General features: G+C 44.2%; 2 protein-coding genes and 8 long non-coding RNA genes across 11 annotated transcripts; 7 read left to right on the top strand and 3 right to left on the bottom strand.

Annotated features, from left to right (window-relative positions):
• The first annotated feature begins 6,931 nt into the window (after window positions 1-6,931).
• LOC127342205 (uncharacterized) lies at window positions 6,932-9,550 on the top strand. Its single transcript, XR_007876344.1, has 2 exons — window positions 6,932-7,783; window positions 9,385-9,550. It is a non-coding gene; the product is annotated as an uncharacterized lncRNA (long non-coding RNA).
• Window positions 9,551-138,823: 129,273 nt separating this feature from the next.
• LOC127338360 (uncharacterized) lies at window positions 138,824-141,403 on the top strand. The gene is made up of 3 exons (XR_007874321.2): window positions 138,824-139,077; window positions 139,179-139,398; window positions 140,075-141,403. It is a non-coding gene; the product is annotated as an uncharacterized lncRNA (long non-coding RNA).
• A 114,525-nt stretch (window positions 141,404-255,928) lies between these two features.
• On the top strand, window positions 255,929-256,837 carry LOC127338359 (uncharacterized). Its single transcript, XR_007874320.2, has 2 exons — window positions 255,929-256,302; window positions 256,469-256,837. It is a non-coding gene; the product is annotated as an uncharacterized lncRNA (long non-coding RNA).
• A 41,153-nt stretch (window positions 256,838-297,990) lies between these two features.
• On the top strand, window positions 297,991-299,469 carry LOC127338358 (uncharacterized). The gene is made up of 3 exons (XR_011754086.1): window positions 297,991-298,574; window positions 298,670-298,904; window positions 299,249-299,469. It is a non-coding gene; the product is annotated as an uncharacterized lncRNA (long non-coding RNA).
• Window positions 299,470-423,010: 123,541 nt separating this feature from the next.
• LOC127338357 (uncharacterized) lies at window positions 423,011-424,705 on the top strand. Its single transcript, XR_007874319.1, has 3 exons — window positions 423,011-423,670; window positions 423,770-423,859; window positions 424,618-424,705. It is a non-coding gene; the product is annotated as an uncharacterized lncRNA (long non-coding RNA).
• Window positions 424,706-428,752: 4,047 nt separating this feature from the next.
• LOC139837568 (uncharacterized) lies at window positions 428,753-430,382 on the top strand. Of its 2 annotated transcripts, none has more exons than XR_011754088.1 (2): window positions 428,753-428,837; window positions 430,124-430,382. It is a non-coding gene; the product is annotated as an uncharacterized lncRNA (long non-coding RNA). The 2 variants fall into 2 exon arrangements; XR_011754087.1 differs by having other exon boundaries at window positions 430,139-430,382.
• Window positions 430,383-517,775: 87,393 nt separating this feature from the next.
• On the top strand, window positions 517,776-521,171 carry LOC139838470 (uncharacterized). The gene is made up of 3 exons (XR_011755295.1): window positions 517,776-518,362; window positions 519,714-519,773; window positions 520,953-521,171. It is a non-coding gene; the product is annotated as an uncharacterized lncRNA (long non-coding RNA).
• A 345,542-nt stretch (window positions 521,172-866,713) lies between these two features.
• On the bottom strand, window positions 866,714-869,584 carry LOC127342204 (WRKY transcription factor 6). The gene is made up of 6 exons (XM_051368154.2): window positions 869,173-869,584; window positions 868,961-869,071; window positions 868,656-868,835; window positions 868,277-868,576; window positions 868,020-868,133; window positions 866,714-867,844 (listed from the first exon to the last, which is right to left on the bottom strand). The coding sequence occupies exons 1-6, from the start codon at window positions 869,455-869,457 to the stop codon at window positions 867,122-867,124; spliced, it is 1,713 nt and encodes a 570-aa protein (XP_051224114.1). The 5' UTR covers window positions 869,458-869,584; the 3' UTR covers window positions 866,714-867,121.
• Window positions 869,585-904,175: 34,591 nt separating this feature from the next.
• LOC127338356 (uncharacterized) lies at window positions 904,176-905,143 on the bottom strand. Its single transcript, XR_007874318.2, has 2 exons — window positions 904,858-905,143; window positions 904,176-904,627 (listed from the first exon to the last, which is right to left on the bottom strand). It is a non-coding gene; the product is annotated as an uncharacterized lncRNA (long non-coding RNA).
• Window positions 905,144-905,571: 428 nt separating this feature from the next.
• Window positions 905,572-906,839, bottom strand: LOC127339562 (uncharacterized). The gene is made up of 2 exons (XM_051365398.2): window positions 906,279-906,839; window positions 905,572-906,207 (listed from the first exon to the last, which is right to left on the bottom strand). The coding sequence occupies exons 1-2, from the start codon at window positions 906,837-906,839 to the stop codon at window positions 905,572-905,574; spliced, it is 1,197 nt and encodes a 398-aa protein (XP_051221358.2).
• Window positions 906,840-1,153,433: the final 246,594 nt, after the last annotated feature.

The raw sequence follows: 1,153,433 nt of genomic DNA on the forward strand, positions 1-1,153,433 counted from the left end.
TTTCAATACTATATTCTTGTTTCCTTTCTCATTGAAGATTCAATGCATGAAACTTCTTCTGATGCTGCTAGTCTCAACTGAAGACTAATTTAACAACATACTCCTAATGGTAAATAGGTCTTTGTTTTCCCTTACTACCAAAACTGCAATAATGGTACTTAGTAAGGTACTTAACATGGAAATGGTCTTGAGATTTATTTCCCTGAGAATGGATTAGACTTATTTAGTCCATACAATCATGGTTTATAGTTGATACTTATAACTATTTTGGATTCTTTAGGTTCCATGAAAAGAATCATTCTATTAGTCTATGTTTTTGGTATGGTCAAACTTCTTCGGTCTTTGGCCTTTTTAAAGCTTTGTTTGGTCTTCGGTATTTCCTTCGTCCAACTTCATTAACCATGACTTACTTGAGCTTCCGTACTTCTGAGTAAATATTACTCACTTTCTCAAGTTATAGTCTAATTTTTTACTTCCTCGAGGTATGAATCTCGACTTTTGGTTTGACATCCTTCTGAAAGTAATGTTCAACAATCTTATGAAAATAAGATCGGACTTCCTCTCAGTTCAGACCTTCATCATCTTTCTTGCTAAAAATATGGATTTATTGTACATCCAATTCAATCTTTACTCTACTCCTTAGAGTTTTCTTATGGTCTTCAACTCCTTTTTATTCCAACCATTGGACTTATGGTTAGAATATTGGTCTGGGTCTAACTTATGGTTTATATTCTTCTAAGGTCTGGTGAAGAATCTTTGTGGTGTATCCACTCAATTGTGGACATCCAATGTGAATCCTTAGACTAAATGATTATAGGTCATTGTTGTTTGGTTACAAAATTTTATTTGTTCACAACTTCTTGGCACAATTAATCCAATGGTGGACTACTTGATACCATTTGTGGCTATTTGTTATCTAAAAATGGAGTCTATTATAGGTTCTGATCAACTGGACGAGACATCTTCTACTTTATCTCGCAGTATTGATCCTATACCACAACTGTGGTTTTCTGATATCAACTATGGTCTTCTTATAACTACTATGGTTTCATAAGTCATATTCCTTTTTCGAGGGTTTATTGTTGCAACAAAACCACTAGCTGACACTATGAATATAGTATCCTAAGTGATTTCCCATGTATTCCTCTACTATATTGACTATGGATTTGCTTGAGCTTCACCATAATCACAAAATTTCTTACCTTCATGCTTCTAATGTACTAAAGTACTCCTCTGTTGAGGCTAAGCATGAGTTTTGATTGGTACTTCATTCCAAAGATTGTGGTTGCTTCCCACAACTTTACTTCCTTTTTCTGATGGACCTTCCTCCTGTCTTCAAGATCTTCAGAATTCGTCACTTCCTCACACGAATACTATTACCCTCTAGATCTATAGCATCAAGTCAGAACTTGATATTGCAACATGCATTTGCATATCAAAGTCAAACTTCATGTATGGATCTAGTCAAACAATGAAAATCCAATAAAATCCAAGAAGATTCAGCTATGTGCTTATAATACACATCATCGTAAGCCTGAATATACTAGTTGAGTAAGACATCTCTAAACATCAGGCTCTGATGTGTAGTATATAACACCACATAAGATATGTTTATATCGTGATACTTAGCACGAATATATGGGATTCTACTATTTGTCTCAACCTTTACCTTAATTGCACATTTGCAATGAGATAAGCTTGAAACAAAGTGGTCTAGGATAGCTAAGGTTAACCTAATTTTCTTTGGAAATACTACTTAACTTCCATTTTTGTTGAGGACTATCTCACATGATATGTCTAGGTTCTAGCATGACTACTCTAAACACATAACTCTTGGAATATAGCTCCTATACTTCCAAGTGATTCTATCAGAAGACTATGGTCATGATGTGCTTGGCACACTTCCCATATTTTTGGAACACGGTTCTTGCACTATTGTTTGGCTTCTTATTGTTCTCCTCCTAAATGTTTATGATGTTCTATTCCATCACATAATGATTCTCAGGTGAATCATATATGATTAGCAACTCTACTATGTAAGTAGACATATATTATTTCTATCTCTCTTCCTTACTTTCCATGATTGACTCATCATGGTCTATAAACCTCATATCACTTGTTTTTATCACTTACTATCAATTGTTTCACATGTCTATATAGATTTTACTTACACATTTCTTGTCTTGGTATACACCTTCTAGTGGGATATCTTCCTTCTATACTTATCTTTATCACTTGATATCACTCCTATTATATGTCTGGATAATTCTTACTTAATCATACATGTGTTGGTACACTTCTTCCAATAGGATAACTTCCTTATGGTTGTATCCTCTCTTTGGACTACCATGTATTGTATACTAACTGTGATCTACTCATCTATTGTTTTCAAACTTCAATAGTGTGCTATATGTTTGGGATTAGCTAACTAACTTAGGAAAGATAGGAAAGAAATGTTGACTCAAGTGTGTCAGGATTATTCTCAAGTGAATATCCATCTCAAGTCATAAGAAGTATTTGGTTTACCTAGGACACTTCCTATAGACACTACCAATCCTATAGGTCTCCTTTAAAGGATTTTAATTCTAGGGTCAAAGCATTGGCTCTGATACTAGCTGTGGTGACCCGGCATACCACTGCATGGTGTAGTATGCAAGTCTGATATAACACCAATGAAACACCGTTCCACTAGTATTATATCGCTCTGAGTGGTACAACAGAAACATATGCGGGTCCAAGGCATGTCTATAGAATTACATACAGACTCTGTTACATAAGATCAGCACAGCCTCCTACTTTACAATAAGGGAAATCTGCAAATAAACTCCAGAAGAAAGACTCGTAGTCTAATCCTATCACGAACTCTATTTGTAGAGTATTTGACTAGCTATAGGGGCTATGAATAGATTCTAGCTAAATAGGAGCTAGGTTTAGGAAACTAGTTCCTTTCTATTGCTAAGCTAGGTTTAATCCTTGTTGGATGAGGTATCTGACTCCTCTGACAGGGTACTGTCTCTTGAAGTAGTTGTTGACTCCTCGGTCTTCGAGTTGCACTGTAGATCCTCCTTTGATGCCTCCATATCTAAGCAGGGGATTTAAGAGTGGGATGAGTACTAGCATACTCAACAATTCATTATAAGAAAGAAGTGTTTAATGCACTAGCTACAGCATTAGACCAGAAAGTCTAATACCAATGCAGGTTTTCATAACCATTTCTTCAAAAGGTTGCTTTTATTCAGAAGAATTATGTCTGTCAGCCTTCACCGGTTTACTAGAACTTCATGGAGCTCCTTTCCGGCCGCGTTCGCAGTTCCATATCCCAGAACAGGGAGTGACAGGTCACGGTTCATTTGTTATCACCAGAATTTGACCGAGTCAGAGGTGGGCCGCGATCAAGATGGACTTAAAGAAATATACATGGAAGAATTACGTGAATCGGCCTGTTATGCTGAGTTTGGGCTAGTTTGCCCTTGTATCTGTAATATATTAGGTTCCGTGTCGATTAGTTAGAGTTTTGCCCGTGCACGGTTAGGTGCACGCCTAAAGTTAGAAAGTCCCTTGGACTATAAATATGTATCTAGGGTTTATGGAATAAACAACAACACACGTTCAACCAAACAAATCAATCTCGGCGCATCGCCAACTCCTTCGTCTCGAGGGTTTCTACCGGTAAGCGACATGCTGCCTAGATCGCATCTTGCGATCTAGGCAGCACAAGCTCCACGTTGTTCATGCGTTGCTCGTACTGAAGCCTTGTTGATGGCGAGCAACGTAGTTATCATAGATGTGTTAGGGTTAGCATAGTTCTTCGCGTAACATGCTATCGTAGTGCAACCCTTGCATGTCTAGCCGCCCTCACACCTATCTTAGGTGTGGGGGCGGCACCCCGCTTGATCATTATTTAGTAGATCTGATCCGTTACGATTGCTCCTTGTTCTACAAGGATTAGTTTAATATCTGCAATAGTTAGGCCTTACAAAGGGGGGGAGGATCCAGCGGCACGTAGGGTGTCGTTCGCTAGTCCTAAACAGGATGTTCCGGGGATCAACTTCGTGTTGGTTTTTAGGCCTTGTTTAGGATCGGCTTACGATCACCGTGCGTGGCCGCAAGGCCCAACCTGGAGTAGGATGATCCGATTATGCGGTGAAAACCCTAAATTGTCGTAGATCTAATTAGCTTTATCTTGATCAAGCAGGACCACCATATATTCGTGCACCTCGTACGAATCATGGGTGGATCGGCTCCTTGAGCCGATTCATAGGATAACCTGAGAGCCGATCGAGGCTCGTATTTAATGTTTACGTGTATGCCATGCAGGAAACTAAGCGAGGCATCTCCATCACCTTCCTGACCAGGTATAGGTCAGGTGGCACGCCCTTGCAATCAGCATCGGACGTGTGACCAGAAGGCTTTGCGGGCCGTCGCTCGGAGGGACCTCAGCCAGCCGCAGCTCTAGGTTGTTCCCGGCTCTACCGTGTTGACCGTCGCTGCCCGCCGGTGGGTTTTGACAGTCAACATCATTACACTCTGCAGAGGTGTGTTGCTTTACCCATAAGAGATCTTAACCTTGGTGCCAACCGGGCAATTTCCCCGTCCACACTTCCTATGGTGTGAGGCCCGGTATAAGGTCATAGCCAATCATATTCCTCCGCTACCTCGCACACCCACCCTTTTGTAAGATTGACTTCCCCTATATCAATGGTGAGACCGTTCCAGGCATTTGTTCTCCCCTATACCGATTAAGGTAGACCATTCCGAACAATTATATATGCCCTCCCCTATCAATCATGGATATACCGTTCCGGACATCTTACAATCCATCATAGAACGCATTACCGTGGGGACTTTAGGCTTCCCCAGCCCACCGCTTGTCCCTCAGGATACAAGTGTCTATGGCAAGCGCATCCGTTGATGTACAAGAGGTGGAAATACGATTGACTATTCCGTCCCACTCCAGATCTTATGGTTAACACGGGTATTACGGCACAAGAATCACTGGACGACATTTGTTGTTTAATCCTAGATGGATATAACCCTTGCAATGGAACCTCCACCATATCAACAGAATCCATGGTTCCATTGCCCACCACATTGTCATATTCATAGTTATGAAAATAGTGGTATTGTTTTTTATGCAATAGTGATAAATATAGTACTTTGCAAGTAATTTGGTAAAAATACTCAAATGACATGAGCAAGCGATGAACTTGCCTTTCTTGACTGCAAGATTATGCAGGCAAGGTCTTTGATACGCAATAACTTCAAATTCTGAAATAGCATCATCGCCGTTAAGGACGATGTTTAAAAGTTTGGCAAGGATGCAATAATGCATAAGTATGAGATGCACTCGCTCTAAGCGTGCCCTAACCCCGATGATTTAGGATTAGTTAGTTGAAATGATTTGCTTAGGGTGTGTTGCACTTTTAGAGTGATTCACAAACAAGGTTCTTATTCAGTGTTGTGCTGTTTTAGTATCATAAGCAAGTGGTAAAATGCATAGTAACAATCATACATACCAAGGAATAGTAGTTGTATAATAAGTAAAGAGCAGTAGTCAATTTTAATACTATATGGCATGGTTAATGATTACTTGTTATATTCTTCAAAAGAATAACTTTTGAAGAACATGTTTGTTAATAAAGAACAAGTATGACAATTGGGTTTGTGGGTTTCTATAATTTATTATGGTTCCAAGTAGTTTCTGGAGTAAGTATTAGATGGATCACAACAATGTTGGATTCATCGACACCTAGGTTTTGTAAGGTTGAGTTAAGCCTAGGCATCCTAAGAAATTATTTATACATGGTTACTATCAAGGTTGGTTCATCTTAATGGTGCTAGGTAGCTAGGGTTGATAGGTCCTATTAGGTAGGGTTGATGAATACTCTCTATTTACTTCAAAAGAATAACTTTTGAAGAACATACTTCTTAAGTAATAAGAAGTATTGTAATTAGGGTTGAGGTTGTCTAGGGTTTGCTATTGGATCTACTAAGTAAGGAATGGTGGTTTCCTAAATATGATGATTAATAATTATCTCATACTAACAGGGTTTAGTGGAACAGGGTTATGTAGTGCAAAATAGTAGTTATGGTTGCTATTATGGTTCCTCACCATGGTGTGATGCTAAGTAAGGATGATTAAAGGTTGGTGTCTCAGAAGATAGGAACTAGAGTTGGTCCTATCTGATCATCTAGGCATGAACACATGTAATACCAATGTATTAGGGATGGGTCTCTATTATTTTGTGAAGACATGGCAATTGTTTAGTTGCTACTATGGAACTTGGAAAATATCATGATCACATGCTCTAACCTAGGGTTTAGGTTTAGAAACAGATTAAGGTTCACATGAAATAGTGGACCTAGGATTTCTAAATGAATTAGGGTTTTTAGGGTTCCTCATAAAATGATGAAACTACTACTTTATGTATAATGGAACTAGGGTTTCCTAATCTACCATAAAGTTCTTAAGGTAATAACTTCATTTTAAAGTTGAAGTTATTAATAACTTTGAAATAAAAATAATATTAGATTGGGGCTTTTTATTATTTTTTTAATGAATTAATAACTAAGGTAATTATTAATCAGGTTTTTAATCCTTCTAAAAAGGATTTATCAATTTAACAAATAAAGAAAATTAGTTTTAATGTTTTCTTGATTTATTTACTGGTTTTTATTTAACTTGGAAAGTTTTTCTAATTGTTGAATTTTAATTGCATTTAGAATTAAAAGAAAAGGTTTAATTTGATGTGTTAGAGCGATTTAGAAAAAATGTACATACTATTGGATTATTTGATTGGTTATTAAAATTTAACCCAATGGGCCTAGTATTATCACACACGGACACAGGGTTGGGTTTACGCACATGTACACGTATACGTACATGTACACAACCAGCACAACTCACTTCGTCAAGTCTCTCGCATCTCTCGTACCTGGACCGGATGCGAACCAATCTCAATTCCTCTCTCGCCCGCAACCATACCTGGCGATGCGCTGCTGCCGCCGCGCCACCGACCGTCGCCCCGACCGTCACCAGCCGCTTCCGGCGCCGCCACATGTCGTCGAGGCTCAGTCGTCCTCTCCTTTACCGAACCCCCACCGGCTCCCCTCTCTTCTCTCAAGTGCGCAGCTCCCGAGCCCTCCATGGCCTGGCCGCACCGCCGCTTTTCCCCGGCCGCTCCCGGCCCTCTCCGGCGCCAGCGATCTAGGGCTTTGCTCCGCCTCGCCTCTCTCTACTGCCTCCCCTGTTCGATTTGATCCTCGCGGTCAAAATCACCCACCCCCAACTCAGGAAGCCTAGCTCACCGTTGATGGTTTTGGCCGTCGCTGGCCTTGGCGGGCACCGCTGTTTATCGGCGTGGCCTTGCCACCTGTTTCCCCGCCAACACCCTCAGGCTTGACGCCGCCCCTACTCCGGCCGGTTCTGGTCACTACGGCCTTGCCGCGCACCTGCCCGAGCTCAGGCTGCTTCGCCTCCGCTGGTTTCCTATCGCCGCCACGCACACACACACGCTCGCCTCAACTACTGATATTCGACGCTGGCTGGACGACATTCTCTGCAACCCCGACGTCATCGACCTGCTGCTATTGTGTTTCTGTACTGGAATATGTGAGGATTTGTGGCAGTAGAAATGGCATGGTGGTGGTGTACTAGTGCGGTGATGGTTTCTGGTGGTGGTGGTGTGTTGTTGCCACTGCATCCCTGACTTCGACGCCGGCGGGACGGTGCTGCCGGCGCAACCTCGGCGTCGGCTCCTACATCTCTTCTCTGCAATGCAATGTGAGCTAATTCCCCTTCTTGACTCTGCCTATGATCATGCATGGGTGGCTTGTGCTTGTGTAAATTGCTCCATTTTGGATGATGTAGACATCATAAGCATGTGTGGCTTCTGTCTAATTTATTTCTGGTTAAATATGATTGGGCTTAATTGATAGCTTGTTGTGGCTAGATGCCTTGCTGGTGGCTTATTGATTACTTTGAATCATTCTGAGTCTGCCAAGCTTGATAGATGTGCATTTGTGCTACATATTCGGTGATGCTATTTTATATCTCTGAATTGGTATTGCTCCCTATCACTGGTGATATGATTTTGTAGCTGTCCAATTTGACAGTGAATATATGATAGTGATGATTCCAAGTTGAATTAACTAGGAAAATGATTTGATTTAATTTGATTTGAATTGCAAGTGTGGTTACTAGTTGGAGTTGTACTATCAGTGGTTAATTTGAATGATTTCTGGTTATGCAAGCGAGGAAAATAGGTCTATGTACTTGTGTTAAACTACTTGGTGGCTTCTGCTGCTTTTAGAGCTGCTGCTGTGATGCCTCCCTAGTGGAGTGTACATAGCAATAGATTTAAACAGTATGATCTGCTGCTATTTGTCCCTGCCAATTTTCGGTGATCTAATATTGATAAGAACAGATGCTTTTTCTTGATCTGTTGACCCTGCCTGTGTATATTTCTGATGGTCTTGCTATGGGATTCAAAGGCTTCAATGATCATGTGACCATCTTGTGTGTGGAATATCCTATATGTGTATGTGGTGGTGCAAAGCAATTGCTTGGCCAACTCCCATGACAAGGTTTACCTACTGGCTTCTCTCTTTTGGATAGTAACTCATAAGAACATATATTATCTTGATTTGGTTGCCTTGCCAATGATGCAAAGACTGAGGCACAATATTGGATAAGAACAAATACTATGACTTCGCTTTTAATTCTCTGTGATGACTCAGCATAGCACTACTATGCATATCTGAGAGAAAATCCATCTCTCCATCCTCCTAGATGAAAATCTAGTTGAATGGTGGTTTGATGGAGTGTGGTATATTCTTCTCTTTATTTCCCCTGATCCTAGTTGTGCAAGATAGTATGCTAAGATGCTTATATTAAATCAATGGATCAACCTGTTGTAGCAGAGTGGAATAGCTTGTGATGATGACCTTGATCTACTGCTTGTTTTACTGCACCTCCTCCTAGCTTCTGGATTTGCTTACTGTTGTTGATCTAGCAGCTCTAGCTTGATCTTGGTGATGACCTACTTCTTCCTTGTTTGTTTCTTGTTGTTTATCTAATATTCTAGATGGATGAAGAACAGAGAATGTTCTTGGTGGTTCCTGGGTTGGTTGATGTGTGCGGGGAGAAATGTGGTTCTTAGACAGTGTAGGCTTTTTATATGTCTGCCTGCTGGTTTGCCTAGCCGACAGCACATCCATGCAAGCCTATGTGTGTGCTGCTAGCTTGCTTGGCTGGTGTATGTGGCCGGGTGCATCTCCCCTTGAGGATCAGCTCGGCCACCAAAATATCTATACGTTTCATCTTATTCTAACCTTGCCACTTGGCTTTACCATTCTGTCTATTCTTCTTTGTTTGTTTTGCAGGTGATCACTTAAACAAGAGGTGATGATCTTCAAATTTAGTTTAGGATTTGATTCTCTTTTCTTATACTTGTAATTGTACTATATTATTATTCTTTATTATTTTTGTAAAGACTTTGTATTATTGTGTGAATATCAATAAAGGAATATTTTTCCTTGTTGTAGAATATCCTTAATCATGAATTACTTGTCCTTTTGAACCTTGTAATATTGAATGATGTAATTAGATGTTAAATACTTTATTTATTTTGAGTTTTATATTTTGTTTGATTAAACATGTTGTATGTTATATAATGGTCTAGAATTCAAATTCCAATTCCAATTTGAATTTGAAATCTTATCGCTCATGTTTGAATTGGATTCAAATTGTGTTCCCAAAAATCAATTAGTTCAATAAAGTTCATGTCGAAGTTTATTGCACTCACGTCGAGTAGTAACTCAATTCCACCGACGTAAGAGAAACCTCGATCCTTGATGGGTTTAAGCAAAGATCACAATAAAGTTTATAGCGCTCAACTTGATGATCTACTTCAATTCCAGCAAGGTTAAGTGAAACTTCAGTTGTGACTGCTTTACTTTTAAGCGTGAAAATTCCCCGGATTTTGTATGGATGAATGCAATGCACACATCTGTTTCCTCTATTTTTGTAACCCCAATACCTGGGATATTACACTAGTATTCCTCTAAAAAATCATTTTTGTTGGTACTTTTCATAGCAATAGTTCTTACTCCCTCTGTTAGCAAATAGTCTTATTATGTCATATAGTAAGCATTAAATTAATTTGATAAACAAGGTCTAGACATATTCAAATGAGAAAAATCATGTATCTACCCCATAACCCTAAACTCTGTCTTATGAAATCAAGCATGAAGAGAAGTGGTTTTTGGTTTCAAACATGGAAATTTCAAAAACCTCCTAAGAGCTTCATTTTGGAGCTACTAAGAAGGATACATGCTTACGTTTTCATATTAATGTTTTAAACTTGTTTAAATCTTGGTCAAACCTAGGATTTGACCAAGATTCAAATGGGCATATAAATTCAAAAAAATCAAAAAAATCAAAAACCAAGGCACATAGTCTTCTTATGTCATATAGTAAGCATTCAATTAAGTTGATAAACAAGGTCTAGACATATTCAAACCAGAAAAATCATGTTTCTACCCCCTAACCCTAAACTTTGTCTTATGAAGTCAAGCATGAAGATAAGTGGTTTTTGGTTTCAAACATGGAAATTTCAAAAACCCTCCCAAGAGCTTCATTTTGAAGTGACTAAGAAGGATATAGGCTTACTTTTCTTATTAATGTTTTAAACTTGTTTAAATATTGGTCAAACCTAGGATTTGAACAAGATTCAAATGGGCACAAAAATTCAAAAACAATCAAAAACAATCAAAAACCAAAGCACATAGTCTTCATATGTCATATAGTAAGAATTCATATTGATAAACAAGGTCTAAACAAATTCAAACCAGAAAAATCATGTATCTAATCCCCTAACCCTAAACTATGTCTTACGAAGTCAAGTATGAATAGAAGTTGTTTTTGGTTTCAAACATGGAAATTTCAAAAACCCTCCCAAGAGCTCCATTTTGGACTCACTAAGAAGGTTACATGCTTACTTTTTCATATTAATGTTTTAAACTTGTTTAAATCTTAGTCAAACCTAGGATTTGAGCAAGATTCAAATGGGTATAAAAATTCAAAAAAATTAAAAACCAAAGCACATAGTCTTCGTATGTCATATAGTAAGTATTCATGTTGATAAACAAGGTCTAGACATATTCAAACCAGAAAAATCATGTATCTACCCCTAACCCTAAACTCTGTCTTATGAAGTCAAGCATGAAGAGAAGTGGTTTTGGGTTTCAAACATGGAATTTCAAAAACCTCCCACAAGTTTCATTTTGGAGTGACTAAGAAGGATCGATACAAGTTTACTTTTTAATATTCATGTTTTAAACTTTTTTAAATCTTGTTCAAACCACGTATTTACCTTTTTTGAATTGTAATTCATGCACCCTTCCTCCTAATTAAATTTTAAATAAAACTGATTTACCGCAAAAAATAATTCAGCTTATGGTTGCGTACCAGAATATACCCCAATTAGATTTTGCCTGTTGTTTTCTTTTACGCATCATCATGACATCATGCATCATATCATCCATGCTTTCAACAAAATATAAATAATATTTTGAAAACCCTAGCTACTTTGTTTTACCTCTCATATGGTTTAATAAAAACCCCTCTACTCTTCAATTTAACAAAACCTAAAATCAAAACAAATACAAATATTATTTTAATTGCTTTGTTCTCTATCTCTCCATCTCTGTTTCAAATTCAAACCTTGTTTAAATTTATTTGAATTGAATTAAAAATCAGTTAGCAAAATAGTTTTGAAAAGAAAGGAGAAAGACATTTTTAAAAGAAAACAGCAAATCCTCCTCCTCCCTATGCCTTTCTCCCCTCTGGCCGTTTCTTCCTCTCCCCCCCGGCGGCCCAGTTTTCTTCCCTCTCTTCTTCTAGCCCAACACCGCACCGGCCTGTACCCCTTCATCCTTTTTTTCGTTCACTGTCGTCTTCCCCCTCGTGCGCACGAGAGACGTGTGAGTCTCTGGTCGACGTCACCCAGTGCACCCACTCCTCCTCAATCACTCCTCTTTCCCCCTTCTTTAATCCCCATCGAGCTCGCGTCTGTGCAAACCCTAGCCTCTCCCCTTTTCCCCTCCTCGCGCCGCCAGCAACCCCTCTCCCTTTTCTTCTTCGCAACCGAGTGCTACCGCGAGCAGAATCACATCATCCCGGCACCATGAACTACCCCGCGCCTCGCTGACGCCCCCGGGAGATGCTCCACTCTCGCCTTCGTCCTCCCCTGCAAGGAATTGAATCGGGGTGCTCGGTATTGACGACAAGGTCACCGTTCCTTCTCCGACCCCGGCGGCAAATTTCCTCAATTTCACCGACCACTGCCCTCCTCTGGTGCCATTGACACCTCCTCGACCTTCCTGGTAACCGCGTGGTTCTTCCATACATGTTATCCTTCTTGTTTGCTTCCGGGTTCGTCTTCTCGCCGTGTTCACCGCCGCCGCCGCCGCAGGTCCCGGCGTCGGTACCTCTCCATCGACCTTCAGTGGGCGGCACCACCGCCATCTTAACCGCGCTGACGGGGCGCACCGAGAGCCCCAAGTGCTGCTCCCTAGAATGCCGCCAGTCGCCCGCGTGCCACCATGCCGTGACGCAGATGGTCACCGCCACACACCCGTGGTCACCAGGTCGAGCACCTTCCGTGCGCGCACGGATGGTTCGCCACGCGACAGCCACGTCAACGCTGGGCCCCACACGTCAGCGAAACTCCCCTCCATGTTTATCTTTCTCAACCCGACATCCCTATGTCTGTTTCATTACACGATAATCCCTTGCAGCTTCTTCAAACCAACCTGGGGTCCCTCCCCTGATTTCTTTTTGTTTTCGGGTCCTTACCTATTTAAATAAAATATATTTTTTTAATTTAAAATTATAATAAAACTATTCTGCTAACAAAAATTAATTGGTAATTCAAAATAAAAAGTGTTATATATGAAAATTGATCAGAAAAATGCAAGGATCATGATTATGCCATCCATTTGTCTGTTTGCATCTCGCATCATGTCGCGCTTTGATAGTCGTGCATGTCCACCTAACATATACGCGGAGTATTTCGGATTTCCAACTAGGGTTTTCCCAGCTCCGTTTAACTTTGAAGTAGCTCAACCTTGCCATGCTAATCCACCCTTAACTTTGACGGTAGAAAATTAAACTCCAACCTTAATTGTTTGCCCGGGGTTCCGACTCAGATTAATTTGGATAAGTTGCATAGGACCATCGCTGCCATGTCATGCATATTGTCTTGCTCATGTCGATTATTGTTTATCCGTAGTAGTAAGACTTGCATACATTGTTTTTCCAGCATTTGCTTCTTCCGGATAGAATCACGAAGTGATGTGGTGAGATACAACAAGTTCTCCGGACGTTCCTCAGCAAGCTTTAATAGGAAAGCATTTCCTAAACTCCTGTCTCTGCAGGAGTCGATCACCTATTTTATTTTGCCTTCTCCCTCATGCTATCCTTGAGTTGCGTTCTTGTCACGTGTCCCTTCCACTTGTTACCTCAAGCATCCTATATTGCCTCCACCAACCACTTACAGCTATTGTTTGGTTTCGGGTATGCCTTGCAAGTCGTAGTGCATGCTAGTGCTGTTTATATCTCGTTACCGTTATCGTTATCTTATCGGGTTATTAGTTTGGGGATCATGAAACATGGTTTATGGATATATCTGTTGAGGGTATCATGGTTACTTGTTAATAATTGTTAAGCGGAGGCATCAGTGGGTCAGTTGTTTGTTTTGTGACGGCTCACTTTTGTTTCTTTAAAGCTTAGGACCCGAGTTCCTGTTATCTGTTCCGAGACTGAGCGTTCTAACCACACGTGGGTATGCCTATGGGTCTCCCCTCGAACACTGCCGGAATCTACAGCTTTGTCCAGTGGCCACAACTAGTTTATATGTTTTCCTTTGGTTATTGTGTGCATGCCAGCTTGTTACTTATTTATCTTTGGGAAGCCCCTGGGTGCCTTGTATCCCTTGTTTCTGGTATGCACGTATATGTTTGCAGCCTGAGCGTTAATCGCATGCTGAAGCGGGTCATTCGCCCATGTCTGTGTTTTGACCCTCGAAAGCCGTGCACGCAATAGCTAGGTCCGCTTCGGTGATTCGGCCGGACTTCGATTCAGGTTCAACTCTGTTAGGTGGCTTCCTAGACATTATTGTAGTGAAGGAGAGTGCGAGTCATGATATCCACTTGTCGCAAGTGGGTTGATCATGTGTGTAGGCACTGATACGTCTTCGACGTATCGATAATTTCTTATGTTCCATGCCACATTATTGATGATATCTACATGTTTTATGCACACTTTATGTCATATTCGTGCATTTTCTGGAACTAACCTATTAACAAGATGCCGAAGTGCCAGTTCCTGTTTTCTGCTGTTTTTGGTTTCAGAAATCCTAGTAACAAAATATTCTCGGAATCGGACGAAATCAACGCCCAGGTTCCTATTTTGCCCGGAAGCATCCAGAACACACGAGAACCGCCAGAGAGGGGGCACAGGGCCACCAAACCCTAGGCCGGCACAGCCAAGGGGGGGGCACGCCCCCCTATAGTGTGGGCCCCCCAGAAGTCCACTGACCTTGCCTCTTCGCCTATTTAAGGGTCCTCGACCTAAAACCTCGATACGGAAAAGCCACAGTACGAGAAACCATCCAGAGACGCCGCCATCGCGAAGCCAAGATCTGGGGGACAGGAGTCTCTGTTCCGGCACGCCGCCGGGACGGGGAAATGCCCCCGGAAGGCTTCTCCATCATCACCACCGCCATCTTCATCAACGCTGCTGTCTCCCATGAGGAGGGAGTAGTTCTCCATCGAGGCTCGGGGCTGTACCGGTAGCTATGTGGTTAATCTCTCTCCTATGTACTTCAATACAATGATCTCATGAGCTGCCATACATGATTGAGATTCATATGAGTTTTGTATCACAATTCATCTATGTGCTACTCTAGTGATGTTATTAAAGTAGTCTATTCCTCCTCCATGATGTAATGTTGGCAGTGTGTGCATCATGAAGTACTTGGTTTATGCTATGATTGTGATCTCTAGTAGATTATGAAGTTAACTATTACTATGATGGTATTGATGCGATCTATTCCTCCTTTCATAGTGTGAAGGTTACGGTGTGCATGCTATGTTAGTACTTGGTTTGGCTGTGTTGATCTATCTTGCACTCTAAGGTTATTTAAATATGAACATTGAATTGTGGAGCTTGTTAACTCCGGCATTGAGGGTTCGTGTAATCCTACGCAATGGTGTTCATCATCCAACAAGAGTGTAGAGTATGCATTTATCTATTATGTTATGTGATCAATGTTGAGAGTGTCCACTAGTGAAAGTATGATCCCTAGGCCTTGTTCCTAAATACTGCTATCGCTGCTTGTTTACTGTTTTACTGCGTTACTACTGCTGCGTTACTACTGCTTGTTTACTGTCCTGGGCAAAGCACTTTCTGGTGCCGTTGCTACTACTTATTTATACCACCTGCATTTCACTATCTCTTCGCCGAACTAGTGCACCTATTAGGTGTGTTGGGGACACAAGAGACTTCTTGCTTTGTGGTTTCAGGGTTGTATGAGAGGGATATCTTTGACCTCTTCCTCCCTGAGTTCGATAAACCTTGGGTGATCCACTTAAGGGAAAACTTGCTGCTGTTCTACAAACCTCTGCTCTTGGAGGCCCAACACTGTCTACAGGAAAAAAGGAGGGGGCGTAGACATCAAGCTAATTTCTTGCGCCGTTGCCGGGGAGGAAAGGTAAAAGGTACTCACACTCCGGATCTCGGCTACTAAGCTATTTTCCGGCGCCGTAAGTACTCAAAGCTATTTCCTTTAGATCCTGTAATTGCAACTTTTTGTTTCTTGTTTACACTAGTAAGGCATAATGGAAAACATCTGTGAGCTTTTTATTCTATTTCCTGAGTCAAGACATGAATGGTTTAATGCGAAAATTAAAAAACCTATGGAATCTTATTTGCATGCTAGTAGCAATGATATTAGTATGAACGCTTTGAACACCATTGTTGCTAATGATATGGAAAATTCTAAGCTTGGGGAAGCTGGCTTTGATGAGCATGATATTTTTAGTCCCCCAAGCATTGAGGAGAAAATTTACTTTGATGATACTTTGCCTCCTATTTATGATAATTATAATGATAGTAGTTTTTTTTTACCGCCTGTTATGGAGGATAAATTTGATTATGATTACAATATGCCTCCTATATATAATGATAGCTACTTTGTTGAATTTGCTCACACTACAACTAATAAAATTGATTATGCTTATGTGGAGAGTAATAATTTTATGCATGAGACTCATGATAAGAATGCTTTATGTGATAGTTATATTGTTGAGTTTGCTCATGATGCTACTGAAAGTTATTATGAGAGAGGAAAATATGGTTGTAGAAATATTCATGTTACTAAAACACCTCTCTATGTGCTGAAATTTTTGAAGCTACACTTGTTTTATCTTCCTATGCTTGTTACTTTGCTCTTCATGAACTTGTTTATTTACAAGATTCCTATGCATAGGAAGCATGTTAGACTTAAATGTGTTTTGAATTTGCCTCTGGATGTTCTCTTTCGCTTCAACTACTATTTCTTATGAGTGCATCATTAAAACTGCTGAGCCCATCTTAATGGCTATAAAGAAAGAACTTCTTGGGAGATAACCCATGTGTTATTTTGCTACAGTACTTTGTTTTTATTTTGTGTCTTGAAGTTGTTTACTACTGTAGCAACCTCTCCTTATCTTAGTTTAGTGTTTTATTGTGCCAAGTAAAGTCGTTGATAGTAAAGTTCATACTAGATTTGGATTACTGCGCAGAAACAGATTTCTTTGCTGTCACGAATCTGGGATGTTTTCTCTGTAGGTAACTCAGAAAATTATGCCAATTTACGTGAGTGATCCTCAGATATGTACGCAACTTTCATTCAATTTGAGCATTTTCATTTGAGCAAGTCTGGTGCCTTGATAAAATTCGTCAATACGAATTGTTCTGTTTTGACAGATTCTGCCTTTTATTTCGCATTGCCTCTTTTGCTATGTTGGATGAATTTCTTTGATCCATTAATGTCCAGTAGCTTTATGCAATGTCCAGAAGTGTTAAGAATGATTGTGTCACCTCTGAACATGTTAATTTTTATTGTCCACTAACCCTCTAATGAGTTGTTCTAAGTTTGGTGTGAAGGAAGTTTTCAAGGGTCAAGAGAGGAGGATGATATACTATGATCAAGAAGAGTGAAAGCTCTAAGCTTGGGGATGCCCCGGTGGTTCACCCCTGCATATATCAAGAAGACTCAAGCGTCTAAGCTTGGGGATGCCCAAGGCATCCCCTTCTTCATCGACAACATTATCAGGTTCCTCCCCTGAAACTATATTTTTATTCGGTCACATCTTATGTACTTTACTTGGAGCGTCGGTTTGTTTTTGTTTTTGTTTTTGTTTGAATAAATGTTTGTGTGGGAGAGAGACACGCTCCACTGTTGCATATGGACAAGTATGTCCTTAGTTTCTACTCATAGTATTCATGGCGAAGTTTTCTTCTTCGTTAAATTGTTATATGGTTGGAATTGGAAAATGATACATGTAGTAAATTGCTATAATGTCTTGGATAATGTGATACTTGAATTGGCAATTGTTGTGCTCATGTTTAAGCTCTTGCATCATATACTTTGCACCCATTAATGAAGAAATACATAGAGCATGCTAAAATTTGGTTTGCATATTTGGTCTCTCTAAGGTCTAGATAATTTCTAGTATTGAGTTTGAACAACAAGGAAGACGGTGTAGAGTCTTATAATGTTTACAATATGTCTTTTATGTGAGTTTTGCTGCACCGGTTCATCCTTGTGTTTGTTTCAAATAACCTTGCTAGCCTAAAACTTGTATCGAGAGGGAATACTTCTCATGCATCCAAATACTTGAGCCAACCACTATGCCATTTGTGTCCGCCATACCTACCTACTACATGGTATTTCTCCGCCATTCCAAAGTAAATTGCTTGAAGTGCTACCTTTAAATTTCTATCCTCTACCTTTACAATATATAGCTCATGGGACAAATAGCTTAAAAACTATTGTGGTATTGAATATGTACTTATGCATTTTATTTCTTATAAGTTGCTTGTTGTGCGATAACCATGTTCCTGGGGACGCCATCAACTACTCTTTGTTGAAAATCATGTGAGTTGCTATGCATGTTCGTCTTGTCTGAAGCAAGGGCGATCTACCACTTTATGGTTAGAGCGTGCATATTGTTAGAGAAGAGCATTGGGCCGCTAACTAAAGCCATGATCCATGGTGGAAGTTTCAGTTTTGGACATATATCCTCAATCTCAAATGAGAAAATTAATTGTTGCTACATGCTTATGCATAAAAGAGGAGTCCATTATCTGTTGTCTATGTTGTCCCGGTATGGATGTCTAAGTTGAGAATAATCAATAGCGAGAAATCCAATGCGAGCTTTCTCCTTAGACCATTGTACAGGCGGCATAGAGGTACCCCTTTGTGACACTTGGTTAAAACATGTGCATTTCGATAATCCCGGTAGTCCAAGCTAATTAGGACAAGGTGCGGGCACTATTAGTATACTATGCATGAGGCTTGCAACTTGTAAGATATAATTTACATGATACATATGCTTTATTACTACCGTTGACAAAATTGTTTCTTGTTTTCGAAATCCAAGCTCTAGCACAAATATAGCAATCGATGTTTTCCTCTATGGAGGACCATTCTTTTACTTTCATTGTTGAGTCAGTTCACCTATTTCTCTCCACCTCAAGAAGCAAACACTTGTGTGAACTGTGCATTGATTCCTACATACTTGCATATTGCACTTATTATATTACTCTATGTTGACAATTATCCATGAGATATACATGTTATAAGTTGAAAGCAACCGCAGAAACTTAATCTTCCTATGTGTTGCTTCAATGCTTTACTTTGAATTATTGCTTTATGAGTTAACTCTTATGCAAGACTTATTGATGCTTGTCTTGAAGTGCTATTCATGAAAAGTCTTTGCTATATGATTCACTTGTTTACTCATGTCATATACACTGTTTTGATCGCTGCATTCACTACATATGCTTTACAAATAGTATGATCAAGGTTATGATGGCATGTCACTCCAGAAATTATCTTTGTTATCGTTTTACCTGCTCGGGACGAGCAGAACTAAGCTTGGGGATGCTGATACATCTCCGACGTATCGATAATTTCTTATGTTCCATGCCACATTATTGATGATATCTACATGTTTTATGCACACTTTATGTCATATTCGTGCATTTTCTGGAACTAACCTATTAACAAGATGCCGAAGTGCTAGTTCCGGTTTTCTGCTGTTTTTGGTTTTAGAAATCCTAGTAACGAAATATTCTCGGAATCGGACGAAATCAACGCCCAGGTTCCTATTTTGCCCGGAAGCATCCAGAACACACGAGAACCGCCAGAGAGGGGGCACAGGGCCACCAAACCCTAGGCTGGCACGGCCAAGGGGGGGCCGTGCCCCCCTATAGTGTGGGCCCCCCAGAAGTCCACCGACCTTGCCTCTTCGCCTATTTAAGGGTCCTCGACCTGAAACCTCGATACGGAAAAGCCACAGTACAAGAAACCATCCAGAGCCGCCGCCATCGCGAAGCCAAGATCTGGGGGACAGGAGTCTCTGTTCCGGCACGCAGCCGGGACGGGGAAGTGCCCCCGGAAGGCTTCTCCATCATCACCACCGCCATCTTCATCAACGCTGCTGTCTCCCATGAGGAGGGAGTAGTTCTCCATCGAGGCTCGGGGCTGTACCGGTAGCTATGTGGTTAATCTCTCTCCTATGTACTTCAATACAATGATCTCATGAGCTGCCTTACATGATTGAGATTCATATGAGTTTTGTATCACAATTCATCTATGTGCTACTCTAGTGATGTTATTAAAGTAGTCTATTCCTCCTCCATGATGTAATGTTGGCAGTGTGTGCGTCATGAAGTACTTGGTTTATGCTATGATTGTGATCTCTAGTAGATTATGAAGTTAACTATTACTATGATGGTATTGATGCGATCTATTCCTCCTTTCATAGTGTGAAGGTTACGGCGTGCATGCTATGTTAGTACTTGGTTTGGTTGTGTTGATCTATCTTGCACTCTAAGGTTATTTAAATATGAACATTGAATTGTGGAGCTTGTTAACTCCGGCATTGAGGGTTCGTGTAATCCTACGCAATGGTGTTCATCATCCAACAAGAGTGTAGAGTATGCATTTATCTATTCTGTTATGTGATCAATGTTGAGAGTGTCCACTAGTGAAAGTATGATCCCTAGGCCTTGTTCCTAAATACTGCTATCGCTGCTTGTTTACTGTTTTACTGCGTTACTACTGCTGCGTTACTACTGCGTGTTTACTGTCCTGGGCAAAGCACTTTCTGGTGCCGTTGCTACTACTTATTTATACCACCTGCATTTCACTATCTCTTCGCCGAACTAGTGCACCTATTAGGTGTGTTGGGGACACAAGAGACTTCTTGCTTTGTGGTTGCAGGCTTGCATGAGAGGGATATCTTTGACCTCTTCCTCCCTGAGTTCAATAAACCTTGGGTGATCCACTTAAGGGAAAACTTGCTGCTGTTCTACAAACCTCTGCTCTTGGAGGCCCAACACTGTCTACAGGAAAAGGAGGGGGCGTAGACATCAGGCACATTTGGGCAGCCCTGCGGGGCTATATCTTATCGATAAGCCGCGTCTGCGGTTATGGATGACTTGGAGCTATATGACTCGACCATAGACAACTTACACCTATTGTTTTCAATACTAATAACTTGCATAGTAAGATAGAACAACTTAAATAATAACTGGTTAAAACTTGTCAGACGTGTGAGTTCCCTTGTAAGTACTTCCTTGCGAGGGGGGGGGGAACACATTAGCTGGGTTATGTTTGCAGAGTATAGAACTGTTAGTTTATGCGCTCTCTCACCTTCTCTGATAGACGACTATTGTAGAGTGTCTCTATAGGTTTTTAGTGCTTGCGCGCTGCCTCTTAACCCCACCATATTGCCTATGATGTTCCTCTTGCGTCCTCTAAGTCACCTGCGTGCCTCAAGTACAAAGGACGACTGGTTGACGAATGCTTATACGTCTTAAAGTCTTGCTAAGTACGAACCCGTACTTATTGCTGCTTCTTTGGGACATAAACGGGCAGGTATGAATATATGTTCGATGAAGATGACGTTAGCAAGGTTACCCTTCCGGCTTGGCCTGGGCAGGGTTATGGACACCATTGGTTATCTTCCGGACTCTTAGTCCAATTTGTATCTTGTCCGTACTCGGACGTATTCGATCTTCTGTATGATTTGGATCTTTGTATTATATATTTGTATCTTGACTTGTTGGAGTCGTTGTTGTAATATATGTTTCTTGTGGGCTCTATTGTAATCCTGTTGTAATGTTAGCATTCGTGTTGAAGGAGATATGCCCAAGAGGCAATAATAAAATTGGTTATTATATATCTTTATGTTTATGATAAATGTTTATATACCATGCTATAATTGTATTAACCGAAACATTGATACATGTGTGATATGTAAACAACAAAGAGTCCCTAGTATGCCTCTTAACTAGCTTGTTGATTAATGGATGATTAGTTTCATAATCATGAACATTGGATGTTATTAATAACAAGGTTATATCATTGTATGAATGATGTAATGGACACACCCAATTAAGCGTAGCATAAGATCACGTCATTAAGTTATTTGTATAAGCTTTCGATACATAGTTACCTAGTCCTTATGACCATGAGATCATATAAATCACTTATACCGGAAAGGTACTTTGATTACATCAAACGCCACTGCGTAAATGGGTGGTTATAAAGGTGGGATTAAGTATCCGGAAAGTATGAGTTGAGGCATATGGATCAACAGTGGGATTTGTCCATCCCGATGACGGATAGATATACTCTGGGCCCTCTCGGTGGAATGTCGTCTAATGTCTTGCAAGCATATGAATAAGTTCATAAGAGACCACATACCACGGTACGAGTAAAGAGTACTTGTCAGGAGACGAGGTTGAACAAGGTATAGAGTGATACCGATGATCAAACCTCGGACAAGTAAAATATCGCGTGACAAAGGGAATTGGTATCGTATGTGAATGGTGCATTCGATCACTAAAGTCATCGTTGAATATGTGGGAGCCATTATGGATCTCCAGATCCCGCTATTGGTTATTGGTCGGAGTGAGTACTCAACCATGTCCGCATAGTTCGCGAACCGTAGGGTGACACACTTAAGGTTGGATGTTGAAATGGTAGAACTTGAATATGGAATGGAGTTCGAATATTTGTTCGGAGTCCCGGATGAGATCCCGGACATCACGAGGAGTTCCGGAATGGTCCGGAGAATAAGATTCATATATAGGAAGTCATTTTACAAGATTTAAAATGATCCGGAAGGTTCTATGGAAGGTTCTAGAAGGTTCTAGAAAAGTCCGGAAGAAACCACTTTGGAAGGCGGAGTCCCAAAGGGACTCTACCACCATGGCCGTCCAACCCTAAAGGGGGAGGAGTCCCAAGTGTACTCCCCTAAGGGGGCCGGCCACCCCCTCCCAAGGAAGGGTGGGAATCCCACCTCTAGTGGGTGTCCTAGATTGGGTAGGTTTCATGTGATATGGAAGGTTTTGGTTTGGGGTCTTATTCGAAGACTTGTAGACCAACTCTTGGGTGTTCCACCTATATAATGAGGGCCAAGGGGAGGGGGCCGGCCACCCCAACAGCACAAGGTGGCCACACCCCGTAGTGGCCGGCGCCCCCTTCTCCCAAACCCTAGCGGCCCTCTCTCCTCCACCACATCCCGCACGCTTAGCGAAGCTCCGCCGGGTTTCTCCACCACCACCGACACCACGCCGTCGTGCTGCCGGATTCAAGAGGAGCTACTACTTCCGCTACCCGCTGGAACGGGGAGGTGGATGTCGTCTTCATCAACAACTGAACGTGTGACCGAGTACGGAGGTGCTGCCCGTTCGTGGCGCCGTGATCAAGATCTTCTACGCTCTTTTGCAAGCGGCAAGTGAACGTCTACCGCAGCAACAAGAGCCTCATCTTGTAGGCTTTGGAACCTCTTCAAGGGTGAGACTCGATAAACCCCTCGTTGCTACTGTCTTCTCGATTGCATCTTGGCTTGGATTGCGTGTTCGCGGTAGGAAAATTTTTGTTTTCTATGCAACGAATCCCTACACGTGTTAATTCCTCCGGCATCACGTGTGTAATCTTTCGCGCACGTCGTGTCGGAGGGCGACTCAGAATCGATATCGTGCGGATTTCGGCGGATTCACTGGGATCCTCATGGTACCGGTTTTGGAGCGTCACAAGTTGGTATCAGAGCCTCAGTTTTTCGATACCTCACTAGTCCAGCCTTTAGGATAACCTTGCCAACGATCGTTGAGTTTAGAGTGTTAAAACCTATTTTCTGAAAACTCGTTGGATAGTTCTGATTAGCTCTGATTTTCTCCTTATCCCTATTCTTCTCTTCTTACCTCTGCGAGATTTGAGTCTTCTCTCTTATCCGAGTTTCTCTGATTCTTATGTTTCTACGTGGGTTAGATGATCTATGCCTTCATCCTAATAGGTCCGATCTTCAAAGGATCCCAACAGAAGTGCATCATCACCGACGGGACAACGACTTCTTGCTAGTGGTGTCGACCGTTCAACATGGAGCAATAACTCTTGTTAGTGGTGTCGAGAAGATCAACACCTCTACAGAAGAAGGTTCCACGCCAAGGTCGGGTGCTTGTCCACATGGTATAAGAAGACTCGATAGTTTAACCAACTCCCCCTTAGGTTGATGTGGAATCTCGGGGTGAGATTCCTTGTTAGTGGTGTCGATTGTAGCGACCTAGAAAATACCCCTATTAGATTTTGCATGTTGTTTTCTTTTACGCATCATCATGACATCATGCATCATTTCATCCATGTTTTCAATAAAATATAAATATTATTTTGAAAACCCTACCTACTTTGTTTTACCTCTCATATGGTTTAATAAAAACCCCTCCACTCTTTAATTTAACAAAACCTAAAATCAAAACAAATAAAAATATTATTTTAATTGCTTTGTTCTCTATCTATCCATCTCTATTTCAAATTCAAACCTTGTTTGAATTGATTTGAATTGAATTCAAACTCAGTTTGCAAAATAGTTTTGAAAAGAAAGGAGAAAGACATTTTAAAAGAAAACAACAAATCCTCCTCCTCCCTATGCCTTTCTCCCCTCTGGCCCGTTGTCAACACCCGGATTTTTAAGTCCAGATGCCCATTATGCCATACATCGCAATCCCAGGAAGATTGTTTTTGCGAAACATAACTGTTGAATATCATAGAGTCATCATTCATTACAACACCATTATAGTATTACAATAAAAAGGATCACAGTCTCATTACAATACTTGATCTAATCATCAATACATAACACATAGCGGAAGCGAAGTCGTAGTAGTCCCTCTAGTCCATAGGCAACGCTTGACGTTAGGAGAAGCTCCTAGTTGTCATAGACGTCCTGCTGTCCTTCCTCCTGATACACTGCTCTTCTTCATAGTCTGGCCATTTGAATAGCCAGGGACATAGCCGTGAGTACTTTCAAGTACTCGCAAACTAATACTAGTGTAAGCACTAACAGTTTTATTGAGAGTATTCTAAGCTCTAGGTTATTTGCATAAAGCCAGTTTTATTTCAAAAGCATTTAATACTCAAAGACTCTTCCACTACCTAACTTAACTCAAGTGGGACCATTAGTGTCATTCCCACAACTCTGGTGTGATTCAAATCAAAGTCACCTTTTTTAAGTTCAAATCACCAATCACCATTTAGAAGAAATTCCGATGACGGAACAGTATGACCTTTCCAACTGTCCATGACCGCGGACGCGGCTATTCGAATAGGTTTACACTCTGCAGAGGTTGCACACTTGTGCCACAACATTTGATTACATCCGTCAGGGATAACCCTGAATAATCATAACTCAGTATGCGGATCATCAACCATTAACCTTTCACTTACACACCCTAGTATACTTTGATAAACCAAAGCCAAAAAAAAGCTTATAAGGTAAAAACTTGGATTGGGATCATTAAGCATAAAGTATTATGTAAGAGTGCCTTGCTCTAGGAGAGCTTTGCAGTAAGGTAGCTTGCAAGAATATTAGCTTGCCTTGATTGGTGTACTGATCAAAGTGGTCTTCTTCTTCCTGGAAGTAGACCGGCCTCCTCCTCCTGGTACTCCTCGGTACTAGCGTCTAAAACGGATACGAGGTAACAATCACCAAACAAGTCTTAAGGCTATACTAAGCACTCAGTTGGTTCACACCAACTAAATCATATTAAGATTTTATTTCCTCAAGTAATAATAAGGTATGAATACAGGTTGAATAAGGTCAACACTTCATATCTATTATTTGGGGAAAATGATTTAAATGAGGGACTAAACCTTATGCATCTTAAATACTACTATGGAAACAATTTAATGTCTCTAAGTAATCCATTTTGAGATGCTATATACCAAGTCAACACCTCATTTTGAATTGCTTAGGACCATGAGGTAAATGAGAGGGAACCTCTCATACTATTTAAGAAATAATTTTGGATGAGTTTAAATGGACTAGAAATAGCCACATAGCCATTATTTTGCTCTAGCCCATGATCATACAAACAACTATGTGATATTTTTACATAAACATGTAGAGTATATGAAATGTGATTTATGAGAGTTGGAAGCAACTCAAAATCACTTAGGGTTGATTTTCAATAATTGTTTGAAGTTGCAAAAGGCCATGCCTTGTTAGTTTTACCACATTAATTCTACAACAAAATTTGGGTTGAGACCAGTGGGGTTGGGTAGAGCTTTTCACAAGCTTTCCAACAACACCAAATTCATCAAATTTGGCACAGTAGATCTTCTGGAAGTTAAATTTGAAACAGGAGCCAGTATTGAATTTGTATTTAAATTCAAAAACCAAATTCAAAATCCTGGGCTTGCGCGAAATGGGCTGGAACCAATTCAAAATGCAAAGGCCAGCCCAACAGCGCGTCCAGCACGCGTGGGCTGCCTGACAGGGTGGGGCATGCGTGTCAGCGGGACTTAACGCCCGAATCGGTATGTTTCTATCTGAGCTACACGATTAGAACGCGATCCAACGGATCAGGTTCATCGTCGTCGACGGTGAGAGGCGAGGGTACTGGCGGCGTAGGTGGGGGGTCGGAGAGCTCACCGGCGCTCCGGCGGTCGTCGGCGAGGTGCGCGGTGATGTTGTCGAAGACGGCGATTCGTCTGGTACCAGCGGCGTCTCCGGGGATGGCGTCAATCTCCGGCGAGCTTCTGCGGCGGCTTACGGGCTCCGGTCATGCAATTGGGCGGCTCTGGTGGCTAATGTGGAGCGGCGAGGTGACGAGGAGAGTGAGTGAGATGAGAGGAAGCTGTTGGTGTGGTGGATTGAGAAGCGGGGGTCCTCCTTTTATAGTGGCGCGAGAGGTCCATGGCGCATGGCGGAGGTCATCCTTGCCGATGGTGATATAGTGGCGGAGCCGTTGTAGTGATGACGCAGGCGAGTAGGTGACATCGTTGCGAGTATGTGAGACGTGATGGCGCAGAAAATGAGGGTGTGTGGAGGTCGTCATCGTCCTCGCATCCTCATGCCCGTGGCGGATGGCGTCGACTATGGCGACGGCGACAAGTCGAGCGGGGTCCAACGAGCGTGTCTCTGCGGTTGCTGAGATCACAGAGTTGCTGCTGGTGCGAGGAGAGAGCAAGGCTTTAACGGGTTTGGCCAGGCGACGTCGTGTCTGTGTGTGTCCGTGGCACTCGCCGTGCGCGCTCTGGCGTGCGCGTGCGTCACTAGGCGCGCGTGTTCTGGCGCGTGTGATGCTCCACTTCGTCGACCAAAGTGTCTAGCGTGTGCAGGGGAGTGAGAGGAGGGTGTGTGACATGGTCTGGCACGATGGAAAGGAGTAGGGAGAGGGATGGCATGGTGAGAGGTTGGCATGCCACGGCATGGCCAGGTTTTGTCAAAATGGTGACGAGTTCGTGTACTGCAGCATGTCTCCGGTACTTGACATGATGGAGGGAGTACAGGAGAGGACTTAAGATGACCTATGCTTGATTGTTAGGGCTAAAACCCACTGGACAAATGCATGTCTAGAGTTGGCAGCAAGGTGCTCACCATGTGTTCGGCCAAATGGCCGCAAGAAGAAATTTTTTGAATTTTGAATTGAATTTTGGTGGAGTTGATTTGAATAAAGATTGGAGCAGAATGGTGGTGGTGGGGTGCAAAATGGAGTTGATTTGCAAAAATCCAAAATGGGCATAATCTTGAATCTGCTTTGAAGTTCCAACTTTGCTTGAGCATAACTTTGAATTTAGCAAGAATTTGCAGGGGTGGTTTTGACCAAAGTTGTTCTCCTTGATGAGGTCTTGGATGAGGTGCAAAGAGTTGGAATTGTTTGGTTTGAAATTTTTCTTAATACTGAGGCTCAAAGTAGGCATCAGGTTATAAATGGCAGATTTGACCATTAGTGCATGTGAGCTCAATTTGAATTCAAATTTGATTTGATTTGAGTTTCTTTGATTCCAAAAGTGTTAATAAGTGTTTAGTAACCTTCTACAACCAATGGCACAAGCCAAAGTGGTCTAGGTTAAAGATTTTCAAAAATGGCCATAGCCATATGTGAGGGTCTTGCCATTTTTTTCTATTTTGTCTCTTTTTTTCTTCTTTGCTTTTCTTTGTGATCTTCAAAGGATAAAGGTAGGGTTTTGGTATTAGGTATAAGCACACAACACTCTTCATGGTAAGCTCACACAATAATGCACAATTACTATTCATAGCACTTATATGTAAATAAAAGTTTTTTTTAGTTCCAAAATTTGAAATTGGGAAACCACCTTTCTCATTACTTTGAAATTTGGGATGTTACACCCGTTTCTTCCTCTCCCCCACGGCGGCCCAGTTTTCTTCCCTCTCTTCTTCTAGCCCAACACCGCACCAGCCCGTACCCCTTCATCCTTCTTTTTTTCCCTTCGCTGTCGTCTTCCCCCTCGTGCGCACGAGAAACGCGTGAGTCTCTGGTCGACGTCACCCAGCGCACCCACTCCTCCTCAACCACTACCCTTTCCCCTTCTTTAATCCCCACCGAGCTCGCGTCTCTGCAAACCCTAACCTCTCCCCTTTTCCCCTCCTCGCGCCGCCAGCAACCCCTCTCCCTTTTCTACTTCGTAACCGAGCGCTACCGCAAGCAGAATCGCGTCGTCCCGCCACCATGAACTACCCCGCGCCTCGCTGATGCACCCGGGAGATACTCCACTCTCACCTTCGTCCTCCTCTGCAAGGAATTGCATCGGGGTGCTCCGTATTGACGACAAGGTCGACGTTCCTTCTCCGACCCTGATGGAAAATTTCCTCGATTTCGGCGACCATCGCCCTCCTCTGGTGCCATCGACACCTCCTCAACCTTCCTGGTAACCACGCGGTTCTTCCAGACATGTTATCCTTCTTGTTTGCTTCCGGGTTCATCTTCTCGTCATGTTCACAGCTGCCGCCGCAGGTCCCGGCGTCGGCGCCTCTCCGTCGACCTCCACTGGGCGGCACCACTGCCATCTTATCCGCGCTGATGGGGCGCACCGAGAGCCCCAAGTGCTGCTCCCTGAACGCCGACATTCGCACGCGCGTCACCGTGTCATGACGCAGATGGTCACCGCCACACACCCGTGGTCACCACGTCGAGCACCTTCCGAGCGCGCACGGATGGTTCGCCACGCGGCAGCCACGTCAACGCTGGACCCCACACGTCAGTGACCCGGGCTAGTGTCCCTTCTGGCAAGAAACATCCTCCCAGATCTAGATCTGAAAATTTTGTGAAACCCCCCTGCATGTTTTTCTTTCTCAACCCGGCATCCCTATGTCTGTTTCATTACACGATAACCCCTGCAGCTTCTTCAAACCAACCCGGGGTCTCTCCCCTGGTTTATTTTTGTTTTCGGGTCCTCACCTATTTAAATAAAATATATTTTTTTAATTTAAAATGATAACAAAATTATTCTTCTAATAAATTTTATTTGGTAATTCAAAATGAAAAGTGTTATATATGAAAATTGATCAGAAAAATGCAAGGATCATGATTATGCCATCCATTCATCTGTTTGCATCTCGCATCATGTCACACATTGATAGTCGTGCATGTCCACCTAACATATATGCGGAGTATTTCGGATTTCCAACTAGGGTTTTCCCCGCTCCGTTTAACTTTGAAGTAGCTCAACATTGCCATGCTCTGCCATGGTAATCCACCCTTGACTTTGACGGTAGAAAATGCAACTGCAACCTTAATTGTTTGCCCGGGGTTCCGACTCCGATTAATTTGGATAAGTTGTATTGCACCATCGCTGCCATGTCATGCATATCATCTTGCTCATGCCGATTCTTCTTTATCCGTAGTAGTAAGACTTGCATACGTTGTTTGTCAAGCATTTGCTTCTTCCGGATAGAATCACGAAGTGATGCGGTGAGATACGACAAGTTCTCCGGATGTTCCTCGGCAAGCTTTAACAGGCAAGCATTTCCTAAACTCATGTCTCTGCAGGAGTCGCTCGCCTATTTTATTCTGCCTTCTCCCTCATTCTATCCTTGAGTTGCGTTCTGGTCACGTGTCCCTTCCACTTGTTACCTCAAGCAGCCTATATTGCATCCACCAACCACCTAAAGCTATTGTTTGGTTTCGGGTCTGCCTTGCGAGTCGTAGTGCATGCTAGTGATGTTTATCTGTCGTTACCGTTATCGTTATCTTATCGGGTTATCAGTTTGGGGATCATGACGCATCGTTTATGGATATATCTGTTGAGGGTATCATGGTTACTTGTTAATATTTTTTAAGCAGAGGCATCGGTGGGTCAGCTGTTTGTTTTGTGACGGCTCAATTGTGTTTCTTTAAAGCTTAGGACCCAAGTTCCTTTTATCTGTTCTGAGACTGAGCACTCTAACCACACGTGGGTATGCCTATGGGTCTCCCCTCGACCACTACCGGAATCTACAGCTTTGTCCAGTGGACACAACTAGTTTATATGTTTTCCTTTGGTTATTGAGTGCATGCCAGCTTGTTACTTATTTATCTTTGGGAAGCTCCTGGGTGCCATGTATCCCTTGTTTATGGTACGCACGTATAGGTTTGCGGCCTGAGCGTTTATCGTATGCTGAAGCGGGTCATTCGCCCCTGTGTGTTTTGACCCTTGGAATCCGGGCACGCAATAGCTAGGTCCGCTTCGGAGATTCGGCCGGACTTCGATTCGGGTTCAACTTGGTTAGCTGGCTTCCTAGACATTGTTGTAGTGAAGGAGAGTGCGAGTCGTGATATTCACTTGTCGCAAGTGGGTTGATCGTGCGTGTGGGCACATTTAGGCACCCCTGTTGGGTTAAATCTTATCGATAAGCCGCATCCGCGGTTATGGACGACTTGGAGCTGTATGACTCGCCCATAGACAACTTACACCTGTTGTTTTTAATAATAATAACTTGCATAGTAAGATATAACAACTTAAATAATAATTGGTTAAAACTTGTCAACTGTGTGAGTGCCCTTGTAAGTACTTCCTTTCGAGGGGGGAACACATCGGTTGGGTTATGTTTGCAGAGTATAGAACTGTTAGTTTATGCGCTCTCTCACCTTCTCTGATAGACGACTGTTGTAGAGTGTCTCTATAGGTTTTGTGCCTGCGCGCTGCCGCTTTATCCCACCATATTTCCTATGATGTTCCTCTTGCGTCCTCTAAGTCCCCTGCGTGCCTTAAGTACAAAGGACGACTGGTTGACGAATGCTTATACGTCTTGAAGTCTTGCTAAGTACGAACTCGTACTTATTGCTGCTTCTTTGGGACATAACCAAGCAGGTATGAAGATATGTTCGATGAACACGATGTTAGCAAGGTTACCCTTCCGGCTTGGCCTGGGAAGGGTTATGGACGCCATTGGTTATCTTCAGGACTCTTAGTCCAATTTGTATCTTGTCCATACTCGGACGTATTCGATCTTTTGTATGATTTGGATCTTTGTATTGTATATTTGTATCTTGACTCATTGGAGTCATTGTTGTAATATATGTTTCTTGTGGGCTCTGTTGTAATCCTGTTGTAATGTTACCATTCCTGTTAATTCCTCTGGCATCACGTGTCTGATTTATGCGCATGTCGTGTCGGAGGGTGTCTCAGAATCGATATCGTGCGGATTTCGGCAGATTCGCTGGGATCCTCATGGTACCGGTTCCGTTGCGTTCACATGCACACAAAAATAACTCATGGATGATTGGAAATTGCCATCGTAGCTACCATGTTTCATATGCAGACCTGGGAAAATTGGATTGGTGGTAGTGCGCACACTTCACGGTGGCCACTTGATTGAAAACACCCATTTAATTTAATTTTTCTCCTTTGATCAATAATCAAGAGAAAAAATCTTATTTAGCCCAAAAATAATTCAGTTTGTGGTTGCACACAAAGATAATTCTTGGATCATTGGAAATTGCATCGTAGCTACCATGTCTCATATGCAAACCTATGGAAATTGGATTGGTGGTAGTTTGCACACTTCACCGTGGCCACTTGATTGAAACACCAATTTAATTTAATTTTTCTCCTTTGAGAATAATAAAAAGAAAAAAAAAACATATTTATCGGCGGTAAACTCCAAAAAAAACTAGTTTGCAAACTTGATGGCAATCCAAATTTGTGTATATGTGCGAAAAACAGGGTCACGATTCAAAAGTTCGCCTTGGTGGTTCTTGCAGTAACCAGATGCATATATGCACGTGGGAAATTGAAGAAGCAAGGAAAATTTCCAACATATGATCGAATGGTGAGAGAAAACCCATTAAAGGTTCTTCTAACAAATGTGATGGTTGGTATTATTTTACCTATATATCTAGTATATTTATGGCAAATATCACAAATGTGAAATGAAAAGATGTGCATCTCTATAAACCCTAAACCCTATATAAACCCATAACCCTAACCCCTAAACCCCCTACACCATAAACCTATATATATCACTACAAAAATGAGTCATGATTCAAAGGTCATTCGTCATTGTTTTCTTGCAGCAATACATTGCTCCCAAACTTTTGAAAAGCGAGGCGAACATACTCAAACACATGGTGCCAATAACGGTGCAGGGTTCTTCTATAAGAATAGAAGTACGTGTATATATGCCATTATTTATTTGGTATTGTTCATAGAGGTAGTATGTAAATCACAAATGATATATGACTCTCCATGCTTTGAGTATGTGCCACCATAGTGTAAATCAAGATGCACATTTTTTGAACTAAAATAATAGGGCCATGCCAAACCAAATTTGTTACAGATATTGCATTAATCTTAATAATATAATTACTATGGGTACAAATGACATGGAAACTAACTCATACATAAATATACAGTATGAAAGTTTTTGAATTGTTCTTCTCTGAAAACTTAGTATGTCTAGTTTGCCATTTTCCATAGGAATACATGACATGAGTTAGCTACAATTGCAAAAGTTCTTCATTTCTTTGATATTTTTACCTCATTTGATTAGTTGCAAATTTGGCTCAAACTTAAAGTCTCTCAGATTTGTACTAGATGCATGCATAACACATGTTTAGTCATGGTGGTATGGGTATACCACACTTGAGGGTACCTCCAAACTATTGTATCCAAGATTTTTTGAATTGTAATTTTTGCACAAACAATTAAAATTTGAATTTTATCAAATAAAGCTCAAATATAAATCCACAATTTTTTGCAGATTCATGTAAATCCTTACAGCTTGTATATGGCCATCCTTCATGGTCTACAACAGGGAAACAAATTAGGTGGTCCTGGTGTGCAATTTATTATAGGTTGCCACTTTATAAATTTATTTTGCTTTCCTTGTGCACAAATAAAATGGGAAATCTATGTTTTTTTTTTGCAAAGAAGCAAAAAAACTCTATTTCGGACTAAACTACTCCCTCCGATCACCAATAGTTGTGCCTTGTACATCAGCAACAAGAACGCGGCCGACCTGATGCACACATAGGACACAATGGCGGTCGGGCCAAGCGCGCCAACGGTGATGGCGAACACGGTATCGTCTTCTTCCCCACTGCCAATGAACAGGTGTTCATGCGGTTGTACTAGAACACGAACTATGCACCTGGGGGTATGCCATACTGGAACGTAAATACTGGGACGGAGTGGGATGCTTGGAGGTGTACCAGCAGCTCCCGCGGCGGGCCGGTGAAGCTGGATCTGGTTTTGATGGCCTCTGTGCAGTCGCACGGACCATGCGGGGACGTGATATAGTGGTCGTACGACTCCCTGGAGGCGGCCAAGCTCTAGAATCCTCCCTGGACGCACTTGACCATTGCCCCATATCGATTCGACGACGGCAACCTCTCTCCGGCTGCTCACACTTCTTGTACGGGTTCGGCGCAATCTTGTCGACGCATCGTCGACAGCCCATATCACTACAAGAAAAGTTGCCATGGCCGACGAAGTTGAAGTCGCGCCGTGGTTGCTGGTGTACCATGGCCGACGATTTTGGGTCTATCCGTTGTGCATGTCAAAACGTTTTTTTTCTCGTTTTTGAGGCCACCTAGCCCGACGAAACCGGCCAAAACGTTGCGTATGGTGGCCCGGGACGTGGTGCATCTCGAATTCTCGGGTTCGCCGGCCGAGTCAACGCAAATCCGCACCGCCGAGGTATGTAGGGCCCAGATGGCAGCCTCTCTGGCATTGTTTTTTTCTCGATCGCGCCATCTCGTTCAACGCTCTCCGATCGAGCCGTTTACGATGCAGGATCATGGGTCCCGCATGTCATCCTCTATGAACCAAAATTCTTTCTATTCTTGGATTTTTTTTTGACCCCCTGATTTCTGGCTACTTCCTTTTTTCTTTAGATCCCTTGCCGCCTTGGAAACGTTGAGATCGCTGCTGCTAATTGGGACCCGCATGTCATCCTCTATGTGCAATCAACTTTCTTTTCTTGGAGTTTTTTTTGGCACCTCACATTTGGTCACTTGCCTTTTTCTTTCGATCCCCTGCCGCCTCTCAAACGGTGATACCGCTGCTGCTAAATGGGACCCGCATGTCATCCTCTATGTACTATAAAACTTTCTTTTCTTGGATTTTTTTTGGCACCTCATATTTGGTTACTTAACTTTTTCTTTCGATCCCCTGCCGCCTCTCAAACGGTGAGACCGCTGCTGCTATATGGGGCCCGCATGTCATCCTCTATGTACTATAAAACTTTCTTTTCTTGGATTCTTTTTGGCACCTCATATTTGGTCACTTGCCTTTTTCTTTCGATCTCATGCCGCCTTTGAAACGTTGACTAAGCTGCTGGCTCATGGGTCCCGCATGTCATCCTCTACGACAATAAAAGTTTTCTTTCTTGGAGTTATTTTTGACCCCTAATTTCTGGCTATTTGCCTTTTTCTTTTGATCTCCTGCCCCCTCTGCAACGATGAGGACGATGTTGGCAGGTCGGTCCCACATGTCATCCTCTATGAATAATAAAAGTTTCCTTTGATGGAATTATTTTGAACCCCTAATCAATTTCTGGATATTTCCTTTTTTTTGTTTTGATCCCCTGCCGCCTTGAAATCACTGAGGATGCTGCTGCCTCATGGGTCCCGCATGTCATCCTCTCAGAACGGTAAATGTTTTATTTTCTTGGATTTTGTTGACCAAACGATTTTTGGCTTATTTTTTTTTCGATCTCCTGCAGCCTTTAAAACGTTGAGGACGCTGCTGGCTCACAGGTCCCATATGTCAGCCTCTATGAACAATAAACGCTGAGGATGCTGCTGCCTCATGGGTCCCGCATGTCATCCTCTTAGAACGAAAATGTTTCTTTTCTTGGATTTTTTACCAACGGATTTTTGGTTTATTTTTTCTTTCCATCCCCTGCCGCCTTTAAAACGTTGACGACGCTGTTGGCTCATGGGTCCCCGATGTCAGCCTCCCCGTACAACAAACATGTGATATCTTGATTATTTTGCAGACAATAAACAGTGTATTGCGCTCTGAGCTATTTCAAACGGATAAAATAAATCTTTATTTTTACATAAACAAACTTATATGTTGAATCTCCTTGTTTTTTTTGTTTTTGCGAAGCATAGGACTTTCCTGTTTTTTTTAGAAAATTCCGAACTTTCCTGTTTTGGAGTGGGCTGAAATTGTACGAGTCAAAAGGCCAAGCAGGATAGTTCGAAGGCCAAGATGTCCAGATGCAGCCCAATTGAAATCTTTCTTCTTGGATTTTTTTTACCCCCTGATTTCTGGCTACTTCATTTTTCTTTTGGTCCTGTGCCGCCTTGGAAACATTGAGACCGCTGCTGCAAAATGGGACCCGCATGACATCCTCTATGTTCTATAAAACTTTCTTTTCTTGGATTATTTTTGGCTCCTGATATTTGGTCACTTGCCTTTTTCTTTCGATCCCGTGCAGCCTCTCAAACGGTGAGACCGCGGCTGTTAAATGGGACTCGCATGTCATCCTCTATGTACAATCAAGTTTCTTTTCTTGAATTATTTTTGGCTCCTGATATTTGGTCACTTGCCTTTTTCTTTCGATCTCATGCCACGTTTGAAACGTTGAGGAACCTGCTGGCTCATAGGACCCGCATGTCATCCTCTATGTGCTATAAAAGTTTATTTTCTTGGATTTTTTTCACCCTCTGATTTTTGGCTATTTCCTTTTTCTTTTGATCCCCTGCCGCCTTGGAAACGTTGAGTAAGCAGCTGACTCATGGGACCCGCATGTCATCCTCTATGTACAATCAAGTTTCTTTTCTTGAATTATTTTTGGATCCAGATATTTGGTCACTTGCCTTTTTGTTTCGATCTCATGCCACGTTTGAAACGTTGAGGAACCTGCTGGCTCATGGGACCCGCATGTCATCCTCTATGTGCTATAAAAGTTTATTTTCTTTATTTTTTTCACCCTCTGATTTTTGGCTATTTCCTTTTTCTTTTGATCCCCTGCTGCCTTGGAAACGTTGGGTAAGCTGCTGACTCATGGGACCCGCATGTCATCCTCTATGTACAATCAACTTTGTTTTTCTTTTGATCTCAAGACGCATTTGAAACGTTGAGACCGCTGCTGCTAAATGGGACCCGCATGTCATCCTCTATGTACAATAAAGTTTCTTTTCTTGGATTATCTTTGGCTCCTGATATTTTGTCACTTGCCTTTTTCTTTCGATCTCATGCCGCCTTTGAAACATTGAGTAAGCTGCTGGCTCATGGGTCCCGCATGTCATCCTCTACGAATAATAAAAGTTTTCTTTCTTGGAGTTATTTTTGACCCCTAATTTCTGGCTATTTGCCTTTTTTTCTTTTGATCTCCTGCCCCCTTTGAAACGATGAGGACGCTGTTGGCAGGTCGGTCCCACATGTCATCCTCTATGAACATTAAAAGTTTCTCACATGGCTCCTGATATTTGGTCACTTGCCTTTTTCTTGCGATCTCATGCCACGTTTGAAACATTGAGGAACCTGCAGCCTCATGGGACCCGCATGTCATCCTCTATGTACAATAAAACTTTCTTTTCTAGGATTTTTTTTTGGCACGTCATATTTGGTCACTTGCCTTTTTCTTTCGATCCCCTGCCGCCTCTCAAACGGTGATACCGCTGCTCCTTAAATGGGACCCGCATGTCATTCTCTATGTACAATCAAGTTTCTTTTCTTGAATTATTTTTGGATCCTGATATTTGGTCACTTGCCTATTTCTTTCGATCTCATGCCACGTTTGAAATGTTGAGGAACCTGCTGGCTCATGGGACCCGCATGTCATCCTCTATGTACTACAAAAGTTCATTTTCTTGGGCTTTTTTCACCCTCTGATTTTTGGCTATTTCCTATTTCTTTTGATCCCCTGCCGCCTTTGAAAGTTGAGGACTCTGCTGCCTCATATGTCCCACATGTCAGCCTGTATGAACGATAAAGCTTTCCTTTCTTGGAGTTTTTTTTGCCCCCTAATTTCTGGCTACTTTATTTTTCTTTTGATCTCAAGCCGCATTTGAAACGTTGGGACAGCTGCTGCAAAATGGGTCCCGCATGTCATCCTCTATGTACTATAAAATTTCTTTTCTTGGATTTTTTTCACCCTCTGATTTTTGGCTATTTCTTTTTTTTTTGATCCCCTGCCGCCTTGGAAACGTTGACTAAACTGCTGGCTCATGGGACCCGCATGTCATCCTCTATGTCCATCAACTTTCTTTTCTTGGAGTTTTTTTACCCCCTAATTTCTGGCTACTTTCTTTTTCTTTTGATCTCAAGCCGCATTTGAAACGTTGGGACCGCTGCTGCAAAATGGGACCCGCATGCAATTCTCCATGTACGATAAAAGTTGCTTTTCTTGGATTATTTTTCACCCTCATTTTTGGTCACTTGCCTTTTTCTTTTGATCCCCTACCGCCTTGGAAACGTTGAGTAAGCTACTGACTCATGGGACCCGCATGTCATCCTCTATCAACATTTTTTTTCTTTTGATCTCAAGCCGCATTTGAAACGTTGAGACCGCTGCTGCTAAATGGGACCCGCATGTCATCCTCTATGCACAATAAAGTTTCTTTTCTTGGATTATCTTTGGCTCCTGATATTTTGTCACTTGCCTTTTGCTTTCGATCTCATGCCGCCTTTGAAACGTTGAGTAAGCTGCTGGCTCATGGGTCCCGCATGTCATCATCTACGAACAATAAAAGTTTCCTTTCTTGGAATTATTTTTTACCCCTAATTTTTGGCTACTTCCTTTTTCTTTTGATCCCCTGCCGCCTTTGAAATGTTGAGGATTCTGCTGGCTCATGGGTCCCACATGTCAGCCTCTATGAACAATAAACCTTTCCTTTCTTGGAGTTATTTTGATCTCTAATTTCTGGCTATTTCGCCTTTTTTAAAATGCTGTGTCGCCTTGGAAACGTTGAGAATGTTGCTGCCTCATGGGTCCCGCATGTCATCCTCTCAGAACGATAACTGTTTCTTTTTTTGGATTTTTTTACCAACTGATTTTTTTTCCTCTCCTCTGCCGTCTTTAAAAACGTTGACGACGCTGCTGGCTCATGGGTACCCGATGTCAGCCTCCCCGTACAAGAAACATGTGATATCTTGATTATTTTGCAGACAATAAACAGTGTATTTTGCTCTGAGCTATTGCAAACGGAAAAAAATAAATATTTACTTTTAAATAAACAAACTTATATGTTGAATCTCCTTGTTTTTTTTTTCACGAAGCATAGGACTTTCCTGTTTTGGAGTGGGCTAAAATTGTACGAGTCCAAAAGCGTCCAGCAGGATAGTTCGAAAGCCCAGACGGCAAGATGCAGCCCAATTGAAATCTTTCTTTTCTTGCATTTTTTTGAGCCCATGATTTCTGGCTACTTCCTTTTTTTGGAAACGTTGAGAACGCTGCTGCAAAATAGGACCCGCATGTCATCCTCTATGTACAATAAAAAAATTTCTTGGATTATTTTTGGCTCCTGATATTTGGTCACTTGCATTTTTCTTTTGACCTCATGCCGTCTTTGAAACGTTCAGACCGCTGCTGCAAAATGGGACCCGCATGTCATCCTCTATGTACAATAAAAATTACTTTTCTTGGATTATTATTTTTGGCCCCTGATATTTGGTCACTTGTCTTTTTCTTTCGATCTCATGCCATGTTTGAAACGTTGAGGAACCTGCAGGCTCATGGGACCCGCATGTCATCCTCTATGTACTATAAAAGTTCATTTTCTTGTGTTTTTTTCACCCTCTGATTTTTTTCTATTTCCTTTTTCTTTTGATCCCCTGCCGCCTTGGAAACGTCGAGTAAGCTGCTGCAAAATGGGACCCGCATGTCATCCTCTATGTACAATCAACTTTCTTTTCGTGGCTACTTTCTTTTTCTTTTGATCTCAACTCTCAAGCCGTATTTGAAACGTTGAGACCGCTGCTGCAAATTAGGACCCACATGTCATCCTCAATGTAACATAAAAGTTTCTTTTCTTGGATTATTTTCACCCTCTGATTTTTGGCTATTTCCTTTTTTCTTTCGATCCCCTGCTGCCTTTTTCTTCGATTTTTTCACCCTCTGCTTCATGGGTCCCACATGTCATCCACTATGAACAATAAAAGTTTCTTTTCTTCGATTTTTTCACCCTCTGCTTTTTGGCTATTTCCTTTTTCTTTTGATCCCATGCCGCCTTGGAAACGTTGATGATGCTGATTCCTAATGGGACCCGCATGTCATACTCTATGTACAATAAAAGTTTCTTTTTTTGGATTATTTTTGGCTCCTGATATTTGGTGACTTGCCTTTTTCTTTCAATCTCATGCCGCCTCTCAAACGTTGAGTAAGTTGCTGGCTCATGGGACCCGCATGTCATTAACTATGTATAATAAATTTTCTTTTCTTGGATTATTTTTGGCTCCTGATATTTGGTCACTTGCATTTTTCTTTCGTTCTCATGCCGTCTTTGAAACGTTCAGACCGCTGCTACAACATGGGACCCATATGTCATCCTCTATGTACAATGAAAGTTTCTTTTCTTGGATTATTTTTGGCTCCGGATATTTGGTCACTTGCCGTTTTCTTTCGATCTCATGCCGTCTTTGAAACGTTCAGACCGCTGGTACAACATGGGACCCATATGTCATCCTCTATGTACATTAAAAGTTTCTTTTCTTGGATTATTTTTTGCTCCTGATATTTGGTCACTTTCCTTTTTCTTTCGATCTCATGCCGCCTCTGAAACGTGGAGTAAGGTGCTGGCTCATGGGACCCGCATGTCATCTTCTATGTACAATAAAGTTTCTTTTCTTGGATTTCCCCCCTGATTTTTGGTCACTTGCCTTTTTCTTTCGATCCTATGCCGCCTTTGAAATTGAGTAGGCTGCTGGCTCATGGGTCCCACAGGTCAGCCTCTATGAACAATAAACCTTGCCTTTGTTGGATTTATTTTTTACCCCTAATTTCTGGCTATTTGCCTTTTTCTTCTGATCCCCTGGGGCCTTTAAAATGATGAGGACGATGCTGGCAGGTCGGTCCCACATGTCTTCTTCTATGAATAACAAAAGTTTCCTTTGTTGGATTTACTTTCGACCCCTAATTTCTGGTTATTTGCCTTTTTTTTTTCTTTTGATCCTGTGCCGACTTTGAAATGATGAGGATGCTGCTGGCAGATCTGTCCCACATGTCAGCCACTCTGAACTATAAATGATTCCTTTCTATGATTTATTTTTGACCCCTATTTTCGAGATACTTGCCTTTTTTTGGATCTCCTACCGCCTTTGAAATGTTGAGGACATTTGGCTCATGGGTCCCACATGGCATCCTCTTTGGACGATAAACCTTCATTTCTTGTTAATGACAGGTTTTTCTGTATTATTTTTGCAGTCTAATACAAGCTCTGTCGCTCCAAGATCTTGCAAGTTAATAGAATAAATCATGGAATTATTAGGATATGTTTTAAATTTCAAATCCACTTTATGAATTTTTTAAAAATACCGTGATCCGTGTGGGTATGGAGAGATCAAGGATTTTCATATTGGCCATGAGCAGTTTCAAAAATTGCAACCGGATAATTCTAAATAAATAAAAAAAACTTTTATGCAGAATCTCCGTGTTTTTGTTTTTTGCCATCATAGGATCTATGGTTCATTAGAAAAGGGCCGAAATTGCATGAGCAGAAAAGCCCATTTCTAGTTATTGGGCTTCGACAGCCTGAGCAAGTAGGCCTATAGCAAATACCATGTAGATGGCCGTTGGAACCCAAAAGTATTTGTTGCCTAGACTTAGATGCCAAACTCAGGCACTCAGCCTTATTGACATGAACCTTGCTATGCACACGACAATTTCAGTCTGATCCGTGTACGCAACACAAGATCAAACCCAACGTGTGAGGAAGCGGGTGGCAGCACACCTCCAGATGCTCAATCGTACACATATCATATAGGAGTTGTCGTATGTACATTAGTTCCGTACTGACATGTTTGTTTCTTTGGTTAACATGTGTTGTCCGCACAGTCACCTAGGTCGCACATCAACTTCTTTGCTCATAGTTGATGCATGTTTAGTGGCCTGCAGCAAGAATCGCTGCCCCCAGGGATGTACTTTACCCTTTAGCGGCGAAAAAAATAGGAATGGTCCTCTCATGACTATGATCAACAAGACGTGGCTATATTATAAAGGACGTACACACATTGTAATTATAGTGCTGAAATAAAGTCAATACTAAAACAGCCATGCATGGGTTATAATATGAAGGCAACACGAAATACAAAAGCAGGGCAGTGTTCAAATAAACTGATTCAAACTAGTACATACTAAAAACAGTGTACTACTTCTCAACACTTCAAGCATAATAAAAAAGTGTGTCAGTGTTTTTTTAAAGGTAACACCGAACGGGCAATGTTTAAAGCAGGCTTAAACCACATAGCCGCTTGTCGGACACTACACCAACTATCTCTGGGAAGGCTGATAACTCCCACAGTCTCACCTTCATCTGGCTGGAGGTTGCAGCGCAAAATTTTAGGGTATTGATTATGAAAATACTTCCGGTATGCTGTGTAGACGCAGTTTTTCCTCATGAATGGAACCAATGTGCCATCAGGAGCTTTGGATTCACGCTTCTTCAGGTTGGCAATGATCGGGTAATTGAGTCCGAGGAACAGAGAGTGGTCGACGACGCTGTTAACCTGCCTCCAATGAAAGTCCCCTGCACGTGCTGTAACGAACAGAGATATGGGATCCTGCTCAAAGATGTAGGTGGCAACAGGAGGATACTGCCGTAGCTGAAGCCCATTAGCAGCATAGGGAATGTCAGGAGGTACTTCAGCATTGGCAATCCCAATGTTGTTTCTCGTAAGGATGATCATCAATCGCTTGCCATCAGCAGTTGGAGCGAGGAACCACGCGTACTGCTGATCATCCACCACCGGTGGCGGGATTACGAACATGGACATCGGGTTTTCTGCAATATTAGAAATGGAGATGAATAGGGTGTTACTGGCAACCATATTCAAACAGCAGCACTGTTCATCGTTCATGCTCACAGTATAAATACGACTATGTAAGCTAAGGACATTGGTCATTCATGTGTTCAAATCGAGTGTCCAATATATCAGTTATACTGCATGCATCCCACGAAACTAGTCTTAACTTCGCCAAAACTAGACACTAGTTTTGGCATACACAGTTATATACTACCTCTGTCCCACCGAAAGTGTCTGAGATTTGTCCAAATTCAGATGTATCTAGACAGTGAAAGCATATAGATACATTCAAATTTTGACAAATATATCATCTTAAGTTTAAGTCCTGTGTTGTAGTTAATTCCCTTTGTCTTAAGTGATCCAACGGTGTATATGATTAGATATTTGTATACAATATAGGAGTACAGACAATCTACCAGTTGGTCCAGTTTTAAACTGAGTATAGAGCTTCAATCATGACCCTTGGAGTGCTAAATCTAACGGTGCACAATAGTAGGATTCTCTGTGAAGAGTGCACATAGCTAACTCTACAATATTTTAGAACCATCACGTGAGCCTTGGGTCTACCCCAAAAAATGACCAAATATCTGAAACCCCTGAATCATAGGAATAACCCCGTTCAAAGAAATCGCTATTCAGCACTGCTACATGGATCAATGGAAGGTTCTTACGGTCTCAACTCTCAAGGAAACATCAAAGGAAAAGGTAGATAAGAAACGAGTGAGTGTTAGATGTACACATATTTTTAATTTTTTATTTGTTCCCTTCGTTTGCCGACTGATGGGAAGAAACATCTTTTTTGTAGGACCACTCTTGTTTTCGTATTTTATATATGCATTGTTGGCAATATTTTCTTTCGAAAACCATGAATATAGCTCGAGCTACATGTAGCATGGTTTTTGAAAATTTTGAGAGCTGCATTTTGAAGTTCCAAAGAAAACGGAGATTAAATACGGGTGTCAACAATGTTGTGTTCTACCAACATTCAAATGTCCAAATCAAAATATCTTATATTTAAGGTTTTGCAACAACAACAAAATCTGATATATATTTTCCAATATTTTGTAACTTCAAAATCTATCAGATTCTGTCATTTTTGTGCGGCCCGAATATAGGGTATCTCAATTTCAGATTTTACACTCTGGTAGAATAATACATTCTCTACATCTATTTTTTTTAGATTTTTTATATATTCTTTCAAACCTTGCGAAAGGCATGCTATAAATATTCTTTTGATTATCAAACATAATCTTTAATGGTTTGATGTGCATACATACTAGTAATATAAAAATATAAAAGTTCTCGCCTTGTACACATTTTGTTGATTTTTTGGAATGAATACAACATTCAATTTGGTAGATAGAGTACTAAACATTTCATGGGAAACTTAAAGCAGCTTGCCAAACAAAGGCTAATAGAAAAAAAATAGAGGTATGATAGGCATAACATCCACGATGGGGTTGAAATATGCATAAGCTTCGGGCAATTTGGCAAAGAAAAATCTAGCCGGATAAAGAACAGAATTATAAAAGGTACAGGTTAAACTAAGTAAATTAGGCATAACAAGTATTTCATTCTTGTTTAGTAAATAATTGGATTTTGATTGAGTTACTTTTCTAAGGGAAAAAAGGAGAAGGCAGATATTCAAGACACTTTTGGTGGGACGGAGGGAGTAAATCAAAAGTAAGAAATAGTTATAACATGTTTCATGAGATGGAGTACTAAATAACGGCCATATGTATCTCTTCGATGCAGAGGCCGGGGTACCCCGCCCTCTATTTCGAGCAAAAATCAACTAGTTATATGAAACAATGGGTGTAAAAGTTAATCAAGAAGGGTGCCTTCATTGTGCTACGTTAACATTTGAGATACTTATTAATTACATCCATATTCTGCAGTGGATAGAGTTACTAATTCAGGATTGCATTCACATACGGAGTATACTATGTTTGCTGATGACTGATTAGTACTAATTCGTTGCAAGCAACGGTTCATTCATATTCAGATAAAGGATGTGATCGTTAAGTCATATACTTATGAAAGTCCTTATGCATCTCTCTGATGCAGATGGCGGGGGTCTCTCGTCCTCCTTTTGGAGCAAAAATCAATTAGTTATATATGAAACAATGGGTGTAAAAGGTTATCAAAAAGGGTGCCTTCATAGTGCTACCTTATCTTTTGAGATACTGGTTAATTACATCCATATTCTGCAGTGGCGTAGAATTACTAATTCAAGAATGCAATCACATACTGAGCATACTATGTTTGTTGGTGACTAATTAGTACTAATTCATTGCAAGAAACGGTTCATTCATATTCAGCAAAAGGTGGTGTGATCATTAAGTCATTTATGAAAGGTAAAATATAAACATGGTAGTTCATGAATAACTTCATTGATTAAGGCAGTGTATCATGCAACGCAACATAAGGACTGAAAAAATACCATTTGGGGTGTCCCAGCAGTACGTCCAGCCCCTAATTTCGTCCATCGCAAAAACTTGGCCACCGAGTTCAATGGCATCAAAGAACGCCGGCACAATTTGTTCAGGTGTAGGGTTCTTCAGCATTCTCCAGTCGCCACCCCCTTCAAGGTAGAAAATCCTTTTGTCGAACAAGGCGATGAGCTTGTAATCTGCGTACCTCCCACCTTTTGTGGGCACTTGGCAGATTACAATCTTCAACAAATTAATTGCTCGACTCCAGCAAAGATAGTTTAACCAATCTTTAGTAGCTGGTTGATATGTAACACCATGACCAATCTTCGGATCAGGTGGGGATGGAAGGGGGATATGTCGCTCGGTGTAGACGTTCACAAGGCACCACTGGCACCCACGATGATCGGCGGCGGCGATCCAGTCGCCGTTCGCGCCAAGCCATTTTCTGTCGTGCATGAACGGCAGGGTGACAGAATGGCGAGGATGGTCGAGGGGCACCAGGTCGTACACGGTAACATGCAGACGAGATGCTGTCACCACGAACCAGTGTTCATCGAACCAATAAGCAGGCGGAGGCATCAGCAGGCAGGGTTCATCCCAATGGTGCATCTTACCTTCATCATTGCTGATCTGGTCGTAGAGCTCCCTGGAACATGCGGCAAGTCGGACGGTGTAGGTAACGTCCAGATGCACAGCGATGAGGTCGATGTTGTCGCCGGTGAGAGCCTCCAAGTGGCCGTCCCCGCCGCCCCGGCAAAGCCTTGAATATTCCATCACGTGAAGATGGATTTAGGTGGATGGCGGATGCAACTGCGCTTGGGGTTTTCGGAGGAGAGGGCGAGCGCTATGGAAGGAACGATGCGCGCCGCGGCCGGCTGGGGTGAGGAGAGAAAGGTATAGTACTAGTGATGCGGCGTGGTGGGGATCGAGATCCTGCGCGTGCGCGTGATTCTGGGAGGGTGAAGAAAAAGATGATAGACATGCACGGGGCAAAACCTAGGCAGTACTCTAGGCTGCTGCTGCTGCGACTGGGCGCCGATTTGACAGTTGGTAGATGGTAGACTAGCACGCCACCCATCTATAAATTTGCGACGACTTTTGGTGCAGTGATGTCTCATCACATCAGCTTGAGCAGAAAGGTTTTTTTTTACAGTTTCCAATACGATATATTTAGCGCGCCGATAATCATATTACTCTATGCCAGAGACACGTACCTTAACACGTGGGCAGCATGCAACCGCGCGAGCACCAAAATGAAATTAGAGATGTTTTAGAGGAGAACTTCATTTTCAATGCATTCCTAGCTTGGTTTGGAAACCGGACGGAGCTTCAGTGACTTGATGCTTCCAAGTCTCATTGTGACTAGGTGCCACTATCTACCATCCATTCATGATCCAACGTTCCAAACTATCTGTTATTTCGAAGCTAAAAAAGAAAAACTATTCAGAAAATTTTGAAAAAAAATCCAGTAATATGTAGATGCCTTGTTTTAAAATCTACAGTATGAATATTTCATCCCATTCGGACGACTAGCTTGTGATTAAATATCTTCTTACGTATTCGAGCACTAGTTTAAACTAAATATATATTTGCTCACAAACCTATGATTCAAATCGAATGAAACTCCACCAAAATATAAATCGAAATATGCATGATTTACTGCAATGTTGAGTGGATAATTCAATCCCACGAAAAGACAATATGCTCCAAGACCAGTAATCTCTTCCCTAGCTTATCTGAACATAACTGACAGTGTCCTTAGAGAACATCTTGCAGCCTCAATAAAGCCTCAGGTATGAACAAGAAGCATTTCCATTTACAGATCACGCTAAGAACCACAACCCAGGATCATCCTCATAGCCTATATCATCAAGGTTGCCCTCCAAAATGCTTATGTTTTTGGAAAGTTTTCTTGACGTTAGGGAAGATTCTGAAGGGCTTAGCTTCGCTACAATAGCAACAAATGGAAAATTTTCGCCACCAAAAAGAGTATCCCACCATTTTAATATACACTTATTAGTAGTTGATCAATTGTGCATTGCAAAACACAAAGTTCAAATCAAATGTGAAACATACCAACAGAAAGTTAACTCGCAGTTTTACGAGCACATGGCGATATTAAGGTGATGAAGCAATATAAACATCAAAAGAAGAGGCAGAACAAGATCTCCTACTCAGGGGAACTCTTGCTGGACGCCGATATATAGGTCGCTAGCTGTGCACGGAGATCCTCCTTCTCCTTGATAATCTCCTTAAGGACGGCGGTTTGTCCGCGCATTAGCACCCTCGAGATCTGCCTCTTGAGCTTTAATTTCAACCTCTGTTCCATGAGATACTTGATGAGGTTGCTTCCAGTATCCGTCCATGTGACGCTCTTGTTGTTCAGTTCCACCCAGTAGGCATTCTGCTGCTTAAGCATGTCGACGTATCGCGCAAGATAAAAGGAGATCTCCTTCTCCAATGCCAAAACTCTGTGAAGACGATCACACTCCAGGGTGAGGGAGTGTTCATTCTCCAGCTGGCTGCCTATGTGGGCCTTGTTCTCCTCCTTTTGCTACAACAATCATTGTATGAAAAAAAAAGAAATCAACCCATTCATATATGAGTATTAATTACCCGCAAACAATAGGATTACTAATTTCTAGCATGGATATTGATAAAGGAATGGACAACACTCGGACGCTCCAAAAATACCACAGGGTTCATCAACACATAATTAATCGGAAAGCAGTGATTACATAAACTATAAAAAAAACAAGTGGACAGAGGCATACAGCCTACCTGGCTTGGCCGAGAAACGGGGCCGAACTTAGCTTCGGACGGCCGGACTTGGGGCGCCACCGTCGTTGTGGTTACCGGGGAGACATTTGAACCGCCGGCCCTGTGAGATGTAAATAAATGTAAAAACGGTTAGAAAATAAGAATCAACTGAAGGACACCCCACTAGAAACTTACCCGGACGAACCCTCGCCCTTGATGGTGGTTTTTGCATCATCATCATTCATCAATGTGACGCTCTAGTTATGCAGTTCCACACAAACGCGGTTCTGCTCATTAAGCCTGTCAAGCTCGGCAGTAAAGGTATTGATGCCTTGCTGAAGATAAAGGCAGATCTTGTTCTCGGACGCCAAATCTACGTGAACAGGCTCAAACTCCGGGGTGAGGGAGAGTTCATTCCCTAGCTGGCTGCCTATGTGGGCCATGTTCACCTCCATTTGCTGGCACGATCATTGTATGGAAAAAAAGAATCCAACCAATTCATATATGAGTAATTGCACGCAAAAAAATAGGAGTACTACTAATTTCTAGCACAGATCTTGATACAGGAATGGACATCACTTGGACGCTCCACAAATAGCACAGTGTTCATCAACACATAATTAAAAGGAAAGCCGTGATTACATAAACTACTCCATCCGATCCCTTTTCATACTCCGTAGTAGTAGTTAACACAGATTTAGTAAAGTTGTATTCTCCCTCTGATCCCTTTTAGTTGACTCGGATTTAGTACAAAGTTGTACTAGTACTAAATTTGAGTCAAAAAAAATGGATCGGAGGGAGTACTAAATCTGAGTCTATTAAAATGGATTGGAGGGAGTATAAAAAAACAAGCATACAACCTACCTGGCTTGGCCGTGAAACGGGGCCGAACTCAGCTTCCGACGACCGGACTTGGGGCGCCACCGTCGTGGTGGTTACCGGGGAGACGTTTGAACCGCTGGCCCTGTGAGATGTAAATAAATGGAAAAAACAGTTAGAAAATAAGAATGAACTGGAGGACACGCCGCTAGAAACCTACCCGGACGAACCCTCGCCCACTGGCTCGCTCTCCATCGAATAGAGGATAGACTGCTCTGCGAGAATGCTCAGGCGATCATAAGTGGCCATACAACGAAGCGCTAGCTGGCTAGATGTCAAGTTTTTCTCGGCGGTCCTAGTCCTCATCGTCTTCCCTAGGATATCCTGCCGCCGGGCCGCCCGGCTCAATGGAGCCATGGCTTGCGAGGTACTTTACTAGTTAGGGTGGAGGGCTAGTGAAGGCTAGTTACTAGCTACCAGGACAACAAAAAGAGAAGAAGGGTGGAGCGTGGAGGGCTGGTCAAGGCTAAATCTTACATACACCTAGAAAAGCGTGCCCTCGCGGGGCTTCTGAGCAATTATAGAGACGTGTGTTCTCAAATGGGCAAGATAGGGTACCTTCCCGAGGAAGCATCTAGCACCCAAGCCGATGGACTGCGCGTTGAACAATGGTTACAGTATGTGTAAAAAGAAAAGATAACAAGGGAAATGCCTGACAGGGTCCAGAGGTGCATTTGTTGTATTGTGATCCAAATTCATATACTAAAGGGAGGCTAACTCCAAGACATCCATGACCTAAAAAAATGACGTTGACAGTTTCATAGTCTACATTTTCACAAGCATTATACCATATATATTGGCCAAAATGTGATGTGTAGATTTTCTCGAATTGTACCGTATTTGGATTCATGTTTGACGTGTGAGCGGTTTTACTCAAAATTCAACTACATGTTCAAATTGCCAGGTCGGAAAATTTGAATGAAGAAAATATAGTTTAAATATTGAAATAAGTGTGCATATATATATATATATATGTGTGTGTGTGTGTGTGTGTGTGTGTGTGTTGTGTGCACTACCATTTTACGAATGTGGTGGGTCCTAGAATATTGAAGCTAATTCAAAAAAAAATGTGCTAGCTTGAGTCATCGTATGAGATAAAATTGCTATACAAATAACAAACTTACAACCTTAAGGTAATTTAAAAAAGATTTATTTTCTTGCTTACACATGTGTGGTCATGTTGATTGCATTGTACATTAGTATGAACTTACTAATAATTATCGCCAATTTTGGCAGCAATGTCCATCTTACCATTCACATATATTTTATTCAACTTCATTTCACAGAAAAATACATTCTACTTTATTAGTGTAAAATAAGAGCTTTATGTGAGCTTTATTGTGAAGTGGCTACCTGATAGAAGGGCCAAATTTTCAAGGTAACAATTTCGAAACATAGCATACTTCATAAGATGACCATTTATGTGATATATATGTTGATTATTTCTCGAGTTTGTAATATATGTGGGCTTATGTTGAGTTTTAACCAATTTTGGTCAATTTAAAATTGCATGTTCTTTAAAGTTCGGCATGAGTTTTGGTAGAAAATATGCAGATTTTACCATGGGAGGGTGTTATGCTCCATGCATGACAAAACTACAAAGAAAAGATGAACAATTTGTACAAATGGCGAAGCCGGTGAATTTGAAGCAAATTGAATGCAACCAAAGGAAATTCATTAAAACTAAAAAAAGATGAAGAGTTGACGAGGAAATGGTATGGCGATTTGAAAAGAAAATGAATCACTACATATGTGCATCTGGTCATAATAAACAAAAATGCCAAGTAGAGTTTCCAATTTTGTTCATAAAAATAGATCAAATTTGAACTAGATTTGTGATGTAGATTGGTCATAGAAACCGCTATAAGCCATCGCAATGTACGGAAGTGAATGATTCTAGGCATCCATATTTTAATTACTTCATGTAATGTAATTGAACAAGCTAGATTGGGTATTGCCCCATGAAATTGTACCACACATGCCAACAATAGTAAACCTGATTGCTTCCAAGTACGCCAACATTATGTGGCTTGATTAAATGTGCATTAAACTTAAAATGCTTGTTTATTTATTTTGTTTTAGTAGTCGTATGACAGTGAAGGATCCAGAGTTGCATTAATCGGCAAATTGGGTTACTTATTACATAGACTAATTCATGGTAAACATAAAATACATCCAATCCCTCAACATTTTTAGATAAAGGTCTAAGTAGTAAATATTGGAACATCAATCAGGTCCTTCCCCACGGAAGTAGATGACCACCTCCAACACTACGACCGTCCTGACAAGAACCATCAGCAAAACGTCTCTTTTAGTCCTTGTACTGAGTACTTTGAAGTCGAAAGCCCCAGACACACCCTTCCTGTTACGGTGATGAAGCAATATAAACATCAAAAGAAGAGGCAGAACAAGATCTCCAACTCAGGGACACTTGGTGGACGCCAAGATATAGGTCGCTAGCTGTGCACAGAGATCCTCTTCTCCTTGCTAATCGCCCTGTCACAAGAAAAACAAATTAATTCAGCATTACTTAAATCCGCATTAGCATCGTCCCAATAAGATTGAGGGTAGTGTTATGTTCACTCACTCCTTATCGATGCGCAAATAGATAGTCAGCTGCTTCGATGATTCATTGCCGCACAGGTACCACGGCGGCACCGAGAGGAACGAAGTGACATCTCCCAAAGAAACGGTGCCCGGAGTCGGGCTGCTCGTCGGCTCTAATACCGCCTTCACCACGTCAAACAAGTGTTCCCCGGTAAGCTTACGCGGCCCCGGCATCGGCGGGCCGTTCGCCCACATCGTCACCCTATACCGGGGCAAGTTGCACGCCGCCGGCCTGACGCACACGAAGGATACCGCGGTGTCCATGCCGCAAGGGTGGATGTGCAAGACGAACACTGCGCCATCCGTCTCGTAGCCGATGAACTGTCGTTTTGGCGAGCCCGGTGCCGGCACCTCCAGATGAACCAATCCGAAGTCCTCGTCGTACGGGAACCTATCCACAACGGTCAAGTGGGCTTCTCTGAGGTGTAGGATGAACGGTACCTGCGAATCGGCGAATTCGCAGCCGGGGTGCATGCAGAAGCAAGAGCCGTGCGGGCACGCCATCATGTGCTTGTCTTCCTCGTTGTAAGGGAACTCCCTCCCGCACCAGTCGTTGATGCACTGGATCGTCGGCTTCAGAGGCTGCTTCTTCGGCACAGGCAACTCCATAGTCTAAGATCTGATGAGGGATCGGAAAGGGGCGCAGGGGGTTGTGGCGGCGGCGGCGCGAGCGAGGGGGGAGCAGTGAAAAGCTGAGAACTGAGATGGGAGATTGATATTTATGGAGATTGATGTTTCTTTATAGAGGGCTCTTCTTTTAACTGGAGCCTCTAGACTGGTGGACACATGACCTGTGCTCACTGAAGTGTGCGACCTCACGCATGGGAACCACACGTAAGTGACAGACCAGTTGGTGTACTCGGGTGATTATTATAATGTATTAGTACTCCATAGTTTCCTATGGATCCAAGGGTAGGAAAGCCAAGTTATCTCATTTACAAGACATTATTTTTTCCATGAAGCCAAGTTAACTCATCAATCAATTGGTATATTTTGGTTATATTCAAACTTTTACTTGAAACTAGTTGGTCATGCCATTCTACTACTCGCTTAAAACTTTTACTGCGGGAAGGGAGGGGGGGTGATGCTACCCTGAATTTGTGGGACCCAAAAAAAACTCAGAAATACGAGCGATGCATCAAAAAGAAACACATTCATCCCCCTCCCCCAGTGATTTGACCTAGATTTGAAATCAAGGCACACGTGATTCAAAAAAGGCAATCTAAAAACATGGATTATTCATCATTTTGTACATATATATAGGGAAAATACCAAACATGCCATACCAGTGTTTTAGAGAAGAACCATCAATTAGATTGGCACCATGTTGGACTTCGTCCAACTAAATTTCCTCCCACATGCATGTGAGCTTCGTACCACTACACAAGAACCATGCCAGACTTTTGAATCATGGCCCAATTTTATGTATATATTTGAACTTTTCATCATGCACGCATGAATACTTTGCAAAATATGTGCATTTTGGGTTGTCGCCCGTAAATGTGTTTTTGCTTGTCTACCACCAATCAAGTTTTCATTCGCGGGGAAACATGCATGACAGGATGACCATTTCCAAGGTTTCATGAATTATCTCAATGTGCATCCATATATATATACAATTTCTTGGGCTAAATCCGATAAAATGCAAATTTGATACAGTGTTAGATGAAGTACAGATCAAACTAATAATTTAAAAAATACATGGGTGTGTGACCTGAATGTGTGGATCGAGCCAAGTACATTTTATATAATAATGGCCAAACACATGCACTGCACCCTCCTACTAGAACAAATTAAAACAAGAAGGGCGAGAGCATCATGAGATTGCTCGACGTATCTAAATTTCAAAACAAGCCGAATTAATAAGTTATTGTGGGGCTTGATAGAAAAGATCGAAACAAAGCATGCATAGTCATATCATGTGTGGTTCATAATACCTCTATGGATAATACCAAATAAACATGGCATATACACAATTCTATTTTTAAGACAAGAACCCTGCATATTTTTGTGCACCATGTGTTTGAGGCCTCGCTTACCCATAAGTGTGTGTGGGAGCATTGCATGCTACGAGAAAACAATGCCAAACATTTGAATTGCATGACTCATTTTTGGTAGTGATATATAGGTTTATGGTTTATATACAAGGTTTTGTGTTAGGGTCTAGGGGTTTAATATAATTAGGGTTTAGGGTTTATAGATATTGACATCATCTATTTCATTTCACATTTGTGATGTACAATACTACATACCTAAGTAAAATCGATCATTCTTAGTCACTCCAAAATGAAGCTCGTGGTCGGGAGGTTTTTGGAATTTACATGTTTGAAACCCAATACCACTTCTCTTCATGCTTGACTTCATAATTAATTAAGACAGAGTTTACGGTTAGGGGGTAGATACATGATTTTTCTGGTTTGAATATGTCTAGGTCGACCTTTGTACGTTTATCAACTTGAATGCTTAATGTATAACATAAGAAGACTATGTGCTTTGGTTTTTCATTTTTCATTTTTTTTATTTTTATGCCCATTTGAATTTTGGTCAAATCCTAGGTTAATTTGACCAAGAGTTAAACACGTTTAAAACATGAATATGAAAAAGTAAGCATGTATCCTTCTTAATTAGTCACTCCCAAATGAAGCTCGTGGGAGGTTTTTGAATTTCCATGTTTGAAACCAAAAACAACTTCTCTTCCTGCATGCTTGTGTTATCACCGGAATTTGACCAAGTCAGAGGTGGGCCGCGATCAAGATGGGTTTTGAGATTATATACTGAAGAAGTACGTGAATCGGCCTTATATGCGAAGTTGGGCTAAATTGCCCATGTATCTGTAATATAGTAGATCGCATCTTAGATAGAGTTTCACTCATGCACGGTGGGGATTATTCCCACGTTAGAAAGTCCCCCGGACTATAAATATGTATCTAGGGTTTATGGAATAAACAACAACCAACATTCAACCAAACAAATCAATCTCGGCGCATCGCCAACTCCTTCATCTCGAGGGTTTCTACCGGTAAGCGACATGCTGCCTAGATCGCATCTTGCGATCTAGGCAGCACAAGCTCCACGTTGTTCATGCGTTGCTCGTACTGAAGCCTTGTTGATGGTGAGCAACGTAGTTATCATAGATGTGTTAGGGTTAGCATAGTTCTTCGTGTAACATGCTATCGTAGTGCAACCCTTGCATGTCTAGCCGCCCTCACACCTATCTTAGGTGTGGGGGCGGCACCCCGCTTGATCATTATTTAGTAGATCTGATCCGTTACGATTGCTCCTTGTTCTACAAGGATTAGTTTAATATCTGCAATAGTTAGGCCTTACAAAGGGGGGGAGGATCCAGCGGCACGTAGGGTGTCGTTCGCTAGTCCTAAACAGGATGTTCCGAGGACCAACTTCGTGTTGGTTTTTAGGCCTTGTTTAGGATCGGCTTACGATCACCGTGCGTGGCCGCGAGGCCCAACCTGGAGTAGGATGATCCGATTATGCGGTGAAAACCCTAAATCGTCGTAGATCTAATTAGCTTTATCTTGATCAAGCAGGACCACCATATATTCGTGCACCCCGTACGAATCATGGGTGGATCGGCTCCTTGAGCCGATTCACAGGATAACCTGAGAGCCGATCGAGGCTCGTATTTAATGTTTACGTGTATGCCATGCAGGAAACTAAGCGAGGCATCTCCATCACCTTCCTGACCAGGTATAGGTCAGGTGGCACGCCCTTGCAATCAGCATCGGACGTGTGACCAGAAGGCTTTGCGGGCCGTCGCTCGGAGGGACCTCAGCCAGCCGCAGCTCTAGGTTGTTCCCGGCTCTACCGTGTTGACCGTCGCTGCCCGGCGGTGGGTTTTTGACAGTCAACACATTCTGGCACGCCCGGTGGGACAAGCTTCTACATCAACCACATCGCCATCTACATCTGAGATGGCGGACGGCACGCCAGTCACGTACGAGGATCTGACGGACGAGCTCAAGAAGAAGTATGACGAGATCAAAGTCATCCTCGAAGCCGACCTCATCGGCTCATATCACAGAACCCGTTCACATGGCGTTAGGTGGAAGGGGTTCTCACCGGAAGGCGCACTCGATGGAGTGGACCTATCGGTCCCGTCGGAGGAACGCACCAGGGCCATGCGCCAAGAGATTAGTGGCATGGTGACTCACTCGTTGCATCGCCATTCTGAGAGCCTGGTGAATACTCTGGAGCATGTCGCCGTTCGGATGATCAAGGAGGTCATAAAGAATCAGCACTCTCTATTAGAACCAACTCTCGGGACCTACCGAGGAAAAGTTCCACTTCAGTCCCGTCCACCGTCGTCATTCACATCGGCGGCACCAGAAGTGCCTAATTCACCGTCGTGCGCCGTTGACAGGGTTAACGACACTTACCCTGGGAGGTGCCAACCAGGATACTCGGTCAACATCAACATGATAGAACTGGGGCACCCCCCTGATGAGGATAGAGGCGAGGGCAACTGCTCTCATAGCGAAGATAAGGAAGAAGCTGCTCCACGTGATCGGCTCCGACACTGCCGAAAGATCCTGGTGATGATCAAGATGGAAGCCGATTCTAGCGATCGGCCTGTATCATCCGTACCACCTGCTCTCCCGGTATATGGCGTCAACCTCACAGGGGACGGAAAGCTAGGGTATGGGTTTACATCGGCTGACGAGCTGGAGGAAGTCGACATTGGTCCTGGGGATAAGCCGCGACCGACTTTTATCAGCAAGAAGCTAGATCCACAGCTCAGGGGACAGATGATAGCTCTGTTAAAAGAATACCCAGATTGCTTTGCATGGGATTACACGGAGATGCCTGGGTTGGACAGGAGCATCATTGAGCATCGGCTCCCCCTTAAGAAAGGATTTCGGCCGTTCCAACAACGAGCACGTCAGATGAGGGCCGAAATTCTGGAAGAAGTCAAGAAAGAGATCGAGAAAATGTTGGCCGCCGGATTCATCAGGCCATGCAGGTATGCTGACTGGATCTCCAGTATCGTTCCTGTGGAAAAGAAGGACGGCCGATGGCGCGTGGCCATCGATTTCCGAGATCTTAACAGAGCCACTCCAAAGGACGAATATCCAATGCCCGTGGCAGAAACATTGATAAACGCCGCTGCTGGCCACAAGGTGTTGAGCTTCATGGATGGCAATGCCGGTTATAACCAGATTTTCATGGCTCCGGAAGATATACACAAGACCGCATTCAGCGTACCAGGGGCAGTAGGCTTGTTTGAGTATGTGGTCATGACCTTTGGGTTGAAGAATGCTGGTGCAACGTACCAACAGGCCATGAATTATATATTTCATGATCTGATCGGCAAGTTGGTGGAGATCTATATCGACGACGTGGTAGTCAAATCAGTCTCCATGGAGGGACACTTGGACGATCTACGGCTGGTCAATTCCTGGGTTTTCTGGTTCATGAATGGGGAATTGAGATCGGCCTGAAAAGTCAGGAGGCGGTGCGTACCATGCAGCCGCCGACCACGAAAAAGGAGCTCCAACGCCTCATCGGCAAGATCAATTTTGTCCGACGGTTCATCTCTAATCTGTCCGGACGAATCGAGCCGTTCATGGCGCTGGTGAAGACTAAATCTGATGACGAGTTTCACTGGGGGGCAGAACAGCAACAGGCGTTTGATGAGATTAAGCGGTATCTGACGACGCCGCCTGTGCTAGTTCCACCCCAGCAAGACAGGCTGTTCTACATCTACTTGTCAGTAGCTGACACGTCCATCGCTTCGGTGGTGGTGCAACTCTACGATGGCGTTGAGAAGGTCGTTTTCTACCTCAGCAGAAGGATGCTGGACACGGAGACAAGATATCCTGAGGTCGAGAAACTTTGCCTCTGCCTGTTTTTTACCTACACCAAGCTTCATCACATCCTTTTGACGGCAGAGATCATCGTCATATGCAAGTCGGATGTTGTCAAGCACATGTTGTCGGCCCCTGTTTTGAAAGGCCGACTTGGTAAGTGGATGTTTGCGTTGTCAGAATTCGATCTCCGGTATCAGCCTGCGAAAGCAGTCAAGGGACAAGCGTTGGCCGATCTTATCGCTGAACGGATCAGTACCAATATAGCAGCACTATCTATACGTGCATGGGCTATGTTCTTCGATGGATCGGTTTGTGACGATGGTTGTGGCATCGGCATTCTGCTCGTATCGCCTCGGGGGGCAGAATACTCCTTCTCCATCAGATTATCTACCCCTTGCACCAACAACGTAGCAGAATATGAGGCAATACGTAAGGGAATGGAGTTGCTACTGGAAGCCGGAGCTGAAGCAGTAGAGCTTTTTGGAGACTCAAAGTTGGTGATTAACCAGCTCACGGATGAATATAAGTGCGAAAGTGAATCGCTTTTCCCATATTGGATGGAATGCCGTGAGTTGATGACACAGTTTCGGTACATCAACTTTAATTGGGTCCCAAGATCCCAAAATACCGAGGCCAACAATCTCGCACAAATGGCGTCAGGCTATATAGATATATCTGACAGATTAGAGGTTCAGGTACAATTCCTGGAACAGGATGATTGGAGAGCCGAAATCTTCAATTATTTAAAAGATTCGGCTCGGGGGGCACCTAAACGGATAAGGTACAAAGCCATGATGTATGTCCTCATAGGAGACGATATGTTCTACAGGATGTTGGAAGGGTTACTACTTAAGTGCCTGGGGCCAACTGAGTCTAATCGGCTCTTACATGAGGTGCATGAAGGCGCCTGTGGAACTCATCAATCGGCTCATAAGATGAAGTGGTTAATCAGGCGATCAGGGTTTTATTGGCCCACCATGCTTGAAGATTGCTTCAATTATTACAAGGGGTGCCAAGCGTGTCAGATGTTCGGGAAGATTCAGATGGTACCAAAGATCGTGATGAACCCCATCATCAAGCCTTGGCCGTTTCGGGGGTGGGGCATGGATATGATCGGCAAAATCCATCCGGCGTCGAGCAAAAAACATGAATGGATTTTGGTTATCACAGATTACTTCACCAAGTGGGTGGAAGCCGTCCCTATGAAAAAGGTGAAATCAGAAGATGTGATCAAGTTTGTGAAAGAACACGTCATTCATAGGTTCGGGATTCCCCAAACTATCACGACCGATGGAGGTTCGGTCTTTATTTCTAAAGAATTCAGGAAGTTCTGCGATGACATGGGGATTAAACTGATCCGATCATCCCCGTACTACGCTCAAGCTAATGGGCAGGCTGAGGCGTCCAATCAGAGTCTGATCAAACTGATCAAGAGGAAAATTGATGAGAACCCTAGGGATTGGCATGAGAAGTTGTCAGAAGCATTATGGGCCTACTGCATGTCATGCCATGGAGCTATAAAGACTTCGCCATACCAGCTCGTCTATGGACAGGAAGCCGTATTGCCTTGGGAAATTATGGCTGGATCAAGACGTGTCACGTTTCAGAATGATCTGACAGCTGAAGAATATGCAGCTTTGATGAGCGACACTATTGAGGACACAACAGAACTTAGGCTTTGGTCGATGGAGAAGATTAAGGAGAACAAAGCCAGGGTGGCTCGTGCCTACAATAAAAAGGTTAGACCAAAGGAGTTCCAAGTTGGTGATCTAGTATGGGAAGCTGTGTTGCCATTGGGAACCAGGGACAAGGCATATGGCAAATGGTCTCCTAATTGGCACGGTCCGTACAAAGTTGTCCAGGCCTTGAAGGGTAATGCATACATGCTGGAAGAGTTGAGCGGCGAAAAGTTCCCAGTGGCTGTCAATGGTCAACACCTCAAGAAATATTTCCCAAGCATGTGGGACGATGGGCAGTAAGATGTGGGGGCCGATTTAAAAATCGGCCAGTAAAAAAAAAATCATCACAGCCGATGCGCAGACATCGACTTGAGAAAACGTATGGAGATAACAGTATGCAAATGCAGCCGGTGTACGGGCATCGACTTCAGAAAAACAAAGCCGATACACTGATATCGACTCTAGAGGAATAAGCTCAGATTAGCAAGTTAACGGAATCGGTTCAGGCCAGAAATCGTGATATGAGAGACGAATCTCCTAATGGTTGCTAAGGGATTCAATCTGATGGTTTGGACGAGAATTAGGCCTGTTGAGATGTTTAGGCAACAGCTTGGCCTCGGATAGCAATATGAGCCGATGTTCTGCTATCGGCTCCCTGTACGACAACACCATTCGACAATCGGCAAGGTTAACAAGGAAGCGAATTAATTAAGGGATTTTTCTGCATTAATAAGGGGATTCCTTACAAAGAAAGAGCCGATTGCTCAAGGTAGAAAAGGGCAAAAGCCAGCTACTACTGGTCCCTAATCTAGGGGCCGTTGCTGCCCTTGTCGTCGCTGCCTCCGGCGCAGCTGCTGAGAGGCTCCTCATCGGAGCTTCCGTAGCCTTCTACGGGAGCCTCATCTTCTTCGTCGTCGTCCTCGCTGTCGTCATCCCACCAGGTGCGGAGGCGCTTCGCTGGTGGGTAGCCTTCAAGGGAGTCGTCGTCGTCATCGTCTTCCTCCGCCTCTTCCTCGGAAGAGGTGAAATCATCCCAGGAGAAGCGGTCGTCTTCGCTCTCCGCCTCCTCTTCCCCTTCGACGAGGAATTGAAGGTCGCCCTCGCCGTCGGTCAGGGATTTGTCATCCTCAGACCAGATGGAGGAATCGTGTTCCTCCTTGTCCCACATCGTCGGGGCGAGAATGTCGTGCGCCGCCAACGAGCCCCACTCTGGCGTCGGCTCGCGGGAGGAGGAGGAGTCAGAGAAGACTGATGAGGAAGAAGAGGAAGACATGGCTATGGGAGATTGGGGGTTTTTTGGGAGCCGATGGCCAAAACAGAGCAAGGAGATGAAGTGGCAAACTGCTCAGAGCGGTTAAATAAAGGGGCTATAGTAGAAATTCAATGCCACAGCAGTTTCCGAGGAGGTGGTGCCCAAAGACAACGGTCGAATCACGTAGAAAAGTTGAGGAGACAAGGCATTATGATGAAGAATGCTGCGACGGTTCTGCTCTGCCATGACATGACCCGACGGAGAAAAAACAGAGTGATTTTGGAATTATCAATTCCAAAACCAGGGGGGCATGTGTTATCACCGGAATTTGACCAAGTCAGAGGTGGGCCGCGATCAAGATGGGTTTTGAGATTATATACTGAAGAAGTACGTGAATCGGCCTTATATGTGAAGTTGGGCTAAATTGCCCATGTATCTATAATATAGTAGATCGCATCTTAGATAGAGTTTCACTCGTGCACGGTGGGGATTATTCCCACGTTAGAAAGTCCCCTGGACTATAAATATGTATCTAGGGTTTATGGAATAAACAACAACCAACGTTCAACCAAACAAATCAATCTCGGTGCATCGCCAACTCCTTCGTCTCGAGGGTTTCTACCGGTAAGCGACATGCTGCCTAGATCGCATCTTGCGATCTAGGCAGCACAAGCTCCACGTTGTTCATGCGTTGCTCGTACTGAAGCCTTGTTGATGGTGAGCAACGTAGTTATCATAGATGTGTTAGGGTTAGCATAGTTCTTCGTGTAACATGCTATCGTAGTGCAACCCTTGCATGTCTAGCCGCCCTCACACCTATCTTAGGTGTGGGGGCGGCACCCCGCTTGATCATTATTTAGTAGATCTGATCCGTTACGATTGCTCCTTGTTCTACAAGGATTAGTTTAATATCTGCAATAGTTAGGCCTTACAAAGGGGGGGAGGATCCAGCGGCACGTAGGGTGTCGTTCGCTAGTCCTAAACAGGATGTTCCGAGGACCAACTTCGTGTTGGTTTTTAGGCCTTGTTTAGGATCGGCTTACGATCACCGTGCGTGGCCGCGAGGCCCAACCTGGAGTAGGATGATCCGATTATGCGGTGAAAACCCTAAATCGTCGTAGATCTAATTAGCTTTATCTTGATCAAGCAGGACCACCATATATTCGTGCACCCCGTACGAATCATGGGTGGATTGGCTCCTTGAGCCGATTCACAGGATAACCTGAGAGCCGATCGAGGCTCGTATTTAATGTTTACGTGTATGCCATGCAGGAAACTAAGCGAGGCATCTCCATCACCTTCCTGACCAGGTATAGGTCAGGTGGCACGCCCTTGCAATCAGCATCGGACGTGTGACCAGAAGGCTTTGCGGACCGTCGCTCGGAGGGACCTCAGCCAGCCGCAGCTCTAGGTTGTTCCCGGCTCTACCGTGTTGACCGTCGCTGCCCGCCGGTGGGTTTCTGACGACAACAGCTTGCCTTCATAAGACAGAGTTTAGGGTTAGGGGTAGATATATATATGATTTTATGGTTTGAATATGTCTAGACCTTGTTTATCAACTTGAATAATGCTTACTATATGTATGACATAAGAATGCTATGTCCTTTGTTTTTCCTTCTTTTGATTTTTTTCTGAATTTTTATGCCCATTTGAATCTTTTGGTCAAATCCTAGGTTTGACCCAGATTTAAACAAGTTTAAAACATGAAAATGAAAAGGGAAGCTTGTATCCTTCTTAGTCACTCTAAAATGAAGTTTTTGGGAGGTTTTTGAAATTTCCATGTTTGAAATAATATGACATAATAAGACCTTGGTTTTTCATATTTTTTTGATTTTTTGATTTTTTATGCCCATTTGAATCTTGGTCAAATTCTAGGTTTGGCCAAAATTTGAACAAGTTTAAATCATGAATATGAAAAATTAAGCATCTATCCTTCTTAGTCACTCCAAAACTCTTGGGAGGGTTTTTGAAATTTCCATGTTTGAGACCAAAACCACTTCTCTTCATGCATGCTTGACTTCATAAGACAGAGTTTAATTAGGGTTAAGTTAGGGGTAGATATATACATGATTTTCTGGTTTGAATATGTATAAGCCTTGTTTATCAACTTGAATGCTTACTATATATATGACATAAGAATGCTATGTCCTTTGTTTTTTCATTCTCTTGATTTTTTTGAATTGTTATGCCCATTTGAATCTTTTGGTCAAATCATAGGTTTGACCAATATTTAAACAAGTTTAAAACAAGAAAATGAAAAGGTAATCATGGATCCTTTTAGTCACTCTAAAATGAAGCTTTTGAGATGTTCTTGAAATTTACATGTTTGAAACCCAAAACGACTTCTCTTCATGCTTGACTTCATAAGACATAATTTAGCGGTTAGGGGTAGATACATGATTTGTCTAGTTTGAATATGTCTAGACCTTGTTTATCAATTTTAATGCTTACTATATGACATAAGAAGACTATGTGTGCTTTGCTTACTATATGACATAAGAAGACTATGTGATTTGACCAAGATAATTTAAACAAGTTTAAAACATGAAAATGAAAAGGGAAGCTTGTATCCTTCTTAGTCACTCGAAAATGAAGTTTTTTGGGAGGTTTTTGAAATTTCCATGTTTGAAACCCAAAACCACTTCTCTTCATGCTAGACTTCATAAGACAGAGTTTAGGGGTTAGGGGGTAGATACATGGTTTGTCTAGTTTGAATATGTCTAGACCTTGTTTATCAAATTGAATGCTTACTAGCTACTCCCTCCGTTCTTTTTTAATTGACTCGAATTTAGTATAAACTTGTACTAATTTCGAGTCAATTAAAAAGAACGGAGGGAGTACATGACATAAGAAGACTATGTACTTTGGTTTTTCATTTTGCTGTTTTTTCATTTTCTGTCCATTTGAATCTTGGTTAAATCCTAGGTTTGGACCATGATTTATACAAGTTTAAAACATGAATATGAAAAATTAATCATCTATTCTTCTTAAGTCACTCCAAAATGTAACTCTTGGGAGGGTTTTTGAAATTTCCATGTTTGAAACCAAAAACCACTTCTCGTCATGCATGCTTGACTTTCATAAAATCGACCGAGATTAGGGTTAGGGGTTAGATACATGATTTTTCTGGTTTGAATATGTCCAAACATTGTTTACGAACTTGAATGCTTACTATATAACATAAGAAGACTATATGCTTTTAAAATTCAAACATATGGTAAGCATTCTTATGTCATATAGTAAGCATTCAAGTTGATAAACAAGGTTTGGACATATTCAAACCAGACAAATCATGTATCTACCACCTAACCCTCAACTAGCTCGGTCGATTTTATGGAAGTCTAGCATGAAGAGAAGTGGTTTTTGGTTTCAAACATGGAAATTTCAAAAAAACTCCCAAGAGTTACATTTTGGAGTGACTTAAGAAGGATAGATGCTTAATTTTTCATATTCGTGTTTTAAACTTGATTAAATCATGGTCAAACACCTAGGATTTGACCTAGATTCAAATGGGTAGAAAATTTAAAAAAATCAGAAAAATGAAAAACCAAAGTATATAGTCTTCTTATGTCGTAAGCATTCAAGTTGATAAACAAGGTCTAGACATATTCAAACTAGACAAACCAGTATCTACCCCCTAACCCCTAAACTCTGTCTTATGAAGTCTAGCATGAAGAGAAGTGGTTTTGGGTTTCAAACATGGAAATTTCAAAAACCTCCCAAAATCTTCAATTTAGAGGTGACTAAGAAGGATACAAGCTTCCCTTTTCATTTTCATGTTTTAAACTTGTTTAAATCTTGGCCAAACCTAGGATTTGACCAAAAGATTCAAATGGGCATAGAAATTCAGAAAAAAATCAGAAGAATGAAAAACCAAAGGACATAGCATTCTTATGTCATATATATAGTAAGCATTATTCAAGTTGATAAACAAGGTCTAGACATATTCAAACCATAAAATCATATATATATATATCTACCCCTAACCCTAAACTCTGTCTTATGAAGGCAAGCATGCAGGAAGAGAAGTTGTTTTTGGTTTCAAACATGGAAATTTCAAAAACCCTCCCTAGAGCTACATTTTGGAGTGACTAAGAAGGATAGATGCTTAATTTTTCATATTCATGATTTAAGCTTGTTTAAACCATGGTCAAACCTAGGATTTGACCAAGATTCAAATGGGCATATTTTAAAAAAAATCAAAAAATGAAAAACCAAGGCACATAGTCTTCTTATGTCATGTAGTAAGCATTCAATTAAGTTGATAAACAAGGTCTAGACATATTCAAACTAGGAAAATCATGAATCTACCCCCTAGCCCTAGCTAAACTATGTCTTATGAAGTCAAGCATGCATGAAGAGAAGTGGTTTTTGGTTTCAAACGTTTAAGCCAAAAGCCCCTTTTCAAATATTTCAAACTTATTCAAATTTGGTTCAAATTTGAAAGACATACAAGTTATAGCACACATAGTGCATACATTTTCACACATACTGCACTTGATGCTAACCCTATAGTTTGAGGCCATTTGGATCAGGTTGAAAAAAATCTTGGATTAGAATCGTGTTGTTTGAACCCCGTAGTTGGATTTTTTTTGAACCTTGATCTATAGAACTGGGCAAAACCCTAGTTTAACCTATTTAATTATAGATTCGTATATCGATTTTTCTACAGTACCTTTTTATTAATATATGCAGCACATGTGTGTTTGCCCGTCGAGTGAAACTCGGAGGAAGAGGGATCGCTCGGAAGGAGAGAAGAAGGGAGAGCATTATGGTGTCTCCCCTTTTTCGGGTGATGATGTTGACTATTGTGCAGGGTTTGTCAGTGAGCAGGAGGTGCGAGCGAGCGCTCGAGCGAGGCCAAGAATGCGAGAGATTTTTTTTATGAGAGGGACAACCGAAGGATCCTGAAGGACCCAGAGACGTCCAGTACGCATCCTGAATTCCTGATGCGTCTTCTCTTGACAAAGAAGATGGCTGGGAGTTTGCGTACCTATTGAACGTGACTTGTGCTCACTGAAGTGTGGGACCTCACGCATGGGCACCACACGTAAGTGACATACCTGTTGGTGTAAAAACTCGATTGATTATTATAGTGCATTAGAACAAAGTTTCCTATGGATTCAAAGGGTAGGAAATCCAAGTTAACTCATTTACATCCATGAAGCAAAGTTAACATATCTATCAGTTGGTACATTTTGGAGTGACTAAGAAGCATCCATGCTTACTTATTCGTTTTCACGTGTTAAACTTGTCTAAATCTTGGTCAAACCAAGGATTTGACCAAGATTCAAATGGGCAGAAAAATAAAATAAAAACAGAAAAATGAAAAATGAAAAACCAAATCAAATAGTTTTCTTATGTCACATAGTAAGCATTAAAGTTGATAAACATGTTGCCAAACTATTTGAAGGGCTATTTTCTAAAACACTAGTATGGCAGTATGGTATTTTCCCTAGCTATGTAGAAAATGATGAACAATCCATGCCTTTTGATTGCCTTTTTTGAACCACCTTTGGCTTGACTTCAAATTTAGGTAGGGTGAAATCATGCGGGGAGGGGACGAGTGTTTCTTTTGGATGCATCGCTCGTATTTGCAAGTTTAAATCATGAATATGAAAAATTAAGCATCTATCCTTCTTAGTCACTCCAAAACTCTTGGGAGGGTTTTTGAAATTTCCATGTTTGAAACCAAAAACACTTCTCTTCATGCATGCTTGACTTCATAAGACAGAGTTTAGGGTTAGGGGTAGATATATACATGATTTTCTAGTTTGAATATGTCTAGACCTTGTTTATCAACTTGAATGCTTACTATATATATGACATAAGAATGCTATGTCCTCTGTTTTTTCATTCTCTTGATTTTTTTTCTGATTTTTTATGCCCATTTGAATCTTTTCGTCAAATCATAGGTTTGACCAATATTTAAACAAGTTTAAAACAAGAAAATGAAAAGGTAATCATGGATCCTTCTTAGTCACTCTAAAATGAAGCTTTTGGGATGTTCTTGAAATTTCGATGTTTGAAACCCAAAACGACTTCTTTTCATGCTTGACTTCATAAGACAGAATTTAGGGGTTAGGGGTAGATACATGATTTGTCTAGTTTGAATATGTCTAGACATTGTTTATCAATTTTAATGCTTACTATATGACATAAGAAGACTATGTGCTTTGCTTACTATATGACATAAGAAGACTATGTGATTTGACCAAGATAATTTAAATAAGTTTAAAACATGAAAATGAAAAGGGAAGCTTGTATCCTTCTTAGTCACTCGAAAATGGAACTTTTTTGGGAGGTTTTTGAAATTTCCATGTTTGAAACCCAAAACCACTTCTCTTCATGCTAGACTTCATAGGACAAAGTTTAGGGGTTAGGGGGTAGATACATGGTTTGTCTAGTTTGAATATGTCTAGACCATGTTTATCAAATTGAATGCTTACTAGCTACATGACATAATAAGAAGACTATGTACTTTGGTTTTTCATTTTCTATTTTTTTAAATTTTCTGCCCATTTGAATCTTGGTCAAATCCTAGGTTTGACCATGATTTAAACAAGTTTAAAACATGAATATGAAAAATTAAGCATCTATCATTCTTAAGTCACTCCAAAATGTAACTCTTGGGAGGGTTTTTGAAATTTCCATGTTTGAAACCAAAAACCACTTCTCTTCATGCTTGACCCTCATAAAATCAACCGAGATTAGGGTTAGGGCGTAGATACATGATTTGTCTGGTTTCAATACGTCCAAACATTGTTTATCAACTTGAATGCTTACTATATGACATAAGAGTCAAGCATGTTTGAGACCAAAACCACTTCTCTTCATGCATGCTTGGCTTCATAAGACAGAGTTTAATTAGGGTTAAGTTAGGGGTAGATATATACATGATTTTCTGGTTTGAATATGTATAAGCCTTGTTTATCAACTTGAATGCTTACTATATATATGACATAAGAATGCTATGTCCTTTTGTTTTTTCATTCTCTTGATTTTTTTTTCTGATTTTTTATGCCCATTTGAATCTTTTGGTCAAATCCTAGGTTTGACCAATATTTAAACAAGTTTAAAACAAGAAAATGAAAAGGTAATCATGGATCCTTCTTAGTCACTCTAAAATGAAGCTTTTGGGATGTTCTTGAAATTTCCATGTTTGAAACCCAAACCACTTCTTTTCATGCTTGACTTCATAAGACATAATTTAGGGGTTAGGGGTCGTAGATACATGATTTGTCTAGTTTGAATATGTCTAGACATTGTTTATCAATTTTAATGCTTACTATATGACATAAGAAGACTATGTGCTTTGCTTACTATATGACATAAGAAGACTATGTGATTTGACCAAGATAATTTAAATAAGTTTAAAACATGAAAATGAAAAGGGAAGCTTGTATCCTTCTTAGTCACTCGAAAATGGAACTTTTTTGGGAGGTTTTTGAAATTTCCATGTTTGAAACCCAAAACCACTTCTCTTCATGCTAGACTTCATAGGACAAAGTTTAGGGGTTAGGGGGTAGATACATGGTTTGTCTAGTTTGAATATGTCTAGACCATGTTTATCAAATTGAATGCTTACTAGCTACATGACATAATAAGAAGACTATGTACTTTGGTTTTTCATTTTCTATTTTTTTAAATTTTCTGCCCATTTGAATCTTGGTCAAATCCTAGGTTTGACCATGATTTAAACAAGTTTAAAACATGAATATGAAAAATTAAGCATCTATCATTCTTAAGTCACTCCAAAATGTAACTCTTGGGAGGGTTTTTGAAATTTCCATGTTTGAAACCAAAAACCACTTCTCTTCATGCTTGACCCTCATAAAATCAACCGAGATTAGGGTTAGGGCGTAGATACATGATTTGTCTGGTTTCAATACGTCCAAACATTGTTTATCAACTTGAATGCTTACTATATGACATAAGAGTCAAGCATGTTTGAGACCAAAACCACTTCTCTTCATGCATGCTTGACTTCATAAGACAGCGTTTAATTAGGGTTAAGTTAGGGGTAGATATATACATGATTTTCTGGTTTGAATATGTATAAGCCTTGTTTATCAACTTGAATGCTTACTATATATATGACATAAGAATGCTATGTCCTTTTGTTTTTTCATTCTCTTGATTTTTTTTTTCTGATTTTTTATGCCCATTTGAATCTTTTGGTCAAATCCTAGGTTTGACCAATATTTAAACAAGTTTAAAACAAGAAAATGAAAAGGTAATCATGGATCCTTCTTAGTCACTCTAAAATGAAGCTTTTGGGATGTTCTTGAAATTTCCATGTTTGAAACCCAAACCACTTCTTTTCATGCTTGACTTCATAAGACATAATTTAGGGGTTAGGGGTCGTAGATACATGATTTGTCTAGTTTGAATATGTCTAGACATTGTTTATCAATTTTAATGCTTACTATATGACATAAGAAGACTATGTGATTTGACCAAGATAATTTAAATAAGTTTAAAACATGAAAATGAGAAGGGAAGCTTGTATCCTTCTAAGTCACTTGAAAATGGAACTTTTTTGGGAGGTTTTTGAAATTTCCATGTTTGAAACCCAAAACCACTTCTCTTCATGCTAGACTTCATAAGACAAAGTTTAGGGGTTAGGGGGTAGATACATGGTTTGTCTAGTTTGAATATGTCTAGACCTTGTTTATCAAATTGAATGCTTACTAGCTACTCCCTCCGTTCTTTTTTAATTGACTCGAATTTAGTATAAACTTGTACTAATTTCGAGTCAATTAAAAAAGAACGGAGGGAGTACATGACATAAGAAGACTATGTACTTTGGTTTTTCATTTTGCTGTTTTTTCATTTTCTGTCCATTTGAATCATGGTTAAATCCTAGGTTTGGACCATGATTTATACAAGTTTAAAACATGAATATGAAAAATTAATCATCTATTCTTCTTAAGTCACTCCAAAATGTAACTCTTGGGAGGGTTTTTGAAATTTCCATGTTTCAAACCAAAAACCACTTCTCGTCATGCATGCTTGACTTTCATAAAATCGACCGAGATTAGGGTTAGGGGTTAGATACATGATTTGTCTGGTTTGAATATGTCCAAACATTGTTTACGAACTTGAATGCTTACTATATGACATAAGAAGACTATATGCTTTTAAAATTCAAACATATGGTAAGCATTCTTATGTCATATAGTAAGCATTCAAGTTGATAAACAAGGTTTGGACATATTCAAACCAGACAAATCATGTATCTACCACCTAACCCTCAACTAGCTCGGTCGATTTTATGGAAGTCTAGCATGAAGAGAAGTGGTTTTTGGTTTCAAACATGGAAATTTCAAAAAAACTCCCAAGAGTTACATTTTGGAGTGACTTAAGAAGGATAGATGCTTAATTTTTCATATTCGTGTTTTAAACTTGATTAAATCATGGTCAAACACCTAAGATTTGACCTAGATTCAAATGGGTAGAAAATTTAAAAAAATCAGAAAAATGAAAAACCAAAGTATATAGTCTTCTTATGTCGTAAGCATTCAAGTTGATAAACAAGGTCTAGACATATTCAAACTAGACAAACCAGTATCTACCCCCTAACCCCTAAACTCTGTCTTATGAAGTCTAGCATGAAGAGAAGTGGTTTTGGGTTTCAAACATGGAAATTTCAAAAACCTCCCAAAATCTTCATTTTAGAGGTGACTAAGAAGGATACAAGCTTCCCTTTTCATTTTCATGTTTTAAACTTGTTTAAATCTTGGCCAAACCTAGGATTTGACCAAAAGATTCAAATGGGCATAGAAATTCAGAAAAAAATCAGAAGAATGAAAAACCAAAGGACATAGCATTCTTATGTCATATATATAGTAAGCATTATTCAAGTTGATAAACAAGGTCTAGACATATTCAAACCATAAAATCATATATATATCTACCCCTAACCCTAAACTCTGTCTTATGAAGGCAAGCATGCAGGAAGAGAAGTTGTTTTTGGTTTCAAACATGGAAATTTCAAAAACCCTCCCTAGAGCTACATTTTGGAGTGACTAAGAAGGATAGATGCTTAATTTTTCATATTCATGATTTAAACTTGTTTAAACCATGGTAAAACCAAGGATTTGACCAAGATTCAAATGGGCATATTTTAAAAAAATCAAAAAATGAAAAACCAAGGCACATAGTCTTCTTATGTCATATAGTAAGCATTCAATTAAGTTGATAAACAAGGTCTAGACATATTCAAACCAGGAAAATCATGAATCTACCCCCTAACCCTAGCTAAACTATGTCTTATGAAGTCAAGCATGCATGAAGAGAAGTGGTTTTTGGTTTCAAACGTTTAAGCCAAAAGCCCCTTTTCAAATATTTCAAACTTATTCAAATTTGGTTCAAATTTGAAAGACATACAAGTTATAGCACACATAGTGCATACATTTTCACACATACTGCACTTGATGCTAACCCTATAGTTTGAGGCCATTTGGATGAGGTCGAAAAAAATCTTGGATTAGAATCGTGTTGTTCGAACCCCGTAGTTGGATTTTTTTTTGAACCTTGATCTATAGAACTGGGCAAAACCCTAGTTTAACCTATTTAATTATAGATTCGTATATCTATTTTTCTACAGTACCTTTTTATTATTACTATGCAGCACATGTGTGTTTGCCCGTTGAGTGAAACTCGGAGGAAGAGGGATCGCTCGGAAGGAGAGAAGAAGGGAGAGCATTATGGTGTCTCCCCTTTTTCGGGTGATGATGTTGACTGTTGTGCAGGGTTTGTCAGTGAGCAGGAGGTGCGAGCGAGCGAGCGCTCGAGCGAGGCCGAGAATGCGAGAGATTTTTTTATGAGAGGGACAACCGAAGGATCCTGAAGGACCCAGAGACGTCCAGTACGCATCCTGAATTCCTGATGCGTCTTCTCTTGACAAAGAAGATGGCTGGGAGTTTGCGTACCTATTGAACGTGACTTGTGCTCACTGAAGTGTGGGACCTCACGCATGGGCACCACACGTAAGTGACATACCTGTTGGTGTAAAAACTCGATTGATTATTATAGTGCATTAGAACAAAGTTTCCTATGGATTCAAAGGGTAGGAAATCCAAGTTAACTCATTTACATCCATGAAGCAAAGTTAACATATCTATCAGTTGGTACATTTTGGAGTGACTAAGAAGCATCCATGCTTACTTATTCATTTTCACGTGTTAAACTTGTCTAAATCTTGGTCAAACCAAGGATTTGACCAAGATTCAAATGGGCAGAAAAATAAAATAAAAACAGAAAAATGAAAAACCAAATCAAATAGTTTTCTTATGTCACATAGTAAGCATTAAAGTTGATAAACATGTTGCCAAACTATTTGAAGGGCTATTTTCTAAAACACTAGTATGGCAGTATGGTATTTTCCCTAGCTATGTAGAAAATGATGAACAATCCATGCCTTTTGATTGCCTTTTTTGAACCACCTTTGGCTTGACTTCAAATTTAGGTAGGGTGAAATCATGTGGGGAGGGGACGAGTGTTTCTTTTGGATGCATCGCTCGTATTTGCAAGTTTAAATCATGAATATGAAAAATTAAGCATCTATCCTTCTTAGTCACTCCAAAACTCTTGGGAGGGTTTTTGAAATTTCCATGTTTGAAACCAAAAACACTTCTCTTCATGCATGCTTGACTTCATAAGACAGAGTTTAGGGTTAGGGGTAGATATATACATGATTTTCTAGTTTGAATATGTCTAGACCTTGTTTATCAACTTGAATGCTTACTATATATATGACATAAGAATGCTATGTCCTCTGTTTTTTCATTCTCTTGATTTTTTTTCTGATTTTTTATGCCCATTTGAATCTTTTCGTCAAATCATAGGTTTGACCAATATTTAAACAAGTTTAAAACAAGAAAATGAAAAGGTAATCATGGATCCTTCTTAGTCACTCTAAAATGAAGCTTTTGGGATGTTCTTGAAATTTCCATGTTTGAAACCCAAAACGACTTCTTTTCATGCTTGACTTCATAAGACAGAATTTAGGGGTTAGGGGTAGATACATGATTTGTCTAGTTTGAATATGTCTAGACATTGTTTATCAATTTTAATGCTTACTATATGACATAAGAAGACTATGTGCTTTGCTTACTATATGACATAAGAAGACTATGTGATTTGACCAAGATAATTTAAATAAGTTTAAAACATGAAAATGAAAAGGGAAGCTTGTATCCTTCTTAGTCACTCGAAAATGGAACTTTTTTGGGAGGTTTTTGAAATTTCCATGTTTGAAACCCAAAACCACTTCTCTTCATGCTAGACTTCATAAGACAAAGTTTAGGGGTTAGGGGGTAGATACATGGTTTGTCTAGTTTGAATATGTCTAGACCATGTTTATCAAATTGAATGCTTACTAGCTACATGACATAATAAGAAGACTATGTACTTTGGTTTTTCATTTTCTATTTTTTTAAATTTTCTGCCCATTTGAATCTTGGTCAAATCCTAGGTTTGACCATGATTTAAACAAGTTTAAAACATGAATATGAAAAATTAAGCATCTATCATTCTTAAGTCACTCCAAAATGTAACTCTTGGGAGGGTTTTTGAAATTTCCATGTTTGAAACCAAAAACCACTTCTCTTCATGCTTGACTCTCATAAAATCGACCGAGATTAGGGTTAGGGCGTAGATACATGATTTGTCTGGTTTGAATACGTCCAAACATTGTTTATCAACTTGAATGCTTACTATATGACATAAGAGTCAAGCATGTTTGAGACCAAAACCACTTCTCTTCATGCATGCTTGACTTCATAAGACAGAGTTTAATTAGGGTTAAGTTAGGGGTAGATATATACATGATTTTCTGGTTTGAATATGTATAAGCCTTGTTTATCAACTTGAATGCTTACTATATATATGACATAAGAATGCTATGTCCTTTTGTTTTTTCATTCTCTTGATTTTTTTCTGATTTTTTATGCCCATTTGAATCTTTTGGTCAAATCCTAGGTTTGAACAATATTTAAACAAGTTTAAAACAAGAAAATGAAAAGGTAATCATGGATCCTTCTTAGTCACTCTAAAATGAAGCTTTTGGGATGTTCTTGAAATTTCCATGTTTGAAACCCAAAACGACTTCTTTTCATGCTTGACTTCATAAGACATAATTTAGGGGTTAGGGGTCGTAGATACATGATTTGTCTAGTTTGAATATGTCTAGACATTGTTTATCAATTTTAATGCTTACTATATGACATAAGAAGACTATGTGATTTGACCAAGATAATTTATATAAGTTTAAAACATGAAAATGAGAAGGGAAGCTTGTATCCTTCTAAGTCACTCGAAAATGGAACTTTTTTGGGAGGTTTTTGAAATTTCCATGTTTGAAACCCAAAACCACTTCTCTTCATGCTAGACTTCAAAAAACAAAGTTTAGGGGTTAGGGGGTAGATACATGGTTTGTCTAGTTTGAATATGTCTAGACCTTGTTTATCGAATTGAATGCTTACTAGCTACATGACATAATAAGAAGACTATGTACTTTGGTTTTTCATTTTCTATTTTTTTAAATTTTCTGCCCATTTGAATCTTGGTCAAATCCTAGGTTTGACCATGATTTAAACAAGTTTAAAACATGAATATGAAAAATTAAGCATCTATCATTCTTAAGTCAATCCAAAATGTAACTCTTGGGAGGGTTTTTGAAATTTCCATGTTTGAAACCAAAAACCACTTCTCTTCTTGCTTGACTCTCATAAAATCGACCGAGATTAGGGTTAGGGCGTAGATACATGATTTTTCTGGTTTGAATACGTCCAAACATTGTTTATCAACTTGAATGCTTACTATATGACATAAGAAGACTATATGCTTTTAAAATTCAAACATATAGTAAGCATTCTTATGTCATATAGTAAGCATTCAAGTTGATAAACAAGGTTTGGACATATTCAAACAAGACAAATCATGTATCTACCACCTAACCCTAAACTCGGTCAATTTTATGAAACTCTAGCATGAAGAGAAGTGGTTTTTTGTTTCAACATGGAAATTTCAAAAAACCTCCCAAGAGTTACATTTTGGAGTGACTTAAGAAGGATAGATGCTTAATTTTTCATATTCATGTTTTAAACTTGTTTAAATCATGGTCAGACACCTAGGATTTGACCAAGATTCAAATGGGTAGAAAAATAAAAAAAATCAGAAAAATAAAAAACAAATTATATAGTCTTCTTATGTCATGTAGTAAGCATTCAAGTTGATAAACAAGGTCTAGACATATTCAAACTAGACAAACCAGTATTTGAATTTTTATACCCATTTGAATCTTGGTCAAATCCTAGGTTTCACCAAGATTTGAATAAGTTTAAAACATGAATATGAAAAAGTGAGCATGTATGCTTCTCAGTCACTCTAAAATGTAGCTCTTGTTGGGAGGGTTTTTGAAATTTCCATGTTTGAAACCAAAAACAACTTCTCTTCCTGCATGCTTGCCTTCATAAGACAGAGTTTAGGGTTAGGGGTAGATATATACGTGATTTTATGGTTTGAATATGTCTAGACCTTGTTTATCAACTTGAATAATGCTTACTATATATATGACATAAGAATGCTATGTCCTTTGTTTTTCATTCTTTTGATTTTTTTCTGAATTTTTATGCCCATTTGAATCTTTTGGTCAAATCCTAGGTTTGGCCAAGATTTAAACAAGTTTAAAACATGAAAATGAAAAGGGAAGCTTGTATCCTTCTTAGTCACTCTAAAATGAAGTTTTTGGGAGGTTTTTGAAATTTTCATGTTTGAAACCCAAAACCACTTCTCTTCATGCTTGAGTTCATAAGACAGAGTTTAGGGTTAGGTGGTAGATACATGATTTGTATGTTTTGAATATGTCTAGAGACCTTGTTTATGATTACTATATATATGACATAATAAGACCTTGGTTTTTCATATATTTTTTGATTTTTTGAATTTTTATGCCCATTTGAATCTTGGTCAAATTCTAGGTTTGGCCAAGATTTGAACAAGTTAAAATCATGAATATGAAAAATTAAGCATCTATCCTTTTTAGTCACTCCAAAACTCTTGGGAGGGTTTTTGAAATTTCCATGTTTGAGACCAAAACCACTTCTCTTCATGCATGCTTGACTTCATAAGACAGAGTTTAATTAGGGTTAAGTTAGGGGTAGATATATACATGATTTTCTGGTTTGAATATGTATAGGCCTTGTTTATCAACTTGAATGCTTACTATATATATGACATAAGAATGCTATGTCCTTTGTGTTTTCATTCTCTTGATTTTTTCTGAAATGTTATGCCCATTTGAATCTTTTGGTCAAATCATAGGTTTGACCAATATTTACACAAGTTTAAAACAAGAAAATGAAAAGGTAATCATGGATCCTTCTTAGTCACTCTAAAATGAAGCTTTTGGGATGTTCTTGAAATTTACATGTTTGAAACCCAAAACCACTTCTCTTCATGCTTGACTTCATAAGACAGAATTTAGTGGTTAGGGGTAGATACATGATTTGTCTAGTTTGAATATGTCTAGACCTTGTTTATCAATTTTAATGCTTACTATATGACATAAGAAGACTATGTGCTTTGCTTACTATATGACATAAGAAGACTATGTGATTGACCAAGATAATTTAAACAAGTTTAAAACATGAAAATGAAAAGGGAAGCTTGTATCCTTCTTAGTCACTCGAAAATGGAACTTTTTTGGGAGGTTTTTGAAATTTCCATGTTTGAAACCCAAAACCACTTCTCTTCATGCTTGACTTCATAAACATGAAAAGGAAGACTATTTGCTAACGGAGGGAGTAAGCACTCTTGCTATCAAAAGTACCAAACGATGCATACCAAAATGATTTTTTAGAGGAATACTAGTTCAGATTATTTAATTTTATATTAGCAGGCCAAAATCGAACCCCGTAGTTGTATTTTCTGAAATTGATCCGTAGTACTGTGCAGAACCCTAGTTTAACTTATTAATAGATTCGTAGGTCGATTTTTTTTTACGTTTTTATTATTATTACTAGGCAGCACATGTGTTTGCCCGTCCAGTGAAACTCTTTCATTTCATTTTTATTTTCCGCAAGGTCGGGAATCGGAGGAAGAGGGATCAAACGGGAGGAGACGAAGGGAGAGCAGTCACGGGGCCCCACTTATTTATGGTGTCTACATCTTTTCGGGTGATTTGACTGTTGTGCAGGGTTGTCAGTGCGCAGAGGGTGCGAGCGAGCGAGGCCGAGAATGAGAGAGATGTTTTTTTTTGTTGGAGGGACAACCGAACGATCCTGAAGGACCCAGATTTCCAATACGCATCAGAGAGCAGTTTACAGCATGACACAAAATAAATAGGAAATTACGTCTAAATCCCTAAGATTTACATGGTAGACCCCAAGCTGAAAGCAAGAAATGCGATCGGGTCCTTAACAGCCACCGTCCAGATTGATCCTCGTCGCAGCCGGGCACGAACCACTTGGCGCGACCAAATCGCCATGGCTAAAGAGCCTGCACACCATGGCCTCCGAGCTGAGCTAGAAACGCCCTGCCAAAACCGGCAGCCAACGGAGGTGGATAATTGGAGAGAGATAGAGAGAGTCTTGATGCATCTCGCTTGACAAAGAATATGGCTGGGAGTTTGCTTACCTAGCGTACGTGACTTGTGCTCACTGAAGTGTGGGACCTCACGCATGGGAACCACACGTAAGTAAGCAGACATAAGCAGACTATATGCTTTTAAAATTCAAACATATGGTAAGCATTCTTATGTCATATAGTAAGCATTCAAGTTGATAAACAAGGTTTGGACATATTCAAACCAGACAAATCATGTATCTACCACCTAACCCTCAACTAGCTCGGTCGATTTTATGAAAGTCTAGCATGAAGAGAAGTGGTTTTTGGTTTCAAACATGGAAATTTCAAAAAAAAAACTCCCAAGAGTTACATTTTGGAGTGACTTAAGAAGGATAGATGCTTAATTTTTCATATTCATGTTTTAAACTTGTTTAAATCATGGTCAAACACCTAGGATTTGACCTAGATTCAAATGGGTAGAAAATTTTAAAAAAAAATCAGAAAAATGAAAAACCAAAGTATATAGTCTTCTTATGTCATGTAGTAAGCATTCAAGTTGATAAACAAGGTCTAGACATATTCAAACTAGACAAACCAGTATCTACCCCCTAACCCCTAAACTCTGTCTTATGAAGTCTAGCATGAAGAGAAGTGGTTTTGGGTTTCAAACATGGAAATTTCAAAAACCTCCCAAAATCTGCATTTTAGAGTGACTAAGAAGGATACAAGCTTCCCTTTTCATTTTCATGTTTTAAACTTGTTTAAATCTTGGCCAAACCTAGGATTTGACCAAAAGATTCAAATGGGCATAGAAATTCAGAAAAAAATCAAAAGAATGAAAAACCAAAGGACATAGCATTCTCATGTCATATATATAGTAAGCATTCAAGTTGATAAACAAGGTCTAGACATATTCAAACCAGAAAATCATGTATATATCTACCCCTAACCCTAAACTCTGTCTTATGAAGTCAAGCATGCATGAAGAGAAGTGGTTTTTGGTTTCAAACATGGATATTTCAAAAACCCTCCCTAGAGCTACATTTTGGAGTGACTAAGAAGGATAGATGCTTAATTTTTCATATTCATGATTTAAACTTGTTTAAACCATGGTCAAACCTAGGATTTGACCAAGATTCAAATGGACATAATTTAAAAAAAAATCAAAAAAATGAAAAACCAAGGCACATAGTCTTCTTATGTCATATAGTAAGCATTCAATTAAGTTGATAAACAAGGTCTAGACATATTCAAACCAGGAAAATCATGTATCTACCCCCTAACCCTAGCTAAACTATGTCTTATGAAGTCAAGCATGCATGAAGAGAAGTGGTTTTTGGTTTCAAACGTTTAAGCCAAAAGCCCCTTTTCAAATATTTCAAACTTATTCAAATTTGGTTCAATTTGAAAGACATACAAGTTATAGCACACATAGTGCATACATTTTCACACATACTGCACTTGATGCTAACCCTATAGTTTGAGGCCATTTGGATGAGGTCGAAAAAAATCTTGGATTAGAATCGTGTTGTTCGAACCCCGTAGTTGGATTTTTTTTGAACGTTGATCTATAGAACTGGGCAAAACCCTAGTTTAACCTATTTAATTATAGATTCGTATATCGATTTTTCTATAGTACCTTTTTATTATTACTATGCAGCACATGTGTGTTTGCCCGTCGAGTGAAACTCGGAGGAAGAGGGATCGCTCGGAAGGAGAGAAGAAGGGAGAGCATTATGGTGTCTCCCCTTTTTCGGGTGATGATGTTGACTGTTGTGCAGGGTTTTCAGTGAGCAGGAGGTGCGAGCGAGCGAGCGCTCGAGCGAGGCCAAGAATGAGAGAGATTTTTTTATGAGAGGGACAACCGAAGGATCCTGAAGGACCCAGAGACGTCCAGTACGCATCCTGAATTCCTGATGCTGTTGTCGTCAGAAACCCACCGGCGGGCAGCGACGGTCAACACCGTAGAGCCGGGAACAACCTAGAGCTGCGGCTGGCTGAGGTCCCTCCGAGCGACGGCCCGCAAAGCCTTCTGGTCACACGTCCGATGCTGATGCAAGGGCGTGCCACCTAACCTATACCTGGTCAGGAAGGTGATGGAGATGCCTCGCTTAGTTTCCTGCATGGCATACACGTAAACATTAAATACGAGCCTCGATCGGCTCTCAGGTTATCCTGTGAATCGGCTCAGGGAGCCGATCCACCCATGATTCGTACGAGGTGCACGAATATATGGTGGTCCTGCTGGATCAAGATAAAGCTAATGAGATCTACGAAGATTTAGGGTTTTCACCGCATAATCGGATCATCCTACTCACGGTTGGGCCTCGCGGCCACGCACGGTGATCGTAAGCCGATCCTAAACAAGGCCTAAAAACCAACACGAGGTTGATCCCCGGAACATCCTATTTAGGGCTAGCGAACGACACCCTACGTGCCGCTGGATCCTCCACCCCTTTGTAAGGCCTAACTATTGCAGATATTAAACTAATCCTTGTAGAACAAGGAGCAATCGTAACGGATCAGATCTACTAAATAATGATCAAGCGGGGTGCCGCCCCCACACCTGAGATAGGTGTGAGGGCGGCTAGACATGCAAGGGTTGCACTACGATAGCATGTTACGCGAAGAACTATGCTAACCCTAACACATCTATGATAACTACGTTGCTCGCCATCAACAAGGCTTCAGTAAGAGCAACGCATGAACAACGTGGAGCTTGTGCTGCCTAGATCGCAAGATGCAATCTAGGCAGCATGTTGCTTACCGGTAGAAACCCTCAAGACGAAGGAGTTGGCGATGCGCCGAGATTGATTTGTTGGTTGAACGTTGGTTGTTGTTTTTTCCATAAACCCTAGATACATATTTATAGTCCAGGGGACTTTCTAACTTAGACGTGCACCTAACCGTGCACGGGTAAAATTCCAACTAACCGACACGTATCCTAATATGTTACAGATACAAAGGCAGACTAGCCCAAACTCAGCATAACAGGCCGATTCACGTAATTCTTCCATGTATATTCTTCAATTTCATCTTGATCGCGGCCCACCTCTGGCTCGGTCAAATTCTGGTGATAACACATGCCCCCCTAGTTTTGGAATTGGTAATTCCAAAATCACTCTGCTTTTCCTTCGTCGGGTCATGTCGTGGCAGAACCGTTGCAGTATCCGTCATCATGACGCCTTGCCTTCTCAACTTCTCCGCGTGACCTGGCAGTTTTTTTTTCTTTTTAGGCACCACTTCCTCGGAAACTGCTGTGGCATTGAATTTCCACTATATCCCCTTTTATTTAACCGCTCCACACAGTTTATTTCCGAATCTTCTTCGCATTAGCACTCCAAAAGCCCTCCTGTGCCACCATGTCTTCTTCCTCCTCTGCCTCATCGGATCTTTCCACCCAGTCCTCTTCCTCCCGCGAGCCGACGCCGGAACCGAATCCGGCGGAGGTCCACGCAGCCAACATCCGCCGCGCCATTGAGGCCGGGGAGGAGTCTAGCCATGACTTCTCCATCTGGTCGGAGGACGACAAGTCCCTAACCGACGGGGAGAGCGACCTCCGCTTCCTCGCCAGCGGGGAAACGGAGGAGGAGAGCGACGACGACCGCTTCTCCTGCGACTTCACCTCTCCCGAGGAGGTGGAGGAGGAAGAAGAGGAGGAGGAGGAGGACGACACCTCCTCTGACGAGCCGCCGGCCAAGCGACGACGACGAAGAGGAAGAGGACAATGAGGGCCCGGTCGGCGGCCATTGGAGCGACGACGAGCCCGCCGGGAGCAGCGCCGACAGGGGCGACGACGGTGATGACGAGGGCAGCGACGGCCCGTAGATAGGACCTCTAGTATAGGACCAGTAGTAGTAGATGGGGCAATGTATCCCCTAGTACTTCCTTTTGAGAGCAATCAGCTCTTTATGTAAGAAATCTATCAATGAAGAACTTTCCCCAATTTGACCTTGCCGATTTCCTTTGAGTTTAATTTAGCCGATTTCTTCTTATACTGATCTTGCCGATTTGTCCCCTTTGCCAATGCGTAATGAGCCGATAGCAACGCATCGGTCCTTTAAAATTCACCCTTCCATCCTTCAACTGATGATTTTGAAATCTGGTGGATAATGTAGAATTTTCAGGGAAGCCTTTGAATCCTTCCAACCAAACCTAATGGTCTTCTTTAATACTCATCATCTTGTGAAGAAGGTTGCGACGAAAGATCAGCCGATGTTACCCCAATCGGCTCTTCAACAGAGTATCCACCAGGCCTGCTGCCCCCCGAGCCTTACTCGGGGCGAGAATGTCAGAGAGGACGCACCAAAGCCGATCACCTTTCCTCCTTAGAAAGCCGACAACCCCTTCTGTCAACACGGCTGAACTAGCACCAAAGATTGGAAATCCTCGACAAGAAGGTTCAGGAACCCGGATCGGCTCAGCAGCTGAAGAAATTCCCATTGTTCTACTCCCGCGAAGAAGCAGAAGGCACCACAGTTGACCTGGATTTGGTGGAGATTCGGTAAACCTCACATAATTCCACTAGAGTCGATGGCTGCGCATCGGCTGCTTCTCAATTCTAAAGTCGATGCCCTTGCATCGGCTGTCTAAAAATTTTTTTACTGGCCGATTTTCTCCTATCGGCCCAAATATTTCACTGCACACATGTTCTCCTGCCCCTGTTCCCATGTTCATCGTGTTTAGGTGCCCCCCGAGCCGAATCTGTCAGGGAATGGCAGATATCGGCTCTGTAATTCGCATGTCGGCTCCTGATAGGATCAAGGACGAACATAAGCAGAACATGTGGTGAGGATAATTTTGGCCGAACGCTGGAATCGGCCTCCATATCTATTGAAGTGTTGACTGAAGGTTCTGTAATGCTCCTTCATAATTTTTGGGGCCGATCACAAGGATCAGCCTCGCCCCGTTTGCTCATTGCTTTGCCTCAGCTACATGGTCAGGCCAGTGGATAAAACCAGCTTAACCCTTCCCTTCGTCACGTCGATGCACTCGCAGTCGTCCAAATTGATACCTGAGAGGGGTTCTTGGCCTGCTGCTTCCCATGCGTTCATGCCAGCCGTTGAAATTTCGGCTGAATCATCGGCCTGGACGACTTCTACCTCATCTCCATCCTTTGTATTATGCATTGGTGCATCGTGGAGGAATGCGGCGATTGGCGTGGATCCAATCTCTTCCTAGCGAGAACGACATAAGTGCTCGTGCTATCGACGATGAAGAACGTTGTAGGGATAGTTTTCCTTCCTACGGTCAGATCCACGTTCAGAACACCTTGTGCGTCAGACGCTTGGCCGTTGAAATCGCTCAATGTCACGTTGGTCTTGATTAGATCTGAGCTAGAGCGTCCCAGCCGACGTAGCATAGAGTACGGCATGATGTTGACTGCCGCTCCGGTGTCCACCAGCATCTTATTTACAGGCCTCCCATCGATATAACCTCGCAAATACAAGGCCTTCAGATGTCTGTAGCTTCTTTCTCGTGGCTTCTCAAAGATAACCGGCCTCGGGCAGCAGTCAAGTTGTGCAACAGGTGCCTTGTCTAATCCTGGAGCATTGAACTCCGAAGGGAGGATGAACACCATGTTTGTGCCAGCCGATGTTTCATCATCGGCTTTCCTTTGTTTGGGGTGCCACTCCATTTTCCGTGGACGACCCTCTTCGTCCAGGGTTCGCTGAACTTTCGCAGCCAGATCAGGTCGTGCCTTCCTTAACGTATGCAAGTATAACCTTTCGGCTTCCTCCAGGCCGCGCAATCGCTGAACCCTGCGCTTTTGTGAACGGCTGAGTCCATCAGGGCACCACCTTGAACGGTGGTACCTGTCTTCTTCCTCTTCTTGTCCCTCGTCTTCTGAATCCTCGAGATCTGCCCAGCGAGGGGACTCAGCGCGTTTGCTTTGTGGCGGGAGAGGCCCTAAGCGCTTGAACACAGACACGTTGGCTGCCTCCTTCTTCTTGGTTGCATTACGGGCAATTGCCGATTGTGGGCAATCGGCTCATTCCTGAATCCCAGCAGTGTACGAAGAAGGGGCAGTCCCGATGCTGTCGTTGTCGTCTTTCTCCCTTGATTTTTACGTGGCACGGCGCTCGTGCTCCTCCTCATCGCGATCGTGCCGACGATGTCTTACGGCTTCTCTAGCCGGGCAGTCTCTCTCATCATCATCACTGGATCGTCGGCGTTGGTCATACTGACTCACATACTTGTTGAGGAGGTGATCAGAGAGGGGTCTTTGATATCTCATGTTCTTCACTTCTCCCTCTGTGACGTAGCGCTTGCCATCATGACGGAGCCGATCGCGTGGAGCGGCCTCCTCTGTGTCCTTGCTACGGGAGCAGCTGCCCTCGTCTCCATCTTTGCCAGAGTGGTTCCCAGGTCCTACCATGTTGATGCTGAACGAGGATCCTGGCTGGCAACCTTCAGGGTAAGTGCACTCTACCATGTTAACGGCGGGGAAGGGCTAGGTGTCAACCTTCATGGCGTATTGGTTGAAAATTAGACGCCCTTTTTCTATCGCCGCTTGGATGTGCTGACGCCATACCCTGCAGTCATTGGTGGCATGGGAGAGCGAGTTATGCCATTTGTAGTATGGCTTTCCGTTCAGCTCTTGCACCGTGGGGAATTTGAAACCTTCAGGAATCGTCAACTGCTTCTCCTTGAGCAGGAGGTCGAAGATTTGCTCAGTCTTGGTCACGTCAAAATCAAATCCCCTGGGCGGGCCTGGTGGCTTTACCCATTTGCAGGATACGGGGGTTCCTCCCCGAGTCCATTCAGCCACTGCTACCTCTTGGTCTCCCGCAGGAACTTCGTCTTCCTCTGCATCGACCGGGACTATCGCACGCTTGAACTTGTCTTGGTACAGGTCCGGGTGGCGCTGTTCATATGCCGATAGTTTCTGAACCATGTGCGCCAGTGAGGGATAATCTGCTTGGGAGGCCATGTCCTTGAGCTGTGTTGCAAGGCCTGCTACTGCCAACTCGACTGCTTCTTTTTCAGTTATACGAACCGAATAACATCGGTTCCTAAGATTCCTAAAGCGCTGGATGTATTCTGTCACAGTTTCTCCGCGCTTCTGACGTAGTTGTGCTAGATCGGCAATGCCAGACTCGGAAGCCTCTGAATGGTACTGCATATGGAACTGCTCTTCCAACTGCTTCCACGTCCGGATGGAGTCTGGTGGCAAAGAGGTGTACCATCCGAAAGCCGATCCCGTGAGGGACTGTGAAAAGAGCCTCACGCGTAGTTGATCCGACACTGAAGCCGGTCCTAGTTGCGCCAAATATTGGCCCACGTGCTCGATGGAGCTGGAACCATCGATCCTTGAATTTGGAGAAATCAGGGAGCCGATATTTAGGTGGCAGCGGGATCATCTCGTAGTCGTCGGGGTACGGCTTGGAATAGCCGATGGCCCTTCTTTTTGGCACCATGCCGAACTGGTCTCTCAGTATGGTACTGATCTGATCCGCTGTGCTGGCTGTAGGAGTTGAATTCTGAAGATTCGCCGGGGTGGCGTACTTAGCCAGCCATGTTTGCTTTTCCAGCTCTGAGCCAACTGCAGGAGCTGAGCTCTGGAGGTTCGTCGGGGTGGCGTACTTAGTTAGCCACGTCTGCTTCTCAAGCTCTATCGCTGACGTCCCTCCTGTTTTCCCAGAAGTCCCTGATGTTGTGGCCTGGTTTGTGAGTGCCCAGTTGCCACAATCTGGCACATACGTGCACGTGTACCCATGAGGGATCTCCTTAGGCGCCTCAGGCAAGAACTGGTAGTCACTAGGGTCACCACCGATCTTGTAGACGACGAATGCCGGTGTAGCCGGCACTTCTGGTGCTGCCAACGCATATGGCAGCGGTGGACGGGACTGGAGTGGCAACTCTCCTTGATGCGTCCCGAGAGCTGGTCCTGACGGCGATGCGGTGCCTCATGATCTCCTGGATCACGCGAAGAGCGACACGCTCCAACGTGTTGACCAGGTTCTCGAGTGGCGGTGTAGCGAGTGAGCCACCAAGTAGTTGATCTCTGCCGCGGGGACCTGGTGCGTTCTTCCGACGGGCGAGAGGTCTATCCCATCTAGTGCACCATTAGGCGAGAACCCCTTCCACCTGATGCCATGTGAACGGGTTCTGTGGAAAGAGCCGATGAGGTCGGCTTCGAGGATGACTTTGATCTCGTCATACTTCTTCTTGAGCTCGTCCGTCAGATCCTCGTACGTGACTGGCGTGCCGTCCGCCATCTCAGATGTAGATGGCGATGTGGTTGATGTAGAAGCTGGTCCCACCGGGCGTGCCAGAATGTGTTGTCGTCAGAAACCCACCGGCGGGCAGCGATGGTCAACACCGTAGAGCCGGGAACAACCTAGAGCTGCGGCTGGCTGAGGTCCCTCCGAGCGACGGCCCGCAAAGCCTTCTGGTCACATGTCCGATGCTGATGCAAGGGCGTGCCACCTGACCTATACCTGGTCAGGAAGGTGATGGAGATGCCTCGCTTAGTTTCCTGCATGGCATACACGTAAACATTAAATACGAGCCTCGATCGGCACTCAGGTTATCCTGTGAATCGACTCAGGGAGCCGATCCACCCATGATTCGTACGAGGTGCACGAATATATGGTGGTCCTGCTGGATCAAGATAAAGCTAATGAGATCTACGACGATTTAGGGTTTTCACCGCATAATCGGATCATCCTACTCACGGTTGGGCCTCGCGGCCACGCACGGTGATCGTAAGCCGATCCTAAACAAGGCCTAAAAACCAACACGAGGTTGATCCCCGGAACATCCTGTTTAGGGCTAGCGAACGACACCCTACGTGCCGCTGGATCCTCCACCCCTTTGTAAGGCCTAACTATTGCAGATATTAAACTAATCCTTGTAGAACAAGGAGCAATCGTAACGGATCAGATCTACTAAATAATGATCAAGCGGGGTGCCGCCCCCACACCTGAGATAGGTGTGAGGGCAGCTAGACATGCAAGGGTTGCACTACGATAGCATGTTACGCGAAGAACTATGCTAACCCTAACACATCTATGATAACTACGTTGCTCGCCATCAACAAGGCTTCAGTACGAGCAACGCATGAACAACGTGGAGCTTGTGCTGCCTAGATCGCAAGATGCGATCTAGGCAGCATGTTGCTTACCGGTAGAAACCCTCAAGACGAAGGAGTTGGCGATGCGCCGAGATTGATTTGTTGGTTGAACGTTGGTTGTTGTTTTTTCCATAAACCCTAGATACATATTTATAGTCCAGGGGACTTTCTAACTTAGACGTGCACCTAACCGTGCACGGGTAAAATTCCAACTAACCGACACGTATCCTAATATGTTACGTAATTCTTCCATGTATATTCTTCAATTTCATCTTGATCGCGGCCCACCTCTGGCTCGGTCAAATTCTGGTGATAACAGATGCGTCTTCCATTGACAAAGAAGATGGCTGGGAGTTTGCGTACCTATTGCACGTGACTTGTGCTCACTGAAGTGTGGGACCTCACGCATGGGCACCACACGTAAGTGACAGACCTGTTGGTGTAAAAACTCGATTGATTATTATAGTGCATTAGAACAAAGTTTCCTATGGATTCAAAGGGTAGGAAATCCAAGTTAACTCATTTACATCCATGAAGCAAAGTTAACATATCTATCAGTTGGTACATTTTGGAGTGACTAAGAAGCATCCATGCTTACTTATTCGTTTTCACGTGTTAAACTTGTCTAAATCTTGGTCAAACCAAGGATTTGACCAAGATTCAAATGGGCAGAAAAATAAAAAAAACAGAAAAATGAAAACCAAATCAAGTAGTTTTCTTATGTCACATAGTAAGCATTAAAGTTGATAAACATGTTGCCAAACTATTTGAAGGGCTATTTTCTAAAACACTAGTATGGCAGTATGGTATTTTCCCTAGGTATGTAGAAAATGATGAACAATCCATGCCTTTTGATTGCCTTTTTTGAACCACCTTTGGCTTGACTTCAAATTTAGGTAGGGCAAAATCATGCGGGGAGGGGACGAGTGTTTCTTTTGGATGCATCGCTTGTATTTGCAAGTTTAAATCATGAATATGAAAAATTAAGCATCTATCCTTCTTAGTCACTCCAAAACTCTTGGGAGGGTTTTTGAAATTTCCATGTTTGAAACGAAAAACACTTCTCTTCATGCATGCTTGACTTCATAAGACAGAGTTTAGGGTTAGGGGTAGATATATACATGATTTTCTAGTTTGAATATGTCTAGACCTTGTTTATCAACTTGAATGCTTACTATATAATATATGACATAAGAATGCTATGTCCTTTGTTTTTTCATTCTCTAGATTTTTTTTGAATTGTTATGCCCATTTGAATCTTTTGGTCAAATCATAGGTTTGACCAATATTTAAACAAGTTTAAAACAAGAAAATGAAAAGGTAATCATGGATCCTTCTTAGTCACTCTAAAATGAAGCTTTTGGGATGTTCTTGAAATTTCCTTGTTTGAAACCCAAAACGACTTCTTTTCATGCCTGACTTCATCAGACAAAATTTAGGGGTTAGGGGTAGATACATGATTTGTCTAGTTTGAATATGTCTAGACATTGTTTATCAATTTTAATGCTTACTATATGACATAAGAAGACTATGTGCTTTGCTTACTATATAACATAAGAAGACTATGTGATTTGACCAAGATAATTTAAATAAGTTTAAAACATGAAAATTAAAAGGGAAGCTTGTATCCTTCTTAGTCACTCGAAAATGGAACTTTTTTGGGAGGTTTTTGAAATTTCCATGTTTGAAACCCAAAACCACTTCTCTTCATGCTAGACTTCATAAGACAAAGTTTAGGGGTTAGGGGGTAGATACATGGTTTGTCTAGTTTGAATATGTCTAGACCTTGTTTATCAAATTGAATGCTTACTAGCTACATAACATAATAAGAAGACTATGTACTTTGGTTTTTCATTTTCTATTTTTTTCAAATTTTCTGCCCATTTGAATCTTGGTCAAATCCTAGGTTTGACCATGATTTAAACAAGTTTAAAACATGAATATGAAAAATTAAGCATCTATCATTCTTAAGTCACTCCAAAATGTAACTCTTGGGAGGGTTTTTGAAATTTCCATGTTTGAAACCAAAAACCACTTCTCTTCATGCTTGACTCTCATAAAATCGACCGAGATTAGGGTTAGGGCGTAGATACATGATTTGTCTGGTTTGAATACGTCCAAACATTGTTTATCAACTTGAATGCTTACTATATGACATAAGAAGACTATATGCTTTTAAAATTCGAACATATGGTAAGCATTCTTATGTCATATAGTAAGCATTCAAGTTGATAAACAAGGTTTGGACATATTCAAACCAGACAAATCATGTATCTACCACCTAACCCTCAACTAGCTCGGTCGATTTTATGGAAGTCTAGCATGAAGAGAAGTGGTTTTTGGTTTCAAACATGGAAATTTCAAAAAAACTCCCAAGAGTTACATTTTGGAGTGACTTAAGAAGGATAGATGCTTAATTTTTCATATTCATGTTTTAAACTTGTTTAAATCATGGTCAGACACCTAGGATTTGACCAAGATTCAAATGGGTAGAAAAATTAAAAAAATCAGAAAAATAAAAAACAAATTATATACTCTTCTTATGTCATGTAGTAAGCATTCAAGTTGATAAACAAGGTCTAGACATATTCAAACTAGACAAACCAGTATTTGAATTTTTATACCCATTTGAATCTTGGTCAAATCCTAGGTTTCACCAAGATTTGAATAAGTTTAAAACATGAAAATGAAAAAGTGAGCATGTATGCTTCTCAGTCACTCTAAAATGTAGCTCTTGTTGGGAGGGTTTTTGAAATTTCCATGTTTGAAACCAAAAACAACTTCTCTTCCTGCATGCTTGCCTTCATAAGAGAGAGTTTAGGGTTAGGGGTAGATATATACATGATTTTATGGTTTGAATATGTCTAGACCTTGTTTATCAACTTGAATAATGCTTACTATATATATGACATAAGAATGCTATGTCCTTTTTTTTTCATTCTTTTGATTTTTTTCTGAATTTTTATGCCCATTTGAATCTTTTGGTCAAATCTTAGGTTTGGCCAAGATTTAAACAAGTTTAAAACATGAAAATGAAAAGGGAAGCTTGTATCCTTCTTAGTCACTCTAAAATGAAGTTTTTGGTTTTTTTTTTTGAAATTTCCATGTTTGAAACCCAAAACCACTTCTCTTCATGCTTGAGTTCATAAGACAGAGTTTAGGTTTAGAGGTGGTAGATACATGATTTGTATGTTTTGAATATGTCTAGAGACCTTTTTTATGATTACTATATATAAGACATAATAAGACCTTGGTTTTTCATATATTTTTTTGATTTTTTGATTTTTTATGCCCATTTGAATCTTGGTCAAATTCTAGGTTTAGCCAAGATTTGAACAATTTCAAATCATGAATATGAAAAAATTAAGCATCTATCCTTCTTAGTCACTCCAAAACTCTTGGGAGGGTTTTTGAAATTTCCATGTTTGAGACCAAAACCACTTCTCTTCATGCATGCTTGACTTCATAAGACAGAGTTTAATTAGGGTTAAGTTAGGGGTAGATATATACATGATTTTCTGGTTTGAATATGTATAGGCCTTGTTTATCAACTTGAATGCATACTATATATATGACATAAGAATGCTATGTCCTTTGTTTTTTCATTCTCTTGATTTTTTCTGAATTGTTATGCCCATTTGAATCTTTTGGTCAAATCATAGGTTTGACCAATATTTAAACAAGTTGAAAACAAGAAAATGAAAAGGTAATCACGGATCCTTCTTAGTCACTCTAAAATGAAGCTTTTGGGATGTTCTTGAAATTTACATGTTTGAAACCCAAAACCACTTCTCTTCATGCTTGACTTCATAAGACAGAATTTAGCGGTTAGGGGTAGATACATGATTTGTCTAGTCTGATTATGTCTAGACCTTGTTTATCAATTTTAATGCTTACTATATGACATAAGAAGACTATGTGCTTTGCTTACTATATGACATAAGAAGACTATGTGATTTGACCAAGACAATTTAAACAAGTTTAAAACATGAAAATGAAAAGGGAAGCTTGTATCCTTCTTAGTCACTCGAAAATGGAAGTTTTTTGGGAGGTTTTTGAAATTTCCATGTTTGAAACCCAAAACCACTTCTCTTCATGCTTGAATTCATAAACATGAAAAGGAAGACTATTTGCTAACGGAGGGAGTAAGCACTCTTGCTATCAAAAGTACCAAACGATGCATACCAAAATGATTTTTTAGAGGAATACTATTTCAGATTATTTAATTTTATATTAGCAGGCCAAAATCGAACCCCGTAGTTGCATTTTCTGAAAATGATCCGTAGTACTGTGCAGAACCCTAGTTTAACTTATTAATAGATTCGTAGGTCAATTTTTTTTATGTTTTTATTATTATTACTAGGCAGCACATGTGTTTGCCCGTCCAGTGAAACTCTTTCATTTCATTTTTATTTTCCGTAAAGTTGGGAATCGGAGGAAGAGGGATCACACGGGAGGAGACGAAGGGAGAGCAGTCCCGGGGCCCCACTTATTTATGGTGTCTACATTTTTTCGGGTGATTTGACTGTTGTGCAGGGTTGTCAGTGCGCAGAGGGTGCGAGCGAGCGAGGCCGAGAATGAGAGAGATGTTTTTTTTTGTTGGAGGGACAACCAAACGATCCTGAAGTATCCAGATTTCCAATACGCATCAGAGAGCAGTTTACAGCATGACACAAAATAAATAGGAAATTACGTCTAAATCCCTAAGATTTACATGGTAGACCCCAGGCTGAAAGCAAGAAATGCGATCGGGTCCTTAATAGCCACCGTCCGGATTGATCCTCGTCGCAGCCGGGCACGAACCACTTGGCGTGACCAAATCGCCATGGCTAAAGAGCCTGCACACCATGGCCTCCGAGCTGAGCTAGAAACGCCCTGCCAAAACCGGCAACCAACGGAGGTGGATAATTGGAGAGAGAGAGAGAGTCTTGATGCATCTCGCTTGACAAAGAATATGGCTGGGAGTTTGCTTACCTAGCGTACGTGACTTGTGCTCACTGAAGTGTGGGACCTCACGCATGGGAACCAGACGTAAGTGACAGACTTGTTGCTCTAATAACTCGGGTGATTATTATACTGTATTAGTACATAGTTTCCTATAGATCCTTCTTAGTCACTCCAAAATTAAGCTTTTGGGAGGTTTTTGAATTTTCCATGTTTGAAACCAAAAACCACTTCTCTTCATGCGTGCTTGACTTCATAAGACAGAGTTTAGCTAGGGTTAGGGGTAGATACATGATTTTCCTGGTTTGAATATGTCTAGACCTTGTTTATCAACTTTATTGAATGCTTACTATATGACATAAGAAGACTACGTGCCTTGGTTTTTCATTTTTTCATTTTTTTTAAATTTTATGCCCATTTGAATCTTGGTCAAATCCTAGGTTTTTCATTATTTTGATTTTTTTTTGAATTTTTATGCCCATTTGAACATTTTGGTCAAATCCTAGGTTGGGACCAAGATTTAAACAAATTTAAAACATGAAAATGAAAATGGAAGCTTGTATCCTTCTTAGTCACTCTAAAATGAAGTTTTTGGGAGTGTTTTTGAAATTTCCATGTTTGAAACCCAAAACCACTTCTCTTCATGCTAGACTTCATAAGACAGAGTTTAGGGGTTAGGGGGTAGATACATGGTTTGTCTAGTTTGAATATGTCTAGACCTTGTTTATCAAATTGAATGCTTACTAGCTACATGACATAAGAAGACTATTTGAAGGGCTATTTTCTAATAGTTTTCTTATGTCACATAGTAATCATTAAAGTTGATAAACATGTTGCCAAACTATTTGAAGGGCTATTTTCTAAAACACTAGTATGGCAGTATGGTATTTTACCTAGCTATGTAGAAAATGATGAACAATCAATGCCTTTTGATTGCCATTTTTGAACCACCTTTGGCTTGACTTCAAATTTAGGTAGGGCAAAATCATGTGGGGAGGGTACGAGTGTTTCTTCTGGATGCATCGCTCGTATTTGCAAGTTTAAATCATGAATATGAAAAATTAAGCATCTATCCTTCTTAGTCACTCCAAAACTCTTGGGAGGGTTTTTGAAATTTCCATGTTTGAAACCAAAAACACTTCTCTTCATGCATGCTTGACTTCATAAGACAGAGTTTAGGGTTAGGGGTAGATATATACATGATTTTCTGGTTTGAATATGTCTAGACCTTGTTTATCAACTTGAATCCTTACTATATATATGACATAAGAATGCTATGTCCTTTGTTTTTTCATTCTCTTGATTTTTTTTCTGATTTTTTATGCCCATTTGAATCTTTTGGTCAAATCCTAGGTTTGACCAATATTTAAACAAGTTCAAAACAAGAAAATGAAAAGGTAATCATGGATCCTTCTTAGACACTCTAAAATGAAGCTTTTGGGATGTTCTTGAAATTTCCATGTTTGAAACCCAAAACGACTTCTTTTCATGCTTGACTTCATAAGACATAATTTAGGGGTTAGGGGTAGATACATGGTTTGTCTAGTCCTTGTTTATCAAATTGAATGCTTACTAGCTACATGACATAAGAAGACTATGTACTTTGGTTTTTCATTTTGCTGTTTTTTTATTTTCTGTCCATTTGAATCTTGGTCAAATCCTAGGTTTGACCATGATTTATACAAGTTTAAAACATGAATATGAAAAATTAAGCATTTATCCTTCTTAAGTCACTCCAAAATGTAACTCTTGGGAGGGTTTTTGAAATTTCCATGTTTGAAACCAAAACCACTTCTCGTCATGCTTGACTTTCATAAAATCGACCGAGATTAGGGTTAGGGGGTAGATACATGATTTGTCTGGTTTGAATATGTCCAAACATTGTTTATGAACTTGAATGCTTACTATATGACATAATAAGACTATATGCTTTTAAAATTCAAACATATGGTAAGCATTCTTATGAAGTCAAGCATGCATGAAGAAAAGTGGTTTTCGGTTTCAAACATGGAAATTTCAAAAACCCTCCCAAGAGCTACATTTTGGAGTGACTAAGAAGGATAGATGCTTAATTTTTCATATTCATGATTTAAACTTGTTTAAACCATGGTCAAACCTAGGATTCGACAAAGATTCAAATGGGCATAATTTTTAAAAAAAAATCAAAAAATGAAAAACCAAGGCACATAGTCTTCTTATGTCATTTTATGAGGTTTTTGAAATTTCCATGTTTGACACCCAAAACCACTTCTCTTCATGTTTGAAACCCAAAAACACTTCTCTCCATGCTTGATTAAATCCTAGGTTTGACAGAAAAAGACTATGTGCTTTGGTTTTTCATTTTTATGTTTTTTTTTGAATTTTCCGCCCATTTGAATCTTGGTCAAATCGTAGGTTTGACCAAGAGGTAAACAAGTTTAAAACATGAATATGAAAAAGTAAGCATGTATCCTTTTTAGTCACTCCAAAATGAAGCACTTGGGAGGTTATTAAAATTTCTATGTTTGAAACCAAAGACCACTTCTCTTCATGCTTGACTTCACAAGACAAAGTTTAGGGTTAGGGGTAGATACATGATTTTTCTGGTTCAAATATGTCAAGATCTTGTTTATCAACTTGAATGCTTACTGTATGACATAATTAAGAAGGCTATGTGTTTTGGTTTTCATTTTTTTCATTTTTCTGAATTTTTATGCCCATTTGAATTTTGGTCAAATCTTAGGTTTGACCAAGATTGAAACAAGTTAAAAACATGAATATAAAAAAGTAAGCATGCATGGATCCTTCTTAGTCACTACAAAATGAAGCTCGTGGGAGTATTTTCCTCCCACACGTGAGCTTGGTACCACTACACAAGAACCATGCATATGTTAAAACTTTTGAATCATGTGTTTTTTCTTCTCTTGATTACTGCCCAAAGGAGAAAAAATATATTAAATGGGTGTTTTCTATGAAGTGCCTACCGAATGAAGTGTACACACTACCACCAATCCAATTTTCACAGGTCTGCATAAGAGACATGGTAGCTACGTACGATGGCAATTTCCAACGATCCACGGATTATCTTTGTGTGCAACCATATACTGAATTATTTACGGGCTAAAAGTTTTATTTCAAATGTAATTGGAAGGAAGGGTACATGAATTAGAATTAAAAAACTAGGTAAATACATGACATGCCCCCAAGATGTGGAAGCCTAAAACAATGGCCAAACATGTGCGGTGCATCCAAGTATAACACATAGCATGCACCGATAGTTTGACCTAAATTTGAAATCAAGCCGAAGGTTGTTCGAAAAATCGTAAAATGGCAAAACAAAGCATGAAGTTACAAATTTGTGATGTACTATATGTCCATTAGGATATTACAAGGCTGACAAGTATACCTATGTTGTAAAATTGAGCAACATAATACACAATATATATATATATTACCCAAAATATACGATTAAAAAGTTAAAATGGACATCTAGTTTGTAATGATATAATTTTTGTACCATAAAATTCATATTATGTTGTAATCAAATTAATGATATAGGGATGCACGCTGACATTATAATCCCTAACGGAGGGAGTAAGCACTTCAGTTATGAAAAGTACCGAACAATGCATGCGAAAATGATTTTTACTGGAATACTAGTTCAACTTATTTTGTTATAAAGGGGCGTCGTGAGATTGATCGACCTAAATTTGTAAACAAGCCAAAGTTATTGTGGGGCTCGATATAAAAAGGTCAAAAGAAATGATGGAGTCATATAATTCGTGGTTTACATACTTCCACTATGAACAAAATTTAATTGAAACTTGTTGGCCATGCCATTCTACTACCCCCCCCCCCCCAAAAAAAATTCAAATATGAATCCTTGTGGCACGACCATGTTGGGGTTCACTTCTGGGCTTCTGGCTATCTACCCAGCCGAGCATGCAGGCTCTATTACCTTGTACGAATCCTCGTTTTAAACCAAGAAGAAGTGAACTACCCCCCCCCCCCCCGCCACACACACACACACTCCTCTCTCTCTCTCTCTCTCTCTCTCTCTCTCTCTCTCTCTCTCTCTCTCTAACCGGCTTTAGATATCGCATCATTTGTCTCTCAGACTCCATTGATTTGCCCCAAGTTCAACAAGGTCGCTCCCTATTCCTCTGAGAGTCCATTGACTTTTATTTGCTGGTGTCACTTGTGCTAAACTATCATTCCTTGTACTCCCTCCGATTCATATTACTTGATGGTAATATAGATGTATCTAGACACATTTTAGTTGTAGATACATCCATTTTACCATCAATTAATATTGATCGGAGTTGCAGCATGGTATGAGGCCTGCCGCCTGCCACCGCCGGCGAGGTTCCAAGTAAACGGTGCCAGAAGAAGAGTAGCGCGGCTCCGGATTCAACCACGAGGCCGGCGGCGATGGACGACACCATGGAAATAAACGCTATGAATTTGGAGGCCATCGCGTACAACATCGCTGGAATGGCGCAGGTCATGTGCTCCCATGACGGCTGCGGGGTCAACGTCAGCTACCACGAGTCCCTAAGACACCAGATCGCGTGCCCGCACGACCGGTGCAACTGCACGGAGCAGGGCTGCGAATTCGCCGCCCCACCGTCAGCGCTCCTCGTTCACCTCGCAGAGGCCCACTCGATTCAGGTGCACAGGTTAGAGGATGGCAAGTCCATAGAGTTCCGGGTGACCATGACACACCCGTGCTCGCCCTGCAGGTGGCTCGTCGTCGAAGGGGATGACGGCTCCGTGTTCGTCCTGTACATCAACGCGCTCGGCCCGGCCATTGTCTTGTCTTTGGTATGCGTCAGGTCGGCCACATCCGTGTGGCCGCTCTACAGGGTGAAGATCTGGGCGCACGACCCGCCGCCGTCCTCGAAATCGGACTGCAGGCGGGATGTCATGAAGATGTCTGCCGATGCTTCTGGCAGCGCGTCGCCGGGCGCTGTCGTGTTTGAGGAGCTCACGTCGTTCCTCGTTGTGCCGGGGCCATACCTCGTTGGTGCTGGATCGTCCAAGGAGCTGCATTTCTACATTCGCTTATGCAAGCAGATGTAGCTACTGCTACTTTGCGTAGTTGAAAAAACTGTCAATTTTTAAAGTACTAGAGTGTTCGTACGGCTGCTATTTTTTTATGGGGTCTTTGTTTCATATTTGTGCTGAACTGTTTGTAGTAGTACTTATACTTAATAATGATGCAGCGTGGAAGTGAATACTCTTTTTTTTTGTGAATCGGAAGTGAATACTCCAACTACTATATGTAATTGTAACCCCTCCATCTGATTTACTCCCTCCGTCTCGATTTAGAGGGCTTGGTTTATTTTGCAGCAGGACCAAGGCATTGTTTCATTGGATGACGAAAACTCTCCGGAGCACTGCCTCCTCCAGATGACAATAAAACATGATGTAAAATGGGTTGTTTTTTAGTCTTATCTTTGGTAACGAGACATCCTAAATTTGTGGTGAGAGAGATTTATGCTAAGAGATGATCTCTTAGCTAAGAGAAGGCAAAGTCTTTTTTCATCTTTCTCTTTCTTCCACATCAGCGTTTATCCTACGTGGCACTGCTAAAATATCACCATTGTACATGCCCTAATACTCCACTAATGGTGTACAAAGCGTGCATGCAGCCGATCACATGCCCCCATGCAAACTTTTTTGGTTTCACACTCCACCAGCATGTACAAGGCTGTTCCCAGAGAATAGAAAAAGGAGAAAAGGGAAGGTGGAGACTAATTCGAGAAGGTTACTAGTACTTCTAATTTAAATGCATGCAGGCCTAGATGAGAGGTAATATGGGACAAATATATTTTCAGATTAGGCCCTGTGAACCGAGACAAAGGGGTATAAAACTATCTGCACTTCCAGATCATTTCTCCTGTTTTTTAGATGTCCTTTCACTTACTATAAAAAACAAAGAAGCACTATAAGGGCTGCTTTCAATCAAAGGAATGTGGAGAGTGTAGAAATAGGAAAGGTGTAGGATTGAAATTTTCCCATAGGAATCAAATCCAACATAATTCCTATGTCAATCCTATGAATCAAAGAAGCCCTAAGTGGTTACCGGTGCTTAATGCACAGTTCCAAAGAGTTCATCCCGCAGTCCAAATAACTAATAATCAGATGATGTCAATTTTTATGTATGTAGTTGTGCCTATTACCATCACAAATATAGTCTCAAATAGTATGATGGCGGAGATACACATTTTTTAACTACCATGATTTTCGGAAAATGCTTAGTCAATTTTGACATAATTTGACTTTCTAAAAATAATAGGGAGTATAAGCCTTAAGCTTTGAGATGAAGGTACTATATTGGGTTTTCCTCGTCTTAAGCAAAATCCCTTCCCATCCCCTTAAATAGAGTACTCCAGCCTCGAGGCTAGGAGATAAGAGAGGCCATCGATATGCCATACTCCTCGCGCGCTCGCAATGCTGGAAACTGTCACCGTTACCCTGAAGATGGACTCCACCATGCTTCACTGCATTTTCTGCTCCCAGCCCCTCAAGCCCCCCGTCTTCAAGGTCGATCCCTTTCCCTCCCACACTCCATTGATGTTTCTTTTGTGGGTTCACTACTGCAAAAATGGGAATCCACGAACTTTGATTTGTGCAGTGCAAGGGTAATCATTTGGCCTGCGGCCGCTGCCTCAGCGAGCTTCCCGGGAACCGGTGCCATAGGTGCATGGAACCCCGCGGCGGATTCGAGCAGGACCCGGCAATGGACGCCGTCGTATCAGCGGCGACGGTTGAGTGCCCCCACAGCAGCTGCGGGAGCTTGGTGGCCTACCACCAGGTCCACGACCACAAGATTGCATGCCCGCACGCCCCTTGCGCTTGCACGGAGAACGGCTCCGACTTCACCGCCCCGCCAACAGCGCTCGTCGCCCACTTCGCAGCGGCCCACTCGATCCAAGTGCACAAGCTCCCGCCGTACAACACGACGAAAGTGTTCCAGGTGCCGGTGCCAGTGCCGGGTTCGCCGTGCCTGCAGATCATCGCCGAAGGGGAGGACGGCGCCATGTTCGTCCTGATCATCGGCGTGCTCGGTTCGACTTTGACCACCATAGTGTCTACCATGTGCATTAGGGCGGCCGCGTGCGTGTGGCCTCTGTACAGGGCAAAGATGTGGGCGAATGGGCCGGCGTCGTGCTCGTTGGCGCACGCGAGGAGCAGGGCGGACACCGTGAGTGTGTCTTTGGAGGCGTCGAGCTGTGCCTTGCCGGGCGACGTCGCGTTTGATGAACTCACGTCGTTCCTCTCGGTGCCGCCGCTGTACCTGGTGCTTGGTGGACCTTCCAAGCTGCTGCGTTTCTACATTCGCATCGAGAAGGAGAATAATTAATCCTCAAAATAAGTACTCCTACTCCATATGATGATACGTACTAGTATAGTGCTAATGCGGATGTAACCTCTAGTAAAGTACCAGTACTAACACTGTCTGAGTTGTACGATTATTTCAGTTTCGCTTCTATTGTTGGGTAACATCATCAGGAACATAACTTGAACTTATTGGTTTCAAATCTGTGACAACAAAAGAAAAAGAACAAGAAAGGGAGTACTCCGTAACTGTTTTTCGTCCTGCTAATGCAACCTTGAGGTGACAGGGACAACTTTGTACGGAGTACAAAGCATCGTGCTCATATAAATATACGTACAAAATCATCAGCAGTACCTCGATAGGTGCCATGTCCATTGATAGACTGGGTAACTGGGAGATGGATATTACTACTGGATAGCTGTCCTGACGTGATAAGATACCTACATACACCCTACTCGGCAGGTGACGATACCTTCCCAACGAAGGTATCCAGTCCCATCCATTGATTATTTTATTATGGACGGAGAGCATTCTAGAAGAGATGTCATGTCTTGGGGCAGAGGTTCGGCTTAATCATGGTTTTGATATGGCCACGACTTTTGTCATTTAAGGCAACACCTATGGGAACTAAAAGATTACTGAAACAGCAACTACGTACATTTTACTTGACGCTAGTGTAGATGTATCTAGACATATTGTAGCTATAGACACTTCCATTTTAGCATCAAGTAATGTGAATCGGAGGGAGTAATACAATACAGTATACTCAGTATAAGGTTAACTTTGGCACACGCTGGGACGCACATATTTGTTAGAAGTACACACATGCAAGACAGAGCATAGAGTAAAATAATTACTCTACTATTTACTTATGAGCAACCAAAAGCTTGTACGTGTCCACTATATATATGGGCATGGACTACACTTATTGCTTGTGGATGAGGATAGCTGTTGTGGACAACACAGTGCATGCTGTTAGAGTGAAACGGCACACTTATTATGGATCGTAGGGAGTATGCAAGATAAAAAAAGATCTACCATACATATTATTATTATATACTTTTTTTGCGAATCTTATTTTATAAGTTATGTACTCACGACACTGGGAGCATACACACACACGATCGTACATACTACAGTAGTACTGTACTGCTTTTAACACTACTTGTAAGATAAAATATAGCTGGATGTACAGAACTACTTATCACTGGGTGCATTAGTGCATACACACACGATCGTATACATACTAGTACTGTACTGTACTACTTTTAACACTAGGCTATCCTTTTCAGTGATCTTCCTCTTCAGCTTCCACAGCCTGTACCATGCTGCTCTTCTTCTTCTTCTTCTTCTTCTTACTCCCGCTGTCCTGGAATTCCGCCAATTTTTGTTGACCCTTCTCAAAGTTCACTATTCGCCTGTATACCTCATATGTCGTGTATGCGTCGATGCTTGCATACATGATATGCTTCATGGACAAGGGCACCTGCTTCCACAGCTTGTGTTCCTCATGCGTAAGTTTTTTCATGATAGATTTGTACTGGCTGTCTATAATGGCCGCAGCATAGTCAGCCAACGAATCCTTATTGTTACTAGTGGAATCGGCAGGCTTCCACCTTTTATGGATGTCCACGAAGTTCGCCACTGAGAGGTTGCAACGCCCAAGCCTGGTAATGTCGTTGCCGATGTCAACACCTGCAAATGTTACGTCAGCCTTGCCAAGAAAGTCAGCGAGTTTGGGGCATGGCTGGTCGGCCGAGGAAATCTGGTACAGGAGGCAGTCCGTGCCCATGCACAACTGTATGAGGGCAGCCTTCTGTTCAGGCCCATAGGTGTACTCTACGTCCAGGCCAACAATTTTGTACGAGTCTTCTTTCTCCAAGATCAACTCGATTTTGTTGATGTGTTCCTCCACCTTAGACGCCATATTGGTATAGTTGGCCGTAATGGTGGTTGTTCCATGAGCGAGGAAAGTGTGCCCGTGGTAGAACGCTTCCATGGAGGGTAGCGAGAGGGGCCCATGCGAGAGTGTCAGGGAGAAGACGAAATGAGGAAGACGAATGTTAACCGCCACGCCAGGGCCTGGAAACCGCTAGATGCATGCATTTTGGACGGTTTTGAAGATGACGGGCCATAGGGCACGAATGCAGTTTCCTTGTTAAAATAATAATAACCACCCACGTACCTAATTAATTGGATGCTTATTTGTTTCTCGAGAGGAGCCTAGTTTTTTTCTACTACTCCGTACGAAACTCTGAGGATCTAAATCATCAGCATTAGTACAAAGAGATTCAAAAGTAATAGTATTACCTTCGTCTAAAAGGAGGTGTCTTAGTTTTGTCTAATACGGATGTATATAGACATATCTTAGTTGTAGAAATTACAAATATGTCTTCCTTGCACCACTTAGCTACCACTACAAACACTAACGCAAGGTAGATCAGCATCATGCAATGTAGACATTACAGTATTTTTGTACTACTGTACTTGTCTTCCCTGGTCTATGATTCAATATCTAGTATCTTGTCTTGCTTATACACCAGGGAGATTCAAAATACGAGTTGAGCGCCAAAACTCCCGCCTCCATACACATATTTCGAATTCCCATTCGACCCCTATTACCAATGATGCAATGGCAGACAAGTGAAGCCGGCGTGGGTTGGGGTCTCGTTCGTAATTTACACATCCCCTCTGATATATATAGTCTACCGCATTCCTTTCGTCTTCCCCATTTCCGCCAAAAATCTGTCGCAATACTCCAGGCCCATCATCTCTCACCTGCCGGAACACCGCACCGGAATATCCCGGCCGTACTTAGCCGGCCTACCACCTCACCTACCTGAGGTTACCGACTCCCTCGTCCGCAGCACCAGATCTGCTTCACCAACACCGCCATGTACTGCATCGGATCTGCTTCACCGACTGCTTCGTCCGCAGCACCAGATCCGCTTCACGAACGCCGCCGTGTACTGCATCGGATCTGCTTCACCGACTGCTTCGTCCGTAGCACCAGATCCGCTTCACCAACGCCGCCGTGCACTGCACTATCTGAGTTCACTGACTCCCTCGTCTGCCGTACCTGATCCGCTTCACCAACGACGCCGTGCACTGCACTGGATCTGCTTCACCGACTCCCTCGTTTCAGATCTGCTTCCCCGAAACCATCATCGACCGCCCCAGATCTGCTTCCTCGACGCCGACGCCCACCGCAACCGCAGCACCTCCGCCGTCGTCGACGTGACCCGCAAGGATGCCGAGTATGACTACACGAAGCCGCCGTCGAGGTAACCAGACCCCCTCCCCCCTACACGTTTTGGGCTGTTACCATAGAAGGTTCAAGCATGTCTTGGTCAACTAGAATGTGTCTATATACATCTGAATCTACTCATAACTGAGATTTATATTAGCATGTAAGTATCTAGAATTGGTTTACTGTCATGCAATCCAATCTAGTTAAACCTGTGTCAATCTATATCTATACCTAATAATATATAATAATAAAGAAACTAAGGCAAAATTTTCGTCCAACTTCAAACTACCCATAAATTTCCGAAAATTACACCTATGCCCCCCGCGAGTTAATACTGATTCGTCCGTCTAAAAAAGCATTGACAGAGAAGTCCCATAGATCCAGCTCCGCCCTGCTCTCAATGCGCGTGGCAGATGGCAGAAACCTGCGCATTTTCCCATGCCACTCCTCGAGCTCTCTGTCTTGATGTGCTTCACACACCTTGATGTGCTTCACACACATGGCTTATAATACTAGGAAGCTTGTACATGACCCTTTAGATTGTTGCCATGTGCCAGAATCCAAACCCTATACCATACTTCTAGAATACTCTACAAACTCTAGATATTTCATACTACTCGTAAATATTTTACTCTAGAACATTCCCCATTCTACAATTCTCTCTACATACCTTGGATACTTCATGACTAAGCTAGCTCCTTTACTAGCCAACCACATTGATAAGATTACTACTAACAATCTCCCCCATAATCTTGTCATATAAACTATCTTTACTACGTATTAAATTTAAAACAGGTCGCGGTGGTTGGTGATGGTACGTCAAATGTGTATACAACTCACCCGAACATAAAAAGTAAGGTCAGCGTGACCGGCTCCATGAGGAGTTCTTATCAGGATTAGTTAGGTCATGACCAAAATCCAATCCGTAGCACTAGGTAGCAAAATCAGCACCCCTTTCCTAATTCTAATCGCTAAAACAAGCATAGATCGGTTCAGCCACACATCTTTTTCGTTCGCTCCCCTTTTTATTCTCTAAGGAACCCTCTCCTTAATGAGCGTAGATTGATGGAGATGGCTTTTGTACTGGTCAATCTTTATATCAGCAGGTGATCCGTCCTTTCTCCTCTGCCGTGGTTCATCAACGCGTGTCCGACAATCCCGGTTAGATCGGCACGATCGGCAAAAAAGAAAAAAGCCAAAAGAGACCCATTGATTAGGCTCCTCTTGCCGTGCAACTTTAAATTTTCTAACTTTTCTTTCATTCGCAAACATACAGTGACAACTTATATGACTCTAGGTTTCTTTTCCTAATTTTTGCACGTGCATGCATTTTCCATTTAAAATTCGTAGGACATACAAATCTCAACACTTATGCAACTAAAAATCCTTTAAAAACAGAACTTTCAGACCCTGCAGCATTTAAGAGGTTAGTGACAAGAATCAACCACATGTTTAGGAGCGCAGTGACATTCTCGCTAAAAAAACCATGTTTCACGCGTGGGTGTTTCATTAATAAAGAAAAATATCTGATTAGTAAAGAGAAATATCTGTTCAGTTAGGGCCACGTTTCGACGTATGTTCTCGACGAATCAGTTTCTCAGACAAAGTATCTCGAAGGTGTTCATAGAGGTAGCATGTGCATTTGTGCGTTTATAGAAGCGAGTGTATGTACTTAGTGAGCATTTATATTGTACCGTGTTTTGTAAAAAAAGATGGTGTGAAAGGGCACCTTTTACGATATACTCCCTCCGTCCCAAAATGTAAGGGGTCTAAGGATTGGTCAAAAGTCAAACCTTACAAACTTTGACCAAATATTTAAAAAATATTTACATCTACAATATCAAATTGACATATTAAGAAAATATACTTTAGGGTGAATCTATTGATAATGATTTAGTATTGTAAATATTTATATTTTTTTGTATAAACTTGGTCAAATTTTAAAAACATACTTTTAACTAATCCTTAGACGCCTTATTTTTGGCACGGACGGAGTATCATTCAATAAATACTATGAATTATTCGATCGTTTGTTCAAACATGTCAATTAGATCGGTCGATTGATCAACTCGGATCGGTCGATCGAGCATCAGAGTTGTCTCCGTGGTGACAAAAAATAATGCACATTGTATAAGACTGACGTACCACGGATTGTAAAGAAAAATGAGGACCATGTGGCCACACATCCTGGACATAGACATTGTGATTATATTCCATTTATTCTATTTTTGGAGAGAGCGATCTTTCGTTATTAACCCGGTGCAACACACGGGTATTATGCTAGTATCCCCTAATCCAGATCACATGGACCATGCACTTCATCTTGTGATGGCATCACACCGACTCACGTCAAGCAACGCCGCCGCACCCTGCTTGTTAGCCTCACACCGACTTCATATTAGATATCATGTAGTGCATTTCAAGTAACAAATCACTGAGAACCAACATGTGGTTGGATGGTTAGGAAGCGATGGCACCCTTTTGATTTGACGCTTTGGTGTCTCAAAAATGGAGGAATATTCTTGTGTGGGATGCGGCGTTCCCGATGATATTGTGGTGATAGTGGTGACTTCATCAATCTCAATACCCGTCGGATCGGTTTCTTGGATGCATTTTCCTGGATGTGCTCGAAGGGGTAGAGTGTGTGTGCGTGAGTGATGAGTGTATGCATGTACATGTGAGCGTCTATGATTGTACTGTGTGTTGCAAAAAATAGTATTAATTTTTATCTTGTTCATACTAAGACTAGCAAAACGTTCCCTGCTCTATAAACTCTCAAGAAACACCCCTATAATATCTATCTAGTTCGTCCCAATGTTAGAACAGTAATTGCATGCTATGTAATTCATCTATTTTTGTTAGGAAACCTACATGTTTGTTTGCTTTTTTTATTCTCAGGTGTCAGGTTGTGTGCTGGGACCATAGCCGCCATCTGTTTTGTTCGTTGCAAAATGTTGTTTTATATTCCGCCATTCTGTGCTCTTCTGTGTTCGCAAGGTTTTAAATTATAATTTCCATCTGTTTTGTTGTAAACAATGATGGTAAATGTGGGGACCCCGGACTAGCTGCCCGAAATTCCCTGTTATGTATACGGTTCACGATCCCATGATCAGTGCACCGTGAACACATAACCGAACTGATATCAAATTACACCATCCATTACAAAGCGGAATAAGAAAATTACAATGCGGTCACATGACCAATAATTACATATAGCCTCGAAGGGCCTAACTTAATCATCAGAGTAGCGGAATCACATCAGCAGCGTAGAGCCCGAGTCATCTGCCTTAACCCTACAGGCAACTGACTGGGAGAACATTCCTAGCTCGCATAGACGTCATCCAATCCTTCTTCATTTGTCGAATTCCTCCAAGTCTGGCCAAGTAAATAGCCAGGGACCAAGCCGTGAGTACATTTGGAATTGTACTCACAAACCATCAAGAAGGTACTTTGCAAGAGTGCAAGATAACAAGTGCTAATCTAGATGACAAGAGGGAAGAGCTAATTTCTCTTGTGGAAATAGCATGTAGAAGAGAAGTAGTTTCTCTTGTGGATGTAGCATGAGAAAGAGAAATAGTTTCTCTTGTGGATGTAGCATCCCAACATCACAGTTGAAGGGGCCACTAAGAAGATCCTATGACATCTCAATATCTTTGTTGAAGAAGATACTTCAAAAGAGTTCTACAACATAAAACACTAGGATGGGAGTAACCCAGTTTATTTCCTTTCCGACCATCTCCAAATGGTCATCACAACTTTCCAGTACCTTCCCGGTACTCCGAAAACAAGTTCCTTCCTTTCCTTTGTCAAACACTTTCATAAAACAGAACTCTTTAGGATAAGCAACAGCCATTCCAACCGTCCATGACCGCGGACATGGCTATTCGAATAGATTTGACTCTGCAGAGTTTGCACATTTTCCCCACAAGATCCGCGAGTTCATCATGTGGGCATCATCCCCGCATATCAACTATGCCATGACAAAAACTCGGACATAGCCTTTCGCCTATTCGTCTTAGCACGGGATCCTACCCTATGGAGTATGTACCTCCCCGGCACCGTGGCAGCTCACCTCACTTTGAGCGTGGCTCCACCGCCAAGCCAGGAGACCCATAGTGTCTTCCGGACGGGTCAGCCCCGAAGGCCTCCCGTTATACTATTGTCTCCACCAACGACAATCCGGATTCAGGGGTAACCTTACCCTTATATAGTTGTGCGGTGTCCCATGTTAAGAAGAACAAACTACGAGCTAAGCCCCATCCCACTCCAGGGTAATGTGGTTGCGCAGGTTAATTGTCACGGGTGAATACTTAGACGCCAAAGTTTTCGAAAACGAGATTTTCTTTCCAACCATCTTTGCCAAGATCCTTTCCTTTCATAAACACACACTTGGGTAAGTCCAACTCACCCAAGGTTTTCAAAAATTATTTTCAACAAGGTATTTTTCCAAGGGGGTTCCCAACCTATAGTTTTATGAAGGAACTAAGAGTCACAATGACATGATGCTAGCCATCATACCACTAAGGGGATGATAATTGAGGTGTTAAGGGGATCATACATACTTAGGATAAGCATGTATAGGGACATCATAAATAGCATGATTCAACAAGGGTCATGATGTTAATCATCATACCACTAAGAAGATGATAATATAGGTGGTCAAGGGGGCATACATGCTTAGGGTAAGCATGCCTAACATCAACAAGGGGTTCAACATACTTGGGAATAAGTATGCATAGAGTAGAGGACCAAACATCACACATGATACAAGGAACCAAGTATATAATGGAACAATGAACACAACAAGAAGGATAAATAGCAAGAGATCAAAAGATGGCTTGCCTTAGCTTATTTGTCCCTGGACTTCTTCAACTCTATCAATATAAGAATCCCAACAATAAAAATAAAATCCTCGCCCGAACCACTTCTCCTTCTCCGAATTGTTCGCATCTAACGCCGGAAAATATAAAAGAACACAATCAACACATTGCACCAATCATAACAAGCATGCAACAATCAACAATCAAAAGCTAATCACTCTACTAAGTCTAACATATTAAGTACTTATATATACTACCAAGCAACTAAAAGAGAACCTATTTACCTAGTAAAGGTATGAGAGTATCACACATAGCAAATGCCTCTCTCGGCATCAGCATGGCCCAACTAAGTATCCCCTGGTAGATAACATTAGAAAGAGGAAAAGTGCATATGTTTGGAACCACAAACATGTATATTTTATAATCAAACATTTTTGGAAAAGCACAAATCATTCTTCTTATCTTATTTTGTTACAAAACACTACCAATAAAAAGGAAGTAAACAATTATTCCACACCATTTGAAAACTTAAGCCAGATAATAGAACTAAGGATAAGTTTCAGAGGTTTTGTTTTGCAAGAATGAAACATAGGTTGACCATTTTTAAAAAGAAGAGGTGGTCAAGGATTTAAAATAAGCAAAAGTTTTGGTACAACATTTCATGTGACACACACTTAGCTAAAATAGTAGCCAAAAAGTTATGACAAGGGTCTAACACTAATTATTCTAGATGGTCAATACTAAAATGAGGCTAACAAAATTGGATTCACTCAAAAAGGTAAATGTTTCAATTTTAGAAATTAGAAATACTAAACAATAACCAGTGATAATGTTTAATACATTAAAAATCGTACAAAAATCCTAAAAATATGGGGCCAGTGGCATTGGAAAGGTAATAAAATTTCGGAACTAATGCAATTTGTTTCACTCGATTTGGGTTTGTAAAACTGGAGTTATTCACATTTTAGTGCTACTGGTTTTTATGACAATAAACAGCAATATTCAATTTTTCAAACGAATATATATGGCGCGAAGGTTTCTGGGCCATGCGGGGGAGAAGATTGGGCCGGCCCAAGTGGTTATCCAGGTGAGGGAGGTGAAGAAAAAGAAAAAGAAAAAGAAGGGAGGGGCCCAAGCGGGCCAGGCCTGTGGCTGACGTGGCCAGAGGGCCATGCAACGCATGCATGGGACGCTCTGGTCGTCTCCCTCGCGACGCAGATGCTCGCGCGGCGAACGGAGATCGATGGCGGGCGCTCCAGGCTTACCGGCGATGAGCAGCAGGCGGCGGCGGCAGGGCGGGTCGGTGGCGGCTTGGGGCGGACCAGGGGCGCGCTCGGCAGCGTCCTCCATGCCCACAGCAGCTCGTCCCGGCGGCCTCGTCTCCGCAGACTTCTCCCGGGCGGACGACCATGGCGGCGGTTACCGGCGGACCTGGGCGGCACAGGGGTGTGGGTTAGCACGGGAAGAGGGTGGGGAACCGAAGAAATCAGAGAGGGAGAGGCGGGAATGACGGGGGCGAGCTCGAGCTTGCTCATCACCCTTGCGGTGGCCACGGTGGAGGAGCTTTCTCCGGCGAGCAGCGGCCAGAGAAGGTTCCGCGGAGCTCCTAGTGTGTGGTGGTAAGAGAGAGGGGTTAGTGGGAGGCTGCTGTGAGGGAGAGGAATGCGCTGTGGGTGCCTTTTTATAGGGCGGGAGGGAGGTGTGGGTGGCGTCCATGGCCAACGGGAGGGCGCGCGCGCGGTGGCGTTGGCCAATGGGCGGCCAGGGCTGTCGTTAGGGATGACGTAGGAGGGTGGGGACGGGGTGGCGTCATGCTGGAGACGTCAGCAGGAGGGAAGGGATGCGCGGGAAGGGAGGGGGTCGAGCGGGAGGGTCCCTGTACGTGAGTTTTCTGCCACGGTTTTAGGGTTTGGGTGCGATTGGGCCATGGCCTTCTTTGCTTGGGCTCGGTTTGGGAGAAGGGAGAGGGTCCAGGGTGGGTTTCTAGAGGGTTTGGGGTCGGGCCAGGGGTGGTGCTCCGGCTTGTGTCAAAGGGAAGTGTGGCCCGGCCACCACATGCATGGGAGAGAGCTCTCCATGGAGGGAAAGAAAAAAAAAGAGGAGGGAAATGATATATGGTGCATGGTGGTAGTGCTGACCAAGTCTCCTATGTGCAAGACAAGGATTGCCACAAGATTTGCAAAGTTGGGAATATTTAAATCAAAGGGAGAGAGATGGAGAGAGTTAGTGATGGTGTAGGTTTGATCCAAGATTCTTAATTGTATGAGCCAAATGGGATAAGAATGAATTCAAGTTGAATTTTGAATAAAGATAAACAAAGTTTTGGTGAGAAGTAAAAGTGGTGACACATAGAAGGATTTTGGGTTTTGATACTATGGCTAGCTAAGGTATTGGATCACTTCATGGAGATTCTTGAAAGAAGAAAGGGATGGAAGACCCTCCATTTCCAAGTAGAAGAAAGAAGGAAAGACTCTTAAATAGGGATGCCAAGTGGTGGGAATAAAAGGCCTATGTCCCACTCTCAAGTTTTTTTTGGTAATTTGGTTTTTAAAAAAAATCTACTTACTTTATTGAGCAAGGTAGAGTTTTCTCAAAATTTTAAAAGAGGAACAATATGCAAGAGTTTGCATAAGTGCCATAAATATGTATTTTAAAGGAAGAAAAAACTAAATAATTTTATAGAAATTATTTTTGGGTTGAAGGAAATGGGGTGATACCAAATACCATCCACAATCCCTATTATTTGAGAAAATAATTTGAAATGCTTAGATAAAACTAGAAGTGGTTTTGTAGTGAGATACTAGAGAAGAAATTAAATAGGCTTTTGGAAATGTTTTTTTTTCAAAGAAAGTAAGAATACATTTTTGGGGAAAGATCTCAAGGGTAGATGATTTTTACACAATGTAGCAATCATCTCCACACTTGGTTTTGTGAAGATTCAACTAGATAAAAGAGAAACAAAAGTTAAAGAGGGAGAAGTGATCTAGAGCTAATACTCTGGATAGGGTAGAAGATCAAGTAAAATAAGAATTTTAAAGGTAGAATAGGACATGCAAGATGTCGAAGTGGTAGAGGGTGTTGTAAAGATGGGATCCATGCATTGGGATCACCAATAACAGTTGGGGGTGCTCAAAGATCAACTGCCAAAGTTTGAACATTTTAAGCCTGCCAAAATGTCTTATTGACTTGGCTTTAAAACCACCAAGGATAATTGCGTATAAGAGATATTTGGTTCAAGGCAAGGACATGGTTGGGAAGTGCTCATGATAAGGTAGGTGTAGGACCAAGTGTATTGCCTTAAATGGCAAGAGGTACCCTAATCTAGGGGTTCCAAAATGGAACCTTCAACAGATTTTGAGACATAGCCAAAATTATGATGCCTTAAGGTTTTTGACTAGGGTAAGAGAGAAGGACGTATTAAGGGGTAGATGATCCCAAGTTTTGAAACAAGGACGGGTTGAGCAAGATTATACCAAAAAGAGGAATTTTAAATAGGCAAACTCATGTTGCCATCAGGAGAGAGGTTTGATGTAGTAAGAAGGAAAACAATACTTCCTAAGCCACACATGCGTTTTATTAGGGGAGTTGTTTGTTTTACCACTAGGAGTGTGGTTCTTTGAGGTAGCTCAAGACAAAACTTAACAAGAAAATCCAAGACAATTCATCTCCCAACAGATCAAGGCAATTCATCATAACAAACAGATCAAGGCAATTCATCATAACAAACAGATCAAGGCAATTCATCTTGATTAGTCTATAGAAAAAGTTTTTGTTCCCCCTAATTTTTGCACTAAGGACAACAAAACATGGTTGCAAAAGTTGGGGTGTTACAGTAAATGCCAATTACTATTTCCTTTCTGCTATCCTTTTGCCATCCTGTAGTACATGTGTGAACTCATTGCTCTGGTACATTTAAATTCTTCATTGTTTTTGTTCTTCAAGAGCTGCAACCCTAACTCTTTGCTGTAATTTCATGTTGCACTATCACATGGAACACAGCAAATCGTGGAGTGAATCACCCCTATAATCCAGTAAGTACCTTTCATTTTTGTATTGATATGCTTATCGTGCTGGGAACCAGTTTGTGTTTAACACATTTACTCTCCATATAGATAGGATAACTGGTTTGAAATAAATCATGCTATTTATATGACTGCACGTCTTTGTTGATATTCCTGCTAGCTTCTCAAACTTGTTCTATTGCCTGTCTAATCTTTTTTTTGTTTGATCATGATTAAACCAATTTAATTGTTCTGCTTAACTTAAATGATCTGGCATTTTATTCCAGCCACATAATGTTTGATTGCTCTTGCACTTCCTCATACCGTTATGTCTTCTGGATTTCATCCATACATGATAAGAATGTTTTGCTTGGTGAATATGAGTCAGATGATGATTCAATTGGTTATTAGTCCTTGATTCATTGAGTTGACTGATGATTAAAACATATAAACCTTGGCACTTCCTGGCATGCTTGTTGTGGGATATAATGAGCATATTTGTTTTTTGTAAGATTTTTTTCTGATTTCACTGTTGATTAATCCAATGCCACCTTCTGTAGTAGGAAATCCACCTTCAGTGGGTATCATAAATAAGATATGTTGTTTCTTTTTGGCTGACCCATCTTTTATTTTTAGGCACAAAATGGTTCATTTGTTTGTTTCTCCTTCCCTTATATTGGGCTCATGGGTTAAACATTGAAATAATATGTCAGTTTATATGAATCCCAAAATGGTTGCTGTCTAATCTGTCTTAATTGGTCCTGCTCGTTTATATTTGGCACCAAATGGATATATTTCTCGTTTATCTGAGGCATTCCCATGGCTGGCCGATGATGAAAATAATGAAATTTAGGGGGTTGGAGATTCTCCAACTGCACAATGTCACAGCTAGTTTTGTCCACATGACCACTTTTGTGGAACTTAAGGGATCTGAAGCACCCCTTCCAAGTGTCAATTTTAATTGACAGACTTCTATTATGTAGTTTCCTGGCTTATTTTATTAGGCACAGACTGTTTAGTTACTTGATTTATTTTGTTCATATTTGCCATCCGGTTGCTCTGCCTGTTGCAATGGGGTTGATAGCTTGCTTTGTTATATTATGCCTTATGCTTTGTGAAAATCTGCCATCTGTTTTGATGCTTTGCAAAAATCTGTGACAACTAATATGGTTGTTTTCTCAAATTGTATGGTTCTGTAACCTGCACTATCTTGTTTTCAGCCCCTGAATAGAGCAAGGAAGGCAGATGGCAGGGCATGTACATCAAGTGTCCAGGTCTTTCCACAGCACAGCCATGACAATGCCAATTCATCTGATATTCAGATGATATCTACTGTCCCAGCCATTCCAGCGCAAACAATCGCTGCCTTTGCACATGAATCAATTGATATAATGCAGCAGCAAAGAGATGAAAGAGATTCAAAAAATCGACATAACAGTCAATGAGATACATGAATTGAAAAATAGGCAAGCTTGGATTGAGCAGATACATAATAATCTACTCTGCAGATCTAATGGAAAGCCAGCTGTTACTTGCACTCCGATGAATTCTACCTAAAAGAAATGCAGTTTTGCCGATGATGCCATTTGTATGGCTTGTATCATTTGAGTTATTTCAACTTGTTGTGGTATTTGAGAATTTTTCCTGTTATTGTAACACTTGAGCTTTTTTCATGTTATTGCTATAGTTTGCAATAATTGTAACAAATTTTCAATGTAATGATTATTTGATCTTGAGCTTTTTTCCTGTTATTGCTATAGTTTGCAATCATTGTAACAAAATTTCAATGTAATGATTATTTGATCTTGCACTCGGCCTTAAACAGAACTACTAGTATGGTCTCACAATTTTTTATCATTATACTTTGCAAGATTTAGCGGATGCCCCAAATTCAGTGCATCTCCACCGGTGGCCCCGATAGCGATTTGGGGGCCTGCGTCGATTTAGGGCTCGCACCGGTGCGCTCCAAACGGCGCCGGTCATTTGTTGAGCCCAATAGAATCGCCGGCATCCCATGCCGGCCCCTTTGACAAGGGCGCGAATCGGGCACCCCGGTTGCCTTTGCGGAACGACGGTTTTCTCTGGTGGGGGCGCCTTGTCCGCGAGAGGACGCGACGGTTCGCATCGGCCGCGACGCGGAAAGGTTGGTCGTCGGCGTTTAAGGTCATGTAAGAGGTAGTTATAGTACTCGTATGTGATTTTGGTGATGTGGAGGAAAAAGAATGAGGAGAGAGAAGGACTATGTGGTGCCGATTCAAAGAAACCGGATCAAGCAGTAGAAGTGGGACCCAGCAGAAATATGACATGCATATTTTACTTATCCTAAAGCAAGTGGCCCACTTCACCAAGCCATGCACATTACCTCCGATTCATATTAATTGACTTCAATGTGGAGTATCAATTTCCATCACAGATGAGTCGAACAAAATTGTTGGTTCGCTTTTCCTGTCAGAACCTATGCATCGATGCTCTGTTATGTGCGGAACCGATTCAATGGACGTTTTGGTTCGCTTTTGATACACATAGTGCATGGTCTAAAGTTACAGACAGTCTGTAGGCTTCTTACAGACAGCTTACAGACACCATTTTTGTTGTTGTATGAAGGGTGTCTATAACTTATACTCATATATAGCTATGACTAGATAACTTACAGATAGACTATTGTATACACTGTCTATAGCATTGTCTATACTCCGTAGATGACATGGAGTAGTATTACAGACAACATCCATCTAAATCAATGTACATGTGGCGCGGAAACCGAGGCAGCGACTGGCCACGAGGGCAGTGACTGGCCATGCGGCGTCCAGTCGCCTTAACTGTGGGCAGTTGCTACCGCTAGATAGGACGTACGCCGTCCACCACCGCCGCTCCATTCTCTACTCTCCACATCAAGATGCCCGCCGTCTGAAGACCACCTACTAGATGGTTGGCCTCAACGGCCGCGCGCTGCCTCCAGCACCACCGCAGCCGCAGCCGCAGGCCGACGACGAGCACAGCTCCGACGAGGACGAGGGCCCACGGTTCGAGGCGTGTGATACGTCTCCGACGTATCGATAATTTCTTATGTTACATGCCACATTATTGATGATATCTACATGTTTTATGCACACTTTATGTCATATTCGTGCATTTTCTGGAACTAACCTATTAACAAGATGCCGAAGTGCCAGTTGCTGTTTTCTGCTGTTTTTGGTTTCAAAAATCATAATAAGGAAATATTCTCGGAATTGGACGAAATCAACGCCCAGGGTCCTATTTTGCCACGAAGCTTCTAAAAGACCGAAGAGTCAACGAAGTGGGGCCACGAGGTGGCCAGGAGGGTAGGCGGTGCGGCCCCACCCTTGGCCGCACCGACCTGTCTCCTGGGCCCCTCGCGACGCCCCCTGACCTACCCTTCCGCCTACAAATAGCCTTCGTCGCGAAACCCCCAGTACCGAGAGCCACGATACGGAAAACCTTCCAGAGACGCCGCCGCCGCCAATCCCATCTCGGGGGATTCAGGAGATCGCCTCCGGCATCCTGCCGGAGAGGGGATTCATCTCCCGGAGGACTCTACGCCGCCATGGTCGCCTCCGGAGTGATGTGTGAGTAGTCTACCCTTGGACTATGGGTCCATAGCAGTAGCTAGATGGTTGTCTTCTCCTCATTGTGCTTAATTGTCGGGTCTTGTGAGCTGCCGAACATGATCAAGGTCATCTATCTGTAATGCTATATGTTGTGTTTGTTGGGATCCGATGAATAGAGAATACCATGTTATGTTGATTATCAATTTATATCGATGTGTTGTTTATGATCTTGCATGCTCTCCGTTACTAGTAGATGCTCTGGCCAAGTTGATGCTTGTAACTCCAAGAGGGAGTATTTATGCTCGATAGTGGGTTCATGTCTCCGTGAATCTGGGGGAGTGACAAGAACCCCTAAGGTTATGGATGTGCTGTTGCCACTAGGGATAAAACATTGATGCTATGTCCGAGGATGTAGTTATTGATTACATTACGCGCAATACTTAATGCAATTGTCTGTTGTTAGCAACTTAATACTGGAAGGGGTTCGGATGATAACCTGAAGGTGGACTTTTTAGGCATAGATGCATGCTGGATAGCGGTCTATGTACTTTGTCGTAATGCCCAATTAAATCTCACTATACTCATCATAATATGTATGTGCATGGTCAAGCCCTCTCTATTTGTCAATTGGCCAACTGTAATTTGTTCACCCAACATGCTATTTATCTTATGGGAGAGACACCTCTAGTGAACTGTGGACCCCGGTCCAATTCTCTATACTGAAATACAATCTACTGCAATACTTGTTCTACTGTTCTCTGCAAACAATCATCATCCACACTATACATCTAATCCTTTGTTACAGCAAGCCGGTGAGATTGACAGCCTCACTGTTTCGTTGGGGAAAAGTACTTGGTTTGTGTTGTGCAGGTTCCACGTTGGCGCCGGAATCCCTGGTGTTGCGCCGCACTACATCTCGCCGCCATCAACCTTCAACGTGCTTCTTGGCTCCTACTGGTTCGATAAACCTTGGTTTCATACTGAGGGAAAACTTGCCGCTGTACGCATCACACCTTCCTCTTGGGGTTCCCAACGGACGCGTGATGTACGCGTATCAAGCTCTTTTTCTGGCGCCGTTGCCGGGGAGATCAAGACACGCTGCAAGGGGAGTCTCCACATCCCAATCTCTTTACTTTGTTTTTGTCTTGCTTAGTTTTATTTACTACTTTGTTTGCTGCACTAAATCAAAATACAAAAAAATTAGTTGCTAGTTTTACTTTATTTGCTATCTTGTTTGCTATATCAAAAACACAAAAAAAAAATTACTTGCATTTACTTTATCTAGTTTGCTTTATTTACTGTTGCTAAAATGGGTACTCCTGAAAATACTAAGTTATGTGACTTCACAACCACAAATAATAATGATTTCTTATGCACACCTATTGCTCCACCTGCTACTACAGCAGAATTCTTTGAAATTAAACCTGCTTTACTGAATCTTGTTATGCGAGAGCAATTTTCTGGTGTTAGTACTGATGATGCTGCTGCCCATCTTAATAATTTTGTTGAACTTTGTGAAATGCAAAAGTATAAAGATGTAGATGGTGACATTATAAAATTAAAATTGTTCCCTTTCTCATTAAGAGGAAGAGCTAAAGATTGGTTGCTATCTCTGCCTAAGAATAGTATTGATTCATGGACTAAATGCAAGGATGCTTTTATTGGTAGATATTATCCCCCTGCTAAAATTATATCTTTGAGGGGTAGCATAATGAATTTTAAACAATTGGATACTGAGCATGTTGCACAAGAATGGGAAAGAATGAAATTCTTGGTTAAAAATTGCCCAACCCATGGACTGACTACTTGGATGATCATCCAAACCTTTTATGCAGGACTGAATTTTTCTTTGCGGAACCTATTGGATTCAGCTGCTGGATGTACCTTTATGTCCATCACTCTTGGCGAGGCGACAAAGCTTTTTGATAATATGATGATCAACTACTCCGAATGGCACACGGAAAGAGCTCCACAAGGTAAGAAGGTAAATTCTGTCGAAGAAACCTCTTCCTTGAGTGATAAGATTGATGCTATTATGTCTATGCTTGTGAATGGTAGGCCTAATGTTAATCCTAATAATGTTCCGTTAGCGTCATTGGTTGCTCAAAAAGAATATGTTGATGTGAATTTCATTAAAAATAACAATTATAATAATTCTAGGCCATATCCTGCTAATGGTAACTCTTATGGTAGATACGCTTCACCTAATGAGGAAAAGATGTTAGAAATTGAAAGATCCACCAAGAACTTTATGCAATCACAATATGAGCAAAATAAATTGTTTACTAAAACTATGAATGAGCAATCTACCTTGTTGAAGAATATAGGAAATCAACTTGAAAATCTGAATATGGAGATCTCTGGGTTGCAAACTAAACTTGCAAATGCTGAAAACCGAATCTCATATATGTCTGCGTCACAATCTTCTTTAATTAATAAAATGGCTGCTAAACCTGAGGATATAGATAATAAAATTACTACTACATCAAATGCCATCCAAGTTAGAATTAATGAGAATATAAGATTGATGGCCGAATTGCGTGCTAGATGGGAAAGAGAAGAAAATGAAAAAGAAGATAATATAGCTAAAGTTTGGACTATTGATGGCGTGTATTTCACACGTTCGTTGGGCAACCCCAAGAGGAAGGTATGATGCGCACAGCAGCAAGTTTTCCCTCAGAAAGAAACCAAGGTTTATCGAACCAGCAGGAGCCAAGAAGCACGTTGAAGGTTGATGGCGGCGGGATGTAGTGCGGCGCAACACCAGGGATTCCGGCGCCAACGTGGAACCTGCACAACACAAGCAAAGTACTTTGCCCCATAGAAACAGTGAGGTTGTCAATCTCACCGGCTTGCTGTAACAAAGAGTTAACCATATTGTGTGGAAGATGATTGCTTGCAGAAAACAGTAGAACAAGTATTGCAGTAGATTGTATTTCAGTAAAGAGAATTGGACCGGGGTCCACAGTTCACTAGAGGTGTCTCTCCCATAAGACGAACAGCATGTTGGGTGAACAAATTACAGTTGGGCAATTGACAAATAAAGAGAGCATGACCATGCACATACATATCATGATGAGTATAGTGAGATTTAATTGGGCATTACGACAAAGTACATAGACCGTCATCCAACTGCATCTATGCCTAAAAAGTCCACCTTCAGGTTATCATCCGAACCCCTTCCAGTATTAAGTTGCTAACAACAGACAATTGCATTAAGTATGGTGCGTAATGTAACTAGTGACTACATCCTTGAACATAGCACTAATGTTTTATCCCTAGTGGCAACAGCACAACACAACCTTAGAACTTTCTGTCACTGTCCCAGGTGTCAATGCAGGCATGAACACATTATCGAGCATAAGTACTCCCTCTTGGAGTTACAAGCATCTACTTGGCCAGAGCATCTACTAGTAATGGAGAGCATGCAAGATCATAAACAACACATAGCATAACTTTGATAATCAACATAACAAGTATTCTCTATTCATCGGATCCCAACAAACGCAACATATAGAATTACAGATAGACGATCTTGATCATGTTAGGCAGCTCACAAGATCCGACAATGATAGCACAATGGGGAGAAGACAACCATCTAGCTACTGCTATGGACCCATAGTCCAGGGGTAGACTACTCACACATCACACCGGAGGCGACCATGGCGGCGTAGAGTCCTCCGGAAGATGATTCCCCTCTCCGGCAGGGTGCCGGAGGCGATCTCCTGGATCCCCCGAGATGGGATCGGCGGCGGCGGCGTCTCGGAAGGTTTTCCGTATCGTGGCTCTCGGTGCGGGGGTTTCGTCACGGAGACTTTTATAGGCGGAAGGGCAGGTCAAGAGGCGGCACGGGGCCCCACACCACGGGGCCGCGCGGCCAAGGGGGCCGCGCCGCCCTATAGTGTGGCCCCTCCGTGGCCCCTCTTCGTCTCTCCTTCGGACTTCTGGAAGCTTCGTGAGAAAATAGGCCCCTGGGCTTTGATTTCGTCCAATTCCGAGAATATTTCCTTACTAGCATTTCTGAAACCAAAAACAGCAGAAACTGAAGCGGCACTTCGGCATCTTGTTAATAGGTTAGTTCCAGAAAATGCACAAATATGACATAAAGTGTGCATAAAACATGTAGATAACATCAATAATGTGGCATGGAACATAAGAAATTATCGATACGTCGGAGATGTATCAGCATCCCCAAGCTTAGTTCTGCTCGTCCCGAGCAGGTAAAACGATAACACGAGATAATTTACGGAGTGACATGCCATCATAATCTTGATCATACTATTTGTAAAGCATATGTAGCGAATGCAGCGATCAAAACAATGTATATGACATGAGTAAACAAGTGAATCATAAAGCAAAGACTGTTCATGAATAGCACTTCAAGACAAGCATCAATAAGTCTTGCATAAGAGTTAACTCATAAAGCAATAATTCAAAGTAAAGGCATTGAAGCAACACAAAAGAAGATTAAGTTTCAGCGGTTGCTTTCAACTTGTAACATGTATATCTCATGGATATTGTCAACATAGAGTAATATAATAAGTGCAATAAGCAAGTATGTAGGAATCAATGCATAGTTCACACAAGTGTTTGCTTCTTGAGGTGGAGAGAGATAGGTGAACTGACTCAACATTGAAAGTAAAAGAATGGTCCTCCATAGAGGAAAAGCATCGATTGCTATATTTGTGCTAGAGCTTTGATTTTGAAAACATGAAACAATTTTGTCAACGGTAGTAATAAAGCATATGCATCATGTAAATTATATCTTATAAGTTGCAAGCCTCATGCATAGTGTACTAATAGTGCCCGCACCTTGTCCTAATTAGCTTGGACTACCGGATCATCACAATGCATTGTTTTTACCAAGTGTCACAAAGGGGTACCTCTATGCCGCTTTGTACAAAGGTCTAAGGAGAAAGCTCGCATTGGATTTCTCGCTATTGATTATTCTTCAACTTAGACATCCATACCGGGACAACATAGACAATAGATAATGGACTCCTCTTTTATGCATAAGCATATAACAACAATTAATAATTTTCTCATTTGAGATTTGAGGATTGTTGTCCAAAACTGAAACTTCCACCATGGAACATGGCTTTAGTTAGCGGCCCAATGTTCTTCTCTAACATATGCATGCTTAACCCTATGGTGGTAGATCTCTCTTACTTCAGACAAGACGAACATGCATAGCAACTCACATGAAATTCAACAATGAAAAGTTGATGGCGTCCCCAGTGAACATGGTTATCGCACAACAAGCAACTTAATAAGAGATAAAGTGCATAATTACATATTCAATACCACAATAGTTTTTTAAGCTATTTGTCCCATGAGCTATATATTGCAAAGGTGAATGATGGAATTTTAAAGGTATCACTCAAGCAATTTACTTTGGAATGGCGGAAAATACCATGTAGTATAGGTAGGTATGGTGGACACAAATGGCATAGTGGTTGGCTCAAGTATTTTGGATGCATGAGAAGTATTCCCTCTCGATACAAGGTTTAGGCTAGCAAGGCTTATTTGAAACAAACACAAGGATGAACCAGTGCAGCAAAACTCACATAAAAGACATATTGAAAACATTATAAGACTCTACACCATCTTCCTTGTTGTTCAAACTCAATACTAGAAATTATCTAGACCTTAGAGAAACCAAATATGCAAACCAAATTTTAGCATGCTCTATGTATTTCTTCATTAATGGGTGCAAAGCATATGATGCAAGAGCTTAATCATGAGCACAACAATTTCCAAGTATCACATTACCCAAGACATTTATAGCAATTACTACATGTATCATTTTCCAATTCCAACCATATAACAATTTAACGAAGGAGAAACTTCGCCATGAATACTATGAGTAGAAACCAAGGACATACTTGTCCATATGCTACAGCGGAGCGTGTCTCTCTCCCATAAAGCGAATGCTAGGATCCATTTTATTCAAACAAAACAAAAACAAAAACAAACTGACGCTCCAAGAAAAAGCACATAAGATGTGATGGAATAAAAATATAGTTTCAGGGGAGGAACCTGATAATGTTGTCGATGAAGAAGGGGATGCCTTGGGCATCCCCAAGCTTAGACGCTTGAGTCTTCTTGATATATGCAGGGGTGAACCACCGGGTGCATCCCCAAGCTTAGAGCTTTCACTCTCCTTGATCATGTTGCATCATACTCCTCTCTTGACCCTTGAAAACTTCCTCCACACCAAACTCGAAACAACTCATTAGAGGGTTAGTGCACATTATAAATTGACATATTCAGAGGTGACACAATCATTCTTAACACTTCTGGACATTGCATAATGCTACTGGACATTAATGGATCAAAGAAATTCATCCAACATAGCGAAAGAGGCAATGCGAAATAAAAGGCAGAATCTGTCAAAACAGAACAGTTCGTATTGACGAATTTTAAAATGGCACCAGACTTGCTCAAATGAAAATGCTCAAATTGAATGAAAGTTGCGTACATATCTGAGGATCATGCACGTAAATTGGCTTAATTTTCTGAGCTACCTACAGGGAGGTGGACCCAGATTCGTGACAGCAAAGAAATCTGGAACTGTGCAGTAATCCAAATCTAGTACTTACTTTTCTATCAACGGCTTAACTTGGCACAACAAAACACAAAACTAAGATAAGGAGAGGTTTCTACAGTAGTAAACAACTTCCAAGACACAAAATAAAAACAAAGTACTGTAGGTAAAACATGGGTTGTCTCCCATAAGCGCTTTTCTTTAACGCCTTTCAGCTAGGCGCAGAAATTGTGTATCAAGTATTATCAAGAGACGAAGTGTCAACATCATAATTTGTTCTCATAATAGAATCAAAAGGTACCTTCATTCTCTTTCTAGGGAAGTGTTCCATACCTTTCTTGAGAGGAAATTGATATTTTATATTACCTTCCTTCATATCAATGATAGCACCAACAGTTCGAAGAAAAGGTCTTCCCAATATAATGGGACAAGATGCATTGCATTCAATATCCAAGACAACAAAATCAACGGGAACAAGGTTATTGTTAACGGTAATGCAAACATTATCAACTTTACCCAAAGGTTTCTTTGTAGAATGATCAGCAAGATTAACATCCAAATAACAATTTTTTAGCGGTGGCAAGTCAAGCATATTATAAATCTTCTTAGGCATAACAGAAATACTTGCACCAAGATCACATAAAGCATTACAATCAAAATCTTTAACCTTCATCTTAATGATGGGCTCCCAACCATCCTCTAGCTTTTTAGGAATAGAGGCTTCACGCTCTAGTTTCTCTTCTCTAGCTTTTATGAGAGCATTTGTAATATGATGCGTGAAAGCCAAATTTATAGCACTAGCATTAGGACTTTTAGCAAGTTTTTGCAAGAACTTTATAACTTCAGAGATGTGGCAATCATCAAAATTCAAACCATTATAATCTAAAGCAATGGGATCATCATCCCCAATGTTGGAAAAAATTTCAGCAGCTTTATCACTGAGCAGTTTCAATGATTTTAGCGATTTGAGCAGTTTTTCGCGCTTTGCATTAGAAGTGGAAACATTGCTAACACCAATTCTTTTATTAGTATGAGTAGGAGGTGCAGCAACATGTGTAGCATTAGCATTACTTGTGGTGGTAATAGTCCAAACTTTAGCTACATTCTTCTCTTTAGCTAGTTTTTCATTTTCTTCTCTATCCCACCTAGCACGCAGTTCAGCCATTAATCTTATATTCTCATTAATTCTAACTTGAATGGCATTTGCTGTAGTAGTAATTTTATTATGATGATTCTCATTAGGCAAAACTTTTGATTTCAAAAGATCAACATCAATGACAAGACTATCGACTTTAGAAGCAAGTATATCAATTTTCCCAAGCTTTTCTTCAACAGATTTGTTAAAAGCAGTTTGTGTACTAATAAATTCTTTAAGCATGGCTTCAAGTCCAGGGGGTGAACTCCTATTATTGTTGTAAGAATTCCCATAAGAATTACCATAGCCGTTGCCATTATTATAAGGATATGGCCTATAGTTGTTACTAGAATTGTTAGGTAAGCATTGTTGTTGAAATTATTATTTTTAATGAAGTTTACATCAACATGTTCTTCTTGTGCAACCAATGAAGCTAACGGAACATTATTAGGATCAATATTAGTCCTATCAATCACAAGCATAGACATAATAGCATCAATCTTATCACTCAAGGAAGAGGTTTCTTCGACAGAATTTACCTTCTTACCTTGTGGAGCTCTTTCCGTGTGCCATTCAGAGTAATTGATCATCATATTATCAAGAAGCTTTGTTGCTTCACCAAGAGTGATGGACATAAAGGTACCTCCAGCAGCTGAATCCAATAAATTCCGTGAAGAAAAATTTAGTCCTGCATAGAAGGTTTGGATGATCATCCAAGTAGTCAGTCCATGGGTTGGGCAGTTTTTAACCAGAGATTTCATTCTTTCCCAAGCTTGAGCAACATGTTCAGTATCTAATTGTTTAAAATTCATTATGCTACTCCTCAAAGATATAATTTTAGCAGGGGGATAATATCTACCAATAAAAGCATCCTTGCATTTAGTCCATGAATCAATACTATTCTTAGGCAGAGATAGCAACCAATCTTTAGCTCTTCCTCTTAATGAGAAAGGGAACAATTTTAATTTAATAATATCACCATCTACATCTTTATATTTTTGTGTTTCACACAATTCAACAAAATTATTAAGATGGGCAGCAGCATCATCAGAACTAACACCAGAAAATTGCTCTCGCATAACAAGATTCAGTAAAGCAGGTTTAATTTCAAAGAATTCTGCTGTAGTAGCAGGTGGAGCAATAGGTGTGCATAAGAAATCATTATTATTTGTGGTTGTGAAGTCACACAACTTAGTATTTTCAGCGTTGGCCATTTTAGCAACAGTAAATAAAGCAAACTAGATAAAGTAAATGCAAGTAAACTAATTTTTTTGTGTTTTAGATATAGCAAACAAGATAGCAAATAAAGTAAAACTAGCAACTAATTTTTTTGTATTTTGATTTAGTGCAGCAAACAAAGTAGTAAATAAAACTAAGCAAGACAAAAACAAAGTAAAGAGATTGAGAAGTGGAGACTCCCCTTGCAGCGTGTCTTGATCTCCCCGGCAACGGCGCCAGAAAAAGAGCTTGATTGCGTGTATTTCACACGTTCGTTGGGCAACCCCAAGAGGAAGGTATGATGCGCACAGCAGCAAGTTTTCCCTCAGAAAGAAACCAAGGTTTATCGAACCAGGAGGAGCCAAGAAGCACGTTGAAGGTTGATGGCGGCGGGATGTAGTGCGGCGCAACACCAGGGATTCCGGCGCCAACGTGGAACCTGCACAACACAAGCAAAGTACTTTGCCCCAACGAAATAGTGAGGTTGTCAATCTCACCGGCTTGCTGTAACAAAGAGTTAACCGTATTGTGTGGAAGATGATTGCTTGCAGAAAACAGTAGAACAAGTATTGCAGTAGATTGTATTTCAGTAAAGAGAATTGGACCGGGGTCCACAGTTCACTAGAGGTGTCTCTCCCATAAGACGAACAGCATGTTGGGTGAACAAATTACAGTTGGGCAATTGACAAATAAAGAGAGCATGACCATGCACATACATATCATGATGAGTATAGTGAGATTTAATTGGGCATTACGACAAAGTACATAGACCGTCATCCAACTGCATCTATGCCTAAAAAGTCCACCTTCAGGTTATCATCCGAACCCCTTCCAGTATTAAGTTGCTAACAACAGACAATTGCATTAAGTATGGTGCGTAATGTAACTAGTGACTACATCCTTGAACATAGCACTAATGTTTTATCCCTAGTGGCAACAGCACAACACAACCTTAGAACTTTCACATCCTTTGTCCCGGTGTCAATGCAGGCATGAACCCACTATCGAGCATAAGTACTCCCTCTTGGAGTTACAAGCATCTACTTGGCCAGAGCATCTACTAGTAACGGAGAGCATGCAAGATCATAAACAACACATAGCATAACTTTGATAATCAACATAACAAGTATTCTCTATTCATCGGATCCCAACAAACGCAACATATAGAATTACAGATAGACGATCTTGATCATGTTAGGCAGCTCACAAGATCCGACAATGATAGCACAATGGGGAGAAGACAACCATCTAGCTACTGCTATGGACCCATAGTCCAGGGGTAGACTACTCACACATCACACCGGAGGTGACCATGGCGGCGTAGAGTCCTCCGGGAGATGATTCCCCTCTCCGGCAGGGTGCCGGAGGCGATCTCCTGGATCCCCCGAGATGGGATCGGCGGCGGCGGCGTCTCTGGAAGGTTTTCCGTATCGTGGCTCTCGGTACTGGGGGTTTCGTCACGGAGACTTTTTATAGGCGGAAGGGCAGGTCAAGAGGCGGCACGAGGGCCCCACACCACAGGGCCGCGCGGCCAAGGGGGGGCCGCGCCGCCCTATAGTGTGGCCCCTCCGTGGCCCCTCTTCGTCTCTCCTTCGGACTTCTGGAAGCTTCGTGAGAAAATAGGCCCCTGGGCTTTGATTTCGTCCAATTCCGAGAATATTTCCTTACTAGGATTTCTGAAACCAAAAACAGCAGACTTGACAAGCGGCACTTCGGCATCTTGTTAATAGGTTAGTTCCAGAAAATGCACAAATATGACATAAAGTGTGCATAAAACATGTAGATAACATCAATAATGTGGCATGGAACATAAGAAATTATCGATACGTCGGAGACGTATCAACTATTACCACCACTAGTAATGCTAATGCTACACAAGTTGCTACACCTCCTACTATTAATGGTAAAATAATTGGTGTTGGCAATGTTTCCACTTCAAATGCAAAGCGCAAAAAACTGCCTGAAACTGCTAAAACTGCTGAAACTGCCTGTGATAAAACTGCTGAATTTTTTTCCAACATTGGGGATGATGATCCCATTGCTTTAGATTATAATGGTTTGAATTTTGATGATTGCCACATCTCTGAAGTTATAAAATTCTTACAAAAACTTGCTAAGAGTCCTAATGCTAGTGCTATAAATTTGGCTTTCACGAAACATATTACAAATGCTCTCATAAAAGCTAGAGAAGAGAAACTAGAACGCGAAGCTTCTATTCCTAGGAAGCTCGAGGATGGTTGGGAGCCCATCATTAAGATGAAGGTCAATGATTTTGATTGTAATGCTTTATGTGATCTTGGTGCAAGTATTTCTGTTATGCCTAAGAAAATCTATAATATGCTTGACTTGCCACCATTGAAAAATTGTTATTTGGATGTTAATCTTGCTGATCATTTTACAAAGAAACCTTTGGGGAAAGTTGATAATGTTCGCATTATCGTTAACAATAACCTTGTCCCCGTTGATTTTGTTGTCTTGGATATTGAATGCAATGCATCTTGTCCCATTATATTGGGAAGACCTTTTCTTATTTGTTGGTGCTATCATTGATATGAAGGAAGGTAATATTAAATATCAATTTCCTCTCAAGAAAGGTATGGAACACTTCCCTAGAAAGAGAATGAAGTTACCTTTTGATTCTATTATTAGAACAAATTATGATGTTGACACTTTGTCTCTTGATAATACTTGATGCACACATTTTGCGCCTAGCTGAAAGGCGTTAAAGAAAAGCGCTTATGGGAGACAACCCATGTTTTTACTACAGTACTTTGTTTTTATTTTGTATCTTGGAAGTTTTTTACTACTGTAGCAACCTCTCCTTATCTTAGTTTTGTGTTTTGTTGTGCCAAGTAAAGTCGTTGATAGTAAGGTTCATACTAGATTTGGATTACTGCGCAGAAACATATTTCTTTGCTGTCACGAATCTGGGCAAAATTCTCTGTAGGTAACTCAGAAAATTATGCCAATTTACGTGAGTGATCCTCAGATATGTACGCAACTTTCATTCAATTTGAGAATTTTCATTTGAGCAAGTCTGGTGCCTCAATAAAATTCGTCATTACGAACTGTTCTGTTTTGATAGATTCTGCCTTTTATTTCGCATTGCCTGTTTTGTTGTGTTCGATGGATATTTCGATTCCATTGACTTTCAGTAGCTTTGTGAAATGTCCAGAAGTGTTAAGAATGATTATGTCACCTCTGAACATGTATATTTTGATTGTGCACTAACCCTCTAATGAGTTGTTTTGAGTTTGGTGTGGAGGAAGTTTTCAAGGATCAAGAGAGGAAGATGATACGACATGATCAAGGAGAGTGAAAGCTCTAAGTTTGGGGATGCCCCGGTGGTTCACCCCTGCATATATCAAGAAGACTCAAGCGTCTAATCTTGGGGATGCCCAAGGCATCCCCTTCTTCATCGACAACATTATCAGGTTCCTCCCCTGAAACTATATTTTTATTCCATCACATCTTATGTGCTTTGCTTGGAGCGTCGGTTTGTTTTTGTTTTTGTTTTGTTTGAATAAAATGGATCCTAGCATTCATTGTGTGGGAGAGAGACACGCTCCGCTGTTGCATATGGACAAATATGTCCTTAGGCTTTACTCATAATATTCATGGCGAAGTTTCTTCTTCGTTAAATTGTTATATGGTTGGAATTGGAAAATGATACATGATGTAATTTGCTATAATGTCTTGGATAATGTGATACTTGGCAATTGTTGTGCTCATGATTAAGTTCTTGCATCATATACTTTGCACCTATTAATGAAGAAATACATAGAGCATGCTAAAATTTGGTTTGCATAATTGGTCTCTTTAAAGTCTAGATAATTTCTAGTATTGAGTTTGAACAACAAGGAAGACGGTGTAGAGTCTTATAATGTTTACAATATGTCTTTTATGTGAGTTTTGCTGCACCGCTTCATCCTTGTGTTTGTTTCAAATAGCCTTGCTAGCCTAAACCTTGTATCGAGAGGGAATACTTCTCATGCATCCAAATACTTGAGCCAACCACTATGCCATTTGTGTCCACCATACCTACCTACTACATGGTATTTCTCCGCCATTCCAAAGTAAATTGCTTGAGTGCTATCTTTAAACAATTCAAAATTTATCACCTCTGATTTGTGTCAATGTTTTATAGCTCATGAGGAAGTATGTGGTGTTTATCTTTCAATCTTGTTGGGCAACTTTCACCAATGGACTAGTGGCTTCATCCGCTTATCCAATAATTTTGCAAAAAGAGCTGGCAATGGGATTCCCAGTCCCAAATTAATTAATAAAAATAGACACTCCTCCATGGTATGTGATTGTTGGACGGCACCCGAAGGATTCGGTTAGCCATGGCTTGAGAAAGCAAAGGTGGGGAGGAGTGTCATCATAATAAAACTAAAATAAAAAGGCACTCCTTCATGGTATGAGATTGTTGGCAGGCACCCGAAGGATTCGGTTAGCCATGGTTTGTGAAAGAAAGGTTGGAAGGAGTGCCACACAAAAATAAAATAAAATGGGAGCCACTCTTTGAAGGTTTGTCTGGCAAGGGGGTTAGAGTGCCCACTACCATTCGTTGACAACAACAAACACCTCTCAAAATTTTACTTTTATGATCTCTATATGTTTTCAAAATCAAAGCTCTAGCACAAATATAGCAATCGATGCTTTCCTCTTTGAAGGACCATTCTTTTACTTTTATTGTTGAGTCATTTCACCTATCTCTCTCCACCTCAAGAAGCAAACACTTGTGTGAACTGTGCATTGATTCCTACATACTTGCATATTGCACTTGTTATATTACTCTATGTTGACAATATCCATGAGATATACATGTTATAAGTTGAAAGCAACCGCTGAAACTTCATCTTCCTTTGTGTTGCTTCAATGCTTCTACTATGAATTATTGCTTTATGAGTTAACTCTTATGCAAGACTTATTGATGCTTGTCTTGAAGTGCTATTCATGAAAAGTCTTTGCTATATGATTCAGTTGTTTACTCATGTCATTTACATTGTTTTGATCGCTGCATTCACTACATATGCTTAAAATAGTATGATCAAGGTTATGATGGCATGTCACTCCAGAAATTATCTTTGTTTATCGTTTACCTGCTCGGGACGAGCAGAAACTAAGCTTGGGGATGCTGATACTTCTCCGACGTATCGATAATTTCTTATGTTCCATGCCACATTATTGATGATATCTACATGTTTTATGCACACTTTATGTCATATTCGTGCATTTTCTGGAACTAACCTATTAACAAGATGCCGAAGTGCCAGTTGTTGTTTTCTGCTGTTTTTGGTTTCAGAAATCCTAGTAAGGAAATATTCTCGGAATTGGACGAAATCGACGCACAGGGTCCTATTTTGCCACGAAGCTTACAGAAGACCGAAGAGTCAACGAAGTGGGGCCACGAGGTGGCCAGGAGGGTAGGCGGCGTGGCCCCACCCTTGGCCGCGCCGACCTGTCTCCTGGGCCCCTCGCGACGCCCCCTGACCTACCCTTCCGCCTACAAATAGCCTTCGTCGCGAAACCCCCAGTACCGAGAGCCACGATACGGAAAACCTTCCAGAGACGCCGCCGCCGCCAATCCCATCTTGGGGGATTCAGGAGATCGCTCCGGGCACCTGCCGGAGAGGGGATTCATCTCCCGGAGGACTCTACGCCGCCATGGTCGCCTCCGGAGTGATGTGTGAGTAGTCTACCCCTGGACTATGGGTCCATAACAGTAGCTAGATGGTTGTCTTCTCCTCATTGTGCTTAATTGTCGGGTCTTGTGAGCTGCCGAACATGATCAAGATCATCTATCTGTAATGCTATATGTTGTGTTTGTTGGGATCCGATGAATAGAGAATACCATGTTATGTTGATTATCAATTTATATCTATGTGTTGTTTATGATCTTGCATTCCGTTACTAGTAGATGCTCTGGCCAAGTTGATGCTTGTAACTCCAAGAGGGAGTATTTATGCTCGATAGTGGGTTCATGTCTCCGTGAATCTGGGGGAGTGACAAGAACCCCTAAGGTTATGGATGTGCTGTTGCCACTAGGGATAAAACATTGATGCTATGTCCGAGGATGTAGTTATTGATTACATTACGTGCAATACTTAATGCAATTGTCTGTTGTTAGCAACTTAATACTGGAAGGGGTTCGGATGATAACCTGAAGGTGGACTTTTTAGGCATAGATGCATGCTGGATAGCGGTCTATGTACTTTGTCGTAATGCCCAATTAAATCTCACTATACTCATCATAATATGTATGTGCATGGTCATGCCCTCTCTATTTGTCAATTGCCCAACTGTAATTTGTTCACCCAACATGCTGTTTAACTTATGGGAGAGACACCTCTAGTGAACTGTGGACCCCGGTCCAATTCTCTATACTGAAATACAATCTACTGCAATACTTGTTCTACTGTTCTCTGCAAACAATCATCATCCACACTATACATCTAATCCTTTGTTACAGCAAGCCGGTGAGATTGACAACCTCACTGTTTCGTTGGGGCAAAGTACTTGGTTTGTGTTGTGCAGGTTCCACGTTGGCGCCGGAATCCCTGGTGTTGCGCCGCACTACATCTCGCCGCCATCAACCTTCAACGTGCTTCTTGGCTCCTACTGGTTCGATAAACCTTGGTTTCATACTGAGGGAAAACTTGCCGCTGTACGCATCACACCTTCCTCTTGGGGTTCCCAACGGACGCGTGCTGTACGCGTATCAGCGTGGCACGATGTCTACGTAGCAGAAGCGGAAGCAGAGGTGGCGGAGGAGGCAGCGCAGTCGGGCGAGCCGCCGCAGGCCCCCGCCGACCCGGAGCAGGCGGCGATCCTCACGTCGCCGAACGCACAACGATACCAGCGGTTGAGGGAGGAGGAGCGCGAGTTCATCAACGACGCGAACCTCGAGCACGTCCTCGAGATATCGCGCCAGCGAGCGGCCACGGAGGAGGCGGGACGCCGCCTCATGGAGGCGGAGCGACAGAAGCTCGCAGAGCTCAACGCTCATCGCCACTACGACGCGTTCGCTCGCCAGCAGGCGAGGCGCGCAGAGATCGAAGCTTCTCGGGATAGGCTGGAAGCGCGGGGAAAGTGCCGCTGGCAAGCCCCTGCGACCCCGGCCGCCATGCTCCACCACCAGATGCGCGAAGCAACGGAGGAGAGGCGGGCACGGAAGCAGGCGGCAATGGCGAAGAACAACGACGAGGCAGGGCCGTCGAGCGCCCCTACCGACGGCCAGTAGACCAGGATTAAGTTTATGTTTAGTTATGTTTAAATTCGAGCAACTTTGGTATAAATTTCGTATGAATTTGGGTTTTTAGATGTCAATTTAAATTTTAAAATCTATCGGGGCCGCCGTTTTGGGGCCGCCGGTGTGGGAGCAGCGTCCCCAAATAGAGGATGCTGTGCCAGTGGAGATGCTCTTATAGATAGATAATGATCATGGTAACAGAAAAAATCGTCAACGTGATGATGATTTGATGTTGCACTCGACCTTGAACATAAGTACTAGTACGGTCTCACAATTTTTTTAATCATTATACTTTGCAACATTTAGCAGACGCGCCAAATTCAGACATAGATCATGATCATGGTAACAAATTTTCAACATGATGATGATTTGATGTTGCACTCGGGCTTGAACAGAAGTACTAGTACGGTCACTCAAAATTTTAGCATTATACTTCGCAACGGATGCACCAATTTCAGAGATAGATCATGATCATGGTAACAAATTTTCAACGTGATGATGTTTTGATGTTGCACTCAGCCTTAAACTGAAATACAAGTACGGTCTCACAATTTTTTATCATTATAATTTGCAAGATCTAGCGGATGAGCCAATTTCGGCCTTGAACAGAGGTACTAGTACGGTCTCACATTTTTTGATGATCATGGTAGTAACCGGTATTTAATGTGATGATGATTTGATTTTGCACTCGGCCTTGAACAGAGGTACTAGTACGGTCTCACATTTTTTTTATCATTATAGTTGGATCTTAGCCAAATTCAAAATCTCATAGCGGCAAAACTTCCCGCCCACAAAATACAAAAATTGCACACGCTTCCAAATTCCCATTCTACCCCTGTGGAGATGACAGCAAGGTCGGTTGGTGGGGGGGTATGCACGTCATTTTTTGGATCACCACCTCCCTAGCCCGGAAACCCTCCCAGAAAAAATTCATTTCCCTCAGACCACCCACCGGAACTTCCCAAGTCCCTCTCTCCCACCTCCACGACCACCGCACCGGAACATCCCCGCCGGACTTCCCTGGCCTACCCGAGCCCTCGCGATCCTCGTCATCCGGCTGCCTGCCGGAGCCGCTTCATCGACGCCGTCATCAACCGGACCGGATCATCCCCGCCGTACCTCGAAACCATATGCTCATCCAGCAGTCTACCGCAGTCGCTTCAGCTGAGCCGCTTCGCCGGATCCGTCTTCCACCGCATCGGATCTTGCTCACCGACACCGCTGTGCATGAACCGGATCTGCTTCACCGGCGCCTTGCATGATCTAAACTCTTCTACTGTCGCTTTTCTATTGCTTGCCTGCAAGTTCTTGTTTAATCTTGGGGGAACCTGTTTGTGCTAATGACGCGCCGTTACGTTTTTGCAGATGAGATGAGTAACCATGAAGTGTAAAGGCCGTCTCTCCAACCCCAAGTAGCACATGTAGCGTACTTCATCACCGGATCTATCAACCCCTGGAAGATCTGTTGTGACTCCCACAGAGTGCTTCTCCTAATGTAAGTCCCTTGTTTTAGCGCCATGTTCTGGGTTCAGATGCTTGTTTGTCTGAAGCTCTTTTAGTTCATTCCTAGCTATGACCGTAACACCTTGCTATTTTCTAGTTCATTGCTAACTTTAAGCGATTGAACATTTTGGTTTGCATTCCCTGCTCTGTAGATGTAGCCATCATAACTTCTATCTTGCTCAGTCGTTGTTACAAAAATTATAGGTATTATAGTAACATCCTGCTATTATTTAGTTCATGGCCAATTTTAAGTAATTGCACATGTTGGTTCGCATTCCCTGCTCTATAGCTTTTGGCATCGTAACTTCTATATTTGGTTTACATTCCCTGCTCTGTAGATCTAGCCATCATAACTTTATCTTGCTCAGTCGTTGTTACAAAACTTATGGCCTGCTACTATGTTGTTTGCGCCAATTTTTTACTCCATGAACATGTTGGCTTGCATTCCCTGTACTACAGGTGATGCCATTGTTTTGTATCTAGTTCATTGTAAGCTAACAAAGTAAGGACTTAGTTTGGCATGCTATCACTCTGCTATCTAGCCTGTAGTACAAATAAACTTGTCATACTACTAGATAATAATTTTGCGTGCCATCTTGTTCTTCAAAAGCTGCATTATTGACTTGTTTCTCTGACTTGGCATGACGCTCACATATGGAATGCTGAACATATTGGTTTGCATTCCCTCTTATACAATTTCACAAGTGATCCCACTATATTCTGTATCTGGTCCATCCTAAGCTCCAGCATTAACTATCCTCTATGTGTTACTCATTACAAGTTTATATCCCAAAACATCTTGATTTGCATCCCCTTCACTATAAGTTCAGGAGTATTATTTAGTTCACGGCCAAAATGAAGTAATTGCACTTGGCACATGTTGGTTCACATTCCCTCCTCTTTAGCTTTTGCCATCATAACTTCTATATTTGGTTTACATTCCCTGCTCTGTAGATGTAGCCATCATAACTTCATCTTGCTCAGTCGTTGTTACAAAATTTATAGCCTGCTACTATGTTGTTCATGCCAATTTTGTACTCCCTGAACATGTTGGTTTGCATGGGACTCAACAGTAGTAAGTCTGCTGTTTCATTCTATGCTCTGTTATATTGGCCGTTGGTATGCGGCATGCACTCTTTGTTTGCTTATTGTGCGCATTACAATGATCTTGTTATAACGATGAAATGATGAGTTCCAAATATCTTTGGCAAACAATATTGTAGTGTCTTTGCCTTTCCATTGTTGCTGTCTTAACTTGTAATGTCTTTGTTTCGGATATAGGTGCTGCATGGACAACTTAAAAGATTGCCGGATCGCTTCATTGTATTGCTAGGTTTAATTACCATTCAATTTCTCTGGGTTCTGTAATATTTTTTCAAAGCCGTGCAGCTGATGTAATATTTAGTTAGTTTTTATAGTTCTTTCGCGCATTTTTTCTTTGTTGCTTGTGGTAAGTGAGGCTATCCGACAGAAATCATTGCTGCGTAAATATTCTCAGTATCTAAAACACGAATTCCCATCCCTTAAACGGCCCAATTAACCGAAATCACATATGTGCCGGCCCGCAAAATCCTAAAGCGCCTATTATGCCGGCATATAAACAGCAACTAAACGGGCTGGCCCACTTACTTATTGGGCCAGCCCACTTGATTTACGGTGGACCCCACACCCTAATTGGGCCGGCACACTTGCTTTAAGGTGGACCCCACCCACTACTGGGCCGGCCCACTATCTTGTTGGGCCGGCCCACTTGCTACATGGTGGACCCCACATACTAAATGGGCCGGCCCTTTAAGAGGAAAGTGGGACCCACCTGTGTTTTTGGCCCGGCCCACTATCTTGTTGGGCCGGCCCACTTGCTATATGGTGGACCCTACATACTAAATGGGCCGGCCCTTTAACAGGAAAGTGGGACCCACCTGTGCTTTTGGCCCGGCCCACTATCTTGTTGGGCAGGCCCACTTGCTACATGGTGGACCCCACATACTAAATGGGCCGGCCCTTTAAGAGGAAAGTGGGACCCACCTTTGGTTTTGGCCCGGCCCACTAGCGTGTTGGGTCGGCCCACTTGCTATATGGTGGACCCCACATACTAAATGGGTCGGCCCTTCAACTGGAAAGTGGGACCCACCTGTGTTTTTGGCCCGGCGCACTATCTTGTTGGGCCGGACCACTTGCTATATGGTGGACCCCACATACTAAATGGGCTGGCCCATTAACAGGAAAGTGGGACCCACCTATGCTTTTGGCCCGGCCCACTGGATTGGTGGGCCGGCCCATTTGATCTAATGTGGACCCCACGTACTAAATGGGCCGGCCCGATATCAGGAAAGTGGGACCCACATGCTAATTGGGCCGGCCCAATAACTTCTTGGGCCGGCCCACTTGCTTTAAGGTGGACCCCACATGGTAAATGGGCCGGCCCGATAACATGAAAGTGGGTCCCACATGTTTTGTGGGCCGGCCCTTTTGCCTGTTGACCGGTCAAACGAGTGCATTCGGCCCAGCCCACATGCTTAGTGGGCCGGCCCATTAATCTTTTGACCAGTCAACCTTAGAGGTTAGGCCCGGCCCACGTAACTAATGGACCAGCCCAGCTATATAGTTGACCGGTCAAACTATGTCAGCTGGCCCGGCCCGCAAACTTAATGGGTCGGCCCGCTTAAGACGTGGCAGGCCTCGTGTGGGCCTACCATCTACCACGGGGTTTCAGCGGTTAACGCCGTTAACTGCCAGTTAACGGCATCTGCCACGTGTCAGTTTGCATGACGTCAGCAGTCAACGGGCTCCCGGAAACACTTCTGCAACGGTCCGATTTTTCGTGGCGGAAGGGCACCCAAGCGCGACGGACCGAAAAATACGTGGTAGGACTTTGCCTGACGCAGTTTCGACAACAGAACCCATATCGTCGGGTTAGGCCCATTGCGACGAAAAATACCCCTTAGCGGACGATTTTGAGACGTTGTCTATTTGAACTTTTCTTGTAGTGTATGACCGCCCTTGCACTTCACGGAACAACATACGTCGCATCAGTTGTCATTGACATTTCTCACAGGTGAACCTAAGAATGAAACTGAAAGAGAGTGACCTTGGATATGGGGGGTTTGAAGGGTAGCAGGCATAGGGGGCACAAGAAGAGGGCCTCCTCCATCTTCAGAGAAGAGTGATCGGGAACACGAGAACGGGATGGGTTCATTTTTTATATATGCCTTGGAGTATGGATACTACTTATAGGAAGAACTTACTTGCTAAGAATCGGCGTCGGCCATACGAAACCATAGATGCACAACCCAGTTTTGGGGGAAAACCGGCAACGTCAGCAGCTCTGCAGTTTGTCAAAATAAAGGACAGAGCTTCAGTGACTTGATGCTTCCAAGTCTCATTGTGACTTGGTGCCACCATCTACCATCCAATTGAGATCCAACGTTCCAAACTATCTCTTATTTCGAACATAAAAACAAGAATTATTCATAATTTTTTTAGAAAATTCCAGTAAAATGTGGATGCCTTGTTCTAAAATCTGTGAAATTCAACCCTTAACGGATCGTAGCGAACAAGAGGGGGTGAATGGATGCTACACAAATTTTACGTCTTTTTCAGATTTTAGGCAATGAGGAAGGTAAAGGTGATAACTTTAGTGGTGGAGATGTTCCTAGTATGATCCTAGGCTAGTGCAACTAGTAAAGGAACCAAGCATAATAACAAAGTTAGGGAGCGGGACAACCGGGGGGCGCGGAGACAAGGCGAGGTTTGTTCCCCATAGTTCCTCCAACAAAAGGGAGTACATCTGCGTTGTGGAGGTGCTAGCCTCACACAAGAGGCTAGGTGGCCACACCACGAACGAAGGCCTCACCTTCTTCCTCCAGAGAGCTCCATAAAGGGGCTCCCCCTTCTCCACTAAGGGACCGGTCGAGGCGGTGGTTCCTTCACAAGGTTGGGGCAAGCTCCACAACACCGAGGAACCCAACACCCTATGGGGCTAGCACAACTCCAAGCTAGCCTCCATAGGAGCACTTCATCCAAGATCCCACCATAGGAACCCTAACTGCAAGATCCACAAAGGACTAGAACGAATTGGTGAAATCTCTCTTGGTAGAACTATAGATCGGGGCCTCCTCCAACACTCCTCAAAGTTTGGGCAAGATTGGTTGGATGCGTGGGGAGATCCTCAAGGTTTAAGCTCAGCAACAATGGAGGAGAGAGAGAGAAGAGATAAAAACGAGCTGGGGAAGAAGTGGCCTTTTTATAGGGCCCCTCAAATCCAACCATTATGTGTTGTCTCCGCACAACCGGTACTACCTCTTTGGCAAGCGATAGTACCGCTCTGGATTCGAAATCCCACACAGATGCAGCCACATGGACTTACAGCGGTAGTACCGCTTGCGGTACCGCTTTGGTACCGCAATGGCCTTTGTAAGTTTCTGGCCTGAGTTACGGTACCTAAGCGGTACCAAAGAGGTACTACCGCTTGTAAGCGTTACTACCGCCCATGGTACCGTAGCCCTCTCTATAAGTTTTTCACTGTGATTTTTCCATAGCGGTACTGCAGGGAGGTTCCAGTAGGGGTAGCGGTACTACCGCTCCTGTTACTGGTAGTACCGGTCATGCAGTGACTCCTTTCTCCTCTTTTCCTCTCTAGCCATGTTACCTCGCGGTACACAAACAAAACCAGAAAACCTATAAGCTACGCTTCAGTCCTCCGATCATGTCGTGTTCAGCGAGGTCACCGTGCACTTGCAAATCTATCAAAGACAATCTTTGCACACGGTGAAAATCATTCAAGTGTTGTTATCAAACACACAAAACACGGAGTATAGACTTTGGTCTTTCAGTCTTCCCCTTTTTGGTGTTTGATGACAACACAAGAATTTGCAGTGGCATAAGATATTATGATAAGGTTCTAGATTTGCAAAAGCTAGACGGAGCTCCCCCTAGACGTGTGCATACTTGGAATATGCATTTGAATACATATACACACATCGTATGGAACACAAAAAAGGGAGTAGAAGCATGCTAACGTCCCAAGGAGATCACTCGTCATCATCATCATCATCGTCCTCATCATCATCCTTGTCGCCTTCCTCCTCCTCGTCCTCCTCATCAGCACCTTCCTCGTCCTCGTCTTCCTCCTCTTAGTCATCTTCTTCTTCAATATGGCCCTTGCCATGAGGTGGCGGAGAGGGGCGCTCGAGGATGGATTCTTCGGAGCTTGTTCAAGTGTGCTTGGACTTCCACTCACCGGGAGGGGTGATGTTGTCTTCGGAGCCCTCGGAGACGGGAAGACCCATGTGCCTCATCATTTCCTCTTGGCATTGACGAATCTTCTTGTTGTTCTGGTGGGCTTGGTACATCTTGTCTTGGAGGTCGTCCTTGAAGCAAAAGGAATTCTTGAGGCGAGCAGTGAGCTTGGCAAAGAGGCCTTTGGTATTGACGGAGGAGGGCACGTAGTCAGAGTCATCACTATCGTCCTCCTCCTCTTCCTTATCCTTGGGGGCGTTCCTTGGGAAATCATGATTCTTGACTTGGGGTCTTCTCTCCTTATGGATAGTGAGGGGGCGACATTGCTCTAGGAGATCTCCATGGCCATCTTGTTCCCATTTGATGCAAATGAGCCTCATGATGTAGGGAGCAATTGAGGAAGCTTGCGGAGGAAGGCACACTCACGCATCTCATGCCATATGTAGTCCATGATATCCAATTGCTTGCTCCTACCCTTCATCTCATCGGTGCACACAAGGAGGTTCACAAGAAAGCCATGTACTTCATCTTGGTTGGTGTGCTTGGGGTTGATGGTGATGCGATAGATGCGGTTTATGATGTCGTGGACCGGAAGAAGATTATAGGCACTTCCACACAAAGTTTTCCTCGGAATGTAGAGGTTGACGATTTTCTCCTAGGCCATTGGTTTGTGATCAAGGTGAATCCGGAAGAGGTGGATATTGTTGTCGGGGAGATCATAGCCAATGCCCCTAGAAAAATCCTGCCATGTGGCCTCCATCTCGAACTCCTTAGTCGTCTACTTCAGTGAGCGGAAACCAAACTCATCCTCAAGAAACACCATGGTGGCGTAGAATTTACAAATCACTTCCTTGAAGTAGTTGTGGGATAAGGTCATCAAAGGAATAAGACCTTGTTCTTCGCAAATCTCGAGTGCCTTCCCAAAGTACCCGGGATTAGAGCGGATCTTGTCCATGTTGATGGAGTATTGGGGGAAACAATTGAACTCCTTTGACCCATAGACTTCATTGTGGATGATTTCTTGATTGGCATGGTGGAAGAAGTTGTTGGGGCAAAGCCACGGGTTTCTTGGCACCAAATAGTAATTGGTCCTCCTCAATTCCATGAACTCGGCCTTGGTGAGAGCACTCATAAGCTTTTGGGGACCCGAGGTGGTCCTCTTGCTAGCTGCCGCTGCTACTGTACTTTGGCACTTATTAGTCCTTGGCGACACAATATCCTCTTGCTCTTCTTGCTCATGGTCACGGGAACGACGAGATGAGACTTTCCTGCCCCTCTTCACGCCGCTATGGGATGGACTTGTGAAACATCATAGGTTGAAGAGGGAATAGAGGATAAGTGCACACGCCTTGGAGTTGAGGATCAAAAAGGACACTAACAAGCAACATGAGTGAAACAAGTCATAGCGGTAGTACCACAACTCAGACCGGTAGTGATGGCGCGTGGTGCACACGTCCGTTGGGAACCCCAAGAGGAAGGTGTGATGCGCACAGCAGCAAGTTTTTCCCTCAGTAAGAAACCAAGGTTATCGAACCAGTAGGAGATGAAGGCCACGTGAAGGTTGTTGGTGAAGGAGTGTAGTGCGGCGCAACACCAGGGATTCCGGCGCCAACGTGGAACCTGCACAACACAATCAAAATACTTTGCCCCAACTTAACAGTGAGGTTGTCAATCTCACCGGCTTGCTGTAAATAAAGGATTAAACATATGGTGTGGAGAATGATGTTTGTTTGCAAAGAACAACAGAGAACAATGATTGCAGTAGGTTGTATTTTAGATGTAAAAGAATGGACCGGGGTCCACAGTTCACTAGTGGTGTCTCTCCAATAAGATAAATAGCATGTTGGGTGAACAAATTACAGTTGGGCAATTGACAAATAGAGAGGGCATAACAATGCACATACATATCATGATGACTACTATGAGTTTTACTTAGGGCATTACGACAAAGAACATAGACCGCTATCCATCATGCATCTATGCCTAAAAAGTCTATCTTCGGGTTAGCATCCGCACCCCTTCCAGTATTAAGTTGCAAACAACAAACAATTGTATTAAGTACTGTGCGTAATGAAAACAATACAAATATCATTAGACAAAGCATTGATGTTTTATCCCTAGTGGCAATAGCACATCCACAACCTTAGAACTTTCTGTCACTGTCCCAGATTCAATGGAGGCATTAACCCACTATCGAGCATAAATACTCCCTTTTGGAGTTACAAGTATCAACTTGGCCAGAGCCACTACTAGCAACGGAGAGCATGCATGTCACATCCCAAAATTTTCCAAATTTTGGATTGTGAAATAAAAATAAAATTTAAGCTTGGTTGGTTTTCTTGATTTAAAATTTACAATGAAAAAAAATTGGTGGTACTTAAAACTATTTTTTTAAAAAATAGAGTTTTCAAAAACATGCATTGCATTCATTAGCATCATGGCATCTTTGCATTCCTTAGGAAAAATTTGAACGAAATTCAAATTTATAAAGAAACCTTAAATCCGAAGAAAGGCAAATAAAGCCATATAAGCCTATGTGCCCAATTCGAATTTATCAAAATGTTTTCAAACTAAAAGTGATTTCAAAATATTCTTCATTGAATAAGAAATCCTCTGATATTTTATTTATATTTTTCTAACTTGGTTTGAGTCACTTTTGATCAATTTCGATTCTTAAATCATTTCCAAATTTTAAAACAGAAAAAAAAATGATAAGCTGGCATCCGGCCAGACCAACTCAATTGAGTCAGCCCAGCCGAAGTCGCACGGCCGAGCGGCCAAAGCCAACTCAAGGACACACATCAGCAAGCTTGCTCCAAGTCCATGGTCCAAGCCCCACGTTCTCCTTTCCCTATTTTCTTTTTTCTGCTGACACGCCGGACCCACTGCCATGTCATCATCTTCTTCAAAGCTGGACACGAACAGAGGAGTCGCAGGACTGCTACGTTTTCAGTTTCTCTGTATTTACTCACCAATTGATTCCGGGCGTTTTAAGCCACCATTTGATACACCGGTTGTTGCTACTTAAGCCCCACACCCTCCTCTTCATTTCCCCTCCAATCTCACAGGTCGAGAGCCTCCAGCCTGCTCTAATTTTACCTCGCAATTCCACGGTACTGCCGCAGTAAATCGTCGATTCCGGTGAGCACAGTCCATCTTTTGACCTCCAGTTTTCGCCAAACTCTTTCTTTCTTCATTCCGCAACTCTCAGATTTTGATTCGCAATTTTTGGTGCACCACAGCAACGTCGCTATCTTCGTCTGTGAGCACGTCCGCGGGATAGTTTTCCGGCGAGCGATTACCGGAGAACCAGTGTACCACGACGTCCGCGATTTCGCCATCAATTTCGTCTTGTCAATTCGAGCGCCGTCGTCTGCTTCACCATCACCAGCGATCACCAGAACCTTGACACCGTCAACCAGCGAGCCTGCACGACGACCACGTAGTCCAACCGCTGTTCTCGTACGTGAAGTGCTGACCATCTTTGTTTTATCTTTTCCTTTCTTCATTTTCCATGAACCACATGATCTAGATCCTAAGGCTCATACTAGATGACTTAGATGAAGGGGTATGAACCAATCAGAATCAGCCAATTGTCATATCCAGTCTAATTTTCGTATATATTGGACAGTGAAACATAGAACCTTGCAAAAATCATATCTTTAGTTCCGTTCATCCAAATTTAGCAAACTTCGTGTCCCTGGATTCATAAAAACGTGTAGAATACAGCAGACACATAATATTACACTTTTGCATCATATTTGTACACAATTTTTGCAGAAACTCAAATAGAGTATTTTGGCCATATAAATAGTTCTACAAAATATTTTTAAGTAATTTTTTTGCATTTAGCAGAGATTTGAACCCCCTGTACAGTAGCATTAGAAAATAAAAATGTTACCTATACATTTCTCTTGTAGTATTTGTTTAGTGTTGTAGATCTTTTCTAATGATAGGAAATGTTTTTAATTATTAATGCAACACTAAAATTTTGCCATGGCATCATGCATATAGTTGAAACCAGAGAACATATTAAGTGTGTTGTTCATGTTTAATCTACATATTGCATCCATATATTTTTATCTGTGATTGTATATGTGTTGCTATGTGTTCATGGAGTGAAAATATTTGTTTGTAGATTGTGGTTGTGCTGATTGCAACGTGTGCGATTGTGAAGATTGCACCAACTCCTCACCTTAACCAGGCAAGTGACACACACCAAAAGTCCCAGTTTTAATTCTTGCACCGTAGTATTTTTATAGTAGACATGTCTAGGATTTATGCTTTTTGCTTGCTATTAAATCCTAGTAGTTTAGCTACACCACTCCTAGACTCGCTTAGCCGCCATTAAATTTAGTTGTTACCTGCTATGCCATGGAAAAGGTTTTGATAGAGGTTAAGGAAAAACAACTAAGTTTAATGAATTACCTGGGTGAATGGTGGAGTTATGGAGAGGGTGGATGTATCAGGGGCAAGACCCTGGTGCTAGTGCACACTTGCGGAAAGTCACCCAGACTTAAAGAGATTGTAGACAAACCTTGCTCATTAGCTTTCCGTACAACCACATGCTACTATGGCTCTGGCTTGACAAAGTATGTTGTATGAACCCGGATCGTAGGGGCCAGGTGGTGGTAGAGGGATACCATAGGTGGAATGGGGCCCTTAGGGAATGGTTCGGGTGATTACACACAGAAGGTCTCGGCCACGGTCTGCACCTGTCCTCTGAGCAAAATGTGCATCGATGTAGAAGGATTGACCTGGCCATGTGGGTAAAGGTGTACAACCTCTCGAGAGTGTAAAATCTAAGTACTTAGCCGTGTCCCCGGTTATGGACAACTTGAGCGAACTGACAAGTCCTTGTTCGAAGATCTCCTCATCCCAATTTCTTAAATAAAAACTGGTGGGTGAACCAGGGTAGGAAGGTACATTGGGGCTTTACCAATGTTACTATTAATTGGTACATTGGGGATTTACCAATGTTACTGCTAATTAGATTGAAAGAAAATATTTTGATAAATGATAGGGAAAAATTGGCTTTATGCAAAATGAACCTGAGCTCTACCTGCCAGATGTGCACGTAGGTGTAGGATGCCTTTTGAGTCCACAAAAGTGTCCTTCCCAATACAATTCAAATGTATTGACCATTCGTGGCTGCAACATATCATGTTGCAGGTTTTTCAGTCGATGAGTAAGGGAATGTTAGGGGTTACGAGTCTATCCTCAACATGCTCGCCTGTGGCACATGAAGATGAAGGACTCCATGCTGTCTATGTTTATTCGTTGTGAAACTCTGATAATATGCTAGCCTTGTGCTATGCAATTTGTAATCCTTTATGTAAATTCTGGATCATACGATGTAATAAAGACCTTTGTTTCTTGGTATTACATCTTGTACTGTGTGTGCTAGCGATTGATCCAGGGACTAGCACAGATATGCACAGAGATCGGCACCTTAAAAGGTGAGGTCGCTACAATGCAAGATCATAAACAACACATATATGATAGATCGATAATCAACTTGACATAGTATTCCATATTCATCGGATCCCAACAAACACAACATGTAGCATTACAATAAGATGATCTTGATCATGATAGGCAACTCACAAGATCTAAACATGATAGCACAAGAGGAGAAGACAACCATCTAGCTACTGCTATGGACCCATAGTCCAAGGATGAACTACTCACGCATCACTCCGGAGGCGGGCATGGTGATATAGAGCCCTCCGGTGATGATTCCCCTCTCCGGCAGGGTGCCGGAGGCGATCTTCAGAACCCCCCGAGATGGGGTTGACGGCGGCGGCATCTCAGTAACTTTTCTCGTATCGTGGCTCTCGGTACTAGGGTTTTCGCGACGGAAGGATTATATAGGCGAAGGGGCAGAGTCGGGGGACGCTCGAGGGGCCCACCCCATAAGGTGGTGCGGCCAGGGGTGGGGCCGTGTCCCCCTATGGTGTGGCCGCCTCGCATCCCCTCTTCGTCTCCTCTTCGGTGTTCTGGAAGGCTCCGTGGAAAATAAGACCGTGGGCTTTTGTTTCGTCCAATTCCGAGAATATTTCCTGTGTAGGATTTCTGAAACCAAAAACAGCAAAGCTTGAAGGCTGGCGCTTCGGCATCTTGTTAATAGGTTAGTGCCGGAAAATACATCAAAATGATATAAAGTTTATATAAAACATGTGAGTATGGTCATAAAACTAGCATGGAACATAAGAAATTATAGATACGTTTGAGACGTATCAGGTAGTACCACTTGAACCGGTAGTACCGCTCGTACCGCTCGAGCTCAGCACGAACAGATCTAGGTCGAGATTCATGGCATTGAGGCACAAAGTTTCACATAGTGTTTCTAGCTAGTATCCCTCTACATGGAAAAGCCTTCTAAGATGTTTCTCCACCAAAAACTCCAACAAACCCTAACATATGCATCTAGGGAATTAACAAGTCTTGCATAAGAGTTAACTCATAAAGCAATAGATTCTTAATATAAGGTTTTGAAGCAACACAAAGGAAAATTTAAGTTTCAGCAGTTGCTTTCAACTTTCAACATGTATATCTCATGGATAATTGTCAACACAAATTAATATGATGAGTGCAAATAAGCAAGTATGTAAGAATCAATGCACACAGTTGACACAAGTGTTTGCTTCTACGATAGAAAGAAGTAGGTAAACTGACTGAACATAAGTAAAAGAAAGGCCCTTCGCAGAGGGAAGCAGGGATTACTCATGTGCTAGAGCTTTTTATTTTGAAAACATGGAAACAATTTTGTCAACGGTAGTAATAATTCATATGTGTTATGCATAAAACCTCCTATAAGTTGCAAGCCTCATGCATCGAATACTAATAGTGCTCGCACCTTGTCCTAATTAGCTCGGATTTCCATGGATTATCATTGCATTACATCTGTTTCAACCAAGTGTGACAAAGGGGTACCTCTGTGTCACCTGTACAAAGGTCCAAGGAGATAAAATTGCATTTGATTTCTCAATTTTGATAGATCTCAACTTGAGGACATCCATACCGGGACAACATAGAAAACAGATAATGGACTCCTCTTTAATGCTTTAAGCATTCAACAACAGATAATATTCTCATAAGAGATTTGAGGATTAATGTCCAAGCTGAAACTTCCACCATGATACATGGCTTTGGTTGGCGGCCCAATGTTCTTCTCTAACAATATGCATACTCAAACCATTTAATCATGGCAAATCTCTCTTACTTCAGACAAGACGAACATGCATAGCAACTCACATGATATTCAACAAAGGTGTAATAGGTTGATGGCGTCCCCAGATAACATGGTTACCGCTCAACAAGACTCTTATAAGAACTAAGATACATAAGCGACAAATTCTTTACTACAATAGTTTTTTAGGCTACTTTCCCATGAGAAATGTATTGCAAAGACAAGGAATGAAATTTTTAAAGGTAGCACGCAAGCAATTTACTTGGAATGTTAGAAAAATACCACATAGTAGGTAGTTATGGTGGACACAAATGGCATAGGTTTTGGCTCAAGGTTTTGGATGCACGAGAAGCATTCCCTCTCAGTACAAGGCTTTGGCTAGCAAGGTTGTTTTAAGCAAACACAAGTATGAACCGGTATAGCAAAACTTACATAGGAACATATTGCAAGCATTATAAGACTCTACACTGTCTTCATTGTTGCTCAAACACTTTTACCAGAAAATATCTAGACTTTAGAGAGACCAATCATGTAAACCAAATTTCAACAAGCTCTACGGTAGTTCTCCACTAATAGGTTTAAACTACATGATGCAAGAGCTTAAACATGATCTACTTGAGAACTCAAAAAAATTGCCAAGTATCAAATTATTCAAGACAATATACCAATTACCACATGAAGCATTTTTTGTTTCCAACCAAATAGCAATGAAGCGGCTTTCATCTTTTGCCATGAACATTAAAAGTAAAACTAAGAACACCAGTGTTCATATGAAACATCGGAGCGTGTCTTTCTCCCACACAAGGAATGCTAGGATCCGAATTTATTCAAACATAAACAAAAATAAAAACACACAGACGATCCAAGTAAAGCACATAAGATGTGACGGAATAAAAATATAGTTTCACTAGAGGTGACCTGATAAGTTGTTGATGAAGAAGGGGATGCCTTGGGCATCCCCAAGCTTAGATGCTTGAGTATTCTTGAAATATGCAGGGATGTACCACGGGGGCATCCCCAAGCTTAGACTTTTCACTCTTCTTGATCTTATTATATCATCCTCCTCTCTTGATCCTTGAAAACTTCCTCCACACCAAACTCAAAACAATCTCATTAGAGGGTTAGTGCGTAATCAAAAATTCACATGTTCAGAGAGGACACAATCATTCCCAACACTTCTGTACATTACCCAAGGCTACTGAAATTTAATGGAGCAAAGAAATCCACTCAAACACAGTAAAGGAGGCAATGTGAAATAAAAGGCAGAATCTGTCAAAACAGAACAGTCCGTAAAGACGATTTTTTTATAGGCACTTAACATGCTCAGATAAAGAAGCTCAAATTGAATAAAAGTTGCCTACATATCTGTGGATTACTCATGAATTTTTACAGAATTTTTAGATTCTCCTACAGAGAGAACAGCTCAAATTCGTGACAGCTAAAAATCTGTTTCTGCGCAGAAATCCAAATCTAGTATCAACTCTCTATCAAAGACTTTACTTGGCACAACAATGCAATAAAGTAAAGATACAAATGTATTCCTACAGTAGTAACAAGCACCTTGACTCAAATATAAAACAAAACTGCAGAAATAAAACAATGGGTTGTCTCCCATAAGCGCTTTTCTTTAACGCCTTTCAGCTAGGCGCAGAAAGTGTAAATCAAGTAACACCAAGAGAAGAAGCATCAACATCATAATTTGTTCTAATAATAGAATCAAAAGGCAACTTCATTCTCTTTCTAGGTAAGTGTTCCATACCTTTCTTAAGAGGGAATTGATATCTAATATTTCCTTCTTTCATATCAATAATAGCACCAACAGTTCGAAGAAAGGTCTTCCCAAAATAATAGGACAAGATGCATTGCATTCAATATCCAAGACAATAAAATCAACGGGGACAAGGTTATTGTTAACCATAATGTGAACATTATCAATCCTCCCCAAAGGTTTCCTTATAGAATTATCAGCAAGATTAACATCCAAATAACAATATTTCAATGGTGGCAAGTCAAGCATATCATAGAGTTTCTTAGGCATAACAGAAATACTTGCACCAAGATCACATAAAGCATTACAATAAAAATCATTGACCTTCATTTTAATGATGGGCTCCCAACCATCTTCCAACTTCCTAGGAATAGAAGCTTCAAGTTTTAATTCCTCTTCTTTAGCTTTTATGAGAGCATTTGTAATATGTTTTGTAAAGGCCAAGTTTATAGCACTAGCATTAGGACTTCTAGCAAGTTTTTGCAAGAAATTAATAACTTCAGAGATATGACAATTATCAAAATCAAAACCATTATGATCTAAAGCAATGGGATCATTGTCCCCAATATTCTAAAAAATTTCAGCAATTTTATCACAAACAGTTTTAGCAGTTTCAGGCAATTTTGCATGCTTTGTATTAGAAGTTGAAACATTGCCAACACCAATTATTTTACCATTGATAGTAGGAGGTTTAGCAACATGTGAAGCATCAACATTACTAGTGGTAGTAATAGTCCAAATTTTAGCTACATTATTCTCTTTAGCAAGTTTTTCTTCTCTTTCCCACCTAGGATGCAATTCAGCCATCATTCTAATATTGTCATTAATTCGAACTTGGATAGCATTTGCTGTAGTAAGAATTTTGTTATCATTATCCTCAGGTTTAGCAGCCATTTTATTAATTAAAGAAGCTTGTGACTCAGACATGTATGAGATTCGGTTTTCAGCATTTGAAAGCTTAGTTTGCAAACCAGAAATTTCCATATTCAAATTTTCAAGTTGATTCCCTATATTTTTCAACAAGGCAGATTGTTCATTCATAGTTTTAGTAAACAATTGATTTTGCTCATATTGTGATTGCATAAAGCTCTTAGTAGCTCTTTCAATTTCTAGCATCTTCTCCTCACTAGGCAAAACAGATGTACCATAAGAATTACCATAAGAATTACCACTATTAGAAGGATATGGCATATAGTTGTTGTTACCAAAATTATTCCTATGAGCGTTGTTGTTGAAATTACTATTTTTAATGAAGTTCACATCAACATGCTCTTCTTGAGCAACCAATGAAGCTAAAGGAACATTATTAGGATCAACATTAGATCTACCATTAATAAGCATAGACATAATAACATCAATCTTATCACTCAAGGAGGAGGTTTCTTCAACTAAATTTACCTTCTTACCTTGAGGGAGTCCTTTAAGTGTGCCATTCAGAGTAGTTGATCATCATATCATCAAGAAGTTTTGTTGCAGCACCCAAAGTGATGGACATAAAAGTACCTCCAGCAGCTGAATCCAATAGGTTCCTTGAAGAAAAATTTAGTCCTGCATAAAAGGTTTGGATGATCATCCAAGTAGTTAGTCCATGGGTAGGGCAATTCTTTACCAAAGATTTCATTCTTTCCCATGCTTTGGCAACATGCTCATTATCCAATTGCTTAAAAATAATTCTACTTCTCAAAGATATAATTTTAGCAGGAGGATAATATCTTCCAATGAAAGCATATTTACATTTAGTCCATGAATCAATACTATTCTTAGGCAAAGATAGCAACCAATCTTTAGCTCTTCCTCTTAAGGAGAAAGGAAACAATTTCAGTTTTATAATGTCCCCATCTACATCCTTATACTTTTGCATTTCACAAAGTTCAACAAAATTATTAAGATGGGCAGCATCATCATCAGTACTAACACCAGAAAATTGCTCTCTCATAACAAGATTTAGTAAAGCAGGTTTAATTTCATAAAATTCTGCTGTAGCAGCAGGTGGAGCAATAGAAGTGCATATGAAATCATTATTATTGGTGCTAGTGAAGTCACACAACTTAGTGTTCTCAGGAGTATTCATTTTAACAATAACTAGCATGATGACCCGCGCATTTGCGCGGCTAGATATCTTATGGTCTTTTGTATTTACGAAATATACATGTAAAATTATAGGACAACTAAATGCTGATGCAAAAAATCATACGTCAAAGTGATTTTTTCATTTGTTGACACAAATTTATTCTGTACTTTGTGTCCATGTATGATTTACAATAGAAAAATAGTCTAGCCAATATTATACATACTACTAAGGAATAATTAGTGGGTTTTTTGTTAATATGTTTTATTGGGAATTATATATATTTAGTACGGATTTGGTATTTGCCGACATCAAATTTCAGAATTGGAGTCTAACGTTTGTTATTCCTAAAATTTAAGTTTCCCTTTTCCATCCATTTCATTGTCATTTGTGTATCTGGAGATGCTTCCACAAATGCTGGCTTTGGAATTCCATAAAATGTTAGTTGCGTGTATTGAATAAAGATTTCTAAAATAGTGTCACCGTCTAAATATGAACATGGCTATGTACTTCACAAAGAAGTAAGAAATACATGTAGTCTGCAGTGCTCTATCTGTGTTTATTGTATCATGTCTTGTGTATAGTCCTCTTGCACGGATTTCCTTTACCTAAGCGGTACTGCTCAGTTTTATAATCGATCCTAGCTTATATACCTTTGCCTAGTCTTCAATATTTAGATTCTATCCTACTATTTTTAATCCTTTTGCTCATACATCCTTTTTCACTATGTCAGAATTTGGTTTTTCTAAGCCTTACTCGGCCAATCATGGTTCTATTTTATTCAGAAAAGAAGGCATAACTTATCTGCTTCACCATCTTGCTCCATGAAGGACGCAATTTGATCAAGGATCAAGGATCCTGTTGAATTGATTAGTTATTCTACTGTTTTCATGAAATACTGGGCAGATTTACACGGTGAGAAGGACGCTGAAGACCTGCGTTTGGGAGCTGACGGACTACTGAAGCTAGCTAATATTCAAAATGTTGCTGCTGGGGCTCGAAAGCAGGCCTCCTCCGGTGCGAGAGCCCGTTGATGATCGATGAAGCAAGGAGTGCTGATGTTGATGAGGACGATATGGAGGAGGATGATCATGTTGACATCGCTTTGATGTGTTACAACTTTGTGAAAAAATTACGTCGGTTTACGCTTTTGGCTGGTGTTAGTTGCGATAGCCTAGTTTGGTGCTGTTTCGCTGTGGTATCCCTCCGAGTTGGGAGGAAAACTGTTAGATGTGTTGTGTTGTTGGCTTGCCCTAGGCAGCGTTTTGCTTTTTTGTGGTGTGGTGGTCGTGTTGGAACGTGCCTGATGGGCATGTGATACTCGCTTGTTTTTCGTTATCTACTGATAATGAAAAATCCGATCCTAGGATCGTTTGGAAAAAAAAATCTTGCTCCATGACGTGTTAATGTGATTCTCCAACTGCAGGAACCTCTCTAGACAGCTTAGACATGCTAGATGATTCGGTTTTGCGACATGAAGAATGAGTTTCTTAGTTGCGGAAAAATCTCTACATACATATATGACTCACCAGAAGAAGATTCATGCCATGGTGCATGCTTACCGATCCTCCTTTGTAACATGATGGGAGGTTAGAATAATTATAACATAGACATACATTACCTTTTTCTGGGGTAGATACAGATTACCAGTCTAATTAAATTACCAGACGACTCACGTACCCTTGCTAAATAAGATACTTACACTTTAGTATGGTAAAATTTAATGCAACATAGTGAACAAATCAAACTTTTCCTTTAGCTAGCTTCATTTCTTGTCGACATGACGTCTCCTCTAGTATCTGCATGGGCTTCTAGCAGTGGAATCCATGCGTGCTCGCACTTCTGACCATGAATTCCATGCATGTTCTCAAGTATTTGCCTTCTGCATGCAACGATATCCATGATCTGAACTCATCTTCTCTAAAGCAGCAACCTGTACTTATGGGATACCATTATTACTCTGGTCTCACCATCAAGATTAAAAAAGGATAGATAGCTACCTTGAATGCATACCTTGTGGTGCCGATCGAGCAGAGCAAAACCTCCGGCACCAGGGCTTGGTATGAGCTACAACAACGAACACGACGCCGCGGCGTGGTCGCATGTACCCCAGTGGCATGAAACGATTGAAGCCCTCGCGATTTCTGTTGTCGACTTGCTTTGCCGAGTTGTGCGGGATCACATCCATAGATTGTTTCTCTTACTCAGATCTGGCGTTCCTATACCACTTTCCTTTTGATGAGCACGCCTTGGAGATCTAGGAATCGATTTACTTGCGGATATTACTTCCTCTTGAAAACATAGAGAAATTTAAAAAAGGATAGATAGCTACCTTGAATCGCCTTGGAGACATACTTTTACGAACAGAGGGAGTACCAAAAATCGAAGATATGTTTCTGTTTTGCCTTGATCTATTCGGCACCCTAGCGTCTTGCGCTTGTATTGGGTTCGCTGATGCCATGCCTTCGATGCTCCCGCTGCCGGTCGTCTGAGCGTCGACAATGTACGAATCAGTTGATTTTCCGACTTCGATCTACTGATTGTGTGGAGGCGTTTGTATATGGTATTGTGCTTACGGTTCGCCGGCCAGTGGAGGTGCGCGTTCCGATCGGCCGCCGGACAGTTAGCGTGAAGCAAGCAAGCCGGATATTGAGGTGCAGTTACGATGAACCCGGTTAGTTTAAAGAAGACATAAAGTAGGGTCAGAATTAATATACATACAAATGGGTAGTTAAATTACGTGCTGGTGCCGAGATCCATTTAGTTCTTTTTAAACAATCTTAGTTCTGTACGTCTTTTTGTCTTTTTCGTGCATAGCAATTTTCAATCTATATCACATGGTTTTGCATGCGTGCCGGTAGGGATATCAATTCAGTTTTTTCCTAAGAGATCCTGGTTTTGTACGCTTTATTTTTTTGGTGTGGTAGCGATATATCTAAATCCGTTGGTTTTATGTTGTCTAATCTTCACCATTGGTTGTCTTCTACTTTAATTATATAATAGATAAAAATAAGTAAAGCAAACCGAATTTAAGTAAAGTAAAACAAGTAACTAATTTTTTTGTGTTTTTGATATAAAGAAAGCAAACAAGATAGAAAATAAAATAAAGCAAGACAATAAACAAAGTAAAGAGATTGGGTGTGAGAGACTCCCCTTGCAGCGTGTCTTGATCTCCCCGGCAACGGCGCCAGAAAAAGGTCTTGATGGCGCGTGATGCACACGTCCATTGGGAACCCCAAGAGGAAGGTGTGATGCGCACAGCAGCAAGTTTTTCCCTCAGTAAGAAACCAAGGTTATCGAACTAGTAGGAGATGAAGGCCACGTGAAGGTTGTTGGTGAAGGAGTGTAGTGCGGTGCAACACCAGGGATTCCGGCGCCAACGTGGAACCTGCACAACACAATCAAAATACTTTTCCCCAACTTAACAGTGAGGTTGTCAATCTCACCGGCTTGCTGTAAACAAAGGATTAAACGTATGGTGTGGAGAATGATGTTTGTTTGCAAAGAACAATAGAGAACAATGATTGCAGTAGGTTGTATTTCAGATGTAAAAGAATGGACCGGGGTCCACAGTTCACTAGTGGTGTCTCTCCAATAAGATAAATAGCATGTTGGGTGAACAAATTACAGTTGGGCAATTGACAAATAGAGAGGGCATAACAATGCACATACATATCATGATGACTACTATGAGTTTTACTTAGGGCATTACAACAAAGAACATAGACCGCTATCCAGCATGCATCTATGCCTAAAAAGTCCACCTTCGGGTTAGCATCCGCACCCCTTCCAGTATTAAGTTGCAAACAACAGAAAATTGCATTAAGTACTGTGCGTAATGTAAACAATACAAATATCCTTAGACAAAGCATTGATGTTTTATCCCTAGTGGCAACAACACATCCACAACCTTAGAACATTCTGTCACAATCCCAGATTCAATGGAGGCATGAACCCACTATCGAGCATAAATACTCCCTCTTGGAGTTAGAAGTATCAACTTGGCCAGAGCCTCTACTAGCAACGGAGAGCATGCAAGATCATAAACAACACATATATGATAGATCGATAATCAACTTGACATAGTATTCCATATTCATCGGATCCCAACAAACACAATATGTAGCACTACAATATGATGATCTATATCATGATAGGCAGCTCACAAGATCTAAACATTATAGCACAAGAGGAGAAGACACCCATCTAGCTACTGCTATGGACCCATAGTCCAAGGATGAACTACTCACGCATCAGTCCGGAGGCGGGCATAGTGATGTAGATCCCTCCGGTGATGATTCCCCTCTCCGGCAGGGTGCCGGAGGCGATCTTCAGAACCCCCCGAGATGGGGTTGACGGCGGCGGCATCTCAGTAACTTTTCTCGTATCGTGGCTCTCGGTACTAGGGTTTTCGCGACGGAAGGATTATGTAGGCGAAGGGGCACAGTCGGGGGACGCTCGAGGGGCCCACCCCATAAGGCAGCACGGCCAAGGGTGGGGTCATGCCCCCCTATGGTGTGGCCGCCTCGCATCCCCTCTTTGTCTCCTCTTCGGTGTTCTGGAAGGCTCCGTGGAAAATAAGATCGTGGGCTTTTGTTTTGTCCAATTCCGAGAATATTTCCTTTGTAGGATTTCTGAAACCAAAAACAGCAGAAAACAGGAACTGGCGCTTCGGCATCTTGTTAATAGGTTAGTGCCGGAAAATGCATCAAAATGATATAAAGTGTATATAAAACATGCGAGTATTGTCATAAAACTATCATGGAACATAAGAAATTATAGATACATTTGAGACGTATCAGGTAGTACCACTTCAACCGGTAGTACCGCTCGTGAACGAGCGGTACTACCCCTCGAGCTCAGCATGAACAGATCTAGGTCGAGATTCATGGCATTGAGGCACAAAGTTTCACATAGTGTTTCTAGCTAGTATCCCTCTACATGGAAAAGCCTTCTAAGATGTTTCTCCACCAAGAACTCCAACAAACCCTAACATATGCATCTAGGGAATCCAACAATCCCTAGAGAGAGAGAGAGGTTCGAGTTCATACCGGATGACATGATGGAGAAGGAGGTGGGGAAGCTTCTCCACAGAGGAGATTTCACCGGGGATGGTCGGAGAAGGAGATCGGAGCTCATCTCCTCGGAGTCTTCGAGCTTGGAGTTGTCCTTGGCTAGAGGTGGGTGAGGGAAAAGTGGTGAATCTGTTTGGATTCGTCCCCACCCGGTACCTTTAGTCAAAGCCGAAAGTGGTAGTACCGCTCATGTGAGCGGTAGTACCGCTTACCGGTACCTTGGGCGGTAGTACCGCTCCAAGGAAAAATCCTGACAGTTGTCAGGACACTGCACCAGGGCGGTAGTACAGGCCTAAAGACCGGTAGTACCGGGATCCAAGACTCAAAAACCCCAGATTATGTTGTAGGCTTGTGCGTTTAGACTGAGATGGCTCAAGAGGTAGGTATTGGCTTAGGTGTAGATCAATAAACTGGTACGGTACTACTCAGCCAAGCTTGCAACAATCAAATTGAAAAACCAAGCTTGGGTGAATCTCCCACAAAGAACATGGAGAAAGAAAGAAACCAAATGAAAGTAAAAAAGAAACCGAAGAGAACCAAAAACTCCTCAAAGAGGAGGTTGGTGGCCGAAGCCACCGTGTAAGAGCATAATAGTGTGACGTCGCGTAGATATACCTAGGACTCGCTACTAAGGCTCAACATGAAGCTCATTAGTCACGTATTTGACAAATAGAGAATGTTTTGGATTTCTTTATGCATTATGGGGGCAGGGATAGCTCAATAATTTAAACCGCACTACCCCATGTTCATGCGTGCTTTACGTCTAGACATATAGCACAAAAGTGGTATGTGTATACCCACTCTTGACACAATGTCCAGATGAGAAGCACAACGGTAGAGAAGCGAACTTATCGTTGAACGGTAGAGCATAAGTTCATCGCCTTGTCGGTCTCATCAAGGGAGATTTGACACTTTAGGTACTTTGGGGTTCCTATACCGTTGGCCCCCTTCATAACTTGCTCTTGACCATGTCTTGAACGTACTTTGCTTGAGTTATGAAGGAGCCTTGACACCTTTGCTTCATGGAGAGGGATGGCCATATAAATAGATTCTTGTGATGCCTCTTGATATTCATCATGGTTTAGGTCCTCGCCTTGACCCTCATTGATGTTGATGCCGAACTTGAGGTTGTGGTAGTGGATGACTCGCACTTGGTTGTTCAAAGGAAGAAGCTTGGCCTTGTGGTGTAGATGGCTCCACATGGGTGGAATTTGGTCCTTCCCCGGCACTCGTAGAAGGTAGCTTTTGAGGTTGGCGAGTGCTAACACCCATCCTTCCTACGGTGTCCGGGGGAATTGAATCTCCTTTATCACAAGAAGCACTTCGCTCCTCCAAAAGAACTATCATCTTCATAAAACTTCACATCACAAAATCCCACAAACCATCCAATAGACTCGTACTCCATCATCATGTTTGAGTGGCTTAAAATAGGGTTCAAATTTCCCTTTCGGCGACCCCATGTTGTTGGGGAATGAATATGGCGTGGAGTATTGATATTTGATTCCTTCTTCGCCGAAGAAGTCATCCAAGGTGTAGTTCTAGAACTATGTTCCATTGTTTCTCCTTATTGCGAGGATCGTGGTGTTTTACTGTTATCACCAGAATTTGACCAAGTTGGAGGTGGGCCACGATCAAGATAAGCTTGAAGGTTATATATGGAGAGAATACGAAGATCGGCCTTATATGCAAAGTTGGGCTAGATTGCCCATTTATCTGTAATATATTAGATCGTATCTTAAGTTAGGAGTTAGAGTTTTACCCGTGCACGGTTAGGTGCACGCCTGAATTAGAAAGTCCGCTGGACTATAAATATGTATCTAGGGTTTATGGAATAAACAACAACTCACGTTCAACCCAAACAAACCAATCTCGGCGCATCGCCAACTCCTTCGTCTCGAGGGTTTCTATCAGGTAAGCGACATGCTGCCTAGATCGCATCTTGCGATCTAGGCAGCACAAGCTCCACGTTGTTCATGCGTTGCTCGTACTGAAGCGTCTTTGATGGCGAGCAACGTAGTTATCATAGATGTGTTAGGGTTAGCATAGTTCTTCGTATAACATGCTTACGTAGTGCAACCCTTGCATGTCTAGCCGCCCTCACACCTATCTCAGGTGTGGGGGCGGCACCCCGCTTGGTCATTATTTAGTAGATCTGATCCTTTACGATTGCTCCTTGTTCTACAAGGATTAGTTTAATATCTGCAATAGTTAGGCCTTACAAAGGGGGGGAGGATCCAGCGGCACGTAGGGTGGCGTTCGCAAGTCCTAAACAGGATGTTCCAATGATCAACTTCATGTTGGTTTTTAGGCCTTGTTTAGGATCGGCTTACGATCACCGTGCGTGGCCGCGAGGCCCAACCTGGAGTAGGATGATCCGATTATGCGGTGAAAACCCTAAATCGTCGTAGATCTCATTAGCTTTATTTTGATCAAGCAGGATCACCATATATTCGTGCACCCCATACGAATCATGGGTGGATCGGCTCTTTGAGCCGATTCACAGGATAACCTGAGAGCCGATCGAGGCTCGTATTTAATGTTTACGTGTATGCCATGCAGGAAACTAAGCGAGGCATCCCCATCACCTTCCTGACCAGGTATAGGTCAGGTGGCACGCCCTTGCACTTCGCATCGGACGTGTGACCAGAAGAGCATTGCGGGCCGTCGCTCGGAGGGGTCTCAGCCAGCCGCAGCTCTAGGCTCTTCCCGGCTCTACAGTGTTGACAAGTCGCTGCCCGCCGGTGGGTTTTGGCAGTCAACACATTCTGGCACGCCCGGTGGGACAATCGTCTACATCAACCACATCGCCATCTACATCTGAGATGGCGGACGGCACGCCAGTCACCTACGAGGAGCTGCCTGACGAGCTCAAGAAGAGATATGACGAGATCAAGGCCACCCTCGAAGCCGACCTCATCGGCTCATATCACAGAACCCGTTCGCATGGCGTCAGGCGGAAGGGGTTCTCACCGGAAGGCGCACTCGATGAAGTGGATCTATCTGTCCCTTCAGAGGAACGTACCAGGGCCGTGCGCCAGGAGATTGGTGGCATGGTGGCTCACTCGTTGCGTCTCCATTCCGAGAGCCTGGTGAATACTTTGGAGCATGTCGCTGTTCGGATGATCAAGGAGGTCATGAAGAATCGGCACTCTCTATTAGAGCCAGCTCTCGGGACCTACCGAGGAAAAGTGCCACTCCAGCCCCGTCTGCCGTTGTCGTGCACATCGGCGGCACCAGGAGTGCCTAATTCACCGGCGCGTACCGTTGACAGGATCAACGGTACTTACCCTGGGAGGTGCCAACCAGGACACTCGTTCAACATCAACATGATAGAACTGGGGCGCCCCCTTGATGAAGACAAAGGCGAGGGCAACTGCTCTCGTAGCAAAGATAAGGAAGAGGCTGCTCCATGCGATCGGCCCCGACACCGCCAAAACATCTTGGTGATGATCAAGGTAGAAGCCGACGCTAGTAATCGGCCCGTAGTATCCGTATCACCTGCTCTCCCAGTATGTGGCGTCGACCTCACAGGTGACGGAAAGCTAGGGTACGGGTTTACATCAGCTGATGAGCTAGAGGAAGTCGACATCGGTCCTGGGGATAAGCCTCGACCTACTTTTATCAGCAAGAAGTTAGATCCACAGCTCAGGGGACAGATGATAGCCCTGTTGAAGGAATACCCAGATTGCTTTGCATGGGATTACACGGAGATGCCTGGGTTGGACAGGAGCATCATTGAGCATCGGCTCCCCCTTAAGAAAGGATTTCGGCCGTTCCAACAACGAGCACGTCAGATGAGGGCCGAAATCCTGGAAGAAGTCAAGAAAGAGATCGAGAAAATGTTGGCCGCCGGATTCATCAGGCCATGCAGGTATGCTGAGTGGATCTCCAGTATCGTTCCGGTGGAGAAGAAGGATGGCCGATGGCGCGTGGCCATCGATTTCCGAGATCTTAACAGAGCCACCCCAAAGGACGAATACCCAATGCCCGTGGCAGAAACGTTGATAAACGCCGCTGCTGGCCACAAGGTGTTGAGCTTCATGGATGGCAACGCCAGTTATAACCAGATTTTCATGGCTCTGGAAGATATACACAAGACCGCGTTCAGGGTACCAGGGGCGGTAGGCTTGTTCGAGTACGTGGTCATGACCTTTGGGTTGAAGAATGCTGGTGCAACGTACCAACGAGCCATGAATTATATATTTCATGATCTGATCGGCAAGTTGGTGGAGATCTATATCGACGACGTGGTGGTCAAATCGGTCTCCATGGAGGGGCATTTGGACGATCTACGGCGCGTCCTAGACCGAACTCGGAAATTCGGGCTGAGAATGAATCCGAAGAAGTGTGCCTTTGGCGTGACGGCTGGTCAATTCCTAGGTTTTCTGGTTCATGAACGGGGAATTGAGATCGGCCTGAAGAGTCAGGAGGCGGTGCGTACCATGCAGCCGCCAACCACGAAAAAGGAGCTCCAACGCCTCATCGGCAAGATCAATTTCGTCCGGCGGTTCATCTCTAATCTGTCAGGACGAATCGAGCCGTTCATGGCGCTGGTGAAGACTAAATCTGACGACGAGTTTCAGGGGGCGTAACGACGACGGCGTTTGATGAAATTAAGCGATATCTGACGACGCTGCCTGTGCTAGTTCCGCCCCAGCAAGACAGGCCATTCTACATCTACCTGCCAGTAGCTGACACGTCCATTGCTTCGGTGGTGGTGCAACTTTACGATGGCGTTGAGAGAGTCGTTTTCTACCTCAGCAGAAGGATGCTGGACGCGGAGACAAGATATCCTGAGGTCGAGAAACTTTGCCTCTGCCTGTTCTTTACCTGCACCAAGCTTCATCACATCCTTCTGATGGCAGAGATCATCGTCATCTGTAAATCAGACGTCGCCAAGCACATGTTGTCGGCCCCTGTTTTGAAAGGCCGACTCGGTAAATGGATGCTTGCGCTGTCAGAATTTGATCTCCGGTACCAGCCTGCGAAGGCAGTCAAGGGCCAAGCGTTGGCCGATCTCATCGCTGAACGGATCAGTACCAATATAGCAGCACTATCCATACGTGCATGGGCTATGTTCTTCGATGGATCGGTTTGTGACGATGGTTGTGGCATCGGCATTCTGCTCGTGTCGCCTCGGGGGGCAGAATACTCCTTCTCCATCAGATTATCTACCCCTTGCACCAACAACGTAGCAGAATATGAGGCAATACGTAAGGGAATGGAATTGCTATTGGAAGCTGGAGCGGAAGCTGTAGAGCTCTTTGGAGACTCAAAGTTGGTGATTAACCAGCTCACGGATGAATATAATTGCGAAAGTGAATCGCTTTTCCCATATTGGGTGGAATGCCGTGAGTTGATGACACAGTTTCGGTACATCAACTTTAATTGGATCCCAAGATCCCAAAATACCGATGCCAACAATCTCGCACAAATGGCGTCAGGCTACATAGATATAGCCGATGGATCGGAAGTTCAGATACAATTCCTGGAACAGAATGATTGGAGAGCCGAGATCTTCGATTATTTAAAAGATTCGGCTCGGGGGGCACCTAAACGGGTAAGATACAGAGCCATGAAGTATGTCCTTATAGGAGACGACATGTTCTACAGGACATTGGAAGGGTTGCTACTCAAGTGCCTAGGACCGACTGAGTCTAATCGGCTCTTACATGAGGTGCATGAAGGCGCCTGTGGAACGCATCAGTCGGCTCATAAGATGAAGTGGTTGATCAGGCGATCAGGGTTTTATTGGCCCACTATGCTTGAAGATTGCTTCAATTATTACAAGGGGTGCCAAGCGTGTCAGATGTTTGGAAAGATTCAGATGGTGCCAGCATCAGCGATGAACCCCATCATCAAGCCTTGGCCGTTTCGGGGGTGGGGCATGGATATGATCGGCAAAATCCATCCGGCGTCAAGTAAAAAACATGAATGGATTCTGGTTATCACAGATTACTTCACCAAGTGGGTGGAAGCCGTCCCTATGAAAAAGGTGAAATCAGAGGATGTGATCAAGTTTGTGAAAGAACACGTCATTCATAGGTTTGGGATTCCCCAAACTATCACGACCGATGGAGGTTCGGTCTTTACTTCTAAAGAATTCAGGAAGTTCTGTGATAACTTAGGGATTAAACTTATCCGATCATCCCCGTACTATGCTCAAGCTAACGGGCAGGCCGAGGCATCCAATCAGAGTCTGATCAAGCTGATCAAGAGAAAAATTGACGAGAACCCTCGGGATTGGCATGAGAAGTTATCAGAAGCATTATGGGCCTACCGCATGTCGTGCCATGGAGCTATAAAGACTTCGCCGTACCAGCTTGTCTATGGACAGGAAGCCGTATTGCCTTGGGAAATTATGGCTGGATCAAGACGTGTCACGTTTCAGAATGATCTGACAGCTGAAGAATATGCAGCTTTGATGAGCGACACTATTGAGGACGCAACAGAGCTCAGGCTTTGGTCGTTGGAGAAGATTAAGGAGAACAAAGCCAGGGTGGCTCGTGCTTACAACAAAAAGGTTAGGCCAAAGGAGTTCCAAGTTGGTGATCTTGTGTGGGAAGCTGTGTTGCCATTGGGAACCAGGGATAAGGCATATGGCAAATGGTCTCCTAATTGGCACGGTCCGTACAAAGTTGTCCAGGCCTTGAAGGGTAATGCATACATGCTGGAGGAGTTGAGCGGCGAAAAGTTCCCAGTGGCTGTTAATGGTCAACACCTCAAGAAGTATTTCCCAAGCATGTGGGATGATGGACAGTAAGATGTGGGGGCCGATTTCAGAATCGGCCAGTAAAAAAAAAAAACCCACAGCCGATGCACAGACATCGACTTGAGAAAACGTATGGAGATTAACAGTATGAAAGTACAGCTGATGCATGGGCATTGACTTCAGAAAACAAAACCGATACGCTGATATCGACTTTAGCGAAATAAGTTTAAATTAGCAAGGCCAGAAATCGGGATACAAGAGACGAATCTCCTAATGATTGCTGAGGGATTCAGTCTAATGGTTTGGACGAGACTTAGGCCTATTTATACAACAGCTTGGCCTCAGACAGCAATATGAGCCAATGTTCTGCTATCGGCTCCCTGTACGACAACTCCATTCGACAATCGGCAAGGGAGCGAAATTAATTAAGGGATTTTCTTCATTGATAAGGGGATTTCTTACAAAGAAAGAGCCGATTTCTCAGGAAGGAAGAACAAAAGAAGGGTCTATTGACCAATCTACTACTGCTAGGCCTATACTAGTAGATCCTAATCTACGGGCCATCGCTTCCTTCGTCGTCATCCTCGGAATTCTCATCGGCACTGCTGCCGATGGGTTCTTCGTCGCTGCTCCCATAGCCCTCTACGGGAGCTTCATCTTCGTCTTCATCGTCGCTGCTGTCGTCGTCCCACCACATGCGGAGGCGTTTCGCTGGCGGGTACCCCTCGAGGGAGTCGTCGTCGTCGTCGTCCTCCTCCTCTTCCTCTTCTTCAGAGGTGGGGCAGCCGTCCCAGGGGAACTGGTCGTCCTCGCTTTCCGACTCCAGTTCCCCGACGGCAAGGAACTGAAGATCTTCGTCCCCGCTGGTCAGGGACTGGTCGTCTTCGGACCAGATGGAGGAGGCGTGGTCCTCCAGGTCCCATGCTTCTGGGGCGCGGATGTCCGGCGGCGTCTCGCGGGAGGAGGAGGACCCGTAGGAAAGCTCGGAGGAGGAGTCGTGGAAGACCGACGAGGAAGAGGAAGAAGAGGAAGACATGGCTGTGGGAAATTGGGGGTTTTTTGGTGCCGATGGCCAGAACAGAGCAGGATGATGAAGTGGCGAACTGCTCAGAGCGGTTAAATAAAAGGGGGCTATGGTGAAAAATTCAATGCCACAGCAGTTTTCGAGGAGGCAGCGCCCAAAGACAACGGTCAAATCACGCGGAACAGTTGAGAAGGCAGGGCATCATGACGAAAAATGCTGCAATGGTTCTGCTCTGCCACGACATGACCCGACGAAAGACAAGCGTAATGATTTTGGAAATATCATTTCCAAAACCAGGGGGGCATGTGTTATCACCAGAATTTGACCAAGTTGGAGGTGGGCCACGATCAAGATAAGCTTGAAGGTTATATATGGAGAGAATACGAAGATCGGCCTTATATGCAAAGTTGGGCTAGATTGCCCATTTATCTGTAATATATTAGATCGTATCTTAAGTTAGGAGTTAGAGTTTTACCCGTGCACGGTTAGGTGCACGCCTGAATTAGAAAGTCCGCTGGACTATAAATATGTATCTAGGGTTTATGGAATAAACAACAACTCACGTTCAACCCAAACAAACCAATCTCGGCGCATCGCCAACTCCTTCGTCTCGAGGGTTTCTATCAGGTAAGCGACATGCTGCCTAGATCGCATCTTGCGATCTAGGCAGCACAAGCTCCACGTTGTTCATGCGTTGCTCGTACTGAAGCATCTTTGATGGCGAGCAACGTAGTTATCATAGATGTGTTAGGGTTAGCATAGTTCTTCGTATAACATGCTTACGTAGTGCAACCCTTGCATGTCTAGCCGCCCTCACACCTATCTCAGGTGTGGGGGCGGCACCCCGCTTGGTCATTATTTAGTAGATCTGATCCGTTACGATTGCTCCTTGTTCTACAAGGATTAGTTTAATATCTGCAATAGTTAGGCCTTACAAAGGGGGGGAGGATCCAGCGGCACGTAGGGTGGCGTTCGCAAGTCCTAAACAGGATGTTCCGATGATCAACTTCATGTTGGTTTTTAGGCCTTGTTTAGGATCGGCTTACGATCACCGTGCGTGGCCGCGAGGCCCAACCTAGAGTAGGATGATCCGATTATGCGGTGAAAACCCTAAATCGTCGTAGATCTCATTAGCTTTATTTTGATCAAGCAGGATCACCATATATTCGTGCACCCCGTACGAATCATGGGTGGATCGGCTCTTTGAGCCGATTCACAGGATAACCTGAGAGCCGATCGAGGCTCGTATTTAATGTTTACGTGTATGCCATGCAGGAAACTAAGCGAGGCATCCCCATCACCTTCCTGACCAGGTATAGGTCAGGTGGCACGCCCTTGCACTTCGCATCGGACGTGTGACCAGAAGAGCATTGCGGGCCGTCGCTCGGAGGGGTCTCAGCCAGCCGCAGCTCTAGGCTCTTCCCGGCTCTACAGTGTTGACAAGTCGCTGCCCGCCGGTGGGTTTTGGCAGTCAACATTTACTTGCGTTGAACTTGATAGGCAAACTCCATCATGGTCCATTGAGTCTCATTCTTGTACTTGAGGAAAAAAACCCAACAATAGCGTGAATAGTCATCAACAATGATGAGGCAATACTTCTTCCCTCCAAGACTTTCATGAGATGGTGGACCGAAGAGATCAACATGTATGAGATCCAAGCACTTTTCTTTGTATGCAAGTCCTACAAACACGAACTTTGCAAGAGGTAACATTTTCTATTAGTCTGAGAATGTGGCCTCCCTTGTGGAGACTTTGCAAAGTCCTCATGTTGACATGGGCTAGTCGGCGAAGCCATAACCAACCCGTGTCACCATTAGTGAATAGGCAAAGAGCGAAAGATGTTGTCTTTCACAACAAAATACAACTTGCTTTCCACATATTCAACAAAGGCTACACGGAGTATCTTGATCCACAAGAGGACCACCATATGTTCATTGAAAAAGGTACAAAGACCCAAGCGTATGAAATGATGAACGGAAAGAACATTGTAACCAAGGGTCTTGACAAGGTCGAGTGTTACCACCACCTTGCCAAGGCTGTCGAGGGGACTCCTCGGCAATGCCCTCCGTATGGGGCTTAGGGTTAGCGGAATCCTGCAAGCTGACACGAGACATCGGTTCACAGACAAGTGGGGAGAGCAATTTACCCAGGTTCGGGGCCCTCGATGAGGTAAAACCCTTACGTCCTGCCTGTCTGTTCTTGATTATGATGATAATGGGTTACAATGGGGTGCCGAATATTTCGGCTGAGATCTCGTCGAGAGGCTAAGTGCTATGGTGACCTAGCTCTGGGCTTTCTGATGGCTAGTATTGCTACGATTGGTTCTGTCCCTCGGCAGCCCCTCTCCTGGACTTTATATAGGAGGCCAGGTCTCAAGAGGTCTAACCAAGTACGACTAGGTTTACAACAGTTTTAGATCTAATTTTTCCTTCTTCGGCTGCCTCCTTGTCTTGCCCGTCAAGGATTCCTCTGGCGCACCGTCTAGGTGGCCCATCTTGCCTCCAGGTGTCTTCATGGGCCTCCAATTAGTCAATACGGGATAGGGCAATGTCGGTTACCCGAAGGGTAATGCCCACGTCAAAGGCCCAATACCTTTAAGCTTCCTTGTGTTGTCGCCATAAGAAACGGTAGAACGAGATAGCCCGAGGACGACAACAACTTTTTGCTTCCGGTCAAAAGAATTGTGACTTCAACATAAACCACCAATATAGCACCACCGGAAGCAAAGCCCTTCATGGATCAAGTCTTGGATATAGGTACCCATTTTTCAATGGGTCCTATCATGATGTTCCTCTTTATCTTGATCCCCTTCCTCTCTTCTTCTTTGGCTTGATAGCCACTTTTCCTCCATTTCAAGAGCCCTTATTGGCTTCGTCTCTATCTTAAATGACTCCTTCCAAGTATAGGGCTTGAAGTGGAGTCTTTCAATTTTGATCTTCAAATGATTGACTTCATCTTCGTGATAGCAACAAATGTGGTCCTTGCTTGCGAGATGGTACTCTTTCAACGCTTCTTCTTTCATGGACTTGATCACCATAAGGTTGGCCTTGCTTCTCTTTAAAGAGGCAATTTCTTCCTCATGGTCACTGATATGTCCAAAACGTATCTACTTTCCCGATCACTTTTGCTATTGTTTTGCCTCTAATTTGTATATTTGATACAACTAACACGGACTAACGCTGTTTTCAGCAGAATTGCTCTGGTGCCTTATTTCTGTGCAAAAAATCAACTTTCAGGAAAATCCCCGGAAATAATTGCAATGGACCTATTTTTATAGAAGACCCACGGAGCCAGAAGACGAGATGGAGGGGGGCCACGAGGCGCGCACACCACGTGGCGGCGTGGTGGGCCCATGGCCGCGCCGCCACATAGGGACGCCACCTCGGCCAACCCCAGGCGCCCCCCTCTGGACTACTTAAAGCCCTTGACCTAAAAATGCACGGGAGGTTCGACCAATTTTCCAGAAGACACCCAAAACTCCACCGCCACCTAAAACCTTATTTCCGGATCAGAAACTCCGTTCTGGCATCCTGCCGGGACGGGGAATTGGAGGAGATCATCGCCATCATTGCCACTGACGCCTCTCTATCGACCATCCATGTTTCCCCCATCCATGTGTGAGTAATTCCCCGCTGTAGGCTGAAGGGGATGGTAGGGATTGGATGAGATTGTTCATGCAATAGCCATAAGATTGTTAGGGCATGGTGCCTAGTATCCGTTTGACATAGGCATCCCCAATGGGCCTGCCAAAGATGGTACCCGGGGTTTACTGAAGGCCCACGACTCGATGTATATGAAGATTCGGAAGCCCAAAATTAGTATTGAGGAAAGCTAGAATTGTATTAGGAAAGATATATTTGTAATCTTGCGGGATGGGTTGGAAACCCTCCCGGGCTCTGTAACTTGTGTATTATGAATCCCTCGACTCCACCTCCTATATAAGGGGGAGTCGAGGGACAAAGAGCGCATCGATTCATAGTTTCACGCAACCCTAGTTTTCACATCGTCGAGCACTTTTCGGCTGAAACCTTTGAGATCTACTTGCCCTCTACTTCCGACTAAAACCCTAGTCTACAATCTATAGGCATTGATAAGTTAATACCTTGTCAATTGGCGCGGTCTGTGGGGATTAGAGGTGTCAAGGATCTGATCTCGATGGCACGTTCAAGATCGTCGACTTTGTCAACTGCAAGCAACGCGATGGACAGAGGTAAACAGATCGAAACTGGTCAAGTTGATTTTGTTCCTCACCCGCCCTCCCATTTGGATGCATATGCGTATCTGGAGGAGCCCATGGAGATGACGTTCAGAAAGTTCCACTTCCGCGTCTAGAAAGAAGGAGCGTATTGTCTCGAAATTCCGATCTCCTCGGGATTATCAGCGGTCGGTCCCAATTTTTCGAGTTCAACATCGTCAATCGAGTCAGGCGACGAGGAGATTTCGTCGCCACGCTTCATCAGCACTATGGCAAGTGAAAAACTCGCCAAGATCTTCAGCGACGTGTCTTTCGAGTCATCTGCGGACTCCGATATAAGCGATGACTCGAGCAACATCGACAGCTTCAACTTCATCAACAGATCCACTATTGTTGGAGAGGTCTTCACCAATCTCTATGATGGTGTCACCAAACCCAACAAGGTTCAGTATCCAAAATATCATCAGATTTATGCCATCGGAGAACCAAGTCGCGATTAGGAGGAAACATCAGAGGCTTTCGACGATGTGGGAAATCCATACGTCGATCCCTTTGACCTTAGGCGAGGTTTAGGCACTAAATATGTCGGGCCTACACCACGTTTAAGGGTTCAACTTCTACAAGAAGCATGCGATAGAGCCGCAAGAGCTATGGATGGTACAGAACCAATGACTACAACTGCTATGTTGGAAGAATTGCAAGCATACCAATATAGACTCGCCCGCATTGGAAGTGAATTGGAAAAACAGACAGCTGCTCTGAATAGAAGAAGGGAGGCAGCTTCCGCGTCAAGCAGGCGAAGGGCGGAGTTAAGCCGACATTCAGGAACTTCGGGAGATAGTCACAGAGAAGCTCGAAATAGAGCAAGATCTCGGCTGCAAAACATACCTGAGGCTGATAGGGAGAATCTATTTCAAAACCTCGACATGTCTTTTATGTCGATAGATACGAGGGGGAATATTATCCCTAAGACACCGGAAGCTGGATACATGGCGACGCAAGCCTTCATCCTCGCATCCAAGCCACCTCCCGGAGATCCAAGAGAAGCATTGTACAATATGGCTATGGCAGGAGTTGGAGCCATGGGAACGGCGTTTATAAATTCGCCTCCCGAAGGATCAGCAAGGAAAAATAGTCCACGAAATACTGCAGCACCACCAGGTCCCGAGAGAACAAGTGGAGCAAGAGACACAGCAACACAGCCACGGGTGGACAGAGCACGACAAAACAGAAGGGAACATCGGCACTCACCAGAGATAGATGACGAGGATATGTGTGGACTGTCGTGCTTTACAAGGAGGGTGCGGAAAACTCGAGTTCCTTCAGGGTTTAAATTACCCGATAATTTCAAAAAATTCGACGGCCTGCAAGATCCAGAGGATTGGCTAGTTGATTATCTCGAGACGGTGAAGCTGATAGGAGGAACCAGAGCAATAGCCATGCAGAGGTTTCAAGTACATCTGAGCGGAGCCGCGCGATCTTGGATAAAGAAGCTTCCGCCAAGTTCCATCGACAGCTGGGACAGTTTCGAGGATGTGTTCGTTAAGAATTTCCGATCCACCCGCAAAAAACCCGCATCACTAGAGGAGTAGAGATCGTGTCAACAAAAGCATGATGAATCGATGAGAAAGTACATCCAAAGGTGGAACATCATTAAAAACTCGGCAGAGAACATATCTGATGAGAGAGCGATAGATGCGTTCATAGCAGGAATCCGACGAGGAGATTTTATCGAAGACTTGGGGAGAACCAACCCAAGGACGGTATCAGCATTGATGGAGATAGCAAACAGGTGGGCAGATGGAGAGGACGATGTTCATAATAAGAGGCACAGGTCGCCTGAAGAGGACCGCAGTCGAAATTTCCAAAATAGAAGACAATTTCCTCGACAGTTCTCGAGTTATGACGCTCCTGGCCAAATATCGGCTGGTTTCCGAGGAAATACCGGAGGAGGCAATAGAGATGAATATCAAAGGAGCAGCGAGCAGCGAGGCGACAATAGAGATGAATCCCGAAATAACAGGCAAAATAGTGGACCAAGGTTCCAGAGACCTTTCGTGTCAGATGCATTTTTATCTCGACAGCAATGGGAAGAGACAGTCAGGACATCTGCAGAAGGACTGTCGAAATTTTCAAGCAATGTTGAGGTTTGCGGGACAAGCCAATGCTCAAGCAACAAATAGAAATCCCCAAGGGCCCTGGAGTGAGATCCACTTGCCACCTCCTCCCGCAATTACGGACGAAAATCGGCACCAGCTCAGAATAGCGGCAGCACCACACCCACCTCCATAAGTCGATCCCAATTCCAACAGTGCGGTCTCGATGATTCAGAAGGCTAGGCCGTCCAATAGAGCTCAGAAAGTAATCTCGCGACAAGTGTTCATGGCAGAGAAGATGCCTCCACCAACGATTGAGTACCTAAATTGGTCAGGACAGGACATTGGCTTCACAATAGCGAATCACCCGCAGCAAGTTCCTCGACCAGGGCAATCAGCACTTATCTTACCAGCAGTAATTGAAGGGTTCGACGTATCTCGAGTATTCATAGATGGCGGCAGTAGTCTAAACCTTATGTACGCAGATACACTAAGGAAGATGAACATATCCCTAGCAAATCTGAAACCAACTAACACACGTTTCCATGGTATCACACCAGAGAAGCCAAGTTATCCGTTGGGGAAGATCAATCTCGACGTTCAGTTCGGGACCCGAGAAAATTAGAGAATAGAAAGGCTGGAGTTTGAAGTCGTGGATTTCCCGTCGCAGTATCACGCTTTGTTGGGACGACCAGTGTATGCCAGGTTTATGGCGGTACCACATTACACGTACCTGTTGTGGAGGTTACCTGGACCTAAAGGACCAATTACAGTCAAAGGAAGTTTTGCGTTAGCCGATAAATGCGACAAAGATTTCCATCGACTGTCAGAAACTTTCGCGATGCAAGCAGAATATATGGCGTCAAGGCTCACGACTGATTATAATGTGCTGCCAGACGTAGGGAGGCCTCTCAGGGAGCCAACCTTTAACACTACGAAAGATTCCAAGGAGGTGCAGATTCACCCGACAGATCCAAAGAAAATGACGTCCATCGCGATATACATGGACCTCGCATAGGAAAGCGCGCTCGTCGAGTTCCTCCGTGAGCACTGGAAAATCTTCGCATGGTGTCCAGCTGACATGCCAGGTGTACCCAGGGAACTTGCCGAGCACCACCTAAACTTGGATCCAATAGCGAGACCAATTAAACAACCTTTGCGGCGTTTTTCGGAACCAAACTGCAAAGCTGTGATGTTAGAGATTGATCGACTCAGAGAAGCTGGTTTTATTAAAGAGCTGCATACAGAGGCCACGTGGGTAGCAAACCCAGTGCTGGCCCCGAAGAAAAACACGAAAGTCCTTCGTATGTGTGTCGAATTTACGTGTCTCAACAAACACTGTCAAAAGGATCACTTTCCCCTCCCAAGGATCGATCAAATCATCGACTCCACGGCAGGATTTGAACGTCTTTCCTTCCTGGACACATATTCTGGTTATAACCAGATCAGGTTAAAAGAAGAGGATGAGGTCAAGACAGCGTTCATTACACCTTACAGCGTGTTTTGCTACAAAACAATGCCTTTTGTTCTGAAAAACACGGGAGCAACATATCAGCGGATGATGCAGAAGTGCTTGGCAACACAGATTGGAAAAACGTACAAGTGTACATTGATGATGTCACCATAACATCAAAAAAGGGGACAACATTGATCGAGGACTTAAAGGAAACTTTCGACAACCTTGACAAGTTCTGCCTCAAGCTGAACCCGACGAAGTGTTCCTTCGGTGTCCCTGCGGGAGAACTTCTCGGGTTCCAAGTCTCAGCAAGAGGGATCGAGGCTAATCCAGAAAAAATTCAAGCTATCGTAACAATGAGGAAGCCAACAAAGTTGAAAGAAATACAACAGTTAACTGGGCGAGTCGCAGCTTTAAGCAGATTCGTCGCCAGGCTGGGAGAAAAGGCGTTACCGTTCTACGCTTTGATCAAGCAAGGAGAGAAGTTCCAGTGGAACGAAGAGGTAGATAGAGCTTTCGAGGATCTCAAGCGCACAATTTCGACACCACCAATCTTGGTGGTGCCTAGGGAGAAGGAACCCCTCTTTTTATGCATTGCAGCCACACCTCAGGTGGTCAGCACAGCGCTTGTAGTTGAAAGAGAGGAAGAAGCAAAACTCCATGGAGTACAGAGGCCGGTATATTTCATCAGTGAAGTTTTATCGCCTTCAAAACAGCGGTATCCGCAGTAACAGAAGCTAGCATATGGAGTGTTTACGACCGCAAGAAAATTGCGGCACTATTTTTCGGCGCATCTGATAATAGTGGTCAACGAGGCGCCTTTATCCAATATACTAAACAATCCAGAGGCTACGGGTCGTGTCTCCCTTTGGGGAATAGAACTTTCTCCTCGGGACATCACGTATGAAAAAATAAAAGCAATAAAGTCGCAAATTCTACCAGATTTCATCACAGAGTGGATGGAGCTACAAAATACAGGACCCCCGGATTTATCGAGAACCTGGACTATGAACTTTGACGGGTCCAAGAGATTAGAGGGAGCTGGAGCTGGCGTGATACTAATATCACCTGAAGGCGACAAATTAAAGTATGTCTTACGGATGACGTTCCCAAACGCGTCTAACAGTGAGGCAGAATACAAAGCTCTTATACACGGGATGAAGATGGCGAAGGCTTGTGGTGCAACTCGACTAAAAATATTTGGCGACTCACAGTTGGTGGCTCAGCAAGTCATGAACCAATGTGACGCAGTCAATGATAGTATGATAGCATACAAAGAAGTGTACAACGAGCTAGAGGAGCTGTTTGATGGATGCGAGATAAATCACATCAGCAGGCTGAGCAATGATGAAGCCGATGTTCTTGCAAACATCAGGTCACAGTGTCTCACAATTCCACCAGGCGTGTTCTGGGAAGAGATAGCGGAGAGATCTACAAAGCCAAAGAAAGCACAGAAGAAGCAGAAGGATGAGAAACCCTCGGGGGCTCCAAAACAAGCACTAGAAGAAGAAGAGGAACAGGACCTAGTAATGATGGTGCAGATTCCATGGATGCAAGCGTACATATCATACATCCTAAGGAAAGAAATACCCGATGACCCAGTTGAAGCAAGGCGAGTTATTAGACGATCTAAAGCCTTTACTGTGGTCAAAGGGGAGTTGTACAAGCGAAGTATTTCGGAAGTGTTATAAAGGTGCGTCACACCCGAAGAAGGAAGGATAATTCTGAAGGACGTACACGAAGGAATATGTGGTCATCACGCAAGCAGTCGAGCTATAGCAGCCAAGGTTTTCAGAGCAGGATTTTATTGGTTGACAGCAATCGAGGATGCGAAGGAAATAATTCGAACTTGCGACGCGTGCCAGAGATTTGCCGCAAAACCTCATTCTCCGGCAGCAGAGTTGATGCCAATACCATTCTCTTGGCCCTTTGCTCAATGGGGTCTCGATATGGTGGGAAAGCTACACAAGGCCTCGCCAAGACGATACGAGTATATGCTCGTCGCTGTCAACAAATTTACTAAGTGGATAGAAGCAAAGCCGATAAATTCACCAGACGGAGCGTCGGCAATCAAGTTCGTGAAAAGCATTGTCTTTCGGTTTGGAGTACCTCATAGCATCATCACAGACAATGGCAGTAATTTCACATCCAAGGAATTCAAGGCATACTGTGCAGAGGTAGGCATCAAACTGCACTTCGCGTCAGTTGCGACCCGCAGACCAATGGTCAAGTCGAGAAATCCAATGGTATCATCTGCAATGGTATCAAGAAGCGCTTGTTAGGACCATTGGAAAACGCTCGACATACTTGGCCAGAAGAGTTGCCGAGTGTGTTATGGAGTATTCGAACAACACCAAATACAGCGACACATGAGACTCCATTTTTCCTGGTCCATGGAGCTGAAGCAGTATTGCCAATAGAAATAGAGCATGATTCTCCAAGAGTCACGGAATACGATGTAGAAACTTATAGAAAAGCATTGGAAGACGATGTCGATGCACTTGACGAAGCTCGAGACGAAGTATTATCACGGGTCACTAAGTACCAGCAAGACTTGAAAAACTACCACAGTCGACGTTTGCGACCAAGATCTTTTCAGGTCGGTGACTTAGTTCTACGGCTCAATCAAAAAAGCCATGAAAAACTCGAGTCACCGTGGCTTGGCCCTTACATCGTCACAGAAGTAATCGAAGGAGGAGCGTACAGGATAAAGGACAAGATGTCAGGGGTTCCCCAGCAAAATCCCTGGAACGTGGCGCAGCTAAGGCGTTTTTACGCTTGAAGTCGAAATATAGTCCTCCTTGTAAACATACAATGTACTGAAATGCTCGCGAGTTTTCAGACGCACTCTTTTCCTTTCAGGGCACCGAGTGGGGCTGAAAGGTTTTTAATGAGGCGCGCTCGCGGTGCTACAATATAGTAAAAGATATTGGTGATATACATCTTTTTTCGTCAACAGGCTCGGGGGCTCATACCCGTAAATATAGTATACTCAATAAAATTTATTTGCCTTGGTTTAACCTCGCAAACACAATAAAGAAATTAGCCACCGAAACAGTCGGGGGCTAGGGAAAAGAAAAAAAATATCTGTCTTACAACATGCATACAAGAAAGTTATACTTTTCTTTCGACAACATAAGCTATTTACTGAAAAAATAAACTCAGTCATGTCCTAAAAGGTCGTCAATGTTTACTCTATCTTCTTCGGCAGAGGCACCCATAAAATCAGCGTAATAGCCATCTGCAAAAAAGTCGGCATCCATCCGAAGAAGGTCGGATATTATCTCTTCAGCTACTGGGGTAACCACTGCATCGATTCTATCGACACCTCTTCACCGTTGCCTCAGCTTGTTATGGACAGTTTCCACCACTTTGGTCATATCAAGTTTGGAGTGGCAGATCTGAAGCATAATAAGGGCAAACCTGGTGCCAGCTACCAGTTGAGCTCTTACAAAACCATGGATTTTGTGTGAGTCCTTAACTCAGGAAGGGCCTTTGGTTGAACATTCCGAGGGAACATAGAATTGTAAATCATGGATAAAGTTTTGGTACAAAGCTCAAGGAATTCACGAACTTGGCATGAGCGGTCCTGGAATCTGACAATTTGTCGGGTACATTCCGGGGTAGCCCAGAAAAGAGAGCCATGGTCAAGTGCCAGATTAACAAGGAAATTTGACCTTGTGTCCACCCGTTGATCTTCGACAGCAGCGTCTAGAAAGGGACAACACAAGAATTACAAAGGAGATAACAAGAATTACAAAGGAGAAAACAAGGAAAAAGCAGAGGAAGTTTAGGTTTAAGAAGTATACCTGCCAATTCCAAACTTGCTTCAGTCATCAACTCGAGCATAAAATTCTCTCGGGAGGTAGCCTGCGCAGCTTCAGCTACGACGGTTTCTTTGGCAGCTATAGCCTCTTGAGCCTGCTGTAGCGCAACTTTCTCCTTCTCTGATGATTTTTGAGACTGATCCATTATTATAAGTGCCTGCTTCTTCATATATTGAAGCTATTGACGGAGTACTTCCAAGTCTTGGGCTGAACCCTTACTCGAGGAATCTTCAATAAATTCATCATCAATAGGCGTTTTCTTCGAGTAGGAGGAAGCAGGAAAAGCATCGGAAGGACCAGGAGTTGAAGTGTTGTTATCAAATATCAACTGGAAATAAAAGTTTCGACATCAATCATCTAGCAAAATAGATTTCCATTGATTTTCAAAGTATTTACATGGCTATTACAAAAGGAGGGTTCCCTACTGAACTAGTAGGATAGTTGTCGCCAAAGCTACTTTGGCGACAGCATCAAAAGAGAAGAGAAAACAAAAGAGAAGGCAAGGTGGTCTACTTGACCTCCGGATTCGACGAACTAGGAGCAGGAGTTGGCTTGCATCCAAGGTAGGCAAGAATTTTCTTCGAGTTTGGCTTGGCAGCCTTAATCAACGACTGCCACCTCTTCGTTTCCATCTCCTTCGTGTTGCCAACTCTCGCCCAGTCGACATCTTGTTGGCTGTCAGCAACCAAGGCGATATTGCCTTCAACACCAACTTTCAAACCTTCTTGGAGAAGTTTGAGCCCAAGATATTCTTGAGAATTGAAGCACTTGGCGAGAGCAGTAAAAGTCGTGGGTTCCTCTTTCTTCGTGAAGAATTAGGGAAAGAGCCGCGATAGACCTATTCTGGCTTCGGCAAGGCCTTCGCGTTCCTCATCTCCATGGATCTCAAGGAGGGAAAGCGCGTCGAGAAGGCGATCACCTTCAGGATTTTCCAGATCATAATCTTGCTGCGTCTTCCCTAAATGAGTAAAAAGAAGCTTGTCAAGAAAAAGCGAGCAAGGACAAATATGACGACCCAAAGAAATTGCAAGGATCTGAGTACTTACTAACAAAACGTCGACTCTTCGACTCCAAGCGAGTAAGGATTTCTTTTTCACAAGCAGACTGTTGAGCTATGTTTTCGCTCAAAGAAGTTTCCGTGTCATGAAGTCTCTTCCGAAGATCTTCGACAGCGGCATCATCCGCTTCAGCTTTCTTGCGAGCTCTTTCGCTTTGCTCTAACTTGATAGCAAGAGCATCAGCGCATTTGTTAGCTTCCGCAAGAGTCTCTGGCAAAATAAACGACAGTAAAATGTCATGACAAAATAATGAAGGAGTCTATTCAGCAGAAGAAGCAACAGTAAAAATAGTACCTTCAAGCTTTTTAGCATGGTCACGGTACCCGACGAATTGGGTACCGAGATGGATAAACTCCTTCATCAAAGGCTGCAAAGAAAAATAGAGAAAGAAACATCAATATAGGAAGTAAAAAGTTCGACAGCAAAAAGCAAAAGAGAAGCAAAAAACAAAGAAGAGTCGACAGCATTGAAATATTCGGGAACATAAAAGAAGAAGTGAACAACTTACATCATCCATTGAAGGAGTCGTGGAGCTACCAAGTAGCAAGGTACACTCCTTGGTCGGCTCGACCCTAGCCCTCTTCGGCGAAGGGGCACGGGGGCTTGCAACTGGAGTTGGATCCTCGATGTTTTGTTGAGGAGGTGAGGTTTCGTCTCCATCGGGCTGAGCTTCAGAGACAACTAAAGTACGCGATGTACTCGTTTGAGCAGTCACGTCAATAGGTGGATTTTCATCCTCGTCACCACTACAATAAAAAAGGCGACAAGATAAGAAACAACATAGACAAAAATATTGAGAGCAAAAAACAAAGAGGATCAAAGAACTTACGAGCTGACAAGAGCATCTTCGTAAGGGTTGAAACTTGTCCTTTTTTCAGAAGGATCAACTTCTTCGGCATGAGATGCGCCGGCTTTGGAGGCGCCAGAATCAGCAACTTCGACCCTTTTCCTCTTGTTCCTTGGAGAAACAGCAGAGGGGAGGGAGTGTGTCGATGCGGTAGCCTCAGATTCGACTTCTTTTTCAGAGGAAGCCGTGGATTTCTGAGAACCCACGACTTCACTCTCAGGGCGAGAAGTACCCTGGTTGTCGTCGGTGACAACAGTCCGTTCTTCGACTTCTCCACCTTCAGGAAGAGAAGGAAGAGAAGCTAGAACTGGGTGGTTCTGCAAATACATAGAGTGTCGACAAAAAGTTACACAAAGGACGCCAGCAAAATAGTAGTCGACAAATACTAAAAAATCGAGAGGACAAGATAGTAGTTGAGGGAAAAATTACCTCGGGGAGGGCGTTGGTGCCACTATATGGCTCAACGCGGCAAGAGGATGGAATAGTATCCTTCTTGCTGAGCGATGAAATTCTTCGGATCAGTTTCTCCAAGTCCTTCACAGTAAGGTCTTTGGAGAGCCTGTTGACATCTTCTTCACCAACATACATCCAAAGGGGATTTTTGCGAGCTTGTAAATGTTGCACTCTAGTCCTAAGAAAGTAGGCTATGATCTGGATACCCGACAATTCCTTGCCACGGGTGTTCTGAAGCTCATGGATGCGAGATATCAGCGCCTCTGTCGCCGTTTTCTCTTCTTCGGTGGCTTCAACGTCCCAGGATCGGCGGCGAAGAATCTTGGCACCTCCATCGACAGGAGCAATGTTGTACTCCATCGAGTCGGAGCTTTCTTCGTGCACATATAGCCACCTTTTGAGCCACCCCTGGACGGAGTCGGGGAATTTGACATCGAAATACTCGACATCAGGGCGAACGCAAATGACAACGCCGCCTATGTTGTAGGCGACATTGTGGGAGCCATTGCGGTGGAGGCAGAAGATGCGCTTCCACAGAGCCCAATTAGGATGGACTCCGATGAAGCTTTCACAAAGGGTAATAAAAATCGAGACGTGGAGGATGGAGTTGGGCGTCAGCTGGTGCAACTGCAGCCCGTAAACAAAGAGGAGACCGCAGAGGAACTCGTGGATAGGGGGAGAAAGGCCGCGAATAAGGTGGTCAACGAAACTGACCCGATATTCGATTGGAGGCGATGGATAGCTTTCCTACTTGGGGAAGCGCAGCGCGTTGTCCTTCTTCGTGAACCCGAGCTTCTTCAGCAGGTTCATGTCTTGGTTGGAGATTTTGGATCTCTCCCACTCCAGATCTTCAGCTTCCATCTTCGATTCGGGGGTGCTGTGCCTAGTGAGTCGTGCGCGCGGTGGCATCAACAATGACCTAGGCGAAAAGTGGGAAGTGTGGATAAGCTCAAGAAGTGATGGGTGCAATGGAGGATTCTTGCAGAGGAGAGCAGAGGTGCGGCGCGAGCGAAAGGGAAAACGGAGGAAGACGATGACCTTAAATAGGGGTGCGGTGAATTGACGCTCCGTTGGATGGAGAAATTGTGAGATGGATGATGTACACGTGAATAAGGGGTAACAATGTAATTTCACTATGAAGGGAAGCAACAGGCGCTACAGTGCGTGTGCCAGGAAGAGCGGAGGACGTGTGTCCCCCACTTGCACGACGTGTCAACCTGATAAGGATTTTGGGCCCGCAAGACAGAGAGAGAGCAGTACTCGCGTCTTCCCGATACAGTGATCGTGGCTATCATCAGCGATGATGTCACCTTGGCAAGAGAAAATCTCGGCTGTGAAGATTCATAAAAATGGCGGCAGCAGAAGATTATTGATTATTTCGAGAGCCTTTGGTCAAATACAAGTTTTTTATCAAATGCTCGGGGCTACTTTGGAAAAAATGAAAAACTCGAGTATGACAAAATAGAAATGGCAAGAGCCTATGATCAAATACAAGCATTTGCTCATAGCCTCGAGGGCTACTCCCATCGGGAGCGCTGGTCGCGCACCCGATAGATATGAAAACCTTGAGAAAGAAGGAAAATATAGCAACATAAGGCGTTGAGTCTACAACCAAGCACAAGTCCTTGGTTGTAGCCTCGGGGGCTACTCCTATCGGGAACGCTGTTCGCGTGCCCGATGAAATTATAAAAGGAAGTGAGAATATTTCGAGTTATACAAATAACTCTACATATACTCCCATCGGGAAGGCAAGATAAGTCATCCGTTGACTCAATAAAATGTGCTATTCCAGCAGCCGAAAAAGCAGTCGACAATATATTCTCAGAGCGCCAAAGTTGTGAATAATCTCTGAATGCCGCAAAACTTTTCGAAGGTAAGACCCCAGATCCGTTCTGAGCGGCGTGGCACCATCTCTGACGGCGGTTTGCTACTCTTTTCTGTATCAACAGATACGAAGAAAAATCCTAACGGACGTGTTAGGTACCCGATAAAATATGACTGGGACTCGACAGATGGTAAGACCTTAAGCGGCACCTGTCGAAGTTTACACCAGTATCCCGAGATCATGTCCAGGGACGTGATCTTGAAGTAGGTTTTTGCGGATTGCCACTAGAGCAGTTAACCAGTACCTAATCCGTCAGATGAACTAGCCCCAACTACCATTATCCCTGCACAATATATAATTGCATATCCAAAGATATGTGATAAATTCGATAGAGTTATTGAATGATTAAAGTTGGAGATTTTCTCTGATTCTTCGATTCAAGCAAAATCTCGGGGGCTACTGACATAGGCATCCCCAATGGGCCTGCCGAAGATGGTACCTGGGGTTTACTGAAGGCCCACGACTCGATGGATATGAAGATTCGGAAGCCCAAGTTAGTATTGAGGAAAGCTAGAACTATATTAGGAAAGATATATTTGTAATCTTGCGGGATGGGTTGGAAACCCTCCCGGGCTCTGTAACTTGTGTATTATGAATCCCTCGACTCCACCTCCTATATAAGGGGGAGTCGAGGGACAAAGAGAGCATCGATTCATTGTTTCACACAACCCTAGTTTTCACATTGTCGAGCACTTTTCGGCTGAAACATTCGAGATCTACTTGCCCTCTACTTCCGACTAAAACCCTAGTCTACAATCTGTAGGCATTGATAAGTTAATCCCTTGTCACCGTTGTTGGTACTTTTATGATATTGTTGCAACTTGTTATGCTTAATGCTTGTCACTAGGGCCCGAGTGCCATGATTTCAGATCTGAACATGTTATTGATTCATGATGATATTCATTGTTTTATGATCTTACCTGCAAGTTGTGCACACATATTGCTGTCCGGAACCCGAGGCCCCAAAGTGACAGAAATTGGGACAACCGGAGGGGAAGGATGTGATATGAGGATCACATGTGTTCACGGAGTGTTAATGCTTTGCTCCGGTACTCTATTAAAAGGAGTACCTTAATTACCAGTAGTTTCCCTAGAGGCCCGGCTGCCACTGGCTGGTAGGACAAAAGATGTTGTGCAAGTTTCTCATTGCGAGCATGTACGACTATATACGGAACACATGCCTATGGTTATTTAGTACTTGGATACTATTTTATTATTATCTGCAAATGCCTTGTCTTGATTATTACATGAGTTATCTTATCCATGTAGTGCCCGTTCATCCATCCCTATGCCTACAGTATTTTAATCCAGCTGTTTACTTTAATCACTACTGCTGTCTTTATTCCACTGCTGCTTATATTTCACTACTGCTACTGCTATAAAACTGTTGCTATTGATAAACTATTGCGACCAAGTCTGTTTCCAGGTGCAGCTGAATTGACAACTCCGCTGTTAAGGCTTACAAATATTCTTTGGCTCCCCTTGTGTCGAATCAATAAATTGGGTTTTACTTCCCTCGAAGACTGTTGCGATCCCCTATACTTGTAGGTCATCAAGACTATTTTCTGGCGCCGTTGCCGGGGAGCATAGATTTATTTGCAAGTTCACCTGAATTGATGTTGTTCGCTGCAAATCTTCCATCAGGGGTAAATATTCTTTGGCTCCCCTTGTGTCGAATCAATAAAAGGTACAACTCTGAGTACCTCTGCTGCTCTTGATTCACCATCGGTGATAAGTCAACTTGTTTCACCACCACAAGCTTCACATGTTGGTACTTCCGCCGAATCTGAAAATTGCTTTGATAATTTTGGTGATGCTTCTACTGTGTTTGATGATAATGGTTCATTAGGTCCTTTTCTACATGCTACAATTGCTAGGTCTAGACAAATTGAAAATACTGAAATTCCTAATGAAAATATTGTTACACCTGTTAATTCACCTGAGTCTGTTGAACACTCTAGTGATGATTCTGATGAAGATTATGTGGAACTTGATGATGATTTTATTGATAAATGTAATGCTACTACTGGTGCAAGTAACATTAAAAAGCTTCTTGCACAACATGCTGTTAGATACAAACTGTCTCCTGATCCTAAATTTATCACATCTCCTATAAACATTAAGGATAAGGATTATGATTTTGCTCTTGATTTATCTCATATATGTATTGTTGATAAAACACCTTTTTGTGGTACTGAAAAAGAAAGTGTTGTAGAGCACATTGATGTCTACGGGTGCTTCTATTCTTGTAGACAGTGTTGGGCCTCCAAGAGCAGAGGTTTGTAGAACAGCAGCAAGTTTCCCTTAAGTGGATCACCCAAGGTTTATCGAACTCAGGGAGGAAGAGGTCAAAGATATCCCTCTCATGCAACCCTGCAACCACAAAGCAAGAAGTCTCTTGTGTCCCCAACACACCTAATACACTTGTCAGATGTATAGGTGCACTAGTTCGGCGAAGAGATAGTGAAATACAGGTGGTATGAATATGTATGAGCAGTAGTAACGGCACCAGAAAATAGCTTGATGCTACAACTGGCGTGTGGTTGATGGTGGTAATATTGCAGGCAGTACAGATGCAGTAAAATAGTAAACAAGCAATGATTGCAGTATTTGGGAACAAGGCCTAGGGATTATACTTTCACTAGTGGACACTCTCAACATTGATCACATAACAGAATAAATAGATAAATGCTATACTCTACACTCTCTTGTTGGATGATGAACACCACTAATTGTGTAGGATTACATGAACCCTCAATGCCGGAGTTAACAAGCTCCACAATATTCGATATTCATGTTTAAATAACCTTAGAGTGCACGATAGATCAACACAACTAAACCAAGTACTAACATAGCATGCACACTGTCACCATCACACTATGAAGGAGGCATAGATCACATCAATACTATCATAGCAATAATTAACTTCATAATCTACAAGAGATTACAATCATAACCTACGCCAAGTACTACACGATGCACACACTGTCACCATTACACCGTGCAGGAGGAATAGAGTACTTTAATAACATCACTAGAGTAGAACATAGATAAATAGTGATACAAAGCACATTGCAATCATAAAGGGATATAAATAAGCACTTCACTATGCTATCCATAACAGTGAATAAGTATTCTGTGAAATATAGCCTAAGAGACCCACACGGTGCACACACTGTCACCTTTACACACGTGGGACAAGGAGTCTCCGGAGATCACATAAGTAAAATCCACTTGACTAGCATAATGACATCTAGATGACAAGCATCATCATATGAATCTCAATCATGTAAGGCAGCTCATGAGATTATTGTATTGAAGTACATAGGGAGAGAGATTAACCACATAGCTACCGGTACAGCCCCTTAGCCTCGATGGAGAACTACTCCCTCCTCATGGGAGACAAAAGCGTTGATGAAGATGGCGGTGGAGATGGCAGTGGTGTCGATGGAGAAGCCTTCCGGGGGCACTTCCCCGTCCCGGCAGCGTGCCGGAACAGAGACTCCTGTCCCCCAGATCTTGGCTTCGCGATGGCGGTGGCTCTGGAAGGTTTCTCGTACCGTGGCTTTTTTCGTATCGATGTTTTAGGTCAGGGACCTTTAAATAGGCGAAGAGGCGGAGTCAGAAGGTCGACGAGGCGATGACACACTAGGGGGGCGCGGTCCACCCCCTGGCCGCGCCAGTCTATCATCTGGGGCCCACAGGGCCCTCCTATGGTGGCTCTCGGGTGTTCTGGAAGCTTCGTGGGATTCTAGGATGCTGGGTGTTGATTTCGTTCAATTCCGAGAATATTTCCTTACTAGGATTTCTGAAACCAAAAACAGCAGAAAACAGGAACTGGCACTTCGGTATCTCATCAATAGGTTAGTTCCGGAAAACGCATAATATGACATAAAGTGTGAACAAAACATGTAGGTATTGTCATAAAACAAGCATGGAACATAAGAAATTATCGATACGTTGGAGACGTATCAGCATCCCCAAGCTTAGTTCCTGCTCGTCCCGAGTAGGTAAACGATAACAAAGATAATTTCTAAAGTGACATGCTGTCATAATCTTGATCATACTATTGTAAGCACATGTAATGAATGCAGCGATCCAAAGCAATGGTAAATGTAATGAGTAAACAACTGAATCATATAGCAAAGACTTTTCATGAATAGTACTTTCAAGACAAGCATCAATAAGTCTTGCATAAGAGTTAACTCATAAAGCAATAATTTCAAAGTAAAGGTATTGAAGCAACACAAAGGAAGATTAAGTTTCAGCGGTTGCTTTCAACTTGTAACATGTATATCTCATGGATATTGTCAACATAAAGTAATATAAGAAATGCAATATGCAAGTATGTAGGAATCAATGCACAGTTCACACAAGTGTTTGCTTCTTGAGATGGGAGAGAAATAGGTGAACTGACTCAACATAAAAGTAGAAGAAAGGCCCTTCGCAAAGGGAAGCATTGATTGCTATATTTGTGCTAGAGTTTTGGTTTTGAAAACATAAAGAGAGTATAAAAGTAAAGTTTTGAGAGGTGTTTGTTGTTGTCAACGAATGGTAGTGGGCACTCTAACCCCCTTGCCAGACAAACCTTCAAAGAGCGGCTCCCTTTTTTTTTTGGGTGGCACTCCTTCCAACCTTTGCTTTCACAAACCATGGCTAACCGAATCCTCGGGTGCCTGCCAACAATCTCATACCATGAAGGAGTGCCTTTTTATTTTAGTTTTATTTAGATGACACTCCTCCCCACCTTTGCTTTCTCAAGCCATGGCTAACTGAATCCTCGGATGCCGTCCAACAATCACATACCATGGAGGAGTGTCTATTTTTGTAACATTATGAAGGTTAATTAATTTGGGACTGGGAATCCCATTGCCAGCTCTTTTTGCAAAATTATTGGATAAGCGGATGAAGCCACTAGTCCATTGGTGAAAGTTGCCCAACAAGATTGAAAGATAAACACCACATACTTCCTCATGAGCTATAAAACATTGACACATATAAGGGATGATAAATTTTTGAAGTGTTTAAAGATAGCACTCAAGCAATTTACTTTGGAATGGCGGAGAAATACCATGTAGTAGGTAGGTATGTGGACACAAATGGCATAGTGTTTGGCTCAAGGATTTTGGATGCATGAGAAGTATTCCCTCTCGATACAAGGCTTAGGCTAGCAAGGCTATTTGAAACAAACACAAGTATGAACCGGTACAGCAAAACTCACATAAAAGACATATTGTAAGCATTATAAGACTTTACACCGTCTTCCTTGTTGTTCGAACCCTTACTAGAAAATATTTAGACCTTAGAGAGACCAATCATGCAAACCTAATTTTAGCAAGCTCTATGTATTTCTTCACTAATAGGTGCAAAGTATATGATGCAAGAGCTTAATCATGAGCACAACAATTTCCAAGGATCACATTGTTCAAGACATTATACCAATTACTACATGTAGCATTTCCCGTTTCCAACCATATAACAATGAACGAAGCAGTTTCAACCTTTGCCATGAACATTAAAAGTAAAGCTAAGAACACATGTGTTCATATGAACCAGCGGAGCGTGTCTCTCTCCCACACAAGCATGCATTTATTCAAACAAAAACAAAAATAAAAACAAACAGACGCTCCAAGTAAAGTACATAAGATGTGATGGAATAAAAATATAGTTTCAAGAGAAGGAACCTGATAATTTTGTCGATGAAGAAGGGGATGCCTTGGGCATCCCCAAGCTTAGATGCTCGAGTCTTCTTGAAATATGCAGGGATGAACCACTGGGGCATCCCCAAGCTTAGAGCTTTCACTCTTCTTGATCATATTGTATCATCCTCCTCTATTGACCCTTGAAAACTTCCTCCACACCAAACTCAAATCAAACTCATTAGAGGGTTAGTGCATAATCAAAAATTCACATGTTCAGAGGTGACAGAATCATTCTTAACACTTCTGGACATTGCTCAAAGCTACTGGAAGTCAATGGAACAAAGAAATCCATCCAACATAGCAAAAGAGGCAATGCGAAATAAAAGGCAGAATCTATCAAAACAGAACAGTCCGTAAAGACGAATTTCTAAGAGGCACCAGACTTGCTCAAATGAAAATGCTCAAATTTAATGAAAGTTGCGTACATATCTGAGGATCACTCACGTAAATTGGCAGAAATTTCTGAGTTACCTACAGAGAATTAGGCCCAGATTCGTGACAGCAAGAAATCTGTTTCTGCGCAGTAATCCAAATCTAGTATGAACCTTACTATCAAAGACTTTACTTGGCACAACAATGCAACAAAATTAAGATAAGGAGAGGTTGCTACAGTAGTAACAACTTCCAAGACTCAAATATAAAACAAAATTACTGTAGTAAAATAAAAACATGGGTTATCTCCCAAGAAGTGCTTTCTTTATAGCCATTAAGATGGGCTCAGTAATTTTAATGATGCACTCGCAAGAAATAAGAGTTGAAGCAAAAGAGAGCATCAGAAAGAAAATTCAAAACACATTTAAGTCTAACCCACTTCCTATGAAAAGGAATCTTGTAAATAAACAAATTCATGAAGCATAATGCAACAAGCATAGAAAAATAAAACAAATGTAACTTCAAAATTTTCAGCATATAGAGAGGTGTTTTAGTAACATGAAAACTTCTACAACCATATTTTCCTCTCTCATAATAATGTCCAGTGGCATCATGAACAAACTCAACAATATAAATATCAAATGAAACATTCTTATCATGAGTCTCATGCATAAAATTATTACTCTCCACATAAGCATAATCAATTTTATTAGTAATAGTGGGAGCAAATTCAACAAAGTAGCTATCATTATTATTCTCATCAAGTGTAGGAGGCATAGTATAATCATAATAAGATTTACTCTCCATAGTAGGCGGAACCAAAAGACTACTATCATTATAATCATCATAAATGGGAGGCAAAGTATCATCAAAGAAAATTTTCTCCTCAATGCTTGGGGGACTAAAAATATCAAGCTCATCAAAACCAGCTTCCCCAAGCTTAGAATTTTCCATATCATTAGCGACAATGGTGCTCAAAGCGTTCATACTAATATGTTCCATAGGTTTTTTAATTTTCGCATCAAACCATCCATGTCTTAACTCAGGAAATAGATTAAAAAGCTCCATGTTGCTTTCCATTATGCCTAACTAGTGTAAAACAAGAAACAAAAAGATGCAATTGCAGGATCTAAAGGAAATAGCTCCAAGCACTTGCAACGGTACCAGAAAATAACTTAGTTACCTGGGACCAGAGTGTGAGTGCCTTTTACCTTTCCTCCCCGGCAACGGCGCCAGAAAATACTTGGTGCTGTCCAGGACTGGCGCGTAGTTGACGAGGGAGGAAAGCTTGTTCCTTCAAGTCCCCGGCAACGGCGCCAGATAAGTACTTGATGTCTACGAGTGCTTCTATTCTTGTAGACAGTGTTGGGCCTCCAAGAGCAGAGGTTTGTAGAACAGCAGCAAGTTTCCCTTAAGTGGATCACCCAAGGTTTATCGAACTCATGGAGGAAGAGGTCAAAGATATCCCTCTCATGCAACCCTGCAACCACAAAGCAAGAAGTCTCTTGTGTCCCCAACACACCTAATACACTTGTCAGATGTATAGGTGCACTAGTTCGGCGAAGAGATAGTGAAATACAGGTGGTATGAATATGTATGAGCAGTAGTAACGGCACCAGAAAATAGCTTGATGCTACAACTGGCGTGTGGTTGATGGTGATAATATTGCAGGCAGTACAGATGCAGTAAAACAGTAAACAAGCAGTGATTGCAGTATTTGGGAACAAGGCCTAGGGATTATACTTTCACTAGTGGACACTCTCAACATTGATCACATAACAGAATAAATAGATAAATGCTATACTCTACACTCTCTTGTTGGATGATGAACACCACTAATTGTGTAGGATTACACGAACCCTCAATGCCGGAGTTAACAAGCTCCACAATATTCGATATTCATGTTTAAATAACCTTAGAGTGCACGATAGATCAACACAACTAAACCAAGTACTAACATAGCATGCACACTGTCACCATCACACTATGAAGGAGGCATAGATCACATCAATACTATCATAGCAATAATTAACTTCATAATATACAAGAGATTACAATCATAACCTACGCCAAGTACTACACGATGCACACACTATCACCATTACACCGTGCAGGAGGAATAGAGTACTTTAATAACATCACTAGAGTAGCACATAGATAAATAGTGATACAAAGCACATTGCAATCATAAAGGGATATAAATAAGCACTTCACTATGCTATCCATAACAGTGAATAAGTATTCTGTGAAATATAGCCTAAGAGATCCACACGGTGCACACACTGTCACCTTTACACATGTGGGACAAGGAGTCTCCGGAGATCACATAAGTAAAATCCACTTGACTAGCATAATGACATCTAGATTACAAGCATCATCATATGAATCTCAATCATGTAAGGCAGCTCATGAGATTATTGTATTGAAGTACATAGGGAGAGAGATTAACCACATAGCTACCGGTACAGCCCCTTAGCCTCGATGGAGAACTACTCCCTCCTCATGGGAGACAGCAGCGTTGATGAAGATGGTGGTGGAGATGGCAGCGGTGTCGATGGAGAAGCCTTCCGGGGGCACTTCCCCGTCCCGGCAGCGTGCCGGAACAGAGACTCCTGTCCCCCAGATCTTGGCTTCACGATGGCGGCGGCTCTGGAAGGTTTCTCGTACCGTGGCTTTTTTCGTATCGATGTTTTAGGTCAGGGACCTTTAAATAGGCGAAGAGGCGGAGTCGGAAGGTCGACAAGGCGATGACACACTAGGAGGGCGCGGCCCACCCCCTGGCCGCGCCAGCCTATCATCTGGAGCCCACAGGGCCCTCCTCTGGTGGCTCTCGGGTGTTCTGGAAGCTTCGTGGGATTCTAAGATGCTGGGCGTTGATTTCGTCCAATTCCGAGAATATTTGCTTACTAGGATTTCTGAAACCAAAAACAGCAGAAAACAGGAACTGGCACTTCGGCATCTCGTCAATAGGTTAGTTCCGGAAAATGCATAAATATGACATAAAGTGTGAACAAAACATGTAGGTATTGTCATAAAACAAGCATGGAACATAAGAAATTATCGATACGTTGGAGACGTATCACACATGAATGAGCTTTCTACTTTGAGTAGCTTGTTTTCTGATGATATCAAGAAGCGTACTTATTTTGTTGCTAAATGTTTTCCTTTCTCAATAAAGGATGATGCTAAAACTTGGTATAATAGTTTGCCTCCTCATTCTATTGATAGTCCAAGTGGTTTGCTTGATGTTTTCTTTCGAAAATATTTTCCTGCTAGTGCTCAACATATTGCTTTGCAGAAAATTTATAGTTTTGACCAAGAAGATGGAGAGAAATTGCCTAAATCTTGGGCAAGGTTTTTCTCTCTTCTTAGAGCTCGGCCTGGACATGATTTGGAAAAGCATGACTTACTTGATATATTTTCTAGTGGACTAACCATTGAGTCTAGGGCATACCTGGATAGTTGTGCTGGTTGTGTTTTCAGGAAAAGAACTCAGCATTTAAGTCAAGAATTAATGGCTAGAATAAGCCAAAATCATGATGATTGGACTACACCTGAACCAACCCCAACAACAATATTGAAGAAGAGGGGTATGATTGCATTAAGTGATGAAGATATGAGAGAAGCCAAGAAATCTCTTAAAGAGAAGGGTACTAAATCTGAAGAAGTGAAGAATTTACCTCCCATAGAAGATTTATGTAAGATAACTCCCCCTTCATCCACAATTGAGGTACATTCTCTTCAACGCTTTGATAAAGGAGACATTCCTTACTCAAAACCTCCTGATCAATGTTTAGATGAATTTGATAATTATGTTGTTAAGCAAGATAACTTTAATATAAGAGTAGAGAATCATTTAATGGAAAATTCTCAAGCTATTAGTAAATTGCATGATATTGTGGAGAGAACCTCCAATGATGTTAAGATGCTTGTTAAACATTTTCATATGGTTCAAACTCAAATTGATCAACTCACTAAAGTGCAAAATGACTTGTTAAAAAATACTTCTAAAGAGAAACATGCTTATGAAGTAACAACTAGAGGTGGTATTTCTACTTAGGATCCTCTATATCCTGAGGGGCATCCCAAAAGAGTTGAACAAGATTCTCAACAAACTGAAGAAACGAGTGCTCCTTCTAAGAAAAAGAAGAAGAAACATAAAACTGTTGTAGAATCTTCTGAACCTGTTAATGATCCTAATAGTATTTCTATTTCTGATGCTGAAACTGAAAGTGGTAATGAACATGATAAAAATAATGATAAGAATGATTTTTCTGATAAAGAAGAGGTTGAAGATGAACCTGAAAAGCATGCTAAAAATAAAAAGTATATCAAAGCATGGTAATGAAGATTTCATTGCTAAGAAACATGGTAATGAAAGAGAACCTTGGGTTCAAAAGAAAATGCCTTTTCCTGTTAAGAAACTAAAATCAAAGGAGGAAGAACACTATAATAAATTTTGCGATTGGATGAAATCTTTGTTCTTGCAAATCCCGTTGACTGATGCTATTAAATTACCTCCTTATTCAAAGTATATGAAAGATATTGTCTCTAACAAAAGGAAAATTCGTAATGAGGAGATTTCCACTATGCTGGCTAATTACTCTTTCAATGGCAAGGTTCCAAAGAAGCTGGGAGACCCAGGTATACCAACTATCCCTTGTTCCATCAAGAATAATTATGTTAGAACTGCTCTATGTGATTTGGGAGCAGGAGTTAGAGTTATGCCTTTTTCTCTTTACAAGAGACTTTATTTAGATAAGTTGATACCAACGGATATATCTTTGCAAATGGCCGATAAATCTACTGCTGTTCATGTTGGTATATGTGAGGATGTTCATGTTCAAGTTGCTAATAATTGCTTAATATTAACTGATTTTGTTGTGTTGGAAATGCCTGAAGATGATAATATGTCTATTATTCTTGGAAGACCTTTCCTTAGCACTGCAGGGGCTGTTATAGATTGCAATAAAGGAAAGGTTACTTTCAATGTTGATGACAAGGAGCATACTGTTTATTTTTCCAAGAAGATTGATAAAGTATATGGAGTTAATACTATTTCTAATTTGAGAACTATCAAAGTGGGAGTTATTGATTGTCCTATATATGAGCCTAAAGAAGGATATCAAAATATTATGATTGGGTCCATATCAATACAATATAAGGTAACATGACTGATTTGAGGTTTAATTTTTCTTATGTCATGTAAAATTTATTTGGTGGCAAGACTTGATCAACCTTGTTAACAAGTACATTTTAAATGCATGGAAGAGCTAAACAACATTTCTTTCTTTCTCCACACTTGTTTTACTTTCTGTAGTACTACTTGTTTTGCAAGATGCTTTAGTTTTTTTAAAAAAATTGAAAATCTTTTTCTGCCCTGTAACAGTTATTTTAACACCCAAAAATGTGCATTTTTTGAAGTTTTCAAAAATTTACAAAAATTATACCACTGGTCCTATTTTTTAAAATTGCAACCTGGGAGTGCCTGGGGACGACCAGTGGGGCACCACAGGGCTGCACCCCATGTGCTGGCGTGGCCAGCATGGGGGGCACGCCGCCCTGTGGTGTGGGCCCCACCTGGCCCTCCACTCACTCATTCACCTACCACTCCACTCTCTTCCACGGGAAAACAAACCACCATTGTTCAAACCCGAGTTTCTTGCTGTTCTTGCTCGAGATTTTTGATCTCCTTGCTCAGCCCATCTTTGCTGCTGAGATTTGGGGCATTTGTTCTCCGGTATGTGACTCCTCCGATTACCAAATAGAATTTTGTTTAGTTGAGTATATCTTGAGTATTTTGCTGCTGTAGGTGACATGTCAAGTGAGTTTGCATGCTTGTTCTAAGTTGTAAAAATTAGTTTTGATGCATGTTTAGTACTCTATCAAGTTCCTATAGTAGTCTCCCTCATTTATATGTCTGAAAACCAACTTTTATAATGATTGTTGAAAAACCTCATAAAATGGAGTGGAATAGACACCAACTCAACAAACATGAATTGGAGGTGCATGAAGTTATGAAAGTCCACCGTGAAGAGGGGGTATTCCCCTCCTACTACCCATGCACCGACTTCATGAATAGTGCAGGAATTTTTCAGGATGTTCAAAATATAATTTCTAATGCAGGGTTAGAAGATTTTGTTATTGGTGAACCTTACCAATATGCGAAACTAACCATGTCAGTGGTGCAGGATTTTGAATTCCATTGGTCCCAACCTAACCCCATGGTTCAATATAAAATCTACAATAAACCTATCAACTTGCCATTTGATGATTTTTGTGCAGCTATTAAAGTGCCACAGTGGGGATCACGTGAGAAGATTAGGGGGCTGCCACCGCAACTCTTGAATCTATACGAGATGATCTGTCAAGGGAGAAGCTTCTCGGATGAGAGTGGTAAAATTCGTAGTATTCAACTCCCATCTATTCGCTATTTTGCTTACTTTATCACCAAGTGCGTTCTTACTAGAAAGAATGCAAATAAGTTATCCATCCATGACTTGGTTTTCTTAGCTGCTGCAATGCAACATGATAGAACTTTTAATTTGGGTGCTTTGCTAGCTTTTAGGCTTGCTACTAACCGTGATAAAGGAGGAATTTGTGGAGGTCTCATTGCCTCTCGTTTGCTAGCTATGCATGGTGTAGAACCTCACTCTTTTGATGTTCAGCTCTATATAAAGAAACTTGATATTGTTTCCATGATAAAACATGACTTTGTTTCTAATTGGTCTAATTTGAATAACCTGCCCTATGAGATAACCTTTTTCAAGAAAAAGTGGAGAGTAATTAAATCTGAAAGGCTAGTTGGATTGCCTGCACCTCCTTTGTTTAACCTTGATTCCAGGAAAAGTTGGTCGGTCGCAGAAGATGAACTTGATGCATACATAGAGAGGTGCGGCCATCACGCAGGGGATGGCATGGAGGAGGCCGGGGACCCCCTCGACTTGTCATCCAACGCAGCAAGTTCTTCACATCAGCATTTTGGGCATGTGGAGCCTTCATCCTCTTCTTCTGCACAGGGATCTTATTACGACCACGCCATATATGACCTACCGGCGTGGAACCCTGACCCTCGCTGGGGTTGATCTCCACTTAGGCCAAAAGCCTAAGCTTGGGGGGAGGTACGCCGGCATCACTCATTCATTGCATATTACAATTGTCGGTCATTTGTATATACTTGTTTCGCTTCCTTTGGTTGTTTCTCTTTCGGTTATTTTTATTTCAGTAGGTTCTTATTTTAGTTTTTGAAGGTTGTTACTACTGTAGTAACCTTTACTTTTATTTTTTATTTAATTTGTGTGCCGATGGTTGCCTCTAATATGAGGAAGATGATATTTGGGGAAGTGTTGTCTAAAAAAAAAACAGATTCTAGACTGATAATGGAAAAATTCCTAAACATAGCCAGAACGTTATTTTGAGCTGCCAATTTTTGTGCATGCTCCCCAGGTCATTATCTAACTTTCATTAGATGAGCACTTTTCGAGTTGAACATTAGAAGATTTTCGAAAAAATTATTACCGTACTGCTGTCAAATTTTGGCAGATTTCTGCCACTTTGCTTTTGTGTGACTCTTTTAGTTTTCATTCTCTTGTTTTTTGCTTTGTTTCTTTTCTAAAACACAAAAGACCAAAAAAAATCTATTGTTTCTCTTTATCATTTGTTTATTTGGTTTCTTGTTCCTATTTTGCTTTATTTACTATCGTTGATTTGCTATGAGAAAATCCAAAACGATTTTACTTTCGTTCAGTGACTCTAATATCGAAAATCCAAAAATATTTGTTGATCTTCTTCGGTTTTCTAAAGTTTATTATGGAGTTCAGCGGTCTCCGGTGGTTGGAGATTGGTTTTCATTTCATATTATTCAAACCACACAAGTGAAAGGCAATAATGACGATCTACGGCAACTCAACTGTGGTGAGAGGCTGGTATGAACTCTATTTGTTTTCATTTTTGTACATATACTCATCCATGTGAGCATGCTTAGTTGGTTCATGTGAGGTATATGTCATTTAATGAAAGTCTAGTAGTTCATGATCTCTCATGTTTAGCTCCAATTTATTAATAATGAATAGCGTGTCATAAATATTTGCTTGCATTGTTTTATTCATAGATAGGTATGACATTGTGGTATCCTCCTCTGAATAATTCATTTGAATTGACTTGGCACATGCTCACGCATGCATATGACTGAAAACAAAAAGTCAATTAAGCCTCGATGATTTACTTTGCTTCAGAGTTCTTGTATCACTTTTATGCTTCCGTTAATTTCATTTTGTCGCAAGCATGATTATGACGGTTATTTCTCTCTTGATTGTCACTTCCTAGTCTATTGCTAGCCTTCATTTGTACTGAGCGGGAATGCTGCTCGTGCTTCCAAATCCCTGAAAACCAAGTTATTCCAAAGTGTCCGCCATAAATACCTATGCATGGCATTTCAAACCTTTCCAAGTAAATTTTCATGTGCTACCTTTAAAACCTTCAAAATACTTTACAATTTGTGTCGATGTTTTATAGCTCATGAGGAAGTATGTCGTGTTTTATCTTTCAATCTTGTCAGCCAGACTTTCACCAATGGACTAGTGGCAGATACATCCGCTTATCCAATAATTTTGCAAAAAGAGCTGGCAACAGGGTGCCCAGCCCCAATTAATTACAACTTTCATTAATAATTCTCTACACATGTTTTTCCCTAATTTATTAGTAAGCAGCTTAATTTGCAAATAGACACTCCTCCATGGTATGTGAATGTTGGAAGGCACCCGAGGATTCGGTTAGCCATGGCTTGTATAAGCAAAGGTTGGGAGGAGTGTCATCCATAATGAAACTAAAATACATGTGTAAACAAAAGAGAAGAGGGATGATCTACCTTGCGGGTAGAAACAACGTCCTTCATGGGAGCCGCTCTTGAAAGTCTGGTTGACAAGGTAGTTAGAGTGCCCACTACCATTCGTTGATAACAACAAACACCTCTCAAAACAATTTTACTTCTGTTTCAAAAATGAAAAGCTCTAGCACATGTTAATCCCTGCTTCCCTCCGCGAAGGGTCAATCTTTTACTTTTATGTTGAGTCACCATCCTTTCTTTGAGCACCTTCTTGAGAGCATAATTGTCATTCTTAGTGTAATATGTTTGTCCCAGAATATGGATAGCTGTGGTATAACTTTGATGCTTTTATCTTTGATAATCTTTACTTCTAGTCTTCCCATGAATTTCAGAGGTGCCTGGGCATTTATGTTTTGCTGTACAAATACGAGCAAGCGAGATACCACTTTATCATATCTTTATATGAGCATTGCAATCCTCCTGATAGATATGTTTCATGATGCTTATTATTAGTTTGTTGGTATCTTTTTCATGATTGACATAACTATTATATGACTTTATCTGCATTTATCTTATTATGAATTGCCTAAGTACTCATCCATGTAATGAGAATATTTACATCATATGAGCAAATGTGTTCGTGAAAGTTCTTTTATCGCACTCAGTTGTTAACTGAATTTCTTGAGGACAAGCAATAAGCTAAGCTTGGGGGAGTTGATACGTCCAAAACGTATCTACTTTCCCGAACACTTTTGCTATTGGTTTGCCTGTAATTTGTGTATTTTGGATACAACTAACACGGACTAATGCTGTTTTCAGCAGAATTGCTCTGGTGTCTTATTTCTGTGCAGAAAATCAACTTTCAGGAAAATCCCCCGAAATAATTGCAATGGGCCTATTTTTACAGAAGACCCACTGAGCCAGAAGACGAGACGGAGGGGTGCCACGAGGCGCGCACACCACGTGGCCGCGCGGTGGGCCCATGGCCGCGCCACCACATGGGGACGCCGCCTCGGCCAACCCCAGGCGCCCCCCTCTGGACTACTTAAAGCCCTTGACCTAAAAACGCACGGGGGGTTCAACCAATTTTCCAGAAGACACCCGGAACTCCGCCGCCACCAAAAACCTTATTTCGGGATCAGAAACTCCGTTCTGGCACCCTGCCGGGACGGGGAATTGGAGGAGATCATCGCCATCATCGCCACCGACGCCTCTCCATCGACCATCCATGTTTCCCCCATCCATGTGTGAGTAATTCCCCGTTGTAGGCTGAAGGGGATGGTAGGGATTGGATGAGATTGTTCATGTAATAGCCATAAGATTGTTAGGGCATGGTGCCTAGTATCCGTTGTTGGTACTTTTATGATATTGTTGCAACTTGTTATGCTTAATGCTTGTCACTAGGGCCCGAGTGCCATGATTTCAGATCTGAACATGTTATTGATTCATGATGATATTCATTGTTTTATGATCTTACCTGCAAGTTGTATACACATAATGTTGTCCGGAACCCGAGGCCCCAAAGTGACAGAAATTGGGACAATCGGAGGGGAAGGCTATGATATAAGGATCACATGTGTTCACGGAGTGTTAATGCTTTGCTCCGGTACTCTATTAAAAGAAGTACCTTAATTACCAGTAGTTTCCCTAGAGGCTCGGCTGCCACCGGCTGGTAGGACAAAAGATGTTGTGCAAGTTTCTCATTGCGAGCACGTACGACTATATACGGAACACATGCCTATGGTTATTTAGTACTTAGATACATTTTCATTATTATCTGCAAATGCCCTGTCTTGATTATTACATGAGTTATCTTATCCATGCAACGCCCATTCATCCATCCCTATGCCTATAGTATTTTAATCCTGCTATTTACTTTAATCACTACTGCTGTCTTTATTACACTGCTGCTTATATTTCATGACTGCTACTGCTATAAAACTGTTGCTACTGATAAACTATTGCGAGCAAGTCTGTTTCCAGGTGCAGCTGAATTGACAACTCCGTTGTTAAGGCTTACAAATATTCTTTGGCTCCCCTTGTGTTGAATCAATAAATTGGGTTTTACTTCCCTCTAAGACTGTTGCGATCCCCTATACTTGTGGGTCATCAGTCACAACAAGTAACCTTTTCCTTGCTCAAGCGAATCCATTCCATCAAGGACTCATTTTGCATATCATTCACTTCCTTGAGCTTGGCTTTGTGTCTCTTTAGAGCGGTGATCTCTTCTTCATGATTGTAACATGGCACCTTTTCCTTGCTCAAACGATAGTACTCATCCAAGGCTTCCTCTTGGAGAGAATTGACTTCTAAGAGTCTTGCATTATGTCTTCTCAAGGAGCAAACTTCATCAAGGAGCTTATCACAACATGGATTGGGGCCTTCATCTTCTTGCTTCTTGTGCGCTTCTTCTTGAGGATGCCTCCTCATCTCGGATAGAAGCACAAATTTACTCTCCAAAGATTTGAAGTTCTTGGTGAGGGTTGCAACTTCCTCAAGCAACCATTCATGACTCTCCTCAAGATAGCGCTTCTTCGTCTTGAGCTCATCCACCCAACAAAGAGCATGGTCTCGATCCTTAGTGAGATGGGAGATGGTAGAATTGTTGGAGTCTTCAAGGAAAATGGCACTAACTTCAAGAGCCATGCGCATGCTTAACTCCTTCTCGTGAGCTTGAGTGAGGGAGATAATCTCATTTTCTGCCTTTTCCCAATACGGTTTTGATCCGCACAAAGTTGAGTCAAGAGTATCTCAACATGAGTCTTGGTATCCCCTAGCATGTTAGTGAGAGAAGCATCCAAACCCATGATGCTGGCGTGCAGTTGACGTGCCCGTTGGGAACCCCAAGAGGAAGGTGTGATACGTACAGCGGCAAGTTTTCCCTCAGTAAGAAACCAAGGTTTATCGAACCAGTAGGAGCCAAGAAGCACGTTGAAGGTTGATGGCGGCGGAGTGTAGTGCGGCGCAACACCAGGGATTCCGGCGCCAACGTGGAACCTGCACAACACAACCAAGATACTTTGCCCCATCTTAACAGTGAGGTTGTCAATCTCACCGGCTTGCTGTAACAAAGGATTAGATGTATAGTGTGGATGATGATGTTTGCATAGAACAGTAGAACGAGTATTGCAGTAGATTGTATTCGATGTAAAAGAATGGACCGGGGTCCACAGTTCACTAGAGGTGTCTCTCCCATAAGAATAAGCATGTTGGGTGAACAAATTACAGTTGGGCAATTGAAAAATAAAGAGGGCATGACCATGCACATACATGTTATGATGAGTAGTGTGAGATTTAATTGGGCATTACGACAAAGTACATAGACCGCTATCCAGCATGCATCTATGCCTAAAAAGTCCACCTTCAGGTTATCATCCGAACCCCCTCCAGTATTAAGTTGCAAACAACAGACAATTGCATTAAGTATGGTGCGTAATGTAATCAACAAATATATCCTTAGACATAGCATTGATGTTTTATCCCTAGTGGCAACAACACATCCACAACCTTAGAACTTTCTGTCACTGTCCCAGATTTAATGGAGGCATGAGCCCACTATCGAGCATAAATACACCCTCTTGGTGTTACAAGCAAAAACTTGGCCAGAGCCTCTACTAGCAACGGAGAGCATGCAAGATCATAAACAACACATAAATGATAGATTGATAATCAACATAACATAGCATTCATTATTCATCAGATCCCAACAAACGCAACATATAGTATTACAGATAGATGATCTTGATCATGTTAGGCACCTCACAAGATCCAACAATGATAGCACAATTAGGAGAAGATGACCATCTAGCTACTGCTATGGACCCATAGTCCAGGGGTGAACTACTCACACATCACTCCGGAGGTGACCATGGCGGTAAAGAGTCCTCCGGGAGATGATTCCCCTCTCCGGCAGGGTGCCGGAGGCTATCTCCTGAATCTCCCGAGATGGGATTGGCGGCGGCGGCGTCTCTGGAAGGTTTTCCGTATCGTGGCTCTCGGTACTGGAACTATTATCGACGAAGGCTTAAGTAGGCGGAAGGGCGGAGTCGGAGGGCTGACGGGGGCCCCACACGCTAGGGCCACGCTGGCCCCCCTAGGCCGCGCCGCCCTAGTGTGGCGGCGCCTCGTCGCCCCACTTCGGTTCCCTTTCGGTGTTCTGGAAGCTTCGTGGAAAAATAGGCCCCTGGGCGTTGATTTCGTCCAATTCCGAGAATATTTCCTTACTAGGATTTCTGAAACCAAAAACAGCAAAAAACAACAACTAGCTCTTCGGCATCTTGTTAATAGGTTAGTACCGGAAAATGCATAAATCTTTACTATTAAATCAGAATAGGTGACCGCCTGGTGTCACAAACGGGCCAAAACGTGTTATTTCTAGGCCCAACATAATCTATACCTATCTATACCTAATAATAATGGGGGATTGTTTCCTTGGTCCAACATTTTTTTGGACCAATTTACCCTCCACAAAATCTTAACTATTAAATTGGAATCGGACCATACGTCGTATCATTCCGACAAACGCGACGACGGAAAAAAAAACCAAGCCAATGCACGGGGCCAGGCATGACTCGCTTCAATCCTGAATTCCTGATACGAGCGTTGCCACCGAGACCGGGTCAAGACCAATTGTGTCCACGCCACGCAGCATCGTGCCGCTCAAGGAGGCATCGGCCGGAGCGGGTCAAGACCAACGGTGACCACGCCACACAGCATCGTGCCACTCCCGGAGTCGTCGGCAGGAGATCTCCTGCAGCGGGATTGTGCGCCCGCGCAGCCGATTACGCCGCTGGCCAGGTTTGCGGCAGTGGATGCCGACGAGCTACGGCCGGCGACGCTGCCGTCGCGCTGGAGAGCTTCCATGGGCGCGGAGAGGATCAACCTCTGTGACAGGAACGATCGACCAAGCCAATGCTACCTATAGGTCTTACCTCCGCCGCGGACTGGGAGACTGCATCGCCGGCAGGAGTCGAACATGAGCGCCCATCGCTTGCCGCCTCTTGGTCCTGCGCACAGCGTACGTTGCCGCCAAGACCGGGTCAAGACCAACGATGCGCGTTGCCAACCAACGGCCGCTTGGCGGGATAAAAAAACCACGCCACACAGCACCGCACCACTCCAGCATGCGACGGCGGGAGATCTCCTGTCGGGGATTCTGCTGCCACGCAGCCGAGGAGGCCACTGGCCGGGTTTGCCGCACCTCCAAACCACCGTCTCGTCACAACAGTGAATGCCGACGAGTAACAGCCGGCAACGCCAACGTCCCGCCGGAGAGCTTCCATGCGCAGAGAGGTCTCTAATAGGACCGGCCTCCGCGACGGGAGGACTCGACCAAGCCTATGCTGCCTATGTGTCTTACCTATGCTACAGGCTGGGACACTGTGCCGGCCGAAGCCAAGCGCCCATCGCTTGCCGCCTCTTGGTCCTGCGAGCAACGTCTTCATCTTCCTCCTCTATCTTCTCCTCCTGATGCGTGTGTGCTGCTACAATGTTTGGATGTATGTCTGCTGTTGGCTCTGTGCTAGGTACAGATGGTATTGGTCGTGAGAGCTTACAAGTTACTGTTGGGTCATACTATCTCACCCAATATAGACTGCCTTTTTAGTTAATAGAGTACTTGATATTGTTCATGGCATGGTAAATGGTAACTCACATATATTTGTAAAATGAGAATGGTATATAAGTGTGATGAGTTTGATGCGTACATATGTCTTCTTTGCGAGTTATTTTTTTTACAATTATTTTGTACTAAATCAGCGACAAGTAAGCTAGATCACATGGAGTATATGTTGATATCTCGTGGCAACGCACGAGCATTTTGCTAGTATGACATAAAGTTTGTATAAAACATGTAGGTATTGTCATAAAACAAGCATGGAACACAAGAAATTATCGATACGTTGGAGACGTATCAGCATCCCCAAGCTTAGTTCCTACTCGTCCCGAGTAGGTAAACGATAACAAAGATAATTTCTGAAGTGACATGCCATCATAATCTTGATCAATACTATTGTAAGCACATGTAATGAATGCAACAATCCAAAGCAATGGTAAAGACAATGAGTAAACAACTGAATCATATAGCAAAGACTTTTCATGAATAGTACTTTCAAGACAAGCATCAATAAGTCTTGCATCAGAGTTAACTCATAAAGCAATAAATTCAAAGTAAAGGTATTGAAGCAACACAAAGGAAGATTAAGTTTCAGCGGTTGCTTTCAACTTGTAACATGTATATCTCATGGATAGTTGTCAACATAAAGTAATATGATAATGCAAATATGCAAGTATGTAAGAATCAATGCACAGTTAACACAAATGTCTGCTTCTTGAGGTGGAAGGAAATAGGTAAACTGACTCAACATAAAAGTAAAAGAATGGCCCTTCAAAGAGGGAAGCATCGATTTCTATATTTGTGCTAGAGCTTTTATTTTGAAAACAAAAAACAATTTTGTCAACGGTAGTAATAAAGCATATGTGTTATGTAAATTATATCCTACAAGTTGCAAGCCTCATGCATAGTATACCAATAGTGCCCGCACCTTGTCCTAATTAGTTCGGATTACCTGGATTATCACCGCAATACATATGTTTTAACCAAGTATCACAAAGGGGTACCTCTATGCCGCATGTACAAAGGTCTAAGGAGAAAGCTCGCATTGGATTTCTCGCTTTTGATTATTCTCAACTTAGACATCCATACCGGGACAACATAGACAGCAGATAATGGACTCCTCTTTAATGCTTAAGCATTCAACAATAAATAATATTCTCATAAGAGATTGAGGATTGTTGTCCAAAACTGAAACTTCCACCATGGATCATGGCTTTAGTTAGCAGCCCAATGTTCTTCTCTAACAATATGCATGCTCAAACCATTCAACTCATGGTAAATCGCCCTTACTTCAGACAAGACGAACATGCATAGCAACTCACATGATATTCAACAAAGGTATTTGATGGCGTCCCCAGGAACATGGTTATCGCACAACAAGCAACTTAATAAGAAATAAGATACATAAGTACATATTCAATACCACAATAGTTTTTAGGCTATTTGTCCCATGAGCTATATATTGCAAAGATAAAGGATAGAAATTTAAAGGTGGCACTCAAGCAATTTACTTTGGAATGGCGGAAAAATACCATGTAGTAGGTAGGTATGGTGGACACAAATGGCATAGTTATTGGCTCAAGGATTTGGATGCACGAGAAGTAATCCCTCTCAATACAAGGCTTAGGCTAGCAAGGTTATTTGAAGCAAACACAAGTATGAACCGGTACAGCAAAACTCACATAAAAACATATTGCAAGCATTATAAGACTCTACACTGTCATCCTTGTTGCTCAAACCCTTACTAGAAAATATCTAGACTTTAGAGAGACCAATCATGCAAACCAAATTTCAACAAGCTCTATGTATTTCTTCACTAATAGGTGCAAAGTATATGATGCAAGAGCTTAAACATGGACTATAACAATTGCCAAGTATCAAATTATTCAAGACATTCTACCAATTACCACATGTAGCATTTCCCGTTTCCAACCATATAACAATTAACGAAGCAATTTCAACCTTCGCCATGAACATTATGAGTAAAGCTAAGGACATATTTGTCCATATGCAACAGCGGAGCGTGTCTCTCTCCCACACAATGAATGCTAGGATCCATTTTATTCAAACAAAACAAAACAAAAACATACAGACGCTCCAAGCAAAGTACATAAGATGTGACGGAATAAAAATATAGTTTCACTAGAGGAACCTGATAATGTTGTCGATGAAGAAGGAGATGCCTTGGGCATCCCTAAGCTTAGATGCTTGAGTCTTCTTGAAATATGCAGGGATGAACCACCGGGGCATCCCCAAGCTTAGAGCTTTCACTCTCCTTGATCATATTGTATCATCCTCCTCTCTTGATCCTTGAAAACTTCCTCCACACCAAACTCAAAACAACTCATTAGAGGGTTAGTGTATAATCAAAATTCACATGTTCAGAGGTGACATAATCATTCTTAACACTTCTGGACATTGCACAAGGCTACTGAAAGTTAATGGAACAAAGAAATCCATCAAGCATAGCAAAACAGGCAATGTGAAATAAAAGGCAGAATTTGTCAAAACAGAACAGTCTGTAAAGACGAATTTCTAAGAGGCACCAGACTTGATCAAATGAAAAAGCTCAAATTTATTGCGTACATATCTGATGATCACTCACGTAAATTGGCAGAATTTTCTGAGTTACCTACAGAAAATTCAACCCAGATTCGTGACAGCAAGAAATCTGTTTCTGCGCAGTAATCCAAATCTAGTATGAACCTTACTATCAAAGATTTTACTTGACACAACAATGCAACAAAATTAAGATAAGGAGAGGTTGCTACAGTAGTAACAACTTCCAAGACTCAAATATAAAACAAAAGTGCTGTAGTAAAATCATGGGTTGTCTCCCATAAGCGCTTTTCTTTAACGCCTTTCAGCTAGGCGCAGAAAGTGTGTATCAAGTATTATCAAGAGGTGAAGCATCAACATCATTTTCACAATTTATCCCATTAGGTATCTTAGATGCTCCTTTTTCTATAGTGGTATTAAGAGCTTTATCAATTTTAGGCCTATAATAGTTTTTTGGTTTAGGCACCTTAGAGACATACATGAACTTTTGCTCCTTGCCCACATAAGCTTTCTCTCTAAACTTAATAGACGAAAAAGTTGAACCCAATGTTACCATAGCTTCTTCAAGTTCACTAATCCTTTGGGTTTGATTATCATGAGTAGCACAAGCTTCTAGGATGGTGATTCTCTCATTAATTCCACGTATAGATTTGTCAAGTTTATCAATGCTATTAAGTAATTCTCCCAGTTTAGTCTCAATACTTGGAAGGTTTTGCTCTATGGTTTCCAACTTTTTCATGACATCTTCAAGAGAGATTTCAATTTTAACTTCATTAACAGGTGGTATTCCAAATAGACTCTCAATAATGCAACTAGCTGCTAAGGCAGGAGTACCTAGGAAGTTACCTCCCGCGAGACAATCAAGAACATACCTATTCCAGCTAGAGATACCAACATAAAAATTCCTGAGTAGGATAGTGGTGGAGTGTTTCTTAGTGCACCTATTATGGGCATCACTAATTCCATACCAAGCATCTTTTAAACATTCTCCCCCTTGTTGCTTAAACGAACGAACTTCAACTTCAGGATTACTCATTTTAGCAATAGTAAATAAAGCAAACTAGATAAAGTAAATGCAAGTAACTAATTTTTTGTGTGTTTTTAATATGGAGATTGCAGACAAGACAGTAAATAAAGTAAAGCTAGCAACTAATTTTTTTGTGTTTTGATATAATGCAGCAAACAAAGTAGTAAATAAAATAAAGCAAGACAAAAACAAAGTAAAGAGATTGGAAGTGGAGACTCCCCTTGCAGCGTGTCTTGATCTCCCCGGCAACGGCGCCAGAAAATCTTGATGTTGGCGTGCAGTTAACGTGCCTGTTGGGAACCCCAAGAGGAAGGTGTGATGCGTACAGCGGCAAGTTTTCCCTCAGTAAGAAACCAAGGTTTATCGAACCAGTAGGAGCCAAGAAGCACGTTGAAGGTTGATGGCGGCGGAGTGTAGTGCGGCGCAACACCAGGGATTCCGGCGCCAACGTGGAACCTGCACAACACAACCAAGATACTTTGCCCCAACTTAACAGTGAGGTTGTCAATCTCACCGGCTTGCTGTAACAAAGGATTAGATGTATAGTGTGGATGATGATGTTTGCAAAGAATAGTAGAACGAGTATTGCAGTAGATTGTATTCGATGTAAAAGAATGGACCGGGGTCCACAGTTCACTAGAGGTGTCTCTCCCATAAGAATAAGCATGTTGGGTGAACAAATTACAGTTGGTCAATTGACAAATAAAGAGGGCATGACCATGTACATACATGTTATGATGAGTAGTGTGAGATTTAATTGGGCATTACGACAAAGTACATAGACTGCTATCCAGCATGCATCTATGCCTAAAAAGTCCACCTTCAGGTTATCATCCGAACCCCCTCCAGTATTAAGTTGCAAACAACAGACAATTGCATTAAGTATGGTGCGTAATGTAATCAACAAATATATCCTTAGACATAGCATTGATGTTTTATCCCTAGTGGCAACAGCACATCCACAACCTTAGAACTTTCTGTCACTGTCCTAGATTTAATGGAGGCATGAACCCACTATGGAGCATAAATACTCCCTCTTGGAGTTACAAGCAAAAACTTGGCCAGAGCCTCTACTAGCAATGGAGAGCATGCAAGATCATAAAAAACACATAAATGATAGATGGATAATCAACATAACATAGCATTCATTATTCATCGGATCCCAACAAACGCAACATATAGTATTACAGATAGATGATCTTGATCATGTTAGGCAGCTCACAAGATCCAACAATGATAGCACAATTAGGAGAAGATGACCATCTAGCTACTGCTATGGACCCATAGTCCAGGGGTGAACTACTCACACATCACTCCGGAGGCGACCATGGCGGTGAAGAGTCCTCCGGGAGATGATTCCCCTCTCCGGCAGGGTGCCGGAGGAGATCTCCTGAATCCCCCGAGATGGGATTGGCGGCGGCGTCTCTGGAAGGTTTTACGTATCGTGGCTAGGCCGCGCCGCCCTAGTGTGGCGGCGCCTCGTCACCCCACTTCGGTTCCCTTTCGGTGTTCTGGAAGCTTCGTGGAAAAATAGGCCCCTGGGCGTTGATTTCGTCCAATTCCGAGAATATTTCCTTACTAGGATTTCTGAAACGAAAAATAGCAGAAAACAGCAACTAGCTCTTCGGCATCTTGTTAATAGGTTAGTGCCGAAAAATGCATAAATATGACATAAAGTATGTATAAAACATGTAGTTATTGTCATAAAACAAGCATGGAACATAAGAAATTATCGATACGTTGGAGACGTATCAACCCACAATGGATATAGCATTAGAGGAAGGTGTAGGTTCGGAAGGGGATTCTACCTCCAACGATACCGTTGCCACAAGGCAACGAGAGTTGTTGCTGATGAGGTTCTCATTTGGAGAGTCGAAGAGGGAGACGGAGGGAGTGGAGATGGCGATGGAGTCCACTCCCTCTTCCTTCTTGTTCAAACCCTTGTCATCACGCTCTTCACCTTCGTCGGAGGAGTACTCCTCACGGATAATGAAGGCTCTAGGCTTCTTGGTGAAGGAGACCTTGGTGTCATCGTAGTTGGAGGTGAACTTGGAGAAACCTTTGGAGAGGTATTTGAACTTGTTCTTTCGGACGAGCCTTCCACCATTTTGTTCCCTTCTCTCAAAGTTACAATCCGCAACAAAATGACTTTTGTCACTGCAATTGTAGCATGATCTCCCCTTTTGATCCAACCTTGGACTCTTGGAGGGGTAACTTGAAGAGTCATGATGTAAGTATCTTCTTGGCCTTGAGCTTCGTGTCTCGTTCCCATTCCAAAAACTCTTGGTGGCAAGATCCATGTCTTCATGATAATTGGCCTTGAGATCATCCGGACCCCACTCAATGGGATCCTCATCACTCTCACTAGCCTCATGCTCCTTCATTTTCAATGAAAGGTTGGGCTTGCGAGTGTTGTGGGTGCGAGCAACAAGATCCTCTGCATTCTTCTCGGAGATGTCCAAAGCGATGACCTTGCTAAGGACTTCATCGGATGTCATCGCACGGAAGGAGGCATTTTGGCGGATGGCCGTCAACTTCAATTCCTCGTAAGGGAGGAGAGCGTTGTAGAACTTTTGCTTGATCCAATGGGCATCCACAAACTTTGCTCTGAGATCTTGCATTTGTACGGCGAGAGCGATAAGGCGCCGGTACATCTCTTCGGGCGATTCTCCCTCATTCATGAAGAAGTTGTCGACCATGTTGTTCACTTCATCGAAACGAGAGCTTTGAATGCTTTCATTTCCAAGGAAGAGCTTGTCGAGTTTATTCCATGCTTCCTTGGCGGTCTTAAGCGAGCGAATATGAGCGCAGTCCTTGGGTGTGACGGCCATGTGAATCATGTTGATGGCGGTGGCGTTGAGTTGGTCATCCACCACTTCTCTTCTTGTCAAGTTCTTCGGGTCTCGTGGTGAATAACCTTCCTTGATGATGCGCCAAAGCTCAGTAGAAGCGTTGCGCACATGAGAACGCATCAACAAGAGGAAGGGTGTTGACTTGTTGTTGGGGAATATATGCACTTGCCTTAGGATATATGATGGAGGTTGGTTTTGGAGCCATCAAGTCCATCATCATAGCCTTCATTTGACATACAATGGATGACTCCAATTTCTTGAGGTCGTCCAATGTAGCCAGAGTGCTATCGGCAAATGATGGTGGAGGTGATTGTTCACCAGGAAGGAGCCCATTCACAACCTTCTCTTCTTCGGCCATTTCTTAGGTGGTGAAGTCCGAGCAAGAAAACCTTGCTCTAATACCAATTGAACGGATCGTAGCGAACAAGAGGGGGGTGAACGGATGCTACACAAATTTTAAGTTTTTTTTCAGATTCTAGGCGATGTGGAAGGTAAAGGTGATAGCTTTAGTGGTGGAGATGTTCCTAGTATGATCCTAGGCTAGTGCAACAAGTAAAGGAACCAAGCATAATAACAAAGTTATAGAGCGGGACAACCGGGGGGCGCGAAGATGAGGCGAGGTTTGTTTCCCGCAGTTCCTCCCAGAAAAGGGGGTATGTCTGCATTGAGGAGGTGCTACCTCATACAAGAGGCTAGGCGGCCACACCACGAAGGAAGGCCTCACGTTCTTTTTCGAGAGAGCTCCACAAAGGGGCTCTCCCTTCTCCACTAAGGCACCGGTCGAGGTGGTGGTTCCTTCACAAGGTTGGGGCGAGCTCCACAACACCGGAGGCTCCCAACACCCTATGGGGCTAGCACAACTCCAGGCTAGCCTCCATAGGAGCACTTCCTCCAAGATCCCATCATAGGAATCCTAACTCCAAGATCCACAAAGGACTAGCACGAATTGGTGAAATCTCTCTTGGTAGAACTATAGATCGGGGCCTGCTCCACCACTCCTCAAAGTTTGGGCAAGATTGGTTGGATGGGTGGGGAGATACTCAAGGTTTAATCTCAACAACAATGGAGGAGAGAGAGAAGAGATAAAAACGAGCTGGGGAAGAAGGGGCCTTTTTATAGGGCCCCTCAAATCCAACCATTATGTGTTGTCTCCGCACAACCGGTACTACCACTTTGGCAAGCAGTAGTACCGCTCTCGATTTGAAATCCCACACAGATGCAGCCACGTGGACTTATAGCGGTAGTACCGCTTGCGGTACCGATTTGGTACCGCAATGGCCTCTGTAAGTTTCTGCCTTAGTTAAGGTACCTAAGCGGTACCAAAGCGGTACTACCGCTTGCAAGCGGTACTACCGCCCATGGTACAGTAGAGGTGCCGTAACCCTTTTTGTAAGTTTTTCAGTGCGATTTTTCCAGAGCGGTACTGCAGGGCGGTACCAGTAGGGGTAGCGGTACTACCGCTCCTGGTACCGGTAGTACCGGTCATGCACTGACTGCTTTCTCCTCTTTTCCTCTCCAGCCATGTTACCTCGTGATACACACACAAAACCAGAAAACCTATAAGCTACGCTTCAGTCCTCCGATCATGACGTGTTCAGCGAGGTCACCGTGCACTTGCAAATCTATCAAAGACAATCTTTGCACACGGTGAAAATTATTCAAGTGTTGTTATCAAACACAAAAAACACGGAGTATAGACTTTGCTCTTTCAAACCCATTCGGACGACTAGATTGTGATTAGATAGCTTTTTACGTATTCGAGCACTAGTTTAAACTAAAGATATATTTTCTCACAAATCTTTGATTCAAATCGAATGAAACTTCACCAAAATATAAATCAAAATATGCATAATTTAGTAGAATTTTTTCAAATATTTATGAGCAATTATAATTATTTAGTTTAAATTTTGGGTTGATCGCATATGTTGGATCTGAGATGGATGGTGGATGGTGGCACCAAGTCACAGTGAGATCTGGAAGCATCAAGTCAGTGGAGCTCTATCCCAAAATAAAAGCTTCGTGAAGGGTCAATTTGGTTCAAAAAAAAGACAGTGCCAAGCAACTGTCAAACAGTAACATAACGTCAAATGTACTCCCTCCGATTCAAATGAATTGACTCAACTTTGTCTAGATATATGGATGTATCAAGTCACTGAAGCTCTATCCCAAAGTAAGAGCTTTGTGAAGGGGAAGTTTGGTTCAAAAAAAAGACAGTGCCATGCAGTTGTCAAACAGTACCATAACGTCAAATGTACTCCCTCTGATTCAAATGAATTGACTCAACTTTGTATTTTGCATGTTAAAGGTTTTTGGTAAAACTTGGTGCTGAGCGCGGAGTTGATGAAGGAGAATTTATGCGCAACGTTGAGTGGAACCCCAAGAGCAAGGTATGATGAGCACAACTTGAAGTTTTCCCTCAGTAAGAAACCAAGGTTTATCTACCAGTAAGAGAAAAACGTTCTCTCCTGAGGTGTTGCGAACCAACTCGTGGCAGGGCGCACTGCCGGCGTCAGCAGCAACATGGAGACCTACACACAAACAACCAAGTACTTTGTCCCCAACTTTCAGCAAGGTTGTCAAGCTCACTGGTTTTGCTGAAAACAAAGGATTAAACGAACCGTGTGGAAGAAGAATTGTTTGTAGAGAACAAAACAGAAAAATGTTGTAGAAGATTGCAATTAAAAGAAGAAGGACCGGGGTCCACAGTTCACTAGAGGCGCCTCCCCAACAAAAATAAATACGCTGGGTAAATAAATTACAGATGTGCAATTGATAAATAGAGATTCTACGCTAATAGTTGGTGCAGAGTACATGCTATGAAAGTATGCGGGCATTACAACAATATACATAGACCGTAATCCAGCTGCATCTATGACTTAAAATCCACCTTCAGGATTGCATCCGCGACACCCTCCAGTATTAAGTTGCAAGCAATGGACTATCGCTTTATGCAATGTGTGTAAAGTAAACGATGAAACTACCCTTGAATAGAACACCAATGTTTTCTCCCTAGTAGCAACAACACATCTACAACCGTAGAGAACGAGGTCACTTCCCATGGTTAAATAGAGGCATGAACCCACTATCGAGCATAAATACTCCCTTTTGGAGTCGCTAGCATCTACTTGGCCAGAGCATCTACTAGAAACGGAGAGCATGCAAGATCATAATAACATAATACATAATCTCAACCAAAGCAATCTCTCCATAAATTGGATCCACATCAAACCAACATGTAGCAATTACAAATAGATGATCTTGATCATGTTAGGCAGCTCACAAGATATATACATGAAGCACAACAAGGAGAGGACAACCATCTAGCTACAGCTATGGACCCATGCCCCGTGGAGGACTACTCAGTATCACCTCAGATGAAGACATGGCGATGTAGAGGAAGGGTGCCGGGATGGACTGCAGAACCCTCCTGAACTAGGGTTTCGTTTGACGATGGCGTTGGAACTTTTCGTGGATGGAGGCTCCGGTCCCTGGGGTTTTCCTGATACGAGGAACAAATAGGCGGAAGGGCGGAGCAAACGAGGCGATGAGGCGCCAATACACGGGCCAGGCGCGGCCAAGGGTGGGGCCGTGCCTGCCCTATGTACTGCTGATACGCGTACAACACGCGTCCGTTGGGAACCCCAAGAGGAAGGTGTGATGCTTACAGCGGCAAGTTTTCCCTCAATATGAAACCAAGGTTTATCGAACCAGTAGGAGCCAAGAAGCACGTTGAAGGTTGATGGCGGCGGGATGTAGTGCGGCGCAACACCAGAGATTCCGGCGCCAACGTGGAACCTGCACAACACAACCAAAGTACTTTGCCCCAACGAAACAGTGAGGTTGTCAATCTCACCGGCTTGCTGTAACAAAGGATTAAACGTATTGTGTGGAAGATGATTGTTTGCAGAAAACAAGAGAACAAAGATTGCAAGAGATTGTATTTCAGTATAGAGAATTGGACCGGGGTCCACAGTTCACTAGAGGTGTCTCTCCCATAAGATAAACAGCATGTTGGGTGAACAAATTACAGTTGGGCAATTGACAAATAGAGAGGGCATGACCATGCACATACATATTATGATGAGTATAGTGAGATTTAATTGGGCATTATGACAAAGTACATAGACCGCTATCCAGCATGCATCTATGCCTAAAAAGTCCACCTTCAGGTTATCATCCGAACCCCTCCAAACATTAAGTTGCTAACAATGACAATTGCATTAAGTATTGCGCGTAATGTAATCGGTGACTACATCCTTGAACATAGCACCAATGTTTTATCCCTAGTGGCAACAAGACATCCATAACCTTAGAGGTTCTTGTCACCCTCCGCATTCACGGAGACATGAACCCACTATCGAGCATAAATACTCCCTCTTGGAGTTACTAGCATCAACTTGGCCAGAGCATCTACTAATAACGGAGAGCATGCAAGATCATAAACAACACATAGACATAACTTTGATAATCAACATAACTAGTATTCTCTATTCATCGGATCCCAACAAACGCAACATATAGAATTACAGATAGATGATCTTGATCATGTTAGGCAGCTCACAAGATCCGACAATTAAGCACAATGGGGAGAAGACAACCATCTAGCTACTGCTATGGACCCATAGTCCAGGGGTAGACTACTCACACATCACTCCGGAGGCGACCATGGCGGCGTAGAGTCCTCAGGGAGATGAATCCCCTCTCCGGCAGGGTGCCGGAGGCGATCTCCTGAATCCCCCGAGATGGGATTGGCGGCGGCGGCGTCTCAGTAAGGTTTTCCGTATCATGGCTCTCGGTACTGGGGGTTTCGCGACGGAGGCTTTAAGTAGGCGGAAGGGCAGGTCAGGAGGCTGCACGAGGGGCCCACACCACAGGGCCGCGCGGCCAAGGGGGGGCCGCGCCGCCCTAGGGTGCGGCCACCTCGTGGCCCCACTTCGTCTCCTCTTCGGTCTTCTGGAAGCTTCGTGGCCAAATAGGACCCTGGGCGTTGATTTCGTCCAATTCCAAGAATATTTCGTTACTAGGATTTCTGAAACCAAAAACAGCAGAAACAAAGAATCGGCACTTCGGCATCTTGTTAATAGGTTAGTTCCAGAAAATGCACGAATATGACATAAAGTGTGCATAAAACATGTAGATAACATCAATAATGTGGCATGGAACATAAGAAATTATCGATACGTTGGAGACGTATCAGCATCCCCAAGCTTAGTTCTCGCTTCGTCCCGAAAGGTAAAACGATAACAAAGATAATTTCTGGAGTGACATGCCATCATAACCTTGATCATACTATTTGTAAAGCATATGTAGTGAATGCAGCGATCAAAATAATGTATATGACATGAGTAAACAAGTGAATCATATAGCAAAGACTTTTCATGAATAGTACTTCAAGACAAGCATCAATAAGTCTTGCATAAGAGTTAACTCATAAAGCAATAATTCAAAGTAAAGGCATTGAAGCAACACAAAGGAAGATTAAGTTTCAGCGGTTGCTTTCAACTTATAACATGTATATCTCATGGATATTGTCAACATAGAGTAATATAACAAGTACAATATGCAAATATGTAGGAATCAATGCACAGTTCACACAAGTGTTTGCTTCTTGAGGTGGAGAGAAATAGGTGAACTGACTCAACAATGAAAGTAAAAGAATGGTCCTCCATAGAGGAAAAGCATCGATTGCTATATTTGTGCTAGAGCTTTGATTTTGAAAACATGAAACAATTTTGTCAACGGTAGTAATAAAGCATATGTATCATGTAAATTATATCTTACAAGTTGCAAGCCTCATGCATAGTATACTAATAGTGCCCGCACCTTGTCCTAATTAGCTTGGACTACCGGATCATCACAATGCACATGTTTTAACCAAGTGTCACAAAGGGGTACCTCTATGCCGCCTGTACAAAGGTCTAAGGAGAAAGCTCGCATTGGATTTCTCGCTATTGATTATTCTCAACTTAGACATCCATACCGGAACAACATAGACAAATGTGATAATGGACTCCTCTTTTATGCATAAGCATGTAACAACAATTAATAATTTTCTCATATGAGATTGAGGATATATGTCCAAAACTGAAACTTCCACCATGGATCATGGCTTTAGTTAGCGGCCCAATGTTCTTCTCTAACAATATGCATGCTTAACCATAAGGTGGTAGATCTCTCTTACTTCAGACAAGACGAACATGCATAGCAACTCACATGAAATTCAACAAAGAGTAGTTGATGGCGTCCCTAGTGAACATGGTTATCGCACAACAAGCAACTTAATAAGAGATAAAGTGCATAAGTACATATTCAATACCACAATAGTTTTTAAGCTATTTGTCCCATGAGCTATATATTGCAAAGGTGAATGATGGAATTTTAAAGGTAGCACTCAAGCAATTTACTTTGGAATGGCGGAAAATACCATGTAGTAGGTAGGTATGGTGGACACAAATGGCATAGTGGTTGGCTCAAGTATTTTGGATGCATGAGAGGTATTCCCTCTCGATACAAGGTTTAGGCTAGCAAGGCTTATTTGAAACAAACACAAGGATGAACTAGTGCAGCAAAACTCACATAAAAGACATATTGTAAACATTATAAGACTCTACACCGTCTTCCTTGTTGTTCAAACTCAATACTAGAAATTATCTAGACCTTAGAGAGACCAAATATGCAAACCAAATTTTAGCATGCTCTATGTATTTCTTCATTAATGGGTGCAAAGTATATGATGCAAGAGCTTAAACATGAGCACAACAATTGCCAAGTATCACATTACCCAAGACATTTATAGCAATTACTACATGTATCATTTTCCAATTCCAACCATATAACAATTTAACGAAGAAGAAACTTCGCCATGAATACTATGAGTAGAAACTAAGGACATACTTGTCCATATGCTACAGCGGAGCGTGTCTCTCTCCCATACAATGAATGCTAGGATCCATTTTATTCAAACAAAACAAAAACAAAAACAAACCGACGCTCCAAGCAAAGCACATAAGATGTGATGGAATAAAAATATAGTTTCAGGGGAGGAACCTGATAATGTTGTCGATGAAGAAGGGGATGCCTTGGGCATCCACAAGCTTAGATGCTTGAGTCTTCTTAGAATATGCAGGGGTGAACCACCGGGGCATCCCCAAGCTTAGAGCTTTCACTCTCCTTGATCATGTTGCATCATACTCCTCTCTTGATCCTTGAAAACTTCCTCCACACCAAACTTAGAACAACTCATTAGAGGGTTAGCGACAATAAAAATTAACATGTTAAGAGGTGACACAATCATTCTTAACACTTCTGGACATTGCATAAAGCTACTGGACATTAATGGATCAAAGAAATTCATCCAACATAGCAAAAGAGGCAATGCGAAATAAAAGGCAGAATCTGTCAAAACAGAACAGTTCGTATTGATGAATTTTATCAAGGCACCATACTTGCTCAAATGAAAATGCTCAAATCGAATGAAAGTTGCGTACATATCTGAGGATCACTCACGTAAATTGGCATAATTTTCTGAGTTACCTACAGAGAAAACAGCCCAGATTCGTGACAGCAAAGAAATCTGTTTCTGCGCAGTAATCCAAATCTAGTATGAACTTTTCTATCAACGACTTTACTTGGCACAACAAAACACTAAACTAAGATAAGGAGAGGTTGCTACAGTAGTAACCAACTTCCAAGACACAAAATAAAAACAAAGTACTGTAGTAAAAACATGGGTTGTCTCCCATAAGCGCTTTTCTTTAACGCCTTTCAGCTAGGCGCAGAAAGTGTGTATCAAGTATTATCAAGAGACGAAGTGTCAACATCATAATTTGTTCTAATAATAGAATCAAAAGGTAACTTCATTCTCTTTCTAGGGAAGTGTTCCATACCTTTCTTGAGAGGAAATTGATATTTTATATTACCTTCCTTCATATCAATAGTAGCACCAACAGTTCGAAGAAAAGGTCTTCCCAATATGATGGGACAAGATGCATTGCATTCAATATCCAAGACAACAAAATCAACGGGGACAAGGTTATTGTTAACGGTAATGCGAACATTATCAACTTTCCCCAAAGGTTTCTTTGTAGAATGATCAGCAAGATTAACATCCAAATAACAATTTTTCAGCGGTGGCAAGTCAAGCATATTATAGATTTTCTTAGGCATAACAGAAATACTTGCACCAAGATCACATAAAGCATTACAATCAAAATCTTTAACCTTAATCTTAATGATGGGCTCCCAACCATCCTCTAGCTTTCTAGGAATAGAGGCTTCGCGCTCTAGTTTCTCTTCTCTAGCTTTTATGAGAGCATTTGTAATATGTTGCGTGAAAGCCAAATTTATAGCACTAGCATTAGGACTTTTAGCAAGTTTATGCAAGAACTTTATAACTTCAGAGATGTGGCAATCATCAAATTCAAACCATTATAATCTAAAGCAATGGGATCATCATCCCCAATGTTGGAAAAAATTTCAGCAGCTTTATCACAGGCAGTTTCAGCAGTTTTAGCAGCTTTCGCGCTTTGCATTAGAAGTGGAAACATTGCTAGCACCAATTCTTTTATTATTAATAGTAGGAGGTGCAGCAACATGTGTAGCATTAGCATTACTAGTCGTGGTAATAGTCCAAACTTTAGCTACATTCTTCTCTTTAGCTAGTTTTTCATTTTCTTCTCTATCCCACCTAGCACGCAGTTCAGCCATCAATCTTATATTCTCATTAATTCTAACTTGGATGGCATTTTCTGTAGTAACAATTTTATTTTCAATATCCCTATTAGGCATAACTTTCGATTTCAAAAGATCTACATCAGCAGCAAGACTATCGACTTTAGAAGCAAGTATATCAATTTTCCCAAGCTTTTCTTCAACAGATTTGTTAAAAGCAGTTTGTGTACTAATAAATTCTTTAAGCATGGCTTCAAGTCCAGGGGGTATGTTCCTATTATTATTGTAAAAATTCCCATAAGAATTAGCATAACCGTTACCATTATTATAAGGATATGGCCTATAGTTATTACTAGAATTGTTCCGGTAAGCATTGTTGTTGAAATTATTATTTTTAATGAAGTTTACATCAACATGTTCTTCTTGTGCAACCAATGAAGCTAACGGAACATTATTAGGATCAATATTAGTCCTATCATTCGCAAGCATAGACATAATAGCATCAATCTTATCACTCAAGGAAGAGGTTTCTTCGACAGAATTTACCTTCTTACCTTGTGGAGCTCTTTCCGTGTGCCATTCAGAGTAGTTGATCATCATATTATCAAGAAGCTTTGTTGCTTCACCAAGAGTGATAGACATAAAGGTACCTCCAGCAGCTGAATCCAATAAATTCCGTGAAGAAAAATTTAGTCCTGCATAGAAGGTTTGGATGATCATCCAAGTAGTCAGTCCATGGGTTGGGCAATTTTTAACCAGAGATTTCATTCTTTCCCATGCTTGTGCAACATATTCAGTATCTAATTGTTTAAAATTCATTATGCTACTCCTCAAAGATATAATTTTAGCAGGGGGATAATATCTACCAATAAAAGCATCCTTGCATTTAGTCCATGAATCAATACTATTCTTAGGCAGAGATAGCAACCAATCTTTAGCTCTTCCTCTTAATGAGAAAGGGAACAATTTTAATTTTATAATGTCACCATCTACATCTTTATACTTTTGCATCTCACACAATTCAACAAAATTATTAAGATGGGCAGCAGCATCATCAGAACTAACACCAGAAAATTGCTCTCGCATAACAAGATTCAAAGAAAGCAGTGTTTAATTTCAAAGAATTCTGCTGTAGTAGCAGGTGGAGCAATAGGTGTGCATAAGAAATCATTATTATTTGTGGTTGTGAAGTCACACAACTTAGTATTTTCAGGGGTACCCATTTTAGCAACAGTAAATAAAGCAAACTAGATAAAGTAAATGCAAGTAACTAATTTTTTTGTGTTTTTGATATAGCAAACAAGATAGCAAATAAAGTAAAACTAGCAACTAATTTTTTTGTATTTTGATTTAGTGCAGCAAACAAAGTAGTAAATAAAACTAAGCAAGACAAAAACAAAGTAAAGAGATTGGGAAGTGGAGACTCCCCTTGCAGCGTGTCTTGATCTCCCCGGCAACGGCGCCAGAAAAAGTTGCTTGATACGCGTACAACACGCGTTCGTTGGGAACCCCAAGAGGAAGGTGTGATGCGTACAGCGGCAAGTTTTCCCTCAGTATGAAACCAAGGTTTATCGAACCAGTAGGAGCCAAGAAGCACGTTGAAGGTTGATGGCGGCGGGATGTAGTGCGGCGCAACACCAGAGATTCCGGCGCCAACGTGGAACCTGCACAACACAACCAAAGTACTTTGCCCCAACGAAACAGTGAGGTTGTCAATCTCACCGGCTTGCTGTAACAAAGGATTAACCGTATTGTGTGGAAGATGATTGTTTGCGTAAAAACAAGAGAACAGTATTGGCAAGAGATTGTATTTCAGTATAGAGAATTGGACCGGGGTCCACAGTTCACTAGAGGTGTCTCTCCCATAAGATAAACAGCATGTTGGGTGAACAAATTACAGTTGGGCAATTGACAAATAGAGAGGGCATGACCATGCACATACATATTATGATGAGTATAGTGAGATTTAATTGGGCATTACGACAAAGTACATAGACCGCTATCCAGCATGCATCTATGCCTAAAAAGTCCACCTTCAGGTTATCATCCGAACCCCCTCCAATATTAAGTTGCTAACAACAGACAATTGCATTAAGTATTGCGTGTAATGTAATCAGTGACTACATCCTTGAACATAGCACCAATGTTCTATCCCTAGTGGCAACAGCACACCCATAACCTTAGAGGTTCTTGTCACCCCTCCAGATTCACGGAGACATGAACCCACTATCGAGCATAAATACTCCCTCTTGGAGTTACTAGCATCAACTTGGCCAGAGCATCTACTAATAACGGAGAGCATGCAAGATCATAAACAACACATAGACATAACTTTGATAATCAACATAACAAGTATTCTCTATTCATCGGATCCCAACAAACGCAACATATAGAATTACAGATAGATGATCTTGATCATGTTAGGTAGCTCACAAGATCCGACAATTAAGCACAATGGGGAGAAGACAACCATCTAGCTACTGCTATGGACCCATAGTCCAGGGGTAGACTACTCACACATCACTCCGGAGGCGACCATGGCGGCGTAGAGTCCTCCGGGAGATGAATCCCCTCTCCGGCAGGGTGCCGGAGGCGATCTCCTGAATGCCCCGAGATGGGATTGGCGGCGGCGGCGTCTCAGTAAGGTTTTCCGTATCGTGGCTCTCGGTACTGGGGGTTTCGCGACGGAGGCTTTAAGTAGGCGGAAGGGCAGGTCAGGAGGCGGCACGAGGGGCCCACACCACAGGGCCGCGCGGCCAAGGGGGGGCCGCGCCGCCCTAGGGTGTGGCCACCTCGTGGCCCCACTTCGTCTCCTCTTCGGTCTTCTGGAAGCTTCGTGGCAAAATAGGACCCTGGGCGTTGATTTCGTCCAATTCCGAGAATATTTCGTTACTAGGATTTCTGAAACCAAAAACAGCAGAAAACAAAGAATCGGCACTTCGGCATCTTGTTAATAGGTTAGTTCCAGAAAATGCACGAATATGACATAAAGTGTGCATAAAACATGTAGATAACATCAATAATATGGCATGGAACATAAGAAATTATCGATACGTTGGAGACGTATCAGCTGCCACGTGGCAGCTCTCCTGCACGTGTCCTTCTGGCTCCGTCTTCGTCTCGGAAAAATAACACTCTGGGATTTTGTTTTGTCCAATTCCGAGAAAATTTCATGTACAACTTTTCTGAAACACAAAAATAGCAGAAAACAGGAACTGACACTGCGGCACTACGTTAATAGGTTAGTCCCAGAAAATGCTAAAAAGTGTGGAAAAGTGCACATACAACATATAATAATTGTAAAAAAACAAGCATGGAGCATCAAAAATTATAGATACGTTTGGGACGTATCACTTGGAAAAACTTAACATAGTTTGACTTTCTAAAAATAAATATAAACCCTAAGGCTCCTTTGATTCATAGGATGGGAAAACCATAGAAATATGAAAAACATAGAACTGAGATGTCATGTCTAGTTGAATCATATAGGAAGATGATTTTTGTTTGATTGTGCCAAAGGAAATTTTCCATGAGGTATGACCAAATGTTTTATTCTTATAGGATTTGTACTGCAAGATTCCTATAGGATATGTTCATATGATCTAAATCCTACATAATTTCTATACGAATCCTACATATGAATCAAATAAGCCCTTAAGCTTTGGGATGGAGGTTGTGCTACTACCTCTGTTTCGATGAATAATTGTGACGCCCCAAAACCAGTACCATGAGGATTCCAGCAATCCCGCCGAAATCCGCACGATATCGATTCTGAGATACCCTCCGACACAACTTGCGCGACGAATCACACACGTGATGCCAGAGGAATTAACACGAGCGGTAACATTACAACAGGATTACAATAGAGCCCACAAGATACATATATTGCAACAACGACTCCAACGAGCCAAGATACAAATAAGTACATACGAAGATGCAAATCATACAGAAGATCAAATACGTCCGAGTACGGACAAGATACAAATTGGACTAAGAGTCCTGAAGATAATCAGTGGCCCCCATAACCCTGCCCAGGACAAGCCGGAAGGATAACCTTGCTAACGTTGTCATCTTGTACCTGTCGAAGTCGGGCCATCGGTTGCCGATAAAAGGGAGGAAGCAAAAGAGAAAGAGAAAAGGCGAGAGTAAGTACCAAGGAACGAACTCCGGCACGTACTTAGCGAGACTAGAAATGGCTATGCTCGCCGGGCGAATATATCGCCTGGGGCTATATGGTAGGTTTAGCGGCAGCAAAACTATAACCAATAGAGACACGCTGCAATATTCGTCTAATCATAGAAGATAAGAGAGCGCATAAGGTAACAGATAAGTACTACTCAAACATAACCCAGCCGATTACACATATCCCCTTCAACAAAGCGTAGAGGCAATGTAAAAGGCACTCAACGGTGGACAAGTTTTATTAGGTATTGGTTGTAGTAATGCTATATTACTACACAAGTTATTAGCAGATTCTTAGCAACAAGATAAGGGTGTAAGTTGTTCTATGATCAAGCTATACAATTCCAAGTCGTCCATAACCGCGGACACAGCTTATCGATAAGATGTACACCCTGCAGGGGTTGCCCAAATATAACCATACGCATGCTCGAACCCGCGTAGCAAGTGCGGAGTCTCACAACAAGACCGTTCCCAGATCATCAAGAAAGTCTAGGGGGGCCACCCGACTAAGCTACCCGTAACGAAGTCCGGCCGTACTCCGAAGCTGACTCAGGGTTTGCGTTAACGGCTCGGCGTGCAAACCAAACGCTTCGCTAAACGTTCCGCGGGGTACAATACATAATATAAACACCCGAAGGCAACAGGAAGTAAACACCCGAAGGCAACAATATATAAACATGCATGCACCAAATAAAACCAAGGTTGTGGCCCCCTTTTCAACTGACTTGAGAAAAGGTAATGGGTGAGGGGGATCCCAATAATCGTCCCCACACATGGGTAGAGCGCTCAATCTCGGAACAGATAACAAGAACTCGGGTCCTAGGGGACATTAGCAAGTCAAAGTTCCGATGCTTTCTCAAAGGGGCTCACAGATGCCTCTGCTTACAATTTTAGTTGTTAACAATTAAGTAAAGTATGTGTATCTCCAACAACTGATATAACATGTGATAACCTCCCAACAGCCCAACATATCCCGATAACAGATCGAGATAGACAACAGAGCCTAAACACGCCTACGACTCGCAAGGCTCAAACATCAAGCAACGACTATGGTTAAGGAATGATACATATAGGATTATTAGGGTAAACAAGTGGAATAGGACACGTGACTTGATAAATAAGCGCAACATAAGGATAGCAGTGCGAGGGAGAGCAAATTATAAAATAGGTGAAGAGAGACGGCTCGCCTGTAAAAAGCTGCAGAAGCACTTGTCGAAGAACTTGTCGTATCTCACATCAACACTTCGTGATCCTATTCGAGAAGAAGCAAACGCTGGACAAACAACGGGTGAAAGTCTTACTACTACGGAGAAGAATCGGCATGATCAAGATGATATGCATGACATGGCAGATATGATGCGATGCAACTTATCCATATTAATCGGAGTCGGAACCCCGGACAAAAAAATTACAGTTGAAGTTGCATATCTACCGACAAAGTTAAGTGGTTGTTAGCATGGCATACCATGGCAAGGGTGCGCTAGTTCAATATTAAATGGAGCGGGGAAAACCCTAGTCGGTATCCGAAATACTCCGCATGCTATGTGAGGTGAATATGCACGACTATCAACGAGCGACATGATGCAAGATGCAAATAGATGAATGGGTGGCATATTCATCTTCCGCGCTCTTTTCTGATCAAAATGCTTATAAAGTTTACCAAATTTGGAGTTACAGACATCAAGTTATGAATTTAGCAAAATTCATCACTTTTAGTTCAGATTTGAAAAGTGACCCAAATTTAGTTGTTCAAAAGTTGAAATAAATTACATGGTTGAAAATATCATGTTTTTCTGATCAAAAAGGATATAAAGTCAGATTTGAAAAGTGACCCAAATTTAGTTGTTCAAAAGTTGAAAAAAATTACATGGTTGGAAATATCATGTTTTTCTGATCAAAAAGGATATAAAGTTTGTCCAATATGGATTCGGAAAAATGCATTTTTAAAGAACAAAAGGCACCGAGGCAGATCTAGCCACGGTCCATGACATGTGGGTCCGTGTGACACGTAGGCGCCAGCGTGGCAAAGGTTTAATTCTATACAGGACGTCAGCAAAGTGAAGTGTGGGCCCGTGGGATATCTGAAGAAAAGAGACACTACGAACTGAAACTGAACAGCTGCTGTTCCTGTAGATAGCAACCCTGCACGGTTTTTAAAGCTTCTGCCACGACGAATCGTGGCACCGTTTTGAACGAAACAAAACACGTTAAACAAGATGGATGTGCCAAGATTTGAATGTGATGGTTTTGGTCAGAAAAGGCGTACGGACACGACGGTGAACTCGCCGGAAAATGAGTCGGAGAAACAGCGAACTGAATTTTGAAAAACTTCTGTTTTTGGAGCCGAATTGGGAAGACGATGGCGACTTTGGTTCTGAACCGTTTTTGAGAATTCAAAGTCCACTGGAAAGAGGAAGATGTTGTGCATCCAACGGTGCAAGAATCGTGGGCTGAGGTGGTCTATGTCGCCGGAGATCGACACCGATAGACAGTACTGTGAGACAGATAAAACTGGAACCTTTTTCTCGTTTCCCAAAAACGTTCCTTGATCTCTTCTCGCAGCGATCATGCAGAGAGGAAGGTGGGGTGCTGATGTTGCTCACCCAGTGGTGCTCGGCGAGGAGGAGGGGCAGCCGACGTTGGAGGTGAAGATGGTGGCCGGGTAGACGAAGCAGAGACCGGAGGCGCTGAGACGACGACGATGGGGCTTGAGGCAAGCACGACGGGGTCGGGCGGCGATGGTTGGAGGCTGCTGCGGACGCGCTTGCAGCAGCGCGTGCTGGGGCGACGGATGTAAGGAGCGCCGGGAGCAGTCGGCGAGAGGCAGTTCATGCGCTCGGAAGAACGTGACCAAGAGGGCATGGCGTTTGGCCGGCGCTGCAGGACGCGAGCTTGGTAGGCCGGAGGTGGAGCAAGGACACGCGAACAGCGCAGTACCTGGCTTCGAAGACGTCCTCGACGGGGAGGCTGCTGCATGCGCGCAGATTTGCCTTGAAGCCTGGATGGATCGTACACGATCAAACATGGAAGGAAAACACGCAGCTTCGAACTTTCGAAGGAGCAGGAGCTCACCGCGGGGTTGTGGCCTTGTGGGAGAAGCAGATAATTAACGGTGATGTCGAGGCTGATGCAAGCGGCGTAGGCTGGGGCTTGCAGGGAGCCTTACACGGACGAGAGCGGAGGTGGACGACGACGGCCTCTCCCGAGGTAAAAGACGGAGCGATGCGTGGCTGAGGACAGAAACAAGCCGCTGTTGTTTATCTCGGAAAGCAGGAATAAGAGAGGAAGCGACAAGGAAAAGAGAGGGGTGGCGGCGCAACGCGGAAGAGGTGGAGCTACGTTTTGCAGGTTAGGGAGGCAAGTGATTTATACTGGGAGCGGAAGGAATAGTAGCCGTCCCATCGTTGCACTGTCGACGTGGAGTTGCTAGATATTCTGCCGTACAACGAAGAAGAAGAAGAAGAAGAAGCACTGGTAGAAAAACAGGCTTCCGTCCAGCACCATAAGTCGCGAAGCCATAGGAACCGCGACTAATTTAATCATTAGTCGCGGTTCGGGAGGCGAACCGCGACCAAAGGCCTGGGCCCAGGGCGCTCGGTGGCCAGCTGGTGCACGTGGGGGGCGAACCGCGACCAAAGGCCTGGGCCCAGGGCGCTCGGTGGCCAGCTGGTGCACGTGGGGGCTTTAGCCAACCGCGACTAAAGGGCACCTGGCCAACCGCGACTAAAGCCCCTCCCCTATATATACTCATCCAGCAGCCAACACTTAGCCATTTGGAGTCATTCTCTTCACAAACTTCACAAGTGGGTGTTAGGTTTGCTTTTGGTTCCTCTTATGCACATAAGGTGTTTGATAAAATGCCCCAAGAGCATGAAACAAACATGATATGAAGTGTTGGAGCCACGCTTGAGCTTTCTCATTTATTTTTTCCTCCTCGATCGCGGTTAGCAACTTGAACCTTTGATGTGTCATTGATAAAATATGCATGTGTGTAGTTCATTGTTTAATTTATATTGTTTGTAGCTAGTTAGTTTAACAAATGCATGATGGTTAATTATATATTTTATATTATAATAATGCAGATGAATCGGCAATGGATGTACGGTAACCGACTCTCCGGCGAGTTCACTGCGGGTTTGAAAGATTTCCTCGTAGTGGCTAATGCGAACAAGCATGGGGGTTTTGTTATCTGTCCATGTGTTAACTGTAAGAATCAGAAGGGTTACTCTTCCTCAAGAGATGTTCACATGCACCTGCTTCGGCACGGTTTCATGCCAAGCTATAATTGTTGGACCAAGCATGGAGAAAGAGGGGTTATAATGGAAAAAGATGAAGAAGGGGATGATTTCATCGATGAAAGCTATCTTGCTCATTTCGGTGATACTTTCATGGAGGATGCTGAAGGTGAAGGGGAAGGTGAAGGGGAAGGTGAAGAAGAGGCACGTGATGATCCCGTTGATGATCTTGGTCGGACCATTGCTGATGCACGGAGACGCTGCGAAACTGAAAAGGAGAGGGATAATTTGGATCGCATGTTAGAGGATCACAGAAAGGCGCTGTACCCCGGATGCGATGATGGTCTGAAAAAGCTGGGCTACACACTGGATTTGCTGAAATGGAAGGCACAGGCAGGTGTAGCTGACTCGGCATTTGAAAACTTGCTGAAAATGTTGAAGAATATGTTTCCAAAGAATAACGAGTTGCCCGCCAGTACGTACGAACCAAAGAAGGTTGTCTGCCCTCTAGGTTTAGAGGTTCTGAAGATACATGCATGCATCAACGACTGCATCCTCTACCGCGGTGAATACGAGAATTTGAATGAATGCCCGGTATGCACTGCATTGCGTTATAAGATCAGAGGCGATGACCCTGGTGACGATGTTGAGGGCCAAAAAACCAAGGAAGAGGGTTCCCGCTAAGGTGATGTGGTATGCTCCTATAATACCACGGTTGAAACGTCTGTTCAGGAACAAAGAGCATGCCAAGTTGTTGCGATGGCACAAAGAGGACCGTAAGTTGGACGGGGAGTTGAGACGCCCCGCAGATGGAACGCAATGGAGAAAGATCGACAGAGAGTTCAAAGATTTTGCAGCTGACGCAAGGAACATAAGATTTGGTCTAAGTACGGATGGCATGAATCCTTTTGGCGAGCAGAGCTCCAGCCATAGCACCTGGCCCGTGACTCTATGCATCTACAACCTTCCTCCTTGGTTGTGCATGAAGCGGAAGTTCATTATGATGCTAGTGCTCATCCAAGGTCCGAAGCAACCCGGCAACGACATCGATGTGTACCTAAGGCCATTAGTTGATGAACTTTTACAGCTGTGGGGCAGACCTGGTGTCCGTGTGTGGGATGAGCACAAAGAAGAGGAATTTGACCTACGAGCGTTGCTTTTCGTAACCATCAACGATTGGCCTGCTCTTAGTAACCTTTCGGGACTGTCAAATAAGGGATACAATGCATGCACGCACTGCTTACATGAGACTGAAAGTGTACATTTGCCAAATTGTAAGAAGAACGTGTACCTTGGGCATCGTCGATTTCTTCCGAAAGGTCATCCAGTAAGAAAGAAAGGCAAGCATTACAACGGCAAGGCAGATGACCGGCCGAAGCCTGCGCAACACTGGGGGGCGGAGGTATTTGATATGTTCAAGGATTTGAAAGTCATCTTTGGAAAGGGTCCTGGCGGACAATCAGTTCCGAAGGGAGCTGACGGGCACGCAGCCATGTGGAAGAAGAAATCTATATTCTGGGAGCTAGAATATTGGAAAGTCCTAGAAGTCCGCTCTGCAATCGACGTGATGCACGTTATGAAGAATATTTGCGTGAACCTCCTAAGCTTCTTGGGCGTGTATGGGAAGTCAAATGATACAAAGGAAGCACGGCAGGACCAGCAAAGTTTGAAAGACCCTGATGACCGGCATCCGGAATGGTTTCAAGGTCGTGCCGCCTACGCCCGACCAAAGAAGAGAAGGTCATCTTTTTTGAATGCCTGAGCAGTATGAAGGTCCCGTCTGGATTCTCGTCCAATATAAAGGGAATAATAAACATGGCGGAGAAAAAGTTCCAAAACCTGAAGTCTCACGACTGCCACGTGATTATGACGCAATTGCTTCCGATTGCTTTAAGGGGGCTCCTGCCGGAAAATGTTCGAGTAGCCATTGTGAAGCTATGTGCATTCCTCAATGCAATCTCTCAGAAGGTAATCAATCCAGAAGTTCTACCACGGTTACAGAACGATGTGATCCAATGTCTTGTCAGTTTCGAGTTGGTGTTCCCGCCATCCTTCTTCAATATTATGACGCACCTCCTGGTTCACCTAGTCGATGAGATTTCCATTCTCGGTCCTGTATTTCTACACAATATGTTCCCCTTCGAGAGGTTCATGGGAATATTAAAGAAATATGTTCGTAACCGTGCTAGGCCAGAAGGAAGCATCGCCAAGGGCTATGGAAATGAGGAGGTAATTGAGTTTTGTGTTGAATTTGTTCCTGACCTTAAGCCGATTGGTCTTCCTCGATCGCGGCACGAGGGGAGAGTAAGTGGAAAAGGCACGATCGGAAGGAAATCAACGATATGTATGGACGGCCATTCTCTGACTGAAGCACACCACACAGTTCTGACCAATTCCATCTTGGTGGCTCCGTACTTTGAGAAACACAAGAATATTTTACGCTCGGACAACCCTGGGAAGCCTGAATCCTGGATTAGGAAGGCCCACATGGAGACTTTCGGCAGTTGGTTGAGAAAACATTTAATGAATGACGATCATGTTGTAGATCAGCTGTACATGTTGGCCAAGACACCATCTTCGACTATAACGACTTTCCAAGGGTACGAGATAAATGGGAATACATTTTACACGATCGCCCAAGATAAAAAGAGCACCAACCAAAACAGTGATGTCCGCTTTGATGCAGCAACCGAGAATGGGCAAAAGGTCACATATTATGGTTACATAGAGGAGATATGGGAACTTGACTATGGACCCTCCTTTAGGGTGCCTTTGTTCTGGTGCAAATGGTTCAAGCTAACAGGAGGTGGGGTAAAGGTGGACCAGCAATACGGAATGACAATGGTGGATTTCAACAATCTTGGTTACCTTGACGAACCATTCGTCCTAGCGAAAGATGTTGCTCAGGTTTTCTATGTGAAGGACATGAGTAGCAAACCGAGGAAACGGAAAGATAAGAAAACAATCAGTACATCATGCGATGATCCAAAGCGCCACATTGTTCTTTCAGGGAAAAGAAACATCGTGGGAGTGGAGGACAAGACAGACATGTCAGAAGATTATAATATGTTTGCTGAAATTCCGCCCTTCAAAGTGAACACCGACCCAAGCATTAAGTTAAATGATGAGGATGCTCCATGGATACGGCACAATCGTAAGCAAGCAGGGACACAAGGAAAGAAATGATGTGTAATAATTTATTGTACCAAACTTTGTTGAATGGATCATGTGAATTATATTACCCGTGATGTGTTTGGTGTCCATTTTCGAATGATTCAATTGACTCGAGATAGCACTGATGATACATGAAATTTGGAGTGATTTAGTCATACTCCTGCCTAGGCGTATAATATGCATACTCGTAGTCTTCATAGCCGCCGTCGTTGTACTGGTAGTCGTCGCCTTCTAAGTTGCCGCCGCTGCCGCCGCTGTCGCTGCCGTCGTCATCGGGCGGCGCTCGTGGCTCGAATCGAGGGTAGCGCAGCGGGGATATCGCCGGCCGTGATGTAGTCCATGACCCTCTGCAGAGACTCGCCGTACCACCATACCCGACGGCCGGCCTCGTGGAAGTTCCTGTGAGGCGCACCGTCCCTCCTCATACCCGGCGAGCGCTCTCACGCCGATTGATGAAGAAGGCGTCCCAAGTATGCTGGTTATCGGGATGCCGCCGGGGATTCATCCGCTGCTCCAGCGTGAGGTCGAGGTAGTAGTGGTTCGTGATGGCCGCCCTGCCGCAGCACTCGAGGGACGGGAGGGACCGGCACGCCGCCGGCGCTTAGGCTCCAGCCGGCGGGGACACGGTAGCCCGGTGGGCAAGGGTAGTTCGAGGCGCAAAGCTCCTCCACCTGCTGGTAGGTTAGAGTGGGTGCGGTGGAAGCCATGAGAGAGTGATGAGAGATTGTAGAGATGTGATAATGCTGGCCAAGCCGGGCTACATATATGGAGTGACAAATGGCGGGAAAAATGGGAGCGGGAAGACAGGAGGCGGGAAGAGGGGGAAGAAATGGCGGGAAGATGAGGCGGGAAGAAAAAGAGGCGGGAAGACAGGGAAGAAATGGCGGGAAGACGAGGCGGGAAGAGGGGGTCGGCGGAAAGACAGAGGCGGGAAGAAATTGGCGGGAAGAAAACGAGGCGAGAAGACAGGGAAGAAATGGCGGGAAGAGGAGGTAGTTTAATTTTTATGAATTTTTTGATAATTTGTATTTTTAAAATTTTGAATTGAATTAGTTTTACTTTTCTTAATTTTTTGATATACTATTTGTATTTTTAACATTTTGAATTGAATTAGTTTTATTTTTCTGAATTTTTTGATATATTATTTGTATTTTTAACATTTTGAATTGAATTAGTGTTATTTTTCTCAATTTTTTGATATATTATTTGTATTTTTAACATTTTGAATTGAATTAGTGTTTTTTTCTGAATTTTTTGATATATTATTTGTATTTTTAACATTTTGAATTGAATTAGTTTTATTTTTCTGAATTTATTGATATATTATATGTATTTTTAACATTTTGAATTGAATTAGTTTTATTTTTCTGAATTTTTTGATATATTATTTGTATTTTATGATTCTGAAATGAATTAGTTTTATTTTTCTGAATTTATTGATATATTATATGTATTTTTAACATTTTGAATTGAAAAAGAAAAGTAATTTGAAAAAAGACCTTTAGTCGCGTTTGGCCTCGCAAACCGCGACTAAAGGGTCCTTCAAACGCGGAACGAAAAACCGGCGAAAAACCCTTTAGTCGCGGTTGGTCCGGCCAACCGCGATTAGTAGTACCCTTTAGTCGCGGGTCGCCTCCCCAACCGCGACTAAAGGGGTGTTATAAATACGCGTGCGCGCCAAGCGGCGCGCGCTTCCTCTTCTTCTCCGCGGCGCGCAGTTTCGATTCTCTGCAGTCCTCGACGCCGCCGCGCTCTCGACGCCCTCCTCGACGCCCGTGCTCGCCGCTGTCGCCGCCGAACTCCGCCGTCGCGCGCACGTCTGCCGCTCGCCGTCGTATGTTGCTGCGCGCCCTTCCGCTAATCTGTTGTCGCCGCGCGCTGTCGCCGCCGCTCCTAGCTCCCTCTCGCCCACGGCGCCGCCGCCGCGCACGTTTGCCCCTCGCGCGCCACCGCGCTGGCGCCGGCCGCCTCGCTCGCCGCCCAACGCTGCTGCCTAACGCCGCCTCGCTCGCCCGCCGGCGGGCGCGCCTCGGTGTTGCAGCAGACGCTGGCCGCGCGCCTCTCTCTGCTTGACAGAGAGATCGTGTGGGGCGCCGGCCGCCTTTTTTTTTTTAGTTTTTTAGTTTTTTTAATTTTAACTAGTTAATTAGTTTTAGAAAAAACGGTAAAATTTGATAATTAACAAAAAAACAGTAAAATTTGATAATTAACAAAAACGTATATAAAACTTGACAATTACCAAAAAAAGTAAAACTTGACAAAAAAGTTAAAAGTTAAAAAATGTACACGACACCCCGCGCGTATACGGAGAGGGGGCGGCGAGGGGGCGGCGATGCGCCGCCCCCCTCGCCGCCCTCTCTGTATATGTGCGGGGTTTTTTTTTGTTCGCAGCGAGGGGGCGGCGCCACCGCCACCGCCGCCCCCCTTTCGCCACCGCCACCGCGCCGGTCTCTCTCTCACCGTCCGTGCTCCTCGCCGCCCTCCTCCTCTCCCCTTCCCGCGCGCCGGCCAGCCCTCTCTTCTCATCACAGACGCGCACGCGCTGCCTCGCTCTCTCTCACCGCATGCGCACACGTGTTGCCGATCTTCGCGCCGCCTCGTTGATCTCTGCCGCGCCGCCTCACTAAAATTTGTAACTTAAAATTTGTATAACTTAAAATTTGTAACTTAAAATTTGTAACTTAAAATTTGTTCCCGCGGTATCTCTAAGTTTATTTGACTACAAAATTTATTTGAGTTTGTCAAAATGCCTAGATTCTTTTTATACTTTCGCCACCGCCACCCCTTTCGCCACCGCCACCCTTTCTCCACCGCCCCCCTTTCGCCACCGCCACCGCCCCCCTTCTTCACTTAATTAATTTGTTTTTACTACATGTTTTCAGGACTGACATATGGCGGACGATAGAGCTGACCCGATTATGGACAACTATGATCCGGACCTTGAAGACCATATGTTCGGCATCATAAACGGCGATATTCTATATGTGCCGACCGGACAAGAAGAAGATGATATCTCTTCTTATCTGAACCTTGAGGGTGAAGATGAAGGGCGCCGTCAGCAAGATGATGCCGAAGAAACGTCGATAAACGACGATCTTCAATTGGAAGTAGCAACCACCTCCGGCGCCGAGGTATATATATACATTGAGCCTCTGGTGATACAAACTAACTGATTTGAATAAATATGTGTGTACTAACGCGCGCGACTCTCTTTCTTATTTTAGCCCTCGGCCGGATCGTCGAAACAATCGAGTACGTCGTCAAAGCGTGGCGCAACCAAGACGATGAAACCAGGAGAAACATGCACCATCGAGGTTGTCGAGGAAGCAACCGGCAGGCCGCTGGAGCCCCGCAAGAACGCCACCAAGTTTATCAGCCAATGCGGAGCCGTTGTTAGAGACAACGTCTCGATCACCGTCCAGGAGTGGAATGAGCCAAAGAAGGCACGTCTTGGTTTCACTTTTGTCGATAAGAGAACAAAAAAAGATTTCTTCAACAAGCTTATGGAACATTTCGTTCTACCTCCGGAATACCGCAAATACGATGAGGAGGGTAACAAGATTGAGGAAAACAAGGAGAGGTGCAAGCTAGTCAAACAGTTCGCTCTTTCTAAGATGTCCGACGCATTCCGGAAATACAAGCAAAATCTAGCCCATGACTTTGTCAAGCAGGGCAAGACTCCGGATTTCAAAGGACAATATGAGAAACTGCAACATGATTGGCCAGAATTTGTGAAGCAAAAGAAATCGGAGCAGTTCCTTCAAATATCGAAAAAAATAAGGAAAATGCGGCCAAGAAGGAGTACAATCATATTATGGGGCCAGGAGGGTATCGCTTTTGGCTGCCTAGGTGGGAGAAGATGGAGAACGAGCTGAGGGCGCGAGGAATCCATCCAGGTAAGGAGGGATGGGACCCAAGGGCCAAAAGCTGGTGGTACGGGCATGGGGGATCGCTGAACCCGGAGACAGGGGAGTGTGTTTACCAGGGCAAAATAATTAAACCCACCCAAAAGCTTATTGAGGCAATGAGGGATGCTCAAGAGGGGAGGATCAAGTTCAACAGAGAGAACGACGCCCTGACAAAAGCCCTCGGGAATACTGAACACGGAGAACGTGTACGAGGCATGGGGCACATTCCGTGGAAAGTAGGGTTCCCCCAGAATGATGACCCGTACGGTTACAGAAGCCGTAAGAGAAAGATGGATCGGGAAGCAGATGTTGTGGCGCGGTTGGCATCAGAAATGGATGTCATGAAGAAAACCGTGAGTGTACTAGTAGCCGAAAGAGATGCAGCTCGGGCGCAGCATGAAGATCATCCATTGGATCTCGGAAGCCAGCAGCGGAGAAGCAGGGTGGCTTCCACGAAGGCCCCACCGGCTGGTGCACCGACGATCGAAATTACTGCACCGGAGCCTCTGGTGGTCAAAATTACTGCACCGGAGCCTCCTCGCTACCCCGTGGACGATATAAAGGAGATGAAAGCATGTCATCTGTATTATCCTATCGGGAAAATGTCCATGAAGGTATCCATCGGCAGTGCTTTACCACCTGGAGCACTCCACCACAACAACCCCATTCAAGATGGCTATGCTCGTGTCACGGTGGAGGACATAGTCCAAGGGTTTGAGGACCTGGACATTGACATTGCTACACCTGAAGGGGCAACAAGACTTGGAGATGTCAAGCGCCAGTTCATTCTATGGCAGAAGAAGTTTATCAAGTTTCCAGGCGAGGCGCCAACAAGTCCACCCCCCTACGGTGGTGGTGGTGGCGGCGGTGGCGGTGGTGGTGGTGCTTCACCTACACCTCCTTCACATCAGCCGACGCCGCCCCCCAATTCACCTCCGGCGGGTAAGCAGCCGCCGCCCCCTAGTCCGCCCCGGGCGGGTAAGCAAACGCCGCCCCCCAATCCACCTCTGGCGAAGAAGCAGAAGCAGCAGTCCTGGATTATTAACCCGGACCCTTACGTACCTAAGAAAACAAAGGTACCGGAGCCATCACTGAAGACTCTCCCCACGAGGCCTTGGGAACGTAGTGCCGAGGAAGTCGAGGCGGCCGCGACTACTGAATTAGAGAAATGGAAGGCGGGCTGCAAGAAGAAAAGAGAGCCCGAGCCCAAGCCAGTATTTTCTGATGAGCAAAAGAAGTTGTAATAACCCAAAACATAGGAACAACGAAGGTTAGATTTAGAAATGGGATGTGCATTTCATCGCAAAACTGGGGAAATTTTCGCGCCTTATTGCAACTAAACCTAAGAGGGATCGAGGTTCTCTCTCATTTTGCACTTAGGGTTAGGCAATGTGAGTTAGGGAAATTTCGACATGATCTCTTTTGTAACTTGTTACTTTGGGGAAAGATTGCATTTGATAAGTATTAAACAATTAAAGATAAACATCACACAATATAACAATGAATTTAAAATTCAAACACAAGATATAAATTCAAATCATTTTGAATTTCAAAGTGAATATCAAATACAATATTTAATCAAGAATTTAAACATTACATAATACAAAGCTCATAAACCAAAACTTGAGCTTTATTGATATGTAACACAAATACAAAGTCTTTACAATATTCTTGATACAAGAATTGAGACATAATGATCAGTAATAAAAGAAAAGGAAAATTACAAGTTTAATTCTAAACTAAACCTAAACTAAGTGGTTTGAGGATGATCTTCTGGCCATAGCATAATCCAAACCTGCAAAACAAAACAAAGAACAGATACTAACCAGAATACAAGTGTTAGCATGATTCAGTTTAGACAGTTAGCAGAAATAACACAAAGTTCAGTTTGGACAGTGAAACTGTCACAGCACACTTGTGCTTGTCCAAAATCCTGGACAGCACCAGATAAACATAGGCAGACCAGCACTGAGCAAGCCACAGGGGCCCAAGTTTCACCATATGAAGGCTGTTGCTAGGCAAGCAACAGCAAGGCAATGCAAAGGGTGAGTCATAAAGTAAATGAGCTTGTGTGTCATGGCCAGGGAAGAAGTAGAGGCCATATAAATAGCACACAAACCCTAGAACCATAACATTCGACCACATTTGCAAATCACCAGGTAAGGGTGAAGCAAGAACAAGCACAGTTCATCTAGTTCATACTCAAGAACAGAAACCAACACAACCAACTTAGCCACCAGTAATCATGGTGACCTGAGAAGATCAACCAGACACTGGAGGTGAAGGGCTGTGCACAAAAACCCCAAGTCTGCATCAACCAAATATTTCACACTAGGAGCTGGAACAAGGTATACCAAATACCTGGACAGATCCAATGGATCTGATCCATCATATGCATGAAATAAGCATGGGATGAGCAGATGCTCATATGGGTAGATCATCACTTGGTTTTCACCAAGGATTACTGCCAGCCAAAAGCTACTAAAATAGAAAGCATCTAGGTACAGATCTTGTATACAGAAACTAGCACACATGCACAGATACACACCATAGCCAGATCACATGCACAGATAGCACCAGTAGATGAATTGCAAGGATTAGCAGCTAAGACTACACAGTAAATCCTAAGCTATGAACCATCAGTAACCCTAGATTTTCATCAGGCAAACATATTGGCATTCATATCAAGTATGATTCCCAAATATGCAAGCAAAGGTTGAGTAGCCACAAGATCCAACTAACTAAGTGAGCAACCAATCAGTAGCAAGGCTACTGAGGTCACATCACACTTAGCATCAATTAAAAGAAACCCAAATATAGCACATCATTATCCAAGTCTAGATTCAGATTCAATTGCTTGCTAAACACTCATGAATAGCCAAATCATTTGCAAGCAAGTCATTTAAATCATTACTGCATAAGCAGTTCATCATAATTTAATTAATACAAGCATGAATTTATCACAGATCCATGCTTAGCACTGACAGTAGCAAACTATTAAGCAACACAGTTTAATCACTGCACCATAGCCACTGGAGCAAGTCCAGTAGCTTGAGTAAGCAACAACATAGTGATGGTTGAGCATCAGCATCACAAGGAAATTGAATCACTTAGCCACAATATGAATCAGTAAGCCATCACTAACAATTAATTGATCAAATGGATCAATTGAATCAAGTCAAGCTACACAGGGAAGTTAGCCAACAAGCAAGGAATGATCCAATGGATCATTGGCTTGCATAGGAAGCACTAAAGCATATCACAGGCACCACTGGCACACACACAAGTGTCACTGATGCATCACAAGCACACCTAGACAAGCAAGCATGATATGCCAGTAAGCACAAGCAAGCCATAATCAAGCATAGCATGGTATAGCAAGCTTTTGAGCAAAGCACAGTACAGCATGGCAAGTATAGAGCATGCTAGGAGCAGCAGAGAAGCAAGCACAGCATGAATAGCAAGCAAAGCAACATGGGTCAGTACCAGTAACTGGTAATTTGGCCATGAGCTTGCAGTAGACAGATGCACAGGAAGATTGCGTAGCAATAGCATGGCTCTGCATGATCACAGGACCACCAGAGAGCAACAGAGCATGAGGAGGAAGAAGAACAGTAACAAGGGGAGGCGCACAGATATGGAGAAGAGGAAGAGGAAGTGCAGCAACTTACTTGCGCCTGAAAGCAGAAGCTAGGGCATGGCGAGGCAGTGCTCGCGCGGCCCGAACAGCTGCAAGTCCAGGGTAGGCGCCGACGTTACGCCGGCGAACCCAAACACGAACCCAGCACCACCGTAGCAGATGCACCTGAGGCGACGGCACGAGTACTGCGAGCAGCACCCGCGCCAGGTCAACCCCAGGAGCGTACCCATCGTCGGCGAGGACGAGAGCTCGCCGGAGTTCGTCGAAGCGAATCTCCGCGAGATCCAGAACGGAGGCGATTCGCCAGGAGAGGAAGAGAAGGGAAAAACCACGCAGACAGATCGATAGATCTGCACGCGGCGGTTCCGAATCGGTAGGTGGCTACAGCGGGGGAGCACGGAGCTGGCCGGAGCAAGGCGGCGGCCATGGCGGCGACGCCATCGCCAGAGCGTCGCAGGAGGTTAGGGTTAGAGGTGAACGAGAGAGAGAGGGCCGATTGAGTGAGAGAGAGGTGGGCTGTTCGGCGCCACCGAACCCAAAAGGGATTAGCCTTATTGGGCCGTCCCTGGGTTCAGGTAAATGGGCTGGGCCGAATATGGGTCCAGAGGGGTATTTTGGTCTTTTAACATTTAATAAAAGACCAGCACTTTACCAATTTTTAGTAAATCAAATACAACTCTAAAAATCCATTAAAAATTGGATTAATGAATGAAAAATAAATCTTAACAAGAATAAAATATGAAATGGAATTTATGAAACAAATTCAAAATTATGAATTTTAAGAATTTAAATAATAACTGGGAATTTAAACTATTATTTCCTTGTATTTAAAATTCAAGGAAAAATCTCAAATAAGTTCAAATACTTATTTTCAAACAATTCAAAATGAAATTCTACTATTCCAAGTCATTTCCATTGAAAAGGGTATTTTTTCCAAGAAAAATACTATATTCCTTTTATTCCAAAAACTATAGAGAGGTAACTCTATGATTTTAAATTATTTTTGGAATGATTAAGGAAATCACCAAGTAGAAATAGTTTTACTTTGAATTGTTGTACTCTGTGTGAATTAAAATGGTTTATACTTTTAAATCAATTGCAAGTTACCGTCAAAGACATAAAATCTTAAACTTAACCCTAAATTGCTATAACTCAGCGGGGTAAAGGGATCCAACATAAAATAATACATCCATGATTGCATTATTTGGATTTTATAACATTGTCCTTACCGGACAATGATGCTTCTTACAGAACCCGAGGTCCAGGTTCCATCAACTGTATTGAACTGCACTATCTCGCTATCAACAGGCAAGTTCACCCTTGCTCATGTCAACTTGAGTATTTTCTACTACTTTAATGCAAAGCTATGTACTTATCATTCCTGCATCGCAAATGAAATGTTACTTTCCAACTATGAATATGACTATGTGGCTAGCAATGGAACCATGGTATGTGTTGATATGGTGGAGGTTCCATTGCAATGGGTTATATCACCCTAGGATTAAATTACCAATGCCGTCCAGTGATTCTAGCGCCGTACAAACCGCATTGACCATGAGATCTATAATGGCTCTGGGGAAGCCAGTCGTATCTTTTCCCTTCTGCACGCCAACGGATTGGTAGAGCCGGTGGGGTGTTGGAGGCACTTCCGCAATAGGTTGGGATATCCTTTTAAATCCCCATCCATTAGTGATGATAAGCTCTACCATCTATGAAGGATTGTCCGGAGTACACCATGAGTAAAGCCGTATTATCGGGGGAAGTCTACTGGGGGTGTACGGTTGGACAAAAGGGTGGGTTTGCAGTCGCGGAGAAGGCGGTGTGGGCTTGGATCTTTATACCTGGCCTCACACCAAAGGAAGTGTGAACGGGGGCAAGTCCCCGCGGATGGCAAAAAGGGTGAGATCTCTTGTGAGAAAAGTAACGCACCTCTGCAGAGTGTATCAAATTGTGGCTGTCACTCCTTATTCCGGGAAGGGAACTGCGAACGCGGCAGGAAAGGAACTCCACGAAGTTCTAGTCAACCTGTGAAGACTGACGGGCATAGTTTTCATAATAAAAGCAACCTTTTGAAGAAATGATTTCAAAACATGCATTGACCTGCGATTTCCTGATCAATGGTCGTAGCTAGTGCATCAAACACCTTTTTATTCTTTTAGAACTTGCTGAGTACCCCTGTACTCACTTTCTTTCGCCACCCTTGCTAGACTGTGATCCGGAAGTGGAGGCCATCAACGATGGAGCACCAGAAGGAAGTTACGAGCTGGTCTACGAAGAACCTGATCTTACCGGTGGAGTGGAAGGCGTAGACTATGGGATAGTCTACGGACCAGATGACACGGAGGTGGAGGAGTAGTGACATACCCTAGCATCATAGAGCCGAGCAACGTAGAACTTACCTAAATAAGTTGTTGAGCTCTCTTTATATTTGTTATGAGTTGTAATCGTACTTAAGTAGTATCTTAGGGTGTTCTCATAGGACCTGTGAGAATACCAACTTGTTAAGACAATGTTTGTAATAAAGTATGGAGTGTTATGACCTGCAATGTTTCTGTTGTACCACTCTGAGGGATATGGCAAATTGTGAAGAAGTCCCTTCGCAAAGATCATATCAACGAGTTGTATACTACAACATGCAGTGGTATGCTGGGTCACCGCAGCTGGTATCAGAGCAAATGTTGCGACCTTAGGTTGGAAAAAAACCTAGTATAGGGAAGAAACCTGTAGGAGTCTAGTAGAAATAGTAAAGGATTCTCTAGAAATATGGTGATTATTCACTTGAGAATAGCAAAACCATATATTTTAGTGCGATAATTCTTTATTATAGCTATTATTAATGCATTATCACTACTAATATTCTGCTTTTGTATACAGCCATAATGGCGAACACTTTTCCTAAGAGGACTTTGAGGAAGGTTGAGGGATGGCTCGGTGATTATGATGGACCAATAACAGCTCTCCTGTGTGGGATGCTGAAGGAACTTCATTGTGATCCACGGATACCTGTTATCAAGTATACCTACTATGATGGGGAAATCCTAGCCAAGTGCAGAGTATCGGTCCAATTACCGACAAAACTGCTGATGAGTCGTGTAATGCCATACGGAGAAGCCAAAACTATCACCACAGCCTACCACATGGGCCTATTCAAGGCAATCCTTGAGATAAGGCAGCACAAGTCAGTAGAACTGATATGTTCAGAGTTTTCTCATATACCTCATGCCGAGGAAGATGAGGATCCCACTCTGAATCATTTGGTGTTAGCACGCAGAAGTCCTGAAGCTGCAGCACAGCACATGGATAGATGTAAGTCTTTATTGACCACGATGTACCTTTTACACATGAAGATGAGAGGTGAGATTGACCACATGCTAGCTGAGTTCACGGACCCTGATAAAGTCCAAACTCGGATGAGTGATTTGAGGGCACAACCACAACACACTACAGCTTTCTTTAGCCTAGACAGCTATGTAGATTTGAGTGACCAGTTGTCCCATAAAGATCCACTCACACCCAACTTTGTTCCACATTATCCACATGTGTCAGCATCATATGAGTCTGGATATGGGGGAGATGATTCCAGGAACCTAAACTGCTCGGAGTCACCAATCGAGAACTTGACTGGTTGGCGTTTCGGGGAACCATTTGTGAGTCAGAGGATGAAGGAGGCGCGGTTAACCAGAATGTTAACCAGAGCTTTGGGCAGGAAGAGAAAGATACCAACTCCATTTCTTTAGATTTGGAGATGGGATTACCCAAAACATCCCAGTACGTCGTAGGTGAGAGTTCTGGAACCAAGAAAAAGAAGAAGAAGAAGATGAGGGGTCAAGTGAATAGGAATCCTACATGGATGACAGAAGAAGATGAGCTGTATCCCACTGGGGATATATATGAGTCTTTATCTAGCTACTTTGGCATGACAGATCTCTGTCTCGGCACTTCGTCCGATTCAGACTACATACCTACGGGAAGGACCTTCATTCCGGACGGTGTTCGGAGGACAAACCGCTGTACCGGATGGACCCCAGGGATGTACGCGGAGGCGAGTTATGATGATGAGGAGTAGAGCTCCAAGGAAGAATAAAGTAATCTAGGGGGTATTGTAATAGAACGTATTTTAAATTCCCGTTGGCTTGGGCTTTGAGCCAAATAAGTGGTTTATATATACCACATGTAATATAAGTTTGTGAGTGTGTTATGTATTATACAAAGTATATGCATAATAAATGTTTGTTTTGTATTTGCTTCTTGATTTCATTGTGTGACTAGTTCTGGGCATTGAGTTGAGCTCATAAAGCATTTGCATGGTGTAATTATGAGTAATCGCTCTTTGTTACAGGACTAGGGGGAAATGGCGTTAGTAGAGACCGAAGAGGCTCGCAGAGAGCGGGAAGCAAGAGAGAAAGAGGAGGCAGATGCAGCAGCTAGAGCAGAGAACGCACCACCACCACCACACCCAATGATGCACCCAGACTTCCAACAGTATATGACGGCAATGGAGGAAGATAGGAGGCGTTACCAGGAAAGCCAGAGCAAGAACATGCAAGATTTCTTTACCCACGTCATCAATGATAGTGGTAATGAAGGCAAAGGAGTGACTCTATCGGACTTCCAAAATGCAAGACCACTACCATTTACATCAGCTCCAGAACCAATGGACGCTGAAGATTGGCTTATGGATACGGAAAGGAAGCTGAAAACCGTTGGTTGCAACGATGAGGAGAAGATCAGATATACCACTTATCTGTTATCAGGACCAGCAGCGTCATGGTGGGAGAATCTTGTAGCAGTACACCCTCCTGATAAGGTGTTCACCTGGGAGGAGTTCAAGAAGAAGTTCCGGGATGCTCATGTTCCGGACAGCGTGGTGGAGTTGAAGAAGAGGGAGTTTGAAGAACTAAGACAGAATACTGCACCCATCATGCAGTATGTTCGGGATTTCAACAGGCTATCAAGGTATGCACCGGAGGATGTAGATACAGAGGAGAAGAGAAAGAAGCGGTTCATGAAAGGCATGAATCCATACATGAAGATGCAACTGAGGTCGGCACGGACTGCCGAATTCCAGGAACTGATTGACTCGGCAATCACTTTCGAGGATGATTACCGGCAAGTCCAAGAGGACAGGAGGAAGAGGGCTCGTATCGAGCCAAGGAAGTACCCAATCAGTAAACCAACACCTGATCGGAGTTTCAAACCCCGATATCGACCTACTACTGGTAATCAATACAACCGGGAAGGTCAGAGTCAGAATCCAATCAACCAGATCATCTGCAACAATTGTGGCCTGAGAGGTCATTTGCAGAAGGATTGTCAGAAACCCAGAATCATCTGTTATGGTTGTGGGAAGGAAGGACACATCAAGCCGAATTGTCCAAACAAGGCGTCTTGGAGCGGACAGAGCTCTGGAGGACGAGGTGGAAACAACAACAACAACAACAACAACAACAACAACAACAACCGCAACAACAACAACAACAACAACAACAACAACAACAACAACAGCAACCGCAACTACAACAACAACAACAAGAGGGGAAAGCCTTATGGAAAGCTGAATTGCACATCTTTGGAACAAGCGGAAGAGTCAGATCGAACAGTCTTAGGTACGCTAAGCATCCTTACTCATCCTGGCAAAGTATTATTTGATACTGGAGCAACCACATCATTTCTTGCATTGGAGTTTGTGGAAAAATTTGGGCTTAGATGTTCTAAGTTAGAAACTCCTATAACTGTTCTATCTGCGGGGGGAACGATCTTAGTAACCCACGTGAAAGAAGCACAAGTCCTAACCATATGTGACTGTGTGTATTTCGCGGACCTATTCATCATACCCATGAAGGACATATCAGTCATCCTAGGGATGGATTGGTTGACAGAAAATGGAGCGGTGATTAACTGTGGAGACAAAACAGTATCACTTCGCAACTCCATCGGAGGTCGAATAGTGTTCCAAGGAGATAAGTACAGTGAGTTGGAGATTGGATTGGAACTCAATAGTCTGAAGGAGGTGAGAATTGAAGATATTCCTGTAGTGAATGAGTTTCAGGATGTATTTCCTAAGGAACTACCGGGAATGCCACCCGATAGAGAGATAGAATTCACAATCGATCTGATTCCAGGCACAGCACCAATAGCACAACCACCATATAAGATGGGGCCGAAGGAATTAGTGGAACTGAAAGCTCAGATTGATGAGTTAGAACAGAAGGGATTCATTCAAGAAAGTGTGTCACCATGGGGTACACCAGTTATTTTTGTGGATAAAAGAGATGGCGGAAAGAGAATGTGTGGAGATTACAGAAATCTGAACAATGTAACTATCAAGAACAAATATCCTTTACCTAGAATCCAAGACCTGTTTGATCAAGTTCAAGGAGCTGGAGTCTTCTCGAAGATAGATTTAAGGTCAGGGTACCACCAAATCAAGATCAAGAAGGAGGATGTACCAAAAACAGCGTTCGTATCAAGGTATGGACACCACGAATACTTGGTTGTACCATTTGGACTAACCAATGCACCAGCAATTTTCATGAATTTGATGAACAAGATATTCATGAAGTACTTGGACAAGTTTGTGATAGTGTTCATAGATGATATTCTAATCTATTCCAAAGATAAAGAAGAACATGCCAAGCATTTGAAGATAGTTCTGCAAACTTTGAGGGAACATCAGCTATATGCGAAGTTTAGCAAGTGCAAATTTTGGTTAGATAGTGTTGAATTTCTTGGACATGTCATAACTAAAGAAGGCATAGCAGTGAATCCAAGCAAGGTTCAGTCCGTATTGGAATGGAAATCACCTAAAAATGCTAAGGAGATACGAGGATTTCTTGGTATGGCAGGCTATTATCGGAGATTCATAGAGGGATTTTCGAAGATTGCAGGACCAATGACCAAGTTACTCAAGAAAAATACTCCATTTGTGTGGACAGATGAGTGTGAAGCCAGCTTCCAAACACTCAAAGATAAGTTAACCACAGCACCGGTGTTAGCAGTTCCTGAACCTGGAAAGGATTATACGGTGTATTGTGATGCTTCCAAGAATGGACTTGGATGTGTTCTTATGCAAGATCGGAAGGTGATAGCTTATGGATCAAGACAGTTGAAACCACATGAACACAACTACCCAGTACATGATCTAGAGTTAGCGGCAGTTGTGTATGCTCTGAAGAGTTGGAGACAATTTCTATATGGATCCAAGTGTGAGTTATACACCGATCACAAAAGTTTGAAATATTTCTTCACCCAGAAAGAATTAAACATGAGGCAGAAGAGATGGTTAGAGTTGATTAAGGATTACGACCTTAAGATCAACTATACACCAGGCAAGGCTAATGTAGTAGCAGATGCCCTAAGTAGGAAGAGTACGGAGAATCAACCTACGGAATGGAAGATTCCAAAGGAACTTCGGAAAGAGCTAGAGGAGGCTCAGATTTTGTTTATTCAAGGTGATGATAAGGGAAGTATAGCAACCATGAGGATTATGGATGAGATGTACTCAGACTTGAAATATGAGATTATCCGAAAGCAAGCGGATGATTTGTTCATCCAAGAGGAAATCAAGAGGATTAGAGAAGGAAAACCATCAGAATTCCATCTAGGGGATTTTGATTCATTATACTTCCAGAAAAGGATCTGTGTACCGGATGATCCAGAAGTGAAGTCAATCATATTAAAGGAAGCACATGAAACCCCTTATTCAATACATCCGGGAAGTACTAAGATGTATATGGATTTGAAGGAGATGTTCTGGTGGAACAACATGAAAAGAGAAATAGCACAATATGTCTCGGAATGTCATACATGTCAACGAGTGAAGGCAGAACATCAGAGTCCTGCGGGATTACTCAAACCACTAGAGATACCAGAATGGAAATGGGATGAAATCGGAATGGATTTTGTTACTGGTCTACCAATGACTAGTAAGAAGAAGGATATGATATGGGTAATAGTGGACAGACTTACCAAGAGTGCTCATTTCATAGCCGTAAACACAAAAGATACTGCAGAAAAGCTTGTGGATATATATGTGAAGGAGATTGTGAGTAAGCATGGAGTACCAAAGAAGATAGTCTCAGATAGAGGTTCAATTTTTACATCAGCATTTTGGAAACAACTACAAGAAGCTTTGGGATCCAATTTGGATTTCAGTACAGCATATCATCCAAAAACCGGAGGACAAACCGAAAGAACCAATCAGATACTTGAGGACATGCTTAGAGCTTGTGCTCTGAACTTTGGAGGCTCATGGGAGGATCATTTACCTTTAGCGGAATTCTCATATAACAATAGTTATCAGAGTAGCATCCAGATGGCATCGTACGAAGCATTGTACGGAAGAAAGTGTCGATCACCAATTTGTTGGTTTGAAACAGGAGAAAACAAGGAGTTTACACCGGACTACATCAAGGAGAGACAAGAAGTGATCGAGGTGATCCGGGATAGACTCAAAATAGCTCAGAGTCGTCAAAAGAGTTACGCCGACTTAAAGAGAAGAGATTGGGAACCGAAAGTGGGAGACATGGTTTATTTAAAGGTTAGCCCAATGAAAGGACTTAAGAGGTTCGGAGTGAAAGGAAAGTTAAGTCCTCGATATATAGGACCATTTAAGATACTCAGTCAGAATCGAGGAACAGCTTTTGAGTTGGAATTACCAGCACAACTAAGTCAAGTTCATAATGTGTTTCATGTTTCACAACTCAGAAAGTGTTTGAAGGCACTGGATGATCCCATTACATATGAGGAAATAGAATTGCAATCTGACCTAACTTATGTGGAAAGACCGGAAAAGATCTTAGAAGTACAGTGGAAGAAGTTAAGAAACAGAGCAATCAAATACTGCAAAGTTCAATGGCAACATCATCCTGAGCGAGAAGCAACTTGGGAGACGGAAGAAGAATTAAGGAAGTCTTACCCCGAGATGTTCAGGTACCAATCTTAACTTTGGGACGAAGTTTCTGTTAAGGGGGAGAGGCTGTAATAACCCAGAACATAGGAACAACGAAGGGTAGATTTAGAAATGGGATGTGCATTTCATCGCAAAACGGGGGAAATTTTTGCGCCTTATTGCAACTAAACCTAAGAGGGATCGAGGTTCTCTCTCATTTTGCACTTAGGGTTAGGCAATGTGAGTTAGGGAAATTTCGACATGATCTCTTTTGTAACTTGTTACTTTGGGGAAAGATTGCATTTGATAAGTATTAAACAATTAAAGATAAACATCACACAATATAACAATGAATTGAAAATTCAAAAACAAGATATAAATTCAAATAATTTTGAATTTCAAAGTGAATATCAAATACAATATTTAATCAAGAATTTAAACATTACATAATACAAAGCTCATAAACCAAAACTTGAGCTTTATTGATATGTAACACAAATACAAAGTCTTTACAATATTCTTGATACAAGAATTGAGACATAATGATCAGTTATAAAAGAAAAGGCAAATTACAAGTTTAATTCTAAACTAAACCTAAACTAAGTGGCTTGAGGATGATCTTCTGGCCATAGCATAATCCAAACCTGCAAAACAAAACAAAGAACAGATACTAACCACAATACAAGTGTTAGCAAGATTCAGTTTAGACTGTTAGCAGAAATAACACAAAGCTCAGTTTGGACAGTGAAACTGTCACAGCACACTTGTGCTTGTCCAAAATCCTGGACAGCACTAGATAAACATAGGCAGACCAGCACTGAGCAAGCCACAGGGGCTCAAGTTTCACCATATGAAGGTTGTTGCTAGGCAAGCAACAGCAAGGCAATGCAAAGGGTGAGTCATAAAGTAAATGAGCTTGTGTGTCATGGCCAGGGAAGAAGTAGAGGCCATATAAATAGCACACAAACCCTAGAACCATGACAGTCGACCACATTTTCAAATCACCGGGTAAGGGTGAAGCAAGAACAAGCACAGTTCATCCAGTTCATACTCAAGAACAGAAACCAACACAACCAACTTAGCCACCAGTAATCATGGTGACCTGAGAAGATCAACCAGACACTGGAGGTGAAGGGCTGTGCACAAAAACCCCAAGTCTGCATCAACCAAATATTTCACACTAGGAGCTGGAACAAGGTATACCAAATACCTGGACAAATCCAATGGATCTGATCCATCATATGCATGAAATAAGCATGGGATGAGCAGATGCTCATATGGGTAGATCATCACTTGGTTTTCACCAAGGATTACTGCCAGTCAAAAGCTACTAAAATAGAAAGCATCTAGGTACAGATCTTGTACACAGAAACTAGCACACATGCACAGATACACACCATAGCCAGATCACATGCACAGTGTGGTGACCCGTCATACCACTGCATGGTGTAGTATGCAAGTCTGATATAACACCAATGAAACATCATTCCACTAGTCTTATATCGCTCAGAGTGGTACAACAGAAACATATGCGGGTCCAAGGCATGTCTATAGAATTACATACAGACTCAGTTACATAAGATCAGCACAGCCTCCTACTTTACAATGAGGTAAATCTGCAAATAAACTCCAGAAGAACGACTCGTAGTCTAATTATATCACGAACTCTATGTGTAGAATATTTGACTAGCTATAGGGGCTATGAATAGATTCTAGCTAAATAGGAGCTAGGTTTAGGAGGCTAGTTCCCTTCTATGGCTAAACTAGGTTTTCTCCTTGTTGGATGTGATATCTGATTCTTCTGACAGGGTCATGTCCCGTGAAGTAGTTGTTGACTCCTCGGTCTCCGAGTTGCACTGTAGATCCTCCTTCAATGCCTCCATATCTAAGCAGGGGATTTAAGAGTGGGATGAGTACGAGCGTACTCAACAAGTTCATTATAGGAAAGAGGTGTTTAATGCACTAGCTACAGCATTAGACCAGAAAGTCTAATACCAATGCAAGTTTTCATAACCATTTCTTCAAAAGGTTGCTTTTATTCAGAAGAACTATGTCCGTCAGCCTTCACCGGTTTACTAGAACTTCATGGAGCTCCTTTCCGGCCGCGTTCGCAGTTCCATATCCCGGAACAGGGAGTGACAGGTCACGGTTCTTTATACTCTGCAGAGGTGTGTGATGTCTACGCCCCCTCCTTTTCCTCTAGACAGTGTTGGGCCTCCAAGAGCAGAGGTTTGTAGAACAGCAGCAAGTTTCTCTTAAGTGGATCACCCAAGGTTTATCGAACTCAGGGAGGAAGAGGTCAAAGATATCCCTCTCATGCAACCCTGCAACCACAAAGCAAGAAGTCTCTTGTGTCCCCAACACACCTAATAGGTGCACTAGTTCGGCGAAGAGATAGTGAAATACAGGTGGTATGAATAAGCAGTAGCAATGGCACCAGAAAAGTGCTTTGCCCTGGACAGTAAACAAGCAGTAGTAACGCGGTAAAACAGTAAACAAGCAGCGATAGCAGTATTTAGGAACAAGGCCTAGGGATTACACTTTCACTAGTGGACACTCTCAACATTGATCGCGTAATAAATAACTCTTTCTCATATGTGCTACATACACTCTTTTGTTGGATGATGAACACATTGCGTAGGATTACACGAACCCTCAATGCCGGAATTAACAAGCTCCACAATTCAATGTTCATATTTAAATAACCTTAGAGCAAAATAGATCATTGCAAAATAAACCAAGAACTAACATAGTGCACACACTGTCCACATTACACTATGAAGGAGGAATAGATCACATCAATACTATCATAATGATAATTAACTCCACAATCTACAAGAGATCATGATCATAGCCTATGACAAGAACCACATGGTGCACACACTAGTCACCTTTACACCATGCAGGAGGAATAGACTACTTTAATAACATCACATGAGTAGCACACAACTAGTAGCGATACAAAGCTCATCATATGGATCTCAATCATGTAAAGCAGCTCATGAGATCATTGTATTGAAGTACATAGGAGAGAGATTAACCACATAGCTACCGGTACAGCCCCGAGCCTCGATGGAGAACTACTCCCTCCTCATGGGAGCTGCAGCGGTGATGAAGATGGCGGTGGAGATGGCAGCGGTGTCGATGGAGAAGCCTTCCGGGGGCACTTCCCCGTCCCGGCGGCGTGCTGGAACAGAGACTCCTGTCCCCCAGATCTTGGCTTCGCGATGGCGGCGGCTCTGGAAGGTTTCTGTGGGTTTCGTCGAACGTGATAGGGTTTTCGCGACGGAGGCTTTAAATAGGCGGAAGGGCAGCCTCGGAGGGGGCCTGGGGCCACCACACCATAGGGCGGCGCGGCCCCCCCTCTGGCCGCGCCAGGGTGTAGTGTGGGGCCCCCAGGGCTTCCCTCTGGCGGCTCTCGGGTGTTCTGGATGCTTCCGGGCAAAATAGGAACCTGGGCGTTGATTTCGTCCGATTCCGAGAATATTTCGTTACTAGGATTTCTGAAACCAAAAACAGCAGAAACAAAGAATCGGCACTTCGGCATCTTGTTAATAGGTTAGTTCCAGAAAATGCACGAATATGACATAAAGTGTGCATAAAACATGTAGATATCATCAATAATGTGGCATGGAACATAAGAAATTATCGATACGTCGGAGACGTATCAGCATCCCCAAGCTTAGTTTCTGCTCGTCCCGAGCAGGTAAACGATAAACAAAGATAATTTCTGGAGTGACATGCCATCATAACCTTGATCATACTATTTGTAAAGCATATGTAGTGAATGCAGCGATCAAAACAATGTATATGACATGAGTAAACAAGTGAATCATAAAGCAAAGACTTTTCATGAATAGTACTTCAAGACAAGCATCAATAAGTCTTGCATAAGAGTTAACTCATAAAGCAATAATTCAAAGTAAAGGTATTGAAGCAACACAAAGGAAGATTAAGTTTCAGCGGTTGCTTTCAACTTATAACATGTATATCTCATGGATAATTGTCAACATAGAGTAATATAACAAGTGCAATATGCAAGTATGTAGGAATCAATGCACAGTTCACACAAGTGTTTGCTTCTTGAGGTGGAGAGAAATAGGTGAACTGACTCAACATAAAAGTAAAAGAATGGTCCTTCAAAGAGGAAAGCATTGATTGCTATATTTGTGCTAGAGCTTTGATTTTGAAAACATGAAACAATTTTGTCAACGGTAGTAATAAAGCATATGTATCATGTAAATTATATCTTACAAGTTGCAAGCCTCATGCATAGTATACTAATAGTGCCCGCACCTTGTCCTAATTAGCTTGGACTACCGGATCATCGCAATGCACATGTTTTAACCAAGTGTCACAAAGGGGTACCTCTATGCCGCCTGTACAAAGGTCTAAGGAGAAAGCTCGCATTGGATTTCTCGCTATTGATTATTCTCAACTTAGACATCCATACCGGGACAACATAGACAACAGATAATGGACTCCTCTTTTATGCATAAGCATGTAACAACAATTAGTAATTTTCTCATATGAGATTGAGGATATATGTCCAAAACTGAAACTTCCACCATGAATCATGGCTTTAGTTAGCGGCCCAATGTTCTTCTCTAACAATATGCATGCTTAACAATAAGGTGGTAGATCTCTCTTACTTCAGACAAGACGAACATGCATAGCAACTCACATGAAATTCAACAAAGAGTAGTTGATGGCGTCCCCAGTGAACATGGTTATCGCACAACGAGCAACTTAATAAGAGATAAAGTGCATAAGTACATATTCAATACCACAATAGTTTTTAAGCTATTTGTCCCATGAGCTATATATTGTAAAGGTGAAGAATGGAAATTTAAAGGTAGCACTCAAGCAATTTACTTTGGAATGGCGGAGAAATACCATGTAGTAGGTAGGTATGGTGGACTCGAATGGCATAGTGTTTGGCTCAAGTATTTTGGATGCATGAGAAGTATTCCCTCTCGATACAAGGTATAGGCTAGCAAGGTTATTTGAAACAAACACAAGGATGAACGGTGCAGCAAAACTCACATAAAAGACATATTGAAAACATTATAAGACTCTACACCGTCTTCCTTGTTGTTCAAACTCAATACTAGAAATTATCTAGACCTTAGAGAGACCAAATATGCAAACCAAATTTTAGCATGCTCTATGTATTTCTTCATTAATGGGTGCAAAGTATATGATGCAAGAGCTTAAACATGAGCACAACAATTGCCAAGTATCACATTATCCAAGACATTATAGCAATTTACTACATGTATCATTTTCCAATTCCAACCATATAACAATTTAACGAAGAAGAAACTTTGCCATGAATACTATGAGCTAAGAACACATGTGTTCATACGAACCAGCGGAGCGTGTCTCTCTCCCATACAAGCATGATGTAATCCAATTTATTCAAACACAAACAAAAATAAAAGCATACAGACGCTCCAAGTAAAGCACATAAGATGTGACCGAATAAAAATATAGTTTCAAGAGAAGGAACCTGATAATTTTGTCGATGAAGAAGGGGATGCCTTGGGCATCCCCAAGCTTAGACGCTTGAGTCTTCTTGAAATATGCAGGGACGAACCACCGGGGCATCCCCAAGCTTAGAGCTTTCACTCTTCTTGATCATATTATATCATCCTCCTCTCTTGACCCTTGAAAACTTCCTTCACACCAAACTTCTCATAAACTTCATTAGAGGGGTTAGTACATAATCAAAAACTCACATGTTCAGAGGTGACACAATCATTCTTAACACTTGTGGACATTGCTCAAAGCTACTGGAAGGTAATGGAACAAAGAAATCCACCCAACACAGCGAAAGAAGCAATGCGAAATAAAAGGCAGAATCTGTCAAAACAGAACAGACCGTAAAGACGAATTTTTAGTAAATACTTCCGTTGCTCAGATCAGAAAACTCAAAACTAATGAAAGTTGCGTACATATCTGAGGAACACGCACGTAAATTGGCATATTTTCTGAGTTACCTACAGAGAAAACAGCCCAGATTCGTGACAGCTAGAAATCTGTTTCTGCGCAGAAATCCAAATCTAGTATCAACCTTCGATTAGAGGCTTCACTTGGCACAACAAAACACAAAACTAAGATAAGGAGAGGTTGCTACAGTAGTAAACAACTTCCAAGACACAAATATAAAACAAAGTACTGTAGCAAAATAACACATGGGTTATCTCCCAAGAAGTTCTTTCTTTATAGCATTTAAGATGGGCTCAGCAGTTTTAATGATGCACTCGCAAGAAATAGTATTTGAAGCAAAAGAGAGCATCAAGAGGCAAATTCAAAACACATTTAAGTCTAACATGCTTCCTATGCATAGGAATCTTGTAAATAAACAAGTTCATGAAGAGCAAAGTAACAAGCATAGGAAGATAAAACAAGTGTAGCTTCAAAAATTTCAGCACATAGAGAGGTGTTTTAGTAACATGAAAATTTCTACAACCATATTTTCCTCTCTCATAATAACTTTCAGTAGCATCATGAGCAAACTCAACAATATAACTATCACATAATTCATGAGTCTCATGCATAAAATTATTACTCTCCACATAAGCATAATCAATTTTATTAGTTGTAGTGGGTGTAAATTCAACAAAGTAGCTATCATTATTATTCTCATCATCAAATATAGGAGGCATATTGTATTCATAATCAAATTCATCCTCCATAACAGGTGGTAACAAAAGACCACTATCATTATAATCATCATAAATAGGAGGCAAAGTATCATCAAAGTAAATTTTCTCCTCAATGCTTGGGGGACTAAAAAGATCATGCTCATCAAAGCCAGCTTCCCCAAGCTTAGAATTTTCCATAGCATTAGCAACAATAGTGTTCAAAGCATTCATATTAATAACATTCCCATTAGCATGCATATAAAGTTCCATGGGTTTTTTAATTCTCTCTTCAAACATATCATGTCCTAATTCAAGATAAAGTTCATAAAGATCTCTCATATTTTTGTTGTTTTCCATTATGCCTAACTAGTGTAAACAAGAAACAAAAAGTTGCAATTGCAGGATCTAAAGGAAATAGCTTCGAGTACTTACAACGGCGGAAAATAGCTTAGTAGCCGAGATCCGGAGTGTGAGTACCTTTTACCTTTCCTCCCCAAAGAACGGCGCTTTAAAATAGCTTGATGTCTACGCCCTCCTTTTCCTCAGACAGTGTTGGGCCTCCAAGAGCGAGAGGTTTGTAGAACAGCGACAAGTTTCCTTAAGTGGATCACCCAAGGTTTATCGAACTCAGGGAGGAAGAGGTCAAAGATATCCCTCTCATGCAACCCTGCAACCACAAAGCAAGAAGTCTCTTGTGTCCCCAACACACCTAATAGGTGCACTAGTTCGGCGAAGAGATAGTGAAATACAGGTGGTATGAATAAGCAGTAGCAACGGCACCAGAAAAGTGCTTTGCCCAGGACAGTAAACAAGCGGTAGTAACGCAGTAAAACAGTAAACAAGCAGCGATAGCAGCATTTAGGAACAAGGCCTAGGGATTACACTTTCACTAGTGGACACTCTCAACATTGATCGCATAATAAATAACTCTTTCTCATATGTGCTACATACACTCTTTTGTTGGATGATGAACACATTGCGTAGGATTACACGAACCCTCAATGCCGGAGTTAACAAGCTCCACAATTCAATGTTCATATTTAAATAACCTTAGAGCATAATAGATCATTGCAAAATAAACCAAGAACTAACATAGTGCACACACTGTCCACATTACACTATGAAGGAGGAATAGATCACATCAATACTATCATAATGATAATTAACTCCACAATCTACAAGAGATCATGATCATAGCCTATGACAAGAACCACATGGTGCACACACTAGTCACCTTTACACCATGCAGGAGGAATAGACTACTTTAATAACATCACATGAGTAGCACACAACTAGTAGCGATACAAAGCTCATCATATGGATCTCAATCATGTAAAGCAGCTCATGAGATCATTGTATTGAAGTACATAGGAGAGAGATTAACCACATAGCTACCGGTACAGCCCCGAGCCTCGATGGAGAACTACTCCCTCCTCATGGGAGCTGCAGCAGTGATGAAGATGGCGGTGGAGATGGCAGCGGTGTTGATGGAGAAGCCTTCCGGGGGCACTTCCCCGTCCCGGCGGCGTGCTGGAACAGAGACTCCTGTCCCCCAGATCTTGGCTTCGCGATGGCGGCGGCTCTGGAAGGTTTCTGTGGGTTTCGTCGAACGTGATAGGGTTTTCGCGACGGAGGCTTTAAATAGGCGGAAGGGCAGCCTTGGAGGGGGCCTGGGGCCACCACACCATAGGGCGGCGCGGCCCCCCCTCTGGCCGCACCAAGGTGTAGTGTGAGGCCCCCAGGGCTTCCCTCTGGCGGCTCTCGGGTGTTCTGGATGCTTCCGGTCAAAATAGGAACCTGGGCGTTGATTTCGTCCGATTCCGAGAATATTTCGTTACTAGGATTTCTGAAACCAAAAACAGCAGAAAACAGCAACTGGCACTTCGGCATCTTGTTAATAGGTTAGTTCCAGAAAATGCACGAATATGACATAAAGTGTGCATAAAACATGTAGATATCATCAATAATGTGGCATGGAACATAAGAAATTATCGATACGTCGGAGACGTATCAGTGTGTTGCTTTAGCCATAAGAGATCTTAACCTTGGTGCCAACCGGGCATATTCCCCGTCCACACTTCCTATGGTGTGAGGCCCGGTATAAGGTCTAGCCAATCATGTTCCTCCGCTAGCTCGAACACCCACCCTTTGTTGCATGCCCCGACCCTGGGTCCTCGCCGGTCCCATTATTCCCATATATTTCAGGGTGGACCCCGACCACGACGACAGTCTGGGATCGAACCAAACTCCTTCGCTGGTAGCTGCAACCCATCATAGACCGCAATACCGTGGGGACTTAGGACTCCCCAGCCTCACCATCTTGCTCCTTTGGGCGACAAGTGTACTACGGACAATGCCGTGGGGACTTAGGACTCCCCAACCTCACCAGCTTGCCCCCTTGGATTACAAGTGTACTACGGTAAAGCGCATCTGTTGATGAACGAGAGGTGGAAACACTTTTGACTACTCCGTCCCACTCCGGATCTTATGGTTAACACGGGTATTACGGCACAAGAATCACTGGCGACATTTGTTGTTTAATCCTAGATGGATATAAACCCTTGCAATGGAACCTCCACCATATCAACACAATCCATGGTTCCATTGCCCACCACATAGTCATATTCATAGTTATGAAAGTAGTGGTTTTGGTTTTTATGCAATAGTGATAATCATAGTACTTTGCAAGTAATTTGATAGAAATACTCAAATGACATGAGCAAGTGATGAACTTGCCTTTCTTGACTGCAAGATTATGCAGGCAAGGTCTTCGTTGCGCAATAACTCCAAATTCTGAAATAGCATCATCGTCCGGTAAGGACGATGTTTAAAAGATTGGCAAGGATGCAATAATGCATAAGAATGAGATGCAATCGCTCTAAGCGTGACCTAACCCCGATGATTTAGGATCAGTGAGTTGTAATGATTGGTTTAGGGTGTGTTGCACTTTTAGAGTGATTCACATACAAGGTTCTTATTCAGGTGTGATTATTTGGTACTATAAACAGGTAGATCATAAACCATAATAATCAATTGAGTACACAAAGAATGATAATTAGCATAATGTTATCAAGTAAAGAACAGTGGTTAGTTTAAACACTATATGGCATGGTTAATGATTATTTATCATATACTTCAAAAGAATAACTTTTGAAGAACATATTCTTTAATAAAGAATAAGTATGATAATTAGGGTTGTGGAGATCTATGGTTTATTATGATTCTAATTGGTTTCTGAAGTAAGTGGTAATGGATCACAACCTAGTTGGATTCATCAGCTACTAGGCTTGTATTGTTGAATTAAGCCTAAACATCTTAATTACCAATAGTTGCTATCAAGGTGGTATACCTTGTTGGTGATAGCTGGCTAGGGTTTATAGGTCCTTATAAGCAGGGTTGATGATGATTCTTTATTTACTTCAAAAGAATAACTTTTGAAGAACATGCTTCTTAAATAATAAGAAGTATATCAATTAGGGTTGAGGTGGTCTAGGTTTTTACTGTTGGTTCTATTAAGTAAGGAATAATTGGCTCCTAAATAGGATGGTTGGTAAGTTTCCAACACTAGTAGGGTTTAGTGGGTATGGTGTGTGATGCACAATTAATGGGCATGGTTGCTATTATGGTTCATCACAGGGGTGTGATGCTAAATATGGATAATTAAGGTTGTTGCCTCTAAGGATAGGAACTATGGTTGGTTCTATTTGATCATCTAGGTTTGATTAAGATGAATATATGGGATACTAATTTAGTAATGATGGTTACTACATTTTATGTGATCAAGGTAAACATTTAGAAGCTACTATGGTTCTATGAATGAAATCAAAATATCATGATCACATGTTCTAACTTAGGTTTAGGTTTGGAAGTAATTTAGGGTTCACAAGTAATAATGGAACTAGGGTCTAAATGGCATTAGGGTTTTAGGTTTATACATGAAATGATGAATTCCTGTTTTTCTACCATGTGGAACTAGGGTTTTCTGGTTACCCTATAATTCTTTGATTAATAACTTTATTAAGGAAATTAAAGTTATTAATAGCTTCGAAATAAAAATAATGTTGGATTTGGCATTTTATTATTTTTAATGAATTAATAAATTAGGGTAATTATTAATTAGGGTTTAAATTTCCCTAATAATTATTTAATAGGATTGCAAATAAAGAAAATTAGTTTTCATGTTTTCTTTATTTGCTTACTGGTTTTATTTAATTTATAAATGGTTTCTTAATTTCTGAATTTTTAATGGTATTTAGAATTTAAAATTAAAGGCTTAAATAACAAGTATTAAATAAGTGAATTTTTATTAAAAATAAAAATTTCAATTTATATTTTTATTGGATAGAGTTTTCTTCTCTAAGAATTTTGATATCTTATTTTCATTTTTCTGAATTATTATTTGTTTTATATAAATTTGTAAAGTTGCAGCAATTAATGGATTTTGAAATAAAATGAAAAGATCTGCTAAACGCACCCAGGCTACTCCTACACAGGGTCACTGACAGGTGGGCCTATGGTCCACGTCAGCTGCCACGTAGGCTTGACTGGGTCAAAATTGAATTCATGTCCAGGGGTTGCCGGCCGGCGGCCAGACGGCGATGATCCCCGGCGATTTCGGGCGCGTGAGGTCAGGGGATTACTCGCATTCAATTCGGGGTGGTGTGGTGAACGTTTTGAGGGTGGCGCCGCCCACTATCTGTCGCTGGAGCCTGCTCGCCGGCGTGGTCGAGCGGCGGTGCTCACAGACGTGCGACGCAACAACGATAGAAGGCGCGCGCGAAGGAGCTACGGGGTGCTCACGAAGCAGGAGCTCACCGTGATTACGCAGGAGGCATCGGCGAGGTCGGAGACGGTCCCAATCACCGGAATTGATGGCTACCGGCGTCGGAGAAGGTGAGCATGACGCGGACTCTCTGATGGTCTGTGGCTCGATTCCTCGCGCGGTTTGGGCATGTCGAGGATGGAGATGACGATGGCGTCCACGGCAGGGCCTAGGGCTTCCCCATTCGGCGGCGAGAGGTGGCGGTCCGGGAGCTAGGGTTTCCAAAATTTGGACGATTGAGACGAAGAGAGGAGAATGGAAGGGCTTCTGCGCCTTTTATACGGGCTTCGGCGTGTGCTGGCGGTCAGCGTCGGCGGCGGCGACCGTGGGACGTGTCCCTTCCCGTCGCGGTGTCGACCTCCTGTGGCGCGGTGGAGAAGACGAAGACGATGTCCTTCGTCTCGTCTTTATCCACGACGAAACGGTAAGTGGATCGGTTCTGATGGTGGACTGGGCCGTGCTGATGGGCTCGTGCTGGGCTACGGTGGCCCGTCAGGTAAGCCAGGTAGGCTCCCTTCTCTTTTCTATTTTTCCATTTTCTGTTTTTAACTTCATTTATTGAATTCTGTTTTAAATCTAATTTGTTTTCAAAATTTTCTTGCAGGGTTATTATTATGTTAATTCAATTAAAAATTTAGTGTGATGTATTACACCACACTCCAATATGAAGCAAGTATTTTACATTTTATTACATTTCATCCTTGTTGGCTTATTCAAAAAATAAATAGGCATGAGTTTATATTCTCATTTTTAATTTTCTTTTTCCTTGTGAATCCAATTATTTGGATTAGTATAGTTGATACTTTCATCTCAAAGTATTTTAAAGGTTGTATTAAGAGGTGGTTTCATTTTAGGGAATTTGTCACTTGCACATAATTTTATATGAGTACTTGCTTGTTAAGGTTTTGTGGTTTTTATTATAACCACATTTCAAAGGTGGCACTAGGATTATATTTAATAACACCTTGAATTACCTAGAGTAGACATTGCTCTTGTAAGGGTTTGGTCTTGGTTATAAGGGCAAGTGGTTGATCACCAGACATGGGTTTAATTATAGGATTTAGCACTAAGTTATTCTTAAGTTCCATATTAAGCATGAGCTTTAATTAGTGAACAATTCTAGGGTTCTCATCATATTCACCTAATGGTAATTGTTTTGAATCTCAATTGTGGTTTAGTTTTTATTTGTGATCACCCAAGTGATACTCAAACTAGGGTTGAGATTTAATTCTAGGGTGTAGAGATGAGATGACACCATATTGCATGAGCTAGGGTTTAATCTCCCCTAACCATGATAAGGTGGTTACTTGCTTAATATTTCATGTGCTTCTCTATTTACTAAGGATTTGGGAATTGGTTTTATCTTTTACTAATTAACTTCTATTAGTATTCTCAATTATTCATTAAAGTAACTACAGTGGTTATAGTTCTTTTTATAGTTAACTTTGGTCATATGGATGGATGGTTTCTCACCATTTAGAGTATAGAGTTTGACTCTAAATGTTTTCTTGTGGTTCTTAAATGAAGAATAGGTGGAATGTAAAAGTGGTAGGATTCTACTTATGATCACCAGGTGATTCACAAGTTAAGGTTGTGATATAAGCCTAGGGTTTGCTGACTATTGACTTTTTTATAATTTCATGTGGTTAATGATATCTACTTATCCTATTAGGTTCTAACTTATCCTCACATAGCTCAAGGGCATGATCATGGATTAGGCATAATCAACTTGTTCTTAATCTCTCATTAATTAGGTTTCTCAGTTCCATGATCAAGCATTATCTTGATCAACTAGGGTATAGTACTTCGAATTTACCTTCTTGAATGGGACTACTATGGTTATCTCAATAGGTTATATCCCAGGAGAATGCCTGAGATATTTTGTTAGGGTTCTACTTAAACAATGTTGATATTATCATCTGGTTATATGGATAGTGTAACACCCCAACTTTTGCAACCTTGATTAATTGTCCTTAATGCAAAAAAATCAGGGGGAACAAAAAAAAACTTTTTCTTTAAGCCAATTAGATGAATTGCCTTGATCTGTCTGTTAAGATGAATTGCTTTGATCTGTTGGTAGATGTATTGTCTTGTTTTGCCTGTTGAGTTTTGTCTTGAGCTGCTTCAAAGAACAACACCTCTAGTGGTCAGACATACAACTCACCTAATAAAACACATGTGTGACTTAGGTAAAATTGTTTTCCTTTTTACTACATCAAACTCTTCTTCTGATGGTAACATGAGTGTGCCATCATGATCTTCCTCTTTGTGGTACAAGATAGCTCAATCATACTTAATTCAAAACTTGGGATCATCTACCCCTAGCTACATCCCTCTCTTATACCCACTCATCCTTGTTGGTTTTGAGGCCATGTCGACCATCTGTGTTGACAGGCTTAAAATGTCCAGACTTTGGCAATTGATCTCTAAGCACCCACAACTGTTATTGTTGTTCTCAGTGCATGGATCCCATCTATGCAATACCCTCTTCGACCTCCATGTCCTGCATGTCTCAGTCAATCCTTGCAACTCATATACTCAACTTGATCTGGTATCCTATCCCATGTTCCAGCACCAGATCACTTCTTCCTCTTTTACCTCTTGTTTTTATTTTTATTCAAGTTTAATCTTCACAAAACCAAGAGTGGGAATGATGGGTACATTTTGTAGCCACCATCTACCCTTGAGAACACTTCTCCCTAAATTAGCTTTCTTTCTCAAAAAACCCAATTGATTTTCCTTCTCTAGTTTCATCACAAAACTACCTCTAGTTTTATTAAATCTTTTCAAGATATTTCTTCAAAGAAAACAAAGAACTGAAATGGGTTTTGTTTTTCATCCCATTTCTACCAAGCACTGATTTCTAAAACATTACTCTCTATTTTGCTTTGTTTTTAACAAAAGGCTTGTCTATGGTACCTATACCATTTCTTGTTTACTTTAAAATTGAGAAAACTCTACTTTACTTGAGAAAGTAAGTAGAATATTTTGAACTCCTATGTTCCAACTAGTTTTCTCCCAACATCTTCAAGATTCCATTTCACTTGGGTTCATTCCCAATTGTCTCTAGACAATTGAGGTGTGTCCCATACCTTTCAATTAAACTCTTTTTCAAATGGCAACCCTTGCACATCTTATGCACATCTCTGATCCACCACATTGTATCCCCCCCTCCTCCAATTCTTGATCAAATGGATAATCATTTGATACTCTCAAACCACTTCCAATTGACCTCTCATTGTAGAGTACTTTATATTCTCTTCCATCATCACCTTGATCTCATAAATTGATGATTTATGTCAATATATTCATCCTTGTGAGTATATGGATACTTCACTCACCATCTCTCTTAATCTTGCTCTGTCATTGGCTAAGCCACCATCACCATCCCATCTACCTTGACATGCTCATGCATTGTTGCATGTGGTCAACTCCAATATTTCCAAGTTTGAATTCAAATGAAAACTTCTATTCATTAACTCTACCTTGGGAACTATCTTCATCATAAGTTGGTCTCCACCAAAGTGGTGAAGATTATTCTCATGGCACATGTCACCTTCATACCCCTTTTTTATCTATATGCATCTATTCCTATTTTTATCATTATCAAAGTCACTCATTGACATTATCTTCTCAACATCATGCCTTGGTCTATACACGTGAATGTTGTGCACCTCTCTCATTGTTCATTTGTGTTTGGCAAAAATGGAGCCGGCCATTGTGTTGGCATGACAATTTTGGCCAGCCATTGTGCTCCTCATTTTCTTCTCTTGCAAGCCTTGCCTCCCAACTACCCCAACAATTAAATGGGCAGCCACCCACCTTGGCCAATCAAAAAAGGAGGCAGCCACCCCTCTCCCTCTATATAAAGAGCTTGGCCGGCCACCCCCTTCACCTTTGGCTCTCATTTCTCTTCCTCCACTCCCTCACACTCTCCTCCACCACTTCCCCACGAAATGCTGCTGCCCCTTGCTTGCATGGCCGGCCATGGCCATGGAAAGCCACCAAGATGGAGCTCCCCTCCTTCCTCAAGCTCATCCTCACCATGAGAGCATCTCTCTCACTCTCTTCTCCCCTAACCTTTGATGAATCCAGCTCCCTTTCTCTTCTCCCCTCTCACAAGATTGGATCTTGATGCAGGTGCATGTTAGTCCAAGCATGGAGAAGGTTGAGCTATCCTCAGATCTGAAGTTCTTGAGCAAAGTTCGTCCAAAACCTTGCAGTAATTTCTGTATCTTGCTGTTTCAGATTCTGGTACGAACTTGTAAAATCCGCCAAATCTTGTGTGCAGATCCAAAACGAGTGATTCAAATTTCCCCATATAGGTATTGAAAAGATCTACAACTTGGCGTTGGTCTCATCCTCAAATTCGTTACGGATTTTGCATGGTAAATAAAGATCTGCAAACATGCAGAATCACTGTTTGTTCGATTTCTTCTGTTTTACAAAACCTTTTTGAGCAAACTCAACTGCGGTTGAAAGCCCTCTCCCGTACCTTCATTTTGGCGGGGGTTTCACTTCGATTGACCTCCTGAAACTGAAATGGTTCGCAGATCAAGATCTGGTCAGATCTGAATTTGTCGAATTAAACCAGGAGCTTGGAAACTAATTTTTGAACGAAACCAACTGGGTAAGAACCACCTTTTCAATACCTTTCAGGTGCAGCAGACTCATATTTTTGTGATTTGTGTATGATTTTTGGTGAATTAAACTTGTTCTGTGTGTTCTGCAGACATGGCTGTTAGATTTTAATTCATCAAAAATCCATTTTTCAACCTAATTGAGTGATTCCAATTCTGTAGGATTACTGAATGTTTTCTTAATCATCTCAAACAAGTTTCAAATCTTTATCTGTTCTGCAACTCCATAGTTAAAGCAAATGGTGAAAACATGCAGTAAACTTGTAAATCCATTTGTGAGAGTTTCAGAAACAATTTGAACCCAAATCCAATTGTGTGTGTATCTCTGTTTAAATATCTTTCAAATGCCAGTGGCCTCATATTTTTAGGATTTTTCTACGATTTATGGCTTGCAGATCTTGTTTTCTGTACAGTCAGATTCAAAGAAATTCCTAAAATTGTAGGTTTAATATTTTTGGGTGGTTCCAATTGGGTTAGTCTTGTATTAGTACTGGCTATCTAGGAAAAATATTATTAGTCTCTGTTCATACATATTTGTTGCTGTTAATAATGTTTATGTGTGACATGCATTGTTGAAACAAAACTTTTCGGTTTATCTAAAACCCTTGACCAACTCTTTTTAGTAGAGGTGGGCAACCTTTGTTTTATGCTTGCAAAACAAAACCTCTGCAACCTAACATTAGCTCTTTTGTTTTGCTTAAGTTTCCAAATGATGTGGAATATGGTTTGCTTCCTATTTTGGTTGTAGTGTTATGGGAACAAATTAAGTTAGGAAAACTGTTTTCTACTTTTCCAAAAATGTTTGAAAATGCTTTGTGAATGTATTTGATGTCAAACTAATGCACTTGTCCTCTTTAGGATGTTATCTACCAGGGGATATTTGGTTTATACCATGGTGATACCCGAGAGAGGCAATTGCTAAGTTGTGATGCACTCATACCTTTACTAGGTAAATAAATGGGGTTTTCTAAACTAAAACTCTTAAAGTTGTTTTGTGGTATGTATAGGTCCTTAGTATGTTATACCTTGGCTGCATGGTTAGTTGTTGATTGATGAATGTTGTCTTGTTGATGCAATGTGATTGATTGTGTTCCTTTTATATTTTCCGGCGATAGATGCGAACAATTCCGGAGAAGAAGAAGTGGAATCGGACGAGGATTTTATTTATATTGTTGGGATTCTTATATTTATGGAGTTGAAGAAGTCCAGGGACAAATAAGCCAAGGCAAGCCATCTTTTGATCTCTGATTTGGTGTCTAGTTGGATGTCATTTGTTGATGTCCAAAGCACCTTAATTCTATGTGTGTTACTCTCTCTATTTATGTCATCTATGTGTGATTTCAAGTGGGGAACTCCCTAGTGGTGATACTCCACTATTGTCTTTGTGATTATGGGATGCATGGTATCATGGCCGTGCTATTTCACTTGGTTATCTTGTATGCTCAACTTGAGCATGTTCCATCTCAAGATAGTAACTTACACCACATCCACCCTCTTGGTAGTATAGAGGTATCAATGTCATGATCTTGGCGTATTCTCAACTTGAGAGAAGTATGCCGTGTACCCATGGGAAAGTAGGTTGGATAGTGATACTCCACTATCTAACTTGTACACTTAGCACCATCAATCTGAAAATGTTTCCTCTTATGTTGTCATTATACATGCATACCTTAAGCAAGTATGATCCTCTTTACGCCACTCACACATCCCCTCATGGGCGTGATGACCTTCATCTTGGCCATGGTGATGTTTTAGTTCCATTCATGAAACTATAGGATGGGAACCCCTCAAGGTTTACCTTGTTGTAAATGTTTTTGAAAACCTTGGGTGAGTTGGACTTACCCAAGTGTGTGTTTATGAAAGGAAAGGATCTTGGCAAAGATGGTTGAAAAGAAAATCTTGTTTTCGAAAACTTTGGCGCCTAAGTATTCACCCGTGACAATTAACCCGCGCAACCACATTACCCTGGAGTGGGACGGGGCTTAGCTCGTAGTTTGTTCTTCTTAACATGGGACACCGCACAACTATATAAGGGTAAGGTTACCCCTGAATCCGGATTGTCGTTGGTGGAGACAATAGTATAACGGGAGGCCTTCGGGGCTAACCCGTCCGGAAGACACTATGGGTCTCCTGGCTTGGCGGTGGAGCCACGCTCAAAGGAGGTGAGCTGCCACGGTGCCGGGGAGGTACATACTCCATAGGGTAGGATCCCGTGCTAAGTCGAATAGGCGAAAGGCTATGTCCGAGTTTTTGTCATGGCATAGTTGATATGCAGGGATGATGCCCACATGATAAACTCGCGGATCTTGTGGGGAAAGTGTGCAAACTCTGCAGAGTCAAATCTATTCGAATAGCTGTGTCCGCGGTCATGGACGGTTGGAATGGCTGTTGCTTAGCCTAATGTGTTTTGTTTATGAAAGTGTTTGACAAAGGAAAGAAATGAACTTGTTTTCGGAGTACCGGAAGGGTACGGGAATGGTTTGGTTGACCATATGGAGATGGTCGGAAAGGAAATAAATTGGGTTACCCCCATCCTAGTGTTTTATGTTGTAGAACTCTTTTGAAGTATCTTCTTCAATAAAGATATAGATATGTCATAGGATCTCTCTAGCATTCCCATCAAATGAGGTGGCGATATGCTAACTCCTCTTCAATAAAGATATAGATATGTCATAGGACTTCCCTAGCGTCCCCATCAATTGAGAGGGCGGTATGCTACCTTCCCTCTTATTAGGTTAGCATGATGTCTTTGAAAACACCATAGTATCCGCATCACTTGAGATGCCGGCATGCTATATCCACAAGAGAAACTGATCTTCTCATGCATGCTATATCCATAAGAGAAACTATTCTCTCCCTCTTGTCTTCTCTAGTTAGACTTGTATTCACCTTCTTGATGGTTTGCGAGTACAATTCCCAATGTACTCACGGCTTTGTCCCTGGCTATTTACTTGGCCAGACTTGGAGGAACACGACGGATGAAGAAGGAGTTGGCGACGTCTATGCGAGCTAGGAATGTCTTCCCAGTCAGTTGCCTATAGGGTTATGGCAGATGACTTGGGTACTGCGCTGCTGAAGTGATGATGCTACTCTGATGTTTAGTTAGGCCCTCTGAGGCTATTATGTAAGTACTGGTCATGTGACCATATTGTAATTTTCTTATTCCGCTTTGTAATGGATGGTGTAATTTGATATCAGTTCGGTTATGTGTTCACGGCGCACTGATCATGGGATCGTGAACTGTATACATAACAGGGAATTTCGGCCAGCTAGTCCGGGGTCCCCACAGATAGTTCTCTCCCTCACCTTCAAGTGTTGGCTCTAACATTCTTGAGGGTAACACCTTGGCTTGATCTCTCTTATAGAGGAATGGTTTATTCTAGGTTTTATGATGTAATCCTAATATTTATTTAGATTGCTGAGCTAAAGATTCAATTGTCTAACTTAGTTGGATTATTCCACTCCTTATTTCACTAATTCATAGATATGGTCTTATACCACTTGGTATTTGGTTATCTCACCACTCCAAGATGAAATGGTTAACAACCCAATACTTTAGTTCAAAGATTGTCCTTTATTCATTAATAGGTAAAGCTAGAATTGATATGAATGGGCTCTCTCACTTGGGAAGGACTTCAATACTAACCTAAGGTTATTCTCCAAAGATAATTATGTGGTCACCAATATCTATGGTTAATATAAATGGGTTCTCTCTCTAGAAAATATCTTGAATAAGATCCTAGGGTTCCTCTTAAAGATGATGATTTGAATATTTGGATGTATATCCAAGGTTTGACTCAAGGTTTGTTATTGATTCTCTACTAAATACTATATAACTCTCACCTCTCTAGGTTTGAAGTGTAATAACTTGGAATGTAGAAGAATATATACTTCTTGAGTGGATCTCCTTGTTATAATTCCAATGTTGAAGTGGAATGAATACCATGAGGTTTCATGGTAGGATCATGGATTAGTTTTCAGACATGGAGAAGATAAGTCAAGAATGGTTTCTCCATTTTATTGTTACTTGGTTTGTAATTGCACATATGTTCTTATGTTATGGCAAGGGTTACCATATTATAATCTTTTATAAGATCAAGCAATTGATCATTGAGTAAAGTGTTGTTGTGTTAATTATTAGTTCCATTTGATCTAACCCCTTAGATCAAATCATCTCTACCCAAAACAAAGTTTTAGCAAAGTCACATTGAGGTTTATAGCGCTTGACGTGATGAGCTACTTCAATTCCACCAAGGTCAAGTGAAACTTCAGTTACTATGTCTATTTTACTTTAAAGCGCAAAAATTCCCCAGATTTTCTATGCATGAATGCAATGCACACATCTGTTTCCTCTATTTTTGTAACCCCATTACCTCGGATATTATAGTCTCTACCCCTTGAACTAAACTTCGTCCTCGAAGTTTGATCTCTCCCACGTTTCGGAGTGTGGATCTGCCTTGTGCAGACTATATCTTTTCTCGAACTCCGTAGTGATCTCACTGGATATAATTGAATTTATCCCTTGTCCAGATTCTTCCTGGAATCCAATAGTGTCTGTCTCTGAGTCATGGTTTCTTAGTTCAATACCATGATTTCTTTTAATATCATAATCTTGTCTCCTTTCTCATTGAATATTCAATGATTGGGACTTCTTCTGATGCTGCTAGTCTTAACTGAAGACTAGTTTGATAACATACTCCTAATTGGTAAATAGGTCTTTGTTTTCCCTTACTACCCAAAACTGCAATAATGGTACTAAGTAAGGTACTTAACATGGAAATGATCATGATGGCTTATTCCACTAAGAATGGATTAGACTCATTTAGTCCATCCAATCCTGGTTTATAGTTGATACCTATAACTATTTTGGGTTCTCTAGGTTCCATGAAAGGAATCATTCTATTAGTCTTTGGTATTGGTATATTCTATCTTCTTCGGTCTTTGGCCTTTTTGAGCTGTATTTGGTCTATAGTATTTCCTTCATACAACTTCATTATACTTAGCTTCCTTGAGCTTCCGTACTTTTGAGTAAAATTTTACTCACTTTCTCAAGTTTTTGTCCACTTCTTACTTCCTCGAGGTATGAACCTCGGCTTCTAGTCTGACATCTTTCTGAAAGTAATGTTCGTTAATCTTATGAAAATAAGATCGAACTTCCTCTCAGTTCAGATTTTCTTCTTATATCTTACTCAAAGTATTGAGTCGTGGTACATCCAACTCAATCTTTACTCTACCCCTTAGAGTTTTCTTATGGTCTTCAGCTCCTTTTCTTCCAACCATTGGATTGATGGTTAGAATATTGGTCTAGGTATAGCTGATGGTTTATATTCTTCTAAGGTCTCGTGAAGAATCCTGGTGGTGTATCCACTCAATTGTGGACATCCAATGTGAATCCTTCGACTAAATGATTATAGGAAATTTTATTTGTTTGCATCTTCTTGGTACAAATAATCCAATGGTGGACTACTTGATACCAATTATGGCTGTTTGTTATCTAAAAAAGTACTCTATTATAGGTTTTGATCCACTGGACGAGATATCTTCTACCTGATCTCGCAGTATTGATCCTATACCACAACTGTTGTTTTCTGATATCAACTATGGTCTTCTCATATCTGCTATGGTTTCATCGGTCATCTTCCTTTCTTCGAGGGTTTATTGTTGCTAGAAAACCACTAGCTGACACTATGATTATAGTATCCTAAGTGATTTCCCATGCATTCCCTCTTCTATGTTGACTATGGATCTGCTTGAGCTTCACCATAATCACCAGATTTCTCACCTTCATGCTTCTTATGTACTAAAGTACTCCTCTGTTGAGGTAAAGCATGAGTTTTGATTGGTACTTCCTTCAGAGTATTGTGGTTACTTCCCACAACTTTGCTTCCTTTCTCTGATGAACCTTCATCTTGTTTTCAGAATCTTCCAGAATTCGTCGCTTCCTCACACGAATACTATTACCCTCTAGATCTATAGCATCAAGTAAGGACTTGATATTGCAACATGCATTTGCATATCAAAGTCAAACTTCATGTATGGATCTAGTCAAACAATGAAAATCCAATAAAATCCAAGAAGATTCAGGTTTGTGCTTGTAGTACACATCAACATAAGCCTGAATTATAATAGTTGAGTAAGACGTCTCTAAACATCAGGCTCTGATGTGTAGTATATAACACCACATAATATAGGTTTATATCGTGATACTTAGCACGAATATATGGAATTCTACTATTTGTCTCAACATTTACCTTAATTGCACATTTGCAATGAGATAAACTTGAAACAAAGTGGTTTGGGATGGTTAAGGTTAACCTAATTTTCTTTGGATGTACTACTTAACTTAGTATTATACCATATATAAGTGCTATTGAGGACTATTTTGTATGATACCTCTAGTTCTAATATGGTTACTCTGAATACATATTTATTAGGATATAGTTCCTATACTTCTAAGTGTTTCTACCATAAGCATATGGTCATGATGTGCTTGGCACACTTCCCATATTTTTGGAACACAATTTCTTGCACTATTGTTTTGCACTTGGCTTCTTATTGTACTCCTCTTAATTAATTATGAGGTTCTAGTCCATCACATAATGATTCTCAGGTGAATCATATATGATTACTATCACTACTCTGTAAGTAGACATGTTTTATTTCTATCTCTCTTACTTACCTCTCATGATTGACTCATCATGGTCTATACTACCTCATATAACTCATAGTTATCACTTACTAGCAACTGTTTTCACACGTCTAGATAATTTTACTTACTCATTACTTAACTTGGTCTACAACTTCTATTAGGATATCTTAATTACCTTCATCACTTGATATTACTCCTATTACAGGTCTGGATAACTTTTACTTAATCATAACATATGTTGGTACACATCTTCCAATAGGATAGCTTCCTTATGGTTGTATCCTCTCTTTGGACTACCTTGTATTGTATACCAACTGTGATCTACCCATCTATTGTTTTAAGGACCTAATGGTATGCTACATGTTTGGGATTAACTAACTAATTTCCCTTAGGAAGGATAGGTAGGAAATGTTGACTCAAGTGTGTCAGGATTATTCTCAAGTGAATATCCATCTCAAGTCATAAGAAGATTTGGTTTATCTAAGACAACTTCCTATAGACACTACCAATCCTATAGGTCTCCTTTAAAGGGTTTTAATCCTAGGTCAAAGCATTTGCTCTGATACCAACTGTGGTGACCCATCATACCACTGCATGGTGTAGTATGCAAGTCTGATATAACACCAATGAAACATCGTTCCACTAGTCTTATATCGCTCAGAGTGGTACAACAGAAACATATGCGGGTCCAAGGCATGTCTATAGAATTACATACAGACTCAGTTACATAAGATCAGCACAGCCTCCTACTTTACAATGAGGTAAATCTGCAAATAAACTCCAGAAGAATGACTCGTAGTCTAATTCTATCACGAACTCTATGTGTAGAGTATTTGACTAGCTATAGGGGCTATGAATAGATTCTAGCTAAATAGGAGCTAGGTTTAGGAGGCTAGTTCCCTTCTATGGCTAAACTAGGTTTTCTCCTTGTTGGATGTGATATCTGATTCTTCTGACAGGGTCATGTCCCGTGAAGTAGTTGTTGACTCCTCGGTCTCCGAGTTGCACTGTAGATCCTCCTTCAATGCCTCCATATCTAAGCAGGGGATTTAAGAGTGGGATGAGTACGAGCGTACTCAACAAGTTCATTATAGGAAAGAGGTGTTTAATGCACTAGCTACAGCATTAGACCAGAAAGTCTAATACCAATGCAATTTTTCATAACCATTTCTTCAAAAGGTTGCTTTTATTCAGAAGAACTATGTCCATCAGCCTTCACCGGTTTACTAGAACTTCATGGAGCTCCTTTCCGGCCGCGTTCGCAGTTCCATATCCCGGAACAGGGAGTGACAGGTCACGGTTCTTTACACTCTGCAGAGGTGTGTTGCTTTACCCATAAGAGATCTTAACCTTGGTGCCAACCGGTCATATTCCCCGTCCACACTTCCTATGGTGTGAGGCCCGGTATAAGGTCTAGCCAATCATGTTCCTCCGCTAGCTCGAACACCCACCCTTTGTTCCATGCCCCGACCCTGGGTCCTCGCCGGTCCCATTATTCCCATATATTTCAGGGTGGACCCCGACCACGACGACAGTCTGGGATCGAACCAAACTCCTTCGCTGGTAGCTGCAACCCATCATAGACCGCAATACCGTGGGGACTTAGGACTCCCCAGCCTCACCATCTTGCTCCTTCGGGCGACAAGTGTACTACGGACAATGCCGTGGGGACTTAGGACTCCCCAACCTCACCAGCTTGCCCCCTTGGATTACAAGTGTACTACGGTAAAGCGCATCTGTTGATGAACGAGAGGTGGAAACACTTTTGACTACTCCGTCCCACTCCGGATCTTATGGTTAACACGGGTATTACGGCACAAGAATCACTGGCGACATTTGTTGTTTAATCCTAGATGGATATAAACCCTTGCAATGGAACCTCCACCATATCAACACAATCCATGGTTCCATTGCCCACCACATAGTCATATTCATAGTTATGAAAGTAGTGGTTTTGGTTTTTATGCAATAGTGATAATCATAGTACTTTGCAAGTAATTTGATAGAAATACTCAAATGACATGAGCAAGTGATGAACTTGCCTTTCTTGACTGCAAGATTATGCAGGCAAGGTGTTCGTTACGCAATAACTCCAAATTCTGAAATAGCATCATCGTCCGGTAAGGACGATGTTTAAAAGATTGGCAAGGATGCAATAATGCATAAGAATGAGATGCAATCGCTCTAAGCGTGACCTAACCCCGATGATTTAGGATCAGTGAGTTGTAATGATTGGTTTAGGGTGTGTTGCACTTTTAGAGTGATTCATATACAAGGTTCTTATTCAGGTGTGATTATTTGGTACTATAAACAGGTAGATCATAAAGCATAATAATCAATTGAGTACACAAAGAATGATAATTAGCATAATGTTATCAAGTAAAGAACAGTGGTTAGTTTAAACACTATATGGCATGGTTAATGATTAATTATCATATACTTCAAAAGAATAACTTTTGAAGAACATATTCTTTAATAAAGAATAAGTATGATAATTAGGGTTGTGGAGATCTATGGTTTATTATGATTCTAATTGGTTTCTGAAGTAAGTGGTAATGGATCACAACCTAGTTGGATTCATCAGCTACTAGGCTTGTATTGTTGAATTAAGCCTAAACATCTTAATTACCAATAGTTGCTATCAAGGTGGTATACCTTGTTGGTGATAGCTGGCTAGGGTTTATAGGTCCTTATAAGCAGGGTTGATGATGATTCTTTATTTACTTCAAAAGAATAACTTTTGAAGAACATGCTTCTTAAATAATAAGAAGTATATCAATTAGGGTTGAGGTGGTCTAGGTTTTACTGTTGGTTCTATTAAGTAAGGAATAATTGGCTCCTAAATAGGATGGTTGGTAAGTTTCCAACACTAGTAGGGTTTAGTGGGTATGGTGTGTGATGCACAATTAATGGGCATGGTTGCTATTATGGTTCATCACAGGGGTGTGATGCTAAATATGGATAATTAAGGTTGTTGCCTCTAAGGATAGGAACTATGGTTGGTTCTATTTGATCATCTAGGTTTGATTAAGATGAATATATGGGATACTAATTTAGTAATGATGGTTACTACATTTTATGTGATCAAGGTAAACATTTAGAAGCTACTATGGTTCTATGAATGAAATCAAAATATCATGATCACATGTTCTAACTTAGGTTTAGGTTTGGAAGTAATTTAGGGTTCACAAGTAATAATGGAACTAGGGTCTAAATGGCATTAGGGTTTTAGGTTTATACATGAAATGATGAATTCCTGTTTTTCTACCATGTGGAACTAGGGTTTTCTGGTTACCCTATAATTCTTTGATTAATAACTTTATTAAGGAAATTAAAGTTATTAATAGCTTCGAAATAAAAATAATGTTGGATTTGGCATTTTATTATTTTTAATGAATTAATAAATTAGGGTAATTATTAATTAGGGTTTAAATTTCCCTAATAATGATTTAATAGGATTGCAAATAAAGAAAATTAGTTTTCATGTTTTCTTTATTTGCTTACTGGTTTTATTTAATTTATAAATGGTTTCTTAATTTCTGAATTTTTAATGGTATTTAGAATTTAAAATTAAAGGCTTAAATAACAAGTATTAAATAAGTGAATTTTTATTAAAAATAAAAATTTCATTTTATATTTTTATTGGATAGAGTTTTCTTTTCTAAGAATTTTGATATCTTATTTTCATTTTTCTGAGTTATTATTTGTTTTATATAAATTTGTAAAGTTGCAGCAATTAATGGATTTTTAAATAAAATGAAAAGATCTGCTAAACGCACCCAGGCTACTGCTACACAGGGTCACTGACAGGTGGGCCTATGGTCCACGTCAGCTGCCACGTAGGCTTGACTGGGTCAAAATTGAATTCATGTCCAGGGGTTGCCGGCCGGCGGCCAAACGGCGATGATCCCCGGCGATTTCGGGCGCGTGAGGTCAGGGGATTACTCACATTCAATTCGGGGTGGTGTGGTGAACGTTTTGAGGGTGGCGCCGCCCACTATCTGTCGCCGGAGCCTGCTCACCGGCGTGGTCGAGCGGCGGTGCTCACAGACGTGCGACGCAACAACGATAGAAGGCGCGCGCGAAGGAGCTACGGGGTGCTCGCGAAGCAGGAGCTCACCGTGATTACGCAGGAGGCATCGGCGAGGTCGGAGACGGTCCCAATCACCGGAATTGATGGCTACCGGCGTCGGAGAAGGTGAGCATGACGCGGACTCTCTGATGGTCTGTGGCTCGATTCCTCGCGCGGTTTGGGCATGTCGAGGATGGCGATGACGATGGCGTCCACGGCAGGGCCTAGGGCTTCCCCAATCGGCGGCGAGAGGTGGCGGTCCGGGAGCTAGGGTTTCCAAAATTTGGACGATTGAGACGAAGAGAGGAGAATGGAAGGGCTTCTGCGCCTTTTATACGGGCTTCGGCGTGTGCTGGCGGTCAGCGTCGGCGGCGGCGACCGCGGGACGTGTCCCTTCCCGTCGCGGTGTCGACCTCCTGTGGCGCGGTGGAGAAGACGAAGACGATGTCCTTCGTCTCGTCTTTATCCACGACGAAACGGTAAGTGGATCGGTTCTGATGGTGGACTGGGCCGTGCTGATATGAAGCAAGTATTTTACATTTTATTACATTTCATCCTTGTTGGCTTATTCAAAAAATAAATAGGCATGAGTTTATATTCTCATTTTTAATTTTCTTTTTCCTTGTGAATCCAATTATTTGGATTAGTATAGTTGATACTTTCATCTCAAAGTATTTTAAAGGTTGTATTAAGAGGTGGTTTCATTTTAGGGAATTTGTCACTTGCACATAATTTTATGTGAGTACTTGCTTGTTAAGGTTTTGTGGTTTTTATTATAACCACATTTCAAAGGTGGCACTAGGATTATATTTAATAACACCTTGAATTACCTAGAGTAGACATTACTCTTATAAGGGTTTGGTCTTGGTTATAAGGGCAAGTGGTTGATCACCAGACATGGGTTTAATTATAGGATTTAGCACTAAGTTATTCTTAAGTTCCATATTAAGCATGAGCTTTAATTAGTAAACAATTCTAGGGTTCTCATCATATTCACCTAATGGTAATTGTTTTGAATCTCAATTGTGGTTTAGTTTTTATTTGTGATCACCCAAGTGATACTCAAACTAGGGTTGAGATTTAATTCTAGGGTATAGAGATGAGATGACACCATATTGCATGAGCTAGGGTTTAATCTCCCCTAACCATGATAAGGTGGTTACTTGCTTAATATTTCATGTGCTTCTCTATTTACTAAGGATTTGGGAATTGGTTTTATCTTTTACTAATTAACTTCTATTAGTATTCTCAATTATTCATTAAAGTAACTACAGTGGTTATAGTTCTTTTTATAGTTAACTTTGGTCATATGGATGGATGGTTTCTCACCATTTAGAGTATAGAGTTTGACTCTAAATGTTTTCTTGTGGTTCTTAAATGAAGAATAGGTGGAATGTAAAAGTGGTAGGATTCTACTTATGATCACCAGGTGATTCACAAGTTAAGGTTGTGATATAAGCCTAGGGTTTGCTGACTATTGACTTTTTTATAATTTCATGTGGTTAATGATATCTACTTATCCTATTAGGTTCTAACTTATCCTCACATAGCTCAAGGGCATGATCATGGATTAGGCATAATCAACTTGTTCTTAATCTCTCATTAATTAGGTTTCTCAGTTCCATGATCAAGCATTATCTTGATCAACTAGGGTATAGTACTTCGAATTTACCTTCTTGAATGGGACTACTATGGTTATCTCAATAGGTTATATCCCAGGAGAATGCCTGAGATATTTTGTTAGGGTTCTACTTAAACAATGTGATATTATCATCTGGTTATATGGATAGTTCTCTCCCTCACCTTCAAGTGTTGGCTCTAACATTCTTGAGGGTAACACCTTGGCTTGATCTCTCTTATAGAGGAATGGTTTATTCTAGGTTTTATGATGTACTCCTAATATTTATTTAGATTGCTGAGCTAAAGATTCAATTGTCTAACTTAGTTGGATTATTCCACTCCTTATTTCACTAATTCATAGATATGGTCTTATACCACTTGGTATTTGGTTATCTCACCACTCCAAGATGAAATGGTTAACAACCCAATACTTTAGTTCAAAGATTGTCCTTTATTCATTAATAGGTAAAGCTAGAATTGATATGAATGGGCTCTCTCACTTGGGAAGGACTTCAATACTAACCTAAGGTTATTCTCCAAAGATAATTATGTGGTCACCAATATCTATGGTTAATATAAACGGGTTCTCTCTCTAGAAAATATCTTGAATAAGATCCTAGGGTTCCTCTTAAAGATGATGATTTGAATATTTGGATGTATATCCAAGGTTTGACTCAAGGTTTGTTATTGATTCTCTACTAAATACTATATAACTCTCACCTCTCTAGGTTTGAAGTGTAATAACTTGGAATGTAGAAGAATATATACTTCTTGAGTGGATCTCCTTGTTATAATTCCAATGTTGAAGTGGAATGAATACCATGAGGTTTCATGGTAGGATCATGGATTAGTTTTCAGACATGGAGAAGATAAGTCAAGAATGGTTTCTCCATTTTATTGTTACTTGGTTTGTAATTCCACATATGTTCTTATGTTATGGCAAGGGTTACCATATTATAATCTTTTATAAGATCAAGCAATTGATCATTGAGTAAAGTGTTGTTGTGTTAATTATTAGTTCCATTTGATCTAACCCCTTAGATCAAATCATCTCTACCCAAAACAAAGTTTTAGCAAAGTCACATTGAGGTTTATAGCGCTTGACTTGATGAGCTACTTCAATTCCACCAAGGTCAAGTGAAACTTCAGTTACTATGTCTGTTTTACTTTAAAGCGCGAAAATTCCCCAGATTTTCTATGCATGAATGCAATGCACACATATGTTTCCTCTATTTTTGTAACCCCATTACCTCGGATATTACACACAGATAGCACCAGTAGATGAATTGCAAGGATTAGCAGCTAAGACTACACAGTAAATCCTAAGCTATGAACCATCAGTAACCCTAGATTTTCATCAGGCAAACATATTGGCATTCATATCAAGTATGATTCCCAAATATGCAAGCAAAGGTTGAGTAGCCACAAGATCCAACTAACTAAGTGAGCAACCAATCAGTAGCAAGGCTACTGAGGTCACATCACACTTAGCATCAATTAAAAGAAAGCCAAATATAGCACATCATTATCCAAGTCTGGATTCAGATTCAATTGCTTGCTAAACACTCATGAATAGCCAAATCATTTGCAAGCAAGTCATTTAAATCATTATTGCATAAGCAGTTCATCATAATTTAATTAATACAAGCATGAATTTATCACAGATCCATGCTTAGCACTGACAGTAGCAAACTATTAAGCAACACAGTTTAATCACTGCACCATAGCCACTGGAGCAAGTCCAAAGAGGCTTGAGTAAGCAAAGATAGTGATGCTTGAGCATCAGCATCACAACGAAATTGAATCACTTAGCCACAGTATGAATCAGTAAGCCATCACTAACAATTAATTGATCAAATGGATCAATTGAATCAAGTCAAGCTACACAGGGAAGTTAGCCAACAAGCAAGGAATGATCCAATGGATCATTGGCTTGCATAGGAAGCACTGAAGCATATCACAGGCACCACTGGCACACATACAAGTGTCACTGATGCATCACAAGCACACCTAGACAAGCAAGCATGATATGCCAGTAAGCACAAGCAAGCCATAATCAAGCATAGCATGGTATAGCAAGCTTTTGAGCAAAGCACAGTACAACATGGCAAGTATAGAGCATGCTAGGAGCAGCAGAGAAGCAAGCACAGCATGAATAGCAAGCAAAGCAACATGGGTCAGTACCAGTAACTGGTAATTTGGCCATGAGCTTGCAGTAGACAGATGCACAGGAAGATTGCGTAGCAATAGCATGGCTCTGCATGATCACAGGACCACCAGAGAGCAACAGAGCATGAGGAGGAAGAAGAACAGTAACAAGGGGAGGCGCACAGATATGGAGAAGAGGAAGAGGAAGTGCAGCAACTTACTTGCGCCTGAAAGCAGAAGCTAGGGCATGGCGAGGCAGTGCTCGCGTGGCCCTAACAGCTGCAAGTCCAGGGTAGGCGCCGATGTTACGCCGGCGAACCCAAACACGAACCCAGCACCACCGTAGCAGATGCACCTGAGGCGACGGCACGAGTACTGCGAGCAGCACTGATGCGTGTGGTTGGCACGTCCGTTGGGAACCCAAGAGGAAGGTGTGATGCGCACAGCGGCAAGTTTCCCTCAGTAAGAAACCAAGGTTTAATCGGACCAGTAGGAGTCAAGAAGCACGTTGAAGGTTGATGGCGGCGGGATGTAGTGCGGCGCAACACCAGGGATTCCGGCGCCAACGTGGAACCTGCACAACACAACCAAAGTACTTTGCCCCAACGAAACAGTGAGGTTGTCAATCTCACCGGCTTGCTGTAACAAAGGATTAACCGTATTGTGTGGAAGATGATTGTTTGCAGAAAACAGTAGAACAAGTATTGCAGTAGATTGTATTTCAGTAAAGAGAATTGGACCGGGGTCCACAGTTCACTAGAGGTGTCTCTCCCATAAGACAAGCAGCATGTTGGGTGAACAAATTACAGTTGGGCAATTGACAAATAAAGAGGGCATGACCATGCACATACATATCATGATGAGTATAGTGAGATTTAATTGGGCATTACGACAAAGTACATAGACCGCCATCCAACTGCATCTATGCCTAAAAAGTCCACCTTCAGGTTATCATCCGAACCCTCCAAGTATTAAGTTGCAAAGCAACAGACAATTGCATTAAGTATGGTGCGTAATGTAATCAACAACTACATCCTTAGACATAGCATCAATGTTTTATCCCTAGTGGCAACATCACAACACAACCTTAGAACTTTCTCATCCTTGTCCCAGTGTCAATGCGAGGCATGAACCCACTATCGAGCATAAGTACTCCCTCTTGGAGTTACAAGCATCTACTTGGCCAGAGCATCTACTAGTAACGGAAAGCATGCAAGATCATAAACAACACGTAGATATAACTTTGATAATCAACATAACAAGTATTCTCTATTCATCGGATCCCAACAAACGCAACATATAGAATTACAGATAGATGATCTTGATCATGTTAGGCAGCTCACAAGATCCGACAATGATAGCACAATGGGGAGAAGACAACCATCTAGCTACCGCTATGGACCCATAGTCCAGGGGTAGACTACTCACACATCACACCGGTGGCGACCATGGCGGCGTAGAGTCCTCCGGGAGATGATTCCCCTCTCCGGCAGGGTGCCAGAGGCGATCTCCTGGATCCCCCGAGATGGGATCGGCGTTGGCGGCGTCTCTGGAAGGTTTTCCGTATCGTGGCTCTCGGTACTGGGGGTTTCGTCACGGGGGCTGGGAGTAGGCGGAAGGGCACGGCAGGAGGCGGCACCGGGGCCCCGGATGACAGGCGGTGCGGCCAAGGGGGGCCGCGCCGCCCTAGGGTTTGGGCACCACTGTGGCCCCACTTCGTTTCGTCTTCGGACTTCACGGAAGCTTCGTGGAAAAATAGGCCCCCGGGCGTTGATTCGTCCAATTCCGAGAATATTTCCTTACTAGGATTTCTGAAACCAAAAACAGCAGAAAACAAAGAATCGGCACTTCGGCATCTTGTTAATAGGTTAGTTCCAGAAAATGCACGAATATGACATAAAGTGTGCATAAAACATGTAGATAACATCAATAATGTGGCTTGGAACATAAGAAATTATCGATACGTCGGAGACGTATCAGCATCCCCAAGCTTAGTTCTGCTCGTCCCGAGCAGGTAAAACGATAACACAGATAATTTCTGAAGTGACATGCCATCATAATCTTGATCATACTATTTGTAAAGCATATGTAGTGAATGCAGCGATCAAAACAATGTATATGACATGAGTAAACAAGTGAATCATAAAGCAAAGACTTTTCATGAATAGCACTTCAAGACAAGCATCAATAAGTCTTGCATAAGAGTTAACTCGTAAAGCAATAATTCAAAGTAAAGGTATTGAAGCAACACAAAAGAAGATTAAGTTTCAGCGGTTGCTTTCAACTTGTAACATGTATATCTCATGGATATTGTCAACATAGAGTAATATAATAAGTGCAATAAGCAAGTATGTAGGAATCAATGCACAGTTCACACAAGTGTTTGCTTCTTGAGGTGGAGAGAAATAGGTGAACTGACTCAACATTGAAAGTAAAAGAATGGTCCTCCATAGAGGAAAAGCATCGATTGCTATATTTGTGCTAGAGCTTTGATTTTGAAAACATGAAACAATTTTGTCAACGGTAGTAATAAAGCATATGCATCATGTAAATTATATCTTATAAGTTGCAAGCCTCATGCATAGTGTACTAATAGTGCCCGCACCTTGTCCTAATTAGCTTGGACTACCTGGATTATCACCGCAATACATATGCTTTAACCAAGTATCACAAAGGGGTACCTCTATGCCTTTGTACAAAGGTCTAAGGAGAAAGCTCGCATTTGGATTTCTCGCTTTTGATTATTCTCAACTTAGACATCCATACCAGGACAACATAGACAACAGATAATGGACTCCTCTTTTAATGCTTTAAGCATTCAACAATAATTAATTCTTTTCTCATTAGAGATTTGAGGATGTTTGTCCAAAACTGAAACTTCCACCATGGATCATGGCTTTAGTTAGCGGCCCAATGTTCTTCTCTAACAATATGCATGCTCAAACCATTCAACTCAGTGTAGATCGCCCTTACTTCAGACAAGACCAACATGCATAGCAACTCACATGAAATTCAACAATGAAAAGTTGATGGCGTCCCCAAAGAAACATGGTTATCGCACAACAAGCAACTTAATAAGAGATAAAGTGCATAATTACATATTCAATACCACAATAGTTTTTAAGCTATTTGTCCCATGAGCTATATATTGCAAAGGTGAATGATGGAATTTTAAAGGTAGCACTCAAGCAATTTACTTTGGAATGGCGGAAAATACCATGTAGTAGGTAGGTATGGTGGACACAAATGGCATAGTGGTTGGCTCAAGTATTTTGGATGCATGAGAAGTATTCCCTCTCGATACAAGGTTTAGGCTAGCAAGGCTTATTTGAAACAAACACAAGGATGAACCGGTGCAGCAAAACTCACATAAAAGACATATTGTAAACATTATAAGACTCTACACCGTCTTCCTTGTTGTTCAAACTCAATACTAGAAATTATCTAGACCTTAGAGAAACCAAATATGCAAACCAAATTTTAGCATGCTCTATGTATTTCTTCATTAATGGGTGCAAAGCATATGATGCAAGAGCTTAATCATGAGCACAACAATTGCCAAGTATCACATTACCCAAGACATTAATAGCAATTACTACATGTATCATTTTCCAATTCCAACCATATAACAATTTAACGAAGGAGAAACTTCGCCATGAATACTATGAGTAGAAACCAAGGACATACTTGTCCATATGCTACAGCGGAGCATGTCTCTCTCCCATAAAGTGAATGCTAGGATCCATTTTATTCAAACAAAACAAAAACAAAAACAAACCGACGCTCCAAGAAAAAGCACATAAGATGTGATGGAATAAAAATATAGTTTCAGGGGAGGAACCTGATAATGTTGTCGATGAAGAAGGGGATGCCTTGGGCATCCCCAAGCTTAGACGCTTGAGTCTTCTTAATATATGCAGGGGTGAACCACCGGGGCATCCCCAAGCTTAGAGCTTTCACTCTCCTTGATCATGTTGCATCATACTCCTCTCTTGATCCTTGAAAACTTCCTCCACACCAAACTCGAAACAACTCATTAGAGGGTTAGTGCACAATATAAATTGACATATTCAGAGGTGACACAATCATTCTTAACACTTCTGGACATTGCATAATGCTACTGGACATTAGTGGATCAAAGAAATTCATCCAACATAGCAAAAGAGGCAATGCGAAATAAAAGGCAGAATCTGTCAAAACAGAACAGTTCGTATTGAAGAATTTTAAAATGGCACCAGACTTGCTCAGATGAAAATTCTCAAATTGAATGAAAGTTGCGTACATATCTGAGGATCATGCACGTAAATTGGCTTAATTTTATGAGCTACCTACAGGGAGGTGGACCCAGATTCGTGACAGCAAAGAAATCTGGAACTGCGCAGTAATCCAAATCTAGTACTTACTTTTCTATCAACGGCTTAACTTGGCACAACAAAACACAAAACTAAGATAAGGAGAGGTTGCTACATTAGTAAACAACTTCCAAGACACAAAATAAAAACAAAGTACTGTAGTAAAATAACACATGGGTTATTTCCCAAGAAGTTCTTTCTTTATAGCCATTAAGATGGGCTCAGCAGTTTTGATGATGCACTCGCAAGAAATTGTATTTGAAGCAAAAGAGAGCTACAAGAGGCAAATTCAAAACACATTTAAGTCTAACATGCTTCCTATGAAGAGGAATCTTGTAAATAAACAAGTTCAAGAAGCATAATGCAACAAGCGTAGAAAGATAAAACAAGTGTAGCTTCAAAAATTTCAGCACATAGAGAGGTGTTTTAGTGACATGAAAATTTCTACAACCATATTTTCCTCTCTCATAATAACTTTCAGTAGCATCATGAGAAAACTCAACAATATAACTATCACATAAAGCATTCTTATCATGAGTCTCATGCATAAAATTATTACTCTCCACATAAGCATAATCAATTTTATTAGTTGTAGTGGGAGCAAATTCAACAAAGTGGCTATCATCATATATAGGAGGCATATTGTAATCATAAAAGAAAATTTTCTCCTCAATGCTTGGGGGACTAAAAAGATCATGCTCATCAAAGCTAGCTTCCCCAAGCTTAGAATTTTCCATAGCATTAGCAACAATGGTGTTCAAAGCATTCATAGTAATAACATTCCCATTAGCATGCATATAAAGTTCCATGGGTTTTTTAATTCTCTCTTCAAACACATCATGCCCTAATTCAAGATAAAGTTCATAAAGATCTCTCATATTTTTGTTGTTTTCCATTATGCTTAACTAGTGAAATAAAAAACATGCATGATATTAAGTAAAGTAAAACAAGTAACTAATTTTTTTGTGTTTTTGATATAGCAAACAAGATAGCAAATAAAGTAAAACTAGCAACTAATTTTTTTTGTGTTTTGATTTAGTGCAGCAAACAAAGTAGTAAATAAAACTAAGCAAGACAAAAACAAAGTAAAGAGATTGGGAAGTGGAGACTCCCCTTGCAGCGTGTCTTGATCTCCCCGGCAACGGCGCCAGAAATTTGCTTGATGCGTGTGGTTGGCACGTCCGTTGGGAACCCCAAGAGGAAGGTGTGATGCGCACAGCGGCAAGTTTCCCTCAGTAAGAAACCAAGGTTTAATCGGACCAGTAGGAGTCAAGAAGCACGTTGAAGGTTGATGGCGGCGGGATGTAGTGCGGCGCAACACCAGGGATTCCGGTGCCAACGTGGAACCTGCACAACACAACCAAAGTACTTTGCCCCAACGAAACAGTGAGGTTGTCAATCTCACCGGCTTGCTGTAACAAAGGATTAACCGTATTGTGTGGAAGATGATTGTTTGCAGAAAACAGTAGAACAAGTATTGCAGTAGATTGTATTTCAGTAAAGAGAATTGGACCGGGGTCCACAGTTCACTAGAGGTGTCTCTCCCATAAGACAAGCAGCATGTTGGGTGAACAAATTACAGTTGGGCAATTGACAAATAAAGAGGGCATGACCATGCACATACATATCATGATGAGTATAGTGAGATTTAATTGGGCATTACGACAAAGTACATAGACCGCCATCCAACTGCATCTATGCCTAAAAAGTCCACCTTCAGGTTATCATCCGAACCCCCTCCAGTATTATGTTGCAAAGCAATAGACAATTGCATTAAGTATGGTGCGTAATGTAATCAACAACTACATCCTTAGACATAGCATCAATGTTTTATCCCTAGTGGCAACAGCACAACACAACCTTAGAACTTTCTGTCACTGTCCCAGGTGTCAATGCAGGCATGAACCCACTATCGAGCATAAGTACTCCCTCTTGGAGTTACAAGCATCTACTTGGCCAGAGCATCTACTAGTAACGGAAAGCATGCAAGATCATAAACAACACGTAGATTTAACTTTGATAATCAACATAACAAGTATTCTCTATTCATCGGATCCCAACAAACGCAACATATAGAATTACAGATAGATAATCTTGATCATGTTAGGCAGCTCACAAGATCCGACAATGATAGCACAATGGGGAGAAGACAACCATCTAGCTACTGCTATGGACCCATAGTCCAGGGGTAGACTACTCACACATCACACCGGAGGCGACCATGGCGGCGTAGAGTCCTCCGGGAGATGATTCCCCTCTTCGGCAGGGTGCCGGAGGCGATCTCCTGGATCCCCCGAGATGGGATCGGCGTTGGCGGCGTCTCTGGAAGGTTTTCCGTATCGTGGCTCTCAGATCGGGGGTTTCGTCACGGAGGCTTTAAGTAGGCGGAAGGGCAAGTCAGGAGGCGGCACAGGGGCCCCAGATGATAGGGCGGCGCGGCCAAGGGGGGGGGCCGCGCCGCCCTAGGGTTTGGGCACCCTGTGGCCCCACTTTGTTTCGTCTTCGGACTTCTGGAAGCTTCGTGGAAAAATAGGCCCCTGGGCGTTGATTTCGTCCAATTCCGAGAATATTTCCTTACTAGGATTTCTGAAACCAAAAACAGCAGAAAACAACAACTGGCACTTCGGCATCTTGTTAATAGGTTAGTTCCAGAAAATGCACGAATATGACATAAAGTGTGCATAAAACATGTAGATAACATCAATAATGTGGCATGGAACATAAGAAATTATCGATACGTCGGAGACGTATCAAGCACCCGCGCCAGGTCAACCCCAGGAGCGTACCCATCGTCGGCGAGGACGAGAGCTCGCCGGAGTTCGTCGAGGCGAATCTCCGCGAGATCTAGAACGGAGGCGATTCGCCAGGAGAGGAAGAGAAGGGAAAACCCACGCGGACAGATCGAGATCTGCACGCAGCGGTTCCGAATCGGTAGGTGGCTACGGCGGGGGAGCACAGAGCTGGCCGGAGCAAGGCGGCGGCAGCGACGCCATCGCCAGAGCGTCGCAGGAGGTTTGGGTTAGAGGTGAACGAGAGAGAGAGAGCCGAGTGAGTGAGAGAGAGGTGGGCCGTTCGGCGCCACCGAACCCAAAAGGGATTAGCCTTATTGGGCCGTCCCTGGGTTTAGGTAAATGGGCTGGGCCCAATATGGGTCCAGAGGGGTATTTTGGTCTTTTAACATTTAATAAAAGGCCAGCACTTTACCAATTTTTAGTAAATCAAATACAACTCTAAAAATACATTAAAAAATTGGATTAATGAATGAAAAATAAATCTTAACAAGAATAAAATATGAAATGGAATTTATGAAACAAATTCAAAATTATGAATTTTAAGAATTTAAATAATAACTGGGAATTTAAACTATTATTTCCTTGTATTTAAAATTCAAGGAAAAATCTCAAATAAGTTCAAATACTTATTTTCAAACAATTCAAAATGAAATTCTACTATTCCAAGTCATTTCCATTGAAAAGGGTATTTTTTCCAAGAAAAATACTATATTCCTTTTTATTCCAAAAACTATAGAGGTAACTCTATGATTTCAAATTATTTTTGGAATGATTAAGGAAATCACCAAGTAAAAATAGTTTTACTTTGAATTGTTGTACTCTGTGTGAATTAAAATGGTTTATACTTTTAAATCAATTGCAAGTTACCGTCAAAGACATAAAATCTTAAACTTAACCCTAAATTGCTATAACTCAGCGGGGTAAAGGGATCCAACATAAAATAATACATCCATGATTGCATTATTTGGATTTTATAACATTGTCCTTACCGGACAATGATGCTTCTTACAGAACCCGAGGTCCAGGTTCCATCAACTGCATTGAACTGCACTATCTCACAGTCAACAGGCAAGTTCACCCTTGCTCATGTCAACTTGAGTATTTTCTACTACTTTAATGCAAAGCTATATACTTATCATTCCTGCATCGCAAATGAAATGTTACTTTCCAACTATGAATATTACTATGTGGCTGGCAATGGAACCATGGTATGTGTTGATATGGTGAAGGTTCCATTGCAATGGGTTATATCACCCTAGGATTAAATTACCAATGCCGTCCAGTGATTCTAGCGCCGTAGAAACCGCGTTGACCATGAGATCTATAATGGCTCTGGGGAAGCCAGCCGTATCTTTTCCCTTCTGCACGCCAATGGATTGGTAGATCCGGTGGGGTGTTGGAGGCACTTCCGCAGTAGGTTGGGATATCCTTTTAAATCCCCATCCATTAGTGATGATAAGCTCTACCATCTATGAAGGATTGTCCGGAGTACACCGTGAGTAAAGCCGTATTATCGGGGGAAGTCTACTGGGGGTGTACGGTTGGACAAAAGGGTGGGTTTGCAGTCGTGGAGAAGGCGGTGTGGGCTTGGATCTTTATACCTGGCCTCACACCAAAGGAAGTGTGAACGGGGGCAAGTCCCCGTGGATGGCAAAAAGGGTGAGATCTGTTGTGGGAAAAGTAACGCACCTCTGCAGAGTGTATCAAATTGTGGATGTCACTCCTTGTTCCGGGAAGGGAACTGCGAACGCGGCAGGAAAGGAACTCCACGAAGTTCTAGTCAACCTGTGAAGACTGACGGGCATAGTTTTCATAATAAAAGCAACCTTTTGAAGAAATGATTTCAAAACATGCATTGACCTGCGATTTCCTGATCAATGGTCGTAGCTAGTGCATCAAACACCTTTTTATTCTTTTAGAACTTGCTGAGTACCCCTGTACTCACTTTCTTTCGCCACCCTTACTAGACTGTGATCCGGAAGTGGAGGCCATCAACGATGGAGCACCAGAAGGAAGTTACGAGCTGGTCTACGAAGAACCTGATCTTACCGGCGGAGTGGAAGGCGTAGACTATGGGATAGTCTACGGACCAGATGACACGGAGGTGGAGGAGTAGTGACATACCCTAGCATCATAGAGCCGAGCAATGTAGAACTTACCTAAATAAGTTGTTGAGCTCTCTTTATATTTTTTATGAGTTGTAATCGTACTTAAGTAGTATCTTAGTGATGGGGATATGCCCATAGGGGGTGGGTCGCCAGTCCCACTCGCCGTGAGGGTGAAGGCCCAGGAAGGACCGCCAGTCGCCCAGTCGACTGGGCCTGAAGGCGACTGGGCCGAAGCTCTAAGGAGAAGATCTGCTCGGTTCAAGATAGAGATTACTTGAAGAAGGGTGCGGTATCCCGGATTTGTAGTAACTGATACGATTCGGAGTTATCCCTTTGTAACCCTAGGCCGGGGGTGGAAATATAAACCCCCGGGCTAAACCCTAGAAGGACACATCATCTGAGATCAAATCTCTTCATTGTAAGCTCTTGGCTTCTCGCCGACTAAGCCCCCCCATTGTAATTCTCCACTGAGCAATAAAGATCTAGCAGGACGTAGGCCTTTTACTCTCCGGAGGGGCTGAACCTGGGTAAAACCCTTGCGTCTCTTGCACCTCGACCCGTAGATGGCGATGTTCCCTTACCCTCGCATCAATGAAGTGCTACCCCCTGTAGCATCTGCAGTGGTCACATCCACGACAGTGGCGCCCACCGTGGGGCATGGGACATCAAGCCTCCGAGCTACGGCGAGGCCCTACTCGCCAGTGCGGCGGCCGGTCGCTTCCGGCAGGATGATCGCCACCGGCAATTTCTTCCACATCCAGCCAAGCACCTACCGGCCCGCCTCGTCACCTCTCGAGCACGCCTGGATGGTGCCGATCGGCTCCATCAACCTCTTCGTTGGGCTCGCCGGTGTCAGCGACCCCGCCGAGCCTCGCCCCGGTTGGTCGCACGACCCCTTCGCGCCGGGACAGCTCCTCACCGCTACTCGCCCGGTCACCGGCGAGGTATACGCAGAGGCCGAGTCGGCCCTGGAAGATGATGCCGATTCGGCGGTCGTGGCGCCGACCGCCAACTCCATCGTTACCTCGTCAGCCGCCGACTCCATCGACACCGTCCCAGCCATCGACTCCGTTATCGCCGCAATCGACGCCGACTTCACCGACATCATCGCTATAACATCGGTCGCTGGGTCCACCGCTGCGTCCCCGACTGCCCGCTCTGTCGCCACGGCGTCGGCCAAGGACTCTATCTCCTTGGTCTCTCACCCAAGCGACTTCGAAGATGGCTTCGAGGACGACTCCATCCTCTCCCTCTTCGGCAGCGACTCCGACCCGGACTCCGTCGAGGCCCCACGCTACCGCTACCCGACCGCAGTCTTCATGGCAGGGGGCGAGGAAGAGCTTCCGGTCGACGCCTTCGCCACCCCCCTCCCTGCAACCGCTACCGCGACCGAGATCGAGGCGCACCGGGCGGCCCTCGAAGAGCAGAGGAAAAAGGAGCTCGCCGAAAGGCAGAAATTTCGTCTCGAGCAAGATGAAGTGAGAGCCGTATCTCATTATCGTCAGCAGCGAAACCGCCGGCGCATGGAGCGCGCCCGCGCAAATGACTTCCCCAGCGCGCGCCTTAACTTCGACGACCCAGATGGAGAAATCCGGGTCGCCCGAATCCAGAACCCTGACATCCCGGAAGGAAGTCAGGCTGCTACCGATAGAGCGGCGCACGGAGCACCTCCGCCACCACCACCGCCACCACCCGAAGTTCCTCGGGCAGAAGTTGATGCCAACGGCCTACCGTTGCACTCGTCTCCAGCCGACAACGTTGCGGCTGCACAGGCCGTCCTCGCAAGAATCCCCGAAACGGGAGACGGCGCAATCCTTGTCCAGCACGCCAAGGCCTTGGTTGCCAAGGCATTGGAGCAACAGCACGCCGCAGCCGACTCGCAAGGGCGACTCTATTCGCGCACATCCGCCAGTCGCGCAGCGTCGTCGGACGAGGCAAACCGCGCAGTGGTCAACGCCAAAAACGGCCCGCCGCCAGCACCGCGCGCGGCCCACTCGTCTAACAACCGAATCGAGCCGCGCCCCACGCGGGTGATGGTCGCCGCCAATGGACAGCCAGTCGACGCACGAACCCACATCGTCAACGACCAAGAATGGCGGGCGCGAAATCGGCTGAACGACCGCCACGCCGATGAAGCCCCGTGCCAGAGCGCATTCACTCGAATCGGCCCAGCTTGCTTCGGGCCAATGATCAGAGGCGAGCCGTACCCCGTTGGGTTCAAAGGGCCCCGTGACATCGAGAAGTACGACACACATATCGACCCCACAGTCTGGATCGACTCGTACGCCATGGCAATGGGGATCCAAGGCCACTCCGAGTTACTCGCAGCACGTTACCTACCTCTCATGATGGACGGCGTCAATCGCCACTAGTTCAACACCCTCACCATCAACAGCATCGACTCCTGGGAAGAAGCCCGCGCCGCATTTATCCAGCACTTCGCTAGCGCATACACTCGTGCTACAACCATAGAAGACCTGGATCGCTGCGTCCAAGGCCCGCGCGAGTCGACCGGCCGGTGGGTGCAGCGCTGGCAGGACATGTGGACGACCTCCAGCGGCATCAGCACGGACACGGCAATCTATTGCTTCCGACGCTGCTGCCGGTACGAACCGCTAAGCGCCAAGTTCCGTCACGTCAGCACGGATAACATCTCAATCTCCGAGCTCTTCGACATCGCCACCCGCTACGCTGACGAAGACCCTACAGTCGACTCGGACGACGAGTACGGCCAGCGACGCAATCGCCGCCCCGCGCACACGGAGCCCCGGCGTGGCGACTACCGATTCGCCGGCCGGTCTAACAACAGCAAGCGCCGCGGAGAGGGAGGACACAACGAGCTGGTCGCCACCACCGACTATGAGCAGCGCGAGCCAAAATCGTTCCGGCGCGACACTCGCGCACCACGGGAGTATCGGCCTCAGCCCAAGCGCTTCGACGCCCGCAGCCTCCTAGATGCACCATGCATCTATCACAGCAAGGAGGGCAAACCCGCCAATCACACGACGGGAAATTGCTACTCCCTGAAGCAGATAGAAAAGGCCCGCCGCGCCAAGGAAAACGACGGCGGTAATCAGCACAAAGACCGCGCCAAAGACCAAGACCAGCACAAGGGAGAAGGCTTCGGTCGCAGCGCCGGCTCGCTTCATACCTTCACTGGGGTCGGCGATCGGCGGGACAGGAAGGTCCTCGCAAGGGCAGTGGCGGTACACGCGGTCATCCTTTCTGATGTGCCCCGGTGGCTTAACTGGTCCGAGCAAAGCATTACCTGGAGCCACGAAGATCACGCTCCCCACATCGAGTACCCCGGCCGAGTGGCGCTAGTCGTCAGGCCCAAGGTCGCCGACTACTGGCTACCAAAAACCCTGATGGACGGAGGAAGCTCCATCAACATTATGTACTACGAAACCTTCCAGCAACTCGGTTTACCGGACTCACGCCTCGAGAACACCAAGGTTACGTTCCACGGCATCGTCCCTGGGCGGAAGGCCTTCCCGATCGGCAAGGTCACATTGCCAGTCACCTTCGGTACGCCCGTGAACTACCGTACCGAGCGGATAACGTTCGAGGTGGTGAACTTCCGCAGCTCCTACCACTGTGTGCTCGGCCGACAGGCATTCGCCCGCTTCATGGCGACACCCCACTACGCATACAACATGATGAAGATGCCAGGGCCTCGAGGCGTCATCACCGTCCACGGCGATCCGGAGATGGCACTGGAATGCGAGGATATCAGCGCCAAGCTCGCCGACGCCGTCATCGCCGACGAACAAGACAACTCCGCCGAGCTCGCCAAATACCCAGTAGATCGCAATGACCCCGCCATCCTGGAGAAGCCAACTGAGCTCGACTCGTCCGCAGCAACCTTCAAGCCTGCAGCAGACACTCGCCAAGTAGATCTTGTAGAAAACGATCCAAGTAGGCAAGTTACCATTGGGACGGGCCTGTCCGCCCAATAGGAAAGCGCGCTCATCAAGTTCCTCCGTGAGAATCGAGATATCTTTGCATGGAAACCATCTGACATGCCAGGTGTCCCGAGAGAACTTGCTGAGCACAAATTACAGGTCGATCCCTCCGCGCGACCCGTTAGGCAGGCAATGCGCCCTGTAGGAGAAGAGCGGCGACGCGCAATCGCCGAAGAAGTAAACCGGCTACTCGCCGCCGGCTTCATCATCGAAATCAAACACCCCAAATGGCTGGCAAACCCAGTCCTGGTGCTAAAGAAGAACAAGACATGGCGAATGTGTATCGATTACACAAGCCTCAACAGCGCATGCCCCAAGGACCCATTCGTCCTGCCGCGAATCGACCAGATTATCGATGCGGTCGCCGGGTCCGAGTCGCTATGCTTCCTTGATGCGTACTCCGGGTACAATCAAATAAAGATGGCCAAGGAAGACCAAGAGAAGACAGCATTCATCACGCCCCTGGGTTCCTACTGCTACACGTCGATGACCTTCGGCCTCAAGAACGCCGGAGCAACATACCAACGGTGCATGAACAGCTGCCTGGAAAGCCAAATCGGCCGCAACGTGCACGTCTACATCGACGACGTGGTAGTCAAGTCGACTCACCAGGCTGACCTCATCAATGACCTCGCCGAAACATTCGCCAACTTACGGCGATACAAGATCAAGCTCAATCCTCTAAAGTGCACCTTCGGGGTACCTTCTGGACAGCTGCTAGGCTACGTCGTCTCCAAACGAGGCATTGAGCCCAACCCGGAGAAGACACTGGCGGTCATGCGCACCAAGCAGCCGACCTGCCTAGTCGACGCGCAGAAACTCGCCGGCCGAGTCGCCGCCCTCAGTCGCTTCATACCCCGGCTCGGCGACAAGGCCATGCCACTCTACCGCTTGCTCAAGAAGTCGGAGTCGTTCAGGTGGACGGATGAGGCGCAACGGGCCCTGGAAGAACTCCAACACGCCCTTTTGCATGCCCCTATCCTCGCGGCCCCACTGCCAAAAGAGACTATGCTCCTATACGTCGCCGCGTCGAACCGCGCTATAAGCGCGGTCATGGTCGTCGAACGGAAGGAAGAGGGAAGGGAGCAACTGGTACAGCGCCCGGTCTACAACATCAGCGAAGCTCAAATCGAATCCAAGCAGCGGTACCCGCATTACCAAAAGCTGGTGTATGCAGTCCTCAGGGCCCAGAGGCGACAGGCCCCTTACTTCCACGAGCACCCCATCAAGGTAGTCGCCTCAACACCACTCGCCGACATCATCCGTAACCGCGACGCAACTGGCCGGATCGCCAAGTGGGCAGTCGAACTCGGCGTCCACAACATCACCTACGAGTCGCGCCACGCCATTAAATCTCAGGCACTCGCCGACTTCCTCGCTGACTGGGAAGAGGCCCAGCAGCCAAGCTCCCCCGCGGACCTCAAACACTGGACAGTACACTTTGACGGTTCTAAAAACCTCGAGGGGGCAGGCGCGGGAGTCGTCCTCACATCACCAAAGGGCGACACCGTGAAGTACGTCCTGCAACTCAGATTCGAGCCCTGCACCAACAACATGGCCGAGTACGAGGTGCTTCTACACGGTATGCGAGTAGCAAAAGAGATGGGCGCAACGCGGCTGCGCTGCCTCGGCGATTCCGACCTGGTCGCCAGCTAGACTTCCGGCACCTGTGACACCACCGACGCCAACATGATTGCATACAAGCGCGCCGTCGACCAAACCGGCGCTAGCTTCGCCGGCCACATCGTCGAGTGGGTCGACAGGCGCAAGAATGAGGAAGCCGATGCACTAGCCAGAATCGGGTCCAAGCGACTCCAACCCCCTGCGGGCGTCGTCCTGGATATCCTCAGCCACCCCTCGGTGCGCGCACCCCGCGAGCTGGACATTGCCGAGCCTCCTGCTCCCGACTCCACACTAGTCGCACTCGCCGCCGACAGCGTCGATTGGACCGAGCCATACATAAGCTACCTCGAGCGCCAGATACTGCCAATGGACGAAGCTAAAGCACGGGCTATCATACGCAGGTGCAAGTCTTTCACCATCATCAACAATGAACTGTACAAGCGCAGTGTTTCGGGAGTGTTCCAACGATGCGTCGACACCACGGAAGGGCGCAACATCCTGCGCGACATCCACGCAGGGGACTGCGGCCACCATGCAGGCGCGCGTTCAATCGTCGCCAAAGCCTTCCGTCACGGCTTCTACTGGCCAACAGCCCACGAAGATGCAGTCGCGCTCGTCCGTTCGTGCGCCGGGTGCCAAAAGTACGCAAGCCAGTCGCACATGCCGGGGTCAGCATTGAAGACCATCCCCCTTACCTGGCCCTTCGCCGTCTGGGGCATGGACATGGTAGGGAAATTCAAAACGGCCCCCGGCGGATATACTCACCTCCTGGTTGCGGTGGACAAGTTCACCAAATGGGTAGAAGCAAAGCCCATAAAGAAGTGCGACGGGAAGACAGCCACAAAGTTCCTACGCGAGCTTATCTATCGATATGGCTACCCTCACAGCATCATAACCGACAATGGCACCAACTTCGCCAAAGGGGAGATGGCCGACTTCTGCGAAGAGAAGGGCATCCGACTCGACCTCGCGTCAGTCGCACACCCCGAGTCGAATGGCCAAGCAGAAAGAGCAAACCAGAGCATCCTGCACGGACTCAAGCCACGCCTGGTTGTGCCCCTGGAACGCGCAGCCGGTTGCTGGGCAGAAGAGCTCTCTTCAGTATTGTGGGGCATCCGCACAACACCAAACAGGTCAACTGGCTTCACGCCTTTCTTCTTGGTGTATGGCGCCAAGGCCGTTATGCCCACGGACATCTCCTACGACTCGCCTCGGGTCGCCAACTACGCCGAAGAAGACAACGAGCGAGCTCGCCAAAACGACATCGACCTCCTTGACGAGGCCAGAGACCTCGCACTCTCCAGGACTGCCATCTACCAGCAGGATCTCCGTCGCTACCACAGTCGTCGCGTTCGGAGTCGCTCCTTCCAAGTCGGAGACTTCGTGCTCCGGCTAATCCAAGACAAGAAAGGCATGCATAAGCTATCCCCGCCCTGGGAAGGACCATTCGCCGTCAGCCGCATACTCGGCAACGACTCCTACTACCTCACAGACGTCCGCAAGGACAACAAGGGCGAACCACTCACCAGAGAGGTGGAGCGCCCCTGGAACGTGAACCTCCTCCGACGGTTTTACACCTAGGGACAAAGTGTAGCCCGCAAATTCAGAGGTTAATAAAAATCGCCGACCGCATTGATCTCCAACTCCGATTGCCTCTCCTTCACCCGCTAGCTATCTCCATCTCTCATCCCGGTACATACCGGCCTAGTCGCCGCGACAAGCGACTCGGTACTGAGAGACTTTCGGTCGCCGCTGCTGGAAGAGTGAAGTCCACGATCGGCCAAGTAGCCGGGCTAACAAGGGCATGGCGGTGTGACTGGATGCAACACCAGGTCCGGTCGCCCACCACCCCTTACGCCGTCGGGCGAAAACAGCGACTGGAACCCACAGCAGGGCCGCATGCTCGGCCAGCCCCACGGGCCACGGCGACCGTCTCGTGCTACGCTATACAGCACACCAATGGCCTCCTCTACCTTAGGCTGGCTAATTGCGTGGCCAAGTACTTCGACCAGGGACCCCGCAAAACGGACCCGCGGCTCGCCAAGGAAAAACGCCCGCAAAGACCCCCTTTGGAGTCGCCTAGCGACTGGCTCACCGAGCCACGACGAGTGGCGCGCTACATACAAACAGCGCAACTACAAACTCACCGCTACTCCACCCATGAGGCTGCTATTCGCACTATAACGACTACGTACTGCGACTGGGGACGCCCAGCTCGACAAGGAAAACAGTCAAGTCGATAGCCTTCATTGGGGTCGCAAGGCGACTGGCCTGAAGGCCATGGAGAGTCGGACCCAACTCCAAAGCATCGCCGCCACAATAACATAAATTCAAAAGCAACCATCGAATTATAGTTAAGAAAAGCTGACACTTTATTTACAACTGACACCCGCTCGCGGGAATTCAAGTTACTTCTTACACAGGGACTCAGTAACCTACGAGGACGGCCCCGGAGCCCCTTCTACGACAGGCTCGGCGCCACCATCGCCGTGACGAAATTTTGGTGTGTACAGGACGACCGGATACGTGGACAAGGAGCCGGTGGCCGCGGCGTGGAAAAGGCGCTCCGCGGGGTAGTCCACCGGGCCTGGCTCCTTCTCCGTGTCCCCAGGCGCCGCCTGGCTGGAGATGTGAGTCTCCAAGTCAGCAGTCGCCAGCACCCGGTCGGCAAAGGGGCGCACCGCATCCATCAAGCGCAGCACTTCGGCAACGTCGAACTCACCAGTCTCCGAGGGGAAGCCAGCGGTGACCTCCTCCACGTCGAACCCCTCGGAGTAGTGCGCCAGTACCATGCTCAGAGCCATGGTAATGCCAACACGGCAGGAGGAGCGGCGAAGCCAGTCAACGACGGCCGGGATGTTGGACACGGCCCTGAAGACGGACGGCGTGTCCCGCGGAATCACCTCCCGCGGACTCAGGTACTGGAGCGCAGCCAGTATCTCCCCCGCGCAGGCAATGATGCGTGCGGTCGCAGTCGACAGGCATTCCCGCGGAGTCGCCGTCTCCGTGAAGTCGCTCGTACCTGCATCCAACAACACAAGGAAGAGACATAAGTACTCGCCCTCGACGTCGACTCGCCATGCTCGGGGACTCGCCCCCGAAGTCGACTCGCCAGGCTCGGGGACTGGCCTCTAACGTCGACTCGCCATGCTCGGGGACTGGCCCCCGAAACCGCCTCGCCACGCTCGGGGACTGGCCCCCGAAGTTGACTCGCCAGGCTTGGGGACTGGCCCCTAACGCCGACTCGCCACGCCCAGGGACTCGAAGCCTCGGCAATCAAAAAACAAGGGAGAGGCAAGAACTTACCGAGAAGCTGCCGCGACATCTCACGGATGAAAGCCTCGAAGTTCGTCTTCTCGGCCTGCACCGCCAGGACAATGCCTTCGGATGCCTCCTTTTCCGCAGCCAACTCCTTGGCGTGCTGCTGCTTCAAGGCCACGACCTCTTCCCGCAGAGCCGCGGCGGCCCCACGCGCGGAATCCCGCGCATCAGTTGCGGCCTCCAGCTTCACCTTGTACTCGGCGATGACATCTTCCAGTTCCCGGCCCTTCTGCTCCAAGACCTTCGTCAATTCCGCCACCTCTGCTTTCGCCCTTTTCCGGGCCTCTTCGGCCTGCTGCGCCCGGAACTCGGCTTCGCGGTAGAAGGATTCCTTGACAAACCCTTCCCGCGCCTCGGCAAGAGCCTTCGCCTGCGCCTCTGCTACAAAAAAAAGAGGACGGTGAGAACAGAAGTACAATCAAGGCCAGCGCGACTGAGAGAGGAAGGCGAACGGGCGTGACTTACTGCCCAGAGCAATAAGCTTCCGGTTCTTTTGCGCCGCCTCCTCCACGAGCGTGGTCAATCGCTTAACCTCCGCCTGCAGAAAATCAAAAACAGTGCCAAGATCAATAAAAGCAGTCCAGATAGGCAAAAGAAGACTCGACTCCCCCTTTCAGGCCAAGTCGACCCTCGGGGACTGGGGGTGACTGGACTGCGAGTACAGAAATACTCACCACGTGTGCTTCACCAAGCGCCGTGTGGAGCTCAGTGAAGGTCAAGGTAGAGGGCGGTCGATGGCGCGACTCGGCCGCCTCCCCCGCCTGCATCACCGCTTCGGTCGACGGCGCCCCGCCTGTCCGCGTATCGGCGTCGCTAGGTGGGGCTCGGTCCCTAGCAGCCTTGGACCGGCGCTCCTTCAGCGGCTCCGAGAGGCCGCCCTCCTCGACGATGTTTTCTTCGGCTTCAGGCGCCTTCTGGCCCTCGGTCGACCCGACGCCTGCCGACTCCTCCTCCACCACGGGTGGAACGGCGCCCGGTCCCATCGCTGCGCTCACCGTGCCCCCGCGAACCATGCTGGGCAGGGGGAAGACTTCGGCGGCGGGCTCGGCGTGGCTGGCGCCCGTCTTCTCGGCCTGGCTCGCGGTGACAGGCTCCTCCGGAGCCGACCCCGCGCCCCCGAGGTCGGAAGGCGCCGCTTTCTTCTCCGAGGCCTTCTTCTTCGCCTCGGCCGGCCTCGTGGCTGCCGCCCCAGTTGTGGCCGGCCTTGCCAAGATCTTCTTCTTGGACCTGCACGGGAGCAAGGTGACTCGACATCCAACCCCGTCGTAAAGAGAAAAGGCTTGACGGGGAGCACTTACTTCACCGTGGGGATTGCCTTTACGCCCGGACCGGCCCAAGCTCCCGCGTCGATTGCGTCCTTCAGAGGGCGCTGGAGCTTCATGGAACCTTCCAGGATAGTCGGGCGCAGTCGCTTCGGCGGCAACTCGACCCCTTCCTTGGAGGGCTCCGCCTCCCCCTCCGGGTGAGAGGTCGCCTCTTCATCAGCTGCACCTTGAGACGAAGACCCGGCACCCCTCTTCGACCCGCGCGGGAGTTGGATGAAGTCCCGCGCCTCAGAGTCCGACTCGGTGCGCTCCTCCTCGTCGTCGACCTCTTCTTCTTCGCCTTCGGTCATTTCCGGAGGCTCCTTCACGGCGAGGGGGGGAGGTGGTCAGCAATCTTCTGCCACCGCTGCAGTCGAATCAAGGAAATGAGTCAGAAAAGAGAGACATTGCCAAAGCGTTTGGAGTCACCGCACGAGGCGTTACCTGAGGCGCCGGGGTATCTTCGGAGTAGGGCCGCAGGCCGTCCTCGAAGGAGGTAAAGGTGGCCGTGGTGATCTTAGCGAGTGCCTTCCGATACTCGCCCTCGTCCCACTCGGTCGCCGTCGACCGGGTGCAGTCGTTTTGCCCCCGGTACTCCCACATGGGATGAGCTCGGCACCGCAGGGGGATCAGCCGGCGGCCAAGCCAGCAGTTGTACATGTTGGCCGCCGTCAGGCCATTGTCCTTTAGCGCCTGGATCGCCTGGCGCATCTCCTTCACCACTTCCTCCTGCTCGCGCGGCAGCGACCGGACATTGAGACGTCGCGGGACGCTGGGCTCGGGGCTGAACTGGGGAATGCAAACCTCGCCGGGGGGAGTGTATTCCTTGGCGTAGAACCAGAAGTGGCGCCACTGCGATTGCGCCTTCTTGGGGAGCGCCATGTCGATGAAGCTCTCCCCGGACTTCACCTGGAAGGTGATCCCGCCGTTCGGAATGAGCGCCTCGCTGCTCTTGTTGGCCCGAGTCGCCCGCCCGTGGAAGATTGATACCCACAGCGGAAAGTACGGCGGGCAACCCAGGTAGCACTCGCACAGTGCTACAAACAGGGAGATCTGCTGTACACTGTGCGGCCCCAGGTCGCATATCTTGATGCCGTAGAAGGCCAACAACTGGCGGATGAAGTCGGAGGAGGGGAGCGCGAATCCGCGATCCAGGAAGCTGAGGAAGAGCATGAATTCGCCCGGCCTCGGGAGCGGCTCCACCTCGTTCGCCGGAGGAACTCGCCAGCGCTCCTGTTTGAACTCGGGGATGATCCCGGCGGCGACGTACGGAAGGAGGGACTCGCGCGTGACCTTGGACTTGCCCCAAGCTCTCGCCGCCATGGTTGCGCTCGGGAGCTCTTGGTGTAAAGAGAAGGGAATGAAGGAAGAATGCGGTGGAGTGATAAGCCCTAACCCCCGGCTTCGGCCTTTTATATCGCTGCACTCGCCCCAGATAAGCACCAAATCCGCCCGTTGATCCGCCGCAAGATCGCCGCCCCGTGATTAACGGTCAGGATCGGCAGCGGGATCAGTGGAACGGGCGTTAAGACTAGCCGTTAACAGTCCCATCGGGCTCAACGGTCAACTCCATGCAAACGGTCTGCACCTCGGTCAACGTGAAATCTAGCCGTTGCCTCCTCCACGTGTCCGCGCATGGGACTTACGCCGACTGACCTGCGGCGACTGGCATGCGCCGACTGCCATATGACGACTGGCACAACGCCGACTGACCCACGTCGAAAGGCTCATCAAGTTCAGGCGAGTGAAGACTAGCGATCCGCTGGAGTTTACTTTGGGAGCCCGGCGGCGATTCATCTCAATCCGCCTTCGTGCCTCTCCGCGACCCGCGCCGGATCTACACTTCGTCACCACCGCGCTCGGGGACTACTGATGGGGATATGCCCATAGGGGGTGGGTCGCCAGTCCCACTCGCCGTGAGGGTGAAGGCCCAGGAAGGACCGCCAGTCGCCCAGTCGACTGGGCCTGAAGGCGACTGGGCCAAAGCTCTAAGGAGAAGATCTGCTCGGTTCAAGATAGAGATTACTTGAAGAAGGGTGCGGTATCTCGGATTTGTAGTAACTGATACGATTCGGAGTTATCCCTTTGTAACCCTAGGCCGGGGGTGGAAATATAAACCCCCGGGCTAAACCCTAGAAGGACACATCATCTGAGATCCAATCTCTTCATTGTAAGCTCTTGGCTTCTCGCCGACTGAGCCCCCCCCCCCATTGTAATTCTCCACTGAGCAATAAAGATCTAGCAGGACGTAGGCCTTTTACTCTCCGGAGGGGCTGAACCTGGGTAAAACCCTTGCGTCTCTTGCACCTCGACCCGTAGATGGCGATGTTCCCTTACCCTCGCATCAATGAAGTGCTACCCCCTGTAGCATCTGCCGTGGTCACATCCACGACACTTAGGGTGTTCTCATAGGACCTGTGAGAATACCAACTTGTTAAGACAATGTTTGTAATAAAGTATGGAGTGTTATGACATGCAATGTTTCTGTTGTACCACTCTGAGGGATATGGCAAATTGTGAAGAAGTCCCTTCACAAAGATCATATCAACGACTTGTATACTACAACATGCAGTGGTATGCTGGGTCACCGCAGAAGTGGGCTAAGTCATTTTTGAACACACCGTCCCAAGCCGCGAAGAATCTCCCTGACGACTATGCACGTGAACTAAAGAATCAGGCACGCATGTTCAAGAAGAAGAAAGAGGAGGCCGATAAAGCGGAATTAGAAAGTGCACAAAGCGGGAAACGAGTTGTTGCCCAGCTCGGGGAACAAAGTAAACAATCGATTGCCCCGCTTATAGTGACAGCCGCCGGTCCGGATGCCCCCGAAATCATAGAAGCTGCGGCAAAGACAGGGATTGACCGTAACGAGTGCCAGAGAACAAGCGCCCAACTTATCGATTACTCTTCGTCAACTGTTAGGCCTTTATGAGTCGACAGTGAAGGATGTTGTACTTTCATATTTGAAGAATGGGCCTCTCGTCGAGCCTGCGCAGGAAGAGGATCTACCTCCACAAATGAAAGGTCTGCTGAACTGGTACAAGGGTTACATACAACATAAAAACGCCAAAGATTATATTTATGCGGAAGTTGGATATGAGCATCACTTCAAACAATACTCTGTACAAATTCATCTGAGTGAATTGTTCCAGCTTTTCAATCTGTGTGAGCTCGACAAATCTATCATCATTTGCTACGTTCTGTAAGTGATTTATTTCTACCCCATCTCGTTCATATTGCCTGCACTATATATATATATGTCCTAACTATATTGTTGTGTCCGCTATTATACATGCAGATTGAAGATTAAGGAATGCAGAGTAAGGAGCATCCATGATGTTGGGTTCATTGACCCACACATCGTTAATGGATATACGTTAAAGCATCACCCCGCCGACGTGGAGAAAGACCTGTGGCAGTTTCTTGAAAAGCAGGAACTCAAAAGTGATATTCTATTTCCTTACCATTTTGGGTGAGTGTTTATGTCTTGAGCACATTCTCTTTTGTTTACTCCATGCATGGTATGTGGCCGGCTAATCGATGAGTTATGCATGACGTATTGTGCATGTATCGTGTCCGCAGGTTCCACTGGATTCTGCTAGTAATTAAAGTTGACAAATCAGAATGTATCGTCCACGACTCTTTGAATATGGATAAGGCGGAGTGGGCCGACATGAGACAAATGATTCAAAAGTAATTGTTTTCATTCATTTGCGCTCTATATCGATCGGCCTATTTCGTTCATTTCCTAATTAAGCTTCAAGTAATTAACTAATAACTCTCTTGTTCATTTAATTTTCTTTGCCTCGTAGGGTTTGGAGACGGTTCTCAGATACAAAGGTCGGTGAATTCAAAAAAGAGCTAAATTTCATGTGGTCAAAGGCTAAGAATGGTGGCGATATTCAGCCACCGGGAACCAATCTGTGTGGATACTATGTCTGTGAGACGATCCGGAGATACACCTCTGAGCGCGTTCCGAGTGATCTCAATGCTCAGAGGAATAACCTCCGGATGATGCTTAGTCCAGAAGCTCGCTTCCGACCACTTCAAGAGGAACTAGCTGGATGGTTCAGGAGGGAAGTCCTCGATCCTAAAGGAGAACACCATTGCGAGGACGTAGAACTATACATGCATTAAATTATGTATGGAAACTTGTTCAAACTTGTATATGGTCATCCGATAATATTGAATATATATTGTATATTCCTCTTGAATTCTTTTTGGTTCTAATTTCAAATTTGTTTGAAATTGTACATTCATATGCATGTATATATGTAGTACCGTAGAATATGTGAAACTCCTTCAAAATTACAATAAAGCACAAAAGAAATAAAACAATATACAAATTAAACAGAAAATATGTTAGGGGGGGGGGCCTAAAACCCTAAACCTGCGGCGGCCTTTAGTCGCGGTTGGCCAGAAGAACCGCGACTAAAGGTCCTCTGCCCCGACGGTCGCCTGGCGCCCACGTGGACGGGCCTTTAGTCGCGGTTCGTAAGCAACCGCGACTAAAGGAGGGGGCCTTTAGTCGCGCTCATTTGGTCGCGGTTGCGCAACCGCGACTAATGGCAGTTGCGAACCGCGACCAAAGGCCCTTTTTCCACCAGTGAAGAAGAAGTGTGGAGCGCTGGTATTTGGTGGGCTGCTTCGTTGGTGGAAGTTGGGCTTGGTGGTGTTTTTAAGCTAGGAAGGAAACATGGTGGAGAGGCCAGCGAGGAGTTTTGGGCCAAGGGAGTGCCCAGCCATTTGCCAAAGACTTTGCCAAACATCAAAAATTAAAAGGAAGAGTTAAGATATGGAGAAAAGGATAAAGAACGTGTTCAAGATAGAAGGCAAAGAGAAAAGAGATGGGAGGAAAAGCTGAAAATAGTTTCAAGAACTTTATTGTTAAATTAAAACAACTTTTCAAATACTCATAAATATGTAATTTGGGTTTTCTTAAATAAGAAAAGGTCGAGGGAGGGTTTTATATAGAATCATATGAGGGGGGAAGAAAATAATTTAGGGTTTATAAAATAATTTTACTTAGTTAAAACATGGATGATATGATGCATGAGGCATGATGATGCATCAAATAAAAAATAACAAGCAGTTCTATTAGGGGTACTACCCGGGGCCGTTACTATAATGCACACGTGTATTCCAAGACGAAGTTTGACCAAGAAAAAGAGCAACAAAATCTTCATTGTATTGTAGGTAATTAGTATCGTTGGATTCGTTTTGAAAAACACTTTCTAATGATGCTAATATGTACCACTATATATTGTACATATAACTTTGAATATCAACTGTTGGACATATAGATAGGCAAATCCCAATATTGATGATTGAAAAACACCATCTCTGCAATATGACCCACATGTGCATTAGTCGGGCATCTTTTTCTAGAAAAGGGAAAGCGATGGTTCTAGATGTTTAGAGGCACCTATACAATTGTGATGATGCAGAACACTGGCTAATTCCGCTAAAGTTAGTCGTTCGAGATTCTACAACCCATAAGCTAGGATTGATGCTCTAATGCACAGTTAAAAACTGCCATATTATATTATATTTTATATTAAAAATGGGTGTATAGAGAACATAACCTTAGCACCAAGATGGGACCCACAAATGATATTGGTGTAACCTCATGCTTGAGAGAGGAAGGAGAGAGAATTTATTTTCTATTGCTTGTGGACAACCCACGCAAGCTGCTTGTAAGTCACCCAATAAGAATTTTTTCATTTTGGACAACCTCCACTAATGTATAATATATAGACAACCTATCGATTACTTTTTTTCTTTATGGTGGGTAGGTCTAGTGGACAATATATATAGTGTGGATGACCTTAGGGAATCAACTATAGTGTGAACTTTTGCCATAAGGTATGTCCCACACTTATCTTAATTGTGATATCACCCCGCTACGAAGTCAATTTTAGCATTACGAACACACACACACACACACACACACACACACACACACACACACACACACACACACACACACACACACACACACACACACACACACACACACACACACACACACACACACACACACACACACACGCACACACACACGCACGCACGCACGCACGCACGCACGCGACGACGCGACGCGACGACGACGCGACGACGCACGACGCGACGCGACGCGACGCACGCGACGACGCGACGCGACGCGACGCGACGCGACGCGACGCGACGCGACGACGACGAAGACGCGACGCGACGCGATGCGATGATACGATGCGATGCGATGATGTGATGTGATGCGATGACATGATGTGATAAGATGTGATGCGACGCGCGACAGATGTGATGATGTGATGCGATGCGCGACGCGATGATGATCGCGATGACGCGACGCGATGATGATCGCGATGTGATGTGATGATGCGATGATGTGATCGCGATGCGATACAGACGCGATGTGACGTAAGACGCGATAAGATCGCGATGTGATAGATAGATGCGATAGCGACGCGATCGCGATCGCGATGACGATGATATGATATGATAAGAGATAGATGCGATGATGATGATGACAGATAAGATGATGTGATCGATAGATAGATGATGTAGATAGATAAGATGATGATAGATGCGATGCGATGCGATGATGATGATGATGATGCGATGCGATGATGTGATGATGTGATGATGATGATGCGATGTGATAAGATGATGATGATGATGCGATGCGATGCGATGATGATCGCGATGATGCGATGCGTGATGCGATGATAGATGTGATGTGATGTGATGTGATGCGATGATGTGATGCGATGCGATGTGATGATGCGATGTGATGCAGATAAGATAGATGATGCGATAGATGATCGCGATGTGATGCGATGATGTGATGTGATAGATGCGATAAGATGTGATGCATGTGATGCGATGTGATGATAAGATGCGATAAGATGTGATGCGATGATGCGATGATGCGATGTGATAACAGATGCGATGATAGATGATGATGATGCGATGCGATGCGATGATAAGATAAGATGATGCGATGCGATGCGATAAGATGCGATGATGATGTGATGCGATAAGATGATGTGATGCGATGATGTGATGATGATGTGATGTGATAAGATGCGATGATGATGATGCGATGCGATATGATGCGATGCGATGATGATGATGCGATAAGATGTGATGATGTGATGATGATGCGATGCGATAAGATGATAAGATGATGATGATAAGATGATGCGATGCGATGATGCGATGCGATGCGATAAGATGCGATGATGCGATGCGATAAGATGCGATGATGATGATCGCGATGTAAGACGATGCATGATGCGATGTGATAGATGATGATAAGATAAGATAAGATGCGATGCGATGTGATGTGATGTGATGCGATGTGATGTGATGTGATGATAAGATGATGTGATGCGATGCGATGATGAGATGTGATGCGATGATGAGATGTGATGCGATGCGATGATGATGTGATATGATGATGTGATGCGATAATGATGCGATGATGATGATGTGATGTGATGTGATAAGATGTGATGATGCGATGATGTGATGATAAGATGATGATGATGATGTGATGATGATGCGATAAAGATGCGATGATGATGATGATGATGCGATGTGATAAGATGTGATAAGATGCAGATGTGATGATGCGATGATGCGATGATGATGCGATGCGATGATGTGATAAGATGATGATGATGCGATGATGATGCGATGCGATGCGATGTGATGATGTGATGTGATGTGATGTGATGATGATAAGATAAGATGTGATGCGATGTGATGATGTGATGTGATCGATGATGATGCGATGATGATGCGATGCGATGTGATGTGATGTGATGCGATGTGATGATGATGATGCGATGATGATGATGATGCGATGCGATGATGCGATGATGCGATGCGATGATGCGATGCGATGATGTGACGATGATACGCAGATGTGATGATGCGATGCGATGCGATGCAGATGATGATGATGCGATGCGATGTGATGATGCGATGCGATGATCGATGAGATGATGATGCACGCACGCACGCAGATGCACGACGCACGACGACGATGTGCACGCGACGCACGCACGACGCACGCGACGACGCACGCGACGCGATGACGCACGCACGCACGCACGCGACGCACGCACGCACGCACGCGACGCACGCACGACGCACGCACGCACGCACGCACGCACGCACGCACGCACGCACGCACGCACGCACGCACGCACGCACGCACGCACGCACGCACGCACGCACGCACGCACGCACGCACGCACGCACGCACGCATATATATATATATATATATATATATATATATATATATATATATATATATATATATATATATATATATATATATATATATATCCAAAATAGTGGGCTACCATGGTGGCTAGCTGTGCACACCACACCGTCCGTTGGATATACATCATACTTTACCGGATGTACACTTGGGATCACATTTTGGAAATAGAAGCAGATGACGCCGTCTCCAACACAGCTGTCCGAGAGCACAAGTTTCAAATTCTGACTACACATCCATTACTTGCAGTACAGTTTGTAATACACATACTGCTCAGCTACCAATGTAAGAAATACCGCTATGCAAACTGTACGACACTTCGAAATACAAATCGTCATTTATGTCTACCGTTTCTCTTATCGCTAGCCAGTACATACATATACTGCTCAGTTATCAAAGTAAAAGATAGCACTAAATCAACTGTACAGCACTATGAAATACAAATCGGCAGATATGACTACCCCAACACCGTTTCTCTTTTGGTAGCCAGTACACACATTCATCTCTTTCCAGAATTCTGGAACACAAGATTCGTTTCTTCATCTGTTTATGTTTCTTCATCTGTTTATATGGTATGCACTTTGCATGGTCAGTTTTAAGGTTCATATGATATGCAGGTTCGATGGTCTTATCCATTTCTGCCTGCTGCAGCGATGGTGATATCGTCGAGCTCAAGGTTTCTCGGCAGCGCGGGGGGCTTCGAGGAATGCGCCAAGTTCTGCTACAACACCATCATCACGCACAACCTCGTCCTGCTCCAGTGGCCAGGGGAGGTGCCGGCGGCGGGGCTTGGCTCACACCACCACCCGACGACGCGAGCGACTGCCTCCCACCTCACGGCGCGAGCCACGCGGCCCCGTTCGTCCGGTCTTGGATGTGCTGCCGCCGGTGCGCGGTGGCAGTCCATGGGCGGGCCTCAGACCCTCAGATCGAATGGGTGGGATGGAGCAGGAGAGGGTCGCGTGCGGTGGAGGTGCTGGCCGCTGGGTCGCCCTGGCTCCTTCGTTCCCCACCGGCAATCTGTATCGCTTGTACTAATTTTTGGAGAATCTGGTCGGCGCGTTGTAGGAGGTACGGTGGAGGCGGTGATGTTCAGAATGGGCGGCTCAGTGGCTCACCGGCAGCTGCTGCAGACTGAGTGGCTCGTCGGCAGCTGCTGCAGGCCGAGTGGCTCGCCGTCGCGTTGTGGCTGGACTCATATTGTGCGTCCCTATTCCGGCGGATGCGATGTCCAATTACGGCGTGACTGGGTCACTGAATCCCAGTCCATTGCGAGCGCCCTCTGGTCCACCTTCCATCCAAGGTACGTCTCCTAACTTGTGTAAAATCATGTGAACAAAAAAGGAGCTAATTGAGCAGGGATTTGAGGCTGCTCTATGGTTTGTAGAGCGCGAGCAGCTCGATTGGAAAAGATGATTTTGCAATGGAAAAGTCCCCTCTTCGATTAAATTTCAATGATCGTTCTAGTCATTGATTGTGTGTATGTTTCCTGTATGCAGTAGCTCTACTCACATGTCCAGTTGATTTTTTTCAGTTCCTGTAATTTGTATGGACGAAGATGCTGTCATTTGATAATTGTGATTATTTGCTGACAGTTCTAGAACACATCCAAGAGAGCTTAGAATTTAATTTGATTCCAAATTTCAGGTTGCTGCCAAACATCAAAATTTGGGAAGGATTCCAAAAATTATGCTAAGACCACAACGGAACTTGAAATTTTAATGACGCTATGGTGTCAAGTCATGGCTTCGGCCTGCTGCTCCTGCACCCTGTTGTCCTCCACTGGCTCTATTTATTCTATTTTTTCAATGACAGAGAAGAGCAATTTCAAGGCTATACTTTGATTTCGTAGTATTAAAATGAATACTGTTTGGACCGCTCCGCTGCTGGGAGGGACCAGCGCCGCCGCTTCAAGCTCCTCGCGCGCCGCCGCCTCGAGGTCGTCGCGCGCCGCCGTCTCCAGGTGCTCTCTTCTTCCCCGTCACCGACGCCCTTCTTCCCCATGACCAGCGGCCTGCCTTCTTCCCCGCGGCGCTGGTCCGTCCATTGTTTCCCGCGGCCGGCAGGCCGCCTGCTTCCCTCTGCCGCTGATGGAGTCCCTCCGGCAACGCCTGCTCCATGCCCGTGGGGCACCGCGCCCAGGCCATGGTTTTCGGCCAGATCATATCGAGTACTACGTACGTCGCAAAGTAGGGATGCCCGCACGCCTGTTTTCCTTCCGTTCTAGTGTCTCCATGTACGCAGCAACTGCTGCTTTTCTCTCTGTGCCTGCTACTGATGCTCCCTCTGCCTCTAATACTGCGCAGCAGCAGTGCAACTGGCTACTCACGGAAGTACAAGGAAGGTCAATTAGAAAAAAAAATCCAATTTACTAAAACGTGGATGAATCGGAATGTGGGGAGTGCACCGCGCCCCTGGTACTAATTATTTTATATGCACTGTTTTATTTCGGAGTAAATTTGTTTATCTTTTCTGAATTTCGAGTCGACCTGTAAGTTTGCAAGAAATCTGTTTTAGTAGATAACATAGAGGTCAGTACAAAAAGTGTTAGCATACGCATACACATTAGATTACATGGCAGAGGCTAGCGGCGGCCGATGCATCTTTACATTGGGAAAATGTAGATACAAGCATACGGGGTGTCATCTGGCTAGCTAGACAGGGTGCCACAACTGAGATAATTATATATAGTCTCATCGCTACTGGACGAAAGTGCTAGCACTTGCATGATGTGGTGGAGAGGATGAAACTCTCATCGCTGCAGCACCCTCTTCGTTCGGCAGTACAAGCAGGTTCAAGAGAAAAGTGTAATCGTCTATAAAGCAAAAGTACAAATGGATAGTGCTTGGGTAATGCTAGGATTTTATTTTTTCGCTGTTCTTCGTGGTCGACGCATTTGCTTTTCTGTAACTTGCCAAGCAGGACATGTTCTACCATTTAGAAAAAGTTGGGAAGTACAGTTAGAACATGCGGAAAATTGCAGATAAGTGCTGATCTAGCAGAACCACATCCTCGCTCGTTCCTGTCATCAGCTTCCGCTTTGTATCCGCACAGAAACAACAGTACACATTTTGGTAACAGTGGTGGTTAACAGAATTACAAAATATATTTTAACTACGTTGACCATATATTGCTTCCTCGTATGATTGAATTTGTATGTGCGTGTGAGTATGTGCTGAACCTTTTAGTTCATGTGCTTGCATAGAGTTAATTACATTTTTCCCACCTAGCCTTTTAGTTTGGATTTATTCGCTCCCGCTGTCATAATCTCATTTCTGGTGATTCTTTGCTGTTGCTAAGCCCGACAGTAAACTTAACTTGTAACAGCAGTGCTTCTTTTAGTTCGGAGAGGACAACATTGTTCTTCATAGACAAAATCATCTAACGTTAAAAGCTGCGGAGAGCTCGTGCGCCGCAGCCTGGGAGGACAACCGGGCGGCCATCTCGAGGGCTCGACTCCGTCGCCTGGGAGGCCCGGGGCGCCGTCCTCAGGCAAGTCAGCGTCGCCCCAACCTGCCTCGCTCAACCCTTGCTGGCGATTTCTGCTGCGGTTGAACTTACTTCAAAGGGGACTTGTACTTTTTTTTCACGGCGCATGTACTTCCGTAATTTTCTTATATTGTTATGTTCTGATGGTAAACCATGTTGCATGTCGTGGCTGCAAACTGTTGCTATTTCTCTTGGAACTATGTTTTCTATCTTAGTTTGTTGAACACTAAAATTTCTCTTTCTATAAAAAAATTCGTAGTGCAAACTGTTGGAACGGGCAGTGCAAATTTTGTGTATGTAAAGATGGCCATCTTTAGTTTCAGTTTGGACTAGAGTCAGTTCGTGTGCGTAAAGATGGCCAGTTTAATCTTGTCTCGGTAAGATGCCAGTTTAGTCCTGTTTCTGTTAGACTTGTACGATGCTTCCACTTAGCATCCACTACTTTCTAGAATTTTTTTTTCTAGTTTTACCTCTGTACTGTGTATGTGTGTGGCGGATTCCAGTCCGAAAGCTATTGTCCATTTATCTCTGAATTTTGGAAGTTAAGTACTTGCATCGAGAACTCTGAATTTTCAGTCTGAGCTGCTATTGAATTATTCCGAACTCAATCAATTGATCTGTCATTAGCTCTAGCAAACATTTCCTGCAAGTTTAAGGACAAAGTCCACTCGTATTTATAGAACACTTGTCCTTTAACGGCTATACAAGAAATTCCGAGCGCGGATGATTTTCTAGATGTCGGCTTGTAGTGGGAAATCAAAATTGATTGGTTTTGGGAAGTACATGGTTCGCCTTGTAGTTGCAAACTAATAATAAAAATCATCCAATTTTTTTATCTTTCAAGAAGTATAATTAGAGATCCTAAGAAAAACAAGGGGTGACTAAACAAGCAACGTTTTCTCCTACGAAATGAAGCATATTATTTTTTTGTTTCAATTTACCTGGATCGCGGGATGGTTTAACTTTTAATTGATAATTTTAACATATGGACGCTGAAAAGTATAATAATTCGGTAGGAGCAGTACACCCACTTAATATAGGAAGTACAAGAAAACCAGAAAAATGGAATATAGAAAAAGAAAAATAATCCTTCATCGACGGTGAAATTTACTTGACGCTGAGAAGTACAACTATTCGACACGAGCTATATACCCGCTAAATATAGAAATTACAAAGAAAATCGACGAAAACAACAAAAAATAAATATCGTCATCCGCAAGGAAGTACAAATAGTTGAGGCCGAGAAGTACAACTATTTGGTGCGAGCAGTGCACCCACTTAATATTGGAAGTACTAGAAAACCAATGGAGAAAAAATGAAATAATCTAGTCATCAGGAGTGAAGGTCAAATACTTGTGGTTGAGAAGTACAACTATTTGGCGCGAGCAGTGCACCTACTTCATATTGGAAGTACTAGAAAACCAATGTAGAAAAAGCAAAATAATCTTGTTATCCACGAGGAAGTTCAACTACTTGACGCTGAGAAGTACAAGTATTCGACACGAGCAGTACACCTGCTTAATATATGAAGTACAAGAAAACCGAGAAAATCCAAATGTACAAAAATATATAATTCGGTCATCCGCGAGGAAGTTCAAATGCTATACACAGATAAGTACAACCATTTAACACGAGCAGTACAAGCAGTTATTATAGGAAGTAAAAGAAAACCAACAAAATCCAAATCTAGGAAAAACATAAAAAAATCCCGTCATCCGTGAGGAAGTTCAAATAGTTGACGCGGAGAAGTGCAACCATTCAACACGAGCAGTACACCCGCTTAATATAGGAAGTACAAGAAAACCGACAAAATCCAAATGTACAAAAAACAACAAAGTCCAGTCATCCGCGGGAAGTGCAAGTCGTGATTCCGAGAAGTACAACCGTTGACTATAGGAAGTACAAGCACTAACTACTGGAAGTACAAAGTGCTCAACTAAAATTATATCGGCTTTTATGAACAGTTTTGTGAAACCGTACCGAGAAGTACAACTGTATTGCTCGGGAAGTATAAGCTCATGTCGAGGGAAGTTCAACGCTCTGTTCTTGCGGGGCGGAAATCTATTACGAAAATTTAATGTAGAAAAAAATCCTATCATCCGCGGGGGATTTCAAATACTTGACGCTGAGAATTACTACCATTCAACACGAGTAGTACAACCACTTAACATAGTAAGTAAAAAAACCGACAAGATCTAAATGCACAAAAACAAAATAATCCCATCATCCGCGAGGAAGTTCGAATACTCGATGATGAGAAGTACAACCATTCAACACAGGCAGTACAACCACTTATTTAGGAACTACAAGAAAGCCGATAAAAATCCAAATATACAAAATAATCTCGTCATCCGCGAGGACGTACAAAGACTTAAAGCTAAGAAGTACAATCTTTCGACACAAGAAGTACACCCACTTAATATAGGAAGTACAAAAAACGACAAAATCCTAATGCACAACAAATAAAAAATAAAAATCCTCATCCGCGGGAAGTACAATCTGTGATTCCGAGAAGTACAAGCGGCGACTGCATGAAGTACAAGCGGTAACTACGGGAAGTACACAATGTTCAGATAAAATTTATTAGTTTTTCTGAACAGCTTCGTGAAACAGCATCAAGAAGTACAACCGCATTGCCCGAGCAGTACAAGCTCATGTCGGCGGAAGTTCAATGCTCTGTTTTTTGCGAGGCGGAAATCTATTGTGAAAATCTCATTGTTTTGTTCACTAACCAACTCAACCATTGCCACCCAAAGCTTTATATGATAGAGTATGCGTCTAATTTCATTACCTACAACATTTGACAACAAATAAATGGATCTAATCCATCGAATTCGAGTCATTATCTCGCAAAGTATACCGGAAACATGATTTCAAAACTTCTAAAATTACTTTCATACCGTTTGGATTTGGCAAAAATGGTAAATACAAAAAAGATGTGCCCTTTCGACACCTTTCCAACCGTATATCATTTGCATTGTTTCAATATACCGGATGGAAATCGCGGGCAAAATCATTCGGTGCCTGTCACATAAAACGGGCGGACAGTAATTCAAGTTGTTCTTTTAAACTGTAAGGAATTAGAGAAAACAATTGGAATAAGAAAGTTGCGCCTAGTTCACAGCTTTCCAACGCCATATTATTTGCATCATTCCGACAAACGGTTGAAACAAATCATCCAAATTACCGTCCGCTCGTTTTTAAGTACGTCCGAATTTTGGTATTTTCAAAATTATTCAAAAACTGTGAGGATTTTTAAAAAACGTAAAACATGAAAAAGTTGCGCAATTTCATTATCTATCCAACGGTATATCATTTGTACATTTCCGATAAGCGATTCGAAAATCAAGCTAAAAGTTCGTTTTCTGACCATATAGAAGCATTTTCGTATTTTCAAAATTAAATTTAAACCGTGCTGAATCTGTGAAAGTTGTGAACATGAAAAAGTTACGGTTTTTCATTATCTATCCAACGGTATATCATTTGCACATTTCCTCCAAATGGTTGAAAAAATCGTAGTGTAATCAGTAGCTCTTAAGAAAATGGGAAGTTCAAGTAAGTTCCGACAAAAAGGTCAACCCTCTTATCCAGGAAGTTTAACCTTGTGTCCAGGAAAGTACAAGTCGGTGCTCAGAATATTATTCTGCAACCGGTTGCAGAATAGTGCTGGTATATATATATATATATATATATATATATATATATATATATATATATATATATATATATATATATATATATATATATAGGTAAACTAACTGGTGCACCATGGTGCCTCTAGGCACCACAAATCATAAAAGGAAACCTGCACAACAAACTATGAAGTGATTTGTCTCTATTTATGATAAATGGAAAGTGCATTCTCACTCGTGATGATATTTGAAAGTTATTTTCTCTCCTTTATACACCTATGATGCAATTTCAAACCCATGATGTAATTGTACGATCATGATGTATTGTGCCTGGGCACCATGGTGCCCCAGTTGATGTGTGTGTGTGTGTGTGTGTGCGCGCTATTGGTGTACTCATGCATGAGAGGTTAAGGGGAGGTAAATTATTTTCTATTATTTGTGGACGGTCCACAAGCTGCTTTTAGGTCACCCATGCATAATAAATGTTCTTGTGGATAACCTGAACTAGTAAATAGACAACCTTATCAACTATTTTTTCTTCTGGTACGTATATAGGTCTTGTGGAGACAACATATTGGATGCTCTTAGCATTTTGCACCATTAACACTAGCTATGCATAGTCCTCAAAACACACTTCACCATCATTCTACAATCTTCTATATATGCTTAAAATATTCCCACTTTTTGGATTATAACTGCGGTTATCGGATGAACCTCGCTGCCCACGGGGGTAGCTGCACACCCCTTCACCATCCGACACGTACCCAATTGGTCAAACCTCGTTTACCAACCCTGCGTGTCCTTAAAGGAAAACTTAGCGCTAATCAGCGTTCTTTACAGACTAAAGTAAAAAAAGAAGTGTTTCTTCCCCAACTCTCTCAACGCGCGTCCACCGGGAGGAACTCCCCACTCGTTCCTCGCGACCGGCGGCGCCGCCGGTTCTCGTGCCTCCATCACCCTCTCCGAGCACCTCCATCGCCCCTCTCCCAAGCGCCCCGACCTCCATTGCCCCACTCTCGAGCGCCTAGATGGCCACAACACTGGCAGGGAAGAGGCCGCAGCGTCCCACGGTAGGGAGACCAGCGGTGGCGCCACCGCGTGACGCCCTCAACGCCGCCGGCTACGAGATGCAGCTCGCACCCCGACCACCCGACGACCTCGGCGCCGCCGGCTGCTCGCGTCCTGGCCGCGCGACGGCCTCGACGCCGGCAGTTGCTCGCGACCCGGCGGCTGCGAGATGCAGCTTGCGTCCTGGCCGCCCGACGACCTCCGCGCCGCCGGCTGCTCGCCTCCCGGCCGTCAAAGACCACGATCTGCTGCGCCGGTGCGTAGGATAGTGGGGATGATGGCGGCGCTGCAAGATCCCGTTCTTCCTCCCTGGCTGCGCACGCAACCATTGATGGAGATGCGGGAGCGGCGCTGATGCGGGAACGTTAATAAACGATCAATTAACGCTATCTCTCTCCTCGTATCTTTTGGTCCTCTTCGTTGTCTCTGCCAAATCCCAATCGTCAGTGTGCGGTAGGTGGCCTCTTCGCTGCTATCCAGTTTAAGAACCACGGCCACGACGTCCCTCTGCCTCCTATTTCTTCAGCGCCGGCGGCAAAAATCCCTCCGGAATCCGGCCGGGGATGAGGGTGGGAGACGATCTGTACTCCCATGTGACACGCTCCTCCCTCTTCCTATTCCAGCGCCGCCGTACATCGATGCTCTCTGTCTCCACCTCCAAGTTCGGGACAACGCGGGTCAATGGTGGCGATGTGGAGCGGCCCAATCGTTTGGAGGCGCGCGGGAGGTGGCTGGGCCGCCTCTGTAGCGCACGCACGCGCGGAAGCGATGCAGGAGATGGGCAAGGGCGGCTCGATGACTGGAGTTGCAGCGCAAGATAGATCGCGGGCGGACGAGGCGTGGCGGTGGACACTTGGGCGTCCGCCATTGTCGCCCCCTTGAGCTCCCACAGCCTCGATTTTGGCTCGGTGACTGGAGTTGCAGCACAAGCTAGCTCGCGGGCGGACGAGGCGCGACGGTGGACACTTGGGCGTCCGCGTCGGGATCTTGGGCGTCCGCCATTGCCGCCCCCTTGAGCTCCCGCAGCTCCCCTTGTAGTCTTCGTGGCTGGTTACTTGTTCTAAGCAAAGGTTTCTGGCTAGTCGTCTCGGAGCCCAGACCCGCTCCTGATTTGGGCGTGGTGGCGGGCGGCTCTACTGCTTCGTGCCGCAGTGGCGCTGAGCTATCCTAGCAACGAGCGATGGCAGGAGATATTCAGCGCTTGACGGCGGCGAGCTGTCAATTTTTGGTCGGCGGAGCGGCCGGACGGAAGAGCGATTTGGCGGCGTTTGATTCTAGGCCGGCGGCGGTAGCACTAGAGAGGTGGGGATTTTTATTCGAGCGGTGGGCTCTGGCCAGCGGTGGCGACTTTTATTCTGAGATTAGCTACTGTGGTTACTGTATCGCTCGTGTGACACGGTCAAAGGGGAATCAAAAAAGTACGAATCTTTGGGCTGATCTGACGGTAACACATGCATGCGCAGCTACCTCCGTGGGTAGCAAATCCACTCTCCTGCGGTTATTATTGTTTTTTAAATATAATCTTGTGTTTGGACTATATATATACTAGTAAGTTACACGTGCATTGCACATGAGAACTCACACAATTAATTAAAGCACTCCTACGACATATATTAGTTGAAAATATATCTTAATTAATGTGAGTTTTTTGTGAAACGCACACAAACTATGAAGTGAATAAGGTGCAAACATATGCCATTCTCATGAAATTTTCACATGTGAGCGGCGATTTGGCTCCCGGGAGCATATGCTCCCGGTTTTTTCGAAAAATCAGAACAAATCGAAAAATTATCAAAAAATTCTGAAAAAAAATCATGCACATACCTGACCATGGTACGCACCAACGTGTAAAATTTCGTTGCAAAATGTCATCGTATGCGCCCTGGACAAAAATGACAAATTTCTGACATGAAATGAGATCCAAAAATTTGAATCTCAGATCTGGAGATTTGTCATTTTTGCCTAGGATGCATACGATGACATTTCGCAGCGAAATTTTAGAAGGTGGTGCGTGCCATGGTTAGGTACATGCATGATTTTTTTCGGAATTTTTTGAAAAGTTTTGAAAAACAAAATTTGCTCCCCAAAAATCCGGGAGCAAATGCTCCCGGGAGCCAAGACGAATTTCCGCATGGAAAGAAACTATGTAGTGTGTCCATTTTTTAACTTGTAGTTGTATTTGAATTTACTTTTTATCGAGTTATGCATGGCCAATTTATTACTCAAATTGGAACAATTAGTATGGGCATATATTAAATGTTGGCCCACAAAACTGGGACACGAATGTGCGAACTTATTAACCTGCTCATATCTACCTAGAACGGCATGCACCATATGCATGAATGTACACATTAAATTAAAAACGCCCCAAGCTATATGAATATGTGCTTGGAAATATTAAGAGTTGGATTATGCATGGTTTCTATATATCAACATGTATGTATGACTTGGATTTGGTATAATTTCTAACAATGTAGATAGTGACCATATATATGTTTGACTACAAAATGCTAGTTTTTAAGAGGCTACTATAAATAATAATGTAATGTTTTTGCACTTCAATTTTCCAACTTAATTAGTAGAACTCATATATTGGATGGCGAATAATTCTACAATATGACAAATCATCTCGAACTGTGGCTAAATCTGGTTTTATTCTTGATGATTTATGTCTATCCTATTTTACTCGCATTTGAACTATATATATTGTATATGTTCCTCCTAAATTTGGGACAAATAAATACAGTTTTCGTGACCAAAACTTATTAGAAATTCCACACCCTAGCCATCTTTTGTATGAATATGAATGGATGGATTCATCTAAAAAATTGACACCGATTTTTATTCAACCTATAGGATCGCTATTAATGTGATATGGAGATTTATCATGATATGAATTTATATTTTTATGTATGTGTTTTTTCTTATTTATATTCTAATTTGAATAGATTTTGGTATATCTCCGACTTTGGGGAACATGCTCAAAACATATGCCGCATAATCTCATGGATGTCGAAATGCCTAGTAGATAGCTACTTGGGAGAATTTGGACTTTGTCGTGTCGTGTTTCGCAATAGCTATTTGGGTGTTATGTGGAAATCATAGAGACGATTGTGCATTTTAATTTCTTTGCGAGGTCTTTCTGTAAATGTAGACCCGCCGTTGTTCTAAGGGCATGTTTGTTTGGATTGTGGCTGGCTGGCTGTGCAGAGAAAGCTGCTGTGCAGGAAAAGATGTTGCGCAGGAAAAGCTGCTGTTTCAAATTTCAGTGTTTGGCAGTCTGGCTGAATTGTCTGAAATACCCACAACTTCAAGAACATTACTATTTTTTGTTACTATATAAAACATATACGAGTTTTACTTAATTTTCGGCATGGAATCAGTTTATGGAAAATTATATTTGAAAATCATATTTGGTTAGGACGGTCTAATACCAGATTTACACCGTTCAGCAAGCACAACGCCAGGCTCTTAATTCGTATTCAGAGGCTGCGTAGGTAGCTAGCTTTGCTAGTTCGTTTCATCCAAGCAAGCGAAAATACGAAAAGTGTATTTGACACATGAGCACTAGTGCTCCTGATTTTTAAAAATCAAACCTTTTGAATTTGAAAAAATATGAAATTAAATACCCACATACATATAAATATTCTGAAGGTACGTTAGAAATTTTGAAGAAAAATATGTTATTTTTTAAGCTATACAAAAAGACAAAATTCCCAAACATATATCTCTATACGTAGCCACAAATTTGTTATTTTCCTGTAGCTCAAAATACAATACAATTTCTACCGAAACTTTGCATAATTATTCAGAATATGTGTATGTATTCATGGAATAAATGTAATATTTTTTTGAAATGCAAAAAATTCAATTTTTAAATATTTTAAAAACTGAGAGCACTGGTGCTCATGTGCACCAAATTTGCTTCCGTGAAAATAACTATGTAAAAGAAATTAGAGATCGGCGCCAGCGACAAAACATGGATTTCTCCCAGGAAGAGCACGCATCCACCGCTTGCTGTTCGCTCCAGCGCATGCTCTGCCACATGCCTGTCGCTTGTGCCGGTCGCCTTTCTGCTGCTCCCGTGCCTGCCGCTTGCGCCAACCGCCGGCTGCCTGCCTGCTGCTTGGCTCGCTCTGGTTCTGTGCTTGACGCGCTCGATCTGGGAGGCCGGGAATGAGACAAGGACAGTGAGAACGAGCCGGAAATGGAGGGGAACATCGGACGCGGAGGGTCACGGGCGCTGTGGTGGCGGCGGGCGGCGGCCTAATTTGGGGTTGGCGGCGCGTACGGGTCAAACCCTTGGGCGGCTCTCCCTTCTGTGCTGAAAAAACGATTCGGTTTGCGGGTGGCAATCATTCGTAAATACTCCAAACGAAATGGATAAATGCAAATAAAGGTTTGCGTGTTAGTGGAAAATGTCAGCGACCAGGAGGGCGACGAGGCTGACAGCACGCAAGGAAGCTCACCAAGGCCAAGGCCCAGAAGAGAAAGGCGGCCCGCTACGCGCTACGCGGGGAACGAGTGGGACACTAGGACTTGACCACGTCGTCATCTCGCCTATAAGTAGTGTTGCGTGCGTAAGAGGAAGACATGCGTTGTAATGTTATGTTAACCGGCTGTGCCGGAGGATCTGCTCGGGGGTGGTTGGGTGGTTAAATCGAGCAAATATAACAATTTCCTTGCGTTGATCCTTGCTTCTCCTCTGATCCGTGGAGTGAGAGTAGTTGTAGTTTACAATTGGTAATCAGAGCCAGGTTCAAAAATTTTTCCCCAGTTCTAGATCTGGAGTTATCCACCCACACCCACGCCACTCGTTTCTCCATTCGCCGCCGATCCGAGGTGATGGATGAGATCTCGCCGGAGTCACGAGCTCTCTATGAGCTCTTGAAGGCCGACACGGCCGAGGAGTACGAGCGCCGCTTCGTCCACTACAAGAAGGAGGTTCTCGACGCGTTCCAGCCTTTCGTCGTCGACACCCGTGCCCAGCTCAAGACCGTCGACGCCGGTATGGCCACACTTTCCCAGGATCTGGCGGGCGTCAAGGCCCATCTTGGCGGGGAGCTTGACGCCGTCCGCACCACCCTCAGTTCCGAGATCGCGCAACTCGCAGCAGCGATCGACGGCATCTCCCGCGCCGATTCCTCCACACGGGCGCGTGATCCCTCCGCTCCGCATCACCTCGAGCCTGGAGGAGGCACCGCCGGCCCGGATGGGCACCGCAGGACGTTCGACAGCCGGGGGACGGTATGTGTTAACCACATATCTCCTCCGGGAGGAGGTATGCGATCTGATTCCTTCCTCCCTGGATCTTCATCGTCCCGTTACAATCCACCTCAGAATACTGACTTGCAACACTCTCCGCGCGTGGATCTGCCGCAATTTGACGGATCCAACCCCAAATTATGGCAATGACGCTGTGAGGATTATTTCCATCGATGGCAGACACCGACGACGCTCTGGGTTTCTTCCGCATCGGATAAGTTTGTTGGGGCAGCAGCAACGTGGTTGGACTCTTATCTGCATCAACACCGTCAGTCAGTTTGGACAGAGTTTGTGGCAGCAGTGTTGGCACGATTTTGCCGTAATCAACATGCTATTCTCGTCAGGCGCTTGATTCATATTGGGCAGATTACCACAGTGGAGGATTATGTGTCTCCATTCTCAGCTCTTATGGATCAGATCAGTGCTTATGAAGTGCATCCGGATCCCGTACACTACACCACCAAGTTCATTGACGGTCTGCAGCCCGGTGTTCGTATCCTTGTTGCTATTCAGCAACCGCGTGACCTCGACACGGCTTATTCTCTGGCGTTACTATATGAGGAACTTGGCGAGGAATGTGGTCCTACAGTGGCTGGTCCTCCATCATATTTACCACCTCGAAGGACAGCATATTCCCCTGCCAGTTCGCAAGCACCACCTCCACCACCAGCTCGTTGGGTTTCACCGAAGGTCGAGGCGAAGAAGAATGCTGAGCACCAACAGTCAGCTACGGAGAACAAATGGCAGAGTCTCCGAGCCTATCGGAGAGCGAAGAATTTGTGCTTCCCTTGTGGAGAGAAGTACCACCGAGACCACCAATGTAAGAACACTGTGCAGCTCCACGTCGTTCAGGAAATGGTGGAATACATGCAGTCCAGTAACCAGGAAGAACTAGAGGACGCTAGTACAGAGGAAAATGAACAAGACCCACACCTGATGATGTTGTCAGCAGCAGCCCTCGACACGTCGATGACAGTTCCTAGAACAATGCTACTCAAGGTTGAAATCCAAGGCCAATTCCTTTTATTCCTTGTGGATTCGGGCAGTTCCTCTTGCTTCATCGACAGACAGAAGGCAGAAGGAATGTGTGGCAGAATGGCACTTCCTCGCACGATGAAGGTCAAGGTAGCTGGTGGAGCAAGGTTGCCTTGCTGTGAATATTTTCCAGCACTCACTTGGACAGCTCAAGGAACTGAATTTCAAGATGATTTCAAGGTATTGGAATTGGGCAGTTACGATGGTATCATTGGCCTGGACTGGTTGGGAAAGTATAGTCCCATGTTTACTCACTGGAGCCAGGGATGGATCGCTGTTCCAAAGAATGGCAAGCTGGTTGTTCTGCAGGGTGAAGGAGACCATCTGTGTACGCATGCAATTATCGAGTTGAACTTGGTCCATGAGACTCCGAAAACTGAGCCTGCTCCTATTCCATCAGAGGTTCAGGCATTGTTAGATCGGTTCAGTCCCGTGTTTGCTACACCTGAAGGGTTACCACCCAGGCAACAGTATGACCACCACATTCCCTTGATACCAGGTGCTAGGCCAATTTCTATGCGGCCATACCGAGTGGTACCAGAATTAAAAACAGAAATAGAGAAGCAGGTTAAGGAGCTACTCGATCAGGGTGTAATTCAGCTAAGCACTAGCCCCTTTGGATCCCCAGTTCTCTTGGTAAAGAAAGGGGATAAGACATGGCGCTTGGTCGTCGATTACCGGCACCTCAATGCTTTAACAGTCAAGGGTAAATACCCATTGCCAGTCATCGACGAGTTACTTGATGAGCTCGCTGGTTCTCGCTGGTTCTCCAAGCTGGATTTAAAAGCTGGTTATCACCAAATTCGTCTCGCTCCCGGTGAAGAACACAAGACTGCGTTTCAGACTCACAATGGTCACTATGAGGTTCGAGTGATGGCATTCGGCTTGACTGGAGCACCGGCGACTTTTCAGCATGCAATGAATGCCACTCTGGCGCCAGTGCTCCGCAAATTCGCTCTAGTTTTCTTTGACGATATCTTAATATATACAGCAAGAACTACTCTGACCACCTGCAGCACTTGGAAGCTGTCCTGCAGATCTTATAGCGCGACCAGTGGCAAGTGAAATTGTCGAAGTGCGCCTTTGCACAGGAACAAGTGCATTACTTAGGACATGTAATTTCGGCAGCTGGAGTAGCAACCGACCCTGCGAAAATTCAGTCAGTTGACTCCTGGCCAGTACCCCAAAACTTGAAGGAATTGAGGGGATTCCTGGGGCTCACAGGTTATTACAGGAAATTCATCAAACACTATGCAGTTATCAGCCAGCCACTGACACAGTTGCTGCGTAAGGGTGCTCTATTCCTTTGGACAGGTGATGCAGAAGTAGCTTTCCAAGCTCTCAAGCAAGCGCTGATCACTGCACCAGTCTTGGCTCTACCCAGTTTCACGGAGCAGTTCGTCATCGAAATAGATGCCTGTGATGTGGGAATTGGGGCAGTTCTGTCACAGTCAGGGCACCCCCTTGCTTATGTCAGTCGTGCTCTTGGACCTAGGAACAGGGGTTTGTCTGTGTATGAGAAGGAGTACTTGGCTATCCTTCTGGCAGTTCAGCAGTGGCGACCATATCTCCAGATTGGTGAGTTCCTCATCAGAACTGATCACAAAAGTTTGTCCCACCTCACAGACCAGCGGCTCCACACTGACTGGCAACAAAAAGTTCTCACAAAGCTGATGGGCCTCCAGTACAAAATCCTCTACAAAAAGGGAATCCTTAATGCTGCAGCTGATGCTTTGTCAAGGAAGCCGCCAGATAGTTCACAGCTGATGACAGTTACAACGGTGCAGCCCACCTGGCTTGCAGAAGTACAAACCAGCTACGATGAGGACGCTCATGCTCAGAATCTCTTACAGAAGCTGGCAAAAGCGCCATTAGCAGATGAGCACTATACCCTCGACCATGGCATCCTCCGGTATCAAGGAAGGATCTGGGTTGGCAAGGATGAGCAGCTGCAGACTCGCATTATCTCAGCTTTCCATGACAGCCCACAAGGGGGGCACTCTGGCTTCCCAGTCACCTATCGTCGCTTGATCGCCCTGTTCAAATGGCCCACAATGAAGCACATGACTCGTGAATACGTGCGCTCTTGCCGTACCTGTCAACAAGATAAGCCAGAACGTATACCACCAGCCGGGCTCCTGCAACCTCTACCAATTCCATCAGATCCTTGGGAAACTGCTAAAATGGATTTCATTGATGGGTTGCCTACATCCAGACAATACAATTGTCTCTTGGTGGTCGTGGATAAGCTTACCAAGTACGCCCACTTTATTCCAGTTCGACACCCCTACAATGCTGGCAAGATCGCAGAAGTATTTGTCGACAACGTGTACCGCCTCCATGGTATGCCGCAGAACCTCATTTCGGACCGTGACCCCGTTTTCACCAGCCAGTTCTGGCAGTCTGTGTTCAAAGCCACTGGTACGAACTTAAAAATGAGCACCGTTAATCATCCCGAGACAGATGGGCAAACGGAACGGGTGAATCAGTCTGTTGAATGCTATCTCAGGTGTTTCATTAGTGCGCACCCGCAGCATTGGGCCAAATGGATTTATCTTTGTGAATTCTGGTACAACACCAACTGGCATGCTTCATTAGGTAAATCACCATTCGAGTTGCTGTACGGCCGCCAGCCCCGTTATTTTGCCATCACGGCTACCGATTCTATTGCCTCTGGGGATACGAATGAGTGGTTACAGGAACGTGTGGTCATTCTGAACTCAGTGAGACAGCACTTGTTGAGAATGCAGCAGCGTATGAATACGCAGGCTGATAAGCATTGGACAGAAAGAGAGTTCGCTGTGGGGGAAGAGGTGTTCCTTAAGCTCCAGCCCTACATCCAATCTTCTGTAGCTCGACGGGCGAATCAGAAACTCGCCTTCAAGTTCTTCGGCCCTTACCAGATTATGGAGCGCGTTGGCAAAGTCGCCTACAAACTGAAGTTGCCAGAATCAAGCCGTGTTCACCCAGTGTTCCATGTGTCTCAGCTGAAACCCTGCATTGGACCGCCACGACAGGTACTACCCCAGCTTCCCTCTCGTGATGATCTGTTCAGATTTCCTGTTCGTATCCTCTAGCAGCGTGCGAGGCAGGTTGGACACCGGACCATAGCTCAGGTCCTCGTGCAATGGAGTGACTTGCCAGCGGCACAGGCGACCTGGGAGGATCGTAACTCGCTCCAGCAGCAATTCCCGGCAGCCCCTGCTTGGGGACAAGCAGGTTCTCAACAGCGGGGGATTGTCAGCGACCAGGAGGGCGACGAGGCTGACAGCACGCAAGGAAGCTCACCAAGGCCAAGGCCCAGAAGAGAAAGGCGGCCCGCTACGCGCTACGCGGGGAACGAGTGGGACACTAGGACTTGACCACGTCGTCATCTCGCCTATAAGTAGTGTTGCGTGCGTAAGAGGAAGACATGCGTTGTAATGTTATGTTAACCGGCTGTGCCGGAGGATCTGCTCGGGGGTGGTTGGGTGGTTAAATCGAGCAAATATAACAATTTCCTTGCGTTGATCCTTGCTTCTCCTCTGATCCGTGGAGTGAGAGTAGTTGTAGTTTACAGAAAAGCTGCGGGAAGCACCTCAAAGCACCTCAAAACGTGCTTCTCCATCTTTGCCTATTAGGTGCTTTGGCTTTGGCAAAAAGCTACCTCTCAAAGCTACTCGTTTGTTTGGATTTGCTGGCTTTTGCTTTTAGAAAGCTGAAAAAGCTCAAACAAACACTCCCTAATGCCTACTCCAGGTTCTTCGAGGACCTTGTGTGTGTTTGTGTGTGTGAGAGAAATTCTAGGGCGAAGCGGGAGACATGCACTATTAGAAAAAGACCCTTTAGTCTCGGGTCGTAAGGGGCTTTAGTCCCAGTTGTGCAACCGGGACTAAAGGGTCGCGACGAAAGACCCCCCCCCTTTAGTCCCGATTGCTTACGAACCGGGACTAAAGGCCCATCCACGTGGTTCCACGCGCCGGGCGAAAATATCTCCAGATTATGTAATTTTTTTTATTTTTTCACTCCATTTTTTTCTATTTTTTCGGTTTCTATTATTACCGTTATTTGCATAGTTTAGTCTATATCTCTAACTACACTTATCTCTACTCAAATTACTTACTCGTGGTCACACTTCCCGCTCGGTCACCCATCCTCCCACACTAGCACGCTTAACTTCCGAGTTCCGTTCCGTCCCGCATCCAAGTGCTTCGCGCGCATGTATGTGATACTAGTATCATATCAATCCAATTAACATAAGTGTCGATGTCACATTTATTTATTGTTTGAATTTCAAATAATTCTTTTAATAAACAAAAGTAATGATGCAATAATGAACTTGAATAAATGAATAAACATTAACTTTTAAATTTGTATTTTTTAATTTTTTTTGCCAAACCTAAAATTTGAAAATCTAAAAATTGGGTAAAAGTAATAGTTATCTTTATGCAGGATGCAATTATTAATTTTATTTTTTATAAAAATAAAAATATAAAATCCGTAATTTATAGCAAACACTAAAATCTTCCTACTTTCATATTTTCATTTGGAATTTTGAGAATCTAAAAATTGGCTAACCGGGTAAACCCAGGTGAATTCGGATGTAACTTTTTCCCACGATGATTTTGATATATTATACGTTTTTTTCGACATCATATGCAAAAGTTAATGCAGTTTTACCATTTTTCAAACCATTTTTGTAAAATAAGTGAAAATTAGAATTTCTTAATTTTCCATAATAGTAGGTTGCGTAACATACAAGAATCTCAAAAGATTTTATTTTTTGAATTTTCTATCATTTTATTTTCTATTTTACAGAGTTAAAAAGACGATCCACAGGGGGGGGGGGGTGGTGAAGGGTACCCTTTAGTATCGGTTCGTAACATCAACCGGGACTAAAGAGGCCTGCGCCGGCCGCAACCCACCATAGCCCTTTAGTCCCGGTTGGTGTTACCAACCGAGACTAAAGGGTACCCTTTAGTCACGGGCTGGAGCATTAGTCTCTGTTCACCAGCAGAACCGGGACTAAAGACCCCATTAGTCTCGGGTCAAAATATTTGGGGACTAATGTGTTGGGATGGAAGGCCTTTTTTCTACTAGTGGTGTATCACCTACTATGTATGTCAATTGTGACCCCGTTGACTTTCGTCGGTAGCTCTGCAATTGCTATGCTTGCTCAGGGTAGTCTATAGGGAGGACCGACAACCTCTGAAGAAGTGGCCGGGGCTGGTTTGGTGGTCATGCCACTCTTGGACTTGTTCCAAACAGAAGCAGACAAACCCTAGTCACAGCACACCCTGCACACCCCTCATGTTCCCTCCCCTATCGACCTAGGCCACTCCCTTCAGTCACCTCTCGCATGTGGTCACCCACATGAGGACAACCGCATCCCCCTTCCCTCTGCTGTTCGTGCACGCGAAGCCAGCATGCTATCGACGCTCTCTGAACCTCTCTACCCCTCCTGGACAACTCCCTGGCTCCCCTTTCTCACTCCCCCTCACTGACAGCACTCGGGTGACCCCCAATGGTCACCATGCACGCCGGCATGGACACGGCCATGGTGGCGACCTCACCTCCTCGCGTCTGTGCTCCTGGACGACCTGGACTGTTTGGGAGAGGGTCACGCGCCTCAGAGACAACTTCAACCCCGCCCTCTCCCATCATCCTAGACACCACCGTCGGCGTCGTGTCGCGTCCTTCCGTCGAACGCCTGGCAGACGACATTGCAGCCACCGTGTCTACTCCTTCCTCTCCACTGCCGATGCTCACTCGCGTCCAAATGGTGGCACCGTCGCTCAGACACGTAGCTCGCCGCCCCTCTCGACCAATCCAACGCTGCATCCTCCATTCTCTCCCTCGCCGGACCTGGTGCACCGTTGAATGGATCGTAGCAGACAAGAGGGGGGTGAGTGGACGCTACACAAAGTTTAAGTATATTTCAATTTTAGTGGTGCGGAAGGTAAAGGTGATAGCTTTAGTAATGGAGATGATCCTAGTATGATCCCATGCAAGTGCAACAAGTAAAGGAAACAAGCATGATAGTAAGAGTAAGGAGCGGGACAACCGGATGGCGCCGAGACGAGGCGAGGTTTGTTTCCCGCAGTTCCTCCCACAAATGGGAGTACGTCTGCGTTGAGGAGGTGCTAGCCTCACACAAGAGGCTAGGCGGCCACACCACGAAGGAATGCCTCACCTTCTTCCTCGAGAGATTTCCACGAAGGGGCTCCCTTCTCCACTAAGACACCGGTGGAGGCGGTGGTTCCTTCACAAGGTTGGCGCGAGCTCCACAACACTAGGAGGCTCCCAACAACCTATGGGGCTAGCACAACACCAAGCTATCCTCCATAGGTGCACTTCCTCCAAGATCCCACCATAGGAACCCTAACTCCAAGATCCACTCAGGACTAGCACAAATTGGTGAAATCTCTCTTGGTAGAACTATAGATCGGGGCCTCCTCCACCACTCCTCAAAATTTGGGCAAGATTGGTTGGATGGTTGGGGAGATCCTCAAGGATTAAGCTCGGCAACAATGGAGAAGAGAGAGAGAGAAGAGATAAAAACGAGCTGGGCAAGAAGGGCTCTTTAAATAGGCCCCCCGAAATCCAACCGTTACCTGCAGTTTTTGCCTAAGCGGTACTACCTCTTTGGTAAGCGGTACTAGCGCTCTGGATTCGAAATCCCCATAGAACTTATCCACGTGGACACATAGCGGTACTACCGCTCGCGGTACCGCTCGAGGTACCGCAATGGCCTCCAGGGCTTACTGGATCCCAAGCGGTACCGAAGCGGTACCACATCGGTACTGCCGTAACTTATGTTACGGTACTTAAGCGGTATCGAGGCGGTACTACCGCTCTCAAGCAGTACTACCGCTCAAGGTACCGCAAAGGTACCGTAACTTGTTCTGTGGGACTTTCGCAGTGTAAGTCTCCAGAGCGGTACCGTTGGGCGGTACCAGCACGGGTAGCGGTACTACCGCTACTGGTACCAGTAGTACTGGTCTGGCAAAAACTGCTTTATCCTCTTTTCCTCTCCAACCATGTCACCTCGCGATACACACACAAAACTAGAAAACCTATAAGCTACGCTCCAGTCCTCCGATCTTGACGTGTCCAGCGAGTTCACCGTGCACTTGCAAATCTATCAAAGATACTATTTGCACACAGTGAGATTATTCAAGTGTTGTCATCAAACACACAAAACACGGGGTTTAGACTTTGCTCTTTCAATCTCCCCCTTTTTGGTGTTTGATGACAACACAAGAATTTTCAATGGCATAAGATATTATGATGAGATTTTATATTTGCAAAAGCTCGACGGAGCTCCCCCTAGACATGTGCATATTTCGAATATGTATTTGAATACAAATGCACACATCCTAGAGACATAACTCCCCCTAGATTTTACAAACTAAGCACATACGCAACAAGGATACTTGACATGTTCATATAGCATATGCACAATATGGAGGCAACACAAGATCATGAAAAGAGTTTTGGGTGAAGTTATCATACCTTTGGCTTGGGAATACCCAAACTCACAACAAGTGCCTCCATAGGGTTGGTGTAGCCACAAGAAGAGATAAGCAACGAGGACCAAAAGGCTACAACAACGAAAGTCCCCATGCAGAAACCCATCCTAATAGGCAACTTCTCCCCCTTTGGCATCGGAACACCAAAAAGGAGGATAAGCAAACCAAAAAGGACGGTAAGGAAATACACAACCAAGCTTGCAAAAACCAACAAGCAAAACAAAGCTTGGATGAGACTCCCCAAATACATGGAGAAAAAAAAGACAACAAAAGAAGAAGGACAAAACAAAGTCACAAAGAAATAAGAAGAACCAAAAACTCCTCAAGGAGGAGGTTGGTGGCCGAAGCCACCGTGTAAGAGTATAGTAGTGTGAAGTCGCATAGATGTATCTACGACTCACAGATACAACTCAACATGAAGCTCATTAGTCACTTATTTGAAAAATAGCATATGTTTTGGATTTCTTTATGCATTATGGGGGGAGGGATAGCTCAATAAGTTTAAACCGCACTCCCCCTATGTTCATGCGTGCTCTTCATCTAGACATATAGTTAAAGAGTGGTATGTGCGCACGATGGTCAACCGAAGTTTGATGGATCAATGATATTTAGCTCATGCCTCAACTCAATGAAACGCTTCTCATCTAAGGGCTTCGTGAAGATGTCCGCCAATTGCTCCTTGGTACCAATGAAGGATAGAACAATATCTATGCGATCTATCTGATCCCGGATGAAGTGGTTCCTTATCTCAATGTACTTCGTCTTGCCATGAAGAACTGGATTGTAGGCGATCTTGATTGTGCTCTCATTGTCACACAAAAGAGGCACCTTGCTATACTCGAGTCCATAATCCCGCAAGGTTTGCCTCATCCATAAGATTTGAGCACAACTACTCGCCGCGGCAACATACTCGGCTTCCGCGGTAGAGACGGAGACACAATTTTGCTTCTTTGAGGACCAACACACCAAGGATCTTCCAAGAAAGTGACAAGCTCCGGATGTAGACTTCCTATCCACCTTGTCGCCCGCCCAATCGAAGTCGGTGAAGCCAACCAATGAGAAGTCTGTGTCCCTTGGGTACCATATTCCGAAGTGTGGGGTATCAACTAAATATCGAAAGATCCTATTTACCACCACAATGTGGCTTTCCTTCGGACTTGCTTGAAACCGTGTACACATACCGACGCTTAACCATTATGTCCGGACGAGAAGCACAAAGGTAAAGAAGCGAACCTATCATCGAACGGTAGAGCTTGGGATCCACCGCCTTGTCGGACTCATCAAGGGAGAGTTGACATTTGAGATGCATCAGAGTTCCAATACCCTTGGCGTCCTTCATGCCAAAGTGCTTGAGCATGTCTTGGAGGTATTTTGCTTGATTGATGAAGGTGCCTTGTCGCATTTGCTTGATCTCAAACCCAAGGAAGTACTTGAGTTCACCCATCATCAACATCTCAAACCTATTAGTCATAAACTTCGCAAACTCATCATTGAACTTTGTGTTAGTTGAGCCAAATATGATGTCATCTACATAAAGTTGGCATATGAAGAGCTCCCCATTGAATTTCTTAGTAAAAAGAGTGGGATCAATTTTCCCCACTTCGAAACCACGGTCTACAAGCAACTCCTTTAGATGCTCATACCAAGCTGTAGGAGCTTGTTTGAGACCATATAGGCCCTTTTTGAGCTTGAAGACATGGTCCGGGAAATGGGGGTCCTCGAACCCCGGGGGTTGCTTCACATATACCTCCTCATGTAAAGGACCATTAAGAAAAGCACTCTTAACATCCATTTGTTGTAGCTTCAAGCCATGGTGAGCGGCAAAGGCCAAAAGGATACGGATGTACTCAAGCCTTGCAACGGGTGCAAAGGTTTCGCCAAAGTCCACGTCTTCAACTTGAGAATAGCCTTGTGCCCCCAATCTTGCTTTGTTGCGGATGACGATGCCGTGTTCATCTTGCTTGTTCTTCAAAACCCATTTGGTGCCGCTAACATTGCGGTAATGATCGGGTCGCTTCATGAGAGTCCACACATCATTCCTTTTGAAGTTGTTGAGTTCCTCTTGCATTGCTATCAACCAATCGGGATCTTCAAGCGCATCGTTAACCTTGAGTGGTTCTACCATAGAGACAAAGGCGTGGTGCTTACAAAAGTTTGCTAGTTGCCTCCGGGTGGTTACTTTGCTCTTTAAATCACCAATGACATTACATAAGGAATGAAACTTGAGGCTCAAATGTCTTGAAGTAGGATCTTCACGGCGAGTATCATCCATAGGAGTAGATTCTTGTGAGTATTCTTGGCCTTCATCATGGTTTAGATCCTCGCCTTGACCTTCATTGTTGTTGGGTGGGGCATCATCATCATCATCATCATCATGAGGGCCGAACGACTCGGGGGTATTGGGTATAGGAGTATCCATAGAGATTGTCCCCGAGCCATTTGGTGAAGAACTTGAAGCTTGACCTTGGTCACTTGATGTTGGTTGTTGAGGTAGATGAGCTTGCAGTAGTTGTTGATGTTGTTCTTGAGTTTGTTGAGGTAGGCTTGCACTTGATTGTTGTTGTTGTTGTTGTTGTTGTTGTTGTTTATGTTGAACTTGAGGTTGTTGTAGAGGTTGGATTGCACTTGTATGATCAACGGAAGAAGCTTGGCCTTGTGGTCTAGATGGCTCCACTTGGGTGGAACTTGGTCCTTCCCCGGTACTCATAGAAGGTAGCTCTTGAGGTCGTCGAATGCCAACACCCATCCTTCCTATGTCATCCGGGGGAATTGCATCTCCTTTCTCACAAGAAGCACTTCGCTCCTCCAAAGATCAATCATCTTCATCGAATGTCACATCACAAGATTCTACAACTCGCCCATCTGACTTGTTGAAGACTCTATAGGCGTGAGAATCTGTAGCATAGCCAACAAAGATTCCTTGTTGAGCTCTTGAATCAAACTTGGATAGACGTGTGTCCTTGACAAGCACATAGCATTTGCATCCGAGGACCTTGAAGTATGACACATTGGGCTTGTTGCCGGTGAGAATCTCATATGGTGTCTTCTCTAGACCCTTACGAAAGTAGAGGCGATTAGTAGCATGGCATGCGGTAGAGATAGCTTCCTCCCAAAAGTTATAGTTGGACTTGCACCCCATCATCATTGTTCGAGCGGCTTCGATCAAGGTTCGATTCTTCCTTTCGGCGACCCCATTTTGTTGGGGAGTATATGGCGAGGAGTATTGATGTTGGATTCCTTCTTCGCCGAGGAAGTCATCCAAGGTGTAGTTCTTGAACTGTGTTCCATTGTCGCTCCTTGTTGCGAGGATCGTGGCGTTGTACTTGCCTTGAAATTGATTGGAAAACTCCATCATGGCCCGTTGAGTCTCACTCTTGTACTTGAAGAAGAATACCCAACAATAACGTGAATAGTCATCAACAATGATGAGGCAATACTTCTGCCCTCAAGACTTTCATGAGACGGTGGACCGAAGAGATCAACATGTAGGAGCTCCAAGAATGTTGTGGTAGAGATGATCGTCTTGGCCTTGTGAGGAGCTACATGCATTTTTCCTTGTACGCAAGCCCTACAAACATGATCTTTGCAAAAGGAAACATCTTCTTTTAGTCCGAGAATGTGGCCACCCTTGTGGAGACTTTGCAAATTCCTCATGTTGACATGGGCTAGTCGGCGATGCCATAACCAACCCTTGTCACCTTTAGCGAATAGGCAAAGAGCGGAAGACGTTGTCTTTCTGGAGAAATCAACAACATACAACCCGCTCTCTACATATCCAACAAAGGCTACACGGAATGTATTGCTCTACAAGAGGACCACCATATGTTCATCGAAAAATGTACATAGACCCATACGAGCAATTGTATGAACAAAAAGTAGATTGTAACCAAGGGTCTCGACCAGGAGGACATTCACAAGTGAAATGTCAGGTGTTACCACCACTTTGCTAAGACCCAAAACCTTTGAGCATGTGTTGTCGCCATATAAAACGGTAGAGTGAGATGGCTCGAGGTCGACAACAATTTCCTTGCTTCCGGTCATATGACTTGTGGCTCCACTATCAACCACCCATTTAGCACCACCGGAAGCATAGTCCTACAAGGAATCAAGTCTTGGATTTAGGTACCCATTTTTCAATGGTTCCTATCATGTTAGTAACAAGGGGTTTGGGAACCCAAATAGTCCAATCAACATTGTCCTCTTGAGGACCAATAAAGCGAGCACAAATATGTCCATAGTAATCAACTAAAAGAACATGAGAAGGGTTGTTAGAGCTGGCGAAACCCTTGATGGTGGAGTCGGGTACTCCATCCCTTCTTGAGTTAGGGTTGCCTTCCTCATGGTTGATCTCCATGTTCTCCGTGTCATTCTTCTTCTTGGTCCTCCTACTTCTCTTCCTCTTTGGCTTGGTGTTGCGGTCTGAAACCCACCGGCGAGCAGCGACGGGCAACACAGTAGAGCCGGGAGGCTCCCAGGACTGCGGCTGGCCCTAGTCCCTCTGAGCGACGGCCCGCAAAGACTCGGCACGCACGTCCAATGCTGGTGCAAGGGCGTGCCACCTGACCTATACCTGGTCAGGAAGGTGATGGATGTGCCTCGCTTAGTTTCCTGCATGGCATACACGTAAACATTAAATACGAGCCTCGATCGGCTCTCAGGTTGTCCTGTGAATCGGCTCAAAGAGCCGATCCACCCATGATCCGTACGAGGTGTACGAATATATGGTGGTCCTGCTTGATCAAAATAAAGCTAAAACGACCTACTACGATCTAGGGTTTTCACCACATAATCGGAACATCCTACTCGTGATTGAGCCTGGCGGCCACGCACGGTGATCGTAAACCGACCCTAGACAAGGCCTAAAAACCAACACGAGGTTGATCCCCGGAACATCCTGTCTAGGGCTAGCAAACTACACCCTACGCGCCACTGGATCCTTCAACCCGTTTGTAAGGCCTAACTATGCGGATATTAAACTAATCCTTGAAGAACAAGGAGCAATCATAACGGATCGGATCTACTAAATAATGATCAAGCGGGGTGCCGCCCTTACACCTAAGATAGGTGTAAGGGCGGCTAGACGTATAAGGGTTGCACAACGACGGCATATGATACGATGAACAATGCTAACCCTAACACGTCTAAGATAACTACGTTGCTCGCCATCAAAAAGGCTTCAGTACGAGCAATGCATGAACAGCGGATAAACGTGTACTGCCTAGATCGCAAGATGCGATCTAGGCAGCATGATGCTTACCCGGAAGAAACCCTCGAGACAAGGGAGTTGGCGATGCGCCTAGATTGGTTTGTGGTGAATGTGATTGTTGTTTATTTTTTATAAACCCTAGATACATATTTATAGTCCGTAGACTTTCTAACGTGGGAATAATCCCAACCGGGCACGAGCCAAACTCTACCTAATCGACACGTATCCTACTATATTACAGATACACGGGAAACTAGCCCAAACTTTGCATATAAGGCCGATTCATGTATTCCTTCCATGTATGTTCTTCAAGCCCATCTTTAATCGCGGCCCACCTCTGATCCGGTCAGATTCTGGTGATAACACATGCCCCCCTGGTTTTGGAAATGACAATTCCAAAATCATTCTGTTTTTTCCTTAGTCGGGTCATGTCGTGGCAGAGCAGAACCGTCACAGTATTCTTCATCATGATGCCCTGCCTTCTCAACTTCTCCGCAAGATTTGATAGCTTTAGCATCACTTCCTCGGAAACTGTAATGGCATTAAATCTCCACTAGGCTCCCCCTTATTTAACTGTGCCGACCGATTCGCCTCTTCATCCCCCTCCTCTGTTTTAGCTATCGGCACCGAAAAACCCTCTCTCCCTGTAGAAATGTCTTCTTCTTCCTCCGTCTCCTGCGGCCTCTCTTTCCAATCTTCTTCCTCAAGCGAGCCGATGTCAGAGCCAGAGTGGGACTTCGACTTCGTGCCAGATGGCCCACCAGAAGCCCTCGTCGGATCAGATGGCGACCTGCCCCTGACTGATGGGGAGGGCGACCTCCAGTTCCTCATTGAAGGTGAACTGGAGAGCCAGAGCGAGGATGACCTCCACTCCTGGGGGAACCCCACTTCCTCCGATAAGGAGGAGGAAGAGGAAGACGAGGAAGAAGAGGAGGAACAGGAAGAAGAGGAGGAAGACGACTCCTCCTCCTCCACTGGGTACCCGCCGGCGAAGCGCTTCCGCGCTTGGGCGGACAGTGAAGATGATGATGATGACGAGGAGGAAGAAGCTCCGGCCGAGGGCTGGGGCAGCAGCGACGAGGAGTTCTCCGGAAGCAGCGCCGGCGGCAGCTACGATGCCGACGACGAGGGCAGCGAGGATTAGTAGAGTAGGATCAGTAGTACTTCGAGCAATCGGCTCTTCTTTTGTTCCCCCTTTCTTGAGCAATCGGCTCTTCATTGTAAAAAACCCTCCTTTTATTAATGAAGAAGTATTTCCAATCAACTTTTTGCCGATAGTCAAAGTCAAACGATCTCCCAAAAGAGCCGATGGCATCGCATCGGTCTCTACCATAAAAACACGAGTAAGGCCGACCCAGCTGCCCCTCCAAACGGTAACCTGCGACCTCCATCTGAGAAAGCAAACTCAGATCCCCAATCGCTGCCTGAGCAGTTCCAACTCACGGCCACCCGCATCCCAGATCTCGACCGCGCCGCCCCAACTCTACAGCGCCTCCAATGGCGGAATCATCCAATACCAACGCCATGGTCTCCGGTCTGAAGGTAATCTTTAACCTCCTCTCGCCATTCGAATCAACGTTAGTATTAATAGCAAACACCTGAATTAATGTTCTGTTCCGTTATTAATCTTAGGTTTCAGACATCCTACTGCCACATCCTTCTCTCGCAAATTCTATGTGCCTCGGTCCCCGTTCTTCCGAGAGTTCCGCTCTCTTAATTTCATGTGAGGCTAACAGAATCCCCTTCGTGAACCAGAACTTAGATCTGTCTTCCTGGGCCGACTGCCTGCGAGCCTGGCCTAATCCTCCTGAGGGTTGGGTGGCATGGTACAATAGAGTACCAAAACCCACTATGCCACCTAGGAAGCCATAGGGATAGCCGACGCCTTGTCATTATCATTGTCTCCCCTTGAAAAGAATGAAAATATTCTGAAAACCATCGGCTACTTCTGGTCTGATGCACTGAACTGCTTCATGTTTGGCCATGGCCCTATGACACCAACTCTGCTGGATGTGGCCATGATCATAGGCCTAGACATTGCATCCCCAAGCCCTTGTGCATTCAAGCTGCCGAAAGTCCCTTTCACCCTTTCCTCTAAAAAGAATGTACCAGCTGGGGTGCCTACCTCAACCATTATATGAAAACCAAGGGCCCTGTGACAGAGAGAGAACACACAGCCTTCCTGAACTTCTGGTTGGAGCACTTCATATTCTGTGGCCCATCACTCGCCCCTACCAAGAATTACCTTTCCCTGGCCTATGAACTTGCCAAAGGCACCCAACTTGGCCTCGGCAAACTGTTTCTTGGAGAGGTCTATCGATCTCTTCAACTGATGTCTGTCAAACTGTTCTCTCAAAAGACAGTTAAAACTGGAGGCCCCTGGTGGTTTATTCAGTTATGGGCTCAGCTGTACTTTCAGAACCAGATCCCAGACTTCCCACCTTTGGCCACCTGCACCTTCCCAGATGCTAATGGAAAGGAGATCCGATGCACCAGCTATGGCCAAGCTTTGTATGGTCTCCCAGGCAGCAGGCTGATCCCTAAGGAAGCAGCAGGGTGGTTCAAGATTTTCTTCCAAGGTTTGGACAACCCCCTGTTCTTTCCTTATACTGAATCGGAGAACTTTGAGAACCCAGTCTCCTTCCGATTGGATAACTTTGCCGATGACGCTAGCACCCGGCATTTGTACTCTATCATGATTCGTCCTTGATTTCTCCCAGTTGGCATGAGTACCTCAAATCGGATCATCAAGCCTGGTTATGAGTCTTACCAACCGGTAGTAGTAGCCCGACAGCTTGGTCTCGGGCAGGTGCCTCCACACTTCTTCCTACACCACCTGACAGCAAGCAGAGCTGAACTGCCTGACATCCTCACTGGCCAAAGGTGCTATACCTTCTTTGATGCTCTGGCCATTCCAATTCCCCACAACCTCCATTTCACCTTCACTACCGATGGTTTCGAGACTTGGTGGTCCATGTGGAAGACCCATGCCTTCAGAAGAGCTCTAGGACCGCTGCTGAGACAACTTGATGCCGAGTATGACGTTCCTGCAGACCAGGGACCATTACCTATAAATTTCTTGCAATGGCTTATGCTGATTGTCTGTAACCTGACTCCATCTCCTGGTAGCAACAAGATGGCCCAGATCCCACGCAAGCCGATGGATCCCCCTTCGAATTCCTTCCTCCAGCCCCAGTGGTTCTCTTCTGCCAGAGCTCGCCTCCCCTGAAGAAAGTCATAATGCAGAGTCAGCCGATTTCACCGAAATCGGCTCCCAAGAGTAAAGCATCTTCGGGGCCAGTTGCCCCCCGAGCCTCAACTCAGGCGAGGACGGCAGTGAGGAAGGTGGCTGCCAGAAAGACCCTAAAGCGCAAAGCTCCTGCCCAAGAAAGCTTGCATGTAAGTTGACTTGTGCCCTGTCCACATTTATCTGCTTTCCCAGTCTTTTGCAACATGCTTGTACTTCTTTCTACAGACTTCCACCGAAGAGAACTCCAGCGGGGATGTAGAGTCCAGCCAGAGGGATTCGAACTCCGGCAACTCCGAGAGGTCGACCACACAGAGCCAGACGGCCTCGCCAGCGCCGGCTTCTAAGAAAAGGTCGATTCCCGAGCCTCCTGCTCCCCAAGCCCCGATCAAATCAGGGTCACGCGTGAAGCGTCGATGCGTCAAAAGGGCTCGCAAAGACCCACGAGTTTCTCCATCAAGCCAGGAGCTCTCAAATGTAATTATCTCCCTGGTTTATATTTCATGCTAACCCGTTGCCACTTGGATCGGCTAATTACTTCCTTTTGCAGACCAATGATACCTCTAGCGGAGACGTCGAGGAGGTACTGATGTCGTCCGCCATGCTGGACCTAGCCACCTCGACGATCGTGGCTGACCAAGTGGCTAACCTAGCCAAGTTCATGGAAAAGCCGATTATCACAACATCGGCTGCTCTTCCTACCTTGGGAGAGGTACACCCCACTTCCTTGGCTCTATCACTTTCTTCGTTGTATACTAACACCACTTTTGTTCGTCTTGTCAGGGTTGTGATCTCTCAAGCTTGCTGACGTTCGATCCTGAATCCATCGAACCAACTACTTCCAAGGCAGGTGAAGAGCCCAGTCCTAGCACGGTCCATGGTCCACTCCATCGTCTCAAGGATTTGCTCTCTTCCTCAATTGAGACCCTGGTCGAAAATTCCGAGGAAGTCAAAGGCATCCTCGAAGATATCCAGCCCCATCTCCCTATGACACTGCAAGTGAAGCTTTGGCCAGCTGTGACTCTGTCGGTCTTCAAGTCAAGGGTGCAGTCGGCTCACCAAAGGATTAATCTTCGCCACACCCAGCTTCCATTGAGAGCCAATATTGCAGACAAGTGTCAATGGCTCAACGAGAAGAAGGCTGCTTTAGACGCCAAAACTGACACTTCTGCCAACAGTGCCGAACTCGGGACCCTGCGTAAGGAACTGGAGAACCTTGAAGAGAGGGTCAGGGTGACCAAGCAGCTTATCCAAGACAAGGAAGCCCTTATTGCCCGCTTTCAAGAGGAAGCAAAGGGCCTCACAGCCGATCTGAAGACCGATCTGGCTGAAATTCGTACCCTGAGCAGTCAGCTGGTGATGGGCAAAGACGAGGACGACGAGGCTGAGATCGCCGAGGTGGATCGCATCCGTGCTGACACCCTTCACGCCCTCAGCGCGTTTCTTCAGTAGAACCTTTCTGTATAAAACTGTCAAATGTTTTGCTGAACTTGTACCTCTAGAGTCGATGACTGTGCGTCAGCTCTTTACCGTCTGAAGTCGATGTCTCTGCATCGGCTGTACTTGTTACATTTTTTTTACTGGCCGATTTTCCTATCGGCCCCTAATATTTTATTGCCCATGTATCACACATGTTCATAGCATCTGTCTATCTGATTATGTGCCCCCCCCCCCCCGAGCCGAATCTGTCAGGTTACTGCAGATATCGGCTCTGCAGTTATCCACAGAACTATACTTGAACATCGGCTCTGCAGACATGACCAATGCCGATTTCCTCGAGCCCACAAGCCAATGTAAACCCATACCCTAGCTTTCCGTCACCTGTTAGATCGACACTAAATATAGGGAGAACGTGTGGTAAGGATAATACGGGCCGATTGCTGGAATCGGCCTTCATCTTGATTGTAACCGGAACTTTTTGGAATTGTCGGGGCCGATCACGTGGAACGGCTTCCTCCTTGTCCTTGCTATGAGAGCAGCTGCCCTCGTCTCTGTCCTTACCAGGGTGGCGCCCGAGTCCTACCATGTTGATGTTGAACGAGAATCTTGGCTGGCACCTCCCAGGGTACATGCATTCCACCATGTCAACGGCGTATGCCGGTGAATTCGGCACTTCTGATGCTGCCAACGCGAATGGCAGCGGTGGACGGGACTGGAGTGGCATCTCTCCTTGGTAAGTCCCGAGAGCTGGTCCTGATGGAGAGTACTGATGCCTCATGATTTCCTGGATCACCCGAAGAGCGACACGCTCCAAAGTGTTTACCAGGCTCTCAGAATGGCGGTGCAGCGAGTGAGCTACCATGAAGTTAATCTCCTGACGCAGGGACCTGGTGCGTTCTTCTGACGGGGCGGACAGGTCCACTCCATCGAGCGCGCCTTCAGGTGAGAACCCTTTCCACCTGATGCCATGTGAGCGGGTTCCGTGAAAAGAGCCGATGAGGTCGGCTTCGAGGATTGCTTTGACCTCGTCATACTTCTTCTTGAGCTCCTCGGTCAGATCCTCGTACGTGACTGGAGTGCCTTCCGCCATCTCAGATGTAGATGGCGATGCGGTTGATGTCGCAGATTGTCCCACTGGGCGTGCCAGAATGTGTTGCGGTCAGAAACCCACCAGCGAGCAGCGACGGGCAACACAGTAGAGCCGGGAGGCTCCCAGGACTGTGGCTGGCCCTGGTCCCTCCGAGCGACGGCCCGCAAAGACTCGGCAATGACGTCCGATGCTGGTGCAAGGGCGTGCCACCTGACCTATACCTGGTCAGGAAGGTGATGGATGTGCCTCGCTTAGTTTCCTGCATGGCATACACGTAAACATTAAATACGAGCCTCGATCGGCTCTCAGGTTGTCCTGTGAATCGGCTCTAAGAGCCGATCCACCCATGATCCGTACGAGGTGTACGAATATATGGTGGTCCTGCTTGATCAAAATAAAGCTAAAACGACCTACTACGATCTAGGGTTTTCACCACATAATCGGAACATCCTACTCGTGATTGAGCCTGGCGGCCACGCACGGTGATCGTAAACCGACCCTAGACAAGGCCTAAAAACCAACACGAGGTTGATCCCCGGAACATCCTGTCTAGGGCTAGCAAACTACACCCTACGAGCCACTGGATCCTTCAACCCGTTTGTAAGGCCTAACTATGCGGATATTAAACTAATCCTTGAAGAACAAGGAGCAATCATAACGGATCGGATCTACTAAATAATGATCAAGCGGGGTGCCGCCCTTACACCTAAGATAGGTGTAAGGGCGGCTAGACGTATAAGGGTTGCACGACGATGGAATATGATACGATGAACAATGCTAACCCTAACACGTCTAAGATAACTACGTTGCTCGCCATCAAAAAGGCTTCAGTACGAGCAACGCATGAACAGCGGATAAACGTGTACTGCCTAGATCGCAAGATGCGATCTAGGCAGCATGATGCTTACCCGGAAGAAACCCTCGAGACAAGGGAGTTGGCGATGCGCCTAGATTGGTTTGTGGTGAACGTGATTGTTGTTTATTTCATAAACCCTAGATACATATTTATAGTCCGTAGACTTTCTAACGTGGGAATAATCCCAACCGGGCACAAGCCAAACTCTACCTAATCGACACGTATCCTACTATATTACAGATACACGGGCAAACTAGCCCAAACTTTGCATATAAGGCCGATTCATGTATTCCTTCCATGTATGTTCTTCAAGCCCATCTTTAATCGCGGCCCACCTCTGATCCGGTCAGATTCTGGTGATAACACTTGGTAGACACTCCTCCTTCATTGCACGAGCCCTCGTTGGCTCCATCTTTGGCTTCAATGACTCCTTCCAAGTACTTGGCTTGTATTTGGAGTCTATCAATTTTGGCCTTCAAGAGATTGACTTCATCTTACATGCTCCGGGTGAGGGTGAGTGATATCAAACACTTGGACCTCCTTTTCCTTGTTCATCCGGAAACGTTCCATCAAAGCTTATTCTTGGATAGAGTTCATCTTCATGAGTAGATGCTTGTCACTCTCCATCTTGGCAATATCACCTTCATGGTTAAGGGAAATTACTCCTTCAAAGCTTCCTCTTGCATGGAATTGACCTCCATGAGCGTAGCTTCGCTCTCTTCAAAGAGGCTATTTCTTCCTCATGATCACAACAAGTGACCTTCTCTTTGCTCATACGGAGGCACTCCATCAAGGACTCTTCTTGCATACCAATCATACTCAATAGCTTGGCCTTGGTGCTCTCAAGAGCGGCAATTTCTTCTTCATGATTTCAACAAGAGGTCTTCTCCTTTCACAAGCGGTAATACTCATCCAAGGCTTCTTCTTGAAGAGCATTGACCTCCAAGAGTAGAGCATTGTGCCTCTTCAAAGAAGCAACTTGATCAACAAGATCATCATGACAAGAGTTGGGGCCTTCCTCATCTTTCTCCTTGTTGGCTTCCTCGAGAGAAAGCATCTTTTTCTTGAGCTCACCCACCAAACCAAGAGCATGATCTCGGTCCTTGGTGAGTTGAGAGATGATGGCATTGCTGGAGTCTTCGAGGGTGATGACACTAGCTTCAACGGACATGCGCAAGTTTTGTTCCTCCTCAAGCACTTGATTGAGAGAGGCAATCTCATTTGCCGCCTCCCTCTCAAGCCTCTCCTTCTCCTCTATGAGGTCTTGAGCCGCACCAAGTTGGGCCAAGAGAGCCCCAACATGAGTCTTGGTATCCCCTTGCATGTAGTGAGAAAAGAATCCAAACCCACAATCTCACGCTTAATGGTGAGACTAGTGGCATCATCAATAGATAAAGCATTAGATGGAGATGTGAGTTTGGAAGGGGATTCTACCTCCGAGGATACCTTTGCCATGAGGCAATAGACGTTGTTGGTGACGAGGTTATCATTTGGAGAGTCAAAGAGGGAGATGGAGGGAGTGGTAATGGCGATGGCGGCCACTCCCTCTTCTTCCTTGTTGGAGATCTTGTCCACATGCTCCTCATCCTCATCGGAGGGGTACTCTTCACGGATGATAAAGGCTCTTGGCTTCTTGGTGAAGGAAACCTTGGCGTCATCGAGCTTGGAGGAGAACTTGGAGAATCCTTTGGAGAGAGACTTGAACTTATACTTGCGTACAAGCCTTCCACCATTATCTTCCTTCTCTCATAGATACAATCCGCAACAACGTGACTTTTGTCACCGCAATTGTAGCATGTTCTCCCCCTTTGCCCCTCCCTTGGGCTCTTGGAGAAGTTTCTTGGAGAATCACGTGGTCTTCTTGGTCTTGTGCTTCAGAACTTTTTTCCCTCCAAAAATCTCTTGGCGGCGAGGGCCATGTGCTCATGATAGTTGGTCTTGAGATCATCCGGACCCCACTCAATTGGATCCTCATCGCTTTCACTAGCTTCATGCACCTTCATCTTCAATGCGAGGTTGGGCTTGTGGGTGTTGTTGGCGCAAGATCCTCCACATTCTTCTTGGAGATGTCCAAAGCGATGACTTCGCCAAGGACTTCATCGGATGTCATAGCACGGAAGGAGGCGTTTTGGCGGATGGCCATCAACTTCACTTCCTCATAAGGGAGGAGACCGTTGTAGAACTTTCGCTTGATCCAATGGTCATACACAAACGTTTCTCCAAGATCTTGCATTTGTAAGGCAAGAGCGATGAGGCGCCGATACATTTCTTCGGGGGACTCTCCTTCATTCATGACGAAGTTGTGAGCCATGTTGTTCACTTCATCAAAATGAGAGCTTTGGATGCTCTCATTTCTGAGGAAGAGCTTGTCGAGTTTATCCCATGCTTCCTTGGCGGTCTTGAGTGAGCGTATATGAGCGCGGTCCTTGGGCGTGATGGCCATGTGGATCATGTTGATGGCGGTGGCGTTGAGTTGGTCATCCACCACCTCTCTTCTTGTCAAGTTCTTTGGGTCTCGTGGTGAATAGCCCTCCTCAATGATGCGCCAAAGCTCGGTAGAAGCGCTGCGCACATGAGAACGCATTAAGAATTGCCATTTTTTGAAGCTATTTGATTCTAGTAACGGTGACGAACCATGAGACAAGATATGTGGCATAGGTATTGTGAATGGATCGTAGCGAACAAGAGGGGGGTGAATGGACGCTACATCAAGTTTTAACCTTTTTCAATTTTTAGTGCAACGGAAGTAAAGGTGATAGCTTTGATGCTCAAGGCGATCCTAGTATGATCCTAGACGAGTGCAACAAGTAAAGGAACCAAACAAATAGTAAGAGTAAGGAGCGGGACAACCGGAGGGCGCGGAGACGAGGCGAGGTTTGTTTCCCGCAGTCCCTCCCACAAGAGGGAGTACGTCTGCGTTGAGGAGGTGCTAGCCTCACACAAGAGGCTAGGTGGCCACACCACGAAGGAAGGCGTCACCTTCTTCCTCGAGAGAGCTCCACGAAGGAACTCCCCCTTCTCCACTATGGCACCGGTCGAGGCGGTGATTCCTTCACAAGGTTGGGGCGAGCTCCACAACACAAGGAGGCTCCCAACAACCTATGGGGCTAGCACAACACCAAGCAAGCCTCCATAGGTGCACTTCTTCCAAGATCCCACCAAAGGAACCCTACCACCAAGATCCACTAAGGACTACCACGAATTGGTGAAATTTCTCTTGGTAGAATGATAGATCGGGGTCTCCTCCACCAGTCCTCAAAGTATGAGAAAGATTGATTGGGTAGGGAGGGAGATCCACTCAGTTTGAGCTCAGCAACAATGGAGGAGAGAGAAGATCTAAAAATGAGTTGGGGAAGAAGGTGCCTTTATATAGGTCTCCTAAAATCCTACCGTTATGTGCAGTTTCTGCCTAAGAGGTACTACCGCTTTGGTAAGCAGTACTACCACTCTGGATTCGAAATCCCCACAGAACTTGTCCACGTGGACACAAAGCGGTACTACCGCTCGAGGTACCGCAATGGGCTCCAAACCTTACTGGATCCCAAGCGGTACCGCAGCGGTACCGAAGCGGTACTGCCGTAACTCTAGTTACGGTACTTAAGCGGTACCTTTGGCGGTAATACCGCTCAAGGCACCGTAGAGGTACCGTAACTTTTTCTGTGAGACATTCGCGTGAGAAACCTCCAGAGCGGTACCTCAGAGTGGTACTAGTAGGGTAGCAGTACTACCGCTCTTGGTACGAGTAGTACCGCTATGGCTGAAACTGCTTTTTCCTCTTTTCCTCTCCTACCATGTTACCTCGCGACACACACACAAAACCAGAAAAACTAAGAACTACGCTTCAGTCTTCCGATCATAATGTGTTCAGTGAGGGCACCATACACTTTGCAAATCTATCAAAGACAATCTTTGTGCACGGTTAAATTCATTCGAGTGTTGTTATCAAACACACAAAACACGGGATATGGATCTTTCTCTTACAATCTCCCCCTTTTTGGTGTTTGATGACAACACAAGAATTTGCAATAAAGCATAAGATATTATGATAAGGTTCTTTATTTGCAAAAGTAGATGGAGCTCCCCCTAGATGTGTGCATATCTAGAATATGCATTTGTATACAAATGCACACATCCCAGAGAGAAAAACTCCCCCTAGATTCTACAAACCATTCACATGTGCTAAGAAGAGTATATGACAAGAACATATAGCACAAGCACACTATGGAGGCAACATAAGATCATATAAGAGGCCTTTGGGTGAATTTTTCATACCTTTGCCTTGAGAAAAATTCAAACTCACAATAAGAGCCTCCATAGAACTGATGTAGCCAATCAACAGATAAATAGTGAAGACCAATAGGCTACCAATGATTAAGTCTTAATACAAACCGAGGGATCGAGAGATCCACAAATAGAGTAGCAAGCACACATATGAGTAGAGTTCCAAATAACTAGAGATATGATGCCAAGGAAGAAAAACCAAAAAGAAGCACCAAGCCCTTGTCATCCCCATGCAAATTCCTGTCCTAATAGATCAACTTCTCCCCCTTTGGCATCGAAACACCAAAAAGGGAGAAGAGGCATACTAACGTCCCAAGGGGATCACTCGTCATCATCATCCTCATCGTCATCATCATCATCATCATCATCGTCGTCCTCATCGTTTTCCTCCTCACCATCACCTTCCTCCATCTCCTCATCCTGTTCTTCTTCATCTTCGTCTTCAACATGGCCTTTTCCATGAGGCGGTGGAGAGGGGCGAACGATGCGCTCGGGAATGGAGTCTTCGGATCTAGACCAAGTGTACTTGGACTTCCACTCACCGGGAGGTGTGATGTTGTCCTCAGAACCCTCGGAGACGGTAAGCCCCATGTGCCTCATCATCGCCTTTTGGTGTTGACGGATCTTCTTTTGTCATGGTGAGCTTGGTACAACTTGTCTTGGAGGTCCTCCTTGAAGCAAAAGTACTTCTTGAGGCGAGCGGTGAGCTTGGCAAAGAGGCCTTTGGTCTTGACGGAGTTGGGAACGAAGTCGGAGTCATCACTATCGGCTTCCTCCTCCTCCTTGTCCTTGGGGGCATTCTTGCCAAATCTTGGAAGATCATGATTCTTGACAACAGGGCTCTTCTCCTTATGGATAGTGATATTGAGGCGGCAAAGAGCTAGAAGATCTTGATGACGCGTAAAGCACACGTCCGTTGGGAACCCCAAGTGGAAGGTGTGATGCGTACAGCAGCAAGTTTCCCTCAGTAAGAAACCAAGGTTATCGAACCAGTAGGAGATGAAGGCCACGTGAAGGTTGTTGGTGAAGGAGTGTAGTGCGGCGCAACACCAGGGATTCCGGCGCCAACGTGGAACCTGCACAACACAATCAAAATACTTTGGCCCAACTTAACAGTGAGGTTGTCAATCTCACCGGCTTGCTGTAAACAAATGATTAAACGTATGGTGTGGAGAATGATGTTTGTTTGCAAAGAACAGCAGAGAACAATGATTGCAGTAGATTGTATTCAGATGTAAAAGAATGGACCGGGGTCCACACTTCACTAGTGGTGTCTCTCCAATAAGATAAATATCATGTTGGGTGAACAAATTACAGTTGGGCAATTGACAAATAGAGAGGGCATAACAATGCACATACATATCATGATGACTAATATGAGATCTACTTAGGGCATTACGACAAATAACATAGACTGCTATCCAGCATGAATCTATGCCTAAAAAGTCCACCTTCGGGTTAGCATCCGCACCCCTTCCAGTATTAAGTTGCAAACAACAAACAATTGCATTAAGTACGGTGCGTAATGTAAACAATACAAATATCCTTAGACAAAGCATTGTTGTTTTATCCCTAGTAGCAACAGCACATCCATAACCTTAGAACTTTCTGTCATTGTCCTAGATTCAATGGAGTCATGAACCCACTATCGAGCATAAATACTCCCTCTTGGAGTTACAAGTATCAACTTGGCCAGAGCCTCTACTAGCAACGGAGAGCATGCAAGATCATAAACAACACATATATGATAGATCAATAATCAACTTGACATAGTATTCCATATTCATCGGATCCCAACAAACACAATATGTAGCATTACAAATAGATGATCTTGATCATGATAGTGTTGCGGTCAGAAACCCACCGGCGAGCAACGACGGGCAACACAGGAGAGCCGAGAGCAACTTAGGGTTGCGGCTGGCCCTGGTCCCTCCGAGCGACGGCCCGCAAAGACTCCGGCACGCACGTCCGATGCTGGTGCAAGGGCGTGCCACCTGACCTATACCTGGTCAAGAAGGTGATGGAGATGCCTCGCTTAGTTTCCTGCATGGCATACACGTAAACATTAAATACGAGCCTCGATCGGCTCTCAGGTTGTCCTGTGAATCGGCTCAAAGAGCCGATCCACCCATGATTCACACGAGGTGTACGAATATATGGTGGTCCTGCTTGATCAAGATGAAGCTAAAACGATCTACGACGATTTAGGGTTTTCACCGCATAATCGGAACGTCCTACTCGTGATTGGGCCTCGCGGCCGCGCACGGTGATCGTAAGCTGATCCTAGACAGGGCCTAAAAACCAACACGAGGTTGATCCCCGGAACATCATGTCTAGGGCTAGCAAACTACACCCTACGCGCCGCTGGATCCTCCAACCCTTTGTAAGGCCTAACTATGCAGATATTAAACTAATCCTTGAAGAACAAGGAGCAACCATAACGGATCGGATCTACTAAATAATGATCAAGCGGGGTGCCGCCCCTACGCCTAAGATAGGCGTAAGTGCGGCTAGATGTCTAAGGGTTGCACGACGATAGCATATGATACGAAGAACAATGCTAACCCTAACACATCTAAGATAACTACATTGCTCGCCATCAAAAAGGCTTCAGTACGAGCAACGCATGAACAGCGAATAAACTTGTACTGCCTAGATCGCAAGATGCGATCTAGGCAGCATGATGCTTACCCGGAAGAAACCCTCGAGACAAGGGAGTTGGCGATGCGCCTAGATTGATTTGTGGTGGACGTGATTGTTGTTTATTTCATAAACCCTAGATACATATTTATAGTCCGTAGACTTTCTAACGTGGGAACAATCCCAACCGTGCACGAGCCAAACTCTAACTAATCCGAGACGTATCCTACTATATTACAGATACACGGGCCAACTAGCCCAAACTTTGCATATAAAGGCCGATTCACGTATTTCTTCCATGTAATATTCTTCAAGCCCATCTCGATCGCGGCCCACCTTTGACTCAGTCAATTTCTGGTGATAACACATGCCCCCCTGGTTTTGGAATTGATAATTCCAAAATCACTCTGCTTTTTCTTCGTCGGGTCATGTCGTGGCAGAGCAGAACCGTCGCAGTATCCTTCATCATGATGCCTTGTCTTCTCAACTTCTCTGCAAAATTTGATAGCTTTAGCATCACTTCCTCGGAAACTGCAATGGTATTAAATCTCCACTAGGCTCCTCCTTATTTAACTGTGCCGATTGATTAGCCCTCTTCATCCCCTTCCTCTGTTCTAGCTATCGGCACCGAAAAAACCCTCTTTCCCTGTAGCAATGTCTTCCTCTTCCTCCGTCTCCTCCGGCCTCTCCCTCCAGTCTTCCTCCTCGAGCGAGCCGGAGTGGAACTTTGATCATGTGCCAGACGGCCCACCCGAAGCACTCGTCGGGTCAGATGGCGACCTGCCTCTGACCGATGGGGAAGACGACCTCAAGTTCCTCATCGAAGGGGAGCTGATAAGCGAAAGCGAAGACGACCTCCATCCCTGGGTGAAACCCACCTCCTCCGACGGGAAGGAGGAAGAAGAAGAAGTAGAGGAAGAAGAGGAAAAGGAGGAGGATGATTCCTCCTCCTCCGCTAAGCATCCGCCGGCAAAGCGATTCCGCGCTTGGGCAGACAGCGAGGACGATGATGATGACGAGGAGGAAGAGGAAAAGGAGGAGGATGAATCCTCCTCCTCCGCCGGATATCCGCCGGCAAAGCGCTTCCGCTCTTGGGCGGACAGCGAGGATGATGATGATGACGAGGAAGAAGAAGCTCCGGCCGAGGGCTGGGGCAGCAGTGACGAAGAACTCCCTGGAAGCAGCGCCGACGGCAGCTACAACGGCGACGATGAGGACATCGACGACTAGTAGAGTAGGACTAGTAGCCCCTGAGCAATCGGCTCTTCTTTTGTTTTCCCCTTCTTGAGCAATCGGCTCTTCTTTTGTAAAAATCCCTCTTATTATGATGAAGAACTTCTCAGCTGGTTCTATCCTTTCATCAAATTTACCGATTGCTAAAATAAGTCAACAAATTACGAGCCGATGGCAGCGCACCGGTCCTTGCCATGAAAACACGAGCAGAGCCAGCTCTATTGTTTATCCAAATGGTAATCTGTGGCCTGTCCGCAAGGGCAAAACCCAATTCCCCAAAACGCCATTTGAACAGATCCAACCCACGGCCATACGAACCTCAGATGTCGATTGCGCAGGTTCGCAACTGCAATGAATCCATGGGCAGCACCATCCAAAGCCCACGCTATGGTTCCCAGCCTGAAGGTGATCCTTAACCGCCCCTTACTGTCCGAACATAGCGCCTTGCTCTGTCTTTTCGCAGCAATAGAGACGGTTCTGACTCTGTAAATGATGGCAGCTTCCTTTTCAGCAGCTCTAGTAGTCTTCTACTGCAACAATTCACCGCTTTCGAAGAGGGTTATGATGCAGGGTCAGCCGACGACACTCCAATCGGCTTCTAAAAACAGAGCATCTACCAAGCCAGTTGCCCCCCGAGGCTCAGTCAAGGCGAGAATAACGGTGAGGATGCACAGATCAAACAAAGGGCTTTGAACTCAGGTAATCCGGTAATCTTCATGCCAAACTGATGTTACTGCTGAACTGGCGCAAAGGGTTGGAAGTCCTCGAAGAGAAGATCCCGGCACCAAAATCGGCTCATTGTTCATTCCCCCGAGGAAGCAGTAGGCCTCACAGCTGAACTGAAAACCGACCTGGTCGAAATCCGCGTCTTGAACACGCAGCTGGTAGATCTTATGTAATCGTACTAGAGTCGATGGCTGTGCATCGGCTTTGTTTCTTAGCTCTAAAGTCGATGTCCTTGCATCGGCTGTATATCGTAATGCTGATTTTTTTTACTGGCCGATTTTCCTATCGGCCCCCAATATTTCACTGCACACATGTTCATCTGCACATGTTCATCTGATTAGGTGCCCCCGAGCCGAATCTGTCAGGTAGCTGCAGATATCGGCTCTGTAGTTAGCCAAGGCACTGTATTTGCACGTCGGCTCCGGTAGGACCAATGTTGATTTTTCCTAACTCATCAGCCGACGTAAAACTGCTGCCCAGTAGATCGATGTTGAACACAAGCAGAACATGTGGTGAGGATAATTTTGGCCGATTGCTGGAATCGGCCTCCATATTGAATCGCTCAATGAAGGTTTTGTAATGTTCCTTCATAGATCTTTGGGGCCGATCCCAAGGATCGGCTTCGCCACGTTTGCTCATCGGTTTGTTCTTGCTACACGGTCAGGCCGGTGGATAAGACCAGCCTAACCCTGTCCTTCGTCACGTCGATGCGCTCGCAGTCGTCCAAAATGATACCTGAGAGTGGCTCTTGGCCTGCTGTTTCCCAAGCGTTCATGCCAGCCGTTGAAATTTCGGCTGAGTCATCGGCCTGGACGACCTCTACCTCATCTCCATCCCACTGTATTACGCATTGGTGCATCGTGGAGGGAATACAACAGTTGGCGTGGATCCAATCTCTTCCTAGCAGAACAGCATAGGTGCTCTTGCTATCGACGATGAAGAACGTCGTAGGGATGGTTTTCCTTCCTACGGTCAGATCCACGTTCAGAACACCTTGTGCGTCAGACGCTTGGCCGTTGAAATCGCTCAATGTCACGTTGCTCTTGATCAGATCTGAGCTAGAGCGTCCCAACCGACGTAGCATAGAGTATGGCATAATGTTGACTGCCACTCCAGTGTCCACCAGCATCTTGTTGACAGGCCTCCCATCGATATAACCTCGCAAGTACAGGGCCTTCAGATGTCTGTAGCTTCTTTCTCGTGGCTTCTCAAAGATAACCGGCCGTGGGCCGCAGTCAAGTTGTGCCACAGGTGCCTCGTCTAATCCTGGAGCACTAAACTCCATCGGAAGGATGAACACCATGTTTGTGCCAGCCGATGTTTCATCATCGGCTTTCCTTTGCTTGGGCCGCCACTCCATTTTTTGTGGTCGACCCTCTTCATCCAGGGTTCGCTGAATTTTCGCGGCCAGATCAGGCCGCGCCTTCCTTAGCATGTGCAGGTATAACCTTTCGGCTTCCTCCAAGCCGCGTAGTCGCTGAACCCTACGCTTTTGGGAACGGCTGAGTCCATCAGGGCACCACCTTGGCCGGTGGTACCTGTCTTCTTCTTCTTCATCATCGTCTCCCAAATCCTCGAGATCTTCCACCCGAGGGGACTCAGCGTGCTTGTTCCGAGGTGGGAGAGGCCCTAGACGTTTGAACACGGACACGTTAGCTGCATCCTTCCTCTTCTGTCTACATTCTGGGTAGTTGCCGATTGCAGGCAATCGGCTCATTCCTGAATCCCAGCAGTGTCTGAAGAAGGGGCAGTCCCAGTGTCCATCCTCGTCGTCTTGCTCCCTCGATTTTTCCTTGGCACGGCCCTCGTACTCCTCCTCATCGCGATCATGCCGACGATGTCTCCTGGCGTCCCTAGCCAGACGGTCTCTATCATCATCGTCGCTGGATCGTCGGCGTTGGCTATATTGACTCACATACTTGTTGAGGAGGTGATTGGAGAGAGGTCGCTGATATCTTACATTCTTTACTTCTCCCTCTGTGATGTAGCGCTTGCCATCGTGACGGAGCCGATCGCGTGGAGCGGCCTCCTCTGTGTCCTTGCTACGAGAGCAGCTGCCCTCGTCTCCGTCCTTGCCAGAGTGGTGTCCAGGTCCTACCATGTTGATGTTGAACGAGAATCCTGGCTGGCACCCTTCAGGGTAAGTGCACTCCACCATGTTAACGGCGGGGAAGGGGTGGGTGTCGACCTTCATGGCATACTGGTTGAAAATTAGACGCCCTTGTTCTATCGCCATTTGGATCTGCTGACGCCACACCCTGCAGTTGTTGGTGGTATGGGAGAACGAGTTATGCCATTTGCAGTATGGCTTTCCGTTCAGCTCCTGTACCGTGGGGATTTTGAGGCCTTCGGGTAACTTCAACTGCTTCTCCTTGAGTAAGAGGTCGAAGATTTGCTCTGTTTTAGTCACGTCAAAATCAAACCCTCTGGGCGGACCTGGTGGCTTAACCCATTTGCAGGACACGGGGGTTGCCCCCCCGAGTCCATTCAGCCACTGCTACCTCTTGATCTCCCGCAGAACCTTCGTCTTCATCTGCCTCAACCAGGACTACCGCACGCTTGAATTTGTCCTGGTACAAGTCCGGGTGGCGCTGTTCATATGCCGACAGTTTTTGAACCATGTGCGCCAGTGAAGGGTAGTCTGCTTGGGAGGCCATATCCTTGATTGGTGACGCAAGGCCCAGCACTGCCAACTCGACTGCTTCCTTTTCAGTCACACGAGCCGAATAACATCGGTTCCTAAGATTTCTGAAGCGCTGAACGTATTCTGCCACAGTTTCTCCACGCTTCTGACGTATTTATGCCAGATCGGCAAGGCCAGACTCGGAAGCCTCTGAGTGATACTGCATGTGGAACTGTTCTTCCAACTGCTTCGAAGTCCGGATCGAGTCCGGTGGCAACGAAGTGTACCACCCGAAAGCCGATCCCGTGAGGGACTGTGCGAAGAACCTCACGCGTAGTGGATCCGATGCTGAGGCCGTTCCTAGCTGTGCCAAATATCGGCTCACATGCTCGATTGAGCTGGAACCATCTGATCCATTAAATTTGGAGAAATCAGGGAGCCGATATTTGGGTGGTAGCGGGACCAACTCGTACTCGTTGGGGTACGGCTTGGAATAGCCGATTTTCCTCCTTTTTGGCACCATGCCGAACTGGTCTCTCAGGATCGTACTGATTTGATCCGCGGTGCTGGCTGCAGGAGTCGAACTCTGAAGATTCGCCGGAGTGGCATACTTAGCCAGCCATGCTTGCTTTTCCAGCTCTGAGCCAACTGCAGGAGCTGAGCTCTGGAGGTTTGTTGGAGTGGCGTACTTAGCTAGCCACGTCTGCTTCTCAAGATCTGTCACTAAAGTTCCTCCTGCTTTTCCAGAAGTCCCTGCTGTTGCGGCCTGGTTTGTGAGCGCCCAGTTACCGCAGTCTGGCACGTATGTGCACGTGTACCCGTGAGGGATCTCCTTAGGCGCCTCATGCAAGAACTGGTAGTCACTAGGGTCACCACCGATCTTGTAGACGACGAATGCCGGTAAATTCGGCACTTCTGGTGCTGCCAACGCAAATGGCAGCGGTGGACGGGACTGGAGTGGCATCTCTCCTTGGTATGTCCCGAGAGCTGGTCCTGCCGGAGAGTACTGGTGACTCATGATCTCCTGGATCACCCGAAGAGCGACACGCTCCAAAGTGTTCACCAGGTTCTCAGAGTGGCGGTGTAGCGAATGAGCTACCATGAAGTTAATCTCCTGACGCAGGGACCTGGTGCATTCTTCTGATGGGGCGGACAGGTCTATTCCATCGAGCGCACCTTCAGGCGAGAACCCTTTCCACCTGACGCCATGTGAACGGGTTCTGTGAAACGAGCCGATGAGGTCGGCTTCGACGATCGCTTTGACCTCGTCATACTTCTTCTTGAGCTCCTCGATCAGATCCTCGTACGTGACTGGGGTGCCGTCCGCCATCTCAGATGCAGATGGAGATGTGGTTGATGTAGAAGATTGTCCCACCGGGCGTGCCAGAATGTGTTGCGGTCAGAAACCCACCGGCGAGCAACGACGGGCAACACAGGAGAGCCGGGAGCAACTTAGGGCTGCGGCTGGCCCTGGTCCCTCCGAGCGACGGCCCGCAAAGACTCCGGCACGCACGTCCGATGCAGGTGCAAGGGCGTGCCACCTGACCTATACCTGGTCAGGAAGGTGATGGAGATGCCTCGCTTAGTTTCCTGCATGGCATACACGTAAACATTAAATACGAGCCTCGATCGGCTCTCAGGTTGTCCTGTGAATCGGCTCAAAGAGCCGATCCACCCATGATTCGCACGAGGTGTACGAATATATGGTGGTCCTGCTTGATCAAGATGAAGCTAAAATGATCTACGACGATTTAGGGTTTTCACCGCATAATCGGAACGTCCTACTCGTGATTGGGCCTCGCGGCCGCGCACGGTGATCGTAAGCCGATCCTAGACAGGGCCTAAAAACCAACACGAGGTTGATCCCCGGAACATCCTGTCTAGGGCTAGCAAACTACACCCTACGCGCCGCTGGATCCTCCAACCCTTTGTAAGGCCTAACTATGCAGATATTAAACTAATCCTTGAAGAACAAGGAGCAACCATAACGGATCGGATCTACTAAATAATGATCAAGCGGGGTGCCGCCCCTACACCTAAGATAGGCGTAAGGGCGGCTAGATGTCTAAGGGTTGCACGACGATAGCATATGATACGAAGAACAATGCTAACCCTAACACATCTAAGATAACTACGTTGCTCGCCATCAAAAAGGCTTCAGTACGAGCAACGCATGAACAGCGAACAAACTTGTACTGCCTAGATCGCAAGATGCGATCTAGGCAGCATGATGCTTACCCGGAAGAAACCCTAGAGACAAGGGAGTTGGCGATGTGCCTAGATTGATTTGTGGTGAACGTGATTGTTGTTTATTTCATAAACCCTAGATACATATTTATAGTCCGTAGACTTTCTAACGTGGGAACAATCCCAACCGTGCACGAGCCAAACTCTAACTAATCCGACACGTATCCTACTATATTACAGATACACGGGCCAACTAGCCCAAACTTTGCATATAAAGCCCGATTCACGTATTTCTTCCATGTAATATTCTTCAAGCCCATCTCGATCGCGGCCCACCTTTGACTCAGTCAATTTCTGGTGATAACAGATAGGCAGCTCACAAGATCTAAACATGATAGCACAAGAGGAGAAGACAACCATCTAGCTACTGCTATGGACCCATAGTCCAAGGATGAACTACTCACGCATCAATCCGGAGGCGATCATGGTGATGTAGAGTCCTCCGGGTGATGATTCCCCTCTCCGGCAGGGTGCCGGAGGCAATCTCCTGAATCCCCCGAGATGGGATTGGCGGCGGCATCTCTGGAACTTTTCTCGTATCGTGGCTCTCGGTAATAAGGTTTTCGCGACGGAGAGTTTAAGTAGGCGGAAGGGCAGAGTCGGGAGGCGCACGAGGGGCCCACACCCTAGGGCGGCGCGCCCCCCCTTCCTGGCCGCGCCGCCTGGTGGGGTCGCCACCTCGTGGCCCCACTCCGTATCTCCTTTGGTCTTCTGGAAAGCTCCATGGAAAATAAGACCCTGGGCTTTTGTTTCGTCCAATTCCGAGAATATTTCCTGTGTAGGATTTCTGAAACCAAAAACAGCAGAAAACAGGAACTGGCGCTTCGGCATCTTGTTAATAGGTTAGTGCCGGAAAATGCATATAAATGATATAAAGTGTATATAAAACATGTGAGTATTGTTATAAAACTAGCATGGAACATAGAAATTATAGATACGTTTGAGACGTATCAAGCATCCCCAAGCTTAGTTCCTACTCGCCCTCGAGTAGGTAAACGATAACAAGGATAATTTCTGAAGTGACATGCTACTATCATAATCTTGATCAATACTATTGTAAAGCATATGAGATGAATGAAGTGATTCGAAGCAATGGTAAAGACAATGACTAAACAACTGAATCATATAGCAAAGACTTTTCATGAATAATACTTTCAAGACAAGCATCAATAAGACTTGCATAGGAGTTAGCTCATCAAGCAATAAATTATTAATAGAAGGTTTTGAAGCAATACAAAGGAAGATATAAGTTTTAGCAGTTGCTTTCAACTTCAACATGTATATCTCATGGATAATTGTCAACACAAAGTAATATGATGAGTGCAAATAAGAAAGTATGTAAGAATCAATGCACACGGTTGACACAAGTGTTTGGTTCTAAGATAGAAAGAAGTAGGTAAACTGACTCAACATAAAGTAAAAGAAAGGCCCTTCGCAGAGGGAAGCAGGGATTACTCTTTGTGCTAGAGATTTTTATTTTGAAAACATAGAAACAATTTTGTCATTGGTAGTAATAATTCATATGTGTTATGAGTAAAACATCCTATAAGTTGCAAGCCTCATGCATCGAATACCAATAGTGCTCGCACCTTGTCCTAATTAGCTCGAATTTCCATGGATTATCATTGCATTACATATGTATCAACCAAGTGTCACAAAGGGGTACCTCTATGCCGCCTGTACAAAGGTCCAAGGAGATAGATCGCATTTGATTTCTCGTTTTTGATAGATCTCAACTCGAGGACATCCATACCGGGACAACATAGAAAACAGATAATGGACTCCTCTTTCATGCATAAGCATTCAACAACAGATAATATTCTCATAAGAGATTGAGGATTAATGTCCAAACTGAAACTTCCACCATGATACATGGCTTTCGTTGGCGGCCCAATGTTCTTCTCTAACAATATGCATACTCAAACCATTTAATCATGATAAATCACCCTTACTTCAGACAAGACGAACATGCATAGAACCTCACATGATATTCAACAAAAGTGTAATAGTTGATGGCGTCCCCATAAACATGGTTACCGCTCAACAAGCAACTTATAAGAAATAAGATACATAAGCTACATATTCTTTACCACAATAGTTTTTAAGGCTATTTTCCCATGAGCTATGTATTGCAAAGACAAGGAATGAAATTTTAAAGGTAGCACACAAGCAATTTACTTTGGAATGGCAAAGAAATACCACATAGTAGGTAGGTATGGTGGACACAAATGGCATAGGTTTTGGCTCAAGGTTTTGGATGCACGAGAAGCATTCCCTCTCAGTAAAAGGCTTTGGCTAGCAAGGTTGTTAGAAGCAAACACAAGTATGAACCGGTACAAAAAAACTTACATAAGAACATATTGCAAGCATTATAAGACTCTACACTGTCTTCCTTGTTGTTCAAACACTTTACCAGAAAATATCTAGACTTTTAGAGAGACCAATCATGCAAACCAAATTTCAACAAGCTCTACAGTAATTCTCCACTAATAGGTTCAAACTACATGATGCAAGAGCTTAAACATGATCTATTGAGCAAAACAATTGCCAAGTATCAAATTATTCAAGACCATATACCAATTACCACATGAAGCATTTTTGTTTCCAACCAAATAGCAATGAACGAAGCAGTTTTCAACCTTCGCCATGAACATTAAAAGTAAAGCTAAGAACACCAGTGTTCATACGAACGAGCAGAGCGTGTCTTTCTCCCACACAAGGAATGCTAGGATCCGATTTTATTCAAACACAAACAAAAATAAAAACATACAGACGCTCCAAGTAAAGCACATAAGATGTGACGGAATAAAAATATAGTTTCACTAGAGGTGACCTGATAAGTTGTCGATGAAGAAGGGGATGCCTTGGGCATCCCCAAGCTTAGATGCTTGAGTCTTCTTGAAATATGCAGGGATGAACCACGGGGGCATCCCCAAGCTTATACTTTTCACTCTTCTTGATCATATTATATCATCCTCCTCTCTTGACCCTTGAAAACTTCCTCCACACCAAACTCAAAACAATCTCATTAGAGGGTTAGTGCATAATAAAAAATTCACATGTTCAGAGGTAACACAATCATTCCTAACACTTCTGGACATTACCCAAAGCTACTGAAAGTTAATGGAGCAAAGAAATCCACTCAACACAATAAAAGATGCAATGTGAAATAAAAGGCAGAATCTGTCAAAACAGAACAGTCCGTAAAGACGATTTTTTTAGAGGCACTTAACATGCTCAGATGAAGAAGCTCAAATTGAATGAAAGTTGAGTACATATCTGAGTATTACTCATGATTTTTTGCAGATTTTTATGAGTTACCTACAGAGAGATCTACTCAAATTCGTGACAGCTAGAAATCTGTTTCTGCGCAGAAATCCAAATCTAGTATCAACCTCACTATCAAAGACTTTACTTGGCACAACAATGCAATAAAATAAAGATAAGGAGAGGTTGCTACAGTAGTAAGAACTTCCAAGACACAAATATAAAGCAAAAATTGCAGAAGTAAAATAATGGGTTATCTCCCATAAGCGCTTTTCTTTAATGCCTTTCAGCTAGGCGCAGAAAGTGTGAATCAAGTATTATCAAGAGATGAAGCATCAACATCATAATTTGTTCTAATAATAGAATCAAAAGGTAACTTCATTATCTTTCTAGGGAAGTGTTCCATACCTTTCTTAAGAGGGAATTGATACTTAATATTCCCTTCCTTCATATCAATAATAGCACCAACAGTTCGAAGAAAGGGTCTTCCCAAAATAATAGGACAAGATGCATTGCATTCGATATCCAAGACAACAAAATCAACGGGGACAAGGTTATTGTTAACCGTAATGTGAACATTATCAATCCTCCCCAAAGGTTTCTTTATAGAATTATCAGCAAGATTAACATCCAAATAAAAAAAATTTAATGGTGGCAAGTCAAGCATAGCATAGAGTTTCTTAGGCATAACAGAAATACTTGCACCAAGATCACATAAAGCATTACAATCAAAATCATTGACCTTCATCTTAACGATGGGCTCCCAACCATCTTCCAACTTCCTAGGAATAGAAGTTTCAAGTTTTAAATTCTCTTCTCTAGCTTTAATGAGAGAATTTATAAAATGTTTTGTAAAGGCCAGATTTATAGCACTAGCATTAGGACTTCTAGCAAGTTTTTGCAAGAACTTAATAACTTTAGATATATGACAATTATCAAAATATAAACCCTTATGATCTAAAGCAATGGGATCATTGTCCCCAATATTTTTTAAAATTTCAGCACTTTAATCACAAACAGTTTGAGCAGTTTTAGTAGTTTTGGGCAATTTTGCACGCTTTGCATTAGGAGTAGAAAAATTGCCAACACCAAATATTTTACCATTGATAGTAGGAGGTTTAGCAATATGTGAAGCATCAACATTACTAGTGGTGGTAATAGTCCAAACTTTAGCTACATTATTCTCTTTAGCAAATTTTTATTCTTTTTCCCACCTAGCATGCAATTCAGCCATCAATCTAATATTTTCATTAATTCGAACTTGGATAGTGTTCTCTGTAGCAAATGACTTAATATCTTTAGTTTCATTAGGCATAACTTTCAATTTTAAAAGATCAACATCAGCAGCAAGACTATCGACCTTAGAAGCAAGAACATCAATTTTACCAAGCTTTTCTTCAACAGATTTGTTAAAAGCAGTTTGTGTACTAATAAATTCTTTAAGCATGGCTTCAAGACCAGAGGGTACACTCCTACTATTGTTGTAAGAATTACCATAAGAATTACCACAACCATTACTATTATTAGAAGGATATGGCCTATAGTTGTTACCAGAATTATTCCTATAAGCATTGTTGTTGAAATTATTATTTTTAATGAAGTTCACATCAACATGCTCTTCTTGAGAAACCAATGAAGCTAAAGGAACATTATTAGGATCAACATTAGATCTACCATTAACAAGCATAGACATAATAACATAAATCTTATCACTCAAGGAGGAGGTTTCTTCAATAGAATTTACCTTCTTACCTTATGGAGTCCTTTCAGTGTGCCATTAAGAGTAATTGATCATCATATTATCAAGAAGCTTTGTTGCAGCGCCCAAAGTGATGGACATAAAAGTACCTCCAGCAGATGAATCCAATAGGTTCCTCGAAGAAAAATTCAATCCTGCATAAAAGGTTTGGATGATCATCCAAGTAGTCAGTCCATGGGTAGGGCAATTCTTTACCAAAGATTTCATTCTTTCCCATGCTTGGGAAACATGTTCATTATCCAATTGCTTAAAATTCATTATGCTACTTCTCAATGATATAATTTTAGCAGGAGGATAATATCTACCAATGAAAGCATCCTTACATTTAGTCCATGAATCAATACTATTCTTAGGCAAAGATAGCAACCAATCTTTAGCTCTTCCTCTTTAGGAGAAAGGAAACAATTTCAGTTTTATAATGTCACCATCTACATCCTTATACTTTTGCATTTCACAAAGTTCAACAAAATTATTAAGATGGGCAGTAGCATCATCAGAACTAACACCAGAAAATTGCTCTCTCATAACAAGATTCAGTAAAGCGGGTTCAATTTCATAAATTTCTGCTGTAGCAGCAGGTGGAGCAATAGGTGTGCATATGAAATCATTATTATTTGTGCTAGTGAAGTCACACAACTTAGTGTTCTCAGGAGTACCCATTTTAGAAGTAATAAATATATGTAAAGCAAACTAAATTAAGTAAAGTAAAACAAGTAACTAATTTTTTTTGTGTTTTTGATATAAAGAAAGCAAGCAAAACAAGAAATAAAATAAAGTAAAGCAAGACAATAAACAAAGTAAAGAGATTGGATGTGGGAGACTCCCCTTGCAGCGTGTCTTGATCTCCCCGGCAACGGCGCCAGAAATTTAGCTTGATGACGCGTAAAGCACACGTCCGTTGGGAACCCCAAGTGGAAGGTGTGATGCGTACAACAGCAAGTTTCCCTCAGTAAGAAACCAAGGTTATTGAACCAGTAGGAGATGAAGGCCACATGAAGGTTGTTGGTGAAGGAGTGTAGAGCGGCACAACACCAGGGATTCCGGCGCCAACGTGGACCCTGCACAACACAATCAAAATACTTTGCCCCAACTTAACAGTGAGGTTGTCAATTTCACCGGCTTGCTGTAAACAAAGGATTAAACGTATGGTTTGGAGAATGATGTTTCTTTGCAAAGAACAGCAGAGGACAATGATTGCAGTAGATTGTATTCAGATGTAAAAGAATGGACCGGGGTCCACACTTCACTAGTGGTGTCTCTCCAATAAGATAAATAGCATGTTGGGTGAACAAATTATAGTTGGGCAATTGACAAATAGAGAGGGCATAACAATGCACATACATATCATGATGACTAATATGAGATTTACTTAGGGAATTACGACAAATAACATAGACCGCTATCCAGCATGCATCTATGCCTAAGAAGTCCACCTTCGGGTTAGCATCCGCACCCCTTCCAGTATTAAGTTGCAAACAACAGACAATTGCATTGAGTACGGTGCGTAATGTAAACAATACAAATATCCTTAGACAAAGCATTGTTGTTTTATCCCTAGTAGCAACAGCACATCCATAACCTTAGAACTTTCTGTCACTGTCCCAGATTCAATGGAGGCATGAACCCACTATCGAGCATAAATACTCCCTCTTGGAGTTACAAGTATCAACTTGGCCAGAGCCTCTACTAGCAACGGAGAGCATGCAAGATCATAAACAACACATATATGATAGATCAATAATCAACTTGACATAGTATTCCATATTCATTGGATCCCAACAAACACAACATGTAGCATTACAAATAGATGATCTTGATCATGATAGGCAGCTCACAAGATCTAAACATGATAGCACAAGAGGAGAAGACAACCATCTAGCTACTGCTATGGACCCATAGTCCAAGGATGAACTACTCACGCATCAGTCCGGAGGCGATCATGGTGATGTAGAGTCCTCCGGGTGATGATTCCCCTCTCCGGCAGGGTGCCGGAGGCAATCTCCTGAATCCCCCGAGATGGGATTGGCGGCATCTCTGGAACTTTTCTCGTATCGTGGCTCTCAGTAATAGGGTTTTCGTGACGGAGAGTTTAAGTAGGCGGAAGGGCAGAGTCGGGAGGCGCATGAGGGGCCCACACCCTAGGGCAGCGCGTCCCCCTTCCTGGCCGTGCCGCCTGGTGGGGTCGCCACCTCGTGGCCCCACTCTGTATCTCCTTCGGTCTTCTGGAAAGCTCCATGGAAAATAAGACCCTGGGCTTTTGTTTCGTCCAATTACGAGAATATTTCCTGTGTAGGATTTCTGAAACCAAAAACAACAGAAAACAGGAACAGGCGCTTCGGCATCTTGTTAATAGGTTAGTGCCGGAAAATGCATATAAATGATATAAAGTGTATATAAAACATGTGAGTATTGTCATAAAACTAGCATGGAACATAAGAAATTATAGATACGTTTGAGACGTACCAGATCTCCACGACCCTCTTGATTCCATTTAAGGCAAATGAGCCTCATGATGTAGGGCCCATATTGAGGAAGCTTGCGGAGGAAAGCACAGTCACGCATTTCATGCCAAATGTAGTCCATGACATCCAATTTCTTGCCGCTGCCCTTCATGTCATCCGTGCGCACAAGGAGGTTCACAAGAAACCCATGCACTTCATCATGGTTGGTGTGCTTGGGGTTGATGGTGTTGCGGTAGATGCGGTTCATGATGTCGTAGACGGGAAGGAGGTGGTAAGCACTTCCACACAACATCCTTCCGGGGATGTAGAGATTGGCCATCTTCTCCTTGGCCATTGGCTTGGGCTGAAGGTGAATCCGGAAGAAGTTGGCGTCATAGTCGAGAAGCTCATTTCCAATGCCCCTAGCAAACTCCTCCCAAGTGGCCTCCATCACATGCTCCCGAGTCATCCACTTCAAGGTGTGGAAGCCACCTTCATCCTCAAGAAACACAATGGTGGCATAGAATTGGTAAATCACTTCCTTGGAGTAGTTGTGGGAGAAGGTCATCAAAGGAGTAAGCCCTTGTTCTTCACATATCTCAAGAGCCTCCCCAAAGTACTCGAGGTTGGAGTTGAGCTTGTCCATGCTGATGGAGTATTGGGGGCAACAATTGAATTCCTTAGCTCCATAGACCTCATTGTAGATCCTCTCTTGGTCGGCATGATAGAAGAAAGGATTGGGGCATTGACGAGCATTCCTTGGGAAGCAAATACGGATTGGCTCCTCGTACTTGCAAGAATTGGGCCTTCTTGAGATCGGTCATAGACTTTTGAGTACCCTGAGCTGTTCTTCTGCCAGCTGTTGTCACTGATGTATCCCTTTGACGCTTGGTAGTCCTTGTAGGCACAATCTCTTCTTGCACATCTTCCTCTCGATGACGACGAGAAGAAGGCTTAACCTTGCCTCCACCACGGGGCCTGGATGATCCTGTTGAACGGATCGTAGCGAACAAGAGGGGGGGGGGGTGAATGGCGCTACGGCAAGTTTTAACCTTTTTCAAGTTTTACCGCAACGGAAGGTAAAGGTGATAACTTTTGCTATAGCGGTGTTACTACAATGAAGCTAGAGCATGTGCAACAAGTAAAGGAATCAACAAGATAGTAAGAGTGAGGAGCGAGACAACCGGGGGGGCGCGAGGCGAGTCAAGGTTTGTTTCCCGCAGTTCCCTCCACTAAAGGAGGTACGTCTGCGTTGAGGAGGTGCTAGTCTCACACAAGAGACTAGGCGGCCACACCACGAAGGAAGGCCTCACCCTCTTCCTCGAGAGAGCTCCACGGAGGTGCTCTCCCTCTTCCACTAAGGCACCGGTCGAGGCGGTGATTCCTTCACAAGGTTGGGGCGAGCTCCACACACAAGGATGCTCCCAACACCCTATGGAGCTAGTACATCACCAAGCTAGACTCCATAGCTGCACATCTCCAATGCTCCACCATAGGAACCCATCTCCAATGCTCCACCAAAGGAACTCTTCCAATGCTCCACCAAGATACTCTGCAAGGCTCCACCAAAGGAACTCCCCAATGCTCCACCAAAGGAACCCTCCAATACTCCACCAAGAAGCTCTTCCAATACTCCACCAAGAAGCTCTTCCAATACTCCACCAAGAAGCTCTTCCAGTGCTCCACCAAGAAGCTCTTCCACCAAGGAACCCTAACAACAAGATCCCCTAAGGACTACCACGAATTGGTGAACTTTCTCTCGGTAGAATGATAGATCGGGGTCTCCTCCACCACCTCACAAAGTATGAGCAAAATTGGTTGGGTGGATGAGGAGATCCCCTAAATTTTAAGCTCAACAACAATGGAGGAGAGAGAGAGAAGAGCTGAGGCTGGCTGGAGAAGAAGGGCCCTTTATATAGGTCCCTCCAAATCCAACCGTTGCCCACTGTTTTTGCCTAAGTGGTACTACTGCTCCTTGAAGCGGTACTACCGCTCTGAGTTCGAATTCCCCACTGAACTTGTCCACGTGGACACATTGCGGTACTACCGCTCGCGGTACCGCAATAGGGTCCAGACCTTACTGGATCCCAAGCGGTACCCGAGCGGTACCAGAGCGGTACTACCGTAACGCGTTACGGTACTTAGCGCGGTACCGTGGGTGGTACTACCGCCCTCAAGCGGTACTACCGCTCCAGGTACCGTGAAGGTACCGCAACGTGTACTGTGGGTCAATTCCATGTGCAAGTCTTAGAGCGGTATCACGGGCGGTACTAGTAGAGGTAGCGGTACTACCGCTCCTAGTACCGGTAGTACCGCTATGGCTAAAACAGGTTTGTGGGGATTCGTTGCATAGAAAACAAAAAATTTCCTACCGCGAGAACGCAATCCAAGCCAAGATGCAATCTAGAAGATGGGAGCAACGAGGGGATGAACGAGACTAACCCTTGAAGATTTCCAAAGCCTATAAGAGTAGGCTCTTATTGCTGCGGTAGACGATCACTTGCCGCTTGCAAAAGTGTGGCACCCCGGACCAACTGTCCGAAATACCCGTTATGCATTCACTCATGATCCCATGATCAGTGTAACATGAGCACATAACCGAACTGATAAACAGAGTTACAACATCCATTACATAGTACCGAAATAATAAATAGTCTTACAAACGGTCTTATGACCAAGTCTTACACAAATGGCCACATCGGGCTGAATTCAAACATCCAAAAGCAGCGGATACAAATCAACTTCGTCGGGCCCAAGTCATGCCTTAAACCCTACAGGCAGCTGACCGGGAAACGTCCTAAGTCGCATAGTCGTCCTGATAACCACCATCATCTTCGAAATCCTCCTCATAGTCTGGCCAAGTAAATAGCCAGGGACAAAGCCGTGAGTACATTTTGAATTGTACTCGCAAACCATTTACAAAGTAACATATTAAAGGGAACAAGGTACCGAGAACTAAACTAGGAGATCAAGAGGGAATATCTAATTTCAATTAAGAATATGTCATGTAGGAGAGAAGAAGTGTTTTGGTGGAGTTAGCATCTCAACTTCATGGGCGAAGGAGACACTTAAAGATTCGTCTAAGACATCTCTACATGAATTAATTTAAGAAGACTCTTCACGACATAAACACCTAGGAAGGGTAGACCCAAATTTTATTTCCTTTCCGACCATCTCATCATGGCCCACATTATTTTTCCAGTACTCCACGTACCAACACAAATCCCATGTTCTTTCCTTAAGCATTTTCATAAACAAAACACATCAGGCTAAGCAACAGCCAATCCAACCGTCCATGACCGCGGACACGGCTATTCGAATAGATTTAACTCTGCAGAGTGTGCGCACTTTCCCCACAAGATCTGATAAATCCGCCGGGATCATCCCCGGGCCATCATACGAAAGTATGTGGGTATCGGATAACCAGTCGAAGCCTTTCGCCCATTCTAAGTAGCAAGAGGTCCTACCCTATGGAGTATGTACCTCCCCGGCACCGTGGCAGCTCACCTCCTTTTGAGCGTGGCTCCACCGCCAAGCCAGGAGACCCATAGTGTCTTCCGGACGGGTCAGCCCCGAAGGCCTCCCGTTATACTATTGCCCCAACTTTGACAACCCGGACTCGGGGGTAACCTTACCCTTGTATAGTTATGCGGTGCCTCATGCTAAAGAGAACGAACGTCTAGCTAAGCCCCGTGCCCATGTTGGAGTAATGTGGTTGCGCTAGTTTGTTGTCATGGGTGAGTACTTAGGCGCCAAAGTTTTCATAACATCCCCACCACTTTCTCATTCCCAACATTTTTACCAAAGCCTTTCCTTTCTCAAATTCTCACTTGGGCACAACATTATACCCAAGGTTTTAACAAAAACTTTTACAACAAGGTAAAAACCTTGAGGGTTTTCCCAACCTAAAGTTTATGTGTGAACTAAGATGTACAATAGTATCAAGGTTGCCCTCATACTATAAAGGTGTCAACAACATCCATACTTACATGGAGCATGGATGAAGATAATCAAAAAGTGGAGCAAAAATCATGATGTTAACCCAAAGTTTGAACTAGAATAAGGAGGTGTCAAATGAGTGAGTTTTAATCCACATACTTAGAGTAAGTACGCGAATCTACCGAGAGGGAATAAATACATACTTGGCGGCGAGTATGTCAAAGAAGAGAATTATCCAACCGAAAGACGCAAAGGATCAAGATGGGGAAGAATAAAAGATCTCAACCAAAAACATAGATAATCAAGGAGTCAAGGTAAATGGCTTGCCTTGGCCGGCTAGTCCCTGGTCTTCTTCAACACCTTCTCCAAAATCCTCTCCTTCGGCTTCTCCCACGTTCGTATCTAGCGTCGCGAAAACAAAAGGGCAACATACAATCAACACATAACTCAAGAATCAAGTTTTTGAGAGAATAAGACAAAGCATGCAGGGGTATATGTTGTATTAAAGTGAAAACATGATTTGGCCAAATTTATGATGGAAAAAGGGTTGAGGTGGAAATCAATTAAAAGAACAAGTGCTTAAATGGACAACATTTCATGTGACAAAACATTTTTATAAACGATCCAAAATTAATCTTAACGGGGACCAATGGTATTTTTCTGAGATGGGCAACATTAAAACAAGATCATTACAATTGGAATCGGTCAAAAATAATAATTCTACGATTTTAGGAAATTAGTGGAGTATGCAGAATACATAGAGCAAGTTTAATACACTAAAATTCGTATAAAAATCCTAAAAATACGGGGTCAGTGGCATGTGAAAGGTATTAAAAATATCTTTCTAACGCAGTTGGATTCACTAGTTTTCGATTTGTAGAACTCCGGTTATAAGAGATTTGGTTCACTGGTTTTTAGATGCAAAACTGAAAAATTTAAAACGATTTTCAAACGAAAATCTGGGCGGGAAAGGTCTTGGGCCGCGCTGTGTGTGAAACGGGCCGGCCCAGCTGAATTGCCACGCGGGCAGAGAAGAAAAAAGGAAGAAAAACAAAAAGAAAAGGGGAGGGCCCGGGGTGGGCCAGGCTGTGCATGGCCACCTGGCCTGCATGGCCCATGCAGGCGTCGGATGGGGATCCGATGGCCCATGGCCATCGTCTCCTCCACGCGAGCGCGGAACGCGACCAGGGCGGCCGGACTGGGCAGAGAAGGGGCGGGGACGGCCATGGGGCTCACCGGCGGTGTCTGCTTCCCGGCGGCGAGGTCGAGGGTGGTCGGCGGCGTCGCAGAACGGGCGGGCGGCGCCTTCTTCTTCTCCCTGGTCTCCGGCAACACCGTCCTCTTCACGGCGTCCGGCAGCAGGTTGTGGAGCGGCGGCGTCCGAGCGTCCTGGCACGGCAAGGGAAAGGTCAGGGCAAACGTAGGAGATGGCAGGGAGGGCTGGGCGAAAGAAGAGAGGACGGCGGCGGTTGGAGCTCTTGCAGCACCTCCCCGTCTTCTCCAACGGCGGTGATCACCGGGGCAGGGCTCCGCCGCTGCAACGAGCAGCAGCCCAGAGCAGCGCCCTGGGTGCTCTCCAGGGAGAGTGTGGAGGTGGAGGGGAAGGAGTGGGGTGGTGTGTGGGCGGAGTGGGTGCGGGGGTGGGTTTTTATAGGCCAGGGAGGGCAAGGGACGGGCGACGGGCGGCGGCTTCGGCCAATCCCGCGAGGGGGACAGTGGCAGCGAGCGGGAGGGAGTCGAGGGGGCGTGCGGGCTCTCGAGGCGTCAGGGAGGGATACGAGGAGGCGAGCGTTTTCCCGAGGCGAGGGCGGGCGTCGAGGCGTCGCTGCTCGCCTGGTGACTGCGCGCGTGCGGGAGGGTGTCCAGGTTGAGCACGTCCGTGGCCAGAGTTTCGGGTGGGCTTTGTGGCTGGCCTTGGGCCGAGTTGGAGGGGAAAGGGAAGTCCAGGGAGGGGTGTAGTGCGGGCCAGATTGAGGTGGGCTTGAGGGGTGGGGAGTGGGCACCAAGTGCCGGCCATAAGAGAGACATGGCCTCCCAAACTCGGCCATGCACAAGGGAAGAAAAGAGGGAGGGGTAAGAGAGGGGGTGGTTGCCCTCTAGGGTTTGTCAAAAAGAGAGATCAAAGTGGTGGTGAGAAAAAGAAAGAGAAAATAAGAGGGGTCCATGGCCACGGCCATATGCCAAGAAAAGAGAGGGAGATAAAAAAAGAATAAAAGAAAAGAGAGGGGGAAGTGTTCCCCCTTCCTAGGGTTTTCTCCAAAAGAGAGAAAGAGTGGGTGTCATGGTGAGTGAAGAGAGGGGAATGTCATGCTAATGCATGTGCACACATGCATCCACATTTTTGATGAAGAGGGAAATTGTTTTTAAAGAGAGAAGTTGGGTGTGGGGGTGTTTTACACTTGGTGTCAAAAGGAGTTTTTCCCCTATTTAATTTTTGGTACACAAACTTGTTGCTAGGGGTTTTAGTGTGGGAAGTTGTTTATACACACTCACTACCAACAATCTAAACAAAACTACAAGCTATGCACACCAAGTAGCAAGATAAATAAAAGTTTTTGTTGGCCCAAAATTTTAAAGCTAGAAAATATGCAGGGTTTGAAAAGTGGGTTGTTACAGACCTTCCCCCCTTAAAAGAATCTCGTCCCGAGATTCCGGATTGAAGAGATAAGGGAACTCGCTCCTAAGATAATCCTCCCGTTCCCAGGTGGCTTCCTCCTCAGAATGATTACTCCACTGGACCTTGAAAAACTTGATCTTTCTTCTGCGAGTGACCCTTACGGCCTCTTCCAGGATTCGAAGTGGCTTCTCACGGTAAGTTAAATCCTGGTTTAGGTTGATAGAGCGGTGGTCGATGTTCTTGAACACTTCGGGCTTATCGGGCACTTGGAGGCATTTCCGGAGTTGGGAGACATGGAAGACATCATGAAACTCTGACAGTTCTGCGGGTAGCTCCAATTGATATGAGACTTCTCCGCGGCGACCAAGGACCTTGAAAGGACCAATGTACCTTGGTGCCAACTTGCCCTTGACGTGGAAACGTTGCATTCCCTTGAGAGGGGTGACACGGAGGTACGCAAAGTCTCCGCTGTTGAATGTCACTTCACGGCGTTTGGGGTCGGCGTAGCTCTTCTGGCGAGATTGGGCAGCCTTCAAGCGATCTCGGATAAGTTGAACTTGTTCTTCCGCTTCACGAAGTATATCAGGTCCGAACACTTGACTTTCTCCGGTCTCGGACCAATTGAGAGGGGTGCGACATTTGCGCCCATAGAGTGCTTCAAATGGTGCCATCTGGAGACTGGCCTGGTAGCTATTATTATAAGAGAACTCCGCAAAGGGGAGACAGTCTTCCCATTTGGCACCATAGGCTAGAACACATGCGCGGAGCATGTCTTCCAGAATCTGATTCACTCGCTCAGTTTGTCCTCCGGTTTGTGGGTGGTAAGCGGTGCTGAAAGAGAGTTTGGTCCCTAAGGCCTCGTGTAACTTGCTCCAGAATCTAGAGGTGAACTGTGTGCCGCGATCAGATACAATCCTCTTGGGAACTCCATGGAGACTGACGATCCGTGAGATATAAAGATCTGCCAAGCGACGTCCATTGAATGTGGTCTTGACGGGAATAAAATGGGCGACCTTGGTAAGGCGATCCACAATTACCCAGATGGAATCGTGTCCGCGACTTGACCGAGGAAGTCCAGTGATAAAATCCATTCCCACTTCGTCCCATTTCCATACGGGAACTTGCAGAGGTTGGAGTAGTCCAGCTGGGCGTTGATGTTCGGCTTTAACTCGTTGACAAACGTCACATCTAGCAATGAAGAAGGCAATGTCACGTTTCATTCCGTGCCACCAGAAAGTCTCCTTGAGATCTTGATACATCTTTGATCCGCCAGGGTGGATGGAGTAAGGAGTATTATGAGCTTCCTCCATAATCAGGTTCTTCAATTCGGGGATAGTTGGTACACAAAGACGCCCATTGTACCACAAGATTCCTTCTCCGTCCACGGAAAATCCAGCTACTTCCTCTTTGTCCATACGGCGTTTGATACCTTCAATACTCTCATGATCTTTCTGAGCTTCCTTGATTTGATCCCGGAGAGTCGGTTTAACTTCCAAGGTGGCTAGAAAACCATGGCTAACAAGTTCCAGGCCGAACTCTTCAAACTCTTGATATAGCATCGGTTGTTCCATTTTGAGACGGGCATTCAGCGAACATGGTTCTCGACTAAGGGCGTCGGCGACTACATTCGCCTTTCCAGGGTGATAGTGAATACTCAGATCATAGTCCTTTATTAGCTCTATCCACCTTCTTTGTCGCATATTCAACTCCCTCTGAGTGAATATGTACTTGAGGCTCTTGTGGTCGGTGTAAATGTCACACCGATTTCCGATGAGATAATGACGCCAAGTCTTGAGTGCATGAACTACGGCAGCTAACTCCAGATCATGGGTTGGGTAGTTCATTTCATGTGGCCGCAGCTGTCGAGAGAGGTAGGCGATAACTTTCCCTTCTTGCATCAGAACACTACCAAGTCCGAGCTTGGAAGCGTCGCAATAGATTACAAAGTCTTTGGTGACATCCGGCATGGTGAGGATGGGGGCAGACACAAGACGCTTCTTGAGTTCTTGAAAACTGGCTTCACATTGTTCCGTCCATTCAAATTTCTTACCCTTCTTGAGCAACATGGTCATGGGCTTGGCGATACTTGAGAACCCTTCTACAAACTTACGGTAGTAGCCTGCTAATCCGAGAAAGGATCTCACTTCGGTCGGGTTAGTTGGCGGCTTCCGATCCATGATAGACTTGATGAGAGAGGGGTCGACGGAAACTCCTCCAGCGGACAAAACATGACCAAGAAATCCAACTTCCTTGAGCCAAAACTGACATTTGCTAAATTTAGCATAGAGTTGGTGCTTTCTCAAGGTTCCCAAAACTAGTCGTAGATGCTCTTCATGTTCTTCTTCACTCTTGGAGTAGACTAAGATGTCATCGATAAACACTACGACGAACTTGTCGAGATAATCCATGAAGACTTTGTTCATCAGATTCATGAAGTAGGCTGGAGCATTGGTTAAGCCAAAAGACATTACGGTGTACTCAAACAATCCGTAACGGGTGGTGAAGGCTGTTTTGGGGATATCTGACTCGCGTACTTTGAGCTGATGGTAACCAGTACGGAGATCAATCTTGGAGAAAACTCGGGCTCCATTCATTTGATCAAACAAATCTTCAATCTTGGGAAGGGGATACTTATTCTTGATGGTTACATCATTGAGCCTTCGGTAATCCACGCACAGGCGGATGGTACCGTCTCGCTTGTCCACAAATATCACGGGAGATCCCCATGGTGAGGCACTAGGTCGGATTAGACCTTTGCTCAACATATCGTCCAACTGTTTCTTGAGTTCTATCAGCTCTTGGGGGTTCATGCGATAAGGCCTCTGCGCTATGGGTGCTGTTCCGGGAATAAGTTCGATGATGAACTCGATATCCCTATCAGGGGGCATACCGGGCAACTCTTCTGGGAAAACATCTGGATACTCACAAACGATTGGGACAAGATCGATGGGGGTTCCGGCGACACTTTGCTTACAGAAGGCTTTAGATGAAGGCATAGTGGCGGTGTATTTTATTTGGATTCCTTCGCTATTGGTTAAGGTGATAGACTTACGGGCACAGTCAATGTGGCCTTGGTACTTGGTCATCCAATCCATTCCCAGAATTACTTCCAATCCTTGGGCTCCTAGGACGATGAGGTCGGCTTGGAAGGGAACACCTAGGATTTCTACCGGAACTTGTTTACAAGATAAGCGAGTTTTAGCGGTGGATCCTGGTATTTGAACTAACATGAGTCTATCCATTAGGGTGGGTGTCATTTCGCTTTTCTTGACAAAGGGTTCGGTAACAAAGGAATGAGATGCACCGGAATCAAAAAGAACTTTGGCGGGGGTGGAGTGGACTAGGAACGTACCCAGCACAATGTCAGGAGATTCTTCAGCTTCTTCGGCATTGGCATGATTCAGGTGTCCTCTAACAGTATTAGCCTGCTTCTTAGGTGGGGGCTTCCTTCCGGTTGCAGCACGAGCTTGGCCTTGATTTGGTCTTGGCGCATTGGGGCGTTGAGCCGGGTTCATCTTAGAGGGGCATTCACGAGAGAAATGTCCAGGCTGTCCACAAGCGAAACATCCTTCTCCTTGAGGGCGAGCATTCGGGTTGTTGCGGGGGTTGTTGTTGAAGTTTCCTCCTCCAGTACGAGGCTGCACATTCTGGCGGTTGGTGTTGTTGTTGGAGGGACGATAAGCAGGGGCTGGCGCTCGCTGAGGCTGGGGCGCCGGCCTTGGTGGAGGCTGGCCGCGGAACCTAGCATTGCTGGGTCCACTCTGCTGTTGCTGCTGCATCTTGCGCTTGCGGGTTTCATAAGCTGCCTTGCGCTTGGACTCCACCATGATGGCGGCATCCACCAGAGTTTCCAGATCAGGGTAAGGAACGGCCACGAGAATACTCTGAATCTCTTCATGAAGACCATTAAGGAAGCGGTCCCTCTTCTTCTCATCGGTATCAGTGTCCTGAGGTGCATATCGAGCCAAGGTGTTGAACTTGTCCAGGTAGTCAATCACACTACCATTGTTCTGCTTAAGGTTGAAGAACTCATCTCTCTTGATCTTGATTAGTCCAGAAGGGATGTGGGCTTTGCGGAACTTAGTGGTAAATTCCTCCCAAGTGATCACATGGTCAGCAGCTTGCATTGCCTTGATATTCTCCCACCAAGCTCTTGCGGGTCCGGCGAGAAAGTGAGTTGCAAGGACCACCTTCTCATTTTCGCCCACGGCCGCGACTTCCAGATTGTTCTCGATTGTACGGAGCCAATCATCCGCATCAAGAGGGGCGGTGCACTTGGTGAATACCGGTGGATTAGTATTCTGGAAGTCCCTAAGCTTGGACCTTGGGCCGTCTTCACCATCTCCTCCATTGTTGTTGTTTCCCGCGGCAAGCTGCGCAATGTTCTGCAGAGCCGCAATGTTCGCTTGGCTTTCAGCGCGGGCGGCTTGACGGTCTTCCATAAGGATGCGAAGGATTTGAGCCATATTGGGTTCAGGTGGAGGTGGTGGAGGGTCATTGTGCGCGCCTCGGCGAGTGTCAACCATCTGATAAGATGAAGGCGTAAGACAAAAAGGGAACAACTTTGATAGGCGAGTTCTTTCTAAGGGGAAGGGTGACATGATGCATAAAAACTTGTTGAAAACAAACTTGAAAGATAAAGAAAGCATGAAAACCAAAAGCATCCATCATCATAACATAAGCATCACCAAAAGCTCAAAGTTCACACATCAAGGTCACCATAGGACCAACATCGTCTATGCGATTACATCAAGGACATCATAACATAACATAGCTAGCGATAGTGCGGTGCTCAAACTAGTCGTCGTCAAGGATGATGGTGTCATCCTTGGTCGGCGGCTCCTCAAACGGCGGCTCCTCGGGGTCTTCTTCCTCGGACGACTCGCGAGGGGTAGGGGGTGCTGGCTCTTCGGGCTCGTCATTGATGAAATCCATATCATCCTCATCTTCCTCTTCGGATGGGTTGTTCCAATCATACCCTTCCTCATCCATGTAATCATCATCTTCACTAAGGAGGGCAGCGTTCTCCTTGCGGAGATCCTCGCCATCATCCTCCAGCTCCTCTATCTTGGTCTCGGCCTCGCGGAGTGCCGTCTTAAGGTGCTTCACCTTCACCTTAAGCATGTACTTGGCCTCTCTTGCCCGGAGCTTGAGCTTCCGCTGGCGGCTAGCCCTCTTCTTCATCTCCTCAAGGTCTTGCTTGACCTCGCCCAACTCATTCGTCAGCATCTCTTTCTCCATCCTGCAGATGTCGAGGCTGTTCTGAGTCTTGCCGAGGAGGAACTCCATCTGGCCGGCGTGACGACCGAGGGGGCAAACATAAGGCACAATGGTGGGAAGGCCCTCCTCGTCACGCCGCCCAAAGTGAGCGTAAGGGAGGTTCCTCTCCTCGAGCTCCGCACGGTGGTGGAACGCGAGGTGAGCAAGGGCTGCCTGGAGTGCGCGAACCAAACCATCCTCCCAAGTGCGCTCGAACAGCTGGATCTCGAACTCCGGGAGCTGCTTGACGTGGGAGCCCCGGACGGTGCAGACGATCATCCAGGACAAGTCCTCGTTCTCGATATCGTTCATCTGTCCGCCCTTCACCTCGGGGCGGAGGCGACCGACGGCGTTACAAACGTCGATCAGGGCGGTCTCGAAGAGGAACAAGGGCTGCGACTCTCCCACCTGACGGCTCCGGGTGTACATAACTTCCTCCATCTACACAAAATTTTAAAGTTAATATAAGTAGTAATATGACAAGTGTGCAAAATTTTAAGGTACATAATGTAAAACAGTTAAGATTAATGCAAGTAGTTTATCTCTAAGGGGAAAAATTTAGGGGAGAGACTAGGCATTCTTTCAGCTTAGAGTCATCTCGTTTTTGATATTGAAAAATAATTTTATTCTAACCTTAACGTCCATGCTAACTAAGGCTTTCCCTAGAGTCAGGATGGCTCTGATACCAGCTCTGTGGCACCCCGGACCAACTGTCCGAAATACCCGTTATGCATTCACTCATGATCCCATGATCAGTGTAACATGAGCACATAACCGAACTGATAAACAGAGTTACAACATCCATTACATAGTACCGAAATAATAAATAGTCTTACAAACGGTCTTATGACCAAGTCTTACACAAATGGCCACATCGGGCTGAATTCAAACATCCAAAAGCAGCGGATACAAATCAACTTCGTCGGGCCCAAGTCATGCCTTAAACCCTACAGGCAGCTGACCGGGAAACGTCCTAAGTCGCATAGTCGTCCTGATAACCACCATCATCTTCGAAATCCTCCTCATAGTCTGGCCAAGTAAATAGCCAGGGACAAAGCCGTGAGTACATTTTGAATTGTACTCGCAAACCATTTACAAAGTAACATATTAAAGGGAACAAGGTACCGAGAACTAAACTAGGAGATCAAGAGGGAATATCTAATTTCAATTAAGAATATGTCATGTAGGAGAGAAGAAGTGTTTTGGTGGAGTTAGCATCTCAACTTCATGGGCGAAGGAGACACTTAAAGATTCGTCTAAGACATCTCTACATGAATTAATTTAAGAAGACTCTTCACGACATAAACACCTAGGAAGGGTAGACCCAAATTTTATTTCCTTTCCGACCATCTCATCATGGCCCACATTATTTTTCCAGTACTCCACGTACCAACACAAATCCCATGTTCTTTCCTTAAGCATTTTCATAAACAAAACACATCAGGCTAAGCAACAGCCAATCCAACCGTCCATGACCGCGGACACGGCTATTCGAATAGATTTAACTCTGCAGAGTGTGCGCACTTTCCCCACAAGATCTGATAAATCCGCCGGGATCATCCCCGGGCCATCATACGAAAGTATGTGGGTATCGGATAACCAGTCGAAGCCTTTCGCCCATTCTAAGTAGCAAGAGGTCCTACCCTATGGAGTATGTACCTCCCCGGCACCGTGGCAGCTCACCTCCTTTTGAGCGTGGCTCCACCGCCAAGCCAGGAGACCCATAGTGTCTTCCGGACGGGCCAGCCCCGAAGGCCTCCCGTTATACTATTGCCCCAACTTTGACAACCCGGACTCGGGGGTAACCTTACCCTTGTATAGTTATGCGGTGCCTCATGCTAAAGAGAACGAACGTCTAGCTAAGCCCCGTGCCCATGTTGGAGTAATGTGGTTGCGCTAGTTTGTTGTCATGGGTGAGTACTTAGGCGCCAAAGTTTTCATAACATCCCCACCACTTTCTCATTCCCAACATTTTTACCAAAGCCTTTCCTTTCTCAAATTCTCACTTGGGCACAACATTATACCCAAGGTTTTAACAAAAACTTTTACAACAAGGTAAAAACCTTGAGGGTTTTCCCAACCTAAAGTTTATGTGTGAACTAAGATGTACAATAGTATCAAGGTTGCCCTCATACTATAAAGGTGTCAACAACATCCATACTTACATGGAGCATGGATGAAGATAATCAAAAAGTGGAGCAAAAATCATGATGTTAACCCAAAGTTTGAACTAGAATAAGGAGGTGTCAAATGAGTGAGTTTTAATCCACATACTTAGAGTAAGTACGCGAATCTACCGAGAGGGAATAAATACATACTTGGCGGCGAGTATGTCAAAGAAGAGAATTATCCAACCGAAAGACGCAAAGGATCAAGATGGGGAAGAATAAAAGATCTCAACCAAAAACATAGATAATCAAGGAGTCAAGGTAAATGGCTTGCCTTGGCCGGCTAGTCCCTGGTCTTCTTCAACACCTTCTCCAAAATCCTCTCCTTCGGCTTCTCCCACGTTCGTATCTAGCGTCGCGAAAACAAAAGGGCAACATACAATCAACACATAACTCAAGAATCAAGTTTTTGAGAGAATAAGACAAAGCATGCAGGGGTATATGTTGTATTAAAGTGAAAACATGATTTGGCCAAATTTATGATGGAAAAAGGGTTGAGGTGGAAATCAATTAAAAGAACAAGTGCTTAAATGGACAACATTTCATGTGACAAAACATTTTTATAAACGATCCAAAATTAATCTTAACGGGGACCAATGGTATTTTTCTGAGATGGGCAACATTAAAACAAGATCATTACAATTGGAATCGGTCAAAAATAATAATTCTACGATTTTAGGAAATTAGTGGAGTATGCAGAATACATAGAGCAAGTTTAATACACTAAAATTCGTATAAAAATCCTAAAAATACGGGGTCAGTGGCATGTGAAAGGTATTAAAAATATCTTTCTAACGCAGTTGGATTCACTAGTTTTCGATTTGTAGAACTCCGGTTATAAGAGATTTGGTTCACTGGTTTTTAGATGCAAAACTGAAAAATTTAAAACGATTTTCAAACGAAAATCTGGGCGGGAAAGGTCTTGGGCCGCGCTGTGTGTGAAACGGGCCGGCCCAGCTGAATTGCCACGCGGGCAGAGAAGAAAAAAGGAAGAAAAACAAAAAGAAAAGGGGAGGGCCCGGGGTGGGCCAGGCTGTGCATGGCCACCTGGCCTGCATGGCCCATGCAGGCGTCGGATGGGGATCCGATGGCCCATGGCCATCGTCTCCTCCACGCGAGCGCGGAACGCGACCAGGGCGGCCGGACTGGGCAGAGAAGGGGCGGGGACGGCCATGGGGCTCACCGGCGGTGTCTGCTTCCCGGCGGCGAGGTCGAGGGTGGTCGGCGGCGTCGCAGAACGGGCGGGCGGCGCCTTCTTCTTCTCCCTGGTCTCCGGCAACACCGTCCTCTTCACGGCGTCCGGCAGCAGGTTGTGGAGCGGCGGCGTCCGAGCGTCCTGGCACGGCAAGGGAAAGGTCAGGGCAAACGTAGGAGATGGCAGGGAGGGCTGGGCGAAAGAAGAGAGGACGGCGGCGGTTGGAGCTCTTGCAGCACCTCCCCGTCTTCTCCAACGGCGGTGATCACCGGGGCAGGGCTCCGCCGCTGCAACGAGCAGCAGCCCAGAGCAGCGCCCTGGGTGCTCTCCAGGGAGAGTGTGGAGGTGGAGGGGAAGGAGTGGGGTGGTGTGTGGGCGGAGTGGGTGCGGGGGTGGGTTTTTATAGGCCAGGGAGGGCAAGGGACGGGCGACGGGCGGCGGCTTCGGCCAATCCCGCGAGGGGGACAGTGGCAGCGAGCGGGAGGGAGTCGAGGGGGCGTGCGGGCTCTCGAGGCGTCAGGGAGGGATACGAGGAGGCGAGCGTTTTCCCGAGGCGAGGGCGGGCGTCGAGGCGTCGCTGCTCGCCTGGTGACTGCGCGCGTGCGGGAGGGTGTCCAGGTTGAGCACGTCCGTGGCCAGAGTTTCGGGTGGGCTTTGTGGCTGGCCTTGGGCCGAGTTGGAGGGGAAAGGGAAGTCCAGGGAGGGGTGTAGTGCGGGCCAGATTGAGGTGGGCTTGAGGGGTGGGGAGTGGGCACCAAGTGCCGGCCATAAGAGAGACATGGCCTCCCAAACTCGGCCATGCACAAGGGAAGAAAAGAGGGAGGGGTAAGAGAGGGGGTGGTTGCCCTCTAGGGTTTGTCAAAAAGAGAGATCAAAGTGGTGGTGAGAAAAAGAAAGAGAAAATAAGAGGGGTCCATGGCCACGGCCATATGCCAAGAAAAGAGAGGGAGATAAAAAAAGAATAAAAGAAAAGAGAGGGGGAAGTGTTCCCCCTTCCTAGGGTTTTCTCCAAAAGAGAGAAAGAGTGGGTGTCATGGTGAGTGAAGAGAGGGGAATGTCATGCTAATGCATGTGCACACATGCATCCACATTTTTGATGAAGAGGGAAATTGTTTTTAAAGAGAGAAGTTGGGTGTGGGGGTGTTTTACACTTGGTGTCAAAAGGAGTTTTTCCCCTATTTAATTTTTGGTACACAAACTTGTTGCTAGGGGTTTTAGTGTGGGAAGTTGTTTATACACACTCACTACCAACAATCTAAACAAAACTACAAGCTATGCACACCAAGTAGCAAGATAAATAAAAGTTTTTGTTGGCCCAAAATTTTAAAGCTAGAAAATATGCAGGGTTTGAAAAGTGGGTTGTTACAAAAAGCGCGTAGAAGATCTTGATCACGGTGCCACAATCGGGCAGCACCTCCGTACTCGGTCACACGTTCGGTGTTGATGAAGACGACGTCCTTCTCCCCGTTCCAGCGGGCAGCAGAAGAAGTAGCTCCTCCTTGAATCCGGCAGCACGACGGCGTGGTGGCGGTGGCGGTGGAGATCTCCGGCGGAGCTTCGCTAAGCGTGTGGGAGAAGAGGAGGAGAGAGGGGGCGGCTAGGGTTTGGGAGAGGGGGTGGCCGGCCTCCTCGGCCAAGGTGGGGTGGTTGTGGTGGTGGGCCCCCTCCCCTATGCCCCTCATTATATAGGTGGATCCCCAAGTGTTGGACTACAAGTCTTCGAATAAGACCCCAACACTAGAACCTTCCATGTAGTAGGGAAACCTACCCAAGGTGGGAATCCCACTTGAGGTGGGATTCCCCCCTTCCATGTGGAGGGGTGGCCGGCCCCCTTTGGTGGAGTCCACCTTGGACTCCACCCTCTAGGGTTGGCTGGCCATGGGGAGGTGGAGTCCCTCCGGGACTCCTCCTTCCTTAGTGATTCCTTCCGGACTTTTCTAGAACCTTCTAGAACCTTCCGCAAAATCACCGGATCATTTTAAATCTTATAAAATGACTTCCTATATATGAATCTTATTCTCCGGACCATTCCGGAACTCCTCGTGATGTCCGGGATCCCATCCGGGACTTCGAACAAAACTTCGAACTCCATTCCATATTTCAAGTTCTACCATTTCAACATCAAACCTTAAGTGTGTCACCCTACGGTTCGCGAACTATGTGGACATGGTTGAGTACTCTCTCCGACCAATAACCAATAGCGGGATCTGGAGATCCATAATGGCTCCCACATATTCAACGATGACTTAGTGATCGAATGAACCATTCACATACGATACCAATTCCCTTTGTCACGCGATATTTTACTTGTCCGAGGTTTGATCATCGGTATCACTCTATACCTTGTTCAACCTCGTCTCCTGACAAGTACTCTTTACTCGTACCGTGGTATGTGGTCTCTTATGAACTTATTCATATGCTTGCAAGACATTAGACGACATTCCACCGAGAGGGCCCAGAGTATATCTATCCGTCATCGGGATGGACAAATCCCACTGTTGATCCATATGCCTCAACTCATACTTTCCGGATACTTAATCCCACCTTTATAACCACCCATTTACGCAGTGGCGTTTGATGTAATCAAAGTACCTTTCCGGTATAAGTGATTTACATGATCTCATGGTCATAAGGACTAGGTAACTATGTATCGAAAGCTTATAGCAAATAACTTAATGACGTGATCTTATGCTACGCTTAATTGGGTGTGTCCATTACATCATTCATACAATGACATAACCTTGTTATTAATAACATCCAATGTTCATGATCATGAAACCATGATCATCTATTAATCAACAAGCTAGTTATACAAGAGGCTTACTAGGGACTCTTTGTTGTTCACATAACACACATGTATCAATGTTTCGGTTAATACAATTATAGTATGGTATGTAAACATTATCATAAACACAAAGACATATTATAATAACCATTTTATTATTGCCTCTTGGGCATATGTCCAACAGTCTCCCAATTGCACTAGAGTCAATAATCTAGTTTACATTTGTAAAGATATAACACCTTGACCTTCTGGTGCTTTATCATGTTTTGCTCACGGGAGAGGTTTTAGTCAACGGATCTGACACGCTCAGAAACGTATGTATTTTGTAATTCATTTGCGTCTCAACGCATCACTCATTTCCAAAAGAGTTGGCATTAAATATGTTTGATCTTCTGGTGGAACCTTAATTCCGCGGTCTGAAATAAGTCACTAATATTGTCACATACAATATAGCTTCAAAGTTCTGACACTATCGGAACTACACCAAGTTCTCAAAGAACTTCTTGACTCAACATCCTCAGTCATTTGTTAAAACAATGACATACTCTGCCTTCGTTTGTAGAATCCGTCACAATATTTAGAACTCTTCTAAATTTAACATAGACAACTTCTAGCTCATTGTGCTACCTTTAAAACAACACTTAGTCTAATTTGAGATTGAAATTCTATTTTTATATGTGACAAAACAAATATCAGTGTAATCACCTTACAGCGATTTGTTTGTCATTTCTCCATACAAAACTATATATATATATCCTTGGTTCTTCTAAAGTACTCAAGGATACTCTTACTGTCGTCCAATGATCATCTCATGAATCATTCTGGTATATGCTCATAACATTTTAGAGCACAGGACATCTGATTGTGTACATATTATTTGTGATCCATAATCACTCATGTGTTTTTACTCATTGAGTATCAGATACACTCAAGTTTTGTTAAAACTTCACATGACAAGAACATTTTCTTAATATTTCTATATTGAACTATTTCAATATCCATTCTATGTACTTTGACTTAAACTTATTTTGTGTTTCAATCTATCTTCATAAATCTTGACACTAGATATGTTTCAGTCCATATCCTTTCATTGAAATTAATTTCTCAATGAAACCTTTTAATCATCATTTATAACCAACTATATGTCACCTACATAAAGTATTATAAATATGTCTTAGCGCTCCCACTTAATTTCTTGCAAATGCAAGCCTCTTCATCGTCTCTGATGAAATAAAAAACTCTTTGACTATTTCATCTGGTGAAGATTCCAACTCCGCGAAACTTACTTCATCTAATTGAAGTTCGTATACCTATCTAGTATTCCAAGGACCAGCAAAACTCTTGGTTGTATCTTGTATACACCTTTAATACACACTTCTGATAAGTAATGTATTTTGCCATCCTACTAACATATCTCATAAAACAAATATGTAGTGATTACTAGAATAATCCATATAGACTATAAGCATTGCTACGGAAGATCTAATCTTGTCGTAGTCAACTCTTTGAACTTTGTCGTAAACAACTTTTCGACAAGTCGAGCTTATTCAAGGATTCCATCCAAGTCCATCAATTTTATAGACCCATTTACTTTCAAAAAGTATTCATCTATCTTGGATTTCATGGCGTATAGCCATTTTAACGGAGTCAGGGCCCATCATAACTTCTTTGTTCGTAGTTGGTTTATCATTGTTCAAAATCAATCCTTTGTCCACAATCATTTATTTGATCACAAAGTAAACCACACCTACAAGGTTCAATAAGTACTTCGATCTCCATGGCTAAAACACTTTGTAGTCATGGAAGCCATGATCGTTGTGGCCGCTTCCGGAACCATTTCCGATGCTGCGCTATTCTGATCATTATGCTCAGGTTCATAAACCATATCAAGTTCTATTGTCCTCCCACTCAAATACTTCGCTAGAAAACAATTTCTTGGAAATAAGAAACATTGACAAACACTTTTGTCTTTTATTTCATAGTGGAAAGAATTCCCAATCAATTCTTTGGGATAACCAACAAAGACATTTATCCGTTTTTGGTTGTAAACTCTTAGACCAAAATTTAAAGAAAGGACTATTAGGGTTTATACCCATGCCATAACTTGTATGGTGTCATTTCAACGGATCATGATGATGCTCTATTTAGTGTAAAAGCGGTAGTCTCTAAAGCATAATCCATAAAAATTATAATGGCATTAATATTTTATCTCATCATTGACCCAACAAGGTTTGGATACATCTCTTGGATACTTCATCATCACTATGATACTTCAAGAAATGTGAGTTGTAGAACAATTTCATAACTCTCTTAGATGTTCGCTAAAACTCGTAATTCAAATATTTCTACTACGATCCAATCATAGATATTTGAATTTTCTATTACGATGATTTCCACTTCATGCTGAAATTTATTTGAATCCATTCAAATGTTTCAAACTTCTTCCTTATCGAATATATCCACATATATATACTCAATTCATTGTTTGAAGTTTTCATGAAGTAGAAGAATCTCCCGCACACAACTATGCCCAGTGAACCATATACATCATCATGTATGTTTCCACTAAGTTAGCTACCCGTTCAAAACTTGGCCTATGAACGGTATTTCAGTCATTCCTTTTAGAAGAGATTTGCAAGCGCCAAATGATTCATAAATCAAATGACTCCAATAATCCATTTGCATGGAGTTTCTTCATGCGTTCCTTTCCAACATGACCTAAATGGCGGTTCCACAAATAAGTGGAATTCAAATCATTTGCCTTACGGTATTTTAGCGTCAGTGTTATGTATGTGTCACCATTAAAATTTATAATAACTTATCCATCGTACATGGAGTAATGTCATAATCTGAACAACTCATTGTTTTTATTTGACAAGAGCAAAATAACAATTATTAAGTTCTTTATTATAAATTCTAAGGGCTAGATAGAATGCCAACGATGAACATAATAACACTTTATTTTTGTTCCAGACGTGCATTCCTATCATATTCCTTGTCAGTCACTTAGGCCATTGTATTCTTGTATTGCGTTGTTTTGTATGACACTTCATACCAACCAATATGGTACAAATACCCAAGAATTTCATTGTGTGACCAAACGAGGAATACATCCATAACATGTATATCTTTTATATACACCTGAGCTAGATTTTCTAGTCTTTTTTTCTTTCTGCCAATAATCTTTTGTAGTTTCTCTTTCAGCTTTCCTCATTATTCAGAAAGACACTTCAACATCAATAACTTCTAGGTTTGTTGGTCAAATACCAATAACTTTGAGGTTCTTACTTTGAAGTTGATCATCATATGACAAGTGTTCCGGATTTCACTATTAGTAACCTTGTAATATGATGAACAATTTCACTCATAATTTTATCCATTGTATCATGATGACTTTCCGAGACCATGTCTGTACATGCTAGGCTCATAAATTTTAATCTTAGTATTCGCATGTGCAAATCTGGCTTGCACCCGTTGTATGCACACGTAGAATCTATAACACCCGATCATCACATGATGCTTCGATACAAAGAGTCTTAGCAACGGTGCATACTAAGGATGATAACTTCATGGATATGCGAATATTTATTAGTGCCCCAATAGTTGGAGGATTGTGACGCCTGGCGTCTTCAACCTTCATACATTCCCATAAAACTTATGAGTTTATGTAGTCTCACCAAATTATATTCTATCATCTTGCAATAAGGTCTTAGATATCACACATATCTCATACCTTGATTATTTCTGAAAACTAAATTTTCAGCTCCTTACTTTTCAAACAGATTTGAACGGAGACAAGATAACTTTAGTTACTAATTGAAAACATAGCTCTTGGAATCAACAATGTGAGGTTAACTAAAAGTTTGCAATAGGACTTAAACAATTCTTGATTCTTAACAATACGGTACCAATCCGTAAAGTTTCTTGTCAGATTTTAACAGTATTTCTATCTCAATTACAAGACTAGCGCATAGTAGTAAACGGATGCCAATACTACAAAATTAATTCAAAATACTACTCAGACTAAGTTTATGATAATTAGTTCATGTTTTAATCTAATTACTAATGAACTCCCACTTAATACAACATCCCTCATAGTTGTTAAGTGGTACACGATCCAAATCCAGTACACCAAAACCGATCATCACGTGAGATGATGTAGCTTCAATGGTGAACATCAACATGTTGATCATATCATCCATATGACTCATGTTCAACCTTTCGGTTTCCGTTGTCCCGAGGCCATGTCTGTACATGCTAGGCTCGTCAAGCAAACCCAAGTATTCTGCGTGTGCAACATGGCTTACACCCATTGTATGTGAACATTGAGTCTATCACATCCGATCATCACGAGATGCTTCGAAACGACGAACTGTACAACGGTGCATACGAGGGGAGAACACTTTATTATCTTGATATTAAAGTGAGGGATCATCTTATAATGCTACCGTCGTGATCTAAGCAAAATAAGATGCATAAAAGGATTAACATCACATGCAGTTCATATGTGATATGATATGGCCCTTTAGTCTTTGCGCCTTCGATCTTCATCACCAAAGCACGGACATGATCTTCATCATCAACGGGCATGATCTCCATCATCATCGGCGTAGCGTCAAGGTTCATGGCGCCGTCTTCATGGTTGTTCACCTCATGTAGCAACTATTACAACTAATTTGAAATACTACTCAACGTGAAAATTAAAGACAACCATAAGGCTCCTGCCGGTTGCCACAATACAATAATGATCATCTCATACATATTCATTATCACATTATGGCCATATCACATCACCAAACCCTGCAAAAACAAGTTAGACGTCTCTAATTTGGTTTGCATACTTTACATGGTTTAGGATTTTCGAGAGAGATCTAATCTACATACGAACATGAACCACAACGGTGATACTAATGTTGTCAATAGAAGAGTAAATTGAATCTTCACTATAGTAGGAGAGACAGACACCCGCAAAGCCTCTTATGCAATACAAGTTGCATGTCGAACGAGGAACAAGTCTCATGAACACGGTCATGTAAAGTTAATCCGAGCCGCTTCATCTCACTATGCCACAAAGATGCAAAGTACTCAAACTAAAGACAACAAGAGCATCAACGCCCACAAAACCATTGTGTTCTACTCGTGCAACCATCTATGCATAGACACGGCTCTGATACCACTGTAGGGATTCGTTGCATAGAAAACAAAAAATTTCCTACCGCGAGAACGCAATCCAAGCCAAGATGCAATCTAGAAGATGGGAGCAACGAGGGGATGAACGAGACTAACCCTTGAAGATTTCCAAAGCCTGTAATAGTAGGCTCTTATTGCTGCGGTAGACGATCACTTGCCGCTTGCAAAAGCGCGTAGAAGATCTTGATCACGGTGCCACAATCGGGCAGCACCTCCGTACTCGGTCACACATTCGGTGTTGATGAAGACGACGTCCTTCTCCCCGTTCCAGCGGGCAGCGGAAGTAGTAGCTCCTCCTTGAATCTGGCAGCACGACGGCATGGTGGCGGTGGCGGTGGAGATCTCCGGCGGAGCTTCGCTAAGCGTGCGGGAGAAGAGGAGGAGAGAGGGGGCGGCTAGGGTTTGGGGGGGGTGGCCGGCCTCCTTGGGTGCGGCCAAGGTGGGGTGGTTGTGGTGGTCGGCCCCCTCCCCTATGCCCCTCATTATATAGGTGGATCCCCAAGTGTTGGACTACAAGTCTTCGAATAAGACCCCAACACTAGAACCTTCCATGTAGTAGGGAAACCTACCCAAGGTGGGAATCCCACTTGAGGTGGGATTCCCCCCTTCCATGTGGAGGGGTGGCCGGCCCCCTTTGGTGGAGTCCACCTTGGACTCCACCCTCTAGGGTTGACCGGCCATGGGGAGGTGGAGTCCCTCCGAGACTCCTCCTTCCTTAGTGATTCCTTCCGGACTTTTCTAGAACCTTCTAGAACCTTCCGCAAAATCACCGGATCATTTTAAATCTTATAAAATGACTTCCTATATATGAATCTTATTCTCCGGACCATTCCGCAACTCCTCGTGATGTCCGGGATCCCATCCGGGACTTCGAACAAAACTTCGAACTCCATTCCATATTTCAAGTTCTACCATTTCAACATCAAACCTTAAGTGTGTCACCCTACGGTTCGCGAACTATGTGGACATGGTTGAGTACTCTCTCCGACCAATAACCAATAGCGGGATCTGGAGATCCATAATGGCTCCCACATATTCAACGATGACTTAGTGATCGAATGAACCATTCACATACGATACCAATTCCCTTTGTCACGCGATATTTTACTTGTCCGAGGTTTGATCATCGGTATCACTCTATACCTTGTTCAACCTCGTCTCCTGACAAGTACTCTTTACTCGTACCGTGGTATGTGGTCTCTTATGAACTTATTCATATGCTTGCAAGATATTAGACGACATTCCACCGAGAGGGCCCAGAGTATATCTATCCGTCATCGGGATGGACAAATCCCACTGTTGATCCATATGCCTCAACTCCTACTTTCCGAATACTTAATCCCACCTTTATAACCACCCATTTACACAGTGGCATTTGATGTAATCAAAGTACCTTTCCGGTATAAGTGATTTACATGATCTCATGGTCATAAGGACTAGGTAACTATGTATCGAAAGCTTATAGCAAATAACTTAATGACGTGATCTTATGCTACGCTTAATTGGGTGTGTCCATTACATCATTCATACAATGACATAACCTTGTTATTAATAACATTCAATGTTCATGATCAGGAAACCATGATCATCTATTAATCAACAAGCTAGTTATACAAGAGGCTTACTAGGGACTCTTTGTTGTTCACATAACACACATGTATCAATGTTTCGGTTAATACAATTATAGCATGGTATGTAAACATTATCGTAAACACAAAGATATATTATAATAACCATTTTATTATTGCCTCTTGGGCATATCTCCAACAAGGTTTTCCTCTCTTTCTCTCCTACCAAGTTACCTCACGACACACACACAAAACCAGAAAACCCTAAGAGCTACGCTTCGGTCTTCTGATCATAATGTGCTCAGCGAGGGTACCGTGCATCTTCCAAACCTATCAATGACAAACTTTGTGCACGGTTAGAATTGTTCGAGTGTTGTTATCAAACACACAAAACGCGGGATATGGATCTTGCTCTTACAATCTCCCCCTTTTTGGTGTTTGATGACAACACACGAATTTGCAATTAATCATAGGATATTATGATAAGGAATATTGGTTTGCAAGTATAGGCGAAGCTCCCCCTAGATGTGTGCATATTTAAAATATGCATTTGTATACAAATGCACACATCCTAGAGAGAACTCCCCCTAAATTTCACAAACCAAGCACAAGTGCTAAGATGATCATATGACAAGATTATGTAGCACAAGTACACTATAGAGGCAAGAATATAGGGGAGTTTGGGTGAAACTTTTCATACCTTTGCCTTGAGAAAACCCAAACTCACCATAATAATAAGTGTCACCACCATAATAATAAGTGCCTCCATAGGAATGATATGGCCAATCAAAGAATAAATAATGGAGACCATTGACCATTAAGCTATGGACGATTAAGTCTTAATACAAACGGGGGGTCAGGAGACCCACGAATAGAGTAGCAAACACACAAACGAATAGAGTTCCGAATAACTAGTGGAAAGTTTTGATGCCAAGGCCGAAAGAACCAAAATGAAGTCACCAAGCCCTTGGCATCCCCATGCAAATTCCCGTCCTAATAGATCAACTCCTCCCCCTTTGGCATCAAGACACCAAAAAGGGAGAAGGAGCATACTAGCGTCCCAAGGGAATCACTCGTCGTCGTCATCCTCCTCGTCATCATCCTCCTCGTCATCATCACCCTCATTGTCATCACCTTCATCCTCGACGTCCTCCTCCTCTTCATCCTCATACTCTTCATCTTGGGCAAGTCCTTTGCCATGAGGTGGCTTGGGGATGGACTCCTCGGAGCTAGACCAAACAAGCTTTGACTTCCACTCACCGGGAGGAGTGATGTTGTCCTCGGAGCCCTCGGAGACCGGGAGTTGCATATGCCTCATCATCGCCTTTTGGCGTTGGCGGATCTTCTTGTTGTCGTGATGAGCTTGGTACATCCTATCCTCAAGGTCCCTCTTGAAGCAAAAGGACTTCTTGAGGCGAGCGGTGAGCTTGGCGAAGAGGCCCTTTTGCTTGATGGAGTTGGGCACATAGTCGGAGTCATCGCTGTCGGCTTCGTCTTCGTCCTTGTCCTTGGGAGCTCCTTTTCCAAACCTTGGAAGGTCATGGTCCTTGACAAGAGGACTCTTCTCCTTGTGAATGGTGACGTTGGGGCGGCATTGCGCTAGAAGATCTCCGCGGCCTTCTTGATCCCATTTGAGACAAATGAGCCTCATGAGATAGGGAGCGTACTGAGGAAGCTTGCGGAGGAAGGCACAATCACGCATCTCATGCCAAATGTAGTCCATGATGTCCAGTTGCTTGCCGCGGCCCCTCCGCTGATGTGTGCGCACAAGGAGGTTCACAAGGAATCCGTGCACCTCATCGTGGTTGGTATGCTTGGGGTTGATGGTGCTGCGGTAGATGCGGTTCATGATATCATAGACCGGCAGGAGTCCCTTGGTGCTTCCACACAACATCCTCCCTCGAATGTAGAGGTCGGCCATCTTCTCTTTGGCCATGGGCTTGGCTTGGAGATGAATGCGGAAGTGGCTGGAGTTGTCTTCGGGGAGCTCATAACCAAGGCAACGAGCAAAGTCTTGCCATGTGGCCTCCGTCACATGCTCCTTGGTCATCCACTTCAAGGAGCGAAAGCCTCCTTCATCCTCAAGAAAGACCACGGTGACATAGAATTGGCAAATCACCTCCCGAGAGAAATCATGAGAGAACGTCATGATAGGAATGAGACCTTGTTCTTCACATATCTCCAGAGCTTCTCCAAAGTAGTCGAGGTCGGAGCGGAGCTTGTCCATGCTTATGGAGTATTGGGGGCAACACTTGAAATCTTTGGCCCCATAGACCTCGTAGTAGATCTTCTCTTGACTGATATGATGAAAGTAGGCATTGGGGCATTGGCGAGCATTTCTTGGGAGCAAATAAGGATTGGCTCCCCGCACCTCCAAGAATTGGCCTTTCTTTATGTCAATCATAGACTTCTGAGGTCCCCTTGCTCCTGCTGCTGCGTCTCTCTGTCTCTTGGTGGTCCTTGCTGGCATGATTTCCTCTTGTTCATCCTCGCGATGATGACGAGAGGATGGCTTGACCTTGCCACCACGGGTCTTTGGTGCACCTGTGAACAGCAGAGGTTTGGGAGGGAATAGGGGATAAGTGCACAAGCCGAGAGATTAGAGATTAAATTGGACACTAACAAGCAACATTGGTGACTCTATACATGGCGGTAGTACCGCAATCCCAACCGGTAGTGCCGCTTTGACCGGTAGTACTGCCCAAGAATGAGTGGTACTACCGCTCAAGCTCGCATGGCCAAAATCAAGATTGGGTCATGGCAAAATCGACCCTAGAGTCACACATTGTTGCTAGCTAGTATCCTTACACATGAATAGCTTCCAAGAGTGCTTCTCCACCACAAAACTCCAACAAACCCTAGCATATGCATCTAGGGAGATCAACTCACCCTAGAGAGAGTAGTTAGGGTTCATACCGGAGGACATGGCGGAGAAGAGGTTGGGGAAGCTTCTCCATGGAGGAGATTGGGCCGATGGCGGCTGGAAAAGGAGATCGAGGCCAATCTCCTCGGGGTCTTGAGCTTTGACTTGAGGTGGAAGAGAAGTTGTGACGATTTGGGGGAAATTCGACCCCAACCGGTACCTCAAGTCAAAAAGTGCAAGCGGTAGTACCGCTCCTAGAAGCGGTAGTACCGCTTACCGGTACTGGCCCGGTACTTGAAGCGGTAGTACCGTTCTGGGGATAAATGTTCAGTTTCATCAGAGAACTGCCCCAGAGCGGTAGTACCGCCTCAAGATGCGGTAGTACCATCCACCAAACTCAACAAACGTCAGATTTTGGTGTAGACTTGTGCTTTTAGACAGAGTTGGCTCAAGAGGTAGGTGATGGCTTGGGATTAGATTACGGAACTGTTAAGGTACTACCCAACCAAGCTTGCAAGAAACAAAGCTAGAAAGGCCAAGCTTGGGTGAATCTCCCAAGAAGAAACAAAGAGAAAAGAAGAAACGACAAACAAAAACAAAAAGAGAAAAGAAAAAGAAAACAAAAGAACAAAAACTCCTCGAAGAGGAGGTTTGGTGGCCGAGGCCACCGTGTAAGAGTTTGGTAGTGTGAGGTCGCGTAGAGACCTAGGACTCACGACTAATACTCAACATGAAGCTCATAGTCACTAGATTGACAAATAGCATATGCTTTGGGTTTCTTTGTGCATCATGGGGGAGGGATAGCTCAATAATTTAAACCGCACTCCCCCTATTTCCATGCGTGCTTTACATCTAAACATATGGCACAAGAGTGGTATAGGTAACCACTTATGACACAATGTCCAAATGAGAAGCACAAGGGTAGAGAGGCAAACCTTGACGATAAACGATAGAGAGTGAGTCCATTGTCTTGATGGGCATATTCGGGAAGAATAGATAATTGGGATTTCTATACCGTTGGATCCCATCACATCTTGCTCTTGAGAATATTTTGTGTTTTGCTTGGTTTATGAAGGAGTCTTGACGCATTAGCACCCCAGCGAGAGAAGATCAAAAGGATAGGTTCGTGTGAGGTTCCTCGATCATCATCAAGATTTGGGTCCTCGCCTTGACGTCATTGATGTTGATGCCGAACTTGAGGTTGTGGAAGAGGTGACTTATCACTTGGTTGTCCAATGGAAGAGACTTGGCCTTGTGGTGTAGATGGCTCCATATAGATGGAACTTCGTCCTTCCCCGGTACTCATAGAAGGTTGAGATTGGCGGGAGCCAACACTCATCCTTCCTATGGTAATCGGGGGAATTACATCTCCTTTCTCACAAGAAGCACTTCGCCTTCTTCAAAGAACTATCATATCTATCGAGAAGTCTCATCACTCAATACCACAAGCCTCTCAATAGACTCATACTCCATCATTTTACTTGAGTGTCTTCTTAGGTTTGTCTCTCACTTCCGGCAACCCTATGAGGTTAGGGTAAGAATATGGCTAGGAGTGAAAGGTGGATTCCTTCTTTGCCAATGAAGAAAACCAAGATCTTGAAAAAAAACTCCGTTCCATTGTTGCCTCTTCTTGCAAGGATTATGTCATAGAACTTGTATTGAAATTGTTTGAGAAGCTTCATCATGATGCATTTCCTTTCAACACAATTCCTACAAAACACAATCTCTACACAAAGAAGCAAATTCCATTAGTCCTAGACCGTGGCCCCTTGAGGAGACTAGCTCCACAAGAGGACCACAACATGTTCATAATAGTAGGTACAAAGACCCAAGAGTGTAGAGCAATGAACAAAGAGTACATATGTAGGAGTCTTGACAAGATAGGACTTTGATCACCACTTTGTCAAGGCTCCAATACCTTTAAGCTTGATTGTGTCGTCGTCATGAGAAAGTTGGATATAAGAACTTGATGACGGCAACAAATTCCTTGCTTTCGGACATAAGACTTGTGGCTTCAAGATATCCACCCAATAAGCACCTCCGAAAGCAAGGCCCTTCACGGATCAAGAGTTGGAAATAGGAGCCCACTTCTCAATGGGCTCTACCTTCATATTCTTTGCTTCATTGATCCTTCCTTCTCTCTCAATCTTCTTTGGCATAATTGCCACTCCTCCTTCATTGCATAAGTCCTCGTGGGCTTCAATGACTCCTTCCAAGAATTGGACTTGAATTTGGAGACTCTCAATCTCGGACCTCAAGTCATTGGCTTCATCTTCTCCGTCCACTAGAGCTTCCTCAAGAGGAGAATTCCTTCTCAAGAGTGAGTGCTTGTGTCTCTCCAAAGTGGCAATGTCGTCCTCATGATTGCGACAAATGTAGTCCTTGCTTGAGCGTTTGTATTCTTCTATGGCTTCATCTTGCAAAAGCTTGATCACCATAAGTTTGTCCTTGCTCCTCTTAAGATAAGCAATTTCATCCTCATGGTTACAACAAGTGACCTTTTCTTTGCTTGAACGAATCCACTCCAACAAGGACTCATTTTGCCTCTCATTGACTTCAACTAGCTTGGCCTTGTGTTTCTTTAGAGTGGCAATTTCTTCTTCATGATCACAACATTGCACCTTCTCTCTACTCAAGTGATAGTATTCTTCTAAGGCCTCCTCTTGAGTTGAGATGACATCCAAGAACTTTGCATTGTGTTTTCTCAAGAAGCATACTTCGTCAAGGAGCTTGTCACAACATGAATTAGGACCTTCATCTTCTTTCTTCTTGGCAAAGGTTGCAACATCCTCAATTGACCATTCATGATCTTCTTCAAGATAATCCTTCTTTGTCTTGAGCTTGTCCAACCATCCAAGAGCATAATCTCGATCCTTGAGATGGGAGACGAGAGAGTTGTTGTAGTCTTTAAGAATAAGAGCTCTAGTTTCAAGAGTCATACACATGCACACTTCTTCCTCATAAGCTTGGGTGAGAGAGATAAGCTCCAATTCCTTCTTCTTTTCGAGCCCTTCATTTTCTACCATGTGATCTTCATTTTCAAGCATATTAGTTCTAGGCTTCTCGGTGGAGGAAATCTTGAAGACCTTGTTGTTGGAGAATAACTTGGGGAGCCCTTTGAGAAGAGAACTACACCCGCTCTTGAGAACGAGCTTTCCATCATGTTCATCTCTTCTTTCAAAGATACATTCCGCAACAAGATGCCTTTTGTCACCACAATTGTAGCACGATAATCTTGAGCTTCGTCTCTTGATTTCCTTCATGTGTTCACGAAACAACGCAAACTCAAACTCAAGCTTGCGGTTAGAGTGTGGGTGAGCAAAATGGTCTTCCGCATTCTTCTTAGATAGGGCCATTGGCTTCGTCATGTCCATGTTGTTCACTTCATTTGAGCAAGAGCATTGGTTGTTCACATGTTCGAGGAAGAGCATGTCAAGTTTGTCCGAAGCTTCCTTGGCGGTCTTGAGCGAGCGGATATGAGCGCGATCCTTGGGAGTAATGGCCAAGAGGATCATGTTGATGGCGATGGCGTTGAGTTGGTTGTCCACCACTTCTCTTCTTGTCAAATTCATACGGTCTCGTGGTGAATAGCCTTCCTCAATGATACGCCACAACTCGATGGAAGCACTGCGCATATGGGAACGCATTAAGAATTTCCAATCACCAAATCGATTATAATCAAGTAGTAGAGGTGGAGGACCATGAGGTAAAATGCATGGCAAGGGTATTTGAGCATTTGAGTCATAATCACTTGATGGAGATGCATCCTTCCCCTTTGATGAGGTGTCAACATCCTCAAGATCCTTTTCCCGATGTGAATTTGTTGATTGCTCAACAATCTCAACACAAGGAAAAGAGTCGACTTGTGATGGGGAAACATTGACACCTCTATTAGTATCTATGATGGGGTTAGGCTTTGGAGTAATCAACTCCATCATCATGGCCTTCAATTGAGATACAATGGATGACTCCAATTTCTTGAGGTCATACAAAGTAGCCGGAGTATTATCGGCACTTGATGATGGAGATGATTGCTCACGGGAAAGGGCTCCATTCACAACCACCTCTTGTTCGGCCATTTCTTAGGCGGTAAAGCCCGAGCAAGAAAACCTTGCTCTGATACCACTTGAACGGATCATAGCGAACAAGAGGGGGGGGGGGGGGTGAATGGCGCTACGGCAAGTTTTAAACTTTTTCAAGTTTTAGCGCAACGGAAGGTAAAGGTGATAACTTTTGCTATAGCGGTGTTCCTACAATGAAGCTAGAGCATGTGCAACAAGTAAAGGAATCAACAAGATAGTAAGAGTGAGGAGCGAGACAACCGGGGGGCGCGAGGCGAGTCGAGGTTTGTTTCCCACAGTTCCCTCCACTAAAGGAGGTACGTCTGCGTTGAGGAGGTGCTAGTCTCACACAAGAGACTAGGCAGCCACACCACGAAGGAAGGCCTCACCCTCTTCCTCGAGAGAGCTCCACGGAGGTGCTCTCCCTCTTCCACTAAGGCACCGGTCGAGGCGGTGATTCCTTCACAAGGTTGGGGCGAGCTCCACACACAAGGATGCTCCCAACACCCTATGGAGCTAGTACATCACCAAGCTAGACTCCATAGCTGCACATCTCCAATGCTCCACCATAGGAACCCATCTCCAATGCTCCACCAAAGGAACTCTTCCAATGCTCCACCAAGAAACTCTCCAAGGCTCCACCAAAGGAACTCCCCAATGCTCCACCAAAGGAACCCTCCAATACTCCACCAAGAAGCTCTTCCAATACTCCACCAAGAAGCTCTTCCAATACTCCACCAAGAAGCTCTTCCAGTGCTCCACCAAGAAGCTCTTCCACCAAGGAACCCTAACAACAAGATCCCCTAAGGACTACCACGAATTGGTGAACTTTCTCTCGGTAGAATGATAGATCGGGGTCTCCTCCACCACCTCACAAAGTATGAGCAAAATTGGTTGGGTGGATGAGGAGATCCCCTCAATTTTGAGCTCAGCAACAATGGAGGAGAGAGAGAGAAGAGCTGAGGCTGGCTGGAGAAGAAGGGCCCTTTATATAGGTCCCTCCAAATCCAACCGTTGCCCACTGTTTTTGCCTAAGTGGTACTACCGCTCCTTGAAGCGGTACTACCGCTCTGAGTTCGAATTCCCCACTGAACTTGTCCACGTGGACACATTGCGGTACTACCGCTCGCGGTACCGCTTGCGGTACCGCAATAGGGTCCAGACCTTAATGGATCCCAAGCTGTACCCGAGCGGTACTACCGTAACGCGTTACGGTACTTAGCGCGGTACCGTGGGCGGTACTACCGCCCTCAAGCGGTACTACCGCTCCAGGTACCGTGAAGGTACCGCAACGTGTACTGTGGGGCAATTCCATGTGCAAGTCTCATAGCGGTATCACGGGCGGTACCAGTAGAGGTAGCGGTACTACCGCTCTTGGTACCGGTAGTACCGCTATGGCTAAAACAGGTTTTCCTCTCTTTCTCTCCTACCAAGTTACCTCACGACACACACACAAAACCAGAAAACCCTAAGAGCTACGCTTCGGTCTTCTGATCATAATGTGCTCAGCGAGGGTACCGTGCATCTTGCAAACCTATCAATGACAAACTTTGTGCACGGTTAGAATTGTTCGAGTGTTGTTATCAAACACACAAAACACGGGATATGGATCTTGCTCTTACACCTGTGAACAACAAAGGTTTGGGAGGTAATAGGGGTGATACGTCTCCAACGTATCTATAATTTCTTATGTTCCATGCTAGTTTTATGAAAATACCTACATATTTTATTCACACTTTATAATGTTTTTATGCATTTTGTTCCTATTTTCTGCTGTTTTTTATTTCAGAAAAGTTGTTTTACAAATATTCTCGGAATTGGACGAAACAAAAGCCCACGGCCCTATTTTCCACAGAGTGTTCCAGAAGACCGAAGAAGGGTCGAGGAAGGCCAGCATGGGGCCCACCCCATAGGGCGGCACGGGGGGGCCCCACTGCCGCGCCGTGACGTGGGGAGGGAGCCCCCTGGCTCCCCCGATGCTGCCCCTTCGCCTATTTATTCCTTCGTCTCCCAAAACCCTAGTACCGAGAGCCAAAATACCAGAACAGTTCCAGAGACACCCTAACTCGGGGGGTTCAGAAGATCTCCTCCGGCACCCTGCCGGAGAGGGGAATCATCACCGGAGGGCTCTACATCACCATGCCCACCTCCGGACTGATGCGTGAGTAGTTCATCCTTGGACTACGGGTCCATAGCAGTAGCGAGATGGTTGTCTTCTCCTATTGTGCCATCATGTTTAGATCTTGTGAGCTGCCTATCATGATCAAGATCATCTATTTGTAATGCTACATGTTGTGTTTGTTGGGATCCTATGAATATGGAATACTATGTCAAGTTGATTATTGATCTATCATATATGTGTTGTTTATGATCTTGCATGCTCTCCGTTGCTAGTAGAGGCTCTAGCCAAGTTGATACTTATAACTCCAAGAGGGGGTATTTATGCTAGATAGTGGGTTGTCTCCATTGAATCTGGGGGAGTGACAGCAACCCCTAAGGTTGTGGATGTGATGTTGCCACTAGGGATAAAACATCAATGCTTTGTCTCAGGATATTTGTATTATTTACATTACGCACAGTAGTTCATGCAATTGTCTGTTGCTTGCAACTTAATACTGGAAGGGGTGCGGATGCTAACCCGAAGGTGGACTTTTTAGGCATAGATGCATGCCGGATGGCGGTCTATGTTCTTTGTTGTAATGCCCTAAGTAAATCTCATAGTAGTCATTATGATATGTATGTGCATTGTTATGCCCTCTCTACACTACTAGGGAAAAGCCTATAGGTGGAGGCAAGTGGTGCCGGTGCACCACCTTGGACATGCGCCGGTGGAAAGGGTTGCCGGCGCACAACTTTTCAGCCGCGCCGGCGATGAAGGACTACTGCCGGCGCACCTCCGGGAAAGACTCACCGGCGCTATTTCCTGGCATGGCCCCGGCCGATTCGGGCCAGGCCCAAGAATCATTGCCGGCGCACCGGCCCAGTGGTGCGCCGGTGGAAAATTTGCTATTGCCGGCGCACCCCTGGGCCGGTGCGCCGGCAATGATTCTTGGGCCTGGCCCGGGGTGATATAGCCGAAAGGGTATGTGCTGCCGGCGCACTAGCCCAGGGTGCGCCGGCAGTAACCTGGCGATTATTTCTGCTCAACAACCACTCCCCCCACTACTACCACTCCACTCCTCCACACAAACCCGAGCCTTCTCCCAACCCAGCTCATTTTTGCCCATTTCTATCCCCAATTTCACCAATTTGACCAAACAAAATCATATTTTTTGAGCAAATCTTCCCTTCCTACATGCATCTCCCACATCCCCCTATGTAGATCTAGATCTACTATCCCGCATTGACCGCTCAATCTAGATCTAGATCTAGAAAGTCGGCTTCCATACGCCATTGTCGCGGCGCGTCGTCTCGATCTTATCAACGAATATATCAAACAAATAGGTGATTAATGAACAAATTAAGGAATGAAATCGATGTATGTTGGACATTTGAAGAAAAGCTCTCGTGTGTGGCATATATATATGTTGTGCTTGTGCTTGTGTGTGTGTTGGCGTTGAAAATGAGTTGCCAACGTTGCGCCGAAATGTTGATTCTTCAAGTTTCCGTTTCAGCACATTTCTGGCGCTCCTATGTCCTACCGTGTAGGAAGGTCATGCCGAAATTTTCCGTGAAAACTACCGACCGATGCATGGTTCTAATGAATTATGTAATCTTACCATGCAGGCGATAATGGTTATCGAGATGAGTGAAAGCATCGTGATGAGATATCTGAAACACGCGATCATCGACATGTATGAAAATAACCGCACGGAGGTATTGTGTCCGTGCCGGAGATGCAAACGAGGGAAATGGTTTGACCCGTATTCAGGAAAATTGCAGGGGCACCTGCTCACTAATGGTTTCATGCATGGACACACTCAATGGATGAGTGATGATGGCGCGGAGGTCAATGGGGCGACGGCGGCAGGTGGTAAAAATGGCCGGCAAGAAGGAGGGCATCATGATATTGATGACGATGAAGAGTTTGTCGCACAGGACGATAACCTTGACGACGACAATAACCTTGACGACGACGAAGAGGTGCCGCTAGCTTCAGTCGTGCGGGACCCTCATCTTCAAGATCTGCTTCTCGAAAAGACGAAAGGCGCCAAGCGGAAATCAAAGCTTGAGCAACTCGAGATAGACTCAAATACTCCGTTGTATGACTCAGGTCGCGGGTTGGGGGAGTCTCGCTTGAGAGTAGCTCTCGATGTGCTGCAGATGAAGGCGAAACACGGATGGACGGACACAAGCGTCGACGACATCCTGGAATACGTGAAAGATCTCCTTCCTGCCGGGAACACGTGTCCTGGTAGTCTAGCCGAGGCCAAGAGAATCACGTGCCCTCTCGACTTACCCCACGAAAAGTATCACGCCTGCATCAACGACTGTATCATGTATCGCAAGGAGCACATGGACAAGACCAAATGTCCTGTGTGTGAAGCTGAACGGTACAAGAAAGGGAAGAAGAAAGCTCCTCGGAAAGTTGTGTGGTACTTCCCGCTCGCCCCCCGGCTTCAACGGTTCTACGCGGACCGCAAGGAAGCAAAGCTCATGTGCTGGCACGCAGAAAGAAAGGAGGCAGTGTTGAATGATAAAGAGCGGATTGAGCACCCAGTGCTGACGCACCCTTCGGATGCAAGCCAGTGGAAAGCATTAGACAATGAATTCGGAAGTTTTGGGGCAGATCCCAGAAACATCAGGTTGGGTGCGAGCACGGACGGATTCAATCCGTTCGGAAACCAGAGCAGCACACATAGCACATGGCCCGTGTTTGTATGGATCTACAACCTCCCGCCCTGGCTGTGCATGAAGAGGAAGTACATACAGATGAGTATGCTAATTCAAGGGCCGACACAGCCAGGAAACGATATCAACATGTATCTCGAACTATTAAAGGAGGAGCTTGAAACGTTGTGGGTGGAGGAAGGGGTAGATACATGGGACGCCGTCGCGGAAGAATATTTCCCTTTGAGAGCCACGTTGATCATGACGGTGCAGGACTACCTCGGATACGGTTACATTTCGTGCCAGGTGTGCCATGGACACAAGGCATGTGTCAGGTGCATGGAAGAGACGATGTTTTTGCAGCTTGGTAAGGATCCCAGCTCTTCGAAAACAGTTTACATGGGGCATCGAAGGTGGCTACAGAAAACTGACCCGTGGAGAAAGCGTGGAGATCTGTTCGATGGTACAAATGAACCCCGAGGACCTCCACGTAAGAAGAGCGGCGAAGAGATCGATACATTACTGAAAGGTTGGAAGGAGTGCCCTGCGCCGGGAAAGATTCGTCAAAAGCCTGGAGAGAAGAAGAAGAAAAAGGAAACGATGCCGCTCATTGGTGTATGGAAAAGGAGGTCCGTGTTTTGGGACTTGCCGTACTGGAAAATTCTCGATACACCTCACTGCCTTGATGTCATGCATATTACAAAGAACGTGTGCGAGAGCTTGCTTGGCACTCTTCTCAACATGCCAGACCGGACCAAAGATGGGCCGAAAGCAAGACAGGACCTGAAAGTTTTGGGCATCAGGGAAGAGCTTCAGATCCCGCCGGCCCAAGAGGGACAGTCGGAGGAGGAGGCGGACGGCGGTCAGAAGCGCAAAAGGATTAAGCAGCCAGACTATTACTGTCCCCCCTCCTGCTTCACTTTTAGTCCGGCCGAGGTCGATCAATTTTTCAATTGCCTTGTAGGAGTCAGAGTGCCCTTCGGTTACTCCGGGCTAATAAGCAGATACATGGACCCCAAGAAACGAAACTTCAGCGGCATGAAGTCTCATGACTGTCACGTGATGATGACGCAGATTCTTCCGGTTGCAATCCGAGGTATAATGGATGACCATGTCCGTGCAACGCTGACTGGGCTCTGTAACTTCTTCGACGTCATAACTCAGAAGTCGATAAGCGTGAAGAAACTCGCAAGGCTCCAGGAAGAGATCGTGGTGATCCTATGTGAGATGGAGATGTACTTCCCGCCTGCATTCTTTGACGTGATGGTCCATCTGTTGGTCCATATCATGGATGATATCGTCAGTCTAGGGCCGGCATTCTTACACAACATGATGCCGTTTGAAAGAATGAATGGGGTCATTAAAGGATACGTTCGTAACAGGTCACATCCGGATGGAAGCATCGTACAGGGCTGGCTCACCGAAGAGTGCATCTCTTTCTGCACGAATTATCTAGACATCGAGGACCCTGTTGGTTTGCCTCAAAACAAGCACCTCTGCAGGTTCGAGGGAGTAGGCCACAAAAATGGAAGGAAGGAACTGCACGTGCACATGTCTGGTCGGAGTTCCGACTTTGACAGGGCCAACTTAGTAGCGCTACAACACATTGACTTGATCGATCCTTGGTTGAAAGAGCACAAAACCATGATAGAGAACAGTGGCAAGCCGATGATGACGGAAGCAGAAATATACAGAGAGCACAACTCCTCTTTCGCGCGCTGGTTCAAAGACCACATTGATGCTAATCCCCCACCAATGGATTCTGACAAGGATAAACTAGTATTGGCCTTGTCACATGGCCCCGCGCCCAACATCATGACTTACCAAGCGTACGATATCAACGGGTACACATTCTACACGGAAGAAAAAGACAAGAACAGTGCTTACCAGAACTCAGGGGTAACGATGGATTCCTGGACGGGTGACGTAAAGACTAGATACTACGGAAGAATCGAGGAAATCTGGGAGCTTAGCTACGCTGGGGAGAAAGTGCCGATGTTCCGTATCAGATGGGCTAAGAGCGTCAGAAAAGAAGACCGGTATTTCACCACCATGTTTCTACCCGAAGCCAACAAATCAAAGTCCACGAACGCCACCGCGCAGAATGAGCCATGGGTACTGGCAGAACACGTGCACCAATGCTTCTTCATAACCGACCCATCCAGGCCTAGCCGTGTTATCGTGAGGAGAGGCAAGAGGACCATCGTCGGAATGGATGGAGTCGCCAACGAGGAAGACTTCGAAGGACAAGTCGGAGACCCAATGATGGAAGAATCCGAGGACGAAGACACAACATACACCACAAGAAGAAGCAGGACCACGCTACCGAGGTCAGGTCGACCCTTCAAAAGAAGAAGTCACGACACGGGGCTAAATTATTCAACGACGAGCAAGAAAAGCAAGAAGAAAGCGAAACACTCTTCTCAATCGATGATGTAAAACTTTATTTGCAATGTATAACTCATATTTTGTGTAATTCATAACTACTCATATTGTCATGGCCAATATTTTATGTATGACTAATTAATATTGTGTTGGTCAATATTTTATGCATGCATGTATATAACTCATATTTTTTGTAATGCATAAACTCATATTGCTTGGTTATTATCTTGAAAAGAGAAGGAAATAAAATAGTATAGGATTTGTGGGAAAAGAAAAGAAACATAAAAGAAAGTGAAAAGAAATAAAGAAAAGAATAAAAATAAAAGAATAAAAAGAAAGTGAAAAGAAATAAAGAAAAGAATAAAAAGAAATGGCCAGCCAGGTTGGGGGACAAGTCCCAGGTATAGCTGGGCTCACCTTATTGCCGGCGCACCACATGTTTGGTTCGCCGGGGGTATAGTTGTCCCCGGCGAACCAAAAAATTGGTGCACCGGCAAAAAAGTGAGCCCAGCTATACCAGGGACTTAAACGCTGCGCGATCCTCTCTTCTCCCTCCCCATTCCTGGCCGATCGAGACGAACCGCGCCGCCACCGTCGATCTCGAGCGTCGCCGCCACCATCGATCTCGAGCGCCACCACGCGGAAGCCCTGGACCAAGATTCCTCGCTGCACGCCGGAGCCTCCGTGCAAGTAGGAGCAGGGCGTGGCCGCGGAGACGAGGGGGATCTAGGGCGTCACGCGCCGGCCGCCGTCGCCACCATCGCCGAGAGGAGGAGGAGGGCCTTGCGCGCCGGCCACCATCACGGAGAGGAGCAGCACGCCACCATCACCGTTGGTAAGAACCCCCTTCCCCTCTCCATCCCCCTCTTCCTTCCCTCTCTCTGCCTCCGAATTCTTGCAGTAGTTCTTGATGTGCATTCGAATCCTTAGTGCTTGCAGTAGTTCTTGCAAGAATGCTTGATGTGCTCTGGGGGCAGTAAGAAAAAATTGAAGTTCTTGCCTCCAAAAATCCTTAGTTCTTGTAGTAGTTTATAGTTCTTGATGTGCTCTGGTCGATTTAGGGTCATTTAGGTTTATGCTCTCTGGTTGCAGTAAGAAAAAATTGAGATGTAGGATGCTACTGAAAATGCCTAATGCAAATGCTACTGAAATGCTACTGATAATAAAAACTAGACACTAGACAGTATGTTAGTTCTTCATTAAATGAAAATGAAAATGGTTTTGCTAGCTAAATTGGTTTAGTTCATTTAGGTTTTGCTCTCTGGTTTGCTAAAATGGTTTGCTAAAATGGTTCATTTAGCTGGAGAATTGGAATGTTATGTGTTGGAGGGTGATGGTTATGGTGAAATGCTACTGTGAAAAAACCTCATGCTCATGCTCATGCTGCTGTCAAATTATGTTAGCAATAAAAATAAAATGCTTTAATAAAATGCTTTATATACTAAGTGCTGTTGAAAAAAGAAATTGAGTTGGGGTTTTTTATTATAGTGTAAATGAAATGGAAATGCTACTGGTTCATTTAAAATAGTTCTCTGGTTTAGTTCACTATTGCTACTTCACTATTTAAAATGGAAATGGCGGAAATGAAATGAATGCTCACTGCCAAAAAAGAATGCTCTCTGGTTTTGCTCTCTGGTTTGCTAAAATGACACATGTGAGCTTCTCTGGTTCATTTAAAAGAAAATGAAAATTGGTGCTATGTTCCTTATCTGGTTCATTTAAAACAAAATGAAAATGATAAGGTACCTAGTGTATTTTGTATAAGTGGGTACAAGCTCTGTTTGGCACTATTTTAATTATGTAGCCAGAGAGTAGCATGGTGTTGATGTACAAGCTCTGTTTGGCACTGTTTGTTGGAGAAGACACATGTATCATATATGTGAATTGCAAATGAGAAAAAGAATAGATGCTGTCAAGTGTTCACAAATGAGAAATGACACATGTTGTTGCTATGAAGTAAAATGATGCAGTAGGTTTAAATGATATAGCAATCAAGTTGAAAATGAACTTTATATATGTTGGTTTAGTTGGTTTAGATGAAATGCAAGTGAAGTAGCTAGCTACTTTTATGCTACTTTATGCTACTAGTTCATTTAATTGGGGTTTTAATTTAATTAAGGGATTTCTATTTTCGTGCCCTCGGTTCCTTAGTTGTGCTCAGTTTTCCCCAGCCCCTTAGTTTTTCCTCAGTTTTCCCCAAAACCTTGTCTGAAACCCGCAGAAGGAGGTCGGACGGAAGGAATCCCGTTAGTTGACGTTGGTTGGTGCTGGCAAGTGGGGCCGCTGTTGGTGCCCCGCAGTGGACACGTCTTCACTTATCCAGATCATCGTGGGACCCACAACTTGTCCACGTTAAGTGCGCCGGACCCACAGCTTACCCAGGTGACCGTTGCAAAATGGGAGCCCGAGCCAGCCCCGCGCCCGTGCCCGTGCCATTGCCTCGCCTTTCTTTCTCCGCGCCCCATTGTTCTTCTTCTCCGCCAGCGGCAGCCCTTCTCCGGTAGGCGGGTGATGTCTAGTTTCTCTTCGACCTCCCGTTCTTCATGGCCGCAGTATGGACCCGTGCCTTTGACAAGATGCTCGACCGCCCACGCCAGGAGCCTCTGAAGCGGTCGATCTGTAAGACGGACGAGAACGGCAACCGTGGACGTGAGTTCGTTGCATGCGAGAGCTTGCCATATAGAGAGGGGGATAAGGTTAGATCTCGCTCCAATTTCTCTGTTTTCTCTCGATTTTCTTGTTATTCCCTCGAATTTGGGATTTAGGGTTCACGTTGTTGTTTTCAGATCTTGAAGAAATGCAGGCATTTCGAGTGGATCGATGTGTACGTTCAGAGGCTTCAGTTGCAGGAATCAATTGGCGCTATTGGGGGGCGCAATTTGGGAGGGGGACTTGCTTTGTAGAGAATGCGGCGGAGAGAGGAGCCGTTCCGATTAGGGACCTTCCGATTATGCCTAATGCTCCCAATGCGAATCGGTGGAAGTGAAGGGAGAACTGAAGAAAATGAACAAGCAGTTAAGGCAGCTGATCGAGTTGAAGAAGCAAGCTAATCTGATGGCTGGTTGTTTTTTTTGTTGTATAATTACGATCGGATTCTTATCATTGCTCACCAGGCGCTAGAAGTTGTTACAAGGGATACCTTGTTACAAATCCATTATTCAGTTACATGTACTTGTAGTTGTTTTCAAAGTTAGTGTGTGCATTCACCGAAATTACCAACTATATTCCCTAAAAGAAAAGGAAAGCTAAAGATCGTTGATAATTGTTAGAGGGGTGACAAATAATGCAATCACCGAAATCCGCAAATATGTATGCCTCATGTTTATACCAAAATTATACCACTTTTAGGCCTTTCCAAAATACCAATACCATATCCCAAACTATATTCCCTAAAAGAAAAGGAAAGCTAAAGATCGTTGATAATTGTTAGAGGGGTGACAAATAATGCAATCACCGAAATCCGCAAATATGTATGCCTCATGTTTATACCAAAATTATACCACTTTTAGGCCTTTCCAAAATACCAATACCATATCCCAAACTATATTCCCTAAAAGAAAAGGACAGCTAAAGATAGTTGATAATTGTTAGAGGGGTGACAAATAATGCAATCGCCGAAATTCGCAAAAATGTATGCCTCATGTTTATAACAAAATTATACCACTTTTAGGCCGTTTCAAAATACCAATACTATAACCCAAACTATATTCCCTAAAAGAAAAGGACAGCTCAAGATAGTTGATAATTGTTAGAGGGCTGACAAATAATGCAATCACCGAAATCCGCAAATATGTATGCCTCATGTTTATACCAAAATTATACCACTTTTAGGCCTTTCCAAAATACCAATACCATATCCCAAACTATATTCCCTAAAAGAAAAGGACAGCTAAAGATAGTTGATAATTGTTAGAGGGGTGACAAATAATGCAATCGCCGAAATCCGCAAAAATGTATGCCTCATGTTTATAACAAAATTATACCACTTTTAGGCCGTTTCAAAATACCAATACTATATCCCAAACTATATTCCCTAAAAGAAAAGGACAGCTCAAGATAGTTGATAATTGTTAGAGGGCTGACAAATAATGCAATCACCGAAATCCGCAAATATGTATGCCTCATGTTTATACCAATACTATATCCCAAACTATATTAAGTGTCAAACTCGTCATTGCATTCTCCACCGACAGAGAGAGAGAGAGATGGGTGGCCACGAAGAGAGAGAGAGAGAGAGAGGTTGCCACGAAGAGACGGATAGGGGTATACTGCCCGTTAGATCAGTGGATCAATGGTTCGTGGAGTCGATCCGTGTGACAACGGCTCAACCAATCAGGATAAGTTTGGGCTTCTCAGAGCATTTGTGATAGTACTTGAGGGCAAAACTGAGTAGTACTAAGAATCCAAGGGCACATAAATAGTAAATAGACTAAGGGATTCAAACAAAAGAATTACAAAATGAAAAATGTGTGTTTTGTACAATATAATTCATATTGGGCTACATCAAATTATTTGCAATTCAAATATACATGAGTGTGACAATTATGGCATCATTTAGACAAACTATGTTTTGGGAAAGATGTTTTGCAAAGGGGTTTGGGTGGAAAACCATGCATCTTCATAGCTACACTAGTGATTCTGAGAAGTGGCAATTTGTGGTAAAACTTGATTTATATATGTTTGTTAAGGTTTTCTAGGTGGCAGGTTGCGTACGAAGACTCCATGAGTAGTTGCCACTATGTTTTTATTTTTTTGGATTTTTTTGCGCATGAAATGACTCAATTAGCTATGTTAATCTCATTTGTTGACTCTCTGTTGACCAGCTACTTGAGGGTAAAACTGAGTATATTGCACTTGCCGGTCTAAGTCCTCGAGGGGAAAACTGAGTACAGATAAAATTTCTGTATAAGGCCTGAGGTTATAACTGAGTACACCAAACGTCCCAGGGTTAGACTCGGGTAGCGGTGCACGCTGCAGCCGTGCATAGCGGACGCGTGTTGCCGTGCATAGCGGACGCGTGTTGCGGTACACGCCACCTTCGTCTTTATAGAGCCCCTCTTTCTTTCCCTCGACGCACGTTCTCACTGGCTCACTGCAACCGCCTCTCCTGTCCCATCATCTTCTCCACAACCGAAGAAAAAACCCCGAAGAAAACCGCCGGCGATGGAGAAGAATGAGATGCCCATTGTCGCTGCTTCCATCGTAGCAGCCGGCGCATCGGCCGCCGCCCCCGTCCAGGCCCCTGTCGCTGCTTCCAACGTAGCAGCCAGCGCATCGGCCGCCGCCCCCGTCCAGGCCCCTGTCGCTGCTTCCAACGTAGCAGCCGGCGCATCGGCCGCCGCCACCGTCCGCCCCGTCGATTGGGACCCGTACGAACCAAAGTGCGCACGACGCGCGGAGAACCCCTACGACACCACCATCGTCGACAACGAGCCGGAGGTAACCCTTTGTTCCCTTGTTCTTATCTCATTTCAATCATTTTGTGTTAGATCTACCGTTATTACGGTTCGTACATTCCTAGTTCAATCCTTTTTGTTAGATCTTGCGTTATTCTGTTCGTACGTCTGTTCCTAGTTCGATCCTTTTGTGTTAGATCTTGCGTTATTAGTGTTTGTGATTTGCTTTTGTTTAAGATTTGTGCCGATGATGATGAATATTTGGGCATAAATTGATTCAGGGTTTGGTCAGTAAACAATTGGTGTGTACAAATTTGTTGTGCATGATCTTTGGTTTGCTGACTCAAATCCTGGATATAAGTGTGTCCAATGTAACTGAGGCTACCTCTTTTTTTCGAGCCCATATTATCATGCATGATTTTTTGTTCACTCTCTGTTCCATCATCGTTGCAATTGACTCCGTGTTTTTTGCACGATCTTTGGTGCTACGTGACAGGTGCAGAGCAGCGACGTCGACAGCGACGACGAGTCCTTCCACACCAAGACTCGTCACGTCCTCAGGAGGCTGCAGTCCGGCCATTACGATGGCCCTTTTGCTCGAGGCATTTACAAGTGCCCCTTATGCAACAGGAAGCTCCGCGCCACCGACTTCAACTCCCTGGTGAACCATGCTGAATCCATTGGCAGATGTGGCGCTAGAGTTGGAAGGACCGTGAACGTGCATGCGTACATGGCCAAACACAAAGCACTTGGGATTCACCTCCAAGCGAGTCACACGCGCTACCTGGAGGTGTTGAACGTGCCTACTGCACTCTCTGTATGTGACTGCTCTATCTGTAGAGCAGCTTAATTTCATGTAAAATGTAGCTTATGTTGGATCTATCGGTACTACTTTTGGATCTGTCCTGAATATATCTATGCTATGTTGGTTGCTGTATGCAGCTTATCCTATATTTTTTCTCTGGATTTGTGCCCTAGATTTCCTACCTGATTGGGTAAAAACGAAGGCATAAAGAAATGAATGGCGTTAAAAAACAGAAGGAGAAGCTGCTCTAGATTTGCTACCAATTTGGGCTATCAAATATGAATGAGATTGAGCGATAGAGAGGAAAAAGGTACATTGAAAACTGCTAATCTGGGCGAAAGAGACAGAAACCACTCGTGCCCCCGTCCCGGACCCACATGCTACGGCCCCACACGCTACGGCCACACAAACACGGCCTCGTCCTGTCCCACGCGGTCCCTTCCTACCAGCCCCACACGACGCGGTCCCACACGACGCGACCCCACAAACGACACGACCCCACTCGTCAGCACGGAACGGTCAACTTAACGGATTCCTTCCGTCCGAGCTCCTTCTGCAGTTCAGACAAGGGCTTGGGGAAAACTGAGGAAAAACTAAAGAGCTGGGGAAAACTGAGTACAACTAAGGACCTGAGGGCACGAAAATAGAAATCCCTTTAATTAAATGCCTAATGAAATGGAAGTGCTACTGCTATTCTGGATAATCTTGTTGGCAGAGCTCAACTTTTCACCCATGAACCAGAGATAGTTGTTGACTAGATTTCAAATGCTAGAAGTAATGTATTTGGTTTCTCTGTGGGGGTATATAATTGTGGTGCCCCTGTTTGCAAACTGCATTTATTCTCTGGTTTAAAAAAAGAAAAGAAAATGATTTTGTTCTCTGGTTTGAAATTTAGTTCATTTAGGTCAGATGCTTTTACTGCTACTGCTACTGTTCTTGAGAAAAAATGGTCATGCTTTGGGAAGATTAGCACAGAGTGACTTCCAGGGAATAAGCTGGAGAGCCAAGGCTGTATTTCTGTTGTAATTAAGCAGTGATGCTGCCAGGGATGCCAGGGATGTAAAATGCTCACTATACTGGTTGTAGTACATGCAATGCTGCTGCTACTATTGTTTCTGCTACTATTGTTGCTGCCTGCTGCTACTATTGTTGCTGCTACATTTTGAGTTATGTAACTTGAGAGTTAAGATGTTTCTGCTACTATTGTTGCTGCTACATTTTGAGTTATGTAATTGGAGAAAATTCCTATATGTGAATTGCATTTCTGTTACAGGGATTGAGTTGCTATTGAGTGCCGGAATGTCGATTCATTTCCGTTCCGGCAATTCTAGCACTCGGCATGACCAATTTTTAGCAAAGGTCATGCCGAATTTTTCCGTGAATTCTAACTCTTTTTCATCTTCTATTAGTGCAAGCCACCATGTCGTCTCAAGAAGAGTTAGAGGAGCACTACAATAGGCACTTCTTTAGGACGGAGGAGGATGCCGAGGCCGCTGGTGTTGGCGGCGACGAGGACCATGAGATGGAGGATGCCGCTGGGGGTAGTGCCGACGAGCCGAGCGGCAACGAGGCAAGCGCCGCCGCCGGGGGTAGTACCTACGAGCCTAGCGGCGATGAGGCAACCGGCGACGATCCTAGCGGCGCCGCTGGGAGTAGTGGCACCGGGACAAGTGGAGCCAAGAGGCCGCGGAAGGCAAGGCGCCAAAACACGGTCGGCACCGGCAGAGACACGATCCACGAGAGGTGGACCCCGCCGGTGGTTTGCCGGTGGAGCCTAAGGATGTTGCCAAGGGGTACGGCAACCAATCGGCATGTATCCTCCGAGAGGTCGTCAATCTCAACGAGACGGACCTCCGAGCTGAGAGCAAAGCGCCTTTGCGAGCCCAGCTCATTGCGAGGTTGCACGCACGATACAAGTTCCTAGGCGACTACGCCTCCAGTCATCAAACCAACAACATTGTGAACTCACAAGCCCTCCTGAAGTTCACCAAACACCTCAGCAACTATAAGTACATGGTGCGGAAGCTGATTGCTGAGGGCAAAGGTTTCGAAGAGGTCCACTCCGCCTTTCCGCATGTCACCCAGGCGGACTTTGATGCTTTCGTGGCCAATGAAGAGCTACAAGCAACCAAGAATCGCAAGTTGTGGGGGAAGGAAATGCGGGAGCTTAACATCGGCAACCACAACCTTGGGAGCCGTGGGTACGAGGGAAAGGAGCCCTATTGGGCGAAGGAGGACGAGGCGTATGTAAATGCCGGCATTGAGAACCCCTGGCTCAAGTACAAGGACCCGCTTGAAAGAAGATTCATCAGGTCCCGGTACCATAAGAAGAAACTAACCGGGGAACTTGTCACGGACCCGAAGGTCGTAACCGACATAATTTGGCTCACGAACGACCAGAAGGTCCTGGCGTTGGAGAAAAAACTGGTAAGCAATTTACCGGTTTTATTAGATCAAGTATCGTTCATATAATAGTAGCAACATTTCTAAATGGTTCGCGTTTCTTCCGCAGGAAGAAGAAAGACAAAGACTTTCTCAAGGCTCCCAAGGTGACGAAGGCTCCTCGTCCCAAGCGTCGACGGGCAGGGTAGCCTGGGACAAGCCTCTCGTACGGGCGGTAAACATCGTTAATGAGCATTCACCGACGAGAAGGCCGCATAGAGGCCGTGTGGCTGGCGCCGGTACAGGCTACAAGCATGGTCACTATGGCTTGTCGTCTGCGGCCGATAAAAATGCGCGTAATGAGAGGAAGCAGCGGGAGGCGGAGGAAATGAGGGAGTCAATCCTAGCCCAAGTCCAAGCTGGTTTGGTACCGCAACCGGTACCGCAACTCAAAGCTACACTCGTACACTGAAGTCAAAGCTGAAGTCGCCGCTGGAGTCCAAGCAGATTTCAACGCTCTACAAGCGTGGTATGAGGGTGGCAAACAAGCCCCGAAAATGCAAGTGGTTAGCTTCAACGGCAGCAACTCGATGGTGCCGCCGTCCGCCGGCAATGACAATGTTATAATGGAGACTCCTCCGGCCGCCGGCAATGTCGCTGGTGCTAGGGATTCACCGTCCATGCCGGGTAGCAGCCCCTCCGTCACTTGCACGCCCGCCGCCGCATGTGCTGGCCCGTCGACATTAGCCGAGCTCAATGCCCTCACGGTAATTAACTAATGTGTACATCAAGTTAATATATTAGTTTCGTCATCCTTGCCCTCTCTCTAACGCCATACACATGTTCTCGCAGGCGCTCTCGACGCCATGCACCTTTTTGATGAGAGTAAACGACGAACTCAAAGACGTCGCGAGGGGGTCCATCATTCGGCCCCTGGATAAGAAGTGGCACACACGAGATATGGTGGATGACGTTTACCGGGTTGAAGTGGATCGGGCGTTACCGGGCTATGAGGATTTGTTTCCTCCTAATCAACCGCATGGTGCCGATGACGATAGCCCGTTGAATCTGGCCTCACTGAAGGGTTGGGTACTGCTATGGCCGAAGACCCTAATTCGGATCAACACCTACTCGGGGTCGACGGCAAGCAAAGACAAGCACCTTGCGGCGCCACATGTCAGCGTCCCTCCACGACAGCCCGGCGGCGCCCGTGGTCATCGCCCCACCAGAACGGCCAGCTGCGCCAGAGGTCAGCGCCCCACCACAACAGCCAGCTGCGCCAGAGGCCGAGGAATACGAACGTGACAACTTCCAATGGGATATTCCTACATCTTCACAAGTTGTCCATGAGGATGCACCGGGCTTGAAATATGTGTGCTCCAAGAAGCTGTTCGATTCTCAAGAAACGGCTGAGGAGGAAAATCCTGAGGAGGTCGCCACCGCCGCCGTCAAAAATATGTTGAGCCCAAACACACTCCGTGCTACGGCCACTACGGCGATGGAGGGTCCATCAGTACAACCCAAGAAGAGGAAGAGGCAAAATAAGAAGGACGCCCAAGACAAGGCGGCGGCGGCCAAATCCAAGGACAAGGTCCCACTCCTTGACAAGTTGCCAAACAATTGGCGACCTCTGCATCACTTGGGTCAACCGATGCTGCCGGAGCATGTCGTGAAGAAACTCACCCCGGATATGAGGAGCTTGCATGAGACTGTCTTGCATGTGGAGAACCTTCTTCTCAAATCAAAAGATCCTGGTTACCCTCTCTTCGTGGCGAAGGTGCCAACTGGCATGAACTTCGTCGAGAAGTACCCCGCGGACTTGTGCTTCATCCGGTTCAATGACATCTTCAGCATCTATCGCATGCAAGCGCTCCACTTTAGTGTGGTTCGCCTAGTTGCTCTTAGCTTGTCTTCCCAGATTGTTAAGGAGGGGACGCCAACCATCGCGATAATGGACCCCTTCTATATGCGGGAGAGCATCATCTGCAACACTGGGGATCGCGCGATTGCCACCCAGCAGGTCGAGGATTTCATGCTGGCGAACATTAAGAAGGGCACCATTCTCATCCCTTACTTCCCCGAGTAAGTAATCACTCACTAGTCCCCCATCACCATTCTATCCTATATCTCCATTTGCATTTCCAAAGGTTAATCCGTGTGTTTTCCGCAGAGACAAGTTCTGCACCCTCATCGTCGTGCACCCGCAACACTCGCATGCAGTCTATCTCGACTCGGGTAGGGACCGCAAGAAAGACTACTCCCACATCAGGGCCCTTCTCAATGATGCTCTCACCGGCTTCGCCAACAAGGCAGGCCCCCTCAAAGTAGAGAGGAAATCCCGAGGAGGCTTGGTCTTAACCCACACAACCAACTTCCCCTGCCTCAGGCAGTCGACGCCCGACAATGGGATGGACGCGTGGTACGCCATCCTTCAGATGCAGGAGTACATAAAGTACGCAGATGACATGTTGCTACCAGAGAATCTCAGAAACAGGTTTGCAAACATGGCGGATGTCCCTGATAGAGAGATTAGAAAGAACTGGGGTCGCATCCAGCAGTTCATTTGCACGATAATCCTGCAGGATGTCAACAATAGGTCTGGCGAGTTCTTCTACGGCTATGGTCTACCACCTAATGACGAGATAGACCTCCGCTTGGAGATGTCGCGTGATGAGAGGCCGTTCAACTCGCTTGAGGGCTGCCGTCCATTCCCCCCTAGGCGTACAACCTGATCCTACGACGGGAACACTTGCTAAAGCTTGAACGATATGTCCTTGAACTTCCGTACTGTAATAATTGCTATATATTCCCATAGAATCGACTAGTTGCTTTTATTTAGTTGTATGAATGTGCATGTGAACATGTGTCTGTAGTTTCATTTACTTTTCTATATATTTCAAGATTATGGCGTACATAGCTTAATAATTATTTGCATTTACTCGACCACTACTTGCCTCGTATTTGGAGTTCGCCGATGATTAGAATGTTCGGTCAATCGTACACTCGGGGGTGGAGCCAGTGAGCCTTGGTGCGACGGCCACAAGTATCAATCTATTGTGCATCCTACCTAACCTCACTGACTCCATCCCTGGATGTTAATATTTGTTTCGACCGACAAAGTATGAGGCACGCTATTTAATTCGTACTACTTGTCTTCTATTTGAGTTCGCACTTCTTAATTGCATTGGCCGATGATTAAAATGTTCGGTCACTTGTACACTCCGGGGTGGGGCCAGTGAGGCTTGGTGTGATGGCCACAAATATCAATCTATTGTGCATCCTACCTAGCCTCACTGACCCCATCCCTGTATGTTATTATTTATTTCGACCAACAAAGTATGAGGCACATGCTATTTAGTTCATACTACTTGTCTCTTATTTGAGTTGGCACTTGTTCATTGCATTGGTACTAATGTTTTACTTGTCTTGTGAATGGAGATGCCGACGACATATGTCGTGTACAAGGGGAGGGTTCCTGGAGTCTACGACGACTGGGAGGACTGTCGGAGACAGGTGCACCGTTTCAGCGGCAACAGCTACAAGGGATACCCCACTAGGGTGGAGGCGGAAGGAAGATACGCCCGTTATCTAGCGGGAGAGATGAGGGACATGAGGAGGAACCGGATGAAGACCATGGCCTTCGTGATGATGGTCATGACCATGTTGGTCATGTTCTATGTGATTCTAGTTTAGGTTAGGACCTACATTGTGAGGTGTATGACGATACTTGTGACGACTATGTACCAAGACTTCTAACTTTGTGAAACTTCGTCGTTCGGTGTTGCATATGCACATGTGTTGTATGAATCAACACATTCCGAAACGAGACTTGCGTATTTGTGTACTGATACCGAAATGAAACTTGGCTCTCTATGTGCTTCTCATATTGCATGTAATACTGTATAAATATGAACTGCGTTGTAAATATATACTGCTGTCAAATATGTATTGTAATATGCTGGAAAAAAGCTGGAAAAAAGAATTTTCGAATTAATTGCCGGCGCACCTAAATGACATACTGCCGGCGCACGTGGCATGCGCCAGTGCTGGAAGCACTACTGCCGGCGCACCTGATTGTGCGCCGGTGGAATATATCTTTGCCGGCGAAGCTTGGGTGGTGCGCCGGCAGTAGCTGACATATCGCCGGCGCACTACCTGGTGCGCCGGCAGTGTCCATTTATCACCGGCGCGTTCGCACCGGCGGGCTCGTGGTGCGCCAGCAATGGGCGTTTTAGGTGCGCCGGCAATGGGCCTTTTCCTAGTAGTGCTATTTGTCAATTGCCCAACTGTAATTTCTTTACCCAACATGTTATTTATCTTATTGGGGAGACACCACTAGTGAACTGTGGACCCCGGTCCATTCTTTTACATCTGAAATACATCCTACTGCAATCATTGTTCTCTTTTGTTTTCTGCAAGCAAACATCATTTTCCACACCATACGTTTAATCCTTTGTTTTCAGCAAGCCGGTGAGATTGACAACCTCACTGTTAAGTTAGGGCAAAGTAGTTTGATTGTGTTGTGCAGGTTCCACGTTGGCACCGGAATCCCTGGTGTTGCACCGCACTACACTCCTTCACCAACAACCTTCACGTGATCTTCATCTCCTACTGGTTCGATAACCTTGGTTTCTTACTGAGGGAAAACTCGCTGCTGTACTCATCATACCTTCCTCTTAGGGTTCCCAACGGACGTGTGCTTTACCATCACAAGCAGCTACTTTTCTGGCGCCGTTGCCGGGGAGATCAAGACACGCTGCAAGGGAAGTCTCTCACACCCAATCTCTTTACTTTGTTTATTGTCTTGCTTTATTTTATTTTTCTGTCTTGTTTGCTTTCTTTATATCAAAAACACAAAAAAATTAGTTACTTGTTTTACTTTATTTAATTCGGTTTTGCTTTACTTATTTTTAAAATGAGTACTCATGAGAACACTAAGTTGTGTGATTTCACTAGCACAAAGAATAATGATTTCATATGCACTCCTATTGCTCCACCTGCTTCTACAGTATAATTTTATGAAATTAAACCTGCTTTACTAAATCTTGTTATGAGAGAGCAATTTTCTGGTGTTAGTACTGATGATGCTGCACATCTTAACAATTTTGTTGAACTTTGTGAAATGCAAAAGTATAAGGATATAGATGGGGATATTATAAACTTGAAATTGTTTACTTTCTACTTGAGAGGAAGAGCTAAAGATTGGTTGCTATCTTTGCCTAAAAATAGTATTAGTTCATGGAGTAAATGTAAATATGCTTTCATTGGAAACTATTATCCTCCTGCTAAAATTATATCTTTGAGAAGTATAATTATGAATTTTAAGCAATTGGATAATAAACATGTTGCCCAAGCATGGGAGAGAATGAAATCTTTGGTAAAGAATTGCCCTACCCATGGACTAACTACTTGGATGATCATCCAAACCTTTTATGCAGGATTAAAATTTTCTTCAAGGAACCTATTGGATTCAGCTGCTGGAGTTACTTTTATGTCCATCACTTTGGGTGCTGCAACAAAGCTTCTTGATGATATGATGATCAACTACTCTGAATGGCACACTGAAAGAACTCCTCAAGGTAAGAAGGTAAATTCTGTTGAAGAAACCTCATCCTTGAGTGATAAGATTGATGTTATTATGTCTATTCTTGTTAATGGTAAATCTCATGTTGATCCTAATAATGTTCCTTTAGCTTCATTGGTTGCTCAAGAAGAGCATGTTGATGTGAACTTCATTAAAAATAATAATTTCAACAACAATGCTTACAGGAATAATTTTGGTAACAACAACTATATGCCATATCCTTCTAATAGTGGTAGTGGTTATGGTAATTCTTACAACAATTGTAGGAGTGTACCCTCTGATCTTGAAGTCATGCTTAAAGAATTTATTAGTACACAAACTGCTTTTAACTAATCTGTTGAGGAAAAGTTTGGTAAAATTGATGTTCTTGCTTCTAAGGTTGATAGTCTTGCTCTTGATGTTGATCTTTTAAAACTGAAAGTTATGCCTAATGGAGTTAAAGATACTAAGTCATTTGCTACAGCAAATGCTATCCAAGTTCGAATTAATGACAATATTAGATTGATGGCTGAATTGCATGCTAGGTGGGAAAGAGAAGAAAAACTTGCTAAAGAGAATAATATAGCTAGAGTTTGGACTATTAACACCACCAGTAATGTTGATGCTTCACATGTTGCTAAACCTCCTACTATCAATGGGAAAATAATTGTTGTTGGAAATGTTTCTACTTCTACTACAAAGCGTGCAAAATTTCCTAAAACTGCTGAAAATATTTGTGATAAAAGTGCTGAAATTTTTCAAAGTGTTGGGGACAATGGTCCCATTGCTTTAGATCATAATGGTTTTAATTTTGATAATTGTCATATTTCTGAAGTTATTAAGTTCTTGCAAAAACTTGCTAGAAGTCCTAATGCTAGTGCTATAAACTTGGCCTTTACAAAATATATTACAAATGCTCTCATTAAAGCTAGGGAAAAGGAATTAAAACTTGAAGCTTCTATACCTAGGAAGTTGGAGGATGGTTGGGAGCCCATCATTAAAATGGAGGTCAATGATTTTGATTGTAATGCTTTATGTGATCTTGGTGCAAGTATTTCTGTTATGCCTAAGAAACTTTATGATATGCTTGACTTGCCACCTTTGGAATGTTGTTATTTGGATGTTAATTTTGCTGATAATTCTATAAAGAAACCTTTGGGGAGAATTTACAATTTTCACATTACGGTTAACCATAACCTTGTCCCCGTTGATTTTGTTGTTTTGGATATTGAATGCAATGCATATTGTCCTATTGTTTTGGGAAGACCCTTTCTTCGAACCGTTGGTGCTATTATTGATATGAAAGAAGGAAATATTAAATATCAATTCCCTCTTAAGAAAGGTATGGAACACTTCCCTAGAAAGAGAATGAAGATGCCTTTTTATTCTATTATTAGAACAAATTATGATGTTGATGTTTCTTCTCTCGATGTTACTTAATTTTCACTTTCTGTGCCTAGCTGAAAGGCGTTAAAGAAAAGCGCTTATAGGAGACAACCCATTATTTTATTTCTACAATTTTAGTTTTATATTTGAGTCAAGGTGCTTGTTACTACTGTAGCAATACCTTTGTATCTTTAGTTTATTGCATTGTTGTGCTAAGTAAAGTCTTTGATAGAAAGTTGATACTAGATTTGGATTTCTGCGCAGAAACAGATTTATAGCTGTCACCGTTTTGAGTTTTTCTCTCTGTAGAAAAATCTAAAAATCTTGAAAAAATTTATGAGTAATCCTCACATATGTATGCAACTTTCATTCAACTGGAGATTTTCCATATGAGCATGCTAAATTCCTCGAAAAAATTCGTATTTACGGACTGTTCTGTTTTTGACAGATTCTGCCTTTTATTTCGCATTGCCTCTTTTACTGTGTTAGAGTGGATTTCTTTGCTCCATTAAATTTCAGTAACCTTGTTTAATGTCCAGAAGTGTTGGGAATGATTGTTTCCTTGCTGAACATGTGAATTTTTGATTATTCACTAACCCTCTAATGAGATTGCTCTGAGTTTGGTGTGAAGGAAGTTTTCAAGGATCAAGAGAGGAGGATGATATAATATGATCAACAAGAGTGAAAAGTCTAAGCTTGGGGATGCCCCCGTGGTTCATCCCTGCATATTTCAAGAATACTCAAGCGTCTAAGCTTGGGGATGCCCAAGGCATCCCCTTCTTCATCAAGAACTTATCAGGTCACCTCTAGTGAAACTATATTTTAATTTCGTCACATCTTATGTGCTTTATTTGGAGCGTATGTGTGCCTTTATTCTCGTTTGTTATTTTAGTTTTATGAATAAATCGGATCCTAACATGCTTGTGTGGGAGAAGGACACGCTCCGCTTTTTCATTTGAACACTGGTGTTCTTCGTTTTACTTTTAATGTTCATGGCGAAAGCTGAAAGCCGCAGCACTTATTGCTATTTGGTTGGAAACAGAAAATGCTTCATGTGGTAGTTGGTATACTGTCTTGAATAATTTGATACTTGGCAATTGTTTTGAGCTCTCAAGTAGATCATGTTTAAGCTCTTGCATCATGTAGTTTAAACCTATTAGTGGAGAACTACCGTAGAGCTTGTTGAAATTTGGTTTGCATGATTGGTCTCTCTAAGGTCTAGATATTTTCTGGTAAAAGTGTTTGAGCAACAAGGAAGACAGTGTAGAGTTTTATAATTCTTGCAATATGTTCTTATGTAAGTTTTGCTGTACCAGTTTATACTTGTGTTTGCTTCAAACAACCTTGCTAGCCAAAGCCTTGTACTGAGTGGGAATGCTTCTCATGCATCATGCCATTTGTGTCCACCATAACTACCCACTATGTGGTATTTTTCTGCCATTCCAAGTAAATACTTCATGTGCTACCTTTAAACAATTCAAAACTTTATTACTCCTTATTTGTGTCAATGTTTCATAGCTCATGAGGAAGTATGTGGTGTTTTATCTTTCAATTTTGTTGGGCAGACTTTCACCAATGGACTAGTGGCATATACATTCCCTTATCCAATAATTTTGCAAAAAGAGCTGGCAACGGGGTGCCCAGCCCCAATTAATTAACTTTCATTAATAATTCTCTTCACATGTTTTGCCCTGATTTATCAGTAAGAAACTTAATTTTGCAATAGACACTCCTCCATGGTATGTGAAATGTTGGAAGGCACCTGAGGATTCGGTTAGCCATGGATTGTGAAAGCAAAAGATTGGGAGGAGTGTCATCTATAAATAAAACTAAAATACATGTGTAAACAAAAGAGAAGAGGGATGATCTACCTTGCTGGTAGAGATAACGTCCTTCATGGGAGCCGCTCTTCGAAAGTCTGTTTGACAAGGGGGTTAGAGTGCCCACTACCATTCGTTGACAAAAACAAGCACCTCTCAAAACTTTATTTTTATGCTCTCTATATGATTTCAAAACCTAAAAAGCTCTAGCACATGATTTAATCCCTGCTTCCCTCTGCGAAGGGCCTTTCTTTTACTTTATGTTGAGTCAATTTACCTACTTCTTTCGATCTTAGAAGCAAACACTTGTGTCAATTGTGTGCATTGATTCTTACATGCTTGCTTATTGCACTTATTATATTACTTTGTGTTGACAATTATCCATAAGATATGCATGTTGAAAGTTGAAGGCAATTGCTGAAACTTAAATCTTCCTTTTTGTTGCTTCAAAACCTTTTATTAAGAATCTATTGCTTTATGAGTTAACTCTTATGCAAGACTTTTTGATGCTTGTCTTGAAAGTACTATTCATGAAAAGTTTTTGCTATATGATTCAGTTGTTTAGTCATTATCTTTTTGTTAGCAAACTATAGACCATTTCTTTGAGTCACTTCATTCATCTCATATGCTTTACAATAGTATTGATCAAGATTATGTTGGTAGCATGTCACTTCAGAAATTATTCTTTTTATCGTTTACCTACTCGAGGGCGAGTAGGAACTAAGCTTGGGGATGCTTGATACGTCTCCAACGTATCTATAATTTCTTATGTTCCATGCTAGTTTTATGACAATACCTACATGTTTTATTCACACTTTATAATGTTTTTATGCATTTTCTGGGACTAACCTATTAACAAGATGCCACAGTGCTAGTTCATGTTTTCTGCTGTTTTTTATTTCAGAAAAGTTGTTTTACAAATATTCTCGGAATTGGACGAAACAAAAGCCCACGGCCCTATTTTCCACGGAGGGTTCCAGTAGGGGGCCCACCCCATAGGGCGGCGCGGGGGGCCCATGCCACACCGTGACGTGGGGAGGGAGCCCCCTGGCTCCCCCGACGCTGCCCCTTCGCCTATTTATTCCTTCGTCTCCGAAAACCCTAGTACCGAGAGCCAAAATGCCAGAACAGTTCCAGAGACGCCACCGCCGTCAACCCTAACTCGGGGGGTTCAGAAGATCTCCTCCGGCACCTTGCCGGAGAGGGGAATCGTCACCAGAGGGCTCTACATCACCATGCCCGTCTCCGGACTGATGCTTGAGTAGTTCATCCTTGGACTACGGGTCCATAGCAGTAGCTAGATGGTTGTCTTCTCCTATTGTGCCATCATGTTTAGATCTTGTGAGCTGCCTATCATGATCAAGATCATCTATTTGTAATGCTACATGTTGTGTTTGTTGGGATCCGATGAATATGGAATACTATGTCAAGTTCATTAGTGATCAATCATATATGTGGTTTTCATGATCTTGCAAGCTCTCCGTTGCTAGTAGAGGCTCTGGCCAAGTTGATACTTGTAACTCCAAGAGGGGTATTTATCCTAGATAGTGGGTTCATGTCTCCATTGAATCCGGGGGAGTGACAGCAACCCCTAAGGTTGTGGATGTGTGATGACGCGTCAAGCACACGCCTATTGGGAACCCCAAGAGGAAGGTGTGATGCGTACAACACCTAGTTTTCCCTCAGTAAGAAACCAAGGTTATCGAACCAGTAGGAGTCAAGGAACACGTGAAGGTTGTTGGTGACGGAGTGTAGTGCGGCGCAACACCAGGGATTCCGGCGCCAACGTGGAACCTGCACAACACAATCCAAATACTTTGCCCCAACTTAACAGTGAGGTTGTCAATCTCACCGGCTTGTTGTAAACAAAGGAGTAAATGTATAGTGTGGAAGATGATGTTTGTTTGCGAAGAACAGTAAAGAACAATGTTTGCAGTAGATTGTATTCAGATGTAAAAGAATGGACCGGGGTCCACAGTTCACTAGTGGTGTCTCTCCAATAAGAAATAGCATGTTGGGTGAACAAATTACAGTTGGCAAATTGACAAATAGAGAGGGCATAACAATGCACATACATATCATGATGACTACTATGAGATTTAATCAGGGCATTACGACAAAGTACATAGACCGCTATCCAGCATGCATCTATGCCTAAAAAGTCCACCTTCGGGTTAGCATCCGCACCCCTTCCAGTATTAAGTTGCAAACAACAGACAATTGCATTAAGTATGGTGCGTAATGTAATCAACACAAATATCCTTAGACAAAGCATTGATGTTTTATCCCTAGTGGCAACAGCACATCCACAACCTTAGAACTTTCTGTCACTGTCCCAGATTCAATGGAGGCATGAACCCACTATCAAGCATAAATACTCCCTCTTGGAGTCACAAGTATCAACTTGGCCAGAGCCTCTACTAGCAACGGGCAAGAACATAAACAACACATCTATGATAGATTGATAATCAACTTGACATAGTATTCCATATTCATCGGATCCCAACAAACACAACATGTAGCATTACAAATAGATTATCTTGATCATGATAGGCAGCTCACAAGATCTAACATGATAGCACAATTAGGAGAAGACAACCATCTAGCTACTGCTATGGACCCATAGTCCAAGGATGAACTACTCACACATCAATCAGGAGGCGATCATGGTGATGAAGATTCCTCCGGGAGATGATTCCCCTCTCTGGCAGGGTGCCGGAGGCGATATCCTGAATCCCCCGAGATGGGATTGGCGGCGGCTGCGTCTCTGGAAGGTTTACCGTATCGTGGCTCTCGATAATAGGGTTTTCGCGACGGAGGGAATAAATAGGCGGAAGGGCAGAGTTGGAGGCGGCGTAGGGGCCCCACACCATAGGCCGGCGCGGGCCCCATGCTGGCTGCGTCGCCCAATGGTTACGGGCCCTCGTGGCCCCACTTCGTATGCTCTTCGGTCTTCTGGAAGCTCCGTGGAAAAATAAGACCCTGGGCGTTGATTTCGTCCAATTCCGAGAATATTTCCTTTGTAGGATTTCTGAAACCAAAAACAGCAGAAAACATCAACTGGCTCTTCGGCATCTTGTCAATAGGTTAGTGCCGGAAAATGCATAATAATGACATAAAGTGTGTATAAAACATGTGAGTATCATCGTAAATTAGCATGGACCATAAGAAATTATAGATACGTTTGAGACGTATCAAGCATCCCCAAGCTTAGTTCCTACTCGCCCTCGAGTAGGTAAACGATAACAACGATAATTTCTGAAGTGACATGCTATCATAATCTTGATCAATACTATTGTAAAGCATATGAGATGAATGTAGTGATTCGAAGCAATGGTAAAGATAATGATTAAACAACTGAATCATATAGCAAAGACTTTTCATGAATAGTACTTTCAAGACAAGCATCAATAAGACTTGGATAGGAGTTAACTCATAAAGCACTAAATTCTTAGTAGAAAGCTTTGAAGCAACACAAAGGAAGATATAAGTTTCAGCGGTTGCTTTCAACTTCAACATGTATATCTCATGGATAATTGTCAACACAAAGTAATATGATGAATGCAAATAAGCAAATGTGTAGGAATCAATGCACACAGTTGACACAAGTGTTTGCTTCTAAGATAGAAAGAAGTAGGTAAACTGACTCAACATAAAAGTAAAAGAATGGCCCTTCGCAGAAGGAAGCATGGATTACTATATTTGCGCTAGAGCTTTTATTTTGAAAACATAGAAACAATTTTGTCAACGGTAGTAATAATTCATATGTGTTATGCATAAGACATCTTATAAGTTGCAAGCCTCATGCAAAGAATACCAATAGTGCTCGCACCTTGTCCGAATTAGCTTGGATTTTCATGGATTATCATTGCATAACATATGTTTCAACCAAGTGTCACAAAGGGGTACCTCTATGCCGCCTGTACAAAGGTCTAAGGAGAAAGTTCGCATTGGATTTCTCGCTTTTGATTATTCTCAACTTAACATCCATACCGGGACAACATAGAAAACAGATAATGGACTCCTCTTTAATGCATAAGCATTCAACAACAAATAATATTCTCATAAGAGATTGAGGATTGATGTCCAAACTGAAACTTCCACCATGATTCATGGCTTTAGTTAGCGGCCCAATGTTCTTCTCTAACAATATGCATACTCAAACCATTTGATCATGATAAATCACCCTTACTTCAGACAAGACGAACATGCATAGCAACACACATGATATTCAACAAAGGTGTAATAGTTGATGGCGTCCCCAGAAACATGGTTACCGCTCAACAAGCAACTTATAAGAAATAAGATACATAAGCTACATATTCAATATCACAATAGTTTTTAAGCTATTTTCCCATGAGCTATATATTGCAAAGACAAGGAATGAAACTTTAAAGATAGCACTCAAGTAATTTACTTTGGAATGGCAGAGAAATACCATGTAGTAGGTAGGTATGGTGGACACAAATGGTTTTTGGCTCAAGGATTTTGGATGCACGAGAAGAATTCCTCTCAATACAAGGCTTTGGCTAGCAAGGTTGTTTGAAGCAAACACAAGTATGAACCGGTACAGAAAAACTTACATAAGAACATATTGCAAGCATTATAATACTCTACACTGTCTTCCTTGTTGTTCAAACACCTCACCAGAAAATATCTAGACTTTAGAGAGACCAATCATGCAAACCAAATTTTAACAAGCTCTATGGTAGTTATTCATTAATAGGTGCAAAGTACATGATGCAAGAGCTTAAACATGATCTATTTGAGCACAACAATTGCCAAGTATCAAATTATTAAAGACATTATACCAATTACCACATGAAGCATTTTCTGTTTCCAACCATAATAATGATGAACGAAGCAGTTTCAACCTTCGCCATGAACATTAAAAGTAAAGCTAAGAACACATGTGTTCATATGCAATAGCGGAGCGTGTCTCTCTCCCAAACAAAGGATGCTAGGATCCGATTTTATTCAAACAAAAACAAAAACAAAGACATACAGACGCTCCAAGTAAAGCACATAAGATGTGACGGAATAAAAATATAGTTTCACTAGAGGTGACCTGATAAGTTGTCGATGAAGAAGGGATGCCTTGGGCATCGCCAAGCTTAGATGCTTGAGTCTTATTGAAATATGCAGGGATGAACCACGGGGGCATCCCCAAGCTTAGACTTTTCACTCTTCTTGATCATATTGTATCATCCTCCTCTCTTGACCCTTGAAAAATTCCTCCACACCAAACTCAAAACAAACTCATTAGAGGATTAGTGCATAATCAAAAATTTACATATTCAGAGGTGACATAATCATTCTTATCACTTCTGGACATTGCACAAAAAGCCACTGAAAGTTAATGGAACAAAGAAATCCATCAAACATAGCAAAATAGGCAATGCGAAATAAAAGGCAGAATCTGTCAAAACAGAACAGTCCGTAAATACGAATTTTTCTGGAGCACTTAACTTGCTCAGATGAAAAAGCTCAAATTGAATGAAAGTTGCGTACATATCTGAGGATCATGCACGTAAATTGGCAGATTTTTCTGAATTACCTACAGACGGGGCTGCTCAATTTCGTGACAGTAAGAAATCTGTTTCTGCGCAGTAATCCAAATCTAGTATCAACCCTAATATCAAAGACTTTACTTGGCACAACAATGCAATAAAATAAAGATAAGGAGAGGTTGCTACAGTATTAACAACTTCCAACACTCAAATATAAAACAAAAGTGCAGAAGTAAAATAATGGGTTGTCTCCCATAAGCGCTTTTTTTAACGCCTTTCAGCTAGGCGCAGAAAGTGTGAATCAAGTATTATCGAAAGATGAAGCATCAACAGAGGGGTTCGGAGTTTTCTCAACTATGCCTTGTATCTTATCTATGTAAGTTTCAGAGGATCCTTTTTCTTTACTCTTAGGCTTGCTATTCTCATCAAACAAATTTCCAGGAACAATCCAATCAAAATTCTTTTCTAGTGCCTCGCACATTCCTAAGAGCTTGCAAGGTATTGATGTTTTAATCTCCCCCTCAAAATTAACTTTATTAGTGTACTTTAATCTATCTTTTTCCATCTTTTCAAGGGTATTTGCAAAATTGGTATAAAAGCCAAGCATCTTATATTGAATAAAGACTTTCCTAGCTTCTCTTGCTACATCACAAAATTCTTTAAGAAGGGTTTCTAAGACAAAATCTTTCTTTTCTCCTTCTTCCATATCACAGAGTGTAAGAAACATATGTTGCATTACAAGGTTGAGATTAACAAATCTAGCTTCTGACATGTGTACTAAAGAAGCAGCATCAATTTCACAAGTATGAGCAAGTTCTACCAAGTGTCTATCTTCAAAATCTTCAACCGTACTAACATGAGTGAAAAATTCTTCTATATTATCTCTCCCAATGATAGACCCTTGTCCTACCGGTATATCTTTCAGAGTGAACTTAGGAGGAAACATGATGAAATAAACAAAAGGTAAATAAAATAAATGCAAATAACTAATTTTTTTGTGTTTTTAATATTGAGAACGCAAACAAGATAGTAAATAAAGTAAAGTAAGTAACTAATTTTTTTGTATTTTTGATATAGAGAAAGCAAACAAAGTAGTAAATAAAATAAAGTAAAGCAAGACAAAAACAAAGTAAAGAGATTGGATGTAAGAGACTCCCCTTACAGCGTGTCTTGATCTCTCCGGCAACGGCGCCAGAAAACAGTCTTGATGACGCGTCAAGCACACGCCCGTTGGGAACCCCAAGAGGAAGGTGTGATGCGTACAGCAGCAAGTTTTCCCTCAGTAAGAAACCAAGGTTATCGAACCAGTAGGAGTGAAGAAACACGTGAAGGTTGTTGGTGACGGAGTGTAGTGCAGCGCAACACCAGGGATTCCAGCGCCAACGTGGAATCTGCACAACACAATCCAAATACTTTGCCCCAACTTAACAGTGAGGTTGTCAATCTCACCGGCTTGTTGTAAACAAAGGATTAAATGTATAGTGTGGAAGATGATGTTTGTTTGCGAAGAACAGTAAAGAACAATGTTTATAGTAGATTGTATTCAAATGTAAAAGAATGGATCGGGGTCCACAGTTCACTAGTGGTGTCCCTCCAATAAGAAATCGCATGTTGGGTGAACAAATTATAGTTGGGCAATTGACAAATAGAGAGGGCATAACAATGCACATACATATCATGATGACTACTATGAGATTTAATCAGGGCATTACGACAAAGTACATAGACCGCTATCCAGCATGTATCTATGCCTAAAAAGTCCACCTTCGGGTTAGCATCCGCACCCCTTCCAGTATTAAGTTCCAAACAACAGACAATTGCATTAAGTATGCTGCGTAATGTAATCAACACAAATATCCTTAGACAAAGCATTGATGTTTTATCCCTAGTGGCAACAGCACATCCACAACCTTAGAACGTTACATCACTTTGTCCTGCATTTAATGGAGGCATGAACCCACTATCGAGCATAAATACTCCCTCTTGGAGTCACAAGTATCAACTTGGCCAGAACCTCTACTAGCAACGGAGAGCATGCAAGAACATAAACAACACATATATGATAGATTGATAATCAATTTGACATAGTATTCCATATTCATCGGATCCCAACAAACACAACATGTAACATTACAAATAGATGATCTTGATCATGATAGGCAACTCACAAGATCTAACATGATAGCACAATTAGGAGAAGACAACCATCTAGCTACTGCTATGGACCCATAGTCCAAGGATGAACTACTCACACATCAATCCGGAGGCGATCATGGTGATGAAGAGTCCTCCAGGAGATGATTCCCCTCTCCGGCAGGGTGCCGGAGGTGATCTCCTGAATCCCCCGAGATGGGATTGGCGGCGGCTGCGTCTCTGGAAGTTTTTCCGTATCGTGGCTCTCGATAATAGGGTTTTCGCGACGGAGGGAATAAATAGGCGGAAGGGCAGAGTTGGAGGCGGCGTAGGGGCCCCACACCATAGGCCAGCGCGGGCCCCATGCTGGCCGCGCCGCCCGATGGTTATGGGCCCTCATGGCCCCACTTCGTATGCTCTTCGATCTTCTGGAAGCTCCGTGGAAAAATAAGACCCTGGGCGTTGATTTCGTCCAATTCCGAGAATACTTCCTTTGTAGGATTTCTGAAACCAAAAACAGCAGAAAACAACAACTGACTCTTCGGCATCTTGTCAATAGGTTAGTGCCGGAAAATGCATAATAATGACATAAAGTGTGTATAAAACATGTGAGTATTATCATAAAAGTAGCATGGAACATAAGAAATTATAGATACGTTTGAGACGTATCAATGTGCTGTTGCCACTAGGGATAAAACATCAATGCTTTGTCTAAGGATATTTGTATTGTTTACATTACGCACATTACTTCATGCAATTGTCTGTTGCTTGCAACTTAATACTGGAAGGGGTGCGGATGCTAACCCGAAGGTGGAATTTTTAGGCATAGATGCATGCTGGATGGCGGTCTATGTTCTTTGTCATAATGCCCTAAGTAAATCTCATAGTAGTCATCATGATATGTATGTGCATTGTTATTCCCTCTCTATTTGTCAATTGCCCAACTGTAATTTGTTTACCCAACTTGTTATTTATGTTATTGGAGAGACACCACTAGTGAACTATGGACCCCGGTCCATTCTTTTACATCTTAAATACAACCTACTGCAATCATTGTTCTCTTTTGTTTTCTGCAAGCAAACATCATTTTCCACACCATACGTTTAATCCTTTGTTTTCAGCAAGCTGGTGAGATTGATAACCTCACTGTTAAGTTGGGGCAAAGTAGTTTGATTGTGTTGTGCAGGTTCCACGTTGGCACCGGAATCCCTGGTGTTGCGCCGCACTACACTACTTCACCAACAACCTTCACGTGATCTTCATCTCCTACTGGTTCAATAACCTTGGTTTCTTACTGAGGGAAAACTCGCTGCTGTACTCATCATACCTTCCTCTTGGGGTTCCCAACGGACGTGTGCTTTACCGTCACAAGCAATGGGATAACTGCACAAGCCATGGAATTAAAGATCAAAGAAGACACTAACAAGAAACATTCGTGAAACTAGTCAAAGGGGTAGTAGCGCAATCTGACCCGGTAGTACCGCTTGGACTGGTAGTACCGCTGGTGAATGAGCGGTACTACCGCTCAAGCTCAGCACATCTAGATCGAGATTGGGAACATGGCAAAGTAGTTCCTAGTATCACACATTGTTGCAAGCTAGTATCCCCGTACATGTAGAGCTTCCAAGAGGGCTTCTCCACCGCAAACCCCCATCAAACCCTAGCCTATGCATCTAGGGAGTTCAACACACCCTAGATAGAGAGATTAGGGTTCATGGGGAAGCTTCTCCACGGAGGAGATTTGGTCGGGGGCGGCTGGAAGAGGAGATCGGGGCCGGTCTCGTCAAGGTCTTGAGCTTGGGGGCGCCGTTGGCTTGAGGTGGGTGGGAGAATGTGGTGTTTTGGGAAAAACCCGTCCCACCCGGTACCTCTAGTCAAAGGTGCAAGCGGTAGTACCGCTCGTTGGAGTGGTAGTACCGCTTAACGGTACTTGCCCAATACCTCGGGCGGTAGTACCGCCGTGGGGCCAAATTCTGAATTTCGTCAGATTACTGCCCCTAAGAGGTTGTACCGGCCTGAGATCCGGTAGTACCGGCCTCCAAAACTCAAAGACACTCAGATTTTGGTGTAGACTTGTGCTTCTAGACTGAATTGTCTCAAGAGGTAGATATTGGCTTAGGATTAGATGACGGAACTGTTAAGGTACTACCCAACCAAGCTTGCAAGAATCAAGGCATGAAAAGCCAATCTTGGGTGAATCTCCCACAAAGAAAACGGAGAAGAGAAAAACAAGAAAACATGGAAAAGGAGAAAAAGAGAAAAAGAAACAAAATAAAGGTCAAAGAAAACAAAAAGAAAGAGCTCCTCAAAGAGGAGGTTGATGTCCGAAACCATCGTGTGAGAGTAAAGTGGTGTGAGGTCGCGTAGATATATCTAGAACTCACAGCCACAACTCAACATGAAGCTCATTAGTCACTTAGATGACAAATTGAGAATGTTTTGGGTTTATTTATGCATTATGGGGAGAGGGATAACTCAATAAGTTTAAACTGCACGCCCCCTATGTTCATGCGTGCTTTCCATCTAGACATGTAGCACGAAAGTGGTATGAATGTCCACTCTTGATGCAATGTGCGGATGAAATGCACAAAGGGAGAGAAGCAACCTTATCGTTGACCGGTAGAGCATGAGATCATTTCCTTGTCGGTCTCATCAAGAGTGTTGACACTTGAGGTACTTTGGGGTTTCCATACCGTCGACCCCTTACATATGTAATTTGCTTGAGATATGAAAGGGTCTAAAACTTTTGCACACCGGCGAGAATAGATAATAGGAATAGATTCTTGAGAGGTCCTTCGATCTTCAAAAAGGTTTGGGTCCCCGCCATGACCCCCATTGTTGTTGATGCCGAACTTGAGATTGTGGAAGAGGTGCTCTTTCACTTGGTTGATCGTCGAAAGAGGCTTGGCCTTGTGGTGTAGATGGCTCCACATAGGTGGAACTTCGTCCTTCCGCGGCACTCGTAGAAGGTAGCTTTTGAGGTCGGTGAGTGCCAACACCCATCCTTCCTACGGTAACCAGCGGAACTGCATCTCCTTTCTCATAAGAAGCACTTTGCCCCTTCAAAGAACTATCATCTTTATCAAAAGAGTCTCATCACACAATACCACAAACCACGCAATAGACTCATACTCCATCATCATGTTTGAGTGTCTTCAATTAAGGTTTGTCTCTCACTACCGGCAACCCCATGAAGTTAAAGATCATGGTATAGAAGTTGCATTGAACTTGTTTGACAAACTTCATCATGGTTCATTTTCTTCAACGCAATTCCTACAAAACACGATCTCTACACAAGGAAGCATTTCCTATTAGTCCGAGACCGTGGCCTCTTGGAGAGACTAGCTCCACAAGAGAACCACCACATGTTCATTGTAGTAGGTACAAAGACCCAAGCGTGTAAAGCAATGAACGTAGAGAATCATAAACAAAGGTCTTGACAAGGTAGGACATCATCACCACCTTGTCAAGGCCCAATACCTTTAAGCTTGCTTGTGTTGTCGTCAAGAGAATGGTAGAGATAGATGACTTGATGACGACAACAAATTCCTTGCTTCCGGTCATAAGACTTGTGGCTTCAAAGTCAACAACCCAATAAGCACCACCGAAAGCAAGGTCCTTCATGGATCAAGACTTGGAAATAAGAACCCATTTTTCAATGGGCCCTATCAAGATGTTCCTCTTTATATTGATCCTTCTTCCTCTCTTCTTCTTCTTTGGCTTGTTGCCACTTCTCCTTCATTGCATGAGTCCTCATGGGCTTCAACTTTAGCTTCAATGACTCCTTCCAAGAATTGGGCTTGGATTTGGAGGCTTTCAATTTTGGACTTCAAGCGATTTGCTTCATCTTCATGATCCGGGTGAGGGTGAGTTATGTCAAACACTTGAACATCTTTCTCCTTATTCACCCGGAATTGTTCCGATAGAGCTTCTTCAAGAAGAGAGTTCCTTTTCAAGAGCAAACGCGTGTGCCTTTCCAAAGTGGCAATGTCGTCTTCATGGTTACAACAAATGTGGTCCTTGCTTGAGAGTTGGTATTCTTTTAAAGCTTCATCTTGCATAAGCTTGATCACCATAAGCTTGGCCTTGCTCCTCTTTAGAGATGCAATTTCATTCTCATGGTTACAACAAGTGACATTTTCCTTGCTCAAACGAACCCACTCCATCAATGACTCATTTTGCCTATCATTCACTTCAACTAGCTTGGCCTTGTGTCTCTTTAGAGTGGCAATCTCCTCTTCATGGTCACAACATTGCACCTTCTCTTTACTCAAGCGATAGTACTCATCCAAGGCTTCCTCTTGAGTAGAAATGACTTCCAAGAATTTTGCATTGTGTCTTCTCAAGAAGCAAACTTCATCAAGGAGCTTGTCACAACATGAATTGGGACCTTCATCTTCTTTCTTCTTGTACACTTCTTCTTGAGGATGCCTCCCCATCTCGGATAGGAGCTCAAACTTGCTTTCCAAAGATTTGAAGTTCTTGGTAAGGGTTGCAACATCCTCAAGCAACCATTCATGGCTTTCTTCAAGATAACGCTTCTTTGTCTTGAGCTCATCCACCCAACCAAGAGCATAATCTCGGTCCTTGATGAGTTGGGAGATGAGGGATTTGTTCAAGGCTTCAAGAACAATAGCACTAGCTTCAAGAGACATACACATACACACTTCTTCCTCGTGAGCTTGAGTGAGATAAATAAGCTCTAATTCCGCCTCCTTATCAAGCCTCTCCTTTTCCATCATATGGTCTTGATCTCCAAGCATGTTAGCCAGAGGAGCATCCAAACCCACAATAGATATAGTATTTTAAGAAGGTGTAGGTTCGGAAAGGGGTTCTACGTCCAAAAATACCTTTGCCACTAAGCAACGAGGGGTGTTGGTGATGAGGTTCTCATTTGGAGAGTCGGAGAGAGAGATGGAGGTAGTGGAAATGTTGATGGCGGCCACTACCTATTCTTTCCCTTTGTCTTCACGCTCATCACCTTCGTCGGAGGAGTACTCTTCATGAATAATGAAGGCTCTAGGCTTCTTGGTGGAGGAGATCTTGGTGTCGTCGGAGTTGGGGAACTTGGAGAAACCTTTGGAGAGGGATCTAAACTTGCTCTTACGAACGAGCCTTCCACCATTGTCTTCCCTTTTATCATAGATACAATCCGCAACAAAGTGACTTTTGTCGCCGCAATTGTAGCAAGATCTTCCCTTTTGTTCCTCCCTTGGGCTCTTGGAGGAGTGTCTAGTAGAATCATGAGGTGAGTATCTTCTTGGCCTTGAGCTTCATGTCTTGTTTCCACTCCAAAAACTCTTGGCGGCAAGAGCCATGTGTTCATGATAGTTACCTTGAGATCATCCGGACCCCACTCAATGGGATCCTCATCGCTCTCACTAGCTCCATGCTCCTTCATCTTCAATGCAAGGTTGGGCTTGCGGGTGTTGTGGGCGCGAGCAACAAGATATTCCGCATTCTTCTTAGAGATGTCTAAAGCGATGACTTCGCTAAGGACTTCATCGGATGTCATAGCACGGAAAGAGGCGTTTTGGCGGATGGCCGTCAACTTTACTTCCTCATAAGGAAGGAGAGCATTGTAGAACTTTCTCTTGATCCAAGGGTCATCCACAAACGTTGCTCCAAGATCTTGCATTTGCACGACGAGAAGGCGCCGATACATCTCTTCGGGCGATTCTCCCTCATTCATGACGAAGTTGTCAGCCATGTTGTTCACTTCATCGAACCGAGATCTTTGAATGCTCTCATTTCCGAGGAAAAGCTTGTCGAGTTTGTTCCATGCTTCCTTGGCGGTCTTGAGCGAGCGGATATGAGTGCGGTCATTGGGCGTGACGGCCATGTGGATCATGTTGATGGCGGTGGCGTTTAGTTGGTCATCCACCACTTCCCTTCTTGTCAAGTTCTTTGGGTCTCGTGGTGAATAGCCCTCCTCAATGATGCGCCAAAGCTCGGTAGAAGCACTGCACACATGAGAACTGTAATGGCCCAGGGTAGTACCCCTAATAGATCTGCTTGTTCTTTTTTCTTTTATGCATCATCATGGCATATGCATCATATCATCCATGTTTTTATCAAATAAAATTATTTTATAAACTCTATTATTTTGTTTTGTCCCTCACAAATGGTTTTATTAAACCTACTCCTTTCTTTTCATTTAACAAACTCTAAGATAAAACTATTATTTTAATTATTTTGTTTTCTCTTCCCCACATCTCTGTTTAAATTCAAAGTTGCTTTTGAATTTAAATCTTGCTTCAAACTAGTTTTCAAAATAAATAAAGAAACATGAATTTTAAAAGAAGACCCCAACCCCTATCCTTCCAGGCCGCAGCCCACTCTCCCCTGGCCTTTCTCCTTCCCTCTCCCGCAGCCCAAGTCCAGCCCAGCCGCAGCCCACCTTTTCTCCTCTCTTTCTTGGCCCGTACCGCTTCACCGAAGGAGAAACTCCTCCTTCCTCGTCGTCTTCTGGCACGCAGGGAGCGTGAGGCCGTGGTCCTCCCCTCCTCCCGTTGCTGTCCCAACCACTCCGCACCACCACCTGCTCCCTCGCCGTCTCTGCTTTATCTCTGGACGTGGAGGCCGCTCCTCCACGCAACCCCAATCTCACCTGCTCCCCCTTTCCTCCTCCCCACGCAAAGGGACGGAGGGGAAAACCCCATAGCCACCGTCACGAGCTCACCATGGCGCCGCCGCTCCAGTGCGTCCCCCGTTGTTCTGAGGGCACCGGCGGGTGCGCCTCGTCGTCCTCTACCACCTCCTGCAAGCAATCGACCAGGGACGCCTCGAATTGACGCCGGCAACCTCGTTTCCTCCTCAGCACCGGCGGCCAAATCCACCGAATTCGGCCATCTCCGCCTTCCTCCGGCGCAGCCGACCCCTCCGCGATGTTCCAGGTGACCTTGCCCGTCCACAGAACCATTGGCCTCTCCCTATTTCGTTCTCTACCGAGTTGCCTACGTTGACCGCTGATCTTCTCCGCAGAACCTCATCGCCGACCATTCTCCGGTGGTGCCCCGGCCTCTTCTCCGCCCGTAGCAGGTCCTCCCCGTCGCGGCGCACCTCCAGCACTAACACGCCCTTCTTGGTTCGCCCGAAATCTGCAGATCGTTGTTTGTTCTGTGAGTTCCGCCATAGCTTCCAGTTCTGAGCTCCGCCTCCCGTGGTTCAAGTCGACGCGGGCCCTTTCCTTGACACCATCCGACCAACAGCTCAGTGGTAGGCTGCTTCCTCCTTGACCCAAGAGATCCCTGGTTCAAATCTCCAATCTGGCTAATTGAGCCACCTTTGTTTTGGTTAATCGATTCCTTGTTTCAGATCTGAAGTCTGATGGGCCTTGGCCCAGATCTTCACGCCGCGGGCCGTTGCTCCGCGCGCCCAGCTTCTATCCGCCACCGCTTCCGCCAGGTAGCAGGCCACCCCTCAGATCCGGCCCAACACCTTTCTCTGTCTTTGCTGAAATTCCAGAAAATGCATAAAACTTTGATAATTAATATCTTTGAAAGTATAACTCGAAATAAAATGTGTTATATATGAAAATTGATCAGAAAAATGTGCTGAACATGAATATGCCATCCATACATCTGTTTGCATCCCGCATCTTCACGCCGCGGGCCGTTGCTCCTCGCGCCCAGCTTATATCCGCCACCGTTTCCGCCAGGTAGCAGGCCACCCCTCAGATCCGGCCCAACACCTTTCTCTGTCTTTGCTGAAATTCCAGAAAATGCATAAAACTTTGATAATTAATATCTTTGAAAGTATAACTCGAAATAAAATGTGTTATATATGAAAATTGATCAGAAAAATGTGCTGAACATGAATATGCCATCCATACATCTGTTTGCATCTCGCATCATGTCGTCCGATGATAGTTATGCATGTTCACCTAACATATACGCGAAGTATTTCGGAATTCCAATTAGGTTTTCCCCGCTCCGTTTAATATTGAAGTAGCGCGTCCCTGCCATGCTATGCCATGCTAATCAACACTTAAATTGTCCGTAGGAAATGCAACTCGAACCTAATAATTTGTTTGTCTAGGTTTCGATCCCGCTTAATTTGGATAATTGCATTGCATCATCTTTGCCATGTCATGCATATCATCTTGATCATGCTAGATCTTCTTTATTCATAGTAGTAAGACTTGCATATGTTGTGTGTTCCAGCAGTTGATTCTTCCCGGATAGGACCGCAAAGTGGTGCGGTGAGAAACGCCAAGTTCTCCGGATGTCTCTCAGCAAGCTTTAACAGGCAAGTATTTCCCCTATACTCCTGTCCCTGCAGGAGTCGCTCACCCATTTTATTTTGCCTTCTCCCTCATGTTATCCTTAAGTTGCGTTCTTGTCACGTGTCCAATCCACTTGTTATGTCAAGCAGCCCATATTGCCACCACCACCTCCTACAGCTATTGTTTGGTTGTCGGGTCTGCCTTGCGAGTCGTAGTGCATGCTAGTGCCGTTTTATCTCGTTACCGTTGTTATTATCTTATCGGGTTATATATTGGGAAGAATCATGGTTACTTTAGTTGTTGATAATTGTTTAGCGGAGGCATCGGTGGGTCAGCTGCTTGTTTTGTGACTGCTCACTTGTGTTTCCTAAATATCTTAGGACCCCGAGTTCTTGTTATCTGTTCCGAGACTGAGCGCTCTAACCACACGTGGGTATGCTTACCGGGTCTCCCCTCGACCACTGCCGGAATCTACAGTTTTGTCCGGTGGCCACAACTAGTTTGAATGTTTTGTTTCTCCCGGGCGTGCAAGCTTGTTTCTTTGTGGTCAGATGATATGATGATACTTTTGGGGAAGCCATGTGTGCCTTGTATCCCCATTGTATCTTGCACGTCCGTAGGTGCGGCACGTATTTTTAAGAGGTCATCCTCTAGTGGGCTCTGATCCTCTTAGCCGTTCTCGCAACAACTAGGTCCGCCTCGGAGTTTCGATCGGGCTCTGAAACGGGTTAAACTTAGTTAGGTGGCTTCCTGGACATTGTTGTAGTGAAGGAGAGTGCGTGTCATGATATCCACCTGTTGTAAGTGGGTTGATCATGCGTGTGGGCACATTTGGGCACCCCTGCAGGGTTACAATCTTATCGATAAGCCGTGTCCGCGGTTATGGACGACTTGGATCTGTATCACTCGACCATAGACAACTTACACCTGTTGTTTCAATACTAATAACTTGCATAGTAAGATAGAACAACTTAAATAATAACTGGTTAAAACTTGTCAACAGTGTGAGTGCCTTTGCCAGTACCTCTTTGCGAAGGGGGAACACATTGGCTGTGTTATGTTTGCAGAGTATAGAACTGTTAGTTTATGCGCTCTCTCACCTTCTCTGTTTAGATGAATGTTGTAGAGTGTCTCTATAGGTTTTTAGTGCTTGCGCTGCTGCTTAACCCCACCATATTGCCTATGATGTTCCTCTTGCGTCCTCTAAGTCCCCTGCGTGCCTCAAGTACAAAGGACGACTGGTTGACGAATGCTTATACGTCTTGAAGTATTGTTAAGTACGAACACGTCCGTATTGCTGCTTCTACGGGATATAACCGGGCAGGTATGAAGATATGTTCGATGAAGACGATGTTAGCAAGGTTAATCTTCAGGACTCTTAGTCCAATTTGTATCTTGTCTGTACTCGGACGTATTCGATCTTCTGTATGATTTGGATCTTTGTATTGTATATTTGTATCTTGACTCGTTGGAGTCGTTGTTGTAGTATATGTTTCTTGTGGGATCTATTGTAAATCTGTTGTAATGTTACTGCTCGTGATAATTCCTCTGGCATCACGTGTGTGATTCGTCGCGCATGTGTCGGAGGGTGTCTCTGGATCGATATCGTGCGGATTTCGGCGGGTTCGCTGGGATCCTCATGGTACCGGTTCCGGGGCGTCACAATTTGGTATCAGAGCCTCAGGTTGACGGTACCCCACTAGTCCAGCCTGTAGGATAACCTTGCCAACGGACGTTGTGTCTAGTGTCAAAACCTATTTTCTGAAACATCGTTGGATAGATCTGATTAGCTCTATTTTTCGCCTTACCTATATTCTTTCTCCTCTTACCTTTGCGAGTTTTGAGTCTTCTCTCTTATCTGAGCTTTCCGAGTCTTAGGTTCCGACGCGGGTTGGACGATCTTTGCCCCTCACCTATTAGGACCGATCTTCGGAGGATCCCGACTGAAGCGCATCATCAACATCGGAACAACGACTTCTTGTTAGTGGTGTCGACCGTTCGACATGGAGCAAGATTTCTTGTTAGTGGTGTCGAGGAGATCGACACGTCGCCTGAAGACCCGATAGTTCACCTCTCTCCCCCGTACCTTGAGGTGGGATCTCGGGGCGCGATCCCTTGTTCGTGGTGTCGATTGTAACGGCCCAGGGTAGTACCCCTAATAGATCTGCTTGTTCTTTTTCTTTTATGCATCATCATGGCATATGCATCATATCATCCATGTTTTTATCATATAAAATTATTTTATAAACTCTATTAGTTTGTTTTCTCCCTCACAAATGGTTTTATTAAACCTACTCCTTTCTTTTCATTTAACAAACTCTAAGATAAAACTACTATTTTAATTATTTTGTTTTCTCTTCCCCACATCTTTGTTTAAATTCAAAGTTTCTTTTGAATTTAAATCTTGCTTCAAACTAGTTTTCAAAATAAATAAAGAAACAGGAATTTTAAAAGAAGACCCCAACCCCTATCCTTCTAGGCCGCAGCCCATCTCCTCTCTCCCCCTGGCCTTTCTCCTTCTCTCTCTCGCAGCCCAAGTCCAGCCCAACCGCAGCCCACCTTTTCTCCTCTCTTTCTTGGCCCGTACCGCTTCACCGAAGGAGAAACTCCTCCTTCCTCGTCATCTTCTGGCACGCAGGGAGCGTGAGGCCGTGGTCCTCCCCTCCTCCCGTCGCTGTCCCAACCACTCTGCACCACCAACTGCTCCCTCCCCGTCTCTGCTTTATCTCTGGACATGGAGGCCGCTCCTCCACGCAACCCCAATCTCACCTGCTCCCCCTTTCCTCCTCCCCACGCAAAGGGACGGAGGGGAAAACCCCATAGCCACCGTCACGAGCTCACCATGGCTCCGCCGCTCCAGTGCGTCCCCCGTCGTTCTGAGGGCACCGGCGGGTGCGCCTCGTCGTCCTCTACCACCTCCTGCAAGCAATCGACCAGGGACGCCTCGAATTGACGCCGGCGACCTCGTTTCCTCCTCAGCACCAGCGGCAAAATCCACCGAATTCGGCCATCTCCGCCTTCCTCCGGCGCAGCCGACCCCTCCGCAATGTTCCAGGTGACCTTGCCCGTCCAAAGAACCACTCGCCTCTCCCTATTTCGTTCTCTACCGAGTTGCCTACATTGACCACCGATCTTCTCCGCAGAACCTCATCGCCGACCATTCTCCGGTGGTACCCCGACCTCTTCTCCGCCCGTAGCACGTCCTCTGCATCGCGGCGCACCTCCAGCACTGACACGCCCTTCTTGGTTCGCCCGGAATCTGCAGATCGTTGTTTGTTCTGTGAGTTCCGCCATGGCTTCCAGTTCTGAGCTCCGCCTCCCGTGGTTCAAGTCGACGCGGGCCCTTTCCTTGACACCATCCGACCAACAACTCACAGTGGTAGGCTGCTTCCTCCTTGACCCAAGAGATCCCTGGTTCAAATCTCCAATCTGGCTAATTGGGCCACCTTTTTTTTGGTTAATCGATTCCTTGTTTCAGATCTGAAGTCTGATGGGCCTTGGCCCAGATCTTCACGCCGCGGGTCGTTGCTCCGCGCGCCCAGCTTCTATCCGCCACCGCTTCCGCCAGGTAGCAGGCCACCCCTCAGATCCGGCCCAACACCTTTCTCTGTCTTTGCTGAAATTCCAGAAAATGCATAAAACTTTGATAATTAATATCTTCGAAAGTACAACTCGAAATAAAATGTGTTATATATGAAAATTGATCAGAAAAATGTGCTGAACATGAATATGTCATCCATACATCTGTTTGCATCTTGCATCATGTCGTCCGATGATAGTTATGCATGTTCACCTAACATATACGCCAAGTATTTCGGAATTCCAATTAGGTTTTCCCCGCTCCGTTTAATATTGAAGTAGCGCACCCCTGCCATGCTATGCCATGCTAATCAACACTTAACTTGTCCGTAGGAAATGCAACTCGAACCTAATAATTTGTTTGTCCGGGTTTTGATCCCGCTTAATTTGGATAATTGCATTGCATCATCTTTGCCATGTCATGCATATCATCTTGATCATGCTGGATCTTCTTTATTCGTAGTAGTAAGACTTGCATATGTTGTGTGTTCCAGCAGTTGATTCTTCCCGGATAGGACCACGAAGTGGTGCGGTGAGATACGCCAAGTTCTCCGGATGTCCCTCGGCAAGCTTTAACAGGCAAGCATTTCCCCTATACTCTTGTCCCTGCAGGAGTCGCTCACCTATTTTATTTTTCCTTCTCCCTCACGCTATCCTTAAGTTGCGTTCTTGTCACGTGTCCAATCCACTTGTTACCTCAAGCAGCCCATATTGCCACCACCACCTCCTACAGCTATTGTTTGGTTATCGGGTCTGCCTTGCGAGTCGTAGTGCATGCTAGTGCCGTTTTATCTCGTTACCGTTGTTATTATCTTATCGGGTTATATATTGGGAAGAATCATGGTTACTTTAGTTGTTGATAATTGTTTAGCGGAGGCATCGGTGGGTCAGCTGCTTGTTTTGTGACGGCTCACTTGTGTTTCCTAAATATCTTAGGACCCCGAGTTCTTGTTATCTGTTCCGAGACTGAGCGCTCTAACCACACGTGGGTATGCTTACCGGGTCTCCCCTCGACCACTGCCGGAATCTACAGTTTTGTCCAGTGGCTACAACTAGTTTGAATGTTTTGTTTCTCCCGGGCGTGCAAGCTTGTTTCTTTGTGGTCAGATGATATGATGATACTTTTGGGGAAGCCATGTGTGCCTTGTATCCCCGTTGTCTCTTGCACGTCCGTAGGTGCGGCACGTATTGTTAAGAGGTCATCCTCTAGTGGGCTCTGATCCTCTTAGCCGTTCTCGCGACAGCTAGGTCTGCCTCAGAGTTTCGATCGGGCTCTGAAACGGGTTAAACTTAGTTAGGTGGCTTCCTGGACATTGTTGTAGTGAAGGAGAGTGCGTGTCGTGATATCCACCTGTCGTAAGTGGGTTGATCGTGCGTGTGGGTACATTTGGGCACCCCTGCAGGGTTACAATCTTATCGATAAGCCGTGTCCGCGGTTATGGACGACTTGGATCTGTATGACTCGACCATAGACAACTTACACCTGTTGTTTCAATACTAATAACTTGCATAGTAAAATAGAACAACTTAAATAATAACTGGTTAAAACTTGTCAACAGTGTGAGTGCCTTTGCCAGTACCTCTTTGCGAAGGGGGAACACATTGGCTGTGTTATGTTTGCAGAGTATAGAACTGTTAGTTTATGCGCTCTCTCACCTTCTTTGTTTAGACGAATGTTGTAGAGTGTCTCTATAGCTTTTTAGTACTTGCGCTGCCGCTTAACCCCACCATATTGCCTATGACGTTCCTCTTGCGTCCTCTAAGTCCCCTGCGTGCCTCAAGTACAAAGGACGACTGGTTGACGAATGCTTATACGTCTTGAAGTCTTGTTAAGTACGAACCCGTACTTATTGCTGCTTCTACAGGATATAACCGGGCAGGTATGAAGATATGTTCAATGAAGACGACGTTAGCAAGGTTACCCTTCCGGCTTGGCCTGGGCAGGGTTATAGACGCCACTGGTTATCTTCAGGACTCTTAGTCCAATTTGTATCTTGTCCGTACTCGGACGTATTCGATCTTCTATATGATTTGGATCTTTGTATTGTATATTTGTATCTTGACTCGTTGGAGTCGTTGTTGTAATATATGTTTCTTGTGGGATCTATTGTAAATCTGTTGTAATGTTACTGCTCGTGATAATTCCTCTGGCATCACGTGTGTGATTCGTCGCGCACATCGTGTCGGAGGGCGTCTCTGGATCGATATCGTGCGGATTTCGGCGGGTTCGCTGGGATCCTCATGGTACCGGTTCCGGGGCGTCACAAGAACGCATTAAGAATTGCCAATTTTCAAAGCTATTAGATTCAAGTAGCGGTGGTGAGCCATGACTCAAAAAATGAGGCATAGGTATTGCGACATTTATGGTGTAATCACTTGGTGGGGGCACCGCATGATTACCTCCTAATTGTCCCGCTACCGGAGATTCATCCTTCCCTTTTGATGAAGTGTCAACATCCTCAAGTTCCCTTTCTCGAGGTGGTTTTGTCGATTGCTCAACAAAACCAACAAGAGGAAGAGTGTTGACTTGTTGGGGAGGAACATCGACACTTCCCTTAGGATCTATGATGCGGTTTGGTTTTCGAGCAATCAACTCCATCATCATAGCCTTCATTTGGGATACAATGGATGACTCCAATTTCTTGAGGTCATCCAAAGTAGTCAGAGTATTATCGGCAATTGATGATGGAGGTAATTGCTCACCGGGAAGGGATCCATTCGCAACCATCTCTTGTTCGGCCATTTCTTAGGCAGTAAAGCCCGAGCAAGAAAACCTTGCTCTGATACCAATTGAATGGATCGTAGCGAACAAGAGGGGGGTGAATGGACGCTACGTCAAGTTTTAGCCTTTTTCAATTTTTAGTGCAACAGAAGTAAAGGTGAAAGCTTTGATGCTCAAGGTGATCCTAGTATGATCCTAGACGAGTGCAACAAGTAAAGAAACCAAACAAGATAGTAAGAGTAAGGAGCGGGACAACCGGAGGGCGCGGAGACGAGGCGAAGTTTGTTTCCCGCTGTTCCTCCCACAAGAGGGAGTACGTCTGCGTTGAGGAGGTGCTAGCCTCACACAAGAGGCTAGGCGGCCACACCACGAAGGAAGGCCTCACCTTCTTCCTTGATATAGCTCCACGAAGGAACTCCCCCTTCTCCACTATGGCACCGGTCGAGGCGGTGATTCCTTCAAAAGGTTGGGGCGAGCTCCACAACACAAGAAGGGTCCCAACAACCTATGGGACTAGAACAACACCAAGCTAGCCTCCATAGGTGCACTTCTTCCAAGATCCCACCAAAGGAACCCTACCACCAAGATCCACTAAGGACTACCACGAATTGGTAAAATTTCTCTCGGTACAACGATAGATCGGGGTCTCCTCCACCACTCCTCAAAGTATGAGCAAGATTGATTGGGTAGGGAGGGAGATCCATTCAGTTTGAGCTCAGCAACAATGGAGGAGAGAGAGAAGAGCTAAAAACGAGTTGGGGAAGAAGGGGCCTTTATATAGGTATCCTCAAATCCAACCGTTATGTGCAGTTTCAGCCTAAGCGGTTATACCGCTTTGGTAAGTGGTACTACCACTCTGGATTCGAAATCCCCACAGAACTTGTCCACATGGACACAAAGCGGTACTGATGTCTACGGGAGCTTCTATTCTTGTAGACAGTGTTGGGCCTCCAAGAGCAGAGGTTTGTAGAACAGCAGCAGATTTCCCTTAAGTGGATCACCCAAGGTTTATCGATCTCAGGGAGGAAGAGGTCAAAGATATCCCTCTCAAGCAACCCTGCAACCACAAAGCAAGAAGTATCTTGTGTCCCCAACACACCTAATAGGTGCACTAGTTCGGCGAAGAGATAGTGAAATACCGGTGGTATGAATAAGTATAAGCAGTAGCAACAGCACCAGAAAAGTGCTTTTCCCAGGACAGTAAACAAGCAGTAGTAATGCAGCAGTAGTAACGCAGTAAAACAGTAAACAAGCAGCGATAGCAGTATTTAGGAACAAGGCCTAGGGATCATACTTTCACTAGTGGACACTCTCAACATTGATCACATAACAGAATAAATAAATAGATGCTAGACTCTACACTCTCTTGTTGGATGATGAACACCACTAACTGTGTAGGATTACACGAACCCTCAATGCCGGAGTTAACAAGCTCCACAATATTCGATGTTCATATTTAAATAACCTTAGAGTGCATGACAGATCAACACAACTAAACCAAGTACTAACGTAGCATGCACACTGTCACCTTCACGCTACGAAAGGAGGCATAGATCACATCAATACCATCATAGCAATAGTTAACTTCATAATCTACAAGAGATCACAATCATAGCCTACGCCAAGTACTAACACGGATGCACACACTGTCACCATTACACCGTGCAGGAGGAATAAACTACTTTAATAACATCACTAGAGTAGCACACAGATAAATTGTGATACAAAACACATTGCAATCATAAAGAGATATAAATAAGAACTTCACTATGCCATTCATAACAGTGAATAAGTATTCTGTGAAATATAGCCTAAGAGACCCACACGGTGCACACACTGTCACCTTTACACACGTGGGACAAGGAGTCTCCGGAGATCACATAAGTAAAATTCACTTGACTAGCATAACGACATCTAGATTACAAGCATCATCATATGAATCTCAATCATGTAAGGCAGCTCATGAGATTATTGTATTGAAGTACATAGGAGAGAGATGAACCACATAGCTACCGGTACAGCCCCGAGCCTCGATGGAGAACTACTCCCTCCTCATGGGAGACAGCAGCGTTGATGAAGATGGCGGTGGTGTCGATGGAGGAGCCTTCCGGGGGCACTTCCCCGTCCCGGCGGCGTGCCGGAACAGAGACTCCTGTCCCCCAGATCTTGGCTTCGCGATGGCGGCAGCTCTGGAAGGTTTCTCGTACCGTGGCTTTTTCGTCTCGAGGTTTTAGGTCGAGGACCTTTATATAGGCGAAGAGGCGGCGTCAGAGGGTCGAAGAGGCGGCGAGGAGATAGGGGGGCGCGGGCCACCCCTAGGCCGCGCCGGCCACCCTCCTGGTGGGCCTGTGACCCCCCTCTGGTCCTTCCCGGGTGTTTTGGAAGCTTCGTGGAAAAATAGGATGCTGGGCGTTGATTTCATCCGATTCCGAGAATATTTCTTTACTAGGATTTCTGAAACCAAAAACAGCAGAAAACAGGAACTGGCCATTCGGCATCTCGTCAATAGGTTAGTTCCGGAAAACGCATAATAATGACATGAAATGTACATAAAACATGTAGAAATCATCAATAATGAGGCATGGATCATAAGAAATTATCGATACGTCGGAGACGTATCAGCATCCCCAAGCTTAGTTTCTGCTCGTCCCGAGCAGGTAAACGATAACAAAGATAATTTCTGGAGTGACATGCCATCATAACCTTGATCATACTATTTTAAGCATATGTAATGAATGCAGCAATCAAAACAATGGTAATGCAATGAGTAAACAATTGAATCATAAAGCAAAGACTTTTCATGAATAGTACTTCAAGACAAGCATCAATAAGTCTTGCATAAGAGTTAACTCATAAAGCAATAATTCAAAGTAAAGGTATTGAAGCAACACAAAGGAAGATTAAGTTTCAGCGGTTGCTTTCAACTTGTAACATGTATATCTCATGGATATTGTCAACATAGAGTAATATAACAAATGCAATATGCAAGTATGTAGGAATCAATGCACAGTTCACACAAGTGTTTGCTTCTTGAGATGGAGAGAAATAGGTGAACTGACTCAACAATAAAAGTAAAAGAAGGGCCCTTCGCAGAGGGAAGCATCGATTGCTATATTTGTGCTAGAGCTTTGGTTTTGAAAACATATAGAGAGCATAAAAGTAAAATTTTGAGAGGTGTTTGTTGTTGTCAACGAATGGTAGTGGGCACTCTAACCCCCTGGCCAGACAAACCTTCGAAGAGCGGCTCCCATTTTATTTTATTTTTGTGTGGCACTCCTTCCAACCTTTTGATACGTCTCCGACGTATCGATAATTTCTTATGTTCCATGCCACATTATTGATGTTATCTACATGTTTTATGCACACTTTATGTCATATTCGTGCATTTTCTGGAACTAACCTATTAACAAGATGCCGAAGTGCCGCTTGTCGTTTTCTGCTGTTTTTGGTTTCAGAAATCCTAGTAAGGAAATATTCTCGGAATTGGACGAAATCAAAGCCCAGGGGCCTATTTTTCCACGAAGCTTCCAGAAGTCCGAAGACGAGACGAAGAGGGGCCACGGGGTGGCCAAACCCTAGGGCGGCGCGGCTCCACCCCTGGCCGCGCCGGCCTGTGGTGTGGGGCCCCCGTGCCGCCTCCTGACTTGCCCTTCCGCCTACTTAAAGCCTTCGTGACGAAACCCCCAGTACCGAGAGCCACGATACGGAAAACCTTCCAGAGACGCCGCCAATGCCGATCCCATCTCGGGGGATCCAGGAGATCGCCTCTGGCACCCTGCCGGAGAGGGGAATCATCTCCCGGAGGACTCTACGCCGCCATGGTCGCCTCCGGTGTGATGTGTGAGTAGTCTACCCCTGGACTATGGGTCCATAGCTGTAGCTAGATGGTTGTCTTCTCCCCATTGTGCTATCATTGTCGGATCTTGTGAGCTGCCTAACATGATCAAGATCATCTATCTGTAATTCTATATGTTGCGTTTGTTGGGATCCGATGAATAGAGAATACTTGTTATGTTGATTATCAAAGTTATATCTATGTGTTGTTTATGATCTTGCATGCTCTCCGTTACTAGTAGATGCTCTGGCCAAGTAGATGCTTGTAACTCCAAGAGGGAGTACTTATGCTCGATAGTGGGTTCATGCCTGCATTGACACCGGGACAGTGTGAGAAAGTTCTAAGGTTGTGTTGTGCTGTTGCCACTAGGGATAAAACATTGATGCTATGTCTAAGGATGTAGTTGTTGATTACATTACGCACCATACTTAATGCAATTGTCTGTTGCTTTGCAACTTAATACTGGAGGGGGTTCGGATGATAACCTGAAGGTGGACTTTTTAGGCATAGATGCAGTTGGATGGCGGTCTATGTACTTTGTCGTAATGCCCAATTAAATCTCACTATACTCATCATGATATGTATGTGCATGGTCATGCTCTCTTTATTTGTCAATTGCCCAACTGTAATTTGTTCACCCAACATGCTGTTTGTCTTATGGGAGAGACACCTCTAGTGAACTGTGGACCCCGGTCCAATTCTCTTTACTGAAATACAATCTACTGCAATACTTGTTCTACTGTTTTCTGCAAACAATCAACTTCCACACAATACGGTTAATCCTTTGTTACAGCAAGCCGGTGAGATTGACAACCTCACTGTTTCGTTGGGGCAAAGTACTTTGGTTGTGTTGTGCAGGTTCCACGTTGGCGCCGGAATCCCTGGTGTTGCGCCGCACTACATCCCGCCGCCATCAACCTTCAACGTGCTTCTTGGCTCCTCCTGGTTCGATAAACCTTGGTTTCTTTCTGAGGGAAAACTTGCTGCTATGCGCATCATACCTTCCTCTTGGGGTTCCCAACGAACGTGTGAGTTACACGCCATCAAGCTCTTTTTCTGGCGCCGTTGCCGGGGAGATCAAGACACGCTGCAAGGGGAGTCTCCACTTCTCAATCTCTTTACTTTGTTTTTGTCTTGCTTAGTTTTATTTACTACTTTGTTTGCTGCACTAAATCAAAATACAAAAAAATTAGTTGCTAGTTTTACTTTATTTGCTATCTTGTTTGCTATATCAAAAACACAAAAAAATTAGTTACTTGCTTTTACTTTATCTAGTTTGTTTTATTTACTGTTGCTAAAATGGCCAACGCTGAAAATACTAAGTTGTGTGACTTCACAACCACAAATAATAATGATTTCTTATGCACACCTATTGCTCCACCTGCTACTACAGCAGAATTCTTTGAAATTAAACCTGCTTTACTGAATCTTGTTATGCGAGAGCAATTTTCTGGTGTTAGTTCTGATGATGCTGCTGCCCATCTTAATAATTTTGTTGAACTATGTGAAATGCAAAAATATAAAGATGTAGATGGTGATATTATTAAACTAAAATTGTTCCCTTTCTCATTAAGAGGAAGAGCTAAAGATTGGTTGCTATCTCTGCCTAAGAATAGTATTGATTCATGGACTAAATGCAAGGATGCTTTTATTGGTAGATATTATCCCCCTACTAAAGAGAAGAATGTAGCTAAAGTTTGGACTATTACCACCACTAGTAATGCTAATGCTACACATGTTGCTGCACCTCCTACTAATACTAATAAAAGAATTGGTGTTAGCAATGTTTCCACTTCTAATGCAAAGCGCGAGAAACCGCTCAAATCGCTAAAACCGCTACAAAACTGCTCCTCGTGATAAAGCTGCTGAAATTTTTTCCAACATTGGGGATGATGATCCCATTGCTTTAGATTATAATGGTTTGAATTTTGATGATTACCACATCTCTGAAGTTATAAAGTTCTTGCAAAAACTTGCTAAAAGTCCTAATGCTAGTGCTATAAATTTGGCTTTTACACATCATATTACAAATGCTCTCATAAAAGCTAGAGAAGAGAAATTTGAGCGTGAAGCCTCTATTCCTAAAAAGCTAGAGGATGGTTGGGAGCCCATCATTAAGATGAAGGTTAAAGATTTTGATTGTAATGCTTTATGTGATCTTGGTGCAAGTATTTCTGTTATGCCTAAGAAAATTTATAATATGCTTGACTTGCCACCGCTGCAAAATTGTTATTTGGATGTTAATCTTGCTGATCATTCTACAAAGAAACCTTTGGGTAAAGTTGATAATGTTCGTATTACCGTTAACAATAACCTTGTTCCCGTTGATTTTGTTGTCTTGGATATTGAATGCAATGCATCTTGTCCCATTATATTGGGAAGACCTTTTCTTCGAACTGTGGGTGCTATCATTGATATGAAGGAAGGTAATATAAAATATCAATTTCCTCTCAAGAAAGGTATGGAACACTTCCCTAGAAAGAGAATGAAGTACCCTTTTGATTCTATTATGAGAACAAATTATGATGTTGACACTTCGTCTCTTGATAATACTTGATACACACTTTCTGCGCCTAGCTGAAAGGCGTTAAAGAAAAGCGCTTATGGGAGACAACCCATGTTTTTACCTACAGTACTTTGTTTTTATTTTGTGTCTTGGAAGTTGTTTACTACTGTAGCAACCTCTCCTTATCTTAGTTTTGTGTTTTGTTGTGCCAAGTTAAGCCGTTGATAAAAAAGTAAGTACTAGATTTGGATTACTGCACAGTTCCAGCTTTCTTTGCTGTCACGAATCTGGGTCCACCTCCCTGTAGGTAGCTCAGAAAATTAAGCCAATTTACGTGCATGATCCTCAGATATGTACGCAACTTTCATTCAATTTGAGCATTTTCATCTGAGCAAGTCTGGTGCCATTTTAAAATTCGTCAATACGAACTGTTCTGTTTTGACAGATTCTGCCTTTTATTTCGCATTGCCTCTTTTGCTATGTTGGATGAATTTCTTTGATCCACTAATGTCCAGTAGCATTATGCAATGTCCAGAAGTGTTAAGAATGATTGTGTCACCTCTGAATATGTTAATTTATATTGTGCACTAACCCTCTAATGAGTTGTTTCGAGTTTGGTGTGGAGGAAGTTTTCAAGGATCAAGAGAGGAGTATGATGCAACATGATCAAGGAGAGTGAAAGCTCTAAGCTTGGGGATGCCCCGGTGGTTCACCCCTGCATATATCAAGAAGACTCAAGCGTCTAAGATTGGGGATGCCAAAGGCATCCCCTTCTTCATCGACAACATTATCAGGTTCCTCCCCTGAAACTATATTTTTATTCCATCACATCTTATGTGCTTTTTCTTGGAGCGTCGGTTTGTTTTTGTTTTTTGTTTTATTTGAATAAAATGGATCCTAGCATTCACTTTATGGGAGAGAGACACTCTCCGCTGTAGCATATGGATAAGTATGTCCTTGGTTTCTACTCATAGTATTCATGGCGAAGTTTCTCCTTCGTTAAATTGTTATATGGTTGGAATTGGAAAATGATACATGTAGTAATTGCTATAAATGTTTTGGGTAATGTGATACTTGGCAATTGTTGTGCTCATGATTAAGCTCTTGCATCATATGCTTTGCACCTATTAATGAAGAAATACATAGAGCATGCTAAAATTTGGTTTGCATATTTGGTTTCTCTAAGGTCTAGATAATTTCTAGTATTGAGTTTGAACAACAAGGAAGACGGTGTAGAGTCTTATAATGTTTTCAATATGTCTTTTATGTGAGTTTTGCTGCATCGGTTCATCCTTGTGTTTGTTTCAAATAAGCCTTGCTAGCCTAAACCTTGTATCGAGAGGGAATACTTCTCATGCATCCAAAATAGTTGAGCCAACCACTATGCCATTTGTGTCCACCATACCTACCTACTACATGGTATTTTCCGCCATTCCAAAGTAAATTGCTTGAGTGCTACCTTTAAAATTCCATCATTCACCTTTGCAATATATAGCTCATGGGACAAATAGCTTAAAAACTATTGTGGTATCGAATATGTAATTATGCACTTTATCTCTTATTAAGTTGCTTGTTGTGCAATAACCATGTTTACTGGGGACGCCATCAACTTTCATTGTTGAATTTCATGTGAGTTGCTATGCATGTTCGTCTTGTCTGAAGTAAGGGCGATCTACACTGAGTTGAATGGTTTGAGCATGCATATTGTTAGAGAAGAACATTGGGCCGCTAACTAAAGCCATGATCCATGGTGGAAGTTTCAGTTTTGGACAAACATCCTCAAATCTCTAATGAGAAAATAATTAATTGTTGTTGAATGCTTAAGCATTAAAAGAGGAGTCCATTATCTGTTGTCTATGTTGTCCCGGTATGGATGTCTAAGTTGAGAATAATCAAAAGCAAGAAATCCAAATGCGAGCTTTCTCCTTAGACCTTTGTACAGGCGGCATAGAGGTACCCCTTTGTGAAACTTGGTTAAAGCATATGTATTGCGGTGATAATCCAGGTAGTCCAAGCTAATTAGGACAAGGTGCGGGCACTATTAGTATACTATGCATGAGGCTTGCAACTTATAAGATATAATTTACATGATGCATATGCTTTATTACTACCGTTGACAAAATTGTTTCATGTTTTCAAAATCAAAGCTCTAGCACAAATATAGCAATCGATGCTTTTCCTCTATGGAGGACCATTCTTTTACTTTCAATGTTGAGTCAGTTCACCTATTTCCCTCCACCTCAAGAAGCAAACACTTGTGTGAACTGTGCATTGATTCCTACATACTTGCATATTGCACTTACTATATTACTCTATGTTGACAATATCCATGAGATATACATGTTACAAGTTGAAAGCAACCGCTGAAACTTAATCTTCTTTTGTGTTGCTTCAATGCTTTTACTTTGAATTATTGCTTTATGAGTTAACTCTTATGCAAAACTTTATTGATGCTTGTCTTGAAGTGCTATTCATGAAAAGTCTTTGCTTTATGATTCACTTGTTTACTCATGTCATATACATTGTTTTGATCGCTGCATTCACTACATATGCTTTACAAATAGTATGATCAAGATTATGATGGCATGTCACTCCGTAAATTATCTGTGTTATCGTTTTACTCCGCTCGGGACGAGCGTAACTAAGCTTGGGGATGCTGATACGTCTCCGACGTATCGATAATTTCTTATGTTCCATGCCACATTATTGATGTTATCTACATGTTTTATGCACACTTTATGTCATATTCGTGCATTTTCTCGGAACTAACCTATTAACAAGATGCCGAAGTGCCGATTCAAGTTTTCTTGCTGTTTTTGGTTTCAGAAATCCTAGTAAGGAAATATTCTCGGAATTGGACGAAATCAAAGCCCAGGGGCCTATTTTTCCACGAAGCTTCCAGAAGTCCGAAGACGAGACGAAGAGGGGCCACGGGGTGGCCAAACCCTAGGGCGGCGCGGCCCCACCCCTGGCCGCGCCGGCCTGTGGTGTGGGTCCCCCGTGCCGCCTCCTGACTTGCCCTTCCGCCTACTTAAAGCCTCCGTGACGAAACCCCCAGTACCGAGAGCCACGATACGGAAAACCTTCCAGAGACGCCGCCAACGCCGATCCCATCTCGGGGGATCCAGGAGATCGCCTCCGGCACCTGCCGGAGAGGGGAATCATCTCCGGAGGACTCTACGCCGCCATGGTCGCCTCCGGTGTGATGTGTGAGTAGTCTACCCCTGGACTATGGGTCCATAGCAGTAGCTAGATGGTTGTCTTCTCCCCATTGTGCTATCATTGTCGGATCTTGTGAGCTGCCTAACATGATCAAGATCATCTATCTGTAATTCTATATGTTGCGTTTGTTGGGATCCGATGAATAGAGAATACTTGTTATGTTGATTATCAAAGTTATATCTATGTGTTGTTTATGATCTTGCATGCTCTCCGTTACTAGTAGATGCTCTGGCCAAGTAGATGCTTGTAACTCCAAGAGGGAGTACTTATGCTCGATAGTGGGTTCATGCCTCGCATTGACACCGGGACAAATGACAGAGAAAGTTCTAAGGTTGTGTTGTGCTGTTGCCACTAGGGATAAAACATTGATGCTATGTCTAAGGATGTAGTTGTTGATTACATTACGCACCATACTTAATGCAATTGTCTGTTGCTTTGCAACTTAATACTGGAGGGGGTTCGGATGATAACCTGAAGGTGGACTTTTTAGGCATAGATTAACTTTGATGGCGGTCTATGTACTTTGTCGTAATGCCCAATTAAATCTCACTATACTCATCATGATATGTATGTGCATGGTCATGCTCTCTTTATTTGTCAATTGCCCAACTGTAATTTGTTCACCCAACATGCTGTTTGTCTTATGGGAGAGACACCTCTAGTGAACTGTGGACCCCGGTCCAATTCTCTTTACTGAAATACAATCTACTGCAATACTTGTTCTACTGTTTTCTGCAAACAATCATCTTCCACACAATACGGTTAATCCTTTGTTACAGCAAGCCGGTGAGATTGACAACCTCACTGTTTCGTTGGGGCAAAGTACTTTGGTTGTGTTGTGCAGGTTCCACGTTGGCGCCGGAATCCCTGGTGTTGCGCCGCACTACATCCCGCCGCCATCAACCTTCAACGTGCTTCTTGGCTCCTCCTGGTTCGATAAACCTTGGTTTCTTTCTGAGGGAAAACTTGCTGCTATGCGCATCATACCTTCCTCTTGGGGTTCCCAACGAACGTGTGAGTTACACGCCATCAAGCTCTTTTCTGGCGCCGTTGCCGGGGAGATCAAGACACGCTGCAAGGGGAGTCTCCACTTCTCAATCTCTTTACTTTGTTTTTGTCTTGCTTAGTTTTATTTACTACTTTGTTTGCTGCACTAAATCAAAATACAAAAAAATTAGTTGCTAGTTTTACTTTATTTGCTATCTTGTTTGCTATATCAAAAACACAAAAAAATTAGTTACTTGCATTTACTTTATCTAGTTTGTTTTATTTACTGTTGCTAAAATGGCCAACGCTGAAAATACTAAGTTGTGTGACTTCACAACCACAAATAATAATGATTTCTTATGCACACCTATTGCTCCACCTGCTACTACAGCAGAATTCTTTGAAATTAAACCTGCTTTACTGAATCTTGTTATGTGAGAGCAATTTTCTGGTGTTAGTTCTGATGATGCTGCTGCCCATCTTAATAATTTTGTTGAACTATGTGAAATGCAAAAATATAAAGATGTAGATGGTGATATTATTAAACTAAAATTGTTCCCTTTCTCATTAAGAGGAAGAGCTAAAGATTGGTTGCTATCTCTGCCTAAGAATAGTATTGATTCATGGACTAAATGCAAGGATGCTTTTATTGGTAGATATTATCCCCCTACTAAACTTATATCTTCGAGGAGTAGCATAATGAATTTTAAACAATTAGATACTGAACATGTTGCTCAAGCTTGGGAAAGAATGAAATCTTTGGTTAAAAATTGCCCAACCCATGGACTGACTGCTTGGATGATCATCCAAACCTTCTATGCAGGACTAAATTTTTCTTCACGGAATTTATTGGATTCAGCTACTGGAGGTACCTTTATGTCCATCACTCTTGGTGAAGCAACAAAGCTTCTTGATAATATGATGATCAACTACTCTGAATGGCACACGGAAAGAGCTCCACAAGGTAAGAAGGTAAATTCTGTCGAAGAAACCTCTTCCTTGAGTGATAAGATTGATGCTATTATGTCTATGCTTGTGAATGATAGGACTAATATTGATCCTAATAATGTTCCATTAGCTTCATTGGTTGCACAAGAAGAACATGTTGATGTAAACTTCATTAAAAATAATAATTTCAACAACAATGCTTACCGGAACAATTCTAGTAACAACTATAGGCTTTATCCTTATAATAATGGCAACGGTATGGTAATTCTTATGGGAATTCTTACAACAATAATAGGAGTTCACCCCCTGGACTTGAAGCCATGCTCAAAGAATTTATTAGTACACAAACTGCTTTTAACAAATCTGTTGAAGAAAAGCTTGGGAAAATTGATATACTTGCTTCTAAAGTCGATAGTCTTGCTGCTGATGTTGACCTTTTGAAATCAAAAGTTTTGCCTAATGAAAATCATCATAATAAAATTGTTACTACAGCAAATGCCATTCAAGTTAGAATTAATGAGAATATAAGATTAATGGCTGAACTGCATGCTACGTGGGATAGAGAAGAAAATGAAAAACTAGCTAAAGAGAAGAATGTAGCTAAAGTTTGGACTATTACCACCACTAGTAATGCTAATGCTACACATGTTGCTGCACCTCCTACTAATACTAATAAAAGAATTGGTGTTAGCAATGTTTCCACTTCTAATGCAAAGCGAGAAACTGGCTCGAAACCGCTAAAACTGCCGAAATCGCTCGTGATAAAGCTGCTGAAATTTTTTCCAACATTGGGGATGATGATCCCATTGCTTTAGATTATAATGGTTTGAATTTTGATGATTGCCACATCTCTGAAGTTATAAAGTTCTTGCAAAAACTTGCTAAAAGTCCTAATGCTAGTGCTATAAATTTGGCTTTTACACATCATATTACAAATGCTCTCATAAAAGCTAGAGAAGAGAAATTAGAGCGTGAAGCCTCTATTCCTAAAAAGCTAGAGGATGGTTGGGAGCCCATCATTAAGATGAAGGTTAAAGATTTTGATTGTAATGCTTTATGTGATCTTGGTGCAAGTATTTCTGTTATGCCTAAGAAAATTTATAATATGCTTGACTTGCCACCGCTGCAAAATTGTTATTTGGATGTTAATCTTGCTGATTATTCTACAAAGAAACCTTTGGGTAAAGTTGATAATGTTTGTATTACCGTTAACAATAACCTTGTTCCCGTTGATTTTGTTGTCTTGGATATTGAATGCAATGCATCTTGTCCCATTATATTGGGAAGACCTTTTCTTTGAACTGTGGGTGCTATCATTGATATGAAGGAAGGTAATATAAAATATCAATTTCCTCTCAAGAAAGGTATGGAACACTTCCCTAGAAAGAGAATGAAGTACCCTTTTGATTCTATTATGAGAACAAATTATGATGTTGACACTTCGTCTCTTGATAATACTTGATACACACTTTCTGCGCCTAGCTGAAAGGCGTTAAAGAAAAGCGCTTATGGGAGACAACCCATGTTTTTACCTACAGTACTTTGTTTTTATTTTGTGTCTTGGAAGTTGTTTACTACTGTAGCAACCTCTCCTTATCTTAGTTTTGTGTTTTGTTGTGCCAAGTTAAGCCGTTGATAGAAAAGTAAGTACTAGATTTGGATTACTGCACAGTTCCAGATTTCTTTGCTGTCACGAATCTGAGTCCACCTCCCTGTAGGTAGCTCAGAAAATTAAGCTAATTTACGTGCATGATCCTCAGATATGTACGCAACTTTCATTCAATTTGAGCATTTTCATCTGAGCAAGTCTGGTGCCATTTTAAAATTCGTCAATACGAACTGTTCTGTTTTGACAGATTCTGCCTTTTATTTCGCATTGCCTCTTTTGCTATGTTGGATGAATTTATTTGATCCACTAATGTCCAGTAGCATTATGCAATGTCCAGAAGAGTTAAGAATGATTGTGTCACCTCTGAATATGTTAATTTATATTGTGCACTAACCCTCTAATGAGTTGTTTCGAGTTTGGTGTGGAGGAAGTTTTCAAGGATCAAGAGAGGAGTATGATGCAACATGATCAAGGAGAGTGAAAGCTCTAAGCTTGGGGATGCTCCGGTGGTTCACCCCTGCATATATCAAGAAGAATCAAGCGTCTAAGATTGGGGATGCCCAAGGCATCCCCTTCTTCATCGACAACATTATCAGGTTCCTCCCCTGAAACTATATTTTTATTCCATCACATCTTATGTGCTTTTTCTTGGAGCGTCGGTTTGTTTTTGTTTTTTGTTTTGTTTGAATAAAATGGATCCTAGCATTCACTTTATGGGAGAGAGACACGCTCCGCTGTAGTATATGGACAAGTATGTCCTTGGTTTCTACTCATAGTATTCATGGCGAAGTTTCTCCTTCGTTAAATTGTTATATGGTTGGAATTGGAAAATGATACATGTAGTAATTGCTATAAATGTTTTGGGTAATGTGATACTTGGCAATTGTTGTGCTCATGGTTAAGCTCTTGCATCATATGCTTTGCACCTATTAATGAAGAAATACATAGAGCATGCTAAAATTTGGTTTGCATATTTGGTTTCTCTAAGGTCTAGATAATTTCTAGTATTGAGTTTGAACAACAAGGAAGACGGTGTAGAGTCTTATAATGTTTTCAATATGTCTTTTATGTGAGTTTTGCTGCATCGGTTCATCCTTGTGTTTGTTTCAAATAAGCCTTGCTAGCCTAAACCTTGTATCGAGAGGGAATACTTCTCATGCATCCAAAATAGTTGAGCCAACCACTATGCCATTTGTGTCCACCATACCTACCTACTACATGGTATTTTCCGCCATTCCAAAGTAAATTGCTTGAGTGCTACCTTTAAAATTCCATCATTCACCTTTGCAATATATAGCTCATGGGACAAATAGCTTAAAAACTATTGTGGTATCGAATATGTAATTATGCACTTTATCTCTTATTAAGTTGCTTGTTGTGCGATAACCATGTTTACTGGGGACGCCATCAACTTTCATTGTTGAATTTCATGTGAGTTGCTATGCATGTTCGTCTTGTCTGAAGTAAGGGTGATCTACACTGAGTTGAATGGTTTGAGCATGCATATTGTTAGAGAAGAACATTGGGCCGCTAACTAAAGCCATGATCCATGGTGGAAGTTTCAGTTTTGGACAAACATCCTCAAATCTCTAATGAGAAAATAATTAATTGTTGTTGAATGCTTAAGCATTAAAAGAGGAGTCCATTATCTGTTGTCTATGTTGTCCCGGTATGGATGTCTAAGTTGAGAATAATCAAAAGCAAGAAATCCAAATGCGAGCTTTCTCCTTAGACCTTTGTACAGGCGGCATAGAGGTACCCCTTTGTGAAACTTGGTTAAAGCATATGTATTGCGGTGATAATCCAGGTAGTCCAAGCTAATTAGGACAAGGTGCGGGCACTATTAGTATACTATGCATGAGGCTTGCAACTTATAAGATATAATTTACATGATGCATATGCTTTATTACTACCGTTGACAAAATTGTTTCATGTTTTCAAAATCAAAGCTCTAGCACAAATATAGCAATCGATGCTTTTCCTCTATGGAGGACCATTCTTTTACTTTCAATGTTGAGTCAGTTCACCTATTTCCCTCCACCTCAAGAAGCAAACACTTGTGTGAACTGTGCATTGATTCCTACATACTTGCATATTGCACTTACTATATTACTCTATGTTGACAATATCCATGAGATATACATGTTACAAGTTGAAAGCAACCGCTGAAACTTAATCTTCTTTTGTGTTGCTTCAATGCTTTTACTTTGAATTATTGCTTTATGAGTTAACTCTTATGCAAAACTTTATATGCTTGTCTTGAAGTGCTATTCATGAAAAGTCTTTGCTTTATGATTCACTTGTTTACTCATGTCATATACATTGTTTTGATCGCTGCATTCACTACATATGCTTTACAAATAGTATGATCAAGATTATGATGGCATGTCACTCCAGAAATTATATGTGTTATCGTTTTACCTGCTCGGGACGAGCAGAACTAAGCTTGGGGATGCTGATACGTCTCCGACGTATCGATAATTTCTTATGTTCCATGCCACATTATTGATGTTATCTACATGTTTTATGCACACTTTATGTCATATTCGTGCATTTTCTGGAACTAACCTATTAACAAGATGCCGAAGTGCCGATTCTGTTTTCTGCTGTTTTTGGTTTCAGAAATCCTAGTAAGGAAATATTCTCGGAATTGGACGAAATCAAAGCCCAGGGGCCTATTTTTCCACGAAGCTTCCAGAAGTCCGAAGACGAGACGAAGAGGGGCCACGGGGTGGCCAAACCCTAGGGCGGCGCGGCCCCACCCCTGGCCGCGCCGGCCTGTGGTGTGGGGCCCCCGTGCCGCCTCCTGACTTGCCCTTCCGCCTACTTAAAGCCTCCGTGACGAAACCCCCAGTACCGAGAGCCACGATACGGAAAACCTTCCAGAGACGCCGCCAACGCCGATCCCATCTCGGGGGATCCAGGAGATCGCCTCCGGCACCCTGCCGGAGAGGGGAATCATCTCCCGGAGGACTCTACACCGCCATGGTCGCCTCCGGTGTGATGTGTGAGTAGTCTACCCCTGGACTATGGGTCCATAGCAGTAGCTAGATGGTTGTCTTCTCCCCATTGTGCTATCATTGTCGGATCTTGTGAGCTGCCTAACATGATCAAGATCATCTATCTATAATTCTATATGTTGCGTTTGTTGGGATCCGATGAATAGAGAATACTTGTTATGTTGATTATCAAAGTTATATTTATGTGTTGTTTATGATCTTGCATGCTCTCCATTACTAGTAGATGATCTGGCCAAGTAGATGCTTGTAACTCCAAGAGGGAGTACTTATGCTCAATAGTGGGTTCATGCCTGCATTGACACCTGGGACAATGACAGAAAGTTCTAAGGTTGTGTTGTGCTGTTGCCACTAGGGATAAAACATTGATGCTATGTCTAAGGATGTAGTTGTTGATTACATTACGCACCATACTTAATGCAATTGTCTGTTGCTTTGCAACTTAATACTGGAGGGGGTTCGGATGATAACCTGAAGGTGGACTTTTTAGGCATAGATGCAGTTCGGTGGCGGTCTATGTACTTTGTCGTAATGCCCAATTAAATCTCACTATACTCATCATGATATGTATGTGCATGGTCATGCTCTCTTTATTTGTCAATTGCCCAACTGTAATTTGTTCACCCAACATGCTGTTTGCCTTATGGGAGAGACACCTCTAGTGAACTGTGGACCCCGGTCCAATTCTCTTTACTGAAATACAATCTACTGCAATACTTGTTCTACTGTTTTCTGCAAACAATCATCTTCCACACAATACGGTTAATCCTTTGTTACAGCAAGCCGGTGAGATTGACAACCTCACTGTTTCGTTGGGGCAAAGTACTTTGGTTGTGTTGTGCAGGTTCCACGTTGGCGCCGGAATCCCTGGTGTTGCGCCGCACTACATCCCGCCGCCATCAACCTTCAACGTGCTTCTTGGCTCCTCCTGGTTCGATAAACCTTGGTTTCTTTCTGAGGGAAAACTTGCTGCTGTGCGCATCATACCTTCCTCTTGGGGTTCCCAACGAACGTGTGAGTTACACGCCATCACCTTTCTTTCATAAACCATGGCTAACCGAATCCTCGGGTGCCTGCCAATAATCTCATACCATGAAGGAGTGCCTTTTTATTTTAGTTTTATTATGATGACACTCCTCCCCACCTTTGCTTTCTCAAGCCATGGCTAACCGAATCCTTCGGGTGCCGTCCAACAATCACATACCATGGATGAGTGTCTATTTAAGTTAATTTATTTGGGACTGGGAATCCCATTGCCAGCTCTTTTTGCAAAATTATTGGATAAGCGGATGAAGCCACTAGTCCATTGGTGAAAGTTGCCCAACAAGATTGAAAGATAAACACCACATACTTCCTCATGAGCTATAAAACATTGACACAGATCAGAGGTAATAAATTTTGAATTGTTTAAAGGTAGCACTCAAGCAATTTACTTTGGAATGGCGGAAAAATACCATGTAGTAGGTAGGTATGGTGGACACAAATGGCATAGTGGTTGGCTCAAGTATTTTGGATGCATGAGAAGTATTCCCTCTCGATACAAGGTTTAGGCTAGCAAGGTTGTTTGAAACAAACACAAGTATGAAATAGTACAGCAAAACTCACATAAAAGACGTATTGTAAACATTATAAGACTCTACATTGTCTTCCTTGTTGTTCAAACACCTTACTAGAAATTATCTAGACCTTAGAGAGATCAATTATGCAAACCAAATTTTAGCAAGCTCTATGTATTCTTCACTAATAGGTGAAAAGTATATGATGCAAGAGCTTAAACATGAGCACAACAATTGCCAAGTATCAAATTATCCAAGACATTCTACCAATTACTACATGTAGCATTTTCCATTTCCAACCATATAACAATTTAACGAAGCAGTTTCAACCTTCACCATGAACATTAAAAGTAAAGCTAAGAACACATGTGTTTATATGAACCAGCAGAGCATGTCTCTCTCCCACACAAGCATGAATTTATTCAAACAAAAACAAAAACGAAAACAAACCGACGCTCCAAGCAAAGCACATAAGATGTGACGGAATAAAAATATAGTTTCAGGGGAGGAACCTGATAATGTTGTCGATGAAGAAGGGGATGCCTTGGGCATACCCAAGCTTAGACGCTTGAGTCTTCTTGATATATGCAGGGGTGAACCACCGGGGCATCCCCATGCTTAGAGCTTTCACTCTCCTTGATCATGTTGTATCATCTCCCTCTCTTGATCCTTGAAAACTTCCTCCACACCAAACTCAAAACAACTCATTAGAGAGTTAGTGCACAATCAAAATATACATGTTCAGAGGTGACATAATCATTCTTAACACTTCTGGACATTGCACAAAGCTACTGAAAGTCAATGGAATTGAAATATCCATCGAACATATCAAAACAGGCAATGCGAAATAAAAGGCAGAATCTGTCAAAAACAGAACAGTTCGTATTGACGAATTTTATTGAGGCACCAGACTTGCTCAAATGAAAATGCTCAAATTGAATGAAAGCTGCATACATATCTGAGGATCACTCACGTAAATTGGCATAATTTTCTGAGTTACGTACAGATAATTTTGCCCAGATTCGTGACAGCAAGAAATCTGTTTCTGCGCAGTAAACCAAATCTAGTATGAACCTTACTATCAACGACTTTACTTGGCACAAAAAAACACAAAACTAAGATAAGGAGAGGTTGCTAAAGTAGTAAAAAACTTCCAAGACACAAATATAAAACAAAGTACTGTAGCAAAATAACACATGGGTTATCTCCCAAGAAGTTCTTTCTTTATAGCCATTAAGATGGGCTCAACAGTTTTAATGTTCCACTCGCAAGAAATAGTATTTGAAGCAAAAGAGAGCATAAAGAGGCAAATTCAAAACACATTTAAGTCTAACATGCTTCCTATGAAGAGGAATCTTGTACACAAATGAATTCATGAAGAACAAAGTGACAAGCATAAGAGGATAAAACACGAGTAACTTCAAGATTCTCAACATAAAGAGGGGAAACTTAATATTATTAAGATGCATATAACCATATTTCCCTCTCTCATAATAACTTTCAGTAGCATCATTGATGAAATCCACAATATACCCATCACTTAAAACATTCTTATCATGGTTCATATGCATAGAAGTATCATTAATTTTGGCATAAGAAGAGCTATTCTCATTAATAGTAATTGGAGCAAGATTATTATCAAGAATTTGAACATGGTAAACAAGTGGCATATTAAAAGAATTGTTTTTGGTAATCCAATCATGACTATGAAAAGTTTCATAAGGATAGTTATAACCTATATCATAGCATTCTTTATAATAATCATCAAAGATCGGAGGCACAGTGTTATCATAAGAAATAGAATAGTTATCTTTCACAGTCGGTTTATCTGTGTCCATACCATTATTGTTATTAGAAGGAGATGTATCAAACACATAATGATCAGTAGCAAAAGGATTTTCAAACACCTCTTCCCCAAGCTTAGAGCTTTCTATATCATTATGGGAGGAAGCATGGATAGCACTGACACTATGGCAATTATTATCATCATCATTTTCAGAATTACTTTCCCAGAGATTTGCAATATCAAAAGTAGTGTGCTCATTCAAATCATGATCACTAGTGTATGTAGAGAGCATAGGAAGATCATCGTATTCAGATTCATTATCATAATAATCACTAGGATCAACATACTTACGGTTACCTAGCGTTATCTCATTCACGCGGGGATATGCCGTTACCTCTTTGTTTTTATTCTCCTCCTTCTTCTTCTTCTTCTTCTTCTTCTTCTTCTTCTTCTTCTCTTCCTTCTCCTCGTTCCCTTCTTTAGGAGGAAGAGGCTTGAAGGATGGCTTGTCCGCATAACCTGATTTACTTTCAGAAACAATAGAAGAAACTTGGGAGGACCCCTCCTTTTCATTAATTAGTTGAAAACACACAGCGGTCCTATCATATTTTGGCAAGGTGTCATCTTCTAAAATATTTTGTATGTAAGTATTTGTATGGCTATTATCAATGCAATAAGAAAAACACCCATGCAGGACATCATCAATATCAAGATCACTCATATGTAACAAAGAGATTTTTCTCGACAGTTCTTCACACCCCAAAAATAAAGTAAGTTCATCATGCTGATTAGGAGTAATTTCATCATCACAATACAAATTTGCAGCACTCATTGGGTTCAAATTATTATTGGAGGAGCATTGAAAATTAAAATGACCCACTTCATGGCAAACTTCACAAATAAAAGGATAGAGGGCACAAACTTTTTTACCAAGATCATCTAGAGCCCTAAGCCACTTTCTAGTTTTTTTGATTAATATGATGGATGCAATATTCATCTTTGACTTGATTAATTCCACAAGGTCTATGCATTCCACAAAAATTAACATGCTTATAGGAAATAGCATTCTTAGGAGTTTGAGCATGCTTATTGCAATAATTAACAACAATTTCATTCTTCATGCAAGCCTCTTTAAAAGGTTCATGATACTTATCAAAATTCTTCTTAGGCAATTCAAAATGAGAAGCAAAGGCTTTATAAAGATTTGCAGTAACTTGAGAGTCAAGACCATAAGTAGCACTCATATTTCGGAATTTATCAGTATCCATAAAAGCTTCAATGCATTCATAATCATAATTTATACCTGACTCTTTACCTTCATTGCTCTCCCATCCTTCAGCGTTTTCCTTAATCCGATCAAGAAGATCCCACCTAGCTTCAACCTCCTTGCTTGTGAAAGATCCCTTCGAACATGCATCCAGATAGTCCTTGTGTTGTCCTGAAAGTCTCGCATAAAAGTTGTTAACAATAACATTACGGGGAAGCTCATGAATGGGACATTTGAGCATTAGTGACTTTAATCTCCCCCACGCTTGAGGAATACTCTCTCCATCACGAGGATAAAAGTTATAAATATAATTCCTATCAATATGCACTTCATGAGGAGGATAAAATTTAGAATAAAAGAGAGGTACAATTTCCTCCCAACCAAGAGAATGACTATTCTCCAACAATTTATACCAATGCGCCGCTTTACCAGACAGCGAAACGGAGAATAGCTTCTTCTTCACTTCATCCATAGAGATACCTGCACACTTGAATAACCCGCATAATTCATGCAAAAACAGTAAATGATCTCCAGGATGGACAGTTCCATCCCCTTTATAGCGGTTATCAATAACACGTTCAATAATTTTCATGGGTATCTTGAAAGCAGTACTTGCAGTTGGTGGATTTAAAGTATCACAAGCATTATTAGAGTTATCGCATATGGGAGATAAAGCATTATCAGAACAAATTTTCTCCCTAAAGATGGGAAGCCAAAAAGATCACAGAAACTAGCTTCCCCAAGCTTAGACTTATTCATAGCATTAGCAGTGATTGCGTTCATACCAATAATATTGCTACTAGCATGCAAATGAGGTTCCATAGGTTCTTTAATTTTCGCATCACACAATTCATGTCTTAGCTTAGGAAATAAATTAAGAAGCTCATAGTTATATTCCATTATGCCTAACTAGTGTAAAACAAGAAACAAAAAGTTGCAATTGTAGGATTTAAAGGAAATAGCTTCGAGCACACACACAATGGCGCTAGAAAAGTACTGTTACCTGGAACCGGAGTATGAGTGCCTTTTACCTTTCCTCCCCGGCAACGGTGCCAGAAAAGTGCTTGATGTCTACGGGAGCTTCTATTTTGTAGACAGTGTTGGGCCTCCAAGAGCAGAGGGTTGTAGAACAGCAGCAGATTTCCCTTAAGTGGATCACCCAAGGTTTATCGATCTCAGGGAGGAAGAGGTCAAAGATATCCCTCTCAAGCAACCCTGCAACCACAAAGCAAGAAGTCTCTTGTGTCCCCAACACACCTAATAGGTGCACTAGTTCGGCGAAGAGATAGTGAAATACCGGTGGTATGAATAAGTATAAGCAGTAGCAACAGCACCAGAAAAGTGCTTTGCCCAGGACAGTAAACAAGCAGTAGTAACGCAGCAGTAGTAACGCAGTAAAACAGTAAATAAGCAGCGATAGCAGTATTTAGGAACAAGGCCTAGGGATCATACATTCACTAGTGGACACTCTCAACATTGATCACATAACAGAATAAATAAATAGATGCTAGACTCTACACTCTCTTGTTGGATGATGAACACCACTAACTGTGTAGGATCACACGAACCCTCAATGCCGGAGTTAACAAGCTCCACAATATTCGATGTTCATATTTAAATAACCTTAGAGTGCATGACAGATCAACACAACTAAACCAAGTACTAACGTAGCATGCACACTGTCACCTTCACACTACGAAAGGAGGCATAGATCACATCAATACCATCATAGCAATAGTTAACTTCATAATCTACAAGAGATCACAATCATAGCCTACGCCAAGTACTAACACGGATGCACACACTGTCACCATTACACCGTGCAGGAGGAATAAACTACTTTAATAACATCACTAGAGTAGCACACAGATAAATTGTGATACAAAACACATTGCAATCATAAAGAGATATAAATAAGAACTTCACTATGCCATTCATAACAGCGAATAAGTATTCTGTGAAATATAGCCTAAGAGACCCACACGGTGCACACACTGTCACCTTTACACACGTGGGACAAGGAGTCTCCGGAGATCACATAAGTAAAATTCACTTGACTAGCATAACGACATCTAGATTACAAGCATCATCATATGAATCTCAATCATGTAAGGCAGCTCATGAGATTATTGTATTGAAGTACATAGGAGAGAGATGAACCACATAGCTACCGGTACAGCCCCGAGCCTCGATGGAGAACTACTCCCTCCTCATGGGAGACAATAGCGTTGATGAAGATGGCGGTGGTGTCGATGGAGGAGCCTTCCGGGGGCACTTCCCCGTCCCGGCGGCGTGCCGGAACAGAGACTCCTGTCCCCCAGATCTGGGCTTCGCGATGGCGGCGGCTCTGGAAGGTTTCTCGTACCGTGGCTTTTTCGTCTCGAGGTTTTAGGTCGAGGACCTTTATATAGGCGAAGAGGCGGCGTCAGAGGGTCGAAGAGGCGGCGAGGAGATAGGGGGGCGCGGGCCACCCCTAGGCCGCGCCGGCCACCCTCCTGGTGGGCCTGTGGTCCCCCTCTGGTCCTTCCCGGGTGTTCTGGAAGCTTCGTGGAAAAATAGGATGCTGGGCGTTGATTTCGTCCGATTCCGAGAATATTTCTTTACTAGGATTTCTGAAACCAAAAACAGCAGAAACCAGGAACTAGCCCTTCGGCATCTCGTCAATAGGTTAGTTCCGGAAAACGCATAATAATGACATGAAATGTACATAAAACATGTAGAAATCATCAATAATGAGGCATGGAACATAAGAAATTATCGATACGTCGGAGACGTATCAGGTACTACCGCTCGCTTTACCGCTCGAGGTACCGCAATGTGCTCCAACCCTTACTGGATCCCAAGCGTTACTGCATCGGTACCGAAGCGGTACTGCCGTAACTCTAATTACGGTATTTAAGCGGTACCTTAGGTGGTACTACCGCTCACAAGCGCTACTACCGCTCAAGGTACCATAGAGGTACCGTAACTTGTTTTGTGAGACATTTGCGTGAGAAACCGCCAGAGCGGTACCTCAGAGCGGTACCAGTAGGGTAGCGGTACTACCGCTCCTGGTACCGGTAGTACCGCTATGGCTGAAACTGCTTTTTCCTCCTTTCCTCTTCTACCATGTTACCTCGCGACACACACACAAAACCAGAAAAACTAAGAACTACGCTTCAGTCTTCCAATCATAATGTGTTCAGCGAGGGCACCGTACACTTGTTATCACCAGAATTTGACCAAGTCAGAGGTGGGCCATGATCAAGATGGGCTTAAAGATTATATACGGAAGAAATACGTGGATCGGCCTTATATGCAAAGTTGGGCTAGATTGCCCATATATCTGTAATATAGTAGATCGTATCTTAGATAGAGTTTTACCCGTGCACGGTTAGGTGCACGCCTAAGTTAGAAAGTCCCCTGGACTATAAATGTGTATCTAGGGTTTATGGAATAAACAACAACCAACGTTCAACCACAAATCAATCTCGGCGCATCGCCAACTCCTTCGTCTCGAGGGTTTCTACCGGTAAGCATCATGCTGCCTAGATCGCATCTTGCGATCTAGGCAGCACAAGCTTTATGTTGTCCATGCGTTGCTCGTACTGAAGCCTTTTTGATGGCGAGCAACGTAGTTATTATAGATGTGTTAGGGTTAGCATTGTTCTTCGTATCATATGCTGTCGTAGTGCAACCCTTGCATATCTAGCCACCCTTACACCTATCTTAGGTGTAGGGGCGGCACCCCGCTTGATCATTATTTAGTAGATCCGATCCATTACGGTTGCTCCTTGTTCTTCAAGGATTAGTTTAATATCTGCAATAGTTAGGCCTTACAAAGGGTTGGAGGATCCAGCGGCACGTAGGATGTCGTTTGCTAGTCCTAGACAGGATGTTCCGGGGATCAACCTCGTGTTGGTTTTTAGGCCTTGTCTAGGATCGGCTTACGATCACCGTGCGTGGCCGCGAGGCCCAATCGTGAGTAGGATGATCCGATTATGCGGTGTAAACCCTAAATCGTCGTAGATCGCTTTAGCTTTATCTTGATCAAGCAGGGCCACCATTTATTCGTGCACCTCGTACGAATCATGGGTGGCTTGGCTCCTTGAGCCGATTCACAGGATAACCTGAGAGCCGATCGAGGCTCGTATTTAATGTTTACGTGTATGCCATGCAGGAAACTAAGCGAGGCATCTCCATCACCTTCCTGACCAGGTATAGGTCAGGTGGCACGCCCTTGCATCAGCATCGGACGTGTGTACCAGAGGCTTTGCAGGCCGTCGCTCGGAGGGACCAGGGCCAGCCGCAGCCCTAAGTTGTTCCCGGCTCTACTGTGTTGCCCATCGCTGCCCGCCGATGGGTTTTGACCGCAACACATTCTGGCACGCCCGGTGGGACTAGCTTCGTCATCAACCACATCGCCATCTACATCTGAGATGGCGGACGGCACTCCAGTCACGTACGAGGATCTGACCGACGAGCTCAAGAAGAAGTATGACGAGGTCAAAGCAATCCTCAAAGCCGACCTCATCGGCTCTTTTCACAGAACCTGTTTACATGGCATCAGGTGGAAGGGGTTCTCACCGGAAGGCGCGCTCGATGGAGTGGACCTATCCGTCCCATCAGAAGAACGTACCAGGTCCCTGCGCCAGGAGATCAGCTGCATGGTGACTCACTCGCTGCATCGCCATTCCGAGAGCCTGGTGAATACTTTGGAGCATGTCGCCTTTCGGATGATCCAGGAGGTCATGAAGCATCAGCACCCTCTATTAGGACCAGCTCTTGGGACCTACCAAGGAGAAGTGCCACTTCAGTCCCGTCTACCGTCGTCATTCGCATTGGCGGCACCATAAGTTCCTAATTCACCGTCATGCGCCGTTGATAGGGTTGAGGACACTTACCCTGGGAGGTGCCAGCCAAGATACTCGTTCAACATCAACATGGTAGAACTGGGGCACCGCCCTGATGAGGGTAGAGACGAGGGCAGCTGCTCTCATAGCGAAGATAAGGAAGAAGCTGCTCCACGCGATCGGCCCCGACACTGCCAAAAAGTCTTGGTGATGATCAAGATGGAAGCCGATTCTAGCGATCAGCCCGTATTATCCGTACCACCTGCTCTCCCAGTATGTGGCGTCGACCTCACAGGTGACGGAAAGCTAGGGTATGGGTTTACATCAGCTGATGAGCTAGAGGAAGTAGACATTGGTCCTGGGGATAAGCCGCGACCGACTTTTATCAGCAAGAAGTTAGATCCACAGCTCAGGGGACAGATGATAGCTCTGTTAAAAGAATACCCAGATTGCTTTGCATGGGATTACACGGAGATGCCTGGGTTGGACAGGAGCATCATTGAACATCGGCTCCCCCTTAAGAAAGGATTTCGGCTATTCCAACAACGAGCACGTCAGATGAGGGCCGAAATTCTGGAAGAAGTCAAGAAAGAGATCGAGAAAATGTTGGCCGCCGGGTTCATCAGGCCATGCAGGTATGCTGAGTGGATCTCCAGTATCGTTCCTATAGAGAAGAAGGACAGCCGATGGCGTGTGGCCATCGATTTCCGAGATCTTAATAGAGCCACTCCAAAGGACGAGTATCCGATGCCTGTGGCAGAAACGTTGATAAATGCCGTTGCTGGCCACAAGGTGTTGAGCTTCATGGATGGCAACGCCGGCTATAACCAGATCTTCATGGCTCCGGAAGATATACACAAGACCCCATTCAGAGTACCAGGGGCAGTAGGCTTGTTTGAATATGTGGTCATGACCTTCGGGTTGAAGAATGCTGGTGCAACGTACCAACGAGCCATGAATTATATATTTCATGATCTAATCGGTAAGTTGGTGGAGATCTATATCGACGACGTGGTAGTCAAATCTGTCTCCATGGAGGGACACTTGGATGATTTGCGGCGCGTCCTAGACCGAACTCGGAAATTCGGACTGAGAATGAATCCGAAGAAGTGTGCCTTTGGCGTGACGGCTGGTCAATTCCTAGGATTTCTGGTTCATGAACGGGGAATTGAGATCGGCCTGAAAAGTTAGGAGGCGGTGCGTACCATGCAGCCGCCAACCACGAAGAAGGAGCTCCAACGTCTCATCGGCAAGATCAATTTTGTCCGACGATTCATCTCTAATCTGTCAGGGCGAATCGAGCCGTTCATGGCGCTGGTGAAAACTAAATCTGATGACGAGTTTCACTGGGGGGCAGAACAGCAACAGGCGTTTGATGAGATTAAGCGGTATCTGACAACGCCGCCTGTGGTAGTTCCGCCCCAGTAAGACAGGCCGTTCTACATCTACTTGTCAGTAGCTGACATATCCATCGCTTCGGTAGTGGTGCAACTCTACGAGGGCGTTGAAAAGGTCGTTTTCTTCCTCAGCAGAAGGATGCTGGACGCAGAGACAAGATATCCTGAGGTCGAGAAACTTTGCCTCTGCCTATTCTTTACCTGCACCAAGCTTCATCACATCCTTTTGACGGCAGAGATCATCGTCATATGCAAGTCAGATGTTGTCAAGCACATGTTGTCGGCCCCTGTTTTGAAAGGCCGACTTGGTAAGTGGATGTTTGCGTTGTCAGAGTTCGATCTCCGGTATCAGCCTGCGAAAGCAGTCAAGGGACAAGCGTTGGCCGATCTTATCGCTGAACGGATCAGTACCAATATAGCAGCACTATCTATACGTGCATGGGCTATGTTCTTCGATGGATCGGTTTGTGACGATGGTTGTGGCATCGGCATTCTGCTCGTGTCGCCTCGGGGGGCAGAATACTCCTTCTCCATCAGATTATCTACCCCTTGCACCAACAACGTAGCAGAATATGAGGCAATACGTAAGGGAATGGAGTTGCTACTGGAAGCCGGGGCAGAAGCAGTAGAGCTTTTTGGAGACTCCAAGTTGGTGATTAACCAGCTCACGGATGAATATAAGTGCGAAAGTGAATCACTTTTCCCATATTGGATGGAATGCCGTAAGTTGATGACACAGTTTCGGTACATCAACTTTAATTGGGTCCCAAGATCCCAAAATACCGAGGCCAACAATCTCGCACAAATGGCGTCAGGCTATATAGATATATCTGACGGGTCGGAAGTTCAGGTACAATTCCTGGAACAGGATGATTGGAGAGCCGAAATCTTCAATTATTTAAAAGATTTGGCTCGGGGGGCACCTAAACGGATAAGATACAAAGCCATGAAGTATGTCCTCATAGGAGACGATATGTTCTACAGGACGTTAGAAGGGTTACTACTCAAGTGCCTGGGACCAACTGAGTCTAATCGGCTCTTACATGAGGTGCACGAAGGCGCCTGTGGGACTCATCAGTCGGCTCATAAGATGAAGTGGCTAATCAGGCGATCAGGGTTTTATTGGCCCACCATGCTTGAAGATTGCTTCAATTATTACAAGGGGTGCCAAGCGTGCCAGATGTTCGGGAAGATTCAGATGGTACCAGCATCAGCAATGAACCCTATCATCAAGCCTTGGCCGTTTCGGGGGTGGGGCATGGATATTGTAATATCCCAGGTAATGGGGTTACAAAAATAGAGGAAACAGATGTGTGCATTGCATTCATGCATAGAAAATCTGGGGAATTTTCGCGCTTTAAAGTAAAACAGTCACAGTAACTGAAGTTTCACTTGACCTTGGTGGAATTGAAGTAGCTCATCAAGTCAAGCGCTATAAACCTCAATGTGACTTTGCTAAAACCTTGTTTTGGGTAGAGATGATTTGATCTAAAGGGGTTAGATCAAATGGAATTAAAACCAACACAAGAACATATGAATCAAGGATCAACTACTTGATCTTATTAAAGATCACAACATGCGAAACCTCATGGAATTCATTCTACTTTAATCTTGGAAACAAGACAAAGAGATCTAACTAAGAAATATATATCCTTCTCTATTCCATATTAATATACATCAAACATAGAGAGGTGAGAGTTCTACCATAATTATTAGAGAAGCAATAACAAACCTTGAGCTAAACCTTGGATATACATCCAAGTATTAAAATCATCATCTCTAAGAGAAACCCTAGGATATTATCCAAGACAATTCCTAGAGAGATAAATCATTTATATTTAACATAGACATTGATGATCACATCAACCTCTAGGAAGCCTAACCTTAGGTTAGTATTAAAGTCCTTCCCAAATAAGAGAGAGACCAATCATGCCAATCTTAGCTTTATCTATTTAAGAATAAAGGACAACCATTGAACTAGAGTATTAGGAGTACACCATAACCTAGAATAATCCATTCTTATATAAGAGAGATCAATTATGGTGTTACACTCAAGTTAGTTGAGGCAACACTTGAGTTTGAGGGAGAGAACTACCCATATACCCAGATGATGATATCATCATTGATTAAGTAGAACCCTAACATAATATCTCAGGCATTCTCCTGGGATATAAACTAAAGAGACAATCATAATAGCTCATCCTAGAAAATAAAATAGAAGTGCTATACCTTAGTTCATCAAGACAATGCTTGATCATGGAAGTGAGAAACCCATTTAATGAGAGATACCCTAGGAAGTCCAACCTTGATCATTATAAAGTGTGTAATGATCATAAACCCTAAGAATTTGAAGTAAAGATAATAAGAACAAGATGATCATATATAATATATGCTCATGCTTTGGAGATATGTGAGGATAAGTTAAACCCTGATAGGATAAACAAATATCATTCACCACATGAAATCATAGGGAGGTAACTAGTAAGAAACCCTAAGCTTATACTCCAACCTTAACTTGTGAATCACTTAGTGATCATTAGTACGATCCTACCACATTTATACTCCATAGATTAAAGAACCACAATAAAACCTTTAGAGTCAAACTCTATACTTTATATGGTGAGAAACCATCCATCCACATGACCAAAGTTAACTATAAAAAGAACTATAACCACTTTAGTTACTCCAACAATAAATTAAGGATAATAATACTAGAGGTCTATTAGTAAAAGATAACACCAATTCTCATATCCTTAGTAACTAAAGGAGCACATGAAATAATAAGCAAGTAACAATCTTACCATGCATTGGGGAGATTAAACCTATCACATGCAATAGGATGTCATCCCAATTCTTTAAATTAGAATTGTATCTCAACCCTAGTTTACACACCACTATGGAGATTGCAAATAAAACCTAAACCACAATTAAGATTCAACCCATATGTCATTAGGTAAATATCATTTGAACCTTAGATTTGCACATCAAATAAATCTTCTGCTTCAATTATTAAACATAAGAAACACCTAATGCTCAAATTCCCTAATTCAAACACATGTGTGGTGATGAAACACTTACCCACCACTTATTCTTATAATTAATATCAAAGCATGATTGAATCAATACTTATATAAGATACTTTCTAGGATAAGGTCAATATTAATCTCAGAAGGGGGTTAAAATAGAACTATTAAACCCTAATAAGTTGGGCACACATAAATTATATGTAAGTCATCCCCTTTTAAATAGAAACCAAGCATTATGAACAACCCTAAACTACTTTGAGCTAAAAAGTACCAAGACCTAACAATACAAACAAATGGATACAAAAGATGAAAATAACATTTAAAATGGGGATATAACATCACATAACATCATGCCTAATGGCTATTTTGAATCACCCATTAGTATGTAACATAATCCAATGTGAAATACTTGTTTCAAACAGAATAATGATGTGATAGTCATCACACAACATCAAAATAGAATTAACATATAAAACACCTGCAAATAAAACAGAATTCAAATATGAATTCAAATGGGCAAAGAGAAAACAGAAAATAAAAATAGAAAGGAGAAAAGGAGAGGAAGCTTACCAGACCTTACCTGCCGCTGCAGCCCACCAGAAGCCCAGCAAATCCCAGCCCAACACGGCCCAGACCAGCCCAACATAACCCTTCGTCTAAAAAACAGAGTGAGGGGGTCGTCCTCATCCTCTCAGGCGCGTGGACGACAGCACGAAGACGTGCTCGTCTTCTCCCTCGCGCTGGCACGCTCTCCTCGCTCGGCGTCGTGACGAGGCGCAGATCATCGCCATATAAAAGCCCACGACGAGTTCTAAGCCCCGGTTTCTTCCTCATTTGCCCCAATTTAGCAAACCCTAGCTCGCCGGCCGATTCGTCTCGCCATCGATTGGAGCATCTTCAAGCCGCGCCGTGAAGCTCTGGAGCTTCGCCTTGTCGCCAGCAAACCCCTCGTCGACGCGTGCTTGCCGGGAAGCCCTACAACCGACGAATTGGGTCGTCGTTTCTCCGCCGGTCACTCGCAGACGCCGACATTCACCGTCGATATAGGCCACCACCAGTCTCACCGACACGCCCGTCGTGACCGCGGTGAGCTCCTCTATCGCCTAGCATGCTCGCCTTGCTCTCTAGCCCGCTGTAGTTTCGCCGCGCCGTTCACCCGTGCCCGCCGCCGCAGAACCACGCCGCCGGCCATGCTCCAGTGACCGTATCGGAGCGGCGCCGCTACTTTATGGCTCAGCGCATCGCCCTGCGTCGAGCCAACACACGCACGCGCCCGCGGGTGAAGCCCAACGCCGGCGATCATCGCCACAGTCCGCCGGCCACCGTGCCCATTGCCATGTTGGCAATTTTGACCACAGTCAATGCTACCGTGGCAGCTGACGTGGTCTAAGGCCCACTAGTCAGTGTCTATATAGGTAGTTTAACCGGGTAGGTTTAGTGAATTCTAGTTAATTCAAATTCCAGAAAATACTGAAAACTTTGCAAATACATAGAAAATCCATTTTAATTCAGAAAAATGCAAATGAGATATTAAAATGTTCCTAAAAATGAAATCTATCCAATAAAAATATAAAATGGAATTTTTATTTTTAATAAAAATTCCATTATTTAATACTTGTTATTTAAGCCTTTAATTTTAATTCTAAATTCAATTAAAATTCAATAATTAGGAAAACTTCATAAAATAAATAAAAACCAGTAAGTAATTAAGGAAATCATTAAAATTAATTTCCTTTTCTATTAACTTATTAAATCCTTATTCGGAGGATTTTAAACCCTAATTAATAAATTACCTTAATTATTAATTCTTTAAAAATAATAAAAAGACAAATCCAATATTATTTTAATTTCAAAGTTATTAATAACTTCAACTTTATTAATGAAGTTATTAATCCAAGAATTATAGGGTAATTAGGAAACCCTAGTTCCATTGAAACATAGTGATAACCTCATCATTTCATGTGTAATCCTAAAACCCTAATGCCATTTAGAACCTAGATCCATTACTTCTTATGAACCCTAAATTGTTCCTAAACTTAAAACCTAAGTAACATGTGATCATGTTACTTCACCAATAAACATAGATTCATATTTAGCAACTAAATACTAGTTCAAATCCATATAAAATATGGGAACCCTATCACTACTACTTAGCATCCCATGTGTTCATCTTCACCAGACCTAACTAATCAAGTAGGGTTAACCAAGTATAAACCCTAGATCCTATTACCAAAACAATCATCCTTAATTATCCAAGCTTAGCATCACACCATGGTGATGAAACCTAATAGCAACCATACCTATTATTTCACATTACATAACCCTGTTCCACTAAACCCTACTAGTATGAGATAATTATTAATCATCCTATTTAGGAAACCATCATGCCTTACCTAGTAGATCCAATAGCTAAACCCTAGACAACCTCAACCCTAATTGATATACTTCTTATTATTTAAGAAGTATGTTCTTCAAAAGTTATTCTTTTGAAGAAAATAAGGAATCATCATCAACCCTGCTTATAGAACCTATAAACCCTAGCTAGCTATCACCAGCAAGATGAAACCACCAGGATAGCAACCATGTATAACTAATGGCTTCAGTTGCTTATGCTTAAGTAAAACCATTCAAGCCTAGTTGCTAATTAATCCAACCTTGTTTGGATCCAACCTAATACTTACTCCAGAAACTAGATGAAACCATAGTCAACCATAGAACCCCACCAACCTAATTATCATACTTGTTCTTTATCAAAGAACATGTTCTTCAAAAGTTATTCTTTTGAAATATATGATAATTAATCATTAACCATGTCATATAGTACTAAAACTGACAACTGTTCTTTACATGCTAACATTATGCCAATTATCATTCTTGGTGTGCTCAATTGATTACTGTGCTTTATTATCTACCTGTTCATGATACCAAGTAATCACACCTGAATAAGAACCTTGCTTGTGGATCACTCTAAAAGTGCAACACACCCTAAACCAATCATTACAACTCACTGATTCTAAATCATCGGGGTTAACTTACGTTTAGAACGATTGCATCTCATACTTATGCATTATTGCATCCTTGGCAATCTTTTAAACATCGTCCTTACCGGACGATGATGCTATTTCAGAATTTGGAGTTATTGCGTATCGAAGACCTTGCCTGCATAATCTTGCAGTCAATAAAGGCAAGTTCATCACTTGCTCATGTCAATTGATTATCTTTATCAAATTACTTGCAAAGTACTATGATTATCACTATTGCATAAAAACCAAAACCACTATTTTCATAACTATGAATATGACTATGTGGTGGGCAATGGAACCATGGATTGTGTTGATATGGTGGAGGTTCCATTGCAAGGGTTTATATCCATCTAGGATTAAACAACAAATGTCGTCCAGTGATTCTTGTGCCGTAATACCCGTGTTAACCATAAGATCTGGAGTGGGACAGAGTAGTCAAAAGTGTTTCCACCTCTCGTTCATCAACGGATGCGCTTTACCGTAGACACTTGTATCTGTCGGCGGCAAGCGGTAGGCTGGGGAAGCCTTAAGTCCCCACGGCATAGTCCGTAGACACTTGTCGTGCGAAGTGCAAGCGGTAGGGTGGGGATCCCATTCTAATTCCCCACGGTATTGCGGTCTATGATGGGTTGCAGCCACCGGCGTAGGAGTGTATGGTAGAGCCCAGCACTGTTGTCGTGGTCGGGGTCCACCCTGAAATTACGGGAATAATGGGACCGACGTGGACCCAGGGTCGGCGCATGCAACAACGGGTGGGTGTTCGAGGTAGCGGAGGAACATGATTGGCTAGACCTTATACCGGGCCTCACACCAAAGGAAGTGTGGACGAGAACATGACTCGGTTGGCACCAAGGTTAAGATCTCTTATGGGTAAAGCAACACACCTCTGCAGAGTGTAAAGAACCGTGACCTGTCACTCCCTGTTCCGGGATATGGAACTGCGAACGCGGCCGGAAAGGAGCTCCATGAAGTTCTAGTAAACCGGTGAAGGCTGACGGACATAGTTCTTCTGAATAAAAGCAACCTCTTGAAGAAATGATTATGAAAACCTGCATTGGTATTAGATTTTCTGGTCTAATGCCGTAGCTAGTGCATTAAACACCTCTTTCCTATAATGAACTTGTTGAGTACGCTCGTACTCATCCCACTCTTAAATCCCCTGCTTAGATATGGAGGCATCGAAGAAGGATCTACAGTGCAATTCGAAGGCCGAGGAGTCAACAACTACTTCAAGAGACAGGACCGTGTCAGAGGAGTCAAATACCACATCCAACAAGGAGAAAACCTAGAATAGCCTTAGAAGTGAACTAGCTTCCTAAACCTAGCTCCTATCTAGCTAAAATCTATTCATAGCCTCTATAGCTAGTCAAATACTCTACAAATAGAGTTCGTGATAGGATTAGACTACGAGTCGTTCTTCTGGTGTTTATTTGCAGTTTTACCTCATTGTAAAGTAGGAGGCTGAGATAATCTTATGTAACAGAGTAAATGTTGTAATTCTATAGACATGCCTTGGACCCGCATATGTTTCTGTTGTACCACTCTGAGCGATATAATACTAGTGGAACGGTGTTTCATTGGTGTTATATCAGACTTGCATACTACACCATGCAGTGGTATGCCGGGTCACCACAGTTGGTATCAGAGCAAATGCTTTGACCCTAGGATTAAAACCCTTTAAAGGAGACCTATAGGATTGGTAGTGTCTATAGGAAGTTTTCTTAGTTAAACTAAATATTCTTATGACTTGAGATGGATATTCACTTGAGAATAATCCTGACACACTTGAGTCAACATTTCTTACCTATCTTTCCTAAGTTAAGTTAAATAGCCAATTCCAAGTATGTAGAACATCAATAAGTCCTTAAAACAAAAGATGAGTAGATCACAGTTGGTATACAATACATGGTAGTCCAAAGAGAGGATACAACCATAAGGAAGCTATCCTATTGGAAGATGTGTACCAACATATGTTATAATTAAGTAAGAGTTATCCAGAACTGTAATATGAGTTATATCAAGTGATTAAGATAATTAAGATATCCTAATAGAAGATGTAAACCAAGTTAAATAATGAGTAAGTAAAAATTAACTAAACATGTGAAACAATTGATAGTAAGTGATAACTAGGAGTCGTCTGAGGTAGTATAGACCATGATGTGTCAATCATGGGAGGTAAGGAAGAGAGATAGGAATAATATATGTCTACCTACATGGTAGAGTTGCTAATCATATATGATTCACCTGAGAATCATTATGTGATGGACTAGAACCTTATAATTAATTAAGAGGAGTACAATAAGAAGCTAAGTGCAAAACAATAGTGCAAGATTTATGTTCCAAAACCATGGGAACTGTGTCAAGTACATCAGAACCCTAGTTATATGGTAAGAACATATGGAAGTATATGAGCTATACTTCCATAGTTATGTGTCTAGAATAGTGATGTTAGAACCAGACATATCATTGAAGTAGTCCTCAACAAAATGGAAGCTAAGTTAGTACTTCCAAAGTAAATTAGGTTAACCACAACTATCCTAGACCACTTTGTTTCAAGTTTATCTCATTGCAAATGTGCAATTAAGGTAAATGTTGAGACAAATAGTAGAATCCCATATAATCGTGCTAAGTGTCACGATATAAACCTATCTATGTGGTGTTATATACTACACATCAGAGCCTGATGTTTAGGGATATATTACTCAACTAGTAGATTCAGGCTTATGATGATGTGTATTATAAACACAAAGCTGAATCTTCTTGGATTTTATTGGATTTTCATTGTTTGACTAGATCCATACATGAAGTTTGACTTCGATATGCAAATGCATGTTGCTATATCAAGTCCTTACTTGGTGCTATAGATCTAGAGGGTAATGGTAAACGTGTGAGGAAGTGACGAATTCTGGAAGATTCCGAAGACAAGATGAAGTTCATCAGAAAAAGGAAGTAAAGTGGTGGGATGTAACCACAATACTCTGAATGAAGTACAATCAGAAACTCATGCTTACCTCAACAGAGGAGTACTTTAGTACATGAGAAGCATGAAGGTGAGAAATCTGATGATTATGGTGAAGCTCAAGCAGATCCATAGTCATTATGGAAGAGGGAATGCATGGGAAATCACTTAGGATACTATAATCATAGTGTCAGCTAGTGGTTTTCTTGCAAAATAAACCCTGACAGAAGGAAGATGACCTATGAAACCATAGCAGATATAAGAAGACCATAGTTGATATCAGAAGATCACAATTGATATAGGATCAAAACTGCGAGATAAAGTAAAGGATGTCTCGGTCAGTTGATCAGAACCTATAATAGAATCCATTTTTTTTGATATCAAATAGCCACAATTGGTATAATAACCACAGTTGGTATCACATTGGATGTCCACAATTGAGTGGATATACCACAGATATTCTTCACAAGATCTTAGAAGAATACAAACCATAAGCTACACCAAGACCCATATTCTAACCATCAATTCAATGGTTGGAATAAAAGGAGTTGAAGACCATAAGAAAGCTCAAAGGGGTAGAGTAAAGATTGAGCTGGAAGTACAAAAAACTCAATATTTTGAGCAAGATAGATGAAGAAGGTCTGAACTAAGAGGAAGTTCGATCTTATTTTCATAAGATTATTGGAACACTACTTTCAGAAAGATGTCAGACCAGAAGCCGAGGTTTATACCTCGAGGAAGTAAGAAGTGGACTAAAACTTGAGAAAGTGAGTAGTATTTACTCGGAAGTACAAAAGCTCAAGAAAGTTAAGCATAAAGAAATTGGACGAAGAAAATACCATAGACCAAATACAGCTAAAAAAAGGCCAAAGACTGAAGTAGATCGACCATACCAAAACTAAAGTCAATTTGAAAGATTCCTTTCATGGAACCTAATAACCCAAAATAGTTATAGGTACCAAGTATAAACCATGATTGGATGGACTAAATGAGTCTAATCCACTCTTAGAGGAATAAACCACCCTGATCAATTCCATAGTAAGTATCTTACAAAGTACCATTATTGCAGTTTTGGTAGTAAGGGAAAAACAAAGACCTATTTTATCAAATAGGAGAATGTTATCCAATTAGTCCTCAATTAAGACTGTCAGTACAAGAAGAAGTCCCAATCATTGAATATTCAATGAGAAAGGAAACAAGCTTATAATATTTGAGGAAATCAGGGAAGTAAATGAAGTAATAGTTGTTTGATGTCAAACACTAATGGATTCCAGAAAGAATCTGGACAAGGGATATATACAATTATATCCAGTAAGGATCAATACGGAGTCCGAGAAAAGTCGTAATCTGCACAAGTCAGATCCATACTCCGAAACGTGAGAGATATCAAACTTCGAGGACGAAGTTTAGTTTAAGGGGTAGAGACTGTAATATCCCAGGTAATGGGGTTACAAAAATAGAGGAAACAGATGTGTGCATTGCATTCATGCATAGAAAATCTGGGGAATTTTCGCGCTTTAAAGTAAAACAAATACAAGAATCGAAGTTTCACTTGACCTTGGTGGAATTGAAGTAGCTCATCAAGTCAAGCGCTATAAACCTCAATGTGACTTTGCTAAAACCTTGTTTTGGGTAGAGATGATTTGATCTAAAGGGGTTAGATCAAATGGAATTAAAACCAACACAAGAACATATGAATCAAGGATCAACTACTTGATCTTATTAAAGATCACAACATGTGAAACCTCATGGAATTCATTCTACTTTAATCTTGGAAACAAGACAAAGAGATCTAACTAAGAAATATATATCCTTCTCTATTCCATATTAATATACATCAAACATAGAGAGGTGAGAGTTCTACCATAATTATTAGAGAAGCAATAACAAACCTTGAGCTAAACCTTGGATATACATCCAAGTATTAAAATCATCATCTCTAAGAGAAACCCTAGGATATTATCCAAGACAATTCCTAGAGAGATAAATCATTTATATTTAACATAGACATTGATGATCACATCAACCTCTAGGAAGCCTAACCTTAGGTTAGTATTAAAGTCCTTCCCAAATAAGAGAGAGACCAATCATGCCAATCTTAGCTTTATCTATTTAAGAATAAAGGACAACCATTGAACTAGAGTATTAGGAGTACACCATAACCTAGAATAATCCATTCTTATATAAGAGAGATCAATTATGGTGTTACACTCAAGTTAGTTGAGGCAACACTTGAGTTTGAGGGAGAGAACTACCCATATACCCAGATGATGATATCATCATTGATTAAGTAGAACCCTAACATAATATCTCAGGCATTCTCCTGGGATATAAACTAAAGAGACAATCATAATAGCTCATCCTAGAAAATAAAATAGAAGTGCTATACCTTAGTTCATCAAGACAATGCTTGATCATGGAAGTGAGAAACCCATTTAATGAGAGATACCCTAGGAAGTCCAACCTTGATCATTATAAAGTGTGTAATGATCATAAACCCTAAGAATTTGAAGTAAAGATAATAAGAACAAGATGATCATATATAATATATGCTCATGCTTTGGAGATATGTGAGGATAAGTTAAACCCTGATAGGATAAACAAATATCATTCACCACATGAAATCATAGGGAGGTAACTAGTAAGAAACCCTAAGCTTATACTCCAACCTTAACTTGTGAATCACTTAGTGATCATTAGTACGATCCTACCACATTTATACTCCATAGATTAAAGAACCACAATAAAACCTTTAGAGTCAAACTCTATACTTTATATGGTGAGAAACCATCCATCCACATGACCAAAGTTAACTATAAAAAGAACTATAACCACTTTAGTTACTCCAACAATAAATTAAGGATAATAATACTAGAGGTCTATTAGTAAAAGATAACACCAATTCTCATATCCTTAGTAACTAAAGGAGCACATGAAATAATAAGCAAGTAACAATCTTACCATGCATTGGGGAGATTAAACCTATCACATGCAATAGGATGTCATCCCAATTCTTTAAATTAGAATTGTATCTCAACCCTAGTTTACACACCACTATGGAGATTGCAAATAAAACCTAAACCACAATTAAGATTCAACCCATATGTCATTAGGTAAATATCATTTGAACCTTAGATTTGCACATCAAATAAATCTTCTGCTTCAATTATTAAACATAAGAAACACCTAATGCTCAAATTCCCTAATTCAAACACATGTGTGGTGATGAAACACTTACCCACCACTTATTCTTATAATTAATATCAAAGCATGATTGAATCAATACTTATATAAGATACTTTCTAGGATAAGGTCAATATTAATCTCAGAAGGGGGTTAAAATAGAACTATTAAACCCTAATAAGTTGGGCACACATAAATTATATGTAAGTCATCCCCTTTTAAATAGAAACCAAGCATTATGAACAACCCTAAACTACTTTGAGCTAAAAAGTACCAAGACCTAACAATACAAACAAATGGATACAAAAGATGAAAATAACATTTAAAATGGGGATATAACATCACATAACATCATGCCTAATGGCTATTTTGAATCACCCATTAGTATGTAACATAATCCAATGTGAAATACTTGTTTCAAACAGAATAATGATGTGATAGTCATCACACAACATCAAAATAGAATTAACATATAAAACACCTGCAAATAAAACAGAATTCAAATATGAATTCAAATGGGCAAAGAGAAAACAGAAAATAAAAATAGAAAGGAGAAAAGGAGAGGAAGCTTACCAGACCTTACCTGCCGCTGCAGCCCACCAGAAGCCCAGCAAATCCCAGCCCAACACGGCCCAGACCAGCCCAACATAACCCTTCGTCTAAAAAACAGAGTGAGGGGGTCGTCCTCATCCTCTCAGGCGCGTGGACGACAGCACGAAGACGTGCTCGTCTTCTCCCTCGCGCTGGCACGCTCTCCTCGCTCGGCGTCGTGACGAGGCGCAGATCATCGCCATATAAAAGCCCACGACGAGTTCTAAGCCCCGGTTTCTTCCTCATTTGCCCCAATTTAGCAAACCCTAGCTCGCCGGCCGATTCGTCTCGCCATCGATTGGAGCATCTTCAAGCCGCGCCGTGAAGCTCTGGAGCTTCGCCTTGTCGCCAGCAAACCCCTCGTCGACGCGTGCTTGCCGGGAAGCCCTACAACCGACGAATTGGGTCGTCGTTTCTCCGCCGGTCACTCGCAGACGCCGACATTCACCGTCGATATAGGCCACCACCAGTCTCACCGACACGCCCGTCGTGACCGCGGTGAGCTCCTCTATCGCCTAGCATGCTCGCCTTGCTCTCTAGCCCGCTGTAGTTTCGCCGCGCCGTTCACCCGTGCCCGCCGCCGCAGAACCACGCCGCCGGCCATGCTCCAGTGACCGTATCGGAGCGGCGCCGCTACTTTATGGCTCAGCGCATCGCCCTGCGTCGAGCCAACACACGCACGCGCCCGCGGGTGAAGCCCAACGCCGGCGATCATCGCCACAGTCCGCCGGCCACCGTGCCCATTGCCATGTTGGCAATTTTGACCACAGTCAATGCTACCGTGGCAGCTGACGTGGTCTAAGGCCCACTAGTCAGTGTCTATATAGGTAGTTTAACCGGGTAGGTTTAGTGAATTCTAGTTAATTCAAATTCCAGAAAATACTGAAAACTTTGCAAATACATAGAAAATCCATTTTAATTCAGAAAAATGCAAATGAGATATTAAAATGTTCCTAAAAATGAAATCTATCCAATAAAAATATAAAATGGAATTTTTATTTTTAATAAAAATTCCATTATTTAATACTTGTTATTTAAGCCTTTAATTTTAATTCTAAATTCAATTAAAATTCAATAATTAGGAAAACTTCATAAAATAAATAAAAACCAGTAAGTAATTAAGGAAATCATTAAAATTAATTTCCTTTTCTATTAACTTATTAAATCCTTATTCGGAGGATTTTAAACCCTAATTAATAAATTACCTTAATTATTAATTCTTTAAAAATAATAAAAAGACAAATCCAATATTATTTTAATTTCAAAGTTATTAATAACTTCAACTTTATTAATGAAGTTATTAATCCAAGAATTATAGGGTAATTAGGAAACCCTAGTTCCATTGAAACATAGTGATAACCTCATCATTTCATGTGTAATCCTAAAACCCTAATGCCATTTAGAACCTAGATCCATTACTTCTTATGAACCCTAAATTGTTCCTAAACTTAAAACCTAAGTAACATGTGATCATGTTACTTCACCAATAAACATAGATTCATATTTAGCAACTAAATACTAGTTCAAATCCATATAAAATATGGGAACCCTATCACTACTACTTAGCATCCCATGTGTTCATCTTCACCAGACCTAACTAATCAAGTAGGGTTAACCAAGTATAAACCCTAGATCCTATTACCAAAACAATCATCCTTAATTATCCAAGCTTAGCATCACACCATGGTGATGAAACCTAATAGCAACCATACCTATTATTTCACATTACATAACCCTGTTCCACTAAACCCTACTAGTATGAGATAATTATTAATCATCCTATTTAGGAAACCATCATGCCTTACCTAGTAGATCCAATAGCTAAACCCTAGACAACCTCAACCCTAATTGATATACTTCTTATTATTTAAGAAGTATGTTCTTCAAAAGTTATTCTTTTGAAGAAAATAAGGAATCATCATCAACCCTGCTTATAGAACCTATAAACCCTAGCTAGCTATCACCAAAGAAGATGAAACCACCAGGATAGCAACCATGTATAACTAATGGCTTCAGTTGCTTATGCTTAAGTAAAACCATTCAAGCCTAGTTGCTAATTAATCCAACCTTGTTTGGATCCAACCTAATACTTACTCCAGAAACTAGATGAAACCATAGTCAACCATAGAACCCCACCAACCTAATTATCATACTTGTTCTTTATCAAAGAACATGTTCTTCAAAAGTTATTCTTTTGAAATATATGATAATTAATCATTAACCATGTCATATAGTACTAAAACTGACAACTGTTCTTTACATGCTAACATTATGCCAATTATCATTCTTGGTGTGCTCAATTGATTACTGTGCTTTATTATCTACCTGTTCATGATACCAAGTAATCACACCTGAATAAGAACCTTGCTTGTGGATCACTCTAAAAGTGCAACACACCCTAAACCAATCATTACAACTCACTGATTCTAAATCATCGGGGTTAACTTACGTTTAGAACGATTGCATCTCATACTTATGCATTATTGCATCCTTGGCAATCTTTTAAACATCGTCCTTACCGGACGATGATGCTATTTCAGAATTTGGAGTTATTGCGTATCGAAGACCTTGCCTGCATAATCTTGCAGTCAATAAAGGCAAGTTCATCACTTGCTCATGTCAATTGATTATCTTTATCAAATTACTTGCAAAGTACTATGATTATCACTATTGCATAAAAACCAAAACCACTATTTTCATAACTATGAATATGACTATGTGGTGGGCAATGGAACCATGGATTGTGTTGATATGGTGGAGGTTCCATTGCAAGGGTTTATATCCATCTAGGATTAAACAACAAATGTCGTCCAGTGATTCTTGTGCCGTAATACCCGTGTTAACAATAAGATCTGGAGTGGGACAGAGTAGTCAAAAGTGTTTCCACCTCTCGTTCATCAACGGATGCGCTTTACCGTAGACACTTGTATCTGTCGGCGGCAAGCGGTAGGCTGGGGAAGCCTTAAGTCCCCACGGCATAGTCCGTAGACACTTGTCGTGCGAAGTGCAAGCGGTAGGGTGGGGATCCCATTCTAATTCCCCACGGTATTGCGGTCTATGATGGGTTGCAGCCACCGGCGTAGGAGTGTATGGTAGAGCCCAGCACTGTTGTCGTGGTCGGGGTCCACCCTGAAATTACGGGAATAATGGGACCGACGTGGACCCAGGGTCGGCGCATGCAACAACGGGTGGGTGTTCGAGGTAGCGGAGGAACATGATTGGCTAGACCTTATACCGGGCCTCACACCAAAGGAAGTGTGGACGAGAACATGACTCGGTTGGCACCAAGGTTAAGATCTCTTATGGGTAAAGCAACACACCTCTGCAGAGTGTAAAGAACCGTGACCTGTCACTCCCTGTTCCGGGATATGGAACTGCGAACGCGGCCGGAAAGGAGCTCCATGAAGTTCTAGTAAACCGGTGAAGGCTGACGGACATAGTTCTTCTGAATAAAAGCAACCTCTTGAAGAAATGATTATGAAAACCTGCATTGGTATTAGATTTTCTGGTCTAATGCCGTAGCTAGTGCATTAAACACCTCTTTCCTATAATGAACTTGTTGAGTACGCTCGTACTCATCCCACTCTTAAATCCCCTGCTTAGATATGGAGGCATCGAAGAAGGATCTACAGTGCAATTCGAAGGCCGAGGAGTCAACAACTACTTCAAGAGACAGGACCGTGTCAGAGGAGTCAAATACCACATCCAACAAGGAGAAAACCTAGAATAGCCTTAGAAGTGAACTAGCTTCCTAAACCTAGCTCCTATCTAGCTAAAATCTATTCATAGCCTCTATAGCTAGTCAAATACTCTACAAATAGAGTTCGTGATAGGATTAGACTACGAGTCGTTCTTCTGGTGTTTATTTGCAGTTTTACCTCATTGTAAAGTAGGAGGCTGAGATAATCTTATGTAACAGAGTAAATGTTGTAATTCTATAGACATGCCTTGGACCCGCATATGTTTCTGTTGTACCACTCTGAGCGATATAATACTAGTGGAACGGTGTTTCATTGGTGTTATATCAGACTTGCATACTACACCATGCAGTGGTATGCCGGGTCACCACAGATATGATCGGCAAAATCCATCCGGCGTCGAGCAAAAAACATGAATGGATTTTGGTTATCACAGATTACTTCACCAAGTGGGTGGAAGCCGTCCCTATGAAGAAGGTGAAATCAGAAGATGTGATCAAGTTTGTGAAAGAACACGTCATTCATAGGTTCGGGATTCCCCAAACTATCACGACCGATGGAGGTTCGGTCTTTGTTTCTAAAGAATTCAGGAAGTTCTGCGATGACATGGGGATTAAACTGATCCGATCATCTCCGTACTATGCTCAAGCTAATGGGCAAGCTGAAGCGTCCAATCAGAGCCTAATCAAGCTAATCAAGAGGAAAATTAACGAGAACCCTAGGGATTGGCATGAGAAGTTATCAGAAGTGTTATGGGCCTACCGCATGTCGTGCCATGGAGCTATAAAGACTTCACCGTACCAGCTTGTCTATGGACAGGAAGCCGTATTACCTTGGGAAATTACGGCTGGATCAAGACGTGTCACGTTTCAGAATGATCTGACAGCTGAAGAATATGCAGCCTTGATGAGTGACACTATTGAGGACGCAACAGAACTTAGGCTTTGGTCGTTGGAGAAGATTAAGGAGAACAAAGCCAGGGTGGCTCGTGCCTACAATAAGAAGGTTAGACCAAAGGAGTTTCAAGTTGGTGATATAGTATGGGAAGCTGTGTTGCCGTTAGGAACCAGGGACAAGGCATATGGCAAATGGTCTCCTAATTGGCACGGTCCGTACAAAGTTGTCCAGGCCTTGAAGGGTAATGCATACATGTTGGAAGAGTTGGACGGCGTGAAGTTCCCAGTAGCTGTCAATGGTCAACACCTCAAGAAGTATTTCCCAAGCATGTGGGATGATGGGCAGTAAGATATGGAGGCCGATTTTAATCGGCCAGTAAAAAAAATCACAGTCGATGCGCAGACATCGACTTGAGAAAACATACGGAGATAACAGTATGCAAATACAGCCGATGCACGGGCATCGACTTCAGAATAACAAAGCCGATATGCTGATATCGACTCTAGAGAAATAAGCTCAAATTAGCAAGTTAACGGAATCGGTTCAGATCAGAAATCATGATGTGTGAGACGAATCTCCTAGTGGGTTGCTGAGGAGTTCAATCTGATGGTTTGGACGAGAATTAGGCCTATTGAGGCCTGTTGGGCTGCGTGTTCAAGCAACAGCTTGGCCTCAGATCGCCATGCGAGCCGATGTTCTGCTATCGGCTCTCTGTACGGCAGCCCCATTCGACGATCCGCAAGGTTGACAAGGAAGCGAAATTAATTGAGGGATATTTTCTTCATTAACAGGGGGATTTCTTACAAAGAAAGAGCCGATTGCTCAGGGAAGAAGAGGGCAAAAGCCAACTACTACTACTGATCCCTAATCTAGGGGCCGTTGCTGCCCTCGTCGTCGCTACCTCCGGCGCAGCTGCTGAGAGGCTCGTCATCAGAGCTTCCGTAGCCTTCTACGGGAGCCTCATCTTCCTCATCGTCGTCATCGCTGTCGTCGTCCCACCAGGTGCAGAGGCGCTTCGCTGGTGGGTAACCTTCGAGGGAGTCATCGTCGTCCTCCTCCGCCTCTTCCTCGGAGGAGGTGAAATCGTCCCAGGAGAAGCGGTCGTCCTCGCTCTCGGCCTCCTTTTCCCCTTCGACGAGGAATTGAAGGTCGCCCTCTCCGTCGGTCGGGGATTTGTCATCCTCAGACCAGATGGAGGAATCGTGTTCCTCCTTGTCCCACGTCGTTGGGGCGAGAATGTCGTGCGCCGCCAACGAGCCCCACTCCGGCGTCGGCTCGCGGGATGAGGAGGAGTCAGAGAAGACCGACGAGGTGGAAGAGGAAGAAGAGGAAGACATGGCTATGGGAGATTGGGGGTTTTTTGGGTGCCGATGGCCAGAACAGAGCAAGGTGATGAAGTGGCAAACTGCTCAGAGCGGTTAAATAAAGGGGCTATAGTAGAAATTCAATGCCACAGCAGTTTCCGAGGAGGCGGTGCCCAAAGACAACGGTCAAATCACGCGGAATAGTTGAGAAGACAGGGCATCATGATGAAGAATGCTGTGACGGTTCTGCTCTGCCATGACATGACCCGACGAAGAAAAAACAGAGTGATTTTGGAATTATCAATTCCAAAACCAGGGGGGCATGTGTTATCACCAGAATTTGACCAAGTCAGAGGTGGGCCACGATCAAGATGGGCTTAAAGATTATATACGGAAGAAATACGTGGATCGGCCTTATATGCAAAGTTGGGCTAGATTGCCCATATATCTGTAATATAGTAGATCGTATCTTAGATAGAGTTTTACCCGTGCACGGTTAGGTGCACGCCTAAGTTAGAAAGTCCCCTGGACTATAAATGTGTATCTAGGGTTTATGGAATAAACAACAACCAACGTTCAACCACAAATCAATCTCGGCGCATCGCCAACTCCTTCGTCTCGAGGGTTTCTACCGGTAAGCATCATGCTGCCTAGATCGCATCTTGCGATCTAGGCAGCACAAGCTTTATGTTGTTCATGCGTTGCTCGTACTGAAGCCTTTTTGATGGCGAGCAACATAGTTATTATAGATGTGTTAGGGTTAGCATTGTTCTTCGTATCATATGCTGTCGTAGTGCAACCCTTGCATATCTAGCCACCCTTACACCTATCTTAGGTGTAGGGGCGGCACCCCGCTTGATCATTATTTAGTAGATCCGATCCGTTACGGTTGCTCCTTGTTCTTCAAGGATTAGTTTAATATCTGCAATAGTTAGGCCTTACAAAGGGTTGGAGGATCCAGCGGCACGTAGGGTGTCGTTTGCTAGTCCTAGACAGGATGTTCCGGGGATCAACCTCGTGTTGGTTTTTAGGCCTTGTCTAGGATCAGCTTACGATCACCGTGCGTGGCCGCGAGGCCCAATCGTGAGTAGGATGATCCGATTATGCGGTGAAAACCCTAAATCGTCGTAGATCGCTTTAGCTTTATCTTGATCAAGCAGGACCACCATTTATTCGTGCACCTCGTACGAATCATGGGTGGATCGGCTCCTTGAGCCGATTCACAGGATAACATGAGAGCCGATCGAGGCTCGTATTTAATGTTTACGTGTATGCCATGCAGGAAACTAAGCGAGGCATCTCCATCACCTTCCTGACCAGGTATAGGTCAGGTGGCACGCCCTTGCATCAGCATCGGACGTGTGTACCAGAGGCTTTGCGGGCCATCGCTCGGAGGGACCAGGGCCAACCGCAGCCCTAAGTTGTTCCCGGCTCTACTGTGTTGCCCGTCGCTGCCCGCCGGTGGGTTTTGACCGCAACAACACTTTGCAAATGTGGCACCCCGGACCAACTGTCCGAAATACCCGTTATGCATTCACTCATGATCCCATGATCAGTGTAACATGAGCACATAACCGAACTGATAAACAGAGTTACAACATCCATTACATAGTACCGAAATAATAAATAGTCTTACAAACGGTCTTATGACCAAGTCTTACACAAATGGCCACATCGGGCTGAAATCAAACATCCAAAAGCAGCGGATACAAATCAACTTCGTCGGGCCCAAGTCATGCCTTAAACCCTACAGGCAGCTGACCGGGAAACGTCCTAAGTCGCATAGTCGTCCTGATAACCACCATCATCTTCGAAATCCTCCTCATAGTCTGGCCAAGTAAATAGCCAGGGACAAAGCCGTGAGTACATTTTGAATTGTACTCGCAAACCATTTACAAAGTAACATAATAAAGGGAACAAGGTACCGAGAACTAAACTAGGAGATCAAGAGGGAATTTCTAGTTTCATGTAAGAATATATCATGTAGGAGAGAAGAAGTGTTTTGGTGGAGTTGGCATCTCAACTTCATGGGCGAAGGAGACACTTAAAGATTTATCTAAGACATCCCTACATGAATTAATTTAAGAAGACTCTTCACGACATAAACACCTAGGAAGGGTAGACCCAAATTTTATTTCCTTTCCGACCATCTCATCATGGCCACCACTATTTTTCCAGTACTCCAAGTACCAACACAAAACCCGTGTTCTTTCCTTAAACATTTTCATAAACAAAACACATCAGGCTAAGCAACAGCCAAACCAACCGTCCATGACCGCGGACACGGCTATTCGAATAGATTTAACTCTGCAGAGTGTGCGCACTTTCCCCACAAGATCTGATAAATCCACCGGGATCATCCCCGGGCCATCATACGAAAGTATGTGGGTATCGGATAACCAGTCGAAGCCTTTCGCCCATTCTAAGTAGCAAGAGGTCCTACCCTATGGAGTATGTACCTCCCCGGCACCGTGGCAGCTCACCTCCTTTTGAGCGTGGCTCCACCGCCAAGCCAGGAGACCCATAGTGTCTTCCGGACGGGTCAGCCCCGAAGGCCTCCCGTTATACTATTGCCCCAACTTTGACAACCCGGACTCGGGGGTAACCTTACCCTTGTATAGTTATGCGGTGCCTCATGCTAAAGAGAACGAACGTCTAGCTAAGCCCCGTGCCCATGTTGGAGTAATGTGGTTGCGCTAGTTTGTTGTCATGGGTGAGTACTTAGGCGCCAAAGTTTTCGTAATACCCCAACCACTTTCTCATTCCCATCATTTTTACCAAAGCCTTTCCTTTCTCAAATTCTCACTTGGGCACAACATTATACCCAAGGTTTTAACAAAAACTTTTACAACAAGGTAAAAACCTTGAGGGTTTTCCCAACCTAAAGTTTATGTGTGAACTACGATGTACAATAGCATCAAGGTTGCCATCATACCATGAAGGGTGTCAACAACATCCATACTTACAAGGAGCATGGATGAAGATAATCAAAAAGTGGAGCAATAATCATGATGTTAACTCAAAGTTTGAACTAGAATTAGGAGGTGTCAAATGAGTGAGTTTTAATCCACATACTAAGAGTAAGTACGCGAATCTACCGAGAGGGAATAAATACATACTTGGCGGCAAGTATGTCAAAGAAGAGAATTACCCAACCGAAAAAAACGCAAAGGATCAAGATGGGGAAGAATAAAAGATCAAGATGGGGAAGAATAAAAGATCTCAACCAAGAACATAGATAATCAAGGAGTCAAGGTAAATGGCTTGCCTTGGCCGGCTAGTCCCTGGTCTTCTTCAACACCTTCTCCAAAATCCTCTCCTTCGGCTTCTCCCACGTTCGTATCTAGCGTCGCGAAAATAGAAGAACAACATACAATCAACGCATAGCTCAAAAACTCAAGTTTTAAAAGAATATGATAAAGCATGCAGGGGTGTATGTTGTATCAAAGTAAAATCATGCATTGGCCAAATTTATAAAAAGGGGTTGGGGTGGGAGATTAAATAACAACAAAATTTCAATGAACAACATTTCATGTGACACACTAACTTTACAAACGGGACAGAATTATTTCCTACAAGGACCCATGGTATTTTTCTGAGATGGACAACATTAAAACAAGATCATCACAATTGGAATCGGTCAAAAATAATAATTCTACGATTTTAGGAATTTAGTGAAGTATGCAGAATACATAGAGCAAGATTAATACACTAAAAATCGTATAAAAATCCTAAAAATATGGGGTCAGTGGCATGTGAAAGGTATTGAAAATATCTTTCTAACGCAGTTGGTTTCATTTAATTTCGAGTTGTAGAACTCTGGTTATAAGGGATTTGGTTCACAGGTTTTATTAATACAGAAAATGTTTAAAACGAAAATTTCAAAAGGGGGGGTTTGGGGCGGGAATCTGCTGGGCCGTTTTTCGGAAGGAGATGGGCCGGCCCAGGGAATTGCCACGCGGGCTGGAAAGAAGAAAAGGGAAAAAAAAAAGAAAATGAAAAAGGGAGGAGGCCCCGGGGTGGGCCAGGCCTTGCATGGCCATGCTGGCATGCATGGCCCATGCAGCCAGACGATGGGGATCCGATGGCCCGCAGCCATCGTCTCCACCACGCCACGCAGGGCACGGACGGGCGGTTGGGCTCGGCAGGGAGGAAGCAGGCGGCGGCCTGGGACTCACCGGCGATCGGCGGGGCGTCGACGGCGGCAGCAGGGTGGCGCGGGAGCGTCGCGGGCTGGTCCAGGGGCGGCTCGGCGGCTTCTCCTCCTTGCTCCCGGGCTCCGGCGGTCCCTCCGTGTACGCGGCGTCCGGCAGCGAGTTTTGGCGCGGCAGCGTTCTCCGGTCGTCCTGGCACGGCGAGGAAAGGGTTAGGGCAACGGAGAGGAAGGCAGGGAGGACTGAGAGAAGGGAGGGAGGGCGGCAGTTGGCGGAGCTCCCGCAGCACCTCCACTTCTCCGGCGTCGATCGCGGCAGGGCTTCGCCGGGGAAGGGCAGCAGCCCAGAGCAGCGCCCTGGGCGCTCTGGAGCGTAAGTGGGGGTGGGGAAGGAGTGGGGTGGTGTGAGGGTGGAGTGGGCGCGGTGGTGGCCTTATATAGGCGGAGGAGGGCAAGGGACGGGCGACGGGCGGCGGCCTCGGCCAATCCTGCGAGGGGGACAGTGGCAGCGAGCGGGAGGGAGTCGAGGGGGCGTGCGGGCTCTCGAGGCGTCAGGGAAGGATACGAGGAGGCGAGCGTCTTCCCGAGGCGAGGGCGGGCGTCGAGGCGTCGGGCGACAGGCGCGCGTGCGTCGTCCCGCGCGGGAGGGTGTCCAGGGTGTGCACGTTTGTGGCCAGAGTTTCGGGTGGGCTTTGTGGCTGGCCATTGGGCCGAGTTGGAGGGGAAAGGGGAAGTCCAGGGAGTCCAAAAGGAGGTGGGGTGCGGGCCAGAATGAGGTGGGCTTGGGTGGTGGGTGTGGCACCAAGTGCCGGCCATGAGAGAGGATCATGGCCTCCCCAAACTATCGGCCAAGCATCAAAGAAGAAGAGAGGGAGGGGCAGGAGGGGTGGTTGCCCTCTCGGATTTGCCAAAGAGAGGGAAGAGAGGGGTTGAGAGGCCACGGCAATAAGAGAGAAAAGAGAGGGGGATAAAAAGAATAAAAGAAAAGAGAGGGGGAAGTGTTCCCCCTTCCTAGGGTTTTCCCCCATGGAGAGAGGCATGGTGCAAGGAGAGAAAAAAAAATGTCTTGTGGTTGCATGCACTCATGCACCCAAGTTTTTGATTAAGAGGAAAAATTGTTCTAAGAGGAGAAATTGGATGTGGGTGCCTCACTAGTGATGTCAAGAAGTGTTTTTCTTCTTTTAGAAATTGGTACAAAACTAGAGACTAAGAGTTTTTAGTGAGGGAAGTTGTTTATTAACAAACATTTCTAACATTCCTAATCAAAACTACAAGCTATGCACACCAAGTAGCAAGATAAATAAAAGTTTTTGTTGGCCCAAAATTTTAAAGCTAGAAAATATGCAGGGTTTGAAAAGTGGGTTGTTACAGACCTTCCCCCCTTAAAAGAATCTCGTCCCGAGATTCCGGATCTAAGAGCTGAAGAGATATGGGAACTCGCTCCTAAGATAATCCTCCCGTTCCCAGGTGGCTTCCTCCTCAGAATGATTACTCCACTGGACCTTGAAAAACTTGATCTTTCTTCTGCGAGTGACCCTTACGGCCTCTTCCAGGATTCGAAGTGGCTTCTCGCGGTAAGTTAAATCCTGGTTTAGGTTGATAGAGCGATGGTCGATGTTCTTGAACACCTCGGGCTTATCGGGCACTTGGAGGCATTTCCGGAGTTGGGAGACATGGAAGACATCATGAAACTCCGACAGTTCTGCGGGTAGCTCCAATTGATATGAGACTTCTCCGCGGCGACCAAGGACCTTGAAAGGACCAATGTACCTTGGTGCCAACTTGCCCTTGACGTGGAAACGTTGCATTCCTTTGAGAGGGGTGACACGGAGGTACGCAAAATCTCCGCTGTTGAAGGTCACCTCACGGCGTTTGGGGTCGGCGTAGCTCTTCTGACGAGATTGAGCAGCCTTCAAACGATCTCGGATAAGTTGAACTTGTTCTTCTGCTTCACGAAGTATATCAGGCCCGAATACTTGACTTTCTCCAGTCTCGGACCAATTGAGAGGGGTGCGACATTTGCGCCCATAGAGTGCTTCAAACGGTGCCATCTGGAGACTGGCCTGGTAGCTATTATTATAAGAGAACTCCGCAAAGGGGAGACAGTCTTCCCATTTGGCACCATAGGCTAGAACACATGCGCGGAGCATGTCTTCCAGAATCTGATTCACTCGCTCAGTTTGTCCTCCGGTTTGTGGGTGGTAAGCGGTGCTGAAAGAGAGTTTGGTCCCTAAGGCCTCGTGTAACTTGCTCCAGAATCTAGAGGTGAACTGTGTGCCGCGATCAGATACAATCCTCTTGGGAACTCCATGGAGACTGACGATCCGTGAGATATAAAGATCTGCCAAGCGACGTCCATTGAATGTGGTCTTGACGGGAATAAAATGGGCGACCTTGGTAAGGCGATCCACAATTACCCAGATGGAATCGTGTCCGCGACTTGACCGAGGAAGTCCAGTGATAAAATCCATTCCCACTTCGTCCCATTTCCATACGGGAACTTGCAGAGGTTGGAGTAGTCCAGCTGGGCGTTGATGTTCGGCTTTAACTCGTTGACAAACGTCACATCTAGCAATGAAGAAGGCAATGTCACGTTTCATTCCGTGCCACCAGAAAGTCTCCTTGAGATCTTGATACATCTTTGATCCGCCAGGGTGGATGGAGTAAGGAGTATTATGAGCTTCCTCCATAATCAGGTTCTTCAATTCGGGGATAGTTGGTACACAAAGACGCCCATTGTACCACAAGATTCCTTCTCCGTCCACGGAAAATCCAGCTACTTCCTCTTTGTCCATTCGGCGTTTGATACCTTCAATACTCTCATGATCTTTCTGAGCTTCCTTGATTTGATCCCGGAGAGTTGGTCTAACCTCCAAGGTGGCTAGAAAACCATGGCTAACGAGTTCCAGGCCGAACTCTTCAAACTCTTGGTATAGCATCGGTTGTTCCATTTTGAGACGGGCATTCAGCGAACATGGTTCTCGACTAAGGGCGTCGGCGACTACATTCGCCTTTCCAGGGTGATAGTGAATACTCAGATCATAGTCCTTTATTAGCTCTATCCACCTTCTTTGTCGCATATTCAGCTCCCTCTGAGTGAATATGTACTTGAGGCTCTTGTGGTCGGTGTAAATGTCACACCGATTTCCGATGAGATAATGACGCCAAGTCTTGAGTGCATGAACTACGGCAGCTAATTCCAGATCATGGGTTGGGTAGTTCATTTCATGTGGCCGCAGCTGTCGGGAGAGATAGGCGATAACCTTCCCTTCTTGCATCAGAACACTACCAAGTCCGAGCTTGGAAGCGTCGCAATAGATTACAAAGTCTTTGGTGACATCCGGCATGGTGAGGATGGGGGCAGACACAAGACGCTTCTTGAGTTCTTGAAAACTGGCTTCACATTGTTCCGTCCATTCAAATTTCTTACCCTTCTTGAGCAACATGGTCATGGGCTTGGCGATACTTGAGAACCCTTCTACAAACTTACGGTAGTAGCCTGCTAATCCGAGGAAGGATCTCACTTCGGTCGGGTTAGTTGGCGGCTTCCGATCCATGATAGACTTGATGAGAGAGGGGTCGACGGAAACTCCTCCAGCGGACAAAACATGACCAAGAAATCCAACTTCCTTGAGCCAAAACTGACATTTGCTAAATTTAGCATAGAGTTGGTGCTTTCTTAAGGTTCCCAGAACTAGTCGTAGATGCTCTTCATGTTCTTCTTCACTCTTGGAGTAGACTAGGATGTCATCGATAAACACTACGACGAACTTGTCGAGATAATCCATGAAGACTTTGTTCATCAGATTCATGAAGTAGGCTGGAGCATTGGTTAAGCCAAAAGACATTACGGTGTACTCAAACAATCCGTAACGGGTGGTGAAGGCTGTTTTGGGGATATCTGACTCGCGTACTTTGAGCTGATGGTAACCAGTACGGAGATCGATCTTGGAGAAAACTCGGGCTCCATTCATTTGATCAAACAGATCTTCAATCTTGGGAAGGGGATACTTATTCTTGATGGTTACATCATTGAGCCTTCGGTAATCCACGCACAGGCGGATGGTACCGTCTCGCTTGTCCACAAATATCACGGGAGATCCCCATGGTGAGGCACTAGGTCGGATTAGACCTTTGCTCAACATATCGTCCAATTGTTTCTTGAGTTCTATCAGCTCTTGGGGGTTCATGCGATAAGGCCTCTGTGCTATGGGTGCTGTTCCGGGAATAAGTTCGATGATAAACTCGATATCCCTATCAGGGGGCATACCGGGCAACTCTTCTGGGAAAACATCTGGATACTCACAGACGATTGGGACAAGATCGATGGGGGTTCCGGCGACACTTTGCTTACAGAAGGCTTTGGATGAAGGCATAGTGGCGGTGTATTTTATTTGGATTCCTTCGCTATTGGTTAAGGTGATAGACTTATGGGCACAGTCAATGTGGCCTTGGTACTTAGTCATCCAATCCATTCCCAGAATTACTTCCAATCCTTGGGCTCCTAGGACGATGAGGTCGGCTTGAAAGGGAACACCTAGGATTTCTACCGGAACTTGTTTACAAGATAAGCGAGTTTTAGCGGTGGATCCTGGTATTTGAACTAACATGAGTCTATCCATTAGGGTGGGTGTCATTTTGCTTTTCTTGACAAAGGGTTCGGTAACAAAGGAATGAGATGCACCGGAATCAAAAAGAACTTTGGCGGGGGTGGAGTGGACTAGGAACGTACCCAGCACAATGTCAGGAGATTCTTCAGCTTCTTCGGCATTGGCATGATTCAGGTGTCCTCTAACAGTATTAGCCTGCTTCTTAGGTGGGGGCTTCCTTCCGGTTGCAGCACGAGCTTGGCCTTGATTTGGTCTTGGCGCATTGGGGCGTTGAGCTGGGTTCATCTTAGAGGGGCACTCACGAGAGAAATGTCCAGGCTGTCCACAAGCGAAACATCCTTCTCCTTGAGGGCGAGCATTTGGGTTGTTGCGGGGGTTGTTGTTGAAGTTTCCTCCTCCAGTACGAGGCTGCACACTCTGGCGGTTGGTGTTGTTGTTGGAGGGACGATAAGCAGGGGCTGGCGCTCGCTGAGGCTGGGGCGCCGGCCTTGATGGAGGCTGGCCGCGGAACCTAGCATTGCTGGGTCCACTCTGCTGTTGCTGCTGCATCTTGCGCTTGCGGGTTTCATAGGCTGCCTTGCGCTTGGACTCCACCATGATGGCGGCATCCACCAGAGTTTCCAGATCAGGGTAAGGAACGGCCACGAGAATACTTTGAATCTCTTCATGAAGACCATTAAGGAAGCGGTCCCTCTTCTTCTCATCGGTATCAGTGTCCTGAGGTGCATATCGAGCCAAGGTGTTGAACTTGTCCAGGTAGTCAATCACACTACCATTGTTCTGCTTAAGGTTGAAGAACTCATCTCTCTTGATCTTGATTAACCCAGAAGGGATGTGGGCTTTGCGGAACTTAGTGGTAAATTCCTCCCAAGTGATCACATGGTCAGCAGCTTGCATTGCCTTAATATTCTCCCACCAAGCTCTGGCGGGTCCGGCGAGAAAGTGAGTTGCAAGGACCACCTTCTCATTTTCGCCCACGGCCGCGACTTCCAGATTGTTCTCGATTGTACGGAGCCAATCGTCCGCATCAAGAGGGGCGGTGCACTTGGTGAATACCGGTGGATTAGTATTCTGGAAGTCCCTAAGCTTGGATCTTGGGCCGTCTTCACCATCTCCTCCATTGTTGTTGTTTCCTGCGGCAAGCTGCGCAATGTTCTGCAGAGCCGCAATGTTCGCTTGGCTTTCAGCGCGGGCGGCTTGACGGTCTTCCATAAGGATGCGAAGGATTTGAGCCATATTGGGTTCAGGTGGAGGTGGTGGAGGGTCATTGTGCGCGCCTCGGCGAGTGTCAACCATCTGATAAGATGAAGGCATAAGACAAAAAGGGAACAACTTTGATAGGCGAGTTCTTTCTAAGGGGAAGGGTGACATGATGCATAAAAACTTGTCGAAAACAAACTTGAAAGATAAAGAAAGCATGAAAACCAAAAGCATCCATCATCATAACATAAGCATCACCAAAAGCTCAAAGTTCACACATCAAGGTCACCATAGGACCAACATCGTCTACGCGATTACATCAAGGACATCATAACATAACATAGCTAGCGATAGTGCGGTGCTCAAACTAGTCGTCGTCAAGGATGATGGTGTCATCCTTGGTCGGCGGCTCCTCAAACGGCGGCTCCTCGGGGTCTTCTTCCTCGGACGACTCGCGAGGGGTAGGGGGTGCTGGCTCTTCGGGCTCGTCATTGATGAAATCCATATCATCCTCATCTTCCTCTTCGGATGGGTTGTTCCAATCATACCCTTCCTCATCCATGTAATCATCATCGTCACTAAGGAGGGCAGCGTTCTCCTTGCGGAGATCCTCGCCATCATCCTCCAGCTCCTCTATCTTGGTCTCGGCCTCGCGGAGCGCCGTCTTAAGGTGCTTCACCTTCACCTTAAGCATGTACTTGGCCTCTCTTGCCCTGAGCTTGAGCTTCCGCTGGCGGCTAGCCCTCCGCTTCATCTCCTCAAGGTCTTGCTTGACCTCGCCCAACTCATTCGTCAGCATCTCTTTCTCCATCCTGCAGATGTCGAGGCTGTTCTGAGTCTTGCCGAGGAGGAACTCCATCTGGCCGGCGTGACGACCGAGGGGGCAGACGTAAGGCACAATGGTGGGAAGGCCCTCCTCGTCACGCCGCCCAAAGTGAGCGTAAGGGAGGTTCCTCTCCTCGAGCTCCGCACGGTGGTGGAACGCGAGGTGAGCAAGGGCTGCCTGGAGCGCGCGAACCAAACCATCCTCCCAAGTGCGCTCGAACAGCTGAATCTCGAACTCCGGGAGCTGCTTGACGTGGGAGCCCCGGATGGTGCAGACGATCATCCAGGACAAGTCCTCGTTTTCGATATCGTTCATCTGTCCGCCCTTCACCTCGGGGCGGAGGCGACCGACGGCGTTACAAACGTCGATCAGGGCGGTCTCGAAGAGGAACAAGGGCTGCGACTCTCCCACCTGACGGCTCCGGGTGTACATAACTTCCTCCATCTACACAAAATTTTAATGTTAATACAAGTAGTAATATGTCAAGTGTGCAAAATTTTAAGGTACATAATATAAAACAGTTAAGATTAATGCAAGTAGTTCATCTCTAAGAAGAAAAATTTAGGGGAGAGACTAGGCATTCTTTCAGCTTAGAGTCATCTCGTTTTTGATATTGAAAAATAATTTTATTTTAACCTTAACGTCCATGCTAACTAAGGCTTTCCCTAGAGTCAGGATGGCTCTGATACCAGCTCTGTGGCACCCCGGACCAACTGTCCGAAATACCCGTTATGCATTCACTCATGATCCCATGATCAGTGTAACATGAGCACATAACCGAACTGATAAACAGAGTTACAACATCCATTACATAGTACCGAAATAATAAATAGTCTTACAAACGGTCTTATGACCAAGTCTTACACAAATGGCCACATCGGGCTGAAATCAAACATCCAAAAGCAGCGGATACAAATCAACTTCGTCGGGCCCAAGTCATGCCTTAAACCCTACAGGCAGCTGACCGGGAAACGTCCTAAGTCGCATAGTCGTCCTGATAACCACCATCATCTTCGAAATCCTCCTCATAGTCTGGCCAAGTAAATAGCCAGGGACAAAGCCGTGAGTACATTTTGAATTGTACTCGCAAACCATTTACAAAGTAACATAATAAAGGGAACAAGGTACCGAGAACTAAACTAGGAGATCAAGAGGGAATTTCTAGTTTCATGTAAGAATATATCATGTAGGAGAGAAGAAGTGTTTTGGTGGAGTTGGCATCTCAACTTCATGGGCGAAGGAGACACTTAAAGATTTATCTAAGACATCCCTACATGAATTAATTTAAGAAGACTCTTCACGACATAAACACCTAGGAAGGGTAGACCCAAATTTTATTTCCTTTCCGACCATCTCATCATGGCCACCACTATTTTTCCAGTACTCCAAGTACCAACACAAAACCCGTGTTCTTTCCTTAAACATTTTCATAAACAAAACACATCAGGCTAAGCAACAGCCAAACCAACCGTCCATGACCGCGGACACGGCTATTCGAATAGATTTAACTCTGCAGAGTGTGCGCACTTTCCCCACAAGATCTGATAAATCCGCCGGGATCATCCCCGGGCCATCATACGAAAGTATGTGGGTATCGGATAACCAGTCGAAGCCTTTCGCCCATTCTAAGTAGCAAGAGGTCCTACCCTATGGAGTATGTACCTCCCCGGCACCGTGGCAGCTCACCTCCTTTTGAGCGTGGCTCCACCGCCAAGCCAGGAGACCCATAGTGTCTTCCGGACGGGTCAGCCCCGAAGGCCTCCCGTTATACTATTGCCCCAACTTTGACAACCCGGACTCGGGGGTAACCTTACCCTTGTATAGTTATGCGGTGCCTCATGCTAAAGAGAACGAACGTCTAGCTAAGCCCCGTGCCCATGTTGGAGTAATGTGGTTGCGCTAGTTTGTTGTCATGGGTGAGTACTTAGGCGCCAAAGTTTTCGTAATACCCCAACCACTTTCTCATTCCCATCATTTTTACCAAAGCCTTTCCTTTCTCAAATTCTCACTTGGGCACAACATTATACCCAAGGTTTTAACAAAAACTTTTACAACAAGGTAAAAACCTTGAGGGTTTTCCCAACCTAAAGTTTATGTGTGAACTACGATGTACAATAGCATCAAGGTTGCCATCATACCATGAAGGGTGTCAACAACATCCATACTTACAAGGAGCATGGATGAAGATAATCAAAAAGTGGAGCAATAATCATGATGTTAACTCAAAGTTTGAACTAGAATTAGGAGGTGTCAAATGAGTGAGTTTTAATCCACATACTAAGAGTAAGTACGCGAATCTACCGAGAGGGAATAAATACATACTTGGCGGCAAGTATGTCAAAGAAGAGAATTACCCAACCGAAAAAAAAACGCAAAGGATCAAGATGGGGAAGAATAAAAGATCAAGATGGGGAAGAATAAAAGATCTCAACCAAGAACATAGATAATCAAGGAGTCAAGGTAAATGGCTTGCCTTGGCCGGCTAGTCCCTGGTCTTCTTCAACACCTTCTCCAAAATCCTCTCCTTCGGCTTCTCCCACGTTCGTATCTAGCGTCGCGAAAATAGAAGAACAACATACAATCAACACATAGCTCAAAAACTCAAGTTTTAAAAGAATATGATAAAGCATGCAGGGGTGTATGTTGTATCAAAGTAAAATCATGCATTGGCCAAATTTATAAAAAGGGGTTGGGGTGGGAGATTAAATAACAACAAAATTTCAATGAACAACATTTCATGTGACACACTAACTTTACAAACGGGACAGAATTATTTCCTACAAGGACCCATGGTATTTTTCTGAGATGGACAACATTAAAACAAGATCATCACAATTGGAATCGGTCAAAAATAATAATTCTACGATTTTAGGAATTTAGTGAAGTATGCAGAATACATGGAGCAAGATTAATACACTAAAAATCGTATAAAAATCCTAAAAATATGGGGTCAGTGGCATGTGAAAGGTATTGAAAATATCTTTCTAACGCAGTTGGTTTCATTTAATTTCGAGTTGTAGAACTCTGGTTATAAGGGATTTGGTTCACAGGTTTTATTAATACAGAAAATGTTTAAAACGAAAATTTCAAAAGGGGGGGTTTGGGGCGGGAATCTGCTGGGCCGTTTTTCGAAAGGAGATGGGCCGGCCCAGGGAATTGCCACGCGGGCTGGAAAGAAGAAAAGGGAAAAAAAAAAATGAAAAAGGGAGGAGGCCCCGGGGTGGGCCAGGCCTTGCATGGCCATGCTGGCATGCATGGCCCATGCAGCCAGACGATGGGGATCCGATGGCCCGCAGCCATCATCTCCACCACGCCACGCAGGGCACGGACGGGCGGTTGGGCTCGGCAGGGAGGAAGCAGGCGGCGGCCTGGGACTCACCGGCGATCGGCGGGGCGTCGACGGCGGCAGCAGGGTGGCGCGGGAGCGTCGCGGGCTGGTCCAGGGGCGGCTCGGCGGCTTCTCCTCCTTGCTCCCGGGCTCCGGTGGTCCCTCCGTGTACGCGGCGTCCGGCAGCGAGTTTTGGCGCGGCAGCGTTCTCCGGTCGTCCTGGCACGGCGAGGAAAGGGTTAGGGCAACGGAGAGGAAGGCAGGGAGGACTGAGAGAAGGGAGGGAGGGCGGCAGTTGGCGGAGCTCCCGCAGCACCTCCACTTCTCCGGCGTCGATCGCGGCAGGGCTTCGCCGGGGAAGGGCAGCAGCCCAGAGCAGCGCCCTGGGCGCTCTCTGGAGCGTAAGTGGGGGTGGGGAAGGAGTGGGGTGGTGTGAGGGTGGAGTGGGCGCGGTGGTGGCCTTATATAGGCGGAGGAGGGCAAGGGACGGGCGACGGGCGGCGGCCTCGGCCAATCCTGCGAGGGGGACAGTGGCAGCGAGCGGGAGGGAGTCGAGGGGGCGTGCGGGCTCTCGAGGCGTCAGGGAAGGATACGAGGAGGCGAGCGTCTTCCCGAGGCGAGGGCGGGCGTCGAGGCGTCGGGCGACAGGCGCGCGTGCGTCGTCCCGCGCGGGAGGGTGTCCAGGGTGTGCACGTTTGTGGCCAGAGTTTCGGGTGGGCTTTGTGGCTGGCCATTGGGCCGAGTTGGAGGGGAAAGGGGAAGTCCAGGGAGTCCAAAAGGAGGTGGGGTGCGGGCCAGAATGAGGTGGGCTTGGGTGGTGGGTGTGGCACCAAGTGCCGGCCATGAGAGAGGATCATGGCCTCCCCAAACTATCGGCCAAGCATCAAAGAAGAAGAGAGGGAGGGGCAGGAGGGGTGGTTGCCCTCTCGGATTTGCCAAAGAGAGGGAAGAGAGGGGTTGAGAGGCCACGGCAATAAGAGAGAAAAGAGAGGGGGATAAAAAGAATAAAAGAAAAGAGAGGGGGAAGTGTTCCCCCTTCCTAGGGTTTTCCCCCATGGAGAGAGGCATGGTGCAAGGAGAGAAAAAAAAATGTCTTGTGGTTGCATGCACTCATGCACCCAAGTTTTTGATTAAGAGGAAAAATTGTTCTAAGAGGAGAAATTGGATGTGGGTGCCTCACTAGTGATGTCAAGAAGTGTTTTTCTTCTTTTAGAAATTGGTACAAAACTAGAGACTAAGAGTTTTTAGTGAGGGAAGTTGTTTATTAACAAACATTTCTAACATTCCTAATCAAAACTACAAGCTATGCACACCAAGTAGCAAGATAAATAAAAGTTTTTGTTGGCCCAAAATTTTAAAGCTAGAAAATATGCAGGGTTTGAAAAGTGGGTTGTTACAGCAAATCTATCAAAGACAATCTTTGTGCACGGTTAAATTCATTCGAGTGTTGTTATCAAACGCACAAAACACGGGATATGGATCTTGCTCTTACATATTGGAACGTTTATGGTGTAATCACTTGGTGGTGGCACCGCATGATTATCTCCTAAACGTTCCGCAACCGGTGTCTCATCCTTCCCCTTTGTTGAAGTGCCGGTCTCCCCAAGCCCTTCCTTTTGTGGATATTTTGTCGATTGCGCGACAAAATAAACAAGAGGAAATTGACTAGCTTTTGGTGGGGGATCCACGACACTTGCCTTAGGATCTTTTATAGGGGTTGGATTTTGAGCAACCAACTCCATCATCATTGCCTTCATTTGGCTAACAATGGATGACTCCAATTTGGGCACGAATTGGTGAAATCTTTCTTGTTAGAACTATAGATCGGAGCCTCCTCCACCACTCCTCAAAATTTGGGAAAGATTGGTTGGATGGTTGGGGAGAACCTCAAGGATTAAGCTCAGCAACAATGGAGGAGAGAGAGAGAGAAGAGATAAAAACGAGCTGGAGAAGAAGGGATCTTTAAATAGGCCCCCCGAAATCCAACTGTTACCTGCAGTTTTTGCTTAAGCGGTACTACCGCTTTGGTAAGCGGTACTACCGCTCTGGATTCGAAATCCCCATAGAACTTATCCACGTGGACACATAGCGGTACTACCGCTCGCGGTATCTCTCAAGGTACCGCAATGGCCTCCAGGGCTTACTGCATCCCAAGCGGTACCGAAGCGGTACAACAGCGGTACTGCCGTAACTTATGTTACGGTAATTAAGTGGTACCGAGGCGGTACTACCGCTCTCAAGCGGTACTACCGCTCAAGGTACTGCAAAGGTACCGTAACTTGTTCTGTGGGACTTTCTCAGTGCAAGTCTCCAGAGCGGTACCGTTGGGCGGTACCAGTAGGGGTAGCGGTACTACCGCTACTGGTACCGGTAGTACCGGTCTGGCAAAAACTGCTTTCTCCTTGTTTCCTTTCCAACCATGTCACCTCGCGATGCACACACAAAACCAGAAAACCAAGAAGCTACACTTCAGTCCTCCGATCTTGACGTGTCCAGGTCACCGTGCACTTGCAAATCTATCAAAGATACTCTTTGCACACTGTGAGATTATTCAAGTTTTGTCATCAAACACACAAAACACGGGGTTTAGACTTTTCTCTTTCAACCGTGCACCCGCACATCGTCGATAAAAGGGGAATCGACCCCTTCCTTCCATTTCCCTTCGCCACAACCCCCCCCCCCCCCCTTGCACACCACCAGACCATCTCCCGAGTAGAGGAGCGCTCAGCTCCTCCCTGCTGCACACATGCGAGCTCGACGTCCGCAAGGTTCCATTGAAGGTTGACGTCACAGGCCGCCACCATTTCTCCCCTACCCTAGCTCACTGGAAGCCCCATTCTCTCCTCGCTCTAACACACCTCTTGTTTCTCCCCAGGTCGCCCTGTAAACGCCGGTGTTTCAAACAACGATTTCACCAAAGCCGGTGACCGCCAAAAAAGTTGTTGTTGTCTCATCTCCGTCGACCACCATTAGGATGCCCCCGTTCCTCCGCAGCCAACGTGCCACGCCTCAACGAGATCTGCGCACCAGGGTGAGAACCCGAGGCCCCGCATCCTTCTAGGGTTCCCAGACACCGCCGCGTCGTGAGGAAGGAGAAAGGAGCGGTGTCGTTCGATTTAATCGAACGGCTACATGCATCCATGGCTCCTGGCCCGCGCCAGCGTGACCTGCCATGTTGGGACCGTTTAAAAACGGCCCCTCCCGCGCAGCGCCGGCGGACTTGGGCAGAATCTGGCTGGCCGAGAGACTCGGGCCTCTCCCCTTTTCTTTTATTTCTGTTTTCAAAACTTCCAGTAAATCCTGTGGTAGCTTTCGAAATACCATTTATTCCTCGACGAACCAAATTGGATGATTCAAATTGCTGGATGCTCGTGAGCAAAATCTTAACCACTAATAATTAAATGCATGTTCTGTTTGTATGTAGACCTGAGTAGATAAATCAAAGACTAGAATGTCGCAGTATTGCTAGTTTATTTAGTATGTCCTTTTTATAGATCCTTTTTGATTCAGGTAAATGTTGTTGTGGAGTAGATGTAAATACCCATCCTTTGGTACCAGTCCCACATACAGGAGCTTCCTGGATATAGATTGGTTTGCAAATTAAATCTTCTCCAGTGAGCTCTTCTGTGATTTTTAGTTGGAAAACTACAAATATTTTTCGAGAAAATCCAAGTGCTACTGGTAGAAATCTTGATAGGCTATTTTTTGCCAAAGTAAATAATTTAGTGAATGTTAGACCTTGTCTGAAAATTTTATTGCTGAATCAGGGCACCATTTCAGTATCTGATTTTTGTAAATTAATTTACAAATCAGGAAAATGCCAAACCAGTGGGGTTAGATCACAATTAATATTAGATATCCATGGGTATGCTTGGATCTGGTTGATTGTGCTCTGATACTGGTGTGCATAGCTTTTCATTTGCTCTGGTTCCTGTCTGGTTTAATTTTCCTAAATTATTTAAAAAATTATCTACATGTGATTCTTGTGCAAGTGTATTCTAAATGTTGATAGCTTAAAGTAGGTATGTTGCATGCATTTTTTTTGACTCACAGAAATATTTAGACCATTTAAATGGTTCCTAAGTCATTTCTGGAATTGTAAAAATCATAACTTTTGTTTTAAAAACCATAAATTATTGAAACCACTTTCAGTAGCTTGTGTTTGTGAACCTTTCGTACTGTGATTTTACCAAATATTTGTGTGAACTATTATGGAGTGGTTTGTTGATTTAGTGTGTATTGTTTCTTTTATTTTTGCGACGATAGATTCGAACGCCGCCGGAAACGAAGGAGGGGGTGACTTTGGGGGATTTGAAGAGGAAGACCAGGGACACATTGCTGATCAAGGCAAGCCACCTCTTGATGCATCTCTTGTCCTATATATCTTGCTCTTGCATTAGTATATGTCTTATCAAGTGCATGTCTTTTATTTATTAAGTCGGTGGTTAGTGCCACCCGAAGTTTTATTAATCCACCCTTAGGGTGCAGCCCTCATTGGTGCCTACTAATGAACCCTCTATTAGTTATATTGTGCTTATCACCTTGTCATCCTTGTCGACATTTTTAGAAGAAGATTTGACTATAGGTTGGGAGCCCTAGAAAAATGGTTCTGAAAATGTTTTCCTGAAAGAAAGTTTTTCAAAAAACTTGGAATGGGTACCACTGCCCAAGTGTAGTTTTATGAAAGGCAAAGAGGTTTAAGGAAAGAAGAACTTGCTGGAGGCAAGTGAGAGGATAAAGTTGTTTTCAAAAAACCTTGGTGGCCATAGTACGAAACCGGACCTAGATAGTGCAACCACAATACCCTTATGTGGGACGGGGCGTAGCGTAGTAGTTTGTCTCGCATTAGTCCGGGTTCTGCAAGTGTAAGGGGTAGTCCGAGCATGGACACCTATTGACCGTGGTCTTCCCGATGAACTGGGGATGTCTTTCCATCTCGTACAGATGGCAGGGGTACAACCTATGAGCTCCCATTGAATAATGCCACGCAGTTAGTCACGGCATTCCGGAGGGTCGAGCTGGTCGGGGAATTTTCTACTCCTGGGTAAATGACCCCTCGGACTCTAGTGTTGGGAGGTACAACTCTGGGCGGCATGTCTTAGGCTAAGGTGAGCAGGAAAAAACTACGATCGGGTATTTGTCGTGGCATGTGTTATTATGCAGGAATGATGCTCACACGATGAGTATCCGGATCTTGTGGGGAAAGTGTACATCCTCTGTAGAGTGTAAATCTATTCGAATAGCCATTTCCGTTGTTATGGACATGGAAATGGCGTTACTTGGCATTAGAGGAAATTTTTGGGTTTATAAAAGTGTTTCTCAAAAATTGTTTCGGGAAAGTGATGCCAGTGGGACTGGTGGAAAATGTACCTGGGAGGTACGGTGGAAAGCTAGAATACTTATGTTGGCCATATGAGATGGCCGGAAAGGAAATTGGGTCATCCTTACCTATTAGTCTGAACAAAAATTGTTTACAAAAAGGTTTTTCAACAAAGATATAGAGATGTCCTACTCTTGAGAGGAACCACCTCTCGCTCCTTGTCGCCCTAGTTTAGTACATGTTCCTTGCTACTGCCATACTGCATATCCTTTATTTCTCTCTAAGGTGGTTTGCGAGTACATTCAAACGTTCTCATTGGCATTGTTGTCATGGCTATTTACTTGGCCAGACTTTGAAGAGGAGTACTACAAAGAAGAAGAGTAGGACGCCAAAGACGCAAACTAGGACGCTCTCCCACTCAGTCTCCTGTAGGGTAAAGGCCTGACTTGGGTTCCACCGCTATTGGAGTCAAGTTCTTTTCGCTGTTGTTTGTTGAACTATGGCCTTGATGGCCTATGATGTAAGATGTATGTAATGCTTTTAATTCGGTACTGTAATGAATGATGTAATATGGTATCAGTTCGGTTATGTATTCACGATGGAATGATCTTGTGATCGTGAATTTGTATGCACAACAGGAGTTTCGGACTGGTAAGTCCGAGGCCCCACAAGAACTGGCGGGCCACCAAGCTATGTAGGAAGGCCGTATCTAACTAACACGCGGGGCCCACGATTCTTTGACACGCGGACCCACCAAACCTCTGACATGCGGGGCCGTGCAACATCTCCATGTGGGCCCAACGAGAATGCCACCTGGGACCCACGTAAGCCTGACATATTATGTAGGCCCACCAAGCTCTGACCTGTGGGGTCAGGCGTCCATAATTGAAGGCAGGCAGACACTTGTGATCGCACGTGCCAATTTTTTTGGCATGGAAACTAATATGTGGAACCTATGTTGGTGGTACTGACAGTTCTGGTCCACTTCGCCTGCTGGGAGGCTATCAGAATGGGCAGCCCCACACAGGAGGGTCGTGTTGGTACTTGACATGCGGGCCCTAGTGCTGCAGGTTAGGTACATGTGTGCAGACACTGGATGTCTCCCCTTACAAATATGGGTCCCAGTGTTATAGTTCTTGGATTGTTGTGCAGGCAGACATATAAGTACGTGAATAAAAGCGTGCAGAGTGTGTCCACCAGCCCGAAGCCTAGCTCTTGTGACGACCCACTTGCCGACTCCAAAGTTCGGGCCACTCACCACCCGCAACGCCCATTTATCCACAATCGTTGACGTTTAGAGCTTGGACGTGACTAATTTTTGGGCCCGAGCGGCCCAAAATGCCACCTGTGACGCAAAAACGCGGTACCGTCACAGAAAAATACATTCGCTGACAGATTTCCAAACCATTAGTAACATACCGTCATTGATGCCCTAGTTTTTTGTAGTGCTAGATCTAAACAGAACCGAGGTACCAGAGTGAGGGAATCCTTACAGTCATCGCCGGAGGTGAAGAAATGCTGCACCAGGAAGAAGATGAAGCCACCGAGTTGCAGCGCCGCTGGTGCCACCGTCACCGATCGAAGATGTGTGCGCCTCTTAGCTGCTTGCGGACGGGAGGAGAAGGTCGAAATTTTGGGGGAGAGTGGAGGAGGGGTAGAAATCGGCGATGTGACGCGGTGGGAGGTGACGGAATCCTTCCCGCCCCCCTTTTCGCTTTTCGCCGATGCGCGCCGTAGCCCCCACCACTTCCCTCCGCGTCTCCTTGCGTGCACCGAAGATTTCCTTTTGCATCAGCTTTGTCCGAGATTTGGGTGGCTCGCTGGAAACTGCCGATTCGGGCATTCCTCCGGGGCTAGGCCCGAGGGTGCTTTAATACCCGGTTCGTGCAACAACGTGGGCGAGGCCAAGCAACCAAACGAGTCGAAAATTTCTCGGTCGATGCGAGCCAAGGGGCGCCCAGCCTACCAAACGCGCCCTTGAAATTTCTTCCTCTTGTCTCTCTTCTTGCATACCGGCCTTTGGTTGTGTTCTTCAGGAAAGCATCCGGAAGTTCATCCCATCTAGTCGCAAACCCTCCCCCAAATCCTCTAGCGTCCATTCGGCCCCAATCTAAGCCATCCTATGGCATCTGCTCGTTCGCCACGACGACAGTTGGCGCCCACCGTGGGGCATGAAGTGGCGCTTGAAGGAGTTCACATTCGGGCGGGCATCCTCGAGATCTCCGGCGAGCGTACGGTGTCCGCGCTCGTGCAGCGCATCTACGCCATGGACTTCATCAACGACAACGCGGGCTGCTTCGCCAACGGCGGCATCTTCCCCAAGAACGGCCGCATCATCGAGTATGGCAGCCACCGCGTCTACTTCGGCACCGTCCCTGTGCGCCAGCGCCTCTCGCCGGTGCTGGTGGCACCGGACCCGCCAAGATGGCTCTGTACTGGCCGCGCCGCCGGCAGCGTCAAGGTAATGATGACCGGCGTGGTTGGTGCAGGAAAAGAAGCTGTGGGTGAAGGTGTTGGTCGTGTGGCTTCGACCCGTGCGGCCAAGCCACTGCTGGAGCGTGACGCAGGCGCAGCGGGAGCGTCATCCGCGCCACCGGAAACACCGCTCCAAGCGGCGATGAACATCCTCGCCACCCCCATCGCGCAGAACATCGACCCGGCAGCGGCTCAGGCGGAGCTGGAGGCGCAGCGCCAGAAGGTGCTCGAGAGCGGCAAGGACATCATCCGGGCGCAGCGGGAGCTAAACCTAACCCTACGTGAGTATAACGCTGCCCATGGCTTTGCTTCTGTTAGCGCGCATGCTGCTAGGATACCGGAGAACCGGCTAAAAGCTCGCAACCTAGATCAGGATTTGCGCAAAGAAATTCTTGCCGGCAAAAGTACCTCTGCATCTGTTAGCATCGTGGAAAAACCTAAGTACAGCAGCCCGGATAAAACTATAAAAGCTGCTAAAGCTGCAGTAGAGCTGTGTGAATCGCTTTCCGGAGATGCTTTGGCAAAACAGCAAGAGCGTGTTAGAGAGCTGCTAGAAACTATTGAGAAGCAGAATGCTGAGCAACTGGCTAAGCTGAACAAGGCCGCGGCCTCAAAATCCGCGCGTTCAACAAAGAATGCCGGAAGCAAGTCCCATGGGCAGGCATCGTCCCCCCATCCGGACAGAAGAAGAGAAAAAGAGATGAACGCACAGCAGATGACTGTGTACGATCCTGTTCTTGCCGGAAAACAGCAAGCCAGGCAACATGATGCCGGTAGAAAAAGCCAAGGGGCAGAATGAGGCTACGCCAGAGGAGGCTATGCCGGAAACAATCATGCCGGTAGACATGAGACCGGGCAAAATTATAGAGCTGCAAGGGCAGCGTATGAGGAGATACCACCACCAAGGTACCGGCAGGCAAGAGCCGCGGAACCGGAAAGATACGGAGAGGGAGATTCCGAGGTAGAGCGAACAAGAGTCTACCGGAACCCCTTGGGAGATCGCCTGGGGGAAAGATGTTTGCCAGACCAGGATGCGAGGCACAGGCTGGACAGAGTACATCTTTCCGAAATGATCGAATCTGAGGGTCCTCCTGGCCCGAAATGTTTTGGCCCACGGATCATGGGAGAGGAGCCACCGGTACGCAATTTCCAGCTGCCTCGAGACACAAAAACATATGATGGCACGACCAAGCCGGAAGATTGGCTGGCAGACTATGTCACAGCTGTTTATGTAGCTGGTGGTGGAGTAAACCGGCGTTGGGCAGTGAGAATCATACCGTCCTACCTGGTAGGCCCTGCAAGGATTTGGCTGAACAACTTGCCGGCAGGAAGCATCAACTGATGGCTGGACTTTGAGGAAGCCTTCGTGAACAACTTCAGTAGCACTTACAAGAGGCCAAACCGGCCCCAGCAGCTCGCTTTATGCCATCAACGTGCCAGTGAGACAGACAGAGATTATCTCACCCGGTGGAATTCAACAAGAAACACGTGTGAAGGAGTGATTGAAGCACAAGCGATTGCTTGGTTCAGTCAAGGATGCCGGAGAGGATCACCGTTGTGGCAAAAGCTGCAGAGAAGCATGCCAACAACCTTGGCAGAGATGATACGTGTGGCGGACAGCTATGCATTGGGAGACCCATTGCAACCAGCAGAACAAGCTGAACCGGAGCAGCGACAGGAACAATACCGGGACAACCGGAACCACAAGAGAAGGGAAGAATTCCCGGATCGGAGGTACGCTCCGCAGCACGTTGCTGCCGTGCAAGAAAATTACGATACCGGCGGCAGCCAAAGGCAAAAAACAGGATCGCAGCCATGGGCGGGTCCAAAAAAGCAGTGGGTCGAAAAGAAACCCTGGGATATTGATGAAGGAAACCCGGGGACTGCACCGGTAAACTCGGGGACTGCTCCGGCAAGCTCGGGGACTGCTGTACCCATACCGGGAGAAACGATGCTGGTAGATAGCATGGAGATAGACGCACCGGTGTTTCTAGTTCGAGAGACACCATCGTGGGTTAAACCTATTAAGGAATTCCTAATCAACGGCACCTTGCCGGATGACGAAAATGAATCAAGGAGAATACAAAGAAGGTCCAAAGCATATACATTCATCAATGGTGAGGTGTACAAGAGAAGCGTTACCGGTGTCCTTCAAAGATGTGTGGAACCGGAAGAAGGGAAAGAAATGCTTGAGGAGATTCACCAAGGAGAATGTGGGCATCATGCTTCATCAAGGGCGCTGGTAGCAAAAGTATTCCGGCATGGGTTTTATTGGCCCACTGCTTTGGAAAACGCTGAGGATTTGGTAAGAAAATGTAACGGGTGCCAGAGGTACGCCAAGCAAAATCATACCCCAGCGTCTGGTTTAAAAACAATACCATTAACATGGCCGTTTGCCGTTTGGTGCCTTGATATGGTTGGCCCATTCAAAACTGCAAGGAGCAGCATGACTCACATCTTGGTTATGGTGGATAAATTCACCAAATGGCTAGAAGTGAAACCTATCGCAAAATGTGATGGGCACACAGCGGTGAAGTTCTTGAAAGATGTCATTTTGCGGTACGGATACCCGCACAGCATCATCACTGACAATGGAACCAATTTTGCTCAAGGTGAGTTCAAAAGGTTCTGTGAGGACAACAACATCCGGTTGGATTTGTGCTCAGTGGCACACCCACAAGGCAACGGCCAAGTGGAAAGAATGAACGCTTTGGTACTTTCCGGTATCAAACCGAGACTCATTGATGCGGTGGAAAAATCACCAGGGTGTTGGCTCGATGAGCTACCATCAGTACTGTGGAGTATAAGAACAACTCCAAACCGGTCTACCAGATACACTCCGTTCTTCATGGTTTATGGAGCAGAAGCGGTCATACCAACTGACATCATTCATGATTCACCAAGGGTACAGCTCTATACTGAGCAAGAGGTCAAAGAGGCCAGAGAAAATGATGTGGACTTGCTAGAAGAAGCAAGAGAGCTGGCTTTGGCAAGAACAGCCATTTACCAGCAAAACCTCAGATGCTATCATAGCCGGAAGGTTAACCCGAGAGTTTTCCGGGAAGGAGATCTGGTGCTACGCCTAGTGCAGCGCACTGAAGGCCGGCATAAGCTCTTACCACCATGGGAAGGTCCCTTCATTGTAAGCAAGGTGCTTCACAATGATGCATACTACTTGATCGATGCACAAGAGTGGAAAAAAGGAAAGGCGGACAGGTCCGAAGAGGAGAGCAAGCGTCCATGGAACGTAGCTCTGTTGCGTCCTTTCTACTCTTGAAGTTGTGGTGTAAGAAGTTCCTTTTTGTACCTTACATGCTATGAATAAAAGATGTCGGAACCTTGAATAAATCTCGGGGACTACCCCAACTTAAGTTGCATGTAACATGTTTATTTTTTCAGTTTACCGGTTGCTTATTGAACGTTTTTTCTTTCCGGTTTAGTAGTGTGCTAAGTCCTACCGGAGTCTTCGACTCTACTGCTGTCCGCAACCCGGCTTCATGGCAAGCAAGATAAACCGGTAGGGGACAAGCACATGAACTGCGAAGAGGGAGAGCAGGAAAGAACAATCCGGAAAATTTAACTAACCCCGGTTTAACCGGTTTTTTGCAAAATTTCGAAGTTATTTCTAAGTTCAAGAAAATGCTTGTTTGGTGAAAGAACCTTGTGCTCATACGCCAAAGAACGCCGAGAGAAGGCAGGCAGAGCCAAGGCAAAAGAACCAAGTGTGCATCGAATTGGATGCGGAAACAATTTGGAAATATTTGTAGTGCAGGATAAAAGCAAAACCAAAAGCAAATATGCTAAGACAAGCTTAAGATAATTAACTATCGGTATAACTTACCGGCATAAAATGTTGTGCAGCAACCAAAAGCGAACTTAAAGTCTTACATCATAAGCCCCGGCATACCGGGGCAGAATTTAACAGGACATTGTTTTAAGACACGCAGGGCTAAACAGCATGACAAAGGTAAATCTTCAGGCAGCGGGGGCTTCAGGAGGGGCATCGCCAGCACCAGCGTCGCCCAGAGGCTCCTCCTCGGCTTCATCCTCCTCCTCGTCGAGATAATCTTTGACGTCAGGAGGGGGAGGGATGAAGGTGCGCATGCCGGCGTACTCCGCGATGTGGTACGCACGATCCTGCCGCTTAGCGGTGAGAATCGGGTCCAGATCGGTTTCCGCGCCTTCGCGCACTCCGGTAAGGGCGTCCAGGTTCAGCTCCGGGTACCAGGAGCAAGCGATGCGGAGGGCAGAATCTGCTCCAGCGCAGGCAGCATAGCACTGCCACTCACGGATCCTCTTGCCGGCGCCTTTGAGACAGTCGCTGATGAGGGAGAAAGTATCCGGTACCTCCTCGCCAGGCCACAGAGTCCTGAAGAGCTGGGTAGCTACGTCAGGAATGTCAGATAAATTGCGATCTATGGCGCGCATATGAGACACCCGCGCATTCAGTGCGACCAGATGGTCATAGGGCGTCCATGGCACGGCAAGATTCGCTTGGCCCTGGGCAGTGCGGCGCTCGTCAACCTTCTTGACAGCATACTTCTGAGAGTCCGTAAAGAGGCCTGTGCAAAGAAAGAGAAAGGCTAAGGAAGGGAATCCGGAAGAAAATGCAACCGGACGAAAATGCAACCGGAAGAAAATGCGATCGGAAGAAAAAAGGCTTGTGGGCAGTAGTCAGAAAGCGCAAAGGAAAAGGACTTACGATAGGCAAGTGTGTCGGTTTGCAACACCAGCCTGTTGCACTCCTTCTGCTCCTCCTCCAGCCGCGCAGCTTTCTCCTCGGCAACCTTCTGGGCTTTGGCCAGCTCCTCCAGCTCAGTTAGCAACACCGAGTTGGCGTTGCCGGCATCTTCAAGAGCTTCATCCATCTTGGCTGCTGCATCAGTTTCGGCAGCTTTGAGGGCCTTGGCATGATCAAGCCCCAGCTGGATGAGCTGGGACTTGAGCTCCTGGTAGCTGGTTTTCTGGGCGCTCAGCTCCTCCTGATGCCGCCGGATAAGCTGGTCCTTCTCCCCTGCAACCCGGAAAAGAAGGTCTTAACAAGATTGTGCTGGTAAAAATGAAAAGGAAACCAAGTTAACAGGAGAAAGGAAAAAATTGTACGTTGGGCGGCAGCGAGCTGCTCCTTGAGAGCCTCAATGGAAGCTTCCGGGATCACTGTTAAGCAAAAGTTATAAGTGTTAGACGGAAAAAAGGTTTCCGGTAAAAAGATGCCGGTGGTACAAAATTACCTTGGCACTTGTCGTGTGCCTCAGCGAGGTCCCGGTGTTCCCATAGGAGCTCCTCAAAGAGGGCCTTCCGAGCGTCAGCCGTGAGCTGTTCAAGAAAAAGAGGTAAGTTAAGTTTTGCGCTAAGAACAGAGTTCTTAACCCGAGACTCGGGGACTGGCAGTGCCGGTTTCGCGCGTTTCTAAGTTAAGTTTTGCGCTAAGAACAGAGTTCTTAACCCGAAACTCGGATCGGCAAAGTGCCGGTCTCGCGCGTTTCTAAGTTAAGTTTTGCGCTAAGAACAGAGTTCTTAACCCGAAACTCGGGATCGGCAAAGCCGGTTTCGCGCTAAGTTTTTAAGTTAAAGTTTTGTGCTAAAAGCTGCGCTCTCACCACAAAACTCGGGGACTGGGAAGATAGACAAGAGAGAAACCGGCATGAAACTAAAGAAAAAATCCGGAAGCAAGGAAACCGGTAAAAGTTGAAAAGAGTCAGTAAAGCGTACCATCAAGTTGTTCGTGGCATCGTACCACGCGCTGTCGAGCTCCTTCACGGCGCTGCGGAGCCGCATGAAGTGCTCCTCGGAAGACCGGTCCCCAACAGGGTCGGGTGCCGGCAGCCTGTCCTTGCCCAAACCGCGGGTCGCCGGAGTCATGTCTGCGGCGTTCCACTTCTGGGCGTAGGGCAGAAGATGCCCTGTGTCCCGGCCCTGCGCTGGAACTCAGTGATACGGCCAAGCAGGCCAGTGGCCTTCGTGGCGGTATCCCTGGCGGCCTTGGAGACGTGCAGCACCAGGGGCTGCTGGCCGCCGGAAGGGGCGCTGGAGGCCGTCGCCATCCCCTTGATGAGCTTGGAGATCTTGGGCGGCGGCGCAGTTGGAGCAGCCCTGGAGGGCTTGGTGCGAGGAGCATCTGGCGGTGGCATCAGGATGGTTCGTGGAGAAGGGGGAGCGCTGGGCGCGTCACCCGGGTTGGAACTTTCCGGTGCGGAAGTTTCCGGCACGGAAGTTGTCTTCTTTTCGAGGACGGGAGGAGCCGAAGGCTCCGCCCGCCCGGCAGCTTCTTCCTCGGCGCCGATGTTGCTGGCGCCGGTATCCTGGTTCTCTGGGAGGAAGGAAAGATCCTCCTCCGTGCGGTGATCTGATGATGAAGGGGCCGCACGCCCCGAACTTGTTGTGCCCCCCGAAAGGGAGGCAGAGGTGTTGCCGGCACCAGATGGTGCCGGGCTTGAGCGAGGAGGAGGGGTTGAGGTCCTTGCGGAACCTTCAGAGCCCGATGGCCTTGAGCCAAGCTTGAGCGCGGGGCTGAAAGAAAAAAAGAAGGATAGTTGGAAAAAAGCAACCGGAAAAAGAACTTGGCGAAAAGAGGCAAGAAAGTAAGAAACTCACCCGGAGGCAGTCGGCATCTGTTTGCGCCCGTAGCGGCGCACGCCCACTTCCTTCTCCCCCAAGGGCTCAGTCCGGAAGCGCTTGGAGGGAGGGCCCTGGCTGGGACCGGCATCAGATGCCGGCAGCTTGTTCTTTTGGCCTTGGGCCATGAGTTTGTCCACGAACTCATGGCCGGCCTCAGCGCGCAGGGGCGGCGCGTGCTCGTGGATCTATAAGTTAAACATAGCTAAGGAAAAATTCGCAAGAAGGCGATAAGAGGCAAGTATAAGAAACCGGAAAAGAAAATACCTCAAGCATGGTCAGGTCATCGGAGGACCCGGTTGGTTTCGGTGGAGACCGGCCAAGGCGCGCAGCCGCAGTCTTGCCCATCTTCAGATCTTTCCAAAAGATGTAGGGATCTGGGTCGAAGGAGTCAAGGGCGCGCTTCACGCAGATTCCACGCCGCTCTGCTTGGATGAGGGGGAAGCGGTCCTTGGCCTGAAACACGAAAAAAGAGGGTTAACAAGAGCGAAAAATTACCGGCAAAACCAACCCCAATTGCGTAATCTCTTACTTCTTGGGTCGGAGGGTTAGTAGTGCTGAGGGGAAGGAGGCCCCATTCCCATTCAAATGGCATAGCAGTTTGGCAGATCTGTTTAGCCTTGCGGCCGACGTCCTTCTTGCTAAGGGGACGGCCTGTGATCTTGGTGGGATCGCCAGGACCGTACATCTCACTCATCCTATGCACCCGGCGCTTAAGAGGAAGCACCCAGCGCGAAATAAAAGTACGGATGATATCATCCGAGCATATGTTGGTCCCTTTCTTCAAAGAGGCCATGAAGCGTACCACCCGGTTGGTTTCGGCATGATCCATCTTCGGGTAGTCGCTCCAATTGGCTCTACTGGGAGGCCCCACTTGGAACGGCGGAAGATCAATGAGATTTGCGCGACCGTTGTTCTTCACGTACAAGAAAGTTCCTTGCCAGGCGCGGCAAGACTCGAGGCCGGTAAACTTAAAGAAAGGACTCCCCTGGCGGGAGCCAACGATGCAGGAGCCGCACTCCACGGGCGGCTTGGGCTTAGGAATTTCTTTGCCCTGAACGGAATTAATCCGCAGAGAAAAGAAGCGGGCAAACGTCTCACGAGTGGGACGAATACCGATGTAGGCCTCCATGAAGGTGGCGTAGCAGGAAAGGTAGAAAATGGCGTTGCCAGGAAGGTGATGAGGCTGGAGTTCATAGAAATTTAAGAACTCCCGGAAAAAAGGAGAGGCAGGAGGGCCGAAGCCACGCTCAAAATGAGCAAGAAAAACAACGTGTTCACCGGGCTGGGGCTCCGGTACAATTTCATCACCAGGAAGCTGGCAGGTTACCCCTTCCGGAATCCTGCGGGACCGGTATAACCAATCGATCTCATATTCAGTGACATTGGAGCCCATCCAGGCTCCGCGGGTGATTGGGGAAGGCTCCACGCCGGATGATTGGCTAGAGCTACTAGATGCTTGGCCAGAGCTACTCGCTTCTAGGTGGCTACCGGATGCTTGGCTAAAGCTACCGGATTCTAGATGGCCACCGGACTCTTGGCGGCTACCGGATCCCTGCTGGTTGCCGGAATCGGTATCCATCGGATCTGAAGCCGTAGATTCGCCGGGAGATTGTCTACGACGGCTAATGGAAAGGGAAGAAGAAGAAGCAGAGGAAGATTCCTCGCCAGACATTGGTTTGGGAGGTGAAAAAACAGAAATCCCACACTTGAACCCCGCGCGAAGATCTACGAGTAAGAAGAAAATCAAAGAAAAAGAGGAAATAAGAACACCGTAGACCCAAGATCTAGAAAGCAAGCAGATGGCGAGCAAAGTAAGATTGGCACTAACCTTGAGCGGCGCAGTCGCTGAGGAAGACGTTCGCCGGTGAGGGAGCGGACCTACGGTCGCCGACGAGCACTATCGACGGCGACGCGAAGAAGGTCATGAAGAAGCAAGAATGCAGCGGGCGCGGTGAAGGTGCTGCAGAAGATTCCCGCACGACGAGGTCCGGCGGAAGCACGGCGTGAGTTCGCCGGGCGACGGAGCTCGAGCAAACGACGGCGGACGGAGAGCGGCAAAGGCGCAGAGGCGAGGAGCACTGTGCGCGAAGGTTGGGGAATGCGAGAAGAGGAAGAAGAAAGGGCAGTTGTCCTTATAAAGAAAAGAGGAGGTGGGCCGAAAACTGCCGGGCCACGGCGGTTCGCCTCGCGGCCCGCGACGGTTCGCGCCACGGGCCGCCACGTGGCGAGGAAGTACACGCGAGAAAATGGGAAGCCACACGGGGGCACACACAGGATCCCAAGTGGCTAGTGGGATCCGCAGTGGTGCATTTAATGACCGCGCGGGAGTCGAAGCGAAGTGACAACTGACACTGGCGCGACAGTTAACAGTGCGCATGTCAACAAGTCGATAAAGCGCGGGGCCCAAAATATTCTCGACTTCGCCGAGGAAAGAGTAAATACGAATGATGCCGGAGAAAAGAGATGCCGGAAGATGCCTTGCAAAGAGAGAAAAGATAAAAAAGGGCAAAGATGCCGGATCCAAGCTCAGGCCGGAGAGATTAAACCGGTATCCTAAAAAGATGAAAACCTGGCATGGTCTGTAGGATAGAATCCGCCAGACTATACCAGCTTCGGGGACTAATGTTGGGGGGATAACCCCCGGTATGCCAAAGGCATGCCAAACCGGATGGTTTGACCCATCAAGATACCGGTTTAATATTCTTACCGGAAACAAAGGTAGGAGTTTGGGCTAAGTGAAGCTAAGCCGGCATCCCCAAGGGGGTATGCCGGAACCCGGTAAAGAACATACCAGAGAGAAGGGCCTGTCGGCAGGACTGGTCAAAGATTCTCTTCAGAGCAAGAAGACAAGGATGAGCTAAGCAAAGTGGCTTTAATCAGAGCCCTGGCGCCAAAGAGAGAGATGACGCTGAAAGAAGCCGGAGGACGTCAGCGTTCCTGATTAAAGAGGACCCCGGCGTCATCTATGACTAAAGTAGCTTTGTAAAGTAGTTTGTCCAGTCAAAGATGCCATTAGAGTTCCTTGTTCTGTAAGCCACCCTCTCCCCTATATAAGGAGAGGGGGTACTGCCTCATACAGGCGCGAGTCCACAGAGGAGATTAGACGATAGAACTTGTATTCAAGCACTTGTAATCATGTTGAGATCAATGAAGCTAGCGATCTGGTAAAGAGTTCTTCCTCTTGTCTCTCTTCTTGCATACCGGCCTTTGGTTGTGTTCTTGAGGAAAGCATCCGGAAGTTCATCCCATCTAGTCGCAAACCCTCCCCCGAATCCTCTAGCGTCCATTCGGCCCCAATCTAAGCCATCCTATGGCATCTGCTCGTTCGCCACAACGACAATACGAATCATCCAAACGAAGCTCGCTCGAAGACTTTCTCTTCCACAGAGGACTCCCAATATTTCATTCACACTTAGAGCATCTCCAGCGGGCCGACCCATCTGGTCTTGGGCTATCTGTTTCGTTCTGTGCAGACTGGCGGATAGGCCGCTCGCGCTCCAGAGGGGTGACGCAAAAAGGACCGACACATCCGTGCTGACGCATCTGTTCCCCAAATTTGTGAAAACGATAGGTCGAGGCTAACAATGCACGAACATCACACGTGTCCTCCCGCGTGTGACGCGGGCCTGTATGTAAGCAACCTGATGCGGAAAGGCTGACCGGCGGTAGCATCCACGCCATCAAAGACACCGCTAACCACTGCCGCCGCGTAAACCCTGCGTGGCCTCGCCATATTTCTCCACCACCAAACCCTACGGAGTACATTGGCCCATAGGCTTCGGCGGCTGCTGCGTAGCCTCCTCCGTACTAAACACGACACAACCGGCGCTACCTGTCGGTGCACGAGGGGCAGTGAGGGTGGTCGGAGGCCATCCCCTGCCGCCACAGGGATGTCTCACTGCCACACAGGTGGCACCTCAACAGGGGGAGGCTCCTCGTGCAACACGGCCATGCTCTGCACGAGGAGATGCACTGTCGCAGCGGTACGAGCGCGTGTACTGATGACCCACAAGTATAGGGGATCGCAACAGTCTTTGAGGGAAGTAAAACCCAATTTATTGATTCGACACAAGGGGAGCCAAAGAATATTTGTAAGCCTTAACAGCGGAGTTGTCAATTCAGCTGCACCTGGAAACAGACTTGCTCGCAATAGTTTATCAGTAGCAACATTTTTATAGCAGTAGCAGTAGTGAAATATAAGCAGCAGTGTAATAAAGACATCAGTAGTGATTATAGTAAACAACAGGATTAAAATACTGTAGGCATAGGGATGGATGAACAGGCGCTGCATGGATAAGAGAACTCATGTAATAATCAAGGCAAGGCATTTGCAGATAATAATAAAATAGTATCCAAGTACTAAATAACCATAGGCATGTGTTCCGAATATAGTCGTACGTGCTCGCAATGAGAAACTTGCACAACATCTATTCTCCTACCAGCCGGTGGCAGCCGGGCCTCTAGGGAAACTACTGGTAATTAAGGTACTCCTTTTAATAGAGTACCAGAGCAAAGCATTAACACTCCGTGAACACATGTGATCCTCATATCACCGCCTTCCCCTCCGGTTGTCCCAATTTCTGTCACTTTGGGGCCTCGGGTTCTGGGCAGCAATATGTGTATACAACTTGCAGGTAAGATCATAAAACAATGAATATCATCATGAATCAATAACATGTTCATACCTGAAATCATGGCACTCAGGCCCTAGTGACAAGCATTAAGCATAACAAGTTGCAACAATATCATAAAAGTACCAACAACGGATACTAGGCACCATGCCCTAACAATCTTATGGCTATTACATGAACAATCTCATCCAATCCCTACCATCCCCTTCAGCCTACAGCGGGGGAATTACTCACACATGGATGAGGGAAGCATGGATGGTTGAGGGAGAGGCGTCGGTGGTGATGATGGCGATGATCTCCTCCAATTCCCCGTCCCGGCAGGGTGCCAGAACGGAGTTTCTGATCCCGAGACGGAGTTTTGCGATGGAGGCGGAGTTCTGGATGTCTTCTGGCAAATTGGTCGAACCCCCGTGCGTTTTTAGGTCAAGGGCTTTAAGTAGTCCAGAGGAGAGCGTCGGGGGCTGGCCGAGGCGACACCACCGTAGGGCGGCGCGGCCCAGGGGCCCACCGCGCCGCCAGGTGGTGTGGGCGCCTCGTGGCCCCCCTCCGTCTCGTATTCTGGCTCCATAAGTCTTCTGTGAAAATAGGCCCAATGCAATTATTTCCGGGGATTTTCCTGAAAGTTGATTTTCTGCACAAAAATAAGACACCAGGGCAATTCTGCTGAAAACAGCGTTAGTCTGTGTTAGTTGTATCCAAAATACACAAATTAGAGGCAAAACAATAGCAAAAGTGTTCGGGAAAGTAGATACGTTTTGGACGTATCAACTCCCCCAAGCTTAGCTTATTGCTTGTCCTCATGCAATTCAGTTAACAACTGAGTGCGATAAAAGAACTGTAACATCCCAAGATTTTGAAATATTTAATTATTAAATAAGTTGATTGAATTGCTTGTCTTGTTGAAATTTTAGAAGGAATTAAAACTTTTTGAGTTTTATTTAAAAGCCTTTCCAAAATGGAGTTTTCACAAGTTTATTTCCAAACCAAAACTATTTCTATTTTATGGTTTTGGAATCATATAGATTTTATTTAATACAAAAGCCCCAAAACTTATTTTTTTTAATATCAATGCCCAAGCAGTCATATGAAACGCTATATGCATAATAATATTTTTTGTAATTTGGTTCTGACCAATATTAGTTTTATAAAATTATTTTGAGTCGTTTTCGACTACAATATCTAAATCCATGTTTGAAATAAAACGTACGAAAGGGTTCAGTTTCAGAAAATGTTTTAACCGCTTGATTTCAATAAATCCAAATGATGTTTCTTGTTTCTCTAAATAGCCTATAAGGCAAGTGTGTACAGATCTACTCTTATATTTTAATCTTGAACTGAAAGGGCAATCATTTATGTCTGAAAATCATACTGGGTAGATTACAAATTTTTAAAAGTTTATTTCAATTAATTTAATAGCCTAAATCGATTTATACAAAAGATACCAGAGAAAAATAAAAGAATGAAAAAAAAGGGGAAATCGGCCAGGCAGCTCAAGCAACAAGCAGCAGCCACGTCCTGCACATACGTGCGCGCCCGCGCAAGCCAGGCTGGCGGCCAAGGCACTAGCAACGCACGCCCCGCGTTTTGCTTTTTTTACTTCTCCTTTTCTGTCTGACACGTTGGGCCCGTGATCATCATCTACCTCTGGACGTGAGTCCAGGACGCGTACGTTCTTCGATCTGCCTAGGAAAATACCTCGATTTCGCCAGAATTCGTTGCCCCCTTCCCCGAAAATCCTCCTATAAATGCCCCGACATCTCCTCCGTATTTCCCCCTTTGAAACCCTAAAAATCGCGCCGCCATTCGGCCCGATTTCTTCGTCAAAGTTCCGCCGCCGCCACTGCCATTGGAGCTCGGTTGAGCTTGAACTCGAGGATTCAGAGAACCCCCGCCTCTTATTTTCACGCCACCTTGTTCCCCTCTCTCAACCTTGTTTTCTCACCTCCTTTACCCATCTGCAGAGCACAACGCCAGAAAAAGGTAGCCGGAGTTCATCACCACCCGAACTGCTCCATCCGCACGCAGCAGCCGCTCGGGGAGGAGAAAGAGGACACGAAGACCGCTGCTGTGACCGCCATCTCCTACTGCACCTCGTCGCCCCAAGCCCTTCCTTGTTCGTCTGACCTTTTCCCCTAAACTCACATCGTCGTTTTGATTTATTTACCATCTCGCGCAGAGCACCGGCACGAGCCGCATCCGTCGCCGGAGTTTCGTCGAAGCTAAGCTCGGTCAGCCAACCACCGTCGTTGAGATGACGCCAACACGATCGAAAAAGAACGCCCGCACGCTGTCGTCCACTTCGCCGAGCCCAGGAACGATCGGAGCAGCGTCGGCGAGGACGGGTCGTCGACATCCTCCAACACTCTGGAAGCACCGGTAAAGCCAACCTGTGTACAGCTTATATTAGATAAAAGTTAAGTCCATCTTAAACCATTGATTCTGAATCCGACGGGCCACTTCAGCCAAATTAAGTGGATCACCACGTGAACACAGATCGATCGATCGGTTCGTGTGTTTGCTAGCTCATAGCTGATGTCCAACTTTAAAATTCCATAACAATAGATTTAGAGATCCGTTTTAGATGATTTCTCTGATGTTGAATTCGTAATTAAATTCTCTACAACTTCCATGTAGACAGTGTTTCCATCCAATAAACTTTTCCGGACAACTTTTCGTACAACATAAAAATTTAACCGCGACAGGTTTAATCTTGTAAACATTATAGGAAAATGTGCCCATGACCAAATATAGTGAATAATATATCCCTGAATTCATAAAAATAAGTACAGCACAATTATGACATAAAATTTGACTTTTGGACAAGTTGTAAATATTCAAATTTAAATATGTGAATTTGAGTATTTTGGATATAGTTCAAATTATATAAACCCAATTTAGGTATTCCTTTTTGCAAATGAATTATATTTGAACTCTCCATCCAGTATCACTCCTGTTCAAATTAGTTGATCATATTCAGTTCACATGGATTTACAATTGAAGTGGTATTCCTTCTATATGTCATATCACGCCATCCATAACCCTTTGATACATATTTTTCCCCTATAGTTTTATATTAATCATCGGTATCTATAGAAAACTCACCAATGTTTTAACGCACACATTTAATTTGAAGCTTAAACTCATAATCCCATTTTGCCAAAGTGAATCATATGATCATACCCATCTACCCAAATCATTTAGATATTTTCATCATGTCCAAGAACATATCTATCCTAATTATGTTTGCCTAGTTCACAATATTCCAACTACACATGATTTATTTGAGTAAATTGTGACAAATCTTATTTATATATTTTCCCTGTGCAAATGTTGTGGAGACACTCTATACATGTGTTGAAACCTTGACATCCCTTAGAATCTTTGAGCCACATCTTGAATACCATTCATGTCTATCTAATCTCATGCCATTCGATCATATTTATTAAGCTTGGACCATTCCAATTTTGTCTATTCCTTTGTAACCAATATGTCTTTTCCTATTGGTCATTGATGGTACTTCTCTTTCTAAGTAATTGAGCTCATCATTCAATATCTCAAATTCATATCTTGCAAGCCATACCTCTGCCATACCTTTAATTTCCCAATTAACCATCAATTTAATGAAAATTAAAAATACAATGAATAGTAAATCTTTCTAATTTGTTGCCTTGCTTGATTTTCTTGTTGTTTGAATGTGTGTTTATTTTCGGTTACTTCTATGTTATAGTTTGTACGGAGAGGCACGTATTTTGATTAAGAGAAGTGAACGCGCTTCAACTACCAAAAGGCAAGTGACACTCAAATCCTACTTATTTTCTTTATGCATTAGTGTTTTGAAACTAGTATGCATGGTAGGATTTTGATTTCAAAAGAAAAGTATTATGCTATGCTTAGCAAACCCTAGTAGTGTGTAGCTACTCCTGAACCTATTGATAGGATACTTTATTTCGCTTTCTCTGCAATATCAAATGCCAAATGTTGTTTCATTGTTTTGATTGTGATGGTTTGAAAAGTGAAAATGAACAACCTTAATGAAACACCTGGGTGGATTGGTTGAATGGTGGGCGGCTACTCAGGGCCACGGTGTGGTTGTCGTCGCCTGAGGGTACGTGACTACTCAGGGCCACTTTGTGGTTGTCGTCGCCTGAGGGTACGTGGCTACTCAGGGCCATATCGTGGTTGTCATCGCCTGAGGGTGCGCAATTGTTGAGTGGCTACTCAGGGCCACATTGTGGTTGTCATTGCCTGAGGGTGCTCAAATGTTGAGTGGCTACTCAGGGCCACATTGTGGTTGTCATCGCCCGAGGGTGCACTTGTGGATGGCCACTCAGGATTAAAGAGATTAATATGTCGTCCATGTTTTAGATAGCTTCCAGTGCAGCCTTATGGTATTATGGGCTCTGCCGGGATTAAGTAAGTTGTGAGGCCAAACTTGTTGCTAGACATGATGATGTGGCTTGCAACCAAACGGGAACGGGTCTAGCTGGTTATGGTTGAAGCCTCCTTCTGAAAGATCTTGTCTCATTCTTCTCTTGGGAAGGGTGGGTCGTAAGGTGAAAGTGCACAACCTCTCGAGAGTAAACCTAAGATCTTAGCCGTGTCCCCGGTTATGGACAATTTGAGCTTCTAGGCAGGGAATGTACGGAGGAATCTCATCACCTTTTATGAATGTATTTAAAATTTGTATCAACCTTCGAAAACTCATGGGAGATGTAACCATGTGATTATTCTAAAACCCATGGAGGATTTAACCATGGTGTGATTTCATAATGTCATTCAAAGGATTTTCAAAATGTTTTGTTTTGAAATAAAATATAGGACAAAATTGGCTTTATGCAAATTTGCCTAAACTCCACTTGCCAAATATCATGTAGATAGTATGCCCAAAACTGCCACCATATAAGTGTCATTTGCCAGTACATCATTGTACTGACCTCCATTCGTGGGGCTGCATATTCAAACGTGCAGGATTTTCTGAGGAGAGGTTCGTGGTAGGATCTCGAGTCTACATTCCAACATATTTGCTGTGGCACATGAAGATGATGAAGGCTCATTGTTGATTTACTTTCCGCTGTGTTTATTCTGAGCTAGTCCATGTGACTATGCAATTTGTAAGGTTTTATTGTACCCTCTGGATCAACGATGTAGTAATTTGATACTATTGCAATGATTACTATATTTTGTAATGTGTGTGCTATCAGTGATCCCGGGAATAGCACTATACACATGTATCTTACCTTTATTAAAAGGTAGGGTGCTACAGAATGGTATCAGAGCATAGTGTTGCCTGTAGGATCGAGACCCTAGGTTTGGATTAGAAATAGGAAGACCCTAAGATGAAAAACTTGTCTGGTCCTATTTCAATCAAAAATATGTTTGAATTTTGAACTTCTAGTATTCTCATCTCTTCCATCTTCAAAATTGTTTTCCTCTCACCTTAGATGACCCACTTCATGAAAACCAACAAGGACCGATGATGACCTTGTGCCTGGAGTGAAGGACTGCTGCTTCATGTGACATTCTTCAACTTTGCTAGAAGTGTTTCATGGAAGACCAATTAAGAACTTGAAGAAAGACTTCGATGCAGACTGCACAACACCCGAAGATACACCGAAGAAGTAGAATAGAAACTTGATGCATCCAATATAGAAATAGATCAGACCACCATTAGTTCTCTTATTATTGAATCAACGCTAGCATAAGAAAAGTACTGATCTTACCAAATTGTGGTATGACCATACTATTTTGTTTGAACCATGTTGCTTGATGCTTGTTAGATGTTGTTTGTAAGATGTGTTGCTTTGATATGATGTGTTTGGGTAGGAAATCTCCTTTAGAATCTTTCTATGTATTCTCATCTATTCCCAACCCGGAGAATGTTTTCCCGGCAACTTGCCCTGAAGACAACAGTAGTGAAATCAACCTAGATGTTTCCTATCAGATGAAGAAGCATAGGATGTAAGATACGCAAAACCCTAATCAAGGGTCGATAGAAGTGTTTTCAAAACAATTCAATAATGGGGATTGAAACATTGATTCAATTCTCCATGGTGGTTTTTGTCAAAACTTGTGAGGTTGACCAAGAATACGAGATATACCAAACTGAAAACAAGGAAATGATTGGGTGCGACATGGATTGGCTCCCATGACGACTACTCATATTGTTCGCCCTTGTTATGAGGAATGGTAAATCTAGAGAGACGTACCTACAAGAGAGACATCGTTGTTAAGCCTGAACCATAGGGTGAATAGATATTATGACCTTATAGTAGGCAAGTGCTGCCAACGGTAGGACTACGGTGAGAATGAACATCCAACTACTGGATAAAGGATAGTGGAAGACTGTCGATGACTAACAAATAAGAGGATGAACGATGTCGTGAAGTCCTCTCATTTTGGTCTTCTGATTGACCCGATGTGTGACCCTAGTGTCAAAAGTAGTTCAGCCACAAGTCCATAGGGATTAGAAGCCCAACCATGAGGAAAATCCTACTCAAGTCTCTTTGAAGATATATGTTGTTCCATATATGTGAATAAACATTCGCTTATTGGATTTTAACTCAGAAGCCCTAAGCCAAAGACGTTTTCCAAATATGACCTATTGTCAAGTCATATCCTCGGATGTGCCAAGTCATATCCAAGATGAGCTTAGCCTAAACCCGAGACCTAAGACTACCTAACAAAAGTCTCTTTTAAGGGTGGTAGAAGCCATACCCTTGGATTAGGGTTTTACACCAGATGCCGCATGAGATGGTATTTGGAGACGGTATCAGGAGTAGTTCCCATGAGTATACCCAAGTAAAATATAATACCCCTAGGATGAGTACTCTCATAAGAATGGATACTGTTGATGATATGACCGCATATGGTTTTAGTGTCAAGTTTTCAAAGCCAAAGGTTAACTTTTGAAATCTCCTCGGAGGTGTTCGAAAAAGAAGCAATAGTGAGTATGAACCTTCTAGAAGACCTGAGCCCAAAACCTTTTATTTCTAGCCTTTCTCAAATCTCGAGGACGAGATTTCTTTTAAGGGTGGTAGTCTGTAACATCCCAAGATTTTGAAATATTTAATTATTAAATAAGTTGATTGAATTGCTTGTCTTGTTGAAATTTTAGAAGGAATTAAAACTTTTTGAGTTTTATTTAAAAGCCTTTCCAAAATGGAGTTTTCACAAGTTTATTTCCAAACCAAAACTATTTCTATTTTATGGTTTTGGAATCATATAGATTTTATTTAATACAAAAGCCCCAAAACTTATTTTTTTTAATATCAATGCCCAAGCAGTCATATGAAACGCTATATGCATAATAATATTTTTTGTAATTTGGTTCTGACCAATATTAGTTTTATAAAATTATTTTGAGTCGTTTTCGACTACAATATCTAAATCCATGTTTGAAATAAAACGTACGAAAGGGTTCAGTTTCAGAAAATGTTTTAACCGCTTGATTTCAATAAATCCAAATGATGTTTCTTGTTTCTCTAAATAGCCTATAAGGCAAGTGTGTACAGATCTACTCTTATATTTTAATCTTGAACTGAAAGGGCAATCATTTATGTCTGAAAATCATACTGGGTAGATTACAAATTTTTAAAAGTTTATTTCAATTAATTTAATAGCCTAAATCGATTTATACAAAAGATACCAGAGAAAAATAAAAGAATGAAAAAAAAGGGGAAATCGGCCAGGCAGCTCAAGCAACAAGCAGCAGCCACGTCCTGCACATACGTGCGCGCCCGCGCAAGCCAGGCTGGCGGCCAAGGCACTAGCAACGCACGCCCCGCGTTTTGCTTTTTTTACTTCTCCTTTTCTGTCTGACACGTTGGGCCCGTGATCATCATCTACCTCTGGACGTGAGTCCAGGACGCGTACGTTCTTCGATCTGCCTAGGAAAATACCTCGATTTCGCCAGAATTCGTTGCCCCCTTCCCCGAAAATCCTCCTATAAATGCCCCGACATCTCCTCCGTATTTCCCCCTTTGAAACCCTAAAATCGCGCCGCCATTCGGCCCGATTTCTTCGTCAAAGTTCCGCCGCCGCCACTGCCATTGGAGCTCGGTTGAGCTTGAACTCGAGGATTCAGAGAACCCCCGCCTCTTATTTTCACGCCACCTTGTTCCCCTCTCTCAACCTTGTTTTCTCACCTCCTTTACCCATCTGCAGAGCACAACGCCAGAAAAAGGTAGCCGGAGTTCATCACCACCCGAACTGCTCCATCCGCACGCAGCAGCCGCTCGGGGAGGAGAAAGAGGACACGAAGACCGCTGCTGTGACCGCCATCTCCTACTGCACCTCGTCGCCCCAAGCCCTTCCTTGTTCGTCTGACCTTTTCCCCTAAACTCACATCGTCGTTTTGATTTATTTACCATCTCGCGCAGAGCACCGGCACGAGCCGCATCCGTCGCCGGAGTTTCGTCGAAGCTAAGCTCGGTCAGCCAACCACCGTCGTTGAGATGACGCCAACACGATCGAAAAAGAACGCCCGCACGCTGTCGTCCACTTCGCCGAGCCCAGGAACGATCGGAGCAGCGTCGGCGAGGACGGGTCGTCGACATCCTCCAACACTCTGGAAGCACCGGTAAAGCCAACCTGTGTACAGCTTATATTAGATAAAAGTTAAGTCCATCTTAAACCATTGATTCTGAATCCGACGGGCCACTTCAGCCAAATTAAGTGGATCACCACGTGAACACAGATCGATCGATCGGTTCGTGTGTTTGCTAGCTCATAGCTGATGTCCAACTTTAAAATTCCATAACAATAGATTTAGAGATCCGTTTTAGATGATTTCTCTGATGTTGAATTCGTAATTAAATTCTCTACAACTTCCATGTAGACAGTGTTTCCATCCAATAAACTTTTCCGGACAACTTTTCGTACAACATAAAAATTTAACCGCGACAGGTTTAATCTTGTAAACATTATAGGAAAATGTGCCCATGACCAAATATAGTGAATAATATATCCCTGAATTCATAAAAATAAGTACAGCACAATTATGACATAAAATTTGACTTTTGGACAAGTTGTAAATATTCAAATTTAAATATGTGAATTTGAGTATTTTGGATATAGTTCAAATTATATAAACCCAATTTAGGTATTCCTTTTTGCAAATGAATTATATTTGAACTCTCCATCCAGTATCACTCCTGTTCAAATTAGTTGATCATATTCAGTTCACATGGATTTACAATTGAAGTGGTATTCCTTCTATATGTCATATCACGCCATCCATAACCCTTTGATACATATTTTTCCCCTATAGTTTTATATTAATCATCGGTATCTATAGAAAACTCACCAATGTTTTAACGCACACATTTAATTTGAAGCTTAAACTCATAATCCCATTTTGCCAAAGTGAATCATATGATCATACCCATCTACCCAAATCATTTAGATATTTTCATCATGTCCAAGAACATATCTATCCTAATTATGTTTGCCTAGTTCACAATATTCCAACTACACATGATTTATTTGAGTAAATTGTGACAAATCTTATTTATATATTTTCCCTGTGCAAATGTTGTGGAGACACTCTATACATGTGTTGAAACCTTGACATCCCTTAGAATCTTTGAGCCACATCTTGAATACCATTCATGTCTATCTAATCTCATGCCATTCGATCATATTTATTAAGCTTGGACCATTCCAATTTTGTCTATTCCTTTGTAACCAATATGTCTTTTCCTATTGGTCATTGATGGTACTTCTCTTTCTAAGTAATTGAGCTCATCATTCAATATCTCAAATTCATATCTTGCAAGCCATACCTCTGCCATACCTTTAATTTCCCAATTAACCATCAATTTAATGAAAATTAAAAATACAATGAATAGTAAATCTTTCTAATTTGTTGCCTTGCTTGATTTTCTTGTTGTTTGAATGTGTGTTTATTTTCGGTTACTTCTATGTTATAGTTTGTACGGAGAGGCACGTATTTTGATTAAGAGAAGTGAACGCGCTTCAACTACCAAAAGGCAAGTGACACTCAAATCCTACTTATTTTCTTTATGCATTAGTGTTTTGAAACTAGTATGCATGGTAGGATTTTGATTTCAAAAGAAAAGTATTATGCTATGCTTAGCAAACCCTAGTAGTGTGTAGCTACTCCTGAACCTATTGATAGGATACTTTATTTCTGCTCTGCAATATCAAATGCCAAATGTTGTTTCATTGTTTTGATTGTGATGGTTTGAAAAGTGAAAATTAACAACCTTAATGAAACACCTGGGTGGATTGGTTGAATGGTGGGCGGCTACTCAGGGCCACGGTGTGGTTGTCGTCGCCTGAGGGTACGTGACTACTCAGGGCCACTTTGTGGTTGTCGTCGCCTGAGGGTACGTGGCTACTCAGGGCCATATCGTGGTTGTCATCGCCTGAGGGTGCGCAATTGTTGAGTGGCTACTCAGGGCCACATTGTGGTTGTCATTGCCTGAGGGTGCTCAAATGTTGAGTGGCTACTCAGGGCCACATTGTGGTTGTCATCGCCCGAGGGTGCACTTGTGGATGGCCACTCAGGATTAAAGAGATTAATATGTCGTCCATGTTTTAGATAGCTTCCAGTGCAGCCTTATGGTATTATGGGCTCTGCCGGGATTAAGTAAGTTGTGAGGCCAAACTTGTTGCTAGACATGATGATGTGGCTTGCAACCAAACGGGAAGCAGGTCTAGCTGGTTATGGTTGAAGCCTCCTTCTGAAAGATCTTGTCTCATTCTTCTCTTGGGAAGGGTGGGTCGTAAGGTGAAAGTGCACAACCTCTCGAGAGTAAACCTAAGATCTTAGCCGTGTCCCCGGTTATGGACAATTTGAGCTTCTAGGCAGGGAATGTACGGAGGAATCTCATCACCTTTTATGAATGTATTTAAAATTTGTATCAACCTTCGAAAACTCATGGGAGATGTAACCATGTGATTATTCTAAAACCCATGGAGGATTTAACCATGGTGTGATTTCATAATGTCATTCAAAGGATTTTCAAAATGTTTTGTTTTGAAATAAAATATAGGACAAAATTGGCTTTATGCAAATTTGCCTAAACTCCACTTGCCAAATATCATGTAGATAGTATGCCCAAAACTGCCACCATATAAGTGTCATTTGCCAGTACATCATTGTACTGACCTCCATTCGTGGGGCTGCATATTCAAACGTGCAGGATTTTCTGAGGAGAGGTTCGTGGTAGGATCTCGAGTCTACATTCCAACATGACTGCCTGTGGCACATGAAGATGATGAAGGCTCATTGTTGATTTACTTTCCGCTGTGTTTATTCTGAGCTAGTCCATGTGACTATGCAATTTGTAAGGTTTTATTGTACCCTCTGGATCAACGATGTAGTAATTTGATACTATTGCAATGATTACTATATTTTGTAATGTGTGTGCTATCAGTGATCCCGGGAATAGCACTATACACATGTATCTTACCTTTATTAAAAGGTAGGGTGCTACAAGAACTTTCACGAACACATTTGCTCATATGATGTAAATATTCTCATTATATGGATAAGTACTTATGCAATTCATAATAAGATAAATGCAAATAAAGTCATCTAATAGTTATGTAAATCATGAAAAAGATACCAACAAACTAATAATAAGCATCATGAAACATATCTATCAGCAGGATTGCAATGCTCATAAAAAGATATGATAAAGTGGTATCTCCCTTGCCCGTATTTGTACAGCAAAACATAAATGCCCAGGTACCTCTGAATTTCATGGAAAGACTAGAAGTAAAGATTATCAAAGATAAAAGCATCAAAGTTATACCACAGTTAACCATATTCTGGGACAAACATATTACACTAAGAATGACAATTATACTCTCAAGAAGGTGCTCAAAGAAAGGATGGTGACTCAACATAAACGTAAAAGATTGACCCTTCGTAGAGGGAAGCAGGGATTAACATGTGCTAGAGCTTTTAATTTTTTCAACAGAAGTAAAATTATTTTGAGAGGTGTTTGTTGTTGTCAACGAATGGTAGTGGGCACTCTAACTACCTCGTCAACCATACTTTCAAGAGCGGCTCCCATGAAGGACATTATCTCTACCAGCAAGGTAAATCATCACTCTTCTCTTTAGTTTACACATGTATTTTAGTTTCATTATGGATGACACTCCCCCCAACCATTGCTTACACAAGCCATGGCTAACCGAATCCTTGGGTGCCTTCCAACATTCAAATACCATGGAGGAGTGTCTATTTGGAAATTAAGTTGCTTACTAATAAATCAGGGCAAAACACGTGAAGAGAATTATCAATGAAAGTTAATTAATTGGGACTGGGCACCCCGTTGCCAGCTCTTTTTGCAAAATTATTGGATAAGCGGATGTGCCACTAGTCCATTGGTGAAAGTCTGTCAGGAGTAAATGACATAGTTGAAAGATAAAACATCACATACTTCCTCATGAGCTATAAAACATCGACACAAATTGAGAAGTACTTTGAAGGTTTTAAAGGTAGCACATGAAAATTTACTTGGAATGGTTTGAGATGCCATGCATAGGTATTTATGGTGGACACTTTGGAATAACTTGGTTTTCAGGGGTTTGGAAGCACGAGCACCATTCCCGCTCAGTACAAGTGAAGGCTAGCAATAGACTGGGAAGCGACAATCAAGAGAGCAATAACTATCATAATCATGCTTGCGACAAAATAAATTAACTGAGGCATAAAAGTGATACAAGAACTCTGAGGCAAAGTAAATCATCGAGGCTTAATTGACTTCTGTCAGTCATATGCATGCATGAGCATGTGCCAAGTCGATTCAAATGAATTATTCAGAGGAGGACACCACAATATCATACCTATCTATGAATAAAACAATGCAAGCAAATATTTATGACATGCTACTCATATTAATAAATTGGAGCTAAACATGAGAGATCATGAACTACTAGACTTTCATTAAATGACATATACCTCACATGAACCAACTAAGCATGCTCACATGGATGAGTATATGTACAAAGATGAAAACAAATAGAGTTCATACCAGCCTCTCACCACAGTCGAGTTGTCGTAGATCGTCATTATTGCCTTTCACTTGTGTGGCTTGAATAATATGGAATGAAAACCAAGCTCCAACCACCGAAGATCGCTGAACTCCATAGTGAACTTTACAAAACCGAAGAAGAACAACAAATATTTTTGGTGTTTTCGAATTGGAAACAAAAACGAAAGGAAACAGGCAACCAAAGCAAAATCTTTTTGGATTTTCTCATAGCAAACTAGCAATAGTAAATAAAGCAAAATAGGAACAAGAAACCAAATAAACAAATGGTAAAGAGAAACAAAAGAAATATTTTTGGTCTTTTTGTGTTTTAGGAAAGAAACAAAGCAAAAAACAAGAGAATGAAAGCTAAAAGAGTCACATAAACACAAAGTGGCAGAAATCCGTCAAACTTGACAGCAGTACAGTAATCATTGTTTACGAAAATCTTCCGCTGTTCAACTCGAAAAGTGCTCAACTAATGAAAGTTAGATAATAACCTGGGGAACATGAACAAAAAATTGGCTTCTCAAAATAACGTCCTGGCTATTTTTAGGAATTTTTTTAGTATCAGTCCAGAATCTGTTTTTTTAGACAGCACTTCCCCAAATATCATCTTCCTCATATTAGAGGCAACCATCTGAAGCGAAACAAGTATGTACAAATATCCGGCAATTGTAATATGCAATGAATGAGTGATGCCGGCATACCTCCCCCCAAGCTTAGGCTTTTGGCCTAAGTGGAGATCAATCCCACGGTGCCCATGAGGTGGCACCTCCGTAGTAAGATGAAGAAGGATTATGTCCTTGGTACGTGCTAGAAGATGCACCAGGATACGTGATGGTGTACCCGTCGGAGAGCTCGGCATCCTCGGAGTCGTGCTGCTGGTGGAAACCACGTATCCTCAGCTGCTCATCCACCTCCTCCTTGGAGCGCGACCACGGTCTCCTGCGGACACTGAACAAATCGGCCTGCGGCAAAGGGATTTCCCTCTCATCCCCGTCAATAAACAACATTCTATAGACATTATTTTCTAAATTAGAGTTAGTTGTGACAAATTGGTGACTCTTCATAGCAGCAATATCAAGCTTAATAGGAGTTAGTTTCTCATCACTAGGATCAATAGAAAAACCTAGATACGCAACAATACGTGAGGCAATAATTCCTCCATAAATAGGTCCCTTACTATCTAAGCGACGAGCAATAAGAGCACGAAGATGATAAGGTGTACTTCCAGTAAGTGCAGCAACCAGAAAAGCAAGATGATAACTAGAAATGTTGCTAGTGTTCTCCCTACCAAGAATGCTAGTAGCAAGATAGTAAGTGAAATATCTTATGGCAGGGAGTTGAATGTTCCTTATCTTGCCGCGCTGAATGGTGCGGCTATCATCGTTGGTAACTTCTCGATAGAGTTCCGTCAAAGCTTTGGGGCGGTTCTCGATCTTCTTCGCTGTACCTATAGGAGTAATATCCAATGCAGCACAAAACCCTTCAACTTCATAGTAATAGGCATGTCATAAATCCTAAATTTAACTGATGGTGAGAAGGCTGAGTTGCTGAATTTAAAGCTTTCAACAAAGATTTTAGTTAGCATGTAAAATTGATCACTCTCATCTTCCATATAAGTAGATAAGCCAACACTATTGATGAGAAACAAGAAGTCATCAAGTAGCCCTGCATTACGCAAAAAGTCAAAGCATGGAAAGGATGAAGCATTAGGAACTCCATTATCCTCTTCAGCTTCAAAGCTAGGTGCAATCACATCCTCATCATAGGATCGCCTAACTCGAGTCGCTGCCCTTGAAGGCCTTGCCGCTCTTGTCGTATCCCTCTCGAACACTTCTCCAAAGGTGTGGTTATGCATTTTCCTTTTCTGAAATTTTTCAACAATCATTATAAAAGTTGATTTCGAGACATATAAATGAGGGAAACTACTATAGGAACTTGGTAGAGTACTAAACATGCATCAAAACTAATTTTTACAACTTAGAACAAGCATGCAAACTCACTTAACATGTCACCTACAGCCGCAAAATACTCAAGATATACTCAGCCAAACAAAATTCTATTTGGATAATCGGAGGAGTCACATACCGGAGAACAATGCCCCAAATTTCAGCAGCAAAGATGGGCTGAGAAAGGAGATCGAAAATCTCGAGCAAGAACATCAAGAAACTCGGGTTTGAACAATGGTGGTGTGTTTTCCCGTGAAAGAGAGTGGAGTGGTAGGTGGATGAGTAAGTGGAGGGCCAGGTGGGACCCTCACCACAAGGTGGTGCGCCCCCTTGCTGGCTGCGCCGGCACATGGGGTGCAGCCCTGGGGTACCCCACTGGTCAGACCCAGGCACTCCCAGGTTGCATTTTGAAAAATAGGACCAGCGGTATAATTTTTGTAAATTTTTGAAAACTTCGTAAAATGCACATTTCTAGGTGTTGAAATAACTATTACAGGGCAGAAAAAGATTTTCAAACTTCTAAACAACTAAAGCATCTTGCAAAACAAGTAGTACTACAGAAAATAAACAAGTGTGGACAAAGAAAGAAATGTTGTTTAGCTCTTCCATGCATTTAAAATGTACTTGTTAACAAGGTTGATCAAGTCTTGCCGCAAAATAAATTTTACATGACATAAGAAGAAATAAACCTCAAATCAATCATGTTACCTTATATTGTATGGATATGGACCCAATCATAATATTTTGATATCCTTCTTTAGGCTCATATATAGGACAATCAATAACTCCCACTTTGATAGTTCTCAAATTAGAAATTGTATTAACTCCATATACTTTATTAATCTTCTTGGGAAAATAAACAGTATGCTCCTTGTCATCAACATTGAAAGTAACTTTTCCTTTATTGCAATCAATAACAGCCCCTGCAGTGTTAATAAAAGGTCTTCCAAGAATAATAGACATATTATCATCTTCAGGCATTTCCAACACAACAAAATCAGTTAATATTAAGCAATTATTAGCAACTTGAACAGGAACATCCTCACATATACCAACAGGAACAACAGTAGATTTATCAGCCATTTGCAAAGATATATCAGTTGGTATCAACTTATCTAAATAAAGTCTCTTGTAAAGAGAAAAAAGCATAACACTAACTCATGCTCCCAAATCACATAGAGCAGTTCTAACATAATTATTCTTGATGGAACAAGGGATAGTTGGTATACCTGGGTCTCCCAGCTTCTTTGGAACCTTGCCATTGAAAGAGTAATTAGCAAGCATAGTGGAAATATCCTCATTAGGAATCTTCCTTTTGTTAGAGACAATATTTTTCATATACTTTGAATAAGGAGGCAATTTAATAGCATCAGTCAAAGGGATTTGCAAGAACAAAGGTTTCATCCAATCACAAAATTTATTATAGTGTTCTTCCTCCTTTGATTTTAGTTTCTTAACAGGAAAAGGCATTTGCTTTTGAACCCAAGGTTCTCTTTCATTACCATGTTTCTTAGCAATGAAATCTTCTTTAGTATACTTTTTATTTTTATCATGCTTTTCAGGTTCATCTTCAACCTCTTCTTTATCAGAAACATCATTCTTATCATTATCTTTATCATGTTCATTACCACTTTCAGTTTCAGCATCAAAAATAGAAATACTATTAGGATCATTAACAGATTCAGAAGATTCTACAACATTTTTATGTTTCTTCTTCTTTTTCTTAGAAGAAGCACTAGTCTCTTTAGTTCGTTGAGAATCTTGTTCAACTTTTTTGGGATGCCCCTCAGGATATAGAGGATCCTGAGTAGAAACACCACCTCTAGTTGTTACTTCATAAGCATGTTTTTCTTTAGAAGTATTTCTTAACAAGTCATTTTGCACTTTAGTGAGTTGATCAATTTGAGTTTGAACCATATGAAAATGTTTAACAAGCATCTTAACATCATTGGAGGTTCTCTCCACAATATCATGCAATTTACTAATAGCTTGAGAATTTTCCATTAAATGATTCTCTACTCTCATATTAAAATTATCTTGCTTAACAACATAATTATCAAATTCATCTAAACATTGATCAGGAGGTTTTGAGTAAGGAATATCTTCTTTATCAAAGCGTTGAAGAGAATTTACCTCAATCGTGGATGAAGGGGGGGTTATCTTACATAAATCTTCTATGGGGGGTAAATTCTTCACATCTTCAGATTTAATACCTTTCTCCTTAAGAGATTTCTTGGCTTCCCTCATATCTTCATCATTTAATTAATCATACCCCTCTTCTTCAATATTGGTGTTGGGGTTGGTTCAGGTGTAGTCCAATCATCATGATTTTGGCTTATTCTAGCCATTACTTCTTCAGCATCGTCTGGAGTTCTTTTCCTAAAAACATAACCAACACAACTATCCAGGTATGCCCTAGACTCAATGGTTAGTCCACTATAAAATATATCAAGTAAGTCATGCTTCTCCAAATCAAGTCCAGGCCGAGCTCTAAGAAGAGAGCAAAACCTTGCCCAAGCTTCAGGCAATTTCTCTCCATCTTCCTGGTCAAAACTATAAATTTTCTGCAAAGCGATATGTTGAGCACTAGCAGGAAAATATTTTCGAAAGAAAAAATCAAGCAAACTACTTGGACTATCAATAGAATCAGGTGGCAAACTATTATACCAAGTTTTAGCATCATCCTTTAATGAGAAAGGAAAATTTTTAGCAACAAAATAAGTACGCTTCTTGGTATCATCAGAAAACTAGCTACTCAAAGTAGACAGCTCAATCATGTTTTCTACAAACACTTTCTTTTTCAGTACCACAAAAAGGTGTTTTATCAACAATAGATATATGAGATAAATCAAGAGAAAAATCATAATCCTTATCCATAATGTTTATAGGAGATGTGGCAAATTTAGGATCAGGAGACAATTTATATCTAATAGCACGTTGTGCAAGAAGCTTTTTAATGTTACTTGCATCAGTAGTAGCATTACATTTATCAATAAAATCATCATCAAGTTCCACATAATCTTCATCAAGATCATCACTAGAGTATTCAACAGACTCAGGTGAATTAACAGGTGTAACAGTATTTTCATTAGGAATTTCAGTATTTTCAATTTGTCTAGACATAACAATTGTAGCATCTCAAAAAGGACCTAATGAACCATTATCATCGAGCGCAGTAGAAGCATCATCAAAATTATAAGAGGAATTTTCAGATTCAGCAGAAGTACCAGCATGTGAAGCTTGTGGTGGTGAAACAAGTTGACTTATCACAGATGGTGAATCAAGAGCAGCAGAGGTACTCAGAGTTGTACCTTTTCTTGTAGTGGATGGTAATATGGCGACTTTAGCATCGCGAGGTTTACCCATGATGGAGGATTTGCAGCGAACAATATCAATTCAGGTGAACTTGCAAATAAAGCTATGCTCCCCGGCAACGGTGCCAAAAAATAGTCTTGATGACCCACAAGTATAGGGGATCGCAACAGTCTTTGAGGGAAGTAAAACCCAATTCATTGATTCGACACAGGGGGGCCAAAGAATATTTGAAAGCCTTAACAGCGGAGTTGTCAATTCAGCTGCACCTGGAAACAGACTTGCTCACAATAGTTTACCAGTAGCAACAGTTTTATAGCAGTAGCAGTAGTGAAATATAAGCAGCAGTGTAATAAAGACAACAGTAGTGATTATAGTAAACAACAGGATTAAAATACTGTAGGCATAGGGATGGATGAACGGGCGCTGCATGTGTTCCATATATAGTCGTACGTGCTCGCAATGAGAAACTTGCACAACATCTATTGTCCTACTAGCCGGTGGCAGCCGGGCCTTGTGGTGACCCGGCATACTACTGCATGGTGTAGTATGCAAGTCTGATATAACACCAATGGAACACCGTTCCACTAGTATTATATCGCTCAGAGTGGTACAACAGAAACATATGCGGGTCCAAGGCATGTCTATAGAATTACATACAGACTCTGTTACATAAGATCAGCATAGCCTCCTACTTTACAATGAGGTAAATCTGCAAATAAACTTCAGAAGAACGACTCGTAGTCTAATCCTATCACGAACTCTATTTGTAGAGTATTTGACTAGCTATAGGGGCTATGAATAGATTCTAGCTAAATAGGAGCTAGGTTTAGAAAGCTAGTTCCCTTCTATGGCTAAACTAGGTTTTCTCCTTGTTGGATGTGGTATCTGACTCCTCTGACAGGGTCTTGTCTCGTCAAGTAGTTGTTGACTCCTCATCCTTCGAGTTGCACTGTAGATCCTCCTTCGATGCCTCCATATCTAAGCAGGGGATTTAAGAGTGGGATGAGTACGAGCGTACTCAACAAGTTAATTATAGGAAAGAGGTGTTTAATGCACTAGCTACGGCGTTAGACCAGAAAGTCTAATACCAATGCAGGTTTTCATAACCATTTCTTCAAAAGGTTGCTTTTATTCAGAAGAACTATGTCCGTCAGCCTTCACCGGTTTACTAAAACTTCATGGAGTTCCTTTCCGGCAGCGTTCGTAGTTCCAAACCCGGAACAGGGAGTGACAGGTCACGATTCATTACACTCTGCAGAGGTGTGTTGCTTTACCCATAAGAGATCTTAACCTTGGTGCCAACCGAGTCATGTTCTCGTCCACACTTCCTTTGGTGTGAGGCCCGGTATAAGGTCGTAGCCAATCATATTCCTCCGCTACCTCATACACCCACCCTTTGCTGCAAACTCCGACCCTGGGTCCTCGCCGGTGCTCTTATACCAATTAAGGATGGCCCCCGACCACGACAACAGTTTAGGTCTCTACCATGAACTCCTTCGCCGGGAGATGCAACCCATCATAGACCGCAATAACCGTGGGGACTTCAACGGGACCCCCACCCTACCACTTGTCCTCTCTTGGATCAAGGGTCTACGGTAAAGCGCATCCGTTGATGTATAAGAGGTGGAAATACGATTGACTACTCCGTCCCACTCCAGATCTTATGGTTAACACGAGTTTTACGGCACAAGAATCACTGGACGACATTTGTTGTTTAATCCTAGATGGATATAAACCCTTGCAATGGAACCTCCACCATATCAACACTTACCATGGTTCCATTGCCCACCACATAGTCATATTCATAGTTATGAAAATAGTACTTTTGCTTTTCATGCAAGAGTGATAAGTATAGTACTTTGCAAGTAATTTGGTAAAAATACTCAAATGACATGAGCAAGCAATGAAGTTGCCTTTCTTGACTGCAAGATTATGCAGGCAAGGTCTTCGATACGTAATAACTCCAAATTCTGAAATAGCATCATCGTCCGGTAAGGATGATGTTTAAAAGATTGGCAAGGATGCAATAATGCATAAGTATGAGATGCAATCGCTCTAAACGTGACCTAACCCCGATGATTTAGGATCAGTGAGTTGTAATGATTGGTTCAGGGTGTGTTGCACTTTTAGAGTGATTCACAAACAAGGTTCTTATTCAGGGTTGTGTTGTTTGAGAATCATAAGCAAGTGGTAAAATGCATAGTAACGATCATACACACCAAGGAATAATAGTTATATAATAAGTAAAGAGCAGTTGTCAATTTTAATTCCTATAGTGCATGGTTGATGATTACTTATTATATATTTCAAAAGAATAACTTTTGAAGAACATGTTCTTTAATAAAGAACAAGTATGACAATTGGGTTTGTGGGTTGCTATAGTTGATTCTGGTTCCAAGTAGTTTCTGGAGTAAGTATGAGATGGATCACAACATAGTTGGATTCATCAAGAGCTAGAACTGGTAAAGTTGAGCTAAGCCTAAGCATCTTAAACAATTAGTTATAAATGGTAGCTATCAAGGTTGGGTTACCATGCTGGTGCTAGTTAGCTAGGGTTTATAGGTCCTATTAGGCAGGTTTGATGATGTTTCCTTATTTGCTTCAAAAGAATAACTTTTGAAGAACATACTTCTTAAGGAATAAGAAGTATTGCAATTAGGGTTGAGGTTGTCTAGGGTTTGCTATTGGATCTATTAAGTAAGGTATAGTTGGCTCCTAAATAGGATGGTTGATAAGTATCCGACACTAGTAGGGTTTAGTGGAATATGGTTAGGTAATGCTCGAGATTTGGCATAGTTGCTCCTGAGGTTCATCACAATGGTGTGATGCTAGTTAAGGTTACTTAAGGATTATATCTCTAAGGATAGGAACTAGGGTTGGTTTTATTTGATCATCTAGGTTTGATTAAGATGAACACATGTGATGCTAATCTAGTAATGATATGTTACTACATTTTCTGTGGTCATGGCAATATTTAGTTGCTACTATGGCTCTATGACTACTATTGGAGTAACATGATCACATGTTAAATTGGGGTTTAGGTTTGGAAATCATTTAGGGTTCATATGAAGTAATTGAGCTAGGGTTCCTAATGGCCTTAGGGTTTTAGTGTTCATATGAAATTATGAAACCATAATGTTACTATATTGGAACTAGGGTTTCATAATTACTACTTAGTTCTTGGTTAATAACTTCATTATGAAGTTAAAGTTATTAATAACTTTGAATTAAACATAAGATTGGATTTTGGCATTTTATTATTTTTCTAGAATTAATAATTATGACAATTATTAATTAGGATTTAAATTCTTCTAATAAGGATTTAATAAGTTAATAGTAAAGGAAAATTAATTTTAATGTTTTCCTTATTTAATTACTGGTTTTTATTTATTCTATAAATTTTTATTAATTATTGAATTTTAGTTGAATTTGTAATTAAAAGAAAAGACTTAAATAATTAAGTATTAAATAATTAAATTTTTATTAAAAATATAAATTTGATTTTATATTTTTATTGGATAGATTTTATTTTGATACGAATTTTGATATCTCATTTATATTTTTCCGAGTTAAGATGAATTTTCTAAATTCACTAAAAGTTTCAGCAATTATGAGATTTAAATTAAAACAAGAAATTACTAAGCCTGCCCAGCTAAAGCTACCCGCAGGGGCTGAATGGTGGGCCAGTAGCCACGTTGGTGGCCACGTCAGCGTGGACTAAGTCCAAGTGCTGACTGGGCATAGGAGTACATCGCCGGCGAGCCAGTCGTGGCCGGCGACAGCGACTCCGGCCAGCAGGGGACGGCAGATAGGCTCATTAGATGCGGCTCTGGATGCTGAACAATATGGAGGCGGCGACCCCAGCCAATGGTCACCGGAGACAACTCCGGCGAGTGTCTCCGCGGCAGCGAACTCCGGCCATCTAGCTACTGCTAGCCTATGCGCCGCTATAAATCGAAATGATGAGCTTCAGCGATGCGTCAGCTCACGGGGATGCTCCGCAGATGGTTGCCGGTGTTGATTGCGGGCGGAGGCGACCACAATCTCACCAATTCCGGCGATGACCGGCGTCAGAAAATGGTTGATTTCGTCGAGCTGAGGATTCCCCCGCTCGATTCCTCTCTTTGGGTAGTTGCAGATGACCTGGCGGAGCTCCGCGGCTGCTCGATGGAGCAAGGGGAGACCTTCTCCGATGATTTTCGAATAAAATTCCCCGACGGTGGCCGCTGTTCTGTGGAGAGAATAGAGGGGATGGGAGACTACTGGGGAGTGGAGATAGGGACGATGAAGGTCAAGGACTCTACGGCGCCCCTCTCTGTATTTTTATAGGGCGAGGGAAGGCTTGGGGACGACTCCAACTCGCCGGAGATGGCCGGGATGCATCGACGATGCCAGTGCTATTTTCGTGCACGAATCTTGGCGGGACGAGGATATGGATGAGCGCGAGATTCTCCGAAGTGGCTTACGTTCGGTCATCGCGTCCGTGGAGGGTCCAGAACATCGGCAAGCGAAATCGAGCACGGCATCACGGTGGCGTCCATGCGTGATGGAGGTTGAAGACGATGCCCACGTATATTAAATGGTTATCGGGCTGGACCGGTTTGTGGTCTTGCTTGGGCTGGTGTTGGGCTGCACCTGGGTTGGGTTGGCCTGCTCCGGCTGCTATGCATTGGACATGTAAACCTTTTTCTTCTCTTTTCTGTTTTGTAGTTTGATTTTAATTTCTTATTTTCTGTTTTGAATTTTCATTTGTTGAATTCAATTCTGCTTTCAGATGTTTCTACTTATCTTTAATTAGGACTTAACAGCCAATGTAATTACATGGTTTTGTTGTTCCAAATAAAGATTTAATATATTTAAGCTTTATGGCTATTTTCATTTAGCATGATTCTTTATGCACTCATCTTAATTTCTTTTTTCTTGTGGAATCAAACCTGTTTGAATTATTGGAGCTGAGAGTTTCTACTCCAAGTACCTTAGAGATGGTTATTAGGATTTGGTTTCTTATTTGAGAATTTGCTAACTTACATATGATTTTATGTGATAACCCTTTTATTAACGTCTTGCAATATTTATCATTACCCTATTTCAAGGTGAGCCCTAGTATATATTATATTTTAATAACACCTTGAAATATTTAGAGTAGATATTCCTCTCATCATGGTTTGGTCTAGGTTTTATTTGTGATCACCCAAGTGATACACAAACTAATTTGAAATATGATTATAGGTTTTGAATGTGACTTAACACCATATTACTCTGGCTAGGGTTGCTCTTCCTCACCACACATAGGATGGTTCAATCCAAGATCATTTGGCTTGATATAAGGCTGGACTAGACAAAGGTTTGGTACTATTCAGTTGTCTCTCTAATTATCATATGGGAAATGGTTTAGGGTTTCTAATAGTTCCCCTATGATTTTATGTGTTGGATAATATCTGTTTAACCCTCTAGGGTTTAACTGGTAATTATATATCTCCAAGGTTTAATCATGAATTAGATATGATCAACTTGTTATTAATATCTTCTACCTCAAATTCTAAGGGTTTATGATCATTACTCAATTTATAATGATCAAGTCTAGGCTTCCTAAGTTATCTCTCATGGAATTGGTTTTCACTTCCATGATCAAGCATTGCCTTGATCAACTAGGATATAGCACATATATTTTACTTTCTTGGATGGGACTACTATGGTTGCCTCAATAATTTATATCCTAGAAGAATACCTGAGATATTTTGTTAGGGTTTTACTTAATCAATGTTGATATACTCAACAGGACATATGGATAGTCCTCTCCCCTAAATTTAAGTGTTGCCTCAACTAACTTGAGTGTAGCACCTTAGCTTGAGCTCTCTCTCATAGGAATAGTTATTCTAGGGTCTATGGTGTATTCCTAATATCTCCTTAGGTATCTAGGCTAAGATTCCATATGTCTAACTTAACTGGATTGGTTTCCTCCTTACTTTATCAGTTCATGGATGTAATCTTATTCCATGTGATATTAGGTTATCTCACCACTCCAAGTGGAAATGGTTTACAACCTAATACTTTAGTTCAATGGTTGTCCTTTATTCATTAATAGGTAAAGCTAGGATTGATATGAATGCTCTCTCTCATTTGGGAAGGACTTCAATTCTAACCTAAGGTTATTCTCCAAAGATAATGCATGTAGTCACCAATATCTATGGTTAGCATAAATGGGTTCTCTCTCCAGGGAATGTCTTGAATAATATCCTAGGGTTCCTCTTAAAGATGATGATTTGAATACAGGGATGTATACCCAAGGTTTAGCTCAAGGTTTGTCATTGCTTCTCTAGTAAATGATATAGAAATCTCACCTCTCTAGATTTGATTTATAATAATATGGAATAGAGAAGAATATATATTTCTAGAGTTGATCTCCTTGTTATGTTTCCAAGAATGAGGTAAAATGAATACCATGAGGTTCAAGGTAGGATCATAGATTAGTTTAAGACATGGAAAAGATAAGTGAAGAATAGTTTCACCAATTATTGTTACTTGATTTCCAATTAAATGGATGTTCATAGGTTATGGCAAGAAATATCATGTTGTGATCTTTAATAAGATCAAGTAGTTGATCCTTAATTAATAAGTTCTTGTGTTGATTTTAATTCCATTTGATCTAATCCCTTAGATCAAATTATCTCTACCCAAAACAAGGTTTTAGCAAAGTCACATTGAGGTTTATAGCGCTTGACTTGATGAGCTACTTCAATTCCACCAAGGTCAAGTGAAACTTCAGTTACTGTGACTGTTTTACTTTAAAGCGCGAAAATTCCCCGGATTTTCTATGCATGAATGCAATGCACACATTGTTTCCTCTATTTTTGTAACCCCATTACCTGGGATATTACATGCCTCTAGGGAAACTACTGGTAATTAAGGTACTCCTTTTAATAGAGTACCGGAGCAAAGCATTAACACTCCATGAACACATGTGATGCTCATATCACCGCCTTCCCCTCCGGTTGTCCCAATTTCTGTCACTTTGGGGCCCCGGGTTCCAGACAGCAATATGTGTATACAACTTGCAGGTAAGATCATAAAACAATGAATATCATCATGAATCAATAACATGTTCAGACCTGAAATCATGGCACTCGGGCCCTAGTGACAAGCATTAAGCATAACAAGTTGCAACAATATCATAAAAGTACCAACAACGGATACTAGGCACCATGCCCTAACAATATTATGGCTATTACATGAACAATCTCATCCAATCCCTACCATCCCCTTCAGCCTACAGTGGGGGAATTACTCACACATGGATGAGGGAAGCATGGATGGTTGATGGAGAGCCGTCGGTGGTGATGATGGTGATGATCTCCTCCAATTCCTCGTCCCGCCAGGGTTCCAGAGCGGAGTTTCGCGATGGCGGCGGAGTACTGGATGTCTTCTGGCAAATTGTGTCAAACCCCCGTGCGTTTTTAGGTTAAGAGCTTTAAGTAGTCCAGAGGGGAGCGTCGGGGGCTGACCGAGGCGACGCCACCATAGGGCGGCGTGGCCCAGGGGCCCACCGCGCCGCCAGGTGGTGTGGGCGCCTCGTGGCCCCCCTCCGTCTCGTCTTCTGGCTCCGTAAGTCTTCTGTGAAAATAGGCCCATTGCAATTATTTCCGGGGATTTTCCTGAAAGTTGATTTTCTGCACAAAAATAAGACACCAGGGCAATTCTGCTGAAAACAGCGTTAGTCCGTGTTAGTTGTACCCAAAATACACAAATTAGAGGCAAAACAATAGCAAAAGTGTTCGGGAAAGTAGATACGTTTTGGACGTATCATGTACCATCAGCCAGATTTCTAGCGTGTCTTCCTCAATGGGAGCATGAGGTGCATCGCCCGATCCGCAGCAAGCGGAACTTCCAGCCTGGCGAGGGCCCTCCGGACAGCGAGGACGAGGAGGAAGAGAGCGCCAAGGAGGATGTGGACGAGGAGATCGAGGACGTGGCGCCTCCCGCGGCTGTCAAGCTGGACGACATTGTCCCCGAGGACTACGATGAGGAGGCGGCCATTGTTTCTGCCATGGAACTGTCCAAGGCAGAGGAGGTGGCCGGGCCTGGAGGACGTCGTCCAGCTCTCAGCAATGGTGGCGGAGCATGTCGCCAATTTGCCACCGCCACCACCAGTGCCGCCGCACGCGCCACCGCAGGCCGCGTGGGATGGAGAGATTGTGTCGCCACCACCGTAGTACGCACCACAGCAGCCGCCGCCGTTGTACGTGCCGCAGCAGCTACCACCATAGGTGCCTTCTTGGGCGCAGCAGCTGTAGGCGCTGCCGCCCTTTGTCAACCTCGTCTCCGACAGCGAGGAATACATCGCCAATTGAATTTGGTTTTAGATTTTACTTTTCAACTATGTATATTATATTTGAACTAATGAAATTTTTATCCAAATTTTGAGCACTTTTTAAAATCCGTTCGCTGTATTATTTTCCTCTATGCGAGCCAGCTAGCTAACGGGCCGTTTGGGTTATCGATTTGGGTTGGCCTACTAGAGATGGCCTTAGGGCCTCTCTCACACTGAGACTCCAACCAGAGGCGTTGGGCCGTCCGGATGTGGCTGTTTGGGTGGCCACGCGGACACGCGGACATGGCCAACAGTCCGTTTGGGTCACGCAGTGCGCCCAACGGGCGGTCGCGGCGCAAAACAAAAAGACCGCAAAAACGAAAACAATTAAACTTAAACTAAGTTCATTAAACTTATGCGCTATCTTAGGAAAATTTACACAAAAGAAAGCCTTGTATGGGCTTTAAACTAAGAAAGAGTAAAGCCTAAGCTTGTTTTGGGACGTGGTGGCCACCCGCGCGCCGCCTAGTCCTAGGAGTACTCGTTGTCATCCTCATCGTCGATGATGATGACGCCCCTGGGCGGCGAGGCGTTGTTGCGGCTGGACACATCGGAGCATGCCGGGGACTCTAGCTAGCTAGGGCGACCACTGCGCTCGTTCCCATGCGGAGTGCGGGTCTAGTGGGTTGGCCGGCCTGCGAAGCTGTGCTAGCTGCGCCGCCTCCTTCTCCCATTGCTCCGCTGCAGCAGCCTGAAGCTCTGCCTTATGCTTGAGGCGAAGGAGGCGCTCCTCCTCCCGGAGCGTAGCCTGATGCGTGGCCTCCTCCTGCCGGTGCACCATGGCGAGGAACGCCCACGCATCGGCATCCTCCTTAGCCTTCCTGGCCGCCTCCTCCAGCACGGAGGTGCGGAGCACCTCTTCGAAATGAGGCTATTTGGCCAGCTCCTTGAGGTCATTGACCTCGAGGGATGTCGCGAGCCCGGAATGCAGCTCGGGGTCGTCTTCCTCGTCGGGCTGCGCCTACGCGGCTCACGGCGGAGCAGTGGGCTCGTTGATGTAGAGCCCGCCGAGGCGGCGGAAGTTAGAGCGCGTGCGTCCGGAGTGGGAGTGGGGACTGGAGTGGATAGGGATAGTCCGCCTCCCAGTCCACACTGAATAAGACGCGCGGGCACCAACAGGTGGGCCCTGGGATGCGAACAGGCAGACACGGGAGGACACGCGGTCACGCAAACTTGGACCATTTTTGGGCCGGCTTTGCGTCGGCCCGTACGCCGTGGCCGTGCGCTTTTGAGATGCATCGCGGTGTTGGGCCGCATTTTTGTCCGGAGGCGCGGGCGCGGGACGGGTCACCCCAATTGAAGATGCCCTTAGAGCATCTCTAGCCGCATCCCCCAAAAGTCACCGGATCGAGCGTTTGGGGGACGTGTTTTGTTCGTCCCTCGTTTGGGGGACGTCGCTCCCCAGTCGCGTCCCCCAAAAGCCCCCTCCAAACTTTTTTATAGGCTTTTCAATAACACAACCATTTATTAAATATAGCATACAAATAAATATCTTTGCCGAGATTGTTTTCAAATTAAAATACAACAAACAATCCAAAGATGTGAAGAATCTACCTCCCATAGAAGATATATGTGAGATAATTCCCCCTTCATCCATGATTGAGGTAAACTCCCTTCAACGCTTTACTAGGGAAGATATTCCGTATTCGAAACCTCCTGCTCAATGCTTAGATGAGTTTGATAATTATATTGTTAAGCAAGAAAATTTTAATATGAGAGTAGAGAATCATCTAATGGAAAATTCTCAAGCTATTAGCAATTTGCATGATATTGTGGAGAGAACCTCCAATGATGTTAAGATGCTTGTTAAACATTTTCAAATGGTTCAAACTCAAATTGATCAACTCACTAAAGTGCAAAATGACTTGTTAAAAAATAATTCTAAAGAGAAACATGCTTATGAAGTAACAACTAGAGGCGGTGTCTCTACCCAGGATCCTCTATATCCTGAAGGGCATCCCAAAAGAGTTGAACAAGATTCTCAACGAATTCAAACTAGTGCCCCTTCTAAGAAAAAGAAGAAGAAACATAAAAATGTTGTAGAATCCACTGAACCTGTTAATGATCCTAATAGTATTTCTATTTCTGATGCTGAAACTGAAAGTGGTAATGAACATGATAATGATAATGATAAGGATGATGCTTCTGATAAAGAAGAAGTTGAGGATGAACCTAAAAAGCATGCTAAAAATAAAAAGTATACTAAAGAAGATTTTATTGCTAAGAAACATGGTAATGAAAGAGAACCTTGGGTTCAAAAGCAAATGCCTTTCCCTGCTAAGAAATTAAAATCAAAGGAAGAAGAACACTATAATAAATTTTGCGATTGGATGAAACCTTTATTCTTGCAAATCCCTTTGACTGATGCTATTAAATTGCCTCCTTATTCAAAGTATATGAAGGATATTGTCACTAACAAAAGGAAAATCCCCAATGAGGAGATTTCCACTATGCTTGCTAATTACTCTTTCAATGGCAAGGTTCCAAAGAAGTTGGGCGACCCAGGTATACCTACTATTCCTTGTTCTATTAAGAATAATTATGTTAGAACTGCTCTATGTGACTTGGGAGCCGGTGTTAGTGTTATGCCTTTTTATCTTTACAAGAGACTTTATTTAGATAAGTTGATACCTACTGATATATCTTTGCAAATGGCTGATAAATCTACTGCTATTCCTGTTGGTATATGTGAGGATATTCCTGTTCAAGTTACTAATAACTGCTTGATATTAACTGATTTTGGTGTGTTGGAAATGCCTGAAGATGATAATGTATCTATTATTCTTGGGAGACCTTTTCTTAACACCGCAGGGGCTGTTATTGATTGCAATAAAGGAAAAGTTAATTTCAATGTTGATGACAAGGAGCATACCGTCTATTTTCCCAAGAGGATTGATAAAGTATGTGGAGTTAATACTATTTCTAATGTGAGAACTATCAAAGTTGGAACTATTGATTGCCCTATATATGAGGCTAAAGAGGGATATCAAAATCTTATGATTGGATCCATATCAATACAATTCAAGGTAACATGATTGATTTGAGGTTTATTTCTTCTTATGCTATGTAAAATTTATTTGGTGGCAAGACTTGATCAACCTTGTTAACAAATACTTTTTATATGCATAGAGAGGTAAACAACATTTCTTTGTTCCTCCACTTGCTCTACTTGCTGTAGCACTTTTGTTTTGCAAAGTTCCTTAGTTGTATAGAGATTTCAAAATCTTTTTCTGTCCAGTAATAATGAACTTACTACCCAGAAATGTGCATTTTTCAAAGTTTTCAAAAATTCACAAAAATTATACCGTTGGTCCTATTTTTCGAAGACGCACCTGGGAGCACCTGGGGATGACCAGTGGGGCACCCCATGGTGGCACCCCACAGGCCGGCGCGGCCTGGAAGGGGGGCGCGCCACCCTGGTGTGTGGGCTCCCCCTTGCCCCACTTCTTTATCTCTTCCTCCCACACTCTTCTCTCTCCCGAAAAAACCAGCACCAGTTTCCTCTCACTCGTGTTTCTGCTCAAGAGCACAAGATTTCTCGATCTCTTTGCTCAGCCCAGATTTCTGTCTGAAATTTGGCACATTTGCTCTCCGGTATGTGACTCCTCCGATTATCCAAGTGGAATTTTGGTTTGGTTGAGTATATCTTGAATATTTTGCTGCTGTAGGTAACATGTTTAGTGAGCTTGCATGCTTGTTCTAAGTTGTTGTTGTCGTCAGAAACCCACCGGCGGGCAGTGACGGGCAACACCGTAGAGCCGGGAACAACCTAGAGCTGCGGCTGGCTGAGGTCCCTCCGAGCGACGGACCGCAAAGCCTTCTGGTCACACGTCCGATGCTGATTGCAAGGGCGTGCCACCTGACCTATACCTGGTCAGGAAGGTGATGGAGATGCCTCGCTTAGTTTCCTGCATGGCATACACGTAAACATTAAATACGAGCCTCGATCGGCTCTCAGGTTATCCTGTGAATCGGCTCAGGGAGCCGATCCACCCATGATTCGTACGGGGTGCACGAATATATGGTGGTCCTGCTTGATCAAGATAAAGCTAATTAGATCTACGACGATTTAGGGTTTTCACCGCATAATCGGATCATCCTACTCCAGGTTGGGCCTCGCGGCCACGCACGGTGATCGTAAGCCGATCCTAAACAAGGCCTAAAAACCAACACGAGGTTGATCCCCGGAACATCCTGTTTAGGACTAGCGAACGACACCCTACGTGCCGCTGGATCCTCCCCCCCTTTGTAAGGCCTAACTATTGCAGATATTAAACTAATCCTTGTAGAACAAGGAGCAATCGTAACGGATCAGATCTACTAAATAATGATCAAGCGGGGTGCCGCCCCCACACCTAAGATAGGTGTGAGGGCGGCTAGACATGCAAGGGTTGCACTACGATAGCATGTTACGCGAAGAACTATGCTAACCCTAACACATCTATGATAACTACGTTGCTCGCCATCAACAAGGCTTCAGTACGAGCAACGCATGAACAACGTGGAGCTTGTGCTGCCTAGATCGCAAGATGCGATCTAGGCAGCATGTCGCTTACCGGTAGAAACCCTCGAGACGAAGGAGTTGTCGATGCGCCGAGATTGATTTGTTTGGTTGAACGTTGGTTGTTGTTTATTCCATAAACCCTAGATACATATTTATAGTCCAGGGGACTTTCTAACTTAGACGTGCACCTAACCGTGCATGGGTAAAATTCTAACTAACCGTCATGTATCCTAATATGTTACAGATACAAAGGCAAACTAGCCCAAACTCAGCATAACAGGCCGATTCACATAATTCTTCCATGTATATTCTTCAATTTTATCTTGATCGCGGCCCACCTCTGGCTCGGTCAAATTCTGGTGATAACACATGCCCCCCTGGTTTTGGAATTGGTAATTCCAAAATCACTCTGCTTTTCCTTCGTCGGGTCATGTCGTGGCAGAACCGTTGCAGTATCCATCATCATGATGCCTTGCCTTCTCAACTTCTCCGCGTGACCTGGCAGTTTTTTTCTTTTTAGGCACCACTTCCTCGGAAACTGCTGTGGCATTGAATTTCCACTATATCCCCTTTTATTTAACCGCTCCGCACAGTTTATTTCCGCATCTTCTTCGCATTAGCACTCCAAAAGCCCTCCTGTGCCACCATGTCTTCTTCCTCCTCTGCCTCATCGGATCTTTCCACCCAGTCCTCTTCCTCCCGCGAGCCGACGCCGGAACCGAATCCGGCGGAGGTCCACGCAGCCAACATCCGCCGTGCCATTGAGGCCGGGGAGGAGTCTAGCCATGACTTCTCCATCTGGTCAGAGGACGACAAGTCCCTGACCGACGGGGAGAGCAACCTCCGCTTCCTCGCCAGCGGGGAAACGGAGGAGGAGAGCGACGACGACCGCTTCTCCTGCGACTTCACCTCTCCCGAGGAGGTGGAGGAGGAAGAAGAGGAGGAGGAGGACGACACCTCCTCCGACGAGCCGCTGGCCAAGCGGTTCTGCCCCTGGCCGGGGAACCTCAGCGACTTCGACAGCGACGACGACGACGCTGACGAAGAGGACGAGGACAATGAGGGCCCAGTCGGCGGCCATTGGAGCGACGACGAGCCCGCCGGGAGCAGCGCCGACAGCGGCGACGACGGCGACGACGAGGGCAGCGACGGCCCATAGATAGGACCTCTAGTATAGGACCAGTAGTAGTAGATGGGGCAATGTATCCCCTAGTACTTCCTTTTGAGAGCAATCAGCTCTTTATGTAAGAAATCTATCAATGAAGAACTTTCCCCAATTTGATCTTGCCGATTTCCTTTGAGTTTAATTTAGCCGATTTCTTCTTATACTGATCTTGCCGATTTGTCCCCTTTGCCAATGCGTAATGAGCCGATAGCCACGCATCGGTCCTTTAAAAATCACCCTTCCATCCTTCACCTGATGATTTTGAAATCTGGTGGATAATGTAGAATCTTCAGGTAAGCCTTTGAATTCTTCCAACCAAACCTAATGGTCTTCTTTAATACTCATCATTTGTGAAGAAGGTGGTGACGAAAGACCAGCCGATGGTACCCCAATCGGCTCTTAAACAGAGTATCCATCAGGCCTGCTGCCCCCCGAGCCTTACTCGAGGCGAGAATGTCAGAGAGGACGTACCAAAACCGATCACCTTTCCTCCTTAGAAAGCCGACAACCCCTTCTGTCAACACGGCTGAACTAGCACCAAAGATTGGAAATCCTCGACAAAAAGGTTCAGGAACCCAGATCGGCTCGAAGCAGCTGAAGAAATTTCCATTGTTTTACTCCTGCGAAGAAGCAGAAGGCACCACAGTTGGCCTGGATTTGGTGGAGATTCGGTAAACCTCGCATAATTCCACTAGAGTCGATGGCTGCGCATCGGCTGCTTCTTAATTCTAAAGTCGATGCCCATGCATCGGCTGTCCAAAATTTTTTTTTTACTGGCCGATTTTCTCCTATCGGCCCCAATATTTCGCTGCACACATGTCCTCCTGCACCTGTTCCCATGTTCATCGTATTTAGGTGCCCCCCGAGCCGAATCTGTCAGGGAATGGCAGATATCGGCTCTGTAATTCGCACGTCGGCTCCTGATAGGATCAAGGACGAATACAAGCAGAACATGTGGTGAGGATAATTTTGGCCGATCGCTGGAATCGGCCTCCATATCTATTGAAGTGTTGACTGAAGGTTCCGTAATGCTCCTTCATAATTTTTGGGCCGATCACAAGGATCAGCCTCGCCCCGTTTGCTCATTGCTTTGCCTCAGCTACACGGTCAGGCCAGTGGATAAAACCAGCTTAACCCTTCCCTTCGTCACGTCGATGCGCTCGCAGTCGTCCAAATTGATACCTGAGAGGGGTTCTTGGCCTGCTGCTTCCCATGCGTTCATGCCAGCCGTTGAAATTTCGGCTGAATCATCGGCCTGGACGACTTCTACCTCATCTCCATCCCACTGTATTATGCATTGGTGCATCGTGGAGGGAATGCAGCAGTTGGCGTGGATCCAATCTCTCCCTAGCAGAACAGCATAAGTGCTCGTGCTATCGACGATGAAGAATGTTGTAGGGATAGTTTTCCTTCCTACGGTCAGATCCACGTTCAGAACACCTTGTGCGTCAAACGCTTGGCCGTTGAAATCGCTCAATGTCACGTTGGTCTTGATTAGATCTGAGCTAGAGCATCCCAGCCGACGTAGCATAGAGTACGGCATGATGTTGACTGCCGCTCCGGTGTTCACCAGCATCTTATTTACAGGCCTCCCATCGATATAACCTCGCAAATACAAGGCCTTCAGATGTCTGTAGCTTCTTTCTCGTGGCTTCTCAAAGATAACCGGCCTCGGGCCGCAGTCAAGTTGTGCAACAGGTGCCTCGTCTAATCCTGGAGCACTGAACTCCGAAGGGAGGATGAACACCATGTTTGTGCCAGCCGATGTTTCATCATCGGCTTTCCTTTGTTTGGGGCGCCACTCCATTTTCCGTGGACGACCCTCTTCATCCAGGGTCCACTGAACTTTCGCAGCCAGATCAGGTCGTGCCTTCCTTAAAGTATGCAGGTATAACCTTTCAGCTTCCTCCAGGCCGCGCAATCGCTGAACCCTGCGCTTTTGGGAACGGCTGAGTCCGTCAGGGCACCACCTTGGACGGTGGTACCTGTCTTCTTCTTCTTCTTGTCCCTCGTCTTCGGAATCCTCGAGATCTGCCCACCGAGGGGACTCAGCACGTTTGCTTTGTGGCGGGAGAGGCCCTAGGCGCTTGAACACAGACACGTTGGCTGCCTCCTTCTTCTTCTGGTTGCATTCTGGGCAATTGCCGATTGTGGGCAATCGGCTCATTCCTGAATCCCAGCAGTGTCTGAAGAAGGGGCAGTCCCAGTGCCTGGCGTTGTCATCTTTCTCCCTTGATTTTTCCATGGCACGGCGCTCGTGCTCCTCCTCATCGCAATCGTGCCGACGATATCTTCTGGCTTCTCTAGCCAGACGATCTCCTTCATCATCATAGCTGGACCGTCGTTGTTGGTCATACTGACTCACATATTTGTTGAGGAGGTGATCAGAGAGGGGTCGCTGATATCTTATGTTCTTCACTTCTCCCTCTGTGACGTAGTGCTTGCCATCATGATGGAGCCGATCGCGTGGAGCGGCCTCTTCTGTATCCCTGCTACGAGAGCAGCCGCCCTCGTCTCCATCTTTGCCAGAGTGGTTCCCAGGTCCTACCATGTTGATGCTGAACAAGGATCCTGGCTGGCAACCTTCAGGGTAAGTGCATTCCACCATGTTAACGGCGGGGAAGGGCTGGGTGTCGACCTTCATGGCGTATTGGTTGAAAATTAGACGCCCTTTTTCTATCGCCGCTTGGATGTGCTGACGCCATACCCTGCAGTCGTTGGTGGCATGGGAGAGTGAGTTATGCCATTTGCAGTATGGCTTTCCGTTCAGCTCTTGCACCGTGGGGAATTTGAGACCTTCAGGAATCGTCAACTGTTTCTCCTTGAGCAGGAGGTCGAAGATTTGTTCAGTCTTGGTCACGTCAAAATCAAATCCCCTGGGCGGGCCTGGTGGCTTTACCCATTTGCAGGATACGGGGGTTCCTCCCCGAGTCCATTCAGCCACTGCTACCTCTTGGTCTCCCGCAGGAACTTCGTCTTCCTCTGCATCGACCAGGACTACTGCACGCATGAACTTGTCTTGGTACAGGTCCGGGTGGCGCTGTTCATATGCCGATAGTCTCTGAACCATGTGCGCCAGTGAGGGATAATCTGCTTGGGAGGCCATGTCCTTGAGCTGTGTTGCAAGGCCTGCTACCGCCAACTCGACTGCTTCCTTTTCAGTTATACAAACCGAATAACATCGGTTCCTAAGATTCCTGAAGCGCTGGATGTACTCTGTAACAGTTTCTCCACGCTTCTGACGTAGTTGTGCTAGATCGGCAATGCCAGACTCGGAAGCCTCTGAATGGTACTGCATATGGAACTGCTCTTCCAACTGCTTCCAAGTCCGGATGGAGTCTGGTGGCAAAGAGGTGTACCATCCGAAAGCCGATCCCGTGAGGGACTGTGAAAAGAGCCTCACGCGTAGTTGATCCGACACTGAAGCAGGTCCTAGTTGCGCCAAATATCGGCCCACGTGCTCGATGGAGCTGGAACCATCTGATCCACTGAATTTGGAGAAATCAGGGAGCCGATATTTAGGTGGTAGCGGGATCATCTCGTAGTCGTCGGGGTACGGCTTGGAATAGCCGATGGCCCTTCTTTTCGGCACCATGCCGAACTGGTCTCTCAGTATGGTACTGATCTGATCCGCTGTGCTGGCTGTAGGAGTTGAATTCTGAAGATTCGCCGGGGTGGCGTACTTAGCCAGCCATGTTTGCTTTTCCAGCTCTGAGCCAACTGCAGGAGCTGAGCTCTGGAGGTTCGTCGGGGTGGCGTACTTAGTTAGCCACGTCTGCTTCTCAAGCTCTGTCGCTGACGTCCCTCCTGCTTTCCCAGAAGTCCCTGATGTTGTGGCCTGGTTTGTGAGTGCCCAGTTACCACAATCTGGCACATACGTGCACGTGTACCCGTGAGGGATCTCCTTAGGCGCCTCGGGCAAGAACTGGTAGTCACTAGGGTCACCACCGATCTTGTAGACGACGAATGCCGGTGTAGTCGGCACTTCTGGTGCTGCCAACGCATATGGCAGCGGTGGACGGGACTGGAGTGGCAACTCTCCTTGATGCGTCCCGAGAGCTGGTCCTGACGGCGAGTACTGGTGCCTCATGATCTCCTGGATCATGCGAAGAGCGACACGCTCCAACGTGTGGACCAGGTTCTCAGAGTGGCGGTGTAGCGAGTGAGCCACCAGGTAGTTGATCTCCTGCCGCAGGGACCTGGTGCGTTCCTCCGACGGGGCAGAGAGGTCTATCCCATCGAGTGCACCTTGCGGTGAGAACCCCTTCCATCTGATGCCATGTGAACGGGTTCTCTGAAAAGAGCCGATGAGGTCGGCTTCGAGGGTGACTTTGATCTCATCATACCTCTTCTTGAGCTCGTCGGGCAGCTCCTCGTAGGTGACTGGCGTGCCGTCCGCCATCTCAGATGTAGATGGCGATGTGGTTGATGTAGAAGCTTGTCCCACTGGGCGTGCCAGAATGTGTTGTCGTCAGAAAACCACCGGCGGGCAGCGACGGGCAACACCGTAGAGCCGGGAACAACCTAGAGCTGCGGCTGGCTGAGGTCCCTCCGAGCGACGGCCCACAAAGCCTTCTGGTCACACGTCCGATGCTGATTGCAAGGGCGTGCCACCTGACCTATACCTGGTCAGGAAGGTGATGGAGATGCCCCGCTTAGTTTCCTGCATGGCATACACGTAAACATTAAATACGAGCCTCGATCGGCTCTCAGGTTATCCTGTGAATCGGCTCAGGGAGCCGATCCACCCATGATTCGTACCGGGTGCACGAATATATGGTGGTCCTGCTTGATCAAGATAAAGCTAATTAGATCTACGACGATTTAGGGTTTTCACCGCATAATCGGATCATCCTACTCCAGGTTGGGCCTCGCGGCCACGCACGGTGATCGTAAGCCGATCCTAAACAAGGCCTAAAAACCAACACGAGGTTGATCCCCGGAACATCCTGTTTAGGACTAGCGAACGACACCCTACGTGCCGCTGGATCCTCCCCCCCTTTGTAAGGCCTAACTATTGCAGATATTAAACTAATCCTTGTAGAACAAGGAGCAATCGTAACGGATCAGATCTACTAAATAATGATCAAGCGGGGTGCCGCCCCCACACCTAAGATAGGTGTGAGGGCGGCTAGACATGCAAGGGTTGCACTACGATAGCATGTTACGCGAAGAACTATGCTAACCCTAACACATCTATGATAACTATGTTGCTCGCCATCAACAAGGCTTCAGTACGAGCAACGCATGAACAACGTGGAGCTTGTGCTGCCTAGATCGCAACATGTCGCTTACCGGTAGAAACCCTCGAGACGAAGGAGTTGGCGATGCGCCGAGATTGATTTGTTTGGTTGAACGTTGGTTGTTGTTTATTCCATAAACCCTAGATACATATTTATAGTCCAGGGGACTTTCTAACTTAGACGTGCACCTAACCGTGCACGGGTAAAATTCTAACTAACCGTCATGTATCCTAATATGTTACAGATACAAAGGCAAACTAGCCCAAACTCAGCATAACAGGCCGATTCACGTAATTCTTCCATGTATATTCTTCAATTTTATCTTGATCGCGGCCCACCTCTGGCTCGATCAAATTCTGGTGATAACAGTTGTATAAACTAGTTTTGATGCATGATTAGTACTCTAGCAAGTTCCTATAGTAGTTCCCCTCAATTATATGTCACCAAATCAAATTTTATAATGTTTGTTGAAAAATTTCAGAAAAGGAAGATGGATAATTTCAACTTTGGAGAAGTGTTTGAGAGAGAGACGACCAGCACGGGAAGGCCCTCTAGGACCGCCACCCGATTAAGGTGATCCTACAATGAGGATATCATCGCGCCAAGCTTCGAGCCCGAAGAAGACAATGGAGTCTCTAACGCTTCATCTTTCCCATGTTATGACTTTTTGAGTAATGCAGGGTTGCTGGATGATTTCTTGACCCTCATTAATAAGGCGGGCTTAACCGCCTATATGGGAGATGAAAGGGAGCAATACTTCATGCTCACCAAAATCTTTGTTGAGAGCTTCAAGTTCGACAACAAGCACTATCGCCCGACAGTTGCATTCAAGATCTATGGTAATCCTATTACCATGAAATTGGAAGAATTTTGTGTTGCATTGGGTATTGCCCCTGTAGGTACATCAAGGAAGATTGAGGACAACCCTAGGGTCTTGTTGGAGCTCTATCGAGAGATCACCAATGATGATTGCTGCACCATTCAGCGTGGCAAGATAAGAAACATCCAACTCCCCGCCATTAAGTATTTTGCCTATTACATTGCTACTAGCATTCTTGGTAGGGAGAACACTAGCAATATTTCTAGCTATCATCTTGCTTTCTTAATTGCTGCACTTACTGGAGAGACACCTTATCATCTTGGTTCTCTTATTGCTCGCCGCTTGTCTAACAAGGGGCCGATTTTTGGAGGAACTATTGCATCACGCATTTTAGCGCATCTAGAACTTCCTCTTGACCCTACTGATGTGCCATTAACTCCTATAAGGCTTGATATTTCTGCTATGAAGAACCATCACTTTGTTACAGCTGACTCTAGTTCAGATAATATGGTCTATAGAATGTTGTTTGCTGACGGGGATGAGAGAGAAATCCCTTTGCCCCAACCAGATTTGTTTAGTATTGACAGGAAACCATGGTCGCGCTCTAAGGAGGAGGTGGAGGAGAAAATAAAGATACAAGGCTTCCACCAGCAGCATGACTCCAAGGACGCCGAGCCCTCCTACGACTACACCGTCACGTATCCGGGTGCTTCTTCCAGCACATACCCGGAATATGATCCGTCTTCATACTACGGAGGTGCTACTTCATGGGCACCATGGGATTGAACTCCACTTAGGCCAAAAGCCTAAGCTTGGGGGAGGTATACCGGCATCACTCATTCTTTGCATATTATGGTTGCTGTATACTTGTATATACTTGTTTAGTTTCTTTGAGTGGTTTTCTAATGAGAGGGAGATGATATTTGGGGAAGTGCTGCCTGAAAACAGATTCTGGACTGTTACCGAAAAAATTCTCAAAAATAGCCAGAACGTTATTTTGCGAAGCCAATTTTTTTGCATGTTCCCCAGGTTGTTATCTAACTTTCATTAGTTGAACACTTTTCGATTTGAGCAGTGGAAGAATTTCTTAAAAATCGATTACTGTACTGCTATCAAGTTTGACGAATTCCTGCTGCTTTGTGTTTATGTGACTCTTCTAGTTTCCATTTTCTTGTTTTTGCTTTGTTTCTTTCCTAAAACACAAAAAGACCAAAAATATTTCTGTTTTTCATCTTCACCATTTGTTTATTTTGGTTTCTTGCATTTATTTTGCTTTATTTGCTATCGTTGGTTTGCTATAAGAAAATCCAAATTTTTTTTTGCTTTGTTTGCTTGTTTCCCTTTGTTCTTGTTTCAAATTCGAAAATACCAAAAATATTTGCTGTTCTTCTTTGGTTTTGTAAAGTTCATTATGAGTTCAATGGTCTTCGGTGGCTGGAGCGTGGTTTTCATTTCATATTATCCAAGCTACACAAGTGAAAGGCAATAATGACGATCTACGACAATTCGACTGTGGTGAGAGGCTGGTATGAACTCTATTTGTTTTCATTTTTGTACATATACTCATCCATGTGAGCATGCTTAGTTGGTTCATGTGAGATATATGTCATTTCAGAAAGTCTAGTAGTTCATGATCTCTCATGTTTAGCTCCAATTTATTAATATGAGTAGCATGTCATGGATGTTTGCTTGCATTGTTTTATTCATAAATAGGCATGACATTGTGGTATCCTCCTCTGAATAATTTATTTGAATAGACTTGGCACATGCTCACGCATGCATATGACTGAAGAAAAGTCAATTAAGCCTCTATGATTTACATTGTTTCAGAGTTCTTGTATCACTTTTATGCCTCCGTTAATTTATTTTGCCGCAAGCATGATTATGACAGTGACTGCTCTCTTGATTTGTCGCTCCCCAGTCTATTGCTAGCCTTCACTTGTACTGAGCGGGAATGCTGCTCGTGCTTCCAAACCCCTGAAAACCAAGTTGTTCCAAAGTGTCCACCATAAATACCTATGCATGGAATTTCAAACCATTCCAAGTAAATTCTCATGCGCTACCTTTAAAACCTTCAGAATGCTTCTCAATTTGTGTTAATGTTTTATAGCTCATGAGGAAGTATGTGGTGTTTATCTTTCGACCTTGTCATTTGCTTTTGACGGACTTTCATAATAAGAGCTGGCAACGGGGTGCCCAGCCCCAACTAATAACTTCATTAATAATTCTCTTCACATGTTTTGCTCTGATTCATCAGTAAACAACTTAATTTTGCAAATAGACACTCCTCCATGGTATGAGATTGATGGAAGGCACCCGAGGATTTGGTTAGCCATGGCTTGTGTAAGCAAAGGTTGGGGGGAGTGTCGCCCATAATAAAACTAAAGTACATGTCTAAACAAAAGAGAAGAGGGATGATCTACCTTGCTGGTAGAAATAACGTCCTTCATGGGAGCCGCTCTTGAAAGTCTGGTTGGCGAGGTAGTTGGTGTACCCATTACCATTCGTTGACAACAACAAACACCTCTCAAAATAATTTTACTCCTGTTTTAAAAATGAAAAGCTCTAGCGCGTGTTAATCCCTGCTTCCCTCTGCGAAGGGTCAATCTTTTACTTTTATGTTGTGTCTCCATCCTTTCTTTGAGCACTTTCTTGAGAGCACAACTGTCATTCTTAGTATAATATGCTTGTCCCAAAATATGATTGACTGTGGTATAACTTTGATGCTTTTATCTTTGACAATCTCTATTTCTAGTCTTTCTATGAACTTCAGAGGTGCCTGGGCATTTATGTTTTGCTGTTCAAATTCGGGCAAGCGAGATACCACTTTATCATACCCTTTTATGAACATTGCAATCCTGCTTATAGACATGATTCATGATGCTTATTATTAATTGTTGGTACCTTTCCATGATTGACATAGCTATTAGATGATCTTGTTTGCATGTACCTTATGATGAACTGCCTAAGTGTTAGCCATATCATGAGAATATTTACATCATATGAGCAAATGTGTTCGTGAAAGTTCTTTTATCGCACTCAGTTGTTAACTGAATTGCTTGAGGACAAGCAATAAGCTAAGCTTGGGGGGAGTTGATACGTCCAAAACGTATCTACTTTCCCGAACACTTTTCCTATTGTTTTGCCTCTAATTTGTGCATTTTGGATACAACTAACACAGACTAACGCTGTTTTCAGCAGAATTGCTCTAGTGTCTTGTTTTTGTGCAGAAATTCAACTTTCGGGAAAATACTCGGAATTTATATCAATGGGCCTATTTTACCAGAAGACTCAAGGAGCCAGAAGGGCAAGCCAGGTGGAGGCCCGAGGGCCCCACACACCAGGACGGCGCGACCCAGGGGGGCGCGCCGCCCTAGTGTGTGGCCCCCTCGGCTGGCCTCCGACGCCCCCCTCTGGTCTACTTAAGGGGTTCGATCTAAAAATCGCGAGGAGGAAGTCGAAGTCGCCAGAAACCCTCCAGTACGCCGCCACATCGCGAAACTCCGTCTCGGGGACCAGAAACTCCGTTCTGGCACTCCGCCGGGACGGGGAATTGGAGGAGATCATCGCCATCATCACCACCGACGCCTCTCCATCGACAAGCAATGCTTCCCCCATCTATGTGTGAGTAATTCCCCCGATGTAGGCTGAAGGGGGTGGTAGGGATTGGATGAGATATGTCATGTAATAGCATAAGATTGTTAGGGCATAGTGCCTAGTGTCCGTAATTGGTACTTTGATGATATTGTTGCAACTTGTTATGCTTAATGCTTGTCACTAGGGCCCGAGTGCCATGATCTCAGATCTGAACATGTTATTGTTTCATCATGATATGCATTGTTTTATGATCTTACCTGCAAGTTGTATACACATGTCGCTGTCCGGAACCGAAGGCCCCGAAGTGACAGAAATCGGGACAACCGGAGGGGATGGTAGTGATGTGAGGATCACATGTGTTCACGGAGTGTTAATGCTTTGCTCCGGTACTCTATTAAAAGGAGTACCTTAATATCCAGTAGATTCCGTAGAGGCCCGGCTGCCACCGACTGGTAGGACAAAAGATGTTGTGCAAGTTTCTCATTGCGAGCACGTACGACTATATATGGAACACATGCCTATGGATTGCTTTGTACTTGGACACCGCTTTATTATTATCTGCAATTGCCCTGCTTTGATTGTTACATGAGTTTCTCTCATCCATGCAATGCCCGTCATCCATCCCTTACTACTGTTGTCTCTGTTACTCTGCTGTTGTTATTTCACTACTGCTACTACTATAAAACTGTTACTACTGATAAACTCTTGCGAGCAAGTCTGTATCCAGGTGCAGCTGAATTGACATCTCCACTGTTAAGGCTTTCAAGTATTCTTTGTCTCCCCTTGTGTCGAATCAATAAATTGGGTTTTACTTCCCGCGAAGACTATTGCGATCCCCTATACTTGTGGGTCATCATTCTTCCATGACCAGTGCATGCAATCGATGCTTCCAAGCATTCCAGGGAATCCTATGGCAGCATTTTGTGCCATGATCCTTGCAGTTTCTTCAGTTGGCCCTCTCAAGTAGTATTTGCCAAACTTTCCCACCACAGCTCTGAAAACATGTACATGCACTCAATGGCAGTAGACTCAGTCATGCGATGGTAGTCATCTTGTGTATCAGCAGGTGCTTTGTATGCAAGCATTCTCATGGCGGCGGTGCACTTCTGAATGGACGAGAACCCGGCAACGCCTAGTGTCATGCTTGAGCTTGAAGTAGGGGTCGAACTCTCGAACGCCGTGGAGGATATTCATGAAAAAAACCTTGCTCATCCTATACCGGCGCTGAAAATTGTCGGCATGTGTTGCTTCATCTGCGAAGTAGTCTTTGTGTAGCATGGTATGCCCCTCCATCCTCTGACGGGGCTTCGACTTCTTTCTCCCCGTCTTTGATCCTCCACGCCGCAACCTGTTCCGCTTCTCCGCCTCGGCGTCAATCATGTCCTGGAGGGACGCGATGATCAGCAAATGCTCCCGGATGTCATCGTCGAATGCTTGCTCGTCCTCCAGCAGTTGGACAAGCATCTCGTTGTTGCTATCCATGTCTGAAGCAAAATAAATGGTTAAAATTGCGCCGCGGCAGACGAGGCAACGAACAGTGGCCAATCACGCCTACCAGACAAGTCGTCGAACACCTTGTGTGCATGGAGGTGGGGCAGATTTGACGCCACGTTCTGGGACGCGCTAGCGAAGCAGCGGCAGCGAAAAGGCCGGCGAGAGTGCCAGCCGCAACGATGGTGCCGACTCTGAGAAGAGATCAGCCATCGAAATGGCTGGCAAATCCAGCGGCGGTGGAGGGGTGTGATACGTCTCCAACGTTTCTATAATTTCTTATGTTCCACGCTAGTTTTATGACAATACCTACATGTTTTATTCATACTTTATAATGTTTTTATGCATTTTCTGGGACTAACCTATTAACAAGATGCCACAGTGCCAGTTCCTGTGTTCCGCTGTTTTTGATTCCAGAAAAGTTAGTTTACAAATATTCTCGGAATTGGACGAAACAAAAGCCCACGGCCCTATTTTCCACAGAGTCTTCTAGAAGTCCGAAGAAGAGTCAAGGAAGGTCAGCAGGGGGCCCACACCATAAGCTACGCGGTAGTGGGCCCCCCGCACCGCCCCCAGTCACCTTTCAACATACCAGAACAGTTCCAGAGACGCCGCCGCCGTCAACCCCATCTCGGGGGGTTAAGAAGATCTCCTCCGGCACCCTACCGGAGAGGGGAATCATCAACGGAGGGCTCTACATCACCATGCCCGCCTCAGGACTGACGCATGAGTAGTTCATCCTTGGACTATGGGTCCATAGCAGTAGCTAGATGGTTGTCTTCTCATATTATGCCATCATGTTTAGATCTTGTGAGCTTCCTATCATGATCAAGATCATCTATTTGTAATGCTACATGTTGTGTTTGTTGGGATCCGATGAATATGGAATACTATGTCAAGTTGATTATTGATCTATCTTATATGTGTTATTTATGATCTTGCATGATCTCCGTTGCTAGTAGAGGCTCTGGCCAAGTTGATACTTGTAACTCCAAGAGGGGGTATTTATGCTAGATAGTGGGTTCATGCCTCCATTGAATCTGGGACAGTGACAGAAAGTTCTAAGGTTGTGGATGTGTTGTTGCCACTAGGGATAAAACATCAATGCTTTGTCTAAGGATATTTGTATTGTTTACATTACGCAGAGTACTTAATGCAATTGTCTGTTGTTTGCAAATTAATACTGGAAGGGGTGCGGATTCTAACCCGAAGGTGGACTTTTTAGGCATAGATGCATGCTGGATGGTGGTCTATGTTCTTTGTCGTAATGCCCTAAGTAAATCTCATAGTAGTCATCATGATATGTATGTGCATTGTTATGCCCTCTCTATTTGTCAATTGCCCAAATGTAATTTGTTCACCCAACATGTTATTTACCTTATTGGAGAGACACCACTAGTGAACTGTGGACCCCGGTCCATTCTTTTACATCTGAAATACAATCTACTGCAATCATTGTTCTCTTTTGTTTTCTGCAAGCAATCATAATTTTCTACACCATACGTTTAATCCTTTGTTTTCAGCAAGCCGGTGAGATTGACAACCTCATTGTTAAGTTGGGTCAAAGTAGTTTGATTGTGTTGTGCAGGTTCCACGTTGGCACCGGAATCCCTGGTGTTGCGCCGCACTACACTCCTTCACCAACAACCTTCACGTGGTCTTCATCTCCTACTGGTTCGATAAACTTTGTTTCTACTGAGGGAAAACTAGCTGCTGTACTCATCATACCTTCCTCTTGGGGTTCCCAACGGACGTGTGCTTTACCGTCACAAGCAGCTACTTTTCTGGCGTCGTTGCCCGGGAGATCAAGACACGCTGCAAGGGGAGTCTCTCTGTCGTCGTGGTGAACAGACAGATGCCATAGGATGGCTTAGATTGGGGCCGAATGGACGCAAGAGGATTCGGGGGAGGGTTTTCGATCAGGTGGGAAGAGATTCCGGATGGTTTCCTCAAGAACTTGGCCAAGGCCAGAGGTTGAAGAAGAAAGACACAAGGAAAAACTCCCTCTAGATCACCATGTTCATAGATTCACACAGGTTACAGGCTCTGCCTTCATACATACATGCGTCTCGTAACGTGCCCGCAAGGAGGGCTGCCCCCTCTCCTTATATAGGGGAGAGGGTGGCTTACAGAGCAAGAAACCCTAATGGCATCTTTGACTGGACAAACTACTTTACAGAGTTACTGTACAAAGCTACTTTAATCATAGATGACACCGGTGCCTTCTTTTATCATAGAAGCTGACGTCCTCCGGCTTCTTTCTCCGTCACCTCTCTCTTTGGCGCCAGGGCTCTGAATAAAGTTACTTTGCTTAGCTCATCCTTGTCTTCTTGCTCTGAAGAGAATCTTTGACCAGTCCTGCCGACAGGCTCTCCTTTCCGGTATCTTTTATACCGGGTTCCGGCATACCCCTTTGGGGATACCGGCTTAGCCTTGCTCTCCCGGATTCCTACTAGGCTTCCGGTAAGAACATTAAACCGGTATCTCGATGGCTCAAACCATCCGGTTTGGCATGCCTTTGGCATACCGGGGGTTATCCCCCCAACATTAGTCCCCGAAGCTGGTATAGCCTGGAGGATTCTATCCTACAGACCATGCCAGGTTTTCATCTTTTTAAGATACCGGTTTAATCACTCATGTCTTGAGCTTAGTTCCGGCACCTTTACCCTTGTTCCTTTTCTTCTCTTTGCAAGGCTTGTTCCGGCATCTCTTTTTTCCGGCACCACGTGTCTTTACTCCTTCCTCGGCGAAGTCGAGAATATCTCGGGCCCCGCGCCTATCAGAGACATGCGCACTGTAACTGACGCGCCAGTGTCCGTTGTCACATCGCTTCGACTCCCGCGCGCGCAGTTAATGCACCTCTGCGGATCCCACTACTTCTTCGGGATCCTGTGTGCGCCTCCGTGTGGCCTCCCTTTTCTCACGTGTATCCGTTCGCCACGTGGCGGCCCAAGGTGCGAACCGTCACGGGCCGCGAGGCGAACCGCCGCGGCCCAGCGGTTCCATGCCCACCTTCTCTCTCCTTTATAAACACAACTGCCTGTTCCTCTTCATCTTCTTCGCATTCTCCTCCTTCGCGCACAGAGCTCCACGCCTTTGCGCCACCGCCGTTCTCCGTCCGCCGTCGCTCGTTCAAGCTCCGGCGCCCGGCGAACTCACGCCGCGCTTCCGCCGGACTTCACCGTGCAGAGATCTTCGGCCGCGACTTCCTCGCGCCCGCCGCATTTACGCTTCTTCGCGAGCTTCTCCGCCTCGCCGTCGACGGAGCTCGCCGGCGACCGCAGACCCGCTTCACCGCCAGCGAACGCTTCCCTCAGCGACCGCGCCGCTCAAGGTTGGTACTAATTTTACTTTACTCGCCGTTCGCTTGCCTTCCAGATCTTGAGCCTTTGGTGTTCTTATTTGCTCTTTTTCTTTGGTTTTCCTCTTACTCGTAGATCTTCACGCGGGGTTCAAGTTTGGGATTTCTGTTTCTTCGCCTACCCTCGCAATGTCTGACGAGGAATCTTCCTCCGCATCTTCTTCTTCCCTTTCTCTCAAGCGCCGTAGACCCTCTCCCGGTGAATCTACGGCCTCAGATCCAATGGAGACCGATTCCGGCAACCAGCAGGAATCCGGTAGCCTCCAAGAGTCCGGCGGCCACTTAGAATCCGGTAGCTTTAGCCAAGCTTCCGGTAGCCAAGAAGCCAGTAGCTCTGGCCAAGCCTCTAGCAGCTCCAGCCAATCTTCCGGCGAGGAGCCTTCCCCAACCACCCGCGGAGCCTGGATGGGCTCCAACGTTACTGAGTTTGAGATCGATTGGTTGTACCGGTCTCGGAGGATTCCGGAAGGAGTTACCTGCCGGATTCCGGATGACGAGATCGAACCGGATCCCAAGACGATGAGTACGTTGTTTTTCTTGCTCACTTTGAGCGTGGCTTCGGCCTTCCCGCCTCCACTTTTTTCCGGGAGTTCCTAGATTTCTACGAACTCCAACCTCACCACCTTCCTGGCAACGCCATTTTCTATCTTTCTTGCTATGCCACCTTCATGGAGGCTTACATCGGCATTCGTCCCACTCGTGAGACGTTTGCCCGCTTCTTCAACTTGCGGATCAACTCCGTCCAGGGCAAGGAAATCCCTAAGCCCAAGCCGCCCGTGCAGTGCGGCTCTTGCATCGTCGGCTCCCGCCAGGGGAGCACCTTTCTTAAGTTTTCCGGCCTCGAGTCTTGCCGCGCCTGGCAAGGAACTTTCTTCTATGTGAAGAACACCGGCCGCGCCGATCTTATCAATCTTCCTCCATACCAAGAGGGCCCCCCTAGGAGAACCAATTGGAGCTACAACCCGAGGACGGAACACGCCGAAACCAACCGGGTAGTGCGCTTCTTGGCCTCTTTGAAGAAGGAGACCAACATCTGTTCTGATGATATCATCCGGACTTTCATATCGCGCCGGGTGCTTCCTCTTAAGCGCCGCGCACATAGGATGAGCGAGATGTATGGCCCATGCGATCCTACCAAGATCACAGGCCGTGCTCTCAGCAAGAAAGATGTTGTTCGCAAGGCTAAGCAGATTTGTCAAACTGCTATGCCTTTTGCGTGGGAATGGGGCCTCCTTCCCCTCAGTTCCTCTAACCGTCCAACTCAAGAAGTAAGAGATTGCGCAAATTGGGGTTGTCTTTGCCGGTAAGTTTCTGCTTTTGTTGACCTTCTTTTTTACCTTGTTTCAGGCCAGGGACCGCTTCCCTCTCATCCAGGCAGAGCCGCGAGGAACTCTCCGGAAGCGCGCCTTTGACTCCTTCGACCCGGATCCCTACATCTTTTGGAAGGATCTGAAGATGGGGAAGACTCCGGCTGCGCGCCTTGGCCGGGACCCGCCGGAACCAACCGGAAACCCCGACGACCTGGTTGTGCTCGAGGTACTTTCTTTTCCGGCTTCCTACCCTTTGCCACTATTGCTTTCTTGCGAATTGCTTCTTAGCCATATCCAACTCACAGATCCACGAGCGCGTGCCGCCCCTGCGCGCCGAGGCCGGCTCTGAGTTTGTGGACAAACTCATGGCCCAGGGCCAAAAGAACAAGCAGCCGGCATCTACTGCCGGCTCCAGCCATGCTCCTCCCTCCAAGCGCTTCCGGACGGAGCCCGTGGGGGAGAAAGAAGTGGGCGTGCGCCGCTACGGGCGCAAAGCGATGCCAACCGCTTCCGGGTAATTTTCTTTTCCGGCTTGCCTCTTTTTTGCTAAGTTCTTTTTCCGGTTGCTTCTTCTCAACCATTTGTCTTTTTTCTTTTTCTCAGCCCCGCTCTCAAGCTTGGCCCAAGGCCATCGGGCTCTGAGGGATCCGCAAGGACCTCAACCCCTCCTCCTCGTTCAAGCCCGGCACCATCTGGTGCCGGCAACACCTCCGCCTCCCTTTCGGGGGGCACAACAAATTCGGGGCGTGCAGCCCCTTCATTGTCAGATCACCGCACGGAGGAGGACCTTTCCTTCCTCCCGGAACACCAAGACACCGGCGCCAGCAACATCGGCGCCGGAGAAGAAGAAGCTGCCGGGCGGGCGGAGCCTTCTGCTCCTCCCGTCCTTGAAAAGACAACTTCCGCGCCGGAAGGCTCCAACACGGGTGACGCTCCTAGCGCTCCCCCTTCTCCACGCACCATCCTTATGCCTCCGCCAGAGGCTCCTCGCGCCCAGCCCTCCAAGGCCGCTCCTAGCGCGCCGCCGGCCAAGACCTCCGGGGCCTCCTCTACCACGCCGCCGCCCAAGCCTTCCAAGCTCATCAAGGGGAAGGCGACGACCTCCAGCACCCCTTCGGGCGGCCAGCAGCCCTTGGTGCTGCACGTGTCCAAGGCTGCCAAAGGCGCCAGCATGAAGGCCACCGGCCTCCTCGGCCGCATCACGGAGTTCCAGCGCCAAGGCCGGGACCTGGGGCACCTCCTGCCTTATGCTCAAAAGTGGAACGCCGCGGACATCACTCCGGCGACCCGCGGAATGGGCAAGGACCGGCTGCCGGCACCTGATCCTGTCGGGGATCGGTGTTCTGAGGAGCACTTCATGCGGCTCCAGAACGCCGTAAAAGAGCTTGACAGCGCGTGGTACGATTCCACGAACAATCTGACGGTATGTTCTACTAACTTTCAATCTTTGCCGGTTTCTTCGTTTCCGGCTCTGTTTTATCTTTTCCTTAGTTTCATGCCGGTTTCTCTCTTGTCTATCTTCCCAGTCCCCGAGTTTTGTGGTGAGAGCGCAGCTCTTAGCGCAAAACTTAACTTAAGATCTTAGCGTGAAACCGGCCTTTGCCAGTCCCCGAGTTTCGGGTTAAACACCTTCTTCTTAACACACAATTTTCCTTAGAAACGCGCAAAACCGGCACTGCCAGTCCCCGAGTTTCGGGTTAAGAACTTTGTTCTTAGCACAAAACTTATCTTAAAAAATGCGCAAAACCGGCACTGCCAGTCCCCGAGTTTCGGGTTAAGAGCTTTGTTCTTAGCGCAAAACTTAACTCATTTCTTCTTTTTCTTGAACAGGTCACGGCTGACGCTCGGAAGGCCCTCTTCGAGGAGCTTTTATGGGAGCACCGGGAGCTCGCTGAGGCACATGACAAGTGCCAGGGTAAGTTTTTTGTTCCACCGGCATCTCTGCTACCGGAAACCTTTTTTCCTTGCTATATTGACAATTTCTGTTCAACAGTGATCCCGGAAGCTTCCATCGATGCTCTCAAGGGGCAGCTCGCCGCGGCCCAACGTACTATTTTTTCCTTTCTCCTTTGAACTTGGTTTCTTTTCATTTTTACTAGTATAACCTTGCTAAGACTCTTTTTTCCGGTTACAGGGGAGAAGGACCAGCTCAGCCGGCAGCACCAGGAGGAGCTGAACGCCCTCAAGACCAGCTACCAGGAGCTCAAGTCTCAGCTGATTCAGCTGGGGCTTGACCACGCCAAGGCCCTCAAGGCCGCTGAAGTGACCGCAGCGGCCAAGTTGGACGAGGCTCTGGAGAATGCCTGCAATGCCACTGTGGTGTTGCGGGCAGAGCTGGAGGAGATGGCCAAGGCCCGGAAGGGTGCCGAGGAGAAGGCCGCGCGGCTGGAGGAGGAGCATAAGGAATGCGATCAGCTGATCCTGCAGACCGACACACTCGCCCTCCGTAAGTTCTTTTCTTTTATACTTTGACTACTGCATACGAGCCTTTTTTCCTTCGACCCCATTTTCTTTCCGTTATCTTTCCGTCCGGTCTCTTTTCTTCCGGATTCTTTTCTCTCCGGTCTCTTTTTCTTCCGGACCCTTTTCTCTCCGGTCTCTTCTTCTTCCGGACTCTTGTCCTTAACCTTTTTCTTTCTTTGCATAGGCCTCTTCCCGGACTCGCAGAGGTACGCTGTCAAGAAGGTCGACGCGCAACGCAAGGACAAAGGCCAAGCGGATCTTACCGTGCCATGGACGCCCAAGGACCATCTGGTCGCGCTTAACGCGCGGGTGTCCCATATGCGCTGCACAGACCGCAATCTTTCGGACATCCCTGATGTAGCTACCCAGCTATACAGGACTTTATGGCCTGGCGAGGAGGTGCCGGACACCTTCTCCCTCATCAGCGATCGCCTCAAGGGTGCCGGCAAGAGGATCCGCGAGTGGCAGTGCTCTGCTGCCCGCGCTGGAGCGGACTCCGCCCTCCGCGTCGCCTGCTCTTGGTACCCGGAGCTCGATCTGGACGCTCTTACCGGCGTGCGTGAAGACGCAGAAACGGATCTGGACCCGATCCTCTCCGCCAAGCGGCAGGATCGCGCGTACCGCATCGCGGAGTATGCCAACGTGCGCACCTTCATCCCTCCCCCTCCTAGCGTCAAGGACTATCTCGACGAGGAGGAGGGTGAAGCCGAAGAAGAGGTCCTGGACGATGCTGATGCCGGCGCTGCTCCTCCGGAAGCCCCTGCTGCGTGATTACTCTCTTTGAAGTGTTTGCCTGCTATATGTGTTGGTCCTGCTTATCTTTGAAACAATGTTCGTTAAATTCTGCCCCGGAATGCCGGGGTCTATGATGTAAGACTTTAAGTTTGCCTGTGGTTGTGCTACAACATTTCCTGCCGGTAAGTTATACTGGTAGCTAAGTATTTATGAGTTTGCCTTAGCATATTTTGCTTTTGGTTTTGATTTTATCCTGCACTGCAAAGATTTCCAAATTGTTCCCGCATCCAATTTGATGCATACTTGGTTCTTTTGCCTTGGCTCTGCCTGCCTTCTCTGGGCGTTCTTTGGCGTATGAGCACAAGGTTCTTTCACCAAACAAGCATCTTCTTGAACTTAGAAGTAACTTTGAAATTTTGCAAAAAACCGGTTTAACCGGGGTTAGTTAAATTTTCCGGATTGTTCTTTCCTGCTCTCCCTTTTCGCAGTTCATGTGCTTATCCCCTACCGGTTTATCTTGCTTGCCATGAAGCCGGTTTGCGGACAGCAGCAGAGTCGAAAACTCCGGTAGGATTTAGCACACTACTAAACCGGAAAGAAAAAACATTCAATAAGCAACCGGTAAACTGAAAAAAATAAACAAGTTACATGCAACTTAAGTTGGGGTAGTCCCCGAGATTTATTCAAGGTTCCGGCATCTTTTATTCATAGCATATAAGGTACAAAAAGGAACTTCTTACACCACCACTTCAAGAGTAGAAAGGACGCAACAGAGCTACGATCCATGGACGCTTGCTCTCCTCTCCGGACCTGTCCGCCTTTCCTTTCTTCCACTCCTGTGCATCGATCAAGTAGTACGCATCATTGTGAAGCACCTTGCTTACAATGAAGGGACCTTCCCATGGTGGCAAGAGCTTATGCCGGCCTTCAGTGCGCTGCTCCAGGCGAAGTACAAGATCTCCTTCCCGGAAAACTCTCGGGTTAACCTTCCGGTTGTGATAGCGTCTTAGGTTTTGCTGGTAAATGGCTGTTCTTGCCAAAGCCAGCTCTCTTGCTTCTTCTAGCAAGTCCACATCGTTTTCTCTGGCCTCTTTGACCTCTTGCTCAGTATAGAGCTGTACCCTTGGTGAATCATGAATGATGTCGGTTGGTATCACCGCTTCTGCTCCATAAACCATGAAGAAGGGAGTGTATCCGGTAGACCGGTTTGGAGTCGTTCTTATACTCCACAGTACTGATGGTAGCTCATCAAGCCAACATCCCAGTGACTTTTCCACCGCATCAATGAGTCTAGGCTTGATACCGGAAAGCACCAAGGCATTCATTCTTTCCACTTGGCCATTGCCTTGTGGGTGTGCCACTGAGCACAAATCCAACCGGATGTTTTTTTCTTCACAGAACCTTTTGAACTCACCTTGAGCAAAGTTGGTTCCATTATCAGTGATGATGCTGTGCGGGTATCCATACCGCAAAATGACATCTTTTAGGAATTTCACCGCTGTATGCCCATCACACTTTGCGATAGGTTTTACTTCTAGCCACTTGGTGAACTTATCCACCATCACCAAGATGTGAGTCATGCTGCTTCTTGCGGTTTTGAACGGTCCAACCATGTCAAGGCACCAAACGGCGAATGGCCATGTTAGCGGTATTGTCTTTAAACCGGATGCTGGGGTATGGTTTTGCTTGGCGTACCTCTGGCAGCCGTTGCATTTTCTTACCAAATCCTCAGCGTCCTCCAAAGCAGTGGGCCAATAGAACCCATGCCGGAATACTTTTGCTACTAGCGCCCTTGACGAAGCATGATGCCCACATTCTCCTTGGTGAATTTCCTCAAGCATTTCTTTCCCTTCCTCCGGTTCCACACATCTTTGAAGGACACCGGTAACACTTCTCTTGTACACCTCACCATTGATGAACGTGTAAGCTTTGGACCTTCTTTGTATCCTCCTTGATTCATTTTCGTCAGCCGGCAAGATGCCGCTGATCAGGAATTCCTTAATAGGTTTAACCCATGATGGTATCTCTCGAACCAAAAACACCGGTGCATCTATCTCCATGCTATCCACCAGCATCATTTCTTCCGGTATGGGTACAGCAGTCCCCGAGCCTACCGGAGCAGTCCCCGAGCTTGCCGGAGCAGTCCCCGGGTTCCCTTCATCGATATCCATGGGTACTACGTGTGACTCCGGTACAAAAATTGATTCTGATTCCGGGCTCGGTTTGATTGATGGCACTCTTAGGTGAGCCAAAGCTATTCCGGGAGGAATTTCTTGCCTAGATGAGCCCAGCTTGGACAAAGCATCCGCGGCTTCATTTTCTGCGCGTGGCACATGGTGGAACTCACACCCTTCGAAGAATCCGGCAATCTTTTGCACGTGAAACCGGTACAAGGCCATGTTGGCATCTTTTGCATCCCAATCTCCGGAACACTGCTGTACCACAAGGTCTGAATCTCCATAGCAAATGATCCGGTGTGCACCGATTTCTTTTGCGACCTTAAGCCCATGGATCAAAGCTTCATACTCAGCGACATTATTTGATGCCCTGAAATGTACTTGCAAAACATACCGGAGGTGGTCTCCTTTTGGTGAAGTAAGCACCACACCGGCACCTAGACCCTCCTTGAGCTTGGATCCATCAAAGTGCATCTTCCAGTACTCTATCCTCTGATCTGGCGGTTTATATTGCATCTCCGCCCAATCAACAAGGAAATCAGCCAAAGCCTGTGATTTTATGGCATCTCTCCTTTCATACACTGGTACGTATGGTGATATCTGGATCGCCCATTTTGCAATCCGGCCGCTGGCATCTTTGTTACACATGATGTCGGAAATTGGTGCTTCGCTCACCACCTTCATGGGGTGCTCCTCAAAGTAGTGCTTGAGTTTTGTGGCGGCCATGTACACGCCATAAGTCATTTTCTGGAAGTGAGGGTAGTTTTGTTTTGAGAGAGAGAGCACCTCGCTCAGGTAGTATACCGGCCTCTGGACGGTTTTTTCTTCCTCTTCTCTTTCAACTACCACCACTACACTCACAACCCGGTTTGTTGCTGCTATGTATAACAGCATAGGCTCCCTTTCTAGAGGTGAAGCCAGTATAGGTGCTGTGGCTAGCATTGTTTTTAGCTCCTTAAACGCTGCGTCTGCCTGAGGGGTCCAGACGAACGTGTCAGATTTTTTCATGAGAGCATAGAGTGGCAGAGCTTTTTCTCCCAATCTGCTTACAAACCGGCTTAGCGATGCCAAGCTTCCGGTAAACTTTTGCACATCTTTTAACTCTCGAGGAATAGCCATTCTTTCTATCGCCCGGATCTTTACCGGATTAACTTCTATGCCCCGGCTTGATACCAGGAAACCGAGCAGCTTGCCGGCAGGGACACCGAAGGTGCATTTTGCCGGATTGAGTTTCATCCGGAACCGTCTTAGGTTATCAAATGTTTGCCGGATGTCATCGATTAAGGTGTTCTTTACCTTAGTTTTTATCACGATGTCATCCACATAGACTTGCACGTTCTTTCCGATTTGATCAAACAAGCATTTTTGCATACAGCGCTGGTACGTTGCACCAGCGTTGCGCAAACCAAAAGGCATAGTGACATAGCAATAAGCCCCGTGCGGGGTAATGAACGCAGTTTTTATTTGATCTTCCTTTTTCAAGGGAATCTGGTGGAAACCGGAATAGGCATCCAGGAAGGACAACAACTCACACCCAGCAGTTGAATCAATCACTTGATCGATTCGTGGCAAAGGAAAAGGATCTCTTGGGCAAGCCTTGTTCAGGTTGGTGTAGTCGATGCACATGCGCCACACCTTCAGAGCTTTTGCCTCCAGGTTCTCATCTTTCTTCTTTTCAACCATTACCGGATTGGCCAGCCACTCTGTGTGCGTGACCTCCACAATGAATCTGGCAACAAGCAGTTTGGTTACCTCTTCTCCTATGATCTTTCTTCTGTCTTCAGCGAACCGGCGCAGTGGTTGCCGCACCGGCTTGGCATCTTTCCGGACGTTTAGAGAGTGCTCAGCCAGCTCCCTCGGAACACCTACCAAATCATCAGTTGACCAGGCAAAGATATTCCGATTCTCACGGAGGAAGCTGACGAGCGCGCTTTCCTATGCTTGGTCGAGGCCGGCACCGATACGAACGGTGCGCTCTGGGTAAGCCGGATCCAGCACGATGTCCTTTGTTTCATTCGTTGGCTTGAATGCCGGCGAACCCATGTTTTCACTCATTGCCGCTAAGCTCATCTGTGAGGACTGAGCCAGCGCAACAGCTGTCTGCATTCTTTTCTTTTCCTCCGCGATCACCAGCGATTCCGCTAGGTTCGATCCGGCAGATGCAGTTTCCAGTGAGACCTTATAGTTTCCCACCACAGTCAATGGTCCACGAGGTGCCGGCATCTTCATCTTGAGGTAAGCCGTATGAGTTGTGGCCATGAACGCTGCCAATGCCGGTCTCCCCAGCAATGCATGGTAGGGACTGTCTAGATCCACCACCTTAAACTCCAGATTTTCCACCCGGCAGTTGTCACGTCCTCCAAATGCCACGTCCACCCGAACTTTTCCTATCGGGGCACAGGACAAGCCAGGAACGATCCCGTGGAACGTTGTGCGCGTTGGCTGAAGCATGTTTTCTGTTATGCCCAGCGTATGCATGGTGTGCTTGTACATGATGTTTATGCTGCTGCCATTGTCTATCAGCACCTTGCTGAACTTCACTCGAGTTTGCGGCCCTTTCATGATTGGGTCCACAACAAGAGCATATCCACCCGGATTCGGCATGATCTTAGGGTGATCCTTAGACGACCAGGTAATTTCCTGATTGGACCACATCATGTACTTGGGAACTGCCGGCATCACAGCATTGACCTCCATGGAGCGCCTGTGTACACTTTGCCGGTCTGTTGGCTCAGTGACAAAGACAACACAGCACAGATGCGGATCTTCGTAAACATTCCGGCCTAAAGGTGCCGGTGGAGGTGGCTGGTTATCATTTTGCTCCACCCGGTTAACTTGCTGGTACTGCTGCCGGTTTGGCTGCACCGGTAGAGCATTTGCCCCGGTAAGTGGCGGTGGTGGCGGTAGCTGTTGCTGCTGCCACGGCATGTCTTGTGGTGGCTGCGCATCTTTTACCGTTCCCTTTTGCATCAAGTACTTGGTCCAGGTACAATCCTTCGTCAGATGGTTTGACGGGTGTGCCGGATTCGGCGTGTGCCATCGGCAAGGTTGATCCATGGCAGCTTCCATGGTGTATTTTGCGGGTTCTTGCCAGTTTCTTTTCTGGACCCAGGGTTTCTTTTCCACCCATTGTTTCTTTGGACCTGCCCATGGCTGCGATCCGGTTTTTTGCCTCTGGCTGTCGCTGGCCTCAAAGTTTTCCTGCACAGCAGCAACTTGCTGCGGACCGTACCTTCGATCCGGAAAATCTTCTCTTCTTTTGTTATTCCGGTTGTCCCGGTGTTGTTCGTGGCGCAGCTGTTCCGGCTCCGGTTGCACTGCCGGCTGCGTTGGGTCTCCCAACGCATAGCTATCAGCCACACGTATCATCTCTGCCAACGTTGTCGGCATGTTGCGCTGCAACTTTTGCCACAACGGTGAACCTCTTCTGCATCCACTGCTAAACCAAGCAATGGCTTGTGCCTCGATCACCCCTTCACAGGAGTTCCTTGTGGTGTTCCACCGGGCCAGATAATCCCGGTCTGTTTCGTTCGGACGCTGCACGCACAGAGCAAGTTGCTGCGGCCTGTTTGGCCTCTGATAGGTGCTGCTGAAATTGCTCACAAAGGCCTCCTCAAAATCCAGCCAGCCATTTATGCTTCCTGCCGGCAAGTTGTTTAGCCAGATTCTTGCCGGTCCAACCAAAAACGATGGTATGATCCTTACGGCCCAACGCCGGTTTCCTCCTCCTGCTACGGTTCCTCCACCGCCTGCAACGTATACCGCGGTCACGTAATCCGCGAGCCAATCTTCCGGCTTTGTGGTGCCGTCATACGTCTTTGTGTCACGGGGCAACATAAAGTTGCGAACTGGTGGTTTTTCTTTCATGATCCTTGGGCCAAAGCACTTTGGACCTGGAGGACCTTCCTCCTCGATCATTTCTGATAAGTACACTCTATCCAGACGGTGCCTCGCATCCCGTTCCGGTAAGTATCTCTCTCCCAGGCGTTCTCCCAACGGGTTCCGGTATGCTGCCGGTCTTGTAGAATCGGCTTCATCGTAACATTCCGGCACCGCGGCCCTTGCCTGCCGGTACCTTGGGGGATCCATTTCCTCCTCATCGTACGCTGCCCTTGCAGCTCGATAGTTTTGCCCGGTCTCATATCTACCGGCATGATTGTTTCCGGCATAGCCTCTGGCGTAGCCTCGCTCTGCCCCTTGGCTTTTTCTACCGGCATCTTGTTGCCCGGCTTGTTGCTTTCCGGCAAGAACCGGATCGTACACAGTCATCTGCTGCGCATTCACATCTTTTTCTCTTCTTCTATCCGGATGGGGGGACGAAGCCTGCCCATGGGACTTGCTACCGGCATTCTTTGTCGAACGCGCGGATTTTGAGGCCGCTGCCTTGTTCAGCTTAGCCAGCTGCTCAGCATTTTGCTGCTCTATGGTTTCCAGCAGCTCTCTAACACGCTCTTGCTGCTTTAGCAAAGCCTCTCCAGAAAGCGACTCGCACAGCTCTACTGCAGCCTTAGCAGCTTTTATAGTTTTATCTGGGCTGCTATACTTAGGCTTTTCCACGATGCTAACAGATGCAGAGGCGCTCTTGCCGGTAAGAATCTCTTTGCGCAAATCTTGATCTAGGTTGCGAGCCTTTAGCCGGTTTTCCGGCATCCTAGCAGCATGCGCGCTAACAGAAGCAAAGCCATGGGCAGCGTTATACTCACGTACGGTTAGGTTCAGCTCGCGCTGCGCCCTGACGATGTCCTTGCCGCTTTCCAGCATCTTCTGGCGCTGCGCCTCCAGCTCCGCCTGAGCCGCTGCCGGGTCGATGTTCTGCGCGATGGGGGTGGCGAGGACGTTCATCGCCTCCTGGAGCGGTGTCTCCGGTGGCGCGGATGATGCTCCCGCTGCGCCTGCGCCGCACTCCAGCGGTGGCTTAGCCGCACGGGTCGAAACCGCGCGTCCGGCACCTTCAGCCGCAACCTCCTTTCCTGCACCAGCCACACCGGTCATCATTACCTCGACGCTGCCGGCGGCGCGGCCAGCACAGAGCCATCTTGGCGGGTCCGGTGCCACCAGCACCGGCGAGAGGCGCTGGCGCACGGGGACGGTGCCGAAGTAGACGCGGTGGCTGCCGAACTCGATGATGCGGCCGTTCTTGGGGAAGACGCCGCCATTGGCGAAGCAGCCCGCGTTGTCGTTGATGAAGTCCATGGCGTAGATGCTCTGCACCAACGCGGACACCGTACGCTCGCCGGAGACCTCGAGGATGCCCGCCCGAATGTGAACTCCATCAAGCGCCACTTCATGCCCCACGGTGGGCGCCAACTGTCGTCGTGGTGAACAGACAGATGCCATAGGATGGCTTAGATTGGGGCCGAATGGACGCAAGAGGATTCGGGGGAGGGTTTGCGATCAGGTGGGAAGAGATTCCGGATGGTTTCCTCAAGAACTTGGCCAAGGCCAGAGGTTGAAGAAGAAAGACACAAGGAAAAACTCCCTCTAGATCACCATGTTCATAGATTCACACAGGTTACAGGCTCTGCCTTCATACATACATGCGTCTCGTAACGTGCCCGCAAGGAGGGCTGCCCCCTCTCCTTATATAGGGGAGAGGGTGGCTTACAGAGCAAGAAACCCTAATGGCATCTTTGACTGGACAAACTACTTTACAGAGTTACTGTACAAAGCTACTTTAATCATAGATGACACCGGGGCCTTCTTTTATCATAGAAGCTGACGTCCTCCGGCTTCTTTCTCCGTCACCTCTCTCTTTGGCGCCAGGGCTCTGAATAAAGTTACTTTGCTTAGCTCATCCTTGTCTTCTTGCTCTGAAGAGAATCTTTGACCAGTCCTGCCGACAGGCTCTCCTTTCCGGTATCTTTTATACCGGGTTTCGGCATACCCCTTTGGGGATACCGGCTTAGCCTTGCTCTCCCGGATTCCTACTAGGCTTCCGGTAAGAACATTAAACCGGTATCTCGATGGCTCAAACCATCCGGTTTGGCATGCCTTTGGCATACCGGGGTTTATCCCCCCAACACTCTCACACCCAATCTCTTTACTTTGTTTATTGTCTTTCTTTATTTTATTTTCTGTCTTGTTTGCTTTCTTTATATCAAAAACACAAAAAATTAGTTACTTGTTTTACTTTATTTAATTCGGTTTTGCTTTATTTATTTTTATTATTGCTAAAATGGGTACTCCCGAGAAAACTAAGTTGTGTGACTTCACTAGCACAAATAAAAATGATTTCATATGCACTCCTATAGCTCCACCTACTTCTACAGCAGAATTCTATGAAATTAAACCTGCTTTACTAAATCTTGTTATGAGAGAGCAAATTTATGATGTTAGTACTGATGATGTGCTGCCCATCTTAATAATTTTGTTTAACTTTGCGAAATGCAAAAGTATAAGGATGCAGATGGGGATATTATAAAAATAAAATTGTTTCCTTTTTCCTTGAGAGGTAGAGCTAAAGATTGGTTGCTATCTTTGCCTAAAAATAGTATTAGTTCATGGACTAAATGTAAAGATGCTTTCATTGGAAAATATTATCCTCCTGCTAAAATTATATCTTTGAGAAGTAGCATTATGAATTTTAAGCAATTGGATAATGAACATCTTGCCCAAGCATGGGAGAGAATGAAATCTTTGGTAAAGAATTGCCCTACCCATGGACTAACTACTTGGATGATCATCCAAACCTTTTATGCAGGATTAAATTTTTCTTCAAGGAACCTATTGGATTCAGCTGCTGGAGGTACTTTTATGTCCATCACTTTGGGTGTTGCAACAAAGCTTCTTGATGATATGATGATCAACTACTCTGAATGGCACACTGAAAGGACTCCTCAAGGTAAGAAGGTAAATTCTGTTGAAGGAACCTCTTCCTTGAGTGATAAGATTGATGTTATTATGTCTATGCCTGTTAATTGTAAAACTCATGTTGATCCTAATAATGTTCCTTTAGCTTCATTGGTTGCTCCAGAAGAGCATGTTGATGTGAACTTCATTAAAAATAATAATTTCAAAAACAATGCTTATAGGAATATTTTTGGTAACAACAACTATAGGCCATATCCTTCTAATAGTGGTAGTGGTTATGGTAATTCTTATGGTAGATCGGTTTTGCCTAGTGAATGGATCGTAGCAAACAAGAGGGGGGGTGAATGGCGCTACGGCAAGTTTTAGTCTTTTTCAATTTTTATGCAACGGAAGGTAAAGGTGAGAACTTTAGCAATAGGGGTGATCCTACAATGATTATCGGACAAGTGCAACAAGTAAAGGAATCAACAAGATAACGAGAGTAAGGAGCGAGACAACCGGGGGCGCGAGGCGAGTCGAGGTTTGTTTCCCGCAGTTTCTTCCACAATAGGAAGTACGTCTGCGTTGAGGAGGTGCTAGTCTCACACAAGAGACTAGGCGGCCACATGTCAACACCCGGATTTTTAGGTCCAGATGCCTATTATGCCATTCCTCGCAATCCCAGGAATATTGTTTTTGCGAGACATAATAGATTGATATCACAACACATCATTCATTACATACCATAATTGTCTTACAACAAAGGATCACCTGATCCAGTCTCATTACAATAGTAGATGATCTATTGATCAATTACAAAACACATAGCGGAAGCGAAGTAGCGTAGTAGTAGTCCATCTATTCCACCGTAAACTGTTGACGTCAGGAGTGGTCCTAGTTGTCGTAGACGTCCTACTATCCTTCTTCCGGGTTCTGGTTCTCCTCTTCATAGTATGGCCATTTGAATAGCCAGGGACAAAGCCGTGAGTACTTTAAAGTACTCGTAAACTAAATACTAGTGTAAGTGTTATCAACTATAGTAAGGGGGTTCTATACTCTAGTTTCTTTTGCATAAAGCTAGTTTTATTTTATAAGCATTTTAGTAAGCAAAACCTCTTCATTTGCCTAACTTACTCAAGTGGGAACATTAGTGTCATTCCCACAACTCTGTTGTGATTCAAATTCAAAGTCACCTTTCAATTCAAGTCACCATTCACCATTCAAATTTTTAGAGAAGTTCTGATGATGGAACAGTATGGCCTCCCCAACTGTCCATGACCGCGGACGTGGCTATTCGAATAGGTTTACACTCTGCAGAGGTTGTACACTTGTGCCACAACTTTTGATTACATCCGTCAGAGATAGCCCTGAATAATCATACTCAGTATGCGGATCATCAACCATAACCTTTCACTTACATACCCTAGTATAGGCACCTCTCCCCATGAGCTTGGCCTCCCAGTGATGCCATCCTGCCATCCTGGGAACTGCACAGGGCTTGGGCCGGACATTCACCTCTTCTTTCACGTCGTTTCTTTTGTGGTGGAGGCAGCTTTCGGCCTAACCCCGATGACGCTTGTGTAGAGGCAACCCATACTAAAGTACATAAACTTCCAGTTAAGCCCTACCCATAATCAGGTATTGTGGGGGTACTCAAAAATTGGAATGGTATCGCATCCGAACCCAACCATCAGTTTTTGTCAAATTCACCATGTTATTTAAGTCGTATTCACCTTCAAAATCTTTCAATAGAATGACTCATCATTCCAAGGTTTTCCAAAGTCATTTGCTTCACAAGTTCCCATCTAGAGTAAACAATTTTAGTTTAGCACTAGCAACTAGTCATGAGGGGTGCTAACTAAGTTTTAGCTCTCTAGGATAAGTTTGATGCTCTTGTACTATTCTATACTTAGACCAAAGTTAACTATAAAAGTAAGCTTTAAATAACCAAAGTAAAAGCTTGTAAGAATCAAATTTGGGATGGGATTATGAAGCATAAAGTAATAGATGAGGATGCCTTGCTCTGGTAGAGCTTTGCACTTTGCAGGAATATTAGCTTGCAAGAGTAGAGCTTTCATTGGTGTTAGCTTGCCTTGGTTGGTGTATTGCTCAAAGTGTTCCTCCTTCTTCTCCGTAGATGTTCCCGTCGTCCCCTTCGTAGCCTTCGGTACTAGCGTCTATAAACGGATACGAAGATAACAATCACCAAAATAGTACTTAAGAACCTAAATAGCTTTAATGGCTCACTCAAGATGATCTAACATCATCATCTACCTTACTCAACATTTGACTAGGGTTTCTTCTTTAGTGTTTAGAAAACAACTCCTCTTAGTGACTTAGGGTTTTCTCTTTAGTTCTTTGGGGAAATAATTTCCTCTCATTGAATCTTGTTAAGATTTAATCTCCTCAAATAACAAGGTATGATCACATGTTGACCAAGGTCAACACTTCACATTATTATTTGAGAAACATGATTTAAATGAGGTTCCATACTTCATGCAATTTAATACTAACATGGTAGTGATTTAATGTCACCAAATAACTCAATATGAGATTATATAGACCATGGTCACTACCTCACGTTGAACCACTTGAGACCAAGATTTAAATGAGAGGAATACCTCTCATATGATTTAACACATAGTTGTAACTAATTTAAATACTACTATTGAGGTGATTTAATATTCTCAAGAAGAATCCTATGGGGTCATGAAGACTAATGTCATCACCTCACATTGAATCACTTGGAATAATGATTTAAATGAGATGCTATACCTCATATAATTTAAATACTATTTTTGAAATGGTTTAAATGGGCTAGTTATTGACTACATAGCCAATATTTTGCTTCTAGCCCATGATCATACACAGTACCTATATCATATTTTTACATAAACAATTATATTTTGTGAAATGTGAGTTATGAGAGGTGGAATCACCTCAAAATTCAAAAGGGTTGATTTTTAATATTTATTTGAAAACTGAAAAGTATCTGATTTGTTATTTTTTCTATTCAAAATCTATACAAGCTATTAGGTTGAAACCAGTGGGATTAGTTAGAGAATTTCATAAGCTTTCTATAACATTTTGAATCACAAGATTTGGATTTGTAGATTTGAAACTATTCAAATTCTAGCATTGTACCAGTATGCAAATTTAAAGGAAAAAGATTAAAACAGAAATTAAATTCAAACGGGGGCGGGAACGGAGTTGGGCCGGCCCAGTTGCTGCCTGGGCCTGGCGTGCATGGCGCATGCACGTCGGGTGCAGGCGGAGCACGCGGCGCGTCGGATCGGGATCCGACGGCGCTGGGCCTCGTATTCCTCCCGACGCAGCTAGCTTGCGGGGGCCCTAACTCTCACCTCGGAGCTCGGATTGAGGCGGGGTTAGGTGCGTTGGAAAATCCTTTCCAAGGGCTACAACTTTGCTGTAGGGCTCGGGGGCTATGGTGATGAAAATCTGGGCGGTTTTGAGGGATGCCGCCGGTGGCCGTGGCGAGCTCTTGGCTCCGGTGTGCGGCAAGGAGGGAGAGAGGGAGGCTCTAGGAGGGAGGGAGTGAAGCTGCTGGGTGTTGTGGTGATCTCCAAGGCGAGGGGCTGCTTATATAGGCGTCAGAGAGAGGGGGCGCGACATGGCCGGCATGGCCACGACGTCACGAGCGCGTCAAGTACAGGGGGCTCTGGTCCTTGCCATGGCGTCAGCGGAGAGGTACTGGGGAGGGGTGAACGCGTGCACAGTGGCTGGCATGCATACGTAGTGTGCAGTGCACACGAGGACGAGGCCGATGTCGGTGTCCTTTGAGGGCATCGCGTCGTGTCGTGTCCTGGCGCGCGTGCGAGCATCGGGGCCATGTCTGGTGTGTGTGTGGCAGTGAGGAGGTGCTGGTGGCTCAGTGGGACGCGACGGGATGCAGTGTGCACGAAGAGGGACATGGGTGGCCACGGGTTGGTGATCATGAGCAATGGCATGATCATTGTGGTCATCCACTTGCTCTCCTTGACATAGGGTCATGTCTAGCAGGTGTCTAGGGTCAATATCAAGCGGAAAGACATGGTGAGAGAGAGGGAAAAGAGCCAGGGCAGGTGGTGACATAGTGGTGATCATGTGAGTGGCATGGTGTGGCATTGGGTGGTGCAAGTGGGTTTTTGGGGTCAACTATGGTAGGGTGGTGTTCAGAGGAGTGAGATGAGTCAAATTGACAAGGTGAGGGTGACCAGAGAGGAAGAGAGACAAGGGTTGGCATGGTGATGTCATTTGGAGTGGCATGGCATGGCATTGATGCTTTGTGCATACTTTTCTTGTGTACCAAGGTGCTGCAAGCTTAAGTGGGGTGAGGTGAGTCTAGGAGACATGGTGAGGAAGGTGAGAGGGGTCTAGAGTGTGCACAAATGATCAAAGTCAAAAAGGTGTGTGACATATGCAATGACATGGAGTGTCCTTGTGTCAAGGTGATCATGACAAGGCTAGATGAGGTTATTGAGAGTGGTCAGAGGTACAATGTACTGTGGATGATCAGAAGAGAGAGAGGGTGAGGTGGTGAATAGTGGTTAAATAGTGGTTGTATAGTGTTTGTACTCTATGTAGAAATTGGATTCTTATGTAAAAACCTCATGTGTGGGTAACTTCTGCTAGATTTCTTCATGGAGGAGTTCTAAATGATATTTTGAAGCCATGGGTGGCATTGGTTTGGGATTTGGAAAAGATTTGGGAAGAAATCCAAAATTGGTGGGAATCTAGATTCTGTTTCAATGTCTCCTCTTGTCAATTCATTTCTGGTCAACCTGGTCAAAGTCAGCACTGGTGGTCAACAGCAAAGTGGTTCATATTGACATGGTCTTGGATGAGGTGGAAAGTGTTGGCCAAGGTTGGTTTAAGAAAAGTCAAAGCCAGGGGTGGAAAGTGGTGAAGATATTATAAAGTGGTCATATGACCATTATCACATGTAAGTTGGATTTGATTTTTTCTTTGCTTTGAATTGGGTTTCTTTGATGCAAAAGGGTGTGTTATTGATATACGAGTGTTTCACAAGCAATGGCACAAGCCAATGTGGCATTGGTTGAAGATTTGCAAAATTGGCTAAAGTGTATGTAGTGAACATGGGAGTTTCTCACTATTTCATTTCTCTCTATTTGATTTGACTTTTCTTGAATCAAATGTGATTCTTATTAGTTTAGGAACATTTGCAAACCATTGAAGCCATTCCAATTGGTCTAGTTCAAAGATTTGTAAAAATGGCCATAAACACATAAGAGGTGAATTCCAATTTTTCTTATTTTCCTCTTTTGTTCATCTTGCTTTACTTGGGCAAGGTCTAGGGTCCATTTAGTGTGAGATTAGGTTTAGAGATGGTTTCACACCATTTGGGTAAGGTATAATGGCATAGGTCAAGGTTTGGGTAAAATGGCTATGTGCCACATATGCCTCTATGCATATGTTACATTTGATTTTTAATTTGACTTGGCTTGACCCAATTGATGTTGTTGAGTGTTGAAATGGTATAGAGGAGTGATCCAACCATTCACAACAAGTCTTAGGGTCAAGATCCTCAAATTCACAAATTTGCTATTTACTCGCATATGCCTCTATGGCATTTTTATTTTCTTTTTTACTTTCTTTGGGTTCACCTTGGATTTGGTTTGATAAGTACTAGGTCATGTTTATTAAGGTTTTCCAATCCTCTAAACAAGGTAGAAAGGTCTAGGGTAAAGTTTTACAAGAATAGCCATAGGCACATAGGCCCTTTTATTATTTAATTTCTTTTTATTTGATGGTAAAAAGAGGGGTGAGGTTTAGTGTTTAAGATCATTTCAAAATACTTCAACAAACAATCATGGAAATAGCACAAGAATTAAGCAAGGTCACCATGTATCCAACTTAATTTAATAAAAGTTTTTGTTGGTTCCAAAATTTGGAAATAGGGAAATTCATTTTATTTGTTTTGAAATTTTTGGGATGTTACAAACCCTTCCCCCTTAAACAAATCTCGTCCCGAGATATGAAGAAAAGTTAGGTTCCTAAGAGAGATTGAGCAATTGGATTAACAGGAGACATACTTGGCATGGTCGGGGGTGCTTCCTGGGCTTCAGTGGTATTCATGCGGTAGTAACGACCGTTGCAGTTGTGCGGGTAGTTTCGGCCAGACTTCCTTCCGGTTGTGACACGACGCTGCTGCCAGTTTCTTGGGGCACTCATTGGAGTAATGACCTTGGATTCCACATTCATAGCAGGTCACAGTTGACTTGTCTCCTGAGGTAAGGGGCACAGCATTGCTTCCAGTCCTTGGGGCATCGTTGGCGGCTTTCATCGGGCACTTATTAGAGTAATGACTAGTAACACCACATGCACAGAAAGTTACAGTGGACTTGTCTCTGGGGCATGGTTGGGTATTGAGATGAGCTGCTCCAGTGATGCTATCCTCACGCGGAGGCGAGCAATGATGTAGTCCTTCTTGGCGTGCTGATGGCGAAGTGCCTTGCACTCCATTGCAAGGATGTTGATGCTGTCAGTCATCTTGGCGTGCTCAATGTGCATCTGGTTGGCCTGGGCACGGGAGTTGTTGCGGGTAGGAGGGGCCATCTGAACAATAAGGTAGATCATAAGATAAGAGGGAAATTTCTAGGGATTTCTATTTTCGTGCCCCTCGTTCCTTAGTTGTGCTCAGTTTTCCCCAGCCTCTTAACTTTTCCTCAGTTTTCTCCTTCCTCTAGTTTGAAACCCCTCGGACGGGAGGGTTGCCGTCAGGTCAGAGGCCTTACCGTTACCGTTCTGACGGGTGGGGCTGCACAGATCGAGGTGGGGCTGCACAGAGGGCAGTTCCTCTCTGACCGTCTCGTGCTGACGGGTAGCCATCCATTTGTCGCTGACGCGTGGGCCGTTTTATTTCCTGATTGTATACGCGGTGCTGCCAATAACAAATGGGGCCGCTCTATAGGGCTGCCGCAGCCAATGACCAGTGGGGTCGTCTATTTTTCAAGAAAATACATATATAACCGCTCTGTGTGGCTGCCGCAGCCAATGACCAGTGGGGTCGTCTATTTTTCAGGAAAAGACATATATTACCGCTCTGTGGGGCTGCCGCAGCCAATGACCAGTGGGGTCTTCTATTTATTTAGAGAAAATTATATATTCCCGATCTGTGGGGCCTCCGCAGCCAATAACCGCTGGGGTCATCTATTTATTTAGAGAATATCATATATAGCCGCTCTGTGGGGCCGCCTCAGCCAATGGCAGGTGACTATTTTCACAGCTTAATCTAAAGTGAATCTTAGGCTAAACATGGTGCTTCCTGACGGTGACCTAGCAGTGGCGGCTAGCATAGCCGTTCTGACCATGCCGATATCGGCATCGTTTGGAGGCTGTGGTGCTCGAATCATGGTGGAAATTGCGATATAATTTTTTAAATGCATAATATATAGCTAGATCTCTAAATCGATGCATATGAAGCTACATATATATTCTTGGTCATAATTCCCTTATCTAAAGGGGATGGATGCATGGCTTCACATCGTCGTCGCTTTCATCGTCAGTATCTTCGTCGTCCGAGTATTAGTACATGTAATATTAATAGAGTCCATTTATTGCCTAATTCTTTCATGGAAAAATTTAGGTGGAATTTTCATGCAAGATGTCTAAGGCTATCATAGTGTCTGGTATTATGCCTTTGGCAGATCGAGATGCAAGTGCAACCTGCAGGGTGGTAATTTTTGTTTTATTTGCAAAATAGCAAATTTTCACCATATGTGTTGGCACCATGGTTATTAGTTATTAGCTCCGCCACTGATATTATGCAATAGTAACATAGTCTGGAAACGAAACAGAGGGCGAAATACATGTAGCCCCCATAATTAATCACATGCATCATATATGTCGGAACACGGACGTACCTTCTTGACCAAAGGATCTTCATAGACGATGATGAAGAACTCCTCTATGATCAATGGCAGTGTTGACGGTGGTGGTGGCAATGATGATAATCCACGTGGAAGCCATGGCAATGGATCAAGTGTATGTGAACGAAGAAGAGAGAGGCAGAACCTACTGACACAAGGGATGGCCGTTGTGGGTGTTTATAAGGGAGAGATGACCGTTGTAGGGGTTTACACAATAAATTAAGGAGGAGGTGACCGTTGTGGCTTGTGGGGGTTTACACAATAAATTAAGGCTAGTCATAGTGCATAGTATCATATTGTTGTATCATGCATATGGTATTTGCCTCCCATGATACTATCACTATAGTGGGTGGTATTATAGGGTAATATCATAATCTTTTAAATTTATTGTTTTGTAGAATCTCAATACAAAATGTGTGTACAAGATCTATTTAGATACTAGCACTATGGCCAGCCTAAGGAGGACATGATCGTTGTGGGGGTAGTCATCTAGGTTTTGTGTTTCGTCAAACTTCCCTTTAAACTTTGACCACATATATAGGAAAAAGTAGTAGCATTTATGACACTAATTTAGTATCCCGAGATCCCTTCAAATGGTAATTCGTGATAGTTTATAATTTTGCCGTAATGGCTACAAGAAATGGGTGATTGTTCATCATTTTACCGTGAAAAGTAATGCCTAAAAGAAATGGTAATTCATGATAGTTTATCATTTTACCGTAATGGCTACAAGAAATGGGTGATTGTTCATCATTTTACTGTGGAAAGTAATGGCTACAATAAATTGGTGATGGTGTATCATTTTTTGCGTGAAAAGTAATGGCTACAACAAATGGGTGATGGTGTATCATTTTTTGCGTGAAAAGTACAAATCGGTGATGGTTTTTCATTTTTTGCGTGAAAAATAATACCTAAAAGAGTTTATAATTTATCTTGTGAAAAATAATGCAGAAAACCAAACTTTAGCGTACTGGGTAACCACCCTTTAGCATACATAGAGGGTGGAAGCTAACCACCGACAGAGAGAGAGAGAGAGGATGGTGGCCCCGACTAGAGAGAGATAGGGGTTATCCTGCCCGTTAAATCATACGATCAACGGTCGGCGGGCACGATCCGCGTGACATGGGCTAGACCAATTAGGGCAATGTTGGGCGTCTGTGAGAATTTGTGAAGGGAGAGGGCAAAACTGAGTAGTATCAAGAAACCAAGGGCAAGTGAGTAGTAAACAGACTAAGGAATTCAAATATGAGATTTAAAAAATGAAAAATGCGTGTTTTGTACAATGAAACCCATCTTGGCCTACCTCAAACTATTTGCAGAGTGTGAAAATTATGGCCTCATTCAAACAAAGTATGTTTTGGGGAAAGCTGTTTTGGGTAGGGCTTATTGTGGAAAACCATGCACCTTCATAGCTACTAGGTGATTTGAGAAGTGGTAATTTGTGGTAAAACATGATTTATCTACGATTTATCTATGATTTGAGAAGTGGCAACTTGTGGTAAAGACTCCATGAGTAAGTGCCACTCTTTTTCGTAATTTTTTGCACATTAAATAACTCATTTAACTGGTTAATCCCATTTGTTGACTCTCTGTTGACCAGCCACTTGAGGGTAAAACTGAGTATATTGCACTAGCCAGTATTAGCACCCAAGGGGAAAACTGAGCACACAAAAAATGCTAGTATATGACTCGAGGGTATACCTGAGTATATCTAAATTTCCAAGGTTAGACTCGAGGACGTGTTGCGGTGCAGAAGTAGAAGACGTGCCATTGTTGACGCGTGTCGCGGTGCAAACGTGCACTAGTGGACGCGGGTCGCATTTAGGACGCGTAAGCCCCTCTCTCCCTCCCTCTGGACACAGTACGTCTCATTCTCGCTCACGCACGAAACCACGCCTCTCACGTCCCATCAACTTCTCCAAATCGAAGGAAAAACCCCAACCGCCGTACGAGCCCTGCCGGCGATGTAGAAGAAGAATGCGCCGGCGGCCATCGCCCCCGAGCCCGTCGCCTCCGAGCCCGTCGCATCCGAGCCCGTCGCCACCGAGCCCGTCGCATCTGAGCCCGTCGCATCCGAGCCCGTCGCCGCCGAGCCCGTCGCCGCCGAGCCCGTCGCCTCCAAGCCTGTCGCCGCCGAGCCCGGCGCCTCAGAGCCCGTCGCCGCCGAGGGCGGCGCATCCAAGCGCGGCGCCTCCATGAGCTGGGCCTCTCTCGTGGGTGACGGACCACTTCACAATATCGGCGAATGCTTACTGTCGAATGAGGAGTACGTGGACGCTGATACGTCTCCGACGTATCGATAATTTCTTATGTTCCATGCCACATTATTGATGTTATCTACATGTTTTATGCACACTTTATGTCATATTCGTGCATTTTCTGGAACTAACCTATTAACAAGATGCCGAAGTGCCAGTTGCTGTTTTCTGCTGTTTTTGGTTTCAGAAATCCTAGCAAGGAAATATTCTCGGAATTGGACGAAATCAAAGCCCAGGGGCCTATTTTTCCACGAAGCTTCCAGAAGTCCGAAGACGAAACGAAGTGGGGCCACAGGGTGCCCAAACCCTAGGGCGGCGCGGCCCCCCCCTTGGCCGCGCCGGCCTGTGGTGTGGGGCCCCTGTGCCCCCTCCTGACTTGCCCTTCCGCCTACTTAAAGCCTCCATGACGAAACCCCCAGTACCGAGAGCCACGATACGGAAAACCTTCTAGAGACGCTGCCAACGCCGATCCCATCTCGGGGGATCCAGGAGATCGCCTCCGGCACCCTGCCGGAGAGGGGAATCATCTCCCGGAGGACTCTACGCCGCCATGGTCGCCTCCGGTGTGATGTGTGAGTAGTCTACCCCTGGACTATGGGTCCATAGCAGTAGCTAGATGGTTGTCTTCTCCCCATTGTGCTATCATTGTCGGATCTTGTGAGCTGCCTAACATGATCAAGATCATCTATCTGTAATTCTATATGTTGCGTTTGTTGGGATCCGATGAATAGAGAATACTTGTTATGTTGATTGTCAAAGTTATATCTACGTGTTGTTTATGATCTTGCATGCTCTACGTTACTAGTAGATGCTCTGGCCAAGTAGATGCTTGTAACTCCAAGAGGGAGTACTTATGCTCGATAGTGGGTTCATGCCTGCATTGACACCTGGGACAGTGACAGAAAGTTCTAAGGTTGTGTTGTGCTATTGCCACTAGGGATAAAACATTGATGCTATGTCTAAGGATGTAGTTGTTGATTACATTACGCACCATACTTAATGCAATTGTCTGTTGCTTTGCAACTTAATACTGGAGGGGGTTCGGATGATAACCTGAAGGTGGACTTTTTAGGCATAGATGTAGTTGGATGGCGGTCTATGTACTTTGTCGTAATGCCCAATTAAATCTCACTATACTCATCATGATATGTATGTGCATGGTCATGCTCTCTTTATTTGTCAATTGCCCAACTGTAATTTGTTCACCCAACATGCTATTTGTCTTATGGGAGAGACACCTCTAGTGAACTGTGGACCCCGGTCCAATTCTCTTTACTGAAATACAATCATCGCAATACTTGTTCTACTGTTTTCTGCAAACAATCATCTTCCACACAATACGGTTAATCCTTTGTTACAGCAAGCCGGTGAGATTGACAACCTCACTGTTTCGTTGGGGCAAAGTACTTTGGTTGTGTTGTGCAGGTTCCACATTGGCGCCGGAATCCCTGGTGTTGCGCCGCACTACATCCCGCCGCCATCAACCTTCAACGTGCTTCTTGGCTCCTCCTGGTTCGATAAACCTTGGTTTCTTTCTGAGGGAAAACTTGCTGCTGTGCGCATCATACCTTCCTCTTGGGGTTCCCAACGAACGTGTGAGTTACACGCCATCAAGCTCTTTTTCTGGCGCCGTTGCCGGGGAGATCAAGACACGCTGCAAGGGGAGTCTCCACTTCTCAATCTCTTTACTTTGTTTTTGTCTTGCTTAGTTTTATTTACTACTTTGTTTGCTGCACTAAATCAAAATACAAAAAAATTAGTTGCTAGTTTTACTTTATTTGCTATCTTGTTTGCTATATCAAAAACACAAAAAAATTAGTTACTTGCATTTACTTTATCTAGTTTGTTTTTTTTACTGTTGCTAAAATGGCCAACGCTGAAAATACTAAGTTGTGTGACTTCACAACCACAAATAATAATGATTTCTTATGCACACCTATTGCTCCACCTGCTACTACAGCAGAATTCTTTGAAATTAAACCTGCTTTACTGAATCTTATTATGCGAGAGCAATTTTCTGGTGTTAGTTCTGATGATGCTGCTGCCCATCTTAATAATTTTGTTGAACTATGTGAAATGCAAAAGTATAAAGATGTAGATGGTGATATTATTAAACTAAAATTGTTCCCTTTCTCATTAAGAGGAAGAGCTAAAGATTGGTTGCTATCTCTGCCTAAGAATAGTATTGATTCATGGACTAAATGCAAGGATGCTTTTATTGGTAGATATTATCCCCCTGCTAAAATTATATCTTTGAGGAGTATCATAATGAATTTTAAACAATTAGATACTGAACATGTTGCTCAAGCTTGGGAAAGAATGAAATCTTTGGTTAAAAATTGCCCAACCCATGGACTGACTACTTGGATGATCATCCAAACCTTCTATGCAGGACTAAATTTTTCTTCACGGAATTTATTGGATTCAGCTGCTGGAGGTACCTTTATGTCCATCACTCTTGGTGAAGCAACAAAGCTTCTTGATAATATGATGATCAACTACTCTGAATGGCACACGGAAAGAGCTCCACAAGGTAAGAAGGTAAATTCTGTCGAAGAAACCTCTTCCTTGAGTGATAAGATTGATGCTATTATGTCTATGCTTGTGAATGATAGGACTAATATTGATCCTAATAATGTTCCATTAGCTTCATTGGTTGCACAAGAAGAACATGTTGATGTAAACTTCATTAAAAATAATAATTTCAACAACAATGCTTACCGGAACAATTCTAGTAACAACTATAGGCCATATCCTCATAATAGTGGCAACGGCTATGCTAATTCTTATGGGAATTCTTACAACAATAATAGGAGTTCACCCCCTGGACTTGAAGCCATGCTTAAAGAATTTATTAGTACACAAACTGCTTTTAACAAATCTGTTGAAGAAAAGCTTGGGAAAATTGATATACTTGCTTCTAAAGTCGATAGTCTTGCTGCTGATGTTGACCTTTTGAAATCAAAAGTTTTGCCTAATGAGAATTATCATAATAAAATTGTTACTACAGCAAATGCCATTCAAGTTAGAATTAATGAGAATATAAGATTAATGGCTGAACTGCGTGCTAGGTGGGATAGAGAACAAAATGAAAAACTAGCTAAAGAGAAGAATGTAGCTAAAGTTTGGACTATTACCACCACTAGTAATGCTAATGCTACACATGTTGCTGCACCTCCTACTAATACTAATAAAAGAATTGGTGTTAGCAATGTTTCCACTTCTAATGCAAAGCACGAGAAACTGCCTGAAACTGCTAAAACTGCTGAAACTGCCTGTGATAAAGCTACTGAAATTTTTTCCAACATTGGGGATGATGATCCCATTGCTTTAGATTATAATGGTTTGAATTTTGATGATTGCCACATCTCTGAAGTTATAAAGTTCTTGCAAAAACTTGCTAAAAGTCCTAATGCTAGTGCTATAAATTTGGCTTTTACACATCATATTACAAATGCTCTCATAAAAGCTAGAGAAGAGAAATTAGAGCGTGAAGCCTCTATTCCTAAAAAGCTAGAGGATGGTTGGGAGCCCATCATTAAGATGAAGGTTAAAGATTTTGATTGTAATGCTTTATGTGATCTTGGTGCAAGTATTTCTGTTATGCCTAAGAAAATTTATAATATGCTTGACTTGCCACCGCTGCAAAATTGTTATTTGGATGTTAATCTTGCTGATCATTCTACAAAGAAACCTTTGGGTAAAGTTGATAATGTTCGTATTACCGTTAACAATAACCTTGTTCCCGTTGATTTTGTTGTCTTGGATATTGAATGCAATGCATCTTGTCCCATTATATTGGGAAGACCTTTTCTTCGAACTGTGGGTGCTATCATTGATATGAAGAAAGGTAATATAAAATATCAATTTCCTCTCAAGAAAGGTATGGAACACTTCCCTAGAAAGAGAATGAAGTACCCTTTTAATTCTATTATGAGAACAAATTATGATGTTGACACTTCGTCTCTTGATAATACTTGATACACACTTTCTGCGCCTAGCTGAAAGGCGTTAAAGAAAAGCGCTTATGGGAGACAACCCATGTTTTTACCTACAGTACTTTGTTTTTATTTTGTGTCTTGGAAGTTGTTTACTACTGTAGCAACCTCTCCTTATCTTAGTTTTGTGTTTTGTTGTGCCAAGTTAAGCCGTTGATAGAAAAGTAAGTACTAGATTTGGATTACTGCACAGTTCCAGATTTCTTTGCTGTCACGAATCTGGGTCCACCTCCCTGTAGGTAGCTCAGAAAATTAAGCCAATTTACGTGCATGATCCTCAGATATGTACGCAACTTTCATTCAATTTGAGAATTTTCATCTGAGCAAGTCTGGTGCCATTTTAAAATTCGTCAATACGAACTGTTCTGTTTTGACAGATTCTGCCTTTTATTTCGCATTGCCTCTTTTGCTATGTTGGATGAATTTCTTTGATCCACTAATGTCCAGTAGCATTATGCAATGTCCAGAAGTGTTAAGAATGATTGTGTCACCTCTGAATATGTTAATTTATATTGTGCACTAACCCTCTAATGAGTTGTTTCGAGTTTGGTGTGGAGGAAGTTTTCAAGGATCAAGAGAGGAGTATGATGCAACATGATCAAGGAGAGTGAAAGCTCTAAGCTTGGGGATGCCCCGGTGGTTCACCCCTGCATATATCAAGAAGACTCAAGCGTCTAAGCTTGGGGATGCCCAAGGCATCCCCTTCTTCATCGACAACATTATCAGGTTCCTCCCCTGAAACTATATTTTTATTCCATCACATCTTATGTGCTTTTTCTTGGAGCGTCGGTTTGTTTTTGTTTTTTGTTTTGTTTGAATAAAATGGATCCTAGCATTCACTTTATGGGAGAGAGACACGCTCCGCTGTAGCATATGGACAAGTTTGTCCTTGGTTTCTACTCATAGTATTCATGGCGAAGTTTCTCCTTCGTTAAATTGTTATATGGTTGGAATTGGAAAATGATACATGTAGTAATTGCTATAAATGTTTTGGGTAATGTGATACTTGGCAATTGTTGTGCTCATGATTAAGCTCTTGCATCATATGCTTTGCACCCATTAATGAAGAAATACATAGAGCATGCTAAAATTTGGTTTGCATATTTGGTTTCTCTAAGGTCTAGATAATTTCTAGTATTGAGTTTGAACAACAAGGAAGACGGTGTAGAGTTTTATAATGTTTTCAATATGTCTTTTATGTGAGTTTTGCTGCACCGGTTCATCCTTGTGTTTGTTTCAAATAAGCCTTGCTAGCCTAAACCTTGTATCGAGAGGGAATACTTCTCATGCATCCAAAATACTTGAGCCAACCACTATGCCATTTGTGTCCACCATACCTACCTACTACATGGTATTTTCCGCCATTCCAAAGTAAATTGCTTGAGTGCTACCTTTAAAATTCCATCATTCACCTTTGCAATATATAGCTCATGGGACAAATAGCTTAAAAACTATTGTGGTATCGAATATGTAATTATGCACTTTATCTCTTATTAAGTTGCTTGTTGTGCGATAACCATGTTTACTGGGGACGCCATCAACTTTCATTGTTGAATTTCATGTGAGTTGCTATGCATGTTCGTCTTGTCTGAAGTAAGGGCGATCTACACTGAGTTGAATGGTTTGAGCATGCATATTGTTAGAGAAGAACATTGGGCCGCTAACTAAAGCCATGATCCATGGTGGAAGTTTCAGTTTTGGACAAACATCCTCAAATCTCTAATGAGAAAAGAATTAATTGTTGTTGAATGCTTAAGCATTAAAAGAGGAGTCCATTATCTGTTGTCTATGTTGTCCCGGTATGGATGTCTAAGTTGAGAATAATCAAAAGCGAGAAATCCAAATGCGAGCTTTCTCCTTAGACCTTTGTACAGGCGGCATAGAGGTACCCCTTTGTGAAACTTGGTTAAAGCATATGTATTGCGGTGATAATCCAGGTAGTCCAAGCTAATTAGGACAAGGTGCGGGCACTATTAGTATACTATGCATGAGGCTTGCAACTTATAAGATATAATTTACATGATGCATATGCTTTATTACTACCGTTGACAAAATTGTTTCATGTTTTCAAAATCAAAGCTCTAGCACAAATATAGCAATCGATGCTTTTCCTCTATGGAGGACCATTCTTTTACTTTCAATGTTGAGTCAGTTCACCTATTTCCCTCCACCTCAAGAAGCAAACACTTGTGTGAACTGTGCATTGATTCCTACATACTTGCATATTGCACTTATTATATTACTCTATGTTGACAATATCCATGAGATATACATGTTACAAGTTGAAAGCAACCGCTGAAACTTAATCTTCTTTTGTGTTGCTTCAATGCTTTTACTATGAATTATTGCTTTATGAGTTAACTCTTATGCAAGACTTAATTGATGCTTGTCTTGAAGTGCTATTCATGAAAAGTCTTTGCTTTATGATTCACTTGTTTACTCATGTCATATACATTGTTTTGATCGCTGCATTCACTACATATGCTTTACAAATAGTATGATCAAGATTATGATGGCATGTCACTCCAGAAATTATCTGTGTTATCGTTTTACCTGCTCGGGACGAGCAGAACTAAGCTTGGGGATGCTGATACGTCTCCGACGTATCGATAATTTCTTATGTTCCATGCCACATCATTGATGTTATCTACATGTTTTATGCACACTTTAGGTCATATTCGTGCATTTTCTGGAACTAACCTATTAACAAGATGCCGAAGTGCCAGTTCCTGTTTTCTGCTATTTTTGTTTTCAGAAATCCTAGTAAGGAAATATTCTCGGAATTGGATGAAATCAAAGCCCAGGGGCCTATTTTTCCACGAAGCTTCCAGAAGTCCGAAGACGAAACGAAGTGGGGCCACAGGGTGCCCAAACCCTAGGGCGGCGCGGCCCCCCCCTTGGCCGTGCCGGCCTGTGGTGTGGGGCCCCTGTGCCCCCTCCTGACTTGCCCTTCCGCCTACTTAAAGCCTCCGTGACGAAACCCCCAGTACCGAGAGCCACGATACGGAAAACCTTCCAGAGATGCCGCCAACGCCGATCCCATCTCGGGGGATCTAGGAGATCACCTCCGGCACCCTGCCGGAGAGGGGAATCATCTCCCGGAGGACTCTACACCGCCATGGTCGCCTCCGGTGTGATGTGTGAGTAGTCTACCCCTGGACTATGGGTCCATAGCAGTAGCTAGATGGTTGTCTTCTCCCCATTGTGCTATCATTGTCGGATCTTGTGAGCTGCCTAACATGATCAAGATCATCTATCTGTAATTCTATATGTTGCGTTTGTTGGGATCCGATGAATAGAGAATACTTGTTATGTTGATTATCAAAGTTATATCTACGTGTTGTTTATGATCTTGCATGCTCTCCGTTACTAGTAGATGCTCTGGCCAAGTAGATGCTTGTAACTCCAAGAGGGAGTACTTATGCTCGATAGTGGGTTCATGCCTCGCATTGACACCGGGACAGTGATGAAAAGTTCTAAGGTTGTGTTGTGCTGGTGCCACTAGGGATCAAACCTAGAGGCGATGTCTACGGATGTAGTTGTTGTTGACATGACGCACCATACTTAATGCAATTGTCTGTTGCTTTGCAACTTAATACTGGAGGGGGTTCGGATGATAACCTGAAGGTGGACTTTTTAGGCATAGATGCAGTTGGATGGCGGTCTATGTACTTTGTCGTAATGCCCAATTAAATCTCACTATACTCATCATGATATGTATGTGCATGGTCATGCTCTCTTTATTTGTCAATTGCCCAACTGTAATTTGTTCACCCAACATGCTGTTTGTCTTATGGGAGAGACACCTCTAGTGAACTGTGGACCCCGGTCCAATTCTCTTTACTGAAATACAATCTACTGCAATACTTGTTCTACTGTTTTCTGCAAACAATCATCTTCCACACAATACGGTTAATCCTTTGTTATAGCAAGCCGGTGAGATTGACAACCTCACTGTTTCGTTGGGGCAAAGTACTTTGGTTGTGTTGTGCAGGTTCCACGTTGGCGCCGGAATCCCTGGTGTTGCGCCGCACTACATCCCGCCGCCATCAACCTTCAACGTGCTTCTTGGCTCCTCCTGGTTCGATAAACCTTGGTTTCTTTCTGAGGGAAAACTTGCTACTGTGCGCATCATACCTTCCTCTTGGGGTTCCCAACGAACATGTGAGTTACACGCCATCAGACGCCTACTCTGCTATGAGGCAAGTCTGTAGAAATTGGCGCTCAGGTTTACCTGAGCCCCACGTGCACCTGCACGAATGGATCATGGTAGACCACGCCCTTCCACGCGCTGCTGAGTTCACCTTCCTCCAACTCGGCACATCCCGCTACGTCACCATAGATCTATCGGAAGTTCGTGCAAGGTTCAAATTCCTCCAAATTCCTCCATATCTATAGGGTTAATATATTCTTATTTTCAATCTTAGTGTTGAATGTTATCTTCATCAATATATTTTAGATACTACTTCGTCGGCTTTTGCCGTGGTGTCATCGTGCTTGCCCAGAAGAACCCGCCGCACAAGATACGGCTTCTGAACCCACTCACAAAGGCATCGAACACTATGTTTGAAGCGCAGATGCCATCTGTTTTTGTGAATTCAGTCGCTGTGATCAAATCCCCGACTATGGTCTTAGTTTGCTCACATTACCCGAACGAAATTAGTTGGGTCGATGAGAGCACTCCAACTAAGGATATATATGAAGATTGGGGAGATGGTAGTTTTTCGATGGAGAACCATAGTTTGCGTTGCATTACCCCGTTCAATGGTGAACTGTATGCAATAGCTGTGGATAATTTTGAGTCCGGAAGAATAGTGTGCACCAATGTACAGTTGCAGCAGCGCGCGAGCACTGTCAAGATGGAGACACTAATTTCATTTCCACAACTTGGAAATGACAAGTTCTATCTTGTGAAGTCGGATGGTGATCTGCTGCTTGTGTTGTTGGACAACATGCTTTTGGAGGACCAACCATTGGTGTACCGTGTGGACACTCAGAGCCGCTCTCTCCATCCGGTCAGTAACATTGGCAGTCATGCCTTCTTCGTGCATTATATCCGGTGTATCTCCATCGACACCACAGTGCACCCGACACTTCTACCTGGCTGCATCTACTACGCCGATTTGGGTTATATCAGAGAGTACATTCATGATACAAAGGCCTGGGATGAGTGGCCACGATATGTGAATAGAATGGGAAACTACGGTCTGAGAAATGAACACAGGCCATACCGTCTGGAGGATGTATTGGCCGCATACTGCAGACGGAAGGAGTTCAATGAATATTTCCTTGGGATAATGCACGGATGGGACGACGAAGAAATATATGAGCAATGAGGAATCTTCTAGCTGGCCATACATTGCGTGCGTCTTGTATTTTTTTCATCTTAGTTTGTCGTGAACATTAACAATGTTATTGGCTGCTTTTGGCTGCTGTATGCAGTTTATGTATTATACGTTTTCTGATTATGCTGCTGTGAATTTATCATATACTAGCTTCCAGATTTGCTGCCATATTGGGCAAAAAACGAGGGTCAAAAGGCAGAAATAGAGAAGCTTCTCTAGATTTGATACTAATTTGGTGAAAAAGATAGAGAGAGAAAGAGGGGAAAATGTGCTCTTAAAAGGGAAAATGCCAATTTGGGCCGAGAGAGACAAAACTGACCTCCTGCTCACGTGCAACCAAACGCTATCTCGTCCTGTCCCACGCGGTCCCTTTCTACCAGCTCCACGCGACGAGGGCCCACACGACGTGGCCCCACACGTCAGCACATCACGTAACGGTCAACTTAATGGGAATCCTGCCGTCTGAGCTGCTTCTGCGGGTTTCAAACAAGGACTTGGGGAAAACTGAGGAAAAACTAAGGGGCTGGGGAAAACTGAGCACAACTAAGGAACTGAGGGCACGAAAATAGAAATCCCAAATTTCTATGGTTTGTTTGAGATAAAATTTGAAAAGTTTCAAAGCTTGAGTAGTGTTGAGGGGGTAAAAACCAACAACACTTTTTCATTCATACCAAACATCACACATTACAATACTAACACACCGTTGGTTTTAAGAACAATTCATTCGTTCTACGATACAGGGGATAGATACAAAACTCACACTTAGTGCTCTCTTGCTACGAATTTACGCAAGTGCTCTAGTGATACTACTCTTCCGCTGGAATGGTGGTTTCTTCGTCTTCATAGGCGAGATGCTTGTCGGCAGTACAAGGCACGGATGCTGTCCAATTCCTTGCGGGTCTTGTGCAGTATGAAGTCAAGGTGTGCAAAATTTTATGGAACAGTTCAAAGAAAAGTAGAGCATGTCTTTTTGAAAAGATCTTAAGGATAAGGGTGCAAATAAGTTTTTCAGAAATACCCTTTTAAAAAGGATCTCAAGGATAAGGGTAAGAATAAATTTTCAGAAATAATCTTTTTCAAAAGATCTCAAGGATAAGAGGAAGAATAAATTTTTATAAATATACACTTTCTTGGTTTTGAAACTAAGTTTTTCAGACGTCCATTCTAACTAGGGTCTCCTAAGGTCAGACAATGGCTCTGATACCAACTTGTCAACACCCGGATTTTTAGGTCTAGATGCCTATTATGCCATTCCTCGCAATCCCAGGAATATTTTTTTTGCGAGACATAATAGATTGATATCACAACACATCATTCATTACATACCATAATTGTCTTACAACAAAGGATCACCTGATCCAGTCTCGTTACAATAGTAGGTGATCTATTGATCAATTACAAAACACATAGCGGAAGCGAAGTAGCGTAGTAGTAGTCCATCTATTCCACAGGCAACTGTTGACGTCAGGAGTGGTCCTTGTTGTCGTAGACGTCCTGCTGTCCTTCTTCCGGGTTCTGGTACTCCACTTCATAGTCTGGCCATTTGAATAGCCAGGGACAAAGCCATGAGTACTTTAAAGTACTCGAAAACTAAATACTAGTGTAAGTGTTATCAACTATAGTAAGGGGGTTCTATACTCTAGTTTCTTTTGCATAAAGCCAGTTTTATTTTATAAGCATTTTAGTAAGCAAAACCTCTTCATTTGCCTAACTTACTCAAGTGGGAACATTAGTGTCATTCCCACAACTCTGTTGTGATTCAAATTCAAAGTCACCTTTCAATTCAAGCCACCATTCACCATTCAAATTTTTAGAAAAGTTCTGATGACGGAACAGTATGGCCTCCCCAACTGTCCATGACCGCGGACGCGGCTATTCGAATAGGTTTACACTCTGCAGAGGTTGTACACTTGTGCCACAACTTTTGATTACATCCGTCAGGGATAGCCCTGAATAATCATACTCAGTATGCGGATCATCAACCATAACCTTTCACTTACATACCCTAGTATAGGCACCTCTCCCTATGAGCTTGGCCTCCCAGTGATGCCATCCTGCCATCCTGGGAACTGCACAGGTCTTGGGCCGGACATTCACCTCTTCTTTCACGTCGTTTCTTTTGTGGTGGAGGCAGCTTTCGGCCTAACCCCGATGACGCTTGTGTAGAGGCAACCCATACTAAAGTACATAAACTTCCAGTTAAGCCCTACCCATAATCAGGTATTGTGGGGGTACTCAAAAATTGGAATGGTATCGCATCCGAACCCAACCATCAGTTTTTGTCAAATTCACCATGTTATTTAAGTCATATTCACCTTCAAAATCGTTCAATAGAATGACTCATCATTCCAAGGTTTTCCAAAGTCATTTGCTTCACAAGTTCCCATCTAGAGTAAATAATTTTAGTTTAGCACTAGCAACTAGTCATGAGGGGTGCTAACTAAGTTTTAGCTCTCTAGGCTAAGTTTGATGCTCTTGTACTATTCTATACTTAGACCAAAGGTAACTATAAAAGTAAGCTTTAAATTACCAAAGTAAAAGCTTGTAAGAATCAAATTTGGGATGGGATTATGAAGCATAAAGTAATAGATGAGGATGCCTTGCTCTGGTAGAGCTTTGCACTTTGCAGGAATATTAGCTTGCAAGAGTAGAGCTTTCATTGGTGTTAGCTTGCCTTGGTTGGTGTATTGCTCAAAGTGTTCCTCCTTCTTCTCCGTAGATGTTCCCGTCGTCCCCTTCGTAGCCTTCGGTACTAGCGTCTATAAACGGATACGAAGATAACAATCACCAAAATAGTACTTAAGAACCTAAATAGCCTTAATGGCTCACTCAAGATGATCTAACATCATCATCTACCTTACTCAACATTTGACTATGGTTTCTTCTTTAGTGTTTAGAAAACAACTCCTCTTAGTGACTTAGGGTTTTCTCTTCAGTTCTTTGGGGAAATAATTTCCTCTCATTGAATCTTGTTAAGATTTAATCTCCTCAAATAACAAGGTATGATCACATGTTGACCAAGGTCAACACTTCACACTTATTATTTGAGAAACATGATTTAAATGAGGTTCCATACTTCATGCAATTTAATACAAACATGGTAGTGATTTAATGTCACCAAATAACTCAATATGAGATTATATAGACCATGGTCACTACCTCATGTTGAACTACTTGAGACCAAGATTTAAATGAGAGGAATACCTCTCATATGATTTAACACATAGTTGTAACTAATTTAAATACTACTAATGAGGTGATTTAATATTCTCAAGAAGAATCCTATGGGGTCATGAAGACTAATGTCATCACCTCACATTGAATCACTTGGAATAATGATTTAAATGAGATGCTATACCTCATATAATTTAAATACTATTTTTGAAATGGTTTAAATGGGCTAGTTATTGACTACATAGCCAATATTTTGCTTCTAGCCCATGATCATACACAGTACCTATATCATATTTTTACCTAAACAATTAGATATTGTGAAATGTGAATTATGAGAGGTGGAATCACCTCAAATTTCAAAAGGGTTGATTTTTAATATCTATTTGAAAACAGAAAAGTATCTGATTTTTTATTTTTTCTATTCAAAATCTATACAAGCTATTAGGTTGAAAATAGCGGGGTTAGTTAGAGAATTTCATAATCTTTCTAGAACATTTTGAATCACAAGATTTGGATTTGTAGATTTGAAACTATTCAAATTCTAACACTGTACCAGTATGCAAATTTAAAGGAAAAAGATTAAAACGGAAATTAAATTCAAACGGGGGCAGGAACGGAGTTGGGCCGGCCCAGTTGCTGCCTGGGCCTGGCGTGCATGGCGCATGCACGTCGGGTGCAGGCGGAGCACGCGGCGCATCGGATCGGGATCCGACGGCGCTGGGCCGTCGCCTTCCTCCCGACACAGCTAGCTTGCGGGGGCCCTAACTCTCACCTCGGAGCTCGGATTGAGGCGGGGTTAGGTGCGTTGGAAAGGTCTTTCCAAGGGCTACAACTTTGTTGTAGGTAGGGCTCGGGGGCAATGGTGATGAAAATATGGGCGGTTTTGAGGGATGCCGCCGGTGGCCGTGGCGAGCTCTTGGCTCCGGTGTGCGGCAAGGAGGGAGAGAGGGAGGCTCTAGGAGGGAGGGAGTGAAGCTGCTGGGTGTTGTGGTGATCTCCACGGCGAGGGGGCTGCTTATATAGCTGCCAGAGAGAGGGGGAGCGACATGGCCAGCATGGCCACGACGTCACGGGCGCGTCAAGTACAGGGGGCTCTGGTCCTTGCCATGGCGTCAGCGGAGAGGTACTGGGGAGGGGTGAACGCGTGCACAGTGGCTGGCATGCATACGTAGTGTGCAGTGCACACGAGGAAGAGGCCGACGTCGGTGTCCTTTGAGGGCGTCGCGTCGTGTCGTGTCCTGGCGTGCGTGTGAGCATCGGGGCCATGTCTGGTGTGTGTGTGGCAGTGAGGAGGTGCTGGTGGCTCAGTGGGACGCGACGGGATGCAGTGTGCATGAAGAGGGACATGGGTGGCCACGGGTTGGTGATCATGAGCAATGGCATGATCATTGTGGTCATCCACTTGCTCTCCTTGACATAGGGTCATGTCTAGCAGGTGTCTAGGGTTAATATCAAGCGGAAAGACATGGTGAGAGAGAGGGAGAAGAGCCAGGGCAGGTGGTGACATAGTGGTGATCATGTGAGTGGCATGGTGTGGCATTGGGTGGTGCAAGTGGGTTTTTGGGGTCAACTATGGTAGGGTGGTGTTCAGAGGAGTGAGATGAGTCAAATTGACAAGGTGAGGGTGACCAGAGAGGAAGAGAGACAAGGGTTGGCATGGTGATGTCATTTGGAGTGGCATGGCATGGCATTGATGCTTTGTGCATACTTTTCTTGTGTACCAAGGTGCTGCAAGCTTAAGTGGGGTGAGGTGAGTCTAGGAGACATGGTGGGCAAGGTGAGAGGGGTCTAGAGTGTGCACAAATGATCAAGGTCAAAAAGGTGTGTGACATATGCAATGACATGGAGTGTCCTTGTGTCAAGGTGATCATGACAAGGCTAGATGAGGTCATTGAGAGTGGTCAGAGGTACAATGTACTGTGGATGATCACAAGAGAGAGAGGGTGAGGTGGTGAATAGTGGTTAAATAGTGGTTGTATAGTGTTTGTACTCTATGTAGAAATTGGATTCTTATGTAAAAACCTCATGTGTGGGTAACTTTTGCTAGGTTTCTTAATGGAGGAGTTCTAAATGATATTTGGCAGCCATGGGTGGCATTGGTTTGGGATTTGGAAAAGATTTGGGAAGAAATCCAAAATTGGTGGGAATCTAGATTCTGTTTCAATGTCTCCTCTTGTCAATTCATTTCTGGTCAACCTGGTCAAAGTCAGCACTGGTGGTCAACAGCAAAGTGGTTCATCTTGACATGGTCTTGGATGAGGTGGAAAGTGTTGGCCAAGGTTGGTGTAAGAAAAGTCAAAGCCAGGGGTGCAAAGTGGTGAAGATATTATAAAGTGGTCATATGACCATTATCACATGTAAGTTGGATTTGATTTTTTCTTTGCTTTGAATTGGGTTTCTTTGATGCAAAAGGGTGTGTTATTGATATACGAGTGTTTCACAAGCAATGGCACAAGCCAATGTGGCCTTGGTTGAAGATTTGCAAAATTGGCTAAAGTGTATGTGAGTGAACATGGGAGTTTCTCACTATTTCATTTCTCTCTATTTGATTTGACTTTTCTTGACTCAAATGTGATTGTTATTAGTTTAGGAACATTTCCAAACCATTGAAGCCATTCCAATTGGTCTAGTTCAAAGATTTGTAAAAATGGCCATAAACACATAAGAGGTGAATTCCAATTTTTCTTATTTTCCTCTTTTGTTCATCTTGCTTTACTTGGGCAAGGTCTAGGGTCCATTTAGTGTGAGATTAGGTTTAGAGATGGTTTCACACCATTTGGGTAAGGTATAATGGCATAGGTCAAGGTTTGGGTAAAATGGCTATGTGCCACATATGCCTCTATGCATATGTTACATTTGATTTTTAATTTGACTTGGCTTGACCCAATTGATGTTGTTGAGTGTTGAAATGGTATAGAGGAGTGATCCAACCATTCACAACAATTCTTAGGGTAAAGATCCTCAAATTCACAAATTTGCTATTTACTCCCATATGCCTCTATGGAATTTTTATTTTCTTTTTTACTTTCTCTGGGTTCACCTTGGATTTGGTTTGATAAGTACTAGGTCATGTTTATTAAGGTTTTCCAATCCTCTAAACAAGGTAGAAAGGTCTAGGGTAAAGTTTTACAAGAATAGCCATAGGCACATAGGCCCTTTTCTTATTTAATTTCTTTTTATTTGATGTTAAAAAGAGGGGTGAGGTTTAGGGTTTAAGATCATTTCAAAATACTTCAACAAACAATCATGGCAATAGCACAAGAATTAAGCAAGGTCACCATGTATCCAACTTAATTTAATAAAAGTTTTTGTTGGTTCCAAAATTTGGAAATAGGGAAATTCATTTTATTTGTTTTGAAATTTTTGGGATGTTACACCACACCACAAAGGAAGGCCTCACCTTCTTCCTCGAGAGAGATCCACGAAGGTGCTCTCCCTCTTCCACTAAGGCACCGGTCGAGGCGGTGATTCCTTCACAAGGTTGGGGCGAGCTCCACACACAAGGATGCTCCCAACACCCTATGGAGCTAGTACATCACCAAGCTAGACTCCATAGCTTCCCATCTCCAATGCTCCACCATAGGAACCCTTCTCCAATGCTCCACCATAGGAACCCTTCCAATGCTCCACCAAGGAACCCTTCCAATGCTCCACCAAAGGAACCCTTCCAATGCTCCACCAAAGGAACCCTTCCAATGCTCCACCACGGAACTCTTCCAATGCCCCACCAAGGAACTTGACACGCGTACAGCACGCGACCGTTGGGAACCCCAAGTGGAAGGTGTGATGCGTACAACAGTAAGTTTCCCTCAGTTAGAAACCAAGGTTTATCGAACCAGTAGGAGTCAAGAAGCACGTTGAAGGTTGATGGCGGCGAGATGTAGTGCGGCGCAACACCAGGGATTCCGGCGCCAACGTGGAACCTGCACAACACAACCAAGATACTTTGCCCCAACGAAACAGTGAGGTTGTCAATCTCACCGGCTTGCTGTAACAAATTAGATGTATAGTGTGGATGATGATTGTTTGCAGAGAACAGTAGAACAAGTATTGCAGTAGATTGTATTTCAGATGTAAAGAATTGGACTGGGGTCCACAGTTCACTAGTGGTGTCTCTCCCATAAGATAAATAGCATGTTGGGTGAACAAATTACAGTTGGGCAATTCACAAATAGAGAGGGCATGATCATGCACATACATATTATGATGAGTATAGTGAGATTTAATTGGGCATTACGACAAAGTACATATACCGCTATCCAGCATGCATCTATGCCTAAAAAGTCCACCTTCAGGTTATCATCCGAACCCCTCCAGTATTAAGTTGCTAACAACAGACAATTGCATTAAGTATTGCGTGTAATGTAATAAATAACTACATCCTCGGACATAGCATCAATGTTTTATCCCTAGTGGCAACAGCACATCCGTAACCTTAGGGGTTCTTGTCACTCCCCCAGATTCACGGAGACATGAACCCACTATCGAGCATAAATACTCCCTCTTGGAGTTACAAGCATCAACTTGGCCAGAGCCTCTACTAATAACGGAGAGCATGCAAGATCATAAACAACACATAGATATAAATTGATAATCAAGATAACATGGTATTCTCTATCCATCGGATCCCAACAAACACAACATATAGCATTACAGATAGATGATCTTGATCATGTTCGGCAGCTCACAAGATCCAACAATGAAGCATAATGAGGAGAAGACAACCATCTAGCTACTGCTATGGACCCATAGTCCAGGGGTAGACTACTCACTCATCACTCCGGAGTCGACTATGGCGGTGTAGAGTCCTCCGGGAGATGAATCCCCTCTCCGGCAGGGTGCCGGAGGCGATCTCCTGAATCCCCCGAGATGGGATTTGCGGCTGCGGCGTCTCTGGAAGGTTTTCCGTATCGTGGCTCTCGGTACTGGGGGTTTCGCGATGAAGGCTATTTGTAGGCGGAAGGGCAGGTCAGGGGGGCACACGAGGGGCCCAGGAGACAGGTCGGCGCGACCAAGACCTGGGCCGCGCCACCCTACCACCTGGCCGCCTCGTGGCCCCACTTCGTTGACTCTTCGGTCTTCTGGAAGCTTCGTGTGAAAATAGGCCCCTGGGCGTTGATTTCGTCCAATTCCGAGAATATTTCCTTACTAGGATTTCTGAAACCAAAAACAGCAGAAAACAGCAACTGGCTCTTCGGCATCTTGTTAATAGGTTAGTTCCAGAAAATGCATAAATATGACATAAAGTATGCATAAAACATGTAGATATCATCAATAACGTGGCATGGACCATAAGAAATTATCGATACGTCGGAGACGTATCAGCATCGCCAAGCTTAGTTTCTGCTCGTCCCGAGCAGGTAAACGATAACAAAGATAATTTCTGGAGTGACATGCCATCATAACCTTGATCATACTATTGTAAAGCATATGTAATGAATGCAGCGATCAAAACAATGTAAATGACATGAGTAAACAACTGAATCATATAGCAAAGACTTTTCATGAATAGTACTTCAAGACAAGCATCAATAAGTCTTGCATAAGAGTTAACTCATAAAGCAATAATTCAAAGTAAAGGTATTGAAGCAACACAAAGGAAGATGAAGTTTCAGCGGTTGCTTTCAACTTATAACATGTATATCTCATGGATAGTTGTCAATGTAGAGTAATATAACAAGTGCAATATGCAAGTATGTAGGAATCAATGCACAGTTCACACAAGTGTTTGCTTCTTGAGGTGGAGAGAGATAGGTGAACTGACTCAACATAAAAGTAAAAGAAAGGTCCTTCAAAGAGGAAAGCATCGATTGCTATATTTGTGCTAGAGCTTTGATTTTGAAAACATATAGAGAGCATAAAAGTAAAATTTTGAGAGGTGTTTGTTGTTGTCAACGAATGGTAGTGGGTACTCTAACCCCCTTGCCAGACAAACCTTCAAAGAGCGGCTCCCATTTTATTTTATTTTTGTGTGGCACTCCTTCCAACCTTTCTTTCACAAACCATGGCTAACCGAATCCTTCGGGTGCCTGCCAACAATCTCATACCATGAAGGAGTGCCTTTTTATTTTAGTTTTATTATGATGACACTCCTCCCCACCTTTGCTTTCTCAAGCCATGGCTAACCGAATCCTTCAGGTGCCGTCCAACAATCACATACCATGGAGGAGTGTCTATTTTTGTTAATTAATTTGGGACTGGGAATCCCATTGCCAGCTCTTTTTGCAAAATTATTGGATAAGCGGATGAAGCCACTAGTCCATTGGTGAAAGTAGCCCAACAAGATTGAAAGATAAACACCACATACTTCCTCATGAGCTATAAAACATTAACACAAATCAGAGGTGATAAATTTTGAATTGTTTAAAGGTAGCACTCAAGCAATTTACTTTGGAATGGCGGAGAAATACCATGTAGTAGGTAGGTATGGTGGACACAAATGGCATAGTGGTTGGCTCAAGTATTTTGGATGCATGAGAAGTAATCCCTCTCGATACAAGGCTTAGGCTAGCAAGGCTATTTGAAACAAACACAAGGATGAAGCGGTGCAGTAAAACTCACATAAAAGACATATTGTAAACATTATAAGACTCTACACCGTCTTCCTTGTTGTTCAAACTCAATACTAGAAATTATCTAGACCTTAGAGAGACCAAATATGCAAACCAAATTTTAGCATGCTCTATGTATTTTTTCATTAATAGGTGCAAAGTATATGATGCAAGAGCTTAAACATGAGCACAACAATTGCCAAGTATCACATTATCCAAGACATTATAGCAAATTACTACATGTATCATTTTCCAATTCCAACCATATAACAATTTAACGAAGAAGAAACTTCGCCATGAATATTATGAGTAAATCCTAAGGACATATTTGTCCATATGTAACAGTGGAGCGTGTCTCTCTCCCACACAAAGAATGCTAGGATCCATTTTATTCAAACAAAACAAAAAAAAAAACAAACCGACGCTCCAAGCAAAGCACATAAGATGTGACGGAATAAAAATATAGTTTCAGGGGAGGAACCTGATAATGTTGTCGATGAAGAAGGGGATGCCTTGGGCATCCCCAAGCTTAGACGCTTGAGTCTTCTTGATATATGCAGGGGTGAACCACCGGGGCATCCCCAAGCTTAGAGCTTTCACTCTCCTTGATCATGTTGTATCATCTCCCTCTCTTGATCCTTGAAAACTTCCTCCACACCAAACTCAAAACAACTCATTAGAGAGTTAGTGCACAATCAAAATATACATGTTCAGAGGTGACATAATCATTCTTAACACTTCTGGACATTGCACAAAGCTACTGAAAGTCAATGGAATCGAAATATCCATCAAACATAGCAAAACAGGCAATGCGAAATAAAAGGCAGAATCTGTCAAAACAGAACAGTTCGTAAAGACGAATTTTATTGAGGCACCAGACTTGCTCAAATGAAAATGCTCAAATTGAATGAAAGTTGCGTACATATCTGAGGATCACTCACGTAAATTGGCATAATTTTCTGAGTTACCTACAGAGAATTTGGCCCAGATTCGTGACAGCAAAGAAATCTGTTTCTGTGCAGTAATCCAAATCTAGTATGAACCTTATTATCAACGACTTTACTTGGCAAAACAATGCACAAAACTAAGGTAAGGAGAGGTTGCTACAGTAGTAAACAACTTCCAAGACACAAAATAAAAACAAAGGTACTGTAGTAAAAGCATGGGTTGTCTCCCATAAGCGCTTTTCTTTAACGTCTTTCAGCTAGGCGCAGAAAGTGTGTATCAAGTATTATCAAGTGGCGGTGCACCTACAGCGGGGTGTGGAGTTTTCTCAACTATACATTTTATCTTTTCTATGTGAGTTTCAGAGTCTCCCTTTTCATTACCCTTAGGCTTGCTACTCTCATCAAACAAATCTTCAGGAACAATCCAATCAAAATTCTTTTCTAGTGCCTCGCACATTCCCAAGAGCTTGCAAGGTATTGATGTTTTAATATCCCCCTCATAATTAACTTCATTAGTGTACTTTTGTGTATCTTTTTCCATCTTCTCAAGGGTACTGGCAAAATTGGTATAAGAGCCTAGCATATTATATTTAGTGAAGACTTTTCTAGCTTCTCTTGATATTCCCCCAAATTCTTTAAGAAGGGTTTCTAAAACAAAATCTTTCTTTTCCCCTTCTTCCATATCACTGAGTGTAAGGAACATATGTTGAATTATAGGATTAAGATTAACAAATCTAGCTTCTAACGCGTGTACTAAAGAAGCAACAGCAATTTCATAAGTAGGAGCAAGTTCTACCAGGTTTCTATCTTCAAAATCCTCAACCGTACTAATATGAGTGAAAAAAAATTCTATATTATTTTTCCCAAGGATAGACCCTCGGCCTACCGGTACATCTTTAAGAACAAACTTAGGAGGAAACATGATGAAATAAGTAAAGCAAATATAAGTAACTAATTTTTTTGTGTTTTTGATATAGCGAACAAGATAGCAAATAAAGTAAAACTAGCAACTAATTTTTTTGTGTTTTGTTTTAGTGCAGCAAACAAAGTAGTAAATAAAAAAAAGCAAGACAAAAACAAAGTAAAGAGATTGGGATGTGGAGACTCCCCTTGCAGCGTGTCTTGATCTCCCCGGCAACGGCGCCAGAAATTTAGCTTGACACGCGTACAACACGCGACCGTTGGGAACCCCAAGTGGAAGGTGTGATGCGTACAGCAGTAAATTTCCCTCAGTTAGAAACCAAGGTTTATCGAACCAGTAGGAGTCAAGAAGCAAGTTGAAGGTTGATGGCGGCGAGATGTAGTGCGGCGCAACACCAGGGATTCCGGTGCCAACGTGGAACCTGCACAACACAACCAAGATACTTTGCCCCAACGAAACAGTGAGGTTGTCAATCTCACCGGCTTGCTGTAACAAAGGATTAGATGTATAGTGTGGATGACGATTGTTTGCAGAGAACGGTAGAACAAGTATTGCAGTAGATTGTATTTCATATGTAAAGAATTGGACCGGGGTCCACAGTTCACTAGTGGTGTCTCTCCCATAAGATAAATAGCATGTTGGGTGAACAAATTACAGTTCGGCAATTGACAAATAGAGAGGGCATGACCATGCACATACATATTATGATGAGTATAGTGAGATTTCATTGGGCATTACGACAAAGTACATAGACCGCTATCCAGCATGCATCTATGCCTAAAAAGTCCACCTTCAGGTTATCATCCGAACCCCCTCCAGTATTAAGTTGCTAACAACAGACAATTGCATTAAGTATTGCGCGTAATGTAATCAATAACTACATCCTCGAACATAGCATCAATGTTTTATCCCTAGTGGCAACAGCACATCCATAACCTTAGGGGTTCTTGTCACTCCCCCAGATTCACGGAGACATGAACCCACTATCGAGCATAAATACTCCCTCTTGTAGTTACAAGCATCAACTTGGCCAGAGCCTCTACTAATAACAGAGAGCACGCAAGATCATAAACAACACATAGATATAAATTGATAATCAACATAACATGGTATTCTCTATCCATCGGATCCCAACAAACACAACATATAGCATTACAGATAGATGATCTTGATCATGTTCGGCAGCTCACAAGATCCGACAATGAAGCATAATGAGGAGAAGACAACCATCTAGCTACTGCTATGGACCCATAGTCCAGGGGTAGACTACTCACTCATCACTCCGGAGGCGACCATGGCGGTGTAGAGTCCTCCGGGAGATGAATCCCCTCTCCGGCAGGGTGCCGGAGGCGATCTCCTGAATCCCCCGAGATGGGATTGGCGGCGGCGGCGTCTCTGGAAGGTTTTCCGTATCGTGGCTCTCGGTACTAGGGGTTTCGCGACGAAGGCTATTTGTAGGCGGAAGGGCAGGTCAGGGGGCCATACGAGGGGCCCAGGAGACAGGTCGGCGCGGCCAAGACCTGGGCCGCGCCGCCCTACCACCTGGCCGCCTCGTGGCCCCACTTCGTTGACTCTTCGGTCTTCTGGAAGCTTCGTGTGAAAATAGGCCCCTGGGCGTTGATTTCGTCCAATTCCGAGAATATTTCCTTACTAGGATTTCTGAAACCAAAAACAGCAGAAAACAACAACTGGCTCTTCGGCATCTTGTTAATAGGTTAGTTCCACAAAATGCATAAATATGACATAAAGTATGCATAAAACATGTAGATATCATCAATAATGTGGCATGGAACATAATAAATTATCGATACGTCGGAGACGTATCAGAACTCTTCTCCAATGCTCCACTAAAGGAACCCTACCACCAAGATCCACTAAGGAATAGCTAGTATTGGTGAAATCTCTCTTGGTAGAACTATAGAACGGGGTCTCCTCCACCAATCCTCAAAGTTTGGGCAAGATTGGTTGGATGGTGAAGGAGATCCTCAAGGAATAACCTCAGCAACAATGGAGGAGAGAGAGGGGGAAGAGATAAAATCGTGTTGGGGAAGAAGGAGCCCTTAAATAGGCTCCTTCAAATCCAACCATTATGCCCAGTTTTTGCCTAAGCGGTACTACCGCTTCTGGGAAGCGGTACTACCGCTCTGAGTTTGAAATCCCTCAGATCTGGTCAAAGGACGCAGAGCGGTACTACCGCTCGAGGTACTGCTCGAGGTACCGCAACAGGGTCCAAACCTTACTGGACTCAAAGCGGTACCGAAGCGGTACCAGGGCGGTACAGCCATAACTAGTTTACGGTACTTAGGCTGTACTGTGAGCGGTACTACCGCTCGTGAGCGGTATTACCGCTCCAGGTACTGCAGAGGTACCGCAACTCGTACTGTGGGTCAATTTCAGCTCAGAACTCAGAGCGGTACCGTGGGCAGTATCTATAGGGGTTGCGGTACTACCGCTACAGGTACCGGTAGTACCGAACTGGCTAAAACTGGTTTTCTTCCCTTTTTCTCTCCAGCCATATCACCTCGCTAAACACACACAAAACTAGAAACCTATCAACTACGCTTCAGTCTTCCGATCTTGACGTGTCCGGCGAGGTCACCGTGCTCTTGCAAATCTAACAATGATACTCAAGGCACACGGTGAGATTACTCAAGTGTTGTCATCAAACACACAAAACTTGGGGTTTAATGTTTGCTCTTACAATCTCCCCCTTTTTGGTGTTTGATGACAACACAAGAGTTGACAATAACATATGATATTATGATGTGATACTTAGATTTCCAAAAACTTGATGGAGCTCCCCCTACACATGTGCATATCATGAATATGTATTTGAATACAAATACACATGTTATAGAGACATCACTCCCCCTAGTTTTTACAAACCAAGCACATATGCAACATAGATAAATGACATGTTTAAGTAGCATATGCACAATATGGAGGCAACATAAGATCATGCATGGAGATTTGGGTGAAGTTATCATACCATAGCCTTGAGAATACCCAAACTCACAATAAGATACCTCCATAGGGTTGTTGATGTAGCCTAACACAAGATAAGCAACTAGAACCAAACGGCTACAAACAACAAAGGTCCCCATCCACCTAGGAACTTCTCCCCCTTTGGCATCGGAACACCAAAAAGGAGGGTAACGAAACTAGAAGGATGGAAAAAGAACATACAACCAAGCTTGCAAAAATCACGAGAAAAACAAGCTTGAAGGAGGTTCTCCAAAAACAAGAAAAAGAAAGCAAAGAAGAAAGACAAAATAAGGTCACAACGAAACACAAAGAACCGAAAAACCCCTCAAAGAGGGGGTGTTGGTGGCCGAAGCCACCGTGTAAGAGTATAGTAGTGTGAGGTCGCGTAGATGTATCTAGGACTCACGGACTACAATTCAACATGAAGGTCATAAGTCACTTAATTGACAAATAGCAAATGTTTTGGATTTCTTTATGCATTATGGGGGGAGGGATAGCTCAATGGATTTAAACCACACTCCCCCTATGTTCATGCGTGCCTTTCATCTAGATATAACGGTTAGGAGTGGTATGTGCGCACGACGGTCAAGCAAAGTTCGATGGATCAATGATATTTAGCTCATGCCTCAACTCAATGAAACGCTTCTCATCCAAGGGCTTCGTGAAGATGTCCACCAATTGCTCCTTGGTGCCAATATAGGATAGTACAATATCTCCGCGAGCATGTGATCCCGGATGAAGTGGTTCCGTATCTCAATGTGCTTCGTCTTGCCATGAAGAACCGGATTGTAGGCGATCTTGATTGCGCTCTCATTGTCACACAAAAGAGGCACCTTGCTATACTCAATTCCACAATCCCGCAAGGTTTGCCTCATCCACAAGGTTTGAGCACAACTACTCGCCGCGGCAATATACTCGGCTTCCGCGGTGGAGACGGAGACACAATTTTTCTTCTTCGAGGACCAACACACCAAAGATCTTCCAAGAGAGTGACACGCTTCGGATGTAGACTTCTTATCAACCTTGTCGCCCGCTCAATCGGAGTCGGTGAAACCAATCAAAGCAAAGTCCGTGTCCCTTGGGTACCATAGTCCGAAGTGTGGGGTATCAACTAAATATCGAAAGATCCTTTTGACCGCCACAAGGTGGCTTTCCTTCGGATTTGCTTGAAACCGTGCACACATACCAACGCTTAACATTATATCCGGGCGAGAGGCACAAAGTTAAAGAAGCAAACCTATCATCGAACGGTAGAGCTTGGTATCCACCGCCTTGCCGGCCTCGTTGAGAGAGAGTTGACACCTGAGTTGCATCGGAGTCCCAATGCCCTTTGCGTCCTTCATATCAAAGTGCTTGAGCATGTCTTGGAGGTACTTCGCTTGATTGATGAAGGTGCCTTGTCGCATTTGCTTGATCTCGAACCCAAGAAAGTATTTGAGTTCACCCATCATTGACATCTCAAACCAATTTGTCATCAACATAGCAAACTCATCATTGAATTTTGTGTTAGTAGAGCCACATATGATGTCATCTACATAGAGTTGGCATACGAAAAGCTCCCCATTGACCTTCTTAGTAAAAAGAGTGGGATCGATTTTCCCCACTTCGAAACCACGGTCTTCAAGCAACTCCTTAAGATGCTCATACCAAGCTCTAGGAGCTTGTTTGAGTCCATATAGGGCCTTTTTGAGCTTGAAGACATGGTCCGGGAAATGGGGGTCCTCGAACCCCGGGGGTTGCTTCACATATACCTCCTCATGTAAAGGACCATTAAGAAAAGCACTATTAACATCCATTTGTTGCAACTTAAAGCCATGATGTGAGGCAAAGGCCAAAAGGATACGGATGGACTCAAGCCTTGCAACGGGTGCAAAGGTCTCACCAAAGTCCACGCCTTCGACTTGAGAATAGCCTTGGGCCACCAATCTTGCTTTGTTGCGGATGACCATGCCATTTTCATCTTGCTTGTTCTTGAAGATCCATTTGGTGCCGATAACATTGCGACAATGATCGGGTCGTTTTATGAGAGTCCATACATCATTCCTCTTGAAGTTGTTGAGTTCCTCTTGCATTGCATTCAACCAATCGGGATCTTTGAGAGCATCATTAACTTTAAGTGGTTCCGCCATAGAGACAAAGGCGTGGTGCGCACAAAAGTTTGCAAGTTGCCTCCGAGTTGTGACTTTTCTCTCTAGATCACCAATGATATTACGCAAGGAATGAGACTTGAGACGCAAGTGTCTTGTAGTAGGGTCTTCACGGCGAGTGTCGGCTAAAGGAGATGATTCTTGTGAGTCCTCTTGGCCTTCATCACGGTTTAGGTCCTCGCCTTGACCTCCATTGTCGTTGAAAGGGGCATCATTGTCATGACATCCGGACGGCTCGGGGGTATTGGGAATAGTATTGTCCATAAAGATTGTCCCCGAACCACTCGGAGAAGAACTTGAAGCTTGACCTTGGTCACTTGATGTTGGTTGTTGTGGTAGATGAGCTTGCGGTGAATGTTGTTCTTGAGCTTGTTGATGTGAACTTGGACTTGATTGTTTTTGTAGATGTCGAGGTTGATCTTGAGGTTGAGGTTGAACTTGAGGTTGTTGTAGAGGTTGACTTGCATTTGTAAGATCAACGGAAGAAGCTTGGCCTTGTGGTGTGATACGTCCAATTTGCATCACTATTTTATATCATAATTTGCTGTTATTCATTGATATATTTCATATTGGGACACAATACTTATGTTATTTCATCTATTTTGCATGTTTCATCATTATTGGAGGATCAAGCACCGGAGCCAGGATTCTGCTGAAAAAAGCACCGTCAGAACGCAATATTTCGGAAGATCAACTGTGGAAGGAAATTATACCAAAAATCCTATTTTTCAAGATGACGAAGGAAGCCAGAAGGAGGAGCTAGCTGGACCCAAGGTGGGCCCAGACCATAGGGCGGCGCGGCCCATGGCCTGGCCGCGCCACCATGTGGTGTGGGGGCCCCACAGCCCCTTTCGCCTCCTTTTCTTCGCGAAACCCTTCGTCCCGAAGACCTAAGCCATAGAGGGTACCTCACGAAGAGTTACAGCCGCCTCTGCGGGGCGGAGAACACCAGAGAGAAAAGAGCTCTCCGGTGGGCTGAGATCCGCCGGGGAAATTCCCTTCGGGAGGGGGAAATCGATGCCATCGTCACCGTCATCGAGCTGGACATCATCTCCATCACCATCATCATCATCTCCACCATCATCACCGCCGTCTCCACCGCTGGACACCATCACCGCCGTAGCAATTTGGGTTTGATCTTGATTGTTTGATAGGGGAAACTCTCCCGGTATCGATCTCTACTTGTTGTTGATGCTATTGAGTGAAACCATTGAACCAAGTTTATGTTCAGATTGTTATTCATCATTATATCACCTCTGATCATGTTCCATATGATGTCTTGTGAGTAGTTCGTTTAGTTCTTGAGGACATGGGTGAAGTCTAAATGTTAGTAGTGAACTATGGTTGAGCAATATTCAATGGTATGATATTTAAGTTGTGGTGTTATTCTTCTAGTGGTGTCATGTGAACGTCGACTACATGACACTTCACCATTTATGGGCCTAGGGAAATGCATCTTGTACTCGTTTGCCAGTTGCGGGGTTGCCGGAGTGACAGAAACCTAAACCCCCGTTGGTATATCGATGCAGGAGGGATAGCAGGATCTCAGAGTTTAAGGCTGTGGTTAGATTTATTCTTAATTACTTTCTTGTAGTTGCGGATGCTTGCAAGGGGTATAATCACAAGTATGTATTAGTCCTAGGAAGGGCGGTACATTAGCATAGGTTCACCCACACAACACTTATCATAACAATGAAGATTATTTAGCCGTATGTAGCGAAAGCACTAGACTAAAATCCCGTGTGTCCTCGAGAACGTTTGGTCATTATAAGTAAACAAACCGGCTTGTCCTTTGTGCTAAAAAGGATTGGGCCACTCGCTGCAATTGTTACTCTCGCACTTTACTTACTCGTACTTTATTCAACTGTTACATTAAAAACCCCCGAATACTTGTCTGTGAGCATTTAGAGGGAATCCTTCATCGAAACTGCTTGTCAACACCTTCTGCTCCTCGTTGGGATCGACATTCTGTTGACTGCCAAAACCCACCGGCGGGCAGCGACTTGTCAACACTGTAGAGCCGGGAAGAGCCTAGAGCTGCGGCTGGCTGAGACCCCTCCGAGCGACGGCCCGCAATGCTCTTCTGGTCACACGTCTGATGCGAAGTGCAAGGGCGTGCCACCTGACCTATACCTGGTCAGGAAGGTGATGGGGATGCCTCGCTTAGTTTCCTGCATGGCATACACGTAAACATTAAATACGAGCCTCGATCGGCTCTCAGGTTATCCTGTGAATCGGCTCAAAGAGCCGATCCACCCATGATTCGTACGGGGTGCACGAATATATGGTGATCCTGCTTGATCAAGATAAAGCTAATGAGATCTACGACGATTTAGGGTTTTCACCGCATAATCGGATCATCCTACTCCAGGTTGGGCCTCGCGGCCACGCACGGTGATTGTAAGCCGATCCTAAACAAGGCCTAAAAACCAACATGAAGTTGATCCTCGGAACATCCTGTTTAGGACTTGCGAACGCCACCCTACGTGCCGCTGGATCCTCCCCCCCTTTGTAAGGCCTAACTATTGCAGATATTAAACTAATCCTTGTAGAACAAGGAGCAATCGTAACGGATCAGATCTACTAAACGATGATCAAGCGCGGTGCCGCCCCCACACCTGAGATAGGTGTGAGGGCGGCTAGACATGCAAAGGTTGCACTACGTAAGCATGTTATACGAAGAACTATGCTAACCCTAACACATCTATGATAACTACGTTGCTCGCCATCAAAGACGCTTCAGTACAAGCAACGCATGAACAACGTGGAGCTTGTGCTGCCTAGATCGCAAGATGCGATCTAGGCAGCATGTCGCTTACCTGGTAGAAACCCTCGAGACGAAGGAGTTGGCGATGCGCCGAGATTGGTTTGTTTGGGTTGAACGTGAGTTGTTGTTTATTCCATAAACCCTAGATACATATTTATAGTCCAGCGGACTTTCTAATTCAGGCGTGCACCTAACCGTGCACGGGTAAAACTCTAACTCCTAACTTAAGATACGATCTAATATATTACAGATAAATGGGCAATCTAGCCCAACTTTGCATATAAGGCCGATCTTCGTATTCTCTCCATATATAACCTTCAAGCTTATCTTGATCGTGGCCCACCTCCAACTTGGTCAAATTCTGGTGATAACACATGCCCCCCTGGTTTTGGAAATGATATTTCCAAAATCATTACGCTTGTCTTTCGTCGGGTCATGTCGTGGCAGAGCAGAACCATTGCAGCATTTTTCGTCATGATGCCCTGCCTTCTCAACTGTTCCGCGTGATTTGACCGTTGTCTTTGGGCGCTGCCTCCTCGAAAACTGCTGTGGCATTGAATTTTTCACCATAGCCCCCTTTTATTTAACCGCTCTGAGCAGTTCGCCACTTCATCATCCTGCTCTGTTCTGGCCATCGGCACCAAAAAACCCCCAATTTCCCACAGCCATGTCTTCCTCTTCTTCCTCTTCCTCGTCGGTCTTCCACGACTCCTCCTCCGAGCTTTCCTACGGGTCCTCCTCCTCCCGCGAGACGCCGCCGGACATCCGCGCCCTAGAAGCATGGGACCTGGAGGACCACGCCTCCTCCATCTGGTCTGAAGACGACCAGTCCCTGACTAGCGGGGACGAAGATCTTCAGTTCCTTGCCGTCGGGGAACTGGAGTCGGAAAGCGAGGACCACCAGTTCCCCTGGGATGGCTGCCCCACCTCTGAAGAAGAGGAAGAGGAGGACGACGACGACGACTCCCTCGAGGGGTACCCGCCAGCGAAACACCTCCGCATGTGGTGGGACGACGACAGCAGCGACGATGAAGACGAAGATGAAGCTCCCGTAGAGGGCTATGGGAGCAGCGACGAAGAACCCATCGGCAGTAGTGCCGATGAGAATTCCGAGGATGACGACGAAGGAAGCGATGGCCCGTAGATTAGGATCTACTAGTATAGGCCTAGCAGTAGTAGATTGGTCAATAGGCCCTTCTTTTGTTCTTCCTTCCTGAGAAATCGGCTCTTTCTTTGTAAGAAATCCCCTTATCAATGAAGAAAATCCCTTAATTAATTTCGCTCCCTTGCCGATTGTCGAATGGAGTTGTCGTACAGGGAGCCGATAGCAGAACATCGGCTCATATTGCTGTCTGAGGCCAAGCTGTTGTATAAACAGGCCTAAGTCTCGTCCAAACCATTAGACTGAATCCCTCAGCAATCATTAGGAGATTCGTCTCTTGTATCCCGATTTCTGGCCTTGCTAATTTAAACTTATTTCGCTAAAGTCGATATCAGCGTATCGGTTTTGTTTTCTGAAGTCAATGCCCGTGCATCGGCTGTACTTTCATACTGTTAATCTCCATACGTTTTCTCAAGTCGATGTCTGTGCATCGGCTGTGGGTTTTTTTTTTTTACTGGCCGATTCTGAAATCGGCCCCCACATCTTACTGTCCATCATCCCACATGCTTGGGAAATACTTCTTCAGGTGTTGACCATTAACAGCCACTGGGAACTTTTCGCCGCTCAACTCCTCCAGCATGTATGCATTACCCTTCAAGGCCTGGACAACTTTGTACGGACCGTGCCAATTAGGAGACCATTTGCCATATGCCTTATCCCTGGTTCCCAATGGCAACACAGCTTCCCACACAAGATCACCAACTTGGAACTCCTTTGGCCTAACCTTTTTGTTGTAAGCACGAGCCACCCTGGCTTTGTTCTCCTTAATCTTCTCCAACGACCAAAGCCTGAGCTCTGTTGCGTCCTCAATAGTGTCGCTCATCAAAGCTGCATATTCTTCAGCTGTCAGATCATTCTGAAATGTGACACGTCTTGATCCAGCCGTAATTTCCCAAGGAAATACAGCTTCCTGTCCATAGACAAGCTGGTATGGCGAAGTCTTTATAGCTCCATGGCACGACATGCGGTAGGCCCATAATGCTTCTGATAACTTCTCATGCCAATCCCGAGGGTTCTCGTCAATTTTTCTCTTGATCAGCTTGATCAGACTCTGATTGGACGCCTCGGCCTGCCCGTTAGCTTGAGCATAGTACGGGGATGATCGGATAAGTTTAATCCCTAAGTTATCACAGAACTTCCTGAATTCTTTAGAAGTAAAGACCCAACCTCCATCGGTCGTGATAGTTTGGGGAATCCCAAACCTATGAATGACGTGTTCTTTCACAAACTTGATCACATCCTCTGATTTCACCTTTTTCATAGGGACGGCTTCCACCCACTTGGTGAAGTAATCTGTGATAACCAGAATCCATTCATGTTTTTTACTTGACGCCGGATGGATTTTGCCGATCATATCCATGCCCCACCCCCGAAATGGCCAAGGCTTGATGATGGGGTTCATCGCTGATGCTGGCACCATCTGAATCTTTCCAAACATCTGACACGCTTGGCACCCCTTGTAATAATTGAAGCAATCTTCAAGCATAGTGGGCCAATAAAACCCTGATCGCCTGATCAACCACTTCATCTTATGAGCCGACTGATGCGTTCCACAGGCGCCTTCATGCACCTCATGTAAGAGCCGATTAGACTCAGTCGGTCCTAGGCACTTGAGTAGCAATCCTTCCAATGTCCTGTAGAACATGTCGTCTCCTATAAGGACATACTTCATGGCTCTGTATCTTACCCGTTTAGGTGCCCCCCGAGCCGAATCTTTTAAATAATCGAAGATCTCGGCTCTCCAATCATTCTGTTCCAGGAATTGTATCTGAACTTCCGATCCGTCGGCTATATCTATGTAGCCTGACGCCATTTGTGCGAGATTGTTGGCATCGGTATTTTGGGATCTTGGGATCCAATTAAAGTTGATGTACCGAAACTGTGTCATCAACTCATGGCATTCCACCCAATATGGGAAAAGCGATTCACTTTCGCAATTATATTCCTCCGTGAGCTGGTTAATCACCAACTTTGAGTCTCCAAAGAGCTCTACAGCTTCCGCTCCAGCTTCCAATAGCAATTCCATTCCCTTACGTATTGCCTCATATTCTGCTACGTTGTTGGTGCAAGGGGTAGATAATCTGATGGAGAAAGAGTATTCTGCCCCCCGAGGCGACACGAGCAGAATGCCGATGCCACAACCATCGTCACAAACCGATCCATCGAAGAACATAGCCCATGCACGTATGGATAGTGCTGCTATATTGGTACTGATCCGTTCAGCGATGAGATCGGCCAACGCTTGGCCCTTGACTGCCTTCGCAGGCTGGTACCGGAGATCAAATTCTGACAGCGCAAGCATCCATTTACCGAGTCGGCCTTTCAAAACAGGGGCCGACAACATGTGCTTGACGACGTCTGATTTACAGATGACGATGATCTCTGCCGTCAGAAGGATGTGATGAAGCTTGGTGCAGGTAAAGAACAGGCAGAGGCAAAGTTTCTCAACCTCAGGATATCTTGTCTCCGCGTCCAGCATCCTTCTGCTGAGGTAGAAAACGACTCTCTCAACGCCATCGTAAAGTTGCACCACCACCGAAGCAATGGACGTGTCAGCTACTGACAGGTAGATGTAGAATGGCCTGTCTTGCTGGGGTGGAACTAGCACAGGCGGCGTCGTCAGATATCGCTTAATTTCATCAAACGCCTGCTGCTGTTCTGCCCCCCAGTGAAACTCGTCGTCAGATTTAGTCTTCACCAGCGCCATGAACGGCTCGATTCATCCTGACAGATTAGAGATGAACCGCCGGACGAAATTGATCTTGCCGATGAGGTGTTGGAGCTCCTTTTTCGTGGTTGGCGGCTGCATGGTACGCACCGCCTCCTGACTCTTCAGGCCGATCTCAATTCCCCGTTCATGAACCAGAAAACCTAGGAATTGACCAGCCGTCACGCCAAAGGCACACTTCTTCGGATTCATTCTCAGCCCGAATTTCCGAATTCAGTCTAGGACGCGCCGTAGATCGTCCAAATGCCCCTCCATGGAGACCGATTTGACCACCACGTCGTCGATATAGATCTCCACCAACTTGCCGATCAGATCATGAAATATATAATTCATGGCTCGTTGGTACGTTGCACCAGCATTCTTCAACCCAAAGGTCATGACCACGTACTCGAACAAGCCTACCGCCCCTGGTACCCTGAACGCGGTCTTGTGTATATCTTCCGGAGCCATGAAAATCTGGTTATAACCGGCGTTGCCATCCATGAAGCTCAACACCTTGTGGCCAGCAGCGGCGTTTATCAACGTTTCTGCCACGGGCATTGGGTATTCGTCCTTTGGGGTGGCTTTGTTAAGATCTCGGAAATCGATGGCCACGCGCCATCGGCCGTCCTTCTTCTCCACCAGAACGATACTGGAGATCCACTCAGCATACCTGCATGGCCTAATGAATCCGGCGGCCAACATTTTCTCGATCTCTTTCTTGACTTCTTCCAGGATTTCGGCCCTCATCTGACGTGCTCGTTGTTGGAACGGCCGAAATCCTTTCTTAAGGGGGAGCCGATGCTCAATGATGCTCCTGTCCAACCCAGGCATCTCCGTGTAATCCCATGCAAAGCAATCTGGGTATTCCTTCAACAGGGCTATCATCTGTCCCCTGAGCTGTGGATCTAACTTCTTGCTGATAAAAGTAGGTCGAGGCTTATCCCCAGGACCGATGTCGACTTCCTCTAGCTCATCAGCTGATGTAAACCCGTACCCTAGCTTTCTGTCACCTGTGAGGTCGACGCCACATACTGGGAGAGCAGGTGATACGGATACTACGGGCCGATTACTAGCGTCGGCTTCTACCTTGATCATCACCAAGATGTTTTGGCGGTGTCGGGGCCGATCGCATGGAGCAGCCTCTTCCTTATCTTTGCTACGAGAGCAGTTGCCCTCGCCTTTGTCTTCATCAAGGGGGCGCCCCAGTTCTATCATGTTGATGTTGAACGAGTGTCCTGGTTGGCACCTCCCAGGGTAAGTACCGTTGATCCTGTCAACGGTACGCACCGGTGAATTAGGCGCTCCTGGTGCCGCCGATGTGCACGACAATGGCAGACGGGGCTGGAGTGGCACTTTTCCTCGGTAGGTCCCGAGAGCTGGCTCTAATAGAGAGTGCTGATTCTTCATGACCTCCTTGATCATCCGAACGGCGACATGCTCCAAAGTATTCACCAGGCTCTCGGAATGGAGATGCAACGAGTGAGCCACCATGCCACCAATCTCCTGGCGCACGGCCCTGGTACGTTCCTCTGAAGGGACAGATAGATCCACTTCATCGAGTGCGCCTTCCGGTGAGAACCCCTTCCGCCTGACGCCATGCGAACGAGTTCTGTGATATGAGCCGATGAGGTCGGCTTCGAGGGTGGCCTTGATCTCGTCATATCTCTTCTTGAGCTCGTCAGGCAGCTCCTCGTAGGTGACTGGCGTGCCGTCCGCCATCTCAGATGTAGATGGCGATGTGGTTGATGTAGACGATTGTCCCACCGGGCGTGCCAGAATGTGTTGACTGCCAAAACCCACCGACGGGCAGCGACTTGTCAACACTGTAGAGCCGGGAAGAGCCTAGAGCTGCGGCTGGCTGAGACCCCTCCGAGCGACGGCCCGCAATGCTCTTCTGGTCACACGTCCGATGCGAAGTGCAAGGGCGTGCCACCTGACCTATACCTGGTCAGGAAGGTGATGGGGATGCCTCGCTTAGTTTCCTGCATGGCATACACGTAAACATTAAATACGAGCCTCGATCGGCTCTCAGGTTATCATGTGAATCGGCTCAAAGAGCCGATCCACCCATGATTCGTACGGGGTGCACGAATATATGGTGATCCTGCTTGATCAAGATAAAGCTAATGAGATCTACGACGATTTAGGGTTTTCACCGCATAATCGGATCATCCTACTCCAGGTTGGGCCTCGCGGCCACGCACGGTGATCGTAAGCCGATCCTAAACAAGGCCTAAAAACCAACATGAAGTTGATCCTCGGAACATCCTGTTTAGGACTTGCGAACGCCACCCTACGTGCCGCTGGATCCTCCCCCCCTTTGTAAGGCCTAACTATTGCAGATATTAAACTAATCCTTGTAGAACAAGGAGCAATCGTAACGGATCAGATCTACTAAACGATGATCAAGCGGGGTGCCGCCCCCACACCTGAGATAGGTGTGAGGGCGGCTAGACATGCAAAAGTTGCACTACGTAAGCATGTTATACGAAGAACTATGCTAACCCTAACACATCTATGATAACTACGTTGCTCGCCATCAAAGACGCTTCAGTATGAGCAACGCATGAACAACGTGGAGCTTGTGCTGCCTAGATCGCAAGATGCGATCTAGGCAGCATGTCGCTTACCTGGTAGAAACCCTCGAGACGAAGGAGTTGGCGATGCGCCGAGATTGGTTTGTTTGGGTTGAACGTGAGTTGTTGTTTATTCCATAAACCCTAGATACATATTTATAGTCCAGCGGACTTTCTAATTCAGGCATGCACCTAACCGTGCACGGGTAAAACTCTAACTCCTAACTTAAGATACGATCTAATATATTACAGATAAATGGGCAATCTAGCCCAACTTTGCATATAAGGCCGATCTTCGTATTCTCTCCATATATAACCTTCAAGCTTATCTTGATCGTGGCCCACCTCCAACTTGGTCAAATTCTGGTGATAACACATTCTTACTTATTGAAAATACTACGATACACCCCCTATACTTGTGGGTCATCAAGACTATTTTCTGGCGCCGTTGCCGGGGAGTGAAGCGCTATTGGTAAGTGGAATTGGTAAGGAAAACCTTTACTGTTTGTGCTGATTTTATTTCTGCATGCTGCTATAAGTCATTATGGAGAGATCTTCTCTTCAATTTCTATTTGGGAAATCTACTACTACTGCAACGGTAGTGGATGAGGCGCCAGGTGAGGAAGTGATACCATATAAAATACCTATGAAAATTATTGAACGTGTTATGGATAACCGCTATGAAGGGGATGGAACTGTCCACCCTGGAGATCATTTATTGTTCTTACATGAATTATGCGGTTTATTCAAGTGTGCAGGTATTGCTATGGATGAAGTGAGGAAGAAACTATTCTCTATATCGCTGTCTGGTAAGGCGGCTCATTGGTATAAATTACTGGATAATGGGGATTCTCTTGAATGGAATGATATTGTGCCCCGGTTTTATTCTAAGTTCTATCCTCCAAGTGAAATTCACAAGGATCGGAATCGCATATATAATTTTTGGCCTCATGATGGAGAGAGTATTGCCCAAGCTTGGGGGAGATTGAAGTCTTTAATGCTCAAATGCCCCATTCATGAGCTTCCCGGTAATGTTATTATTGATAATTTCTATGCAAGACTTTCTTTTCAAGACAAGACCTTGCTGGATACTTCTTGTTCTGGATCATTTACACGCAACAACGAAGAGTTTAAAAGGGACCTTCTTGATCGGATCCAAGAAAATACTGAAGGTTGGGAGAACGACAAGGATAGAGAATCAGGTATAATTTATGATTATAAATGCATTGAAGCTTTTATGGATACTGATAAATTTCGTAATATGAGTGCTACATATGGTCTTGATTCTCAAGTTGCTGCAAATCTTTATAAAGCTTTTGCCTCTCATTATGAATTGCCTAAGAAGAATTTTGATAAGTACCATGAACCGTATAAAGATAAAATCGATTCATCTATTAATAAATGCGTTGTAGTTGAAACTGCTGATCATGTTATTCCTGAAGCTTATATTGAAAAAACTCCTTTCCCTGCTAAAATGAAGGAGTACTCTGTTATAAATAGTGCGGTTCATAAAAGTGAAAAGAAACCTGTAGAACCTGAAGAACAAATAAAAGTTGAACCTGCTGTTGCAATAGTTAAAGATCTTGTGACTGAAAATGTGGAGGATGGCCATATTATTTTCTGTGAAGATGCTTCTAATATTGTTTCACATCCTAATAAACCCAAACAAGTTAGTGTTCCTATGCTATCTGTTAGAATTGGTGATCATTGCTATTATGGATTATGAGATATTGGTGCAAGTGTTAGTGCTATTCCTTATGAGCTTTACACGGAGATTATGCACGAAATTGATTCTTGTGAACTTGAAGATATTGATGTGGTTATTCAGCTGGCTAATAGAGAAACTATTTCTCCAATTGGTATTGTTCGAGATGTGGAAGTTTTATGCGGTAAGATTAAATATCCTGCTGACTTTTTGGTACTTGGTTCTGCTGCTAGTGATTATTGTCCTATTATTTTTGGTAGACCTTTTCTAAATACTTGTGGAGCTATTATAGACTGCAAGAAAGAGAAAATTTTGACTAAATTTGCTGGTGAATCTTATGAGTTTAACTTCTCTAAATTTACCAAAACTCCTTATAAAGCTGATTTGCCTAATAATGATTTTAAAATGGAACAGTGTGCATCTATTGTTCTTGTTCCTAATAATCCTTTGCAGCAACATTTGGAGGATAGCGAGAATGAAGTTTTTAGGAAAGAAAGAGATGAGCTTGAGGAAATTTTTCTTCGCCAACCTATTCTTAAGCATGATTTACCGGTGGAAGATCTGGGTACAACACCGCCACCAAAGGAAGATCCTGTTTTTGAATTAAAGCCTTTGCCTGATAATCTTAAATATGCTCATATTGATGATAAGAAAATATATCATGTTATTATTAGTTCTAAGCTTTTAGAGATTGAGGAAGAAAGGTTATTAGAAATATTGAAGAAACACCGAGGAGCTATTGGCTACACTCTTGATGATTTGAAGGGGATTTCTCCTTCTATTTGCCAACATGCTATTAATATGGAAGATGATGCAAAGCCTGTTGTTGAACATCAGCGTCGTCTAATTCCGAAGATGAAGGAAGTGGTAAGGAATGAGGTATTAAGACTTCTTGAAGCTGGTATTATATATCATATTGCTGATAGTAGATGGGTTAGTCCTGTGCATTGCGTTCCCAAGAAAGGAGGAATGACTGTTGTGCCTAATGATAATGATGAGCTCATCCCTCAAAGAGTAGTTGTAGGGTATAGAATGTGCATTGATTTTCAAAAAGTTAATAAAGTTACTAAGAAAGATCATTACCCTTTACCATTTATTGATCAAATGCTAGAAAGATTGTCTAAAAATACTCATTTTTGCTTTCTTGATGGTTATTCTGGGTTTTCACAAATTGCTGTTAAAACTAAAGATCAAGAGAAAACCACTTTTACTTGTCCCTATGGAACTTATGCTTATAGACGCATGCCTTTTGGTTTATGTAATGCTCCTGCTACTTTTCAAAGATGCATGTCTGCTATTTTTCATGGTTTTTGCGAGAGTATTGTAGAGGTATTCATGGTTGATTTTTCCATCTATGGGAATTCTTTTCATAGTTGCTTGCGAAACCTTGATAAAGTTTTGCAGAGATGTGAAGAAACTAACCTTGTTCTTAATTGGGAGAAATGCCACTTTATGGTTAATGAAGGAATTGTATTGGGACATAAAATTTCCGAGAGAGGTATTGAAGTTGATAGAGCTAAAGTTGAAGCAATTGAGAAGATGCCCTATCCGAGGGATGTTAAAGGTATTCGTAGTGTTCTTGGTCATGCTGGGTTTTATAGGAGATTTATTAAAGATTTCTCCAAGATTTCAAAGCCTCTTACTAATCTTCTTCAAAAAGACGTACCTTTTGTTTTTTATGATGATTGTAAGGAAGCTTTTGAAACTCTAAAGAAAGCCTTAACAACTGCTCCTGTAGTTGAACCTCCTGATTGGAATTTACCATTTGAAATTATGTGTGATGCTAGTGATTTTGCTGTAGGCGCTGTTCTTGGACAGCGGGTAGATAAAAAACTGAATGTTATTCATTATGCTAGTAAAACTCTTGACGCTGCTCAAAGAAATTATGCTACAACTGAAAAAGAATTATTAGCTGTAGTCTTTGCTTGTGATAAATTTAGATCTTATATTGTTGATTCAAAAGTTACGATTCATACTGATCATGCTGCAATTAGATACCTTATGACAAAGAAAGATGCTAAGCCGAGGCTTATTAGATGGGTACTTCTTTTGCAAGAATTTGATTTACATATTGTAGATAGGAAAGGTGCTGATAATCCTGTTGCTGATAATTTGTCTAGATTGGAAAATATTGCTTATGATCCTGTTCCTGTTAATGATAGTTTTCCAAATGAACAATTGGCTGTAATAAAGGTGAGCTCGCGAGACAGTCCTTGGTATGCTGATTATGCTAACTTTATTGTTTCCAAGTACTTGCCTCCAACCTTTTCAGCTCAGCAAAGGAGGAAATTCTTTTATGACTTGAGGCATTATTTTTGGGATGACCCACACTTATATAAAGAAGGAGTGGATGGTATTATGCGAAGATGTGTTCTCGAATATGAACAACAAGAGATATTGAGTAAATGTCATGGTAGTGCTTATGGAGGACATCACGCCGGAGAAAGAACCGCGCAAAAGGTTCTACAATTAGGTTTTTATTGGCCAACTCTCTTCAAGGATGCGAGAAAGTTTATTTTATCTTGTGATGAATGCCAAAGGGTCGGTAATATCTCCAGACGTAATGAAATGCCTATGAATTATACTCTTTTTATTGAACCATTTGATTGTTGGGGATTTGACTTCATGGGACCTTTTCCCTCTTCAGAAGGTTACACTCATATACTTGTTGCTGTTGATTATGTTACTAAATGGGTGGAAGCCATACCTACAAAAAGTGTTGATGGTGAGACCTCTTTAAGAATGCTTTTAGATATTATTTTTCCTAGATTTGGAGTTCCTAGATATATTATAACTGATGGAGGTTCTCATTTTATTCATGGTGGTTTTAGAAAAACTCTTGCTAGGTATGGTATTAATCATAGAATTGCTTCCGCTTATCATCCTCAAACTAGTGGGCAAGTAGAATTATCAAATAGAGAAATTAAATCTATCTTGCAAAAGACTGTTAATAAAACTAGAAAGAATTGGGCTAGTAAATTGAAGGATGCACTATGGGCTTATAGAACTGCTTATAAAAATCCCATGGGAATGTCACCTTATAAAATGGTTTATGGGAAAGCTTGTCATTTACCTTTAGAACTAGAGCACAAAGCTTATTGGGCTGTTAGAGAATTAAATAAAGATCCTAAACTTGCCGGTGATAAGAGGTTGTTGCAGTTAAGTTCTCCAGATGAATGGAGAAGTGAAGCTTATGAAAATGCTAAACTCTTTAAAGAGAAAGTTAAAAAAATGGCATGATAGAAGGATTATCAAAAGAGAATTTAATATTGGGGATAAAGTCCTATTGTATCGGTCTCATCTCAGATTCTTTGCAGGGAAATTACTCTCGAAATGGGAAGGACCATATGTTGTCGAGGAGGTGTATCGTTCAGGAGCAATCAAAATTAGCTCTCTCCAAGGCAATGCTACGCAAGTGGTGAATGGACAAAGACTCAAGCATTATATCTCAGGTGATTCTTATAATGTTGATGTTGATATTATTCAAGTGGAAACACCGGAGGCTTTCATCCAAGGGCAAATTGACAGTCCGCCAGAACTCGACTTTGAATAGGTAACGATCGGTAATGAAAAGTACGCAATTTACTTTCCGAACAATATTTTTGCTGTTTTTGGAAAATATGAAAAATTACGAGTTCGAAACGGAGTGGAAAGGACGCACGAGGGCGTGCCACCATAGGCCGGCGCGGCCTGGCCTGGGCCTGCGCCGCCCTATGGTCTGGCCGCCTCGTCACCCCTTTCCGACTCTGGTTCGATCTGGTACTTTCCTTTTGTCATGAAATTTTTTGCTATATAATCCCCCAGACCCCTGGAGGTCCGTATATCGTTTTCTCGACATGTTTTGTTTCGAGCTGTTTCTGCCAGGATCTGTTTTCGGTCTAGAAGCACCATGGCCTCCAACAACAAGGGCAAGGGGCTTTCGAAGGAAGAAGTGAAGAGGGTGCCATCAAGACAAGAGCAGCAAGCCGTTGGGAGCAAGCAAATCTTGGTGGGATCTGTTGACACTCGACGTTCTTTTTCTCATAACTTGCACAGACCTCTACCACCCGCTCTTAGCCTCGACTCCTTCCCTGTGTTGGAAGAGGCTCTACGAACTACCGATGAGTTTTGTGATCAATATCGGGCTCTAAGAAGAGAAGTGGAGATACTCCAGGAGGAGAATTGCCGTCTCCGAAGAATGTTGGAATACCACTCGATTCACATCACAAGGTCATCATCGCCAACTTCAGATAACAATGAATCTCTTCGAGTCTTAGTGCAGAATTGCTAAGCTGAGAAACTGAAGCTGAAGGAGATCTGTAAGAAGCGCGGGAGGAGTTCATCACCACCATCGCCGAAGGAGTAATTCATCATCGGTATTGGCATCCCCTTGGTTTGTTCCAAGCTTGGGGGAGTGCCGCGGTATCACATCATCACTATCTTTTACTTTTTACTGTCAAGTAGTGTCATATCATGAGTAGGGAAGTTATCGTATAAGATGGGTTGCAGTTTGGAAGTATCTCTCCTTTAGTTGGATGTCTATGTATCCCTTGGTGTGAGTTATCGTTATGGAATATTAATGAGAAGTCTTATCATTTACATATTGCACATCTTATTTTAGTTTGCAATCTCTATTATATGATTTACCTTGTTGTTAGTATTGGTATCACTTTGGGAGCATTGAATAAATCTATTTGGTTTTGGCAAACTTAGCATTGGTCAATAGCAACAACACTTTGAGGTTTAAGTAGAAAAGAGAAATACATGTAGTTGTTTCATTGTCTTTCTTTCTTGTTAGCTCATAGCTTATTATTCTGAAGTTAAAATTGTTTGTGCTTACAAGGAAGATGCATGATTGTTTCTATCACATGTATATTTGTTTGTTTCCCTCGACTCTTATGCTTGCTAATTAACCTTGCTAGCCAAAGACCTGTACTGAGAGGGGATACTTCTCATGCATCCAAACCTGAACCCAAACCTATGCCATTTGTGTCCACCATATCTACCTACTGCATGGTATTTTCTGCCATTCCAAGTAAATACTTCATGTGCTACCTTTAAACAATTCAAAACTTGTTATCTCTTATTTGTGTCAATGTTTCATAGCTCATGAGGAAGTATGTGGTGTTTTATCTTTCAATCTTGTTGGGCAACTTTCACCAATGGACTAGTGGCTTCATCCGCTTATCCAATAAATTTGCAAAAAGAGCTGGCAATGGGATTCCCAGTCCCAAACTAATTAAACTAAATAGACACTCCTCCATGGTATGTGATTGATGGACGGCACCCGAAGGATTCGGTTAGCCATGGATTGTGTAAGCAAAGGTTGGGGGGAGTGTCATCATCATAATAAAACTAAAATAAAAAGGCACTCCTTCATGGTATGAGATTGTTGGCAGGCACCCGAGGATTCGGTTAGCCATGGTTTGTGAAAGAAAGGTTGGAAGGAGTGCCACATAAAATGAAAATAATATGGGAGCTGCTCTTTGAAGGTTGTCTGGCAAGGGGGTTAGAGTACCCGCTACTAGTCGTTGACAACAACAAACACCTCTCAAAATGTTACTTTTATTCTCTTTATATGATTTCAAAACTGAAAAAGCTCTAGCACATGATTTAATCCCTGCTTCCCTCTGCGAAGGGCCTGTCTTTTACTTTATGTTGAGTCAGTAAACCTATTTCCCTCCATCTCAAGCAAGCATTTGAGTAGTTGTGATCAAACCATTATATTGTGATTTGCTTCATCATGTCTTTTATTCTTCCTTGTTTAGTACAAGTTTTATCTGAATGAATATAGCTTTGCAAGTTATCAATGATCATGAGGAGACCATTATGATTGAGTATGCAAGTTGTGCCTTATAAACTTTAACATGGGAGCGCTGCTCAATGAGATAAGTATAATCTGTTAATTGTTCTCTGACCAAGAACGAAGTTTGCCATCACCAATTATGATTTCTTATGCACCTTTATTTGTGATTACCTTATACTTGTTTCAAGTTGAGTTATATGAGGAAGTTGTTTACTATAATGTCTTGTGTGAATGAATATGATGCTTCTTGTCCGTATTTTATTTATCGACTCTTCACTCCATAAACATGTGGTCCTGTTTACCGAGTTCAGTTTCGCTTGGGGACAAGCGAAGTCTAAGCTTGGGGGGAGTTGATACGTCCAATTTGCATCACTATTTTATATCATAATTTGCTGTTATTCATTGATATATTTCATATTGGGACACAATACTTATGTTATTTCATCTATTTTGCATGTTTCATCATTATTGGAGGATCAAGCACCAGAGCCAGGATTCTGCTGAAAAAAGCACCGTCAGAACGCAATATTTCGGAAGATCAACTGTGGAAGGAAATTATACCAAAAATCCTATTTTTCAAGATGACGAAGGAAGCCAGAAGGAGGAGCTAGCTGGACCCAAGGTGGGCCCAGACCATAGGGCGGCGCGGCCCATGGCCTGGCCGCGCCCCCATGTGGTGTGGGGGCCCCATAGCCCCTTTCGCCTCCTTTTCTTCGCGAAACCCTTCGTCCCGAAGACCTAAGCCACAGGGGGTACCTCACGAAGAGTTACAGCCGCCTCTGCGGGGCGGAGAACACCAGAGAGAAAAGAGCTCTCCAGCGGGCTGAGATCCGCCGGGGAAATTCCCTCCGGGAGGGGGAAATCGACGCCATCGTCACCGTCATCGAGCCGGACATCATCTCCATCACCATCATCATCATCTCCACCATTATCACCGCCGTCTCCACCGCTGGACACCATCACCGCCGTAGCAATTTGGGTTTGATCTTGATTGTTTGATAGGGGAAACTCTCCCGGTATCGATCTCTACTTGTTGTTGATGCTATTGAGTGAAACCATTGAACCAAGTTTATGTTCAGATTTTTATTCATCATTATATCACCTCTGATCATGTTCCATATGATGTCTTGTGAGTAGTTCGTTTAGTTCTTGAGGACATGGGTGAAGTCTAAATGTTAGTAGTGAACTATGGTTGAGCAATATTCAATGGTATGATATTTAAGTTGTGGCGTTATTCTTCTAGTGGTGTCATGTGAACGTCAACTACATGACACTTCACCATTTATGGGCCTAGGGGAATGCATCTTGTACTCGTTTGCCAGTTGCGGGGTTGCCGGAGTGACAGAAACCTAAACCCCCGTTGGTATATCGATGCAGGAGGGATAGAAGGATCTCAGAGTTTAAGGCTGTGGTTAGATTTATTCTTAATTACTTTCTTGTAGTTGCGGATGCTTGCAAGGGGTATAATCACAAGTATGTATTAGTCCTAGGAAGGGCGGTACATTAGCATAGGTTCACCCACACAACACTTATCATAACAATGAAGATTATTTAGCCGTATGTAGCAAAAGCACTAGACTAAAATCCCGTGTGTCCTCGAGAACGTTTGGTCATTATAAGTAAACAAACCGGCTTGTCCTTTGTGCTAAAAAGGATTGGGCCACTCTCTGCAATTGTTACTCTCGCACTTTACTTACTCGTACTTTATTCAATTGTTACATTAAAAACCCCCGAATACTTGTCTGTGAGCATTTACAGGGAATCCTTCATCGAAACTGCTTGTCAACACCTTCTGCTCCTCGTTGGGATCGACATTCTTACTTATCAAAAATACTACGATACACCCCCTATACTTGTGGGTCATCATGGTGTAGATGGCTCCACTTGGGTGGAACTTGGTCCTTCCCCGGTACTCATAGAAGGTAGCTCTTGAGGTCGGAGAATGCCAACACCCATTCTTCCTATGGTATCCGGGGGAATTGCATCACCTTTCTCACAAGAAGCACTTCGCTCCTCCAAAGATCTATCATCTTCATCGAATGTCACATCACAAGATTCTACAACACGTCCACTTGACTTGTTGAAGACTCTATAGGCGTGAGAATCTGTAGCATAGCCAACGAAAATTCCTTCTTGAGCTCTTGAATCAAACTTGGATAGGCGAGTGTCTTTGAAAAGTATGTAGCATTTGCATCCGAAGACCTTGAAGTATGACACATTTGGCTTGTTTCTGGTAAGGATCTCATATGGTGTCTTCTCAAGACCTTTGCGAAAGTAGAGGCGATTAGTAGCATGGCATGCGGTAGAGATAGCTTCCGCCCAAAAATTGTAGTTAGACTTGTATTCCATCATCATGGTTCGAGCGGCTTCGATCAAGGTTCGATTCTTCCTTTCGGCCACCCCATTTTGTTGGGGAGTATATGGCGTGGAGTATTGGTGTTGGATTCCTTCTTCGCCGAGGAAGTCATCCAAAGTGTAGTTCTTGAACTCCGTTCCATTGTCGCTCTTTATTGCGAGGATCTTGTTGTCGTACTTGCGTTGAACTTGGTTGGCAAACTCCATCATGGTCCGTTGAGTCTCACTCTTGTACTTGAAGAAGAATACCCAACAATAGCGTGAATAGTCATCAACGATGACGAGGCAATACTTCTTTCCTCCAAGACTTTCATTAGATGGTGGACCAAAGAGATCAACATGTAGGAGCTCCAAGCATCTTGTGGTAGAGATGATAGTCTTGGCCTTGTGAGGAGCTCCATGCATTTTTCCTTGTACGCAAGCCCTACAAACACGATCCTTGCAAAAAGAGACATCTTCTTTTAGTCCGAGAATGTGGCCACCCTTGTGGAGACTTTGCAAACTCCTCATGTTGACATGGGCTAGTCAGCGATGCCATAACCAACCCTTGTCACCTTTGGCGAATAGGCAAAGAGCGGAGGATGTTGTCTTTCCGGAGAAATCGACAACATACAAACCGTTCTCTACATATCCAACAAAAGCTACATTGAGTGTCTTGCTCCACAAGAGGACCACCTTATGTTCATCAAAGAATGTGCATAGACCCATACGAGCAATTTGATGAACGTAGAGTAAGTTGTAACCAAGGGTCTCGACAAGGAGGACATTCACAAGTGAGATGTCGGGTGTTACCACCACCTTTCCAAGACCCAATACCTTAGAGCATGTGTTGTCGCCATATGATACGGTAGAGAGAGAAGGCTCGAGGTCGACAACAAAATCCTTGCTTCCGGTCATATGACTTGTGGCTCCACTATCAACCACCCATTTAGCGCCACCGGAAGCATAGTCCTACAAGGAATCAAGTCTTGGATTTAGGTACCCATTTTTCAATGGGTCCTAGCATGTTAGTAGCAAGGGGTTTGGGAACCCAAATAGTCCAATCAACATTGTCCTTTTGAGGACCAATAAAGCGAGCACGAATATGTCCATAGTAATCAACAAAAAGAACATGAGAAGGGTTGTTAGAGCCGGCGAAACCCGTCGAGGCGGAGTTGGGTACTCTATCCCTTCTTGAGCTAGCATTGCTCTCTTCAAGGTTGGTCTCCATGTTCTCCTTGTTCTTCTTCTTCTTGGTCCTCTTCTTCCTCTTCCTCTTTGGCTTGGTAGCCACTCCTCCTTCATTGCACGAGCCCTCTTTGGCTCCATATTTAGCTTCAATGATTCCTTCCAAGTACTTGGCTTGAACTTGAAGTCTATCAACTTTGGCCTTCAAGCGATTGACTTCATCTTCATGCTCCGGGTGAGGATGGGCAAATATCAAACACTTGAACTTCCTTTGCCTTGTTCACCCGGAAGTGTTCCATCAAAGCTTCTTCTTGGAGAGCGTTCATCTTCATGAGCATGTGCTTGTCATTCTCCATCTTGGCAATGTCACTTTCATGAGTGCAACATGCACGGTCCTTGCTCAAAGGAAAGTACTCCTTCAAAGCTTCTTCTTGCATGGAGTTAACCTCCATGAGCTTGGCTTCCCTTCTCTTCAAGGCGGCTATTTCCTCCTCATGATCACAACACATGTTCTTCTCCTTGCTCATGCGGAGACATTCTACCAAATACTCTTCTTGCTTGCTACTCAAATTCACTAGCTTGTCCTTGGTGATCTCAAGAGCGGCAATTTCTTCTTCATGGTTGCAACATGAGGTATTCTCTTTGAACAAGCGGTAATATTCATCCAAGGCTTCTTCTTGAAGAGCATTGACTTCCAAGAGAAGAGCATTGTGCCTTCTCAAGGAAGTAACTTGATCCACAAGCTCATCATGACAAGGATTGGGGTCTTCATCATCTTTCCCTTTGTTGGCTTCCTCAAGAGAGAGCATCTTCTTTTTGATCTCGCCAATCAACTCAAGAGCATGGTCTCGATCCTTGGTGAGTTGAGAAACAATAGCTTCTTTGGTGTCTTCAAGGATGATGACGCTAGCTTCAAGATACATGCGAAGATTTCGTTCATCATCAAGCTCCTCTTTGAGAGAGGCAATCTCATTCGCCGCTTCCCTTTCCAACTTCTCCCTCTCCTCAATAAGATCTTGTGCCGCACCAAGTTGGGCTAAGAGAGCCCCAACATGAGTCTTGGTATCCCCTTTCATGTTAGTGAGAAAATAATCCAAAGAATCCAAACCCATAATCTCACGTTTGACGGTGAGACTAGTGGCATCATCAATATATATAGCATTAGTCGAAGATGATGGTTTGGAAGGGGATTTTACCTCCGTAGATACCTTTCCCATAAGGCAACGAGCATTGTTGGTGACGAGGTTCTCATTAGGAGAGTCGAAGAGGGAGATAGAGGGAGTGGAAATGGCGATGGCGGCCACTCCCTCTCCTTCCTTGTTGGAGCGCTTGTCCTCATGTTCTTCATCCTCGTCGGAGGAGTACTCTTCACGAATGATGAAGGCTCTAGGCTTCTTGTTGGAGGAGACCTTGTCGTCATCGGACCTTGGGGAGAACTTGGAGAATCCTTTGGAGAGTGACTTGAACTTATCCTTGCAGATAAGCCTTCCACCATGATCTTCTCTTCTCTCAAACATACAATCCACGACAAAATGATTCTTGTCGCCGCAATTGTAGCATGTTCTTCCCCTTGGACCCTCCTTTGGGCTCTTGGAGAAACTTCTTGGAGAGTCACGTGATCTTCTTGGTCTTGTACTTCGGGACATGTTTCCATCCAAAATTTCTTGGCGGCGAGAGCCATGTTCTCATTATAGTTGACCTTGAGATCATCCGGTCCCCACTCAACGGGATCTTCATGACTTTCACTAGCTTCATGTACCTTCATCTTCAATGAAAGGTTGGGCTTGCGGGAGTTGTAGGCGCGAGCAACGAGATCCTCCGCATTCTTCTTGGAAATGTCCAAAGCGATGAATTCGCTAAGGACTTCATCGGATGTCATAGCACGGAAGGAGGCGTTTTGGCGGATGGCCGTCAACTTCACTTCCTCATATGGGAGGAGAGCGTTGTAGAACTTGCGCTTGATCCAATGGTCATCCACAAACGTTGCTCCAAGATCTTGCCTTTGTACGGCAAGAGCGATGAGGCTCCGATATATTTCTTCGGGGGACTCTCCTTCAATCATGATGAAGTTGTTGGCCATGTTGTTCACTTCATCAAAACGAGAGCTTTGGATGCTTGCATTTCCAAGGAAGAGCTTCTCAAGTTTGTCCCATGCTTCCTTGGCGGTCTTGAGCGAGCGGATATGAGCACGGTCCTTGGGCGTGATGGCCATGTGAATCATGTTGATGGCGGTGGCGTTGAGTTGGTCATCCACCACATCTCTTCTTGTCAAGCTCTTTGGATCCCGTGGTGAATAGCCCTCCTCAATGATACGCCAAAGCTCGGTAGAAGCGCTGCGCACATGAGAACGCATTAAGAATTGCCAATTCTCAAAGTTGTTTGACTCAAGTAACGGTGGTGAACCATGCGACAAGATATGCGGCATAGGTATTGGAACGTTTATGGTGTAATCATTTGGTGGTGGCACCGCATGATAAGCCCCTAGACGTTCCGCAACCGGTGTCTCATCATCCTTCCCTTTTGTTGAAGTGCCGGTCTCCCCAAGCCCTTCCTTTTGTGGATCTTTTGTCGCTTGCGCGACAAAATCAACAAGAGGAAGGGGTTAGCTTTTGGTGGGGGATCCTCGGCACTTGCTTTTGGTGGAGGGTTTGGTTTTTGTACAACCAACTCCATCATCATCGCCTTCATTTGGGCAACGATGGATGACTCCAATTTCTTGAGTTCATCCAACGTAGCCGTCGTGGAATCGATGGGCGATGATGGAGCGGGTGGCACAAGGGAAGGTGACCCATTCTTATCCGCCTCTTGTTCGGCCATTTCTTAGGCGGTAAAGCCCGAGCAAGAAAACCTCGCTCTGATACCACTTGAATGGATCGTAGCGAACAAGGGGGGGGGGGTGAATGGCGCCACGACAAGTTTTAGTCTTTTTCAATTTTTATGCAACAGAAGGTAAAGGTGAGAACTTTAGCAATAGGGGTGATCCTACAATGATTATCGGACAAGTGCAACAAATAAAGGAATCAACAAGATAACGAGAGTAAGGAGCGAGACAACCGGGGGCGCGAGGCGAGTCGAGGTTTGTTTCCCGCAGTTCCTTCCACAATAGGAAGTACGTCTGCGTTGAGGAGGTGCTAGTCTCACACAAGAGACTAGGCGGCCACACCACAAAGGAAGGCCTCACCTTCTTCCTCGAGAGAGCTCCACGAAGGTGCTCTCCCTCTTCCACTAAGGCACCGGTCGAGGCGGTGATTCCTTCACAAGGTTGGGGCGAGCTCCACACACAAGGATGCTCCCAACACCCTATGGAGCTAGTACATCACCAAGCTAGACTCCATAGCTGCCCATCTCCAATGCTCCACCATAGGAACCCTTCTCCAATGCTCCACCATAGAAACCCTTCCAATGCTCCACCAAGGAACCCTTCCAATGCTCCACCAAAGGAACCCTTCCAATGCTCCACCAAAGGAACCCTTCCAATGCTCCACCAAGGAACTCTTCCAATGCCCCACCAAGGAACTCTTCTCCAATGCTCCACTAAAGGAACCCTACCACCAAGATCCACTAAGGAATAGCTAGTATTGGTGAAATCTCTCTTGGTAGAACTATAGATCGGGGTCTCCTCCACCAATCCTCAAAGTTTGGGCAAGATTGGTTGGATGGTGAAGGAGATCCTCAAGGATTAAGCTCAGCAACAATGGAGGAGAGAGAGGGGGAAGAGATAAAATCGTGTTGGGGAAGAAGAAGCCCTTAAATAGGCTCCTCCAAATCCAACCGTTATGCCCAGTTTTTGCCGAAGCGGTACTTAAATAGGCTCCTCCAAATCCAACTGTTATGCCCAGTTTTTGCCTAAGCGGTACTACCGCTTCTGGGAAGCTGTACCACCGCTCTGAGTTCGAAATCCCCCCAGATCTGGTCAAAGGACGCAGAGCGGTACTACCGCTCGAGGTACCGCAACAGGGTCCAAACCTTACTGGACTCGAAGCGGTACCGAAGCGGTACCAGGGCGGTACAGCCGTAACTAGTTTACGGTACTTAGGCGGTACCGTGAGCGGTACTACCGCTCGTGAGCGGTACTACCGCTCTAGGTATTACAGAGGTACCGCAACTCGTACTGTGGGTCAATTTCAGCTCAGAACTCAGAGCGGTACCATGGGCGGTACCTATAGGGGTAGCGGTACTACCGCTACAGGTACCGGTAGTACCGGCCTGGCTAAAACTGGTTTTCTTCCCTTTTTCTCTCCAGCCATGTCACCTCGCTAAACACACACAAAACCAGAAAACCTATCAACTACGCTTCAGTCTTCCGATCTTGACGTGTCCGGCGAGGTCACCGTGCTCTTGTAAATCTAACAATGATACTCAAGGCACACGGTGAGATTACTCAAGTGTTGTCATCAAACACACAAAACTTGGGGTTTAAAGTTTGCTCTTACACCTAGTGAGGAAAAGATGTTGGAAATTGAAAGAGCTACTAAGAGCTATATGAAATCACAATATGAGCAAAATCAATTGTTTACTAAAACTATGAATGAACAATCTGCCATGTTGAAAAATATAGGGAATCAACTTGAGAATTTGAATATGGAAATTTCTGGTTTGCAAACTAAGCTTTCAAATGCTGAAAACCGAATTTCACACATGTCTGAGTCACAAGCTTCTTTAATTAATAAAATGGCTGCTAAACCTGAGGATAATGATAACAAAATTCTTGCTACAGCAAATGCTATCCAAGTTCGAATTAATGACAATATTAGATTGATGGCTGAATTGCATGCTAGATGGGAAAGAGAAGAAAAACTTGCTAAAGAAAATAATATAGCTAGAGTTTGGACTATTACCACCACTACTAATGTTGATGCTTCACATGTTGCTAAACCTCCTACTATCAATGGTAAAATAATTGGTGTTGGCAATGTTTCTACTTCTACTACAAACCGTGCAAAATTGCCTGAAACTGCTGAAACTGTTTGTGATAAAAGTGCTGAAATTTTTAAAAGTGTTGGGGACAATGGTCCCATTGCTTTAGATCATAATGGTTTTTATTTTGATAATTGTCATATTTCTTAAGTTATTAAGTTCTTGCAAAAACTTGCTAGAAGTCCTAATGGTAGTGCTATAAACTTGGCCTTTACAAAACATATTACAAATGCTCTCATTATAGGTAGGGAAGAGGAATTAAAACTTGAAGCTTCTATCCCTAGGAAGTTGGAAGATGGTTGGGAGCCCATCATTAAAATGGAGGTCAATGATTTTTATTGTAATGCTTTATGTGATCTTGGTGCAAGTATTTCTGTTATGCCTAAGAAACTCTATGATATGCTTGACTTGCCACCTTTGGAATATTGTTATTTGGATGTTAATCTTGCTGATAATTCTATAAAGAAACCTTTGGGGAGAATTAACAATGTTAACATTACGGTTAACAATAACCTTGTCCCCGTTGATTTTGTTGTTTTGAATATTGAATGCAATGCATCTTGTCCTATTGTTTTGGGAAGACCCTTTCTTCGAACCGTTGGTGCTATTATTGATATGAAAGAAGGAAATATTAAATATCAATTCCCTCTTAAGAAAGGTGTGGAACACTTCCCTAGAAAGAGAATGAAGATGCCTTTTGATTCTATTATTAGAACAAATTATGATGTTGATGCTTCTTCTCTTGATGTTACCTGATTTTCACTTTCTGCGCCTAGCTGAAAGGTATTAAAGAAAAGCGCTTATGGGAGACAACCCATTATTTTATTTCTGCAATTTTTGTTTTATATTTGAGTCAAGGTGCTTGTTACTACTGTAGCAATACCTTTGTATCTTTATTTTACTACATTGTTGTGCCAAGTAAAGTCTATGATAGAAAGTTGATACTAGATTTGGATTTCTGCGCATAAACGGATTTCTAACTCTCACGGTTTTGAGTTTTTCTCTCTGTAAAAAATCTAAAAATCTTGAAAAAATTCATGAGTAATCCTCAGATATGTACGCAATTTTCATTCTACTGGAGCTTTTCCATCTGAGCATGTTAAGTGCCTCGAAAAAATTCGTCTTTACGTCATGTTCTATTTTGACAGATTCTGCCTTTTATTTCTCATTGCCTCTTTTACTGTTTTTGAGTGGGTTTCTTTGCTCCATTAAATTACAGTAACCTTGGGTAATGTGGAGAAGTGTTGGGAATGATTGTGTCCTTGCTGAACATGTGAATTTTTGAATATGCACTAACCCTCTAATGAGAATGCTTTGAGTTTGGTGTGAAGGAAGTTTTCAAGGATCAAGAGAGGAGGATGATATAATATGATCAAGAAGAGTGAAAAGTCTAAGCTTGGGGATGCCCCCGTGATTCATCCCTGCATATTTCAACAAGACTCAAGTGTCTAAGCTTGGGGATGCCCAAGGCATTCCCTTCTTCATCAACAACTTATCAGGTCACCTCTAGTGAAACTATATTTTTTATTCGGTCACATATTATGTGCTTTACTTTGAGCGTCCGTGTGATTTTTTTTTTTGTTATTTTCATTCTCTGAATAAATCGGATCCTAACATACTTGTGTGGGAGAGACACACGCTCCGCTTTTTCATTTGAACACTGGTGTTCTTCGTTTTAGTTTTAATGTTCATGGCAAAAGTTGAAAGCCGCTGCACTTATTGCTTTTTGGTTGGATACAGAAAATGCTTCATGTGGTAGTTGGTATATTGTCTTGAATAATTTGATACTTGGCAATTGTTTTGAGCTCTCAAGTAGATCATGTTTAAGCTCTTGCATCATGTAGTTTAAACCTATTAGTGGAGAACTACCATAGATCTTGTTGAAATTTGGTTTTGCATGATTGATCTCTCTAAGGTCTAGATATTTTCCGGTAAAAGTGTTTGAGCAACAAGGAAGACAGTGTAGAGTCTTATAATGCTTGCAATATGTTCTTATGCAAGTTTTTCTGTACCGGTTTATACTTGTGTTTGCTTCAAACAACATTGCTAGACAAAGCCTTGTACTGAGAGGGAATGCTTCTCGTGCATCCAAAACCTTGAGCCAAAACCTCTGCCATTTGTGTCCACCATAACTACCTACTATGTGGTATTTTTCTGCCATTCCAAGTAAATACTTCATGTGATACCTTTAAACAATTCAAAACTTTATTATTCCTTATTTGTGTCAATGTTTCATAGCTCATGAGGAAGTATGTGGTGTTTTATCTTTCAATCTTGTTGGGCAGACTTTCACCAATGGACTAGTAGCATATACATCCGCTTATCCAATAATTTTGCAAAAAGAGCTGGCAACGGGGTGCCTAGCCCCAATTAATTAACTTTCATTAATAATTCTCTTCACATGTTTTGCCCTGATTTATCAGTAAGCAACTTAATTTTGCAATAGACACTCCTCCATGGTATGTGAAATGTTGGAAGGCACCCGAGGATTTGGTTAGCCATGGCTTTTGAAAGCAAAAGTTGGGAGGAGTGTCATCTATAAATAAAACTAAAATACATGTGTAAACAAAAGAGAAGAGGGATGATCTACCTTGCTGGTAGAGATAACGTCCTTCATGGGAGCCGCTCTTTGAAAGTCTGTTTGACAAGGGGGTTAGAGTGCTCACTACCATTCGTTGACAACAACAAACACCTCTCAAAACTTTATTTTTATGCTCTCTATATGATTTCAAATCTTGAAAAGCTCTAGCACGTGATTTAATCCCTGCTTCCCTCTACGAAGGGCCTTTCTTTTACTTTATGTTGAGTCATTGTACCTACTTCTTTCTATCTTAGAAGCAAACACTTGTGTCAACTGTGTGCATTGATTCTTACGTGCTTGCTTATTGCACTCATCATATTACTTTGTGTTGACAATTATCCATGAGATATACATGTTGAAAGTTGAAGGAAATTGCTGAAACTTAAATCTTCCTTTGTGTTGCTTCAAGACCTTTTATTAAGAATATATTGCTTTATGAGTTAACTCTTATGCAAGACTTTTTGATGCTTGGCTTGAAAGTACTATTCATGAAAAGTTTTTGCTATATGATTCAGTTGTTTAGTCATTATCTTGTTGTTAGCAAACTATAGACCATTGCTTTGAGTCACTTCATTCATCTCATATGCTTTACAATAGTATTGATCAAGATTATGTTGGTAGCATGTCACTTCAGAAATTATTGTTTTTATCGTTTACCTACTCGAGGACGAGTAGGAACTAAGCTTCGGGATGTTTGATACGTCTCCAACGTATCTATAATTTCTTATGATTCATGCTAGTTTTATGAAAATACCTACATGTTTTATTCACAATTTATAATGTTTTTATGCATTTTCTAGGACTAACCTATTAACAAGATGCCACAGTGCCAGTTCCTATTTTCGGCTGTTTTTTATTCCAGAAAAGTTAGTTTACAAATATTCTCGGAATTGGATGAAACAAAAGCCCACGGCCCTATTTTCCACGGAGTCTTCCAGAAGTCCGAAGAAGAGTCGAGGAAGGTCAGCAGGGGGCCCACACCATAAGGCGGCGCGGCAGTGGGGACCCCCCGCGCCGACCAATGGGGAGGGAGCCCCCTGGCTCCCCCGACGCTGCCTCTCCGCCTATTTATTCCTTCGTCCGCGAAAACCCTAGTACCGAGAGCCAAAATACCAGAACAGTTCCAGAGACGCCGCCGCCATCAACCCCATCTCGGGGGGTTCAGAAGATCTCCTCCGGCACCCTGCCGGAGAGGGGAATCATCACCGGAGGGCTCTACATCATCATGCCCGCCTCCGGACTGATGTGTGAGTAGTTCATCCTTGGACTATGGGTCCATAGCAGTAGCTAGATGGTTGTCTTCTCCTATTATGCCATCATGTTTAGATCTTGTGAGCTGCCTATCATGATCAAGATCATCTATTTGTAATGCTACATGTTGTGTTTGTTGGGATCCGATGAATATGGAATACTATGTCAAGTTGATTATTGATCTATCTTATATGTGTTATTTATGATCTTGCATGCTCTCCGTTGCTAGTAGAGGCTCTGGCCAAGTTGATACTTGTAACTCCAAGAGGGGGTATTTATGCTAGATAGTGGGTTCATGCCTCCATTGAATTTGGGACAGTGACAGAAAGTTCTAAGGTTGTGGATGTGTTGTTGCCACTAGGGATAAAACATCAATGCTTTGTCTAAGGATATTTGTATTGTTTACATTATGCACAGTACTTAATGCAATTGTCTGTTGTTTGCAACTTAATACTGGAAGGGGTGCGGATGCTAACCCGAAGGTGGACTTTTTAGGCATAGATGCATGCTGGATGGCAGTCTATGTTCTTTGTCGTAATGCCCTAAGTAAATCTCATAGTAGTCATCATGATATGTATGTGCATTGTTATGCCCTCTCTATTTGTCAATTGCCCAACTGTAATTTGTTCACCCAACATGTTATTTATCTTATTCGAGAGACACCACTAGTGAACTGTGGACCCCGGTCCATTCTTTTACATCTGAAATACAATCTACTGCAATCATTGTTCTCTTTTGTTTTCTGCAAGCAAACATCATTTTCTACACCATACGTTTAATCCTTTGTTTTCAGCAAGCCGGTGAGATTGACAACCTCACTGTTAAGTTGGGGCAAAGTAGTTTGATTGTGTTGTGCAGGTTTCACGTTGGCACCGGAATCCCAGGTGTTGCGCCGCACTACACTCCTTCACCAACAACCTTCACGTGGTCTTCATCTTCTACTGGTTCGATAACCTTGGTTTCTTACTGAGGGAAAACTCGCTGCTGTACTCATCATACCTTCCTCTTGGGGTTCCCAACGGACGTGTGCTTTACCGTCACAAGCAGGGTGGGAGGCGCGGCGAGAAATAAAAGGCGTGAATCAATGGTTATGGAAATATTCGCCGACATGTGGGATCCTGCCTCGCTTTTCGTTGTGTCCGGCGTGCCCGGAGTGTCCCCTGTGTAGTGGGGATGGGCTCGAGGCGCCGGACACCGTATTGGGCCGCGCCGGACAAAAAGAGGCTGTGGGCACGTGGGGAACGTTTTTTTTGTCCGGTGTGAAAGAACATTTCCCGCCCTTTTGGGTTTTGTGTGTTTGATGTCAACACTAGGTATATATTTATGTGTGTTGATGTAGACAGGTACAAGCTATCAAGAAAGATGTTGGATCGTGAAATGGTATGGCTGTTCTGAAGTTCTGCTGGTTATTTTGTCTCTGGCGGAAGTTCCGGCCCCAGCAGGTGGAAGTTCCGCCCTGGTTTGTTCAGCAGAAGCTTCTCAGCGCAGTCCTGTGCTCAGTTTTTTCTTCCTGACCGGAAGTTCCGGTGGAGTTGGCCGGAAGTTCCGGTCAGCGGAACTTCCGCCCAACTTCCGGACAAGTTCCGGAATTCCGGTTTTGAGGCTCTGTGTTGTCCAGTATGGTTTTCGTAAGTTTCCGGAACTTGGCCGGAACTTGGCCGGAACTTCCGGTCAGCGGAAGTTCCGCCAAAGTTCCGCCCCATCATCTCTTGAGCTGGACAACTGTCGAAGGCGGAAGTTCCGGCCCTCCTAGCCGGTACTTCCGGTGGAAGCCGGAACTTCCGGCCCTCCTGGCCGGAACTTCCGGTGTAAGTGGATTTCGTCCCCAACGGTCAGATCTGAGAGCTCCAATCATATAAATAGCTTTCTTCTCCAAAGGGACAAGTTGCTCAATCGTTGCAAGAAAAATCTGCCAAGCTTCACCACCATTAGAGCCACCTCAAGAACACAAGATTTGCAAGATCTCCTTCCTCTCCCAACCAAAGCTCTTGATCTTTGGAGATTCGAAGGAGAAGACACCGATCTACATCCTCACCGAAGCGTTTCTCATTTCCCCCTTTCTTGTTTGAGGGATCTCATGCTAGTGTTCCTATTTGGTTCCCTAGTTGATTTGTGTTGATGTGTTGTTGTTGATTGTTGTATTGTTACAGATTTGGGAGCCTCCAATTCAGTTGTGGATGTGTGCCCTGCTGGCGTGTAGTTGACGTGGGAGTTAGAAATCTTTGTGGTGTAACTTTTCTTCAGATCCCCGGCAACGGCGCCAGAAAAAGAGCTTGATACGCGTACATCACGCGTCCGTTGGGAACCCCAAGAGGAAGGTGTGATGCGTACAGCGGCAAGTTTTCCCTCAGTATGAAACCAAGGTTTATCGAACCAGTAGGAGCCAAGAAGCACGTTGAAGGTTGATGGCGGCGGGATGTAGTGCGGCGCAACACCAGAGATTCCGGCGCCAACGTGGAACCTGCACAACACAACCAAAGTACTTTGCCCCAACGAAACAGCGAGGTTGTCAATCTCACCGGCTTGCTGTAACAAAGGATTAGATGTATAGTGTGGATGATGATTGTTTGCAGAAAAGCAGTAGAACAGTATTGCAGTAGATTGTATTTCAGTATAGAGAATTGGACCGGGGTCCACAGTTCACTAGAGGTGTCTCTCCCATAAGATAAACAGCATGTTGGGTGAACAAATTACAGTTGGGCAATTGACAAATAAAGAGGGCATGGCCATGCACATACATATTATGATGAGTATTGTGAGATTTAATTGGGCATTACGACAAAGTACATAGACCGCTATCCAGCATGCATCTATGCCTAAAAAGTCCACCTTCAGGTTATCATCCGAACCCCCTCCAGTATTAAGTTGCTAACAACAGACAATTGCATTAAGTATTGCGCGTAATGTAATCAGTAACTACGTCCTTGAACATAGCACTAATGTTTTATCCCTCGTGGCAATAGCACATCCATAATCTTAGAGATTTCTGTCACTTCCCCAGATTCACGGAGACATGAACCCACTATCGAGCATAAATACTCCCTCTTGGAGTTACAAGCATCTACTTGGCCAGAGCATCTACTAGTAACGGAGAGCATGCAAGATCATAAACAACACATAGACATAACTTTGATAATCAACATAACAAGTATTCTCTATTCATCGGATCCCAACAAACGCAACATATAGAATTACAGATAGATGATCTTGATCATGTTAGGCAGCTCACAAGATCCGACAATGAAGCACAATGGGGAGAAGGCAACCAGCTAGCTACTGCTATGGACCCATAGTCCAGGGGTAGACTACTCACACATCACTCCGGAGGCGACCATGTCGGCGTAGAGTCCTCCGGGAGATGAATCCCCTCTCCGGCAGGGTGCCGGAGGCGATCTCCTGAATCCCCCGAGATGGGATTGGCGGCGGCGGCGTCTCAGTAAGGTTTTCCGTATCGTGGCTCTCGGTACTGGGGGTTTCGCGACGGAGGCTTTAAGTAGGCGGAAGGGCAGGTCAAGAGGCGGCACGAGGGCCCGACACCACAGGCCGGCGCGGCCAGGGCCTGGGCCGCGCCGCCCTAGGGTGTGGCCACCTCGTGGCCCCACACCGTCTCCTCTTCGGTCTTCTGGAAGCTTCGTGGCAAAATAGGACCCTGGGCGTTGATTTCGTCCAATTCCGAGAATATTTCGTTACTAGGATTTCTGAAACCAAAAACAGCAGAAACAAAGAATCGGCACTTCGGCATCTTGTTAATAGGTTAGTTCCAGAAAATGCACGAATATGACATAAAGTGTGCATAAAACATGTAGATATCATCAATAATGTGGCATGGAACACAAGAATTATCGATACGTCGGAGACGTATCAGCATCCCCAAGCTTAGTTCTGCTCGTCCCGAGCAGGTAAAACGATAACAAAGATAATTTATGGAGTGACATGCCATCATAACCTTGATCATACTATTTGTAAAGCATATGTAGTGAATGCAGCGATCAAAACAATGTATATGACATGAGTAAACAAGTGAATCATATAGCAAAGACTGTTCATGAATAGTACTTCAAGACAAGCATCAATAAGTCTTGCATAAGAGTTAACTCATAAAGCAATAATTCAAAGTAAAGGTATTGAAGCAACACAAAGGAAGACTAAGTTTCAGCGGTTGCTTTCAACTTGTAACATGTATATCTCATGGATATTGTTAACATAGAGTAATATAATAAGTGCAATATGCAAGTATGTAGGAATCAATGCACAGTTCACACAAGTGTTTGCTTCTTGAGGTGGAGAGAAATAGGTGAACTGACTCAACAATGAAAGTAAAAGAATGGTCCTCCATAGAGGAAAAGCATCGATTGCTATATTTGTGCTAGAGCTTTGATTTTGAAAACATGAAACAATTTTGTCAACGGTAGTAATAAAGCATATGTATCATGTAAATTATATCTTACAAGTTGCAAGCCTCATGCATAGTATACTAATAGTGCCCGCACCTTGTCCTAATTAGCTTGGACTACCGGATCATCGCAATACACATGTTTTAACCAAGTGTCACAAAGGGGTACCTCTATGCCGCCTGTACAAAGGTCTAAGGAGAAAGCTCGCATTGGATTTCTCGCTATTGATTATTCTCAACTTAGACATCCATACCGGGACAACATAGACAACAGATAATGGACTCCTCTTTTATGCATAAGCATGTAACAACAATTAATAATTTTCTCATATGAGATTGAGGATATATGTCCAAATCTGAAACTTCCACCATGGATCATGGCTTTAGTTAGCGGCCCAATGTTCTTCTCTAACAATATGCATGCTTAACCATAAGGTGGTAGATCTCTCTTACTTCAGACAAGACGAACATGCATAGCAACTCACATGAAATTCAACAAAGAGTAGTTGATGGCGTCCCCAGTGAACATGGTTATCGCACAACAAGCAACTTAATAAGAGATAAAGTGCATAAGTACATATTCAATACCACAATAGTTTTTAAGCTATTTGTCCCATGAGCTATATATTGCAAAGGTGAATGATGGAATTTTAAAGGTAGCACTCAAGCAATTTACTTTGGAATGGCAGAAAATACCATGTAGTAGGTAGGTATGGTGGACACAAATGGCATAGTGGTTGGCTCAAGGATTTTGGATGCATGAGAAGTATTCCCTCTCGATACAAGGTTTAAGCTAGCAAGGCTTATTTGAAACAAACACAAGGATGAACCGGTGCAGCAAGACTCACATAAAAGACATATTGTAAACATTATAAGAATCTACACCGTCTTCCTTGTTGTTCAAAATCAATACTAGAAATTATCTAGACCTTAGAGAGACCAAATATGCAAACCAAATTTTAGCATGCTCTATGTATTTCTTAATTAATGGGTGCAAATCATATGATGCAAGAGCTTAAACATGAGCACAAAAATTGCCAAGTATCGCATTATCCAAGACATTATAGCAATTTACTACATGTATCATTTTCCAATTCCAACCATATAACAATTTAACGAAGAAGAAACTTCGCCATGAATACTATGAGTAAAGCCTAAGGACATACTTGTCCATATGCTACAGCGGAGCGTGTCTCTCTCCCACAAAGTGAATGCTAGGATCCATTTTATTCAAACAAAACAAAAACAAAAACAAACCGACGCTCCAAGCAAAGCACATAAGATGTGATGGAATAAAAATATAGTTTCAGGGGAGGAACCTGATAATGTTGTCGATGAAGAAGGGGATGCCTTGGGCATCCCCAAGCTTAGACGCTTGAGTCTTCTTAGAATATGCAGGGGTGAACCACCGGGGCATCCCCAAGCTTAGAGCTTTCACTCTCCTTGATCATGTTGCATCATACTCCTCTCTTGATCCTTGCAAACTTCCTCCACACCAAACTTAGAACAACTCATTAGAGGGTTAGTGCACAATCAAAATATACTTGTTCAGAGGTGACATAATCATTCTTAACACTTCTGGAAATTGCACAAAGCTACTGAAAGTCAATGGAATCAAAATATCCATCGAACATAACAAAACTGGCAATGCGAAATAAAAGGCAGAATCTGTCAAAACAGAACAGTTTGTATTGACGAATTTTATCGAGGCACCAGACTTGCTCAAATGAAAATGCTCAAATTGAATGAAAATTGCGTACATATCTGAGGATCACTCACGTAAATTGGCATAATTTTCTGAGTTTCCTACAGAGAATTTTGCCCAGATTCGTGACAGCAAAGAAATCTGTTTCTGCGCAGTAATCCAAATCTAGTATGAACTTTACTATCAACGACTTTAATTGGCACAACAAAACACTAAACTAAGATAAGGAGAGGTTGCTACAGTAGTAAACAACTTCCAAGACACAAAATAAAAACAAAGTACTATAGTAAAAACCATGGGTTGTCTCCCATAAACGCTTTTCTTTAACGCCTTTCAGCTAGGCGCAGAAAGTGTGTATCAAGTATTATCAAGAGACGAAGTGTCAACATCATAATTTGTTCTAATAATAGAATCAAAAGGTAACTTCATTCTCTTTCTAGGGAAGTGTTCCATACCTTTCTTCAGAGGAAATTGATATTTTATATTACCTTCCTTCATATCAATGATAGCACCAACAGTTCGAAGAAAAGGTCTTCCCAATATAATGGGACAAGATGCATTGCATTCAATATCCAAGACAACAAAATCAACGGGGACAAGGTTATTGTTGACGGTAATGCGAACATTATCAACTTTCCCCAAAGGTTTCTTTGTAGAATGATCAGCAAGATTAACATCCAAATAACAATTTTTCAGCGGTGGCAAGTCAAGCATATTATAGATTTTCTTAGGCATAACGGAAATACTTGCACCAAGATCACATAAAGCATTACAATCAAAATCTTTAACCTTCATCTTAATGATGGGCTCCCAACCATCCTCTAGCTTTCTAGGAATAGAGGCTTCGCGCTCTAGTTTCTCCTCTCTAGCTTTTATGAGAGCATTTGTAATATGTTGCGTGAAAGCCAAATTTATAGCACTGGCATTAGGACTTTTAGCAAGTTTTTGCAAGAACTTTATAACTTCAGAGATGTGGCAATCATCAAAATTCAAACCATTATAACCTAAAGCAATGGGATCATCATCCCTAATGTTGGAAAAAATTTCAGCAGCTTTATCACAGGCAGTTTCAGCAGTTTTAGCAGTTTCAGGCAGTTTCTCGCGCTTTGCATTAGAAGTGGAAACATTGCTAACACCAATTCTTTTATTATTAATAGTAGGAGGTGCAGCAACATGTGTAGCATTAGCATTACTTGTTGTGGTAATAGTCCAAACTTTAGCTACATTCTTCTCTTTAGCTAGTTTTTCATTTTCTTCTCTATCCCACCTAGCACGCAGTTCAGCCATTAATCTTATATTCTCATTAATTCTAACTTGGATGGAATTTTCTGTAGTAAAATTTTTATTTTCAATATCCCTATTAGGCATAACTTTCGATTTCAAAAGATCTACATCAGCAGCAAGACTATCGACTTTAGAAGCAAGTATATCAATTTTCCCAAGCTTTTCTTCAACAGATTTGTTAAAAGCAGTTTGTGTACTAATAAATTCTTTAAGCATGGCTTCAAGTCCAGGGGGTATGTTCCTATTATTGTTGTAAGAATTCCCATAAGAATTACCATAGCCGTTGCCATTATTATAAGGATATGGCCTATAGTTGTTACTAGAATTGTTCCGGTAAGCATTGTTGTTGAAATTATTATTTTTAATGAAGTTTACATCAACATGTTCTTCTTGTGCAACCAATGAAGCTAACGGAACATTATTAGGATCAACATTTGTCCTATCATTCACAAGCATAGACATAATAGCATCAATCTTATCACTCAAGGAAGAGGTTTCTTCGACAGAATTTACCTTCTTACCTTGTGGAGCTCTTTCCGTGTGCCATTCAGAGTAGTTGATCATCATATTATCAAGAAGCTTTGTTGCTTCACCAAGAGTGATGGACATAAAGGTACCTCTAGCAGCTGAATCCAATAAATTCTGCGAAGAAAAATTTAGTCCTGCATAGAAGGTTTGGATGATCATCCAAGTAGTCAGTCCATGTGTTGGGCAATTTTTAACCAAAGATTTCATTCTTTCCCATGCTTGTGCAACATGCTCAGTATCTAATTGTTTAAAATTCATTATGCTACTTCTGAAAGATATAATTTTAGCAGGGGGATAATATCTACCAATAAAAGCATCCTTGCATTTAGTCCATGAATCAATACTATTCTTAGGCAGAGATAGCAACCAATCTTTAGCTCTTCCTCTTAATGAGAAAGGGAACAATTTTAATTTTATAATGTCACCATCTACATCCTTATACTTTTGCATTTCACATAGTTCAACAAAATTATTAAGATGGGCAGCAGCATCATCAGAACTAACACCAGAAAATTGCTCTCGCATAACAAGATTCAGTAGAGCAGGTCTAATTTCAAAGAATTCTGCTGTAGTAGCAGGTGGAGCAATAGGTGTGCATAAGAAATCATTGTTATTTGTGGTTGTGAAGTCACACAACTTAGTATTTTCAGGGGTAGCCATTTTAGCAATAGTAAATAAAGCAAACTAGATAAAGTAAATGCAAGTAACTAATTTTTTTGTGTTTTTGATATAGCAAACAAGATAGCAAATAAAGTAAAACTAGCAACTAATTTTTTTGTGTTTTGATTTAGTGCAGCAAACAAAGTAGTAAATAAAACTAAGCAAGACAAAAACAAAGTAAAGAGATTGGGAAGTGGAGACTCCCCTTGCAGCGTGTCTTGATCTCCCCGGCAACGGCGCCAGAAAATCTTGCTGGCGTGTAGTTGACGTGGGAGTTAGAAATCTTTGTGGTGTAACTTTTCTTCAGATCCCCGACAACGGCGCCAGAAAAAGAGCTTGATACGCGTACAGCATGCGTCCGTTGGGAACCCCAAGAGGAAGGTGTGATGCGTACAGCGGCAAGTTTTCCCTCAGTATGAAACCAAGGTTTATCGAACCAGTAGGAGCCAAGAAGCACGTTGAAGGTTGATGGCGGCGGGATGTAGTGCGGCGCAACACCAGAGATTCTGGCGCCAACGTGGAACCTGCACAACACAACCAAAGTACTTTGCCCCAACGAAACAGCGAGGTTGTCAATCTCACCGGCTTGCTGTAACAAAGGATTAGATGTATAGTGTGGATGATGATTGTTTGCAGAAAAGCAGTAGAACAGTATTGCAGTAGATTGTATTTCAGTATAGAGAATTGGACCGGGGTCCACAGTTCACTAGAGGTGTCTCTCCCATAAGATAAACAGCATGTTGGGTGAACAAATTACAGTTGGGCAATTGACAAATAAAGAGGGCATGACCATGCACATACATATTATGATGAGTATTGTGAGATTTAATTGGGCATTACGACAAAGTACATAGACCGCTATCCAGCATGCATCTATGCCTAAAAAGTCCACCTTCAGGTTATCATCCGAACCCCCTCCAGTATTAAGTTGCTAACAACAGACAATTGCATTAAGTATTGCGCGTAATGTAATCAGTAACTACGTCCTTGAACATAGCACTAATGTTTTATCCCTAGTGGCAACAGCACATCCATAATCTTAGAGATTTCTGTCACTTCCCCAGATTCACGGAGACATGAACCCACTATCGAGCATAAATACTCCCTCTTGGAGTTACAAGCATCTACTTGGCCAGAGTATCTACTAGTAACGGAGAGCATGCAAGATCATAAACAACACATAGACATAACTTTGATAATCAACATAACAAGTATTCTCTATTCATCGGATCCCAACAAACGCAACATATAGAATTACAGATAGATGATCTTGATCATGTTAGGCAGCTCACAAGATCCGACAATGAAGCACAATGGGGAGAAGACAACCATCTAGCTACTGCTATGGACCCATAGTCCAGGGGTAGACTACTCACACATCACTCCGGAGGCGACCATGGCGGCGTAGAGTCCTCCGGGAGATGAATCCCCTCTCCGGCAGGGTGCCAGAGGTGATCTCCTGAATCCCCCGAGATGGGATTGGCGGCGGCGGCATCTCAGTAAGGTTTTCCGTATCTGTTATCACAAGATTTTGACCGAGTCAGAGGTGGGCCGCGATCAAGATGGGCTTAAAGATTATACATGGAAGAATATACGTGAATCGGCCTTATATGCAAAGTTTGGGCTAGTTTGCCCTTGTATCTATAATATAGTAGATCGCATCTTAGATTAGAAAATAGAGTTTGACCCGTGCACGGTTAGGTGCACGCCTGAATTAGAAAGTCTCCTGGACTATAAATATGTATCTAGGGTTTATGAAATAAACAACAACCAACGTTCAACCACAAATCAATCTCGGCGCATCGCCAACTCCTTCGTCTCGAGGGTTTCTACCGGTAAGCATCATGCTGCCTAGATCGCATCTTGCGATCTAGGCAGCACAAGCTTTTTACGTTGTTCATGCGTTGCTCGTACTGAAGCCTTTTTGATGGCGAGCAACGTAGTTATCTTAGATGTGTTAGGGTTAGCATTGTTCTTCGTATCATATGCTATCGTAGTGCAACCCTCGCATATCTAGCCGCCCTTACACCTATCTTAGGTGTAGGGGCGGCACCCCGCTTGATCATTATTTAGTAGATCCGATCCGTTACGGTTGCTCCTTGTTCTTCAAGGATTAGTTTAATATCTGCAATAGTTAGGCCTTACAAAGGGTTGGAGGATCCAGCGACGCGTAGGGTGTCATTTGCTAGTCCTAGACAGGATGTTCCAAGGATCAACCTCGTGTTGGCTTTTAGGCCTTGTCTAGGACCGGCTTACGATCACCGTACGTGACCGCGAGGCCCAATCGTGAGTAGGATGATCCGATTATGCGGTGAAAACCCTAAATCGTCGTAGATCGCTTTAGCTTTATCTTGATCAAGCAGGACCACCATATATTCGTGCACCTCGTACGAATCATGGGTGGATCGGCTCCTTGAGCCGATTCACAGGATAACCTAAGAGCCGATCGAGGCTCGTATTTAATGTTTACGTGTATGCCATGCAGGAAACTAAGCGAGGCATCTCCATCACCTTCCTGACCAGGTATAGGTCAGGTGGCACGCCCTTGCACCAGCATCGGACGTGTGTACCAGAGGCTTTCCGGGCCGTCGCTCGGAGGGACCAGGGCCAGCCGCAGCCCTAAGTTGTTCCCGGCTCTACTGTGTTGCCCGTCGCTGCCCGCCGGTGGGTTTTGACCGCAACACATTCTGGCACGCCCGGTGGGACAAGCTTCGGCATCAACCACATCGCCATCTACATCTGAGATGGCGGACGACACCCCAGTCACGTACGAGGATCTGACCGACGAGCTCAAGAAGAAGTATGACGAGGTCAAAGCAATCCTCGAAGCCGACCTCATCGGCTCCTTTCACAGAACCTGTTCACATGGCATCAGGTGGAAAGGGTTCTCACCTGAAGGCGTGCTCGATGGAGTGGACCTGTCCGTCCCGTCAGAAGAACGCACCAGGTCCCTGCGTCAGGAGATTGGCTACATGGCGACTCACTCGCTGCATCGCCATTCTGAGAGCCTGGTGAATACTTTGGAGCGTGTCGCTTTTCGGATGATACAGGAAATCATGAGGCACCAGTGCTCTCCGTCAGGACCAGCTCTCGGGACCTACCAAGGAGAAGTGCCACTTCAGTCCCGTCCACCGTTGTCATTCGCATTGGCGGCACCAGAAGCGCCTAATTCACCGGCATGCGCCGTTGACAGGGTTGAGGGCACTTACCCTGGGAGGTGCCAGCCAAGATACTCGTTCAACATCAACATGGTAGAACTGGGGCACCGCCCTGATAAGGGTAGAGACGAGGGCAGCTGCTCTCATAGCAAAGATAAGGAGGAAGCTGCTCCACGCGATCGGCCCCGACACTGCCAAAAGATCCTGGTGATGATCAAGATGGAGGCCGATTCTAGCGATCGGCCCATATTATCCGTACCACCTGCTCTCCCAGTATGTGGCGTCGACCTCACAGGTGACGGAAAGCTAGGGTATGGGTTTACATCGGCTGATGAGCTAGAGGAAGTCGACATCGGTCCTGGAGATAAGCCGCGACCGACTTTTATTAGCAAGAAGTTAGATCCACAGCTCAGGGGGCAGATGATAGCTCTGTTAAAAGAATACCCAGATTGCTTTGCATGGGATTACACGGAGATGCCTGGGTTGGACAGGAGCATCATTGAGCATCGGCTCCCCCTTAAGAAAGGATTTCGGCCGTTCCAACAACGAGCACGTCAGATGAGGGCCGAAATTCTGGAAGAAGTCAAGAAAGAGATCGAGAAGATGTTGGCCGCCGGGTTCATCAGGCCATGCAGGTACGCTGAATGGATCTCCAGTATCATTCCTGTAGAGAAGAAGGACGGCCGATGGCGTGTGGCCATCGATTTCCGAGATCTCAACAGAGCCACTCCAAAGGACGAGTATCCGATGCCTGTGGCAGAAACATTGATAAATGCAGCTGCTGGCCACAAGGTGTTGAGCTTCATGGATGGCAACGCCGGCTATAACCAAATCTTCATGGCTCCGGAAGATATACACAAGACCGCATTCAGAGTACCAGGGGCAGTAGGCTTGTTTGAATATGTAGTCATGACCTTTGGGTTGAAGAATGCTGGTGCAACGTACCAACGAGCCATGAATTATAAATTTCATGATCTGATCGGTAAGTTGGTGGAAATCTATATCGACGACGTGGTAGTCAAATCTGTCTCCATGGAGGGACACTTGGATGATTTACGGCGCGTCCTAGACCGAACTCGGAAGTTCGGACTGAGAATGAATCCGAAGAAGTGTGCCTTTGGTGTGACGGCTGGTCAGTTCCTAGGTATTCTGGTTCATGAACGGGGAATTGAGATCGGCCTGAAAAGTCAAGAGGCGGTGCGCACCATGCAGCCGCCCACCACGAAGAAGGAGCTCCAACGTCTCATCGGCAAGATCAATTTTGTTCGACGATTCATCTCTAATCTGTCAGGACGAATCGAGCCGTTTATGGCGCTGGTGAAAACTAAATCTGATGACGAGTTTCACTGGGGGGCAGAACAGCAGCAGGCGTTTGACGAGATTAAGCGGTATCTGACGACGCTGCCTGTGCTAGTTCCGCCCCAGCAAGACAGGCCGTTCTACATCTACCTGTCAGTAGCTGACGCGTCCATCGCTTCGGTAGTGGTGCAACTCTACGAGGGCGTTGAAAAGGTCGTTTTCTACCTCAGCAGAAGGATGTTGGACGCGGAGACAAGATATCCTGAGGTCGAGAAACTTTGCCTCTGCCTGGTCTTTACCTGCACCAAGCTTCATCACATCCTTTTGACGGCAGAGATCATCGTCATATGCAAGTCAGATGTTGTCAAGCACATGTTGTCAGCCCCTGTTTGAAAGGCCGACTTGGTAAGTGGATGTTTGCGTTGTCAGAGTTCGATCTCCGGTATCAGCCTGCGAAAGCAGTCAAGGGAGAAGCGTTGGCCGATCTTATAGCTGAACGGATCAGTACCAATATAGCAGCACTATCTATACGTGCATGGGCCATGTTCTTCGATGGATCGGCTTGCGACGATGGTTGTGGCATCGGCATTCTGCTCGTGTCACCTCGGGGGGGCAGAATACTCCTTCTCCATCAGATTATCTACCCCTTGCACCAACAATGTAGCAGAATATGAGGCAGTACGTAAGGGGATGGAGTTGCTACTGGAAGCCGGGGCAGAAGCAGTAGAGCTGTTTGGAGACTCCAAGTTGGTGATTAACCAGCTCACGGATGAATATAAGTGCGAGAGTGAATCGCTTTTCCCATATTGGATGGAATGCCGTGAGTTGATGACACAGTTTCGGTACATCAACTTTAATTGGGTCCCAAGATCCCAAAACACCGAGGCCAACAATCTCGCACAAATGGCGTCAGTCTATATAGATATATCTGACGGGTCGGAAGTTCAGATACAGTTCCTGGAACAGGATGATTGGAGAGCCGAAATCTTCAATTACTTAAAAGATTCGGCTCGGGGGGCACCTAAACGGATAAGATACAAAGCCATGAAGTATGTCCTCATAGGAGACGACATGTTCTACAGGACGTTGGAAGGGTTACTACTCAAGTGCCTGGGACCAACTGAGTCTAATCGGCTCTTACATGAGGTGCATGAAGGCGCCTGTGGAACTCATCAGTCGGCTCATAAGATGAAGTGGCTAATCAGGCGATCAGGGTTTTATTGGCCCACCATGCTTGAAGATTGCTTCAATTACTACAAGGGGTGCCAAGCGTGCCAGATGTTCGAGAAGATTCAGATGGTACCAGCATCAGCGATGAACCCTATCATCAAGCCTTGGCCGTTCCGAGGATGGGGCATGGATATGATCGGCAAAATCCATCCGGTGTCGAGTAAAAAACATGAATGGATTTTGGTTATCACAGATTACTTCACCAAGTGGGTGGAGGCCGTCCCTATGAAGAAGGTGAAATCAGAAGATGTGATCAAGTTTGTGAAAGAACACGTCATTCATAGGTTCGGGATTCCCCAAACTATCACGACCGATGGAGGTTCGGTTTTTGTTTCGAAAGAATTCAGAAAGTTCTGCGATGACATGGGGATTAAACTGATCCGATCATCTCCGTACTATGCTCAAGCTAATGGGCAAGCTGAAGTGTCCAATCAGAGCTTAATCAAGCTGATCAAGAGAAAAATTGACGAGAATCCTAGGGATTGGCATGAGAAGTTATCAGAAGCTTTATGGGCCTACCGCATGTCGTGCCATGGAGCTATAAAGACTTCGCCGTACCAGCTTGTCTATGGACAGGAAGTCGTATTACCTTGGGAAATTACGGCTGGATCAAGACGTGTCACTTTTCAGAATGATCTGACAGCTGAAGAATATGCAGCTTTGATGAGTGACACTATTGTGGACGCAACAGAACTTAGGCTTTGGTCGTTGGAGAAGATTAAGGAGAACAAAGCCAGGGTAGCTCGTGCCTACAATAAGAAGGTTAGACCAAAGGAGTTTCAAGTTGGTGATCTAGTATGGGAAGCTGTGTTGCCGTTAGGAACCAGGGACAAGGCATATGGCAAATGGTCTCCTAATTGGCACGGTCCGTACAAAGTCGTCCAGGCCTTGAAGGGTAATGCATACATGCTGGAAGAGTTGGACGGCGAGAAGTTCCCAGTAGCCGTCAATGGTCAACACCTCGAGAAGTATTTCCCAAGCATGTGGGATGATGGGCAGTAAGGTATGGAGGCCGATTTTAAATCGGCCAGTAAAAAAAAAATCACAGCCGATGTGCAGACATCGACTTGAGAAAACATGCGGAGACAGCAGAATACAGCCGATGTACGGGCATCGACTTCAGAATAATAAACAGGTTAATGTCCTAGTGGCTTGCTGAGGAGTTCAATCTGATAGTTTGGACGTGGTTTGGACGAGAGTTAGACCTGTTGGGCCACGTGTTTGGGCGACGGCTTGGCCTCAGATCGCGTTTGTACTGCGAGCCGATGTCCTGCTATCGGCTCCCTATACGACGACTTCGTTCTACGATCGACAAAGTCAACAAGGAAGCGAAATTAATTGAGGAACATTTTCTTCATTAATAGAGGGATTTCTTACAAAGAAAGAGCCGATTGCTCAGAAAAGAAGAGGACAAAAGCCGACTACTACTACTAATCCCTAATCTAAGGGCCGTTGCTGCCCTCGTCGTCGCTGCCGCCGGCGCAGCTGCTGAGAGGCTCCTCATCGGAACTCCCGTAACCTTCTACGGGAGCCTCATCTTCCTCATCGTCGTCATCGCTGCCGTCGTCCCACCAGGTGCAGAGGCGCTTCGCTGGTGGGTAACCTTCGAGGGAGTCATCGTTGTCCTCCTCCGCTTCTTCCTCGGAGGAGGTGAAATCATCCCAGGAGAAGCGGTCGTCCTCGCTCTCTGCCTCCTCTTCCCCGTCGATGAGGAATTGAAGGTCGCCCTCTCCGTCGGTCAAGGATTTGTCATCCTCAGACCAAACGAAGGAATCGTGTTCCTCCTTGTCCCACGACGTTGGGGCGAGAATGTCGTGTGCCGCCAACGAGCCCCACTCCGGCGTCCGCTCGCGAGAAGAAGAAGAGTCGGAGAAGACCGACGAGGCGGAGGAGGAAGAAGAGGAGGACATGGCTATGGGAGATTGAGGGTTTTTTGGGTACCGATGGCCGGAACAGAGCAAAAGGGGTGAAGTGGCAAACTGCTCAGAGCGGTTAAGTAAAGGGGATATAGTAGAGATTCAATGCCACAGCAGTTTCCGAGGAGGCGGTGCCCAAAGACAATGGTCAGATCACGCGGAATAGTTGAGAAGGCAGGGCATCATGATGAAGGGTGCTGCGATGGTTCTGCTCTGCCACGACATGACCCGACGAAGAAAAACAGAGTGATTTTCGAATTATCAATTCCAAAACCAGGGGGGCATGTGTTATCACCAGATTTTGACCGTCAGAGGTGGGCTGCGATCAAGATGGGCTTAAAGATTATACATGGAAGAATATACGTGAATCGGCCTTATATGCAAAGTTTGGGCTAGTTTGCCCTTGTATCTGTAATATAGTAGATCGCATCTTAGATTAGAAAATAGAGTTTGACCCGTGCACGGTTAGGTGCACGCCTGAATTAGAAAGTCTCCTGGACTATAAATATGTATCTAGGGTTTATGAAATAAACAACAACCAACGTTCAACCACAAATCAATCTCGGCGCATCGCCAACTCCTTCGTCTCGAGGGTTTCTACCGGTAAGCATCATGCTGCCTAGATCGCATCTTGCGATCTAGGCAGCACAAGCTTTTTACGTTGTTCATGCGTTGCTCGTACTGAAGCCTTTTTGATGGCGAGCAACGTAGTTATCTTAGATGTGTTAGGGTTAGCATTGTTCTTCGTATCATATGCTATCGTAGTGCAACCCTCGCATATCTAGCCGCCCTTACACCTATCTTAGGTGTAGGGGCGGCACCCCGCTTGATCATTATTTAGTAGATCCGATCCGTTACGGTTGCTCCTTGTTCTTCAAGGATTAGTTTAATATCTACAATAGTTAGGCCTTACAAAGGGTTGGAGGATCCAGCGACGCGTAGGGTGTCGTTTGCTAGTCCTAGACAGGATGTTCCGAGGATCAACCTCGTGTTGGTTTTTAGGCCTTGTCTAGGACCGGCTTACGATCACCGTACATGACCGCGAGGCCCAATCATGAGTAGGATGATCCGATTATGCGGTGAAAACCCTAAATCGTCGTAGATCGCTTTAGCTTTATCTTGATCAAGCAGGACCACCATATATTCGTGCACCCCGTACGAATCATGGGTGGATCGGCTCCTTGAGCCGATTCACAGGATAACCTGAGAGCCGATCGAGGCTCGTATTTAATGTTTACGTGTATGCCATGCAGGAAACTAAGCGAGGCATCTCCATCACCTTCCTGACCAGGTATAGGTCAGGTGGCACGCCCTTGCACCAGCATCGGACGTGTGTACCAGAGGCTTTGCGGGCCGTCGCTCGGAGGGACCAGGGCCAGCCGCAGCCCTAAGTTGTTCCCGGCTCTACTGTGTTGCCCGTCGCTGCCTGCCGGTGGGTTTTGACCGCAACAGTATCGTGGCTCTCGGTACTGGGGGTTTCGCGACGGAGGCTTTAAGTAGGCGGAAGGGCAGGTTAAGAGGCGGCACGAGGGCCCCACACCACAGGCCGGCGCGGCAAGGGCCTGGGCCGCGCCGCCCTAGGGTGTGGCCACCTCATGGCCCCACTTCGTCTCCTCTTCGGTCTTCTGGAAGCTTCGTGGCAAAATAGGATCCTGGGCGTTGATTTCGTCCAATTCCGAGAATATTTCGTTACTAGGATTTCTGAAACCAAAAACAGCAGAAAACAGCAACTGGCACTTCGGCATCTTGTTAATAGGTTAGTTCTAGAAAATGCACGAATATGACATAAAGTGTGCATAAAACATGTAGATATCATCAATAATGTGGCATGGAACATAAGAAATTATCGATACGTCGGAGACGTATCATGCCCCAAGAACCTTGTAAAGGCCCGGTTTCCGCCTCGAGGAAATCCCTTAGTGGAAGTGGGCTAGGCCTTCGTGGCGTTGCTCACCGGAGATCTGAGTGAAGCCTTCGTGGCTGTTGGTTTGGCTTTCGTAGCAACCACACTCCTCCAAACATAGACGTACCTTCTTGCAAAGGAAGGGAACTACGGGAATCATCTCCGTGTCATCGCGTGCTCCACTCTCGGTTACCTCTATCCTATTCTATCTCTTATATTGCTTAGCTATATCTTGCTTAGTTGTTTGCCTTGTCATATAGGTAAAATCACTTAGTTGCATATCTAGAGAATTTACCTTTGTGTCAAGCCTAAATTGAAAAAGAACTAAAAATTGGTTAGCACCTATTCACCCCCCCCTCTAGGTGCGGCATACGATCCTTTCAATTGGTATCAGAGCCTCGGCTCTTATTTCGGGCTTAATCGCCTAAGAGTATGCCGGACGATGGACCTTCGGAAGGGGAGGCTAGGTCGGTCACCATGGATGATATCAATTCGTTGAAGTCAATCATGGATGCTCAAATGGAAAGCATGAGAAAAATGATTTCCGAGCTTTTGACTCCTCCCCGTCCCGTGGCTCCCACCATAGAGGTTAATGTCACGGATGCAGTAGTAGAGGGTGATACTTCGGTATTACCTTCTGCTACCACACCCGAGGATGGTGATAACTTAAACACTATCAAACCCCCCATTGCATCTCCCAAGGGAACTAGTGGAAGTGAGAGCTACAATCGAGTACCTCCGCCTTTTCTATCTCCCGACATACCGGTTCCCCATCCTCATATAAACATCCGGGATGACCCACCTAAGTTTTCCGTTAATGATTACGATACTTGGCAATTTGAGTTTAGCTCTCATGGTCGCAGTGCCTCCAATGAACTTTGGAGAATCATCGTGGAAGGCTTCAAGCCTTACAACCCCGACAAGTTGACTAGAAGAGAAGCGGTTGATAGTCAACTCAACAACACCGCCTTGCACATGATTCAAACTAGTGTGGGGACAAAGGAGTTGTCTCGTGTTCGGCACTTCACCACCGCCAAGGAAGCATGGGATGGTTTGGCCGCGAGTTGCATTGGAAGTGAGAGCACAATAAGGAACAAGTATAATGCTCTTCGGAATAAAGCCGAAGGATTCATGAGGCTACCGGATGAAGATCATGAAGATATGTATGGAAGACATCTCACCGTTGCCGATGCCTTCCAAAATGTTGGAGCCACTCACATTAATGACTCTTGGATCAAGGAGAAGTACATTTGTCGTGGATGTGACCACGGCAGATGCTACAGGGGGTAGCACTTCATTGATGCGAGGGTCAGGGAACATCGCCATCTACGGGTCGAGGTGCAAGAGACGCAAGGGTTTTACCCAGGTTCAGCCCCTCCGGAGAGTAAAAGGCCTACGTCCTGCTAGATCTTTATTGCTCAGTGGAGAATTACAATGGGGGGGGGCTCAGCCGGCGAGAAGCCGAGAGCTTACAATGAGGAGATTGGATCTTAGATGATGTGTCCCTCTAGGGTTTAGCCCGGGGGTTTATATTTCCACCCCCGGCCTAGGGTTACAAAGGGATAACTCCAAATCATATCAGTTACTACAAATCCGGGATACCGCACCCTTCCTCAAGCAATCTCTATCTCGAACCGTGCAGATCATCTCCTCAAGACTTCGGCCCAGTCGCCTTCGGGCCCAGTCGGTTGGGCGACTGGCGATCCTTCCTGGGCCTTCGTCCTCGTGGCGAGTGGGACTGGCGACCCACCCCCTATGGGCATATCCCCATCAGTAGTCCCCGAGCGCGGTGGTGACGAAGCGTAGATCCGGAGCGGGTCGCGGAGAGACACTAAGGCGGATTAAGGTGAATCGCCGCCGGGCTCCCGAAATAAACTCCAGCGGATCGCTAGTCTTCACTCGCCTGAACTTGATGAGCCATTCGACGCATGACAGTCGGCGTTATGCCAGTCGTAGGGCAGTCGGCGCATGCCAGTCGCCGCAAGTCAGTCGGCGTAGGTCCCGTGCGCGGACGCGTGGAGGAGGCAACGGCTAGTTTTCACGTTGACCGAGGTGCAGACCGTTTGCATGGAGTTGACCGTTAGGCCTGATGTGATTGTTAACGGCTAGTCTTAATGTCCGTCCCACTGATCCCGCCGCCGATCCCGACCGTTAATCTCGGGGCGGCGATCTCGCGGCGAATCAACGGGTGGATTTGGTGCTTATCCGGGGCGAGTGCAGCGATATAAAAGGCCAAACCCGGGGGTTAGGGCTTATCACTCCGCCACATTCTTCCTCCATTCCCTTCTCTTTTCGCCGAGAACTCCTGAGCGCAACCATGGCGGCGAGAGCCTGGGGCAAGTCCAAGGTCACGCGCGAGTCCCTCCTTCCGTACGTCGCCGCCGGGGTCATCCCCGAGTTCAAACAGGAGCGCTGGCGAGTTCCGCCGGCGAAAGAGGTGGAGCCGCTCCCGAGGCCGGGCGAATTCGTTCTCTTCCTCAGCTTCCTGGATCGCGGATTCGCGCTCCCCTCCTCCGACTTCATCCGCCAGTTGTTGGCCTTCTATGGCATCAAGATATGCGACCTGGGGCCGCACAGCGTACATCAGATCTCTCTGTTCGTAGCATTGTGCGAGTGCTACCTGGGTTGCCCGCCGTACTTCCCGTTGTGGGTATCAATCTTCCACGGGCGGGCGACTCGGGCCAACAAGAGCAGCGAGGCCCTCATCTCGAACGGCGGAATCACCTTCCAGGTGAAGTCCGGGGAAAGCTTCATCGACATGGCGCTCCCCAAGAAGGCGCAATTGCAGTGGCGCCGCTTCTGGTTCTACGCCAAGGAGTACACTCCCCCCGGCGAGGTCTGCATTCCCCAGTTCAGCCCCGAGCCCAGCGTCCCGCGACGTCTCAACGTCCGGTCGCTGCCGCGCGAGCAGGAGGAAGTGGTGAAGGAGATGCGCCAGGCGATCCAGGCGCTGAAGGATAACGGCCTGACGGCGGCCAATATGTACAACTGCTGGCTTGGCCGGCGGCTGATCCCCCTGCGGTGCCGAGCTCACCCCATGTGGGAGTACCGGGGGCAAAACGACTGTACCCGGTCGACAGCGACCGAGTGGGACGAGAGCGAGTATCGGAAGGCACTTGCCAAGATCACCACGGCCACCTTTACCTCCTTCGAGGACGGCCTGCAGCCCTACTCCGAAGATACCCCGGCGCCTCAGGTAACGCCTTTTGCAGTGACTCCGAATGCCTTGGCAGCGTCTCTTTTTTCTGACTTGTTTCCTTGATTCGAATGTAGCGCTGGCAGAAGATTGCTGACCACCTCCCCCCCTCCTCGCCGGGAAGGAGCCTCCGAAAATGACTGAAGGCGAAGAAGAAGAGGTCGACGACGAGGAGGAGCGCACCGAGTCGGACTCCGAGGCGCGGGACTTCATCCGACTCCCGCGCGGGTCGAAGAGGGGCGCTGGGTCCTCGTCTCAGGGCGCGGTTGATGAGGAGGCGACCTCTCGCCCGGAGGGCGAGGCAGAGCCTTCCCAGGAAGGGGCCGAGCTGCCGTCGAAGCGACTGCGCCCAACTATCCTGGAAGGTTCCATAAGGCTTCAGCGCCCCCTGAAGGACGCGATCGACGCAGGAGCTCGGGCCGGTCCGGGCGTAAAAGCAATCCCCACGGTGAAGTAAGTGCTCCCCGTCAAACCTGTTCTCTTTATGGCGGGATTGGATGTCGAGTCACCTTGCTCCCCTGTAGGTCCAAGAAGAAGACCTTGGCGAAACCGGCCACAACTGGGGCGGCGGCCACGAGGGCGGCCGAGGCGAAGAAGAAGGCCGCAGAGAAGAAAGCGGCGCCCTCCGACCTCGGGGGCGCGGGGTCGGCTCCGGAGTAGCCTATCACCGCGAGCCAGGCTGAGAAGGTGGGCGCCAGCCACGCCGAGCCCACCGCCGAAGTCTTCCCCCTGCCCAGCATGGTTCGCGGGGGCACGACGAGCGCAGCGATGGGACCGGGCGCCGTTCCACCCGTGGTGGAGGAGGAGTCGGCGGGCGTCAGGTCGATCGAGGGCCAGAAGGCGCCTGAGGCCGAAGAAAACATCGTCGAGGAGGGCGGACTCTCGGAGCCGCTGAAGGAGCGCCGGTCCAAGGCTGCTAGGGACCGAGCCTCGCCTAGCGACGCCGATACGCGGACAGGCGAGGTGCCGTCGACTGAGGCGGTGATGCAGGCGGGGGAGGCGGCCGAGTCGCGCCATCCACCGCCCTCTACCTTGACCTTCACTGAGCTCCACACGGCGCTTGGTGAAGCACACGTGGTGAGTATTTCCGTACTCGCAGTCTAGTCACCCCCAGTCCCCGAGGGTCGACTTGGCCTGAAAGGGCGAGTCGAGTCTCCTTTTGCCTATCTGGACTTCTTTTATCGACCTTGGCATTGTTTTTGAATTTGTGCAGGCGGAGGTTAAGCGATTGACCGCGCTCGTGGAGGAGGCGGCACAAAAGAACCGGAAGCTCATTGCTCTGGGCAGTAAGTCATGCCCGCTCGCCTTCCTCTCTCGGTAGCGCTGGCCTTGATTGTACTGCTGTTCTCACCGCCCTCTTTTTTTGTAGCAGAGGCGCAGGCAAAGGCTCTTGCCGAGGCACGGGAAGGGTTTGTCAAGGAATCCTTCTACCGCGAAGCCGAGTTCCGGGCGCAGCAGGCCGAAGAGGCCCGGAAAAGGGCGAAAGCGGAGGTGGCGGAATTGACGAAGGTCTTGGAGCAGAAGGGCCGGGAACTGGAAGATGTCATCGCTGAGTACAAGGTGAAGCTGGAGGCCGCAACTGATGCGCGGGATTCCGCGCGTGGGGCCGCCGCGGCTCTGCGGGAAGAGGTTGTGGCCTTGAAGCAGCAGCACGCCAAGGACTTGGCTGCGGAAAAGGAGGCGTCCGAAGGCATCGTCCTGGCGGTGCAGGCCGAGAAGACCAACTTCGAGGCTTTCGTCCGTGAGATGTCGTGGCAGCTTCTCGGTAAGTTCTTGCCTTCTCCCTTGCTGTTTGATTGCCGAGGCTTCGAGTCTCCGGGCGTGGCAAGTCGGTGCTAGGGGACAGTCCCCAAGCCTGGCGAGTCAACTTCGGTGGCCAGTTCCCCGAGTATGGCGAGTCGGTGTTGGGGGCTAGTCCCCAAGCCTGGCGAGTCGACTTCGGGGGCCAGTCCCCGAGCATGGCGAGGCGGCTTCGGGGGTCAGTCCCCGAGTATGGCGAGTCGGCGCTAGGGGGCGAGTCCCCGATCATGGCGAGTCGATGTCAAGGGCGAGTTCTTATTTTCTCTTCCTTGTGTTGTTGGTTGTAGGTACGAGCGACTTCACGGAGACGGCGACTCCGCGGGAATGCCTGTCGACTGCGACCGCGCGTATCGTTGCCTGCGCGGGGGAGATACTGGCTGCGCTCCAGTACCTGAGTCCGTGGGAGGTGATTCCGCGGGACACGCCGTCCGTCTTCAGGGCCGTGTCCAACATCCCGGCCGTCGTTGACTGGCTTCGTCGCTTCTCCTGCCGTGTTGGCATTACCATGGCTCTGAGCATGGTGCTGGCGCACTACTCCGAGGGGTTCGACGTGGAGGAGGTCACCGCTGGCTTCCCCTCGGAGACTGGTGAGTTCGACGTTGCCGAAGTGCTGCGCTTGATGGATGCGGTGCGCCCCTTTGCCGACCGGGTGCTGGCGACTGCGGACTTGGAGACTCACATCTCCAGCCAAGCAGCGCCTGGGGACACGGAGAAGGAGCCAGGCCCGGTGGACTACCCCGCGGAGCGCCTCTTCCATGCCGCGGCCACCGGCTCCTTGTCCACGTACCCGGTCGTTCTGTACACACCGAAATTTCGTCACGGCGATGGTGGCACCGAGCCTGTCGTAGAAGGGGCTCCGGGGCCGTCCTCGTAGGTTTCTGAGTCCCTGTGTAAGAAGTAACTTGAATTCCCACGAGCGGGTGTCAGTTGTAAATAAAGTGGTAATTTTTGCTTAGCTATGATTCGATGGTTGCTTTTGAATTTATGTTATTGTGGCGGCGATGCTTTGGAGTTGGTTCCGACTCTCCATGGCCTTCAGGCCAGTCGCCTTGCAACCCCGATGAAGGCTATCGACTTGACTGTTTTCCTTGTCGAGCTGGGCATCCCCAGTCGCAGTACGTAGTCGTTATAGTGCGAATAGCAGCCTCATGGGTGGAGTAGCGGTAAGTTTGTAGTTGCGCTGTTTGTACGTAGCGCGCCACTCGTCGTGGCTCGGTGAGCCAGTCGCTAGGCGACTCCAAAGGGGGTCTTTGCGGGCGTTTTTCCTTGGCGAGCCGCGGGTCCGTTTTGCGGGGTCCCTAGTCGAAGTACTTAGCCGCGCAATTCGCCAGCCTAAGGTAGAGGAGGGCATTGGTGTGCTGTATAGCGTAGCACGAGACGGTCGCCGTGGCCCGTGGGGCTGGCCGAGCATGCGGCCCTGCTGTGGGTTCCAGTCGCCATTTTCGCCCGACGGCGTAAGGGGTGGTGGGCGACCGGACCTGGTGTTGCGTCCAGTCACACCGCCATGCCCTTGTTAGCCCGGCTACTTGGCTGATCGTGGACTTCACTCTTCCAGCAGCGGCGACCGAAGGTCTCTCAGTACCGAGTCGCTTGTCGCGGCGACTGGGCCGGTATGTACCGGGATGAGAGATGGAGATAGCTAGCGGGTGAAGGAGAGGCTTTCGGACGTTGTACCAGTTGCTCCCTTCCCTCTTCCTTCCGTTCGATGACCATGACCGCGCTTATAGCGCGGTTCGACGCGGCGACGTATAGGAGCATAGTCTCTTTTGGCAGCGGGGCCGCAAGGATGGGGGCATTCGAAAGGGCGTGTTGGAGTTCTTCCAGGGCCCGCTGCGCCTCATCTGTCCACCTGAACGACTCCGACTTCTTGAGCAAGCGGTAGAGTGGCATGGCCTTGTCGCCGAGCCGGGGTATGAAGCGACTGAGGGCGGCGACTCGGCCGGCGAGTTTCTGCGCGTCGACTAGGCAGGTCGGCTGCTTGGTGCGCATGACCGCCAGTGTCTTCTCCGGGTTGGGCTCGATGCCTCGTTTGGAGACGACGTAGCCTAGCAGTTGTCCAGAAGGAACCCCGAAGGTGCACTTTAGAGGATTGAGCTTGATCTTGTATCGCCGTAAGTTGGCGAATGTTTCGGCGAGGTCATTGACGAGGTCGGCCTGGCGAGTCGACTTGACTACCACGTCATCGATGTAGATGTGCACGTTGCGGCCGATTTGGCTTTCCAGGCAGCTGTTCATGCACCGTTGGTACGTTGCTCCGGCGTTCTTGAGGCCGAAGGTCATGGACGTGTAGCAGTAGGCACCCAGGGGCGTGATGAATGCTGTCTTCTCTTGGTCTTCCTTGGCCATCTTTATTTGATTGTACCCGGAGTACGCATCAAGGAAGCATAGCGACTCGGACCCGGCGACCGCATCGATAATCTGGTCGATTCGTGGCAGGACGAATGGGTCCTTGGGGCATGCGCTGTTGAGGCTTGTGTAATCGATACACATTCGCCACGTCTTGTTCTTCTTTAGCACCAGGACTGGGTTTGCCAGCCATTTGGGGTGTTTGATTTCGATGATGAAGCAGGCGGCGAGTAGCCGGTTTACTTCTTCGGCGATTGCGCGTCGCCGCTCTTCTCCTACAGGGCACATTGCCTGCCTAACGGGTCGCGCGGAGGGATCGACGTGTAATTTGTGCTCAGCAAGTTCTCTCGGGACACCTGGCATGTCAGACGGTTTCCATGCAAAGATATCTCGATTCTCACGGAGGAACTTGATGAGCGCGCTTTCCTATTGGGCGGACAGGCCCGTCCCAATGGTAACTTGCCTACTTGGATCGTTTTCTACAAGATCTACTTGGCGAGTGCCTGTTGCAGGCTTGAAGGTTGCTGCGGACGAGTCGAGCTCGGTTGGCTTCTCCAGGATGGCAGGGTCGTTGCGATCTACTGGGTATTTGGCGAGCTCGGCGGAGTTGTCTTGTTCGTCGGCGATGACGGCGTCGGCGAGCTTGGCGCTGACGTCCTCGCATTCCAGTGCCATCTCCGGATCACCATGGACGGTGATGACGCCTCGAGGCCCTGGCATCTTCATCATGTTGTATGCGTAGTGGGGTGTCGCCATGAAGCGGGCGAACGCCTGTCGGCCGAGTACACAGTGGTAGGAGCTGCGGAAGTTCACCACCTCGAACGTTATCCGCTCGGTACGGTAGTTCACGGGCGTACCGAAGGTGACTGGCAATGTGACCTTGCCGATCGGGAAGGCCTTCCGCCCAGGGACGATGCCGTGGAACGTAACCTTGGTGTTCTCGAGGCGTGAGTCTGGTAAACCGAGTCGCTGGAAGGTTTCGTAGCACATAATGTTGATGGAGCTTCCACCGTCCATCAGGGTTTTTGGTAGCCAGTAGTCGGCGACCTTGGGCCTGACGACTAGTGCCACTCGGCCGGGGTACTCGATGCGGGGAGCGTGATCTTCGCGGCTCCAGGTAATGCTTTGCTCGGACCAGTTAAGCCACCGGGACACGTCAGAAAGGATGACTGCGTGTACCGCCACTGCCCTTGCGAGGACCTTCCTGTCCCGCCGGTCGCCAACCCCAGTGAAGGTGTGGAGCGAGCCGGCGCTGCGACCGAAGCCTTCTCTTGTGCTGGTCTTGGTCTTTGGCGCGGTCTTTGTGCTGATTACCGCCGTCGTTTTCCTTGGCGCGGCGGGCCCTTTCTATCTGCTTCAGGGAGTAGCAATTTCCCGTCGTGTGATTGGCGGGTTTGCCCTCCTTGCTGTGATAGATGCATGGTGCATCTAGGAGGCTTCGGGCGTCGAAGCGCTTGGGCTGAGGCCGATCCTCCCGTGGTGCGCGAGTGTCGCGCCGGAACGATTTTGGCTCGCGCTGCTCGTAGTCGGTGGTGGCGACCAGCTCGTTATGTCCTCCCTCTCCGCGGCGCTTGCCGTTGTTAGACCGGCCGGCGAATCGGTAGTCGCCACGCCGGGTCTCCGTGTGCGCGGGGCGGCGATTGCGTCGCTGGCCGTATTCGTCGTCCGAATCGACTGTAGGGTCTTCGTCGGCGTAGCGGGTGGCGATGTCGAAGAGCTCGGAGATTGAGATGTTATCCCTGCTGACGCGACGGAGCTGGGCGCTTAGCGGTTCGTACCGGCAGCACCGTCGGAAGCAATAGATTGCCGTGTCCGTGCTGATGCCGCTGGAGGTCGTCCACATGTCCTGCCAGCGCTGCACCCACCGGCGGGTCGACTCGCGCGGGCCTTGGACGCAGCGATCCAGGTCTTCTATGGTTGTAGCCCGAGTGTATGCGCTGGCGAAGTGCTGGATAAATGCGGCGCGGGCTTCTTCCCAGGAGTCAATGCTGTTGACGGTGAGGGTGTTGAACCAGTGGCGATTGACGCCGTCCATCATGAGAGGCAGGTAACGTGCTGCGAGTAACTCGGAGTGGCCTTGGATCCCCATTGCCATGGCGTATGAATCGATCCAGACTGTAGGGTCGATATTCGTGTCGTACTTCTCGATGTCACGGGGCCCTTTGAACCCAACGGGGTACGCTCGCCTCTGATCATTGGTCCGAAGCAAGCGGGGCCGATTCGAGTGAACGCGCTCTGGCGCGGGGCTTCATCGGCGTGGCGGTCATTCAGCCGGTTTCGCGCCCGCCATTCTTGGTCGTTGACGATGTGGGTTCGTGCGTCGACTGGCTGTCCGTTGGCGGCGACCATCACCCGCGCGGGGCGCGGCTCGATTCGGTTGTTAGACGAGTGGGCCGCGCGTGGTGCTGGCGGCGGGCCGTTGTTGGCGTTGACAACTGCGTGGTTTGCCGCGTCCGACGACGCCGCGCGACTGGCGGATGTGCGCGAATAGAGTCGCCCTTGCGAGTCGGCTGCGGCGTGCTGTTGCTCCAATGCCTTGGCAACCAAGGCATTGGCATGCTGGACAAGGATCGCGCCGTCTCCCGTTTCGGGGATTCTTGCGAGGACGGCTTGTGCAGCCGCAACGTTGTCGGCTGGAGATGAGTGCAACGGTAGGCCATTGGCGTCAACTTCTGCCCGAGGAACTTCGGGTGGTGGCGGTGGTGGTGGCGGAGGTGCTCCGTGCGCCGCTCTGTCGGCAGCAGCCCGACTTCCTTCCGGGATGTCGGGGTTCTGGATTCGGGCGACCCGGATTTCTCCATCTGGGTCGTCGAAGTTAAGGCGCGCGCTGGGGAAGTCATTTGCACGGGCACGCTCCATGCGCCGGCGGTTTCCCTGCTGACGATAATGAGATACGGCTCTCACTTCATCTTGCTCGAGACGAAATTTTTGCCTTTCGGCGAGCTCCTTTTTCCTCTGCACTTCGAGGGCCGCCCGGTGCGCCTCGATCTCGGTCGCGGTGGCGGTTGCGGGGAGGGGGGTGGTGAAGGCATCGACTGGAAGCTCTTCCTCGCCCCTGCCATGAAGACTGCGGTCGGGTAGCGGTAGCGTGGGGCCTCGACGGAGTCTGGGTCGGAGTCGCTGCCGAAGAGGGAGAGGATGGAGTCGTCCTCGAAGCCATCTTCGAAGTCGCTTGGGTGAGAGACCAAGGAGATAGAGTCCTTGGCCGACGCTGTGGCGACAGAGCGGGCAGTCGGGGATGCAGCGGTGGACCCGGCGACCGATGTTATAGCGATGATGTCGGTGAAGTCGGCGTCGATCGTGGCGATAATGGAGTCGATGGCTGGGACGGTGTCGGTGGAGTCGGCGGTTGACGAGGTAACAATGGAGTTAGCGGTCGGCGCCACAGCCGCCGAATCGGCATCATCTTCCAGGGTCGGCTCGGCCTCTGCGTATACCTCGTTGGTGACCGGGCGAGTAGCGGTGAGGAGCTGTCCCGGCGCGAAGGGGTCGTGCGACCGACCAGGGCGAGGCTCAGCGGGGTCGCTGACACCGGCGAGCCCAACGAAGAGGTTGATGGAGCCGATCGGCACCATCCAGGCGTGCTTGAGAGGTGACGAGGCGGGCCGGTAGGTGCTTGGCTGGATGTGGAAGAAGCTGCCGGTGGCGATCATCCTGCCGGAAGCGACCGGCCGCTGCACTGGCGAGTAGGGCCTCGCCGTAGCTCAGAGGCTTGATGTCCCATGCGCCACGGTGGGCGCCACTGTCGTGGATGTGACCACGGCAGATGCTACAGGGGGTAGCACTTCATTGATGCGAGGGTAAGGGAACATCGCCATCTACGGGTCGAGGTGCAAGAGACGCAAGGGTTTTACCCAGGTTCAGCCCCTCCGGAGAGTAAAAGGCCTACGTCCTGCTAGATCTTTATTGCTCAGTGGAGAATTACAATGGGGGGGGGCTCAGCCGGCGAGAAGCCGAGAGCTTACAATGAGGAGATTGGATCTTAGATGATGTGTCCCTTTAGGGTTTAGCCCGGGGGTTTATATTTCCACCCCCGGCCTAGGGTTACAAAGGGATAACTCCAAATCATATCAGTTACTACAAATCCGGGATACCGCACCCTTCCTCAAGCAATCTCTATCTCGAACCGTGCAGATCATCTCCTCAAGACTTCGGCCCAGTCGCCTTCGGGCCCAGTCGGTTGGGCGACTGGCGATCCTTCCTGGGCCTTCGTCCTCGTGGCGAGTGGGACTGGCGACCCACCCCCTATGGGCATATCCCCATCAACATTGAGTGCATGATGCCGTTTGAGCCTATTGATGTCAAGACTCTTGTCGGAAGAGAATGCTATGCCTCTCTCACCTCTCAACAAGCCGTGCACGAGATGCAAGCTCTCAAGGTGCTTGAGCAAAACTCTCATGATTCCCGCAATCGTTCCATTGGGATGACAAAAGGGTCCAACCTTGCCTTGGTGGTCAACCCCGTGCAAGAAGTGATTCCTCAAGAATCTTATAGGGCATCTTGGAGCATGACCTATCTGGAAGACTTGGAACACCACTACCATGACCACATGGCGTTCCATGCAAACACCTTTTGGATTGATCCTTCCAAGGCCAAGGAAGACAACATCAAGAGAAACAACTCAAGGGGTCCCTCAAGCTCGGGCCCAAGAACAAGATCTTGCTACAATTGCAATGACAGGCGCCATTTCATTGCCGAATGTCCCTATGAGAATAGGGAGACTAATGGTGGAAGGCTCATCCCCAAGGACAAGAGCAAAGACTCAAAGGGCAAATATTCAAAGCCCCCAAACAAGAAATTCTATAACAAGAACAAGAAGGGCAAAAGGCCCTCAAGGATTGTGCTAGTGGCTAATGAAGAATACTCTTCCGATGAGATTGAAAGTGCTAGTGATGATGAAGAGGAAAGCTCAAGAGAAGTGGCCGCCATTGTCACCACCAACATTCCCTCTTCCTCTCTCTTTGATTCACCCAATGAGAACCCTCTACGCAAGAATGCACATTGCTTCATGGCAAGGTCCACCTTGGACACATCTATTGTGCTATCAACTCAAGAAGAGTATACCTCCGGAGATGAAGATGTTGATGATGAAGAAGATGCAACCTAAAATGGATTGGTTGCCCTTGCCTCCCTCTCTACTAACTCTTCATCAACAAGTGAATCTCCCAATGAGGTCATTCATGTGGAGGAAGAAAGTTGCCTCATGGCTAAATCTTCCACTACAAGAAAAGTTCTGATAGGCAACGTCTCAAAATCGTCCGCTAAGGGGTGTTTTTTGTCGCCTATGGGCCTAACCCGACGATATGGGTTATGTTGTCGAAACTGCGTCAGGCAAAGTCCTACCACGTTTTTTCCGGTCCGTCGCGCTTGGACGCCCTTCCGCCACGGAAAATCGGACCGTTGCAGAAGTGTTTCCGGGAGCCCGTTGACTGCTGACGTCATGCAAACTGACACGTGGCAGACGCCATTAACTGGCAGTTAACGGCGTTAACCGCTAAAACCCCGTGGTAGATGGTAGGCCCACACGAGGCCTGCCACGTCTTAAGCGGGCTGGCCCATTAAGTTTGCGGGCCGGGCCAGCTGACTTAGTTTGACCGGCCAACTATATAGCTGGGCTGGTCCATTAGTTACGTGGGCCAGGCCTAACCTCTAAGGTTGACTGGTCAAAACATTAATGGGCCGGCCCACTAAGCATGTGGGCCGGGCCGAATGCACTCGTTTGACCAGTCAACAGGCAAAAGGGCCGGCCCACAAAACATGTGGGACCCACTTTCATGTTATCGGGCCGGCCCATTTACCAAGTGGGGTCCACCTTAAAGCAAGTGGGCCGGCCCAAGAAGTTATTGGGCCGGCCCAATTAGCATGTGGGTCCCACTTTCCTGCTATCGGGCCGGCCCATTTAGTACGTGGGGTCCACATTAGATCAAATGGGCCGGGCCAAAAGCGCAGGTGGGTCCCACTTTCCTGATAAAGGGCCGGCCCATTTAGTATGTGGGGCCCACCATATAGCAAGTGGGCCGGCCCAACAAGAGAGTGGGCCGGGCCAAAAGCACAGGTGGGTCCCACTTTCCTGTTAAAGGGCCGGCCATTTAGTATGTGGGGTCCACCACAATAGCAATTGGGCTGGCCCAACTAGTTAGTGGGCCGGCCCAGTAGTTTGTGGGGTCCACCTTATAGTAAGTGGGCCGGCCCAATTAGTGTGTGGGGTCCACCATAAATCAAGTGGGCTAGCCCAATAAGTAAGTGGGCCAGCCCGTTTAGTTGCTGTTTATATGCCGGCATAATAGGCGCTTTAGGATTTTGCGGGCCAGCACATATGTGATTTCGCTTAATTGGGCCGTTTAAGGGATGGGAATTCGTGATTTAGATACTTAGAATATTTACGCAGCATTGATTTCTGGCGGATAGCCTCACTTACCACAAGCACCAAAGAAAAAATGCGCGAAAGAACTATAAAAACTAACTAAATATTACATCAGCTGCAAGGCTTTGAAAAAATATTACAGAACCCAGCGAAATTGAATGGTAATTAAACCTAGCAATACAATGAAGCGATCCGGCAATCTTTTAAGTTGTCCATGCAGCGCCTATATCTGAAACAAAGACATTACAAGTTAAGACAGCAACAATGGAAAGGCAAATACACTACAATATTGTTTGCCAAAGAATTTGGAACTCATCATTTCGTCGTTATAACAAGATCATTGTAATGCGCACAATAAGCAAACAAAGAGTGCATGCCGCATACCAACAGCCAATATAACAGAGCATGTTAGAATGAAACAGCAGACTTACTACTGTCGAGTCCCATGCAAACCAACATGTTCAGGGAGTACAAAATTGGCATGAACAACATAGTAGCAGGCTATAAATTTTGTAACAACGACTGAGCAAGATGAAGTTATGATGGCTACATCGACAAAGCAGGGAATGTAAACCAAACATAGTAGCAGGCTATAAATTTTGTAACAACGACTGAGCAAGATGAAGTTACGATGGCAAAAGCTAAAGAGGAGGGAATGTGAACCAACATCTGCCAAGTGCAATTACTTCATTTTGGCCGTGAACTAAATAATACTCCTGAACTTATAGTGAAGGGGATGCAAATCAAGATGTTTCGGGATATAAACTTGTAATGAGCAACACATAGAGGATAGTTAATGCTGGAGCTTAGGATGGACCAGATACAGAATATAGTGGGATCACCTGTGAACTTGTATAAGAGGGAATGCAAACCAATATGTTCAGCATTCCATATGTGAGCGTCATGCCAAGTCAGAGAAACAAGTCAATAATGCAGCTTTTGAAGAACAAGATGGCAGTAATATGACAAGTTTATTTGTACTACAGGCTAGATAGCAGAGTGATAACATGCCAAACTAAGTCCTTACTTTGTTAGCTTACAATGAAGTAGATATAAAACAATGGCATCACCTGTAGTACAGGGAATGCAAGCCAACATGTTCATGGAGTAAAAAATTGGCACAAACAACATAGTAGCAGGCCATAATTTTTGTAACAACGACTGAGCAAGATAAAGTTATGATGGCTAGATCTACAGAGCAGGCAATGTAAACCAAATATAGAAGTTACGATGCCAAAAGCTATAGAGCAGGGAATGCGAACCAACATGTGCAATTACTTAAAATTGGCCATGAACTAAATAATAGCAGGATGTTACTATAATACCTATAATTTTTGTAACAACGACTGAGCAAGATAGAAGTTATGATGGCTACATCTACAGAGCAGGGAATGCAAACCAAAATGTTCAATCGCTTAAAGTTAGCAATGAACTAGAAAATAGCAAGGTGTTACGGTCATAGCTAGGAATGAACTAAAAGAGCTTCAGACAAACAAGCATCTGAACCCAGAACATGGCGCTAAAACAAGGGACTTACATTAGGAGAAGCACTCTGTGGGAGTCACAGCAGATCTTCCTGGGGTTGATAGATCCGGTGATGAAGTACGCTACATGTGCTACTTGGGGTTGGAGAGACGGCCATTACACTTCATGGTTACTCCTCTCATCTGCAAAAACGTAACGGCGCGTCGTTAGCAGAAACAGGTTCCCCCGAGATTAAACAAGAACTTGCAGGCAAGCAATAGAAAAGCGACAGTAGAAGAGTTTAGATCTTGCACGGCGCTGGTGAAGCAGATCTGGTCCATGCATAGCGGTGTCGGTGAGCAAGATCCGATGCGGTGGACGACGGATCCGGCGAAGCGGCTCCGGTGGGGTGGACGATACCTCAGCTGAAGCGACTACGGTAGACTGCTGGATGAGCATATGGTTTCGAGGTTCGGTGGGGATGATCCGGTCCGGTTGATGACGGCGTCGATGAAGCAGCTCTGGCAGGCAGCCGGATGACGAGGATCGCGAGGCCTCGGGTAGGCCAGGGAAGTCCGGCGGGGATGTTCCGGTGCGGTGGTCGTGGAGGTGGGAGAGAGAGGGACTTGGGAAGTTCCGGTGGGTGTGGTCTCAGAGGAGAGACTGAGGGAAATGAATTTTTTTCGGTTAGTTTCCGGGGCTAGGGAGGTGGTGATCGAAAAAAATGACGGGTAGACCCCCCACCAACCGACTTATACATGGACATTGTTGTCATCTTTACGAGGGTAGAATGGGAAGTTAGAAGCGTGTGAAATATTTGTATTTTTCGGGCGGGGAGTTTTGCCGCTGGAATGAGATTTCGAATTTAGCTACAGTCCAAGTAATACAAAAATATGAGACCGTACTAGTACGGCCAAATGTCACATCAAGTCATCATCACGTTGAAAATCGGTTACCACGATCATAATCATGATGTATCTTGAAAATCCATTTTGAAAAGCCCTTTATTTCAGGATTGGTTGGAGATTTTGCAGCTTGACTGAAAATTGATTTTGAATATGGCTATGGTGCAAGTAATACACTCGTGATTGTAATATATAAGGCCAGGGGTAGACCATGCTACTTTGTAGCCCTGTTCAGCAAAAAAAAGGCCAGGGGTCACATCAAGCCATCATCATAAAATCATTTACACCCAAGTTCTTTCAAAGTTCAACCCAAAAACGCGTCTGAAATATTCCGGATTCATTTTGCGGGGGGGTTTTGCCTCTCGACTGAGATTTTGAACTTTGAACTTTGCTACAGTAGAAGCAATATTAGTACTAGAAAAATGGTAGACCGGCGTAGTGCCTCTATTCAAGAATCCAAGGCCTACGGTCACATCAAGTCATAATCACAACCGAAATCAGTTCCCATGTACTATCTCCTAAAAAAACTTAAATTTGAAAACGCTTAGCGAATATTTTGGAATTTATTGGCGGGAGATTGTAGTGCTTGACAGAGATTTTCAATTTTGGATTTTCGAGGAGTTCCCTTGGCAAGGGATGCGGTGATCGAAAAAATGACGGGCAGACCCCCCACCAACCGACTTATACATGGACATTGATGTCATTTTACGAGGGTAGAATGGGAATTTGGAAGCGTCTGAAACATTTGTATTTAGTGGGCAGGAAGTTTTACAGCAGTATTGAGATATTGAATTTGGCTAAGGACCAAATATAATAACAATAAATTGTAAGACCGTACTAGTACTATGTTGAAGGCCGAGTTACACATCAAATCATCATCACCTTGAATATCGGTTACAATGATCACTATCTATCTTCAAAATCCCATTGAAAACGCGTCTGAAATATTTCAGGATTGGCGGGATATTTTGCCGACGAACTGAAATTTGATTTTGATTATGACTATGGTCCAAGTAATATAATACTAATATTATTTTTGGAGGTGGACGGAGGGGAAAACCCCACCGTTTGTTATTTATTGCCGAAAATAGCCAAGTACACGAGAGAAATATACTACTCCAGGAGTAGTAATACTAAGGCTAGCCATAGTGCTAGTATCATGCCCATTGGTCTCACAAAAATGCTCATGTGGTAGCTAATTAAGTAGGAGAGAGGAGATTAGAGTAACATAGGTAGATATTGTATCATAGCGCAAACAACGAGAAAAGTTAATGATAAACAAATCTTGTACACAAGTTGGCATTGAGAATCTAAAAAATAATAAATATAGCATGACTATGATACTACTACATGATACTATTCCTATAGTGGGTATGAAATTAGCATCATTAGAAAGTGATTTTTGTTTGACAAAAAATTACTTTAAATATATAAAGATTGTTTGTATGAAATTAGCATCATTAGAAAGTGCTTTTCAATACGAATCCAACGATATTAATTACATATAATATAATCAAGATTGTGTTGCTCAATTTTTATTGTCAAAGTTCATCTTGGAATACGCGTGGGCCTTATTCCTTGGGACGGAGGTAGTACTTACCACTATGACTAGTCTAATATAAAGATGGTAGACCATGCGAAGTAGCTCTGCTCAGGCATTTATTCCCAGCGGTCATATCATGCCATTATCACAAACAAAATCAGTTACTCCCATGTCCTCCGAACTGCAATTAAAAAATGCCTCTGAAATATTTCGGACTTAATTGGCTAGTGGTTTTGCAGCTCAACTGATTTTGAGTTTGAGTGTGGCTACAGTCGAAGCTATATCTGTATCTGTCCATCTATATCTATATTTGTCCACCTATCCACTATATATAGAAAAAATCTCAGTTTTTGAAATCAGATAAGCCATTACCATGATGCACAAGCAATTATTGGCCGTTGGCACATCAGTTCTCCAACGCTTGATCCAACGGTCAAAGTTCCCTTTTCTAATAGAACGGTCAAAATTCATTTGATTCGCTCGGGAACTGCGCGCGCCAAAACGAGTCTAGGGTCACATCGAGTCATAATCAGAACCAAAGTCAGTTCCCATGTTCTCCAATTCAAAACGCATACAAAATATTTCAGTGTGTGAAATAATTGTATTCGATAGGCAGGAGGTACTAAATGCTACAGTTTCGAGATTGTGAATTAGACGGTTGTTAAGCTATTGATTATATGCAGTCGAAATTTGGTACTGTAGCATACATAAGTATCTCTGTTCACAACTCGCCTCTACAGAAGCAGGAACAGCTATTGAGTTGCAGCACAACACAAAGGAGAAGCCACTGTTCCGTTCATTGCACTCAATACAGCAATGAATGAACTAGACCAGTTGACAAGCTTCTAGACCTGGGCTATATGTAGAAAGCTGGAAATCAATGGATCACAGAAAATCATCAGTGTCAAGCTTTAATGCACTAGCCAACACGACCAAAAGTACGAACTGATGGAAAGGGCTAGGCAATCCACTTTGTACATCTCAACATAGCCAACGCAACAAAAAGTCCAAACTGACAGAAAGGGCTAGACGGGGAGAAGAGAAGAGAAGGTTTGCAAAAGCGATGACTCGAACTTGAGACTATGGGCTCTGATACCATGTCAAAGCTTCATCCATAAGCCAACGGAACCACAAGTCAGAACTGATAGAAAGAGCTAGGTAATCCACTTATAATATTAACAATCAGCAGGGTTCCGGTTCAAAAAAAATCCACATCACAACAAGGAAACGACCACCAAGATCATAGCAATTGCAGATAAATGCACCTACGAAATATGCTCAGACTAAGGAACCATTTTACAAGACCAAGATACTGACTTGCCACGCTGTCCCCGTTCATCTCCAATTATCTAGCAGATACTCTTCTTACTACTTACTACCATTCCTAACCTGCTCCAGTAGGGCCTTCTTCTGTGCTGCTATCGTTTTAAAATTGTCGACTTCTAGTCTTAGCGCAGCTGATGCAGCTCGTTCTACTTGGAGTTGCTCCTCTAGAACTTGAGCATGCAAATACTTTGACTTGGACATGGACTTGCACTTCACCAGTCCAGCATTCCGTAAGAAAGTGTTTTTGGCAATGCCTTTCTTTTTTATTGCCATGGAAAATGCCTTCACACATTCTTCATCGGTTTTTTCCAGACCGTTTTTACCGGGTTTTGCCATCTCTAATTTCATATCTTCCTGCAAAAAATTCAGTTCGTACACATGTGTAAACATGATAGTTACTACAGAGAAACTTGCTGATAGTAGATTTATCATGGGTATGACCTACTTTTATTCCTACAGTTTGGCATGTCTGATTCACATCACATGAATTTTAATAAACATCTATAATATCATATTGACATGTACTTTACTACTCCTACAAGTTGGGATGTGAGTCGTCACAAAATTTCAATCTTAGAGAAGACTTACAAGAACACTCTGTGCGACTTCTCCAATCACTTCAAGTTTGTTCTTCTGGCATGCTTCAAAAATCTCTGGCAGAGTCATCTCTTTGTTTGGTTCCCTTTTACTTGCATTATGTAACATCTGCATTTTAGTACTACCATTTATAAATCAAATAACGTGGTTGAAATGGAGGATCATAATATAAGCTGCACACTGGAGTATATACTCTGCATGATCTTTTACTAAAATATTTCTAAATAGCAGTATAAAACAACATGTCCTTACTTTTTGCCGAATGTGCACAATAAGGTTACGAGATCCCGTATGGCTAGGTAAAAGTAGTTTACCGCGGTTTTTCTGATTCTGTTTAGCCAAATTCTGCAAAAAGGATACTAGTGAGACACTGCTATAAATAAGAATCCAAGATGTGATCTGGTCTCAGTCTTACAAATCATACCATATTCTTTGGATCAGACCAGTGCTTCACAAGATCTCCCCACTGTTTGTCAGTCATTTGCTTAAGAGGAGATCTAGTTGGAACACTCCCAGTAATCTTTCCAGTGAAGTATTTCTTCTTTAGCCTGCTGCGATACTGGCGTAGAAAGTCTGAGAATAGACTGTTGAGAACATGCTTTACTTCCTCTTGGTCCTCATCGAACTCGAACTTTAACTGTTCACAACAATATAAACCGTTGGTGCGATATACATAGAGCCAACAACAAGCTAGAAGGAACGGGACGTGCCAATGTGGTATACTAGTATGAGTAACATTACCAAGAGAAAGATGATTTACCTGTAACCTGTGCACTAATTTTTCAAAATGCGCAGAGGTGTCTACGTGCTCTTTCCATGTTGGGAAGATAGGAATTTCATTCCTGACGAAAATTCCTACATCCGATGCTAATTTACAAGATTCTTCTGGGTCCAGTGGCCTTCTGCCACCTACGATAGATGAAAGGTGAAATCTTGATTCCTTCCCAGCAAGCTTAGCTACGAACATTTTCCCTACTGTTGGGCCCCTCGTTTTTCTTGATCGTGGTGCAACTACAAAGTTAAGCATTACATCAAGCTATCATAAAGTATAACTTTATAACGGAGAATGAAACTATAAGCATTGGAAAATGTACCTTCTTCGGTGTGGGGCTCATCCTCAGGGGAGTTGTCTATGGCAGGACTAATATGGGTCGGGAGATCATCAACAGTTTGTTGATGTGCTAGCAGTGTTTGGCCAGTTGTGGTTGTGTCAGCTGGGACTGGTACAGTGTGTCCTTGGGCAGTATTTCCTACCACAGCTACTGCTGATCCCAATTGTGGCTGAGAAGTTGTCGTGGAAACTGGTTCTGCTGCCAATTGTGGTTGAGAAGTTGCTGTGGAAACTGGTTCTGCTGCCAATTGTGGCTGAGAAGTTGCTGTGGAAACTGGTTCTGCTGCCAATTGTGGCTGAGAAGTTGCTGTGGAAACTGGTTCTGCTGCCGATTGTCGCTGGTTGAATGGATTGGTAACAGGTGGCTGATTCAACCGCTTGGGGTGTTCACCACGTTTTTTTATTTCAGTACTCTTAGCATTTGCGTTATTTTCTTCAGCTAGTGCCATGAATCGCTGAGACTGTCTAGTAGCAGAAGCAGATTTCTTTTTTGGTTGCAGCTGTTCTATCACCGATTCAGGTACCTGTTGAAAGGTCTTCCTCTCATTGGTGGTTCCTGCGAAATTCTTACTTGAAGCTGCAGATTCCTAGCACACATAAACGATATTTCAGTCTACAGAAGTCCCATATATGATGATATGCAAATGGAATAGAATGAAGAACAGTAAAGGATGACGTGCATGCTGAAACATATATATGATGCCTTAAGGAGACCTAGAGGTGGCATGTGAACATGTTTGGTGGGATTCAGGATACAAGTATACAACACATGGAAGTTGCAACAGATATCTCCAAGTAAAAAAACAGAAATCACCTGGTGGGGTTGAGGAGAATGGTCAGGCAAGGCATCTTCCTGAGTCAGCTCTCCAAGAGGCTCAGCAGGATCAAATTGTGAATCATAACATTGTTCTTTATCTTTGGGGAGGGGAAAGGGTTCTTCTCTGATTTTGTTCAGGTTTGCACTGGAGGCAATAGCGTTACAGATGTTTGTGCCCACACGGCTTGCAAATCTGCTACATATCTTCCGTCTCTGTTTCTCTTTTAATTCATTCTGTAGTGCAATAATATCTAGCATGCATTACAAAAAAAATGCTAGTGAGATGGCGGTGCAAGTAAGCAAAAAAATACTTTTCGAAATCACCTGCATAAGCAAAGCGGCCATATCAACCTTCTTGGGAGTGTGCGCGTGTACGCTTTGTTTTCCTGCCGTGGACAATGGAGGTGCTTTGTGTACCCATCTCTCCAGTCCGGTGGACGGAAGGAGTCGGGGATTAAGATACGAGAACCCGGCGATGGTGAATGTCGCTGACAAGGCGGCGGTGGAAGTCGGCTATGGAGGAGCTCGTATGGTACAGTGGTCGTCGGTGGGGGTGGGGGGAGGTGGAAGCTACTCCGGCTTTCTAAAAAGCAAGGGAGACGGTGGAACATCGTCGGTCACTACGGTGGCCGATGAGAAGGCAGTAGTGATGGTGTGGGAATGGGACAGTGGGCCGGCGCCGGCGTGTGAGATGATCCAGTGGATCATGCAAGGTGGAAGCGTGAGAGAGAGATGCGGGGTTCGGCGCCGCCGGTGATAGGTCTGCATTGAGCGGTCCGGGGGGATAAGATCGGCACTGTACTTATTTCACATCTCTTTCAATTTTGGAAGCGGGGGGGATTTCGGCGGGAATTTTGGGGCAGAGTTGAAATTATTACTGGTTGGTGGAAAACTGTGGAACCCTAGCCTACGAAATCCCAGGTCTGAAGGTGAGGGCCCTTTTGTTGTGGCTTTTTTTTGGCTTTTTGGCTTTGGCAAAAGCCAAAAAAAGCACCTATTTAGAAGCCAAAAGAATAGGATCTTTGTTTATGGCTTCCAAAATCCAAAAGCCAAAAAGCCAAAAAAAAGCCACAACAAAAGGGCCCTGAGTAGGTTCGGGGTCAAGGGGATATGCTTGTTGGTTTTTGGGTGCATATGATCTCTTTATTTCGAAATTCATCTTCTATACATTTTGAAATTTCAAGAAAGAATAAAACGAAAAATGCATGTGTACTTCTTCGCTTGCTATATACACATAAAATATTTCAATGGAAAATCGAATAGTAATTTGGGCTATGTAAAAAAGAGTTACTCCGTTAAAAAATTGTGCTAACCATAAGGCTTTTTATGAGACATGTTTTCTCTCTTTTTTTACATCGACCATGAAAAAAACTTGTTTTTTTACATCAACCATGAAAAATACTTTTTTTACATCGACCATGAAAAATACTAGGAATTTGCTAAAGTTATATTTTCCATCTTGTACAAAATTAAAAATATCTTTAAAACAAACAAATCTCTAATGTTTAGGTGTAACATCTCTACTAGTAGTAGTATATACTAGTAAATTGCACGTGCCTTGCACGTGAGAGCTCTTTTTTTTAGTGAAACAACTTCGATGCAATAAGAATTCGATCTTTTTTTAACAAAGGAGGGGGGCCCAAGGGCTTGGATACCATTAAGTGCAATAGAGGAGTACATATTACAGATTGCAGTCAACAGTCACTTGGGTTGAAAGCCAATGCAAGCCCGCCTACATGATAGTAGGATTTTGTGAAGCTTTTTAGCTTAATTGGTCAAACATGCGAAGCATGTGCCATTTACTTGTACAACTTTATCGGAAAATAATTACTTGTACAAGCTAGTTCCCCTAAGTACTACCAGCACATAAGTAAACAAAGGAACCAGGGACATCATCAACTGAAACAACAATCTATTCATATAGCGGCTCTTGCATCACCCTTTGAAAATCATCTACCTGCAAGATGAGTGCAGAGTTTCTGCTCGTGCTTTCACCTGTTCCAAGATCGTCCAGTTGATCTCATGGACATCTGCATCAGCCAAAGCGGTAACCAAGTTGCCAGCCACTAGCTTCTGCAGATCAGCAACAGCATGTAGGCCATCTTGAATTGTAGAATTCCATCCTCGGTTCATTTCTTTGTTCCGCCAAGTGGCCACATCCAAGTTCTTTTGAAGACGCCTAATCTTAGCTTCCCCAGTGCCACATCCTTCTGTTTTGTTCCTACAAACGTTTGCATCACTGGAACTCTGGACATCTATGCTACAATGCTGCTTGGCAGGGACATGAGCAGTCACTTGCTTCTGCGATTTGCCATGCATTAAATCAATCAGCAGATTAAAAGGAAATATGTTGGTTGATTCATGTCACCACTTTGAGCAACCCATGAGGTTCTAAACCTTAAATGGAGTCCAAAACATTGCAATAAAAGGGTGGGTGCATCATTTGGATGCAGAGGCCGGGGCGACCCTATTTTGAAGAAAAAATTAGGAAATCTGAAATCTATATCTATATCTGTACCATCTATACCACTCCACTCCTGTTGGTCTCTTTCAGTACATTAGATTATGTCATGTTTAAAACACTATTATAAAATTACCTCCTTAATGTTGAGCTCAGGAGGATCCAGATGTGCTGATCCTAGGTGGCCCCTCAAATGATTGCTTGCTAGAACAATAGGACCAAATCCCGCCTCCTTTCTACCAATGTCTGCATCACTGGCGCGCTCACTGTCTTTGTTAGGAACATGAGCAGTGGCTAGCTGCTGCAAATCAAAGTTCATCAAATCAATCAGCAAACAACACATATGAAATTTGAGCAGTGCGGCTAAATACCTTCTTCAGCAGCAGCCCCACGGGATCGTCCTTTTGGCGGCACATCACACGGGTGAAAAATCTCGGCAACGACTTGGGGTGCAGTGATTTTGTCCCATTCCACAGTATGCCGATCGAGGCTGCAATTATCTTATTCTGCAAGATATTTTGCCTCCGAGATTCTTCGTAGGCATTCTCGAGTGGAATATCTAGCAGGCATTACAAAAAAAACAGATGCTAATAACAAGCAGTGGAAGCAAGCAATAAACTAGTCTCGGAAATCAAATACATAACAAAAGCTGCCGGACAAAGTGTTCAACCTTGGTCGACTGGGGAGGTGGCGCGTTGGCCGTTCGGTTTGGTTCGGTGGATCATGGTGGCGCTTTGTGTACCGATCTCGCCGGCCGGTACGATGAACCAGTGAGTCGGGGAAGCAGATCCGACGAAGCGGACGGAGTGTGGTTGACGGCGTCGCTGAGCTGGCTCCGGCGCGGTGGATGTCGGCTACGGATGGAGGACTGAGAGGGAGCGAGACGGACTAGGAGCGAGGTAGGGAGAGAGGCCCTTGCTTGTCCGTGGGTGTGGCTGGATATAGGGGAAATGAAAGCCCTAGAAGATAGCATCCTGCTAATATCCTAGTACAAAACAATTGAACTAGAAAATCCCGCCAATATATGGTGCTGAATTGCGGGCGGCTCATAGCTTGTGCACAAATAAAATGGGAAAATCCAAAAAATGTAGTTCAACAAAAAAAACTCTAGTAGGCAAAGTCGCTAGCTCGCCATGAGACGATGCACTCCGCCAAAAAAATGTGACAAGCTAGTTTGCTATGGATCTTGCATTAACCCTGCTCGATAAAATGGTGGGCACAAAAGACAAGCTAAATCAAAAATAATGGTGGTAGAAAGATGTAAACTCTTCAATGTAAACTCTACTAAACAGGGCCAACTCCAAAACATGCCTCATATTATTTGTACTTCCTCCGGTCCATATTAACTGCCACTACAATGGATGTATCTACAAATACATCCATTTGAGTGGCATGTATATGGATAGGAGTAGTAGATCAAAGGAGTTGCGAGACAGTGGAGGAAATGAGGTGGGGAGGAGGAGGGTGACGACCAGACCCCCACCTCCACGGCACCGCATAAATAGAAGCTAAAATATGTGAAACAGTGGAGGAAATGAGGTGGGGAGGAGGAGGGCGACGACCAGACCCGATAACAGTACTCCCCCCGGTCGAACTGCTCCTCATGTCGCGCAAGGTGAAAAAAGGGGTATTTTTTTCATTGACTTGATGGAGAAAAAAAATCTTCTTTTTAGCCCCAGCGTCACCGCAGATCAGGTGACATGCACCTATTGCATGTCACCGTGTGACATGCGGTTTAAATTCAAATTTAAACATTGCGAACAAATCTGGAAAAAATCATGCATGTTCACAGCACATATTAAAATAACCCCTAAAAATTTCAGATCAAAATTCGAAACATACATCGAGAAAAAAAAAGAGAAATCTGTCATGAATAGTTCCCGAATTCAAATCTGAGTTTCTATGTAGACTATTCACATCTGAGTTTCTCTTTTTTGTTTCTAGATGTATATTTCGAATTTTGATCTGAAATTTTTAGGGGTTATCTTAATATGTGCTGTGAACGTGCATGATTTATTTCAGATTTTTTCGCAATGTTTCAATTTGGATTTAGGCCGCATGTCACACGGGGTGCATGTCACCTCGCTACCGCTCGAGAAATGGAGGCCCTCTCCGCTGGGCTCCAATAAAAGCTTCACTGCTCGTGTCAGACTGTTGAAGACAGTGGCAAGTGCATGTCAGGGGGACAGAGAATAAATTGCGTCCACGCGTCGGCGCGTGCTGTCTACCCCAAACCCTAAACTCTGTCTTATGAAGTCAAGCATGCATGAAGAGAAGTGGTTTTTGGTTTCAAACATGGAAATTTCAAAAACCCTCCCAAGAGCTACATTTTGGAGTGACTAATTATTCATATTCATGATTTAAACTTGTTTAAATGGGCATAAAAATGGGCATAAAATTCAAAATAAATCAAAATAAATGAAAAACCAAGGCACATAGTCTTCTTATGTCATATAGTAAGCATTCAATTAAGTTGATAAACAAGGTCTAGACATATTCAAACCAGAAAAATCATGTATCTCCCGGTAACCCTGAACTCTGTCATATGAAGTCAAGCATGAAGAGATGTGGTTTTTGGTTTCAAACATGGAAATTTCGAAAACCCTCCCAAGAGCTTCATTTTGGAGTGACTAAGAAGCATACATGCTTACTTTTTCATATTCATGTTTTAAACTTGTTCAAATCTTGGTCAACCCTAGGATTTGACCAAGATTCAAATGGGCATAAAAATTCAAAAAAAACAATGAAAAACCAAGGTCTTCTTATGTCATATAGTAAGCATTTAATTAAGTTGATAAACAAGGTCTAGACATATTAAACCTGAAAATTCATGTATCTACCCCCTAACCCTAAACTCTGTCTTATGAAGTCAAGCATGAATGGTGAAGAGAAGTGGTTTTTGGTTTCAAACATGGAAATTTCAAAAACCCTCCCAAGAGCTTCATTTTGGAGTGACTAAGAAGGATACATGCTTACTTTGTCATATTCATGTTTTAAACTTGTTTAAGTCATGGTCAAACCTAGGATTTGACCAAGATTCAAATGGGCATAAAAATTTAAAAAAAATCAAAAACCAAAGCACATAGTCTGTGTATGTCATATAGTAAGCATTCAAGTTGATAAACAAGGACTAGACATACTCAAACTAGAAAAATCATGGAAATTTCAAAAACCTCCTGCGAGCTTCATTTTGGAGTGACTAAGAAGGATCGGTGCATGTTACTTTTCATATTCATGTTTTAAACTTGTTTAAATCTTGTCAAACCTAGGATTTGACCAAGATTCAACAAATGGGATAAAATTCAAAAAAAGCAATAAAATGAAAAACCAATGCACATAGTCTTCTTATGTCATATAATAAGCATACAATTAAGTTGATAAACAAGGTCTAGACATATTCAAACCAGAAAAATCATGTATGTGGCTACCCCTAACCCTAAACTTTGTCTTATGAAGTCAAGCATGAAGAGATGTGGTTTTTGGTTTCAAACATGGAAATTTCAAAAACCCTCCCAAGTGCTTCATTTTGGAGTGACTAAGAAGCATACATGCTTACCTTTTCATATTCATGTTTAAAACTTGTTCAAATCTTGGTCAAACCTAGGATTTGACCAAGATTCAAATGGGCATAAAAATTCAAAAAAATAAATGAAAAACCAATGTCATCTTATATATGTCATATAATAAGCATTCAATTAAATGGATAAACAAGGTCTAGACATATTAAACCTGAAAAATCATGTATCTACCTCTAACCCTAAACTCCGTCTTATGAAGTCAAGCATGCATGGTGAAGAAAAGTGGTTTTTGGTTTCAAACATGGAAATTTCATAAACCCTACTAATTAAGAGCTTCATTTTGGAGTGACTAAGAAGGATACATGCTTACTTTTTCATATTCATGTTTTAAACTTGTTTAAGTCATGGTCAAACCTAGGATTTGACCAAGATTTAAATGGGCATAAAAATTCAACACCAAAATCATAAACCAAAGCACATAGTCTTTGTATGTCATATAGTAAGCATTCAAGTTGATAAACAAGGTCTAGACATATTCAAACAAGAAAAATAATGGAAATTTCGAAAACCTCCCACGAGCTTCATTTTGGAGTGACTAAGAAGGATCGATACAGGCTTACTTTTTCATATTCATGTTTTAAACTTGTTTAAATCTTGGTCAAACCTAGGATTTGACCAAGATTCAACAAATGGGGATAAAAATTCAAAAAGTAATCGATAAAATGAAAAACTTGTGCACATATTATTCTTATGTAATATAGTAAGCATTCAATGAAGTTGATAAACAAGGTCTATACATTATCAAACCAAAAAAATCATGTATCTAGCTACCCCTAACCCTAAACTCTGTCTTATGAAGTCAAGCATGCATGAAGAGAAGTGGTTTTTGGTTTCAAACATGCAAATTTCAAAAACCCTCCCAAGAGTTACATTTTGGAGTGACTAATTAAGAAGGATAGATGCTTAATTTTTATATTCATGATTTAAATTTGTTAAAACCATGGTCAAACCTAGGATTTGTCCAAGATTCAAATGGGCATAAGAATTTAAAAAAATGAAAAAATGAAAAAGCAATGCACGCATAGTTTTCTTATGTCATATAGTAAGCATTCTCAATTAAGTTGATTTTAGAGTGACTAAGAAGGATGCAGGCTTCCCTTTTCATTTTCATGTTTTAAACTTGTTTAAATCTTGGTCAAACCTAGGATTTGACCAAAAGATTCAAATGGGCATAAAATTTCAGGAAAAAATCAAAAGAATGAAAAAACAAAGGACATTGCATTCTTATGTCATATATATAGTAAGCATTCAAGTTGATAAACAAGGTCTAGACATATTCAAACTAGAAAATCATGTGCATATCTACCCCTAACCCTAAACTCTGTCTTATGAAGTCAAGCATGCATGAAGAGAAGTGGTTTTTGGTTTCAAACATGCAAATTTCAAGAACCCTCCCAAGATTTATATTTTGGAGTGACTAAGAAGGATAGATGCTTAATTTTTATATTCGTGATTTAAATTTGTTTAAACCATGGTCAAACCTAGGATTTGGCCAAGATTCAAATGGGCATAAGAATTAGAAAAAATCAAAAAATGAAAAACCAAGGCACATATAGTCTTCTTATGTCATATAGTAAGCATTCTCATTTAAGTTGATTTTAGAGTGACTAAGAAGGATGCAGGCTTCCCTTTTCATTTTCATGTTTTAAACTTGCTTAAATCTTGGTCAAACCTAGGATTTGACCAAAAGATTCAAATGGGCATAAAATTTCAGGAAAAAATCAAAAGAATGAAAAAACAAAGGACATAGCATTCTTATGTCATATATATAGTAAGCATTCAAGTTGATAAACAAGGTCTAGACATATTCAAACTAGAAAATCATGTGTATATCTACCCCTAACCCTAAACTCTGTCTTATGAAGTCAAGCATGCATGAAGAGAAGTGGTTTTTGGTTTCAAACATGCAAATTTCAAGAACCCTCCCAAGATTTACATTTTGGAGTGACTAAGAAGGATAGATGCTTAATTTTTATATTCGTGATTTAAATTTGTTTAAACCATGGTCAAACCTAGGATTTGGCCAAGATTCAAATGGGCATAAGAATTAAAAAAAATCAAAAAATGAAAAACCAAGGCACATATAGTCTTCTTATGTCATATAGTAAGCATTCTCAATTAAGTTGATTTTAGAGTGACTAAGAAGGATGCAGGCTTCCCTTTTCATTTTCATGTTTTAAACTTGTTTAAATCTTGGTCAAACCTAGGATTTGACCAAAAGATTCAAATGGGCATAAAATTTCAGGAAAAAATCAAAATAATGAAAAAACAAAGGACATAGCATTCTTATGTCATATATATAGTAAGCATTCAAGTTGATAAACAAGGTCTAGACATATTCAAACTAGAAAATCATGTATATATCTACCCCTAACCCTAAACTCTGTCTTATGAAGTCAAGCATGCATGAAGAGAAGTGGTTTTTGGTTTCAAACATGCAAATTTCAAGAACCCTCCCAAGATTTACATTTTGGAGTGACTAATAAGAAGGATAGATGCTTAATTTTTATATTCGTGATTTAAATTTGGTTAAACCATGGTCAAACCTAGGATTTGGCAAAGATTCAAATGGGCATAAGAATTTGAAAAAAATCAAAAAATGAAAAACCAAGCCACACATAGTCTTCTTATGTCATATAGTAAGCATTCTCAATTAAGTTCATTTTAGAGTGACTAAGAAGGATGCAGGCTTCCCTTTTCATTTTCATGGTTTAAACTTGTTTAAATCTTGGTCAAACCTAGGATTTGACCAAAAGATTCAAATGGGCATAAAATTTCAGGAAAAAATCAAAGAATGAAAAAACAAAGGACATTGCATTCTTATGTCATATATATAGTAAGCATTCAAGTTGATAAACAAGGTCTAGACATATTCAAACTAGAAAATCATGTATGTATCTACCCCTAACCCTAAACTCTGTCTTATGAAGTCAAGCATGCATGAAGAAAAGTGGTTTTTGGTTTCAAACATGCAAATTTCAAGAATCCTCCCATGATTTACATTTTGGAGTGACTAATAAGAAGGATAGATGCTTAATTTTTATATTCGTGATTTAAATTTGTTTAAACCATGGTCAAACCTAGGATTTGGCCAAGATTCAAATGGGCATAAGAATTTAAAAAAAATCAAAAAATGAAAAACCAAGCCACACATAGTCTTCTTATGTCATATAGTAAGCATTCTCAATTAAGTTCATTTTAGAGTGACTAAGAAGGATGCAGGCTTCCCTTTTCATTTTCATGGTTTAAACTTGTTTAAATCTTGGTCAAACCCAGGATTTGACCAAAAGATTCAAATGGGCATAAAATTTCAGGAAAAAATCAAAAGAATAAAAAAACAAAGGACATTGCATTCTTATGTCATATATATAGTAAGCATTCAAGTTGATAAACAAGGTCTAGACATATTCAGACTAGAAAATCATGTATATATCTACCCCTAACCCTAAACTCTGTCTTATGAAGTCAAGCATGCATGAAGAGAAGTGGTTTTTGGTTTCAAACATGGAAATTTCAAAAACCCTCCCAAGAGTTACATTTTGGAGTGACTTAAGAAGGATAGATGCTTAATTTTCATATTCATGTTTTAAACTTGTTTAAATCATTGTCAAACCTAGGATTTGACCAAGATTCAAATGGGCATAAAAATTCATAAAAAATCAAAAGAATGAAAAACCAAAGCACATAGCATTCTTATGTCGATCATATAGTAAAGCATTAAAGTTGATAAACAAAATGTCTAGATATATTCAAACCAGAAAAAATCATGTATGTACGTATCTACCCCTAACCCTAAACTCTGTCTTATGAAGTCAATCATGAAGAGAAGTGGTTTTGGGTTTCAAATTAAACATGGAAATTTCAAAAACCTCTAAAAAAATCATTTTAGAGTGACTAAGAAGGATGCAGGCTTCCCTTTTTATTTTCATGTCTTAAACTTGTTTAAATCTTCGTTAAACCTAGGATTTACCCAAAAGATTCAAATGGGCATAAAAATTCAAAAAAATAAATGAAAAACCAAGGTCTTCTTATGTCATATAGTAAGCATTCAATTAAGTTGATAAACAAGGTCTAGACATATCCAAACAAGAAAAATCATGTATCTTCCCCCTAACCCTAAACTCTATTTCACGAAGTCAAGCATGAAGATATGTGGTTTTTGGTTTCGAACATGGAAATTTCAAAAACCCTCCCAAGAGCTTCATTTTGGAGTGACTAAGAAGCATACATGCTTACATTTTCATATTCATGTTTTAAACTTATTCAAATCTTGGTGAAACCTAGGATTTGACCAAGATTCAAATGGGTATACAAATTTTAGAAAAAAATTCAGAAAATGAAAAAACAAGGCACATAGTCTTCGTATGTCATATAGTAAGCATTCAATTAAGTTTATAAACAAGGTCTAGACATATTCAAACCAGGAAAATCACGTATCTACCCCATACCCCTAGCTAAACTTTGTCTTATGAAGTCAAGCATGCATGAAGAGAAGTCGTTTTTGGTTTCAAAAAAGGAAATTTCAAAAACCTCCCAAAAGCTTCATTTTGGAGTGACTAAGAAGGATCCATAGGAAACTATGTACTAATACAATATAATAATCACCCGAGTTATTAGAGCAACAAGTCTGTCACTTACGTGTGGTTCCCATGCGTGAGGTCCCACACTTCAGTGCGCACAAGTCACGTACGCTAGGTAGGCAAACTCCCAACCATCTTCTTTGTCAAGAGAGAGGCATCAAGACTCTCTCTCTCTCCATTTCTCCAATTATCCACCTCCGTTGGCTGCCGGTTTTGGCAGGGCGTTTCTAGCTCAGCTCGGAGGCCATGGTGTGCAGGCTCTGTAGCCATGCCGATTTGGTCGCGCCAAGTTGTTCGTGCCCGGCTCCGACGAGGATCAATCCGGACGGTGGCTGTTAAGGACCCGATCGCATTTCTTGCCTTCAGCCTAGGGTCTACCATGTAAATCTTAGGGATTTAGATGTAATTTCCTGTTTATTTTGTGTCCTGCTGTAAACTGTGCTCTGATGCGTATTGGAAAATCTGGGTCCTTCAGGATCGTTCGGTTGTCCCTCTAAAAAAAATCTCTCTCTCATTCTCGGCCTCGCTCGCTCGCACCCCCTGCGCACTGACAACCCTGCACAACAGTCAGCATCACCCGAAAAAATCTAGACACCATAAATAAGTGGGGCCCCGTGACTGCTCTCCCTTCGTCTCCTCCCATGTGATCCCTCTTCCTCCGACTCCCGACCTTGCGGAAAAGAAAAATGAAATGAAAGAGTTTCACTGGACGGGCAAACACATGTGCTGCCTAGTAATAATAATAATAACGTAAAAAAATCGACCTACGAATCTATTATTAAATAAGCTAAACTAGGGTTTTGCCCAGTACTACGGATCAATTTCTGAAAATCCAACTACGGGGTTCGATTTGGCCTGCTAATATAAAATTATATAATCCGAACTAGTATTCCTCTAAAAAATCATTTTGGTATGCGTCGTTTGGTACTTTTGATAGCAAGAGTGCTTACTCCCTCCGTTAGCAAAAGTCTTCATTTTCATGTTTATGAAGTCAAGCATGAAGACAAGTGGTTTTGGGTTTCAAACATGGAAATTTCAAAAACCTCCCAAAACTTCATTTTAGAGTGACTAAAAAGGATACAAGCTTCCCTTTTCATTTTCATGTTTTAAACTTGTTTAAATTATCTTGGGCAAACCTAGGATTTGACAAGATTCAAATGGGCATAAAATTTCAGGTAAAAAATCAAAAGAATGAAAAAACAAAGGACATAGCAGTCTTATGTCATATATATAGTAAGCATTCAAGTTGATAAACAAGGTCTAGACATATTCAAACTAGAAAATCATGTATATATCTACCCCTAATTAACCCTAAACTCTGTCTTATGAAGTCAAGCATGCATGAAGAGAAGTGGTTTTTGGTTTCAAACATGCAAATTTCAAGAACCCTCCCAAGATTTACATTTTGGAGTGACTAATAAGAAGGATAGATGCTTAATTTTTATATTCGTGATTTAAATTTGTTTAAACCATGGTCAAACCTAGGATTTGGCCAAGATTCAAATGGGCATAAGAATTTAAAAAAAATCAAAAAATGAAAAACCAAGCCACACATAGTCTTCTTATGTCATATAGTAAGCATTCTCAATTAAGTTCATTTTAGAGTGACTAAGAAGGATGCAGGCTTCCCTTTTCATTTTCATGGTTTAAACTTGTTTAAATCTTGGTCAAACCTAGGATTTGACCAAAAGATTCAAATGGGCATAAAATTTCAGGAAAAAATCAAAAGAATGAAAAAACAAAGGACATTGCATTCTTATGTCATATATATAGTAAGCATTCAAGTTGATAAACAAGGTCTAGACATATTCAGACTAGAAAATCATGTATATATCTACCCCTAACCCTAAACTCTGTCTTATGAAGTCAAGCATGCATGAAGAGAAGTGGTTTTTGGTTTCAAACATGGAAATTTCAAAAACCCTCCCAAGAGTTACATTTTGGAGTGACTTAAGAAGGATAGATGCTTAATTTTCATATTCATGTTTTAAACTTGTTTAAATCATTGTCAAACCTAGGATTTGACCAAGATTCAAATGGGCATAAAAATTCATAAAAAATCAAAAGAATGAAAAACCAAAGCACATAGCATTCTTATGTCGATCATATAGTAAAGCATTAAAGCTGATAAACAAAATGTCTAGACATATTCAAACCAGAAAAAATCATGTATGTACGTATCTACCCCTAACCCTAAACTCTGTCTTATGAAGTCAATCATGAAGAGAAGTGGTTTTGGGTTTCAAATTAAACATGGAAATTTCAAAAACCTCTAAAAAAATCATTTTAGAGTGACTAAGAAGGATGCAGGCTTCCCATTTTATTTTCATGTCTTAAACTTGTTTAAATCTTCGTTAAACCTAGGATTTGACCAAAAGATTCAAATGGGCATAAAAATTCAAAAAAATAAATGAAAAACCAAGGTCTTCTTATGTCATATAGTAAGCATTCAATTAAGTTGATAAACTAGGTCTAGACATATCCAAACAAGAAAAATCATGTATCTTCCCCCTAACCCTAAACTCTATTTCACGAAGTCAAGCATGAAGATATGTGGTTTTTGGTTTCGAACATGGAAATTTCAAAAACCCTCCCAAGAGCTTCATTTTGGAGTGACTAAGAAGCATACATGCTTACATTTTCATATTCATGTTTTAAACTTATTCAAATCTTGGTGAAACCTAGGATTTGACCAAGATTCAAATGGGTATACAAATTTTAGAAAAAAATTCAAAAAATGAAAAAACAAGGCACATAGTCTTCGTATGTCATATAGTAAGCATTCAATTAAGTTTATAAACAAGGTCTAGACATATTCAAACCAGGAAAATCACGTATCTACCCCATACCCCTAGCTAAACTTTGTCTTATGAAGTCAAGCATGCATGAAGAGAAGTCATTTTTGGTTTCAAAAAAGGAAATTTCAAAAACCTCCCAAAAGCTTCATTTTGGAGTGACTAAGAAGGATCCATAGGAAACTATGTACTAATACAATATAATAATCACCCGAGTTATTAGAGCAACAAGTCTGTCACTTACGTGTGGTTCCCATGCGTGAGGTCCCACACTTCAGTGAGCACAAGTCACGTACGCTAGGTAGGCAAACTCCCAGCCATCTTCTTTGTCAAGAGAGAGGCATCAAGACTCTCTCTCTCCATCTCTCCAATTATCCACCTCCGTTGGCTGCCGGTTTTGGCAGGGCGTTTCTAGCTCAGCTCGGAGGCCATGGTGTGCAGGCTCTGTAGCCATGCCGATTTGGTTGCGCCAAGTTGTTCGTGCCCGGCTCCGACGAGGATCAATCCGGACGGTGGCTGTTAAGGACCCGATCGCATTTCTTGCCTTCAGCCTAGGGTCTACCATGTAAATCTTAGGGATTTAGATGTAATTTCCTGTTTATTTTGTGTCCTGCTGTAAACTGTGCTCTGATGCGTATTGGAAAATCTGGGTCCTTCAGGATCGTTCGGTTGTCCCTCTAAAAAAAATCTCTCTCTCATTCTCGGCCTCGCTCGCTCGCACCCCCTGCGCACTGACAACCCTGCACAACAGTCAGCATCACCCGAAAAAATCTAGACACCATAAATAAGTGGGGCCCCGTGACTGCTCTCCCTTCGTCTCCTCCCGTGTGATCCCTCTTCCTCCGACTCCCGACCTTGCGGAAAAGAAAAATGAAATGAAAGAGTTTCACTGGACGGGCAAACACATGTGCTGCCTAGTAATAATAATAATAACGTAAAAAAATCGACCTACGAATCTATTATTAAATAAGCTAAACTAGGGTTTTGCCCAGTACTACGGATCAATTTCTGAAAATCCAACTACGGGGTTCGATTTGGCCTGCTAATATAAAATTATATAATCCGAACTAGTATTCCTCTAAAAAATCATTTTGGTATGCGTCGTTTGGTACTTTTGATAGCAAGAGTGCTTACTCCCTCCGTTAGCAAAAGTCTTCATTTTCATGTTTATGAAGTCAAGCATGAAGACAAGTGGTTTTGGGTTTCAAACATGGAAATTTCAAAAACCTCCCAAAACTTCATTTTAGAGTGACTAAGAAGGATACAAGCTTCCCTTTTCATTTTCATGTTTTAAACTTGTTTAAATTATCTTGGTCAAACCTAGGATTTGACAAGATTCAAATGGGCATAAAATTTCAGGAAAAAATCAAAAGAATGAAAAAACAAAGGACATAGCATTCTTATGTCATATATATAGTAAGCATTCAAGTTGATAAACAAGGTCTAGACATATTCAAACTAGAAAATCATGTATATATCTACCCCTAATTAACCCTAAACTCTGTCTTATGAAGTCAAGCATGCATGAAGAGAAGTGGTTTTTGGTTTCAAACATGCAAATTTCAAGAACCCTCCCAAGATTTACATTTTGGAGTGACTAATAAGAAGGATAGATGCTTAATTTTTATATTCGTGATTTAAATTTGTTTAAACCATGGTCAAACCTAGGATTTGGCCAAGATTCAAATGGGCATAAGAATTTAAAAAAATCAAAAAATGAAAAACCAAGGCACACATAGTCTTCTTATGTCATATAGTAAGCATTCTCAATTAAGTTAATTTTAGAGTGACTAAGAAGGATGCAGGCTTCCCTTTTCATTTTCATGTTTTAAACTTGTTTAAATCTTGGTCAAACCTAGGATTTGACCAAAAGATTCAAATGGGCATAAAATTTCAGGAAAAAATCAAAAGAATGAAAAAACAAAGGACATACCATTCTTATGTCATATATATAGTAAGCATTCAAGTTGATAAACAAGGTCTAGACATATTCAAACTAGAAAATCATGTGTATATCTACCCATAACCCTAAACTATGTCTTATGAAGTCAAGCATGCATGAAGAGAAGTGGTTTTTGGTTTCAAACATGCAAATTTCAAGAACCCTCCCAAGATTTACATTTTGGAGTGACTAATAAGAAGGATAGATGCTTAATTTTTATATTCGTGATTTAAATTTGTTTAAACCATGGTCAAACCTAGGATTTGGCCAAGATTCAAATGGGCATAAGAATTTAAAAAAACAAAAAATGAAAAACCAAGGCACACATAGTCTTCTTATGTCATATAGTAAGCATTCTCAATTAAGTTAATTTTAGAGTGACTAAGAAGGATGCAGGCTTCCCTTTTCATTTTCATGTTTTAAACTTGTTTAAATCTTGGTCAAACCTAGGATTTGACCAAAAGATTCAAATGGGCATAAAATTTCAGGAAAAAATCAAAAGAATGAAAAAACAAAGGACATACCATTCTTATGTCATATATATAGTAAGCATTCAAGTTGATAAACAAGGTCTAGACATATTCAAACTACAAAATCATGTGTATATCTACCCGTAACCCTAAACTCTGTCTTATGAAGTCAAGCATGCATGAAGAGAAGTGGTTTTTGGTTTCAAACATGCAAATTTCAAGAACCCTCCCAAGATTTACATTTTGGAGTGACTAATAAGAAGGATAGATGCTTAATTTTTATATTCGTGATTTAAATTTATTTAAACCATGGTCAAACCTAGGATTTGGCCAAGATTCAAATGGGCATAAGAATTTAAAAAAAACAAAAAATGAAAAACCAAGGCACACATAGTCTTCTTATGTCATATAGTAAGCATTCTCAATTAAGTTAATTTTAGAGTGACTAAGAAGGATGCAGGCTTCCCTTTTCATTTTCATGTTTTAAACTTGTTTAAATCTTGGTAAAACCTAGGATTTGACCAAAAGATTCAAATGGGCATAAAATTTCAGGAAAAAATCAAAAGAATGAAAAAACAAAGGACATACCATTCTTATGTCATATATATAGTAAGCATTCAAGTTGATAAACAAGGTTTAGACATATTCAAACTACAAAATCATGTGTATATCTACCCCTAACCCTAAACTCTGTCTTATGAAGTCAAGCATGCATGAAGAGAAGTGGTTTTTGGTTTCAAACATGCAAAATTCAAGAACCCTCCCAAGATTTACATTTTGGAGTGACTAAGAAGGATAGATGCTTAATTATTATATTCGTGATTTAAATTTGTTTAAACCATGGTCAAACCTAGGATTTGGCCAAGATTCAAATGGGCATAAGAATTAAGAAAAATCAAAAAATGAAAAACCAAGGCACATATAGTCTTCTTATGTCATATAGTAAGCATTCTCAATTAAGTTGATTTTAGAGTGACTAAGAAGGATGCAGGCTTCCCTTTTCATTTTCATTTTTTAAACTTGTTTAAATCTTGGTCAAACCTAGGATTTGACCAAAAGATTCAAATGGGCATAAAATTTCAGGAAAAAATCAAAAGAATGAAAAAACAAAGGACATAGCATTCTTATGTCATATATATAGTAAGCATTCAAGTTGATCAACAAGGTCTAGACATATTCAGACTAGAAAATCATGTGTATATCTACCCCTAACCCTAAACTCTGTCTTATGAAGTCAAGCATGCATGAAGAGAAGTGGTTTTTGGTTTCAAACATGGAAATTTCAAAAACCCTCCCAAGAGTTACATTTTGGAGTGACTTAAGAAGGATAGATGCTTAATTTTCATATTCATGTTTTAAACTTGTTTAAGTCATTGTCAAACCTAGGATTTGACCAAGATTCAAATGGGCATAAAAATTCATAAAAAATCAAAAGAATGAAAAACCAAAGCACATAACATTCTTATGTCGATCATATAGTAAAGCATTAAAGTTGATAAACAAAATGTCTAGACATATTCAAACCAGAAAAAATCATGTATGTACGTATCGACCCCTAACCCTAAACTCTGTCTTATGAAGTCAATCATGAAGAGAAGTGGTTTTGGGTTTCAAACTAAACATGGAAATTTCAAAAACCTCTTAAAAAATTCATTTTAGAGTGACTAAGAAGGATGCATGCTTCCCTTTTCATTTTCATGTCTTAAACTTGTTTAAATCTTCATTAAACCTAGGATTTGACCAAAAGATTCAAATGGGCATAAAATTTTAGGAAAAAATCAAAAGAATGAAAAAACAAAGGACATAGCATTCTTATGCCATATATATAGTAAGCATTCAAGTTGATAAACAAGGTCTAGACATATTCAGACTAGAAAATCATGTATATATCTACCCCTAACCCTAAACTCTGTCTTATGAAGTCAAGCATGCATGAAGAGAAGTGGTTTTTGGTTTCAAACATGGAAATTTCAAAAACCCTCCCAAGAGTTACATTTTGGAGTGACTTAAGAAGGATAGATGCTTAATTTTCATATTCATGTTTTAAACTTGTTTAAATCATTGTCAAACCTAGGATTTGACCAAGATTCAAATGGGCATAAAAATTCATAAAAAATCAAAAGAATGAAAAACCAAAGCACATAGCATTCTTATGTCGATCATACAGTAAAGCATTAAAGTTGATAAACAAAATGTCTAGACATATTCAAACCAGAAAAAATCATGTATGTATGTATCTACCCCTAACCCTAAACTCTGTCTTATGAAGTCAATCATGAAGAGAAGTGGTTTTGGGTTTCAAATTAAACATGGAAATTTCAAAAACCTCTTAAAAAATTCATTTTAGAGTGACTAAGAAGGATGCAGGCTTCCCTTTTCATTTTCATGTCTTAAACTTGTTTAAATCTTGGTTAAACCTAGGATTTGACCAAGATTCAAATGGGCATAAAAATTCAAAAAAAATAAATGAAAAACCAAGGTCTTCTTATGTCATATAGTAAGCATTCAATTAAGATGATAAACAAGGTCTAGACATATTCAAACAAGAAAAATCATGTATCTTCCCCCTAACCTTAAACTCTGTTTCACGAAGTCAAGCATGAAGATATGTGGTTTTTGGTTTCGAACATGGAAATTTCAAAAACCCTCCCAAGAGCTTCATTTTGGAGTGACTAAGAAGCATACATGCTTACATTTTCATATCCATGTTTTAAACTTATTCAAATCTTGGTGAAACCTAGAATTTGACCAAGATTCAAATGGGTATACAAATTGTAGAAAAAATTTAAAAAAATGAAAAAACAAGGCACATAGTCTTCTTATGTCATATAGTAAGCATTCAATTAAGTTGATAAACAAGGTCTAGACATATTCAAACCAGGAAAATCATGTATCTACCCCATACCCCTAGCTAAACTCTGTCTTATGAAGTCAAGCATGCATGAAGAGAAGTCGTTTTGGTTTCAAACATGGAAATTTCAAAAACCTCCCAAAAGCTTCATTTTGGAGTGACTAAGAAGGATCCATAGGAAACTATGTACTAATACAATATAATAATCACCAGAGTTATTAGAGCAACAAGTCTGTCACTTACGTGTGGTTCCCATGTGTGAGGTCCCACACTTCACTGAGCACAATTCACGTACGCTAGGTAGGCAAACTCCCAGCCATCTTCTTTGTCAAGAGAGAGGCATCAAGACTCTCTCTCTCTCTCCATATCTCCAATTATCCAACAATTGGATAATTGGGGCACCCCCTGCGCACTGACAACCCCCGCACAACAACAAGATCACCCGAAAAAATGTAGACACCATAAATAAGTGGGGCCCCGTGACTGCTCTCCCTTCGTCTCCTCCCGTGTGATCCCTCTTCCTTCGACTCCCGACCTTGCGGAAAAGAAAAATCAAATGAAAGAGTTTCACTGGACGGGCAAACACATGTGCTGCCTAGTAATAATAATAAAAACGAAAAAAAATCGACCTACGAATACTCGCGCATTTCAGAAGTTGAGTGCCCAGCTTAGAATAAGTATTGCTTTGGTACTATTTAGAAATATCAACATATCTAGTTAGAATAGACATTTGCAATTTTGTTTCTTTTATTTCAAAATTGTAGTGTTGTTGACTGCCAAAACCCACCGGCGGGCAGCGACTGTCAACACGGTAGAGCCGGGAAGAGCCTAGAGCTACGGCTGGCTGAGACCCCTCCGAGCGACGGCCCGCAATGCTCTTCTGGTCACACGTCCGATGCGAAGTGCAAGGGCGTGCCACCTGACCTATACCTGGTCAGGAAGGTGATGGGGATGCCTCGCTTAGTTTCCTGCATGGCATACACGTAAACATTAAATACGAGCCTCGATCGGCTCTCAGGTTATCCTGTGAATCGGCTCAAAGAGCCGATCCACCCATGATTCGTACGGGGTGCACGAATATATGGTGATCCTGCTTGATCAAGATAAAGCTAATGAGATCTACGACGATTTAGGGTTTTCACCGCATAATCGGATCATCCTACTCCAGGTTGGGCCTCGCGGCCACGCACGGTGATCGTAAGCCGATCCTAAACAAGGCCTAAAAACCAACATGAAGTTGATCCTCGGAACATCCTGTTTAGGACTTGCGAACGCCACCCTACGTGCCGCTGGATCCTCCCCCCCTTTGTAAGGCCTAACTATTGCAGATATTAAACTAATCCTTGTAGAACAAGGAGCAATCGTAACGGATCAGATCTACTAAATAACGATCAAGCGGGGTGCCGCCCCCACACCTGAGATAGGTGTGAGGGCGGCTAGATATGCAAGGGTTGCACTACGTAAGCATGTTATACGAAGAACTATGCTAACCCTAACACATCTATGATAACTACGTTGCTCGCCATGAAAGACGCTTCAGTACGAGCAACGCATGAACAACGTGGAGCTTGTGCTGCCTAGATCGCAAGATGCGATCTAGGCAGCATGTCGCTTACCTGGTAGAAACCCTCGAGACGAAGGAGTTGGCGATGCGCCGAGATTGGTTTGTTTTGGGTTGAACGTGAGTTGTTGTTTATTCCAAAAACCCTAGATACATATTTATAGTCCAGGGGACTTTCTAGCGTGGGAATATCCCCACCGTGTACGAGACAAACTCTGACTTTTAATCTACGATACAATCTACTATAATTAAAGATATACGGGCAAACTAGCCCAAATTCTCCGTGCAAGGCCGCCTCAGAGATCTTCCACGTGTAATCTTCCAAGCCCATCTCTCTAACGGCCCACCTCCTGATTTGACCAAAATCTGGTGATAACACATGCCCCCCTGGTTTTGGAAATAACATTTCCAAAATCATTATGCTTTCCTTTGTCGGGTCATGTCGTGGCAGAGCAGAGCCGTTGCAGTATCCGTTATCATTATGCCCTGTCTTCTCAGCTTCTCTGCAAAATTCGATAGCTCTGGCGTCATCTCCTTGGAAACTGTAATGACATTAAATTTCCACCAGGCTCCTCATTATTTAACTGTGCCGATCGATTATCTTTCTTCATCCCCTTCCTCTGTTCCAGCCATTGGCACCCAAAAAACCCTCTTCTCCTTCAGCCATGTCTTCCTCTTCCTCCTCCTTCTCAAACCTCTTCCCCCAATCCTCGCCGAAGAAGAAGAACGAGGACAATCTTCACTCCAAGGTGAACCCCCTCTCCCCCGACAATGAGAAGAAAGAAGGAGAAGTAGCGAAGGCCAAGGCCTTCCCCTCTGCCAAGCTCCCGTCGAAGAAGCGCTCCCGCATGTGGGCGGACAGCGAGGATGAAGATGACGACGAAGAAGAAGAAGAGGAGGAGGAAGATGAATCTTCCTCTTCCGCCGGGTACCCGCCAACCAAGCGCTTCCGCTCCTGGTCGGACAGCGAGGATGATGATGATGACGAGGAGGAAGAGGCTCCGGCCACGGGCTGGGGCAGCAGCGACGAGGAGCTCCCTGGGAGCAGCGCCGACGACATCGACGGCGGCGACGACGAGGACAGCGACGACTAGTAGAATAGGACTAGTAGTAGCAGTGCACTAGGCACTAGATCCCTCTTTTGAGAGCCATCGGCTCTTTCTTGTAAAGCCGCTCCTCTGAATTAATGAAGTTGTTCTTTTGATTCATCCTTCAATTACTTCAATTTCATTCCTTCCGCCCGTCATGCCAAGACCGATAGCAATGTATCGGATTTCTTTTCTTTTGGACGCCCATGAAGCCGGACTCTCATGCCGACTAGCTCGTAGGCCAAGAACTTCTCAATTTCCGGCTGCGATTTGGTATCTGACCATAATTTTTCGCAATCCCTTAGCCGATGACTACTCATCGGCTATTTTGAGAATCTAGTCCCTTTCCTCCTCTTGCAGCGACAGGACGGTCCAAACTTGTAACAAACAAAAACTGACGGCCTCCTATCCCGATTCAGAGGAGATCACAATGCAGGGCCAGTCGATGCGACTCCAATCGGCTTTCCAAAACAGAGCAGCCACCAGCCTGCTGCCCCCCGAGTCTCAGTCGAGGCGAGAACGGTAATGGATCAGCCGAATGTGCCGCCTATGCAGAGTTAGCCGATTTCACCAAATCGGCTCCCCAAAGCAGAGAACCTTCAGGGTGAGCTGCCCCCCGAGCTTCTTCAGTCTACTTCGCGCCTTGGTCAGATCGGCTCCTCCCCTGCACTGACTGTCGATGTCGATGTGAACTTTGAGCATATAACCAGCCGGTCTTGGCCTTGTGTGACTGTACCAGAGTCGATGGCTGCGCATCGGCTTTGCTTCTTGCGAATTTTTTTTTTATTTGGCCGATTTTTCCTTAATCGGCCCCCAATGTTCCACTGCACGCATGTTTGCACATGTTTATCTGCACATGTTCATCTGACTATATGCCCCCCGAGCCGAATCTGCCAAATGACTGCAGATATCGGCTTTCATGGTTAGTCAGGGCACTGCGCTTGCACGTCGGCTTCGCAAAGATTCATGCTGACTTTTATCTGCCGACGTGGCCGCCGCCCAGTGGATTGTTGCTGAACACAAGCAGAATATGTGCAGAGGATAATTTTGGCCGATTGCTGGAATCGGCCTCCACATTGCTTGTTCGATGAAGGTTCTGTAATGTCCCTCCATAAATTTTTTGGGGCCGATCACAAGGATCAGCCTCGCCTGGTTTGCTCATTGGTTTAATCTTGCTACTCGGTCAGGCTGGATAAAACCAACCCAACCTCTGACTTGATGCGCCTGCTGTCGTCCACCTTGAGTGCATCGTATAATCGTGGAGCACTAAACTCCGTCGGCAAGACGAGCACCATGTTTGTGCCAGCCGATGCTTCATCATCGGCTTTCTTTTGCTTGGGACGCCACTCCATTCTCCGTGGACGACCCTCTTCATCCAGGGCTCGCTGAACCTTCGCAGCCAGATCAGGCCGTGCCTTCCTTAGCGTATGCAGGTATAACCTTTCGGCTTCCTCCAGGCCGCGCAACCGCTGAACCCTGCGTTTTTGGGAACGGCTGAGTCCGTCAGGGCACCACCTTGGACGGTGGTACCTGTCTTCTTCTTCTTCTAGTCCCTCGTCTTCGGAATCCTCAAGATCTGCCCAACGAGGTGACTCAGCGCGTTTGCTTTGTGGCGGGAGAGGCCCTAAGCGCTCGAACACAGACACGTTGGCTGCCTCCTTCTTCTTCTTGTTGCATTCTGGGCAATTGCCGATCGTGGGCAATCGGCTCATTCCTGAATCCCAGCAGTGTCTGAAGAAAGGGCAGTCCCAGTGTCTGGCGTTGTCATCTTGCTCTCTTGACCTGTCCGTGGCACGGCGCTCGTGCTCCTCCTCATCGCGATCATGCCGACGATGTCTTCTGGCTTCTCTAGCCAGACGATCTCCTTCATCATCATAGTTGGACCGTCGGCGTTGGTCATACTGATTCACATATTTGTTGAGGAGGTGATCAGAGAGAGGTCGTTGATATCTTATATTCTTCACCTCTCCCTCTGTGACGTAGCGCTCGCCATCATGATGGAGCCGATCGCGTGGAGCGGCTTCCTCTGTGTCCTTGCTATGAGAGCAGCTGCCCTCATCTCCATCTTTGCCAGAGTGGTTCCCAGGTCCTACCATGTTGATACTGAACGAGGGACCTGGCTGGCAACCCTCAGGGTAGGTGACTTCCACCATGTTAACGGCGGGGAAGGGTTGGGTGTCGACCTTCATGGCGTACTGGTTGAAAATTAGACGCCCCTTCTCTATCGCCGCTTGGATGTGCTGACGCCACACCCTGCAGTCGTTGGTGGCATGGGAGAGCGAGCTGTGGAATTTGCAGTACGGCTTTCCGTTCAGCTCTTGCGCCGTAGGGAACTTGAGACCTTCAGGAATCGTCAACTGTTTCTCCTTGAGCAGGAGGTTGAAAATTTGTTCAGTCTTGGTCACGTCAAAATCAAATCCCCTCGGCGGCCCTGGTGGCTTTACCCATTTGCAGGATACGGGGGTTCCTCCCCGAGTCCACTCAGCCACTGCTACTTCTTGGTCTCCCGCAGGAACTTCGTCTTCCTCTGCATCGACCAGGACTACTGCACGCTTGAACTTGTCTTGGTACAGGTCCGGGTGGCGCTGTTCATATGCTGATAGTTTCTGAACCATGTGCGCCAGCGAGGGATAATCTGCTTGGGAGGCCATGTCCTTGAGCTGTGTTGCAAGGCCAGCTACTGCCAACTCGACTGCTTCCTTTTCAGTTATACGAACCGAATAACATCGGTTCCTAAGATTCCTAAAGCGCTGGATGTACTCTGTCACCGTTTCTCCGCGCTTCTGACGTAGTTGTGCTAGATCGGCAATGCTAGACTCGGAAGCTTCTGAATGGTATTGCATATGGAACTGTTCTTCCAATTGCTTCCAAGACCGGATGGAGTCTGCTGGCAAAGAGGTGTACCATCCGAAAGCCGATCCCGTGAGGGATTGTGAAAAGAACCTCACGCGTAGCTGATCCGACACTGAAGCCGGTCCTAGTTGCGCCAAATATCGGCCGACGTGCTCGATGGAGCTGGAGCCATCTGATCCACTGAATTTGGAGAAATCAGGGAGCCGATATTTAGGTGGCAGCGGGATCATCTCGTACTCGTCGGGGTACGGCTTGGAATAGACGATTGCCCTCCTTTTCGGCACCATGCCGAACTGGTCTCTCAGTATAGTACTGATCTGATCCGCTGTGCTGGCTGTAGGAGTTGAACTCTGAAGATTCGCCGGGGCGGCGTACTTAGCCAGCCATGTTTGCTTTTCCAGCTCTGAGCCAACTGCAGGAGCTGGGCTCGGGAGTTTCGTCGGGGTGGCGTACTTAGTTAGCCACGTCTGCTTCTCAAGCTCTGTTGCTGACGTTCCTCCTGTCTTCGCCGGAGTCCCTGATGTTGTAGCCTGGTTCGAGAGTGCCCAGTTGCCACAATCTGGCACATACGTGCACGCGTATCCTTAGGCGCCTCAGCCAAGAACTGGTAGTCACTAGGGTCACCACCAATCTTGTAGACGACGAATGCCGGTGTAGCCGGCACTTCAGCTGGTGCTGCCAACGCATACGGCAGCGGTGGACGGGACTGGAGTGGCAACTCTCCTTGATGCGTCCCGAGAGCTGGTCCTGACGGCGAGTACTGGTGGCTCATGATCTCCTGGATCACACGCAGAGCGACACGCTTCAACACGTTGACCAGGTTTTCAGAGTGGCGGTGTAGCGAGTGAGCCACCAAGTAGTTGATCTCCTGCCGCAGGCCCCTGGTGCGTTCCTCCGACGGGGCAGAGAGGTCTATCCCATCGAGTGCACCTTGCGGTGAGAATCCCTTCCATCTGATGCCATGGGAACGGGTTCTCTGAAAAGAGCCGATGAGGTCGGCTTCGAGGGTGACCTTGATCTCATCATATCTCTTCTTGAGCTCGTCAGGCAGCTCCTCGTAGGTGACTGGCGTGCCGTCCGCCATCTCAGATGTAGATGGCGATGTGGTTGATGTAGACGATTGTCCCACCGGGCGTGCCAGAATGTGTTGACTGCCAAAACCCACCGGCGGGCAGTGACTGTCAACACGGTAGAGCCGGGAAGAGCCTAGAGCTGCGGCTGGCTGAGACCCCTCCGAGCGACGGCCCGCAATGCTCTTCTGGTCACACGTCCGATGCGAAGTGCAAGGGCGTGCCACCTGACCTATACCTGGTCAGGAAGGTGATGGGGATGCCTCGCTTAGTTTCCTGCATGGCATACAAGTAAACATTAAATACGAGCCTCGATCGGCTCTCAGGTTATCCTGTGAATCGGCTCAAAGAGCCGATCCACCCATGATTCGTACGGGGTGCACGAATATATGGTGATCCTGCTTGATCAAGATAAAGCTAATGAGATCTACGATGATTTAGGGTTTTCACCGCATAATCGGATCATCCTACTCCAGGTTGGGCCTCGCGGCCACGCACGGTGATCGTAAGCCGATCCTAAACAAGGCCTAAAAACCAACATGAAGTTGATCCTCAGAACATCCTATTTAGGACTTGCGAACGCCACCCTACGTGCCGCTGGATCCTCCCCCCCCTTTGTAAGGCCTAACTATTGCAGATATTAAACTAATCCTTGTAGAACAAGGAGCAATCGTAACGGATCAGATCTACTAAATAACGATCAAGCGGGGTGCCGCCCCCACACCTGAGATAGGTGTGAGGGCAGCTAGATATGCAAGGGTTGCACTACGTAAGCATGTTATACGAAGAACTATGCTAACCCTAACACATCTATGATAACTACGTTGCTCGCCATCAAAGACGCTTCAGTACGAGCAACGCATGAACAACGTGGAGCTTGTGCTGCCTAGATCGCAAGATGCGATCTAGGCAGCATGTCGCTTACCTGGTAGAAACCCTCGAGACGAAGGAGTTGGCGATGCGCCGAGATTGGTTTGTTTTGGGTTGAACGTGAGTTGTTGTTTATTCCATAAACCCTAGATACATATTTATAGTCCAGGGGACTTTCTAGCGTGGGAATATCCCCACCGTGTACGAGACAAACTCTGACTTTTAATCTACGATACAATCTACTATAATTAAAGATATACGGGCAAACTAGCCCAAATTCTCCGTGCAAGGCCGCCTCAGAGATCTTCCACGTGTAATCTTCCAAGCCCATCTCTCTAACGGCCCACCTCCTGATTTGACCAAAATCTGGTGATAACAAGTGTAGATAGTCGATATACTTGTATCTCTCCATGAACAAGTACATGATTTCCCTTCTAAGAATAGTGTATGCAATCATATCTCCCTTTCTCTCACTCTTTCTAAAAGAGTTCTCTTGTTGATGTCAATCTAAAAAATCATTTTTCAGGTAGGAGGAATTTAAACGCTTGAAAATGGTTCATGCCGGCGTCTTAGCTCCTAAAAAAATATACACCAATTGATTTGATGAATTGATGATTTACTCTAGTCTGCTTCTAGACCATGCAGCTAGCGAGCATTCATATGTACTGGATGGAGCCCCCAACTTTTGACTTCCCATGTCGGAAAAGGCCTGTTTAATAATGTGGAGCAGTGAGGTACCCCGAAGTATGTAGAGGGTTCCAGTGTTTCAGGCTTTCTTTCAGCATCGCCAGTCCAAGGGGAAGCATGGGTGACGAATCCATGCATTCACAGCCGTTAGATCTGAAGAGTCCTTGTATGATGAGCGGTAGATAGCACCTTTAAGCTACAAATGAGCATTGGCCGGGAAGGCTGACAGAGTGAAAAAATTCAAATTCAAAAACTCATGTATAGAATAGAAAAAAAATTAAAAAACATGTAGATAGATAGAGGTATAGATAGATATTATAGATAAATAGATTAGCCCAAAAAAGAAGAGGAGGCGCCAGTGGTGACTTCGTCAACCTCAAGATATGCCGGCTCAGTCCCTCGGAGGTGCTCATAGGGGTAGGGTGTGCGTGCGTGCGTTCATAGGGGTGTTTGTACGTGCGTGTTTGTGAGCGTGTGCGTTGTACTGTGTTCTGAAAAGAAAAAAAAAGAAGAAGTAGAGGACGGGGAAATTTTCACCAGCAGACACCTCCCTCGCGCACCTAAACTTTCGAACGCGCGCCCAATATTTCGAACGCTCGCCTTTAACCCAGCACCCAGCCCACCTTGTTCTTCTCTAGACACCTCCTTCGGCGCCCTGTTCTTCTCTAGACACACCCTCGGTGAACCAGGCCGCGCACCAAAACTTCCCCACGCTGTCTATCAGTCGCGTCAGCCGGCGACTGCTGGTGGCGCCGTTCTTCTCCAGCCGCACCGACAGGCGCGGTCAGCTTGTAGATCCTCACGGTATGCATGCTATCTTCAGGCCTGGGCAAGTACGATTCATTATAGCTCAAGCAAAGTCAGTCGCCGTCACCCAGCCCTTATAAGTTCGTTAGTTCGTTCGAATCGATCGGTTGATATTGTTTTCCTCTCGATGTGTTTTTTTTCTTTTTTCTCGAAATGGGGATAATACCCCAGCCTCTGCATCAAAATGATGGATATGGCTGCTTTATTACCTTATTAAAAGAGACTCCAGTGTTCACAGTTTATTACATCTCACTCATCGACTAAAGTCGAGACTAAAATCAACCATCTAAATAAACAAAGAAGTTGTCTCCAAGAAAACATCAAAGATTTAATCTAAGCTGATGTCGCCAGCCACGCTGGTTGTAAAAATCCCGTGCGACCATCTCCGCCGGTTGCACCTGCACTCCATGGCAGCCCGATGATCCTCTGGTTGGAGATAAGACCACGTACGGATCCAATGAATAGCCAAAGGAATTACCTGCAAGAAAGGTTGAGGTTTCGGCTTGTTAAAAACCACTTCATTACGCACATTCCATATAGCCCAAATCAAAGCACATACACCCACACGAATCTGCAGTACATCTTTCTTTGCAATACCACTAAGCCAAGTACCAAAAAGATGAGTGATATTCACAGGTGGGGATAAACCGAAAGTCATATATACTATGCGCCAAACAACCTTAGCTAGAGGGCAGTCAATAAACAAATGTTGAATAGATTCATCCTTATCACAGAAAACACATTTCTTGCATCCTTGCCAATTTCTTTTTGCAAGGTTATCTTTGGTTAAAATAACTCTCCGATTGAGAAACCACATAAAGATCTTAATCTTCAGCGGTACCTTCATTTTCCAAATATATTTCCTTAAGAAGTTCCTTTTATCTTGTAACAAATCAAGATAGTATGACTTTACAGTAAAATTGCCTGAACTATTTAGAGCCCAAACAAAGGAATCATTTTCATTAGACAACCAAACATGCATAAGACGTTCCACTAATTCTAACCAGAGAACCCACTTGTTGGGTGTTAGAATCCTTCTAAATGAAATCTGAAGAGGGTTATTCTCTAAAACATGCGCAACTGAGACATGTTTTCTTTAAGCAATGTTAAAAAGAGATGGGTATTGCTGTGACAAAGGTGCATTCCCCAACCACTTATCTTCCCAGAAACTAGTATTCTTTCCATCGCCAATTTTGAAAGATCCACGCTTAAGAAAATCATCTTTCACTTTCATCAAACCTTTCCAAAAAGGAGAATCAAGTGGCTTTGCTTTTACTTGAGATAATGTTTTAGATTGAATATATTTGTTACGAAGCAATTCCTGCCACACCCCGTCTCCATTCAAAAGTTCAAACAACCACTTACTAATTAGACTCTTATTCTTTAGTTCCAATACTTCAATTCCCAACCCTCCCTGGTCTTTAGGGCGACACAAGATATCCCACCTCGATAACCTATACTTACGCTTATGACCATCACTCTGCCAAAAGAAACGCGATCTATAATAGTCTAGCCTTTTTCTTAACCCCACCGGGATCTCAAAAAAAGATAACATAAACATAGGCAGACATTGTTTTCTGCTTTACCTATTTGCTCGAATTCATTCGTACTGTGCACTGTACTGCTCACCATTGCCCAATGTCTGTAGTTGTTGCTTGGTGCCAGTCCTCTATGGACCTGTTTGTAATCTTATTACTTCTGGGTTCTTTGCACTGCTAATACGTCGGTGGATTTACGGCCAAAAAGAAGAAAAAATTTGTTGGTATTATATTGCTTTCGATTGATCTGTTCGCCCCCAAGCATTTACAGAAGACGCAAGAGATTCAAGGATGAAATGGCTCTCCTTGTTTGTAAGGCAAAGTCATATCATGGCTTATCATCATGGGTAGAACTTTTTTAGCTAGATTTTGCTGTTTGGGATCTATGATCCTTTTAGTTGCTGCTCTCCAGTAACCTTTTCCCTCTTTTTTATTACAGTGAAAAATACACAGCGAGGAAACCACTGTCCAGCCTAAAAAAATAGACCTCAGTTGGTTTGCTGAAATCGGCTCAAATAACGTGGCATTTTTTTCGATAAAGAATAACGTGGCATTTAGTTATATAGTTTTATATTCGACCTGTTTGCTCAGATATGTTGGTTTACATTCATACGCAACCTGTTGGGCAAGTATGGACATAGCTTCAGTGACTTTCAGGTCAAAATTCCAGCGGTTGAGTGATTTTTGGTTGGATCCATTCCTGTGCGTTCGATCGGCTTTTGATGGCTGTTATTGAGACAAAGTCATGGCTGGACTTTTGACGCAGCTCCAGTGACGTTCAGGTCAGAAGTCCAGCGTTGACTTTGGTTCAATTATAACCATCCAAATCCAATAGAACGCACATGAATGTATCCAACCAAAAATCACTCTACAATAAGTCGTGTCCAGACTAAAACAATGTTTATTCCCAAACTATTTTTTTGAATCCGACCAATCTTTCCCAGAATGCAGAAGAAATATAGTATAAGATTTACTGGAATGTTGTTCTTTTTTATGGACATTTTGAATTTTAAGTTTAAAGTTGGTTGTAAAACATAAAATGATGTTTATTGATAAACAATATGGCTGAATCTGATGAAACTCCCCCATAATGCATAACCCAACATATAAGATTTACTGGATTTTTGTTTCAAATACTTCTAGGCAGTATGAATTTTAAGTTTAAAATTTTCCTGTGAAACTAAAAATGGGTAAATTTTGGATCCATCCTCGTGCGTTCGATTGGCTTTTGATGGCTGTTATTGAAACAACGGTTAATTGGTTCTATGCCACTCCTCAATTCACAAGTTGTGTTTATGCCATTACAAAAACTGAAGTTGTGTTTATGCCACTCTCAATTCGCAATATCCCCTTCTATGCCATTTTCAATACTCCACTATAATAAACTAGTCAGCTTCATGTGCTTTGCACGTTAAAAATCAGTCGTTACAATTTCAACTCAAAATATCTTGCATAGCGTAAAATGTGGGAAAACTATGTATTACTAACATTGAATTGTATTTCTCATGCAGAATTGCAATTTTCTGCCATGTATGTGCTCTTGAATATACTATTGAATTTTGCACGTCTTAGGTTTTGTACTTATTTCTTTTTAGCTGTCAAAATTCAGATCTTCAATAATTTATCCTCCCATCCATGCCCAGTGCCACCTATAGGGAACATACCAGCACTTATGCAACTGCATGTCCGTGCAGTGCTACCGACCTACTCGCCACACTTTCGGTTCTGACTGAAGTTTGAGCGTGACTACCATTCGCATGCATCGCTTTCAACTCTGACTGATCTATGGAGAGCATAGGCGTCCGTGAGTTTTGTTGTCGGGCCGTGACCAGCAGCGTCGCGTATGGAGGGAGCGTGAATTGGCTAGAACAAATATATAGATGTTTCCAGAATGACGTAGAGAATGATGGGTGCTACTGTAGCTGCAAATCCCAATGTTTTAGACCGTCCGATGGTGCACAATCAACAGTAGAGATTGCATTATGATGCTTGGATTCAAACTATCAAAATTGCTACACTATATAAGAGTATAGATATAGCATACCTATTATAGTACTCCATGATACCACCCACTATGCACCCATGTTCCAAAACACCACTCCCGCTGACTGTAACTTATTGTATCGAGGGATGAGCTTGATGAGCAACCCAAACAAACAAACAAAAGACTGTACCTTATTGTACTTGCTCTTACCCGTATCTTCTCTTTCTCTTTCATCGCGAGTGCAGCTAATTTAGTTAGTCTTCCAATGAATATTAATATTTTGTCTCAGTGATTTTTATGAAGTACTAATTGAAGATTCATTTTTGAAAGATGTCATGTTTCGACTAACAATTAGAACTTTTGAATTCTTAGATTGCTTTTTCACACGATGCACTTCTTTTAATTTATTTTACCACATTTCAATGTGAACCTTGACCAAATAAATAGGACAACAATATCACGATCATATAATACATAAGCAGCATTGTTAGAACCGTGATGGAAAATACTTTCTAATGATACCAGTTTTATATCAATTTTTTTTATATACTTCATCCTGAAAAATATGTTTCAACTTCATCAAAACTTGCATGTATCTGCAAACTAAACTCATCTAAATACATGTATATCTACATAAAATTGAAACATCATTTTTAAATAGAGAGATATAGATTAATATTTTTTCAAAGATAAAAAACGAAAAACAAGGGTGCATTGTTTATTGAAATGGAGTGAGTAGTATATATAAAATCATTTTAGTTGCCAATGATCATGTTGAGGTCCTCTATTTCTTGTTTTGCTCAGGCCCTCCGTATTCTCAGGTACGGCCTTAGTGGTCTATGGACCTGTTTGTAATCTTATTACTTTTGACTTCTTTGCACTGCTAATAGATCGGAGGAATTACGGCAAAAAAGAAGAAAGAATGTGTTGGTATTGTATTGCTTTCGATATATCTGTTCCCCCCCCAAGCATTTACAGATGGCACAAGAGATTCAAGGATGAAATTGCTCTCCTTGTTCATAAGGCAAAGAGGAAATCATATCATGGGTAGAACATTTTATATATATATATTTTGCTGTTTGGGATCTATGATCCTTTTAGTTGCTGCTCTCCAGCAATTTTTGTACATATTTCCCTCTTTTTATTAATAAAAAGAAAAAAATACAAAGTGGGGAAACCCACTGGTCAGCCTAAAATAAAATCTGTTCGCTAGGTAGCCGTAGTTTTGCACTCAGTTCGTTTGCTGAAATCGGCTCAAATAATGTAGCACTTATAGTTTTATATTCGACCTGTTTGCTCAGGTATGTTTGCTTACATTCGTAGGTGACCTGTTTGTTGAAATAGCTTATCTCTTCTTTGACCATCTATTCCCTCAACAGATGGACAGAACTTGGATATTATTTCACTCATTAAACACACCAACATATTTGAGTGGTATTGAAGACTTCATGAAGCAAGTTAGTGATTTTACTGACGGCGACACAACAAAGGAAGTGATTTGTCCATGCCGCGTATGTTTGAATATTGGGTCCAAGCCTCAACATGTAGTCTCAGATCATTTATTCGTTTATGGGATGGACCAGACATATATCAGGTGGATTAACCATGGTGAACACTATGATCAGCCTGAGATTATTGATCCTCTTTATTCTGATGGTTATCAGCCTGAAGATCTCATCCAGGATGAGGCTACTACTAATTTGTTACGGGATCTGTATCCATATGCAAGCCAACAGCCCCATGGTTATCACAAAAAGCCTCTTTTCCATGACCTGATAGAAGATGCTAAGCGCTTAGTGGCCCCTGGTTCTGTTGTGTCAAGATTCGAATTAATTGTGAAATTACTTCATGTGTTGTCATACCAGGGGATAGCCAATAAAGCCTTCAATGCAGTTGCGAAGACATACAGCGATGCACTCCCTGGGCTGGACTGCCAAAATCCTTTTATGAGGTGAAGCAAAGACATCAAGGTACCGGGACTTGGATATGAGAAGATTGATTTTTGCAAAAATAATCGTGCAATCGTTTTGGATGGAGTATAATGACCTCGATGAATGTCCAGTATGTAAGGAATCAAGATGGAAACATGATGGAGCTGGTGGTAAGAAAAAGATTCCTTGGAAGGTTCTGAGATACTTTCCACTTGTACAAAGATTGCAGAGGTTGTTTGCTTCAGAACAAACATCTCGGGAAACAAGATGGCACAAAGAGATTCTCACGCCCGACCCTGATTTACTGAGGCATCCTGCTGATGGCGATGAATGGAAGCAATTCGACCTGGATCATCCAGATTTTGCTGCAGATCCAAGGAACCCGAGACTTGGCCTTGCTACGTATGGATTCAACCCATTTGGCAACATGAGCAACTCGTATAGCATGTGGCCTTACTAGTTACACCATACAACCAGGCTCCCCGGACATGCACCGATCGCCGAATCGTATGATGGCCTTACTCATCCCAGGTCCCAAATCTCCTGGGAAGGATTTTGATGTGTTCATGCAGCCTCTTATTAGAGACTTGCAAACATTATGGAAGGGTGTCCCTACACGGGATGTGTGTCAACCTAAAGAACAAAATTTTCTATTACATGCTGTTGTACTGTATTACACCCATGATTATCCAGCTTTGGGCACTATGTCAGGCAGAGTAACATCAGGTTATAATGCATGTGTTCACTGTGATACAGATCAGCTGGCAGTGAGGATAATAAACAAGAAATGCTATATGGGCCATCGCCGTTTCATTCCAATAGGTCACAGTTTCCGAAAAAATAATAAAAAATTGCAATTTATTGGTGATCGGGCCTGTGCAAAGACTGAACCGCAGCACTTTACGAGTCACGAGTTGGAGGCGCACCTAGAAGCGGTCAGAAATGTTAAACCAGGAAAACCACTAGCCGCCACAGCAGGTACAGCAGAGAAGAATACAGAAGATGCAGCAGCAGTAGTAGCAGGTAGAAAAAGGAAGAAGAGAGGAGATGAACTGAGTCTAGCAGCTACCAAAAGGAAGATGGGAGGTGAAATAGCAGCATGTACCAAGAGGAAGGAAATGGAAAATGATAGACCGAGAATATTTTATAAGCGCAAGGCCACTCTTTGGGACTTACCGTATTGGGCTGGTAAGAAGCTTCGGCATAATATTGATATCATGCACATGGAGAAAAATATATGTGACAGCATTGTCGGCACATTACTCAACATTCCATCCAAGACAAAAGATAGCTCAAATGCTAGGATTGATTGTGCAACATTGAATGTTAACAGGCACTTGCAACTGGATCGTAATGACAAAGTGAACAAAGGCAAGGAAAAACATTATAAGTTTCGAGGCGCGGAATTCACATTGCCGATGCCTAAAAGGAGATTATTTTGTGAGTACCTCCGAGGTGTGATGTTCCCGTTCGGATTTGCTTCCAACATTGCAAATTGTCTCAATGCTGAAGGAAACAAGCTCTAAGGGTTGAAAACTCACGATTGTCACATCCTGCTGCAAAGGCTTTTAGCTATTGGCATTAAAGATTTAGTGAAGCCAAATATGTACAACGTGATTGCAGAGTTGGGAAGGTTCTTTAGGGAAATATGTAGTAAAACTCTAAGCAGAGCTGTTGTAAAACGTCTTAAGGTGGACATAGCAAGAATCCTGTGCAAGCCGGAGCTGATATATCCTCCAGCGTTCTTTTGATGTGATGGTGCATTAGGCGGTTCACCGACCTGATGAGGCCCTGTAAAGAGGTCTGGAACCGGATGGATGGATGTACCCTATAGAACGTCGACTGTGCACTTTCAAGAATACAGTTAGGAACAAAGCTAGACCGGAGGCTTGCATTGCAGTGGCGTATATTGCTGCTGAAGCATATACATTTGCATCAAGATATATTCCTGATATTGAGACCAGATTCAACCGGGGTCGCAGAATTTTGGAAGTTGGAGGATCTGTTTTTAATCATGGTGTTGAGCTAATAGGAAAGAGGACCGAAAAAACATTAGAGCAGTCTGAATTTGAACAGCTATCTTGGTATGTGCTGAATAATGCTGCAGAGGCTAATGAATATGTTAAGTGAGTACTATGCACACGAAATCCTCAGTTCCTCGAATATACTATGAACTTCTATCAAAATGAAATATATTCAGCTGACTTGGCTATGTTTTGCAGGTTGTACATGGAAATGAATGGAAAGCTATCGGCACGTGGGAGTGGGTTTCAGGACTGGTTTGAGAAACATGTAAGATGTTCAATTGCACTCTGACTTGTCTATGTGTTTTCACATGAGATGACCTCTTGTCTATTTTGTAATCGTAGATCTCGAAACTCCATGCGGAGAATCCAGGCGCTGTTAGTGCTGATCTCCTTGTCCTATCACATGGTCCAGATAAGAGGGTGTTGGTAGCTACATCTTGCAATGCCAATGGTGTCCATTACAGCTCCTATGAGCGTGAACAACATTTGAAGACACAAAATAGTGGCATCACAACCAGTGGAGATCACTTGACAACCAGAAAGAAGAGATCAGAGTCATTTGACCATTATGGTCACATAGAAGAGGTTATTCAGTTGTTCTATAGTGATAAGGTTACTGTCCGATCTGTGGTTCTATTTAAGTGTTACTGGTACAACCAAGATCCAAACAAGGGCAAAGGTGCCAGAAATGATGGGTATTTCATATCAGTCAATACTACTGCTCAGTGGTACAAGGATGATCCTTATATTTTGGTACCTCAAGCGGCCAAGGTACTTTTCTTGGAAGACAGATCTAGAAAAGGATGGCAGTATGTGCAAAAGTTTGTGGCAAGGAACATATATGATTTGGATGAGAATGCGGATCCAATAATTGGTGCCCAGCAAGATGATTTTGCTGGTTCTAGGCAAACTAAAGTTGCTGATATTGATGAAACCTCGTTGGATACAGGTATCCCTGCACATGATGGAGAAGTAGATTTCACTGTTGAGGTTATTATAGTCGACAAAGAGATGGATAAACTGAAGCTACCTAGTGAATCTCAGGAGGAGAATGGACACGATGAGCAGGATGAGACCATGCACGAATATCAGAATGAAGACGGAGGTGATGATGATGATGATGATGATTAGACTCTTGTCTCTGTATCATGCTGTGAGATGAAGAACCATGATTTGTTTTGATTTTTCTATTTGGAAAATGTATGAGTCCTGAAGACAATTATCTGTTGGATTGTAATCCCATGATGACTAATTATTTATGTTTGTTGTCCTACTAAAAGTTGGTCAAACTTAATTGTGTGGAAGTAATCCCTGGCTGTTTGATTCATAGGGTCATATCCCATAGGAAAATAGAATGATAATAGATCAAACTAATGCAAAATATCTTATAACCACAATCAAATAGAATTTCTCTTGACATAGGATTCAAGTTGGCATGGCATCCCTATCATACAGGGTTTTTATTCATACTATGCTACAAATCGAAAATAAGATGGGTCAGCACTTTATCGCGGCAGATAGGGCAGCTGGCGTTCGTTACAAACCAGGAGAAGATGCACTTCCTATGGAACGGGTGTTTGCATCCCCGGAGACGCACCGTTGTGCGCCGCGACAGCCCCTGCATGCATATGCTGCAGTGGCCGTCCTCCGGCGCAACTAGGACCCAACTGTCTTGCAGCGCCGGCAAGTTGACGATGAGCCGGTGGTCCACCCTAAGGGTGAGGTCGAAGTGGAGGCCACCGACCCGACGACACGCCTGCTGCCACATCAGGTGCATAACATCGTAAGGCATGATGATGTCCCACTCCTCCTGCGTGAGGTTCAGGTTCTTGAGCAGCCATACACGGGCAAGAATCTCGCGCATAGTTCGCACGACATAGCCCCCACTACGCAGCTCCCTCGGAGGCAAGCCAAGATCCAGCACCACCTCTTCGCAGGGTGTAGTGGCGATATCGTCCTCATCCAGTGGGGCAGGGAGGGGGCCGGCCATCCTCCTGAGCTCGTACGTCCTCGAGAAGAAGATGTGCACTGTCATAGTGTACGGGGACGTCTCGCCCTCGCCCACGGCCGGCGGCTCGCCGACAGAGAAGTCGGTCGTGCTTGCCGACACACGGCAGGCACGGAAGACATGTGGGCCAGACTCGATGATGCGCTCGCGTGAGGAGCGCTCTAGTAGGGGCGTCGCCGCCATTGGGGATTCTTCGGAGGGGTGTAGACTGGCGGCTAGTCGACGGTGAGGTGGTTGGTGTGAGATCTCTGGGATGAGGCCAGGGGAAGTGGGCGAAGTGCTCGGGACTAGGGACTCCCCTCAACTTTCCGCAGTAGTATATATAATATAATAATAATAATTGGTGGACGAGGGAGACTAGTCCAGAGACTACCCAAAGTTGAGTACAGTAGTAGTAGTACATCATGTTCGAGGGAAAATGCCAAGATTTATTATCAAAATTCAAGCTAATTTCGCCTATTTTGTTCTGCCGTTTTTTTCTTGAACACAGTTCTGCCGTTCATTAGACATCATCCAACGGCCTTGGTCTCTGGGATTCGCTGCTACAGTGTCATCTACTATTTTCTACCCAATTCCAGAAACATCCATAAAGCTATAGATAGCTTTCCTGCTTGTTGGCCCCACCCCATTTTTTAAATCTTTTCTTCCTTATCCCCATAGCAGCTACTTGCAGCCATTGCTACACCAGCGAGGTGATCTCTATGATAGGCACGGTTTTAGTAAGACAACAAGTTGTAGATAGCTAACCATGAGACACATGCCTCTCTGGTTGAGACGACTGATCGAGCTCGCTCTTGTGATTGGGCTCCAATGGTCGAGGTGAGTCACAGCTGCAATGACAGAGGTCTGTGCTGGATGTAGGCACTGGGATAGAATTAATTAGCACAGAGGCGTAACTAGCACTAGATGGAGAAGGCATAGTACATGTACACATATCGGACACAAAGTCGCGTCTGGCGAGCAGCTCGCATTCACTTGCATTAGTGCGGTACAACAAAGATGATGAAGAAGGATTGGAGCTTTGAAGGTAGTCAGAAAAGTTAGTACAAAAAATAATACGTGCAAAACTTAACCTGTATAAACGCACATGCATGGATAATTTTAATTTCTGCATGAGAAAGACGTGTCAATTTTCAGTAAGACATGGTTTGATTTGTCAAATTTGATGCTCCTTAATGCATTTTAAGTGAAGATTACATGTTTATTCATTATAATTGCCGATTTTTAACGTTACGTGCAGCTGACTAGCAAACTATAAGTGTGTGATTGCTTGCTTCCAAAATAAGGATATGTAATCATTTTGTATAAGGTAGTCCCAATTAGTCGTTATATTGCAGAACTTAAAGAGTTTTGAGAGATTCAACTCATTGCTACTCCATAAAAATGGTCATGTTGACAAATTTGATCCAGTGCTGAACAGAGCCAGAAATATTTCTAAAACTTGAGCATGGAAGAGGCTAGGGGTAAATGCCCCAATGCCAGCCGAGCCTATCGTAGGTGCCATCGCGAGGCCGATGTGCTCGTCGCTGGTACGTATCTCCGCTTAATAGGTATCTTAATTTGGGGCGCGCGCAGACGCTGCGCTACCCCGAGCTCGAGACGCCGCCGTACCGCTAGCTCGACCATGGCGGCGGTGGAAGGTAAAGCTCCTGCTGACAAACATATTGGGCACAAATGGGCAACCTTCAGTAACCCATCTTCCATTTTTTTGTCAGGATAACCCCATGTACTACCTTCCCAATAGAAAAAGTACTGTTCAACCTTCCCCTGTTGGGCCCAATATTTCACTTTTGGGTTGCCAACGAACATCTACATGGTAATTGTTATCGGTCTACTTGCTCCGGCTGTCGAAGCCCAATAACCACAAATGGGCCTTTCTGCTCATGCAATTTCGGCCCTTTTCTAATGAAACACAGATCCTATGATTGGCAAAAAAAAAACACGGAGATTCTACATAAAAGTTGTTTTATTTATTTTGAATTATTGGGTTCCAATTTTTGAAACTGCTCATGCACAATATGAAAATCCTTGATCGCTCCATAACCACATGGATAACGGTATTTTTACAAATTCATAAAGTGGATTTGAAATTTAAAACATATCCTGATAATTCCATGATTTAATCTATCAACTTGCAAGATCTTGGATCGAAAGAGCTTGTATTAGTCTGCAAAAATAATACTGATAAACCTGTCGTTAACAAGAAATGAAGGTTTACCGTTCAGAGAGGATGCCATGTGGGACCCATGAGACAGTAGCATCCTCAACGTTTCAAAGAAAAAGGCAAGTAGCCCGAAAATAGGGGTAAAAAATAAATCCTAGAAAGGAAACATTTATAGTTCATAGAGGCTAACATGTGGGACCGATCTGCCAGCAGCATCCTCATCATTTCGAAGTTGGCAGGGATCAGAAGAAAAAGGCTAATAGCCAGAAATTAGGGGTCAAAAATAAATCCAAAAAAGGAAACTTTTATTCTTCATAGAGGATGACATGTGGGACCGACCTGCCAGCAGCGTTTCAAAGGGGGCAGGGGATCAAAAGAAAAAGGCAAATAGCCAGAAATTAGGGGTAAAAAATAAATCCAACAAAGGAATGGTTTATTGTTCATAGATGCTGACATGTGGGACCCTTGAGCCACCTGCGACCTCAATTTCAAAGGCGGCATATGATCGAAAGAAAAAGGCAAGTGACCAAAAATCAGGGGGTAAAAAAATCTAAGAAAAGAAACTTTATTGTACATAGAGGATGACATGCGGGTCCCATGAGCCAGCACCTTACTCAACTTTTCAGAGGCGGCATGAGATCGAAAGAAAAAGGAAAGTGACCAAATATCAGGAGCAAAAAATAATCCAAGAAAAGAAACTTTTATTGTACATAGAGGATGGCATATGGGTCCCACTTATACAAGCTCTTTCGCTCCAAGATCTTGCAAGTTGATTGTACATAGAGGATGACATGCGGGCCCCTTGTGTCAGCAGCTTACTCAACGTTTCCAAGGCGGCAGGGGATCAAAAGAAAAAGGAAGTAGCCAGAAATTAGCGGTCAAAAATAACTCCAAGAAAGGAAACTTTTATTGTTCATAGAGGATGACATGCGGGACCCATGCGCTAGCAGCTTCCTCAGCGTTTCAAAGGCGGAATGAGATCGAAAGAAAAAGACAAGAGACCAAATATCAGGAGCCAAAAATAATCCAAGAAAAGAAACTTTATTGTACATAAAAGATGACATGCGGGTCCCATTTTGCAGCAGCGGTGTCAACGTTTCAAATGCGGCTTGAGATCAAAAGAAAAAGAGTATCCAGAAATTAGGGGGTAAAAAAAACTCCAGAAATTAGGATGGCATGCGGGTCCCATGAGTCCGCAACTTACTCAACGTTTCAAACGTGGCATGAGATCGAAAGAAAAGGCAAGTGACCAAATATCAGGATCCAAAAATAATTCAAGAAAAGAAAGTTGATTGTACATAGAGGATGACATGCGGGTCCCATGAGTCAGCAGCTTACTCAACGTTTCCAAGGCGGCAGGGGATCAAAAGGAAAAGGAAATAGCCAAAAATCAGAGGGTGAAAAAAACCCAAGAAAAAAAACTTTTATAGCACATAGAGGATGACATGCGGGTCCCATGAGCCAGCAGGGTCCTCAACGTGGCATGAGATCGAAAGAAAAAGGCAAGTGACCAAATACCAGGAGCCAAAAATAATTCAAGAAAAGAAACTTGATTGTACATAGAGGATGACATGCGGGTCCCAATTAGCAGCAGCGGTATCACCGTTTGAGAAGCGGCAGGGGATCGAAAGAAAAATGCAAGTGACCAAATATGAGGTGCCAAAAAGAATCCAAGAAAAGAAAGTTTTATAGTACATAGAGGATGACATGCGGGTCCCATGAGCCTGCAGGGTCCTCAACGTGGCATGAGATCGAAAGAAAAATGCAAGTGACCAAATATCAGGAGCCAAAAATAATTCAAGAAAAGAAACTTGATTGTACATAGAGGATGACATGCGAGCCCCATTTAGCAGCAACGGTATCACCGTTTGAGAGGCTGCACGGGATCGAAAGAAAAAGGCAAGTGACCAAATATCAGGAGCCAAAAATAATCCAAGAAAATAAATTTTATTGTACATAGAGGATGACATGCGGGTCCCATTTTGCAGCAGCGGTCTCAATGTTTTCCAAGGCGGCACAGGACCAAAAGAAAAATGAAGTAGCCAGAAATCAGGGGTGAAAAAAATCAAAGAAGAAAGATCTCAATTGGGCTGCATCTGGACATCTGGGCCTTCGAACTATCCTTCTTGGCCTTTTGACTCGTACAATTTCAGCCCACTCCAAAACAGGAAAGTTCGGAATTTTCTAAAAAAACAGGAAAGACCTATGCTTCGCAAAAACAAAAAAAACAAGGAGATTCAACATATAAGTTTGTTTATATAAAAATAAATATTTAATTTATCCGTTTGAAATAGCTCAGAGCGCAATACACTGTTTATTGTCTGCAAAATAATCAAGATATCACATGTTTCTTGTACGGGGAGACTGACATCGGGGACCCATGAGCCAGCAGCGTCGTCAACGTTTTAAAGGCGGCAGGGGATGGAAAGAAAAAATAAACCAAAAATATGTTGGTAAAAAATCCAAGAAAAGAAACATTTCGTTCAAAGAGGATGACATGCGGGACCCATGAGGCAGCAGCATCCTCAGCGTTTATTGTTCATAGAGGCTGACATGTGGGACCCGTGAGCCAGCAGCGTCCTCAACGTTTTAAAGGCGGTAGGAGATCGAAATAAAATATAAGCCAAAAATCATTTGGTAAACAAAATCCAATATAATAAACATTTACCGTTCTGAGAGGATGACATGCGGGACCCATGAGGCAGCAGCATCCTCAACGATTCCAAGGCGGCAGGGGATCAAAGGAAAAAAAGGAAAATATCCAGAAATTAATTAGGGGTTCAAAATAAATCCATCAAAGGAAACTTTTATTGTTCACAGAGGATGACATGTGGGACCGACCTGCCAACAGCGTCCTCATCGTTTCAAAGGGGGCAGGAGATCAAAAGAAAAAAGGCAAATAGCCAGAAATTACGGGTCAAAAATAACTCCAAGAAAGGAAACTTTTATTGTTCGTAGAGGATGACATGCGGGACCCATGAGCCAGCAGCTTACTCAACATTTCAAAGGCGGCATGAGATCGAAAGAAAAAGGCAAGTGGCAAAATATCAGGAGCCAAAGATAATCCAAGAAAAGAAACTTTATTATACATAGAGGGTGACATGCGGGTCCCAATTAGCAGCAGCGGTCTCAACGTTTCAAATGCGGCTTGAGATCAAAAGAAAAGAAAGTTGATTGTACATAGAGGATAACATGCGAGTCCCATGAGTCAGCAGCTTACTCAACGTTTCCAAGGTGGCAGGGGATCAAAAGGAAAAGGAAATAGCCAAAAATCAGAGGGTGAAAAAAAACCCAAGAAAATAAACTTTTATAGCACATAGAGGATGACATGCGGGTCCCATGAGCCAGCAGGTTCCTCAACGTTTCAAACGTGGCATGAGATCGAAAGAAAAAGGCAAGTGACCAAATATCAGGAGCCAAAAATAATTCAAGAAAAGAAACTTGAGTGTACATAGAGGATGACATGCGGGTCCCATTTAGCAGCAGCGGTATCACCGTTTGAGAGGTTGCACGGGATCGAAAGAAAAAGGAAGTGATCAAATATCAGGAGCCAAAAAAATCCAAGAAAAGAATCATTTCGTTCAAAGAGGATGACATGCGGGACCCATGAGGCAGCAGCATCCTCAGCGTTTATTGTTCATAGAGGCTGACATGTGGGACCCGTGAGCCAGCAGCGTCCTCAACGTTTTAAAGACGGCAGGAGATCGAAATAAAATATAAGACAAAAATCATTTGGTAAACAAAATCCAATAAAATAAACATTTACCGATCTAAGAGGATGACATGCGGGACCCATGAGGCAGCAGCATCCTCAACGATTCCAAGGCGGCAGGGGATCAAAGGAAAAAAAAAGGAAATATCCAGAAATTAATTAGGGGTTCAAAATAAATCCATCAAAGGAAACTTTTATTGTTCACAGAGGATGACATGTGGGACCGACCTGCCAACAGCGTCCTCATCGTTTCAAAGGGGGCAGGAGATCAAAAGAAAAAAGGTAAATAGCCAGAAATTACGGGTCAAAAATAACTCCAAGAAAGGAAACTTTTATTGTTCGTAGAGGATGACATGCGGGACCCATGAGCCAGCAGCTTACTCAACATTTCAAAGGCGGCATGAGATCGAAAGAAAAAGGCAAGTGGCAAAATATCAGGAGCCAAAGATAATCCAAGAAAAGAAACTTTATTATACATAGAGGATGACATGCGGGTCCCAATTAGCAGCAGCGGTCTCAACGTTTCAAATGCGGCTTGAGATCAAAAGAAAAGAAAGTTGATTGTACATAGAGGATGACATGCGAGTCCCATGAGTCAGCAGCTTACTCAACGTTTCCAAGGCGGCAGGGGATCAAAAGGAAAAGGAAATAGCCAAAAATCAGAGGGTGAAAAAAACCCAAGAAAATAAACTTTTATAGCACATAGAGGATGACATGCGGGTCCCATGAGCCAGCAGGTTCCTCAACGTTTCAAACGTGGCATGAGATCGAAAGAAAAAGGCAAGTGACCAAATATCAGGAGCCAAAAATAATTCAAGAAAAGAAACTTGAGTGTACATAGAGGATGACATGCGGGTCCCATTTAGCAGCAGCGGTATCACCGTTTGAGAGGTTGCACGGGATCGAAAGAAAAAGGAAGTGATCAAATATCAGGAGCCAAAAAAAATCCAAGAAAAGAAACATTTCGTTCAAAGAGGATGACATGCGGGACCCATGAGGCAGCAGCATCCTCAGCGTTTATTGTTCATAGAGGCTGACATGTGGGACCCGTGAGCCAGCAGCGTCCTCAACGTTTTAAAGGCGGCAGGAGATCGAAATAAAATATAAGCCAAAAATCATTTGGTAAACAAAATCCAATAAAAGAAACATTTACCATTCTGAGAGGATGACATGCGGAACCCATGAAGCAGCAGCATCCTCAACGATTCCAAGGCGGCAGGGGATCAAAGGAAAAAAAAAGGAAATATCCAGAAATTAATTAGGGGTTCAAAATAAATCCATCAAAGGAAACTTTTATTGTTCACAGAGGATGACATGTGGGACCGACCTGCCAACAGCGTCCTCATCGTTTCAAAGGGGCAGGAGATCAAAAGAAAAAAGGCAAATAGCCAGAAATTACGGGTCAAAAATAACTCCAAGAAAGGAAACTTTTATTGTTCGTAGAGGATGACATGCGGGACCCATGAGCAAGCAGCTTACTCAACATTTCAAAGGCGGCATGAGATCGAAAGAAAAAGGCAAGTGGCAAAATATCAGGAGCCAAAGATAATCCAAGAAAAGAAACTTTATTGTACATAGAGGATGACATGCGGGTCCCAATTAGCAGCAGCGGTCTCAACGTTTCAAATGCGGCTTGAGATCAAAAGAAAAGAAAGTTGATTGTACATAGAGGATGACATGCGGGTCCCATGAGTCAGCAGCTTACTCAACGTTTCCAAGGCGGCAGGGGATCAAAAGGAAAAGGAAATAGCCAAAAATCAGAGGGTGAAAAAAAACCCAAGAAAATAAACTTTTATAGCACATAGAGGATGACATGCGGGTCCCATGAGCCAGCAGGTTCCTCAACGTTTCAAACGTGACATGAGATCGAAAGAAAAAGGCAAGTGACCAAATATCAGGAGCCAAGAATAATTCAATAAAAAAAACTTGAGTGTACATAGAGGATGACATGCGGGTCCCATTTAGCAGCAGCGGTATCACCGTTTGAGAGGCTGCACGGGATCGAAAGAAAAAGGAAGTGATCAAATATTAGGAGCCAAAAATAATCCAAGAAAAGAAATTTTATCGTACATAGAGGATGACATGCGGGTCCCATTTTGCAGCAGCGGTCTCAACGTTTCCAAGGCGGCACAGGACCAAAAGAAAAATGAAGTAGCCAGAAATCAGGGGGTGAAAAAAATCGAAGAAGAAAGATTTCAATTGGGCTGCATCTGGACATCTGGGCCTTCGAACTATCCTGCTTGGCCTTTTGACTCGAACAATTTCAGCCCACTCCAAAACAGGAAAGTTCAGAATTTTCTAAAAAACCAGGAAAGTCCTATGCTTCGCAAAAACAAAAAAACAAGGAGATTCAACATATAAGTTTGTTTATGTAAAAATAAAGATTTAATTTATCCGTTTGAAATAGCTCAGAGCGCAATACACTGTTTATTGTCTGCAAAATAATCAAGATATCACATGTTTCTTGTACGGGGACACTGACATCGGGGACCCATGAGCCAGCAGCGTCGTCAACATTTTAAAGGCGGCAGGGGATGGAAAGAAAAAATAAACCAAAAATATGTTGGTAAAAAATCCAGAAAAGAAACATTTCGTTCAAAGAGGATGACATGCGGGACCCATGAGGCAGCAGCATCCTCAGCGTTTATTGTTCATAGAGGCTGACATGTGGGACCCGTGAGCCAGCAGCGTCCTGAACGTTTTAAAGGCTGCAGGAGATCGAAAGAAAAAATAAGCCAAAAATCGTTTCGTCAACAAAATCCAAGAAAAGAAACATTTACCGTTCTGAGAGGATGACATGCGGGACCCATGAGGCAGCAGCATCCTCAACGATTCCAAGGCGGCAGGGGATCAAAGGAAAAAAGGAAATATCCTGAAATTAATTAGGGGTTCAAAATAAATCCATCAAAGGAAACTTTTATTGTTCACAGAGGATGACATGTGGGACCGACCTGCCAGCTGTGTCGTCATCGTTTCAAAGGGGGCTGGAGATCAAAAGAAATAGGCAAATAGCCAGAAATTAGGGGTCAAAAATAACTCCAAGAAAAGAAACATTTATTGTTCGTAGAGGATGACATGCGGGACCCATGAGCCAGCAGCTTACTCAACGTTTCAAAGGCGGCATGAGATCGAAAGAAAAAGGCAAGTGACTAAATATCAGGAGCCAAAGATAATCCAAGAAAAAAACTTTATTGTACATAGAGGATGACATGCGGGTCCCAATTAGCAGCAGCGGTCTCAATGTTTCAAATGCGGCTTGAGATCAAAAGAAAAAGAAAGTTGATTGTACATAGAGGATGACATGCGGGTCCCGTGAGTCAGCAGCTTACACAACGTTTCCAAGGCGGCAGGGGATCAAAAGAAAAAGGAAATAGCCAAAAATCAGAGGGTAAAAAAAAACCCAAGAAAATAAACTTTTATAGCACATAGAGGATGACATGCGGGTCCCATGAGCCAGCAGGTTCCTCAACGTTTCAAATGTGGCATGAGATCGAAAGAAAAAGGCAAGTGACCAAATATCAGGAGCCATAAATAATTCAAGAAAAGAAACTTGAGTGTACATAGAGGATGACATGCGGGTCCCATTTAGCAGCAGCGGTATCACCGTTTGAGAGGCTGCACGGGATCGAAAGAAAAAGGCAAGTGACCAAATATCAGGAGCCAAAAAAATCCAAGAAAAGAAAGTTTTATAGTACATAGAGGATGACTTGCGGGTCCCATTTTGCAGCAGCGGTATCACCGTTTGAGAGGCGGCAGGGGATCGAAAGAAAAAGGTAAGTGACCAAATATGAGGTGCCAAAAAAATCCAACAAAAGAAAGTTTTATAGTACATAGAGGATGACATGCGGGTCCCATTTAGCAGCAGCGGTATCACCGTTTGAGAGGCGGCAGGGGATCGAAAGAAAAATGAAGTAGCCAGAAATCAGGGGGTGAAAAAAAATCCAAGAAGAAAGATTTCAATTGGGCTGCATCTGGACATCTTGGCCTTCGAACTATCCTGCTTGGCCTTTTGACTTGTACAATTTCAGCCCACTCCAAAACAGGAAAGTTCAAAATTTTCTAAAAAAAACAGGAAAGTCCTATGCTTCGCAAAAACAAAAAAAAACAAGGAGATTCAACATATAAGTTTGTTTATGTAAAAATAAAGATTTATTTTATCCGTTTGAAATAGCTCAGAGCGCAATACACTGTTTATTGTCCGCAAAATAATCAAGATATCACATGTTTGTTGTACGGCGAGGCTGACATCGGGGACCCATGAGCCAGCAGCGTCGTCAACATTTTAAAGGCGGCAGGGGATGGAAAGAAAAAATAAACCAAAAATCTGTTGGTAAAAAATCCAAGAAAAGAAACATTTTTGTTCTAAGAGGATGACATGCGGGACCCATGAGGCAGCAGCATCCTCAGCGTTTATTGTTCATAGAGGCTGACATATGGGACCCGTGAGCCAGCAGCGTCCTCAACGTTTTAAAGGCTGCAGGAGATCGAAAGAAAAAATAAGCCAAAAATCGTTTGGTCAACAAAATCCAAAAAAAAGAAAACATTTACCGTTCGGAGAGGATGACATGCGGGACCCATGAGGCAGCAGCATCCTCAGCGATTTCAAGGCGGCAGGGGATCAAAAGAAAAAAAAGGAAATATCTAGAAATTGATTAGGGGTTCAAAATAAATCCATCAAAGGAAACTTTTATTGTTCATAGAGGATGACATGTGGGACCGACCTGCCAACAGCTTCCTCATCGTTGCAGAGGGGGCAGGAGATCAAAAGAAAAAGGCAAATAGCCAGAAATTAGGGGTCAAAAATAACTCCAAGAAAGAAAACTTTTATTGTCGTAGAGGATGACATGCGGGACCCATGAGCCAGCAGCTTAGTCAACGTTTCAAAGGCAGCATGAGATCGAAAGAAAAAGGCAAGTGACCAAATATCAGGTGCCAAAAAAATTCCAAGAAAAGAAAGTTTTTATAGTACATAGAGGATGACATGCGGGTCCCATTTTGTAGCAGCGGTATCACCGTTTGAGAGGCTGCAGGGGATCGAAAGAAAAAGGTAAGTGACCAAATATGAGGTGCCAAAAAATCCAAGAAAAGAAAGTTTTATAGTACATAGAGGATGACATGCGGGTCCCATTTAGCAGCAGCGGCATCACCGTTTGAGAGGCGGCAGGGGATCGAAAGAAAAATGAAGCAGCCAGAAATCAGGGGGTGAAAAAAAATCCAAGAAGAAAGATTTCAATTGGGCTGCATCTGGACATCTTGGCCTTCGAACTATCCTGCTTGGCCTTTTGACTCGTACAATTTCAGCCCACTCCAAAACAGGAAAGTTCGGAATTTTCTAAAAAAACAGGAAAGTCCTATGCTTCGCAAAAACAAAAAAAAACAAGGAGATTCAACATATAAGTTTGTTTATGTAAAAATAAAGATTTATTTTATCCGTTTGAAATAGCTCAGAGCGCAATACACTGTTTATTGTCTGCAAAATAATCAAGATATCACATGTTTGTTGTACGGCGAGGCTGACATCGGGGACCCATGAGCCAGCAGCGTCGTCAACATTTTAAAGGCGGCAGGGGATGGAAAGAAAAAATAAACCAAAAATCTATTGGTAAAAAATCCAAGAAAAGAAACATTTTCGTTCTAAGAGGATGACATGCGGGACCCATGAGGCAGCAGCATCCTCAGCGTTTATTGTTCATAGAGGCTGACATATGGGACCCGTGAGCCAGCAGCGTCCTCAACGTTTTAAAGGCTGCAGGAGATCGAAAGAAAAAATAAGCCAAAAATCGTTTGGTCAACAAAATCCAAAAAAAAGAAAACATTTACCGTTCTGAGAGGATGACATGCGGGACCCATGAGGCAGCAGCATCCTCAGCGATTTCAAGGCGGCAGGGGATCAAAAGAAAAAAAAGGAAATATCCAGAAATTGATTAGGGGTTCAAAATAAATCCATCAAAGGAAACTTTTATTGTTCATAGAGGATGACATGTGGGACCGACCTGCCAACAGCTTCCTCATCGTTGCAGAGGGGGCAGGAGATCAAAAGAAAAAGGCAAATAGCCAGAAATTAGGGGTCAAAAATAACTCCAAGAAAGAAAACTTTTATTGTCGTAGAGGATGACATGCGGGACCCATGAGCCAGCAGCTTAGTCAACGTTTCAAAGGCAGCATGAGATCGAAAGAAAAAGGCAAGTGACCAAATATCAGGTGCCAAAAAAATTCCAAGAAAAGAAAGTTTTATAGTACATAGAGGATGACATGCGGGTCCCATTTTGTAGCAGCGGTATCACCGTTTGAGAGGCTGCAGGGGATCGAAAGAAAAAGGTAAGTGACCAAATATGAGGTGCCAAAAAATCCAAGAAAAGAAAGTTTTATAGTACATAGAGGATGACATGCGGGTCCCATTTAGCAGCAGCGGCATCACCGTTTGAGAGGCGGCAGGGGATCGAAAGAAAAATGAAGTAGCCAGAAATCAGGGGGTGAAAAAAAATCCAAGAAGAAAGATTTCAATTGGGCTGCATCTGGACATCTTGGCCTTCGAACTATCCTGCTTGGCCTTTTGACTCGTACAATTTCAGCCCACTCCAAAACAGGAAAGTTCGGAATTTTCTAAAAAACAGAAAGTCCTATGCTTCGCAAAAACAAAAAAAAACAAGGAGATTCAACATATAAGTTTGTTTATGTAAAAATAAAGATTTATTTTATCCGTTTGAAATAGCTCAGAGCGTAATACACTGTTTATTGTCTGCAAAATAATCAAGATATCACATGTTTGTTGTACGGCGAGGCTGACATCGGGGACCCATGAGCCAGCAGCGTCGTCAACATTTTAAAGGCGGCAGGGGATGGAAAGAAAAAATAAACCAAAAATCTATTGGTAAAAAATCCAAGAAAAGAAACATTTTCGTTCTAAGAGGATGACATGCGGGACCCATGAGGCAGCAGCATCCTCAGCGTTTATTGTTCATAGAGGCTGACATATGGGACCCGTGAGCCAGCAGCGTCCTCAACGTTTTAAAGGCTGCAGGAGATCGAAAGAAAAAATAAGCTAAAAATCGTTTGGTCAACAAAATCCAAAAAAAAGAAAACATTTACCGTTCTGAGAGGATGACATGCGGGACCCATGAGGCAGCAGCATCCTCAGCGATTTCAAGGCGGCAGGGGATCAAAAGAAAAAAAGGAAATATCCAGAAATTGATTAGGGGTTCAAAATAAATCCATCAAAGGAAACTTTTATTGTTCATAGAGGATGACATGTGGGACCGACCTGCCAACAGCTTCCTCATCGTTGCAGAGGGGGCAGGAGATCAAAAGAAATAGGCAAATAGCCAGAAATTAGGGGTCAAAAATAACTCCAAGAAAGAAAACTTTTATTGTCGTAGTGGATGACATGCGGGACCCATGAGCCAGCAGCTTAGTCAATGTTTCAAAGGCAGCATGAGATCGAAAGAAAAAGGCAAGTGACCAAATATCAGGTGCCAAAAAAATTCCAAGAAAAGAAAGTTTTATAGTACATAGAGGATGACATGCGGGTCCCATTTAGCAGCAGCGGTCTCACCGTTTGAGAGGCGGCAGGGGATCGAAAGAAAAAGGTAAGTGACCAAATATGAGGTGCCAAAAAAAATCCAAGAAAAGAAAGTTTTATAGTACATAGAGGATGACATGCGGGTCCCATTTAGCAGCAGCGGTATCACCGTTTGAGAGGCGGCAGGGGATCGAAAGAAAAAGGCAAGTGACCAAATTTGTGGTGCCAAAAAAAACTCCAAGAAAAGAAAGTTGATTGCTCATAGAGGATGACATGCGGGTCCCAATTAGCAAGCTTAGCTGGTCTCAACGTTTCCAAGGCGGCAAGGGATCAAAAGAAAAAGGAAGTAGCCAGAAATCAGGGGGTCAAAAAAATCCAAGAATAGAAAGAATTTTGGTTCATAGAGGATGACATGCGGGACCCATGATCCTGCATCGTAAACGGCTCGATCGGAGAGCGTTGAACGAGATGGCGCGATCGAGAAAAAAAACAATGCTAGAGAGGCTGCCATCTGGGCCCTACATCCCTCGGCGGTGCGGATTTGCGTTGACTCGGCCGGCGAACTCGAGAATTCGAGATGCACCACGTCCCGGGCCACCATACGCAACGTTTTGGCCGGTTTCGTCGGGCTAGGTGGCCTCAAAAACGAGAAAAAAAACGTTTTGACATGCACAACGGACAGACCCAAAATCGTCGGCCATGGTACACCAGCAACCACGGCGTGACTTCAACTTCGTCGGCCATGGCAACTTTTCTTGTAGTGTTCCGAGGTATCATCTCCTAACCCCTTTATGCTAACATTTCTAATGATATAGGGGTTGATCCCGCTAGTCTAAAAGTGAAACAAGAAATGCTAGAGTTTGATGATTTCATTAGTAACCTACAAGGTAACACTAAGAAGCATGTTTCAAGTCTCATGGTTCGTATAGCTCAACTAAATGATACTCTTGAGAAAAAGTGCCAAATAGAGAGAGAAGACTCTCTAGAAATACATGTTCTTAAAAATGCTCTTGAGGAATGTCAAGAAACTATAGCATCTCTTGAAGAGAGGCTAGAAAATCTTGAAGAACCTCAAGATAAACTTAACAAGCTCACTAAAGCTAGAGATCTTGCTAGAGCTAAGACTAAAGTGCTTATAAAGGAAAAGGCCAAATTTGGTGTTGATCATGAGAAACTTGTGAAGGATCTAGATGAACTAGACAAGGCTCACAAAGCCTTGAAGAGTGAATACTCTCTCCTCTCCGAGTCGTATGAGCAACTTCAAATTAGGCTTGCTTCATATGACATACCTAGTACTTCTACTCCTTCATGTGATCATGCAAATATTATTGAGGAAAATGCTAGGTTGAAAGATGAACTTGCTAAGGCCTCCTCTCCTCAAAGTAAACTTTCCTTGGATGATCTTTTGAGTAAGCAAAGGTCAAACAATGGGAAGGAGGGACTTGGTTTCAATACCAAGGCTAAAAAGGAAAACAAGCCAAAAGCCAAGCCCGCACAAAAGAAGGTCACTACTAATGGTGAAACCCAAAAGGGCAAAACCATTATTGATGATGGTGCGGGAATTGATAACCCTCACTATGTTCTTTTTAAAGATTATTATGGTGATGTTTATGCTAAATATGTTGGTCCATATGATGGTTATGTTGCTTGGTCTATTTGGGTTCCAAAGACCCTTGTTGCTAACAAAAGAGGACCCATTGAGAAATGGGTACCTAAATCCATGAATTGATCTCATGTAGGACTATGCCGCCGGAGGTTCAAAATGGGTACTTGATAGTGGATGTACAAGTCATATGACCGGCGGCAAGAACCTCGTCAAGGAGTTGAGGCCTAACATAAATGATATCACCGTCTCCTTTGGCGATAATTCTACATCCGAGGTATTGGGTTTTGGCAAGGTTGTGGTTGCACACAACGTTACTCTTGTGGATGTCATGCTTGTCAAAACCCTTGGTTACAATTTGCTTTCCGTTTCTGCCCTTGGCAAGATGGGTTTCGCCGTCTTTATTGATAATGATATTGTGGTCCTCTTGTGGAGCAAGACTCTAAAAGTCGCATTCGTTGGGTGTCGCGAACACAACTTGTATGTGGTGGACTTTTCGGGGACCACCACGACAAGTGCGATGTGCCTATTCGGAAAGGCAGACGTGGGTTGGTTGTGGCATCGCCGCCTAGCCCATGTCAACATGAGAACTTTGCAAAGTCTTCACAAGGGGAACCATATTGTGGGACTAATGGAAAATGTGTCTTTTGCCAAAGATCGTGTTTGTAGGGCTTGTGTTGAAGGCAAAATGCATGACTCTCCGCATCCAAGCAAGACCATTATCTCTTCCAAGAGGATCTTGGAGCTACTTCATGTGGATCTCTTTGGTCCCGTTACTCATGCAAGTCTTGGTGCGAAGAAACATTGCTTGGTGATTGTTGATGACTACTCAAGATACACTTGGGTCTACTTTCTCAAGACGAAAGATGAGACTCAACAAATATTCATTGACTTTGCTACCGAGGTGCAACGCCAACACAACCTCCTCATTATGGCAATAAGAAGTGACAATGGCTCCGAGTTCAAGAACTACACACTCAATGATTTTCTTAGTGATGAGGGGATTCGACATCAATATTCTGCTGCGTACACCCCTCAACAAAATGGTGTTGCGGAGAGGAAGAACCGGACTCTTATGGATATGGCAAGGTCTATGATGGCGGAGTATAAATCCCGCTATAACTTTTGGGCCGAAGCCATCTCCACCGCTTGTCACTCCTCTAACCGGCCCTATCTCCGCAAGGGCTTGAACAAGACTCCATATGAAATACTCACCGGGAACAAGCCTAATATCTCATACTTCAAGGTGTTCGGGTGTAGGTGTTTCTACAAAATCAAAGGGGTTCGTTTATCTAAATTTGCTCCTAAAGCTCTGGAGGGTATATTTGTTGGTTACGGTGCCGAGTCTCACACTTATAGAATCTTTGATATAGCCTCCGGGATTATCATTGAATCTTGTAGTGTGAGGTTCGAAGAAAATGATGGCTCCCAAGTGGGGCAAGTTGATGTATGTGCAGGTGATGAAATACCTCAAGATGCCATAGTAAGAATGGGTGTGGGACTTTTCCGCCCCATTGAGGGACACGGTGTGGCATCTCGGGAAGGACTATGCTCTACCACGGTGGAGCCCTCATCTTCTGTCGTCGTGGCGAACGAGCAGATGCCATGGGATGGCTTAAGTTGGGGCCAAATGGGCGCTAGAGGAATCGGGGGAGGGTTTGCGACTAGATGGGATGAACTTCCGGATGCTTTCCTCAAGAACTCAGCCAAAGGCCGGTATGCAAGAAGAGAGACAAGAGGAAGAACTCTTTACTAGATCGCTAGCTTCATTGATCTCAACATGGTTACAGGTTCTTGGATACAAGGTCTATCGTCTAATCTCCTCTGTCAACACGCGCCTGTAAGAGGCTGTGCCCCTCTCCTTATATAGGGGAGAGGGTGGCTTACAGAGCAAGAAACCTTAATGGCATCTTTGACTGGACAAACTACTTTACAAAGCTACTTTAATCATGGATGACGCCGGGGTCTTCTTTAATCAGGGACGCTGACGTCCTCCGGCTTCTTTCAGCGTCACCCCTCTCTTTGGCGCCAGGGCTTCGATTAAAGCTACTTTGCTTAGCTCATCCTTATCTTCTAGCTCTAAAGAGAATCTTTGACCAGTCTTGCCGACAGGCCCTTCTTTCCGGTATCTTTGTTATCCGGTTCCGGTATACCCCTCTTGGGGATACCGGCTTTGTCGGGGGGAAGACCCCGGATAGGGCAATGGACGCGGAGCAGCCGGCTGGCCACTGGCCGGCTCGCGGCAAAGGCCGGCTGAGGAGCAGCCGGCTGGCGCCGTGGCCGGCTGGTCCGGAAGCCGGCTGGCTCTAGGTCCTAGTCGGCCTGGCTACGGCCACCAATGCTGTAGCTGGGCCGGCTTCTACAAGCCATATCCGACTGGGGTTTGTACCTCAGACCGACTCGAGGCTGGCGAGTCTTGCACTGGAAGGAACCGGGTTGGTGATCCGGGTTCCCAAAGTCCACGCTGACTCCATCTTCCGTAAAGCGCGGAGCACTGTGGAGCAATAGTGCCACGCGCCGGACAGGCCGTCAGGGCTTACGACGATCCGTACTGGCTACAGTGGCTGACGGCGACAGAGACACTTCCTCCATACCGCTGACCGTGGCAGCCGGATGGGACAGGCCACGATGCCTCAACGGCTCCTGACGTCATCGCCTCGGGAAGGAGCGGAAGCCGAAGCCGGCCAAGCCGGCCAGTAGACTATAGGGTCTTATGTGTAAAGTGCCGGTGCCTATATAACCCGCACTACCCCTCTAGTGCAGGGACGATCGATCATTTATTGCTTTCACCTACCTACAGAGCTGCCCTGTGAGAGAGACATCGTCTCCCTTAGCCTCTCAGGGCCAGCCGGACACAGCTCTAGGAGCACCACTGTACTGTGTGATCATCATATACACTCATAGCAGGAGTAGAGGTTTTACCTCCACCGGAGGGCCTCGAACCTGGGTACGTCGCCGTGTCGCTCGTGCCCATACCCGCTTCCGGATACCGCCGTGAGATCCCTCAGGAACCACTTCGATTAGCCACCCTATGGCATATGCCGTGACGATACCACGACATTTGGCGCCCACCGTGGGGCCTTCAGCATCCTCGGCCGGTGTCTTCATCCGGACGGGCCTCACCATCACCACCGGCGAGCGAGTCGCTTCAGGCCTGATCTGGAGATTCGGCTCCCTCAACTGCATCAGCGACAACACTGGCTGCTTCGCTGACCGGCCCTTCCCAGCCGACGGCAGCGTCATCTCCTTCGGTGGCTTCGACGTCTACGTCGCCACCGTCGCACCGCCGCGCTACCCGCGGCAGGTGCTGCGCTGCGCTAGCCCTCCTCCGCGAGCCGGCAGCAGCGCTCCCGCCAGCCCCGCCGTCGTGCAAGTCATGATGGCTGGCGACGAGCTCCCCACCAAGAACCCGCGCATGCGCGGCCCCGACTTGGAGCGCAACATCGACCCCAACGCCTCCGGCTCGGGCCCGAAAGCGCCACCGCCACCGTCCCGACTGGATGCAGTCCGGGCAAAGCTGAGCACCCCGCTCACGCCTGGCGGAGATCCCACCGCCATCGAGGCGGACTTGGAGGCGCACCGCCAGCTCCTCCTCAAGCAAACCGAAGAACTGGCTGCTGCTAAGCGCCAGATGGAGATCACCCAGCGCGAGTACAACCGCGCCCACGGCCTCACTCCAGGCGGCGACGAGCCAAGCCGAGCCGGCCATATCCGCCGCAGGGGCCGCGACCTTGGCGCTGAGATCGCCCGCGACGGCGCTCCCTCGCCGGCTCCGTCCATGGAGCTCCCCGTCTACAACACCCCCGACAAGAACGTGCGCGCGGCAGAAGCCGCCGCAGAAGAGCTGAACCGCCTCGAAGGCGAAGAGTTACGCCGCCAGACCAGGCGGGTGACTGAGCTGCTCAACGCAGCCAACAGGCAGATCGCCGACCCCAGGTATGTCAATGCCCCCAGAGCTTCTCACGCTCGTGGAGCTGCAGGCAACGACAGGGAAGGCGCCAGGGACACGGCTGTGTCCGCCTCCCCAGGACCAAGCCGGCGCCATGACTCCCGGGCCACGCACAGCTCGGGCCGGCCAAGCCACCAGCCGAGCGGCAGCGGCCGCAGCCGGCCCCCTCCGAGTCGGAACCAGGAGCAAGACTCCGGACCCCGCCGTCATCACCGGCCGGCTCCAGAAGCAAGCGGCGCGCGCCAGCCGGCACACTCCCGGCTGGGCCCGCGCATCGAGCCCGCCGACGCCCGAGATCGCCTCGACCGGCTGGTCGAATCCCGCATTGCGGAAGAAGAAGCTCCAGCCGGCCCAAAGTGCTTCGGGCCCCGCATCGCCAAAGAGCCCACGCTCGAAGGCTTCACGCTCCCCCGCGACACCCCCAAGTACGACGGCACCGCCAAGCCGGAGGACTGGCTGCAGGACTACTCCACCGCAGTCGGCATCGCCAAAGGCAACAAGCGCTGGGCCGTACGCTACTCCCCCCTGATGCTGGTCGGCTCCGCCCGCACATGGCTCAACAACCTGCCAGCCGGCAGCATAAACGGCTGGCTCAACTTCGAAGCGGCCTTCATCAGCAACTTCACCGGCACCTATCGCCGGCCGGGTCGCCCCCAGCAGCTCGAGATGTGCAAGCAGGGCCCCGACGAGACGGATCGCGCGTACCTGACGCGTTGGTGTGAGATGCGCAACTCCTGCGAGGGCGTGCACGAGATCCAGGCCATCAGCTTCTTCATGGGAGGCTGTCGGCCCAACACCATGCTGTGGCACAAGTTGCGCCGCAGTGACCCCAAGTCGATGGCCGCCTTGATGGCCATCGCCGACAAGTACGCGCTGGCTGAGGAAGCCGGCAAGGCGCCGGCTGACATTCCGCCGGCACCCACCAGAAGGGACAACCACAAGCCGGCCGAGGGCGCCTCGCACGGCAGCCGGCGGGACAACTACCGCGGCAAGCGTCACAGCGACCAGCCGGACCGCCGGTACGGCTCCGCCCACGTAGCCGCCGTGGCAGACAACGCGGCAGGCGGCAGCCGCCGCCAGAAGCAAACAGACCGGCAGTGGAAGCCGAAGTACACCTTCGAGCAGATGCTCGACTCGCCGTGCAAGTACCACAGCGGCAAGAACCCCTCCAACCACACCACCCGCGACTGCCACTTCATGAAGCGGCTGACAAGCGGTGAGCCTCTACCGCCTCCCCCCCGCCCCCACCAGCCGGCGGGCCGGGTGGCCAAGCCGGTGCAGAGAACGCCAACCTCGAGCACCACGAGGCTAACCAAGTGCACCATGGTGGCCGATATCTGGCCAAAGACGCCACCTACATCATCTTCACCTCCGAGCCCGAGGACAGGACGAGCCAAGAGCGCCGTTCCCTCGAGGTCAACGCGGTCATACCGCCGGTCCCCCAGTACCTAAACTGGTCAGAGCACGCCATCACTTTTGATCGCCGCGACACGCCGGCTGTCCTGCCGAAGCCGGGCAGCTACGCCATGGTCCTCGACCCCACCATCGGCACAACCCGGCGCAGCGTGCGTTTTTCGCGCGTCCTCATCGACGGCGGCAGCAGCATCAACATCCTCTACCGCGACACCGCCCGCAAGCTGGGCATCCAGGAGGCCGAGTTGCGCCCCACCCCCACCGTCTTCCATGGCATCGTGCCAGGCCATTGCTGCCAGCCGATCGGCCGGATCACGCTGGAGGTGATGTTCGGGAAGCCGGATCACTTCCGCACCGAGAGAATCGAGTTCGAGGTGGTGGACCTCGTGAGTCCCTACCACGCGCTCCTGGGCAGGCCGGCCCTGACCAAGTTCATGGCGGTGCCCCACTATGGGTACCTGAAGATGAAGCTGCCTGGCCCCAAGGGGGTCATCACCGTAGCCGGCGACTATCGCCGCTCCATGGATTGCGCCACGCAGAGCTCCAAGATGGCCCAGACGCTGGTCATCGCCACCGAGAAGCAGCTCATCCACGACGCCGTTGCCCTCGCCAAAGCCGCGCAGACAGACATGCCGGCTGCAGGCAACCCGGCTGGGACGACTCACTTCCAGCCGGCCGACCACACCAAGAAGGTCCTGCTGGACCCGGCGCAGCCGGACAAGTTCGTCACCATCGGCGCCGGCTTGAACAAGAAATAGGAAAGCGAGCTCACCAGCTTCCTCCGTGAGAATCGGGACATCTTCGCATGGACTCCAAGAGACATGCCGGGTGTGCCGAGGGAGTTGGCTGAGCACCACCTCCACGTCCGGCCTGAAGCCAAGCCGGTGAAGCAGCCTCTCAGGCGCTTCGCCGAAGAACGAAGGAAGGCCATCGGTGAAGAAATCGCCCGGCTCCTAGCTGCCGGCTTCATCATGGAAGTGCTGCACCCGGACTGGTTGGCGAACCCGGTCCTGGTGTTGAAGAAGAACGGCTCCTGGCGCATGTGTATCGACTACACCAGCCTGAACAAGGCGTGCCCAAAGGATCCCTTTCCCCTGCCGCGCATAGATCAAGTCATAGACTCGACTGCCGGCTGTGAATTGTTGTCTTTTCTAGATGCCTACTCAGGCTACCACCAGATTCCTTTGAATCCGGATGATCAAATAAAGACTTCGTTCATTACCCCGTACGGGGCTTACTGCTACACGACTATGCCATTCGGCTTGAAAAATGCAGGCGCCACCTACCAAAGGTGCATGCAAAAGTGTTTGCAGGATCAAATCGGCAGAAATGTTCACGCATATGTGGATGATGTCGTTGTAAAAACCAAGGAGATGCCTACCCTCCTTGACGACCTGAGAGAAACCTTCACCAATCTGAGAAGATTCCGGATGAAGCTCAACCCGGCCAAGTGCACATTCGGCGTGCCGTCTGGCCAGCTCCTCGGCTACCTCGTCTCTCAGCGAGGGATTGAAGCCAACCCGGACAAGATCAGTGCCCTGGAGAAGATGGAACTGCCGCAGTGCCTCAAGGACGTCCAGAAGTTTGCTGGCTGCCTGGCCTCCTTGAGCCGCTTCGTCAGCCGGCTGGGGGAGAAGGCACTGCCCCTGTATCAACTAATGAAGAAGGCGGACAAGTTCGTCTGGTCACCGCAGGCAGATGAGGCCTTCCGTGATTTGAAGCGCGTGCTCTCAACCGCGCCAATCCTTGCAACGCCGGCTTCAATGGAGCCGATGCTGTTGTACATCGCAGCCACCAACCGAGTGGTTAGCGTTGTCCTGGTGGTGGAGCGCAAAGAAGCCGAAAACAGAGAGAAGCTGGTCCAGCGCCCAGTCTATTACCTCAGCGAAGTGCTCTCCCAGTCGAAGCAAAACTACCCCCACTACCAGAAGGTCACCTACGGCGTCTACATGGCAGCCAAGAAGCTCAAGCATTACTTTCAAGAACATCCCATCAGGGTGGTTGCCACAGCGCCTTTGGCGGAAATCATCGGCAGCAAGGATGCCAACGGCCGGGTTGCCAAGTGGGCCCTGGAGCTAGCCGCCCACACTATCCTCTACGAGCCACGCACAGCCATCAAGTCGCAGATCCTCGCGGACTTCTTCGTCGACTGGGCTGAGATGCAGTACCTGCCGCCTGTGCCGGATTCCACACATTGGAAGATGCACTTCGACGGCTCGAAGATGCGCAACGGCTTGGGAGCCGGCATCGTCATCACTTCTCCCAAGGGAGACCGGCTGGACTACGTCCTGCAGATCCACTTCGCCGCATCCAACAATGTGGCAGAGTATGAAGCACTCATTCATGGGCTGAAGCTGGCCAAGGAGATTGGCGTGCGTCGCATACTTTGCTTCGGCGACTCCGACTTGGTCATACAGCAAGCATCTGGCGACTGGGACGCGAAGGACGCCAACATGGCCTCATACCGCTTCCATATCCAGCAGCTATCCGGCTTCTTCGACGGCTGCGAATTCCACCATGTGCCACGAGCAAACAACGAGGCGGCTGATGCCTTATCCAAGATTGGCTCAACCCGGCAAGCCATTCCGCCGGGTGTCGCCTTGGCGGTTCTCAAGAAGCCGTCCATCATACCGTCACCGGACTCGGATTCAATATTCGTGCCGGCTGACCCGGGGGCTGCTCAGCCAAACCCGGGGGCTTCATCGCCCAAGTCGGGGGCTAACAGGCCAAACCCGCCGGCTAGCATGCCGAACCCGGGGACTTCTCAGTCCAACCCGGGGGCTTCATCGCCAAACTCGGGGGCTAGCAAGCCGAACCCGCCGGCTAGCAAGCCGAACCCGGCGACCATGCAGTCGAATCCGGAAGCTCCCACGCAGGAGGCCCTGTTGGTCAGCGTATTCGAGATAAGATGCGTACCTTCATGGGCACAAGAATTCCTCTCCTACCTCACCGACGGTGTGCTGCCTGATGATAGAGTCCAGGCCAGGCAGATTGAGAGAAGGGCCAAGGCCTATACCATCATCAACCACCAGCTGTACAAACGCAGCGTAAGTGGGGTGTTCCAGCGGTGCGTCGAGCCGGCTGAAGGGATTGAACTCCTACGGGAAATCCATCAGGGAGAGTGCGGACATCACGCCTCATCCAGAGCCATAGTGGCCAAAGCCTTCCGGCACGGTTTTTACTGGCCGACTGCGCTCAGAGACGCAGAAGATTTGGTGAAGAAGTGCAACGGCTGTCAGCGCTTCGCAAAGCAAAGACACCAGCCGGCTTCCGCCTTGAAAACCATCCCCATCACATGGCCATTTGCCGTATGGGGCTTGGATATGGTGGGCCCATTCAGAACAGCGCGAGGCGGCATGACACATCTCTTGGTGATGATTGATAAATTCACCAAGTGGATCGAAGCCAAGCCAATCAAGAAACTGGACGGGTCCACAGCCGTCACATTCCTCAAGGAAATCATCGTGAGGTTCGGCTACCCCCACACCATCATCACCGACAACGGCACCAACTTCTCCCAAGGCATCTTCTCTCGCTATTGCGGGGAAATGGGGATCCGGATGGCCCTATCTTCTGTGGCACACCCAGAGTCCAATGGACAAGTGGAAAAGGCTAACGGCTTAGTCCTAGCCGGCATCCGGCCCCGGCTGGTGGAGCCGCTCGAGCGAGCAGCCGGCTGCTGGATTGAAGAATTGCCCAATGTGCTGTGGAGCCTGCGCACAACGACAAATCGCTCAGTCGGCTTCACACCATTTTTCCTCGTATACGGGGCCAAAGCCGTCCTGCCGACTGATATTGAGCACGACGCGCCAAGGATCAAGCTCTACACAGAAGCCGAAGCCAAAGAAGCTCGCGAAGATGGAGTTGACCTGGTCGAAGAGGCCCGGCTGCTGGCTGAGTCTAGATCTACCATCTACCAGCAAAGCCTCCGACGCTATCACAGCCGGAAGGTCCAGCCCTTAGCATTCCGAGAAGGAGACCTAGTGCTCCGGCTGATCCAGCGGACAGCCGGACAGCATAAACTGTCATCCCCATGGGAGGGTCCCTTCATCGTGAGCAAGGCAGTAGGCAATGATTCCTACTATCTCATAGATGCCCAAGAGGCTAAGAAAAACAAGCCGGACAAGGCTGACGAGGAGACTAAACGTCCCTGGAATGTCAGGTTACTCCGCCCATTTTACACATGAGAGCAGGAATGTATGTATCCCTTGTATCCCTTTTGTGAGTTATGAAAAGCTTGCGCCAAGAGCGCCGTTTCCGACAAGTTTTTCGCGTACTTTACCTTGTTTCACCAATTGGCTTGAACCCTCTCACGCGGTCGGCTCAGTAACGTGATCCGGTTTCCGACAGCCGGCTTCCGATCCAGCTACAGACCGCAACCCGGCTGTCCGGCTGGCGGGAGTAAGGCCTAGGAAGCCGGCACGCGAAAAACGACTAAGGGAAAGAGTAAAAGCGAGTTGACTTGCAACTTTTCATATAAGTGCCGGATTGCCGAATTCAGCTCGTTCGACTGAAATACTGTCGGCCTCACCTAGTGGCCCGCTCTTGATCCGGCGACGGATCGCAAGTCGGACGTACGACCGGCAAGGGCACAGCCAAAGAGTGGGGCGGATGGGAAAAAGCGAACGAGTCGAAAGAAAGCAACTCGGCACACAAATGATTAACAAACACATTAAAAGTGTGGCATAATTAAAAGGCGATAATATTGTCTTACATCTACACCCGGCATCCCGGGGATTTAATAAATTGTCTTGCAAAAGAACAACTGAAAAGCAGGAAATCTAAGCCGGAGGGGCATCAGTGGAGCCAGCTGCCGGGTCGTCCTCAGGCACGTCTTCCGCCTCCTCCTCATCCATGTATTCTTCATCATCGGATGGAGGAGGGTTCGGGTCCGCGACGAAGAGGGTCTTGTCGACGAAGTCGGCGATGGTGCTGGCCCGAGCAAGGCGGGCGGCCTTGAGATCGGCTGGGAGCTTGTCCTCCACGCCGGCTCGCCGGAACTCAAGCTGCCCCAGGTCCACCTCGTTGTACTAGGAGAGGACGAAGGACAGCGCCATGTCGGCACCGGCGCGCGTGGCCGACTCCTTCCAGTCGAGGAAGCGGTCCGGCGCCTGCTCCATCGCGGAGATGAGGCCAGAGATGTCTTGCGGCGCCGCCTCTCCAGGCCACAGCATGGGCACCAGCTCTTCGGCCGCCTTCCGCAGCTCCCAGCCGAGCTTGGTGACGGGCTCGATGCGGGCAGCCATGGACGCCAGATGGTCCTCCATGGAGAAGTACTCCGAGCTGCCCTCGCCGGTTTCCCGCCTCCTGGAATCGCGCGCGACGCCAACGGCTGCCAAAGCCGCCTCCTGCGTCTCCGGGAAGGCCGCTGCAAGAAGAAGAAGCAAGTCAGAAACCATCAAAGCCGAAATAAGCTGAAAAATGCAAATTTTCGAAGTCCTAAGCCAAAAGGAAAAGCCTGGCGGCAGCCGGCAAGAACCGACTGCCGCCAGCCCAAAGATGAGGATAACGAAGAAATCAGAAGTTTCTGCTGCCGGCTGCCAACAAAAGCCGGCAGTCGACAGCCGAAAGCCGGCAAAGGGAAGGAACATAAAGATGCACTCACCCGCCAAGCCGCGATCAAGCGCGCTAAAATCGTCGGTCCAACGCTTGGCGGTGGCCGTCAGCTCTGTGGACTTGGCGGTGACCTCCTCCTGCAGCGCAAGCCGCTGCTTCTCCACCTCCGTTAGCCGCCGGCTCAGATCATCCACCTTCTCCTTCTCCGCCGTCCTGAGGGAGTCGAGCTCGGCGAGATGGTTCTTCTCCAGCAGGCGCAGCCGCGTCAGCTCCTGCTCAGCCAGCTTGAGCTTGCCGGCGGCGGATCGGCCCGCCTCCTCGCTCTCGGCGCACTGCGCGCGAGCGGCTCGGAGATCCGACTCCAGCTGCGGGACCTTGGCGGCTTCAGCTGCGAGGCGGCCGGAAAGAAATGTCAGCCAACCAAGATTAAAAAGAAAATAAGACATCAAGTCGAAAGAAGCATAGAGCTTACCCTTGACGGCTTCCAGCTCGCGGGCCAAGTCGGCCCGGTCCAGCTTGGCCTTGTGGTAATGGGTGACGGCGCGATTATACAAAACGGTGCGCCGGTCCATCACAGCCTAAGGAAAAGAGAAAGTTAGTCAATCAGGCGAAACCCGTGCCGGCTCCAAGCAGCCGGCCCATGCCTCGGAGGGCTACCAGGATAACAATCAGATCAAAAACAGATAAAGCTTACCTTGCCGGCTTCCTCCACCTGGGCGACGTTAGCCGCGGCCTCGGCTGCCCTGGCCTTGAGATTGGCCTGCAGGCTGGAGAAGAACATCTCCACCGATGCTTGGCCGGGGTTCCCCTCCCGGCTGGTCACCTCGCAGGAGTCAGCGCGGAGCCACGCCTGCTCCATGGTGGCAGCCGAGCCGAGGCTGGAGTCGGAGGCGGACGGCACCTGAAGAAGAAGTGCGCCCTTGGCCACGTGCAGGCCTTGCGGTGACGCCGATGAGGTCCCCGTCCTCACCAGCGCGCGCGAGTCGGCGCCCTCCGTGCGCGCCGGCTCGTCCCTTGCCGGCTCCTGCCTGGTCGGCTCGTCCCTCGTCGGCTGCGGCGGCGGCGTCGCTCCGGGCGCAGCGGATGGCCCAGCCGGCCCAGTTGTCTCCGGCGCACGGGCGCCCCTCCGGACTCTCGTCCAACTCCACCACGGTGGGCCTGCTGCCGACTCCGGCCGCAGGCGGCGCGGCCCTGCCAGCGCCAGTCCTAGGAGCAGCCCCGCCGGCTCCGGCCCCGGCTGAAGGCGGCATGCCCCGCCCGGCCCCAGCGGCTGGGTCCAGAAGAGGTGTCCGGCGCGGGAACATGTCGTCCAGCGTCGGCTGCCGCGTTGGCTCGACCCGCGTGCCGCGATTTGGCACTGAGGCCAGCGGCACGGCAAAGGAAGAAGCCCCTGTCGCAGGGGGCGGCGGCGTAGGTGCGCGCGAGGAAGGCTGCGGCGTCTGCTCCCTCCTCTGGCGCGGAAGCGGCGACACAACGCGCGGAGCTTGCCGGGAGCCGCCGCCCTGGGCAAACTTTATAGGGGCCCTAGCCGGATAAACAGAAAGATAATAAGCATAAAAGTAAGGAAAGAAAAGGAATCAAACAAGAAAAAGAGAAAGAGAACTCACCCGGCTTGCTCCGGGACCTTCTTCGGCTGCTGCCGGCGCTGTTTCTTCGCCTTGGCCTCCAAGGCGGCGGTGGAGCCGGCTCGCTTCGTGCCCTTGGGCGCCGAAGTCGCCGTGGTGCTTGGCAGCCTCGAACGCAGAGGCACGGTGGGGATTGGCCCCGTGCCGGACGTCGCCGGCTCCTCCTCCTCCTGGTGCTCTGGTGAAGGGGGCGGATTGTGCTCCCCCTGGCCGCCTAGATCAGGCGCCTGCGGCAGGTCGTCGTCGCCGGCATGGTCGCCGGCTTGGTCAGCCGGATCGACGTGATCCGGCGTCCACCTCTTCGTCGCCAGGTCGCCGTCCTCGGCGTTCTGGCGCTCAAAAAGCTAGAAAGACAGAAAAAACATGAGCATATGACAAGCCGGAAGTCGGCAGAAGAAAAAGGAAGTCGGCCTCGCAGCCGCAAGCCGGAAAATGGCAAAGACACGAAGCTTACCCGCGCCGGTGGATGGTTCCTGTCGCAGGGCACCAGCCCGTAGCTCCAGTCCTCCGCCAGGTTCGCCTTGGTGATGTGGTTCACCCGGCTGGCCACCTGGGCCTTGGTGAGCGGCACCTTGGACGTCCGGTTCGGATCGAACCGGCCGGACATGTGCCCGATCTTGTGGGTGCGCATCTGGAGCGGCAACACCCGGCGCTCGGCGATGGTGCAGAGGAGATCTTCGGCAGTCAGCCCGCCATCGGTGGCTGTCGCCAAGAAGTCCCAGAGAAGGTTCACCTCCGCGTCCGGATCCGTCGAGCGGGCGTTGTGGCTCCAGTTGATCCGGCCGACTGGAGGAGCCGGATTGAACTCCGGCAGGTTGATCCGGTCGACGAGCTCCCCCTTGTTGCGCACGTAGAAGAATGACATTTGCCAGTTCTTCACCGAGTCGACGGTGGGGATCTTGGGGAAAGGCGTACCAGGCCGGGTGTAGATCGAGGCGGCGCCGCAGGCTCGCAGGCGGCCGTCGTTGGTCTGCGCCTTCAAGAAGAAGAGCCGGCTCCAGAAGTCGATGTCGGGCCACAAGCCGGCGTAAGCCTCCATGAACGCTACGAAGCAGCTCAGGAGGACGCACGCGTTGGCCGGCAGGTGGTGCGGCTGGAGGCCGAAGTGGTCGAGGAATTGCCGGAAGAACGTTGAAGCCGGCAGGCCCAGCCCGCGATCAAGGTGCGCGCCGAAGACGACGCGCTCGCCGGGCTCCGGCTTGGGCTCCACCTCCTCGCCGGGCACCCGCGTGATGACCGACTGCGGGATCCGCCGGAGGCGCACCAGGCGTTCGATGTCGTCCTCCCGCATGTAGGAGCCCCTCCACGATCCGCTGGGGGACGCCATTGACGAGGACGAGGAAGAAGATGACCAGGAGAGGCTGAACGGCGAGGAAGAACCTTGCGACCGCGGCGGCGACAACGGCGGCTGAGGACGCTCCGTCGAGATGCGTGGCCCCGTGGCGCCGGATTGACGGAGTGGCGGCGGCGGATCGATGGAGATTCGCCCGCCGGAGTTCGCCAGCGGAAGGAGTTCGCCGGAGCAGTAGCGGGCTCGAGCGCAGAGAGCGATGGGAGCAGGAGCGCGAGGAGGAAGAGAATGGCAAGTGGCCGCCTCGATGCTTCCCCCGCGGCATTTATAGCCTCCTGCCGCGGGCGGTTGGCCTCCAAGTGGCGGTCGTGGGCCGTAACTCCCCGGATTTACTGTGCCGTAACTGCGCGTAACTCCTCCCACGTCCACGACGGTTATCGGAAACGGCCACACCACGTCGCCCACTACCGCACCGGATCCGGAGGGACAGTGATTTGACCAGACGAACCGACCGCCGGGCCAGGCGTCAGACCCGTCAAGTCGGGCGCAGGACCCAAGGCGGCGGAGACTCCGGCGCGCCGCAAGCCGGAGCCGGACCAAAAGTTCCACTCGAGCCAAAATTCATCAGCAAGGCGGAGGCGTCATCAGATCTTGCGAAAAAGCAAAAACTGTACAAGTGTAAAAAGCGGCTGGCTAGGAGCGGCCGGCAGGAACGAGCCGGACGAGGGCGCAGCCGGCTGAATGGGAATTCTCAGTCGGCCCCTTCGAGTGCCGTCTAATATGTTCGAGAAGCCAGGAAAACCTGCCTAGGTCCTTCTAAACGCATGACCTTGCCAGCTTCGGGGGCTAATGTCGGGGGGAAGACCCCGGATAGGGCAATGGACGCGGAGCAGCCGGCTGGCCACTGGCCGGCTCGCGGCAAAGGCCGGCTGAGGAGCAGCCCGCTGGCGCCGTGGCCGGCTGGTCCGGAAGCCGGCTGGCTCTAGGTCCTAGTCGGCCTGGCTACGGCCACCAATGCTGTAGCTGGGCTGGCTTCTACAAGCCATATCCGACTGGGGTTTGTACCTCAGACCGACTCGAGGCTGGCAAGTCTTGCACTGGAAGGAACCGGGTTGGTGATCCGGGTTCCCAAAGTCCACGCTGACTCCATCTTCCGTAAAGCGCGGGGCACTGTGGAGCAATAGTGCCACGCGCCGGACAGGCCGTCAGGGCTTACGACGATCCGTACTGGCTACAGTGGCTGACGGCGACAGAGACACTTCCTCCATACCGCTGACCGTGGCAGCCGGATGGGACAGGCCACGATGCCTCAACGGCTCCTGACGTCATCGCCTCGGGAAGGAGCGGAAGCCGAAGCCGGCCAAGCCGGCCAGTAGACTATAGGGTCTTATGTGTAAAGTGCCGGTGCCTATATAAGCCGCACTACCCCTCTAGTGCAGGGACGATCGATCATTTATTGCTTTCACCTACCTACAGAGCTGCCCTGTGAGAGAGACATCGTCTCCCTTAGCCTCTCAGGGCCAGCCGGACACAACTCTAGGAGCAGCACTGTACTGTGTGATCATCATATACACTCATAGCAGGAGTAGAGGTTTTACCTCCACCGGAGGGCCTCGAACCTGGGTACGTCGCCGTGTCGCTCGTGCCCATACCCGCTTCCGGATACCGCCGTGAGATCCCTCAGGAACCACTTCGATTAGCCACCCTATGGCATATGCCGTGACGATACCACGACAGGCTTAGCTTCACTTAGCCAAATTCTTATCTTTGTGCTCCGGTAAGATTATTAAACCGGTATCTTGATGGCTCAAACCATCCGGTTTGGCATGCCTTTGGCATACTGGGGGTCATCCCCCCAACATTAGTCCCCGAAGCTGGTATAGTCTGTCGGATTCTATCCTACAGACCATGCCAGGTTCTCTTGTTTTATAGGATACCGGTTTAATCCTTTCAATGCTTTAGCTTGGATCCGGCATCTTTGCCCGGGCTTTTCTTTTCTCTCTTTTTGCAAGGTATCTTCCGGCATCTTTGCCCGGACTTTTCTTTTCTCTCTTTACAAGGTATCCTCCGGCATCTTTTTTCTCCGGTATCTTCCGCATTTACTCTTTCCTCGGCGAAGTCGAGAATATCTCGGGCCCCGCACCTGTCAGTGACATGCGCACTATTAACTGGCGTGCCAGTGTCAGATGTCACTTCGCTTCGACTTCCGCGCGTGTATTAAATGCTCCTCAGCGGATCCCACTTGCCGCTTCAGATCCGCGTGCGCCTCCGTGTGCCTTTCTATTTTTTCGCGTGTACCTCCTCGCCACGTGGCGGCCCGTGGCGCGAACCGTCGCGGCCCGCGGTGCGAACCGCCGTGGCCCAGCGGTTTTCGGCCCACCTTCTCCCTTCTTTATAAGGAGAACCGCCCCTTCTTCTTCCTCTTCTTGCATTCTCCACCCTTCGCGCACTGTGTTCTTCGCTCGCTGCGCCTCCGCCGTTCTCCGTTCGCCGCCGTTCGCTCGAGCTCTACCGCCCGGCGAGCTCACGCCACTTCTCCACCGGACCTCCCCGTGCGAAGATTCGTCGCAGTGCTCTCGCTGCGAGTGCTGCATTCAAGCTTCTTCGCGCCCTTCTCCGCTCCACCGTCGACGGGGCTCATCGGCGACCGTAGGCCCGCTCCTTCGCCGGTGAACGTCTTCCCCAGCGACCGCGCCGCCCCAGGTTAGTACCAATCTTAGTTTGCTCGCCCTTTGCTCATTTTCCAGATCTTGGGTCGACAGTGTTCTTATTTCCCCTTTTTCTTTGATTTTCCTCTTACTCGTAGATCTTCACGCGGGGGCCAACTGTGGGATTTCTGTTTTTCTACTTCTGAACCAATGTCTAGCGAGGAATCTTCCTCTGCTTCTTCTTCTGCTTCCTCTTCTGGTAGCCGGCGTAGGCAATCTTCTGATAGATCCGCCGATTCCGCTTCGATGGATACCGATTCCGGTAGCCACGGAGAATCCGGTAGCTCTAGCCAAGCTTCCGGTGTAAACCCTTCACCTGTCACTCGTGGAGCCTGGATGGGCTCCAACGTTACTGAATACGAGATTGACTGGCTTTACCGGTCGCGAAGGATTCCGGAAGGGGTAACCTGCCGGCTTCCTGGCGACAAGATTGAACCGGTGCTTGAGCCCGGTGAACACGTTGTTTTCCTCGCTCACTTTGAGCGCGGCTTCGCCATTTTTCCAGAAGTTCTTAGATTTCTATGAACTCCAACCTCATCACCTCCCTGGTAACGCCATCTTTTATCTTTCCTGCTTTGCCAACTTCATGGAGGCCTACATTGGCATTCGTCCCACTCGTGAGACGTTTGCCCGCTTCTTTGCTCTGCGGATCAATTCCGTTCAGGGCAAGGACATTCCTAAGCCCAAACCCCCCGTACAGTGTGGGTCTTGCATTATCGGCTCCCGCCAAGGGAGCACTTTCTTCAAATTTTCCGGCCTCGAGTCCTGCCGCGAATGGCAAGGGACCTTCTTCTACGTGAAGAACAACGGCCCCGCGAACCTCATCGATCTGCCGCCCTTCAACGCGGCGCCGCCCAGCAGAGCCAACTGGAGCTACCACCCAAAGACGGATCACATCGAAACCAACCGGGTGGTACGCTTCATGGCGAACATCATGAAGGAGACCAACATCTGCTCGGATGATATTATCCGCACTTTTATCTCGCGCCGGGTGCTTCCTCTCAAGCGCCGGCAGTATAGGATGAGCGAAATGTATGGTCCTGGCGATCCCACCAAGATCACTGGCCTTCCCCTCTCCAAGAAGGACGTCGTCCGCAAGGCTAGGCAGATCTGCCAGACTGCCATGCCGGTTGACTGGGAATGGGGCCTCCTTCCTCTCAGCACTACTAACCCACCGACCCAAGAAGTAAGAAATTACGCAACTCGGGTCGGTTTACCGGTAACTTTTACTGTGATTAACCTTCTTTTTACTTGTTTCAGGCCAAGGATCGCTTCCCCACCATCCTCGCAGAGCGACGCGGGATTTGCGTGAAGCGTGCGCTTGATTCTTTCGATCCGGATCCGTACATCGGTTGGAAGGATCTGAAGATGGGCAAGACCCAAGCCTCGCGCCTCGGCAGATCCATGCCGAAACCAACCGGGTCCTCTGATGACCTGACCTTGATCGAGGTACCTTTCTTTTCCGGTTTCTTTTACTTCTTTCATTATTGTTCTTTTGCGGATCTTTTCTCAGCCATCTTGAACTCGTAGATCCACGAGCACGTGCCGCCCTTGCAAGCCGAGGCCGGTCATGAGTTTGTGGACAAGCTCATGGCCCAAGGCCAGAAGAACAAGGCGCCGGCGTCTGATGCCGGTTCCAGCCAGGCCCCTCCCTCTAAGCGCTTCCGGACGGAGCCTCTGGGGGAGAAGGAAGTGGGCATGCGGCGCTACAAGCGCAAGCAGATGCCGACCGCCACTGGGTAGGTTTCTTCCTTTTCTCTTTACTTGTTTCTTCTTACCAAGTTCTTTTTGCCGGTTACTTTTTCTAACTCTTTGCTTTCTATCTTGTTTAGCCCTGCGCTGAAGCTTGGCTCAAGGCCAGCGGGCTCTAAGGGTTCCGCGAGGACCTCAACCCCTCCTCCTCACTCAAGCCCGGCACCTTCTGGTGCCGGCAACATCTCTGCCTCCCCTCTGGGGGGCACTACAAGTTCGGGGCGTGCGGCCCCTACACCGCCAGAACACCGCACGGAGGAGGACTTTGTCTCCCCTCCAGAGACCCAAGATACCGGCGCCAGCAACATCGGCGCCGAGGAAGAAGCTGCCGGGCGGGCGGAACCTTTGGTTCCTCCCGTCCTTGAAAAGAAGACAACCTCCGCGCCGGGAACTTCCGCGCCGGAAGGCTCCAACCGGGGTGACGCGCCTAGCGCTCCCCCTTCTCCATGATCTGCTCCAACACCACCGCCAGATGCTCCTCGCATCAAGCCCTCCGGGGCTGCTCCAACTGCGCCGCCGCCCAAGATCTCCAAGCTTATCAAGGGGAAGGCGACGGCCTCCAACACCCCCTCTGACGGTCAGCAGCCTCTGGTGCTGCACGTCTCCAAGGCTGCTAGTGCTGCCAGCGAGAAGGCCACCGGCTTGCTCGGCCGCATCACTGAGTTCCGGCGCGGGGGCCGGGAGCTGGGGCATCTGCTGCCCTATGCCCAGAAGTGGAACGCCGCGGATGTGACCCCGGCGACCCGCGGCGTGGGCAAGGACAGGCAGCCGGCGCCAGACCCCGCTGGGGACCGATCTTCCGAGGAGCATTTCATGCGGCTCCGCCGAGCCGTGAAGGAGCTCGACAATGCGTGGTTTGACTCCACGAACAATCTGAGGGTAAGTTTCCAGCAACTCTTTTCAACTCTTGCTGGTTTCCTTACTTCCGGATTTTTTCTATCTTTTCCTTAACTTTATGCCGGTTTCTCTTTTTCTATTGAATCTTGTCTATCTTCCCAGTCCCCGAGTTTTGTGGTGAGAGCGCAGCTCTTAGCACAAAACTTAACTTAAAAAACTTAGCGCGAAACCGACATTGCCAGTCCCCGAGTTTGGGTTAAGAACCTTGTTCTTAGCGCAAAACTTATCTAGAAACGCGCGAAACTAGCACTGCCAGTCCCCGAGTTTCGGCTTAAGAACTTTGTTCTTAGCGCAAAACTTTAACTAATCTCTTTTTCTTGAATAGCTCACGGCTGACGCTCGGAAGGTCCTCTTTGAGGAGCTTATATGGGAGCACCGGGATCTTGCTGAGGCACATGATAAGTGCCAAGGTAAGTTTTTGTACCACCGGCATCTTTTTACCGGAGATCTTTCTTTCTCCTAACACTTACGATTTTTGTTCAACAGTCATCCCGGAAGCTTCCATTGAGGCTCTCAAGGAGCAGCTCGCCGCCGCCCAACGTATGACTTTCTTGTTTTCTGGTTGGCCTGCTTTTCTCTTCATCTTAACAATACAACTTTGTTAACATCTTCTTTTCCAGGTTTCAGGGGAGAAGGAGCAGCTTATCCGGCAGCACCAGGAGGAGCTGGGCGCCCAGAAGACCAGCTATCAGGAGCTCAAGTCCCAGTTCATCCAGCTGGGCCTTGACCATGCCAAGGCGCTAAAGGTTGCTGAAGCCGACGCAGCGGCCAAGATGCATGAAGCTCTTAAGGATGCCGGCAACTCCAATATGGTGTTGCAGGCCGGGCTGGAGGAGTCTGCCAAGGCGCTGAAAGGTGCCGAGGACAAGGTCGCGCGGCTGGAGGCAGAGCGGAAGGAATATGACCGGCTAATCACGCAGACTGATGCGCATGCCTTCTGTAAGTTCCTTCTTTTTTCCCTTTTCCGATTTCTGCTCATAAGCTTTTTTCTTCCGGTTGCATTTTCTTCCGGTTGCATTTTTTTTATGGTAGTCTTTCCTTCTGGTTGCATTTTCTGCCGGCTGCCTTTTCTTAGCCTCTTTCTTTCTTTGCGCAGGCCTCTTCCCGGACTCCCAGGCGTTCACCATAAAGAGGGTTGAGGAGCACCGCGTTAGTCAGGCCCAGGAGAATCTTGGCGTGTCATGGACCCCCTACGACCATCTGGTTGTGCTGAACGCGCGGGTGTCTCATATGCACTCCATTGATCGTAACCTCTCTGATATTCCTGATGTAGCCACCCAGCTCTTCAGGACTCTCTGGCCTGGCGAAGTGGTGCCGGATACCTTTACCTTAATCAGCGACCGCCTCAAGGGTGCCGGCAGGAGGATCCGCGAATGGCAGTGCTCCGCTGCCCGCGCTGGGGCAGACTCTGCACTCCGCGTCGCCTGCTCTTGGTACCCTGAGCTGAACCTGGATGCCCTCACTGGAGTGCGCGAAGGCGCGGAAACCGATCTGGACCCGATCCTCACCGCCAAGCGGCAAGATCACGCGTACCACATCGTGGAGTACGCCGACATGCGCACCTTCATCCCTCCCCCTCCTGACGTCAAGGACTATCTCGACGAGGAGGAGGATGAAGCCGATGAGGAGCCTCTGGACGATGCTGGTGCTGGCGATGCTCCTCCGGAAGCCCCCGCTGCCTGATGATCTTCTATTAAATGTTTGCCTGTGAAATATCTGTTGGTCCTATTCGACTCAAAACAATGCCTCGTTAAATTCTACCCCGGTATGCCAGGGTTTATGATGTAAAACTCTAAGTTTCCTTTTGGTTGCTGCACAATAGTTTATGCCGGTATGTTATGCCGGTGTTAATTATCTTACGTTTGCCTTAGCATATTTGCTCATGGTTTTGATTTTATCCTGCACCGCAAAGATTTCCAAATTGTTTCCACATCCAATTCGATGCACACTTGGTTATTTCGTCTTGGCTCTGCCTGCCTTCTCTGGGTGTTCTTTGGCATATGAGCACAAGGTTCTTTCACCAAACAAGCATTTTCTTGAACTTAGAAATAACTTCGAAATTTTGCAAAAAACCGGTTTACCCGGGGTTAGTTAAATTTTTCCGGATTGCTTGTTCCCACTCTCTCTTTTCGCAGTTCGCGTGCTTAGTTGCTACCGGTTTATCTTGCTTGCCATGAAGCCGGTTTGCGGACAGCAGTAGAGTCGAAGACTCCGGTAGGCTTAGCACGCTACTAAACCGGAAAGAAAAAATGTTCACTAAGTAACTGGTGAACTGAAAAAATAAACATATTGCATGCAACTTTAGGGGTAGTCCCCGAGATTCATTCGAGGTTCCGACATCTTTTTATTCATAGCATATAAGGTACAAAAAAGGAACTTCTTACTCCACAACTTCAAGAGTAGAAAGGACGCAACAGAGCTACGTTCCATGGATGCTTGCTCTCCTCTCCGGATTTGTCCGCCTTTCCTTTTTTCCACTCCTGTGCATCGATCAAGTAATAGGAGTCATTGTGAAGAGCTTTGCTCACAATGAAGGGACCTTCCCATGGTGGTGAAAGCTTGTGCCGGCCTTCAGTGCGCTGCACTAGGCGTAGCACCAGATCTCCTTCCCGGAAAATTCTCGGGTTAACCTTCCGGCTATGATAGCGTCTGAGGTTTTGCTGGTAAATGGCTGTTCTTGCCAAAGCCAACTCTCTTGCTTCTTCTAGCAAGTCCACATCATTTTCTCTAGCCTCTTTGACCTCTTGCTCAGTATAGAGTTGTACCCTTGGTGAATCATGGATGATATCGGTTGGTATGACCGCTTCTGCTCCGTATACCATGAAGAATGGAGTGTATCCGGTGGACCGGTTTGGAGTTGTTCTTATGCTCCACAACACTGATGGTAGCTCATCAAGCCAACACCCTGGTGACTTTTCTACCGCTTCGATGAGCCTTGGTTTGATACCGGAAAGTACCAAAGCATTCATTCTTTCCACTTGGCCATTGCCTTGTGGGTGTGCCACCGAGCACAAATCCAACCGGATGTTGTTGTCCTCGCAAAACCTCTTGAACTCACCTTGAGCAAAGTTTGTTCCATTGTCAGTGATGATGCTGTGCGGGTATCCATACCACAAAATGACATCTTTCAAGAACTTCACCGCTGTATGCCCATCACACTTTGCGATAGGTTTAACTTCTAGCCACTTGGTGAATTTATCCACCATGACCAAGATGTGAGTCATGCTGCTCCTTGCAGTTTTGAATGGGCCAACCATATCGAGGCACCGAACAGCGAATGGCCATGTTAGCGGTATTGTTTTTAAACCGGACGCTGGGGTATGGTTCTGCTTGGCGTACCTCTGGCACCCATTGCATTTTCTTACCAAATCCTCAGCGTTTTCCAAAGCTGTAGGCCAGTAGAAGCCATGCCGGAATACTTTTGCTACCAGCGCCCTTGATGAAGCGTGGTGCCCACATTCTCCTTGGTGAATCTCCTCAAGCATTTCTTTTCCTTCTTCCGGCTCCACACATTTTTGAAGGACACCGGTGACGCTTCTTTTGTACACCTCACCATTGATGAACGTGTATGCTTTGGCCCTTCTTTGGATTCTTCTTGATTCATTTTCGTCATCCGGCAAGGTGCCGCTGATCAGGAATTCCTTAATAGGTTTAACTCACGATGGTGTCTCTCGAACTAGAAACACTGGTGCATCCATCTCCATGTTATCCACCCGCATTGTTTCTTCCGGTGTAACTGCAACAGTCCCCGAGCTTACTGGAGCAGTCCCCGAGTTTACCGAAGCAGTCCCCGGGTTCCCTTCATCGATGTCCATGGGTACTATGTGTGATTCCGGTACAAAAATTGATTCCAATTCCGGGCTTGGTTTGATTGATGGTACTCTTAAGTGTTCCAAGGCTATTCCGGGAGGAATTTCCTGCCTAGATGAGCCCAGCTTGGACAAAGCATCCGCGGCATCGTTTTCCGCTCGCGGTACATGGTGAAACTCACAGCCCTCAAAGAAACCGGCAATCTTTTGCACGTGAAACCGATACAAAGCCATGTTAGCATCTTTTACGTCCCAATCTCCGGAACATTGCTGCACCACAAGATCTGAATCTCCATAGCAAATGATCAGGTGCACACCGATTTCTTTTGCTACCTTGAGCCCATGGATCAGAGCCTCATACTCAGCGACATTATTCGATGCCCTGAAATGTACTTGCAGAACATACCGGAGATGATCTCCCTTAGGCGAGGTAAGCACCACACCAGCACCTAGACCTTCTTTTAGTTTGGATCCGTCGAAGTGCATCTTCCAATACTCTATTCTCTGATCTGGCGGTTTGTATTGCATTTCCGCCCAGTCAACGAGGAAATCAGCAAAAGCTTGTGATTTTATGGCATCTCTTCTTTTGTACACCGGTACATATGGTGATATCTGGATTGCCCACTTTGCAATCCTACCGCTAGCGTCTTTGTTGCACATGATATCGGAGATTGGTGCTTCACTTACCACTTTCATGGGGTGTTCTTCAAAATAATGCTTAAGCTTTGTGGCGGCCATGTACACACCATAGGTCATCTTTTGGAAACGAGGGTAGTTTTGTTTTGAGAGGGAGAGCACCTCGCTCAGGTAGTATACCGGCCTCTGGACGGTTTTTCCTTCCTCTTCTCTTTCAACCACAACTACTACACTCACAACCCGGTTGGTTGCTGCTATGTATAATAGCATAGGCTCCCTTTCTAGAGGTGAAGCCAGTATATGCGCTGTAGCCAACATGGTTTTTAGCTCTTTGAACGCTGCGTCTACCTGAGGGGTCCAGACGAACGTGTCAGATTTTTTCATGAGAGCATAAAGTGGTAGAGCTTTTTCTCCCAACCTGCTTATGAACCGGCTTAGCGATGCCAAGCTTCCGGTAAACTTCTGCACGTCTTTTAGATCGCGCGGTATGGTCATTCTTTCAATTGCCCGGATTTTTACCGGATTAACCTCAATGCCTCGGCTTGACACGAGAAAGCCAAGCAACTTGCCGGCAGGGACACCGAAGGTACATTTTGCCGGATTGAGCTTCATCCGGAATCTTCTCAAGTTATCAAATGTTTGCCGGAGGTCATCGATTAAGGTTTCTTTTACCTTTGTTTTCACCACAACATCGTCCACATAAACTTGAACGTTCTTTCCAATTTGATCAAACAAGCATTTTTGCATACAGCGCTAGTACGTTGCACCAGCGTTGCACAAACCGAAAGGCATAGTGACATAGCAATAAGCCCCGTGCGGGGTAATGAACGCAGTTTTTATTTGATCTTCCTTTTTCAAGGGGATTTGGTGGAAACCGGAATAAGCATCCAAGAAAGACAACAGCTCACATCCTGCAGTGGAATCAATCACTTGATCGATCCGAGGTAAAGGGAAAGGGTCCTTCGGGCAAGCCTTGTTCAAGTTGGTGTAGTCGATGCACATGCGCCACACATTTGGAGCTTTTGCTTCCATGTTCTCTTCTTTTTTCTTCTCGACCAGCACCGGATTGGCTAGCCACTCAGTGTGCAGTACTTCCACAATGAAACCGGCAACCAGCAACTTTGTCACTTCTTCTCCAATGATCTTTCTCCTGTCTTCAGCAAACTGGCGCAACGGCTGCCTTACCGGCTTTGCATCTTTCCAGACATTTAATGAGTGCTCAGCCAGCTCCCTCGGAACACCTACCAAGTCATCAGTAGACCAGGCAAAGATATTCCGATTCTCACGGAGGAAGCTGACGAGCGCGCTTTCCTATGCTTCATTCATGCCGGCACCGATACGAACGGTGCGCTCAGGGTAAGCCGGATCCAGCACAATGTCCTTTGTTTCTTTTGTCGGCTAAAATGCCGGTGTGCCCAGGTTTGCACTCATTGCCGCTAAACTCAGCTGTGAGGACTGAGCCAGCGCAACCGCAGTTTGCATCCTCTTCCTTTCTTCAGCGATCACCAGCGATTCTGCAAGGTTTGATCCGGCGGAAGCTGTTTCCAGCGAGACTTTGTAGTTTCCCACCACAGTCAAGGGTCCACGAGGTGCCGGCATCTTCATTTTGAGATATGCCGTGTGAGTCGAGGCCATAAAAGCAGCCAACGCCGGTCTCCCCAGCAAAGCATGATAAGGACTATCTAAGTCTACCACCTCAAACTCAAGGTTCTCAACCCGGCAATTGTCACGTCCTCCAAACGACACATCCACCCGGACTTTTCCAACCGGTGCGCAGGACAGTCCCGGAACGATTCCATGGAACGTGGTGCGCTTTGGCTGAAGCATGTTTTCTGTTATGCCCAGCATGTTCATGGTGTGCCGGTACATGATGTTTATGCTGCTCCCATTGTCTATCAGCACCTTGCTGAATTTGACTCGAGCATTTGGCCCCTGCATGATTGGGTCCAAGACAAGCGCATATCCACCCGGGTTAGGCATGATCTTAGGGTGATCCTTGAATGACCACGAGATCTCTTGGTCAGACCACAGCATGTACTTTGGTACTGCCGGCATCACCGCGTTCACTTCCATAGAACGGCGATATAGGCTCTGTCTGTCGGTTGGCTCAGTTACGAACACAACGCAGCACATATCTGGATCTTTGTAAATGTTCCGGCCCAAAGGTGCCGGTGGAGGTGGTTGGCCATTGCCTTCCACCTCCTGGTTAACTTGCTGGTATTGTTGCCGGTTTGGCTGCACCGGTAAGGCGTTTGCCCCGGTAAGCGGTGGTGGTGGTGGTAGCTGTTGTTGCCACGGCATGTCTTGCGGCGGTTGTGCATCTTTTACCGTTCCCTTTTGCATCAAGTATTTGGTCCAGGTACAATCCTTCGTCAGATGGTTTGACGGGTGTGCCGGATTCGGTGTGTGCCACCGGCAAGGTTGGTCCATGGCAGCTTCCATGGTGTACTTCGCGGGTTCTTGCCAGTTCTTTTTTCTGAACCCAAGGCTTCTTTTCTACCCACTATTTTTTAGGACCCGCCCATGGCTGCGATCCGGTTCTCTGCCTCTGACTGCCGCTGGCTTCAGAGTTTTCTTGCACTGCAGCAACTTGCTGCGGACCGTACCTTTGATTCAGAAAATCTTCCCTTCTCTTGTTGTTCCGGTTATCCCGGTGTTGCTCTTGGCGCTGCTGTTCCGGCTCAGGTTGCACTGCCGGCTGCGTTGGGTCTCCCAACGCATAGCTATCCGCCACGCGTATCATCTCTGCCAACGTTGTCGGCATGTTCCGCTGTAGCTTTTGCCACAACGGTGAACCTCTCCTGCACCCACTGCTAAACCAAGCAATGGCCTGTGCCTCGATTACCCCTTCACAGGAGTTCCTTGTAGTGTTCCACCGGGCCAGATAATCCCGGTCTGTTTCGTTCTGGCGCTGTATGCACAGAGCGAGCTGTTGCGGCCTGTTTGGCCTCTGATAGGTGCTGCTGAAATTGCTCACGAAAGCTTCCTCAAAATCCAACCAGCCATTTATGCTTCCTGCCGGCAAGTTGTTTAGCCAGATTCTTGCCGGTCCAACCAAAAACGATGGTATGATTCTCACGGCCCATCGCCGGTTTCCTCCACCAGCTACGGTTCCTCCGTCGCCTGCGACGTATACCGCGGTCACATAGTCCGCGAGCCAGTCTTCCGGCTTCGTAGTGCCATCATATGTTTTTGTGTCGCGAGGCAACATAAAGTTGCGAACTGGTGGCTTTTCTTTCATGATCCTTGGACCAAAACACTTTGGGCCCGGGGGACCTTCTTCCTCGATCATTTCTGACAAGTATACTCTATCCAGACGGTGCCTCGCATCCCGTTCCGGTAGGTATCTTTCTCCCAAGCGTTCTCCCAATGGGTTCTGGTATGCTACCGGTCTTGCGGAATCAGCCTCATCATAACATTCCGGTACCGCGGCTCTTGCCTGCCGGTACCTTGGGGGATCTATTTCCTCCTCATCATACGCCGCCCTTGCAGCTCGATAATTTTGCCCGGTTTCTTGTCTACCGGCATGATTGTTTACGGCATAGCCCTCTTTGGCGTAGCCTCTGTTTGCCCCTTGGCCTTTTCTGCCGGCATCATATTGCCCGGCTTGTTGTTTTCCGGCAAGAACCGGGTCATACACAGTCATCTGCTGCGCATTCACCTCTTTTTCTTATCTTCTGTCCGGATGGGGGGACGAAGCCTGCCCATGGGACTTGCTACCGGCATTCCTTGTTGAACGCGCGGATTTTGAAGCCACAGCCTTGTTTAGCCTATCAAGCTGTTCAGCATTTTGCTGCTCGATAGTTTCAAGAAGCTCCCGGACACGCTCTTGTTGTTTTGCCAGAGCGTCCCCGGAAAGCGAGTCACATAGCGCTACGGCAGCTTTAGCAGCTTTTATTGTTTTATTCGGGCTACTGTACTTAGGATTCTCTACAATGCTCACAGATGCAGATGTGCTTTTGCCGGCAGCAATTTCTTTGCGCAAATCCTGATCTAGATTGCGAGCCTTAAGCCGGTTTTCCGGTAGCCTAGCAGGATGAGCGCTAACAGAAGCAAAGCCATGGGCAGCGTTATACTCACGTAGGGTTAGGTTCAGCTCGCGCTGCGCCCTGGCGATGTCCTTGCCGCTCTCGAGCATCTTCTGGCGCTGCGCCTCCAGCTCCGCCTGAGCCGCTGCCGGGTCGATGTTCTGCGCGATGGGGGTGGCGAGGACGTTCATCGCCGCTTGGAATGGTGTTTCCGGTGGCGCGGATGATGCTCCCGCTGTGCCTGCGCCTCGTTCCAGCGGTGGCTTGGCCGCACGGGTCGAAACCGCACGCCCAGCGCCTTCTTCCGCAGCTTCTTTGCTGGCGTCGACCGCGCCTGCCATCATCACCTCCACGCTGCCTGGAGCGCGGCTAGCATGTAGCCACCTTGGCGGATCCGGCACCACCAGCACCGGCGAGAGGCACTGGCGCACAGGAACGGTGCCGAAGTAGATGCGGTGGCTGCCGAACTCGATGATGCGGCCGTTCTTGGGGAAGATGCCGCCATTGGTGAAGCAGCCCGCATTGTCGTTGATGAAGTCCATGGCGTAGATGCGCTGCACCAACGCGGAGACTGTACGCTGGCCGGCGACGTCGAGGATGCCCGCCCGAATGTGAACTCCAGCAAGCGCCACTTCATGCCCCACGGTGGGCGCCAACTGTCGTCGTGGCGAACGAGCAGATGCCATGGGATGGCTTAAGTTGGGGCCGAATGGGCGCTAGAGGATTCGGGGGAGGGTTTGCGACTAGATGGGATGAACTTCTGGATGCTTTCCTCAAGAACTCAGCCAAAGGCCGGTATGCAAGAAGAGAGACAAGAGGAAGAACTCTTTACTAGATCGCTAGCTTCATTGATCTCAACATGGTTACAGGTTCTTGGATACAAGGTCTATCATCTAATCTCCTCTGTCAACACGCGCCTGTAAGAGGCTGTGCCCCCTCTCCTTATATAGGGGAGAGGGTGGCTTACAGAGCAAGAAACCCTAATGGCATCTTTGACTGGACAAACTACTTTACAAAACTACTTTAATCATGGATGACGCCGGGGTCTTCTTTAATCAGGGACGCTGACGTCCTCCGGCTTCTTTCAGCGTCACCCCTCTGTTTGGTGCCAGGGCTTCGATTAAAGCTACTTTGCTTAGCTCATCCTTGTCTTCTAGCTCTGAAGAGAATCTTTGACCAGTCTTGCCGACAGGCCCTTCTTTCCGGTATCTTTGTTATCCGGTTCCGGTATACCCCTCTTGGGGATACCGGCTTAGCTTCACTTAGCCAAATTATTATCTTTGTGCTCCGGTAAGATTATTAAACCGGTATCTTGATGGCTCAAACCATCCGGTTTGGCATGCCTTTGGCATACCGGGGGTCATCCCCCCAACATCTTCTCAACATCAACAAACCCCATCAAGTGAAGCAAATGATGCACCAACCCAAGAACAAGAACAAGACCCTCCCTCTTGTGTGCAAGATCAAGGACAAGATCAACCAAGAATTCATGATGGCTCCGACGAGTATCCATTTGATATTTGCTCCGCACCAAATGATGTCCAAGATCAAGCACATGAGGTTGAGCACACTCAAGAAATTGAAGTTGCTCAAGTTGAAGGTCAAGACGGGGACCCAAATGATCAAGTTGATCAAATGACACCTCCAAGGCCAAGAAGAACCAAGGAGGAGATCGAGGCCCGTCGTCTAGCAAGAAGAGAAAGGCAACTTGAGCGTCTTGAACACACACATGACAAGGTTCTTGGTGATATAAGGGCAAAGGTTTCCACAAGAAGGCAATTGGCTAACTTTAGCAATCATCATGCTTATATCTCCTTAGTGGAACCCAAGAAAGTATTTGAAGCCCTTGAAGATTCGGATTGGTTGGAAGCTATGCACGAAGAACTCAACAACTTCAAGCGCAACAAAGTGTGGACCTTAGTAGAGAAGCCAAAGGGGTGCCGCAATGTTATTGGCACTAAATGGATATTCAAGAACAAGCAAGATGAGTTTGGCAATGTTGTGAGGAACAAGGCAAGATTGGTGGCTCAAGGGTTCTCTCAAGTTGAGGGAATTGACTTTGGAGAAACCTATGCTCCCGTGGCTCGCCTTGAGTCCATCCGTATCCTTCTTGCTTATGCATCGCATCATAACTTTAAGTTACAACAAATGGATGTGAAAAGTGCATTTCTTAATGGTCCTTTGCATGAAGAGGTTTATGTTAAGCAACCCCCGTGGTTCGAGGATCTCAACTTCCCTAACCATGTCTACAAGCTTGATAAAGCCCTTTATGGTCTCAAACAAGCTCCTAGAGCTTGGTATGAGCACCTTAAGGAATTATTGGTAGACCGTGGGTTTGATGTTGGGTTAATCGATCCCACTCTTTTTACTAAGAGGGTCAATGGGGAGCTTTTCTTTTGCCAATTATATGTTGATGATATTATCTTTGGCTCTACTAACAAAGCTTTCAATGATGAATTCTCAAAGCTTATGACCAATAGGTTTGAGATGTCTATGATGGGAGAGATGAATTTCTTCCTTGGTTTTGAGATCAAGCAATTGAGAGGAGGAACCTTCATCAACCAAGCAAAATATCTCCAAGACATGCTCAAGAGGTTCAAGATGACCGAGATGAAAGGTGTTGCCACTCCTATGGTTACCAAATGTCATCTTGCACTTGATCCCAATGGTAAAGAGGTGGATCAAAAGGTATATCGCTCCATGATTGGATCCTTGCTTTACCTTTGTGCATCTAGACCGGACATAGTGTTGAGTGTTGGTGTGTGTTCAAGGTATCAAGCTTCTCCTAAGGAGAGTCACATGATAGCTCTCAAGAGAATCTTTCGATATTTGGTTGATACCCCAAGATATGGTATTTGGTACCCCAAAGGCTCAAGTTTTATTCTCAATGGATACACCGATGCGGATTGGGCGGGAGACAAGGATGATAGGAAATCAACCTCTGGGGCTTGCCAATTTCTTGGTAGGTCCTTGGTGTGTTGGTCATCTAAGAAGCAAAATTGTATATCTCTCTCCACCGCCGAAGCCGAATATGTTGCCGCCGCAAGTGGATGCACTCAATTGTTATGGATGAGGCAAACTTTAAAGGAATACGGTGTCATTTGTGACAAAGTTCCTCTATTATGTGACAATGAAAGTGTAGGGATTCGTTGCATAGAAAACAAAAAAATTCCTACCGCGAGAACGCAATCCAAGCCAACATGCAATCTAGAAGACGGGAGCAACGAGGGGATGATCAAGACTAACCCTTGAAGATTTCCAAAGCCTATAAGAGTAGGCTCTTATTGCTGCGGTAGACGATCACTTGCCGCTTGCAAAAGCGCGTAGAAGATCTTGATCACGGTGCCACGATCGGGCAGCACCTCCGTACTCGGTCACACGTTCGGTGTTGATGACGACGTCCTTCTCCCTGTTCCAGCAGGCAGCGGAAGTAGTAGATCCTCCTCGGAATCCCGGCAGCACGACGGCGTGGTGGCGGTGTTGATGGAGATCTCCGGCGGAGCTTCGCTAAGCATATGCGGGAGAGGTGGTGGAGGAGGGGTGCTAGGGTTTGGGAAGAGGGGCGCCGGCTAGGGCACCCTTGAGGGGTGCGGCCATAGTGGTGGTTTGAGTGGCCGGCCAGCCCCTCTCTCCCCCTCTTTATATAGGTGGAAGCCCCAAGGTTTAGGTCAAAGTGTCCGAATAAGACCCCAACAAAAAACCTTCCAAGTGTCCAAACCTAGGGGAAGTGGGACTCCCCCCTTTCCTTGGTGGGGTGGCCGGCCACCATGGTGGGGAGTCCACTTGGGACTCCTCCTCCCTTAGGCTGGCTGGCCAAGGTGGGTGGAGTCCCTCTGGGACTCCACCTTCCATCCATATTTCTTCTGGACTTTTCTAGAACCTTCTAGAACCTGCCGTAGAACCTTCCGGATCATTTTAAATCTTATAAAATGACTTCCTATATATGAATCTTATTCTCCGGACCATTCCGGAACTCCTCGTGATGTCCTGGATCCCATCCGAGACTCCGAACAAAACTTCGAACTCCATTCCATATTCCATATCTACTTTAACGACATCAAACCTTAAGTGTGTCACCCTACGGATCGCGAACTATGTAGACATGGTTGAGACTTCTCTCCGACCAATAACCAATAGCGGGATCTGGAGATCCATAATGGCTCCCACATATTTAACGATGACTTAGTGATCGAATGAACCATTCACATACGATACCGATTCCCTTTGTCACGCGATATTTTACTTGTCCGAGGTTTGATCATCGGTATCTCTATACCTCGTTCAAACTCGTCTCATGACATGTACTCTTTACTCGTACCGTGGTATGTGGTCTCTTATGAACCATTCATATGCTTGCAAGCTTTTAGACGACATTCCACCGAGAGGGCCCAGAGTATATCTATCCGTCATCGGGATGGACAAATCCCACTGTTGATCCATATGCCTCAACTCATACTTTCCGAATACTTAATCCCACCTTTATAACCACCCATTTACGCAGTGGCGTTTGATGTAATCAAAGTACCTTTCCGGTATAAGTGATTTATATGATCTCATGGTCATAAGGACTAGGTAACTATGTATCGAAAGCTTATAGCAAATAACTTAATGACGTGATCTTATGCTACGCTTAATTGGGTGTGTCCATTATATCATTCACATAATTACATAACCTTGTTATTAATAACATCCAATGTTCATGATCATGAAACGATGATCATCTATTAATCAACAAGCTAGTTATACAAGAGGCTTACTAAGGACTCCTTGTTGTTCACATAACACACATGTATCAATGTTTCGGTTAATACAATTATAGCATGATATGTAAACATTATCATAAACTCAAAGATATTATAATAACCATTTTATTATTGCCTCTTGGGCATATCTCCAACAGTCTCCCACTTGCACTAGAGTCAATAATCTAGTTTAGATTTGTAAAGATATAACACCTTGGCCTTCCGGTGCTTTATCATGTTTTGCTCACGGGAGAGGTTTCAGTCAACGGATCTGACATACTCAGAACCATATGTATTTTGTAATTCATTTGCGTCTCAATGCATCACTCATTTCCAAATGAGTCGGCATTAAATATGTTTGGTCTTCTGGTGGAACCTTAATTCCGCGGTCTGAAATATGTCACTAATATTGTCACACACAATATAGCTTCAAAGTTCTGACTCTGTCGGAACTACACCAAGTTCTAAAAGAACCTTTTGACTTAACATCCTTTGTCATTGTCAAAACAATGACATACTCTGCCTTCTTTTGTAGAATCCGTCACAATATTTAGAACTCTTCTAAATCTAGCATAGACAACTTCTAGCTCATTGTGCTACCTTTTAAACAACACTTAGTCTAATTTGAAATTGAAATTTTATTTTCATATGTGACAAAACAAATATCGGTGCAACACTTTACAGCGATTTGTTTGTCATTTCTTCATACAAAAACTATATATATATATATATTCTTGGTTCTTCTTAAGTACTCAAGAATATTCTTACTGTTTTTCAATGATCATCACATGAATCATTCTGGTATATGCTCCTAACGTTTTAGAGCACAAGATATCTGATTATGTACATATTATTCATGATCTAAAATAACTCATGTGTTTTTACTCATCGAGTGTCAGATACACTCAAGTCTTGTTAAAACTTAACATGACAAGAATATTTTCTTAATATTTCTATATTGAACTATTTCAATATCTATTCTATGTACTTTGACTTAAACATATTATGTGTTTCAATCTATCTTCATAGATCTTGACACTAAATTTGTTTCAGTCCATATCCTTTCATTGAAGTTAATTTCTCAATGAAACCTTTTTAATCAAGTATATAATTACATCATTTATAACCAACTATATATCATCTACATAAAGTATTATAAATATGTCTCAGCGCTCCCACTTAATTTCTTGCAAATGCAAGTCTCTTCATCGTCTTTGATGAAATCAAAAACTCTTTGACTATTTCATCTAGTGAAGATTTTAACTCCATGATACTTACTTCATCCAATTGAAGTTTGTATACCTATCTAGTATTCCACGGACCAGCAAAACTCTTGGTTGTATCTTGTATACACCTTTAATACACACTTCTGATAAGTAATGTATTTTGCCATCCTACTATCATATCTCATAAAAGAAAAATGTAGTGATTACTAGAATAATCCACGTAGACTATAAGCATTGCTACAGAAGATCTAATCTTATTGTATTCAACTCTTTGAACTTTGTCGCAAACAACTTTTCGACAAGTCAAGCTTCATCTATTTTATAGATCCATTTACTTTCAATAAGTATTCATCTATTTTGGATTTCATGGCGTATCGCCATTTTAAACGGAGTCAGGGCCCATCATAACTTCTTTGTTTGTAGTTGGTTTATCATTGTTCAAAATCAATCCTTTGTCCACAAATCATTTATTTGATCACAAAGTAAACCATACCTACAAGGTTCAATAAGGACTTCGATCTCCATGGCTAAAACTCTTTGTAGTCATGGGAGCCATGATTGTCGTGGCCGCTTCCGGAACCAATTCCGATGCTGCGCTACTCTGATCATTATGCTCAGGTTCATAAACCTTATCAAGTTCTATTGTCCTCCCACTCAAATACTTCGCTAGAAACAATTTCTTGGAAATAAGAAACATTGACAAACACTTTTGTCTTTGTCTACATAGTGGGAAGAATTCCCAATCAATTCTCTGGGATAACCAACAAAGACATTCATCCGATTTTGGTTGTAAACTTATTTACTTATGCTATGCATACCAAAATTTTAAGAAAAGACTATTAGGATTCATACCCATGCCATTACTCGTATGGTGTCATTTCAACCGATCATGATGATGCTCTATTAAGTGTAAAAGGGGTAGTCACTAAAGCATAATCCACAAAAATATAATGGCATCATAATATTTAATCTCATCATTAATCCAACAAGGTTTGGATACATCTCTTGGATACTATATCATCATTATGATACTCCAAGAAATGTGAGTTGTAGAACAATTTCATGACTCTCTTAGATGTTCGCTAAAACTCGTAATTCAAATATTTTCACCATGATCCAATCATAGATATTTGACTTTTCTATTACGATGATTTCCACTTCATGTTGAAATTTATTTGAATCCATTCAAATATTTCAAACTTCTTCCTTATTGAATATATCCACATATATACTCAATTCATTGTTGAAAGTTTTCATGAAGTAGAAGAATCTCCCGCACACAACTATGCCCAGTGAACCACATATATCATTATGTATGTTTTCACTAAGTTAGCGTCTGCTTCAACTCTTGGCCTATGAACGGTATTTCAGTCATTACTTTTTAGAAAAGATTTTGCAAGCGCCAAACAATTCAACAAATCAAATGACTCCAAAAATCCATTTGCATGGAGTTCCTTCATGCGTTCCTTTCTAACATGACCTAAATGGCGGTTCCACAAATAAGTGGAATTCAAATCATTTGCCTTATGGCATTTTAGCGTCAGTGTTACTTATGTGTGTTTCACCATTAAGATTTATAATAACTTATCCATCGTACATGGAGTAATGTCATAATTTGAACAACTCATTGTTTTCATTTGACCAGAGCAAAATAACAATTATTAAGTTCTTTATTATAGATTCTAAGGGCTAGATAGAATGCCAACGACGAACATAATAACACTTTATTTTTGTTCCAGACGTGCATTCTTATCATATTCCTTGTCAGTCACTTAGGCCATTGTATTCTTGTATTGCGTTGTTTTGTATGACACTTCATACCAATCAATTATAGTACTAATACCCAAGAATTTCATAGTGTGACCTAACTAGGAATACAACCATAACATGTATATCATTTATATACACCTGAGCTAGACTTTCTAGTCTTTTCTTTCTTTCTGCCAAAAAATCTTTTGCAGTTTCTCTTTTAGCTTTCCTCATTATTCAGAAAAACACTTCAACATCAATAACTTCTAGGTTTGTTGGTCTAATACCAATAACCTTGAGGTTCTTATTTTGAAGTTGATCATCATATGACAAGTGTTCTAGATTTCACTATTAGTAACTTTGTAATACAATGAACAATTTCACTCATAAATTTATCCATCATGACGACTTTCCGAGACCATGTCTATACATGCTAGTCTCGTAAAGTTTAACTTTAGTATTCGCATGTACAAAACTGGCTTGCACCCATTGTATGCACACGTAGAATCTATAACACCCGATCATCACGTGATGCTACGAAACTACGAGTCTTAGCAACGGTGCATACTAAGGACGATCACTTCATGAATATGCGAATATTATTAGTGCCCCAATAGTTGGAGGATTGGGACGCCTTTGCGTCTTCAACCTTCGTACATTCCCATAAAACTTATGAGTTTATGTAGTCTCACCAAATTATATTCTATCATCTTGCAATAAGGTCTTAGATATCACATATATCTCATACCTTGATTATTTCTGAAAACTAAATTTTCAGCTCCTTACTTTTCAAACAAATTTGAACTTCAAGTTTCACGGAGACAAGATAACTTTAGGTACTAATTGAAACCATAGTTCTTTGAATCAACAATGTGAGGTGTACTAAAAGTTTGCAATAGGACTTAATCATTTCTTGATTCTTTAATAATACGGTACCAGTCCGTAAAGTTTCTTGTCAGACTTAACAGTATTTCTATCTCAATAACAAGACTAGCGCATGGTAGAAAACGGATGCCAATACTACAAAAATAATTCAAAATACTACTCAGCCTAAGTTCATGATAATTAGTTCATGTTTTAATCTAATTACTAATGAACTCCCACTTAATACAACATCCCTCATAGTTGTTAAGTGGTACACGATCCACATCCACTACACCAAAACCGATCATCACGTGAGATGATGTAGCTTCAATGGTGAACATCAACATGTTGATCATATCATCCATATGACTCGTGTTCAACCTTTCGGTTTCCGTTGTCCCGAGGCCATGTCTGTACATGCTAGGCTCGTCAAGCAAACCCAAGTATTCCGCGTGTGCAACATGGCTTACACCCATTGTATGTGAATCGTTGAATCTATCACATCCGATCATCACGAGATGCTTCGAAACGACGAACTGTACAACGGTGCATACGAGGGGAGAACACTTTATTATCTTGATATTAATGTGAGGGATCATCTTATAATGCTACCGTCGCGTTCTAAGCAAAATAAGATGCATAAAGGATTAACATCACATGCAATTCATATGTGATATGATATGGCCCTTTAGTCTTTGTGCCTTCGATCTTCATCTCCAAAGCACGGACATGATCTCCATCATCAACGGGCATGATCTCCATCATCGTCGGCGTAGCGTCAAGGTTCATGGCGCCGTCTTCATGGTTGTTCACCTCATGTAGTAACTATTACAACTACTTTGAAATACTACTCAACATGAAATTTAAAGACAACCATAAGGCTCCTCCCGGTTGCCACAATACAATAATGATCATCTCATACATATTCATCATCACATTATGGCCATATCACATCACCAAACCCTGCAAAAACAAGTTAGATGTCTCTAATTTGGTTTGCATATTTTACGTGGTTTAGGGTTTTCGAGAGAGATCTAATCTACCTACGAACATGAACCACAACGGTGATACTAATGTTGTCAATATAAGAGTAAATTGAATCTCCACTATAGTAGGAGAGACAGACACCCGCAAAGCCTCTTATGCAATACAAGTTGCATGTCGAACGAGGAACAAGTCTCATGAACGCGGTCATGTAAAGTTAGTCCGGGCCGCTTCATCCCACTATGCCACCAAGATGCAAAGTACTCAAACTAAAGACAACAAGAGCATCAACGCCCACAAAACCATTGTGTTCTACTCGTGCAACCATCTATGCATAGACACGGCTCTGATACCACTGTAGGGATTCATTGCATAGAAAACAAAAAATTTCCTACCGCGAGAACGCAATCCAAGCCAAGATGCAATCTAGAAGACGGGAGCAACGAGGGGATGATCAAGACTAACCCTTGAAGATTTCCAAAGCCTATAAGAGTAGGCTCTTATTGCTGCGGTAGACGATCACTTGCCGCTTGCAAAAGCGCGTAGAAGATCTTGATCACGGTGCCACGATCGGGCAGCACCTCCGTACTCGGTCACACGTTCGGTGTTGATGACGACGTCCTTCTCCCCGTTCCAGCGGGCAGCCGAAGTAGTAGATCCTCCTCGGAATCCCGGCAGCACGACGGCGTGGTGGCGGTGTTGATGGAGATCTCCGGCGGAGCTTCGCTAAGCATATGCGGGAGAGGTGGTGGAGGAGGGGTGCTAGGGTTTGGGAAGAGGGGCGCCAGCTAGGGCACCCTTGAGGGGTGCGGCCATGGTGGTGGTTTGAGTGGCCGGCCAGCCCCTCTCTCCCCCTCTTTATATAGGTGGAAGCCCCAAGGTTTAGGTCAAAGTGTCCGAATAAGACCCCAACAAAAAACCTTCCAAGTGTCCAAACCTAGGGGAAGTGGGACTCCCCCCTTTCCTTGGTGGGGTGGCCGGCCAAGGTGGGTGGAGTCCCTCTGGGACTCCACCTTCCATCCTTATTTCTTCCGGACTTTTCTAGAACCTTCTAGAACCTTCTGTAGAACCTTCCGGATCATTTTAAATCTTATAAAATGACTTCCTATATATGAATCTTATTCTCCGGACCATTCCGGAACTCCTCGTGATGTCCTGGATCCCATCCGAGACTCCGAACAAAACTTCGAACTCCATTCCATATTCCATATCTACTTTAACGACATCAAACCTTAAGTGTGTCACCCTACGGTTCGCGAACTATGTAGACATGGTTGAGACTTCTCTCCGACCAATAACCAATAGCGGGATCTGGAGATCCATAATGGCTCCCACATATTCAACGATGACTTAGTGATCGAATGAACCATTCACATACTATACCGATTCCCTTTGTCACGCGATATTTTACTTGTCCGAGGTTTGATCATCGGTATCTCTATACCTCGTTCAAACTCGTCTCCTGACAAGTACTCTTTACTCGTACCGTGGTATGTGGTTTCTTATGAACCATTCATATGCTTGCAAGCTTTTAGACGACATTCCACCGAGAGGGCCCAAAGTATATCTATCCGTCATCGGGATGGACAAATCCCACTGTTGATCCATATGCCTCAACTCATACTTTCCGAATACTTAATCCCACCTCTATAACCACCCATTTACGCAGTGGCGTTTGATGTAATCAAAGTACCTTTCCGGTATAAGTGATTTATATGATCTCATGGTCATAAGGACTAGGTAACTATGTATCGAAAGCTTATAGCAAATAACTTAATGACGTGATCTTATGCTACGCTTAATTGGGTGTGTCCATTATATCATTCACATAATGACATAACCTTGTTATTAATAACATCCAATGTTCATGATCATGAAACGATGATCATCTATTAATCAACAAGCTAGTTATACAAGAGGCTTACTAAGGACTCCTTGTTGTTCAGATAACACACATGTATCAATGTTTCGGTTAATACAATTATAGCATGATATGTAAACATTATCATAAACTCAAAGATATTATAATAACCATTTTATTATTGCCTCTTGGGCATATCTCCAACAGAAAGTGCCATCAAGATTTCCTATAATCCGGTGCAACATTCAAGAACAAAGCATATTAAGATCCGGAATCATTTCATTAGGGATCATGTTGCCCGTGGTGATATTGAGCTTATCTATGTTCCTACCAAAGATCAACTTGCCGATATATTCACGAAGCCTCTTGATGAAGCAAGGTTCATTTATTTGAGGAATGAGCTAAATATCATTGATTCAAGGAGTATAGCTTGACCATCTTGCAAACACACCTTCGTCTCAAAACTTTATTTGGTTTAGATGTGGGCATGGAAATAGGGGGAGTGCGGTTAAAATTATTGAGCTATCCCTCCCCCCCATAATGCCAACATTAAAGATTTCATTCTCGTTATATCATATGTTGATATGTGAGCTTAAATGATGAGTATTGGTTTGGACCCAAGATATATCTTTGCGGTGCCATACCATAACACTCATATATGGTGGCCTAGGCCACCACACTCTTCTTCGTGAAGAGTTGGAGTTATTTGGATCTTCATTGGATTTTATTGACATCTCCTTGTTTATGGAAATCACTCATTTTTGGCCTTCATTTGCATTATTTGCAAAAATGAGTGATCATGTACCATCTCACAGTTTGGCATATATGTCCTAAGCCTATCTCATCTAATCCATATCCTTCACCTTCTCCAAGTGCACCTTGTTCCTGTCAAAAATCTGTTCCTGGCACAGGTTTCATGTTTCACCGGAAGTTCCGGTCGTTCCGACCGGTACTTCCGGCTGGAGTGTATCCGCCAGTTCCTGTCGCTGTCCTGACTGGTTAAGGTGGTTTCTGAGGGACCGGAAGTTCTGGCTCCAACGAGCGGAACTTCCGCCCTTAAGATTCCACTATATAAATGATCCGGAACGGGGAGCAGTTCCTGCCTCCCTCTTTTTCCCCCTTCCAAGATCTATTTCGTGTTCTTCTCTCCTTGTGGCGGCTGCTCCTCCCTCCGGCCGGATCTCCATCCTCCGGTGACCCCCGCTGGATCGACTTCGTGGATCGGCATCCCCTCCCTCTTCTCCTCCATGGCTCCCCCCGGTTTGTGCCCTCTCCCTCTCTATGTGTGGGTAGACCTCACTAGATGAACTATAGGGCATACTCTAGGCAAAGCTATGGTAGAACATCTCTAGATGCCTTTCCCCTACTAGATCGTGCATAGGATGTCGTGGTAATGCGGTTCACCAAGCCATTGCCGCAGATCTGGTGAGAAACTGCCGCTGTTTTCGAACAGCCGGAAGTTCCGGCACTTCACGCCGGAACTTCCGCCCCGGGGCGGAACTTCCGCCGGTTCTCACCGGAACTTCTGGCCTGGCGAATTTTTCTGCTGTTACCCAATATCCTGTGCAAGCTCTGGTTTTGGCCTCCTTGCTTGTGTGCACTCATTTATCATTCCTATCCATTTGATTCCTTCCAGGTGGTTCCAAGAAGAGAGGCAAGTCTCATGTGGATGAAATTGAGGAAGAATTTGAGCAAACTAGGCCATCCAAGCTCACCTCTCGTCAGCAAGCAGCTCAGAGGCTCAAGTCACCCGCTGTTCGAGGCAAGAACATCCATGTATCCGTGAAGAACATGCAATACCTTGAGTACAAGGAGCTCCGTGATATGAACCCTTACCTCACCCCTCGGAACAATAGGGTTGGGGATAAGCGGTTCCACAACAAGACTCAAGAGGAGATATTCTATGAGGTCTATGTGCCATTCAAGAAGGGGTAGCCCCTCAACATGCCATTGACACCGGAAAGATGGCCGCTTCCAAGTACTTTGATGAAGCCTATGCTATGTGTGGAGAGTTTGGGCTCTATCCCATTATGGAGCTCAACAAGGATTATGATATCGGGTTGATTCAACAATTTTATGCCACCGTCCACTTTGAGCAAGATGAAGCTAGAACATTTCGGTGGATGACTCATGAGAGGCTCCTTGAGTCGAACTTGGCAAAGTTTGGAGCCGCCCTTCGATACCCTTGCTACCCGGGCGTAGATGCAAATGGTTGGAGGTGCCATGATAGTTCATGGGCTCAAACAAGGGAAGTCTTGGAGAACCTCTACATCCCCGGTTGGGGTGTACCGGGCAAGAGTGCGGATCTTCTCCCTACTTGGGACATTATGCTTAGAGTCTACCGGGAAACCACTGTACCAAAGGGTGGCAACCTTGATGAGCTACATCTATATGAAGTGGATCTAATGGAAAACTCTTTTGCTAAGAAGGGCACCGGTGAGAAGCTTGATGTGATGGACTACATCTACCATGAGATGTGGTCATGTGTGATGGAGAAGAAGCTTCCCTCCTATGCTCCGTACATTATGAAGCTCATTGAGTACACTTGGGTTGATACTTGTGAGACTACACTCCTTCACTCCATTCCTCTCAATATCACATCCCATGAAGTGAAGTCTTTGAGGACCAAGCGCCACAACTCTCCTCTTGAAGATGTTACCCCCATGGATGAGAAGCCACCTAGCTGGGCTTCTAAGCTTGCACGCCGCATCACTACTAGGGAAAGGCCCATTGCCGGCGCACCTAAAACCCCCATTGCCGGCGCACCACGAGCCCGCCGGTGCGAACGCGCCGGTGATAAACGGACACTGCCGGCGCACCAGGTAGTGCGCCGGCGATATCTCAGCTACTGCCGGCGCACCACCCTGCTTCGCCGGCAAAGATCTATTCCACCGGCGCACTATCAGGTGCGCCGGCAGTAGTGCTTCCAGCACTGGCGCATGCTACGTGCGCCGGCAATGTTTCATTTAGGTGCGCCGGCAATTAATTCGAAAATTCTTTTTTCCACTTTTTTCCAGCATATTACAATACAATTTTGACAGCAGTATATATTTACAACGCAGTTCATATTTATACAGTATTACATGCAATATGAGAAGCACATAGAGAGCCAAGTTTCATTTCGGTATCAGTACACAAATACGCAAGTCTCGTTTCGGAATGTGTTGATTCATACAACACATGTGCATATGCAACACCGAACGATGAAGTTTCACAAAGTTAGAAGTCTTGGTACATAGTCGTCACAAGTATCGTCATACACCTCACAATGTAGGTCCTAACCTAAACTAGAATCACATAGAACATGACCAACATGGTCATGACCATCATCACGAAGGCCATGGTCTTCATCCGGTTCCTCCTCATGTCCCTCATCTCTCCCGCTAGATAACGGGCGTATCTTCCTTCCGCCTCCACCCTAGTGGGGTATCCCTTGTAGCTGTTGCCGCTGAAATGGTGCACCTGTCTCCGACAGTCCTCCCGATGCGTCGTAGACTCCAGGAACCCTCCCTTGTACACGACATATGTCGTCGGCATCTCCATTCACAAGACAAGTAAAACGTTAGTACCAATGCAATGAACAAGTGCCAACTCAAATAAGAGACAAGTAGTATGAACTAAATAGCATGTGCCTCATACTTTGTTGGTCGAAATAAATAATAACATACAGGGATGGGGTCAGTGAGGCTAGGTAGGATGCACAATAGATTGATATTTGTGGCCTTCACACCAAGCCTCACTGGCCCCACCCCGGAGTGTACAAGTGACCGAACATTTTAATCATCGGCCAATGCAATTAAGAAGTGCGAACTCAAATAGAAGACAAGTAGTACGAATTAAATAGCGTGCCTCATACTTTGTCGGTCGAAACAAATATTAACATCCAGGGATGGAGTCAGTGAGGCTAGGTAGGATGCACAATAGATTGATACTTGTGGCCGTCGCACCAAGGCTCACTGGCTCCACCCCCGAGTGTACGATTGACCGAACATTCTAATCATCGGCGAACTCCAAATACGAGGCAAGTAGTGGTCGAGTAAATGCAAATAATTATTAAGCTATGTACGCCATAATCTTGAAATATATAGCAAAGTAAATGAAACTACAGACACATGTTCACATGCACATTCATACAACTAAATAAAAGCAACTAGTCGATTCTATGGGAATATATAACAATTATTACAGTACGGAAGTTCAAGGACATATCGTTCAAGCTTTAGCAAGTGTTCCCGTCGTAGGATCAGGTTGTACGCCTAGGGGGGAATGGACGGCAGCCCTCAAGCGAGTTGAACGGCCTCTCATCACGCGACATCTCCAAGCGGAGGTCTATCTCGTCATTAGGTGGTAGACCATAGCCGTAGAAGAACTCGCCAGACCTATTGTTGACATCCTGCAGGATTATCGTGCAAATGAACTGCTGGATGCGACCCCAGTTCTTTCTAATCTCTCTATCAGGGACATCCGCCATGTTTGCAAACCTGTTTCTGAGATTATCTGGCAGCAACATGTCATCTGCGTACTTTATGTACTCCTGCATCTGAAGGATGGCGTACCACGCGTCCATCCCATTGTCGGGCGTCGACTGCCTGAGGCAGGGGAAGTTGGTTGTGTGGGTTAAGACGAAGCCTCCTCGGGATTTCCTCTCTACTTTGAGGGGGCCTGCCTTGTTGGCGAAGCCGGTGAGAGCATCATTGAGAAGGGCCCTGATGTGGGAGTAGTCTTTCTTGCGGTCCCTACCCGAGTCGAGATAGACTGCATGCGAGTGTTGCGGGTGCACGACGATGAGGGTGCAGAACTTGTCTCTGCGGAAAACACACGGATTAACCTTTGGAAATGCAAATGGAGATATAGGATAGAATGGTGATGGGGGACTAGCGAGTGATTACTTACTCGGGGAAGTAAGGGATGAGAATGGCGCCCTTCTTAATGTTCGCCAGCATGAAATCCTCGACCTGCTGGGTGGCAATCGCGCGATCCCCAGGGTTGCAGATGATGCTCTCCCGCATATAGAAGGGGTCCATGATCGCGATGGTCGGCGTCCCCTCCTTAACAATCTGGGAAGACATGCTAAGAGCAACTAGGCGAACCACACTAAAGTGGAGCGCTTGCATGCGATAGATGCTGAAGATGTCGTTGAACCGGATGAAGCACAAGTCCGCGGGGTACTTCTCGACGAAGTTCATGCCAGTTGGCACCTTCGCCACGAAGAGAGGGTAACCAGGATCTTTTGATTTGAGAAGAAGGTTCTCCACATGCAAGACAGTCTCATGCAAGCTCCTCATATCCGGGGTGAGTTTCTTCACGACATGCTCCGGCAGCATCGGTTGACCCAAGTGATGCAGAGGTCGCCAATTGTTTGGCAACTTGTCAAGGAGTGGGACCTTGTCCTTGGATTTGGCCGCCGCCGCCTTGTCTTGGGCGTCCTTCTTATTTGCCCTCTTCCTCTTCTTGGGTTGTAGTGCTGGACCATCCATCGCCGTAGTGGCCGTAGCACGGAGTGTGTTTGGGCTCAACATATTTTTGACGGCGGCGGTGGCGACCTCCTCAGGATTTTCCTCCTCATCAGCCATTTCTTGAGAATCGAACAGCTTCTTGGAGCACACATATTTGAAGCCCGGCGCATCCTCATGGACAACTTGTGAAGACGTAGGAATATCCCATTGGAAGTTGTCACGTTCATATTCCTCGGCCTCACGGCGGTGGCCCGGGTTGTTGTGGTGGGGCGCTGACCTCTGGCGCAGCTGGCCGTTCTGGTGGGGCGATGACCACGGGCGCCGCTGGCTGTCGTGGAGGGACGCTGACATGTGGCGCCGCAAGGTGCTTGTCTTTGCTTGCCGTCGACCCCGAGTAGGTGTTGATCCGAATTAGGGTCTTCGGCCATAGCAGTACCCAACCCTTCAGTGAGGCCAGATTCAATGGGCTATCGTCATCGGCACCATGCGGTTGATTAGGAGGAAACAAATCCTCATAGCCCGGTAACGCCCGATCCACTTCAACCCGGTAAACGTCATCCGCCATATCTCGTGTGTGCCACTTCTTATCCAGGGGCCGAATGATGGACCCCCTCGCGACGTCTTTGATTTCGTCGTTTACTCTCATCAAAAAGGTGCATGGCGTCGAGAGCGCCTACGAGAACATGTGTATGGCGTTAGAGAGAGGGCAAGGATGACGAAACTAATATATTAACTTGATGTACACATTAGTTAATTACCGTGAGGGCGTTGAGCTCGGCTAATGTCGACGGGCCAGCACATGCGGCGGCGGGCGTGCAAGTGACGGAGGGGCTGCTACCCGGCATGGACGGTGAATCCCTAGCACCAGCGACATTGCCGGCGGCCGGAGGAGTCTCCATTATAACATTGTCATTGCCGGCGGACGGCGGCACCATCGAGTTGCTGCCGTTGAAGCTAACCACTTGCATTTTCGGGGGGCCTTGTTTGCCACCCTCATACCACGCTTGCATAGCGTTGAAATCTGCTTGGACTCAGCGGCGACTTCAGCTTTGACTTCAGGTACGAGTGTAGCTTTGAGTTGCGGTACCAGTTGCGGTACCAAACCAGCTTGGACTTGGGCTAGGATTGACTCCCTCATTTCCTCCGCCTCCCGCTGCTTCCTCTCATTACGCGCATTTTTATCGGCCGCAGACGACAAGCCATAGTGACCATGCTTGTAGCCTGTACCGGCGCCAGCCACACGGCCTCTATGCGGCCTTCTCGTCGGTGAATGCTCATTAACGATGTTTAGCGCCCGTACGAGAGGCTTGTCCCAGGCTACCCTGCCCGTCGACGCCTGGGACGAGGAGCCTTCGTCACCTTGGGAGGCTTGAGAAAGTCTTTGTCTTTCTTCTTCCTGCGGAAGAAACGCGAACCATTTAGAAATGTTGCTACTATTATATGAACGATACTTGATCTAATAAAACCGGTAAATTGCTTACTAGTTTTTTCTCCAACGCCAGGACCTTCTGGTCGTTCGTGAACCAAATTATGTCGGTTACGACCTTCGGGTCCGTGACAAGTTCCCCGGTTAGTTTCTTCTTATGGTACCGGGACCTGATGAATCTTCTTTCAAGCGGGTCCTTGTACTTGAGCCAGGGGTTCTCAATGCCGGCATTTACATACGCCTCGTCCTCCTTCGCCCAATAGGGCTCCTTTCCCTCGTACCCACGGCTCCCAAGGTTGTGGTTGCCGATGTTAAGCTCCCGCATTTCCTTCCCCCACAACTTGCGATTCTTGGTTGCTTGTAGCTCTTCATTGGCCACAAAAGCATCAAAGTCCGCCTGGGTGACATGCGGAAAGGCGGAGTGGACCTCTTCGAAACCTTTGCCCTCAGCAATCAGCCTCCGCACCATGTACTTATAGCTGCTGAGGTGTTTGGTGAACTTCAGGAGGGCTTGTGAGTTCACAATGTTGTTGGTTTGATGACTGGAGGCGTAGTCGCCTAGGAACTTGTATCGTGCGTGCAACCTCGCAATGAGCTGGGCTCGCAAAGGCGCTTTGCTCTCAGCTCGGAGGTCCGTCTCGTTGAGATTGACGACCTCTCGGAGGATACATGCCAGTTGGTTGCCGTACCCCTTGGCAACATCCTTAGGCAACACCGGCCAACCACTGGCGGGGTCCACCTCTCGTGATCGTGTCTCTGCCGGTGCCGACCATGTTTTGGCGCCTTGCCTTCCGCGGCCTCTTGGCTCCACTTGTCCCGGTGCCACTACTCCCGGCGGCGGCGCTAGGATCGTCGCCGCTTGTCTCGCCGCCACCCCCGGCGGCGCCGGTTGCCTCATCGCCGCTAGGCTCGTAGGTACTACCCCCGGCGGCGGCGCTTGCCTCGTTGCCGCTCGGCTCGTCGGCACTACCCCCAGCGGCATCCTCCATCTCATGGTCCTCGTCGCCGCCAACACCAGCGGCCTCGGCATCCTCCTCCGTCCTAAAGAAGTGCCTATTGTAGTGCTCCTCTAACTCTTCTTTAGACGACATGGTGGCTTGCACTAATAGAAGACGAAAAAGAGTTAGAATTCACGGAAAAATTCGGCATGACCTTTGCTAAAAATTGGTCATGCCGAGTGCTAGAATTGCCGGAACGGAAATGAATCGACATTCCGGCACTCAATAGCAACTCAATCCCTGTAACAGAAATGCAAACATAGAAATGCCATAACCATAACCATAACCATCTCCATAACCATGCCATCACCATAACCATCACCACATAAATTACAGTAGCTAGCTTTTTAGCATATACATTACAGTGGCATTTTACATCAGCATAAAAATAACACTTGACAACCTCCATTTAAAACCAGAGAATGAACATAGTGAATAACACTTGACAACCTCCATCAAACTCTGCTTAGCAGCATCATACACTCCAGCTAGGCTAATTCCAAATTCAACCGAAGTATGGGAACAATCAAATAAGACCACAAATTGCATAGCTAATCAAATATGTTGGGTGAAACTTCCATGTGCACTTTCTGTGCTACCGAGATAACATCTCTTCCTTTCTACATGCTGAGAATTTTTCAAACTAGAAAACAAAGATGTATATATAGCAACCATCTTACCACACTATTTCATGATTCAGCAAAAGTGCAGACAACAGGTAAGATCACAAACTATAGAGGAAATCAAACAAGCCAGCAAACAGTCAAGTTTCAAATGCAGCAATGTAGCATCATAGCAGAATTCGAAGGCTCAACAGCAGCATCCCAATAGAATTTGAAGGTTCAACAGTTCTGCGGCACCAAGTGCACAGATGTCCAACATGACAACTTAGGAATAGACATCCCAGGTGTCCTACTAACAACAATAGGATGTTACTAAACAACAGTCTAAGAATTGTTCAAACCACAAAACATGTACATCAACAATTAGCAGCATCCTACACTCTTGCAATACTAATTTCAAATTCAATAGAAGTTTTAAACATCAAGATAATACCATAAATTTTAGAGCATATCAAACAAGCTAGGTGAAACATGCTTTTGCTCTAGGAAACATTTCTCCATTTCTACAGAGGACCATTTTCTCTGGTTAAGGGGACCATTTTCTCTGCAATGGCATTTTCTTTTGTCCAGAGAATGAATTGAACCACCATACCACCATATCTCAAATTCTCAAACAAGCATAAATGAATTGAACCAGAGAATGAATTTAAAAGAATGAATTGAACCAGAATTTTAGCCAGCAAACATCTATAGAATTTATAGAATAGCATGAACATCTATATAATTTAAATGTATACTAGTTCTCTGAATGAACATAGCACTTGTTCTTTTTAAATGAACCAGAGAATGAACATAGCATTTGTTCTTTTTAAACCAACCAGAGAACAAATTTTATCAACTAAACCAACTAATACTAGCTATTTACATTTTTTCATTTAGTTATTTCTATATCACAATTTCCAACCAGCGAACAATTTCCAACCAGAGAACAATTTTTAGCATTTAACTAAATCAATTAAATGAAACCTACTGCTAGCATTCATTTTCTTTTAAATGAACCAGAGAAGCTCACATGTGTCATTTTAGCAAACCAGAGAGCAAAACCAGAGAGCATTTTATTTTTATTGCTAACATAATTTGACAGTAGCATGCATTTTTATTAAAGAATTTTCTTGCTACTGCTAGCATTCTTAATTCAGTAGCATGCATTTTATTTTCTTTTTTCAACAGCACTTGTTCTTTTTATGAACTAAACCTACTTCATAAAGTAGCATAAAGTAGCTAGCTACTTCATTTGCATTTCATCTAAACCAACTAAACCAACATATATAAAGTTCATTTTCAACTTTATTGCTATATCATTTAAAGCTACTGCATCATTTTATTTCTAGTTGAAAAATTACAGAGAGCATTTCATATATATAGCATGAACCATTATGAAACCAGAGAATAAATGCAGTAGCATTCTTTTCTCCTATGAACTTTATATGAATTGGCAGTACCATAACCAAAATGCTAGCATTTTTAAACCAGAGAACACCAGTCAAGATGCTAGCATTTTCTGGGCATTTTATAAATGGTTTGGTGAGCTAAACCTGCTGCTTCTTTACCTAGCAAACCAGAGAATGCATTTAATCAAGAACTAACATACTGCTAGCATTCATTTTCCTTTTTCAAACCAGAGAACAAATTAACCTATGAATTTCATTCATATTATTAGCATGAGCATGCAACACCATTTAGCAAAAGCATGAGCATTTTATTTTCATTTAACCATTTAGCAAAACCAACATATATAAAGTTCATTTTCAACTTGATTGCAGTAGCATAAGCATGAGCATTTTATTTTCATTTAACCATTTAGCAAAACCATTTTCATTTTCATTTTCATTTTCATTTAATGAAGAACTAACATACCTGCAACTAAAATCATTTTCTTGTTTGAACCAAACCACTGTTCATTTTTCTTTTTTCATGTTTGAACCAAACCTATGTTCATTTTCTTTTTTCCTACTGCAACTTCCTTTTTTGCTACTGCTAGCAATTAACCTCCTATGAACATAAAGAACCAAAACCAGAGAACAATACTGCTAGCTTTTCAAACCAATTTTAGCATTCAAACTTCCTTTTTGGGAAATTTTGTTGCACATCAAATTTTAGCTTTTCAAACCAATTTTAGCATTCAAATTTAACCAGGGTATTAAACACGAATTAAATGAACCAGGGTATGAGACGAGGAAGAACCCTAACCGGCTTGGGTCACCGGAGATGAGGAAGAACCCTAGCTAAACAGAGAGGGAAGGGGGAGGGAAGGGGAGAGGGAAGGGGAGCGGGAAGCTCACCAATGGCGCGCGGCTCCTTCTTCTCCAACGGCAGCGCCGATGTCCCCTCGCGCGCGGCACCTCCTTCTCCAATGGCGCGCGGCACCTCCTTCTCCACTGGTCTTCCGCGGCGGCGTACGTGGCAGGTGGTGGGGGATGGTCGAGGGGATGGTGGAGGGCGGTGGCGGGGCACAGAACGGCGGCGCTCGAGAGGGGGACTTGAGGTGGCGACAGAACGGCGGCGCTCGATGGTGGGGGTTGGAGATGTGGCTGTGCGGGGAGAAGAAGGGGAAAAAAGGTTAAGTCCTAATTACAGCTGATCCAGGGTTATTGCCGGCGCACCACATACCTGGTTATATCACAACCGGGCCAGGCCCAAGAATCATTGCCGGCGCACCGGCCCAGGGGTGCGCCGGCAATAGCAAACTTTCCACCGGCGCACCACTGGGCCGGTGCGCCGGCAATGATTCTTGGGCCTGGCCCGAATCGGCCCGGGCCATGCCAGGAAATAGCGCCGGCGAGCCTTTCCCCGAGGTGCGCCGGCAGTATCCCTTCATCGCCGGCGCGGCTGAAATGTGGTGCACCGGCAATCCTTTCCACCGGCGCATGCACAAGGTGGTGCGCCGGCACAACTTGCCTCCACCTATAGGCTTTTCCCTAGTAGTGCATGAGATAGATTTTTTGCCTCACCTCTGCAGTCAACCACCGTCAGTATCAGAAGCATGCAGAAGCCAAGAAGTCTAGGGTTCGTTAGAAGAGCATCATGAGGGCCCTTGAGGTGGAAGTGTCTCCTCCCGGATCCGAGGAGAATATCACTCCGGAGGCTGAGTGGGTTTCTCGGCATGGTGTTCCTCTTCCTCCGGATGGCCTTGAGATCGAGTCTCCTCCTCACACTCCTCCCTACCCCGGCGCTTCATCGAACCTCCCTCCCGGCTGGGCTAACGCCGACCCTTGGGACGTGTAGTTTCTCCTATCCCTTTTTGGTGCTTTGGTGACAAAGGGGGAGAGTGAGACCTTATTAGGTTGCTCTCCGTTGGGTATTTGCATGGGGGAGTCACAAGCTCGTGTTGGCTTTGATTTTTATTGCTTGTGATTCTATTTATCCTTGTGGTGTCGAACTATGTTCTTAGCTATTTGATTTGTAAACTCTATCTATGTGTTTGGAACATTATTCTTGTGTATGGTAAACTCCGTATGTGAGTCTTCAATGGTTATCTATGTGTGCATGATGTTATTATCCATATGCTTATCACTATGTTGTATTGCTAACCCATGGAAGACGGGTGCAAGATATAGGGGGAGCTTCTTATGTACCATTGCTTATATCTAGGGGGAGCTCCTCTATATCTCTCACATTGTTGGTTTACATTATCCATTCCTTGCAAATACTTTTGTTGTCATCAAACACCAAACAGGGGGAGATTGAAAGAACATTTCCCGCCCTTTTGGGTTTTGTGTGTTTGATTTCAACACTAGGTATATATTTATGTGTGTTCATGTAGATAGGTACAAGCTATCAAGAAAGATGTAGGATCGTTAAATGGTATGGCTGTTCTGAAGTTCTGCAGGTTATTTTGTCTCTGGCGGAAGTTCCGGCCCCAGCAGGCGGAAGTTCCGCCCTGGTTTGTTCAGCAGAAGCTTCTCAGCGCAGTCCTGTGCTCAGTTTTTCTTCCTGACCGGAAGTTCCGGTGGAGTTGGCCGGAAGTTCCGGTCAGCGGAACTTCCGCCCAACTTCCGGACAAGTTCCGAAATTCCGGTTTTGAGGCTCTGTGTTGTCCAGTATGGTTTTCGCAAGTTTCTGGAACTTGGCCGGAACTTGGCCGGAACTTCCGGTCAGCGGAAGTTCCGCCCAAGTTCCGCCCCATCATCTCTTGAGCTGGACAACTATCGAAGGCGGAAGTTCCGGCCCTCCTGGCCGGTACTTCCGGTGGAAGCCGGAACTTCCGGCCCTCCTGGCCGGAACTTCCGGTGTAAGTGGATTTCGTCCCCAACGGTCAGATCTGAGAGCTCCAATCATATAAATAGCTTTCTTCTCCAAAGGGACAAGTTGCTTAATCATTGCAAGAAAAATCTGCCAAGCTTCACCACCATTAGAGCCACCTCAAGAACACAAGATTTGCAAGATCTCCTTCCTCCCCCAACCAAAGCTCTTGATCTTTGGAGATTCGAAGGAGAAGACACCGATCTACATCCTCAACGAAGCATTTCTCATTTCCCCCTCTCTTGTTTAAGGGATCTCATGCTAGTGTTCCTATTTGGTTCCCTAGTTGGTTTGTGTTGATGTGTTGTTGTTGATTGTTGTATTGTTACAGATTTGGGAGCCTCCAATTCAGTTGTGGATGTGTGCCCCAAGAACCTTGTAAAGGCCCGGTTTCCGCCTCGAGGAAATCCCTTAGTGGAAGTGGGCTAGGCCTTCGTGGCGTTGCTCACCGGAGATCTGAGTGAAGCCTTCGTGGCTGTTGGTTTGGCTTTCGTAGCAACCACACTCCTCCAAACGTAGACGTACCTTCTTGCAAAGGAAGGGAACTACGGGAATCATCTCCGTGTCATCGCGTGCTCCACTCTCGGTTACCTCTATCCTATTCTATCTCTTATATTGCTTAGCTATATCTTGCTTAGTTGTTTGCCTTGTCATATAGGTAAAATCACTTAGTTGCATATCTAGAGAATTTACCTTTGTGTCAAGCCTAAATTGAAAAAGAACTAAAAATTGGTTAGCACCTATTCACCCCCCCCCCCCTCTAGGTGCGGCATACGATCCTTTCACGGTGCGCCCCAAATCCCTTTGGGGACGCTTTGGGGGACGCGGCTGGAGATGCTCTTAGGGCATCTCCAACGCGGTGACCCATCCCGCTTCCGCGCATACGGATGGGTCCCGGCGGATAAAAACGCGGCCACGCATCGCAAATGCGGATGGCCGTGATGTCCGGGACGACCCAAACCCGGCCCAAATCTGGGCCAGGTTTGCGTGGCCGCGGATGGCACGCGGCGTCATCGTGTGTCCGCCTGGTCCGCATGTCTGGCCCACCTGTCGACGCCCGAGTCCTATTAAATGTGGACTGGGGAGGGGGACTGTCCCTATCCAGTCCCCACTTCCCCACTCCACTCCGGCCGCACGATCTCGAGCTCGAGCTTCCGCGCCGCCATGGCCCCGAAGCATGAGTTCTAGCCATCCACCAACGACCATGAGGCCGGCAGCAGCCGGCGAGCCGCTCCGATGGCTTTCGACATGGGGCCGCCGGCGGCCATCCGCGACCGGATCTACGTCACCATAGCGGTGGCGCATATGTTCTGGGAGGCCGGCGTCCCAATGTCGTGGGGCGACAATCACCTCCTCCATGGCTGGCACCTGAGCCCAGATCGGGTTCGGGTACCGCCGATCCCGGGCTCCGGCCGGCATCGCGGAGATCCAGTGGTGGCGCGCGCAGCTGCCGGCGGACCTCAGGGAGGACCCTATCTACAGCGACACAAGTCCCAACTGGTTCGAGGTGGAGCACGATGCGCGCCGGCGCACGTTCTTCACCTCGGCGGAGGCCTCGCCCACAGCCGCGCACGCCTGCTAGGAGCGCTGGCCGCCGCCCCGGCAGCCTCTGCATCGACGAGCCCGCGGCTACTCCGCCGCGGTCCGTGCCAGCACAAGCACCACAAGCCCATCTCGAGGAGGACGACATCCCCAAGCTGCAGGTCGCGCTGGCGGCGTCCCGCGAGGTCAACGACCTCGAGGAGCTGGCCAAATGGCCGCACCTCGCCTCCACGTTGTGTGCCTCCGCGCTGGAGGAGGAGGCCAGAAAGGCCAAGGAGGACGCCGACGCGTGGGCGTTCCTTGCCATGGCGCGCCGGCAGAAGGAGGCCACGCGCCCGGCCGTGCTCTGGGGGAAGGAGGAGCGCCTAGCCGCGCTCCGGTACGAGGCGGAGCTGCAGGCTGCTGCGGCGAAGCAGCGCCAGAAGGAGGCAGCGCGGCTGGCACGCCTGCGCAGGCCGGCGAGCCCTCCGAACCGGCACTCCGCCTGGGAAAGGGCGCAGTGGTTGCCCTGGCCGTAGTCCCCGGCGCCCTCCGGCGTGTCCAGCCGGAACAACGCGTCGCCGCCAGGAGGCATCGTCCTCATCAACGGCGACGACGACGAGAACTACTGGGAGTAGGGTGGCGCACCGGCGGTCACCGCATCCCAAACCTTAGACTAGGGTTTCCCCCTTTTTTTTTAGTTTAAAGCCCATGTAGGACTTTCTTTTGTGTAAAAAATGCCTAAAATAGAGCTAAGTTTAAATGAAGTGTAGTTTAAATTTAATTTTTTTTTTATCTTCGACTTTTGCGGTGCGTCCGCGCGTTGGGCGTAGTCGCGATCCAAACGGAACGCCGGCCAGATCCATTTGTCCACGTGTCCGCGCGATCATCCGAACGGCTCCACCTGAACGGGCAAAGGCGTTTGATTTGGGTCACCGTGTCGTGTCTGAGATGTCCTCACGCAGATGTGGAACTTTGTCCGAAAATCTCCTAGACCCCGCCGTAAAGGCCGACCGCAGGCGCGCGGGCAAAGCAAGCAAACGCCAAAGGCCAAAGCCGGTGATGACCGTCCCAGACGGCAGGCTGGAAGATGACGACTGGGTCAAACAACAAACTCAGCGGGGCCCACCGGAAAAGGCCTCGTACCGCGGGCGACGCGCCTAGTTCCGTGTCAAATCGAATCCAAACGAAACGATCTCAGCCCATGTTTCCGCGCCCACATTTTCCCCGTGCCGCCGCCCGAGCATGCCCATGCCCATGCCCATCCCCCAGCTACCCGCTACCGCCAGGCAGGCAAACCAAGCAACAGCAGCTTCGGACTGCTTCAATGGATATCTATTTGGAACTAGCATGTTGCAGCTCATGCCATGTTTTTTGCCATTTGTTCCACAAAGTTATTTTTCCAGCTAGTACAGTTTGTTTCATTTTTTGACATTTGGACCACCTGAAATTTCTACAAAGGTTATATATCATAGAAAAATTACAAAATGAATATGATTAAATGACATTTTGTGTTGAGTCCGTCACTTCATACACCCAACACTAGCCCACGCCTCGTTACCACTTCAGAATGAATGAAAAAGATGACCAACATCAAGAGAGCAAGAAGAAGGCGATGCCACCTGGCGAAGCGCCCCACCAACGAGGACGATGGACTCCGGCGACCCAATCTCCCCATTCAATGGCTACATCTCCCCTTTGTTTTTTAACAGGGATGGGGCGTGGACGATGCAGCCCGTTTACAGGGGTGAGTGAAAAACCATTATGTGTTGTTCACATTACTGTATAGATTAAAGAATTTTTTTTTGATGGTGACTATGTAAGTAGGAGCCATAGCAATAAGGAATGCAACTCTAAAACTTTGTGATTTGGTTATACTTCTACAAACTTTCTTTCGATATATATGGGAGCATAGGATCTGCTTCTGCGTCAACCGATACACACGGCCATTCATTTATTTGGGTACACATAAAGAGTCTATCCATTTGCTATTTTATTAATACTAGTTGAATGCATGTGCGTCGGAATATCACTTTTTTTTATCGTACTGTAAGTTTAAATGGAAATTCTAGCGATATAGTCAATTGCGGACCTAGAAGCTTTCGGAAGCCTTGGAAAACATGTTTAAGAGGCCATATTTTTTAATAAAATTATACTATAATGTCCGAAATTACAACGCATAGTGCATCTACAAACTTGGACTACTACCTTGGCTGAAGGATGGTAGATCTCCGCCCTCTAGTACGTCGAGATAAAACAATAGCTCACGTGTCAATCGATTCAGCCCACTTTTCAAGATATATATAAAATTGTTCTTACAGATCAATTTGAATTGCAAGTATTTGCTGCGTGACCGTTACACATCAATCGTAAATGGAGCAACCTAATTGAAATTGGAAAACGATGGGTTTCCCCCGGGGGATATCGTGATCGCGTCCTCCGGGTTGGGTGCACGCCACGCGTCCACGCGTGGGCCCTATAGATGACCTTATCATTTTCTCTGGAGAAGGACGAACTTATCTCTTCGCTGCCATTCTTCATCGGTGGTTTTCCCCTTTCACTTCCTTCTTCTTCGTCAAGTCCGCTCCTCCTCATCAGCACAGTCCACCTCCACCTCCACCTCCGGGAGCTCGCGCCCGCCTCCCGTTGAGACGGCCGTCCTCCGCGCTTGATCTCGCCAGCGTCCCCGCCAGGAGCTCGCTAGCATCCACGCCAGAGCTCGCCCGCCGCGGCGCCGGCAGCTCTCCCGTCATGCCGCCAAGAGGTCTTCCGCCGCGCCACCAGGATCTCGCCAGCATCCAGCCCAGGAGCTCGCCCACTTCGACCCTGGGCTCCCCGCAGCCTACGAGGGGGAGCTCCTCATGGTGGCGCCAAATGGTGCGCTCGACGCGCGGGGCCGGCGACGGGGACCAGGTCGCTGCCGCGTTCTCCACCTCCACGCCGACGTGCTCCTTCCACGGGTACACCCCCCGCGCATAGCTCGCGTAGGCCGTCGTCGCCATTGGAACAACTGCAGGGCGAAGGACTTGGTTGCTACCCTTTGCGGCCGGGCTTTGCTACCATGGGCGGCGGGCGCTGCTACCGGCGGCCACTGGAGTTGCTACCATGGGTGACGGGCCTTGCTACAAGGGGTGGCCTGGGTTGCTACATCGAGCTGGCGGCGTTGCTGCCGGCGGCCACCGGAGTTGCTACCATGGGCGACGGGTGCTGCTACATGAGTCTGGCGACGTTGCTGCCGTCGCCCACCGGAGTTGCTACTACGTGCGGCTGGCCTTGCTACCTTGGGCGACGCCGCTGCTACATGGAGCTGGTGGCGTTGCTGCCGGCGGCCACCGGAATTGCTACCATGCAACATCGGTGCTGCTACCATCGGCCATCGGCGCGCCATCATGTTGTTGTTGCATCAGCAACTCCGCATCGGGTTCTCCGGCGACAGCGACGCAACGGCCATGGCCGACGGAGGAGGCGAGGAGCAACGCCAGCGTGCAGAGATAGGGGAGGCATAGTACTCAGAACGGATGCGTGATGCGAGGAGGGCTGCTGCACCGGCGACACCACCATGGGCCTCTCCGGCGACGACACCATGGGGCTCTCCGGCGACGCGACGCGACGACGAAGGACAATCAGCTGCGGTGTCGCACTCGAGCGGCGGAAGTTCTGTGAAGACAGCGCTGTCAACCCACTTGCGTTTGTGTTTTTCTTTTGTTTTGTTCTTTTGCGGGAAAAGGTAAACCGAAGGTGGCAATTGGATGGGTACGATGACCAAATCGTACGGCTGGCGACCCGGGGGATCGGGGCATGTGATCCCCCGGGGGACGCTCAGCGCTGCCCATTGAAATTTGCAAAGGTAACGCATCTAAGTACCTAAGCGGGTGAGAATGGAACGGAAAATATACTTTGAGAATAATATCATCCGAAGAAAACCTTCCAGAACTACAATGTCATCCAACTATGCTACATTATTTATATTGTTAACAAAAAACTAATACTCTCTCCGATTTATATTTAATTGACTCTAGATACATCTATATTTAGACAAAATTGAGTCAAAAAATTTCAATCGGAGGGAGTACAATAAATTCTCCTTATGCACTCGTTATGAGATATCATGGAAAAGTTCCAATTATTTACTTGTACTCAAGTTTAAAGCAGCAAATCACATGTTGACCATTGTGAGCCTCACTCTTCTTCTGTCGTTTTTCTCTCGGATTCATATTGTCTAGTTGTTTACCTAATTCGTGCCAAGAATGTAATTCCATCAAGCTTACTATGGGGCCCCGGACTAGCTGTCCGAAACACCCGTTATGCATACACATTCACGATCCTATGATCAGTGTGTCGTGAAGGCATAACCGAACTGGTATCAAATACAACATCCATTACAGTACCGAATAAAAAGATTACAACGGTCACGTGACTAGATACTTACATAAGAGCCACAATGGAAGGAGATCAACAATCACACAGCGGAAATGCTTCAGACGAAAGCGTTTGCATGGCCCAAATCATGTCATAACCCTACAGGCAGCTGACTGGGAAGACGTTCCTAGCTCGCATAGACGTCGTCGACTCCTTCTTCATCTGTCGGATTCCACCAAGTCTGGCCAAGTAAATAGCTAGGGACAAAGACATAAGTACATTATGAATTGTACTCGCAAAGCACCTTACAGAGAAGTAAAGGATATGCATATTTGGCAGTAGCAAGGCAACATGCACTATTCTTGGGTTACAAGGAGTGAGAGATAGTTTCTCTCGATAGTATGACATCTCTAAATCTTTGTTGAAAACCTTTTTGAAAACAAGTTTTTTTTAAGACTAACAGGTAAGGGTGACCCATTTTCCTTTCTGGCCATCTCATATGGCCAAAACAGCTTTTCCAACTTCCCACCGTACCTCCCAGGTACATTTTCTCCAGTCCCACTGGTATTTTTCCATACGTCCCAGGTACTTTTCCAAAACCTTTTGGAAAATACTTTTGTAAAACAAAACCTTCCTCTAATGCCAAGTACCGCCATTCCCATGTCCATAACCGCGGACACGGCTATTCGAATAGATTTACACTCTGCAGAGGTTGTACACTTACCCCACAAGATCCGATAAATCCACCGGGATCATCCCTAGTTCATCAAGCGTCAAAATGCGAGGCTCGGATAACCGATCGTAGTTTTTCGCTTGCTCGCCATAGCCTAAGACATGACACCTAGAGTTGTACCTCCCAACACCAGAGTCTGAGGGGTCGTTTACCCAGGAGTAGCGAATTCCCCAACCAGCTCAACCCTCCGGAATGTCGCGACCAACTGCGGGGCATTATTCAATGGGAGCTCATAGGTTGTACTCCGGTTCGTTGGGAAGGCCACACTCGATAGGTGTCCATGCACGGACTACCAATTACACTTGCAGAACCCAGACTAAGGCGAGACAAACTACTACGCTACGCCCCGTCCCACTTAAGGGTAATGTGGTTGTACTGGCTAGGTCCGGTTTCGTACTATGGTCACCAAGGATTTTCGAAAACAACTTTTCATCTCCACTTGCCTCCAGCAATTTTTCTTTCCACAAACCTTTTTACCTTTCATAAAACCACACTTGGGTATGGTTTCCCTATTCCAAGGTTTTCGAAAAACTTCTTTTCTTGAAAGCCTTTTCACAACCATTTTTACATGGCTCCTAACCTATAGTACAACTCTTCTTTGAAAAATGGCGACAAGGATGACAAGGTGGTAAGCACCATATCACTAATAGGGGTTTGATCAGTAGGTACCAGCAAGGGCTGCACCCTAAGGGGAATAAAACTCCGGGTGGCAATAACCACCCACATAAATAAATAAAACATGCAATTTTTATAAAACAACTAACAATGCAAGAGCAAGATAATGTAGGGTGAGATATGCATCAAGAGGTGGCTTTTCTGTGTTGGCTATATGTCCCTGGACTTCATCTTCATGAATCATCTGCTCTTTCTTCCTCTTTGAATTCTTCACCAAGATCCTCTCCTTCTCCGATAGCGTTCGCATTCTAACGTCGCAAAAGAAAAGGGAGAACAATCAACACATGGCCCTAGAATCAACCACTCATACAAAACCAGTATCAAACCACTCAATCAGAGACACTAAACACACAAAATAAATAGCACCTAGGGCCAGATGGTCATTTATTTATAAATGGGTTGATTTTACCGCTACTCGAAAAGGCCTTAACATAACAGCTATAAGCTAAAAGGATCTAGCTCACACCAAGATATAATCTGCACTAATACTGGCAGGTAATGAATCTTCGAAACCACCAGAAAGGATCTGGTGCCAAAGTTCACTACAAAACATTTTAAACAAAAACAACCCAATTGCCCTATGGGTAAAATAAGCACTAGCATCATTTTAACAGCCACTCCAAAATAATGCATACAAAAATTTAGTAAAATCACAGAGAGTAAAGCTTGACTTTATAAAGCTACATAAATTGGATTCACTCAATTTGGATTTCTAAAATAGTAGTTATGATTTTTACAAAACCAGAAATGACTTAGGGACCAAATAATTGGCCTAAATCATTCTGTGAGTCACAAAAATACATGCAATGCCTCTACTGGAAGCTAGTAACATGTGGAACACATACGCACTGGAATCAAACACAAATAAGTTTTCAATTTTATCTAAAGATTTTAACAATGCAGAAACTAGATCAGTCCAATTTCAAGGCACACAAGTATTAGAGCAGACTAATCCATAAACAAGCATTCCAAAGGATAGGTACTGACAAATGTGAACTATCAAAATTGATTTGGCATTTTTCTGAGCTATAAAACAATTACCACAATTTTTATACTGAAAAGGCACACTGTCTTGGTTATAAAATCCCCAGAAATAATATATAGGTCACAAAAATATTTCCCCTGACCTAATTGTAGAATAATGTGATATCAAGCACTGGGACTTGGTTTTGTTGCAAAAGCAGTTTTATTTTCAAACTAAAAATTACACAAGAGCCTACTGGGCAAAATCTGAATGTCTAAACCATGCACAATCCAGAAAACTCCTACATGTGTACCCTATGCAAAAACAAAGGTACTGACTTCTACTACACACCAAAATTGGTTTCGTTAAAAAGGAAGTACACAAGTCACTCAAAGATTTAAATACTGAAACAACAACTTTTTAGGAACGTATTTAACATCACAACTGTAGATGAATAAAGCACATGCATGCAATTTTTTATGTGGTTAGGAATGTTAAGCATCCAGGATTTTGAGTCGTGCAATTTGGTAAAGCTTGGAATTTTTAGTGGATTTGTTTCTAAACAGGAACTTGCAGCAGATAATTTCACACGAAAACAAAAGGAGGATCCGGGCCAAATCGGTCGAATCTGGGTCATACAGCGCCAGACTGGCCCACTGCCATCGCAGCCACACGCGGGAGGGGCCGTTTGAAAGGGCCGGGTCACGGCCGTCCGAGTCAGCGCGCGGGACCCACGGAATCTGCATGCGCCCGTTGGATTGAAATCAAACGGCGGCGTTACCTTCTTCCTTGCTGCGACATGCATGCCGGCAGTTCTCACCTAGGGTTGGCCGGGGATGAAGAGGAGGGGTCGTGGAGGTCTCGACGGCTCGAGGCGGTGCAGCATCAGCTTCGGCTCTGGCGGATATGCTCCCAGATGCCGCCGCAGACGGGCTCACCGGCGCCAGGATGAACAATGACCAGCGTTCTCGGGCAACCTAGATAGAGGTAGGAGGTGCGTTAGAAGCAGCATGGATAGGCGCATTGGGTGGTACAGAGAGTGAAGGAAGAGGAGGTGCCGTACGATGGCAATAATGTCCACCGTCCCGCAGTGGTGTCGGCGACGAGAACAGGGAGAGATGGAGCCTTTCTCTTCTCTGGTGTGGAGGGTGGAGTGGTGAGGGAGTGTGGTGGCAAAGTTAGAGGGAGGGTGGGGGTGTTGTGGCCTTAATACCGAAGCGGGCGGGTGCATGGTGGACAAGGTGTGTTCACGGAGGGAGAGGGTGGACTGCAGCTCGTGAGTTGCTGAGAGGGGCGGCTTCGCTGCGCCTGCAGGTCGAGCAGACCATTTGGAATGGAGTGGCTGTCCAGATGTGCTTGGAACGATTGGAAAGGGAGGGGTCTCGTCATTCTGCCATGTGTTCGACGAAATGACGTGCAAATGGCGACGACAAGTGCATGCAAAGAATAGCGAGGCGTGGAGCGAGAGCATGTCTTGGAGGTAGGTTGTGCATGGCTTGCTCGCAGGGCAAGATCAAAACGCATGTAGCAGGGGCATGGTGTGCACGGCTTGGAGGTGCGCTTGGTGATGTGGTCGCCGTGGGTGGGGGTGTGCACGGGCATGTAGGGGTGAGCCGGTGATACGTCTCCAACGTATCCATAATTTCTGATGTTTCATGCTTGTTTTATGACAATACTTACATGTTTTGCTCGCACTTTATAATGTTTTTATGCATTTTCTGGAACTAACCTATTAACAAGATGCCGAAGTGCCAGTTCCTGTTTTCTGCTGTTTTTGGTTCCAGAAAGGCTGTTCGGGCAATATTCTCGGAATTCGACGAAACAAAGACCAAACATCATAATTCACCGAGACGGACCAGGACACCGAAGGGGAGTCAGAGGGGAGGCCTAGGGCCCCCACACCATAGGGCCGCGCGGGCCAGCCCCTGGCCGCGCCGGCCTATGGGGAGGGCACCCTGTTGCCCCTCTTGCGCCACCTCTTCGCCTATATAAGCCCTTTCGACCTAAAAACGCGATACCTTTTGACGAAACTCCAGAAAGACTCCAGGGGTGCCGCCGCCATCGCGAAACTCCAATTTGGGGGACAGAAGTCTCTATTCCGGCACCCTGCCGGGACGGGGAAGTGCCCCCGGAAGCCATCTCCATCGACGCCACCGCCTCCATCATGCTCCGTGAGTAGTTCCCCCATGGACTACGGGTTCTAGCAGTAGCTAGTTGGTACTCTCTATCCCATGTACTTCAATACAATGATCTCATGAGCTGCCTTACATGATTGAGATTCATCTGATGTAATCGGTGTTGTGTTTGTTGGGATCCGATGGATGATACATTATGATTAGTCTATCTATAAAGTTTGTGAAGTTATTGTTGCTGCAATCTTGTTATGTTTAATGCTTGTCACTAGGGCCCGAGTGGCATGATCTTAGATTTAAGCTCTATACTTATTGCTTAGATTGTATCTACAAGTTGTATGCACATGTCACTGTCCGGAACCAAAGGCCCCGAAGTGACAGAAATCGGGACAACCGGAGGGGATGGCTGTGATGTGAGGATCACATGTTTTCACCAAGTGTTAATGCTTTGCTCCGGTACTTTATTAAAAGGAGTACCTTAATATCCGGTAGATTCCCTTGAGGCCCGGCTGCCACCGGCTGGTAGGACAAAAGATGTTGTGCAAGTTTCTCATTGCGAGCACGTACGACTATATATGGAAAACATGCCTACATGATTAATGAATTGATGTTCTATCTTAATGCTTTATCAATCCTATCAATTGCCCGACTGTAATTTGTTCACCCAACACTTGTCACTTATTGGAGAGTTACCACTAGTGTAGATCGCTGGGAACCCCGGTCCATCTCTCATCATCATATACTCGTTCTATATGTCATTGGAAGTAGTATCAACTATTTTCTGGTGCCATTGCTCTCATATTGCTATTACTGCTGCTGTGTTACTGTTACTATTGCTCTCATATTACTGCTGCTTTCACATCACCCCTGTTACTAGTGCTTTTCCAGGTGCAGCTGAATTGACAACTCAGTTGTTAAGGCTTTCAAGTATTCTTTATCTCCCCTTGTGTCGAATCAATAAATTGGGTTTACTACCCCGAAGACTGCTGCGATCCCCTATACTTGTGGGTTATCAAGATTATTTTCTGGCGCCGTTGCCGAGGAGGCATAGCTCTACTCATAAGTTCACCTGGGGAGTACACTCTACCTCTCTCTCTCTGTTTTTATTTTATTTTATTTTGTTTTGCTTAGTTTACTTTTGTTTAGTTTATTTGTGCTTAGTTTATTTCTGTCTAGTATTACTTTGCTTAGTTTCTTTTTGTCTTGTTTTATTTTTCTCATATACCCAAAAATCCATAAAAATTTGAAAAACCTAAAAATTAAAAACTGTTGCTATGGGAGAACCCATAACCTACTTGGAGCTTATAGAATATTATAATAATTATAGAGAATCAAGAACTGGTAAAGTAATGAGTGCTATAATAGAAAAATTGAATACAATTGCTAAAATTTTGCTTAAACGCCATGATATAAATTGTTGCTCTAAAGAGGATACTAAACATCTGAAATTTCAATGTGGCTTTAGTGAAGAAGTTTTAATTAAGAACTATAATTGGAATAACTATATTCATCTTGGGTTCGAAGAGATAGAATCCTTCATGGTTAAAAATTATGAAACTTGTGTTGTTTGTAAGGACCTTAAAGATTATGTCTCTTCTATCCTTAATTTTTGCATAGAAAGTTACAGTGATAATCCTTATATCATTGATTATAAAGATAGGCTCATTAATGCACAATAATGCACTCACAATTTGTAGGAACCTGCGGAAGAAGAAATTGATGAACCTGAAAGCTCATTGGATGAAAAAGAGGAGGAAATTGATGAACCTGAAAGCTCATTGGATGAAAAAGAAGAGGAGAGTGATGAACAAAAGGAGGAAGAATGGATTATCTACCCATGCCAACCTTCTAATGAGAGTAACTCTTTATCTCTTACACTATTTGATTGTCCTCCATGCTTACCGAAAGAGGTTGAATGTTATGTTCCTGTGGATTCTCTTGAAATATTTCCTATGAGTAAAACTTGTGAGAATAATTATGCTACTGTTATTTATGATAATCCATGCTACTTTGATAAATCTTATGATAATGCTTTGTTTGTGCCTGATGTCGAAATGCATGGTACTAAAGAGTTTTGTTTAGCAAATGTTTATGATAAATCTCTAGATGATGGTCCTATGTTACTTGATAATATTAATTGTACTACTAATGAAAATGGGATTGAGTTCTTGACTTTATCTATGAGTCCCATATCTCTTGAGATTGATCAATCATCTTGTTATATTATTGATAAAAGTGAGTTTGAAAGTTTTAATCCCACTATTTTTGAGCTTGATAAAAATTATGTGTCTATGGATCATGAAAAGAATGCTTTATGTGATAGTTATATTGTTGAGTTTATTCATGAAGCTACTGAAAATTATTATGAGAGAGGAAAATATGGTTGTAGAAATTTGCATGGTACTAAAACACCTCTCTATATGCTTAAAATTTTGAAGTTACTCTTGTTTTACCTTCTTATGCTTGTCACTTTGTTCTTCATGAATTTATTTGTGTACAAGATTCCTATGCATGGGAAGTGGGTTAGACTTAAATGTGTTTTAAATTTGCCTTTTGATGCTCTCTTTTGCTTCGACTCTTATTTCTTGCGAGTGCATCATTAAAATTGATGAGCCCATCTTAATGGCTATAAAGAAAGAACTTCTTGGGAGATAACCCATGTGTTTATTTTGCTACTGTTTTGTTGTGTTTTGGAAATTGTTACTACTGTAGCAACCTCTCCTTATCTTTATTTTATTGCAATGTTGTGCCAAGTGAAGCCTCTAATAGAAGGTTGATACTAGAATTGGATTTCTGCGCAGAAACAGATTTCTATCTGTCACGAATATGGGTCAGATTCTCTGTAGGTAACTCAGAAAAATCTGATAATTTACGTGCGTGTTCCTCAGATATGTACGCAACTTTCATTAGTTTTGAGTTTTCTGATTTGAGCAACGGAAGTACCTCTTTAAAATTCGTCTTTACTGGCTGTTCTGTTTTGGCAGATTCTGTCTTTGTTTTTTTTGCATTGTCTCTTGTGGACTTTAAGCAAGGCTTTCTAGACGTGGAGAGCTGTAGCTAATGTTTTATTGAGTTCTTGCAATGTGTCACTACAGGACTAAAAGTGGATTCAAGTTTTTTTTTGAGTACTAACCCCTCTAATAAAGTTTATGAGAAGTTTGGTGTGAAGGAAGTTTTCAAGGGTCAAGAGAGGAGGATGATATATGATCAAGAAGAGTGAAAAGTCTAAGCTTGGGGATGCCCCCGTGGTTCATCCCTGCATATTTCAAGAAGACTCAAGCGTCTAAGCTTGGGGATGCCCAAGGCATCCCCTTCTTCATCAACTTATCAGGTTTCTTCTATTGAAACTATATTTTTATTCGGTCACATCTTATGTGCTTTACTTGGAGCGTCTGTGTGTTTATTTTCATTTTGTTTGTGTTTGAATAAGATTGGATCCTAGCAATCCTTGTGTGGGAGAGAGACACGCTCCGCTTTTTCATATGAACACTTGTTCTTCGTTTTACTTTTAATGTTCAATGATAAAAGTTGGAAGCTGTTGCATTTATGGTTATTTGGTTGGAAACAGAAAATGCCTCATATTGTCTTGGATAATTTGACACTTGGCAATTGTTTTGAGCTCTCAAGTAGATCATGATTAAGTTCTTGCACCATGTAGTTTAAACCTATTAGTGGAGAACTACTGTAGAGCTTGTTAAAATTGGTTTGCATGGTTGGTCTCTCTTAAGGTCTAGATATTTTCTGGTAAAAGTGTTTGAGCAACAAGGAAGACAGAGTAGAGTATTATAATGCTTGCAATATGTTCTTATGTAAGTTTTGCTGTACTGGTTCATACTTGTGTTTCCTTCAAACAACCTTGCTAGCCTAAGCCTTGTACTGAGAGGGAATGCTTCTCATGCATCCAAAATCCTTGAGCCAACCACTACGCCATTTGTGTCCACCATACCTACCTACTACATGGTATTTCTCCGCCATTCCAAAGTAAATTGCTTGAGTGCTACCTTTAAACAATTCAAAATGCTTCTCAATTTGTGTCAATGTTTTATAGCTCATGAGGAAGTATGTGGTGTTTTATCTTTCAATCTTGTTGGGCAACTTTCACCAATGGACTAGTGGCTTCATCCGCTTATCCAATAATTTTGCAAAAAGAGCTGGCCATGGGATTCCCAGTCCCAAATTAATTAACCAAAATAGACACTCCTCCATGGTATGTGATTGTTGGACGGCACCCGAAGGATTCGGTTAGCCATGGCTTGAGAAAGCAAAGGTGGGGAGGAGTGTCATCATAATAAAACTAAAATAAAAAGGCACTCCTTCATGGTATGAGATTATTGGCAGGCACCCGAGGATTCGGTTAGCCATGGTTTGTGAAAGAAAGGTTGGAAGGAGTGCCACCCAAAAATAAAAATAATTCGTGGGAGCCGCTCTTTGAAGGTTTGTCTGGCGAGGGGGTTAGAGTGCCCACTACCATTCGTTGACAACAACAAGCACCTCTCAAAATTTTACTTTTTATGCTCTCTTTATGTTTTCAAAACCAAAGCTCTAGCACAAATATAGCAATCAATGCTTCCCTCTGCGAAGGGCCTTTCTTCTACTTTTATGTTGAGTCAGTTTACCTACTTCCTTCCATCTTAGAAGCAAACACTTGTGTCAACTGTGCATTGATTCTTACATACTTGCTTATTTGCATTCATCATATTACTTTATGTTGACAATTATCCATGACATATGCATGTCGAAAGTTGAAAGCAACTGCTGAAACTTATATCTTTCTTTGTGTTGCTTCGATGCCTTTACTTTGAATTTATTGCTTTATGAGTTAACTCTTATTCAAGACTTTTGATGCTTGTCTTGAAAGTACTCTTCATGAAAAGTTTTGCTATATGTTATCTATTTGTTAGCAACTATAGATCATTGTCTTTAGTCACTTCATTCATTTCATATGCTTTGTAATAGTATGATCAAGGTTATGTAAGTAGCATGTCACTACAGAAATTATTCTTTTTATCGTTTACCTACTCGAGGACGAGTAGGAACTAAGCTTGGGGATGCTGATACGTCTCCAACGTATCCATAATTTATGATGTTCCATGCTTGTTTTATGACAATACTTACATGTTTTGCTCGCCCTTTATAATGTTTTTATGCATTTTCCGGAACTAACCTATTAACAAGATGCCGAAGTGCCAGTTCCTGTTTTCTGCTGTTTTTGGTTCCAGAAAGGCTATTCGGGCAATATTCTCGGAATTCGACGAAACGAAGACCAAACATCATAATTCACCGAGACGGACCAGGACACCGAAGGGGAGTCAGAGGGGAGGCCTGGGGCCCCCACACCATAGGGCCGCGCGGGCCAGCCCCTGGCCGCGCCGGCCTATGGGGAGGGCACCCTGTTGCCCCTCCTGCGCTGCCTCTTCGCCTATATAAGCCCTTTCGACCTAAAAACGCGATACCTTTTGACGAAACTCCAGAAAGACTCCAGGGGCGCCACCGCCATCGCGAAACTCCAATTCGGGGGACAGAAGTCTCTGTTCCGGCACCCTGCCGGGACGGGGAAGTGCCCCCGGAAGCCATCTCCATCGACGCCACCGCCTCCATCATGCTCCGTGAGTAGTTCCCCCATGGACTACGGGTTCTAGCAGTAGCTAGTTGGTACTCTCTATCCCATGTACTTCAATACAATGATATCATGAGCTGCCTTACATGATTGAGATTCATCTGATGTAATCGGTGTTGTGTTTGTTGGTGACATAGGCATCCCAAATGGGCCTGTCGAAGATAGTACCCGGGGTTTACTGAAGGCCACTACTCGAAGAATAAGAAGATTCGGAAGCCCAAGATATTATTAAGGAAAGCTAGAGTTGTAATAGGAAGTGTTATTTGTAATCTTGCGGGATGAGTTAGAAACCTTCCCGGACTCTGTAACTTGTACAACACGAATCCCTCGGCACCGCCTCCTATATAAGGGGGAGTCGAGGGACGAAGAAAATATAGAATCATTGTTTCTCAAACCCTAGTTTCATAATCGTCGAGTACTTTTCGGCTGAAACCTTCGAGATCTACTTACCCTCTACTTCCAACTAAACCCTAGTCTACAACCCGTAGGCACTGACAAGTTAATACCTTGTTAATTGGCGCCGTCTGTGGGGATTAGAGGCGTCAAGGATCTGGTCTCGATGGCACGTTCAAGATCGTCGACTTCATCAACCGCAAAATCATCAACTTCATCAACCGCGAGCAACGCAATGGATCGAGATAAACAGATCGCTACTGGTCCTGTCGATTTTGTTCCTCACCCGCCCTCCCGTTTGGATGCATATGCGTATCTGGAGGAGCCTATGGAGATGACATTCGGAAGGTTTCACTTTCGCGTCGAAAAAGAGGGATCGTATCGTGTCGAAATTCCAATTTCTTCGAGATCGTCGGCGGTCGATTCCGATTTTTCAAGCTATACATCATCAACCGAATCAGGAGAAGAAGAAACTTCGTCATCACGCTTCATCAGCACCAGGGCGAGAGAAAAACTCGCCAAGATCTTCAGCGACATGTCGTTTGAGTCATCTGCGGACTCATATATAAGCGATGGCTCAAGCAGTGTCGACAGCTACAACTTCATCGACAAATCTACTACAGTGGGCAAGGTCTTCGCCAATCTTAACGATGGTGTCACCAAACCCAACATAGATCTGAATACAAAGTATCATCAGATTTATGTCATCGGAGAGCCAAGCCATGACCAAGAAGAAACATCTGAGGCTTTCGACGATTTGGGAAATCCATACGTTGATCCCTCTGATTTGCGATGAGGTCTAGGCAATAAATATATCGGGCCACAACCACGAGACAGAGTTCGACTCCCGCAAGCAGCATGGGATAGAGCCGCGAGAGCTATGGATGGCTCAGAACCAATGGCCACCACAGCCACGCCAGAGGAATTACAAGCATATCAATATAGGCTCGCACGAGCTGCAAGGGAATTGGAAAAACAGACAGCTGAGTTAAACAGAAGAAAGGAGGCAGCTTCTGCATCCAGCAGGAGAAGGGCAGAGCTGAGTCGACAATCTAGAACTTCGGGTGATAGCCACAGGGAGGCTCGGAATAGAGCAAGATCGAGGTTACAACACGTACCCAAAGGAGAAAGAGAGCACTTGGTCCAAAACCTCGACATGTCTTTTATGTCAATAGACACAAGAGGAAACATCATCCCTAAGACACCAGAGGCTGGGTATATGGCGACACAAGCTTTTATCCTCACATCTAAACCACCTCCAGGAGATCCAAAGGAAACACTGTACAACATGGCGATAGCAGGAGTTTGAGCCATGGGGACGGCGTTTGTATCAACACCTCCCGAAGGAACGGCAAGGCAAAATAGTCCACGACCTGCGGCAGCAGCAGCAGCAGCTCCCGAAGGACCAAGTGGAGCAAGGGACACGGCAGCACAAGCAAGGGTCGACAGAGCGCGACAAAGCAGGAGGGAACATCGGCAGTCCCCAGAGTTAAACGACGAGGATATGTGCGGCTTGCCGTGCTTCACGAGGAGAGTGCAAAAAACTCGAGTCCCTTCGGGATTCAAGTTACCCGATAACTTCAAGAAATTCGACGGCCTTCAAGATCCAGAGGATTGGCTAGTTGATTATCTCGAGACGGTGAAGCTCACAGGAGGAACGAGAGCAACTGCTATGCAAAGCATCCAGGTGCATTTGAGTGGAGCCGCACGATCTTGGATAAAGAAACTTCCTCCAGGATCCATCGACAGCTGGGAAAGCTTCGAGGACATGTTCATCAAGAACTTCCGGTCCACGTGCAAGAAATCTGCGTCGTTAGAGGAGTTGAGAGCTTGCCGACAAAAGCCAGACGAGCCAATGAGAAAATATATCCAAAGGTGGAACATCATCAAAAACTTGGCAGAAAATATATCTGACGAGAGAGCGATAGATGCGTTTGTCGCGGGGATCAGGCGTGGAGATTTTGTCGAAGATTTGGGGAGGACCAATCCAAAGACAGTATCTACTTTAATGGAAATAGCAAACAGATGGGCAGATGGAGAAGATGCTGTTCACAACAAACGGCATAGGTCGCCAGAGGAAGATCGCGGTCGAAACTATCAACCAAGGCGACGATTTCCTCGGCAGTACCCGAGCTATGATGCTCCAGGTCAAATTTCGGCAAGCTTCCGAGCAAACACCGGAGGAAACAATAGAGATGATTACCAGAGAAGCAATGAGCAACGAGGCAACAATAGAGATGACTCTCGAAACAATAGGAAAAATAGTGGGCCAAGGTTCCAGAGGCCTTTCGTATCTCCCGAAGAGATGATGAACGGGCCGTGTCAGATGCACTTTTTCCTCGACAGCAACGGAAAAAGACAGTCAGGACATCTGCAGAAAGATTGTCGCAATTTCCAGGCAATGTTAAGGTGGGCAGAGCATGCTAATGCTCGGGCAGCACAGAGAAATCCTCGAGAACCCAGGAGTGAGATTCACTTGCCACCCCCTCCCGCGATTACAGACGACAATCGACATCAGCTCAGAATAGCGGCAGCACCTCCACCGCCGCCCTACGTTGATCCTAACTCTAATGGAGCGGTCTCGATGATTCAGAAGGGAAGGCCATCTAATAGAGCTCAGAAAGTAATTTCGCGGCAAGTGTTCATGGCAGAAAAAATGCCTCCACCAACAGTTGAGTACCTTAATTGGTCGGGGCAAGATATTGGCTTCACCATAGCAGATCATCCACAACAAGTTCCTCGACCAGGGCAGTCAGCACTTATCCTACCAGCAGTCATCGCAGGGTTCGACGTCTCTCGCGTGTTCATAGATGGCGGCAGCAGCTTAAACCTTATGTATGCAGATACACTAAGGAAGATGAATATATCCCTAGCAAACCTGAAACCAACGGACACGAGGTTCCATGGTATCACACCAGAGAAGCCAAGTTATCCGCTGGGGAAGATCAATCTCGACGTTCAGTTTGGGACTCGAGAAAATTACAAAATCGAGAAGTTGGAGTTTGAACTTGTAGATTTTCCATCACAGTACCATGCTCTGTTGGGACGACCAGCATATGCTAGATTTATGGCGGTGGAGGATGCCTGGACCTAAGGGACCAATCACAGTCAAAGGAAGCTTTGCTTTAGCCGATAAATGTGACAAGGATTTTCATCGGATATCAGAAACTTTCGGGATGCAAGCTGAGTATTTGGCGTCAAGGAGTATGACTGACTACGACGTGCTGCCAGACGTTGGAAGGACAAATAAAGAATCAACTTTCAATACTGAGAAAAATTCTAAGGAGGTACAGATTCACCCGACGGACCCGAAAAAAACGACGTCCATCGCAAACGACATGGACCTCGCATAGGAAAGCGCGCTCGTCGAGTTCCTCCGTGAGAACTGGAAAATCTTCGCATGGTGTCCAGCTGACATGCCAGGAGTACCCAGGGAACTTGCCGAGCACCACCTAAATTTGGATCCACTAGCGAGACCAATCAAACAACCTTTGCGACGTTTTTCGGAACCAAATCGCAAGGCTATGCTGTCAGAAATCGATCGACTAAGAGAAGCTGGTTTTATCAAGGAGTTGCACACAGAAGCCACATGGGTAGCAAATCCTGTGTTGGTGCCGAAGAAAAACACTAAGGTCCTTCGCATGTGCGTCGACTTTACGTGTCTCAACAAACATTGTCCAAAGGATCACTTTCCCCTCCCAAGGATCGATCAAATTATCGACTCCACGGTAGGATGTGAACGTCTTTCCTTCCTGGACGCATATTCTGGTTATAACCAGATCAGATTAAAAGAAGAAGATGAAGTAAAAACAGCGTTCATCACACCTTACGGCGTGTTTTGCTACAGAACAATGCCCTTTGGTCTGAAAAACGCGGGAGCAACATATCAGAGGATGATGCAGAAGTGTTTGGCGACACAGATTGGGAAAAACATGCAAGTATACATCGACGATGTCATCATAACGTCAACAAAGGGGGCGATGCTGATCGAGGATCTCAAGGAAACCTTTGACAACCTCGACAAATTCTGCCTCAAGCTGAACCCGACGAAGTGCTCCTTCGGCGTCCCAGCAGGAGAACTTCTGGGGTTTCTTGTTTCAGCAAGAGGGATTGAAGCAAATCCCGACAAAATACAAGCTATCGTAACAATGAGGATGCCAACAAAGTTGAAAGAAATACAGCAACTAACTGGGCGAGTCGCAGCTTTGAGCAGATTCGTCGCCAGGCTGGGAGAAAAAGCGTTACCGTTCTACGCTTTGATAAAGCAAGGGGAGAAATTCCAGTGGTACGAAGAAGCAGATAGAGCTTTCGAGGATCTGAAACGCACAATTTCGACACCACCAATCTTGGTGGCGCCAAAGGAAAAGGAACCTCTCCTGCTGTACATTGCAGCCACACCCCAAGTGGTTAGCACGGTGCTAGTTGTCGAAAGAGGAGAAGGAAAACTCCATGGAGTGCAAAGGCCAGTATATTTCATCAGTGAAGTTTTATCGCCTTCCAAACAGCGGTACCCGCAGTACCAGAAACTAGCATATGGAGTAATTGCAACGGCAAGAAAGTTGCGCCACTATTTTTCGGCACACCCGATAATAGTAGTCAACGAAGCACCTCTTTCAAATATACTGAACAATCCAGAAGCCACAGGGCGTGTCTCCCTTTGGGGGATAGAACTTTCCCCTCGGGACATCACGTATGAAAAAAGAAAGGCAATCAAGTCGCAAGTTTTGCCAGATTTCATTGCAGAGTGGATGGAGCTACAAAACACGGGACCCCCAGATTTGTCGAGAACTTGGACCATGAACTTTGATGGGTCCAAGAGAGTAGAAGGAGCTGGCGCAGGAGTGATACTTATATCACCTGAAGGCGACAAGTTAAAATACGTCCTCCGGATGACGTTCCCTAACGCATCCAACAATGAAGCAGAATATGAAGCCCTCATACACGGGATGAAGATGGCGAAAGCTTGCGGTGCAACTCGACTAAAAATATTTGGCGACTCACAATTGGTGGCTCAGCAAGTTATGAACCAATGTGATGCAGTCAATGATAGCATGATAGCATACAAGGAGGTGTACAATGAGCTCGAGAAGCTGTTTGATGGATGCGAGGTAAATCACATCAGTAGATTGAGCAATGATGAAGCCGATGTTCTCGCAAACATCGGGTCGCAGTGCCTTCCAATTCCGCCAGGTGTATTTTGGGAAGAAATAGCGGAGAGATCCACGAAGCCGAAAAAGGTGCAGAAAAAAGCAAAGGAAGAAAAAACTTCGGCGCCCCTCAAAGAAACCACGGAGGATGAAGAGGACCAAGAGCTTGTGATGATGGTAGAAGTTCCTTGGATGCAAGCATACATATCATATATCCTCAGGAAAGAAATACCCAACGATCCAGTTGAGGCAAGGCGAGTTATTCGACGATCCAAAGCTTTCACAGTGGTCAAAGGGGAGTTATACAAGCGAAGTATTTCAGGCGTCTTGCAAAGGTGCGTCACACACAAAGAAGGAAGAATAATTCTGAAGGATGTACACGAAGGAATATGTGGCCACCACGCAAGTAGTCGAGCTATTGCAGCCAAGGTTTTTTGGACAGGATTCTATTGGTTGACAGCAATTGAGGATGCCAAGGAAATAGTACGAACCTGCGACGCGTGCCAAAGATTTGCCGCAAAACCTCACTCTCCGGCGGCAGAACTAATGCCAATACCATTGTCGTGGCCCTTTGCCCAATGGGGACTTGATATGGTGGGCAAGTTGCACAAAGCTTCGCCAGGAGGATATGAGTATCTGCTGGTCACTGTCGACAAATTCACCAAGTGGGTAGAAGCGAAGCCAATAAATTCACCAGATGCAGCGTCGGCAATAAAGTTTGTGAAAGGCCTCGTTTTTCGGTTTGGAGTGCCTCATAGCATTGTCACAGATAACGGTACAAACTTTACGTCCAAGGAATTCAAGGAGTACTGCACAGAAGTAGGCATTAAATTGCACTTTGCGTCAGTTGGGCACCCGCAAACCAATGGCCAAGTCGAGAAAGCCAATGGTATCATCTACAACGGTCTCAAAAAGCGCTTGCTAGGACCGCTCGAAAAAGCTCGACATACCTGGCCAGAGGAATTGCCAAGTGTTTTGTGGAGCATCCGAACAACAACAAGTACGGCGACACAAGAAACTCCGTTTTTTCTCGTCCACGGAGCCGAAGCGGTGTTACCAATTGAAATAGAGCATGATTCTCCAAAAGTAACAGAGTATGACGAAGAAACATCACGAAAAGCTCGGGAGGATGATATGGACGCACTCGATGAAGCTCGAGACGAAGTACTTTCACGAGTCACCAAGTACCAGCAGGACCTCAAAAACTACCACAGTCGACGGTTAAGGCCAAGATCTTTTCAGGTTGGAGATTTGGTCTTACGGTTAAATCAAAAAAGTACTGAAAAGCTCGAATCACCATGGCTACGCCCTTACGTCGTCACATAAGTCATCGACGGAGGAGCATACAGGATCAAGGACAAGAAGACGGGGGCTCCCGAGAAAAACCCCTGGAACGTGGCGCAGCTCAGGCGGTTCTACGCTTAGAGTCGAAATATAGTCCTCCTTTGTAAAAATACAATGTACTGAAACGCCCGCGAGTTTTCAGACGCACTCTTTTCCTTTTCGGGGCACCGAGTGGGGCCGGAAAGGTTTTTAATGAGGCGGGCTCGCGGTGCTGCAATATAATAAAGATAGTGGAGATATACTTCTTATTCTTCGACACGCTCGGGGGCTCAACGCCTTCAAGTTACAAAATACATACAATATAGATAAACTAGACTTACCGAAATATTTCGCCTTGGTACAATAATACCTCGCCAAATATAACATCAGAAGCTACCAATTATAAATATAGTATACTCGTCAAAATATTATTGCTTTGGTCTGAAAACCTCGCAAGAAAAATATAGAACTTCAACACCAAGACACTCGGGGGCTTGTAACCCACCGATGGAAAGATAAATATATCTTCTTACGACAAGAGGAAAAAAATTTGAGATAGAAAAACAATATAAACTCCAGCCAGAGGCTCGGGGGCTCCAACAATATAGGCCACTTTACAATATAAACAAATTTCTTTGGAACAAAAAGAGATCAAAACAATACAGACATAATTTCTCGCAATATAGTACAGCTTAATCAAGGCCTAAGATACTATCTATGGATAAACCTCTGGTTGTTTTGTGTTCAGCATAGGTCCCCTTGACGAAGAATTCTGAATCCATCCGAAGAAGTTCGTCCATCATCGACTCGGCCACAGGAGTCACCATGTCATTGATTGTGTCAATATCATTTTTTCGCCGCGATTTCTTGGCCAAGCAATCAGCAACAATCTTCGTCAGGTCCAACTTGGGATGGCAAATGTTTATCATAATCATGGCGAACCTTGCTCCAGCAGTCAATTGGGCTCGCACAAAATTATGAATGCGAGGGGCATCTCTAAATTTCTCCAGTAGTCCAGGAAGAGTTTTTGGAGTTTCATCTCGAGGAAATAAAGTCTTGTAAACCAGGGTCAAGGTTCTCGTGCAAAAATTGAGAAATTCGCGCACCTGGAAAGCGCGATCTTGGAACCTAACAATTTGTTGGGTCCGTTCAGGGGTGGCCCAAAATAGACAGCCATGGTTAAGAGAAAGATTGACGAGGAGATTTGTTCTGACATTCACTCTTTCATCTTCAGCGGCAGCGTCAATGATACGTCTCCGACGTATCGATAATTTCTTATGTTCCATGCCACATTATTGATGTTATCTACATGTTTTATGCACACTTTATGTCATATTCGTGCATTTTCTGGAACTAACCTATTAACAAGATGCCGAAGTGCCAGTTGCTGTTTTCTGCTGTTTTTGGTTTCAGAAATCCTAGTAACGAAATATTCTCGGAATTGGACGAAATCAACGCCCAGGGGCCTATTTTTCCACGAAGCTTCCAGAAGTCCGAAGACGAGACGAAGAGGGGCCACGAGGCAGCCAGAGCATAGGGCGGCGCGGCCCCTGCCCTGGCCGCGCGGCCCTATGGTCTGGGCCCCTCGCGCCGCCTCTTGACCTACCCTTCCGCCTACTTAAAGCCTCCGTGACGAAACCCCCAGTACCGAGAGCCACGATACGGAAAACCTTCCAGAGACGCCGCCAACGCCGATCCCATCTCGGGGGATCCAGGAGATCGCCTCCGGCACCCTGCCGGAGAGGGGAATCATCTCCCGGAGGACTCTACGCCGCCATGGTCGCCTCCGGTGTGATGTGTGAGTAGTCTACCCCTGGACTATGGGTCCATAGCAGTAGCTAGATGGTTGTCTTCTCCCCATTGTGCTTCATTGTCGGATCTTGTGAGCTGCCTAACATGATCAAGATCATCTATCTGTAATTCTATATGTTGCGTTTGTTGGGATCCGATGAATAGAGAATACTTGTTATGTTGATTATCAAAGTTATATCTATGTGTTGTTTATGATCTTGCATGCTCTCCGTTACTAGTAGATGCTCTGGCCAAGTAGATGCTTGTAACTCCAAGAGGGAGTATTTATGCTCGATAGTGGGTTCATGCCTGCATTGACACCTGGGACAGTGACAGAAAGTTCTAAGGTTGTGTTGTGCTGTTGCCACTAGGGATAAAACATTGATGCTATGTCTAAGGATGTAGTTGTTGATTACATTACGCACCATACTTAATGCAATTGTCTGTTGCTTTGCAACTTAATACTGGAAGGGGTTCGGATGATAACCTGAAGGTGGACTTTTTAGGCATAGATGCAGTTGGATGGCGGTCTATGTACTTTGTCGTAATGCCCAATTAAATCTCACTATACTCATCATGATATGTATGTGCATGGTCATGCCCTCTTTATTTGTCAATTGCCCAACTGTAATTTGTTCACCCAACATGCTGTTTGTCTTATGGGAGAGACACCTCTAGTGAACTGTGGACCCCGGTCCAATTCTCTTTACTGAAATACAATCTACTGCAATACTTGTTCTACTGTTTTCTGCAAACAATCATCTTCCACACAATACAGTTAATCCTTTGTTACAGCAAGCCGGTGAGATTGACAACCTCACTGTTTCGTTGGGACAAAGTACTTTGGTTGTGTTGTGCAGGTTCCACGTTGGCGCCGGAATCCCTGGTGTTGCGCCGCACTACATCCCGCCGCCATCAACCTTCAACATGCTTCTTGGCTCCTCCTGGTTCGATAAACCTTGGTTTCTTTCTGAGGGAAAACTTGCTACTGTGCGCATCATACCTTCCTCTTGGGGTTCCGAACGAACGTGTGAGTTACACGCCATCAAGCTAGATTTCTGGCGCCGTTGCCGGGGAGATCAAGACACGCTGCAAGGGGAGTCTCCACTTCTCAATCTCTTTACTTTGTTTTTGTCTTGCTTAGTTTTATTTACTACTTTGTTTACTGCACTAAATCAAAATACAAAAAAATTAGTTACTTGCATTTACTTTATCTAGTTTGCTTTATTTATTGTCTTGCACTCTATATCAAAAATACAAAAAAAATTAGTTACTTTTGTTACCATGTCTAGCTCTGAACCTGTTACTTCTTCGCCTGAAGAATTAGTCTTCACTTTTAAGCAAGGGGATGAGGAGAGTTTTAAGGATGCTTGGTCTAGAATTTTTACTTCTTATCGTAAAACTGAACCTCAAATGACTCTAAGTTTGCTCCTTAGTAATTTTTATTTTGGTCTTATGGTTCGCTATAGATATGCTTTGGATACTTTAGTGGGAGGAGATTTCCTTCATTGCAATGGGGATCAAGCTTTTAATGCCATAAAGAAGTTGGTTGCATCACATGATTCAGTTAATAACTTTGATTCAGCCCTCACTAGCATATATAGTAGATTAAACAATCTCGAGATAAGTACATCTCGCTTGGATGATAACTATTGCCACGTTCGTAATCGTCTTGAACAAGTTTTAGTGAACTCTAAACTCTCATTGTGGGATCATACTGTTAAAATTGTTATCGGTGATCGAACTCTCCATGCCTACTGTGATATTATGTATGAATTTTGCCTTATGCCTGAAAGTATTTATAAATCTTTGAAACTTTGGGGAGTTGATGAAGGAGGAGAAGAAATAACTCTCATTGATAACTCTACTATAATTCCTAAAGGAATAGCCGCAGGTGTGCATACAACCATTCTTGGAAGAACAATATCCATTGATTATCTTGTTGTTGAAACAGGAAAACTCACACTCGGAAGATCCCTGCTGAAACTATTGGGAGCAGTCATTGATGTTGGAGAAGGCACTCTGAAATTCACCTCTATACCGGGGGGAAATCATATATTTCCTAAACCAAAGGGAAAGAAAAACAATAAGAAAGGTAAGGGTAAAGCCCAAGGTAAGGTTGACACGCCATCTCTTGATAATACTTGATACACACTTTCTGCGCCTAGCTGAAAGGCGTTAAAGAAAAGCGCTTATGGGAGACAACCCATGTTTTACCTACAGTACTTTGTTTTTATTTTGTGTCTTGGAAGTTGTTTACTACTGTAGCAACCTCTCCTTATCTTAGTTTTGTGTTTTGTTGTGCCAAGTAAAGCCGTTGATAGAAAAGTAAGTACTAGATTTGGATTACTGCGCAGTTCCAGATTTCTTTGCTGTCACGAATCTGGGTCCACCTCCCTGTAGGTAGCTCAGAAAATTAAGCCAATTTACGTGCATGATCCTCAGATATGTACGCAACTTTCATTCAATTTGAGCATTTTCATTTGAGCAAGTCTGGTGCCATTTTAAAATTCGTCAATACGAACTGTTCTGTTTTGACAGATTCTGCCTTTTATTTCGCATTGCCTCTTTTGCTATGTTGGATGAATTTCTTTGATCCACTAATGTCCAGTAGCATTATGCAATGTCCAGAAGTGTTAAGAATGATTGTGTCACCTCTGAATATGTTAATTTTTATTGTGCACTAACCCTCTAATGAGTTGTTTCGAGTTTGGTGTGGAGGAAGTTTTCAAGGATCAAGAGAGGAGTATGATGCAACATGATCAAGGAGAGTGAAAGCTCTAAGCTTGGGGATGCCCCGGTGGTTCACCCCTGCATATATCAAGAAGACTCAAGCGTCTAAGCTTGGGGATGCCCAAGGCATCCCCTTCTTCATCGACAACATTATCAGGTCCTCCCCTGAAACTATATTTTTATTCCACCACATCTTATGTGCTTTTTCTTGGAGCGTCGGTTTGTTTTTGTTTTTTGTTTTGTTTGAATAAAATGGATCCTAGCATTCACCTTATGGGAGAGAGACATGCTCCGCTGTAGCATATGGACAAGTATGTCCTTGGTTTCTACTCATAGTATTCATGGCGAAGTTTCTCCTTCGTTAAATTATTATATGGTTGGAATTGGAAAATGATACATCTAGTAATTGCTATTAATGTCTTGGGTAATGTGATACTTGGCAATTGTTGTGCTCATGATTAAGCTCTTGCATCATATGCTTTGCACCCATTAATGAAGAAATACATAGAGCATGCTAAAATTTGGTTTGCATATTTGGTTTCTCTAAGGTCTAGATAATTTCTAGTATTGAGTTTGAACAACAAGGAAGACAGTGTAGAGTCTTATAATGTTTTCAATATGTCTTTTATGTGAGTTTTACTGCACCGGTTCATCCTTGTGTTTGTTTCAAATAAGCCTTGCTAGCCTAAACCTTGTATCGAGAGGGAATACTTCTCATGCATCCAAAATACTTGAGCCAACCACTATGCCATTTGTGTCCACCATACCTACCTACTACATGGTATTTTCCGCCATTCCAAAGTATATTGCTTGAGTGCTACCTTTAAAATTCCATCATTCACCTTTGCAATATATAGCTCATGGGATAAAATAGCTTAAAAACTATTGTGGTATTGAATATGTAATTATGCACTTTATCTCTTAATAAGTTGCTTGTTGTGCGATAACCATGTTCACTGGGGACGCCATCAACTATTCTTTATTGAATTTCATGTGAGTTGCTATGCATGTTCGTCTTGTCTGAAGTAAGAGCGATCTACCACCTTATGGTTAAGCATGCATATTGTTAGAGAAGAACATTGGGCCGCTAACTAAAGCCATGATCCATGGTGGAAGTTTCAGTTTTGGACATATATCCTCAATCTCAAATGAGAAAATTATTAATTGTTGTTACATGCTTATGCATAAAAGAGGAGTCCATTATCTGTTGTCTATGTTGTCCCGGTATGGATGTCTAAGTTGAAGAATAATCAATAGCGAGAAATCCAATGCGAGCTTTCTCCTTAGACCTTTGTACAGGCGGCATAGAGGTACCCCTTTGTGACACTTGGTCAAAACATGTGCATTGTGATGATCCGGTAGTCCAAGCTAATTAGGACAAGGTGCGGGCACTATTAGTATACTATGCATGAGGCTTGCAACTTGTAAGATATAATTTACATGATACATATGCTTTATTACTACCGTTGACAAAATTGTTTCATGTTTTCAAAATCAAAGCTCTAGCACAAATATAGCAATCGATGCTTTTCCTCTATGGAGGACCATTCTTTTACTTTCAATGTTGAGTCAGTTCACCTATTTCTCTCCACCTCAAGAAGCAAACACTTGTGTGAACTGTGCATTGATTCCTACATACTTGCTTATTGCACTTATTATATTACTCTATGTTGACAATATCCATGAGATATACATGTTATAAGTTGAAAGCAACCGCTGAAACTTAATCTTCTTTTGTGTTGCTTCAATACCTTTACTTTGAATTATTGCTTTATGAGTTAACTCTTATGCAATATCCATGAGTGCTATACCTCGCCAAATATAACATCGGAAGCTACCAATTATAAATATAGTATACTCGTCAAAATATTATTGCTTTGGTCTGAAAACCTCGCAAGAAAAATATAGAACTTCAACACCAAGACACTCGGGGGCTTGTAACCCACCGATGGAAAGATAAATATATCTTCTTACGACAAGAGGAAAAAATTTTGAGATAGCAAAACAATATAAACTCCAGCCAGAGGCTCGGGGGCTCCAACAATATAGGCCACTTTACAATATAAACAAATTTCTTTGGAACAAAAAGAGATCAAAACAATACAGACATAATTTCTCGCAATATAGTACAGCTTAATCAAGGCCTAAGATACTATCTATGGATAAACCTCTGGTTGTTTTGTGTTCAGCATAGGTCCCCTTGACGAAGAATTCTGAATCCATCCGAAGAAGTTCGTCCATCATCGACTCGGCCACAGGAGTCACCATGTCATTGCAATATCATTTTTTCGCCGCGATTTCTTGGCCAAGCAATCAGCAACAATCTTCGTCAGGTCCAACTTGGGATGGCAAATGTTTATCATAATCATGGCGAACCTTGCTCCAGCAGTCAATTGGGCTCGCACAAAATTATGAATGCGAGGGGCATCTCTAAATTTCTCCAGTAGTCCAGGAAGAGTTTTTGGAGTTTCATCTCGAGGAAATAAAGTCTTGTAAACCAGGGTCAAGGTTCTCGTGCAAAAATTGAGAAATTTGCGCACCTAGAAAGCGCGATCTTGGAACCTAACAATTTGTTGGGTCCGTTCAGGGGTGGCCCAAAACAGACAGCCATGGTTAAGAGAAAGATTGACGAGGAGATTTGTTCTGACATTCACTCTTTCATCTTCAGCGGCAGCGTCAATGATACGTCTCCGACGTATCGATAATTTCTTATGTTCCATGCCACATTATTGATGTTATCTACATGTTTTATGCACACTTTATGTCATATTCGTGCATTTTCTGGAACTAACCTATTAACAAGATGCCGAAGTGCCAGTTGCTGTTTTCTGCTGTTTTTGGTTTCAGAAATCCTAGTAACGAAATATTCTCGGAATTGGACGAAATCAACGCCCAGGGGCCTATTTTGCCACGAAGCTTCCAGAAGTCCGAAGACGAGACGAAGAGGGGCCACGAGGCAGCCAGAGCATAGGGCGGCGCGGCCCCTGCCCTGGCCGCGCGGCCCTATGGGCGGGGCCCCTCGCGCCGCCGCGTGACCTACCCTTCCGCCTACTTCTAGCCTCCGGGGCGACACCCCCAGTCCCGAGAGCCACGATACGGAAACCCTTCCGCAGACGCCGCCAACGCCTATCCAATCTCGGGGGATCAAGGAGATCGCCTCCGGCACCCTGCCGGAGAGGGGAATCATCTCCCGGAGGACTCTACGCCGCCATGGTCGCCTCCGGTGTGATGTGTGAGTAGTCTACCCCTGGACTATGGGTCCATACCAGTAGCTAGATGGTTGTCTTCTCCCCATTGTGCTTCATTGTCGGATCTTGTGAGCTGCCTAACATGATCAAGATCATCTATCTGTAATTCTATATGTTGCGTTTGTTGGGATCCGATGAATAGAGAATACTTGTTATGTTGATTATCAAAGTTATATCTATGTGTTGTTTATGATCTTGCATGCTCTCCGTTACTAGTAGATGCTCTGGCCAAGTAGATGCTTGTAACTCCAAGAGGGAGTATTTATGCTCGATAGTGGGTTCATGCCTCGCATTGACACCGGGACAAGGATGAAAGTTCTAAGGTTGTGTTGTGCTGTTGCCACTAGGGATAAAACATTGATGCTATGTCTAAGGATGTAGTTGTTGATTACATTACGCACCATACTTAATGCAATTGTCTGTTGCTTTGCAACTTAATACTGGAAGGGGTTCGGATGATAACCTGAAGGTGGACTTTTTAGGCATAGATGCAGTTGGATGGCGGTCTATGTACTTTGTCGTAATGCCCAATTAAATCTCACTATACTCATCATGATATGTATGTGCATGGTCATGCCCTCTTTATTTGTCAATTGCCCAACTGTAATTTGTTCACCCAACATGCTGTTTGTCTTATGGGAGAGACACCTCTAGTGAACTGTGGACCCCGGTCCAATTCTCTTTACTGAAATACAATCTACTGCAATACTTGTTCTACTATTTTCTGCAAACAATCATCTTCCACACAATACGGTTAATCCTTTGTTACAGCAAGCCGGTGAGATTGACAACCTCACTGTTTCGTTGGGACAAAGTACTTTGGTTGTGTTGTGCAGGTTCCACGTTGGCGCCGGAATCCCTGGTGTTGCGCCGCACTACATCCCGCCACCATCAACCTTCAACGTGCTTCTTGGCTCCTCCTGGTTCGATAAACCTTGGTTTCTTTCTGAGGGAAAACTTGCTGCTGTGCGCATCATACCTTCCTCTTGGGGTTCCCAACGAACGTGTGAGTTACACGCCATCAGTCAAGAACAGAGCCTATTAAGCGACAAGGCAGAAATTTAAGGGGAAGCACAGTAAAAGTAAAAAAGAAGCAGTATGAGGTGGTAAAACATACCTAGCATATACGTGCTAGCTTTAGACATTAGCTCGAACATGCTATTTTCTCGAGCAGTAGTGCTATCACCAGAATTTGACCGAGTCAGAGGTGGGCCACGATTGAGATAGACTTGAAGATATACATGGAAGGAAGAACAAGAATTGGCCTTATACACGAAGTTGGGCTGAATTGCCCATGTATCTGTAATATAGTAGATCGCATCTTAGATTAAAAGTTAGAGTTTTATTCGTGCACGGTTAGGTGCACGTCCGAATTAGAAAGTCCCCTGGACTATAAATATGTATCTAGGGTTTATGGAATAAACAACAACTCACGTTCAACCCAAAACAAACCAATCTCGGCGCATCGCCAACTCCTTCGTCTCGAGGGTTTCTACCAGGTAAGCGACATGCTGCCTAGATCGCATCTTGCGATCTAGGCAGCACAAGCTCCACGTTGTTCATGCGTTGCTCGTACTGAAGCGTCTTTGATGGCGAGCAACGTAGTTATCATAGATGTGTTAGGGTTAGCATAGTTCTTCATATAACATGCTTACGTAGTGCAACCCTTGCATATCTAGCCGCCCTCACATCTATCTCAGGTGTGGGGGCGGCACCCCACTTGATCATTATTTAGTAGATCTGATCCGTTACGATTGCTCCTTGTTCTACAAGGATTAGTTTAATATCTGCAATAGTTAGGCCTTACAAAGGGGGGGAGGATCCAGCGGCATGTAGGGTGGCGTTCGCAAGTCCTAAACAGGATGTTCCGATGATCAACTTCATGTTGGTTTTTAGGCCTTGTTTAGGATCGGCTTACGATCACCGTGCGTGGCCGCGAGGCCCAACCTGGAGTAGGATGATCCGATTATGCGGTGAAAACCCTAAATCGTCGTAGATCTCATTAGCTTTATCTTGATCAAGCAGGATCACCATATATTCGTGCACCCCGTACGAATCATGGGTGGATCGGCTCTTTGAGCCGATTCACAGGATAACCTGAGAGCCGATCGAGGCTCGTATTTAATGTTTACGTGTATGCCATGCAGGAAACTAAGCGAGGCATCCCCATCACCTTCCTGACCAGGTATAGGTCAGGTGGCACGCCCTTGCACTTCGCATCGGACGTGTGACCAGAAGAGCATTGCGGGCCGTCGCTCGGAGGGGTCTCAGCCAGCCGCAGCTCTAGGCTCTTCCCGGCTCTACAGTGTTGACAAGTCGCTGCCCGCCGGTGGGTTTTGGCAGTCAACACATTCTGGCACGCCCGGTGGGACAATCGTCTACATCAACCACATCGCCATCTACATCTGAGATGGCGGACGGCACGCTAGTCACCTACGAGGAGCTGCCTGACGAGCTCAAGAAGAGATATGACGAGATCAAGGTCACCCTCGAAGCCGGCCTCATCGGCTCTTTTCAGAGAACCCGTTCCCATGGCATCAGATGGAAGGGATTCTCACCGCAAGGTGCACTCGATGGGATAGATCTCTCTGCCCCGTCGGAGGAACGCACCAGGGCCCTGCGGCAGGAGATCAACTACTTGGTGGCTCACTCGCTACACCGCCACTCTGAAAACCTAGTCAACGTGTTGGAGCGTGTCGCTCTGCGCGTGATCCAGGAGATCATGAGCCACCAGTACTCGCCGTCAGGACCAGCTCTCGGGACGCATCAAGGAGAGTTGCCACTCCAGTCCCGTCCACCGCTGCCGTATGCGTTGGCAGCACCAGCTGAAGTGCCGGCTACACCGGCATTCGTCGTCTACAAGATCGGTGGTGACCCTAGTGACTACCAGTTCTTGGCTGAGGCGCCTAAGGAGATCCCTCAAGGATACGCGTGCACGTATGTGCCAGATTGTGGCAACTGGCCACTCTCAAACCAGGCCACAACATCAGGGACTCCGGCGAACACAGGAGGAACGTCAGCGACAGAGCTTGAGAAGCAGACGTGGCTAACTAAGTACGCCACCCCGACGAAACTCCCGAGCCCAGCTCCTGCAGTTGGCTCAGAGCTAGAAAAGCAAACATGGCTGGCTAAGTACGCCACCCCGGCGAATCTTCAGAGTGCAACTCATGCAGCCAGCACAGCGGATCAGATCAGTACCATACTGAGAGACCAGTTCGGCATGGTGCCGAAAAGAAGGGCAATCGGCTATTCCAAGCCGTACCCCGGCGAGTACGAGATGATCCCGCTGCCACCTAAATATCGGCTCCCTGACTTCTCCAAATTCAGTGGATCAGATGGCTCCAGCTCCATCGAGCACGTCGGCCGATATTTGGCGCAACTAGGACCGGCTTCAGTGTTGGATCAACTACGCGTGAGGCTCTTTTCACAGTCCCTCACGGGATCGGCTTTCGGATGGTACACCTCTTTGCCAGCAAACTCCATCCGGTCTTGGAAGCAATTGGAAGAACAGTTCCATATGCAATACCATTCAGAAGCTTCCGAGTCTAGCATTGCCGATCTAGCACAACTACGTCAGAAGCGTAGAGAAACGGTGACAGAGTACATCCAGCGCTTCAGAAATCTTAGGAACCGATGTTATTCGGTTCGTATAACTGAAAAGGAAGCAGTCGAGTTGGCAGTAGCTGGCCTTGCAACACAGCTCAAGGACATGGCCTCCCAAGCAGATTATCCCTCACTGGCGCACATGGTTCAGAAACTATCAGCATATGAACAGCGCCACCCGGACCTGTACCAAGACAAGTTCAAGCGTGCAGTAGTCCTGGTCGATGCAGAGGAAGACGAAGTTCCTGCGGGAGACCAAGAAGTAGCAGTGGCTGAGTGGACTCGGGGAGGAGCCCCCGTGTCCTGCAAATGGGTAAAGCCACCAGGGCCGCCCAGGGGATTTGATTTTGACGTGACCAAGACTGAACAAATCTTCGACCTCCTGCTCAAGGAGAAACAGTTGACGATTCCTGAAGGTCTCAAGTTCCCCACGGTGCAAGAGCTGAACGGAAAGCCATACTGCAAATTCCACAACTCGCTCTCCCATGCCACCAACGACTGCAGGGTGTGGCGTCAGCACATCCAAGCGGCGATAGAGAAGGGGCATCTAATTTTCAACCAGTACGCCATGAAGGTCAACACCCAACCCTTCCCCGCCGTTAACATGGTGGAAGTCACCTACCCTGAGGGTTGCCAGCCAGGTCCCCCGTTCAGCATCAACATGGTAGGACCTGGGAACCACTCTGGCAAAGATGGAGATGAGGGCAGCTGCTCTCATAGCAAGGACACAGAGGAGGCCGCTCCACGCGATCGGCTCCATCATGATGGCAAGCGCTACGTCACAGAGGGAGAGGTGAAGAACATAAGATATCAACGACCTCTCTCTGATCACCTCCTCAACAAATATGTGAGTCAGTATGACCAACGCCGACGGTCCAACTATGATGATGAAGGAGATCGTCTGGCTAGAGAAGCCAGAAGACATCGTCGGCATGATCGCGATGAGGAGAAACAAGAGCGCCGTGCCACGGACAAGTCAAGGGAGCAAGATGACAACGCCAGACACTGGGACTGCCCTTTCTTCAGACACTGCTGGGATTCAGGAATGAGCCGATTGCCCACAATCGGCAATTGCCCAGAATGCAACAAGAAGAAGAAGGAGGCAGCCAACGTGTCTGTGTTCGAGCGCTTAGGGCCTCTCCCGCCACAAAGCAAACGCGCTGAGTCACCTCGTTGGGCAGATCTTGAGGATTCCGAAGACGAGGGACTAGAAGAAGAAGAAGACAGGTACCACCGTCCAAGGTGGTGCCCTGACGGACTCAGCCGTTCACAAAAACGCAGGGTTCAGCGGTTGCGCGGCCTGGAGGAAGCCGAAAGGTTATACCTGCATACGCTAAGAAAGGCACGGCCTGATTTGGCTGCAAAGGTTCAGCGAGCCCTGGATGAAGAGGGTCATCCACGGAAAATGGAGTGGCGCCCCAAACAAAGGAGAGCCGATGATGAAACATCGGCTGGCACGAACATGGTGTTCATCCTCCCTTCGGAGTTCAGTGCTCCAGGTTTAGATGAGACATCCGTGGCACAACTTGACTGCGGCCCACGGCCGGTTATCTTTGAGAAGCCACGAGAAAAGAGCTACAGGCATCTGAAGGCCTTGTACTTGCGGGGTTATATCGATGGGAGGCCGGTAAATAAGATGCTGGTGGACACCGGAGCGGCAGTTAACATCATGCCGTACTCTATGCTACGTCGGCTGGGACGCTCTAGCTCGGATCTAATCAAGACCAACGTAACATTGAGCGATTTCAACGGCCAAGCGTCTGAGGCACAAGGAGTTCTGAACGTGGATCTGACCGTAGGAAGGAAAACTATCCCTACAACGTTCTTCATCGTTGATAGCACGAGCAGTTATGCTGTGCTGCTGGGAAGAGATTGGATCCACGCCAACTGCTGTATTCCCTCCACGATGCACCAATGCATAATACAGTGGGATGGAGATGAGGTAGAGGTCGTCCAGGCCGATGACTCAGCCGAAATTTCAACGGCTGGCATGAACGCATGGGAAGCAGCAGGCCAAGAACCCCTCTCAGGCATCAACTTGGACGACTGCGAGCGCATCAATGTGACAAAGGGAAGGGTTAAGCTGGTTTTATCCACTGGCCTGACCATTTAGTTGAAGCGAAGCGATGTGCAACTTGGCGAGGCTGATCCTTGTGATCGGCCCCAAAGGTCTATGAAGGGACATTACAGAACCTTCAGTCAGCGCTCCAATCATTATGGAGGCCGATCCCAGCAATCGGCCAAAATTATCCTCTGCACATATTCTGCTTGTGTTCAGCAACGATCCCCTGGGCAGCGGCCACGTCGGCAGATGAAAGTCAGCATGAATCTTTACGAAGCCGACGTGCAAGTGCAGTGCCCTGACTAACCATAAAAGCCGATATCTGCAGTCATTTGGCAGATTTGGCTCGGGGGGCATATATTCAGATGAACATGTGCAGATAAACACGTGCAGACATGCGTGCAGTGGAACATTGGGGGCCGATTAAGAAAAATCGGCCAAATAAAAAAAAATTCGCAAGAGGCAAAGCCGATGCGCAGCCATCGACTCTGGTACAGTCACACAAGACCAAGACCGGCTGGTTATATGCTCAAAGTTCACATCGACATCGACAGTCAGTGCAGGGGAGGAGCCGATCTGACCAAGGCGCGGAGTAGACCGAAGAAGCTTGGGGGGCAGCTCACCCTGAAGGTTCTCTGCTTTGGGGAGCCGATTTGGTGAAATCGGCTAACTCTGCATAGGCGGCACATTCGGCTGATCCATTACCGTTCTCGCCTCGACTGAGACTCGGGGGGCAGCTGGTTGGTGGCTGCTTTGTTTTGGAAAGCCGATTGGAGTCGCATCGACTGGCCCTGCATTGTGATCTCCTCTGAATCGGGATAGGAGGCCGTCAGTTTTTGTTTGTTACAAGTTTAGACCGTCCTGTCGCTGCAAGAGGAGGAAAGGGACTAGATTCTCAAAATAGCCGATGAGTAGTCATCGGCTAAGGGATTGCGGAAAATTATGGTCATACACCAAATCGCAGCCTGAAATTGAGAAGTTCTTGGCCTACGAGCTAATCGACATGGGAGTCCGGCTTCATGGGCGTCCAAAAGAAGAGAAATCCGATACGTTGCTATCGGTCTTGGCATGACAAGCGGAAGGAATGAAATTGGAATAATTGAAGGTTGAATCAAAAGACCGATTTCATTAATTCAGAGGAGCGGCTTTACAAGAAAGAGCCGATGGCTCTCAAAAGAGGGATCTAGTGCCTAGTGCACTGCTACTACTAGTCCTATTCTGCTAGTCGTCGCTGTCCTCGTCGTCACCGCCGTCAATGTCGTCGGCGCTGCTCCCAGGGAGCTCCTCGTCGCTGCTGCCCCAGCCCGTGGCCGGAGCCTCTTCCTCCTCGTCATCATCATCATCCTCGCTGTCCGCCCAGGAGCGGAAGCGCTTGGTTGGCGGGTACCCGGCGGAAGAGGAAGATTCATCTTCCTCCTTCTCTTCTCCTTCTTCGTCGTCATCTTCGTCCTCGCTGTCCGCCCACATGCGGGAGCGCTTCTTCGGCGGGAGCTTGGCGGAGGGGAAGGCTTTGGCCTTCGCTACTTCCCCTTCTTTCTTCTCATTGTCGGGGGAGAGGGGGTTCGCCTTGGAGTGAAGGTTGTCCTCGTTCTTCTTCTTCGGCGAGGATTGGGGGAAGAGGTTTGAGAAGGAGGAGGAAGAGGAAGACATGGCTGAGAGAGAAGAGGGTTTTTTGGGTGCCGATGGCTGGAACAGAGGAAGGGGATGAAGAAAGCTAATCGATCGGCACAGTTAAATAATGGGGAGCCTGGTGGAAATTTAATGTCATTACAGTTTCCAAGGAGATGACGCCAGAGCTATCGAATTTTGCAGAGAAGCTGAGAAGACAGGGCATAATGATAACGGATACTGCAATGGCTCTGCTCTGCCACGACATGACCCTTCGAAGGAAAACAGAGTGATTTTGGAATTACCAATTCCAAAACCAGGGGGGCATGCGTTATCACCAGAATTTGACCGAGTCAGAGGTGGGCCACGATTGAGATAGACTTGAAGATATACATGGAAGGAAGAACAAGAATTGGCCTTATACATGAAGTTGGGCTGAATTGCCCATGTATCTGTAATATAGTAGATCGCATCTTAGATTAAAAGTTAGAGTTTTATTCGTGCACGGTTAGGTGCACGTCCGAATTAGAAAGTCCCCTGGACTATAAATATGTATCTAGGGTTTATGGAATAAACAACAACTCACGTTCAACCCAAAACAAACCAATCTCGGCGCATCGCCAACTCCTTCGTCTCGAGGGTTTCTACCAGGTAAGCGACATGCTGCCTAGATCGCATCTTGCGATCTAGGCAGCACAAGCTCCACGTTGTTCATGCGTTGCTCGTACTGAAGCGTCTTTGATGGCGAGCAACGTAGTTATCATAGATGTGTTAGGGTTAGCATAGTTCTTCGTATAACATGCTTACGTAGTGCAACCCTTGCATATCTAGCCGCCCTCACATCTATCTCAGGTGTGGGGGTGGCACCCCGCTTGATCATTATTTAGTAGATCTGATCCGTTACGATTGCTCCTTGTTCTACAAGGATTAGTTTAATATCTGCAATAGTTAGGCCTTACAAAGGGGGGGAGGATCCAGCGGCATGTAGGGTGGCGTTCGCAAGTCCTAAACAGGATGTTCCGATGATCAACTTCATGTTGGTTTTTAGGCCTTGTTTAGGATCGGCTTACGATCACCGTGCATGGCCGCGAGGCCCAACCTGGAGTAGGATGATCCGATTATGCGGTGAAAACCCTAAATCGTCGTAGATCTCATTAGCTTTATCTTGATCAAGCAGGATCACCATATATTCGTGCACCCCGTACGAATCATGGGTGGATCGGCTCTTTGAGCCGATTCACAGGATAACCTGAGAGCCGATCGAGGCTCGTATTTAATGTTTACGTGTATGCCATGCAGGAAACTAAGCGAGGCATCCCCATCACCTTCCTGACCAGGTATAGGTCAGGTGGCACGCCCTTGCACTTCGCATCGGACGTGTGACCAGAAGAGCATTGCGGGCCGTCGCTCGGAGGGGTCTCAGCCAGCCGCAGCTCTAGGCTCTTCCCGGCTCTACAGTGTTGACAAGTCGCTGCCCGCCGGTGGGTTTTGGCAGTCAACAAGTAGCCTTTTCAGCCTCCGACACAGCAGCATCCTTGGCAGCTATGGCCTCTTTGGCTTGTTGGAGAGCAATTTTCTCTCTTTCAGATGCTTTTCGAGATTGTTCCATCATTGCCAGAGTTTGCTTTTTCATGGATTGAAGCTGTTGTCGAAGTTCTTGCAAATCTTGCGACAAATGTTTGCTTGCAGAACCTTCGATGAGGTTATCATCGACTAGCGTTTTCTTCGAGAAGGAAAAAGCTGGTGAAGTATCGGCAGAACAAGGGTTGGTGGAGTAGTTATCAAATATTAACTGGAAAAGAAAGTCTCAGGATCAATGATAGTGCAAGGTAGAATTTCATTGATCTTCAAGAAATTTACATGGATATTACAGAAGAAAGTTCTCCAAAAGGACTACTAATAAATTGTCGCCAAAGCTAATATAGCGACAATAACAAAAGAAACAAAGAAAGCAAAAGAAGAGGCATTCAACTAGACCTCCGGCCTTGATGAGCTAGGAGTTGCAGATGGCTTGATCCCGAGATAGGCCAGGATTTTCTTCGTGTTGGGCTTCGCCGCCTTGATGAACGACCGCCATTTTGTTTGTTCTATCTGCTCGGTGTCGCCAACTTTCATCCAGTCAACAGTTTGTTGGCTGTCAGCGACTAAGGCAACGGTGCTCTCGACAGCAATCTTCATGTTCTCCTGGCGCATCTTCAGTCCAAGATCCTCCGGTGGATTGAAGTTCTTGGCAAGGGCAAGAAAAGTCTTGGGCTCCTCTTTCTTCGGGAAGAAGTAGGGGAACAGACTCGATAATCCTGCGTCAGCATGCGCCATGCCTTCGTGAACTTCAGTTCCATGAAACTCCAGATAAGAGAGTGCGTCAAGGAGAGGATCATTGGCGGGATTTTCTAGATCAAATTCTTGGTTTGTTTTACCTGCCGCGGAAAATATATGTTGGTCGACAGCAAGCAAGGAAAAGCAAGCCTAAGAAAGATAGAAAGGATCGACAAAGTTACCAAGGAAGCGTCGATTCTGCGTGTTCAAGCGCTTAATGATCGCCTGTTCACGAGTGGCCTGGGCGGCCTTGTGTTCGTTCAAAGCAGTTTCGGCGTCATCAAGTCTTTTTTGCAGATCTTCGACACCAGCAGCTTTTGCATTGGCCTTCTCAGCCTCTGCTTTAGCTTGGCCAGCGTCAAGTTCAGCTTTCTTGTGAGCCGTTTCACTTTGCTCCAGTTTCTGAGCAAGAGTGTCGACAAGCTTGTTGGCTTCTGCAAGTTTCTCTGCCAAAATAGTAAGGAATCGTCAAAATGGCGACAAGATAGGAGCAAGAAGCTATAAACAAGGGGCAGCAAAAAAGTTATTACCTTCAGTCTTGCTGGCATACTCACGGTACCCAATGAATTGGGCACCGATGCGAACAAGCTCTTTGATCATAGGCTATCAAAGAAGAACAAAGAGAGAAAACGTCGGTATGGGAAAAATATGAAGGCATGAAAAAGCAAATAGAGGAAATATAGATAATGACAAGAAAATCAAAAACTTACATCATCCAAGAGAGAATTGGAGGAGCTACCCAATTGAAGGGTAGGCTCCGGGATTGTTTCAACCCTTGTCCTTTTTGGTGAAGGGACAAGAGGGCTTGAAGGAGGAGTGGTGGCGCCAACATTTTGTTGAGGAGGCGAGGATTCTTCTCCCTCAACTGGCGTCTCCGAAACAATTAAAGTATGTGACATGCTCGTTCGAGCAGCCACATCAAGAGTTGGTACTTCTTCCTCATCATCACTGCGATTAAAAATCGACAGCATAAAAAGCAAGATAAGACAAAAATCTTCGAGTACAGAAATAAGGGAAAGTAAAAGTGACTTACGAGCTGATGAGGGATTCAAGATATGGATCATAAGTTGCCTTCTGACGTGAAGGACCAACTTCTTCGGCTTTGGAGGTGCTGGAATCGTCGACATCATTCCTCTTCCTTTTGTTCCTTGGAGAAACAGTAGGAGGAGGAGATTGCGCCGACGCAGTGCCTTCGGAGACAGCATCCTTTTCAGAAGATCCCGCAGATTTTAGAGAATCCACGGGTTCATTCACAAAGGAGGGGGCCTCTTGGTTGTCATCAGTGACAACGGCCCTTTCCTCGACTTCTCCACCTTCAGGAAGAGGAGGAAGCGAGACAAGATTTGGATGGTTCTGTAAACAAAAAAATATAGGAGAAGATATCAGAAAAGGAGTTACACAAAAAAGATAGCAAAGCAATAACAAATCAATTGACAAAGGTTACCTTGGGAAGTGGATTGGCGGCGCTGAATGGTTTTACACGGCAAGAAGAAGGGACAGGATCTTTTTTGCTGAGAGACGAGATTTTTCGGACAAGTTTTTCTAAGTCCTTGACCTCTAAATCCGCTGACAACCGATCTGCGTCCTTGTCGCCAGCATATTTCCAGAGAGGGTATTTGCGAGCCTGGAGCGGCTGCACTCTAGTCCTAAGAAAATATGCCGTGATTTGAATACCTGACAACTCTTTGTCGCGAGTATTTTGCAACTCATGGATGCGAGTCATCAAGGCCTCTATCGACATCTTTTCTTCTTCGGTAGCCTCTGCGTCCCAGGAGCGGCGGCGAAGAATTTTTTCGGCGCCATCGAAAGGAGGGATGTTGTCTTCAGCACATCCATGGTTCTCCTCCTGAATGTACAACCACTTCTTGCGCCACCCTTGAACGGAGTCAGGAAGTTTGACGTCGAAGTAATCGACGGTGGGGCGAACAGAAATAACAACGCCGCCTATATTATAGGCGATGTTGGGAGAGCCATTACGGCGACAAAAGAAAATGCGCTTCCATAGCGCCCAGTTAGGCTGGACGCCAAGGAAGGCCTCGCAAAGGGTGATAAAAATGGAGATATGAAGGATGGAATTGGGCGTGAGGTGGTGAAGTTGCAGACCGTAAATAAAGAGCAGTCCGCGGAGAAAAGGATGAATGGGGGTGGAAAGACCGCGGATGAGGTGGTCGACAAAACTTACCCGATACCCCATTGGAGGGGTTGGGTAGCTTTCCTCGCTAGGGAAGCTCAGCGCATTGGGCTTCTTGCTGATCCCCAGCTTCTTCAGCAGATTGATGTCTTGGGTGGAAATCTTAGACCTTTCCCACTCCGCGGTTCCCAGATCCACGGCGGCCATTGATGATTCCGGCGTGCTGTGCCTGGTCAAACGACGCGGTGGCATCAACAATGGCGCAGGAATGCAGCTTGGAGAAGATGAGCTTAGGGGATTGAGGAGCGCAGGAGGAGGTTTTGCAGAGGAGAGCAGAGGTGCGGCGTGAGTGGAAGTGCTCGAGGAGGAAGAAGGGGATCTTATATAGAGGTGCGGCGAAATGGCGGACCGTTGGATGGAAAAAATGCGTGGCAGATGGTAACCACGTGGATGCAGGGGTAAAAAAGTATTTTAACATTGGAGGAGTTACGGTACGTGCGCCAGAAAAAGCGGAGGACGTGTGTCCCCCACTTGCACGACGTGTCAAGATAGTGGATCAATTGGGCCCGCAAGGCAGCGGGAGGAGACTTCTCGCGATTTTTAACTCGCAATCGTGGCTATCGTCAGCAATAACGTCACCTTGGCAGAAGAAAAAATTTGCCTTAACAGTTTCATAAAAAGCGACATGGAAAAGTAATGTTGAGCCTTTGATCAAATACAAGTTTTTGATCAAATGCTCGGGGGCTACTTTGGAAAAAAGAAAAAGAAAGACAAAATAGAAATGGCATGAGCCTATGATCAAATACAAATATTTGTTCATAGCCTCGGGGGCTACTCCCATCGGGAGCGCTGTTCGCGCACCCGAGAAATTATAAAACTTCGGGAGATAAAAGAAAATATAGCGGCATAAGGCGTGGAGCCTACAACCAAGTACAAGTCCTTGGCTGTAGCCTCGGGGGCTACTCCCATCGGGAACGCTGTTCGCGTGCCCGATGAAATCATAAAAAAAAAAGAAGAAAGAAAGAAAGAGGAAAAGAAAGATAGTAGAGCAAAAGAGTATATTTCGAGTTATAAATAACTCTAAACATACTCCCATCGGGAGAGCAATATAAGTCATCTTTGACTCAATAAAATGTGCCATTCCAACAGCCGAATAAGCACTCGACAATATATTCTCAGAACGCCAAAGTTGCGATCAATTTCTGAATGCCGCAAATTTGCGAAGGTAAGACCCCAGATCCGTTCTGTGTGGCGTGGCGCCGTCTCTGACGTCGGTTTGCTACTTTTATCCGTATCAACAGATACGAAAGAAAATCCTAACGGACGCGTTAGGTACCCGATAAATTTTACCGGACTCGGCGTAATGGTAAGACCTTAAGCGGCACCTGTCGAAGTTTACACCAGTATCCCGAGATCATGTCCAGGGATGTGATCTTGAAGTAGGTTTTTGCGGATTGCCACTAGAGCAGTTAACTAGTACCTGATCCATCAGATGAACTAGCCCCAACTACCATTATCCCTGTACAATATAGAATTTTATGTGAAGAAATATAGAAAAGTTGAAGCTGTCGAATAAAAATAAACAGTGGAGATTTTCCCTGATTCTACGATTCAAGCAAAATCTCGGGGGCTACTGACATAGGCATCCCAAATGGGCCTGCCGAAGATAGTACCCGGGGTTTACTGAAGGCCACTACTCGAAGAATAAGAAGATTCGGAAGCCCAAGATATTATTAAGGAAAGCTAGAGTTGTAATAGGAAGTGTTATTTGTAATCTTACGGGATGAGTTAGAAACCTTCCCGGACTCTGTAACTTGTACAACACGAATCCCTCGGCTCCGCCTCCTATATAAGGGGGAGTCGAGGGACGAAGAAAATATAGAATCATTGTTTCTCAAACCCTAGTTTCATAATCGTCGAGTACTTTTCGGCTGAAACCTTCGAGATCTACTTGCCATCTACTTCCAACTAAACCCTAGTCTACAACCCGTAGGCATCGACAAGTTAATACCTTGTCAGTTGGGATCCGATGGATGATACATTATGATTAGTCTATCTATAAAGTTTGTGAAGTTATTGTTGCTGCAATCTTGTTATGTTTAATGCTTGTCACACTACTAGAAAAAGGCCTATAGGTGGATAAAAAAGGCAAGTGGTGCCGGTGCACCACCTTGGACGTGCGCCGGTGGAACATGTTGCCGGCACACCAAATAAGCGCCGCGCCGGTGATGGAGGCTTACTGCCGGCGCAGAAGCAAAAAAGATGCGCCGGCGATAAATTTCAAAGAGGACCAGACCAGGCCGAAAAAATCGAGCCCCTTACTGCCGGCGCACCACCATGTTGGCGCGCCGGTGGTAAGTTTCTTATTGCCGGCGCTGGAGCATAATGGTGCGCCGGCGGTAAGGGCAGCCATAATTTTCCCTCTACACCCCCCCCCCCCCCCCCCCCCCCCCCCGTGGACCGCCTTTTCAGATTTGAAAAAAATAAAAGAAAATGATAAAAAATTCAAAAAATAAAATCCTTTGAACTGCCCATTTATTATGTAATCTAGCTTTCATCAAAATTGAAAAAAATGAATTTTGATATATTATGCAAAATGGCGTCATCTTTCGGTAAAACGGGTTTCTGGTTGCATACGACCTCCGATGAAAAACTTTTTTATATCAAAATCGATCAACTCGAAATTTCCTATTCGAATTCAACGGCCTACGGCCGTTTGGAGAAAAAATGGATTCATCAAATTCAAAACAGAAACATGACTTTTTTCAGATTTAAGATTTGGGAGAGAAAAAGAAAAAAATTACCCCCGGCGCACAACCCTACTTGGTGCGCCGGCAGTAACCTATGGTATATATATACTCCACACCTGCTTGTGCTCCTCACTTTCACATTTTCCTTCTCTTTTCCTCCTCCTCCTCCTCCTCCTCATCTACTACATCGAGCTACTGCGGTGACCTTTACTGCACCGACGGCCACGATGGCCACCGACGGCCACAACGTCCTCCGGCCTCCTCCAACACCTCCGGCCTCCTCCACCACCTCCGGCCTCCTCCACCACGTCCGGCCTCCGCCACCACCTCCGGCCTCCTCCACCAACTCCGGCCACCTCCATCAACTTCGGGCTCCCCCACCTACTCTGGGCTCCTCCACCTTCGGCCTACTCCGGCCTACTCCTCCTCCTCCTACACCGACGCGATGACCTCGGGAGCTTCCGCCATCATCCTGCACCTCCTGTACCTCCTACACCGGCGCAGAGACGACAACCACTGATTAGCTAGATCTAGATCTAGATCTAGATTTGATTTTTTTTTTTGTTTTCTTGTATAACCTACCGCCGGCGAACAAGACAGGTGCGGGGGGATAACGCGAGTTACCACCGGCGCACCAACTGGTGCGCCGGCAATAAGCGATTATCACCGGCCTGTTCCCACCGGCGGGCTCTAGTGCGCCGGCAATAGGCCTTTTTGGTGCGCCGGCAATAGGCCTTTTCCTTGTAGTGTCACTAGGGCCCGAGTGGCATGATCTTAGATTTAAGCTCTATACTTATTGCTTAGATTGTATCTACAAGTTGTATGCACATGTCACTGTCCGGAACCAAAGGCCCCGAAGTGACAGAAATCGGGACAACCGGAGGGGATGGCGGTGATGTGAGGATCACATGTTTTCACCAAGTGTTAATGCTTTGCTCTGGTACTTTATTAAAAGGAGTACCTTAATACCCGGTAGATTCCCTTGAGGCCCGGCTGCCACCGGCTCGTAAGACAAAAGATGTTGTGCAAGTTTCTCATTGCGAGCACGTACGACTATATATGGAAAACATGCCTACATGATTAATGAATTGATGTTCTATCTTAATGCTTTATGAATCCTATCAATTGCCCGACTGTAATTTGTTCACCCAACACTTGTCACTTATTGGAGAGTTACCACTAGTGTAGATCGCTGGGAACCCCGGTCCATCTCCCATCATCATATACTCGTTCTATATGTCATTGGAAGTAGTATCAACTATTTTCTGGTGCCATTGCTCTCATATTGCTATTCTTTATTTCTTTGTTATTCTTGTTACTATTGCTCTCATATTACTGCTGCTTTCACATCACCCCTGTTACTAGTGCTTTTCCAGGTGCAGCTGAATTGACAACTCAGTTGTTAAGGCTTTCAAGTATTCTTTGTCTCCCCTTGTGTCGAATCAATAAATTGGGTTTACTACCCGCGAAGACTGCTGCGATCCCCTATACTTGTGGGTTATCAGCCGGGCTGCACCGTTTCGAACTGGAGGGTGCTATGAACGCACGTGGTGCTGCAGGGTGTCGTAGACAACCACGGTTGGGGAGCTAGGGCAGCGAGCTGAGAGGGACAAGTCCCTCTCCCTTGTCTCGGGCTGCCAAGAAAAGAGAGCAAGAGGGAGGTCTAGGGTTGGCTAGGGGGACAGTATGGATGTAGGTAAGTGTGAGAGGGTGTTGTTTTGCGCTGGTATGAAGTGGGGAGGGCTGCAGCAAGATTCCTTCAAGATTTTGCCCAAAACCGACATGTGCATGTGTATGTGCTCTCCCTCCCCATCTCCTTTCTTCCAAACACTAGCAAACAAAGAGGGGGAGGTGTAGTGCTACAGTGGGTCTACCAGAGAGAGGAGAGATAAGTACGGGTGCAAGGGTCTTGGGGGTTTGACCAAAAGCTAGAGAGATGAGAGAGAGGAGGAGGAGGAAGAGTAGGGTACACACACATGCCAAAGCATGGCATGGCCGGCCCTTCTTTAGTGCATGCCAAAATGAGCAAGGGCATTGCTCAATTTAGAAGATTTATATAAAAAAGATGATGTTGAGGAATGGTTAGGCCCAAGATAGAGTTTTGAAAAATGTTCGAAAGATTTTTGGAAAAAGAAAGGGAGATAAAAAGAATTGACCATCTAAATGTCATAAGATCACTCATATGGGTTTACCAAGTTGTTGAGGATGAAAAGTAGATCAGAGGGGTGTATTTGATGACCAAGAATGTCATTCCAAAAATGGAAGTATTTGACCATTATTTGAGGCACTTTCAAGACTATGGCCAGTTTGAAAGAAGCTCATTTGGAAAGTATTTTGAAAACAAAATAGGAGTGGCTAGGTAGCACATAGGATTCAAAGAGGTCTACCTATTTTATCAAGTAAGGTAGAGTTTCCCAAATAAAAAAATAAGCAAGGAAAGTTATAAGCACCATAAACATGCATTTTGTCCATGAAGAAAATAAAATCAAGAAGATCGTTGTAAAGAAATTATTTTTGAGTGGAAAATAAGGTGATATAAAATACCACCCACATTTCCTACTTTTATTAGGGGAAAGGTTTTGAAAATAGTATGGCAATGACTAGAGATATTTTAGTAGTCAAAATAGAGAACAAAAAGGGTTTAGGGTTTTAGGAAATTGGAGGGAACCTACATATTTGAAAATTTGGATCATTGCCAAGGGACATAGTACTGATCCTCATAGATGATGTTTTTTTTAAGTTCCCTCAGGATAAGGTGCTAATATTGGGATCAATACAAGACAATATATAGAAGGCCATCAAGACATAAGATGGTTTGGCCAAGTTGGATGATCTAGGAGAGATAGAGATGCAACTGGATATTAATCCTTTTGCTAATCAAAGGTCATTTACCAAGATCTTGAATAGATGGAGTGATGATGTTAAGTGATAGATCAATGAGATATATTAGTGGCAAAGAATGCCAGGAATATTTGATCACAAAACAAATAGCCCTCTAATTATTTTTGGTGTCTCTAGACCTTATTTGATTTAAAATAGATAAAAATGTTTAATTGAAACCTTTGAGATGAGAGAAAGCTTTTATAAGAGTAGGGTGATCCATAGTCGAATTAGAATAAAATATGGATCACTCCATTTTAATTTTGAAAACCAAAACTGCATATAAAAGCTTTTATTAAATTTTAAAGTCACACAAAGTAGGGGTATGCTATTTTGCAAATACTTTGTGTCAAAAACAATTTTAGAAACCCCTATGGTGATACTATGATCTAAGTGACCATATCCAATTTAAAGAAAAGATTTTTGTCAAGACCTTTTGAATTAAGGCTTTGAGTCAAAAGAAAGAACAAAAGAGGTTTTGTGTTGTGTCAAAAAGTTCAAATACTTTTGAAGAGTAGATTAAAGTAATACAAGAGGGGTCATAGCATGAGTGTTTTTCTTGAAACTAGAATATGTGGATTGAGGTAATTTAGTTAGCACTAGCAATTATCACTTAACAAACAAAGCCAGACAAGCATTGCAATCAAAACATGTCAACACTAGAGGAATTTTTTTTTGTTCCCCCTAATTTTTGCACTCTAGACAACTAAATAAGGTTGCAAAAGTTGGGATGTTACAATTACTCTGCAAACTAAGCCTCATAATTATTTAGGTCGACAATACATATCGTTGGCCTTCCAAAACTATAAGATCATGATTACTTGTGAAATAAGAGCTTTGGAGATGGAAAACCATGGCTCAAGCTTCTGGTATCTCTCTATTTATGAGAAGACGGGAATTTTTTGCTTGTGTCTAGTCGAAAGGTTAAGATGAAAAATGAAATTCTTAATATCGATACAAAAGTTTCTGAAAAATAGGTAATACCGTTCAAAGCCATCTTCAGCATCATCACGGGCAGAACCGACCGCACAGAGCTCTCAGATGCTCCAAAGCCTCCAATGCCATCAATGTCAATGACTCCATCTGGAATATTTGTTCCCCTCATCCTCGCATTTTAGGTGAAGTAATGCTGAAAGCTGAAAAGGAACCAATCACAAATGGCAATAATAAAAACACATACTATGTGTATAGTTTAATTATTTGCCGTTAGTCATAGAAGTGATCTTGAACTGGAACCAATCTTATTAAATGATGATATATGCATAGTTCATTACTTTGAAAATTTCTCTGCAATTCTGCCTTTTGTAATGGTGGTGTCAAGAACTATTGGATCTTCCCTTACAGTATTATTCTTAGCTCAAAAATTTCTGTAAAGAAAAGAGAAAAAACGAGTCAGCATGAAACCATAGATTAATTGGGCTGGTAGTGCACTCTCCACACACCGGAAACAAAATAGAATGGATGGTAATAGACTAATAGTAAACTGTACGCTAGTAGAAAACAAGCCTTTCGTCAGGTCCTATTTGTCCCGGCAGTGTCACGGGCCAGGACTAAAGGCCTAGCTACGTCGCCACGAAAACGAACAAGCGTACGGCACCCATTGGTTCCAGTTCGTTAGGACCCATGTGTCCCGGTTTAAGATACAAACCGGAATTAAAAGGTTGCGGCCCGCTACAGCTAGGTGCCCCCCTTTTAGTCCCGGTTTGTATCTCAAACCGGGACAGCTGGACGAGTCCTATATATATGGTAGCACCCCTTCCCACTCTTTTTTTTTTTCCTGGTGGGATGAGTGTGGGTTTGTGCTAGTCTTTTTTTACTAGTATGCACTAGAGGTGTTTGTTGAAATGTGTGTTAGAGCGACGCCACTCGAGTTCACAGAAGACAAACATGATATGAAGTGCCCGAGCTACACTTAACCTTCCGCCTCTTAATTTCCACTTGTCCTAAAAGGTTAGAAACTATTTTTTCGTTTAGACCGTACGGTACTAATCTTAGGATCGTGATTATGTTTGATATATAGTTGTATGATGCAGATAAGTCATCCATGGATGTACGGTGACCGACGCACACCCGCTTACAGAAAAGGCATGCATTCTTTTCGCGATGCGGCAGAGGCGAAGGAAGTGGGCGACTGAATGGGGTATGAGTGTTGACGAAATTATAGTTTCCCAAGGTGTTATCTGGATAAGTTCCCCCCTCCCCCCGTGGTGCAGCAGCAAAATCTAGAAGAAGCAAAGAAGCGAGCGACAACAAAAAATTTACGGTTGATGAGCTGTTTGATTTTTTCATAGGTGTCGTGGATCTATAACTACAAATTAATACAGTACAATGTAGGCTTGTTCTAAGGCAAAGCCTATATAATCAGAATTTATCAACCAATGGATATCATACTTACGACTTGATATATATCTGTGTTACATTTGTTGTGCAAATTTTTTTCGCCCCCCTATCCTCAATTCATGGCTCCGCCCCTGTTCAAGTCCGACGCTGTCGGTATCTCTCATGAGAAGCTGACGTTTTGGAGTGTTCCGGTAAGTAGTACGAGATAGGGCCGTGCATCTCTTTACTTATATTTAAAAACAATTATGATGCATGCTAGATTATTATTTGATTAAATTCTATTCTCGTAAAGTACAACCAGGAGCCACCGGAGACACATCTATGTGGATACTTCGTTTGCGAGTTCATTCGCACGTTTACCCCTAAGCTCAAGGATTATAGATACGATGTAAGCAATACATTCACAACTTTATTTTATTACCATTATTTTGGTTATCATGATTGATATTCATATTGATCTCCTTTACTTACATAGTTCAATGTCATGCGAGGGGAACGCGCAATTGCTTTTGCAGAGGAGCTGGCGGGTTTTTTGAGGGAAGAAGCTATAGACGACAAAGAAAGATTTAGTATAGCTAGGGGCCATTACTGATGTCGGTTCCGTGTAAACGAATAGACGGGCTCTAGTTCCGGTAATTGGGATCTCCATATAATTGTATATATATGCTCGATCGTAAGATAAGTTAATTATCTTATATATTTATGTACTAACGCGTAGAAATATACGAAAACTATTTTGAAATTATATAAATACCGTAAACCCTAACCCTAAACCCTAACACAACAAAATGAACTCTCTGCCGCAGCACATAAAGTGTCCAAATTCATGCCGCGACACAGACTATTTAGTCGCGGTCCGTGTTCTGAGCCGGGACTAAAGGGGTTGGCCCTAGCCCGCTCCGTGGCACCCACGTGGAGGGTCATTGGTCCCGGCTGGTAACCGGGCGGGACTAAAGGTTACACCTCTAGTCCCACCTGAGTAGTCGCGGTTGGCAAACCGGGACTAAGCTCTTACGGGCCGGGACTGAAGGGCCTGTCTCTAGTGGTAAACACCATGTTGGTAAGAAGGTAAGAAAATAATTACACCTAACTTTCAAGTTTAGCTACAATTACCTGTAAGTAAAAATGGTTAAACCTATGCAATGATTCAGATAATTAGAAATTCTCAAATTATTGCAGCAAACCACTCCTCGTGTCAGTGAAATCCTTGCATTTCCATGGCACTATCCAATACATAAAATGTGTCCCAAATATATCACTAGGTGCATACAGGAACAATTCTTGTGGGGTTAACGCTACCCTTGGATTTCGCTGATTCAGAGCCTCAAGTTTCTCTTCAAAAGATGTCTAGATCAAATAAGAAACATGTCAACACCAAATAAAAAATGAGAAAAAGATTGAAGCCTCCCATGAAAAATGTAGTTACTAGAAAGTAGTGATAATTAATCTATCCCAACATCACATCATGATCCTGATCAGTTGGACACCATTGGCTTCCTCTATGCAGTGGCATTGTTATCCAAAACTTCCTGCGTGAATTTAGAAAAATAAATACCATAACAAGAACAGAGCACGTAACTAAAAAAAGGAGAAACGCAACAATGTTACTGTCAACGTAATACTTGGGCTGGTTGGTTGAGGTCTCCTGCCTGAACTACATCCCTCGACGGCCATCCACGGCTTAGACTGCTCATAGTGGGAGTAACTTAGCTAGTAACATCACACAACCCAAGGAATTTTGGTGATATGAATGAAAAAAAAAAAATAAGGTGATAACTAGCTATGTTACCATACCATCACACACCCCAAGACAAGTTGAGTCTAGACCATAGTAAATGACACAATGCATGACAGCACATATAAGTTATTATCCACTATGGAGGTAGTAACTTAAACTAGTAACATATGTCATATTACTAGTCTAAGTTACTCCCCACTATGAGTAGTCTTACCCCTATGACTATGGTATCGGGCCCTATACCGACGGCAATTGCTGTCGGCATAGAGGCTGATTCCTGTAGTAGCCCATATATGTTGATCACTGCTCCGCCAGTCCGCCTTGGTGATCCGGCATCCGTATAACGCGTGGCGTGGGGCGTTAACCATTGAGATATCGGCTTATCGCGGCACTCCGGCCGGAAGGACGAGGTGCAGATGGAAGGGGAGGAGCCGGTGATGGAGCGTGTGGTGAACGGCTGTTGCCGCCCTCCCTCTCCTTGTAACCTTATTTCCACCACTTGATCTGCAGCGTCCGCCGGATCCCACCATAGAAACGCGGCGACCATGCTTTAGAGAGATCAAGCCAACAATCAGCGTCGATGTGGTGCAACGCAGCGTCAGCAGCTGCAGAACCTAATGATCACGGGATAGAGGGATAGCAGCGTCAGTAGCTGCAGAACCAAATGCTCACGCTCACGGTGCGGGGTAGAGGGATATGTGGGTTAGAGCATCTCCACTCGTGCCCCCGTCGAGGCCCCCGGCGAGCGTTTTTTCCATCCGGACGGCGTAATTCGGCCCAGTCGCGCCCCCGGTTTCTCGTTTTCGTCCGGATTTGGCCTTTCATCCATCCGGCGAGCCCACGCCATCCCCAGCCCCCCGGGGCGCGCTCGGGGACTCCGGACGAAACGAAAGCGCGCGAAACGTTCCCGCGCGTCTGGTGGCCCCAACTTGTCGGCGAGAGACACCGATCGTTGTCCTCATCGCATCGTCTTCCGCGCGATGTAAAAGCCTGCCGCCGGTCAGCATTCGCCGGACGCGTAGCTTCCACGCGGCGAGTTAATGCCGTCGCATCGGTTTTAATGCGCGCCTACCGCTATTTATCGCCGAACTACCCCGGCTGCCCCGCATTCACCTCCTCGCTCGTCTTCCCCCAAATCATCCCCGAACTCGAAGGAACCAGCAATGGCGAACGACGGTGCGGCCAACAACGGCTTCGGCCGCCGCTCTCTCCACCAATGGGAGGGGCGACTCCTGCACGCGGCGGGCTACCCTGCGCCGCCGGACTTCCGCGCGCCGGGAGGCTGGAGGCTGAGCGCAGGCGGCGTGCCAATCCCGCCGCCGCCAACAGGTGGCGGCGCACTCGAAACGGCGATCGAGGAGGTGCGCGTCACTCTCAGTGACGAGCAGCGCGCGGATCCGCGCTTCTTCCCCGACAACCACGAAGCGTGGATCGCGTTCTTCCGGCGAAGGTACGAACGCGAACTCGCCGCTTACGACGGCCCTCCTCCTCCTCCGGCAAGGAACAACGCCGCCGGCCGCCGCCGATGGTGGAGCGCGCCCAACCGCACCCTCGAGAATGTGCTCGCGCACATCGAGGACGGGAACTCCCCTGTCCTGGGGATGCCGCCGCCGGTGGCGGCTACCGTGTCGCGCCGGCACGGTAGTTCCTGGATACCGAGGAGGATGGCGCCGTCCTCTTCGTCGTCGGGCTCGAGATCGGCGTCTAGGTCCGGCGGGTCGACGCCGGCCACCGTCAAGAAGGAGTGGCCGTCTCCGGCCACCGTGAAGAAGGAGCCGGCGTCTCCACCGCCGACCAGAGGGCGCAGCAGCGGCGCGCTCGTCATCCGCGACCAGCCCTCCTCGCCGCAACGCGGGCGGAAGAGGAAGACGGCGAAGAATCAGGCCGCCGCGGCCGCCGCCAACCAGCTCGCCGAGGAGGAGGCGAAGCGCGCGGAGGACGCCGCGGTGGCGGAGGCGATCGCCGTGTCGCCGAAGGACCTGGTGCCCGCCGACAACAGCCTCCCCATCGACGCCTTGGCTGGAGTGGTCTGGCGCGATCGGGAGCGCCAGAGGCGGAGCAAGACCGGCGGATGTTGGATCTCGGCCGCGCGACAACTCGCCGCCCGCGCCGCCGCACCGCTGCCCTCGCGGAACGCCGCGCCCAGGGAGGTGATCAAGCTCGAGGAGAGCAGCGACGACGACATCTACGGCCGTCGCCTCCACGCGCCGGCGACGCTGGCCAGGGCACGAGCCGCTGGTACGAGGCGCCGCCGCCCCAGGACGACGCCGGCTCCAGCGACGACGACGACGGCGGCGACTACACGACCTTCTACCGCCATTTAGACATGTAGGAGGCCGCTTTTAGTTTTAGTATTAGTTTGCCAATCGCCGAATTCAAATATATGTACGAATTCGGCCTATTTATGTACGAACTCGCCTCTATATGTTAAATATCATTAAATTTCGCTTATGTTTGAACGAATTCGCCTATTTTGTCTGAATTCGTCGTATTACGTTGCATCCATCCTAGGCTCGCGGCTGAAAAAATGGGCCTCCCCACGCCAAATCTTCCTCCAATCCGGACGAAAATTTCGCCGGATTTGGGCGTGGGGAGCCCAAACGAGTGGGGATGCTCTTAGCAGTTCACGGGAGATGGTTCGGCCCGGGACAAGCCAAGCTGATGGAAGAAAATCAATTACAGATTCGGAAAATACGATTTGCTATAATGGCGTGCTCGTCCTTAATGATAATTAGATAATTTTTGGCAAGTAAATTAATATTTTATTTGGCAGCAAGAGAACGTTGCTGACATGCGTGGAAAAGTGATAGGATGGTATACCAGGCCAGATTTGGAAACTAAGATTTCCTATAACGGTGTGCTTAGCCTTAATGATAATTAGAGAGATTTTGGCAAGTAATTAGTATTTGATTTGGCAGCAGGAGAACGAGCGTGCTGACATACCAAGGAAAAGTGATTTAACGCCCATGATGCTGCTAATGAGGAAGGTGAAGTGCAAAGTGCAAATTGCAAAGTACACCGTACCATCACCAACTCAAGTATGGATATCGTCATCAAGTAGCCTGAAAAAAGAAGGACGCGTCTAGGTGGCAAACGAGGGCCGATTAGTCCTAGCTAGCCCTCAGCTATGATACGGAAAGTACCTAGCCCACCAATCCGGAAAAGGAAAGGCGCGGTAGCACCTATTTACCCAACGTTTTTCGTACGGGAATTAACCAAAAAGCTCACACGTGCAATTATTTTTCATTCGGGAAAATTTCAAAAAGTCATAACTTTTAGACAGTATGTCAGAAGTGTGATCTGTTTTCACCATTGACTCTCTTGCGACGAGATCTTCGAAACTAGATCTCATTTGTATATGTTTCAACAAAAAGAAAATTGGAAAGCAACTTCGGTGTTGTGGCAAAACAACTTTGTGCACATAGTTGCTTACATTATTTTTTAAAATATTTTGTAGTCAACTTTGTTTGATATTACTCACTTAGCAACAAGAGTCAGCAACATCATAGTACTGAGAATTGCAACTTTCACTACTAGTTTCTAGGTAAGCAACTATGTAGGATTTAGAACCAACTTAAGCATGCTAAAGAAACAACTTAGGCATGATGAACAAGAAACTAAAAAATTAAAAATCAAGTATCAGAACTTTAAAATAAAGTAGGATTTAGAAATAACTTAAGCATGCTAAAGGAACAACTTTTATCGTAACAAATAGGCAACTATAAACGTGGCTACCCACGACAACTTTCTAACAACATTTCATTTATCCAGCTCATTTGGGAAACTTGTACACATCTTAGGCATATTCAGTACACAAATTAAGATGGTTGAACAAAGCAACTGAATTAAATCAGTATACAAATTAGCATGTTGGTGCTTAAATTATATGATAAAAATCAACTAAAAAACATGCTGGCAAAAAGCAACTTAGCTGAATTCGTTGTTGATGGGGAAACATAACTTAGGTAGATAAAAAAACAACTTAATTAGAATCAGTATACAACCGACGGACATATGGGTGTAAGACAAAACTAAAGTTACGTGATAAAAAAAAAACTTAGTCAGATAAAAAACAATTTAGTTAGAATCAGTCTACAACCGAGGGGCATATGTGTGCAACTCAAAACTCATGTTATATGATGGAAAAACAACTGAGGCAGATAACAAAAACAACTTTAACTAGAATCAGTATACAACCTAGTGGCATATGGGTGTAAGTCAAATCTGAAGTTAGATGATGGAAAAAAAAACTTAATATGGTAACAAAAACAACTTTACTGGGAATCAATATACAACCGAGGAGCATGTTTGTAACTTGTAAGTCAGAACTCGAGTTAGATGATGGAAAACAACTTAGCCAGATAACAAAAACAACTTAATTAATTCAAATCAGTATACAACCGAGGGGTATATGGTGCAAGTCAAAATTGAAGTTATATGATGGAAAACAACTTGGTCAGATAACAAAAACAACTTAATTCATATTAGTATACAATCGAGGGGCTGGTCAGATAACAAAAACAACTTAATTCATATTAGTATACAATCGAGGGGCATGTGGGTGCAAGTCAAAACTCGGGTTAGATGATGTAAAAACAACTTAGTGAGATGACAAAAAGAAATTAACTAAATTAGTATATGCAACTGAGGGGCATTTGGTTGTAAGCTAAAATATTGTTAGATGATAGAAAACAACTTATCAAGATGACAAAAAGCAACCTAGTTAAATCATTAGACAATGTTAAGCATGGTGGAACAAAAGAAACTTAATATGCAACCAGAACCATTTCTTGTAAACAACTTAATTTAGATGTTTAAATCAACTTAGTCTGATGATAAAAGTAACTTAAAGATGTTGTCAAAAGCAACGTAATGAGATGATGAAAATTAGAAAACGTCTATCGAGATGGACATTGCACATGCGTGGCTAATATAAGATGCTACAAAGCAAGTATGTGCACATAAGAAAAATGTGTGAACGAAGACTAACCTGGGACCATGAGCATAAATCCGTGAAAAAACAACTACTTGTGAGTAAACTGTCTAATTGCCTACAAGAAAAAACAAACAAACCAGTAATGCCAAGGTAATGTTGAGTAACATTTTAGGTAAAAGAAGGATGAAACAAACGTGGTAATTGACGATGAGATCAAAATTTTTTTTTGAGACGACGATGAGATCAAAATTACTCTGCTATTAAATCATAGTCTAAATGCAGAACAAGTGAGCAACACAAAGCTTTTCACAAATACTCTGCTACTATCATCAGGTTGTAACACAAGCTTTTCACAAATTTAACATCGTTAGTTGACAAAAAAAAGTAGCACACACCGGTGCTCAGCTAGCACACCAGCAGCTAGCAAAACACCACGTATCAAAATCAGCTAGCCCAAACCTGCAGGCTGGAGTTGTCCGTGCGCGCCACCGCGACATGGCCACAGACTAGAACTAGCAGCAGGAGCAGCCTGGCTCTGCAATGACCAGGACTAGTAGAAGAAGCTGAGGAAGACCGGCAGGTCCGGTGAGTTGCGGTAATGGGCCTGGGTGTCGCCGACCTATCTGCGGCGCCCAGATGCACGCAGCTCGCGTCCTCGCGGGTCGGTATGCGCGCGCGTCGATGTTGGCCTGCTTGACCTCCACGGCGCGAGCACTAGCCGTATCACCAATGGAAGAGGCAATCTAGGCGGGTGGAGGTGGTCGGCCTCCTCACCGGCGTTGTGGCCGTTGCGCGCGGAGAACACGCAGTGCTCCATGGCTCGACGTGGACGCGGTGTTCCAGCAGGTCCCGAAGCGTGGGGCACCAGGAGGTCGAGGTCGTAGCTGCAGACTGCGGGGCGGCGTCGGACATGGCCGGCGTGCCTCCTCCTTGCCTTCAGCGGGCAGCCATGGCCGAACACAACGCAAGGGCGCGCAGACTGGATCTCCGAGCACCGCGCGGGTCGATCTTTGCCGCCGAGCACCGCGCGGGTCGATCTCCGCCGTCGAGCACCCCGCCCTCACTCTCGCGCGGCCTCTCTACAAATCCGCTGCGCTGATTTCGCCTCGGAGAACCTTAGCGAGAGAAAATTTGGAGGGGCAGAGAGGGGAACGGAAATGGATAGATGGAGAGCTCCGTCACCGTGTAGCACGTGCGCAACCAGAAACGTCACTGTCGTCGCCTGTCGGAACGGCGCGTCCTGAAGTGTTTTCATCGCGTGCATCGGACGGACGAGGAGCGAGGGCTCGTTCCTACAAACGAGCACCCGAGCACTTTTTAGCACTTGGGAAAAAGAATAGGGGGTACAACAAGAGAGCTAGTTTGGGTACCTCAAAAAAAGAGCTAGTTTGGGTGTACTTCTGGTGCACTTTTTTTACTCAAAGTATATTGATTTTCCTAGAGTTAAACTTTACTTATTTTGCATTTTTAATGATTTTGCAACTGTTGTGTAGGTTGGAGCTCTTTGACGAAGTACGATTAGCTAACATTTCGAGCAGAGTGTGAATCAAGATACCCAAGTTGATGGATTTCTCCATGAGGAATGTAGGGTGTGTTTGGTAGCCTGTGTCGTCTCAGATATTCTCAGCTCAACCTAGCTGAAGCAACTATTTGTTGTTTGTTAGACCGGGTCGGTCCGCCTGAGCACTGCCGACCTCGTACGAAAAATGGCTCTGAGCCAGGCCAAGGTGAGAAGCTCAAATCGAGCTTCTCTGTTCGCCCAGGCCGAACTCGCCCCGCAAAACACTATTGCACGGGCCCCCGTGCGCCCCCTCCCCCCCCCCCCACCCCACCCCCATCCTCATTTTCGCCCAATCCTGCTCGCGCTCCCATCCTCCTCCTGGAGCGTCGCCGCCGCCTCCTCCTCCCTGCGACCGTCCCCGCGCCCGAGCTTCGTCCGGCGGCGCTCCGCTCTTCCCCTTCCACCACCTTGGAGTCAGGCCCGACGCTCTGTGCATCCCCTTTCACCACCGCGACGAGGCAGAGCGGACACATCAACATCACCCGGAGGCCGGAGCCACGGCTTGATGCACGCGGCGTGCACAAACACCGGCGTCCGCCATCTCCCGTTCTCGTCCCGCCCCGTCTGCCCCGTTCCCGCCCCCGAGCAACGGCGGCCCGACCACAGAGCTCCGGCTCCCCGACCGCGCCCCGACCGTCGAGCACCGGCGCCCCGACCACAGAGTGCCATTGACGCCACCCTTGCTCTGTCTCTCTCCGTGAAGCTCCAGGATGAAGAGTTCTTGGCGAAGCTCACGGCGATAGCGGCAAGTAGTGCATCAGGTCTGCCGGTCGGGGCTCTCCTAGCAGTCAGCGCCGCCGCCTATCACTGCCAGCCCGAGAATTGCCCCGCACGCCCAGACCTCCATGGGATGGAGTTGAGACAGGACCTGATTGCTTTTTTTCTTTCTTGTTAAGGTGTTTTTTGTAAAAGAGTTGGAGGTGGGCAGTGCCCAGATGAGAACGAAACTGTGGTGACCCGGCATACCACTGCATGGTGTAGTATGCAAGTCTGATATAATACCAATGAAACACCGTTCCACTAGTATTATATCGCTCAGAGTGGTACAACAGAAACATATGCGGGTCCAAGGCATGTCTATAGAATTACAACAATGACTCTGTTACATAAGATCATCACAGCCTCCTACTTTACAATGAGGTAAAACTGCAAATAAACTCCAGAAGAACGACTCGTAGTGTAGTCTTATCACGAACTCTATTTGTAGAGTATTTAACTAACTCTAGAGGCTGTGAATAGATTCTAGCTAAATAGGAGCTAGGTTTAGGAAACTAGTTCCTTTCTATTGCTAAGCTAGGTTTGATCCTTGTTGGAGGTAGTGTTTGACTTTTCTGTCAGGTTCCTGTTCCTTGAAGTATTTGTTGATCCCTCGGTCTTCGAGTTGCACTGTAGATCCTCCTTCGATGCCTCCATATCTAAGCAGGGGATTTAAGAGTGGGATGAGTACGAGCGTACTCAACAAGTTCATTATAGGAAAGAGGTGTTTAATGCACTAGCTACGACATTAGACCAGAAAGTCTAATACCAATGCAAGTTTTCATAACCATTTCTTCAAAAGGTTGCTTTTATTCAGAAGAACTATGTCCGTCAGCCTTCACCGGTTTACTAGAACTTCATGGAGCTCCTTTCCGGCCGCGTTCGCAGTTCCATATCCCGGAACAGGGAGTGACAGGTCACGGTTCTTTACACTCTGCAGAGGTGTGTTGCTTTACCCATAAGAGATCTTAACCTTGGTGCCAACCGGGCATATGTTCCCGTCCACACTTCCTTTGGTGTGAGGCCCGGTATAAGGTCTAGCCAATCATGTTCCTCCGCTACCTCGAACACCCACCCTTTGTTGCATGCCCCGACCCTGGGTCCTCGCCGGTCCCATGATTCCCATATATTTCAGGGTGGACCCCGACCACGACGACAGTCTGGGATCGAACCAAACTCCTTCGCCGGTAGCTGCAACCCATCATAGACCGCAATACCGTGGGGACTTAGGACTCCCCAGCCTCACCAGCTTGCTCCTTCGGGCGACAAGTGTACTACGGACTATGCCGTGGGGACTTAGGACTCCCCAGCCTCACCAGCTTGCCCCCTTGGATTACAAGTGTACTACGGTAAAGCGCATCCGTTGATGAACGAGAGGTGGAAACACTTTTGACTACTCCGTCCCACTCCGGATCTTATGGTTAACACGGGTATTACGGCACAAGAATCACTGGCGACATTTGTTGTTTAATCCTAGATGGATATAAACCCTTGCAATGGAACCTCCACCATATCAACACAATCCATGGTTCCATTGCCCACCACATAGTCATATTCATAGTTATGAAAGTAGTGGTTTTGATTTTTATGCAATAGTGTTAACCATAATACTTTGCAAGTAATTTGATAGAAATACTCAAATGACATGAGCAAGTGATGAACTTGCCTTTCTTGACTGCAAGATTATGCAGGCAAGGTCTTCGGTGCGCAATAACTCCAAATTCTGAAATAGCATCATCGTCCGGTAAGGACGATGTTTAAAAGATTGGCAAGGATGCAATAATGCATAAGTATGAGATGCAATCGCTCTAAGCGTGACCTAACCCCGATGATTTAGGATTAGTGAGTGGTAATGATTAGTTCAGGGTGTGTTGCACTTTTAGAGTGATTCACAAACAAGGTTCTTATTCAGGTGTGATTACTTGGTATCATAATCATGTGCTGCAATATATCATAACAATAGCATTAATAGCACACAACAATAACATTTTGTATAATCCTGACATGTAATGAATAGTGGTTGGTGTTAGCACTATATGACATGGTTAATGATTATTTATAATATAATTCAAAAGAATAACTTTTGAAGAACATGTTCTTTAATATAGAACAAGTATGATAATTAGGCTTGTGGATTTCTATGGTTGACTATGGTTTCATTTAGTTTCTGGAGTAAGTATTAGATGGATTCTAACAAGGTTGGAAGCACATCTTAGGCAATTCATTAAATATGGGTGCTATCAAGGTTGGTATACCTTGATGGTGATAGATGGCTAGGTTTATAGGTCCTATAAAGCTGGTTGGATGGCTACTCCTTATTTACTTCAAAAGAATAACTTTTGAAGAACATACTTCTTAAGGAATAAGAAGTATATTAATTAGGGTTGAGGTTTTCTAGGTCTTATTATTGGTTTCACTAAGTAAAGAATGGTTGGCTCTTAGATGGGATGGTTCCTAAGTATCTCACACTAGTAGGGTTTAGTGGAGTATGGTATGTAATGCTAAACATTGGGTATGATTGCTATTAGAATTCATCACGATGGTGTGATGCTAAGTAGGAATGATTAAGGTTGATGTTTTAGTAATAGGATCTAGGGTTTACACTTGGCTCACCCTACTTGATTAACTAGGTAGGATATGTATGCATACATGGAATACTGAATTATTGATAATAGGGCTCCTACATTTTATGTGAACATGGTAAGTATTTATTTGCTAATTATGGTTCTATGGATCAGAGGAAAAATATCATGATCACCTATCCTAACCTAGGTTTTAGGTTGGAAACAAATTAGAGTTCATATGAATAAATGGTGCTAGGTTGCCTAATGGTATTAGGGTTTTAGGGTCCCACATTAAATTATGGGTTCCTGGTTCTATTACTTATGAAATTAGGGTTTTCTAAATACCCTAAAGTTCTTGAATTAATAACTTCACTATAAGGTTGAAGTTATTAATAACTTTGAAATAAAATTAATATTGGATTTGGCATTTTATTATTTTTAAATAATTAATAATTAAGGTAATTATTAATTAGGGTTTAAAATCCTCCTAATAAGGATTTAATAAACTAATAGAGAAGGAAAATTAATTTTATTGTTTTCCTTATTTACTTTACTGGTTTTTATTTATTTTATACCTTTTTCCTAATTATTGAATTTTTAATTGAATTTAAAATTAATAAATAAGGCTTAAATAACAAGTATTAAATAAGTGCATTTTTTTATTAAAAATATAAATTTCATTTTATATTTTTATTGGATAGTTTTTATTCTTAGGAACATTTTGATACTTCATTTGTATTATTCTGAGTTCATTTCGATTTTATAAATATCTGCAAAGTTTCGGCAATTTTCTGCAATTTTGAATTGAACTAAAATCTCTAAACACACCCGGCTATAGCTACACAAAGACACTGACATGTGGGCCAGTGCCATGTCACGCGCCACGGTGGCACCGAGGTGGCATGGTTCACGGTGGTCTGCGAGGTGGTTGTCGACGGCGACGTCGATTCGGGGTACCCGCGCCCATCCGGAGCAGCTGGGTAGACTCGCGGTGCTGCGCTGAGCCAGAAAGTGGCGGCGCCGCCCCCTATTGGTTGTCGACGTGTCTCCGGCGAGTACAAATAACGGCGGCGTGCGGCGGACTACGGCGGTGGCGAGCTACGGTGCACTCTGGGACCAAATTAAGGGCTCGGGAGAAGTGTGAACTCACCCTGATGGTGAAGGGCTTGAAGGAGAGGTCTATGGAGCTCGGACGGCGACGATTTCTTCCATGAACATGGCGGTGGTGGTCGGAGGGGATGGTCAAATTCGCCGGAACGGGGGCTTCCCTGGACGCTATCTTCCTCTCAGAGGGAATAGAAGACGAGGCGCACCTCCTGGACCTCACTAGTGAGTTCGGGACGGCCTCAATCGGCGGTGAGTCGAGATGATCGTCTCAGCTAGGGTTTCATCTGGGATGAAATTTGGGCAGAAGAGGAAGAAGTGGAGGGCTCCCGCGCGTTTTATAGCTTCTCTGGTGTGTGCTGGCAGTCAACATCGGCGGCGAATGCGGGACGTGGAGGATGGCCGGCGCCGTGGCGTTCTCCCGTGCGTCGAGCAGGCAGAGACGAAGACGAAGACCCCCTCCTCGTATTTATCCGGAATGAATCGGTACGTGGACTTGATTGTGCTGGGGTTGGGCTGGACCTGGGCCGTGCGTTGGGCTGCCGAGGTGGGCTGCTGGTGGGCTGCCACGGCCAGGTAAGCTAGGTAAGGTTTTTCTCCTCTCTTTTTTTCTATTTTCATTTTCTGTTTTATAATTTACCAAATTGAACTCATATTTGAATTCTGTTATTTTTGGCAGGTGTCTCAGTTGTGTTGTTTCAATGAGGATGTAGTACAATAATTATTTCACCACTTTCTTATTTGTAGAAAGTATTTTATATTTGATTAAATTTAATAAATGTAGGATTACTCAAAATAGCTAATGGACATGAGTTTATTTTCTTATTTAAATTTCCATTTCCTTATAGATCAGAACTTTTGGAATTATTAGAGTTAATAGTTTTAACTCGGAGTATCTCATAGATTGTTATTAGTGCTTAGTTTCTATTTGAGGAATTTGTTACTTGCACATGATTTTATGTGAGCTCATATTTATTAAGGTTTTATCATTTCTAGTATAACCCCCTTATTAATGTTAATACTATCACTACATTTGAAAGTATCTCATTAGATATTGTTTCCATCATGGTTTATCTTGGTTACAAAGTTAAGTGGTTGATCACTACACATATGGTTTAATTATAGGACTTAACATTAGGTGGCTCTTATGTTTTATAATTGAAGCATTGGATTTCATTAATGAACCATTATGGTTCAAATTATATTTTACTAATTACACATGGTTTGAATCTCAAATATGTCTTAGGTTTTAGTTGTGATCACTCAAGTGATACACAAACTAGGGTTAAGGCATAATTCTAGGTTATAGAGATGAAATGATATCATAATGCATTTGCTAGGGCTTAATCTCCCCTAACCATGGTAATATGGTTACTTGCTTCATATTTTAAGTGCTTTCCCTAGTTACTAAGGATTTGAGAATTGGTTTTATCTTCTACCAATTAACTTCTATTAGTATTCTCAATTAATTATTAAAGTAACTACAATGGTTATAGTTCTTTTTATAGTTAACTTTGGTCATATGGATTGATGGTTTCTCACCATATAAAGTAAAGAGTTTGTCTTTAAAAGTTTTCTTGTGGTTCTTAAGTGAAGAATAGGTGGAATGTAAATGTGGTACAATTATATCTGTGATCACCAAGTGGTTCACAAGTTAAGGTTGGGATCTAAGCCTAGGGTTGCTTATTATTGATCTCCTTATAATTTCATGTGGCTAATAATATCTGCTTATCCTATTAGGGTTTATCCCCAATACCTCAAGAACATGATCATGGATTAGGCATGATCAACTTGTTCTTAATATTCTTACCTCAAGTTCTTAGGGTTTATGATCATTACTCAATTTATAATGGTCAAGGTTTGGCTTGCTAAGGTATCTCTGATTAAATGGGGTTCTCACTTCCATGATCAATTATTGTATTGATCAGCTAAGGTATAGTACTTATACTTTACTTTCTTGGATGGGACTACTATGGTTGCCTCTAAAGTTTGTATCCCAGGAGAATACCTGGGATATTATGTTAGGGTTCTACTCAACAATGATGATATGATCATCTGGTCATAAGAATAGTTCTCTCTCTCAAATCCAGGTATTGCCTCATCTATTTTTAGTGTAACTCCATAGCTTGAGTTCTCTCATATAGGAATGGTTTATTCTAGGGTTTATGGTGTACTCCTAATCTTTATTTAGGTTGCTGAGCTAAAGATTCAATGGTCTAACTTAGTTGGATTAGTCCAACCCTTATTTCATTAATTCATGGATATAGTCTTATTCCACTTGGTATTTGGTTATCTCACCACTCCAAGATGAAATGGTTACCTAATACTTTAGTTCAAAGTTTAACTTTGATTCTTAAATAGGTAAAGCTAGAACTAGTATGATTGGTCTCTCTCTCATTTGGGAAGGACTTGAATAATACTCTAGGGTTCCTCTTGAAGATGATAATTTGAATACTTGGATGTATATCCAAGGTTTAGCTCAAGGTTTGTTATTGCTTCTCTAATAATTATAATAGAACTCTCACCTCTCTAGGTTTGATGTGTATTAAGTATATGGAATAGAGAAATGTATTTCTAGAGTTGATCTCCTTGTTATGTTTCTAAGACTAGAGTAGAATGAATACCAGGAGGTTCATGGTAGGATCAAGGATTAGTTTAAGACATGGAAAAGATAAGTGAAGAATGTTTTCTCCATTTATTGTTACTTGATTTCCAAATAGATGTATGTTCATATGTTATGGTAAGGATTACCATATTATTATCTTTTATAAGATCAAGCATTTGATCATTGAGTAAAGTGTTATTGTGTTGATTATTAGTTCCATTTGATCTAACCCCTTAGATCAAATCATCTTTACCCAAAACAAGGTTTTAGCAAAGTCACATTGAGGTTTATAGCGCTTGACTTGATGAGCTACTTCAATTCCACCAAGGTCAAGTGAAACTTCGCCATCGTGGACTGTTTTACTTTAAAGCGCGAAAATTCCCCAGATTTTCTATGCATGAATGCAATGCACACATCTGTTTCCTCTATTTTTGTAACCCCATTACCTGGGATATTACAGAACTCCAAACACACTCTTTGTTCAGCCTGGTTTAATGCCTACGAGCTACCAAACATGCAGCAAAATCTCTGCCCAACTAGTCTGATGAGGGCAATGCTGAGATGGGAAAGTGATTCCCACATGACCCGGGCTACCAAACACACCCGTAGAATTGCTTCTATGTTGCAAATTCGAATACTTATTCTTTTATATGTGGCAGTTAAACACTTGATTTGGAGGTGGTAAAACTTTTGAAGCTTGTAATGTTCCATTGTACACATGTTCTATATAATTGTGTTTCTCAAATATTTACTTTTCCACGTGTTATGATGCCCATTTTTTGTGTTATGTGCAACAATATCACCAAACAACGGTGTTTTGTGCAATAAATTATAAATTCTACTTGCACTCGCCTACTCTCCACGTTGGATTCCCAAGTCATCAAAAAAATGTGCTATCCGTAAAAATGGTCTTATTTTTGTGTGTTGTGCTACAAATACCACAAAGCATGGTGTAAGCTGCAATTTTCTTATATGTGTAAAGGCCAAACGATGCGAGAGGGATACATTGTACAAAGAGTAGAGAGGCGATCCCCAGGCGGCGGCTAGGGATTATGTGCCCTCCGCGGGCAGAGTTGCCGTTCAACCCCGCTTTTGATGGCCTTTTAGTTCGTTGAGCTGAAGTGTGGCATACCTTGGTCTCTCACCACCGGGAGGGCCTTTCATTGTCTTTTCAGGATGGGAAGGCGACGGCTACATCTTCATGGGAGAATAAGGTTATGTCACCGTATCCTCGTCACGGTGGTGGACCTAGCGCCGGTGGAGGGCGTGTGGAGTTTTGTGCCCGGTGGATCTCCTAGGATCCGATCTGTCTTCGTGTTCGTTAGTGACAGGTTTGGCTTTTCCGATCTACGGTTCTTATATCATTGACAACGGTTGATGCTTTGCCCAGTTTTGGTGATGGAGGGGTGAGGACCCCGCCTTTGGCTCGATCTTGTGCTCATGGTCTTCGCTAGGTGGTCCAAATACCTATTTGTAGTATTTATTATTGTCGTTGCCTATTCGACGGTACCTCAGAGGAGGGATCCTCACGAGGGGGAGAAGTAGTAGGGGCCATAGGGCGGAGTGCACACGGGACGGTGGTACGCGAGTTACCCAGCTTCGGAACACCTGCACGATGACAGGGCCTACTGCTGCTTGTCTGGAATTATCTGGGCGCTTTCGCGTTGTTACAATGAGTTGTGGTTGTGCCTCTAGGGCTCCCGGCATCCGGCTTATAAAGGCGCACGGATCTAGGGTTTACATGGAGAGTCCTAGCCGGATTACAGACAGCCTAGCTACGGTACAATATCTTGCCGTGCACGTCACGGATCCGCCTTCCATATACGTCGTACCGGATCCGGGTTCCTCATGGGCCTCCGCAGATCCGGGTTACTCCTAATGTCGGTACGGATCCGGCTTACTGATCCTGGGCCGGACTTCTTCCTTCATGATCAACAGCAACTGGGCCGCCCGATGGGCCACATGCCTCATCACCATCTGTGGGCCACCCGGGCTTGCCGGATCTAGGCACTGTCGATGGTACACCCATGAAGTATACCCACAACATTAGCCCCCAGAGTTCTCCGAGTTTCGCCTGCAGTTTCCGCCATGCTTGCACCTTAAGTTTCCGGCATCGTCGGTAACGCGGAGAAATTTGAAGAACTCCAACTTCACATTTTCTTCTTTCCTAACCATTAGTCAGAAAATCCCCCATCCTGCGGGACTTCATCCATCGACAGTTTCAAACATGTCTCCGGGTTACTCCCCTGCTTGCGAATGAGAATCTTATCTTCACGCTTTTACCCGGAATCTTAATAAACTCAAACGGTTCCGCCAATTCTGGCGCCATTTTCGCGCGATTTGCGTGGTAACTTATCTCTAGCCATTTTTACCGTTTAGGGTTTTGGACACGTGTCACACATCCAATGGTGCGACGCTTGCATTCCGACCACAGGATGCGGAGCACGAATCTCGTCCCCCCGGCCTATAAATATCCGCCGTCGACGCCTTAACCCTCATTCACCCCCCTTCCCACCTCTCTGCCGAGCGCCGCCACGAGCTTCCTCTCCGCCGTGCCGGAATCTCACCGGAACATCACCGGAGGTACTTCGCCGCCGCGTCGTGTTCATCCTGTTCTTAACGTCAGCGAGCCACCGCGCGGAAATCTCGTCGCCGGCGACTCCGACCACCGCAAACGCCATTACGGTAAGTCTTCAAGCTTCGCTTTCGCGCCGTAGTTGGTAGGGATGAATTTGGGGAAGATGACGTTGGATCCGACTAAAGAGCGCTTTCCGCCAAAACCTTTTCTTCAGATGTCTTCAACGACTCCGCTTCCGACCTCGGAACCTATCATGGCGACCCCAATCTCCTCCGCCCCTCCACCCTTTGTTCTAGTCAGACTGGACCCTCCAATGGATTTCGGCAAGGAGGCTGAGGAGACCTCTGCTCACCCGGAGAAAGCCTCCGGGGCGAGTCAAACGGAGCACCAGGCGGAAGAGGTCACCAAAAAGTCAAAAGCTCGCAAACGAGACTCCGAAGCTAAGGGAAAATGGTGGCCCTGCACCACCACCGAGATGGAGCTGAAGAACCTCGAGGCGGAGGGTTTCCTGCAACCCGGAAGCTGGAGGTCAGTTCCAAATGAACTAGCTCCAGCTCCGAGGGACGACGAGATGGTGCTGACGAAAGCACTGGTGGAGCGCGGTTTTTCATTTCCGCCTTCGGACTTCTTCCTGGAGATTCTGAAGGCGTATGGGCTCCAACCCCACAACATATCTCCGAACAGCGTGCTTGCCATCTGCAACCACGTCACCCTCTGCGAAGGCCATCTCCGGGTAACCCCCGAGCTCTCTCTGTTCCAATATTTCTTTACTGTCAAGAAGGAGAGGATCCGGCAATCCGCCGAACTCGCTACATGCGGATCCATTACCTTTATGATCCGCCCGGGCCGCGTCTACCCCCCCCCCCCCCCCACCGACCGCCACGAATCCGCGAGGTACTGGTCCGGGGGTTTCTTCTACTTGAAGGATGTCTCCGACCCCGCGAGCGAAAAGAAGCTGCCGCCTTTCAAGAACTGCCCCGCCACCGAGCTTCCGGCATGGTCGCACTGCCCCCACCTTTCCGAATCACCCCAGCTCACACGCGCCGTCAGGCGGATCTGTAAGCTAACGGAGGAGGGGCTGACGGGGAAGGACTTAACCCTTTCCTGGTTCACCAAGCGGATCCAGCCGCTCCAACAGAGGGACCGCCTGATGTTCCAATACACAGGGCGCGACGACGCAATGCGCGCTACAAAAGATAATCTTTCCGCCGACGCCATCGACAAGAGGATCCGGCTCCTCATCAAAATCCCACGTGAACTTCACGTTCACGTGTGCAACAAAGACATTCATACGAATGGTTCCGGAACCGCGGTACGTCGTCTCGACTTTAATCTTTTGTTTCTCTTCGCATTTAAGCTTTTTTGTCTAAGTGTTTAACTTTGCATTAGCTCGAGGCGCTTGAAGAAAGCGAACTCGGAATTCTCCTCCGGGTTCCTTCCACCGGCAACACGGATCCGGATGCCGCATCGGAGGCAGAAGCTCCTGAAGCCCCACGCCCTGCTAAGAGGAAGAAGCCAGCCCTTCCAGCCCCCATGCGAAATGCCCCCGCGAAGTGCTTAGCACTGCGGCTACCCAGAAAGCGGAGGCGGAAAAGAAGCGCCTCTCGCTGATTAATACCAGCAACAAGGGGCAGCCTGCCATCCAGCATTTCTTCAAGCCTTCCGGGTAAGCGCCTATTTCCGAGATCCAAGTTCTGGTTTCACGCTCAAACTCTTATACTTTTATGTTTTTCTGAAGCTCCGGAAGCCAGCCCCCCAAGGCCCCAAGGGTCCCAAAGAAGAGAGCCAGGCCATCTCTGGCTTCCTTTCCTATAACTCCTGAGGTTGAAGTTCCGCCCAAGGCTTCATCCGCCACCAAGCCGGATCCGAAAGACGTCATCGACCTTGATGACCTTCCTAAGGATCCCGCCCATCATGGCGACTCCGCCAAGGGGACCTCCTCACCCGTTCCTCCGCCAGATCAGCCAAGCTCCGCTTTCGCGGGGCCCACAGGAGAAGAACAGGAGCAAAAGGCAAAGCTCCTTCAAGTTACCAACGCGACTCGGGTCAACCTCCAACCAACTCCGTCCCTTCAAAAGCTTACCCTTGCACAGCGTCACGCGGAAGTTTCCGCCATGCTGAACAAAGTGTGGGGAAAGCCGGACGAGGAGGTGCGTGAACTCGCCGACCTGGAGGACAGCCTGAAGGAGTTTTTCGCCAAGCACAAGGAAGTGCGGCAGGTAATACTAGCCCCCAAGCATTGGGTGATATATTTCCGTGTAACATGTATCAGCCGATGCTTCTCCCAAAATGTACTTTTAGGTGGAAATTTGAAATTTTTATCCCAAGACTTTGAATTCTTCGCTAGCTCCCCAGACTTTAATATCCGACTAACTCTTTGCTGCTTCGCAGACCACGCGGAAACTGCACGAAGATCTGCGCGTGCACGTGCTGGAGCAGATCGCGGAAATCGAGGGGCTGCGCCAGCACGCGGAAAATAGCAAAAAAGATATCCAGCTGCTTGAGACCCGCCTTCAAGGTACGAGATCCGGGTCTTTACATTTTGTGCTAACATAGTTGGTCAGGATGCATAATATGTTCAACTTTCTGCCTTCAGAAGAAACTGCCAAGCACTCCTCGTTCGATGAGCTTTCCGCCAAGGTCAAGGTGCTTGAGGCGGAGAACGAGTCCCTCAAAGCCTTCATCCAAGAATCCTCCAGTAAGGAGACTGAGGCGAGGAAAGAGCTCTCCGAGAAGCATGCCCGCGACCTGGCGGAGCTGAACGAAAAACTGGAGAGAAGCCAGGGCCGCGTGATTTCCGTGGTGTCCAAGAACAAAGTTCTGGAAGCGGAGGCGGAGGCCATTGACAAACTTATCTTCCGTAAGCGTTTTTCCGTGTCATTGCTCCGACTATCTTGTATGCTTTCTCTCTAACGGAACTGAACCTCCTTCTTCCACAGCAAGCCTTGGCTTTGAATGGTCGAAAGAGTCAAACCTGAAGAGGACGGAGGCATACGATGAAGCGCGGATTTCAATTGACGCGTTATTTGAAGCCTGTCGCGGAATCGCCACGGCTCTGTCTCTGAAGAAGGCCAAAACCACAGTCATCGATACGATGACCAAACTTATGCAACAGGTGCCGGATTTCATCAAGGACTGGCAAAAGTCTTCAGCACGCGGAGCCGCCTCCCTAGTCCTGGCCACCTGCAAGGCTCACTTCCCCTCGCTCAACCTGGCGGATGTTGCACGCGGAGCCCCCAAGGATTCCGACATGGGTGCCCTCCTCGCGGAAACCGAAGGCTATGAGCAGTTGTTTGTCAGGCGAGTGGATCACTCGTTCTGGTATAACAAACACAATCTGCCCGAAGGATTTTCCGATGCAGAGGAGGAGGCAGGTGAGCCGGAGTATTATGGGGAAGGCTCCGGGTCAAGCGGCGAGCATTCCGGAGGAAACTCTGGTGACGACTCCGAAGCCGGATCTGGTGACAGCGACGACGGCTCCACCTACCAGGAATCTGAAGAAGAGGACTCCGAGTAGAGTTCCTGTGTAGGCAATGAAACAAGTTGCATCATTTTGGCCCCAGAGTGGGTTTGTAATAAGACTTAAATTCTTAAGTAGCTAGGAACGAAACGATTATGCATGGGGCGGAAACACTTATCCTGCTATCCGTTAATGTTATGTGCATGTTTCGTTTTGTGTCGGAAAGCAAGTGCTGATTTCGTTGTTTTCCGGCTTGCCCGCTTAACCTTCCGCGAGCCGGAAGACCTTAGCCGGAAACGCTCGCCAGCGGCGACGAAGCCCAATGGCAATCCGTCAATAACCGCGGAAACAAGCCCCCAAGCATAGGTGCCGGAAATCGCTACTAGGAATCCACGAGTTCGCAACAGACAACAACTTAACCAGAAAACTTAAGCTTACGTCCTAAAGGACGATTTTTGAAAATAACAACTTTTATACACGCCTAGGCGGAAAAATCCAGCTCTGCGGTTTTAGTCGGAAAACATACATGATCTAAAAATGAACAAGTAAAGGAGGTAAAAGACTCAAAGAGTGAACCATAAGCTTTATTTCATTGATCATGTATAACTATTACAGAGTTTGTAACTCGGAAAATATATGCTAAGTGTAGAAAGGACGTAGCTGTGCGATGTTCCAAGGGCGATCTGTCTCGTCGTAGATGTCATCCGGATCCTCACGCTTGCGTTTCCGGTGCCAGTTAGCAGGTCTATCCCTTAGCTCGCGGAAATCAACAAGGTAGTACGACCCGTTATGAAGCACTTTGCTAACGACGAAGGGTCCTTCCCATGGAGATTGCAGCTTATGGTCTTTCACCTGTCGAAGGTGGAGGACCAGGTCTCCTGCCATGAAGGAGCATTTCCGAACTCGACGACTGTGATAACGTCGGAGCTTCTGCTGGTAGATGGCGGAGCGCTGGTCAGCTAAGTTCCGAGCTTCCTCGATCAGGTCCACAGCTGTTTCTTCATTGTAGGCGGAAACTCGCGGTGAATAGTGGATGATGTCGGAGGGAAGCACGGCTTCGGATCCATATACCAGGAAAAATGGGGTAAACCCTGTTGATCTATTAGGGGTGGTTCGTAAACTCCACAAAACAGCTTCCAATTCATCAGCCCAAGCTCCGGCTGCTCGTCGCAGCGGTTCTTCAAGGCGCGGTTTAATTCCTGATAATATTAGGCCGTTAGCCCTTTCAACCTGACCATTGGATTGTGGGTGGGCCACAGATGCAAGGTCCAGCCGTATCCCCATTGTTTCACAATAATCCCTCAACTCTCCTTGGGCGAAGTTTGTGCCATTATCTGTAATTATGCTGTGTGGGATGCCGAATCTCATCACGAGGCTGCAGATGAATTTTAGCGCCGTAGCACCATCGGCTTTTCTCACTGGCTTAGCCTCGATCCATTTGCTGAACTTGTCAACAGCGACCAGGAGGTATTCAAAACCGCCAGGAGATGATCTTTTTAACTTACCAACCATATCGAGCCCCCAGACCGCAAATGGCCAGGTGATAGGTATGGTCTTCAGCTCTTGGGCTGGAGCGTTTGGTTGAGTAGCGTAGTACTGACAACCTCGGCAGGTCTTGACTATTTTGTCAGCATCTTCTTTAGCTGTGAGCCAGTAAAACCCTAACCGAAAAGCTTTAGCAACGAGTGACCTGGGAGCGGCATGATGCCCGCAATCCCCTGCGTAGATCTCTCTGAGGATCTCAATGCCATCTTGATTGGAGACGCATTTGAGAAATACCCCTGCTGCACTTCGTTTGTAGAGCTGTCCATCAACAATTGTGTAGGATCTCGCTCTCTGACGATCTGTCGCGCAAGGACCTCGTCCTCTGGCAACTTCTGATCGATGAGGTAGTCCAGGAAAGGCTGTGTCCAAGCCGGAATGATAGCCATCACTTCCCTAGCCAGAGACACTGCCACTTCTGGGTTTTCCGGGTTAGCGCCCTTAACTGAGGGTATCCGGAGATGCTCCAGGAAAATGCCAGGCGGAATTTGCTTCCTGCCGGATCCGAGCTTGGATAGCATGTCTGCCGCTGTGTTATCGTCTCTCCTGACGTACTTGACTTCGTATCCGAGGAAGCACTTGGCGATCTCGTCAACTTCGTCTCTGTAGGCCGCCATGACGGAGTTTCTGGCGTTCCAGGTTCCGGCTACTTATTGTGCCACCAGGTCGGAATCTCCACAGCATATGATGTGCTTGATCCCAATTTCCTTAGCGCTGCGCAGACCGTGTAGTAGAGCCTCATATTCCGCCATGTTGTTTGTAGCTTCGAAGTGGATCTGCAGAACGTACTGCAGTTCTTCTCCGGTAGGGGACTTCAGGGTGACTCCGGCTCCTGAGCCTTGATGCTGCTTGGATCCATCGAAGTGCATGACCCATGTCTCTGGTTCCGGCTCCAGACTTGCATCCGGAGCTTCTGTCCAATCTGCAACGAAATCTGCCAAGACTTGGGATTTTACCGCAGTCCTAGGCTTGTAAGCGATGTCGAAGGCGGATAATTCGATGCCCCATTTAGCCGTACGTCCTGTTGCGTCAGCGTTGTTGAGAATTGTTGACAGCGGGGCCTTGCTCACAACTGTTACTGGGTGCTCTTGGAAGTAGTGTCTCAGCTTCCGGCTGCCTAGGAACACTCCATAGGCTAGCTTCTGAAAGTGAGGGTATCTTTGCTTTGACTCCGTTAGTACCTCGCTAATGTAATAGACAGGTCTTTGGACGTCATATTCTTGACCTTCTTCCTTTCGCTCCACCACGATGACGAGGCTGATGACCTTGTTGGTAGCTGCCAGATAAAGGAGCATTGGCTCTGACTCTGCTGGAGCTGCCAAGATAGGTGGGGAGGTGAGTATTTCCTTCAACCCTCGAAGAGCTGCGTCAGCTGCGTCGTCCCAGACAAATTTGTCTATTTTCTTCAGCAGCTTGTACAGAGGTAGCGCCTTCTCGCCAAGACGGCTAACAAACCTACTGATTGCTGCAACGCAACCAGTTAGTCGTTGCACATCTTTGAGACAAGTTGGCCGTTTGATGCACAGGATTGCCTTGATCTTTTCCGGGTTAACCTCAATGCCTCTGTGAGAGACTATGAAGCCAAGGAGTTTTCCGGCTGGCATGCCAAAGACGCACTTCAGAGGATTCAACATCATCTTGTACCTGCGGAGGTTGTCGAAGGTTTCTGTGAGGTCGCTGATCAAGTCGGATCCTTTCCGGGTCATGACAGCGATGTCGTCGACGTAAGCGTGCACGTTCCGGCCAATTTGGTCCTTCAGGCACCGCTGCATCGTACGTTGGTAAGTAGCACCTGCATTTTTCAAACCAAAAGGCATAGTAACATAGCAGTAAGTACCAAACGGGGTAATGAATGAAGTCGCCTTTTGGTCGGACTCCTTCATCCGGATCTGATGATACCCGGAATACGCATCAAGAAAACACAGAAGTTCCGCCCCCGCCGTCGAATCAATGACTTGGTCAATGCGCGGCAAGGGGAACGGATCCTTCGGGCAATGCTTGTTCAAGCCAGAGTAATCGATGCACATTCTTAGTATTTCAGTGTTCTTTTTGGGTACAAGGACGGGATTCGCGACCCAATCGGTGTGGATAACTTCTATTACAAAACCTGCTTCTAGTAACTTTGCTAGTTCCATTCCTATGGCGCGGCGCTTCTTATCTCCAAAGCGTCGCATAGCTTGCTTCACCGGTTTAGCCCCCGGATTTATGTTGAGGTAGTGCTCGGCGAGTTCCCTAGGTACTCCGGACATGTCAGAAGGTTGCCATGCGAAGATATCCATGTTAGCGCGGAGGAACTAGACGAGCGCGTCTTCCTATTTGGGGTCCATGTTGGCTCCGACTGAAACCTGCTTGGAAGAGTCGCCTTTGATGAGGTCGTGCTTCTTGGTTTCTATCGCGGCCTTGAAGGAGGTTTTCTGCTCGGAGATCTGCTTCTTGGTGGTCTGCATCTCAGTCGGATCCACCGCGGCTCTGTAGCCTTTTAGCTCTTCTCCAGATATCACAGACTCTGCGAAGGCGGCTTCGCCTAACTCGCACTCATGAGCCTTTTTGTAGTCTCCGGATATGGTAATCATACCTTTAGGACCCGGAATCTTGAGCTTGTTGTAGATGTAGCACGCTCTTGCGTGGAACTTGTGGTAGGTGAGCCTGCCGAAGATGACGTGGTAGGAGCTCTTGAAGGGCACAACTTCAAACGTGATCTTCTCTTCGCGGAAATTATGAACATCGCCAAAAGCCACGGGAAGTGTTATGCTGCCGAGGGAATTCGCCTTCTTACCCGGAACCACGCCATGAAACTCAGTGGTGCTGTGTTTGAGCTGTTCCTTGGTGAGGTTCATCCGCTCTAGAGTCTCCAGGTACATGATGTTCTGTTGTCGTCAGAAACCCACCGGCGGGCAGCGACGGGCAACACCGTAGAGCCGGGAACAACCTAGAGTTGCGGCTGGCTGAGGTCCCTCCGAGCGACGGCCCGCAAAGCCTTCTGGTCACACGTCCGATGCTGATTGCAAGGGCGTGCCACCTGACCTATACCTGGTCAGGAAGGTGATGGAGATGCCTCGCTTAGTTTCCTGCATGGCATACACGTAAACATTAAATACGAGCCTCGATCGGCTCTCAGGTTATCCTGTGAATCGGCTCAAGGAGCCGATCCACCCATGATTCGTACGGGGTGCACGAATATATGGTGGTCCTGCTTGATCAAGATAAAGCTAATTAGATCTACGACGATTTAGGGTTTTCACCGCATAATCGGATCATCCTACTCCAGGTTGGGCCTCGCGGCCACGCACGGTGATCGTAAGCCGATCCTAAACAAGGCCTAAAAACCAACATGAAGTTGATCCCCGGAACATCCTGTTTAGGACTAGCGAACGACACCCTACGTGCCGCTGGATCCTCCCCCCCTTTGTAAGGCCTAACTATTGCAGATATTAAACTAATCCTTGTAGAACAAGGAGCAATCGTAACGGATCAGATCTACTAAACAATGATCAAGCGGGGTGCCGCCCCCACACCTAAGATAGGTGTGAGGGCGGCTAGACATGCAAGGGTTGCACTACGATAGCATGTTACGCGAAGAACTATGCTAACCCTAACACATCTATGATAACTACGTTGCTCGCCATCAACAAGGCTTCAGCACGAGCAACGCATGAACAACGTGGAGCTTGTGCTGCCTAGATCGCAAGATGCGATCTAGGCAGCATGTCGCTTACCGGTAGAAACCCTCGAGACGAAGGAGTTGGCGATGCGCCGAGATTGATTTGTTTGGTTGAACGTTGGTTGTTGTTTATTCCATAAACCCTAGATACATATTTATAGTCCAGCGGACTTTCTAATTTAGGCGTGCACCTAACCGTGCACGGGTAAAACTCTATCTAAGATACGATCTATTATATTACAGATATATGGGCAATCTAGCCCAACTTTGCATATAAGGCCGATCTACGTATTTTCTCCGTATATAATCTTCAAGCCCATCTTGATCGTGGCCCACCTCTGACTTGGTCAAATTTTGGTGATAACACATGCCCCCCTGGTTTTGGAATTGTCAATTCCAAAATCACTCCGTTTTTTTCTTCGTCGGGTCATGTCATGCCAGAGCAGAACCGTCGCAGCATTCTCATGATGCCCTGTCTTCTCAACTATTCCGCGTGATTTGACCGTTGTCTTTGGGTACCGCCTCCTCGGAAACTGCTGTGGCATTGAAATTTTTTTTTTTTACCATAGCCCCTTTATTTAACCGCTCTGAGCAGTTTGCCACTTCATCATCCTGCTCTGTTCTGGCCATCGGCACCCAAAAAACCCCCAATCTCCCATAGCCATGTCTTCCTCTTCCTCCTCTTTCTCGTCGGTCTTTTATGACTCCTCCCCCTCCCGCGAGCCGACGCCGGAGTGGGGCTCGTTGGCGGCACACGACATTCTCGCCCTGACGACGTGGGACAAGGAGGAACACGATTCCTCCATCTGGTCTGAGGATGACAAATCCCTGACTGACGGAGAGGGCGACCTTCAATTCCTCGTTGAAGGGGAAGAAGAGGCGGAGAGCGAAGACGACCGCTTCTCCTGGGACGATTTCACCTCTTCCGAGGAAGAGGCGGAGGAGGAGGGCGACGACGACGACTCCCTTGAAGGTTACCCACCAGCGAAGCGCCTCCGCACCTGGTGGGACGACGACAGCGAGGACGACGATGAGGAAGATGAAGCCCCCATAGAAGGCTACGGAAGCTCCGATGAGGAGCCTCTCAGCAGCTGCGCCGGAGGCAGCGACGACGAGGGCAGCAACGGCCCCTAGATTAGGGATCAGTAGTAGTAGTTGGCTTTTGCCCTCTTCTCCCTTGAGCAATCGGCTCTTTCTTTGTAAGGAATCCCCCTATTAATGAAGAAAAATCCCTTAATTAATTTCACCTCCTTGTTAACCTTGCCGATTGTCGAATGGCACTGTCGTACAGGGAGCCGATAGCAGAACATCAGCTCATATTGCTATCCGAGGCCAAGCTGTTGCCTAAACACCTCAACAGGCCTAATTCTCGTCCAAACCATCAGATTGAATCCCTCAGCAACCATTAGGAGATTCATCTCTCATATCATGATTTCTGGCTTGAACCGATTCCGTTAACTTGCTAATCTGAGCTTATTCCTCTAGAGTCGATATCAGTGTATCGGCTCTGTTTTTCTGAAGTCGATGCCCGTGCATCGGCTGCATTTGCATACTGTCATCTCCATACGTTTTCTCAAGTCGATGTCTGCGCACCGGCTGTGATTTTTAATTTTTTTACTGGCCGATTTTTAAATCGGCCCCCACATCTTACTGCCCATCGTCCCACATGCTTGGGAAATATTTCTTGAGGTGTTGACCATTGACAGCCACTGGGAACTTTTCGTCGCTCAACTCTTCCAGCATGTATGCATTACCCTTCAAGGCCTGGACAACTTTGTACGGACCGTGCCAATTAGGAGACCATTTGCCATATGCCTTGTCCCTGGTTCCTAATGGCAACACAGCTTCCCATACTAGATCACCAACTTGGAACTCCTTTGGTCTAACCTTTTTATTGTAGGCACGAGCCACCCTGGCTTTGTTTTCCTTAATCTTCTCCAACGACCAAAGCCTAAGCTCTGTTGCGTCCTCAATAGTGTCGCTCATCAAAGCTGCATATTCTTCAGCTGTCAAATCATTCTGAAACGTGACACGTCTTGTTCCAGCCGTAATTTCCCAAGGCAATACGGCTTCCTGTCCATAGACGAGCTGGTACGGCGAAGTCTTTATAGCTCCATGGCACGACATGCGGTAGGCCCATAATGCTTCTGATAACTTCTCATGCCAATCCCTAGGGTTCTCGTCAATTTTCCTCTTGATCAGCTTGATCAGACTCTGATTGGACGCCTCAGCCTGCCCATTAGCTTGAGCGTAGTACTGGGATGATCGGATCAGTTTAATCCCCATGTCATCGCAGAACTTCCTGAATTCTTTAGAAATAAAGACCGAACCTCCATCGGTCGTGATAGTTTGGGGAATCCCGAACCTATGAATGACGTGTTCTTTCACAAACTTGATCACATCTTCTGATTTCACCTTTTTCATAGGGACGGCTTCCACCCACTTGGTGAAGTAATCTGTGATAACCAAAATCCATTCATGTTTTTTACTCGACGCCGGATGGATTTTGCCGATCATATCCATGCCCCACCCCCGAAACGGCCAAGGCTTGATGATGGGGTTCATCGCTGATGCTGGTACCATCTGAATCTTCCCGAACATCTGACACGCTTGGCACCCCTTGTAATAATTGAAGCAATCTTCAAGCATGGTGGGCCAATAAAACCCTGATCGTCTGATCAACCACTTCATCTTATGAGCCGACTGATGCGTTCCACAGGCGCCTTCATGCACCTCATGTAAGAGCCGATTAGACTCAGTCGGTCCCAGGCACTTGAGTAGCAACCCTTCCAACGTCCTGTAGAACATGTCGTCTCCTAAAAGGACATACTTCATGGCTTTGTATCTTATCCATTTAGGTGCCCCCCGAGCCGAATCTTTTAAATAATTGAAGATTTCGGCTCTCCAATCATCCTGTTCCAAGAATTGTATCTGAACTTCTGATCCGTCAGCTGTATCTATGTAGCCTGACGCCATTTGTGCGAGATTGTTGGCCTCAGCATTTTGGGATCTTGGGACCCAATTAAAGTTGATGTATCGAAACTTTGTCATCAACTCACGGCATTCCACCCAATATGGGAAAAGCGATTCACTTTCGCACTTATATTCATCCGTGAGCTGGTTAATCACCAACTTTGAGTCTCCAAAAAGCTCTACTGCTTCAGCTCCGGCTTCCAATAGCAACTCCATTCCCTTACGTATTGCCTCATATTCTGCTACGTTGTTGGTGCAAGGGGTAGATAATCTGATGGAGAAGGAGTATTCTGCCCCCCGAGGCGACACGAGCAGAATGCCGATGCCACAACCATCGTCACAAACCGATCCATCAAAGAACATAGCCCATGCACGTATAGATAGTGCTGCTATATTGGTACCGATCCGTTCAGCGATAAGATCGGCCAACGCTTGTCCTTTGACTGCTTTCGCAGGCTGATACCGGAGATCAAATTCTGACAACGCAAACATCCACTTACCAAGTCGGCCTTTCAAAACAGGGGCCGACAACATGTGCTTGACAACATCTGATTTGCATATGACGATGATTTCTGCCGTCAAAAGGATGTGATGAAGCTTGGTGCAGGTAAAGAACAGGCAGAGGCAAAGTTTCTCGACCTCAGGATATCTTGTCTCCGCGTCCAGCATCCTTCTGCTAAGGTAGAAAACGACCTTCTCAACGCCATCGTAGAGTTGCACCACTACCGAAGCGATGGATGTGTCAGCTACTGACAAGTAGATGTAGAACGGCTTGTCTTGCTGGGGTGGAACTAGCACAGGCGGCGTCGTCAGATACCGCTTAATCTCATCAAACGCCTGTTGCTGTTCTGCCCCCCAGTGAAACTCGTCATCAGATTTAGTCTTCACCAGCGCCATGAACGGCTCGATTCGCCCTGACAGGTTAGAGATGAATCGTCGGACAAAATTGATTTTGCCGATGAGGCGTTGGAGCTCCTTTTTCGTGGTCGGCGGCTGCATGGTACGCACCGCCTCCTGACTTTTCAGGCCGATCTCAATTCCCCGTTCATGAACCAGAAAACCTAGGAATTGACCAGCCGTCACGCCAAAAGCGCACTTCTTCGGATTCATTCTCAGCCCGAATTTCCGAGTTCGGTCCAGGACGCGCCGTAGATCGTCCAAGTGTCCCTCCATGGAGACTGATTTGACTACCACGTCGTCGATATAGATCTCCACCAACTTGCCGATCAGATCATGAAATATATAATTCATGGCTCGTTGGTACGTTGCACCAGCATTCTTCAACCCAAAGGTCATGACCACGTACTCGAACAAGCCTACTGCCCCTGGTACCCTGAATGCGGTCTTGTGTATATCTTCTGGAGCCATGAAAATCTGGTTATAACCGACGTTGCCATCCATGAAGCTCAACACCTTGTGGCCGGCAGCGGCGTTTATCAACGTTTCTGCCACGGGCATTGGATATTCATCCTTTGGAGTGGCTCTGTTAAGATCTCGGAAGTCGATGGCCACGCGCCATCGGCCGTCCTTCTTTTCCACAGGAACGATACTGGAGATCCACTCAGCATACCTGCATGGCCTGATGAATCCGGCGGCCAACATTTTCTCGATCTCTTTCTTGACTTCTTCCAGAATTTCGGCCCTCATCTGACGTGCTCGTTGTTGGAACGGCCGAAATCCTTTCTTAAGGGGGAGCCGATGCTCAATGATGCTCCTGTCCAACCCAGGCATCTCCGTGTAATCCCATGCAAAGCAATCTGGGTATTCTTTTAACAGAGCTATCATCTGTCCCCTGAGCTGTGGATCTAGCTTCTTGCTGATAAAAGTCGGTCGCGGCTTATCCCCAGGACCAATGTCGACTTCCTCCAGCTCGTCAGCCGATGTAAACCCATACCCTAGCTTTCCGTCCCCTGTGAGGTCGACACCATATACCGGGAGAGCAGGTGGTACGGATGATACAGGCCGATCGCTAGAATCGGCTTCCATCTTGATCATCACCAGGATCTTTCGGCAGTGTCGGAACCGATCGCGTGGAGCAGCTTCTTCCTTATCTTCGCTATGAGAGCAGTTGCCCTCGCCTCTATCTTCATCAGGGGGGGTGCCCCAGTTCTATCATGTTGATGTTGAACGAGTATCCTGGTTGGCACCTCCCAGGGTAAGTGTCGTTAACCCTGTCAACGGCGCACGACGGTGAATTAGGCACTTCTGGTGCCGCCGATGTGAATGACGACGGTGGACGGGACTGAAGTGGCACTTTTCCTCGGTAGGTCCCGAGAGCTGGTTCTAATAGAGAGTGCTGATTCTTCATGACCTCCTTGATCATCCGAACGGCGACATGCTCCAGGGTATTCACCAGGCTCTCAGAATGGCGATGCAACGAGTGAGTTACCATGCCACTAATCTCCTGGCGCACGGCCCTGGTGCGCTCCTCCGATGGGACAGATAGGTCCACTCCATCGAGTGCGCCTTCCGGTGAGAACCCCTTCCACCTGACGCCATGTGAACAGGTTCTGTGATATGAGCCGATGAGGTCGGCTTCGAGGATGACTTTGACCTCGTCATACTTCTTCTTGAGCTCGTCCGTCAGATCCTCGTACGTAACTGGCGTGCCGTCCGCCATCTCAGATGTAGATGGCGATGTGGTTGATGTAGAAGCTTGTCCCACCGGGCGTGCCAGAATGTGTTGTCGTCAGAAACCCACCGGCGGGTAGCGACGGGCAACACCGTAGAGCCGGGAACAACCTAGAGCTGCGGCTGGCTGAGGTCCCTCCGAGCGATGGCCCGCAAAGCCTTCTGGTCACACGTCCGATGCTGATTGCAAGGGCGTGCCACCTGACCTATACCTGGTCAGGAAGGTGATGGAGATGCCTCGCTTAGTTTCCTGCATGGCATACAAGTAAACATTAAATACGAGCCTCGATCGGCTCTCAGGTTATCCTGTGAATCGGCTCAAGGAGCCGATCCACCCATGATTCGTACGGGGTGCACGAATATATGGTGGTCCTGCTTGATCAAGATAAAGCTAATTAGATCTACGACGATTTAGGGTTTTCACCGCATAATCGGATCATCCTACTCCAGGTTGGGCCTCGCGGCCACGCACGGTGATCGTAAGCCGATCCTAAACAAGGCCTAAAAACCAACATGAAGTTGATCCCCGGAACATCCTGTTTAGGACTAGCGAACGACACCCTACGTGCCGCTGGATCCTCCCCCCCTTTGTAAGGCCTAACTATTGCAGATATTAAACTAATCCTTGTAGAACAAGGAGCAATCGTAACGGATCAGATCTACTAAACAATGATCAAGCGGGGTGCCGCCCCCACACCTAAGATAGGTTTGAGGGCGGCTAGACATGCAAGGGTTGCACTACGATAGCATGTTACGCGAAGAACTATGCTAACCCTAACACATCTATGGTAACTACGTTGCTCGCCATCAACAAGGCTTCAGCACGAGCAACGCATGAACAACGTGGAGCTTGTGCTGCCTAGATCGCAAGATGCGATCTAGGCAGCATGTCGCTTACCGGTAGAAACCCTCGAGACGAAGGAGTTGGCGATGCGCCGAGATTGATTTGTTTGGTTGAACGTTGGTTGTTGTTTATTCCATAAACCCTAGATACATATTTATAGTCCAGCGGACTTTCTAATTTAGGCGTGCACCTAACCGTGCACGGGTAAAACTCTATCTAAGATACGATCTATTATATTACAGATATATGGGCAATCTAGCCCAACTTTGCATATAAGGCCGATCTACGTATTTTCTCCGTATATAATCTTCAAGCCCATCTTGATCGTGGCCCACCTCTGACTTGGTCAAATTTTGGTGATAACATGTTCAGGCTAGCTCCGCCATCCATGAGGCATTTGGAGAAGTCATACACATTTATGCGGGGACTTACAACCAAGGCGTAGCATTCTTTTGGCACAATTGCGGGGTGATCCTTCCTATCAAATGTGCACGGGATTTCCGACCACCTGACGTACTGCGGCACAGCCGGAACTATGGCGTTCAGGATCCGGGTAGCTGACTTGGAGGCGCGTACTGTTGGGGTCCCGAGGAAAGTGTGGTAAGCCCCCACGCTCTTTTTGTCGAATGGGTTGGATTTACCTGCGGATCCTGCCTTGGGATCCGGCGAGTTATCATCCTCATCCATCGCCTCGGAACTATCTTCCTCTTTGTCTTTGTTCTTGCCCTTGCCACCTTTGCCGCGTGGACGGTGCTTCCGGGCGCGCTTGTATCCTGCCTCCGGGTCGTTCTTTAGATCATTGACCCACTTGCAGTTGCAGTTGGTATGAGTGGACTTCCCTGTAACCGGATCCAGGTGGGCCAGGCAGGGCATGTCTCTGTACTCCTCGTAGGTTTGCGGGGCGCGGGATCCGCCAGCGGTGACCTCAGAGGTATGCTGCTGACCCCTGCCGGCTCCGCCTCCACGTCCGCGTCCTCTTCCGCCTCCTGAACCTCCGCGTTGAAACGCCATGGCGACCATCTCGGATCCGCCACTCTTCTGGTCATCAGGGTTCTTGCGCTTGTGGCTGCTGCTGCTGCCGTTATCACGGTTCTTCTTTTGTTGATGCAGGGGGATTGCTGTAGCTGCGAGATCACCGCCTGCGTCATCATCGGCGGCAGTATGATCACTGGCAATGGAGATCATCTCATCCAAAGTCAGCTTGCTTGAGTTAGCCAAACGAGTGAGCGTATGCCTCAGCAATCCTCCCCTCTGCAGTCCACCAATGAAAGCGTACATGGCGGTGGTGTGGTCGACGTTTTCGCACTCGTTCCTGCATGCCAAACATCGTGTGAGGTAGTTTCTTGAGGTTTCTCCCTTCTTCTGGATACAGGCTTGCAGGTCGCTTGCTGTGGCAGGTCTTTTGTAGGTGCCTCTGAAGTGTTTCTCGAAAGCGGTCTTCAGGTCGAACCAGCAAAAGATGGAGTTCTTCTCGAAGTCACTGAGCCAGATCCGGGCTGGACCTACAAGGTACAACTGGAGCATGCGGCAGGCGATGTTAGGGGTTCCTCCGGCAAAGGTTACTGCATTGTAGTAATCCTCAATCCAGGTATCCGGCCTTTCGGTGCCATCATAATGCTTCAGATTTCCGGGTAGCTTGAGGTTCATCCTTGGCTTTGGTTCCTCTCGAATCATCCTGCCAAAGCACTTCGGACCAATGTAGTCGGTTCTGTATTCGTTAAGGCGATCCCGTGCGTCGCGCGGGCCGTGGCGAGGGGATTGTGAGCGAGAGCGAGATCTCCGGCCGTCGCCTCCGCCTCCACCTCCGCCGCCACCGCTAGGTGGTGGTGAGGGAGACCTGCGAGGTGGGCGGTCCGATGTCTTGCTTCCGCCATCTGATTCTCCTCGGCCTTCCTGTTGCTGGCTCCGGCTCCTGTGGCTGCCTTCGCCTTGGCGCTGGCTGCCCTGATCGTTCCGGCGAGGCTCCGGGTCACGGCTCCGACGAGGCTCCGGGTCACGGCTCCGACGAGGCTCTGGGTCACGGTTCCGGCGAGGCTCTGGGCCGCGGTCTTCATTCCGACCCCTCCTGGGCTCGGGCTCACGAACATTGTTCTGGCTCCGGCGTGGTTCCGGCGAGCGCTCCCTATTTCTGTTTCTTGGCAGCATGTTGTCGCGGATAATAATCCCACCATGCCCTGGGGGCCTGGTGTTTCCGGCTGGACTACGGCGGCGAGGGGGTCGCGGGTAACCATTGGGTGGAGGGGAGGGGTTGCGATATTTGTCTCGTCCAGAGTACATTGCATCATTTCCTTTTCTTGGATCTGACGAAGGCGTCTTTGATGGAACGGGGATCGGATTTGGGTGTTCCCTGGTCCTTCTTCTGCGCTCCGAGGATCCGGTGTGTGATTCATCATCGAGATGCCGATCGGCGCGGGCATCCTTCTGCGCGGTAGATACACAGTTATCCGGATTGGATTCCAACCTGCGCGAAGTGTCTGCCTTGCTTTGCTGCTGCATTGCTGAAGCGACAAGTGTGCGGAGGTAGTTGATATCAACCTCTTCGTCCTTCTTCTTTAACAGTTCCGCAGCTTTTTGCATGTTGTCCTTTGGGGTTTCCAGCGGCCGGTGCTCTGCGGGCGTGTTGAAGGGTATTCTGCGAGGCGGAATTGCTTCTCTAACAATTCGATCGGCCTCCGCCTGCGCATAGATCATCTTTACTTCCCACTCTGCCCTCATGCTCTTGACCTGCTCGAGTGTGGCAGTAATCTCGCGATCATGTCTGTCGAAAATTTCCGCCAATCCTGCAGCTTCTGCCCTCTCTTCCCTTAACGCGGCTTCGGTCTCGGCGAGCTTCTTGGCAGTGGCCAGCATTTCCTGGCTAGTGGCTTCTAGAGCCTCCAGATCTGCGGCGTCGCCCGGGGTTATAGGTGTGTTAAGAACTGCTCGCGCGGCCATCTCTTCAGCTGACAGGAGCTCCTCCGAGGAAGAATCCCTGCGGGGTCGCTCCCGAGACATTGGAGATCCTTGTTGGGATGGCTGAGGGTCGGATTGGCTGGTTGGCTCTTCAGATCCAGTTTGTCCTGGCCACTACGATTGCGAGAACCTGCTTAGGCTGGGCGGAGTCGACTTCAGGCTGATCACCGAAACCGTACTCCCCTAGCTTGCGGTTAAACTCGTCAGTATCCATGGAGGGGGTATCTCCGGAAATTGGGCTCAGATTGCCCAAAATCGACTCTTCAACCGGAGCTTCGCTTTCTCCGACAGGCTCAGCCTGATCCGGATCAGCGTCGTTTTCCGGTACCTCTACCTGCTCAGGACCAGCTCCGGCTTCTCCAGGGGCGGTTCCGGCGGTATGGGCCAAGAAGTGTACGAAGTGGCACCTCTGCTTTTCTAACACATGGGAGACCCAGGCGGATCTGCATTGGTCTTCCACCATTGTTTCCTGCTCAGGGGCGGATTGGGTGGGCTTTGAAATTTCCAGATCCGAGGCGGAAATTCCCTTAGGAAGCTCCTGCATCTCAGATCGGATCTTCGCGACAGCGTCCAGCTCTGCGGCGGTCGTGTCTGCGTTACTTACCAGTGGGTTTCCGTCAGAATCGACGGTTTCCCCGATGAAGATGTGTATGCCGCCAATTGGGACGATGGAGAGCTTGACGGGGTTTGTCCTAGCCGGAATCCAGCACTCATCCGGAGGGACGATCGGCAGATTTCCGACGTAGAGGACGCGCCCCACGGCGATGGTGTCGTCGTAGCTTCCCATGGCGGAACCCTCCCGGTTCCGGCCTCCAGACGCCATAGGCCCCACGGTGGGCGCCAACTGTCGTTGCCTATTCGACGGTACCTCAGAGGAGGGATCCTCACGAGGGGGAGAAGAAGTAGGGGCCATAGGGCGGAGTGCACACGGGACGGTGGTACGCGAGTTACCCAGCTTCGGAACACCTGCACGATGACAGGGCCTACTGCTGCTTGTCTGGAATTATCTGGGCGCTTTCGCGTTGTTACAATGAGTTGTGGTTGTGCCTCTAGGGCTCCCGGGATCCGGCTTATAAAGGCGCATGGATCTAGGGTTTACATGAAGAGTCCTAGCCGGATTACAGACAGCCTAGCTACGGTACAATATCTTGCCGTGCACGTCACGGATCCGCCTTCCATATACGTCGTACCGGATCCGGGTTCCTCATGGGCCTCCGCAGATCCGGGTTACTCCTAATGTCGGTACGGATCCGGCTTACTGATCCTGGGCCGGACTTCTTCCTTCATGATCAACAGCAACTGGGCCGCCCGATGGGCCACATGCCTCATCACCATCTGTGGGCCACCCGGGCTTGCCGGATCTAGGCACTGTCGATGGTACACCCATGAAGTATACCCACAACAATTATCTTTAGTGTTTTTTGTACTGTTGTTGATGTTAATAGATTAACGATCCTTTTCGCAAAAAATAAAAAAGCTGCAATTTTCTCATTTGGAAGTGTGTGCATATTCAAACTTCAATTGTTCAAAGGGGGACCTGAGACGAGGCGAGCAGTCCGAGCAGGCATGTTACTTGATGGGCCCCATGCTGCTGACTTGGTCCTCGCCGAACCGATGACATCCGAAAGAGCCGGCTGGGCAGTGACTTGTTTGAAAATGCCAATCGGAAGAAGGCGATCGAAACAAAACAAGCCAAGAAACGGAATTGGGAGAAAAATCTGAGCATGTGAACAAACACGTAGATGGATTTCCAGTAAGCTGTCATTGTTCTGTAGACTTCCTTTGCATTGACTAGCATCCAAAAATCTCGGGAGGCGTTATTATTGTACCCATTTACTACTGTACTATTATTACAGTACATGGAAATATCAACAGCTGTTGGCGATCGATGGAAGAAGAGAACCAAGGAGAAGAAATGAACTAATACAACTCTGTTTGTCACCCACGAAAGAAAAAGTGATTGTATATCTTGCCTGCTTGAGCCTCTGTGGTGTCAAAACCAACGGGAGATCTCAAGAGAGAACCTAATCCTGAACAAAGAAGAATGGAACGCCATTCATGCGCGCCTCGGCGCTTGTATAACTTGCAAACCTATCTGAACTCGTTCGATCGGCATGGACGAAGAAGCCTGCCGCTTATTGCGTCTCGCTGTTGGTGTTGTTGCTCGTCGTCATGGTCACGTCGTCGTTGTTGTTGTCGTTGTTTCTGTTTGTGTTGTTGTTGTTGTTGGCGTTGCTGTTGCCGGCGGCAGCGGCCGCGTGCTGGCCGCCGATGATGGACGTGATGGCGGCCGCGAGCGCCACCGTGAAGTTGGGGTCTGCAGTGATCGCCGCGGCGGCCGCGCTGACGGTGTCGGACAGCTGGCCCATGGCCGGCGGCCTCGGCTGCGCGAACTGCGCAACATCGACGGAGGAGGAGTCGGACGACATGTGCAGGCCGGAGAACTTGGACTGGTTGTACAGCATATGGGGCGGCATCGCGAAGGCCGGAGCCATCCCGCCGCCGGGGAGAGGGATCTGGAACTGCCCCGGCGCGGCCGGCCGCGCGGCGCTGAGCGGCAGGGCGTTGGGCGGCGGCGGGCCGTGCGGGCCGTGGGTGAGGTCGAGCGTGACGGTCGGGAATGGCGCGGAGGCGGAGATGGTGGCCATGCTGGAGGAGCAGGGCAGCACGGTGCGGGCGAGGAAGTTGGAGCTCATGAGGCCCTGGCCGTCGGCGCTAGGCATGGAGCCCGAGAGCAGCATGGAGGCGGCGGCCGACGTGGTGGACGCCATCGCCATCGCCGCCGGCGGGAGCGGGTGGTTGTGGGTGCCCTCGTACGTGGTGATGAGGATGCTGCGGTCCTCGGCGCATCGCTGCACCTGTTGGTCAAAGCGAATCAATCATCACGTTCACGGATAAAGAAGAAGAAAGTTAGACCAATGCAATCATACACCCGGCCGACCCTCTGAGATACGGTAGACGCGCGCGCGTAGTACACCATTGACCAAGAGCTGAAGCAGTCGTGGTGGCTAGCTAGTTTGTTAGAGTAGTTACCTGCTTGCGCACCGGGCAGCCGGTGGCCATGGTGCAGCGGTAGTAGGCGCGTGGGCAAGGGTTGCCCTTGGCCATCTTCTGCCCGTACTTCCTCCATTGGCAGCCATCGGCGATCTGCAACACAAGTAATAATAATCCAGTAAGATGAGCAGCTAGCTGGGAGTAGGTACAATTGGATTGCAAATATTATTATATAAATAAACTCGGCCGGATTAATTGACGAACAAGAATGAGTCAGCGCGCAGCAGCAATCTTACGATTGGAGCTTCTGATCTCGCGCGAACGGATACGCGGGCCTTCCTCATGGTGGCCTCCTGCGCCTGCTGCTGCTGCTGCTGGTCATGGCCCTTGGGCGCTACCCCTAGCTGCTGGCCGGTCATGGCGGCAGCCGCTGGCTCAGGGTCGTCGTTTCCATTGGACGAGGACCGACGCGGGCTCCCGACCTCCGTGGACGAGTTGGACGGCTCCTCCACCACATCAGCGCCGCCGGCGCCGGAGGGACCCAAACCAAGGAATTGCCTGGGCACCATGGCAACCTGCTCGGTCTTACCGCCATCCTAAAGAACAAGAGTTAATTTTTGGTGTGGTTGGACTTGGACTGGTGGGTAGCTAGGTGGAGTAAGAAAGAAGGAATACCTCGTGATGCGGAGGTTGTTGCGGCTGGGCCGGAGGCAGCTGCAGCTGGTTCCTTTGCTGCATGAGCGCGACGAGGTGCATCTGCAGCGCCTGGTAGCTGTTGGTGACCTGGGTCAACATCCCCCGCAGCCGCTGGTTCTCCTCGTTCATGCGGCTCAGCTCCGCCTGCATCGCCGCCAGCTGCAAGTAGACGACGACACGTACGCGCGCGTGAGTTAATCATGTAGCTATAGCTAGATCGCTTCAGATCCAACCAACCATGGATGCTTAATTTGCATGGTTCAGACGAGATCGAGGTTGACTACCTCGCTGGCGTTCCGGCTGTTCTTGTCCTCCGCGTGCCGCCGGGACGCCGCGTCGTCGTCCACCACCGTCGACCGGTCGCTCCTCGCGTTGTTGTTGTTCCCCGGAAGGAGCTGCACGTACGCACGTACAAAGTAATAAGATCCCGTGTACTAGCTGATCAACGTGGTAATTAAGAATGAATGAATGGGCGAGGAATTAATAAGCAACGTACGTTAATGGTGAAGTCCTCCTTCTTGATGGACGCCGCGTCCTGGCCCTTATTGCGCTCCTCCTCCTCCTCGTCCTCCGCGTCGGCGGCCGAGACCCGGCTCTTCTTCATGTTCTTCTTCTCGTCGGAGAAGAAGTCCACCTCCACGGACCTCCGCCCTCTACCGCTGCTGTCGTCCGCCTCCATGCTCCTGTGGAAGGGCGGCGGCGAGAGCAGGTTGAGGAATCCGAGCGGGCGCGGCGACGCGTCGAGAGCGAGTCCGCCGCCACCGAGGTGGCCCTTGTCCATGCAAATGGAACGCCTCCTCGGAGAAGATGGACCGAGAACAGTAGAAACGTGTGTGCCCGGCGCGCGGAGAGAGGCTACAGGAGATCGAGGAAGGAGGAAGAGAGTGGGGGAGTCTGAAGTCTCTCCCCGGCGGGGCGGGGCCGCGTATAAAAAAGGCCGAGCTCCGGGTCTGACATCAGGCGCTGCGTCAGTGCGGCAGCACACGTGGCGTGTCCGCACTGGCCGGAGCGACGACGACTCCCTCGTGGGGCCCACGAGGACCGGATCTCCCTTTCCGGCGAGGCGGAGACGGACGGCAACTGGCTTTGGCTCCATGCATGTTATTTTCGTGCCGGTCTTCGCTTTTGCTCCAACTTTTCTCCACGGATCACAAGCCTAGCTCGTTAAGAAATCGGCAATTTTATGACGGCCCGTGCAAAGCGACGTGGGACGCCCCGTTTTTCCAAGTCTGCAATGGCGACCTCGCCTGTCGGTCCAACCATTTTCAACATCGCATTGCTCATACCGTCCACACCTCCTGCAAGTTACCCCATTTTCACGAAAAATGGAAAGAATATTTATTAATCCTGCTTTTACCACCAGCTGCTACCATGTTACGTAGTACGGTCTATCTAGGGATGACACCATGCACATATACCACCAGCTGTTACTAGCATACATTTTCTACACTACATTAAGATCTCAAATACACCACTTACATCACGGCGGCATCTATATCAACAAAATTTCCAGAAACAACAAGAATGCAAAAAAAAAAAGATGAAAAAAGAGAATACAATGCCCCGTCATGGTGATAAACACTCGCAACAGTAGCAGTCTGGCCACCACCAAAAACAACACCCGGACCGCAAAACAGATACTCCAAAAGCGGCACCATAAATAAGGAAACAATGCACAAGCGTTAGTCGTCAAATCTTATGTCTTGGGTTTTCGCACCAGAGAAACTCCGATTTCACAAAAAAATGCCCCGCTAAAAATGCCTTCATAAAGGCCATTGGAAGGTACAACCAATTAAAGCCACACCTTGTATCTTCACCTAGAAAACCGTGACTCGGTGCTGCCACTCCCTCTTGCCAAGGTCGCTGCTGCAAGCCAACAATCACCTGACACAGAGAAAGAAGCATGTGTATTATGTCTTCATCGCAACCAATACACTTCTCCACCACCCACATCTTGCCAAGGTTGTGTCTCTTAGTCAAAAGTCGACCGAGCCACATGAAGAAGCATATGTACCATGTCTTCATCGCAACCGATGCACTTCTCCCCCCGGCAACTTCAAAACCTCTAATCCCAATCACCATGACTTTCTCCACCTCTGTCAACATCTAGAAAATCTATACTTACACATGTTCCATGGAACCAACAAGAAAGAGAAGATCCACGCCACACACACATGAAGCCTCATTGGTTTAAGATAAGGGTGTGCACGACCAGACCGGTTCCAATCTAGCTATTCACCATGCGTCAATCGTTGGAGATCTTCGAGAGGAAGACCAAAACTCGTCAGCGGCCAGATCGAGGGGGACATCATCAAGTAGATTGGCGACTTGTCACAAGAAGATCATTAGGGTCATGCCTCCCTTATTTTGTCCAAACTAGTAGCCCCCACACCACCAGCCCTCTGGAGAGGACAAAACAACACATGCCACCATTGGTCCCTTTCTGCGATGTACAAACGGAGAACATTCAAATGAAGACCCGCCTGGCAAGCATCATCCACGATGGGCAGTCGTGAGGGACTGCCACTAAACACACCCATGGAACTCAACCCTCTAGGCCCAAATCGGGCCCGTGCCGCTGCCACATAGTTCAACGCCACACTTTGTCGCGTCATAGCTGCGTCCTGTCGATGCACGCAGAGCCCGCGACCTGCAAGCCCAGATCTGGCCCTAGCGGGGCTATTCTGTCGTCAGCCGTGCCTCTGCAGTAGCATGTCGTAGACCGCTGAGGGTCGTCACCTCATCTGCATTGCCCTGGCCCAGCGCCGCATCGCAATGCACCTCATCTTCTCCTCCAAGGACCATCTCATATGCGTGCTTAGGTCGTGCTTCTCCGCCCCAAGACACAACCGATCCATGCCGCCATGGCGCTAGTGCGCAGCAGCGGCTAGGGGAATCATGATGGAGAAGCCTTGGGTAGGTTCAGGGGGCCTTCGGAGTCGCTCAAGCACACTACAAGGGATTTGATATACTGTGACGAGCTCAAAACGTCATGCAATAGCAATAAACGTCATGGAAGACCCCACGGTGACGTATTTTGAGCGTCACAAGCATCGTCACGGAATCCCCGTCACAGATTACTCCTAGTGACGCGGCGCGCGAGAAAACGTCACCGAGTATGGATGATGTCATGTGTGATGTCAGCACCTAAGAGGCCATCCCATGGCTAGTAAACGTCACAGATTAGCGTCACGGATGTGTATGACGTCATGTGATTGTTTTAAAAAAATGCTTGAAAAATGATTATTTTTGGCCAAAAATAAATATTTTTTTGGCATTTCGATGATTGCAGGAAAAAAATTTGTTTGCGGATATTTTGGGTACTACTTTTCCAGAATTAAGGATTTCACAATGTAATTAAGTCGACGAAGACGACAATAAATCCATTTTCATATTTAAATACAGATAAATTTTAGATTCACACGCTAGCTCAACATTGCTCACACATACAACCGAACCGAACAGTAAATTCATCACAGATTCGTTTGACCAAGGAGTTCTAAGGAGCAAAATTATAAAGGCCAACACAAGGTTACAATCATATCCGTAAGGATTTCCATATTTACAACCTAAAACAACAATTGGTATTTTGAAATAAAGCATTGCACCAACAGACTACAATCAGCAGTAGCACTCATGAGAACTAGCCATCCACGTAGTGCATTTGAGGGCTCGTCTAGCACCTGATGAAGAAGAGACAAACAAGATATTAGATTTTGGTGAAAAATGATACCAAATAGATTCCAAGAAAATTAATTAGAGCTCAAAAGATAAGCAACCATTTCGCCTGTTTCTTTTGGGTTCAGCAACAAGCATCACCCAACGGCTTGCAAAGTGCCCAGCAATATGCTAGCAGCTGCAAAACTGCAGTAGCAAATATTTTTTTAACCTAAGAACAGAACGACATAGTTATAAAAACAAAGAGAACACACAATTGTATAAAGTGTCCTGCTCATATGAAAAGTTGCATATGTATTACATGAAAACTGTACCATACTGATTGAACTCTATATTCAGATTAACACTATGAGGTTACATAAGCAATTCACCCTTTTCTTTATCATGTGAATATAGCACGAAAGAAGCACATTGTTACTTACTAGTAGTACTACCAAGTAGCTAGATCGGTTGAACTCTGATGCAGGAGTACTTGTACTAGTAGTACTACCAAGTAGCTAGATCGGTTGAACTATGGAAGATTTCAGAAAATCATAACTGCTAGCGCTAGCAACAAGAACAATAATTCCCAGAAGTGTGGCGGGATTGCGCTCACATGGAGACAACGGCAGCTGGACAGTGTAGAGGTTGCCGTTCATAGAGTCCGGCAGCAGCAGCTCAGCGACGGGGGTGATCTTTACGGCTTGTGGATCGATGCCCAGCTTAATTCTGTCGAACACCACGTACCCGTCCAGTTCTTCGTCACGGAACCACCAAAACTGCCACACCGAAATTCCAACGAAGCACCGTTAAAGAAACAAAAAACAAGAACCAGAGGAAAAATCTACTACCGTATAGATAGGGGTAGATGACTCTTCGGCTCGTCATTTTCTTGGAAGCCATGCCGCGGTTAAGCCTTGTGCCATCGGTGGTCCATCCAGCGCCGACGAGTATCAACCCCCGAAGCCTCCTGGCCGCCTCTCCTTAGTGGAGGTACGGCATAGAGGCGATGCATGGTGTCCTACTCACCCTGCGGAAATCCGGGACGGTCAGATCCGCGGGCACCATCAGCAGCAGGGAAGGCGGGGGCTGGGAGAAGCAGAGTGGAGATCAATTCGTCGTTCGATCATGGCGCGGGTTGCCGCTGCCTCACCGACTAGCGGCAGGGAGTGGAGACATTGGTGATTGCCTGTGGCGGCGAAGACGGCAGAGGAGAGGATCCTCAATGACCGGAGCGGTTGGGAGGTGGTGGAGAATAGAGATGGGCTAGTGGCGGCTGTTGTGGAGGAGATCCGTATTGGGCGGCGGATTAGATGAGCGGGCTCTAAAATTTTCGGAAAGGATCGCGCGGAATGCAACACTGGACTTCAAAAATAAGTTTATATCTTTTTTTTTTGCGGGGAAAAATAAGTTTATATCGCCTGAAATAGTCTACCCATAGAGTTCAATGTTGTATTTTCGTGTTAAGATCAATTGCCATTTTTTTAGAGCTTTGACAAAATTGATTTTTTATGAAGAAAAAATTATATGCATTTTCTACTTGTATGAATATCATAAGTTAATTTACGTATTAGGAATATAGTCTACCAATTTTTTTTGTGAAAATCATACTTAATTATGTAAATTTAGTTTATAGAAAAAGAAATATTAGTTCGTTCCTTTTCCTAAAGAATACATTAGTTTGTTGCTTTCCCTCAAAAAAATATTATTTTGTTGTGTGCTCACATTTGGTTATGTGTGTGGTGCTACTAAGAGGTGGAACATCCAAGTTTAAGTTGGAAATTTTACATACATGCGCACCTTATTTTTTAACACTTAGACAATCCTCGGCCATTCACCTTTGGGTTAGCTTTTCTTTCCAATTTTTCTTTTATTTTTTCCAACATGTATTGTCCCCACGCTTGACAAGCAAATTTACTTGTTAGTTTTCTTATTTGATCTCGACATTGTGTTCTCCATTATTTCTTTGCCCCCTCGATGCCCCACACTACCGATTACATGATGCCATATCGCCGATTGAATTGTTTTGTGACGAATCCAAATTCAACATGGAAGCTATAAAACTGTCACAGAATGTGTCAATGTGTGACGACGATAGTGTGACTGTCATGGATTTTGGGGAATGTGTGAGACTAGGGGAAGAACGTCACACATTACAGTATTACGTGACGTTACCGACCACTGTCACGAGGGTTTTCGTCACGGTATATCAGATCTCTTGTAGTGGCATGAGGCTCGGGAGGCGTTCTTTGTCACCGGGATACATTCATGTGCACAGGTACAAGTTTTCCCATAGCTGGTTAAATGGGTACTTGGGTGTAAAAAATAATCTTGGTTCCAATACATAAATTTAAGGAGAGTGGATTTGGTGATCAGGGGGATACGTGAGCACCCGGGCATCACCGTTGGATTTGGTCCACCACCGTTGGATTCCGCTACTCACTAACGGCCACTAACGACCCACTACCCGCCGGTCTCTACCTCCACCTCGCCGGCCTCCACCTCGCGCATCTGAGGTCGCGCCAGTGCCTCCCCGGCCAAGCGCGCCGCCGTGCACCTTCCCCGCGTCTCTTCGCCCTTCCACTCAATGCGTTGGACCGCGTCGATGCGTGTACAGTGCTAATGTCGTTAGACACGTGTCGAGCAGAGAAGGGGTGCTCACGTATCCCCTGATCACCAGGCTTCATCCGTAAATTTAAGCTATAAAATAATCATAAGCAACATGTAACCATAATTTACAAACAACAACAACACTATAAACATCAACACATATTATGAACGGCAACACATGATGAAACATCGACACTTTGCACATTCACATCAACACATCGGGATGCGTTCACGCAAAATTACATATGTATTGCGCTAGTCACGGAACGAGAGGTGAAGAGACCATAATTAGGTAGTAATCCTAATTAACATGCCAGCTACATCCACCGTGGGACATGGAAGTGTGAGGTTCAGGCTAGCTACATGAATGCGTGATTAGGGAAAAATTAAGTATGTTGGAATACTGAATAGGCCCCATTTTCTAATACCTATATTACTAATGGGGTTTTCCCCGTAGGGTACAAGGGTAATGGGTACATTGCCATCCCTATGTCCATCCAACTATACGTGGCAGCCAAATCACAGATGTCAATAGCCAATTTGCTGCTAGTAAATGTATTTCACAAAAAATAAAGTCTCTACTCTTTTGCCGTGCAATACGGGGTGCTCTATTTTTGCTACCCCTTCCAGTTTATTAGGTGAGTATGTTTTTTAAGAGAAAAGTTGACCATGAATTTTGTCATGAAAATAGGAATAGTACATCTCAAAAATTATACTATTGGATTCATATTTAAGCTATGCTTTCAGTTATGTGATTTTTATAATACATAATAATTTGTATTTTTAAAATATATTTATGTGTGTCTTAAAACTATGTGTCTAGCGAATAAACCAGCACGGAGGAAGTATTGGGAAGAAAGACTAATGTGAGCATGTAGTGCACGAGGGAGGGAGGAAGTTTGTCCACGGTCAGAAGGTTCCTGCCATTAGATTACTGGCCCCAACAAAAACGAACAAAGTTAAAGAAAACAGGAGCAGGTCAGGTCAGGTCTAGACGAGTTCGGGTTGGTGCCGATCCTGAGGCGCTCCTGCCTGATTGACGGGCAGCAGCGTCGCGAGTCCACACGCACACGCACAGCAGACTCGGATCTCCCCCGCTTCATAATCACATGATTTCGCGATCTTCCATGGCCCGGATGGGCCACCAATTAAAACCATTCAATTTTCAATGTAATATTTTTTTCTTAGCTCCAGGTTCGAGAAAGGGTTAGGAGTGGAGTCAACATTAGCAGGGACCGGTTCCACGAAGCCTCCTCTCCCGATTGGGCGCGGCGCCGCTCCACGTGGATAAAACGTCAACGCCCTTGACCCGCTCGGCCCCACGGACAGGGACCCACGACCGAGCATATCGCCTTTTTTCCTCTTTTTCTTTGGCGTCATTTTCGGATAAGGGCAACACAGTGCTGCAAACTCGCTGTCTCGTACGGTGCCATCAAGGATCAAAACATGGCAAAGTTCCAAGCCAAGTCGGGGATTGGCATCCTACCTTTCGAAAGGGGAGAGACTGTGTGTCTTTGTGTGGTGAGAACGGTCCAAGATGCGTACGTGCAGGATCCCTAAACAAACCTACTCGGCCCCAAAAGTTGCGCTCGTGCATTTTGATTTGATTGACACTCTCTCCAGCATTGGGCAGCCAAACAGTTTCCCTACTTCTTCAATTGCATGCACGCGGGAGTGTTCATCCACCGTGTGTCTGTGCCTGGACAAAAGACCTACCCGCATATACTAGCTTCCTCATTATATTGGGAAAATTGTTTCAACATCATTTTGCTAGTTCAAATATTTTGTTGGTTATTAAAATGGTAATCTAAATACTCTCTCCAGTTTATATATAAAGCCACTTTTTTTTTATTTCTAGATATCAAGAAAACAAAGTCAACTAAGAAATACCATAATTAACTACGGGACTACACGATTAATTTTGTTTCCGAGCTAATAAATAGCACGATTAATTATTTCAGAGCTAATAAATAGCATGATTAATTACTTCCTAGCTAATTAAGTACTTTGTCCAAATATATACGGAGTAAGATACATTTTTTGTGCGGTCTTTGATGCACCACTTTAACCGCTAGTAAGTACTACCTCCGTCCCAAAGAATAAGGCGCACATGTATTTCAAGGCGAACTTTGACCATAAAAATTGAGCAACACAATCTTGATTATATTATATGTAATTAGTATCGTTGGATTCGTATTGAAAGTACTTTCTAATGATGCTAATTTCATACAAACAATCTTTATAGATTTGAAGTAATTCTTGGTCAAACAAAAAGCACGTAAAACGATGGCGCCTTATTCCTTGAATCGGAGGTTTCAGAATCTCACTACTGCATAAATCCTTATCAGTGACAGGCACATTTTGCTCACCGGTGACATGCAATGCGCCTGTCACTAGTGTGATGTCACTGGTACTGCGTGTCACTAGTTATGAGAAGAATGCCTGTCACTGGTAGGTGAACTAGTGACAGGCAAAAAAGATGCATGTCACTGGCGTGATGAAAGGTTGCATCCATGTTGGGTCCTCTAGTGACTAGTCCATTATCATGCCTGTCACTGGTATGAATTTTGATATTAACAAAATTAATTACATTTTCGATGAATATGCAGTAACAAGTAGGTACAATGTAGCATTTCATAGGCACAATCTCATTTGAATTCAAGAAAAGCACAGTACAAACCCTATTATAGGAAACATACGATCAGTTACACAAAATTTAAAACTAAGCGGAAAGATCTCTAGGTCCACTAGAGGCCAACCAAAAGAAACCAAAAACCAGGCACTTCGACATCTTCTACTCGGCGAACCAAAAGACACCAACATCCCTGTATCACCTCCAACGTGAGCACCATAAGTCCCAGCCTTGCCTTCCTGGAAAAAAAGGAGAGCAGCCAAATTCGAAATCAATATTTTTCAAACGCAAGAGAAAGATATAAACCAGTAGTGCATTGGACTTGCAAACAGATCTGCAATAGTTAAATCAGCAAACAAAACAGTAGCGGTAGTGTTGTAGTACTCAAAACCAATGAAGTTGATGCTCACCCCATTTTCGAAATTAGAGTGCAATATATTTCTGTACATTGCATGGGTTGAACCAAAGCACACTATACAAAAGAGCAGGCAAAACAAAGTTACGAACTGTCAACATATCACTCTATAAATTTACATCAGAAATATTTACTATAGCTCTCTAAATTAACCTGCGGGAACAAGAAGAAGCATGGCAGAACAGTAAGTCACGCAGCTAGAACCAACAATAGACGACATGGTTCATAAAATTTAAGCCATTAGACATCCTTCAAATATGTATCAGCTGGCATTCAGATACTTTCATCTATAAAGTTGCAGATTGTTTATCCTACACACCCGAATGCCACACCACTTCTCAATGTTTAGATAGACCACATGACTCTGAAGACCAAACGTTCCTAGATGCAGAGGAGCGAGACACAACCACACATACTTCAGTATGCTACGAAGAGTAGTGCAACGAAATAGCAACATATGATAAAATCAACATTAAAACATGGAGATCATCTTTAGTCATATATTTATAAAGAAATCCTGTACAGAATGGGTAGTTTCAGATTTACCTATTTAAGAAGTCGTCATCTTCCATTTGCATGCACTGGGCCTTTTCCAATTGCGTTCAGAAACTGAAATAGCAACATACTGATGGTATATACCAATGGATTTTTCCAGGACTGGACATACTCTAGTTACACCTGTAGCAAGCAAGTGTATTATTCCAAGCAGTGGACGACACCGGACAGAAGGTGCAGAGCAGCGTCCTTGGGCGGCGGCGTCCTTGGGTCGTGTGGACGGGAGGCGCGGCGTTGGGGACGAAGGGAAATGGCACGGCTTTGGGATGCAAGGAGTCGTCCTTGCGTCGGGCAGCGGCGTGGTGGATGCAGGGCCGCGCGTGGGATTCGGCCAAGCTCGCGTCCGGGGAGAGCGTCCTGGCGTCGTGCGGCGGCGTTGGAGGGGCAGGCGGCGTTGGGGGGCGGGGTAGTTGGAGGATCTAGCGGCATGGAGAGAGCAGGGCAGCGGGCGGTTTGGGATTTGGAACTCTGGTTCAGGTTTTGACCGGCGAGTCGCACTCTTTTCTCCGTTATTAAAAGAAATTTCTTCTTTCAATTCACCGCGGATTTTTTTTTTGTGGAGATTCACCGTGGAATTTAATTACTCGTGTATGCTATGGCAAATTCAGACTGTACGTTTATTTCTACTCTAAACGGGTCGATGGATGGATCTATTAGTAGTATATGGAATCTGGTCCGACTCTACGTCTACTACCGTACTGCGACCTGTAGTCCGGCGCGACTCTAGGGCGGATACGAGACCGCCACGACTCGCGGCTGTTTTCGGCCGGACGCGCGACACTCCGGGACGGATACGAGACGATCGCGGCAGTTTTTGACCGGAACCGCGCGGGGCGTTGTTCGCGGAAGCTCCGCAGCTGCCTCCTGATCGATTGATCGGCCGGACGGTACTACTGCCGCGTGGGCGCGTGTGGCCGGACCAGGTAACAAGAGCGGGAAAGGCCAGCGCATGGAGATGGCATGCTGGAAAGATCTCCCAAGGAGGATAGGAGCGGGAAATACCGGCCCATACCTAGTGACATGCTCTTTTACTAGCCTGTCAGTAGCTACTTTTCTCTCCCGGCCAGCCTCCGAAAAATAACTAGTGACATCCCTTTTTACGCGCCTGTCGTTGGTATTTTCTACCAGTGACAGGCTTATATGTGCCTGTCGCTGATATGGTTACTAGTGACAGGCATAATTTTGCTTGTCACTAATCACTTGGCGGCTATGAGCTGTGTCTACAAAATGATATGGTTTCAGAATGTACAAGTGTTATTATTGCATTTGTCATGCAAATCCATTTCATTTCACATTTAGACTAGCCACAATGGGAGTATCATAGGTAGTATCATGCATGTTATGTTGGTAAAAATCTTATGTGGCACATCAATTAATGATGACAGAGGTGAAATTAGTATCATAGGTAGATACAATATCATAGCACGTCAAACTAGAAATTTTAGTGGCAAACACATCATGTACACATATTTGCATTGAGATTCTACAAAATATTAAATAGAATGGAACTATGATACTAATTCATGATACTATGCATTATAGGCGTTGTATCATAAACTAGTATCATATGTACGATACTAGTCTATGATACTTTCCATTGTGACTAGTCTTATTCATATATTTTTTCTCGTTAGATTGTAATTACAAATCATAGTTAAAGTTATAAATTGTTGACCGATGAAATTTATGGCACCTTATGTTTTTCGAAGGAGGGAATATGTTGCATGTGATGGGTCTTTCTCTATGGCTGCATGTAAAATCCGCATTAATGGGTGCCATTGTACCCATTAGAAATATAATCAACTCTTTTCTGGAAGAGATGTGGCCTTATATAGATGCAAATTATATTTAAACCTGGAGGGGGTAAGACTTAAACTACAAACTAAACTTGTACATACCAACAGAGTGGGAATTTGATTAGAAATTGATCTTGTATTTTGAATACTTATGAAGCTTTATGCTTATGTGTTTTTTTTTATAAAACTGACTTGATTCTTCACCTAAATTGCTGGATTCTATCAAGTATTTTTAAATTGATACCTACTCTTTCATGTGAAATATCTCCATATTAAACTTCTCAAATGCAACCATTTCGGTGTGTGTCGTAGAGCCGAAATGACTGCCCACAAAATAGTAGATTTCATACTTTTTTGTTTGCATGCACGTGAGGGGTGTTCATGGATGTTTTCGTTGATCATGAGAAGTTCCCACCTACTCGACTCGCTAGTTGATTGTCATGTCTTCACGAATATTTCTTATTGTAGGGTCGACTCTCGTGTAGATATTGTGTTTCATGCAACAATAGATATTGATGTACACCAAGGTAAAAATGGAGAGTCATAAAACACCAATCAATTTCACTTTGCCTTGAAAATAGAAAAGCCCAAGACAGAGAATCAAAAGCACGCCACAAATCCAACTTGAGAAACACTCCTTTCTCTTTCCTGGAATTGATCCTCCTAGCCATTGGCCTGAGCAGCAAAAAATTGTCATACTGACACCTAGCTTGCACACACGTCGACTGATTGGTGCTAACAAGATCTCCCAACCTTCTCCTCAAGCGATTAGCCACTAGTTTAGAGAACAATTTTGCAAATATATGAACCAAACTAATTGGCCTCAAGTCCCCAATCTCAATAGTGTCCGCTCTTTTTGGAATAAGAGTGATCAGAGACCTACTCAACTTCCCAAAACCCCTGCCATCCCCCACAACAAGCTTCAAAATTGCTGTCATGATGCCTCCCTTAACAATTCCCCAAGCTCCCTGATAAAATGCCCATAAAACCATTAGTCCTGGCGCATGATCAGGTGGCAAATCTTTGACCACCTACCACACTTCCACCTCAGAGAACATGCTATCAAGCTCGTGCAAATCCTTTGGCAGTAGCTCTAACTTCGCCAGGTCAAACGACTGATCCCTGACTTTAACATCTCCATGCAGGAAAGAATAAGCTCTAAAAAATGCCATCTCTTTGTTTGCTTGATGAGTGAAAATGCGTCCCCCTCATGCACAACCGGGATGAAGTTTTTGTTGCGTCTCTCATTAGCTAAGTGTTGCATGGAAAAGCTTGGTATTAGCGGACCCAGAGAAACTAATGAGTGGGGGCAAATCAATTGAGTGGGGGCATTGCTTGCCTAAATTTTGCAAAATTTGAAAATTTTGTCTCAAATCTGAACAAATACTATTGAAATTCAGATTTTTGAGTGGGGGCCTATGCCCCCACTCACCTCTACTTGGGTCCGCCCCTGCATCTTATCCTCGAGCGCTGCCTTGCAATCGTACATTCTAGAGACGACAAACGAAGAACGATGAGCTTCAAGGTATTGCGCAGCCACCTCTCAGTTGGGGAAAACGGTCTACTTTCTTGCGCCACATCAAACCTCAAAATTATCATAATGGTCAATGCAATCAGCAACTTAGCATTGCCCACCGTGCACTGACCCCAAGCCTGCAATGAAACTGTAGTATTCCTATACAGAGCATCCAGACGTCTCATGAGCTCCAATCAACGTTTATACTCCCTCCGTTCCTAAAAAGAACTTCCCAACATTATCGGATACCTAGATTTATAATGTTGAGAAGCTTTAAAAAAAAACGGAAGGAGTAAGAGGGATACGAGCCCGGAAGACGTGTGGCAACTAGATTAACAACACCCTGGTTTGGGTGTCTAGGGATAGTGTGAATGATTGGCATCGTGTTCTTTGTTATTTTCGTGGGAGCAGTTACACGTGAAAAGAAAGTCACATACGGTGGAAAGAACACGGAATCTCGCAAGATGACAGAGGGCCGGGAAACGAAAATAAAGAGAGATGAGCCAACGGTTTTGCCCCGGCCAGAACGTCGCCGCCGTCTCACTCGAGCCTAGTACGTACACAGCCAGCGACGCCGACAGCGGCGACCATACGGCGACGACCGAGCGGCTAGAGCTAGGGTTAGCAGCCGCGTCTGTGACCGCGCGTCGACCTCCTCTCACCGCGGTCCTGTACGTGCGCGGATTGCGGCGCGCAGGCCCCACATCACCGCGAGTGAGTGGGAGAGTTGACCGGGTGGCGAGTGCGGTGCATGTACTTGGGTGTCGGTACCGTCGCTGCTGCGGGTCCATTGATTTCCGCTACATATCCTACGGATCCTCGGGAGTCAAGTGACTTGAGTTGCATGCATGCAAGTGTGCTGCAGTTCTACACGTGGAGTGAGACGGACGGCAACTCCCTTCTTTCAAACCCAGATGATACTGTCCGGGAAAGTGAAGTGGGATTCTATCTAAGTGCATCTCCAGCGGACGCCACACATTTTAATGTCCGAGCATTCGTTTTTGTCGCATCGCGAACGTTAAAATGACAGTTTTTGTCCGCGCGGTCGTTTGCGTTTGGGGTTGCTCCAGTGGGGCGATATATTTATTTTTTTTCTTATTTTTTTCTCTACTCCATTTAAACATAGTTCCAAATATTATATATTGAAACATGGTTTTACACAAACTAATACATAATTGGGAACATGGTTTACATAAACTAATACATAGTTTGAACCATGGTGGACACAAATAAAACATTGCAAAATGAGGAAACCAGTTGTGTTGATTTCCGTATGTTCGCTGCCAAGAAAGAACATTCGAGGGCACACTCAGTCACCCAAACTGGAAAATCCTGCAGGAGATGGTGCCCTTGTTGGTACTGCCGAGGACGAACATCCAGAAACCTCCACTACTGGCTTCGTCTGGCTCGTAGCCAGATTCGCTGCAAAGAAAGAACACTCGAAGTTCTAGCTAACGGTATCCGAGCTGGATTCGCCGGTGTGGTAGTGCATGCGGCACACCGTGTCGTCGAACACCTTGACGATCATCTCGCCATCACCCTCGTAGAGGAAGGTGAGCTGGCAGCCGCGCTCGAGCTCGAGGTCGTGTGGTGACCCAGCGTACCACTGCATGGTGTAGTACACAAGTCGTTGACATAACACAAGTGAAACACCGTTCCACTCATATTACATCCCTCAGAGTGGTACAACAGAAACATATGCGAGTCCAAGGCATGTCTATAGAAGGATACACAATCTGTTTACATAAGATCAACACAACCTCCTACTTTACAGTGAGGTAAAACTTCAAATAAAGCTCTAGAAGAATGACTCGTAGTCTAACTTATTTCTAACTCAAGTTTAAGAGCTACTTGGCTTGCTATAGAAATCTAGCTACTTAGGTGCTAGGATTAGGGAAAGGTTCCCTTTTATTACTAGTCTAGGTTTCCATTATAGCTGATGCAGAAGTTGACTCCATGGACTTCTTTGACTGGACTCTTCATCTTCTTGAAGTTGTCTCCTTTGTCTTCGAGTTCCACGGTAGTTTCTCCTTCGGTGCCTCCATAGCTAAGCAGGGGATTTAAGAGTGGGATGAGTACGAGCGTACTCAGCAAGTTCATATTAGGAAATAGGTGTATCATGCACGAGCTACAGCCATAGACCAGAAAGTCATAGGAGAATGCAAGTTTTCATAAACATTTCTTCAAAAGATTTATTTTATTCTGAAAACTATGCCCGCCAGTCTTCACAGGTTGAACAGAACTTCGTGGAGTTCCTTTCCTGCCGCGTTCGTAGTTCCCTTCCCGGAACAGGGAGTGACAGCCACAATTTTGATACCCTCTACAGAGGTGCGTTGCTTTTCCCATAAGAGAACTTATCCTTGATACCTATCCGAGATGCATGCTCGTCCACACTTCCTTGGTGTGGGGCCAGGTGTAAGATCCAAGCCAATCACTGCCTTCTCCGCGACCCTGCAAACCCACCCTTTTGTCTATCCGTACACCCCCGGTAGACATCTCCCGATAATACGGCTTTACCCACGGTGTACTATGGACAATCCCTCATAGACGGTAGAGCCAGTCATCCACACGGATGGGAATTTAAAAGGCCATCCCAACCTACGTCACTGCCTCCAACACCCCGCAGCTCTATCCAGTCCGTTGGCGTGCATGAGGGAAAAGATACAGCTGACTTTCCCAGAGCCATTATAGATCTTATGGTTAACGCGATTTGTACGGTGCTAGAATCACTGGACGGCATTGGTACTTAGTCCTAGATGAGTAGTAACCTTGCAGTGGAACCTCCACCAATAACCACATACCATGGTTCCATTGCCCACCACATAGTCATATTCATAATTGTAAAATAATAATTCGATTTTCAGTGCAAGAGTGATAAGTATAGTACTTTGCATATAGTTTGATAAAAATATTCAAATGACATGAGCAAGCGATGAACTTTCCTTTCTTGACTGCAAGATGATGCAGGCAAAATCTTTGATACGTGATAACTCCAAATGCTGAAATACCATCATCGTCCGGTAAGGACAATGTTTAGTGAATTGGCAAAGATGCTATAATGCATAGTATGAGATGCAATCGTCCCGAGCGTAACCTAACCTCAATGATTTAATATGGATGAGTTGTAAAGATTTCTTTAGGGTGTGTTGCACTTTTAGGATGGTGCTCAAACAAGGTTCTTATTAGGGTTGGTGATATTATATCATAAACAAGTGATATAATGCATCATAACAAGCATACACACAAATGAATGGTGATTGTATAACAAGTCAAGAGTAGCTGTCAGTTTTAAGTTCTACATGACATGGTTGATGATTATTTCTACTATACTTCAAAAGAATAACTTTTGAAGAACATATTAATTAAGAAACAGTAAGTATTGCAAATAGGAACTATGGCTTCTATGATTTTATTAACATTTGTACTTCAAAAGAATAACTTTTGAAGAACAGGTTAAATAAGAACAAGAACTACTATAAATAGGAGCTATGGGCTTCTAGGGTTTACTATTAGATTCATTTAGTTCTCTAATAGGGACTAGTTGGGTTCTTAAGTTGGATGGGTCTATATGTAGCAAGTATTGATAGGTTTACTACGATGGTGGATCATATCAAAGGATGTGATCAAGATGGTTCCATAAGTTAGCTATTAGGGTTTACTATGGTTTTACATTTGCTTTACTAAGTAGGGTTTAGTTGGATAGGAGCATGTGATGTGCATTACTACACAAGATTGAAATTAGGGTTCATCTCCATGGTTCTACTAGGGTTTGATGGTTGAGGTTGATCATAATGGTGTGGTATATAGGAGTGGTGATCAATGGCACTACTCTAATTAACAAGCTAGGGTTTGCATCTAGGTGGCACTAGTGGATCATATAGGTTTTACTCAAAAGTAAGGACATGAAATGATAACCACAAGTGAATTGGTTTTATCCTAATGGATCATGAGCATGCATATATTTGTTGCTTACTAGGGTTCTATAGGTATAGATGAAGCTTTTATGATCACATGGGTTAAACCCTTAGGGTTTTAGGATTGCAACTAACTTAGGATGAGCACATACAATAATGGGATCAAGGTTTTATTTATATTAAAAACTAGCGTTTCTAAATTATGATACAACTCTTAAAATTGATATTTGACCATATAGGTGTGGTTGCTAATTACTTTGAAACAAAATTAATAAGGTTTTAAAATTTTATTAATTTTCACGATAATTAATAATTAGGGTAACTCCTCTTTAGACTTAATTTAGAAATCAGGGTTTAATAAGTGTTATAAAGTTTTTAAAGTATTTATCTTGTTAACTAAAGATGTTTAAGTGCACAAGTTTTGAATTATCAAAATAATATTAGTTTTTAGCATTTTCTTGTTTTTATTATTATCCAAGAAAATGAGAAATAATAATTTGCAAATTAGGGTTTATGAATTACCACTAATATTTGAGTTAATGAAAAGATGATTAAGGAAATTAATCTTAACATTTTACTTAGTTACTGAATAGTTAAAATTTAATTTTTGATATTTAACTATTTGTTGAATTCAAATTGTATTTAAAACAAATGGAAACACATAATTAATAGAGTTAAAAATAAGTGAATTTTTATTTTGACACATATTTTTATTTTATATTTTATTTGAATAGAGTTTATTTTTGTGACCATTTTGATATATTATTTATATTTTTCTGAGCTTAAATGAATTTTATAAATTTCTGCAAAGTTTCAGCATTTTTCTGGATTTTGAATTTAAATAGGAAATACTATTTATACAGATTCATACCCTAGCCGCTACGACTGATGAGTGGGGCCATTGACAAGGTCAGTTACCACGATGGCAATGACCAGTCAACATGCATCTGGGACCCCACCACCATGTCAGCTACGACGATGGCTTGACGTCGGCGACCAGGAGACGACGGCGCCGCCGCTACAGGGCACCCCCAGACCTACCATTAGTTGCATTCGAACGAGAAGAGGATGGGGAACACTATGGTGGTGGTGGAACAAGCTATAGGTCACCGGAGCTTCGTCGGAAATCATGTCCCGCGGCGGTGCACTCCGGCCAACTATCAATCTGGAGCTACAGATGCTTCTAGGATGCGAGAGTAGGCCCTACAGATGCGCAAGCTTACCCTGAGAATGATGGTGTGGTCAGCGACGACGATGGATGACGGAGACGGTGAGGACTTCACCATTCCCGGCGATCTGCTGCAAGGGGAAAACCCAAAATTGGCGTCGCTCCAAGCTCCCCTTGATGCGTAGCTTTGCCAGTAGAACGACGACGTCGAGGCGCATCTCCTCGACCAAACGGTGAGCTCCGGGGTGGCCTCAATCGAAGGCTAGCCGGAGAAGGACTGTCGGTGAGTTTGGTTGATTGAGAGAGATAGAGATGGGCTGAGAGGAAATGGAGGGGCGGCAAAGAACAAGGACATCACGGTGTTTCTGTGAGTGGTTTTATAGACCACGGCGAGGTCGGAATCGTCACTTCACTGACGGCGACCGCCGGGATGCAATGGCAATGGTGAAGTGAGCTTGGGCGCGAATCTTGATGCTCCTGGATAGGCTCGGACGCAGAAAAGGTTGGGCGAGGTTCTGAGAGGCTCGTTGGCGTCCGACGGCGTCCTTATCCTCGACGAGAACGTGGCCGAGCTCGTCGTCGCCGTGTCATCTGCGGGGAAGAAGAAGAAGCTTCTTTTCTTCCTCGCCGAAATGGTACGGTGGACTGGGTGGCTTTGTTGGTGAGCTGGGCCTCGACGTGAGCTGCTGCGGTCCACCAGGTAATCTTCCCTCTCTTTCTCTATTTTCTCTTTTCTGTTTTTATTTACTGATTTGAATTTTGTGATTTGAATTCAAATTGAATTCTGTTTTGTTTTGCAGGTTCTAAACTATTTGAGTATCAAGTTAACTTGATACTCATGCTTACTGCATGGTTTTTTTTGTTTTAAACAAATATTAAATTTTTGATTAGAGTGACACTTTGTGAGGTTTGATTAAAATGGAAATGGTTTAGATATTTATCTCAATTCCTTTTTAATTTAAGAACCAATTATATTTAAATGAATTGAAATTTCTAACATGTGCATGGTGAAGACATGATTAGGTTTTACTAGTACTTAGCAATATTGATGGTTCACATATATTTTAATTATAGCTAAGTTTTAAGGTAAATGGTAATGAGGATGGATTGGATCATGATTTTATGTGAAGAATTATTGCTAAGGGTTTAAGAAGATGATTAAATAAACTCTATAATTATTAGTCTTGCTTAGCAACTTCTAGCTTAAATTATCTGAGATAGATCCTATGCTCATCATGGTTAACTCACTTGTCTACTAAGGCAATTCTGTTTTATAAAACAATATTTTACTTGGTTAACTAATCAAGTTCTTTGAATTAGAAAATAGAATTGGATATTGGTTCACTCTACTCACTTAAATAACACTTAAGCTTAGGTATATATGGCTTGGTTTATACTTGTGACACATGATACACAAGTTAGGGCATAATATTTTATGTGGGGTGGATCCTATATGAAAGGGTTTAGGGTTTTGATGATGCTTCACTATTTGAAGTAGGAAATAGGCATGAGGCATGGCAGGGTTCTACTTATGATCCAAGTGATACTTGTATTGAAATGCAAAGATGGTCTAGGGTTTTAGTAGTGATCACCCAAGTGATATACAACTAGGATTAGGTATGAGCATAAGCTTGCTTATGTTTAATTGGATAGGGTTACTCCTCCCCACTTAGGTAGAAGTCTTGTATCAAAGCAATGCTAGGGTTGTCCGTAGTGTTTGGATAAGCAAGGGTTTCAGTACAATACCATTACTCCTCTACACAAGGCATGAGGATTGGTTTGGTTAACTACTAATGATTTAATTATTATTTCATGAGAAGAATGAGATCTATGGATCACATATATAGATTTAACTTACCATCTCATTTTACAAGGTAAGATCATGCATTAGACATGATACACTTATTCCTCACTAATCTCTCTTCTCTATTACTTCTCTCATCACACCCACTTAGATTCTTAGGGTTTATGATCATCACCCAATTTGTAATGATCAAAGTATTGGCCTTATAATAGTTCATTATGAATCATGGTTCTCTTCTCCAAGATCAATTATTGGTCCATATACATGGGTATACACATGTAGCTTTGGTTCTTTGGATAGGTAGGGTTCCTCTAGGGTTTGTGATCATTACCAAATTGCAATGATCACAACAATTGCCTCTATTGAATTTCTAGTCAAGTAGGTACTTACTTATCATCAAGTGTTAGCTAGATCAAGTAAGGTTTAGTACTTGAATTGTACTCCTTATAGCATTAATTAATAACAATGGCTTACCTCACTTAAACAAGGTTTGAATATTAACATGTGGCTCTACTCAATGAATGGTATAAACATAATAAAATGATCATCTCCTTTCTCTGAGGCTTAATAGTAATGAGTTGAGAAACAAGGTTGGAATGATCAAAGGTTAATGAAGAATGAATATGAATGTTCTTGACTTGGTTCAAGTATTGTAGTTGAAAAGATATACCAGGTGACTCCTGGTAAAAATTACTTATTTAGTTAAAAGACTTGGAAAAGATAAGTAAAGAATAGTTTCTTATTTAATTGTGTTTTTAGAATTATAATTGAATAATTATTCATGTGTTGTTGTAAGGAATGTCATGTTGAGATCCTTTGTAAGATCTTGTAGTTGACCCTTACTTAAGGTGTTATCATTGTGAAGCTGTTCCCATTTGATCTAGCCCATAGATCAAATCATCTCTACCCATAACAGGGTTTTAGCAAAGATCACAGTGAAGTTTATAGCGCTTGACTTGATGATCTACTTCAATTCCAGCAAGTCAAGTGAAACTTCAGTTACTGTGGTAAGTTTTATTTGAAAGCGCGAAAATTCCCCGGATTTTCTATGCATGAATGCAATGCACACTTTGGTGTTCTCTCATTTTGTAGCCTCTAAACCTGGGATATTACAGCCTCTCCCCCTTAAACTGAACTTCGTCCCGAAGTTCGAACGCTCTCACCCCCTTAAACTGAACTTCATCCCGAAGTTCGAACGCTCTCATGTTTCGTAACGTGGAGCTGACTTGAACAGATCACAATCCTTTCAAACTCCATGGTGATCTCATTTGATATAATTGGATATATCCCTTGTCCAGATCCTTTCTGGAGTCTTCTGATGTCTGGCACTGATACTTTCTTCAATTTTATGTCTTCTTCCAATATTCTAAGCTTCTAGTCTTGGTATCCAAAGATCCTTGGATTAGGACATCTTATTATGCTAATGGACTTTACTAATGGTTGTGGTGATAGCTTCCTATCTGGATACCCAAAACTTGGTTCTACCAGCTACGGTGATCGAAAGCTTAATTCTAAAAGAATTGCTTGAGATAAGATATTGTTTTCCCTTACTACCATAACTATAGTAATGGTGCTAAGTAAGGTATATACAATCGGCATGGTCTTGATGGTTTATTCCTATGAATGGATCAGACTCATTTAGTCCATCCGGTCATGGCTTCTAGTTTATACTAGTTGTCCTCCTTTTGGTTTCTTTAGGTTCTTCCATGAAAGGAATCTTCCTATTGGTCTGATATTGTGGTATGGTCAAACTCCTTTAGTCTTCTATCTTCTTAGGCTTTGCATGTCCTTCGACATCTTCTTCATACGACTTCACTATCTTAGACTTACTTGAGTTCCTTTACTTCTGAGTAATTATTAATTACCCGCTTAAGTTAGGGTCTAACCCTTACTTCTTCGAGATATGAATCTCGGCTTCTGATCTGACATCCTCCTGAGAGTACTTTTATATGGATAATTCCCAACAACATTATAAAAATTAAGATTGAACTTCCTCTCAGTTCAGGCCTTCTTCTTGGTCTCTCATACTCCAAATATTATATAGTAATACTTCTCATTCAGCCTTCCTCTCCCCCTTGGAGTTTACTAATGATCTTCAAACTTATTTTCTTCTACTCATTAAACTCCAAGGTTAGATAGTTGGTCTAAGTCTGGTTTAAGTTTGTACTTTTCTAGAGTCTCACGAAGAATTCTTTGCGGTGAATCCACACAATTGTGGGTATCCGATGTGAATCCTCCGACTAAATGTTTACCCGCTGCAGAATCCCTATTTCTTTTTAGAGTAAAGGAATGATTAAGCTGCGAACTATCTAATACTAGCTACAGACTACCTAGTACCATATGTGGCTTATTTGATACCAGATGTGGACTATTTATGGTTTTAGTCAACATCTACTTACCAGATGCGGATACTTTTATGGTTTTAGTTAAGATCTACCTCACTTTTAATGCTTCCTCTTCATGACTATTCTATATCAGCTACGGTCTTATTATACCAGCTACGATTTCACTTGTCTATTTTCCTTCTTCCAGGGTTTGTTTTGCAAGATAACCACTTGTTGACACTATGAAGATAGTATCGTAAGTGACTCTACTTGCAATCCCTTCTTCCATAATGAATATGGCTCCACTCCTACTGCTCCATATTCACTAATTTTCTCACTTCCATGGTACTTCCATGTTGAAATACTCCTTGATTAAGGATAAAAGTGAGTTTTGACTTGTCCTACCTTTAGATTGTTGTGTTTGCTTCCCACACTTTGCTTCCTTCTTCTAATGAACCTTCATTGTCTCTTCAAAATCTTCAGAATTCGTCACTTCCTGACACGAATACCTTTACCCTCTAGACCTATAACATCAAGTAGGAGCTTGATATTGCAACATGCATTTGCATATCAAAGTCAAACTTCATGTATGGATCTAGTCAAACAATGAAAATCCAATAAAATCCAAGAAAATCCAGCTTTGTTCTTATAATACACATCCTTATATGCCTGAATAAAATAGCTGGGTAAGACATCCATAAACATCAGGCTCAGATGTGTAGTATATAACACCACATAAGATAGGTTTAGGTTGTGATACTTAGCACTTATATATGGATTTATACTATTTGTCTCAATGTTTACCCTGATTGCTCACTTGCAAACAAATAAACTTGAGCAAATTGGTCTAGAATAGTTGTAATCCACCTAATTTCCCTGGAAAGTACTAAATTACCTTCTATTCAATTGAAAACTAACCTCACATGATCTCTCGAGACTATAACAGGACTACTCTCAACACCTGGTTGTTAAAGTATATCGCCTATAACTCCAGGGTCTCTCTATAAGATATGCTCTAATAAAGCCTTCTTTAAACTATGGGCCATGGTTCTAGCATACTTGGCACAGTTTCCAGGATTTTAAGGCCTAAGCTTTCGAACTATTCCTTAAATCCTACTCCTTATCACACTCTTGTAATTCACTTATGATGTTCTACTCCATCACATCATGAATCGCAAGTGAATCATATATGATTTCCAACTCTACCATGACAAGTAGCATTATATTACTCCTATCACTCTTCCTTACCTCCTACGATTGACTCATCATAGGTATTTACTACCTCATATAACTTATCTCCTTTACTTAACATCAGTCATTTGACATTTTGAATGACTTTTACTTAACTATAACTTGCATTGGTATACTTCTTCCAATAGGATATCTTCCTTATGGTTGTCTCCTTTCTTTGGACTACCATGTATTGTATACCAACTATGGTATACTACCATCCATTATCTTAAGCTCCAATGGTGTTCTATTTGTTTGGAATGAAGCAAGATAACTAATCAACTTTTCTTAAGGAAGATAGATAAGAAAGATTGACTCAAGTGTGTCAGGATTATTCTCAACTGAATACCCATCTCAAGTCAAAAGAATAGTTGGTTTAGCATAGTTTACTTAGCTAATACAACTTCCTATAGACACTACCAAACCTATAGGTCTCCTTTAAAGGGTTTTAATCCTAGGGTCAAAGCATTTCCTCTGATACCAGCTGTGGTGACCCAGCGTACCACTGCATGGTGTATGATGTCTACTCACACTTCTTTTCCTGTAGACAGTGTTGGGCCTCCAAGAGCAGAGGTTTGTAGAACAGCAGCAAGTTTTCCCTTAAGTGGATCACCCAAGGTTTATCGAACTCAGGGAGGAAGAGGTCAAAGATATCCCTCTCAAGCAACCCTGCAATCACAATGTAAGAAGTCTCTTGTGTACCCAACACACCCAATACACTTGTCAGATGTATAGGTGCACTAGTTCTGCGAAGAGATAGTGAAATACAGGTGGTATGAATGTATATGAGCAGTAGTACCGACGCCAGAAAATACTTGACTGTCTACGGTGACAGAAAATAGCTTGCTGGCGTGCAGTAGTAATATTGCAGGAAGTAGAGATGCAGCAAAACAGTAAACAAGCGGTGATTGCAGTATTTGGAAACAAGGCCTAGGGATCATACTTTCACTAGTGGACACTCTCAACATTGATCACATAATAAAACCACTCTACACTCTCTTGTTGGATGATGAACACCACTAATTGTGTAGGGCTACAAGAGCACCTCAATGCTGGAGTTAACAAGCTCCACAACATTCGATATTCATATTTAATAACCTTAGAGTGCATGATAGATCATTGCAATTATACCAAGTACTAACATAGCATGCACACTGTCACCATCAGGCTATGAAAGGAGGAATAGATCACATCAATACCATCATAGTAATAGTTAACTTCATAATCTACAAGAGATCACAATCATAAACTACGCCAAGTACTACATGATGCACACACTGTCACCATTACATCATGGAGGAGGAATAGAGTACTTTAATAACATCATTAGAGTAGCACATAGATGAATAGTGATACAAAACTCATATGAATCTCAATCATGTAAGGCAGCTCATGAGATCATTGTATTGAAGTACATAGGAGAGAGATTAACCACATAGCTACTGGTACAGCCCTTAGCCTCGAGGGAGAACTACTCCCTCCTCATGGGAGACAGCAGCGGTGATGAAGATGGCGGTGGTGTCGATGGAGATGCCTTCTGGGGGCACTTCCCCGTCCCGGCGGCGTGCCGGAACAGAGACTCCTGTCCCCCAGATCTTGGCTTCGCGATGGTGGCGGCTCTGGAAGGTTTCTCGTACCGTGGCTTTTTCGTATCGAAGATTTAGGTCAGGGGGCTTCTTATAGGCGAAGAGGCGGAGTCGGAAGGGTTACGGAGGCGCCACACAACAGGGCGGCGCGCCCCCCTCCTAGGCCGCGCCAGCCACATGTGTGGGCCCCCTGTGGCCCTCCTCTGGTCCCTCTCGGGTGTTCTGGAAGCTTCGTGGAATTATAAGATGCTGGGCGTTGATTTCATCCAATTCCGAGAATATTTCCTTACTAGGATTTCTGAAACCAAAAACAGCAGAAAACAGGAACTGGCACTTCGGCATCTCGTCAATAGGTTAGTTCCGGAAAACGCATAAAATCATCATAAAGTGTGAACAAAACATGTAGGTATTGTCATAAAACAAGCATGGAAAATCAGAAATTATAGATACGTTGGAGACGTATCAGCATCCCCAAGCTTAGTTCCTACTCGTCCTCGAGTAGGTAAACGATAAAAGATAATTTCTGAAGTGACATGCTACCAACATAATCTTGATCATACTATTGTAAAGCATATGAGATGAATGAAGTGATTCAAAGCAATGATAAAGACAATGATTAAACAACTGAATCATATAGCAAAGACTTTTCATGAATAGTACTTTCCAGACAAGCATCAATAAGTCTTGCATAAGAGTTAACTCATGAAGCAGTAGATTCATAGTAAAGGCATTGAAAAAACATAAAGGAAGATTAAGTTTCAGCGGTTGCTTTCAACTTGTAACATGTATATCTCATGGATAATTGTCAACATAAAGTAAACTAATAAGTGCAATAGGTAAACATCTAAGAATCAATGCACAGTTAACACAAGTGTTTGCTTTTAAGATGGAAGGAAATAGGTAAACTGACTCAACATAAAAGTAGAAGAATGACCCTTCGCAGAGGGAAGCATTGATTGCTATATTTGTGCTAGAGCTTTTATTTTGAAAACAAGAAACAATTTTGTCAACGGTAATAATAAAGCATATGCATTATGTAAATTATATCCTACAAGTTGCAAGCCTCATGCATAGATTACCAATAGTGCCCGCACCTTGTCCTAATTAGCTCGGATTAACATGGATTATCATCGCAATACATATGTTTTAACCAAGTATCACAAAGGGGTACCTCTATGCCGCCTGTACGAAGGTCTAAGGAGAAAGCTTGCATTGGATTTCTCGATTTTGATTATTCTCAACTTAGACATCCATACCTGGACAACATAGACAACAGATAATGGACTCCTCTTTAATGCATAAGCATTCAACAACAAATAATATTCTCATAAGAGATTGAGGATTGTTGTCCAAAACTGAAACTTCCACCATGGATCATGGCTTTAGTTAGCGGCCCAATGTTCTTCTCTAACAATATGCATACTCAAACCATTCAACTCATGATAAATCACCCTTACTTCAGACAAGACGAACATGCATAGCAACTCACATGATATTCAACAAAGGGTAGTTGATGGCGTCCCCAGGAACATGGTTATCGCTCAACAAGCAACTATAATAGATAAGATGCATAAGTACATATTCAATACCACAATAGTTTTTAGGCTATTTGTCCCATGAGCTATATATTGCAAAGGCGAAGAATGGAAATTTAAAGGTAGCACTCAAGCAATTTACTTTGGAATGGCGGAGAAATACCATGTAGTAGGTAGGTATGGTGGACACAAATGGCATAGTTTTTGGCTCAAGGATTTTGGATGCATGAGAAGTAATTCCTCTCAATACAAGGCTTAGGCTAGCAAGGTTGTTTGAAGCAAACACAAGTATGAACTAGTACAGCAAAACTTACATAAGAACATATTGCAAGCATTATAAGACTCTATATTGTCTTCCTTGTTGTTCAAACACTTTACTAGAAAATATCTAGACCTTAGAGAGACCAATCATGCAAACCAAATTTTAGCAAGCTCTATGTATTTCTTCACTAATAGGTGCAAAGCATATGATGCAAGAGCTTAAACATGATCTATTTGAGCACAACAATTGCCAAGTATCGAATTATTCAAGACATCATACCAATTACCACATGTAGCATTTTCTGTTTCCAACCATATAACAATTAACGGAGCAGTTTCAACCTTCGCCATGAACATTAAAATCTAAGAACACATGTGTTCATATGAACCAGCGGAGCCTGTCTCTCTCCCACACAAGCATGAATTTATTCAAACAGAACAAAAATAAAAACAAACAGATGCTCCAAGTAAAGTACATAAGATGTGACCGAATAAAAATATAGTTTCAAGAGAAGAAACCTGATAAATTGTTGATGAAGAAGGGGATGCCTTGGGCATCCCCAAGCTTAGATGCTTGAGTCTTCTTGAAATATGCATGGATGAACCATGGGGGCATCCCCAAGCTTAGACTTTTCAATCTTCTTAATCATATATCATCCTCCTCTCTTGACCCTTGAAAACTTCCTTCACACCAAACTCAAAACAAACTCATTAGAGGGTTAGTGCATAATCAAAAATTCACATGTTCAGAGGTGACACAATCATTCTTAACACTTCTGGACATTGCTCAAAGCTACTGGAAGTTAATGGAACAAAGAAATCCATCCAACACAGCAAAAGAAGCAATGCGAAATAAAAGGCAGAATCTGTCAAAACAGAACAGTCCGTAAAGACGAATTTTTTAGAGGCACCAGACTTGCTCAGATGAAAATTCTCAAATTGAATGAAAGTTGCGTACATATCTTAGGATCACTCCCGTAAATTGGCAGATTTTTCTGAGTTACCTACAGAGAACCCTGCCCAAATTCGTGACAGACAGAAATCTGTTTCTGCGCAGTAATCCCAATCTAGTATCAACCTTGCTATCAAAGACTTTACTTGGATCAACAATGCAATAAAATAAATATAAGGAGAGAGTAGTAACAACTTCCAAGACTCAAATATAAAACAAAGTTACTGTAGTAAAACAAAAACATGGGTTATCTCCCAAGAAGTGCTTTCTTTACAGCCATTAAGATGGGCTCAGTAATTTTAATGATGCACTCCCAAGAAATAAGAGTTGAAGCAAAAGAGAGCATCAAGAAGCAAATTCAAAACACATTTAAGTCTAACCCACTTCCTATTAAAAGGAATCTTGTAAATAAACAAATTCATGAAGCATAATGAAACAAGCATAGACAGATAAAACAAGTGTAACTTCAAAAATTTCAGCATATAGAGAGGTGTTTTAGTAACATGAAAATTTCTACAACCATATTTTCCTCTCTCGTAAAGATTTTCACTAGCATCATGAACAAATTCAACAATATAACTATCACATAAAGCATTCTTATCATGAGTCTCATGCATAAAATTATTGCTCTCCACATAAGCATAATCAATTTTATTAGTTGTAGTGGGAGCAAATTCAACAAAGTAGCTATCATCAAATATAGGAGGCATATTGTAATCATAATCAAATTTATCCTCCATAACAGGCGGCACCAAAAGACTACTATCATTATAATCATCATAAATAGGAGGCAAAGTATCATCAAAGTAAATTTTCTCCTCAATGCTTGGGGGACTAAAAATATCATGCTCATCAAAACCAGCTTCCCCAAGCTTAGAACTTCCTATATCATTAGCAACAATGGTATTCAAAGTGTTCATACTAATATGTTCCATGGGTTTTTTAATTTTCGCATCAAACCATCCATGTCTTAACTCAGGAAATAGATTAAAAAGTTCATAGTTGCTTTCCATTATGCCAAACTAGTGAAAAATAAAAACAAGAAACAAAAAGATGCAATTGCAGGATCTAAAGGAAATAGCTTCGAGCACTTACGATGGCGCCGGAAAATAGCTTAGTAGCCGAGATCCGGAGTGTGAGTACCTTTTACCTTTCCTCCCCGGCAACGGCGCCAGAAAATAGCTTGATGTCTACTCACACTTCTTTTCCTATAGACAGTGTTGGGCCTCCAAGAGCACAGGTTTGTAGAACAGCAGCAAGTTTTCCCTTAAGTGGATCACCCAAGGTTTATCGAACTCAGAGAGGAAGAGGTCAAAGATATCCCTCTCAAGCAACCCTGCAATCACAATGCAAGAAGTCTCTTGTGTCCCCAACACACCCAATACACTTGTCAGATGTATAGGTGCACTAGTTCTGCGAAGAGATAGTGAAATACAGGTGGTATGAATGTATATGAGCAGTAGTAATGGCGCCAGAAAATACTTGACTGTCTACGGCGACAGAAAATAGCTTGCTGGCGTGCAGTAGTAATATTGCAGGAAGTAGAGATGCAGCAAAACAGTAAACAAGCGGTGATTGCAGTATTTGGAATCAAGGCCTAGGGATCATACTTTCACTAGTGGACACTCTCAACATTGATCACATAATAAAACCACTCTACACTCTCTTGTTGGATGATGAACACCACTAATTGTGTAGGGCTACAAGAGCACCTCAATGTCGGAGTTAACAAGCTCCACAACATTCGATATTCATATTTAATAACCTTAGAGTGCATGATAGATCATTGAAATTATACCAAGTACTAACATAGCATGCACACTATAACCACCAGGCTATGAAAGGAGGAATAGATCACATTGATACGCGTACAGCATGCGTCCGTTGGGAACCCCAAGAGGAAGGTGTGATGCATACAGCGGCAAGTTTTCCCTCAGTAAGAAACCAAGGTTTATCGAACCAGTAGGAGCCAAGAAGCACGTTGAAGGTTGATGGCGGCGAGATGTAGTGCGGCGCAACACCAGGGATTCCGGCGCCAACGTGGAACCTGCACAACACAACCAAAGTACTTTGCCCCAACGAAACAGTGAGGTTGTCAATCTCACCGGCTTGCTGTAACAAAGGATTAGATGTATAGTGTGGATGATGATTGTTTGCAGAAAACAGTAGAACAAGTATTGCAGTAGATTGTATTCGATTAAAAGAATGGACCGGGGTCCATAGTTCACTAGTGGTGTCTCTCCCATAAGATAAATAGCATGTTTGGTGAACAAATTACAGTTGGGCAATTGACAAATAGAGAGGGCATGACCATGCACATACATGATATGATGAGTATAGTGAGATTTAGTTGGGCATTACGACAAAGTACATAGACCGCTATCCAGCATGCATTTATGCCTAAAAAGTCCACCTTCAGGTTATCATCTGAACCCCTTCCAGTATTAAGTTGCAAACAACAGACAATTGCATTAAGTATGGTGCGTAATGCAATCAATAACTACATCCTCGGACATAGCATCAATGTTTTATCCCTAGTGGCAACAGCACATCCACAACCTTAGAACTTTCTGTCACTGTCCCAGATTTAATGGAGGCATGAACCCACTATCGAGCATAAATACTCCCTCTTGGAGTTAAGAGTAAAAACTTGGCCAGAGCCTCTACTAATAACGGAGAGCATGCAAGATCATAAACAACACATAGGTAATAGATTGATAATCAACATAACATAGTATTCTCTATCCATCGGATCCCAACAAACACAACATATAGCATTACAGATAGATGATCTTGATCATGTTAGGCAGCTCACAAGACCCGACAATGAAGCACATAAGGAGAAGACGACCATCTAGCTACTGCTATGGACCCATAGTCCAGGGGTGAACTACTCACTCATCACTCCGGAGGCGACCATGGCGGTGAAGAGTCCTCCGGGAGATGATTCCCCTCTCCGGCAGGGTGCCGGAGGCGATCTCCTAAATCCCCCGAGATGGGATTGGCGGCGGCGGCGTCTCTGGAAGGTTTTCCGTATCGTGGCTCTCGGTACTGGGGGTTTCGCGACGAAGACTATAAGTAGGCGGAGGAGATAGGTCAGGGGGCGTCACGGGGGCCCCACACGCTAGGGCCCCGCGGGCCCCCCTTGGGCCGCGCCGCCCTAGTGTGGCGGCTCCCCGTGGCCCCACTTCGTCTCCTCTTCGGTCTTCTGGAAGCTTCGTGGCAAAATAGGCCCCCGGGCGTTGATTTCGTCCAATTCCGAGAATATTTCCTTACCAGGAATTTATGAAACCAAAAACAGCAGAAAACAGCAACTGGCTCTTCGGCATCTCGTCAATAGGTTAGTGCCGGAAAATGCATAAATATGACATAAAGTATGCATAAAACATGTAGATATCATCAATAATTGGCATGGAACATAAGAAATTATCGATACGTCGGAGACGTATCACACATCAATACCATCATAGTAATAGTTAACTTCATAATCTACAAGAGATCACAATCATAAACTATGCCAAGTACTACATGATGCACACACTGTCACCATTACATCATGGAGGAGGAATAGAGTACTTTAATAACATCACTAGAGTAGAACATAGATGAATAGTGATACAAAACTCATATGAATCTCAATCATGTAAGGCAGCTCATGAGATCATTGTATTGAAGTACATAGGAGAGAGATTAACCACATAGCTACCGGTACAGCCCTTAGCCTCGAGGGAGAACTACTCCCTCCACATGGGAGACAGCAGCGGTGATGAAGATGGCGGTGGTGTCGATGTAGATGCCTTCCGGGGGCACTTCCCCGTCCCGGCGGCGTGCCGGAACAGAGACTCCTGTCCCCCAGATCTTGGCTTCGCGATGGTGGCTGCTCTGGAAGGTTTCTCGTACCGTGGCTTTTTCGTATCGAAGATTTAGGTCAGGGGGCTTCTTATAGGCGAAGAGGCGGAGTCGGAAGGGTTACAGAGGCGCCACACAACAGGGCGGCGCGCCCCCCTCGTGGGCCGTGCCAGCCACATGTGTGGGCCCCCTGTGGCCCTCCTCTGGTCCCTCTCGGGTGTTCTGGAAGCTTCGTGGAATTATAAGATGCTGGGCGTTGATTTTGTCCAATTCTGAGAATATTTCCTTACTAGGATTTCTGAAACCAAAACAGCAGAAAACAGGAACTGGCACTTCAGCATCTCGTCAATAGGTTAGTTACGGAAAACGCATAAAATCATCACAAAGTGTGAACAAAACATGTAGGTATTGTCATAAAACAAGCATGGGACATCAGAAATTATAGATACGTTGGAGACGTATCAGTGTAGTACACAAGTCGTTGACATAACACAAGTGAAACACCGTTGCACTTATATTACATCCCTCAGAGTGGTACAACAGAAACATATGCGAGTCCAAGGCATGTCTATAGAAGGATACACAATCTGTTTACGTAAGATCAACACAACCTCCTACTTTACAGTGAGGTAAAACTTCAAATAAAGCTCCAGAAGAATGACTCGTAGTCTAACTTATTTCTAACTCAAGTTTAAGAGCTACTTGGCTTGCTATAGAAATCTAGCTACTTAGGTGCTAGGATTAGTGAAAGGTTCCCTTTTATTACTAGTCTAGGTTTCCATTATAGCTGATGCAGAAGTTGACTCCATGGACTTCTTTGACTGGACTCTTCATCTTGTTGCAGTTGACTCCTTTGTCTTCGAGTTCCACGGTAGTTTCTCCTTCGGTGCCTCCATAGCTAAGCAGGGGATTTAAGAGTGGGATGAGTACGAGCGTACTCAGCAAGTTCATATTAGGAAATAGGTGTATCATGCAATAGCTACAGCCATAGACCAGAAAGTCATAGGCGAATGCAAGTTTTCATAAACATTTCTTCAAAAGGTTTATTTTATTCTGAAAACTATGCCCGTCAGTCTTCACAGGTTGAACAGAACTTCGTGGACTTCGTTTCCTGCCGCGTTCGTAGTTCCCTTCCCGGAACAGGGAGTGACAGCCACAATTTTGATACCCTCTGCAGAGGTGCGTTACTTTTCCCATAAGAGAACTTATCCTTGATACCTATCCGAGATGCATGCTCGTCCACACTTCCTTGGTGTGGGGCCAGGTGTAAGATCCAAGCCAATCACTGCCTTCTCCACGACCCTGCAAACCCACCCTTTTGTCCATCCGTACACCCCCGGTAGACATCTCCCGATAATACGGCTTTACCCACGGTGTACTATGGACAATCCCTCATAGACGGTAGAGCAAGTCATCCACACGGATGGGGATTTAAAAGGCCATCCCAACCTACGACAGTGCCTCCAACACCCCGCAGCTCTATCCAGTCCGTTGGCGTGCAGGAGGGAAAAAATACAGCTGACTTCCCCAGAGCCATTATAGATCTTATGGTTAACGCGATTTGTATGACGCTAGAATCACTGGACGGCATTGGTACTTAGTCCTAGATGAGTAGTACCCTTGCAATGGAACCTCCACCAATCAACACATACCATGGTTCCATTCCCCACCACATAGTCATATTCATAATTGTAAAATAATACTTTGATTTTCAATGCAAGAGTGATAAGTATAGTACTTTGCATATAGTTTGGTAAAAATAATCAAATGACATGAGCAAGCAATGAACTTGCCTTTCTTGACTGCAAGATGATGCAGGCAAAAGCTTCGATACGTGATAACTCCAAATGCTTAAATACCATCATCGTCCGGTAAGGACAATGTTTAGAGAATTGGCAAAGATGCTATAATGCATAGTATGAGATGCAATCATCCCGAGCGTAACCTAACCTCGATGATTTAATATGGATGATTTGTAAAGATTTCTTTAGGGTGTGTTGCACTTTTAGGATGGTGCTCAAACAAGGTTCTTATTAGGGTTGGTGATATTATATCATAAACAAGTGCTATAATGCATCATAACAAGCATACACATAAATGAATGGTGATTGTATAACAAGTCAAGAGTAGGTGTCAGTTTTAAGTTCTACATGACATGGTTGATGATTATTTCTAATATACTTCAAAAGAATAACTTTTGAAGAACATATTAATTAAGAAACAGTAAGTATTGCAAATAGGAACTATGGCTTCTATGATTTTATTAACATTTGTACTTCAAAAGAATAACTTTTGAAGAACATGTTAAATAAGAACAAGAACTACTATAAATAGGAGCTATGGGCTTCTAGGGTTTACTATTAGATTCATTTAGTTCTCTAATAGGGACTAGTTGGGTTCTTAAGTTGGATGGGTCTATATGTAGCAAGTATTGATATGTTTACTACGATGGTGGATCATATCAAAGGATGTGATCAAGATGGTTCCATAAGTTAGCTATTAGGGTTTACTATGGTTTTACATTTGCTTTACTAAGTAGGGTTTAGTTGGATAGGAGCATGTGATGTGCATTACTACACAAGATTGAAATTAGGGTTCATCTCCATGGTTCTACTAGGGTTTGATGGTTGAGGTTGATCATAATGGTGTGGTATATAGGAGTGGTGATCAATGGCACTACTCTAATTAACAAGCTAGGGTTTGCATCTAGGTGGCACTAGTGGATCATATAGGTTTTACTCAAAAGTAAGGACATGAAATGATAACCACATGTGAATTGGTTTTATCCTAATGGATCATGAGCATGCATATATTTGTTGCTTACTAGGGTTCTATAGGTATAGATGAAGCTTTTATGATCACATGGGTTAAACCCCTAGGGTTTTAGGATTGCAACTAACTTAGGATGAGCACATATAATGGGATCAAGGTTTTATTTATACTAGCATAATACCCGTGCTTTGCTACGGGTAGACCACATATTCGGTTCATGTATTTGAAAAAAAAATAGATTTTGTTATTGTACAATTTCAATGATCAGCGGAAGAACGCCTTTGTTATTCATGTTCATGTCAAACTATTTGGTCGTGCATTTTTTCTTTTATAGCATAATTATGCTCACGCCCTTGATCTATAAGAATGAGTATTTTCTGGTCGATACCTTCCTCTCTTTGATTTTTATTATTCCGTCTAAATTTTTTTTAGAAATTTTAAATGCTCTCTTCCTTCTTTATGTTTTATAAAATAAAAAATTATTTATCCATTCTATCTGTTTATTTTCTAAAAAATTATTTGAAAAAATATTGTAAAATAAAAAATCTTTAAATAAAATAGTGGGGTAGCCAACTAATCGTCAATGACCAAGGAACATAACAGCGGCCTCATCCCGATCTGACCCATACATGTTACCTGATTGAATTTCTCCTCTAGATCGATGTACATACACATGGCGCTGGTTCTAATCAAAACATTGGATGGAATTAGAGTACTGCCCGCCGTTTAACTCTGGGGGATGCCATGGCTTGCGAGTGGGAGTTCCTCCACTTCTTTGTTCCCTCGGATGCCGAATCGGCCAGCACTCTGTTTCGAGTTATCTAGTATGCGCATCCATCGGAAGCTCTGAACTCAGTTAACATAAACAGTGCATCGTCGAAAAAACTTATCATCGTCAAAAATCAGAATGTCGACAACGCAGAAACACTGAAACTTGTGATGTTCATGTGGTGGTCTTGGTACACACAACACACTCTGAACAAACTCTCACCAAGAACGATCACCATAAACCAAGAACTGCACTTTTGCTCGCTCTTGCTGGAGCAGCGGACTACATGTCAGCGTTGACATAAGGTAGGTCAAAGACAACGGGGAACAACCTCAACGGTGTTGCCCTCCTGCACGAAATTCGCACCACAACGGGTCTCGTCCCCTAGCCTGCGCTGCAGCGTCACGAAGCGAAGACATCGCAACATTGATTTTCTGCGTTTCTGGCCGTTCGTCGATGTCTAAATTTCTTCATCTCCTCTTCTTTCTTGCTATTATTTTTGTTGAAGAAATTGCTCTCATTAGAAACAATCGTGTTGAGAGGAAGATGTAGCAAGTGTTCACCACCACCATGCGCACCTACTTCTCCCTCCCTTGCCGTCTTCATCTGCCAGATATTTTCCAATAAAAAGCATTACCGGTGATCATCTTCACATTAGTACCAAGGTCAAGTGCCTTCGAACTACTTCAGCCATGTAATGTCTTGTAGAATGAATAAGTGTCATCTCCTTTCAGTACGAAGCAACGGAAAAGCTCTCCAGAAGAATCCAAATCGAACCAAGCATCCAAATCAAAGGCTCATCTCTCTATCACCGAATTAGTGTACCTAGCACTAACCTGCAGGCTGCAGTATGCCATGCATGACGGCATGAACGCGTCCAGCGCAGCCACCTACTTCCTCCCGTCTGACACGACCGATGCGTCCACCTCCGGAGGTCGTCGCTCTTAATCGAGCAGACGGACGCTGCGCCCCTGCGGCCTCTTACCCTTCGTCGCGGGCGTTGAGGAGGACGGCCAGCTAATTCGAGAGTGAGACGCTGGGCAAAGGGAGTTCAGGAAGCAGGGAATCAGGGTCTCACGGAGGGCGGGGAGAGAGGACCAGGCAGAGGACCGAGACCATGCCGCCGATCTACCCGAGAATAGCGGTGAGGGGATTGGATGAGGATAAAGAGAGGGAGTTAGGACATCTCCAACCGGGCGACCCAAACGGACGCGCTGGGCCGTCCGTTTTGGGCCGTTTGCGTACCCGAGCGGACGCGCGGACGGAGCCCCGCGTCCGCGCAACCGTTTGGGTCGCAGGCTGCGCCCAACGCAGCGGCCACCCATTTGGCCATTTGGCCAATTTCTTTGGAAAATAGGTCCTCTGGCCACAGATCCTTATAAACAATGTCTAACAAATATAGAATTATATCTTGTAAACATAGAAGAATATATAATAAACATAAAATATTATCAAATAGCATAAAATATTATCAAATGTACCATGATAAATCAAATAAAATGTGCCATAGTTTGAGAAAAATATAAAAATTACAATTGAGATTGGCTAACTCAATTTGGGCGCTCGAGGACCTCCTTCTGTCTCTTCTCGAACCAAGCTCTCTTTGCCTCGCTAATGTTGGTCAAGTCGGCGTTCATGATGAGGTTGTCCTCGGCTTGGCGTTTGAGCTCAACTTCCTGCGCCTTCAGCTCCACCTCTTTGGCCCTTGCCATTGCTATGAGCTCAAGTTCTCTCTCTTTGAGCTCAAGTTCTTTAGCTTTGGTCTTGGCCTTGACCTCTTCAATCTCAAGCTTCTTCTGCTGGACATCAAAGAATTTCTTCCTGTCCTCTTCTTTCTCCCGGCGCCTCCTCTCATCCCTCTTGTCCGTGGACACCTCTCTGTCCGCATGCATCTCCTTCAAAGTGCCGTACAATAGCATGGACGAAGCATCACGCTTCATGTCGGCTTTGGTTGACTTGTGGCCGCGTGGACGACTTGCACGAGAAGCGGAGCTACCGCAAGGCTGCCCACCATCAAGGTCAATGACAGTGGCATCTTTGGCGGGATTGTTGCCAGTCAAGGTCGCCATGTACCCCTCGTACCCCTCCTGGAACTTGGGGGTGCCGTGGAGTTCCTTCCAACAATGAGGGAAGGCAAAGGTCTTCTCTCCATTGTTGACTTTGTAGAATTCCAAAGCTCGCCACACCTAGAGCAAAGTGAGCAACGATAAACAGATGTGCAAACATCGGATGAATAAGTTGAGGTTAAGAATCATACCAAGTCCTTCACACCCATGCCACTAACGGGGAGCCGCTTCGCGTGATCATACGCCGCCTGGAACTTGTTGCATTCCGTTTGAATTGCTCCCCACCTCTTTTGGAGCGATATTTCGCTGCGGTCGCTCTCAAATGGCTCCTGTCCATATTTGCGATGTTCATGGAAGTATTCATAGATCCGGCGCCAGAATGCGGTCCCCTTCTGCTCGGCACCCGTCAACACATCTTGCCCGATGGTCAACCATCCATCGACGAGCACCTTGTCCTCCTTCTCCGTGTAGTTGCCGGTTCGTTTGCTTACCCGGCGGGCTCGAGCTTGTGCAGCTGCGGCTTGTGTGAGGGCCTCACCGAACAACGGCTCCTCCGCGATGTTTATGCTGCCGGGACCGGCAGTTGTGCCCTCCTGTGTGTCAATGGGAGGTGCCTGGGGAGCCTGCTGTGTCGAAGGATATGGCAGGGTCGTCGGCATTGTCTGCGCGAAAGACGGAGGGGCCTGCACGGTGGACGGTGACTGCGCGCGCGCGGCCGACATATCGTCGAACAGGTTGCGTGCACCGGCCATCGCAGCTGCTCTGTGTTCTTCGGGCCTTTGGAGTTCGCCGGTGCACGGTTCAGGTCAATGGACGAAGGTGACGGCCCCGTCATGGACTCGCCCTCCTCCGGTGACCCATCCCGTGCTGTGCACGCCGCCGCAGAATGCGCCCATTTCGTGCCCAAACGGGCGCCGGTGGGCAGCTTGACCTTGGAGGAAGGGGCCGGGTCACGGACGAGGCCGAGCTCCCCCCCGAGGCCGCGCCAGTGCCGGGGATGATCATGTGCTGGCTGAGCGCAGCGTGGCCGTAAAAGAGCATGGCCTGCGCCTGATGCTCTTGAAGGAGAGTGGTCTTCGCGACCGTTTGGAGTTCGAGGAGCTGCTCCGCTGCCCGCACCCGCTCCTCCTCGGCGGCGGCCTTCTTCTTCCGCAGATCACACGCCCTGCGCCGCACCCCCCGCTTCTTGCTCTCCATCGCCCTCTGCTCCGCGGTGAGGTCGGGCTTCGCCTTCTTCGTCGGCGGCCCGGGCTCCACGACCACCGGAGCGTCCAGTTCAGGAGCCGCCTCCACGGCAGGAGCGGCAACGGCCGCGGGCAGTGCGTCCTCTCGGATGGTGGCGGTGGTGGCGGTGGCGGCGGCAGTCGCTTCGTCGGCCATCTCTAGGTTTTGGGAGTACAGTGGAGTGTTTCTGTTTTGGGAGGCAGACAGGCGGGCCAGGGGCGGACAAGGGGAGGACGCGAGCGACCAGCCTTTCGCGTCCGCGGGCACGCAAACTCGTCCAAGATTTGGGCCGGGTTTGGGTCGTCCCGGACGCCGCGGCCATCCGTTTTAGGGATGGGTCCGCGCGCTGGGCCGCGTTTTTGTCCGTTTCGACCCATCCGGACGCGCGGGCGCGGGATGGGTCGCCCGGTTGGAGATGCCCTTAGGGCTGATTCGTGTTTTTTTTTCTCCTAGACCTAACGTATACGGAGTACGGGGGAGGGGACGACCGAACGAGAACGATTGGTTTTGGGACGGCTCGACGACTTCGGTGCCTCAGTCTGGTTCGGGAACTTTAGGCCCAGAAAATAATAGATCCATGTGTGACACCCGGCAGTCACCTATTGCAATCTTTACTATTAAATTGCAATAGGTGACTGGCTGGTGTCACAAACGGGCCAAAAAAATTCTCTAGGCTTGTCGCGAAGTATAATTCCTCGGCCCGCTGCTATCAGTTGTTTTCTTTTTTCGTGGATTTTCGTTTGTCGACTCCCTGGGCCTGATCCACTCTTGTTGTACGCCCTCCACCTAATCCATCACGAACTCCACGTCTCCACCCCCTCCATCGCTTCCGCCTTCCATAAAAGTCATAGGGGCGCACGCTCCTTGCCTCGCCCCATGGACCTTGGTCGCTTCTGCTCGATTTCATGCGGCTGGCTCCGAGTGTCCCGTCTTGATTCCTCACCGCCGGGGCTGATTTGGTGGTGCGTTTGCTGGACAGGACGTGCCTCTGTCTCGTGCGCACGTCGGCGGCGGCACGGGGGTGGAAGCCGGTCAGGTATGGGACGCCGACGTCCATGGAATCCTGTCTCTCACCATCGATGATGAGGCGGCTGACGTTGCCCATGCCGGCAAGGCCGGAGCACGATCTGTGCTCCACCCGTCGTCGTTGTAAAGGCGGAAGTCCCACGTGTATACGTGATTTGCGCCCGTGTGGTGAAGTAATCCAACCAGCCGCGGATCTCTTGAAGAACACTTGCTTCGTGCTCCAGCGGAGGAGCCGGGTGCTGGCGTGCCCCACAGGTTGCTGCCCACGCAGAGGCCTAAGTAGAACGGCACGGAGAATGCGGTGGTGAGGCCGCGAGAGACGCGTAAGTGGTGCCGATTCGTTGAACGCCATCAACCTCCGGCTTCTGCTGGTCAGGTATTCCTGCACGGTGAGCACGACACGACGCGAGGTGGCGTTGACGAAGCGGACATTGCATACGATTTCGACTGGAGTATCGACACATCCATGTACGGGTTGCAAGGGATCGTACGGCCGGAGCAAGCCAAGCTTGCTTATGACCCCTCATCTATAAATCCAGAATAAACGAGTGGTGTATTCGTTTCACCTCTCACGGGCTGCTGCTATATTGGATTCAGCTTACTGCTTACGATGGCGTCTATGCATAATCTATGTGCAGGTAAACAATGAAGTTTGTAATTGTTGTTTCCATTCGGTGGCAGGCTTTAAATCGTAATAACATGCGTTTATGCATGGCTACCTAGCACTAGGACTGTTATCTGATAATTGATTCATCACTTTCTGTAATCATTGGTTCCAAGTACTTGGTCTGATGTGTTTTTGCTGTTTTCATGTGCTCGGGCGTTTACAACAGCTACTATGTTACAAAATCTTCAATTTACATGTGCATTAAAATCAAACCACTATACTAATTCCTATGATCCATAATATGGTTGCTGATTTTGTACTTATTTAATATAAATTTTATACTAAATGATTGACAATTATTGTGGACTAGAGGGATTACTAAATGATATATGCAATGCTCTATTTCTGTATTTTTGTATTATTAATTATTGTTTTGTTGTATTATTATTGTAGCTTCTCCACGATTTTCTCTCGCACTTATCAAATTACATGTACTAAATTAGTATATATGTGCAAGAGAAAAGAAATCTAATCGCTCGTGGCAACGCACGAGCATCCAACTAGTTTAATAGTAAAGATTAAAAACTAGGGTTTCTAAATTATGATACAACTCTTAAAATTGATATTTGACCATATAGGTGTGGTTGCTAATTACTTTAAAACAAAATTAATAAGGTTTTAACATTTTATTAATTTTCACGATAATTAATAATTAGGGTAACTCCTCTTTAGACTTAATTTAGAAATCAGGGTTTAATAAGTGTTATAAAGTTTTTAAAGTATTTAAATTGTTAACTAAAGATGTTTAAGTACACAAGTTTTGAATTATCAAAATAATATTAGTTTTTAGCATTTTCTTGTTTTTATTATTATCCAAGAAAATGAGATATAATAATTTGCAAATTAGGGTTTATGAATTACCACTCATATTTGAGTTAATGAAAAGATGATTAAGGAAATTAATCTTAACATTTTACTTAGTTACTGAATAGTTAAAATTTAATTTTTGATATTTAACTATTTGTTGAATTAAAATTGTATTTAAAACAAATGGAAACACATAATTAATAGAGTTAAAAATAAGTGAATTTTTATTTTGACACACATTTTTATTTTATATTTTATTTGAATAGAGTTTATTTTTGTGAGCATTTTGATATATTATTTATATTTTTCTGAGCTGAAATGATTTTTATAAATTTCTGCAAAGTTTCAGCACTTTTCTGGATTTTGAATTTAAACAGGAAATACTATTTATACCGATTCATACCCTAGCCACTACGACTGACGAGTGGGGCCGTTGACTAGGTCAGTTGCCACGATGGCAACGACCATTCAACATGCATCTGGGACCCCACCGCCACGTCAGCTACGACGACGGCTTGACGCCGGCGACCAGGAGACGACGGCGCCGCCGCTACAGGGCACCCCCAGACCTACCGTTAGTTGCATTCGAACGAGAAGAGGATGGGGAACACTATGGTGGTGGTGGAATAAGCTATAGGTCACCGGAGCTTCGTCGGAAATCATGTCCCGCGGCGGTGCACTCCGGCCAACTATCAATCTGGAGCTACATATGCTTCTAGGATGCGAGAGTAGGCCCTACAGATGCGCAAGCTTACCCTGAGAATGATGGTGTGGTCGGCGACGACGATGGATGACGGAGACGGCGAGGACTTCGCCATTCCCGGCGATCTGCTGCAAGGGGAAATCCCAAAATTGGCGTCGCTCCGAGGTCCCCTTGATACGTAGCTTTGCCAGTATAACGGCGACGTCGAGGCGCATCTCCTTGACCAAACGGTGAGCTCCGGGGTGGCCTCAATCGACGGCTAGCCGGAGAAGGACTGTCGGTGAGTTTGGTTGATTGAGAGAGATAGAGATGGGCTGAGAGGAAATGGAGGGGCGGCGAAGAACAAGGACATCACGGTGTTTCTGTGAGTGGTTTATAGACCACGACGAGGTCGGAATCGTCACTTCACCGACGGCGACCGCCGGGATGCAATGGCAATGGTGAAGTGAGCTTGGGCGCGAATCTTGATGCTCCTGGATAGGCTCGGACGCAGAAAAGGTTGGGCGAGGTTCTGAGAGGCTCGTTAGCGTCCGGCGGCGTCCATATCCTCGACGAGAACGTGGCCGAGCTCGCCGTCACCGTGTCATCTGCGGGGAAGAAGAAGAAGCTTCTTTTCTTCCTCGTCAAAACGGTACGGTGGACTGGGTGGCTTTGTTGGTGGGCTGGGCCTCGACGTGGGCTGCTTCGTGGGTTGCTGCGGTCCACCAGGTAATCTTCCCTCTCTTTCTCTATTTTCTCTTTTCTGTTTTTATTTACTGATTTGAATTTTGTGATTTGAATTCAAATTGAAATCTGTTTTGTTTTGCAGGTTCTAAAATATTTGAGTATCAAGTTAACTTGATACTCATGCTTACTGCATGGTTTTGTTGTTTTAAACAAATATTGAATTTTTGATTAGAGTGACACTTTGTGAGGTTTAATTAAAATGGAAATGGTTTAGATATTTATCTCAATTCCTTTTTAATTTAAGAACCAATTATATTTAAATGAATTGAAATTTCTAACATGTGCATGGTGAAGACATGATTAGGTTTTACTAGTACTTAGCAATATTGATGGTTCACATATATTTTAATTATAGCTAAGTTTTAAGGTAAATGGTAATGAGGATGGATTGGATCATGATTTTATGTGAAGAATTATTCCTAAGGGTTTAAGAAGATGATTAAATAAACTCTATAATTATTAGTATTGCTTAGCAACTTCTAGCTTAAATTATCTGAGATAGATCCTATGCTCATCATGGTTAACTCACTTGTATACTAAGGTAATTCTATTTTATAAAACATTATTTTACTTGGTTAACTAATAAAGTTCCTTGAATTAGAAAATAGAATTGGATATTGGTTCACTCTACTCACTTAAATAACACTTAAGCTTAGGTATATATGGCTTGGTTTATACTTGTGACACATGATACACAAGTTAGGGCATAATATTTTATGTGGGGTGGATCCTATATGAAAGGGTTTAGGGTTTTGATGATGCTTCACTATTTGAAGTAGGAAATAGGCATGAGGCATGGCAGGGTTCTACTTATGATCCAAGTGATACTTGTATTGAAATGCAAAGATGGTCTAGGGTTTTAGTAGTGATCACCCAAGTGATATACAACTAGGTTTAGGTATGAGCATAAGCTTGCTTATGTTTAATTGGATAGGGTTACTCCTCCTCACTTAGGTAGAAGTCTTGTATCAAAGCAATGCTAGGGTTGTCCCTAGTGTTTGGATAAGCAAGGGTTTCAGTACAATACCATTACTCCTCTACACAAGGCCCGAGGATTGGTTTGGTTAACTACTAATGATTTACTTATTATTTCATGAGAAGAATGAGATCTATGGATCACATATATAGATTTAACTTATCATCTCATTTTATAAGGTAAGATCATGCATTAGACATGATCCACTTATTCCTCACTAATCTCTCTTCTCTATTACTTCTCTCATCACACCCACTTAGATTCTTAGGGTTTATGATCATCACCCAATTTGTAATGATCAAAGTATTGGCCTTATAATAGTTCATTAGTGAATCATGGTTCTCTTCTCCAAGATCAATTATTGGTCCATATACTTGGGTATACACATGTAGCTTGGGTTCTTTGGATAGGTAGGGTTCCTCTAGGGTTTGTGATCATTACCAAATTGTAATGATCACAACAATTGCCTCTATTGAATTTCTAGTCAAGTAGGTACTTACTTATCATCAAGTGTTAGCTAGATCAAGTAAGGTTTAGTACTTGACTTGTACTCCTTATAGCATTAATTAATAACAATGGCTTACCTCACTTAAACAGGGTTTGAATATTAACATGTGGTTCTACTCAATGAATGGTATAAACATAGTAAAATGATCCTCTCCTTTCTCTGAGGCTTAATAGTAATGAGTTGAGAAACAAGGTTGGAATGATCAAAGGTTAATGAAGAATGAATATGAATGTTCTTGACTTGGTTCAAGTATTGTAGTTGAAAAGATATACCAGGTGACTCCTGGTAAGAATTACTTATTTAGTTAAAAGACTTGGAAAAGATAAGTAAAGAATAGTTTCTTATTTAATTGTGTTTTTAGAATTATAATTGAATAATTATTCATGTGTTGTTGTAAGGAGTGTCATGTTGAGATCCTTTGTAAGATCTTGTAGTTGACCCTTACTTAAGGTGTTATTATTGTGAAGCTATTCCCATTTGATCTAGCCCATAGATCAAATCATCTCTACCCATAACAGGGTTTTAGCAAAGATCACAGTGAAGTTTATAGCGCTTGACATGATGATCTACTTCAATTCCAACAAGTCAAGTGAAACTTCAGTTACTGTGGTAAGTTTTATTTGAAAGCGCGAAAATTCCCCGGATTTTCTATGCATGAATGCAATGCACACTTTGGTGTTCTCTCATTTTGTAGCCTCTAAACCTGTGATATTATAGGTCGCGGGCAAACTTGCCCCCCCGTGTGCAGGTACATCTTTCCCTGCCAGTCGAACAAGACCTCCACGGTCCAGTGGCAGAAGTTGCAGCTGGCCTCCCGTAGTTGCAAATGTGCCGGCTCGACGCCATCGAAGAACTCGGCGAACTAGTCCGGGAGCCGCTTGATGCCGAGTGGGTCATCGTCGATGCGGAGGAGGAACTCGAAGCAGTGGTCCTCCTGCAAAGACAAGGAGGGCTCAGGCGACACATAGCGTGGGGCCGTAGCTGCTCCACCACGGCGGCCCCTGCCCCGGCCCCAGGGGCGCCCAAGGCCGTGGCCTCGACCGCCTCGCCGGCCACTAGGACCGGCCATGGACTTCCTCGCGGGCCTGGCTGCTTCGCAGGAACACCTAGGCGGCGCTACGGTCGAGCTTTGTGGCGGCTAGGGTTTCTTTGGAGGAGTGGATGGGAAAGAAGAACGCGCGCCCCCTTTATATAGGCCAGAGGCATGCGGTGGCCGCGGGACGCGTGGTGTCGCCATTAACGTGGTTGGCGGAGGTGGGCTGCGGCCGCTCGGCAGCCGAGCCATCACCATTAACGTGGCGCAGGCTGCCGAAGCGACGCAACGGCGCAGTCGCTGGAGCGTTTGAGAAGACACATCGATGCAAGGTCGCTGCCAGGCGGGACCGACGCGTCCGCCAGACGCGAGCGAACACTTTGCGCGTCCGCGCAGCGTCCGCAGAGATGCATCCGAGGCGCATATTTGGGCCAGGTTTGCGTCTCCACGGATGACGTGGTCACTTTGCGTCACCCCGCTAGAGGTGGTGCCAGACGCATTTCCGGTCACGGCGGACGAAAATGGTCGCTCAGCGACCGTTTGCGTCGCGCCGCTGGAGACGCCCTAAGAGCATCTCTAGCGGCTCCCAAAGAGATTTGAGGCATACTGGAAAAAATTTCGTCCTCAGCCACACGTCCTAAAGGCTCTTTCCGTCCGGCGCGGTCCAATACCGTGTCCTGCGCCTCGAGCCTGTCTCCGCTACATAGGGGACGCTCCGGGCACGCCGGACACAACGAAATGCGAGGCGGGGAGTGACGGGACCGACGCGTCAGCGACTCACGAACGAAGTGTCGCAACTTTTCCTTAATGGTGACGGATGGGCAGGCGAGATGTCTCGTCGGTGTTGCGCAGCCTCCACGTGTCGCCGGCGTGCGCATGCCACGGCGCGTTCCCGCGCTTTCTTCCTGCCGCTTCTAGCCTCTTCCCGATATATCTTCCCGCCTCTTCTGGCGACGCCGGTGTCTATAAAAGGTCTCCCCCGCTCAATGGAAGCCACCACAGCCGCCGTCACCCCTTTCTCCACCGCAAGCACAACCCTCGTCGCATAAACACCACGTGCGCAATGATGAACCGCCCCGGCGCCGACCAGTTCCCTCCACCACCGTCTCCACCACCACCTCCACCACCTCCAGCACCGCAGTTCGACATCGACCCGGAAGCTACGGAGAACGTGGCGTTGGAGGAGGCGGCGCTGGCAGACACCATAGCGGTGTTCGACGATGCCACGGCGGAAGAGGCGAGGCGACGCATGATGGAGGATATGGGTGTGTGCAGAACGACATCACCTGCACATGGAGTGGAATCTCCAGCACCGTGAACGGATGGAGGCGATTGAGCAGCAGCGGCGGCAGGCGGTGGAGCGTCAGCAGCGGAGGAGCGTCAGCAGCGGGAGTCGGCGCTGGCGGCAACAGAGGCGGCCTGGGGGGCGCGGGTGGATGCGTTGGCGGCGCAAATGGATGCACAAATAGAGGAGGAGGAGGACGACGAGGTAGAGGAGGAGGACCGAGGCGGAGGTGGCGGCGGAGGAGGAGGAGGAGGACGAGGCGGAGGAGGAGGATGAGGCGGAGGTGGCGGCGGAGGAGGAGGACGACGACGATGACATCGAGTGGTCCGACGACGATGAGCCGCACCCGGATGAGGCGGCGGATCAGCAATGAGCGCTCGTAGACTCCTTCGAGTCGGAGAAGAAGTTCCAGGATGACGCCCATGCCCGCGAAGACGCGCAGATTCACCGCGCCGTCGAGCTCTCCCTCCAGGCGGCGCAGCAGGGGAGGGCAGACGATGACGCGCTGCTGGAGCAGCGGCATCTAGCCTCCACCCTACGCAGGGAGAGGCGGCGCGCGGAGCAGGAGCTGCGACGGAGGGGAGGCGGCGACGGGACGAGGCCGTCGAACGTACTGCCGGGCGGCCAGTAGACTAGTGTTAGATAAAATCTAGTCATTTTCATTCAACCTTGTAATATATAATCAAATTTTAATGAAATTTTTTTTTTGCACTTCTATTTATTTGGGGGACGCGGCTAGGATGCTCCAAATCCTATTTATAGTGTATTTTAATTTTTTATGTATTTAAAGTTAAAATACACTATAACTCAAATTCCGGTGAGATCCCACCTTGACACCTTAATAATCCTCCTGTTTAGCTGGACGCACGGGATGAGCCGGTGCAAATGCAACCAGGCTGGGCACCCCGACAGGTTTGAGCAAAGTTTTTTGCCGACTGGCCGGACGAAGATTCATCTCCAGTAAAGCTCCTCTAAAGCACCTCTAAGTGTTAGATTATTAGTCAATTCCGAGTGAACTTAATTACCGAAAATAATATTACAGAAGAACTAGCATAGTTAACCGTACACATCAGACTAAACACATGCATCAGATCGGAACAAGTAACAGTGCAAAATAAACCAAGAAAAACACGTACATCGCGACCAGGAAGGTCGCACCACCACCATGGCCATCGCTGATGTCGCCCATGGTGTAGTCGAATTTATCGAGGAAGCAGTCGAACTGGCGAAGAAGAAGACGAACATCAGCAAGCAGTCGCGCCGAGACGCTCCCCAAAAACCTTATCGCCCGACTCCCGGTGCAGGATCTCGACGGACGGGGTTTCGGAGACCTGCTCCCCCGGACGATTGTGCACACCGTCGCTGGGATGGGGAAGACTGGAAAGCAGCGCAGCTAAAGGAACTTTTCGTGAGAGAGGTAGACTAGAGATTTATGAGATTGTCTCCGGATCTGTTCTGTCTCCTGGTATATCCTGGGAGGAGAGCCAACCTATGCGTTGCCACGCGTAGGAAGCTAGGGACATGCGGAGAACATGCACATACATGATCAATACGTACCCAACTCAGTTGGTGCACCAAACAAAAATTTAGGTGTCTCCAACTCGAACTCGAGTCACGAAACGCGACGTGCGTGACGAGGCTAGGCTAGGCGAGGCAAGGCGAGGCGGGCGGCGGCGGAGGAGGAGTGCGCGAGGGCTCCTTCCCTTCTCACTCACTTGGAAGGACTAGAAGAGCATCCCTTATATACCACTCTAACTCCCTCCCACCTACAAATGTGGGACTAAACTTTGTCCCCAAGATGCCAACGTGATGGGCCTTGAGATTTCAGAAATTGTAGGCTACATGGGCTGCCTTACTGTACTGCAGCCCATCTACATCCAACAATCCCCCAACAGATCTCAGAGGCACATCAGATGGCACATTAGTTCCATTTTCTGTTTAATATACCTGCACTTCAGTGGAGACTATTAAGTTGAACTTCCACCTAGGTAAGGAGCTACGCTTGACTACAGCTGAAATGGACTATGCCTTGAATTGTCAGCCTTGTGCAGCAAGTTTCACTCAATGCCGGCATGTTACTAGGCTACCATAGCCTCCCCCTATGATACGTTGCAAACATATCTATCACTTTTGATGTTTCATGCTTGTTTTACACAAATTTCTATATGTTTTGTTTACACTTTGTTGCACTTTTATACATTTTGCGGCACTAACCTATTGACAAGATGCCACATTGCCAGTTCTCTGTTTTCTATTGTTTTGTATTTCAGAAAAGTTGTACAGGAATATTCTCGGAATTGGACGAAACAAAAGCCGAAGTTCCTATTTTACTGTAACAAAGACAGAGTCCGGAGGGGAGACGAAGAAGTGCCATGGGGCGGCCACACAAGCCCTTGGCGCGGCCCAAGCCCTGGCCATGCCATGGGGTGGTGTGGGTCCCCCAGGAACTCACCGATATCGCCTTCCGCCTATTTGTTCACGATCTCGGAAAAAACCTAGATACCCGAGTCTCTATCCACGAAAAGTTCCATCGCGGCCGCCATCGCCGGCCCTAGCTCGGGAGGGTTCTGAAGCTCTTCTGGCACCCTGCTGGAGAGGGAGATCATCACCGGAGGCCTCTACATCGCCTTGACCGCTCCTGAAGTGATGCGTGAGTAGTTCATCTCTGGACTAAGGGTCCATAGCAGTAGTTAGATGGTTGTCTTCTCCAATTTATGCTTCGTGTTTAGATCTTGTGAGCTGCCTATCATGATCAAGATCATCTTTATGTAATGCTACATGTTGTGTTTGCTGGGATCTGATGAATATTGAATACTATGTTGAGATCGATTATATACTTGTCATATGTTATTTATGTCTTGCATGCTCTCTGTTGCTAGTAGATGCTTTGGCCAACTATATGCTTGTAACTCCAAGAGGGAGTATTTATGCTCTATATTGGGTTCATACCTCTAGTAATCTGGAAGAGTGACAATAACTTCTAAGATTGTAGATGTGTTGTTGCTACTAGGGATAAAACAACAATCTTTTGTCTAAGAATAATTCTATTATTTACTTTACACAGATTGCTTAATGCGATAATCTGTTGCTTGCAACTTAATACTGGAAGGGTTCGGATGATAACTAGAAGGTGGATTATTAGTCATAGACGCGGTTGGATTACAGTCTATGTATTATGTTGTAATGCCCAAATGAATCTCATAGTAATCATCTTGTAATGTATGGTCTTTATTCTGTCAATTGCCCAGCTGTAATTTGTTAACCCATCATGTTATTTAACTTTATGGAGAGACACCTCTAGTGAACTATGGACCCCGGTCCTTTTTTTGCACTAGTAAAATAATCTACTGCAAACACGTGTTCTGCTTACTTACTGCAAACAATGTTCTCTTTAATTCCACTTCAAACAAACATCTCGTTCGACACTATACCGTTAATCCTTTGTTTTCAGCAAAACAGGTGAGATTTTCGACCTCACTGTAAGTTGGGGCAAAGTATTTTGGTTGTGTTGTGTGCATGTTCCACGTTTTTACTGGCGCCAGTAGTGCGCCCTGCCACAAGTCAGCTAGAAACACCTTCAGAAGTCACGCCTTTCTCCTACTGGTCGATTAAACATTTGGTTTCTTATTGAGGGAAAACTTGCTACTGTGCTCATCATACCTTCCTCTTGGGGTTCCCCAATGGTGTGTAATCTGCGCTCATCACCCTCAGGTGGAGCTTATAAGTCATACTGCTCGATCCTTCATGAGCTTACTAGAGATTCACCCAAATCTCTCACACTGTGACCAGCAGTGTCACTCATATAGGTGTCTTGTTCGTAGATCGCCTTGTAGAACAGCGTCTTCGCTCATCAAGAGCCGCACAGTACACATTAGGACATTTTCAACCTGCCTTACAGTAACTATGAGAGAATTTGCATCTGCAGCAGAGTGGGAGTATATAAATTTTCGCTCAACTCAGTTGCTCTGGTTTGTTTTCACAGGTTATAGTTCACGGGATATCCGATCACATAGGTTGGGTTACTCCCTCGGCAACTCACGTGGGTCTCAAACCCATCTCCCTCGATGCAAGATCTATCACGTTTCTTGATAGTCCTTTTGTGAAAGGATCTACCAGATTCTTAGCACTTTGGACATAATCCAATGTTATCACTCCGGAGTTTTTCAGTTTTCTAACATACTTTAATCTCCTCTTGACATGTTTGAAACTTTTCATATTATCCTTAGAAAATTTCACTTTGATAATCATAGTTTGATTATCACAATTCATGAGGATAGCCGGTATTGGTTTTTCAACCATAGGCAAGCCCGTCAAGAGCTCACGAAGCCATTCCGCTTCGACATTATATGTATCTAATGTTGTGAGTTCTGATTCCATAGATGACCTCGTTAAGATGGTCTGCTTGCAAGACTTCCAAGAAACAACTCCACCACCAAGAGTGAAAACACATCCACTTGTGGCGTTCATCTCATCAGCATCTGAAATCCAATTGGAATCACTATACCCTTCAAGTCCTCTTGGATACCTAGTATAATGAATTTCATAGCTCATGGTTCCCTTTAGGTAGTGCATCACTCTCTCAAGAGCATGCCAATGATCATCTCCCGGGTTGGGCACAAACTGGCTAAGATTGCACACATCAAACGAGATATCATGTATCGTAGCGCAAGCTAAATACATGAGTGAACCAATGATTTGAGAGTATCTCAGTTGATCTCTAATTGGCTTTTCATTCTTTCGAAGCAAGACACTAGGATCATAAGGTGTGGGAGAAGATTTGCAATCACCATAGCTAAATCTGCTCAACACCTTCTCAAAATAATGAGATTGCACAAGTGTAATTCCATTATTCCCATCTCTCAATAACTTGATGTTTAATATAACATCAGCTTCTCCAAGATCTTTCACCTCGAAACACTGAGATAAGAAGGTTTTGACCTCCTCAGTCACTTTGAGACTTGTCCCACAAATTAGTATGTCATCCACAAACATAGAACAACTCCCTCATCCCCATCATGGCGTTAGTACACACATTTGTCGGCTTCATTAACCACAAAGCCCATAGATGTCAAAGTTCTTTAAAACTTCTCATGCCATTGTTTGGGAGCTTGTTTGAGACCATACAAAGATTTATTTAACTTACACACCTTTCTTTCTTGACCTTCTAATACAAAATCATCATGTTGTTCCATGTAAATTCCCTCGTCCAACTCTCCTTTCAGGAAAGCCTTCTTAACGTCCATTTGATGAAAGAGAAGACCGTGTGAGGCAGCCAGTGATAGTAATACTCGAATTTTGGTAAATCTTGCCACAAGTGAGTAGGTATCGAATAAATCTTCGCCTTCCTTTTGGGTATAGCCTTTGGCTACAAGCCGAGCTTTGTACTTCTCAATATTACCATCAGCTCGAAGCTTCTTCTTAAATACCCATTTACATCCTACATGTTTGCACCCATAAGGACGCTCAGTTAACTCCCCATTCCATTAGCCAAGTTGGAATCCATCTCTCTTTGAACCGCTTCCTCCCAGTAGTCTGCATCAAGAGATGTGAGAGCTTCTGAAATGGTAGTGGGAGTATCATCTACAAGATACACAATGAAGTCATTACCAAAAGATTTTGAAGTCCTTTGTCTCTTGCTCCTTATTGGAGCTTCATTGTCATCCTCATCAGAATCTGAACTCTCATCATCAGATTCGCTGAACTCCATAGGCGTTTCATGAATTGGATTAGATTCCCAACTAGACATTCCATGCATATCTCTCATAGGAAATATATCCTCAAAGAATGTATCATCTCTTGATTCAAAGATGGTGTCAACATTCATGTCATCCACTCTAGATTTCACCACAAGAAATCTATAAGCAATGCTATGGGCACCATAGCCAAGAAAGACATAGTCCATGGTTTTTGGTCCAAACTTTCGCTTCTTGTTGATTGGCAAATTCACTTTAGCCAAATAACCCGAAGTTTGTAGGTAGGAGAGTGTTGGCCTTTTCTTTTCTCATTCCTCATATGGGGTAATCTCTTTATTTTTGGTTGGAACACGGTTTAGGACATGACACAAAGTCAATATAGCCTCCCCCACCATTCCTTGGATGAACCCGAAACATCTAACATGGCGTTAACCAAATCTGTTAGTGTATGGTTTTTTCCTTTCCGCAATCACATTGGATTGTGGGGAATTGGGAGGCATCCTCTCATGGATAATTGATGGTGCTCCGGTGATGGTGCCAGCCAATCTTGCTGAGCGTTGTTGTGGAAGAGGTTGGGAAACCCCAAGAGGAAGGTGTGATGAGCACATCAGCAAGTTTTCCCTCAGTATGAAACCAAGGTTTAATCAACCAGTAGGAGAAAGGTGTGACTTTTGAAGATGTTGTTGGCTGACTAGTGGCAGGGCACACTGCCGGCATCAGCAACGTGGAACCTGCACACAACACAACCAAAGTACTTTGCCCCAAATTGCAGTGAGGTTTTCAACCTCACCGGTTTGCTGGACACAAAGGATTAGACGTATCAAGTGGAAAGAGATGTTTGCAGAAAGTAAACAGAACAAGAATCGCAGCAGATCAGTTTATCAGTTTAAAGGAAACATGACCGGGGTCCAAAGTTCACTAGAGGTGTCTCTCCATAAAGATAAATAGCATGTTGGTGAACAAATTACAGCTGGGCAATTGGCAGAATATTAACCATACATGAAAATATGATTACTATGAGATTTGATTGGGCATTACAACATAATACATAGACCGTAAACCAACTGCGTCTATGACTAATAATTCACCTTCCGGTTATCGTCCGAACCCCTTTCAGTATTAAGTTACAAGCAAAAGATTATTGCATTAAGCAATGTGTGTAAAGTAAACAATAGAATTACCCTCGGATAAAACATTGTTGTTTTGTCCCTAGTAGCAACAGCACATCTACAATCTTAGCAGGTATTGTCACTCTCCCATAAAACTAGAGGAATGAACCTACTATCGAGCATAAATACCCCCTCTTGGAGTCACAAGTATCCACTTGGCCAGATTATCCACTAGAAATGGAGAGCATGCAAGATCACAAATAACATATGACATGAATATATAGTCAACTTCAACATAGTATACAATATTCATCGGATCCCAGCAAACACAATATTTAGGATTACATAAAGATGATCTTGATCATGTAGGGTAGCTCACAAGATCTAAATATGAAGCACAAATTTGAGAAGACAACCATCTAGCTACTTCCATGGACCCATAGTCCAGGGATGAACTACTCACGCATCACTTCGTAGGTGGGTATGGCGATGTAGATGCCTCCGGCGATGATTTCCCCCTCCGACAGGGTGCCGGGAAGAGCTTCAGAACCCCCCAAGATGGGTTCTGCGATGGCGGCCACGACGGAACTTTTCGTGGATGGAGGCTCGAGTATCCCGGGTTTTCCCGAGAAGATGTATAAATAGGTGGAAGATTTAGGTTGGTGGGGTGCGTGGGAGGCCCACACCACCCCTAGACACGGGCCACACCCAGACCGCACCGTGGGGTGGTTTGGCCGCCCTGTGGCGCCTCTTCGACCCCACTCTGGACTCTTTCTTCGTTTCGGTAAATTATTGACTTCGGCTTTTGTTTTGTCCAATTCCGAGAATATTTTATGTACAACTTTTCTGAAATACAAAAACAGCAAAAAAACATGGAACTTACACTGTGGCATCTTGTTAATAGGTTAGTGCCGGAAATGTTGTAAAAGTGCAATGAAGTGTAATCAAATCATATATGAATTGGTGTAAAACAAGCATGGAGCATCAAAAATTATAGATACGTTTGAGACATATCAAGCATCCCCAAGCTTAACTCCTGCTCGTCCTCGAGTAGGTAAGTGATAACAAAGATAATTTTTGAGGTGACATGCATCCAACACAATCTTGATCAAGCATGTAAAGCATTGTGAGCTGGGATCTTAGCACTCTAACATTGGCATGATAGATACAATTCAATAGAACTTTGCAACTATGTTATAATATGAAGAGTAACTCAAACAAAAGATCATGATTAATAGTGCATTGAAATCACCTATTTGTTTATGAGCATAGAGTAAACTTAACAAAGTGGTACTTAACATGTCCTTTATGGAATAGCAAAACATAAATGCTAGAACACCTTTAAAGTTCAGAGGGTGACTAGATTCAAGTAATTTAAGAATGAGCAATAGCACAATCATGAATCAATCAATAATAATTTTTGGACCATGCACATTGCACTAAGAATGACAACTATGCTCTCTTAATTGGTGCATAACGTAGAACATGAAGACTCAACATAAAATTAAAAGAGAGACTCTTTGCAGAGTAAGCAAGATAAAAAAGTTTTATAAACCTTCCAAAAAAGTATGGTACTTATTAGCTTTGAGCTCCCGTTGCCCCTGTCGTAAGAATCATGAATGGTTAAAGTTAATGTGAGTCAAAAATGAGCTATACGCTTGCAAATAACAAGTTCAAAATCTCATGCCCCTTGAATGTGAGTACCTAAACCTCAGGCTACTCAACTTAGATCCCAAATAAGTTCTTGTCATTGTAATTATACATGTATCACTGAGAACCGCCAGTGCCTCTTGCCCGATGATATGGAGGTACTCTTATAGGAGCAATCCCATGCCCAAATGACAAGACAAACAGACAGTGAGCATCTCAGCAATTTTTTTTATTTACTATGGGTATAGCTTTTTATTGAAAATACTTCATAGATTGCTCACTATGGCTTAGCTATAAATTTCCACCATGAATGATGCATGGCTTAGATTAGCGGCCCAGGCGTTTCTCTAATTCATATACAAAATCCATGGACTTACAAGTATCCATTTTATTTGCACCGCTAGGCATCCATAAACAAAAGAACATGATATCAACTAAATATAAGTGCAACGTAGAAAGTGTTCCCCATGAAAGCATGGTTCTACTAACTCCCAACTCACAATTCACAAAAATATAAACTTCATAAGATAGGCACAATGATCAAATTTATTAAGTGCAAGAAAGTAAATGTGCCATCAAGTTCGTGACAGCTTTACTGACTAATTTTCTCATGCCAAAATTTAATTTGGAAGATAAATAAAAAGATGATGAATTACTTGAAATAGAAATAATGCTACTAGGTAGATATGGTGGACACAATTGGAAAACATTGTTTTATGGTGGTTGGATGCACAAGTAGAGTTCATACTCAGCACAACTGAAAGCTAGCAAAGACTGGGAGCGACCAACTAAGAGAGCAATAATGACCATAATCATGCATAGCGACAAAACATTATCAATCAAAGAATAAAGTGATATTACAAGTAAAAAACAAAATGATCATAAAGGCTTTAGTTGACTGGTTATAGTCATAACATGGTATAAGTATGTGCCAAGTTAACCCACTAAATCATCAAAGCAGAATACCACAATATTATGCTTTTATGATGGAAACAACACATGGTTCTTTCAATGACACATTATGCACACTCACCCATTTGAGACTAGTCATGCTAAAAAAAAAAATACTAAGTATATGACAAGAATAACATCCAAAATGACATGCCAAAGTCTATGCCACAATCTAGACTAGCTTCCTTTTGCATCACTATAGTCATGAAATATTTTACTTGTATCCAACACAAATCAACTTATTTGAAATAGCTCTTAGAGATGAAATACATTATGGACCAGAGATCTAATCATACAAAAATAAATAATACTAACGAGCTCTGAACAAAATTCAAGTGAAAGAAGAAGAGCTAAACGCTGTACTAGAAAACTAGAACACTCCCAGAACAATAACAGCGAAAACTAGAGCGTTCTATGCAATTAAAATGGAGCGGATCATTCTCCAAAACAAATGTGCTGGGATCCAACATATTATACATAAAACAAAACAAAACTAGACAAAAAAAAAACAAAGACGCTCCAAGAACAACACATAGCGTATGAAACAATAAAAATATAGCCGACCTATTGTTTTGTTGATGAAAAGGGGATGCCTTAGGCATCCCCAAGCTTTGACGCTTGTACCTCTTGAATATTTCTTGGGGTGCAGGGGCATCCCTAATCTTGAGATTTTTTTCCATTCTTTATCTCGTCACATCATTCTTTTCTCCCTACACTTGAAAACTTCACTCATACAAAACTTCACACAATTCTTTATTAGCATCATTAGTACGATCAAAATAAACAAATCCACTTGGGTTCAGTACTAACATATATCAAACATCTTTAAAGAATTATCTACTGTAGCAACTCTTCAAAAGGCTCTTAGATCAAAAGAACTCAAAAAGAAAGAGTTTTCAGAGGCAAATGCAAATAGTGTAGAAATTTGTCAAAACAGAACAACAGGTAAAGATCGATTTTTTTGAAAATCCTCTGTTGCTTATCTCTAAAATTTGTCAACTAACGAAAGTTAGATAATAACCTGGGGCATATGAAGAAAAAATTACACCTCACAATTCTGCTCCGGCTATTTTTACGAATTTTTATGGTAACAACACGAAATCTGTTTTCAGGACAGCAACTTCCCCAAATCTTACTTTCTTCCTATTAGAAGCTATTCTTGGTACAAAAATGAAATAAAAATGATAAGGATAGGTTATTACAGGGTTAATAACTTCCAAGACTCAATAAAAAGAAAAATTACAGTAAATAAACATGGATTGTCTCTCATAAGCGCTTTTCTTTAACACCTTTCAGCTAGGCGCAGAAAAAGTGCGAGCATCAAGTATTATCGAGTGAAGAAGCATAAACATCATAATTTGTTCTAATAATAGAGTCATAAGGTGACTTCTTTATTTTTCAAGGGAAGTGTTCAATACTTTTCTTAAGTGAGAATTAATATTTAATAATCCCATCTCTCATATCAATAGCAGCACCAACTGTTCTAAGAAACGGTCTTCCCAAAATAATTTGACAAGAAGCATTGCATTCGATATCCAAAACAACAAAATCAACGGGGACAAGGTTATTGTTAACCATAATAAGAAAATTACCAACTCTCCCCAAAGGTTTCTTTGCAGCAATATCAACAAGATGAACATCCAAATAACAATTTTCCAACGGTGGCAATTCAAGCATATCATAGATTTTTATAGGTATGCACCAAGATCACATAAAGCATTGCAATCAAATCCATATATGTTAATATTAATGATGGGCTCCCAGCCATCTTCTAACTTTTAGGAATAGAGGCATCGCGTTTTAATTTCTCCTCTCTAATTTGCATAAGAGCATCTGTAATGTGCTTTGTAAAAGCCATATTTATAGCACTAGCATTAGGATTTCTAGCAAGACTTTGTAAGTACTTAATTACTTTGGAGATATTGCAATCATCAAAATCAAACTAATTATTATCAAAGGTAAAAGGACTCTTTTCTCTCGTACTCCGAAAAATTGCAGCACAATTATCAGGAGCAGTTTCATTGGTTCTAGGCAATTTTGTACAAGGAGCGGGGACTTTTCTTACACCATTTACTTTATCATTAATAGTAGGAGAGTCGCTAGAATTTGAAACTTCATTACTACTAGTGGTGGTGATGGTACAAACTTTAGTCAAATTATTGTTTCTAGCAATTTTATCTTCTCTTTGCCATCTAGCATGCAATTCCGCCAACATCCTAACATTTTCATTAATTCTAACTTGAATGGTATTTGCAGTAGCAAAGGGATTTTCATCCATAGTTATTGTCTTAGCAGCCACATTATTAATCAAAGAAGTTTTTGCCTCTGACAAGGAGGAAATACTAGTTTCAACATTTGAAATTTTGACTTGCAAACTAGAAATTTCCCTATTTAAATTCTCAAGTTGATGATTAATATTCTTCAACATACCAGATTGTTCTTCCTTGGTTTTAGTGAACACTTTATTTTTCTCATATTGCATTTGCATAAAGTTCTTGGTGGTCTTTTTCAACTTCTAAAATATTTTCCTCACTAGGCATAGATCTACCATAATAACCATTGCCACTATTAGAAGGATATGGCATATAATTGTTGCTACCAAAATTATTCCTATAAGCATTGTTGTTGAAATTGTTGTTTTTAATGAAATTCACATCAACATGCTCTTCTTGAGCAACCAAAGAAGCTAACATAATATCATTTGGATCAACATGAGCTTTACCATTAACAAGTATAGACATAATAGTATCAATCTTATCACTCGAGGAGGAGGATTCTTCGACATAATTTACCTTCTTACCTTGTTTAGCTCCCTCGGTGTGCTATTCAGAATAATTTATCATCATGTCATCAAGTAATTTAGTTGCAGCCCCCAAAGTAATGGACATAAAGGTACCTCCAGCAGGTGAATCCAGGAGATTTCTGGAAGAAAAATTTAGTCCTACATAAAAAGTTTGGATGCTCATCCAAGTAGTCAGTCCATGAGTGTGACAATTCTTTATTAAAGATTTCATTATTTCCCAAGCTTGAGCAACATGTTCATTATCAAATTTTCTAAATTTCATTATGTCACTTCTCAAGGATATAATATTAGCAGGAGGATAATATTATCCAATAAAAGCATCTCTGCATTTAACCCAAGAATCAATACTGTTTCCAGGCAAAGCTAACAACCAATCTTTAGCTCTACCTCTCAAAGAGAAAGGAAACAATTTCAGTTTAATAATTTCACCATCTATATCCTTATATTTTTTGCATCTCACAAAGTTCAACAAAATTATTAAGGTGAGAAGCGGAAAATTGCTCTTTCATAACAAGATTTAATAAAGCAGGTTTAATTTCATAGAAGGCTGCTTCAGGATCAGGTGGAGCAATAGGCGTACAATTAAAATTATTGTTGTTGGTGCTAGTAAAGTCACACAACTTAGTATTTGCAGTAGAACCCATTTTAGCAAAATTAAAACTAAGCAACAGAAATAACAGTTATAATAGAAACTAATTTTTTTGTGTTTTTGATATAAAGGCAACTATAAAAAGAAACTATTTTTTTTGTGTGTTTTTGATATAATAAAGCAAACAAGACAAAATAAAGTAAACTAAGCAAACTATAACAAAGTAAAGAGATTGGAGATGAGAGACTCCCCTTGCAGAAATCCTCTTTCTCCCGGGCAATGGCGCCAGAAAATCTTGATGGTGCTCCAGTGATGGCGCCAGACAATCTTACTGAGCGTTGTTGTGGAAGCAGTTGGGAAACCCCAAGAGGAAGGTGTGATGAGCACAATAGAAAGTTTTCCCTCAGTACTAAACCAAGGTTTAATCGACCAGCAGGAGAAAGACGTGACTTCTGAAGGTGTTGATGGCTGACTAGTGGCAGGGCGCACTACCAGTGCCAGCAACAACCTGGAACCTGCACACAACACAATCAAAGTACTTTTCCCCAATTTTCAGTGAGGTTGTCAATCTCACCGGTTTGCCGAACACAAAGGATTAGACGTATCGAGTGGAAAGAGATGTTTGCAGAAAGTAAACAGAACATGAATTGCAGTAGATGAATTTATCAGTGTAAAGGAAACAGGACCGGGGTCCACAGTTCACTAGAGGTGTCTCCCCATAAAGATAAATAGCATGTTGGGTGAACAAATTACAGCTGGGCAATTGAGAAATATCGACCATACATGACAAGATGATTACTATGAGATTTGATTGGGCATTAGAACATAATACATAGATCATAATCCAACTGCATCTATGACTAATAATCCACATTCCGGTTATCGTTCGAACCCCTTTCAGTATTAAGTTGCAAGGAACAGATTATCGCATTAAGCAATATGTGTAAAGTAAACAACAGAATTACCCTCGGATAAAACATCGTTGTTTTCTTCCTAGTAGCAACAACACATCTACAATCTGAGATGCTATTGTCACTCTCCTAGAAAACCAGAGGCATGAACCTACTATCGAGCATAAATACCCCCTCTTGGAGTCACTTGGCCAGAGTATCCGCTAGCAACAGAGAGCATGCAAGATCACAAATAACATATGCCATGAATATATAATCAACCTCAACATAGTATACAATATTCATCGGATCTCAGCAAACACAACATGTAGGATTACATAAAGATGATCTTGATCATGTAGGGCAGCTCACAAGATCTAAATATGAAGCACAAATTGGAGAAGATAACCATCTAGCTACTGCTATGGACTCATAGTCCAGGGATGAACTACTCACGCATCACTTCGGAGGTGGTCATGGCGATGTAGATGCCTTCGGCGATGATTTCCCCCTCCGGCAGGCTGCCGGGAAGAGCATCAGAACCCCCTGAGATGGGTTCTGCGATGGCGGCCGCGATGGAACTTTTTGTGGATGGAGGCTTTGGTATCCAGGGTTTTCCAGAGAAGATGTATAAATAGGCAGAGGATTTAGGTCGGTGGGTTCCTGGGGGGTCACACCACCCCTAGGCGCGGGCCACACCCAGGTCGTGACATGGGGTGGTCTGACTGCCCTGTGGCGCCTCTTCGGCCCCCTCTGGACTCTGTCTTCGTTTAGGTAAAATATTGACTTAGGATTTTGTTTCATCCAATCCCGAGAATATGTCCTGTATAACTTTTCTGAAATACAAAAACATCAGAAAACAGGGAACTGACACTTTGGCATGTTGTTAATAGGTTAGTGCCGAAAATCATGTAGAAGTGCAATGAAGTGTAAGAAAATCATATATCAATTGGTGTAAAACAAGCATGGAGCATCAAAAATTATAGATACGTTTGAGACGTATCAATATTACCATGTTCCGCACATAATAAATTGACTCATTAGAAAAGTACTCTCCACCACGATCGGATCGAACCCTTTTTTATCTTTCTTTCAAGTTGGTTCTCAACTTCATCCTTATAGATTTTAAAGAAGTCAACAGCCTCATCTTTAGTTTTCAGGATATACATATAACAGTACCTAGAGGAATCGTTAATAAAAGTCATGAAATACTTCTTTCCACCTCTTGTCAACTCATCATTCATCTCACATAGATCTGAATGTATGAGCTCTAGTGGTGCCAAGTTTCTTTCCTTCGCAGGCTTGTTAGGCTTGCGGGGCTGCTTTGCTTGCACAAAAGCATGGAACTTAGAGCCTTTGACAAAGGTGAATTTCAGAATTAAACTCATATCAGCAAGCCGCGACATACAACCGAAATTAATATGACAATGTCGTGAATGCCAATTATTAGTCTCATTAACACTAGTGCTTACATGGTTCACAACGTTATCACAAAAGTCTTCAAGAGAGAAGCTGGGACATGCAGCACGTTCTTCAGTTGCACGATCTTGCCCGAAGTAAACTTCAGATCTACCGTGCAAACACAATGAACAGTAGCATGTAACCCATTACCCATCATTACCGAGGTACCTCGGGCCTGATAAGAGGTAAACATGGAGATGTCACCACACACATGAACATTAGCACCCGTATCAACCCACCATTCTGTGGGATGAATCACCGAAAGAGCAGTAGGTAATATATTAACATACCCTATAGTTCCTTCCTCTATGTTGCCAATGACCATGTTGACAGAATTTGATTATGTCCAGCCTGACCTTTCTTTCCTTTTTTCGCTGTGGACAACGAGGAGCCCAATTGCCCGTCTCGCCACACACCTAGGGATCTTTCTTCTCCGTTTTATCATTCTTCTCAAAGTTGGTAGTCTGGGAGACTCCCTTGTTCTTTCCGTTGGACTTGTGGGCATTTTTCTGCACCATATTGGCAGCACAACGTCCCTCAGTTCCTCCAGTGTGTTTTTCTTTTGCCCTCGCCTTCTACTCAACATCTAGAGAGCCTATGTGACATAGGCATCCCCAATGGGCCTGCCGAAGATGCTACCCGGGGTTTACTGAAGGCCCACGACCCGAAGTTTATGAAGCCCGGAAGCCCAATTAAGAGATAGTTTGGAAATATAGAGTTGCATTATGAATAATGACTTGTAACTATTACAGGACGAACTCAAAGAGTCTCCCGGACTTTGTAACTTGTACATCACGAAACCCTCGGCTCCGCCTCCTATATAAGGGGGAGTCGAGGGAGATGAGAGGATCGATTTCATTGTCAACAGAACCCTAGTTTTCTAGCAGTAGAGTACTTTTCCGGCTGAACCCTTGAGATCTACTTGCCCTCTACTTCCTACGAAAACCCTAGTCTACAAGCTGTAGGCATTGACAAGTCGATACATTGTCAATTGGCGCCGTCTGTGGGAACTAGAGGCGACAAGGAGCTGATCTCGATGGCACGCTCAACATCGTCGACATCTTCGGTGGCAAGCAACGCGATGGACAGAGGTAAACATATCGAAACTGGTCTAGTCGATTTTGTTCCTCACCCGCTCCCCCCCGTTTGGATGCATATGTGTATCTAGAGGAGCCTATGGAGATGACATTCGGAGGGTTCCACTTCCGCGTCGGAAAAGAGGGATCACATCGTCTCGAGGTTCCGGTTTCATCGGGATCGTCGACGGCCGATTCTGATCTTTCGGACTCGTCGTCATCGTTCGAGACAAGTGCCGAGGAGATCTATCCGCCACGCTTCGTCAAGACTGCGACAAGCGAAAAACTCGTCAAGTTCTTCAGCAGCATGTCCTTCGAGTCGTCTACGGACTCCAATATAAGCAGCGACTCAGACATCGTCGACAGTTTCGACTTCATTGACAAATCCACTTTTGTGAGGGAGGTCTTCACCGATCTATGCGATAGTGTCACCAACCCCGGCGAAAGTCAAACCCCAAAACACCATCAAATCTATGCAATTGGAGAAGCAAGTCGCCCACGGGAGGAGACGTCAGAGGCTTTCGATGATGCGGGAAATCCGTACATCGATCCCGCTGATCTTATGCGAGGTTTGGGCACCAAGTATGTCGGACCTGCAACGCGACAGATGGTGCAACTTCTGCAAGCGGCGTGGGATAGAGCCGCAAAAGCTATAGATGGCACGGAGCCGATGACTACGACCGCCACATCTGAAGAGTTGCAAGCATATCAATATAGACTCGCCCGTGCAAGACGAGAACTCGAGATACAGACAGCCGAGCTTAATAGGAGGAGAGCCGCAGCTTCCGAGTCAAGCAGACAAAGAGCTGAGCTGAGTCAACAATCAGGTACTTCGGGAGGAGATAGTCACAGAGCAGCTCGCAATAGGGCAAGATCTCGGTTGCAGCATATACCTGAAGCCGAAAGAGAGAATCTGGTCCAAAACCTCGACATGTCCTTTATGTCGAAAGACACAAGGAGAAATATTATTCCCAAGACACCAGAAGCTGGATATATGGTGACCCAGGCTTTCATCCTGGCGTCCAGGCCACCTCCTGGAGATCCAAGAGTAGCATTGTACAATATGGCCATGACAGGAGTTGGAGCCATGGGAACAGCGTTTGCGAGTACAAGCACACCTCCCGAAGGCACTCCAAGGCAAAATAGTCCACGACCTGCAGTGGTAGAGCAAGACCCTCCGAGAACTAGCGGTGCAAGAGATTCAGTGATAAGGGGTGGCCCGATCTTCTCAGTAAGCAACGGTGGTGATGATGATCACGGGGTGATGGCAGCGGAGGAACACGACGATGTAGTGGATGATAACTTGTATGACGCAACGTGATCTCTCGATTGGTCCCTGTCGCCAATGCAACAGCTCACAACCCTGCAAGATATTCGCAACTCCACACACTTGCGCACGTAGCCGCCGACCACGAAGCGGTAAGTTGCAACCGTCTAATTCCCAATGGAACAGCAGATCACACAAGACTTTATCAGGATCTACACAATATCAAGCAATATGGTGTAGGGAATTCAATAGTTTTGCAGAGCAAACAACTAAGAACTAGGGTTTATCTTAAACGTGGCATCCTGGGCACTTATATAGGCGTCCGGGACGACTTCTGGTCGAAAAGATACAAAAATAACCGACCCAAAATAGATCTGGTCGAGACAGACTCAGACTAGCCGGTCTGGAATCCAGTTGACCGGGTGCTGGGCCGGACTGGCCGGTCTGGAACCCGGTTGACCGGGTGCTGGGCCAGGCTGGCCGGTCTAGACCGGGTCAGGGACCGGGCGGCAACCGGAACTGTCGCAGATGCCCTTCCGGTTGGCCCCAGTATGACGCCCGGCTGGCGCCGGGGTGGATCCGGCGTGCCGCCCGGTTGAACCGGGCGCGCCGGTCTGGCGGCCGGTCTGACCGGGCGCTGGGCCGGCCTGGACGACTTCTTCTCCTCTCGCGCATGCCTCCCGCTCCTCCCTCGCGCGTCCATGAGATACCTTCATGTCCAGCTCCATGTCCAGCTTCACGTCCATCTTGACGTCCGTCTTCACGTCCAGCTGCTCCTCTACTCCTCGTGCGATGCTCGTCTCCTCTTGATACCTGATGATACATAAGTAACATGACTTAGGCAGTATAAAGTTCTCATCAATCAAAGTATCGTTTAGAAACAAGTTCACCTGTTGTTTAAGTATCTTCGCACGAGCCCTTGTAAATGGTCTAATCCGAACTTCATTGGACTTGAGCTTCACAGCAGGTTAATCTTCATTTGGCAATGATGGAGGTGGTAGTGAGGTAGGGATGTCCTCATCATCTCCCCCCTTCAAAAGGCGTCGACCTCGACGCTCCAAGGTCTTCTCCGTCATATGGTGTCAAATCAACAACATGGAAAGAATTACTGACACCAAACTCATCAAGTGGAAGATCTATCGAGTATGCGTTATCATTGATCTTGGCAAGCACTTTGTAAGGACCAGCACCACGAGGAAGCAACTTGGACTTCCGTAGCTTCGGGAACCTATCCTTGTGAAAATGTACCCAGACCATATCACCAGGCTTGAACAACATCTCTTTGCGCTTCTTGTTCACCCTTGCAGCATTGCTCTTGCCTTTCTTCCCTATCAACTCTTTAGTCTTCACATGGATCTTTCGCACAAAATATTCCCTCTTGGATGCCTCCATATTAACTCTCTCATGTATGGGCAAAGGCAACAAGTCAAGTGGAGTAATGGGTTTGAAACCATACACCACCTCAAAAGGACACAGTTCCGTGGTAGAATGTACCGCCATGTTGTAAGCAAACTCCACATGTGGCAAACACTCTTCCCACTCCTTCAGGTTCTTCTTGATCATGGATCGCAATAGTTGTGACAATGTTCTATTCACCACTTCAGTTTGTCCATCAGTTTGGGGATGACAAGTAGTACTGAAGAGTAGCTTCGTTCCCAGCTTTCTCCACAGCATCTTCCAGAAGTAGCTCATAAACTTCACGTCACGATAAGAAACAATAGTCTTCGGGGCTCCATGTAGTCGCACAACCTCCCTGAAAAATAGGTTAGCAATATGCGACGCATCGTCGCTTTTGTGGAAAGCAATAAAGTGTGACATCTTAGAAAATCTGTCTACTACCACACATATAGAATCATGGCCTCTTTTAGTACGCGGCAAACCCAACACAAAATCCATACTAATATCCTCCCAAGGTGTAGTAGGTGCCGGTAAAGGAGTATACAAACCGTGAGGCTTCAGCTTGGACTTGGACTTGTTGCAAGTAATGCATCTCTTCACATACCTGTCCACATCCCGCCTCATCTTTGGCCAATAAAAGTGGTCAGCTAGCATGAGTAGCGTCTTCTCACGCCCAAAGTGACCCATCAAACCTCCAGCATGTGATTCCTGCAATAAGAGCAAACACACAGACGATTCTGGAACACATAATTTGTTAGCTCGAAACAAAACCCATCATGTATGTGATATTTTTCCCATGCTTTACCAAGAGCACATAAGCGATATGGTTCAACAAAATCATGATCAGTAGCATACAAATCACATAGTACTTCTAATCTAGGAATTTTAACATCAAGTTGAGTTAATAGCATATTCTTCCTAGATAGAGCATCAACAACAATATTATCTTTTCCCTTCTTATGCTTAATAATGTATGGAAAAGACTCAATGAACTCAACCCACTTAGCAAGACGCTTATGCAAAGTAGATTGGGCTTTCAAATATTTCAAAGCTTCATGATCAGAATGTATGATAAATTCTTTTGGCCACAAGTAATGTTGCCAAACATCAAGAACTCTAATTAAAGCATACAATTCTTTATCATATATAGGATAGTTAAACTTAGCACCAGAAAGTTTCTCAGAAAAATATGCAATTGGGCGACCCTCTTGCATCAACACACCACCAATTCCAATACCACTAGCATCACATTCAATCTCAAATTGCTTATTGAAATCAGGAAGTGCAAGCAATGGTGCAGAAGTCAACAATCATTTCAGTTCATCAAAAGCATGATCTTGGGCTGCGCCCCACTCAAATATAACACCCTTTTTAGTCAAGTCATTCAACGATGCAGCAATAGTACTAAAATTAGGCACAAATCTTCTATAAAACCCAGCTAGACCATGAAAACTTCTTACTTGACTCACATTCATGGGAGTAGGCCAATTTTGAATAGCTTCAATTTTAGACACATCTACTTCTACTCCATGTTTAGAGACAACATAACCCAGAAATATGACCTTATCTTTGCAAAATGTGCACTTCTCAAGATTACCATAGAGTTTATTATCACGCAACACTTGCAAAACATGTCGAATATGTATAGTATGATTAGATTCATTGTGGCTGTAGATTAATATGTCATCAAAGTACACAACCACAAACATGCCAATAAATTCACGCAAAACATGGTTCATCAGTCTCATGAAAGTACTAGGTGCATTAGTCAAACCAAAAGGCATTACTAACAACTCATATAAACCAAATTTTGTTTTAAAGGTTGTTTTCCACTCATCCCCTTCTTTCATCCTAATTTGATGATAACCACTACGCAAATCAATTTTAGAGAACACAACATCACCACTCAATTCATCTAGCATATCCTCTAAACGGGGAATAGGATGACGATATCGAATAGTAATGTTGTTTATAGCTCTACAATCTACGCACATACGCCATGTACCATCTTTCTTAGGAACAAGAATAACAGGAACAACACAAGGACTAAGGCTTATGCGGATATAACCTTTGTCGAGTAGCGCTTGTACTTGCTTCTGTATCTCCTTCGTCCCTTCAGGATTTGTTCTATATGGTGCCCGATTGGGTAGCGAAGCGCCGGGAATCAAGTCAGTTTGATGCTCAATACCTCGCAATGGTGGAAGTCCTGCAGGTACCTCATCCGGAAACACGTCGCCAAATTCCTGCAAAACATTAGAAACACCAAGAGGAAGAGGGGTCATGTCATTAGAAATCAAAACCGTACCCCTGTACAAGAGCACAAGAGGCATGGCTGTAGGATCCTCACTAATTTCTCTCATGTCTTCTTTGGTGGCTAATGAGACCAAGGAATTCACTCTCTCACTTTTCATTATATCACTCACAACATTACAATTCTCTCGCTTATCTAAAGAAGCATCCTCCAAGTTTACTTCAACTTTCTGACGAGACTCATTGACAATTTGCTGTGGTGTCATAGGCTATAAGTTGATTTTCTTGCCCTTGAACTCCAAGTGATATGTATTGGCACGACCATTGTGTTGCACAGAACGGTCATAGAGCCAAGGCCGACCCAATAGTAGGTGACACACCGTCATAGGAACCACATCAAAATAGATGCAATCCTTATACGGTCCAATAGCAAATTCAACACGCACCATGTGGTTTCCTTCATCTCACCATTGTCGCTCAACCACTGAATATAGTATGGATGCGGGTGCGGTAGATACTTCAACTTCAGCTTGGTACACAACTCCTTGCTTGCTAAATTGCGGCAACTCCCGCCATCAATAATGACCTTGCAAGCCTTGTTAGGACCAACTAAAGCCTTTGTTTGGAACAAATTGCAGCGCTGAGTAGATGCACTAGGCAATACATTAAGAGCACACTGCGACACAACAATGGTGCGAGCATCAGACGGATAGGCATCTTCACCATCAGTGTCATAGTCATCATCTTCTGGAGCATTAGGATCAACATCATCTCCAGTCGCATACTCATTGTCCTCATTGATAATCATGACTTTGCGGTTAGGATAATCTCTCTTGAAGTGACCTTAGCCACCACATGTATGACAAGCCATATCATGGTTACGCGCAGTAGACACATTAGAGCCACTCGTACTTGCAGCAGATTCAGACTTCTTTGTGTTAGACACATTGGAGACCGGCTTACTAGGCGGAGTAGAGTAAGGAGCGGAGCGCGTCGAAGGCGCTGGCGCCGTAGTAGGGGCCGCGCGAGGCGTGTAGCGCCATACTCTGGAAGCTCGTCCTTTAATCTTTGCTTCGTCAGCCAACTGTGATTCAGCTTCTCTTGGATGATGTAACAATTGATTCATATTGGTGTAACTGTAGTGATGAACAATGCCTTTGATATCATACTTAAAACCGTTGAGAAAACGCTGCATTGTCATCTAAAGAGACTCACGGACACGGCCACGCTGCATAAGCATCTCCATCTCCATGTAGTATTCATCCACAGTCTTCACACCTTGTCTCAATAGAGTCAACTTATCGTATATATTCCGCAAGTAATTTGTAGGCACAAAGCGAGAAGTCATTGCTTCCTTCATGGCACGCCATGTGCGTATAGGTTGCTCACCATCCTCAGCGCGGTTACCAACAAAAGCATCCAACCAACGTAATGCATAGCCATCAAATTCATAAGAAGCAAGCTTGATCTTCCTATCTTCAGTGTAGTTCGGATGTAAGTTCCATAACTTCTCAATCTTGAGCTCCCAAGTGAGGTATTCTTCAACATCAGCTCCTTCAAACTTGGGTATGGAAAACTTAGGCTTACCCAAACCATCTTCCTCATCATGTCCACGACCATGGCGATCAAGCGGAGCCCATCCTCGAGGACGATTACCACGTGGTGCACCACGAGCATTGTGTGCGTTATCTTGAAGCTTAGGATATTCGTCTTCGTCTTGTTGTTGTTGTGTGGTCAAATTCTCAATAGCTAAGCGCATATCGGCAATATTGCGCTGTATATCCGTCACTTGATCAGCCATTGTGGTGACGGTCGCATTAGTAGCATCCAACTTTTGGTTGATCTCTTCAACCTTCCCATTAAGCACATCGTCCTGAGCGCGGAATTCACGTCACATCTCATTATGAAGAGCCTCAAACTCCCTCCATGTGATGAGGTCTGCAGCACTCAAGTTTTCCTAGTTAACAATTTTATGATCACTAGCAGACATGATTAGTAGGTTAGTGCACTAAATTAAAATATATATGGTGGTACTCTCACAACTCACTCAAAACTGATAAGAAAAGGAGATCTTACCGTTCCAAAGTAAATTAGTGTTGCTTACCACTTGTAGAAACAACTAGTGCACGGATGTAGCGAAGCGAATATCAAGGGTATAAGAACAAATCACACGACAAAGCAGGGTATATGTGGGGCTGTAGGTAGGCTACCTATTTGCACCAATAACAAGCTCTAGCGCTGACCGTAGACAACCAATGATACTCACACAAGGCGATATGATGGGCCAATGCAACTATATGGAGGAAAGGTTGCAATGCACTAGAGAGACGCTAGCAAAGCTCAACGAAACAGGCACAAGATTGCTCAACTACGGGTGCAGTAAAGTAAACTTAGGCCTTCACTTGATTCTTCTAGCACTTTCACTTTGTCTTTTTGTATTTTCTTTTGTAACACAGCTATGTAGCTCTTTTTGCTTCTTTTCATTTTTTTGTTTTTTTTGATTTTATGACACACTCCTTGATAACATAGCCAACAAGATATGCAAAGCACCAAAACCCTAATTAGCAGCCTATCGAGCGGTAAAACTAGTCTCTTCTGGGGAAGTTCCTAGTCACGTATATCGATAGGCTGTGGCTATGGTTGGGAAAAGCACACTGTACGCTAAGTGGACTCGGTGTAACAATAACGACAACTAGATGATATTAGAGACTCAAACCCTAACAATACTAGATACAAGAAAAGGTTACGCAAAAACAACTACGAAAAGCAACTAAAAACTTTAAATTAGTGCAATCTAAGGCTATGGCAAACCCTAACCCTAATATGTTTGGCTTTTTCTGGATAGGAAAACACTCACAACTCAACTATGGGGTGGATTGTGGATGGCTTACCGAGGAAAACTGGAAATCTGATACCAAGATGATAAGGGGTGGCCCGATCTTCTCAGTAAGCAACGTTGGTGGTGATGATCACGGGGTGATGGCAGCGGAGGAACACGATGATGTAGTGGATGATAACTTGTATGACGCAACGAGATCTCTCGATTAGTCCCTGTCGCCAATGCAATAGCTCACAACCCTGCAAGATATTCGCAACTCCACACACTTGCGCACCTAGCCGCCGACCACGAAGCGGTAAGTTGCAACCGTCTAATTCCCAATGGAATAGCAGATCACACAAGACTTTATCAGGATCTACACAATATCAAGCAATATGGTGTAGGGAATTCAATAGTTTCGCGGAGCAAACAACTAAGAACTAGGGTTTATCTTAAACGTGGTCTAAAGCAGCTAGGGGGCATCCTGGGCACTTATATAGGCGTCCGGGACGACTTCTGGTCGAAAAGATACAAAAATAACTGACCCAGAATAGATCTGGTCGAGACAGACTCGGACTAGGCCGGTCTGGAATCCGGTTGACCGGGTGATGGGCCGGACTGGCCGGTCTGGAACCCGGTTGACCGGGTGCTGGGCCGGGCTGGCCGGTCTAGATCGGGCCAGGGACCGGGCGGCAACCGGAAGTGTCGCAGATGCCCTTCCGGTTGGCCCCAGTATGACGCCCGGTTGGCGCCGGGGTGGATCCTACGTGCCGCCCGGTTGAACTGGGGTAGGGACCGGGCGCGCCGGTCTGGCGGCCGGTCTGACCGGGCGCTGGGCCGGCCTGGACGACTTCTTCTCCTCTCGCGCATGCCTCCCGCTCCTCCCTCGCGCGTCCATGAGATACCTTCATGTCCAGCTCCATGTCCAGCTTCACGTCCATCTTGACGTCCATCTTCACGTCCAGCTGCTCCTCTACTCCTCGTGCAATGCTCGCCTCCTCTTGATACCTGATGATACATAAGTAACAGGACTTAGGCAGTATAAAGTTCTCATCAATCAAAGTATCGTTTAGAAACAAGTTCACCTGTTGTTTAAGTAGCTTCGCACGAGCCCTTGTAATTGGTCCAATCCGAACTTCATTGGACTTGAGCTTCACAGCAGGTTCATCTTCATTTGGCAATGACGGAGGGGGTAGTGAGGTAGGGATGTCCTCATCATTCAGCGACACAGGCAATGGTCGACAGAGTGCGGCAAGAAAGGAGAGAACGTTGGAACTCACCAGAGGTCGACGAGGAAGATATGTGCGGGCTCCCCTGCTTTACACGACGATTTCGTAAAATTCGGGTCCCATCTGGATTTAAGTTACCCGACAATTACAAGAATTTCGACGGCCTGCAAGATCCTGAGGACTGGTTAGTCGACTACCTGGAGACAGTGAAATTGATGGGTGGAATTAAAGCAACGGCCATGCAGAGCATCCAGGTGCACTTGAGTGGAGCCGCACGGTCATGGATAAAAAAGCTGCCGCCTGGTTCAATTGACAGTTGGGAAAATTTTGAGGACATCTTTGTGAAGAATTTCCTATCCACGTGCAAGAAACCCGCGTCATTGGAGCAATTGAGGGCTTGCAGACAAAAGTATGATGAACCAATGAGGACGTATATCCAGAGATGGAACATCATCAAAACACTCGGCAGAAAATATATCTGACGAGAGAGCAATAGATGCCTTTGTTGCTGGGATCCGAAGGAAAGACTTCGTCGAGGATTTGGGAAGAACAAACCCGAAAACAATTGCAGCACCCATGGAAATAGCTAATCGCTGGGCAGATGGAGAAGATGTTGTTCACAATAAACGACATAGGTCTCCTGAGGATGAGCGCAATCGAAACATTCAAAATAGACGACGATTTTCTTGACCGTTCTCAGATTATGATGCTCCCGACTAAATATCGGCTAGTTTCCGAGGAAACAGCGGATGTAATAATCGGAATGATTATCAAAAGAGTGGCGAGCAGCGCAACGACTACAAGGATGGCTCCCGTCCCAACAAGCAAAATAATGGACCTAGGTTCCAAAGGTCGTATGTATCACCCGAGGATCTCTTAAACGGACCTTGCCAAATGCACTTTTTCCTTGATAACAATGGGAAGAGGCAGTCAGGGCATCTGCAGAAGGACTGCCAAACTTTTTTAGCACTACATAGATATGCAGGGCATACCAGCATGCAGGCAGTCAACAGAAAACCCTAGGGGCAAAGGAGTGAGTTTCACCTTCCACCTCCACCCGCAATTATAGACAAAAATTGAGATCAGTTGCAATTGGCGGCACCCCCAAGAAATGGTCCTTATATCGACACCAATGGTGCGGTCTCAATGATTTAGAAGGGCAGGCCCTCCAACAGAAATCAGAAAGTAATCTCGCGACAAGTTTTTATGGAAGAGAAGATGCCTCCACCAACAATCGAGTACCTAAACTGGTCAGGGCAGGACATCGGCTTCACCATAGCTGATCACCCACAGCAAGTTCCACGACCAGGGCAGTCTGCCTTGACCCTACCAGCGGTGATCGCGAAATTCGATGTTTCGCGAGTGTTCGTAGATGGAGGCAGCAGTTTAGACCTCATGTATGCAGATACATTAATGAAGATGAACATATCTTTGGGAAACCTTTTACCAACTGATACGCGTTTCCACGGCATCACACCGGAGAAGCCGAGTTACCCATTGGGAAAGATCAATCTCGACGTTCAGTTTGGAACCCGAGAAAACTACAGGAGAGAGAGGTTGGAGTTTCAAGTCGTGGATTTCCCGTCACAGTATCATGCTTTGTTGGGGCGACCCGCCTATGCTAAGTTTATGGCAGTACCACATTATACATATCTGTTGTGGAGACTCCCTGACCCAAGGGCCCAATCACAGTGAAAGGCAGTTTCGCGTTAGCTGATAAGTGCGACAAGGATTTTCATCGGCTGTCAGAAACTTTCGGGATGCAAGCAGAGTATATGGCGTCAAGGCTAGCAACTGATTACGACGTGTTGCTAGATGGAGGGAGGATGCTCAAGGAGCCAACCTTTGATACCACTAAAAACTGCAAGGAAGTGCAGATTCACCCGACAGATCACAAGAAGACGACAGCTATCGCAACAAACATGGACCTCGCATAGGAAAGAGCGCTCGTCGAGTTCCTCCGTGAGCGCTGGGAAATCTTCGCATGGTATCCAGCTGACATGCCAGGAGTACCCAGGGAACTTGCGGAGCACCCCCTTAACTTGGATCCAATGGCTAGACCAATCAAACAACCTTTGCGGCGTTTTTCGGAACCCAACCGCAAAGCTATGCTATCAGAAATTAATCGACTCAAAGAGGCATGATTTCTAAAAGAGTTACACATAGAGGCCACATGGGTAGCAAACCCAGTGCTGGTCCCGAAGAAAAATAGGGAGGTCCTTCGCATGTGCGTCGACTTCACGTGTCTCAATATACACTGTCCAAAGGATCACTTCCCCCTCCCGAGGATCGATCAAATCATCGACTCCACGGCAGGTTGTGAACATTTTTCCTTCCTGGACGCATACTCTGGTTACAACCAGATCAGAATAAAATAAGAAGATGAGGTCAAAACAGCTTTCATAACACCGTATGGTGTGCTTTGTTACAGAACAATGCCTTTTGGGCTTAAAAACGCGGGAGCAACATATCAGCGGATGATGCAGAAGTGCCTTGCCACACAGATTGGAAAGAACGTTCAAGTATATATCGATGATGTCGTCATAACAACAAAATAGGGGTCAACCTTGATCGAGGATCTGAAGGAATCTTTCGACAACCTCGACAAGTTCTGCCTCAAGCTGAACCCGACGAAGTGTTCTTTTGGCGTCCCTGCGGGAGAACTTCTCGGGTTTCTGGTGTCAGCAAGAGGAATTGAGGCTAATCCAGAGAAAATCGAAACCATAGTAACAATGCAGAATCCAACCAAGCTAAAGGAAATACAACAGCTAACTGGACGAGTCGCGACTTTAAGCAGATTCATCGCCAGACTGGGAGAAAAGGCGTTGCCATTTTATGCCTTGATCAAGCAAGGAGAAAAATTAGTGGAACGAAGAAGAAGATAGAGCTTTTGAGGACCTCAAGCGCATAATCTCGACACCACCAATACCGGTGGCGCCCAAGGAAAAGGAACCTCTCCTGTTATACATCGCAGCCACGCCTGAGGTGGTTAACACAATACTTGTGGTCGAAAGAGAAGAAGAAGGAAAACTCCATGGAGTCCAGAGGCTGGTATACTTCATCAGTACCCGCAGTACTAGAAGTTAGCATATGGAGTGTTCACAACCGCAAGAAAATTGCGACACTATTTTTTGGCGCATCCGATAATAGTGGTCAATGAGGCGCCTTTATCCAACATATTAAACAACCCAGAGGCTACGAGTCGTGTCTCCTTTTGGGGAATAGAGCTTTCCCCTCGGGACATCACATATGAGGAAAGAAAAGCAATAAAATCGCAGATCCTACCAGACTTCGTCGCGAAGTGGATGGAGCTGCAAAATACGGGACCACCAGATTTGTCGAGAACCTGGACCATGAACTTTGATGGGTCCAAGAGGCTAGAAGGAGCTGGAGCAGGCGTGATATTAGTATCACCTCAAGGAGACAAGTTAAAGTACGTGCTACGGATGACGTTTCCTAACGCGTCCAATAATGAGGCGGAGTATGAAGCACTTATACATGGGATGAAGATGGCGAAGGCCTGCGCAGCAACCCGATTAAAAAATTTCGGTGATTCACAACTGGTGGCTCGACAGGTGATGAATCAATGCGACGCAGTCAATGACGGTATGATAGCATACAAAGAGGTATACAATGAACTCGAGAAACTTTTTGATGGGTGCGAAGTAAGTCATATTAGCACACTCAGCAAAGATGAAGCCGATGTTCTAGCAAACATCGGGTCGCAATGTTTAGCAATACCACCCGGCGTATTCTGGGAAGAGATAACTGAAAGGTCAACCAAAGAGAAGAAACAGCAGAAGAAGAAGGAGAAGGTTGAGAAAGACTCGGGGGCTCCAGCAGGATTAGAGGCAAAAACATCGGGAGATGAGGAGGAATCACATGAGATAATGATGGTGCAAATTCCTTGGATGCAGGCTTATGTAGCATACATCCTAAGGAAAGAACTACCCGAAGACCCAGTAGAAGCAAGACGATTTATCAGACTATCTAAAGCTTTTACTGTGGTAAAAGGAGAGCTTTACAAGCGAAGTATATCGGGAGTATCGCAGAGATGTGTTACACCCGAAGAAGGAAGAGTTATTCTGAAGAATGTACATGAGGGGTTGTGCGGACACCACGCAATAGTAGCCAAGGTTTTCAGAGTAGGATTTTATTGGCTAACAGCAATAGAAGATGCAAAGGATGTGGTGCACACCTGCGACGCGTGCCAAAGATTTGCGGCAAAACCTCATTCTCCGGCAGCAGAGCTGGTGCCAATACCCTTGTCATGGCCTTTCGCTCAATGGGTCCATGATATGGTAGGCAAACTACACAAGGCATGGCCAGGAGGATACAAGTATATGTTGGTGGCTGTTGACAAGTTTACCAAGTGGATTGAGGCAAAACTGATAAATTCGCTAGATACTACATCAGTGGTAAGCTTCGTCAAAGGCATCGTTTTTCGACTTGGCGTCACCCATAGTATTGTCATGGACAACAACAACAATTTCACATCCAAGGAGTTCAAGGCATACTGCGTAGAGGTAGGCATCAAACTACACTTTGCGTCAGTGGCACATCCGCAAACCAATGGCCAAGTCAAGAAAGCAAACCTTATCATCTGCAATGGTATCAAGAAACGATTGATAACACCTCTGGAGAAAGCTCGACACACTTGGCCAGAAGAGTTGCAAAGCATCTTGTGGAGCATACGAACAACACCCAATACGGCAACACAAGAAACCCTATTCTTCCTGGTCCATGGAGCCGAGGCAGTGCTCCTGATAGAAATAGAACACAATTCTCCAAGAGTGGCGGAATATGATGAAGAAATTTCGAGAAAGGCACTAGAAGATGATGTCGATGCACTTGATGAAGCTAGAGATAAGGTGCTATCGATAGTCACTAAGTACCAGCAAGACTTGAAAAAATACCATAGTCGAGGTATACGTCCAAGGTCTTTTCAAGTGGGCGATTTAGTTCTTCGGCTTACCCAGGACAGCCATGAAAAGTTCGAGTCACCATGGGTAGGACCCTACATCGTCACAGAATTGATCGCGGGAGGAGCGTACAGGATAAAGGACAAGAAGACAGGAGTCGCAGAGAAAAATCCATGGAACGTGGCGCAACTTCGGCGTTTCTACGCGTAGAAGTCAAAATAGAAACATGCATGTAAACATACATTGTACTAAAAAGCTCGCGAGTTTTCAGACGCACTCTTTTCCTTTCAGGGCACCGAGTGGGGCTGAAAGGTTTTTAATGAGGTGGGCTCGCGATGCTATAATATAGTAAAGATATTGGTGATATACATCTTTTTCTTCGGCAAATTTGGAGGTTCATAATTCACAAAACAGACAACATAAATTCGATCTGGACAATATATTAAACACCAATTATTTGCCTTGGTTACAACACCTCGCGAGTAATAAGTGTACATACGCCTATCCAAATACTCGGGGGCTAGAGAAGGACGAAAAAACAAATACACAGTTCTCGCACTATACATACAATTCTCGCAATATACATACTTCTCGCAATATATAAGATATACTTTTGTTACAGGAAAAATTGGCAGAAGATTTTCACCTCATATAAGATCATCTATTCGCACCCTTTCACCTCCCGCAGGAGCATCCATGGAATCAGCGTAATGGCCCTCAGAGAAATACTCAGAATCCATATGAAGAAGATCCGCAATCATTTTCTCGGCCACTGGTGTCACATCGTCGTTGATCTTGTCGATGTTTCTCTTTCGCATTTTCAATCTGGCATGACAAAGCTCAACAGTGTCGAACATGTCCAACTTCGGGTGGCAGATTTGTAGCATGATCATGGCGAATCTAGCACCATCAAGTAATTGCGCCTTCACAAAACCATGGATTTGATTCACATCTTTGAACTTATTCATCAGTTCAGGAAGTGTTTTTGGCTAAGGATTCCGAGGATACATGGCATTATAAACTCTGGCCAGAGTCTTGGTGCAAAATTCAAGGTACTCCCGCACCTGACCAGGTCGATCCTGGAATCGCACAATTTGGTGAGTCCGGTCTGGGGAAGCCCAGAAGCTAGAATTGTTCTCATGAGCAAGGCGAAGAATAACTGTAGATTTTGCTTCAACACGCTGATCTTCGGCAGTAGCATCCAAGAAGGAACCTACCCATATCAAGAACTATAATGAGAATTGAGTGATTTGTACACGGAAAAGGAAAGAGGGAGCACAAAAGGAGGAACTTACCCATCATATCCAGACTTGCGCTAGCCATCAAGTCAAGCATATAATTTTCTCGAGAGGTGGCTTGTAAAGCTTCGGCACCCACAGATTCTTTCAACTTCAAAGACTCCTGAGCCTGCTGGAGAGCTATTTTCTCCCGTTCAGAAGATTTGTGGGACTGCTCCATGACAATAAGGGATTGTTTCTTCAAGGTTTGGAGCTGTTGTCGAAGTTCAGTCAATTCTGACTGATCCAAGTTAGCACATGAAGAGTAGTCCAAATAAACGTCGCCAGGGGTCCGTTTCAATCGAGATGTAGCAGGGGAAGCAGATCGCGGCCCAGCAGTCTCAAAATAGTTGTCAAAAATCAATTGGAACAAAGGAAAAGTCAACATCAATTACCAAATGAGAGTCTTCTCTTTCTCCATTCATAAACTGAAATATTTACATGAGGTAAGATCCATTACAGAATATCCACTCCTAGTGAGTGAGCAGAGGCAGTCGTATATCATAATGATATCGACATCTACCAAAAGAAGAAAAACAAGTGAATGAGTGGGATGGTTGTCAACACCCAAATTTTTAAGTCTAGATGCCTATTATGCCATTCCTCGCAATCCCATGAATATTGTTTTTGCGAGACATAATAGATTGATATCACAACACATCATTCATTACAACACATAATCGTCTTACACATAAAGGATCACATGATCCAGTCTCATTACAATAATAGAAGTTCTATTGATCCATTACATAACACATAGCGGAAGCGAAGTAGCGTAGTAGTAGTCCATCTATTCCACATGCAACTGTTGACGTCAGGAGTGATCCTAGTTGTCGTAGACGTCCTGCTGTCCTTCATCCGGGTTCTGATACTCCTCTTCATAGTCTGGCCATTTGAATAGCCAGGGACACAGCCATGAGTACTTTAAAGTACTCGCAAACTAATACTAAGGTAAAAAACTATCAACTATAGTAAGGGGGTTCTAAACTCTAGTTTCATTTGCATACAGCTAGTTTTATTTCAAAAGCCCTTTAATAATCAAAACCTCTTCATTTGCCTAACTCAAGTGGGAACATTAGTGTCATTCCCACAACTCAGTTGTGATTCAAAGTCAAAGTCACCTTTCAATTCAAGTCACAAGTCACCATTCATATTTTTAGAAAAATTCTGATGACGGAACAGTATGGCCTTTCCAACTGTCCATGACCGCGGACGCGACTATTCGAATAGGTTAAACTCTGCAGAGGTTGTACACTTGTGCCACAACAATTGCAATAGTTCGTCAGGGGTAACTGGCCCTGATTTATCGTACGCAGTACGCGAACTACCAATCCTAACCTTTCATTTACATACTCTAGTATAGGCACCTCTCCCCATGAGTTTGGCCTCCCGGTGAAAACAAACCGTCAACCCGGGAACTGCACAGGGATTGGGTAGTACATTCACTTCATTTCACGTCATTTCTCTTTCAATGGAGGCAGCCTCAGCATAACCCCTATGACGCTTGTTTAGAGGGAACCCATACTAAAATACATAAGTTTCCAGCTAAGCCTTACCCACATTCAGGTATTATGGGGGTACTTAAGAATTGGAATGGTATCGCATCCGAACCTAACCATCAGTTTTGTAAAATTCACCAAGTCATTCACAAGTCACATTCACCTTCAAAATCTTTCAATATAATGACTCATCATTCTAAGGTTTTCAAAGTCATTTCATTTCACAAGTTCCCAACTAGAGTAGTCACTTTTAATGTTTTAGCACTAGCAACTAGTTATGAGGGGTTCTGAACATGGGTGGGTTGGTGTTTGATACGTCTCAAACGTATCTATAATTTCTTATGTTCCATGCTACTTTATTGATGATACTCACATGTTTTATACATACTTTATGTCATATTTATGCATTTTCCGGCACTAACCTATTAACAAGATGCCGAAGAGCCGATTCTTTGTTTTCTGCTGTTTTTGGTTTCAGAAATCCTAGTAAGGAAATATTCTCGGAATTGGACGAAATCAACGCCCAGGGGCTTATTTTTCCACGAAGCTTCCAGAACACCGAAAGGGAAACGAAGTGGGGCGACGAGGCGCCACCACACTAGGGCGGCGCGGCCCAAGGGGGGCCCACGCGGCCCTAGAGTGTGGCCCCCTCGTTAGCCCTCCGACTCCGCCCTTCCGCCTATTTAAAGTCTTCGTCGCGAATACCCCAGTACCGAGAGCCACGATACGGAAAACCTTCCAGAGACACCGCCGCCGCCAATCCCATCTCGGGGGATTCAGGAGATCGCCTCCGGCACCCTGCCGGAGAGGGGAATCATCTCCCGGAGGACTCTTCACCGCCATGGTCGCCTCCGGAGTGATGTGTGAGTAGTTCACCCCTGGACTATGGGTCCATAGCAGTAGCTAGATGGTCTTCTTCTCCTAATTGTGCTATCATTGTTGGATCTTGTGAGCTGCCTAACATGATTAAGATCATCTATTTGTAATGCTACATGTTGCGTTTGTTGGGATCCGATGAATAATGAATGCTATGTTATGTTGATTATCAATCTATCATTTATGTGTTGTTTATGATCTTGCATGCTCTCCGTTATTAGTAGAGGCTCTGGCCAAGTCATTACTTGTAACTCCAAGAGGGAGTATTTATGCTCGATAGTGGGTTCATGCCTCCATTAAATCTGGGACAGAGACAGAAAGTTCTAAGGTTGTGGATGTGCTGTTGCCACTAGGGATAAAACATCAATGCTATGTCTAAGGATGTATTTGTTGATTACATTACGCACCATACTTAATGCAATTGTCTGTTGTTTGCAACTTAATACTGGAAGGGGTTCGGATGATAACCTGAAGGTGGACTTTTTAGGCATAGATGCATGCTGGATAGCGGTCTATGTACTTTGTCGTAATGCCCAATTGAATTTAACACTACTCATCATAACATGTATGTGCATTGTCATGCTATCTTTATTTGTCAATTGCCCAACTGTAATTTGTTCACCCAACATGCTATTTATCTTATGGGAGAGACACCACTAGTGAACTGTGGACTCTGGTCCATTCTTTTACATCGAATACAATCTACTGCAATACTCGATCTACTGTTCTCTGCAAACATCATCATCCACACTATACATCTAATCCTTTGTTACAGCAAGCCGGTGAGATTGACAACCTCACTGTTAAGTTGGGGCAAAGTATCTTGGTTGTGTTGTGCAGGTTCCACGTTGGCGCCGGAATCCCTGGTGTTGCGTGATACGTCTCCGACGTATCGATAATTTCTTATGTTCCATGCCACATTATTGATGATATCTACATGTTTTATGCACACTTTATGTCATATTCGTGCATTTTCTAGAACTAACCTATTAACAAGATGCCGAAGTGCCAGTTGCTGTTTTCTGCTGTTTTTGGTTTCAGAAATCCTAGTAAAGAAATATTCTCAGAATTGGACGAAATCAACGCCCAGGGTCCTATTTTGCCACGAAGCTTCCAGAAGACCAAAGAGGAGATGAAGTGGGGCCACGAGGTGGCCACACCCTAGGGCGGCGCGGCCCAAGCCTTGGCCGCACCGACCTGTAGTGTGGGCCCCTCGTGTGGCCCCCTGACCTGCCCTTCCGCCTACAAATAGCCTTCGTCGCGAAACCCCCAGTACCGAGAGCCACGATACGGAAAACCTTCCAGAGACGCCGCCGCCGCCAATCCCATCTCGGGGGATTCAGGAGATCGCCTCCGGCACCCTGCCGGAGAGGGGAATCATCTCCCGGAGGACTCTACGCCGCCATGGTCGCCTCCGGAGTGATGTGTGAGTAGTCTACCCCTGGACTATGGGTCCATAGCAGTAGCTGGATGGTTGTCTTCTCCCCATTGTGCTTAATTGTCGGGTCTTGTGAGCTGCCGAACATGATCAAGATCATCTATCTGTAATTATATATGTTGCATTTGTTGGGATCCGATGAATAGAGAATACTATGTTATGTTGATTATCAATTCATGTCTATGTGTTGTTTATGATCTTGCATGCTCTCCGTTATTAGTAGATGCTCTAGCCAAGTTGATGCTAGTAACTCCAAGAGGGAGTATTTATGCTCGATAGTGGGTTCATGTCTCCGTGAATCTGGAGGAGTGACAAAAACCTCTAAGGTTATGGATGTGCTGTTGCCACTAGGGATAAAACATTGGTGCTATGTTCGAGGATGTAGTTACTAATTACATTACGCGCAATACTTAATGCAATTGTCTGTTGTTAGCAACTTAATACTGGAGGGGGTTCGGATGATAACCTGAAGGTGGACTTTTTAGGCATAGATGCATGCTGGATAGCGGTCTATGTACTTTGTCGTAATGCCCAATTAAATCTCACTATACTCATCATAATATGTATGTGCATGGTCATGCCTTCTTTATTTGTCAATTGCCCAACTGTAATTTGTTCACCCAACACGCTGTTTATCTTATGGGAGAGACACCTCTAGTGAACTTTGGACCCCGGTCCAATTCTCTATACTGAAATACAATCTACTGCAATACTGTTCTACTGTTTTCTGCAAACAATCATCATCCACACCATACATCTAATCCTTTGTTACAGCAAGCCGGTGAGATTGACAACCTCGCTGTTTCGTTGGGGCAAAGTACTTGGTTTGTGTTGTGCAGGTTCCACGTTGGCGCCGGAATCCCTGGTGTTGCGCCGCACTACATCTCGCCGCCATCAACCTTCAACGTGCTTCTTGACTCCTACTGGTTCGATAAACCTTGGTTTCTAACTGAGGGAAACTTACTGCTGTACGCCTCACACCTTCCACTTGGGGTTCCCAACGGTCGCGTGCTGTACGCGTGTCAAGCTAAATTTCTGGCGCCGTTGCCGGGGAGATCAAGACACGCTGCAAGGGGAGTCTCCACATCCCAATCTCTTTACTTTGTTTTTGTCTTGCTTAGTTTATTTACTACTTTGTTTGCTGCACTATATCAAAATACAAAAAAATTAGTTGCTAGTTTTACTTTATTTGCTATCTTGTTTGCTATATCAAAAACACAAAAAAATTAGTTACTTGCATTTACTTTATCTAGTTTGTTTTATTTACTACTTCTAAAATGAGTAATCCTGAAGTTGAAGTTCGTACGTTTAAGCAACGAGGGGGAGAATGTTTAAGAGATGCTTGGTATAGAATTAGTGATGCCCATAATAGGTGCATTAAGAAACACTCCACTACTATCCTACTCAGGAATTTTTATGTTGGTATCTCTAGCTGGAATAGGTATGTTCTTGATAGTCTCGCGAAAGGGAACTTCCTAAGTACTCATGCTTTAGAAGCTAGCTGCATTATTGAGAGTCTATTTGCACACCCCCTGTTGATGAAGTTAAAATTGAAATCTCTCTTGAAGATGTTACGAAAAAATTGGAAACCATAGAGAATTTTTTTCCAAGTATTGAAGCTAAATTGGAAATGTTACTTGATAAAACTGATGAACTTGATAAATCCTTAGGACAAATTGATGAAAGAATTAGTGTCCTAGGAACTTGTGTTGTCCATGATGATCAAAGCAATAGGATTGACGAACTTGAAAAAGCTATGGGAACCTTGGGTTCAACATTTTCTTCTCTTAAATATAAGGAGAAAGCTTATGTGGGTAAGGAGCAAAAGTTTATGTATGTCTCTAAAGTGCCTAAACCAAAGAAGTATTATTATAGGCCTAAAATTGACAAAGCCCTTAGTACCACTACGGATGGGGGAGCTCATGATAACGATGCACCATCCTTTGATAATACTTGATACACACTTTCTGCGCCTAGCTGAAAGGCGTTAAAGAAAAGCGCTTATGGGAGACAACCCATGGTTTTTACTACAGTACTTGGTTTTTATTTTGTGTCTTGGAAGTTGTTTACTACTGTAGCAACCTCTCCTTATCTTAGTTTAGTGTTTTGTTGTGCCAAGTAAAGTCGTTGATAGTAAAGTTCATACTAGATTTGGATTACTGCGCAGAAACAGATTTCTTTGCTGTCACGAATCTGGGCTGTTTTCTCTGTAGGTAACTCAGAAAATTATGCCAATTTACGTGAGTGATCCTCAGATATGTACGCAACTTTCATTAAATTTGAGCATTTTCATTTGAGCAAGTCTGGTGCCTCGATAAAATTCGTCAATACGAACTGTTCTGTTTTGACAGATTCTGCCTTTTATTTCGCATTGCCAGTTTTGTTATGTTCGATGGATATTTTGATTCCATTGACTTTCAGTAGCTTTGTGCAATGTCCAGAAGTGTTAAGAATGATTATGTCACCTCTGAACATGTATATTTTGATTGTGCACTAACCCTCTAATGAGTTGTTCTAAGTTTGGTGTGGAGGAAGTTTTCAAGGATCAAGAGAGGGAGATGATACAACATGATCAAGGAGAGTGAAAGCTCTAAGCTTGGGGATGCCCCGGTGGTTCACCCCTGCATATATCAAGAAGACTCAAGCGTCTAAGCTTGGGGATGCCCAAGGCATCCCCTTCTTCATCGACAACATTATCAGGTTCCTCCCCTGAAACTATATTTTTATTCCATCACAGCTTATGTGCTTTGCTTGGAGCGTCGGTTTGTTTTTGTTTTTGTTTTGTTTGAATAAAATGGATCCTAGCATTCTTTGTGTGGGAGAGAGACACGCTCCGCTGTAGCATATGGACAAGTATGTCCTTAGGCTCTACTCATAATATTCATGGCGAAGTTTCTTCTTCGTTAAATTGTTATATGGTTGGAATTGGAAAATGATACATGTAGTAATTGCTAAAATGTCTTGGATAATGTGATACTTGGCAATTGTTGTGCTCATGTTTAAGCTCTTGCATCATATGCTTTGCACCCATTAATGAAGAAATACATAGAGCATGCTAAAATTTGGTTTGCATATTTGGTTTCTCTAAGGTCTAGATAATTTCTAGTATTGAGTTTGAACAACAAGGAAGACGGTGTAGAGTCTTATAATGTTTACAATATGTCTTTTATGTGAGTTTTGCAGCACCGCTTCATCCTTGTGTTTGTTTCAAATAACCTTGCTAGCCTAAACCTTGTATCGAGAAGGAATACTTCTCATGCATCCAAAATACTTGAGCCAACCACTATGCCATTTGTATCCACCACACCTACCTACTACATGGTATTTCTCCACCATTCCAAAGTAAATTGCTTGAGTGCTACCTTTAAATTTCTATCCTCTACCTTTACAATATATAGCTCATGGGACAAATAGCTTAAAAACTATTGTGGTATTGAATATGTACTTATGCACTTTATCTCTTATTAAGTTGCTCGTTGTGCGATAACCATGTTCACTGGGGACGCCATACTACTCTTTGTTGAATATCATGTGAGTTGCTATGCATGTTCGTCTTGTCTGAAGTAAGAGCGATCTACCACCTTATGGTTAGAGCATGCATATTGTTAGAGAAGAACATTGGGCCGCTAACTAAAGCCATGATCCATGGTGGAAGTTTCAGTTTTGGACAATATCCTCAATCTCATATGAGAAAATAATTGTTGCTACATGCTTATGCATAAAAGAGGAGTCCATTATCTGTTGTCTATGTTGTCCCGGTATGGATGTCTAAGTTGAGAATAATCAATAGCGAGAAATCCGATGCGAGCTTTCTCCTTAGACCTTTGTACAGGCGGCATAGAGGTACCCCTTTGTGACACTTGGTTAAAACATGTGCATTGCGATGATCTCGGTAGTCCAAGCTAATTAGGACAAGGTGCGGGCACTATTAGTATACTATGCATGAGGCTTGCAACTTGTAAGATATAATTTACATGATACATATGCTTTATTACTACCGTTGACAAAATTGTTTCTTGTTTTCAAAATCAAAGCTCTAGCACAAATATAGCAATCGATGCTTTCCTCTTTGAAGGACCTTTCTTTTACTTTTATTGTTGAGTCAGTTCACCTATTTCTCTCCATCTCAAGAAGCAAACACTTGTGTGAACTGTGCATTGATTCCTACATATTTGCATATTGCACTTGTTATATTACTCTATGTTGACAATATCCATGAGATATACATGTTATAAGTTGAAAGCAACCGCTGAAACTTAATCTTCCTTTGTGTTGCTTCAATGCTTCTACTATGAATTATTGCTTTATGAGTTAACTCTTATGCAAGACTTATTGATGCTTGTCTTGAAGTGCTATTCATGAAAAGTCTTTGCTGTATGATTCACTTGTTTACTGATGTCATTTACATTGTTTTGATCGCTGCATTCACTACATATGCTTACAAATAGTATGATCAAGATTATGATGGCATGTCACTCCAGAAATTATCTTTGTTTATCGTTTACCGCTTCGGACGAGCAGAACTAAGCTTGGGGATGCTGATACGTCTCCGACGTATCGATAATTTCTTATGTTCCATGCCACATTATTGATGATATCTACATGTTTTATGCACAATTTATGTCATATTCGTGCATTTTCTGGAACTAACCTATTAACAAGATGCGAAGTGCCGATTCTTTGTTTTCTGCTGTTTTTGGTTTCAGAAATCCTAGTAAATAAATAATCTCGGAATTGGACGAAATCAACGCCCAGGGTCCTATTTTGCCATGAAGCTTCCAGAAGACCGAAGAGGAGACGAAGTGGGGCCACGAGGTGGCCACACCCTAGGGCGGCGCGGCCCAAGCCTTGGCCGCGCCGACCTGTAGTGTGGGCCCCTGACCTGCCCTTCCGCCTACAAATAGCCTTCATCGCGAAACCCCCAGTACCGAGGGCCACGATACGGAAAACCTTCCAGAGACGCCGCCGCCGCCAATCCCATCTCGGGGGATTCAGGAGATCGCCTCTGGCACCCTGCCGGAGAGGGGAATCATCTCCCGGAGGACTCTACGCCGCCATGGTCGCCTTCGGAGTGATGTGTGAGTAGTCTACCCCTGGACTATGGGTCCATAGCAGTAGCTAGATGGTTGTCTTCTCCCCATTGTGCTTAATTGTCGGGTCTTGTGAGCTGCCGAACATGATCAAGATCATCTATCTGTAATTCTATATGTTGCGTTTGTTGGGATCCGATGAATAGAGAATACTATGTTATGTTGATTATCAATTCATGTCTATGTGTTGTTTATGATCTTGCATGCTCTCCGTTATTAGTAGATGCTCTGGCCAAGTTGATGCTAGTAACTCCAAGAGGGAGTATTTATGCTCGATAGTGGGTTCATGTCTCCGTGAATCTGGAGGAGTGACAAAAACCTCTAAGGTTATGGATGTGCTGTTGCCACTAGGGATAAAACATTGGTGCTATGTTCGAGGATGTAGTTACTGATTACATTACGCGCAATACTTAATGCAATTGTCTGTTGTTAGCAACTTAATACTAGAGGGGGTTCGGATGATAACCTGAAGGTGGACTTTTTAGGCATAGATGCATGCTGGATAGCGGTGTATGTACTTTGTCGTAATGCCCAATTAAATCTCACTATACTCATCATAATATGTATGTGCATGGTCATGCCCTCTTTATTTGTCAATTGCCCAACTGTAATTTGTTCACCCAACATGCTGTTTATCTTATGGGAGAGACACCTCTAGTGAACTGTGGACCCCGGTCCAATTCTCTATACTGAAATACAATCTACTGCAATACTGTTCTACTGTTTTCTGCAAACAATCATCATCCACACTATACATCTAATCCTTTGTTACAGCAAGCCGGTGAGATTGACAACCTCGCTGTTTCGTTGGGGCAAAGTACTTGGTTTGTGTTGTGCAGGTTCCACGTTGGCGCCGGAATCCCTGGTGTTGCGCCGCACTACATCTCACCGCCATCAACCTTCAACGTGCTTCTTGACTCCTACTGGTTCGATAAACCTTGGTTTCTAACTGAGGGAAACTTACTGCTGTACGCATCACACCTTCCACTTGGGGTTCCCAACGGTCGCGTGCTGTACGCGTGTCATTGCGCCGCACTACACTCCGCCGCCATCAACCTTCAACGTGCTACTTGACTCCTACTGGTTCGATAACCTTGGTTTCTTACTGAGGGAAAAACTTGCCGCTGTACGCATCATACCTTCCTCTTGGGGTTCCCAACAGACGTGTGCTTTACCGTCACAAGCAGCAAATCTTTTTCTGGCGCTGTTGCCGGGGAGATCAAGACACGCTGCAAGGGGAGTCTGCACTTCCAATCTCTTTACTTTGTTTTTTGTCTTGCTTTATTTTTATTTACTACTTTGTTTGCTGCACTAAAACAAAACACAAAAAAATTAGTTGCTAGCTTTACTTTATTTACTATCTTGTTTGCGTTCTCCATATTAAAAACACACAAAAATTAGTTACTTGCATTTACTTTATCTAGTTTGCTTTATTTACTATTGCTAAAATGGGTACTCCTGAAAATACTAAGTTGTGTGACTTCACAAACACTAATAATAATGATTTCTTATGCACACCTATTGCTCCACCTGCTACTACAGCAGAATTCTTCGAAATTAAACCTGCTTTACTGAATCTTGTTATGAGAGAGCAATTTTCTGGTGTTAGTTCTGATGATGCTGCTGCCCATCTTAATAATTTTGTTGAACTATGTGAGATGCAAAAGTATAAGGATGTAGATGGTGACATTATAAAATTAAAATTGTTTCCTTTCTCATTAAGAGGAAGAGCTAAAGATTGGTTGCTATCTCTGCCTAAGAATAGTATTGATTCATGGACTAAATGTAAGGATTCTTTCATTGGTAGATATTATCCTCCTGCTAAAATTATATCTTTGAGAAGTAGCATAATGAATTTTAAGCAATTAGATAATGAGCATGTTGCCCAAGCATGGGAAAGAATGAAATCTTTGGTTAAAAATAGCCCAACCCATGGACTGACTACTTGGATGATCATCCAAACCTTTTATGCAGGATTGAATTTTTCTTCATGGAACCTATTGGATTCAGCTGCTGGAGGTACTTTTATGTCCATCACTCTAGGCGCCGCAACAAAGCTTCTTGATAATATGATGATTAATTACTCTGAATGGCACACGGAAAGAGCTCCACAAGGTAAGAAGGTAAATTCTTTTGAAGAAACCTCCTCCTTGAGTGATAAGATTGATGCTATTATGTCTATGCTTGTGAATGGTAGATCAAATGTTGATCCTAATAATGTTCCGTTAGCTTCATTGATTTCCCAAGAAGAACATGTTGATGTGAACTTCATTAAAAATAATAATTTCAACAACAATGCTTATCGGAATAATTCTAGTAACAACTATAGGCCATATCCTTATAATAATGGTAACGGTTATGGTAATTCTTATATGAATTCTTACAAAAATAATAGGAATACACCCCCTGGACTTGAAGCCATGCTTAAAGAATTTATTAGTACACAAACTGCTTTTAACAAATCTGTTGAAGAAAAGATTGGGAAAATTGATATACTTGCTTCTAAAGTCGATAGTCTTGCTGCTGATGTTGATATTTTGAAATCGAAAGTTATGCCTAATGAAAATAAAGATATTAAGTCATTTGCTACAGCAAACGCCATCCAAGTTAGAATTAATGAGAATATAAGATTGATGGCCGAATTGCGTGCTAGGTGGGAAAAAGAAGAAAATGCTAAAGATAATAATGTAGCTAAAGTTTGGACTATTACCACCACTAGTAATGCTAATTCTTCACATGTTGCTACACCTCCTACTATCAATGGTAAAATAATTGGTGTTGGCAATGTTTCCACTTCTAATGCAAAGCCTGCAAAACTACCGGAACCTGCTAATACTGCTGAAACTGCTTGTGATAAAACTGCTGAAATTTTTTCCATTGTTGGGGACAATTAGATAATGAGCATGTTGCCCAAGCATGGGAAAGAATGAAATCTTTGGTTAAAAATAGCCCAACCCATGGACTGACTACTTGGATGATCATCCAAACCTTTTATGCAGGATTGACTTTTTCTTCACGGAACCTATTGGATTCAGCTGCTGGAGGTACTTTTATGTCCATCACTCTAGGCACCGCAACAAAGCTTCTTGATAATATGATGATTAATTACTCTGAATGGCACACGGAAAGAGCTCCACAAGGTAAGAAGGTAAATTCTTTTGAAGAAACCTCCTCCTTGAGTGATAAGATTGATGCTATTATGTCTATGCTTGTGAATGGTAGATCAAATGTTGATCCTAATAATGTTCCGTTAGCTTCATTGATTTCCCAAGAAGAACATGTTGATGTGAACTTCATTAAAAATAATAATTTCAACAACAATGCTTATCGGAATAATTCTAGTAACAACTATAGGCCATATCCTTATAATAATGGTAACGGTTATGGTAATTCTTATATGAATTCTTACAAAAATAATAGGAATACACCCCCTGGACTTGAAGCCATGCTTAAAGAATTTATTAGTACACAAACTGCTTTTAACAAATCTGTTGAAGAAAAGATTGGGAAAATTGATATACTTGCTTCTAAAGTCGATAGTCTTGCTGCTGATGTTGATATTTTGAAATCGAAAGTTATGCCTAATGAAACTAAAGATATTAAGTCATTTGCTACAGCAAACGCCATCCAAGTTAGAATTAATGAGAATATAAGATTGATGGCCGAATTGCGTGCTAGGTGGGAAAAAGAAGAAAATGCTAAAGATAATAATGTAGCTAAAGTTTGGACTATTACCACCACTAGTAATGCTAATTCTTCACATGTTGCTACACCTCCTACTATCAATGGTAAAATAATTGGTGTTGGCAATGTTTCCACTTCTAATGCAAAGCCTGCAAAACTGCCGGAACCTGCTAATACTGCTGAAACTGCTTGTGATAAAACTGCTGAATTTTTTTCCAATGTTGGGGACAATGATCCCATTGCTTTAGATTATAATGGTTTATATTTTGATGATTGTCACATCTCTGAAGTTATAAAGTTCTTACAAAAACTTGCTAAAAGTCCTAATGCTAGTGCTATAAATTTGGCCTTTACAAAACATATTACAAATGCTCTCGTAAAAGCTAGAGAAGAGAAATTAAATCGTGAAGCTTCTATTCCTAGGAAGTTAGAGGATGGTTGGGAGCCCATCATTAAGATGAAGGTCAATGACTTTGATTGTAATGCTTTATGTGATCTTGGTACAAGTATCTCTGTTATGCCTAGGAAAATCTATAACATGCTTGACTTGCCACCATTGAAAAATTGTTATTTGGATGTTAATCTTGCTGATAACTCTACAAAGAAACCTTTGGGGAGGATTGATAATGTTCGCATTACGGTTAACAATAACCTTGTCCCCGTTGATTTTGTTGTCCTGGATATTGAATGCAATGCATCTTGTCCCATTATATTGGGAAGACCTTTTCTTCGAACTGTTGGTGCTATTATTGATATGAAGGAAGGTAATATTAAATATCAATTTCCTCTCAAGAAAGGTATGGAACACTTTCCTAGAAATAGAATTAAGTTACCTTTTGATTCTATTATTAGAACAAATTATGATGTTGATGCTTTGTCTCTTGATAATACTTGATACACACTTTCTGCGCCTAGCTGAAAGGCGTTAAAGAAAAGCGCTTATGGGAGACAACCCATGATTTTACTACAGTACTTTTATTTTACATTTGAGTCTTGGAAGTTGTTACTACTGTAGCAACCTCTCCTTATCTTTATTTTGTTGCATCGTTGTGCCAAGTAAAGTCTTTGATAGTAAGGTTCATACTATATTTGGATTACTACGCAGAAACAGATTTCTTGCGGTCACGAATTTGAGCAGTAATCTCTGTAGGTAACTCAGAAAAATCTGCCAATTTACGTGAGTAATCCTCAGATATGTGCGCAACTTTCATTCAATTTGAGCATTTTCATTTGAGCAAGTCTGGTGCACCTAAAAAATTCGTCTTTACGGACTGTTCTGTTTTGACAGATTCTGCCTTTTATTTCGCATTGCCTGTTTTGCTATGTTTGATGGATTTCTTTATTCCATTAACTTTCAGTACCTTTGTGCAATGTCCAGAAGTGTTAAGAATGATTATGTCACCTCTGAAAATTTGAATTTTGATTATGCACTAACCCGCTAATGAGTTGTTTTGAGTTTGGTGTGGAGGAAGTTTTCAAGGATCAAGAGAGGAGGATGATACAACATGATCAAGGAGAGTGAAAGCTCTAAGCTTGGGGATGCCCCCGTGGTTCATCCCTGCATATTTCAAGAATACTCAAGCATCTAAGCTTGGGGATGCCCAAGGCATCCCCTTCTTCATCGACAACATTATCAGGTTCCTCTAGTAAAACTACATTTTTATTCCATCACATCTTATGTGCTTTGCTTGGAGCGTCTGTATGTTTTTGTTTTGTTTTGTTTGAATAAAGTTGGATCCTAGCATTCATTGTGTGGGAGAGAGACACGCTCCGCTGTTGCATATGGACAAATATGTCCCTAGGCTTTACTCATAATGTTCATGGCGAAGGTTGAATCTGCTTCGTTAAATTGTTATATGGTTGGAAACGGGAAATGCTACATGTGGTAATTGGTATAATATCTTGAATAATTTGATACTTGGCAATTGTTGTGCTCATAAGGATCATATTTAAACTCTTGCATCATATACTTTGCGCCTATTAGTGAAGAAATACATAGAGCTTGCTAAAATTTGGTTTGCATGATTGGTCTCTCTAAGGTCTAGATATTTTCTAGTAAGGGTCGAACAACAAGGAAGACGGTGTAGAGTCTTATAATGCTTTCAATATGTCTTTTATGTGAGTTTTGCTGTACTGGTTCATACTTGTGTTTGTTTCAAACAACCTTGCTAGCCTAAGCCTTGTATTGAGAGGGATTACTTCTCATGCATCCAAAATCCTTGAGCCAAAAACTATGCCACTTGTGTCCACCATACCTACCTACTACATGGTATTTCTCCGCCATTCCAAAGTAAATTGCTTGAGTGCTATCTTTAAACACTTCAAAAGTTATTACCTCTTCTTTGTGTCAATGTTTTATAGCTCATGAGGAAGTATGTGGTGTTTATCTTTCAATCTTGTTGGGCAACTTTCACCAATGGACTAGTGGCTTCATCCGCTTATCCAATAATTTTGCAAAAAGAGCTGGCAATGGGGTTCCCAGTCCCAAATTAATTAACCTTCATAATTTTACAAAAAAATAGACACTCCTCCATGGTATGTGATTGTTGGACGGCACCCGAGGATTCGGTTAGCCATGGCTTGAGAAAGAAAAGGTGGGGAGGAGTGTCATCTAAATAAAACTAAAATAAAAAGGCACTCCTTCATGGTATGAGATTGTTGGCAGGCACCCGAGGATTCGGTTAGCCATGGTTTGTGAAAGCAAGGTTGGAAGGAGTGCCACCCAAAAATAAAATTTCATGGGAGCTGCTCTTTGAAAGTCTGTCTGGCAAGGGGGTTAGAGTGCCCACAACCATTCGTTGACAACTACAAACACCTCTCAAAACTTTACTTTTATGCTCTCTTTATGTTTTCAAAATAAAAGTTGTAGCACAAATATAGCAATCAATGCTTCCCTCTGCGAAGGGCCATTCTTCTACTTTTATGTTGAGTCAGTTTACCTACTTCCTTCCATCTTAGAAGCAAACACTTGTGTTAACTGTGCATTGATTCTTACATACTTGCATATTTGCACTTATTATATTACTTTATGTTGACAATATCCATGAGATATACATGTTACAAGTTGAAAGCAACCGCTGAAACTTAATCTTCCTTTGTGTTGCTTCAATGCCTTTACTTTGAATTTATTGCTTTATGAGTTAACTCTTATGCAAGACTTATTGATGCTTGTCTTGAAAGTACTATTCATGAAAAGTCTTTGCTATATGATTCAATTGTTTACTCATTGTCTTTACCATTGCTTTGGATCGCTGAATTCATTACATGTGCTTACAATAGTATTGATCAAGATTATGATAGCATGTCACTTCAGAAATTATCTTTCTTATCGTTTACCTACTCGGGACGAATAGGAACTAAGCTTGGGGATGCTTGATACGTCTCAAACGTATCTATAATTTCTTATGTTCCATGCTAATTTATTGATGATACTCACATGTTTTATACATACTTTATGTCATATTTATGCATTTTCCGGCACTAACCTATTAACAAGACGCCGAAGAGCCAGTTGTCGTTTTCTGCTGTTTTTGGTTTCAGAAATCCTAGTGAGGAAATATTCTTGGAATTGGACGAAATCAACGCCCAGGGGCTTATTTTTCCACGAAGCTTCCAGAACACCGAAAGGGAAACGAAGTGGGGCGACGAGGCGCCGCCACACTAGGGCGGTGCGGCCCAAGGGGGGCCCGCGCGGCCCTAGCGTGTGGCCCCCTCGTCAGCCCTCCGACTCCGCCCTTCCGCCTACATAAAGTCTTCGTCGTGAATACCCCAGTACCGAGAGCCACGATACGGAAAACCTTCCAGAGAGGTCGCCGCGCCAATCCCATCTCGGGGGATTCAGGAGATCGCCTCTGGCACCCTGCCGGAGAAGGGAATCATCTCCCGGAGGACTCTTCACCGCCATGGTCGCCTCCGGAGTGATGTGTGAGTAGTTCACCCCTGGACTATGGGTCCATAGCAGTAGCTAGATGGTCGTCTTCTCCTAATTGTGCTATCATTGTTGGATCTTGTGAGCTGCCTAACATGATCAAGATCATCTATTTGTAATGCTACATGTTGCGTTTGTTGGGATCCGATGAATAATGAATGCTATGTTATGTTGATTATCAATCTATCATCTATGTGTTGTTTATGATCTTGCATGCTCTCCGTTATTAGTAGAGGCTCTGGCCAAGTCGTTACTTGTAACTCCAAGAGGGAGTATTTATGCTCGATAGTGGGTTCATGCCTCCATTAAATCTGGGACAGTGATAGAAAGTTATAAGGTTGTGGATGTGCTATTGCCACTAGGGATAAAACATCAATGCTATGTCCAAGGATGTATTTGTTGATTACATTACGCACCATACTTAATGCAATTGTCTGTTGTTTGCAACTTAATACTGGAAGGGGTTCGGATGATAACATGTATGTGCATTGTCATGCTATCTTTATTTGTCAATTGCCCAACTATAATTTGTTCACCCAACATGCTATTTATCTTATGGGAGAGACACCACTAGTGAACTGTGGACCCCGGTCCATTCTTTTACATCGAATACAATCTACTGCAATACTCACTAGTAGGAAAAGCCTCGTCAGTGGCGCACCAAAAATGGATTCTATGGCGCATGGGAGGTGCGCCACAGAAACTTCACCACAAAAATAAGCTTTCTATGGCGCACCGGCCCATGCGCCACAGAATTAACATATCTGTGGCGCACGTGCTCTTAGGTGCGCCATAGAAAAGAGTGTGCCACAGAATTGGTTTGCAGTGCGCCACACAATTTGCTTGTATTATACACGATTTTGTGCTGCCTGCTGTACACATGCAGTTTATAGACAACAATATACAGATATACAGGTTATATACAGCAACATTCAGATATAATATAAATATCATGTACATTGCACAGATATAACATAGACATCATCATCACATTACTTAGATCCCGATCGAGATACATATATAGTGGCAAGTGTCAAATGTTTTGCATACAACTCTTAATTCATACAAAATTCACAATTTCGAGATACAAAGTAGTCTTCATCCTACAAAGTAGTCTTCATCCGGTTCCTCCTTTGCTCCCTCATCTCTACCCACCAGGCTCGCTTGCATCGGGGTCCTTCATCCAGTTCCTACTTTGATGAAAATGGAAGAAAGTGAGACCAACAAGTCCGATGCTCAAGAGAAATGGAATAAATGCCTCATACATTGTTGGTCAACACAAATATTAACATTCAGGGACGGTGTAAGTGAGACCAAGTCCGATGCACAAGAGATTGATATTTGTGCTATCTTACCAGGCTCACTTACGCCGCCCCCAAGTGTACGGTGACCAAACATTTTAATCATCAGCATTTTGAAAATCTCAAAGCAAATGGAATAAGTGCCTCATACATTGTTGGTCAACACAAATATTAACATTCAGGGATGGTGTAAGTGAGGCCAGGTAGGATGCACAAGAGATTGATATTTGTGCTATCTTACCAGGCTCACTTACGCCACCCCCGAGTGTACGGTGACCAAACATTTTAATCATCGGCATTTTGAAAATCTCAAAGCAAATGGAATGACAAAATGGAATAAGTGCCTCATACATTGTTGGTCAACACAAATACTATGGTCAGAAACCATAGTTGCAGTATACACCGCCGTATACTTTGCAGAAGGGCCCCCTTTCCCCGGTCGGCGTTCCGTCAACGGGTGCTTGACGACACAACAACGCCGATCTGCATCTCCGGCGCAGAACCACGGCAGTCCCTCGCTGTCCAGTGAACGAGTCCTTGATGCAAAGACCGTGCCGGCCTGCCCAGCATTATGCCGGGCCGTGTTGCCGTGCTTCAAGCCATGTGTCCCGCGCCCTGCACTGTTCGCCTTCTTGCCCGGTGAACCAATAGGTTGATCGTTGGAATAAGGAAACCGATGACGGCCGGTCGCAAGATTAAATTGCGATCGGCCGTCATCGGCTTCCTTATTCCAACGATTAGTATATTCGTTCACCGGGCAAAAAGGCGAAGAGTGCAGGGCGCGTGAGACACGGGCTGAAGTGCGGCAACAGGGGTCGGCATGATGCTAGGGAGGCTGGCACCGTCTTGGCATTAAGGACTCATTCACGTACTGGACGGCGAGAGAAGAAAAGTGGTGGTGCGCCGGAGAGGCAGGTCGGCGTTGTTGTCTCGTCAAGGACTCGTTCACGGAACGGCGGCCAGGGAAAGGGGGGCTCGTCTACAAAGTATATTGCGGCGTATAGGTGACCAAACATTCTAATCATCGGCACTAAAATGGAAGAAAGAGCCAAGTGGTATCTCAACTAGATATCATATGCCTCATACTTTGTTGGTCGAAACAAATATTAACATCCAGGGATGGAGTAAGTGAGGCCAGGTAGGATGCACAAGTTGATATTTGTGCCATCACACCAAGCCTCACTTGCTCCACCCCCGAGTGTACGAGTGATCGACCAACCATCTAATCATCGGCAAGTACAAAAACACCAACAAACCAGCAACCATGGTGACATAAGTCAAGATGCTCAAACACACATAGCATGCATGGAGCAGATGCTCCAAAGGGATTATTCATCACTTGGTATATAGACCAAGTGATGCTGGCAAAAGAGAGGCCAATCAAGAACCAATAAATCCAGTAAGTGATAGATATGCCTAAACAAGCAACAACACATAGAATATCCCAGCTAACCAGATGAGACAAGTCTTGGTAGCCAACTGAATCACCTAGAACCACCTAGCCTTTTAAAACCATCAGAAACAGTCCTTTTTCTTCAAAGGATACCACAGTGGAATTCATTTACATGATCCCCTACTGTGGATATCTCTATTTTCATCAAAGCCAACAAGAAATAGAAATTTATCATTACTCAGTTGAGTTCAAAACAAAGCTGGGGTACCATAAGGGATTATTCATCACTTGGTAGTAACCAAGTGATGCTGGCAAGAGAGAGGCCAAGCCTGAGCTAGTCAATCCAATAGAGATGGATATGCATAAGTAAGCAAGAACACATAGCCTATCCAAGTTAACCAGATAAAACCAACCTTGACAGCCAACTTAATAACCTAGCATCACCTAGTCTTTTAAACCATCAGAAACTTCCCATTTTCTTCAAAGGATACCACAGTGGCATTCATTTACATGATCCCCTACTGTGGATATCTCTATTTTAGTATACCATCATAAGCATTCCATTTAAATCACACATTTTAGTATCTGTTCTTATCCAAGTTTTTGCCTCAGCCTTTGCATCATTGGCTGAGCCAAGACATCAAGCATCTGGCTAGGGAGCATTCTTTCTTTTTAGGGACCTATATGAACTATATGCACATGATCCAGTAAGCATCCCCACTAATCAGAGCATTATAAGCATAGTAGCATACCATAAGCTCACAAGAATCCATCAAGTAAATCTTCACAAGGATACCACAGTAGCATAGTAGCATACCAAGTGAGCAAGTCTTCATTACCTTGTACAGGTTCAGACATGGATTTATTTCCAACAAAGGATGGAAATCAAATTAACATCATTGAATTAAATTGAATCATTACCATCACATGGTTCATCAATAACAAGTGACAGTAAACCTCCACAAACAACAGGTACATATGATCCAATAAGCCACACAAGCATAGCAAGTGATATAAGTTGACAATAACCAACACCAATATGTAGTAGCAGCATAGAAGTGTCACTGATATAGAACACTCCAATAAGCATCACTAGCTCACCAGTTAATGGTAAGCAAGTACAGAGAGGCATAGACAATTTCTATTGCTTAAGACAAGCAACAACAAGGATTAGCAGCATAACAATATACTAACCACTAGCAATCCAGGCTCCAAATGGAACCTTTGGAGCAGATATATATAGAGCCAATATAGCATGTCACTCCAAATGAAACTATCCATATGCAGGCAACAAAGTAATTTATTCAGATACTGCACATGAGCAGCATCACTGAATCAAAGAAACTAGCAGCAATGCATCCAGAGCAACAACATCAATGCATCCAGAGCAACAGCAATGCATCCAGAGCAACAGCAATGCATCCAGAGCAACAACAATGCATCCAGAGCATTTCGTCGAGCAACATCAATGCATCCAGAGCATTTCGTCGAGCAACAGCAATGCATCCAGAGCAATGCGCGGGAGAGGAAGAGGGAGGGGAGGGGAGAGAGTTCACCGACGACATGGGTGGAGGAGGAGGTTGACGACGATGGCAGTGGTGGAGGAGGACACGGTGGATCCTCCACCTTCACGCGACGAATCGGAGAGGGGAGAGGGGAGGGGAGAGGGGAGATCGAGGGGAGAGGTGAACAGGCGGGGGAGGGCACGGGGAGATGATATAAGTCCCTTAATTCTGTGGCGCACCCGAGCAGGTGTGCCACAGAATCAACTACTTCTGTGGCGCACCGAAGCAAGTGCGCCACAGAAAGAGTTATTTCTGTGGCGCAGCACGCCATGTGCGCCACAGAAATACCTACAGTAATAATTGGTGGTGGCAGGATGTGGGCCCCACATAGTTTCTGTGGCGCACTACTGAAGCGTGCGCCACAAAATTAAGCAATTTCTATGGCGCACCCAGAATGGTGCGCCACAAAATAATATTCTGTGGCGCATTTTTAGTGGTGCGCCACAGAACTAAGCTCCGCCTATAAGGGTTTTCCTACTATTGACTCGTTCTACTGTTCTCTGCAAACATCATCATCCACACTATACATCTAATCCTTTGTTGCAGCAAGCCGGTGAGATTGACAACCTCACTGTTAAGTTGGGGCAAAGTATCTTGGTTGTGTTGTGTAGGTTCCACGTTGGCGCCGGAATCCCTGGTGTTGCGCCGCACTACACTCCGCCGCCATCAACCTTCAATGTGCTTCTTCACTCCTACTGGTTCGATAACCTTGGTTTCTTACTGAGGGAAAAACTTGCCGCTGTACGCATCATACCTTCCTCTTGGGGTTCCCAACGGACGTGTGCTTTACAGTCACAAGCAGCAGTGTTCTAAAAGTTCTTCAGCTTCGACCTCGGGTGATCGTGGTTTCCATGGCCTTGATTGTTCTGAGCTATCTGTTGCAGTGCGGCAATGTTGGTTTGACGTTCAACTCTTTCGACTTCTCGGTTTGCCATCATCATCTGGAGCATTTGCATCATTGCGTCCTGGTTGGTGCTGCGGGTTGGTGGGGCCATCTGAACATTGAGGTAGATGATTTGATAAGAGGGAAATTTCTATGGTTTGTTTTGTTAAAGTTTAAAAAGTTCATAACTTGAAAATTTGAGTAGTTTTGAGGGGGTAAAAAACATCAACACTTTTTCATTCATACCAAGCATCACACATTACAAATCTAACACACCGTTGGTTTGAAGAACCATTCATTCATTCTACGATACAAGGGGATCCTGATACAAACTCACACCTACGAAAGTGCTTTTAATGGTACTACTCTTCCGGGGGGATTCTTCGTCTTCACGGGTAATGTGCTTGGCGAAAGGCGAGGGCGTTGTCCAACTCCTTGCGGGTCTTGTACAGCATGTAGTCGAGGTAGGCAACATAGTGGTTCATGTCTGGGTGCGGGGGCATGATTATCGGTCTTCCCATGGGGTCATGCCTTGGATAGTAAATGAAGCGGGTATTCTTGAGCTTGTTCACATTCTGTCCACACATACGGGCGATTGCTTCTTGCATAGTTCTGACTAGTCCTTCCTTCCAAGTGTTTCCCGTTACAGAAAACCAGATGGTTTCCCATATTGAGGCTCCAAGGCTTCCTCTCAGATCTGTAGTAACTTCCCACCGAGGTGGTCCTCCCGATGGATTGTTGAGGGGTATTCCGAAGAACTCGGGATACGGGCGTCCTAAATACTCAACTAGTTGCTTCAAATCCTTCTCGAACATAAGATTTCCTCCGTGGCCAAGCTGATAAGACTTGCAGGTGTACTCCATCTGTGAAGAATTATGATGAGTAAGTTAGAGAGGTGGGTAGTGTGTCAAAGTTTTATGTAGTAGTATAAGAAGAATAGAGCATAACTTTCTTATTTTGAAGAAGATCTCAAGGATAAGAGGGAGAATAAGTTTTGATAAATAATCACTTCATTTGTTTTGAAACTAAATTTTTCAGACGTCCATTCTAACTAGGGTCTCCTAAGGTCAACAATGGCTCTGATACCAACTTGTCAACACCCAGATTTTTAAGTCCAGATGCCTATTATGCCATTCCTCGCAATCCCAGGAATATTATTTTTGCGAGACATAATAGATTGATATCACAACACATCATTCATTACAACACATAATCGTCTTACACATAAAGGATCACATGATCCAGTCTCATTACAATAATAGAAGTTCTATTGATCCATTACATAACACATAGCGGAAGCGAAGTAGCTTAGTAGTAGTCCATCTATTCCACAGGCAACTGTTGACGTCAGGAGTGATCCTAGTTGTCGTAGACGTCCCGCTGTCCTTCTTCCGGGTTCTGATACTCCTCTTCATAGTCTGGCCATTTGAATAGCCAGGGACACAGCCATGCGTACTTTAAAGTACCCGCAAACTAATACTAAGGTAAAACTATCAACTATAGTAAGGGGGTTCTAAACTCTAGTTTCATTTGCATAAAGCCAGTTTTATTTCATAAGCCCTTTAATAATCAAAACCTCTTCATTTGCCTAACTCAAGTGGGAACATTAGTGTCATTCCCACAACTCAGTTGTGATTCAAACTCAAAGTCACCTTTCAATTCAAGTCACAAGTCACCATTCATATTTTTAGAAAAATTCTGATGACAGAACAGTATGGCCTTTCCAACTGTCCATGACCGCGGACGCAGCTATTCGAATAGGTTAAAATCTGCAGAGGTTGTACACTTGTGCCACAACAATTGCAATAGTTTGTCAGGGCTAACTGGCCCTGATTTATCGTACGCAGTACGCGAACTACCAATCCTAACCTTTCATTTACATACTATAGTATAGGCACCTCTCCCCATGAGTTTGGTCTCCCGGTGAAAACAAACCGTCAACCCGGGAACTGCACAAGGCTTGGGTAGTACATTCACTTCATTTCACGTCATTTCTCATTCAATGGAGGAACCCATACTAAAATACATAAGTTTCCAGCTAAGCCTTACCCAGATTCAGGTATTGTGGGGGTACTTAAGAATTGGAATGGTATCGCATCCGAACCTAACCATCAGTTTTGTAAAATTCACCAAGTCATTCACAAGTCACATTCACCTTCAAAATCTTTCAATAGAATGACTCATCATTCTAAGGTTTTCAAAGTCATTTCATTTCACAAGTTCCCAACTAGAGTAGTCACTTTTAATGTTTTAGCACTAGCAACTAGTTATGAGGGGTGCTAAATAGCTTATAGCTTTCTAGGCTAAGTGTGATACTCTTGAAAAAATGATTTAAATGAGGTTCTACACCTCATAAATTTAAATTCCTAAAATTTGAAAATAAATTAAATGGGCTAGTATTGACTACATAGCCAATATTTTGCTTCTAGCCCATGATCATACACAGTACCCATATCATATTTTTACATAAACAATTAGAGTTTGTGAAATGTGAATTATAGCAATTGGATTCACTTCAAAATTCAAATTGGTTGATTTTTAAGATTTATTTGAATACTAAAAAGTCTCTGACTTGTTAGTTTTGCTATTCAAATTCTACAAAAGTTATGAGGTTGAAACTAGTGGGGTTAGCTAGATAATTTCATAAGGATTCTGGAACAATTTGAATCACTAATTTTGGATGTGTAGATTTGAAACTATTCAAATTATAGCAATTGGACCAGTATTGAAATTTTACTGAATCAAACTTATTTGAATTAATCTAAATGGGCTAGGCGGGAAAGGATTTGGGCCGAATTGGTTTGAAAAAGGGAAAAACCAGCCCAGCAGCGCTGCGGGCCAGCTGACAGTGGGACCCAGCGGTCAGTGACTTAAATAACCCGAAGCGGTACCTTTCAACTGGGGCCGTGCGATTAGAAGGAGATCGGACGGTGGCGCTTCGTCGTCGTCGTCGACGAGATGGGGTTGCTGCCGTGGAGGCGGTAGGGGGTCGGCAGCGAGCTGGGGCTCTGGCGAGGGTCAGCAATGGAGCAGGGTGACTTTGTCGATGATGAGGAGTCGACTGGTACCAACGGCGGAGCTTGAGGTGGCCTATATCGAGGGATTGATCTGCGGCGGCTTGCGGGTCTCCGGCGAGAAATTGGACGACTACCGGCGGCAATGTGTAGTGGAGAGGAGCGGAGGAGGTTCAGAGAGAGGAGGGGAGCGCGATGGTGTGCTGAATTCATCCAGGGGAAGCCGGTATTTATAGGAGCGAGTGGTGGCCGAGGGTGCAGGGCAGGGTCGACGACGGCGATGGCGCTACGGGCTGCGAAGGGGCAAGGCGAGGTGCGCAGGGGGTAGGCGACATCTAGGTGAAGCTAAGGAGGGTACTGGCGTAGGAAAGGGAGGAGGGGACGGCTCGGGTTGCTTCCGCGTCTGCAGTGGGTACTGGCGGCAAGGGTTTGATCATGGCGACGGCGATGGGCCCTCCACGAGCTATTGAGCGTGTATACGGGGTAGAGGATGTAGTGGCAACGCTTGATGCAGAGGTAGGCTTGCAGGGGTGGACTGAGGCGACGGCACGGCGTGCGCTCTGGCGCGTCCAGGATGGTGCCCGTGCGCGCTCTAGCATTGTTCTAGGCGTGTCTGGGCGTGCGTTGTGTGGCCAATGCCGTGCGAGTTTCGAGCCAGGGAGGGTACTGGCGTGCGTAGGAGAGTGAGAGCTACCTAGTTGACATGGTGAGAGTGACCAGAGGGAGCAGATGAGGAGGAGGGGCATGGTGATGGCATGAGGGCTCGACGTGGATGAAAAATGATCATCGCTTCACTTTTATCAGTGCAAAAGGGTAGGGCTTGATGCAGAGGAGGTACAGGAGCAACAATGATCAAGGATCAAAAGGGGTTTAGGCAATGGACCAGTGGTTAATAGAGTGTATGTCAAATGCCAAAGTGTGCCTGCCAAGTGCTCGATGAAATGGCCGCATGAGACTTTTGTTTGAATTTTGGAAATATTTTTGGTGCATCTCATTTATATAAATAGAGGAGTAGAATGGTGGTGGTGGTGGTGGTCAATTTGAGGCTGGTTTGCAAGTTTTCAAAAAGGGGGTCATCTTCTCTTTGATTCAAAGTCCCCACTTGTCTCATCTATTCTGGTCAACCTAGGCAGAGTCAACCCTGATGGTCAACATCAAACTTGTTCATCTTGACATAGTCTTGGATGAGGTGGTGAGAGTTGGTCAAGTCTGGTTTAAGAAACTTCCAAACCAGGGGTGCAAAGTGGGTAAGATTTTATACATCTAATCCTTTGTTACAGCAAGCCGGTGAGATTGACAACCTCGCTGTTTCGTTGGGGCAAAGTACTTGGTTTGTGTTGTGCAGGTTCCACGTTGGCGCCGGAATCCCTGGTGTTGCGCCGCACTACATCTCGCCGCCATCAACCTTCAACGTTCTTCTTGGCTCCTACTGGTTCGATAAACCTTGGTTTCATACTGAGGGAAAACTTGCCGCTGTACGCATCACACCTTCCTCTTGGGGTTCCAAACGGACGCGTGCTGTACGCGTATCAAGCAATTTTTCTGGCGCCGCTGCCGGGGAGATCAAGACACGCTGCAAGGGGAGTCTCCACATCCCAATCTCTTTACTTTGTTTTTGTCTTGCTTAGTTTTATTTACTACTTTGTTTGCTGCACTCAATCAAAATACAAAAAAATTTGTTGCTAGTTTTACTTTATTTGCTATCTTGTTTGCTATATCAAAAACACAAAAAAAAATTAGTCACTTGCAGTTACTTTACTTATTTCATTATGTTTCCTTTTAATTTTACCGTAAAAAACATGCCGGTAGGGCGCGGGTCTATAATTGGGAGAAATAATATAGAAGAATTTTTCAATCATGTTAGTACCGTTGATGATTTTGAAGATAGACAGTTGGTAGATCTTGCTCCTACTTATGAAATTGCTGCTGCTGCTTTAGTTCGCATGTTGGAAACTAAATTTGTTAATATCAATCCTATAATCCAACACATGTTTCTTACACTCGGTGATATGGAAGAAGGGGAAAAGAAAGATTTTGTTTTAGAAACCCTTCTTAGAGAATTTGGTGGTATAGCAAGGGAGGCTAGAAAGGTCTTTGCTAAATATGATATGCTTGGTTCTTGCACCAATTTTGTTAGTCTCCTTGAAAAGATGGACATGGATAGAATAAAGTACACTAATAATATTAATGATGGTGGGGAGATCAAAGCACCAATACCATGTAAGCTCCAAGCGATGAATGATGCACTAGAAAATAACTATGCTTGGCTTGTTCCAGAAAATTTAATTGATGAGAGTAGCAAGCCTAAAACTAATGAAAAGGGAGACGCCAAAACTTATGTATCCAATATACTATGCTTGGCTGAGAAAATTCCACACCCCGCTGAAGATGCACCACCCTTTGATAATATTTGATACACACTTTCTGCACCTAGCTGAAAGGCGTTAAAGAAAAGCGCTTATGGGAGACAACCCATGTTTTTACTGCAGTACTTTGTTTTTATTTTGTGTCTTGGAAGTTGTTTACTACTGTAGCAACCTCTCCTTATCTTAGTTTAGTGTTTTATTGTGCCAAGTAAAGTCGTTGATAGTAAAGTTCATACTAGATTTGGATTACTGCACAAAAACATATTTCTTTGCTGTCACGAATCTGGGCTGTTTTCTCTGTAGGTAACTCAGAAAATTATACCAATTTACGTGAGTGATCCTCAGATATGTACGCAACTTTCATTCAATTTGAGCATTTTCATTTGAGAAAGTCTGGTGCCACGATAAAATTCGTCAATACGAACTGTTCTGTTTTGACAGATTCTGCCTTTTATTTCGCATTGCCAGTTTTGTTATGTTCGATGGATATTTTGATTCCATTGACTTTCAGTAGCTTTGTGCAATGTCCAGAAGTGTTAAGAATGATTATGTCACCTCTGAACATGTATATTTTGATTGTGCACTAACCCTCTAATGAGTTGTTCTAAGTTTGGTGTGGAGGAAGTTTTCAAGGATCAAGAGAGGGAGATGATACAACATGATCAAGGAGAGTGAAAGCTCTAAGCTTGGGGATGCCCCGGTGGTTCACCCCTGCATATATCAAGAAGACTCAAGCGTCTAAGCTTGGGGATGCCCAAGGCATCCCCTTCTTCATCGACAACATTATCAGGTTCCTCCCCTGAAACTATATTTTTATTCCATCACATCTTATGTGCTTTTATTGGAGCGTCGGTTTGTTTTTGTTTTTGTTTTGTTTGAATAAAATGGATCCTAGCATTCACTTTGTGGGAGAGAGACACGCTCTGCTGTAGCATATGGACAAGTATGTCCTTAGGCTCTACTCATAATATTCATGGCAAAGTTTCTTCTTCGTTAAATTGTTATATGGTTGGAATTGGAAAATGATACATGTAGTAATTTGCTATAATGTCTTGGATAATGTGATACTTGGCAATTGTTGTTCTCATATTTAAGCTCTTGCATCATATGCTTTGCACCCATTAATGAAGAAATACATAGAGCATGCTAAAATTTGGTTTGCATATTTGGTCTCTCTAAGGTCTAGATAATTTCTAGTATTGAGTTTGAACAACAAGGAAGACGGTGTAGATTCTTATAATGTTTTCAATATGTATTTTATGTGAGTCTTGCTGCACCGGTTCATCCTTGTGTTTGTTTCAAATAGCCTTGCTAGCCTAAACCTTGTATCGAGATGGATTACCTCTCATGCATCCAAAATACTTGAGCCAACCACTATGCCATTTGTGTCCACCATACCTACCTACTACATGGTATTTTTCCGCCATTCCAAAGTAAATTGCTTGAGTGCTACCTTTAAATTTCCATTCTTCACCTTTACAATATATAGCTCATGGGACAAATAGCTTAAAAACTATTGTGGTATTGAATATGTACTTATGCACTTTATCTCTTATTAAGTTGCTCATTGTGCGATAACCATGTTCACTGGGGACGCCATCAACTACTCTTTGTTGAATTTCATGTGAGTTGCTATGCATGTTCGTCTTGTCTGAAGTAAGAGCGATCTACCACCTTATGGTTAGAGCATGCATATTGTTAGAGAAGAACATTGGGCCACTAACTAAAACCATGATCCATGGTGGAAGTTTCAGTTTTGGACAATATCCTCAATCTCAAATGAGAAAATTAATTGTTGTTACATGCTTATGCATAAAAGAGGAGTCCATTATCTGTTGTCTATGTTGTCCCGGTATGGATGTCTAAGTTGAGAATAATCAATAGCGAGAAATCCAATGCGAGCTTTCTCCTTAGACCTTTGTATAGGCGGCATAGAGGTACCCCTTTGTGACACTTGGTTAAAACATGTGCATTGCGATGATCCCGGTAGTCCAAGCTAATTAGGACAAGGTGCGGGCACTATTAGTATACTATGCATGAGGCTTGCAACTTGTAAGATATAATTTACATGATACATATGCTTTATTACTACCGTTGACAAAATTGTTTCTTGTTTTCAAAATCAAAGCTCTAGCACAAATATAGCAATCGATGCTTTTCCTCTTTGAAGGACCATTCTTTTACTTTTATTGTTGAGTCAGTTCACCTATTTCTCTCCACCTCAAGAAGCAAACACTTGTGTGAACTGTGCAATAATTCCTACATACTTGCATATTGCACTTATTATATTACTCTATGTTGACAATATCCATGAGATATACATGTTACAAGTTGAAAGCAACCGCTGAAACTTAATCTTCCTTTGTGTTGCTTCAATGCTTCTACTATGAATTATTGCTTTATGAGTTAACTCTTATGCAAGACTTATTGATGCTTGTCTTGAAGTACTATTCATGAAAAGTCTTTTGCTATATGATTCACTTGTTTACTCATGTCATATACATTGTTTTGATCGCTGCATTCACTACATATGCTTTACAAATAGTATGATCAAGGTTATGATGGTATGTCACTCCAGAAATTATCTTTGTTTATCGTTTACCTGCTCGGGACGAGCAGAAACTAAGCTTGGGGATGCTGATACGTCTCCGACGTATCGATAATTTCTTATGTTCCATGCCACATTATTGATGATATCTACATGTTTTATGCACACTTTATGTCATATTCGTGCATTTTCTGGAACTAACCTATTAACAAGATGTCGAAGTGCCAGTTGCTGTTTTCTGCTGTTTTTGGTTTCAGAAATCCTAGTAAAGAAATATTCTCGGAATTGGACGAAATCAACGCCCAGGGTCCTATTTTGCCACGAAGCTTCCAGAAGACCGAAGAGGAGACGAAGTGGGGCCACGAGGTGGCCACACCCTAGGGCGGCGCGGCCCAAGCCCTGGCCGCGCCGACCTATGGTGTGGGCCCCTCGTGTGGCCCCCTGACCTGCCCTTCCGCCTACAAATAGCCTTCGTCGCGAAACCCCCAGTACCGAGAGCCACGATACGGAAAACCTTCCAGAGACGCCGCCGCCGCCAATCCCATCTCGGGGGATTCAGGAGATCACCTCCGGCACCCTGCCGGAGAGGGGAATCATCTCCCGGAGGACTCTACGCCGCCATGGTCGCCTCCGGAGTGATGAGTGAGTAGTCTACCCCTGGACTATGGGTCCATAGCAGTAGCTAGATGGTTTTCTTCTCCTCATTGTGCTTAATTGTCGGGTCTTGTGAGCTGCCGAACATGATCAAGATCATCTATTTGTAATTCTATATGTTGTGTTTGTTGGGATCCGATGAATAGAGAATACTTGTTATGTTGATTATCAATTTATGTCTATGTGTTGTTTATGATCTTGCATGCTCTCCGTTACTAGTAGATGCTCTGGCCAAGTAGATGCTTGTAACTCCAAGAGGGAGTATTTATGCTCGATAGTGGGTTCATGTCTCCGTGAATCTGGGGAAGTGACAGAAATCTCTAAGATTATGGATGTGCTGTTGCCACTAGGGATAAAACATTGGTGCTATGTTCGAGGATGTAGTTACTGATTACATTACGTGCAATACTTAATGCAATTGTCTGTTGTTAGCAACTTAATACTGGAGGGGGTTCGGATGATAACCTGAAGGTGGACTTTTTAGGCATAGATGCATGCTGGATAGCGGTCTATGTACTTTGTCGTAATGCCCAATTAAATCACACTATACTCATCATAATATGTATGTGCATGGTCATGCCCTCTTTATTTGTCAATTGCCCAACTGTAATTTGTTCACCCAACATGCTGTTTATCTTATGGGAGAGACACCTCTAGTGAACTGTGGACCCCGGTCCAATTCTCTATACTGAAATACAATCTACTGCAATACTGTTCTACTATTTTCTGCAAACAATCATCATCCACACTATACATCTAATCCTTTGTTACAGCAAGCCGGTGAGATTGACAACCTCGCTGTTTCGTTGGGGAAAGTACTTGGTTTGTGTTGTGCAGGTTCCACGTTGGCGCCGGAATCCCTGGTGTTGCGCCGCACTATATCTCGCTGCCATCAACCTTCAACGTGCTTCTTGGCTCCTACTGGTTCGATAAACCTTGGTTTCATACTGAGGGAAAACTTGCCGCTGTACGCATCACACCTTCCTCTTGGGGTTCCCAACGGACGCGTGCTGTACGCGTATCACTGTCCGGAACCAAAGGCCCCGCAGTGACAGAAATCGGGACAACCGGAGGGGATGGTAGTGATGTGAGGATCACATGTGTTCACGGAGTTTTAATGCTTTGTTCCGGTACTCTATTAAAAGGAGTACCTTAATATCCAGTAGATTCCCTTGAGGCCCGGCTGCCACCGGCTGGTAGGACAAAAGATGTTGTGCAAGTTTTTCATTGCGAGCACGTACGACTATATATGGAACACATGCCTATTGATTGCTTTGTACTTGGACACCGTTTTATTATTATCTGCAAATGCCCTGCTTTGATTGTTACATGAGTTTCTCTCATCCATGCAACGCCCGTTATCCGTCCCCGTTGATACGTCTCCGACGTATCGATAATTTCTTATGTTCCATGCCACATTATTGATGATATCTACATGTTTTATGCATACTTTACATCATATTTATGCATTTTCTGGAACTAACTGTTATCACCAGATTCCGGCCCAATCAGGAAGTGGGCCGTAAGGGAGATGGACTTGGAAGATTACACGTGGAAGATCTCTGAAGCGGCCTTGCACGGGGAGTTTGGGCTAGATTGCCCGTGTATCTTTAATTATGGTAGATTATATCTTAGATTAAAAGTTAGAGTTTGTATCGTGCACGGTGGGGATTATTCCCACGTTAGAAAGTCCCCTGGACTATAAATATGTATCTAGGGTTTATGGAATAAACAACAACCAACGTTCAACCAACCAAATCAATCTCGGCGCATCGCCAACTCCTTCGTCTCGAGGGTTTCTACCGGTAAGCAACATGCTGCCTAGATCGCATCTTGCGATCTAGGCAGCACAAGCTCCACGTTGTTCATGCGTTGCTCGTACTGAAGCCTTGTTGATGGCGAGCAATGTAGTTATCATAGATGTGTTAGGGTTAGCATAGTTCTTCGCGTAACATGCTATCGTAGTGCAACCCTTGCATATCTAGCCGCCCTTACACCTATCCTAGGTGTAGGGGCGGCACCCCGCTTGATCATTATTTAGTAGATCTGATCCGTTACGATTGCTCCTTGTTCTACAAGGATTAGTTTAATATCTGCAATAGTTAGGCCTTACAAAGGGGTGGAGGATCCAGCGGCACGTAGGGTGTCGTTCGCTAGCCCTAAACAGGATGTTCCGGGGATCAACCTCGTGTTGGTTTTTAGGCCTTGTTTAGGATCGGCTTACGATCACCGTGCGTGGCCGCGAGGCCCAACCGTGAGTAGGATGATCCGATTATGCGGTGTAAACCCTAAATCGTCGTAGATCTCATTAGCTTTATCTTGATCAAGCAGGACCACCATATATTCGTGCACCTCGTACGAATCATGGGTGGATCGGCTCCTTGAGCCGATTCACAGGATAACCTGAGAGCCGATCGAGGCTCGTATTTAATGTTTACGTGTATGCCATGCAGGAAACTAAGCGAGGCATCTCCATCACCTTCCTGACCAGGTATAGGTCAGGTGGCACGCCCTTGCAATCAGCATCGGACGTGTGACCAGAAGGCTTTGCGGGCCGTCGCTCGGAGGGACCTCAGCCAGCCGCAGCTCTAGGTTGTTCCCGGCTCTACGGTGTTGCCCGTCACTGCCCGCCGGTGGGTTTCGGACGTCAACACATTCTGGCACGCCCGGTGGGACCAGCTTCTACATCAACCACATCGCCATCTACATCTGAGATGGCGGACGGCATGCCAGTCACGTACGAGGATCTGACCGACGAGCTCAAGAAGAAGTATGACGAGATCAAAGTCATCCTCGAAGCCGACCTCATCGGCTCTTTCCACAGAACCCGTTCACATGGCATCAGGTGGAAGGGGTTCTCACCTAATGGTGCACTAGATGGGATAGACCTCTCTGCCCCGTCGGAGGAACGCACCAGGTCCCTGCGGCAGGAGATCAACTACTTGGTGGCTCACTCGCTACACCGCCACTCTGAGAACCTGGTAAACACGTTGGAGCGTGTCGCTCTTCGCGTGATCCAGGAGATCATGAGGCACCAGTACTCGCCGTCAGGACCAGCTCTCGGGACACATCAAGGAGAGTTGCCACTCCAGTCCCGTCCACCGCTGCCATTTGCGTTGGCAGCACCAGAGGTGCCGGCTTCACCGGCATTCGTCGTCTACAAGATCGGTGGTGACCCTAGTGACTACCAGTTCTTGCCTGAGGCGCCTAAGGAGATCCCTCACGGGTACACGTGCACGTATGTGCCAGATTGTGGTAACTGGGCACTCACAAACCAGGCCACAACATCAGGGACTTCTGGGAAACACAGGAGGGACGTCAGCGACAGAGCTTGAGAAGCAGACGTGGCTAACTAAGTACGCCACCCCGACGAACCTCCAGAGCTCAGCTCCTGCAGTTGGCTCAGAGCTGGAAAAGCAAACATGGCTGGCTAAGTACGCCACCCCGGCGAATCTTCAGAGTTCAACTCCTGCAGCCAGCACAGCGGATCAGATCAGTACCATACTGAGAGATCAGTTCGGCATGGTGCCGAAAAGGAGGGCAATCGGCTATTCCAAGCCGTACCCCGACGACTACGAGATGATCCCGCTACCACCTAAATATCGGCTCCCTGATTTCTCCAAATTCAGTGGATCAGATGGTTCCAGCTCCATCGAGCACGTAGGCCGATATTTGGCACAACTAGGACCGGCTTCAGTGTCGGATCAACTACGCGTGAGGCTCTTCTCACAGTCCCTCACGGGATCGGCTTTCGGGTGGTACAGCTCGCTACCACCAGACTCCATCCGGACTTGGAAGCAGTTGGAAGAGCAGTTCCATATGCAGTACCATTCAGAGGCTTCCGAGTCCGGCATTGCTGATCTAGCACAACTACGTCAGAAGTGCGGAGAAACTGTGACAGAATACATCCAGTGCTTCAGGAATCTCAGGAACCGATGTTATTCGGTTCGTATAACTGAAAAGGAAGCAGTCGAGTTGGCAGTAGCAGGCCTCGCAACACCGCTCAAGGACATGGCCTCCCAAGCAGACTACCCCTCACTGGCGCACATGGTTCAGAAACTGTCGGCATATGAACAGCGCCACCCGGACCTGTACCAGGACAAATTCAAACGTGCAGTAGTCCTGGTCGATGCAGAGGAAGACGAAGTTTCTGCGGGAGATCAAGAGGTAGCAGTGGCTGAATGGACTCGGGGAGGAACCCCCATGTCCTGCAAATGGGTAAAGCCACCAGGCCCGCCCAGGGGATTTGATTTTGATGTGACCAAGACTGAGCAAATCTTTGACCTCCTGCTCAAGGAGAAGCAGTTGACAATTCCCGAAGGTCTCAAATTCCCCACGGTGCAAGAGCTGAACGGAAAGCCATACTGCAAATGGCATAACTCGCTCTCCCATGCCACCAACGACTGCAGGGTGTGGCGTCAACACATCCAAGCGGCGATAGAAAAAGGGCGTCTGATTTTCAACCAGTACGCCATGAAGGTCGACACCCAGCCCTTTCCCGCCGTTAACATGGTAGAATACACTTACCCTGAAGGTTGCCAGCCAGGATCCTCGTTCAACATCAACATGGTAGGACCTGGGCACCACTCTGGCAAAGATGTAGACGAGGGCAGCTGCTCTCGTAGCAAGGACACAGAGGAGGCCGCTCCACGCGATCGGCTCCATCATGATGGCAAGCGCTACGTCACAGAGGGAGAAGTGAAGAACATAAGATATCAGCGACCCCTCTCTGATCACCTCCTCAACAAGTATGTAAGTCAGTATGACCAACGCCGACGGTCCAGCTATGATGATGAAGGAGATCGTCTGGCTAGAGAAGCCAGAAGATATCGTCGGCATGATCGCGATGAGGAGGAGCACGAGCGCCGTGCCATAGAAAAATCAAGGGAGCAAGACGACAACGACAGGCACTGGGACTGCCCTTTCTTCAGACACTGCTGGGATTCAGGAATGAGCCGATTGCCCACAATCGGCAATTTCCCAGAATGCAACCAGAAGAAGAAGGAGGCAGCCAACGTGTCTGTGTTCAGGCGCTTAGGGCCTCTCCCGCCACAAAGCAAACGTGCTGAGTCCCCTCGGTGGGCAGATCTCGAGGATTCCGAAGACGAGGGACAAGAAGAAGAAGAAGACAGGTACCACCGTCCAAGGTGGTGCCCTGATGGACTCAGCCGTTCACAAAAGCGCAGGGTTCAGCGATTACACGGCCTGGAGGAAGCCGAAAGGTTATACTTGCATACGCTAAGGAAGGCACGACCTGATCTGGCTGCGAAATTTCAGCGAACCCTGGACGAAGAGGATCGTCCACGGAAAATGGAGTGGCATCCCAAGCAAAGGAAAGCCGACGATGAAGCATCGGCTGGTACAAACATGGTGCTCGTCCTTCCGACGGAGCTTAGTGCTCCACGATTCTATGATGCACTCAAGGTGGACGACAGCAGGCGCATCAAGTCAGAGGTTGGGCTGGTTTTATCCACCAGCCTGACCGAGTAGCAAGAACAAACCGATGAGCAAACGGGGTGAGGCTGATCCTTGTGATCGGCCCCAAAAATTATGAAGGAGCATTGCAGAACCTTCAGTCAGCACTTCAATGGATATGGAGGCCGATTCCAGCAATCGGCCAAAATTATCTTCACCACATGTTCTGCCTGTGTTCAGCACCGGTCTACTGGGCAGCGGCCACGTCGGCGGATGAAAGTCAGTACGAATCCTTGCGGAGCCGACGTGCAAGTACAGTGCCTTGGCTAAACTACAAAGCCGATATCTGCAGTCACCTGGCAGATTCGGCTCGGGGGGCATATAGTCAGATGAACATGTGCAGTAAACATGTGTACAATGAAACATTAGGGGCCGATTAGGAAAAATCGGCCAGTAAAAAAAAAATTTTACATAACAGACAGCCGATGCAAGGGGCATCGACTTTAGAATTGAGAAGCAGCCGATGCGCAGACATCGACTCTAGTACAGTTACACAAAGACCAAGACCTACTGGTTATGTGCTCAGGGCTCACATTGCCGCCAAGATGGTTTCCGGCTTGGGGTTTCATTTACAACATCATCGTTCAGCGGAAGAAAGCTGATCAATGACCTGTGCATCCTCGCCGGTATTCTCGCCTTGATTAAGGCTCGGGGGGCAGTGAACTTGGTAGATGCTCTGATTTGGGAGCCGATTGGAGTCGCATCGACTGACCCTACATTGTGATCTTCTCTGAAGTAGTAAGGTGTTGCAAAAGAAGACTGCTGAAGCTATGGAGAGGAATCGGAAAAGGAGGCCGTCGGCTTTTACAGGTTTTGGACCGTCCTGTTGCTGCAAGAAAAAGACTGGGTTCTCAGAATAACCGATGAATAGTCATCGGCTAAGGATTGCAAAAAATTATGGTCAGATATCAAATCGCAGTCCGAATTTGAGAAGTACTTGATGACGGTCTAGTCGACATTTGAGTCCGGCTTCGCGGGCGTCCAAAGGAAAAGGAATCCGATACGTTGCTATCGGTCTTGGTATGACAAGCGGAAGGGGTGAAACTAGATTAATTGAAAGATGAATTGAAAGAACAATTTTCATTAATTCAAAGGAGCGGCTTTACAAGAAAGAGCCGATGGCTCTCAAAAGAGGGATCTGGTGCCTAGTGCACCGCTACTACTAGTCCTATTCTACTAGTCTTCGCTGTCCTCGTCATCACCGCCGTCGATGTCGTCGGCGCTGCTCCCACGAAGCTCCTCGTCGCTGCTGCCCCAGCCCTTGGCCGGAGCCTCGTCCTCCTCGTCATCATCATCATCCTCGCTGTCCGCCCAGGAGCGGAAGCGCTTGGTTGGCGGATACCCGATGGAGGAGGAGGATTCATCCTCCTCCTCTTCCTCCTCGTCATCATCATCGTCTTCGCTATCCGCCCAAGCGCGGAATCGCTTGGCCGGCAGAAGCTTAGCGGGGGAAGATTGGCCGCCCTCCTCTTTTTCTTCTTCTTCCTCTACTTCTTCCCCCTTCCCGTCGGGGGAGGTGGGTTTCGCCCAAGGATGGAGGTCGTCTTCACTTTCGCTCATCAGCTCCCCATCGATGAGGAACTTGAGGTCCTCTTCCCCATCGGTCAGAGGCAGGTCGCTCTCTGGCGCGTGATCGGAGTTCCACTCCAGCTCGTTTGAAGAGAAGGATTGGAGAGAGACGAAAGAGGAGGAAGAAGAAGACATGGCTGAGGGAGAAGAGGGTTTTTTGGTGCCGATGGCTGGAACAGAGGAAGGGGATGAAGAGAGCTAATCAATCGGCACAGTTAAATAATGAGAAGCCCGGTGGAAATTTAATGCCATTGCAGTTTCCGAGGAAGTGATGCCAAAGCTATCGAATTATGCAGAGAAGTCGGAAAGACAGGGCATCATGATGAAGAATACTGTGACAGGTCTGCTCTGCCACGACATGACCCTTCGAAGGAAAAACAGAGCGGTTTTGAAATTATCATTGCCAAAACCAGGGGGGCATGTGTTATCACCAGATTCTGGCCAAATCAGGAAGTGGGCCGTAAGGGAGATGGACTTGGAAGATTACACGTGGAAGATCTCTGAAGCGGCCTTGCACGAGGAGTTTGGGCTAGATTGCCCGTGTATCTTTAATTATGGTAGATTATATCTTAGATTAAAAGTTCGAGTTTGTATCGTGCACGGTGGGGATTATTCCCACGTTAGAAAGTCCCCTGGACTATAAATATGTATCTAGGGTTTATGGAATAAACAACAACCAACGTTCAACCAACCAAATCAATCTCGGCGCATCGCCAACTCCTTCGTCTCGAGGGTTTCTACCGGTAAGCAACATGCTGCCTAGATTGCATCTTGCGATCTAGGCAGCACAAGCTCCACGTTGTTCATGCGTTGCTCGTACTGAAGCCTTGTTGATGGCGAGCAACGTAGTTATCATAGATGTGTTAGGGTTAGCATAGTTCTTCGCGTAACATGCTATCGTAGTGCAACCCTTGCATATCTAGCCGCCCTTACACCTATCCTAGGTGTAGGGGCGGCACCCCGCTTGATCATTATTTAGTAGATCTGATCCGTTACGATTGCTCCTTGTTCTACAAGGATTAGTTTAATATCTGCAATAGTTAGGCCTTACAAAGGGGTGGAGGATCCAGCGGCACGTAGGGTGTCGTTCGCTAGCCCTAAACAGGATGTTCCGGGGATCAACCTCGTGTTGGTTTTTAGGCCTTGTTTAGGATCGGCTTACGATCACTGTGCGTGGCCGCGAGGCCCAACCGTGAGTAGGATGATCCGATTATGCGGTGAAAACCCTAAATCATCGTAGATCTCATTAGCTTTATCTTGATCAAGCAGGACCACCATATATTCGTGCACCTCGTACGAATCATGGGTGGATCGGCTCCTTGAGCCAATTCACAGGATAACCTGAGAGCCGATCGAGGCTCGTATTTAATGTTTACGTGTATGCCATGCAGGAAACTAAGCGAGGCATCTCCATCACCTCCCTGACCAGGTATAGGTCAGGTGGCACGCCCTTGCAATCAGCATCGGACGTGTGACCAGAAGGCTTTGCGGGCCGTCGCTCGGAGGGACCTCAGCCAGCCGCAGCTCTAGGTTGTTCCCGGCTCTACGGTGTTGCCCGTCGCTGCCCGCCGGTGGGTTTCGGACGTCAACACTAACCTCTTAACAAGATGCCGAAGAGCCAGTTGCTGTTTTCTGCTGTTTTTGGTTTCAGAAATCCTAGTAAGGAAATATTCTCGGAATTGGACGAAATCAACGCCCAGGGGCCTATTTTCACACGAAGCTTCCAGAAGACCGAAGAGTCAACGAAGAGGGGCCACGAGGTGGCCAGGAGGTAGGGCGGCGCGGCCCAAGCCCTGGCCGCGCCACCCTGTCTCCTGGGCCCCTCGCGACGCCCCTTGTCCTGCCCTTCCGCCTACAAATAGCCTTCGTCGCGAAACCCCCAGTACCGAGAGCCACGATACGGAAAACCTTCCAGAGACGCCGCCGCCGCCAATCCCATCTCGGGGGATTCAGGAGATCGCCTCCGGCACCCTGCCGGAGAGGGGATTCATCTCCCGGAGGACTCTACACCGCCATGGTCGCCTCCGGAGTGATGAGTGAGTAGTTCACCCCTGGACTATGGGTCCATAGCAGTAGCTAGATGGTTGTCTTCTCCTCATTGTGCTTAATTGTCGGGTCTTGTGAGCTACCGAACATGATCAAGATCATCTATCTGTAATGCTATATGTTGTGTTTGTTGGGATCAGATGAATAGAGAATACCATGTTATGTTGATTATCAATTTATATCTATGTGTTGTTTATGATCTTGCATGCTCTCCGTTACTAGTAGATGCTCTGGCCAAGTTGATGCTTGTAACTCCAAGAGGGAGTATTTATGCTCGATAGTGGGTTCATGTCTCCGTGAATCTGGGGGAGTGACAGAAACCTCTAAGGTTATGGATTTGCTGTTGCCACTAGGGATAAAACATTGATGCTATGTCCGAGGATGTAGTTATTGATTACATTACGCGCAATATTTAACGCAATTGTGTGTTGTTAGCAACTTAATACTGGAAGGGGTTCGGATGATAACCTGAAGGTGGACTTTTTAGGCATAGATGCATGCTGGATAGCGGTCTATGTACTTTGTCGTAATGCCCAATTAAATCTCACTATACTCATCATAATATGTATGTGCATGGTCATGCCCTCTCTATTTGTCAATTGCCCAACTGTAATTTGTTCACCCAACATGCTATTTGTCTTATGAGAGAGACACCACTAGTGAACTGTGGACCCCGGTCCAATTCTTTACAACTGAAATACAATCTACTGCAATACTTGTTCTACTGTTCTCTGCAAACAATCATCATCCACACTATACATCTAATCCTTTGTTACAGCAAGCCGGTGAGATTGACAACCTCACTGTTTCGTTGGGGCAAAGTACTTGGTTTGTGTTGTGCAGGTTCCACGTTGGCGCCGGAATCCCTGGTGTTGCGCCGCACTACATCTCGCCGCCATCAACCTTCAACGTGCTTCTTGGCTCCTACTGGTTCGATTAAACCTTGGTTTCATACTGAGGGAAAACTTGCCACTGTACGCATCACACCTTCCTCTTGGGGTTCCCAACGGTCGCGTGTTGTACGCGTATCAAGACTATTTTCTGGCACCGTTGCCGGGGAGATCAAGACACGCTGCAAGGGGAGTCTCCACATTGCAATCTCTTTACTTTGTTTTTGTCTTGCTTTACTTTATTTACTATTTTGTTTGCTGCACTAAATTAAAACACAAAAAAATTAGTTGCTAGCTTTACTTTACTTGCTATCTTGTTTGCTATATCAAAAACACAAAAAAATTAGTTACTTGCATTTACTTTATCTAGTTTGCTTTATTTACTGTTGCTAAAATGGGTACTCCTGAAAATACTAAGTTGTATGACTTCACAACCACAAATAATAATGATTTCTTATGCACACCTATTGCTCCACCTGCTACTACAGCAGAATTCTTTGAAATTAAACCTGCTTTACTGAATCTTGTTATGCGAGAGCAATTTTCTGTTGTTAGTTCTGATGATGCTGCTGCCCATCTCAATAATTTTGTTGAATTATGTGAAATACAAAAGTATAAAGATGTAGATGGTGATATTATAAAATTAAAATTGTTCCCTTTCTCATTAAGAGGAAGAGCTAAAGATTGGTTGCTATCTCTGCCTAAGAATAGTATTGATTCATGGACTAAATGCAAGGATGCTTTTATTGGTAGATATTATCCCCCTGCTAAAATTATATCTTTGAGGAGTAGCATAATGAATTTTAAACAATTGGATACTGAGCATGTTGCACAAGCATGGGAAAGAATGAAATCTCTGGTTAAAAATTGCCCAACCCATGGACTGACTACTTGGATGATCATCCAAACCTTTTATGCAGGACTGAATTTTTCTTCGCGGAACCTATTGGATTCAGCTGCTGGAGGTACCTTTATGTCCATCACTCTTGGTGAAGCAATGAAGCTTCTTGATAATATGATGATTAATTACTCTGAATGGCACACGGAAAGAGCTCCACAAGGTAAGAAGGTAAATTCTGTCGAAGAAACCTCTTCCTTGAGTGATAAGATTGATGCTATTATGTCTATGCTTTTGAATGGTAGGACTAATGTTGATCCTAATAATGTTCCGTTAGCTTCGTTGGCTGCTCAAAAAGAATATGTTGATGTGAATTTCATTAAGAATAACAATTGCAGTAACTCTATGCCATATCCTGCTAATGGTAACTCTTATGGTAGATATGTTTCACCTAATGAAGAAGAGATGTTAGAAATTGAAAGATCCACTAAGAGCTTTATGCAATCCCAATATGAGCAAAATAAATTGTTTACTAAAACTATGAATGAACAATCTACCTTGTTGAAGAATATAGGAAATCAACTTGAAATTTTGAATATGGAGATCTCTGGGTTGCAAACTAAACTTGCAAATGCTGAAAACCAAATCTCATACATGTCTGCGTCACAATCTTCTTTAATTAATAAAATGGCTGCTAAACCTGAGGATATTGATAATAAAATTGTTACTACAGCAAATGCCATCCAAGTTAGAATTAATGAGAATATAAGATTGATGGCCGAATTGCGTGCTAGGTGGGAAAGAGAAGAAAATGAAAAAGAAGATAATATAGCTAAAGTTTGGACTATTACCACCATTAGTAATGCTAATGCTACACATGTTGCTGCACCTCCTACTATTAATGGTAAAATAATTGGTGTTGGCAATGTTTCCACTTCAAATGCAAAGCGCGAGAAACTGCCTGAAACTGCTAAAACTGCTGAAACTGCCTGTGATAAAACTGCTGAATTTTTTTCCAACATTGGGGATGATGATCCCATTGCGTTAGATTATAATGGTTTAAATTTTGATGATTGCCACATCTCTGAAGTTATTAAGTTCTTACAAAAACTTGCTAAAAGTCCTAATGCTAGTGCTATAAATTTGGCTTTCACGAAACATATTACAAATGCTCTCATAAAACATAGAGAAGAGAAATTAGAACGTGAAGCTTCTATTCCTAGGAAGCTAGAGGATGGTTGGGAGCCCATCATTAAGATGAAGGTCAATGACTTTGATTGTAATGCTTTATGTGATCTTGGTGCAAGTATTTCTGTTATGCCTAAGAAAATTTATAATATGCTTAACTTGCCACCATTGAAAAATTGTTATTTGGATGTTAATCTTGCTGATCATTCTACAAAGAAACCTTTGGGGAAAGTTGATAATGTTCACATTACCGTTAACAATAACCTTGTCCCCGTTGATTTTGTTGTCTTGGATATTGAATGCAATGCATCTTGTCCCATTATATTGGGAAGACCTTTTCTTCGAACTGTTGGTGCTATCATTGATATGAAGGAAGGTAATATTAAATATCAATTTCCTCTCAAGAAAGGTATGGAACACTTCTCTAGAAAGAGAATGAAGTTACCTTTTGATTCTATCATTACAACAAATTATGATGTTGACACTTCGTCTCTTGATAATACTTGATACACACTTTCTGCGCCTAGCTGAAAGGCGTTAAAGAAAAGCGCTTATGGGAGACAACCCATGTTTTTACTACAGTATTTTGTTTTATATTTGAGTCTTGGAAGTTGTTTAATACTGTAGCAACCTATCCTTATCTTATTTTTGTGCTTTGTTGTGCCAAGTAAAGTCGTTGATAGTAAGGTTCATACTAGATTTGGATTACTGTGCAGAAACAGATTTCTTTGCTGTCACGAATCTAGGAAAAATTCTCTGTAGGTAACTCAGAAAATTATGCCAGTTTACGTGAGTGATCCTCAGATATGTACGCAACTTTCATTCAATTTGAGCATTTTCATTTGAGCAAGTCTGGTGCCTCAATAAAATTCATCTTTACGAACTGTTCTGTTTTGACAGATTCTGCCTTTTATTTCGCATTGCCTGTTTTGATATTTTCGTCCATTGACTTTCAGTAGCTTTGTGCAATGTCCAGAAGTGTTAAGAATGATTATCTCACCTCTGAACATGTATATTTTGATTGTGCACTAAACCTCTAATGAGTTGTTTTGAGTTTGGTGTGGAGGAAGTTTTCAAGGATCAAGAGAGGGAGATGATACAACATGATCAAGGAGAGTGAAAGCTCTAAGCTTGGCGATGCCCCGGTGGTTCACCCCTGCATATATCAAGAAGACTCAAGCGTCTAAGCTTGGGGATGCCTTCATCGACAACATTATCAGGTTCCTCCCCTAAAACTATATTTTTATTCCATCACATCTTATGTGCTTTGCTTGGAGCGTCGGTTTGTTTTTGTTTTTGTTTTGTTTGAATAAAATGGATCCTAGCATTCTTTGTGTGGGAGAGATACACGCTCCGCTGTTGCATATGGACAAGTATGTCCTTATGCTTTACTCATAATATTCATGGCGAAGTTTCTTCTTCGTTAAATTGTTATATGGTTGGAATTGGAAAATGATACATGTAGTAATTTGCTAAAATGTCTTGGATAATGTGATACTTGGCAATTGTTGTGCTCATGTTTAAGCTCTTGCATCATGTACTTTGCACCCATTAATGAAGAAATACATAGAGCATGCTAAAATTTGGTTTGCATATTTGGTCTCTCTAAAGTCTAGATAATTTCTAGTATTGAGTTTGAACAACAAGGAAGACGGTGTAGAGTCTTATAATGTTTACAATATGTCTTTTATGTGAGTTTTGCTGCACCACTTCATCCTTGTGTTTGTTTCAAATAGCCTTGCTAGCCTAAACCTTGTATCGAGAGGGAATACTTCTCATGCATCCAAATACTTGAGCCAACCACTATGCCATTTGTGTCCACCATACCTACCTACTACATGGTATTTCTACGCCATTCCAAAGTAAATTGCTTGAGTGCTACCTTTAAACAATTCAAAAATTATTACCTCTGATTTGTGTCAATGTTTTATAGCTCATGAGGAAGTATGTGGTGTTTATCTTTCAATCTTGTTGGGAAACTTTCACCAATAGACTAGTGGCTTCATCCGCTTATCCAATAATTTCGCAAAAAGAGCTGGCAATGGGATTCCCAGTCCCAAATTAATTAATAAAAAATAGACACTCCTCCTTGGTATGTGATTGTTGGACGGCACCCGAAGGATTCGGTTAGCCATGGCTTGAGAAAGCAAAGGTGGGGAGGAGTGTCATCATAATAAAACTAAAATAAAAAGGCACTCCTTCATGGTATGAGATTGTTGGCAGGCACCCGTAGGATTCGGTTAGCCATGGTTTGTGAAAGAAAGGTTGGAAGGAGTGCCACACAAAAATAAAAATAAAATGGGAGCCGCTCTTTGAAGGTTTGTCTGGCAAGGGGGTTAGAGTGCCCACTACCATTCGTTGACAACAACAAACACCTCTCAAAATTTTACTTTTATGATCTCTATATGTTTTCAAAATAAAAGCTCTAGCACAAATATAGCAATCGATGCTTTCCTCTTTGAAGGACCTTTCTTCTACTTTTATTGTTGAGTTAGTTCACCTATCTCTCTCCACCTCAAGAAGCAAACACTTGTGTGAACTGTGCATTGATTCCTACATACTTGCATACTGCACTTGTTATATTACTTTACATTGACAATATCCATGAGATATACATGTTATAAGTTGAAAGCAACCGCTGAAACTTCATCTTCCTTTGTGTTGCTTCAATGCCTTTACTTTGAATTATTGCTTTATGAGTTAACTCTTATGCAAGACTTATTGATGCTTGTCTTGAAGTACTATTCATGAAAAGTCTTTGCTATATGATTCATTTGTTTACTCATGTCATTTACATTGTTTTGATCGCTGCATTCACTACATATGCTTTACAATAGTATGATCAAGGTTATGATGGCATGTCACTCCAGAAATTATCTTTGTTATCGTTTACCTGCTCGGGACGAGCAGAAACTAAGCTTGGGGATGCTGATACGTCTCCGACGTATCGATAATTTCTTATTTTCCATGCCACATTATTGATGATATCTACATGTTTTATGCATACTTTACATCATATTTATGCATTTTCTGGAACTAACCTATTAACAAGATGCCGAAGAGTCAGTTGCTGTTTTCTGCTGTTTTTGGTTTCAGAAATCCTAGTAAGGAAATATTCTCGGAATTGGACGAAATCAACGCCCAGGGGCCTATTTTCACACGAAGCTTCCAGAAGACCGAAGAGCCAACGAAGTGGGGCCACGAGGTGGCTAGGAGGTAGGGCGGCGCGGCCCAAGCCCTGGCCGCGCCACCCTGTCTCCTGGGCCCCTCGCGACGCCCCTTGACCTGCCCTTCCGCCTACAAATAGCCTTCGTCGCGAAACCCCCAGTACCGAGAGCCACGATACGGAAAACCTTCCAGAGACGTCGCCGCCGCCAATCCCATCTCGGGGGATTCAGGAGATCGCCTCCGGCACCCTGCCGGAGAGGGGATTCATCTCCCGGAGGACTCTACACCGCCATGGTCGCCTCCGGAGTGATGAGTGAGTAGTTCACCCCTGGACTATGGGTCCATAGTGATGTCTACGTTCCCCCTCCTTTCCTGTAGACAGTGTTGGGCCTCCAAGAGCAGAGGTTTGTAGAATAGCAGCAAGTTTTCCCTTAAGTGGATACCCAAGGTTTATCGAACTCAGGGAGGAAGAGGTCAAAGATATCCCTCTCATGCAACCCTGCAACCACAAAGCAAGAAGTCTCTTGTGTCCCCAACACACCTAATAGGTGCACTAGTTCGGTGAAGAGATAGTGAAATACAGGTGGTATGAATATATATGAGCAGTAGCAACGGTGCCAGAAAATAGCTTGCGGGCGTGTAGTTGATGGTGGTGGTATTGCAGCAGTAGTAACACAGTAAAACAGTAAACAAGCAGCGATAGCAGTATTTAGGAACAAGGCCTAGGGATTACACTTTCACTAGTGGACACTCTCAACATTGATCACATAACAGAATAGATAAATGCATACTCTACACTCTTATTGGATGATGAACACATTGCGTAGGATTACACGAACCCTCAATGCCGGAGTTAACAAGCTCCACAATAATGCTCATATTTTAGTAACCTTTAGTGTAAGATAGATCAAAAGACTAAACCAAGTACTAACATAGCATGCACACTGTCACCTTCATGCATATGTAGGAGGAATAGACCACATCAATATTATCATAGCAATAGTTAACTTCGCAATCTACAAGAGATCATGATCATAGCATAAACCAAGTACTAACACGGTGCACACACTGTCACCTTTACACACGTGCAGGAGGAATAGAACTACTTTAATAACTTTGCTAGAGTAGCACATAGATAGTAGTGATACAAAACTCATATGAATCTCAATCATGTAAAGCAGCTCATGAGATTATTGTATTGAGGTACATGGGAGAGAGATGAACCACATAGCTACAGCGAAGCCCTCAGCCTCGGGGGTGGATTACTCCCTCCTCATCATGGAGGCAGCGATGGCGGTGAAGATGGCGGTGAAGACGGCGGTGGAGATGGCTCCGGGGGCAATTCCCCGTCCGGCAGGGTGCCGGAACAGAGAGTTCTGTCCCCCGAATTGGAGTTTCGCGACGGTGGCGGCGCCCCTGGAGTCTTTCTGGAGTTTCGTCAATTGGTGTCGAAGTTTTAGGTCACGACGGCTTAAATAGGCGAAGAATCGGAGTCGGAGGGGTTCTGGGGGGCAGTAGCTAGATGGTTGTCTTCTCCTCATTGTGCTTAATTGTCGGATCTTGTGAGCTGCCGAACATGATCAAGATCATCTATCTGTAATGCTATATGTTGTGTTTGTTGGGATCCGATGAATAGAGAATACCATGTTATGTTGATTATCAATTTATATCTATGTGTTGTTTATGATCTTGCATGCTCTCCGTTACTAGTAGATGCTCTGGCCAAGTTGATGCTTGTAACTCCAAGAGGGAGTATTTATGCTCGATAGTGGGTTCATGTCTCCGTGAATCTGGGGGAGTGACAGAAACCTCTAAGGTTATGGATGTGCTGTTGCCACTAGGGCTAAAACATTGATGCTATGTCTGAGGATGTAGTTATTGATTACATTACGCGCAATACTTAATGCAATTGTCTGTTGTTAGCAACTTAATACTGGAAGGGGTTCGGATGATAACCTGAAGGTGGACTTTTTAGGCATAGATGCATGCTGGATAGCGGTCTATGTCCTTTGTCGTAATGCCCAATTAAATCTCACTATACTCATCATAATATGTTTGTGCATGGTCATGCCCTCTCTATTTGTCAATTGCCCAACTGTAATTTGTTCACCCAACATGCTATTTATCTTATGAGAGAGACACCACTAGTGAACTGTGGACCCCGGTCCAATTCTTTACAACTGAAATACAATCTACTGCAATACTTGTTCTACTGTTCTCTGCAAACAATCATCATCCACACTATACATCTAATCCTTTGTTACAGCAAGCCGGTGAGATTGACAACCTCACTGTTTCGTTGGGGCAAAGTACTTGGTTTGTGTTGTGCAGGTTCCATGTTGGCGCCGGAATCCCTGGTGTTGCGCCGCACTACATCTCGCCGCCATCAACCTTCAACGTGCTTCTTGGCTCCTACTGGTTCGATTAAACCTTGGTTTCATACTGAGGGAAAACTTGCCGCTGTACGCATCACACCTTCCTCTTGGGGTTCCCAACGGTCGCGTGCTGTACGCGTATCACCCGTGCCTACAGTATTTTAATCCTGTTGTTTACTATAATTACTACTGCTGTCTCTGTTACTCTGCTGCTGCTATTTCACTACTGCTACTGCTATAAAACTGTTACTACTGATAAACTCTTGCGAGCAAGTCTGTTTCCAGGTGCAGCTGAATTGACAACTCCGCTTTTAAGGCTTTCAAGTATTCTTTGTCTCCCCTTGTGTCGAATCAATAAATTGGGTTTTACTACCCGCGAAGACTATTGCGATCCCCTATACTTGTGGGTTATCAAGACTGTTTTCTGGCGCCGTTGCCGGGGAGCATAGCTTTATTTGGAAGTTCACTTGGATTGATATTGTTCGCTGCAAATTCTCCATCATGGGTAAAACTCGCGATCCTAAAGTCGCCATATTACCATCCACTACAAGAAAAGGTACAACTCTGAGTACCTCTGCTACTCTTGATTCACCATCTGTGATAAGTCAACTTGTTTCACCGCCGCAAGCTTCACTTGCTGGTACTTCTGCTGAATCTGAAAACTCTCATAATATTGATAATGTTTCTGCTGTACTTGATGATAGTGGTTCATTGGGATCTTTTCTAGATGCTACAATTGCTAGGTCTAGACAAATTGAAAATACTGAAACTCATAATGCTGCTACACCTGTTAATTCACCTGAACTTGATTATTCTAGTGATGATCCTGATGAGGATTATGTGGAGCTTAATGATGATTTTATTGATAAATGCAATGCTATTACTGATGCAAGAAAAATTAAAAAGTTTCTCGCACAATATACTGTTAGACATAAGCTATCTCCTGATCCTAAATTTGCCACATCTCCTATATGCATTAAGGATAAAGATTATGATTTTTCTCTTGATCTATCTCATATAGCTATTGTTGAGAAAACACCCTTTTGTGGTACTGAAAAAGAAAGTGACGTAGAACACATGAATGAACTCTCGTCTATGAGTAGCTTGTTTTCTGATGATGTCAAGATGTGTACTTATTTCGTTGCTAAATTTTTTCCTTTCTCATTAAAGGATGATGCTAAAACTTGGTATAATAATTTGCCTCCTGGTTCTATTAAAAGTCCAGGTGATTTGCTTGATGGTTTCTTTCGGAAATACTTTCCTGCTAGTGCTCAACATGCTGCTTTATAGAAAATTTATAGCTTTGACCAGGAAGATGGAGAGAAATTGCCTGAAGCATGGGCAAGATTTTGCTCTCTCATCAGGGCTCGACCTAGACATGACTTGGAAAAGCATGATTTACTTGATATATTCTATAGTGGACTAACCGTTGAGTCTAGGGCATATTTGGATAGTTGTGCTGGTTGTGTTTTCAGGAAAAGAACTCCAGACGAAGCTGAAGAATTATTGGCTAAAATAGGCCGGAATCAAGATGATTGGACTACACCTGAACCAACTCCAACGCCAATAATGAAGAAGAGGGGTTTAATTAAATTGAATGATGAAGATATGAGGGAAGCTAAGAAGTCTCTTAAGGAGAAAGGTATTAAATCCGAAGATGTGAAGAATCTACCTCCCATAGAAGATATATGTGAGATAATTCCCCCTTCATCCATGATTGAGGTAAACTCCCTTCAACGCTTTACTAGGGAAGATATTCCGTATTCGAAACCTCCTGCTCAATGCTTAGATGAGTTTGATAATTATATTGTTAAGCAAGAAAATTTTAATATGAGAGTAGAGAATCATCTAATGGAAAATTCTCAAGCTATTAGCAATTTGCATGATATTGTGGAGAGAACCTCCAATGATGTTAAGATGCTTGTTAAACATTTTCAAATGGTTCAAACTCAAATTGATCAACTCACTAAAGTTCAAAATGACTTGTTAAAAAAAATTCTAAAGAGAAACATGCTTATGAAGTAACAACCAGAGGTGGTGTCTCTACCCAGGATCCTCTATATCCTGAAGGGCATCCCAAAAGAATTGAACAAGATTCTCAACGAATTGAAACTAGTGCTCCTTCTAAGAAAAAGAAGAAGAAACATAAAAATGTTGTAGAATCCTCTGAACCTGTTAATGATCCTAATAGTATTTCTATTTCTGATGCTGAAACTGAAAGTGGTAATGAACATGATAATGATAATGATAATGATAAGAAAGGTGCTTCTGATAAAGAAGAGGTTGAAGATGAACCTGAAAAGCATGCTAAAAATAAAAAGTATACTAAAGAAGATTTTATTGCTAAGAAACATGGTAATGGAAGGGAACCTTGGGTGCAAAAGCAAATGCCTTTTCCAGCTAAGAAACTAAAATCAAAGGAAGAAGAACACTATAATAAATTTTGTGATTGGATGAAACCTTTATTCTTGCAAATCCCTTTGACTGATGCTATTAAATTGCCTCCTTATTCAAAGTATATGAAAGATATTGTCACTAACAAGAGGAAAATCCCCAGTGAGGAGATTTCCACTATGCTTGCTAATTACTCTTTCAATGGCAAAGTTCCAAAGAAGTTGGGCGACCCAGGTATACCTACTATTCCTTGTTCTATTAAGAATAATTATGTTAAAACTGCTCTATGTGACTTGGGAGCCGGTGTTAGTGTTATGCCTTTTTCTCTTTATAAGAGACTTTATTTAGATAAGTTGATACCTACTGATATATCTTTGCAAATGGCTGATAAATCTACTACTATTCATGTTGGTATATGTGAGGATGTTCCTGTTCAAGTTACTAATAACTGCTTGATATTAACTGATTTTGTTGTGTTGGAAATGCCTGAAGATGATAATATGTCTATTATTCTTGGGATACCTTTTCTTAACACCGCAGGGGCTGTTATTGATTGCAATAAAGGAAAGGTTACTTTCAATGTTGATGATAAGGAGCATACCGTCTATTTCCCCAAGAGGATTGATAAAGTATGTGGAGTTAATACTATTTCTAATGTGAGAACTATCAAAGTTGGGACTATTGATTGTCCTATATATGAGCCTAAAGAAGGATTGGATCCATATCAATACAATTCAAGGTAACATGATTGATTTGAGGTTTATTTCTCTTTATGCTATGTAAAATTTATTTGGTGGCAAGACTTGATCAACCTTGTTAACAAATATTTTTTATATGCATAGAGGAGGTAAACAACATCTCTTTCTTCCTCCACTTGCTTTACTTGCTGTAGCACTTTTGATTTGCAAAGTTCCTTAGTTAATTAGAGATTTCAAAAATATTTCCTGGCCAGTAATAATAAACTTAATACCCAGAAATGTGCATTTTTCAAAGTTTTCAAAAATTCACAAAAATTATACCGTTGGTCCTATTTTTCGAAAATGCACCTGGGAGCACCTGGGGATGACCAGTGGGGCACCCCAGGGTGGCACCCCACCGGCCGGCGCGGCCAGCAAGGGGGGCGCGCCACCCTGGTGTGTGGGTCCCCCTTTGCCCCACTTCAGCATCTCTTCCTCCCACACTCTTCTCTCTCCCGAAAAAATCAGCACCAACTTTCTCTCACTCGCGTTTTTGCTCAAGAGCTCAGGATTTCTCGATCTTTTTGCTCAGCCCAGATTTCTGTCTGAAATTTGGCACATTTGCTCTCCGGTATGTAACTCCTCCGATTATCCAAGTAGAATTTTGTTTGGTTGAGTATATCTTGAATATTTTGCTGCTGTAGGTAACATGTTTAGTGAGTTTGCATGCTTGTTCTAAGTTGTAGAAACTAGTTTTGATGCATGATTAGTACTCTAGCAAGTTCCTATAGTAGTTCCCCTCAATTATATGTCACCAAATCAAAATTTATAATGATTGTTGAAAATTTCAGAAAATGGAGTGGAATAGACATCAGCTAAACCAACAAGAATTGGAGGTGCAACAAGTCATGAGAGTGAACCGCGAAGAGGGAGTATACCTGTAATATCCCGGGTATTGGGGTTACAAAAATTGAGGAAACAGATGTGTGCATTGCATTCATGCATAGAAAATCTGGGGAATTTTCGCGCTTTAAAGTAAAACAGACACCGTAACTGAAGTTTCACTTGACCTTGGTGGAATTGAAGTAGCTCATCAAGTCAAGCGCTATAAACCTCAATGTGACTTTGTTAAAACCTTGTTTTGGGTAGAGATAATTTGATCTAAGGGGTTAGATCAAATGGAATTAAAATCAACACAAGAACTTATTAATCAAGGATCAACTACTTGATCTTATTAAAGATCACAACAGGATATTCCTTGCCATAACATATGAACATCCATTTAATTGGAAATCAAGTAACAGTAAAATGGAGAAACCATTCTTGACTAATCTTTTCCATGTCTTAAACTAATCCTCAATCCTACCATGAACCTCATGGTATTCATTCTATTTCAATCTTGGAAACAAGACAAGGAGATCAACTCTAGAAATATATATCCTTCTCTATTCCAAATAGTTAAGCATCAAACCTAGAGAGGTGAGAGTTTTATTCTAATTATTAGAGAAGCATTAACAAACTTTGAACTGAACTTGGATATAAATCCATGACTTCAAATCATCATCTTTAAGATAGAACCCTAGGATATTATTCAAGACCTTCCTTAGAGAGAGAACCCATTTATGTTAACCATAGATATTGGTGACTACATCATTACCTTTGGAGAATAACCTCAGGTTAGTATTAAAGTCCTTCCCCAATGAGAGAGACCATTCATATCAATCCAAGCTTTACTTATTAATGAATAAAGGACAACCTTTGAATTAAAGTATTAGGAGTTAAACCATTTAATTTGGGAGTGGTGAGATAGCCAATACCAAATGGAGTAAGATCATATCCATGAAATGATGAAGTAAAGTAGCAACTAATCCAACTAAGCATCTAGGTGGAGACTTAACCCTTTATTATCTAATGAGATCTTGTGAACATACCATAAACCCTAGAATAATCCATTCCTATATTAGAGAGCTCAAGATATAGTGTTACACTCAAGTTAGTTGAGGAAACACTTAGATTTAAGGGAGAGACCTATTATATATATCCAAATGGCTATATCATAATTCATGAGAAGAACTCTAAGTAATTATCTCAGGGAATCTCCTGGGATATAAACTAATGAGGCAACCATAGTAGTCCCATTCAAGAAGGTAAATTAGAAGTGCTACACTTAGTTGATCAAGACAATACTTAATCTTGGGAGTGAGAAACCTAATTCTTGAGAGATAACTCAGGAAGCCAAACCTTGATCATTATAAATTGAGTGATGATCATAAACCCTAAGAACTTGAGGTATGTGAGGATAAGTTAAATCTTAATAAAATAAGTAGATATCATTCACCACATGAAATTATAGGGAGATCACTAGTAAGCAACCCTAGACTGATATCTCAATCCCAACTTGTGAATCACTTGGTGATCATAAGTAGAACTGTATCACATCTATATTCCATCTATTCCTCAATTAAAGGACCTAAGAAAATCTCTGATTCAAACTCCATACTTAATATAGTGAGAAACCATACATCCATATGACCAAAAGTTAACTATAAAAAGAACTATAACCAATTTAGTTACTTCCATGATGAATTAAGGATTCTAATAGAAGCCCAATGGAATAAGATAGAACCATTCTCAAATCCTTAGTAATTAGAGAAGCACATGAAATATTAAGCAAGTAAACACCTTACCATGGTTAGGGGAGATTAAACCCTAGCACATGCAATCTGGAGACACCCCATCTCTATAACCTAGAATTATAACTCAACCCTAGTTTGTGCATCACTTGGGTGATCACAACTAAAACCTAAGTCATAATTGAGATTCAAACCAAGTACCATTAGGTGAATATAATTAGAACCCTAGAATTGCCCATTAGCTAAATTCTATGCTTCACTAGTTAAATCCCAGAAACATCTAGTGCTTAAACTCATAATTGAAACCATGTGAAGTAATAAACCACTTATCTTTATAACCAAGGCCAACCATGAGGAGAGTTATACCTACTCTAGGTATTTCAAGATGCTATTCAAAATACAATAACAGTGCTAACCTAGAAATAGGGTTATAATCAAAACTACAAGATCTTAATAAATAGGGGTTCACATTAAATCATATGCAAGGAAATAAATTCTCAATTAAGAGAACAAATCCTAATCATACCTTCTAAAACACTAGGAGTATAATTATTAACTCTAACCATTCCAAAAGGGAGTGGTGTTCCTAATGAAAAAGGAACTTAAAATGGGTACTTGAATTCTTGCCTAAATGAAAATTGCAATAAAACTCACATATATGTTTGTTCAACAAACAATGGAGTAATACATTTATCCCTTTTAATAGTTCTAATGAAATTCAAATACTCAAAATACCTGCATGGTATTACATGAGTTAAATTTGAATTAAAACAGAATTATAAAACAAAATGTAAAATAGAAAAGGAAAACAGAAAATAAAAATAGAAAGGAAAAGGGAGAAAAAAAACCTTACTAGACTAACCTGTCCACCGCAGCCCACTACCACAGCCCAGTAAGCCGCCCATCAGCACCAGCCCAGCACGGCCCAGGCAACCCACGTACCTCTTCACTGTGGATAAATACGAAGAGAACGTCGTCGTCTTCGTCTCTTCTGCTCGACACGTAGGAGCTCGCCACCGCGATGAGGTGAGCCACGTCCCGTGGTCGTCTCTGTCGTTGCTGACCGCCAGCAAACTCGGGAGGCCGTATAAAATGCGCTGGAGTTCTCCATTCCCCTCTCTCTATTCTAATTTTGCCCCAAATCGAAACCCTAGCGCGACCCTGCCTCCTACCATCGCCGCCGGTAGAGTACTCCCCAGGTCTCGCCGTGACCACCGTCGTCACCGCCATGATCCACTGGCTCCTCCTGCACAAGGAATCGAGTTAAGAAGCTCTCAATCGCCGGTGGTTGCTCGTTCCCTTTCGCCGGCAAGCCGCAGAAAAGTCGACCGTGTCGTCGCCTCCGGCCATCTCCTTCGCCAATTCGAAGCAATGCGCAGCAAGGGTGAGCATGCGCTTCTCTACAACCTTTTATTAGCCTTTAGCATCCACCGTAGCTTGTTCCAGCCGTAGCCCGCCGTGCACCGCCGCTGTTTGCACTCGCCGGAGCTACTCCGGTGACCATCAGACGGCGGCGCCGCCACCATATGGTTCGCCTCGGTGTCCTCTTTCCATCCAGTATTCATACACCCCCGTGGGAACCTTGTTCCACCGGCGATCGTCGCCAATTTCACCGGCAGGGAGCCCCCTGGCCACCGTGGCGATTTTGACCACGGTCAAAGCCAACGTGGCAGCGGACGGGGTTCAGCCCCACCAGTCAGTGACTGTGTGGGTAGAGTCACCGGGTACATTTAGTCATTTCCTGTTTAAATTTAAACCCAGAAAATTGCTGCAACTTCAAACAAATCTAGAAAATTCAATTTAAGTCAGAAAAATGTAAATAAGATATTAAAATTCTTAGAAAAGAAAACTCTATCCAATAAAAATATAAAATGGAATTTTTATTTTTTAATAAAAATTCAATTATTTAATACTTGTTATTTAAGCCTTTAATTTTAATTCTAAATTCAAATAAAATTCAATAATTAAGGAAAACTTCTAAAATTAATAAAAAACCAGTAAACAAACCAGGAAAATATTAAAACTAATTTTCCTTTGCTTATAATCTATTAAATCCTTAATAGGAGGATTTAAACCCTAACTAATAATTACCTAATTATTAATATTGAAAATTAATAAAATACCAAATCCAATATTATTATTTCAAAGTTATTAATAACTTCAAATTTATTAATGAAGTTATTAAGTTATGAACTAAATAGTAATTATGCAACCCTAGTTCCATAAAGAAGAAAACTAGGAACTCATCATTTCATGTGTAAACACAAAACCCTAATTCACTAGAAACCCTAGCTCCACTATTTTATGTGTGAACCCTAAATTGTTTCCAAACCTAAACCCAAGTACTATGTGATCATGTTACTTCATTAGTAGATTCATATCTAGCAACTAAATACTAGTTCAAATCCACATAAAATATGGGAACCCTATCACTACTAATTGGTATCTCATGTGTTCATCTTCATCAGACCTAAATAATCAAGTAGGGTTAACCAAGTGAAAACCCTAGATCCTATTACCAAAGCCATCATCATTATTTATCCCTATTTAGCATCACACCATTGTGATGAACCCTAATAGCAACCATACCTACTATTTGACATTACATAACCCTGTTCCACTAAACCCTACTAGTGTGAGATACTTGTGAACCATACTATTTAGGAACCAACCATTCTCTACTTAGAAATCCAATAGCTAATACAAGACAACCTCAACCATAATTGTTATACTTCTTATTACTTAAGAAGTATGTTCTTCAAAAGTTATTCTTTTGAAATATATGATAATCAATCATTAACCATGCCATATAGTACTAAAACTAACCACTGTTCTTTACTTGTTAACATTATGCCAATTATCATTCTCTGTGTGATGAATTGATTACTATGCTTTATTATCTACCTGTTTATAATACCAAGTAATCACACCTGAATAAGAACCTTGTATATGAATCACTCTAAAAGTGCAACACATCCTGAACTAATCATCACAACTCACTGATCCTAAATCATCGGGGTTAGGTCACGCTTAGAGCGATTGCATCTCATACTTATGCATTATTGCATCCTTGCCAATCTTTTAAACATCGTCCTTACCGGACGATGATGCTATTTCAGAATTTGGAGTTATTGCGTAACGAAGACCTTGCCTGCATAATCTTGCAGTCAAGAAAGGCAAGTTCATCACTTGCTCATGTCATTTCAGTATCTTTATCAAATTACTTGCAAAGTACTATGATTATCACTATTGTATAAAAACCAAAACCACTATTTTCATAACTATGAATATGACTATGTGGTGGGCAATGGAACCATGGATTGTGTTGATATGGTGTAGGTTCCATTGCAAGGGTTTATATCCACCTAGGATTAAACAACAAATGTCGCCAGTGATTCTTGTGCCATAATACCCGTGTTAACCATAAGATCTGGAGTGGGACGGAGTAGTCAAAAGTGTTTCCACCTCTCGTTCATCAACGGATGCGCTTTACCGTAGTACACTTGTAATCCAAGGGGGCAAGCGGTGAGGCTGGGGAGTCCTAAGTCCCCACGGCATTGTCCGTAGTACACTTGTCGCCCGAAGGAGCAAGCGGTGAGGCTGGGGAGTCCTAAGTCCCCACGGTATTGCGGTCTATGATGGGTTGCAGCTACCGGCGTAGGAATGTATGGTAGAGCCCTGCATTGTCGTCGTGGTCGGGGTCCACCCTGAAATATATGGGAATAATGGGACCGGCGTGGACCCAGGGTCAGGGCATGCAACAAAGGGTGGGTGTTCGAGGTAGCGGAGGAACATGATTGGCTAGACCTTATACCGGGCCTCACACCATAGGAAGTGTGGACGGGAAAATTGCCCGGTTGGCACCAAGGTTAAGATCTCTTATGGGTAAAGCAACACACCTCTGCAGAGTGTAATGAACCGTGACCTGTCACTCCCTGTTCCGGGATATGGAACTGCGAACGCGGCCGGAAAGGAGCTCCATGAAGTTCTAGTAAACCGGTGAAGGCTGACGGACATAGTTCTTCCGAATAAAAGCAACCTTTTGAAGAAATGGTTATAAAAACTTGCATTGGTATTAGACTTTCTGGTCTAATGCCGTAGCTAGTGCATTAAACACCTCTTTCCTATAATGAACTTGTTGAGTACGCTCGTACTCATCCCACTCTTAAATCCCCTGCTTAGATATGGAGACATCGAAGGAGGATCTACAGTGCAACTCGAAGGCCGAGGAGTCAACAACTACTTCACGAGACAGACCCTGTCAGAGGAGCCAGATACCACATCCAACAAGGAGAAAACCTAGTTTAGCCATAGAAGGGAACTAGCTTCCTAAACCTAGCTCCTATTTAGCTAGAGTCTATTCTTAGCCTCTGTAGTTAGTGAAATACTCTACAAATAGAGTTCGTGATAAGACTAGACTACGAGTCGTTCTTCTGGAGTTTATCTGCAGTTTTACCTCATTGTAAAGTAGGAGGCTATGATGATCTTATGTAACAGAGTCGATGTTGTAATTCTATAGACATGCCTTGGACCCGCATATGTTTCTGTTGTACCACTCTGAGTTATATAATACCCGTGGAACTGTGCTTCATTGGTGTTATATCAGACTTGCATACTACACCATGCAGTGGTATGCCGGGTCACCACAATACCCCTCTTACTACCCGTGCACAGATTTCATGAGAAGTGCAGTAATCTTGGGAGATGTTCAGAATCTAATTTCTCGTGCAGGGTTGAATGACTTTGTTGACGGAGAACCATGCCAATATGCAAAGTTGACTATGTCTGTTGTGCAGGATTTTAAGTTCAATTGGTCGCAATCTAACCCCATGGTTCAGTACAAGATTTATAATAAAACTGTCAACTTGCCATTCAATGATTTTTATACAGCAATTAGAGTACCGCAATGGGGATCATGCGAGAAGATAAGGGGATCGCCGCGAGAGCTCTTAAGCCTCTTCGAGATGATTTGTCATGGAAGGAGTTTCTCAGAGGATGGTGGTAAAATCACTAGCATTCAACTCCCAGCTATCCGCTACTTTTCTTATTTCATTACTAAATGCGTTCTTGCTAGAAAGAATGGTAGTAAATTATCTGTCCAGGATTTAGCTTTTCTAGCTACTGCAATGCAAAGCAATAGGGCTTATAATTTGGGTGCATTGATAGCCTACAGACTTGCTACTAACCGTGAGAAGGGCGGAATTTGTGGAGGTCTCATTGCCTCTCGTTTACTAGCTTTATATGGTGTAGAACCTCACCATCTTGATATTCAACTTTCCATAGAAAAACTTGACATAGTCTCCATGATTAAACATGAATTTGTTTCTGATTCATCTAACTTGAGTAACCTATCTTACAAGATAATATTTTACAAGAAGACTTGGAGAACAACTAAGAAAACTGAAAAACTAGTAAGATTGCCTGCGCCTGTTCTATTTAACCTTGATTCCAGGGAGGATTGGTCAGTCACAGAAGGTGCACGGAATGCACAGATAGAGGGAGGAGGCCATCATGCAAGAGACAACACGGAGGAGGCCGAGGAACACCTCGACTCGTCATCCGATGCAGCAAGTTCTTCGCATCAATATTTTGGACATGTGGAGCCCCCACGCTCTTCTTCTGCACATGGACCTCACTATGACTATGCCACGTATGATCCACCGGCGTGGAACAGCGACCCTCGCTGGGGTTGAACTCCACTTAGGCCAAAAGCCTAAGCTTGGGGGGAGGTATACAGGCATCACTCATTCTTTGCATATTATGGTTGCTGGATACTTGTATATACTTGTTTAGTTTGTTTGAGTGGTTTTCTAATGAGAGGGAGATGATATTTGGGGAAGTGCTGCCTGAAAATAGGTTCTGGACTGTTACCGAAAAAATTCTCAAAAATAGCCAGAACGATATTTTGCGAAGCCAATTTTTGTGCATGTTTCCCAGGTTGTTATCTAACTTTCATTAGTTGAACACTTTTCTATTTGAGTAGTGGAAAAATTTCTTAAAAATCGAGTACTGTACTGCTGTCAAGTTTGACGAATTCCTGCTGCTTTGTGTTTATGTGACTTTTCTAGTTTGCCATTTCTTGTTTTTTGCTTTGTTTCTTTCCTAAAACACAAAAAGACCAAAAATATTTCTGTTGTTTCTCTTCACCATTTGTTTACTTTGGTTTCTTGCATTTATTTTGCTTTATTTGCTAGCGTTGGTTTGCTATAAGAAAATCCAAAAAGATTTTGCTTTGTTTGCTTGTTTCCTTTCGTTCTTGTTCTCAAATTCAAAAACACCAAAAATATTTTCTGTTCTTCTTTGGTTTGTAAAGTTCATTATGAGTTCAATGGTCTTCGGTGGCTGGAGCGTGGTTTTCATTTCATATTATCCAAGCTACACAAGTGAAAGGCAATAATGACGATCTACGACAATTGGATTGTGGTGAGAGGCTGGTATGAACTCTATTTGTTTTCATTTTTGTACATATACTCATCCATGTGAGCATGCTTAGTTGGTTCATGTGAGGTATATGTCATTTAAGGAAGTCTAGTAGTTCATGATCTCTCATGTTTAGCTCCAATTTATTAATATGAGTAGCATGTCGTGGATGTTTGCTTGCATTGTTTTATTCATAAGTAGGTATGACATTGTGGTATCCTCCTCTGAATAATTCATTTGAATTAACTTGGCACATGCTCACGCATGCATATGACTGAACAAAAGTCAACTAAGTCTCGATGATTTACATTGCTTCAGAGTTATTGTATCACTTTTATGCCTCAGTTAATTTATTTTGCCGCAAGCATGATTATGACAGTTACTGCTCTCTTGATTTGTCGCTCCCCAGTCTATTGCTAGCCTTCACTTGTACTGAGCGGGAACGCTGCTCGTGCTTCCAAACACCTGAAAACCAAGTTGTTCCAAAGTGTCCACCATAAATACCTATGCATGGCATTTCAAACCATTCCAAGTAAATTCTCATGCGCTACCTTTAAACCTTCAAAATGCTTCTCAATTTGTGTTAATGGTTCATAGCTCATGAGGAAGTATGTGGTGTTTAACTTTCAACCTTGTCATTTACTCTTGACGGACTTTCATTATGGACTAGTGGCACATCCGCTTATCCAATAATTTTGCAAAAAGAGCTGGCAACGGGGTTCCCAGCCCCGATTAATCAAACTTCATTAATAATTCTCTTCACATGTTTTTCTCTGATTCATCAGTAAGCAACTTAATTTTGCAAATAGACACTCCTCCATGGTATGTGATTCATGGAAGGCACCCGAGGATTCGGTTAGCCATGGCTTGTGTAAGCAAAGGTTGGGGGGAGTGTCACTCATAATAAAACTAAAATACGTGTGTAAACAAAAGAGAAGAGGGATGATCTACCTTGCTGGTAGAGATAACGTCCTTCATGGGAGCCGCTCTTGAAAGTCTGGTTGGCAAGGTAGTTGGTGTACCCATTACCATTCATTGACAACAACAAACACCTCTCAAAATGATTTTACTCCTGTTTAAAAAATGAAAAGCTCTAGCGCATGTTAATCCCTGCTTCCCTCTGCGAAGGGTCAATCTTTTACTTTTATGTTGTGTCTCCATCCTTTCTTTGAGCACTTTCTTGAGAGCACAACTGTCATTCTTAGTATAATATGCTTGTCTCAAAATATGATTGATTGTGGTATAACTTTGATGCTTTTATCTTTGACAATCACTATTTCTAGTCTTTCTATGAACTTCAGAGGTGCCTGGGCATTTATGTTTTGCTGATCAAATATAGGCAAGCGAGATACCACTTTATCATACTCTTTTATGAACATTGCAATCCTGCTTATAGACATGATTCATGATGCTTATTATTAATTGTTGGTACCTTTCCATGATTGACATAGCTATTAGATGATCTTATTTGCATGTACCTTATTATGAATTACCTAAGTGTTCGCCATATCATGAGAATATTTACATCATATGAGCAAATGTGTTCATGAAAGTTCTTTTATCGCACTCAGTTGTTAACTGAATTTCTTGAGGACAAGCAATAAGCTAAGCTTGGGGGGAGTTGATACGTCCAAAACGTATCTACTTTCCCGAACACTTTTGCTATTGTTTTGCCTCTAATTTGTGTGTTTTGGATACAACTAACGCGGACTAACGCTGTTTTCAGCAGAATTGCTCTGGTGTCTTGTTTTTGTGCAGAAATTCAACTTTCGGGAAAATCCTCGGAATTTATATCAATGGGCCTATTTTACAAGAATACTCAGGGAGCCAGAAGGGCAAGCCAGGTGGAGGCCCGAGGGCCCCACACACCAGGCCGGCGCGGCCCAGGGGGGGCGCCGCCCTAGTGTGTGGCCCCCTCGGCTGGCCTCCGACGCCCCCCTCTGGACTACTTAAGGGGTTCGATCTAAAAATCGCGAGGACGAAGTCGAAGTCGCCAGAAACCCTCCAGAACGCCGCCACATCGCGAAACTCCATCTCGGGGGCCAGAAGTCTCTGTTCTGGCACTCCGCCGGGACGGGGAATTGGAGGAGATCATCGCCATCATCACCATCGACGCCTCTCCATCGACCAGCAATGTTTCCCCCATCCATGTGTGAGTAATTCCCCCGCTGTAGGCTGAAGGGGATGGTAGGGATTGGATGAGATTGGTCATGTAATAGCATAACATTGTTAGGGCATAGTGCCTAGTGTCCGTAATTGGTACTTTGATGATATTGTTGCAACTTGTTATGCTTAATGCTTGTCACTAGGGCCCGAGTGCCATGATCTCAGATCTGAACATGTTATTGTTTCATCATGATATTCATTGTTTTATGATCTTACCTGCAAGTTGTATACACATGTCGCTGTCCGGAACCAAAGGCCCCGAAGTGACAGAAATCAGGACAACCGGAGGGGATGGTAGTGATGTGAGGATCACATGTGTTCACGGAGTGTTAATGCTTTGCTCCGGTACTCTATTAAAGGAGTACCTTAGTATCCAGTAGATTCCCTTGAGGCCCGGCAGCCACCGGCTGGTAGGACAAAAGATGTTGTGCAAGTTTCTCATTGCGAGCACGTACGACTATATATGGAACACATGCCTATTGATTGCTTTGTACTTGGACACCGTTTTATTATTATCTGCAAATGCCCTGCTTTGATTGTTACATGAGTTTCTCTCATCCATGCAACGCCCGTTATCCGTCCCCGTGCCTACAGTATTTTAATTCTGCTGTTTACTATAATTACTACTGCTGTCTCTGTTACTCTGCTGCTGCTATTTCACTACTGCTACTGCTATAAAAATGTTACTACTGATAAACTCTTGCGAGCAAGTCTGTTTCCAGGTGCAGCTGAATTGATAACTCCGCTGTTAAGGCTTTCAAGTATTCTTTGTCTCCCCTTGTGTCGAATCAATAAATTGGGTTTTACTACCCACGAAGACTATTGCGATCCCCTATACTTGTGGGTTATCAGATACTAGCGTCCTAAATACTCAACTAGTTGCTTCAAATCCTTCTCGAACATTAGATTTCCTCCGTGGCCAAGCTGATAAGACTTGCAGGTGTACTCCATCTGTGAAGAATTATGATGAGTAAGTTAGAGAGGTGGGTAGTGTGTCAAAGTTTTATGTAGTAGTATAAGAAGAATAGAGCATAACTTTCTTATTTTGAAGAAGATCTCAAGGATAAGAGGGAGAATAAGTTTTCATAAATAATCACTTCATTTGTTTTGAAACTAAATTTTTCAGACGTCCATTCTAACTAGGGTCTCCTAAGGTCAACAATGGCTCTGATACCAACTTGTCAACACCCGGATTTTTAAGTCCAGATGCCTATTATGCCATTCCTCGCAATCCCATGAATATTGTTTTTGCGAGACATAATAGATTGATATCACAACACATCATTCATTACAACACATAATCGTCTTACACATAAAGGATCACATGATCCAGTCTCATTACAATAATAGAAGTTCTATTGATCCATTACATAACACATAGCGGAAGCGAAGTAGCGTAGTAGTAGTCCATCTATTCCACAGGCAACTGTTGACGTCAGGAGTGATCCTAGTTGTCGTAGATGTCCTGCTGTCCTTCTTCCGGGTTCTGATACCCTCTTCATAGTCTGGCCATTTGAATAGCCAGGGACACAGCCATGAGTACTTTAAAGTACTCTCAAACTAATACTAAGGTAAAAACTATCAACTATAGTAAGGGGGTTCTAAACTCTAGTTTCATTTGCATAAAGCCAGTTTTATTTCATAAGCCCTTTAATAATCAAAACCTCTTCATTTGCCTAACTCAAGTGGGAACATTAGTGTCATTCCCACAACTCAGTTGTAATTCAAAATCAAAGTCACCTTTCAATTCAAGTCACAAGTCACCATTCATATTTTTAGAATTTTTTGATGACGGAACAGTATGGCCTTTCCAACTGTCCATGACCGCGGACGCGGCTATTCGAATAGGTTAAACTCTGCAGAGGTTGTACACTTGTGCCACAACAATTGCAATAGTTCTTCAGGGGTAACTGGCCCTGATTTATCGTACGCAGTACGCGAACTACCAATCCTAACCTTTCATTTCCATACTCTAGTATAGGCAGCTCTCCCCATGAGTTTGGCCTCCCGGTGAAAACAAACCGTCAACCCGGGAACTGCACAGGGCTTGGGTAGTACATTCACTTCATTTCTCTTTTCAATGGAGGCAGCCTCAGCATAACCCCTCTGACGCTTGTTTAGAGGGAACCCATACTAAAATACATAAGTTTCCAGCTAAGCCTTACCCAGATTCAGGTATTGTGGGGTACTTAAGAATTGGAATTGTATCGCATCCGAACCTAACCATCAGTTTTGTAAAATTCACCAAGTCATTCACAAGTCACATTCACCTTCAAAATCTTTCAATAGAATGACTCATCATTCTAAGGTTTTCAAAGTCATTTTATTTCACAAGTTCCCAACTAGAGTAGTCACTTTTAATGTATTAGCACTAGCAACTAGTTATAAGGGGTGCTAAATAGCTTATAGCTTTCTAGGCTAGGTGTGATACTCTTGTACTTACTCCATAATTAAACCAAGTGAATCATGAATCAAAAAGTATCTTTAAACCAAGTAAAAACTTGGGATAGGATCATAAAGTAAAATGTAATGTTGCCTTGCTCTTGTAGAGCTTTGCACTTTGCAAGAATATTAGCTTGCAACAAGAATAGCTTGCATTAGTCTAGCTTTCATTGGTAATAGCTTTCCTTGATTGGTGAGGTGATCAAAGTTTTCTTCTTCTTCCTCTTGCTAGAAGACCTCTTCCTCTTGATAGTCTCCGGTACTAGCGTCTATAAACGAATACGAGGATACAATCACCAAACAACACTTAAGTAGACTTAATTAGCCTTAATGGCTCCCACAAATGATCTAGAATCACTACTTAACCTTTATTCCAAAATTATGCTAGGGTTTCCTTACTTAGTATTAGGGAAATAATTTCCTCTCATTGAAATGTGAATTAGGGTTTCTCTCTAGTTTAGAGAAATAATTTCCTCTCATTGAATCTTCTTAAGATTTAATCTGCTCAAATAACCATGTATGATCACATGTTGACCAAGGTCAACACTTCACACTTATCATTTGAGAAAAAAGTGATTTAAATGAGATTCATCATCTCATGTGATTTAAATAACTATTGTGATTTAAATTCCACAAGTGAGCAAGTATGAGACCATGCACTAGGGGTCATCACATTACTTCATAAGACTTGAGAAAATGATTTTAATAAGGTGCTACACCTCATAGATTTAAATTCCTAAAATTTGAAAATGAATTAAATGGGCTAGTATTGACTACATAGACAATATTTTGCTTCTAGCCCATGATCATACACAATACCCATATCATATTTTCACATAAACAATTAGAGTTTGTGAAATGTGAATTATAGCAATTGGATTCACTTAAAAATTCAAAATGGTTGATTTTTAAGATTTATTTGAATACTGAAAAGTCTCTAACTTGTTATTTTTGCTATTCAAATTCTACGAAAGCTATGAGGTTGAAACCAGTGGGGTTAGCTAGACAATTTCATAAGGATTCTGGAACAATTTGAATCACTAATTGTGGATGTGTAAATTTGAAACTATTCAAATTATAGAAATTGGACCAGTTTTGAAATTTTACTGAATCGAACTTATTTGAATTAATCTAAATGGGCTAGGCGGGAAAGGATTTGGGCCGAATTGGTTTGAAAAAGGGAAAACCAGCCCAGCAGCGCTGCGGGCCAGCTGACAGTGGGACCCAGCGGTCAGTGACTTAAATAACCCGAAGCGGTACCTTTCAACTGGGACCATGCGATTAGAAGGAGATCGGACGGTGGCGCTTCATTGTCATCGTCGACGAGATGGGGTTGCTGTCGCGGCGGTGGTAGGGGGTCGGCGGCGAGCTGGGGCTCCGGCGAGGGTCAGCGATGGTGCAGGGCGACGTTGTCGATGATGAGGAGTCGACTGGTACCAACGGCGGAGCTTGAGGTGGCCTATATCGAGGGATTGATCTGCGGCGGCTTGCGGGTCTCCGGCGAGAAATTGGACGGCTACCGGCGGCAATGTGTAGTGGAGAGGAGCGGAGGAGGTTCAGAGAGAGGAGGGGAGCGCGATGGTGTGCTGAATTCATCCAGGGGAAGCCGATATTTATAGGAGCGAGTGGTGGCCGAGGGTGCGGGGCAGGGTCGACGATGGCGATGGCGCTATGGGCTGCGAAGGGGCAAGGCGAGGTGCGCAGGGGGTAGGTGATGTCTAGGTGAAGCTAAGGAGGGTACTGGCGCAGGAAAGGGAGGAGGGGACGGCTCGGGTTGCTTCCGCGTCTGCGGCGGGTACTGGCGGCAAGGGTTTGATCATGGCGACGGCGATGGGTCCTCCGCGAGCTATTAAGCGTGTCTACGGGGTAGAGGAGGTGGTGGTAACGCTTGATGCAGAGGTAGGCTTGAAGGGGTGGACTGAGGCGATGGCACGGCGTGCGCTCTGGCGCGTCCAGGATGGTGCCCGTGCGCGCTCTGGCATTGTTCTGGGCGTGTCTGGGCGTGCGTTGTGTGGCCAATGTCGTGTGAGTTTCGAGCCAGGGAGGGTACTGGCGTGCGTAGGAGAGTGAGAGCTAACTAGTTGACATGGTGAGAGTGACCAGAGGGAGCAGATGATGAGGAGGGGCATGGTGATGGCATGAGGGCTCGGCATGGATGAAAAATGATCATGGCTTCACTTTTATCAGTGCAAAAGGGTAGGCTTGATGCAGAGGAGGTATAGGAGCAACAATGATCAAGGATCAAAAGGGGTTTAGGCAATGGACCAGTGGTTAATAGAGTGTATGTCAAATCCCAAAGTGTGTCTGCCAAGTGCTCGATGAAATGGCCGCATGAGACTTTTGTTTGAATTTGGAAATCTTTTTGGTGCATCTTATTTATATAAATAGAGGAGTAGAATGGTGGTGGTGGTGGTCAATTTGAGGCTGGTTTGCAAGTTTTCAAAAAGGGGGTCATCTTCTCTTTGATTTAAAGTCCCCACTTGTCTAATCTATTCTGGTCAACCTAGGCAGAGTCAACCCTAATGGTCAACATCAAACTTTTTCATCTTGACATGGTCTTGGATGAGGTGGTGAGAGTTGGTCAAGTCTGGTTTAAGAAACTTCCAAACCAGTGGTGCAAAGTGGGTAAGATTTTATAAATGGGCAAAGTGACCATTATCACATGTATGTTGAATTTGAAATCTTCTTTGATTTGAATTGGGTTTCATTGATGCAAAAGCGTTTGTTTTTGATATATAAGTGTTTTACAAGCAATGGCACAAGCAATGGTGGCCTTGGTTAAAGATTTGGAAAGTGGGCAAAGTGTATGTGAGTGAAAATGGAATTTTCTCACTATTTCATTTCTCTCTATTTGATTTGATTTTTCTTGACTCCAAAGTGATTCTTATTAGTTTAGGAACATTTCCAAACCATTGAAACCATTCCAAAAGGTCTAGCTCAAAGATTTGCAAAAATGGCCATAACCCATAAGAGGTGATATTCCAATTTTTCTTATTTTCCTCTTTGGTTCATCTTGCTTTACTTGAGCATGGGTTAGGGTCCATTTAGTGTGAGATTAGGTTTAGAGATGGTTTCACACCATTTGGGTAAGGTATAAGTGCATAGAACAAGATTTGGGTAAAATGGCTATGTGCCACATATGCCTCTATGCATATGTTGCATTTGATTCTTAATTTGATTATTCTTGACCCAATTGATGTTGTTGAGTGTTGAAATGGTATAGAGGAGTGATCCAACCATTCCCAACAAGTCTTAGGGTCAAGGTCCTCAAATTCACAAATTTGCCTTTTACTCTCATATGCCTCTATGGCATTTTTTATTTCTTTTTATTTCCTTTGGTTTCACCTTGGATTTGGTTTGATAAGTACTAGGTAAGGTTTATGAAGGTTTTCCAAACCTCTAAACAAAGTAGAAAGGCCTAGGGTAAAGTTTTACAAAAATAGCCATAGGCACATAGGCCCTTTTCTTATTTAATTTCCTTTTATCTTGTTTTAACTTGGATGGTGAAAAGAGGGGTGAGGTTTAGGGTTTAAGATCATTTCAAAATACTTCAACAAGCAATTATGGCAATAGAACAAGAATTTAGCAAGATCACTATGTATCAAACTTAATTTAATAAAAGTTTTTGTTGGTTCCAAAATTTGGAAAAAGGGAAATTCATTGTATTTGTTTTGAAATTTTTGGGATGTTACAATGGTCTACTTGACCTCCGGCTTGGCAGTACTGGAGGAAGCAGCTGGCTTGTATTCGAGGAAGGAGAGAATCTTCTCTGAGTGAGGCTTGGCAGCCTTAATCAAAGACTGCCACTTCTCCTCGTTTATCCTCTTCGTTTTGCCAGCTTTCGCCCAGTCGATGTTCTGCTGGCTCTCGGCAACCAAAGCTATGGTGCCTTCAACGCCAATCTTCAAGTTTTCCTGCCGGAAAGCCAGTCCAAGATCCTCTTCAAGAATGAAGCACTTGGCAAGCTCAGAGAAGGTGTCTGGCTGGCTTTTCTTCGGGAAGAAGTAGGGGAAAAGGCGCGTAAACACAGTCCGCGCATCAGCAATACTGCGGCACGCCAGATCCCCATGAATCTCAAGGAGGGAAAGGGCGTCGAGAAGACGATCCCCTTCAGGATCCTAAAGTTTAAAATCTTGACCCATTTTCCCTGCTGAAACAAAGTTTGGGTTATCAATAAGTATAAGGAGAGCTAATCTTGAAAGTGACTCGAGCAAAATGATCAAATGAACTTACTAAAAAAACGCCGATTCTGCGACTCCAGGCGGTCAATGACATCTTCTTCGCGAGAAATCTGCTGAGTTGTCTTGTCGCTGAAAGCAGTTTCAGCTTGATGGAGTCTCTCTCGAAGATCTCCAACAGAGGCAACATCTTGCTCGGCCTTCTCACGAGCCTTTTCGCTCCGCTATAGCTTGATGGCGAGATCATCATCACACTTGTTAGCTTTGGAGAGAGCCTCTAGCAGAAGGAAGGATGGAAGCAGTGTCAAGATAAAGATAGCAATATAGTCTACTCGATAAAAAAAGGGGGACGGTAGAAAGGTGTACCTTTCAAGCTTTCAACAGTATCACGGTACCCAACAAATTGAGTACCGAGACGGATGAATTCCTGTATCAGAGGCTGTAGAAAGAAAGTTGCTAGAAAGGTTAAGAGGGACAAAACTCGACAGAAGACAAAATAGTAAGGGTACTTACATCATCCAAAGAAGGAGTCGCTGAACTCCCGGCCAAGAAGCCTTGTTTCTCGCCAAGTTCAATCCTCGCTCTCTTCGGCGAGGGGGCTCGGGGGCTGGTAACAGCAGTCGACATTTCCAAGTCCTACTGAGGAGGCGAGGCTTCCTCCGTTGCATGGCGAGTTTTTGAAAGAACTAAAGTTTGTGACGTGCTCATTGGATTAGTCACATTGGCAGCGGGTTCTTTCTCTTCTTCGCCACTGTCCACAAGAGATAGTATAAGAACATTCACAAACAAATATGTAAAAAGAAAAAGACGACAGGGTAGCATACGAGCTAACGAGGGCATCCTCGTAAGGATTGAAGGCACCCTCCTCCTTGGGGGAAGTTTCCTCGGCAGGTGACCCGCTGGGTTTGGAGGTGCCGGAATCTTCGATGTCACCTCTCTTCCTTTTGTTCTTTGGAGAAGCGGTGGAAGGAGGTGAGCGTACAGATTAAGAAGCTTCCGATTCTGTTTCTTTATCAGAGTAAGCCGCGGATTTGTGAGATCCCGCGACTTCACTCTCAGGGCGAGAAGTGCCCTCAGAATCGTTCGTCGATCTCCCCACCTTCAGGTAAGGGAGGCAGAGAGGAGATAACTCGGTGGTTCTGCAGAAGAAAAATCAACAGACATGGATAGTTAAAGGACATACGTTGATAGCAAGACAGTAAGACAAGCAAGATAGCAGTCAAAATTTTCATCAAAGTCTAGAAATCAAGTTGACCAAGATAGGAATCAAAAAACTCGAGAGACAAGTTACTTACTTTGGGGAGAGCGTTGGTGCCGCTGCATGGTTCCACGCGGCAGGAGGTTGGAACTGAATCTTTCTTGCTTAGCGAAGAAAAACCTCGGACAAGCTTCTCCAAATCCTTCACAGAGAGATCTTTAGATATGCGGTCGACATCTTTCTCGCCAGCATACAGCCACAGAGGGTTTTTGCGAGCCTGTAGCGGCTGCACCTGATACGTCCATTTTGCACTATTTTATATCATAATTTGCTATTATTCATTGATATATTTCATATTTGGGGATGATACTTATGTTATTTCATCTATTTTGCATGTTTCATGATTATTGGAGGATCGCGCACCGGAGTCAGGATTCTGCTGGAAAAAGCGCCGTCAGAATGCAATATTTCGGAAGATCAACAATTGACGGAAATTATATGAAAATTCCTATTTTTCCAGAAGACGAAGGGAGCCAGAAGTGGGAGCCGAGGAGGGCCTCCGTGGGCCCACCTCACAGGCCGGCGCGGGCCAAGGCCTGGCCGCGCCGCCTTGTAGGGAGGGGGCCCACAGCCCCCTCTGGCCTCCTCTCCTTCGCATACATCTTCGTCCCGAAAACCTAAGCTCCAGGGGGATAGTCGCGAAGAGTCACAGCCGCCTCTGCGGGGCGGAGAACACCAGAGAGAAAAGAGCTCTCCGGCAGGCTGAGATCCGCCGGGGAAATTCCCTCAGGGAGGGGGAAATCGACGCCATCGTCACCGTCATCGAGCTGGACATCATCTCCATCACCATCGTCATCATCTACATCATCATCACCGCCGTCTCCACCGCTGCACATCGTCACCGCTGTAACAATTCGGGTTGGATCTTGATTGTTTGATAGGGGAAACTCTCCCGGTGTTGATTTCTACTTGTTATTGATGCTATTGAGTGAAACCATTGAACCAAGGTTTATGTTCAGATTGTTATTCATCATCATATCACCTCTGATCATGTTCCATATGATGTCTCGTGAGTAGTTCGTTTAGTTCTTGAGGACATGGGTGATGTCTAAATGTTAGTAGTGAATTATGGTTGAGTAATATTCAATGTTATGATATTTAAGTTGTGGTGTTATTCTTCTAGTGGTGTCATGTGAACGTCGACTACATGACACTTCACCTTTATGGGCCTAGGGGAATGCATCTTGTACTCGTTTGCCAATTGCGGGGTTGCCGGAGTGACAGAAACCTGAACCGCCGTTGGTATATCGATGCAGGAGGGATAGCAGGATCTCAGAGTTTAAGGCTGTGGTTAGATTTATCTTAATTACTTTCTTGTAGTTGCGGATGCTTGCAAGGGGTATAATCACAAGTATGTATTAGTCCTAGGAAGGGCGGTGCATTAGCATAGGTTCACCCACACAACAATTATCAAAACAATGAAGATTAATTAGCCATATGTAGCGAAAGCACTAGACTAAAATCTCGTGTGTCCTCAAGAACGTTTGGTCATTATAAGTAAACAAACCGTCTTGTCCTTTGTGATAAAAAGGATTGGGCCACTCGCTTCAATTATTACTCTCGCACTTTACTTACTCATACTTTATTCATCTGCTACATCAAAACCCCCTGAATACTTGTCTGTGAGCATTTACAGTGAATCCTTCATCGAAACTGCTTGTCAACAGCTTCTGCTCCTCGTTGGGATCAACATTCTTACTTATTGAAAATACTACGATACACCCCCTATACTTGTGGGTCATCAAGACTATTTTCTGGCGCCGTTGCCGGGGAGTGAAGCGCTATTGGTAAGTGGAATTGGTAAGGGAAACTTTTACTGTTTGTGCTGATTTTATTTCTGCCTGCTGCCATAATTCATTATGGAGAGATCTTCTCTTGAATTTTTATTTGGAAAATCTACTACTACTGCAAAGGTAGTGGATGAGGCGCCAGGTGAGGAAGAAGTTCCATACAAAATACCTATGAAAATTATTGAACGTGTTGTGGATAACCGTTATACCGGGGATGGAACTGTCCATCCTGGAGATCATTTATTGTTCTTACATGAATTATGCGGTTTATTCAAGTGTGCAGGTATTGCTATGGATGAAGTGAGGAAGAAACTATTCTCTATATCGCTGTCTGGTAAAGCGGCGCATTGGTATAAATTACTGGATAATGGGGATTCTCTTGAATGGAATGATATTGTGCCCCGGTTTCATTCTAAGTTCTATCCTCCAAGTGAAATTCACAAAGATCGGAACCGCATATATAATTTTTGGCCTCATGATGGAGAGAGTATTGCCCAAGCGTGGGGGAGATTGAAGTCCTTAATGCTCAAATGCCCCATTCATGAGCTTCCTGGTAATATTATTATTGATAATTTCTATGCAAGACTTTCTTTTCAAGACAAGACCTTCCTGGATACCTCTTGTTCTGGATCATTTACACGCAACAAAGAAGAGTTTAAAAGAGACCTTCTTAATCGGATCCTTCATTAACCATAAATTTGTTGGTGAATCTTATGAGTTTAATTTCTCTAAATTTGCCAAAACTCCTTATAAAGCTGATTCGCCTAATAATGATTTTAGAGTTGAACAGTGTGCATCTATTGCTCTTGCTCCTAATAATCCTTTGCAACAAAATTTGGAGAATAGTGAGAGTGAAGTTTTTAGGGAAGAAAGAAATGAGCTTGATGAAATTTTCCTTCGTCAACCTATTCTTAAGCATGATTTACCGGTACAACACCACCACCAAAGGAAGATCATGTCTTTGATTTAAAACCATTGCCGGATAATCTTAAATATGCTCATATTGATGATACGAAAATATATCCTGTTATTATTAGTTCTAAGCTTTCAGAGTTTGAAGAAGAAAGGTTATTGGAAATACTGAAGAAGCACCGAGGAGCTATTGGCTATACTCTTGATGACTTGAAGGGGATTTCTCCCTCTATTTGCCAACATGCCATTAATATGGAAGATGATGCGAAGCCTGTTGTTGAACATCAGCGTCGTCTAATTCCTAAGATGAAGGATGTGGTAAGAAATGAGGTATTAAGACTTCTTGAAGCTGGTATTATATATCCTATTGCTGATAGTAGATGGGTTAGTCCTGTGCATTGTGTTGCTAAGAAAGGAGGAATGACTGTTGTGCCTAATGATAATGATGAGCTCATACCTCAAAGAGTAGTTGTAGGGTATAGAATGTGCATTGATTATCAAAAAGTTAATAAGGTCACTAAGAAAGATCATTACCCTTTGCCTTTTATTGATCAAATGTTAGAAAGGTTATCCAAAAATACTCATTTTTGCTTTCTTGATGGTTATTCTGGATTTTCACCAATTGCTGTTAAAACTAAGGATCAAGAGAAAACCACTTTCACTTGTCCCTATGGAACTTATGCTTATAGACGTATGCCTTTTGGTTTATGTAATGCTCCTGCTACTTTTCAAAGATGCATGTCTGCTATTTTCCATAGCTTTTGCGAGAGTATTGTAGAAGTATTCATGGACGATTTTTCCGTCTATGAGAATTCTTTTGATAATTGCTTGCAGAACCTTGATAAAGTTTTGCAGAGATGTGAAGAAACTAACCTTGTTCTTAATTAGGAGAAATGCCACTTTATGGTTAATGAAGGAATTGTATAGGGACATAAAATTTCCGAGAGAGGTATTGAAGTTGATAGAGCTAAAGTTGAAGCAATTGAGAAGATGCCCTATCCTAGGGATGTCAAAGGTATTCGTAGTGTTCTTGGTCATGCTGGGTTTTATAGGAGGTTTATTAAAGACTTTTCCAAGATTTCAAAGCCTCTTACTAATCTTCTTCAAAAAGATGTACCTTTTGTTTTTGATGATGATTGTAAAGAAGCTTTTGAAACTCTAAAGAAAGCCTTAACAACTGCTCCTATAGTCGAACCTCCTGATTGGAACTTACCTTTTGAAATTATGTGTGATGCTAGTGATTTTGCTGTAGGCGCTGTTCTTGGACAGCGAGTAAATAAAAAATTGAATGTTATTCATTATGCTAGTAAAACTCTTGATGCTGATCAAAGAAATTATGCTACAACTGAAAAAGAATTGTTAGCCGTAGTCTTTGCTTGTGATAAGTTTAGATCCTATATTGTTGATTCAAAGGTTACAATTCATACTGATCATGCTGCAATTAGATACCTTATGCAAAAGAAAGATGCTAAGCCAAGGCTTATTAGATGGGTGCTTCTGTTGCAAGAATTTGATTTGCATATTGTAGATAGGAAAGGTGCTGATAATCCTGTTACTGATAACTTGTCTAGATTGGAAAATATTTCTTATGATCCTGTTCCTGTTAATGATAGTTTTCCAAATGAACAATTGGCTGTAATAAAGGTGAGCTCGCGAGATAGCCCTTGGTATGCTGATTATGCTAACTTTATTGTTTCCAAGTACTTGCCTCCAACCTTTTCAGCCCAGCAAAGGAGGAAATTCTTTTATGACTTGAGGCATTATTTTTGGGATGACCCACACTTATATAAAGAAGGAGTGGATGGTATTCTGCGAAGATGTGTTCCCGAATATGAACAACAAGAGATATTGAGTAAATGTCATGGTAGTGCTTATGGAGGACATCATGCCGGAGATAGAACTGCACAAAAGGTTCTACAATCAGGTTTTTATTGGCCAACTCTCTTCAAAGATGCAAGGAAGTTTATCTTATCTTGTGATGAATGTCAAAGGGTTGGTTAATCTCTAGACGCAATGAAATGCCTATGACTTATACTCTTGTTATTGAACCATTCGATTGTTGGGGATTTGACTTCATGGGACCTTTTCCCTCTTCAGAAGGTAACACCCATATACTTGTTGCTGTTGATTATGTTACTAAATGGGTGGAAGCCATACCTACAAAAAGTGCTGATGGTGAGACCTCTTTAAGAATGCTTTTAGATATTATTTTTCCTCGATTTGGAGTTCCTAGATATATTATGACTGTTGGAGGTTCTCATTTTACTCATGGTGGTTTCAGAAAAACTCTTGCTAAATATGGTATTAATCATAGAATTGCTTCCGCTTATCATCCTCAAACTAGTGGGCAAGTAGAACTATCAAATAGAGAGATTAAATCTATCTTAGAAAAGACTGTTAATAAAACTAGGAAGAACTGGGCTAGTAAACTGAAGGAAGCACTATGGGCTTATAGAACTGCTTATAAAAATCCTATGGGTATGTCACCGTATAAAATGGTTTATGGAAAAGCTTGTCATTTACCTTTAGAACTAGAGCACAAAGCTTATTGGGCTGTAAGAGAACTAAATAAAGATCCTAAACTTGCCGGTAAGAAGAGGTTGCTACAATTGAGTTCTCTAGATGAATGGAGAAGTGAAGCTTATGAAAATGCTAAACTCTTTAAAGAGAAAGTTAAGAAATGGCATGATAGAAGAATTATCAAAAGAGAATTTAATATTGGGGATAAAGTCCTATTGTATCGGTCTCGTCTCAGATTCTTTGCAGGGAAACTACTCTCGAAATGGGAAGGACCATATGTCGTTGAGGAGGTGTATCATTCAGGAGCAATTAAAATTAGCTCTCTCCAAGGCATTGCCACACAAGTGGTGAATGGACAAAGACTCAAGCATTATATCTCAGGTGATTCTTATAATGAAGATGTTGATGTTATTCGAGTGGAAACACCGGAGGCTTTCATCAAAGGTCTAATTGACAGTCCGCCAGAACTCGACTTTGAATAGGTAACAGTACTGGTAATAAAAAGTTCGTGATTTACTTTCCGAACAATGTTTTTGCTGTTTTTGGAAAATATGAAAAATTACGAGATCGAAACGGAGTGGAGGAGACGCACGAGGGCGTGCCCCCATAGGCCAGCGCGGGCCCCAGCCTGGCCGCGCCGCCCTATGAGGTGGCCACCTCGTCGCCCCTCTCCGACTCTGGTTCGACCTGGTACTTTCCTTATGTCGTAAAAATTCCTGCTATATAATTCCCCGGACCCCTGGAGGTCCGTATATCGTTTTCTCGACGTGTTTTGTTTCGAGCTGTTTCTGCCAGGATCTGTTCTCAATCTAGAAGCACCATGGTCTTCAAGAACAAGGGCAAGGGGCTTTCGGATGAAGATATTCAAGATCTCGAGTGGAAAGAGGTGGACGAGAGCGTCAAGGAAGAAGATGAAGAAGAAGTGGAGGAAGACTCGCGCGCATACCCGCGTGCCACCATCGCAAGCATCGAGGTGGTGGATAACCCTTTTAGTGCAAAGAGGAGCGCAAGAATTCGCACCGAAGTAAGGATTCCACGTCATTACCTAGCTCCAAAGACATCTTCTTCAGGCACTTACCACCCCTTCCGCAATCTAATTTACAATAGTCAAATTGAAAGGACTCCCAAAGCAGCATTGCCTAGCAATTGGGATATAGATCGTTCTAACACTGCAGGAAGGATGAAGCCTGAAGCTGAAGAGTGGGGAAATAACTCCAAGAGTTGGGACTCACCGTCGGACATACTTCTTAACCGCATCGAGCATAATTCGGAGATGATCCGCAACCTCATGTACAAGATTGATGAGCTTCAGGAGCTTGTTGAGAAGCTTGTCGAGAATTCATCACCACCACCGCCGAAGGAGTAATTCATCATCGGTATTGGCATCCCCTTGGTTTGTTCCAAGCTTGGGGGAGTGTCGCGGTATCACATCGTCACTATCTTTTACTTTTTACTATCAAGTAGTGTCATATCATGAGTAGGGAAGTTATCATATAAGATGGGTTGCAGTGTGGAAGTATCTCTCCTTTAGTTGGTTGTCTATGTATCCCTTGGTGTGAGTTATCGTTATGGAATATTAATGAGAAGTCTTATCATTTACATATTGCACATCTTATTTTAGTTTGCAATCTCTATTATATGATTGATCTTGTTATTAGTATTGGTATCGCTTTGGGAGCATTGAGTAAATCTATTTGGTTTTGGCAAACTTAGCATTGGTCAATAGCAACAATACTTTGAGGTTTAAGTAGAAAAGAGAAATACATGTAGTTGTTTCATTGTCTTCCTTTCTTGTTAGCTCATAGCTTATTATTCTGAAGTTAAAATTGTTTGTGCTTACAAGGAAGATGCATGATTGTTTCTATCACATGTATATTTGTTTGTTTCCCTCAACTCTCGTGCTTGCTAATTAACCTTGCTAGCCAAAAACCTGTACTGAGAGGGAATGCTTCTCGTGCATCCAAACCTTAACCCGAACCTATGCCATTTGTGTCCACCATAACTACCTACTACATGGTATTTCCTGCCATTCCAAGTAAATACTTCGTGTGCTACCTTTAAACAATTCAAAATTTACTATCTCTTATTTATGTCAATGTTTTATAGCTCATGAGGAAGTGTGTGGTGTTTTATCTTTCAATATTGTTAGGCAACTTTCACCAATGGACTAGTGTCTTCATCCACTTATCCAATAACTTTGCAAAAAGAGCTGGCAATGGGGTTCCCAGCCCCGATTAATTAACCTTCATAATTTTACAAATAGACACTCCTCCATGGTATGTGATTGTTGGAAGGCACCCGAGGATTCGGTTAGCCATGGCTTGAGAAAGCAAAGGAGGGGAGGAGTGTCATCTAAATAAAACTAAAATAAAAGGCACTCCTTCATGGTATGAGATTGTTGGCAGGCACCCGAGGATTCGGTTAGCCGTGGTTTGTGAAAGCAAAGGTTGGAAGGAGTGCCAACCTAAAATAAAACTTTATGGGAGCCGCTCTTCAAGAGTTTGTCTGGCAAGGGGGTTAGAGTACCCGCTACCAGTCGTTGACAACAACAAACACCTCTCAAAATGTTACTTTTATTCTCTTTATATGATTTCAAAACTGAAAAAGCTCTAGCACATGATTTAATCCCTGCTTCCCTCTGCGAAGGGCCTGTCTTTTACTTTATGTTGAGTCAGTAAACCTAGTTCCCTCCAACTCAAGCAAGCATTTGACTTGTTGTGATCAAACCATTTATATTGTGATTTACTTCATCATGTCTTTTACTCTTCCTTGTTTAGTACAAGTTTTATCCGAATGAATATGGCTTTGAAAGTTATCAATGATTGTGAGGAGACTATTATGATTGAGTATGCAAGTATGCCATATAAACTTTAACATGAGAGCGCTGCTCGATAGATAAGTATAACCTGTTAATTGTTCTCTGACCAAGAACGAAGTTTGCCATCACCAATTATGATTTCTTATGCACCTTTATTTGTGATTACCTTCTACTTGTTTCAAGTTGAATTATATGAGGAAGTTGTTTACTAGAATGTCTTGTGTGAATGATATTGATGCTTCTTGTCCGTATTTTATTTATCGACTCTTCACTCCATAAATAGGTGGTCTTGTTTACCGAGTTCAGTTTCGCTTGGGGACAAGCGAAGTCTAAGCTTGGGGGGAGTTGATACGTCCATTTTGCATCACTATTTTATATCATAATTTTCTGTTATTCATTGATATATTTCATATTTGGGGATGATACTTATGTTATTTCATCTATTTTGCATGTTTCATGATTATTGGAGGATCGCACACCGGAGTCAGGATTCTGCTGGAAAAAATGCCGTCAGAATGCAATATTTCGGAAGATCAACAATTGACGGAAATTATATGAAAATTCCTATTTTTCCAGAAGAAGAAGGGAGCCAGAAGGGGGAGCCGAGGAGGGCCGCCGTGGGCCCACCTCACAGGCCGGCGCGGGCCAAGGCCTGGCCGCGCCGCCTGATACGTCTCCAACGTATCGATAATTTCTTATGTTCCATGCCACTTTATTGATGATACCTACATGTTTTATGCATACTTTATTATGCATTTTCCGGCACTAACCTATTAACGAGATGCCGAAGAGCCAGTTGCTGTTTTCTGCTGTTTTTGGTTAATCCTAGTAAGGAAATATTCTCGGAATTGGACGAAATCAACGCCCAGGATCTTATTTTTCCACGAAGCTTCCAGAACAACGGAGAGGAAACGAAGTGGTGCGACGAGACGGCGACACGCCAGGGTGGCACGGCCCACCCCCTGGCCACGCGGCCCTGCTGTGTGGGCCCCTCGCGTTGCCCCTAAACCTATCTCCTCCTCCTACTTAAGCCTTCGTCGATAATAACTCCAGTACCGAGAGCCACGATACGGAAAACCTTCCAGAGACGCCGCCGTCGCCAATCCCATCTCGGGGGATTCAGGAGATCGCCTCCGGCACCCTGCCGGAGAGGGGAATCATCTCCCGGAGGACTCTTCACCGCCATGGTCGCCTCCGGAGTGATGAGTGAGTAGTTCACCCCTGGACTATGGGTCCATAGCAGTAGCTAGATGGTCGTCTTCACCTAATTGTGCTTCATTGTTGGAACTTGTGAGCTACCTAACATGATCAAGATCATCTATCTGTAATGCTACATGTTGTGTTTGTTGGGATCCGATGAATAGTGAATGCTATGTTATGTTGATTATCAATCTATTATCTATGTGTTGTTTATGATCTTGCATGCTCTCTGTTACTAGTAGAGGCTCTGGCCAAGTTTTTGCTTGTAACTCCAAGAGGGAGTATTTATGCTCGATAGTGGGTTCATGCCTCCATTCAATCTGGGACAGTGACATAAAGTTCTAAGGTTGTGGATGTGTTGTTGCCACTAGGGATAAAACATCGATGCTATGTCTAAGGATGTACGTGTTGATTACATTACGCACCATACTTAATGCAATTGTCTATTGTTTGCAACATAATACTGGAGGGGGTTCGGATGATAACCTGAAGGTGGACTTTTTAGGCATAGATGCATGCTGGATAGCGGTCTATGTACTTTGTCGTAATGCCCAATTAAATCTCACAATACTCATCATAACATGTATGTGCATGGTCATGCCCTCTTTATTTGTCAATTGCCCAAATGTAATTTGTTCACCCAACATGCTATTTCTTATGGGAGAGACACCTCTAGTGAACTGTGGACCCCGGTCCATTCTTTTTAATCGAATATAATCTACTGCAATACTTGTTCTACTGTTTTCTGCAAACAATCATCATCCACACTATACATCTAATCCTTTGTTACACCAAGCCGGTGAGATTGACAACCTCACTGTCACGTTGGGGCAAAGTAATTTGGTTGTGTTGTGCAGGTTCCACGTTGGCGCCGGAATCCCTGGTGTTGTGCCGCACTACACTTCGCCGCCATCAACCTTCAACGTGCTTCTTGACTCCTACTGGTTCAATAAACCTTGGTTTCTTACTGAGGGAAACTTACTGATGTACGCATCACACCTTCCACTTGGGGTTCCCAACGGTCGCGTGCTGTACGCGTGTCAAGCACCGCCTTGTGGGGAGGGGGCCCACAGCCCCCTCTGGCCTCCTCTCCTTCGCGTACATCTTCGTCCCGAAAACCTAAGCTCCAGGGGGATAGTCGCGAAGAGTCACAGCCGCCTCCGCGGGGCGGAGAACACCAGAGAGAAAAGAGCTCTCCGGCAGGCTGAGATCCGCCGGGGAAATTCCCTCCGGGAGGGGGAAATCGACGCCATCGTCACCTTCATCGAGCTGGACATCATCTCCATCACCATCGTCATCATCTACATCATCATCACCGCCGTCTCCACCGCTGCACATCGTCACCGCTGTAACAATTCGGGTTGGATCTTGATTGTTTGATAGGAGAAACTCTCCCGGTGTTGATTTCTACTTGTTATTGATGCTATTGAGTGAAACCATTGAACCAAGGTTTATGTTCAGATTGTTATTCATCATCATATCACCTCTGATCATGTTCCATATGATGTCTCGTGAGTAGTTCGTTTAGTTCTTGAGGACATGGGTGATGTCTAAATGTTAGTAGTGAATTATGGTTGAGTAATATTCAATGTTATGATGTTTAAGTTTTGGTGTTATTCTTCTAGTGGTTTCATGTGAACGTCGACTACATGACACTTCACCTTTATGAGCCTAGGGGAATGCATCTTGTACTCGTTTGCCAATTGCGGGGTTGCCGGAGTGACAGAAACCTGAACCCCTGTTGGTATATCGATGCAGGAGGGATAGCAGGATCTCAGAGTTTAAGGTTGTGGTTAGATTTGTCTTAATTACTTTCTTGTAGTTGCGGATGCTTGCAAGGGGTATAATCACAAGTAGGTATTAGTCCTAGGAAGGGCGGTGCATTAGCATAGGTTCACTGATACGTCTCCAACGTATCGATAATTTCTTATGGTCCATGCCACTTTATTGATGATACCTACATGTTTTATGCATACTTTATGTCATATTTATGCATTTTCCGGCACTAACCTATTAACGAGATGCCGAAGAGCCAGTTGTTGTTTTCTGCTGTTTTTGGTTTCAGAAATCCTAGTAAGAAAATATTCTCGGAATTGGACGAAATCAACGCCCAGGATCTTATTTTTCCACGAAGCTTCCAGAAGATCGGGGAGGAAACGAAGTGGGGCGATGAGGCGCCCACACGCTAGGGCGGCGCGGCCCAAGCCCTGGCCGCGCCGGCCTGTTGTGTGGGGCCCTCGCGTCGCCCCTATACCTACCTCTCCGACTATAAGAAGCCTTCATCGATAATAACTCTAGTACCGAGAGCCACGATACGGAAAACCTTCCACAGACACCGCCGCCGCCAATCCCATCTCGGGGGATTCAGGAGATCGCCTCCGGCACCCTGCCGGAGAGGGGAATCATCTCCCGGAGGACTCTTCACCGCCATAGTCGCCTCCGGAGTGACGTGTGAGTAGTTCACCCCTGGACTATGGGTCCATAGCAGTAGGTAGATGGTCGTCTTCTCCTAATTGTGCTTCATTGTTGGATCTTGTGAGCTGCCTAACATGATCAAGATCATCTATCTGTAATGCTACATGTTGTGTTTGTTGGGATCCGATGAATATGGAATACTATGCTATGTTGATTATCAATCTATTATCTATGTGTTGTTTATGATCTTGCATGCTCTCCGTTACTAGTAGAGGCTCTGGCAAAGTTTTTGCTTTTAACTCCAAGAGGGAGTATTTATGCTCGATAGTGGGTTCATGCCTCCATTAAATCTGGGATAGTGACAGAAAGTTCTAAGGTTGTGGATGTGCTGTTGCCACTAGGGATAAAACATCGATGCTATGTCTAAGGATGTAGTTGTTGATTACATTACGCACCATACTTAACGCAATTGTCTGTTGTTTGCAACTTAATACTGGAAGGGGTTCGGATGATAACCTGAAGGTGGACTTTTTAGGCATAGATGCATGCTGGATAGCGGTCTATGTACTTTGTCGTAATGCCCAATTAAATCTCACAATACTCATCATATCATGTATGTGCATGGTCATGCCCTCTTTATTTGTCAATTGCCCAACTGTAATTTGTTCACCCAACATGCTTATTCTTATCGGAGAGACGCCTCTAGTGAACTGTGGACCCCGGTCCATTCTTTTACATCGAATACAATCTACTGCAATACTTGTTCTACTGTTTTCTGCAAACAATCATCATCCACACTATACATCTAATCCTTTGTTACAGCAAGCCGGTGAGATTGACAACCTCACTGTCACGTTGGGGCAAAGTAATTTGGTTGTGTTGTGCAGGTTCCACGTTGGCGCCGGAATCCCTGGTTTTGCGCCGCACTACACTCCGCCGCCATCAACCTTCAACGTGCTTCTTGGCTCCTACTGGTTCGATAAACCTTGGTTTCTTACTGAGGGAAAACTTGCCGCTGTACGCATCACACCTTCCTCTTGGAGTTCCCAACGGACGCGTGCTGTACGCGTATCAAGCTCTTTTTCTGGCACCGTTGCCAGGGAGATCAAGACACGCTGCAAGGGGAGTCTCCACCTCCAATCTCTTTACTTTGTTTTTGTCTTGCTTTATTTTATTTAGTACTTTGTTTGCTGCATTATATCAAAACACAAAAAAATTAGTTGCTAGTTTTACTTTACTTGCTATCTTGTTTGCTATATCAAAAACACAACAAAATTAGTTACTTGCATTTACTTTATCTAGTTTGTTTTATTTACTATTGCTAAAATGGGTACTCCTGAAAATACTAAGTTGTGTGACTTCACAACCACAAATAGTAATTATTTCTTATGCACACCTATTGCTCCACCTGCTACTACAGTGGAATTCTTTGAAATTAAACCTGCTTTACTGAATCTTGTTATGAGAGAGCAATTTTCTGGTGTTAGTTCTGATGATGCTGCTGCCCATCTTAATAATTTTGTTGAATTATGTGAAATGCAAAAGTATAAGGATGTAGATGGTGACATTATAAAATTAAAATTGTTTCCTTTCTCATTAAGAGGAAGAGCTAAAGATTGGTTGCTATCTCTGCCTAAGAATAGTATTGATTCATGGACTAAATGCAAGGATGCTTTTATTGGTAGATATTATCCTCCTGCTAAAATTATATCTTTGAGAAGTAGCATAATGAATTTTAAACAATTGGATAATGAGCATGTTGCACAAGCTTGGGAAAGAATGAAATCTTTGGTTAAAAATTGCCCAACCCATGGACTGACTACTTGGATGATCATCCAAACCTTTTATGCAGGACTGAATTTTTCTTCGCGGAACTTATTGGATTCAGCTGCTGGAGGTACCTTTATGTCCATCACTCTAGGCGATGCAACAAAGCTTCTTAATAATATGATGATTAATAACTCTGAATGGCACACGAAAAGAGCTCCACAAGGTAAGAAGGTAAATTATGTCGAAGAAACCCCCTCCTTGAGTGATAAGATTGATGCTATTATGTCTATGCTTGTGAATGGTAGGACAAATGTTGATCCCAATAATGTTCCGTTAGCTTCATTGGTTGCCCAAGAAGAACATGTTGATGTGAACTACATTAAAAATAATAATTTCAACAACAATGCTTACCGGAACAATTCTTTTTTGACACGCAAGACTGTGAGGCAAAAGCCCCACAGCAATTTTCTTTTATTTAACTCTCAAAAAAAATAGTCCAGTCTTATGTACAAAAAAGAAAGAAACTATACAAAAGGGCTCTAAGGCAGAGCCCTAATCCAAGATAAAAGTCTATCCTTATGCTTCAATTTAATCCTATATTGCAATAAAGATATATCATGAATGAACTTTGCCTTCCACTTAATGAAAGAGCTTCTCTCGGCACTGAAAATTTTCCCATTCCTGATCAGCCAGATATTCCAACAGGCCAGAATAATGACTTCCATAAAGAAAGGCTGAGCAAAACTTCTCCTGGCCTTATTCAACACTACTTGCATATTATCATCACCCTCCCAATCAATCTGAAGATAGTTCCATATTCTCGAGCTAAAGGTACACTCAAAAAACAGGTGTATCCGGTCCTCAAAATTTCTCCCAGGGCACAACACACAATGCTCATCTTCAGTCACTTTCCAATGTCTCCTCTTCAACAAATCTCTTGTGTTCAATCTGTCTGACAGAAGTAACCAAGCAAAAACCTTATGCTTCATCACACAGCTAGACTTCCAAAGCCATTTATACACACTAGGCACCTGAATATGTCTATGTATGTGACTATAAAAATTAGCTGAAGAATAGCTATCTCCCCAACAATAGGCCCACAGATCTTTCTCCTGTGTCAAAGGATTATTCTGCATCAAAAGCTTGAGTTGCTCTAGTTCCTGGTAAGCTTGAGGAGACAAAGGTAAATAAAACAGAGATGTAATGTCCTCCTCCTGATAAACCTTTAAAACTGAATGATTGGGGAACAAGGCATAAGAAAATAATCTGGGATATCTCTGACACAGTGGCACAGATGAACCATTCACCTTCCAATTATCAGACCAGAAGAGCATAGTATCCCCAGCACCATGAGTTATAACAGCCACTCCTCTGTAATTATCAACATGCTTCATAACATCCCTCCACCAAAAGGATCCACATAGTTTCTCCTCATGAGGTATTTTCCCTTCATAATATGCAGACCATACCAGACTCACCCATGGCAACTCCCTTTTATTATAGAACTTATCTAGAAACTTCAGCAACAAAGCAGCATTTTGCTTCTGGAAATTAATTATTCCTAGTCCACCCTTTAACTTTGGCTTACAAACCATATCCCATGCAGCCAAAGATTGCTTAGGCACCCCATCTTTATCCCTCCACAAGCACTGCCTCAAAATTCTATCCAACTGGTTTGTCAGCCCCACTGGCAGTTGCAATGAACACAGAAAATGCAAAGGCATGGAAGCTAAGGCAGAATTGATTAACTGCAAACGAGCTCCTTGTGACAAAAAACTTGAACTAGAAGTCAATTTTCTCTCCAAACGGCATACTAAAGGGGATAATTCAGTAATAGTTGGCTTGGTAGTACCCACAGGTAAACCTAGGTAAGTAAAAGGCATCTTACCTATTTGACAGTCAAACACAGCAGCTAATTCCTGCAACAAATCATCTGGCACATTGATGGGCAACATTTGGGACTTGTCAAAATTAATCTTCAAGCCAGTAGACATAGAGAACTTCATTAGAACCTCCTTTATCAACATTAACTGGTCTTTGTCAGCAGGGAGTATCAACAAAGTATCATCAGCATATTGCACAATAGGAAAGTCTGGATCATTAGTGATAATTGGCTGTGAATCCTTTTCCTTTTAAACAACAACGTGCTGTGGTTGGGCAGGATCCCTCCACTGCTGATAAGGAAGAGCCACCAGGCAATAAGCAGGGAGAGATGGATGATTTTGAAAATATGATTGATGATATGGCTTATAAAGTGTGGTCTTGTGGTAAATGTCTTAATATGGGTCATCTTACTAAAGATTGTACCAATGAGGTGAGATGCAGATCGTGCTATGCTTATGGGCATGTCAGGAAAAATTGCCTAGCTGCACGATCAAATGGAAAGGTTTGGGTCCCAAAGAAAATACAATCCAACACGACACCAAGTACTATGATTGATAAGGAAGTGCACTTATCAGGAGTTGCCGGTTCGGCTTCATCTTTGTTTAATAACCCTGTGGAGTCCTTACAGCAACCACGCGAGCACATTAAATCTAATCCCTCCTCTGTACCGGAACAATTCTAGTAACAACTATAGGCCATATCCTTATAATAATGGTAACGGCTATGGTAATTCTTATGGGAATTATTGGAACAATAATATGAACACACCCCCTGGACTTTAAGCCATGCTTAAAGAATTTATTAGTACACAAACTGCTTTTAACAAATCTGTAGAAGAAAAGCTTGGGAAAATCGATATACTTGCTTCTAAAGTCGATAGTCTTGCTGCTGATGTTGATCTTTTGAAATCGAAAGTTATGCCTAAAGAAAATAATAATAATAAAATTGTTACTACAGCAAATGCCATCCAAGTTAGAATTAATGAGAATATAAGATTGATGGCCGAATTGCGTGCTAGGTGGGAGAAAGAAGAAAATGCTAAAGAAGATAATATAGCTAAAGTTTGGACTATTACCACCACTAGTAATGCTAATGCTCCACATGTTGCTGCACCTCCTACTATTAATGGTAAAATAATTGGTGTTGGCAATGTTTCCACTTCTAATGCAAAGCATGAAAAACTGCCTGAAACTGCTAAAACTGCTGAAACTACCTGTGATAAAACTGCTGAATTTTTTTCCAACATTGGGGATAATGATCCCATTGCTTTAGATTATAATGGTTTGGATTTTGATGATTGCCACATCTCTGAAGTTATAAAGTTCTTACAAAAACTTGCTAAGAGTCCTAATGCTAGTGCTATAAATTTGGCTTTCACGAAACATATTACAAATGCTCTCATAAAAGCTAGAGAAGAGAAACTAGAACGCGAAGCTTCTATTCCTAGGAAGCTAGAGGATGGTTGGGAGCCCATCATTAAGATGAAGGTCAATGACTTTGATTGTAATGCTTTATGTGATCTTGGTGCAAGTATTTCCGTTATGCCTAAGAAAATCTATAATAGGCTTGACTTGCCACCATTGAAAAATTGTTATTTGGATGTTAATCTTGCTGATAATTCTAGAAAGAAACATTTGGGGAGAGTTGATAATGTTCGCATTACCGTTAACAATAACCTTGTCCCCATCTATTTTGTTGTGTTGGATATTTAATGCAATGCATCTTGTCCCATTATATTGGGAAGACCTTTTCTTCGAACTGTTGGTGCTATCATTGATATGAAGGAAGGTAATATTAAATATCAATTTCCTCTCAAGAAAGGTATGGAACAATTCCCTAGAAAGATAATGAAGTTACCTTTTGATTCTATCATTAGAACAAATTATGATGTTGATGCTTCGTCTCTTGATAATACTTGATACACACTTTCTGCGCCTAGCTGAACGGCGTTAAAGAAAAGCGCTTATGGGAGACAACCCATGATTTTACTACTGCACTTTTATTTTATATTTGAGTCTTGGAAGTTGTTACTACTGTAGCACCATCTCCTTATCTTAGTTTTTTTGCATTATTATGCCAAGTAAAGTCTTTGATAGTAAGGTTAATACTAGATTTGGATTACTGCACAGAAACAGATTTCTTTGCTGCCACGAATCTGGGCCTAATTATCTGTAGGTAACTCAGAAAATTATGCCAATTTACATGAGTGATCCTCAGATATATACGCAACTTTCATTCAATTTGAGAATTTTCATTTTAGCAAGTCTGGTGCCTCAATAAAATTCGTCTTTACGAACTGTTCTGTTTTGACAGATTCTGCCTTTTATTTCGCATTGCCTGTTTTGCTATGCTTGATGGATTTTTCTATTCCATTAACTTTCAGTAGCTTTCTGCAATGTCCAGAAGTGTTAAGAATGATTATTTCACCTCTGAACATGTGAATTTTGATTGTGCACTAACCCTCTAATGAGTTGTTTTGAGTTTGGTGTGGAGGAAGTTTTCAAGGATCAAGAGAGGGAGATGATACAATAGGATCAAGGAGAGTGAAAGCTCTAAGCTTGGGGATGCCCCGGTGGTTCACCCCTGCATATTTCAAGAAGACTCAAGCGTCTAAGCTTGGGGATGCCCAAGGCATCCCCTTCTTCATCGACAACATTATCAGGTTCCTCTAATGAAACTATATTTTTATTCCATCACATCTTATGTACTTTGCTTGGAGCGTCCATTTGTTTTTGTTTTTGCTTTGTTTGAATAAAATGGATCCTAGCATTCATTGTGTGGGAGAGAGACACGCTCCGCTGTTGCATATGGACAAATATGTCCTTAGGCTTTACTCATAATACTCATGGCGAAGGTTGAATCTTCTTCGTTAAATTGTTATATGGTTGGAAACGGGAAATGCTACATGTAGTAATTGGTAAAATGTCTTGAATAATGTGATACTTGGCAATTGTTGTGCTCATGTTTAAGCTCTTGCATCATATACTTTGCACCTATTAATGAAGAAATACATAGAGCTTGCTAAAATTTGGTTTGCATAATTGGTCTCTCTAAGGTCTAGATAATTTCTAGTAAGGGTCGAACAACAAGGAAGACGGTGTAGAGTCTTATAATGTTTACAATATGTCTTTTATGTGAGTTCTGCTGTACCGCTTCATACTTGTGTTTGTTTCAAATAACCTTGCTAGCCTAAACCTTGTATCGAGAGGGAATACTTCTCATGCATCCAAAATCCTTGAGCCAACCACTATGCCATTTGTGTCCACCATACCTACCTACTACATGGTATATCTCTGCCATTCGAAAGTAAATTGCTTGAGTGCTACCTTTAAATTTATATCCTTTATCTTTGCAATATATAGCTCATGGGACAAATAGCCTAAAAACTATTGTGGTATTGAATATGTACTTATGCATCTTATTTCTTATTAAGTTGCTTGTTGAGCAATAACCATGTTCCTGGGGATGCCATCAACTACTCTTTGTTGAATATCATGTGAGTTGCTATGCATGTCCGTCTTGTTTGAAGTAAGGGCGATTTACCATGAGTTGAATGGTTTGAGCATGCATACTGTTAGAGAAGAACATTGGGCCGCTAACTAAAGCCATGATCCATGGTGGAAGTTTCAGTTTTGGACAAATATCCTCAATCTCATATGAGAAAAGTAATTGTTGTTGAATGCTTAAGCATTAAAGAGGATTCCATTATCTGTTGTCTATGTTGTCCCGGTATGGATGTCTAAGTTGAGAATAATCAAAAGCGAGAAATCCAATGCGAGCTTTCTCCTTAGACCTTTGTATATGCGGCATAGAGGTACCCCTTTGTGACACTTGGTTAAAACATATGTATTGCGGTGATAATCCAGGTAATCCGAGCTAATTAGGACAAGGTGCGGGCACTATTAGTATACTATGCATGAGACTTGCAACTTGTAGGATATAATTTACATGATACATATGCTTTATTACTACCGTTGACAAAATTGTTTCTTGTTTTCAAAACCAAAGCTCTAGCACAAATATAGCAATCAATGCTTCCCTCTGCGAAGGGCCTTTCTTTTACTTATATGTTGAGTAGTTCACCTATCTCTCTCCATCTCAAGAAGCAAACACTTGTGTGAACTGTGCATTGATTCCTACATACTTGCATATTGCACTTGTTATATTACTTTACATTGACAATACCCATGAGATATACATGTTATAAGTTGAAAGCAACCGCTAAAATTTAATCTTCCTTTGTGTTGCTTCAATGCCTTTACTTTGAAATTATTGCTTTATGAGTTAACTCTTATGCAAGACTTATTGATTCTAGTCTTGAAAGTATTATTCATGAAAAGTCTTTGCTATATGATTCATTTGTTTACTCATGTCATTTACCATTGCTTTGATCGCTGCATTCATTACATGTGCTTACAATAGTATTGATCAAGATTATGATGGCATGTCACTTCAGAAATTATCTTTGTTATCGTTTACCTACTCGGGACGAGCAGGAACTAAGCTTGGGGATGCTGATACGTCTCCAACGTATCGATAATTTCTTATGTTCCATGCCACTTTATTGATGATACCTACATATTTTATGCATACTTTATGTCATGTTTATACATTTTCCGGCACTAACCTATTAACGAGATGCCAAAGAGCCAGTTGCTGTTTTCTGCTGTTTTTGGTTTCATAAATCCTAGTAAGGAAATATTCTCGGAATTGGACGAAATCAACGCCCAGGATCTTATTTTTCCACGAAGCTTCCAGAAGACCGGGAAGGAAACGAAGTGGGGCGACGAGGCGCCCACACGCTAGGGCGGCGCGGCCCAAGCCCTGGCCGCGCCGGCCTGTTGTGTGGGGCCCTCGCGTCGCCCCTAAACCTACCTCTCCAACTATAAGAAGTTTCGTCGATAATAACTCCAGTACCGAGAGCCACTATACGGAAAACCTTCCAGAGACACCGCCGCCGCCAATCCCATCTCGGGGGGATTCAGGAGATCGCCTCCAGCACCCTGCCGGAGAGGGGAATCATCTCCCGGAGGACTCTTCACCGCCATGGTCGCCTCCGGAGTGATGTGTGAGTAGTTCACCCCTGGACTATGGGTCCATAGCAGTAGCTAGATGGTCGTCTTCTCCTAATTGTGCTTCATTGTTGGATCTTGTGAGCTGCCTAACATGATCAAGATCATCTATCTGTAATGCTATATGTTGTGTTTGTTGGGATCCGATGAATATGGAATACTATGATATGTTGATTATCAATCTATTATCTATGTGTTGTTTATGATCTTGCATGCTCTCCATTACTAGTAGAGGCTCTGGCCAAGTTTTTGCTTTTAACTCCAGGAGGGAGTATTTATGCTCGATAGTGGGTTCATGCCTCCATTAAATCTGGGACAGTGACAGAAAGTTCTAAGGTTGTGGATGTGCTATTGCCACTAGGGATAAAACATCGATGCTATGTCTAAGGATGTAGTTGTTGATTACATTACGCACCATACTTAATGCAATTGTCTGTTGTTTGCAACTTAATACTGGAAGGGGTTCGGATGATAACCTGAAGGTGGACTTTTTAGGCATAGATGCATGCTAGATAGCGGTCTATGTACTTTGTCGTAATGCCCAATTAAATCTCACAATACTCATCATATCATGTATGTGCATGGTCATGCCCTCTTTATTTGTCAATTGCCCAACTGTAATTTGTTCACCCCACATGCTTATTCTTATCGGAGAGACGCCTCTAGTGAACTGTGGACCCCGGTCCATTATTTTACATCGAATACAATCTACTGCAATACTTGTTCTACTGTTTTCTGCAAACAATCATCATCCACACTATACATCTAACCCTTTGTTACAGCAAGCCGGTGAGATTGACAACCTCACTGTCACGTTGGGGCAAAGTAATTTGGTTGTGTTGTGCAGGTTCCACGTTGGCGCCGGAATCCCTGGTGTTGCGCCTCACTACACTCCGCCGCCATCAACCTTCAACGTGCTTCTTGGCTCCTACTGGTTCGATAAACCTTGGTTTCTTACTGAGGGAAAACTTGCCGCTGTACGCATCACACCTTCCTCTTGGGGTTCCCAACGAACGCGTGATGTACGCGTATCATTCACCCACACAACACTTATCAAAACAATGAAGATTAATTAGCCATATGTAGCGAAAGCACTAGACTAAAATCCCGTGTGTCCTCAAGAACGTTTGGTCATTATAAGTAAACAAATCGGCTTGTCCTTTGTGCTAAAAAGGATTGGGCCACTCGCTGCAATCATTACTCTCGCACTTTACTTACTCGTACTTTATTCATCTGCTACATCAAAACCCCCTGAATACTTGTCTGTGAGCATTTACAGTGAATCCTTCATCAAAACTGCTTGTCAACACCTTCTGCTCCTCGTTGGGATCGACATTCTTACTTATCGATAATACTACGATACACCCCCTATACTTGTGGGTCATCAGCACCCTAATCCTAAGGAAATGCGCATTAATTTGAACACCCGACAGTTCCTTACCGTGGGTGTTCTGGAGCTCATGGATGCGCTTCATCAGCGCATCTGTCGCCATCTTCTCTTCTTCGGTAGCTTCCGCATCCCATGATCGGCGCCGAAGGATTTTTGCGCCACCATCAAAAGGCGCGATGTTGTATTCCTGCGCGTCAATAAATTCCTCGCGGATGTATAGCCATCTCATGCGCCACCCTTGGACGGAGTCGGGGAATTTGACGTCGAAATAATCGAAGTTAGGACGAACAAAGATAACAACACCACCTATATTGTAGGTGATTTTGTGGGAGCTGTTGCAGTGAATATAGAAAATGCGTTTCCACATGGCCCAATTCGGATGGGTCCCGAGAAAGCACTTGCAGAGGGTGATAAATATGGAGATGTGAAGGATAGAATTTGGGGTCAGCTGGTGCAGGTGCAGCCCATAAACAAAGAGCAATCCACAAAGGAATTCGTTAATAGGAGGGGAAAGACCGCGGATCAGGTGGTCAACGAAGGTTACCCAGTATTGGATGGGTGGCGTCAGGAAGCTTTCTTCACTGGGAAAGATCAGACCCTCCTCCTTCTTCATTAATCCAAGCTTCTTCAGCAGGTTCGTGTCTTGGTTTGAGATCTTAGATCTCTCCCACTCAGAGACTTCCAGATCTTGTGTCGCCATGCTCGATTCTGGAGTGGTGTGCCTTGAGAGCCTCGCCTGCGGTGGCATCAACGTCAGCGCTGGGGAGATGGAGGAAAAGCACGGGCGCAGGAGCTTGGTGGTTGCAATGGAAGCTTTGGAGAGAGAAAGGTTAGAGGTGCGGCGCACCAAAAGAGATTAGGGAAGAAAGAAGAAGGGCATTTATAGCGAGCCATCAAATCATCGCACCGTTGGATGCAGGATAAATGTATCCAGGGCTTTACAGGTGTCTCCATGGGTAAAACAGTCTTTTTACTATGATGTAAATAGACAGGCGTTACAGCGCGCGTGCCAGGGAAAGTGGAGGACGTGTGTCCCCCACTTGCGTAACGTGTCAAAAACTGCAGAGTTCTGGGCCCACAGGTCAGCGACACGACATCCTCCGTGCCTTCCGAAAACAACGATCGTGGCTATCGTCAGTGCTGATGTCACAATAAAAGAATTTTTTTTTGGCTGCAGTGCTTGGAGGTTTGGCGACAGAGAAGTATTATTGGGAATTTCGGGAGCTTTTGATCAAATACAAGTTCTTGCTCAAATGCTCGGGGGCTACTTTTATAAGGAGTTTGATAGAAAGATGATTCAAAAAAGAAAAAATATTGAGCCTACAGCCAAGTATAAATACTGGACTGTAGCCTCGGGGGCTACTCCCATCGGGAGCGCTGGTCGCGCACCCGATAAAGATGGCAATACTGGAAAAAGTTGACAATATAGCGACAGAGATACTAAAAAGGTGAGCCTACAACCAAGTACAAGCACTTGGCTGTAGCTTCGGGGGCTACTCCCATCGGGAACGCTGTTCGCGTACCCGGTGAAATTGATGAACTCATGAGGAGCATAATTCATGTTATGATATAATTCTTCATATAATCCCATCGGGAGGACAAGATAAAAAATATATAAGTCATCATATGACTCGAACAAATGTTCTATTCCAGCAGCCGAAAAAGGCACTCGACAATATATTCTCAGAGCGCCTCAGTCGCGATTTATTCTCTAAATGCCGCAATACTTTGCGAAGGTAAGACTTCACGATCTGTCTTGCGTGTCGTGGCATCGCACCCGAATGCGCTCTGCTAATTTTTTACGTATCAACAGATGCTAAAAAAAATCCTAACGGACGCGTTAGGTACCCGATAAAACGCGACTGGAGTTCGGCATATGGTAAGACCTTAAGCGGCACATGTCGAAACTACGTCAGTATACCGAGATCATGTCCAGGGACTTGATCTTGAAGTAGGTATTTACGGGATTGCCACGAGAGCAGTTAACTAGTACCTGATCCGTCAGATGAACCAGCCCCAATTACCGTTAACCCTGCATAATATATGTTTGATTTATGAAAGCCATTTGATAAACTCGAAGAAATTAGGTGTTAATTGTAATGATGAAGATTTTCCATAATTCTTCGATTCAAGCAAAATCTCGGGGGCTACTAACATAGGCATCCCTAATGGGCCTGCCGAAGATGCTACCCAGGTTTACTAAAGGCCCACGACCCGGAAGCCCAATTAAGAGATAGATTGGAAAGATAGAGTTGTATTAGGAATAATGACTTGTAACTATTACGGGATGAACTCAAAGAGTCTCCCGGACTTTGTAACTTGTACATCACGAAACCCTCGGGTCTGCCTCCTATATAAGGGGGAGTCGAGGGAGAAAGAGAGGAACGATTTCATTCTCAACACAACCCTAGCAGACGAGTACTTTTCCGGCTGAACCCTCGAGATCTACTTGCCCTCTACTTCCTACGAAAACCCTAGTCTACAATCTGTAGGCGTTGACAAGTCGATACCTTGTCACTATGATATTCTCAACAGAGAATTCATGCCTCTGATGATTTTAGAGAAGTGACAAAGTTCCTCCATGAAGGGGGGAGCTTAGCGACAATGCATCCCGCGACAAACTTGTCCGGTAGCACACACTTGATAAGCTCAAGTTCTTTTGCCATGATCTGTATCTCGTGAGCCTGTTCCACTACAGATCGGCTCTCAACCATTATGTAGTCATTGAACTGCTCCATAGCATACAGTTCACCTCCGGCATCGGCATCACCGAACTTAGCATCCAGTGCATCCCACAATTTCTTCCTATTTCGGATGTGCAGATAAGCATCAACCAACTTGTCTCCAAGCACAATTAGGACAGCACCCACAAAGACTACAGTGGCCTCTCCGAATGCTTTATCCTCATCGGGAGTAAGAGGACCTCTGGGAGTACCATCCGCAACTCAGTGCACGCCCATAGCAGTGAGCCACAAGAGGGTCTTAGTCTGCCATCTGTTGAAATGAGAACCCGTAAACGGGCTCGGTTTGAGCGCAACATCAAAACCAGCCGGTGAAAATTACCTAAGCATATAAGATTTTTAGATTGTTAGATTATTAGGCAATTTCCAAGTGAGTTTAATTACCGAAAATAACATTATAGAAGCACTAGCATAGTTAACCGCACACATCAGACTAAGCACTTGCATCAGATCTGAACATCGAACAAGTAGCAGTGCAAGATATGCGATGAAAAGCATGTACATCGTGACCGGGAATGTCGCACCAGTAGAAGCACCACCACCATGGCCATCGTTGATGTCGCCCATGGTGTAGTCAGATTTATCGAGGAAGTAGTCGAACCAGCGAAGAAGAACATGGACATCAACGAGAAGTCGCGCCACGACACTCCCCAAAAACCTTATCGCCCGCCTCCCGGTGCAGGATCTCGACGGACGGGGTTTCGGAGGCCCGCTCTCCCGGCTGGCTGTGCACGTAGTTGCTGGGATGGGGAAGACTAGAGAGCAGCGCAGCAAAAGGAACTTTTTCATGAGAGAGGCACACTAGAGACTTCTCAGAGAGATTGTCTCCAGATTTGTTCTGTCTCCTGGTATAGCCTGGAAGAAGAGCCGGCCAACCGCATTTCCACGCGTAGGAAGCCAGGGACATGCAGCGAGCATGCATATACATGGTCAACGCGTACCCAACTCCCACGAAACACGACGTGTGTGGCGAGGCGAGGCGGGCGGCGAAGTAAGAGGAGTGCACGAGGGCTCCTTCTCTTCTCAGTCACTTGGAAGGACTAGAAAAACAGCTCTTAGATACACTCCAATTTCCCCCAACTAGCAATGTGGGACTAAACTTTGTCTCCCAAGGTTATCCCCAATCTACTAACGTGATGGACCTTAAGATTTCAGAAATTGTAGCCTACATCAGCTGCTTTACTGGACTGCAGCCCATCTACATCCAATACTAAGTAGGATAATTACTGAAAACTCTCCACCTTGGAAAATTGTGGAGAATAATTTCATTGTGTTTGTCCCGACGATTTAATTGACAGAGTTGATATATCTGTCTTTGGATTCGTGGCCTTTGGAATGTGCAAACGACGATTTTTGTACCATTGTGTGTGTATGCGGGTGGTGATTGTGGACCTTGGCAATGCTGCTTCAACAAGTCGTGATTCTATAGAGCCCGAGAAACTAGTATGTTTTTTGTGTGTGTGTGTCACTGTGTCACCGCTGGTTACACCTTATTTTTTGAAGAGTAGCAAAAAATATTTCTAGTAGCTTACTGTGATGGTGTTGTTTTTTTTAATGGAGGCAAAATATTGGCTTCATCTTAATTATAACTGAAGCCATAGTTTAAGTCTTTAAATTTCACACCATTTAGAACTATCCTTCATGAAAGCACCGTGGGCACAAAGCTATGGAGGACACAAAAGTCAGTGTAAGCAACCGGTCGCCCGTTGACAAAAATCTATCCACCGGTGTCACTGCAACCCACGTGTGACGACCCAGATTAACACTAACCTACACTTGCGATTAACAATGCAACAAGCCTACAGCTGGATTAGCACTACTCGCAATAGAGTTGCGTGACTGCGTTGAGCCACGTATATCTCCGCTGTTTCCTCCAAGGTCTTGCACGAGGGCGTGGCGTGTGCTGCCACGTTCGTCCACGATTAATCGTACAGTCTCACAGCTAGTTTTCTTCACACAAATACTATTTCATCCGTTCTACAGTATAAAAGATGTCAAAGATTTATCTAAATTAGATAAATCTTAGACATATTTCATGAAAAGGAGGGAGTATCACCTAGTATTCGATTTTCCACATTGAAGGAGCACTCCAAGAAAAATCAAAGCTATTGGAAGAAGCTAAACTAGGTTTTATTTCACAGTTTATGTTTGCTTCTCCTTCCAAATCAAATTTGTGATTAGTAGTTTTTTCTCAATGATTGGGCGGAAATTATGGGTGTAGCTCGGAGAAGGAGAAGGCCAGATTGTGAGCATGTCGTCGCCCACGTCGTACGGTTATAAAAATGGAAGAGTTGCCGCCCCCAGCTGATTGGTGGATCTGGTCTTCATGTAGTCACCTATACTTCCTCGCTGCTAGCCATCGAGTCGTCGCCCCCCAGTTTTCTTTAACAGTTGTTCTTTTCTGCTGTCGATAAAAAAGAATCTGTAGGTTAATCAGCAGGCACGTTACAGCTGGCTATCTTGATACCACGAGATCTGTTGTTAATCAGTCCTCGTTGACTTGCTGTAATTAGACAAAAGGAAAGTCTTCTTGCTTGATCTCATCAGGTAGAAAACTCAGCGATAGAAGACGTGGACCTCTTTACCCTAAATGGCCCATAGCTAAACATTTACCCTATTGCTAGAATGCTAGTAGTAGGTTAACCTATAATTAAGCTAGTTCTAGATCAACTCTAAAATCTGTTAGATTTGCGTCGAGATTGGTTCACATAAGAGCTACACGTGAGTATGCACTTTTTTTTCTTCTAAATTACACATGAAATTGGGTGCCCAGGATTAAGTTAGTTTTAGATTGTTCGAGAACTAGTCACGTCCAAACTTTCAACCAGTCATCGTTTCAAAAAAAAAATTCAACCACTTATGGACTCTTTAGGTCACACCATTTCGATTGGCTTGTTTGCACACTTACTTAGCCATTTTCTATCCTAGGGTGGGTAAAAAAATAGCTAAGACATGCCCGTATGGTTGTCTACTTCAGTTAGTTCACGGTATTTAAGATGGATGGACTCAATGATCTTGAGTCCTCCGAGTGAAAAAAAAGGGAGTGTCTAAACATCAGCTAGCTGAAAATACAATTCACTTCAAGTCACATTTTTACAACTAGATTTGGTCAGTCTGGATTCATTCATTCCCCTCAACCCCCTCCAATCCCCCGATTCTACTTACAGAAAATTCCATTTCGGTCAGTCCGGAACCCAAACCAAATTGAATCACTTCAGTCCGGTTTTTCTGTTTTTTTTCATACGCCAGCAGAACTGGGCATTCATTAGCTAGCAAACAATATGGATTGGGTCAATAAAAAGGCCCCGTTGAGTACATCAGCCTTGCATTCCCTAACTTTGACAGGAAACAGGTAACTGGGTCTCCCATAGTTGGCCTGGTCTGCCAGCTGCCTGCACGTGATCCATCTCTCTTCTCCTCTACCATCGACGGGAAAACACAAACGAAATCAGTAAAAAGTGAGGGGGAAAAGGAGATCGAGAAAAATCTGGAGGGGAATAACATAGATCCACCACCAAGATGGAGGGGAACGAGGAGAACGTGGAAGAATCTGGCCAAACCTACGTACATCATACACTCTCAGGGCATGCAATCATCACTTCTCCCCTCTATCGTCTTACTACTTTTTAGAACCTCGTTTCTTGATGGACCATGTATCTCTCCCGCAAGGAATGTGTTGATCTGCGAAGGAAAATGCAAAATGTTCTTAGCAAATGAAAACCACCAAATCTCTCTGTGCATAGTGGCATCCCTAAGGGAAAGCATGTTTTTTTCTCATATATGTGTACACCATCAGGTTGAGTATAAAGTCCAAAAATAATAGGCTATGTCATCAGATAAATAACACCAGGAGGTCATGGTCTGAAACTACAATGTATGCTACTATGAACTACTTTACTTGCTGGAACACTTAGAAGGGGCCGCCATGTTTACGTTTCAGGAGGACTTTGAATGGCAACAAATGGGATAGATGGACGCACCTTTTGCATAGACTCATATTGATGTAGCCAACCGATAGTGAGGATTCATTTAAATGGAAGTTAACTAATCCTGGCGTTTTTTTCGGTTAAATCTATGTATATGGAGTTGCTTAATGGCCATATTGTTTTCCTAAAGAAGTATATCTGGAAGATGAAAGTTCCTCTAAGATAAAGATCTTCAAGTGGTTTCTTCATTAAAAAGTGATTTTTTACAAAAGATAACTTGGCTAAACGTAATTGGCAGGGTTGTGTTAAATGTTGTTTTTGTGATCAAGGTGAGATAATACAACACCTTTTTATTTCATGCCCTTTTACTAAGATGATTTGGAGTATTGTTTATATGGCTTTTAATATACCCCCACCCTCGAATATTACAAATATGTTTGGCAATTGGTTAAATGGGGTTGCAAAAAAGACAAAGTTAACATTAGATTTGGTGTGTGCGCTTTACTTTGGGCAATTTGGAATGTACGTAACAATTATATCTTTAATAGAAAAAGCTTTCCATCATTTTTGCAGGTTATCCCTTTAGCTACACAGTGGATCTATATGTGGTCCTATCTTCAGCCGGCGGAGGAGCGCCAGGCTATGGATATTGGGTGCAACCGACTGGCAATGGTAGCATGAGATTTCTACAACCAGTGCGGCTGGTGTGCTGATCGTCGTTTGACATGATGATGCAAAGGCGCTTCATGTTACTTCCTTTTAGATGGATTATCTTTGTCGATACTCTTTGTGATCCTTGAATTGCAATAAGATCATCTAGCTGCGGATTGTATTGATAAACTATTTTTTTTAATAAAAAAAGTTGTGTGCATCAATTAATGCAGAAGTTGTGGCTACCCCACTGTGTTTGCCACATGATCATGATCAGACTAAAAAAAAGATAAAACCTATGAAACAAATAGCTCCTGAAAAATAGAGAAAAGGAATAGCTCCTTCTTACAGCCTACTGCCCTACCCGCAGGAGCTGCAGTAGCACATGATCTAAACTAAGAATGCTAAATATGCATGCCTTAACCTGCACCAGAAGTCCATGTAGTCAGTAGTGGTGCAAACAAAACTTGTTACCTTTTGGAATTAGTAAGCTAAGCTGCCACACTTATGATGCGTTGTGCGCACATCCGTTGGCCAATGGCATCTGGTCTATAGTAATGCATCAACAAATAAAAAATCTCTCAGACACTACCGGAAAATGAAAAAATATAAATGACCACAAGAGAACCATCGCCAGCCAAACATAGAAACAAACAAAAATTAACGTACCTACTGACCCCACCAGGGATGAAAGAATATGAAGAATAAGCAAGCAACACAACAATTCAAAGAAGGAATGATAACTGAATTCAAATAAGCATTCGGAATAGAGGAGAAAATCATCAAAACACAAGTATACCTGGATAGTTACAAATAGATAATGAGATCAGTTTCTAAGGCGGTGGGGTGTGGATGGCGCACCCCCGCTCAATTTCTTCGCACGGAGAGGTGGTCTGAGTGGGTCGCGCGTGGGTCGGTGCGGCGGCTGTTCTTGTGTGGCGACGGGATGGCGTGGTAGTGGAGTGGCGGGACATGGCGGCGGCGGCACCACGGCCTAGCGCCTAGGCAGACGGCTAGGGCGGTCATCTTCGTCCGTTTGGCCGAGGGACCGTGCGGCTGCGTTGAGATGCGGTTGCCTTGCAACGGTCAATCCTCCTGTCTTTCCGCCCCATCGCTGCTCCTCGTGGTGCTTGAGGGCGTCGCGGATAGGGTCGTCCTCGATCTGCCAGCATTGTTCCGGTGGATTCGATAGCCGGTGAAGACCGGTAGTGCGGGGGCTCTGACCTGGCTTCGAATAAAGGGGTTTATTCCTAGGATACCTCGCACGCCGTGGCGAAAATATACTTGATGCCCATATTCATTGATCAGGTCGGCGTGTCAAGTTTCGGAAGGTTTCACCGGCGAACCCCAATGGATGACAAGCCGGAGATTGCCGGATCAGATGGTATTCGGTCGTGCACAACCATGTTTTTTTGGCCGTTTGGTTTCAGGGGGAGCCATGCAAAGTCTAACAGTTTGTTGCCATCCTGGGGCATGTTTTTAGTTCCATGTGAAGTCAGTCACGAAGAATGGCATGAAAGCCGAGATCTGATGACTAGTAATGGTGGTTCGAGTCCCGGTGGTGATAAGGTTTGGCTCAGTGGTTCGTGACTTGTAGCAGCACACTAGTAGGGAAAGTCTCATCAGGGGCGCACCAAAATACCTATTCCGTGGCACATGGGTGGTGCACCAAAGAATTTTTGCCGTAAAAATAAGAATTTTGTGGCGCACCAGCCCATGCGCAACAAAATTAAGGAATTTTGTGGCGCACCCGTACCTCGGTGCACCACAGAAATAGTCGTACAATGCAAAGGTGATTCAGAGCATATACAGCTGATTCTAATTCAGTCTAGAAACTAGTAAGTACAGGGGGCTAATTCGGTAAATGAGTTACAAACAGCCGAGTTAGAAAATAGATTGGAACCTGAGGATTGCAGAGTTCCACTAGTTTATTATTTAGAGGCTCCAAATCAAATTAGAGATGAAATAATTCGGACACACAAGCTTTCACATGTAGCTTATCGACTGCCGAATTATATCTAAGTACTATAGATGGTTTTTTTTTTGAAGTTTCTGGAATCTGATCAAAATATATTAGCTAAGGTTAAAGTGCAAGAAGCAATATGTGGAACAAATCAATCGGCTCATGAGATGTGATGACTATTAAAACATCAGGTTTTATTGGCCGGCATTGTAGTATGAGCTACTGCAACAAAGATAGAAATTTGGCAAATTGTCGCCGAGTTGAGAAGGTCCATATAAAATTATAAGGATTGTTTCTAAATATTCTTATTTTGCACAACCTTTGAAAGGGAGAAATTGCCAAAATATCTCAATGAGAAATACTTGAAAATGTATTAACCTGCCATGTGGCAAGGAGCTTGACGATAGTGTGGCCGATACGTTATTCCAAGTATCGCCCTAAGAAATTTTTTGACCGATATGTCAACCTAAGAAAATATGACCATGTGTTCTTTGAACACCTACCTAAGAAAATGTATGGCCGGTGAAGTGATTTACATCGTGCTAAGGTACTATACATTTTTTAGTGTTTCTGATAAATACAATTGTACAAAAAATAGGGGGGCATGTGTTGAGTGTGTAATTTGACTATTAGGTATTTTGTGGGCTAAATTAACTTAAAAGTCTTTGGTTAAATTATTGATTGACATATATATTTGGACTTGTTGTTTAGTTTAAAATGCAGGCTTGTCAAAGTCCAATACAAATGTCGGAGCAGCAATTTAAGTGTAACAAGTTATTCACCCAGGACAAATATATTGAGTTACAGGAGTGAGCAGCTTGCGGTTGCGGAACAAGTCCTCGGGTGGATTCTTGCATACGTGAAGCTAAAACACAGGTGCCCAGGGTAAGTCCTAGCTGCAGCCATGGATACTTCGATCGAGCTGCAACAATGGTAACTAAGAATCATGCCGGTTTGAAGGCCTAGGGAATATCTGTACGTGATTTTGTTGGGAGTTGTTACATTGGCTAGCAGATAAATAGGCAAGTATTGATTCCTACATAGTAACCGACTTTAGGAACGACAAATTCTATTCGTTCTGAGTTTTGTACCCGCACGCGAAGTCCTGCGTCCTATAAATAGGCCAAGGCCGATTGAGCAAAGACCCCAACCAATCGATCTACTCCAATATACATCTACTTTTTACGTTTGTTATTTTTACCGTTCTTCTCTATTGTTTATCCTGCCATGCCCTATCAACTCTAGGGTTTGGCTCATCTTTACCGTTTTGCGCTGAAAAGCGGTCGGTTCTCCTCCACGAAAGTGAGGGAACTTTATTGATTTGCTCAGAAATCATCCGTTCATCGTCATGAAAGTATGTCGGTTATCCTAGTGTTGCGCTGCATTTTTGCGTGGCAACAGTGGCCGGCAGGGGCGGAGCTAGCTATATGGCGAGGTTTGGCGGCCGCCATACCTAAATTTTGACTCTAATACTATGTACATATGTGCAGATATGCCTCAGGTTTGTCTTCAGCTAAGTACTGACTTCCATCGATGGGAATCAATGCATCGGCTGTTTGGCGAGCCGGAAAAGATTGACCGGTAAGTAGTTTCCCCCGTGTTGGGCCTGGGGATCAGTTGGGCCTGATCGGTAGATCACTTGGGCTGTGCCTGTACGCTCATTGGCATCAAGAGTCAGAAACCGATCGACGCACGATGGCACAAGACCGAAAACCGAAACACGATCCTACCGCCGATTCACAAACCGATGGCGTTTGTGCGGAGCGGAAGAAATCAAAACCGCGGCCGCCGGCCAACGAGACGAGGCCGTGACCGGCGACTGGGCGAAGAAGGATATGGCGCGGAAGAAAAACAACAAATACGTAATGCAAGGTACTGTATTTGATTTCGGATCTAAATTTGGACTTCGAATTCTGAAACCAATCTGACTGAAATAAGCTCCAGTACAAAATCTGCTATAGTGCTCTTAATGATTAGTTGATTGATTTTACCCTGGCTGTCTCCCGTGATTTTCTTATACATATATAAAAAGTCTTTTTGGCAAAGTATGTGACGCTAGCAGCTCAAACCTAGCTCCTCATCCTAAGGCAGAGAGTAAAGAGGAAAAACATGTTCATGATCTGATAGTTGGTCAAGGGAAAGAGGATCTCAATGAAGAGTGAAACTCAGATAACATTTAGTGAGGTATTTTCAGTACAACAATTTATTTTAACATTGCGAAATTATATTCTACATGGTGAATAAAGTAATATTTATCTAGTGGAGTCTTGCATTTTCTCATTTATCGACTCCGCCACACCTAAAATATTTTCCTGCCTCCGCCACTGGTGGCCGGTTGGGTCATGAGCAGAAGAACGAGGCGGTTCGGGACGGGGCGGGATGCACTACCGGAAAACGAGCCTTTTGCACCAGTTTGTAAGGGCTATATGCACCGGATGCCTAACCGGTGCCGAGCGGGAGGACCTTTAGCACCGGTTCGTAATATGAACCGGTGCTAAAGGGTCTGCCGCGGCAGAAAAACGCCCCAAAACAATGCCGCTGTAGAACCCCGCTACCGTAAATTTTTTTCGAATTATTTTCTACTCCCTCTTTTTTTTCTTTTTTTCTGAATTTCTACTATTTTAGTTATTTTACAAGTTTAGTCTCTAACTAAACTTATCTCTAGTCCAATTACTTATTCGTGCTCAAACTTCCCGCTCGGTCACCCATCCTCCCAACTACTCTAGCACTAGCACGCTTAACTTCCACGTTCCTTTCCATCCCGCATCCAAGTGCTTCGCGCGTATGTACGTGATACTAGTATCATATCAATCCTATTAACATGTTGATCGATATCGTATTTCTTTATAATACGAATTTCAAATAATTATTTTAATAAACCAAAGTAATGTTGTAATAATAATCTCGAATAAATAAATAAACATTAACTTTATAATTTGTATTATTTTTAATTATTTCAATTTTTGAAATTTTAATTTTTTTTGCCAAACCTAAAACCTAAAAATTTGAAAATCTTATAATTTGCTAAAAGTAATACTCCCTCCGTTTCTTTCTATAGTGCCTATAGATTTTTGTCATTTGTTTCAGAATATAATGTTGTAGCTTAGTTTTTTTCAATTACCCCCTCCCCGTTCAGCTCCCAAATCGTTCAACTCCCAAATTTGTTATGATAAGTTAGTAAGATATAGATTTTCCAAATTTTACGTTGATCTCAAATCGTTCAGCTAGGGGTTTTGTGTAAAAAATACTCTTGCGCTAATTTCCGTGTCAAAAAACTATAGGCACTATAGAATGGAAGAGAGGGAATAGCAATCTTTATGCAGATGCAATTATTAATTTTAATTTTAAAAAATAAAAAAAAATATAAATTCCTAAATTTCTGAAAAAAGCTAAAATCTTCCTGTTTTCATATTTTCATTTGAAATTTTGAGAATCTAAAAAATGGCTAACCAGGTAAACCCGGGTGAATTCGGATGTAACTTTTTCCCACGATGATTTTGATATATTATACATTTTTTTTCGACGTCGTATGCAAAAGTTAATGCGGTTTTACCATTTTTCGAACATTTTTTACAATAAATGTGAAAATTCAAATTTGTTAATTTTCCCTAATAATAGGTTGCATACAGGAATCTCAAAAGATTTTATTTTTTTAATTTTCTATCATTTTATTTTCTATTTTACAGTGTTAAAAAAAGCGATCCAGGGGGGTGGAGGTGCGTGGGGAGCAGAAAACACGAACCGGTTCAAAAGGGTAGACCTTTTGCACCGGTTCGTAACACGAACCGGTGCAAAAGAGTTCGCGGCTGACGCCAACCCTTTTGCACCGGTTCGTGTTACGAACAGGTGCAAAAGGTTCCGCATGAACCGGTGTTAATGCCGCGGCTGGTCCCCTGGACGTCCAGACCGCACGAACCGGTGCTAATGACCCCTTTAGCACCGGTTCGTGTCAAATCCTTTGCAAAAGCTATTTGGAGCAAAAAACCAAAGCCCTTATTTCTACTAGTGATGGGGCGGTGCATCAAAGAAGTAGCAGGCGTGGGGAGGGAAGGGGTAGGGGTTGAAAGGAACGTGGCATGCATGCGTTTAGTTTTCTACGATACCGGACGTGCGATGCGGATGATTTTTTATGAGCGGGGAAGGGATCGAGGTACCAACCATCCTACCACCTCTAGCCATTTAATATAGTAGAGATTAATCCACTGGGTTGTTCTGGAGTTGGTGTAATTGATGTTTTCGCGGTATTAAGCGTTCTCTTTATTGAAAAAATATCCTCAGATTTGCATTAGATCATGTCATGGGATGGTGATGTGACCGAGCTTCCGGCCGGTTATATATATGCCGTGTGAACTCTGGGCGTGCAGCTATGGATGCTGCTTGCTCTGTACGCCGCCGCACGTCTTCCACGCCTGATTTCTTGGACGGGCGATTGATTTTTGATTGAACCGCGTAGACCACAAAGGAACTACGCATACTGGTACTGCCCTTACTTAACAACAAGCTCTCCTGACTGAATCTTCTCTCCTTTCCTTTTCCATACTTTCGCGAGGAGCTCTCCAAAAGCACGTATTCTCTTTCGGTTCTCCTCTTGACCAACTGGAAAATGCATTATTTTCCAAAAGGCATCCGTATCCATAACATCGGAGTGTCTTTTCATGTGCTTCTTTATCCTCCCAGAAAGCTAAAAAAAGGAGCGTCTTCCATTTGACCAATACTGGCCTACGATAGAAATTTGCATGTTGCGATACCGGCCGGTGTTTCGATTACGGTACGGAATCTAGTTGCATGTTACTATGGACACTTGCTTTGCTTATCCTACAGTATCTGATTGTATGTGAATTGGGCACATAGGAAATATCCACTTGGAGGAGAAGATTTGGTACTAGCTAGATTAGCTAGGACGATGGAGGTTGAAGAGAGGAGACGGCATTGACCAAGATATTATTGTCTGTGCGATGATGCTCCACTGGTCTTCACCACCACGTGGCCGCGACAGATGCCAACCAGGAAATCGATCCATCAGTAGTCGTCACCCAGCGACAAGGAGCCGAGGAATATTGGAGAAGAAGATGTGGAGCTGATCTTTTGTCCGCTGAAGTCGTGGCCGCGATGTCGACGATTGTTACTGACCAGAGAAGAAGCTTCCAAACTATATAAATTTCATTGGGTTTTGATTATTAAGACTTATTCACTACAAGAAAAAAAAAAGCATGTAGAAAGGTCTAATTTAGAGGATAGAGACGCTAATTTTCATCTCTACGTGTTATAAAGACTCCACCATAAATCGTGTAGGAACGTCTTCTTATGCACCATCTCAACTCCCTTAAAGACGCATGGGTCAACGTCTCAAGAATAAAGTGAGACGTTTTCAAAAGTATGTTTATGCTAATATAGGTGCTTTGTAGATGCCCAACATATCTTCTCAACTAACATTGAGTCGTTTTATTGCATACTTGAATATAATGCGTATTATTTTGTGTTATTTATAAATAAATCCATTCTTCAAATCTCTGCAAAATCTGCAGCAGTGCATATCATATGATGGAAATCAAATTGCAGCCATCACAAAACAAAAAGCATTAAACACTCGGTGCACTGCAAACAACATCAATTATATTATTTGATGCTAATTGTAGTACTTTACAAGTCAAACGGTACATCCTTACAAAATATTGACATCAGAAGTAATTTGTCGAGATCGTGCACCCTTTTCTTATTTATCCTAAAATAATAAAAAATATTCTAAAGTGCAGCCGGATAGATCCAATCTATTCTTGAAATAGACAACTCGCACACACTCCCTTTCCAAAAAAAATCAAAACACCAACCACTACAGTTAGATTTATTAGATTTGTTGCTAAAATATTGGTATTAAGCCCGAAACTGCCAGCGGATGGCCAGTGAGCTAAAAAAACTACGGGACTGAAACAAGTCCCTATAATTTCCGTACGTAGTTTTCTAACTAATGTGAATTTATCTATTTGAAATCATCTCTCTCCAGTTCATTCCGCAGACTTTGTTTGATCTCCGTAGGTGCTGCACAGCTTGAAAAATCGTCGCATAGTAAAGCTGCAGAGGAACAACTACACGACCAAAAACAGTTGGTGAACTATTAACAATTTGACAGCAATTTAATGTGCTTATGATCTCAAAGTAAATACCTTTTGCTGGAAAATTTATCCTCGAGTTACGGCCGGATTGAACACATACACACACATGTACTACTAGCTGAGTTCAGCAAATCAGCCTGTTCGTAGAAAAAATAGCCATGTCCCAGATCGAAGAAGCTTAGGGCATTTAAATAATTAAAAAATAGAAGTTACTTTAGGACGTTTATAAATAATTAAAACATAGAAGTTACTTTCTGCTGGTGGATGCGATTGATGCCGTCCACTGTTGTAGCACATCCATGTGTTGGATTGTTTATTATCTTCGCACTAGTAGAAAATATGGCTTTCGTCCGGCACTCCTGAGAGCTTTAGTCTCGGTTTTAAATAGAACCGAGACCTGTGGGGAGCATTGGTTCCGGTTCGACTGGTGCGGCGCGATGCCACTCTCTGGTCCTAGTTTGTTTGGGGTCTTTGATTCCGGTTTCAAATACAAATCGGGTCTAAAGAGGTTGCAGCATTTGCTCGACCAAATCAAGCTCTTAGACGAGCGTGCTGATGAGGAGGGCCTCCAAGAGGATGAGTGGGCGTTCCGATACTACCTTGAGGAGCAGCTCCTCAACCTCTTCCGGGTGGAGGAGGAATACTGGCGACAAAGGGGCTGGGTTCGCTGGGCACTCATTTGGGCCGAGCGCTACTCATTTGGACCGAAAAAGAAAACGATGCGAGGGTTACTCGGATGATGGAGCTGTTTGGAGCTAGATCTGCTGTGTCTTATGTCTTGCTGGGTTGGTGTTTTTGTGCACCATGTTGTTGAATCGGTGAACATGTGAACCTGGTCATTTTGATGAATCCGTGAATATGTTGTGATGCTGCTGTGAAGTATGTGTTGTGATACGTCTCAAACGTATCTATAATTTCTTATGTTCTATGCTAGTTTTATGACAATACTCACATGTTTTATATACACTTTATATCATTTTGATGCATTTTCCGGCACTAATCTATTAACAAGATGCCGAAGCGCCAGTTCCTGTTTTCTGCTGTTTTTGGTTTCAGAAATCCTACACAGGAAATATTCTCGGAATTGGACGAAATAAAAGCTCACGGTCTTATTTTCCACGGAGCCTTCCAGAAGTCCGAAGAGGAGACGAAGAGGGGCGACGAGGCAGCCACACCCTAGGGGGGCGCGGCCCCACCCCTGGCCGCGCCGCCCTATGGGGTGGGCACCTCGAGCGTCCCCCGACTCTGCCCCTTCGCCTATTTAATCTCTCCGTCGCGAAAACCCTAGTACCGAGAGCCACGATACGAGAAAATTTCCAGAGACGCCGCCGCCGCCAATCCCATCTCGGGGGATTCAGGAGATCGCCTCCGGTGGCACCCTGCCGGAGAGGGGAATCATCACCGGAGGGCTCTACATTAGCATGCCTGCCTCCGGACTGATGCGTGAGTAGTTCATCCTTGGACTATGGGTCCATAGCAGTAGCTAGATGGTTGTCTTCTCCTCTTGTGCTATCATGTTTAGATCTTGTGAGCTGCCTATCATGATCAAGATCATCTATTTGTAATGCTACATGTTGTGTTTGTTGGGATCCGATGAATATGGAATACTATGTCAAGTTGATTATTGATCTATCATATATGTGTTGTTTATGATCTTGCATGCTCTCCGTTGCTAGTAGAGGCTCTGGCCAAGTTGATACTTGTAACTCCAAGAGGGGTTATTTATGCTCGATAGTGGGTTCATGCCTCCATTGAATCTGGTACAGTGACAGAAAGTTCTAAGGTTATGGATGTGCTGTTGCCACTAGGGATAAACATCAATGCTTTGTCTAAGGATATTTGTATTGTTTACATTACGCACAGTACTTAATGCAATTGTCTGTTGTTTGCAACTTAATACTGGAAGGGGTGCGGATGCTAACCCGAAGGTGGACTTTTTAGGCATAGATGCATGCTGGATAGCGGTCTATGTTCTTTGTCGTAATGCCCTAAGTAAATATCATATTAGTCATCATGATATGTATGTGCATTGTTATGCCCTCTCTATTTGTCAATTGCCCAACTGTAATTTGTTCACCCAACATGCTATTTATCTTATTGGAGAGACACCACTAGTGAACTGTGGACCCCGGTCCATTCTTTTACATCTGAAATACAATCTACTGCAATTATTGTTCTCTGCTGTTCTTTGCAAACAAACATTATTCTCCACACCATACGTTTAATCCTTTGTTTTCAGCAAGCCGGTGAGATTGACAACCTCACTGTTAAGTTGGGGCAAAGTATTTTGATTGTGTTGTGCAGGTTCCATGTTGGCGTCGCAATCCCTGGTGTTGCGCCGCACTACACTCCTCCACCAATAACCTTCACGTGGCCTTCATCTCCTACTTGTTTGATAACCTTGGTTTCTTACTGAGGGAAAACTTGCTGTTGTACGCATCACACCTTCCTCTTGGGGTTCCCAACGGACGTGTGCTTTACCATCACAAGCAACTCTTTTTATGGCGCCATTGCCGGGGAGATCAAGACACGCTGCAAGGGGAGTCTCTCACATCCAATCTCTTTACTTTGTTTATTGTCTTGCTTTACATTATTTTATTTTCTGTCTTGTTTGCTTTCTTTATATCAAAAACACAAAAAATTAGTTACATGCATTTACTTTATTTACTGTCTTGTTTGCGTTCTCTATATTAAAAACACAAAAAAATTAGTTACTTGCTAAAATGGGTACTCCTGAGAATACTAAGTTGTGTGACTTCACTAGCACAAACAATAATGATTTCCTATGCACACCTATTGCTCCACCTGCTACTACATCAGAATTTTATGAAATTAAACCTGCTTTACTAAATCTTGTTATGAGAGAGCAATTTTCTGGTGTTAGTTCTGATGATGCTGCTGCCCATCTTAATAATTTTGTTGAACTTTGTGAAATGCAAAAGTATAAGGATGTAGATGGTGACATTATAAAATTGAAATTGTTTCCTTTCTCCTTAAGAGGAAGAGCTAAAGATTGGTTGCTATCTTTGCCTAAGAATAGTATTGATTCATGGACTAAATGTAAGGATGCTTTCATTGGTAGATATATCCTCCCGCTAAAATTATATCTTTGAGAAGTAGCATAATGAATTTGAAGCAAGTGGATAATGAGCATGTTGCCCAAGCATGAGAAAGAATGAAATCTTTGGTCAAGAATTGCCCTACCCATGGACTGACTACTTGGATGATCATCCAAACCTTTTATGCAGGATTGAATTTTTCTTCGCGGAACCTATTGGATTCAGCTGCTGGAGGTACTTTTATGTCCATCACCTTAGGCTCCGCAACAAAGCTTCTTGATAATATGATGATCAACTACTCTGAATGGCACACGGAAAGGACTCCACAAGGTAAGAAGGTAAATTGTGTTGAAGAGACCTCCACCTTGAGTGATAAGATTGATGTTATTATGTCTATGCTTGTGAATGGTAGATCTAATGTTGATCCTAATAATGTTTCTTTAGCTTTATTGGTTGCTCAAGAAGAGCATGTTGATGTGAACTTCATTAAAAACAATAATATAAAAAACAATGCGTATCCGAATAATTCTAGTAACAACTATAGGGCATATCCTTCTAATAATGATAATGGTTATGGTAATTATTGCAACAATAATAGGAGTGTACCCCCTGGTCTTGAAGCCATGCTTAAAGAATTTATTGTACACAAACTGCTTTGAACAAATCTGTTGAAGAAAAGCTTGGTAAAATTGATATTCTTCTTCTAAGGTTGATAGTCTTGCTGCTGATGTTGATCTTTTAAAATTGAAAGTTATGCCTAATGAAACTAAAGAAATTAAGTCATTTGCTACAGCAAACTCTATCCAAGTTCGAATTAATGAAAATATTAGATTGATGGCTAAATTGCATGCTAGGTGGGAAATAGAAGAAAAATTTGCTAAAGAGAATAATGTAGATAAAGTTTGGAGTATTACCACCACTAGTAATGTTGATGCTTCACATGTTGCTAAACCTCCTACTATCAATGGTAAAATAATTGGTGTTAGCAATGTTTCTGCTCCTAATGCAAAGCGTGCAAAACTGCCTGAAACTGCTAAAACTGCTGAAACTGCTTGTAATAAAACTGCTAAATTTTTTAAAATATTGGGGACAATGATCCCATTGCTTTAGATCACAATGGTTTAGATTTTGATGATTGTCACATCTCTGAAGTTATTAAGTTCTTGCAAAAACTTGCTAGAAGTCCTAATGCTAGTGCTTTAAATTTGGCCTTTACAAAACATATTACAAATGCTCTCATAAAAGCTAGAGAAGAGAAATTAACACTTGAAACTTCTATTCCTAGGAAGGTATAAGATGGTTGGGAGCCCATCATTAAGATGAAGATCAATGATTTTGATTGTAATGCTTTATGTGATCTTGGTGCAAGTATTTCTGTTATGCCTAAGAAAATCTATGATATGCTTGACTTGCCACCATTGAAAAATTGTTATTTGGATGTTAATCTTGCTGATAATTCTATAAAGAAACCTTTGGGGAGGATTGATAATGTTCACATTACGGTTAACAATAACCTTGTCCCCGTTGATTTTGTTGTCTTGGATTGAATGCAATGCATCTTGTCCCATTATTTTGGGAAGACCTTTTCTTCAAACTGTTGGTGCTATTATTGATATGAAGGAAGGGAATATTAAATATCAATTTCCTCTCAAGAAAGGTATGGAACACTTGCCTAGAAAGAGAATGAAGTTACCTTATGATTCTATCATTAGAACAAATTATGATGTTGATGCTTCATCTCTTGATAATACTTCATATACACTCTAGCTGAAAGGCGTTAAAGAAAAGCGCTTATGGGAGACAACCCATTATTTTACTTCTGCACTTTTGTTTTATATTTGAGTATTGGAAGTTGTTACTACTGTAGCAACCTCTCCTTATCTTTATTTTATTGCATTGTTGTGCCAAGTAAAGTCTTTGATAGTAAGGTTGATACTAGAATTGGATTACTGCGCAGAAACAGATTTTTTGCTCTCACGAAATTGAGTATTCCCCTCTGTAGGTAACTCAGAAAAATCTGCCAATTTACGTGCATGATCCTCAGATATGTACGCAACTTTCATTCAATTGGAGATTTTTCATCTGAGCAAGTTAAGTGCCCCTAAAAAATTTGTCTTTACGGACTGTTCTGTTTTGACAGATTCTGCCTTTTATTTCGCATTGCCTAATTTGCTATGTTGGATGGATTTCTTTGTTCCATTAACTTTCAGTAGCTTTGTGCAATGTCCAGAAGTGTTAATAATGATTATGTCACCTCTGAATATATGAATTTTTGATTATGCACTAACCCTCTAATGAGTTTGTTTTGAGTTTGGTGTGGAGGAAGTTTTCAAGGGTCAAGAGAGGAGGATGATACAATATGATCAAGAAGAGTGAAAAGTCTAAGCTTGGGGATGCCCCCGTGGTTCATCCCTGCATATTTCACGAAGACTCAAGCATCTAAGCTTGGGGATGCCCAAGGCACCCCCTTCTTCATCGACAACTTATCAGGTCACCTCTAGTGAAACTATATTTTTATTCCGTCACATCTTATGTGCTTTACTTGGAGCGTCTGTATGTTTTTATTTTTGTTTTTGTTTGAATAAAATCGGATCCTAGCATTTTTTGTGTGGGAGTGAGACACGCTCCGCTGTTGCATATGAACACTGGTGTCCTTAGCTTTACTTTTTAATGTTCATGGCGAAGGTTGAAAACTGCTTCGTTCATTGTTATATGGTTGGAAACAGAAAATGCTTCATGTGGTAATTGGTATAATGTCTTGAATAATTTGATACTTGGCAATTGTTGTGCTCAATAGATCATATTTAAGCTCTTGCATCATGTACTTTGCACCTATTAATGAAGAACTACCATAGAGCTTGTTGAAATTTGGTTTGTATGATTGGTCTCTCTAAAGTCTAGATATTTTCTGGTGAGGTGTTTGAACAACAAGGAAGACAGTGTAGGTTCTTATAATGCTTGCAAGATGTTCTTATGTAAGTTTTGATGTACCGGTTCATACTTGTGTTTGCTTCAAACAACCTTGCTAGCCAAAGCCTTGTATTGAGAGGGAATACTTCTCGTGCATCCAAATCCTTGAGCCAAAAACAATGCCATTTGTGTCCACCATACCTGCCTACTACATGGTATTTCTCTGCCATTCCAAAGTAAATTACTTGAGTGCTACCTTTAAAATTTCATTCTTTGTCTTTGCAATATATAGCTCATGGGAAAATAGCCTTGAAAACTATTGTGATGAAGAATATGTAGCTTATGTATCTTATTTCTTATAAGTTGCTTGTTGAGCGGTAACCATGTTTCTGGGGACGCCATCAACTATTACACCTTTGTTGAATATCATGTGAGTTGATATGCATGTTCGTCTTGTCTGAAGTAAGGGTGATTTATCATGATCAAATGGTTTGAGTATGCATATTGTTAGAGAAGAACATTGGGCCGCTAACTAAAGCCATGAATCATGGTGGAAGTTTCAGTTTGGACATCAATCCTCAATCTCTTATGAGAATATTCTCTGTTGTTGAATGCTTATGCATTAAATAGGAGTCCATTATCTGTTTTCTATGTTGTCCCGGTATGGATGTCTAAGTTGAGAATAATCAAAAGCGAGAAATCCAATGCGAACTTTCTCCTTAGACCTTTGTACTGGTGGCATAGAGATACCGCTTTGTGACACTTGGTTGAAACATATGTTATGCAATGATAATCCATGTAAATCCAAGCTAATTAGGACAAGGTGCAAGCACTATTGGTATTCTATGCATGAGGCTTGCAACTTATAGGATGTCTTATGCATAACACATATGAATTATTACTACCGTTGACAAAATTGTTTCTTTGTTTTCAAAATAAAAGCTCTAGAACAAAAATAGTAATCCATGCTTCCCTCTGCGAAGGGCCATTCTTTTACTTTATGTTGAATCAGTTTACCTACTTCTTTCTATCTTAGAAGCAAACACTTGTGTCAACTGTGTACATTGATTCCTACATACTTGCTTATTTGCATTCATCATATTACTTTGTGTTGACAATTATCCATGAGATATACATGTTGACGTTGAAAGCAACTGCTGAAACTTATATCTTCCTTTGTGTTGCTTCAAAACTTTCTACTAAGAATTTATTGCTTTATGAGTTAACTCCTATGAAAGTCTTATTGATGCTTGTCTTGAAAGTACTATTCATGAAGTCTTTGCTATATGATTCAGTTGTTTATTCATTGTCTTTACCATTGCTTCGAATCACTTCATTCATCTCATATGCTTTACAATAGTATTGATCAAGATTATGATAGCATGTCACTTTAGAAATTATCCTTGTTATCGTTTACCTACTTTAGGGTGAGTAGGAACTAAGCTTGGGGATGCTTGATACGTCTCAAACGTATCTATAATTTCTTATCTTCCATGCTACTTTTATGACAATACTCACATGTTTTATACACACTTTATGTCATTATTATGCATTTTCCGGCACTAACCTATTGACAAGATGCCGAAGCGCCAATTCCTGTTTTGTGCTATTTTTGGTTTCAAAAATCCTACAAAGGAAATATTCTCGGAATTGGACGAAATCAACGCCTAGGGTCTTATTTTTCCACGGAGCTTCTAGAACACCGAAGAGCATACGAAGTGGGGCCACGAGGTGGCCAAACCACAGGGCGGCGCGGCCAAGGAGGGGCCCGCGCCGACCTGTGGTGTGGGCCCCTCGTCAGCCCCCCGACTCTGCCCTTCCGCCTACTTAAAGCTCTCCATCGCGAAAACCCTATCACCGAGAGCCACGATACGGAAATAGTTCCAGAGACGCCGCCGCCGCCAATCCCATCTCGGGGGATTCAGGAGATCGCCTCCGGTACCCTGCCGGAGAGAGGAATCATCTCCCGGAGGACTCTTCATCACCATGATTGCCTTCTGACTGATGTGTGAGTAGTTCATCCTTGGACTATGGGTCCATAGCAGTAGCTAGATGGTTGTCTTCTCCTCATGTGCTATCATGTTAGATCTTGTGAGCTGCCTATCATGATCAACATCATCTATTTGTAATGCTACATGTTGTGTTTGTTGGGATCTGATGAATATGGAATACTATGTCAAGTTGATTATTGATCTATCATATATGTGTTGTTTATGATCTTGCATGCTCTCCGTTGCTAGTAGAGGCTCTGGCCAAGTTGATACTTGTGACTCCAAGAGGGAGTATTTATGCTCGATAGTGGGTTCATGCCTCCACTGAATCTGGGACAGTGACAGAAAGTTCTAAGGTTGTGGATGTGCTATTGCCACTAGGGATAAAACATCGATGCTTTGTCTAAGGATATTTGTGTTGATTACATTACGCACCATACTTAATGCAATTGTCTGTTGTTAGCAACTTAATACTGGAAGGGGTGCGGATGCTAACCCGAACACTACAAGAAAAGTTTTGATAGACAACGTCCCAAAATCGTCCGCTAAGGGGTATTTTTCGTCGCCTATGGGCCTAACCCGACGATATGGGTTCTGTTGTCGAAACTGCATCAGGCAAAGTCCTACCACGTTTTTTTCGGTCCGTCGCGCTTGGGCGCCCTTCCGCCACGGAAAATCGGATCGTTGCAGAAGTGTTTCCGGGAGCCCGTTGACTGCTGACGTCATGCAAACTGCCACATGGCAGACGCCGCTAACTGGCAGTTAACGGCGTTAACCGGCTGAAACCTCGTGGTAGATGGTAGGCCCACACGAGTCCTGCCATGTCTTAAGCGGGCCGGCCCATTAAGTTTACGGGCCGGGCCAGCTGACTTAGTTTGACCGGTCAACTATATAGCTGGGCTGGTCCATTAGTTACGTGGGCCGAGCCTAACCTATCAGGTTGACTGGTCAAAACTTTAATGGACCGGCCCACTAAGCATGTGGACCGGGCCGAATGCACTCGTTTGACCGGTCAACAGGCAAAAGGGGCGGCCCACAAGACATGTGGGACCCACTTTCCTGTTATCGGGCCGGCCCATTTACAAAGTGGGGTCCACCTTAAAGCAAGTGGGCCGGCCCAAGAAGTTATTGGGCCGGCCCAATTAGCATGTGGGTCCCACTTTCCTGCTGTCGAACCGACCCATTTAGTACGTGGGGTCCACAATAGATCAAATGGGCTGTCCCAACAAGCCAGTGGGCCGGGCCAAAAACAAAGGTGGGTCCCACTTTCCTGCTAAAGGCCCGGCCCATTTAGTATGTGGGGGCCACCATATAGCAAGTGGGCCAGCCCAAGAAGATAGTGGGCCGGGCCAAAAACACAGGTGGGTCCCACTTTCCTTTTAAAGGGCCGGCCCATTTAGTATGTGGGGTCCACCATATAGCAAGTGGGCTGGCCCAACAAGAAAGTGGGCCGGGCCAAAAACACAGGTGGGTCCCACTTTCCTGTTAAAGGGCCGACCCATTTAGTATGTGGGGTCCACCGTATAGCAAGTGGGCCGGCCCAACAAGATAGTGGGCCGGGCCAAAAACACAGGTGGGTTCCACTTTCCTGTTAAAGGGCCGGCCCATTTAGTATGTGGGGTCCACCATATAGCAAGTGGGCCGGCCCAACAAGATGGTGGGCCGGGCCAAAAACGCAGGTGGGTCCCACTTTCCTGTTAAAGGGCTGGCCCATTTAGTATGTGGGGTCCACCATATAGCAAGTGGGCCGGCCCAACAAGATGGTGGGCCGGGCCAATAACGCAGGTGGGTCCCACTATCCTGTTAAAGGGCCGGCCCATTTAGTGTGTGGGGTCCACCACAAAAGCTTTTGGGCTGGCCCAACAAGTTAGTGGGCCGGCCCAATTAGTATGTGGGGCCCACGGTAAATCAGGTGGGCTGGCCCAACGAGTTAGCGGGCCAGCCCAATAAGCTTGTGGGGCCCACTTTTCTGTTACTGGGCCGGCCCAGTAGTGGGTGGGGTCCACCTTAAAGCAAGTGGGCTGGCCCAATAAGTAAGTGGGCAGCCCATTTAGTTGGTGTTTACATGCCGGCATAATAGGCGCTTTAGGATTTTGCGGGCCGGCACATATGTGATTTCGCTTAATTGGGCCGTTTAAGTGATGGGAATTTGTGATTTAGATACTGAGAATATTTACGCAACACATGATTTCTGTCGGATAGCCTCACTTACCACAAGCACCAAAGAAAAAATGCGCGAAAGAACTATAAAAACTAAGTAAATATTACATCAGCTGCAAGGCTTTGAAAAATATTACAGAACCCAGAGAAATTGAATGGTAATTAAACCTAGCAATACAATGAAGTGATCCGACAATCTTTTATGTTGTCCATGCAGCACCTATATCTGAAACAAAGACATTACAAGTTAAGACAACAATAATGGAAAGGCAAATACACTACAATATTGTTTGCCAAAGAATTTGGAACTCATTCATCGTTATAACAAGATCATTGTAATGCGCACAATAAGCAAACAAAGAGTGCATGCCGCATACCAATAGCCAATATAACAGAGCATGTTAGAATGAAACAGCAGACTTACTACTTCGAGTCCCATGCAAACCAACAGGTTCAGGGAGTACAAGATTGGCATGAACAACATAGTAGCAGGCTATAAATTTTGTAACAACGACTGAGCAAGATGAAGTTATGATGGCTACATCTACAGAGCAGGGAATGTAAACCAAAAATAGAAGTTATGATGGCAAAAGCTAAAGAGGAGGGAATGTGAACCAACATGTGCCAAGTGCAATTACTTCATTTTGGCCGTGAACTAAATAATACTCCTGAACTTATAGTGAAGGGGATGCAAATCAAGATGTTTCGGGATATAAACTTGTAATGAGCAACACATAGAGGATAGTTAATGCTGGAGCTTAGGATGGATGATACGTCTCCGACGTATCGATAATTTCTTATGTTCCATGCTTGTTTTATGACAATACCTACATGTTTTGTTCACACTTTATGATGATTTTATGCGTTTTCCGGAACTAACCTATTGACGAGATGCCGAAGTGCCAGTTCCCATTTTCTGCTGTTTTTGGTTTCAGAAATCCTAGTAAGGAAATATTCTCGGAATTGGACGAAATCAACGCCCAGAGTCTTAGAATTGCACGAAGCTTCCAGAACACCCGAGAGCCACCAGAGGGGGGCCACAGGGCCACCAGATGCTAAGGCGGTGCGGCCAGGGGGTGGGCCGCGCCCCCCTATTGTGTCGCCGCCTCGTCGACCTTCCGACTCCGCCTCTTCGCCTATTTAAAGGTCCCTGACCTAAATCTTCAAGATGGAAAAGCCACGGTACGAGAAACCTTCCAGAGCCGCCGCCATCGCGAAGCCAAGATCTGGGGGATAGGAGTCTCTGTTCCGGCACGCCGCCGGGACGGGGAAGTGCCCCCGGAAGGCTTCTACATCAACACCGCTGCCATCTCCACCGCCATCTTCATCACCGCTGTTGTCTCCCATGAGGAGGGAGTAGTTCTCCATCGAGGCTAAGGGGCTGTACTGGTAGCTATGTGGTTAATCTCTCTCCTATGTACTTCAATACAATGATCTCATGAGCTGCCTTACATGATTGATATTCATATGAGTTTTGTATCACTATTCATCTATGTGCTACTCTAGTGATGTTATTAAAGTAGTCTATTCCTCGTGCACGGTGTAAAGGTGACAGTGTGTGCATCGTGTAGTACTTGGCGTAGGTTATGATTGTAATCTATTGTAGATTATGAAGTTAATTATTGCTATGATAGTATTGATGTGATCTATGCCTCCTTTCATAGTGTGAAGGTGACAGTGTGCATGCTATGTTAGTACTTGGTTTAGTTGTGTTGATCTATCATGCACTCTAAGGTTATTTAAATATGAATATTGAATATTGTGGAGCTTGTTAACTCCGGCATTGAGGGTTCGTGTAATCCTACACAATTAGTGGTGTTCATCATCCAACAAGAGAGTGTAGAGTAGAGCATATATCTATTTATTCTGTTATGTGATCAATGTTGAGAGTGTCCACTAGTGAAAGTATAATCCCTAGGCCTTGTTCCTAAATACTGCAATCGCTGCTTGTTTACTGTTTTACTGCATCTGTACTGCCTGCAATATTACCACCATCAACCACACGCCAGTCGTAGCATCAAGCTATTTTCTGGTGCCGTTATTGCTGCTCATATATTCATACCACTTGTATTTCACTATCTCTTCGCCGAACTAGTGCACCTATACATCTGACAAGTGTATTAGGTGTGTTGGGGACACAAGAGACTTCTTGCTTTGTGGTTGCAGGGTTGCTTGATAGGGATATCTTTGACCTCTTCCTCCCTGAGTTCGATAAACCTTGGGTGATCCAGTTAAGGGAAACTTGCTGCTGTTCTACAAACCTCTGCTCTTGGAGGCCCAACACTGTCTACAAGAATAGAAGCACCCGTAGACATCAAGCACTTTTCTGGCGCCGTTGCCGGGGAACGAAAAGCTTCACCACAGAGATTTCCTCCCTCGTCACCACGCGCCAGTCCTGGGCAGCAAGCACTTTTCTGTCGCCGTTGCCGGGGAGGAAAGGTAAAAGGTACTCACACTCTGGATCTCGGCTACTAAGCTATTTTCCGGCGCCGTTGTAAGTACTCGAAGCTATTTCCTTTAGATCCTGCAATTGCATCTTTTTGTTTCTTGTTTTACACTAGTCAGCCATAATGGAAAACAACATGGAGCTTTTTATTCTTTCTCCTGAGTTAAGACATGGATGGTTTGATGCGAAAATTAAAAAACCCATGGAACATATTAGTATGAACACTTTGAACACCATTGTTGCTAATGATATGGAAAATTCTAAGCTTGGGGAAGCTGGTTTTGATGAGCATGATCTTTTTAGTCCCCCAAGCATTGAGGAGAAAATTTACTTTGATGATACTTTGCCTCCTATTTATGATGATTATAATGATAGTGGTCTTTTGGTGCCACCTACTATGGAGAGTACATTTGATTATGATTACAATATGCCTCCTATATTTGATGATGAGAATAATAATGATAGCTACTTTGTTGAATTATCTCCCACTACAACTAATAAAATTGATTATGCTTGTGTGGAGAGTAATAATTTTATGTATATAGCTCATGACAAGAATGTTTCATTTGATAGTTATATTGTTGAGTTTGTTCATGATGCTACTGAAAATCTTTATGAGAGAGGAAAATATGGTTGTAGAAATTTTCATGTTACTAAAACACCTCTCTATATGCTAAATTTTTTGAAGTCACACTTGTTTTATCTTTCTATGCTTGTTGCATTATGCCTTCATGAATTTGTTTATGTACAAGATTCCTATGCATAGGAAGCATGTTAGACTTAAATGTGTTTTGAATTTGCCTCTTGATGCTCTCTTTTGCTTCAACTACTATTTCTTGCGAGTGCATCATTAAAACTGCTGAGCCCATCTTAATGGCTATAAAGAAAGAACTTCTTGGGAGATAACCCATGTGTTTATTTTACTACAGTAATTTTGTTTTATACTTGTGTTTTTGAAGTTTTTACTACTGTAGCAACCTCTCCTTATCTTATTTTATTGTATTGTTGTGCCAAGTAAAGTCTTTGATAGTAAGGTTCATACTAGATTTGGATTACTGCGCAGAAACAGATTTCTTGCTGTCACGAATCTGGGCCTAATTCACTGTAGGTAACTCAAAAAATTATGCCAATTTACGTGAGTGATCCTCAGATATGTACGCAACTTTCATTCAATTTTAGCATTTTCATTTGAGCAAGTCTGGTGCCTCAATAAAATTCGTCTTTACGGACTGTTCTGTTTTGACAGATTCTGCCTTTTATTTCGCATTGCTTCTTTTGCTATGTTGGATGAATTTCTTTGTTCCATTGACTTCCAGTATCTTTGTGCAATGTCCAGAAGTGTTAAGAATGATTGTGTCACCTCTGAACATGTGAATTTTGATTATGCACTAACCCTCTAATGAGTTTGTTTCGAGTTTGGTGTGGAGGAAGTTTTCAAGGGTCAAGAGAGGAGGATGATACAATATGATCAAGGAGAGTGAAAGCTCTAAGCTTGGGGATGCCCCGGTGGTTCATCCCTGCATATTTCGAGAAGACTCAAGCATCTAAGCTTGGGGATGCCCAAGGCATCCCCTTCTTCATCGACAAATTATCAGGTTCCTCCCTTGAAACTATATTTTTATTCGGCCACATCTTATGTACTTTACTTGGAGCGTCTGTATGTTTTTGTTTTTGTTTTTGTTTGAATAAATGCTTGTGTGGGAGAGAGACACGCTCCGCTGGTTGGTATGAACACATGTGTTCTTAGCTTTTAATGTTCATGGCGAAGGTTGAAACTGCTTCGTTAATTGTTATATGGTTGGGAACAGAAAATGCTACATGTAGTAATTGGTATGATGTCTTGAATAACTTGATACTTGGCAATTGTTGTGCTCATGATTAAGCTCTTGCATCATATACTTTCTACCTATTAGTGAAGAAATGCATAGAGTTGGTTAAAATTTGGTTTGCATGATTGGTCTCTCTAAGGTCTAGATATTTTCTAGTAAGGGTCGAACAACAAGGAAGACGGTGTAGAGTCTTATAATGCTTGCAATATGTCTTTTATGTGAGTTTTGCTGTACCGGTTCATACTTGTGTTTGCTTCAAATAACCTTGCTATCCTAAGCCTTGTATTGAGAGGGATTACTTCTCGTGCATCCATATCCTTGAGCCAATAACTATGCCATTTGTGTCCACCATACCTACCTACTACATGGTATTTCTCCGCCATTCCAAAGTAAATTTCTTGAGTGCTACCTTTAAATTTCTATTCTTTATCTTTACAATATATAGCTCATGGGACAAATATCCTAAAAACTATTGTGGTATTGAATATGTACTTATGTATCTTATTTCTTATTAAGTTACTTGTTGTGCGATAACCATGTTCCTGGGGACACCATCAACTATTTTGTTGAATATCATGTGAGTTGCTATGCATGTTCGTCTTGTCTGAAGTAAGGGCGATTTACCATGAGTTGAATGGTTTGAGCATGCATATTGTTAGAGAAGAACTTTGGGCCGCTAACTAAAGCCATGATCCATGGTGGAAGTTTCAGTTTTGGACAAATATCCTCAATCTCATATGAGAAAATTAATTGTTGTTGAATGCTTAAGCATTAAAGAGGAGTCCATTATCTGTTGTCTATGTTGTCCCGGTATGGATGTCTAAGTTGAGAATAATCAAAAGCGAGAAATCCAATGCGAGCTTTCTCCTTAGACCTTTGTACAGGCGGCATAGAGGTACCCCTTTGTGACACTTGGTTAAAACATATGTATTGCGGTGATAATCCAGGTAATCCGAGCTAATTAGGACAAGGTGCGGGCACTATTAGTATACTATGCATGAGGGTTGCAACTTGTAGGACATAATTTACATGATGCATATGCTTTATTACTACCGTTGACAAAATTGTTTCTTGTTTTCAAAATAAAAGCTCTAGCACAAATATAGCAATCAATGCTTCCCTCTGCGAAGGGCCATTCTTCTACCTTTATGTTGAGTCAGTTTACCCATTTATCTCTATCTTGGAAGCAAACACTTGTGTTAACTGTGCATTGATTCTTACATGCTTGCTTATTGCACTTGTTATATTACTTTATGTTGACAACTATCCATGAGATATACATGTTACAAGTTGAAAGCAACCGCTGAAACTTAATCTTCCTTTGTGTTGCTTCAATGCCTCTACTATGAATTTATTGCTTTATGAGTTAACTCTTATGCAAGACTTATTGATGCTTGTCTTGAAAGTACTATTCATGAAAAGTCTTTGCTATATGATTCAGTTGTTTAATCATTGTCTTTACCATTGCTTTGAATCGCTGCATTCATCTCATATGCTTTACAATAGTATGATCAAGATTATGTTGGTAGCATGTCACTTCAGAAATTATCTTTGTTATCGTTTACCTACTCGGGACGAGTAGGAACTAAGCTTGGGGATGCTGATACGTCTCCGACGTATCGATAATTTCTTATGTTCCATGCTTGTTTTATGACAATACCTACATGTTTTGTTCACACTTTATGATGATTTTATGCGTTTTCCAGAACTAACCTATTGACGAGATGCCGAAGTGCCAGTTCCTGTTTTCTGCTGTTTTTGGTTTCAGAAATCCTAGTAAGGAAATATTCTCGGAATTGGACAAAATCAACGCCCAGAGTCTTAGAATTGCACGAAGCTTCCAGAACACCCGAGAGCCACCAGAGGGGGGCCACAGGGCCACCAGATGCTAAGGCGGCGCGGCCAGGGGTGGGCCACGCCCCCCTATTGTGTCGCCTCCTCGTCGACCTTCCGACTCCGCCTCTTCGCCTATTTAAAGGTCCCTGACCTAAATCTTCGAGATGGAAAAGCCACGGTACGAGAAACCTTCCAGAGTCGCCGCCATCGCGAAGCCAAGATCTGGGGGACAGGAGTCTCTGGTCCGGCACGCCGCCGGGACGGGGAAGTGCCCCCGGAAGGCTTCTACATCAACACCGCTGCCATCTCCACCGCCATCTTCATCACCGCTGCTGTCTCCCATGAGGAGGGAGTAGTTCTCCATCGAGGCTAAGGGGCTGTACCGGTAGCTATGTGGTTAATCTCTCTCCTATGTACTTCAATACAATGATCTCATGAGCTACCTTACATGATTGAGATTCATATGAGTTTTGTATCACTATTCATCTATGTGCTACTCTAGTGATGTTATTAAAGTAGTCTATTCCTCGTGCACGGTGTAAAGGTGACAGTGTGTGCATCGTGTAGTACTTGGCGTAGGTTATGATTGTAATCTCTTGTAGATTATGAAGTTAATTATTGCTATGATAGTATTGATGTGATCTATGCCTCCTTTCATAGTGTGAAGGTGACAGTGTGCATGCTATGTTAGTACTTGGTTTAGTTGTGTTGATCTATCATGCACTCTAAGGTTATTTAAATATGAATATCGAATATTGTGGAGCTTGTTAACTCCGGCATTGAGGGTTCGTGTAATCCTACACAATTAGTGGTGTTCATCATCCAACAAGAGAGTGTAGAGTAGAGCATATATCTATTTATTCTGTTATGTGATCAATGTTGAGAGTGTCCACTAGTGAAAGTATAATCCCTAGGCCTTGTTCCTAAATACTGCAATCGCTGCTTGTTTACTGTTTTACTGCATCTGTACTGCCTGCAATATTATCACCATCAACCACACGCCAGTCGTAGCATCAAGCTATTTTCTGGTGCCGTTACTGCTGCTCATATATTCATACCACTTGTATTTCACTATCTCTTCGCCGAACTAGTGCACCTATACATCTGACAAGTGTATTAGGTGTGTTGGGGACACAAGAGACTTCTTGCTTTGTGGTTGCATGGTTGCTTGAGAGGGATATCTTTGACCTCTTCCTCCCTGAGTTCGATAAACCTTGGGTGATCCACTTAAGGGAAACTTGCTGCTGTTCTACAAACCTCTGCTCTTGGAGGCCCAACACTATCTACAAGAATAGAAGCACCCGTACACATCAATGGACCAGATATAGAATATAGTGGGATCGCCTGTGAACTTGTATAAGAGGGAATGCAAACCAATATGTTCAGCATTCCATATGTGAGCGTCATGCCAAGTCAGAGAAACAAGTCAATAATGCAGCTTTTGAAGAACAAGATGGCACGCAAAATTATTATCTAGTAGTATGACAAGTTTATTTGTACTACAGGCTAGATAGCAGAGTGATAGCATGCCAAACTAAGTCCTTACTTTGTTAGCTTACAATGAACTAGATACAAAACAATGGCATCACCTGTAGGGAATGCAAGCCAACATGTTCATGGAGTAAACAATTGGCACAAACAACATAGTAACAGGCCATAATTTTTGTAACAACGACTGAGAAAGATAAAGTTATGATGGCTAGATCTACAGAGCAGGGAATGTAAACCAAATATAGAAGTTACGATGCCAAAAGCTATAGAGCAAGGAATGCGAACCAACATGTGCAATTACTTAAAACTGGCCATGAACTAAATAATAGCAGGATGTTACTATAATAGCTAGGAATAAAACAGATAGGAGTTATAATGGCATCACTCATATACTTGTAGATAAGGGAAACAAATCAATTTGTTTCGGGATATAAAGTTGTAATGAGCAACACATATAGGATAGTTAATGCTACGGCTTAGGATGGACCAGAAACGGAATATAGTGGGATCACCTGTGAACTTGTAGAAGAGGGAATGCACACCAATATGTTCACCATTCTATATGTGAGCGCCATGCCAATTAAGAGAAACAAGTTAATATTGCAACTTTTGAAGAATCAGATGGCAGACAAAATTATGATGGAAGTAGCTGCTGTGACGAGTTCAAATAAATTTGTACTGCAGGATGGCAAAGCGATAGCATGCAAGAACTAATAGCAGGTGATACGTCCAAAACGTATCTACTTTCCCGAACACTTTTGCTATTGTTTTGCCTCTAATTTGTGTATTTTGGATGCAACTAACACGGACTAACGCTGTTTTCAGCAGAACTGCTCTGGTGTCTCGTTTTTGTGCAGAAATCCAACTTTCGGGAAAATCCTCGGAATTTATGCAGAAGGCCCTATTTTCCCAGAATAATGACGGAGCCAGAAGGACAATTAAGGTGGAGGCCCGAGGGCCCCACACCATAGGGCGGCGCGGCCCAGGGGGGCCCGCGCGGCCCTGTGGTGTGGCCCCCTCGGCCGGCCTCCGACGCCCTCCTTCGGACTATTTATCGGCCTCGACCTAAAAACGCACGGAGAGAAGTCGAAGTCGCCAGAAACCCTCCAGAACGCCGCCACATCGCAAAACTCCGTCACGGGAGCCAGAAGTCTCCGTTCTGGCACTCCGCCGGGACGGGGAATTGGAGGAGATCATCGCCACCATCACCGCCAACGCCTCTACATCAACCAGCCATGTTTCCCCCATCCATGTGTGAGTAATTCCCCCGCTGTAGGCCGAAGGGGATGGTAGGGATTGGATGAGATTGGTCATGTAATAGCATAAGATTGTTAGGGCATAGTGCCTAGTGTCCGTAATTGGTACTTTGATGATATTGTTGCAACTTGTTATGCTTAATGCTTGTCACTAGGGCCCGAGTGCCATGATCTCAGATCCGAACATGTTATTGTTTCATCAAGATAATCATTGTTTATGGTCTTACCTATAAGTTGTATACACATGTCGCTGTCCGGAACCGATGGCCCCGAAGTGACAGAAATCGGGACAACCGGAGGGAATGGTAGCGATGTGAGGATCACATGTGTTCACGGAGTGTTAATGCTTTGCTCCGGTACTCTATTAAAAGGAGTACCTTAATATCCAGTAGTTTCCCTTGAGGCCCGGCTGCCACCGGCTGGTAGGACAAAAGATGTTGTGCAAGTTTCTCATTGCGAGCACGCACGACTATATATGGAACACATGCCTATTGATTGCTTTGTACTTGGACACCGTTTTATTATTATCTGCAAATGCCCTGCTATGATTGTTACATGAGTTTCTCTCATCCATGCAACGCCCGTCATCCGTCCCCGTGCCTACAGTATTTTAATCCTGCTGTTTACTAAAATCACTACTGCTGTCTTTGTTACTCTGCTGCTGTTATTTCACTACTGCTACTGCTATAAAACTGTTACTACTGATAAATTCTTGCGAGCAAGTCTGTTTCCAGGTGCAGCTGAATTGACAACTCCGCTGTTAAGGCTTCCAAGTGTTCTTTGTCTCCCCTTGTGTCGAATCAATAAATTGGGTTTTACTTCCCTCGAAGACTGTTGCGATCCCCTATACTTGTGGGTCATCAAGACTATTTTCTGGCGCTGTTGCCGGGGAGCATAGCTTTATTTGGAAGTTCACTTGGATTAATATTGTTCGCTGCAAATTCTCCATCATGGGTAAACCTCGCGATACTAAGATCGCCATATTACCATCCACTACAAGAAAAGGTACAATTCTGAGTACCTCCGCTACACTTGATTCACCATCTGTGATTGATAAACTTGTTTCACCGCCGCATGCTTCACATGCGGGTACTTCTGCTGAATCTGAAAACTCTCATAATATTGATAATGTTTCTAATGTGCTTGATGATAGTGGTTCGTTGGGATCTTTTCTAGATGCTACAATTGCTAGGTCTAGACAAATTGAAAATACTGAAATTCCTAATGCTACTACACCTGTTAATTCACCTGAACTTGATTATTTTAGTGATGATCCTGATGAAGATTATGTGGAGCTTAATGATGATTTTATTGAAAAATGCAATGCTACTACTGATGCAAGAAAAATTAAAAAGTTGCTTGCAGAACATGCTGTTAGATATAAACTGTCTCCTGATCCTAAGTTTGCCACATCTCCTATAAACATTAAGGATAAAGATTATAATTTTTCTCTTGATCTATCTCATATAGCTATTGTTGAGAAAACACCCTTTTGTGGTACTGAAAAAGAAAGTGCTGTTGAACACATGACTGAGTTATCTACTCTAAGTAGCTTGTTTTCTGATGATGTCAAGATGCGTACTTACTTTGTTGCTAAAATCTTTCCATTCTCATTAAAGGATGACGCTAAAACTTGGTATAATAATTTGCCACCTCATTCTATTAAAAGTCCAAAAGAATTGCTTGATGTTTTCTTCCGCAAATACTTTCCTGCTAGTGCTCAACATATTGCTTTGCAGAGAATTTATAATTTTGACCAGGGAGATGAAGAGAAATTGCCTGAGGCTTGGGCGAGATTTTGCTCTCTTATTAGAGCTCGGCCTGATCATGATTTGGAAAAGCATGATTTACTTGATATATTTTATAGTGGACTAACCATTGAGTCTAGGGCATACCTGGATAGTTGTGCTGGTTGTGTTTTCAGGAAAAGAACTCCAGACGACGCTGAAGAATTATTGGCTAAAATAAGCCGGAATCATGATGATTGGACTACGCCTGAACCAACTCCAACGCCAATATTGAAGAAGAGGGGTTTAATTAAATTGAATGATGAAGATATGAGGGAAGCCAAGAAGTCTCTCAAGGAGAAAGGTATTAAATCTGAAGATGTGAAGAATCTACCTCCTATAGAAGATGTATGTGAGATAATTCCCCCTTCATCCATGATTGAGGTAAACTCCCTTCAACGCTTTACTAGGGAAGATATTCCGTATTCGAAACCTCCTGCACAATGCTTAGATGAGTTTGATAATTATATTGTTAAGCAAGAAAATTTTAATATGAGAGTAGAGAATCATTTAATGGAAAATTCTCGAGCTATTAGTGAATTGCATGATATTGTAGAGAGAACCTCCAATGATGTTAAGATGCTTGTTAAACATTTTCATATGATTCAAACTCAAATTTATCAACTCACTAAAGTGCAAAATGACTTGTTGGGGAATAATTCTAAAGAGAAACATGCTTATGAAGTAACAACTAGAGGTGGTGTCTCTACCCAGGATCCTCTATATCCTGAAGGGCATCCCAAAAGAATTGAACAAGATTCTCAACGCATTGAACCTAGTGCTCATTCTAGGAAGAAAAGAAGAAGAAACATAAAAATGTTGTAGAATCCTCTGAACCTGTTAATGATCCTAATAGTATTTCTATTTCTGATGCTGAAACTGAAAGTGGTAATGAACATGATAATGATAATGATAATGATAAGAATGATACTCCTGATAAAGAAGAGGTTGAAGAAGAACCTGAAAAGCATGCTAAAAATAAAAAGTACACTAAAGAAGATTTTATTGCTGAGAAACATGGTAATGAAAGAGAACCTTGGGTGCAAAAGCAAATGCCTTTTCCTGTTAAGAAACTAAAATCAAAGGAAGAAGAACACTATAATAAATTTTGCGATTGGATGAAACCTTTATTCTTGCAAATCCCTTTGACTGATGCCATTAAATTGCCTCCTTATTCAAAGTATATGAAAGATATTGTTACTAACAAAAGGAAAATCCCCAATGAGGAAATTTCCACTATGCTTGCTAATTACTCTTTCAATGGCAAAATTCCAAAGAAGTTGGGCGACCCAGGTATACCTACTATTCCTTGTTCTATCAAGAATAATTATGTTAAAACTGCTCTATGTGACTTGGGAGCCGGTGTTAGTGTTATGCCTTTTTCTCTTTATAAGAGACTTTACTTAGATAAGTTGATACCTACTGATATATCTTTGCAAATGGCTGATAAATCTACTGCTATTCCTGTTGGTATATGTGAGAATGTTCCTGTTCAAGTTACTACTAACTGCTTGATATTAACTGATTTTGTTGTGTTGGAAATGCCTGAAGATGATAATATGTCTATTATTCTTGGGAGACCTTTTCTTAACACCGCAGGGGCTGTTATTGATTGCAATAAAGGAAAGGTTACTTTCAATGTTGATGATAGGGAGCATACCGTTTATTTTCCCAAGAAGATTGAGAAAGCGTGTGGAGTTAATACTATTTCTAATGTGAGAACTATCAAAGTGGGAACTATTGATTGTCCTATATATGAGCCTAAGGAAGAATATCAAACTCTTGTGATTGGATCCATATCAATACAATTCAAGGTAACATGATTGATTTGAGGTTTATTTCTTCTTATGCTTTGTAAAATTTATTTGGTGACAAGACTTGATCAACCTTGTTAACGAATACCTTTTACATGCATAAAGAGGGTAAACAACATCTCTTTCTCCCTCCACTTGCTCTAGTTGCTGTAGCATTTTTAATTTGCAAGGTTCCTTAGTTAATCGAAGATTTCAAAAAATTTCCTGGCCAGTAATAATAAACTAAATACCCAGAAATGTGCGTTTTTCAAAGTTTTCAAAAATTCACAAAAATTATACCGTTGGTCCTATTTTTCGACGAGGCACCTGGGAGCACCAGAGGATGACCTGTGGGGCACCAGAGGGCGCCAAACCACAGGCCGGCGCGGCCAAGGAGGTGGCCGCGCCACCATGTGGTGTGGGCCCCTCTTTGCCCCACTTTGTCATCTCTTTCTCCCAGCACCTTCTCTCTCCCGAAAAAACTCGTACCAAGTTCCTCTCTCTCGCGTTCTTGCTCCAGAGCTCCAGATTACTCGATCTCTTTGCTCAGCCCAGATTTCCTGCTGAAATTTGGCACATTTGCTCCTTGGTATGTGACTCCTCCACCCATCCAAGTAGAATTTTGTTTGGTTGAGTATATCTTGAATATTTTGCTACTGTAGGTAACATGTTTAGTGAGCTTGCATGCTTGTTCTAAGTGGTAGAAACTAGTTTTGATGCATGATTAGTACTCTAGCAAGTTCCTATGGTAGTTTCCCTCAATTATATGTCACCAAATCAAATTTTATATCATTTGTTAAAAATTTCAGAGAAGCTATGAAGAAGTTCAACTTTGGAGAGTTGTTCAAGAAAGGGACAACCAGCACCGGGAGGCCTTCTAGGGCCGCCACCCGGATTAGGCGATCATACAATGAAGACATCATCGCGCCTAGCTTCGCGCCCGAAGAGGACAACGGGGCTCCTAATGCTTCGTCTTTTCCATGCTATGATTTTCTTAGGAATGCAGGGATATTGGAGGATTTCTTCACCCTTGTCAACAGGGCAGGGTTAACCACCTATGTGGGAGATGAAAGGGAGCAATACTACATGCTCACCAAAATCTTCGTCGAGAGTTTCCAGTTCAACAACAAACAATATGAGCCGACGGTTGCATTCAGGATCTATGGTAATCCTGTTACTATGAAATTGGAGGATTTTTGTCGTGCATTGGATATTGTCCCTGTAGGTACAGCAAGTAGGATTGATGACAACCCCCGGGACTTGTTGGAGCTCTATCGAGGGATTACCGATGATGATTGTCGCACCATTCAGCGTGGCAAGATAAGGAACATTCAACTCCCCGCTATTAAGTATTTTGCATACTACATTGCTACTAGCATTCTTGGTAGGGAGAACACTAGCAACATTTCTAGTTACCATCTTGCTTTCTTGAATATTGCACTTACTGGTCAGACATCTTATCACCTTGGTGCTCTTATTGCTCGCCGCCTGACTAACAGGGGGCCTATTTTTGGAGGAACTATCGATCAAGGCGTTTTAACATATCTAATTCTTCCTATTGATCCTAATGATGTGCCATTGGCCCCTAGGAGACTCGATATTACTGCTATGAAGAGTCATCATTTTGTTACCACTGATTCTACTTTAGATAATATGGTCTATAGAATGTTGTTTTCTGACGGGGATGAGAAGGAAATTCCTCTTCCCCAACCAGGTTTGTTCAGTATTGACAGGCAATCATGGTCGTGCACTAAGGAGGAAGTGGATGAACATTTGAAGATAAAAGACTTCCACCAGCAACATGACTCCGAGGACGCCGGGGCCTCCTACGACCACACCGTCACGTATCCGGGTGCTTCTTCTAGCACATACCCGGAATACGATCCATCTTCGTCATACTACGGAGACACTACCTCATGGGATCGATGGGATTGAACTCCACTTAGGCCAAAAGCCTAAGCTTGGGGGGAGGTATACTGGCATCACTCATTCTTTGCATATTATGGTTGCTGGATACTTGTACATACTTGTTTTGTTCGTTTGAGTGGTTTTCTAATGAGAGGAAGATGATATTTGGGGAAGTGCTGCCTGAAAACAGATTCTGGAATGTTACCGTAAAAATTCTCAAAAATAGCCAGAGCTTCATTTTGAGCTGCCAATTTTTGTGCAGGTTCCCCAGGTTGTTATCTAACTTTCAATAGTTGAACACTTTTCGAGCTGGGCAACGTAAGATTTTTGTAAAAATCGATTTCTGTACTGCTGTCAGGTTTTGGCAGATTTCTGTCATCCTGCTGTTATGTGTTTCTTTTAGTTTGCTATTTCTTGTTTTTGCTTTGTTTCTTTCCCAAAACACAAAAAGACCAAAAATATTTCTGTTGTTTCTCTTCACCATTTGTTTGCTTTGGTTTCTTGCATTTGTTTCACTTTATTTGCTATTGCTAGTTTGCAATAAGAAAACCCAAAAAGATTTTGCTTTGTTTGTTTGTTTCCTCTTGTTCTTGTTTCTAATCCGAAAACACCAAAAATATTTGCTGTTCTTCTTTGGTTTGTAAAGTTCTTTATGAGTTCAATGGTCTTCGGTGGCTGGAGCGTGGTTTTCATTTCAAATTATCCAAGCTACACAAGTGAAAAGGCAATAATGACGATCTACGACAATTGGATTGTGGTGAGAGGCTGGTATGAACTCTATTTGTTTTCATTTTTGTACATATACTCATCCATGTGAGCATGCTTAGTTGGTTCATGTGCGGTATATGTTATTTGAGAAAGTCTAGTAGTTTATGATCTCTCATGTTTAGCTCCAATCTATTAATATGAGTAGCATGTCATGGATGTTTGCTTGCATTGTTTTATTCATAAGTGAGTATGGCATTGTGGTATCCTCCTCTGAATAATTCATTTATATCGACTTGGCACATGCTCACGCATGCATATGACTGAACAAAAAGTCAATTAAGTCTCGATGATCTATATTGCTTCAGAGTTCTTGTATCACTTTTATGCCTCCGTTAATTTATTTTGCCGCAATCATGATTATGACAGTTACTGCTCTCTTGATTTGTCGCTCCCTAGTCTATTGCTAGCCTTCACTTGTACTAAGCGGGAACGCTGCTCGTGCTTCCAAACACCTAAAAACCAAGTTGTTCCAAAAGTGTCCACTATAAATACCTATGCATGGCATTTCAATCCATTCCAAGTAAATTCTCATGCGCTACCTTTAAAACCTTCAAAATGCTTCTCAATTTGTGTTTATGTTTCATAGCTCATGAGGAAGTATGTGGTGTTTAGCTTTCAACCTTGTCATTTACTGTTGACGGACTCTCATATGGACTAGTGGCACATCCGCTTATCCAATAATTTTGCAAAAAGAGCTGGCAATGGGATTCCCAGTCCCGAATTAATTAACTTAAATAGACACTCCTCCATGGTTTGTGATTGTTGGACGGCACCCGAAGGATTCGGTTAGCCATGGCTTGTGTAAGCAAAGGTTGGGGGGAGTGTCATCATCATAATAAAAATAAAATAAAAGGGCACTCCTTCATGGTATGAGATTGTTGGCAGGCACCCGAGGATTCGGTTAGCCATGGTTTGTGAAAGAAAGGTTGGAAGGAGTGCCAAATAAATATGCAATAATTCATGGGAGCCGCTCTTGAAAGTCCGGTTGGCGAGGTAGTTAGTGTACCCATTACCATTCGTTGACAACAACAAACACCTCTCAAAATAATTTTACTCCTGATTTCAAAAATGAAAAGCTCTAGCGCATGTTAATCCCTGCTTCCCTCTGCGAAGGGTCAATCTTTTACTTTTATGTTGTGTCTCCATTATTTCTTTGAGCACTATGTTGAGAGCACAACTGTCATTCTTAGTATAATATGCTTGTCTCAAAATATGATTGATTGTGGTATAACTTTGATGCATTTATCTTTTGACAATCACTACTTCTAGTCTTTCTATAAACTCCAGAGGTGCTTGGGCATTTATGTTTTGCCGATCAAATACAGGCAAGCGAGATACCACTTTATCATACTCTCTTATGAACATTGCAATCTTGCTTATATACATGATTCATGATGCTTATTATTAATTGTTGGTACCTCTCCATGATTGACATAGCTGTTAGATGATCTTATTTGCATGTATCTCATTATGAATTGCTTAAGTATTAGCCATAGCATGAGAATATATACATCATATGAGCAAATGTGTTCGTGAAAGTTCTTTTATCGCTCAGTTGTTAACTGAATTGCTTGAGGACAAGCAATAAGCTAAGCTTGGGGGGAGTTGATACGTCCAAAACGTATCTACTTTCCCGAACACTTTTGCTATTGTTTTGCCTCTAATTTGTGTATTTTGGATGCAACTAACACGGACTAACGCTGTTTTCAGCAGAACTGCTCTGGTGTCTCGTTTTTGTGCAGAAATCCAACTTTCGGGAAAATCCTCAGAATTTATGCAGAAGGCCCTATTTTCCCAGAATAATGACGGAGCCAGAAGGACAATTAAGGTGGAGGCCCGAGGGCCCCACACCATAGGGCGGCGCGGCCCAGGGGGGGCCCGCGCGGCCCTGTGGTGTGGCCCCCTCGGCCGGCCTCCGACGCCCTCCTTCGGACTATTTATCGGCCTCGACCTAAAAACGCACGGAGAGAAGTCGAAGTCGCCAGAAACCCTCCAGAACGCCGCCACATCGCAAAACTCCGTCGCGGGAGCCAGAAGTCTCCGTTCTGGCACTCCGCCGGGACGGGGAATTGGAGGAGATCATCGCCGCCATCACCGCCAACGCCTCTACATCAACCAGCCATGTTTCCCCCATCCATGTGTGAGTAATTCCCCCGCTGTAGGCCGAAGGGGATGGTAGGGATTGGATGAGATTGGTCATGTAATAGCATAAGATTGTTAGGGCATAGTGCCTAGTGTCCGTAATTGGTACTTTGATGATATTGTTGCAACTTGTTATGCTTAATGCTTGTCACTAGGGCCCGAGTGCCATGATCTCAGATCTGAACATGTTATTGTTTCATCAAGATAATCATTGTTTATGGTCTTACCTATAAGTTGTATACACATGTCGCTGTCCGGAACCGATGGCCCCGAAGTGACAGAAATCGGGACAACCGGAGGGAATGGTAGCGATGTGAGGATCACATGTGTTCACGGAGTGTTAATGCTTTGCTCCGGTACTCTATTAAAAGGAGTACCTTAATATCCAGTAGTTTCCCTTGAGGCCCGGCTGCCACCGGCTGGTAGGACAAAAGATGTTGTGCAAGTTTCTCATTGCGAGCACGCACGACTATATATGGAACACATGCCTATTGATTGCTTTGTACTTGGACACCGTTTTATTATTATCTACAAATGCCCTGCTATGATTGTTACATGAGTTTCTCTCATCCATGCAACGCCCGTCATCCGTCCCCGTGCCTACAGTATTTTAATCCTGCTGTTTACTAAAATCACTACTGCTGTCTTTGTTACTCTACTGCTGTTATTTCACTACTGCTACTGCTATAAAACTGTTACTACTGATAAATTCTTGCGAGCAAGTCTGTTTCCAGGTGCAGCTGAATTGACAACTCCGCTGTTAAGGCTTCCAAGTGTTCTTTGTCTCCCCTTGTGTCGAATCAATAAATTGGGTTTTACTTCCCTCGAAGACTGTTGCGATCCCCTATACTTGTGGGTCATCAGCAGGCAGTTACTTTGTTAGCTTATGACGAAGTAGATAGAAATAACAATGGCATCACCTGTAGTACAGGGAATGCAAACCAACATGTTCAGGAAGAACAAGATTGGCATGAACAAAATAGTAGCGGCCTATAATTTTTGTAACAACGACTGAGCAAGATAGAAGTTATGATGGCTACATCTACAGAGCAGGGAATGCAAACCAAAATGTTCAATCGCTTAAAGTTAGCAATCAACTAGAAAATAGCAAGGTGTTACGGTCATATGTAGGAATGAACTAAAAGAGCTTCAGACAAACAAGCATCTGAACCCAGAACATGGCGCTAAAACAAGGGACTTACATTAGGAGAAGCACTCTGTGGGAGTCACTGCAGATCTTCCTGGGGTTGATAGATCCGGTGATGAAGTATGCTACATGTGCTACTTGGGGTTGGAGAGACGGCCATTACAATTCATGGTTACTCATCTCATCTGCAAAAAATGTAACGGCGCGTCGTTAGCACAAACAGGTTCCCCCAAGATTAAACAAGAACTTGCAGGCAAGCAATAGAAAAGCGACAGTAGAAGAGTTTAGATCATGCACGACGCCAGTGAAGCAGATCCGGTTCATGCACAGCGGTGTCGGTGAGCAAGATCCGATGCGGTGGACGACGGATCCGGCGAAGAGGCTCCGGTGGGTGGACGATACCGCAGCTGAAAAGACTGCGGTAGACTGCTGGATGAGCATATGGTTTCGAGGTTCGGCGGGGATGATCCGGTCCGGTTGATGATGGCGTCGATGAAGCGGCTCCGGCAGGCAGCCGGATGACGAGGATCGCGAGGCCTCGGGTAGGCCAGGGACGTCCGGCGGGGATGTTCCGGTGCGGTGGTCGTGGAGGTGGGAGAGAAGGACTTGGAAGTTCTGGTGGATGGTCTGAGGGAAATGAATTTTTTTTGGGAGGGTTTCCGGGCTAGGGAGGTGGTGATCCAAAAAATGACGGGCATACCCCCCCCCCCCCACCAACCGACTTTGCTGTCATCTCCACATGGGTATAATGGGAATTTGGAAGCGTGTGAAATTTTTGTATTTTGTGGGCGGGAAGTTTTGCCGTTATGAGATTTTGAATTTGGCTAAGGTCCAACTATAATGATAAAAAATTGTGAGACCGTACTAGTACCTCTGTTCAAGGCCGAGTGCAAAATCAAATCATCATCACATTAAATACCGGTCACTACCATGATCATGATCTATAGTCCCTATATTCTTAATCCCATTCAAAAATGCGTTTGAAATATTTCTGGATTGGTGGGAGATTTTGCCGCCCGACTGAGATTAAATTAAACCACACGTTCGACAATTCAAACTTGAGACCTTGGCTATGATACCATTTAAGTTCGAACTGATTGAAAAAGGCTATGCAATTAATTTATATAACATCCACAGGAACAACTACCAAATTGATCCCAACCTCAGATAAATGCATCCACCAACAAAAGTAGGAACGGTGCCATAATCTAAGGAAACATTTCACAAGACCAATGTACTCAATATGTAGTGTTCATCTCCAATTATCTATGGCATTTTCTTAGTCTTTGGGAGATTATAACGAACTTGATTGGCCTCGTGCAGTAGGGCATTACATGCTTCTAATCTCGATCTCAACATGTCAACTTTTGTTCTTAGCATAGCTGTTGCAACTCGTTCTACTTGGAGTTGTTCCTCCAAAACTTGCACAGAGAAAGACTTGGACTTGGGCTTCAAAACCCAGCATTTCGCAAGAAAGAGTTTTTGGTGATATCTTTATCTTTCCCAGGTTTTGCCATCTCGAATTTCATATTAGCATGACAAGTTTTGAGTTGTGTAAAAAGAAAAGTTATTACAGAGAAAAATGCAGATGGTAGATTTAATGTGTACGAACTACTTTTAATCATACAAGTTGGCATGCCTGACTATAATAAGGACCATCTATCTTGCTAGCAGGCATAATTATTAAGGTATTATTAATGGGCTACCATGTTCGTAGTCTTCGAAGAAACAACCTTTATTGCATTACGAGCAGAAAACAGTTCACACGTGCACTCAGATTCAAATTTTCAGCATGCAACCAATTTATGGTTTAATTGAAGTACACATCAGGATATTATTTCACACAAAATACAATAGCCACATGGAACATATCTAATTTTATTACAACAACAAAATTTGCAATTATTACAGACCACGAAATTTTGAACCAAATTTTGAGTAGTAATTAATTACAGCATTGGCATCAGCAGTCCACTTGACTGAACAACAGAATCAAAGTTTATTTAGACACCTTCAATTCCCAGACACATCACAACTGGCTTACCATGACAAGTGCATAGGAGATTCTTTAGAACATTTTCTGTCAAAGTTTGCCTAATTTTCAATTCATGTATCTCTTGGCGTGTGTTGGCAATTATTTCATCAGCATCTTTGTTTTCCCACCCAAATATATCAACTGCCTCTTGGAGTGCATCCCACAAATCTCTTTGTGCCGGATTAAGTTGAGCAATAGATACCATGGGCCTATGCGAGCAATACGCACTCTCACTGCTGCTTTGTGAAACATCAATACTTGAGGCATTGGCCCTTGCTTCTGGCTTTGTAGCTTTATTTGAAGCCTGAAATCTATACCTAATAATAAAGAAAATAAGGCTTCTTGTTCGTCTGTTTTTATTTGCCCCTGGTTTTCATCAAAATTACATCACATGCCACCACTTAGTCAAAACAAAATGGTTCGCTAGCTTCCTATGTCGCACGGCGCTGGCTTGGCCGCGTCGCACCAAACGGCGCAAGTTCAACCCGATCTAGCAAAGCTACAAGCGGGCCGGCGGCGGCAGGCACTCTGCGCTCCACATGCCGCTCCTCCTCTATTTCTCTTTCACCAAGGTGCCCGGTGCCCCTGTACATGCATTGCTCGTGCCCTCTGGCCGGGTGGAGAAGCACGGGGGGAGAGGACAACATCACACGGGAGGAGAGCAGGCGACCCAGAACGGTCCTCGTGCCGGACCTCAAGCCAAGCCTGGAGGTAGGCGGGAGGTGACCACGCCCGCATCGGGCCGTAGTATGCGAACAAAGAAGGGACGGGCACGGCTGCGCTCGAAAAAGGGAGGGGATGGGAAGGGAGGGGCGCGGCCGTGGCCAGATAGAGGGAGGGCGAGCCAGCGGCGGTGGTTGCTGGCCGCTGGGGGCGGACCGGCGGACTTGTGGAATTTCGGCGGCAGGGAGCTGGGAATCTGGGAGCAGTATCGTCTAGGAAGGAGCGTGCGGGGGAGGAGATAAGGAGCAGAGAGAAAGCATCATCTTTTTTTTGTTTAATCTTTGAGGGAAACATGTCGTGTGTTTGGACTGGTGGTGACTGGTGATCAGTTGATTTTTCTTTCATTTGAGAAGATGTTGTTGCAACGAGAAATGAACAGATGGATTGAGCAATGAGGAGATCCTTTTCTTTAAGGTAGGCTTTGCGTTGCTGATTGCTTGGTGGCAACTATAATTTCAGTTGCTAACCATGAGAGATTGTATGATCGAAGGAGTGAGACACAAGGATATTCGGTAGATTGTTGTTATATTAATTTCACAAATTATTATGAACTTTATATATTTTTCATGTGAATTCTTTTGTTCTATCAAAATTATTTTGTTGTATCAAATGTTTGTTTTTGCGATAGTGTTGGGTGGATGACCCCCGGTATGACAAAGGCATGCCAAACCGGATGGTTTGAGCCATCAAGATACCGGTTTAATGTTTATACCGGAGCACAAGGAGAAATGTTTGGTTAAGTAAAGCTAAGCCGGTATCCCCAAGAGGGGTATACCGGAACCGGATAAAGAAGACACCGGGCTACCGGTAAGAAGAGCACGTCGGCAAGACTGGTCAAAGATTCTCTTCAGAGCTAGAGGACAAAGATGAGCTAAGCAAAGTAGCTTTAAACGAAGCTCTGGCACCAAAGAGGAAGATGACGCTGCAAGAAGCCGGAGGACGTCAGCCTCCCTGAATAAAGAAGACCCCGGCGTCATGTATGATTAAAGTAACTTTGTAAAGTAGTTTGTCCATTCAAAGATGCCATTAGGATTTCTTGCCCTGTAAGCCACCCTCTCCCTTATATAAGGAGAGGGGGCACACCCGTACCCGGGATGGTCGATCTCTACATGAACCTTGTATCCAAAAACCTGTATCCTGTTGTGATCAATGAAGAGAGTGATCTAGAGCAGAGTTCTTCCTTGTGTGTTTCTTCTTGTATCACTGCCTTTGGCTGAGTTCTTGAGGAAAGCATCCGGAAGTTCATCCCATCTAATCACAAACCCTCCCCTGAATCCTCTTGCGCCCATTCGGCCCCAACTCAAGCCATCCCATGGCATACGCTCGTTCACCACGACGACAGTTGGCGCCCACCGTGGGGCATGAAGTGGAGCTTGCTGGAGTTCACATTCGGGCGGGCATCCTCGACGTCGCCGGCCAGCGTACGGTGTCCGCGCTGGTGCAGCGCATCTACTCCATGGACTTCATTAACGACAACGCTGGCTCCTTCGCCAACGGCGGCATCTTCCCCGAGAATGGTCGCATCATCGAGTTCGGCAGCCACCGCGTCTACTTCGGCACTGTCCCTGTGCGCCAACACCTTTCGCCGGTGCTGGTGGCGCCGGATCCGCCAAGGTGGCTATGTGCTGGCCGCGCCGCCGGCAGCGTGGAGGTGATGATGGCTGGCGTGGTCGGCACCGGCAAAGAAGCTGTGGAAGAAGGTGCTGGGAGTGCGGCATCAACCCGTGCAGCCAAGCCACCGCTGGAGCGCGACGCAGGCGCTGCGGGAGCATCGTCAGCGCTACCGGAGACACCACTCCAAGCGGCGATGAGCGTCCTCGCCACGCCCATCGTGCAGTACATCGACCCGGCAGCGGCCCAGGCGGAGCTGGAGGCGCAGCGCCAGAAGCTGCTCGAGAACGGCAAGGACGTCGTCAGGGCGCAGCGCGAGTTGAACCTAACCATACGAATGGAAAAAAGGAAAGGCGGATAGGTCCGCAGAGGAGAGCAAGCGTCCATGGAACGTAGCCTTGTTGCGTCCCTTCTACTCTTGAAGTTGTGGTGTAAGAAGTTCCTTTTTGTACCTTATATGCTATGAATAAAAGATGTCGGGACCGCGAATGAATCTCGGGGACTACCCCTACCTAAATTGCATGCAATATGTTTATTTTTTCAGTTCACCGGTTGCTTGGTGAACATTTTTTCTTTCCGGTTTAGTAGCGTGCTAAACCTACCGGAGTCTTCGACTCTGCTGCTGTCCGCAACCCGGCTTCATGGCAAGCAAGATAAACCGGTAGCAATTAAGCACGTGAACTGCGAAAAGAGAGAGTGGGAACGAACAATCCGGAAAAGTTTAACAAACCCCGGTTAAACCGGTTTTTTGTGAAAATTTCGAGTTATTTCTAGGTTCAAGAAAGTGCTTGCTTGGTAAAAGAACTTTGTGCTCATACGCCAAAGAACGCCCAGAGAAGGCAGGCAGAGCCAAAGCAAAAGAGCCAAGTGTGCATCGGATTGAATGCGGAAACAATTCCGGAATCTTTGCAGTGCAGGATAAAAGCAAGTAACGAGCAAAATGTTAAGACAATAGACAAACACAAGTTAACAGGTGATGTCTACTCACGCTTCTTTTCCTGTAGACAGTGTTGGGCCTCCAAGATTAGAGGTTTGTAGAACAGCAGCAAGTTTTCCCTTAAGTGGATCACCCAAGGTTTATCGAACTCAGGGAGGAAGAGGTCAAAGATATCCCTCTCAAGCAACCCTACAACCACAAAGCAAGAAGTCTCTTGTGTCCCCAACACACCTAATACACTTGTCAGATGTATAGGTGAACTAGTTCGGCGAAGAGATAGTGAAATACATGTGGTATGAATGAATAGGGCCACGTACATGTCAGATGTATAGGTGCACTAGTTCGGCCAAGTACTACACGATGCACACACTGTCACCATTACACCGTGCAGGAGGAATAGAGTACTTTAATAACATCACTAGAGTAGCACATAGATGAATAGTGATACAAAACTCATATGAATGTCAATCATGTAAGGCAGCTCATGAGATCATTATATTGAAGTACATAGGAGAGAGATTAACCACATAGCTACCGGTACAACCCTTAGCCTAGAGGGAGAACTACTCCCTCCTCATCGGAGACAGCAGCGGTGATGAAGATGGCGGTGGTGTCGATGGAGATGCCTTCCGGGGGCACTTCCCCGTCCCGGCGGCGTGCCGGAACAGAGACTTCTATCCCCCTGATCTCGGCTTCGCGATGGCGGCGGCTCTGGAAGGTTTCTCGTACCGTGGCTTTTTCGTATCGAAGATTTATGTCAGGGACCTTTAAATAGGCGAAGAGGCGGAGTCGGAAGGTCGACGAGGCGGTGACACCACAGGGGGGCGCGGCCCACCCCCTGGCCACGCCGGCCTGTCATCTGGGGCCCACAGGGCCCTCCTCTGGTGGCTCTCGGGTGTTCTGGAAGCTTCGTGGGATTCTAAGATGCTAGGCGTTGATTTCGTCCAATTCCGAGAATATTTCCTTACTAGGATTTCTGAAACCAAAAACAGCAGAAAACAGGAACTGGCACTTCGGCATCTCGTCAAAAGGTTAGTTCCAGAAAACGCATAAAATCATCATAAAGTGTGAACAAAACATGTAGGTATTGTCATAAAACAAGCATGGAACATAAGAAATTATCGATACGTCGGAGACGTATCAGCATCCCCAAGCTTAGTTCCTACTCGTCCTCGAGTAGGTAAACGATAACAAAGATAATTTCTGAAGTGACATGCTACCAACATGATCTTAATCATACTATTGTAAAGCATATGAGATGAATGCAGCGATTCAAAGCAATGGTAAAGACAATGATTAAACAACTGAATCTTATAGCAAAGACTTTTCATGAATAGTACTTTCAAGACAAGCATCAATAAGTCTTGCATAAGAGTTAACTCATAAAGCAGTAAATTCATAGTAAAGGCATTGAAGCAACACAAAGGAAGATTAAGTTTCAGCGGTTGCTTTCAACTTGTAACATGTATATCTCATGGATATTGTCAACATAAAGCAATATAACAAGTGCAATAAGTAAACATGTAAGAATCAATGCACAGTTGACACAAGTGTTTGCTTCTAAGACAGAAGGAGATGGGTAAACTGACTCAACATAAAAGTAGAAGAAAGGCCCTTCAAAGAGGGAAGCATCGATTGCTATATTTGTGCTAGAACTTTTATTTTGAAAACATAAAGAGAGCATAAAAGTAAAATTTTGAGAGGTGTTTGTTGTTGTCAACGAATGGTAGTGGGCACTCTAACCCCCTTGCCAGACAAACCTTCAAAGAGCGGCTCCTATGAAAAAAATTTATTTTTTGGGTGGCACTCCTTCCAACCTTTACTTTCACAAACCATGGCTAACCGAATCCTCGGGTGCATGCCAACAATCTCATACCATGAAGGAGTGCCTTTTTATTTTAGTTTTATTTAGATGACACTCCTCCCCACCTTTGCTTTCTCAAGCCATGGCTAACCGAATCCTCGGGTGCCGTCCAACAATCACATACCATGGAGGAGTGTCTATTTTTTTGTAAAATCATGAAAGTTAATTAATTGGGACTTGGAACCCCATTGCTAGCTCTTTTTGCAAAATTATTGGATAAGCGGATGAAGCCACTAGTCCATTGGTGAAAGTTGCCCAACAAGATCGAATGATAAACACCACATACTTCCTCATGAGCTATAAAACATTGACACAAATAAGAGGTAATAACTTTTGAAGTGTTTAAAGATAGCACTCAAGCAATTTACTTGGAATGGCGAAGAAATACCATGTAGTAGGTAGGTATGGTGGACACAAATGGCATAGTGTTTGGCTCAAGGATTTTGGATGCATGAGAAGTAATCCCTCTCAGTACAAGGCTTAGCCTAGCAAGGTTATTTGAATGGTAGTGGCTCTCGGGTGTTCTGGAAGCTTCGTGGGATCCTAAGATGCTGGGCTTTGATTTCGTCCAATTCCGAGAATATTTCCTTACTAGGATTTCTGAAACCAAAAACAGCAGAAAACAGGAACTGTCACTTCGGCATCTCGTCAATAGGTTAGTTCCGGAAAACGCATAAAATCATCATAAAGTGTGAACAAAACATGTAGGTATTGTCATAAAACAAGCATGAAACATAAGAAATTATCGATACGTCGGAGACGTATCAACAGGCTACCGGTATAGCATACCGGCATAAGTCATTGTAGCACAACCAAAAGGACAGTTAAGTTTTATATTACATCATGAACCCCGGCATACCGGGGTAGAATTTGACGAGCATTGTTTTAAAGTCAAGCAGGACAGGCAAACATATCACAGGAAATACTTAGGCAGCAGGGGCATCGGGAGGAGCATCACCGGCGTTAGGGCCTTCCGGAGGCGCGTCACCAGCTCCAACACCTTCATCTTCTTCATCTTCCTCCTCGTCGCTCAGATAGTCTTTGACGTCTGGAGGAGGGGGGATGAAGGTGCGCATCACGGCGTACTCAGCGATCCGGTAAGCTCGATCCTGCCGCTTTGCGGTGAGGACCGGATCCAGGTCAGTAGGAGCTTTGCTCGCGCACGCCAATGAGGGCGTCCATGTCCAGGTCCGGGTACTAGGAGCAGGCGACGCGTAGCGCCGAGTCCGCTCCGGCACGAGCTGCTGAACATTGCCACTCCCGGATCCTCCGACCGGCACCTTTCAGGCGGTCGTTGGTGAGCGACAAGTTGTCCGGCACCTCCTCCTCAGGCCAAAGCACCTTGAAAAGCTGGATTGCCACCTCAGGGATGTCGGCGAGGTTCCGGTCCACCGCACTCATGTGGGAGACCCGAGCAGATAGCGCAACCAAGTGGTCGTATGGGTCCCAGGGGGCATCCAGATTCTTGTATGCCTGTGCAATCTGGCGCTCTCCGACCTTCTTCTGCGCGTATGCCTGGGAATCCGGAAAGAGTCCTACAAGTCAAAGGAAAAAGATAAGCACATGCTACCGGAAGAGATAAGCTTATAAGCAGAAGCCGGAAAAGAAAAAAGAAAAACTTACGGAAGGCGAGCGCGTCGGTTTGCATGACCAGAAGGTCATACTCCTTCTGCTCTGCCTCCAAACGCGCGACCTGATCCTCGGCTGCTTTCCGCGCCTTGGCTGCCTCCTCTAGCTCAGCCCGCAGCACCACATTGGAGTTGCTGGCATCCTCCAACGCCTCGTTCAGCTTGGCTTCAGCGGTGGCCTGGGCGGCCTTCAGCGCCTTGCTATGCTCGAACCCGAGCTGGATCAGGTGGTCCTTCAGCCCCTTGGAGTAAGTCTCCTGGGCGTCCAGAGCCTCGCGGTGCTGCCGGATGAGTTGCTCTTTTTCATCTAGAGCCCGGAAGGAAAGTGTTAGCGAAATTGCGGCTGGTAAAATTAAGAAGAAACAAGTTAACCGGAAAAGAAGGAGCGGTACCTTGGAGTGCGGCGAGCTGAGTCCTGAGGGCTTCGATGGAAGCTTCCGGGATAGCTGTTAAAGCAAAACGTTATAAATGCTAAGAAAAAGAAAGCCTTCCAGTAAAAAGATGCCGGAGGCACAGAAGCCTACCTTGGCACTTGTTGTGCGCTTCAGCAAGGTCCCGGTGCTCCCAGAGAAGCTCCTCAAAGAGGATCTTCCGGGCGTCGGCCATGCTCTGTTCAAGAAAAAATGTTAACTAAAGCTTCGCGCTAAGACCTGCGCTCTTAACCCGAAACTCGGGGACTGGCTATGCCGGTTTCGCGCTTTTTTACCTAAGTTTCGCCCTAAGAGTTACGCTCTTAACCCGAAACTCGGGGACTGGCTATGCCGGTTTCGCGCGTTTTTACCTAAGTTTCGCGCTAAGAGCTACGCTCTTAACCCGAAACTCGGGGACTGGCTATGCCGGTTTCGCGCGTTTCTACCTAAGTTTTGCGCTAAGAGCTATGTTCTTAACCCAAAACTCGGGGACTGGCTATGCCGGTTTCGCGTGTTTTTACCTAAGTTTCGCGCTAAGAGCTACGCTCTCAACATGAAACTCGGGGACTGGGAAGATAGACAAGATCCGGGAAAAGAGAAACCGGCATAAATTTAAAAATTGAAGGGAATACAGACAAGATCCGGAAAAAGAGAAACCGGCATGAACTGAAAAATCGAAAAGAGTTTAATGAGACTTACCATCATGTTGTTCGTGGCGTCATACCATGCGCTATCCAGCTCCTTCACGGCGCGGCGCAGCCACATGAAGTGCTCCTCCGAGCACCGAGGGCCAGCGGGGTCAGGCGCCGGAAGCCGGTCCTTTCCCAGGCCGCGTGTAGCTGCGTACACGTCCGCAGCGTTCCACTTTTCAGCATAAGGCAGCAGATGCCCCAGCTCGCGGCCTTCGCGCTTGAACTCGGTTATCCGGCCAAGCAGGCCGGTGGCCTTCTCACCGGCAACGACAGCGGCGCGGGCGGCGTGTAGCACCAAGGACTGCGGGCCGCCGGAGGAAGTGCCGGAAGCCGTGGCCTTCCCCTTGACGATCTTTAGGGTTGTTGGCGGCGGCGTTGGCGTGGCCCCGGTTGGCTCGGCGCTGGGAGCTTCTGGCGGTGGCGCAGGCGAAGTCTTGGGCGAGGAAGGAGCGTCAGGTGCGTCCTCGCCCAAGTTAGAGCTTGCCGGAGCGGAAGAGTCCGGCGCAGCTTTGGAGGGGGAAGACTCCTTGGTCTTCTTCTTCTTTCTTTTTGGGACGGGAGGAACCAGAGGTTCCGCCCGCCCGGCAGCTTCTTCATCGGCGCTGATGTTGCTGGCGCCGGCATCTTCATTCTCTGGAGGGGAGACGAGTTCCTGCTCCGTGCGGTGATCAGGAGGTGTAGGGGCCGCGCGCCCCGAACTTGAAGTGCCTCCCAGAGGGGAGGCAGAAGGGTTGCCGGTACCAGTTGTCACCGGGCTTGACTGAGGAGGAGGAGTTGAGGTCCTTGCGGTTCCCTCAGAGCTCTCAGGCCTTGGGCCGAGCTTGAGCGCAGGTCTGAGCAAGAGAAGATAAAAGATTGGAAAAAGCAACCAAAGGAAGAGAAGTTGGTAAAAACACAACGAGCAGAGAAACGAAAGCTTACCCGGAAGAGGTCGGCATGGTCTTTCCCTTGTAGCGCCTTTTTCCTGCTACTTTCCCTGCAAAAGCTTCCGTCCGGAAGTGTTTGGAGGGAGGAGCTTGGCTCGAGCCGGCATCAGATGCCGGAGCCTTGTTCTTCTGGCCCTGGGGCACGAGCTTCTCCAGAAACTCGCGACCTGCCTCGGCCTGCAGAGGGACCACATGCTCATGGACCTGCGGTTTGGTGCTGGCTGAGGGAGCATCTACAGAGGAGGAATAACAGAAAAATATGAGAGATCAGAAATGAGAGCTACCTCCAGCACAGTGAGATCGTCGGTGGAACCGGGAGCTTCAGATGAGGAGTTACTGGGGCGCGAGGTGTGCGTCTGGCCCATCTTGAGGTATGTCCAATGGACGTAGGGATCCGGGTCCACCGCGTCCATAGGGTGCTTCCGGCAAGGGCCTCGCCAATCCGCTTCGATGCGGGGGAAGCGGTCTTTGGCCTGAAAACAAATGAAAAGAAGGTTAGCCACAGCATAAAAGTTACCGGTAGAACAACCCGGGTTGCACAAACTCTTACTTCTTGGGTCGGAGGGTTAGTGGAGCTAAGAGGCAGGAAGCCCCACTCCCGGTTATCCGGCATGGCAGTCTGGCAAATCTGCCTAGCCTTGAGGACTATATCCTCCTTGCTGAGAGGGAGGCCGGTGATCTTGGTAGGATCACCGGGACCGTACATCTCGCTCATCTTGTGAGCCCGGCTCTTAAGAGGAAGCACCCGGCGTGAAATGAAGGCGCGGATGATGTCGTCGGAGCATATGTTTGTCTCCTTCATCAGCTTCTCCATGAAGCGTACTACCCGGTTCGTTTCGATGTGATTCGTCCCCGGATAGAAGCTCCAGTTGACCTTTCGGGGCGGCGCCGGATTAAAAGCCGGCAGATTAATGAGATCTGCGGCGCCGTCGTTCTTCACGTAGAAGAAGGTCCCTTGCCACAACCGGCATGACTCGAGACCGGAGAATTTAAAAAAGGGGCTCCCTTGGCGGGAGCCGATGATACAAGACCCGCATTGTACGGGGGGTTTGGGTTTAGGAATTTCCTTGCCCTGAACGGAGTTAATCCGAAGAGCAAAGAAACGGGCAAAAGTCTCATGAGTGGGACGGATGCCGATGTAAGCCTCCATGAAGGTGGCATAACAAGAAAGATAGAAAACGGCGTTGCCAGGAAGATGGTGAGGCTGGAGTTGGTAAAAATCCAGAAAGCTGCGGAAGAAGTCCGAAGCAGGAAGGCCGAAGCCGCGCTCGAAGTGAGCATGAAAGACGACGTACTCACCGGGCTGGAGTACCGGCTCGATCTCGTCGCCAGGAAGCCGGCAGGATACTCCTTCTGGTATCCTTCTAGACCGGTAGAGCCAGTCAATCTCGTGTTGGGTGACGTCGGAGCCTTTCCAGGCTCCGCGTGTGATGCCGGAAAGATCTACCCCGGAGGCTCGGCTAGAGCTACCGGCCTCTTGATTGTTGCCGGCGTCGGTATCCATCCGGGCAAGATTAGCAGTTAGCCCGTCGGAAGATTCGCTATGATGACTATTAGAGGATGACGTGGAGAGAGACTCTTCGCAAGACATGTGAATCTACCCGGAAAAATAGAGTCCCCCAGATTTACCCTTGCGCGAAGATCTACGAGTAAGAGAAAAAGCAAAAGAAAAGAGGAAGTAAATATTCTACCGGCCCAAGATCTGAAAAGCGAAGAAGAGAGGGGTGAACGCGAATCGAGCCTAACCTGAGGCAGCGGAGATGTTGAGGGAGAAGTTCGCCGGTGGAGCGGCGAGCTCGCAGTTGCCGAGGAAGTCCGGCGACGGAGAAGCGGAGAAGAGCTTGATGAAGCACAAATGATGCGGCCGCAAAGGAAGCACCGCGAGGAAAGTCCGCGCGACGAAGCTCGGCGAGGTTCGGCGGAGCAGCGGCGGAAGTTCGCCGGGCGGCAAAGCTCGGGCGGCAAACAGAAGAGGCGAAGGCGCGAGAGGGCGAAGGGCTTTGTACGCGCGAGGAAGTTGGGAATGCGGAGAAAGGAGGAAGAAGGAGCGGTTTCCCCTTATAAAGGAAGAGGACATAGTGGGCTGGAAACCGCTGGGCCGCGGCGGTTCGCTTCATTGGCCGCCACGTGGCGCGAGGATACACACGCGGAAAACAGAAAGCCACAGGGTCGCCGCACGGATCCGGAATGGCGGCCTGGATCCGGTGCGCCGCAGTTAATACGGGCGCAGAAGCCGAAGGGAAGTGACCTCTGACACTGGCGCGTCAGGTACAGTGCGCATGTCACTGACAGGCACTGTACCCGAGAAATTCTCGACTTTGCCGAGGAGAGGTTTAATGTCTAAGTTACCGGAGAAAAAGATACCAGAAAATACCTTGCAAAGAGAGAAGACGTGAGTCTGGGCAAAGATGTCGGATCTAAGCTAACCACCGGAAAGATTAAACCGGTACCTTAAGATAGGAGAACCTGGCATGGTCTATTGGATAGAATTCACCAGACTATACCAGCTTCGGGGACTAATGTTGGGGGGATGACCCCCTGTATGCCAAAGGCATGCCAAACCGGATGGTTTGAGCCATCAAGATACCGGTTTAATGTTTACACCGGAGCACAAGGAGAAATGTTTGGCTAAGTAAAGCTAAGCCGGTATCCCCAAGAGGGGTATACCGGAACCGGATAAAGAAGACACCGGGCTACCGGTAAGAAGAGCACGTCGGCAAGACTGGTCAAAGATTCTCTTCAGAGCTAGAGGACAAAGATGAGCTAAGCAAAGTAGCTTTAAACGAAGCCCTGGCACCAAAGAGGAAGATGACGCTGAAAGAAGCCGGAGGACGTCAGCCTCCCTGATTAAAGAACACCCCGGCGTCATGTATGATTAAAGTAACTTTGTAAAGTAGTTTGTCCAGTCAAAGATGCCATTAGGGTTTCTTGCCCTGTAAGCCACCCTCTCCCTTATATAAGGAGAGGGGGCACACCCGTACCCGGGATGGTCGATCTCTAGATGAACCTTGTATCCAAAAACCTGTATCCTTTTGAGATCAATGAAGAGAGTGATCTAGAGCAGAGTTCTTCCTTGTGTGTTTCTTCTTGTATCACTGCCTTTGGCTGAGTTCTTGAGGAAAGCATCCGGAAGTTCATCCCATCTAATCACAAACCCTCCCCCGAATCCTCTTGCACCCATTCGGCCCCAACTCAAGCCATCCCATGGCATCTGCTCGTTCACCACGACGACAGATAGATATATTTGATAGTTACAGAAAATAAGTATAATATTGAATGAGATTTGTCTGCTGATCAGCCGGCTCGTCAAGCCCAGGGCTATGGCGGCTCGCGGCACAAGCTGATGGGTCCCCAAGCTAGCAAGCACACGGGTGAATTCGAGGAAGGATAAGGGTGGGCGGCACCAACGATCAAATAGGAGTCGTGCCAAGGCCAACGGACAGAGATGAGGGCAAAGTCGTGTGTTGGTAGGGGACGACGCCAAGGTAGAAGAGTTGGTGCACTAGACTACCGAATTTCTCTCCAAGGTCGGTTAGGACGACCAATCAAACGAAAAAACATGGGTTCCTTAAGTAAGTGTGACGATTTGGCATGGTTGGACGTCGATGCCCGAAAACGACTATGCTTAATGAAATTAAACCCGTAGCAATGCACGGGCAAATTTACTAGTTTAGATAAAACAAGTTACAACATCATATGATGCAATAAAAGACCTCCAATTTCAAGAGCATCATTGAGCTGATATAACATAGCAAGCAATCAAAAATAGAGCCTCGTACATCTATTTCTTCTGGAACGGTTGGTGTACTGGACTCAGTGGACCAATGAGAGCACGTGCCACTGTCACTGTTGCTCTGTGAAATGACCGCAACACTTGATAAATGGGTTGTCCCTACTGACATTACAGCTTTGTTCGCAGGCTGAAACTAAGACAAAACAAGTTAAAATGCAATACAATACACGGCAAACAAACAACATTGTTGACATAATTTTGAAAGAACCATGGGCAGATATAACAAAGAAACGAGTTAAGCCACATGCCTCTTAGAACAAACCAAACTAGATCATGGCGATGATGTATACAATGAACCAAGCAACTAGACATCATGTGCCCAATAACGAAGCCAGGTCACTGCACAGAAGAAATCTAGCAAATAGCCAAATACAGTCAAAACATGTGCATGTTGGATTGGATACAATTAGGAAAATAATGTATGATTGAATTAAGCATGACACAGATAGTGCCTTCGACAACGTAGAAGGTCAATGCAACAATTAATTGTATGGCTAGTATGAAGTGCCATAACATTTAAATTAAGCACAACGAGGCATTGCTTAATCTGAGAACTGAGTGCTAGCTCAGTGGCAAGACTTGCGAGTGCGCAGCCAGCCCATCCGGGTTCGAGTACCAACGGGACCGAATTAAACACGAATGAAGCGAGATGTCAGTACAAGTAGTGGCAATGAAATGCAAAATCCATAACAGGGCCAATGACAACATTCACTTGCCCATAAAATCTAAGGCTTTAGCTTTCATATACCCTCAAAATTTAAATAGTGTAATCCCCCGAAAGGGTATCATTGTATCATTTAATCTCAGCCATTTCACCCCTAATACCAAACATGTATCATTTAATCTCAACCGTTCTTTTGTTTTACTCAAGAAAACATTTTTGTTTTGGGAGTTTATAGAAGCACAAGCCATCGTCTACATTGGCACTGTGTTATGAAAAATATCATCTTCATCGTACATGGTTATGTGAAGATATTGATATATAATTCTGTGCTAGGAAAACAAATAGCAATTACTATGTTACAAGAACCATCTTCAAGCTCGAAGATACAAAGTTAATTGGTCCACCAACCAAGGCTGATAAAATATTATATTTTAATTTAGTACTAATATTTCGTATTTACTCATATTAAGGTCTAACTTTTTCCCCCATGACAACCAGTTTTGATATAAAATCTAACGGTGGCCATGTGTGGGTCACATAAAAAGTATTGAGGTAGTAAATTTATACATAGATATTGGATAATGTATTTTAAATTTCAAAAAATATGGTAGAAATATTTAAATTAGATAGTCTTGCCGTGCAATATGCATGCCGCAAAAGGTAAGATAGATCCTTAAAAATTCTCGACTCTAATCAAAAAATAATACATAATCCTAATGGGGTGTCCATGAAAAAGTTGTGTCACTTTCGTATTAGGGTATACTTCCATTTCATACTGACTAAAAAACTTAATTGTAGTGAACTCACATATTACTCCTTCCATTACTTCTTTTAGGGTGTATTAGTTTTTCAAAAGCCAAACTTTAGGCTTTGTGACTAATTTTAGCAAAAAATAATAATTATCAACATCAAATAAAATATGGAAATATATTTTAAAATTATATATGTCGTGACGTGCAAAGCACGTGCTACTTACTAGTAGATTACTAGAAAATGAATGAAGCAATTGAAGATGGAGCGTATTATATAAACAGCCAGATCATTTGAATATGGATATACCACATCATGTCAATGGGACTCAAAAAAACAAAGCTAACATTTAAACAAGTAATATAACTATTTTTTTCACAATGTTTCAAGTAGAATAGGAAGCTATGTTAGGAATAAAGCAATCATGTTTCAAGTAGAATAGGAAGCTAGGTTAGGAATAAAGCAATCATGTTTCAAGTAGAATAGGAAGCTAGGTTAGGAATAAAGCAATAAAAAAACACGAAGTGCATCATTTCAGCTAGGATCATTTCTATCAAACTTCATGCACTAGCCATGGAACAACAGGAAAACTCAATGAAGCAACAAGCAAAAAATTAACATAATAGAATTTCAGGACTTGTTTAACATAGCCAAATCATGTAACTTATACCCAGGCATACTGGATGCCAGATGGGTCAAAGGCAGTGTGCAATGTTCCATATGGCCATTGTTTATATTTTATTAGATTCCATTAGGCACCTTAGGTAGTTCAACATACAGAAAATGATGCAATTGAACTACGCACAGGAGGTAAATTAACATTCCAAAAAAAAAACAGGGAACTTACGTGAGCTTTTTTTTGAGTCACACGGACCTCATCAGGTACTTGGACAGAAGAACCTGGTGCCTCACTGTTTCTCCTCTGCATGAAGGAGAGGCCAATTGTAAACAGAAACAGGATCCAAGATATAGAAGTTTGCATTAAGCAGTATACAAAAAATAGCAGGTACTTACATGATTATAGGCGAGCTTTACTCTACGATTCTGAGTGTAAGATGTGCCTGCTGCACGTGTAATAACAACATACAGTTACGAGTCAAGGATTTGCTATAATTAAATTGACACCAAACAGTAGTAGAAGCATTATGATGTGCATAAACATGTGATACAGGATCACAGAAAGATATCAAACATGATGTAACTAGAGCAGTAGCCTATGGCCAAATAGTGAGAAATTGTAATCGTGTCAATGGTGGACTTGTATTGCCTACCCCAACTTGTTTGGGAATAAAAGCTTTGTTGTTGTTGTTTTTGTTCTTGTTGTCAATCGTGGACATGTAGAGCATTCAACGGCTCGTGATTGGTGGCTCATATTTTGTGGAGTTTCAGCGAATGGGTGGGTTAGGTCACTCAGACCACCACACTCTGTATTTATATCATCTGAGTTAGGGTTACAATACCACTGGACATGGGCCTCTATGGGCCTCACACTTGATACAATATTACTACAGCGCTACTACTAAACTCACTCATGGTCCAACACACCCCCTCAAGATGATCATGGGTAAAAAACCATGGCCATCTTGCAACAACAACATGACACATATGACAACTACGAGTAATGAACTTTCAGCATAACTCCTAGGATACATGACATCATTGCACTTTCCATCATCTTGTCATCTCGATTCATCTCTTCATCAGCAGCGAAGACATCCAGCTTCAACCATCTGGGATACGCACAACTCCTAACCATACACGTCCTCAACAACCCCGGCTGCCTCACCACACAAGTTTCGCAGAACCATCCACACTCGCCTCAATGTCCTCAGCCTCTCTTCTCCACTTTGCCTGGCCACTGACCTCTTCCGTCTCTCCCACAAACCCCCAGCCAACTCCTGCCTCAACCATCCACTCCTCAAGCGCCCATGCCTATCCCCCGATCCGGCCTCAACCAGTCTCACCTCAGGCACGCATGCCTTTCCCCTGGACAAATCCACAACCATCACCATCACCACTAAACCGCAGCCTCATCAACTCCATCACGACTCAACCGCAGCCTCATCAACTCCATCACGACTCAACCGCAGCCTCATCAACTCCATCACAACATATCCTCACAGCCTCACATCTCCATTTTCTCCTCACTTCCACTCGGATGGCGCCTCGTCTGCGCGCCCTGGCCAACCTGGCAGACCGCACCTGGCCACATCGACCGGCTCGCGCTGGTCAACGTCCAGCACCAACCTCTGGCTCTGCCCTACGCTCAAAGGCTCGGCCCACTCCGGACGCCTCCAACATCTCCCCCTCGCACGAATCCAGATCTCTCTGCCACGGATTAACTTCCTCTTCTCTCATTTCTAAACCAAAACGATCTTCACCCTCTTCTTTGTCCCCGCGCGAGCAGCCGCCGATCTCACACAACTCTCATCGTTGTGTGTGATAGCCGCAACCCACGCCTCCCGCCGCCTGATGCGGCCTCCCGCCGCCTGGATTTCTACATCTCAACGGTGGTTTTTGTGGTCAGAGGAAGAACTTGTATGGTACTGTTTGGGGCGGATAGCACTAGCAGGAAGGAAACCTAGGCTCTGATACCTTGTAGAGTTTCAGCAAATGGGTGGGTTAGGTCAGGGAAAAAAATAATTATGCGTCGTGTTTAAATCTAAAGGATGAGGTGGTTACTAACGAAAGCACTTGTAAGTTAAAAATATAGCACGAATTCAGAAATACAGTCAGCTGCAATACTCCTAATAGAACAAAACGCGCAGGGATGTCTGGTTACCTATTTCTGGGCGACGTTTAGACGTGTTCCGCGTTCTTACGGGTGACGTGGAGGTTGGCGAGGGGACTGCTGTTGCGATGAGTGTCGGGGAAGCAGATCTTGGGGGGTCGGAGAAGGACATGCTGGGCGGTCGATGAAGTGTTCAGCACGCCGGCCGAACTAGAAGGTCGGTGAAGCAGATGATGTGCAGTGCACGGGGGCGTCGGTGTCGGCGAAGCTGGTCAGGTGCGGTGGTCGATAGAGTCGGCGAACGAGATACGGTGCGGTGGACGCTGGAGTAGGTGCGGATCAAGCGGATAGGGCAGCCTCGGGGTTTGAAGCCGTGGCAGCTTGAACGGCGAAGTGCGGCGGTGATTTTCCGGTGCGGTGGCCGTGAAGGTCTGGAGGTAGGTAAGAGGGGCGGTTTCTCTGAGGGCTTGCGGGCGAAACTAGGGCGAAGCTGTGTGATAGAGGAGTCGAAGGGAATTTCGCAGTCCTTCTTTTGAGGGAAAAAAATATTCGCAGATCTGAAACTTTGCAGCGCGAGATATTTGGGCGTTGGCGGGGAATTTTACCACTCGATGATATTAAATTTTGGCTGCAGTAGATAATAATAATAATAATAAATAGTAGGCCCTACTAGTACTGTACATCTGTTCAGGAATCAGAGGGGGGTAGAGGTAGAGGTATAGATATATAGACAATATAGAGATATAAGAAATGGCGGGGGCTAGGGGAAATGCACTTTGGCTCATAGGAGCATTTTTTTCGATAAAGGATGCTTTATTACTTTTAGAAGCAATTACATCCAGCCTCTGCATAACCAGGATGCACACAGCCGTTTTGTGAAGTCCAAAAGGAGCATATGCTCCCATTATGTGAATCCATATTTCAAAGTGTCAAAAAATTCTAAACTAAAATTTTACATGTATATCTAGACATTTTATGTTGGTACACAAGTTTTCTCAAAAAAAAAGGTGGCTCCTGTAAAAAGACAAATTTTGATGTTGTAACACGACTACGTACAGTACATTTTTTGCTTTTTTTTGTACACGCCACACAATATGTCGTTTTTCCACGAAAACTTATGAACGAACATAGGATGTCACAACGTATACCAAAAAAAATTAACATTTATATAATTGTTTATTATTATTTTATATAATGGGTGCATATGCATGCGTGTGCCAAAACGACACCTCCGGGGGCTAGGAGTTTCTAAACTTCTTATGGCACATCAAATAAAATGTTGTTCAATCAATAATAATAATGTGCTTATGATTGTTACTCCCTTCCACCATGAATAAAGTCGACATCGGTTTCGTGTCAAACTTTGACTCGAGATTTAGGTACCCACATGATAGTGCTAGTATCATACACATTGGTCCCAAAAAATGTTGATGTGGCAGCTAATTAAGTAGGAGAGAGGAAATTAGTGTAACATAGGTAGATACTGTATCATAGCGCAAACAACAAGAAAAGTTAATGCTAAACAAAAATTTTACACAAATTTGCATTGAGATTCTAAAAAATAATAAATGTAGCATGACTATGATACTACTCCATGATACTACCCACTATAGAAATAGTATGACCAGCCTAATTTTATGACATCCACAAAATATACCATTGAAAAGTTCATCGAAACAAGCACCCGATGATATAGTTCTGAATGACATGCAACTCATAATTGGCGGGCCCAAGTATTGGTCTAAGTTTGCCTCTGAAAACAAATTGGCATTGTACTCTAGGTCAAAGGGAGACTAATCACAATGGCAATATCATAAGTAGTATCATGAACTACATTCATGCAAAATGTTGATGTGTCATATCAATTAATGATGAAAGAGATGATAGTGGTATCATAGGTAGATATCGTATCATAGCATGTAGAACTAGAAAAATTACTGCCAAACAAATCTTGTACACAGTTTTGTATTGAGATTCTACAAATCACTAAATACATGTAACATATTATACTACTACATGATGATACTATGGATTGTGAAAATAATATCGTACATTAGTATCATATGCATGATACTATTATATGATACTCCCCATTGTGACTAGTCTAATAATAACAATAGTACTCAACTTTGTCTTGTTCCTCAGGTGTTTAGAAGTCTATGTTCGGTCCCTCAAGTATTTAAGAATTATGTTTGGCCCCTCAACTCTAATGTGGTCAAAATCGAGCACTTGAACACTTAGTTAGGTCTAGCAATGATTAAAACTTGATTGGTCTGTTTATTACTTGTTCTGTGGCACGACGGCAAAGAATTTTGCCAAATCTCAAGCACACATAGTTGGGGTCCATTAGAGGGACTAATTAAATCAAAGTACAATGGATGCATAAAAGCAGGTTTTAACATTGATTGGCTTTGCAACGGCCTATCAACTGTAAGTGTTGCATGTGTTCTAAAGAACTATGTTCATCGTCAGAGATCAAGTGGAGTACGCGGTGGAGGATGCACAAAACAACCGTAGGCCGGGTGGGCACACCTTACTATTTTTTTGCACTTTTATATGTGATAATTTTTTACATAAATAACTAACTAAAACATTTTTAAATAGGGTGGGCCATCCAACCCAAACACCATGTTGTGTACGTCGCTGAGGGTAAGGGATTTCATCTTCGTTCTATGGTATGAGTATGTAATGAGTGTGCTACTCATCGAAGACAATATATATAGCAGACATCACATCAGATGACCCTATGGATAAAAATGGGCCAAATCATATCTACTAGTGCACAAATGAAGTTAAAAATAGGTCAACCATCATTAAACTGATACTACTTAAAAGACCATTGTTTGACCTAAGGATGCTTTATTACTTCTCTTCGTGCTTGACGTCATAAGACAGAGTTTAAGGTTAGGGGGTAGATACATGATTTTTCTGGATTGAATATGTCAAGACCTTGTTTATCAACTTGAATGCTTGCTACATGACATCAGAAGACTATGTGTTTGGTTTTTATTTTTTTTATTTGTTATGCCCATTTGAATCTTGGTCAAATCCTAGGTTTGACCAAGATTTAAACCAGTTTAAAACATGAAAATGAAAAAGTAAGCATGGATCCTTCTTAGTCACTCCAAAATGAAGCTTTTGGGAGGTTTTTGAAATTTCCATGTTTGAAACCCAAAACCCTTGATGCTTCACTTCATAAGACAGAGTTTAGGGTTATGGGGTATATACATGATTTTTCTGGTTTGAATATGTCTAGACTTCATTGATCAACTTGAATGCTTACTATACGACATAAGAAGCTTATGTGCTTTGGTTTTAGATTTTTTAATTTCTTTTTTGAATTTTTATGCCCATTTGAATCCTGGTCAAATCCTTTGTTTGACCAAGATTTAAACAAGTTTAAAACATGAAAATGAAAAAGTAAGCCTGGATCCCTCTTAGTCATGAAAATGAGTTAACTTGGCTTTCCTACCCTTGAATCCATAGGAAACTTTGTACTAATGCAGTATAATAATCACCCGAGTTTTTACACCAACAGGTCTGTCACTTACGTGTGGTGCCCATGCGTGAGGTCCCACACTTCAGTGAGCATAAGTCACCTGCGGTAGGTACGCAAACTCCCAACCATCTTCTTTGTCAAGAGATGATGCATCAGCATGCGTATCGGAAAGTCTCTGGGTTCTTCAGGATCCTTCGGTTGTCCCTCACACACACAAAAAAATCTCTCTCATTCTCGGCCTTGCTCGACTCACTCGCTCGCACCTCCTGCGCACTGACAAACCCTACACAACTATCAACATCACAAGAAAAAGAATATACACCATAAATAAGAGGGGCCCCGTGACTGCTATCCCTTCTTTTCCTTCCGTGTGATTCCTCTTCCTCCGAGTTTCACTCGACGGGCAAACACACATGTGCTGCATAGTAATAATAAAAAAGTAAAAGAATCGACTACGAATCTATTATTAAATAGGTTAAACTAGGGTTTTGCCCATTACTACAGATCTAGTTGAAAAAAATTCTAACTACGGGGTTCGATTTTGGCCTACAAATAAAAAATTAAATAAGTTGAACTAGTATTCCTCTAAAAAATCGTCTTGGTTTGCATTGTTTGATACTTTTCATAGCTAGAGTGCATCACAATTTTTTGATTTAATGCTTTGCTTTGCCAATTTTGATTTTTTATGACCACCTTCTCTTTGAATTTCCATGTTCGAAACCAAAAACCACATATCTTCATGCTTGACTTCATGAAACAGAGTTTAGGGTTAGGGGGTAGATACATGGATTTTCTTGTTTGAATATGTCTAGACCTTGTTTATCATCTTAATTGAATGCTTACTATATGACATAAGAAGACCTTGGTTTTTCAATTTTTTAATTTTTTTTAATTTGTATGCCCTTTTGAATCTTGGTCAAATCCTATGTTTGACTAAGATATGAACAAGTTTAAATCATGAATATGAAAAATTAAGCATCTATCCTTCTTAGTCACTCCAAAATGTAGCTCTTGGGAGGGTTTTTGAAATTTCCATGTTTGAAACCCAAAACAACTTCTCTTCATGCTTGACTTCATAAGACAGAGTTTAGGGTTAGGGGTAGATACATGATTTGTCTGGTTTGAATACGTCTAGACCTTGTTTATCAACTTTAATGCTTACTATATGACATAAGAAGACTATGTGCTTTGGTTTTTCATTTTTCTGATTTTTTTTATTTTTGATGCCCATTTGAATCTTGGTCAAATCCTAGGTTTGACCAAGATTTAAACAAGTTTAAAACATGAAAATGAAAAGGGAAGCATTTATCCTTCTTAGTCACTCTAAATGAAGTTTTTGGGAGGTTTTTGAAATTTCCATGTTTGAAACCCAAAACCACTTCTCTTCATACTTGACTTCATAAGACATAGTTTAGGGTTAGGGGTAGATACATGATTTGTATGGTTTGAATATGTCTAGACCTTGTTTATCAACTTGAATGCTTACTATGTGACATAAGAAACTACGTATGTGCTTTGGTTTTTATTTTTTCTATTTTTTTGTTTAATTTTCCGCCTATTTGAATCTCTGTCAAATCCTAGGTTTGACCAAGATTTAAACAAGTTTAACACGTCAAAACGAAAAGGTAAACATGGATCCTTCTTAGTCACTCCAAAATGTACCAATTGATATATGTGTTAACTTTGCTTCATGGAAAAAATAATGTCATGTAAATGAGTTAACTTGGATTTCCTACCCTTGAATCCATAGGAAACTTTGTTCTAATGCACTATAATAATCAACCGAGTTTTTACACCAACAGGTCTGTCACTTGCGTGTGGTGCCCATGCGTGAGGTCCCACACTTCAGTGAGCACAAGTCACATGCAATAGGTACGCAAACTCCAGCCATTTTCTTTGTCAAGAGAAGACGCATCAGGATGCGTATTAGAAGTCTCTGGGTCCTTCAGGATCCTTCGTTTGTCCCTCTCACAAAAAAAACAAATCTCTCTCATTCTCGGCCTCGCTCGACTCGCTCGCTCGCACCTCCTGCTCACTGACAAACCCTGCACAATAGTCAACATCATCACCCGAAAAAGGGGAGACACCATAATGCTCTCCCTCCTTCTTCTCTCCTTTCGAGTGATCCCTCTTCCTCCGAGTTTCACTCGACGGGAAAACACATATGTGCTGTAATAATAAAAAGGTACGTAGAAAAATGACCTACGAATCTATAATTAAATAGGTTAAACTAGGGTTTTGCCCAGTACTACAGATCAAGGTTCAAAAAAATCCAACTACGGGGTTCGAACAACCCCATTTCTAATCAAAGAATTTTTTCGACATCATCCAAATGGCCTCAAACTATAGCATGGGCGGATCCAGAATATAGCCAAGGGGGGCAGCCGCCCCCACTCAATTTTCTGAAACCTTATAATATGTTAAGCTAAAGGCTGGTTTGCTCGCACTTAGAAATGATATTTGCATCACTTATCATATGTTTGCCCATTTGAATATTGTCAAATCCTAGGTTTGACCATGATTTAAACAAGTTTAAAACATGAATATGAAAAATTAAGGATGTAGCCTTCGTAGTCACTCCAAAATGAAGCTCGATCTTGAGAGGGTTTTTGAAATTTCCATGTTTGAAACCAAAAAACTACGTACTTCTCTTCATGCTTGACTTCATAAGACAGAGTTTGGGGTTACGGGTAGCTTGATACATAAATTTTCTGGTTTGAATATGTCTAGACATTGTTTATCAACTTAATTGAATGCTTACTAGATGACATAAGAAAACTATGTGCATTGGTTCTTCATTTTATTGTTTTTTTTTAATTTTATGCCCATCTGAATCTTGGTCAAATCCTAGGTTTGACCATGATTTAAACAAGTTTAAAACATGAATATGAAAAATTAAGCATCTATCCTTCTTAGTCACTCCAAAATGTAGCTTTTGGGAGGGTTTTTGAAATTTCCATGTTTGAAACCAAAAACCACTTCTCTTCATGCTTGACTTCATAAGACGGAGTTTAGGGTTAGGAGGTAGATACATGATTTTCTGGTTTGAATATGTCTAGACCTTGTTTATCAACTTAATTGAAAGCTTACTATATGACATAAGAAGACTATGTGCCTTGGTTTTTCATTTATTTTGATGTATTTTGAATTTTTATGCCCATTTGAATCTTGGTCAAGTCCTAGGTTTGACCATGATTTAAACAAGTTTAAAACATAAATATGAAAATTAAGCATCGATCCTTCTTAGTCACTACAAAATGTAGCTCTTGGGAGGGTTTTTGAAATTTCCATGTTTGAAACCAAAAACCACATCTCTTCATGCTTGACTTCATAAGTCAGAGTTTAGGGATAGGGGTAGATACATGATTTCTCTGGTTTGAATATATCTAGACCTTGTTTATCAACTTAATTGAATGCTTACTATGTGACATAAGATGACCATGTGCATTGGTTTTTCATTTTATTGTTTTTTTTTTGAATTTTTATGCCCATTTGAATCTTGGTCAAATGCTAGGTTTGACCATGATTTAAACAAGTTTAAACCATGAATATGAAAAATTAAGGATGTATCCTTCGTAGTCACTCCAAAATGAAGCTCGATCTTGAGAGGGTTTTTGAAAGTTCCATGTTTTAAACCAAAAAACCACGTACTTCTCTTCATGCTTGACTTCATAAGACAGAGTTTGGGGTGAGGAGTAGCTTGATACATAAATTTTCTGGTTTGAATATGTCTAGACATTGTTTATAAACTTAATTGAATGCTTACTAGATGACATAAGATGACTATGTGCATTGGTTTTTCATTTTTTTTGAATTTTTATGCTCATTTGAATCTTGCTCAAATCCTAGGTTAATTTGACCATGATTTAATCAAGTTTAAAACATGAATATGAAAAATTAAGTATCTATCCTTCTTAGTCACTCCAATATGTAGCTCTTGGGAGGCTTTTTGAAATTTCCATGCTTGAAACCAAAAACAACTTCTCTTCATGCATGCTTGACTTCATAAGATAGAGTTTGGGGTTAGGGGGTAGATACATGATTTTCCTGCTAGTTTGAATATGTCTAGACCTTGTTTATCAATTTAAATGAGTGCTTACTATATGACATGAGCAGACCTTGGTTTTAATTTTTTATACCCATTTGAATCTTCGTCAAATCCTAGGTTTGTTGACCAAGATTTGAACAAGTTTAAAACATGAATATGAAAAAGTAAGCATGTATGCTTCTTAAGTCACTCCAAAATGAAGCTCTTGGGAGGTGATGACCCACAAGTATAGGGGGTGTATAGTAGTATCTTCGATAAGTAAGAATGTCGATCCCAACGAGGAGCAGAAGGTGTTGACAAGCAGTTTCGATGAAGGATTCACTGTAAATGCTTACAGACAAGTATTCAGGGGGTTTTGATGTAACAGATGAATAAAGTACGAGTAAGTAAAGTGCGAGAGTAACAATTGCAGCGAGTGGCCCAATCCTTTTTAGCACAAAGGACAAGCCGGTTTGTTTACTTATAATGACCAAACGTTCTCGAGGACACACGGGATTTTAGTCTAGTGCTTTCGCTACATACGGCTAATTAATCTTCATTGTTTTGATAAGTGTTGTGTGGGTGAACCTATGCTAATGTACCGCCCTTCCTAGGACTAATACATACTTGTGATTATACCCCTTGCAAGCATCCGCAACTACAAGAAAGTAATTAAGATAAATCTAACCACAGCCTTAAACTCTGAGATCCTGCTATCCCTCCTGCATCGATATACCAACGGGGGTTCAGGTTTCTGTCACTCCGGCAACCCCGAAATTAGCAAACGAGTACAAAATGCATTCCTCTAGGCCCATAAAGGTGAAGTGTCGTGTAGTCGATGTTCACACGACACCACTAGAAGAATAACACCACAACTTAAATATCATATCATTGAATATTATTCAACCATACTTCACTACTAACATTTAGACTTCACCCATGTCCTCAAGAACTAAACGAACTACTCACGAGACATCATATGGAACATGATCAGAGGTGATATGATAATGAATAACAATCTGAACATAAACCTTGGTTCAACGGTTTCACTCAATAGCATCAATAACTAGTAGAAATCAACACCGGGAGAGTTTCCCCTATCAAACAATCAAGATCAAACCCAAATTGTTACAGCGGTGACGGCGTGCAGCGGTGGAGACGGCGGTGATGATGATGGAGATGATGATGGTGGTGGTGGAGATGATGTCCAGCTCGATGGCGGTGACGATGGAGTCGATTTCCCCCTCCGGGTGGGAATTTCCCCGGCGGATCTCAGCCTGCCGGAGAGCTCTTTTCTCTCTGGTGTTCTCCGCCCCGCGGAGGCGGCTGTGGCTCTTCGCGACGTATCCCCTGGTGGTTAGGTTTTCGGGACGAAGAAATACGCGAAGAAAAGGAGGCGAGAGGGGGCTGTGGGCCCCCTCCTCATAGGGCGGCGCGACCAGGCCTTGGGCCGCGCCGGCCTATGAGGTGGGCCCACCTCGGGTCCCCTCAGCTCCCCCTTCTGGCTCAATTCGTCTTCTGGAAAAATAGGATTTTTCATATAATTTCCGTCAACTGTTGATCTTCCGAAATATTGCATTCTGACGGCGCTTTTTCCAGCAGAATCCGGACTCCGGTGCACGATCCTCCAATAATCATGAAACATGCAAAATAGATGAAATAACATAAGTATTATCTCCAAATATGAAATATATCAATGAATAACAGCAAATTATGATATAAAATAGTGATGCAAATTGGACGTATCAACTCCCCCAAGCTTAGACTTCGCTTGTCCCCAAGCGAAACTGAACTCGGTAAACAGGACCACATGTTTATGGAGTGAAGAGTCGATAAATCAAATACGGACAAGAAGCATCATATTCATTCACACAAGACATTCTAGTAAACAACTTCCTCATATAATTCAACTTGGAACAAGTATAAGGTAATCACAAATAAAGGTGCATAAGAAATCATAGTTGGTGATGGCAAACTTCGTTCTTGGTCAGAGAACAATTAACAGGTTATATTTATCTATCGAGCAGCGCTCTCATGTTAAAGTTTATATGGCACAACTTGCATACTCAATCATAATAATCTCCTCATGATCATTGATAACTTGCAAAGCTATATTCATTCAGATAAAACATGTACTAAACAAGGAAGAGTAAAAGACATGATGAAGCAAATCACAATATAATAGTTTGATCACAACAACTCAGATGCTTGCTTAAGATGGAGGGAAATAGGTTTACTTACTCAACATAAAGTAAAAGACAGGCCCTTCGCAGAGGGAAGCAGGGATTAAATCATGTGCTAGAGCTTTTTCAGTTTTGAAATCATATAAAGAGAATAAAAGTAACATTTTGAGAGGTGTTTGTTGATGTCAACGACTGGTAGCGGGTACTCCAACCCCCTTGCCAGACAAACCTTCAAAGAGCGGCTCCCATTTTATTTTATTTTGTGTGGCACTCCTTCCAACCTTTCTTTCACAAACCATGGCTAACCGAATCCTCGGGTGCCTGCCAACAATCTCATACCATGAAGGAGTGCCATTTTATTTTAGTTTTATTACGATGACACTCCTCCCCTCCTTTCTTTCTCAAGCCATGGCTAACCGAATCCTTAGGGTGCCGTCAAACAATCACATACCATGGAGGAGTGTCTATTTAGGTTAATTAATTTGGGACTGGGAATCCCATTGCCAGCTCTTTTTGCAAAATTATTGGATAAGCGGATGAAACCACTAGTCCATTGGTGAAAGTTGCCCAACAAGATTGAAAGATAAAACACCACATACTTCCTCATGAGCTATAAAACATTGACACAAATAAGAGATAGTAAATTTTGAATTGTTTAAAGGTAGCACACGAAGTATTTACTTGGAATGGCAGGAAATACCATGCAGTAGGTAGTTATGGTGGACAAAAATGGCATAGGTTTGTGTTAAGGTTTGGATGCACGAGAAGCATTCCCTCTCAGTACAGGTCTTTGGCTAGCAAGGTTAATTAGCAAGCATAAGAGTCGAGGGAAACAAACAAATATACATGTGATAGAAACAATCATGCATCTTTCTTGTAAGCACAAACAATTTTAACTTCAGAATAATAAGCTATGAGCTAACAAGAAAATAAGACAATGAAACAACTACATGTACTTCTCTTTTCTACTTAAACCTCAAAGTGTTGTTGCTATTGACCAATGCTAAGTTTGCCAAAACCAAATAGATTCATTCAGTGCTCCCAAAGTGATACCAATACTAATAACAAGATCAATCATATAGTAGAGATTGCAAGCTAAAATAAGATGCGTAATATGTAAATGATAAGACTTCTCATTAATATTCCATAACGATAACTCACACCAAGGGATACATAAACAACCAACTAAAGGAGAGATACTTCCACACTGCAACCCATCTTATATGATAACTTCCCTACTCATGATATGACATTACTTGATAGTAAAAAGTAAAAGATAGTGATGATGTGATACCGCGGCACTCCCCCAAGCTTGGAACAAACCAAGGGGATGCCAATACCGATGATGAATTACTCCTTCGGCGATGGTGGTGATGAATTCCTCCCGCGCTTCTTACAGATCTCCTTCAGCTTCAGTTTCTCGGTTTGGCAATTCTGCACTAAGACTCGAAGAGATTCATTGTTATCTGAAGTTGGCAGTGGCGACCTTGTGATGGGAATCGAGTAATATTCCAGCATTCTACGGAGTCGGTAATTCTCCTCACGGAGTATCTCCACTACTCTTCTTAGGACCCGGTATTGATCACAAAACTCATCGGTAGTCCGTAGAGCTTCTTCCAACACAGGGAAAGAGTCGAGGCCAAGAGCAGTTGGTAAGGGTCCCTGCAAATTATGAGAAAAAAAACGTCGAGTGTCAACAGATCCCACCAAGGTTTGCTTACTCCCAACGGCTTGTTGCTCTTGTTTTGACGACACCCTCTTCACTTCTTCCTCCGAAAGCTCCTTGCCCTTGTTCTTGAAGACCATGGTGCTTCTAGATTGAAAGCAGATCCTGGCAGAAACAGCTCGAAATAAAACACGTCGAGAAAACGATATATGGACTTCCAGGGGTCCGGGGGATTATATAGCAGGAATTTGTATGTCATAAGGAAAGTACCAGGTCGAACCAGAGTCGGAATGGTGCGACGAGGCGGCCAGCTCATAGGGCAGCGCGACCAGGCTGGGGCCCGCGTCGGCCTATGAGGGCACGCCCTCGTGCGTCTCCTCCACTCCGTTTCGATCTCATAATTTTCCATATTTTCCAAAAACAGTAAAAATATTGTTCGGAAAGTAAATCGCGAACTTTATATTACCAGTACTGTTACCTATTGAAAGTCGAGTTCTGGTGGACTGTCAATTTGACCTTTGATGAAAGCCTCCGGTGTTTCCACTTGAATAACATCAACATCTAAATTATAAGAATCACCTGAGATATAATGCTTGAGTCTTTGTCCATTCACCACTTGTGTGGCATTGCCTTGGAGAGAGCTAATTTTAATTGCTTCTGAGCGATACACCTCCTCAACAACATATGGTCCTTCCCATTTCGAGAGTAATTTCCCTGCAAAGAATCTGAGACGAGACCGATACAATAGGACTTTATCCCCAATATTAAATTCTCTTTTGATAATCCTTCTATCATGCCATTTCTTAACTTTCTCTTTAAAGAGTTTAGCATTTTCATAAGCTTCACGTCTCCATTCATCTAGGGAACTCAATTGCAGCAACCTCTTATTACCCGCTAGTTCAGGATCTTTATTTAATTCTCTAACAACCCAATACGCTTTGTGCTCTAGTTCTAAAGGTAAATGACAAGCCTTTCCATAAACCATTTTATAAGGTGACATTCCCATGGGATTTTTATAAGCAGTTCTATAAGCCCATAGTGCTTCCTTCAATTTACTAGCCCAATTCTTTCTAGTTTTATTAACAGTCTTTAGCAAGATAGATTTAATTTCTCTATTTGATAGTTCTACTTGCCCACTAGTTTGAGGGTGATAAGCGGAAGCAATTCTATGATTAATAACATATTTAACAAGAGTTTTTCTAAAACCACCATGAATAAAATGAGAACCTCCATCTGTCATAATATATCTAGGAACTCCAAATCGAGGAAAAATAATATCTAAAAGCATTCTTAAAGAGGTCTCACCATCAGCACTTTTTGTAGGTATGGCTTCCACCCATTTAGTAACATAATCAACAGCAACAAGTATATGAGTGTTACCTTCTGAAGAGGGAAAAGGTCCCATGAAGTCAAATCCCCAACAATCGAACGGTTCAATAACAAGAGTATAATTCATAGGCATTTCATTGCGTCTGGAGATATTACCAACCCTTTGACATTCATCACAAGATAAGATAAACTTCCTTGCATCTTTGAAGAGAGTCGGCCAATAAAAACCTGATTGTAGAACCTTTTGCGCAGTTCTATCTCCGGCGTGATGTCCTCCATAAGCACTACCATGACATTTACTCAATATCTCTTGTTGTTCATATTCGGGAACACATCTTCGCATAATACCATCCACTCCTTCTTTATATAAGTGTGGGTCATCCCTAAAATAATGCCTCAAGTCATAAAAGAATTTCCTCCTTTGCTGAGCTGAAAAGGTTGGAGGCAAATACTTGGAAACAATAAAGTTAGCATAATCAGCATACCAAGGACTGTCTCGCGAGCTCACCTTTATTACAGCCAATTGTTCATTTGGAAAACTATCATTAACAGGAACATGATCATAAGCAATATTTTCCAATCTAGACAAATTATCAGCAACAGGATTATCAGCACCTTTCCTATCTACAATATGTAAATCAAATTCTTGCAATAGAAGTACCCATCTAATAAGCCTTGGCTTAGCATCTTTCTTTTGCATAAGGTATCTAATTGCAGCATGATCAGTATGTATAGTAACTTTTGAATCAACAATATAGGATCTAAACTTATCACAAGCAAAGACTATAGCTAACAATTCTTTTTCAGTAGTAGCATAATTTCTTTGAGCAGCATCAAGAGTTTTACTAGCATAATGAACAACATTCAATTTTTTATCTACTCGCTGTCCAAGAACGGCGCCTACAGCAAAATCACTAGCATCACACATAATTTCAAATGGTAAGTTCCAATCAGGAGGTTCAACTATAGGAGCAGTTGTTAAGGCTTTCTTTAGATTTTCAAAAGCTTCCTTACAATCATCATCAAAAACAAAAGGTACATCTTTTTGAAGAAGATTAGTAAGAGGCTTTGAAATCTTGGAGAAGTCTTTAATAAACCTCCTATAAAACCCAGCGTGACCAAGAACACTACGAATACCTTTAACATCCCTAGGATAGGGCATCTTCTCAATTGCTTCAACTTTAGCTCTATCAACTTCAATACCTCTCTCGGAAATTTTATGTCCCAATACAATTCCTTCATTAACCATAAAGTGGCATTTCTCCCAATTAAGAACAAGGTTAGTTTCTTCACATCTCTGCAAAACTTTATCAAGGTTCCGCAAGCAATTATCAAAAGAATTCCCATAGACAGAAAAATCATCCATGAATACCTCTACAATACTCTCGCAAAAGCCATGAAAAATAGCAGACATGCATCTTTGAAAAGTAGCAGGAGCATTACATAAAACAAAAGGCATACGTCTATAAGCATAAGTTCCATAGGGACAAGTGAAAGTGGTTTTATCTTGATCCTTAGTTTTAACAGCAATTTGTGAAAACCCAGAATAACCATCAAGAAAGCAAAAGTGAGTATTTTTAGATAACCTTTCTAGCATTTGATCAATAAAAGGCAAAGGGTAATGATCTTTCTTAGTAACTTTATTAACTTTTCGATAATCAATTCACATTCTATACCCTACAACTACTCTTTGAGGTATGAGCTCATCATTATCATTAGGCACAACAGTCATTCCTCCTTTCTTAGGAACACAATGCACAGGACTAACCCATCTACTATCAGCAATAGGATATATAATACCAGCTTCAAGAAGTCTTAATACCTCATTTCTTACCACATCCTTCATCTTAGGAATTAGACGACGCTGAGGTTCAACAACAGGCTTCGCATCATCTTCCATATTAATGGCGTGTTGGCAAATAGAGGGAGAAATCCCCTTCAAGTCATCAAGAGTGTAGCCAATAGCTCCTCGGTGCTTCTTCAGTATTTCCAATAACCTTTCTTCTTCAAACTCTGAAAGCTTAGAACTAATAATAACAGGATATATTTTCTTATCATCAATATGAGCATATTTAAGATTATCAGGCAATGGTTTTAAATCAAAGACAGGATCTTCCTTTGGTGGTGGTGTTGTACCCAGATCTTCCACCGGTAAATCATGCTTAAGAATAGGTTGACGAAGGAAAATTTCATCAAGCTCATCTCTTTCTTCCCTAAAAACTTCACTCTCACTATTCTCCAAATGTTGCTGCAAAGGATTATTAGGAGCAAGAGCAATAGATGCACACTGTTCAACTTTAAAATCATTATTAGGCGAATCAATTTTATAAGGAGTTTTGGCAAATTTAGAGAAGTTAAACTCATACGATTCGCCAGCAAATTTGGTCAAAATTTTCACTTTCTTGCAATCTATAATAGCTCCACAAGTATTTAGAAAAGGTCTACCAAAAATGATAGGACAATATTTACTAGCAGCAGAACCAAGTACCAAAAAGTCAGCAGGATATTTAATCTTACCGCATAGAACTTCCACATCTCGAACAATACCAATTGGAGAGATAGTTTCTCTATTAGCCAGCCGAATAACCACATCAATATCTTCAAGTTCACATGAACCAATTTCGTGCATAATCTCCGTGTAAATCTCATAAGGAATAGCACTAATACTTGCACCAATATCACATAAACCATAATAACAATGATCACCAATTCTAACAGATAGCATAGGAACACGCTTGCTTGGAATTATTAGGATGTGAAACAATATTAGACATCTTCACAGAAAATAATATGACCATCCTCCACATTTTCAGTCACAAGATCTTTAACAATTGCAGCAGCAGGTTCAACTTTTATTTGTTCTTCAGGTTCTATAGGTTTCTTTTCACTTTTATGAACCGCACTATTTATAACAGAGTACTCCTTCATTTTAGCAGGGAAAGGAGTTTTTTCAATATAAGCTTCAGGAATAACATGATCAACAGTTTCAACTACAACACATTTATTTATAGATGAATCAATTTTATCTTTATACGGTTCATGATACTTATCAAAATTCTTCTTAGGCAATTCATAATGAGAGGCAAAAGCTTTATAAAGATTTGCAGCAACTTGAGAATCAAGACCATAAGTAGCACTCATATTACGAAATTTATCAGTATCCATAAAAGCTTCAATGCATTTATAATCATAATTTATACCTGATTCTCTATCTTTGTCGTTCTCCCATCCTTCAGTATTTTCCTGGATCCGATTAAGAAGGTCCCTTTTAAACTCTTCTTTGTTGCACGTAAATGATCCAGAACAAGAAGTATCCAGCAAGGTCTTGTCTTCAAAAGAAAGTCTTGCATAGAAATTATCAATAATAACATTACCAGGAAGCTCATGAATGGGGCATTTGAGCATTAAAGACTTCAATCTCCCCCACGCTTGGGCAATACTCTCTCCATCATGAGGCCAAAAATTATATATACGGTTCCAATCTTTGTGAATTTCACTTGGAGGATAGAACTTAGAATAAAACCGGGGCACAATATCATTCCATTCAAGAGAATCCCCATTATCCAGTAATTTATACCAATGTGCCGCTTTACCAGACAGCGATATAGAGAATAGTTTCTTCCTCACTTCATCCATAGCAATACCTGCACACTTGAATAAACCGCATAATTCATGTAAGAACAGTAAATGATCTCCAGGGTGGACAGTTCCATCCCCTGTATAATGGTTACCCACTACACGTTCAATAATTTTCATAGGTATTTTGTATGGTATTTCTTCCTCACCTGGCGCTTCATCCACTACCTTTGCAGTAGTAGTAGATTTCCCAAATAAAAACTCAAGAGAAGATCTCTCCATAATGAATTATAGCAGCAGGAAGAAATAGAATCAGCACAAACAGCAGAAATGTCCCTTACCAATTCCACTTACCAATAGCGCTTCACTCCCCGGCAACGGCGCCAGAAAATAGTCTTGATGACCCACACGTATAGGGGGTGTATCGTAGTATCTTCGATAAGTAAGAATGTCGATCCCAACGAGGAGCAGAAGGTGTTGACAAGCAGTTTCGATGAAGGATTCACTGTAAATGCTCACAGACAAGTATTCAGGGGGTTTTGATGTAACAGATGAATAAAGTACGAGTAAGTAAAGTGCGAGAGTAACAATTGCAGCGAGTGGCCCAATCCTTTTTAGCTTAAAGGACAAGCCGGTTTGTTTACTTATAATGACCAAACGTTCTCGAGGACACACGGGATTTTAGTCTAGTGCTTTCGCTACATACGGCTAATTAATCTTCATTGTTTTGATAAGTGTTGTGTGGGTGAACCTATGCTAATGTATCGCCCTTCCTAGGACTAATACATACTTGTGATTATACCCCTTGCAAGCATCCGCAACTACAAGAAAGTAATTAAGATAAATCTAACCACAGCCTTAAACTCTGAGATCCTGCTATCCCTCCTGCATCGATATACCAACGGGGGTTCAGGTTTCTGTCACTCCGGCAACCCCGCAATTAGAAAACGAGTACAAGATGCATTCCCCTAGGCCCATAAAGGTAAAGTGTCGTGTAGTCGACGTTCACACGACACCACTAGAAGAATAACACCACAACTTAAATATCATAACATTGAATATTACTCAACCATACTTCACTACTAACATTTAGACTTCACCCATGTCCTCAAGAACTAAACGAACTACTCACGAGACATCATATGGAACATGATCAGAGGTGATATGATAATGAATAACAATCTGAACATAAACCTTGGTTCAACGGTTTCACTCAATAGCATCAATAACTAGTAGAAATCAACACCGGGAGAGTTTCCCCTATCAAGCAATCAAGATCAAACCCAAATTGTTACAGAGGTGACGGCGTGCAGCGGTGGAGACGGCGGTGATGATGATGGAGATGATGATGATGGTGGTGGAGATGATTTCCAGCTCGATGGCGGTGACGATGGTGTCGATTTCCCCCTCCGGGAGGGAATTTCCCCGGCGGATCTCAGCCTGCCGGAGAGCTCTTTTCTCTCTGGTGTTCTCCGCCCCGCAGAGGCGGCTATGGCTCTTCGCGACGTATCCCCTGGTGGTTAGGTTTTCGGGACGAAGAAATACGCGAAGAAAAGGAGGCGAGAGGGGGTTGTGGGCCCCCTCCTCACAGGGCGGCGCGGCCAGGCCTTGGGCCGCGCCGGCCTATGAGGTGGGCCCACCTCGGGTCCCCTCAGCTCCCCCTTCTGGCTCCCTTCGTCTTCTGGAAAAATAGGATTTTTCATATAATTTCTGTCAACTGTTGATCTTCCGAAATATTGCATTCTGACGGTGCTTTTTCCAGCAGAATCCTGACTCCGGTGCACGATCCTCCAATAATCATGAAACATGCAAAATAGATGAAATAACATAAGTATTATCTCCAAATATGAAATATATCAATGAATAACAGCAAATTATGATATAAAATAGTGATGCAAATTGGACGTATCAGGAGGGTTTTTGAAATTTCCATGTTTGAAACTAAAAACCACTTCTCTTCATGCTTGACTTCATAAGTCAGGGTTTAGGGATATATAGGGGGTAGATACATGATTTTTCTGGTTTGAATATGTCTAGACCTTGTTTATCAACTTAATTGAATGCTTACTATATGACATAAGAAGACTATGTGCCTTGATTTTTCATTTTTTTAAATTATGCCCATTTAGATCTTGGTCAAATCCTAGGTTTGACCATGATTTAAACAAGTAAAAAACATGAATATGAAAATTAAGCATGTATCCTTCTTAGTCACTCCAAAATGAAGCTCTTTGGGAGGGTTTTTGAAATTTCCATGTTTGAAACCAAAAACCACATATCTTCATGCGCTTGACTTCATGAGACGAAGTTTAGGGTTAGGTGGTAGATACATGATTTCTCTGGTTTGAATATGTCTAGACCTTGTTTATCAACTTAATTGAATGCTTACTATATGACATAAGAAGACTATGTGCCTTGATTTTTCATTTTTTTAAAAATTTTGCCCATTTGAATCTTGGTCAAATCCTAGGTTTAACCATGAATTAAACAAGTTTAAAACATGAATATGAAAAATTAAGCATGTATTCTTTGTAGTCACTCCAAAATGAAGCTCTTGAGAGGGTTTTTGAAATTTCCATGTTTGAAACCAAAAAACCGCGTACTTCTCTTCATGCTTGACTTCATAAGACAGAGTTTGGGGATAGGGGTAGCTTGATACATGAATTTTCTGGTTTGAATATGTCTAGACCTTGTTTATCAATTTAATTGAATGCTTACTTGATGACATAAGATGACTATGTGCATTGGTTTTTCATTTTATTGTTTTTTTTTGAATTTTTATGCCCATTTGAATCTTGGTCAAATCATAGGTTTGACCATGATTTAAACAAGTTTAAAACATGAATATGAAAAATTAAGGATGTGTCCTTCGTAGTCACTCCAAAATGAAGCTCGATCTTGAGAGGGTTTTTGTAATTTCCATGTTTGAAACCAAAAAACCACGTACTTCTCTTCATGCTTGACTTCATAAGACAGAGTTTGGGGTTAGGAGTAGCTTGATACATAAATTTCTGGTTTGTATATGTCTAGACATTGTTTATCAACTTAATTGAATGCTTACTAGATGACATAAGATGACTATGTTCATTGGTTTTTCATTTTTTTTTTGAATTTTTATGCCCATTTGAATCTTGGTCAAATCCTAGGTTAATTTGACCATGATTTAATCAAGTTTAAAACATGAATATGAAAAATTAAGCATCTATCCTTCTTAGTCACTCCAATATGTAGCTCTTGGGAGGGTTTTTGAAATTTCCATGCTTGAAACCAAAAACCACTTCTCTTCATGCATGCTTGACTTCATAAGACAGAGTTTAGGGTTAGGGGGTAGATACATGATTTTCCTGCTAGTTTGAATATGTCTAGACCTTGTTTATCAATTTAAATGAATGCTTACTATATGACATGAGCAGACCTTGGTTTTAATTTTTTATACCCATTTGAATCTTCGTCAAATCCTAGGTTTGTTGACCAAGATTTGAACAAGTTTAAAACATGAATATGAAAAAGTAAGCATGTATGCTTCTTAAGTCACTCCAAAATGAAGCTCTTGGGAGGGTTTTTGAAATTTCCATGTTTGAAACTAAAAACCACTTCTCTTCATGCTTGACTTCATAATTAAGTCAGGGTTAAGGGATATATAGGGGGTAGATACATGATTTTTCTAGTTTGAATATGTCTATACCTTGTTTATCAACTTAATTGAATGCTTACTATATGACATAAGAAGAGTATGTGCCTTGGTTTTTCATTTATTTTGATTTATTTTGAATTTTTATGCCCATTTGAATCTTGGTCAAGTCCTAGGTTTCACCATGATTTAAATAAGTTTAAAAGATAAATATGAAAAATTAAGCATATATCCTTCTTAGTCACTCCAAAATGTAGCTCTTGGGAGGGTTTTTGAAATTTCCATGTTTGAAACCAAAAACCACATCTCTTCATGCTTGACTTCACAAGTTAGAGTTTAGGGATATGGGTAGATACATGTTTTTTCTGGTTGAATATGTCTAAACCTTGTTTATCAACTTGAATGCTTACTATATGACATACAAAGACTATTTGCTAACGGAGGGAGTAAGCACTCTAGCTATGAAAAGTACCAAATGATGCATACCGAAATGATTTTTTAGAGGAATACTAGTTCGGATTATATAATTTTATATTAGCAGGCCAAAATCGAACCCCGTAGTTGGATTTTTAGAAATTGATCCGTAGTACTGGGCAAAACCCTAGTTTAGCTTATTTAATAATAGATTCGTAGGTCGATTTTTTTACGTTATTATTATTACTAGGCAGCACATGTGTTTGCCCGTCCAGTGAAACTCTTTCATTTCATTTTTCTTTTCCGCAAGGTCGGGAGTCGGAGGAAGAGGGATCACACGGGAGGAGACGAAGGGAGAGCAGTCACGGGGCCCCACTTATTTATGGTGTCTATCCCTTTTCTGGTGATGTTGACTGTTGTGCAGGGTTGTCAGTGCTCATGGGGTGCGAGCGAGCGAGAAAGGCTGAGAATGAGAGAGATGTTTTTTTAGAGGGACAACCGAATGATCCTGAAGTACCCAGATTTCCAATACGCATCAGAGCACAGTTTACAGCAGGACACAAAATGAACAGGAAATTACGTCTAAATCCCCAAGATTTACATGGTAGACCCCAGGCTGAAAGCAAGAAATGCGATCGGGTCCTTAAAAGCCAACGTCCGGATTGATCCTCGTCGCAGCCGGGGACGAACCACTTGGCGCGACCAAATCGCCATGGCTACAGAGCCTGCACACCATGGCCTACGAGCTGAGCTAGAAACGACCTGCCAAAACTGGCAGCCAACGAAGGTGGATAATTGGAGAGATGGAGAGAGAGAGAGAGTGTTGATGCATCTCTCTTGACAAAGAAGATGGCTGGGAGTTTGCCTACCTAGCGTACGTGACTTGTGCTCACTGAAGTGTGGGACCTCACGCATGGGAACCACACGTAAGTGACAGACTTGTTGCTCTAATAACTCGGGTGATTATTATACTGTATTAGTACATAGTTTCCTATGGATCCTTCTTAGTCACTCCAAAATGAAGCACTTTGGGAGGGTTTTTGAAATTTCCATGTTTGAAACCAAAAACCACATATCTTCATGCGCTTGACTTCATGAGATAGAGTTTAGGGTTAGGGGGTAGATACATGATTTCTCTGGTTTGAATATGTCTAGACCTTGTTTATCAACTTAATTGAATGCTTACTATATGGCATAAGATAAGAAGACTATGTGCCTTGATTTTACATTGTTTTAAATTATGCCCATTTGAATCTTGGTCAAATCCTAGGGTTGACCATGATTTAAACAAGTTTAAAACATGAATATGAAAAATTAAGCATGTATCCTTCGTAGTCACTCCAAAATGAAGCTCTTGAGAGGTTTTTTGAAATTTCCATGTTTGAAACCAAAAAACCACGTACTTCACTTCATGCTTGTCTTCATAAGACAGAGTTTGGGGTTAGGGGTAGCTTGTTGATACATGATTTTTCTGGTTTGAATATGTCTAGACCTTGTTTATCAACTTAATTGAATGCTTACTAGATGACATAAGATGACTATGTGCATTGGTTTTTCATTTTATTGTTTTTTTTGAATTTTTATGCCCATTTGAATCTTGGTCAAATCCTAGGTTTGACCATGATTTAAACAAGTTTAAAACATGAATTTGAAAAATTAAGCATCTATCCTTGTTAGTCACTCCAAAATATAGCTCTTCAAAGGGTTTTTGAAATTTCCATACTTGAAACCAAAAACCACTTCTCTTCATGCATGCTTGACTTCATAAGACAGTGTTTAGGGTTAGGGGGTAGATACATGATTTTCTTGGTTTGAATATGTCTAGACCTTGTTTATCAACTTAATTTAATGCTTACTATATAACATAAGAAGACCTTGTTTTTTTTTGAATTTTTATACCCATTTGAATCTTGGTCAAATCCTTGGTTCCACCAAGATTTGAATAACTTAAAAACATGAATATGAAAAAGTAAGCATGTATGCTTCTTAGTCACTTCAAAATGAAGCTCTTGGGAGGGTTTTTTGAATTTCCAAGTTCGAAACCAAAAACCACATATCTTCATGCTTGACTTCATGAAACAGAGTTTAGGGTTAGGGGGTAGATACATGATTTTTCTTGTTTGAATATGTCTAGACCTTGTTTATCCTCTTAATTGAATGCTTACTATATGACATAAGAATACCTTGGTTTTTCAATTTTTCATTTTTTTAATTTGTATGCCCATTTGAATCGTGGTCAAATCCTATGTTTGACCAAGATTTGAACAAGTTTAAATCATGAATATGAAAAATTAAGCATCTATCCTTCTTAGTCACTCCAAAATGTAGCTCTTGGGAGGGTTTTTGAAATTTCCATGTTTGAAACCCAAAACAACTTCTCTTCATGCTAGACTTCATAAGATAGAGTTTAGGGTTAGGGGTAGATACATGATTTGTCTGGTTTGAATACGTCTAAACCTTGTTTATCAACTTTAATGCTTACTATATGACATAAGAAGACTATGTGCTTTGGTTTTTCATTTTTCTGATTTTTTTATTTTTGATGCCCATTTGAAACTTGGTCAAATCCTAGGTTTGACCAAGATTTAAACAAGTTTAAAACATGAAAATGAAAAGGGAAGCATTTATCCTTCTTAGTCACTCTAAATGAAGTTTTTGGGAGGTTTTTTGAAATTCCCATGTTTGAAACCCAAAACCACTTCTCTTCATGATCGACTTCATAAGACATAGTTTAGGGTTAGGGGTAGATACATGATTTGTATGGTTTGAATATGTCTAGACCTTGTTTATCAACTTGAATGCTTACTATATGATGTAAGAAAACTACGTATGTGCTTTGGTTTTTCATTTTTCTGTTTTTTTGTTTAATTTTCTGCCCATTTGAATCTCTGTCAAATCCTAGGTTTGACCAAGATTTAAACAAGTTTAACACGTGAAAACGAAAAGGTAAGCATGGATCCTTCTTAGTCACTACAAAATGTACCAATTGATAGATGTGTTAACTTTGCTTCATGGAAAAAATAATGTCATGTAAATGAGTTAACTTGGATTTCCTACCCTTGAATCCATAGGAAACTTTGTTCTAATGCACTATAATAATCAACCGAGTTTTTACACCAACAGGTCTGTCACTTGCGTGTGGTGCCCAATCGTGAGGTCCCACACTTAAGTGACAACAAGTCACGTGCAATAGGTACACAAACTAACAGCCATTTTCTTTGTCAAGAGAAGACGCATCAGGATGCGTATTGGAAGTCTCTGGGTCCTTCAGGATCCTTCGTTTGTCCCTCTCACAAAAAAAACAAATCTCTCTCATTCTCGGCCTCGCTCGACTCACTCGCTCGCACCTCCTGCTCACTGACAAACCCTGCACAATAGTCAACATCATCACCCGAAAAAGGGGAGACACCATAATGCTCTCCCTCCTTCTTCTCTCCTTCCGAGTGATCCCTCTTCCTCCGAGTTTCACTCGACGGTCAAACACATATGTGCTGCATAGTAGACTAATAATAAAAAGGTACGTAGAAAAATCGACCTATGAATCTATAATTAAATAGGTTAAACTAGGGTTTGCCCAGTACTATAGATCAAGGTTCAAAAAAATCCAACTACGGGGTTCGAACAACCCCATTTCTAATCAAAGAATTTTTTCGACGTCATCCAAATGGTCTCAAACTATAGCATGGGCGGATCCAGACTATACCCAAGGGGGGCAGCCGCCCCCACTCAATTTTCTGAAACCTTGTAATATTTTAAGCTAAAGGCTGGTTTGCCCGCACTTAGAAATGATATTTGCATCACTTGTCATATGTTTGCCCATTTGAATCTTGTCAAATCCTAGGTTTGAACATGATTTAAACAAGTTTAAAACATGAATATGAAAAATTAAGGATGTATCTGTCGTAGTCACTCCAAAATGAAGCTCGATCTTGAGAGGGTTTTTGAAATTTCCATGTTTGAAACCAAAAAACCACGTACTTCTCTTCATGCTTGACTTCATAAGACAGAGTTTGGGGTTAGGGGTAGCTTGATACATAAATTTTCTGGTTTGAATATGTCTAGACATTGTTTATCAACTTAATTGAATGCTTACTAGATGTCATAAGAAGACTATGTGCATTGGTTTTTCATTTTATTGTTTTTTTTGAATTTTATGCCCATCTTAATCTTGGTCAAATCCTAGGTTTGACCATGATTTAAACAAGTTTAAAACATGAATATGAAAAATTAAGCATCTATCCTTCTTAGTCACTCAAAAATGTAGCTCTTGGGAGGGTTTTTGAAATTTCCATGTTTGAAACCAAAAACCACTTCTCTTCATGCTTGACTTCATAAGACGGAGTTTAGGGTTAGGGGGTAGATACATGATTTTATGGTTTGAATATGTCTAGACCTTGTTTATCAACTTAATTGAATGCTTACTATATGACATAAGAAGACTATGTGCCTTGGTTTTTCATTTATTTTGATTTATTTTGAATTTTTATGCCCATTTGAATCTTGGTCAAGTCATAGGTTTAACCATGATTTAAACAAGTTTAAAACATAAATATGAAAATTAAGCATCTATCCTTCTTAGTCACTCCAAAATGTAGCTCTTGGGAGGGTTTTTGAAATTTCCATTTTTGAAACCAAAAACCACATCTCTTCATGCTTGACTTCATAAGTCAGAGTTTAGGGATAGGGGTAGATACATGATTTCTCTGGTTTGAATATATCTAGACCTTGTTTATCAACTTAATTGAATGCTTACTATGTGACATAAGATGACTATGTGCATTGGTTTTTCATTTTATTGTTTTTTTTTGAATTTTTATGCCCATTTGAATCTTGGTCAAATCCTAGGTTTGACCATGATTTAAACAAGTTTAAAACATGAATATGAAAAATTAAGGATGTATCCTTCGTAGTCACTCCAAAATGAAGCTCGATCTTGAGAGGGTTTTTGAAAGTTCCATGTTTTAAACCAAAAAACCACGTACTTCTCTTCATGCTTGACTTCATAAGACATAGTTTGGGGTGAGGAGTAGCTTGATACATAAATTTTCTGGTTTGAATATGTCTACACATTATTTATCAACTTAATTGAATGCTTACTAGATGACATAAGATGACTATGTGCATTGGTTTTTCATTTTTTTTGATTTTTTATGCCCATTTGAATCTTGATCAAATCCTAGGTTAATTTGACCATGATTTAATCAAGTTTAAAACATGAATATGAAAAATTAAGCATCTATCCTTCTTAGTCACTCCAATATGTAGATCTTGGGAGGGTTTTTGAAATTTCCATGCTTGAAACCAAAAACCACTTCTCTTCATGCATGCTTGACTTCATAAGACAGAGTTTAGGGTTAGGGGTAGATACATGATTTTGCTGCTAGTTTGAATATGTCTAGACCTTGTTTATCAATTTAAATGAATGCTTACTATATGACATGAGCAGACCTTGGTTTTAATTTTTTATACCACTTTGAATCTTCGTCAAATCCTAGGTTTGTTGACCAAGATTTGAACAAGTTTAAAACATGAATATGAAAAAGTAAGCATGTATGCTTCTTAGTCACTTCAAAATGAAGCTCTTGGGAGGGTTTTTTGAATTTCCAAGTTCGAAACCAAAAACCACATATCTTCATGCTTGACTTCATGAAACAAAGTTTAGGGTTAGGGGGTAGATACATGATTTTTCTTGTTTGAATATGTCTAGACCTTGTTTATCCTCTTAATTGAATGCTTACTATATGACATAAGAATACCTTGGTTTTTCAATTTTTTATTTTTTTAATTTGTATGCCCATTTGAATCGTGGTCAAATCCTATGTTTGACCAAGATTTGAACAAGTTTAAATCATGAATATGAAAAATTAAGCATCTATCCTTCTTAGTCACTCCAAAATGTAGCTCTTGGGAGGGTTTTTGAAATTTCCATGTTTGAAACCCAAAACAACTTCTCTTCATGCTAGACTTCATAAGATAGAGTTTAGGGTTAGGGGTAGATACATGATTTGTCTGGTTTGAATACGTCTAAACCTTGTTTATCAACTTTAATGCTTACTATATGACATAAGAAGACTATGTGCTTTGGTTTTTCATTTTTCTGATTTTTTTATTTTTGATGCCCATTTGAAACTTGGTCAAATCCTAGGTTTGACCAAGATTTAAACAAGTTTAAAACATGAAAATGAAAAGGGAAGCATTTATCTTTCTTAGTCACTCTAAATGAAGTTTTTGGGAGGTTTTTTGAAATTTCCATGTTTGAAACCCAAAACCACTTCTCTTCATGATCGACTTCATAAGACATAGTTTAGGGTTAGGGGTAGATACATGATTTGTATGGTTTGAATATGTCTAGACCTTGTTTATCAACTTGAATGCTTACTATATGACGTAAGAAAACTATGTATGTGCTTTGGTTTTTCATTTTTCTATTTTTTTGTTTAATTTTCTGCCCATTTGAATCTCTATCAAATCCTAGGTTTGACCAAGATTTAAACAAGTTTAACACGTGAAAACGAAAAGGTAAGCATGGATCCTTCTTAGTCACTCCAAAATGTACCAATTGATAGATGTGTTAACTTTGCTTCATGGAAAAAATAATGTCAATTAAATTGAGTTAACTTGGATTTCCTACCCTTGAATCCATAGGAAACTTTGTTCTAATGCACTATAATAATCAACCGAGTTTTTACACCAACAGGTCTGTCACTTGCGTGTGGTGCCCAATCGTGAGGTCCCACACTTCAGTGACAACAATTCACGTGCAATTGGTACACAAACTCCCAGCCATTTTCTTTGTCAAGAGAAGACGCATCAGGATGCGTATTGGAAGTCTCTGGGTCCTTCAGGATCCTTCGTTTGTCCCTCTCACAAAAAAAACAAATCTCTCTCATTCTCGGCCTCGCTCGACTCGCTCGCTCGCACCTCCTGCTCACTGACAAACCCTGCACAATAGTCAACATCATCACCCGAAAAAGGGGAGACACCGTAATGCTCTCCCTCCTTCTTCTCTCCTTCCGAGTGATCCCTCTTCCTCCGAGTTTCACTCGACGGTCAAACACATATGTGCTGCATAGTAGACTAATAATAAAAAGGTACGTAGAAAAATCGACCTACGAATCTATAATTAAATAGGTTAAACTAGGGTTTGCCCAGTACTACAGATCAAGGTTCAAAAAAATCCAACTACGGGGTTCGAACAACCCCATTTCTAATCAAAGAATTTTTTCAACGTCATCCAAATGGCCTCAAACTATAGCATGGGCGGATCCAGACTATACCCAAGGGGGGGCAGCCGCCCCCACTCAATTTTCTGAAACCTTGTAATATTTTAAGCTAAAGGCTGGTTTGCCCGCACTTAGAAATGATATTTGCATCACTTATCATATGTTTGCCCATTTGAATCTTGTCAAATCCTAGGTTTGACCATGATTTAAACAAGTTTAAAACATGAATATGAAAAATTAAGGATGTATCTGTCGTAGTGACTCCAAAATGAAGCTCGATCTTGAGAGGGTTTTTGAAATTTCCATGTTTGAAACCAAAAAACCACGTACTTCTCTTCATGCTTGACTTCATAAGACAGAGTTTGGGGTTAGGGGTAGCTTGATACATAAATTTTCTGGTTTGAATATGTCTAGACATTGTTTATCAACTTAATTGAATGCTTACTAGATGTCATAAGAAGACTATGTGCATTGGTTTTTCATTTTATTGTTTTTTTTGAATTTTATGCCCATCTTAATCTTGGTCAAATCCTAGGTTTGACCATGATTTAAACAAGTTTAAAACATGAATATGAAAAATTAAGCATCTATCCTTCTTAGTCACTCAAAAATGTAGCTCTTGGGAGGGTTTTTGAAATTTCCATGTTTGAAACCAAAAACCACTTCTCTTCATGCTTGACTTCATAAGACGGAGTTTAGGGTTAGGGGGTAGATACATGATTTTATGGTTTGAATATGTCTAGACCTTGTTTATCAACTTAATTGAATGCTTACTATATGACATAAGAAGACTATGTGCCTTGATTTTTCATTTTTTTAAATTATGCCCATTTGAATCTTGGTCAAATCCTAGGTTTGACCATGATTTAAACAAGTTTAAAACATGAATATGAAAATTAAGCATGTATCCTTCTTAGTCACTCCAAAATGAAGCTCTTTGGGAGGGTTTTTGAAATTTCCATGTTTGAAACCAAAAACCACATATCTTCATGCGCTTGACTTCATGAGATGAAGTTTAGGGTTAGGGGATAGATACATGATTTCTCTGGTTTGAATATGTCTAGACCTTGTTTATCAACTTAATTGAATGCTTACTATATGACATAAGAAGACTATGTGCCTTGATTTTTCGTTTTTTTTTTAATTTTGCCCATTTGAATCTTGGTCAAATCCTAGGTTTGACCATGATTTAAACAAGTTTAAAACATGAATATGAAAAATTAAGCATGTATCCTGCGTAGTCACTCCAAAATGAAGCTCTTGAGAGGGTTTTTGAAATTTCCATGTTTGAAATCAAAAAATCGCGTACTTCTCTTCATGCTTGACTTCATAAGACAGAGTTTGGGGATAGGGGTAGCTTGATACATGAATTTTCTGGTTTGAATATGTCTAGACCTTGTTTATCAACTTAATTGAATGCTTACTAGATGACATAAGATGACTATGTGCATTGGTTTTTCATTTTATTGTTTTTTTATTTTTATGCCCATTTGAATCTTGGTCAAATCCTAGGTTTGACCATGATTTAAACAAGTTTAAAACATGAATATGAAAAATTAAGGATGTATCCTTCGAAGTCACTCCAAAATGAAGCTCGATCTTGAGAGGGTTTTTGAAATTTCCATGTTTTAAACCAAAAAACCACGTACTTCTCTTCATGCTTGACTTCATAAGACAGAGTTTGGGGTTAGGAGTAGCTTGATACATAAATTTTATGGTTTGTAAATGTCTAGACATTGTTTATAAACTTAATTGAATGCTTACTAGATGACATAAGATGACTATGTGCATTGGTTTTTCATTTTTTTTTGAATTTTTATGCCCATTTGAATCTTGGTCAAATCCTAGGTTAATTTGACCATGATTTAATCAAGTTTAAAACATGAATATGAAAAATTAAGCATCTATCCTTCTTAGTCACTCTAATATGTAGCTCTTGGGACAGTTTTTGAAATCTCCATGCTTGAAACCAAAAACCACTTCTCTTCATGCATGCTTGACTTCATAAGACAAAGTTTAGGGTTAGGGGGTAGATACATGATTTTCCTGCTAGTTTGAATATGTCTAGACCTTGTTTATCAATTTAAATGAACGCTTACTATATGACATGAGCAGACCTTGGTTTTAATTTTTTATACCCATTTGAATCTTCGTCAAATCCTAGGTTTATTGGCCAAGATTTGAACAAGTTTAAAACATGAATATGAAAAAGTAAGCATGTATGCTTCTTAAGTCACTCCAAAATGAAGCTCTTTGGGAGGGTTTTTGAAATTTCCATGTTTGAAACCAAAAACCACATATCTTCATGCGCTTGACTTCATGAGATAGAGTTAAGGGTTAGGGGGTAGATACATGATTTCTCTGGTTTGAATATGTTTAGACCTTGTTTATCAACTTAATTGAATGCTTACTATATGGCATAAGATAACAATACTATGTTCCTTGATTTTACATTGTTTTAAATTATGCCCATTTGAATCTTGGTCAAATCCTAGGTTTGACCATGATTTAAACAAGTTTAAAACATGAATATGAAAAATTAAGCATGTATCCTTCGTAGTCACTCCAAAATGAAGCTCTTGACAGGTGTTTTGAAATTTCCATGTTTGAAACCAAAAAACCACGTACTTCACTTCATGCTTGTCTTCATAAGACAGAGTTTGGGGTTAGGGGTAGCTTGTTGATACATGATTTTTCTGGTTTGAATATGTCTAGACCTTGTTTATCAACTTAATTGAATGCTTACTAGATGACATAAGATGACTATGTGCATTGGTTTTTCACTTTTTAATTTTCTTTCCCATTTTAATCTTGGTCAAATCCTAGGTTTGACCATTATTTAAACAAGTTTAAAACATGAATATGAAAAATTAAGCATGTATCCTTCGTAGTCACTCCAAAATGAAGCTCTTGAGAGGGTTTTTGAAATTTCCATGTTTGAAACCAAAAAACCGCGTACTTCTCTTCATGCTTGACTTCATAAGATAGAGTTTGGGGATAGGGGTAGCTTGATACATGAATTTTCTGGTTTGAATATGTCTAGACCTTGTTTATCAACTTAATTGAATGCTTACTAGATGACATAAGATGACTATGTGCATTGGTTTTTCATTTTATTGTTTTTTTTTTGAATTTTTATGCCCATTTGAATCTTGGTCGAATCCTAGGTTTGACCATGATTTAAACAAGTTTAAAACATGAATATGAAAAATTAAGGATGTATCCTTCGTAGTCACTCCAAAATGAAGCTCGATCTTGAGAGGGTTTTTGAAATTTCCATGTTTGAAACCAAAAAACCACGTACTTCTCTTCATGCTTGACTTCATAAGACAGAGTTTGGGGTTAGGAGTAGACTTAGTTTCCAGGCAGCTTAACAGCCTCGGCGACCACTCTCTGTTCCTCGGACTCAATTACCCTAACATGGACAACCTGAAGAAATGTGAAGCAAATGCTCCTGATGGCACATTTGTTCCATTCATGAGGAAAAACTGCGCATACACAGCATACAGGAGGTTTCTTTGTAATCAATACCCTAACATTTTGCGCTGCAACCGGCAGCCAGATGGAGGTGAGACTGTGGGAGTAATAAGCCTTCCCGGAGATGGTTAGGCTAGTGTCCCACAAGCGTCCATGTGGTTTAAGCCTGGTTTAGACTTTGCCCATTCCGTGTTACCTTTGAAAAAGACTGACACACATTTTTCTTGTGCTTGAAGTGTTGAGAAGTAGTACACGGTTTTTAGTATGTACTATATTGAATCAGTTTATTTGAACACTGTCCTGCTTTTGTATTGCGTGTTGCCTTTAGATTATAACCATGTATGGTTGTTTAATGTTTGACTTTATTTCATCACTATAATTACAATGTGTGTACACCCTTTATAATATAGCCATCTCCTATTGATCATACGTTGAGAGGACCATTCCTTTTTTTTACTTAGATAAGCGAACGTACATCCCTGCGGGCAGCTGTTCTTGCTGCAGGCCATGAAATGTGCCTCAACTGGTCCTGAACTCCTGATTGATCGAGGTCTGTACCCCAAACCGGGCCGAGTCGGGGCAATGAAGTAGACGTGCGACCTAGGTGGCTGTGCGGACCCCACATGTGAACCATACTTAATTTTCCAAAAAAAACATGTCACTCAGGATCAGTTTGGCATCTAAGTTTTTCTAAAATCAAAGTTGTAAAATTGCAGTATTTTCTGTCTAGGCAACAGATACTTCATATTAGAAAAAAGAGGTAAAGATCTTGTTTTTACAATGCAAAATTAGTGTAATTTTGGGAAACACGATATATAGAAAAAACGAACACCTAAAACGAAACATCTTTATAATTTCAGGTAATGTACTGTATGTTGAGAACTAAGTTCTAGCTTAGTGGCAAGGCAAGCGTGTGTGCAGCCAGCCCACCCGGGTTCGAATCCCCATCCGCGGTAATTTTGCAGGAGGGGCGAATAAACCGGGTTATCAGCCATCCGCGGGGATAGCCTCATTCTACCTAAAACGTGTATAGCCAAGGGACGGATCATTCCCCCGTTGATCAACGTTTTTAGATCTACTGTATGTGAAACGAAGTAGTCATGCTCTTATTTGGTCATCCAATATGCCGTGACGTGCTAGTGTACAACTGGTTGTTAACTGTCTCACCTGGATGCGCTAAATCTGTTTAATAGTTCATCTTAATTTGTATGTTGAGGCCCAAGGACTCTGATCCAGCAGATTGAACTCATGATGTCATTCAGATTTTTTGATCAAGACGTGATTCATATAGAATCATAGATACAAATAGTTCGCCTGATACAATCCGGAGGAACACCACGCCACACACTAGACAACAAAACGGGCTAACAAATGCGCCGCCGCATTCAGATCGCGGTGAACATGAACAACAGAACATGTTGAGAATGTAGCAATAAGGTGCTTGATATCCTGGACAATTGGTCCACAAATCGAACGATCCATCTCACCGGCGTTGATGCGCTGAACCATGGAGAGGCAGTCAGTGGCTCGAGACACGTGATCGAGGCTCTCATCCTTAGCAAAGATTAAATACCTCCTCATCGCCATGGCTTCAGCTAGTTCAGGAATGGTAACCTCCTGGTAAGAGTCGCTGCAAGCAGCAACACAAACTCCATTATGGTCCCGGATTACCACTCCCGCTCCCATGCGGCGAGAAGAAACAAAAAGAGCAGCATCAACATTGATCAAAACCATTCCAATCGGCGGGGGAACCCAACAAGAAAGTGAAGAGGGTTCACGCCTGTGACTAGGCTCGGTTCTGAATAACTGCTCAATAATAATGCCAACATAAGCTTTGATCTTTGCGGCTACGCTTGTGGGAGACACCATCGTATATTCCTCTCCTAGCTTATTACGGGCATCCCAAATGTGCCAACATGTCACCACCAGGACTGTAGCTTCAAGGTCACCACCTCTATCCAGATAATCAAAGATCCACATCTTGGGAGAGGAAAAATTCTTACGGTTTAGGTGAATACCATAGAAGCCTTTAACTTCAGACCACACCTCACGTGCAGCAGCTTCCACTTAGTTTCAAAGGCGGCAGGGGATCGAAAAAATGCAAATAACCAGTAATTACAGTCAAAAATAAATCCAAGAAAGGAAACTTTTATTGTTCATAGAGGCTGACATGTGGGACCCATGAGCCAGCAGCGTCTCAAGGTTTCAAAGGCGCCATGTGATCGAAATAAAATTGCAAATAGCCAAAAATTATTGGTCAAAAATAAATCCAACAAAGGAAAGGTTTATTGTTCAAAGAGGTTGACATGTGGGTCCCATGATCCAGCAGCGTCCTCGACCTTTTAAAGGTGGAATGAGATCGAAAGAAAAAACAAGCCAAAAATCAGTTGGTAAAAAAACAAGAAAAAACACATTTATCGTTCTGAGAGGATGACATGCGGGGCGCATGAGGCAGCAGCATCCTCAACGTTTCCAAGGCGGCATGGGATCCAAAAAAAGGCAAATAGCCAGAAATTAGGGGTCAAAAAAATCAAAGAAAGGAAAGGTTTATTGTTCACAGAGGCTGACATGTGGGACCCATGAGCCAGTAGAGTCCTCAACGTTTCAAAGGCGGCAGGGGATAAAAAAAGGAAGTAGCCACAAATTAGGGGTAAAAAATTAACTCCAAGAAAGGAAACTTTTTTTGTAAATAGAGGATGACATGCGGGTCACATTTTGCAGCAGCGGTCTCAGCGTTTCAAAGGTGGTACGAGATCGAAAGAAAAAGGAAAGTGACCAAATATCAGGAGCCAAAAATAACTCCAAGAAAAGAAACTGTACTGCACATAGAGGATGACATGCGGGTCCCATTTTTCAGCAGCGGTCTCAACGTTTCCAAGGTGGCACGGGATGAAAAGAAAAAGAAGTATCCAGAAATTAGGGGAAAAATAATATATCCAAGAAAAGAAACTTTTATTCTACAAAGAGGATGACTTTCGGGACCCACGAGCCAGCAGCTTCCTCAACGTTTCAGATGCAGCATGAGATCGAAAGAAAAAGGCAAGTGACTAAATATCAGGTGCCAAAAATAATCCAAAAAAACTTTTATTGTACATTGAGGATGACATGCAGGTCCCATTTTGCAGCAGTGGTGTCAACGTATCAAAGTTGACATGAGATCGAAAGAAAAGGCAAGTGACAAATATCAGGAGCCAAAAATAATCCATGAAAAGAAACTTTTATTGTACATAGAGGATGACATGTGGGTCCCATTTTGCAATAGCTGTCTCATAGTTTCCAAGGTGGCACGGGACCAAAAGAAAAAGGAAGTAGCCAGAAATCAGGGGGTCAAAAAATCCAAGAAAAAAAGATTTCAATTGGGCTGCATCTGGACATCTGGGCCTTCGAACTATCTTGCTAGAAGCCTTTTGACTCGCACAATTTCAGCCCACTCCAAAACAGGAACGTCCTATGCTTGGCAAAAACAAAAAAAACAAGGAGATTTAACATATAAGTTTGTTTATGTAAAAACAAATTTTTAATTTATCCCTTTGCAATAGCTCAGAGCTAAATACACTGTTTATTGTCTGCAAAATAATCAAGATATCACATGTTTCTTGTACGGGGAGGCTAACATCGGGGACCCATGAGCTAACATCGTCATCAATGTTTTAAAGACGGCAGGGGATCGAAAGAAAAAATAAACCAAAAATGAGTTGGTAAAAAATCCAAGAAAATAAAAATTTATCGTTCTAAGAGGATGACATGCGGGACCCTTGAGGCAGCAGCATCGTCAAAGTTTCCAAGGCGGCACGGGATAAAAAAAAAAGGCAAAATAGCAAGAAATTAGGGGTCAAAATAACTCCAAGAAAGGAAAGACTTATTGTTCATATAGGCTGACATGTGGGACCCATGAGCCAGCAGGTTCCTCATAGTTTCAAAGGTGGCATGAGATCGAAAGAAAAAAGGCAAGTGACCAAATATCAGGACCCGAAAATAATACAAGAAAGGAAACTTTTATTATACATAGAGGATGACATGCGGGACCCATTTTGCAGCAGCGGTCTCAACGTTTCCAAGGCGGCACGGGATCAAAAGAAAAAGGAAGTAGCCAGAAATCAGGGGGTCAAAAAAATTCAAGAAAATAAAGATTTCAATTGGGCTGCATCTGGCCATCTGGGCCTTCGAACTATTGTGCTGGACACCTTTTGACTCGTACAATTTCAGCCCACTCCAAAACATGAAAGTCCTTTTTTTCGATTAAAAGCATGAAAGTCCTATGTTTCGCAAAAACAAAAAACAAGGAGATTCAACATATAATTGTATATGTAAAAATGAAGATTTAATTTATCTATTTGCAACGCTCAGAGCGAAATACATTGTTTATTGTCTGCAAAATAATCAAGATATCACATGTTTCTTGTACAGGGAGGCTGACATTGGGGACCCATGAGCCAGCAGCGTCGTCAACGTTTTAAAGGCGGCAAGAGATAGAAAAAAAAATAAGCCAATAATCAGTTGGTAAAAAATCCAAGAAAATAAACATTTATCGTTCTGGGAGGATGACGTGCGGGACCCATGGGGCAGCATCATCCTCAACGTTTCCAAGGTGGCACAGGATTAAAAAAAGGCAAAATAGCCTGGAATTAGAGGTTAAAATAACTCCAAGAAAGGAAAGGTTTATTGTTCATAGAGGTTGACATGTTGGACCCATGAGCCGGCAGAATCCTCATTGTTTCAAAGGGGGCAGGAGATCAAAAGAAAAAGGCAAATAGCCAGAAATTAGGGGTCAAAAATAACTCCAAGAAAGGAAACTTTTATTGTTCGTAGAGGATGACATGCGGGACCCATGAGCCAGCAGCTTACTCAACGTTTCAAAGGCGGCATGAGATCGAAAGAAAAAGGCAAGTGACAAAATATCAGGAGCCAAAGATAATCCAAGAAAAGAAACTTTCATTGTACATAGAGGATGACATATGGGTCCGACCTGCCAGCTACGTCGTCATCGTTTCAAAGGGGGCAGGGGATCAAAAGAAAAGGGCAAATAGCTAGAAATTAGGGGTAAAAAATAAATCCAACAAAGGAAACTATTATTGTTCATAGAGGATGACATGTGGGACCCATGAGCCAGCAGCTTCCTCAGCGTTTCAAAGTCGGCATGAGATCGAAAGAAAAAGGCAAGTGACCAAATATCAGGAGCCAAAAATAATCCAAGAAAAGAAACTTTATTGTACATAGAGGATGACATGCAGGTCCTATTTTGCAGCAACGGTCTCAACGTTTCCAAGGCGGCACGGGACAAAAGAAAAATGAAGTAGCCAGAAATTGGGGGGTGAAAAAAATACAAGAAAGAAAGATTTCAATTGGGCTGTATATGGACATCTGGGCCTTCGAACTATCATGCTGGGCCTTTTGACTCGTACAATTTCAGCCCACTCCAAAACAGGAAAGTTTGGATTTTTCTCAAAAAAAAAAAATAGGAAAGTCCTATTTTTCTTAGAAACGAAAAACAAGGAGATTCAACATATAAGTTTATTTATGAAAAATAAAGATTTAATTTATCCGTTTGCAATTGCTCACAGCGAAGTACACTATTTATTGTCTGCAAAATAATCAAGATATCACATGTTTCTTGTACGGGGAGGCTGACATCAGGGACCCATGAGCCAGCAGCGTCGTCAACATTTTAAAGGCGGCAGTAGATCGAAAGAAAAAATATGCCAAAAATCATTTGGTAAACAAAATCCAAGAAAATAACCATTTACCATTCTGAGAGGATGACATGCGGGACCCATGAGGCAGCAGCATCCTCAGTGTTTATTGTTCATAGAGGCTGACATGTGGGACCCATGAGCTAGCAGCGTCCTCAATGTTTTAAACGCGGCAGGAGATCGAAAGAAAAAATAAGCCAAAAATCATTTGGTAAACAAAATCCAAGAAAAGAAACATTTACCATTCTGAGAGGATGACATGCGGGACCCATGAGGCAGCAGCATCATCAACGATTCCAAGGCGGCAGGGGATCAAAAGAAAAAGATGAAATGTCCAGAAATTAATTAGGGGTTCAAAATAAATCCATCAAAGGAAACTTTTATCTTTCATAGAGGATGACATGTGGGACCGAGCTGCCAATAGCGTCCTCATCGTTTCGAAGGGGGCAGGAGATCAAAAAAAAGGCAAATAGCCAGAAATTAGGGGTAAAAAATAATTCCAAGAAAGGAAACTTTTATTGTTCGTAGAGGATGACATGCGGGACCCACGAGCCAGCATGTTACTCAACGTTTCAAAGGCAGCGTGAGATCGAAATAAAAAAGGCAAGTGACAAAATATTAGGAGCCAAAGATAATCCAAGAAAAGAAACTTTATTGTGCATAGAGGATGACATGCGGGTCCCATTTAGCAGCGGCGTTCTCAACGTTTCAAATGCGGCTTGAGATCAAAAGAAAAAGAAAGTTGGTTGTACATAGAGGATGACATGCGGGTCCCATGAGTCAGCAGCTTACTCAACGTTTCCAAGGCGGCAAGGGATCAAAAGAAAAAGGAAATAGAGAAAAATCAGAGGGTGAAAAATAATCCAAGAAAATAAACTTTTATAGCACATAGAGGATGACATGCGGGTCCCATGAGCCAACAGGTTCCTCAATGTTTCAAACGTGGCATGAGATCGAAAGAAAAAGGCAAGTGACCAAATATCAGGAGCCAAAAATAATTCAAGAAAAGAAACTTGATTGTACATAGAGGATGGCATGCGAGTCCCATTTAGCAGCAGCGGTATCACCGTTTGAGAGGTGACAGTGGATCAAAAGAAAAAGGCAAGTGACCAAATATGAGGTGCCAAAAAAAACTCCAAGAAAAGAAAGTTGATTATGTGTAGAGGATGACATGCGGGTCCCATTTAGCAGCAGCGGTATCACCGTTTGAGAGGCGGCAGGGGATCGAAAGAAAAAGGCAAGTGACCAATTATGAGGTGCCAAAAAGAATGCAAGAAAAGAATATTTTATAGTACATAGAGAATGACATGCGGGTCCCATTTAGCAGTAGCTATCACCGTTTGAGGGGCGGCACATGACCGAAAGAAAAAGGCAAGTTACCAAATATGAGGTGCCAATCCAAGAAAATAAAGTTTTATAGTACATAGAGGATGACATGCGGGTCCCATTTAGCAGCAGCGATCTCACCGTTTGAGAGGCGGCACGGGATTGAAAGAAAAAGGCAAGTGACCAATTATGAGGTGCCAAAAAGAATGCAAGAAAAGAAAGTTTTATAGTACATAGAGGATGACATGCGGGTCCCATTTAGCAGCAGCGGTATCACCGTTTGAAAGGCGGCACGGGACCGAAAGAAAAAGGCAAGTGACCAAATATGAGGTGCCAAAAAAATCCAAGAAAAAGAAGTTTTATAGTACATAGAGGATGACACGCGGGTCCCATTTAGCAGCAGCGGTCTCAATGTTTCCAAGGCGGCACGGGATCAAAAGAAAAAAGGAAGTAGCCAGAAATCAGGGGGTCAAAAAAATCCAAGAATAAAAAAGAATTTTGGTTCATAGAGGATGACATGCGGGACCCATGATCCTGCATCGTAAACGGCTCGATCGGAGAGCATTGAACGAGATGGCGCGATCGAGAAAAAAATCAATGCTAGAGAGGCTGCCATCTGGGCCCTACATCCCTGGGCGGTGCGGATTTGCGTTGACTCGGCTGGCGAACCCGAGAATTCGCGATGCACCACGTCCCGGGCCACCATAGGAGACGTTTTGGCCGCTTTCGTCGGGCTAGGTGGTCTCAAAATGAGAATTTTTTTTTTTTACATGCACCACGGAGAGACCCAAATCGTCGGCCATGGTGCACCAGCAACCATGGTGCGACTTCAACTTCATCGGCCATGGAAACTTTTATTGTAGTGGCTCTTGATGTTGATCTTCTTAAATTAAAGGTTGTTCCTCATGATAATACTGAGAATAAAAAATTTGCTCAAGAAAATGATATTCAAGTTAGAATTGATGACAATATGAGGTTGATCAAGCATGCTAGGTGGGAAAGAGAAGATGAGATGGCTAGAGAAAATAATTTAGCCAAGGTTTACACAATCACCACCAATAGTAATACTGAACCTTTGAATGCTAGCAAACCTCCTACTACTACTAGCAAAATCAAAAATGTAGGAAAAGTCCCCACTCCACATAGAAAAGTGTATAAACCCATTAACACTATTCCCGACAAGCGTGCTGAAATTTTTAGAGGTGTGGGAGATAATTGTCCTTTTACTTTTGATAGCAATGATTTTGATTTTGAAAGTTGTACTATTACTGAAGTTATAAAGTTCTTGCAAAAGCTCGGTGAAATTCCCAATTCTAAAAGAGTTTATGATATGCTTGTCTTGCCACCGTTAGGAAAATGTTATTTGGATGTTCTTCTTGTTGATGTTGCTGCAAAGAAACCTTTGGGGAGAGTTGATAATGTTCTTATACAAGTGAATAATAATTATGTCCCCGTTGATTTTGTTGTTTTGGATATTTAATGCAATGCTTCATGCCCTATTATTTTGGGAAGACCGTTTCTTAGAACTGCAGGTGCTATCATTGATATTAGAGATGGAATAATTCGTTATCAATTTTCACTCAAAATAGGTATGGAACATTTCCCTAGAAAAAGAAAGAATTCACCTTATGACTCTATTTATAGTACAACTTATGGTGTTGATGAGCCACCTCTTGACAATACTTGATTTGAACCCTTTCTGCGCCTAGCTCAAAGGCGTTAAAGAAAAGCGCTTATGGGAGACAACCCATTTTTTTTTGCTTTGTTGAGTCTTGGAAGTTATTGCTACTGTAATAACCTCTCCTTATCATTTTTATTTCGTTTTTGTGCTAAGGGTAGCCTCTAATTAATAGAAAGAAAGCAGTGTTTGGGGTATTTGCAATTCTGAAACAGATTCTGTGCTGGTCACTAAAAATATTCTTAAAAATCGCCAGAACTTTATTTTGAGCTGAAAGTTTTTGTTCTTATGCCCCGGTTTGTTAGATAACTTTCGTTAGTTTATCATTATTCGATTTGAGCAACAGAATTATTTCTTTAATTTCGCTCTTTGCCTGCTGGTTTGTTTTGACAGTTTTCTACCATGTTTTGCATTTGCGTCTTATGCTTCGTCTTTTTGAGATCTTTTGTGAAAAGGATCTTTGGGAAGAAGCAGATACAGTAGCATATGTTAAAATGAGTGTTTGATATTTGTCATTACTAAAGTTTTTCTGGTTTGATATATTTTTATTCGCACTAATGTTACTAATCAATTATGCTGAGTTTTGTGTGAAGGAAGTTTTCAAGTGTAGGGAGAGAAGAATGATGAAATAAGATGAAGCATGGACAAGAGATAAAGCTTGGGGATGTCCCCTGGACCCCCCAAGAAATATCCAAGAAGTACAAGCATCAAAGCTTGAGGATGCCCAAGGCATCCCCTCTTCATCAACAAAAAGCACCAGGTCATTTTTCAACACGCTATATTTTTATTCCTTCATGTGATATGTGTTATCCTTGGAGCATCTTTACTTTTTGCTGTGTGTTTACTTTCAATAAATTTGGATCCCATCATTCATGTTTACTTTGGAGTGAGACACGCTTCACCGCTTTGCATATTTACTTTGGAGTGAGACACGCTCCGCTATTTTGCATGTTTATTTTGGAGTGAGACATGCTCCACTGTTATACATTTTGCGTTGGAGAGAGACACGCTCCACTTTTACATTTATTTGAGTTTCAATATCTCTCTGGACATTTACTTGTTTTTAATATATGAGAGTTGTTTGGTTTCATTTGGTTGGCGTTGGAAACATGAAAAAAGTTTTATGTGTATGTGATGCAAATGGAAGCATTTTTAGACTGTGGCATAGTTATTTTTGCATATCTTGATAGATGTTATTATCATGATGAGCTTGTTAATTATGTTTTCATTATGATTAGTCTCAAATACTGAGAGTGTTTAGTGTGCCATTGAAGATTTCATGCATTGTTTATAGCATACAATAGAAAAGCATAATATGGTGGTATATATATTCTCATGCGAATGTTTTTATTTGGGTTGAACTGGCGCATGTTTTGCAACATGTTATGACTACATTCCAGTCAATTCTTACCTCTATGATCATTTAGTTTGCAACTTGTGTATCACTTTATGCTTTGATTAGTATATTTTGTCGCTGTGCATGATTATGGCCATTATGCTCTCTTAGTTGGTCGCACCCGATCTTTTTCTAGCCTCCATTTGTGTGAGTATTTTATTCATGCATCCAACCACCAAAAACCAAATATGCCAAAGTGTACACCATATCTACCCATATCTACCAAAAGTAGTTTGCTCGTGTGCTACCTTTAAAACATTCAAACAGTTCCTCGTTTTGTGACATTGTTTTTAGCTCATGAGGAATAAAATAAAATTGTTGTTGTCATCTTCCATACTATTTAAGTAACTCAAAATCTCTCGAGCTTCGTCATTCTTGTCACATAAAAAAGTATATAAAAAAGAAGAGCTGGTTTGACCACAACTTCCAGTAGGGGAAGAAAATAGGAAAATTATAAGAAAAGGGCACTCCTCCATGGTTTGTGATTGCTTGGTCGGCACCCGAGGATTTGGTTAGCCATGGTATGTGTAGGCAAAGGTTGGGAGGAGTGTAAAAATTTTATAAGTAGTATAAATGAAAAGAGGCTTCGCCCAAATATTTCGGAACCGCTCACAAACTTGCTTAGTTTTGAAGATGACAATAGCTCTTTTTCTACTCGTTGACATGAACAACCACCTCTCAAAAGTGCATTTTATACTCTTGTTGTCTCAATAAAAAGCTCTAGAACATGAGTGATCTTCCTTGCCTCTCAAAGAGAGACCTTCTTTTACTTTTATGTTGAGTCTCCACCTAGTTTATTGATGTCTACGGGTGCTTCTATTCTTGTAGACAGTGTTGGGCCTCCAAGAGCAGAGGTTTGCAGAACAGCAGCAAGTTTCCCTTAAGTGGATCACCCAAGGTTTATCGAACTCAGGGAGGAAGAGGTCAAAGATATCCCTCTCAAGCAACCCTGCAATCACGATACAAGAAGTCTCTTGTGTCCCCAACACACCAAATACACTTGTCAGATGTATAGGTGCACTAGTTCGGCGAAGAGATAGTGAGATGCAAGTAATATGGATGAGTATGAGTGGTAATAGCAATCTGAATAAAATATGGCAGCGAGTAAACATGCAACAAAACAGTAAACGGAGATTCGATGTGTGGAAACAAGGCCTAGGGATCCTGCTTTCACTAGTGGACACTCTCAACAATGATCACATAATAGAGCCACTCTACACCCTCTTGTTGGATGACGAACACCACTAATTGTGTAGGATTACACGAACCCTCAATACCGGAGTTAACAAGCTCCACAATATTCGATATTCATATTTTAATAACCTTAGAGTGCAAGATAGATCAACACAATTACACCGAGAACTAACATAGCATGCACACTGTCACCATCACACTATGAAGGAGGCATAGATCACATCAATACTATCATAGCAATAGTTAACTTCATAATCTACAAGAGATTACAATCATAACCTACGCCAAGTACTACACGATGCACACACTGTCACTATTACACCGTGCAGGAGGAATACACTACTTTAATAACATCACTAGAGTAGAACATAGATGATATTCAACTTGATCACAAAGAGAGAGAGAGATGAACCACATAGCTACAGCGGAGCCCTCAGCCCCGGGGGTGAATTACTCCCTCCTCATCATGGAGGCAGCGATGGCGGTGAAGATGGCGGTGGAGACTGATACGTCCAATTTGCATCACTATTTTATATCATAATTTGCTGTTATTCATTGATATATTTCATATTTGGACATAATACTTATGTTATTTCATCTATTTTGCATGTTTCATGATTATTGGAGGATCGAGCACCGGAGCCAGGATTCTGCTGGAAAAAGCACCGTCAGAATGCAATATTTCGGAAGATCAACAGCTGATGGAAATTATACCAAAAATCCTATTTTTCCAAATGACGAAGGAAGCCAGAAGGGGGAGCCGAGGGGACCCGAGGTGGGCCCAGACCATAGGCCAGCGCGGCCCATGGCCTGGCCGCGCCGCCCAGTGAGAAGGGGGCCCACAGCCCCTCTCGCCTCCTTTTCTTCGCGAAATCCTTCGTCCCGAAGACCTAAGCCACAGAGGGTACCTCACGAAGAGTTACAGCCGCCTCTGCGGGGCGGATAAAACCAGAGAGAAAAGAGCTCTCCGGCGGGCTGAGATCCGCCGGGGAAATTCCCTCTGGGAGGGGGAAATCGACGCCATCGTCACCGTCATCGAGTTGGACATCATCTCCATCACCATCATCATCATCTTCACCATCATCACCGCCGTCTCCACCGCTAGACATCGTCACCGCCATAGCAATTTGGGTTTGATCTTGATTGTTTGATAGGGGAAACTCTCCCGGTATTGATTTCTACTTGTTATTGATGCTATTGAGTGAAACCGTTGAACCAAGGTTTATGTTCAGATTGTTATTCATCATATCACCTCTGATCATGTTCCATATGATGTCTCGTGAGTAGTTTGTTTAGTTCTTGAGTACATGGGTGAAGTCTAAATGTTAGAAGTGAAGTATGGTTGAGTAATATTCAATGTTATGATATTTAAGTTGTGGTGTTATTCTTCTAGTGGTGTCGTGTGAACGTCGACTACACGACACTTCACCTTTATGGGCCTAGGGGAATGTATCTTGTACTCGTTTGCCAATTGCGGGGTTGCCGGAGTGACAGAAACCTAAGCCCCCGTTGGTATATCGATGCAGGAGGGATAGCAGGATCTCAGAGTTTAAGGCTGTGGTTAGATTTATTCTTAATTACTTTCTTGTAGTTGCGGATGCTTGCAAGGGGTATAATCACTATTATGTATTAGTCCTAGGAAGGGCGGTACATTAGCACAGGTTCACCCACACAACACTTATCAAAACAATGAAGATTAATTAGCCGTATGTAGCGAAAGCACTAGACTAAAATCCCGTGTGTCCTCGAGAACGTTTGGTCATTATAAGTAAACAAACCGGCTTGTCCTCTGTGCTAAAAAGGATTGGGCCACTCGTTGCAATTGTTACTCTCGCACTTTACTTACTTGTACTTTATTCACCTGTTATATCAAAACCCCCTGAATACTTGTCTGTGAGCATTTACAGTGAATCCTTCATCGAAACTGCTTGTCAACACCTTCTGCTCCTCGTTGGGTTCGACACTCTTATTTATCGAAGATACTACGATACACCCCCTATACTTGTGGGTCATCAAGACTATTTTCTGGCGCCGTTGCCGGGGAGTGAAGCGCTATTGGTAAGTGGAATTCGTAAGGGAAATTTCTACTGTTTGTGCTGATTTTATTTCTGCCTGCTGCCATAATTCATTATGGAGAGATCTCCTTTTGAATGTTTATTTGGGAAATCTGCTACTACTGTAAAGGTAGTGGATGAGGCGCCAGGTAAGGAAGAGATACCATACAAAATACCTATGAAAATTATTGAACGCGTAGTGGGTAACCGTTATACAGGGGATGGAACTGTCCACCCTGGAGATCATTTACTGTTCTTACATGAATTATGCGGTTTATTCAAGTGTGCAGGTATTGCTATGGATGAAGTGAGGAAGAAACTATTCTCTATATCGCTGTCTGGTAAAGCGGCGCATTGGTATAAATTACTGGATAATGGGGATTCTCTTGAATGGAATGATATTGTGCCCCGGTTTTATTCTAAGTTCTATCCTCCAAGTGAAATTCACAAGGATCGGAATCGCATATATAATTTTTGGCCTCATGATGGAGAGAGTATTGCCCAAGCGTGGGGGAGATTGAAGTCTTTAATGCTCAAATGCCCCATTCATGAGCTTCCTGGTAATGTTATTATTGATAATTTCTATGCAAGACTTTCTTTTGAAGACAAGACCTTGCTGGATACTTCTTGTTCTTGATCATTCACGCGCAACAAGGAAGAGTTTAAAAGGGACCTTCTTAATCGGATCCAGGAAAATACTGAAGGATGGGAGAACGACAAAGATAGAGAATCAGGTATAAATTATGATTATAAATGCATTGAAGCTTTTATGGATACTGATAAATTTCGTAATATGAGTGCTACTTATGGTCTTGATTCTCAAGTTGCTGCAAATCTTTATAAAGCTTTTGCCTCTCATTATGAATTGCCTAAGAGGAATTTTGATAAGTATCATGAACCGTATAAAGATAAAATTGATTCATCTATTAATAAATGCGTTGTAGTTGAAACTGTTGATCATGTTATTCCTGAAGCTTATATTGAAAAAACTCCTTTCCCTGCTAAAATGAAGGAGTACTCTGTTATAAATAGTGCGGTTCATAAAAGTGAAAAGAAACCTATAGAACCTGAAGAACAAATAAAAGTTGAACCCGCTGTTGCAATAGTTCAAGATCTTGTGACTGAAAATTTGGAGGATGGTCATATTATTTTCTGTGAAGATGCTTCTAATATTGTTTCACATCCTAATAAACCCAAGCAAGCTAGTGTTCCTATGCTATCTGTTAGAATTGGTGATCATTGCTATTATGGTTTATGTGATATTGGTGCAAGTATTAGTGCTATTCCTTATGAGCTTTACACGGAGATTATGCACGAAATTGGTTCTTGTGAACTTGAAGATATTGATGTGGTTATTCAGCTGGCTAATAGAGAAACTATTTCTCCAATTGGTATTGTTCGAGATGTGGAAGTTCTATGTGGTAAGATTAAATATCCTGCTGACTTTTTGGTACTTGGTTCTGCTGCTAGTGATTATTGTCCTATCATTTTTGGTAGACCTTTTCTAAATACTTGTGGAGCTATTATAGATTGCAAGAAAGAGAAAATTTTGACTAAATTTGCTGGTGAATATTATGAGTTTAACTTCTCTAAATTTACCAAAACTCCTTATAAAGCTGATTTGCCTAATAATGATTTTAAAATGGAACAGTGTGCATCTATTGTTCTTGTTCCTAATAATCCTTTGCAGCAACATTTGGAGAATAGCGAGAGTGAAGTTTTTAGGAAAGAAAGAGATGAGCTTGAGGAAATTTTTCTTCGCCAACCTATTCTTAAGCATGATTTACCGGTGGAAGATCTGGGTACGACACCGCCACCAAAGGAAGATCCTGTCTTTGATTTAAAACCTTTGCCTGATAATCTTAAATATGCTCATATTGATGATAAGAAAATATATCCTGTTATTATTAGTTCTAAGCTTACAGAGTTTGAAGAAGAAAGGTTATTGGAAATATTGAAGAAACACCGAGGAGCTATTGGCTACACTCTTGATGACTTGAAGGGGATTTCTCCCTCTATTTGCCAACACGCCATTAATATGGAAGATGATGCGAAGCCTGTTGTTGAACCTCAGCGTTGTCTAATTCCTAAGATGAAGGACGTGGTAAGAAATGAGGTATTAAGACTTCTTGAAGCTGGTATTATATATCCTATTGCTGATAGTAGATGGGTTAGTCCTGTGCATTGTGTTCCTAAGAAAGGAGGAATGACTGTTGTGCCTAACGATAATGATGAGCTCATACCTCAAAGAGTAGTTTTAGGGTATAGAATGTGCATTGATTATCGAAAAGTTAATAAGGTTACTAAAAAAGATCATTACCCTTTGCCTTTTATCGATCAAATGTTAGAAAGGTTATCTAAAAATACTCATTTTTGTTTTCTTGATGGTTATTATGGGTTTTCACAAATTGCTATTAAAACTAAGGATCAAGAGAAAACCCCTTTCACTGTCCCTATGGAACTTATGCTTACAGACGTATGCCTTTTGGATTATGTAATGCTCCTGCTACTTTTCAAAGATGCATGTCTGCTATTTTTCATGGCTTTTGCGAGAGCATTGTAGAGGTATTCATGGATGATTTTTCTATCTATGGGAATTCTTTTGATAATTGCTTGCGGAACCTTGATAAAGTTTTGCAGAGATGTGAAGAAACTAACCTTGTTCTTAATTGGGAGAAATGCCACTTTATGGTTAATGAAGGAATTGTATTGGGACATAAAATTTCCGAGAGAGGTATTGAAGTTGATAGAGCTAAAGTTGAAGCAATTGAGAAGATGCCCTATCCTAGGGATGTTAAAGGTATTCGTAGTGTTCTTGGTCATGCTGGGTTTTATAGGAGGTTTATTAAACACTTCTCCAAGATTTCAAAGCCTCTTACTAATCTTCTTCAAAAAGATGTACCTTTTGTTTTTGATGATGATTGTAAGGAAGCTTTTGAAACTCTAAAGAAGGCCTTAACAACTGCTCCTATAGTTGAACCCCCTGATTGGAATTTACCATTTGAAATTATGTGTGATTCTAGTGATTTTGCTGTAGGCGTTGTTCTTGGACAGCGAGTAAACAAGAAATTGAATGGTATTCATTATGCTAGTAAAACTCTTGATGCTGCTCAAAGAAATTGTGCTACTACTGAAAAAGAATTGTTAGTTGTAGTCTTTGCTTGTGATAAGTTTAGATCTTATATTGTTGATTCAAAAGTTACTATACATACTGATCATGCTGCAATCAGATACCTTATGCAAAAGAAAGATGCTAAGCCAAGGCTTATTAGATGGGTACTTCTGTTGCAAGAATTTGATTTACATATTGTAGATAGGAAAGGTGCTGATAATCCTGTTGCTGATAATTTGTCTAGATTGGAAAATATTGCTTATGATCCTGTTCCTGTTAATGATAGTTTTCCAAATGAACAATTGGCTGCAATAAAGGTGAGCTCACGAGACAGTCCTTGGTATGCTGATTATGCTAACTTTATTGTTTCCAAGTATTTGCCTCCAACCTTTTCAGCTCAGCAAAGGAGGAAATTCTTTTATGAATTGAGGCATTATTTTTGGGATGACCCACACCTATATAAAGAAGGAGTGGATGGTATTCTGCGAAGATGTGTTCCCGAATACGAACAACAAGAGATATTGAGTAAATGTCATGGTAGTGCTTATGGAGGACATCACGCCGGAGAAAGAACCGCGCAAAAGCTTCTGCAATCAGGTTTTTATTGGCCAACTCTCTTCAAAGATGCAAGAAAGTTTATTTTATCTTGTGATGAATGCCAAAGGGTTGGTAATATCTCCAGACGCAATGAAATGCCTATGAATTATACTCTTGTTATTGAACCGTTCGATTGTTGGGGATTTGACTTCATGGGACCTTTTCCCTCTTCAGAAGGAAACACTCATATACTTGTTGCTGTTGATTATGTTACTAAATGGGTGGAAGCCATTCCTACAAAAAGTGCTGATGGTGAGACCTCTTTAAGAATGCTTTTAGATATTATTTTTCCTAGATTTGGAGTTCCTAGATATATTATGACTGATGGAGGTTCTCATTTTATTCATGGTGGTTTTAGAAAAACTCTTGCTAAATATGGTATTAATCATAGAATTGCTTCCGCTTATCATCCACAAACTAGTGGGCAAGTAGAACTATCAAATAGAGAAATTAAATCTATCTTGCAAACGACTGTTAATAAAACTAGAAAGAATTGGGCTAGTAAATTGAAGAATGCACTATGGGCTTATAGAACTGCTTATAAAAACCCCATGGGAATGTCACCTTATAAAATGGTTTATGGGAAAGCTTGTCATTTACCTTTAGAACTAGAGCACAAAGCTTATTGGGCAGTTAGAGAATTAATTAAAGATCCTAAACTTGCCGGTAATAAGAGGTTGTTGCAATTGAGTTCTCTAGATGAATGGAGAAGTGAAGCTTATGAAAATCCTAAACTCTTTAAAGAGAAAGTTAAAAAATGGCATGATAGAAGGATTATCAAAAGAGAATTTAATATTGGGGATAAAGTCCTATTGTATCGGTCTCGTCTCAGATTCTTTGCAGGGAAATTACTCTCAAAATGGGAAGGACCATATGTTGTTGAGGAGGTATATCGTTCAGGAGCAATTAAAATTAGCTCTCTCCAAGGCAATGCCACGCAAGTGGTGAATGGACAAAGACTCAAGCATTATATCTCAGGTGATTCTTATAATGTTGATGTTTATATTATTCGAGTGGAAACACCGGAGGCCTTCATCAAAGGGCAAATCGACAGTCCGCCAGAACTCGACTTTGAATAGGTAACAGTACTGGTAATGAAAAGTTCGCAATTTACTTTCCGAACAATATTTTTGCTGTTTTTGGAAAATATGAAAAATTACGAGATCGAAACGGAGTGGAGGAGACGCACGAGGGCGTGCCCCCATAGGCCGGCGCGGCCTGGCCTTGGCCCCCCGCCCTATGAGCTTGCCGCCTCGTCGCCCCTTTCCGACTCTGGTTCGACCTGGTACTTTCCTTTTGTCGTGAAAATTTCTGCTATATAATCTCCCGGACCCCTGGAGGTCCGTATATCGTTTTCTCGACGTGTTTTGTTTCGAGTTGTTTCTGCCAGGATCTGTTTTCAATCTAGGAGCACCATGGCCTCCAACAACAAGGGCAAGGGGCTTTCGGAGGAAGAAGTGAAAAGGGTTTCATCGAGACAAGAGCAACAAGCCATTGGGAGTAAGCAAATCTTGGTGGGATCTGTTGACGCTCGACGTTCTTTTTCTCATAACTTGCAGGGACCCTTACCACCCTCTCTTAGCCTCGACTCTTTCCCCGTGTTGGAAGAAGCTCTACGGACTACCGATGAGTTTTGTGATCAATACCGGGCTCTAAGAAGAGAAGTGGAGATACTCCAGGAGGAGAATTACCGTCTCCGTAGAATGCTGGAATACTACTCGATTCCCATCACAAGGTCATCATCGCCAACTTCAGATAACAATGAATCTCTTCGAGTCTTAGTGCAGAATTGCCAAGCTGTGAAACTGAAGCTGAAGGAGATCTGTAAGAAGCGCGGGAGGAGTTCATCACCACCATCGCCGAAGGAGTAATTCATCATCGGTATTGGCATCCCCTTGGTTTGTTCCAAGCTTGGGGGAGTGCCGCGGTATCACATTATCACTACCTTTTACTTTTTACTGTCAAATAGTGTCATATCATGAGTAGGGAAGTTATCATATAAGATGGGTTGCAGTTTGGAAGTATCTCTCCTTTAGTTAGTCGTCTATGTATCCCTTGGTGTGAGTTATCGTTATGGAATATTAATGAGAAGTATTACCATTTACATATTGCACATCTTATTTTAGTTTGCAATCTCTATTATATGATTTATCTTGTTGTTAGTATTGGTATCACTTTGGGAGCATTGAATAAATCTATTTGGTTTTGGCAAACTTAGCATTGGTCAATAGCAACAAAACTTTGAGGTTTAAGTAGAAAAGAGAAATACATGTAGTTGTTTCATTGTCTTTCTTTCTTGTTAGCTCATAGCTTATTATTCTGAAGTTAAAATTGTTTGTGCTTACAAGGAAGATGCATGATTGTTTCTATCACATGTATATTTGTTTGTTTCCTTCAACTCTTATGCTTGCTAATTAACCTTGCTAGCCAAAGACCTGTACTGAGAGGGAATACTTCTCGTGCATCCAAACCTTAATCCAAACCTATGTCATTTGTGTCCACCATAACTACCTACAACATGGTATTTTCTGCCATTCCAAGTAAATACTTCGTGTGCTACCTTTAAACAATTCAAAATTTACTATCTCTTATTTGTGTCAATGTTTTATAGCTCATGAGGAAGTATGTGGTGTTTTATCTTTCAATCTTGTTGGGCAACTTTCACCAATGGACTAGTGGCTTCATCCGCTTATCCAATAATTTTGCAAAAAGAGCTGGCAATGGGATTCCCAGTCCCGAATTAATTAAACTAAATAGACACTCCTCCATGGTATGTGATTGATGGATGGCACCCGAAAGATTCGGTTAGCCATGGCTTGTGTAAGCAAAGGTTGGGGGGAGTGTTATCATAATAAAACTAAAATAAAAAGGCACTCCTTCATGGTATGAGATTGTTGGCAGGCACCCGAGGATTCGGTTAGCCATGGTTTGTGAAAGAAAGGTTGGAAGGAGTGCTACACAAATAAAAATAAAATGGGAGCCGCTCTTTGAAGGTTTGTCTGGCAAGAGGGTTAGAGTACCCGCTACCAGTCGTTGACAACAACAAACACCTCTCAAAATGTTACTTTCATTCTCTTTATATGATTTCAAAACTGAAAAAGCTCTAGCACATGATTTAATCCCTGCTTCCCTCTGCGAAGGGCCTGTATTTTACTTTATGTTGAGCCAGTAAACCTATTTCCCTCCATCTCAAGCAAGCATTTGAGTAGTTGTGATCAAACCATTATACTGTGATTTACTACATCATGTCTTTTATTTTTCCTTGTTTATGTACAAGTTTTATCTGAATGAATATAGCTTTGCAAGTTATCAATGATCATGAGAAGACTATTATGATTGAGTATGCAAGTTGTGCCATATAAACTTTAACATGAGAATGCTGCTCAATGAGATAAGTATAATCTGTTAATTGTTCTCTGACCAAGAACGAAGTTTGCCATCACCAACTATGATTTCTTATGCACCTTTATTTGTGATTACCTTATACTTGTTTCAAGTTGAATTATATGAAGTAGTTGTTTACTAGAATGCCTTGTGTGAATGATTATGATGCTTCTTGTCCGTATTTTATTGATCGACTCTTCACTCCATAAATATGTGGTCCTGTTTACCGAGTTCAGTTTCGCTTGGGGACAAGCGAAGTCTAAGCTTGGGGGGGTTGATACGTCCAATTTGCATCACTATTTTATATCATAATTTGCTATTATTCATTGATATATTTCATATTTGGACATAATACTTATGTTATTTCATCTATTTTGCATGTTTCATGATTATTGGAGGATCGAGCACCGGAGCCAGGATTCTGCTGGAAAAAAGCACCGTCAGAATGCAATATTTCGGAAGATCAACAGCTGATGGAAATTATACCAAAAATCCTATTTTTCCAGATGACGAAGGAAGCCAGAAGGGGGAGCCGAGGGGACCCGAGGTGGGCCCAGACCATAGGCCGGCGCGGCCCATGGCCTGGCCGCGCCGCCCAGTGAGGAGGGGGGCCCACAGCCCCTCTCGCCTCCTTTTCTTCGTGAAATCCTTCGTCCCGAAGACCTAAGCCACAGAGGGTACCTCGCGAAGAGTTACAGCCGCCTCTGCGGGGCGGAGAACACCAGAGAGAAAAGAGCTCTCCGGCGGGCTGAGATCCGCTAGGGAAATTCCCTCCGGGAGGGGGAAATCGACGCCATCGTCACCGTCATCGAGCTGGACATCATCTCCATCACCATCATCATCATCTTCACCATCATCACCGCCGTCTCCACCGCTGGACATCGTCACCGCCGTAGCAATTTGGGTTTGATCTTGATTGTTTGATAGGGGAAACTCTCCCGGTATTGATTTCTACTTGTTATTGATGCTATTGAGTGAAACCGTTGAACCAAGGTTTATGTTCAGATTGTTATTCATCATCATATCACCTCTAATCATGTTCCATATGATGTCTCATGAGTAGTTCGTTTAGTTCTTGAGGACATGGGTGAAGTCTAAATGTTAGTAGTGAAGTATGGTTGAGTAATATTCAATGTTATGATATTTA

The sequence above is a fragment of the Lolium perenne genome, chromosome 3 (genome assembly GCF_019359855.2).
Source record: "Lolium perenne isolate Kyuss_39 chromosome 3, Kyuss_2.0, whole genome shotgun sequence".
NCBI lineage: Eukaryota > Viridiplantae > Streptophyta > Magnoliopsida > Poales > Poaceae > Lolium > Lolium perenne.

What these genes read in the sequence shown, in the direction of transcription:
- LOC127339562 (XM_051365398.2), bottom strand. Translation starts at nt 906,839, where the DNA reads ATGGCCGGTGCACGCAACCTGTTCGACGATATGTCGGCCGCGCGCGCG. An exon ending in GCATGGGTGTGAAGGACTTG is followed by an intron (nt 906,208 to 906,278) that starts GTATGATTCTTA and finishes ACTTTGCTCTAG; the next exon opens with GTGTGGCGAGCTTTGGAATT.
- LOC127342204 (XM_051368154.2), bottom strand. Translation starts at nt 869,457, where the DNA reads ATGGACAAGGGCCACCTCGGTGGCGGCGGACTCGCTCTCGACGCGTCG. An exon ending in CGAGATCAGAAGCTCCAATC is followed by an intron (nt 868,134 to 868,276) that starts GTAAGATTGCTG and finishes CTTGTGTTGCAG; the next exon opens with ATCGCCGATGGCTGCCAATG. An exon ending in GCTGCCCGGTGCGCAAGCAG is followed by an intron (nt 867,845 to 868,019) that starts GTAACTACTCTA and finishes TTTGACCAACAG; the next exon opens with GTGCAGCGATGCGCCGAGGA.